Source organism: Bufo bufo, chromosome 3, assembly GCF_905171765.1.
Source record: "Bufo bufo chromosome 3, aBufBuf1.1, whole genome shotgun sequence".
In the NCBI taxonomy this organism is placed as follows: Eukaryota; Metazoa; Chordata; class Amphibia; order Anura; family Bufonidae; genus Bufo; species Bufo bufo.
In genome coordinates this window covers 270,685,394-271,838,826 of record NC_053391.1, presented here as the reverse complement: position 1 = coordinate 271,838,826, position 1,153,433 = coordinate 270,685,394, and the positions used below count along the sequence as shown (strand labels likewise).

Genomic DNA, 1,153,433 nt, shown 5'->3' with positions numbered 1-1,153,433 from the left:
CCAACACTGTACTGCAACAGAAAACTGTGTCTATATTACAGATTCCAAAGCTCTGGGCCTTATATAGTGTCTATAATCTGTGCCGTTCTGTTGTTAATAGTGTAATACATCGGAAAACAATGTCTGTATTGCAGATTCCTGTAATCTGGGCCTAATATAGTGTCTATAATCTGTGGTGTTCTGTATACAATGCTGTACTACATCAGAAAACCTTGTATTGTTTTCCATTAGGTGAGAATACAAAGCAGGGATGGCATTTTGGGAGAAATAATGCTGGCTAGGTATCTTCCAGCAAAGCTAATCGCACGCCATTAGCTCCCTAACGGCAGCAAACTACTGAATTGTACAGCAGCGACTGCACTGTCAGAAACTAGGCCAGGTGGGAGTTAGGTTTGCACACCACTGGATTGCTGGGCGTGTAAATTTGTTTCCTAGCCACGCATTCCATTATTGATGGCTGATGTTGGAGCAGAGGTGGAGTCTGAACAGGAGAAGCAGAAAGTGATGACACTGATGTGAAAGACCCCAATACCGTTTATGCGGCCTGGCTGCCACAAGGGAGACGATGAGAAGGAGGAAACTCTTCTTGTGGTAGTTGGCGGTTGGCGGGCACCTCTGTTTGCCCACGGAATTGGGTGATGCTGCTGGTTCAATAGAACTATGGTGACTATGCTTGTGTTTGACTGCCCATAGCTTATTTTACTCTTGCAGAGCTTGCAAGGGACAATGTTGCTGTCTTCCAGCAGTGTGGAGAAAAAATGCCAGACAGAAAAAACTCGTGTAGAGCTAGAAGCAGCCGAGCTCTGGCACGTTTTGGGACTAATTTGCTGACAGGGTCAGTGGCATTACCAGTTCCCAAAGCAGATGTGTCCCTGGCAGTCCTTTGGGAGGTTCTGGTCAGACATTGCCCCTGCTCTTTATTGTTGCTGCTGCCACCACCCTCCTCCTGTGATGTTACTTCCTCTTAACCCCTTAGGGACACAGCCTTATTTCACCTTAAGGACCAGGCCATTTTTTTCAAATCTGACCAGTGTCACTTTAAGTGGTGATAACTTTAAAATGCTTTGACTTATCCAGGCCATTCTGAGATTGTTTTTTCGTCACATATTGTACTTCATGACACTGGTAAAATGAAGTCAAAAAAATATATTTTTTTTGCATAAAAAAATACCTAATTTACCAAAAATTTGGAAAAATTAGCAAATTTCAAAGTTTCAGTTTCTCTACTTCTGTAATACATAGTAATACCACTAAAAATTGTGATGACTTTACATTCCCCATATGTCTACTTCATGTATGAATTATTTTGGGAATGATATTTTATTTTTTGGGGATGTTACAAGGCTTAGAAGTTTAGAAGCAAATCTTGAAATTTTTCAGAAATTTACAAAAAAACTATTTTTAGGGACCACTACAGCTCTGAAGTCACTTTGCGAGGCTTACATAATAGAAACCACCCAAAAATGACCCCATTCTATAAACTACACCCCTCAAGGTATTCAAAACTGATTTTACAAACTTTGTTAACCCTTTAGGTGTTGCACAAGAGTTATTGGCAAATGGGGATGAAATTTGAGAATTTCATTTTTTTGCCTAATTTTCCATTTTAACCCATTTTTTCCACTAACAAAGCAAGGGTTAACAGCCAAACAAGACTGTATCTTTATTGCCCTGACTCTGCCGTTCACAGAAGGAAAGGAATGCCATACGGCTTTTGGAAGGCAGATTTTGCTGGACTGTTTTTTTTTTACACCATTTCCCATTTGAAGCCCCCCTGATGCACCCCTAGAGTAGAAACTCCATAAAAGTGACCCCATCTAAGAAACTACACCCCTCAAGGTATTCAAAACTGATTTTACAAACTTTTTGTCACAGGGTTCCGAAGGTGCACACGGTCCCCCATTTCCCGCAGACCTGTTGCTTAGCTTTGGGAATGAGGATTTGTGCTTGACCTCATTCCCAGGGCGGATTTGCTGGCTGGGTGGCTCCCTGCTCCTAGTCTGCCTTGAGCGCCGAGCTGATCACTCGGTGCTCGACTTGTTGGCCTGTCGGTCATGTGACGCTGGCCACGTCACATGACCCTCACTCCCCACTATAAATAAAGGCAGCCTGCTGGCCACAGGTTGCCTGTTAATTTCTAGGTTCCTGGCTATTTGTTGGACTACTGAATACTTACCTGATCCTGTTCCCTGACGATCCTCTGCCTGCTCCTCCTGTACTGCGCATCCATCCTGGTATTGTGACCTCGGCTCCCACCTGGCTACTCTCTTAGGACTCTTCTTGTACTTTGCTACTCTCCTTTATATTTGACCCCGGCTTCTCCTGACCATTCTTTGCTTAATCCGTTGTACTGCGTAGCTCTCTTGGTTCTGACCCGGTCCGTTCATGTTCCGTATTTTGTCTTGTCTGTCTTCCCTGCACATATCCTAAGTTAGGGACTGCCGTCCAGTTGTCCCCTGTCATCAGGACTCGTGAGGCAAGTAGGCAGGGCCACGGGTGAGGGTGGAGCGCAGTGGTCACTACCCTTCCCCCTGTGTGTGTGTGTGGACGTGACCGTTACAGATTAACAGGCCCAACAACCACTGTATCATGAATCCTCTTATTACCCTGACTGACCATGTCTATAACTTGACACAGATGGTGCAGGAGCTAGGAGGGAAACTCCGTTCTTTTGAGTTAGGGCAAGGTTCTTTCACTCCTCTGCCCCCCAGTCCACATGTTGAACCCCAGATCAAGCTCCCAGAACCCTTTTCTGGAGACCGGAGGAGGTTTCTCTCCTTTAAGGAGAGTTGCAAACTCTACTTCCGTTTGCGCCCCGTGTCCTCCGGTCCCGAGAGCCAACGAGTGGGGATTATTATTTCTCTACTACAGGGTGATCCCCAGGACTGGGCATTCTCGTTACCTCCTGGGGCCAGTTGTCTGACTTCCGTGGAGGTTTTTTTTCAGGCCCTGGGTACCCTCTATGACGAACCAGACAGGGCCCTGGTAGCCGAGACGGCTCTTAGGGCACTGGTTCAGGGCCATCTCCCTGCGGAGGAGTATTGCACCCAATTCAGACGGTGGTGTGTCCCCTCTGGATGGAATGAACCATCCCTGAAGAGTCAGTTTAGGTCTGGTCTGTCTGATATTTTAAAAGATCTATTAGTCAGTTATCAAGTTCCTGAGACCTTAGAGGAGATGATGACCCTAGTTGTCCGACTTGACCGACGAGTTAGAGAGAGACGAAAGGAACGACAGTTCTGTTCTCAGATGGTGGTCCAGCCAGAGGCCTTTTCCAGGGACAATACTGAGGTCTCCACCGAGGATCCCATGCAGGTTGGCATGACCCGAGGTAATCTTCGTCGCAGACGCGGAGAGTGCTTCTACTGTGGAGATCCTGGCCATTGGATCAACAAGTGTCCTAAGAGGGTCCTCTCTGACTAGTCTCCTAAGGCAAGACAACCTAAAGACCAGGTACACCCTGATTTTTCTAAATATAAGCTTTTGGTACCCATAACAATTTCTCTGGGGGTTAATAAGTGGCCGGGTAAGGCCTTTATTGATTCTGGTTCAGCGGCCAGCTTTATTGACTTAGAATTTGCTAGTAAATTGGGTATTCCAATGTTTGCTTTACCTACACCTATCCATGTCATGGCTATTGATGCTACTCCCCTGATTGGTGGTACGGTGAGGTCATGAACCTCTGAAATTTCTCTGACTGTGGGTGTGTGCCACTCTGAGAGATGTTCTCTTTTTGTCTTGGAGAACCTACCGGTTGAGGTGGTACTAGGGTTGCCTTGGCTCCGTTTACATAACCCCACAATTGATTGGTTCAAAGGAGAGTTGGTGAAATGGGGATCTAAGTGTGACTCATGCCTGTCCGTGGTCCAGGCTGGGGTTTCAGTAAGGTCTAATACATTACCTTCAGTTATTAAAGAATATTCTGATGTATTCTCAGCCCCTATTCCAGAGGTTCTACCGCCCCATAGACCTTATGATTGCACCATAGAGCTAATAGAGGGTGCCGAATTTCCTAAAGGGCGAATTTATAATCTTTCAGGTCCCGAACGCAAGGCTATGGAAGATTATATTAACCACCTGCCATCTGGGCCATTTGCCCCCTTCCTGACCAGGCCACATTTTGCAAAACTCACATATCTCACTTTATGTGGTAATAACTTTGGAACGCCTTTATTTATCCAAGTCATTCAGAGATTGTTTTCTCGTGACACATTGTCCTTCATGATAGTCATAAATTTGAGTCAAAATATTTCACCTTTATTTATGAAAAAATCCCAAATTTACTCTTTCTGAGGCTTGCTCTACTAAGTGGCTTCTTATTAAGTGGAGTTAAAAAATAAGGAGTTCTAGAGCTGTGTGTGGTTTTGTGGGAGTGATTGCAGGTGGCTGAGTGTGGATTGCAGCAGAGATCATTGAAAGTTAAGTGTTTGTATTTTGTACTTGCATTTAAAATCGTTTTTTTTTTTTTTTTTTTTTTTGCTTAATTAAGGCGAGTGCCTGGGGCAACCAGGTGCTATAAATTGAGCCACTTATACTCTTCAGAGCCTGCTCTTTCTGAGGCTTGCTCTACTAAGTGGCTTCTTATTAAGTGGAGTTAAAAAATAAGGAGTTTAAGAAAAGGAGTTTGGAAACTAAGGTTGGATATAATTTCCTTGTGTGTTGTTGGCTTAATTTTACGTGGTCCTTCAACTACAGCAGACAGGGTCTAAATCTAAATCATTTATACTGTTTTACTTTTTTACTGTTGTAATCCCCATTTAGTATGTGTTGCACAATTTACAACGCAGTCCAGTGCACATCTTGCATGATGTATGCAGTCCTGGAACAGCCGTTCGAGGGTGTATATCTTTGTTCTAGATGTGAGCAAATTACCCGTTTGGAATCGCAGATCGAGTCTCTAAATGGGCAAGTTGCAACACTGAGAGGCATTGATAATTTGCAAAAAAGTTTGCTTCTCACCGAGCAAGCACTCTTTGGGGTAGATGAGGGGGAGGGTGACAGAGAGGAGGCTGAGGAAAGTGAGGTAGCTAGCTGGGTAAAAGTTAGAAAGCGGGGTAGAGGGAAGAGTGCCAGGGAGGCTAGCCCTGATCTGACACACCCCAACAAGTTTGCCCGTTTGGCAGATGAGGGGGATGTCAGTCCGGGGACGGCACTGCTGCAGCCAGACACTTCCTCTGCCAGTCAGGGGAATGTCAGCTCCAGTAAGCAGGGAACCAGGAGAGCAGGGCAGGCCAGACAGGTGCTGGTAGTGGGAGACTCCATTATTAGGGGAACAGATAGGGAAATCTGTCACAAAGACCGTGATCGCCGAACAGTGTGCTGTCTTCCTGGCGCTAGAGTTCGACACATCGCGGATCGGGTTGACAGATTACTGGGAGGGGCTGGAGACGATCCAGCGGTCATGGTCCATATCGGAACCAATGACAAAGTTAGAGGTAGGTGGAGAGTCCTTAAAAATGATTTCAGGGATTTAGGTCAAAAGCTGAGGGCAAGGACCTCTAAGGTAGTATTTTCCGAAATACTGCCTGTACCACGAGCCACACAAGAAAGGCAATGGGAGATTAGGGAGATTAACAAGTGGCTCAAGAACTGGTGTAGGATGGAGGGGTTTGGGTTCCTGGAGAACTGGGCCGATTTTTCTATCGGCAACAGGCTCTATCGTAGGGACGGGCTGCACCTCAATGGGGAAGGGGCAGCTGTGCTGGGGAGAAAGATGGCTAGAAGGTTGGAGGAGTGTTTAAACTAGGGACTGGGGGGGAGGGTAATTACGTTATAGGATGGGAAGATAGTGCAGATAGAGACCGGGGGCAAGGTAATAAGAATGGGGGAGGAATGGAAGGAGGGACTAGAACAATTCAGAAGGAAAGGTGTAGGGTAAAAAATATACATAAACCTCTCAAATGTATGTATACGAATGCCAGAAGCCTGACTAATAAAACTGGTGAACTGGAATTAGTGATGTGTGAGGAGGACTATGACATAGTGGGAATAACTGAGACATGGCTGGATGATAGCTATGACTGGGCAGTTAATGTACAAGGTTACAGTCTGTTTAGAAAGGATCGTCAAAACCGGAGAGGGGGAGGGGTCTGCCTTTATATAAAGTCCTGTCTAAAGCCCACAGTCCGAGAAGATATAAGTGAGGGACATGAACATGTGGAGTCACTATGGGTAGAGATACATGGAGCTAAAAACAACAATAAATTACTAATAGGAGTTTACTATAAACCACCTAATATACCAGAGTCCACAGAAAATCTACTACTAAACGAGATAGACGAGGCGGCAAATCATAATGAGGTGGTTATTATGGGGGACTTCAACTACCCAGATATAGACTGGGAAACTGAAACTTGTATATCTCATAAGGGAAACAGGTTCGTGGCTATAACCAAAGACAATTACCTCTCCCAACTGGTTCAGGACCCGACTAGAGGGACGGCCATACTGGACTTAGTATTAACCAATAGACCTGACAGAACAACAGACGTGCAGGTCGGGGGACACCTGGGAAATAGTGACCATAAAGTAATAACCTTCCAATTATCATTCAAAAGAGCGTTTCTACAGGGAGGAACAAAAATACCAAACTTCAAAAAAGCTAAATTTAGCCAACTAAGAGAGGCCATAGGCCAAACTAACTGGGACAAAGTCCTCACAAATACAGACACAAAATGGGATATCTTTAAAAACATCCTAAAAACTCATTGTCAGAGGTACATACCGTATGGTAATAAAAGGTTAAGGAACAAAAAGAAACCAATGTGGATAAATAGAACTGTAAAGAAAGCAATAAATGACAAAAAGAAAGCATATAAAACACTAAAACAGGAGGGTTGCACGGAAGCACTGAAAAACTATAAGGAAAAAAATAGAACATGTAAAAAACAAATAAAAGCGGCCAAACTAGAGACCGAGAGATTAATTGCCAAAGAGAGTAAAACCAACCCTAAAATGTTCTTCAATTATATAAATGTTAAAAAGTATAAAGCTGAAGGTGTTGGCCCTTTAAAGAGTAATGAGGGGGGAGTCGCAGAGAGCGACGAGGAGAAAGCAAAGCTGTTAAATATTTTTTTCTCCAATGTATTCACTGAGGAAAATAAATTGTCAGATGACATGCAGAATGCAAAAATAAATTCCCCATTAAAAGTGTCCTGTCTGACCCAGGAAGAAGTACATCAGCGGCTTAAAAAGATTAAAATAGACAAATCGCCAGGACCGGATGGCATACACCCCCGTATCCTAAAGGAATTAAGTAATGTCATATCCAGACCCTTATTTCTGATATTTGCAGACTCTATACTGACAGGGAATGTCCCACAGGATTGGCGCGTGGCATATGTGGTGCCAATATTCAAAAAGGGGCCAAAAACAGAGCCTGGAAACTATAGGCCGGTAAGTTTAACATCTGTTGTGGGTAAACTGTTTGAAGGTTTTCTGAGAGATGCTATATTAGAGCATCTCAACGGAAATAAGCAAATAACGCCATATCAGCATGGCTTCGTGAGGGATCGGTCATGTCAAACTAATTTAATCAGTTTCTATGAGGAGGTAAGTTCTAGACTTGACAGCGGCGAATCAATGGATGTCGTATATCTGGACTTCTCCAAAGCATTTGACACTGTACCGCATAAAAGGTTAGTATATAAAATGAGAATGCTCGGACTGGGAGAAAACATCTGTATGTGGGTAAGTAACTGGCTGAGTGATAGAAAACAGAGGGTGGTTATTAACGGTACACATTCAGATTGGGTCACTGTCACTAGTGGGGTACCTCAGGGGTCAGTATTGGGCCCTATTCTCTTCAATATATTTATTAATGATCTTGTAGAAGGCTTGCATAGTAAAGTATCAATTTTCGCAGATGACACTAAACTGTGTAAAGTAATTTACACTGAAGAGGACAGTATACTACTACAGAGGGATCTGGATAGATTGGAGGCTTGGGCAGATAAGTGGCAGATGAGGTTTAACACTGATAAATGTAAGGTTATGCACATGGGAAGGAAAAATGCAAGTCACCCGTACATACTAAATGGTAAAACACTCGGTAACACTGACATGGAAAAGGATCTAGGAATTTTAATAAACAGCAAACTAAACAGCAAAAACCAGTGTCAGGCAGCTGCTGCCAAGGCCAACAAGATAATGGGTTGCATCAAAAGGGGCATAGATTCCCGTGATATGAACATAGTCCTACTACTTTACAAATCGCTAGTCAGACCACACATGGAGTACTGTGTACAGTTCTGGGCTCCTGTAAACAAGGCAGACATAGCAGAGCTAGAGAGGGTTCAGAGGAGGGCAACTAAAGTAATAACTGGAATGGGGCAACTACAGTACCCTGAAAGATTATCAAAATTAGGGTTATTCACTTTAGAAAAAAGACGACTGAGGGGAGATCTAATTAATATGTATAAATATATCAGGGGTCAGTACAGAGATCTATCCCATCAGCTATTTATCCCCAGGACTGTGACTGTGACGAGGGGACATCCTCTGCGTCTGGAGGAAAGAAGGTTTGTACACAAACATAGAAGAGGATTCTTTACGGTAAGAGCAGTGAGACTATGGAACTCTCTGCCTGAGGAGGTGGTGATGGTGAGTACAATAAAGGAATTCAAGAGGGGCCTGGATGTGTTTCTAGAGCGTAATAATATTACAGGCTATAGCTACTAGAGAGGGGTCGTTGATCCAGGGAGTTATTCTGATTGGAGTCGGGAAGAAATTTTTTATTCCCCTAAAGTGGAGAAAATTGGCTTCTACCTCACAGGGTTTTTTGCCTTCCTCTGGATCAACTTGCAGGATAACAGGCCGAACTGGATGGACAAATGTCTTTTTTCGGCCTTATGTACTATGTTACTATGTTACTATGTTACCCAAAAATTTGAAAAATTCGAAATTTTCAAAATTTCTATTTCTCTGCTTTTAAAACAGAAAGTGATACCTCATAAAATACTTATTACTTAACACTCCCCATATGTCTACTTTATGTTGGCATAATTTTGGAAATGTCATTTTATTTTTTTAGGACGTTGGAAGGCTTAGAAGTTTAGAAGCAATTCTTCTAATTTTTAAGAAAATTGCCAAAACCCACTTTTTAAGGACCAGTTCAGGTCTGAAGTCACTTTGTGGGGCCTACATAGTGGATACCCCCATAAATGACCCCATTGTAGAAACTACACCCCTCAAGGTATTCAAACCCGATTTTTAAAAACTTTGTTAACCCTTTAGGCGTTCCACAAGAATTAAAGCAAAATGGAGATCAAATTTTTAAATTTCACTTTTTTGGCAGATTTTCCATTTTAATCAATTTTTTTCTTTAACACATCGATGGTTAACAGCCAAACAAAACTCAATATTTATTACCCAGATTCTGCGGTTTACAGAAACACCCCACATGTGGTCATAAACTGCTGTATGGGCACACGGCAGGGCGCAGAAGAAAAGGAACTCCACATGGTTTTTAGATGCCATGTCCCATTTGAAGCCCCCTGATGCACCCTTACAGTAGAAACTCCCAAGAAGTGACCCCATTTTGGAAACTAGGGGATAAGGTGCCAGTTTTATTAGTACTATTTTTGGGTACATATGATTTTTTGATCATTCATTATAACACTTTATGGGGCAAGGTGACCAAAAAATTGGTTGTTTTAGCACAGTTTCTATTTATTTATTTTTACAGCGTTCACCTGAGGGGTTCAGTCAAGTGACATTTTTATAGAGCAGATTGTTACGGATGTGGCGATACCTAATATGTATACTTTTTCTCATTTATTAAAGTTTTACACAATAATAGCATTTTTGAAACCAAAAAATTATGTTTTAATGTGTCCATGTTCTGAGAGCTATAGTTTTTTTTATTTTTTGAGAGATTTTCTTATGTAGGGGCTCATTTTTTGCGGGATGAGGTTTTATTGGTACTATTTTGTGGGACATACGCGTTTTTGATCACTTGGTGTTGCACCTTTTGTGATGCAAGGTGACAAAAATTGCTTGTTTTGACACAGTTTTTTGTTTTTTTTTGCGGTGTTCACCCGAGGGGTTAGGTCATGTGATATTTTTATAGAGCTGGTTTTTACGGACGCGGCAATACATAATATGTATACTTTTTTTTATTTGTTTCACTTTAACACAATAATAGCATTTTTGAAACCAAAAAAAATGATGTTTTAGTGTCTCCATGTTCTAAGAGCTATAGTTATTTTATTTTTTGAGAGATTTTCTTATGTAGGGGCTCATTTTTTGCGGGATGAGGTGACGGTTTTATTGGTACCATTTTGTGGGACATACGCGTTTTTGATCACTTGGTGTTGCACCTTTTGTGAAGCAAGGTGACAAAAATTGCTTGTTTTGACACAGTTTTTTTTTTTTTTTTTTTACGGTGTTCACCCGAGGGGTTAGGTCATGTGATATTTTTATAGAGCTGGTTTTTACGGACGTGGCAATACCAAATATGTCTATTTTATTATATTTTTTCTATTTTTAACATTTTTTTTTCATTCCTTACTTGGGGACTTTTTTTTTTTTACATGTGAAACTTTTTTTTATTTTTTTATTTTCAACCTTTTATTTTTATTTTTTTTATTTTACACTTTTCGTCCCCCATAAGGTCATACAAGACCTCTGGGGGACATTTCCTTCACTTTTTCTTTTTTTTTTCACTGTTGATTTCTCCTGTAACTGGGGCTGACATAGTAGCCCCAGTTACAGGACAAATACACCCCTAGAGAGGCTGTACAGCAGCAATCCAGCGCTGTACAGCCTCAGAGCAGGGCTGATCGAGGTCTCTGAGAGACCTCACACAGCCCCTGCACTCTCCGGTCACGGCGGTCACATGACCGCCGGGCCGGAACAGGAAGCGCACAGCGCTTCCTGCTCTGCACACACAGCGCTCGGTGAGCGCTGTGTCTGCAGCGATCTACAAGGCAGGGACACCTGGGCACTGTCCCTGCCTTCTCTAAGGGTTGCCCTGCTGTCACTGACAGCGGGCAACCCGATCAGCAGCTGCACGATTAGCGTGCAGCTGCTATTTCTGAAAGGACGTTTTAAAACGTGCTTTCAGAAATAGAGGTCCACCCATAGGACGTTTATATCCTATGGGCGGACGTAAAGCGGTTAAGGAGAGCCTTGCTAATAGACCTTCAGGGCATATTAGACCTTCAGTCTCTCCTATGGGAGCAGGATTTTTCTTTGTTAAAAAGAGGGATGGTGGTCTTAGGCCTTGTATTGATTACCGGAGACTAAATAAGATCACTGTCCAAAATAGATACTCTCTCCCATTGATTCCGGATTTATTTAACCAGGTTCTGGGGGCAACCTGGTTTTCCAAGATTGACCTGAAAGGGGCATACAATCTAATCCGAATCAAGGAGGGAGACGAATGGAAGACAGCGTTCAATACTCCGATAGGACACTTTGAATATCAGGTGATGCCTTTTGGACTCAGCAATGCCCCAGCTGTGTTCCAAAACTTAATGAACGATATTCTTAGAGAGTTTTTAGGTAAATTTATTATTGTCTATCTTGACGACATTTTGATATTCTCTCCTGATTTCGAATCTCATGTGTCTCATGTCAAACAAGTATTAGAGGTGTTGAGGGAGAACCAGCTATCCGCTAAGCAAGAGAAATGTGTCTTTGGTGTACAGGAGATACTGTTTCTAGGGCATGTTTTGACTCCTCACACCTTTAAGATGGATCCTGGTAAGGTTTTAGCAATTAAGGAATGGGTAAGGCCTTCATCCTTAAAGGCTTTACAACGGTTTTTGGGTTTCGCTAATTACTATCGTAAATTTATCATGAATTTTTCTGTAATTGCTAAGCCATTGACCGACCTTACTAAGAAAGGGGCGGATTTGGAGAATTGGTCTACCAAGGCCATTTCTTCATTTGAAACATTAAAAAAGGCATTTAGTAGCGCTCCCATTCTGATCCAGCCTGATCAGGAGAGACCCTTTATTGTGGAGGTAGATGCGTCCGAGGACGGCGCAGGAGCAGTTCTTTCACAGGGTCCTGCTAGCCTCACTAACCTGAGACCGTGTGCCTTCTTCTCCAGGAAATTCTCTCCCACGGAGAGAAACTACGACATTGGGAATAGGGAGCTGCTGGCTATTAAATGGGCATTTGAGGAGTGGAGGCATTTTTTGGAGGGGGCAAGACATCGAGTAACTGTTGTCACTGATCATAAAAACCTAATGTTTCTCGAGTCGGCTAAGAGGTTGAATCCCCGACAAGCCCGATGGGCTCTGTTTTTTACCCGTTTTGATTTCTCCATTACGTTCATGCTGGGAAGTAAAAATGTGAAAGCAGACGCATTATCCCGGAGCTTCCATGCCTTTCAACCCACTGAGACGCCGCCTGAATCCATCCTACCAGCAAACATCTTCTTAGCAGCTCTAACCCAGGATATCTCGGCTCGCATTAAGGCTGAACAACATCTGGCACCGGCATCCACCCCAACAGATAAGTTGTTTGTTCCCGTACAATTTCGTCTCCAGCTGTTGGGGGAGTGTCACGATTCAGCCTTTTGTGGACATCCGGGTGTTGAGGGCACTAAGGATCTGGTTTCTAGATCCTATTGGTGGCCCACTCTGACCAGGGATGTCAAGTCCTACGTGTCAGCCTGTGAGGTTTGTGCCAGGTCTAAGACACCTAGGACTCGCCCTGTGGTAACCTACGACCCCTACCCATTCCCAGTAGACCCTGGTCCCATATCTCGATGGACTTTATAACTGACCTACCGCTGGCAGAGGGTAAGACTGTGGTTTGGGTAGTGGTCGATAGGTTTAGCAAGATGGTTCATTTCATTCCCCTGTCTAAACTTCCGAATGCTAAAACCCTGGCGTCAATTTTTGTGAGAGAGATTGTTTGTTTACATGGCATCCCGTGTGCAGTTTGTGTCCAAATTCTGGAGGGCCTTCTGTCAAAGATGTAAAATTTCATTGTCTTTTTCTTCCGCCTACCATCCTGGGAGTAATGGGCAGACTGAACGCCTTAATCAGTCTGTGGAACAATTCTTGAGGTTGTATGTTGCTGATGACCAGCAATTATGGGTCAAATTCCTTCCGTTGGCTGAATTTGCTTTGAATAACCGTGTCAACTCTTCTGCTGGGGTCTCCCCTTTCTTTTGTAACCATGGTTTTCATCCCCGTTTTCATTCTGGGTCGTCCGTCTCCTCCTCTAACCCTGAAGCGGATAAACTCTCCTCCCAACTGTGCACAGTTTGGGCCCGGGTTCAATCAAACCTAGAAACGGCTCAAAGTTCTCAAACTCAAGGCCGATAGGAGACGTTCAAGGGGGGTGAACTTTCAGGATGGGGATAAAGTATGGTTGTCCTCCAAGAATCTATCTCTCAAGGTAACTTCTAAAAAATTTGCTTCTCGTTTTATTGGACCATATAAGATCACTGAAGAGAGTACGCTGAACCTTAAGTAGAGCGTGTGGACTGCTGAGGGCGCACGAAACAACCGATCAAAGACAGTATTTTAAAATACTGTCTTTGATCGGTTGTTTCGTGCGCCCTCAGCAGTCCACACGCTCTACTTAAGGTTCAGCGTACTCTCTTCAATTTCACTACCCTAGTGGCAGGGTGGCTCCTGCCCAAGGCGTTAGGACGAATCTTGGCTGCACCAACCGTCTCTTATCCATACTCGATCTCCATTGCAGTTGCATCCAATTGATGCAACCGCAATAGGTGAGCAAACCATTTCTTTTATTTGAAATTTGTTTTGTTGAATTTACTTACCCTATGAGCGCCTTCTCTATCCCATTGGCCATTATTTGCCATATAAGATCACGGAAGTGATTAACCCGGTATCTTTTAGGTTGTAGCTGCCCGAGTCATTCCACATTCATAATGTGTTCCATAAATCTCTGCTTAAAAAATATTTTGAACCGGTAGTACCATCAAAAGCCTCGCCTCCGCCGGTTCTTGTTAATGATGCTGTCGAGTATGTGGTGTCTAAAATAGTGGATGTCAGGAAGGTGTGTAATGCCTTGCAGTACCTGATTCACTGGAAGGGGTATGGACCTGAAGAGAGATGTTGGGTACCTGCTAGGGAGGTTCATACTCCTAGACTTGTTCGTAAATTTCATTTAGAACACCCTGAAAAGCCATCACCTGAAGTCTTGGGTCCGGTGGCCCCTCGTAAAAGGGGGGGGGTACTGTCACGGGGTTCCGAAGGTGCACTCGGTCCCCCATTTCCCACAGACCTGTTGCTTAGCTTTGGGATTGAGGATTTGTGCTTGACCTCATTCCCAGGGCGGCTTTGCTGGCTGGGTGGCTCCCTGCTCTTAGTCTGCCTTGAGCGCCGAGCTGATCACTCGGTGCTCGACTTGTTGGCCTGTCGGTCATGTGACACTGGCCAGGTCACATGACCCTCACTCCCCACTATAAATAAAGGCAGCCTGCTGGCCACAGGTTGCCTGTTAATTTCTAGGTTCCTGGCTATTTGTTGGACTACTGAATACTTACCTGATCCTGTTCCCTGACGATCCTCTGCCTGCTCCTCCTGTACTGCGCATCCATCCTGGTATTGTGACCTCGGCTCCCACCTGACTACTCTCTTAGGACTCCTCTTGTACTTTGCTACTCTCCTGGTATTTGACCCCGGCTTCTCCTGACCATTCTTTGCTTAATCCGTTGTACTGCGTAGCTCTCTTGGTTCTGACCCGGTCCGTTCATGTTCCGTATTTTGTCTTGTCTGTCTTCCCTGCACATATCCTAAGTTAGGGACTGCCGTCCAGTTGTCCCCTGTCATCAGGACTCGTGAGGCAAGTAGGGAGGGCCAAGGGTGAGGGTGGAGCGCAGTGGTCACTACCCTTCCCCCTGTGTGTGTGTGTGTGGACGTGACCGTTACACTTTTTTAACACTTTAGGTGTTGCACAAGATTTAATGGAAAATTGAGATACAATTTAAAAATTTCACTTTTTTGGCAGATTTTCCATTTTAATATTTTTTTTCCAGTTACAAAGCAAGGGTTAACAGCCAAACAAAACTCATTATTTATGGCCCTGATTCTGTAGTTTACAGAAACACCCCATATGTGGTCGTAAACTGCTGTACGGGCACACGGCAGGGCGCAGAAGGAAAGGAATGCCATACGGTTTTTGGAAGGCAGATTTTGCTGGACTGTTTTTTTTGACACCATGTCCCATTTGAAGCCCCCCTGATGCACCCCTAGAGTAGAAACTCCAAAAAAGTGACCCCATTTTAGAAACTACGGGATAGGGTGGCAGTTTTGTTGGTACTAGTTTAGGGTAGATATGATTTTTGGTTGCTCTATATTACACTTTTTGTGCGGCAAGGTAACAAGAAATAGCTTTTTTGGCACCGTTTTTTTTTTGGGTTATTTACAAAATTCATCTGACAGGTTAGATCATGTGGTACTTTTATAGAGCAGATTGTCACGGACACGGCGATACCTAATATGTATACAATTTTTTTTATTTATGTAAGTTTTACACAATGATTTCATTTTTAAAACAAAAAAAAGTTTTAGTGTCTCCATAGTCTAAGAGCCATAGTTTTTTCAGTTTTTGGGCAATTATCTTAAGTAGGGTCTAATTTTTTGCGAGATAAGTTGACGGTTTGATTGGCACTATTTTGGGGTGCATAGGACTTTTTGATCGCTTGCTATTACACTTTTTGAGATGTAAGATGACAAAAAATGGCTTTTTTTACACCGTTTTTATTTTTATTTTTTTATGGTGGTCACCTGAGGGGTTAGGTCATGTGATATTTTTATAGAGCCGGTCGATACGGACGCGGCGATACCTAATATGTATAATTTTTTTTTATTTATGTAAGTTTTACACAATGATTTCATTTTTGAAACAAAAAAAATCATGTTTTAGTGTTTCCATAGTCTAAGAGCCATTGTTTTTTCAGTTTTTGGGCGATTATCTTGGGTAGGGTATGATTTTTGCCGGATGAGATGACGGTTTGATTGTTACAATTTTGGCGTACATGCAACTTTTTTGATCACTTTTATTACCTTTTTCGGGAAGTAAGGTGGGCAAAATTTCAATTTCATCTTAGTTTTTTATTTTTTATTTTTATGGCGTTCACCTTTCGGGTAAAGTAACATGACCATTTTATAGATCAGGTCGTTACAGACGCGGCGATACCAAACATGTGTAGGGAATTTTTTTTTTTTTTCATTTTTAATCAGTGATAAATTTGTTTTTTGACTTACTTTTTTCCCCACTTTTTTTCACTTTTTTTTTTACCCAGACCCACTTGGTTCTTGAAGATCCAGTGGGTCTGATGTCTGTATAATACAGTACAGTACAATATATAGTGTACTGTACTGTATTTTACTCACACTTTTTCTGAACAGATCTATGCCTTTAGCACAGATCTGTTCAGCACCATAGACAGCAGGATGCCTGAGAAGGCGTCCTGTTGCCATGGGAACCTTCCCCGTCTGCTCAGTAGTGGCCAGAACTGCGCAGACTTCCCCGTAAAGAGGGGGGCTGTCTGGGGGCTCTCTCCCTCTCCATCAGGGGGCTGAAAAGGCACAGCAGCCCCCCGATGGGAGAGGGAGGGAGCTCCCTGAGCTGTTAACCTTTTCCATACAGCGGTCCGTACGGACCGTGGTATGGAAAGGGTTAAGCGGCTGACATTGCATCACAGATGTCTGCCGTTTATACCAAGGTGTCAGCACATTGCACTGTACACCAACGATTATTCAAGGGGAGGCGGGCGGGGGATCGCTCACCGCCCGCACCGCCCGCAACCCTCCCCCTGCTTCTCCCGCCGCCATAAAATCATTCGGGGGTGCAGGGGGGGGTTGAATAAAACTATATTTTAGGCATATAAAGTTCCCAACCGCGGGGATCAGAAACTGCTGAAAGCGCAACAAACTGCAGGTCTGAATTGACCTGCGGTTTGTTGCGATCGCCGACATGGGGGGGTCACAGGACCCCCCCGCGCATTTAGCCGAGGTGCCTGCTTAATGATTTGAGCAGGCACCTTGTTCCGATCACAGCCGGCCGGGCGGCAGTGATCGGAAGAACACATGACGTACCGGTACTTCATGTGTCCTTAAGTACCAGGACATCATGACCTACCGGTACGTCATGTGTCCTAAAGAGGTTAAGCACCTCGATCTAGCTCCCAGGTCCTGTCTAACACACAATAATCATCGTCCTCACCTGACACTTTAATCAGATTGTGATGTGATATGATGTACATATCATGGTGGGATCCTAGGCCTCCCTTCCAGTTCCCTGCTCTGTATTTGCCCCAACTGTCACTGTCACTACCCCATTGCCATTACCGTGGTCACGGGTGCCACTATTACCATGACCATCACAGCTATGCATGGGGTCCCCCACCTCCTCCTGAACCTCCTCCTCAGGGCGGTTCAAACGCTGACTTCTCTCACACAAGTCATCAACAGGGAGACTCTTGACAATCTACCATAGGACTTAGTGGAGGCATCCCACTAGGAAGGGGCAGTGAAGACAGAGAGGACGGCACTGAAAAGCTTCTCTGAGGCTGTAAGGAGGAGCAGGAGGAATGCTTCTCTAAGCCACTGTGTTAGACTCGGACGTGATCTCCAAGTCATCCTGCTGTGAGAAGTGCAAAAAATGCACCAAAATGATACGCAACTGACAATACTAGCTAATTCCTCAGGCCGATGTTAAAAGCTGAGAACTTTGCCAATATCTTCCAGTCAGGAACATATCGGAGCCCCTCATGCACCACGTCACGGTGTCTCAGCACGCATGGGGTCCTACCACTCAACTGCCCGTGGTGTGTGAACAGGGTCTGAATCAGTGCTAGAAATCAACTCACAGCCAGACTCTCACATGCCTCCATAGTGTTATCACCAATGCACTGTGAGGTGGGATAGAGCTGTGAGCCGCACCCACAACAGACCATGTGACACAGAAGCTACCAGGTGCAAAAGAATGTTACCAACAAAATAAAGTTGCACATGCCATACACCTAAAGACAGAAAACTTTTTTCAGTGTTAAGACATGGAGCAAAGAACTCTGGGAATGAGGGATCACCCAAAATTCCATGCATGCAGCCAGTCAGCAGCCCCTGTGATGTCACAGCCCTATAAATAGCCTCAGCCATCGTGGATTCAGCCATTTTCCAGTGTACTTAGTGCAGGGAGAGATGTGACAGGTGCTAGGGACACTGCTAGGAAAGACTTTATTGTGCTGAAAAATCAGTTTAGAAATTCAGGGAAAGATTATTCAAGGTGTAGGCAAAGGATAGGAGGCATTATCTACACTATAAAAGGAGAGCAGGGTTCAATAGGAGAGTGTACAGCCTGGGTAATATGAGCGATTACTGTTACACCTTGCTGCACTAATTGGGGATCCAAATTGAAGTTATACTGCTGCTTTAAGGTTGTTTGCACTATATGATACATCAGTAATTCCAGCAAACCTTGCTTGTTATTGGGGTGCAAGTTCTGTGTGATACAGCCATTTACGGGGTGTATTAATAGGAAATATATATGTACATCCTAGCAGCAGTTTTGTGTTGATATTACATTGTTTCACTTTTTTTGGGGGGTGTATTAATAGGGAAAAAAAGGAAAAAATATGTCATAAGTGTCGTTCAGCCGTGAAGTTACATTGTACTACAGCCATTTACATGGTGTATTAATAGGAAAGATACATACGGTACGTCCTATTAGCCATTCTGCGGCGAATTTTGATTGTTATACTTTTTTGGGGGGTTTATTAATAGAAAAAGAATACGTCTTAATTGCCATTCTGCGGTGAAGAAACATTGTACAACAGTTATTTATGGGGTGTTTTAATAGGAAATATACCTCCGTCCTAGTAGCCGTTCTGTGGTGAATTTTTTTTTTTTTTTTTTTTGAGGGGGGTGTATTTAATAGGAAAAAAAAGGAAAAAAAATGTCATAATTGCCATTCAGCGGTGAAGTTACATTGTACTACAGCCATTTACAGGGTGTATTAATAGGAAAGATACGTACGTCTTATTAGTCGTTCTGTGGGGAATTTTGATTGTTATATTTTCCTATTAATAGGAAAAAGAATATGTCTTATTAACCGGTCTGCAGTGAAGTTACATTGTACTACAGCCATTTACAGGGTGCATTAATAGGAAAAAGAATACGTCTTATTAGCCGTTCTGCGGTGAATTTACATTGTCATACAGCCATTGTTGGGGCTTATTAATAGAAAAAATAAGTACTTATTATTAGCCGTCCTGCAGTAACATGGTAACATAGTATATAAGGCCGAAAAAAGACATTTGTCCATCCAGTTCGGCCTGTTATCCTGCAAGTTGATCCAGAGGAAGGCAAAAAAAAACTGTGAGGTATAAGCCAATTTTTCCCACTTAAGAGGGGGGGGGGAATTCCTTCCCGACTCCAATAAGGCAATTAGAATAACTCCCTGGATCAACAAACCCTCTCTAGTAGCTGTAACCTGTAATATTATTACACTCCAGAAATTCATTCAAGCCCCTCTTGAATTCTTTTATTGTGCTCACCATCACCACCTTCTCAGGCAGAGAGTTCCATAGATGATGGGAGAGATCTCTGTTCTGTCCCCTGAAATATTTATACATAGTAATTAGATCTCCCCTAAGTCTTCTTTTTTCTAAAGTGAATAACCTTAATGTTGATAATCTTTCAGGATACCGTAGTTGCCCCATTCCAGTTATTACTTTAGTTGCCCTCTTCTGAACCCTCTCCAGCTCTGCTATGTTGGCCTTGTTCACAGGAGCCCAGAACTGTACACTGAACTCCATGTGTAGTCTAAATAGTGATTTGTAAAGTGGTAGGACTATGTTCTCATCTATGCCCCTTTTGATGCAACCCATTATCTTATTGGCCTTGGCAGCAGCTGCCTGACACTGTTTTTTACTGCTTAGATTGCTGTTTATTAAAATTCCTAGGTCCTTTTCCATGTCAGTCTTACCCAGTGTTTTACCATTTAGCATGTACGGATTATTTGAATTATTCCTTCCCATGTGCATAACCTTACATTTGTCAGTGTTAAACCTCATCTACCACTTCTCTGCCCAAGTCTCTAATCTATCCAGATCCATCTGTAGTTGTATATTGTCCTCTTCAGTGTAAATTACTTTACACAGTTTAGTGTCATCTGCAAAATTTATATTTTACTGTGCAAGCCTTCTACAAGATCATTAATAAATATATTGAAGAAAATAGGGCTCAATACTGACCCTGAGGTACTCCGCTAGTGACAGTGACCCAATCTGTGTACCATTAATAACCACCCTCTGTTTTCTATCATTGAGCCAGTTACCCATATACAGATGTTTTCTCCCAGTCCGAGCATTCTCATTTTATATACAAACCTTTTATGCGGTACAGTGTCAAATGCTTTGGAGAAGTCCAGATATACGACATCCATTGATTCGAGTCTAGAACTTACCTCCTCGTAGAAACTGATTAAATTAGTTTGACATGACCGATCCCTCAAGAAGCCATGCTGATATAATGTTATTTGCGTGTTTTCATTGAGATCCACCAAGATAGCATTTCTTAGAAAACCTTCAAACTGTTTACCCACAACAGATGTTAAACTTACCGGCCTATAGTTTCCGGGGTCTGTTTTTGCACCCTTTTTGAATATTGGCACCACATTTGCTATGCGCCAATCCTGTGGAACACTCCCTGTCAGTATATAGTCTGTAAATATCAGAATTAAAGGTCTGGCTATGATATTACTTAATTCTCTTAGGATACGAGAGTGTATGCATCTGATCCTGGCAATTTGCCTATTTTAATATTTTTAAGTCGCTATTGTACTTCTTCCTGGGTCAGACAGGACACTTTTAACCTCTTAAGGACACATGACGTACCGGTACGTCATGATGTCCTAGTACTTAAGGACACATGACGTACCGGTACGTCATGAATGGTTCCGATCACCGCCGCTCGGCGGGTGGTGATCGGAACCCGGTGCCTGCTCAAATCATTGAGCAGGCACCTGGGGCAAATGCGCCGGGGGGTCCTGTGACTCCCCCATGTCGGCGATCGCAGAAAACCGCAGGTCAATTCAGACCTGCGGTTTTCTGCGTTTCCGGGTTATTCGGGTCTCTGAAGACCCGATAACCCGGAACAGGATGGTGATGGTGGTGTGATTTCACTCCACCAATAACCATCCAGCGATCCTGAGTGGTGATGGTGTTCCGGAGCCGAGGAGAGAGGAGCTGCCTGCACGTGTGTCCGCCATCGCTGCCAGCACCCCGATCTGTCCCCCCAGGACCCGATCTGTGCCCCTAGCACCCCATCAGGTACATAGGGACAGCATAGGGAAAGTTTGGGTTAGGCAGGGAAAAAAAAGGGAAAGTTAGTTTGTGAACTTTTCATTGCATCACCCTAGTTAGGGTGTCTGGGGTCCATAGCACAGCTATGATGGTGGAGCAGACGAATCTGTATGCCCAACAGTTCGTCGCTCAACACCCGGGCTCCTTTTTGGCCAGGCCCGGTGGCTGGACGCCGGTCAGTGCAGCCGAAATGAGGACATTTTGGGGTCTCGTCCTGCATATGGGCCTGGTCAAGAAACCCAGTGTCAGGCTGTACTGGAGTGGGGACATCCTATACCAGACCCCACTTTACAGTACGGCTATGACATGCTCCCGGTTTGAGGCCATCCGGAAATGTCTGCATTATTCCGATAATGCAGCATGTCCCCCCCGAGGTGATCCTGCCCATGACCGTCTGTATAAGATACGGCCGGTCATCGATCACTTTGGGGCAAAATTCATGGAGGCCTATGTACCTGGAAGGGAGGTCGTGGTTGATGAGTCTCTCATTGCGTTCAAGGGGAGACTCATTTTCCGCCAGTATGTGCCCTCCAAGCGGGCGAGGTATGGCGTGAAGCTATACAAAATTTGTGAGAGTACCTCAGGGTACACTTACAAATTTCGTATATACGAGGGGCGAGATTCCCGGATTCAACCCCCAGAATGTCCCCCCACTCTGGGTGTTACCGGGAAACTTGTGTGGGACCTTATGCACCCACTGCTGGATAAGGGTTACCACCTGTACGTGGATAACTTTTATACCAGTATCCCCTTGTTCCAGTCCCTTGCCGCCAGATCCACGTTCGCTTGTGGGACCGTGCGGAAAAATCAACGCGGCCTCCCTGCCCTCCCCCTCCAGGTACCTATCCCCAGGGGTGAGACCCGTGCCCTTACCACTGGAAACCTGTTGCTGGTCAGGTATAAGGACAAGAGGGATGTCCTTATGCTGTCCACAATTCATGGTAACGGCATCACCCCTGTCCCTGTGCGAGGTACCGCGGCAACGGTCCTCAAGCCCGATTGTATCGTCGCCTACAATCGGTATATTGGAGGAGTTGATCTCTCTGATCAAGTCCTCAAGCCATATAATGCCATGCGCAAAACCCAGGCATGGTACAAAAAAGTTGCGGTCTACTTGGTACAGGTTGCCATGTACAACTCTTTTGTACTATCCCGGAGCGCTGGCAGCACAGGGACATTCCTCCAGTTCTATGAGGCAGTCCTCATGGCCCTGATCTTTTCGGACCGGGAAAGAGCAGGCCGGAGTATCTCGGGAACTGTAGGCGCCCGGATCGTCCCTGGCCAACACTTTCCAGGTGTGGTCCCCCATACTGGAAAGAAGGGACGAACCCAAAAAAGGTGCAGAGTGTGTCACAGGAGGGGGATACGGAAGGACACCACTACTCAATGTGACACGTGCCCCGATCATCTGGGCCTCTGCATTATTGGTTGCTTCAGGGAGTATCACACTTCCATGGAGTACTAAATTTATATCCCAATTTAGCACTGACATCGGAGAAAAAAACTGGTTCTCAGACTTGAGACAAAAAAACGAAAAACTAAAACTAAAATAATTTATTAAAAGTAGACATATTCGGTATTGCCGCATCGGTAATAATCTCCTCTATAAAAATACCCCATGACCTAACCCCCCAGATTAACACGGAAAAAAAAAAAAGGTGCAAAAAAAGTTTTTTTTTTGTCACCTTACATAACAAAAAGTTTAATAGCAAGCGATCAAAAAGTCATATAGCCCCCAAAATAGTGCCAATAAAACCGTCCGCTCGTCCCGCAAAAAATAAGCCCCCACATAAGATAATCGGATAAAAAAATAAAAATAAATGAAACTTAGACTTTAGAGATACAAAAATTTTTTTTTGTATCAAAAAGGATAATATAGTCTAAAACCTAAATAAATGTAAAAAAGTAGACTTATTAGGTATCGCCGCGTCCGTAAGAATCTCCTCTATAAAAATACCCCATTATCCAACCCCCCAGATTAACACGGTCAAAAAAAACAGTGCAAAAAAAGATTTTTTTTGTCACCAAACATAACAAAAAATTTCATAGCAAGCGATAAAAAAGTCATATAGCCCCCAAAATAGTGCCAATAAAACCGTCCGCTCGTCCCGCAAAAAATTAGCCCCCACATAAGATAATCGGATAAAAAATAAATAAAAAATGACACCTAGACTTTAGAGATACAAAAAATTTATTTTTGTATTAAAAAGGATAATATAGTCAAAAACCTAAATAATTGTAAAAAAAAAGTAGACTTATTAGGTATCGCCGCGTACGTAAGAATCTCCTCTATAAAAATATCCCATGACCTAACCCCCCAGATTAACACGGTTAAAAAAAAAACGGTGCCAAAAACAAATTTTTGGCACTTTTTCATTTCAATCCGTTTTTTCCGGTAACAAAACAAGGGTTAACAACCAAACAAAAGTTAATATTTATTACCCTGATACTGCAGTTTACAGAAATGCCACATTTGTGGTCGTAAACTGCTGTATCAGTAAAAGGGAAGGACCGACATGGTTTCTGGAAGGCCGATTTTGATGGCCTTTTTTATTGACCCCATCTAATAAACTACACCCCTCAAGGTATTCAAAACTGATTATACAAACTTTATTAACCCTTTAGGTGTTCCTCAACAGTTAATGGCAAATGGAGATGAAATTTCAGAACTTCAATTTTTGGTAACCTTGCCTCACAAAAATGTAATATAGAGCAACCAAAAATCATATGTACCCTAAAAATAGTCCCCCAAAAAGTGCCACCTTATCCCGTAGTTTCCAAAATGGGGTCACTTTTAGGGAGTTTCTCATCCAGGGGTGCATCAGGGGGATTGAAACAGGACACGGTGTAAATAAACCGGTCCATAAAAATCAGCCCTCCAAAAACCAAACGGCGCACCTTTCACTCTACGCCCCGCTGTGTGGCCGTACAGTAGTTTACGGCCACATATTAGGTGTTTCTACTCTAGGGGTGCGTCAGGGGGGTTGAAATGGGACATGGTGAATATAAACCAGTCCATAAAAATCAGCCTTCCAAAAACCAAATGTCGCACCTTTCACTCTACGCCCCGCTGTGTGGCCGTACAGTAGTTTACGGCCATATATTGGGTGTTTCTGTAAACGGCAGAGTCCAGGCAATAAAGATACAGTCTTGTTTGGCTGTTAACCCTTGCTTTGTTAGTGGAAAAAATGGGTTAAAATGGAAAATTGGACAAAAATATTTAATTCTCAAATTTCATCCTCATTTGCCAATAACTCTTGTGCAACACCTAAAGGGTTAACAACGTATGTAAAATCAGTTTTGAATACCTTGAGGGGTGTACTTTCTTAGATGTGGTCACTTATACTGAGTTTATGCTCTAGGGGTGCATCAGGGGGGCTTCAAATGTGACATGGTGTAAATAAACCAGTCCATAAAAATCAGCCTTCCAAAAACCAAACGTCGCACCTTTCACTCTACTCCCCGCTGTGTGGCCGTACAGTAGTTTACGGCCACATATTGGGTGTTTCTGTAAACGGCAGAGTCAGGGCAATAAAGATACAGTCTTGTTTGGCTGTTAACCCTTGCTTTGTTAGTGGAAAAAATGGGTTAAAATGGAAAATTAGACAAAAAAATGAAATTCACAAATTTCATCCCCCATTTGCCAATAACTCTTGTGCAGCACCTAAAGGGTTAACAACGTATGTGAAATCAGTTTTGAATACCTTGAGGGGTGTAGTTTCTTCGATGGGGTCTTTTTTGGATGGTTTTCCATTATGTAAACCTCGCAAAGTGACTTCAGACCTCAACTGGTCCCTAAAAATTGAGTTTTTGTAAATTTCTGAAAAATTTCAAGATTTGCTTCTAAACTTCTAAGCCTTATAACATCCCCAAAAAATAAAATATCATTCCCAAAATAATTCAAACATGAAGTAGACATATGGGGAATGTAAAGTCATCACAATTTTTGGGGGTATTACTATGTATTACAGAAGTAGAGAAACTGAAACTTTGAAATTTGCTAATTTTTCAAATTTTTTGGTAAATTAGGTATTATTTTGTACAAAAAAAATAATTTTTTTGACTTCATTTTACCAGTATCATGAAGTACAATATGTGACGAAAAAAAACAATCCTCAGAACGGCCTGGATAAGTCAAAGCGTTTTAAAGTATCAGCACTTAAAGTGACAGGTGGTCAGATTTGCAAAAAATGGCCTGGTCCTTAAGGTGAAATAAGGCTGTGTCCCTATGGGGTTAATGGGGAATTTACTTTTACATTCTGCATTTCATCTGACAGTTTATTTTCTTCAGTGAATTCAATGGAGAAATATTTAATAGCTTTGTTTTCTCCTCGTCGCTCTCTACAACTCCCCCCTCATTGCTCTGTAGAGGGCCGACACCTTCTGATTTTTATACTTTTTACCATTTATATAATTGAAGAACATTTTAGGGTTAGTTTTGCTCTCTTTGGCAATTAATTTCTCGGTCTCTAGTTTGGCAACTTTTATTTGTTTTTAACATACTCAATTTTTTTCCTTATAGTTTTTCAATGCTTTCTCGCTACCCTCCTGTTTTATTGATTTAAATGTTTTCTTTTTGTCATGTATTGCCGCCTTTACAGTTCTATTTATCCACATTGGTTTCTTCTTGTTCCTTAACCTTTTATTCCCATAAGGTGTGTACCTTCACAATTAGATTTTTAGGATGCTTTTAAAAATATCCCATTTTGTGGCTGTATTTTTATTTTTGAGGACTTTGTCCCAGTAAGTTGGGCCTATGGCCTCACTTAGTTGGCTAAAGTTAGCTTTTTTGAAGTTTGGTATTTTTGTTCCTCCCTGTAGAAAAGCCCGTTTGAAGGATAATTGGAAGGTTATTACTTTATGGTCACTATTTCCCAGGTGTCCCCCAACCTGCACATCTGTTGTTCTGTCAGGTCTATTGGTTAGTACTAAGTCCAGTATGGCCGTCCCTCTAGTCGGGTCCGGATCAGTGGGAAAGGTAATTGTCTTGGTTATTGCCAAGAACCTGTTTCCTTATGAGATGTATAGCTATCATCCAGCCATTCCCACGATGTATAGTCCTCCTCACACATCACTAATTCCAGATCACCAGTTTTATTAGTCAGGCTTCGGCATTAGTACACATACTATTTAAGAGGTTTATGTATATTTTTTACCCTACACCTTTCCTTCTGACTGTTCTAGTCCTCCTTCATTCTCCCCCAGTCCCACTACCTTGCCCCCCGGTCTCTATCTGCACTATCTTCCCATCCTTTAACGTAATATCCCCTCCTACCCGTCCCTAGTTTAAACACTCCTCCATCCTCCTAGCCATCTTTTCCCCCCACACAGCTGCCCCTTTCCCCATGATGTGCAGCTCATCCCTACGATAGAGCCTGTAGCTGGACAGAGAAGTCGGCCCAGTTCTCCAGGAAAGCCAAACCCCTCCATCCTACGCAAGTTCTTGAGCCACTGGTTAACCACCCTAATCTCCCGCTGCCTTTCTTGTGTGGCTCGTGGTACAGGCAGTATTTTGGAAAACTCCACCTTTGAGGTCCTTGCCCTAAGCTTTTGACCTAATCCGTAAAATTATTTTTCATTGGTTCCGATATGGACCATGACCGCTGGGGTCTTCTCCAGCCCCTCCCAGTAATCTGTCAACCTGATCCACAATGTGTCGAACTCTAGCGCCAGACAACACACTGCTCAGCGATCACGGTCTTTGTGACAGATTGCCCTTTCTGCACCTAATAATAGAGTTTCCTAATAATAGGTCTCCCACTAGCAAGCCCCTGTCTGGCCTGCCCTGCTCTCCTGCTTACTGGAGCTGACATTCCCCTGACTGGCAGAGGAAGTGTCCGGCTGCAGCAGTTCTGGCCCTGAACAGACATCCCCCTCATCTGTCAACCGTGCAAACTTGTTGGGGTGTGACAGATCAGGGCTAGCCTCCCTTGCACTCTTCCCTCTACCCCACTTTCTAACTGTTACCCAGGTAGCTACTTCACTTTTTCATCAGCCTCCTCGCTTTCACCCTCCCCCTCAACTACCCCATAGAGTGCTTGCTCAGTGAGAAGCAAACTCTTTTCTAAATTGTTAACGCCTCTCAGTGTCGCCAATTTAGATACTCGATATAAATTTAATTTAGTTTCTGCCAGGATTTGAACTCACAACCTTCTACATTAGAGCCAAGAACCTTAATCACTACGCTATAGAGCTGCATGAATTTACATTGTCATACAGTCATTGTTGGGGTTTATTAATTGGAAAAATAAGTACTTCTTATTAGCCGTTCTGCATTGAACTTACATTGTCATTCTGTGGAAATTTTTGGGATACAGCCGGTTTGGCGCAAATTCCTTGGTGAAGTGCTGAGTTTCTTCTGTAGGGACTGAATAATCGTCTATTAGCCGTTCAGTGGTGACTTTTTTTGTGATACAGCCTGTTTTGCATAAATTGCTCAGTGAATGCAGAGTTTCTTCTGTAGGGACTGAATAATCGTCTATTAGCCGTTCATTGATGAAATCTTTTGGGCTACAGCTTGTTTTGGGGTGTACAAATAGGAAATCTAATTGTGTCTATTAGCTGTTCAGTGGTGATATTTTTTTGTGATACAGCCTATTTTGTGCAAATTGCTCGGTGAATGCTGAGTTTCTTCTGTAGGGACTGAATAATCGTCTATTAGCCGTTCATTGGTGAAATTTTTTGGGCTACAGCTTGTTTTGGGGTGTACAAATAGGAAATCTAATTGCGTCTATTAGCCGTTTAGTGGTGTCGTGTCGTCGGTCGTGTCTTAGTATCAATTGTTTTTTATTAAGAATTTTTTTAAATTTACATGAACAGACAAATAAGGACAATACAGAAACAGAAACAAGCAAAACAAAAATAAAGCAAAAGTAACATCATATATCATGTCACTCCCCAGTAGAGTACATCAGCACAAATGGTCAACTACAGTTGTTACCACATACCATCCAGTAGAGGGGGTAGTGGGTATGTTGGCAAAATAACCATGGTAGCCATTAGGTTTGTGGGCTTTTTATACTAGATTGCAAGGATGGGTGCGTAAGATAGTTCGCATTGCATATGAAAGTTAAGCAAACTGGGCAGGGGCGTACATAGAAATCATTGGGCCCCATAGCAAAAATCTGAATTGCGCCCTCTAACCCCAACCCACCTACCCACCTGTGGCCCATTCCACTACTAATTAAACCATTAGGGACAAATAACTAAAAAAGTAACTACAAAATAATATTTTCTGTAAGGTTTTGCTCTGGAAATTATTAACGTATATTTAAGTAGACATGGTTCCATGTGTATGTGGCCTACTACTGACAATATAAAGCCTCAAGGGGTGTTTCTCATTTCAAAACTATTCCCTATCCACAGGATGTGTACACTGCTCAGATATCTCTCCGGAATTCCCAAATTAATAGAACGGCTGTGCATCTGTGCGACCTGGCCCTCCGTTCATTTCAGGGGTACAGGGCCTCCATTCTCGTGGATAGGGGAGTAAGTTGAAAGAACCTGAATAACCCTTTAAAGCAGGGATGTCCCACCTTCAGCCATCCAGCTTACTGCAAAACTACAACTTTCAAACATGCTCAGACTGTAGGACGCGTAGGTTGGACATCCCTAATAGTGATGAGTGGCAGGGGCAATATGAAATTTGAATATTCGTCAAAATATTCGTGATTCGTGATATTCGAGAATTATTTTTCAATTGCGCTATTATGCGCGCACGCACGCACTATTAGCTAGTAAGTGAAGTGATGAAAATGGTTTGGAAGCAACTTTCGAGATGGGTGAGGAAGAAGTCCTGATCACGGTAAGTAATTGTACATTACAGCACTGTTTTAGAATAACAATTCCATGCATGTCATAACAATAGCTTTATATGCAGATAGAGTTTTTCAAAGCATACGAAATCGCGCAAATTGCCACTATATCGATTCGAATATTTAGCTCGCTCAATACATACAACTTAATCTTTAATCAGGTCTGACAACATAATATTGATTTTTGAACTTAGTATTGTTGGGACATCACAGCACTATTTTCTGTAGCATGTATGGTATGTACAGCAGAGAAATCTCTCTTACAATGCACATTGCCATTTATTTTCTGCCACACACACACTATATACTATAATAACACACTGCAATACATAGTCTATAGATTAAAGTTTTTGTCCTGTTTGTCAGGAAAAGCTTTCTGGTTCATTTAGCGTTACCCAGGGTAACGCTAAATAGCAGCGGGTACGCAATACTTGGCCACCGGCCGTTGGTACCCTGCATCACAGACCCACGTACCCATTCATTAAAATGGGTCCGCCGATTCCAAATATCCGAGTGTTTCTGGCTGTGCCTCCGAATCATAAAAAAGTAGATAGTGCACTATTTTTTTTGCAGAACGGACAGATCACAGACCCTTTCAGTGAATGGCCCTGGGATCCATCGTCAGCAGACGCAAGGTGTTGCTCGTGCATTGGGGGACAACTATTGTGGTCCCCAATGCATGGAAGGGCCGGCACTAATTAGGATTTGTTATGAGTTCTGAGTTGTTTGTCAAAATTCCGAACATTGTGTGTGATTATAGGTGTTCCCCTTCCGTCCGTCCGCCACCGATCTTCTAAAGAGGATCTGAGGGTGGTGGAGGTCTCTGAGGAGGAGGAGGAGGAAAAGTAGGATGGAGAGCAGGCCGGACCCTCTGGGAAGCAGGATGCCTTTCCCCCACCTGAAGTGGGCGAAGTTGTGGAGGTCAAGGCAGAAGCCACCCAGGGGTCGCTTCCCCCACCCCCCACCAAGAGGGTAAATATGTGTACACATCAAAATAAATCTGTACCCATAACATTTACAGAAAACATTAACTCTTTCTACCCCATGTCCAGTTTTCAACATCCTTTCAAGTCCATTTTTAGCAAATCTGTCATGTGTCACTTTATGTGCTATTCATTTTAAAACGCTTTTACTTTTCCAGGCCATTGTGAGATTTTCTCGTCACATATTGTACTTCATGATGAAAGTCTTACAATATAGTCCATAACATTTAATTAACATTTTTAAAAAAAATCCTGATTTTTATCACAAATTTGAAAAAATTTGCTTAATTTATTAAATATCTCTACCTTTTATACTAAATAGCAATACCTTCAAAAATAGTTATTACTTAACATTTCCATTATGTCTACATTTAATTTATTCTTGACGTAACAAAGCTTAGAAGTTTATAAGCAAATATCCAAATTTATACGAAAAATTACTAAACCAATTTTTTAACGACAATTCATTTAATAGTGCCCGGCGAGTGCTGGCCATTCACGGTAGGATTGGACTTGGTTACACGGTCCGTGACTTGTGGCGCTCTGGGGCGAAGGGGTTGGGCGCTAAGGGTTCAAATGATCGTGGTTAGGATTGTTGCCTTCAAAGCTTACGTCCTGTGTACTGCATTTACTTTTTGTCCTATACACCATTTCACTACATAGAGCTGCGTTCATACGTCCGCTGTTGCATCACATTAATACTCTGCTCACTTTCAGATTGCATTCATACGGCTGCTTTATACCATGCTCCTCATGCTCATACTCAGAGCTGTGCCCATACCATTTTTTTAGGCACCACTCACATCCAGAGCTGCATTCACCCACTTGTTCTTACATCATGTGTTATACTCTGCTTCCACTTAAAGCTGCATTTCTTTTCATTGCTACATAATGGTTACTCAGTATTCTTACTAGGGCTATCAGCACACCACTCTGATACTGCTCTTCCGATAAACATAGCTGCTTACGTTTCTTTCCTCGGTGGTTTGTTACATTTCTTAGACCTACCTTTTTCTGTTTACTTGGGGAGAGAGAAAAAAAATATAAAAAAAATTGGTGGTGTTCTTTAGTCCTGGTTTGCATTCACTCAGACTGGTCTCCTTTACTTCTGGTTCGCATTCACTCAAATTGATCTCCCGCCCCAGTTAACATAATAGCTCCCTAGCGGTCAGTGGGCCAATAGGAGTAAGTTCCTACTATGTTTTCACAGTTGTTCATTCGTTTGTCACGACAAGGGTCTTCTCTTAGCGAACTGCAATGCCTCTGACTCTTGTTTTTCTCCCATCTGTTTCAATTTCACGGTTCGCGGTTGGTTTAATGTTCGTTCATGCAATGGTTCGGATCACCTAATGTCTATGTATTTTCCATTAGGTCTGGCTCACATTTTAATTACTTATCGTCACTGTAAGGTCATCCCAGGTCAGTCTCTTGGCTTCGGGGGGGGCCTCATGGCTTCGGGGGCCCGTTGACCGTTCTTCATGTTGTTCGTTAGGGGTACAATATGGTTGTAGGCTGGTTAGCATCCTAGGTTTATTTTCGGAGAGGGTCATGGTTATGCGAAGTCCCCAAGTCATACTGATGCTGCATAAGTGGTTTTATAAAAAAATATATTATATATATAAAACTGCCATTAGAGTCTCGCACGCATGGCTCTGCCATTAGAGTCTCTCACGCATGGCTTCTCCCTTTAGTGTTAAACATATGACTCCCCCAATAGTCTCTCACGCATGGCTCCACCATTATAGGTCTCTCACATATGGCTTCTCCCTTTTAGTGTTACATATGACTCCGCCATTAGAGTCTCTCACGCATGGCTTCTCCCTTTTAGTATTACATATGACTCCGCCATTAGAGTCTCTCAGCCATGGCTCTGCCATTAGAGTCTCTCACACATGGCTTCTCCCTTTTAGTGTACACATATGACTTCGCCATTAGAGTCTCTCACGCATGGCTCTGCCATTAGAGTCTCTCACGCATGGCTTCTCCCTTTTAGTGTTACATATGACTCGCCATTAGAGTCTTTCACGCATGGCTCTGCCATTAGAGTCTCTCACGCATGGCTTCTCCCTTTTAGTCTTACACATATGACTCTGCCATTAGAGTCTCCTCTCGCATGGCTTCTCGTTTTAGTTCACCACACATGGCCTCCGCCATTAGAGTCTCTCTCACATGGCTTCTCCGTTTTAAGTTTTACACACATGGCTCTGCCATTAGAGTTTCTCACGCATTGGCTTCTCCCTTTTAGTGTTACACATATGACTCCGCCATTAGAGTCTCTCTCGCATGGCTTCTCCGTTTTAGTTTTATACACATGGCTCTGCCATTAGAGTCTCTCACGCATGGCTTCTCCGTTTTAGTTTTACACATATGGCTCCGCCTTTAGTCTCTCACGCAATAGCTTCTCCTTTAGTGTTACACATATGACTCCGCCATTAGAGTCTCTCACGCATGGCTCCACCATTAGAGTCTCTCACGCATGGCTTCTCTCCCTTTTAGTGTTAATATGACTCCGCCCATTAGAGTCTCTCACGCATGGCTTAGCCATTAGAGTCTCTCACGCATGGCTTCTCCGTTTTAGTGTTACACATATGACTCCGCCATTAGTCTCTCACGCATGGCTTCTCCCATTTTAGTGTTACATATGACTCCGCCATTAGTCTCTCAGCACGGCTTTCTCCCCTTTTAGTGTTACACATATGACTCAACCATTAGAGTCTCAACGCATCGGCTTCTCCGTTTTAGTTTTACATATATGACTCCCGCCATTAGTCTCTCACGCATAGCTTCTCCCTTTTAGTGTTATATATGAACTCCGCCATTGAGTCTCTCACGCATGGCTCTGCCATTAGAGTCTCTCACGCATGGCTTCTGCGTTTTAGTTGTACACATATGTCTCCGCCATTAGTCTATCTCGCATGGCTTCTCCGTTTTTAGTTTTACACATATGACTCCGCCATTAGTCTCTCACGCATGGCTTCTCCCTTTTAGTGTTACACATGTCTCCGCCATTAGAGTCTCTCACGCATGGCTCCGCCATTAGAGTCTCTCACGCATGGCTTCTCCGTTTAAATTTTACACACATAACTCCGCCATTCGAGACCAGCTGCGTGGTCCCACAACAAGTAAGTTCCATGTCTTTTTCTGCCTTCGGACCCGCTTGGCTCGGTCATCTGTGGCTCGCAATACAATTTTCTTGGTCGGGTGCCATGTATGGCTGCGAAGCCGGCAGTAGTAAGAGGGTATATGTTTCGTCAAAGTGACAGGTACCACGCCCCTTTTACACGCCCCCTTTTTATATCGCTTGATATAAAGTTTATATCGCATGACATAAAGTTTATATCGCAGGCTATTAGGATTTATATCGCTTGATATTAGGTTTATATTGGCACTTCTCAGATGCCTGCTAAACTGCAGTGTCCGTCATATTGCTAAAATCAAGTTTTCCCAGACCTGTCACAGACTGTGGTCATGTAATCAAGCCTTTGCTAATGCAAGGGTCATGGCCTCTTGCGTGAACATTGCTTAATTCAAGATTTCCCAGACCCATGTCCCCGGAGCTGCCCCTACAAGGTCGTGACACCTGTCAAGGACGTCAAAGCAGGGCTTTTAGGGTCGGTCACAGTAATTATTCTTGTAATCGAGACTTTTCTAATGCACGGGTCATGACCTCTGGCAAACACATTGCTTAATTCAAGATTTCCCAGGTCACAGAATGCATTTCTGTAATCGATACGGGTCTAAATGACTTTTCTACAGACATGCTCATTAAAACATCTGGACATTGCCATGGCTTTGATATGATTTTATATCAATTTTATACAATTCACAACTTTCATTTAAATAAAATCTTATTGATAAGCCCATTCACGGCCGTTGATACGCTTTTGATATAAAATTAAGATTCATTCATAAAAAGACCTATAATGAACATATCATTTCTTATAAAGCATAATTTAACTAGTCATTATAAATAAATTTTGTAATTTTATAACATTTCATAACACATTTACAACATTTAACTTGTCATATAAAAGCGACCCATTTGATATGGCTTTTGATATGAGTTTATATCAATTTTATACAATTCATAACTTTCATTTAAGTAATATCTTATTGATAAGCCCATTCAGGGACTGTTGATACGCTTTTGATATAAAAGATACACACTATCAACATATAAAGCTTATAAAACATAATTAACTAATGGGGGCTACAGCAAAATAAGAATCTGCTAATCGCAAACACCACAGGGTATCGTTTTACAACAGCAACCGCCTATATAAAACAGGGCCCAGTCTCTGCATTGCTATCACAGAGAGACTTGGGCACATAGAAGCATTGACCCTACAAGGTATAAGACACTTAAAAGGTAAGCACCATTTGTCTGTTATGCTTTTAAATCTTTCACTATTCTTGAAATATAACTTATGTTAGCTGTGTCTGATTATTTATAATTCGTAATGCATCACTAAATGTCTTTTTCTTTACCACATACAAATGTTGCAATATTTTAACTAGCAATATCTTTCACTATTTATTGAATATGACTTCAATCTATACCTCGAATCTATCTATCTATATATACTATCTATCCATTTAGCTATCTATGTATCCAAACATCCAATACCCCAACTATCTAAATTCTATCAATTTATCAATCTATCTATTAATCTATCTATCTATCTATCTATCTTTCTATCTATCTATCTATTAATCTATCTATCTTTCTATCTATCTATCTATTAATCTATCTATCTGTCTATCTATCTATCTCTCTTCTATCTATCTATCTATCTATCTATTAATCTATCTATCTATCTTTCTATCTATCTATCTATTAATCTATCTATCTGTTATCTATCTATCTTCTTCTATCTATCTATCTATCTAGTTAATCTATACTATCTATCTATCTATCTATCTATCTATCTATCTATCTATCTATCTATCTATCATTTAGCTATCTATGTATCCATACATCAAATACCCCAACTATCTAAATTCTATCCAATTTATCTATCTATCTATCTATTAATCTAATCCTACTCTATCTATTCTATTAATCTATCTATCTGTTTACTCTTTCTATCTAGCTTATCTATCTATCTTTCTATGTATCTATCTGTCTATCTATCTATCTATATATCTCTATCCTATCTTTCTATCTACTCTATCTATCTGTCTACTCTATCTATAGATCCTATCTATCTACTTAATCTAATCTTTATCTATCTATCTATCTATCCTAATCTATATCTATCTATCTGTTTATCTATCTATCCTAATCTTATCTATCTATCTTTCTATGTACTCTATCTGTCCTATCTATCTATCTATCTACTACTATCTCCTCTCTCTTCTATCTATCTATCTGTCTATCTATCTATAGATCTATCTATCTATCCAGATATCTATCTTTCTATTTATAGGGGTTAAAGCGGCCCCCTACAAATGTTGTTCTATTATTAACTAGCAATATACATTTCGTTTAGATGGATTCTTACCAAAATTTATGGGGCGATGACAATATACCCGATGCGCAGAAGCTTATCGCGGCGATGATTTCTATGAGTCGTACATTAGCGGTGGTGGGGCGCAATTGCTTAAGACGCGTCGCCAGTATGGCGTTATATCATACTGACATTTCAAGTGAACCCGATTACATCCGACGTCTCCTTGCTAGTCGGTAAGTATAACCATCTTAGGCTTTTATTACGTATATAGTTCTTAGATCTAGTTATATTTCATGCACGTTTATTACAGACGAGCAAATCGAGACATTTTAAGAATAGCGAACAGAGCCGTCGATACTGAAAATACAGAACATTCAAGCATTGAAGTTACTAACAACCGCAATTATGATGCGCTAAAGGAGAACGATCCATCGCGAGTTATCGATCTCACAACCCCCTATCGAAATGAAAATAAAACAGCAGACCAGGCTAGCCAGAACACGTAAGGATCGCTCAACTACTTTGATGTTGTCTGTTTTAAAATTATCTATATTTCTAATACACTTTTTAAAACACAGCGCTTGAAGAAATGTGTATACAATTGATGACATCGCGACACTCTCCGAAGATGCCCTACAAAGCGTCGCAAGCGGGGGAAAGCTCGTAAGGAACAAAACGCATTGCTGCTGTAATATATTTTAAACAATGTCTATAAGTCTAATACTTAATTTTTAATGCAGCGCTGAAAAGAAAAATAGCTCCGACCGGTGTCTCCAAAGAGGTATCAAAGAAATCTAACACAACGGGTAAGGCTCCCTATACAGCAGCTCAAAAAAACAATGTCTATAACTTTTAAGCGGGTATAAACAATGGTGTTTAATCAAACCTTGTAATTTAAAGTTTTTCAGCTGCCGGATAGTAGCGCAAGGGGCAATAGAAATGTTTCATGCCCCGAACCACCAGAGTCGGTCACCAACGCCCGCGACAGTTGGCTGTCTGAAAATCCCGCAATGCCGATTATCCGCTGTCCTGATGCTCGTAAGTTAATATTACACGGCGCGCTGTTTTAATTAGAACCGCTTGATGTTCTTAATACTTACAGCGGGATGCTTGTCTTTAAATTTTTAATAAAAGACATAATGACATATCTAGCTATCAATTTAGCTACCTAGATATCCAGCTATCTATCAATTTATCTATCTATCTATCCACTTATCTATCTATGTATCCATATCCATATCTTAATGTTTGTCTTTAAATTGCAGCCAAAGAAAAAGAAGCAAACAAGCCAGAAACCGTTAAAGAGAGACGACGCTCGACCACAAACAGCATCAGGAACAGTTTACACCGATAGCGGGAGTTCTAACAACGCCGCGACCGGTTCTGCAGAGTGGTGAGCCAACTAGCGTAATAAATGAGATTACAGTATATGCGACATAACACGGTACCCCAATACACAGGATGTAATACCTAGTAAAAAGCGCATCACATTTGATACGCCAGACACATGCAGCAACGTACAACAGATAAGCGAACCCCAACAAAGATACGCACCTCTTGTCCACTCCTGTTATTGTCGGGGGTGGAGAGACGTACGACGCGATGAGGGATATCGCGAAATGTAATGACAAAATGGCCCGCGTGGCATTGCATTTAAAATGTTACGTTAAAGACTTACGTCTTTAGCGTTTAACAGACCCAACAAAAATACTGAGGGACAAATTCACGCTACGCGTACAAATGCATACGCCTGATTACGCATCTTGACGCTCTTGAAAAAGAGCTGCTATGCAGAGACTGACTAGTGATGACTGGTGGAGGTGGACAACCTTTTAAAAGCGCAAAAACAACTGTAAGTGCTAGGGTTAGAAAGTTAAAAAAAGCTATAAAAATCAGTTTTTCAGTTAAACGTTCTAAAATAGCTAGAGAAAAAAGGCATCGCAGGCGTAACAATGGGCCTCCAGCACGTCCGAACAAAATAGTTAGCAAAAAAAGACAGGATTGTCGTAACAAGACTGGGGCGTCGGCTCGTCTGAACGCTGGACAAACACATCAGCAACCGCAGCCCGCGCAAGCGGGGCACAGTCGTCCAAACAGCTCGCGCACTAATAGACCTTCAGATACGCAATCAAAGCGTATTCATTCAGGCGACCCACAAAATGGCGACCGGCCCTACAACACGGCTATTACAGACGAACCCCCTGAACCACAAAATGTTAGATCCGTTTATCTAGAAAGTGTATATCATCAAGAGCGTGACTTAGCGAATTTTACCAGTACCATGTCCACGGAAACACTTCAGATTCGCTAACTCTCGAAGCATTCGCTCATTTGTTGACCGCTCTTGATGCAATACACGCATTCTATACAGACATTGTTAGATAGGGTTTTACGGGACGCCGATCCGGGTGATTCATACAATAAGTTTTAGACGGCGGCGAAACGTTTGATTCGATTTTTTCTAATAGGTATTCTAGAGAAGGGTTTAGAGCCGAAACCATTTTTGGACAATATAGCTAACGCTTTACAGAGATACCGCGGAGTGCATAGCCGGTAATACACTCTAAACTAGTTGTCATCATTGTTAGGGGCCGCCGTGGTGGGGCCAGAAGACGTTTGGGTGGTGTCGCGTATAGTCGGATTACTTGATCGTAAAATAAAACATTTATACGATTTTAATAATTATGATAACTAAGTCTGTCTGGCCGCTAGTGTTTACGCAATTTTGGAGGGTTCTGCTGTTGAGCGACGTCTGCCCTTGTTAGAGAAAGCTCACAACTGCATAGAGACTTACAATATACCCGAGGGGTATTTGGTGTCTTTTACGGACATTGCTGAATGAAAAAAAATTAAACATCACAATTAAAATTTTGTACCACAATAGGGGACAGTGGCGTTATTATCACACAGCCCGCACAGCTAAAGAAAAGATCATCTATATATTGCACCATGAAAAGCATTATTATGGCATAAAAAATCTAAAAGCCTTTATCGGTTCGATTATTTTTTGCGAGTTTGTTGCACTGTATACAAAACATAACTACCGACACGGGTGTATGAGTTTTGTAAAGCGTGCCAGACCACGAATTGTGTTGAGCAGTCTAATAATACACGTATGCCCGATATGTAGGACTTATTGCCGTTCAGCGGCATGTTTGAACACATAGAAACCTGTCACTTAGTGATAAAGCTCTTTGTAAGAAAAAAACTTTTTGCGGATTTTGTTACATGTATATAGGACTGCGGCGATGAGCACACAATAGTAACGGTTTAAAATGACCACATCTGCGGCGGGGCAGGTTGACAAATTTGACGACCATGTTTGTTACATGCAGCCCTTACACCCCCAAAAAAATGACTGACAAGTATATCTTTCTACCGATTTTGAATGCATGCAAGAAACAGGCTTGCATATACCCAATTTCATTTACGCAACCACACTATACGGCCCCAACTCCTGGCATTTTAGCGGAAAATCTGTACGCTTGACTTTGTGCGATTTTTTGCCGACGGTAAGTTTTCGGGTTACCGTTTATAGCGCACAATGCGGACGCTACGACGCTTATTTTGTTTTACAGGAGTTGTGTAATGAAAAATTTAAAATTGATATTTATAAATCAAGGCGGTCGGTTAATGTGCGTTACCCTGAAGGACTTAAAATTAGGTTCTTAGACTCGCTGAATTTCATGCCTATGAAGTCAGCAAGATGCAGAGGCTATGGGTTTCTTCAGGCGCCAAGGGTCACTTCCCGCATTTTTTCAACACGGCAGAAAATCAAAACTACATAGGCGCCCTACGGCCGCTAGGTATTACGGAGTCGATTACATGATGCCCGGGTGAGAAAAAAGAATTCACAGATTGTACGAGAAACATAAAATGACACCTTTATTTTCAGAAAGAGTTAAAAGCTTACTGTAAGCAGGATGTTGAAGTTTTGAGAAGGGCTTGTGAAAGTTTACAGGGGACACGATTATGGCCCATGACGAACAAAAAGTGCCTGCAATACATTAAACTTGAAAAGAATACAGAACGGTCACTAAATGTATTGATCCACTCCAACTTATCACATTGGCGTCGTGTGCATGGCCATGTAATCGGTTTAAATTTCTACCCAAAAATACCATAGCGATTATCCCTGCAGATAATTACCACAAGACCCAGAAACGCTTTTCAACACCCGCTATACAGTGGCTCATGTACCTTGAACTGTGAAGGCATTTCTATACAACATGCGTTAAAGGGCGGTGAAAAAAAGATCGGTAAATATTTTTTGGACGGGTATTCTTTTGTTAACGGTAAACACGTCGCTTTTGAATTTCAGGGCTGTTTTTATCACGGGTGTCCTGTGTGCTATAACGAGCAGGACAGCAACGAGCTTACTAAATCGTCCTACGGTCAGCTATACCAATCTTTCCTAGTCAGGAAAAGCCGACCTACAGAGACAAGGCTTACGGTCCGCGTCTGTGGGAAACGAGTGGCGGGAAATGATTGCAACGATTTGGGGGTCACAAGACTTTCTGATTTAAATGAAATTCCCGACTCCTTTGGATCCTCGTGACGCGCTTTACGGTGGGCGCACTAACGCCATTAAACCTTTATCACAAGGTGCAGGCCGATGAAACAGTGCATTATTACGATTTCACAGTCTGTACCCCTTTTGTTAATAAACTAAGCTTACCCTGTTAGGACACCCAAAAATCATTTATGATCATTTTGGCTACATCCAAAAATACTTTGGCATTGCCCGAGTTAAAGTGTACCCGCCCAGAGATTTATTTTTTCCGGTCCTGCCTGTAAAGCTAAATAAAAAACTAATGTTTCCGCTATGTTACACATGCGCCCTTGAGCTGTCATAAAGACATTTGCAGCCACACAGACGACGAGCGGTCCCTAACCGGTACATGGTGCACCATAGAGATAGTTTTTGCTGTTGAAAAAGGTTACAGGATTGCCGAGATCTACGAGATCTGGCATTTTCGAATACAACAGACGATTTGTTCGCCCCGTACATCAAATTACACCTCAGAGATAAACAGGAGGCTTCCGGTTATCCCAATGGTGTAAAACGGTATCTGAAAAACGGCTCTTACATAGCGGCATTTTTAAAAAAGAAGATGTCTGCTTGCGATTGATAAGATATCTGTAAACCCAGCAAAAAGACAAATTTCAAAACTGTTCCTAAACTCTCTGTGGGGTAAGTTTGGCCAGCGTTCTAACTTGTCACGTACAGCATAGTCACGGACCCTGATGAGCTTTTCAAATTAGCTTTTGTGCCGTATTACGACCTCTCGAGGTTTAAGTTCATCGATGACGATACGGCAATAGTCAATTGGCGCTATGTAAAAGAGCGCTACACCCACAACAAAAACACAAACATTTTTTATAGCCTGTTTTACAACCGCCTATGCCAGACTCGAATTATACAAGCTCCTAGACAGGCTACAGGAACGTTGCCTTTATCACGACACAGACTCCGTCATATTCGTGAGTAAGGGGTCTGAATGGACGCCACCCTTGGGTGATTTTCTCGGTGAACTAACTAGTGAAATACCCGACGACGCCCACATTACCGAGTTTGTATCCGCTGGTCCAAAGACTTACGGCTACAAACTTAACAACGGGAAAACCGTATTGAAGGTTAAGGGCATAACACTCAATGTCGCTAACACACGACTTGTTAATTTTGACAGTTTAAAAGACCTTGTGCTGGACTACTCCCACAACAACGACGCCGAGACGCAGAAAACAATAGGTATCGAGCAAGACGGCATTTACAGAAATAGGAAGCGCCTGACCATAGAGACAAGACCATTACGTAAAACGCAAAAGTGCGTCTATACAAAGAGACAGCTGACGGCTGACTTTACAACGGTGCCTTTTGGCTATTAAACATGACTGCGCATTTTCAACACCCTTTTTCGTGTATCCTAGCAGGGCCCTCAAATTCTGGAAAGAGTTTTTTTGTTAAAAATGTATTAATGCACAAGGATGCTTTAATGTCGCACAAACCTGATAATGTCATTTGGTTTTACGCATGTTGGCAGAAATTGTATGATGAACTAACCCGTTTGTTTACAAATATCAGGTTTATCGAGGGGGTCCCGCAAAATTTTACAGACGCTGATCTATTTCCAACGGATAAGGTAAATTTGGCGGTTGTTGATGATCTTATGGAGGCGGCTTGTGAAAATCTTGAAATACAAAACGCATTCACCAAATACGTACACCACAGAAATTTGAGCATTATGTATCTCGTTCAAAACGTTTTTTGTCAGGGTAAGAAAAGCCGAACCATAAATTTAAACACTAAATACATGGTCCTTTTTAAGAACCCTCGTGATAAATTACAGGTTATTACGTTGGCTCGGCAGATGTACCCCGGTAAAACACGTTTCTTTTTAGAAGCTTTTGAAGATGCTACACACAAGCCTTACGGCTATTTACTTGTAGATTTAAGATCTGACACGCCTGAGGACCTACGACTAAGAACCGGTCTGTTCCCGCCAGATCTGCCGGTTGCTTATGTGTGCAAAAAGAAGCTCTAAAATGAGGTATCTCACATCTTTATGGTTATTTTTGATAGCGGCGCTGGTGCTGTAAGGATGTCGAACAGGATCCGGCGTAATTGGGATCTTTTAAAAGCATTAGTCAAACAAATCTGAAGGCCCGAAATCAATATTACGTAACGCCCAGTAATGATTTGATATCGGCTATTGGCGAGATAGCGCTCAATATCATTAAAGGAAAGATCCCTCTTAAAGAGCGCCAAAAAAAATATATTGAAAAAATGGCGTAGGGCTATAAAGAAATTAAGTGTTAAAAAGTTACTCCATTAAAGGCAAGAAGCGCATTGTGAACCAGAGCGGCGGGTTTTATAGGAGCTTTGCTCGGTTTTGCTATACCTTTAATCACTAGCCTGATAGCTAATACAGCCGGTGGTTCATAATGCAGTATGCCGAGGAAAATGTTCCTGGTTTCCAAAAATGAAATGGATAGGCTTAAAAATACCTCCGTAGATGCAACAGATATACGCCAAACAGCCCTACGGCGCTTAGATGTTGAGATTAGCGAAATACTACACAGAAATGACCTTTCAGATGATGAAAAAATTAAGAGCTACACAGTCGTGTTACAGAGGTACTTAATGCTCAACAAACACACCGGTAAAGAAATGCATGGTATACCCCTGATTACACAGCCACAAAACCGATCAACAACAATTGTCAAATGCAACCACAATCAGCCCAGCTCTAACGAGATACTTGACAGTATTAATACACGTTATAGAAAAAATGCCGAACTATTGTTAAGTAAACTGTACCGCGCTGGTAATAAGCCGTCCTGGAACGCTATGGGTGAGTTCATTTACAAAGAACAAACTGTACCCGGATCCAACATTATTGACCTGATTCGAACAGCTACCCAGAGTCACGGCTTGCCTAATATTAAACCTCGCGGTTGGGACTATTTTATGGAGACTATCGCACAGCTGAACGCCCCGTCAACGGTTATCGGTAATACAAGAACAAGAGAACTTTTCGATAATTTGAAAAAGCGGTCGCTGAGTGAGCCCTATGACGAGGCTCGAAGCCCTTTTACACCCCTGGTGTTATTAAGATCGCCTACTGTGTCGCCGCGTGGCTCATTATTACCTAAAAAGAGGCTCCCGCCCTTGTTGCAACCTGCTTGGTTAACGTAAATTTTCTTACTTTGGCGATTGTATATAAACTTTGTTTTTATTTGTTTTACATACATTTTTACTTTGCATGTATATAAATTGCTTTGTGTATAATGTCTTATAATGTTTTATTTACTATACATAAACAGTTTTAAATAAAAATGTATTCTGTTTTTTCTTTTTACAATAAATATAATAGCTTGATTATTTAAAATGTATAAACAGTTAGGACGTGTTGTTGAATAGACACTGTTTAAAACACAGCTAAAATGACTGCAAAAAGCAAAATATTGCGAAAACAGTACTACACGCCAAAAGCCGTCGGCTCTTACGGGGGCATTGAATCCTTATTCAGAGAAGTACGTAAATTTGGAATAAGAAAAGACTCTGTAAAAAACTGGTTGAGCAACGAGGATACTTACACATTGTACAAACCTGTTAAAAAATCCTTTACAAGAAACAAGGTTATGGTGTCTGATATCGATGCTCAATGGCAGGCAGATCTTGTGTCGATGATGGATTTTTCTAAAGAAAAATAATGGTGTAAAATACCTGCTGACGGTCGTTGATATTCTATCTAAATATGCCTGGGTGTCGTGCCTTTCAAATAAGTCCGGCGCTACCGTGGCTACCGCTTTTGAGCAGATATTTAAGTTAAGCGGCCGAACCCCCCGAAAGCTCCAGACTGATCGGGGCCGTGAGTTTATAAACAAACCTATGAGGCGTCTTTGTGAAACCTATAAAATACATCATTTTTTAACTACAAACGCTGTTAAGGCAGCGTTGGTCGAGCGTTTTAATAGAACGCTAAAAACTAAGATGTGGCGCTATCTTAGAGAACAAAACACGTACAGGTACATCGACAAGTTACAAGACTTGGTGTATAGTTATAACCACACATACCACCGAACTATAAGGCGGCGCCCCGTCGATGTGACAAAAGAGGACTCTTTAACCGTTTGGAAAAATATCTACGGGTGTTACGAGACTATTAAAAAAAGTTAAACCGTTATTAAAAATAGGTGATCACGTCAGAATTGTTCGTTATAAGGGTGTTTTTACAAAGGGTTATGAACAAACCTATACGGACGAGATATTTAAAATTCACTCTGTAAGCAATAGGGGCCTCAGACCCCTTTATAAGCTGAAAGACCTGTCCGATGAGTTCATTGAAGGCTCGTTCTACCCCGGAAGAAGTCCAAAAGTAACTCTCGACAAGCTAACGAGTTTACAGGATAGAAAAAAATACTGAAAAAGAAGAAAGTTCGGGGTAAAAACGTTTGTGTTTTGTAAAGAGGATAGGTTACCCTGACAAGTTTAACTCTGGGTGCCTGAAAAGCAGTTGATGCGTCTGTAAACTATGGAGGACGGATCGTTTTTTATCACGTTACCTGCAAACGCCTCCGCCAAACTTTATCCCGAAAACAGCATCGCCGATACACCACTAAGTTAGCAAAAGCGGTGCATCTTCGCGGCCCTACGAAGTGGCTTTAGTGGAGATTCAGTATCCACATACGTGGGAAACCTTTGGCCCCGGAGATGGTCGTATTCTACGTAGCACAGCGCGACGAACCGTTCAGCGAGCTTTTTGTTAAATCGGGTATTACTCCAATATGCAAGATCTCATCAAAGCATTAATAGCAAACTTGAATCTATAAAAATACCTCCCGATCAATTGCGTCTAAGATACAACGATATTGACAGAACCGTTTATGTACTGAATTCACCAACATACAAGTTCATGCCTTGTGTGAAGTTGGGGAATATTTTGGGGCTGACGGGGTATTCGAAAGCTCCGTCGCTCAAGAATGTCGACACCGAGCACATCACTATCCGCTACAAAGGACCCGGCTTACCTGTTTTAGAACATCATGTTGGCGGTATAAAGGGGCTTGCTCTAGTTTCATCAAAAGAGAAAAAAATTAATGCCGATATTAAAGCCGGTTTTTATACATTGTTTGTATGTACCGATATCGTCCAACATCAACTTGTTGGCGATAGTTACGTACAACTTTTAAGAACTGTCGAGCTAGGCGGTAAAAATGGTGATATAGTCACGCAAAAGTATCACCGTCCGGACTATATACCTGTTTGTAAGCATCATTTTGACACGGTTACAATATCGATACTGACGGATCAGGCTAAACCTGTTAAATTCAAATACGGTAAGACTATTGTGCGATTACACTTTAGACCGCGCGCGGTGACGACGCACTAAAATGTTGTCCCAGAGAGTGTACGGTGACCCTGACGCATATACGCATTATTACATAACGCAAGCCGGACATGGCTTGGACGGTTTTCACGGTACTGAATTCATGCATGGTTCTGGACTCGCCGGGTTATTTCGGGGGCTGTTCCGCCGTGTAGTTCCCCTATTTAAGAAAGGTGTGGAGCTTGCAAAACCGCACGTGAAAACAGCCGCCCGTAACATCGCTAAAGACGTTGTCACTACGGCTTCGACCGCCTTTATGGATCGTATAAATAGGTCGTCGCAGAGCCAGGCTGGCTCTGGTGTCGTACAAATACGTAAAAAAATGCGTAAAAGGAAACGTGAACGCGCTGCCGTTGTCTTACCAACTTTTATGAATAAAGTATCACAACCTAAGAGACGTCGCCGCCAGAAAACAAGAAGTCGCTCACCGAGTCACATCTTCTAGGACAGACGCTATGGCTTTCGTGCATGACGCACTCCGCCGAGTATGGGCAAATCAGAGTTGGATATCTTTCAAATACCGCGCTACCCAAACAAGCATTGAAAATTCGCTTTAGGTAGAGGTGCAGCCAATCGGCAGCAATCACTGGACAAGGCCCCTTTGGAAATTCTACATCACGGGCCAGCGGTGGTATATATTACGACCTTAATAACACATTGTTACCGTCGTTTGCAAAATCGTTAGTGTCCTGATAACATCACCCCATACAGAAGGATCCCCGCGTTGTCACTATTAACTACCCTATGAGGAGTCTTATTAATCAACTGGAGATAACGCTCGGCGACACGCTGATTTTCAAGAAGCAGCAACCTTTATACGTTTAGAGCGTATATAGAATCCCTAATAAATTATCATATTCACAGACTTTAGCGTCCCAATTTACAGCCGGTTTATTCTATAAAGACACAGCGGGACATCATGATGACCGGGTTCTCGACGGGCGTAATGAAGGCTTCAGCAAGAGAGCAAAGTATTCAGCCCGATCTAGGAGTGTTGAATTAATGGGCCCCATTTACGCCGATATATTTAATCAACCGAAGTTAATACTGAACGGTTTAGATCTAAAGATAAAATTGACAAGAAACAAAGACACTTTCTGCCTTATGTCGGCCGAGGCGGCCCATTTTAAAGTACAAATACAGCACGCTTCCCTGTTTGTCAAAAGAGTACAAGTATCGCCCGTTGTAAGAATCGGTCACAGTCGCGCTCTGTTAACAGCTAACGCAAAGTACTCGATCGATCGGGCGTCACTTAAAGTGTATAGCGTGCCCGCCGGTACCCGCATATGTAACCACGAGAATCTTTTCCTCGGAAACCTACCAAAAACAGTAATACTAGCGTTTGTGGATAACGAATCATTTTCCGGGAGTTACCAAAGAAATCCTTTGTGCTTCAACCACTATAATGTGAATTATGCAGCCTTATATTTGGATGGTCAACAGATACCGGCAAAACCTTTTCAACCTAACTTCCAAGACGAATCAGCTGTTCGTGAATATATGTCCCTAGTACATATTTCGGGGAAACACAAGGCCGACAACGCTTTATCCGTCGATCGACACGAGTTTTTGAACGGTTACACTTTGTTCGCTTTTGATTTATCGCCGGATCAAGAGCCCGGCGGTCATTTCTCTCTAGTAAAAACTGGCAATCTGCGAGCTGAAATTAGATTTGCCGAACCGATTGCGAACACAATTAATATGATTGTATATTCAGTTCATGAAAATATTATTGAAATAAATAATTGTAGGGAGGTATTATATGATTTTCAATAGACATGAATAATTATGAAATTGCCTGTGTTATTAAAGCTGATATTAACGCCAGGCACATATTTAAAGGTGTATTCCCGTGTGATTTATTACCGGGGGGTAAAATCATCGACAGGCCGGCGGCATACATTGTAAATACGGAAAATTCGCATCAGCGGGGGAAGCATTGGATTTTAATTATATTATACCCGAATGATATATCTATTTTTTTTGATAGTTATGGTTTATCCCCCGCAAATGAAATATTTCCTGGCGACTTTATGCAGTTTTTATATAAAAATTCTAAGACTATAAGATATCAAAACAGACAAATACAAGACGCCGTTAGTTCCGTCTGCGGCCATTACTGTATCTATATCTTACAATGTCTCGCTAAAGGAATATCTTTTGAAAATGTTTTAAAAATGTTCACTAACGATTTTAGAAAAAATGACCGTATTGTGCGATCATTTGTAACAAAACGCATGAAACGCTTGTGTATACGAAGCTGTAATTACAAGCAAACGTGTCTGTCCCTACGGGAATGTTGCAAATAACGAAGTGAATAAAATTTTTTAACCGAATTATATTTGTCATCGTTTTTATTTTAATACTATTATATTAAATTAATATCAGGCACTATACATTTTAATATCAAACACTATAAATTTTAATAGCAAACAATATAAATTTTTTAATAGCTAACAATATAAATTTTAATAGCAAACAATATACATTTTTTAATAGCTAACAATATAAATTTTTATAGCAAACAATATAAATTTTAATAGCAAACAATATAAATTTTTAATAGCTAACAATATAAATTTTAATAGCAAACAATATAAATTTTAATAGCTAACACTATAAATTTAATAGCAAACAATATAAACCTAATATCAAGCGATATAAATCCTAATAGCCTGCGATATAAACTTTATATCATGCGATATAAACTTTATATCAAGCGATATAAAAAGGGGGCGTGTAAAAGGGGCGTGGTACCTGTCACTTTGACGAAACATATACCCTCTTACTACTGCCGGCCATGGGAGAGGCGTCTGTATGGACTACTGGCGAATGATTGGATGCTACTGGAATGAACAAAGAGACTCCATTCCACTGTGAGAGGAAGTTATCCCACATCAGCAAATCAGAAATGGCATTCTGATCCAGGTGAACTGGGCTATCTTGGCATGGTGCACCAGCAGTCTTGAAATAAACGATCTGCCCTGCGGAATGATCCGCATGGCAAAATTCAGCATGCCGAGGAGTGACTGTAGATCTGCCTTGGTGGTGACCCTCACTTGGGCTAGTCTGCGAACGACCGCCTTGATTTTGGCCAACTTGTCCTGTGGAAGACTGGCCTTCATGTCTACTGTGTCTAAGTGTATGCCTAGAAAGGTAATCCCTGTGCTAGGGCCTTCGACCTTGTGTGGGGCCAATGGAATTTTAAGGTCTTCAAATGCTGTGCACAGGACCTGTAAATCTTGAGGCTCTTGATTTGGGGATTCTAACAGGAGAAAGTCGTCCAGATAATGGATAACATGATTTACCCTGAAGGTATTGGACAAGACCCAATGCAGCGCGCTGGCCAACTGGTCAAATAACCATGGGCTGGACTTTGACCCGAAGGTCAATTTGTTCGCAAAATAATAAGATCTCTGCTATTTCATGCCGTGCCACTGCCATAACTGTGGTTGGATGGGCAGTAACTTGAATGCATCAGTGATATCTGCCTTTGACAACCAAGTACCCTTCCCCAATTTAATTATGACCTGGATCGCCTCGTCTATGGATGCGTATCTCATGGAGAATTCCTCTGAAGGAATTAACAAGTTCAAACTTGGTGTTTGCACATGAATGTGGGGCCGACAAGTCATAAATTAGGCGTTTTTTATTGTTGAAATTCCCAGTCACAATGCTTACTGGATTGACCCTCCAGCATGCAAAGGGAGGTTGGCTGAAAGGACCTATCAAATAACCCCTGTCTAATTCGGTGCTGATTAGTTGTGTTACCGCCTCTGGGTCTCTAGCTGCTGACTGCAAATTCCCGCACTCAAATGTGGTCTGTGGGAGGGCGAGAAGACCGGTGTGGAAGCCGTAGATCAAACCGTTGATGACGAACTGCACCCATTCTGGGTGTGGATGGGCAGACAAGAACTGAGCGAGCAGCTCCACGTTAACCACGCTTAGTCACGCCGGGCCTTGATTTTTCTGAGGGCATGCTACGCGTGTATGGGCTCTGAAACATATAGCACATAGGTGTAGTAACCTACACTGATTATAATGACAAACTGCGTAATTATAATTATTGCATATCTGGCTTTTCCCAAGGTATTTTTATGGGATGCCCCGAATGATGACTTGTTACTGGACGGACCTGGGGCTGAACTAGACTGAACTGCTTCCGCTGCGTAGCCCCTATTAGAACACCAACCCGCCGTGTGGGAATATGAATTGCAGACGGGGCAGGTCGGAGCTTTCAGCCCTGCAAAATGGCGACAGAACAACTCGGTGTCTATGTTAGACCAATCCAGTATATGTTGGCACTGTGTCAAGGCGGCTGCCGCTTTAGCCGAGAATGAACGATGCTAATCAAAAAACACTGTGCCGCCATACTTATACCCTAATTCCACTACTTTATACATGTATAAGTCTAGCTCAGCCCTCCTATGCGGGTTAGCTGTGCAAATGATGTCTCGGTATAGGCTGAATGCTAGCACAAACTCTGTGATATTAAGCTTCCTGTTTAACCTGGCATCCTTAGACTTCAGGATGACAGAAACCTCACCGCATGCTATGGTCTTAATGTCCGGGGCCTCATGTGTGGCAATGAGCAGGGATGCCAGATTGACGTCCCTACCCTCCAATATATCCTGCCTGATATTTGCCGGAATTAAGTGAGATGGGGTGATCGTGGGAACCTGAGAAGACCCACCAGAAACGCTGGACTGCCCTACCGCAGCTACCGCTGGTGTTGGTGCCGCCAAAATTGATGCAGCAGAACTGGCCTCCACCGACTCCATCCTGGCCTGTAAGTCCATCATGGACGATGCCATGGTGTTGATGACGGCGTGTAGCTGTGTGAGCGATGTTTGAATGGTTCCCATGGACACCTCATCTTGGCTCACGGGCGGTGCATCTGTCATCAGGAGACGATATAACTCCGCTTTCCTTGCGGAGGCAAGAAAGGAGATGCCCCTCCTCCGCAGCTCGGCGGATGATTTCGGAATAGTCCAGGAACGTAAGGATGGCCCCGCGCTTCGCTCAGACTGGGTGTCCCCACTGTCCCGAGATGCGGAAGAGCCTCCTGGAACGAATTCTTGCGACATCTTCCTATCGGCCAGTAAATGAGAGCCATTAGTACCCCCCTACCTCAAACTATGACTGAAAACATCGTGCCCATGTGCCCGACCGCCGTAATCACCAGTGGATCCCAACCAACCTGCGCTTTGCTGTGGCGGACTTTACTGTGCAACCGCCACCTGCTACGTGCGTAATTGTGCCACCTGTGGGTCTGCCGTGACCAATCCTGTAGGCAGGACGGAAATCGTAGTCTGTTTGGCTGGTGAATGTTGCCTGCCATATGACTTGGCCTCACTCTGTGACCTGATCGTGGTGGTCGTTTACCATGTCTGTGACTGACTTGCCTGAAGCCGTGACGGGAATTGGTGTCGAGTCTGTAGTCGTGACAGACATGACCTGGCAGCACCTGTGGCATAGCCCTGAATATGTAATGTCATGCGCTGATTCGTGCTTGTGGTCGTGACAGGACTTCGTTGCTAGTCTGTAGACGAGCTTGACGAGCAGATGGTGTGCCTGTAGTCGTGACAGGACATTATGCCGAGTCTGTGGACGTGACAGATGTGTTACCAAGACTGCCTGTAGTTGTGACAGGAAATTTTTTATTTTTATTTTTTCTCTAAGTCTGTGGTCGTGACAGACGCTTTAACAAAAATGCCTGTAGTCGTGACAGGACTGTATGCCAAGTCTGTGGACGTGACAGACGCGTTTATTTGGAATGCCCGTAGTCGTGACAGGACTTATATATGTCTGAGGTCGTGACAGACCTGCCAGTGAAGTTTTTTTTTTTTTCATTCCCCCCCCTTCCTCCGCCTATAGGCCTGGGGATAGCATGAACAGTTTGTGGTCACCCCTTCACCGCTGCCCAGAACGTGATGGGTAAATGACCGTTTGCATGCCGTAGTCCGGGCACTGATACCTACCTTATCAGACCGTCTATTTGCCTGTAGTGTCACGGATGTGACACGTAACTCTGGAAACATAAATTGTTTAAATTTTTATTTTGTTTTTTTTCATGGTCGAGAACAGCCCCCTGTAACAAGGAAAAGGGAAGCATCAGCTGCCATGCACGTGACCCGCAGAGGGTGCCCGCACCCCACGCCGACCGCAGCTACGCTGAACTGATAGTCGGCGGGCATGCGAGTACCCCTGCCATCATCGGAGTGCCTGACATGCCCGCAGCCTGCCATGGTCAGGTGTCCCTGGTAACAGTAAATACGCTGCCAGGTAGGTTTTGCGCCATCGAATGTTTCAGAATGTGTTATACGCAGCACATGCTGTGATTGGACCCGCCTACCACTAAGATAACATCAGTGCAATACTGCCTATGGGACATGCTGAGGAACAAGCAAATTATGTTATTTCATTTATTACTAGTGTACCACATGACCATGACAATGTTCCTATACCCTGCCCTAACATATTGTACCTATGTATCTAGACATGGTACCCTTCCCCCAGGCCACCGGAGACCATGAGGCATGATACTGGCCGTATCCGCTAGGCGGCACTGAGCGGCGGCGTGCTCTCGCAAGAACAAGCGGCGCGGCCTGACACCGCTGACGTCAGCCACCAACTCATGCCGGAGTGCCCCGCCGCCCAGAGGACCTAAGTTGCAAACTGCTGGCCTCCCCTACCAAAGATCGGCGCACTACATACCCGCAGACCCCGATGGGTCCCACGTAACAGCCCCCGTCTTACTTGCTGTCGCGGCGAAGAGCTCAAACACGCACGCTGCCCGACCTGTGGAGCCGAATTAACCCGGAAGTACTGGACGCCTCCTGACCCCTGAACTGCCATCGCCGTGCAGCAGGTAAAAGGCTGCTGCCTTTTAACCGTACCTGGCCCCGCCTCCCCTCGCACAAATACAGAAATGTTAACCATTGCTTAACACGTAACTTTATGGGGCTTACATAGTGTAAACAACCCATAAATCACCCAATTTGTTTTAACTACACCCCCCAAGCTATTAAAAAATTATTTTGCTAACTTTGTACATCCTTTTGTTGCCTAAAGAAAATTCACTGAAAAAGTGAAAGACATTCCAATATTACATTTTTTATTATATTTCATGCAACTCATCAAGGATTTACAGCAAAGCTAAACACTTAATCTATTACCCTGAATCCGGAGTTTACAAAAACACCCCATGTGCAATCAGAAACTGAAGTATGGGCACACAGCAGTGTTCATAGTGGAAGGAGCACCATATGGTGTAAGGAGAGAGGGTTTAGCTCAAATGGTAATTGGATATGTCACATGTGAAGAAATCCAAAGCTAACCTAAAGGCGGAAAACTAAAAAAGCTACCCCGTTCTGGAAACTACACTCCTGAAGTAATTTTTCAAGCTGTGTAGTGAGCACTTTTACCCATCAGGCATTTCACAAATTTTGTAAACGCTTTATTTGTCATGAAAAAGTTATTCCCCCACATTTTTAACTAAACACACCACACATTTAGTTCCCTATTTCCCCCAAAAAACACTAACACCCCATATGTGCCACTCTATGGGCAACTATACAAACTACAGTAATAGAAAAAAAAACTGGACACAAACTCCATATTCGACATATAAACCATTTACTAACCAAATAACTAACATTATACACTACTGAACTATCATTAACTAACCAACTGTATAATTATTATAATAAATATCGTTAAATAACTGATTAAGATGTCAATTAGCAGTGCTTACACAAATACTACACACTATAAATTAATTCCCTTTAGAAATGAATTTCTTATTATTTTGTTATTTTATTACAATAATCATTAAAATGGGGAAAAAAAATGCAGCAGACTCAGAAAAGAGCAGGGACAGACATCTGGGTGCAGCTACGGAGTCTGAACAAAAGGGTGCAGCAGCTGGAGGAGATGCAGCGTACCGATCTGCAGGAATTATGTGACCTCCAGGAGCTACTGACCAAATTGCCATAGATAAAATTTTTGGTTATTTAAACATTATTAATAAATCGTTTTTTTCAGTTTTAACATGTGCTTTCGTGTTTTAATAATGTTATACTATGGTGTAATTTTAAACTATAACTTTGCTGTAAGAACCCTTTATTCCGGGTGCAAATTCTTCATGATCAGGACAGACAACAGCAGCAGTTAATGGTAATGTTGTATTATAAGGCCTACACATAACTTAAAAGGATAAGGACAATAGCAACAGGTAATGGTATCGTTGTATTACAATGGCTAGACATCCATTAGAAGGATAAGGACAAAAGAAGCAGGTAATGGTAATGGTGTATATAAGGCCTACACATAACTCAGAAGGATAAGGACAACAGCAGCAGTCAATAGTAATGGTGTATTATAAGGCCTACACATAACTCAGAAGGATAAGGACAACAGCATCAGCAGATAGATGGTAAGTTAACGGTGTAGTTGAAGGCCTACACATAGCTCAGCTAAAGTCTGCAGGAACAGACAGCAGCATGTTCTTAGCTTGCAGCAGGAAAATGTTCACAGGAATGGACCCTGCCATACTGGTGAAACTACTAAAATAAAGTTATGCAACCCCAACAGCAGTATGTTTGTTCTTCGATTACATCAGGAATGTCATTCCATTCATTAAAAATTTAATATTTTCCATAATAAACTTTTAGTCCAATTTTTTTTTAAATAGTTTGGGTGTAAGGCAGCTCTCACCTGCTCCACAACACCCTCCGGGCACGGACACCGCACCTGGATGCGGGGATGCAAAAGCAATTTTAAAGGAAAGAGAAGTCCAACTCAGGTCAGGTGTGAATACGTAGCTTCTTTATTTCAGCGGTTGTAAAATTCCACACAGCAAGGTGTAACAAGTGATGCGTTTCAGACCTCTATAGCATCAGGATCCTTTCTTCATGACAAACACGAAATACTGTGGGAGCACCCCCTGATAAATCCCTGTCCGATCATCAGCAGATGCTGATCACCTGGGAGAGGGAGGCACCAGGAAGAGGTCCCACAGATCCTCAGTTAAAAAGTACAACATATAGAGTATGGCTAAATGATTAAATAAAAAAAAACGTGGGAGGAAGCAATGTGTTCATAAATGGTATCACGTATAACTGCATAAAAATGCAGCACATGATAAACATGAAGTTATATCTAACTATAAGGGACACAACATTGGATACACATATGATATGTAGAATACAGACAATGCTACACATTAGCCATTTTCTAATATTGCAATATGAGGTTATGACGTTTGTTGAGACCTAATGGCTGACGGGATCCCAATTGGAAAATCCAAAAGGCCTCTCTGTTAAGAAGTTTCCTTCTGTGATCCCCCCCTCGAGGAGGTAAGAAACCCCTCTCTATGCCCTGCACTTTTAAACCTGATGTGTCCCTAGCATGTAAAACCGCAAAATGAAGACTGGCAGCTGAGACATTGCGGTTCTTGTAATGCGGTATATCAGAGATGTGTTTTCATATCCTATTCTTCAGGGGATTAATTGTGCAACCTACATATTGCAGTGAACACAAATCGCAGGTAATCAGGTATACCACATATTTGGAATTGCAATTGATATGCGATTGTACAATATATTAAATGTTTTACCATCTACTGTGGACCTGAAGACCTTATCAATAACCATGTGATCACAGCAAATTAAAATATTTCTTCATGATTTTACAGATTTCCGGAAATTCATGACTATATTGGGTTACAAAGTGGGTAGTATGTTTGTCTTTCTTGGGGGGATTGGCAGGTGTTTGATTTATATGAAGCCTTGGAAATACTAACTTGTTTCTGTCCATATCAGACACTATTTTATTAGCTTGTTCTATGTTGCCGGGTGTATATGCCCTCCGCAACAACCTAGTCCGTATCTCAGAGGCTTCCTTATTGTAGATATCAAAATCTGAACAATTGCGACGTGCCTGTATTAGCTCTCCTTTTGGAATGTTTCGGATGGTATGAGGTGGGTGGCATGAGCGTGCAAATAGTGTGGTATTGCCCGCCAATTCTTTGCGGTACGTAGATGTATTAACCCTACCAGCTGTGGAGTTGCCCCTCAGGCACAAATCCAGAAATGTAATTTCTGCAGTATTGAACTAAAAAATAAATTGAATTGTATCCAAGCACGAATTAAAATAAGCGACCAACTCTGGTATGGACGCCACACCACCGGACCATACCATAAGCAGGTCATCGATGTACCGTCCATACCAGAGCAGGCGATCCACAAAAGGGGAGGTGTCGATGAGGAGGAAGCGACCCTCCCACCATGCCATAAATATATTGGCTATGGAGGGAGAGAACTTAGCCCCCATCGACACCCCTGACAACTGCGAATAAAAAAATATTGGCTCAGTTCTAAAGGCAGTTTTAGATGCGGACATCGCAAATGCATTTTCTGTGATCACATGGTTATTGATAAGGTCTTCAGGTCCACAGTAGATTGTAAAACATTTAATATACAATCGCATATCAATTGCAATTCCAAATATGTGGTATACCTGATTACCTGCGATTTGCGTTCACTGCAATATGTAGGTTGCACAATTAATCCCCTGAAGAATAGTATACGAAAACACATCTCTGATATACCGCATTACAAGAACCGCAATGTCTCAGCCGCCAGTCTTCATTTTGCGGTTTTACATGCTGGGAACACATCAGGTTTAAAAGTGCAGGGCATAGAGAGGGTTTTCTTGCCTCCTAGAGGGGGGGATCACAGAAGGAAACTTTTGAACAGAGAGGCCTTTTGGATTTTCCAATTGGGATCCCGTCAGCCATTAGGTCTCAACAAACGTCATAACCTCATATTGCAATATTAGAAAATGGCTAATGTGTAGCATTGTCTGTATTCTACATATCATATGTGTATCCAATGTTGTGTCCCTTATAGTTAGATATAACTTCATGTTTATCATGTGCTGCATTTTTATGCAATTATACGTGATACCATTTATGAACGCATTGCTTCCTCCCACGGTTTTTTTATTTAATCATTTAGCTATACTCTGTATGTTGTACTTTTTAACTGAGGATCTGTGGGACCTCCCCCTGGTGCCTCCCTCTCCCAGGTGATCAGCATCTGTTGGTGATCGGAGAGGGATTTATCAGGGGGTGCTCCCACAGTATTTTGTGTTTGTCATGAAGAAGGACCCTGATGCTATAGAGGTCTGAAACGCGTCACTTGTTACACCTTGCTGTGTGGAATTTTACAACCGCTGAAATAAAGAAGCCACGTATTCACATCTGACCTGAGCTGGACTTCTCTTTCCTTTAAAAAGATTTTTTTTTTAAAGATTGTAAAGGCCCCAATATTGTCCAATATATTTGTATATACAGTACAGACCAAAAGTTTGGACACACCTTCTCATTCAAAGAGTTTTCTTTATTTTCATGACTATGAAGGCATCAAAACTATGAATTAACACATGTGGAATTATATACATAACAAACAAGTGTGAAACAACTGAAAATATGTCATATTCTAGGTTCTTCAAAGTAGCCACCTTTTGCTTTGATAACTGCTTTGCAGACTCTTGGAGCTTCAAGAAGTAGTCCCCTGAAATGGTCTTCCAACAGTCTTGAAGGAGTTCCCAAAGATGCTTAGCACTTGTTGGCCCTTTTGCCTTCACTCTGCGGTCCAGCTCACCCCAAACCATCTCGATTGGGTTCAGGTCCGGTGACTGTGGAGGCCAGGTCATCTGGCGCAGCACCCCATCACTCTCCTTCATGGTCAAATAGCCCTTACTTTTAAAGTTTTCCTAATTTTTCGGCTGACTGACTGACCTTCATTTCTTAAAGTAATGATGGCCACTCGTTTTTCTTTACTTAGCTGCTTTTTTCTTGCCATAATACAAATTCTAACAGTCTATTCAGTAGGACTATCAGCTGTGTATCCACCTGACTTCTCCTCAATGCCACTGATGGTCCCAACCCCATTTATAAGGCAAGAAATCCAACTTATTAAACCTGACAGGGCACACCTATGAAGTGAAAACCATTTCAGGGGACTACCTCTTGAAGCTCATCAAGAGAATGCCAAGAGTGTGCAAAGCAGTAATCAAAGCAAAAGGTGGCTACTTTGAAGAACCTAGAATATGACATATTTTCAGTTGTTTCACACTTGTTTGTTATGTATATAATTCCACATGTGTTAATTCATAGTTTTGATGCCTTCAGTGTGAATCTACAATTTTCATAGTCATGAAAATAAAGAAAACTCTTTGAATGAGAAGGTGTGTTCAAACTTTTGGTCTGTACTGTATATATATATATATATATATATATATATATATATAGAGAGAGAGAGAGAGAGAGAGAGAGAGAAAGAGAGGGAGAAAACCAAATGCCACATCCTTTCCTCAAGAAATTGTGCGTTTACTAAGGCCCCTTTCACACGGGCGAGTTTTCCGCGCGGGTGCAATGCGTGAGTTGAACGCATTGCACCCGCACTGAATACCGACCCATTCATTTCTATGGGGCTGTTCACATGAGCGGTGATTTTCACGCATCACTTGTGCGTTGCGTGAAAATCGCAGCATGCTCTATATTCTGCGTTTTTCACGCAACGCATGCCCCATAGAAGTGAATGGGGTTGCGTGAAAATCGCAAGCATCCGCAAGCAAGTGCGGATGCGGTGCGATTTTCACGCACGGTTGCTAGGAGACGATCGGGATGGAGACCCGATCATTTACTATTTTCCCTTATAACATGGTTATAAGGGAAAATAATAGCATTCTGAATACAGAATGCATAGTAAAATAGCGCTGGAAAGGTTAAAAAAATATTAAGAATTATTTAACTCACCTTAATCCACTTGCTCGCGCTGCCGGCATCTCGTCTGTCTCCTTTTTTTCTGAACAGGACCTGTGGTGAGCATTCATTCCATGACCTGTGGTGACGTCACTCCGGTCATCACATGATCCATCACATGATCTTTTACCATGGTGATGGGTCATCTGATGGATCATGTGATGACCGGAGTGATGTCACTACAGGTCCTGGAATGAATGCTCACCACAGGTCCTGTTCAGCAAAGAAGGAGACAGACAAGATGCCGGCAGCGCCAGCAAGTGGATTAAGGTGAGTTAAATTTTATTTTTTATTTTTTTAACCCCTCCAGCGCTATTTTACTATGCATTCTGTATTCAGAATGCTATTATTTTCCCTTATAACCATGTTATAAGGGAAAATAATACAATCTACAGAACAACGATCCCAAGCCCAAACTTCTCTGAAGAAGTTCGGGTTTGGGTACCAAACATGCGCGATTTTTCTCACGCGAGTGCAAAACGCATTACAATGTTTTGCACTCGCGCGGAAAAATCGCGGGTGTTCCCGTAACGCACCCGCATATTTTCCCGCAACGCCCGTGTGAAAGAGGCCTAAACAAAAAGCAAATTTTTGCTCCACACAATGGGACCTTTATCACGCAGTGACAAAAGTGAATAGTGCCAAGTACAAAGCTAAATACCCAATTAGGATATTTTTCAAACTAAAAATATTATTAAGTGCATCAACAAAAAAGTGCCTGCTTCATAATGTGAGTATGAATAAAGTATATTTTAAATGATAAGGTACATAATAGACAAGTATCCATACAGTGAAGAGAATAATAATTTCACTAACACTATGTTGCTTAATAATATGTGCTTAATTAATCAGAGTAACAAGTAAAAAAAAAAGTTAAAAAACCAATGAAGTTTTAAAAAAAACAGCTGTTCCGATAAAAAAAATTGGAGTTGGCGAAGAACTAACCAGCATGGATCCGAGATAGCGTCCCGTTTTGTTAACTCTGCATGTCGGAGCATAGCTTCCTCCTAAGTGCCAGAAACACACATGTGTTCGCATCAATTGAGGAACATGCAAAGGCTGCGAGCGTCCATACTCAGGTTGTTCACATGATAAAAGATCACGTGTTCGCACCTGAAATTGAACGCAAACTGAGCCACAAACACATCATATCTATGCGGTCACATGATCACAACTATGGAAATAAGTATAATCACTCGCAAAATGGTGACATGGCTTAAAGAACATTATATATTACACATTTTATACAGCAAATTTTAAAATTGTGTTTAGATAAAATCAGCATGTGCTAATTATCATCACATATTTGTCAAGAAGTAACATAAAATATAAATGTATATATCGATATCTACATGTGGCATTAACGCTCCATTACCAAATGAGTATAACGCCAGTCACACCCAACTATGTCGAGAGGTCAACACGGAAGTCAGGCATCTTGTTCAGGACGACAGACAACAGCGTGTCTGAAGCTAAATCCGTATTTATAAAAAAAATGTATAAAATAAAATAATACAACTTTATTAAGTTCGTCAATCAGTCCTGTACAATGTTAACTGCTCAAGACATTTTGACAAAGGAAGGCCACATGCGTTTCCCACCTTTCTATAGTAAGAACCACAACAGGGCCCCCCAAAACCCAAGTTAAGCAAAATAATAAAATATAAAATAAAATAAAGTAAGAACAATTAAATTTGTGAATGAAGCGTAACACCTCATGATTCTATTTTATTTTTCAATTTTTTTTTTATATATATATATAAAAGTAGAAATATTGACAATATATGATGAACAGAGCACATGCGCAAATATGAAACATGCACACCAGTTTAAGAGAATTATAATACTCATTTGTTTACAAGTCCTAGGGCGAATAAGTGGTCCATGCTGAATGTCCTCCGCAGGATCAGGACAGACAGCATCAACAGGTAGTTTTTAAAATTGTATTATACTGCCGACACATAACTTGGCAGGATAAGGGCAGACAATAGTAGGTAGATCGTAACGCAACTGTATAAGGCCTACACATTGATGGGCCAAACTCAGCAGGATCATGACACACAGCAGCATGTAAATGGTAACTCTGTAGTATCAGGGCTAAACATTGCTTGACTCAACACTGCAGGATCAGGACAGACAGCAGCAGCAGGTACATGATAACGGTCGAGTATATGGCCTACACATAGCTCGGCCTAACTCAGCAGGGCAGGCACCAGCAGCTAAAGGTAAGGGTGTACTATAAGGCCTACACATAACTCAGCATGATCAGGACAGACAGCATCAGCAGCAGGTTAACTGTCAAGTATTAGGCCTACACATAGCTCAAACTACAGATTGGCGTGGTATTAAAAAGCAGGAAGTGCTCAACCCCATATGCAGTGGTGCATCTATACAGGGGGGGGGCAGATCCTGCACTTGTGGCCTGCTGCTAATGGCAATCTCCAGCAAAAATGCATACAATGGAGGATGCCTGCAGTGGACCACAAGTACCACAATGTCTGAGCCCGAGCACTGCGCCAAGGTTTCACAAGTAGCTCGGGACCTAACGCTAAACCTACCTGGGCCGTATGGGCAATACCAGGAGCCAGTGGGCGAATTACAGGAGCGCAAGGTCCAACTCAAAGCAATCTCCCAGTAACCTCCAGCATGTGACCATGCATACAATGGGAGGAGGCAGAGAGCTCTGAGCCACACCCAAGATTGGCTGATATAGCCCAGGCCTTACATGTGCACCAGAATGCTGCCTGTGGATGAAAATAAAGGCACATTCAGACTAGGAGTTTCTACACCTCCAAAATATTCAAAATACAAACTACAGATTGGCGTGGTATTAAAAAGCAGGAAGTGCTCAACCCCATATCCAGTGGTGCATCTATACAGGGGGGGCAGATCCTGCACTTATGCCTGCTGCTAATGGTAATTCCCAGCAAAAATGCATACAATGGAGGATGCCTGCAGCGGACCACAAGTACCACAATGGATAGTAACATAGTAACATAGTACATAAGGCCGAAAAAGACATTTGTCCATCCAGTTCGGCCTATCCTGTGTAGGATATCCTACACAGGATAGCAAATGTGTGGATGTGATAAACAGTAAAAATAATATTACAAAAACAAAGACAGGTGGACCTGTCAGAGAACCTTCGTCTGGAGACATTACCAGTCTCTGGAGATTGGAGTTAGTCTCTGGGTGGTTATAGATCATTGAGCCGGGCAGGCAGCGCGGTGGAAGTCCAGCATCCCACCGGCTCAGTCCTGTCTCTGTCTACTGAGCTAGGCTAGCCAATCAGCAGCAGGCTACTAAGACTGCTAAATGCTGATTGGCCAGTTCAACACCCAGACCGACAGAGGAAAGCGCACTGGCATAGGTTGGCTAGGGACTGTCTGTCACTGCAGAAGCCGGCAGGAAGATTGATAAAATATGTAAGGGGAGGGGGGAATCAGGGCCCTTCTGAGCCCCAGATAGGGAGAAGTGATAGTGGAGACACTGCAGCTATGTTACTGTAATCAGGGGCAGGGCCTTCCATCCACTCCGCCTCCCCCCCCCTTCACGGGCCCCATAGCAGCTGCGTGGTCTGCCGCTATTGTAGGTACGCCACTGCAACTGGGCTACTTCAGAAATATTGCGCATATGAGAGAGTTTCCAATTTCTGGTTGTGAGTTTTCAGGAGACAATGAGAATGTGGGCAACCGCCCATCTGAATTCAGAAGGGATGTCCTTTATTCCTATAATTAATATAGTTAATTCTGGGGTTAGTGGTATAATCAGGCCTGTCACCTCCTCAATCAGATCTGAGACTCTGCTACATAAATTCATTACAAATGGGCAATGCCACCACATGTGGGAAGGGGAACCTCTGCTTCCACATAAGCGCCATCTTAGGGGTGAGTATGTAGCAGAGAAGTGTTCTATTCGATCCCGGGTCAGGTACCATCTCATTTGTATCTTTCTATTTTGCTCAACGTGGTTTATGCACTTGGAGGCGGTTACTGCCCAATGCAGATCAGTTAGACATCTTTCCAGAGGGAATTCGCTACCTAGTTCTTGTTCCCATCTATTCATGTATGTAGGTTTCATTAATTCTGAAGCCCAAGAGAGGGGGTAGACAGACAGTGTTTAATCTGGAGGTATTGGAAAAATACCTTGTTAGGGAGGTCAAACATAGAGTGTAGAGACTCAAAGTCAAGGAGTCTCCCATTAGGGATTAGATATTCCAATGCAGCGATTGGGAGGTCTATCCCCCGCAGGTCCAGACATTTGCTAGTTTGTAAGAGGTGTTTCCATGCAAAGATGGAGGCATGCAGTGTCCAAAAAGGGAGGGAAGTTCGGATTAACTAAGACGTGAGCTGCCAGGAATGTTTTCAGGGATTTCCTCTTCACAAAATGTTCCTCAATCTAGATCCATTTTTGCAGGCGAGCAGGTAGCCACCATTCCCTGACATGATCCCCTAGACTAGCAATGTAATACTGTAATACGTATAAAGGTTTGGGACCCCCAGTCAACCTTTCCTCAAAGGAGGATATAAGGTAGGGCATTGACTCTAGGATGTTTCTCCCCCCACACGAACTGTAGCATAGAGATCTGCAATTTCTGTATATAGATTTGGGTATTTTTAGAGGTATGCACCGAAAGCGGTACAAAATCTTTGGTAGGATAAACATCTTTACTGCATTTATCCTCGCGATCCAGGACAAGCAGAGAGAGGAGTACTTAAGATAATCCTTTCTTAATTTATCCGCTAAAGCATTAAAGTTGAGAGGATCACGCTTTTATTAGCAGGGGGTAATAGGATTCCTAGGAAGGTGATATGGCCATCAGTCCACTTGAACTTAAACCTCTGCTGGATGTGGCCTCTGGCTTCATCTTGGAGATATGAAGGGAGAATGGTAGATTTGGAGACATTTAGCTTATAATAGGATACATCAGAGAACTGCTGAAGAATGGATGCAGCCAACCCCAAGGAGTTGATTGGATATGTCATCATATATAAGCCGATGACATGCAACTGATTTCCAACTCTAACACCAGCAACTTGGGGGAGTTATCTGAGCAGTTCGGCTAGGGGTTCCATCACCAGTGTGAAAACCAGGGGAGATAATGGGCACCCCTGTCTAGTTTCATTAGTAATTTGTAATGGGGAAGAAAGGAAGCCAGAGGCCAACACCCGTGCAGAGGGAAAAGACTAGAGACCCATAATGGCAGTAAGTATGTTTTGCTGAAAACAGTACTTGTGGAGAACCTGCTCCAGGAACCCACAGTGGACTCGGTCAAAAGCTTTCTCTGCATCAAGGGATATGAAGATCCAGGGTGTTCTGGATATTTCTGCTACCTGGATCAGGTTCAACATTCTCTTAGTTCTGTCTCTACACTGCCGTCGGGCTACAAAGCCCACCTGGTCTGTTGCCACTAATGATGGCAAGACATGGTTGATACGTGTAGCAAGTACTTTAGCAAACAGTTTCAAATCGACTTTTAGCAGTGATAATGGACGGAAGTTAGCTGGAGGGCCTGGGGCCTTATGTGGCTTAGATGCTAGTATAGCTTTTTGGATTTCTTCAGGGAAAATTGGACTATTGAGGGCCTCCATCTCCAAAGAAAATAGAGAAAGAAAGGAAATATCCTGTAGGAAGGCCGCAATGGAGACATCTGTGGGTTGGGTAGTGTGACTATCTTCTTTTATATTATATAAGGTAGAATAATAGAACGTAAAGGCATCAGCTATCTGCTGGGGATGAGTGACAGTAGGTGTATCGGCTAGAGTTAGCGATTCAATCTTAATGGTAGCTGTTCTACGGTTAAGGCGTCTAGCTAGAAGGGCACCGGCCCTGTTCCCCATTTGATAGTGGTTAGCTCTCAATTTCTGCATGGAATATTCATGTTTATATAATAATAGTCCCCTTAATTGAGTGCGAAGCAACTAAATCTGCTGTTGCAGTGAAGCAGTCGGGCTTGCCTTTTGTTCTGCTTCTAAAACTGCTAGATTATTAGTGATTATGGGTCAGTTGTTGTTTTCTCTCTTTTTTAAGTCTGGAGGCCTATTTTAACAGTAGACCTCTCACATAGGCTTTGTGAGAGCACCAAAGAGTCGACACAGAGACACAGAGACTTCTGTGGTGTCATTAAGAGCAAAAAAGGTTTGCAGTTCACAAATAAGCATATCCGACCGCTCCTTACTATGTGGCAAGAACGGATTGAGCCTCCACGCAGGAAGAGGAGGTCTGGGGAGACCAGTATCAGTCATAAGACTAATAAGCGCATGATCGGACCATGTAATGCTCCCAATAACCGTCTCAGACGCTCCAAACAATAGGTCTTTAGAAAAAAAAAGTAATCTAGGCGTGATTGAGATCGGTATGCTGAGGACATGAATGTAAAATCTCTCTCCCAGCATGTTGGTATCTCCAAATGTCGTGGTAGCAAGTCTCTCCGAACAACTGACGGATGTCAGGCCTAGGGAAGCTGGCCACTCTGGAGCAATCAATGTCAGAGTTGACTGGGATGTTGAAGTCGCCCCCTATAATTAACGCCCCTACAGCTATTTTTTGCAATTTCTTGAAGAATCTATGGAGACAAGAGATCTGGTTGGAATTAGAAGCATACAAGGCAGCAATGGTGTACAATACATTGTCCAGATAACATTTAAGAATTATATATCTTCCCACTGTTTCAGTAATACATTCATGCCGCCGGAAAGCCACAGTTGATCTGACCCCCACAGCTACTCCCGCTTTCCCCTTCTTGATAGATGGGGAAAAGAACATGCGATGTGAGCATTTGCGGGAGTCAGACTCTATTAGGTGTTGTCTCCTGTGCCATAAATATATCACAATGCGAGGATTGGGCCTCCTTCCAGAGCAATGATGTCTTGAAAGGGGAGTTCAATTCCTTTACATTAAGAGAAATGTTTTTCAAATCCATATTAAATGAGCGAAGAGAGGATACTGGAATGTCCAAAATCCCATCCCCCTAGACAGGTGTGTCCTATAAAGAGAGATTCTGTTATCCAGATTGCAGGGAGGAGAGCTCACTCATCTGAAGGCGTCATAGAGTAGAGGGAGCGACAAAAGGTGAATATAAAAATGGAAAAAATGAAGAAAGAAAAAAAAACAGATAAACTGTAATAAACCCGATGCTGAAGCCATCAGGCCCTGGGCTTTTACCGTTGGGGATGGAACAGATAATTTCTTCTATTTCTTCTTGATTAAAAGGTTCTGAAAGTAGGGCCTTTTGCGCATTATCTAATTTTGGGAGATCTATTTTATCTAGATATTCCTTGACCTCCTTGGGATGATGGGATTGTGGAATTGGGTTCTGTTTTTATGTTGTATAGTTTTTTGTAATAGTCATGAAAAGCTTCAGCGATATTTCTGGGGATAAACTCTAGCTTACCTTTGTCATTCTTAATCTTGTGAACAATTGTTTTGCTTCTCTGTTTCTGAACTAATCTAGCTAAGTCTTTACCACATTTATTCCCATTCAGAAAGTGTCTGTATTTGCTGTAGTAAAGGTACCTCTCTGAGGTCTGATCAATCAAATCTCTTAACTCACTTCTTATCATTATTAGTTCTTTTTCTTTCTCTCTAGAGCAAGATTTTTTGTGCTCTTTTTCTAGAATCCTTATCTTGGCCATAATATTTTCCATTTTTAAATTTCTTTCCCTTTTTTTCTTGGCCCCTAGTTGCATAAGGTGGCCTCTAATGACCGCCTTGTGAGCTTCCCACACTGTAGCCCAGTTAACTTCTGTTGGTTTATTTTCCTCAAAAAATAACTTGATTTGTGAGGCTATAAAGTTCTGGTCAATTTCTAATTTTAATAGAGATTCGTTAAGTATCCATGATGTCCCTGTAGTGTTTGAGGGTGTAATGTTAATTGTGGCTAGTAAGGGGGAGTGATCTGAATAGGAGAAAGTGTCGTATAGGGTTTTCCTGATTTTGTCTAAATTATTTTGTCTAATGTATAGGTGATCTATCCTAGAATATTGATTAAGGACTGAGGAGAAGAATGAATAGTCTTTCTCTCCCGGGTTTTCAAATCTCCATATGTCCACTAGTTGTCTTTCTTGTAGGATGTTCTTAACCGTTTTTAATCTTTTGTGGGGAAGGGAAGATTTTCCTCTTGATGTGTCTAAGGATGGGTCTAGCGAGATGTTGAAGTCTCCACCCACAATTAACGTTCCTTCCTGGAATTTGTCTATAATCTTAAACACATGTTTAAGGAACCTCACCTGATTTCTGTTTGGCACGTATAAATTGACAATTGTGTGGAGGATTCCGTTAATGTGGCCTTTAAGCATAACGTATCTCCCTTCTTCGTCTATTACCTTATCTATGTCAATAAAATTAATGTTTTTGTGAATAAGAATAGCTACACCCTTTCTCCTTCTAAGTGGTGTGTTTGAGTTATACCATCTTGTGTATGCTCCCTTTTTAGTGTAAGGAGTGTAAGACTTTTTGAAGTGGGTCTCCTGGATCAGGGCAATTCCTACCTTCTCCTTTTTAAGGTATTCCAGAATCTGGTTTCTTTTCTTTGGGACGTTTAAGCCGTTGACATTGTACGTGGCTATTATTAGGTCTTGCATACTGAAAGTATAACGTGAGAGAGAATTTTACGTATGTGACATTTCAACAATGTAAATAAACATATGAAACAAAAACAACAAAATTGTAACTGAGTGCTGTACATCTCGTGAAATACGAGCCTGTTGTACAGCTTTGAAACTGTGTGTGGTAAGTCACCAGCAACACTTGAGCTAGCCCTTAAAGCTCAGTGGATGCTGGGTTAAAGTTTGACTTGTAAAGAGGGGACTTCCTGGGGGGAAGGACCGTTCCCTCTAATTGTTGGTGGGCCCCCGTCTCCGCCCCAACTCGGGTCGATGACGGGATGACCGAGGACCACCAACAAGCTAACGAAGAATGAAAGAGGACCAGTACGTCCCCGGCGTCTAGTTTAGTAACTAGATTATAAGACGAAAAAATACACAAGGTGTCACTTCAAGTCAATTTTATCACCGCATTTAGTTAAATATTTCAATTGTGTGGGACAGGGTCTGGACTTTAGGCCAGAAACGCTCACTGCAAATATAACAGTAATCCCAAAAGAAGAGAAAGATCCTTCCCTTTGCCAAAATTATAGGCCAATCTCCCTTTTAAACAACGACCTGAAAATTTTTACAAAAGCTCTAGCCAACAGACTTAAAAAAGTCATCCCAGATATTATTAACTATGATCAGGTGGGTTTCACACCAGGAAGAGAAGCCAAAGACAATATCTTAAAAACATTACTTGCTATGGAATATAGTAAAAACAAATCCATACCTCTTGCGCTTATTTCAACCGACGCGGAAAAAGCGTTCGATCGCCTCAACTGGAATTTCCTCTTGGCTTCTCTGACTAAGTTTGGCCTTCCTGAGAAGTTTATTAGTAAAATTAAAGCCTTATACTCCCAACCTTCAGCTTCAGTGGGCGTGAACGGCACAAGGTCCAGATCATTTACTATACAAAATGGAACTAGACAGGGATGCCCCCTCTCACCTCTTCTCTTTATTATTTCATTAGAACCCCTATTAGTCAAAATTAGACAAAATGAAAACATTACAGGGTTAAATACACCTAATATGTCCCACAAAATAGCGGCCTTTGCTGACGACATATTATTTTTCCCATAGATACCTATGGGAAAAACTCATATTTTAAGATTAACTTAAATAAATCTACAATTTTTAATGTAAATATAGACAAACACACCTGGGAAAAAGTTAAATCTATTAGTCGCCTGAACCCGTCCACCACCCATTTTAAATACTTAGGGGTCTACATGGCCTCCTCGCAAAAGGAATTGTATGATCTAAACTTCACACCCCTCTTAGCCAGCTTAAAAAAAGACCTATCAGGATGGAATGATTTATTCATCTCCTGGATGGGGAGGGTCAATATAATCAAGATGATAGCCCTCACTAAAGTATTATATTTCCTACAAAGTATCCCTCTAAACATTCCCCAAAATTTTTTCAGAACACTAAAGAGAATAATACTTTCCTTCATCTGGAAGAAAGGCCAACACAGAACTGCTTATAACATTTTAACAAAAAAAAAAAAACAGGGGGTCTTGGTCTGCCAGACTTTGAAAAGTACCGAGATGCAGCGACCATATCTAGAATTCTAGAATGGAAAATTAGACCAATAAGGAAACCATGGGTAGACCTGGAGGAGAGTTGTGCGTGTTGCCCGCTCAACCAGGTTACATGGAAAACCGCTTACAATAGCGACCTATACAAAGAAACTAAAAGGTCTCCCTACACGAATAATACAATTAAAATCTGGCAGAGAAAACAAAAAAAGGCCAAAATTATTACTCCCGACCCCGGTAATCTTCCACTCTTCACATTATTACCCAAAAAACTTAGATCTATTAGAAATAAACTACTCAATTGGAAACCAGGGTGTGACACCACTTTAAAAGATGTACTAAATGGGGAAAACCTCATGAACTGGGACTTATGCAAGAACTCAAATGTAATTCCTAAATTAACGGAAAAGGAACACTCTAAATTATACAAACATATTTCAACACTAAATACCAAAGTTAATCAGCTTTCCCACTTCAAAGGTATTACCAAGATGATATTGACAAAAAGTCCTTCCCCCCATTGTATCTCCACCATTTATTCAATACTTATCGAAGGAAGTCCCCCACCACCATATATTGATAGCTGGGTAAAAGAACTAGGCAAACCCCTAAACGAAAGGGAAAAGGATATGATTCTAACATCATGTATTCCTAAGGTCACTTCAGTGAGGTTACAAGAATCACATTACAAGTTGCTATCTAGATGGTACAGAACACTGGTACTTTTAAATAGGATCAATAGCAACATACCTGCGAAATGTTGGAGATGTGAGGACCAAGAGGGTTCCCTTTCCCATATATGGGTACAATGCGACAAAATCGCACCATTATGGGAGAAATTTAACCTCATCCTATCTGAAATCTACAGCTATCCTATTAAATTAGAAAGAGAACTGATTTTACTTGGCTTAGCTAAACAAGATAACCGTATAATGAGAGATAGACTTTTCCCCTTTCTAATTATTACCCTTAAAGCCCTGATTCCTAAATACTGGATGAGTACCGACATCCCGACCATTAAAGAATGGCTTTCAGAAATCAACCTGATAAATAGTTTCGAAAGAATTAAATGGTCCTCTATAGGGAATTATAAAAAATACCTGGAAATCTGGTCTAAATGGAACAGTTTCATCTCTTCAGAGAAAATTAATGTATACCTAAATTGACAGGTCTTTGCTAGCAAAGGTCGCTTGCTATCAGAATCTACGTGACATGTGACATTATTCTTTGTTTTCCTGTTTTTTGTTCATGTTTGTTAACTAGCTCTTCCCTCCCCTCTCCTTCCACCCCCTCCTCCCCCTCCCTTTCCCCTCCCTTCCCCTCCCTTCTTACCATGGATAAGCATACAACACATTTTTTATTACTAGAAAAAGGAGGAATATGAAGATCTTCTTACAAGCTTTCATGTATTAAAAGCCTCGCTTGTATGCTTTATGTTCATCTTGCCTTAAATTCTGCCTTGCAGTTTAAAGCTGTATTGAATATTATACCGAAAATCATTTTGTAAACCTTTATTTTGAATGTCATGCTTTTCCATTGTTATGTTATTAAAACAATTTTGTTTGAAAATTTTTTTTTTCTAAATAAACTTAAATTTACAAGATAAACTGTAATAAACGGCAAAAAATTGCAGAAGTCTATCTGCAGGCGACGTCATCAGTCTCCAGGAGGTAGAAGAAGGACCCACTATGAAGTCCTGGAACCAATAGGGTTTAAACACCCGGTGAGGCATCTCAGTGTCCCAAACAGGAGGAGTAGAGGATGTGTAACATTTCAGACATTTTCCCATTCAGGAGCCATTTTAGCCGGTCTGGTAGAGGTATGAGGTAAGGTGGATATAAGACCCCACAAATGCAGCATAGACTGCATTTGCATGTGTGGAGTACGCCTTTATGGTAAATCAAAGGTTTCACCGGGAACCCCTATCTGTACCGAACATTGTTCTCCCGCAGGATCTTAGTAGCAGGTGCAAACTCCTTACGTTTAGCCAAGGTGCTTGCCGACAAGTTGGGATAAACTGAAACTCCTGCAAACAATTCCGATGGTGTGGCGTTCTTACGGAGTTTTTGGAGAAAGGCATCTTTTATATGATAAAAAGGATTGTTTGGCCAGTACGTCTCTTGGGGTACTCGGGTCAAGGACAGATGGCTTCGGGATTCTATGAATTCTATCCACAGTGAGATCTAGCTCTGTCGCCATAGGAACGGCAGCTTTTATAAGCTCTTTCAATAGGGCCTCAAGGGTGTCTGGGACCACCGATTCTAGGACTCCCCGGAGATGGACATTGTTCCATCTATTGTGGTCTTCTATGTCTTGGATCTTAGTGGCCAGTCTTCCTCCAAAGCTTCATGTGCGTCTATAAGGGAGTTATGTGAGACGGAAAACTCTGCCATCTTGCCGTCAACATGAGCAGTGTGGTCACCCAAAGCCTGCAAGTCCCTTTTAGTCTCTCTTATCATACTTTGCATGTCATCTCGTAACGAGGTCCTTAGGAAGTCGAGCAAGTGCTCATAGTGTGTTCTGAGAGCGGTTGAGATGAAGGCGATACATAGGACTCCCTGGGCTCCAAGTCCGCAGCAGGTAATGAGTGCATCGAGGAGCGCGTGGGTGTCTGGTCTGCTGCTAGGCCTGAGGCTGGAGGAGTCGCCTTGTTGAAGAACTAGCTTCCTAAGCTTCCCCATCATGGGTAGGTTTGTTGAGGCACTAGATTTCTCACTCTGGGGTTCTGGGGTGGCCGATATGTGCTGATGTGCGGGTGCTATGAGTGGAGCGATCAGATCAAGCAGCCGCCGCTATTGCATGCAGGCCACGCCCCCTCTAGCGGTCATGTCTTGACCAGCAACCCAGTGATATCAGACACCCCCAATCGAGAGTTGGTGGGTTCCTTTGACACGACACTTAGTTGGCATGGCCCGGGAGCAGACCCTGTGCCCCCAACTGACCTCAACCTGCCTCTGTCATTTTCTGTTCCCTCGGCGCAAGAAGTATTGTATGCTGTCATGCCTCATCCTGACGGTGTGCGGAGGTCGGCCAGGATAGCAGCACGAGTTTAGTGTTTTGTTTTGGAGCCGTGCTGGATCCGCCTCCCATCAGGTGCACTGGGTGGGGTTATGAGTTTAAATAGCACTCCACCCCAGTGCTCTGAGCGGATTATATTATTCACTTAGGTCTTGGAAGCTGGAGAGGAAGGTTGTCTGTTCCAGCGCAGAGAGATAAGTGTGGTTTCTTGTTTGATTGTTTGGTGTCATCTTCCCCATCCAGGTTCTGTGCGAGCAGGCTGCTCCTATTTCCCCTCTTCACCATCTCAGGGAATTTAGGGTGTTTCAGTCCAGGCACGGGGACACTTCATACCTACCACAAAGGTATGCATGTGGGCTGAGCAGTGCAGGGAGAGAGGTCAGGGATAAGTTAGGAGGTGACCCTTCCCCTGCCTCTCGCCTAGAGCCTGGTTGGTGGTTTAACTGTTAGTCTTTGTGCACGTCCGCCGTGACAGCTCCACTTTTCAGCGAGGACGAGCTACTAGAGGACAGTCAGCAGCTACTTCCCAGCCAAGATCTGGAGGACACATCCGCCGCTTCCTCCAGTAGGTGGGAAAGTAGTGATGATGAGAGTCGCGTGGGAGCAGGTGTTGTGAGCGGTCAGGCTCCTGGCCCTGAGACCGTTGAGGGGGATATTAGTGATGTGCAGACAGTAGCGGATGATGATTATGTAGCCACTTGCACTTGGGAGCCAGGTGAAGAAGGGGCTTCATCATCATTAAAATTATATGAAAGTAAACTTAAATTCGCCAATATATTATCCCAATCTTCGAGGGAAATTCACAGATAATCAATTTGCCAAGCCTTTTGTGCAGGAGAACGTGTATTATTAAATCATGTTTTAAGCAACACTTATTCCCTATAAATGAATAGACAAAGCGGCCACTCTGTGGCCTCTTCATGCTGCTGCCAACTCCACAATCTCTCGTTGTCGTGCCACTCTGTGGACCCCTCATGCTGCTGCCACCTCCACACTATGTCACCTTGCCACTCTGTGGCCTCCTGTTGCTGCAGTCACCTCCACACTATGTCACCTTGCCGATCTGTGGTCTCCTGATGCTGCCGCCACCTCCACACTCGGTCATTGTGCCACCCTCTGGCCTCCTCTTGATGGTGATGCTGCCGCCACCTCCACGCTCTGTCATTGTGCCACTATGTGGCCTCCTACTGGTGCTGCTGCTGCCGCCACCTCCAGACTTTGTCATTGTGCCACTCGATGGCTTCCTCATACTGCTGCCACCTCCACACTCGGTCATTGTGCCACTCGGTGGCCTCCTCATACTGCTGCCAACTCCAAATTCTGTCATTGTGCCACTCTGTGACTTCCTCATGCTGCTACCACCTCCATACTCTGTCATTGTGCCACTCGGTGGCCTTCTCCTGATGCTGATACTGTTGCTGCTGCCACCTACAGACTCTGTCATTGTGCTACTCGGTGGCTTCCTCATACTGCTGCCACCTCCACACTCGGTCATTGTGCCACTCGGTGGCCTCCTCATACTGCTGCCACCTCCACACTCTGTCATCATTGTGCCACTCTGTGACTTCCTTATACTGCTGTCACCTCAAGACTCTGTCATTGTGCCACTCGGTGGCCTTCTCATACTGCTGCCACCTCACCACTATGTCATTGGTCCACTCTGTGGACTTCTTATGCTGTTCCCACCCTCCCCACTTCATGATTTGTCCACTATTTAGCCTTTTGGCCTGGCTGACATCATCATTTATTTGACCCTTCTTCTGATCTGTCAGAAGGAAGGAAAAATGACACGCACAACGGATCCTGTCTGTGTAGCAGCTGTAAGGCCTGTATGGTCCCATCAGAATTGGCATATGATTTGGAAGCCAGAAGCAGGAGTGGGTACAAAACACAGAAGACATGCAAATATTCATTCACGTGTCATCTCTGTTTTAGATCTAGTCCTGTTTTTTTTGGGCATTAGCAATACTGATGGATTATTGAGCAAATGCTGACCGAGTGAAAGCTCTACAGACAGGATCCGTTTTTTGTGGGTTATTGTTCTGACGGATCAGAGGAAGGTCAAATTAATCCGTGACGTCAACACAGACTTACTCTGTCAGGGGGGCTCTACTTGTATAATATAGGACTGGGATACAGCCTTGTTGAACGGTTCAACTCCATTGATTTTGAGATCGACCTTTACAAGGCTACTCGTAGGTTACATCTTCACAAAATGTTTAAAGATGTACCATCCCGACCTCCAGCAATTAAAGAAGATGAAATACCAGCTGTAACCAACCTTTTGCGGTTTGACATAAATAGCCATAGACATAATAAATCCACCTTTTGTCCCCCTATGCTGGCCGGAGCTGGCATCGACATCTTCCATAAGCATGTTCTAAGGGACATTAGGGCCCTGGTATATCCTGAAGCTGAGGACAACCTCACTCATGGTGAGAAAGCTGCCCTGAAATGGATTAGTAGTTTGGAGAATGTCGTGGTAAAATCTGCCGACAAAGGGGGCAATGTGGTGTTGTTAACTAAGACGTATTACTTGCAGGAGGCTAGTGTAATGACCGGCGTCACGCAAAGGGCGGGAAATGGGAAGGCCCTGTCCAAGGGATAGGGAAAGGTGGTGACCCCTGACTCACCTTGTGGCTGGCACCTGACTGCCCTGACGTCCCTAGACGGGTTCCTCACCCATACGCCGATCACGTGCCTAAACCCTGGCTTTCCCTAAGATGAGCCCTGTGTAGTGAACGGGGCGGTGGGATCACTAGTCCGCACCACTAACACTAAAGGAAAACACCAAGGAGAGGACAGACAATGCAGACAAAACATATAATCCCAGGTGGGCGACAACAGCAGACCACCAAGGCCCACAGGGATCCGGAGGGTAACACTCTGGAACAACAACCAGGGAAAACAATTACTCAGCTCCAGTGGGTCAGTATAGAAGTCCAGGCAGGAAGCTCTATATCTGGCAACCAGAGAAGTGTGAGAGGGGAATATAAGGAGGTTGGGAGTGCTGGACAAAAAACAGCTGAGGAGAAGGAGCTACGGATCCCTGAGTGAGCCAAAAAGGGTTGCAAGGCAAACCCAGAAAGCTACCATAAAGAAACAGCACTATGTTTCTACATAGAGCGCGCAGCCACCCGCTGCGACTTCCTGACCCCGGGTATAACGGAGTCAGGCGTGGCTCTTGACACCCTCGTGACAGTACCCCCCTCTCTACGAGGGGCCTCCGGACACTCAGGACTAGGTCTCTCAGGATGAGAGGCATGAAAAGCCCGAACTAACCTGTCGGCGTTTACCTCAGACGCTGGAACCCACATTCTTTCCTCGGGACCGTAACCCCTCCAATGCACCAGATATTGAAGAGCGCGGCGGACCCGATGAGAATCAACAATTTTGGATATTTGAAACTCTAGATTACCATCCACAACAACAGGAGGGGGTGGCAGGGGTGACGGCGACTTATGGAAGACGTTATGGATTTTAAAAGTCTGAGGTAGCTCCAGGCGAAAAGCCACGGGGTTAATGATGGCTACAATTTTGTAAGGGCCAATGAACCTAGGACCCAGTTTCCAAGAGGGAACCTTTAATTTAATATTCCTAGTAGACAACCACACATAGTCATTCACTCCTAGGTCCGGACCTGGCGACCGTCTCTTATCAGCCATGCATTTATATTTACCTCCCATATTTTTCAAGTTAGCTTGCACCTTCTGCCATACCGATGAAAGAGATGATGAAAACCGTTCCTCTTCGGGAACCCCAGAAGACCCCCCCTCTTTGAAAGTACAGAATTGGGGATGAAAACCATATGCACCAAGAAATGGTGACTTACCAGTAGATTCCTGACGGCAATTATTTATGGCAAACTCGGCTAACGGTAAATATGATGATCACACCTCTTGGTTTTCAGACACAAAACATCTTAGATATGTCTCAAGGTTTTGGTTGGTATGCTCAGTCTGTCCATTCGACTGAGGATGGAAAGCTGAGGAAAAGGACAAGTGTACCCCCAAACGGGAACAAAAAGCTTTCCAAAACTTAGAAATAAACTGGGTTCCCCGATCCGAAACAACATCGGAAGGGACCCCGTGAAGCTTCACGATTTCACTGATGAATACCTGAGCAAGAGTCTTAGCATTAGGTAGTGCGGGTAACGCAATGAAGTGTACCATTTTGCTAAACCTGTCCACTACTACCAAGATAACTGTTTTACCCACAGACAAAGGTAAGTCAGTGATAAAATCCATTGACAGATGTGTCCATGGTCTATTGCGAATGACAAGTGGCAATAAAGACCCTGCAGGACGTGTATGAGAGACTTTCACGCGCGCACAAGTAGAACAGGAAGACACAAAATCCATTACATCCGGACGCAACCTTGGCCACCAAAAACGATGAGACAATAGCTCCAAGGTTGCTTTACTACCCAGGTGCCCAGCAAGTGCCGAATTATGATGTTCCTTTAATAATTCGAGACGCAGGTTCAACGGTACAAACAATTTCTCTGAGGGGCAAGAGACCGGGGCGTCCCCCTGGGCCTCTAACACCTTCCCCTCCAGAACAGAGTGTACCGCAGAAACAACCACTCCTCTTTGTAGAATGGGTACCGGATCACTCACATTACCCCCTCCAGGGAAACAACGAGATAGTGCATCTGCCTTGGTATTTTTTGCCCCAGGACGATAGGTAATAACAAAGTTAAACCTGGTAAAAAATAGCGACCACCTAGCTTGTCTAGGGGTGAGACGCTTAGCTGATTCGAGGTACAGAAGGTTTTTGTGGTCCATAATCACAGTGACGGGGTGGATTGCCTCCTCTAAAAAGTGACGCCATTCTTCAAACGCTAGTTTAATAGCTAATAGTTCCCTATTGCCAATATCATAGTTATTTTCTGCTGCAGATAGTTTTTTAGAAAAGAAAGCACAAGGACGCCATTTGCCAGGAGACGGACCCTGAGACAGCACAGCCCCCACTCCCACCTCTGACGCATCTACTTCAACAATAAAAGACTGGGAGACATCAGGTTGGATTAGTACAGGTGCCGAGGTAAACCTCTCTTTTAGAGAGGAAAAAGCAATTTTAGCGGCGTCAGACCATTTAGAAAAATCAGTCCCCTTCCTAGTCATGTCAGTAAGGGGTTTTACAATCACCGAATAATTTTTAATGAATTTTCTATAGAAATTAGCGAAGCCCAAGAACCGTTGCAGTGCTTTGAGGTTCTCAGGAAGATCCCAATCTAAAATTGCCTGGACCTTCCTAGGATCCATACGGAAACCTGAAGCAGATAATAAATAACCTAGGAACTGTATTTCCTGAACGGCGAAGACACACTTTTCAATTTTAGCATATAATTTATTCGTCCGTAGGACCTGCAGTACCTGTCTGACATGCACCTCATGTGTTTTCAGATCAGACGAATAAATTAAAATATCATCTAGGTATATAACCACAAACCTGCCGATAAGATGACTAAAAATGTCATTAACGAAATGTTGGAAGACAGCAGGAGCATTGTTCAGACCGAAAGGCATGACTAGATTTTCATAATGCCCCTCAGGGGTGTTAAAAGCTGTCTTCCACTCATCCCCTTCCTTAATACGAATCAGATTGTAGGCCCCCCTAAGATCAAGTTTGGAGAACCACCTAGCACCCGCAATCTGATTAAACAGGTCAGGAATGAGAGGAAGAGGGTATGGGTCTCGGATGGTTATCCGGTTTAGTTCGCGGAAATCTAGGCAAGGACGCAGGCCCCCATCTTTCTTTTTAATGAAGAAAAACCCTGCAGCCATGGGTGAAGAAGAGGGTCTGATGTGTCCCTGAGCCAAGCTCTCGGAGATATAATCTTTCATGGCTTGTCTCTCCGGACCCAAAAGATTATATAACCTGGTCTTGGGTAATTTTGCACCGGGAATCAGGTTAACCGGGCAATCATAAGGACGGTGAGGTGGTAACTTCTGACAACCCTTTTCAGAAAAAACGTCCTCAAAGTCCGAAATAAATGTAGGTAGGGTAGCTATGGAGGCGACTAAGCAATTGCTATTTAAGCAATTTTCTCTGCAATGCTCACTCCACTCCAATATCTCCCTGGCCTGCCAATCCACCACTGGATTGTGCGCTATCAACCAGGGAAGACCCAACACCACCGGAGTGGGAAGCCCCTCCAGAACATAACATGAAAGCAACTCGTTATGGTGGTCCCCTACCCGAAGGTGTAAGTTATGGACAATGTGAGTGAGGTTTCTCTGAGACAGAGGAGCAGAATCAATAGCGAATATGGGAATAGGTCTCTGTAGCGTACAGAGAGACAAACCCATAGTGTGGGCAAAATCGGCATCTATCAAATTTACTCCTGCTCCACTGTCTAGAAAAAAAGAAATAGTCTCCATCTTAACGCCAAAAACAACAACCGCTGGCAACACAAATTGCGATGTTCGTATGGAGGAAACGTATACCCCCCGGCTGACATCCTCCACACAGCCTGGGGTTAGTAGTTTTCCGACGGTTTTTTGTTTTTGAGGAAGGAAGGACAGACATTAATAAAATGACCCCTCTCCCCACAAAAAAACAAACCCCACGCCTATGGCAGGCCTCAGGAGGACGGACCTGACGAGTAGTTCCTCCTAGCTGCATAGGCTCGTCTAAGTCCGTACAGACTAACTGCTGCTTGGGAGGGGTTACCAATTGCTCCGGTTTTTTCAATCTGTCCCTAAGACGTCTATCTATTCTGATAGCAAGGGACATAACCGCATCAAGGAAAAAGGGAGTCTCATACAGCGCTAGCGCATCCTTAATCCTTTCGGATAACCCAGAGCAGAACTGACTCCTGAGAGCCGGGTCGTTCCACTGGGTATCCGTAGCCCACCTACGGAACTCTGAGCAATACTCCTCTGCTGGCCGCTCTCCCTGTAGGAGTCTCCGTAATTTTGATTCAGCCAGTGCGACTCGGTCAGGGTCGTCATATATGAGACCCAAGGCCCCAAAAAATTCATCCACTGACCAGAGAGCCTGGGAATCAGCGGGTAAAGAGAACGCAGGATTGCGGGTCCCCCTGCAGCAGGGAAATAACAACCCCCACCCGCTGTTCTTTATTACCAAAGGAGTAAGGGCGCAGTTTAAAATATAATTTACAGGCCTCACGGAACGTCACAAATTTGTCCCTTCCCCCAGAAAATCTGTCAGGAAGAACAACCTTGGGTTCCGCAACAACCTGGTTACCTGTAGCAACCACTGGGCTTGCGGTCTGTTGTAATTGCTGCTGTTGCTGGAGGACCGACGCCTTCAATCCTGCCACCTCCAAAGACAGGCCTTGAAGTTGCTTTGACAAAGCAGCAACTGGATCCATACTGGATTCTAAGTAGGTAGAAAGAAATTTATTTTATTTTTTTTACCTACACAAAATAAGGGCCAGATATAATGTAATGACCGGCGTCACGCAAAGGGAGAGAAATGGGAAGGCCCTATCCAAGGGAGAGGGAAAGGTGGTGACCCCTGACTCACCTTGTGGCTGGCACCTGACGTCCCTAGACGTGTTCCTCACCTGTACGTCGATCACGTGCCTAAACCCTGGCTTTCCCTAAGATGAGCCCTGTGTAGTGAACGGGGCGGTGGGATCACTAGTCCGCACCACCGACACTAAAGGAAAACACCAAGGAGAGGACAGACAATGCAGACAAAACATATAATCCCAGGTGGGCGACAACAGCAGACCACCAAGGCCCACAGGGATCCGGAGGGTAACACTCTGGAACAACAACCAGGGAACACAGTTACAGAGCTCCAGTGGGTCAGTATAGAAGTCCAGGCAGGAAGCTCTATATCTGGCAACCAGAGAAGTGTGAGAGGGGATATAAGGAGGTTGGGAGTGCTGGACAAAAAACAGCTGAGGAGAAGGAGCTACGGATCCCTGAGTCAGCCAAAAAGGGTTGCAAGGCAAACCCAGAAAGCTACCATAAAGAAACAGCACTATGTTTCTACATAGAGCGCGCAGCCACCCGCTGCGACTTCCTGACCCCAGGTATAACGGAGTCAGGCGTGGCACTTGACACCCTCATGACAGCTAGTAAGCAGTTGGAGGACAATACTGTGTATGAAAAGTTAGGGAGCGATCCCACAGCAGTTCGTTGTCCAAGTTGAAAGACTTGCTATGTAAATATGTAGCAGCCGACTTTATCCCAGCAGATATGTTAGATAAGTTAATACCCCGATATCCAAGTAAACCCAACTGGTACTTTGTCCCCAAAGTTCACAAATCGCTCACATCACCCCCCGGCCGCCCGATTGTGGCGGGCATCGGGTCGGCCACTGAGTCCCTGTCCAAATACCCCTCCTTTTCAGTGCCCCCACCTATCTCAGCGACACCGGTGATTTCCTCCGCGCCATCAGAAGTTTTGAGTGGCGGGAGGGACTCAGCCTGGTGTCGCTGGATGTGGAGAGTCTTTACACACGCATACCTCATACTGCTGGAGCAGAGACTGTTGGTAAGATTCTTAACAGAACTGAGAAAAGTGTCACTTACATGAAATTTGCCAGGGAAGAACTTATTTTTATCCTCAGTAATAACACTTTTAAATTTGGCGTGCAGTGGTACAGGCAAAGAGTTGGTACAGCGATGGGTACCCCTGTATCCTGCACATATGCCAATTTATTTTTGGCGGTGTTTGATATGTGTTTTCAATAGACAATCCTTTTGCAAAGTACATCCAACACTTTTTAAGGTATGTCGATGACATCTTCATTATATGGTCAGGCACTGAAATGCAATGCAGGGATTTTGTCGCTTACTTATTTGTTTTAAAAATTATTTTTATTGGTTTTAAAACAACGAAATTGTACACTAGTTGTTTGCCCCACCAGGGCAGCAGTATAAGAATACAGCTGATGCAGTACAATTCAATGAAGAAAAAAACAACTACAAAGAATGGGGGGGGGGGGTCTGAGGGGGAAAAGAAGGGAGGGGATGAGGAAATTGATTTTGCTGCAGTTATGTAGTACATGGATAAACATTTATTAAAACGTTGGTGTGTGTGCTCACAACCAGTAATCTGTGTTTATGTTAGTTCGAGAAATCCCTATATTCTTTCCAAGGTTTCCATATAGCTTCAAATCGTTGTGGCGTTCGGGCCTCCCAGTGTGCAATTTGCTCCAGGCGGTATAATTGATCACACCTTTGAATCCAATGTTTTAATGGGGGTGATTCTGCTTTTTTCCAGTAAACTGCAATGAGTAGTCTGGACGACGCTAGCAAAATCTGGCTCAATTTTTGTGTGTCCCTGGGAGACTTGAGATTCCCGAACACCCCAAAGAGACATAGCTTCGATGAAACTGGTATGGATATTTCACAAACGTCCGAGATGACTTTGCAAATCATTTGCCAGTAGGATGCAATTTTAGAACATTTCCACCATAAATGGCTGTGAGTGCCTATTTCAAGATCACATCTCCAGCAGACCGGGCTGCATTCAGGAAACATACGGTTAATTCTCTGTGGTGTGTAGTACCATTGGGTTAGTACTTTATAACTGTTTTCTTGTAGTTTGACACACCTGGACACCCTATGGGGGGCCTTAAGGACATTGTGTAGCTCCTTCACTGAGAATTGGATATTTAGTTCACTTTCCCATTTTGAGATGAAGGGAAATTTGTCAGGGCGTGTTAGGGCCAATAGCAGGCTGTATAATTTGGATAACTTTCATTTTGGTTCTTTTGTTTGAAGGGCTAGTTTCTCAAAAACAGATTGTTCTGAGGTCACAGTGAGATTTTTAAGGTGGGATTTCATAAAGTGAATAAAATGGGCTATTTGGAAATTGGAAAGGCTGGTTATTATAGGGTGTTTTTTCAATTAGTCGAAAGTTGGGATGTCATTATCTGGGCATAGAGATAAAACCGGTGTGGTAACAGTTTTGGCTCTGTCGGATAGGGTTTCCCAGAACTGGGTTGAGGAGGGGCAGAGGACATCACGAACTTGCATCAGGGTGTGGTAATTTGGTAATAGGTGATCTTTCCATTTAGAGTCTTTCCACATGTCAAAAGTGTATTTAGTGATATTGTTATATGTTTGTAGTTTAGCATTCTTTTGGGATTGGTCAAGGAAGATTAAAGAGTGAAGTGGAAGGTTTAACATATTGTATTCAGTGATTAGGTCTAGTCGGTTCGAGTAAGGTCTGAGCCATTCTAGGCATCTAAGAGCAATTACTGCTTTGTGGTAGGTATATAATTCCAGAATACCGAGCCCACCATTCGTGGGGTGCTGTGCCATAAGTGTGAGAGGCAGTCTAGATCTCTTACCACCCCAAAGGAATTTTGATAGGATCCCTTGCATTTTTGTAAAATAAGCTTTGGGGATTGGAATAGGCAATGCTTGAAGGTAGTAAAGAACAGTGGGCAGGAGTACTGTTTTGATGAGCATCCTGCGACCAAACCACGATATAAATGGAATATCCCAAGAACCTATCAAGTCTTCTAATCGTTTTGGCAGTTTTTGAAAAATCCGGAGTTAGTGTTATCCCTAAGAATACTATCGATTCAGTGGTCCATTGAAAAGGGGTGGTTTTTTGTTAAGTGGTCATGACTTGTGGTTTCAGGTTCACATTTAGGACTATGGATTTAGCTAAGTTCACAGAAAAATTGGATAGGGAGTGATAAGACTGCAGTATAGACATAATTGCTGGAAAGGCTAGATTTGGACTAGTGATAAGTAGGAGTACATCATCAACAAATGCAGCTGTTTGATGAGTTATGGACCCTACTTTCATTCCCTCGATTTCAGCATGTTGTCTAAATGATTGAAGAAGTGTTTCTATAACCAACACAAACAGTAGGGGAGAGAGGGGGCAGCCTTGGCGTGTGCCGTTTGATATTGTGAATACTAGGGAGAGGGTGCCATTCACCAGGATGCGTGCTGTAGGTTTATAATACATTGCCATAACCCCAGTTATGAATATATTCGGGATTCCAAATTTTGCTAACGTTTGTGTCATAAAGAGCCAATCCACTCTGTCAAAAGCTTTCTCCGCATCCATGCTTAACATAGCTAATGGTGATTTGGACTTGGTAGCTAGTTGTATAAGGTTTATAACCCTGATAATGTTGTTTTTCCCTTCCCTTCCAGGTATAAAGCCCACCTGTTCCGCTGAAATAAGGTCCGGTAAGTAAAGTTTTAATCTGTTGGCAAGCATTTTTGCATAACGTTTAAGGTCATTATTGAGGAGCGAAATTGGCCTATAGTTTGAGCAGAGTGAGTGGTCTTTATTAGGTTTAGGGATAAGGGATATTTATGCAGACAACATATCTCTGGTGAATGGTTTTCCCTCTCTTGCCTCGTTACAAACTGCCAGGAGTCGGGGTAATAAGGACTCTTTAAACGAGGAGTAGTAAAAGACTGGCAGGCCATCTGGTCCGGGACTCTTGTTCATTGGAGAATTTTTTTAAAGCTAGCTGCAGTTCCGCTAGAGTATACGGAGCAGATAGCTTTTTGGCTTGCTCAGTAGTTAAAGTAGTGAGTTTGAGTGTATCTAGCCAGTTTTGAATATGTTGTTTTTTCTCACTAATTTGGGACGGGGTTGGATTAACTTGTAAATTATATAATTGACTGTAGTAATTACAAAACTGTTCAGCAATGAATTCTGTTTTATATATTACTTGCGAGTTTTGGGATTTTATGTGAGAGATGTAGGACGCTATTTTTTGTTTTTTGATTTTGGACATGAGTACTTTCGTAGCTTTATTGCCGTGGGCGTAGTATTTATATTGAGTGGATAGAAACTGTTTAGCTGTGTTGGCATTTAGTATATTTTTCAGTTCTGATCTTAGGGTGTCCAGGTGTGCCAAAGTATCTTCTTTTAATAATCTCCTGTGCTGTGTCTCCAATTTAGAGATAGCTGAGGTGAGTTCTTCTATTTTCTTTAACTTCTGTCTTTTAACATGAGAGCCCAAAGCAATTAGATGGCCTCTTATAACAGTTTTGTGAGCGTCCCAAAGTACAGCTTGGGATAGGTCTGCTGATTCATTTAAGTTGAAGTACTCCTTTATCAGATCAGATAATTTTGGGATAGTAGAGCTATTCAGTAATGTTTCATTTAACCTCCACCTATTTTCCACTTTAGGCATGTTGGGAATAGTACATGTGAGGAAAACTGGGGCATGATCTGACAGAAGAATATTCCTAATCCTGGATGAGATACAATACTGAAGTGCTTGCGTATTTAGGAATATGTAATCTAATCTTTGATAGGAGTGGTGAGAAATAGGTATAATCTTTTTCGTTGGAGTGCATTGCCCTCCAGACGTCTATAAGGCCCTGTTGGGAAAGTACCTTCTTTATTTTACATAGTGATATTTTTGACATTGATGAGGATCCAGTGGAAGAGTCGAGGTTGGGGACTAATGCGACGTTAAAGTCTCCGCCTAGGATGATAATGAACTCTGCAAAATTCGCAAGTTTCTTTGTGTTTTCCAGAAGCCATGTGGTTTGCGCAGTATTAGGTACATATATATTACAAAAAGTGAATAGCTGGGGACCTATCGTCCCTTTTACAAAGATATATCTACCATCCCTGTCCACCAACGTGTCTTGAAGTATAAACGGAGTATTTTTATGGATGGCTATGCTGACCCCTTTTGTGGCCGTTAATGGAGAAGTACTATGAAACCATTGGTTATATAGCATATGTTATAGCTTTGGAACATGGTTTATGCGAAAGTGGGTTTCTTGCAATAAAGCTACTTGCACTCTCATCTTATGCAAATAATGACATATTTGGCTCCTTTTTGATGGTGCGTTTAGACCTCTAACATTGTATGTACATATATGTAAGCTAGCCATGCAAATATAATCCTAGTTTGTGAACAGTCATCCATACCTAAATCCAGTACCGGTAATGTGAGTAACAATAGGAGGGGGGGGAGGAAAGGAGTAGGATAGAGGGGGGAGGACCTAAAGCAAAAAAAAGGAAAAAAACAGTAGTAACAGTTAATTACAATATAATACTTAAAGGAGGGTCTCCAAGTAAGAGACATGTGGACTGGGGAGGGGGTCTACAATGGGTGGACCGAGTCCCCATTTGAGCTAGCTGTCATGGGATATAAAGACATTTAATCAGAAAGACATAAGGGACATTGGCAGAAAAGTGAAGTGACTTGTTAGGACTAACTGTAATTTTTCCTTTTGATTAGAAAACCATTTATCATAACACTTAACTAATATAACCCAACATATATAGGACTATCACAACTTGTTGAGGAGATAGTAGTGCTGAAGGAGGGTGAATTCAGAAGTAGGAGCCAGGAAGAGTAGATACAGAGCTAGGGTTAGGGAAGGAGAGTTAAAGGAGAATTGTGCAGAAACACCAGATAATAATGCCTGCGAAAAACAGGTCAGGGGTTTCTATTTTAACAGATAACAGGAGTTATTGTGACCTAGCCTTTGTAGGACATCAGAGTAAATGTGTATAGACTGTGTTTTAGTTCCGTCCTGTGTTGATCGGTCATCAGACGGGTAGTTGTCCCTGGGCCTTCCTTGGTTTCTGCCTCTTGGTTGTTCCTTCTTGCCAGGAATTCCTTACGGGTAGTGCAGGTAGCGAAGCTAGATTTTGCGCAGGGCACCAGCCCTGAATATCCAGGTCTTTAATGTCCAGGACGTCACATACTCTCTGTAAGTCAGCATGCGCCCGGATGACTTGCTTCCTGAGCGGTGTAATAATTAGTAAACCGAATGGGTGAAGCCACCAATATGTTATCTTCTTTTGCTGCAGGATGTCCAGAAGTGGTTTCAGGTGCTGTCTCTTCCTGAGAGTCATGGGCGATAAGATGCCACCTCTCAAGACACTGCGCCATTGGTCATCTGTTGACAATACAGGTAAGTGCCTTCTTACAAATCTGCGAGTATTGTGTGCTATAAGCAGTAACAAAAACAGGCAAACAAATGAATAAGTCACGGCATTCTCGTTTGCCTGTTTTTGTTACTGCTTATAGCACACAATACTAGCAGATTTGTAATATAGTAAGAAGGCACTTACCTGTATTGTCAACAGATGACCAATGGCGCAGTGTCTTAAGAGGTGGCATCTTGTGCTCATCCCGTAGAGCACCCACGCTGGGTAACAGACTCTGCCCTTCCTTATATTCTGAGGGGGCACGAGCCTCTCCAGTGTGGCTGCTTGGTAGCTATAAATGTGGGCGTAAAATTTGTATGTGTTGCTCTTATATGCGACCTGGCAAGCAAGTTTTTTCCTATGCCATGAATCAAAGTTTTTCCATCAAACAATACATCAACTGTAACACCACTCATGTGGTGTATTGTATCTCATGCACTCTCTGTTCCCTCCAGTACATTGGTTGCACCACTAATGGCCTTAAGGTTAGACTATGCAGGCACATCTCTGACATTCCTCATTCACATGCCAGAAATGTGTCTGCAGTCAGCCTGCATTTTTCAGCGGTGCATGGTGGTGATACAGAGGGTTTAATTGTGCAAGGCTTGGAAAGGGTTACTCCACCATCCAGGGGTGGTAATTATAAAAAGAAGCTTTTGAACCGTGAGTCTTTCTGGATCTTCAAAATGGGATCCACTGTAACAAGTGGACTTAATCGGAAACACGACTTGATGTTACATTATTGAATTTTTGATCCATGAGCTGTGTGTGTTCTTTTGTTTTAATTCATCATGCCTTTTAGCATGTGTTGTTAATTTCATTTGAGGAGTAGCTTGTAGTTAGTGCGTCCACCTGTTTCTAGGGGGAGACGCTATATATCCAACCTCCTCCTCAGTATGTGTATGTCATGAGGAAGGATCGCTATTGTTCCTGATCCGAAACATGTAACTAGAGTGTAACTGGCTTTTACCCGCACTGAAAAATAAAGGTAACATTTTAATCGAGCTGGACCCCTTCTTTCTTTTTTGCTTTGCTAACGCCATGGTTCCTGGCTTGGTCCGTGCTCGGTGTGACGGGGTTTGAGCATGCCTATATTTTTTCTTTCTGCCTACCTGTATTCACAATACCAATACCATTATAAAATTTGCAGATGACACGACCGTGATAGGCCTAATCTCCAACAATGATGAAACAGCCTATAGGAAAGAGGTTGAGAACCTAGAGAGATGGAGTAAGAACAACAACCTCATACTCAATACCAAGAGAACAAAGGAGCTAATTCTGGATTTTAGGAAGAAGAAACGAAATGGACACCATACCATTAGCATTAATGGTGGAAACGTGGAGATAGTTCAAAGTTTCAGATTCTTGGGAGTTCATATTAGTCAGGACCTGTCATGGATAAAAAACACAACAGAAATTACCAAAAAAGGCCTTCAGAGGCTTTATTTTCTGAGGAGTCTGAAGAAAGCACAGCTCCCAAAACAGCTGCAAGTCAATTTTTACAGGTGCACCATAGAATTCTGTTATCACATACTGCATTACAGTGTGGTACTCCGGCTGCTCTTCTGAGGACAAGAAGACCCTCAAGCGCATCATCAGAATGGCTGGCAGAATCACTGGTACTCAGTTACCATCACTGGATGACATTTTCACTGCTCGCTGCAGCAACAGGGCAAAGATTATCTGCGGGGATCCAACTCACCCCGGCCACAGCCTTTTCATTCCCCTACCCTCTGGTAGGTGTCTTAGAGCCCTACATGCCCGCACCACTAGGCTGAAGAACAGCTTTTACCCCCAAACAATCAGTCTCCTAAATGCTCGGAGATTATTGCCCCTTCCTAGGATATAAACTACCACAGACTGAAAGTGACTGCTGCATTCATGAACCCATGATGATCTCTTGTCTGCAGTGGTGTCTGAATCAGTGTGTATATATACTCATAAGCACTTCCTACTTTGCTCTTGCTATATATATGCTGTGAACTGTGAATAGTAATGCTTTCTAGTGCAATGTTTTTTTTTTGTTTTTTTTTCTAATTGTAATGCTTTAGTTTAAATGTCAGTTCTTGTTCCTCTCTCCATGGCATCTAGGATTGCTCCAAACAACATTTCATTGTATTGTACATTGTATTACATTGTATTGTACAGTGACAATAAAGGCATCTTATCTTATCTTATGTTAAGTTCTCTTTGAATGTTGGAGGGACCTCCATGGAATTTTTAGATGTGTTAACATCTGTCCAGGAAGGTAGTTTACAAACTACTGGCTATCGTATACCGTCAGCCACTAACTCCCTATTGCATTTCAATAGCTTCCACCCTAATAGTGTCAAGAAATCTGTCCCATATGGCCAGTTCATCCGACTCAGAAGAACTAACAGCACACTGGAGGGATACACTAGACAGTCTGAGGAGTTGAAGAACAGGCTGCTTTGTAGAGGGTATTCTGAAAAAGAAATAGAAATTGCCAGGAGGAAGGCAGGGTCTTTTTCACAAGAATAACTTCTTAGTAGGGCAAAACGCAGTATGCATAGTAAAAAAAAGATAGGTTTGTATTCACATTCAAATATAGCCCAGTAGCAGAGTTGATAAAGCGCATCATCTATGAAAACTGGGATATCCTAAAAGATGAAACCAGTTTATCTAGCCTTACTAGAAGTAGACCGATAATAGCCTTTAGAAGGTGCCATACTATCAAAGATAAAATGGTCAGAAGTAGAGTACGAACAAGGGGATCAAATAATTGGTTGACAATAAACAGACCAACAGGCAACCACAAATGTAGATATTGCTCCTTTTGCACTTTCAATAGCCAACTTAAATATCTCACTTTCGGGGGAGTCTCACACATGGTTACACAATTTATTACGTGTAGAAGCAATTATGTTGTCTATCTTGTCAAATGTACAGGGAGTGCAGAATTATTAGGCAAGTTGTATTTTTGAGGATTAATTTTTTTATTGAACAACAACCATGTTCTCAATGAACCCAAAAAACTCATTAATATCAAAGCTGAATATTTTTGGAAGTAGTTTTTAATTTGTTTTTAGTTTTAGCTATTTTAGGGGGATATCTGTGTGTGCAGGTGACTATTACTGTGCATAATTATTAGGCAACTTAACAAAAAACAAATATATACCCATTTCAATTATTTATTTTTACCAGTGAAACCAATATAACATCTCAACATTCACAAATATACATTTCTGACATTCAAAAACAAAACAAAAACAAATCAGTGACCAATATAGCCACCTTTCTTTGCAAGGACACTCAAAAGCCTGCCATCCATGGATTCTGTCAGTGTTTTGATCTGTTCACCATCAACATTGCGTGCAGCAGCAACCACAGCCTCCCAGACACTGTTCAAAGAGGTGTACTGTTTTCCCTCCTTGTAAATCTCACATTTGATGATGGACCACAGGTTCTCAATGGGGTTCAGATCAGGTGAACAAGGAGGCCATGTCATTAGATTTTCTTCTTTTATACCCTTTCTTGCCAGCCACGCTGTGGAGTACTTGGACGCGTGTGATGGAGCATTGTCCTGCATGAAAATCATGTTTTTCTTGAAGGATGCAGACTTCTTCCTGTACCACTGCTTGAAGAAGGTGTCTTCCAGAAACTGGCAGTAGGACTGGGAGTTGAGCTTGACTCCATCCTCAACCCGAAAAGGCCCCACAAGCTCATCTTTGATGATACCAGCCCAAACCAGTACTCCACCTCCACCTTGCTGGCGTCTGAGTCGGACTGGAGCTCTCTGCCCTTTACCAATCCAGCCACGGGCCCATCCATCTGGCCCATCAAGACTCACTCTCATTTCATCAGTCCATAAAACCTTAGAAAAATCAGTCTTGAGATATTTCTTGGCCCAGTCTTGACGTTTCAGCTTGTGTGTCTTGTTCAGTGGTGGTCACCTTTCAGCCTTTCTTACCTTGGCCATGTCTCTGAGTATTGCACACCTTGTGCTTTTGGGCACTCCAGTGATGTTGCAGCTCTGAAATATGGCCAAACTGGTGACAAGTGGCATCTTGGCAGCTGCACGCTTGACTTTTCTCAGTTCATGGGCAGTTATTTTGCGCCTTGGTTTTTCCACACGCTTCTTGCGACCCTGTTGACTATTTTGAATGAAACGCTTGATTATTCGATGATCACGCTTCAGAAGCTTTGCAATTTTAAGAGTGCTGCATCCCTCTGCAAGATATCTCACTATTTTTGACTTTTCTGAGCCTGTCAAGTCCTTCTTTTGACCCATTTTGCCAAAGGAAAGGAAGTTGCCTAATAATTATGCACACCTAATATAGGGTGTTGATGTCATTAGACCACACCCCTTCTCATTACAGAGATGCACATCACCTAATATGCTTAATTGGTAGTAGGCTTTCGAGCCTATACAGCTTGGAGTAAGACAACATGCATAAAGAGGATGATGTGGTCAAAATACTCATTTGCCTAATAATTCTGCACTCCCTGTATATGCAGAGCTTTTTATATAGGCAAGACCATACCTCTTTGAAAGGTTTAGAGAGCATCTTAGCTCCTTGAAGACCGTGAAAAACTGCACTAAGCTGATTGAGCATGTTCGCAATTCACACGGAGGCGATCCGCACTGCCTTAACTTCGCAGGGATTGAGCTGGAGCTGAATATGCCCTACGGGGGTAACAGGCACCGCACACTCCTAAGGAGAGAGGCTAGGTGAATCGTGAAGGCAGCCGCACTTGGTCCTCTCGGAATGAACGATAGGAATGATTTGAGTGTGTTCATTTGACAAAGTTTGTTGCTGTCATTATCTGCCTTAATCGTATGCATGCTTTGTTTTGTTGCGATTACTTGTTTTATGTAATAGTGATTATTTGATCAGCGTCTAAGTTGCCATAACAACCAGACGCAGTGTCTATAAATACTGACACACTAGGGAGGTGAGGTCAGTGGCCAGACGAAGCGCAAGTTAGCGCGAAACGGCCGTCGCCGCTCCTGTGTCCATGAAGCTCTTATGTTATGCTCCTGCCGGATTGGTTTTACAATGAAGAATAATGGACTGTTTTTATTTAGCAGTGGTGAATGCCGCCCCTTCTTTTATATTTTCATCTCTTTTGTTACAATTTATTGAGACTTTTGCTTTTGGGCTAAGCACCACGATCACCGGCTGTCACATTGACAGGGTGTTCCAAGACCTGGTGCATTTCAACGTGATACGCAACAGTGCCACCCTACTCTCTTTGCTTCTAAACACAAACTTACTACTGACACCCTCTCTACTCTGTCAGGCGGGTTACTACAAGTGTCACGAGGGTGTCAAGAGCCACGCCTGTCTCCGTTATACCGAGGTCAGAAGTCGCAGCGGGTGGCTGGTGCTCTATCTATAAAAATAGGCTGTTTCTTTATGGTAACTTTCTGGGTTTGCCTTGCAACCCTTTTTGGCTCACTCAGGGATCCATAGCTCCTTCTCCTCAGCTGTCTCTTGTCCAGCAATCCCAACCTCCTTATATTCCCCTCTCACACTTCTCTGGTTGCCAGATATAGAGCTTCCTGCCTGGACTTCTATACTGACCCCACTGGAGCTGTGTAGCTTGGTTCCTGGTTGTTGTTCCAGAACGTTACCTTCCGATCCCTGTTGGGCCTTTGTGTCTGCTGTTGTCGCCCACCTGGGATTATATGTTTTGTCTGTATTGTCTGTCCTCCTCCTTGGTGTTTTCCTTTAGTGTTAGTGGTGGCGGACTAGTGATCCCACCGCCCGTTCACTACATAGGCTCATCTTATGGAAAGCCAGGGTTTAGGCACGTGATCGGCGTACGGGTGAGGACCCGTCTAGGGACGTCAGGGCAGTCAGGTGCCAACCTCAGGTGAGTCAGGGGTCACCACCTTTCCCTCTCCCTTGGACAGGGCCTTCCCATTTCCCTCCCTTTGCATGACGCCGGTTCATTACAACAAGGCACAGTGTTCTACAGGATATTTGTAAACATAATTTTTTAAAGTTTTTTAAAGGAATTTGCCGCGAATGTATTCTGCGAACCGGCGAATCGAATTTTGGAAATCATTGAGCAGGCACCTTGGGTCAATGCGCCGGGGGTCCCGTGACCCCCTGTGTTGGCGAACGCCACAAACCGCAGGTCAATTCAGACCTGCGGTTTGCGGCTTTTCCTGGAGGTTGCGGCAGTGATCGGCGGTGCCATTGGGTCCCCGTGCGGCTGTAAGGGGGACCCGATGGCATGAAAGGCAGCGCGATGCCTTCCTTAGGCATCGGCGTAGCCTTCCGGTGACGAGCCTGTGGGATCCAGCCCCCTGGATCTCACAGGCCGGAAGCTGTATGAGTAATACACACTGTATTACTCATACAGCCAATGCATTCCGAATACAGAAGTATTGGAATGCATTGTAAAGGGAATCAGACCCCAAAAGTTGAAGTCCCAAAGTGGGACAAAAAATAAAGTGAAAGAAAAGGTTGGAAAAATAAAGATTTCCCCCTACAAAATTCAAAGTTTAACCCCTTAAGGACTCAGCCCTATTTCACCTTAAGGACTTGGCCATTTTTTGCAAATCTGACCAGTGTCACTTTAAGTGCTGATAACTTTAAAACGCTTTGACTTATCCAGGCCGTTCTGAGACTGTTTTTTCGTCACATATTGTACTTCATGACACTGGTAAAATGAAGTCAAATTTTTTTTATTTTTGCTCAAAATAATACCTAATTTACCAAAAAATTTGAAAAATTTGCAAATTTCAAAGTTTCAGTTTCTCTACTTCTGTAATACATAGTAATACCCCAAAAAATTGTGATGACTTTACATTCCCATATGTCTACTTCATGTTTGAATTGTTTTGGGAATGATATTTTATTTTTGGGGATGTTATAAGGCTTAGAAGTTTAGAAGCAAATCTTGAAATTTTTCAGAAATTTACAAAAACTCAATTTTTAGGGACCAGTTCAGGTCTGAAGTCACTTTGCGAGGCTTACATAATAGAAACCACCCAAAAATGACCCCATCTAAGAAACTACACCCCTCAAGGTATTCAAAACTGATTTTACAAACTTCGTTAACCCTTTAGGTGTTGCACAAGAGTTATTGGCAAATGGGGATTGAAATTTGAGAATTTCATTTTTTGCCTAATTTTCCATTTTAACCCATTTTTTCCACTAACAAAGCAAGGGTTAATAGCCAAACAAGACTGTATCTTTATTGCCCTGACTCTGCCGTTTACAGAAACACCCCATATGTGGCTGTAAACTACTGTACGGCCAGACAGCGGGGCGTAGACTGAAAGGTGCGCCGTTTGGTTTTTGGAAGACAGATTTTGCTGGACTGGTTTTTTGACACCATGTCCCATTTGAAGCCCCCTGATGCACCCCTAGAGTAGAAACTCCATAAAAGTGACCCCATCTAAGAAACTACACCCCTCAAGGTATTCAAAACTGATTTTACAAACTTTGTTAACCCTTTAGGTGTTGCACAAGATTTAATGGAAAATAGAGATACAATTCAAAATTTCACTTTTTTGGCAGATTTTCCATTTTAATATTTTTTTTTCCAGTTACAAAGCAAGGGTTAACAGCCAAACAAAACTCATTATTTATGGCCCTGATTCTGTAGTTTACATAAACACCCCATATGTGGTCGTAAACCGCTGTACGGGCACACGGCAGGGCGCAGAAGGAAAGGAATGCCATACGGTTTTTGGAAGGCAGGTTTTGCTGGACTGTTTTTGTCCCATTTGAAGTCCCCCCTGATGCACCCCTAGAGTAGAAACTCCAGAAAAGTGACCCCATTTTAGAGAACTACGGGATAGGGTGGCAGTATTGTGGGTACTAGATTAGGGTACATATGATTTTGGTCGCTCTATATTACACTTTTTGTGCGGCAAGGTAACAAGATTAGCTTTTTTGGCACCGTTTTTTTTTTTGTTATTTACAACATTCATCTGACAGGTTAGATCATGTGGTAATTTCATAGAGCAGGTTGTCACGGACGCGGCGATACCTAATATGTATACAATTTTTTTAATTTATGTAAGTTTTACCCAATGATTTCATTTTTAAAACAAAAAAAAAGTTTTTGTGTCTCCATAGTCTAAGAGCCATAGTTTTTTCAGTTTTTGGGCGATTATCTTAAGTAGGGTCTCATTTTTTGCGGGATGAGAGGACGGTTTGATTTGCACTATTTTGGGGTGCATATGAATTTTTCATCGCTTGCTATTACACTTTTTGTGACGTAAGATGACAAAAAATAGCTTTTTTTGCACCGTTTTTATTTTTATTTTTTTACGGTGGTCATCTGAGGGGTTAGTTCATGTGATATTTTTATAGAGCCGGTCGATACGGACGCGGCGATACCTAATATGTATACTTTTTTTACATTTATGTAAGTTCTACACAATGATTTCATTTTTGAAACCAAAAAAATCATGTTTTAGTGTTTCCATAGTCTAAGAGCCATAATTTTTTCAGTTTTTGGGCGATTATCTTAAGTAGGGTCTCATTTTTTGCGGGATGAGATGACGATTTGATTGTTACAATTTTGGCGTACATGCGACTTTTTTGATCACTTTTATTACCTTTTTTGGGAAGTAAGGTGGGCAAAATTTCAATTTCATCATAGTTTTTTATTTTTTATTTTTATGGCGTTCACCGTTCGGATAAAGTAACATGACCATTTTATAGATCAGGTCGTTACGGACACGGCGATACCAAACATGTGTAGGGAATTTAATTTTTTTCATTTTTAATCAGTGATAAATGTGTTTTTTGATTTTTACTTTTTTTTTCACTTTTTTCACTTTTTTTTTACCCAGACCCACTTGGTTCTTGAAGATCCAGTGGGTCTGATGTCTGTATAATACAGTACTGTACTCTATATAGGGTACTGCATTGTATTTTACTTACACTGAACAGATCTCTGCCTTCAGCACAGATCTGTTCAGCACCATGGACAGCAGGACGCCTGAGACGGCGTCCTGTTGCCATGGGAACCTTCCCCGTCTGCTCAGAACTTCGCAGACGGGGAAGGGTGAGCACGGGGCTGCGGGAGGCTGTATGGGGGCTCTCTCCCTCTCCCATCGGGGGGCTGCAAAGGCACAGCAGCCCCCCGATCGGAGAGGGAGGGAGCTCCCTGAGCTGTTAACCTTTTCCATACAGCGGTCCGTACGGACCGCTGTATGGAAAGGGTTAAACGGCTGACATCGCATCATCATATTAGGTATCGCCGCGTCCGTATCGACCGGTTCTATAAACATATTACATGACCTAACCCCTCAGATGAACACCATAAAAAAAGAAAATTTAAACTGTGCTAAATAAACCAATTTTTTGTCACCTTACATCACAAAATGTACAAAAGTAAGCGATCAAAAAGGCGTATGGCCACCAAAATAGTACCAATCTAACCGTCACCTCATCCTGCAAAAAGTGAGCCCCTAACTAAGACAATCGTCCTAAAAATAAAAAACTATGGCTCAGAATATAGAGACACTAAAACATCATTTTTTTTGTTTTAAAAAAAGCTGTTATTCTGTAAAACTTAAAGGGAACCTGTCATGTGGATATTTGATTATAATCTAACTAATTATTTACAATCATTAACTACTAAAAAGTACCTTAGATGTATTCACTTACTGGTGTGACAGATGGTTATCTCATAATATACACACAAAGATGCCGCATGCCGCATGCTAATAAGCTGATTCGAGTCCGGCGTGATGTCATTGAGTCCAGCGTATATTTAATTCAGAGCTATAGCCACTCCTCTGCCCACCTGCTGCTGGTTCATATGGAAACAAACTGTCATTCAGCAGAGAGGTGGGCGGGGAGAGCCAGGAGCTCATGAATATTCATGACTCATCATTAGTAGCTGGAGCTTTTCAATACCAGATGTTGGCAGATTGACTGGGTCAATTAAAGAAAGTGACCCAGCATTGTGCTAAGAGAATCAGTCACTTATTTATGTTGCCCTTAGTTAGGACACCATAAAAGTGGTGACAGGTTCCCTTTAAGTAAATAAAAAAAAGTATACATATTAGGTTATCACCGCGTCCGTTATAACCTGCTTATAAAAATATCACATGACCTAACCCCTCAGATGAACACCGTAAAAAAATTAAAATAAAAACGGTGTAAAAAAAGCAATTTTTGTCACCTTACATCACAAAAAGTGTAATAACAAGCGATCAAAAAGTCATATGCACCCAGAAATAGTACCAATCAAACCGTCATCTCATCCAACAAAAATAATACCCTACCCAAGAAAATCGCACAAAAAATGAAAAAACTATGGCTCTCAGACTATGGAGACACTAAAGCATGATTTTTTTTTTGTTTCAAGAATGATATTATTGGTAAAACTTACATAAATAAAAAAAGCATACATATTAGGTATCGCAGCATCCGTGACAACCTGCTCTATAAAAATACCACATGATCTAACCTGTCAGATGAATGTTGTAAATAAAATAAGAAACGGTGCAAAACAGTTATTTCTTGTTATCTTGCCTCACAAAAAGTGTAATATAGAGCAACCAAAAATCATTTGTACCCTAATCTAGTACCAACAAAACTGCCACCCTATCCTGTGGTTTCTAAAATGGGGTAACTTTTTTGGAGTTTCTACTCTAGGGGTGCATCAGGGGGGCTTCAAATGGGACATGGTATCAAAAAAACAGTCCAGCAAAATCTGCCTTCCAAAAACCATATGACATTCCTTTCTTTCTGCACCCTGCCGTGTGCCCGTATAGCAGTTTACGACCACATATGGGGTGTTTCTGTAAACTACAGAATCAGGGCCATAAATATTGAGTTTTGTTTGGCTGTTAACCCTTGCTTTGTTACTGTGAAAAATGGATTAAAATGGAAAATTTGCCAAAAAATTGAAATTCTGAAATTTCATCTCCATTTGCTAATAACTTTTGTGGAACACCTAAAGGGTTAACAACGTTTGTAAAATCTGTTTTGAATACCTTGAGGGGTGTAGTTTCTTCGATGGGGTCACTTTTATGGAGTTTCTACTCTAGGGTTGCATCAGGGGGGCTTCAAATGGGACATGGTGTCAAAAAAAACAGTCCAGCAAAACCTGCCTTCCAAAAACCGTATGGCATTCCTTTGCTTCTGCGCCCTGCCGTGTGCCCGTACAGCGGTTTACGTCCACATATGGGGTGTTTCTGTAAACTTCAGAATCAGGGCCATAAATATTGAGTTTGGTTTGGCTGTTAACCCTTGCTTTGTAACTGGAAAAAAATTATTAAAATGGAAAATCTGCCAAAAAAGTGAAATTTTGAAATGTATCTCTATTTTCCATTAATTCTTGTGGAACACCTAAAGGGTTAACAAAGTTTGTAAAATCAGTTTTGAATACCTTGAGGGGTGTAGTTTATAGAATGGGGTCATTTTTTGGTGGTTTCTATTATGTAAGCTTCGCAAAGTGACTTCAGACCTGAACTGGTCCCTAAAAATTGGGTTTTTGAAAATTTCTGAAAAATTTCAAGATTTGCTTCTAAACTTCTAAGCCTTGTAACATCCCCAAAAAATAAAATATCATTCCCAAAATGATCCAAACATGAAGTATACATATGGGGAATGTAAAGTAATAACTATTTTTGGAGGTATTACTATGTATTATAGAAGTAAAGAAATTGAAACTCGGAAATTTGAAATTTTTTACACATTTTTGGTAAATTTGGTATTTTGTTTATAAATAAAAATGATTTTTTTTTACTTCATTTTACCAGTGTCATGAAGGACAATATGTGACGAAAAAACAATACTCAGAATGGCCTGGATAAGTCAAAGCGTTTTAAAGTTATCAGCACTTAAAGTGACACTGGTCAGATTTGCAAAAAATGGCCAAGTCCTTAAGGTGAAATAGGGCTGAGTCCTTAAGGGGTTAAGGAAAAACAGATGGGGTTGTGAGCAAACAATTAATATTTATAGCTTTAACTTTTATATTACAGTACGTCATTGGAAAATGCCAATATCCACAGTTCTTGGTTTCCTACATTGATGCCTTGGATATTGGGATCAGAAAAAATCAGATGTAGCAGAAGGTCTAATGAAAAATTTAATAGTTCCCGGCGAACATTGCTTCTTCGCGTTCGCCGCGGTGGGCGAACATATGCGATGTTCGGTCCGCCCCTGTCACGAGGGTGTCAAGAACCACGCCTGACTCCGTTATACCCGGGGTCAGGAAGTCGCAGCGGTTGGCTGCGCGCTCTATGTAAGATAGGGCTGTTTCCTTATGGTAGCTTTCTGGTTTGCTTTGCAACCCTTTTTGGCTCACTCAGGGATCCGTAGCTCCTTCTCCTCAGCTGTTCCTTGTCCAGCACTACCAACCTCCTTATATTCCCCTCTCACACTTCTCTGGTTGCCAGATATAGAGCTTCCTGCCTGGACATCTATTCTGACCCTCTGGAGCTGTGTTGCTGCGTTCTCTGGTTGTTGGTCCAGAACGCTACCCTCCGGATCCCTGTTGGACCTTTGTGGTCTGCTGTGGTCGCCCACCTGGGTGTATGTGTTTGTCTGTATTGTCTATCCTCTCCCTGGTGTTTCCCTCTTAGTGTCAGTGGTGCGGACTAGTGATCCCACCGGCCTGTTCACTATCTAGGGCTCATTTTAGGGAAAGCCAGGGTTTAGGCACGTGATCGCCGCACGGGTGAGGAACCCGTCTAGGGACGTCAGGGCAGTCAGGTGCCAGCCGCAAGGTGAGTCAGGGGTCACCACCTTTCCCTCTCCCTTGGGCAGGGCTTTCCCTTTTCCCTCCCTGTGCGTGATGCCGGTCATTACAGCCCCATATTCGTCATCATTGTGTAAACTTTGACCCTGTACCTCACAGTCAGCAGACACATTCCAGCCAATCAGCATCATACCCTCCCTCCCAGACCCTCCCACCTCCTGGACAGCATCCATTTTAGATTCATTCGGAAGCTGCAGTGTCACAAATTTGACTAAGTTGTATTCGCAATGCGATTAATATAGGTTATATTAATCTAGTTATGCCTTTCGGTCTGACCAATGCTCCTGCCGTCTTTCAACATTTCGTTAATGACATTTTTAGTCATCTAGTCGGCAGGTTTGTGGTAATATACCTAGATGATATTTTAATTTATTCGTCTGATCTGAGAACACATGAGGTGCATGTCAGACAAGTACTGCAGGTCCTACGGATGAATAAATTATATGCTAAAATTGAAAAATGTGTGTTCGCCGTTCAGGAGATACAATTCCTAGGTTATTTTTTATCTGCTTCAGGTTTCCGTATGGATCCTAGGAAGGTCCAGGCAATTTTAGATTGGGATCTTCCTTAGAACCTCAAAGCACTGCAACGGTTCTTGGGCTTCGCGAATTTCTATAGGAAATTCATTAAAAATGATTCACTTATTGTAAAACCCCTTACTGACATGACTAGGAAGGGGACTGATTTTTCTAAATGGTCTGACGCCGCTAAAGTTGCTTTTTCCTCTCTAAAAGAGAGGTTTACCTCGGCACCTGTACTAGTCCAACCTGATGTCTCTCAGCCTTTTATTGTTGAAGTCGATGCGTCTGAGGTGGGAGTGGGGGCGGTGCTGTCTCAGGGTCCTTGTGCTTTCTTTTCTAAAAAACTATCTGCAGCAGAAAAGAACTACGATATTGGCAATAGGGAACTATTAGCTATTAAACTAGCGTTTGAAGAATGGCGTCACTTTTTAGAGGGGGCAGTCCACCCCAGTCCACTACAGTCCTGAAAGACTCATCTGATCTCTACTGTAAGGAAAGCACCCCAAAAAGCCCTTTTTAGGGCTAGAACATCAGTCTGCTTTTTTTTTTCCTGTGTAATCTAATTGCAGTTGCCTGCCTGCCAGCGTGTGTGTCAGGCTCACAGCGTATACTGTGCCCACTTGCCCAGTGCCACCACTCATATCTGGTGTCACAGTAGCTTGCATTTAAAAAAAAACAAAAACTTTTTTAACTGTAATATAATAGCAGTCAGTTGCCGGCACGCGCGTGTGTTTCATGCCCTGTAAGTGCACAGTGTCACCAGCGCAACTCATATCTGGTGTCACATTCGATTCCATTTAAAGAAAAACAACAATTTTGACTGTGAATAAATAGCAGTCAGTTGCACACACGTGTTTGTGTGTTTAAGGCCCAGCTGCAAGTCCATAGTGTAACTTCAGTGCAACTCATATCTGGTGTCACATTCGATTCCATTTAAAGAAAAACAACAATTTTGACTGTGAATAAATAGCAGTCAGTTGCACACACGTGTTTGTGTGTTTAAGGCCCAGCTGCAAGTGCATAGTGTCACTTCAGCGCCATTCATATCTGGTGTCACATTCGATTCCATTTAAATAAAAACAACAAGTTTGACTGTGAATAAATAGCAGTCAGATGCACACACGTGTTTGTGTGTTTAAGGCCCAGCTGCAAGCGTATAGTGTCACTTCAGCGCCATTCATATCTGGTGTCACATTAGATTCCATTTAAATAAAAACAACAATTTTGACTGTGAATAAATAGCAGTCAGTTGCACACACGTGTTTGTGTGTTTAAGGCCCAGCTGCAAGCGCATAGTGTCACTTCAGCGCCATTCATATCTGGTGTCACATTCGATTCCATTTAAATAAAAACAACAATTTGGACAGTGAATAAATAGCAGGCAGTTGCACACACGTGTTTGTGTGTTTAAGGCCCAGCTGCAAGCGCATAGTGTCACTTCAGCGCCATTCATATCTGGTGTCACATTCGATTCCATTTAAATAAAAACAACAATTTTGACTGTGAATAAATAGCAGTCAGTTGCACACACGTGTTTGTGTGTTTAAGGCCCAGCTGCAAGCGCATAGTGTCACTTCAGCGCCATTCATATCTGGTGTCACATTCGATTCCATTTAAATAAAAACAACAGGGGCGTGGCTTGGCCGCTGAGAGGAATGGCCGCTTGATCTCACAGCTCCTGCACCTCAGCGTGTTCAGAGAAGCTTCCCAGAGCTACGGACTCTGCCTCCTCTGTGCCTGCATTGGCGATAAAAGCTGGACACCTTCCTGGACAACATGGGCAAGTCGAAAAGGCAGCTTCCCAGGCTGCAAAGCGGAAACCTTGATGGCTTCTTTGAGCGGGGCCCAGCTAAAGATGGCGCGGGCTCCCGCACCGGAATGCGTACCTCATCTCCTCATGGCAGCGCGTCGCCGAGAAGCCCTTCTGGATCCGCCTCACCTCCGCTAGAGCCCGACATCCTCTCTTTAACAGAAACGGAGTTTCCTTCGCTCCCACCGACGCCTAGTGACCTGGGAACCCCAGGGGCTACAGCTACTCAGAGCGGCGCCACTGCTGACCTGGCAGGGCTCTCTCCATCTTGCAGCCCCCAGAAACAAAAACCGCGTATGGACACATCATGCCCTCCTGAGGTCAGTACGGGATCATGGGCACAAGTTGTGATGTCCCCAGCAGTGGTTCCTTTTAATGCATATCAGGCCTCAGATAAGCCCTTATGTGAAGATTCCATGAAAAATATGCTGATGGCCTTGCACCAGTCCCTGCGTGCAGACATGGCAGGGCTGATTAACCCCCTGGCGTCCAAAGTCAAAGAGACTTCAGATAAGCTTTTGCATGTGGAGAACAAAATGGCAGATTTTGCCACTTCACAGAACAATATTATAGATGCTCACAATGATTTAGCTGATGAACTGGAGACTGTTAAGAGCAAGCTAGCGGATATGGAGGACCGTTCCAGAAGGAACAATGTGAAATTCCGGGGTATTCCAGAAGAAATAGCTCCCCGAGATTTACAAGCATATCTCAAGAGCCTCATAAAAGCCTTGTTACCTAAAATACCGGTCCCTGACATGATCATCGATAGGGCACACAGACTTCCAAAACCACCACACCTTAGCGCTGATGTTCCAAGAGATACGATTGCTCGGATCCATTTCTTCCACACTAAGGAAGCCTTAATGTTAGCAGCTAGAAACTGCAACAAACTGCCTGCTCCTTTTCAAACAGTCAGACTTTTTGCTGATCTTTCCATGGCGACATTGAGACAAAGGAGAGAATTGCAACCGATCACCCTGGCTCTCAGGGATAATAATATTCCGTATAAGTGGGGCTATCCGCAGAAATTGCTGATCCGTAAAGATGAAAAAACTCACGTGGTGAAATCTGTCTCAGATGGACGAGAACTACTATTGTCATGGGACATTTCTCCCCAGATGGAAAGAAGAGGGAATCGTACCCGGGACGATCGAATATCCGCATTTGGTACTCGAGAGGACTGACTTCCCTACACGGAACTTACAAGGTTTCTGATAAAACACAAGGAAGCTGTTACCAATATAGTGCCACAGTCGACAGAGGTTTATTGACATGGAGACCAGATTGCATTCTTCACAACGGGTCTGTTGTCTAACCTTTTATTTTAGGTGCGGTCTCTATGCTGAAAGACTCCGTGTACTTGAGGCTCCTCTCAGCCTCATTAGTGGACTTACGCCACCTTTGTCGCACAGACGGGCTCTGCTGTCTGGTGTTTAACTTCTTCCTTCTGTTTTCCCTAACCCAATTATTTCTCTTCACCAATTGCCACTTTAACCATCTCTCTGTGGCTACTTGTCATTTCTGCTTATTGTTAGGCAGTTGCCTACTGTTATTGGAGTTGGTTTGATAATCTGTTATTGTCTGTCAGACCGTACTAAATTTGGTTCCTCCTTCCACTCATATGGGTCTTAAAATCCTATCACTGAACGTTAAAGGACTTAACTGTCCACAGAAGAGATCATATGTCTGGAAAGAGGCAACCAAAGCTGGAGCGGACCTCATTTGCATCCAGGAAACTCACTTACTACAGGCGGATGCTAAACGTGTGCATAATCGATCTTTTCCTCATGTATTGCATTCTCATTTTAGCAAGAAGTCTAGAGGGGTATTCATAGCTGTCAAGAACTCAGTGGCCTTTACTATTATCTCCTCAAAAGTGGACTCCAACGGCCGATACATCATCCTGGTATGTTCCATCAATAACATCACCTACACAATAGTCAATGTATATGCGCCTAACAATCGCCAAATTACTTTCCTGAGAAAATTACTGAAACAACTAAACTCATTGAAACAGGGAAAGGTAATTGTCTGTGGGGATTTTAACTTGGTGATGGATCGGTCGTTGGACACTTCCAACTTAACCAGGCGTTCTGGAGGGGACTTAGCCTCTCTCTTTCATGCAGAGGGACTCATTGATGTGTGGAGAGCTCAACATAGCGTGGAAAGAGATTACACATTTTTCTCTGCTCCTCATCTCTCATACTCACGTATTGATATGTTTCTTGTAGATCAAGCCACCTTATTGCATACAATTTCATCCAACATTGGGCTCATTCAATGGTCCGACCATGCCCCTATACTATTGACCTTAGAGGATTTATATCAGTTTCCACGTGCTCCCATATGGCGTAACGACACGTATTTATTTTCCAACCCTGATACAATTAAGGAGTTGTCTGCTGAGTTGCAGGAATTTTTTAACTTCAATGTTGGCTCGGTCGCGGATGAATATATCCTGTGGCAGTCCCATAAGGCTTTTATTAGAGGCTCCCTGATTAGATTAAAATGCAAATTGCGGAAAATTAGAGAAAGAGAGATATCTCAACTGCTTAAATCTATTGCAGATCTTGAAAATCGCAATAAGCTATTACCGACAACTCAAGTGTCCTCATTACTGAAGGCAGAGAGAGATAAATTAGGAAGTCTGTTATCTCGTGACTATTCTAGATCCCTGCTCAGGTTGAGGTCGAGATATTATGCCCAGGGGAACAGGGCTGGCAAGCTACTGGCCAGTCAACTCAAGGCCCAGCAAACCAAATCAAAAATCCCATTCCTCATACATCCGACATCTAAAGCGAAGCTTCTAGATCCTAGAGACATTGCTGAACAATTCCGTAGCTATTATCACAGCCTTTATAACCTTAAAGAAACAGTTACTCTACCCGATAGCTACTCTGAATTGGTGGAGAATTTTCTGAATCAATCTGATTTACCTACCCTTTCTCCCAACCAGCTTCTTTTGTTAAATGCCCCCCTCACGTCCCTTGAACTCCAAAAAATAGTAGTCACTCTCCCACCCGGTAAATCCCCAGGCCCAGACGGGTTGTCTAATGAGTACTACAAACATTTTTTTCCTGTACTGTCCCCCTATTTACTGGATATTTTCAATCGAGCTCTTGAGGGAACCCCATTCCCATCTGAGATGCTCACAGCCCTTATAGTTACCTTACCAAAACCTGGTAAACCCCCGGACACTCCTCAAAATTTCAGGCCAATCTCATTGCTGAATTCAGATATCAAACTTTTCGCCAAGTTGACTGCCAGTAGATTGTCAGCTATTCTCCCTTCCTTGATCAAAGACGACCAGACAGGATTTGTTAAGGGTCGTATTTCATCAGATAATACTAGGAGATTGATTAATCTGTTTGACCATGCTGAGTGTAATAATATCCAAATGTTGGCGGTGACGCTAGACGCTGAGAAAGCGTTCGACCGTTTACATTGGTCGTTCGCGTTCTCAGTAATCCGCAAGATGGGTTTTCATGGTTGCATATTGAACGCTTTCTCTAGTTTATACGCCTCCCCTATGGCCAAAGTATGGGTTAATGGGGTGTTATCGGTCCCTTTCCAGATCACCAATGGGTCCTGTCAAGGGTGTCCCCTGTCACCCCTATTGTTCATCTTGGCTCTGGAGCCTTTAGCTCAGCGTATTAGAAAAACTCCCCTTGTTCAAGGAATAAATATTGGTGGAAGAGACCATAGAATCTCGCTATATGCTGACGACATCATCCTCACATTATCGAGCCCCCTCCAGTCGTTGAGATCCGCTTTTGACATAATAGCACATTTTGGCACACTTTCGTATTACAAGATCAATAATTCCAAGTCACAAGCTCTTTTACTTAATATCCCTCAGACAGATGCCAGGGAGCTAAAATCCCGTTTTTCACTAGACTGGCAGGATATGGAACTCCCATATTTGGGGATCAAGTTGACGTACCCCTGCTCTCTCCTATATAAACAGAATTACGAGCCTCTCCTTGAAACTATGTCATCTGATTTTTCCCTTTACACCATGAAAGATGTATCATGGGTTGGCAGGGTGGCAGCGTTTCAAATGATGACGCTCCCTAAATTGGTTTATATATTTAGAGCTCTCCCTATCCCAGTTCCTGACCAGTTTTTTCGAAAGGCGCAGGCAATATTATCCAAATATATTTGGAAATCATCTAAACCCAGAATTACCCAAAGACAGCTTTTTCTAAGGAAAAAGGTCGGTGGTCTAGGACTGCCCTGTATAGGGGACTATCACAAGGCTATTGGCTTATCACTTGCCAGGGAATGGTGGGACAGAGACTGCGATAAAGCATGGCATCAAATTGAATCCCATTCACTTAAGGAGGGCTCGTTGAGGGATCTACTCATCAGTATATTGTGGAAGGGGAAAATTCCTGATCTTTCTCTCCGGACAATGAAACATGTAGGGAAGCTCTGGTTACACTTTCATAATACGTGTGCAGACTCTACCGACACCTTGTTTTCACACTTGGATACCCGTTCACTGAAATGGATTTTGAAAGATATCAATCTTAGCAGATGGCGGGATCAGGGCTTCGAGAGAGTTTCTCAGCTTATTGGTCCTGAGGGTGTTCTCTCGTTTAACAAAGCTCAGCAGATGTTTCAGCTTTCAGCTAGAGAGATATTTAACTACCTTAGGGTAAAGCACTTACTGGAGTCTATTATTTCTAAGCCTCCCTCCGTACATGTGGGGATCCTTCAGCTTTATTATTCGCGAAATTTACTAGGGAAAGGAGCAACAGGAAATATATACGAATATATGGGAGACAAATCTAAGTTTGCTAAATCCAAACCATTCCTGAAATGGGAGCGAGACCTGGGTCGTACGTTCTCTGGAGAGGACTGGACCTGTGCAATAAGTTTCTTGACCTCTAACTTTAAATGTGTTACACATTATGAAGCTGGGGTTAAGACACTCCTAAATTGGTACTTTACACCCAAGAGGCTACATATAATATACCCTACTTCTTCTCCTCTGTGCTGGAGGGGATGTGGAGTCGTGGGCTCATTGCTCCATATTTTGTGGGCATGCCCAATTATCACTGGTTTCTGGAAACAGGTGTTTGTACTGCTGAGGGAATTATCTGGCCATGACATTTCCCCTTCTCCAGATCTCGCTCTTTTATTCTTGGGTATCCAACGCATTCATCCATCATATAGACCCATCACGGGGCGTGTTTTACTTGGAGCTAAATTAGTCATAACCCGCCATTGGAAAAAAGTGATCTCTCCTGATATTTCAGAGGTGGTAGCGGAGTTGAATAACACTTGTCGTTATGAGAGAATGATTCCCCCCTCAATGCTCCCTCCTGCTAAGTATAGATATACCTGGAGACCCTGTATTGCACACTCGAAATTCTCCCAATAAGTGACCTTTACAGATCGTGTTTATATAGAGGAAGGTGCATAGACTCACTCTCAGATATCTTTCTATTTGGGTCCCTCCTGTAGTTTAGCCTACTGATATGACAGATACGTTACTGTACGAATTGGTTGTGGTACCTTGGTGTTTATGTAAAAACACTTCACTGGCATGCCTTTGTCCGTTTGGTAATATCATTGCAATATAATATTGTTTTACTTGATCTTGATTTGTGGTTTCTAACTGTCAATGTTATGCCATACCTTCCATGATAATGGAAATTTTGTTACTGGATCTACCTCTTTGGTGGTTGCACCCACCTTAACATGTCTATGTTTAGCCATGATATGCTGATACTTTTGTTGAAAATATATCAATAAAAATGTTGAAATCATAAATAAAAACAACAATTTTGACTGTGAATAAATAGCAGTCAGATGCCTGCACGTGTTTGTGTGTTTAAGGCCCAGCTGCAAGTGCATAGTGTCACCAGCGCAACTCATATCTGGTGTCACAGTAGCTTGCACGCATAGTACAACTTAACGAATCAAAAAAAAAATGACAGGCAGAAGCAGGCCACCCCGCAGGGGCCGTCGTGGTCGTGGTGCTGTGATTCCCTTTGGCCCTAGAATAATGCCCAGTGTTCAGAGGCCACGTACCCTGAACTTGAAAAGTTCTGAGGACATAGTTGACTGGCTAACACAGGACACCCAATCTTCTACAGCTTCCGCTCGGAACCTTGATGCACCATCCTCCTCCAGCTCAGCTTCGGGCACCTTTCAAGTTACCACTCTCCCGCCTGCAGCCACCACCAACACTAGCACCACAGCCGCTTCACTTGATCTGTCAGAGGAGTTATTTACACATCAGTTAGAAGAAATGAGTGATGCGCAACCATTATTGCCAGAGGATGTAGATAACAGGCAGGGGCGTAGCTAGAAATTACTGGGCCCCATAGCAAAAAAAATGTATGCCCCCCCCCCCCTTTTAAATAATGCAGCTGCACCTGCCAGGCTTGAGCAGGTATATGTGTGAATATGGATTATGAAAGATACTGAGATCTGGCTGTGCCTCACTGTGAGGTACAGCCAGATCTTAGCATCTTCCCTATTCACACATATACCTGCTCAAGCCTGGCAGGCGCAGCTGCATTATTTAATAGTGTGGTGTGGTAATGGTTAATGGCATTTTGGCGAAGAAACAGCCACCTAGGCTACTTTCACACTTGCGGCAGTGTGATCCGGCGGGCAGTTCCGTCATCGGAACTGCCCGCCGGATCCGCTGATTTTGATGTGACTGAAAGCATTTGTGAGACGGATCCAGATGCGGATCCGTCTCACAAATGCATTGCAAGAACGGATCCGTCTCTCCGCTTGTCATGCGGACAGACGGATTTGTCTTGTATTTATTTTCACATGCATGCGCAGGCCGGAAGGACAGATCCGGCACTAATACATTCCTATGGGGAAAAATGCCGGATCCGTCCTTGTGGGCCCTTGGGCGATAAAGTCTCAGTGGGCCCCCTTACATAGTGATAACTCTCTGAGTATAGATAATGTAGTAGATATCACCTGCAGCCCTATGTAACAACACAGATAACACAGTACTGGCTATCTGAGTACAGAAAATGTAGTAGTGTTACTTGCAGTCCTATGTAAAACTACAGATAACACTAGAGCTGATAATGTGGTAGTGTTACCTGCAGTCCTATGTAAAAACCACAGATAACGCTAGAGCTGATAATGTGGTAGTGTTACCTGCAGTCCTATGTAAAAACCACAGATAACGCTAGAGCTGATAATGTGGTAGTGTTACCTGCAGTCCTATGTAAAACCACAGATAACACTAGTGTAGATCATGTGGTAGTGTTACCTACGTGCTTAGTGTGCCTCCCTGTGCCTCTCCCATGGGACTCCATGCTGGTGGCGCTGCCTCCTCTTCCATTTTCTTCTTGCCCCGCACAGAACGTCTGATGCAGCTGCGTCAAGACAAAAGCAACACTGTGGGCATGGTGATGGTGACACACAGGGAGACACACACAGACAGACACACACAGGTGACAGACACACACACACAGGGACAGGGACACGCACAGGGACAGACACATACATATAGACAGACACTTATACGATGGTGAGATCTTCACAGCACCTGCTGTGTATGGGGCAGGCTCACCGCCGCAGTCCGCTCCATCCATTGTCTCAGCACCGCATAGTGAGTGGAGCACAACACTGCCTGCATGGCCCTGCTTATAATAAGCTGGGCCATGCAGGCAGCCGCCTAAGACAGTGGTGAAAACCCAGTGACAACTCAGACTTCTTTCACATCACCGTTCAGCCTTTCCGTTCTCCTGTTCCATTTAGGAGCAGGAGAATGGAAAGGACGGATTCGGCACATAACTCAGCCAAACCGATCCTAAGGCCCCTATAGACTATAATGGGGTCTGTTAGGTGTTCGCTCAGAAGAAGATTTTTGAATCGGAGACAAAAGTCTTGCATGCACTACTTTTGTTTCTGCTCCAAAATCATCTTCTGAGCGGAAACCTAACAGACTTTATTATAGTCTATGGGATCCGTAGGCTCCGTTATGTTCCGAATCTGTCCTTTCCATTCTCCTGCTCCTAAACTGAGCAGGAGAACGGAATGGCTAAACGGTGATGTGAACGAAGCCTCATATTGATCCTTTCTATACGGGCCCCCTTCTCTCTCTGTACAGGGAACACTGACAACTGTTGCGGTCCTCTTCTTTTGCATCCCGATTGAAATGAATGGGTCCGTACACATTACGCAAAATTGTGGCACGGAGGCGGACCCAGAATTACGGTCGTGTGACTGGACCCTAAAGGTGGGTCATCAGCGATACTTGGTGGTGACAGCCGCGCTGAGTGACAGTAACTACTGACAAGACCTACTAAGGACACACTCTAAAGATTTAGCATGGACAAGTACTACTTCTCCATGCTAAATCTTACAGCGTGTCCTAATTATAATTAAATGGCACATCATGGGAGGAGAGTGGTGCTGGCTGAGACTCACTATTTGGCTAATGGAAAAAGCTCAGTCACTGTGACATGGCTGAGCCTTAAGGGGTTAAAATTAAACAACTGGACAAAAGAAGGAAAAATTTTTTTAAAAAAAGGACCTTACTAGCTTACTAGTTTGAAGACAGGCCAGCAGCAAGCAGGACAGGAAGCAACTCTGCAGTGATGGTAGAAAGGCAGGAGCAGCCATACTGAGTGGTCACCCGCTGGTGATCACAGAAGAACGTGGGGCATGTCAGGAGCACGGAGGACTGCAGAAGGAGGAGGCAATGAACGGGTTATTTTCCTGGGACCCGGCCCCTCCTTCTGCAAGTCTCTCTCTCTCTCTCTCACACAAGGCTGAGGCTCCCGAGCTCTTTTCCCTGGCTGTGTGAGGAGGCAGAGCCAAGGATCGCAGCATCGCACAGTGAGTGAGAGGCAGCACACTGCCTGCATGGCCGGGCTTATCATAAGCCGCCGGGACATGCAGGCAGCCGCCCGCGACATTTGGGACCTATCATATGCAGCTGCAGGAGTGAGCTGGCACAATGGGCCCCGGCACTCGACCCACCCACACTCCAGCAGCTCACCTCGCACGCAGCTTCCTATTCTTGTACGTGCCGCTCCAAGTCTGCGACTCCACCTCCTCCACTTTCCGGCCAACCACCTCCCAGACTGCCTCTCTATCTCCGCCCTCCGGCTCCGAGTCCGACCGCCCCCTATCACAGCACCACGCCCGGCCCACTCGCCACATGAATTTTATTTTTATTTTTTTAATCCCCAGTCGCGTAAGGCCCCATAGCCATTGCTATGGCTGCTATGGCGATCCCTACGCCACTGATAACAGGGATATGTCTCAGTCAGGCAGCATTACACACATGGACGTACGGTGTGATGATGATGATGTTGTACCCTCTGCTGCTTCCTTTGCTGAGTTGTCAGATACAAGTGAAGCAGTTGATGATGACGATGTGTCCGTGGATGTCACATGGGTGCCCGCTCGAAGAGAAGAAGAACAAGGGGAAAGTTCTGATGGGGAGACAGAGAAGAGGAGGAGACGAGTTGGAAGTAGGGGGAGGTCGTCGCAAGGAGCTAGTGGCACAGTCAAACAGCATGCATCGGCACCCGGGGTCAGCCAGACAGCACGCCAATCAACGCATGCTTTTGACACCACCAGAATGCCGTCATTGCAGAGCTCAGCAGTGTGGCATTTTTTTTGTGTGTCTGCCTCTGACAACAGTGATGCCATTTGCAACCTGTGCCAAAAGAAACTGAGTCGTGGGAAGTCCAACACCCACTTAGGTACAACTGCTTTGCGAAGGCACATGATCGCACATCACAAACGCCTATGGGATCAACACATGAGTACAAGCAGCACACAAACTCAAAGCCGCCATCCTCCTCCTGGTCCAGCATCTTCAGCCACGTCAACCACTGCTGTCCTCCTTGCCCCCTCTCAACCATCCGCCACTCCGTCTCTCACCTTGAGCAGTTCCTGCTCATCTGCCCACAGTCAGGTGTCTGTCAAGGACATGTTTGAGCGTAAGAAGCCAATGTCACAAAGTCACCCCCTTGCCCGGCGTCTGACAGCTGGCTTGTCTGAACTCTTAGCCCGCCAGCTTTTACCATACAAGCTGGTGGAGTCTGAGGGGTTCCAAAAATTTGTAACTATTGGGACACCGCAGTGGAAGGTACCCGGCCGAAATTTCTTTGCACAAAAGGCAATCCCCAACCTGTACTCGATTGTGCAAAAGGAAGTAATGGCATGTCTGACACACAGTGTTGGGGCAAGGGTCCATCTGACCACTGATACCTGGTCTGCAAAGCACGGTCAGGGCAGGTATATCACCTACATTGCGCATTGGGTAAACCTTCTGACGGCTGCCAAGCATGGAATGCGTGGCTCTGCAGAGGAGTTGGTGACACCGCCACGACTTGCGGGCAGGCCTGCTGCCACCTCCTCTACTCCTCCTACTCCATCTTCTTCCATAACCTCCTTGGCTGAGTCCTCTTCTGCTGCTGCGTCTTGCTCCACATCAACGGCACCCCCCCAGCTCCCCAGGGGCTATTCCACATCCCGGATACGGCAGTGTCACGCCGTCTTGGGGTTGACTTGCCTTAAAGCAGAGAGTCACACCGGACCAGCACTCCTGTCCGCCCTGAACACACAGGTGAATCAGTGGCTGACTCCGCACCAACTGGAGATCGGCAAAGTGGTGTGTGACAACGGAAGCAATTTGTTGGCGGCATTGAATTTGAGCAAGTTGACACATGCCGTGCATGGCACATGTGTGTAATCTGATCGTACAACGCTTTGTGCATAAGTACCCAGGCTTACAGGACGTCCTGAAGCAGGCCAGGAAGGTGTGTGGTCATTTCAGGCGTTCCTACACGGCCATGGCGCACTTTTCCGATATTCAGCGGCGAAACAACATGCCAGTGAGGCGCTTGATTTGCGACAGCCCGACACGTTGGAATTCAACACTTCTAATGTTCGACCGCTTGCTCCAACAAGAAAAAGCTGTCAACGAGTATTTGTATGACCGGGGTGCTAGGACAGCCTCTGCGGAGCTGGGAATTTTTTTGCCACATTACTGGACGCTCATGCGCAATGCCTGTAGGCTCATGCGTCCTTTTGAGAAGGTGACAAACCTAGTCAGTCGCATCGAAGGCACCATCAGCGACATCATACCATTTGTTTTCTTCCTGGAGCGTGCCCTGCGAAGAGTGCTGGATCAGGCCGTAGATGAGCGTGAAGAGGAAGAGTTGTGGTCACCATCACCACCAGAAACAGCCTTATCAGCATCGCTTGCTGGACCTGCGGCAACGCTGGAAGAGGATTGTAAGGAAGAGGAGTCAGAGGAGTAATGTGGCTTTGATGAGGAGGAAAACCAACCACAGCAGGCATCCCAGGGTGCTCGTTGTCACCTATCTGGTACCCGTGGTGTTGTACGTGGCTGGGGGGAAGAACATACCTTCAGTGAGATCACTGAGGACGAGGAACGGGACATGAGTAGCTCGGCATCAAACCTTGTGCAAATGGGGTCTTTCATGCTGTCGTGCCTGTTGAGGGACCCTCGTATAAAAAGGCTGAAGGAGAACGACCTGTACTGGGTGTCCACGTTACTAGACTCCTGGTATAAGCAGAAAGTGCCTGAAATGTTACCGAATTACCGCAAGTCGGAAAGGATGCAGCAGTTCCAAAATAAATTAAAAATTATGCTTTACACAGCGTATAAGGGTGATGTCACAGCACAACGGGAATCTAACAGGGGAAGAGGTGAAAGTAATCCTCCTCCTCCCACGACCACGCCGGCAAGGACAGGACGCTTTACAGACGTGTTGTTGATGGAGGACATGCCAAGCTTTTTAAGTCCTACGCATCGCCACAGCCCTTCGGGGTCCACCCTCAGAGAACGACTCGACCGACAGGTAGCAGACTACCTCGCCTTAACTGCAGATATCGACACTCTGAGGAGCGATGAACCCCTTGACTACTGGGTGTGCAGGCTTGACCTGTGGCCTGAGCTATCCCAATTTGCGATAGAACTTCTGGCCTGCCCCGCTTCAAGTGTGCTGTCAGAAAGGACCTTCAGTGCAGCAGGAGGTATTGTCACTGAGAAGAGAAGTCGCCTAGGTCAAAAAAGTCTAGATTACCTCACCTTTATTAAAATGAATGAGGGATGGATCCCGAAGGGACTGACAGTGGGCGATACATTTGACTAAAAAAGGCCTGATGAGATGAGCTGCCTTGGGCTAAAAATGGTCCACACGCTGCTGTATTTTATCTCTGAATGCCGGATGACTTGCGTGACTTATCCGCCACCAACTAGGGTTCAAGCCGCAATGTTTTAGGGCACTTTCTGCCTGGGAAACAAACATAAATTTTTCTTGCCGCTGCTACAGCAGCGAAGTAAAGGATCCCAGCAGACGTGACTTGATGCTCATTGTAATTTTATTGCAAGATAACAAAATGTCCCATATTCTAGGACGCGTTTCGGCTAAGGTAGCCTTTTTCAACAGTTGAAAAAGGCTACCTTAGCCGAAACGCATCCTAGAATATGGGACATTTTGTTATCTTGCAATAAAATTCCAATGAGCATCAAGTCACGTCTGCTGGGATCCTTTACTTCATTGCACGTGGAAACCGGTCCTGGTCCCGCGCGGCGTGCATCAGAGCGAGTGCTGAACGATTTATCTTGATGCTGCTACAGCAGCGGCTGCAACAATACCTAATTTTTCAGGCATGTGTACATGCCTAATTTTTCTGGCCTCTGGTGCTGCACTGTGGCATCAAAAACCAAACAAATAAAAAGGCACATACATGTGTCAATTCCCCTTCGTGATCATTACCTTGTCGTGGTGAAGGGGCTTGCGTATCACAATGAAGCGACCACCTCTATGAGTGTGTTAGCAATGGCAATGTTGGCACACCCCAGATGATAAGGTCATTGCTTCATTGTGAAAAGACCAAAAGCGATCGGCTGGATAATTTTGCATAGAAAAAACATAAATTTTCTTTGTGATCATCTAAGGTGATCATTAAAGCCTACTAGGCCAACAATGGGCCCACACTGCAGAATCATTGTTTTCTGTGTCACTTAACTGTCACTGAACTACCTCAACATGACCATAGGCTTTGAAAATCCCTCATCGCCTGCAATCTCCCAAACGTGCGCACGAGCACAGTCATAACTACACCAAGATTGATGCATAGAGGTATAAAATTTATGTCATGAGTGTGTCAGCTATTGACAACTCTTTGCGGTTGTCTAAAATCTATTCCATACATGTCCCCTGATAGGGGACATAACAGGGATTAAACTGATAAGAATAGTACTACTTAACACACCACTCATATCTGGTGGCACATTGGATTGCACGCACAGGGCCCCAAATTGGAATTAAGAGGACCGACCAAGCATCTTTTTCCATCTCCCGGTTCCTAAAACCGATTCCATATACACGTCCCCTTATAGGGGACATAACAGGGATTAAACTGATAAGAATAGTACTACTAACACACCACTCATATCTTGTGGCACATTAGATTGCACGCACAGTGCCCCAAATTTGAAGTAGGAGGACCGACCAAGCATCTTTTTCCATCTCTCGATTCCTAAAATCTATTCCACATACACGTCCCCTGATAGGGGATGTAACAGGGAATAAACTGATAAGAATAGTACTACTTAACACACCACTCATATTGGGATTGCACAGTACATTACACAGCGCACGCGCAGTGCCCCAAATTGGAATTAAGAGGACTGACCAAGCATCTTTTTCCATCTCCCGGTTCCTAAAATCGATTCCACATACACGTCCCCTGATAGAGGACGTAACAGGGATTAAACTGATAAGAATAGTACTACTTAGCACACCACTCATATCTGGTGGCACATTAGATTGCACGCGCAGTGCCCCAAATTTGAAGTAGGAGGACCGACCAAGCATCTTTTTCCATCTCCTGGTTCCTAAAATCGATTCCACATACACGTCCCCAGATAGGGGACGTAACAGGGATTAAACTGATAAGAATAGTACTACTTAACACACCACTCATATCTTGTGGCACATTAGATTGCATGCGCAGTGCCCCAAATTTGAAGTAGGAGGACCAACCAAGCATCTTTATCCATCTCCCGGTTCCTAAAATTGATTCCATATACACGTCCCCTGATAGGGGACGTAACAGGGATTAAACTGATAGGAATAGTACTACTTAACACACCTTATAATAATAATAATAATACTAGTGAACGTAACAGGGATTAAAGTGATAGGAATAGTACTACTTAACACACAGTACTGTGTTACTTTATGTTGTATTGCTAGAATTGCTAGAATTGACGAATATAGCACTATATTCTCAATCTTCGTTATATTCTAGCAATACAACCATTAGGAACTCAGATCTAAGTTGTAATCGCAATGCGATTAATATAACCTGTATTAATCGCATTGCGATTACAACTTAGATCTGAGTTCCTAATGGTTGTATTGCTAGAATAGACGAATATAGCACTATATTCTCAATCTTCGTTATATTCTAGCAATACAACCATTAGGAACTCAGATCTAAGTTGTAATCGCAATGCGATTAATATAACCTGTATTAATCGCATTCCGATTACAACTTAGATCTGAGTTCCTAATGGTTGTATTGCTAGAATTGACGAATATAGCACTATATTATCAATCTTCGTTATATTCTAGCAATACAACCATTAGGAACTCAGATCTAAGTTGTAATCGCAATGCAATTAATACAGGTTATATTAATCGCATTGCGAATTTAACTTACCACACTCTTCGTCAACTACGTAATTTTCCATGGGAGTTTTGCCATGGATCCCCCTCCGGCATGCCACAATCCAGGTGTTAGTGCCCTTGAAACAACTTTTCCATCACTATTGTGGCCAGAAAGAGTCCCTGTGGATTAAAAAATTTGCCTGTCGAATGAAGTCTATGGCGGTTCGCCCGGTGCGCGAACATTTGCGGAAATTCCCGTTTGCGAACGGAAAATTTTATGTTCGCGACATCTCTAATAGCGGACAGCCCTGTCAAGTGAATCAATATAAGCAGAGTGGTTGGGTACGCATTTTGGGTATGCATTTGCATGTGGTAAAGAAAATTTACAAAAGTCGTACCAAAAGTACAGAGGGTAAGGGAATTGTTTAGGAATGTCCAAGAAACTTTGTCAAATTCTTTCTCAGCATCTAAGCTGAGAAGCATCTTGGGAAGGCCCGGATGCGATTGGGCTGCTACAGTGGCTGCTATTGCTTGCCCAACAACTTTATGGTAATGGTAATGAGGTGAGGATGGAGGGAAGGAGAATCTGTAGGTGATTGGCTAATATTTTTTTGAGGATTTTATAGTCCTCATTTACTAAAGAGATTAGAATTTAGGACATTAGGATTTAATCAAGGTTGGTAAAGAGAAATGTGACTCCATCTTGTCTGCTCTAAATATGTAAAGAATTGTGATAACATCTCACCCGCGCACTGTTTCAAGTTCCCCCGCTGTGAGTTAAGTTTCGCTTATCTGTCCCAGGACAGATTCTGGGAATCGTCCAGAACTAGTACAAACGTTCTTGCCTTATTCAGGGTTATTCGGCCCAACTGCATACATTCTTATATGTGACTGATTAAAACCTATTCTTTTTGCTTACTGCACTTACACATACCATATGAGGATGTTCCGGTAGTATGTGTATGAGCAACAATGTGTATCTTTATGATTGGTTTAACGCTATTGTTATGCAAACTTTTCTACTGCCTATATAAGGCCAAGCTATAGCATAATAAAGTTAGAGTATTTCTCAGTGATACCTGGGTGTGTGTCATGTTATTGCCGGCTGAGAAATATCTCTCCTGACGTCAGTAAGATCAAATCAAGGTGGTCGTAGAGGTCCAGAAAGGTCCGAATCCTTTCAGTCGGGCCCTTCACTGGTTTTGGGATAAGAATATCACAAGATTCATGCAAGAGCAGAATAGTGGTGTTATCTACAGTACATATACAAGATTATAAAGGGAGGTTAAAGTAGGTAAAATATATGGTTTCAATAGTTTATAGTTTTCTCCACAGTCCATCTGGGCCAAGGGATTTGTTGGCATTCAGGTGGGAAATTCACTAGAGATGGGTTGAGACAGCGTGGTTTGTTGTTCTGGAGACAGTTTGGAAAATGTGTTGGCTTTAAGCAGCTCCCACATTTTTTGGTCATCATGTGAAGAGGCTTTATATAACATCTGGTAATATTTATCAAATTCCTACTGAGTAAGCGAGGGATCAGTTGTATACTGTATGTATTGCTTGACAGTCATTAATCTCAGTTTCAGAATTTTATTTTTTATTTTTGTTGGTTTGGTTAAAGTTGCAAGTAATTTGCCTAGTTTGTTACCCCATCTATAGAACTTGTTTTTAAACGAATTGCAAGACTATCCCACTTGGCCTAACAGAAAGGTGTCAAATAGTTGTTGGGCACCTAAATATTTTCTTTTAGTTTTGCGGTGGAGATATGTAGCATGTGAGCATCGATTAAGGAGTTGTATAAGGAGTTGTATTTGTCGGCTTGTGTGCGGATTCGATGAGACATACATAATAATATGACCTCTCATAAATGCTTTTGAAGATCTCCAAAAAGGCAGGCATCATCCATGTAGATAATGTTATCATCAACTTAATTTGCCCATGTGGTTATGAGGAATTGTTTTAAGTCATGTGAGTTCAAGTAATGTTGAACAAGTAGTGTTGAACAACGCCAGTTTCTGCTTGTTGTGTTGGAATCGTCTGCGATAATGATATTATGGCTATAATATAAGATAAGGGAGTAAAAGAAGTCAACAAATTGTCAATTCTGAAGTAGTAATTATGAAAGTTACAGTAGAAAGTGTAATTTCAGGCAGTGGAAATCATGAGGTGAGTAGACTAAACAGTCTATTGTTGGGTCTATCACAGTATTATAATACCCCCCTCCACCTCTGATAATTATGTGCAATGTTTTAGTGAGTAGTCAATCACAACGGTCAATATGACCAAAAAATCCCACTAGGGACCCACCCAATATATACTCAAGAACTATTTAAATTAACCAAAAATTATATGTGCCCAAATATTGAAATTCAAATTAACTGTCTTTGTCTCCGAGTCTCTGATCAGGGCTCTCACTTATATGTCTTTGACAGGAGGTGTACTGATATGGCAGGGATTGTATTCCTCTGATCCCCAGAGCTAACTCTTTATACTTCTGACATTTTATTTTTACTTTATTATTTTTTTGTTGGTTTATTACTTTTTTATTATTTCCTTAACTTATATTGATCAGAATGATGATAGGGGCAATTATACAATTTTTGCCAGTGCATTACTCTCATCACAAGGTTTATGATGGCAGCTGCTATTGTAGCCTACATCAACCACGGAGCTCTAATTAGTATATATTATTATTTTCATATTACACAATCCCTTTTAGCTTCAAGAGACGTTAGATGCACTCAGACATGTCGTGCCTATTGTTGTTATAGCCAATAAACTATTTATATTGCTGCTATCTGGCAATCCCTTTAACCTCAAGGATCGTTACTAGAGATGTCGCGAACATAAAATTTTCCGTTCGCGAACGGCAAACGCGAATTTTCGCAAATGTTTGCGAACGGGCGAACCGCCATAGACTTCAATAGGCAGGCGAATTTTAAAGCCCACAGGGACTCTTTCTGGCCACAATAGTGATGGAAAAGTTGTTTTTAAGGGGACTAACACCTGGACTGTGGCATGCCGGAGGGGGATCCATGGCAAAACTCCCATTGAAAATTACATAGTTGACGCAGAGTCTGGTTTTAATCCATAAAGGGCATAAATCACCTAACATTCCTAAATTGTTTGGAATAACGTGCTTTAAAACATCAGGTATGATGTTGTATCGATCAGGTAGTGTAAGGGTTATGCCCGCTTCACAGTGACAGACCAAACTCCCCGTTTAACGCACCACAAACAACCGCAAACAGTCCATTTGCACAACCGCAAACTCCCCATTTGCACAAGGTTGGATACCAAGCTACCCATGTCCAGTTCCTTGTCCTCACTGATGTCATTGAAGGTCTCTTCCTCCACCCAGCCACGTACAACACCAAGGGTCCCCGAAAGGTGACAACAAGCCCCCTGGGACGCCTGCTGTGGTTGGTCTTCCACCTCCTCAAAGCCACCTTCCTCCTCTGACTCCTCTTCTTCAGACTCCTCTCTCTGCGTTGCCTCTCTCTGCGTTATTATAAGGTGTGTTAAGTAGTACTATTCCTATCAGTTTAATCCCTGTTACGTCCCCTATCAGGGGACGTGTATATGGCATCAATTTTAGGAACAGGGAGATGGAAAAGGATGCTTGGTCGGTCCTCCTACTTCAAATTTGGGGCACTGCGTGTGCAATCTAATGTGCCACCAGATAGTTGTGGTGTGTTATGTTGTTCTATTCTTATCAGTTTAATCCCTGTTACGTCCCCTATCAGGGGACGTGTATATGGCATCGATTTTAGGAACGGGGAGATGGAAAAAGATGCTTGGTCGGTCCTCCTACTTCAAATTTGGGGCACTGCGCGTGCAATCTAATGTGCCACCAGATAGTTGTGGTGTGTTATGTTGTTCTATTCTTATCAGTTTAATCCCTGTTACGTCCCCTATCAGGGGACGTGTATATGGCATCGATTTTAGGAATGGGGAGATGGAAAAAGATGCTTGGTCGGTCCTCCTACTTCAAATTTGAGGCACTGCGCGTGCAATCTAATGTGCCACCAGATAGTTGTGGTGTGTTATGTTGTTTTATTCTTATCAGTTTAATCCCTGTTACATCCCCTATCAGGGGACGTGTATATGGCATTGATTTTAGGAACGGGGAGATGGAAAAAGATGCTTGGTCGGTCCTCCTACTTCAAATTTGGGGCACTGCGCGTGCAATCTAATGTGCCACCAGATAGTTGTGGTGTGTTATGTTGTTCTATTCTTATCAGTTCAATCCCTGTTATGTCCCCTATCAGGGGACGTGTATATGGCATCGATTTTAGGAACGGGGAGATGGAAAAAGATGCTTGGTTGGTCCTCCTACTTCAAATTTGGGGCACTGCGCGTGCAATCTAATGTGCCACCAGATTGTTGTGGTGTGTTATGTTGTTCTATTCTTATCAGTTTAATCCCTGTTACGTCCCCTATCAGGGGACATGTATGGAATAGATTTTAGACAACCGGAAAGAGTTGTCAATAGTTGATACACTCATGACCTAAATCTTATACCTCTATGCGTCAATCTTGGTGTAGTTATGACTGTGCTCGTGCGCACGTTTGGGAGATTGCAGGCGATGGGGGTTTTACAAAGCCTATGGTCGTGCTGAGGTAGTTCAGTGACAGTTAAGTGACCCAGAAAACAATGATTCTGCAGTGTGGGCCCATTGTTGGCCTAGTAGGCTTTAATGATCACCTTAGATGATCACAAAGAAAATTAATGTTTTTTATATGCAAAATTATCCAGCCGATCGCTTTTGGTCTGTTCACAATGAAGCAACAACCTTATCATCTGGGGTGTGCCAACATTGCCATTGCCAACACACTCATAGAGGTGGTCGCTTCATTGTGATACGCAAGCCACTTCACCACGACAAGGTAACGATCACGAAGGGGAATTGACACAGGTATGTGCCTTTTTTTTTGTTTGGTTTTTGATGCCACAGTGCAGCACCAGAGGCCAGAAAAATTAGGCATGTACACATGCCTGAAAAATTTGGTATTGTTGCAGAAAAATGTATGTTTGTTTCGCAGGCAGAAAGTGCCCTAAAACATTGCGGCTTGAACCCTAGTTGGTGGCGGATAAGTCACGCAAGTCATCCGGCATTCAGAGATGAAATCCAGCAGCGTGTGGACTATTTTTAGCCCAAGTCAGCTCATCTCATCAGGCCTTTTTTAGTGGAATGTATCGCCCACTGTCAGTCCCTTCGGGATCCATCCCTCATTCATCTTAATAAAGGTGAGGTAATCTAGACTTTTTTGACCTAGGCGACTTCTCTTCTCAGTGACAATACCTCCTGCTGCACTAAAGGTCCTTTCTGACAGGACACTTGAAGTGGGGCAGGCGAGAAGTTCTATCGCAAAATTGGGATAGCTCAGGCCACAGGTCAAGCCTGCACACCCAGTAGTCAAGGGGTTCATCGCTCCTCAGAGTGTCGATATCTGCAGTTAAGGCGAGGTAGTCTGCTACCTGTCGGTCGAGTCGTTCTCTGAGGGTGGACCCCGAAGGGCTGTGGCGATGCGTAGGACTTAAAAAGCTCGGCATGTCCTCCATCAACAACGCGTCTGTAAAGCGTCCTGTCCTTGCCAACGTGGTCGTGGGAGGAGGAGGATTACTTTCACCTCTTCCCCTGTTGGATTCCCGTTGTGCTGTGACATCATACTGTGCTGTGTAAAGCATACTTTTTAATTTATTTTGGAACTGCTGCATCCTTTCCGACTTGCGGTAATTTGGTAACATTTCAGGCACTTTCTGCTTATACCGGGGGGTCTAGTAGCGTGGACACCCAGTACAGGTCGTTCTCCTTCAGCCTTTTTATACGAGGGTCCCTCAACAGGCAAGACAGCATGAAAGACCCCATTTGCACAAGGTTGGATGCCGAGCTACTCATGTCCCGTTCCTCGTCCTCAGTGATCTCACTGAAGGTATGTTCTTCCCCCCAGCCACGTACAATACCACGGGTACCAGATAGGTGACAACGAGCACCCTGGGATGCCTATTGTGGTTGGTCTTCCTCCTCCTCCTCCTCAAAGCCACATTCCTGCTCTGACTCCTCTTCCTCACAATCCTCTTCCAGCGTTGCCGCAGGTCCAGCAAGCGATGCTGATAAGGCTGTTTCTGGTGGTGATGGTGACCACAACTATTCCTCTTCACGCTCATCTACGACCTGATCCAGCACTCTTCGCAGGGCACTCTCCAGGAAGAAAACAAATGGTATGATGTCGCTGATGGTGCCTTCGGTGCGAATGACTAGGTTTGTCACCTCCTCAAAAGGATGCATGAGCCTACAGGCATTGCGCATGAGCGTCTAGTAAAGTGGCAAAAAAATTCCCAGCTCCGCAGAGGCTGTCCTAGCGTCCCGGTCATACAAATACTCGTTGACAGCTTTTTCTTGTTGGAGCAGGCGGTCGAACATTAGGAGTGTTGAATTCCAACGTGTCGGGCTGTCGCAAATCAAGCGCCTCACTGGCATGTTGTTTCGCCGCTGGATATCTGAAAAGTGCGCCATGGCCGTGTAGGAACGCCTGAAATGGCCACACACCTTTCTGGCCTGCTTCAGGACGTCCTGTAAGCCTGGGTACTTATGCACAAAGCGTTGTATGATCAGATTACACACATGTGCCATGCACTGCACATGTGTCAACTGGCCCAAATTCAATGCGGCCAACAAATTGCTTCCGTTGTCACACACCACTTTGCCGATCTACAGTTGGTGTGGAGTCAGCCACTGATCCACATGTGCGTTAAGGCGGACAGGAGTGCTGGTCCGGTGTGACTCTCTGCTTTAAGGCAAGTCAACCCCAAGACGGCGTGACACTGCCGTATCCGGGATGTGGAATAGCCCCTGGGGAGCTAGGGGGGTGCCGTTGATGTGGAGCAAAACGCAGCAGCAGAAGAGGACTCAGCCGAGGAGGTTATGGAAGAGGATGGAGTAGGAGGAGTAGAGGAGGTGGCAGCAGGCCTGCAAGTTGTGGCGGTGTCACCAACTCCTCTGCAGAGCCACGCATTCCATGCTTGGCAGCTATCAGCAGGTTTACCCAATGCGCAGTGTAGGTGATATACCTGCCCTGACCGTGCTTTGCAGACCAGGTATCAGTGGTCAGATGGACCCTTGCCCCAACACTGTGTGCCAGACATGCCATTACTTCCTTTTGCACAATCGAGTACAGGTTGGGGATTGCCTTTTGTGCAAAGAAATTTTAGCCGGGTACCTTCCACTGCGGTGTCCCAATAGTTACAAATTTTTGGAACGCCTCAGACTCCACCAGCTTGTATGGTAAAAGCTGGCGGGCTAAGAGTTTAGACAAGCCAGCTGTCAGACGCCGGGCAAGGGGGTGACTTTGTGACATTGGCTTCTTACGCTCAAACATGTCCTTGACAGACACCTGACTGTGGGCAGATGAGCAGGAACTGCTCAAGGCAAGAGACGGAGTGGCGGATGGTTGAGAGGGGGCAAGGAGGACAGCAGTGGTTGACGTGGCTGAAGATGCTGGACCAGGAGGAGAATGGCGGCTTTGAGTTTGTGTGCTGCTTGTACTCATGTGTTGATCCCATAGCCGTTTGTGATGTGCGATCATGTGCCTTCGCAAAGCAGTTGTACCTAAGTGGGTGTTGGACTTCCCACGACTCAGATTCTTTTGGCACAGGTTGCAAATGGCATCGCTGTTGTCAGAGGCAGACACACAAAAAAAATGCCACACTGCTGGGCTCTGCAATGACGACATTCTGGTGGTGTCAACAGCATGCGTTGATTGGCGCGCTGTCTGGCTGACCCCGGGTGCCGATGCATGCTGTCTGACTGTGCCACTAGCTCCTTGCGACGACCTCCCCCTGCTTCCAACTCGTCTCCTCCTCCTCTCTGTCTCCCCATCTGAACTTTCCCCTTGTTCTTCTTCTCTTCTAGCGGGCACCCACGTGACATCCACGGACACATCGTCATCATCAACATCACTTGTATCTGACAACTCAGCAAAGGAAGCAGCAGAGGGTACAACATCATCATCATCACACCGTACGTCCATGTGTGTAATGCTGCCTGACTGAGACATATCCCTGTTATCTACATCCTCTGGCAATAATGGTTGCGCATGACTCATTTCTTCCAACTGATGTGTAAATAACTCCTCTGACAGATCAAGTGAAGCGGCTGTGGTGCTAGCGTTGGTGGTGGCGGCAGGCGGGCGAGTGGTAACTTGAAAGGTGCCCGAAGCTAAGCTGGAGGAGGATGGTGTGTCAAGGTTCCGAGCGGAAGCTGTAGAAGATTGGGTGTCCTGTGTTAGCCAGTCAACTATGTCCTCAGAACTTTTCGAGTTCAGGGTATGTGGCCTCTTAACACTGGGCATTATTCTAGGGCCAAAGGGAATCACAGCACCACGACGGCCCCTGCGGGGTGGCCTGCGTCTGCCTGTCATTTTTTTTTAGATTAGTTAAGTTGTACTATGCGTGCAAGCTACTGTGACACCAGATATGAGTGGCACTGTGCACTGGCAGAGTAGACGCTGGAAGTTGGCAGAGTAGACGCTGTAGGCCTGACACACACGCTTGCAGACAACTAACTGCTATTCAATCTATTACAGTCAAAATAGATTTTTTCTTTTAAATGTGCACCACTGTTACACCAGATATGAGTTGCACTGGTGTGACACTGTGCCCTGGCAGGCCCTGAAACGCACCCGTGTGAAGGAAAATGACTGCTATTATTTCACAGTCCAAAAAGTTTTTTTTTTTTTAAATGTGTACCACTGTTACACCAGATATGAGTTGCACTGGTGTGACACTGTGCCCTGGCAGGCCCTGAAACGCACACGTGTGAAGGAAAATGACTGCTATTATTTCCACTGTTACACAAGATATGAGTTGCACTGGTGTGACACTGTGCCCTGGCAGGCCCTGAAACGCACACGTGTGAAGGAAAATGACTGCTATTATTTCACAGTCCAAAAAGTGTTGTTTTTTTAAATGTGCACCACTGTTACACCAGATATGAGTTGCACTGGGTTGACACTGTGCCCTGGCAGGCCCTGAAACGCACACGTGTGAAGGAAAATGACTGCTATTATTTCACAGCCCAAAAAGTTTTTTTTTTTTTTTAAATGTGCACCACTGTTACACCAGATATGAGTTGCACTGGGTTGACACTGTGCCCTGGCAGGCCCTGAAACGCACACGTGTGAAGGAAAATGACTGCTATTATTTCACAGTCCAAAACGTTTATTATTATTTTTTAATGCAAGCTATTGCGACACCAGATATGAGTGATGGCACTGGGCAAGTGGGCACAGTATACGCTGTGAGCCTGACACACACGCTGGCAGGCAGGCAACTGCAATTAGATTACACAGGAAAAAAAAAAAAAAGCAGACATTATTACAGTCAAAAAAGTTTTAGTTTTTTTTAAAATGCAAACTATTGTGACACCAGATATGAGTGGTGGCACTGGGCAAGTGGGCACAGTATACGCTGTGAGCCTGACACACACGCTGGCAGGCAGGCAACTGCAATTAGATTACACAGGAAAAAAAATAAAAAAGCAGACTGATGTTCTAGCCCTATAAAGGGCTTTTTGGGGTGCTGTCCTTACAGCAGAGATCAGATGAGTCCTTCAGGACTGTAGTGGACACTGAATACACTAGCCTAGCTATCGATTTCTCTATTAAATCAACAGCAGCTACACTGTCCCTCCTCTCACTAAGAATGCAGCTTCCGAATGAATCTAAAATGGATGAAATGTGGGGGATTGGGTCAGCACAACCCGTATGTAGGTGCATATCACTATGGCGAAATACATATACAAACGGAAAATGCAAATGTGATCGCACTCTACATCCAGCACTCTGCCCTGCCTCAAATGGATGCTGTCCAGGAGGTGGGAGGGTCTGGGAGGGAGGGTCTGCTGCTGATTGGCTGGAATGTGTCTGCTGACTGTGAGGTACAGGGTCAAAGTTTACTGAATGATGACGAATAGGGGGCGTACCGAACATCTCATATGTTTGCCCGCCGCGGCGAACGCGAACAAGCTATGTTCGCTGGGAACTATTCGCCGGCAAACTATTCGGGACATCTCTAATCGTTACATGTACTGTGATATACTATTCTCACTGCCATCATAACTAGAGTTGAGCGAACACCTGGATGTTTGGGTTCGGGATCCGAACCTGACCCGAACTTCGTCCCGAACCCGAACACCATTGAAGTCAATGGGGACCCGAACTTTTCGGCACTAAAAAGGCTGTAAAACAGCCCAGGAAAGAGCTAGAGGGCTGCAAAAGGCAGCAACATGTAGGTAAATCCCCTGCAAACAAATGTGGATAGGGAAATGAATTAAAATAAAAATAAAATAAATAAAAATTAACCAATATCAATTGGACAGAGGTCCCATAGCAGAGAATCTGGCTTCACGTCAGCAGAGAATCAGTATCTTCATGCCATAGCAGAGAATCTGGCTTCATGTCAGCAGAGAATCAGTCTTCATGTCATAGCAGAGAATCAGGCTTCACGTCACCCACCACTGGAACAGGCCACTGTCACACATTTAGGCCCCGGCACCCAGACAGAGGAGAGAGGTCCCGTAACAGAGAATCTGGCTTCATGTCAGCACAGAATCAGTCTTCATGTCATAGCAGAGAATCAGGCTTCACGTCACCCACCACTGGAACAGGCCACTGTCACATATTTAGGCCCAGGCACCCAGGCAGAGGAGAGAGGTCCCGTAACAGAGAATCTGGCTTCATGTCAGCAGAGAATCAGTCTTCATGTCATAGCAGAGAATCAGGCTTCACGTCACCCACCACTGGAACAGGCCACTGTCACATATTTAGGCCCCGGCACCCAGACAGAGGAGAGAGGTCCCGTAACAGAGAATCTGGCTTCATGTCAGCACAGAATCAGTCTTCATGTCATAGCAGAGAATCAGGCTTCACGTCACCCACCACTGGAACAGGCCACTGTCACATATTTAGGCCCAGGCACCCAGGCAGAGGAGAGAGGTCCCGTAACAGAGAATCTGGCTTCATGTCAGCAGAGAATCAGTCTTCATGTCATAGCAGAGAATCAGGCTTCACGTCACCCACCACTGGAACAGGCCACTGTCACATATTTAGGCCCAGGCACCCAGGCAGAGGAGAGAGGTCCCGTAACAGAGAATCTGGCTTCATGTCAGCAGAGAATCAGTCTTCATGTCATAGCAGAGAATCAGGCTTCACGTCACCCACCACTGGAACAGGCCACTGTCACATATTTAGGCCCAGGCACCCAGGCAGAGGAGAGAGGTCCCGTAACAGAGAATCTGGCTTCATGTCAGCACAGAATCAGTCTTCATGTCATAGCAGAGAATCAGGCTTCACGTCACCCACCACTGGAACAGGCCACTGTCACATATTTAGGCCCCAGGCACCCAGACAGAGGAGAGAGGTCCCGTAACAGAGAATCTGGCTTCATGTCAGCACAGAATCAGTCTTCATGTCATAGCAGAGAATCAGGCTTCACGTCACCCACCACTGGAACAGGCCACTGTCACATATTTAGGCCCCGGCACCCAGACAGAGGAGAGAGGTCCCGTAACAGAGAATCTGGCTTCATGTCAGCACAGAATCAGTCTTCATGTCATAGCAGAGAATCAGGCTTCACGTCACCCACCACTGGAACAGGCCACTGTCACATATTTAGGCCCAGGCACCCAGGCAGAGGAGAGAGGTCCCGTAACAGAGAATCTGGCTTCATGTCAGCACAGAATCAGTCTTCATGTCATAGCAGAGAATCAGGCTTCACGTCACCCACCACTGGAACAGGCCACTGTCACATATTTAGGCCCAGGCACCCAGACAGAGGAGAGAGGTCCCGTAACAGAGAATCTGGCTTCATGTCAGCAGAGAATCAGTCTTCATGTCATAGCAGAGAATCAGGCTTCACGTCACCCACCACTGGAACAGGCCACTGTCACATATTTAGGCCCCGGCACCCAGACAGAGGAGAGAGGTCCCGTAACAGAGAATCTGGCTTCATGTCAGCACAGAATCAGTCTTCATGTCATAGCAGAGAATCAGGCTTCACGTCACCCACCACTGGAACAGGCCACTGTCACATATTTAGGCCCCGGCACCCAGACAGAGGAGAGAGGTCCCGTAACAGAGAATCTGGCTTCATGTCAGCACAGAATCAGTCTTCATGTCATAGCAGAGAATCAGGCTTCACGTCACCCACCACTGGAACAGGCCACTGTCACAAATTTAGGCCCCGGCACCCAGACAGAGGAGAGAGGTCCCGTAACAGAGAATCTGGCTTCATGTCAGCACAGAATCAGTCTTCATGTCATAGCAGAGAATCAGGCTTCACGTCACCCACCACTGGAACAGGCCACTGTCACATATTTAGGCCCCGGCACCCAGGCAGAGGAGAGAGGTCCCGTAACAGAGAATCTGGCTTCATGTCAGCAGAGAATCAGTCTTCATGTCATAGCAGAGAATAAGGCTTCACGTCACCCACCACTGGAACAGGCCACTGTCACATATTTAGGCCCCAGGACCCAGGCAGAGGAGAGACGTCCCATAACAGAGAATCTGGCTTCATGTCAGCACAGAATCAGTCTTCATGTCATAGCAGAGAATCAGGCTTCACGTCACCCACCACTGGAACAGGCCACTGTCACATATTTAGGCCCCGTCACCCAGACAGAGGAGAGAGGTCCCGTAACAGAGAATCTGGCTTCATGTCAGCACAGAATCAGTCTTCATGTCATAGAAGAGAATCAGGCTTCACGTCACCTACCACTGGAACAGGCCACTGTCACACATTTAGGCCCCGGCACCCAGACAGAGGAGAGAGGTCCCGTAACAGAGAATCTAGCTTCATGTCAGCACAGAATCAGTCTTCATGTCATAGCAGAGAATCAGGCTTCACGTCACCCACCACTGGAACAGGCCACTGTCACACATTTAGGCCCCGGCACCCAGACAGAGTAGAGAGGTCCCGTAACAGAGAATCTGGCTTCATGTCAGCAGAGAATCAGTCTTCATGTCATAGCAGAGAATCAGGCTTCATGTCACCCACCACTGGAACAGGCCACTGTCACATATTTAGGCCCAGGCACCCAGGCAGAGGAGAGAGGTCCCGTAACAGAGAATCTGGCTTCATGTCAGCAGAGAATCAGTCTTCATGTCATAGCAGAGAATCAGGCTTCACGTCACCCATTACTGGAACAGGCCACTGTCACATATTTAGGCCCCGGCATCCAGACAGAGGAGAGAGGTCCCGTAACAGAGAATCTGGCTTCATGTCAGCAGAGAATCAGTCTTCATGTCATAGCAGAGAATCAGGCTTCACGTCACCCACCACTGGAACAGGCCACTGTCACATATGTAGGCCCAGGCACCCAGGCAGAGGAGAGAGGTCCCGTAACAGAGAATCTGGCTTCATGTCAGCACAGAATCAGTCTTCATGTCATAGCAGAGAATCAGGCTTCACGTCACCCACCACTGGAACAGGCCACTGTCACATATTTAGGCCCAGGCACCCAGGCAGAGGAGAGAGTTCCCGTAACAGAGAATCTGGCTTCATGTCAGCACAGAATCAGTCTTCATGTCATAGCAGAGAATCAGGCTTCACGTCACCCACCACTGGAACAGGCCACTGTCACATATTTAGGCCCAGGCACCCAGGCAGAGGAGAGAGGTCCCGTAACAGAGAATCTGGCTTCATGTCAGCAGAGAATCAGTCTTCATGTCATAGCAGAGAATCAGGCTTCATGTCACCCACCACTGGAACAGGCCACTGTCACATATTTAGGCCCAGGCACCCAGGCAGAGGAGAGAGGTCCCGTAACAGAGAAGCTGGCTTCATGTCAGCAGAGAGTCAGTCTTCATATCATAGCAGAGAATCAGGCTTCATGTCACCCACCACTGGAACAGGCCACTGTCACACATTTAGGCCCCGGCAGCCAGACAGAGGAGAGAGGTCCCGTAACAGAGAATCTGGCTTCATGTCAGCAGAGAATCAGTCTTCATGTCATAGCAGAGAATCAGGCTTCACGTCACCCACCACTGGAACAGGCCACTGTCACATATTTAGGCCCAGGCACCCAGGCAGAGGAGAGAGGTCCCGTAACAGAGAATCTGGCTTCATGTCAGCACAGAATCAGTCTTCATGTCATAGCAGAGAATCAGGCTTCACGTCACCCACCACTGGAACAGGCCACTGTCACATATTTAGGCCCAGGCACCCAGGCAGAAGAGAGAGGTCCCGTAACAGAGAATCTGGCTTCATGTAAGCACAGAATCAGTCTTCATGTCATAGCAGAGAATCAGGCTTCACGTCACCCACCACTGGAACAGGCCACTATCACATATTTAGGCCCGGGCAGACAGACAGAGGAGAGAGGTCCCGTAACAGAAAATCTGGCTTCATGTCAGCACAGAATCAGTCTTCATGTCATAGCAGAGAATCAGGCTTCACGTCACCCACCACTAGAACAGGCCACTGTCACATATTTAGGCCCCGGCACCCAGACAGAGGAGAGAGGTCCCGTAACAGAGAATCTGGCTTCATGTCAGCACAGAATCAGTCTTTATGTCATAGCAGAGAATCAGGCTTCACGTCACCCACCACTGGAACAGGCCACTGTCACATATTTAGGCCCAGGCACCCAGGCAGAGGAGAGAGGTCCCGTAACAGAGAATCTGGCTTCATGTCAGCACAGAATCAGTCTTCATGTCATAGCAGAGAATCAGGCTTCACGTCACCCACCACTGGAACAGGCCACTGTCACATATTTAGGCCCCGGCACCCAGACAGAGGAGAGAGGTCCCGTAACAGAGAATCTGGCTTCATGTCAGCAGAGAATCAGTCTTCATGTCATAGCAGAGAATCAGGCTTCACGTCACCCACCACTGGAACAGGCCACTGTCACATATTTAGGCCCCGGCACCCAGACAGAGGAGAGAGGTCCCGTAACAGAGAATCTGGCTTCATGTCAGCACAGAATCAGTCTTCATGTCATAGCAGAGAATCAGGCTTCACGTCACCCACCACTGGAACAGGCCACTGTCACATATTTAGGCCCAGGCACCCAGGCAGAGGAGAGAGGTCCCGTAACAGAGAATCTGGCTTCATGTCAGCAGAGAATCAGTCTTCATGTCATAGCAGAGAATCAGGCTTCATGTCACCCACCACTGGAACAGGCCACTGTCACATATTTAGGCCCAGGCACCCAGGCAGAGGAGAGAGGTCCCGTAACAGAGAAGCTGGCTTCATGTCAGCAGAGAGTCAGTCTTCATATCATAGCAGAGAATCAGGCTTCATGTCACCCACCACTGGAACAGGCCACTGTCACACATTTAGGCCCCGGCAGCCAGACAGAGGAGAGAGGTCCCGTAACAGAGAATCTGGCTTCATGTCAGCAGAGAATCAGTCTTCATGTCATAGCAGAGAATCAGGCTTCACGTCACCCACCACTGGAACAGGCCACTGTCACATATTTAGGCCCAGGCACCCAGGCAGAGGAGAGAGGTCCCGTAACAGAGAATCTGGCTTCATGTCAGCACAGAATCAGTCTTCATGTCATAGCAGAGAATCAGGCTTCACGTCACCCACCACTGGAACAGGCCACTGTCACATATTTAGGCCCAGGCACCCAGGCAGAGAGAGAGGTCCCGTAACAGAGAATCTGGCTTCATGTAAGCACAGAATCAGTCTTCATGTCATAGCAGAGAATCAGGCTTCACGTCACCCACCACTGGAACAGGCCACTATCACATATTTAGGCCCAGGCAGACAGACAGAGGAGAGAGGTCCCGTAACAGAAAATCTGGCTTCATGTCAGCACAGAATCAGTCTTCATGTCATAGCAGAGAATCAGGCTTCACGTCACCCACCACTAGAACAGGCCACTGTCACATATTTTGGCCCCGGCACCCAGACAGAGGAGAGAGGTCCCGTAACAGAGAATCTGGCTTTATGTCAGCACAGAATCAGTCTTCATGTCATAGCAGAGAATCAGGCTTCACGTCACCCACCACTGGAACAGGCCACTGTCACATATTTAGGCCCAGGCACCCAGGCAGAGGAGAGAGGTCCCGTAACAGAGAATCTGGCTTCATGTCAGCACAGAATCAGTCTTCATGTCATAGCAGAGAATCAGGCTTCACGTCACCCACCACTGGAACAGGCCACTGTCACATATTTAGGCCCCGGCAGACAGACAGAGGAGAGAGGTCCCGTAACAGAAAATCTGGCTTCATGTCAGCACAGAATCAGTCTTCATGTCATAGCAGAGAATCAGGCTTCACGTCACCCACCACTAGAACAGGCCACTGTCACATATTTAGGCCCCGGCACCCAGACAGAGGAGAGAGGTCCCGTAACAGAGAATCTGGCTTTATGTCAGCACAGAATCAGTCTTCATGTCATAGCAGAGAATCAGGCTTCACGTCACCCACCACTGGAACAGGCCACTGTCACATATTTAGGCCCAGGCACCCAGGCAGAGGAGAGAGGTCCCGTAACAGAGAATCTGGCTTCATGTCAGCACAGAATCAGTCTTCATGTCATAGCAGAGAATCAGGCTTCACGTCACCCACCACTGGAACAGGCCACTGTCACATATTTAGGCCCCGGCACCCAGACAGAGGAGAGAGGTCCCGTAACAGAGAATCTGGCTTCATGTCAGCAGAGAATCAGTCTTCATGTCATAGCAGAGAATCAGGCTTTACGTCACCCACCACTGGAACAGGCCACTGTCACATATTTAGGCCCCGGCACCCAGACAGAGGAGAGAGGTCCCGTAACAGAGAATCTGGCTTCATGTCAGCACAGAATCAGTCTTCATGTCATAGCAGAGAATCAGTCTTTACGTCACCCACCACTGGAACAGGCCACTGTCACATATTTAGGCCCCGGCATCCAGACAGAGGAGAGAGGTCCCGTAACAGAGAATCAGTCTTCATGTCATAGCAGAGAATAAGGCTTCACGTCACCCACCACTGGAACAGGCCACTGTCACATATTTAGGCCCAGGCACCCAGGCAGAGGAGAGAGGTCCCGTAACAGAGAATCTGGCTTCATGTCAGCAGAGAATCAGGCTTCACGTCACCCACCACTGGAACAGGCCACTGTCACATATTTAGGCCCCGGCACCCAGACAGAGGAGAGAGGTCCCGTAACAGAGAATCTGGCTTCATGTCAGCACAGAATCAGTCTTCATGTCATAGCAGAGAATCAGGCTTCATGTCACCCACCACTGGAACAGGCCACTGTCACACATTTAGGCCCCGGCACCCAGACAGAGGAAAGAGGTCCCATAACAGAGAATCTGGCTTCATGTCAGCACAGAATCAGTCTTCATGTCATAGCAGAGAATCAGGCTTCACGTCACCCACCACTGGAACAAGCCACTGTCACATATTTAGGCCCAGGCACCCAGGCAGAAGAGAGAGGTCCCGTAACAGAGAATCTGGCTTCATGTAAGCACAGAATCAGTCTTCATGTCATAGCAGAGAATCAGGCTTCACGTCACCCACCACTGGAACAGGCCACTATCACATATTTAGGCCCAGGCAGACAGACAGAGGAGAGAGGTCCCGTAACAGAGAATCTGGCTTCATGTCAGCACAGAATCAGTCTTCATGTCATAGCAGAGAATCAGGCTTCACGTCACCCACCACTAGAACAGGCCACTGTCACATATTTAGGCCCCGGCACCCAGACAGAGGAGAGAGGTCCAGTAACAGAGAATCTGGCTTCATGTCAGCACAGAATCAGTCTTCATGTCATAGCAGAGAATCAGGCTTCACGTCACCCACCACTGGAACAGGCCACTGTCACATATTTAGACCCAGGCACCCAGGCAGAGGAGAGAGGTCCCGTAACAGAGAATCTGGCTTCATGTCAGCACAGAATCAGTCTTCATGTCATAGCAGAGAATCAGGCTTCACGTCACCCACCACTGGAACAGGCCACTGTCAAATATTTAGGCCCCGGCACCCAGACAGAGGAGAGAGGTCCCGTAACAGAGAATCTGGCTTCATGTCAGCAGAGAATCAGTCTTCATGTCATAGCAGAGAATCAGGCTTTACGTCACCCACCACTGGAACAGGCCACTGTCACATATTTAGGCCCCGGCACCCAGACAGAGGAGAGAGGTCCCGTAACAGAGAATCTGGCTTCATGTCAGCACAGAATCAGTCTTCATGTCATAGCAGAGAATCAGTCTTTACGTCACCCACCACTGGAACAGGCCACTGTCACATATTTAGGCCCCGGCATCCAGACAGAGGAGAGAGGTCCCGTAACAGAGAATCAGTCTTCATGTCATAGCAGAGAATAAGGCTTCACGTCACCCACCACTGGAACAGGCCACTGTCACATATTTAGGCCCAGGCACCCAGGCAGAGGAGAGAGGTCCCGTAACAGAGAATCTGGCTTCATGTCAGCAGAGAATCAGGCTTCACGTCACCCACCACTGGAACAGGCCACTGTCACATATTTAGGCCCCGGCACCCAGACAGAGGAGAGAGGTCCCGTAACAGAGAATCTGGCTTCATGTCAGCACAGAATCAGTCTTCATGTCATAGCAGAGAATCAGGCTTCATGTCACCCACCACTGGAACAGGCCACTGTCACACATTTAGGCCCCGGCACCGAGACAGAGGAAAGAGGTCCCATAACAGAGAATCTGGCTTCATGTCAGCACAGAATCAGTCTTCATGTCATAGCAGAGAATCAGGCTTCACGTCACCCACCACTGGAACAAGCCACTGTCACATATTTAGGCCCAGGCACCCAGGCAGAGGAGAGAGGTCCCGTAACAGAGAATCTGGCTTTATGTCAGCACAGAATCAGTCTTCATGTCATAGCAGAGAATCAGGCTTCAGTGGAACAGGCCACTGTCACATATTTAGGCCCCGGCACCCAGGCAGAGGAGAGAGGTCCCGTAACAGAGAATCTGGCTTCATGTCAGCAGAGAATCAGTCTTCATGTCATAGCAGAGAATAAGGCTTCACGTCACCCACCACTGGAACAGGCCACTGTCACATATTTAGGCCCCAGGACCCAGGCAGAGGAGAGACGTCCCATAACAGAGAATCTGGCTTCATGTCAGCACAGAATCAGTCTTCATGTCATAGCAGAGAATCAGTCTTTACGTCACCCACCACTGGAACAGGCCACTGTCACATATTTAGGCCCCGGCATCCAGACAGAGGAGAGAGGTCCCGTAACAGAGAATCAGTCTTCATGTCATAGCAGAGAATAAGGCTTCACGTCACCCACCACTGGAACAGGCCACTGTCACATATTTAGGCCCAGGCACCCAGGCAGAGGAGAGAGTTCCCGTAACAGAGAATCTGGCTTCATGTCAGCACAGAATCAGTCTTCATGTCATAGCAGAGAATCAGGCTTCACGTCACCCACCACTGGAACAGGCCACTGTCACATATTTAGGCCCAGGCACCCAGGCAGAGGAGAGAGGTCCCGTAACAGAGAATCTGGCTTCATGTCAGCAGAGAATCAGTCTTCATGTCATAGCAGAGAATCAGGCTTCATGTCACCCACCACTGGAACAGGCCACTGTCACATATTTAGGCCCAGGCACCCAGGCAGAGGAGAGAGGTCCCGTCACAGAGAAGCTGGCTTCATGTCAGCAGAGAGTCAGTCTTCATATCATAGCAGAGAATCAGGCTTCATGTCACCCACCACTGGAACAGGCCACTGTCACATATTTAGGCCCAGGCACCCAGGCAGAGGAGAGAGGTCCCGTAACAGAGAATCTGGCTTCATGTCAGCAGAGAATCAGTCTTCATGTCATAGCAGAGAATCAGGCTTCACGTCACCCACCACTGGAACAGGCCACTGTCACATATTTAGGCCCAGGCACCCAGACAGAGGAGAGAGGTCCCGTAACAGAGAATCTGGCTTCATGTCAGCACAGAATCAGTCTTCATGTCATAGCAGAGAATCAGTCTTCACGTCACCCACCACTGGAACAGGCCACTGTCACATATTTAGGCCCCGGCACCCAGGCAGAGGAGAGAGGTCCCGTAACAGAGAATCTGGCTTCATGTCAGCACAGAATCAGTCTTCATGTCATAGCAGAGAATCAGGCTTCACGTCACCCACCACTGGAACAGGCCACTGTCACATATTTAGGCCCAGGCACCCAGGCAGAGGAGAGAGGTCCCGTAACAGAGAATCTGGCTTCATGTCAGCAGAGAATCAGTCTTCATGTCATAGCAGAGAATCAGGCTTCATGTCACCCACCACTGGAACAGGCCACTGTCACATATTTAGGCCCAGGCACCCAGGCAGAGGAGAGAGGTCCCGTAACAGAGAATCTGGCTTCATGTCAGCAGAGAATCAGTCTTCATGTCATAGCAGAGAATCAGGCTTCACGTCACCCACCACTGGAACAGGCCACTGTCACATATTTAGGCCCCGGCACCCAGACAGAGGAGAGAGGTCCCGTAACAGAGAATCTGGCTTCATGTCAGCACAGAATCAGTCTTCATGTCATAGCAGAGAATCAGGCTTCACGTCACCCACCACTGGAACAGGCCACTGTCACATATTTAGGCCCAGGCACCCAGACAGAGGAGAGAGGTCCCGTAACAGAGAATCTGGCTTCATGTCAGCAGAGAATCAGTCTTCATGTCATAGCAGAGAATCAGGCTTCATGTCACCCACCACTGGAACAGGCCACTGTCACATATTTAGGCCCAGGCACCCAGACAGAGGAGAGAGGTCCCGTAACAGAGAATCTGGCTTCATGTCAGCAGAGAATCAGTCTTCATGTCATAGCAGAGAATCAGGCTTCACGTCACCCACCACTGGAACAGGCCACTGTCACATATTTAGGCCCAGGCACCCAGGCAGAGGAGAGAGGTCCCGTAACAGAGAATCTGGCTTCATGTCAGCACAGAATCAGTCTTCATGTCATAGCAGAGAATCAGGCTTCACGTCACCCACCACTGGAACAGGCCACTGTCACATATTTAGGCCCCAGCACCCAGGCAGAGGAGAGAGGTCCCGTAACAGAGAATCTGGCTTCATGTCAGCAGAGAATCAGTCTTCATGTCATAGCAGAGAATCAGGCTTCACGTCACCCACCACTGGAACAGGCCACTGTCACATATTTAGGCCCAGGCACCCAGGCAGAGGAGAGAGGTCCCGTAACAGAGAATCTGGCTTCATGTCAGCAGAGAATCAGTCTTCATGTCATAGCAGAGAATCAGGCTTCACGTCACCCACCACTGGAACAGGCCACTGTCACATATTTAGGCCCCAGGCACCCAGACAGAGGAGAGAGGTCCCGTAACAGAGAATCTGGCTTCATGTCAGCAGAGAATCAGTCTTCATGTCATAGCAGAGAATCAGGCTTCACGTCACCCACCACTGGAACAGGCCACTGTCACATATTTAGGCCCAGGCACCCAGACAGAGGAGAGAGGTCCCGTAACAGAGAATCTGGCTTCATGTCAGCACAGAATCAGTCTTCATGTCATAGCAGAGAATCAGGCTTCACGTCACCCACCACTGGAACAGGCCACTGTCACATATTTAGGCCCAGGCACCCAGGCAGAGGAGAGAGGTCCCGTAACAGAGAATCTGGCTTCATGTCAGCACAGAATCAGTCTTCATGTCATAGCAGAGAATCAGGCTTCACGTCACCCACCACTGGAACAGGCCACTGTCACATATTTAGGCCCAGGCACCCAGGCAGAGGAGAGAGGTCCCGTAACAGAGAATCTGGCTTCATGTCAGCAGAGAATCAGTCTTCATGTCATAGCAGAGAATCAGGCTTCACGTCACCCACCACTGGAACAGGCCACTGTCACATATTTAGGCCCCGGCACCCAGACAGAGGAGAGAGGTCCCGTAACAGAGAATCTGGCTTCATGTCAGCACAGAATCAGTCTTCATGTCATAGCAGAGAATCAGGCTTCACGTCACCCACCACTGGAACAGGCCACTGTCACATATTTAGGCCCAGGCACCCAGGCAGAGGAGAGAGGTCCCGTAACAGAGAATCTGGCTTCATGTCAGCACAGAATCAGTCTTCATGTCATAGCAGAGAATCAGGCTTCACGTCACCCACCACTGGAACAGGCCACTGTCACATATTTAGGCCCCGGCACCCAGACAGAGGAGAGAGGTCCCGTAACAGAGAATCTGGCTTCATGTCAGCACAGAATCAGTCTTCATGTCATAGCAGAGAATCAGGCTTCACGTCACCCACCACTGGAACAGGCCACTGTCACATATTTAGGCCCCGGCACCCAGACAGAGGAGAGAGGTCCCGTAACAGAGAATCTGGCTTCATGTCAGCACAGAATCAGTCTTCATGTCATAGCAGAGAATCAGGCTTCACGTCACCCACCACTGGAACAGGCCACTGTCACATATTTAGGCCCAGGCACCCAGGCAGAGGAGAGAGGTCCCGTAACAGAGAATCTGGCTTCATGTCAGCAGAGAATCAGTCTTCATGTCATAGCAGAGAATCAGGCTTCACGTCACCCACCACTGGAACAGGCCACTGTCACATATTTAGGCCCAGGCACCCAGGCAGAGGAGAGAGGTCCCGTAACAGAGAATCTGGCTTCATGTCAGCAGAGAATCAGTCTTCATGTCATAGCAGAGAATCAGGCTTCACGTCACCCACCACTGGAACAGGCCACTGTCACATATTTAGGCCCCGGCACCCAGACAGAGGAGAGAGGTCCCGTAACAGAGAATCTGGCTTCATGTCAGCACAGAATCAGTCTTCATGTCATAGCAGAGAATCAGGCTTCACGTCACCCACCACTGGAACAGGCCACTGTCACATATTTAGGCCCCGGCACCCAGACAGAGGAGAGAGGTCCCGTAACAGAGAATCTGGCTTCATGTCAGCACAGAATCAGTCTTCATGTCATAGCAGAGAATCAGGCTTCACGTCACCCACCACTGGAACAGGCCACTGTCACATATTTAGGCCCAGGCACCCAGGCAGAGGAGAGAGGTCCCGTAACAGAGAATCTGGCTTCATGTCAGCAGAGAATCAGTCTTCATGTCATAGCAGAGAATCAGGCTTCACGTCACCCACCACTGGAACAGGCCACTGTCACATATTTAGGCCCCGGCACCCAGGCAGAGGAGAGAGGTCCCGTAACAGAGAATCTGGCTTCATGTCAGCACAGAATCAGTCTTCATGTCATAGCAGAGAATCAGGCTTCACGTCACCCACCACTGGAACAGGCCACTGTCACATATTTAGGCCCCAGGCACCCAGGCAGAGGAGAGAGGTCCCGTAACAGAGAATCTGGCTTCATGTCAGCAGAGAATCAGTCTTCATGTCATAGCAGAGAATCAGGCTTCACGTCACCCACCACTGGAACAGGCCACTGTCACATATTTAGGCCCCGGCACCCAGGCAGAGGAGAGAGGTCCCGTAACAGAGAATCTGGCTTCATGTCAGCAGAGAATCAGTCTTCATGTCATAGCAGAGAATCAGGCTTCACGTCACCCACCACTGGAACAGGCCACTGTCACATATTTAGGCCCCGGCACCCAGGCAGAGGAGAGAGGTCCCGTAACAGAGAATCTGGCTTCATGTCAGCAGAGAATCAGTCTTCATGTCATAGCAGAGAATCAGGCTTCACGTCACCCACCACTGGAACAGGCCACTGTCACATATTTAGGCCCAGGCACCCAGGCAGAGGAGAGAGGTCCCGTAACAGAGAATCTGGCTTCATGTCAGCACAGAATCAGTCTTCATGTCATAGCAGAGAATCAGGCTTCACGTCACCCACCACTGGAACAGGCCACTGTCACATATTTAGGCCCCGGCACCCAGACAGAGGAGAGAGGTCCCGTAACAGAGAATCTGGCTTCATGTCAGCACAGAATCAGTCTTCATGTCATAGCAGAGAATCAGGCTTCACGTCACCCACCACTGGAACAGGCCACTGTCACATATTTAGGCCCAGGCACCCAGGCAGAGGAGAGAGGTCCCGTAACAGAGAATCTGGCTTCATGTCAGCAGAGAATCAGTCTTCATGTCATAGCAGAGAATCAGGCTTCACGTCACCCACCACTGGAACAGGCCACTGTCACATATTTAGGCCCAGGCACCCAGGCAGAGGAGAGAGGTCCCGTAACAGAGAATCTGGCTTCATGTCAGCAGAGAATCAGTCTTCATGTCATAGCAGAGAATCAGGCTTCATGTCACCCACCACTGAAACAGGCCACTGTCACATATTTAGGCCCAGGCACCCAGGCAGAGGAGAGAGGTCCCGTAACAGAGAATCTGGCTTCATGTCAGCAGAGAATCAGTCTTCATGTCATAGCAGAGAATCAGGCTTCACGTCACCCACCACTGGAACAGGCTACTGTCACATATTTAGGCCCCGGCACCCAGACAGAGGACAGAGGTCCCGTAACAGAGAATCTGGCTTCATGTCAGCACAGAATCAGTCTTCATGTCATAGCAGAGTATCAGGCTTCACGTCACCCACCACTGGAACAGGCCACTGTCACATATTTAGGCCCCGGCACCCAGACAGAGGAGAGAGGTCCCGTAACAGAGAATCTGGCTTCATGTCAGCACAGAATCAGTCTTCATGTCATAGCAGAAAATCAGGCTTCACGTCACCCACCACTGGAACAGGCCACTGTCACATATTTAGGCCCAGGCACCCAGGCAGAGGAGAGAGGTCTCGTAACAGAGAATCTGGCTTCATGTCAGCAGAGAATCAGTCTTCATGTCATAGCAGAGAATCAGGCTTCACGTCACCCACCACTGGAACAGGCCACTGTCACATATTTAGGCCCAGGCACCCAGGCAGAGGAGAGAGGTCCCGTAACAGATAATCTGGCTTCATGTCAGCAGAGAATCAGTCTTCATGTCATTGCAGAGAATCAGGCTTCACGTCACCCACCACTGGAACAGGCCACTGTCACATATTTAGGCCCCGGCACCCAGACAGAGGAGAGAGGTCCCGTAACAGAGAATCTGGCTTCATGTCAGCACAGAATCAGTCTTCATGTCATAGCAGAGAATCAGGCTTCACGTCACCCACCACTGGAACAGGCCACTGTCACATATTTAGGCCCCGGCACCCAGACAGAGGACAGAGGTCCCGTAACAGAGAATCTGGCTTCATGTCAGCAGAGAATCAGTCTTCATGTCATAGCAGAGAATCAGGCTTCACGTCACCCACCACTGGAACAGGCCACTGTTACATTTTTAGGCCCAGGCACCCAGGCAGAGGAGAGAGGTCCTGTAACAGAGAATCTGGCTTCATGTCAGCAGAGAATCAGTCTTCATGTCATAGCAGAGAATCAGGCTTCACGTCACCCACCACTGGAACAGGCCACTGTCACATATTTAGGCCCCGGCACCCAGACAGAGGAGAGAGGTCCCGTAACAGAGAATCTGGCTTCATGTCAGCACAGAATCAGTCTTCATGTCATAGCAGAGAATCAGGTTTCACGTCACCCACCACTGGAACAGGCCACTGTCACATATTTAGGCCCAGGCACCCAGGCAGAGGAGAGAGGTCCCGTAACAGAGAATCTGGCTTCATGTCAGCAGAGAATCAGTCTTCATGTCATAGCAGAGAATCAGGCTTCACGTCACCCACCACTGGAACAGGCCACTGTCACATATTTAGGCCCCGGCACCCAGGCAGAGGAGAGAGGTCCCGTAACAGAGAATCTGGCTTCATGTCAGCAGAGAATCAGTCTTCATGTCATAGCAGAGAATCAGGCTTCACGTCACCCATCACTGGAACAGGCCACTGTCACATATTTAGGCCCAGGCACCCAGGCAGAGGAGAGAGGTCCCGTAACAGAGAATCTGGCTTCATGTCAGCAGAGAATCAGTCTTCATGTCATAGCAGAGAAGCAGGCTTCATGTCACCCACCACTGGAACAGGCCACTGTCACATATTTAGGCCCAGGCACCCAGGCAGAGGAGAGAGGTCCCGTAACAGAGAATCTGGCTTCATGTCAGCACAGAATCAGTCTTCATGTCATAGCAGAGAATCAGGCTTCACGTCACCCAACACTGGAACAGGCCACTGTCACATATTTAGGCCCAGGCACATAGGCAGAGGAGAGAGGTCCCGTAACAGAGAATCTGGCTTCATGTCAGCAGAGAATCAGTCTTCATGTCATAGCAGAGAATCAGGCTTCATGAAACCCACCACTGGAACAGGCCACTGTCACATATTTAGGCCCAGGCACCCAGGCAGAGGAGAGAGGTCCCGTAACAGAGAATCTGGCTTCATGTCAGCAGAGAATCAGTCTTCATGTCATAGCAGAGGATCAGGCTTCACTTCACCCATCACTGGAACAGGCCACTGTCACATATTTAGGCCCCGGCACCTAGACAGAGGAGAGAGGTCCCATAACAGAGAATCTGGCTTCATGTCAGCACAGAATCAGTCTTCATGTCATAGCAGAGAATCAGGCTTCACGTCACCCACCACTGGAACAGGCCACTGTCACATATTTAGGCCCAGGCACCCAGGCAGAGGAGAGAGGTCCCGTAACAGAGAATCTGGCTTCATGTCAGCACAGAATCAGTCTTCATGTCATAGCAGAGAATCAGTCTTCATGTCATAGCAGAGAATCAGGCTTCATGTCACCCACCACTGGAACAGGCCACTGTCACATATTTAGGCCCAGGCACCCAGGCAGAGGAGAGAGGTCCCGTAACAGAGAATCTGGCTTCATGTCAGCAGAGAATCAGTCTTCATGTCATAGCAGAGAATCAGGCTTCACGTCACCCACCACTGGAACAGGCCACTGTCACATATTTAGGCCCCGGCACCCAGACAGAGGAGAGAGGTCCCGTAACAGAGAATCTGGCTTCATGTCAGCACAGAATCAGTCTTCATGTCATAGCAGAGAATCAGGCTTTACGTCACCCACCACTGGAACAGGCCACTGTCACATATTTAGGCCCAGGCACCCAGGCAGAGGAGAGAGGTCCCGTAACAGAGAATTTGGCTTCATGTCAGCACAGAATCAGTCTTCATGTCATAGCAGAGAATCAGGCTTCACGTCACCCACCACTGGAACAGGCCACTGTCACATATTTAGGCCCAGGCACCCAGGCAGAGGAGAGAGGTCCCGTAACAGAGAATCTGGCTTCATGTCAGCACAGAATCAGTCTTCATGTCATAGCAGAGAATCAGGCTTCACGTCACCCACCACTGGAACAGGCCACTGTCACATATTTAGGCCCAGGCACCCAGGCCGAGGAGAGAGTTCCCGTAACAGAGAATCTGGCTTCATGTCAGCAGAGAATCAGTCTTCATGTCATAGCAGAGAATCAGGCTTCATGTCACCCACCACTGGAACAGGCCACTGTCACATATTTAGGCCCAGGCACCCAGGCAGAGGAGAGAGGTCCCGTAACAGAGAATCTGGCTTCATGTCAGCAGAGAATCAGTCTTCATGTCATAGCAGAGAATCAGGCTTCACTTCACCCACCACTGGAACAGGCCACTGTCACATATTTAGGCCCCGGCACCCAGACAGAGGAGAGAGGTCCCGTAACAGAGAATCTGGCTTCATGTCAGCACAGAATCAGTCTTCATGTCATAGCAGAGAATCAGGCTTCAAGTCACCCACCACTGGAACAGGCCACTGTCACATATTTAGGCCCAGGCACCCAGGCAGAGGAGAGAGGTCCCGTAACAGAGAATCTGGCTTCATGTTAGCAGAGAATCAGTCTTCATGTCATAGCAGAGAATCAGGCTTCATGTCACCCACCACTGGAACAGGCCACTGTCACATATTTAGGCCCAGGCACCCAGGCAGAGGAGAGAGGTCCCGTAACAGAGAATCTGGCTTCATGTCAGCACAGAATCAGTCTTCATGTCATAGCAGAGAATCAGGCTTCACGTCAACCACCACTGGAGCAGGCCACTGTCACATATTTAGGCCCCGGCACCCAGACAGAGGAGAGAGGTCCCGTAACAGAGAATCTGGCTTCATGTCAGCAGAGAATCAGTCTTCATGTCATAGCAGAGAATCAGGCTTCACGTCACCCACCACTGGAACAGGCCACTGTCACATATTTAGGCCCAGGCACCCAGGCAGAGGAGAGAGGTCCCGTAACAGAGAATCTGGCTTCATGTCAGCACAGAATCAGTCTTCATGTCATAGCAGAGAATCAGGCTTCACGTCACCCACCACTGAAACAGGCCACTGTCACATATTTAGGCCCAGGCACCCAGGCAGAGGAGAGAGGTCCCGTAACAGAGAATCTGGCTTCATGTCAGCAGAGAATCAGTCTTCATGTCATAGCAGTGAATCAGGCTTCACGTCACCCACCACTGGAACAGGCCACTGTCACATATTTAGGCCCAGGCACCCAGGCAGAGGAGAGAGGTCCCGTAACAGAGAATCTGGCTTCATGTCAGCACAGAATCAGTCTTCATGTCATAGCAGAGAATCAGGCTTCACGTCACCCACCACTGGAACAGGCCACTGTCACATATTTAGGCCCCGGCACCCAGACAGAGGAGAGAGGTCCCGTAACAGAGAATCTGGCTTCATGTCAGCACAGAATCAGTCTTCATGTCATAGCAGAGAATCAGGCTTCACATCACCCACCACTGGAACAGGCCACTGTCACATATTTAGGCCCAGGCACCCAGGCAGAGGAGAGAGGTCCCGTAACAGAGAATCTGGCTTCACGTCAGCAGAGAATCAGTCTTCATGTCATAGCAGAGAATCAGGCTTCATGTCACCCACCACTGGAACAGGCCACTGTCAAATATTTAGGCCCAGGCACCCAGGCAGAGGAGAGAGGTCCCGTAACAGAGAATCTGGCTTCATGTCAGCACAGAATCAGTCTTCATGTCATAGCAGAGAATCAGGCTTCACGTCACCCACCACTGGAACAGGCCACTGTCATATATTTAGGCCCCGGCACCCAGACAGAGAAGAGAGGTCCCGTAACAGAGAATCTGGCTTCATGTCAGCACAGAATCAGTCTTCATGTCATAGCAGAGAATCAGGCTTCACGTCACCCACCACTGGAACAGGCCACTGTCAGATATTTAGGCCCAGGCACCCAGGCAGAGGAGAGAGGTCCCGTAACAGAGAATCTGGCTTCATGTCAGCAGAGAATCAGTCTTCATGTCATAGCAGAGAATCAGGCTTCATGTCACCCACCACTGGAACAGGCCACTGTCACATATTTAGGCCCCGGCACCCAGACAGAGGAGAGGTTCATTCAACTTTGGGTTGCCCCGCGATATAATGGTAAAATGAAAATAAAAATAGGATTGAATGAGGAAGTGCCCTGGAGTACAATAATATATTGTTAAGGGGAGGTAGTTAATGTCTAATCTGCACAAGGGATGGACAGGTCCTGTGGGATCCATGCCTGATTCATTTTTATGAACGTCAGCTTGTCCACATTGGCTGTAGACAGGTGGCTGCGTTTGTCTGTAATGACGCCCCCTGCCGTGCTGAATACACGTTCAGACAAAACGCTGGCCGCCGGGCAGGCCAGCACCTCCAAGGCATAAAAGGTTAGCTCTGGCCAAGTGGACAATTTGGAGACCCAGAAGTTGAATGGGGCCGAACCATCAATCAGTACGTGGAGGGGTGTGCACAGGTACTGTTCCACCATGTTATTGAAATGTTGCCTCCTGCTAACACGTTCCGTATCAGGTGGTGGTGCAGTTAGCGTTGGCGCGGTGACACTGCAGAAAGACGCAGCAGTTGGCACCTGTGTTTCGTCATCATCAGAGACATGCTGAGGTGGTATTCCCATGTCCTCATCATCAGGAAACATAAGTGGTTGTGCGTTAGTGCATTCTAGCTCTTCCACCCCTGGGGAAGGGCTAGGTGGATGCCCTTGGGAAACCCTGCCAGCAGAGTCTTCAAACAGCATAAGAGACTGCTGCATAACTTGAGGCTCAGACAGTTTCCCTGATATGCATGGGGGTGATGTGACAGACTAATGGGCTTGGTTTTCATGCGCCGGGCAGGCCAGCACCTCCAAGGCATAAAAGGTTAGCTCTGGCCAAGTGGACAATTTGGAGACCCAGAAGTTGAATGGGGCCGAACCATCAATCAGTACGTGGAGGGGTGTGCACAGGTACTGTTCCACCATGTTATTGAAATGTTGCCTCCTGCTAACACGTTCCGTATCAGGTGGTGGTGCAGTTAACGGTGGCGTGGTGACAAAACTTTTCCACATCTCTGCCATGCTAACCCTGCCCTCAGAGGAGCTGGCCGTGACACAGCTGCGTTGGCGACCTCTTGCTCCTCCTCTGCCTTCGCCTTCCACTGGTTCCCCTGTGACATTTGGGAATGCTCTCAGTAGCGCGTCTACCAACGTGCGCTTGTACTCGCGCATCTTACTATCACGCTCCAGTGTAGGAAGTAAGGTGGGCACATTGTCTTTGTACCGGGGATCCAGCAGGGTGGCAACCCAGTAGTCCGCACACGTTAAAATGTGGGCAACTCTGCTGTCGTTGCGCAGGCACTACAGCATGTAGTCGCTCATGTGTGCCAGGCTGCCCAGAGGTAAGGACAAGCTGTCCTCTGTGGGAGGCGTATCGTCATCGTCCTGTGTTTTCCCCCAGCCATGCACCAGTGATGGGCCCGAGCTGCTTTGGGTGCCACCCCGCTGTGAACATGCTTCATCCTCATCCTCCTCCTCATCCTCCTCGTCCTCCAGTAGTGGGCCCTGTCTGGCCACATTTGTACCTGGCCTCTGCTGTTGCAAAAAACCTCCCTCTGAGTCACTTCGAAGAGACTGGCCTGAAAGTGCTAAAAATGACCCCTCTTCCTCCTCTTCCTCCTGGGCCACCTCCTCTTCCATCATCGCCCTAAGTGTTTTCTCAAGGAGACATAGAAGTGGTATTGTAACGCTGATAATGGCGTCATCGCCACTGGCCATGTTGGTGGCGTACTCGAAACAGCGCAACAGGGCACACAGGTCTCGCATGGAGGCCCAGTCATTGGTGGTGAAGTGGTGCTGTTCCGCAGTGCGACTGACCCGTGCGTGCTGCAGCTGAAACTCCACTATGGCCTGCTGCTGCTCGCACAGTCTGTCCAGCATGTGCAAGGTGGAGTTCCACCTGGTGGGCACGTCGCATATGAGGCGGTGAGCGGGAAGGCCGAAGTTAAGCTGTAGCGCAGACAGGCGAGCAGCGGCAGGGTGTGAACGCCGGAAGCGCGAACAGACGGCCCACACTTTATGCAGCAGCTCTGACATGTCGGGGTAGTTGCGAATGAACTTCTGCACCACCAAATTCAGCACATGCGCCAGGCAAGGGATGTGCATCAAACCGGCTAGTCCCAGAGCTGCAACGAGATTTCGCCCATTATCGCACACCACCAGGCCGGGCTTGAGGCTCACCGGCAGCAACCACTCGTTGGTCTGTTGTTCTATACCCCGCCACAACTCCTGTGCGGTGTGGGGCCTGTCCCCCAAACATATGAGTTTCAGAACGGCCTGCTGACGTTTACCCCGGGCTGTGCTGAAGTTGGTGGTGAAGGTGTGTGGCTGACTGGATGAGCAGGTGGAAGAAGAGGAGGAGGAAGCTGAGTAGGAGGAGGAGGAGACAGGAGGCAAAGAATGTTGCCCTGCGATCCTTGGCGGCGGAAGGACGTGCGCCAAACAGCTCTCCGCCTGGGGCCCAGCCGCCACTACTTTTACCCAGTGTGCATTTAGGGAGATATAGCATCCCTGGCCGTGCTTACTGGTCCACGTATCTGTGGTTAGGTGGACCTTGCCACAGATGGCGTTGCGCAGTGCACACTTGATTTTATCGGATACTTGGTTGTGCAGGGAAGGCACGGCTCTCTTGGAGAAGTAGTGCCGGCTGGGAACAACATACTGTGGGACAGCAAGCGACATGAGCTGTTTGAAGCTGTCTGTCTCCACCAGCCTAAATGACAGCATTTCATAGGCCAGTAGTTTAGAAATGCTGGCATTCAGGGCCAGGGATCGAGGGTGGCTAGGTGGGAATTTACGCTTTCTCTCAAATGTTTGTGAGATGGAGAGCTGAACGCTGCCGTGTGACATGGTTGAGATGCTTGGTGACGCAGGTGGTGGTGTTGGTGGTACATCCCATGTATGCTGGGCGACAAGTGCCAACGTCCCTCCAGAGGCGGAGGAAGAGCCCGAGGCGGCGGCAGCAGCAGAAGAGGCCGAGGCGGCAGCAGCATAAGAGGTAGCAGGGGGAGCCTGAGTGACTTCCTTGTTTTTAAGGTGTTTACTCCACTGCAGTTCATGCTTTGCATGCAGGTGCCTGGTCATGCAGGTTGTGCTAAGGTTCAGAACGTTAATGCCTCGCTTCAGGCTCTGATGGCACAGCGTGCAAACCACTCGGGTCTTGTCGTCAGCACATTGTTTGAAGAAGTGCCATGCCAGGGAACTCCTTGAAGCTGCCTTTGGGGTGCTCGGTCCCAGATGGCGGCGGTCAGTAGCAGGCGGAGTCTCTTGGCGGCGGGTGTTCTGATTTTGCCCACTGCTCCCTCTTTGTCTTTTGCTACGCTGTTGGCTCGGTCTCACCACTGCCTCTTCCTCCGAACTGTGAAAGTCAGTGGCACGACCTTCATTCCATGTGGGGTCTAGGACCTCATCGTCCCCTGCATCGTCTTCCACCCAGTCTTGATCCCTGACCTCCTGTTTAGTCTGCACACTGCAGAAAGACGCAGCAGTTGGCACCTGTGTTTCGTCATCATCAGAGACATGCTGAGGTGGTATTCCCATGTCCTCATCATCAGGAAACATAAGTGGTTGTGCGTTAGTGCATTCTAGCTCTTCCACCCCTGGGGAAGGGCTAGGTGGATGCCCTTGGGAAACCCTGCCAGCAGAGTCTTCAAACAGCATAAGAGACTGCTGCATAACTTGAGGCTCAGACAGTTTCCCTGATATGCATGGGGGTGATGTGACAGACTAATGGGCTTGGTTTTCATGCGCCATCTGTGCGCTTTCTGCAGAAGACTGGGTGGGAGATAATGTGAACGTGCTGGATGCACTGTCAGCCACCCAATTGACTAATGCCTGTACCTGCTCAGGCCTTACCATCCTTAGAACGGCATTGGGCCCCACCAAATATCCCTGTAAATTCTGGCGGCTACTGGGACCTGAGGTAGTTGGTACACTTGGACGTGTGGCTGTGGCAGAATGGCCACGTCCTCTCCCAGCACCAGAGGGTCCACTAACACCACCATGACCATGTCCACGTCCCTTACTAGATGTTTTCCTCATTGTTACCGTTCACCACAATAAGAAAAATATTATTCAGGCCAATGTATTGAATTAAAATTCAGGCCTTTTTTTTTACAGACACCTAACACTGTCTGGCTATCTATTTAGGTACCGTATTACACTAATACAGGCACACCAGTAATGACAGATTTAGCTGAATATAAATGTGAGGCCTATTTTTTAGGCGCTGTGTGACAGGTATACGTTTAATCACAGCATTAGACTTGTATCTGCACTGTAGCGTGTGTGTTAGGTTTTTCAGAATGACCCTATCAGCACCTTGAATCTAATATACCCTTTTAGGGATAGATTTAAAGTAGGCCTGATACAGCAGAAACCACTAATTTTGAGAATGGCAAATTTGGGAATTGTTTTTCAACCCAGAACAAAAACTGTGCTTTTACGGTCACTAAAAATAACTTGACCAGCTAAAACAGTACTGATTTGGAGGAATATAAATGTCAGGCCTATTTTTTAGGCGCTGGGTGACAGGTATACGTTTAATCACAGAATTAGACTTGTATCTGCACTGTAGCGTGTGTGTCAAGTTTTTCAGAATGACCTTATCAGCACCTTGAATCTAATATACCCTTTTAGGGATAGATTTAAATTAGGCCTGATACAGCAGAAACCACAAATTTTGAGAATGGCAAATTTGGGAATTGTTTTTCAACCCAGAACAAAAACTGTGCTTTTACGGTCACTAAAAATAACTTGACCAGCTAAAACAGTACTGATTTGGAGGAATATAAATGTCAGGCCTATTTTTTAGGCGCTGGGTGACAGGTATACGTTTAATCACAGAATTAGACTTGTATCTGCACTGTAGCGTGTGTGTCAAGTTTTTCAGAATGACCCTATCAGCATCTTGAATCTAATATACCCTTTTAGGGATAGATTTAAATTAGGCCTGATACAGCAGAAACCACTAATTTTGAGAATGGCAAATTTGGGAATTGTTTTTCAACACAGAACAAAAACTGTGCTTTTACGGTCACTAAAAATAACTTGACCAGCTAAAACAGTATTGATTTGGAGGAATATAAATGTGAGGCCTATTTTTTAGGCGCTGGTGACAGGCTCAACTTGCCCCTGATGTAGTATATGGCTAAAAAATAACCACACTATTGATGGTTAAATGCACTTGGGTGACACAGGCTCAGCCTGCATTGATGGTTAAATGCACTTGGGTGACACAGGCTCAGCCTGCACCTGATTTAGTATATGGCCAAAAAATAACCACACTATTGATGGTTAAATGCACTTGATGAAAGCTTGACCCTGATGTAGGATATAGCAAAAAATAACCACACTATTGATGGTTAAATGCACTTGGGTGACACAGGCTCAGCCTGCACCTGATGTAGTATATGGCCAAAAAATAACCACACTATTGATGGTTAAATGCACTTGATGAAAGCTTGACCCTGATGTAGGATATAGCAAAAAATAACCACACTATTGATGGTTAAATGCACTTGGGGGACAGGCTCAGCCTGCACCTGATGTAGTATATGGCCAAAAAATAACCATACTATTGATGGTTAAATGCACTTGATGAAAGCTTGACCCTGATGTAGGATATAGCAAAAAATAACCACACTATTGATGGTTAAATGCACTTGGTGGTAGCTTGTGCTGGCGCACCACAAGCCGCAAAATGGCCGCCGATCACCGAAAAAAAAAGTGAGATAAAAACGCTCTGGGCAGCCTAAAAAAGTGAGCAATTGAATATCAGCACTTCAATGATCCACAGCTGTAGATCGATCACTGAATGAAGTCTTTTGGAGGAGTTAATCTGCCTAATCTCGCCCTAACGTCGCAGCTGCAACCTCTCCCTACGCTTGTATCAGCAGAGTGACGTGCAGCGCTACGTGACCCAAGCTTATATGGAGGCTGGGTCACATGCTGCACTGGCCAATCACAGCCATGCCAATAGTAGGCAAGGCTGTGATGGCCTCTTGGGGCAAGTAGTATGATGCTTATTGATTGGCTGCTTTGCAGCCTTTCAAAAAGCGCCAAGAAAGCGCCGAACACCGAACCCGGACTTTTACGAAAATGTTCGGGTTCGGGTCCGTGTCACGGACACCCCAAAATTCGGTACGAACCCGAACTATACAGTTCGGGTTCGCTCATCCCTAATCATAACCAATGCACTATTTATATAGGGCTTTGCCTATTAGAATATATGCACTGTGATATTGCCCTTATGTAGCACGATCCTCTTAATTACTAGAGGTGGCTACATTACAAGTGTCCACATTCTGAAACATTGTTGCTCACACACACACATGGCTTCTGCCTGCCTCTCTGTGCTCTTCTTGTCATGCATTCATCTAAGTCTACTTTCACACTAGTGTTTTTTGCGGATCCGTCATGGATCTGCAAAAAAGCTTCTGTTACAATAATACAACCGCATGCATCCGGTTGTATTATGTCTTCTATAGCCATGATTGATCCGTCTTGAACACCACTGAAAGTCAATGGGGGACGGATCAGTTTTCTATTGTGCAAGATTGTGTCAGAGAAAACGTGCCAGGACGGATCCGTTTGGCACTGCTTCATCAGGCGGACAGCTCAATCTAAAAAGCAAACGCAACCCCTCCTGACATGTCCGTCTTCATCAGGGGAGAAGGGGGTTAGTTGTTTTAGTGAGTAGAAACTGGTATATCTTAGAGAAGAAAATAGCATTATGTGTGTTAGGAGCATAGAGTATCTGTTATTGTGGATAATGATGGATGGTTTGGACAAGGTCGGAGCCTTATGCAGTCCTTTTCGTGGCTTTTTGTTGCCTCATGTATTCTTTGGGGCTCTAGTGGAGGGGTCATTGAATCGGCCGGACATGTTCCTGTTTTCCCTGGTGAGGGAGGGTTTCTTATAGGATATAATAATAAAGCACACGTCACTTTCAACGGTTAAACTTTTTTTAGAATACAATATACGAACTACTTGTTTTTAACACTATATATTGATACAGTCCTGATCAAAAGTTTAAGACCACTTGAAAAATGGCAAAAAATCATATTTAGCATGGCTGGATCTTAACAAAGTTCCAAGTAGAGCTTCAACATGCAACAAGTAGAAATGGGAGTGAGACAAAACATTTTTTGAGCATTCAATTTAATGAAAACAACGAATAAACTGAAACAGGCTGTCTTTCAGCTGATCAAAAGTTTAGGATCACACCTCCCAAAAAAAACTAAACCCCCCCAAAACAGAAATCCAACTTCCAAACATGAACTCAGTAATGAGTAGCTCCGCCGTTATTGTTTATCACTTCAAAAATTCGTTTCGGCATGCTTGATGCAAGCGTTTCCATGAGGTGAGTGGGAACATTTTCCCAAGTGGTGAAGACGGCTGCACGAAGGCCATCTACTGTCTGGAACTGTTGTCCATTTTTGTAAACTTCCCTTGCCATCCATCCCCAAAGGTTCTCAATTGGATTTAGATCAGGGGAACACGCAGGATGGGCCAAAAGAGTGATGTTATTCTCCTGGAAGAAGTCCCTTGTCCTGCGGGCATTGTGTATCGTAGCATTTTCCTGTTTAAAAACCCAGTCGTTACCACACAGACGAGGGCCCTCAGTCATGAGGAATGCTCTCTGCAACATCTGGGCATAGCCAGCGGCCGTTTGACGCCCCTGCACTTCCTGAAGCTCCATTGTTCCACTGAAGGAAAAAGCACCCAGACCATTATGGCGCCCCCTGCACTGTGGCGCGTAGAAAACATCTCAGGTGGGATCTGCTTGACATGCCAGTAACGTTGGAAACCATCAGGACCATCAAGGTTAAATTTTTTCTGCTCTCTTGCAAAGTCCAAACGAGCAGTTCTGTGGCGTTCAAGGAGACGAGGTCTTTGAAGACGTTTTTTGTTTTTGAAGCCCTTCTGTCTCAGATGCCGTCTGATGGTTATGGGGCTGCAGTCAGCACCAGTAAGGGCCTTAATTTGGGTTGAGGATCGTCCAGTGTCTTGACAGACAGCCAATTGGATCCTCCGGGTCTTCCACTTGACAATGAATCCACATCTTTGCACAGATTTGGCCTTTTAAAGGCATGTGGTCCTAAAATTTGGATCAGCTGAAAAACAGCCTGTTTGAGTTTAATCGTTACTTTCAATTAATTGAATGCTCAAAAAATGTTTTGTCTCACTCTCATTTCTTCTTGTTGCATGTTGAAGCTCTACTTGGTACCTTGTTAAGATCCAACAATGTAAAATATGATTTTTTGCCATTTTTCAAGTGGTCTTAAACTTTTGATCAAGACTGTATGTCACTATATGTAAATGATTTATTCATCAATATTTATTATTAATTTACACAATTATAAATATATGAAATGTTTTTGCATCTTTTGCACAATGTGTTATAGGTTTGAGTATTTTTGTATCGATTATGCTTCTGAATATGTTAGACCACACATTGTAACTTATATTTGTTCTATACTTGTGCTATATACAGGATGATATTGGCAGACAATATTTATACTTTTTTCTCCTGTACAGGGCAAAAGTTTTTTCTTTCCCTTTCATTTCCCTTCTTCTTTTTAATGGTGCACCTTACTCAGATCTTGTACTTCTCTTGCACCATAATAACAATTAATTATTCATTTATTTACTAGTGGCCTCTCTTTGCCCTCTAGGATCAGGTTAGGTGGTGTCTAAACGCTGACTATAGGTGCTCTATGTCTCTGCAATTTTATTACTCAGTGTGCTATTTTATTATGGTTTGGAACTTGCGGTCATATGTGTATATAACATTTACATATATGTATTTATTGGCTGTATCTCTAGTTGTCCCGCTACCCCTTTATGAAAGATGCGATGTCCATGTAGCCTTGTTTCTCTATAAATCTTTATAACTATAACTATGATGCTCCAGTACTCATAATGGCTTAAGGACCTGGGTGACGTTGGACTGACGTATTGGTCACATGTACCCCTCGTGATCAGTGCGTCATCGCCGCTTAACGCCAGGTCCTATACCTCTTTGCCTGCTTGGTTCTCCTCTTAATCACATGATTTGAGATGCAATGCCTGATTGAAAAGCATCGTCCCAGGACACATCTGGTACCAATTTTTCTTTATTTGATTATGGGAAGACGTTATAAAAAGAGTTTGTGTAATCGTTTCTTATCCCCGGAAGAAGCCAGGTGTTACTGGCGAAACTACGTCGGGATGAGGCGGCTGAGGGTTCCACACGCATTCTTGGGTAGTTATTTGTTTATCCTTTCCACACATAGGTCTGTTTATGCCTTACTTTTTAATTATTATGTCTGATGGCCTCTATTGTCTTACTGGCTTGCTTGTGTGTGGCTTCTCTCTGCAATCTATATACCCTTATGTGTTGACCCCTCAGCCTCCTCTAGGGTTGTTTTTTCCTCACTGAAGGTTTCCCCCTTCTTTGCTGCTGTTTTTATCAAGTATATTTTTATATACATGTCAAATTAATGTATGTTTAATAAAGACTCTTTCATGTTTATATATACATGTGTTTGGTGCTAATTTTGGGTGTGTAATGATGTCTAGGTAAATAATCTGGCCTTAGGATCACTGTACAAGTCATGGATAGTGTAGTAACAGAGTAAAATAGTTACTGCTGCGATTTGGTATGATAGGGATCAAAGAAGCAGTCAACTATCCAGGATACATTTAAGGTACAGGAATCACCTGTTTTCCAGTGAGTTTGGTGTTGGTGGACTAGGTGAGGTTTAAATTTATGTAGATGGGAAATAACTCTTTTTATTTTTATTGGGGTATTGCGCCTGGACACATTCCAGAACAGTATCTTTAGAGAAGAACTGGTTGTGGTCAAAATACAAGTTGCTTGGATTGCCCATTCCACTCAGATGGCCCCGCAGGCCAAAATAAATATTGGGAAAGTCCATGCGTCTCCCTACGGAAAGAATCATAGGAAACAAGGAGGGTAATGAAACAACAGACAAAGAAAACAAGAGCATTATGGGCTCAGTTAACACTAAAACTGTAATAATAAACAGTTCCATGCAGTAGAAACATAGGAGAGTCCACTCCGTAAGTGAATCCAACCCTCTGGAAAGACATGACGTTTGGATCAAGGGATCCTTGAAGAGGTGCACACGATTCCCCACATCATCCTCAGTCTCGCTGAGTATTGAAGTTGGAACTTGATGTTGTTATTAACGAGGTGTTTGCAGATTTATGTAAATGCCTGGCTATTTATGGCCACATAGGATGAGAAATCTTGAAACATCAGGATTTTTTGGCCATTAACCTATAGCAATTGTTTCTTTCTGTAGCTACGGAGAATACTTTCTTTAGTTAAAGGGCATCTGTCAGCAGATGCACATGAGATCAATACAGATGCCTTTAGCTGCCAAGCACACATGTAACCAGTCAGCCAGTTTCATAGGTACAGATCTGCCCACAAATGCCCTTTAAGAAGTGAAAGAACTTGTCAATGGTAGGGTATGGATTGTTGTACTAGGGTGGTCTTTACCCAGTTTGTGAACTCTTTCAATTGGTGGCATCAGATGGCAGGTTGGTAGGTCTAGAGCTGCCTTTGATAGATGGGATCCCAATAAAGCAGTGGTTTCTGTTCTCCAAGTAGTCTCAGAGTGTACAATTTCTTATCTTTTGCTAGGAGTTTGAGTTCTGTAGCGCAGTTAAGGTATCCGCACACGTGCTGATGCTTTGATCTGCCTCACCAATCTGCTGTGTGTTAGAGGTGATTAAAGGTGTTGTCTCACTTCAGCAAATGCCATTTATAATCTAGACAATGTTAATACAAGGTATTTACTAATTGTCCATATCGTCTCCTTTGTTGGCTTAATTTTACCATTGCCTTATACACTGGTCATTATTAGTGATTAAGGCCACCACTGCAGCACAGATATGAGATGGCAGGGACAGGAGCTGCTACACATCTGTGACTATGCACACTCCTGTGGTCCCGTCCACCAGAGAGGCCCGGCGCATTTTCATATAGTATGCAAACACGGGCCACCGCTGCTGGATTACAGTATAGCTGTAACCCCTGGAAACTAGCAGTGTATAACACGATGGAAAAATGAATGAAACCAGCAATAAGGACAATCACAACACATTAGTAAGTGCCTTGTATAAACTTTGTCTACATGATAAATGCCATTTGCTAAAGACAGAATATTATTTATGGAGGTGTGCAGGACATTAAGGAGAGCAATTAAACTGATAAGGTGGCGTGGCTAGGCTGCCGAACGAGATGGCCGCTTGAGTGAAGAGCTCCTGCACCTCAGCGACTGTAATTTTGCCTGCCCGTCTCAATTCATACCGAGGTGGCACCTAACTGCTCCCACAGATGCACAACTCCCCCGCTGACACTATGGAGAAAAGAAAGAAGCACCTACAGAGGCTGCAGGACGGTAACCTGGAGAACTACTTTGACTGGGGAAGATCCAAAGATGGCGCCGATGTAACAGACAAGGTCGCACTGGGATCCCATATCAGCGCAATGTCGCCGGCTCTCACAGCTCGCTCACCCTCTCCACCGGACATATCCGCCATCACTAACCTGCTGCATGTGTCGCCTCCGTCGCTCCCACTGACACCAGAGGAGGCCAGAGCTCCAGTGCAAGCTCCGCATGGGATCCAAAATGGCGCCTGTTCTCTGGCGCAGTGGGACCAGCTGCTTAGATTCCCTCATCCCCAGCTGACTACAGTGAATTCCGGAGGCCAACCACAGCTAAGTGAGTACACTTCTCACAACACTGTACCCCTAGATCCCTTCCAATTGCTTCCCACCTCTGATAAACCTGTCACTGAGGACTCTCTCAAAACCATGCTACTAGCCCTAAAATCCTCCCTGCAGGCAGATATTGCAGGACTGATTAATCCTCTCTCTGCAAGACTGCAGACAACAGAGGACAAGATACAGCATGTGGAAACAAAAATGGGTGACTTTGCAACATCCCAAAATGCTATCATTGATGCCCACAATGCCCTGGCTGACGAGTTGGAAGCTGTTAAGCTAAAAATGGAGGACCTGGAAGATCGTTCCAGACGGAACAACGTAAAATTTAGGGGTATTCCTGAAGACGTTGCCCCCTAGGAACTGGAAGCCTACCTAAAAGGGCTAATAAGGGCACTTTTACCACAGATTCCAGCACCTGATATGGTTATTGACAGGGCCCACAGACTTCCTAAACCTCCACATCTTGGCCCTAATATCCCGTGCGACACTTTAGCGCGCATCCACTTCTTTCATACTAAAGAGGCACTCATGGCTGCGGCACGAAACAAAACCCCATTACCTGCTCCATACCAGAAAGTCAAACTTTACACAGACCTTTCTATGGCCACCCTCCGCCGACGCAGAGCACTACTGCCTATCACGACTGCCCTCTGAGACCATGATTTCCCCTACAAATGGGGTTATCCCCTGAAGATTCTCATCCGCAAAAACGGACAAACACATGCTATCAAGACCCTGGAAGAAGGGAAACAACTACTCCATCTCTGGTAGATTCCATTGTCCTCAAGTAATGCGGACGCTGACCCCACCTCCATAGCTCCTGCTACCCCACACACATCAGAGGGCTGACGCCCTGAGTTTATCCCCTATAGATGAAAACTTACAAACCAGGACTTCCGCAGTTGCGGTATACTGTTTATTCCTACCTCGTTGGGACTCTCTGTGATATCCTACTTGGGCGTCCTAACAGCACCTCACGCGAATTGGTGCAGGTCCTCTGACACCACTCACCCTTTCGGTTTATTCCAACTCTAGCACTGAACTCTCGCCCTGTTTCTATCTAGACGGTTGCTACCGTCCTGTTCATCACCTACCGAGTTTTAGATGGTTGTCCCCATCTCATTTGTCTTGTTTGTTGCTCTTCCCACCCTCCCTCTTTCCTCCCTCTCTTCCCCACTATAGAGCCTAAATTACTTGCAGTCTTGACATATTGATATTGTATACCAGAATTGTGTTTTCTTCACCTTTTCAAGTGTTAGGATAGCTATCTCCTTTTAATATCATGGGTCTTAAGATCATGTCCCTTAATGTTAAAAGCCTTAACTGCCCTCAGAAAAGGTCTTATATGTGGAAAGAAGCTCTAACTGCTAATGTTGATGTTTTGTGTATACAGGAAACCCATTTACTGCAAGCAGACGCCGATAGAGTACATCACCGTCTGTTTCCCACTATCCTGCATTCACACTGTGACAAGAAAAAGAGAGGTACCTTAATCGCTGTCAGGAACACTGATGCCTACACTACCATTAAGACCAAAATTGATCCACAAGGTCACTACATTATTCTAGTTTGTTCCATCAATAACATTACATACACACTGGTCAACCTCTACGCCCCTAATTCCCACCAGTTGGCTTTTTTACATAAACTTATGCGCAAGGTGAATAAACTCAAACAACGGAAGGTAATCCTCTGCGGGGATTTCAACACAGTCTTACAACCTGCTATTGACTCCACATCCCCTACAAGACGACCAGATGCAGAGGTTGCTTCCTTCTTGCACTCTGAAGGTCTTACGGACGTGTGGAGAGCTCAGCATAGCCTAGAAAAGGACTTTTTTCCCCCAATACATATGTCATACTCGCGAATAGACATGTTTGTGGTAGACCACTCCTCACTACTCCACACACTTTCCACTGACATTGGCCTTATTAAATGGTCAGATCACGCCCCGATCACCATCACCCTTGAGGAACAGTTTCAATCACCAAGAGCCCCTATTTGGAGGAATAATACATTTCTCTTCAATAACCCGAAGCATGTATTGGAACTTTCCGCACACTTAAATGAATACTTTCACTTTAACAGCGGATCAGTTTCAAACAAATTTGTCTTGTGGCAAGCCCACAAAGCGTACATACGGGGCTCTTTGATTAAACTGAACTCCACTGTAAGGAAACTTAGAGAACGAGACATTACACAAACCCTAGAGCACATTGCTACTCTGGAGGCAATAAACAAACCCGCTCCAACCCCTCAGTGTTCCAATGAACTTAGAGTAGCATGGAATAAGCTTAGTAGCCTGCTACTCCAAAACTACCATAAATCCCTCCTCAGGCTTCATTCTAAATATTATTCCCAAGGCAACAAAGCAGGCAGACTCTTGGCGCAACAACTAAAAGCTCAACAGTCAAAGTCCAAAATACCACATCTATTACACCCCACAACTAAAGCAAAACTGATAGATCCCCGAGACATTGCCAACCAATTTAAAATGTACTATCAAACACTCTACAACCTAAAAGATAACACCCCTCTACCAGAAACTTATTCTACTTTAGTGTTGGAATTCCTCTCGCAGGCTTCCCTTCCTACACTCACTCAACCACAATTGCAATCCCTCAATGCACCATTCTCAATCACAGAAATCAAAAAGATAATTACATCACTCCCTATGGGCAAATCTCCAGGTCCCGATGGACTCTCTAATGAATACTTTCGCCAATTTCAACCTGTTCTTGCTCCCTACATGCTGGAAATGTTTAATGCGGTACAGGAGGGACACTCCTTCCCCCCGGACATGTTGGAAGCATTAATAGTCACTATCCCAAAACCTGGCAAAGTACCAGACACACCCCAGAACTTCCGGCCTATCTCACTGCTTAATTCTGACATAATTTTTTTTGCCAAGATCATTGCCAATAGACTAGCTCTACTCCTCCCTTCACTGATCCATCCTGACCAAACTGGATTTGTGACTGGTCGACAAGCATCTGATAACACCAGACGGATTGTAGACTTGTTTAATTACGCTGAAATGAATAATCTCCCAATGCTTGCGATCACATTAGATGCAGAAAAAGCGTTTGATGGCCTGCACTGGGATTACACATTTTCTACTCTCCGTCATATGGGCTTTTCGGGACAAATACTACAGGCTATCCACAGCTTATACTCTTCTCCTTCCGCGAAAGTCTGGATTAACGGAGTAGTGTCAGATCCATTTGGAATTACTAACGGATCTAGACAGGGATGTCCCCTATCACCTTTATTGTTTATTCTGGCACTAGAACCCTTGGCACAAACTATAAGGAACTCACCTTCAATAGCTGGAATGGAAATAGGAGGAAGATCCCATAAAATCACACTCTATGCAGATGATATCATCCTCACATTAACGGACCCTATCAACTCTTCTAGACACCGCCCTCAATACGATCTCACATTACGGATCCCTTTCCTACTATAAGATTAACAACACTAAATCTCAAGCTCTCCCCATTAACATACCAGAAACAGCCTCTCTAAAATCCTTCCATGATCTGGACTGGCAAACATCAGAGCTCCCATACCTGGGAGTTAAGATTACTTTGCCTTGCTCCCTACTTTATAGTAGAAACTACCACCCCCTTCTAGCCACCATGTTGAATGACTTTAACAGCTTCTCTATGAAAGTATTGTCCTGGGTGGGTAGAGCAGAATCTTTCCAAATGATGACCCTCCCCAAGCTTATATATATATTTCGTGCCCTCCCGATCCCGGTCCCTACTACATTTTTCAAAAAAGCACAAACGATTCTGGGAAAGTACATCTGGGGACCATCCAAACCCAGAGTAGCCCGGGCATTATTGTCCAAGAAAAAACATGCTGGCGCACTAGGCCTCCCTGATATTAAGGACTACTTCCGAGCAATAGCACTCTCCTTTGCCCGCGAATGGTGGTCCTCAGATGACACAAAGGCCTGGATCCAGATCGAATCACACACAATAAAACACGCCACTTTAAAAGACTATTTGATCCATTTGTTGTCGAACCCATCCCAGCCACATAACGACCTACTAACGATAAAACATGTTAGCAACCTATGGTCCACAATTCACAGAACACAGAAAGACTCAAATTCCGCCCTCCTACCACAAGCCACTATAAGAACACTGGAACTAAGCATCACGGACATTAACCTGATAAAATTGGCGAGGAAAAGGGATCACTTCCAGATCTCAAATCATGTCAGACGGCCTACTCCTCCCCTTTGACTCACTTCACCGCTTATTCACATTGCCGCATACAGAATTCTATAACTACCTGAGAATCCGACACTTTATTGCAAAAATTACACAATCTCCACCCCCAATAAACTCTGACATATTGAGACTATTTCAATTCCCATCCCTCTTTAAAAGACACACCACACGACATGTGTACAACATATTAGGAGACAAAGCCACTTTCACCAAAACCTTACCCATTAAAAAATGGGAACTAGAGTTAGGGAAGTCCTCCCTAGACGAGAACTGGGTTCTAGCTATCAGATTCCTGGTTTCTAACTTCAAATGTGTCACCCATTACGAAGCTGGGCTGAAGACCCTCTTACATTGGTACTTTACTCCACAGAGACTGAATACAATCTACCCCTCATCCTCCCCCCATTGCTGGAGAGGATGCGGCGCTAGAGGCTCCCTCCTTCACATTCTGTGGGCATGTCCCATACTCACCCCCTATTGGCACAGTGTCTTTGACTTGATTTCTGGGTTATCAGCCCAGATTATAGAACCTCTTCCTGGATTGGCTCTCTTGTTCTTGGGTATACACAACATCCCCCCAGCACACAGGAACGTTGTGGGACATATCCTACTCAGCGCCAAGCTGATTATTACGCGTCACTGGAAGCAACTAGCTTCACCAACCATAGCTGAGGTCATACAGGAGGTCAACACGTCATGCAGATATGAACACTCAATGCCACCCACGATTATCTCCCTCAAATCCAGGCAACTCACTTGGGGTCCATGGCTCCATAACCCCAACTATTCCCCCTGAATTACAGAGATACTCCATCTACCTAGGACAAGAGTGGAATAACGGAAATTTTACCTATTACCTCTCTACCCCTCTTTCCCATTCCCCCTTTCCCTCCCCCCCTTACCTTTCACTGTTGTGGTCTATTTGTTACGGGTCTTATCATACCCTACTCTCACTATGCAAACTACCTATGTATAATGTCGTTCTATAAGCAAGCCTATTGTATAGGCATACATTGTTGTACATCAAAATGCTATGGCATCTGGCTTTTTCTTTTTGTCCCACCAAAACACCAATAAAAACTATTTACTCTAAACTGATAAGGGGCATGGAGAGTCTTAGTAATAAGGAAAGATTAACAGAATTAAATTCATTTAGCCTTGAGAAAAGACGTCTAAGGAGAGACATGATTAACCTATACAAATATATAAATGGCCCGTACAAAAAGTATACAGAAAAGCTGTTCCATGTAAAATGCCCTCAAAAGACAAGGGGGCACTGCTTCCCACTGGAGAAGAAAAAGTTTAGTCTCCAGAGGCGCCAAAGCTTCTTTACTGTAAGAACTGTGAATCTGTGGAATGGTCTACCTCAGGACCTGTATATTACTGAGAATATGTATACAGTTAAGTATTAGAGAATATTTATCACTGAGCAAAATTTGAAAGCCTACTATTAAAAACTTAATCTTTAATATTTATACAAAACAAAATAATCCCATTATACAAAACAATCAATATGAAAACTATTCTATTATCAATGTTGCTGTGCAGGATACCCACATTCTATTGTAGGGTAAAGTATATACAATGTAATAGCTGTCTGGCACAATGTGGTCACTCACTGTTTGTAGTTAAGGCAAAGAAGTGAAGCAAATTGCTCACCATATACGTGCAGATTTCTCCTCCAAGGTTCTTTCCATCAAGTAACTTTTGGATATCACATCTCTATTGAAGAAAAATAAGTTGCAGATACATCCGCTAACTCACCCTACTGTGCTATGAGTCCCTAAAAGCGGAATAATCGCCCCGCCTATTAGCGGATGTATCTGCAACTTATTTTTCTTATGAAAATGTGTAGAAATCTGGGTCTCGCTCCCCTTTTTCTACAATTTGCATCCCCACCTATTACTTGGTTGAATTTATGTATTTTTTCAACCGTTTTATTAATTGAGATAAATACCTTACTTACTTGCTGATGCTGCCACCCTGCCTGACTTTTTAAAATATCGCTCCTGCGCCCCCTGTGTTCCCCCGTAGTTTTCCCGCTCAGTATGCTAATCCTGAGCATCAGTACAGTGAGTAGGAGATGCCAGGATTTCTCAATGGGCGTCTCCTTCTTCCTGGCTGTGCCGCAATCCGATCACAGCGGAGAGCATCACAGCCAGGGAGAAGGGGAGTTCTGCAAAGTCACTGGTGTGGTGAATTTGTCCTTCGGGAACGATGTGGAAGCTCAGCAGGCTTAATTATTGGCTTTTTATTCTGGAGCAAATCTAATATGTGGCTGCTCAGCAAGTTACCACCCCCGGAAGAAATCAACACAGGTACCTGTGAAAAAGTTTGTGAATGTGAACCAAAATGAGTTATGCAGGTATTTTTATTAAAGATTATATACTTCACAAATACCCTCAACCTATGTATTGTTTAATGGAAGGTTACTCTTGGATGACAACTTGCTTTCAGTATCATTGGATTGTTGGTAAGATGTATGTCATGGAGTTGTGCTCATTGGTTGCATGACTTTTCCAGGTGAAAGAATATATTTTTGTCTACATATGCTGTTCTCTGATTACTACACCGTTGTGTTTACCCCATTACCCTCCATGTTTTGTGGTTTCAGTCTTTGACCAAGAGTGAATGTACAGATAAGTGAATGTATTAAAATTTGTTTCAGTTCAATTCATCCAAATTCTACCAACAAACTCAATTCGGGTGCCCAAGTTGAAAGTGTTTTAAAATGTCTGGAAATTCCCTTTTTATCTATAAGAAAATTCTACCCAAATGAATGTGAACAAATTCTGATTATACTGAATAAAATTATTTTCAAAAATTCAGGTTGAAGTTCTATTCTAACTAATCGTTTTGCTCCTCTTTAATTGAAAGCTTCCAGACAGATTTTCTTTTTTTGTCGCAATACACACTAAGCCACAGTGGAGAGCAGATACAGGTTGTTGATGTGCTATTGCGATGTTATTACTACATGACAAACGCTGTTAATCTTCTGTTTCCTTTTATCATTTATTTCTAGGTGGAGTGTACCAAAGTAAAAGCAACAGGCCTTGTGCATGACTTTACTTGTCATACAAATGTTTCTGATTGATTTTTAGCCATGATATTCCAACAGTGTGTTCCAGCCACAGTACCTCATATGTTCTCCAGAATATAGTCACTACATACATCCATACAGATATGTAAACCTACACTTCATACATGCAGAAATACAGATGCTTAACACATACATCGAAGTATACATACTCACCACATGGTCACATATGCAACACATTCACTGGATATATAATATTTAAAACTAAATGAATAGACCAGCACTTCGACACCTACATAGTAACATAGTATATAAGGCCGAAAAAAGACATTTGTCCATCCAGTTCAGCCTGTTATCCTGCAAGTTGATCCAGAGGAAGGCAAAAAAAACTGTGAGGTAGAAGCCAATTTTCCCCACTTAAGGCAATCAGATAACTCCCTGGATCAACGACCCCTCTCTAGTAGCTATAACCTGTAATATTATTACACTCCAGAAATATATCCAAGCCCCTCTTGAACTCTTTTAGTGAACTCACAATCACCACCTCCTCAGGCAGAGAGTTCCATAGTCTCACTGCTCTTACCGTAAAGAATCATCTTCTATGTTTGAGTACAAACCTTCTTTCCTCCAGGCGCAGAGGATGTCCCCTTGTCACAGTCCTGGGGATAAATAGATGATGGGAGAGATCTCTGTACTGACCCCTGATATATTTATACATAGTAATTAAATCTCCCCTCAGTCGTCTTTTTTCTAAAGTGAATAACCCTAATATTGATAATCTTTCAGGGTACTGTAGTTCCCTCATTCCAGTTATTACTTTAGTTGGCCTCCTCTGAACCCTCTCCAGCTCTGATATGTCTTCACAGGAGACCAGAACTGTACACAGTACTCCATGTGTGGTCTGACCAGTGATTTGTAAAGTGGTAGGACTATGTTCTCATCACGGGCATCTATGCTCCTTTTGATGCAACCCATTATCTTATTGGCCTTGGCAGCAGCTGGCTGACACAGGTTTTTACAGCTTAGTTTGCTGTTCACTAAAATTCCTATGTCCTTTTCCATGTCAGTGCTACCCATTTAGTATGTACGGGTGACTTGCATTATTCGTACCCATGTGCATAACCTTACATTCGTCAGTGTTAAACCTCATCTGCCACTTCTCTGCCCAAGCCTCCAATCTATCCAGATCAATCTGTAGCAGTATACTGTCCTCTTCCTTGTCAATTACTTTACACAGTTTAGTGTCATCTGCAAAAATGTTTATTTTACTGTGCAGGCCTTCTACAAGACCATAATAAATATATTGAAGAGGATAGGGCCTAGTACTGACCCCTGAGGTACTCCACTAGTGACAGTGACCCAATCTGAGTGGGTACCATTAATAACCACCCTCTGTTTTCTATTACTGAGCTAGTTACTTACCCACATACAGACATTTTCTCCCAGTCCAAGCATTCTCATTTTATATGCTAACCTTTTATGTGGTACAGTGTCAAATGCTTTGGAGAAGTCCAGATATACGACATCCATTGATTCGCCGCTGTCAAGTCTAGAACTTACCTCCTCATAGAAACTGATTAAATTAGTTTGACATAACTGATCCCTCATGAAGCCATGCTGATATGGCGTTATTAGCTTATTTTTATTGAGATAGCATCTCTTAGAAAACCTTCAAATAGTTTACCCATGACGGATGTTAAACTTACCGGCCTATAGTTTCCGGGCTTTGTTTTTGGACCCTTTTTGAATATTGGCACCACATTTGCTATGCGCCAATACTGTGGAACACTCCCTGTCAGTATAGAGTCCTTAAATATCAGAAATAAGGGTCTAGCTATGACATTACTTAATTCTGTTAGGATACAGGGGTGTATGCCATCTGGCCTTGGTCGATTTGTCTATTTTGATCTTTTTAAGACGCCGCTGTATTTCTTCCTGGGTCAGACAGGGCACTTTTAATGGGGAACTTACTTTTACATTCTGCATTTCATCTGACAGTTTTCTTTCTTCAGTGAAAACAGTGGAGAAAAAATATTTAATAGCTTTGCTTTCTCCTCATCACTCTCTTGCTTTTTTGAAGTTTGGTATTTTTGTTCCTCCCTGAAGAAACACTCTTTTGAATGATAATTGGAAGGTTATTACTTTATGGTCACTTTTTCCCAGGTGTCCCCCAACCTGCACATCTGTTGTTCTGTCAGGTCTATTGGTTAATACTAAGTCTAGTATGGCCGTCCCTCTAGTCGGGTCCTGAACCAGTTGGGAAAGATAATTGTCTTTGGTTATTGCTAAGAACCTGTTTCCTTTATGAGATGTACAGGTGTCAGTTTCCCAGTCTATATCTGGGTAGTTGAAGTCCCCCATAATAACGACCTCATTATGATTTTCCGCCTTGTCTATCTCGTTTAGCAGTAGATTTTCTGTGGACTCTGGTATATTAGGTGGTTTATAATAAACTCCTATTAGTAATTTATTATTGTTTTTGCCTCCATTCATTTCTACCCACAGTGACTCCACATGTTCATGTCCCTCACTTATATCTTCTCAGACTGTGGGCTTTAGACAGGACTTTACATAAAGTCAGACCCCTCCCCCTCTCCGGTTTTGGCGATCCTTTCTAAATAGACTGTAACCCTGTACATTAACTGCCCAGTCATAACTATTATCCAGCCAGCCATGTTATTCCCACTATGTCATAGTCCTCCTCACACATCGCTAATTCCAGTTCCCCAGTTTTATTAGTCAGGGTTCTGGCATTAGTATACATACATTTAAGAGGTTTATGTATATTTTTTACCCTATACCTTTCCTTATGAACTGTTCTAGTCCCTCCTTCCATTCCTACCCCAGGTCTCTATCTTCCCCTCCTATAACGTAATTACCCTCCCGCAGTCCTTAGTTTAAACACTCCTCCAACCTTCTAGCCATCTTCTCCCCCAACACAGCTGCCCCTTCCTCGTTGAGGTGGAGCACGTGCCTACGATAGAGCCTGTAGCCGAGAGAGAAGTAAGCCCAGTTCTCCAAGAACCAAAACCCCTCCTTCCTACACCAGTTCTTGAGCCACTTGTTAACCTCCCTAATCTCCCACTGCCTTTCTTGTCTGGCTCGTGGTACAGGCAGTATTTCGGAAAATATTACCTTTGAGGTCCTTGCCCTAAGCTTTTGACCTAAATCCCTAAAATCATTTTTAAGGACGTTCCACCTACCTCAAACTTTGTCATTGGTTCTGATATGGACCATGACCCCTGGATCTTCTCTAGCCCGTCCCAGTAATCTGTCAACCCGATCCGCGATGTGTCGAACTCAAGCGCCAGGAAGACAACACACTGTCCGACGATCCTGTTCTTTGTGACAGATCGCCCTATTTGTACCCCTAATAATTGAGTCTCCCACTACCAGCACCTGTCTGGCCTGCCCTCTCCTGGTGCCCTGCTTACTGGAGCCGACATTCCCCTGACTGGCAGAGGAAGTGTGCGGCTGCAGCAGTGCTCTCTCTGAACTGACCTGTGAGAGATAGGTTTTATATATCTTTATATATGTACTGTATTACTCTTTTCTGTCCACAAGATGGCAGCTAACCAGCTGTGTGAACCTCATGTGCATTTTATTTGTCTTAAGGTCATTGTAGGTGGAAAGGGGGGATATAGGTTGCAATTTTAAAATGTGCCAATGAAACTCAGGGATAAAGTTGGCAAACTACACGCATTTTGGCAAGGAGCCAATAACCTTTTCTTAAGGAGCACCCGTTTTGTGATGTCATGTCTGCTATTTAAGTAGTAAACGTATCTTGAATAAAGCGCTCTTGCTCAGGGGGACGAGAAGATCTTTTCATGAAACCAACTTGTGTGTCTGGTCTCATTATGAAAGCAGTATGGCATATGCATACTTATACTTCTAATTGATTTGGCACCACACAAATAAGATGAGAATCGCTTAAGTTGCGATAACACACCCTGGCAGCCATAGCAAATAATAATTAGTGTATGCTTATGAAGATATAGGATAACAATTGGCAAATAGAACATGATGCAATCATATACAAAGCATCAACCACACATAAAAAATAATAAAAATACATAAAAATAATCTCTTGTTTGGCTCTTACTGACAATGTGCGCACGCACAGATAGAAAATTGCAGGGCCCATGCGATCAAAGTTACTTCCTAGTCAGGAGTGTACAAATGTCCACCACCTGATATTTTACTTCAATTCACTATTCCAAAAGGTGCAAATGAATAACATGTTTATATATGCTTGGCCATATATCGTGTTCAGTTACAGTCAGAAAATTATGCTACTGAGGGGCCAAAATGGCTCTGAAACACATCTAACAGTTATATGTGGAGTGATACTTGCCACCAGTAATCACCATCTCCATCGATACCTGTATTTGTAAGCGGTGAGAGGAAGGAGGAGAGCAGTACTGTACAGATGACAGTGGAAGTACACGCCATGAGTAAGAAAACTGAGCACCAGAAATCATACCATGCCACCTAACACGTGTACACTGGTGAACTACGAGTGTTAGAGAAGCAAGACAACACTGCATGTACATGATGGCAGAGAGGAGAGGAGAAGAGAACTGCATTAGGAGCTACACTGACGAGGGTAACCATGTTTTGAACTTTTGACCTTCACGCTCCATATCTCACTATCCACTACAGCTTAGAACATGAGACTACCATCATTTTATAGACAATCATCCTGACTAAATTGCATAAATTGGACTTGCAACTATTTAGCATATGATTAGTTATGCAGATTCTTGTACTGTAACTGCATTATTACTGTTTTGCTCCTAAAATTCTAAACTGTAATTTTTATTTTGTTAGTATTCTGTAAATCCACCTTTAGGCTTTCAACACTGCCTGAATCCTCTCAATCAGATTCAAGCATGTCTTGACAGAAATCTGTCCTGAGGTCTCTTCTACACGTTCCCAATGTTGGTGCATACTGGTCGACTCACTTGGGTACAAATGCAGCTTTTTGTTCAACTCTACCCAAGTGTTTGATTGGGTTGAGGTGTGGGGACTGTGGAAGGCAATCCAGCACCTCTACTTCCAGAACCATTTTTTCGCCAATCTCGATGTATTTTTCAGGTCGTTGTCCTGCTGGAACACTATGTCGTCCTTTTCATATCCATAGTACTCAAGTGTACGAATTAACTCGTCTTGTAGGATACTCGCATATAGCTCAGCACTGAGACCACCAATCGATCCTGGTAAAGTATCCAACTCCTTTAGCTGTGAAACAACCCCATATCATCAGGCTTCCTCCACCGAACGTGACAGTTCCTTTAATTTCACGATCCGTTAGCCCCTTTTCCCCATGTTTCTACCAGACCCATTTGCACCCATCAGAGCCCAGTGTATTGACTTTCATCTCATCGCTCCAACTCTGCGCTACTGTCCACTGTTCGTACTTTTTTGCAAACTCTACCTGACACTTCTTATGAGGATATTGAAGTTGAGGCTTCTTCACCTTTTTTCGGGCCACCATTCCAGACTTGGGTAATGTACGTCGCATGGTGCTTGCACAGACATCTGTGATCTCACTATTACAAAGCATACGATCCACTTCTACTGCTGTGTTTCTCGTGCCAGAACTGATAAACCTTGTGATGAGCAGACTTGTTGACTCCAATATTTTGCCTGGACGTCCACCTCTTGACTTTGGAATGGATGGATGGACTTCATTTCATATTCTTCCAACTGGCATGACACTCACATGATGCAGTTTGGCAATTTTTTTGGTCGAGATACCGCTATCGATCAGCTGGATGATGCTGTTTCTCTTTTCTTGGGAAATCTTCTTTATGACTGCTTGTGGAATTGAACCGGTGACCTTTCCCTTGGGAATCAACCTAATAACACACTGAGCTATTAGGTTGATTCCTAATAAAACATATTGTAATTTGTAGTATACAAGAAGAAAAAGATTGTATTACAACCAGTTGCAAGTACAATTTATGTATGAGATAGTCAAGATGATTGTCTATAAAATGATGGTAGTCTCGCGTTCGAAGCTGTAGTGGATGAGATATGAACCGTGAAAGTCAAAAGTTCAAAACATGGTTACCCTTTTGCTCGTCAGTGTACATTACATTACATTTATACAGACAGGTTGCCCTTTACTACAGGAAGTGGTAAAAAGCACAAAGCTCTTTCTCATTTGTTATCTGCCACATACAATATGTGCACTCCTCAAATAGGTACCGCAAGAAGTTTGAATTTTAATATATATTTATGCCAAGTATTACTAAGACTATTCTTAAATTGCCAGTCATCATATAAGATGACTAAATATCTGGAAAACACGTTATTCATTGGAAACTTTTGGAATAATGAACTGTAGTAAAATGTCAAGTGGTGGACATTTGTACACTACTGACTAGGAAGTAACTTTGATCACATGGGACCTGTGATTTTTTTTATTTTTTTTATCTACATGTGTGCACACTGTCCGTAACAGCCATGCACATACAAGAAATTATTTTTATGCATTTTTATTATTTTTTATATTATGTAAATGTACAGTGCCTTTAAAAAGTATTCATACACCTTGAACTTTTCCACATTTCACCAACAAATTTAACCACCTCAGCCCCCACAGCTTAAACACCCTGAAAAACCAGGCCACTTTTTACACTTCTGACCTACACTACTTTCACTGTTTATTGCTCGGTCATGCAACTTACCACCCAAATGAATTTTACCTCCTTTTCTTCTCACTAATAGAGCTTTCATTTGGTGGTATTTCATTGCTGCTGACATTTTTAAATTTTTTGTTATTAATCGAAATTTAACGATTTTTTTGCCAAAAAATGACATTTTTCACTTTCAGTTGTAAAATTTTGCAAAAAAAACGACATCCATATATAAATTTTGCTCTAAATTTATTGTTCTACATGTCTTTGATAAAAAAAAAATGGTTTGGGTAAAAGTTATAGCGTTTACAAACTATGGTACAAAAATGTGAATTTCCGCTTTTTGAAGCAGCTCTGACTTTCTGAGCACCTGTCATGTTTCCTGAGGTTCTACAATGGCCAGACAGTACAAACACCCCACAAATGACCCCATTTCGGAAAGTAGACACCCTAAGGTATTCGCTGATGGGCATAGTGAGTTCATAGAACTTTTTATTTTTTGTCACAAGTTAGCGGAAAATGATTATTTATTCTTTTTTTCTTACAAAGTCTCATATTCCACTAACTTGTGACAAAAAAATAAAAACTTCCATGAACTCACTATGCCCATCAGCGAATACCTTGGGATGTCTTCTTTCCAAAATGGGGTCACTTGTGGGGTAGTTATACTGCCCTGGCATTCTAGGGGCCCAAATGTGTGGTAAGGAGTTTGAAATCAAATTCTGTAAAAAATGGCTGGTGAAATCCGAAAGGTGCTCTTTGGAATGTGGGCCCCTTTGCCCACCTAGGCTGCAAAAAAATGTCACACATGTGGTATCTCCGTATTCAGGAGAAGTTGGGGAATGTGTTTTGGGGTGTCATTTTACATATACCCATGCTGGGTGAGAGAAATATCTTGGCAAAAGACAACTTTGTATAAAAAAAATGGTAAAAGTTGTCTTTTGCCAAGATATTTATCTCACCCAGCATGGGTATATGTAAAATGACACCCCAAAACACATTCCCCAACTTCTCCTGAATACGTAGATACCACATGTGTGACACTTTTTTGCAGCCTAGGTGGGCAAAGGGGCCCATATTCCAAAGAGCACCTTTTGGATTTCACTGGTCATTTTTTACAGAATTTGATTTCAAACTCCTTACCACACATTTGGGCCCCTAGAATGCCAAGGCAGTATAACTACCCCACAAGTGACCCCATTTTGGAAAGAAGACACCCCAAGGTATTCTCTGATGGGCATAGTGAGTTCATGGAAGTTTTTATTTTTTGTCACAGGTTAGTGGAATATGAGACTTTGTAAGAAAAAAAGAAAAAAAGAAAAAATCATCATTTTCCACTAACTTGTGACAAAAAATAAAAAATTCTAGGAACTCGCCATGCCCCTCACGGAATACCTTGGGGTGTCTTCTTTCCAAAATGGGGTCACTTGTGGGGTAGTTATACTGCCCTGGCATTCTAGGGGCCCAGATGTGTGGTAAGGAGTTTGAAATCAAATTCTGTAATAAATGGCCGGTGAAATCCGAAAGGTGCTCTTTGGAATGTGGTCCCCTTTGCCCACCTAGGCTGCAAAAAAGTGTCACACATGTGGTATCTCCATATTCAGGAGAAGTTGGTGAATGTGTTTTGTGGTGTCATTTTACATATACCCATGCTGGGTGAGATAAATATCTTGGTCAAATGCCAACTTTGTATAAAAAAATGGGAAAAGTTGTCTTTTGCCAAGATATTTCTCTCACCCAGCATGGGTATATGTAAAATGACACCCCAAAACACATTCCCCAACTTCTCCTGAATACGGAGATACCACATGTGTGACACTTTTTTGCAGCCTAGGTGGGCAAAGGGGCCCATATTCCAAAGAGCACCTTTCGGATTTCACTGGTCATTTTTTACAGAATTTGATTTCAAACTCCTTACCACACATTCATGGAAGTTTTTATTTTTTGTCACAAGTTAGTGGAATATGAGACTTTGTAAGAAAAAAATAAAAAAAGAAAAAAATCATCATTTTCCACTAACTTGTGACAAAAAATAAAAAATTTTAGGAACTCGCCATGCCCCTCACAGAATACCTTGGCGTGTCTTCTTTCCAAAATGGGGTCACTTGTGCGGTAGTTATACTGCCCTGGCATTCTAGGGGCCCAAATGTGTGGTAAGGAGTTTGAAATCAAATTCTGTAAAAAATGACCAGTGAAATCCGAAAGGTGCTCTTTGGAATATGGGCCCCTTTGCCCACCTAGGCTGCAAAAAAGTGTCACACATGTGGTATCTCCGTATTCAGGAGAAGTTGGGGAATGTGTTTTGGGGTGTCATTTTACATATACCCATGCTGGGTGAGAGAAATATCTTGGCAAAAGACAACTTTTCCCATTTTTTTTATACAAAGTTGGCATTTGACCAAGATATTTATCTCACCCAGCATGGGTATATGTAAAATGACACCCCAAAACACATTCCCCAACTTCTCCTGAATACGGAGATACCACATTTGTGACACTTTTTTGCAGCCTAGGTGGGCAAAGGGGCCCAAATTCCTTTTAGGAGGGCATTTTTAGACATTTGGATACCAGACTTCTTCTCACGCTTTGGGGCCCCTAAAATGCCAGGGCAGTATAAATACCCCACATGTGACCCCATTTTGGAAAGAAGACACCCCAAGGTATTCAATGAGGGGCATGGCGAGTTCATAGAAGCAAAAAAATTTTGGCACAAGTTAGCGGAAATTGATTTTTTGTTTTTTTTTCTCACAAAGTCTCCCTTTCCGCTAACTTGGGACAAAAATTTCAATCTTTAATGGACTCAATAAGCCCCTCAGCAAATACCTTGGGGTGTCTTCTTTCCAAAATGGGGTCATTTGTGGGGTGTTTGTACTGCCCTGGCATTTGAGGGTCTCCGTAATCATTACATGTATGCCCAGCATTAGGAGTTTCTGCTATTCTCCTTATATTGAGCATACGGGTAATGAGCTTTTTTTTTTCCGTTCAGCCTCTGGGCTGAAAGAAAAAAATGAAAGGCACAGATTTCTTCATTCGCATCGATCAATGTGGATGAAAAAATCTCTGCCAAAAAAAGAAAAAGGAGGGGAAAGGTGTCTGCCAGGACATAGGAGCTCCGCCCAACATCCATACCCACTTAGCTCGTATGCCCTGGCAAACCAGATTTCTCCATTCACATCAATCGATGTGGATGAATAAATCCTTGCCGGGATTTTTTTTTTTTTATATATATACAAAGTGTTTGCCAAAGTATATGAACACCGCCACCTCCTCAGCTCATATGCCTCGGCAAACGTATCTTTTACTGCAGAGGAGAAATCTCGTCTTGCAGCGCCGCATACACCGACTTGCGTGTAATCTGACAGCAGCGCAATGCTTCTGTCAGAATGCACATCAGTGCTGCAGCTAGTCGATCGGTTGGTCCACCTGGAAGGTAAAAAAAACAAAACAAAAAAGAAAAAACCAGGCCGCAACGCAATAAATTTATTAACTGTTGAACAGAACATAGAAACTTTTTTTTAACTTTTTGAACTGAACGTTAACCTTTTTTATTTACCGGTAGTTTTTTTTACCTTTATAGAACAAACCTCTCCTTCCCCATGGGACAATGTGCAAAGCGCAAATCGCCCAAAGATGTGGCGAAGTACGTTATGCACTTTATCCCAGGTGAAAGGAGAGGTTTGCAGCAGCTGTGAGTAAAAGGGCCCTAATAGCCCTGTGTGCCTGTCCTGTGAGATGCAATCCCTATGCTAAGTGTACCTGTGTGTGGTACTTCCGGAAACATTTACCAAAGCATAGGGCAGGGTGGTCAGGACAGAAATAGCGGTTGTCACGCCTTATTCCACTCCTACTACAGACACAAATTTTTTTTCGGGGTGGCGGTTGGGTTGAGGTACCAGCAACGACACTGGGGAAATGTCGCTCGTGTAGACGGCTAACTACACTGGTGGATGGGGCCACGGAACCTCCTGGATACAGGAGGTTCTCGATGATCTCTTCCTGGAATTTGAGGAAGGATCCTGTTCTCCCAGCCTTACTGTAGAGAACAAAACTATTATATGCAGCCAATTGAATTAAATATACAGACACCTTCTTATACCAGCGTCTGGGTCTGCGGGAAACTAAATAGGGAGCCAACATCTGGTCATTGAGGTCCACCCCTCCCATGAGCGCATTATAGTCGTGGACTGAGAGGGGCTTTTCAATGACACGGGTTGCCCTTTCAATTTGGATTGTCGTGTCTGCGTGAATGGAGGAGAGCATGTAAACGTCACGCTTGTCTCTCCATTTCACCGCGAGCAGTTCTTCATTACACAAGGCAGCCCTCTCCCCCCTTGCAAGACGGGTGGTAACGAGCCATTGGTGGAAGCCCACGCGACTAGTTCACGCGGTGCCACAGGCGCAAATCCGTTCTAGAAACAAATGCCTAAAGAGGGCCACACTTGTGTAAAAGTTGTCCACATAAAGATGGTACCCCTTGCCGAATAAGGGTGACACCAAGTCCCAGACTGTCTTCCCACTGCTCCCCAGGTAGTCAGGGCAACCGACCGGCTCCAGGGTCTGATCTTTTCCCTCATAGATCCAAAATTTGTGGGTATAGCCTGTGGCCCTTTAACAGAGCTTATACAATTTGACCCCATACCGGGCACGCTTGCTTGGGATGTATTGTTTGAAGCCAAGGCGCCCGGTAAAATGTATTAGGGACTCGTCTACGCAGATGTTTTGCTCGGGGGTATACAAATCTGCAAATTTCTGGTTGAAATGGTCTATGAGGGGCCGAATTTTGTGGAGCCGGTCAAAAGCTGGGTGGCCTCTGGGACGGGAGGTGGTGTTGTCGCTAAAATGCAGAAAACGCAGGATGGTCTCAAATCGTGTCCTGGACATAGCAGCAGAGAACATGGGCATGTGATGAATTGGGTTCGTGGACCAATATGACCGCAATTCATGCTTTTTAGTTAGACCCATGTTGAGGAGAAGGCCCAGAAAAATTTTAAGTTCGGAAACTTGGACTGGTTTCCACCGGAAAGACTGGGCATAAGAGCTTCCCGGGTTGGCGGATATAAATTGTGTGGCATACCGATTTGTTTCTGCCACGACTAAGTCCAAGAGCTCCGCAGTCAAGAACAGCTCAAAAAATCCCAGGTCCGAACCGATATGAGCCGTCTCAACCCGAACTCCAGACTGGGCGGTGAAAGGGGGAACTAATGGTGCAGCTGAAGTTGGTGACTGCCAATCAGGGTTTGCCAGCACCTCAGGGATTCTAGGGGCTCTACGGGCCTGTCTGCGCGGTGGCTGCGACGGGGTAACTACTGCACGTGCCACCGTACCAGCTTCAACTGCCCTTCTGGTGCTCGCCACGTCACCATGTTGTACGGCAGTGCTGGTACTAGGTCCAGGAAGGGCTGCGCTGCTGGTGTATGCCTCACCACGTGATCCGGCAGCGACAGCCCCACTCTGCTGCTCTTGAAACGGATCCTGCACAACCTGTGGTCTAGCGACACGGGGCCGGGTACGCCTAGTTCTATCAGGGACCTCCACCTCCTCGTCCGAAATTTGGGTCAGAGAGCCACTGCTTTCTACAGGTTCATATTCTGACCCGCTAGATTCGTCAGATGAGGGTTCCCATTCCTCATCCGACTGGGTCAGAATCCTGTAGACCTCTTCAGAAGAATACCCCCTGTTTGCCATTTGGACTACTAAATTTAGGGGTATTCCCTGAGACTACCCAAGAAAAAAAGCAAGCCTGTCTTACAAAGGGGAGGCTAGCGAAGTACCGGAGGCCGCTGCAGTTGATAAAAAATATCAAAACTGATTTTTTTTATCGCCGCAGTGCGTGTAAAGTGATTGTGCAGTGATCAAAAAACTAAATTTTTTTTGTCACTGCGGCGGGGCGGGTGTGGGTGAACGCACGTGTGGGCGACCGATCAGGCCTGATCGGGCAAACACTGCGTTTTGGGTGGAGGGCGAACTAAAGTGACACTAATACTATTATAGATCTGACCGTGATCAGTTTTGATCACTTACAGATACTATAAAAGTACAAATGCTGATTAGCGATACGCTAATCAGCGAATCAGTGACTGCGGTGCGGCGGGCTGGGCGCTAACTGACGCTAAACTACCTAACCAAGGGGCCTAAACTATCCTAAAACCTAACAGCCAATACTAGTGAAAAAAAAAAGTGACAGTTTACACTGATCACTTTTTGTCTTTCACTAAGTGATTGACAGGGGGCGATCAAGGGGTTAATTTGGATGATGGGGGTGATCTGGGGCTAAGGGTAGTGTTTGGTGGGTACTCACAGTGAAGTCTGCTCCTCTGCTGGATCCAACCGACGAAAAGGACCAGCAGAGGAGCAGAGAAGCCATATAACAGATCATATTTACTAATATGATCTGTTATCTGGCTTCTGATTAGATTTTTTGAAAATCGCCAGCCTGCCAGCCAATGATCGTGGCTGGCAGGCTGGTGACGAAATACTTCTTTAACTTTTGCCGGCCCGCGATGCGCATGCGCGGGCCGGCAATGCCCGAAATCTCGCGTCTCGCGAGAGGACGCACCGGCGCGTCCACCCAGAGAAACAGGACCGCCGCAAAGACGCAATCCTGCGTACGGCGGTCCTGAGGAGGATAAATATATATATATTTTTGGGATTTTATATGATAGCCCAATGCAAAGTAGCAAGTATGTGTGAAGGGAAAAGAAAATAATACATGGTTTTCAACATTTTTAATAAATTAAAATCTGAAAAGTGTGGTAGGCATTTGTACTCGGCCTCCTGCACCCTGATGCCCCTAAATAAAGTCAACCAAATAGTAAATAGAGTTCACCTGTGTGTAATTTATTCTCAATATAACTACAGCTGTTCTGTGAAGGCCTCAGTGGTTTGTTAGTGAACATTAGTGATAAACAGCATAATGAAATACAAGGAACATACCAGAAAAGTTGTGGAGAAGTGTAAAGTAGGGTTAGGTTATGAAAAAAATATCCCAAGCTGAACATCCCATGGAGCACTGTTCAATCAATCATGCCAAAATGGAAGGAGTATGGCACAACTGCAAACCTACATGGTCATCCACCTGTACTGACAGCCCAGGCAAGGAGAGCACTAATTAGAAAGGCAGCCAAGAGGCCAATAGTCACTTTGGAGGAGCTGCAGAGATCCACAGCTCAGGTGGAAGAATCTATCGACTGGACAACTTTTAGTCGGGTACTTCACAAATCTAGCCTTTATGGTAGTGAGGCAAGAAGAAAGCTATTTTTGAAAGCAAGCCATAGGAAGTTGCGTTTACAGTTTGTCAAAAGCCATGTAGAAGCCATGAGGAAGAAGGTGCTCTGGTAAGATGAGACCAAAGGTGAACTTTTTGTCCTAAATGCAAAATGCTATGTGTGGCAGAAAACTAACATCACACTGAATACCTCTTCCCCAATGTGAAACTATGCTTTTCTTCAGCAAGGACAGGGAAGCTGGTAAAGTTGATGGGAAGATGTATGGAGCGCAATACAGGGAAATCCTGAAGGAAAACCTGGTAGAAGCTGCAAAAGACTTAACACTGGGGCGGAGATTCACCTTCCAGCAGGACAAGAACCTTAAACATACAGCCAGAGCTACAATGGAATGGTTTAGATCAAAACATATTCATGTGTTAGAATGGCTCAAAGTCCAGACCTAAACCCCATCGAGAATCTGTGGCAAGACTTGAAAATTGCTGTTCACAGACGCTCTCCATCCAATGTGACTGACCTTGAGCTAATTTGCAAGAGGAATGGGGAAAAATTTTAGCCTCTAGATGTGCAAAACTGGTAGAGAAATACACCAAAAGACTTGCAGCTGTAATTGCAGCAAAAGGTGGTCCTGCAAAGTACTGCCTCAGGGGGGCTGAATACAAATGCACGCCACACATTTCAGATTTTTATTTATTAAAAATTTTAATAATAATGTATCATTTTCTTTTCACTTCACACATACTTGCTACTTTGTGTTGGTCTATCACTTAGAATCCCCAAAAAGTGCAATTCAGTTTGTGGGTGTAACATGAAAAAATGTGGAAAAATTCAAGCTGTATGAATACATTTTCAAGGCACTGTATGTATTATGTTTGTTGGATTGTATTAAATTGTATGGGAATCAATTTAATATAGAATAATAAAGAATTTTATCCAATAACTTCATAAGCATACACTAATTATTGTTTTCTATCGTTGAAAGGGTGTGGAGGTGCTAGTCTATTTATTTACTTTTATATATAGAGGCTTTTCTGGTTTTGGACAGCCAGTAATACCATAGAACTCACAATTATTCATCAACCAGACAAGGTGAGACACCTACTTCTTGTATTTTATAGCTGGTGAGAAATGGGTGGGGCCATGAACAGCTCATCAGGAGTGAGATAATGTCACATGCTACAGGAGGGCCTGCTGCAATTGCAATACTTGATATAGTATAATATTATTATTAAAGGCGCATATCTAATATATATGCCTTAGTGTTGTCCTGTGTTGGTTTGTAGAATAAATACTGCCATCATGTGCTTAGATGACCATGACACACTAAGGCATTTATGTCCCTGATTGTTTCCTTAATGATCAAGCAGAGCACTCAGAGCGCTCTACTGGATCAATGAGGGAGGTCTGCACGCTTCTCGCTCTCCCTGTCGGACACTGATCTGAATGATTAGTACAGGTAGGATGGTGAGGTGCAGGCTGTGTTCCTCTTCAATCTTGAAGAGGAGCACAGCCATCTCCATGCTCAAAGGTCCTGAGGTACAGTGAAATATACTGGAAGCTAAAGGACCTTTGATAATGTCATGAGTGGGAGTGAGTGACCAGAACCAGGAAGAGAATAGTGATCTCTCAGGCTCCATTCAGACATCCGTAGAATGGGTAAAACCAGCACAATGTAACAAAAGTCCAGCTCACCAAATCCTCTGTGTGCATGGATCAGCCGAGGCAGGGCTCCATACAACAGCTTACAGCACTGCTGGATTTTCTTCTTTTGTAATCCGTAGAATGGGTCCACATCCGTTCCTCAATTATCCGGAACGGGTATGGACCGATTCATTCTCTATGGGGCCGGAAGAGATTCGGAGAGCACACTATGTGCTCACGACATCCGCATTTCCGGAGCGCGGCCCCGATCTTCTGGTCCGCAGCTCCGCAAGAAAATAGAGCATGTCCTATTCTTGTCCGCAATTGCGGCCAATAGTCATTTCTTTGGGGGCGCCGGCCGGGTGTATTGCGGATCTGTAATGCACTACGGACGTCTGAATGGAGCCTTAATAAAGATAATAGAGTGTGTGTGTGATGTATATTTAGAAGACTGTGTTTGTTAGGTGTATAGCAGTGCTGTGTGTGTATGTCAGCTGTGTAGCAAGACTGTTTGTCATGCGGTGTACAGTTAGGTGTACAGCTGTGTTTGTTAGGTATATATGGAGTGTTGTGTGTATATGTCAGCTGTGTAACAGGACTGTGTTTGTCATGGGGTGTTTGCAGATGTGCTGTGTATGTATGTTAGTTGTGCATCAGATCTGTGTTTGTCAGGTGTGTATGCAGAAGTACTGTGTGTGTAAGTTACTGACCTTGAATCTCCACCCCCTTTCATTAAACCACCAGGGACAGTTTAATGAGTAGAAAATATTTATTACTAATTTTCTGTTGTCCAGAGGTGTCTTATAGTCCGGAAAATACAGTACACATGTTTGGGGGTCTATGTTTAGTGGCTCCTGTGCCTAGCGGTTCCTGCTGCCCAAGCTTGGGGTGGGAATTCTACCTGTGTCTATGAAAGTAGGCCATTGGGGAAACATAATCACAGAGTGTCATATACTAGTGTGAAGAGCTATCATCAAAATGTATCACAGAAATATTAGCTATTCAATTAAAATGTAACTTTTAATGGATAATAATTAAGAGAGGTATTGATTCCAAATATTTATTGATGTACAAATGCCAGAATAAAGGTAGAATCAAGACCCACCGTGGACATCAGGGCAGTAGGTCATTCATTAATGAAGGTAAGAGATATAGCACTTACAGTTAGATGGTTCATATATAGCTGGATCAGGTCTGGTGAGGTCAGGAGGAGTTGTTATCCCTGATGATGCCCTGAGGTGTCTACCCCTGCCTACAGGTAGAGCACCCGCCCAGAAAGGGGCGACCCCACCTCTCTGTGGCTAAACCCTTTTCTTACCCTCACGTGACCCTAGGTGTTACCTCACGGTGGGTTGACTGGTTCTCCCTCTGTATTGTAGGACAAAGATATCAGTCCTAGATGGTATAAGTTTTGTTTTGTCCCGACGCGTTTCCCCAAGTAAAAGGTCCTTGGTTCCTCAGGGGACTTTGCTGGTTATATTCCCATAGCCGAAGGATGGTGGCTATATGCTGGCGATAACAGTGGCTGATGATACGCAGCCTCTATGTCTTAATGCAGGGTTTAAATAGTGGAGTTTTGGCGCCACATGAATAGTACCGCCCCTTCTGATTTGGGAGTGATTGATATCTAAGATGGCCAATCGTTAGTGATGCCCCACTATGCCGGTTATATCATTGGTCTAGGGTCTGGGTGTCAGGATAGTGAGATACCTGTCAGACAGTCCCGCTGCTGGTTTCCTCCGAGAGCGCCGGTAAAACTATACGTCATGTCCGGTCATGTGATCGGGAGCTCAAACCTCACATGATCACTATTTCCTCTCTGTGGAACGCAAGCCTAGCCGGCTGTGGAACGCATCGTACATCAATTGTGTTAGTTACTACGATCAGTCTAATTTTACCACTATTATTTGATCTAAAACCCTGCAATTAAGTACAGAAATTAGAATGAAATACATATTATAATAGATCGATATCTCAGATTGATACGCAATATAAGAAGATATATAAGACTTATGAACCTATTCCGGTTCAATTATATTCTGGAAGCCTGGTCTTATTAATACATTTACGGATCCCATGTTTTATGGTTAGTTGACTGGAGACATAGTTGGAACAAGGTGGGGGGGGGGAAGAATCACATTAGATGAAGCATGTATAGGAAATTTGTTCATTGAGTCCCTGGGGATAAACTGTTTTCAGTCTATGGATCCACTGGGCTTCCTTTCTCAGTATTATGTTATCCCAGTCACCACCCCTGGGTGACTGTCTCACTACCTCAACCACCTGAAACGTAAGTATTTTAACATCCCCACCATGATATTCATTAATGTGGCGTGCTATCGGTTTATCCCTTTTGTTCCTTATATCGCCTAGATGTTCGCCTACCCTTCGCCTGAATTCACGTTTGGTTTTGCCAATATAATTTAGTGGACAGTCACACGAACACATATATATTACTCCCTGAGTTCGACAGTTGGCAAAGTCATAATTTTTATATGTGATACCTGTGCTACTGCTACTGAAGGAGTTGGATTTTAATATGTGTGGGCAGCAGACACAGTCATTACCACATTTATATGTTCCTGGAGGTCTATTCCCAAGCCAGATGGGATCACTTCGTGGTCTTCGGTAATGACTGTGTATTACTCTATCCCGTAGTGATCTGCCACGTCTGTACGTGATGGCGGGGGTAGTTGGTAAGAATTCCGCTATGTCAGGATCGGAAAGTAAGATACCCCAGTTGTTACTCAGGATGTCCCTCACTTTCCGACTTTGTTTGTCAAAGGTACCGATAATTCTTGTAACCGTATCAGTTTGACAGGAGGGGGCATTTGTCGTAAGAAGAGAATGACTATCTCTCTGGTTAGCATGTTGGAATGCCTCCCTTAGTACCTGATCCGGGTATCCCCGCTGTAAAAACCTATCCCGTAGGTCTGCAGATTGTTTATAGAATGCGGAGTGGGATGAACAATTTCTCTTCATGCGTAAGTATTGGCCCCTTGGGATGCCTCGTTTGAGGCTTACTGGATGGTAGCTGTCCCACTGAAGCAAACTATTAGTGGAGGTGGGTTTCCTATAAGTTTCAGTATATAGTTGACCCAGATGTTTAGATATACAAACATCAAGAAATGCCAGGGTTTTCTGATTTATTTCGGATGTAAACTTAAGGCCTATCTTATTGACGTTTAGATGTTTCACAAAGTTTGAGAATTCCTCTTTCTTACCATCTCATAAAATGAACACGTCATCGATGTAGCGACCCCAGCATATAATATTGGGGGCCCATCGATGACATGATTCATTGAATACCAACGTGTCTTCCCACCAGCCCAGGAACAAGTTAGCGTAGCTGGGCGCACATGGGCTACCCATCGCTGTGCCCCTGAGCTGGTGGTAAAAGCGCGTTTCAAACAAGAAATAGTTATGCGATAATGTAAATTCTAAGATTTTAATAACAAAATCTGAATGACGTTGGTATTGAGTACCACGAGTGCTTAAATAGTACCTAATCGCGGAAATGCCCCAAAAATGGGGTATGCTGGTATACAGTGCCTCAACATCTATAGAGGCTAGATAGATGGTATCTGCGACTTCAATATTTTCGACTTTGAGCAATAAATCTGTGGTGTCTCTAATGTGGGATGGCAGGGAGAGAACAAAGGGTCTCAAAACTTTATCAATATACGAGCTGACGCCATATGTGAGGGAATCCACACCAGAGACAATTGGGCGTCCCTTTAGTGGTGGATATCCCTTATGGATCTTGGGGAGCGCATAGAAGGTCGGGATCTGCCGGTGACAGGATAGCATAAAACCCATTTCTTCCTTAGATATTAGTCTGTCGTCAAGTGCTTGGATTAGTATGGTCTCTAGTTCATCATTAAACTTCACAGTAGGATTTGAGGGTAAGATAGTATAGCACGTGGTCTCATTTAATAGGCACAAACACATATCCCTATACATATCATGATTCATAATAACAACATTGCCCCCTTTGTCAGATGGCTTAAATATGATTGTAGGGTCTTTCTCAAGTTTAATTAGGGCCTGCATTTCATCCTTGCTCAGGTTACTGTCCTGGATCTTTTGTGATCTCTCTAATTTATTCAATTGGTCTGTTACCAATTTAACAAATAGATCTATGACTAACGTATCCTGAGGGGGTGGCGTTTTCCTACTTTTCATTTTAAGGTCAGTAAAGGGACCTAGACCACGTGTTTATTCATCCTCATCTAGTAGGGAGCTTAGAATCCGTACCCCCTCTAAATCGGATCTGGAGATACCAAGTTTATTGCATTCATCCTCATCATGATTTTTAAAGAACTTACGCCATTTAAGTTTACGGATAAACAGATTAATGTCTTTAATCCATTCAAACGAATTAAAGTTAGTTGCAGGGACAAACGAGGCCCCTGCCCAGGAGGTCCTTTTCCTGTTCCGTTAATAGTCTATCCATAAGATTAATGATTTGGTTTTGGGAAGGCGTTACTTGGTTCTGTTTGTTCGTTGAAAAGAAGCTTGTTCCCTGTCTCTTAATTGGTACGGAAACTGGTTCCCCCCACTTGTCATTTCTAAAAAAGTAGTAGTATTCTGTATGGGCTGTGGGATTTGAGAACCAGAGGATGTTAATAAGGACGAGGAAGAGCATGCTTGTGATGGGGTTGTTGGTCCATCGTTCCTTTTTGTTGATTCCGATAGGGGGCCCGCATATATCCCCGATTTGACTTTGGTGGCCATCTCTTATTTCTACCCCTTCCCCTACTATTACCTCTGCCCCGAAAGGATGGTACCCCTCTCTCTGTGTCCGAGGATTCAAGGTCAGTAGAGGACACGTCAGTTTGTATAGAGTCCTGGGGATTTGTTTGTAGAATATTAAAGGCCCGTTTTTCTCGAAACTCCCCCAGGTCACAAACAAATTGTCTGTGTTTACGGTCTTTTAGAACAATTTGATATCTTTCAATGTTTATTCTAAGTGTACTTTCACGTCGGCCAAACTCTGGATCTTCTTTATAGTTCAGAGCAGATTCAATCAGTGAATTCAAATGATTGGAGGCTTTCTCTAGGATTATACGTTCTTCCTCCAACAGAATTTGCATGAATCTGATTGAACTTGAGACAAGTTCATTCTCCCATTTTTCCAGCAGTTGGGCCGATCGTGATCGTTCTGCCGGTACTAAGTTAACCCTAAGACCCTTAGGTATTATTTTATTGAAGTCGCAGATACCATCTATCTAGCCTCTATAGATGTTGAGGCACTGTATACCAGCATACCCCATTTTTGGGGCATTTCCGCGATTATGTACTATTTAAGCACTCGTGGTACTCAATACCAACGTCATTCAGATTTTGTTATTAAAATCTTAGAATTTACATTATCGCATAACTATTTCTTGTTTGAAACGCGCTTTTACCACCAGCTCAGGGGCACAGCGATGGGTAGCCCATGTGCGCCCAGCTACGCTAACTTGTTCCTGGGCTGGTGGGAAGACACGTTGGTATTTACGTTGGTATTCAATGAATCATGTCATCGATGGGCCCCCAATATTATATACTGGGGTCGCTACATCGATGACGTGTTCATTTTATGGGATGGTAAGAAAGAGGAATTCTCAAACTTTGTGAAACATATACTGAAACTTATAGGAAACCCACCTCCACCAATAGTTTGCTTCAGTGGGACAACTACCATCCAGTAAGTCTCAAACGAGGCATCCCAAGGGGCCAATACTTACGCATGAAGAGAAATTGTTCATCCCACTCCGCATTCTATAAACAATCTGCAGACCTACGGGATAGGTTTTTACAGCGGGGATACCCGGATCAGGTACTAAGGGAGGCATTCCAACATGCTAACCAGAGAGATAGTCATTCTCTTCTTACGACAAATGCCCCCTCCTGTCAAACTGATACGGTTACAAGAATTATCGGTACCTTTGACAAACAAAGTCGGAAAGTGAGGGACATCCTGAGTAACAACTGGGGTATCTTACTTTCCGATCCTGACATAGCGGAATTCTTACCAACTACCCCCGCCATCACGTACAGACGTGGCACATCACTACGGGAGAGACTAATACACAGTCATTACCAAAGACCACAAAGTGATCCCATCTGGCTTGGGAATAGACCTCCAGGAACATATAAATGTGGTAATGACTGTGTCTGCTGCCCACACATACTAAAATCCAACTCCTTCAGTAGCAGTAGCACAGGTATCACATATCAAAATTATGACTTTGCCAACTGTCGAACTAAGGGAGTAATATATATGTGTTCGTGTGACTGTCCACTAAATTATATTGGCAAAACCAAACATGAATTCAGGCGAAGGGTAGGCGAACATCTAGGCGATATAAGGAACAAAAGGGATAAACCGATAGCACGCCACATTAATGAATATCATGGTGGGGATGTTAAAATACTTACGTTTCAGGTGGTTGAGGTGGTGAGACAGTCACCCAGGGGTGGTGACTGGGATAACATAATACTGAGAAAGGAAGCCCAGTGGATCCATAGACTGAAAACAGTTTATCCCCAGGGACTCAATGAACACATTTCCTATACATGCTTCATCTAATGTGATTCTTCCCCCCCCCCCCCTTGCTCCAACTATGTCTCCAGTCAACTAACCATAAAACATGGGATCCGTAAATGTATTAATAAGACCAGGCTTCCAGAATATATTTGAACCGGAATAGGTTCATAAGTCTTATATATCTTCTTATATTGCGTATCAATCTGAGATATCGATCTATTATAATATGTATTTCATTCTAATTTCTGTACTTAATTGCAGGGTTTTAGATCAAATAATAGTGGTAAAATTAGACTGATCGTAGTAACTAACACAATTGATGTACGATGCGTTCCACAGCCGGCTAGGCTTGCGTTCCACAGAGAGGAAATAGTGATCATGTGAGGTTTGAGCTCCCGATCACATGACCGGACGTGACGTATAGTTTTACCGGCGCTCTCGGAGGAAACCAGCAGCGGGACTGTCTGACAGGTATCTCACTATCCTGACACCCAGACCCTAGACCAATGATATAACCGACATAGTGGGGCATCACTAACGATTGGCCATCTTAGATATCAATCACTCCCAAATCAGAAGGGGCGGTACTATTTAAACTCCACTATTTAAACCCTGCATTAAGACATAGAGGCTGCGTATCATCAGCCACTGTTATCGCCAGCATATAGCCACCATCCTTCGGCTATGGGAATATAACCAGCAAAGTCCCCTGAGGAACCAAGGACCTTTTACTTGGGAAAACGCGTCGGGACAACAAAAAAACTTATACCATCTAGGACTGATATCTTTGTCCTACAATACAGAGGGAGAACCAGTCAACCCACCGTGAGGTAACACCTAGGGTCACGTGAGGGTAAGAAAAGGGTTTATCCACCGAGAGGTGGGGTCGCCCCTTTCGGGGCGGGTGCTCTGCCTGTAGGCAGGGGTAGACACCTCAGGGCATCATTAGGGATAACAACGCCTCCTGACCTCACCAGACCTGATCCAGCTATATATGAACCATCTAACTGTAAGTGCTATATCTCTTACCTTCATTAATGAATGACCTACTGCCCTGATGTCCACGGTGGGTCTTGATTCTACCTTTATTCTGGCATTTGTACATCAAGAAATATTTGGAATCAATACCTCTCTTAATTATTATCCATTAAAAGTTAAATTTTAATTGAATAGCTAATATTTCTGTGATACATTGGGGAAACATGCAAAGGGACCTCCACATTGGTTTGTCCTGGATATTTTGTGTATGATGCCTTTGGGTTACAGCTACAGGTGCATCTCAATAAATTAGAATATCATTGAAAAGTTAGTTTATTTCAGTAATTCAATTCAAAAAGTGAAACTCATATATTATATAGATTCATTACACGCAGTGATCTATTTCAAGGGTTTATTTCTTTTCATGTTGATAATTGACTAATGAAAAACCCAAAAGTTAGAATCTCAAAAGATTTGAATATTATCTAAGAGAAATAATAATAAAAAAAAAAATTAATACAGAAATATTGGCCTACAGAAAAATATTTACAGTATATGCACCCAATACTTGGTCAGGGCTCCTTTTAAATGAATTACTGCATCAATGCAGTGTGGCATGAAGGTGATAGCCTGTGTCACTGCTGAGGTGTTATAGAAGCCCAGGTTGCTTTGATAGCGGCCTTCAGCTCGTCTGCATTGTGGGGTCTGGTGTCTCATTTTCCTCTTGAGAACATCCCATAGATTCTCTATGGTGTTTAGTCAGGCGAGTTTGTTGGCCAATCAAGCACAGTGATAACGCAGTTATTAAACTGGGTAATAGAACTTTTGGCAGTGTGGGCAGGTGCCGAGTTCTGCTATAAAATGAAATCAGCATCTCCATAAGGCTTGTCAGCAGAAAGAATCATGAAGTGCTCTAAAATGTCCTGGTAGATGGCTGCGCTGACTTTGATATATGATATACTGTAACACAGTGGACCAACACCAGCAGATTGCATGGCTCCCCAAACCATCACTGACTGTAGAAACCTTACACTGGATCTCAAGCAACGTGGATTGTGTGCCTCTCCACTCTTCGAGGCTCTGCAAAATTTACTTTCATCAGGAGTTTGGACCACTGAGCAATAGTCCTTTTTCTCCTTAGCCCAGGTAAGGCACTTTTCACATTTACTCTGGGTCATGCGACAGTTGTGGCTCATGCCCTGGATTCGTCTGTGTGTAACTCCAGCCGCAGTCCCCAAAAGTCTTGAATGGACTTTTCCTGACATTCCTGGCTATGTTTATCCCTGTTGCTTGTGCACTTTTTTCTACCAAACTTTTTCCTTGCACTCAACTCTCTATTAATTTGCTTGGATACAGCACGCTGTGAACAGCCAGCTTTTTTTTTTTTTTTAGCAATGACCTTTTGTGGCTTACCCTACTTATAGAGGGTGTCAATGACTGTGTTCTGGACAACTGTCAAGTCAGCAGTCTTTACCATGATTGTGTTGTCTACTGAACCAGACTAAGTGACCATTTAAAGGCTTAGGAAACTTTGCACATGTTTTGTGTTGATTAGCTGATTAGAGAGTGACACCATGAGTCTACAATATTGAACTTTTTCCCAATATTCTAATTTTCTGAGACACTGCCTTTTGGGTTTCCATTAGCTGTAAACCATAATCATCCACATAAAAAAAAAAAAAAAAAAATGCTTAAAACAGATCACTCTGTGTGTAATGAATCTATATAATATGAGTTTAACTTTTTGAATTGAATTACTGAAATAAATGATATGCAAATGTATTGAGATGAACCAGTATTATTCCTAATTCCATTCTATATATAGATTGCAGTCATTGTCTTGGAATAAGAACTCTTTCTTAAGTGGATGCATTTTCTATTACAGTAACCATCCTGGGATGGGTTATCTACTACCAATATAATGTACACGTTAGAAAAAAATATATAGAAACCATGTAAGACTCAAACATGCGGCAAAAGCAGTCAGTCAACACAAACAAATATTTGCATTTGTAATTCTATGAAATTCTTAATTGTCATTGTGTGAAATAGTTTATTGTCTTCCACATTTTTCACCTCTCGCTCCCCTTTAAGTCTCATTATATCCACTTATATTTTAGTTTATAACATTAAAGAATACACTGTTAACTTTGAGATGGACACATTTTAAATGGGAACATTCACAAAAAAAATCTAATAAAAATTATTGTTGAATATATGTTTTCCAATGGTACAACTTTATAAATACATAAAAAACAACATGCTACATGTTACCAGAATGGTACTGTCCATAATATTCTGTTCTAAAGACATCCAGGAACTGGAATAAAGTAAAAGGCAAACAATAGAGCAAATTGTGTACAAATGAGGAGGGGAATGTTTTGCACATCCCACCCTAAGGCCACTGATGTCTCAGGGTATATTCATAAAGGGCCAGTAATTGTGCAGTAGAGAGTGGTAAAAAGGAGGCAAAAAATGCACACAGTATTTATATGCAGTTTTTTTTAAATATATAACTGCCCTATGTGAATATACTTTTGTGGGTTGTTTTAAGCACCATGATAAATCTTGCTTGGCCAGAAAAAACAGCATCAAAATGTTAGGCATTCTAACAGGGGAACTTTAAAATAATCCCTTACTAGCACCTGTGATCTTTTGTATAAAAGTCAATGATTCTCAATTTTGAAAACAACTTTACAATTGTAAAAACTTTCTGCTGCAATGGTTTTCAATTTCTTACAATGAATTCTTTAATCCACTTCATGAAGTATAATAGACTGTATACTGAGCTTATAATAAACAAAATACAATGGTCCATCAAGTTACAATATTAATTGGTTATGAGATGACCATTGTATGTTGAAACCATTGTAACTTGAGTCCATAACTCTATGGAAAACTATTAATTGGTTCCAAAGCCCTCAAATGTCATCCCAAGGTAACAATTTAAGAAAGATAACTAAGACAGATAAGGAAGGTCCTATCATATAACAAGAATAGCTGATGAATGCTCTAAATCACTTTCTCTGATGAGGACATGATCTTCTTCAGGGTCTGTATAGTACACAGTGTACCAGAAAAATAAAATGGAGCCACCATCATCATCTGACATCAAAAGGAGCAGCTCATCCTGGCACAGAGGTCAGTATAGGGCATGTAGGGTACTGGACTGTATTGCAAAGACGCCAATACAAATGTTTTAACTGAGAAATGTTCATGGTGATTGATTGGATCTGAGACTGAGGCACTGTATGTTGAGTCTAGATTAAACTTACGGTGCTCAGGAAAGACCGTTGTAAGTTAAAAATATTGTATCCTGAGGCAGGCTCGGACTGGGCCACAAGGGAACAGGTGAATCACCTGGTGGGCCCCGAGCAAGGTGCCGCTTTGTATCTTGAGGGACCACTGTATTAAACTGGAGCCTATAACTGTTTTAACTTCTGTAAGTCACTGTTTTTCATACAGAAACACTACAAGTAGCTCAACATAAGAAAATGTGCATTTCAGCAAAATGAATTGGGCTGAAAAAAGTTAATATAATTGCTTTATTTTCTGTTCATTATTTAATATTGCTAAATCTGTCATTTTCCAATTTGCAATTTCTATTAAAGTTTTATGTTCAATATTGATATACTGGGAAACCAGCTACTGTATATCAACTGGTAGTGGCCAAATGAAGATGGTGAAATGTCCTAACCATTTCAAATTACTCTATCGATCTATCTATCTATCTAATACAACAGCACATGATCAGAGCTATTGATTGATATTTGTACGTCAAGAATCGACTTATTCTATTTTTTTAAAAGAAACATTCATATTAGCCATAGTGGGGGTAAACATAGGAGGCATAGATCCATGTCTTGCAGGCAGGTATTTTTGTCAGCAGTATAATATTCCTTCAGCCCATTCGTTAGGGTCATTTACATATACAAAATGGCTCTAAAGCACCAAGAAGTCTTAAATTCAAGTCCTGACAGAATGAATAATGGGAGAAAGGTATCTGCAGGTGTTCCCCTGAATCTGACAAACTGATCTTAGCACCAATGCCATATGGCTTTGTATAACCCCAAATACCAGCCATCATTCTCCTACTCTCATAGTATTAAAGTGGATTTGTTATTGTGCTAGGAGGGCAGCATATAACAGTGTTGTATATACTAAGCTCAAGGGATATATATATAATTTTCTATGAGATTCAGTACATGTAGAAAGCAGTAAGATTAGTTATTTCCCCTGCCAATAAAGTGGGATTCAAAATATTTCTGAGCGAGTTCATGAGTTTGTAAAATCTGTAAATAGGGAGACTTGTGAATGAATGCACGACTTTCTATATGAGTACTATCTACTATATGCAGTGTTTTTACATGCATATATTCAGTCAAATTTATATATCTCACGCTCAGCATTTTCCCCTCTATCACATGACCTCCTCGGATATGGAACCATAGACAAAGCTACTCATTAGTGTACTAACCCCCTGAAGTTGCTTACCTGTAATAAACCAAAGAAAAAGTAAAGTGCATTTTAGATAAATTGAAAGTCAGCACTACAAATACATTAATTTAAACAGCACAAAATGCTGCTAAAATGTTTGATAATAGTATCATGTCTGCAACCGTTCTACATAAAATATACACATCTGGAATAAAACTATTCTAAATCTTGAATGTTTCATTTTATTTACTTAGGAAGCCCCTTAGTAATGCTGTTATTTCTAAATAAATACCCAACATAAAGGGGTTTACCAGCATAGGAGCCAACCAAACCAATGCTTTAAACCTGTGTCCAATTTAAAAAAACACTTATCTGTCCACAGTCCTGCCTTTGCATCGCTGCTGTCCTGTTTCTGGCCGTTTTCCTGTCTCTGCCAGACGGGCAGTGGCTTGGTCTCATGACCTATGTGGCCAATCACTGGCCTAAGCAGTCATATGCTAGCACTTAGAGACGTGCTGTTCTAGCATGAGTGCCCACTGAATGGCTATAGCAGTTACAGGACCAAGCCCCTTCTAATCGAACAAGGACAAAAAGCTGCTAGGAAGGGGGCAGCACCGTGGAAATTTGGGGATTCTGAGCAGGTGGCTTTTTTTTGTTTTTAAATTGGGCACAGGTTCTTTGGAGCTTTGGGTTGATCAGCTCTGGAAAATCCCTTTAAATGAGAGTTGATTTCACTTATTAGTGCTGTTACACAAATTTACACAATATTCTTGTCATAATAGCTGTGGTGTAAGAAGAGATCTTCTGTAATTATGAGTCCAAAGATATGATAACGTACTAATAATTACTGACCGAAAAATGTATCAAAAGGGGCAAAACAAGTTCATTGTCTCATAGAACTCAGCATAGTTGAGTGATCTACAGTGCTTTATAGAAAAACACACAATAGGTTTGATGCACTATATCAATGCTGACACTGAATTTAGCATACATTCCTATATTTAAGCTATATTGACTGAAATGTTTAAAATACTGATTTCAATAACCTTTTCAGGTTGTAATGAATTATTGATCATTTGCTTTAAGTTATTTGGGTTAGGCTTGTCAGAGTTCTGCAACAATGTAGAATATCAATAATTTTAGGATAAATTTTTTTTTTTGCAAATTACAAAGCAATATATTTAAAAACTGAATTAAAAATAATTCTAAATTCTTAAATGACACATCCAAATTAGGTCTATTAACATTACAGTTATGTTGTATACTGAATATTGTGTTTAATATAATGGTTTACTGCTGCTGCTAATAAATTGCCATACCGTACTTTGCTTCACAAGGCTCTTTACTGTACAGTGCTTGGTAATTACATCTTACAGAATGATACCCTTACCCAGAGGTGTAGCTAGCAGGTGGGTGGCTGCCTAGGATCCACTAAGGAGAGGTGTCCACCAAGGGCACAGATGTTAATTGTGTACGGGAGCAGAGTGCACTCGCTCAAGGCCTCTGTAGGCGTGATCACCGCCGGACCTCAGGTTACACTGTGCCTGTTCTAAATTCTAGGTCAAAACCCCCTGACAATTAAATTAAAATTAAAATTTTCAGTGTGTGCATTGATGGAGTGGGTGGCCCCAGAACTTGGAACAGACACACGCCACAGCTCAGTCTTAACGTAATTCTGTACAGGGCTCCAAGCTGGCGCCGTCTTCTCCCACTTGCCATGCTGCTGCTACCAAAAGAGGAGCAACTTCAGCACAGCAAGAAGGAGGAAGAGACACTAATTTGGAGCCCCATGGAACAGGCACAGGCCACTGTAGGTAGAATCTACTGTACTACATTACCAACAATCAGAGTGTTATCACTATGTTATCTGTGGTGTTACTTTACATAGGACTGCAGGTAACCTCTACTACATTATCTGTACTCAGTTATCATTGTGTTATCTGTGGTCAAAATCAACCCAGCAGTAGTCTGGTGGTGGCCAACGAAGAAGACATATGTTGTATAGTAGCATATACAGAACTCTTGTTCAATTGGAATTCAATATAACTACTGATATTAGGCTGGGTATCCACATTCTGGTTTTGTTTAGGTTTTTGAAGCCAAAACCAAGAGTGCACTGAATAAAAGAGGAGTAGTAGCACCTGTCCTATATCCAGTTTTTTATTCCCCTTAATGATTCACACCTGGGTTTGGCTTAAAAAACATCAACAAAAAACCTGAAAACTGTGGAAACCCAGCCTTAGGATGCACTTCTGTAGTTGTAAACACACATTGGGGGCCCACTGGGTTGGGTGAACTCCTAGCTATGCCTCTGCCCATACCCTTAAGGGTACGGCCACATGATCAGGTTTCCTGATGCAGTTTTGGAAGCCAAAACCAACAGGTAATAAAAATAAAAAAAAAGAAGTATCTGTCCTTTATACTTTCTCTCTTTTTATGACCCACTCCTGATTTTGACTTCCAAAACTGCATTAGGAAATCTGACCATGCAGCCGCACTGAAAATTAGAAAAATATATCTGACTTCAAATTTTCTAAAAACAAATCATATAGCAGTATATATGTCCCCATTATTATGTCTAGCATGCTTTTGTGAGAGGGAGGGGAGTTCCAACTGGCAAAAGAATAGCATGAGAAATATGCATAACAGAAGAAAATATATTTTGGTTAGGTCCACACAGTGCAGTTTAATGGACCTTTTGGTGTGTTTGGATATTTGATCTTTTCCTTTTCTTGAATTCACTCCTTGGTTTTGAAATAAAATACATCAAACCCTAGATCAAAACTGGACTGTGTAAACATTATTTTCAGAAGGGTACTTCCAAAAACTGACAATTATGTTTTTAATAATATCACCAAGGAAGTACGGTTATACCAATAACAGTCTTGAAACATAACATTCTAGTTTCCAATTAGCTGGCATCCACGTAGTAATTCAGACTCAGTACTTAGGTGTGGGAGGTAAGGTTAACATATAAGAAATAAAATAAGTAGGAACTTCCTCCTAGAACTTGATTTGAATTTGCCATTATAAAAAAGAAAAAAATAACATGTAATAAAAAAAGCATATGTGGCAACACTTGCTTTTTGATTTCTGAGCCAGGTTGACATAATTATTCAAAATTGAGGTGAAATAAGGTAATAAAAATCTGAATGCATCTGAATAATATAATTCCGCTTCATTTTGCAACTATGGTATTGTATAGAGAATAGGTATCCTATTGTGGTTTCAGACTGCTTTCGGAAGATATTTGAATCTTCAGATGGTGGAAGATAGATCACCGTCACACATCGTCTCTTGGTCAGGTGATTCAATATAGTTGGCTGCTTCTTGGAGTTTTAAGAGCATTGCCATCTGCAAGACAAAAAAAAAAGAATAAATCCAGTATCTCAAACGTTTTCTCTTGTGTTTTGGCTAAGGCTATTTTCACACCAGCGTTTAAGTTTTCCGGTATTGAGTTCCATCATAGGGGCTCAATACCGGAAAAAAACGTTCCAGTTTTGTCCCGATTCATTGTCAGTGGGGACAATACTGAACTGAACCGAATGCTCCAGAATGCATTCTGTTCCTTTTAGTTGCGCTCCCAGACCAGAGTGCAAACAGCAGCATGCTGCGGTTTTCTTTCTGTCCTGGTATGCGGAGCAAGACGGATCCAGCATGATTCCCAATGCAAGTCAATAGGGGCGGATCCTTTTTCTCTGACACAATAGAAAATGGATCCGTCCTCCATTGACTTTCAATGGAGTTCATGACGGATCCGGCTTGGCAATGTTAAAGATAATACAACCAGATCCGTTCATAATGGATGCAGATGGTTATATTATCAGTAACGGAAGCGTTTTTGCTGAACCCTGCCGGAACCAGCAAAAACGCTAGTGTGAAAGTAGCCTTACTTGGCTGATAAAAGGAATGTGAATGGATTCCTTGGATAACTACAGCACAGGTGAATAAAAGAAATACTGTAATATATCTTAGAGAAAAATGCCTCAACATGAATGGCCTTCAGTATGCTTGATCCTTTTATTTTCATGTAGATTATCCACTGCCAGACATGTCTCACATCAGTATTGAATCAAAAGAAATGGACGGCACTGTGCTTATTTTAAAGTCCGGGTGCACGGTCAATAGGTCGGATCCCCACAGGCATATAATAACGAGACCGGCACTCCGTAATTTCTTTGCAGAGTAGAAAACTTCTTTATTCGTCACCCATACGTGACACGCGTTTCGGCACAAATGTGTGCCTTTATCATACAACAGGTGATAGTAGCTCAATCCCACATGTAAAACACACCATTTAAATACACTTTTTAAATAACCCGCCCCTTAATCACATGAGTAATCACGTGACTGTGGCTGAAGACATCCGCCCCCCCAGTCACATGACCATGACATCATGTTGCTACGTGACACTAATGCAAACAAAACTTAATCTGAGAAAAAAATAGAACAAGGCAGAGTATATTATATATTGCTGTGAGATCTAAGTAGTTAAGTCAGCAATCTATTATACAACCAAATGCCCAACATATTACAATATATATATTTGTTGTTTGATCGTCATACGTTCCACAGGCTAGTTTCAAATGAAGCTGTTCAATGAGTATTCCTTATTTAGACCCTTAGGAGCAAGCGTCTCAAGCCAGTGGATCCAATATGCTTCACGTTGGTGGAGCATCTGGATTCGATTCCCTCCACGCCGAGGTAAGGTCACTTCCTCTATAATTTGAAAACGCAGTTGTGAAATGCAATGTTTTTTCTCAATAAAGTGTTGAGGGATAGGTAACAAAATGTTCTCTTTCCTAATTGTGGATTTGTGTTTCCCCACTCGATCTTTTATGCGCATTGTGGTCTCTCCAACATAACACAACCCACACGGACATTTTAGTAAGTAAATGACAAAACTACTGTCACATGTAAAATAGCCCCGAACTGGGATTTGTTGTCCTGTGTGAGGGTGTGATATGTTGGAGCCCTTAATAACGCTTGAACAGTGGACGCAGTTCAGACAGGGAAATGTTCCCTTCCTGACTGTGGAGAGAGTGAGCTGTCGTAAAGAAGTCCTGTCGCTACCTATGTCCGCCCGAATGATTTTATCTTTGATGTTCTTATTACGTTTGTAACACATCATAGGTAGTTCCCTAAATTCCTGGATTGTGGGATATGATCTTTGTAAGATGTTCCAGTGTTTATAAACCACTGCTTTTACTTGATCCATCCAGGGATGATATTTGACAATCAGTGGTACTCGCTGTCCTTTCTCTGTCTTTTTTTGTTGTTCTATAGGGTTTTCTACCTTGTTTCTCTGTTCCTGCAGAAGCTGGGAGGGATAGCCTCTATCTACAAATTTTGGTGTCATTTCCTGCATCCTAAGACTACGTGTGTCTGAGTCCATTACAATGTTAGCCACTCTTTTAAATTGCGAATATGGCAGTGATTTTTTTTACGGCTGGAGGGTGATTACTGCGGAATGATAACAGGCTATTTCTGTCTGTTTCTTTGACATGTAAATCAGTTGTAATCCATTGAGACCCTTATGTCCTTTATGGACAACATCAACAACATAAGACCTGAATTGAAATTCACCCTGCACCAAGATTTACAACGTGTATCTTTCCTTGATACATGGGTGATCAGGGGAATGAATAATAGGATTACAACTGATTTACATGTCAAAGAAACAGACAGAAATAGCCTGTTATCATTCCGCAGTAATCACCCTCCAGCCGTAAAAAAATCACTGCCATATTCGCAATTTAAAAGAGTGGCTAACATTGTAATGGACTCAGACACACGTAGTCTTAGGATGCAGGAAATGACACAAAAATTTGTAGATAGAGGCTATCCCTCCCAGCTGCTGCAGGAACAGAGAAACAAGGTAGAAAACCCTATAAAACAACAAAAAAAGACAGAGAAAGGACAGCGAGTACCACTGATTGTCAAATATCATCCCTGGATGGATCAAGTAAAAGCAGTGGTTTATAAACACTGGAACATCTTACAAAGATCATATCCCACAATCCAGGAATTTAGGGAACTACCTATGATGTGATACAAACGTAATAAGAACATCAAAGATAAAATCATTCGGGCGGACATAGGTAGCGACAGGACTTCTTTACGACAGCTCACTCTCTCCACAGTCAGGAAGGGAACATTTCCCTGTCTGAACTGCGTCCACTGTTCAAGCGTTATTAAGGGCTCCAACATATCACACCCTCACACAGGACAACAAATCCCAGTTCGGGGCTATTTTACATGTGACAGTAGTTTTGTCATTTACTTACTAAAATGTCCGTGTGGGTTGTGTTATGTTGGAGAGACCACAATGCGCATAAAAAGATCAAGTGGGGAAACACAAATCCACAATTAGGAAAGAGAACATTTTGTTACCTATCCCTCCATACTTTATTAAGAAAAAACATCGCTTTTTACAACTGCGTTTTCAAATTATAGAGGAAGTGACCTTACCTCGGCGTGGAGGGAATCGAATCCAGATGCTCCACCAACGTGAAGCATATTGGATCCACCGGCTTGAGATGCTTGCTCCTAAGGGTCTAAATAAGGAATACTCATTGAACAGCTTCATTTGAAACTAGCCTGTGGAACGTATGACGATCAAACAACAAATATATATATATTGTAATATGTTGGGCATTTGGTTGTATAATAGATTGCCGACTTAACTACTTAGATCTCACAGCAATATATAATATACTCTGCCTTGTTCTATTTTTTTCTCAGATTAAGTTTTGTTTGCATTAGTGTCACGTAGCAACATGATGTCATGATCATGTGACTGGTCATGTGACTGGGGGGGCGGATGCCTTCAGCCACAGTCACGTGATTACTTATGTGATTAGGGGGCGGGTTATTTAAAAAGTGTATTTAAATGGTGTGTTTTACATGTGGGATTGAGCTACTATCACCTGTTGTATGATAAAGGCACACATTTGTGCCGAAACGCGCGTCACGTATGGGTGACGAATAAAGAAGTTTTCTACTCTGCAAAGAAATTACGGAGTGCCGGTCTCGTTATTATATGTCTCACATCAGTGTCCTCCCCTCTCTCATTCACAACACAGTGCATGCCCAGCAGAGCATGCATGTATGTATATGGAGGAATCATGAGATGGGTCAAACACGTCTTTGCCCAATATTCATCTCATGCGTATGGCTCGTTTTATATTTATTGTTTCCTACTAACTCTTAAAGCCTACTCATACATACAGATTATTAGCACTTTTCAAACAATTTAAAGAGATAGCAATTATTAATGGAGTGTTTAAATGTCATGCCTTATATGCCATAATTTATTATTGCTCAACCCCCCCCCCCCCCCAAAAAAAAAACTTCAACAAAAACCTAACTTAATCTCCTTATTTTTCTGGCTCTTGTTTTGTCAGATATCACAATTGTAGCCCTCCGATGCTATTGCAAATGAGTCAAAGTTTAGGAGGAGTTTTTTTTTTTTACTACACAGTGAGTGTGTCCACTTTGTTGGAAGGAATCTGCTAGTTACTAATAATATAAAATACATTTGGTACAACCTGTAGTACATACTCAGTACCAGACACAGTACATACAAAGGTGGGGAAAGGTGGCACCCTTCTGTTAAAGAAAAAAAACGCCACAATGGTCACAGAAATAACTTGAAAATGACAAAAGTAAAAATAAATAAAACTTTACTGAAAATCGGGCATTGCTTTTGAATTGTGGTTCTACAGAATAATTTAAAAAAAACAAACTAATGAAACTGGTCTGGACAAGACAAAAATGATGGTACCCTTAACTGCAATCACGTGCAGTGGATGCTCTTAGCCATTCTTGGATGTTGTTAGCTGTGTGTATTGGGTCACTATCCTGTTGGAGGACCCATGACTTACGACTGAGACCAAGCTTTCTGACACTGGGCAGCACTGGGCATTTCGCTCCAGTGCTAGATGCAGCCACAAAACATAACAGCCTCCTCCATGTTTTACAGAAGGTACAATGTTTTTTTCTTTGTATGTTTGATTTTGCATCCGTGAACACAGAGCTAAGGAGACTTGCCAAAAAGCTCCAGTTTTGTCTCATCTGTCCAAGGACACTCTCCCAGAAGCTTTGTAGCTTGTCAATATGAATTTTGGCAAATTTCGGTCTCGCTGGTTTCCTCCTCGGCTGTCTTCCATTAAAGGGCTTTTCCAAGATTTTTATACTGATGACCTATCCAGAGGATAATGAGACCCCTGCCAGCTGTTTGAGAAGACACTGGCACTCCTGTGAGTGCAGTGGCCTTCTCTCTGCTTTTTCTAGGCTGAGTAACGACTAATTCATGTGTCACATGGCCTATGAGCAGCTCAGCCCCATTCAAGTGAATGGGGCTGAGTGTGATAAAAAGCACAGCTGATATACAATGTAAGGAGCTGTGCTTGATAAGCTGCGAGAAGGCAGCAGAGTTCAAAGGAGTGCTGGTGCCTTCTCAAAACAGCTAATCGGCAGGGGTCCCGGGTGTCTGACCCTCACCGATTAGATACTGAAGACTTAACCTGAGGATAGGTCTCAGTATAAATATCTTGAAAAACCCACTTTGGACTTAAGACAGTGAGCAGAAGGTGATGGTAATTAAGGCTCTTTGGTTACCATTCGTATTATCCATCTCTTCAATTTGTCATAAATTTTCCTCTTGCGGCATGTCCAGGGTGGATGGCTCAGTCCTGTAGACAAACTTCTGAATAATATGTGAAACTGTAGTAGCAGGAGCATCAAGTTGTTTGAAAATGGTCTTATAGCCTTTACTTTTAACATGTTTGTCTATATTTTTCTTTCTACTCTCCTGAGACAACTCTCTCCTTAGCTTTGTTCAGTCCATGTTCAGTGTGGTACACACCACTATACCAAACAGGACAGTGACAACTTTTCACCCTGTAAATAGGCTGATCGATTACAAGTTTAAAGACAGCTGTGATGCTAATTATAGGACACACCTTAGTTTATCATGTTCCTATGCTCAAATTATTTTCAAGGTACCATCATTTTTGTCAAGGCCAGTTGAAATAGTTAGTTTTTTTAAATTATTCCATTAAACCAGAATTCTAAAGCAATGTCTGATTTTTATTAGTTGATTTTCAGTAAATTTTGCCTGGTTACACAGTGATAATTCCATACTTCACTGTATAATTGGGAAGATTTGCCTTTTAGCAGCTTTGGAAAGCTGAATAGCATGTGGAGTAGGGTTGTTTCGATACCAAAATTTTGATTCGGTTTCGATACCATAAAAAAGTATTGCGATACTCGATACCACGCGAAAAAAATAAAACTCCAAGAAACCAGCGTGAATTCCACATTTTATGGAACGTTTGGCCCTTAATCTAACAGTTCTATCCTATTTTTTGGGGGGACAAGGTGACAAAAAAATAAAAAATGGCGAATCGCGCAGTTTTGTATCAATTTTTTTTCTTTTACAGCATTCACCGCATAAGAGATATTTTTTTATATTTTAATAGTTCCGACTTTTTGGACGTGGCGATATGTAATATTTTATTTATTTATTGCTTATATATTTTTTATGCAAAATTGGGAAAGGGGGTGATTTCTACTTAATATTTTAGTGTATTTTTTTTTACTTTTTTTTTTTACAGTTTATTTAATAACTATTTCCCCCTTAGGGGCTAGAATCTGGGATCTTTTAATCCCTTGTCCTATTCACCCTATTAGGGTGAATAGGATCTCACACTCTCCCTGCTGCCCTGTGAATAGCGCACACAGGAGCAGGGAGCGGACCATGGCAGCCAGGGCTTCAGTAGTGTCCTGGCTGCCATAGTAACCAATAGGAGCCCCAGGCTCCAATCAGAAGCTGCCACTGCACCACCAATGAGAGGAGGTAAGGGGACTCTGTGGCCACTGCCACCAATTATTTTAATACTGGGGACGCACTGCGCCACCAATGAAAATTAACATTTAATATACAAATACAATCAGCGGCAGTTAACCCCTTAGGTGCGGCACCTGAGTGGTTAATTGCCGCGGATCGCAGCGAGCTGTCAGAAGTCGGGTGCCGGCAATGTGTTTCTGCCACCTGTATTTGTAATGTATTAAACGTTAGTTATCATTGGTGGCGCAGTGCGCCCTCCCCTTCTCCGCCCCTCTGCGCTCTCATTGGTGGCAGCCGCAGCACAGGGGGAGGGAGAGACTGCCTCCTTCTCCCCGTGCTGCTGAGGGAACATGGCCGTGCTGAGAGCAGCACGGCCATGTTCTCTGATACTGCACAGCCTCGTATCGATAAAAGGCAAATCCCGGTATTGTATTGATACCGATCTAAAAGTATCGATTGGGTATCGAAAGTTCGATACCTGAAACAACCCTAATGTGGAGGTACAGTATACTGGAGACCAAACTACATATATAGTACAGTATATACTCATAGTTGTCCTGATATTAAGGAATTATTTATCAAGCAGAAATATGTCTAAATTAGGCACATTTCAGGCGCAGATTGTGAAGCAACAGCTCCCGCCAGGTCTAAAAAAGTGGGCGGGGAAGGGGACGCAGGCACGTCTCATTTACTATTTTCTACGCCTGTATTAGGCTTAGAAAAAGGTCTAAATTTAAGACAGCAAGGAAGCTGTTCTTACATTTAGAACTGGCGGAGGATCCGCTAAAGTTATGAAGAGGCCTGCACCTCTTCATAACTTAGGTGAAGCCACTGCCAACTATAGGGGTTATTAAGCCCGACGTCGAAAACGCCAGTCTCAATAAATGTGCCCCATAGTGTATACAGAATATATGTTCTAAGTGTGGCCCTAATATATTTCTGCAGAGGTTGTTACCCAGCTTTCCTAGCATGCTGCATTGTACAGCTGCATTGATGACTGCAGAATATGTTGCCCTGGTACCTTATAATAGATTCACACAGTGTTTTAAGGCATCTGGGGAACGCCTCCGTTGCCTAGGTGCTGTGGCAGGTCCTTGAGCATGCGTATTGTGAAGGAGGGGACGCCAGTGTCTGGCATGTTACCGGGACTGGCGTGAAGTGCAGGGATAGCATGGAGATCCTCATACACAGGTAATCTATAGGGGAATATGTCCACTTCATCACTTTATATGCTGTTTAATTACTTTGATGATAATTAAGTATTTGTTGAATGTTCAGTTAATTGAATCATGTTTTGTGTAAATGGAAGTATACTCCCACTGGGGGGCGGAATTATATACATCCATTATTGTATCCACCCATACACACTATTTAAGGCACACTGGGATATGGTCACTTACTGCTTGATAAAGACCAACTGAGGTCGAAACGTCGCTGTATACTGGCTGCTTGAGTGAATAAATCACCACTATTTTCATCATTTACCGGCGAGTGCTGCGGATTATTGAATTGTCTGGATGAGTTGGGACCCCCAGCCAGGATCCCTATCTGCGCGCACCATTTGGCTTGTAAGCCATTTTCTGGTCAGTACCCAAATGAGTGGGATGAGTAGTGCTGCCAACCCCTGAATTTTCTGACTCAGAATATCACCATCTTTTTAGCTTCGTCAAGGGCATGGACTTCCAGTTTCCAGCAGGAGGCTTTCTCGCTTTTGTGATTACCTCTATTAACCCTTTAAGTCCCTACCAAAAATAGTTAAACTTCCCCAGTTAACATGGTTTTATAAGACTTTAAACGTTAAATGCTTGGGTGTATAGGGAGAGGAATTACCAGTAGAAATTACCAGTAGAAAGAGGGAGGTGCTCATGCCGCTCTACAGAGCACTAGTGAGACCTCATTTGGAGTATTGTGCTCAGTACTGGAGACCATATCTCCAGAAGGATATTGATACTTTGGAGAGAGTTCAGAGAAGAGCTACTAAACTGGTACATAGATTGCAGGATAAAACTTACCAGGAAAGATTAAAGGACCTTAACCCCATAGGGACACAGCCTTATTTCACCTTAAGGACCAGGCCATTTTTTGCAAATCTGACCACTGTCACTTTAAGTGCTGATAACTTTAAAACGCTTTGACTTATCCAGGCCGTTCTGAGATTGTTTTTTTGTCAAATATTGTACTTCATGACACTGGTAAAATGAAGTCAAATTTTTTTTATTTTTTTGCACAAAATAATACCTAAATTTACTAAAAATTTGGAAAAATTTGGAAATTTCAAAGTTTCAGTTTCTCTACTTCTGTAATACATAGTAATACCCCCCAAAATTGTGATGACTTTCCCCATATGTCTACTTCATGTTTGAATTGTTTTGGGAATGATATTTTATTTTTTGGGGATGTTACAAGGCTTAGAAGTTTAGAAGCAAATCTTGAAATTTTTCAGAAATTTACAAAAACCCAATTTTTAGGGACCAGTTCAGGTCTGAAGTCACTTTGCGAGGCTTACATAATAGAAACCACTCAAAAATGACCCCATCTAAGAAACTACACCCCTCAAGGTATTCAAAACTGATTTTACATACGTTGTTAACCCTTTAGGTGTTTCACAAGAGTTATTGGCAAATGGGGATGAAATTGTCACGAGGGTGTCAAGAACCACGCCTGACTCAGTTATACCCGGGGTCAGGAAGTCACAGCGGTTGACTGCGCGCTCTATGTAAGATAGGGCTGTTTCCTTATGGTAGCTTTCTGGGTTTGCTTTGCAAACCCTTTTGGCTCACTCAGGGATCCGTAGCTCCTTCTCCTCAGCTGTTCCTTGTCCAGCACTCCCAACCTCCTTATATTCCCCTCTCATACTTCTCTGGTTGCCAGATATAGAGCTTCCTGCCTGGACATCTATTCTGACCCTCTGGAGCTGTGTTGCTGCGTTCTCTGGTTGTTGGTCCAGAACGCTACCCTCCGGATCCCTGTTGGACCTTTGTGGTCTGCTGTTGTCGCCCACCTGGGTGTATGTGTTTGTCTGTATCGTCTGTCCTCTCCCTGGTGTTTCCCTCTTAGTGTCAGTGGTGCGGACTAACGATCCCACCGGCCCGTTCACTATCTAGGGCTCATTTTAGGGAAAGCCAGGGTTTAGGCACGTGATTGCCGCACGGGTGAGGAACCCATCTAGGGACGTCAGGGCAGTCAGGTGCCAGCCGCAAGGTGAGTCAGGGGTCACCACCTTACCCTCTCCCTTGGGCAGGGCTTTCCCTTTTCCCTCCCTGTGCGTGACGCCGGTCATTACATTATATCTGGCCCTTATTTTGTGTAGGTAACATTTTTTTTTTTAAAGAAAATAAAAAATGTTTTTTTACCTACTTAGAATCCAGTATGGATCAAATTGCTGCTCTGTCCAAACAATTTCATGGCCTGTCTTTGGAGGTGGCAGGATTGAAGGCGTCGGTCCTCCAGCAACAGCAGCAATTACAATTGACCGCAAGCCCAGCGGTTGCTACTGGTAACCAGGTTGTTGCAGAACCCAAGGTCCCTCTCCCTGACAGATTTTCTGGGAAAAGGGACAAGTTTTTGACATTCCGTGAGGCCTGTAAATTATACTTTAAACTGTGCCCTTACTCCTCTGGTAATGAAGAACAGCGGGTGGGGGTTGTTATTTCCCTGCTGCAGGGAGACCCGCAGTCCTGGGCGTTCTCTTTACCTACTGATTCCCAGGCTCTTCGGTCAGTGGATGAGTTTTTCAGGGCCTTGGGTCTCATATATGACGACCCTGACCGAGTCGCACTGGCTGAATCAAGATTACGGAGACTCCTACAAGGAGAGCGGCCGGTAGAGGAGTATTGCTCTGACTTCCGTAGGTGGGCTACGGATACCCAATGGAACGACCCGGCTCTCAGGGGTCAGTTCTGCTCAGGGTTATCCGAAAGGGTTAAGGATGCACTTGCATTATATGAGACCCCCTTTTCCCTTGATGCGGTTATGTCCCTTTCTATCCGAATAGATAGACGCCTTAGGGACAGGTTGAAAAAACCAGAGCCATTGGTAACCCCTCCCAAGCAGCAGTTAGTCTGTACGGACTTAGACGAGCCTATGCAGCTAGGAGGAACTACTCGTCAGGTCCGTCCTCCTGAGGCTCGCCGTAGGCGTGTTTTTTTTTTTTTTTTTGTGGGGAGAGGGGTCATTTCATTAATGTCTGTCCTTCTTTCCTCAGAAACAAAAGACAGTCGGAAAACTACTAACCCCAGGCTGTGTGGAGGATGTCAGCCGGGGGGTATACATTTCCTCCATACGTACATCGCAATTTGTGATGTCAGCGGTTATTGTTTTTGGTGATAAGACGGAGACTATTTCTTTCTTTCTAGACAGTGGAGCAGGGGTAAATTTGATAGATGCCCATTTTGCCCGCACTATGGGTTTGTCTCTCTGTACGCTACAGAGACCTATTCCCATATTCGCTATTGATTATGCTCCTCTGTCTCAGAGAAACCTCACCCACATTGTTCATAATTTACACCTTCGGGTAGGGGACCACCATAACGAGATGCTTTCATGTTATGTTCTGGAGGGGCTTCCCACTCCGGTAGTGCTGGGTCTTCCCTGGTTGGTAGCGCACAATCCAGTGGTGGATTGGCAGGCCAGGGAGATATTGGAGTGGGGTGAGCAGTGCAGAGAAAATTGCTTAAATAGCAATTGCTTAGTCGCCTCCATAACTACCCTACCTACATTTATTTCGGATTTTGAGGAAGTTTTTTCTGAAAAGGGTTGTCAGACGTTACCACCTGATTGTCCTTATGATTGCCCGGTTAACCTTATTCCCGGCGCAAAATTACCCAAGACCAGGTTATATAATCTTTCAGGTCCAGAGAGACAAGCCATGAAAGATTATATCTCCGAGAGCTTGGCTAAGGGACACATCAGACCCTCTTCTTCACCCGTGGCTGCAGGGTTTTTCTTCGTTAAAAAGAAAGATGGGGGCCTGCGTCCTTGCCTAGATTTTCGCGAATTAAATCGGATAACCATCCGAGACCCATACCCTCTTCCTCTCATTCCTGACCTGTTTAACCAGATTGCGGGTGCTAGGTGGTTCTCCAAACTTGATCTTAGGGGGGCCTACAATCTGATTCGTATTAAGGAAGGGGATGAGTGGAAGACAGCTTTTAACACCCCTGAGGGGCATTATGAAAATCTAGTTATGCCTTTCGGTCTGACCAATGCTCCTGCCGTCTTTCAACATTTCGTTAATGACATTTTTAGTCATCTAATCGGCAGGTTTGTGGTAATATACCTAGATGATATTTTAATTTATTCGTCTGATCTGAAAACACATGAGGTGCATGTCAGACAAGTACTGCAGGTCCTACGGACGAATAAATTATATGCTAAAATTGAAAAATGTGTCTTCGCCGTTCAGGAGATAAAAAAATAACCTAGGAATTGTATCTGCTTCAGGTTTCCGTATGGATCCTAGGAAGGTCCAGGCAATTTTAGATTGGGATCTTCCTGAAAACCTCAAAGCACTACAACGGTTCTCGGGCTTCGCGAATTTCTATAGGAAATTCATCAAAAATTATTCACTTACTGACATGACTAGGAAGGGGACTGATTTTTCTAAATGGTCTGACGCCGCTAAAGTTGCTTTTTCCTCTCTAAAAGAGAGGTTTACCTCAGCACCTGTACTAGTCCAACCTGATGTCTCTCAGCCTTTTATTGTTGAAGTCGATGCGTCAGAGGTGGGAGTGGGGGCGGTGCTGTCTCAGGGTCCGTCTCCTGGCAAATGGCATCCTTGTGCTTTCTTTTCTAAAAAACTACGATATTGGCAATAGGGAACTATTAGCTATTAAACTTGCGTTTGAGGAGTGGCATCACTTTTTAGAGGGGGCAGTCCACCCCGTCACTGTGATTACGGACCACAAAAATCTTCTGTACCTCGAATCAGCTAAGCGTCTCACCCCTAGACAGGCTAGGTGGTCGCTATTTTTTTACCAGGTTTAACTTTGTAATTACCCATCGTCCTGGGGCAAAGAATACCAAGGCTGATTCACTATCTCGTTGTTTCCCTGGAGGGGGTAATGTGAGTGATCCGGTGCCCATTCTTCAAAGAGGAGTGGTTGTTTCTGCGGTACACTCTGTTCTGGAGGGGAAGGTGTTAGAGGCCCAGGGGGACGCCCCGGTCTCTTGCCCCTCAGAGAAATTGTTTATACCGTTGAACCTACGTTTCGAATTTTTAAAGGAACATAATAATTCGGCACTTGCTGGGCACCCGGGTAGTAAAGCAACCTTGGAGCTATTGTCTCGTCGTTTTTGGTGGCCAAGGTTGCGTCAGGATGTATTGGATTTTGTGTCTTCTTGTTCTACCTGTGCGCGCGCAAAAGTTTCACATACACGTCCTGCAGGGTCTCTATTACCACTCGTCATTCCCAATAGACCATGGACACATCTGTCAATAGATTTTATCACTGACTTACCTTTGTCTGCGGGTAAAACAGTTATTTTGGTAGTAGTGGACAGGTTTAGCAAAATGGTACACTTCATTGCGTTACCCGCACTACCTAATGCTAAGACTATTGCTCAGGTATTCGTCAGTGAAATCGTGAAGCTTCACGGGGTCCCCTCCGATGTTGTTTCGGATCGGGTTACCCAGTTTATTTCTAAATTTTGGAAAGCTTTTTGTTCCCATTTGGGGGTACACTTGTCCTTTTCCTCAGTCGAATGGACAGACTGAGCGTACCAACCAAAACCTGGAGACATATCTAAGATGTTTTGTGTCTGAAAACCAAGAGTTGTGGTCATCATATTTACCGTTAGCTGAGTTTGCCATAAATAATCGTCGTCAGGAATCCACTGGCAAGTCACCATTTCTTGGTGCATATGGTTTTCATCCCCAATTCTGTACTTTCAAAGAGGGGGGGTCTTCTGGGGTTCCCGAAGAGGAACGGTTTTCGTCATCTCTTTCATCAGTATGGCAGAAGGTGCAAGCTAACTTGAAAAATATGGGAGGTAAATACAAATGTATGGCTGATAAGAGACGGTCGCCAGGTCCGGACCTAGGAGTGAATGACTATGTGTGGTTGTCTACTAGGAATATTACATTGAAGGTTCCCTCTTGGAAACTGGGTCCTAGGTTTATTGGTCCTTACAAAATTGTAGCCATCATCAACCCCTTGGCTTTTTCGCCTGGAGTTACCTCAGACTTTTAAAATCCATAATGTCTTTCATAAGTCGTTACTCAAAAAATATGTTCCACCTCTAGAACAGTCACCGCTGCCACCCCCTCCTGTTGTCGTGGATGGTAATCTAGAATTTCAGATATCCAAAATTGTTAATTCTCGTCGGGTCCGCCGCTCTCTTCAATATCTGGTGCATTGGAGAGGTAACGGTCCCGAGGAAAGAATGTGGGTTCCTGCGTCTGAGGTAAACGCAGACAGGCTAGTTCGGGTTTTTCATGCCTCTCATCCTGAGAGACCTGGTCCTGAGTGTCCGGAGGGCCCTCGTAGAGAGGGGGGTACTGTCACAAGGGTGTCAAGAACCACGCCTGACTCCATTATACCCGGGGTCAGGAAGTCGCAGCGGTTGGCTGTGCGCTCTATGTAAGATAGGGCTGTTTCCTTATGGTAGCTTTCTGGGTTTGCTTTGCAAACCCTTTTGGCTCACTCAGGGATCCGTAGCTCCTTCTCCTCAGCTGTTCCTTGTCCAGCACTCCCAACCTCCTTATATTCCCCTCTCACACTTCTCTGGTTGCCAGATATAGAGCTTCCTGCCTGGACATCTATTCTGACCCTCTGGAGCTGTGTTGCTGCGTTCTCTGGTTGTTGGTCCAGAGCGCTACCCTCCGGCTCCCTGTTGGACCTTTGTAGTCTGCTGCTGTCGCCCACCTGGGTGTATGTGTTTGTCTGTATTGTCTGTCCTCTCCCTGGTGTTTCCCTCTTAGTGTCAGTGGTGCGGACTAGCGATCCCACCGGCCCGTTCACAATCTAGAGCTTATTTTAGGGAAAGCCAGGGTTTAGGCACGTGATCGCAGCACGGGTGAGGAACCAGTCTAGGGACGTCAGGGCAGTCAGGTGCCAGCCGCAAGGTGAGTCAGGGGTCACCACCTTACCCTCTCCCTTGGGCAGGCTTTCCCTTTTCCCTCCCTGTGCGTGACGCCGGTCATTACAGAAATTTGAGAATTTCATTTTTTTGACTAATTTTACATTCTAAGCCTTTTTTTCCACTAACAAAGCAAGGGTTAACAGCCAAACAAGACTGTATCTTTATTGCCCTGAGTCTGCCGTTTACAGAAACACCCAATATGTGGCCGTAAACTACTGTACGGCCACACAGCGGGGCGTAGAGTGAAAGGTGCGCCGTCTGGTTTTTGGAGGGCTTATTTTTATGGACCGGTTTATTTACACCGTGTCCTGTTTCAACCCCCCTGATGCACCCCTGGAGTAGAAACTCCCTAAAAGTGACCCCATTTTGGAAACTACGGAATAAGGTGGCATTTTTTGGGGGACTATTTTTAGGGTACATATGATTTTTGGTTGCTCTATATTACATTTTTGTGAGGCAAGGTTACCAAAAATTTAAATTCTGAAATTTCATCTCCATTTGCCATTAACTGTTGAGGAACACCTAAAGGGTTAATAAAGTTTGTAAAATCAGTTTTGAATACCTTGAGGGGTGTAGTTTCTTAGATGGGGTCACTTTTAGGGAGTTTTTACTCTAGGGGGGGCATCAGGGGGGCTTCAAAAGGGACATGGTGTCAATAAAAAAAGGCCATCAAAATCGGCCTTCCAGAAACCATGTCGGTCCTTTCCTTTTGTGGCCTCCCTTTTACTGATACAGCAGTTTACGACCACAAATGTGGCATTTCTGTAAACTGCAGTATCAGGGTAATAAATATGAACTTTTGTTTGATTGTTAACCCTTGTTTTGTTACCGAAAAAAACTGATTGAAAAGGAAAAGTGCCAAAAATAGCGTTTTTAGCACAGTTTTTTTTTTTTTTTTTTAACCATGTTAATCTGAGGGTTAGATCATGGGATATTTTTATAGAGGAGATTCTTCCGGACGCGGCGATACCTAATAAGTCTACATTTTTTTACAATTATTTAGGTTTTTGACTATATTATCCTTTTTGATGCAAAAAATATTTTTTTGTATCTCTAAAGTCTAAGTGTCATTTAACCACCTCAGCCCCCAGTGCTTAAACACCCTGAAAGACCAGGCCACTTTTTACACTTCTGACCTACACTACTTTCACCGTTTATTGCTCGGTCATGCAACTTACCACCCAAATGAATTTTACCTCCTTTTCTTCTCACTAATAGAGCTTTCATTTGGTGGTATTTCATTGCTGCTGACATTTTTACTTTTTTTGTTATTAATCGAAATTTAACGATTTTTTTGCAAAAAAATGACATTTTTCACTTTCAGTTGTAAAATTTTGCAAAAAAAACGAGATCCATATAGAAATTTTGCTCTAAATTTATAGTTCTACATGTCTTTGATAAAAAAAAAAATGTTTGGGTAAAAAAAAAAAATGGTTTGGGTAAAAGTTATAGCGTTTACAAACTATGGTACAAAAATGTGAATTTCCGCTTTTTGAAGCAGCTCTGACTTTCTGAGCACCTGTCATGTTTCCTGAGGTTCTACAATGGCCAGACAGTACAAACACCCCACAAATGACCCCATTTCGGACAGTACACACCCTAAGGTATTCGCTGATGGGCATAGTGAGTTCATAGAACTTTTTATTTTTTGTCACAAGTTAGCGGAAAATGATGATTTTTTTTTTTTTTTTTTTCTTACAAAGTCTCATATTCCACTAACTTGTGACAAAAAATAAAAACTTCTATGAACTCACTATGCCCATCACGAAATACCTTGGGGTCTCTTCTTTCCAAAATGGGGTCACTTGTGGGGTAGTTATACTGCCCTGGCATTTTAGGGGCCCAAATGTGTGGTAAGGATTTTGAAATCAAATTCTGTAAAAAATGACCTGTGAAATCCGAAAGGTGCTCTTTGGAATATGGGCCCCTTTGCCCACCTAGGCTGCAAAAAAGTGTCACACATCTGGTATCTCCGTACTCAGGAGAAGGTGGGGAATGTGTTTTGGGGTGTCTTTTTACATATACCCATGCTGGGTGAGATAAATATCTTGGTCAAATGCCAACTTTGTATAAAAAAATGGGAAAAGTTGTCTTTTGCCAAGATATTTCTCTCACCCAGCATGGGTATATGTAAAATGACACCCCAAAACACATTCCCCACCTTCTCCTGAGTACGGCAATACCAGATGTGTGACACTTTTTTGCAGCCTAGGTGGGCAAAGGGGCCCATATTCCAAAGAGCACCTTTCGGATTTCACAGGTCATTTTTTACAGAATTTGATTTCAAACTCCTTACCACACATTTGGGCCCCTAGAATGCCAGGGCAGTATAACTACCCCACAAGTGACCCCATTTTGGAAAGAAGAGACCCCAAGGTATTCGCTGATGGGCATAGTGAGTTCATGGAAGTTTTTATTTTTTGTCACAAGTTAGTGGAATATGAGACTTTGTATGAAAAAAAAAAATATCAGCATTTTCCACTAACTTGTGACAAAAAATAAAAAATTCTAGGAACTCGCCATGCCCCTCACGGAATACCTTGGGGTGTCTTCTTTCCAAAATGGGGGTCACTTGTGGGGTAGTTATACTGCCCTGGCATTTTCCAGGGGCCCTAATGTGTGGTAAGTAGGTAAATGACCTGTGAAATCCTAAAGGTGCTCTTTGGAATATGGGCCCCTTTGCCCACCTAGGCTGCAAAAAAGTGTCACACATCTGGTATCGCCGTATTCAGGAGAAGTTGGGGAATGTGTTTTGGGGTGTCATTTTACATATACCCTTGCTGGGTGAGAGAAATATCTTGGCAAAAGACAACTTTTCCCATTTTTTTATACAAAGTTGGCATTTGACCAAGATATTTCTCTCACCCAGCATGGGTATATGTAAAATGACACCCCAAAACACATTCCCCACCTTCTCCTGAGTACGGCGATACCAGATGTGTGACACTTTTTTGCAGCCTAGATGCGCAAAGGGGCCCAAATTCCTTTTAGGAGGGCATTTTTAGACATTTGGATACCAGACTTCTTCTCACGCTTTGGGGCCCCTAGAATGCCAGGGCAGTATAAATACCCCACATGTGACCCCATTTTGGAAAGAAGACACCCCAAGGTATTCAATGAGGGGCATGGCGAGTTCATCGAAAAAAAAAATTTTTGGCACAAGTTAGCGGAAATTGATATTTTTAATTTTTTTCTCACAAAGTCTCCCGTTCCGCTAACTTGGGACAAAAATTTCAGTCTTTCATGGACTCAATATGCCCCTCACGGAATACCTGGGGGTGTCTTCTTTCCGAAATGGGGTCACATGTGGGGTATTTATACTGCCCTGGCATTCTAGGGGCCCTAAAGCGTGAGAAGAAGTCTGGAATATAAATGTTTAAAAAATTTTACGCATTTGGTTTCCGTGAGGGGTATGGTGAGTTCATGTGAGATTTTATTTTTTGACACAAGTTAGTGGAATATGAGACTTTGTAATAAAAAAAATAAAAAAATTCCGCTAACTTGGGCCAAAAAAATGTCTGAATGGAGCCTTACAGAGGGGTGATCAATGACAGGGGGGTGATCAGGGAGTCTATATGGGGTGATAACCACAGTCATTGATCACGCCCGTGTAAGGCTTCATTCAGACGTCCGTATGCGTTTTGCGGATCCGATCCATCTATCAGTGGATCCGTAAAAATCATGCGGACGTCTGAATGGAGCTTTACAGGGGGGTAATCAATGACACGGGGGTAATCAATGACAGGGGGGTGATCAGGGAGTCTATATGGGGTGATCACCACAGTCATTGATCACGCCCCTGTAAGGCTTCATTCAGACGTCCGTATGCGTTTTGCGGATCCGATCCATCTATCAGTGCATCCGTAAAAATCATGCGGACATCTGAATGGAGCTTTACAGGGGGGTAATCAATGACAGGGGGGTGATCAGGGAGTCTATATGGGGTGATCACCACAGTCATTGATCACGCCCCTGTAAGGCTTCATTCAGACGTCCGGATGCGTTTTGCGGATCCGATCCATCTATCAGTGGATCCGTAAAAATCATGCGGATGTCTGAATGGAGCTTTACAGGGGGGTAATCAATGACAGGGGGGTGATCAGGGAGTCTATATGGGGTGATAACCACAGTCATTGATCACGCCCGTGTAAGGCTTCATTCAGACGTCCGGATGCGTTTTGCGGATCCGATCCATCTATCAGTGGATCCGTAAAAATCATGCGGACGTCTGAATGGAGCTTTACAGGGGGGTAATCAATGACACGGGGGTAATCAATGACAGGGGGGTGATCAGGGAGTCTATATGGGGTGATCACCACAGTCATTGATCACGCCCCTGTAAGGCTTCATTCAGACGTCCGTATGCGTTTTGCGGATCCGATCCATCTATCAGTGCATCCGTAAAAATCATGCGGACATCTGAATGGAGCTTTACAGGGGGGTAATCAATGACAGGGGGGTGATCAGGGAGTCTATATGGGGTGATCACCACAGTCATTGATCACGCCCCTGTAAGGCTTCATTCAGACGTCCGGATGCATTTTGCGGATCCGATCCATCTATCAGTGGATCCGTAAAAATCATGCGGATGTCTGAATGGAGCTTTACAGGGGGGTAATCAATGACAGGGGGGTAATCAATGACAGGGGGGTGATCAGGGAGTCTATATGGGGTGATCACCACAGTCATTGATCACGCCCCTGTAAGGCTTCATTCAGACGTCCGGATGCGTTTTGCGGATCCGATCCATCTATCAGTGCATCCGTAAAAATCATGCGGACATCTGAATGGCGCTTTACAGGGGGGTGATCAGGGAGTCTATATGGGGTGATCACCACAGTCATTGATCATGCCCCTGTAAGGCTTCATTCAGACGTCCGGATGCGTTTTGCGGATCCGATCCATCTATCAGTGCATCCGTAAAAATCATGCGGACATCTGAATGGAGCTTTACAGGGGGGTAATCAATGACAGGGGGGTGATCACCACAGTCATTGATCACGCCCCTGTAAGGCTTCATTCAGACGTCCGGATGCGTTTTGCGGATCCGATCCATCTATCAGTGGATCCGTAAAAATCATGCGGACATCTGAATGGAGCTTTACAGGGGGGTGATCAATGACAGGGGGGTAATCAATGACAGGGGGGTGATCAGGGAGTCTATATGGGGTGATCAGGGGTGATCAGGGGCTAATAAGGGGTTAATAAGTGACGGGGGGGGGGTGTAGTGTAGTGTAGTGGTGCTTGGTGGTACTTTACTGAGCTACCTGTGTCCTCTGGTGGTCGATCCAAACAAAGGGGACCACCAGAGGACCAGTTAGCAGGTATATTAGACGCTGTTATCAAAACAGCGTCTAATATACCTGTTAGGGGTTAAAAAAAACACATCTCCAGCCTGCCAGCGAACGATCGCCGCTGGCAGGCTGGAGATCAACTCTCTTACCTTCCGTTCCTGTGAGCGCGCGCGCCTGTGTGCGCGCGTTCACAGGAAATCTCGGCAATCGCGAGATGACGCGTATATGCGTGACTGTGCGCAGCGCTGCCACCTCCGGAACGCGATCCTGCGTTAGGCGGTCCGGAGGTGGTTAAAAAAATTTTTTTTATCCGATTATCTTATGTGGGGGCTAATTTTTTGCGGGACGAGCGGACGGTTTTATTGGCACTATTTTGGGGGCTATATGACCTTTTGATTGCTTGCTATTAAACTTTTTGTTATGTAGGGTAAAAAAAACAACAACTTTTTTTGCACCTTTTTTTTTTTTCTGGACCGTGTTAATCTGGGGGGTTAGGTCATGGGGTATTTTTATAGAGGAGATTATTACCGACGCAACAATACCTAATGTGTATACTTTTAATAAATTATTTTATTATAGTTTTTTGGGTGTCTCAAGTCTGAGAACCAGTTTTTTTATCCGATGTCAGTGCTAAATTGGGATATAAATTTAGTACTCCATGGAAGAAGTGTGATACTCCCTGAAGCAACCAATAATGCAGAGGCCCGGATGATCGGGGCACGTGTCACATTGAGTTGTGGTGTCCTTCCGTATCCCCCTCCTGTGACACACTCTGCACCTTTTTTGGGTTCGTCCCTTCTTTCCAGTATGGGGGACCACACCTGGAAAGTGTTGGCCAGGGACGATCCGGGTGCCTACAGTTCCCAAGGTACTCCGGCCTGCTCTTTCCCGGTCCGAAAAGATCAGGGCCTTGAGGACTGCCTCATAGAACTGGAGGAATGTCCCTGTGCTGCCAGCGCTCCGGGATAGTACAAAAGAGTTGTACATGGCAACCTGTACCAAGTAGACCGCAAATTTTTTGTACCATGTCCGGGTTTTGCGCATGGCGTTATATGGCTTGAGGACTTGATCAGAGAGATCAACTCCTCCCATATACCGATTGTAGTCGACGATACAATCGGGCTTGAGGACCGTTGCCGCGGTACCTCGCACAGGGACAGGGGTGATGCCATTACCATGAATTGTGGACAGCATAAGGACATCCCTTTTGTCCTTATACCTGACCAGCAACAGGTTTCCAGTGGTAAGGGCACGGGTCTCACCCTGAGGTACTCTCACAAATTTTGTATAGCTTCACGCCATACCTTGCCCGCTTGGAGGGCACATACTGGCGGAAAATGAGTCTCCCCTTGAACGCAATTAGAGACTCATCAACCGCGACCTCCCTTCCAGGTACATAGGCCTCCATGAATTTGGCCCCAAAGTGATCGATAACCGGCCGTATCTTATACAGACGGTCAAAGGCAGGATCACCTCGGGGGGGGACATGCTGCATTATCGGAATAATGCAGACATTTCCGGATGGCCTCAAACCGGGAGCGTGTCATGGCCGTACTGTAAAGTGGGGTCTGGTATAGGACGTCCCCACTCCAGTAATGCCTGACACTGGGTTTCTTGACCAGGCCCATATGCAGCACGAGGCCCCAAAATGTCCTCATTTCGGCTGCACTGACCGGCGTCCAGCCACCGGGCCTGGCCAAAAAGGAGCCCGGGTGTTGAGCAACGAACTGTTGGGCATACAGATTCGTCTCCTCCACCATCAGATTTACCAGTGGGTCACTGAAAAAATGACAAAAAAAAGTCATATTCAGTGTAGCCCACTGTGGAAATCTGGATTCCTGATTGGCCTACAAAATCAGGAATCACGGGCTCGTATCGCTCTGGGCTACACCAGACTAGTTCACCGACAGGGTACTCCGGTGGATTTAACTGGTGGGCCGGGAAACCAGTACGAGCCCCAGAGCTGCTCGTACCAGGCTGGGCCACAGGGTCCCTAACATGGTGATCCCCTTGCTCCGCCTGGCGGCGTCTCCGCCGCCTTGAGGGCTCATTATCATCGCTGGATGATGAGGAGGACGGGGATGACAACAGGAATGTGGGGTCATCCTCGTCCTCACTGGGACTCTCAGAGTCAGAGGCAAGTTGGGCGTATGCCTCCTCGGCCGAGAACGTCCGGCGGGCCATAGGGGAGTGTGTGTCTGCGTGTGTATGTGCGTGTGTGGAAATCTTTATTTTGTGTGCGTGTGTGTGGAGGCACGGGTGTTCACGAACTCACCCTAAAACTAACAGAAAAAAATTAATAAAAAATAACTAAAAAAAGGCCCAAAAAAAAGTGAAAAAAAAAATTTCTAAACCGCTGATCAACCGTCCGAAGTTGATCAGCGGTGGGGTGTGCGATGCGCTAACAGTGGCCGGACGCTAAGAGTGCCGGCCACAGTCAGCGTACACAAAAAAAAAGAAAAGAAATCCTGCACCCCAAAAAAGTGTGAAGGGGGGCAGGGGGGGGGGGGGGGGCAAGCGGCAGCAGCCCTGGGGGGTCTAGGGTCACACAGCTGTGCTGTGGACAACAGATACCCTAACTTCAGGTGATGCAACCCCCCGGCGCATTTAGCCTAGGTGCCTGCCGGCGGCAGTGATCAGAACCATACATGACGTACCGGTACGTCTTGTGTCCTTAAGTACCAGGACATCATGACGTACTGGTACGTCATGTGTCCTTAAGAGGTTAAAGGATAACTGTCACATTTAGAACCTAATTTCAATTTCCATATATGTAGTTACTAATAACATTATATTCCAGAATCAGTTACTATTAGACTGACTTACCACATATTTAATAAGATTCAGCCCTTAGCAACCAGTCTGCATAAAACTGCAATTTCACTATTCAGTTAAGATGGCCGCCACTGCCCTCACCCTGAGGCTAATCCCGCCTTCCCTCACTAGCCAGTAACAATAGCCCCCCAAAAGTGTCAGTAACCAGAGCCCTCCCCCTTAAGGGTTAATCTCCTGCAGCACAAAGGGGTCCTCTTACCACATGTTGCTTTCATTTATACACTGAGCAGATGGCAGATCTCCATTCCCTGTTGTGCGCTGCTTCGATCCTGCATTCTCCAGCTCTGCTGAGTGAGGGAGCATCTGCCAAGCGCAGGGACAGGGAGAAGTGCACACAGCCCAGGCACTGTTATCAGCTGCTGGGGAGGACCTGGCTTTAATCATTTACTTACAGTCCCTGGCTGTCAGTAATGTGACCCTGCACGCAGCGTGCTCCGTCCTTCAACAGATAGACGGACCATGCCTAGCAACCCTATTTTAAGCACAGGTAAAAGTAGGCAGTAGAGGAACAGAAATGTGGAATTAAGGGGTAATTGAATACACAGTGAAAAGTTTAAATAGGGCCACCAAGGTGATATTAATCACCACAATCCAATACTCCAAAAAAAAAAAAAAATACGACAGTTATCCTTTAACATGTATAGCTCGGAAGAAAGACGAGACCTAGGGGATATGATAGAAACTTTTAAATACATAAAGGGAATCAACAAGGTAAAAGAGGAGATAATATTTAAAAGAAGAATAACTGCTACAAGAGGACATAGTTTTAAATTAGAGGGGCAAAGGTTTAAAAGTAATATCAGGAAGTATTACTTTACTGAGAGAGTAGTGGATGCATGGAATAGCCTTCCTGCAGAAGTGGTAGCTGCAAATACAGTGAAGGAGTTTAGGCATGCATGGGATAGGCATAAGGCCATCCTTCATATAAGATAGGGTCAGGGGCTATTCATAGTATTCAGTATATTGGGCAGACTAGATGGGCCAAATGGTTCTTATCTGCCGACACATTCTATGTTTCTAAATTATACAAAAACAATTCTATACAGGGCGGGATGATTTAAATCAAGATTCATATATCCTGGACATAGTTGTGTCAACCATTAAAAAACCCCACTCAAATAAGAAAGCCCTTTTATCACAGGGTCATATTTAGTGTTCATGTTGCCTTAGACACTTTAGTGCCGCCTCTCCCACTGTTGTCCATACAATTTAGATAGCTGATGGCCAAACACTCCCTAGGTCATCAGCTATCCCTCCCAACTCTCCAATACGCATGCATGCTTAACTCAAAGCCACACTGCAAAAAAAAAACTGGGCAGATTATATTAACCCTTTCGCTACCAGCGTTGTACATGTATGCCGCTGGAGCAATGGGTAAACATGGTGCCCGCTCGTGCAGTGTATTGAAGCTGAAATTCTTATTTTGGCCAGCAGGTGGCAGGTCAACATAAGAAATGATCAATTCTTGTACCAATATAAGACATAATGGTACAGAATAAAAAAAAAAATTATATAAAAAAAATATAGAAAATTTAAATCACCTCCCTTTCCGTAGAATAAAAAAAAAAAATATAAACATCATGGGCATTACCGTGTCTGAAAACGCCTGTACTATTAAAATATAAAAATATTTTTCCAATACGGTGATTGGCATAATGTAAAGGGTTAAAATGGTCAATTTGAATTTTTTTTCATCACTTTTCTTACACAAAAAATGAAATAAAATGCGATCAAAAAGTCACACACACTCCAAAATAGTATCAATAAAAACTACAGATCGTTCGAGTCCCCACACAGCTCAGTAGCTATAACTATATAAAAGTTATGGGGGTCAGACTATGGTGATGTAAAAAACGGGAACGCCGTAGGGACAAAAACCATAAAATGGTGGAGGAATCGTGCCCAATTTGGAATTTTTTCCCGCTTCCCACTACATATTAAATGGTGGAATTAGAAAGTACAACTTGTGCCTCAAAAAATAAGCCCTCATACAGCTATGTGAATGGAAAAAAAAAAAAGTTATGGCTCAAGGAAAATAGGGAAGAAAAATGAAAAGGCAAAAATTAAGAAATCTCCAGTATCCAAGGGGTTAGGGCTGACATTTCCTACTTCAGTGTTATCAAGAAGCCCACTGAATTTAGATGCATGTAACTTAGCCTGTCCGATCAGTGGCAGGGGTTTGGCTGTTCCTGATTTAACCCTCTGTATGCCGCTGTCAGCGCTGAGCTTGGCATGTATGGGATTTGTGGTACGGCTCCCTCCCTGTCCCAATCGGGTCACGGGGACCCAATGGCTGAGAAGGCAGCCCAATGCCTATGGAAGCCATTTACATGCAGCTCTCCCACCCAGAGATCGGGAGGAGCCATCGCTCTTCCCTACAATTACTTGTTGTTTCCCGGCAACAGATAGTGTTTACACAGCACAATCTGCTGTAGAGAAACAAGGATTTGTGTGTTCACACAAATGATCCAATTACCTGATGAATTAGCATTTCACTCGTTAATCGGGTAATCGGCAGTACATTTACACCACCAGATCATCGCTAACGAGCGTTACTATGAATGCTCTTTACAGATGATCTACGCGATTCTTGCGCCATGTAAAGGGCCATTTAGGTACTAAGGGTAAATACTATAACAGCTCTTTGAGGGAGTAAACATAAATTAGCATCCAGTATATACACATCTAGGCAAAAAGCCACAAAGGCACAATTTTTTGTGTACACACTAGACAAGGATAAAGAACAGAGGCAATATATTGATATAACCATAAATGAGCCATAGATGTCTCACATTTATGAACATATGGACTCATAGAGGACTGCTTGCCTTAGGCCCCTTGCAGACGAGCATGTCCGGATTAGGTCCGGATGCGTCCCGGAGCATTGCAACAAACCCGCGCGAGTAGGAACGCAATTGCAGTCAGTTTTGACTGCGATTGCGTTCCGATGTTCAGTTTTTATCGCGCGGGTGCAATGTGTTTTGCACGCGCATGATAAAAAACCGACTGTGGTACCCAGACCCGAACTTCTTCACAGAAGTTCAGGTTTGGGTTAGTTGTAGTATAGATTGTATTATTTCCCATTATAACATGGTTATAAGGGAAAATAATAGCATTCTGAATACAGAATGCACAGTACAATAAGGCTGGAGGGGTTAAAAAAAAATAAAAAATTATTTAACTCACCTTAATCCACTTGTTCGCGCAGCCGGCATCTCTTCTGTCTTCATCTGTGAGCAATAGGACCTTTGATGACGTCACTGCGTTCATCACATGATCCATCACCATGGTGATGGATCATGTGATGAGCATAGTGATGTCATCAAAGGTCCTATTGCTCACAGATGAAGACAAGGTGCTCCTAGATGAAGACAGATGAAGACAGATGCGTGAACAAGTGTATTAAGGTGAGTTAAATTTTTTTTTTTTTTTTTTTTAACCCCTCCAGCCCTATTTTACTATGCATTCTGTATTCAGAATGCTATTATTTTCCCTTATAACCATGTTATAAGGGGAAATAATAATGATCGGGTCCCCATCCCGATCGTCACCTAGCAACCGTGCGTGAAAATCGCACCGCATCCGCACTTGCTTGCGGATGCTTGCGATTTTCACGCAACCCCATTCATTTCTATGGGTCCTGCGTTACGTGAAAAACGCAAAAAAGGGGAGCATGCTGCGATTTTCACGCAACGCACAAGTGATGCGTGAAAATCAGCCCCATGGAAATGAATGGGTCAGGATTCAGTGCGGGTGCAATGCGTTCAACTCCCGCATTGCACCCGCGCGGAATACTCGCCCGTGTGAAAGGGGCCTTAAAGATCCTGGACCTGCCAATGTTCTGGAGATGTCAGAAGCTTGACGAAATCTTTTACAGGTAGCCAGAGGGGCATAGGGTACTGTAACAATGCCAGCTGGATACTAGACATCGGAACTGGACTTTACCTGCAGCAGTCACATTTCCTACCGGTGTCTCCCAGTGTAACCCCAGTACTTAGGGCTGAATTGTGTAATAGTCTGAAAGTCGCATGGATAATAATATGAAGTATGTAAAACACTAGCAGCTAACAAGAAAGCAAGGAAATGGGACTTCACCAATGAATGACAGGAACAGAACATGATGGTAATGGGACAAAAAGATAATGGCGACAGTAGTCAGATGATGAAGCATATGTATGATAGGGATGATATGTTGATGCTAAACAGATTATTGAACAAACAGACAATACCTGACCTTGAATCTTTTTGTTTCTGAACACTGGCCCTAACGCCAACCCCACTGACTTTCATTGTTCCCAAAGATATTCCTATTAAAAACCTTAATCTGCAACACCCCACTGAGCTGAACTAGAAGGCAAGACCAGTTCCAACCAGGAGCAAAAAAAAGAAACTACAAGACTCAGAAGCAAGGACTGGTTTAGAATAGCCACAAGATCAAAGCTGCAATTTACAAAAAGCAAACTAGGCAAGGAACAAAATACTAGAATGTACAAGGGTTATTAGATCAAATGCACAGTGTTTGCACTATAACCATCGATGCACTGCAGAAGCCAGGAAGTATTTAAAGAGAAGGCTAACCAATCAGGAACTCCAAACGAACCAAAGCTGCAGCAGAGAAATCAGCTGAAACACACTAGTTGTTGCGACAGTTCCATAGCATCTGCCCTAACAACATCATAGATAGAAGAAGAAAAACAGCAGTAGTATTCCTGCTAATTGCAACAATTACCTAATTGTAGGCACTGCCATATAGGTTCCAAGTACTCTGGAATACATATCATAGTGTTGGACGCATGAAGTTTAAAAAATATCCCGAAAAGAAACAGCCAGTGTTACAGTATCTTCTTCTGACAAAGGGAATCAGTGAGTGTATGCAGTTGTCTCCTTTTAAGTAAGGTGGCACAGGAGATTTCCTGAAAAATGCTAATAGTGGTCCTCATAGCTAAGGCTACTTTCACACCTGCGTTTAGGTGCGGATCTGTCTGGTATCTGCATAGACTGATCCGCACCTATAATGCAAACGCTTGTATCCATTCAGAACAGATCAGTTTGCATTACCATGAACAAAAAAAAAAAAGTAAATGGGAGGCGGATCCGTTTTCAATTGCACCATATTGTGTCTGTAAAAACGGATCCGTCCCCATTGACTTACATTGTAAGTCAGGACGGATCCGTTTGGCTCAGTTTCGTCAGACGGACATCAAAACACTGCAAGCAGCGTTTTGGTGTCCGCCTCCAGAGCGGAATAGAGGCTGAACGGAGGCAAACTGATGCATTCTGAACGGATCCTTATCCATTCAGAATGCATTGGGGCTGAACTGATTCGTTTTGGGCCGCTTGTGAGAGACTTGAAACGGATCTCACAGGCGGACCCAGAAACGGCAGTGTTAAAGTAGCCTTAGTTCCACAAGATCTTCCCATGTAATTTTGTCTTTCTGCATTATGCAGCAAATTATATATTATGTAGGATCTCTTTAAAGGGATTCTGTCACCTCGTTTTAGCCTATAGTGATGCAGACATGCACGGCTAGATCGCTGCTAGCATGTCCGCAATATACCTGTCCCATAGCGCTGTGTCCTTTTATTGTGTTTAAAAAATGATTTTATAGATACAGTACAGACCAAAAGTTTGGACACCCCTCATTCAAAGAGTTTTCTTTATTTTCATGACTATGAAAATTGTAGATTCACACTGAAGGCATAAAAATTATGAATTAACACATGTGGAATTATATACATAACAAACAAGTGTGAAACAACTGAAAATATGTCATTCTAGGTTCTTCAAAGTAGCCACCTTTTGCTTTGATTACTGCTTTGCACACTCTTGGCATTCTCTTGATGAGCTTCAAGAGGTAGTCCCCTGAAATGGTTTTCACTTCACATGTGTGCCCTGTCAGGTTTAATAAGTGGGATTTCTTGCCTTATAAATGGGGTTGGGACCATCAGTTGCGTTGAGGAGAAGTCAGGTGGATACACAGCTGATAGTCCTACTGAATAGACTGTTAGAATTTGTATTATGGCAAGAAAAAAGCAGCTAAGTAAAGAAAAACGAGTGGCCATCATTACTTTAAGAAATGAAGGTCAGTCAGTCAGCCCAAAAAATTGGGAAAACTTTGAAAGTAAGGGCTATTTGACCATGAAGAAGAGTGATGGGGTGCTGCGCCAGATGACCTGGCCTCCACAGTCACCGGACCTGAACCCAATCGAGATGGTTTGGGGTGAGCTGGATCGCAGAGTGAAGGCAAAAGGGCCAACAAGTGCTAAGCATCTCTGGGAACTCCTTCAAGACTGTTGGAAGACCATTTCAGGGGACTACATCTTGAAGCTCATCAAGAGAATGCCAAGAGTGTGCAAAGCAGTAAGCAAAGCAAAAGGTGGCTACTTTGAAGAACCTAGAATATGACATATTTTCAGTTGTTTCACACTTGTTTGTTATGTATATAATTCCACATGTGTTAATTCATAGTTTTGATGCCTTCATAGTCATGAAAATAAAGAAAACTCTTTGAATGAGAAGGTGTGTCCAAACTTTTGGTCTGTACTGTATTTAAATGAGCCTGGTAAGGAGCCAGCACAGGAAAGGAACACTATGCCGGCAGTGCGCATGATCGCGAGATTACAGCAATCTAACTGTGAGCAAGGAGATTTGGAGGACGCAGGCGGTGCTGGGCTCCTTCACAGGGGACATGGCTGGGCTCCAAGAAGGTTAGTACAGCCCCTTAGGCTCCTTACCAGGCTCATTTACATATCTATAAAATCATTTTTTTAATAAAATAAAAAGACAGCGCTATGGGACAGGTATATTGCGGACATGCTAGCGGCGATCTAGCAGTGCATGTCTGCATATAGGCTAAAACAAGGTGACAGAATTCCTTTAGGTTTGGCCTTAGAGCTCTATGGGCTCTTTCTACAGTCAAATCCATGGTAGAGTCCTGGATTAGGATAAAACCTTCCTAATCCTGAAATTATTTAATCGTCCCAGTTCTCATGGTCTGGTATAGAGGCCATTTAAATGGTGTTGGCTATCAGGATATCAGTAACTGCAGAGTCATATGAATGTAAGCTTGATTGTATTTCATCTAGAAGTTCAACCTGTATCCCCATTTGGAACACATCATGTTTACTTTCACTTTCATGGTGAGGTCAGAAAGATCTCTACGGTAAATAAAAAGAATGTGCGATGTATCACTGGGATCTTCCTCATCTGCAAGAATCTCATTGTCAGAAAGTGGGAGCAGGTCTTCTATTGGGTCAAGTGCAGAGGCCCGAGACATCTTTGGAGGGCTGCAATATCTCACAGACAATTGTTTAGGGAGGTATTTCTCCAGCTCTGCGAGGACGATAGCCTGACTTAGGGGTACCAATCACATCTTTAAATTGACTCTGCAGAATAGATCCAAAACTTTGGTATTGCAGCCAGGATATTGCGGTTACCACATCCCAGTCGTGTTTTTGTTAGTGGCCCCAGTTTTGTGCTTTCATATCTTTCCATTTGTGGCCACCATCTTGCTTCACTCCCTCAGCGAGATGACATAGTGTAGTACTCACCACCCAATCTTTCAGCATCCGGTCTTCCCTGTGTACTCTCATATAAAGTCCTGAATGTGCTTCTGGGGAAAATAATTTACATTGAACACAACTCTGACCTGATCAGTGCTGTGCCCTGAAGGTTGAAAAGGGAGGGGCTCAAGGCACTGCTGCCCCTACTAGGCCAGTGGTGCAGTACATAATAGGACCCATGTGAAATGACGGAGGAGTGAGCAGAAATGAAAGAAGAAAGACAGGAGGTATGTTGAAACCACAAAAGGTAACAGTATTATATTATAGCAGGGAACTGAAGGGTCACTTTAACTTTGTCTTAACCAGATCAGACCATCTTGTATAATTTCTAAGCAAATATGAAATAGACAGAGAGAAAAGTGTTCGCAGATTATGGCTTCATGAAACTATTCAGATCCCACTTGGAGCAAAGGAGATTTCAGTCCATCATTTACTCATAATGAGCAATACTTGAGTTGTGCACCTAATTGAATAAACAAGCTTGCAGATGTACAGAGTATTGTCTGCTCCTAAAAAATAAAGATTACAATGGATGGAACCTGATGGTGCTGTCTATCCTTCTAATCCTACGGTCTGCCACGTCCCACCAGCGAAGATTTTCAAAGTGTTCCATTACACGAACAGAACTTCCTGTCTGTTTAGTTAGAACTCATCTGTCTTTCTAATAATTGCTTAAATATGTACACATATTACTGTTTTTGACAGCGTGCACAAACTTTAAAGTATAGTTTCATAGTACAGTTGAAAAGAAGACAGTTAGGTCCATATATATATATATATATATATATATATATATAGAGAGAACAAAGAAGTAGGACTGCACTCCAAGATAGTGATAAAATCAGCAAGTGGTTTATTCACCCATAATATGGCAAGTCTTGCGACGTTTCGGCTCACAAGAGCCTTCCTCAAGCATGGTAACAGTGAAAGTGAGAGCATTATAAAGGCATTTACAAAGTGTCCAACCCATAAGGGTGTGGTTACAATCAATTACAATTGCAAACATACGATGCATAGCAATACAAATAAAGTGCATGTGCATAAAGTGAGCAGTGGTATACAATTCATGACTAAGGGATGCCATCCCTACAAAGTGTATTAAAATGTATGTGATACTTCATCTAAGCTAAAATCACAATTATATAGGTGATAATATGATGAAGGTGGATCACAGAAGTCAAACCGTAGGAAGCAATGGGGCCCGCACATACCATGGCGTTCTTTGTGCGTCTCCAGGTCCTCATTGCGCATGACCACACTGACATCATCCGATGCATCACAGTGTAAAGGTCAAGCGCTCGCGCTCTGCCTGGGTCGACATGAGAGCGCCATTTTACATAAGGGAAAGACACCTAAAGGTTACGTACAGGTTATCTATTTAACTGTTGTCCACACGGAACAATCATATCTCCGACCGCTGCAGGGATCTCCTACATATATCAGCAAATGGAGATATGATTGTTCCGTGTGGACAACAGTTAAATAGATAACCTGTACGTAACCTTTAGGTGTCTTTCCCTTATGTAAAATGGCGCTCTCATGTCGACCCAGGCAGAGCGCGAGCGCTTGACCTTTACACTGTGATGCATCGGATGATGTCAGTGTGGTCATGCGCAATGAGGACCTGGAGACGCACAAAGAACGCCATGGTATGTGCGGGCCCCATTGCTTCCTACGGTTTGACTTCTGTGATCCACCTTCATCATATTATCACCTATATAATTGTGATTTTAGCCTAGATGAAGTATCACATACATTTTAATACACTTTGTAGGGATGGCATCCCTTAGTCATGAATTGTATACCACTGCTCACTTTATGCACATGCACTTATTTGTATTGCTATGCATCGTATGTTTGCAATTGTAATTGATTGTAACCACACCCTTATGGGTTGGACACTTTGTAAATGCCTTTATAATGCTCTCACTTTCACTGTTACCATGCTTGAGGAAGGCTCTTGTGAGCCGAAACGTCGCAAGACTTGCCATATTATGGGTGAATAAACCACTTGCTGATTTTATCACTATCTTGGAGTGCAGTCCTACTTCTTTGTTCTCTATACCATTGGGGATTGCCGTTACCCTACGTTGGACCTTGCACCCACATGCTGGCTGGTGCTCCCACTCGACTTTTTTATATATATATATATATATATATATATATATATATATATATATATATATATATATATATATATATATATACACATATATACATACATACACTGACACAAATTTTTTAATTTTTTTTTGCCTGTTTACTAAAACATATTCCAGTTATAGCTATATAATGGACACAAAGTCCAGACTTTTAGGTTTCATTTGAGGGTATCCACATTAAAACTGGATGAAGGGTTTAGGAGTTTCAGCTCCTTTACATGTGGAACTCTGTTTTTAAAGGGACCGAAACTAATTGGACGATTGACTCAAAAGCAGTTTCATGGGCAGGTGTGGGCAATGCCTTCATTATTTTATTCTCAAATAAGCACATAAAAGGCCTGGAGTTGATTTGAGGTGTGGGGCTTGCATTTTGAAGATTTTGATGAGAAGTAAACATGCGAAAACATAAAAAAAAACATCCGAAAAATTGCTACACTATTAGGAGTGGCAAAATCTACAGACTGGTACATCCTGAGAAAGAAAGAAAGCACTGGTGACCTCAACAATGCAAAAAGACCTGGATGCCCTTGGAAGACAACAGTGGTGGATGATCGCTGAATAATTACCATGGTGAAGAGAAACCCCTTCACAACAGCCAACCAAGTGAACAACACTCTCCAGGATATAGGCATAGCAATATCCAAATCTACCATAAAGAGAAGAATGCATGAAAGTAAATACAGAGGGTTCACTGCACGGTGCCAGCCACTTACTGTCATGCCCCATCCTGACGGTGTGCGGAGGTCGGCCAGGATAGCAGCACGAGTTTAGTGTTTTGTTTTGAAGCCGTGCTGGATCCGCCTCCCATCAGGTGCACTGGATGGGGTTATGAGTTTAAATAGCACTCCACCCCAGTGCTCTGAGCGGATTATATTATTCACTTTTGTCTTGGAAGCTGGAGAGGAAGGTTGTCTGTTCCAGCGCAGAGAGATAAGTGTGGTTTCTTGTTTGATTGTTTGGTGTCATCTTCCCCATCCAAGTTCTATGCGAGCAGGCTGCTCCTATTTCCCCTCTTCACCATCTCAGGGAATTTAGGGTGTTTCAGTCCAGGCACGGGGACACTTCATACCTACCACAAAGGTATGCATGTGGGCTGAGCAGTGCAGGGAGAGAGGTCAGGGATAAGTTAGGAGGTGACCCTTCCCCTGTCTCTCGCCTAGAGCCTGGTTGGTGGTTTAACTGTTTGTCTGAGTGCATGTCCGTCGTGACATTATAATCCGCCCAAAACTTTGACTGTCATTGCTCAGCGGTTTTATAATGGCGTCAATTGAGGCATTAGTTGACCGCATGCAGGGGCTATCCCTAGAGGTTGCGGAGCTGCGTGGTTCGGTCGCACGGTGTCAGAGTGCTCTGGCATCAGGAGGAGGTCAAGTTTGTGTGGAACCTAAAGTGGCTCTTCCTGATCGATTTTCAGGGGGTACGGATGACTTTGTCCGTTTTAGAGAGTCCTGCAAATTGTACTTTCGGCTGCGTCCATCTTCATCAGGTGATGAGGGTCAGAGGATAGGAATAATTATTTCTCTGCTTAAAGGGCACGCACAATCCTGGGCCTTTTCTCTGCCGCCTGGTTCTCGGGCCTTCCGGTCGGTGGAGGAATTTTTTAAGGCTCTGGGATTGATCTACGACGACCCAGATCGTGTCTCGATGGCAGAGTCGAGAATAAGTAATTTATTTCAGGGGGAATATACTGCAGAGGCTTATTGTGTTGAGTTCAGGAGATGGGCTACTGAATAAGAGTGGAATGATCCTGCGTTACGTAGCCAGTTTTGTCACGGGTTATCTGAAAGACTGAAGGATGCCCTTGCTTTTCATGAATACCCAGACTCTTTGGAGAACGCCATGTCATTAGCAGTACGGCTAGACAGACGTATCAGAGAGAGGTATAGGGCTTCTCCTGCACGAGGTATCCCTTCTGTGAGTGGTTTCGTCTCTACTGCCTCCCCGGGTGATGTTACTGGTAACGCGGGGGTAGCAGAGGAATCCATGCAATTGGGTCAGATTTCTTTTCATTCGGATAGTAGAGACTTTAGGAAATCGCACAAACTATGTTACTATTGTGGAAAGAGTGGTCATTTTGTTTTTGCTTGTCCTCATGTTAAACCACAGGTGGTAGAGAAAAAAAAAAAACAAACTTCCCTGACCGTTCCCGTTTTCTCCTTCCAGCTATGGTGGCGCTGGAGTTAAGAAAGCTTTTTTTAGAGGTGTTCCTTGATTGTGGTGCTGGTGTAAACCTAATTGACTTTCTTTTCCTCCAAGATTTAGGACTAAGTACTTGCACTTTAGAGAACGAGATGTTTTTTCAATTGATTCTTCCCCTCTTTCTCAAAGAAGCCTTACTCACATTGTTCATGGTATTCCCTTAAGGGTGGGTGATTCACATGTGGAAATTATTTCTTGTTTCGTCATGAAGGATTTGTCAGCTCCTATAGTTTTGGGGTTGCCATGGTTGACTAAACATAACCCAATTATAGACTGGCAAGCGAGACAAATCATCGGTTGGAGTGAGTTTTGTTCGGATAATTGTTTTGGCACTTCTATCTCTGGTGTGTCCACTTCGGCTTTACCTCCGTATCTCTCAGATTTTGCTGATGTCTTTTCGGAGGGTGGGGCTCAGGAATTGCCCTCTCATCGTGACTATGATTGTCCAGTCAATCTCGTCCCAGGGGCTAAGTTGCCAAAGTCTCGGCTTTATAACCTTTCTCAACCCGAAATAGAGGTCATGCGAAAGTATGTCGCTGAGAGTTTGGCAAAAGGGCATATTAGACCATCTAAGTCTCCAGTGGCAGTGGGGTTGTTCTTTGTGAAGAAAAAGGATGGATCACTGAGACCGTGTTTGGATTTCCGGGAATTGAACCGTATTACAGTCCGGGATCCATATCCCCTGCATTTGATCTCTGACCTTTTTGATCAGATTGTTGGAGCCAAGGTGTTCTCCAAGTTGGATTTGAGAGGGGCCTACAATCTGATCAGAATCAAGGAGGGGGATGAGTGGAAAATGGCCTTCAATATGCACGAGGGTCATTTTGAGAACCTGGTTATGCCTTTTGGGTTGACGAACGCTCCAGCAGTATTTCAGCGATTCGTCAATGACATTTTTCATCATTTGGTGGGGAGGTTCGTAGTAGTTTACCTGGATGATATTTTAATTTATTCTCCTGATCTGAAGACCCATCAGGATCAGGTGAGACAGGTTTTGACGATCCTTCGGGAGAATAAATTATATGCTAAATAGGGAGAAATGTTTGTTTGCGGTGCAAGAGCTTCCGTTCTTTGGATACCTGCTTTCTGATTCTGGTTTTCGTATGGACCCAGAGAAGGTCCGGGCGGTTCTGGAATGGGACCGACCAGAGAATCAGAAAGCCTTGATGCGGTTCTTGGGGTTTACGAATTATTATAGAAAATTTATTTCAAACTATTCTACCATAGTAAAACCTCTCACTGATATGACCAAGAAGGGCGCCAACGTCTCTGTCTGGTCGGATGAGGCATTGCAGGCCTTTTCGGCTATTAAGGAGCGTTTTGCGTCCGCTCCCATTCTGGTGCAGCCGGATGTGTGTCAGCCATTTGTAGTGGAGGTTGATGCATCAGAGGTGGGGGTTGGAGCGGTACTGTCACAGGGTTCATCCCCGGGCAAGTGGGTCCCGTGTGCCTTTTTCTCCAAGAAGCTCTCGGTCGCCGAGAGGAATTATGATGTTGGAGATAGAGAGTTGTTGGCTATCAAGTTGGCCTTTGAGGAATGGCGCCACTGGTTGGAGGGGGCAGTTCACCCCATTACGGTATATACAGACCATAAGAATTTGGCATACCTGCAAATCTGCCAAGCGTCTGAACCCTAGGCAAGCCAGATGGTCACTGTTTTTTACCAGGTTCAATTTTGTGGTTACCTTTCGCCCAGGGGTCAAGAACGTCAAGGCAGATGCCTTGTCTCGCAGCTTTCCTGGGGGAGGTGATTCAGAGGATCCTGCGCCGATTTTAGCGGATGGGGTGGTGGTCTCCGCTCTATACCCTGAATTGGAGATGAAGGTGTTGGGAGCTCAGGAGGGGGCTCCTGGTTCTTGTCCCCCAGGGAGGTTGTTTGTTCCTGAGGGCCTGCGATACAAGGTGTTCAAGGAACATCACGATACTGTCCTTGCTGGACATCCTGGTGGTAAGTCCAACTGTGATCTGGTGTCCCGGAGGTTCTGGTGGCCAGGGTTACGTAAGAGCATTGAGAATTACATGACAGCCTGTGAAACCTGCGCTCGGTCAAAGGTTGCTCATACTCAACCGGCTGGTTCACTTCTTCCATTGTCTATTCCGTCTCGTCCTTGGACGCACTTGTCTATGGACTTTATTACGGATCTGCCGAGTTCCTCCGGGAGAACAGTGATTTTGGTGGTGGTTGACCGTTTCAGTAAAATGGCTCACTTTATATCACTAACTAGTCTGCCTAACGCTAAGACTCTGGCGCAGATTTTTGTGGATAATATTGTGAAATTGCATGGTATTTGTCACGACCGCTATCCCAGCAGCAGTCGTGTCGCACCAGACGGAGGGGAAGGGGGACCCTTATCTACGGATGGGAAATAGAATGGCCACCCCTGACTAAACCTAAGCTGGCACCTGTCTGCCCTGATACCCTAGACGGGGTGTGAACCCGTGCGGCGAGCAGGATGCCTAAACCCTCAGTCACCCTAACAAGACTAGACTGGGGAAAAGGCAGATGGGAGCACTAGTCACCATCACTCACGTCTAGGAGAACAACAGGGGAAGACAGCAACAAACAATCTATAGCAGAGATAGACTTATCCAGTCACGAGCAGCGAAGGCGATCCCAAACACGACAGTCCACGCCGGACAAGAGCTCCACAGCAACACCGTCAAACGATCTCCTTCAAAGTCAGAATAGCACTAGAAGTAAGGACTAGATCTGGCAATGACTGCAAGTGAAACTGAAACTAATATAGTAGCTGGGAGTGGCAGACAGGACTCACCTGAGAAGGATGCCTACAAACTCCAGTCAGGACAAAAAGGTCACAAGGCAAAACCCGGATGACATACCCTGAACCACAGAGCAAACTCACAAGCTATCGCGAGTAGCAAGTCGCTGCGACCTTCTCCTCCCAGACCTGTCTGATCAGTCACAGTCGTGACAGTACCACCCCCTTTCTACTAGGGGGCCCCCGGACCCTCAAGACCAGGCCTCTCCGGATGGGAGCTATGAAAAGCCCGAATGAGTCTGCCCGCTTTTAGCTCTGATGCTGGAACCCACATTCTCTCTTCGGAACCATAACCTCTCCAGTGCACCAGGTACTGAAGAGAGCGGCGAACATATCGTGAATCAACAATCTTTTCTACCTGAAACTCAAGACTGCCATCAACAACCACCAGTGGAGGCGGTAGTGGCAATGGTTCAGGAGGTTCCACATATCTCTTAAGCAGAGATCTATGGAAGACATTATAGATCCTTAGAGTCTGAGGTAGCTCCAGACGAAAAGCCACCGGGTTAATGATCTTAATTACCCTATAAAGGACCAATAAATCTCGGACCTAATTTCCACGAGGGAACCTTCAACTTGATATTTCTGGTAGACAACCACACCAAGTCATTCACCCCAAGGTCCGGACCTTCAGAGCGCTTCCTATCAGCCGCACGTTTGTATCTACCACCAATTCTCTTCAAACTTTCTTGCACACTCTGCCACACTGAAGAAAGTGAAGACGCAAATCGTTCCTCCTTGGGAATCCCAGACGGCTTCCCCTCACTAAACGTACAAAACTGAGGATGGAAACCATACGCACCAAAAAATGGTGACTTATCGGTGGACTCTTGACGACGATTATTAAAACTCGGCTAACGGTAAATAACATGACCATTCCTCCTTATTTTTGGAAACAAAGCATCTCAAATATGTCTCTAGGTTTTGATTGGCACGTTCAGTCTGACCGTTGGACTGTGGATGGAAAGATGAAGAAAACGACAGATGAACCCCTAAATGAGAACAAAAAGCTTTCCAAAATCTATTAACAAATTGGGTACTACGATCCGAAACAATATCGGAAGGGACCCCGTGAAGCTTCACGATGTGGTCAATAAAAACCTGAGCCAGTGTGTTAGCATTAGGCAATGCGGCAAGAGCAATAAAGTGCACCATTTTACTGAATCTGTCAACAACTACAAGAATAACAGTCTTCCCCGCTGATACTGGTAGATCCGAATGAAATCCATTGATAGGTGCGTCCAAGGGCCTGTTGGGGATGGCCAGAGGTAAAAGACGCCCTGCCGGACGAGTATGATCTACCTTTAGAACGAGCACAGGTAAGCACATGCAGACACAAAATTCATCACCTCCTGGCGCCACTTAGGCCACCAGAACCGACGAGACACTAACTCAGAGGTTGCCCTACTACCTGGGTGTCCTGCCAGTGTGGAGATTATGGTGTTCTTTTAGTATCTCCAGCGTAAATTTTCTGGCACAAACATTTACCCGAGGGGCAGGAGGCCGGGGCGTCCCCCTGAGCTTCCAACACCCTCCCCTCCAAACCCGAGTGTAATGCAGAGACCACCACCCCCTTTGCAAAATGGGCTCTGGTACATCAACATCACCCCCTCCCAGGAAAACTTCGGGACAATGCATCCGCCTTAGTATTTTTTGCCCCCGGGCGATAGGTTATTACAAAATTAAACTAGTAAAAAATAACGACCACCGAGCCTGTCTAGGGGTGAGACGTTTTAGCAGACTCCAGATATAAGTTTTAGTGGATCAGTAATCACAGTGACGGGATGAACCGCCCCCCTCCAAAAAATGACGCCACTCCTCAAAGGCCAACTTATAGCCAAAAGTTCCCTGTTGCCAATATCATAGTTCCTTTCTGCAGTAGACAATTTCTTTGAAAAGAAAACACAAACGGACGCCATTCACCAGGGGACGGCCCTGAGATAGTACCGCTCCCACCCCCACCTCTGATGCGTCAACCTCTACAATAAAAGGAAGCGAGACATCTGGCTGTACGAGAATAGGGGCTGAGATGAATCTCTCCTTCAGAGATGTAAAGGCAGTTTTGGCTGCATGTGACCATTTGGAAAAATCGGATCCCTTTCGGGTCATGTCAGTCAGTGGTTTGACCACCAAGGAATAGTTCTTTATAAACTTCTATAAAAATTGGCAAACCCCAGGAAGCGTTGCAATGCCTTCAGGTTCTCAGGCAGATCCCGATGGACATACCCGTAACCACGGAGCAAACTCACAAGCTATCGCGAGTAGCAAGTACCGCTGCGGACCTTCTCCTCCCAGACCAGTCAGGATCAGTCACAGTCGTGACAGTCATTCCTTCGGATGTGGTCTCTGATATGGGCTCGCAGTTGTCTCCAGGTTTTGGAGGGCATTCTGCTCTCCGGCTTGCATTCAACTTTCTTTCTCATCGGCTTTTCATCCGCACGTTCGAATGGACAGACGGAGCGTACTAATCAAAACCTGGAGACCATCTTGGGTGATTTGTGGCTGAGAATCAGGAGGACTGGTCCTCATTCTTGTCCTTAGCAGAATTTGCTGTGAATAACCGTAGGCAGGGAGTCCACGGTTTAAGTCGCCATTTTTTGGCGCATACGGTTTCCATTCTCAGTTTGGTACCTTTTCTGGGACTGGTTCCATCTGGGATGCCAGAGGGATGAGAGATACTCTTTCTGCCTATCCTCCATCTGGCAGAGGATTCAAGGGAATTTGGAGAAGGGTGAGAGGTATAAACGAATGGCTGACAAGAGACGTGTGACTGGTCCGGACCTGTGTGTGGGTGATCTGGTATGGTTGTCCACTAAGAATATCAAGTTGAGGGTGCCATCTTGGAAACTGGGTCCAAGATTTATTGGTCCGTATAAAATTTCTGCGGTGATCAATCCTGTAGCGTTTCGGCTGGATCTTCCGCAGACTTGGAGGATCCATGATGTGTTCCACAGGTCGTTACTAAAAAAATATGTGAAACCAGTGGAACCATCGCCATTGCCTCCTCCTCCTCTTCTGGTCGAGGGAAACTTGGAGTTCGAGATCTCCAGGATTCTCGACTCTAGAATTCTTCGGGGTTCCCTTCAGTACCTGGTACACTGGAGGGGATACGGCCCTGAGGAGAGGACGTGGGTTCCGGCGCTAGATGTCAACGCCAGCCGACTGGTGAGGGCTTTTCAAAGGTCCCATCCGGATAAGGTTGGTCTGGGGTGTCCGGAGGTCACCCGTAGAAGGGGGGGTACTGTCATGCCCCGTCCTGATGGTGTGCGGAGGTCGGCCAGGATAGCAGCACGAGTTTAGTGTTTTGGAGCCGTGCTGGATCCGGCTCCCATCAGGTGCACTGGGTGGGGTTATGAGTTTAAATAGCACTCCACCCCAGTGCTCTGAGCGGATTATATTATTCACTTTTGTCTTGGAAGCTGGAGAGGAAGGTTGTCTGTTCCAGCGCAGAGAGATAAGTGTGGGTACTTGTTTGATTGTTTGGTGTCATCTTCCCCATCCAGGTTCTGTGCGAGCAGGCTGCTCCTATTTCCCCTCTTCACCATCTCAGGGAATTTAGGGTGTTTCAGTCCAGGCACGGGGACACTTCATACCTACCACAAAGGTATGCATGTGGGCTGAGCAGTGCAGGGAGAGAGGTCAGGGATAAGTTAGGAGGTGACCCTTCCCCTGTCTCTCGCCTAGAGCCTGGTTGGTGGTTTAACGGTTAGTCTGAGTGCATGTCCGTCGTGACACTTATAAGCCTCAAGAATAAGAAGGCTAGATTAGACTTTACTAAAAAAACATCTTAAAAAAACAGCACACTTCTGGAAGAACATTCTTTGGACAGATGAAACCAAGATCAACCTCTACCAGAATGATGGAAAGAAAAAAGTATGGTGAAGGCATGGTACAGCTCATGATCCAAAGCATACCACATCATCTGTAAAACACGGCGGAGGCAGTGTGATGGCTTGGGCATGCATGGCTGCCAGTGGCACTGGGTCCCTAGTGTTTATTGATGATGTGACACAGGACAGAAGCAGCCGGATAAATTCTGGGGTTTTCAGAGACATACTATGTGCTCAAATCCAGCCATGGCGTCCCTCCGAAATACTACCTGTACCACGGGCCACACAAGAAAGGCAGCGGGAGATTAATAAGTGGCTCAAGAACTGGTTTAGGAAGGAGGGGTTTGGGTTCCTGGAGAACTGGGCCGACTTTATCGGCTACAGGCTCTATCATAGGGACGAGCTGCACCTCAATGGGGAAGCGTGTTGGGGAAGAAGATCACTAGATGGTTGGAGGAGTGTTTAAACTAGGGACTGGGGGGAAGGGAAATTACATTATAGGAGGGGAAGATAGTGCAGATAGAGACCGGGGGCAAGGTAGAGGGACTGGGGGAGGAATGGAAGGAGGGACTAGAACAGTTCAGAAGGAAAGGTGTAGGGTAAAAAATATACATAAACCTCTCAAATGTATGTATACTAATGCCAGAAGCCTGACAAATAAAACTGGGGAACTGGAATTAGTGATGTGTGAGGAGGACTATGACATAGTGGGAATAACTGAGACATGGCTGGATGATAGCTATGACTGGGCAGTTAATGTACAAGGTTACAGTCTGTTTAGAAAGGATTGTCAAAACCGGAGAGGGGGAGGGGTCTGCCTTTATGTAAAGTCCTGTCTAAAGCCCACACTCCGTGAAGATATAAGTGAGGGACATGAACATGTGGAGTCACTGTGGGTAGAGATACATGGAGCTAAAAACAATAATAAATTACTAATAGGAGTTTACTATAAACCACCTAATATACCAGAGCACACAAAGTCATAATGAGGTGGTTATTATGGGGGACTTCAACTACCCAGATATAGACTGGGAAACTGAAACTTGTATATTTCATAAGGGAAACAGGTTCTTGGCAAGAACCAAAGACAATTACCTCTCCCAACTGGTTCAGGACCCGACTAGAGGGACGGCCATACTGGACTTAGTATTAACCAATAGGCCTGACAGAACAACAGACGTGCAGGTTGGGGGACACCTGGGAAATAGTGACCATAAAGTAATAACCTTCCAATTATCATTCAAAAGAGTGTTTCTACAGGGAGGAACAAAAATACCGAACTTCAAAAAAGCTAAATTTAGCCAACTAAAAGAGGCCATAGGCCTAACTAACTGGGACAAAGTCCTCAAAAATAAAAATACAGCCAGAAAATGGGATATCTTTAAAACCATCCTAAAATCTCATTGTGAGAGGTACATACCGTATGGGAATAAAAGGTTAAGGAACAAAAAGAAACCAATGTGGACATGGACATGAACACTGACATGGAAAAGGATCTAGGAATTTTAATAAACAGCAAACTAAGCTGCAAAAAACAGTGTCAGGCAGCTGCTGCCAAGGCCTATATGATAATCGGTTGCATCAAAAGGGGCATAGATGCCCGTGATGAGAACATAGTCCTACCACTTTACAAATCATTAGTCAGACCACAAATGGAGTACTGTGTACAGTTCTGGGCTCCTGTGAATAAGGCAGACATAGCAGTTCTGTAAAGAAAGCAATAAATGACAAAAAGAAAGCATATAAAATACTAAAACAGGAGGGTAGCACGGAAGCACTGAAAAACTATAAGAGACCGAGATTGATTGCCAAAGAGAGTAAAACTAACCCTAAAATGTTCTTCAATTATATAAATGTTAAAAAGTATAAATCTGAAGGTGTCGGCCCTTTAACCACTTCCGGACCGCCTAACGCAGGATCGCGTTCCGGAGGTGGCAGCGCTGCGCACAGTCACGCATATATGCGTCATCTCGCGAGACGCAAGACTTCCTGTGAACGCGCGCACACAGGCGCGCGCGCTCACAGGAACGGAAGGTAAGAGAGTTGATCTCCAGCCTGCCAGCGGCGATCGTTCGCTGGCAGGCTGGAGATGTGTTTTTTTTAACCCCTAACAGGTATATTAGACGCTGTTTTGATAACAGCGTCTAATATACCTGCTACCTGGTCCTCTGGTGGTCCCCTTTGTTTGGATCGACCACCAGAGGACACAGGTAGCTCAGTAAAGTACCACCAAGCACCACTACACTACACTACACCCCCCCCCCGTCACTTATTAACCCCTTATTAGCCCCTGATCACCCCTGATCACCCCATATAGACTCCCTGATCACCCCCCTGTCATTGATTACCCCCTGTCATTGATCAACCCCCTGTAAAGCTCCATTCAGACGTCCGCATGATTTTTACGGATCCACTGATAGATGGATCGGATCCGCAAAACGCATCCGGACGTCTGAATGAAGCCTTACAGGGGCGTGATCAATGACTGTGGTGATCACCCCATATAGACTCCCTGATCACCCCCCTGTCATTGATTACCAACCTGTAAAGCTCCATTCAGACGTCCGCATGATTTTTACGGATCCACTGATAGATGGATCGGATCCGCAAAACGCATCCGGACGTCTGAATGAAGCCTTACAGGGGCATGATCAATGACTGTGGTGATCACCCCATATAGACTCCCTGATCACCCCCCTGTCATTGATTACCCCCCTGTAAAGCTCCATTCAGATGTCCGCATGATTTTTACGGATGCACTGATAGATGGATCGGATCCGCAAAACGCATCCGGACGTCTGAATGAAGCCTTACAGGGGCATGATCAATGACTGTGGTGATCACCCCATATAGACTCCCTGATCACCCCCCTGTCATTGATTACCCCCCTGTAAAGCTCCATTCAGATGTCCGCATGATTTTTACGGATGCACTGATAGATGGATCGGATCCGCAAAACGCATACGGACGTCTGAATGAAGCCTTACACGGGCGTGATCAATGACTGTGGTTATCACCCCATATAGACTCCCTGATCACCCCCCTGTCATTGATCACCCCCCTGTCATTGATCACCCCCCCTGTCATTGATCACCCCCCCTGTCATTGATCACCCTCTGTAAGGCTCAATTCAGACATTTTTTTGGCCCAAGTTAGCGGAATAATATTTTTTTTTTCTTACAAAGTCTCATATTCCACTAACTTGTGTCAAAAAATAAAATCTCACATGAACTCACCATACCCCTCACGGAATCCAAATGCGTAAAATTTTTTAGACATTTATATTCCAGACTTCTTCTCACACTTTAGGGCCCCTAGAATGCCAGGGCAGTATAAATACCCCACATGTGACCCCATTTCGGAAAGAAGACACCCCCAGGTATTCCGTGAGGGGCATGGTGAGTTCATGTGAGATTTTATTTTTTGACACAAGTTAGCAGAATTTTTTTTTTTTTTTCTTACAAAGTCTCATATTCCACTAACTTGTGTCAAAAAATAAAATCTCACATGAACTCACCATGCCCATCAGCGAATACCTTGGGGTCTCTTCTTTCCAAAATGGGGTCACTTGTGGGGTAGTTATACTGCCCTGGCATTCTAGGGGCCCAAATGTGTGGTAAGGAGTTTGAAATCAAATTCTGTAAAAAATGACCTGTGAAATCCGAAAGGTGCTCTTTGGAATATGGGCCCCTTTGCCCACCTAGGCTGCAAAAAAGTGTCACACATCTGGTATCTCCGTACTCAGGAGAAGTTGGGGAATGTGTTTTGGGGTGTCATTTTACATATACCCATGCTGAGTGAGAGAAATATCTTGGCAAAAGACAACTTTTCCCATTTTTTTATACAAAGTTGGCATTTGACCAAGATATTTATCTCACCCAGCATGGGTATATGTAAAAAGACACCCCAAAACACAGGGGCATATTGAGTCCATGAAAGATTGAAATTTTTGTCCCAAGTTAGCGGAAAGGGAGACTTTGTGAGAAAAAAATTAAAAATATCAATTTCCGCTAACTTGTGCCAAAAAAAAAAAAATTTCTATGAACTCGCCATGCCCCTCATTGAATACCTTGGGGTGTCTTCTTTCCAAAATGGGGTCACATGTGGGGTATTTATACTGCCCTGGCATTCTAGGGGCCCCAAAGCGTGAGAAGAAGTCTGGTATCCAAATGTCTAAAAATGCCCTCCTAAAAGGAATTTGGGCACCTTTGCGCATCTAGGCTGCAAAAAAGTGTCACACATCTGGTATCGCCGTACTCAGGAGAAGTTGGGGAATGTGTTTTGGGGTGTCATTTTACATATACCCATGCTGGGTGAGAGAAATATCTTGGTCAAATGCCAACTTTGTATAAAAAAATGGGAAAAGTTGTCTTTTGCCAAGATATTTCTCTCACCCAGCAAGGGTATATGTAAAATGACACCCCAAAACACATTCCCCACCTTCTCCTGAATACGGCGATCCCACATGTGTGACACTTTTTTGCAGCCTAGGTGGGCAAAGGGGCCCATATTCCAAAGAGCACCTTTAGGATTTCACAGGTCATTTACCTACTTACCACACATTAGGGCCCCTGGAAAATGCCAGGGCAGTATAACTACCCCACAAGTGACCCCATTTTGGAAAGAAGACACCCCAAGGTATTCCGTGAGGGGCATGGCGAGTTCCTAGAATTTTTTTATTTTTTGTCACAAGTTAGTGGAAAATGCTGATTTTTTTTTTTTTCATACAAAGTCTCATATTCCACTAACTTGTGACAAAAAATAAAAACTTCCATGAACTCACTATGCCCATCAGCGAATACCTTGGGGTCTCTTCTTTCCAAAATGGGGTCACTTGTGGGGTAGTTATACTGCCCTGGCATTCTAGGGGCCCAAATGTGTGGTAAGGAGTTTGAAATCAAATTCTGTAAAAAATGACCTGTGAAATCCGAAAGGTGCTCTTTGGAATATGGGCCCCTTTGCCCACCTAGGCTGCAAAAAAGTGTCACAGTTGGGGAATGTGTTTTGGGGTGTCATTTTACATATACCCATGCTGAGTGAGAGAAATATCTTGGCAAAAGACAACTTTTCCCATTTTGTTATACAAAGTTGGCATTTGACCAAGATATTTATCTCACCCAGCATGGGTATATGTAAAAAGACAGCCCAAAACACATTCCTCAACTTCTCCTGAATACAGAGATACCAGATGTGTGACACTTTTTTGCAGCCTAGGTGGGCAAAGGGGTCCATATTCCAAAGAGCACCTTTCGGATTTCACAGGTCATTTTTTACAGAATTTGATTTCAAACTCCTTACCACACATTTGGGCCCCTAGAATGCCAGGGCAGTATAACTACCCCACAAGTTTGGCATAACTACCCCATTTTGGAAAGAAGAGACCCCAAGGTATTTCGTGATGGGCATAGTGAGTTCATAGAAGTTTTTATTTTTTGTCACAAGTTAGTGGAATATGAGACTTTGTAAGAAAAGAAAAAAATAAATAAAAAATCATCATTTTCCGCTAACTTGTGACAAAAAATAAAAAGTTCTATGAACTCACTATGCCCATCAGCGAATACCTTAGGGTGTGTACTTTCCGAAATGGGGTCATTTGTGGGGTGTTTGTACTGTCTGGCCATTGTAGAACCTCAGGAAACATGACAGGTGCTCAGAAAGTCAGAGCTGCTTCAAAAAGCGGAAATTCACATTTTTGTACCATAGTTTGTAAACGCTATAACTTTTACCCAAACCATTTTTTTTTTACCCAAACATTTTTTTTTTTATCAAAGACATGTAGAACAATAAATTTAGAGCAAAATTTCTATATGGATCTCGTTTTTTTTGCAAAATTTTACAACTGAAAGTGAAAAATGTCATTTTTTTGCAAAAAAATCGTTAAATTTCGATTAATAACAAAAAAAGTAAAAATGTCAGCAGCAATGAAATACCACCAAATGAAAGCTCTATTAGTGAGAAGAAAAGGAGGTAAAATTCATTTGGGTGGTAAGTTGCATGACCGAGCAATAAACGGTGAAAGTAGTGTAGGTCAGAAGTGTAAAAAGTGGCCTGGTCTTTCAGGGTGTTTAAGCACTGGGGGCTGAGGTGGTTAAAGAGTAATGAGGGGGGAGTCGCAGAGAGCGACAAGGAGAAAGCAAAGCTGTTAAATATTTTTTTCTCCAGTGTATTCACTGAGGAAAATAAACTGTCAGATGAAATGCTGAATGTAAAAATAAATTCCCCATTAAAAGTGTCCTGTCTGACCCAGGAAGAAGTACAACAGCGACTTAAAAAGATTAAAATAGACAAATCGCCAGGACCGGATGGCATACACCCCCGTATCCTAAGGGAATTAAGTAATGTCATAGTCAGACCCTTATTTCTGATATTTGCAGACTCTATACTGACAGGGAATGTCCCACAGGATTGGTGCATAGCAAATGTGGTGCCAATATTCAAAAAGGGTCCAAAAACAGAGCCTGGAAACTATAGGCCGGTATGTTTAACATCTGTTGTGGGTAAACTGAAGGTTTTCTGAGAGATGCTATGTTAGAGCATCTCAACGGAAATAAGCAAATAACGCCATATCAGCATGGCTTCATGAGGGATCGGTCATGCCAAACTAATTTAATCAGTTTCTATGAGGAGGTAAATTCTAGACTTGACAGCGGTGAATAAATGGATGTCATATATCTGGACTTCTCCAAAGCATTTGACACTGTACCACATAAAAGGTTAGTATATAAAATGAGAATGCTCGAACTGGGAGAAAACGTCTGTATGTGGGTAAGTAACTGGCTGAGGGATAGAAAACAGAGGGTGGTTATTAGTGGTACACACTCAGATTGGGTCACTGTCACTAGTGGAGTACCTCAGGGTTCAGTATTGGGCCCTATTCTCTTCAATATATTTATTAATGATCTTGTAGAAGGCTTGCATAGTAAAATATCAATTTTCGCAGATGACACTAAACTGTGTAAAGTAATTAACACTGAAGAGGACAGTATACTACTACAGAGCGATCTGGATAGACTGGAGGCTTGGGCAGATAAGTGGCAGATGAGGTTTAACACTGACAAATGTAAAGTTATGCACATGGGAAGGAATAATGCAATTCACCCGTACATACTAAATGGTAAAACACTCGGTAACACTGACATGGAAAAAGGATCTAGGAATTTTAATAAACAGCAAACTAAGCTGCAAAAACCAGTGTCAGGCAGCTGCTGCCAAGGCCAATAAGATAATGGGTTGCATCAAAAGGGGCATAGATGCCCGTGATGAGAACATAGTCCTACCTCTTTACAAATCATTAGTCAGACCACAAATGGAGTACTGTGTACAGTTCTGGGCTCCTGTGAATAAGGCAGACATAGCAGAGCTGGAGAGGGTCCAGAGGAGGGCAACTAAAGTAATAACTGGAACGGGGCAACTACAGTACCCTGAAAGATTTTCAAAATTAGGGTTATTCACTTTAGAAAAAAAGGCGACTGAGGGGAGATCTATTTACTATGTATAAATATATCAGGGGTCAGTACAGAGATCTATCCCATCATCTATTTATCCCCAGGACTGTAACTGTGATGAGCGGACATCCTCTGCGTCTGGAGGAAAGAAGGTTTGTACACAAACATAGAAGAGGATTATTTACGGTAAGAGCAGTGAGACTATGGAACTCTCTGCCTGAGGAGGTGGTGATGGTGAGTACAATAAAGGAATTCAAGAGGGGCCTGAATGTATTTCTGGAGTGTAATAATATTACAGGCTAAAGCTACTAGAGAGGGGTCGTTGATCCAGGGAGTTATTCTGATTGCCTGATTGGAGTCGGGAAGGAATTTTTTATTCCCCTAAAGTGGGGAAAATTGGCTTCTACCTTACAGGGTTTTTTTTTTGCCTTCCTCTGGATCAACTTGCAGGATGACAGGCCGAACTGGATGGACAAATGTATTTTTTCGGCCTTATGTACTATGTTACTATGTAGATGAACAATGACCCAAAACATAAAGCTAAAGCAACCCAGGAGTTTATTAAAGCAAAGAAGTGGAATATTCTTGAATAGCCAAGTCAGTCACCTGATCTGAACCCAATAGAGCATTTCACTTATTAAAGACTAAACTTCAGACAGAAAGGCCCACAAACAAACAGCAAGGGAAAACCGCTGCAGTAAGGACCTGGCAGAGCATTAAGGAGGAAACACAGCGTCTGGTGATGTCCATGAGTTCAAGACATCAGGCAGTCATTGCCAACAAAGGGTTCTCAACCAATTATTAGAAATTAACATTTTATTTACAATTATTTAATTTGTTCAATTACTTTTGAGCCCCTGAAATTAAGGGATTGATTAAAAAAATGCTTTAGTTCCTCACATTTGTATGCAATCATTTTGTTCAACCCACTGAATTAAAGCTGAAAGTGTGAACTTCAACTGCATCTGAATTGTTTTGTTCAAAATCCGTTGTGGTAATGTACAGAGCAAAAATTTGAATAATGTCCAAATATATATGGACCTAACTGTACGTCTATCGAGTTGAATCAACAATTGATAGGGAATGTAAATTAATGGCAAGGGGGTAGGAAAACAGACTTTTACTCAATTACATAAACTTTAAGGTTATTTAGTTATATGAAATCATTTAAAGGTCCCTTAACACAGGATGAATATCATATTAACACTTGTTCCACTAATTAGCACATGTAAAAGTACCGCCCACTATTTGGCACAGTTAAATCTTATTAATCGTAAAAGCATCATTGATGATGACACCTAAATCATTTTTTCTAGGCACTAGATCATGTTGTGTAAACAAGGATCCGCTGCCCAGAAACAATTAATCTGTAAAGGGACAAGCAATCACAGCAGTGATCACTCATCCCCATACAGCGGAGATGATTGCTGCAGGTAAAACATGCTTTTTCCTGATAATTGCCAGCTCAGTAAGCCCATATAATGGTAGGCTAGGTGAGTTTTTGTTTTGGAGGTACTAGAAGGGAATCATTCTGTGTGGGTGCATTTAAGGGGGCATCATACAGTGTTGGGACACTTAAGCAGGAACTGTCATCACAAAATGCAATACATTCTGAAAGCACCATGTTATAGAGCAGGAGAAGCTGAACAGATTCATATGTATTTTTTGTGGGAAAATATTCAGTAAAACCTGAATTTACATTTATATCTTTGCTTTTACTCTTCCTATGGACAGCCATTAGTACAGGTAGGGGGTGATATCAGTGATTGATAGCATTTTGCGTATTTGTGCATATGGAGATAGCTGTTAGTCACTGATATAACCCCTTCCCTGTACTAATAGCTGTCCATAGGAAGAGTAAAAAGCAAAGATATAAATGTATAAATTACAGACTTTACAGAATCTATTCCCACAAATATATATATCTGCTCAGCTTCTCTATAACATGGTGCTTTCAGATCATGCTGTCCAAGGGTACTAAGGCGGTCTTTAATGGGACACAGTAACAGTAGGGAGGCTAAGTACTAAGGGAACATCACTACTATGAACAGAGACTTAGGCCTCTTTCATACGGAGTTCCCGAATTTGCTCCGGATGCGTCACGTGTGCATTGCGATAAAACCGTGCGAGTAGGCACGCAATTGCAGTCAGTTTTGACTGCGAATGCGTTCCGATGTTCAGTTTTATCTGCGCGAGTGCAATGCATTTTGCACGCGCGTGAGAAAAACTGAATGTGGTACCCAGACCCGGACTTCTTCACTGAAGTTCGGGTTTGGGTTAGGTGTTGTATTCATTTTATTATTTTCCCTTATAACATGGTTATAAAGGAAAATAATAGCATTTCTTAATACAGAATGCTAACTGAAATTGTTGCTTGAGGGGTTAAAATAAAAATAAATTAACTCACCTCATCCAATGACGTCAGCGCAGGTCCTGCTGAATGACGTCAGCAGGACCTGCAGCTGCGTCACCGTTGCTCACCACGTGGTGAGCACGATTACGTCATCAAAGGTCCCTTTTGCAGGTCCTGAAAGAAGACGATGCTGGCTGCGCGAACAAGTAGATGAGGCGAGTTAATTATTTATTTATTTTTTTAACCCCCTCAAGCAACATTTTAGTAAGCATTCTGTATTAAGAATGGTATTATTTTCCTTTATAACCATGTTATAAGGGAAAATAATACAGTAAATTGCTTGCGGATGCTATGCGATTTCACGCAATCCCCATTCATTTCTTGGGGACTGCGTTGTGTGAAAAAACGCAGAATATAGAACATGCTGAGATTTTCACACAAAGCACAAGTGAATGCGTGAAAATCACCGCTCATCTGCACCAGCCCCATTGAAGTTAAATGGGTCCGGATTCCGTGCAGGTGCATGCGTTCATTTCACGCATTGCACCCGTGCGGAATTCTCGCCCGTGTGAAAGGGTCCTTAGGGTAATCTTTATATGAGGAGAATTATGGGGGCATCATTACTGTGAGGAGCCTCATCATTACTGTTTTTAGGGCACAATGGAGATTGAGTAGGGATTTGTGTGTTTAAGAACAGTATTGTGTGAGCCATATCTTTATTTTTTTGTTCACATAGCTGTTTGAGGGCTTGTTTTTGCAGGACAAGTTTTTACTGTTTCATACAAATGTACATGCACAGTGGAAGCCCGGAAAGGGTTGAACTGAAAAAAATTGATGAACTATGCATGCCACACTTCCTTTCACAGTTAGAAGTTATGCAAATAGACGTCCTTTTGCCTGGGGCTGCACACATTGACTTTTGTCTATGACAGCCTCAAAAGCAAATGTTGCATGCATGCAATTTGAAGTTTCTAGATGGTCCTTAAAGAAAAGGCCCACCAGCAACAATGTAATGAAAATTTTTAATTATTTCAGTAATTCAATTTTAAAAAAGTGAAACTTATATTTATATAGATTAATTACAGAGTAATCTATTTCAAGCATGTATTTCTTTTAATGCTGATGAATATGGCTTTAGAGCTAATAAAAAACCCAAAAGTCAGTACCTCAAAAAATTTGAATATTGGGAAAAAGTTCATATATATAGACTAATGGTGTCCCCACTCCTAATCAGCATTTAACACAAAACACCTGCAAAGGTTTCCTAAGCCTTTTAAATGGTCCCCTCGGTCTGGTTCAGTAGCCTATACCAACTTGGACAGTTGTATAGAAGACAGTCACCGACATCTCCACAAGGAGGATAAGCACAAAAAGGTCAATGCTAAAGAAGCTGGCTGTTCACAGAGTGCTGTATCCAAGCATATTAATGGAAAGAAATAAAAAATTTGGTAGAAGAAGGTGCACAAGCAACAGGGATAACCACAGCCTTGAAAGGATTGTCAAGAAAAGGTTTGAGGCTGGAGTCAGTGCTTCAAGAGCCAGGATATGGGCTACAACTGTTGCATTCCTTGTGTCAAGCCATTCATGACCCAGAAACAACGTCAAAAGCGCCTCACCTAGGCTAAGGAGAAAAAGGACTGGAGTAAATTGAAAGTAAATTTTGCATTTCATTTGGAGAACAAGTTTCCAGAGTCTGGAGGAAGAGTGGAGAGAGAGGCACACAATCTAAGTTGCTTGAGGTCCAATGTGAATTTTCCACAGTCTTTGATGGTTTAAGGAGCCATGCCATCTGCTGGTGTTGGTCCACTATGTTATATAAAGTCCAAAGTCAGTGCGCAGTCTACCTGGAAATTTTTGAGTATTTAATGCTTCCCTCTGCTGACAAGCTTTATGGAGATGCCGATTTCATTTTCTAGCAGGATTTGGGACCTGCCCACACTGCCAAAAATATCAATACCTGGTTTAATAACCATGGTATCATTGTACTTGATTGGCAAGCAAACTTGCCTGACCTAAACCCCAAAGAGAATCTATGGGATATTGTCAAGAGGCTGATCACCTCCATGCCACAGCGCATTGATGCAGTTATTCATCCAAAAGGAGCCACAAACAAGTATTGAGTGCATATACTCTACAGACTTTACATTAGGCCAACATTTCTGTATTCAAATAATTTTTTTAATTGGTTCTTATATAATGTTTAATTTTCTGAGATACAGATTTTTGGGGTTTCATTTCCTATAAGCCCATGATCATTAGCATTACAAGAAATGAACTCTTAAAATAGATCACTATGTGTCTAATGAATCTATATAATATAGGAGTATCACTTTTTTGAATTGAATTAGTAAAATAAATTAACTTTTTGATGATATTCTAATTAATTAAGTTACACTAGTACACAGTGTATACATGTACATCATGCCTGAATTGTCTTCTGAATATGATATAGTCCGTGCATGGTCTGTGGTATATGCAGGGGCGTACCTACCAGGGAAGCAGGGAAGCAGCTGCTTCGGGCCTGGGCTGACAAGGGGCCTGGCAAGCAGTAGTAAACAGTCAGACTGGCCCACATCCCCCCTCTACACTCACTTCACTGCCGCTTTAGAATGTCCTCGGATCAGAGCAGCGAGCTAAGCCCCGCCCATCAGCACGGACCATTAATAGAGGAGCCTGGCTGCTTAATAGTGCAGCCAGGGCTCAGAACAGTGTGCTACAGGGAGATCCTGTCTCCCCTCCCTCTCCTAACTATTAGTACAGCCCAGCTTCTGCTACAGAGACTGCTCTGTAGTCGGCAGTAACAGGAGGGAGAGGGGAGACAGGAAGTGCTGCAGAAAGAAGATGCTGTTCCTGTCACTATCAGGAGCCCATACATTCCAGGCTTATCCCTGCCAACCCTAGCTGTCCTGCATTCATCTGCTGTCCTTTGCCCCCCTAGCTGCATTCATCTGCTGTCCTTTGCCCCCCTCCCCAGCTGCATTCATCTGCTGTCCTTTCAGAAGCCCCCCCCCCTAGTCCTGTCATGTGGGCCCCTACTAATCTGATGCCCTGCCCTCTAGGCCCCCTATCCATCTGATGCACAATCCTCTGGGACGCCAATGTGCAGCTTGAGGACTGGAATGGGGACTGGAAGATCACGGAGCGGCGGGGGAGCAGGCAAGTATGTTTTTTTCAACAACTGTACAATGCACCGCTAGTTCACATCACATTTTGTCCCACATTTAAGGCTGGGTTCACATCACGTTTTTCCCATCGTTTAACATATAGAAAAAAACGTATTCGGATGCTCATACTGATGCCAAAGACAGTGACATCCGTTCACCATAGAGTTTCTTTGTAAAAAAAGAACGTGGCAGTACTGCATTTTTGTATCGTGTACGTCATAGTCCAGTAAAAACACATGTATGTTATGGGAGTTGTCATCAGCATTTCACTTTTTTAACCCTTCCCATAGCTCCCTGGCATGCTTACATTTAATAAAAATGTTACCTCTGGCATCAATCCTGGACCTAAAGAACCATCAAAAACGATCTTTATAACTTATGCAAATGAGGGCCTCGCAAGTGCGGCATCACAGTAACTATTGCGCATGCGCCGGCTAACAGCGCGAAGCCGGCGCATGCGCATTAATTACTGTGATGCCATACAAGGAATGGCGCATCCAGTGCGCAATGCGCCGGCCGACGGACTGACTGCGCAGGCGTGATGATCTCGGCGGAATAACAAATTAGTAGAAGGTGGTCAGAGGGAAAGGATGGGCGGGCGGAGGTAGGAAGGGGCCGGGGGGACGCAATGAAAGCTGAGCAAGCAGGGCCCTACTGAGTGTAACGCGCCCCTGGGCACTTGCGAAGCCCTCATTTTGCATAAGTTATAAAGAACGTTTTTGATGGTTCTATAAGTCCAGGATTGATGCCAGAGGTAACGTTTTTATTAAATGTAAGCATGCTAGGAGCTATGGGAAGGGTAAAAAAGTGAAATGCTGATGACAGACCTCCCTTTAAAGAATCAAATGCCACTGTATAAAAGCCTGCCTGCCGTTTAAAAATTTGCTGTGGGGCCCAGTAAATTCTAGCTACTCCACTGGTTACCAGGGGCTCAGACCATGGGGACAGAATACGGTGTCAGCCCTGCAGCAATACATACAGGGTGGGCCATTTATATGGATACACCTTAATAAAATGGGAATGGTTGCTGATATTAACTTCCTGTTTGTGGCACATTAGTATATGTGAGGGGAAAACTTTTCAAGATGAGTGGTGACCATGGCGGCCATTTTGAAGTCGGCCATTTTGAATCCAACTTTTGTTTTTTCAATAGGAAGAGGGTCATGTGACACATCAATTGGGAATTTCACAAGAAAAACAATGGTGTGCTTGGTTTTAACGCAACTTTATTCTTTCATGAGTTATTTACAAGTTTCTGACCACTTATAAAATGTGTTCAATGTGCTGCCCATTGTCAATGCAACCCTCTTCTCCTACTCTTCACACACTGATAGCAACACCGCAGGAGAAATGCTAGCACAGGCTTCCAGTATCCGTAGTTTCAGGTGCTGCACATCCCGTATCTTCACAGCCATAGACAATTGCCTTCAGAGACCCCAAAGATAAAAGTCTAAGGGGGGTCAGATCGGGAGACGTTAGGGGCCATTCAACTGGCCCACGATGACCAATCCACTTTCCAGGAAACTGTTCATCTAGGAATGCTCGGACCTGACACCCATATTTGGTGGTGCACCATACTTGCTGTAAAAATTCAGGGAACGTGCCAAGCGTTCAGTGCAATAAAGAGGGAAACACATCATCATGTAGCAATTTCGCATATCCAGTGACCCCCTTAGACTTTTTTCTTTGGGGTCATCTGAAGGCAATTGACTATGCTGTGAAGATACGAGATGTGCAGCAACTGAAACTACGGATACTGGAAGCCTGTGCTAGCATTTCTCCTGCGGTGTTGCTATCAGTGTGTGAAGGGTGGGAGAAGAGGGTTGCATAGTCAAAAACTTGTATATAACTCATGAAAGAATAAAGTTACGTTTAAAACCAAGCACACCATTGTTTTTCTGTGAAATTCCAATAAGTTTGATGTGTCACATGACCCTCTTCCTATTGAAAAAACTAAAGTTGGATTCAAAATGGCCTATTTTCAAATGGCCCGCCATGGTCACCACCCATCTTGAAAAGTTTCCCCCCTCACATATACTAATGTGCCACAAAACAGGAAGTTAATATCACCAACCATTCCCATTTTATTAAGGTGTATCCATATAAATGGCCCACCCATGTAGAATGGGCACCTATCCTAACGCAGGGGTCTACTGTGCTGTACATACAGTGTAGTGTGATGTCATGTTCACCCTCGCCGCAGTGGCGACTCTAGGATCAATATATAGGGGGCACAGAAGATACACAGTCAAAAATGGGCGGCGGGGGCACTAATAATTTTCACACAGCTAATTACACGACTGAAAAATACTAAAGCAGCCGCTTCCCCTGCATCAATGCCCCTGACGCGGGGGGTTAATATAATTAAGGGGTATCAGGGTACATTGGGTGTAATATAATTGAGGAGGGCTATCAGACATAATAAAGGGGTAATATAGCTTACATTACCCCTGTATTACGTCCCTGATAGGATAGAACTCCTTAGTTATGTTACCCCTGTATAATGCACCCTGATACCCCTTATTTATGTTATATTATATAACTAAGGGATATCAGGGTACATTACACAGGGGTAATATAACTGAGGGGTATCAGGGTACAATATAAAAGGGTAATATAACTGAGGAGGGCTATCATGGGACATTATACAGGGGTAATGTAAGCTATATTACCACAGTATAATGCCTGATAGGCCTCCTGAGTTATATTACCCCTGTATAATAATGTACCCTGATACCCCTTAGTTATATGACCCCGCCAGGATCATATAACTAAGGGGTATCCGGGTACATAATTATACAAGGGTAATATAAGTTACTCAGGAGGCCTATCAGGCATTATACGGTGGTAATATAAGTTATATTACCCCCTGTATAATGTACCCTGATACCCCTTGGTTATATTACCCCCTGTATAATGTACCCCTGATTACCCTCAGTTATATAACTGAGGGGTATCAGGGGACATTATGGGTAATATTATAAACTAAGGGGTATCAGGGTACATTATACAAGGGTAATAAAACTGAGGAGGACTCAGTGCTATCATGGGACATTATACCAAGGGTCCTTAGTTATATTACCCCTGTAATAATGTACCCTGATAGCCCTAAGTATAGGAGTATCAGGGTTTGAGGACGGGGTCTGGGCGCAAGCAGGGCAGGCCATGAGGCGAGGTAGTGGGGCTACATACTTTTAAAAAAAAACTTTTTATTCTTACTTTGTTTCTTCTCTAGCTTGCCTAGGGGCCCGGCCAGGGCAGCAGCCAGGCAGAGTTCTTGGAAGTTACCACCACACAGTCCTCCTCTGGACCTCTCCTGTCTCCGAAGCTGGGCCTGGGCTCTGGGCACAGACAGGCTCACCGACCACTAGCAGACGCAAGTAGCAGAGCTGACAGAACAGAAGCAAGCGTTCGTGCAGGCACGCAGCTTTACGTGGTGACGTCAACTCTGAGGCTGCCGCACTCCCAGCCTGCGCCCGCCCTGCACGCTCTGCCTCCGCTGGGTCTGAATGCCGCCCCCACCCCCATCTGTCATGTCTGTCTGTGTATGTTGTCTGTGTTGTGATTTGTGAATCACTCACTCAGTAGTGCGGGCTAGAGATGGGAAGTTCGGATCTTTCACATGAACCGATTCATGAATCAAATCTTCGGTTCACTCGCCGACTCTGCTGAGCTGAGACGCAAGTGAACCGAAAAGCTTAGGTGGTGTGCATGCTTCGATTCACTTGCTGACTCGCTGAGTCGGCTCTTGGCACTTGGTCTGAGCTCTGACTGAGTGAGGAAGTGTAGGGAAGCGGACAGGACTCAGGAGCCGTGGTGTGCATTGTTGTGCAATGCATGTGTAGTACAGTCTATATGAACCACATGAAGTTTCACCAAATATCCGGTCTGCAGGTTTGCAATAGGGTCATACCAAGATACAGGAGCTGCAGCAATGAGCACTTGTTAAATATAGTTCCATATATTCATAAACTGTTAGCAGAGAGACAGGACATGCTAAATAAACCTCTTCAAATGTGCTATTAGATAACTGAGGAAAGTTTTAACAGACAGTCTTGACAGTGGACTCTTCCAGAAAGCCCCCTGTGTATTCTGCTACTTGGTTTGGTCTCCTCAGTGCACTGCAGAAATTTACTGTGAAGGAGGTAGGATCTGTGTCTAAGTTCTCTAAAGCTAAAGTTCATTTATCTGTTGTAAAAAATTATGATATATACCCATAATAGTTCTGTAGAATGTAAAGAGGTGACTGTATGTTTTTTTTAGCAGCCTTTAAACCCCGCAGCACATGCTAGGCTGAGTAGATGATGTAGAGTTATAGAGCCATGTGCTCTTCCTAAAATGGCTGTAAGACATGCTGTATTCCAGGTCACCCTGCTGCAATATCCTTGTAAATGATTTTCTCTTGTTCATTTTTCTGTATGCTTTGTTATATCCTGTAACACGTATGTGGGAATGTAATATAATGACTGCCTGTTATGATATAGGTGGGCTGGTGACCTGGCTGTATACCAGATAGTGGCAGTGTTTCCCTGTTGTATTACAGGTATGTTGCTGTTATCTTCATATACTTGTTCAATGTAAAATCCACTATACGATCACTGTTTTATAATATATTTAGAGTGCAGACATTTACTGTGAAGGAGGTGGGCTGGTGACCTGGCTTTATACCAGATAGTGGCAGTGTTTCCCTGTTGTATTACAGGCTCCTGCCAAGTGCACTCCACCTCAATAAAGCTTTAACCCACAGAAGACCTGAGTGTCGTCCCTTAGAGTCCACTTAGAGTTTATGCCTGGAGGAGCTGGTGACCGAGTGAGTGCGAAAGCTGGAGGTGTCGCAGATGGTGTAAGGAAAAGAGGGTTACATTTGGTGCCGTGACTCGGATCTCATCATTCTGCTCAAAGTGACCAGTGAAGATACCTAAAGTCATTAGCAGCAATCCAGACAAGTGGACACGTGTAACAAGCGGACTGCATCTGAAAGGTTTGACTAAGAGACTGCATTCTTCTGGAACTTTCTAAAATGAAAAATATATCAGAACACCGCAGACCTCCCCCAGGACATTACTACTCCACCCCCTTGGTACTAGGGAGGGGTTCTCCATGGTATAAACAGTCACAGAATATGAATGCATCTGATAGCCATGATGTTAATGCAGGTTTTTCCACAACAGTAGGCCAGACTGGGAGCTTATTTACAAGGTCTAAGTTATTTGCATCTAATGATTCTGGTGTACCAGGAGTGTCAGACCAGAACAGGACATATGCAGAAAACATGAGCCATGTTACTGACTCCCATGATAGACGTACATTCAGCGATATGCAGAACGCATTTCAGAATTCGCAGGTTCTGTCAGATGTAATAAGGGAGGTTGGGCAGCAGATTAGCCACTCTATAATAGAAGGTCTGTCAGCTCATAATAGCAAACAGGATTCCTTCACACCAGAGAGTTACCAGCAAACTCAGGATTGGGCTAAATTAAATTTTGTACTATAAGCAAATGTAAAAGAACCGCCAATATTCCGGGCAGATGAGAGTGATAAGTGTAGTGTGTATGAGTGGGAGGAGATGATGCAGTCTTTTCTTGATAAGAAAGGTTACCAAACTGTTGAGCGTGGTAAAGAGATGATGGATAAATTGATGGGCCGTGCAAAAAAACTAGTGAAAATTGGGGTGAGGAATAATCCAACTATTGATATAAAGAAGGACCCAAGTGCTATTTACAATATACTGAAACAACATTTTGGGGAAGTTATCTCCACCGTGACTCCCTTGGCAGACTTTTATTCCACACTGCCTAAACCTGGTGAGAGTAGCCTAGATTACTGGATTCATTTAAACAGTGTCATTGACCTCGCTAATGAATGTCTAAAAGGGCGGGGAAAGTGTGTGGAGGACCCAGGGCATGGGGTAACAATGATGTTTATCCGACACTGTCCAGAATCAGAATTGCAAAGCATGCCTAGGTGTAAACCTGCCGAGAGATGGACAGTCAGTGAGGTACAGGAAATGATGGTTAGTACCACAGAGCAAAAGGTTGAGGGCTTGAGTCTTGTAACAAAAAAATTAGAAATTTCTGAAGACTTAACCCCTACAGAACCTAAGGTAAAGAACATAGTCCACTTATGCAGTAAGGCGGCTAGATGTTTCGAATATTAACAAATTAATTGCATTGCTTGAAAAGGTTGTACCAGTTCAATATACTTGCCAACATCCTGGGCACCAGCAGCAGGTTTTGCAGTTCCTGGAAAAAGGCCTGCTGCTTGTCACATCTGTAAAAACAGTAACCACTCTACCAGGCGCATTCTATGATGAACCACTGTGATTCCTCTGATGGCAACCTGGCCACCAGAGGCAGGCATGTCCAATGAAAGGTCGCAACAGTTAAACTAAAAAAGCCTGCACTTAGAGGGGTATGGTGTAGGCACAAGTTCCAGACCCCATCTACTGATGAATCTGGAGATATGGAAGTGTTATATAATCAGTGTGTTCAGGAAAGGCCAAAAGAACACAGGTGATATTTCAACACTTGCAGAAAATTGCTCCCTATGACAACTTGTTCCATACTAACTGTTACGGTTCAAGAAAAGTGTAAGTTAACTGCTATGATTGACAGTGGCTCAATGGTGTGTAGCATCAGTGAGCAAACTGAGCAGAAACTTATACAGTCCAAATTGCTGAAACCATGCTTTGCCATACTAAATGATATTGTACTTGTGGTGGTTGTGGTAGTATTAAAGTAAAGCCAAAGTCCGTTTATATGACATACACCTAGAATGTTTGACTGTAAAATGATTGTTCCAATGCTAGTAGTACCAGGACAAGTAGATGATATAATTATTGGAACAAATGTGATTAGGCATACCGGTATTACTCACCAGTTAAGAAAGATGAGAGTTTTTGGGCAATGTTAGCTACTCCTGAGGAGGGCAGTGAAGCCAGGCTGAGCACTTTCATGAATTTACTAGCCCATGTGACCCGGATGGAGAGGTGATATGGATCCCAGAGAAAGTGGGCCTGTAAAGTTAATTCCTGCCATTACTATGCAACCATTTCAAGAGCATTTTGTGTGGGGGAAAACTTGAAAAGAAGGCAACGTTATCAGTTGGTAGTACAGTTATTGTGGAGCCCCACTACATCCAAGACATGTCCAAGAAATGTCCTGATAGGGCGTACAGTCACACATATTGTGGGCGACAGATGGATCCCTGTAAAATTGATTAATACAACAACAAGCCAGATCACAATTAGAAGAAAACGCAAAATAGCTTGAAGTACACCCTTGTATAGCTTTAGAAGATCTTGATCTTGGTGGCAAAGCAGAAGTACTGCTATCCCAGCAATGCTCAGCACAAGAAGATACTCTTAATAGCACTAAAAGGAAAGATAAGCGTTCTACTTTAGATGATTCTGAATGTAAAAATATAAGAACAATGCTGAAAAATCTTGGATTAGAGGAAGTGAATATAGACTCATGTGAAGTGCAGAGTACTGGAAGCAAAAGTTAGGTGAGTTGATTGTTTCTAATGAACAGATCTTTTCTAGAGGAAGGCTGGATGTGGAGAAGCCGAGGGCTTTTGTCATCGAATACGTCTAACTGACGACAGACCCTTTCGTCTTCCTTATAGAAGAGTCCCTCCGGCACACTTCAAAAAATGTGTGATGTTTTGAAATGAAATGGAAGAAAAGCTAATTATTCGTTAAGTCTAGCAGTGAATGGGCATCACCACTTGTGTTGGCATGGAAACCATCAGGAGAACCCAGAATCTGTACAGATTTCCGTTGGCTGAATGCAAGAACAATTAAGGATGCCTACCCTTTACCAAATCAGGCTGATGCTCTGGCATCCCTTAGTGGAAACTGTTGGTTCAGTACAATGGATTTAACATCGGGTTTTTACAACATTCCAATCCATGAGGATGATAAAAAGTACACAGCTTGTATCACACCTGTTGGGCTATTTGAGTACAACCGTATGGCACAAGGGTTATGCAACAGTCCTTGCAACTTTTCGCTCGGATGATGATGTCAATTTTTGGTACCAAAACTATCTGGGGTTGTTATGCTATCTAGATGATTGCTGTGTGTTTGGCAAGAATGAATAAGAAGCTCTTGACGAGAATCCAGTGGTCTTCAGGCGATTACATGAATACAATTTAAAGTTAGCACCAAAGAATGAAATTTTTAAGAAGCACTAGTGAAGTTTTTGGGCCTCATATCATAAGACCAGATGGAATGCCACACGATCCAGATAAGGTATCAGCGATATACAAGCGTTGCTGCAATGACTGATGAAGAAGAATGGCAAAACACCATCGGTAAAGAAGATCAGATCATTTCTGGATATTGGCGAATTATTATTCTCAACTCATACCAGGATTTTTCAAGAATAGCGAAACCATTGATACAACCCAACATCCAGAGCTGACACAAAGAAAAGGGAAGTCAAAAAGTTTCAAGCGAAAGCAGGCGATGACAAGAAGGCTGAGTCCGGAAAGTTGGAATGAAGAATGTCAGAATGCATTTAAGAATTTGAAGGATGTTTTTCAGAAGACAGTGACATTGAAGCATCCAGATTTTAACAAGCCCTTTATTTTGGCTACTGATGCCTCTATGGGTGGACTTGGAGCAGTACTCAGTCAACTATCTGAATGTGGGAAGACAGTACAGCCTCTCTCTTTTGCCAGTAAAACTTTAACAAAAGTCAAGATATCCAGCTCATCGATTGGAATTTTTAGCTTTAAAATGGGCAGTTTGTGACAAATTTAGCCACTGGTTAAAAGGACACAGATTCACAGCATGGACAGACAACAATCCTCTAACCTACATTATGACCAAGCCAAAGTTGGATGCTTGTGAACAAAGATGGGTTGCCAAGCTTGCACCTTACAACTTTGATTTAAAATATGTGCCAGGAACACAGAATATTCCAGTTGATCTTCTGAGTCGAGAGCCATTTGTCAGACAAAGTATCAACAGCAAGATAGGAAAGCGAACCATACCAAGATTTACTGAAGTTGTGTACAACTGTTGAGAAGGACTCTATTCAGGAGTCATTTCTAAGCTATCAGTGAACCATCAGGGAGTTTTTAATTACGAACAATGAAGTTAAAGCTATGTTCGAAAATCATTTGCGACCAGGAGTTGTTACCAAACCATATACAGTCCTGCTAGGACAACATGTGAATGCTGTGCTGCAGTAGGGAATTGTCCCCACTCCCCAAATTTTCGTTGGGAGACCTTCAGACGGAATCAAATTGAGATGATGAACTGGCAAGGGCCATATATTTTGTTCAAAGTAGAAGAAGTCCATCCAGAAGAGAATGCCGTTATTGAATCTCAAAACACTTTGCGGTTGTTGTAAGCACTGGGATAAATTGAAGTTAAATAATGAATTCTTTATAGGATTTCATAAACATGGATCAGGAAGCAAAATTTATAATTTGTTGTCCCTTATTCACTTAGGAGTAATGTTCTAAAGGGTATTCATGATGACGCTGGACATCAAGGTCAGGACAGAACGATCTCTTTGGCCCGAGAACGATTTTTTTGGATTCACATGGAAGCAGACATCAAAAGCTATATGAGACAGTGCAAGAGATGCGTAGTGAGCAAGACTCCGGATCCAGAAGGAAGAGCCCCTCTTGAATCCATAGTTACAAATCATCCATTAGAACTTGTATGCATTGATTTTTGGTCCGCAGAGAACAGCAGAAACGAAAGTGTTGATGTGTTAGTGTTTTTTTTTTTTTTTTTTTACAAACTCTTCTTTCACTTTTCCATTCAAACACATCAATTCAACAACCACACCTCGGTATCCACAGGAAACACCCGCATCCTCACCCTCTCCAAAACAGTCCAATCCCTCTGCACACACAAAATTGTCTCCACTCCCCTTTCACCCACCCACCACCCCTGTGGGGGGAGGGAGAGGGGCGGGACGACAAAAAGAAATAAAATAAAAGTCAAATATCAAACTTTCTAACAATCCAGCCCTAAAGTATCCAGTTTTTCCAAACTTCATCAATACTTTTAGCTTTTTTTTATTATGGCCCTCCATCGCCCGTTCTTCCTTAATCAAATTATCGACTGCTTTTCTCCACTGTCCCACTGTCGGAGGATCTGCCCCTATCCATTTCTTAAGTATAAGGAGTCTAGCTTGAACACCTTACAGAGAACCGTTCGTATATCTCTAATTAAATTCAGATGTTTGGTTGCCCCTAGTATGCAAATCACAGGATCTTCAGGTATTTGGACCTTCAAAATTAAGTTAACAGTCTCTACTATTTCTGTCCAATATCTAAACAATCTTGGGCATCTCCAAAAACAATGTATTAAGTCGGCACTCTCTATCCCGCATTTTGTACATTTATCCCAGGCTCTCAGACCCATTTTTTTCAATATCCATGGGGATCGATGCAACCTATGGACTACGAAAAACTGTGAAATCTTAAGTGAGCCCCTATCAGAGACCACGGAATAACTTCTGAGGGCATCTTTCCATTTCTCTTCCGTAAAAGATTGAAGTTCATTTTCCCATTTTTTTTGGGCGAGTATTATAATCCGTTTCTTTTTGCCCTCCATCAATATCCTGTATCTTTTTGCGGTTATTCCTCCACTTTCGCCCTCTTTACTGAATTTATAAATTGTATCAGATTTTTCTATTTCTATATCTGTCGTCCTGCAATGCTGTCCGCAACGCATTTCCTAAGCTGAAAGTATTTATACATATCTTTTTGGGGGATCCCGAACTCTCTAACTATTGTATTAAAGTCTTTCGGTTTACCCTGTTCGAATATCTGGCCAAGGTATTTCATCCCTTTTTTTCCCCAATCTATATAGGGCTTAATCGTTTGCAATTCCTTGAGATTTATATTTTTCCAAATAGGTGTATAGTGCAAAAACCCTTTAATATATAGTATTTTTTTAATCTCCACCCATATATATTCCAATAAATTTAATATTCTATTCCCTGTATTCTTTTTCCCCAGTGTACCCGATTCCAAAACCTCTAAATAGTTCCATTCCTCTTTCCACCCAAATCTATTTATAACCTGTTTACCCACTAAACCATTTAAACTACCTTTTATGTGACCATATTGTGATATTAAATAATAAAAAAAACAATTTGGAACAGCCAATCCGCCCTCTCTCACTGGGAGCTGTAGCACTTCTTTCTTTATCCTAGGGATAGCACCCTTCCAGAGAAAATACCCCATTAAACTATCAAGTAACTTAAAGATACTCTGTGGTAACCTCAATGGGGCGTTTTGAAGGACGTAAAGTATTTTAGGGAGAAAAATCTTTTTTATTAAATTTACCCGACCTTGTATTGACATTGGTAATTTTCGCCAAATATGTATTTTGATCCTAAGTTCTTTAAATAAAGGGAGAGTGTTAGTGGTTACAGACCACTTTACAAAACTATCTCATGCATTCCAATGTCAGAACCAAACTGCAAAGCAAGTGGAACGCAAACTTTGGGACAATTTCTTCTGCATATATGGATTTCCAGAAAGATTGCATTCTGATAGAGGAGCTAATTTTGAAAGTGAACTAATTAGTGAACTTTTACAGATTGCTGGTATTGAGAAATCTCACACAACACCATACCATCCTATGGGAAATGGTCAAGTAGAGCGTTTCAACCGTACACTAGGAAGCATGCTGCGATCTCTACCGCCAAGATCAAAGAATAAGTGGCCACAGAAGATTCAAACGCTAACCTTTGCATATAACTGTACTGCACATGAAACCACGGGTTATCCACCTTTTTCCTCATGTTTGGAAGAACTCCTAGACTGCCTGTTGACATAATGTTCAGGAATGTGTTACGAGATGAAACGGTCAAGGACTATGATGAATTTGTTGCTGCTCTAGGAACAGACTTGAAGGAAGCAATTGAAATAGCACAGAAACACTCTAGCAAAGAGCAAAACAAACAGACCAGAGGATATAACCAAAGGATCAAGGGTTTACCAATCAGTATTGGAGACGACGTTCTTCTTGTGAATAAGAAAGAAAGAGGAAAACGTAAACTTGCTGATATTTGGGAGTCAACTGTTTACAGAGTTGTTAACACCAACCCAAAGACGCATATCTTCCAGATACATAACTTAAAGACTGGAGAAGTCCGAGTAGTTCATCGCAACTTGATCTTACCAGTTAACTTTTTGCCCATTGATTTGGGAGAAGAAGAATTGTCTGAGGTGGCTTCCGCTTTATCGGATTATGAGGTGGAAGAACAGATTGATGAAGAACAAGTAGATTCCTTCAGTTATAATCACAATAGAAATACAGAGAGAATTCTTGACCAGATATCAGGAACTGAAGAATGTAGTTCAGTATTATTTGGTTCTGATGAAGAGCTTTTGCAAAATGCCAAAGACACTGGGATATCCCTACCAGAGGACATTCTAAGAGATGGTCCATCAGACTTTGATCCTTGCTATGATAAGCAAGACTTACAAACCAGTCATTAAAGGTGACTTATTCAAGACATTATCTTTGTCAGAGGTCAAACTGCTCAAACTTGGAGTTCTATAACCATCTTCTGAGAAGAGGCAGACCAATCTAAGCCAGTCTGATTCAAACAGGGGAACTCAAACGAGAGTTGAAGAACGGTTAGACCAGTAAACAGACTGATCTGACTCAGTGAATACCAGGATATCTAGGTGCCTAGAAGAGGAGAGTTACTAGAAGAAGTAGTACTGTAGTTCCTTATAATTAAATATATAAATGTAGGACATTTAGGGTAGATATCACAGAAAACAAAACATGTTTCTGCAGTATGTAGGTGCTGAGTTGAGGAGCACAAAGTTGTATGTCTTAACAAAGGGGATTCTGTAATATTTCTGGCATTAAGCATTGTGTAGAGAGGCACTTTGTAATACTTACTACGTGAGGGGAGCGCAAACCCTCCAAGTAGTCCTTAAGTGGTCCTTCAGAAGAGAGTCCAAGAAACAGTTATCCTGTATAGACATATGCTCACATACCTTAGAATGTCCAAACTGAAGTATACAATTTTGTTCTCATTGGAGTTTTCTATCACGTTAAATTGTACTGTTTAGTGTTATATATTTGGTGAAATTCAGGAGGGGTAAAATGTAGTACAGTCTATATGAACCACATGAAGTTTCACCAAATATCCGGGTCTGCAGGTTTTGCAATAGGGTCATACCAAGATACAGGAGCTGCAGCAATGAGCACTTGTTAAATATAGTTCCATATATTCATAAGCTGTTAGCAGAGAGACAGGACATGCTAAATAAACCTCTTCAAATGTGCTATTAGATAACTGAGGAAAGTTTTAACAGACAGCGTCTTGACAGTGGACTCTTCCAGAAAGCCCCCTGTGTATTCTGCTACTTGGTTTGGTCTCCTCAGTGCAGACATTTACTGTGAAGGAGGTAGGATCTCTGTCTAAGTTCTCTAAAGCTAAAGTTCATTTATCTGTTGTAAAAAGTTATGATATATACCCATAATAGCTCTGTAGAATGTAAAGAGGTGACTGTATGTTTTTTTTTTAGCAGCCTTTAAACTCCAAAGCACATGCTAGGCTGAGTAGATGATGTAGAGTTATAGAGCCATGTGCTCTTCCTAAAATGGCTGTAAGACATGCTGTATTCCAGGTCACCCTGCTGCAATATCCTTGTAAATGATTTTCTCTTGTTCAATTTTCTGTATGCTTTGTTATATCCTGTAACACGTATGTGTGAATGTAATATAATGACTGCCTGTTATGATATAGGTGGGCTGGTGACCTGGCTGTATACCAGATAGTGGCAGTGTTTCCCTGTTGTATTACAGGTATGTTGCTGTTATCTTCATATACTTGTTCAATGTAAAATCCACTATACGATCACTGTTTTATAATATATTTAGAGTGCAGACATTTACTGTGAAGGAGGTAGGCTGGTGAACTGGCTGTATACCAGATAGTGGCAGTGTTTCCCTGTTGTATTACAGGCTCCCGCCAAGTGCACTCCACCTCAATAAAGCTTTAACCCACAGAAGACCTGAGTCCCTTAGAGTCCACTTAGAGTTTATGCCTGGAGGAGCTGGTGACCGAGTGAGTGCGAAAGCTGGAGGTGTCGCAGATGGTGTAAGGAAAAGAGGGTTACACATGGTCACCCACAGTGACAGTCAGACAGTACAACCAAGTGAAGTGAATGCACAGGGAAAATTGTATGTGCTAAGTTGATAACAGTAACACTGGCTGATAATAAAATAGTCCACAGTCCGCACAGACATCACACAGGAAAATAACTAGTGTGAACCCACCCTTAGTTATATAGCTACTGAATGAGACAGAAGTTTCAGAAGAAGGGATGCCTTTAACATATATCTCCTTGAGAAGCCAATTTGATCCTAATCATCTCTCTGCTGACTGCTGTCTGTCCCTTAATCTTATCACTGCTGCAACAAAAGCATCAGCCTCAGTGTAAAATATTCTAGTGACTCACGGTTCTTTTAACTCAAAGAATCGAATGAGTCTATAACTAAGTCGGATCTTTAGATTCTTTTAACCTGTAGACTCATTCGATTCTTAGACTCCCTGTATTGTGTGACCTGTGTGACTCAGTGCTGCTAGTGCTTGCCTGAGCTCTGATTGGTTGCAGGCCGGGGTTGGTGGTGAGGGGAGGGGCTGGCAGAAGCCTGCTTCCACTCTAGGATCAGATTACGCTCCTCCCTGCTGCCAGCGTCTCTGCTCTGCTATCTGACTGAGCTGTTTTTCACACGGATCAGCTCAGTCAGGTGAATCGACTCCTCCAGTTCAGTGAACTGAATCGATTCAAAAGAACGATTCGTTCATGAACCGGACAGTGCGGGCGGGCGCAGCAGAGAATCAGCGGGGGGGGGGGGGTCCGCATTCGTGATGCGGAATGCACACGGAAGGGTGCCCATTTATTGCTGATCCGCATATGCGGTCCACAATACGGAATGGCTGGCCCCTTTCACACGAACGATACTAGTTTGCTCCAGATGCGTTCAGGGTGCATTCAGTGAAAGGCCTCATGCAAACGGATCCGTCCCCATTGACTTTCAATGTAAAGTCAGAAGTCCCTATTATACCATCGGATCGGAGTCCCCATCACCATGGGAACGCCTCTATGTTAGAATATACCATCGGATTTGAGTTAGATCGTGAAACTCAGATCCGAAAGTATATTCTAACACAGAGGCGTTCCCATGGTGGCCTTTCACTGAATGCACCCTGAACGCATCTGGAGCAAACTAGTATCGTTCGTGTAAAAGAACTGTGTACATGACTGCCCCCTGCTACCTGGCAGGTGCTGCCAGGCAGCAGGTGGCAGACCCCCCCTCCCTTGTATTTAACAATTGGTGGCCAGTGCGGCCGCCCCCCCCCCCCCTAATTAAAATGACCGACCCCCCATCATTGGTGGCAGCGGAGAGTTCTGATCGGAGTCCCAGTTTAATCGCTGGGACTCCGATCGGTGACCATGGCAACCAGGACGCTACTGCAGCCCTGGCTGCCATGGTTACTTAGCAATTTTAGAAGCATTATACTTACCTGCGATGTCTGTGACCGGCCGGGCGCTCCTCCTACTGGTAAGTGAAAGGTCTGTGCTATAAGCAATGCGCCGCACAGACCTGTCACTTACCAGTAGGAGGAGCGCCCGGCCGGTCACAGACATCGCAGGTAAGTATAATGCTTCTAAAATGGCTAAGTAACCATGGCAGCCAGGACTGCAGTAGCATCTTGGCTGCCATGGTAACCGATCGGAGCCCCAGCGATTAAACTAGGACTCCGATCGGAACTCTCCGCTGCCACAAATGATGGGGGGGTCGGTCATTTTAATTAGGGGAGGGAGGGAGGGGGGGGGGCGGCCGCACTGGCCACCAATGTGTTAAATACAAGGGAGGGGGGGGGGGCGGCCCGCACTGGCCACCAATGTGTTAAAAACAGGGGAGGGAGGGGGGGCCGGCTGCACTGGCCACCAATGAGTTAAAAACAGGGGGGGGAGGGGGGCCGCACTGGCCACCAATGAGTTAAATACAGGGGGGGAGGGGGGGGTCTGCCCCTTGCTGCCTGGCAGGGGGCAGTCATGTACACAGTTCTTTTAGTATATTCTAACCTGAAGCGTCCCCATCACCATGGGAATGCCTCTGTGTTAGAATATACTGTCGGATCTGAGTTTTCACGAAGTGAAAAATCAGATCTAAAAAGCTTTTATGCAGACGGATCAGCAGATCAGTCTGTGTGAAAGTAGCCTACGGACAAGGATGACGGACGCGGATGGCAATCTTGTGTGCATCCGTGTTTTTTCACTGACCCATTGACTTGAATGGGTCCGTGAACCGTTGTCCGTCAAAAAAATAGGACAGGTCATATTTTTTTGACGGACAGGAAACACTGATGCGGCTGCAAAACTGTGCATTTTCCGATTTTTCCATGGACCTATTGAAAGTCAATGGGTCCGTGTGAAAAAAAAAACGGAAAACGGAACAACGCCGCGCAGGTCCTGCTGAATGAAGATAGAAGATTGCATTGCGATTTTCAAGCACCCCCATTCACTTCTGTGGGGCCTGCGCTGCGTGAAAAACGCAGAATATAGAGTATGCTGCGATTTTTACGCAACGCACAAGTGATGCGTGAAAATCACTGATCATGTACACAGCCCCATTGAAGTGAATGGGTCCGCGCAGAAAATCTCGCCCGTGTCAAAGGGGCCTAAGACTTTGACACGGCCCCCACAACAGTATGATAGAATGACACTACATGACAGATAGGGTGTGTGTGTATGTATAAAGGATGGCGTGGCAGCCTGGTCTGGTCTAGATCGTGACTAGCCAAAAGGAGCGGGGTTTACACGGGGGGGGGGGGGCATACAAAAATTCGCTGTGGGGCCCAGTCACCTCTAGTTACGCCCCTGGTATATGGCTATGTTTTTTCATCATGAATTTTGTACCTCTTCGTGACTTTAGTCCATACAAAATATATGGAAATGACATGACAATATTAAATATATACAGTATGTTCCGTAATACCCAATAATTACTTTGCAACAAGATTATTATTTTTTGGTTAATTAGAAAAGTCATTCTGTCAAAATGGAATTCTTGGGGTCATTTATCAAACTGGTGTAAACTAGAACTGGCTTAGTTGCCCATAACAACCAATCAGATTCCACCTTTCATTTTTGACAGCTCCTTTGGAAAATGAATGGTGGAATCTGATTGGTTGTTATGGGCAACTAAGCCAGTTCTAGTTTACACCAGTTTGATGAATGACACCATCTGTGTCACAAAATTGGCATTATACACTGCTCAAAAAAATAAAGGGAACACTTAAACAACACAATGTAACTCCAAGTCAATCACACTTCTGTGAAATCAAACTGTCCACTTAGGAAGCAACCACTGAGTGACAATCAATTTCACATGCTGTTGTGCAAAATGGATAGACAACAGGTGGAAATTATAGGCAATTAGCAAGACACCCCCAATAAAGGAGTGGTTCTGCAGGTGGTGACCACAGATCACTTCTCAGTTCCTATGCTTCCTGGCTGATGTTTTGGTCACTTTTGAATGCTGGCGGTGCTTTCACTCTAGTGGTAGCATGAGACGGAGTCTACAACCCACATAAGTAGCTCAGGTAGTGCAGCTTATCCAGGATGGCACATCAATGCGAGCTGTGGCAAGAAGGTTTGCTGTGTCTGTCAGCGTAGTGTCCAGAGCATGGAGGCGCTACCAGGAGACAGGCCAGTACATCAGGAGACGTGGAGGAGGCCGTAGGAGGGCAACAACCCAGCAGCAGGACCGCTACCCCTGCCTTTGTGCAAGGAGGAACAGGAGGAGCACTGCCAGAGCCCTGCAAAATGGCCTCCAGCAGGCCACAAATGTGCATGTGTCTGCTCAAACGGTCAGAAACAGACTCCATGAGGGTGATATGAGGGCCCGACGTCCACAGGTGGGGGTTGTGCTTACAGCCCAACACCGTGCAGGACGTTTGGCATTTGCCAGAGAACACCAAGATTGGCAACGGCCACTGGCGCCCTGTGCTCTTCACAGATGAAAGCAGGTTCACACTGAGCACATGTGACAGAAGTGACAGAGTCTGGAGACGCCGTGGAGAACGTTCTGCTGCCTGCAACATCCTCCAGCATGACCGATTTGGCATTGGGTCAGTAATGGTGTGGGGTGGCATTTCTTTGGAGGGCCGCACAAGCCCTCCATGTGCTCGCCAGAGGTAGCCTGACTGCCATTAGGTACCGAGATGAGATCCTCAGAACCCTTGTGAGACCATATGCTGGTGCGGTTGGCCCTGGGTTCCTCCTAATGCAAGACAATGCTAGACCTCATGTGGCTGGATTGTGTCAGCAGTTCCTGCAAGACGAAGGCATTGATGCTATAGACTGGCCCGCCCGTTCCCCAGACCTGAATCCAATTGAGCACATCTGGGACATCATGTCTCGCTCTATCCACCAACGTCACGTTGCACCACAGACTGTCCAGGAGTTAGCAGATGCTTTAGTCCAGGTCTGGGAGGAGATCCCTCAGGAGACCGTCCGCCACCTCATCAGGAGCATGCACAGGTGTTGTAGGGAGGTCATACAGGCACGTGGAGGCCACACACACTACTGAGCCTCATTTTGACTTGTTTTAAGGACATTACATCAAAGTTGGATCAGCCTGTAGTGTGTTTTTCCACTTTAGTTTTGAGTGTGACTCCAAATCCAGACCTCCATGGGTTAAAAAATTTGATTTCCATTTTTTTATTTTTGTGTGATTTTGTTGTCAGCACATTCAACTATGTAAAAAACTAAGTATTTCAGAAGAATATTTAATTAATTCAGATCTAGGATGTGTTATTTTTGTGTTCCCTTTATTTTTTTGAGCAGTGTATATCTGCACTGTTTTCTGAATTACAAAATAGTGTTATATATCAATATGTTTTTCTGTGTCACAAAATAGCATTGTATTTCACAAAATAGTAATACTTGGGGAGCCTGTTGGTTCCTCTAACCCAGGAGGGACCAGATTTGGTGCAATATTTGACTACAAGATAGCCTCCCTAAGCCAATACCAGAGATGTTCCCTGGCCGAGCAGGTCAGAAAAAGTGTAGAAACCCTAGATGCAACAATTAGCTCCACTTTGTAGCCAGATTTTTGGCGCAGACATTAATAAATCTAGGCTATTTTATTAATTTATTTGCACCAGGCATTATATTATAATGACATAGTAAAATGTATAAGTGTAACATGTGTATGATTGAATTGTAATAAACATATTGCACTCTCCCCCACTACCCTTTTCAAACTGTAAACTTTAGACTGGTGGTGAAATAATGTGCAAAATTTATCAAAGTCGCTTATGCTGGATAATAAATTTGGTGAATCTTTTGCCATTTTTGTTTAACCTTTTGCCTACCGCCGCACAACTTTATATGTCCCAGCGGTAGGCTCCTATCTGAAACCCAACGTATAAAAACTCTGGGTTACATTGCGATCTGCCGGTGGCCCATACCACTGCAGATTGCTGTGACCACGGTGTCTTAGACAGCTGCAGTCACAGGAAGAAGTGCAGAAACCAGTAGTCGCGGTCATTAGCTGCGGATCCCTGCTGTTTAAAACAGTGGAGACCCGCTGGCCATGGCGTCCACTGAACGTGCGAGTGGGAACCATGTTTACCCATTGCTCCAGCGCCGTACATGTATGGCGCTGGTAGTGAAAGGGCTAAAATCTGCTGCAGAAAACTGCCACCAAATTTTCCACCAGGGAATTCGCTATCAAAACGCCACCAACAGCCTCCAATTGACTTCAATCGAAAAATACTATCATGTGCACATGGTAGCATTTCTTTTTCCTGCTACTAGTTTCAAATATGATTCAGAAGTGGCCACCAAAATGCTTCTGAATTTTCCCACTCTGGATTAGATAAACAGTGAAAAAAACTCTTTATAAACCTCTTCTAAAACACTTGCAAATGAGGACAAACAGGCAGAGAACATGCATCCATGAAACACACTATAGAACTCAGTTCTCGGGAGACTAGGCAGACAGCTATAAGCTCCGTCACTGAACAGACAGAATCTGTGCAGATCCAACAAAATCTGTGTTGCAAAGCCAGAGGCACGACACAAACTCAGGACATACAGTATATAGCAGACTTAACTAACTCACTAGTCAAAACAGATACAAACACAAGACCAGGGAAGGGGTTTTCCGAGATTTTTATACTGATGACCTATTCTCTGGATAGGCCATCAGTATGTCATCAGTGGGGGTCCAACTCCTGGGACACCCACCGATCAGCTGTTTTCCTCTCAGCTTTTCCTAGGCCAGTGACGACACATTCATTGGTCATTTGGCTTTGTCAGCCAACCGGCGAAACGCGTTGGGTAAGGGTAAGTGAGGGACACTGGGATGGATATTGCGCACAGACTTTCATGACATACACTAACCTAAAGAATTATTAGGAACACCATACTAATACGGTGTTAATTCTACGTGGCATTGATTCAACAAGGTGCTGATAGCATTCTTTAGAAATGTTGGCCCATATTGATAGGATAGCATCTTGCAGGTGATGGAGATTTGAGGGATGCACATCCAGGGCACAAAGCTCCCGTTCCACTACATCCCAAAGATGCTCTATTGGGTTGAGATCTGGTGACTGTGGGGGCCATTTTAGTACAGTGAACTCATTGTCATGTTCAGAAACCAATTTGAAATGATTCGAGCTTTGTGACATGGTGCATTATCCTGTTGGAAGTAGCCATCAGAGGATGGGTACATGGTGGTCATGAAGGGATGGACATGGTCAGAAACAATGCTCAGGTAGCCCGTGGCATTTAAACGATGCCCAATTGGCACTAAGGGGCCTAAAGTGTGGCCAGAAAACATCCCCCACACCATTACACCACCACCACCAGCCTGCACAGTGGTAACAAGGCATGATGGATACATGTTCTCATTTTGTTTATGCCAAATTCGGACTCTACCATTTGAATGTCTCAACAGAAATCGAGACTCATCAAACCAGTCAACATTTTTCCAGTCTTTAACAGTCCAATTTTGGTGAGCTCATGCAAATTGTAGCCTCTTTTTCCTATTTGTAGTGGAGATGAGTGGTACCCGGTGGGGTCTTCTGCTGTTGTAGCCCATCCGCCTCAAGGTTGTGCGTGTTGTGGCTTTACAAATGCTTTGCTGCATACCTCGGTTGTAACGAGTGGTTATTTCAGTCAACGTTGCTCTTCTATCAGCTTGAATCAGTCGGCCCATTCTCCTCTGACCTCTAGCATCAACAAGGCAATTTCGCCCACAGGACTGCCGCATACTGAATGTTTTTCCCTTTTCACACCATTCTTTGTAAACCCTAGAAATGGTTGTGCGTGAAAATCCCAGTAAACTGAGCAGATTGCGAAATACTCAGACCGGCCCGTCTGGTACCAACAAACTATGCCAAGCTCAAATTGCTTAAATCACCTTTCTTTCCCATTCTGACATTCAGTTTGGAGTTCAGGAGATTGTCTTGACTAGGACCACACCCCTAAATCCATTGAAGCAACTGCCATGTGATTGGTTGACTAGATAATTGCATTAATGAGAAATAGAACAGGTGTTCCTAATAATTCTTTAGGTGAGTGTAGGTGGATGCTTTGACATCGTTGGGTGTTTCTTCATGCACTTGCACTTTATACAGATGTATTTTCTGGCTTATGAACTGCTGGCTTTATAGGGTATTGGATGCCACACACCAAATGCCCTATACTTATACATCAGGCATCAAATGGGAGTTATTTATATTTTGTTGGAGTCTTTGGTGTTTTTTTTATTTATTTCATATATTTCCATGTCTGTATAGGACTATATATTGCACTTGCACTTTATATGTACTACACTTACCCCCTATGTATTTTGCACCATTTGTATCCCGCAAATTTTCTTTCAGTTGTCCCTCTTTTCTGTACAGTGTGGACTTCTATATGTCTTTATGCTACTATGAAATGTAATAGAATTTTTTTTTTATGCGATATTAATAAAGAATTTTTTTTACTATTTGATGGTTGATTTTTGTGCAATAGGGGCATACACATTTTTCTAATAGGTGGTACATATGTAGCCCATATATGTCAGCTATAGGTTTTCTTCTTTATAGAGCTTAATCAAGGACATTTGTTTAGCAGCACTCTTAACTCCTAAGGCGCTAAGGGTGTACTTAATTTTTCACACACAGCTTGTGCAATTTGGTCTAATGTTCGAGAGTACAACAGCCACCATCCAGACCACCGCCAGTGAACCACAAAAAAACTGCTGGCAGCATTCCAAAAACCAATCTGTTTAGTATGAAACTAAGGTTACCCCTAAGTATTCAACAGAGCCCATTGCAAGACAGGATGGACTTGGCTGCTAGGGACCAAGGATACAACTGCAGAGATGATACAAATATTGGTGTGGGCACACATGTAGCAGACCTTCTAGAATGAGCAGAGAGGTAAAAAGAGGAGTGAACAATGTCAAAAACCAGGAGAGACAAACACGAAGAATGCAGTAAACGAGAGGTGAAATCCAGAGAAAATCCAGAGTCGTTACCAAGAGATTAGACATGAGCAGAAATAGCAACCACAAGGATAACCAAAAAACAAGCCAAAAGTCAAATAACCAAAGAAGTCTGTATTAAAATCGCACAGTTCATGAAAACCACCTCAATCACAGGCAATGTTGATTAGAATCAGTCTTAAATCTCCTGCCTTGTTCTAGAATTGCACACAGAATCAGAAACCTGCTTAGATCTGTTTTCAGTCACACTGGCACTCCAGCTGATCAGCTGTGTTCAGGAGCTGTTGTGCCAGAACAGCTCAGTACACTGTGTAGTGGCCAAGCTTGGTTACTGCAGTACTGCTCCCTTTAGGCCTCTTTCACACTGGAGTGTGCGCCCCGTTGCCGTATTGCGGCCCGCAAAATGCGGGCCGCAATACACGAGCACAGTCCGTGGGGCAGCCGCAGCGAATCGCGGACCCATTCACTTGAATGGGTCCGCGATCCGGCCGTTCCGCAAAAAGATAGGACATGTTCTATCTTTTTGCGGAACGGAAGTACGGGGCAAAACCCCACGGAAGCACTTCGTATTCCTTCTGTAGGGTTCTGTTCCGTGGATCCGTTCTGCACCATTCCGCATCTCCGGATTTGCAGACTCATTCAAGTGAATGGGTCCGCATCCGTGATGCGGAATGCCCACGGAACGGCACCCATGTATTGCGGATCCGCAAATGTGGTCCACAATACGGCAACGGGGCGCACACGCCAGTGTGAAAGAGGCCTTAATTTGAGGATAGGTAATAAGAAGTAAAGTTCCATATATTCTCTGTCAAAGTCTGTCTGCAGTTTGGACCATGAGAAAATGGCTGGCAATATTAGTGTCACGGCCTCTGTAACAAACAACATGAAAACAGCCCTAGGGGCCTAGACTGAACACACAAAAACAGTATGGGAAAGATAGTATAAATAAACAAGAACGTTCTCACCCAGGTGTAGGTGTAAACCAGGGGTTCTCTCAGAGGTTGTTCAGGATAGAGCCGGACCTGTAATGGTGGATCGCCATACTGGAAGGTACCAGGCGTATGTGCCCCTTTGCGTTGTTGGGTATCAGGGTGGCTTAGCCCTAGACAACCCTAAAAAAGGGACAGGGGCTAGTACGCCCTACCTATCTACACGAGGAACTTGCCCCGCAAGGGGCGTCCCCGTCCGGATGCCTGACCCTGTAGGGGTGGAATCCCTAATAAACCCTATAAGGGTGTTCCCTACGTGCCACGTTTCAATTCGTGAGAGAAAATCATCAGGGGAGAAAAATGGAAATAACAAGGCTATAGATGGGGCTTGTATAACCAAAAAGAGATGGTAGAGGAGGGGATGTGAGGGTCAGTCAATGTCAAAAATAGGACAAAGGTGTGTAGTCAGACATAGACACACAGAGTGTCCGCAACAAAGACCTCCTGTTTAGGGTATAGGTGCACCAGTGGGTGACATCTATAGAGGACAGAAAATGACCACAGGATAATCAAAATCCAGGGGGGGGGGCGGCTGTCAGCAGAGTATGCCCACCTGTCAGCGTCTTTTGAAGGTGCAGGAAATCGCGCCGGTTGCCCTGTAAAGCCCCACTTCCAGTCATGTGACTCAGGTAAGAGGAAGTCACATGTCCAGTGGAACGCAGGGAAGTGAGCGTGCGTTCCAGGGAGACGCGGTCCGTGGTGCGCGGCGCCATTGAGTGACGTCACACATCATGCGATGAATCACATGATCAGGGGGCTGACCACGGAGAACGTCAAGACTGGAAAAGAACGCCCACCGCCCAAGTGCCAGAGTGGGAGCGGTCAATGGTGTAAACAGGGGGCGGGATTAAGCAACGGGCAATAATGTTGTCGCAAAATGAATGCAAACCAACATGGTTGCAGATGAGGCCCATAGTTAGAGGGATCCCATGGTAACAAGTAATTACATTGGTAAACCAAACTATTAGAGGCAGGCTCTCAGAGAACACCGGCCGCAGGAGAAGTATACCTGGCACAGTGGAGCCATAGAGATTAAAAGTAAGACAAAGAAGAGAAAGTAGTTTAAATAAAACAACTGAAATTAAGCTGCTCGTTTAAGCCCAAAGGGGCCATGGTTTTCAAATAATAAATCCAGCTGCAATATAGCGCGATCCCAGTCTCCTCCACGCTTTGGGGGTAAGATCCGGTCAATGCCCATCACAGAGATGTGGGCTTTACCGTTGTGCTGATTGTGGACGTGATTGGCGACAGGGGTATCTTTAGCCTTTGCTATGTCACTAAGGTGTTCCCCAATGCGTCTGCGGAGCTCATGGATGGTTTTACCCACATACCCCCTGCCACACTCGCATGACAGGAGGTATATGACACCGCGAGTCCTGCAGTTGATAAAATGATGTATACGATATTCCCTGCCTGTGACCGCACTGCTGAAAACTTTCCCAGATTTTAAATAGGGACAGGCGATGCACCCACTGCACCTGTAGCATCCCTTCACGTCAGATCTAAGCAATGTTGAGCCTGACAGATTAGGGGGCGTGAATTCGCTAGACATCAGCGTGTCACGGAGGCTGCGTCCTCGACGGTAAGTAATGTGTGGGTAGTCCCCCACCACCTCTCTCAAGTCTGGGTCTAGTTGAAGGATGCCCCATTTCTTCTGGAGGATGTGTCTAATGTCACCCCGCAGCCCTGTCAAAGGTCATGATGGGGCGGATGATGCTTACAGGTGACACCGTGCAGGGTTTGGGAATGAGGAGAGATGTTCTGTCTGAATGCAGAGCAAATTCGAACGCCCTCCTCAAGACCCTGTCGGGATAACCGCGCTGGCGGAACAGAGTCCGTAGATCAGCTGCTTGTCTGACGAATTCCCGTTTCGTTGAACAATTTCTCCTAAGCCTGAGATATTGTCCTTTGGGAATACCCTGCCTAAGTGGCAGAGGATGGCTGCTCTCCCACCTAAGCAGGGTATTGGTAGACGTCGGTTTTCGGTAAATCAACGTCTCCAATTCGCCAGTTGATGTTTGGGAAATGAGGACATCGAGGAAAGGTAACCTCCTGCCCCCAAACTCACAAGTGAAATGCATGCCGATCTGGTTGTCGTTGAGCATCCCCACCAGCGAGCGGAACGAGGACTCGTTCCCACTCCATATGATGATGTCATCGATGTACCGCGCCCACATGCCAACTTGGTCCATAAGGGTGGAGCGTTCCTCTCTGAAAACCAGGGTCTCCTCCCACCAGCCCAGGAACAGGTTAGCATACGACGGGGCACAGGAACTCCCCATCGCAGTGCCCCTGAGCTGGTGGTAGAGTCTCCCATTAAAGGAAAAGACGTTGGTAGTCAAGGTAAATTCCAAGAGGGAGAGGACAAAGAGGCTGTGGGCGCGGTACTGACATCCACGGGTGCTCAAAAAGTATTCAACTGCCTTGATTCCAAGGGTATGAGGAATGTTTGAGTAGAGGGCCTCCACATCGATACTAGCCAATAGGCTCGCATTCTCAACATGAATACCCTTCAGTTGTTTGAGCAGATGTGTGGTGTCCCGAGTGTACGAGGGTAGTGCAGTAACGAATGGGGCCAGAACGCGGTCCACATAAATCCCTACATTTTGGGATAAATTACCTACCCCTGATACAATGGGACGCCCCTTCAAGGGACGTGTCCCCTTGTGTAACTTGGGCAAACAGTAAAATGTCGCCAAACGGGGATGGGTCGGCAGCATAAATTTATACTCGTCGTCAGTAATGATTGACGCGGTCCTAGCTTCGTCTAAGATGATTTTAAGCTGTGATCTGAATTTGTTCAACTGGTTCAATGATAGAACCTCGTATGTGGATGAATCCCTCAGCAAGGCCTCGCACATGTCAGTGTATTGGCCATGGTCCATGATCACGGTATTGCCCCCCTTATCAGAGGGCTTGATCACTATGGAGTGATCAGTCTCCAAACTAGATATGGCACTGGCATGAACCTGGTCAATGTTGGAGAAATGTGAGGGACGTAGGTTCTCAATTTCTTGCGAGACCGTGCTGAAGAAGACATCCACACACGATAACTTGCCCAGATTAGGGGGCATTTTATTGCTTTTCAGCTTAAGATTGGTGAAAGGTCCCTGACCTTCTTGTTTGTCAAGTTCTCAGTCTAGTCCGTACAGGAGACGGACATCTGCTAGGATGTCCAAAGGTATGCCTAACTCACGGCACTGTTTTTTCTCCTGTAGTTTGTAGAACTTATGCCAGTGGAGCTTTCTGACAAATAGGTTTAAGTCCTTATAGGTATCAAAATGGTTAAAGGAAGGGGTAGGGACAAAAGAAAGACCTAGTTGAAGGACCTCTATCTCGGTGGAGCTAAGAACGCGGGATGAGAGGTTGACTACTTGTGGGCCTAAGGGTTTGGAGGTGGCTGCATACGATTCCGCAGTGGATATGTCTGCTGAGGGCTGGGTAGACCCTGGTATTGGCCCGTCCCCCCTAAAAAACAAGGATTAGGAGTACCTTGGTATTGACCCCGCCCTCGTGAGCTCCCTTTTTGTCGCCCACGGCGGTTGCCTCTCCGAGATGACAGTCTAGAGCCCTTAGACGTAATGTCGGAGTCAGAGCAGTCAGTCTCGGTTGATGACTGGTCAGTTTGGGCTCCGGTAATATCCCTCCTGTTAGCAATAGAAGAATAGACTTTATTGCCTTTGAAATCAGCCAGATCCCTCACAAACTGCATATGTTTGCGCTCCTTAAGGTGGTATTGATATTTTTCAAGGAGGTTATGCAAACGTTTCTCTTTATTCACAAACTCTGCTTCCTGTGAGAAGATCTCAGCTGATTCAATACTTGCACTCAATTTTTTCGTCAAGTTTTCTAGATTATTTTTTTCTTCTATGAGGAGGAGGCGCATTAATCTCAGGGAACTCTCAGTAGCTTCTTTTTCCCATTTACTGAGGAAGCTTGGATTTCTAAATCTGAACCCTGGTAAGAGTGCAATCCTGAGACCTCTGGGCACAATACTGTGCTTGAGGTAACTTTCAGGCTCTGCACCTCCCACCAAGAGAGAATTTGGTCCTTGTAGGTATCGGTCAATTCTTTAAATGCTGCGTTTGAACGATGGAGTGTACTTTTTTTGTGAAAATTCCTTTTCTGAGAAAATCTTTTTAGCCTCAGTCAACCAGTTTTCTGCACTGAAGCCAGTGGCAAGGAAGCCTGCCATGCTTGGTAAAAAGCAAAATAAAGAAACACAGAGAGGCCGGGTTTGACGACAAGATCTAATTACTCCCAAAATTAATGTGGCAAATGTACTGATCCCCTGGGGGACAGAGGGGTAAAACTTAACATTTAATATAGGTAATTCTAAAATAAGTGGACACTAGAGGATGGGCCTCTGTAACAAAACATGAAACAGCCCTAGGGGCCTAGACTGAACATACACAAAAACAGTATGGGAAAGATAGTATAAACAAACAAGAACGTTCTCACCCAGGTGTAGATGTAAACCAGGGGTTCTCTCAGAGGTTGTTGAGGATAGAGACAGACCTGTAATGGTGGATCGCCATACTGGAAGGTACCAGGCGTATGTGCCCCTTTGCGTTGTTGGGTATCAGGGTGGTTTAGCCCTAGACAACCCTAAGAAAGGGACAGGGGCTAGTACGCCCTACCTATCTACACGAGGAACTTGCCCCGCAAGGGGCGTCCCCGTCCGGATGCCTGACCCCGTAGGGGCGGAATCCCTAATAAACCCTATCAGGGTGCTACGTGTCACGTTTCAATTCGTGAGAGAAAATCATCAGGGGAGAAAAAATGGAAACAACAAGGCTATGGATGGGGCTTGTATAACCAAAAAGAGATGGTAGAGGAGAGGATGTGAGGGTCAGTCAATGTCAAAAATAGGACAAAGGTGTGTAGTCAGTCAGACAGACACACAGAGTGAACGCAACAAAGTGTCACGGCTGTATGTGAGCAACAATAGTAATACACAGTACAGAGCTACTGACTGGACCCAGAACTAGGGAGGATAAAGGGTGACCCCTGTCCGACCCTCAACGCTCTCCCTATTCTGCTAAAGCACATGCCCGGATCCAAATGGCGGAACGAGGCATGCCCACGTGCCTAAGACTAATGACCACTGTAACCCCTACAATAGTGGAAGGGGCACGGCCACCAGTGCCCTACTCAGTATATGGAGGGAACCATGGCCACCTCAGATCCAGTCAGAGAATAAACAGGAACACAACAATGTCTGCACACTTAGCTGAAGGTGTTGCAGCCGCAGAGAAGACGGATCCAAGGACAGGCTGGCAATATCCGGAGTGCTAGCTGCAGCAGAACACAGGTCCAGTGAACTGATAGCTACAAGGGAAGAAACTAAAGCCAGAGCTACAACTGAAGTGAGAACTATAATCCACATCCTATCATAGGAGGAGGGGTGATATAAAGGGAGGGAAATCAAACACATGAAGAACAGCTGTGGTGAAAGAAACCAAAAGTAAACAGAGTAGTGAGAACTCCTCCCAGCTCTAGTAGTGACATCATCACAGGGGTGGAGAAACAGAGCTGTGAGAACGTCCCAAAGCTCTGGTAGTGACAGTACCCCCCCCCTCTACGGGTGGACTCCGGACACCTAGGACCCACCTTCTCAGGATGAGCCCTATGAAATGCCCTGATGAGGCGAGTGGCTTTAATGTCCGACACCGGAACCCACATCCTCTCCTCAGGACCATAACCCTTCCAATGAACGAGGTACTGAAGAGAACCGCGGACAATGCGAGAGTCCACAATTCTGGAAACCTCAAACTCCAGATTGCCATCAACCAAAATCGGAGGAGGAGGCAAAGAGGAGGGTACCGTGGGCTGGACATATGGTTTTAAGAGAGATCTGTGAAATACATTATGTATCTTCCAAACCCGTGGAAGATCAAGACGGAAGGCAACAGGATTGATGACTGACAAGATTTTATAAGGCCCAATAAACTTGGGACCCAATTTCCAGGAGGGAACCTTAAACTTAATGTTTCTAGTAGACAACCACACCAGATCACCCACATTCAGGTCCGGACCAGGCACACGTCTCTTATCAGCCACACGCCTATACCTCCCACTCATCTTTTTAAGATTACTCTGAATCTTTTGCCAAATGGTAGACAAAGACGAGGAAAATCTCTCCTCCTCATGTAAACCAGAAAGAGCCCCTCCCGAGAAAGTCCCAAACTGCGGATGGAACCCATATGCACCAAAGAATGGTGACTTATCAGAAGATTCCTGACGACGGTTGTTCAGAGCAAACTCAGCAAGAGGGAGAAATGAACACCAATCCTCCTGGTTCTCTGCCACAAAACAGCGCAAATATGTCTCCAGATTCTGATTGAGGCGCTCAGTCTGACCATTCGACTGCGGATGAAAAGCAGAAGAGAAGGACAGCCGAACCCCCAGGCGAGAACAGAAAGCCTTCCAGAACCTTGACACAAACTGCGTGCCTCTATCGGAAACAATATCAGAGAGAACGCCGTGCAATTTAACAATATGGTCGACAAAAGCTTGCGCCAACGTTTTAGCATTGGGTAAACCAGGGAAAGGTACGAAATGAGCCATCTTGCTAAAACGGTCCACCACCACCAGGATCACCGACTTCCCCAAAGAACGAGGAAGATCCGTGATAAAGTCCATGGACAGGTGTGTCCAAGGACGGGAAGGAATGGGTAACGGGAGAAGGGAACCTGAAGGCCGTGAACGAGGGACCTTAGCGCGAGCGCACGTCTCACAAGCAGCCACAAAACCCTCCACCGACTTACGAAGAGCCGGCCACCAAAATCTCCGAGCAATGAGATCTACCGTGGCTCTACTCCCGGGGTGACCAGCAAGAACCGTATCATGATGCTCCTTAAAGAGTTTGTGACGTAGCTCAGGAGGCACGAACAACTTCCCAGAAGGACAACGGGCAGGTGTCTCAGTCTGGGCAGCCTGGACCTCGGCCTCCAAATCGGAATATAGAGCAGAAACAACTACCCCCTCCGCCAAAATGGGACCCGGGTCCTCGGAGTTTCCTCCTCCTGGAAAACAGCGAGAGAGAGCATCAGCCTTCACATTTTTTATCCCAGGTCGGAATGTAACAACAAAATTGAATCTGATGAAGAACAGAGACCATCTGGCCTGTCTCGGATTCATACGCCTGGCCGACTCCAAGTATGCCAGATTCTTATGGTCGGTAAAAACGGTGATAGGGTGCCTGGCCCCCTCCAACCAATGGCGCCATTCCTCGAAAGCCGACTTGATGGCCAACAACTCCCTATCTCCCACATCATAGTTTCTCTCTGCCGGGGAGAGTTTTTTTAGAGAAAAAGGCACAGGGTCGCCACTTGGCAGGGGAAGGGCCCTGGGACAAAACCGCACCCACACCCACCTCGGAAGCATCCACCTCAACAATAAAAGGTAAGGAAACATCGGGATGCACCAAGACGGGAGCAGACGCAAAATTCTCTTTAACCCCTTAAGGACACATGACGTACCGGTACGGCATGTTTCCCGAGTCCTTAAGGACACATGACGTACCGGTACGTCATGGCTTTAAATAGCGATGCCGGCGCCGCGGGGGTTAATCGGAACGGGATGCCGGCTGAAATCATTTGACCCCCCCGCATCGACGATCGCAGAAAACCGCAGGTCAATTCAGACCTGCGGTTTTCTGCGTTTCCGGTCCATTCGGGTGTCCTGTGACCCGATGAACCGGAAAAAGACTGCGATCGGTGGCGTAATTATACACCACCTATCGCAGTCCGAGGATTTGGAGAGGCGGTGCTGGCCCTGGTGCTGAATGCCGCTGTCCAGGGTGCTGATTGGTGCAGGGGAGAGAGGCGCGAGATTCAAACTTCCTGCGCTCCTCTCTCCCCTCCTCTTCCTGTCCAGCACCCTGACCGTGCAGCATCGTCCAGCACCAGCTCCTGTGTCCCCCTAATCGCCATCCATCACCCTCCTGCACCCATCGCCACCCAGGTAGGTTAGGGTCAGTGAGGGAGAGGCACCGTTAGGCAGGGAAAGAAGGGAAAAGTTAGAAAAAAAAAAAAAAAAAAGCACATTTATTCTAAACTTTTTTGTTTCAGCTTTCAGACCCCAGACCCCCCCTGCCACTTGCCCCCCCGCATCCCCCCCACCAGTCCCCCCCCCCCCCCCACCAGCCCCCCAACCCCCCCACCAACCCCCCCCCCCCCCACCAGACCCTTCCCCCACCACCACTTGTTTTATTTTCTGCGTGCGCTGACTGTCCGGCACTCTTAGCGTCCGGCCACTGTTAGCGCATCGCCCGCCCCACCACCCCACCGACCGCTGATCAGCGTTGAACCACTGATCAGCAAGTTTGAACTTTTTTTTTTTTTTTTTCCTAACACTTGCCCATTTTTTTTGCCTGGACTTTTTAGTATGTGAACACCCGTGCCCCCACACACACGCACATAGAATAAAGGTTTACACGCACGCACATACACACGCACACACACACACCAATGGCCCGCCGGATGTTCTCGGTGGAGGAGGCATACGCCCAGATTGCCTCCGACTCCGAGAGCCCCAGTGAGGATGAGGATGACCCCACGTTCCTTTTGTCATCCGCATCCTCCTCATCATCATCGGATGACGATGAGCCACCAAGGCAGCGGAGACACCGCCAGGCGGAGCCAGGGGCCCCACATGCTAGGGATCCTGTGGCCCACCCTAGTACGAGCCGCCCTGGGGTTCGTACTGGTTTCCCGGCCCACCAAATAAGCCCACCGGAGCCCCCTGCCGATGAACTTAGCTGGTGTCCCCCAGTGGACTTTGAGCCCGAGATTCCGGATTTTGCTGGCAATCCAGGAATCCAGATTCCCACAGTGGGGTTTACTGAAATGGACTTTTTTAGTTTTTTTTTCAGTAACCCACTGGTGAATCTGATGGTGGAGCAGACGAATCTGTACGCCCAACAGTTCGTCGCTCAAAACCCGGGCTCATTTTTGGCTAGACCCGGTGGCTGGACGCCGGTCAGTGCAGCCGAGATGAGGACATTTTGGGGCCTCGTGCTGCATATGGGTCTAGTGCAAAAACCCAGTGTCAGGCAATACTGGAGTGGGGACATACTCTACCAGACCCCACTGTACAGTACGGCCATGACACGCTCCCGGTTTGAGGCCATCCGGAAATGTCTGCATTATTCCGATAATGCAGCATGTCCCCCCCGAAGTGATCCTGCCTATGACCGGCTGTACAAGATACGGCCGGTCATCAATCAAATTCATGGAGGCCTACGTACCTGGAAGGGAGGTCGCGGTTGATGAGTCTCTCGTTGCGTTCAAGGGGAGACTCAGTTTCCGCCAATACATTCCCACAAAGCGGGCGAGGTATGGCGTGAAGCTATACAAAATTTGTGAGAGTACCTCAGGGTACACTTACAAATTTCGTGTGTACGAGGGGCGAGATTCCCGGATTCAACCACCAGAATGTCCCCCCACTCTGGGTGTTACCGGGAAACTCGTGTGGGACCTTATGTACCCACTGCTGGATAAGGGTTACCACTTGTACGTGGACAACTTTTATACCAGCATTCCCTTGTTCAGGTCCCTTGCCGCCAGATCCACGTTCGCTTGTGGGACCGTGCGGAAAAATCAACGCGGCCTCCCTGCCCACCCCCTCCAGGTACCCATCCCCAGGGGTGAGACCCGTGCCCTTACCAGTGGAAGCCTGTTGCTGGTCAGGTATAAGGACAAGAGGGATGTCCTTATGCTGTCCACAATCCACGGTAACAGCACCACCCCCGTCTCTGTGCGAGGTACCGCGGCAACGGTCCTCAAGCCCGATTGTATCGTCGCCTACAATCGGTATATGGGAGGAGTTGATCTCTCTGATCAAGTCCTCAAGCCATATAATGCCATGCGCAAAACCCGGGCATGGTACAAAAAAGTTGCGGTCTACTTGGTACAGGTTGCCATGTACAACTCTTTTGTACTATCCCGAAGCGCTGGCAGCACAGGGACATTCCTCCAGTTCTATGAGGCAGTCCTCAAAGACCTGATCTTTTCGGACCGGGAAAGAGCAGGCCGGAGTACCTCGGGAACTGGAGGCGCCCGGATCGTCCCTGGCCAACACTTTCCAGGTGTGGTCCCCCATACTGGAAAGAAGGGACGAACCCAAAAAAGATGCAGAGTGTGTCACAAGAGGGGGATACGGAAGGACACCACCACTCAGTGTGACACGTGCCCCGATCATCCGGGCCTCTGCATTATCGATTGCTTCAGGGAGTATCACACTTCCATGGAGTACTAAATTTTTATAATCCCCAACAGTCCACTAGAGAACATAAAAAACTATGTCTCTCAGACTTTGGAGACACAGAAACAATTTTTCTTTCCCCAAAAAATATTAGTTTTAGTGCAGGCATCCTCAAACTGCGGCCCTCCAGATGTTGTAAAACTATAACTCCCAGCATGCCCAGACAACCTACAGCCATCAGCAGGGCATGGTGGGAATTGTAGTTTTACAACATCTGGAGGGCCGCAGTTTTAGAATGCCTGCTTAGTGTCTCCAAAGTCTGAGAGCCATACATATTGGGCATCGTCGCGTGCGTAAAAGTCGTCGCTATAAAAATTACTTTTGACAAAACGCCTCGGATGAACGGTGTTAAAAATATAAAATAAAAACGGTGCCAAAACACCTATTTTTGGGCAAAATTTCAATTTGAATCCATTTTGCCGGTAATAAAGCAAGGGTTAACAGCCAAACAAAACTAAATATTTATTGCCCCGATTCTGTAGTTTGCAGAAACACCCCATATGTGGTCGTAAATGGCTATATAGCCGCACGGCAGGGCATAGAACGAAGGGAACTTCATATGGTTTCTGGAAGGCAGATTTTGATGGACAGTTTTTTTTTTGACACCATGTCCCATTAGAAGCCCCCCCTGATGTAGCCTAGACTAGAAACTCCAAAAAAGTGACCCCATCTAAGAAACTACACCCCTCAAGGTATTCAAAAGTTACTTTACAAACTATGTTAACCCTTTAGGTGTTCCACAAAACTAAATAGCGAATGTAGAAACAATTTTAGAATTTAATTTTTTTGTTACATTGCCTCAAAAAGAGTAATATAGAGCAACCAAAAATCAAATTTACCCCTAAAATAGTCCCAAAACAACAACCACCTTATCCCGTAGTTTCCTAGATGGGGTCACTTTTATGGAGTTTCTACTCTAGGGGTGCATCAGGGGGCTTGAAAGGGTACATGGTGTAAATAAACCAGTCCAGCAAAATCTGCCTTCCAAAAACCATATGGCGTTCCCCTTCTTCTATGTCCTGCCGTTTAGCCAAATAGTAGTTTACGACCACATATGGGGTGTTTCTGCAAACTACAGAATCAGGGCAACCCATTCTGAATGTTGTTTGGCAGTTAACCCTTGTTTTACTCCTGGAAAAAATTTATTATATTGGAAAATTTTCCAAAAAATAGAAATTTCAAAATTGTTTCTCCATCTGCCATTAACTCTTGTGGAACACCTAAAGGGTTAACAAAGTTTGTAAACCCAGTTTTGAATACCTTGAGGGGTGTACTTTCTTAGATGTAGTCACTTTTTTGAAATTTCTATTCTAGGGGTGCAACAGGGGGCTTCAAATGGGACATGGTATAAACAAAACCAGTCCTGCCAAATCTGCCTTCCAAAACCCATATGGTGTTCCCCTCCTTCTATGTGCTACCGTTCGGCCAAACAGTAGTTTACGACCACATATGGGGTGTTTTTGCAAACTACAGAATCAGGGCAACCCATTTTGAGTGTTGTTTGGCAGTTAACCCTTGTTTTACTCCTGGAAAAAATTGATTATATTGGAAAATTTTCCAAAAAATAGAAATTTCAAAATTGTTTCTCCATCTGCCATTAACTCTTGTGGAACACCTAAAGGGTTAACAAAGTTTGTAAACCCAGTTTTGAATACCTTGAGGGGTGTACTTTCTTAGATGGAGTCACTTTTTTTAAATTTCTATTCTAGGGGTGCAACAGGGGGCTTCAAATGGGACATGGTATAAACAAAACCAGTCCTGCCAAATCTGCCTTCCAAAACCCATATGGTGTTCCCCTCCTTCTATGTGCTACCGTTTGGCCAAACAGTAGTTTACGACCACATATGGGGTGTTTTTGCAAACTACAGAATCAGGGCAACCCATTTTGAGTGTTTGGCAGTTAACCCTTGTTTTACTCCTGGAAAAAATTGATTATATTGGAAAATTTTCCAAAAAAAAGAAATTTCAAAATTGTTTCTCCATCTGCCATTAACTCTTGTGGAAGACCTAAAGGGTTAATAAAGTTTGAAAAAACAGTTTTGAATACCTTGAGGGGTGTAGTTTCTAGAATGGGGTCATTTTTGGGAGGTTTCTATTATCTAAGCCTCACAAAGTGACTTCAAACCTGAACTGGTCCATATAAAGTGGGATTTTGAAGATTTCTGAAAATTTCAAAATTTGCTTCTAAACTTCTAAGCCTTGTAACATCCCCAAAAAATAAAATATCATTCCCAAAATGCTACAAACATGAAGTAGACATATGGGGAATGTAAAGTCATCACAATTTTTGGGGGTATTACTATGTATTACAGAAGTAGAGAAACTGAAAGTTTGAAATTTTAGCAGTGACATGAAGTACAATATGTGACGAAAAAACAATCTCAGAACGGCCTGGGTAAGTCAAAGCGTTTAAAAGTTATGAGCACTTAAAGTGACACTGGTCAGATTTGCAAAAAATGGCCTGGTCCTTAAGGTGAAATAGGGCTGTGTCCTTAAGGGGTTAATCTTAGAAAAGGCTGTAAGCGCCTCCTCCGACCAAGAGGAAAAATCCGCCCCCTTTTTTGTCATGTCAGTGAGGGGTTTGACAACAGAGGAATAATTCAAAATGAACTTTCTGTAATAGTTCGCAAAACCCAGAAAGCGCATCAATGCCTTCTGATTCTCAGGAAGCTCCCACTCAAGTACAGCACGGACCTTCTCGGGATCCATGCGAAAACCAGAAGCAGAGAGGAGAAAACCCAGAAATTGAATCTCCGATACCATAAAAAGCCATTTCTCCAGCTTGGCGTACAATTTATTTTCCCGCAGAATCTGCAGAACCTGAAAAAGATGATCCTGATGGGTCTGAACATCAGGGGAAAAAATCAAAATATCATCAAGATACACCAATACAAATTTCCCTATTAAACGATAGAAAATACTATTAACAAAATGCTGAAAGACGGCCGGAACATTCATCAGGCCGAAAGGCATAACGAGATTCTCGAAATGCCCGTCAGGGGTATTAAAGGCCGTTTTCCATTCATCCCCCTCTCTGACCCTGACCAGGTTGTACGCGCCTCTCAAATCCAATTTGGAAAACACCTTGGCCCCAACAATTTGATTGAAGAGGTCCGGGATCAGAGGAAGGGGATAGGGATCGCGAATCGTGATACGGTTCAGCTCCCTAAAATCTAGGCAAGGTCTCAGAGAGCCATCTTTCTTTTTAACAAAAAAAAAACCCGCGGCCACAGGTGACTTTGAGGGACGAATATGCCCCTTTTCGAGACTCTCGGAGATGTAAGTTCGCATAGCGATTCTTTCCGGTTGTGAGAGATGGTAGAGGCGTGCTTTTGGCAGCTTGGCGCCGGGAATGAGGTTAATGGGACAGTCAAACTCCCGGTGAGGAGGTAGCTCCTGAACACCGCTCTCGGAAAACACGTCCGAGAAATCAGAGAGAAATGATGGCACCGTTTTAGTAGACACCTCTGCAAAAGTCGCTGTGAGACAATTCTCTCTACAAAAATCACTCCACTCATTTATTTGCCTTCCTTGCCAATCAATAGTGGGGTTATGTCTAGTGAGCCAGGGTAACCCCGAAACTAGAGGAGACGGCAATCCGTTAAGGACAAAACAAGATATATCCTCCACATGAGTGTCACCTACAGCTAGCCGGATATTGTGAACAATGCCCTTCAGAGATCTCTGTGAGAGTGGAGCAGAGTCAATAGCAAAAACAGGTATATCTTTATCTAATGTGCAAACCTGAAAGCCATGCATGGCTACAAATTGAGTGTCAATAAGATTGACGGCCGCTCCACTATCGACAAAAATCTCACAAGAAATGACTTTGCTCTCTAGCGCCACCCTGGCAGACAGGAGAAAACGGGAACTGCAGGTCAGAGGAAAACTTTGCCCAAAGTAGCAGATGAAGCAGAACCTGATGATTTACCTTTTGAGATTTTTCTCTTATCGCTCTTAGTACGGTTCAAGAATCTCCTAGACGGACAAACATTTGCCAAATGACCTATGCCCCCACAACAAAAACAGACCATACTCTGAGGACTAAATCCTCTTTTATCAGGGGCAAGTCGAGCTAGCTGCATGGGCTCCTCCTCAGAGGGGAGCGAGCGAGACAGGATGAGGCCCCTGCACACTGAATGAGTCCGCACCACTGCCCCTAGACTGACAATGGCTGGACAGAGAGGTCTCGTTTCTTTCTCTTAGACGCCTGTCAAGGCGTACCGCCAATGACATGGCAGACTCTAAGGACGTTGGTCTCTCATGGAAAGCAAACGCATCTTTTAATCTCTCCGAGAGACCATGACAGAACTGACTCCGGAGTGCAGCATCATTCCAACCCGAATCAGCTGCCCATCTCCGAAATTCAGAACAATAAAGCTCCGCAGACCGTTTGTTCTGGCAAAAAACACGTAGGTTAGATTCGGCCAGAGCAACACGATCCGGGTCATCATAAAGCTGCCCCAGGGCCACAAAAAATCCCTCCACGGATCGAAGGGAGGGATCCCCTGATGGCAGCGAAAAAGCCCAAGTCTGAGCATTACCCCTGAGCAGGGAAATGACAATCCTCACCCTCTGCTCCTGATTACCAGAAGAGTGAGAACACAAGCAAAAAATGGAGTTTGCATGCCTCTCTGAAATGAACAAAATTCTCACTGCCCCCGGAGAACGTCTCCGGAAGTGAGACCTTTGGCTCGCAACAGACTCCATGAGCCGGAGCAGGGCCCAATGCTTGAAGCTGGGTCATAGATTGACGGAGATCCGCTACTTCCAAAGAAAGACCCTGCATGCGGTCAACCAGGTCAGAAAGCGGATCCATGTCAAAAAAGGACGGTTTTGGTGGATTATAATGTCACGGCTGTATGTGAGCAACAATAGTAATACACAGTACAGAGCTACTGACTGGACCCAGAACTAGGGAGGATAAAGGGTGACCCCTGTCCGACCCTCAACGCTCTCCCTATTCTGCTAAAGCACATGCCCGGATCCAAATGGCGGAACGAGGCATGCCCACGTGCCTAAGACTAATGACCACTGTAACCCCTACAATAGTGGAAGGGGCACGGCCACCAGTGCCCTACTCAGTATATGGAGGGAACCGTGGCCACCTCAGATCCAGTCAGAGAATAAACAGGAACACAACAATGTCTGCACACTTAGCTGAAGGTGTTGCAGCCGCAGAGAAGACTGATCCAAGGACAGGCTGGCAATATCCGGAGTGCTAGCTGCAGCAGAACACAGGTCCAGTGAACTGATAGCTACAAGTGAAGAAACTAAAGCCAGAGCTACAACTGAAGTGAGAACTATAATCCACATCCTATCATAGGAGGAGGGGTGATATAAAGGGAGGGAAATCAAACACATGAAGAACAGCTGTGGTGAAAGAAACCAAAAGTAAACAGAGTAGTGAGAACTCCTCCCAGCTCTAGTAGTGACATCATCACAGGGGTGGAGAAACAGAGCTGTGAGAACGTCCCAAAGCTCTGATAGTGACACAAAGACCCCCTGTTTAGGGTATAGGAGCACCAGTGGGTGACATCTATAGAGGACAGAAAATGACCACAGGATAATCAAAATCCAAGGGGGGGGGGGAAAGGCTGTCAGCAGAGTATGCCCACCTGTCAGCATCTTTTGAAGGTGCAGGAAATCGCGCCGGTTGCCCTGTAACGCCCCACTTCCGGTCATGTGACTCAGGTAAGAGGAAGTCACATGTCCGGTGGAACGCAGGGAAGTGAGCGTGCGTTCCAGGGAGACGCGGACCGTGGTGCGCGGCGCCATTGAGTGATGTCACACATCATGCGATGGATCACATGATAAGGGGGCTGACCACGGAGCACGTAATGACTGGAAAAGAACGCCCACCGCCCAGGTGCCAGAGTGGGAGCGGTCAATGCTGTAAACAGGGGGCGGGATTAAGCACCGGGCAATAATGTCGCAAAATGAATGCAAACCAACATGGTTGCAGATGGGGCCCATAGTTAGAGGGATCCCATGGTAACAAGTAATTACATTGGTAGACCAAACTATTAGAGGCAGGCTCTCAGAGAACACCGGCCGCAGGAGAAGTATACCTGGCACAGTGGAGGCATAGAGATTAAAAGTAAGACAAAGAAGAGAAAGTAGTTTAAAATAAAACAACTGAAATTAAGCTGCTCATTTAAGCCCAAAGGGGCCATGGTTTTACCCTTTTCCAAAGTGCATACCTGGAAACCATGCGTTATTGCAAACTGATTATCAATGAGATTGACAGCTGCTCCACTATCTACAAAAATCTCACAAACAATGTTCTTGCTGTCTAGCGCCACCCTGGCAGGTAGGAGAAAACGGGAACTACAAGTAAATGGCAAACCTTCAATTTCCGCATTAACCTTGCCAATAGTAGCAAATGGAAAGTTTTTAGAGGATTTTTTTCTTTTTGTTTTTCTTTTATTACCCTCAGAAAACTCCATGAATCTCCTAGAGGGGCAAACATTAGCCAAATGATTTATACCCCCACAACAGAAACAAACCCTCCTCTGAGAGCTGAATCCTCTACTATCAAAGGCAAGCAAACCCAGCTGCATGGCCTCCTCCTTAGAGGGGATTGAGAGAGACTGAGACCCCTGCGCACTGAATCAGACAGCCCCACTGTCCTTGGACTGAATATGACAGGAAGGAGTAGTCTCCTCTCTCTCTAAGACGCCTGTCAATGCGAACAGCTAGAGACATGGCTGACTCCAACGATGCTGGTCTCTCATGAAAAGCAAATGCATCTTTCAATCTTTCCGAAAGACCATGGCAAAATTGACTTCGGAGTGCAGCATCATTCCAACCAGTATCAGCTGCCCATCTCCGAAATTCTGAACAATATATCTCTGCGGACTGTTTACCCTGGCATAAAAGACGCAGTTTAGATTCAGCCAGAGCAATACGATCCGGGTCATCATATATCTATCCCAGGGCTACAAAAAATTCATCCACCGATCGGATGGGCCGTGCCCCGACCGGCAGCGAAAAGGCCCAAGACTGAGCGTTATCCCTGAGCAACGAGATGATGATCCCCACCCTCTGCTCCTCATCACCAGAGGAATGGGGAAGTAGGCGAAAATGGAGTTTGCAAGTCTCTCTAAAGCGAACAAAATTCTCACTACCCCCGGAGAACGTATCCGGAAGCGAGATCTTAGGCTCGGAACAAACTCCATGAACGCAAGCAGAACCGGTCACCTGAAACTGAGACACGGTTGTACGGAGATCTGCTACCTCCAGTGAAAGACCCTGCATGCGGTCAATCAAGGCAGAAACCGGATCCATGCTTAAGACGGTTATGGCGGTTTATAATGTCACGGATGGTGTTGCAGAAAGCTGGAACTTATAAATAAACATCCGACTGGCTTAATCCCAAACTAAGGAGCATATGGGTGAGCCCTATAAAACCCCTAGAGCTCTCCCTGACTGCTATGCCCATGCAAAGATCTTTATGGTAGATGATTGCATGCCCTCGTACCTTATACTATGTGACACCTGAAAACCCTATAATAGTGAGGGGACACGACCACTGGCTCCCTGCACTTAATACGGACGGAGTCAGGGTCACCTACAATCAAGCCAGCACAAAACACAAATAAAGGAAACAGACTTATCTGAGGAATCAGGAGAAGCAGGCTCCAGCAGTGAGCACAATCCAGGAAGAAGTATAAACCGCAAAGTGAGGCAGTATGGGAGGGAATATAAAAGGGAGACAATCAGTGCAAATAGGTGATAGCTGGGAGAAGGAAAAGAGATGAGAAAGTGAAACCAAAACAAAGAACATCATACAACAGGTAGAGAAGAACGTCTGCCAGTTATTCTCAGAGCTGGCGATGACAATTAGGTAGTGGCTGGGGAAAACAGCTGTGGTGCAACAACTGGAGTATAAGGGAGTGCGACTGGGCCCTGAGGGAAAGGGGATACACCCAGATCCCTGGGCCAGTGTTTACGTTTAAATTTTGAGTTTATAAATTTTTTTGGATGTTGAAAAGGATACACAGTGGGGAACATTACTGTACATTGGAAGACATTACTAGTATGTAAGCACATACTTTACACTGGGGGACAATATTGTTATAACACAGCAGAGTGGGGGACGTTACTATTCTAATCGAGTGAATGGTCGACCATAACTTTACAGGGGAGGATATTATTATAACAGGACACAATGGGGGATATTACTATTCTAATGGAGCACAGTGGGAAATAACTACTCAAACGGGGCACAGTGGAGGACATTACTATTATAATGGGGCAACAACAATTTGGTGATACTATGTAGATGGTATTATTTGCAAACTGAAAACGTACATAATTTGTGTGCCATTGATAGTATTGTATGGGATTTCTACATAATCTTGCAGTAAAAACACTGTAGCATGTCCATGCCTTGTAAAAGTAATGGCAAACCACATATTTCTGCATTTTTTAACACAACTACAAGAAAACCATACTAAAATGCAGTGGGTTTGCTGTGATTTGCACTACTCACAGTAAAAGAAAAGTAAGCAATAAGGGGGTCATTTACGAACTGATATTGTCACGGTACAAAGGGGGTCATTTACGAACTGATATTGTCACGGTACCTTCTGTGACAGAGGTTAGGAGATCAAAGAGACTGACTGCACGTGAGGTTAACTTACAGTCTCTTGATTCTCAGTGTTGTTGTTTGGTAATGAGCACACCTCTTGTCAGGTGCAGCTGGCGGTCATTACTGCTTCCCTATTTAGTTTGGTTTCACACTTCATACCATGCAGTTGATATTCTCTGCTTGGATTTGGTAGAGTTGGTGTGTGGACCTTACCTGTGTTCCTGCTCATCTATTTTCTAGAAGATAAGTTGTACTGCTCTTTGTATTTGGTTGTTCCCTTGTGCTTATTGTTACTAGGCCTCAGGGAGACACTGGTTCGTTCACCTGGGAAGGAACCAGTAGTCTTATTCCCTTTCACTAGGGCATCTCAGGGCTCCTAGGGTTTAGGTTCCGGTGTAAGTATTTTCCCACTTTCAGGGTCTATACATACTGACAGGAGTCAGGGCCAGATCTAGGGGTTTCCTAGGAGGTGACCTTTCCCTTCTCCCTAGCCTTGAGGCCTAGTTCTTTGTCTTCTCCTTTTTGTTGTCTTTCTGGATATACGCCAGTTTTATGGCATGTTATATCTGTTGCAGATTGCAGCGCAAAGGTTATTTGTGCTGCTATCTGCAACTTTTCCCAGCTCATGCCAGGTCTAAAAAAGGGGGCATGGTGTGGGCAAACCACCAGGCCCGTGTCATTTATCAAAGCAAGGAAGCTTGCTGTAACGGGGTGCCGAAGGCGCACTCGGTCTCCCATCAGCCGCAGACCTGCTGCTTAGCTTCGAGAGCGAGGATCTGTGTTTGACCTTGTTCCCAGGGCAGCTTTGCTAGCTGGGAGGCTCCCTGCTCCTAGGTCTGCCTTGAGCGCCGAGCTCATCACTCGGTGCTCGACTGGTCGGTCTGTCGGTCATGTGATGCTGGCCACGTCACATGACCCTCACTCCCCACTATAAATACAGGCAGCCTGCTGGCCACAGGTGGCCTGTTAATTTTAGGTATCTGGTGATTGTTTTGTTCCTGCATACTTACCTGATCCTGTGTTCCCTGACGATTCTCTGCCTGCTCCTCCTGTACTGCGCATCTCTCCTGGTATCCTGACCCCGGCTTCCACCTGACGATTCTTTGCGGACTCCTGTTGTACTTCGTTTCTCTCCTGGTATTTGACCTCGGCTTTTCCTGACTATTCTCTGCTCATTCCTTAGTACTGCGTAGCTCTCTAGGTATTGACCCGGTCCGTTCACGTTCCGTTATTTGTCTTGTCTGTCTTCCCAGGACGTATCCTAAGTTAGGGACTGCCGTCTAGTTGTCCCCTGTCATTAGGACTTGCAAGGCAAGTAGGCAGGGCCAGGGGTGAGGGTGGAGCGCAGTGGTCACTATCCTCCCCCACTGTGTGTAGTGTACGTTACAGTCACAGATTAACAGGCCGTAACCTAACCACTGTATCATGAATCCTCTGGTGACCCTGACTGACCATGTCTCTAACCTGACGCAGATGGTGCAGGAGCTAGGGGAGAAACTCTGTTCTTTTGAGCTAGGACAAGGTACTTCCATCCCTCAGGCCTCCAGTCCACATTTAGAGCCCCAGATTAAGCTTCCTGAGCCCTTTTCTGGAGATCGGAAGAAGTTTCTTTCCATTAAAGAAAATTGTAAACTTTTTTTCCGTTTGCGCCCCGTATCCTCTGGTCCCGAGAGTCAACGCGTGGGCATTGTCATTTCCCGGTTACAGGGTGATCCCCAGGACTGGGCATTTTCTTTACCTGCCGACGCCTGTTTAACATCAGTGGAGGTTTTTTTTCAGGCCCTGGGTACCCTGTATGATGAACCAGACAGGACACTGGTAGCAGAGACTGCTCTAAAAGTTCTGGTTCAGGGCGATCTACCTGCAGAGGAGTATTGCACCCAATTCAGAAGGTGGTGTGTTCACTCAGGATGGAATGAACCAGCACTAAAGAGTCAGTTCAGGTCAGGTCTGTCTGATAACTTAAAGGATCTTCTAGTGAGTTATCAGCTTCCAGAGACTCTAGAGGAGATGATGACCCTTGTAGTCCGACTTGACCGACGGGTTAGAGAGAGACGACAGGAACGACAGTTCTCTTCTCAGATGATGGTCCAGCCTGAGGTCTATCCCAGAAACAACGCTGAGGTCTCTATGCAGGTCGGCATGACTCAAGGGAATCTGCACCGCAGACGTGGAGTGTATTTTTACTGCGGAGATCCTGAGCATTGGATCAACCAGTGTCCAAAGAAGGCCTTCTCCGTTAAGTCTCCCAAGGCAAGGCAACCTAAAGACCAGGTACACCCTGATATTACAAAATGTAAGCTTTTGGTACCTATAACAATATCTCTGGGGGTTAATAAATGGCTGGGTAAGGCCTTTATTGACTTCGGTTCAGCGGCCAGCTTTATTGACTCTGAGTACGCCATTAGACTGGGTATTCCAATTTTTTCTCTTCCTACACCTATCCATGTCATGGCTATTGACGCCACTCCCCTGGTAGGTGGTATGGTGAGGTCATGTACCTCAGAGATTTCTTTAACCGTGGGGGTGTGCCACTCTGAGAAATGTTCCCTCTTAGTCCTGGAGAACTTACCGGTCGAGGTGGTACTAGGGTTGCCTTGGCTCCGATTACACAACCCCACTATTGATTGGTCCAGGGGGGAGTTGGTGAAATGGGGACCTAAGTGTGACTAGTGCTTGTCTGTGGTAGAATCTGATATATTACCCACGGTCATTAGGGAATATTCTGATGTGTTCTCATAACCTACCCCGGAGGTTCTACCACCCCATAGACCTTATGATTGCGCCATACAGTTAGTAGAAGGTGCCAGGTTTCCTAAGGGTTGTATTTATAATCTCTCTCAGCCGAACGCAAGGCCATGGAGGATTATATTAAGGAAAGCATCGGTAAGGGGCACATTAGACCTTCTGTCTCTCCTATGGGAGCAGGGTTTTTTCTTCGTTAAGAAGGATGGTGGTCTTAGGCCTTGTATCGATTACCGGAAATTGAATAAGATCACTATCCAGAATAGATACTCTCTCCCATTGATTCCGGATTTATTTAACCAGGTTCTGGGGGCAACTTGGTTTTCTAAGATTGACCTGAAAGGGGCATATAATCTAATCCGAATCAAGGAGGGAGACGAATGGAAGACAGCGGTCAATACTCCGGCAGGGCACTTTGAATATCAGGTTATGCCTTTTGGACTCAGCAATGCCTCTGCTGTGTTCCAAAACTTTATGAATGATATTCTTAGAGAGTTTTTAGGTAAATTTGTCATTGTCCATCTTGACGACATTTTGATATTTTCTCCTGATTTCAAATCTCATGTTAGACAAGTATTAGAGGTGTTGAGGGAGAATCAGTTGTCCGCTAAACAAGAGAAATGTGTCTTTGGTGTACAGGAGATACTGTTTCTAGGGCATGTCCTGACCCCTCACGCCTTCAAGATGGATCCTGGTAAGGTACTAGCTATTAAGGAATGGGTAAGGCCTTCAACCTTAAAGGCCTTACAACGGTTCTTAGGTTTTGACAATTACTACCGTAAATTTATTAAGAATTTTTCAGTAATTGCTAAACCGTTGACCGACCTTACTAAGAAAGGGGTGGATTTGGAGAACTGGTCTACTGAGGCCATTACTTCGTTTGAAACACTAAAAAAGGCATTCAGTAGCGCTCCCATTCTGATCCAGCCAGATCAGGAGAGACCTTTTATTGTGGAGGTGGATGTGTCTGAGGACGGCGCAGGAGCAGTCCTTTCACAAGGTCCTGCTAGTCTAACTAACCGTGTGCATTCTTTTCCAGAAAATTTTCTTCAACCGAGAGAAACTACGACATATGGAATCGGGAGTTACTGGCCATTAAGTGGGCATTTGAGGAGTGGAGGCATTTTCTGGAGGGGGCAAGGCATTGTGTAACTGTTGTCACTGACAATAAGAACCTTATGTTTCTCGAATCTGCTAAGAGGTTGAATCCCTGTCAGGCTAGATGGGCACTGATTTTTACTCGTTTTGAATTCTCCATTACTTTCAGGCCTGGAAGTAAAAACGTGAAGGCTGATGCCTTATCTCGGAGATTCCATGCTTTTCAACCTACAGAGGCACCGCCTGAATCCATCCTACCAGCAAATATCTTAGTAGCAGCCTTAACCCAAGATATCTCGGCTCTCATTAAGGCTGAACAACATCTGGCACCGGCAACCACCCCAACAGATAAGTTGTTTGTTCCCATACAATTTCGTCTCCAGCTGTTGGGTGAGTGTCATGATTCTGCCTTTTGAGGACATCCTGGTTTTGAGGGCACTAGAGAGCTGGTTTCTAGATCCTATTGGTGGCTCACTCTATTTAGGGATGTCAAGTCCTACGTGTCAGCCTGTGAGGTTTGTGCTAGGTCTAAGACACCTAGGACTCGCCCTGCTGGTAACCTATGACCCCTACCCATTCCTGGTCCTATATCTCAATGGACTTTTTTACTGACCTGCTGCCGACGGAGGGTAAGACTGTGGTTTGGGTAGTGGTCGATAGGTTTAGCAAGATGGTTCATTTCATTCCTCTGTCTAAACTCCCGAATGCCAAGACCCTGGCATCTATTTTTGTGAAAGAAATTGTACGGTTACATGGTATCCCGGAAAATATTGTATCTGAAAGGGGTGTGCAGTTTGTGTTCAAATTTTGGAGGGCTTTCTGTCAAAGATGTCAGATTTCGTTGTCTTTTTCCTCCGCCTACCACCCTGAGAGTAATGGGCAGACTGAACGCCTTAATCAGTCTGTGGAACAATTCCTGAGGTCGTATGTTGCTGATGACCAGCAATTATGGGTTAAATACCTTCCGTTGGCTGAATTTGCTTTGAATAACCGTGTTAATTCTTCTGCTGGGGTCTCCCCTTTCTTTTGTAACCATGGTTTTCATCCCCGTTTTCATTCTGGGTCATCCGTCTCCTCCTCTAACCCTGAGGCGGATAGGCTCTCTTCTGAACTGTGCACAGTTTGGGCCCGGGTTCAAATGAACCTAGAAAAGGCTCAAAGTTCTCAAAGACTCAAAGCCAATAGAAAACGTTCAAGGGGCGCGAATTTTCTGGTTGGGGATAAGGTGTGGTTATCCTCCAAGAATCTCTCTCTCAAGGTAGATTCTAAAAAATTTGCTCCTCGTTTTATTGGACCATATAAGATCATGGAGGTGATTAACCCAGTATCGTTTAGGTTGGAGCTGCCCGAGTCATTCCACATTCATAATGTGTTCCATAAATCTCTACTTAAAAGATATGTTGAACCAGTAGTACCATCAAAAGCCTCGCCTCTGCCGGTTCTTGTTTATGATGCTGTTGAGTATGTGGTGTCTAAAATAGTGGATGTCAGGAAGGTGCGTAATTCCTTGCAGTACCTGATTCACTGGTAGGGGTATGGACCTGAAGAGAGATCTTGGGTACCTGCCAGGGAGGTTCATGCTCCTAGACTTGCTCGAAAATTTCATTTAGAACACCCTGAAAGGCCATCGCCTGAAGTCTTGGGTCCGGTGACCCTTCGTAAAAGGGGGGGTACTGTAACGGGGTGCCGAAGGCGCACTCGGTCTCCCATCAGCCGCAGACCTGCTGCTTAGCTTCGAGAGCGAGGATCTGTGTTTGACCTTGTTCTTAGGGCAGCTTTGCTAGCTGGGAGGCTCCCTGCTCCTAGGTCTGCCTTAAGCGCCGAGCTGATCACTCGACTGGAATCCTGACCCCAGCTTCCACCTGACGATTCTTTGCGGACTCCTGTTGTACTTCGTTTCTCTCCTGGTATTTGACCTCTGCTTTTCCTGACTATTCTCTGCTCATTCCTTAGTACTGCGTAGCTCTCTAGGTATTGACCCGGTCCGTTCACGTTCCGTTATTTGTCTTGTCTGTCTTCCCAGCACGTATCCTAAATTAGGGACTGCCGTCTAGTTGTCCCCTGGCATTAGGACTTTCGAGGCAAGTAGGCAGGGCCAGGGGTGAGGGTGGAGCGCAGTGGTCACTATCCTCCCTCCTGTGTGTAGTGTACGTTACCGTCACACTTGCATAGATTTAGACTGGAGGTGGATGTGCCGAACTTATGTAGAGGCCGGCGCCTCTTGTCGAATCCACCACCAGCACAGGGGTTATTAAGACTGGCATCTAAAACACCGATCTTAAAAAATGACCATCTAAGTACATACACATACATATACAAACTGCTTTTTAGGGTGTATTCACATGTAATAGATAATCTTCAGTTTTTTTTGTCTCCAGAATATCATAGCAACTGCAAAGTAGATGAGATTTTAACAAATGTCATCAACAGAACGCAGAAAAAAAAAAAAAAAAATGCCCTGCATGAAAATTATTTCAGATCTGTGCCATGTAAATTCTTTCTGTGGATTTCCACCACACAGGCAGCAGCAGTATAACAAGTTGAAAATATGTAGAATGCAAATCCCCTCTCACGGCCAATGGGCATAGTGTTCTGAAGTTCTGGCCACCACAGGTAGGTGGGGTTGACTTGGAAACCCAGCCCTACTCTTTGAACTATCAAGCTACAATAAACTAATAGACATTAAATCTAATGGTCTAGACTCTAGAGGATTCAACCATATTAAGCCAGGTAAACTATCTGGTACGGTGGATCCTGCTAAATAAAATACCACCTGTCTTGTGAAAATCAGTTGTAGTATTCCTGAGAAAAAAAGACTAAAGGAGGAATTTATCATGAGAGGAATGTGTGGTCAGTTTTGCTCGAGTCTGTGTTGGCGTATTTTATGCCACATTTATCTAATATTGCATGTTATTTGATAAATTTGTCTCACCCTTAACCCCTTCCCAACTGCCACCGTACAAGTACGACGCTGTGGGATGTGACTTAAGCCCCAACGCTGTACAGGTATGGCGGTCTCACAAAAAGTGTAATAGCAAACGATCAAAAAGTCATATATACCCCAATATGGTCCAATCAGTCATCTTATCCCCCCAAAAAAAATTTACTTTGTATAAGACAATCACTCAAACAATAAAAAAATATGGCTCAGAAAATGGCAACACAAAAACAAGATATTTTTCCATTTCAAAAATGCTTTTATTGTGTAAAACTTAACAAAAATGTAAAAAAGTCATATTAGGTATCGCCGTGTCCGTAAAAACCTGCTCTATAAAAATATCACATGATTTACCCCGTTAGGTGAACGCTGTAAAAATAAAACTGCCAAAACAGCCATTTTTGGTCACCTTGCCTCACAAAAAGTGTACTATCAAGCAATCAAAAAGTCGTATATACCCCAAAATGGTACCAATAAGACCCTACATAAGACAATCTGGCAAAACATAAAAAATATGGCTCTCAGAAAATGGAAACACAAAAACAAGATTTTATTAATTTTCAAAAATGCTTTTACTGTGTAAAACGTAACAAAAAAGATAGACATATTAGGTATTGCCGCATCCATAACAAGCGGCTCTATAAAAATATCACATGATCTACCCTGTCAGGTGAACGTTGTAAAAATAAATAAATAAAAATGTACCAGAACGGTCATTTTTTTGTCACCTTGTCTTACAAAATAATAAAGAGAATACTCCAGCACCATGCGTCAAAGCTTGTTTATTTGGAATGCGGCGTCGTAACAACGTGACGTTTCGGCCAGAAAGGCCTTTATCAAACTATGTGACAAGAAATTCAAAGAAGCAATAATTACAATCGTGCATCAAATCCAACACATGGTGTAAATTATGAATTATACTAGCATAGGATAATATAGAACACACATGCCCATAGGAGCTTTATGTACAGGAAAAACCCCAAAATATAGATAAACAGACAAAGAAAAAACATCAAATTCAAGTTAATATTCATAGTAGGGTGAATATACTGTTCATATAGTCAAGGGAGGCCTGTGGAGCAAACCATGAACCACAGCCCGATATTCGTTAGATAACCTGGGATCTGGTTGTCATGTTGGCCGGTCCACGTGACGTAGTTGCGGATCTTCCTCTGTTTCTGCGTCGACCTCTGAAGGTGTGTTGGGCGTAGATATCCGGTTGGGTGTAGGGATCACCTTCGGAGCCTGAGTGTGATGAATCTCTTGATTGTGAGCGGTATCTGTATCGACTGTTTCTAGAGGTGGTGGGGTCGGGCCATTTGTAGACCCTGTTGAGTCTGTAATCCACGGTGTCGCGTAGAAATTTGTTTCACTCACAATCAAGAGATTCATCACACTCAGGCTCCGAAGGTGATCCCTACACCCAACCGGATATCTACGCCAAACACACCTTCAGAGGTCGACGCAGAAACAGGGGAAGATCCGCAACTACGTCACGTGGACCGGCCAACATGACAACCAGATCCCAGGTTATCTAACGAATATCGGGCTGTGGTTCATGGTTTGCTCCACAGGCCTCCCTTGACTATATGAGCAGTATATTCACCCTACTATGAATATTAACTTGAATTTTATGTTTTTTCTTTGATGTCTGTTTATCTATATTTTGGGGGTTTTCCTATACATAACGCTCCTATGGGCATGTGTGTTCTATATTATCCTATGCTAGTATAACTCATAATTTACACCATGTGTTGGATTTGATGCACGATTGTAATTATTGCTTCTTTGAATTTCTTGTCACATAGTTTGATAAAGGCCTTTCTGGCCGAAACGTCACGTTGTTACGACGCCGCATTCCAAATAAAGGTAGAGGAAGAAAAAAGAGAGGGTTAGTCCTGTACTCCTGTGGAAGGACATATGGGATTAACACGCAGGGCGCCAGAGGTGGATGCCTAATACCTTCTCTGCTCCTGAGGAAGGGGTTTGTTTAATCCCCGAAACGCGTTGAGCCCACCTGACTTATTTATGTATTAAAGGAATATACCAGAAGTTCCAAGTAGCGGACTGCCGTATTTTCCAGCTACTCTACAGGCAAGCCAGGCGAGGGAGGTGGTTGTTTTGGGTGTCTTGAGCTTTATCCCACTACACCCCTCCCTGGTGAAGTGAGTGTGGTGTTTATCACCTTTTATACGTTTTTACGTTGTCCATTTGATTTTATCTATCAGATGTGCTATGGTTTTATCATATGGTTACTGAGCACTAACAAGCTCTTTCCTCCTCCCTCTTTTATGTTAAGGGGGATCTATTTATTATTGGAGTATATTTTATAGATCTATATATATTCATTCCAATAGCGGTTTGGCGCCACCTGGTGATTTTTCTCCTCTCTCTTTACTGCATTCCAAATAAACAAGCTTTGACGCACAGTGCTGAGTATTCTCTTTATTATTATATGGGGTGGGAACCCAACTCCAAGCAACATTCTCCAGAGTGCCAGGAGGTTGATATCTCTACTTGTCTTACAAAATGCAGAACATTGAGTGATCAAAAACTCTTATGTACCCCAAAATGGTACTAATGAAAATGACACCTCATGCTGCAAAAAATGAACCCTCACATTGAAAACCAATGGTGACCATAAACCAATTCATCAAAATCTGCACTGCAAAAGCCATATGGCGGTGCTTCCCTTTAGAGTCCTGCCATGTCCCCTATAGCAGTTTACCACTACATACAGTGGGATGCGAAAGTTTGGGCAACCTTGTTAGGCTACTTTCACACCTGCGTTCAGGTGTCCGCTCGTGAGCTCCGTTTGAAGGGGCTCACAAGCGGCCCTGAACGCAGCCGTCCGGCCCTAATGCATTCTCAGTGGAGGCGGATCCACTGAGAATGCATCCGCCTGCCAGCGCTCAGCCTCCGCTCCGCTCAGTGAGCTTGCAGCGTTCGGGTGTCCGCCTGGCCGTGCGGAGGCGAGCGGATCCGTCCAGACTTATAATGGAAGTCAATGGGGACGGATCCGCTTGAAGATGACACTATATGGCTCAATCTTCAAGCGGATTCGTCCCCCATTGACTTTCAATGTAAAGTCTGAACGGATCCGCTCAGGCTACTTTCACACTTAGAAATTTTTCTAAGTTATAATGCAGACGGATCCGTCCTGAACGGATGCAAACGTCTGCATTATAGGAGCGGATCCGTCTGATGAAACATCAGACGGACCCGCTCCGAACGCTAGTGTGAAAGTAGCCTTAATCTACATGATTTTCCTGTATAAATCGTTGGTTGTTACGATAAAAAATGTCAGTTAAATATATCATATAGGAGACACACACAGTCATATTTGAGAAGTGAAATGAAGTTTATTGGATTTACAGAAAGTGTGCTATAATTGTTTAAACAAAATTAGGCAGGTGCATAAATTTGGGCACCATAAAAAATAAATGAAATCAATATTTAGTAGATCCTCCTTTTGCAGAAATTACAGCCTCTAAACGCTTCCTGTAGGTTCCAATGAGAGTCTGGATTCTGGTTGAAGGTATTATGGACCATTCCTCTTTACAAAACATCTTTAGCATGGACAGCTCTCTTTAAGTCACACCACAGATTTTCAACTATTTTCAGGTCTGGGGACTGAGATGGCCATTCTAGAACGTTGTACTTGTTCCTCTGCATAAATGCCTTACTGGATTTTGAGCAGTGTTTAGGGTCGTTGTCTTGTTGAAAGATCCAGCCCCGTCGCAGCTTCAGCTTTGTCACTGATTCCTGGACATTGGTCTCCAGAATCTGCTCATACTGAGTGGAATCCATGCGTCCCTCAACTTTGACAAGATTCCCAGTCCCTGCACTGGCCACACAGCTCCACAGCATGATGGAACCACCACCATATTTTACTGTAGGTAGCAGGTGTTTTTCTTGGAATGCTTGTTCCTCCATGCATAACGCCCCTTGTTATGGCCAAATACAGAATTTTTGTTTCATCAGTCCACAGCACCTTATTCAAAATGAAGCTGGCTTGTCCAAATGTGCTTTAGCCCACCTCAAGCGGCACTTTTTGTGCTGTGGACGGAGAAAAGGCTTCCTCTGCATCACTCTCGCATACAGCATCTCCTTGTGTAAAGTGCGCCGAATGGTTGAACGATGCACTGTGACTCCATCTGCAGCAAGATGATGTTGTAGGTCTTTGGTGCTGGTCTGTGGGTTGACTCTGACTGTTCTAACCATTCGTCGCTTCTGTCTATCCGAGATTTTTCTTGGGTCTGCCACTTCGAGCCTTAACTTGAACTGAGCCTGTGGTCTTCCATTTCTTCAATATGTTCCTAACTGTGAAAACAGACAGCTGAAATCTCTGAGACAGCTTTCTGTATCCTTCCCCTAAACCATGATGGTGAACAATCTTTGTCTTCAGGTCATTGGAGAGTTGTTTTGAGACCCCCATGTTGCTACTCTTCAGAGAAAATGAAAAGAGGAGGGAAACTTACAATTGACCCCCTTAAATACTCTCTCATAATTGGATTCACCTGTGTATGTAGGTCAGGGGTCACTGAGCTTACCAAGCCAATTTGAGTTCCAATAATTAGTTCTAAAGGTTTTGGAATCAATAAAATGACAAGTGCCCAAATTTATGCACCTGCCTAATTTTGTTTAAACAATTATAGCACACTTTCTGTAAATCCAATAAACTTCATTTCACTTCTCAAATATCACTGTGTCTCCTATATGATATATATAACTGACATTTTTTATCGTAACAACCAAAGATTTATACAAGAAAAATATGACGATTACAAGGTTGCCAAACTTTCGCATCCCACTGTATAGTGTGCTGCCGTATTCAAAGAAAATGGGTAACAAATTATGGGGTGCTTTTTCTCCTGTTACCCCTTTGAGGGCAAAAGCAACATTATATTGGAAGAAATGTAACTTTTTACTTTCACAGCCAAGTGTTTCTAAATTCCGTAAAATGCTTATGGGGTCAAAGTGCTCAGTACACACTTTAATAAATTCTTTGAGGGGTGTAGTTTCCAAAATGGGGTCACTTTTTGAGGGTTTCCACTGTAGGGGTACATCAGGGTCTCTTCAAATACAATATGGTGCCCAAAAACCATTCTAGAAAAATCAGCTTCCAAAAAACATATGGCGCTCCTTTCCTTCTGACCACTGCCATGTGCCCCTACAGCAGTTTACTACCATATATGGGGTATTTCTGTAAACTTCAGAATCGGCGTAATGCATATTGAGGTTTATTTTGCTGTTAACCCTTGCTGTGTTGCGAGAAAAATTGATCAACATAAAAAAAATCAGCAAAAAAAAAGAAATTTTGAAATTTCACATCCAACATAAAGTAGACATATAGGGAATAGAAACATAGAATGTGTCGGCAGATAAGAACCATTTGGCCCATCTAGTCTGCCCAATATACTGAATACTATGAATAGCCCTTGGCCCTATCTTATATGAAGGATGGCCTTATGCCTATCCCATGCATGCTTAAACTCCTTCACTGTATTTGCAGCTACCACTTCTGCAGGAAGGCTATTCCATGCATCCACTACTCTCTCAGTAAAGTAATACTTCCGGATATTACTTTTAAACCTTTGCCCCTCTAATTTAAAACTATGTCCTCTTGTAGCAGTTTTTTCTTCTTTTAAATATTCTCTCCTCTTTTACCTTGTTGATTCCCTTTATGTATTTAAAAGTTTCTATCATATCCCCTCTATCTCGTCTTTTTTCCAAGCTATACATGTTAAGGTCCTTTAATCTTTCCTGGTAAGTTTTATTCTGCAATCCATGTACTAGTTGAGTAGCTCTTCTCTGAACTCTCTCCAAAGTATCAATATCCTTCTGGAGATATGGTCTCCAGTACTGCGCACAATACTCCAAATGAGGTCTCACTAGTGCTCTGTAGAGCGGCATGAGCACCTCCCTCTTTCCTACTGGTAATGCCTCTCCTTATACACCCAAGCATTCTGCTAGCATTTCCTGCTGCTCTATGACATTGTCTGCCTACCTTTAAGTCTTCTGAAATAATGACCCCTAAATCCCTTTCCTCAGATACTGAGGTTAGGACTGTATCACTGATTTTATATTATGCTCTTGGGTTTTAAGCCGCAGGTGCATTATCTTGCACTTATCAACATTAAATTTTAGTTGCCAGATTTTGATTGATAACTATTTTATGATGTATTACTATCTGTTTTAAAAAATGGAGAAATTCTAATTTAGAAAATTGTGAATTTTTCCAACTTTTTGGTCAATTTTTGGATTTTTTTTAATAAATGAAAGTGAATTATATAAAGTCAAAATGACCACAGTCATAAAGTAAAATGTGTCACTAGAAAACAAAAGCAGAATGGCTTGGATAAGTAAAAGCGTTCCAAAGTTATTACCACATAAAGTAACACATGTCAGATTTGCAAATAAAATGGCCTGGGCAGGGGGGTGAAAACTGGCCCGGGGTAGAAGGGATTAAGTGTGGATTCTGACTGGCCACTGAAAATCTTGATTAGCTCAGCCAATCAGAATCCACTGCTAGGGCATGTACACTAGCTAGTGGACTTGGACAAGAAAAAAAAAAACACACACAGAATTGTGGAAACAAAGGTGTAACTATAATTCATAGGGCCCCATGGCAAAATAAGATGGGGCCCCCCACCACCTAGTGTAAGAAAATGAAAATATCATAAGCAGCAATAATTAAAGCTGAGTATAATAGCACAATATACGAGAAACCAACATAAAAGCAAAAAGCCACCATATTGTTATTCTCCCCAGATAGGTACAATGTTCTTGCTCTGACTGAGCCCCCCACCCTATAAGCCCCATAGCAAGTGCTATGGCTATAGTTACGACCACAGGAGGAAGCCTGCAGCTTTGAGCAGAAGAGCAAAGAACCACAAGTAAGTAGGGATAGAAGGGGGTTAAACCTAAGACTTTTGTCTACAAAAGTCACAAGACAAGTATTATTTTAATCTGTACACATTTTATCAACTGGACAAGAATGTCCTCGGACATAATAAAAAAAAAAGTAAAACCAGTGGCAACTAAATACCTTTTAGCAGCTTTGTCTGCTGGGACCAATGCAAATAAGATGGGCTATTTACAATTTGGTCTAGACATATATTTGTATACAAAACATCAGGAATTAGATTAGTTGAAGCTCATGGAACCGAACTACTATGCCTCTATGTTCACTTTTTTCATACTCACATTCAAAAAGCCAAACTTTTTAATTATTTTCTTTGGCATAGCAGAGGTCTAGATTTTTTGAAATAGTTGTAATTTTCATTGCACCATTCTGGGGTATATCTTGCTGAAATATAGCAACAGCTATAGCTTATAGGGTTATCCAGGAATAGATAATCATAATCGATGACACCGCCATACATCGTATAGTGGCAGTGCTTGGCACTGCAGCTCAGCCCCCATTGACTTAAAGTACAGTAATGTCACTGGCCTAGGAAGAGGTTGGGGCACTCAAGGCCTCTTCTAACAGCTGATCTGCGTTGGTCCTGGGTGGCGCACTCCCGCAGATCTGATACTGATGACCTAATCCTGAGGATAAGTCTTAAATATATTTTCCTGAATAACCCCTCTAATGCTGGTGGAACCTATGCTGACCTGACAGTAGATGATGATTTTGATGTTATAGATACAATAGTTTTTAGTATAGCAAAATAGTAGAACTCGCCCCCTGACATTCTCTTGCTGGCAATAAAATCTTCAATGTCTTATCCCCAAAACAAAAACACAAAGTTTGCCTACACAAAACCAGGGAAGCAGAACAACTTCACACAGACAGGAGATCACCCTCATAAAACCTACTGCTGGCTTATGAGTTTCTCCCCCCCATATCCCCCTAGACCTGAATAAAGGTCAGCTGTGGATACCATCAGATGCAGAAGGGGTCATGTATAAATACCCATACAGATAAATATTCATCGAAGAATACTTGGCCTATTCCATATTTGGGCTGTGTGCTCCCTCATGCTGGACTCAAGCTATTTTCCGGCATCACCAGTGTTAATGACACCTCAATCAAGGAATCAAGAATCTGTAAGCGATGTAATACTTAAGTAAACTCATCAATACTGCCTCTAATTCCCTCCAGTTTGAATATGCACGTGTGAAGAAAATTATGATGGGTTGAATAAAGTAGTAAAAAGTCGCTGTGATGCCCACAAGAAAATATATTTTTAGTGGAGAAAGTTTGAATCAAAACCTTTGTTATTTTGACCTTACAAAACTCATAAAAGGCCAGTAGGAATACACACAAGCCTCTCCATGAAATAACATACGTCAGAGGAAGGGAGCTAGTGGTGGGAATCTGCAGATTTGATTTAAACACCCCTTTACATTGAAAAATTTAGCAGACGATTGTCGGGGAGGAAGCATTCCTTCCCAGCAAGCGACTGCTCGTCAATGAAGGACATCACTGCTTATTCATTGTAAGATTTGTGACTAACAAAAACAGCAATTTTTGGTATTGTTTTTTCTGATGTTCACTGTGAGGGTTTAAATAATAATAATAATAATAAATAATAATAATAAATTGATGATAATTTTATAGTTCATGATCATTCTGGACATGATATATCTTAGATTTTTTTTTACATAAAACAATGGCGTAAGAGAAAAGGTGTTGTTTTTATATTATTCTAACATTTTATGAACCTTTTTTTACTTTACTTCCACTAGGAAACTTGAAATTATGGCACAACGCTGAAATAACATGCTTCTATACGTCTCTATTGTAGTCTAATACAGTCCTGATCAAAAGTTTAAGACCACTTGAAAAATGTCAAAAAATCATATTTAGCATGGCTGGAACAAGGTTCCAAGTAGAGCTTCAAACATGCAACAAGAAGAAATGTGAGTGGAGACAAAACATTTTTTGAGCATTCAATTTAAATGAAAACAACGAATAAACTGAAACAGCTGTTTTTCAGCTGATCAAAAAGTTTAGGACCACATGCCTTTAAAAAGGCCAAATCTGTGCAAAGATGTGGATTCATTGTCATTTTCTGTCAGGTAGTACACGTTGTGATGGCAAAGGCAAAAAAAACTCTCCCTTTTTGAACGTGGTCGGGTTGTGGAACTGCATAAGCAGGGGTCTCTCACAGTGCGCCATCGCTGCTGAGGGTGAGACGCTAGTAAACAGTGATTTGGAATTTCTTAAATTCTTAAATGATCCTGAGGGTTATGGAACAAAGAAGTCAAGTGGAAGACCCAAAAAAAGTTCATTAGCACTGAGCCGGAGGATCCAATTGGCTGTCTGTCAAGGACACTGGGACCAAATTAAGGCCCTTACTGGTGCTGACTGCAGCCCCCCATAACCATCAGACGGCATCTGAGACTGAAGGGATTCATAAAACAAAAAAAAACATCTTCAAAGACCTCGTCTCCTTGAACGCCACAGAACTGCTCGTTTGGACTTTGTTAGAGAGCACCAAACATGGGGACATTCAAAAGGTGGAAGAAAGTTTTATTCTCTATGAGAAAAAATGGAACCTTGATGGTCCTGATGGTTTCTTACTGGCATGACAAGCAGATCACACCTGAGCTATTTTCTACGCGCCACAGTGGAAGGGGCGCCATAATGGTCTGGGGTGCTTTTTCCTTCAATGGAGCTTCAGAAGTGCAGGGGCGTCAAACGGCCGCTGGCTATGTCCAATGTTGCAGAGAGCATTCCTCCTGACTGAGGGCCCTCGTCTGTGTGGTAACGACTGGGTTTTTCAATAGGACAACGCTACTCTACACATGCCTGCAGGACAAGGGACTTCTTCCAGAGAATAACATCACTCTTTTGGCCCATCCTGCGTGTTCCCCTGATCTAAATCCGAATTGAGAAACCTTTGGGAATGGATGGCAAGGAAGTTTACAAAAATGGACAACAGTTCCAGACAGTAGATAGCCTTCGTGCGGCCTGTCTTCACCACTTGGTGAAATGTTCCCACTCACCTCATGGAAACGCTCGCATCAAGCATGCCGGAACAAATTTTTGAAGTGATAAACAATAACGGCGGAGCTACTCATTACTGAGTTCATGTTTGGAGGTTGGATTTCTGTTTTGGGGGGGGCTTTCGTTTTTTTTTTGGAGGTATGGTGCCTATAACTTTTGATCAGCTGAAAAACAGCCTGTTTCAGTTTATTCGTTGTTTTCATTAAATTGAATGCTCAAAAAAATGTTTTATCTCACTCCCATTTCTTCTTGTTGCATGTTGAAGCTCTACTTGGAACCTTGTTAAGATCCAGCCATGATTTTTCAAGGGTCTTAAACTTTTGATCAGGACTGTATATAAAGCTGAGTGTGTGTATATATGTATGTATGTCTGCTAAAGGCAATCCGCACCGTCGAATTTACAATCACGAAATTTGGCACACAGGTACATCAGGTGTCCTGGAAGGTTTTAGACTGAGTCTCAGCTCTCTAGCACGTACCGTTCCTAAGATATTTCCAAAAAAAAAATCCAAATATGGCACCATCTACATGACTTAAATTGGCCAATAGAAGCCTGCAGGTCTTTCATCATATCCCAACTGCTATACACATGGTCCACATGACCCTTATCAGCCAATAGAAGCTCGCAGACCCTTAGTCTCCACTACACACCTGTTTTACACCAGGTGTCCATAACATCTCAGCCATTTTTCTTCACTGCTGTAGGTCAGCTTTAAAGGGGCAGAGGCACTGTGGATGACACTGTTAAGGGAGCGGAGTGCGTGGAGGTCACAGTTAAGATGGCAGGCTGCTGTGGAGGTCACAGTTAAGGGACGGTCCGCTATGGAGGTCAGTGTTAAGGGGCAGATTGCTGTAGAGGCTACTGTTAAGGGGGCTGGGTGTTGTGGAAATCACTGTGAAAGAGATGGGGTACTGTGGAAGTCACTAATAAAGGGGCGGCCGCTGTGGAGGGTCACTGTTAAGGGGGGGGGGATGCTGTGGAGGTCACTGTTAATGGGGCGGGATGCTGTGGAGGTCACTGTTAAGGGGCAGGGAACGGTGGAGGTCACAGTTAAGGGGACGGTACGCTATGGAGGTCAGTGTTAAGGGGCAGGGTGCTGTAGAGGTCACTGTTAAGGGCGGGGTCTTGTGGAGGTCACATTTTTAAGGGAACTGAGCTCTGTGGAGGTCACTGTTAAGGGGGCGGGTAATTGTAGAGATCATTGTTAATGAGACGGGTTCTGTCGATGTCACTAATAAAGGGGCGGCCGCTGTGGAGGTCACTGTGGATGTTACTGTTAAGAGGACAGGCCACTGTGGAAGTCACTGTTAAAGGGGCGGGCTACTGTCACTGTTATAGTGGATACTGTCGATATCTTTTTAACAACATACACAAACATTAAATTAAATAGATGAAATATACCCATGCGATTTGGGGTAGTCCTGCAGTGTGCGTGTCTGTGTGTATAGACATCTATATGTATGTCTGTTCCGCCAAAGTAATCGATATATAGGGTGAGATTTATCAAAACGGGTGCAAAGGAAAACAGGCTTAGTTGCCCAAAGCAACTAATCAGATTCTTTCATTTTTCAGAAATCCATGGGCAACTAAGCCAGTTTTGTTTTGCACCAGTTTTGATAAAATCCCCCCATATACACAAGGACTACCCCTAGTAATCGATAAACATTAAAAAAAAGTTCAAAAAACAAAATCAAAATATGTTAAATATAAAAATACTAAGTCAAGTAACATCTAAGGGCTCATGCACACAAACATATTTTTGTTCTGTGTCCCGTTTTGTTGCACCCTGTATGCAGGACCATTTACTTCAATGGGGCCTCAAAAAACAGAAATGACTCCATGTGCATTCCATGTCCATATGGCTGTTCCGCCAAAAAAATAGAACATATACCATCTTTGTCTGCTCTACGGACAAGGATAAGACTGTTCATTTAGGGGACGGATAATCCGTTCCGCAAAATGCGGAATGCACACGGACGGTATCAGTGTTTTGGGGATCCACAACTTGCGAACCACAAACACCCAGCGGTCGCGTCCTGTGAGCGCTAAGACCGAGTTGACATTAATGTTTATTTTTCCATTGTTCTGATGCAGTAGACCTTTATAATGCTATGTAACCCTTACAGTTCTGAAATGTATTGTATAACACTGACAGGCTGACTGATATACATACTGCAGGACTACCCCTAGTAATAGATATATATACTGCAGTACACATTTATTACGAGGGGTAGTCCGGTGGGTGTGGAGAGATAGATAGATATATATATATATATATATATATATATATATATATATATATATATATATTACACATATACATACACACACACATATACACACTGCAGGACTACATACAGTACAGACCAAAAGTTTGGACACACCTTCTCATTCAAAGAGTTTTCTTTATTTTCATGACTATGAAAATTGTAGATTCACACTGAAGGCATCAAAACTATGAATTAACACATGTGGAATTATATACATAACAAACAAGTGTGAAACAACTGAAAATATGTCATATTCTAGGTTCTTCAAAGTAGCCACCTTTTGCTTTGATTACTGCTTTGCCCACTTGGCATTCTCTTGATGACCTTCAAGAGGTAGTCCCCTGAAATGGTTTTCACTTCACAGGTGTGCGCTGTCAGGTTTAATAAGTGGGATTTCTTGCCTTATAATGGGGTTGGGACCATCAGTTGCGTTGAGGAGAAGTCAGGTGGATACACAGCTGATAGTCCTACTGAATAGACTGTTAGAATTGTATTATGGCAAGAAAAAAGCAGCTAAGTAAAGAAAACGAGTGGCCATCATTACTTTAAGAAATGAAGGTCAGTCAGTCAGCCGAAAAAAATTGGGAAGAAACTTTGAAAGTAAGGGCTATTTGACCATGAAGGAGAGTGATGGGGTGCTGCGGCAGATGACCTGGCCTCCACAGTCACCGGACCTGAACCCAATCGAGATGGTTTGGGGTGAGCTGGACCGCAGAGTGAAGGCAAAAGGGCCAACAAGTGCTAAGCATCTCTGGGAACTCCTTCAAGACTGGTGGGAGACCATTTCAGGGGACTACCTCTTGAGGCTCATCAAGAGAATGCCAAGAGTGTGCATAGCTGTAATCAAAGCAAAAGGTGGCTACTTTGAAGAACCTAGAATATGACATATTTTCAGTTGTTTCACACTTGTTTGTTATGTATATAATTCCACATGTGTTAATTCATAGTTAAATAAAGAATAAAGTCATGAAAATAAAGAAAACTCTTTGAATGAGAAGGTGTGTCCAAACTTTTGGTCTGTAATAATATATATATATATATATTATATATATACACACACACATATATATATACATATATATACACAATATATACACACACACACACACACACACACACACACTGCACTACATATCTAATACTAGGGGGTAGTCCTAGGGGGATAAATACACACACACACACTGCTGGACTATCCCAAAATATACATCTATACATACTGCAGTACATATCTATATGTGTATATATACAGTCAGGTCCATAAATATTGGGTCATCAACACAATTCGAACATTTTTGGCTCTATACACTACCACAATTGATTTGAAATGAAACGAACAAGATGTGCTCTAAATGCAGACTGTCAGCTTTAATTTGAGGGTATTTACATCCAAATCAGGTGAACGGTGTAGGAATTACAACAGTTTGCATATGTGCCTCCACTTGTTAAGGAACCAAAAGTAATGGGAAAAATTGGCTTATCGGCTGTTCCATGGCCAGGTGTGTGTTATTCCCTCTTTATCCCAATTACAATGAGTAGATAAAAGGTCCAGAGTTCATTTCAAGTGTGCTATTTGCATTTGGGAATCTGTTGCTTTCAACTCTCAAGATGAGATCCAAAGAGCTGTCACTATCAGTGAAGCAACCCATCATTAGGCTTAAAAACAAAACAAACCCATCAGAGAGATAGCAAGAACATTAGGCATGACCAAAACAACTGTTTGGAACATTCTTACAAAGAAGGAACGCAACAGTGAGCTCAGGAACACCAAAAGTCCCAGAAGACCACGGAAAATAACTGTGGTGGATGACCGAAGAATTCTTTCCCTGGTGAAGAAAAAACCCTTCACAACAGTTGGCCAGATCAAGAACACTCTCCAGGAGGTAGGTGTATGTGTGTCAAAGTCAACAATCAAGCATACCACCTCATCAGTGAAGCATGATGGTGGTAGTGTCATGGCGTGGGCATGTATGCCTGCCAATGGAACTGGTTCTGTTGTATTTATTGATGATGTGACTGCTGACAAAAGCAGCAGGATGAATTCTGAAGTGTTTTGGGCAATATTATCTGCTCATATTCAGCCAAATGCTTCAGAACTCATTGGACGGCACTTCACAGTGCAGATGGACAATGACCCAAAGCATACTGCAAAAGCAACCAAAGAGATTCTAAAGGCAAAGAAGTGGAATGTTATGCAATGGCCAAGTCAATCACCTGACCTGAATCCGATTGAGCATGCATTTCACTTGCTGAAGACAAAACTGAAGGAAAATGCCCCAAGAACAAGCAGGAACTGAAGACAGTTGCAGTAGAGGCCTGGCAGAGCATCACCAGGGATGAGACCAAGCGTCTGGTGATGTCTATGCGTTCCAGACTTCAGGCTGTAATTGACTGCAAAGGATTTGCAACCAAGTATTAAAAAGTGATAGACATCAATGATAAATGACTCACAAAGTGAGTACACGTGCTAGGCCTGAACGCAAAGTATAAACACCAAAGAGAAAAAGGCTAGCACAACTGGCAATGAATATAAACTTTATTATAATCTCAAAAAGAAAAAGAGAATCCAATAAAAAACAATGATGAACAATACAATAGTGGATGAAGGACACACAGGATAAAACCGGAACACCACACTGGGCAAAATGTAAACCAATACTGGCAAGGTCACAGAAATACTAACTAATGAGTAAATAACCCAAAGGGGCGTATGGTAAGTGGACCCGGTCAGAGCCGTAAACACAATATTAAAACCAGATACAGTACATAAGTATAAAGTGCAAAGTACACTGTACATGGATAATATAATAACGGTTGAATAAATAAATAATGACAAATACCAGAGTTGTGATCCAGAGAGCCCCGATGCACATTTCGCAGAGTACTTTGCACTTTATACTTATGTACTGTATCTGGTTTTAATATTGAGTTTACGGCTCTGACCGGGTCCACTTATCATACGCCCACTTTGGGTTATTTACTCATTAGTTAGTATTTCTGTGACCTTGCCAGTATTGGTTTACATTTTGCCCAGTGTGGTGTTCCAGTTTTATCCTGTGTGTCCTTCATCCACCATTGTATTGTTCATCATTGTTTTTTATTGGATTCTCTTTTTCTTTTTGAGATTATAATAAAGTTTATATTCATTGCCAGTTGTGCTAGCCTCTCTCTTTTGGTGTTTATGCAAGTATTAAAAAGTGAAAGCTTGATTTAGTATTATTATTCTGTCCCATTACTTTTGATTCCTTAACAAGTGGGAGGCCCATATGCAAACTGTTGTAATTCCTACACCGTTCACCTGATTTGGATGTAAATACCCTCAAATTAAAGCTGACAGTCTGCAGTTAAAGCACATCTTGTTTGTTTCATTTCAAATCCATTGTGGTGGTGTATAGAGCCAAAAATGTTCGTATTGTGTTGATGTCCCAATATTTATGGACCTGACATATTATATATACACACACACACTGCCGAACTACCCCTAGTAATATATATATATATATATATATATATATATATATATATATATATATACATACATACATATACACATACACACACACACACACATATACACATATATATACACATACATACATACTGCAGTACATATCTATTACTAGTGGTAGTCCTGCAATATAGTTGGTGAGGACATGGCACACAGAGGGACCAGGCTGAGGGACTGAGTGATGGAGTAGCAGGAGGTAGTGTCAACAAACCTTATAGCAGGAAGGCCGATGTCTCCATGTTTGGAGGGCAGGCAATCGAGTCGGGAAGGGAGGGCTGTCATTAGCTGGCACACATCATGTAACTTCTCCAGGCTAGTATTCTGTCTTATTGGTAGGGGCTGTAGCTCTGTCAGTGCATGGTGTGGGCAGGATGGGGAGGTGTCACCTTGTGGGGGAAACAGAGGATTTTGATCGGCTGAGGCTCTCACACATCGCAGGCCAGTGTGGTCATTACCACACACATTATATGATGACAGCACACTGGGCACAGCAGGGCGGTAACCCGGAATGCTAGCCTCTGCTGTCATTATAATGCACAGTGTATGATAATGACAGAGCAGGAGGCCTGGTGGTTTTCCCGGTAAGGTGCATTGCCAATCCGCCCTGGCGAATTCTGGGGATCACACATGTGCTGGTGCTGTATGGTATAAGTAATCAATGTTGATATTGTTGACATGTGGGATAATATGAAGCTGCAGTGGAGGTGATATGTGTGGGGGTTCTACCAGTGCACATTTCATGCTTAGCCCTGTTTCTTTGATATTTTTTATTTTTTTTGCTCACGCTTGGATTATTTATTTCCCCCATATCAGATTGTAGTATTATCTTCAGTATATTTTGTGGTAATTCCTTTTTTGTTTTTAGTACTGCATTATATGCCCACATGTGTCTGTGTTCATGAACTTTGATTAAGCATTGGTTGGCATCATAAGGTTTAGGTCTTTTTATATTATATGGAATAGGGCTTTTTGTCTCTTTATTTGAACCTAATTGTGGGTTAGTACTTGCATAAATAATGTGTTTGAAAAGGTTTAACTCTTTGTGGATTATTTATTTATTTTGTGAATTCACAAACTGTTTTCTCATTTACTTTCGGTGTAAATATGACTAGTCTCTAGTAACCAGCTAAGGTGTGATCTCTTATCTGACTACCTGTTTACTGTACTGAGCCTGACTATCGATTCTGCTCCTGGTTGCCAGGTGTGGTTGCCAGGTGTGTTCTGGTCCACTAACCTATCGCTGGTATACTGCTGACTGAGATGCAAGCACTTCAGCTCTGTGAGCCTAGAGCAGTCAGCAAAGTGACAGTATATGTGCCAGACCTGAGAGAAAAATGCTGGATATAACAGAAGGTTTAACGGCCATACAAGAAAGAGTGCTGAGTATCTGTCATACAAGGTAAAGCCTATACTTTGATTACAGACTTCCCTGCATTTTGGTAACCGAAAGTCCCCCACCATATTAAAGGAACAGACTGGCCATCTGTTGGAGTACTATTGGGAGTACTGCACCAGCTGTACTGTGGAAATACATACATAGAAAGAGTGGGAGAGAAAGGTAGCACCCCTTGGCTGAATTGGGAGGATTGTGCAGGTTATTTGCAACAGAAATCAGAGGGAACCTCTATACTATCTACACTCACTATATGCTGTCTTGGAAAGCAGTCTATGAACGTGTGTGATAATAGGTGTCTAGTTTGGCCAACACGTATATTTTGTGAACTGCTGAAGTTGCTAGTAAATCAGTTCAATCTATCACCTCTGAGACCAGCTTTGTCATTGCATGGATCAACACCTGCATTGCCACGGCATTATACTTTGCCACCTTATGGGATCCTTGCCTTGCACCCATAAACGCACTGATAATAAGGGCATCCCGAAAACTCCACCAGGCAGGCCTTCACCGGGGGTAAGCCCCGAGGATAAGAAAGGGTGCACCCTTCCCCATCACTGCACGGCTCAGGGAACCACTGTATTACTGCCACTGTGAGTACTACTGACACTGTGAGTACCATTGCCACCATCTGCAACACCAATATCACTATTGTACTCCTCATCTCCCCTCCCAGGCTTGCTGCATACTCATCCTTTTTTCTCATGAACTAAAAAGCATAGCATACAGTACTTTTCTTCATCGTGGGACACATATGTTGGAAGATTTTCCAGATTTACTCCCCAAGGATATACAAAAAACATGATGCTTTCAGAGCCTGAGTGACAATTTATAAAACTAATTTAGGTATACCAGTGGGTCTGACTCCAAGGAAGCTGGTGGTGATTCCTTCACAATGTGTTCTCTAGGTGGTGATGCGAGAGACTGGTACCCACAGTGGGTTGTGGTAAATGTAACAACTTAGACTGGTCCTGTTGTGCCAGAGGCCAGGGTAGTGTGTCTCTAACCCACTCAACTGGGTCTTCCCAGGCAGCTCTTTGTCCATGAACCTATAGTAATGAAGAGAGAAAAAGGTGATGTAGAAAATGTGCAGATTTAATTTCAATTGCAAATCTCAATCGTCATTAGAGACAGTGGGATCTGATTGCTGAGACCACCATGATCTCTAGAATGAGGGGAGAGAAACGTGTGCATATTACTCTTTGCTATTGCGGACGGAATCGAGATGGGCCCATAGACTTCTTTGGAGCCCATCTTGTGCAGTAACGTGAGAGAGCGAAACACGTACACTCTTCTCTCCCTCATTCTAGAGATCAGTGGGGGTTTCAGCAATAAGCCCCTTACTAATCCAAAGCTTTTGATATGTCCCTATAGCATATCATTATTTTTTTTTAATCTTAAAGGGAACCTGTCACCTGGATTTTGGGTATAGAGCTGAGGACATGGGTTGCTAGATGGCCGCTAGCACATCCGCAATACCCAGTCCCCATAGCTCTGTGTGCTTTTATTGTGTATAAAAACCAATTTGATACATATGCAAATTAACCTGAGATGAGTCAGAGCTTGAAAATATGACTCTCTCTGGTCACACAAGTAAGATATGAATCTTTTATGTTAATTTGCATATGTATCAAATCGTGTTTTTTTACACAATAAAAGCACAGAGAGCTATGGGGACAGAATATTGCGGATGTGCTAGTGGCCATCTAGCAACCAATGTCCTCAGCTCTATACCCAAAATCCCGGTGACAGGTTACCTTTAAAACCACCTCAGCCCCCCTAGCTTAAACACCCTTAATGACCAGGCCACTTTTTACACTTCTGACCTACACTACTTTCACCGTTTATTGCTCGGTCATGCAACTTACCACCCAAATGAATTTTACCTCCTTTTCTTCTCACTAATAGAGCTTTCATTTGGTGGTATTTCATTGCTGCTGACATTTTTACTTTTTTTGTTATTAATCGAAATTTAAAGATTTTTTGCAAAAAAATGACATTTTTCAATTTTCAGTTGTAAAATTTTGCAAAAAAAAACGACATCCATATATAAATTTTTCTCTAAATTTATTGTTCTACATGTCTTTGATAAAAAAAAAATGTTTGGGTAAAAAAAAATGGTTTGGGTAAAAGTTATAGCGTTTACAAACTATGGTACAAAAATGTGAATTTCCGCTTTTTGAAGCAGCTCTGACTTACTGAGCACCTGTCATGTTTCCTGAGGTTCTACAATGCCCAGACAGTAGAAAAACCCCACAAATGACCCCATTTCGGAAAGTAGACACCCTAAGGTATTCGCTGATGGGCATAGTGAGTTCATAGAACTTTTTCTTTTTGTCACAAGTTAGCGGAAAATTATGATTTATTTTTTTTTCTTACAAAGTCTCATATTCCACTAACTTGTGACAAAAAATAAAAACTTCCATGAACTCACTATGCCCATCACGAAATACCTTGGGGTGTCTTCTTTCCAAAATGGGGTCACTTGTGGGGTAGTTATACTGCCCTGGCATTTTAGGGGCCCAAATGCGTGCGAAGTAGTTTAAAGCAAAATCTGTAAAAAATGGCCGGTGAAATCCGAAAGGTGCTCTTTGGAATGTGGGCCCCTTTGCCCACCTAGGCTGCAAAAAAGTGTCACACATCTGGTATTGCCGTACTCAGGAGAAGTTGGGCAATGTGTTTTGGGGTGTCATTTTACTATACCCATGCTGGGTGAGATAAATATCTCGGTCAAATGCCAACTTTGTATAAAAAAATTGGAAAAGTTGTCTTTTGCCAAGATAATTCTCTCACCCAGCATGGGTATATGTAAAAAAAAGACACCCCAAAACACATTTCCCAACTTCTCCTGAGTACGGGGATACCAGATGTGCGACACTTTTTTGCAGCCTAGGTGGGCAAAGGGCCCACATTCCAAAGAGCACCTTTCGGATTTCACCGGACATTTTTTACAGATTTTGATTTCAAACCACTTCTCACGCATTCGGCCCCTAAAATGCAGGGCAGTATAACTACCCCACAAGTGACCCCATTTTGGAAAGAAGACTCCCCAAGGTATTCGTGATGGGCATAGTGAGTTCATGGAAGTTTTTATTTTTTGTCACAAGTTAGTGGAATATGAGACTTTGTAAGAAAAAAATATATAAAAATCATTTCCCGTAACTTGTGACAAAAAATAAAAAATTCTAGGAACTCGCCATGCCCCTCACGGTATACCATGGGGTGTCTTCTTTCCAAAATGGGGTCACTTGTGGGGTAGTTATACTGCCCTGGCATTCTAGGGCCCTAATGTGTGGTAAGTAGGTAAATGACCTGTGATATCCGAAAGGTGCTCTTTGGAATGTGGGCCCCTTTGCCCACCTAGGCTGCAAAAAAGGTCACACATTTGGTATCGCTGTATTCAGGAGAAGTTGGGCAAATGTGTTTTGGGTGTCTTTTTTACATATACTCATGATAGGTGAGAGAAATATCTCGGCAAAAGACAACTTTTCCCATTTTTTATACAAAGTTGGCCTTTTGACCAAGTATTTATCTCACCACAGCATGGGTATATGTAAAATGACACCCCCAAAACACATTTGCCCAACTTCTCCTGAGTACAGCGATACCAGTTGTGACACTTTTTTGCAGCCTAGATGCGCAAAAGGGCCCACATTCCTTTTATGAGGGCATTTTTAGACATTTGGATCCCAGACTTCTTCTCACGCTTTAGGGCCCCTAAAATGCCAGGGCAGTATAAATACCCCACATGTGACCCCATTTTGGAAAGAAGACACCCCAAGGTATTCAATGAGGGGCATGGCGAGTTCATAGAATTTTTTATTTTTTTTGGCACAAGTTAGCGGAAATTGATTATTATTATTTTTTCTCACAAAGTCTCCCTTTCCGCTAACTTGGGACAAAAATTTCAATCTTTCATGGACTCAATATGCCACTCAGCGAATACCTTGCGGTGTCTTCTTTCCGAAATGGGGTCACATGTGGGGTATTTATACTGCCCTGGCATTCTAGGGGCCCTAAAGCGTGAGAAGAAGTCTGCAATATAAATGTCTAAAATTTTTTACGCATTTGGATTCCGTGAGGGGTATGGTGAGTTCATGTGAGATGAAATTTTTTGACACAAGTTAGTGGAATATGAGACTTTGTAAGAAAAAAAAAATAATTTCCGCTAACTTGGGCCAAAAAAATGTCTGAATGGAGCCTTACAGGGGGGTGATCAATAGCAGGGGGGGTGATCAATGACAGGGGGGTGATCAGGGAGTCTATATGGGGTGATTACCCCCCTGTCATCGATTACCCCCCTGTAAGGCTCCATTCAGACATCCGTATGCGTTTTGCGGATCCGATCCATGTATCCGTGGATCCGTAAAAAAACATACGGACATCTGAATGCAGCCTTACAGGGGGGTGATCAATGACAGGGGGGTGATCAGGGAGTCTATATGGGTGATCACCCCCCTGTAAGGCTCCATTCAGACGTCTGTATGTGTTTTGCGGATCTGATCCATGTATCCGTGGATCCGTAAAAAAACATATGGACATCTGAATGCAGCCTTACAGGGGGGTGATCAATGACAGGGGGGTGATCAGGGAGTCTATATGGGTGATCACCCCCTGTCATTGATCACCCCCCTGTAAGGCTCCATTCAGACGTCCGTATGTGTTTTGCGGATCCGATCCATGTATCAGTGGATCCGTAAAAATCATACGGACGTCTGAATGGAGCCTTACAAGGGGGGTGATCAATGACAGGGGGGTGATCAGGGAGTCTATATGGGGTGATCATCCCCCTGTAAGGCTCCATTCAGACGTCCGTATGTGTTTTGCGGATCCGATCTATGTATCCGTGGATCCGTAAAAATCATACGGACGTCTGAATGGAGCCTTACAGGGGGGTGATTAATGACAGGGGGGGTGATCAGGGAGTCTATATGGGGTGATCAGGGGTTAATAAGTGACGGGGGGGGGGGGGGTGTAGTGTGGTGCTTGGTGCTACTTATTACTGAGCTACCTGTGTCCTCTGGTGGTCGATCCAAACAAAAGGGACCACCAGAGGACCAGGTAGCAGGTATATTAGACGCTGTTATCAAAACAGTGTCTAATATACCTGTGAGAGGTTAAAAAAAATCGCATCTCCAGCCTGCCAGCGAACAATCACCGCTAGCAGGCTGGAGATCCACTCGCTTACCTTCCGATCCTATATGCGTGACTGTGCGCAGGGCTGCCGGCCTCCGGAACGCGATCCTGCGTTAGGCGGTCCGAAGGCGGTTAATAACACTTTAAAGAGGACCTTTCATGTTTTTTTTTTTTAACTTGGATAAATACCTTTCCTTGCGGGGTATACCTGCTGATGTTGCCACCCTGCCTGTTTTTTTTCTTCAAATATCGCTCCTACGCCCTGCTGCAGTTTATGTTAATACCGAGCATCGTACAGGGAGGAGGAGACGCCTGGGTTTCTCAATGGACGTCTCCTTCTCCCTTGCTGTGCCGAGATCCAATCACAGCGGAGAGTGTCACAGCCAGGGAGCAGGTGAGCTTTTCTTTCTCCCTGGCTGTGATGCTCTCTGTTATGATTGGACCACCTACACAGCCAGAAAGAAGGAGCCGCCCATTGAGAAATCCTGGCGTCTCCTCCTTGTACCGATGCAAAGGATTAACATACTAAGAGAGAAAACTGCAGGGGGGCACAGCGGGGCATACGAGCAATATTTGAAAAAAAAACTGTCAGGTTGGCAGCATCAGCAGGGGGTACCCCGCAAGGAAAGGTATTTATCTAAACTTTACTTTACGGTAATTCAAAAGTGCATATGTGGCTTACCATAAAAGTGAATGCCATGTTTTACAATAAAACCTGGATCGGAATTACCCTTAAAAGGGTTGTCCGGGTTCAGAGCTGAATCGGAAACATATCCTCATTTTCACCCAGGCAGCACCCCTGACTTGAGAATTGGAGCAGTTCATGCTCTGATGCTCTCCTTTGCCCTGCGCTAAATCGCGCAGGGCAAAGGCAGTTCCAGTGACAAACCGGGCTCTCCATAGGGCTGCCAGCCGGAGGCTTCCACCCAGCAGTGACTTCGCCAGCACTGATGGGTGGGCTTTAGCGCTGCCCTAGCCTGTAAAACGACTAGGGCAGTGCTAAATCCCGCCCATCAGAGCCGCTGACGTCACCGAACACTCTCTGAGCGGAAGCCTCCGCCCGGCAGTGTGTTATTGTAAATAAAAGAGCAGTGAGAGCATCAGAGCATGAAATGCTCTGATGCTAACATCAGGGGGCTGCCTGGGTGAAATCATGGGTATGTCCGGGTTCAGCTCTGAACCCGGACAACCCCTTTAAAGACAGTTGGGGTCTCCAATTGTCATGTGCAGGAGGCAGAGATGCTAGAGTGATGTGATTTGTCCCCTACTAGCAGTTTTGCCAGCAGCCATTATACACTGCTGGACAACAGATCCAATTATCCAGGTTCCTCTGCTAAAAAAATGTTCTTATAATAAAAATAGAAATTAAGAAAACACGTCCTAAACCCTACCCAAACCAAACTGCACTGCCGGGATCATCCTATATGACATACAGTTGCAAGAAAAAGTATGTAAACCCTTTGGAATGATATGGAATTCTGCACAAATTGGTCATAAAATGTGATCTGATCTTCATCTAAGTCACAACAATAGACAATCACAGTCTGCTTAAACAAATAACATACAAAGAATTAAATGTTACCATTTTTTTATTGAACACACCATTTAAATATTCATAGTGCAGGTGGAAAAAGTATGTGAACCCTTGGATTTAATAACTGGTTGAACCTCCTTTGGCAGCCATAACGTTTCCTGTAGTTGCAGATCAGACGTGCACAACGGTCAGGAGTAATTCTTGACCATTCCTCTTTACAGAACTGTTTCAGTTCAGCAATATTCTTGGGATGTCTGGTGTGAATCGCTTTCTTGAGGTCATGCCACAGCATCTCAATTGGGTTGAGCGCAGGACTCTCACTGGGCCACTCCAGATGGTGTATTTTCTTCTGTTTAAGCCATTCTGTTGTTGATTTACTTCTATGCCTTGGGTCGTTGTCCTGTTGCAACACCCATCTTCTGTTGAGCTTCAGCTGGTGGACAGGTGGCCTTATGTTCTCCTGCAAAATGTCTTGATAAACTTGAGAATTCATTTTTCATTTGATGATAGCAATCCGTCTAGGCCCTGATGCAGCAAAGCAGCCCCAAACCATGATGCCCCCACTACCAAACTTCACAGTTGGGATGAGGTTTTGATGTTGATGTGCTGTGCCTCTTTTTCTCCACACAGTGTTGTGTGTTTCTTCCAAACAACTCAACTTTGGTTTCATCTGTCCACAGAATATTTTGCCAGTACTGCTGTGGAACATCCAGGTGCTCTTGTGCAAACTGTAAACGTGCAGCAATGTTTTTTTTGGACAGCAGTGGCTTCCTCTGTGGCATCCTCCCATGAAATCCATTCTTGTTTAGTGTTTTACGTATCATAGATTTACTAACAGGGATGTTAGCATATGCCAGAGACTTTTGTAAGTATTTAGCTGACACTCTAGGATTCTTCTTCACCTCATTGAGCAGTCTGCGCTGTGCTCTTGCAGTCATCTTTACAGGACGGCAGCAGTGCTGAACTTTTTCCATTTATAGACCATTTGTCTTACCGTGGACTGATGGACAGCAAGGCTTTTGAAGATACTTTTATAGCCCTTTCCAGCTTTATGCAAGTCAACAATTCTTAATCGTATGTCTTCTGAGAGCTCTTTTGTGCGAGGCATCATTCACATCAGGCAATGCTTCTTGTGAATAGCAAACCCAGAACTGGTGTGTGTTTTTATAGGGCAGGGCAGCTGTAACCAACACCTCCAATCTCATCTCATTGATTGGACTCCAGTTAGCTGACACCTCACTCCAATTAAATCTTAGAGTTGTCATTAGTCTAGGGGTTCACATACTTTTTCCACCTGCACTGTGAATGTTTACATGGTGTGTTCAAAAAAAAAACATGGTAACATTTAATTCTTTGTGTGTTATTAGTTTAAGCAGACTGTGATTGTCTATTGTTGTGACTTAGATGAAGATCAGATCACATTTTATGACCAATTTGTGCAGAAATCCATATTATTCCAAAGGGTTCACATACTTTTTCTTGCAACTGTAGATGTATTTTACATATTTATAATGCATTGCAATCTATGTTATACCAAACAAACATACCAAACATATTAACTTTTGATTTTTATCTCTCAACCCACACCCTACCTGATCTTATGTCTTCAATAAAACATTCTGACAGAGAAGCTTTAGGTTAAGATAATCCATAAATATCACACCTTGACTGGGAAAAGGATAATTTAGAATGTAGTCTTACCACCCAGTGCAACAGCAGCCACCCGGGGCTTATGTATGTGATTGACAATAACGTCAATCGCACACAGTTAATCCCTCAGATGCCATGGTCAAATGTGACCACAGCATCTGGGAGCGCAAAAAACTGAAGCGTGCGCTCCCAGGCATGCACCGGTTCCCCCTAGCAGGGATCAGGGTTGCTGAATAGTGTGTGCGGCAGCCTCAGTCCTCCTGAATGAGGCTGCCCCACATACAGTACAGACCAAAAGTTTGGACACAGCTTCTCATTCAAAGAGTTTTCTTTATTTTCATGACTATGAAGGCATCAAAACTATGAATTAACACATGTTGAATTATATACATAACAAACAAGTGTGAAACAACTGAAAATATGTCATTCTAGGTTCTTCAAAGTAGCCACCTTTTGCTTTGATTACCGCTTTGCACACTCTTGGCATTCTCTTGATGAGCTTCAAGAGGTAGTCCCCTGAAATGGTCTTTCAACAGTCTTGAAGGAGTTCCCAGAGATGCTTAGCACTTGTTGGCCCTTTTGCCTTCACTCTGCGGTCCAGCTCACCCCAAACCATCTCGATTGGGTTCAGGTCCGGTGACTGTGGAGGCCAGGTCATCTGCCGCAGCACCCCATCACTCTCCTTTATGGTCAAATAGCCCTTACTTTCAAAGTTTTCCCAATTTTTCGGCTGACTGACTGACCTTCATTTCTTAAAGTAATGATGGCCACTCGTTTTTCTTTACTTAGCTGCTTTTTTCTTGCCATAATACAAATTCTAACAGTCTATTCAGTAGGACTATCAGCTGTGTATCCACCTGACTTCTCCTCAACGCAACTGATGGTCCCAACCCCATTTATAAGGCAAGAAATCCCACTTATTAAACCTGACAGGGTACACCTGTGAAGTGAAAACCATTTCAGGGGACTACCTCTTGAAGGTCATCAAGAGAATGCCAAGAGTGTGCAAAGCAGTAATCAAAGCAAAAGGTGGCTACTTTGAAGAACCTAGAATATGACATATTTTCAGTTGTTTCACACTTGTTTGTTATGTATATAATTCCACATGTGTTAATTCATAGTTTTGATGCCTTCAGTGTGAATCTACAATTTTCATAGTCTTTGAATGAGAAGGTGTGTCCAAACTTTTGGTCTGTACTGTAGGTTCCTATTGAACATAGTCTCAATAGACACCAATGCTAATGCTCTAGGGTAGTGGTTCTCAACCTTTCTAAAGCCGTGACCCCTTAATACAGTTCCTCATGTTGTGGTGACCCCCAACCATTAGATTTTTTTCCTTGCTACGTCATAACTAATTTTGCTACCGTTATGATGACCCACCAAAAACACGCACAGACACCAATACACCAAATGTTAATTCAAATACACAAGTATTCATTCATAACCACAGAACTTTAGCATAAATAGAAAATATCTGTAAACCAAATAAATAACTTTAAAATAAATAACAACAAATACCCCCTAAAAAATAAATTCGTGGTGCGCACAGTACCCCTCAAATAAACAACTCAGTGGTGCTCACAGTACCCCCCCCAAAAAAATATTAAAATAAAATCAGTGGCACTCAGGGTACCCCTCAAATAAATAAATCAGTGGTGCTTCAAGTCCCCCCCAAATAAATAAATCAGAAGTGCTCAGGGTCCCCCAAATAAATAAATCAGCGGGGCTTCAGGTCTCCCCCAAATAAATAAATCAGCGGTGCTCAGGGTACCCCCAAATAAATAAATCAGTGGTGCATCAGGTTTCCCCCAGATAAATAAATCAATGGTGCTCAGGGTCCCCCAAATAAATAAATCAGAAGTGCTCAGGGTCCCCCAAATAAATAAATCAGCGGTGCTTCAGGTCCCCCCCCCCCCAAATAAATAAATCAATGGTGCTCAGGGTCCCCAAATAAATAAATCAGAAGTGCTCAGGGTCCCCAAAATAAATAAATCAGCGGTGCTTCATGTCCCCCCAATTAAGCCTTGCTCAGCCAAATAATTAAAATAAAATTAGCCAGGCTCAATTAAATCATTGGTGGCAGTGGTGCTCAGCGGCGGTGTCATTAACGAAAAAACTCAGACCTCAGCAGACAGGCGGCCCGACTTACCCATCCAGACGTCAGGCTCCTTCAAGCACAGGCAGTGATAGGACATCACTCCCTGTGCGCGAGGATAAGGGGCCGCTGCCGTTGTGCGGGCGACCCACAATAGGAAGCCTCAGGCGACCCCCCGGAAAGGGCCGATCGACCCCCAAAGGGGTCACGACCCCTAGGTTGAGAACCGCTGCTCTAGGGTCTATGAGAGAAGCAACGTGATGATTGCTTGTTCAACTTCCCTATTGGAACTATAAAAAAGGTGTAAAAAATCTATAAAGGTTTTTAAAAATATTTTTTTTTTTTATAAATATAAAAGTTCAAATTGCCTCCTCTTTCCCCAAAATCAAAACAATAAAAAAAATAAGCATCATGGGCATCGTCGCGTGCGTAAACACTATCATTAAAATATAAAAATATTTATCCCATACAGTGAAATAGAAAAAGAAGTCAAATGTTTTTTGGTCACTTCACCTCCCACAAAAAATGGAATAAAATGTGATCAAAAAGTCAGACACACCATAATGGTATAAATAAAAGTACAGATCGCCCCGCAAAAAATGAGCCCTTACATAGCTCCGTACACATAACTACAAAAAAGATATAGGGGTCAGAATATGTAGATGAAAAGAAAAAAAGAAAAATTTTCAAGGTTTTTGTTTTCAGTATTAAAATGCAAGAAAAACTATACAAATGTGGCATCAGTGTGATCATACTCACCCGGAGAATGAAAGTAACAGATCAGTTTTACTGCATAGGGCACACTGTAAAAACAAAACCTATAGGGGGCGTGGCCAGCAGCCGGCATGTGAGCACGCTTCTGTGAGTAGCTCCACTTACCCTCGATAATCCTTCACCATCCTGACAAACTGCCGACTCCAGGCACAGAGTGGACGGTGTGTAGGAGACGGAGGAGACCCCGCACACCGACTATGGGGCCCAGCAAAGCGCAAACGGCTGCGGAGAAGCTCAAAGAGTTCGCCAGGTCTGAGGCCCAAAGTGGAGCCACGACTCCTACACGTGCGGCTGTTACCCGCGGGCAGGCTGCCCAACAGGCCGATGCAGAGGAAGGCGCTGAGCAGGAGCTTACCCTCAAGGCAGCTTATGAGCAGTTACTAGTGGCAATATCATCATGCCAAACTTCACTCACCGGGAAGCTGGAGGAGGTGAGAGTGTATGTGGGCCTGCTCCGCCATGACATGCAGCAGCTCAGAGATCAGGTCAAAAACACAGAAGATCGCGTGTCTGCGCTGGAAGATCTGACCAGACCCATGGCAGGGAAGATGCAAGACCTGGAGCGATCCGTAGGTCAGTGGCAACAGAAATGTGACGACCTGGAAAATAGATCGCGCCGCAACAATGTGAGGATCTTGGGCCTACCAGAGAAAGCTGAGGGCAGAGATCCTGTGGCCTTCCTAGAGGCCTGGTTTAAAGAGCAGTTCCCTGAGGCACCCTTCTCTCCTGCATATACCATGGAGAGGGCACATAGTGTCCCAGCCAGATACCTCCCACCAGGGGCTCCTCCTAGACCCCTCTTGGCGCGTCTGCTGAATTGGAGAGACCGGGATCTTATCCTTAGCCAGGCCAGAAGCAAGCAAGACATCAGGCATGAAAATGCAAAGATCTCCCTTTTTCCGGATTTCTCTGCAGATCTCCAGAAGAGGAGAGCCACATTTGTTGCAGTTAAACGTCCCCTTCGGGATCTAAATCTTCAATATTCAATGGCTTATCCGGCCCGCCTTAGAGTCATAGACGGCGATAAAACAGTGTTTTTCAATGATCCTCGCGAGGCGGAGGACTGGGCCTCAAGAAAAGCTGCGCGTCCCGGACAGCGCTGAACTTTTCGCTGTCTGTTCACAGCAAGTATTAAAACATTCTCATATGTCTGATTCTAGGGAGACTTGTTCTTGTTTGCCCTGAGCATGACATTATTTAAGATGCAGCACAGCTGATATTGGTCACTTTTTCATGTTCTGGACTGCATTTGATAGTCTTATGTGTGTTCTCACTTAAATGCAGGGCGTTTCCCTGCACACAGCACTAGTCACTTTGTCAACATGTTCCATTGTCATGTATTAGTTTTGCATATATTTGCTGAATGGGGGGTAGGAGCAATACCTGTATGGTTATAACACCTATTTGCACTATACAGGTCCCCGAGTTAAGGGCCACCAAGTTAGTCGGATCAGGATTCGACACCTTTATGTTTATAATGTTATTGTTCTGTATTACGTTTTTGTATGCTCAAGCTTATATGTCTCAAGTGTGGCCATGTCTCTTCATGATAGCAACAGGGGAGTCTCTGCTCTATGTTGATCAAATGCCTAAACTGTCAGTGTATGCAATGTGGATGTGGGTATTTGTCCTTGATCCAAACCTGGTGATTCCATGGCCTCCATGAGAGTGATGTCATGGAACGTGAGGGGACTGGGAGACCCTAATAAGAGGATTGCGATTTTTTCTCAAATACGCTCCTTTAATCCTCATATTCTGCGCCTTCAAGAAACCCACCTCACCCCGGAAACAGGGAACAGGTTGAAGCAGCCCTGGGCGCAACACTTATTCAACTCATATGGGAGCTCTCACTCCAGAGGTGTGGCCCTGCTGTTCCATAGAAGCCTCAGATGCAAGATTCACTACTCAGCTGTGGATCAGGGAGGGCAGTACATCTTCATACATGCTCATATTAACTGTGTCCCATATGTGATTGTTAATCTGTATAATTCCCCTCCTGCATCTTAGCTAACTATCCCAATGCCCGTTTGATATGTATGGGAGACTTTAATCAAGTAGTCAGTGAGGATTTAGACAGATTCAGCTGAAGGGCAGATAGAGGAGGGACGGGAGGGAACAGCACGGTTCTTGCCAGAATATCGCAGGAGATGGGATGGGTAGACATGTGGAGAGCCAGGAACCCACTAAAGAGGGAATACTCTTGCTTTACCCCTGCCAGGGGAGCCCTGTCCAGAATTGACTACTTGTTTGGCAATGCCATAGTATATACTGACCTGGTGAATATTAGGCACGGACCACAGGGCCCTTCCGACCATGCCCCATTGTTGGCGGAGTTGGCCCTGACTGATCATGCCGGCGCTGGCAGTAAGATGCGTATACACCCTTTCTGGCTGTCCTTGTTTGGTTTAAATGACAGAATCCCTGATCAGTTGAGGATGTTCTTTGAGGTACAGGGCGAGTCTACAGACGCTCTATTGCTTTGGGAGACAATGAAAGCGTACCTTAGAGGTTGCATCAAATCCTCCATCTCATACGTTAAGAGAGATTCGCAACGTAAGGAAAATGATTTACATGCCAGCTGTAAGGAGGCAGAGAGGGCGTTCACTGAGTCCCCCTCTGAAGAGCGCAGATTAGAGTGGTTTTCCAGAGGGAGAATGTACATGCTGCATCTGGAGGAAAAGAGCAAAAGGAAGCTCTTTTTCCTTAAGCAACAGGCGTTTGAAACAGGCAATCAGACAGGGAAGTTACTTGCGCATATAGCACGCACTAATAATATGTCTCCACCGGTACTCAGGATACAGGAGACTGACGGCCGCATAATGGAATCGGTGCAAGATATATTGAAATGCTTTCATAATTTTTACAGAGACCTATACAAATCAGCAGCTACTTACTCAGGGCTAGAATTAGAGTCCTACCTCACTGAAGTGTCTCATCCTCGGCTAGCGGACCTAGATAAGGGTCTTATGGAGGAGGATATTACATTAGAGGAAGTGGAGAGAGCCATTAAGGATCTACCGACAGGGAAAGCCCCAGGCCCAGATGGCATCCCGGTAGAGGTATATTCTAAGTATGGGGAAAATCTAAACCCTCAGTTACTGAACCTGTACCGAGCGGCGCACTCCCATGGCTCCTTGTCAGATTCCATGTATGATGCATCCATTGTTGTGATCTTGAAGCCTAGCAAGGACCCATTGGAATGTGGATCTTATAGTCCAATTTCACTTTTAAACTTGGACTATAAAATCCTGACCAGAATTATAGCCAATAGATTGAATAAGGTCATCACGTCAATAATTCACTGATCAGTCGGGCTTCATGCCTGGAAGGTCCACATCAGACATTAGGAGGGCTCAAGTAATTGCGCAGCTGGGGGTAGCTAAGAAGGAGAGATGGGCTTTGGCCTCACTGGACACGGCCAAGGCTTTCGACTCGTTGGAATGGCCCTTTTTGACTGCAGTGCTGGGCAGCTTTGGCTTCGGTCCTAAATTCATTAAATGGATAGAAATATTATATAAAAAACCCACTGCTAGCATCCAACTGAACGGTTCCCACTCTGATAGGTTCCCCTTACTCAGAGGCACGAGGCAGGGATGCCCGCTCTCGCCTTTGCTGTTTGCAATTGCCATAGAGCATCTGGCCATTAGATTTAGACAGGACCAGGTTTATGCAGGTGTCTGCGAGGGAGATAGGGAAGACAGGATTGGACTGTATGCAGACGACTTGATCCTCTTTATGTCGGAACCGGAAGTATCTCTACTAAGAGCTATTGAAATCATAGAGCGCTTTGGGCAATACTCCGGGCTGCACATAAACTAGGGCAAGTCTGCCATCATGCCACTCTGGAACCATGATTGGCCTAGTTGTCGAAACAACCTGCCTGTAGTTGATAGGTTTAAATACTTAGGGGTAATAATCACTAAAGAGCCCCAACTCTCCTATGTATTGAATATTGAACCCTTAGAGACCATATTCCAAGATAAGGTTAAAACATGGGAGACCCTCCCTTTGTCGGTTATGGGTAGATTGAATCTGGTAAAGATGGTACTCTTGCCCAAGGGTTTATACTTTCTGTCCCACGCCTGTACGCCAGTCCCCAGGGGATTTTTTAAACGTATCCATGCTATTATAGCCTCCTTTGTATGGGGTAAATCTAGGAGGAAACTCTCACTGTCAGTTTTACAGAGGCCGAGGCTACAGGGAGGAGCTTCCCTTCCAGACTTCTTTCTTTATTATATTGCAAGTCAACTTAGATTTCTGAGATATTGGGTCACCGATGCCCCAAGCCCAAACGCAGAATGCTACCTGCACGAATATTTGCAAGTCCCCACGCTGTGGCCCGTTCTGGAGGGATCTCGCCATATTCAAAAGGGTCTTCTCCCAGTACATAAGCTAGCCCATCAGATATGGCAGTCATCTAAGTTAAATTCCTACAAGGATTTGCCAAGTGAGGTCCCCGTATGGGATAACTATGTTCCCACATCTGGTAAAGCTGGAGGGTGTGTCTGACTGGAAGAGGCATGGTATACTCACTTTGGGCGATCTATATGAGAGCGGGCAGCTTAGATCATTCTCCCAGATTCAGGATAAGTTTCAGGTGTCCCGTACTCTTTTCTTCAGGTACCTCCAATTGAGACATGCACTACAGGCCCAATTCAGAGGTGATAACAGGAGTATTTCTAAATACCCTATCATAGGGGTTTTAAAATCGCAAGGCCCGAGAGGCATAGTCTCAGCGCTATATACACACTTGTTGGACTGCCGCCTGCTGGTGGCCCCGTTGGCCGTTGAGGGCAGATGGAAGTTGCTAATACCATCTTTGTCTTCTGAGGATTGGGAGGAGGCATTAATGGCTCTGACTAAGGTATCACCCTCTATAAATAATAGGATGATCCAGCTTTTTATCCTTCATTGTAGATATCTCACGCCCACCAGACTTCAAAAGATGGGCAGGATTAGCCACTCCAGGTGCCATAGATGCGATGCTGTTGGAGCCAATTTTTGGCATATGATGTGGGATTGTGAGTTCATTCGACAGTTCTGGATTTCAGTTCTGGAGGTCCTCGCAACTATGGTTCCTTTGACATTGCCGTTATGCCCCAAGATGTGCATTCTGGGAGTCATTGATGAAGAGTCGTGGTCACACTACCACAGAATCTTCTTAGCGGAAACACTATTTCTAGCTAGAAAGGCAACTGCCATAAGATGGATGGGAGATTCCCCCCCCCTCGAAGGGACAATGGCTCACTCTTGTGAACCACGCAGTCTCCATGGAGAACATTGTGTATAAGCATAGGGGGTGTCCACAAAAATTTGATAAAGTCTGGGGCGACTGGTGTGCCTCTCCTCTCACCTTACACTCATCGCGTCTGCACTCGACGGCTGACGGGTCACATTGATCTTCGAACCAATATTCAGATACTTTATAGCACTGTTATCACTGATGTTAATGTTGGAGCATTTATGTGTGTGATTTGTCTATTCTGTGAATATTGTATGCTGTCAGGGTTAAGAACATATCCTTTTACATGCTAGAGTCCTGATAAATGTCAATGTCTTTATGTATCACTGTTCTCTTAGTATTTCTGAGGTGCCCCTGCGAGGGCCATCACATTGCTACATGTATGCCATACTTGTGTCATTCTCTTTTAATAAAACGAGTTAAAAAAAAAAAAAAAAACGATAAAACTGGCGGAATCTGGGTTGTGCAGTTGAAGAGCAGCAGCCTGACAAGGCACAGTACAGTGATTAGTTAAGCAAGTGTACCACTTTTCACCCTTTATGTAAATAAATATTTTCTTGCTATGAGAAGAAATAACCTCTCAACCAGAGAATAGTTAAGGTCAAAGGACAACCAACTAGCCAAAAGGGCTCATTACCAAACTTGACCCAGATCAACAAATAAATCCTTAAAATATAACTTTTAATGATATATTTAAATGACTGTGAGCCAAAGAAAGTGTTTTAAAGAGGACCTTTCACTACAATAAAAAACTAAGTATGCTGACATGGAGAGCGGCGCCCAGGGATCTCCCTGCACTTACTATTATTCCTGGGCGCCGCTCCGTTCTCCCAGTATAGGCTCCGGTATCTTCAGATTTTCGGCTCAACTGGGAGGAGCCTGCTCTTTTTCTCCTGGGCGTCTCCTTCTCCCAGGCTGTAGCGCTGGCCAATCGCAGCGCTCAGCTCATAGCCTGAGAGGTTTTTTTCTCCCAGGTTATGAGCTGAGCGCTGCGATTGACCAGCGCTACAGCCTGGGAGAAGGAGACGCCCAAGAGAACAAGAGCAGGCTCCTCCTAGTTGAGCCGAAAATCTGAAGATACTGGAGCCTATACCGGGAGAACGGAGTGGCGCCCAGGGATAATAGTAAGTGCAGGGAGATCCCAGGGCACCGCTCTCCATGTCTGTATACTTAGTTTAGATTTTTTATTGTAGTGAAAGGTCCTCTTTAAAATAAACTGTTCCCTGAATGCAGCGTCTGATTGATGTGGTTTTCTTGCCTGTAGTGGAGATGTGCACTCTCTCCACCACTCTACACTGTCATCAGCCCTTCACTATTGGTCAGTTACATCACTGACTCACTATGAGAGCTGAACTTATTAAATCACACTGTCTGAAATACTGACTAATAAGACAGAAACAGGCGAACAGATCTTAAAAACTAAAGCTGCCCCCCGACATGTTTCGCCAGAGAACTGGCTTCCACAGGGGTAACGGGCAGAACTGTTTGGAGACGTCCAGGAAGTGGAGAATTGAGGCTTAATGAGAAGGTCCACTTCAGGGACAAAAATGCAGACTGAGCTTCTGGGGTCAAATCCCCAGTGTTCACCCTCTGTTGGGTAAGAGCAGATAATTGGGAAGTCAGAGAAGAAAAATAGAGACTGAATTGCCGGTAGTAATTGGCAGTCCAAAAACAACTCAGAGCGGGGCCAGTCCAGTCCTGTCAACTTCTCAAGATCTATCTGAATACCTTCTTCATGATTAGATTACCCAGGAAGGGTAGGGAGTTTTTTTAAATTCAGCATAGTCTGTTCTCTCTTTTTTGTTTCAATCATTTTTATTGGATTTTCAAATTTAGGCCTCTTTCACACTTGCGTTGTCCGGATCCGGCGTGTACTCCACTTGCCGGAATTACACTCCGGATCCGGAAAAACGCAAGTGTACTGAAAGCATTTGAAGACGGAACCGTCTTCCAAATGCGTTCAGTGTTACTATGGCAGCCAGGACGCTATTAAAGTCCTGGTTGCCATAGTAGGAGCGGGGAGCGGGGGAGCGGTATACTTACAGTCCGTGCGGCTCCCGGGGCGCTCCAGAATGACGTCAGAGCGCCCCATGCGCATGGATGACGTGATCCATGTGATCACATGATCCATGCGCTTGGGGCGCCCTGACGTCACTCTGGAGCGCCCGGGGAGCCGCACGGACGGTAAGTATGCTGCTCCCCGCTACACTTTACCATGGCTGCCAGGACTTTAGCGTCCCGGCAGCCATGGTAACCACTCTGAAAAAGCTAAATGTCAGCTCCGGCAATGCGCCGAAACAACGTTTAGCTTAAGGCCGGATCCGGATCAATGCCTTTCAATGGGCATTAATTCCGGATCCGGCCTTGCGGCAAGTGTTCCGGATTTTTGGCCGGAGCAAAAAGCGCAGCATGCTGCGGTATTTTCTCCGGCCAAAAAATGTTCCGTTCCGGAACTGAAGACATCCTGAATGGATTTCTCTCCATTCAGAATGCATGGGGATAATCCTGATCAGGATTCTTCCGGCATAGAGCCCCGACGACGGAACTCTATGCCGGAAGACAAGAACGCAGGTGTGAAAGAGCCCTTAAGGCATGGTTACAATAAAGATGCATTTCAGTAACATCTATGGCAGTTGAGTTATTTAAAACAAAATAACATTACAATGACATAACTATTGTCAAGAAATAACACCACTGATTCCGATGATCCACGACTGGAGCACATTTTTATATAGATTCTTATAAGCTTACCAAGAGCAAAAGCCTTATATAGCTGGAAATTAGTAATTAGATGCCCACCCCCTCCACCTTATTTCTAACAGACCATTGTAAAAGAGATTTTGGTAGTCCAAAGCGCAAGTGTGTGTATAGCGAGAGAAAAACAACAAAACAAATCCCCTCCAAATATCTTCATCAAACCACTTTACAGTGTGGAGATGTCATCCAAAATTGCCACCGTTTCATAAATTTTTGGAAGGAACCATTACCTAGAGCTATAATTTTTTCATAAGCAAAGGTGGTGTTAATGGCGGACAATAGATCCCCTATTTGCGGCACTTCTTGAGATTTCCATCTCCGCAATAGCATCAATTTGGCCAAAACACAAACGATGCATACCAGTTTCCTGCTTTCTACAGGGAAATCATCCGCCCCAACTAGAAGTAGGGCAATTTGCGGTGTCCACCTAAACTTCTGTGGAAGTAATAGGCCCAACAATTCTCCACATGCTTTCCAATAGCTTTTAATCAATGGGCATTGCCAAAGCATGTGGAGAAGTGTCCCCCTACATCCACAGCCTCTCCAGCATTCGCCAGACACCCCAGGGTACATATATTGTAACGTATCTGGTGTGTAGTACCAATGCAAAATCGTTTTCAGAGCAGATTCTACATGAGTGGAACATTGTAGATGAGAGTGGATCGCCTTGATTGTTCTCAGCCAATCACTGTCCGATATAGAAATGTTCAGTGAATTTTCCCATTTACGCATGGGATGAGACTTCTTAAATTGGGCTGGTTGGAGCAATGCTTCATATAGCGATTTTAGCCCTTTAGAATTGCTAGAAAGGTAAATTATACCCATTTGGTTACAACCTAATTTTGCAGGGCGTAATGTTTGTAGTAGATGCCGGATTTGTAGATATTTAAAAAAATCTGACTTAGAGAGCTTCAAATTGTTCCTTCAAAGATTGAAAGGACTTCAGCATCCCACTCTCATACAACGATTCCACTGTGCACTTAGCCTCTGAGTGCCACATAGATAAATCTGTGTGCGGGAGTAAAGCTCTGATAATAGAAAATGGCAATGAGGCCAGTGTTGGCGGATTCCCCCCGTTAGCTATGCTATGAAATTGATTCCAGGCTTTTATGGAAGCCAGTATTACTGGATTTAGGTTGCTTGGGACTGGGATGTCCCAAAAGGGCAAATGTAATAGGTCTGGCAAAGTAAAAGGCGATGCTTGTGCCTGTTTTACCTGTACCCAGGGGATCACCACCCTCTCCTGCTTCCAATTTCTGAGCATAGAAACTAAAGAGGCTATATAATATAATTTCATGTCCGGTACTGCAAGACCTCTCATTCCACGTGTCCTTTGAATAATGCTTCTAGCTACTCTCGGTTTCTTATTCTGCCAAATATACTTAGACATTATATACTGCACCTTACTAGAAAAACTATTTGGCAACAGGATCGGGATAGTGCGGTACAGATAGAGGAAACGGGGGGAGGATAAACATCTTAAATGCTGCAATTCTGCCTAACCATGACGTTTCATGTTTGTGAAAGTTTTACAGATCCCTACCAATCGCTAATAGCAAAGATTCATAATTAAGAGTATATAGTTTTGACAAAGAGGGGGTCATATTAGTACCCAAGTATTTGATGCTGTCAGTACACCAATCAAAGTCACATTTTTCGCGAAAAGATAATGTTAAGGCCTCCGGAATGTGGATTGGCAGTGCTTGTGTCTTGGAGGAATTAAGATGGTAGTACGAGATGTTACCGTAAGTTTCTATCTGGTTCATGACCGCTGCTAGGGATGTCTCCGGTTTTGTTAATGACAGAAGAACGTCATCTGCGTATAGTGAGATTATATGTTCCTGACCTCCAATTCTAACTTCAGAAATGTGAATTATAGCTTGAGCCAATGGTTCCATGGCAATAATAATAAAAATTAATGGGGACAGTGGGCAACCCTGCCTGGTGCCATTCGTCAAATCAAATGCCCCGGACAGGGCCCCATTGACATATATGCTGTCTGTGGGGTTGCTATAGAGAGCCTCCATTGCAAGCATCATAGGACCATTAAATCCCATAGTAGAAAGCACCGAAAAGGCGAACGACCATCGGATCCTATCGAACGCCTTCTCGGCGTCCAGGGCTAGGACCAGCAGGGGGTCATTCTTTTGTTTGGCCTGATGAAAAATGCCCAGCATTCTTCTAGTGTTAAAATAAGACTGGCGGGATGGAACAAAACCAGTTTGGTCTGTATGGATTATGGACAGAAGTATTGTAGCTAACCGAAGGGCTAAAAGTTTAGTGTATATTTTGATGTCTTGGTTCAGCAAAGAGATAGGCCTAAAATTTTGGGGTCTGTCAGAAGGCTTACCCGGCTTAGGTAGGGTGATAATAATAGCCTGTAGGTTTTCTTTAGGAAAGACTCCAGAGGACAAGGCGGACTGACAAAAGTCACGTAAAAAGGGGCTTAGAATATGTGAAAACCATTTATAGTAGTGGCTAGCAAATCCGTCCGGGCCAGGTGCTTTGTCCCGGGGTAAGGAGGCTATTACTTTCTCAACTTCCTCAGTTGTTTTTTTGGGCATTAAGTGTTTGGAGTTGTACATTTGTTAGAGTAGGTAAATTTAGAGAGCTGAGGTAATTATATATCAAGTCAGTCAAGTTTGGGGGAGTTGGTATTGAGTCCTTTAAATTATACAGGTCGTGATAATAGGCCTGAAAACCCTCGGCTATATCCGACGGGGAGTACATTTTAGTTTGTGTCTTAGGATGTAATAGATATGGAATTCTACTCTTTACCCGTTTCGCCTTGAGACTAGCCGCCAAAAGATTACCTGCTTTATTCCCTTGGGAGTAATAGCGTGTGTAACGGAACGCCTAGCACCCCGACCGGGTACCTCCGTCGATAGATGCTCCTAGTGCTTCCAGAGGACTCCAAGCACTCCACTTGACACCGTCAGCGCTGCAGACCCCACGAACCGCCGAAGCTTGGTGGAGGTCTCGCGGTCTCCTACCCACCCTGGACCTACGACAAGGCTCCAGGCTCCAGTGGGTGAACCTCTCCTACATCCAGAGAGCAGGAACCATGAACAAGCTCTTACAAGAGCTTCTACTCAGGGGAGTATTGTGATATGAAGGTATAAAGCAGCACCCTTTATTGAGGGCTACCCGCCCGTATTTATGCAGGTCCCCATCTGGTGGACACGCCCCTAGGGGACCAGAAGGAAAACTGTGACACAGGACAGATACGTAGCAACTCAGGATACACAGACACAACACATCCCCACAATGCATCATGGTTTCCTCCTCTCTGCCCTGGAGACACCCGAGGAGCAATTCAATTATCTCTCAGGACAAAGGGAAATCGCCAATACACATGTGGAGACAACAGGACAGAAATCACCACCCAAACACACAATGTCACACCCCCACAGCAAACACAGACATTTAACATATCCCCAGATAGCTAAAGTCTGAGTGCATATCATTAGGTGAATGGCTCTCAGAATACACAAGTACAATAAAATTAGCTATCTGGGTACCCTCACATAACAAAATACAATTCCAAAAACAGATTTAAGCTGTGCAGCCGGTCTGTCTTCTCCTTTAAAGTTAGTATGGACCATAATCCTGAGGCAAGAGGCTGGTAAACAGGCCTCTTCAAAACCCAGTGGCGAGGTTGGTTTTGCCACACATCTCCCCCTCCCAGGGAAGACTAACCAGATACCTGACCTCACGGTCAGTACCTGAGTTAGTCTGGCAGTCCACCCACAACCCAATACTGGACCTGTTGAATTTTGGGGCCTGGCTCTGTTCGGTATGTCCCCAGCTGTTGAGGGGGCATCTGCTACTCCTTGCTTCCTGGTTGCTCTCTAGCTTGGAGCTGTAGGTACTTGGTGGGCAGAGGCCGACTGCGCTCTGCCCAGATGCCAGCTCTTCCGCTGGGGTAGCCTGTGGGAAGTCCGGCTCTGGAGAAGAGGATAGGGGAGGGCAGAGGCCGACTGCGCTCTGCCCAGATGCCAGAGCTTCCGCTGGGGTAGCCTGTGGAAAGTCAGCCTCTGGAGAAGAGGATAGGGGAGGGCAGAGGCCGACTGCGCTCTGCCCAGATGCCAGTGCTTCCGCTGGGGTAGCCTGTGGAAAGTCAGCCTCTGGAGAAGAGGATAGAGGAGGGCAGAGGCCAACTGTGCTCTGCCCAGATGCCAGCTCTTCCGCTGGGGTAGCCTGTGGGATGTCCGGCTCTGGAGAAGAGGATAGGGGAGGGCAGAGGCTGACTACGCTCTGCCCAGATGCCAGAGCTTCCGCTGGGGTAGCCTGTGGAAAGTCAGCCTCTGGAGAAGAGGATAGAGGAGGGCAGAGGCCAACTGTGCTCTGCCCAGATGCCAGCTCTTCCGCTGGGGTAGCCTGAGGAAAGTCAGCCTCTGGAGAAGAGGATAGAGGAGGGCAGAGGCAAACTGCGCTCTGCCCAGATGCCAGCTCTTCCGCTGGGGTAGCCTGTGGGATGTCCGGCTCTGGAGAAGAGGATAGGGGAGGGCAGAGGCTGACTACGCTCTGCCCAGATGCCAGCTCTTCTGCTGGGGTAGCCTGTGGGGAGTCAGGCTCTGGATAAGAGGATAGAGGAGGCCAGAGGCAGACTGCGCTCTGCCCAGATGCCAGCTCTTCCGCTGGGATGTGGTCAGGGAATCCTATCTCCAGGACCTTGTTGCAGATCGGCTGTGGAGAGGAGGAATCGCTTACCTCCTCCTCCTGGCATTCCTGCAGGGTTGGTGGGGGATCAGAACCGGCCGTCCAGCATCCCAGTAGGCCTGGTGCAGAGACCACGGTCCCATCTGCATCATTGGAGTTAGGGGTGCTGTCCCCCTGTGGTTGGGAAGAGAGACCGGTTGTCTCCTCTCCCTTCAAAGTACACTGCCACTGGGGAGAGAGAGCGGCTGTCTCTTCTCCTATTAACACCCTCTGCCGCTGGGAAGGGGAAACGACACACTTCTCTCCCTGTATTACCCCCATCTGGAGTTGGAGATCTGGGCCGGCTGCCCAACATCCCTGTAGGGCCGGTGGAGAGATCTCGGTCCCATCTCCACCTGCCATCTGTGGGTCTTCCCAGGACCAGTCTGTGAGGTCCCTCAACATTTGCGAGTAAGGACCACCTGCGTCCACACCTGGCAACTCCGGCTGCTGCTGAGGGTCTGGGCCAGCTGCCCAGCATCCCGGTGGACAGACCTCGGTCCCGTCTCCACTTGCCTGTTGTGGTTCCTCACAGGACCAGTCTATGAGGACCCCTACTTCGGGTTCCTCTGGCCGCCTCAGGGGGAGACTGCTTACCTCCTCGGATGCAACCTCTGCTCGGCTGCTGTAACACTCCTTCCGCTGGGCAATTTCTCTCTCTTTCGCCAGTCGAAATTCTTGTTCCATCCTTGCATGTCGCTTGACTGTGACCTGGTTCCAGATGGCCTGGCATATATCCATGGACACATTATCTCCATACTGGTCCACTCGCTGCCTCACCTCGGCCAGCCAGTCATCTTCAGAGCCTTCCATACTTGTCTGCTCCAAGTCGCTGGATACCTCTGCTCCTAGGGGCGCTGCACGAGTGCTAGCGTTGCCCTCAATTTGTAACTCCACACGTTACCGGTGTCTGAGCTGCTTCTCCTCGCACTAGGACGCCATCCCACCGCTTGCCACCAATTGTGACGGTATCATCCGTGTCACCGTCTAGTATTCCCTTCTCCCCTTGAAATAACACAGCCAAATAATCCACAGAGCAATAAATCGCTAGTATCGCTGGTATCGCCGGTATCGCCAAATAAGTCTATACATTAGCCCAAGCTGAATGCTAGAAATACTTTACTAGAAGGCCCCACATTGAAAAAATACAATTGCTTTTATCCCCTGCTGCCATGCAAGGGAGACACCCACAACAAACATACATTAACCCATAACACAAAGGTTACAACCCACATAGACACCATGGTTAACATAATCAACACAAGCAGGAGAATACACATTGCCCTCTGTCCTGAGAGACAATCGAATTGCAACTCTGTTGTCTCCAGGACAGAGGACAATCGCCAATACACACAGAGAGACAATGGAACAGTCATCACTTACTCAAACATACAATGTCCCACCCTTTACAATACACATAGACATTTAACACATCCCAAAATGGCACGAATTAGAGCAGGAATTCAAAAGTTAGTACAAGTCTCTTTGGCCTGGCTGTACTCATGGCTTTTCTGCACAAAATCGGTGCATTCAACATGGGACCATAATCGCATGGTAAGAGGCTGGCAAGTAGTCCTCTCCAAGCACTCGTGGCAACCTCAAAAGAGGGGAGTTTGTCACAGCGTGCCTTGGTTTAACGAAGTCCTTTCTCAAAGGACTCTAACATGTGATTCATCAGATCCTGCCTTACTTGTTTCAGAGCCTCTGCAATTGAGGATAAGGGATTTATTTTATTGCTGTCCTCCAATTGTTTTAGTTTGGCGAGCAATTGTGATGTGGCCTCCTCCAATTTCCTCTTCCGCACCGCACCCTGTTGTATGAATGACCCTCTAATGTATGCTTTGTGGGCATTCCATAAGACCACGGGGTTAGTGGAGTCTAGTTTATTGAGATAAAATAATTCTTTCAGGCCTGATTCAATGCGGCGACCATGCTGTGGACAAGATAGTAAGATAGGGTTGCTCCTCCAAAGATATCTTGGGGAGTAATTATTGTTCTCTGAAAATGTCATGGTAATTGCAGCATGGTCGGACCATTTAATCTGTTCTATCTCCGTATCCACCGTCCTTGAAAGTACTGCCCTGTGAGTAAGGAACATATCAATACGAGAATAAACATTATGTACCCCTGAGTGGAACGTAAAATCTCTGTCTGACGGATGCTGGATTCGCCAGATATCAAATAGTTCTGCCTTCCACAGAGTATCAGCTAAAGATGGAACAGTCTGTTCTCTCTTAAACGCTGGAGAATACAGATGTGCTTCCGGTTCGTAGACAGACCAGAAGAAAAAAAATAAATGTCATCTCGGTAGACCACCAAACAGACATGCAGCAGGTCAAAGAACACATGGCTAACAAATTCTTGGAAAACTGCAGGGGCATTGAATAAAACAAATAGCTGTCTTGAGTGTTAAAGGCAGTCTTCCACTCATCTCTCTCTCGTATTCAGATCAAGTTGTATGCCCCCTAGAGATCCGACTTTGTGAATACCCTAGTTCCACATAATCAATATGTAATCATAATATGTAAACACGAACTGGCCGTACCAAAGACAGACAGTCTGAGTGACAATCAGGACCCCAACCCAAAATCTGCTCACTGTTTCAGCTGATTATAAGAGCATGGAAGTGGAGCCACGGCAATCCCAACAAGAGAGGTCTAATGGACACATGCAGGATGTTAGGAGATCTTCTCCAAATGCAGGGCACACACTTGGAGGTCCATGGGCACAGTGACATATTGGATGGATTCTAGGAGTGGAGACCTGCTAACAAACGCCACCACCAAGAACTTCTCCAGGGGTACAGTAGGTCTGCGGTGCTGGATCATCAAGGCCTGGTGCAGGATGTTACCTGCTGAACCGGAATTCGGGAAGGCCTGCTCAGGAAACCTGACATCTCTACAATCAACCCTAGGTGCTGGAGTTTCCTGACTTGTGGGGATGGTCCCAACATACTGCCTCCACAGTACATACAGAACTGCTTACTGCTTCTGTGCTTGTGCTCCTCTTCTAACAGTCTAACATCTAATGCTGTTTACCTGGAGAAAAAGCTAGGGGCCTCAGAAAGCATGGGGCCAATCATGGAGTTCTCTTCTCACATGTGGAGTCCATGAGACGTTCCCTGAAATGAAGGTCTATACAGATGGCTACAGGGATCATGTCAACAGTGTAGACGGCATGGCTCATCCTTCCAGCCCAGACAACCCCTCCCAGAATGCAGCTACTAGGGCCTCAAGAATTGAAGAAGCTGCGGAAACTATGGGATCAAGCTCCATAAAAACCTTGTGGAAGGTAGTAAAAAAATAAAACACAAAGATTATAAGTCAGTGGGTCAATTAGTTCCCAAAGTGGAGTAGCCCAGGTGAGTGCTTCTCTGGAGAAGAGGGAAACAAAAAGAACAACTTTGGACTGGTCTGAAGGAAACTGATGAACTTGTAACTTGAATTGTATGGTACACTGATTCAGAACACTTTAAAATATCTTGGGGTCCCCTTCATAGTGTATAGGAAGTGGCAAATGCAGGATGGAACCCGCAGGGACTGTACCACCAGCAGAGGTGATAAGCAGATGCTGGTGGTACAGGAACTATAGTGGTCAAAGTATCCTGAAATAGTATTCGGATACTACTGCATGTGTTGCTTCTGGCGAACACGCTGACTAGTTAGTTCCTGTTGGAACCACTGTGTCAACAGATTGGCATTACCCTGTCACGGCACATGCACTAAAGGGGTTTTACCAGTAGTAGAAATGTATTAAAAATTAAAGAATTCCCTATAAATAAAAATTCATTGAATACATGCATTTAAAATAAATGTATATTTTAAAAGATATACAAACCGGATTCCAAAAAAGTTGGGACACTATACAAATAGTGAATAAAAACTGAATGCAATGATGTGGAGGTGCCAACTTCTAATATTTTATTCAGAATAGAACATAAATCACGGAACAAATGTTTAAACTGAGAAAATGTACCATTTTAAAAGGGAAAAAAATATGTTGAATCAGAATTTCATGGTGTCAACAAATCCCCAAAAAGTTGGGACAAGGCCATTTTCACCACTGTGTGGCATCTCCCCTTCTTCTTACAACACTCAGACGTCTGGGGACCGAGGAGACCAGTTTCTCAAGTTTAGAAATAGGAATGCTCTCTCATTCTTGTCTAATACAGGCCTCTAACTGTTCAATCGACTTGGGCCTTCTTTGTTGCACCTTCCTCTTTACGATGCGACAAATGTTCTCTATAGGTGAAAGATCTGGACTGCAGACTGGCCATTTCAGTACCCGGATCCTTCTCCTACGCAGCCATGATGTTGTGATTGATGCAGAATGTGGTCTGGCATTATCTTGTTGAAAAATGCAGGGTCTTCCCTGAAAGAGATGACGTCTGGAAGGGAGCATATGTTGTTCTAGAACCTGAATATATTTTTCTGCATTGATGGTGCCTTTCCAGACATGCAAGCTGCCCATGCCACACGCACTCATGCAACCCCATACCATCAGAGATGCAGGCTTCTGAACTGAGCGTTGATAACAACTTGGGTTGTCCTTGTCCTCTTTGGTCCGGATGACATGGCGTCCCAGATTTCCAAAAAGAACTTCGAATCGTGACTCGTCTGACCACAGGACAGTCTTCCATTTTGCCACACTCCATTTTAAATGATCCCTGGCCAAGTGAAAACGCCTGAGCTTGTGGATCTTGCTTAGAAATGACTTCTTCTTTGCACTGTAGAGTTTCAGCTGGCAACGGCGGATGGCACGGTGGATTGTGTTCACTGACAATGGTTTCTGGAAGTATTCCTGAGCCCATTCTGTGATTTCCTTTACAGTAGCATTCCTGTTTGTGGTGCAGTGTCGTTTAAGGGCCCGGAGATCACGGGCATCCAGTATGGTTTTACGGCCTTGACCCTTACGCACAGAGATTGTTCCAGATTCTCTGAATCTTCGGATGATGTTATGCACAGTTGATGATGATAGATGCAAAGTCTTTGCAATTTTTCGCTGGGTAACACCTTTCTGATATTGCTCCACTATCTTTCTGCGCAACATTGTGGGAATTGGTGATCCTCTACCCATCTTGGCTTCTGAGAGACACTGCCACTCTGAGAAGCTCTTTTTATAACCAATCATGTTGCCAATTGACCTAATTAGTGTTAATTGGTCTTCCAGCTCTTCGTTTATGCTCAAATTTACTTTTTCCAGCCTCTTATTGCTACTTGTCCCAACTTTTTGGGGATTTGTTGACACCGTGAAATTTTGAAACAACGTATTTTTCCTTTAAAATGATACATTTACTCGGATTAAACGTTTGATCTGTCATCTACGTTCTATTACAAATAAAATATTGACATTTGCCATCTCCACATCATTGCATTCAGTTTTTATTCACAATTTTTTAGTGTCCCAACTTTTTTGGAATCCGGTTTGTAGATGCATTTTCCCCCCTACGTTTACCTGTCTTTCCTATAGTTACAGCCACCGCAGCAGTTGAGACTCGTTCTGTACTGCTTTGTGAAGGAGATGGCCGGGCTAACGCTAAGCGCTTTGTACATCAAGCGCAGAAGCCTCTTGCCACTCCTTCTCCCTGAAGCTCACCATGCTCCTGGCCCTCCCGCTCTGCCCAGGGTTGCCACCTTTTAAGCCAGGATTTTTCTTTTCTTGGTGGTGCCCGCATGTTTTTTGCCCTGGCCAGATCACACTGTGCCGCCCATCCCAGCCCCATCAGGAGGTAAATTATTTATGTGTGCAAAGGTGAGGACCGCAGGGCAGCAGCATTACACATTAACAGGCACGCTGAGCCGACTGTGTACACAAAACAAAATAACAGTTTGCAGTATTGGTGTATGTTCACCTGGTTAGCAGTTTTTCATCAGCCATCCAATGCAGGCTAGGGAGCCTGCTTTCCAGCAATGCGGCTCTCAGCCCTTTAGCACGGCACACCTCATGCAAATCCCAAAACCACAGCGTCTCCACAGCTTCACTGTGAAGTGGAGGATAATCCACACAGCTGAGACTGTTGGCTGGGTTTTTATATCCCAAACTAAAACCCGGTCTGGAACGTGGGGAGAAGCCACCCACCCTGCACTTTGGCTGCTCCCAGTAAGAGCCAGCCCGGATCGGCTATACAGCCATACTAAATAACAAATAGTGTCAGTCAGCACTAACTGCCACTGCCACTTAAAATTACCGGCTCTTACCTCACCGAGGCCAGGAATCTCAATGACGGACTCTTGCGCCTTCCTACACTGCGTAGCTATATCTTCTGGCCTGGAGTTAGCTGAGACCTGTTCCATTTCCTGAGGATCAGATCTTGCAGGGGTCTCATGTGGTGTTGAGCCCAGGCAACCTCAGGGATACATGACGAGAGACGACCCAGCATTTTCATGCTTTCTCTTACAAAGCAAGCCGGACTTCTCAGGAATTGCGTGATTTTGACCTTCAGATCCTGGACCTTTGGGGAGGGTAGGAAAGATTTCTGGAGGATGGAATATAGAGGGATGCCCAGAAAAACTCTGATTGGATGGAAGAAGGCTGGAGTTCTCCCAATGACTATCCAGCCAAGATTCTGAAGATGAGCAAGGACCACCAGGATATGTGATTGAAGCAGATCTGTACTTTCTGCTACGACTAACAGATCATCCAGATATGGTACTATTAGTATTCCCTTCTGGCTTAAGGAGGCCACTACTTCTGCCATGACGTACCATCTTTGTAGAAGATGCGAGGGGCAGAAGATATTCCGAAAGGAAGGCAGTTGAACTGATGATGATGAACCCTTCCTTCCAGCTGTACCGTGAATCTTCAATACTTCCTTGATTGAGGATGGATCGGGATGTGGAAGTACGCATCCTTGAGGTCTATCGTGGCCATAAAGGATGATAAGTTTCACTGCAGACTTCACTGTTTCCATTTTGAATCTGCGGTAGATGATGTTTGTTCAGTGGCTTCAAATTTATAATAGTCCTGAACTTGCTGCTTGGTTTTTGAAATAAAAAAAAGGGGAATAGGGACCTCTTCCTATTTCCCAGCTGGGAACACATTCTATTGCCCCTAGGCATAATAACTTACTTATGCCGTCGGACAGAAAAGACATTTGAGATAAGGAGAGTCGGGTTAAGGTGAATATTTGTGTGTGGGAAGAGATTCTAGTTCTATTGCATAACCTTTTCTTATAATGTTGATAATAAAAAGGGTCTGCGATGACACGCTCCCAGGTATCTATGAAGGAGCTGAGTCTTCCCCCAACCCTGATGGCATCATTGCTTGGAGGAGTAAGGGGAAGGATCCCCTTTATTGGGATTGAAGAGGAAATTTCTTCCTTTCCCCCCTGTATAGCTCCACATCCCTGATTTCCCTCTATCTGTTTTGGTATCCTGAAGTTGTGGTTTGTTATGAAAAAACTGCCTCCTGTTTTTAGGTCTGTCTTCGGAAAACCCTTTATTGCGGTCAGTGGCGTTGTCTAGGATTTTATCCAAGTCGGGAACGAATACATACTGGACATGGAACGGAAGAGAGATCAACTTGTTCTTGGACATCATATCCCCCGACCAGGCCTTCATCCAAAGGACCCTTCTAATTGTGTTAGACAGGACCGCCGTACGGGCGGATAGTCTTACAGACTCCGCTGAGGCGTCTGCTAGTGGACATCTTCAGTAGGGGAAGGCTGTCCAAGATTTGATCCCTCTGAGTTTTATTAACTAGGTGTAACTCTAACTGCTCCAGCCATACTTTTATGGTACGGGCCATACATGTCGCGGCTACCCCCGGTTTTAAAAGGGCTGCCATAGCTTCCCATGTCTTCTTAACCCCTTAGGGACACAGCCTTATTTCACCTTAAGGACAGGCCATTTTTTGCAAATCTGACCAGTGCCACTTTAAAGAGGACCTTTCACCAGAATAAAACATCTAAACTAACTATACAGACATGTAGAGCGGCGCCCAGGGATCCCCCTGCACTTACTGTTATACCTGGGCGCCGCTCCGTTCTTCCGTTATAGCCTCCGGTATCTTCATAGTTATGCTCCACCCAGGGGAACCTGACGGCGTCTCATTCTCCCATGCTGTAGCGCTGGCCAATCGCAGCGCTCAGCTCATAGCCTGAGAGAAAAAAAAAAAACTCTCAGGCTATGAGCTGAGCGCTGCGATTGGCCAGTGCTACAGCATAGGAGAAAGAGACGCCATCAGGTTCCCCTGGGTGGAGATTAACTATGAAGATACCGGAGGCTATAACGGGAGAACGGAGCGGCGCCCAGGTATAACAGTAAGTGCAGGGGGATCCCTGGGCGCCGCTCTACATGTCTGTATAGTTAGTTTAGATGTTTTATTCTGGTGAAAGGTCCTCTTTAAGTGCTGATAACTTTAAAATGCTTTGACTTATCCAGGCCATTCTGAGATTGTTTTTTCGTCACATATTGTACTTCATGACACTGGTAAAATGAAGTCAAAAAAATTATTTTTTTTGCATAAAAAAAAACCACCTAATTTACCAAACATTTGGAAAGTTTCAGTTTCTCTACTTCTGTAATACATAGTAATACCCCCAAAAATTGTGATGACTTTACATTCCCCATATGTCTACTTCATGTTTGAATTATTTTGGGAATGATATTTTATTTTTTGGGGATGTTACAAGGCTTAGAAGTTTAGAAGTAAATCAGAAATTTACAAAAAAACAATTTTTAGGGACCACTACAGGTCTGAAGTCACTTTGCGAGGCTTACATAATAGAAACCACCCAAAAATGACCCCATTCTATAAACTACACCCCTCAAGGTATTCAAAACTGATTTTACAAACTTCGTTTACCCTTTAGGTGTTGCACAAGAGTTATTGGCAAAAGGGGATGAAATTTGAGAATTTCATTTTTTTGCCTAATTTTCCATTTTAAATCAATTTTTTCCACTAACAAAGCAAGGGTTAACAGCCAAACAAGACTATCTTTTTTGCCCTGACTCTGCCGTTTACAGAAACACCCCATACGTGGCCGTAAACTACTGTACGGCCACACAGCGGGGCGTAGAGTGAAAGGTGCGCCGTTTGGTTTTTGGAAGGCAGATTTTGCTGGACTGGTTTATTTACACCATGTCCCATTTGAAGCCCCCCTGATGCACCCCTAGAGTAGAAACTCCCTAAAAGTGACCCCATCTAAGAAACTACACCCCTCAAGGTATTCAAAACTGATTTTACAAACTTTTTTAACCCTTTAGGTGTTGCACAAGATTTAATAGATACAATTTAAAAATTTCACTTGTTTGGCAGATTTTCCATTTTAATATTTTTTCTCCAGTTACAAAGCAAGGGTTAACAGCCAAACAAAACTCATTATTTATGGCCCTGATTCTGTAGTTTACAGAAACACCCCATATGTGGTCGTAAACTGCTGTACGGGCACACGGCAGGGCGCAGAAGGAAAGGAATGCCATACGGTTTTTGGAAGGCAGATTTTGCTGGACTTTTTTTTTTTACACCATGTCCCATTTGAAGCCCCCCTGATGCACCCCTAGAGTAGAAACTCCAAAAAAGTGACCCCATTTTAGAAACTACGGGATAGGGTGGCAGTTTTGTTGGTACTAGTTTAGGGTACATATGATTTTTGGTTGCTCTATATTACACTTTTTGTGAGGCAAGGTAACAAGAAATAGCTTTTTTGGCACCGTTTTTTTTTTTGTTATTTACAACATTCATCTGACAGGTTAGATCATGTGGTATTTTTATAGAGCAGGTTGTCACGTACGCGGCGATACCTAATATGTATACAATTTTTTTATTTTTGTAAGTTTTACACAATGATTTCATTTTTTTTATGTTTCCATAGTCTAAGAGCCATTTTTTTTTCAGTTTTTGGGCGATTATCTTGGGTAGGGTCTCATTTTTTGTGGGATGAGATGACTTTTATTGGCACTATTTTGGGGTGCATATGACTTTTTGATCGCTTGCTATTACACTTTTTGTGACGTAAGATGACAAAAAATGAGTTTTACACCGTTTTTATTTTTATTTTTTTACGGTGGTCATCTGAGGGGATAGGTCATGTGATATTTTTATAGAGCCGGTCGATACGGACGCGCGATACCTAATATGTATACTTTTTTTTTTTATTTATGTAAGTTTTACACAATGATTTCATTTTTTAAACCCAAAAAATCATGTTTTAGTGTTTCCATAGTCTAAGAGCCATAGTTTTTTCAGTTTTTGGACGATTATCTTGGGTAGGGTATGATTTTTGCAGGATGAGATGCCGGTTTGATTGGTACTATTTTGGCGTAAATGCGACTTTTTTGATCACTTTTATTACCTTTTTTGGGAAGTAAGGTGGGCAAAATTTCAATTTCCTCATAGTTTTTAATTTTTTTTTTTTATGGCGTTCACCGTGCGGGGAAAGTAACATGACTGTTTTATAGATCAAGTCTCCTGACGCGGCGATACCTAATATGTGTAGTGTATTTTATTTTTTTAATTATTATTCAGTGATAAATGTGTTTTTTTTGTAGTATATATTGGAGGCGTGGCGATCTCTATGCAGTCATGCACACCTGACCAGTTAGTCTGCCCTGGAGGCTGGTTTTAAAGTCAGTATAAAACTGAGTCTGCTTATATAGCACCTACCAGTGGCCATTTGGCTCCAGGAGAAGTATATAGTGGGCTCAGCATGCATGTTGGTACTTGCATCCCTGGATCCGATGAAAGCTGTAATGGCACCGGACGGGGTTAAAGGCAGAGTGTGCTTGGCGTGCTTGCTGTACCTGCACTCCCTGGACTTTGTGTGGCTATCATGGCCCATAACAGGTAGGAACTAGTGTTAGGGACCACTCATAGAGGCGACCTTGACGTGGTGAGTGGCTTATTGTGCTTTGGCCAGAATGTGCACCAATGCCTCATTCAGCATCCAGCATGGAGGCAGGGCAGAGTGCTGGTTGCAGAGTGCTATTGCATTTGTATTTTGTGTTTTTTTTTTTTACTTTACTTTTTTTTACATTTTTTTGACCCAGACCCACTTGGTTCTTGAAGATCCAGTGGGTCTGATGTCTGTATAATAGAGTACAGTAGACTATATGGGGTATTGCACTGCATTTTACTTACACTTTGTCTGAACATTTGTTCAGCACCATGGACAGCAGGATGCCTGAGAAGGCGTCCTGTTGCCATGGGAACCTTCCCCGTCTGCTCGGTTGTAGCCACAACTTCGCAGACAGGGAAGGGTAAGGAGGGGGGCTGTCTGGGGGCTCTCTCCCATCGGGGGGCTGCAAAGGCACAGCAGCCCCCCGATGGGAGAGGGAGGAAGCTCCCTGAGCTGTTAACCTTTTCCATACAGCGGTCCGTACGGACCGCGGTATGGAAAGGGTTAAACGGCTGACATCGCATCACAGATGTCAGCCGTTTATACCAGAGTGTCAGCAATGTGCTGACACTCTGGTATAACCACTGGCCACCAACGATTATTCAAGAGGAGGCGGGGGGCGGGGGATCGTGATCCCGCCTGCCGCACCGCCCGCAACCCCCCCTGCACCTCCCACCGGGATAAAATCATTCAGGGGTGCAGGGGGGGGGGGGGGGGGGAGATAAATATATATTTTAGGAATACTAAAGTTTCTGATCCCCGCGGTCAGGGACTGCGGGGATCAGAAACTGCAGAAAGCGCAGCAAACCGCAGGTCTGAATTGACCTGCAGTTTGCTGCGATCGCCGACATGGGGTGGTCACGGGACCCCCCCCCGCGCATTTGGCCTAGGTGCCTGCTCAATGATTTGAGCAGGCACCTTGTTCCGATCACCACCGGACGGGCGGCAGTGATCGGAACACCACATGACGTACCGGTACGTCATGTGTCCTTAAGTACCAGGACATCATGACGTACCGGTACGTCATGTGTCCTTAAGAGGTTAAAAAGGCTCTCCGCCTTCCTGTCCATAGGGTTCTTCAGCTGCACGGCATCCTTAAAAGGAAGGACCGTACGTTTTGCGATCTTGGCCATAGGCGCATGACTCTGGGGATGGACTCCCAGTCTGTGCAATCTGCTTCATTAAAGGGATACCGCCTCTTAATGCAACGGGGAATGAAGGAACCCTTTTCCGGCTTATCCCATTCAGCTTTAATCAGCTTCTGGATGTTATCCGGCACTGGAAACACAGACCTCTGTCTTTCCCCCAGACCCCCGAATATCTCCTCCTGAACTGTTCTGGGCTTCCTAGGAATTTCCATCCTGATCGTGGACCTTATAGCTCTGATTAACTCTTCAATGTCTGCAGGGTTAAACAGAAATCTTCTGTATTCGTTATCTTCATCAGACTCCTGGGTCATATCCAAGATCTCAGGATCCGAAAGATCAGGATTTACTGAATCGGAGTCACTTCCCACACTAATAAGATCTCTAGAAGTTACCGGTCTAGGGGTAGGGGGCCTGGGAAGCTTCCCTTTATTGTGAGGCCAGGGCTGATTGAACCTCCTCTCTAACCATAGACTTGATATCCGCCAACAGGCTACAGGACTCAGATTTCACAACTGATGCAGTATACTCCTTGCACAGCGGTTTAGACCCGGAAGAGGGCAGACGCTTTAAACATAAGCTGCACTTAAAGTTAACAGAGGAGGAAGACTCCTTTTCTCCCTGAAAATATACAACGGAGAGAAGGGTCAACCACTACAGGGTAACAACAGTACATGAAGGGTGCCTGACTCAGGCTACTTACTGAACCCTGGGTAGTGGGGGGCTTCGATCCTAAGCCATGTGTGGTAGGGGCACTCATGTTCAGCAGGTCCCGTCGACCAAGATCACCAGAGGAACAAACAAGAATGAAAACGCTTGGCGCCACCTTCAGCCGGCATTCTGCCCCTTTTTGTTCCGGAACGAGCGCCGGCATGACGTCATGACTCTCCTCTGCGTCTGATGTCATTGCCTGGCGGCTGGAGGGATTCGCGTCCTAGCGTCGCTCCAGCCGCCATACCACTCCGCATATAGCCCTCCAGGACCGCCGCAGGAGGGAACTTCGCCGGGGCCACCAACACCAGCACGGGCCCGGGCACAGACCTTAGCAGGAGGGAGAGCCGAACCACCAGCAACTACCTCCGGTCTGTATGGAAGATGCGCAAGATGAGCAAAGAAAAATGTTACTGACAGAAACCCCATAGAGCTCCCAGCACCTCTCCGGTCTTCCTTCCCTGGCAGGTCAGGAAAAAACACTGGCGATGAGGGGTAGGGGCAGGGTTTTTAACCTCTCTGTGATTTTTCCTGTCCTATCAGAGGAAGTCAATCTCTCAGTGTGTGCTGTATATATATATTTGTGGTCGTGGCTAAAAGTTGGACCCGGGCAGGCGTGCCCGTCTCGACATCTAACCGGCTGAGTTGTGCCTGGAGCCGGGTACGAGAGCAGCCTATAAGGGGGCTGCCCTGGAGGAGAAGATTAGAACATAAGGGGAATGGGAGAGTGGGTCGATAACCGAAATGCCTGCCGGGTAACAGTGAGAGGGGCTGATATAGGCTCAAGCCCCTCCCACAAATGCAGGCTGAGCTTCAGCCTTTCTAACTTGTGGTCGTGGCTAAAAGTTGGACCCGGGCAGGCGTGCCCGTCTCAACATATAACCGGCTGAGTTGTGCCTGGAGCCGGGTACGAGAGCAGCCTATGAGGGGGCAAAAAGGAAACCAAGTTAATGCAAGGACTTTATTGAATCACAATACCAGAGAATGAAAAGCTTGCAAAATTTCTAACTGTGGGTTTGGTATGTACCTGGCGAAGCATGACGAGCGCCAGCATTCTCCGGATGACATGAGTGGGGACCCTGTGCTTGGAAGCTGCGGATGCATCTCCGATACGGAAGGAATAGCCAGAGATTGAGCTATGGTCGAAGCCTAAGCCTGATGCAAGTGTACGTAAGTGGCATATGAACTGTGCAGAGGTGAGAGGGCTATTGAGATGAGGTAGCAGTGGGCTGTTAGGGGGATCTTCACGGATGGCGTTCATGAGCTGCCTGAGGACTTGTACCGGGCACCAATTATTGCTAGATTGGAAGAATTTCACCTCAACTGGGGGACCTGTCTGGCTTGTCTTAGTGGACAATAACCTGAGCGTATAGTGGCCCTGGCTCCACACTAGTTGCTCCTTTAACAGACCGCTGCACCCTGCTGAGCTGCAAGTGAATTCACCTGGCCTAAGGAACCCGTAGAAGCCCAGGTACATGGCAGCTTTGATGACCAAGCTGGAGAAGGGCCCAAAAGGGTTGCCATCAAGGGCTGATGACATCCTCCGGAACATCTCGCTCGTGACCGCCTGTCTGCGGGAAGGGGGGTTGACCCTGCATTTCTGGACCCCACGCAAGGTGGCCTTGACTGCATGCAATGAAAAAATGGAGCCCCCTCCCGGGTTACGGAGCATGGCGTGGTGTTGGACGCCCGCAAGGTACAACTTGATGGTGTTATGTGAGAGATGTAAGTGGTGATGACAATGGGCGATGAAGGCCATGATGTATGGGATGTCCGCTAGCTCGCCCTGCGGGTGGAGTCTGGAAAAATCCTGGTAGGTTCTCAGACCAGATTGGTAGTTCCTGGCCGTATTTGGGGCGAGGGACTGCTGTACCAGGCCCCTTGCTGAGGAGACGAGAGCACTTAGTCCATGGTAAGGGAACTGAATGCCGGGGTGGGACATCTGAGAGGATCGGCTTCAGGCATGACCTGGAAAAAAAGGGGGAAATTAAATCGGGACAATGCGTCTGCCGCAATGTTTTGCTGGCCAGGAATGTGGCTGCAGTGCAAATGGAAATTGTGAGAAAGGGCAAGCCAGACCAGCCGGCGCAAAAGTGTCATTATTTTTTGGGACTTAGCCCTACCTTTGGTTAAGATGTCAACTAGGGCCTGATTGTCGGTGACGAACATCACTGGTGTGTTGGCCCACTGATGACACCAGGCCTGAGCGGCTGCGACAATGGGGTACAATTCCAATAGGGAGGAGGTGCTGATGGATTCGGCATCCACCAGGACGGACATGGGCCAATGGTCAACCAGCCAATGGAGACCCCAAATGGCTGCGTAGCCGCAGGAAGCGGCAGCATCCGAAAAGATAGTAGGGAAGGAGGGCGACCATGGAGGGACGAAGAGGGAGATGCCGTTCCACCGGCACAGGAACAACTCCCACATGGCCAGGTCCGCCTTTGCGTGGCTGTCCAATCGGATGACGCTGTCCTGGTCGGGCGCCGAGGGAAGAAGCTGGAGTAGCCTCGATACGAACGTCTTGCCCTGGGGCATGATCCTAGAGGCGAAATTGAGCCGGCCCAGAAGAGATTGTAACTCGATTTTTTTAAGGCACCCGGAGGAGGCAGCGTGGGCAATAACCTCTCGGCATTGGGCGAGCTTCTCTTCCGGGAGGCTGGCTTCCATTCTGACGGAATCTAGGATGATGCCCAGGAATGTGACCCTAGTGGCGGGACCTTCAGTCTTGGCCTGGGCGACCGGAACCTCTAGACCAGGCATGCTCAACCTGCGGCCCTCCAGCTGTTTCAAAACTACAACTCCCAGCATGCCTGAACAGTCTACAGCTATCAGCCTACAGCAGGGCATTGTGGGAGTTGTAGTTTTACAACAGCTGGAGGGACGCAGGTTGAGCATGCCTGCTCTAGACTGACGAATATCTCAAGGAGGGTGGCGAGATTGCCTGATCTGTCCTGCGGGCCCTCAATGATCAGAAAGTCATCCAGGTAATGGATGACCGTCTGCAGTCCGCCGTGATAGACCAAGATCCAGTGTAGCGCCTTGGCGAACTGGTCGGACAACAAAGGGCTGCTTTTAGAGCCGAAAGTGAGCCTGTTGGCGAAGTAATATTGGCCGGCCCATTTAAATCCATAGTACTGCCACAACTGAGGTTGGATGGGGAGGAGCTTGAATGCATCCGCGATGTCCGCCTTTGCCAACCAAGCGCCTCTGCCATACAACAAAATGGCTCGTATGGCGTCGTCTATGGAGGAATACTTTATGGAGAACTCTTCCAAAGGAATGAGTGAATTAAGGCTAGGAATAGCAGAAACATGAGGGGCGGACAGGTCATACATAGATCAACCTTTTTTTATTAGTGTTTTTTTTAGACACCAGGCCGATAGGGTTGATGCGCCATAAATGAAAGAGTATTGATGGAAAGGGACCTATAAGGAAACTTATCTACTTTGGACTGTATTAACTCGCCCGTTGCTGTTGGATCCCCGGTGGCTGATAGAAGATTCCAGCCTTCCCAAGGGACCTGCGGTAGTGCGATGAGCACGTTGTGGAACCCTTCCGAGAAGACTGCCAACAGGAACGCCACAAAGTTCTCATCGTGGTGGTCCCGGAAGAGAGCCGCCAGGAGGTCCACATTAATGTCGGCTAGTCAGGATTGTTTAGCCGCCCTCTTGGGACAGGAGGAACGAGGGTGGGCGCACTCCTGGAGTCAAATAAACGATCTGAGCGTATCAGATTGGCTATTGACAGAAGAAGGCCACCTGAGCGTACCAGGTGGTAGGAGGAAGGCTTGAGAAAGGCTCAGTTGTGAGCTGAAACGTCGCTACTGCTTCACATGGGTGAATAAAGACACCGTTTTTTCAAGTCCTGGAGTGCTGTCCTATTTCTGGTATATATTAAGGGTGAAGCTCATTCCCTTGGACGTTGCACCTGAGCCAGTTTACTGGTGCCGCCGAATTTTCTTTTTTTAATATATATATATATATATATATATATATATATATATATATATATATAGTGACACAGTGAGAGGTTTGGTCTGGGAAAACAGGTATTTTCCTCCCTGCATGTGCTGCTGGGCTGATTTACAGCCAGGTGAGGTCAAATACCGGACCGGATTTAAAATGCCAGTCCGGGTTTTGGCAGCACCTGGCTGTCCTTAAATAGGCAGCTGGGCTCAGAAGCGAGGTCTCTGTGTTGGGATCTGGGTGTCTTGTGTCTGGATGAAGGCTTGCTACCTGTTTGGCGTGAAAACAGGTTGGTGCTGCTATGAGTAAGGACTCTTTGAGGCAGAATTGCCGCATGGTGTGAATTACCACCAACACCGCAAGGTGACTTTTTTGTTTGAATATGACTGCTTGTTTTGTCACTTGCCTAAAGTGTGAATAAAACACTGAACTGTTTGATCCAAAGAACTTGTTGTTGCCTCTATACTGCGTCCGCTAATCCTGTCTACCAGAGCGAGTCCCCACAATTGGTGGAGGATGCGGGCAAGAGCGCGCGGCCAACGTGAACGCCAATATTTTTGGTTTCTGCATTTTTCAGGCACGATTGTACAAACCGGATTCCAAAAAAGTTGGGACACTAAACAAATTGTGAATAAAAACTGAATGCAATGATGTGGAGATGGCAAATGTCAATATTTTATTTGTAATAGAACGTAGATGACAGATCAAACGTTTAATCCGAGTAAATGTATAATTTTAAAGGAAAAATACGTTGATTCCAATTTTCACGGTGTCAACAAATCCCCAAAAAGTTGGGACAAGTAGCAATAAGAGGCTGGAAAAAGTAAATTTGAGCATAACGAAGAGCTGGAAGACCAATTAACACTAATTAGGTCAATTGGCAACATGATTGGGTATAAAAAGAGCTTCTCAGAGTGGCAGTGTCTCTCAGAAGCCAAGATGGGTAGAGGATCACCAATTCCCACAATGTTGCGCAGAAAGAACCCAGCGAAAAATTGCAAAGACTTAGCATCTATCATCAACTGTGCATAACATCATCCGAAGATTCAGAGAATCTGGAACAATCTCTGTGCGTAAGGGTCAAGGCCGTAAAACCATACTGGATGCCCGTGATCTCCGAGCCCTTAAACGACACTGCACCACAAACAGGAATGCTACTGTAAAGGAAATCACAGAATGGGCTCAGGAATACTTCCAGAAACCATTGTCAGTGAACACAATCCACCGTGCCATACGCCGTGTCATCCGGACCAAAGAGGACAAGGACAACCCAAGTTGTTATCAACGCTCAGTTCAGAAGCCTGCATCTCTAATGGTATGGGGTTGCATGAGTGCGTGTGGCATGGGCAGCTTGCATGTCTGGAAAGGCACCATCAATGCAGAAAAATATATTCAGGTTCTAGTACAACATATGCTCCCATACAGACGTCATCTCTTTCAGGGAAGACCCTACATTTTTCAACAAGATAATGCCAGACAACATTCTGCATCAATCACAACATCATGACTGCGTAGGAGAAGGATCCGGGTACTGAAATGGCCAGTCTGCAGTCCAGATCTTTCACCTATAGAGAACATTTGGCGCATCATAAAGAGGAAGGTGCAACAAAGAAGGCCCAAGACGATTGAACAGTTAGAGGCCTGTATTAGACAAGAATGGGAGAGCATTCCTATTTCTAAACTTGAGAAACTGGTCTCCTCGGTCCCCAGACCTCTGTTGAGTGTTGTAAGAAGAAAGGGAGATGCCACACAGTGGTGAAAATGGCCTTGTCCCAACTTTTTGGGGATTTGTTGACACCATTAAATTCTGATTCAACATATTTTTCCCTTAAAATGGTACATTTTCTCAGTTTTTAAACTTTTGTTCCGTGATTTATGTTCTATTCTGAATAAAATATTAGAAGTTGGTACCTCCACATCATTGCATTCAGTTTTTATTCACGATTTGTATAGTGTCCCAACTTTTTTGGAATCCGGTTTGTATGTCGTACATTAAACCAGCTGTATTACAACCAATGCCCCACGATAAAATGGAGGCTGTTGTGAAAGCCCTCATGGGAGGTTAATCTGCAGCAGCGAGAGACAAACCTGCAGCAACGCGAGGCTAAGAAGCAGCAGCAGGAGACTAACCAGTTGCTGCTACAACAACACGTGATGACTTTGCAGACAGCAGGAGCAACCCCAAGCGTCCACGATGCCCGGAAAGCAGTTTGTGCCGCGATTCCTATGGGTATTTTCACACCTGCGGCAGGACGGATCAGACAGGCTGTTCACCCTGTCGGATCCGTCCTTCCGCTATTTCGCTGTGCCGCCGCTCCGTCTCCATTGACTATAATGGGGAAGGGGCGGAGCTCTGGCACAGTACGGCAGTTTTGCGGTGAGAGGCCGCCGGACTAAAAAGTCGGACATGCAGGACTTTTAGTCCGGTGGCCTTTCACCGTGCACTGCTGTGCTGCGCCGGATCTCCGCCCCGTTCCCATTATAGTCAATGGGGACGGAGCGACGGTCCAGCGGCACGGCGAAATAGCGGAAGGACGTATCCGACAGGGTGAACAGCCTGTTGGATCCGTCCTGCCGTAAGTGTGAAAGTATTCTAAGATGATCCCCGCAGACGACATCGAACCCTACCTGTCGATGTACGAGAACGTGGCCATCAGAGGGGGTAAATGAGTTGGTCCGGGCCCAGTGGATACATCAGTGGGGGTTTAAGCCGGCTGAGCCTGCGAGGACCCAGTATTCTGACTTACTACACCTCTTGCAAAAGTGGGTACAGTCTGATGTGCTGAGTCCCCCGGCTATGCTGGATAGACTATTAGCCGATATGTTCTGGAGGGCTTTGCCATACCCTTTCCAGCACTGGATCGGTCAGGTGTCTCCTGGCAATGCCCTTGAGATGGTGGACCTGGTGGAACGCTATTAAGCTACCAGGAATCTAAAGGAGGGTTCTGTCGGCAGGGGCGTCGGCAAACCCTGGAAATCTTCACCCAAGGCCCGGAGATTTGAGCCGATAAGACCTGCCCGTGATCTACCCAGAGCGGACCTGGCTCCAATAGTCTGCTGGCGGTGTCAGCAGCCTGGCCATGTAAGGGCTGACTGTCCCCATCGGGTTGAGCCCATGGACACTAACTATGGCTACCGTCAGTCGCTATATGCCAGGAGACTGTGTGCAACAGGTACCCCAGTCTCTAGATCACTTGTGCCAGGTGGAAGTGGGAAACACTCCGGCGGAGGCTCTTCTGGACTCAGGGAGTCTGGTGACCCTAGTAAGGGCTAACCTGGTGCGGTCCCCTGAGTATACTGGCTGGAAAGTCAGGGTGATGTGCATCCACGGAGACTTAAAAGACTACCCCACCGCGCTGGTGCCTCTAACCACAGTGGCTGGTAGATGGACCCACGAGGTGGCTGTCGCCACAAATCTACATTATGAACTCATAATAGGGAGAGACTTCCTGGCACTGTGGCCTGCTATGAGAGTGACTGATACCCATGAGACAGGGGTAACCCTAGCAGAATGGACCGGCTCAGGGGGGAGACCAGAACCCTGGGAACCTGAGACCGAAGGGCTAGCAGTAGGGGTGACCGCCACTTTGGTGGGGGAGACAACCCCGCTAAGTGTGATGTGGGAGACGTGGAGGAAATGGTCCTGAAATGGCAGACCTCAATGTCTCTGGGGATAATTTTGCTACCGCCCAACGTCGGGACCCAACCCTATCCCGCGCCTGGGAAAATGTGTTAATAGTAGATGGTGAACCACAACAACCTGGGGCAGAGTCAGTGTTGTGGTTCATCAAGATATGTTGTATCGGGTAAACCAACTATGGTGATCCCCAAGGCAGTTGGTGATCCCCAAGGCTTATTGCCAGCTTGTGTTCGATCTAGCCCACCAACAAGTTCTCGGGGGTCACCAGGTGCTGCAGAAAACTCAGGATCGTATTCTACAGCAGTTTTACTGGCCCAGCATATTTAAAGAAGTGGAAGAGTTTTGTAAGTCTTGCCCGACCTGCCAGATAACTAGCCCCCAGCCACATTTCCGTAGTCCCCTAGTACCATTTGACCGAAAAGCTATGGACCTCGTAGGCCCAGTACTGAAGTCCGCCAGGCATCAACATATCTTAGTCATTCTAGACTACGCCACTCGGTACCCGGAGGCGGTGCCACTGTGACATACCTCGGCCAAACTCAGGAGTTAATGGAGAGGTTTTCCCAAGTAGGACTATCTAAAGAGGTTCTGACCGACCAAGGGACCCCTTTTATGTCCAAGGTGATGAGGTATATCTAACTTGCTGCATATAAAACTACGGACGTCCATTTACCATCCGCAAATGGACGGTCTGGTAGAACGGTTTAACCAAACATTGAAGAAACCGCAGTTAGACTTACCGGTAATTCCGTTTCCTTGAATCCACCATGACGGCCCACATTGAGATTGACCCTTGACCTCTGTAGGGGCAGGAACACAGAGAGTTTAAATTCCCCCCACCCCTCCACCTCCTCAGTGCTTTACAAATTATCCGAAAGGTGGAAAAGAGAGTAAAAAGATATTGATTCATACCCTTAAACTCTTATTTTATTTTTTATATATACATATATGATATGTGTGTTTTTTTTTTTTTTATATATATATTTTTTTTTTAGGATGGGAATAGTACGGGGCCGTCATGGTGGATTCAAGGAAACGGAATTACCGGTAAGTCTAATTGCGGTTTTTCCATTTCATCCACCATGACGGCCCACATTGAGATGTATCAAATGACTACATGGGTGGGGATATTGCCTGTAAAACCTTCCGGCCAAAAAGAGCCTCATTCGAGTCCGGAAGATTAAGACGATAGTGTCTTACAAAGGTATTTGCGCTAGCCCAGGTTGCGGCCCTACAAATCTGGTCTAGTGAGACTCCTCTTTTTTCAGCCCAAGAGGAGGCAGTGGCCCTAGTGGAGTGGGCTTTAATATTGCCGGGACTGGGCTTGCCCTGTATCCTGTAGCAACACTCGATGGTGGACCTGATCCATCTAGCTATGGAGGATTTAGCTAACTTCTTCCCTTTATTTCTTCCAGAGAACTGAACTAGGAGATTATTATCTATCCCAAGAGCCCTGGTAGCCTCCAGGTATTGAATTACTGTATCCTTAACGTCTAAAAGATGCATGTTATCACCAGACCCTGCAACTTCGGACCTAGGGATAGAAGGTAGAAAAATTTCCTGTTCCTGGTGGAAGGAGGAGACTACTTTAGGGAGGAACCCAGGGTCGAGCGTTAGGCGGATGTGATCATTACTGATTTGGAGATATGGTTCCCTGCAGGAGAGGGCCTGGAGTTCTCCAATACGTCTGGCTGAGGTAATTGCTATCAGGAAAGCAGTCTTCAGAGAAAGGTGCTTTAAAGAGATCTCTGATAGCAGTACAAACGGAGGTTTTGTTAGGCCTTCTAGGACGATGTTCAAGTCCCAAGTTGGAGCTCTAGATTTAAGGGTGGGTCTTAACCTTGAAGCTGCTCTAAAAAAATCTCCTGACCCACCCATCTGTGATTGGCTAAACTGCAGTCGTAGAAAGTACTGAGGGCTGATATTTGTACTTTCAGAGTACTAGGTCTCAGACCTAATTCCAGGCCGCTCGGGAGGAAGTCCAGAATCCTGTTGATGGGAGGAGAGGTGGTGTCCGGGTGATCAATCCCTAACCAAGAACAGTATCTTTTCCAGATCTTTAAGTAGATGGAAGATGTCACTTTTTTCTACTGGCCCCGAGTGTGAGAATCACCTTATCTGACAGGCCTCTGCTCTAAGGTTTTGCTCTCAGGATCCAGGCTGCCAGTCTGAAGATTCCTGTGTCTGGATGCAGAAGCGGGCCCTAAACTAAGATGTCTCTCTGAAAAGGAATTTCCCAGGGATCCTCCAGCGATAGCTGTTTTAGAGTAGAGAACCAACTCCTCTTTGGCCATAAGGGGGCTATTAGGATGAGAGTAGTGGGTTCTCCTAGAAGCTTCTGGAGGACTCGCGGTAATAGTGGTATTGGGGGAAATGCATAAGCCAGTCTCCATCTCCACTGAATTGATAGGGCGTCTATTGCCCACGGGCCGTCCTCCAGGTTTAGGGAGCAAAAATATTCTACCTGCGTATTTTTTCTGGAGGCGAATAAGTCTACTTCCGGATGACCCCATCTTTTTGAAATCCTCTGGAAGATCTTTCGGTTCAGGGACCATTCCCCTGGATCTATTTTTTCCCTGCTCAGGTAGTCTGCTACTGTATTTTCGCAGCCCTTTAAATGGATGGCGGAGAGCGACAGGGTGTTCTCTTCTGCCCAGGAGAAGATTCTCATTGCTACTGCACCCAACAGGCGTGACCTTGTCCCTCCTTGGTGTCGTAGGTATGCAACAGTTGTGGTATTGTCGGATAGAATCTTTAAATGATGACCCCTTAGTAGGTCCTCTCCGTTTGTTAATGCCTCGAGGACAGCATACAGCTCTCTGTAATTGGAGGATCTTTTTCTTATGTCTTCTGGCCAAGTACCCTGCAGAAGATGGTCTTCTATTTTTGCTCCCCAGCCTTCGAGACTTGCGTCTGTTATTACCTGAACGGCCGGGTAGTTCCGCCACTGTAGACTTCCAAGCAGTCTTCTTTTTTCTTTCCACCAGCCTAGATCCGTTTTTACGGACTGAGGAATCCATACATTTTTGTCTAAGTTTATCTTTCTTCCGTCCCATACACTTAGGATCCAACTTTGGATTACCCTTGTGTGGCTTTGGCACCAGGCAACCGAGGGGATGCAGGCAGTTAGACTTCCGAGAAAACTTATGGACAGTCTGATGGAGCATCTGTGAGAACTCTGAAACATTCGGACCTTCTCTATTAGTGCCTTTGTTTTGTCCTGGGGAAGAAAGGTCTTTAACAGGGTTGAGTCCAGTTCTACGCCTAGGAACCTTATTCTTTTGGATGGAATCAGAGTGGATTTTTTTATATTTATGATCCAACCCAGACCTTTTAGCATCTCTGAGAATCTCCGAGTTGCTAACAGATTTTCGGCTTCTGTATTGCCAAGAATTAGGAAATAGTCTAGGTATGGGATAACTGTTATACCTTCCCGACGAAGATAGGCCACCATTTCCACCACCACCTTTGTGAAGACCCTGGGGGCCGAGGAGATGCCGAAAGGGAGGGCGACATATTGAAAATGGTGGATCAAGCCGTCCAGCCCTTTTAGGGCAAATCTTAGATACTTTTGGGAGAGATGATGAATAGGGATATGGTAGTATGCGTCTTTGAGGTCGATTGACAACATAAACGCTCCTTTCTGGATTAGGAGAATAGTGGATGTGATGGTTTCCATTCTGAACTTCCTGTATAAAATGGATCTGTTTAGAGGTTTTAAGTTTATGATGGTTCGAAGGGATTGGTCTGGTTTCTTTACTAGGAAGAGGTTGGAGTAGAAACCTCTCCTTTGTTCTAGTTGCTGGACCCTCTGAATTACCCCTAGATCTAAGAGGTCTCGGACGCCCTGCCATATTTTTGGAAGCTCTGTTTTGTTTTGGGTTGAGATGCAGAATCTTCTTGGGGGGATTGATGCGAATTCTATCTTGTAGCCTTGAGAGACTACGTTTAGAACCCAGGGATTTGAGGTGATCTGTTCCCAAGATAGTAAAAACCCCTTCAGTCTCCCCCCTACTCTGGCGTCATTGCTGCTTATTTTGTCTGTTTTGGGGATTGAGAATGAAGCCTCTCCCCCTTCCCCCTTTGGGATAGCTCCATCTGCCAGTTTTTCCTTTCCCCTGTAGGATCTCTGCTGGGGCTGAAACTGACGAAAGGGCTTCTTTCTAGATTCCTTGTCCTCCGGAAATCCCTTCTTATCCGCTGCTCCCTCTAGAATTTTATCTAGAGTGGGACCAAAGACAAACTCCCCAGAAAATGGGATAGAGCAGAGTTTGGCTTTGGATGCTTTGTCCCCTGACCATGCTTTCATCCATAATGCTCGCCTGGCTGCGCTAGAGAGAGCAGCGTTTTTTGCTGAGAAACGGATGCATTCCGCAGAGGCATCCGCTAAAAATGCTGTGGCGGAACGAAGGAGTGGAATAGACTCCGATTTCTTCTCTTGGGGTTTTATTTTTTAGGTGTTCGTCCAGTTCCCCCAGCCATATATACATAGCCCTGGCTACTGAAGTTGCTGCAATATTTGCTTTTACCCCAAACATTGCTGATTCCCAGGATCTTTTTAGGAGCCCGTCTGCTTTTCTGTCCACTGGATCACCCAATTGGGAAGAATCCTCAAAAGGAAGAGCGGTTTTCTTTACAAACTTAGCCACCTGTATGTCGACTTTAGGGGTCTGATTATATATTTTGCATTCTGCTGGGTCAAAGCAGAGTCGGTTCCTGAACTCCTTGGGGACACCTAATCTCTTCTCAGGATCTGACCACTCCTCCATTATCATTTCCCGTATATTCTCGTTTATGGGGTAGACAATGGAAGTTTTGGATCTAAGGCCGCCAAACATTTCATCCTGGACGGTCCGGGGTCTAGGGGTATCCTCAATTCCCATTGTGGACATGACTGCTCTGAGTAAATCCTCCATTTCGTCTGTGGAGAAAAAATATTTTTTGTCTTCCTCCAAAATTTCCCCCTCTGACAAGGGGTCCTCAGTAGGAATCTGTCTGGATGTGACGGAAGTTTCCTCTACATCCTCGCCCTCAGATGAGGAGACAACCAATAGTTTGCGCTTCTTGGGAGGGTTGGGGACACTAGCGGGAACAGACATAGTGGCCAAAGAAGACCTGATTTCGTCCGTAATAAAAGTTTTCATTTCGGACAGAATATCTGGTTGCTCTTCCTTCCATATTTCGGCAGTACAAGGCTTGCACAGCCTCTTCTTGTAATTTTCAGGTAACCTTCTTGAGCATGCACAGCACTTTGAGAGCTTTGCTTTAGTTTTAGATTCTTTGCTGCCCTGGAGGAAGCAACCAGATATACCGTATTTAGAATTAGAACTAAAAGTAAAATTCAAAATACAATTTCCCCCCAGAGGGGACTCACGGTACTGATGGCCGAAGGGTCAGAGCCTTCCTGGCGAGGAGTAGGTGCTTCAGACATCGCGCTGCAGCAGTCAAAGGCTGACAACCGCGCTTCTTTTTTCTTTAATTCTTGTCCCGGCGTCTGACGTCATCAAGCGGCGCCCCGACTGACGGCGTGAGCCTGCGCCGCACCAGCTTGTTAGACAAAGGTACGTGCGCCGCCCGGCCCGCCCTTAATGCGCTCCATGCGCCGCACCCACTCCTCCTGCCGGTCACCTGATAGCTGAGAGGAAGGACGCCAAGCGCCGCGCGCGAGGCGCCTTGTGAAGCCGGCACCCCCGACTATTACCCAGGAGAGGGAAGGAAGTCTGAAGGTAGGGAAGGACCGCAGGCCTCAGCATAAGCTAAGACGAGGGTCCTTGTTGCTCCAAGCTGGCCAGCCTTAGCTCATGCCATGGGAGGCCAGCAGGAGATTCCTGTAAGAGAAATAAAGCTGCTACCCTCCTGGAAGGAGGGCTCTCTCTACATGTTGGCCCCTGTAGGGGCAGGAAAGCACTGAGAAGGTGGAGGGGTGGAGGGGTGGAGGGGTGGGGGGAATTTAAACTCTCTATGTGTTCCTGCCCCTACAGAGGTCAAGGGTCAATCTCAATGTGGGCCGTCATGGTGGATGAAATGGAAAATATGTTGAAAAAGGTAGTGTCTAAAGATGGAAAGGACTGGGACCTCCTTCTGCCCTCTCTCGTGTTCGCAGTGCGAGAGGTACTCCAGGCCTCTACTTGGTTCTCGCCTTTCGAACTGCTATATGGCAGACACCCTCACGGTCTCTTGGATGTGGCCAAAGAGGCGTGGGAATAACAACCCACTTCACATAAAAGTGTCATTGAGTACATTACCCAGATGCAAGATCGGATAGAGACAGTGTTGCCTCTTGTTAGGGAGTATATGGAGGCAGCTCAGCGAGCCCAGAGTCGGGTCTATAATCGGCAGGCTCAGGTCCGGATCTTTAACCCGGGTGATCGGGTTTTGGTTCTGGTGCCGACAGTGGACAGTAAGTTCCTGGCTAGGTGGCAGGGGCCCTACGAGGTACTCGAGAAAATTGGAGATGTAAACTACAAGGTACACCAGCTACGGCGGCGAAAGCCGGAGCAGGTTTACCATGTGTATTTACTCAAACCGTGGAAAGATAGGGAAACCTGTACAGAAGACAGCCCGCTGCCGTGTTTTCTAGAAGAGGGACCGGCCCCTCTGTCTGATGCAAGAGAGGCGGCTGGCACAGTAAAAATTGCTGACAGCCTCTCCTCTAAACAGACTCAGGAGGCCAGGGAGTTTATTAGTCGGAACAAAGATGTGTTTTTGGACCTCCCTGGATGCACATAATCCAGCATGAAATGGTCACTAAGCCTCAGGCAAAAGTCTGATTAAAACCATACTGGGTGCCAAAGGCTCAGCGACCAGCCATATCGGAGGAGGTGCAGCTAATGTTGCAGCTAGACGTCATTGAGGAGTCAAAAAGTGAGTGGGCCAGTCCTATAGTATTGATACCCAAGCCGGATGGGATGTTGCGGTTTTGTAAGGACTTTCGAATAAGGTTTCCAAATTCAATGCGTATCCCATGCTTCGGGTGGATGAGCTCATCGAGAGTTTAGGACAAGCCAAATATTTTTCTGTTTGGGACCTCACGAAAGGGTACTAGCAGGTGCCCTTAACGGACGGTGCCAAAGAGAAAACTGCCTTTATCACGCCTGAGGGGCTGTATCAATATAAGGTCTTACTTTTTGGTCTGCATGGCGCCCCCGCCACTTTTCAGCGACTAATGGACATTGTGCTTTGTCCACATCGTCGGTACGCTTCGGCTTACCTGGACGATATTGTTATCCACAGTACCGACTGGGAAAGTCACTTACCCAAAGTGCAGGCTGTTGTGGACTCCCTTCGGAAAGCCGGCCTAAACGCAAACCCAAAAAAATGTGCGATAGGGTTAGAAGAGGCTAAGTAACTGGGGTATGTCATTGGGCGCAGAGTCATCAAACCCCAAGTGAACAAAATAGAGGCGATATGGAATTGGCCCCGACCTGTCACCACTAGGCAAATAAAGTCATTCCTGGGAATGGTGGGCTATTACATGAGGTTTGTTCCCCACTTTGCTACTCTAGCCGCGCCCTTGAAAGGACTCTTGAAGGGACACGTCAATGATGGTTCGCTGGGATGATTGGGCGGAAGAGGCTTTCTCCGCTTTGAAGCCGGCCTTGTGACGGTCCCCGGTTTTGGTGACGCCAGACTTCAAAAGGGAGTTTATAGTACAGACCGATGCCTCCAAAGTAGGCCTCGGTGCTGTACTGTCTCAGGAAGTCAACGGGGAGAAGCATCCCGTTGTCTTCCTCAGTCGTAAGCTCACCCCAGCCGAGACCCGGTATAGTATAATGGAGAGAGAGTGCCTGGCTATCAAGTGGGCACTAGAATATCTCCGCTATTATTTATTGGGGAGAAAATTCTGCCTGGTGACTGATCACTCCCCTCTCAAGTGGATGAGCCAGGCAAAGGACAAAAATGCCCGGGTCACCCGATGGTTTTTCTCCCTACAAAACTTTAGGTTTTCAGTGAAACACAGGGCAGGCCGGTTACAGGGAAACGCGGATGCCCTGTCCCGGGTACACTGTCTGGCGTGTGTTCACCCCCTCAGGGTTGAACAAAGGGGGGGGGGGGGTATTTGACACAGTGAGAGGTTTGGTCTGGGAAAACAGGTATTTTCCTCCCAGCATGTGCTGCTGGGCTGATTTACAGCCAGGTGAGGTCAAATACCGGACCGGATTTTAAATGCCAGTCCGGGTTTCGGCAGCACCTGGCTGTCCTTAAATAGGCAGCTGGGCTCAGAAGCGAGGTCTCTGTGTTGGGATCTGGCAGTCTTGTGTCTGGATGAAGGCTTGCTACCTAATTGGCGTGAAAACAGGTTGGTGCTGCTATGAGCAAGGACTCTTCAAGGCAGAATTGCCGCATGGTGTGAATTACCACCAACACCGCAAGGTGACTTTTTTGTTTTAATATGACTGCTTGTTTTGTCACTTGCCTAAAGTGTGAATAAAACACTGAACTGTTTGATCCAAAGAACTTGTTGTTGCCTCTATACTGCATCCGCTAATCCTGTCTACCAGAGAGAGTCCCCACAATATATATATATACAGTACAGACCAAAAGTTTGGACACACCTTCTCATTCAAAGAGTTTTCTTTATTTTCATGACTATGAAAATTGTAGATTCACACTGAAGGCATCAAAACTATGAATTAACACATGTGGAATTATATACATAACAAACAAGTGTGAAACAACTGAAAATATGTCATATTCTAGGTTCTTCAAAGTAGCCACCTTTTGCTTTGATTACTGCTTTGCACACTCTTGGCATTCTCTTGAAGAGCTTCAAGAGGTAGTCCCCTGAAATGGTTTTCACTTCACAGGTGTACCCTGTCAGGTTTAATAAGTGGGATTTCTTGCCTTATAAATGGGGTTGGGACCATCAGAGGCGTTGAGGAGAAGTCAGGTGGATACACAGCTGATAGTCCTACTGAATAGACTGTTAGAATTTGTATTATGGCAAGAAAAAAGCAGCTAAGTAAAGAAAAACGAGTGGCCATCATTACTTTAAGAAATGAAGGTCATTCAGTCAGCCGAAAAATTTTGAAAACTTTGAAAGTAAGGGCTATTTGACCATGAAGGAGAGTGATGGGGTGCTGCGCCAGATGACCTGGCCTCCACAGTCACCGGACCTGAACCCAATTGAGATGGTTTGGGGTGAGCTGGACCGCAGAGTGAAGGCAAAAGGGCCAACAATTGCTAAGCATCTCTGAAAAATCCTTCAAGACTGTTGGAAGACCATTTCAGGGGACTACCTCTTGAAGCTCATCAAGAGAACGCCACAAGTGTGCAAAGCAGTAATCAAAGCAAAAGGTGGCTACTTTGAAGAACCTAGAATATGACATATTTTCTGTTGTTTCACACTTGTTTGTTATATATATAATTCCACATGTGTTAATTCATAGTTTTGATGCCTTCATAGTCATGAAAATAAAAGAAAACTCTTTGAATGAGAAGGTGTGTCCAAACTTTTGGTCTGTACTATATATATATATATATATATATATATATATATATATATATATATATATATAGTGCAGATCCACTGCCAGATATAGGGGTTTATTAAGATTGGCGTCTAAACATACACCACCAGGACATTCTGCACAAAGGCCTGACACTATGACCTGACACTGCGAAACGTACGTTCAGAGCAGTGTGGTCCACTAGGGAGCGGTGAATAGATCTGCAGAGTGGTAGTACCGCCCAGAACAAGAGAGATACGTTTTTTTTAGGTCTGATGTGTGGCTGATGGGGCAGGGTCTTATGTGAGGCTGATGGAAGTTTGGGTCTGATTTTGGGGTCTGGAGGTTTGCTCCGAGGTCTGATGAAAAATATATTAAATCATAGGGATGTCTTAAAGTCCAAAAAATATGGTAACTTTGATCCTGAGAAGAGGGGCCTGTTTCCCCATTCTGGTGGAGTGGGTTCTCGGGATCATATGCGTCCAGGCGGTCAGACCCCCACAGATCAGTTAGTTATCCCCTATTCCACATATGTCAAACTCGTAGCCCTCCAGCTGTTGCAAAACTACAACTTCCATCATGCTTAGGACAGCCTACAGCTATCAGATGCATGCTGAGAGTTGTAGCTTTGCAACAGCTGGAGGGCAACGAATGTGATATCCCTGCCCTATTTTGTGGATAGAGAATAACTTGAAAAGTTGGCACAACCCCATTGAAGGGGTTGTCCTCTTATTTTCTCCTCACGACAGGTCATCTATATCAGATTGGAAAGGGCCCGACTTCCGACACCCACGCCGATCAGCTGTATGAAGTGAATTCAGCATTCGTACATTCTCCTAAGCATTCGTAATTACACCTAAGACATCCCATTCACTTCTCTGTAGAATTCAAGTGTATACGACGGAGCCTTCCCAGAAAAGTAAATGGGATGGTTTAAAGGGAACGCATATTACTTATTGAATTAGTCTGCAAATGAAATTAAAAGTGTAATTTATATGTTTAGGGTAACACAATGAACATTTAGAAACGCTCAGTGAGGGTAGCATAGTAGAGGTGACAAGTTCCCTTTAAGTGTAATTACACTGCGTGGCGCTGCAAATTCGACGGCAAGCAGGTAAACAATGAGGAAAAGGCTGTACTCACATGGAGCACAGCCTTCTCTTCATACAGCTGATCGGTGGAGGTGCCTGCACCAATCTGATATTGATGACCTATCCTGAGGACAGATTATTAGTATTAAACCACTGCACAACCCCTTTTAAAATCAAAGGGTTGCAAAACTCAATATGATCAACTCATCTGTGTCAAATAACTCCCTGTGTTAAGCCATGCCCCCCAAAACCACACACCCTTTTTTTATCCGAGTGAACTTGGCCGGTATTTTTTGTTGGGAAAGGTGGGAACCCTAGCTTTGCCACCTCATCAGTATCGGCGATAGTGCGCTCAATCTCATAAGAAGTCTACGGGCATGCGCAGATCAATAATGCAGCGCCACCTCATAATTCTCCACAGGTCTTTGGTTATGCGCAGAAGCCATACACAGGTCTTTTTAGGTTAGAGTTTATAACTTTGGACCTGCTAGTTTATATAAGGTGGCTTACATTTAGAACTGGCGCTGGATCCGCCGAAGTTATGGAGAGGCCTGCAACTATACATAACTCCGGCGTATCCACTTCCAGCTATGGGTCCAAACGCTGGTATAAATGTTACCCTAAGTGACGTAAAAAAATGTATGTAGAATTATTATCAAATAGACTTTGCCTATAAATTCACCGATTATCTTATATACATATGATAGAGTGCTCATGTGACTATGATGTAGCCCCGCCCACAGCCTGTGAAATCTGAGAGAAAAGAAAAGAGCATTTGGGATGCACAGTGAGAGTAAACTCACTGCTGGCAAAACCCCTTTAATGTTTCAAGTTACTAATCCAAACTTGGGTTCACCGCGTGTGCCACGATCATTAACAAACCCGTAATTTGAAACTTTAATGCATGTGCCGCTACTTATAGTACATAAGTATACAAACATGAGACTAAATCAAGTCTCATGTTACTGGCGGCCATATTAAAGCCTCATCGGAAGCAATGCATTTTATCACTGTACGGAGCTGTATATTATCAATTATGAGTAAGAACAAACCGGGTTCGCTCATCACTAGCCCTGTCCCAAATTTTTTGAGATTTCTTTTAAATTTTTTATGAAATGGTAAAATGTCTCACTTTCAACATTGGATAAGTGTTCTATAATCTATTGTGAATAAAATATGGGTCTATGAGATTTGCAAATCACTGCATCCTGTTTATATTTACATTTATTTACATTTTATACAGCCTCTGAACTTTTTTGGAATTTATGGTCTATTGTGAATAAAATATAAGTTTGAGATTTGCAAATCATTGCATTTTGATTTTATTTACATTTTTCTGCAGCATCTCAACTTTTGGGGGGGGTTGTATAACCAAACACATAAAAAAAATAGCTTTATGTTAAAAAAAAATAGCCCCAATAAGAGTACTGGACCAATATTCTTCACAATACAGTAGCACACTTGCCTTGAGTCCATCCTTGGCTCCTTCTGAAAGGTATGGAATAATAGAGTTGTTCCACAGATCAATAAACCATACACGGAAATCCTCAATTCCAATTGGGCAGGACAAGAAAAAGCAAGGACCTATAAAAGTAAACAATGATCACCTTCCAAACGCTAATGCATTTTAAAATAAGAAGAGCCATGGAAGTTACATACAGATATCTTTATGTAATAAGTATTGCAAAGTAATTTTAGGTTACTGTACAAAGCTGCTATACAGTGATTCAAAGTATAGTAGTGCAAATGAAAGGTGCATATTAACTCTAATGAGAGTGAATTAGTTTAAAAAAAAAACTGAATTTTTTGTTTATAGTAATTAGTTGCATACCTATGAGGAAGTCTGGAGTACTGTGTTTCTCCAGGAAAGTGTGCAAATGGTACCACAGCCGAGGGACCCAATCAAGAACCTTGAGTAGCTCCCCATGTCCAGTTCCAATGCTGCCCTCAGATTCTAGCAGCTTTCGACGTAAATATCGACCTAAGAACCCATTTGCTGGCTCCACATTGTTAGAGAAAGTTAGCATCCTGCAAAGGACAAAATGTTTATCACTGCATACTACCACTAAGCAGACAGAGTCCATAATATCTGAGTCTGAATCATACAGTTATGTGAAAAAGTAAGGATAACCTTTAAGGTTTAAGGTTAAAAAACAGTATATCATAATTAAAGAAAATAACAGATAAGTTCAGGTTCACATCACCATTTAGCTTTCAGGTCATCTGATCTGTCAGAAGAACAGAAAAATAAATATGTTCAGTTTGCGTCACTTCCATCAGAGATCAGTTATTTTTAACGGGAGAAAAACTCTTGCAAAAAGTACTTTTTCTCCAGTCAAAAATAACTGATCTCTGACAGAAGTGACACAAACTGATGCTTAAAATAATAAAATTTGTTTGTTCATATTTTTCTTCTTCAGATGGATTAGAACAACAAAAAGCTAAATGTTGATGTGAACCCGTTGCCGGAAATGCCTGCCGGATCCGGAAATCTGCATACAAATGGATATAATTTGTTTCTGGATCCGTCTAACAAATGCATTGCAATACCGGATCCTGTATGTATTGGTCTGCGCATGTGCAGATCGGGAAACCGGATCAGTTTTTCCGGAACACTTGGTACCGGATCCGGCATTAATACATTCCGGCAAGTGTTCTGGAATTTTGGCAGGAGAAAATACTGCAGCATGCTGCAGTATTTTCTCCGGACAATTACCGTAAAAGGCATCCTGATGCATACTGAATGGATTGTTTTCCATTCAGAATGCATTTGGACAAAACTGAAGCGTTTTTTTCCGGTATTGAGCCCCTATGATGGAACTCAATACTGGAAAACTTTAACGCTAGTGTTAAAGTAGCCTAACTGATAAGTTATTAAAAGAGATGTCCAGAATTTTACAAGCGATGACCTATCCTGAAAAGGCCATCACTATCTGATCAGTGGGAGTTGACACCCCACACCCTTGCTGAACAGCTCTGGTGCTGGAACTAGACAATAGACTGAACTGGTTATTGCAACACAGCTCATCGACAATCAGATAGTAATGGCCTATGATGAAAATAGGTCATCACTTGTAAAATCCTGGACAAGCCCATTAAGCAAAAAATTCACAGATCTGCAATTCACATCTGTGGCAAAAAGAAGTACACCTGAAGTAGCGGAATTCTGGTCATCCATGCATGAAGCATTATTACAAATATGTGGTATTACTATCCCCTTCTTATCCAAATTGTGCCTCCTACGTTTATTCACAGAGTTGCAGGCTCTAAGTGAAACTAAAGCATAACTATATCCTCTTTTGGCTATTGCGAGAAACTGGAAAAAGAGGGAGCTTTCTTCACTTACACACTGGTGGGTCAAGGCAGATCGGGTTTACAGATTTGAAAAATTAGCACACTGGGAGTCTGTTTTCCCACTCAAGTTTGCAAATATATGGGGTCCATGGAAAACATATAGGGGTTACTCTGGTTAGGTTTTATTTCCCTGATCACGTGGGGATGACAACGCTGGTATCTGCTACGTCCTCCCTCTTTCTCTGGGCCAAATTGACTTTAAACACCCCTCCCCTCATATTTAGGTTATATATTTCATTTTTGGTTTGGTTGGTTTGATGTACTCATTATATAACATGCTTTATAATACCTTTGGTACAAAGTGGGCATTCAGATCAGGGGGATCATACTTATGTACTGTTATTAGTTGTTTGGTGTATTATATTCTGTCTTGTCCAACCCCCCACCCCCAATGTTGACTCTTGTCTGCCAACCTTTAACAAATAATATAATAAAAACTGTTTAAAAAAAAATACACAATTAGATTTATCAAAAACATAAATTAGATCCATCCTCAGAGAGGAAAAAATAGTTTTAATTGACTCCTTTAGAAGAAGTGCCAATGAGTCTGGTAAGGGGCTAAAAATATTAGCCAAACAATTGGACATTTGGGGGCACATATATTTATGGGGTTCTCTGGGAATTAAGAAAGTGAAAAAAAATTAAATATTACTTTATTATATTACAAATATATTCCCAAATACCTAATTTTGTCTGGGGAGCAATCATCAAGGGAAATAAAATGGTCGCCATCCTATTAGTACACAGAATACCTGTCCTAATCACATAGCAAGTGATGAATCGTTTGTGTGCTAGCACACGTTGTGGGTACCTCTTTGGCGCACAAAGACGACCTGGATTCAGAGACTTTTGGCATAGATGCTATTTATTATGTTCAGTGGACAACGCGTTTCGGAGTTTATAACTCCTTTTTCAAGTCTAAAGAGATACGACAAAAAGGCCAAAGCCAAATGGATCCCCATTTATATAAGAAATATATAAATAAGAAATATATATAAGAAAAACGACGGTAAAACATAGAATAAAATGCAAATAAAATAAATAAATAAATTAAAATAGTCAATGGATGTTAAATATTACACATCAAGGGCAGCTAGTAAGCCTAGCCTAAAATGAATTCTCAGTAAAACACGTATTCCAATAAGTCCTAGTAGCATAGAATAAACAAACAGGAGAATCATAATATCTATATATATCTATCTATCTATCTATCTATATATATATATATATATACACACACACACACACACACACACATACATATATACACTCACCTAAAGAATTATTAGGAACACCATACTAATACGGTGTTGGACCCCCTTTTGCCTTCAGAACTGCCTTAATTCTACGTGGCATTGATTCAACAAGGTGCTGATAGCATTCTTTAGAAATGTTGGCCCATATTGATAGGATAGCATCTTGCAGTTGATGGAGATTTGAGGGATGCACATCCAGGGCACGAAGCTCCTGTTCCACCACATCCCAAAGATGCTCTATTGGGTTGAGATCTGGTGACTGTGGGGGTCATTTTAGTACAGTGAACTCATTGTGATGTTCAAGAAACCAATTTGAAAAGATTCAAGCTTTGTGACATGGTGCATTATCCTGCTGGAAGTAGCCATCAGAGGATGGATACATGTGCTCATTCTGTTTACGCCAAATTCGGACTCTACCATTTGAATGTCTCAACAGAAATCGAGACTCATCAGACCAGGCAACATTGTTCCAGTCTTCAACAGTCCAATTTTGGTGAGCTCGTGCAAATTGTAGCCTCTTTATCCTATTTGTAGTGGAGATGAGTGGTACTCGGTGGGGTCTTCTGCTGTTGTAGCCCATCCGCCTCAAGGTTGTGCGTGTTGTGGCTTCACAAATGCTTTGCTGCATACCTCGGTTGCAATGAGTGGTTATTTCAGTCAACGTTGCTCTTCTATCAGCTTGAATCAGTCGGCCCATTCTCCTCTGACCTCTAGCATCCACAAGGCATTTTTGCCCACAGGACGGCCGCATACTGGATGTTTTTCCCTTTTCACATCATTCTTTGTAAACCCTAGAAATGGTTGTGTGTAAAAATCCCAGTAACTGAGCAGATTGTGAAATACTCAGACCGGCCCGTCTGGCACCAACAACCATGCCACGCTCAAAATTGCTTAAATCCCCTTTCTTTCCCATTCTGATATTCAGTTTGGAGTTCAGGAGATTGTCTTGACCAGGACCACACCCCTAAATGCATTGAAGCAACTGCCATGTGATTGGTTGGCTAGATAATTGCATTAATGAGAAATAGAACAGGTGTTCCTAATAATTGTTTAGGTGAGTATATATATATATATATATATATATATGTATATATGTAGCATAAGAGAAGTCCAGTTACTAGACCATGATCTATATTAAAATCATTAAAGGGAAAAAAAAAAACAATGTCCCTGGTGTGGTTTTACATGGTACTCCCCTACATTCAGCATCATCTCCTCTAGCCCCTCCCCCTCGCCCCTCCCCTTCGTAATAACGTAATATTTCCCTCTTTAATCCCTCAGCCCTTCCCCTAGCCACCATGTCCACATAAAGGTCACTATGTCAACTTTTACTGTTCATCCCGAAACGTCCCCAGTCCCTCTTCAATTCCTCTGTCCTTCCACAGACACTTCTCCTGTCACACAACTCAGCCTGTCATGCTCAGCTGCGCTGTCTCAGCGCACCAGCCTGAGACTTCCAGCGGACTATAGTGCTGCAGACACACAGCCCAATTATATCTCCTCAGCCTGTCATGCCCAGCGGTGCTGTCCCAGCGTATTAGCCCGAGACTCCGAGCGCACCAGCTTGACAGCGCTGCAGAGAGAGGATCTCCCCTGACTTCACTGACCCTGCCTCCGCCCTCTCAGCTTTACAGCTTTAGAAGGCGCGCGCTCACACACGTGGCGAGCCGCGCCACACACAGTAATCCTCACCAGAGGGAATCTCCAGGTAAGCTGTGCTCCAGCCTTACAATGTAATATATTATATCACATACAGTAATAAGTAAAACCACACCAGGAACATCGTTTATTTTTTTTCCTGTAATGATTTTAATATATATCATGGTCTAGTAACTGGACTTCTCTTATGAGATTATTATATATATATATATATATATATATATATATATATATATATATATATATATATATATATGAGAGAGAGAGATTATATATATAGTTTTTTTTTTTTATGATACTCCTGTTTGTTTATTCTATGCTACTAGGACTTATTGGAATACGCTTTTTACTGAAAATTCATTTTGGACTAGGCTTACTAGCTGCCCTTGATGTGTAATATTTAACATCCATTGACTATTTTAATTGATTTATTTATTTTTTTATTTGCATTTTATTAAATTTTTTTACCGTCTTTTTTCTTATATATACTTCTCTCCAACTGTGTGGGGATCCATTTGGCTTCGGCCTTTTTGTTGTATCTCTTTAGACTTGAAAAAGGAGTTATAAACGCCGAAACACGTTGTCCACTGAACATAATAAATAGCATCTATACCAAAAGTCTCTGAATCCAGGTTGTCTTTGTGCGCCAAACAGGTACCCACACCGTGTGCTAGCACACAAACGATTCATCACTTCCTAAACAGTCCTCAGGAAGCTTGGCAACTCCATCCAAAAGGATTGAACGGGTACCGGCAGCACCGACCCCCACCCCCCCCTTGTGTTTCTGCTCTTACGGATGTTGTGCCCATACACGCACAACACCAAAAGGTGAGCATATTTCATCCACTTTGTTAGCGGATTATCGTTGCTTACTACCCTATGAGCGCCTCTCCCTATTTTTTATCTTGCCATAATTGCTTAATCACATAGCAGGACAAGTTACTTTACAACACTGAGCTAAACAACTGTCTCAGCCTCCTCTCTGCTCTACTTGTCAGGGATTATGATCCTGAATACAGCTGATAAGAATTTAGCTGAATCTCTGAAGGAATGGAGTTCATGAGGAGACGACTGCACAGGCAGGATGGACAGGACAGACTGTGGTAAGCTGGGGCTGTGGTAATGGAGACTGCATAAATGTGCTAGTGCTCATTAGCCACATCCTTACCATCCTCTCTGTACTTCATGTTTCCTCATGAACTCCATTCCTACAGAGACATAGATGAAGATCTTATCAGCTGTATTCAGGATCATAACCTCTGACGAGTAGAGCAGAGAGGAGGATAAGGCAGCTCTTTAGCTCAGTGTTGTGAAGTAACGTGTCCTGCTGTGTGATTAGGACAGGCTATATGTGTATTAATAGAATGGTGGCCATTTATTTCCCCTGATGATTGTCCTCCAGACAAAACAAGCCATTATAACTAATGAAAAGTATTCGGGAATATACCGATAGTTATAAGACAGGCATTTTAGATGCCGGCCTTAATAAACCCCTAAGCTGGCATGGGCCTCTTCATAACTTTGGCGGATCCACCACCACTTCTAAATGTAAGACTGCTTCCTAGCTGCCGGCCCATCCCCTTCCACTTTAGGCCTAGCGTGAGCGGGGAGAAGTTGCAGAACTAACCATTGCACCACAATCTGCACCTGAAATATGCCTAATATAGGCATATATCAGCTTGATAAATGACCCCCTTGATCTTTGCGATAAGTATGCTTGGATAAAAACATTTATGCCCAGAAAAATACTTGGCAAAACTAGCTAAAGATAGCTATTTGGCAACAGTGAGAGAAGATACACTGCCTGTACAAAAAAAAAGTCGCCACCAAAAAAAAAAAAAAGGTCACACACTAATATTTCGTTGGACCGCCTTTAGCTTTGATTACGTTGTTACATTGTTTGCATTGTTTCAATAAGCTTCTGCAAGGTCACAAGACTTATTTCCATCCAATGTTGCATTAGGCTACTTTCACACTTGCGTTCAGAGAGGATCCGTCTGGTGTCTGCACAGACGGATCCTCTCCTATAATGCAGACGTTTGGATCCGTTCAGAACGGATCCGTCTGCATTATAGTTTAGAAAAGATTATAAGTCTGAAAGTTGTTCAGACGGATCCGTCCAGACTTTACATTGAAAGTCAATGGGGGACGGATCCGTTTGAAAATTGAGCCATATTTTGTCAACTTCAAACGGATCCGTCCCCATTGACTTACATTGTAAGTCTGAACGGATCGGTTTGCCTTCGCACGGCCAGGCGGACACCTGCTGAGCGGAGCGGAGGCTGAACGCTGCCAAACTGATGCATTCTGAGCGGATCCGCATCCACTCAGAATGCATTGGGGCAGTATGGATGCGTTCAGGGCCGCTTGTGAGACCCTTCAAACGGAGCTCATAAGCAGAGCCCCGAACGCTAGTGTGAAAGTAGCCTTAATTTTTCACTAAGATCTTGCATTGATGATGGTAGAGTCTGACTGCTGCACAAAGCCTTCTCCAGCACATCCCAAAGATTCCTAATGGGGTTAAAGTCTGGACTCTATGGTGGCCAATCCATGTGTGAAAATGATGTCTCATGCTCCCTGAACCACTCTTTCACAATTTGAGCCCGATGAATCCTGGTATTGTCATCTTGGAATATGCCCGTGCCAGCAGGGAAGAAAAAAATCAATTGATGGAATAACCTGGTCATTCAGTATGTTCAGGTAGTCATCTGACCTCATTCTTGGAGCACATACTGTTGCTGAACCTAGACCTGACCAACTACAGCAACCCCAGATCATAACACTGCCCCCACAGGCTTGTATAGTAGGTACTACGCATAATCGGTGCATCACCTCATCTGCCTCTCTTCTTACCCTGATGCGCCGATCACTCTGAAACAGGGTAAATCTGGACTCATCAGACCACATGACCTTCTTCCATTGCTCCAGAGTCCAATCTTTATGCTCCCTAGTAAATTGAAGCCTTTTATTTTCTCTGGTTTGTCTCACTGATTAGTGGTTTTCTTAGTTCCCATCTGTTCCAAGCTGTTCAGTTCCCATCACTTGAATTCCCTTCGCATTGTGCGTGTGGAGATGCTCTTACTTTCACTATTAAACATAGCCCTGAGTTCTACTGTTTTTCTTCGATTTGATTTCAAACGTTTAAGTGATCGCCGATAACGATCATTCAGGATTCTTTGCCCACCACATTTCTTCCTTGAATACGATGGGTCCCCACTATCCTTCCAGTTTTTAATAATGCGTTGGACCAGGCATGTCAAACTCCGGCCCTCCAGCTGTTGTAAAACTACAACTCCCACAATGCCCTGCTGTAGGCTGATACCTGTAGGCTGTCCGGGCATGCTGGGAGTTGTAGTTTTGCAACAGCTGGAGGGCCGGAGTTTGACATGCCTGCGTTGGACAGTTCTTAACCCAATTTTAGTAGTTTCTGCAATCTCCTTAGATGTTTCCTCTGCTTGATGCATGCCAATGATTTGACCCTTCTCAAACAGACTAACATCTTTTCCACGACCACGAGATGTGTCTTTCGACATGGTTGTTTAAGAAATGAGAAGCAACTCATTGCACCAGTTGGGGTTAAATAACTTATTGCCAGCTGAAAGATCATCGCCCATGCAGTAATTATCCAATAGGAGGCTCATAACTATTTGCTTAGTTAAATCCAGGTGCCAACTTTTTTTTTTTGGACAGGCAGTGTATGTTTGGCAAAAGAACCACATAGCAACTGTAAAGCATGATGGTAGGAACGTTATAGTTTGAGGATAATTTGCTGCATCACAGACTCATAGAATACACTGTAAAATCCTCATTATACCAGAGGCATGTGAGGATAATGTTAGTTCATTGACCATCACAACACTAACCAATGCTCTTCAATGCCAACTCAAAACACAGATCTGCTGTACGTGCCAACAAGACCCTGTGGGGAATTAGAAACCTGTACATGCAAGAAATTCGCCAAACATTGCACAACTGTAAAACTTTCTCCCAGTCAGAGACTGTAGAAGGTTAAAAGAAACGCCTGCTGGAGGTCGTTTTTGCCAAATGGAAAAATACCAACTATCTGTTAAATTACTGCGCTATTTACTGTGTGAATGACAATCAAATATTATCAGCAGTAATAAGTCAGAGCAATTGGATTTGTATTTTCTCTTGAAGACATTTTGCTAGTCATCCAACTGGCTTTTCTCAATTAGAATTTCTAAGTCATCCAGTCGAATGACTAGTGAAATGTCTCAAGAGAAAATAGAAGTCCAGTTGCTCTGACCTAGTACTACTGATATTTCATGAACTGGATGAATGAAAACCTTCACAGAAAATTGAATATTGATAAATCCGTAAATTAGGAGGCGTAAGCGTCTAGGTTCAGGACCAGCCATATGTTTAGGGAGCGTCACATCAGCTTTTTATGCTTAAAGGGGTGCTGTCCCATCATGGTCTTACCTAGCACACTGCTTTGTTAGCTGAAAGGGCTTACCTCCAGTAGCCTATATGCCCTGTCTATGACTAACCTGGCAGCCTAGAATCATAGTGACCTACAACTCCCCGTCTTTGTTTTGAGCCTTCTTTCATACTTTGATCCAAATTGCAGAACAGACCTCTGATGCAAACTAGCTTTCCTTAAATGGGTTGTCCACAAAACTGTCCAGTTTTTTTAAACAAAAGCCCAGTGGGACCTATCAAGGGAAGCATATTTACCTGCTCCACAATGCTTTGTTCTGGCTGTATGGGCATCTTCACTGCCAAAAAAGTCTGTGTTTTACAAATAAAACTTAGCTTTTATTTGTTTTATAAAAAAAAAGAGAAAATGTTAAAGGGGGTGTCCCATGAAAGATATTCTGCAGTTTTCAAATCAACACATGGATCTGAATACTTTTGTGATTGAATGTAATTAAAATGTAGTACAGCCACTGCGCTATTCAGTAAAATGTATAATGCCGCAATATTTATGGATTGTATATGCTCTTTCGCTGTCGTTCCCACGCTCTGCAACTTTGGTTCGAGTAGAATTGATACGTGTCCGAACTGATTTTTTTTTAAAAAATTCTGCGAACCTGAAACAATCCAAATCTTCAAAGGTTCACTCATCTCTACATACACAAAAATTTAGGGATATTTAGCTTGAGGATGAAATTTCACGATGAACCTAAAATACACTCTAACCTTTACAGGTGAACTTAATGTGACCTTCTCTAAACTTTTGAATGCACATGTCCAACTGTTCAATGTTTTAGTACTTTTTGCATAACTTGCTGTTCTCTAACAAGGAGCTTAACGGCAAAATTCACAACAGGTGTTTGATCCATGAATCGCCCAATACATTTCCCAAGATGACACATAACAATTGATCAACAGTACCTCGTCATTGCGAGGCTTCATCAGGATGTTCTCAGATTAAGTAGCCACTGAGCTTATAGTGTCACAGAGTGTCATCAGCAGGTTGTAACAGAGATACAGACAGACTGGAAGAATCACAGAAAGGCATATAAGTGGACATCCTTTGGCCACATCCCACACTGATGACCGCTTCATTGTTAAAAATGCCCTGGGGAAACGGATGATGAATGCCACAGAACTCTAAGCACATTTAAGGGAGGTGAGAGGCACCCAAGTGTCATGTCAGACCATTCGAAACTGTTTACATCAGTGTGGTCTGTTTGCTAGATGACCTGCATGGACACCTGACCACAGGCATCATAGTCTTGCATGGGCAAGGGAGCATCTACACTGGACAAGGGATCAGTGAGCCTCAGTGCTGTTCATTGATGAAAGTCAATTCACGCTGAGCAGAAATTATGTCCGCCAACGATGTTGGAGATGTCAATGAGAACGCTATGCATCAGCCACTGTTTGATTTTGGTGGTGTTACAGTGTGGGCAGGTGTGTCTAGTCAATACAGAGCTGCCCTACACTTTGTGAATAGTACAGTGACAAGCACATACTACTTGAATAACATCAATTATCCAGTCATTTTGTCTCTGCATGAACAACACAAGCCTAATTTCATCTTCATGGACAACAATGCGCCAGCTCATCAAGGTTGCATCATTAGGGAACGGCTTCTGGAGACTGGGTTACCTCAAATGGAGTGTCCTGAATTTTCTCCAGAACTGAATCCAATTGAAATCCTATGGGATCAGCTGAGTCGCCGTGTTGAGGCTCGTAACTCTGTACCCCAGAACCTCAAATACCTGAGGGCCGCCCTTCAAGAAGAGTGGGATGCCATGCCTCAGCAGACAATAAGTCGACTTGTGAACAGCAGGATATGTCGTTGTCAAGCTGTAATTGCTGCTCAAGGCCACATGACAAGTTTCTGAGATATTGACATTTTTTTGTGGGGGTATACCAATCACTGTTGTTGGCTTTAGTCTTAATACATTTTTGAGATGAGGAAATAGCCATTGCATGCTTCAACTTAAATGCCCTACTTTCATGATATAATATCACTAAATATTCCTAACTTTTTGTGAGAAGTGTATATAGTATACACACATGGTTGTCCTAATACATTCTGTACACTATATCCATGAATATTGTATGTACTAAGTGTGGCCTCCATTACATCTCTGCTGGGGTTGTTACCGAGCTTTCCCAGACTGCTGAATTAAAAATTTGCCTTGCTATGTAGTGATAAGCCGCTTCATATAGCTAGCTCAACTTGGCATTCAGAGTTGTGGAAAAGCTAGGTGACAAGAGACTGTAGAGCTTGACCTGTGATAACAGATTACATTGCCCTGTTACCTTATGATAGATTCACACAATATATCAGGGTGTCATTGTGTGTTTTTTATACAGGGAGTGCAGAATTATTAGGCAAGTTGTATTTTTGAGGATTAATTTTATTATTGAACAACAACCATGTTCTCAATGAACCCAAAAAACTCATTAATATCAAAGCTGAATATTTTTGGAAGTAGTTTTTAGTTTGTTTTTAGTTTTAGCTATTTTAGGGGGATATCTGTGTGTGCAGGTGACTATTACTGTGCATAATTATTAGGCAACTTAACAAAAAACAAATATATACCCATTTCAATTATTTATTTTTACCAGTGAAACCAATATAACATCTCAACATTCACAAATATACATTTCTGACATTCAAAAACAAACAAAAACAAATCAGTGACCAATATAGCCACCTTTCTTTGCAAGGACACTCAAAAGCCTGCCATCCATGGATTCTGTCAGTGTTTTGATCTGTTCACCATCAACATTGCGTGCAGCAGCAACCACAGCTCCCAGACACTGTTCAGAGAGGTGTACTGTTTTCCCTCCTTGTAAATCTCACATTTGATGATGGACCACAGGTTCTCAATGGGGTTCAGATGAGGTGAACAAGGAGGCCATGTCATTAGATTTTCTTCTTTTATACCCTTTCTTGCCAGCCACGCTGTGGAGTACTTGGACGCGTGTGATGGAGCATTGTCCTGCATGAAAATCATGTTTTTCTTGAAGGATGCAGACTTCTTCCTGTACCACTGCTTGAAGAAGGTGTCTTCCAGAAACTGGCAGTAGGACTGGGAGTTGAGCTTGACTCCATCCTCAACCCGAAAAGGCCCCACAAGCTCATCTTTGATGATACCAGCCCAAACCAGTACTCCACCTCCACCTTGCTGGCGTCTGAGTCGGACTGGAGCTCTCTGCCCTTTACCAATCCAGCCACGGGCCCATCCATCTAGCCCATCAAGGCTCACTCTCATTTCATCAGTCCATAAAACCTTAGAAAAATCAGTCTTGAGATATTTCTTGGCCCAGTCTTGACGTTTCAGCTTGTGTGTCTTGTTCAGTGGTGGTCGTCTTTCAGCCTTTCTTACCTTGGCCATGTCTCTGAGTATTGCACACCTTGTGCTTTTGGGCACTCCAGTGATGTTGCAGCTCTGAAATATGGCCAAACTGGTGGCAAGTGGCATCTTGGCAGCTGCACGCTTGACTTTTCTCAGTTCATGGGCAGTTATTTTGCGCCTTGGTTTTTCCACACGCTTCTTGCGACCCTGTTGACTATTTGAATGAAACGCTTGATTGTTCGATGATCACGCTTCAGAAGCTTTGCAATTTTAAGAGTGCTGCATCCCTCTGCAAGATATCTCACTATTTTTGACTTTTCTGAGCCTGTCAAGTCCTTCTTTTGACCCATTTTGCCAAAGGAAAGGAAGTTGCCTAATAATTATGCACACCTAATATAGGGTGTTGATGTCATTAGACCACACCCCTTCTCATTACAGAGATGCACATCACCTAATATGCTTAATTGGTAGTAGGCTTTCGAGCCTATACAGCTTGGAGTAAGACAACATGCATAAAGAGGATGATGTGGTCAAAATACTCATTTGCCTAATAATTCTGCACGCAGTGTATAGCCAGTATGCCCCCATCAACACCCCACAGAGATTGTTACCCACTTTTCCCAGACTGCAGAATTCAAGACCAGCCTGTTTATGAATTGGTAAATTACCAGAGCTGTAGAATACCTATCTGGATTTGCTAGTCAGAAGCCTGGGTAAGTTGAGCAAGAATCTCAATGCCAAATCCTCCATGCTGTAAAATAGCTAGACAAATTTGTCATTCAGGATCACAGGAAAGCTGGATAACACATTATGTGGAACTATAATAGGGACTGCTAAATACACTGCTCAAAAAAATAAAGGGTACACTTAAACAACACAATGTAACTCCAAGTCAATCACACTTCTGTGAAATCAAACTGTCCACTTAGGAAGCAACACTGAGTGACAATCAATTTCACATGCTGTTGTGCAAATGGGATCGACAACAGGTGGAAATTATAGGCAATTAGCAAGACACCCCCAATAAAGGAGTGGTTCTGCAGGTGGTGACCACAGATCACTTCTCAGTTCCTATGCTTCCTGGCTGATGTTTTGGTCACTTTTGAATGCTGGCGGTGCTTTCACTCTAGTGGTAGCATGAGACGGAGTCTACAACCCACACAAGTGGCTCAGGTAGTGCAGATTATCCAGGATGGCACATCAAGGCGAGCTGTGGCAAGAAGGTTTGCTGTGTCTGTCAGCGTAGTGTCCAGAGCATGGAGGCGCTACTAGGAGACAGGCCAGTACATCAGGAGACGTGGAGGAGGCCGTAGGAGGGCAACAACCCAGCAGCAGGACCGCTACCTCCGACTTTGTGCAAAGAGGAACAGGAGGAGCACTGCCAGAGTCCTGCAAAATGACCTCCAGCAGGCCACAAATGTGCATGTGTCTGCTCAAACGGTCAGAAACAGACTCTATGAGGGTGATATGAGGGCCCGATGTCCACAGGTGGGGGTTGTGCTTACAGTCCAACACCGTGCAGGACGTTTGGCATTTGCCAGAGAACACCAAGATTGGCAAATTCGCCACTGGCGCCCTGTGCTCTTCACAGATGAAAGCAGGTTCACACTGAGCACATGTGACAGACGTGACAGTCTGGAGACGCCATGGAGAACGTTCTGCTGCCTGCAACATCCTCCAGCATGACCGGTTTGGCATTGGGTCAGTAATGGTGTGGGGTGGCATTTCTTTGGAGGGCCGCACAGCCCTCCATGTGCTCGCCAGAGGTAGCCTGACTGCCATTTGGTACAGAGATGAGATCCTCAGACCCCTTGTGAGACCATATGCTGGTGTGGTTGGCCCTGGGTTCCTCCTAATGCAAGACAATGCTAGACCTCATGTGGCTAGAGTGTGTTAGCAGCTCCTGCAAGACGAAGGCATTGATGCTATGGACTGGCCCGCCCGTTCCCCAGACCTGAATCCAATTGAGCACATCTAGGACATCATGTCTCGCTCTATCCACCAACGTCATGTTGCACCACAGACTGTCCAGGAGTTGCTGGAGTCCAAAGCTGATGCTTTAGTCCAGGTCTGGGAGGAGATCCCTCAGGAGACTGTCCGCCACCTCATCAGGAGCATGCACAGGCGTTGTAGGGAGGTCATACAGGCACGTGGAGGCCACACACTACTGAGCCTCATTTTGACTTGTTTTAAGAACATTACATCAAAGTTGGATCAGCCTGTAGTGTGTTTTTCCACTTTAATTTTGAGTGTGACTCCAAATCCAGACCTCCATGGGTTGAAAAATTTGATTTCCATTTTTTTATTTTTGTGCGATTTTGGTTGTCAGCACATTCAACTATGTAAAGAACAAAGTATTTCCGAAGAATATTTAATTAATTCAGATCTAGGATGTGTTATTTTTGTGTTCCCTTTATTTTTTTGAGCAGTGTACCAAGTCTAACTAAATATATCCTTCTCTCTCCAAAATAGTGTACCGCACGGACTATAAAATGAACACCTCCTGACGGACTGCATTTACTATAAAATGAACACCTCCTGACGGACTGTATTTACCTTAAAATGAACGCCTCCTGACGGACTGTATTTACCTTAAAATGAACGCATCCTGGCGGACCGCACGGACTATAAAATGGACTAGGAGAAGCAAGCTAACCAAGAACAAACATGGAAAACCAACCATGCCAAAAGACCCAACAGGGCTCTAACCAGCAACTGCCACACTGTGGCCGAACAACAATACTGGGTGGGGGCTGTGTCCCCCAATGAAGAGCGAGAAAGAGATTTTACTGGTAAGTTATACAAAAATCTTTTATCGCCCATATTCATTGGGCGACACAGGAACCGTGGGACGTTCAGGAGCAGTCCACGGGGAGGGAAAAACCACAGACCCATGGAAGCAAGCGTCCCTGCTGGTATCTAAGAAACTGCCACCTGCAAGACCATGCGGGCTAAGCAGCGGCCGCAGATGCAAAGGAATGCACCTGGTAAAATTTTGTGAATGTGTGCAAGGAGGACCGGTAGCCGCGTTACACAACTGCTCAGCCGAAGCGCGATTCCTCAGAGCCCAAGAAGCACCCACCGCTCAGTGGAGCGAGCCGTGACACCTAAGGGCGGAACCCCGCACCGGGTGCGGAATGGTACAGCATTTGCAGACCGAATCCATCGTGCAATTGCCACCTTGGAGGCCGCCAATCCCTTGCGTGGAACCTCCGGATGACAAAAAAAGGGGTTCCGTATGTCGGAAGGGACTGGAGGCTGCCAATAATGATCAGAGCCCTGACGTCAATGACGTAACTCCCTTCCTTAGGGAGTGAGAGGGACAGTGAAGGAAAGACAATTTTTACATTGATGTGAAAGACAGAGACCACCTTCAGGAGAAAAAAGGAATGGGCCGGAGAACCTCCTTATCCTTGATAAGACCCAGGAAGGGTTCTCTGCAACTCGGACACCCGTCTGGTGGATGTGATAGTCATAAGAAAAAAGACTGGAATGCTGAGAGAACTATATTCAGATCCCAAGGAGGTAAAGGACGGTACGGAGGAACCGTATGTGCCACTCCCTAAAAGAAAGTTTCCATGGGCACCAGAGGACGCTGCATAGAAGCGCCAACACATAATCCATCAAGAAAACTAAGGGCTAAACCAAGGTCCACCCTGATTGTAAAAAGGATAGGACCGTGGAGAGAGAAAAAAACTGAGTGAGGGAATGTCCCGGCTTTCACAGAAGCCCAGGAGGACCGCCAGGTCCTATAATAGATCCTGGGTGGAGCAGGCTTCCCGGCCTTTATAATAGTGCAGATGACGTCCGCCGAAAAAACTTCCTCCACCTCCGGATGACGTTTTCAATAGCCACGCCGTCAACCAAGACCCTGAATGCCGATGCAAGACCGGACCCTAAAAGAAGGTTGTCTCTGAGTGGCAGTGACAAGGGACATCTCCTAGAAGGAGAACGAGATCGGCGTACCACGCGCGACGGGGCCAATCCAGAGAGACTAGGATTTGTCGGAATGCCCTCCATCTGATCCTCCGTAGAACCCTGGGTAGGAGAGAAGAAACACGTAAGGAGGGAGAACTCCCGCCAAGGAGATGTCAGGGCATCCATGTCGTATGTTTCCGGAACTCCTGCTCGGGAGAGAAGGTGGCTAGCTTTCGTGTAGATACCGTTAGCAGACCCAGACCAATGGAAGGAGTCCTCATAGAAGGAGGGATGTGGAGGGCGCCACAGCCCACCAGTCGGGACCGAAGCGTGTCTGGAATGGAAGGCCACCAAAAGAATACCCAGAGCAGATGCAGATGAGGGAAGGTAGTAACATAGGAACTACCAAGGCATGCGGGGTGTTTATGAATCATGATCCAGAGGAGGAAAGGGACAGGGGAAGAATAGCCTAGGTCCAAGCCCATTTCCCGTCTGAGACTGGCGCTATACAGAAGTAGCCAAGGATTAAGTGGCTGCGCAAAAAAACTCTGCCTGAGGAGGAAGCCAGGCAAGGGGATTCACACTGTATTGCTAGTCCCATACCCCAGCAGAGGAGGGGGCCCAGCCGCAAAAGTTGTAGAAAAGTCCATCACCTGACGAAAGAGCTGAACAGACAGAACCCAAGTATGTAGTGGTACGCAATACCGCTCCCACAGTAGTAGCCAGTAGCCAAAAACTGAGAGGGAGGCATGAGATTATCCGTAGAAGCCACGTACCATACTGCCCCAGTTTAAGTAGAGCAACCTTAAAAACTCTACCTGGAACGGCGCTGAACAGGAGCAACTGCCAAGCTGGCACCAGGGTAGGGCCCCTACCTGACGGGATGTCCCACTGCAGCCATGAATTCGAGCATTAGCAAAAGGCTGCACCCTGTGGAGGAGAACACGCTGTAGCTGCTACCAGAGTTCCAGAATAACCACTTTCCCAGAGAAGGAGGAGTGGTGGATAGAGAATACAGTCAGTGAAGCACTTGACTCGCTGGAACGTACTCACCATATATGTGCAATGGTGTACGCACTACTACTGATGCGGACAATATTATGACCGACTGGAACAAAGAAGGCCCATAAGATGGGAGTCTCTAGGACACAGGTGATGCTAGTAAACCCCCTGAGAAAACAGAGGAGTTATAATCATGACCAAAACCAGCACCAAAAGAACACAATGAGAATAGCCACTGTATCCACTGGCGGCACTCATATAGCACTAGAGTAAGAGTACCGGGCACTGCCGAGTACCGACTGTTGAATTGCCGTATCTGAAGACATTCAGTTATTCCTCCGCTAGTGGATCACTTGCGAAAGGGGGTAAGGCAGGCAGGAAGCACAGTGATGTGAACACTCCGCCTATGGGAGGATAGTGTGACAGTCGGACCGTATCCAATGGTGGTGCAATTACCCTACCTATGGAAGGTGGAATGCATATGGAGTACTTAAGCCAGTGGTAGGGAAAATACCCCACCTAAGAAGGGGGGGTTAATGCCCATGGCGAGAACTAGTGCATATGGAGAGTCCTGTACCCTGTGGGAGTGCAATTAGCACCTAAGAAAGGGGGTAATGCATACAGCACACCTTGTAACCAGTGATAATGTCATCCCGCCACCTATGGAAGGAGCTAATGAATACGGCAGGTACGGAACTCAGTGGAGATGCAATTCCACCACCTACTGAAATCAGTGTTATTGTACTTAGTCCACCTATGGCAGGGGACAATGTATAAGGTCAGTACTGTATCCCAAAGTAGTGCAATTACTCCGCCTAAGGAAGGGGGGTAATGCCTACGACAAGTGCTGCTGGCCACCATAGACCCAATCAGTGATTCTCTCCCCCCCCCCCTCCCTCGGACGGACCCGCTCCTGTGAGAGGGTGCGCCTGAGCGTGACCCGGGGAGGAAGGGAGGGGGTGTGGAGATATTCGAGGAGAAGATGACCTGCTGTGATCCGATAGTGCGCAGGTCTACCCCTCAAATTCTCGCCCCTGGCAGATGCGGACTGCGCAGGTGGGGGCTTATCAACCAAACTACCCAGGGGGTGGAATGGGAACAGAGGTCCTGTATAAAATTGCGCAGGCTGAGAATCATCAACCAAACGACCCGGGAGGGTGGATTAGGAACAGGGGTCCTGTATAAAATTGCGCTGGCGGAGAATTATCAATCAAACGACCCCAGAGAGTGGATTGGGAAGTTCCAGTTGTCTCCCACTGGAATTGTGCAGGTGGGGGATTATCAACCAAACGACCTAGGAGGGTGGACTAGGAATGTCAGAGGTCCCTTATTGAATAAGCTGGTGGAGAATTATCAACCAAACGACCCCGGAGGGTGGATTGGGAATTCCAGGAGGTTCTCCACTGTATGGCGCAGGTGGAGAATTATCAACCAAACGGCCGCGGAGGACGGATTGGGAATCCTGTGGAGATCCTTCACTGAATTGCGCAGGTGGAGAATTACCAACCAAACGACCCCGGAGGGTGGATTGGGAATTCCAGAGGTTCTCCACTGTATTGAGCAGGTGGAGAATTATCAACCAAACGGCCCCTGAGGACGGATTGGGATCCTGCAGTGGTCCTTCACTGGATTGCGCAGGTGGAGAATCATCAACCAAACGGCCCCGGAGGACGGATTGGGATCCTGCAGTGGTCCGTCACTGGATTGCGCAGGTGGAGAATCATCAACCAAAACGGCCCCGGAGGGCGGATTCGGAACTATGCGAGGTCCCCCTTTACCCGAGATAGGACACCACACAGACCGGGTGGCCATGCGGCTGAGGAGGGGGACCCGTATGGACGCACATTTCCTTTAATATTATTTTTATTTTATTTTTTAAACTAGGAAGACGGCCTCAATGACAAGAGGCAGGAAGGGATTAAATCCTCCACTCATGTACAGTGTACTTAGGGGAAGAACCCCAGATAATCAGGTGCCGGCCCAAGAATGGTGGGTGGTCATAAAGGGTTAAGGCAGTCTCAAGTCCAGCTCAGCAGGTGACTGGAGGAGGGGGAGAAGGGCAGGAAGAATTCGCGCCAGAGTGCCCCCCCACCCGGAAGAAGGCTGCGGCCCAAGCAAGCCGCTGCACTGCTTTTTAGAGAGTTCCCCCCGCTTCCCACGAATGCTGCACCGGCCGTGTCACAGACCGGCCGGACTGACTGGGGCGTTTACCCCGCTTGACAGCGTGGGTCGGGCAGAGAAAAGTGCGGGCCTGAACACCGATGCAGTGCACGGCCGATCGTGATGCAGTTAACCCCTTCCGGAGCGGCGCGCCGGCGTCCGCTCCAAGGGGTGTAAATGTGGGAGGTGTCGGGGAGCGGGAGTCTCCTCCGCATGTGTGACCGAGGGCCTCGGACCAGCAGCGTGCTCGGTCCCCGTATGCCCTGCTGGCCGCTATATTTTGAGCGGAGCGGCAAAAATCGCGGCCGGAGCACCGAGCGGTGCCGGCCGAACGCAGGGCGGTTAACCCCCTCCGGAGCGACGCACCCGGCATCCGCTCCCAAAGGGGTGGAGAAGGGTAGATGCCTCAGGGAGCGGGAGCTGCGCTCCGCTCCCTGCATGTGAATACAGACCAGCGTACATTAACCGCCTATGTCCTCAAAACATCAACCAAACGGCCTGTGCCAGAGGGGAATACTTTAGGGGTGCTTAAATGGCTGCAGGTGCTGGGCTATGCTGAAGCCCTGTCTGTTCGCAGACTATTGCCACCACGAGGGAGGGAGAGACCAACCCAGAGAGTTAAACATACTTACCTAGTCCCGTGTACTCACCTCTCTTCTCTTTCCTGCCGCCATCTTCACCCCTCCTCTGGTCCAGCAGGGTCACCCCTTTAGCTACTGGTACCGTAGTGGCAGGACGCTGGAAAAGGGGGGCTTGGATGGGTGACCCCGTGGCTGGCGGGATGCAGGGGAGCGAGGCTGCCCTGGTCCACCTTGTCTTCTGTGGGGGAGGCAGCAGTGCGGGTGACCGGCACTGGCGCAACTCGACCCCTGGAGAACAGGGAGGCGAGGTGTCCACTGTTTTCCCATCTGAAAAAGAAGGAAAAAAATAAAATAAAATAGAAAATCTTCAGGAGCATCCCTGTTGAGCACGGAGGTCTTGCCTCCTATTGACACTAGAAAAAACTGAAGCTCTCTCTCCAGGCTGGAGGGGGTATGGCTGCCAGGGAAGGAGCTAACAGCTTTTTAGTGTCAACGCCTCCTAGAGGACATAGCTATACCCACGGTTCCTGTGTCCCCCAATGAATATGGGCGAGAAATACACTGCTCGTTTCAATGGTTATGACCACCTTGCAATCCAGCATCAGTGGCCGTGCTTTCACATTATAGGAAAAAAAGCACCAACCTCTCTGGTGACCGGGACCATGGGACCGCACATAGGCTAGTGATTTTTCCTATTCTGTGCAAGCATGGTCATCCTGCTGGATTGCAGGGTGGCTGTAACCATGGAAAGAATCAGTGTATAATGTGATGAAAAAATTAATGTAGCATGGCTACATCTGGACATAAAGGGGGCATGACTACTGTGTAGTGGAAACTAAAGGGGTATTACTACTATATGGGGGTACTGAGGGGACATAACTACTCTGTGGGGGCACTAAAGTACCAGAGAATCTGCTGAAGAAGCTCTGGTAAAGTCAGGAGGTAGGCAGGTGAGTGAAAGGTTTTTACTATTTTTAATGTAATTTTTTTGTGTGCGTTTCTGTTTTTTATTTTACAAAGATCCGCTATTTGGACTACAATGGATTGGGTGGACTACTCTGCAGAGCTGCCATGAAACTTATTTAATAAAATAAAATGATTAAAGAGGGCTGGCATTGGGGACTGTTTATTTAAAGTATTGGGTATGTGTGTGTCTGTTTTTTCACACTTTATTGTAGTGTTAGTAATGGAGGTATCTGAAAGAAAGCTACATTACTATCATGGGGGCTTATAGTCAGCTACCTGGGAATTTTCAACCACATGGCTGACAGCCCTAGGCACCCTGGAAGGAGCTGGATTGCTGTCAGAAGGTAACCATTTAATGTGATGGTTTATGTCCTAGGGGAGCTGCAAGGTTTTTGGGTGGGAAGAGGCCGATAACCATGGACCTTCCCATTCTGACAATATCAGCCCTCAGCTGTTGGTTTAACTTTGGCTCGTTATAAAAAAAAGAGAAAGTCTCCACGTCATTTTTTCAAACAATTGCTGCAAAGTATGGATTCTGTTTGCTTGCAGTGAAAAGTGCTATAGAAAACTCCTCCTCTGAACTGTATCTACATCCTCAGGATGCAGATACAGTTGAATACAGTGGCTACAAAGGGAGTTGTCAGCTACTTGCTTCATTGTTCCCCTGCCACTAGTGATTCAGTAAATCGCACCTGGAATACTGAGCTACAGACAAAACAGCAGAGTGTGAAAATGTGCTCCACACCGTGCTGTGGCTCAGCGCAGCACCCGCAATGACTTTATCACATTGCACCTGCCAGAACCCAATCATTGATGGAGAAACAGGAAGCTGATTGTGACAAACTCCCCTCTTTTGAGGTTGCCACGAGTGCTTGGAGAGGACTACTTGCCAGCCTCTTACCATGTGATTACGGTCCCATGTTGAATGCACCGGTTTTGTGCAATAGCTTCATAGTTATGTGGGTTCATGTATTTTGCTACCATGTGGCTAATGGAGTCTTGCCCCTGTCCTTGGGAGATAAGTGGATCACTTCTCAATTGTCTCCAGGACAAAAGACTGCGTAGAACCGGTTTTGGACAGAAAACCCCTGAGTACAGCCAGGCCAAAGAGACTTACTAACTTTTGAATTCCTGGTCTAATTCGTGCCATTTTGGGATGTGTTAAATGTCTATGTGTATTGTAAAGGGTGGGACATTGTGTATTTGAGTAAGTGATGTCTGTCCTATTGTTTCCCCGTGTATAGTGGCAATTTCCCTTTGTCCTGAGAGATAATTGAATTATACCTCGGTTGCCTCCAGGACAGAGGACATTGTGTATTGTCCTGCCTGGGATAATTATGTTAACCATTGTACCATAATTATACCACAGGCAGAGGGGAGGATGTTATGTGGGTTGTAACCTTTGTGTTATTGGTTAATGTATATTTGTGTGGGAGCAGGGGATAAAAGAAATTGTATGTTTGAATGCCTGTGTTGCCTTTCAGTAAAGTATTTCTACCATTCAGCTTTGGCTCATGTATAGACTTATTTGGCGATACTAGCGATAATAGCGATTTATTGTTCTGTGGATTATTTGGCTGTGCTATTTCAAGGGGAGAAGGGAATACTAGACGGTGACACGGATGATACCGTCACAACTGGTGGCAAGCAGCGGGATTTTCCCTTCTTTTTCCCTGCACAGAGGATTCAAGGAAGGCACTAGTGTATGGTGCATGGAGGGCAACGCTGGCACTCGTGCAGCGACCCTGGCTTTGAAGGAGCTCAAGCGACAGAGCTAGCTACCAGGCAGCGTTCCTATCCACAGCAACATGGAAGAAGAGTTTTGCTGGAGGTTGCAGCAGTACTTGGCCCAACAGGATGGGCCTGTATCAGAGGAGGGCATACTGGACTACAGAGATGCCACTCAAAAGGGGCTGTGGTATGACGCCTTAGAGGAGGTACAGCGGAAGCGGAGAGAGAGCCTTCCTGGTGAGGAACAGAGGTTCCAGGTACTCGTGGCCCTGCGGTCACCCTTCCTAGGAAAGCAACCCTTGGCTGAGTGGGTGACGGAACTGTGGACCCTGATTTGGAGGGAGTTGTGGCTGGACAAAGCGTACCGGGCACTAAAGTGGTATGCCACCCAGCGCAACCCATGGATGACTAACCACTATCTGCCGGAGGGAGAGGATTATAATGGTCCGGGCTTTCTGTGGGAAGCCTTTGATGAGGGCGATGACTTTGGATGCCCCACAGAATGTCGGTTCTGGGACATCCACGACATCAGGGAAACCGAGCTGGACCTTCCCCGAGCGGACGACCTTGGGCCAGACCTGATTCATCTAGTCACCATGGAGTGGGAGCTGGAGCAGAGCTACCGTCAACTGTTCAACCTAGCTCAACCACCATCCCTCAGCCCAGAGGATTGCCTGGAAATTATACCCTCTTTTAACCAACCGACCTCAGAGGTGAGCAACCTCATAGACTTGTCCTGGGAGGACCCACAGATGGCTGGTGGAGATGGGACCGAGGTCTCTCTACCGGCCCTACAGGGATGCTGGGCCGCCTGCCCAGATCTCCAGCGGCAGTGCATATCACAGGGAGAGGAGACAACCAGTCTCTCTCCCCAGCGGCAACCTGAGTTCCAGGGGGAGGAGATGCTGGGTCCCTCTGCCCTACAGCAACCAGAGTCCTGGAGAGGAGAGGCAACCGGCCTCACCTTCCAACAGCAGCCGGAGATACCGGGAAAAGGGGAACACAAACCCCTCTACACGGGCGCAGATGAGACCGCGGGCTCTGTGCCAGTCCTACAGGGATGCTGGACGGCCGGTCCAGATCCCCAGCCATCTCCGCAGGGATACCAGGAGGAGGAGGTAAGCGAGCCCTCCCCTTCCCAGCTACTTCCCAACTGAGTTCTGGGGGCAGGGGATGAGCCTGCGATACCCACTGATACCTTCCCAGCGGAAGAGCTGGCATCCAGGCAGAGCGCCGCTAGCCTCTGCTCCACCGACCCCCTTGCTACAGGGCTGGCTTGCACCCCCCTCACCCCAGCAGAAGAGCTGGCATCAGGGCAGAGCGTCGCTAGCCTCTGCTCAACCGACCCCCTTGTTACAGGACTGGCTTGCACCCCCCTCGCCCCAGCAGAAGTGCTGGCTTCAGTGCAGAATGCCGCTGGCCGCTGTTCCCCAAGTAGCCCCAGCGGTTTGCCTAGCTGCACCAGGGAGACTGAGGATGCGGAACTGTTTCACCACAACCTGGGACCTACAGACCAGTACTGTCCCTGGTGGGTGAGCTACCCTGTTAACTATTTACCGTGGGTGGGCAACTCTGCTAATGTTTCTTTGTGGATGGGCTTCCCGACTAATCTAGGTACTGACCGACAGGAGGTCAGATACCTGTTTAGTCTTAACCCCAAAAGGGAAGATATGTGACAAACTCCCCTCTTTTGAGGTTGCCACGAGTGCTTGGAGAGGACTACTTGCCAGCCTCTTACCATATGATTACGGTCCCATGTTGAATGCACCGGTTTTGTGCAATAGCTGCATAGTTATGTGGGTTCATGTATTTTGCTGTCTTTTGCCATCATGCGGTTAATGGAGTCTTGCCCCTGTCCTTGGGAGATAAGTGGATCACTTCTCAATTGTCTCCGCGACAAAAGACTGTGTAGAAACGGTTTTGGACAGAAAACCCCTGAGTACAGCCAGGCCAAAGAGACTTTTACTAACTTTTGAATTCCTGGTCTAATTCGTGCCATTTTGGGATGTGTTAAATGTCTATGTGTATTGTAAAGGCTGTGACATTGTGTATTTGAGTAAGTGATGTCTGTCCTATTGTCTCCCCGTGTGTATTGGCGATTTCCCTTTGTCCTGAGAGATAATGGAATTATACCTCGGTTGCCTCCAGGACAGAGGACATTGTGTATTGTCCTGCCTGGGATAATTATGGTAACCATTGTACCATAATTATACCACTGGCAGAGGGGAGGATGTTATGTGGGTTGTAACCTTTGTGTTATTGGTTAATGTATATTTGTGTGGGTGTCTCCCTTGCATGGGAGCAGGGGATAAAAGAAATTGTATGTTTGAATGCCTGTGTTGCCTTCCAGTAAAGTATTTCTAGCATTCAGCTTTGGCTCATGTATAGACTTATTTGGCGATACCAGCGATACTAGCGATAATAGCGATTTATTGTTCTGTGGATTATTTGGCTGTGCTATTTCAAGGGGAGAAGGGAATACTAGACGGTGACACGGATGATACCGTCACACTGATGGCAGGAAAACTTGAGGAAGCTGAGTGGAGTCAATGCGGGGCTTCACTCCATAGGGGTATCACTATCAGGAGGCACTTAAGGGGATTTGAGAGAGAATCATTGTGAGGGAAATACAAAAAACTGTGTGGGGGGAACTAAAGAAGGCATCACTGTGAGGGGGCACCTTACTATGTGTAAGCCACTTAAGGGATGAGGCAGGCACACAAGGGAGCATCCCTGTGTGTGGGGACCAATTAAGGGGACATAATACTGGTCGGAGGGCACTTAGAGGGCATCACTTTGTGTGGGGGCCAGTAAGGGGTCCTTATTCTGTGTATGGGCTCTTAAGGGATCATCCTTTTGTGAGAGTGGCACTTAAAGAGGTATTCCAGTTTTAATGATTACATTTATTAGTATAAAAAATAGGTAGTTATACATCTTTCTAATATATATCTATTTTGCCCGATTTTATGAGACAGCACAATGCAGAAAGAAGATATGAATACATCTTTGGGCACACTATGAGAGATACTTTAACCCCATAGGGACACAGCCTTATTTCACCTTAAGGACCAGGCCATTTTTTGAAAATCTGACCAGTGTCACTTTAAGTGCTGATAACTTTAAAACGCTTTGACTTATCCAGGCCGTTCTGAGATTGTTTTTTCGTCACATATTGTACTTCATGACACTGGTAAAATGAAGTAAAAAAATTTTTTTTTTTTGCACAAAATACCTAATTTACCCAAAAATTTGGAAAAATTTGCAAATTTCAAAGTTTTAGTTTCTCTACTTCTGTAATACATAGTAATACCCCCAAAAATTGTGATGACTTTACATTCCCCATATGTCTACTTCATGTTTGAATTGTTTTGCGAATGATATTTTATTTTTTGGGGATGTTATAAGGCTTAGAAGTTTAGAAGCAAATCTTGAAATTTTTCAGAAATTTACAAAAACTCAATTTTTAGGGACCAGTTCAGGCCTGAAGTCACTTTGCGAGGCTTACATAATAGAAACCACCCAAAAATGACCCCATCTAAGAAACTACACCCCTCAAGGTATTCAAAACTGATTTTACATACGTCGTTAACCCTTTAGGTGTTGCACAAGAGTTATTGGCAAATGGGGATGAAATTTGAAAATTTCATTTTTTTGCCATATTTTCCATTTTAACCCATTTTTTCCACTAACAAAGCAAGGGTTAACAGCCAAACAAGACTATCTTTATTGCCCTGACTCTGCCGTTTACAGAAACACCCAATATGTGGCCGTAAACTACTGTACGGCCACACAGCGGGGCGTAGAGTGAAAGGTGCGCCGTTTGGTTTTTGGAGGGCTGATTTTTATGGACCGGTTTATTTACACCGTGTCCTGTTTCAACCCCCCTGATGCACCCCTGGAGTCGAAACTCCCTAAAAGTGACCCCATTTTGGAAACTACGGGATAAGGTGGCATTTTTTGGGGGACTATTTTTAGGGTACATATGATTTTTGGTTGCTCTATATTACATTTTTGTGAGGCAAGGTTGAAATTCTGAAATTTTATCTCCATTTGCCATTAACTGTTGAGGAACACCTAAAGGGTTAATAAAGTTTGTATAATCAGTTTTGAATACCTTGAGGGGTGTAGTTTCTTAGATGGGGTCACTTTTAGGGAGCTTTTACTCTAGGGGGGCATCAGGGGGGCTTCAAAAAGGGACATGGTGTCAATAAAAAAGGCCATCAAAATCGGCCTTCCAGAAACCATGTCGGTCCTTTCCTTTTGCGGCCTCCCTTTTACTGATACAGCAGTTTAGGACCACAAATGTGGCATTTCTGTAAACTGCAGTATCAGGGTAATAAATATTAACTTTTGTTTGGTTGTTAACCCTTGTTTTGTTACCGGAAAAAACGGATTGAAATGGAAAAGTGCCAAAAATTGCGTTTTTGGCACATTTTTTTTAATTTTTTTTTAACCGTGTTAATCTGGGGGGTTAGGTCATGGGATATTTTTATAGAGGCGATTCTTACGGACGCGGCGATACCTAATAAGTCTACTTTTTTAAATTTATTTAGGTTTTAGACTATATTATCCTTATTGATACAAAAAAAATTTTTTGTATCTCTAAAGTGTAGGTGTCATTTATTTTTTTATCCGATTATCTTATGTGGGGGCTCATTTTTTGCGGGACGAGTGGACGGTTTTATTGGCACTATTTTGGGGGCAATATGACTTTATGATCGCTTGCTATTAAACTTTTTGTTCTGTAAGGTGACAAAAAAAAAATTTTGCACCTTTTTTTTTTTTCCTTGACAGTGTTAATCTGGGGGGTTAGGTCATGGGGTATTTTTATAGAGGAGATTATTACCGACGCGGCGATACCTAATATGTCTACTTTTAATAAATTATTTTCGTTTTTTTGGGTGTCTCAAGTCCGAGAACCAGTTTTTTTTATCCGATGTCAGTGCTAAATTGGGATATAAATTTAGTACTCCATGGAAGTGTGATACTCCCTGAAGCAACCAATAATGCAGAGGCCCGGATGATTGGGGCACGTGTCACATTGAGTAGTGGTGTCCTTCCGTATCCCCCTCCTGTGACACACTCTGCACCTTTTTTGGGTTCGTCCCTTCTTTCCAGTATGGGGGACCACACCTGAAAAGTGTTGGCCAGGGATGATCCGGGCACCTACAGTTCCCGAGGTACTCCGGCCTGCTCTTTCCCGGTCCGAAAAGATCAGGGCCATGAGGACTGCCTCATAGAACTGGAGGAATGTCCCTGTGCTGCCAGCGCTTCGGGATAGTACAAAAGAGTTGTACATGGCAACCTGCACCAAGTAGACCACAATTTTTTTGTACCATGCCCGGGTTTTGCGCATGCCGTTATATGGCTTGAGGACTTGATCCGAGAGATCAACTCCTTCCATATACAGATTGTAGGCGACGATACAATCGGGCTTGAGGACCGTTGCCGCGGTACCTCGCACAGGGACAGGGGTGATGCCGTTACCATGAATTGTGGACAGCATAAGGACATCCCTCTTGTCCTTATACCTGACCAGCAACAGGTTTCCAGTGGTAAGGGCACGGGTCTCACCCCTGGGGATAGGTACCTGGAGGGGGAGGGCAGGGAGGCCGCGTTGATTTTTCCCGCACAGTCCCACAAGTGAACGTGGATCTGGCGGCAAGGGACTGGAACAAGGGGATACTGGTATAAAAGTTATCCACGTACAGGTGGTAACCGCTTGGAGCGCACACACTGGCGGAAAATGAGTCTCCCCTTGAACGCAATGAGAGACTTATCAACTGCGACCTCCCTTCCAGGTACATAGGCCTCCATGAATTTGGCCCCAAAGTGATCGATGACCGGCCGTATCTTATACAGACTGTCATGGGCAGGATCACCTCGGGGTGGACATGCTGCATTATCGGAATAATGCAGACATTTCCGGATGGCCTCAAACCGGGAGCGTGTCATAGCCGAACTGTAAAGTGGGGTCTAGTATAGGACGTCCCCACTCCAGTACAGCCTGACACTGGGTTTCTTGACCAGGTCCATATGCAGCATGAGGCCCCAAAATGTCCTCATTTCGGCTGCACTGACCGGCGTCCAGCCACCGGGCCTGGCCAAAAAGGAGCCCGGGTGTTGAGCGACGAACTGTTGGGCGTACAGATTCGTCTGCTCCACCATCAGATTTACCAGTGGGTCACTGAAAAAATGACAAAAAAAGTCATATTCAGTGTAGCCCACTGTGGAAATCTGGATTCCTGATTGGCCTACAAAATCAGGAATCACGGGCTCGTATCGCTCTGGGCTACACCAGACAAGTTCACCGGCAGGGTGCTCCGGTGGATTTAACTGGTGGGTCGGGAAACCAGTACGAGCCCCAGAGCTGCTCATACTAGGCTGGGCCACAGGGTCCCCAACATGGCGGTCCCCTTGCTCTGCCTGGCGGCGTCTCCGCCGCCTTGGGGGCTCATCATCATCGCTAGATGAGGAGGACGCGGATGACAACAGGAAAGTGGGGTCATCCTCGTCCTCACTGGGACTCTCGGAGTCGGAGGCAAGCTGGGCGTATGCCTCCTCGGCCGAGAACATCCGGCGGGCCATAGGGGAGTGTGTGTCTGCGTGTATATGTGCGTGTGTGTAACTCTTTATTTTGTGTGCGTGTGTGTGGGGCCATGGGTGTTCACGAACTCACCCTAAAACTAACAGAAAAAAAATAAAAAAAATAAAACGAACAAAAAAAAGGACAAAAAATGTAAAAAAAAAAAAATTCTAAACCACTGATCAACCGTCCGAACACTAAGTGCCGGCCACAGTCAGCGTACACCAAAAAAGAAAAAAAAAGAAAAGAAAAAAATGCACCCCAAAAAAGGTGGGGGGGGGGGGGGGAAGTGGCAGCACCCCTGGGGGGTCTAGGGTCACACAGCTGTGTGATGCAATCAAAGTTCAGAAACTAACTTTCCCTTTTTTTTCCCTGTGCTGTCCCTATGTACCTGATGGGGGGTGCTGGGGCACAGATCGGGTCCTGGGGGCAGAGATCGGGTCCTGGGGGTGCTGGCAGCGATGGCAGACACACGTGCAGGCAGCTCCTCTCTCCTCCGGCTCCGGAACACAAAAGGAGGAGGAGAGGAGCGCCTGCCTCTTTTGAATCTGCCGCCGGACCGCCCACAGACCAATCAGAAAGCGATCCTGAGTGGTGATGTCACCATCAACACTCAGGATCGCTGGATGGTGATTGGTGGAGTGAAATCACACCACCATTACCATCCTGTTCCGGGTTATCGGGTCTTCAGAGACCCGAATATCACGGAAACGCAGAAAACCGCAGGTCTGAATTGAACTGCGGTTTTCTGCGATCGCCGACATGGGGGGGGTCACAGGACCCCCCGGCGCATTTGCCCCAGGTGCCTGCTCAATGATTTGAGCAGGCACCGGGTTCCGATCACCGCCCGCCGAGCGGCAGTGATCGGAACCATTCATGACGTACCGGTACGTCATGTGTCCTTAAGTACCAGGACATCATGACATACCGGTACGTCATGTGTCCTTAAGAGGTTAAGGTACTGTGATTAGTGTAAATTGTCTTTTCCAGGTGACAGGTTCCCTTTAAAAAAAAAATGCTTTATTATGTAAAACTGAGACAAACAAACGAAGAAAGTAAATATATTTGATATCATTGCGTCCGTAACAACCTGCTCTATAAAAATAGCACATGATCTACCCTGTCAGATGAATGTTGTAAATAAATAAAAACTGTCCATTTTTTGGTTACCTTGCCTCACAAAAAATGTAATAGAGCAATTAAAAATCATTTTTTTTTACCCCAAAATAGTACCAATAAAACTGGCACCTTATTCCCTAGTTTCCAAAATGGGGTCACTTTTTGGAGTTTCTACTGTAAGGGTGCACCAGGGGGGCTTAAAATGGGAAATGGCATCTAAAAACCACTCCAGCAAAATCTGCCTTCACAAAACCATGTGGCGTTCCTTTTCTTCTGCGCCCTGCAGTGCGCCCTTACATCAGTTTACAACCACATGTGGGGCGTTTCTGTAAACCGCAGAATCAGAGTAATAGAGTTTTGTTTGGCTGTTAACCCTCGATGTGTTAAAGAAAAAAATGGATTACAATGGAAAATCTGCCAAAAAAGTGAAATTTTGAAGTTTCATCTCTATTTTCATTTAATTCTTGTGGGATACCTAAAGAGTTACCAAAGTTAATAAAATCAGTTTTGAGTAGCTTGAGGGGTGTAGTTTGTACAATGGGTCATTTATGTTTTTTTTTCACTATATAAGCCCCACAAAGTGACTTCAGACCTGAACTGGTCCTTAAAAAGTGGGTTTTGGAAATTTTCTTAAAAATTTAAAGAATTCCTTCTAAAATTCTAAGCCTTCTAACGTCCTAAAAAAATTTAATGACATTTACAAAATGATGCCAACATAAAGTAGACATATGGGGGATGTTAAGTAATAAATATTTTATGAGGTATCACTTTCTGTTTTAAAAGCAGAGAAATTTTAATTTAGAAAATTGCTTATTTTTTAAAAGTTTTGGTAAATTTGGTATTTTTTCATAAATAAAAGGTGAAATACCGTATTTTTTGCTTTATAAGACGCACTTTTCCCCCCCAAAAGTGGGGGGGAAATGGCGGTGCGTCTTATAAAGTGGATACTTCCCTGGCCGCTATGCTGCACAGCGCGGCCAGCGAAGTATCAGTGTGGAGGAAGGAGGCGGGGACACTCCTGGCGGGGCCCGGTGCAGTGACTCTACTCTAATACACCGGGCCCCGCAGCTGTTAAGTACATTCAATCCGAATGGGCCCGCAATTACTGTACTGTACTTACTGTAGTACCTTATGTATAGCATTAAGACGGCGTAGACCGGCAGCTCCCTCGGTCATGCGCCGCCTGCCACAGCTCTCTCCTCATGCGCCGCCTGCCGCAGCTCCCTCCTCATGCGCCGCCTGCCTGTTCATTCATAAAGTGAGATAACCAGGCATTCGGGCAGGTGGCGCAAGAGGAGGGAGCTGTGGCAGGTGGCGCATGACCGAGGGAGCTGCCGGTCTGTGCCGTCTTAATGCTATACATAAGGTACTACAGTAAGGCCAGTACAGTAATTGCGGACCCATTCGGATTGAATGCGGGGCCCGGTGTATTAGAGTAGAATCACTGCACCGGGCCCCTCCATGAGTGTCTCCGCCTCCTCCCTCCACACTGATGCATCTGATGGGGGATCTGTAGATGACACTTATGGGGATCTGTGGATGACATAAGTGTCATCCACAGAGCCCCCCATGACAGTGCGTCATCCACAGAGCCCCCCATGACAGTGCGTCATCCACAGAGCCCCCCATGACAGTGCGTCATCCACAGAGCCCCCCATGACAGTGCGTCATCCACAGAGCCCCCCATGACAGTGCGTCATCCACAGAGCCCCCCATGACAGTGCGTCATCCACAGAGCCCCCCATGACAGTGCGTCATCCACAGAGCCCCCCATGACAGTGCGTCATCCACAGAGCCCCCCATGACAGTGCGTCATCCACAGAGCCCCCCATGACAGTGCGTCATCCACAGAGCCCCCCATGACAGTGCGTCATCCACAGAGCCCCCCATGACAGTGCGTCATCCACAGAGCCCCCCATGACAGTGCGTCATCCACAGAGCCCCCCATGACAGTGCGTCATCCACAGAGCCCCCCATGACAGTGCGTCATCCACAGAGCCCCCCATGACAGTGCGTCATCCACAGAGCCCCCCATGACAGTGCGTCATCCACAGAGCCCCCCATGACAGTGCGTCATCCACAGAGCCCCCCATGACAGTGCGTCATCCACAGAGCCCCCCATGACAGTGCGTCATCCACAGAGCCCCCCATGACAGTGCGTCATCCACAGAGCCCCCCATGACAGTGCGTCATCCACAGAGCCCCCCATGACAGTGCGTCATCCACAGAGCCCCCCATGACAGTGCGTCATCCACAGAGCCCCCCATGACAGTGCGTCATCCACAGAGCCCCCCATGACAGTGCGTCATCCACAGAGCCCCCCATGACAGTGCGTCATCCACAGAGCCCCCCATGACAGTGCGTCATCCACAGAGCCCCCCATGACAGTGCGTCATCCACAGAGCCCCCCATGACAGTGCGTCATCCACAGAGCCCCCCATGACAGTGCGTCATCCACAGAGCCCCCCATGACAGTGCGTCATCCACAGATCCTCCCATGACAGTGCGTCATCCACAGATCCTCCCATGACAGTGCGTCATCCACAGATCCTCCCATGACAGTGCGTCATCCACAGATCCTCCCATGACAGTGCGTCATCCACAGATCCTCCCATAACAGTGCGTCATCCACAGATCCCTCATAACAGTGCGGCATCCACAGACCACCATTAGTTCAAAACCTACCAAAAGCACACCTTTTGGTTCAAAATATTTTTTTCTTATTTTCCTCCTCAAAAACCTAGGTGCGTCTTATCATCAGGTGCCTCTTATGAAGCGAAAAATACGGTATATTGACTCAAATTTATTACTATCATGAAGTACAATGTGTCACGAGAAAACAATCTCAGAATTGCTTTGATAAATAAACGTGTTCCAAAGTTATTACCACATAAAGTGACATGTCAGATTTGCAAAAAAATGGCCTAGGCAGGAAGGTGAAAACTGTCCCGGGAAAGAAAGGGTTAAGGGACAGGCTATTGTGAGGGGGCCACTTAGGAGCACTATTCTGCATGGAGGACACTAAGGGGGTATCATACTGTGGGGCGAGGCAATTAGGGGGCATCATATTGTGAAAAAAGCCACTAAGGCGGTATCATACTGTGAGTGGAGGGATTTCGGAGGAATCATACTCTGTGGGAGGCACTGAAGGGGAATCATACTTTCTAAAGGGCACTAAGGGGCATCATTAAAGGGTATCTACAGTACCTTCAGAGGCAATCTTTGTTTATAATTACATTTTTGGCTAAAAATGTTTTTAATAGGCCTTTATAAAAAAAATTAGCCAGTCACAAAGGGTTAACTGTTTTTCTAACTGTGTGACTGGTACTTTCACTTTGTGCTAGTCATCTAATAAACCTTATCTCTAAACTACTAAGAGGTCATAAACACTTATTTAAGCCACATTTTTATCAGTAAGATAAGGATTGATCTATAATAAGTATTTAGGAGGTCAGAGAGCAGAGGTAAGCTCCCCAAATGACGGAAAAGACAAAAAATCCACAGGCTGCTACTACAGCATCTCAGCTATGTACACAAAAAAAAAGATTCCATAGTGTTAATAAAGACCAATTGAAAAAATTATTTCTTCAAATTGTACAATGCAATAATAATTACAAAAAAAAGTCGTAGTTTTATTCCGGCCGGCTCTCGGCATGTTTGCCGTGCTGCCGCCGCCGGAACACAGGCCCGCCCACATTACAGTCAATGGGGCTGGAGCGGTATTCAGTGTGCACGCGTGCACTAGTGGCAGCACGGATCCGACAGGCTGCTCACCCGCCGGAACAGCCTGCCAGAGTTCCTTGCCGCTAGTGTGAAAGTGAAATTTTGAACTGAGGAAATGGCAACCTGAAAACACCTTAATATTTTCTTATAGTCTTCTGATTTGCGGGCCTCAACCATTTTCAGACTGTTAGGCAGCTGTTTTTTGGGACAAGGTTAGAGGAGTCTGGATATTTTATAAAGCTTTTCAATTTGCATCACCTGGCCTTTCCTAACAATGATTGTAAACGCCTTAACTTAATCAGCTGTATGTAGTAATGGAGCAAAGTGAAAGTAGGGAGAGGAGGATGGACGAGTGGGTGGGGGATGTGGCTAATGAGTAGCAGCAGTCTGCTACATAACCACAGCCACACAACAATCTGCTGTGTCCATCCTCCTATCCCTACTTTAACTTCGCTCCATTACTACACACAGCTGATACCTTATCAGCTGCATGTAAGATGGTAACTTATTATAGCCAGACTGGTTAGGAGGGCTAAGGCTACTTTGGTTAGGAGGGCTAAGGCTACTTTCACACTAGCGTTCGGAGCGGGTCCGTCTGATGTTTCATCAGACGAATCCGCTCCTATAATGCAGACGTTTGTATCCGTTCAGAACGGATCCGTCTGCATTATAACTTAGAAAAATTTCTAAGTGTGAAAGTAGCCTGAGCGGATCCGTTCAGACTTTACATTGAAAGTCAATGGGGGACGGATCCGCTTGAAGATTGAGCCATATAGTGTCATCTTCAAGCGGATCCGTCCCCATTGACTTCCATTATAAGTCTGGACGGATCCGCTCGCCTCCGCACGGCCAGGCGGACACCCAAACGCTGCAAGCTCACTGAGCGGAGCAGAGGCTGAGCGCTGGCAGGCGGATGCATTCTCAGTGGATACGCCTCCACTGAGAATGCATTAAGGCCGGACGGCTGCGTTCAGAGCCGCTTGTGAGCCCCTTCAAACGGAGCTCACGAGCGGACACCTGAACGCAGGTGTGAAAGTAGCCTAAGAGAGCCCTTTAGCTAACTGCATTGAACATCTGATATATCCTGTCCCAGCTGTGTTATGAGGAAAGACTTTCTCTGTGCTAGTAGAGGAGCCGTCATTTTATTTCTCCTGGTGCTTGTCCCCTAGAGAAAACAAGACATTATAAATAATGAAAACTATTTAGGAAAGTGTTAATAATGAAGTAATATTTATATTTTCAGTAATTGTATGGCACAAAAAGGTTAATTAATTATTTGAATGTATTTCAATGGCTCGTCACAACATGGCACGAGATAACGCTATGACGTGTTATCAGAGTCAATTATAGCTCGGTTACATCTGTATCTCAATTTTTTTTCTTTTGTATTTTACGATAGCAAGAGGCTTCATGAGGGGAAAAAGGCTTTTTTTTTTTACTTGAAACCTTTCTTTTTTTTAATTTGCACACTTTTTATTTTAGTCCTACTAGAGGACTTCAGCTTCATCCTGTATTGTAAATACATTGAATGTCAGTTTTACACTATTAGACCCTACCTGTGGCCTGAAAGGTTTCTGTAGTTGGCAGATTGGAGGCCTTTGTAAGGCTTCCAGCTGCCACAGCAACCCACGATCGCATTGTGTTGAGCTGATGGGGTGAGAGACAGAGTCAGCCAGTTAAATGGCCAGTATCAGAGTTTTCTCTGGTCCCAGCCATTACAACAGGAGCCCCTGCAGCGATAGAACAACACAGTTCCTGTGCCTGCCCAGTCACTGCATCTACTGGCCCGATTTCGGGAAGGGACTAACATCCTATTTTAATATATGAATTAGTTGTAAAAGATTGCCCCTTATTCCCTAGTGGACTAAATCTACCGCATCCACACAAGGCTGAAGTGGTAAAATTTGTGGATCTTACCTTAAAGGCTATGGACACCTTTGTGCACAAAAAAACCCAGCACATAATAAAATTGCACTTGTTTGTTTACTGGTATCAGCTTTGCTTCACATGCAATCAAAAATGCACTTCTACGAGTTTTGCTCAGAGCTGTCATCTCCTCTGAGGCTCCTGTTGATTTCACATGCACCAGCACAAGCTCTGCTACCTCGCCACCACATCCTGTTACACAGCACAGCTAGCAGCCACTTACATATAGGCTGCTGGAACTTGCAAGTGACTTGGTAGTAAGATTTCATTCCAATCCACAATCAGCAGATCTTTCTCACTTTCCATTCTGAAAAAAGTCCATTATTTGTAGACACAATAGATAATTCTGCTGATAATGTTAGTGCAGCGATCTACAGTCAGAACCATGGAGTTATAAGCAGGATATAGATCTCATTACTGACGCTCTCACTACCTGCACTCTCTTCTCAACACAGTATTTGTGTGCAGTCCGCACAATGAGCTGTCACTTTTCCCACACAGATTAGTACAGTGTGACAACACACAATGCTATGTACACATATAAGTACACAGTGGGGGAGATTTATCAAAACTGGTGTAAAGTAGAACTGGCTTAGTTGCCCATAGCAACCAATCAGATTCCTCCTTTCATTTTTCAATGAAGCTGTGATTTTGAGCAACAACCTCCTTCCCTCAGTGACAGCATTGAAGATGGGTCGTGACTGGGTCTTCCAACATGACAACGACCCGAAGCACACAGCCAGGATAACCAAGGAGTGGCTCTGTAAGAAGCATATCAAGGTTCTGGAGTGGCCTACCCAGTCTCCAGACCTAAATCCAATAGAAGGAGGGAGCTGAAACTCTGTGTTGCTCAGCGACAGCCCCGACACCTGACAGATCTAGAGATCTGTGTAGAGGAGTGGGCCAAAATCCCTGTTGCAGTGTGTGCAAACCTGGTCAAGAACTACAGGAAACGTTTGACCTCTGTAATTGCAAACAAAGGCTTCTGTACCAAATATTAACACCGATTTTCTCAGGTGTTCAAATACTTATGTTCAGCAGTGCAAGACAAATAAATTCTTTAAAAATCATACAATATGATTTCCTTATTTTTTTTATTCTGTCTCTCAGAGTGGGGATGCACCTACAATGTGAATTTCAGACCCATCCATGATATCTAAGTGGGAGAACTTGCAAAATCGCAGGGTGTTCAAATTCAGGGTGTATGTATGTATGTATGTATGTATGTATGTATGTATGTATGTATGTATGTATGTATGTATGTGTATATATATATATATATATATATATATATTTATATATATATATATATATATATATTTATATATTATATATATAAAAAATGACTACCTTCTTAAACACTTTATTCACTCCTGTGGTTGCAATGTTTTCAGCTCATTCACAGAGTCTCTTTTCAAGCTATGAGCTAAAATGTTATGACTAGTGTTGAGTGAATTTGTGTTTCAAGGTCGGCGTACAAGGTTCAGGTTATCTAAGAATTCCGTTATGGATTCCGCTACCAATGCCCATAAGTGTCCATTCACATGACCGCAACTGTTTTGCAGTCCACAAATTGCGTATCCGCAAAACACGGACACCGGCCATGTGCATTCCGCATTTTGAGGGCCGCACATGGCCGGAACTATGATAGAAATGCCTATTCTTCTCTGTGGTTGCAGACAAGAATCGGACATGCTCTATTTTTTTTGCAGGGCCGCGGAGCGGAAGTGCGGATGCAGACAGCACATGGTGGTGCTGTCTGCATCTTTTGCGGTCCTATTGAAAATGAATGGGTCCGCACCCCTTCCGCAAGATTGCGGAACGGATGCGGACCCATTATGCGGATGTGTGAATGGACCCTTAGTTATGGTCTGTGGTCATCTTACATAACCTGAACCTGAATCTTGTACGTCAAACTTGAAATACAAGTTTGCTCATAACCTAGTTGCGACCACAGGGGTGAAAAAAGTATTTTTCTTTTCACAAATTTTTTGTGAGAGTGCTGCCAGGTAACCAAAAAATGGCTGTTCTAGCACAGTTTTTATTTTTTGTTTTTTACAATGTTCACCTGACAGAGTAGATAATGTGATATTTTTATAGAGCAGGTTGTAACGACGCGGCAAAACCTAATTTTTTTATTTTTTTATTTTAATTTTGGATTTACACAATTGTTAAGGGAAATATGTCTTTCAGCCAGAACCTCATCCTGATGACCACATAAATATGCCTAATAATTAGACCCAGTGGTATTCACCCATTCAGTATGGCCAGTAGCAGTGTGTCCCTTGTTAGCATATCTAAGGCAGGAAGGGCACATTGTGAAAGCAGTTGAACAACATCCTCTTGACCAAGAGATGGGGAAAGATATTTGGGTGGTCACAGGGTGGAGTCTATGGTGGGGGGCTGGGACAACAGCAACATATAGGTGAAAGTTGGGAGTTGGGCTGGGGCTTCTCTTCCTGGACACCGATGGATGAATAGCATTTCAGGCGCAAGCTAAGTTATATGTGTGCTTATGTGGGTATGTATATAAGTATAATATCCCAGTAGACTTTATATGTGTACATATAGATATTTGCAGTCTGCTTATGCATGAGTCTCTATATGTACATGTACTAATGGTCAGGTACTGGATGTGAGTTGGTTAGAAGAGTAGATCCAGTGGACTGTATATTAGTGGACTCTGGATATACTGTATACAGCGGCGTAACTGCCCTGCGCCCCGGCAGCGTGTGTGACAGTTTATTTTCACGTTAGTTAAATATCGATTCTTGTCTTAATGTTCAGGGCCCCTTCACAGCAGCAGCGGCCTTCACAGGCCCCCTCGCTAATGTGATCTAATCTTACTGTCTCCTGATGTGTCTGGGATTCGAACCCACAACCTCCAAAGTATCAGTGTATCAGAGGCAAAGCATATACCCACACAGCCATAAAGGCTGCATTGCAACTGATTGAAAAAATATGAGACTTCTACTGTTATAGCTGGCTAAGTGTACATCTATACACATGACAGCTGCCCCAACACACCCAGCACTGCTATATCTCTATATGACAGCTGTCCCAGCACACTCAGCTCTGCTATATCTCTATATATGAGCAGCTGTCATGTGTATAGATGTACACTTAGCCAGCTATAACAGTAGAAGTCTCATATTTTTTCAATCAGCAGCAAGGCAGCTTTTCTGGTCTTGTGGTTAAGTGCTTTGCCTCTGATACAGAATGTCGTGGGTTCGAATCCCAGCAGAAACTTTTCTGAAATACAAGCACTGACTCCACATACAGGGCGGGACACAGGAAGTGTGCCACCGATGTCAGCTGTTTCAAGCAGAGTGTCAGCTGTAAGTTACAGTTAACACTCTGCCCCGCTGCCGCTCTGCAAACCTAGACTAGGGGAAAGGAAGGACGCGAGGGGGGCTTATTGCCGCGCCTACCATCCTGAAGGAGAGGGGGGTGACGGCTTGTATGGAGGTGAGGACGGCCATCCTACACGGCGGGGGAAGGGTGGAGAGGGACAGAGCAGAGGCCCAATGGTTAAACAGTGTAAACTTTGACTGGACAGATATTGTAACGGTCGCGTACACACACACACACACACACACACACACACAGGAGAGAGGGAAGTGACCACTGTGCTCCACCCTTACCCCTGGTCCTGCCTACTTGCCTCGCGAGTCCTAATGACAGGGGACAACTGGACGGCAATCCCTAACTTGGAATAAGTGCAGGGATAACAGACAAACAACAGGACGTGAACGGACCGAGTCAATACGAGGAAAGCTACAAAGTACAAATGGAGCAAGCAGAGAATTGTCAGGAGAAGCCGGGGTCATAAATACCAGGAGAGACGTGAAGTACCAAAGGAGTCAGCAGAGGATCGTCAGGAGGAGGCCGAGGTCAGAATACCAGGAGAGCAGCAAAGTACACAAGGAGCAGGCAGAGGATTGTCAGGAATTCAGCAGGAGGTAAGTACACCAGGAAAGACCAAATCACAGGTGGAACCTAAATTAACAGGCAACCTGTATTTATAGTGGGGAGTGAGGGTCATGTGACGTGGCCAGCGTCACATGACCGACAGACCAACCAGTCGAGCACCGAGTGATCAGCTCAGCGCTCAAGGCAGACTTAGGAGCAGGGAGGCACCCAGCTAGTAAAGCCACCCTGGGAACGAGGTAAAACACAGATCCTCGTTCCCGAAGCTAAGCAGCAGGTCTGCGACTAATGGGGGACCGAGTGCACCTTCGGAACCCCGTTACAGATATATCACATTGGCTGATGCTGGAAGATAAATCTATTAATAATGCAGATAAAATATGAGAGAGTCCTAAATATAGTGTGCAAAGACAGACATTGGGATAGTGGACCCCCAATTGATACAATGGTTATTATCCCAAATGAAAAACATAAAAAATATTATATATATATATATATATATATATATATATATATATATATATATATATATATAAATAAATAACGGCAGCACTAGTAACCAGCAGGTCCTACCGGTACCATGGGACGGTCACCAGATCGTTCACCACCAGATGTATTCGTAGTATGCCCATCCGCGGATGATGTCCAATAGACAAAATAAATGGCAGTGATAAACAGCTGTGTAGGATCCCTGTTCAAGCCCTATGGCTGTCTAGCCGTGCAACCCTGATACTAAATAATGAGTAGCAGCCTGACCACAGGGCACTCGTCCTAACAAGGACGACCCTGTTCGGAACCTGTCCCCAAGTCTAAAAATCTATATGTCCCTAAAGATCCATGAAACACTCCCTACACGCATGTTTCACTGCCAGGACAAAAAAGATGTTCATCAGGGGAGATGGAAAAAAGTATTAGGGATCAATCTTCAGATGAATGATTAATCCCAGACCATAAGCTGACGTGATAAGTCACCTGGTAAAGAGGTATGCCAAGATGGTGAAATCCTCTAGGGGCAATCTCAAAGTTAGGCCACATGCACACGAACATTGTGTGCATCCGTGGTTGTTGTGCCGTTTTCAGTTTTTTTTCGCGGACCCATTGACTTTCAATGGGTCCATGGAAAAATCGGAAAATGCACCGTTTTGCAGCTGCATCCGTGTTTCCTGTCAGTCCTATTTTTTTGACGGACAACGGTTCACGGACCCATTCAAGTCAATGGGTCCGTGAAAGAACACGGATGCACACAAGATTGGCATCCACGTCCGTGATCCGTGGCCGTAGGTTACTTTCATACAGACGGACCCGAAGATCCGTCTGCATAAAAGCTTTTCACACTGGTCTCTCCCCCCCCCCCCCCCCCGATCATTGGTGGCCGCGGAGATTCCGATCGGAGTCCTAGTTTAATCGCTCTGGGGCTCCGATCGGTAACCATGGCAACCAGGACGCTACTGCAGGCCTGGTTGCCATGGTTACTTAGCAATATTACAATATTAGAAGCATCATACTTACCTGCTGCGCTGTCTGTGACCGGCTGGGAGCTCCTCCTACTGGTAAGTGACAGATCATTAAGCAATGCGCCGCACAGACCTGTCACTTACCAGTAGGAGGAGCTCCCGGCCGGTCACAGACAGCGCAGCAGGTAAGTATGATGCTTCTAATATTGTAATATTGCTAAGTAACCATGGCAACCAGGCCTGCAGTAGAGTCCTGGTTGCCATGGTTACCGATCGGAGCCCCAGCGATTAAACTGGGACTCCGATCGGAACTCTCCGCTGCCACCAATGATCGGAAGGGGGGGGGGGGGGGGGGGCCGCACACTGGCCACCAATGATATTACAATAGAGGATGGGAGGGGGGGGGGCCGCACACTGGCCACCAATGATATTCAAACTGGGGAGGGGAGGCCGCACACTGGCCACCAATGAAAATACAATAGAGGGAGGAAGGGGGGATGGGGGGGCCGTACACTGGCCACCAATGATAATACAATAGAGGGAGGGAGGGTGGGGGGGGCCGCACACTGGCCACCAATGATATTCAAACTGGGGAGGGGGGTCTGCCCCCTGCTGCCTGGCAGCCCCTGATCTCTTACAGGGGGCTATGATATGCACAATTAACCCCTCAGGTGCAGCACCTGAGGGGTTTATTGTGCGGATCACAGCCCCCTGTAAGAGATCGGGTGCTGCCAGGCAGCAGGGGGCAGTCATGTACACAGTTCGTAGTATATTCTAACTAGAAGCGTCCCCATCACTATGGGAACGCCTCTGTGTTAGAATATACTGTCGGATATGAGTTTCACAATCTAACTCATATCCGACAGTATATTCTAACATAGAGGCGTTCCCATGGTGATGGGGACGCTTCAAGTTAAAATTTACCATCGGATTGGAGAAAACTCCGATCCGATGGTATAATAGGAACTCCTGACTTTACATTGAAAGTCAAGGGGGGACGGATCCGTTTGAAATTGCACCATATTGTGTTAACGTCAAACGGATCCGTCCCCATTGACTTGCATTGTAATTCAGGACGGATCCGTTTGGCTCCGCACGGCCAGGTGGACACCATAACGACTTTTTTTTCATGTCCGTGGATCCTCCAAAAATCAAGGAAGACCCACGGACGAAAAAACGGTCACGGATCACGGACCAACGGAACCCCGTTTTGTGGACCGTGAAAAAATACGGTCGTGTGCATGAGGCCTTAAGAGGTAAAAGGTGGTGCAGTATAATGATGAATATGCCTGCACATGGGACGCCAACTAAACTAGCGCTCCCACCTCATTTAAATAGTTACCTAACTCCCGCTGCCGCCACCCACGATATCAGTGGCCAATGAGCGCGCCCGCACGTCAGCGCATGCGCTCCTTACAGAACAGGAACGAGGTATGGAGCGCAAGGAAGTGCTTGAACAAGCATAGCACTCTTGCGCATGCGCGATCTCGTACTCAGTCTCGCGAGATCGCGTTAGCCAGCCGGAACGACAACGGCATTAGAAGCAATCCACGATACCCCTTGCTCCTATGTACTCACAGGTGGTGAGATGATCGGACCTCAAATCACCGTACACCGGCCCACAATTGGACCCAATATTAGGAAAGGTATTAGAGGCTATTTATCATGTGGGAGATAAAATAGACACCTGGACAGTGGTCCAACAACAGAGAACGGCCTATGGTATTAGTAAATAAATGTTGTGATAGTCTTCCATCAATGAGTACATTATTGGTGGCACAATGAAAAAATAAACAAATCATAAATAATAACAGCACAGAATTGTCCAAAAGCAATAATGAGTTAAGTCACTCACTAGTACAAGGAAAAAAGGGGGTATCACCCCTAAGCTATATATAGCAGGTTATAAAGACTTGGGCATTAAGAGGCTGATCAAAACTAATCAGGCAGGTTACAGACGTGCTGGTGGTAACTAGGGGCAACTGCTAATTCACAGGAAACAACTATAGTTTAGTTGCTCATTGAGACCTGTCGGTGTAACTGTCCGTAGGAGAAAGATCCAGCATGCCTCGCGCTGTAGTAAGATCTTGTCCCAGTCTCCCCCACGTTTAGGGAGGCTAACGGCTTCAATGCCCATGACGTTAATGACCCTAGAATCTCCTTGATGAAATTCACATACATGACGAGCGACAGCCGTTTCTCGTCGCTTCTCTATGTCCAGAAGATGTTCTCCTACACGCCTGCGAAGCTCCCGTTTAGTTTTTCCTATATACTCCTTTTGACAGATACACGTGATTTTGTATATGACACCTACAGTCCTACACAAAATAAAGTCTCTAATGCTGAAGCTGCATTTAAGATTACTGCTGACAAAAGTCTTGCTTGTAGTGATACGGTCACAGGTCACGCAGCCACTGCATTTGAAAAAGCCCATAGGGCGACGACTCAACCAGGTGTTTGGTGTAACAAGTGGAGAGAAGTGACTGTGCACTAATAAATCCTTGAGGCTCTGGCCTCTCCTAAATGTCACCTGTGGGTACTTGTGTAGAACATCACGAACATCTGGGTCCATCAGGAGGATAGACCAGTGTCGACACGCCCAAGAATCTCTCGTGATTCCTTAGTGGAGCCATCAAATGTGGTGATGAAGCGTATCTTCCTATCTCCTTCCTGCTTTTTTTGGGGGATCAAAAGTGTATCTCTAGGAGTATTGGCCGCCTTCTGGAAGGCCTTTTTCAAAACTTGATCTGGGTAGCCCCTAGCCCGAAATCTCTGTCGGAGATCTGCAGCCTGATGTTTAAATTCTTGCTCCTCTGAGCAGTTCCTCCGCAAGCGTAGGTACTGCCCATAGGGGATTCCTCTCTTCAGTGGCAAGGGATGACTGCTTTGCCACAGAAGGACCAAATTAGTAGCTGTTGTTTTCCGAAAGATGTTTGTGGAAAGCTCCCCCTCGCCAAAGACAGTGGTAGCCTCCCACCAGCCCAGGAGCAGGTTTGCATACAACGAACAGCGCACAGGAACATCCCATGGCCGTACCCCTGAGCTGGTGGTAAAGGCGACCGTTAAACATTAAAAAAAAAATTATGTTTGAGCAAAAACCTGAGCAATTGGAGAACAAATTCATTATGCGCCATGAACTGCTGCCCACGCATGCTCAGGTAATAGCTCACTGCCTTCAGTCCTGCCTCGTGTGGTATGGAGGAATAAAGAACCTCAACATCCACACTGGCTAGGAGAGAGTTGTCGTCAATGCATATCCCATCTACCCGCTTTAGAAGATCCATGGTGTCGCGGGTAAAAGACGCGAGTGCGGTAACAAATGGCATCAATATCTGGTCAATATAGACCCCTAAGTTCTGTTCTATGCTTCAAATACCGGCCACGATCGGTCTCCCTTTAAATGGTCTAAGGCCTTTGTGGACCTTGGGGAGGCTATAAAACGTGGCCGTTACTGGATGCTTGGGGTACAAAAAAATCTAATTCCTCTTGAGAAATAAGATTTTTAGCTCTGCCTACAGACAAAATATCCCTAAGCTCAACCAGATAAGGTGCTGTGGGATTCGAGGTCAACATCTGATAACTGTTCCTATCTTTCAAAATCTGTTCACACATGGACTGATAGCCTTGTCGATTCATGATCACCGCGTTTCCACCCTTGTCGGATGGTTTTATTGCTATGCCCTTATCATCTCTCAGGGCCTTAATTGCACGGTGTTCTTCAGATTAACAGTTATTAAATCTCAGAGTTTGTTGCATTTCCATCATATCAGCAGTGACAAGTTGCAAGAAAATGTCCAGACATGATACATCTCCTGCTGGCGGCATTTTATTACTCTTATTACGCAGGGGTGTGAATGGACCCAGTCCTTGCAAAGTATGCGCATCTGCTGAGAGGCTATGCAATAGTTCTACATCTGAAAGAAGGTCTGTAGGTATGCCTAGGTTCTGACATTTCTTCTTATCTATCATCTTGAATTGTTTATGCCACCGGAGTTTACGAATAAATAAATGCAGATCCTTTATCCATGTGAACATATACTGACGAGTTGGGACAAAAGAAAGTCCCTTGGATAAGACCGCCATTTCGCTGTTGGAGAGGGTACGGTCGGACAGGTTAATTACCTCGGGGCCGATTGATCCCGACTGTTGGGGCGATTCCTCAGCTGATAGTTGACACCTTGATCTAAAAAAAATACTCTGTTAACACCAGTTGTGCCTCTACCTCTTCCCCTACCCCTCCCTCTTTTGTTATAATTCCTTTGCTTGTTTCTGCTTGAGTTGCCACCAGATTCTCCGTCACTGTCCGATAAATCGGTTTCAGTGGTAGAGATCTCGGAAGTCACTTCTTTAGTGGGTGGCACTTCTCTCAGAACCAAGTAGGCCTTATTTTCTTTAAATTCGGCTAAGACTTTATTAAACGGTCTATGCTTTCGTTCACGTAAGTAATAGTGATATTTCTCAACAGTAATCTGGAGTTGTTTTTCCTTGTTGACAAAATCATGATCACTAGAAAAAGTTTTAGTAACCTGAATTTCATCAGGGAGATTCTAGGGTCATTAATGTCATGGGCATTGAAGCCGTTAGCCCCCTAAACGTGGGGGAGACTGGGACAAGATCTTACTACAGCGCGAGGAATGCTGGATCTTTCTCCTACGGACAGTTACACCGACAGGTCTCAATGAGCAACTGAACTATAGTTGTTTCCTGTGAATTAGCAGTTGCCCCTAGTTACCACCAGCACGTCTGTAACCTGCCTGATTAGTTTTGATCAGCCTCTTAATGCCCAAGTCTTTATAACCTGCTATATATAGCTTAGGGGTGATACCCCCTTTTTTCCTTGTACTAGTGAGTAACTTAACTCATTATTGCTTTTGTTTATTTTTTCATTGTGCCACCAATAATGTACTCATTGATGGAAGACTATCACAACATTTATTTACTAATACCATAGGCCGTTCTCTGTTGTTGGACCACTGTCCAGGTGTCTATTTTATCTCCCACATGATAAATAGCCTCTAATACCTTTCCTAATATTGGGTCCAATTGTGGGCCGGTGTACTCCAGTGGTGATTTGAGGTCCGATCATCTCACCATCTGTGAGTACATAGGAGCAAGGGGTATCGTGGATTGCTTCTAATGCCGTTGTCGTTCCGGCCGGCTAACGCGATCTCGCTAGACTGAGTACGAGATCGCGCATGCGCAAGAGTGCTATGCTTGTTCAAGCACTTCCTTGCACTCCTGTTCTGTAAGGAGCGCATGCACTGCGCTGACATGCGGGCGGGTGCGCTCATTGGCCACTGATATCGTGGGTGGCGGCAGCGGGAGTTAGGTAACTATTTAAATGAGGTGGGAGCGCTAGTTTAGTTGGCGTCCCATGTGCAGGCATATTCATCTTTATACTGCACCACCTTTTACCTCTTAACTTTGAGATTGCTCCTAGAGGATTTCACCATCTTGGCATACCTCTTTACCAGCTGACTTATCACGTCAGCTTATGGTCTGGGATTAATCATTCATCTAAAGATTGATCCCTAATACTTTTTTCCATCTCCCCTGATGAACATCTTTTTTGTCCTGGCAGTGAAACATGCGTGTAGGGAGTGTTTCATGGATCTTTAGGGACATATAGATTTTTAGACTTAGGGACAGGTTCCGGACGGGGTCGTCCTTGTTAGGACGAGTGCCCTGTGGTCAGGCTGCTGCTCATTATTTAGTATCAGGGTTGTACGGCTAGACAGCCATAGGGCTTGAACACGGACCCTACACAGCTGTGTATCACTGCCATTTATTTTGTCTATTGGACATCATCCGCGGATGGGCATACTACGAATACAGCTGGTGGTGAACAATCTGGTGACCGTCCCATGGTATCGGTAAGACCTGCTGGTTACTAGTGCCGCCGCACACTTTATATTTATTTTTTGAATGTTTTTCATTTGGGATAATAACCATTGTATCAATTGGGGGTCCACTACCCTCTATCGCAATGTCTGTCTTTGCACACTATATTTAGGACTCTTTCATATTTTATCTGCATTATTAATAAATGTTATGTTTTAGGATTACCCTTTTCTGAATAATGTTTTGACTTCAGGTAATCTAGAGCGCAGACATGCATCAGTTCTGACCTCTAACTAAATAATTAATTGGAAGATAAATCTGTTGCATTTTCTAACTGGCTAGCGTAAGTTTACACCACCTATATGCTGGCTTAGCTTACAGAAAAAAAATGCATCAACTGTTTGGTGCATTTTTGCAGCACCATGCTGCACTTTTAAGCCATTGTCTTTGATAAGCCACACCCCTTTCAGACAAGCCCTAAAAAGTCTTTTAAATTAATAAATGTGGTGCAAGGCATGTATGTTAGGTATTTCTTTATGGTGGCAGCAATGCAAATTACTTTGGAACAGGGTTAACAACCCTTGAGGACTTTTGGCGTGAAGATCATTCATGGAATAACCTCATTACTCTGTCACAGAGTCAAAAATGTTGCTACTTACAGTATGCTCCTACTGTCATCCTACAGCTACCTTCTCTTACCACATGGGGTTCTCTGTTCATATGCAATGCAACCATATTTTTCAGTTTTGTATTTCAACTGTCCTCAGATTATAAAACATAATTCTTTATCATACTAGTAATACTAGTAAGGCTACTTTCACACCTGCGTTCGGGTGTCTGCTCGTGAGCTCCGTTTGAAGGGGCTCACAAGCGACCCCGAACACATCCGTCCAGCCCTAATGCATTCTCAGTGGACGCGGATCCGCTGAGAATGCATCAGTCTGCCAGCGTTCAGCCTCCGCTCCGCTCAGCGAGCGGACACCTGAGCGCTGCTTGCAGCTTTCGGGTGTCCGCCTGGCCGTGCGGAGGCAAGCACTTCCGTCCAGACTTACAATGTAGATGATACCATATGGCTCAATCTTCAAACGGATCCGTCCCCCATTGACTTTCAATATAAAGTCTGGACGGATCCGTTCAGGCTACTTTCACACTTAGAATTTTTTTTAAACTATAATGCAGACGGATCCGTTCTGAACGGATACAAACGTCTGCATTATAGGAGCGGATCCGTCTGAGCAGACATCAGACGGATCCGCTCTGAACGCTAGTGTGAAAGTAGCCTAACTGACTGCTTTCAATCATTGTGGTTGACATCCCCTGATGCTGTAATGTCTACCTTCACCTCATTTAGTATTCTCAAATGGCATACTGGTTCGGTTTTTCATATTGCTGTACTGTACTCAAGATGTGATTATCTTTTGCGAGTATGCCATTTGACATGTGATGATATCAATGCTTCATTACCTTTTAAAGAGAAGAGAAAAAACTATAACTTAATACAAAAAACCTTTTCACAGAGAATCATAATTTTTTCACAGAACTGTAAGCGCATAGTAATGACCTCTTTAATCTTTAAAATATTTACCTGAAACTTATGTGGAGTCCATGGTTTGGACTCATTTTTACTGGCTGATTGGTAGTTCCAATAATGTAAGGGCTGCAAGTAAAGGGTACAAAATAACAGGTTACTAAAAGAAAATGAAAACAAAATACAAATATCTTACAGCAGTAAAAGCAACAACACATGGATCGCCCACAGTCGGGTGCAAAATGTAATACTTAGGGCGGCTTCACATCACGTTTTATGCCTCCGTTTGACGTATACAACGTATACTTTTTTTCTTTTTACAATGGAACTCTATGGTGAACGGATGCCACTGTATGGCATCAGTTTGAGACAACCGTTTAACGTATACGTTTTTTGTATACGTTAAACGGATGGGAAAGACGTGATGTGAACCCAGCCTAAGAGATACTAGTCCTCACTGCTATGGAATAAAATTGGATACTATTGTATACTAAAATGAATGGAATCCTGTGAGACTGACCTGTTGTCCCCTTGTAGGTCCTATTCAGTCCTGAATACCCCCACTCTCTGTTTTTATTCCTGGCTCTGGTTGATGTTACCAATAAATTCAAATACTCTTGTTTCCCAGAGTGAATAAGGCAAACAAAACTGTCCAGTAGATAAAAAAAAAAATCTAGGCTATTCACTATAGGACCTAGAAAGGGACAACAGGTCAGTCTCACAGGATTTCATAGGTTTTAGTGTTCAACAGTATCCAATTTTATGCCACAGCAGTGTGGACTAGTGTCTCTAAGTACCTGAATATAGCATGTGCCGACTGCAGCCACTCAAAGTCCTCGGCAATCTACAGCTGAGTACTGTGATTGGTTGGAGCAGTAAAGCTGGCCATACATATTAGTCTTTTGTCAGCCGCGCTTGTGTGTATGTGTGTGTGTGGGGGGGGAAGGGAGCTCCAGACTCAAAGATCAGGAGAAATGAAGATTATCATTCTTTCCTTTTGTTCTTCGGGGAGATAAGCCACCACCCGAAGTGTTTGGCAGTGGCTTTCTCTGCTCTCCCTATAAAATACACATAAACATTTGGCCAAGCTGAACGTGCAGTCAGGAGGCAGTTGGGAGAGATAGCTATTGAATGTGTATGGGTGCCTTAAGGTCCCGAATCCAGGCATGCTACTGATAGTACAAATATTACAGTTGTGGAAGTATTTATGATAAGACAACTTAGTGTTATGTTCAATTTCCTGTGGTGATCCATTACTAATAGTCTCCTCAAAAGACAAGGAGGCACTGCCTCCACCTGGAGAAAAAAAGGTTTTTAAAATTTCCAGAGGCGACGAGGCTGCGAGTCTGTGGAACAGAGTACCTCAGGGTGCTGCCACACTTAGTGGCTGTGCTGCATTTTGGATTTTGAAAAAATGCATGTTTTTGCAACATACCTGCGGTTTTGGTGCATTTTCTTCCAGCAAGGGAATACACAAAGCAGAAGCTGTGTTATTTGCTTTTTCCTTTGCTGCCATAACCACAGTTATGTTGTTGCAAAAACCACATGGGTTTTTAAAAAGAGCATGCCTTTTTTACACCCTTAAGATGTAAATGTGTAGAATTCTAATTTCTCACACCCCTTCCCTTCAACCATATCCCCTCCCATTCCTTGGTTGAACTTGACAGGCATGTGTCTTTTTTTCAACCATACTTAGTAACTAAATACTATAAACAGGACTGTATCAGAAGTCCTCTCAATAATTCCAGGGGCAGTTAGTGGGTGCACAGCAGGAGAACAGAGGTGAGTATGTGGAGTCAGCAGTAACATTCATGTATTACTATACTTGACATTGCTAGCCAAAGGTGACAGATTCCCTGTAAACAAGGTAGACATGTGTTATGTCATATGCAATATTATATATTTTTAAAAACTGTTTTGCTATACAGCTTTGCAGTTGTCCCTTACCACTTATGATATTTGCAGGTCAAGGCCCCATTCACCAATTCACTAATGGCTCCACTTTCACTAACATCATCCAGTAAAATGACTAAAGGGACATCACAAGGGCCTGTCTCTCGGTCAATCTGGTTTGCCAAGTTGGACAAATACAGTTGCAGATCCTAAGAAAATAAAGTAAAAGTTAGAGATATCAAAAGATTTTCCTAACTTAATATATAAAATGATTATAGTATCAAAGAAATGTGATTTCAGAAACGTTAAAAAAATAAACATTACAATATGTAATGGTAGAGAGTCAGCTTATGGGCTAATATATACACATTAATATTATTGTTTGTAAATTATTTCCAAAAAGATTGTTTATTTACATACATATCTTAGGCCCGTGACCCTGCAAGGCATTAGCTTGCTAAAAATCAGTTTTGCTCCATTTTCTTTAAATACAGGGTCACTCCCCTCCAGCCTTGTGTTCTATCGTTATCTTCAGTGGAGGGGGAGCATATAATCAAATTTATCATTAATAGGTCTACTGGTGAAGGTTTATTGTGTTTCCTTGTGTCAGGGCCCATTTGTGTTTCATTTGTTCTAGCCTACCATAATATAGATGCCATGACTATTTACCATTTTCCATTTAGGAGACCTGGTCGCCATGCATCCATGGGACTTTCTGGAGACTGATGCTGCTTTTGGGTTAGGGTATGGTAGGGGGTTGTACATTCTGCTGGGGTGTTACACATTATATTTATGTACATGATGCATTATATATGCAGGGTCAATTTTGTGATTGTTGTCATTTAATTTTTGTTATATGACTAATATGTATTGAGGTTTTAGCATGCTATATGAATTATTATATACTGTATTTATGGTTTTAAGTACATCTATTATTAATTTTGCTACTCACTTTGCACTTTTTTTGTCCTTTTGTTTGTCACCTTGTATGTGCCACTTTGTTTCCTTTGCCCTTAGTGGTATATTTATATTGATTAAAGTACTGATATAACTTTTTTGGGGGGAAGATTATAGGGTCCCCTTCTCTTCTTCCATGTATTTGTTATGCACCTAAAGTCTGTGAAACACTGTATTGTTGAGCGCCTACTAGTCTACATAAAAAACTAAAATTTGGTCTCAGGGCATGCACACAACTTCTGCTTGGCGCGGCACATCAAATTACTTATGAATGTATTTTATCTCTTTTACTTGGCTCGGAGGCAGTTACATAGTATGGAGTGCGGAACTTGTGTCCCAAGACTATTTTTGCTCTTAGTAGCTTAGTTCTCTTCCCCAATGGCACGATGTGGTGCGGACATATGCAATATTATGTGATGGTTCTTCTGAGCTACTTTAGACCTAGCTCACCCTTCAGTTATTTAGTCCGTTATTGTGAGCCAAAACCAGTAGTAAAGCCTACTCAGAGATTAGGTGCAATTTAAAGAATTGCACCTATTCTGTGTATTTGACCCGCACCTGGTTTTGGCTCACAATAACTGATCGAAAATAACTACCAAAAAAGCCTTATTGAAATCAATCTGCTACATCATGCATCATATGTGGGAAATCATTCATTCATCCCTGTTTCTAAATTCCTAGAAATTTATAATCTATACTTCTCTCTTGACAGAGGAGAAGGTAACTACATTACATAACATTGTACTCTATTACTGGAATCTCTGGTGCTGTGTGAGAGACTGTTTTCTATGCGTGAGGGTAAATAAGAGTTGATTGTAATGCACTCCTGGAGTTTCAGGTGCTTGATGAGCTGCTGCTCACCCACAGAAAGGGAAGAGAGAAGTCATCCAGATAATGTGATTACAAAAGAGAAATAAAGCTGAAAATTACACTGGACATCAGCATTTTTGCATTCATATCGTTAAAGGTCAACTGGTTGACCTGTTGCATGTGTGCTTGGCAGCTAAAGACATCTGTGTTGGTCCCATGTACATATGTACCCTCATTGCTGAGAAAAAGGACGTTTTTATATATGCAAATCAGGCTCTAGGAGCAACAGGGCGTTGCCATTACACCTAGAGGCTTCGCTTTCTCTGCAACTGCCTTCCTTCTGCACTTTGACTGGGCCAGGCAGTGAAAACATCATCACAGCCCTGTCAGAGTGCAGAGACAGCAGCAGTTACACTGAGCCTCTGGAAGTAACAGCAACACCCCTGTTGCTCCTAGAGGCTCATTTGCATATATTAACCTCTTAAGGACATAGGGCGTACAGGTACGCCCTTGTGCCCTGGTACTTAAGGACACAGGGCGTACATGTACGCCCTGTGTATTTTCGATCACGGCCGCGCGGCGGGCGGTGATCGGAACCCCGTGCCTGCTCAAATCATTGAGCAGGCACTTGGGGCAAATGCGCCGGGGGGTCCGGTGATCCCCCCATGTATGCGATCGCAGAAAACCGCAGGTCAATTCAAACCTGCGGTTTTCTGCGTTTCCGGGTTGTTCGGGTCTCTGAAGACCCGATAACCCGGAACAGGATGGTGATGGTGGTGTGATTTCACCCCACCAATCACCATCCAGCGATCCTGAGTGGTGATGGTGACATCACCACTCAGGATCGCTTCCTGATTGGTCTGTGGGCGGTCCGGCGGCAAATTCAAAAGAGGCAGGCGCTCCTCTCTTCCTCCTTTTGTGTTCCGGAGCCGGAGGAGAGAGGAGCTGCCTGCACGTGTGTCTGCCAGCACCCCCAGGACCCGATCCGTGCCCCCAGGACCCGATCTGTGCCCCCAGGACCCCCCATCAGGTACATAGGGACAGCATAGGGAAAGTTTGGTTTAGGCAGGGAAAAAAAAGAGAAAAAGTTAGTTTTTGAACTTTTCTAACTTTTATTGCATCACCCTAAGTTAGGGTGTCTGGGGTCCACAGCACAGCTGTGTGACCCTAGACCCCCCAGGGGTGCTGCCACTTGCCCCCCCTTCCCCCTGCCCCCCGCACCCACCCCGGTGGGGTGCATTTCTTTTTTTTTGTGTACGCTGATTGTGGCCGGCACTTAGTGTCCGGCCACTGTTAGCGCATCGCACACCCCACCGCTGATCAACTTCGGACGGTTGATCAGCGGTTTTGATTTTTTTTCCCCGACATTTTTTGCATTTTTTTTAGTTAGTTTATTTTATTTTTTTTCTGTTAGTTTTAGGGTGAGTTCGTGAACACCCGTGCCCCCACACACACGCACACAAAATAAAGAGTTACACACACGCACATATACACGCAGACACACACTCCCCTATGGCCCGCGGAGCAAGGGGACCGCCATGTTAGGGACCCTGTGGCCCACACTAGTACGAGCAGCTCTGGGGCTCGTACTGGTTTCCCGGCCCACCAGTTAAATCCACCGGAGTCCCCTGCCGGTGAACTTGTCTGGTGTAGCCCAGAGCGATACGAGCCTGTGATTCCTGATTTTGTAGGCCAATCAGGAATCCAGATTTCCACAGTGGGCTACACTGAATATGACTTTTTTTGTCATTTTTTCAGTGACCCACTGGTAAATCTGATGGTGGAGCAGACGAATCTGTACGCCCAACAGTTCGTCGCTCAACACCCGGGCTCCTTTTTGGCCAGGCCCGGTGGCTGGACGCCGGTCAGTGCAGCCGAAATGAGGACATTTTGGGGCCTCGTGCTGCATATGGGCCTGGTCAAAAAACCCAGTGTCAGGCTGTACTGGAGTGGGGACGTCCTATACCAGGCCCCACTTTACAGTACAGCCATGACACGCTCCCGGTTTGAGGCCATCCGGAAATGTCTGCATTATTCCGATAATGCAGCATGTCCCCCCCGAGGTGATCCTGCCCATGACCGTCTGTATAAGATACGGCCGGTCATCGATCACTTTGGGGCCAAATTCATGGAGGCCTATGTACCTGGAAGGGAGGTCGCGGTTGATGAGTCTCTCATTGCGTTCAAGGGGAGACTCATTTTCCGCCAGTATGTGCCCTCCAAGCGGGCGAGGTATGGCGTAAAGCTATACAAAATTTGTGAGAGTACCTCAGGGTACACTTACAAATTTCGTGTGTACGAGGGGCGAGATTCCCGGATTCAACCCCCAGAATGTCCCCCCACTCTGGGTGTTACCGGGAAACTTGTGTGGGACCTTATGTACCCACTGCTGGATAAGGGTTACCACCTTTACGTGGATAACTTTTATACCAGTATCCCCTTGTTCCAGTCCCTTGCCGCCAGATCCACGTCCGCTTGTGGGACCGTGCGGAAAAATCAACGCGGCCTCCCTGCCCACCCCCTCCAGGTACCTATCCCCAGGGGTGAGACCCGTGCCCTTACCACTGGAAACCTGTTGCTGGTCAGGTATAAGGACAAGAGGGATGTCCTTATGCTGTCCACAATTCATGGTAACGGCATCACCCCTGTCCCTGTGCGAGGTACCGCGGCAACGGTCCTCAAGCCCGATTGTATCGTCGCCTACAATCGGTATATGGGAGGAGTTGATCTCTCTGATCAAGTCCTCAAGCCATATAATGCCATGCGCAAAACCCGGGCATGGTACAAAAAAGTTGCGGTCTACTTGGTGCAGGTTGCCATGTACAACTCTTTTGTACTATCCCGAAGCGCTGGCAGCACAGGGACATTCCTCCAGTTCTATGAGGCAGTCCTCAAGGCCCTGATCTTTTCGGACCGGAAAAGAGCAGGCCGGAGTACATCGGGAACTGTAGGTGCCCGGATCGTCCCTGGCCAACACTTTCCAGGTGTGGTCCCCCATACTGGAAGGAAGGGACGAACCCAAAAAAAGTGCAGAGTGTGTCGCAGGAGGGGGATACGGAAGGACACGACTACTCAGTGCGACACGTGCCCCGATCATCCGGGCCTCTGCATTGACGGTTGCTTCAGGGAGTATCACACTTCCATGGAGTACTAAATTTATATCCCAATTTAGCACTGACATCGGATAAAAAAAAATGGTTCTCAGACCTGAGACACCCAAAAAAAAAAAAAAAATTATTAAAAGTAGACATATTAGGTATCGCCGCGTCGGTAATAATCTCCTCTATAAAACTACCCCATGACCAACCCCCCCAGATTAACACGGTCAAGAAAAAAAAAAAAAAAAAAAAAGGTGCAAAAAAAGTTTTTTTTGGTCACCTTACATAATAAAAAGTTTAATAGCAAGCGATCAAAAAGTCATATAGCCCCCAAAATAGTGCCAATAAAACCGTCCGCTCATCCCGCAAAAAATGAGCCCCCACATGAGATAATTGGATAAAAAAAAAAATTTAAAAAATGACCCTTAGACTTTAGAGATACCCAAAAAAAGATTTGTATCAAAAAAGATAACAGTCAAAAACCTAAATAATTGTAAAAAAAAAGTAGACTTATTAGGTATTGCCGCGTCCGTAAGAATCTCCTCTATAAAAATATCCCATTACCTAACCCCCCAGATTAACACGGTTAAAAAAAAACAAAAAAAACGGTGCCAAAACCGCTATTTTTGGCACTTTTCCATTTCAATCCGTTTTTTCCGGTAACAAAACAAGGGTTAACAACCAAACAAAACTTAAATATTTATTACCCTGATACTGCAGTTTACAGAAAAACCACATTTGTGGTCGTAAACTGCTGTATCAGTAAAAGGGAGGCCGCAAAAGGAAAGGACTGACATGGTTTCTGGAAGGCCGATTTTGATGGCCTTTTTTTATTGACACCATGTCCCTTTTGAAGCCCCCCTGATGCACTCTAGAGTAAAAACTCCCCTAAACTGACCCCATCTAAGAAACTACACCCCTCAAGGTATTCAAAACTGATTATACAAACTTTATTAACCCTTTAGGTGTTCCTCAACAGTTAATGGCAAATGGAGATGAAATTTCAGAATTTAAATTTTTGGTAACCTTGCCTCACAAAAATGTAATATAGAGCAACCAAAAATCATATTTACCCTAAAAATAGTCCCCAAAAAAAATGCCACCTTATCCCGTAGTTTACAAAATGGGGTCACTTTTAGGGAGTTTCTACTCCAGGGGTGCATCAGAGGGGTTGAAACAGGACACGGTGTAAATAAACCGGTCCATAAAAATCAGCCCTCCAAAAACCAAACGGCGCACCTTTCACTCTACGCCCCGCTGTGTGGCCGTACATTAGTTTACGGCCACATATTGGGTGTTTCTGTAAACGGCAGAGTCAGGGCAATAAAGATACAGTCTTGTTTGGCTGTTAACCCTTGATTTGTTAGTGGAAAAAATGGGTTAAAATGGAAAATTAGACAAAAAAATGAAATTCTCAAATTTCATCCCCATTTGCCAATAACTCTTGTGCAACACCTAAAGGGTTAACGACGTATGTAAAATCAGTTTTGAATACCTTGAGGGGTGTAGTTTCTTAGATGGGGTCACTTTTAGGGAGTTATTGTAAGGAAATTATGTCTATATCCACACACGTTCACATATATATGTAATAATTCAGCCTTATATGCTTGTATTAAATATGCAGAGTTCTTCTTTAAAGGAAATATTTTATACTCTTATGACAGCAAGGTCTAGTAACACAAGCTAAACAGGAAATGAGGTCTAGCAACACGAGCTAAGAGGAAATAGAGGTCGGTAGCTTAAAACCGCATGGCTAGAAAGAGATATGCAGGCTTTAGCAAAAAGATAGATTTTACATTAATACGGGTTGTAGATATAAGCATTTTTATATTTTGACGTTCACTTCTGGTTTAGATAAGTGAAGGACATTTTTTATCAGGTATATGTTGGTACAAAATAAACGAAGATAATTCCGCGAAATATCTGAACAAAGCTAAAGTCAACAAAGATTATGGTTAGATATCTTAATTCCAAGAATTATAAATGCATCACATATGTACCTTGTTTCTTGGAATTTATCATGACTTTTTTACTAAGGTTGTATAGAGGTGAGATTAATAAATTCGTTACCTGATTGGATTAAGCTTAGGGGAGGTATATGATAATCTTGTGGTTTGCATCTATAAATTGTGTGCGATATCAAAATAAAGTTACAACCATTTTAAACCTATCAACGTGTATTGGTCTTTAGTGGTTGCCCGGCCGGAGGTTCACCCACAGACAAACCAGGGGCCCTTTCAATTGGTAGCAGAGGATGGTTCACTGACTATCCAGGTGAGTAAATAATTTCTGCCACTATTTATGTTGGTTGGAATGTTTCTCTCCTGGATACGGTGAATGTCTGATGTATACTGGATGGCAGGTTAGTGACAGGTTAGTTTAGTGTTCTTAGGACTGTGGGACAGACACGAGGCAGCACTCAGTGTTCTGCGTATCCTGATAGGAGCGGCGTCTCCTATAGGCACAGTGGTTGGCAGGGGATGTTGTTCCAGGAACATACATCATATTGATGGCAGGGAATTTTTCGAATGCAGAACTAGTCTCTTCGAACGTTGGCAGGGATTTTTCAAATGGGATTAGTCTCTCATTTGACGGTTTATTGAGTTAAAGGATAACTCTGGATTTATGTGATTGAGTTAAAGGATAACTCTGGAAATATGTGAAACAAGGTACCCGGAATATATGTATAAGGAAAAGGAATACATATGGAAAAAAAAAAAAAAAAGGGTGAGGGAAACGCATACATCTGAATGCAGATGTTGGTTTCTAACTCACTAGGATTGTCTGTGGAGTGAATTGTTTATTGAACATAACTGTACAGTTAAAACTTGGAAAGTGACATTGAATACTGCAGTCTATTAAGTTCGTAAATGGTGTTGCCCATATAAGATATTTTTACACGTGTTATAAGAATATTGTGCTAGTGGAAAATCTGATTGTGCTGGCTTAATTGATTCTCAACATAACAATACTAACACAATTACTTTCTGCTATTTGCTGCTATTTCCGTTTCATTGTTTGCTGTTTGAAAATATATGTATAGAGTTCATTGTCGATTTCATTATACATTATGGGTAACGGCGTGGGAAAGGATCTGGATGGTGAGCCAGAGACCAGACCCACACCGCTACATTTTGTATCAGGCACCTGTGGGATTAGTGTAACTGATCCATTTTGGGTAAATATCTGTGACCGCAGTCAGCAACTGTGTATTACGCAGATCAGCGATGTAGGTCCTTTTGGGAGGAGGTCAAAAAAATGGTGGGGCTGCACCCAAAATATAACTATCCCGTTGGTGCCTGGGATGAAGATTATATGAAAACATGTTTTAAGAAATGGGTGAAGGCATTAAAAGAGTACAGAAAGAGATTTCCACCAACCCATCACATATACCTAAAACAGGATAGGGGGACAATGAGTAAAAAGGAAGAAGTCCCATGGTCAGAAATTCTGCCCGCCTTGCCAGAAAAGCCACCGGCATATGATGTGACGGTATTAGAACCACAAAAGGCAATACTCCCAGCTGTCTCTACAGAAAGCATGCTACAAGTCCCTTATGATAAGATCCCCTGTCCAGAACAAGCAACCGCACCGGAATTATTATTATTTTCTGGTGAGAAACAAAAGAGAACCGGACTATACCCAGATTTGGGGGATAGAGATTCCCTTTTGAGTACTGCAGTTATAGTGGCAGCAGCACTTATGGAACAAGCAGATGTGACTCCACAAGTCAAACAGGCTAAGGAAAAAAGAATTGAATATAGAGAAAGCATGGGCAGTTATGTACATGAGCTGATTCAACTGAGGGATAAACTAAGGACAGACATAGTCTACATTAAACAACTTCCCCTTCAGGATGTCTTTCCCGTCATATATGATCACGAGGACCCAGATGATACAGACCTTCCTAGTGAGGAACAGATAGATGAATTAAAGGGCATTTTGGGAGGAGAGTGTGGCAGAACCAGAGCTGTAACTAACAAAAAAAAAAACCAGCTGCTGAACGAGATAGAAAAACTAAGACAGGAGTACTGGAGGGTGAAGAAGGACTGGGAAACCAGGGCTCAGGAAGAGTACGATAGGAGGATAACAGGAATTGAAACACAGATAGAAGCGGACAGTTTAGAACATGGAATTCCCCTGGCAACCTCCAGTCCTAGAATACCTGGAATAGTCCAACCCCTAGCAGATGAATTTTCCAAACTCACTCTAATACCTGAGGAAGGGGATAGGGAAGGCACACAACTGCGGCTTCCCATGGTTACTGTGGGTAGCACTGAAGTCCATATCCCTCTTCCTCTAAGATTAATGAAGGAACTGAAAGATATGTGCCCCAATCCAAAAAAGGACCCTAGAGCAGCAGCTATGTTTCTGGAGAAATATACCGCAGGGAGCCATTTAACTTTGGAGGATATTCAGATAATACTCTCAGCCATAGACCCAGACACTGGCTCTCAAATTGATCCAGAAAAGGTAATGAAGGCATCAGAAAAAGAAGTTAGGGATGCAGGAGACAGAGATAGCCCCAAGGTTTGGAAGAAGTTTTGGGATAAGATAGGAGTAGAATGGATGAAAAGATACAAAGGGGATTCAGGTTTACACACAATGCTAAATACAAAACAAGAGCCGAAAGAGGATTTTTATAGTTTCTGTAAGAGACTGTTGGACCTCTACAGTAGTACAGGAATGAATTCACTCGAATTGTTCAAGACTACATGTATGACAAATGGGGACCCTAAGACGACACAGCTAATAAAATTAGTGAATAACGAATGGCTTACTCAAACAGTGACAGAATTTATGGATGACATAGCAAAACGCTCGGCTTCTGGGGTTTTCAATCAAAAGGGAGGAGTATTTCCATTGTTAGTGCAGCAGGACATACAACAGGAGTCTATATTGTCAGGTGGGGAAAGCAATTACATGATGATGTCAAGTTTCCCCCAGGGAAGGAATAATAGAAGAGGTCCGAGAAGTAGGGGCCAGGCAGATTACCTGGGAAGAGTAGAAAGAAATCAGAGACAGGGCTGTTTCATTTGTGGGAGTCTAGGTCACTGGAGGCGAGAATGTCCAAAGGTGAGAGATGAAGATAGGAGAGAATACAGAGGGAGAGGCGCCTCTGACTACTGAGGGGAGCCCAGACAACAGGAAAGACAGCAAGATATGACAAGAAGACAATCCCAGGGAGATCGTATTAACATACACTGGCCAGCAAAGGATGGGGGGAGTAGACAACCCAATTTGCAATCAGACTTACAGAGGTGGTCTGAGCATGAACAGTACCCGTCCCCACGGGGGAACAATTACTACTAGGGGTGCCCAGAACAAGTCCCATCCTTCATTATGCATTTTATTCCAACTGATTGGCAAGTCTTACCACAAGTACTACTGCAAATTGATGGTATTAAAGTTAATTTATTGCTTGACACCGGAGCAACGACTTCAAGTGTAAACAAAATAGATTTCATTAATGATAAATGCAGCGAAGGAAGTTCTATGGGTATAAATGGGACGACAGTGATACATAAGGTGACAGCACCGCTCCCGGTTTGTACTCTTACGGGGGAACTAGTGACGCACATGTCTTTTGCAGTCCTACTAGAGTGCCCCGTTTGCCTATTAGGAAGGGATTTAATGGCAGCATTACAGATTTCATTAGTCTTTGACAAAAAGGGCAGACTGACAGCAACCTCAATGAAATGTGACCTGACAAACCCAAAGAGACGTGACATGAATGGGTTCTTTTTAAGCATACCAATGTCCCTGGGAAATCATCCAATTTGGGCAAAATGTAAAGACTCAGCAGGGAGGATTAACTGTGAGCCCTACCGGCCCTGTTTGAAGGAGGGGGTTATGCCAACCTTTCAAAAACAATACCCATTGAGTGAGGAAAAGTTAGAGGGTATAAAGCCACAAATTGAGAAATACTTGCAGATGGGAATTCTTAGGAAAATTGTCAGTCCCTGGAATTCCCCGATAAATCCCGTAAAAAAGGCTAATGGCACATGGCGGCTGGTACAGGATCTAAGGAAGGTAAACAAGGCAATTATCCCACTTCCCCCCTTGGTGGCAGATCTTACAGCTGTGTTTGGGGCCATTCCTGCGGGATCCAGATATTACACTGTAGTTGCCAATTATACTGCGTGGTATCTGGAGAAACCTATGCAGCAGTTTTGACAGACACACATGGGGGGAGAAACAGGCCAGTTTCATACTTATCGAAAAAATTACCTCCTGTAGTTCTTGGAATGCCTCACTGTCTCCAAGCATTAGCAGCCGCGGCTATGTCAGTAAAGGATGCTACCAAGATAGTCCATGGAAATACAATGGAACTTTTCACCACTCATACAGTCTTGTCCCTCCTTCAAAACATGACCACACAACACATGACAGCTCAGAGACTGTCCGGATATGAGACCATATTACTCAGTACGGCAAACCTGTTGATAAAGACATGTCCAGACACCTCACCAGTGATAAGGTTGTTGCATACACTTTTGAGACTTAAGCGTGAAGGTTCTGACGAACAAGTAGACCCAATACCTGAACACAGATGTGATGAAATAATCTTGTCATGCACAACACCTAGGGAGGATTTAAAGGACACACCACAGACTGGCAGTATAGATGTTTTTGTGGATGGATCATGCACAAGACCAGATGACAGGACACACCAAACAGGTTACGCAGTAGTCATGCTCCCAAATCAAGTGATAGAAGCTGAACCAATTGTCACAACTTCAGCACAACAAGCTGAGTTGGTAGCGCTCACAAGAGCCTGTGAAATATTCGCAGGACACAAAGTGAATATTTATACTGATAGTAGCTATGCATTTGGAACAGTGCATGATTATGCATTAATATGGAAAAATAGGGGGTATATCTCAGCAGACGGGAAGAAGGTAGCGAATCAGAAATACATAGATCACTTGCTACATGCAATTCAATTGCCAGAAGCCATAAGTGTGATAAAAGTGAAAGGACACTCTGCAAAAGGAGATTATCAAGCTATGGGAAACAACCTAGCAGACAGAGCAGCAAAAATGGCAGCCAAGAGAGACACGAGAAGGGAAAATAAGTTATTATTCATGACAGACTTTGAAAGTGAAAACTGGGAGTCAGTAGTAGATCAACTTCAGAAACAGTCCACCAGTGAGGACATCAAGTACTGGAAATCTCAGGGACTGCAGACGACAGGTACAGGTATGTGGACAAAAGATCGGATATTGGGGGTTCCTACTGCATCAGCACCACTCCTAATATCTTATCTTCATGGTCCAGGACATTTAGGAAAACAGTACATCTCAGAACATTACAAGTCACTGTTCTGTACACACCAATTGCAGAGATTGATAGACGATCTGGTCGACTCATGCATGACTTGTGCACAGAATAATGTTCAAGGAAAAGCACACGGAAGACATGGGAATCTACCACCACCTACAGGCCCTCTGCAAGATTTGCAGATAGATTACACACACATGCCAAAGCAACCCGGGAATATAAGATATCTGCTTGTCATAGTCTGTAGGTTCTCTGGATGGTGTGTAGCCATACCTACTTCAGGAGAAACAGCTGGTGTGACAGCTAGAGCATTGATAAATCAATGGATTTCGCTGTATGGACTCCCTCGGGTAATTCATTCAGATCAGGGACCTGCTTTCCAATCCAAACTAATACAAGAACTGACAAAGATTTTGGGTTTCCAGTGGAAACTCAACACAGTCTACCATCCCCAAAGCGCTGGAGTAGTGGAAAGAATGCACAGAACCATTAAGGATAGGTTAAAAAAGGCTACTTCAGGAACATTGAAAGATTGGCTGAAATTTCTACCCGCCATTCACTACCAAATAAGAACGACACCAAATAAACAAACAGGGTTGTCAACTTATGAAGTGTTATTCGGTCGACCCCCTAATACCCGTGAGGAACCAGATACTGACAGTAACATTTTTGCCTTACAGGAACAGTACGTGAAACACTTGGTAGGTATACTCTCAGAAAATTATGATAAGGTTGCTGTCACCTTTCCTCCTCTTTCCACAGACCCAACTCATCCGTTCTTGCCGGGAGACAAAGTTCTGGTGAAACAACTAGCTGCCCGCCACAAGACTGGTCCGATTTACCAAGGTCCATTTGAGGTTCTAAGAGTGGCTCGAACGGCTGTCCTTACTGACCAGAGTCCACAGTGGATACACGCCAGCCGGCTCAAGAAGACGCCAGAAGGAGTCCTCAAGAAATTCCCCGGACAAACATGAGTCTTCCGGACAAGATGCCTACAAAAGAAATGGCTTTGATCATACCCCCGAGCCTGCAAAGTAGATATGAGCGATGGCTAAGAGGCTATCCAAAACCACTTAGTCCAAAGGATCCAAAGACTATGCAGGACTTGTATGAGGAAGAATTTATGTTCAGGGAGTATACCAATGAATTAGAAACTGATGACTTGAAAGATCAAAACTTTCCTGAACCGTTTAGTAAGCAGATGATTCAGAGAATGAAACTGTGAATATGTCACCCTTAAAAAGGGAAGTACCCTGAGAAAGATACCGAGAATTGGTGTGTGGCATAAGGAGTGATCACATGGAATAGGAATTCCATATGATCAAAGAGGGGATTGTAAGGAAATTATGTCTATATCCACACACGTTCACATATATATGTAATAATTCAGCCTTATATGCTTGTATTAAATATGCAGAGTTCTTCTTTAAAGGAAATATTTTATACTCTTATGACAGCAAGGTCTAGTAACACAAGCTAAACAGGAAATGAGGTCTAGCAACACGAGCTAAGAGGAAATAGAGGTCGGTAGCTTAAAACCGCATGGCTAGAAAGAGATATGCAGGCTTTAGCAAAAAGATAGATTTTACATTAATACGGGTTGTAGATATAAGCATTTTTATATTTTGACGTTCACTTCTGGTTTAGATAAGTGAAGGACATTTTTTATCAGGTATATGTTGGTACAAAATAAACGAAGATAATTCCGCGAAATATCTGAACAAAGCTAAAGTCAACAAAGATTATGGTTAGATATCTTAATTCCAAGAATTATAAATGCATCACATATGTACCTTGTTTCTTGGAATTTATCATGACTTTTTTACTAAGGTTGTATAGAGGTGAGATTAATAAATTCGTTACCTGATTGGATTAAGCTTAGGGGAGGTATATGATAATCTTGTGGTTTGCATCTATAAATTGTGTGCGATATCAAAATAAAGTTACAACCATTTTAAACCTATCAACGTGTATTGGTCTTTAGTGGTTGCCCGGCCGGAGGTTCACCCACAGACAAACCAGGGGCCCTTTCAGTTTCTACTCTAGGGGTGCATCAGGGGGCTTCAAATGGGACATGGTGTAAATAAACCAGTCCATAAAAATCAGCCCTCCAAAACCAAACGGCGCACCTTTCCCTCTACGCCCCGCTGTGTGGCCGTACAGTAGTTTACGGCCACATATTGGGTGTTTCTGTAAACGGCAGAGTCAGGGCAATAAAGATACAGTCTTGTTTGGCTGTTAACCCTTGCTTTGTTAGTGGAAAAAATGGGTTAAAATGGAAAATTAGACAAAAAAATGAAATTCTCAAATTTCATCCCCATTTGCCAATAACTCTTGTGCAACACCTAAAGGGTTAACGACGTATGTAAAATCAGTTTTGAATACCTTGAGGGGTGTAGTTTCTTAGATGGGGTCACTTTTAGGGAGTTTCTACTCTAGGGGTGCATCAGGGGGCTTCAAATGGGACATGGTGTAAATAAACCAGTCCATAAAAATCAGCCCTCCAAAAACCAAACAGCGCACCTTTCACTCTACGCCCCGCCGTGTGGCCGTACAGTAGTTTACGGCCACATATTGGGTGTTTCTGTAAACGGCAGTCAGGGCAATAAAGATACAGTCTTGTTTGGCTGTTAACCCTTGCTTTGTTAGTGGAAAAAATGGGTTAAATTGGAAAATTAGACAAAAAAAATGAAATTCTCAAATTTCATCCCATTTGCCAATACTCTTGTGCAACACCTAAAGGGGTTACGACGTATGTAAAATCAGTTTTGAATACCTTGAGGGGTGTAGTTTCTTAGATGGGGTCACTTTTAGGGAGTTTCTACTCTAGGGGTGCATCAGGGGGCTTCAAATGGGACATGGTTGTAAATAAACCAGTCCATAAAAATCAGCCCTCCAAAAACCAAACAGCGCACCTTTCACTCTACGCCCCGCTGTGTGGCCGCTACAGTAGTTTACGGCCACATATTGGGTGTTTCTGTAAACGGCAAAAGTCAGGGCAATAAAGATACAGTCTTATTTGGCTGTTAACCCTTGCTTTGTTAGTGGAAAAAATGGGTTTAAAATGGAAAAATTAGACAAAAAAATGAAATTCTCAAATTTCATCCCCATTTGCCAATAACTCTTGTGCAACACTAAAGGGTTAACAACGTATGTAAAATCAGTTTTGAATACTTGAGGGGTGTAGTTTCTTAGATGGGGTCATTTTTTGGTGGTTTCTATTATGTAAGCCTCGCAAAGTGACTTCAGACCTGAACTGGTCCCTAAAAATTTAGTTTTTGTAAATTTCAGAAAAATTTCAAGATTTGCTTCTAAACTTCTAAGCCTTATAACATCCCCAAAAAATAAAATATCATTCCCAAAACAATTCAAACATGAAGTAGACATATGGGGAATGTAAAGTCATCACAATTTTAGGGGGTATTACTATGTATTACAGAAGTAGAGAAACTGAAACTTTGAAATTTGCTACATTTTTCCAAATTTTTGTTAAATTAGGTATTTTTTGGTGCAAAAAAAAATAATTTTTTGACTTCATTTTACCAGTGTCATGAAGTACAATATGTGACGAAAAAACAATCTCAGAACGGCCTGGATAAGTCAAAGCGTTTTAAAGTTATCAGCACTTAAAGGGACTCTGGTCAGATTTGCAAAAAATGGCCTGGTCCTAAGGTGTAAAAAGGCTGTGTCCTTAAGGGGTTAAAACATTTTTCTCAGCAATGTAGGCACATATAAACATGGGACCAACACAGATACCTTCAGCTGCCAGGCACATATGTAACAGTTTCATAGGTATAAATCTGCTGACGGATGCCCTTTAAAATAATGGGCTGCATTAATCCAGATATATATTTTAATTCATGAAGTAACACCTTGAAAACAAATTGTATTCAGTTTTATGGAGACAATGATCACTGTTCTGAGGGCAAAAATGTAAAAACAAAATTACAAACAATTTTAAAATGTTATATTTTACCATGTAAAGGGGTTGTCTCACTTCAGCAAATGGCATTTATTATGTAGACAAAGTTAATACAAGGCAGTTACTAATGTATTGTCGCTGACCATATTGCTTCCTTTGTGACCTTGATTTATTTTTTTTTTATTAAACTATACACTGCTCGTTTCCATCGCTGCAATCCATCAACGGTGGCCGTGCTGACACACTATAAGAAAAGTGCAAGCCTCTCTGGTGGCTGGGACTGTGGGAGTACGCATAGCTACGCTTGTGCTGCAGTTCCCATCTCAGCCACCTTGTCTCTGAGCTTCAGCGGTGAGGAGCAATAACCCTTGGGAAACAAGCAGTGTATAATGAGATGGAAAAATGAATCAAGCTAGCAAAGGAGACAATATGGACAATCACAATACATTAGTAAGAGTCTTGTATTAAATTTAGCTACATGATGGGGGGGGGGGGGTGCCAGCAGGCGATGTGAGCAGACGTGTGGTGAGGAGCTCCAGCCGACATTATCCTGAAACCAGCGATTATACTACCGGCCCGAAGCCCTAAACATAAGTGCTTATACTAGTGCTACACACCTGAGACACGCAGAGAGAAGACTGTGATGGCTGGGGCCTGGGGGACGCAGCAAGCGAAGGCAGGGAGACGCTGCATACGAGCCTGAAGTCCAAGATCGAGCCGAGGTGGGAGCACATGGTGCCGACAAGGAGGAGAGCAGTGGCAGGGAAGCTGGAGCGATTTGCACATACTCCACATGCCTCAGCACAGCTCACAACAGAGGCAGACTCAGGGGAATCCTGGAATGATCCTTCCCTCACTGCAGGAGCCGCACGGAAGGAGAGAGAAGGAGGCGGCCATGAGATAAGGAGCACGGAGCACTTAGTGACGGAGTCAGCAGAGGGGGATGGTGCTGAAGCGTCTGTGAGTTCACCTATTATTGCAGATGTATTCACTGCTGTTCAGAACTGTAATGCAGCTTTGCTTTTACTCAACTCTCAATTGGGTGGCATAAAAGCAGATGTGTCCATCATCAGGCAGATTTGCAGAAGGTGGCAGAGAGGACCACAGCTGTGGAGGGAAGAGTGAGTACTCTGGAGGACAATCTTCCACCATTACAGGCTATGATGAAAAAACATGCTCAAGAAATAGCAGCCTTATTTGCAAAAACCGATGACCTGGAAAACAGGTCAAGGCTCAACAATATACGGCTTGTAGGAGTCCCTGAAAAGATATAGGGCGCTACTTTGAATCCTGGCTTCACCATACTTTTGGAGCTGATACGCTATCTAAGTTATTTGCAGTGGAAAGGGCGCATAGGGTGCCTACCAGACCTGGCCCCCCTGGACGACCGCCAAGACCGGTATTGATCAAAATCCTACACTACAAGGACCGAGATGCAATACTCCGCAAGGCGAGAGAGAAGCCCGATCTGGAGATCAATGGAGCCAAGGTATCACTGTTTCCGGACTATTCGATGGAGGTACAAAAGAACAGGGCGTCCTTTCTGGATGTTAAGAAAAGACTGCGTCTACTACAAATCCCGTATTCTATGATATATCCAGCTAAGCTGCGGGTCGTGGCCCTGGGCACTACTACGTTTCTGGACACACCCAAAGATACCCTGCGATGGCTGGACATATATGAAAAAAGAATGCGAGCAACAGTTCCAGACTGATCCGGCCAGGGACTGGTGAATATATCCTTGGTTCCTTTGAAAGGGATGATACTGCAATATTACGTTAGCTGTTGCAATAGCAGTGTTCCCATGTTACCTGCAGTGGGGGATGTTATATCTCTGGGTGTTTGAGTTTTGAAAATATATCTCAGTTATGCTATGGTTCATATAGGGTGAGGGAAGAGGGAACAGTTCTGTTTAAGACCAAAGCTGGTTCATAATAGTGAAGTAGGAGGAAGGTGGGAGCGAAGATCCTGCAGGCGGCGAACTGAGTACAGAGAGGTGGTACTCAGGGACAGCTCCTCAGGGATGTTAAGGGAAAAGTTATGGTATTGTATATTTCATGTTGCTATCTCTATGTTAATTTATTCTTCACTCTCGCACTGACTTGCTGGGTACAATTTCTCGAACCCTCCTCTCATGTGAGAGATAGAAGTGGAAGGGTATTGGGGTATGTTTCTTTGGTTGGGTGGGGAATGGGACAGGGAGGGACTCTCCGTGTGGTTCTCAGCTATTTATATGGATGCCTGAATGGAAAAGGAAGGATGCAAATGAGACATATTTTTCAACAGGAGATGTATACTTTGGGACTATGGGGACTGTGAGACTGATATCATGGAATGTTAGAGGCCTTGGGGACTCTCTTAAAAGGACCGCAGTCTTTGACAGGTTAAAAAAAACTGCCGCCCTCGATTGTGGGTTTGCAAGAGACACACATGACGCAGGAGACTCTTCGCTGGTTGAACACTAGTTGGATTGGATGGTCATATCATTCGGTTCATTCCTCTTATTCCAGAGGAGTCAGTGTCCTGATTCATAGGAGCGTACCCTTTAGGCTATGCAAATCTCAGGTTGACCAGGAGGGGCGATATGTAGGATTGCATTGCTTTATTTTTAACGTGGAATGTGTACTGTTATTCCTGTATATTCCTCGCACTTACCTATACTGATGCTTGGAGACTTTAATAACTTTGCAAATAAGGTACTGGATAAATTTCCTGAGAGGCAGGGGCCACCTGGCGACCCAAGTACTCCCTTTGGCAGGCTATTGGATGAGCTGGGTTTGGTAGATATTTGGAGGATCAGGAATCCAGATGAGAGATGTTTTCTTGCGCTTCGGGGACATAGGCTTCTCTCTCACGTATTGATTTAGCTTTAAGTAATCATGTAATGCTGCCATGGGTGGGACAGGTGTCGTGCCCCTAGGGTGATCTCAGACCACTCTATCCTGTCAGTAATTCTGTGTATGGAGGGGGGGGGGGGGGGGGATGGATGAATGGAGGTTGGAAAATGAACCCATTCTGGATTAAACTCATGAAGATAGGGGAGATCCGAACACAGGTAGAATAATTTTTGAGGATTAATAAGGGCTCAGCTGGCATGGGGGTGTTGTGGGATGCCCTAAAGGCGTTTTTTGAGAGGCATCTTTATTGCACAGAAAACAAACGAAAGCCATGGGGGAGGAGCTTAGCCGCAGGTTGATGGAAGAAGAGATGCTGCATGTCCAAAACCCCACTCCAACATCAATGGCGAATTGGAAGGAGGCACAGGAGGCATTTAATGCATACAGTTTAGAGCAGGCGAGCAATAGACGCTTCTTCATGAGGCAAAAATATTTTGAGGAAGGTGAACAGGCAGGACATATGTTGGCAACAATAGCTAGGGCACAGTCAGAGTCTTCATATGCGCACAAGATGCGAACCGGGTCAGGGATGGTGGTCACTAAGACCGCAGACATTCTAAAGGTGTTTCAACAGTTTTACAAAGAGCTCTACACTTCAAAATGTAGATATAATGAGGAAGGCCTGATACAATATTTGAGTCATGTGACCTTACCAGAACTATCGCAGGAGGAGAGAGAGAGAGTCTAGAATTACCCATCACATTAGAGGAGCTGAAAATAGCCTTAAGTAGTATGGCAAATGAAAAGGCACCTGGTCCAGACGGACTGCCGGTGGAAATGTTCAAGTCCCTGGGAGAGGAATTACTGCCAACAATGCTAAATGTCTATGAAAAAGCACTAGAAGTAGGTCAGTTACCAGACTCCCTTTATGATGCCATCATAGTAGTCATTCCTAAGCCAGGGAAGGATCCTGATCTCCCAGAATCATATAGACCTATTTCTCTACCAACAGCAAATGTAAAGATCCTGGCAAAAGTACTTGCCAATAGGCTGGCGAGGGTAATTACATCCAGGGGCGGACTGACCGGTCGGGCACTTCGGACATGGTCCGAGGGCCCGGCCGGGATAGGGGCCCGCCGCAGAATAACAATGTGGTAATGGCAGCGGGGCCCGGTGCACTCACTGTATTCTATCGCACCGGGCCCCGCTCACTGTAATACAAATTTTTATATGTGAACAAGAAGAGAAATCCTCTGCGATCCTCTCCCTCTCTGTACTCACAAACTCAGTAGCAGGTAGGCCGGGCGGCAGCGCAACTCACTGACGTCACGCGCCTGCTCCGCCTGCTTCATTCATAAAGTGGGAGGCGCAGGCGCGTGACGTCAGTGAGTTGCGCTGCCGCCCGGCCTGCTACTGAGTTTGTGAGTAGCCGACTTCACCCTTCGCACTGCAAACAGGGAAATGTGGGCGCAGGTCAATTTACACTGCAGATTATTTGCTAAAATGTCATCTACTTTGCCTGTCTGCAGTGTAGTCGCCCTGTGTGAACAGACCCCAAAACTGATAACAGAACACGGTAGCCTCATGCATGCCAGCGAGCAGCACCCTCTTACAGGAACTGAGTTTGTGAGTACAGAGAGGGAGAGGATCGCAGAGGATTTATCTTCTTGTTCAAATTTGAATATTAGTATTACAGTGAGCGGGACCCGGTGTAATAGAATACAGTGACTGCACCGGGCCCCGCTGCCATTACAACACTAGATGCCGGCCCCCAGACCCTGTATTGGGGGTCATTCACTCACAGGGACACTGTTATGATGGGATCTGTGGATGACACATACAGTCATGTGAAAAAATTAGGACACCCTTTGAAAGCATGTGGTTTTTTGTAACATTTTTAATAAATGGTTATTTCATCTCCGTTTCAACAATACAGAGAGATTAAAGTAATCCAACTAAACAAAGAAAACTGAAGAAAAGTCTTTAAGATCTTCTGTAAATGTCATTCTACAAAAATGCCTATTCTAACTGAGGAAAAAGATAGGACACCCTCACATGTATTCCCTCTTAAATTGGCTCAGATCTCACACAGGTATATCACACCAGGTGCACATAATTAGTAGATCGTTACTCTGCATGTTGAATGAGCTTGCCCTATTTAAACCTCAGACATTTAGTTTGGTGTGCTCCTGACTGTTGAAGTGAGAGTGAGCACCATGGTGAGAGCAAAAGAGCTGTCAGAGGACTTCAGAAAAAAGATTGTAGCAGCCTATGAGTCTGGGAAGGGATTTAAAAAGATCTCAAAAGATTTTGAAATCAGCCATTCCACTGTCCGGAAGATAGTCTACAAGTGGAGGGCTTTCAAAACAACTGCTAACATGCCCAGGACTGGTCGCCCCAGCAAGTTCACCCCAAGAGCAGACCGCAAGATGCTAAAAGAGGTATCCAAAAACCCTAAAGTGTCATCTCGAGACTACAGCAGGCTCTGGCTACTGTTGATGTAGAAGTACATGCCTCTACAATCAGAAAGAGACTGTACAAGTTTAACTTGCATGGGAGGTGTGCAAGGAGGAAACCTTTGCTTTCCAAGAGAAACATCGAGGCCAGACTGACATTTGCCAGCGATAAAGTTGACAAAGACCAGGACTTCTGGAATAATGTTCTTTGGACAGATGAGTCCAAAATTGAATTATTTGGACACAACAGCAGAGGACATGTTTGGCGTAAACCAAACACAGCATTCCAAGAAAAGAACCTCATACCAACTGTGAAGCATGGAGGTGGAAGTGTCATGGTTTGGGGCTGCTTTGCTGCAGCAGGACCTGGTCAGCTCACCATCATAGAATCCACGATGAATTCTACTGTGTATCAGAAGGTGCTTGAAGAACATGTGAGACCATCAGTTAGAAAATTAAAGCTGAAGCGGAACTGGACCATGCAACATGACAATGACCCAAAACATACTAGTAAATCAACCAAAGATTGGCTGAAAAAGAAGAAATGGAGAGTCCTGGAATGGCCAAGTCAAAGTCCAGATTTGAATCCCATTGAGATGCTGTGGGGTGACTTGAAAAGGGCTGTACGTGCAAGAAACCCCTCAAACATCTCACAGCTGAAAAAGTTCTGCAATGAGGAGGGGGTAAAATTTCCTCAGACCGATGTCGAAGACTGGTAGATGGCTACAAGAACCGTCTCACTGCAGTTATTTCAGCAAAGGAGGTAACACTCGCTATTAGGGGCAAGGGTGTCCTATCTTTTTCCTCAGTTAGAATAGGCATTTTTGTAGAATGACATTTACAGAAGATCTTGAAAAGACTTTTCTTCAGTTTTCTTTGTTTAGTCGGATTACTTTAATCTCTCTGTATTGTTGAAACGGAGATGAAATAACCATTTATTAAAAATGTTACAAAAAACCACATGCTTTCAAAGGGTGTCCTAATTTTTTCACAAGACTGTATATAGCATAAGGTGCTATATATGTGTCACCCACAGTGCCATCCACAGAGCCCCCACGACAGTGCCATCCACAGAGCCCCCACGACAGTGCCATCCACAGAGCCCCCACGACAGTGCCATCCACAGACCACCATTAGTTCAAAACCCACCAAAAGCACACCTTTTGGTTCAAAATATTTTTTAATTTGGCTATTCCCCACCCCTCTTGTAATTGTTCCGCTACTTGTGGGCTGCGCGGGCATGAGTTCAGTCACTTCGGTGCGCAATCCCGTCCTGCAGCGTGTGATCCCGCGAGACCCGCCGCTGTAGGTCACGGGTCTCACGGGATCACGCGCCGAAGTGACTGAACTCATACCCACGTAGCCCACAAGTAGCAGATCAGTGGAACAAGTACAAGGTGGAGGGGACTGTTTCTAACAGAGGCTCACTAATGGACGCTGAGATTACATCACCCCATACGAAAGCATTGAATCAATGCTTTCCTATGAGGAAAAATTTGACCCTGGAGGTCATCATGCAGAGTGTGAGGACGTCCAGCGTCAGATACCAGACCAAAGGTCTGTTTTACTCCAGGAAGCCCTCAGGTGGCTGCCAGCGACTAGAGGCTGACTTATTGCTGGAACGTAAACAATGCAGTTTCTCTAGAACATTGCAGCTCGATTTGCAAAAGGGACACTGTACCCAGACCACTTCAATGAGCTGAAGTGGTCTGGGTGCCTTTTGTGTCACTTTAACTTTGAAATCTTATTAAAGATTGTGTAGGGTGTGGCTGGAGGCGGGACAAGGGTGGGGCTTGCAGCAGAACATGGGTGGGGCCTGTAAGGGGGCCCTCGATTTATTCTGAGGGTTCTCAGTCCGCCCCTGATTACATCTGTTATACACCCAGACCAATCAGGGTTCATACCGTCTAAATCTACTGCTATTTATCTGAGAAGGCTGTTCCTTAATATGCAGGCAATTCCAGGGGGGCCCAGCGGGTAAGGCAGTGATGACATTGGATGCTGCAAAAGCGTTTGATAGTGTTGAGTGGGGATACTTATGGGCTGTTCTGCTGCGTATTGGATTTGGGCCGGTATTTTTTTCATGGGTTCGGTTATTATATGTGTTGCCTAGAGCCAAAATTTGAGTAAATAATGAAATATCGGATAGCTTTGACCTGGAGAGAGGGATGCGGCAGGGGTGTCCGCTATCGCCACTCCTATTTGCAGTTGCTATAGAGCCATTGGCTGCGCTTATTAGGCAGGATTCTCAGATTAAGGGCTTTAAATACGCAGAGTCTGAGGAAAAGATGGCATCATATGCCGACGACATGTTATTATGATGTGAGAACCTCTGTGGGTCGGGTTATGGAGATTATAGATCTGTTTGGCAGCTACTTAGGGTTATCTATTAATGGACCAAATCGGCGATTATGCTGATGTCTCCGCAAGAAGATAAGAGGTGGGTGGAGAAGATCCCAATCCTGAGTGTAGATACCTTTAAATATTTAGGCATTTGGATAACCCGTAATGCACAAAATTACTGTGTTTCTAATATTCTTCCAATACTGACGAAAATGAAACAAAAGACAGTCTTGGCTCAAACTGCCTCTTTCAATGATGGGACGGGCTAATCTGGACAAAATGATTTTAATGCCACAATTATTATATGTATTACATAATGCACCAGTATGGGTTCCAGGGTACCTATTCCGCAGAATAGATGGTATATTTAGAGATTTAATATGGAAAAAGAAGACTGCCAGAATAGCACTAACCAAACTACAGCTACCAAAGACAGAGGGAGGTATAGCCTTGCCCAACCCATGGGTGTACTACATATCTGCACAATTGCAGCATATGCAAGGATGGGGGATAGAGGATGGCAGTATTCTATTGGACTCTAGGAGGTTAATTATACAGTCCCTATTGTCTGACATCTTTGATGGAGGCACTAGAGGCACATAAGTTTCAACTGAGATCACCGGGCCTACCTACCATGCTCCTGATACATAAAATTTGTGGGAAAGCAAAGGAGTTAATAGGAGTTACTGGATGTACAAAATATACCCCTATTTGGAGGAATGAACGGTTGGGGGAACTATTCCAGCTGGAAGGTTTTGACAGTTGGGAAAAAGCTGGGGTAAAAAGAATAGCACATCTGTACTTAGAGAATAATCTTAAATCCTTTCAACAACTACAGACAGAATTTCAATTGTCGAACCGTGTATTTTACCAATACTTACAATTGAGACATGCCATGCAGACTCCGGAACGGAAGATTCCTCCTTTGACTGTGCACTCCATGCCGGTGATTGATTCAGTGGTGCAGGCCAGATTATCGCGCACGATTATCTCCATGGCTTATGCCAGTCTACTAGATAAAGTAGTACGTGATCCATTAACCAGTCTTAAGGCTAAATGGCAGAGGGATGTTGGAGAACTGTCGGAGGAAAAATGGAGGGATGTTTTGGGGGCAGAACCCACGATATCTATGAGTGTGGCACATAGGCGATTGCAATTATTACTTATTCATAGGGTATACAAGACGCCACGACTCCTGTTTAGGATGGGTCTACGTGCAGACTCTAACTGTCCTAGGTGTGCTGCCCCAGATGCAGACTTGGCTCATATGTTTTGGTCCTGCATTGCAAAACACTGGATACAGCAGATCTCTCCGACTAAATCAGAGTGGATAAATATGGTCAATCATATGATATCCATGGAGAGTGGCATCTATATTAAAAGAGGCACTGTACAGAAATTTAAGAAGCAATGGCAGGTGTGGCTGGCTGGACTTGGGGGGAAGTCTCAGAGATTGATGCATATTTGGAATGGAATGGTCCTAAGGGGATTTGGAAGTTAAGATGTAAGAGAATTGGAGCATTTTTGTCCATGTCGGGGGAGATGACCACACGGAGAGGGGGAGGTGGGAAGGGAGTTGGGGGGACTGGGAGATTTAATAAAAGGTTTATTTGATGCAGTGTTATGGACGTGCTGATTTGGATAAAGTATGATTGATTTTACTGTATTGATATCCTATTGTCATATAATGTATGGTTTATCTGAATAATTGGCTGTATGTAAAACCTTTAATAAAAATGATCTGATTCAAAAAAAAATTTAGCTACATGATGAATGCCATTTGCTGAAGTGAGTCAATGCCTTTACGACCACACAAACATTTAGATTTTTTCCTCAGCATTCCAGTAGAAATACATTTTATTCCTGCATCAACACAGCAATTTTGGAGTTCCTTTTATTTTCTGTCCTATAAGGGAACTTTAATTTCAAATAGATTTTATTAATAACAACATATTGACATACTGACAGGCTAACTGCAAATGTCAGAAAGCAGTACCATACATAGGTATAGGAAAGAGATTCACTAACCTTGCAAGACTGCTGATGCATATTGAAAGCAGTAACTATGCCTTCAGTGACCTCTCGTCCTGATCTTTCCACCAAATATTCAGCCAGTCTATGTGCTAGGAAGCTTTTCCCAGTCCCACTCGGACCAGACAATAGCAACCGTCGATGCTTAAGCAGCAAGCTAACATAGTGCTGGAGCATTGGTTTAGGTATAAGTGATTCAAACACAAGGAGGTCAACGCATCTCTCCTTCAGACCTGAATACAAAAATTGCAGAAAGATTAAAAAAAGCCCTAATATTAGTTTAAGAGTTTCACTAGTAGGCAAACCACCCACTATCCCTAAACTTGTGAACCAACCTTTTAAGTGCAAAATAATATTTGTAGTGCTGCGCAGGTTTCTGGAAGGAAGAGTATCAGGAGTATGTGAATCTAGATCCCTCTTCACGTGTCCTAGGTTGTACCCAGTCACAGAATCTCTTCCTAGACCTAATGTAGCTCCAGGGTCAACCTGATTAACATAATTCTACAAGAAAAAATACATAATAAAAAAATTTGAATTATAGGACGTATAATTTAGCATCTAGACAAAAACAGGAATAAACTACAGAGCTGTGAAAATTAAAAGTTACCAAGAAAATTTGGCAAACAGCATCGTCCAGATTTTTCCAGTCAGCTTTGTTACTAATTTTTACATAGCCCAAAAGGAACTCCTGCTGCTTCAGATCCTGAAAAATAATTAGATGACTAATAAAATGAACCAGACATAAATTATCATATTATTGATTATATCTTATTTGCTAATCACAAATGATTTTTTTTCTCATGCATGCAATAAATAATAGTATTACAATTGAAAAATTATATATTTTTATCCTTTTATTTGATTTTTTTTTTTTTCCTTATGCAAGTTAATATGAAAAAACTTACACCTTTAATAATATGCTGTGGGGGTACTCTCACTACAGTACGGAGTGTAACTTCCCTTTGAAGAGAACCGTTCACGCCATCCATTGGAGAAAGATCTGCAAGATACAATGTATAATTCAAGACATATAAGATAATTCGGGGATGTCACGGTCTTAGGCTACTTTCACACTAGCGTTCGCGGCCCCGAACGGGGCTCAGAATGCATCAGTTTGGCACAGTTTGTCCTCCGCTCAGCAGGCGGACCCCTGAACGCAGCTTGCAGCGTTCGGGTGTCCGCCTGGCCGTGCGGAGGCAAACGGATCCGTCCAGACTTACAATGTAAGTCAATGGGGACAGATCCGTTTGAAGTTGACACAATATGGCTCAATTTTCAAACGGATCCGTCCCCATTGACTTTCAATGTAAAGTCAAAACGGATCCGTTTGCATTATCATGAACAAAAAAAATAAAAAATATATATTTATTTTTTTGTTCATGGTAATGCAAACGGATCCGTTCTGAATGGATCTAAGCGTTTGCATTATAGGTGCGGATCCGTCTGTGCAGATACCAGACGGATCCGCACCTAACGCAGGTGTGAAAGTAGCCTTAGCACAGGTAAATAGAAAAGTTGAGGTCTGCACACTTGTGAGATATGGGCGCCTGTGAAGAACTTAGTCAGTCAATCCATAATTTAAAATTATCCACAGCACTCCAGGTAAGCATAATGCAATTAATTCATCTTTTAATTAAATGTTTAATTACATTAAATATCCAGAAAATGATCCAACATTATATTGAAAAAATAATAAGTAAGCCACAAATCGTAGTTATTTGAAAACTTTCGGTCCACGTGGACCTTCCTCTGCAGATGATTTTCTGGCAAAGTTGTGTATCTGGGTGGAGCATTGGATCTGGGGGGCTCCGGTACTAAGAGTAATTAAGGTTTAAGACTTATCCCCACTCTCACGACCTGTGGTCTTCCAATTACAGGGTCATGGATCCAACTGCAAATCGAAAAGCGTAGCCCCAGATCTCACAATTTTGCAGTAAGCACACTGGGAATAACTGTATAACTATAGGCAAAAAAAGCATATGCATATAATCTCCAACTCTCTAACATTTTAGAGAAGTTCACAATGGTGATGTTTCCTCTTTTTCATTCCAAGGAACAAAAGAAGTTGAAACACCCCATAGAGGAGGTAAAATAAAAATAAAAAATAAAATAAAAAAGTTACTCGTGAAACTTTCCGGATTATTTTTGTTGCACTCCATGGGACTCAAATCAAAGATTGGATCTCAAATGTTGCAATTGATCTATTATTATTTGTAATTTAGTATATACTATGAGATTGTCCATTTCTGTATACTGTAGGGTTAATTTGTTCATTTGTGTGCCGCATCTGCAGTTAATCATGTTAATGGGCTCATGTGACTCTCTTTTATGAGTATATGTTTAGGTCATGATTAAGAACCTGGTGGTTTGAAACACGTAGACCATTCTGTCAGTGTCACTTATGGAATTGTATTTTAAATGAATATCAATAAATGGACATTTTAGAAGACTACCTTTTTTCTCCAATCCAATTCCGATACTGCTGCGAAAATTGAAGCCTTTCGTTAGCAGAAGTGCAGTGACTATCTGTCTTCTTCAGAGCCCCATACACAGTAGGGTTCGCTGAACTGTTGTTTTAGACACACATCTAGTATCCCCCTGGTTCATTTTGTCAATGAGCAGTTCACTGTGGTGTGTTGGTAAACCCTTGGGCACCTTCATAGCCAACATTCAACTCTCACATCAATGGCACGTGGTGCCTGGCAGTTTCCACGTTGCTTATTCGCAATGCTGCCATTTATCCACTTACAATACACTTTCACCAAAACAGCACACAAACTTCACAAACTGCGCAGTTTCAGAAATACAGCCACCCTTGGCCCAAAAGCCAATGATTTTCCATTTTTGCAACCCTGAAAAACTGCCTTTTTACGTATGACAGCAGCAATAGATATGTGTGCAGCTACGTGCTGCCAATGTCGAACGTGTGAAGTGGTCATAATAATGTGACTTGAATGTGTACGATTTTGTTTTTTAAATGGATTTTTACAATATGTTTTTCTTATCACAGAACTCAGTGTTAAGGAGAATGCTTATCACATGTTATCTCTGAAAACCGAAAGAGAAACCGAGCAAAACAGGAAGGACTGAAAAGTGAAGATACAAAGATGGTGTGCCAAGGTTTCCTACAATCCAAAGAAGCTTCATATTATGTTTAAATCTAAGCAAATATACAGTATACAATAACTGAAATAGAGTAACTGGAGGGGCTACTGTGCTGTGTACAGTGAAAAAGTATAGTGTAAGTAAATAAATAGCAATAAAGTTCCCCAATGGTCTATAAAAATAGTAAAAAAAATAATTAGACCCCAAACCCACCGCACAAAAACTTTTCCTGCCCACCTTGTTGTAATACTAGCAGAATCCTGGGCAAGGTAATGAAAACCTTACAAGAAAACATATCAAACCTCTTCTGCAAGGATTTTGATGGCCTAATTAGCAATCATATCAAGCAATGTGAATGGAAATTAGTATACTGAATAATTACTGCAAAAACCAATTGCTATTGCTGGAACCATCAGGAATAAAATGTGGAGCTGCTGATCCTTTAACAACAAACATGTTTGTGGTATTACCTGTATCTGATGATGCAGAGATTCCTAAAGACTGGTTTAGAGTCAATGCCAATGAACGTCGTGGAGAAGCAGAAGGATTGATTGTGGGTACTGAGGGAGGTACCACTTTCAAACGATCATTTTCTGCCTTTAACAGGTCAACTTCCAGCTGATGAGAAATGGCAAAACATGAAAAAAATAGAATGTACCTACATAAAACTAGGGTTTCTTTTATTTTGTATGTCAAATTTACCTGCATATTATGCATGGTCTCTCTAAGCTGTTCCAGCTGGTGGGCAGAATTAAGTGCTTCCAGGCGAATGTCAGTTAGCTTCATCTCTTTCTCCCATAACTCTGACCGTAATTTAGACACTTCTCTCTTTTCTGGCTCCTCACCTTCTTGAGCTTCAAATATACTAGATAAGCATAAAATAGTTACATTTCAGCTGACATCTAATTTTATTTGTCAATGCAAAATATGTTGGCGCTATAAAAGTTAGACTTTTCCTTATTTATTTTCCACTACTAAAGAAGTCTTGCATAAGAATCAATGCAGATGACTAACTGGTGATTCTGATTGTCAATCAAACATCTATTTAGTAGCTAGGTACTGTATTTACTGAAGGTATGGGGACAAAGTCTTTAATACATTGTACTTTTTATTATACTGCATAGATCATTATGTCTTCATCTGTTTCTGGAATGGTCTACTTGAAAGGGTCATCTTCTGTTTATTTCAAAATGTATTTAATAAACTCAGACTGAACATAAAATATAAAATACATACACTGAGGATGAAGGTGAGGAATGCAAGGAAGGTGACTCTGGACCTGGTGGCCTATGGTGTTGTTTTGGTGATGTTGGTGCAGATGAGTCGGGAGTTGCCATCTCTTCAATATCAGAGTAGGAGGTGGCTGACTTGGGTCCTTTTTTCATACTGAATGCTTTATTAAATGAGCTGCGCAACTATAAATATCAATAAGATTACATTCATAGTTCTTACAATTCAAGAAATGGTAAATATACTTCTACATTCTATATATAAAGAAATAACTATGATTTTGCAATAAACAATTTCCAATTAAGTTAAGTGTAAATATACATTACCACTATAAAATACCATAAAATTGAAACCTATATCAAATAGCATACAAAAATAATTGGTCATGTTACAGTATATGCAGCTAATTATTGGTGAGCATGATTGACACATCCAAACCACAATTCCATTAGTATTGTAGGGGGCTGTCCAGCTTTTTCCTATTTTTGTTTAAAGAATGGGAACCAGAAGACCTGATAAGGGAGCTGGAATGGAGCAGCTGGAAGCAAGTGAGTATGGATCTTTCAACAGGCACGGCAGGCTGGGGTAGAAATTTACATTTAAAGACAAAATATGTACAAGGCAGTTAGAAAGGTCATATTACTTTCTACAATTGCCAACATTCTAACTAATATGTTGACCCAGATTTCTGAACAGATTGAGCATCACTAGTAATCGATACCTAATGATTAAATGAAAGGATGCTTAAAACAGCACAACGACAAAACTACTTACTGAATGGCAACTTGAACTGCAGACATATTGCACGATATGAGGCTTACTAAATGCATGATATGTGCAATCTACCTGTACTGAAACATTTATGTAGCCATAACTACCTGTAATGACCGGCGTCACGCAAAGGGAGGGAAATGGGAAGGCCCTGTCCAAGGGAGAGGGAAAGGTGGTGACCCCTGACTCATCTTGCGGCTGGCACCTGACGTCCCTAGACGGGTTCCTCACCCGTACGCCGATCACGTGCCTAAACCCTGGCTTTCCCTAAGATGAGCCCTATGTAGTGAACGGGGCGGTGGGATCACTAGTCCGCACCACTGACACTAAGAGGAAAACACCAAGGAGAGGACAGACCATACAGACAAACATAATCCCAGGTGGGCGACAACAGCAGACCACGAAGTCCCAACAGGGATCCGGAGGGTAACGTACTGGAACAACAACCAGGGAACACAGTTACACAGCTCCAGTGGGTCAGTATAGAAGTCCAGGCAGGAAGCTCTATATCTGGCAACCAGAGAAGTGTGAGAGGGGAATATAAGGAGGTTGGGAGTGCTGGACAAGAAACAGCTGAGGAGAAGGAGCTACGGATCACTGAGTGAGCCAAAAAGGGTTGCAAGGCAAACCCAGAGAGCTACCATAAAGAAACAGCACAATCTTTCTACATAGAGCGCGCAGCCACCCGCTGCGACTTCCTGACCCCGGGTATAACGGAGTCAGGCGTGGCTCTTAACACCCTCATGACAGTACTCCCCTCTCTACGAGGGGCCTTCCGGACACTCAGGACTAGGTCTCTCAGGATGAGAGGCATGAAAAGCCCGAACTAACCTGTCTGCGTTTACCTCAGACGCTGGAACCCACATTCTTTCCTCGGGACCGTAACCCCTCCAATGCACCAGATATTGAAGAGAGCGGCGGACCCGACGAGAATCAACAATTTTGGATAATTGAAACTCTAGATTACCATCCACAACAACAGGAGGGGATGGCAGCGGTGACGGTTCTAGAGGTGGAACATATTTCTTGAGTAACGACTTATGGAAGACGTTATGGATTTTAAAAGTCTGAGGTAGCTCCACGGGAAAAGCCACGGGGTTAATGATGGCTACTATTTTGTAAGGGCCAATGAACCTAGGACCCAGTTTCCAAGAGGGAACCTTTAATTTAATATTCCTAGTAGACAACCACACAGTCATTCACTCCTAGGTCCGGACCTGGCGACCGTCTCTTATTAGCCATGCATTTATATTTACCTCCCATATTTTTCAAGTTAGCTTGCACCTTCTACCATACCGATGAAAGATGATTAAAACCGTTCCTCTTCGGGAACCCCAGAAGACCCCCCCTCTTTGAAAGTACAGAATTGGGGATGAAAACCATATGCACCAAGAAATGGTGACTTACCAGTAGATTCCTGACGGCGATTATTTATGGCAAACTCGGCTAACGGTAAATATGACGACCACACCTCTTGGTTTTCAGACACAAAACATCTTAGATATGTCTCAAGGTTTTGGTTGGTACGCTCAGTCTGTCCATTCGACTGAGGATGGAAAGCTGAGGAAAAGGACAAGTGTACCCCCAAACGGGAACAAAAAGCTTTCCAAAACTTAGAAATAAACTGCGTTCCCCGATCCGAAACAACATCGGAAGGGACCCCGTGAAGCTTCACGATTTCACTGATGAATACCTGAGCAAGAGTCTTAGCATTAGGTAGTGCGGGTAACGCAATGAAGTGTACTATTTTGCTAAACCTGTCCACTACTACCAAGATAACTGTTTTACCCGCAGACAAAGGTAAGTCAGTGATAAAATCCATTGACAGATGTGTCCAAGGCCTATTGGGAATGACAAGTGGCAATAAAGACCCTGCAGGACGTGTATGAGAGACTTTCGCGCGCGCACAAGTAGAACAAGAAGACACAAAATCCATTACATCCTGACGCAACCTTGGCCACCAAAAACGACGAGACAATAGCTCCAAGGTTGCTTTACTACCCAGGTGCCCAGCAAGTGCCGAATTATGATGTTCCTTTAATAATTCGAGACGCATGTTCAACGGTACAAACAATTTCTCTGAGGGGCAAGAGACCGGGGCGTCCCCCTGGGCCTCTAACACCTTCCCCTCCAGAACAGAGTGTACCGCAGAAACAACCACTCCTCTTTGTAGAATGGGTACCGGATCACTCACATTACCCCCTCCAGGGAAACAACGAGATAATGCATCTGCCTTGGTATTTTTTGCCCCAGGAAGATAGGTAATAACAAAGTTAAACCTGGTAAAAAATAGCGACCACCTAGCTTGTCTAGGGGTGAGACGCTTAGCTGATTCGAGGTACAGAAGGTTTTTGTGGTCCGTAATCACAGTGACGGGGTGGATTGCCCCCTCTAAAAAGTGACACCATTCTTCAAACGCTAGTTTAATAGCTAATACTTCCCTATTGCCAATATCATAGTTCTTTTCTGCTGCAGATAGTTTTTTAGAAAAGAAAGCACAAGGACGCCATTTGCCAGGAGACGGACCCTGAGACAGCACAGCCCCCACTCCCACCTCTGACGCATCGACTTCAACAATAAAAGGCTGAGAGACATCAGGTTGGATTAGTACAGGTGCCGAGGTAAACCTCTCTTTTAGAGAGGAAAAAGCAATTTTAGCGGCGTCAGACCATTTAGAAGAATCAGTCCCCTTCCTAGTCATGTCAGTAATGGGTTTTACAATCACCGAATCATTTTTAATGAACTTTCTATAGAAATTTGCGAAGCCCAAGAACCGTTGCAGTGCTTTGAGGTTCTCAGGAAGATCCCAATCTAAAATTGCCTGGACCTTCCTAAGATCCATACGGAAACCTGAAGCAGATAAATAACCTAGGAACTGTATTTCCTGAACGGCGAAGACACACTTTTCAATTTTAGCATATAATTTATTCGTCCGTAGGACCTGCAGTACCTGTTTGACATGCACCTCATGTGTTTTCAGATCAGACGAATAAATTAAAATATCATCTAGGTATATCACCACAAACCTGCCGATAAGATGACTAAAAATGTCATTAACGAAATGTTGGAAGACAGCAGGAGCACTGGTCAGACCGAAAGGCATGACTAGATTTTCATAATGCCCCTCAGGGGTGTTAAAAGCTGTCTTCTACTCATCCCCTTCCTTAATACGAATCAGATTGTAGGCCCCCCTAAGATCAAGTTTGGAGAACCACCTAGCACCCGCAATCTGATTAAACAGGTCAGGAATGAGAGGAAGAGGGTATGGGTCTCGGATGGTTATCCGGTTTAATTCGCGAAAATCTAGGCAAGGATGCAGGCCCCCATCTTTCTTTTTAACGAAGAAAAACCCTGCAGCCACGGGTGAAGAAGAGGGTCTGATGTGTCCCTTAGCCAAGCTCTCGGAGATATAATCTTTCATGGCTTGTCTCTCCGGACCCGAAAGATTATATAACCTGGTCTTGGGTAATTTTGCACCGGGAATCAGGTTAACCGGGCAATCATAAGGACGGTGAGGTGGTAACTTCTGACAACCCTTTTCAGAAAAAACGTCCTCAAAGTCCGAAACAAATGTAGGTAGGGTAGCTATGGAGGCGACTAAGCAATTGCTATTTAAGCAATTTTCTCTGCAATGCTCACTCCACTCCGATATCTCCCTGGCCTGCCAATCCACCACTGGATTGTGCGCTACCAACCAGGGAAGACCCAACATCACCGGAGTGGGAAGCCCCTCCAGAACATAACATGAAGGCAACTCGTTATGGTGGTCCCCTACCCGAAGGTGTAAGTTATGGACAATGTGAGTGAGGTTTCTCTGAGACAGAGGAGCAGAATCAATAGCGAATATGGGAATAGGTCTCTGTAGCGTACAGAGAGACAAACCCATAGTGTGGGCAAAATCGGCATCTATCAAATTTACTCCTGCTCCACTGTCTAGAAAAAAAGAAATAGTCTCCATCTTAACGCCAAAAACAACAACCGCTGGCAACACAAATTGCGATGTTCGTATGGAGGAAACGTATACCCCCCGGCTGACATCCTCCACACAGCCTGGAGTTAGTAGTTTTCCGACGGTCTTTTGTTTTTGAGGAAGGAAGGACAGACATTAATAAAATAACCCCTCTCCCCACAGAAAAAAACAAACCCCACGCCTACGGCGAGCCTCAGGAGGATGGACCTGACGAGTAGTTCCTCCTAGCTGCATAGGCTCGTCTAAGTCCGTACAGACTAACTGCTGCTTGGGAGGGGTTACCAATTGCTCCGGTTTTTTCAATCTGTTCCTAAGACGTCTATCTATTCTGATAGCAAGGGACATAACCGCATCAAGGGAAAAGGGAGTCTCATACAGCGCAAGCGCATCCTTAATCCTTTCGGATAACCCAGAGCAGAACTGACTCCTGAGAGCCGGGTCGTTTCACTGGGTATCCGTAGCCCACCTACGGAACTCTTTTTTTTTGATCAAATCTTTTTATTTAAGATCAATTTTTTCTTTTTTACATGTGAACAAAAGCAATAATACACATAAACCCACCCCAACCTCCCCACCCCCTTCCTCATCCCCAAAGTCCAGGTGCAGTTTGTCCCTGAGAAGAGAAAAAAGAAAAGAGTCCACAGCGTATTACGGATTACAATCCAATGTACATTCACGCCATTCGCACAGCAGCTTTTTCTTATTACTTTTATAAGGTACCTTATGTTGTATTATTCTCATTTTCCTTTATTACTACCTGTAACTTCCCTTTCTCTTTCTCTTTCCCTTTCCCGTCGTTTGTACTAAACAGTAAGATGAAAGTGTTCAATCCATGCATACCATATTTTGTTAAACTTTTTGTTATTTCCTCTTTTTTGATACACATAGCTCTCGAGTTGCACCAAGGTGTGTGTCGTTGTTATCAATTCACTTAGCTCCGGTGGGTCTTGAGCTATCCATCTGGATGCTATCCTCTTCCTAGCTTGATATAGAATGCGCTGGATTGCCAACTTGGCCTCTCTGGAACCTGACACTTCCCCAACACATCCCAAAATACATGCAATAGGAGAACATTCAATCGAAATCTTATAAACCTTGATAATGAGGTCTACCACCTCCTTCCAATATCTGCGTAGATGTGGACAGTTCCACATTAAGTGTATTAAGTCTGCCGACGAAGCACCACACCTTGGGCATGTATCATCAGTACGAAATCCTATTCTATACAACATTTTCGGGGTCCTATATACCCTATGAAGCAGTAGCAATTGCGAGACTCTATGGGCCTCACTCACCGCTATATTTGGAAAGTCAGCAAGCACCTTTTCCCATTGATCTTCCTTCAATCCTGGAACATCTTTTTCCCATTTTTCAAACAGTTGTAACGGATTTTTTTTATGTATGGCCTCCATCAAACTAAGGTAATGCAGCGATATCACTCCCCCCGAGCCACCACCAGTGGCCGTGAGGTCTATAATTAGATGCTTCTGGGCCGGCACCAATTTCCCCTGCCGCTCCTGCACTTGGATGGCGTGTCTCACTTGTAAGTATACATAGAAGAGGGATTTGGGCAATTTGAACTCCTGTTGTAATGTAGAGAAATCTTTAAGGGACGTGTCTCCAAATAATTGCCATATCCTATCCAAACCAAATTTCCTCCATGTCCTAACGCTTGAAACCTTATTAAGTTCTGTATACATGATATTTGGCCAGATTGGAGTATACTTCGTATATCCTTCGATTCCTGCCATTTTCCTGGTTTTCCACCATACCCTATGTATTAGATCTAGTACCCCATATTTCTTCCCTATTTCTTTAAAAGCACCTTCCTCTAATGCTGATAGGAGGCATCTCCTGTTAAGCAAGTGTTTTACTATTGTACCTGTCTTATTCACCTTCTCTACTTCACCCCAGCCCCTCAAATGCTGCATTTGGGCCGCCAGAAAGTAAGCCAGGGGGTCAGGGACACTCAGTCCTCCCTGGGTCTTAGACCTACACATGGTACTCAATTTAATCCGAGGAATTCCCTTCTTCCAGATCAAATCTCTAAAGATGGCATTGAAAGTATAAAACATCCTTAATGGAATCCACACGGGGGCGTTGTGTAGTACATAGAGGAGTTGGGGCATAAGGATCATTTTAAGCAGGTTTGTTCTGCCAACCATAGATAGAGGTAGTTTCGACCATGTCTGTACTTTCTTTCTGAATTTATCTAATAATGGTATTATGTTCAGCTCTATAAAATCCCTATTATTCCTGGATACCTGTATTCCTAAATATTTAAAGTTCGACACTACTTGCAGCCCCCCTGCCGAAACAGGATCTACCGCCACGCCATCAGCAAATGGCATTAGTACCGATTTTGACCAGTTAATTCTTAGACCTGACATTTGTCCAAACCTATTAATAATTTCCATGGCAGCTGGCAAGGACGTTTCCCATTCATCTAGAAACATGAGCAAATCATCCGCATATAATGCTACTTTTTCAGTTACCGACCCGTATGTAAGTCCTTTAACCTCCGTTGATAAGCGTAGAGCTTCCGCCAGGGGCTCAATTGCCACCGCAAACAGTAGCGGCGACAACGGACATCCCTGACGGGTACCCCTCCCTAAGTTGAATATGTCTGAAAGGCCCCCATTTACCTGTATTCTAGCCGTAGGACCTGCATACAGCATTTTAACCCAATCAATAAATACTGATCCTACTCCCATCTTTTCCAATACCAGGAATAGGTATTGCCATTCCACGCTGTCGAATGCTTTGGCCGCGTCCAAAGACGCGACCGCCGCATTCAAGGCGTGGACCTGGCCCACCTGAATATTCAGAAAGAGTCTCCTGATATTTATTGCAGTTGACATGTTTGGCATAAAGCCTGCCTGATCCTTGTTTATAAGTGTGGCAATAACCGAGTTAAGACGGTTAGCCAACATTTTGGCCACTAATTTGATATCCGCTTGCAGCAATGAAATGGGCCTATATGACTCTGCCTCTACTGGATCTTTACCTGCCTTAGGTATAACAACTATAATCGCCTCGTTCATTGTATCAGGCAATTTACCTACCAATTGGGCCTCATTAAGTACTTCCAATAACTTAGGCAATAAAATTGGGGCAAATTGTTTATAAATCTCGGCAGGTAGGCCATCACTCCCAGGAGCTTTATTGTTAGCCATGTCTCCCAATGCCACCTCTAGTTCTCTCAACGTGAAGGGGCTGTCTAAAAGTGTCCTTTGGTCCTGATCCAAAGTGGGTAAACGTAAGGGACAGAGGAAATTCCGGATGTCGGCTTCTGTAGCTACAGTTTTAGAGGTATATAGATTCCTATAGAACTCCAGTAATACTTGGGATATTTTCCCTGTATTAACCTGCACCGTGCCGTCCGTGTCACGCAGCGCCGCCACATAATTAGACTTCTGCTGAGCCCTAGTGATCAGAGCCAGCATCCTACCTGCCTTCTCCCCCTCTTCATAATACGTTTGTTTCAAGAAGAACCGCTTATTACGGGCATTTCTAAGGAGGCGCTCATCTAGCTGCTGCTGCGCCTCTTTCCATTGAGTTTCAAGCTCTGGCTTTGGATCCGCTATATATTTGTTCTCGGCTGTCTCTACCGCTAGGAGCAACTGTTTGGTTAAAGCGCTATTCTCTTTTTTCCGCCCATTAATTTTAGCAGCCAGTATCCCACGCAGATAGGCCTTCATCGTATCCCATACTATTATCTTACTGGCAGAGGGGAGATTTCGTTCAAAGAACTCAGTTAAATCATCTTTTACATCTGACAGATCAGCTAGGATATTCAACCAGAAGGGGTTGAACTTCCATTGAGTAGTTCTGCGCGTCACGGACGGCACCATCTGGAAGGTCGCCACGATTGGTGAGTGGTCAGAAATTTGTCTTGGTAAGTATCTAATGTCATGCAATAGGTGACCCATTTCCTCATTGCCCAGAATGAAATCGATTCTGGACAAGGAGCCAAATGTGCTGGAGCGACAGGAGAACTGCCTAGCGTCAGGGTACCTTAACCTCCAGAAATCCAGAATGGCTGCCTCCTGTAGTAACCGGCCGAAGGGAGTGAGATCGCTGCTGACAACCTGTGGGGAAGCCCAGAATTTATCCATTGCCAAACAAGGTATGTTATTAAAATCTCCCATCATTACGGTAGGTACATTTGGTCTTTCCGCTATCAAAGCAATTAGCTGCTTCATCACTTGTGGGGAATACGGTGGAGGGATGTAGACACCAATAATTACACATTCAACTGAGTATAAGGAGCCATGTATGTACACATATCTACCCTCTCTATCTATTTTTTGGGAGAAGCAGGAGAACGCGATAGATCTGTGTATCAAAATGCTAACCCCCCTTGCATAGGCAGAATAGGTGGCATGAAAACAGTGAGCAGCCCATCTCGGTGTAAGAATGTCGGTTTGGTCCGACAGTAAATGAGTCTCCTGAAAACAGCAAATCAGGGGCTGATACTTCCCAACACCATCTAAAACTGCCCTCCTTTTGTTTGCTTCCTTAATTCCCCTGACGTTCCAGCTGAAAAAGGTAACCTTACCAGCCATCAATACGAACCTTCCATCTATATATGAGTCGGGTCTTGGTCTGACCTGACTCAACAGCGTGTTTATACTGTGGTCTCATTAAGAATAGTAGTACATACCTGCATAACCTGGTTTCTAACTTAACCCAAACCCCAAACATAAAAACAGGACAGACAGAACAAACAACAAAAAGACAAGACAGGAGAGAAAGGAAGAGACCCCTCCTTCACTCCTACCTGAGGTAGTCTAAGACAAGGACACCGGTGTGTCCGACAGGTCCCTGCTATTGCTCCCAAGGGGACTGCAGGTTTAAAGAGTCAACCGTGTCAGAACCACCAGCTCCTCTTACATGTTAGACCTTTAGCGGGAGAAGCGTGACGCACCCTGATTCTTAAAACTATACAGTGCTTCTAAGAATTCACAGTACATTTACATTACCGCTCTCCACTTCCTCTCTGCTATAATTCGCCTAATGTCATATGAACCCATTAAGTAAGTAAAGTACACAGTTTTCATCAGTGTAAGGCTACTTTCACACTTGCGTTAGGAGCGGATCCGTCTGGTGTCTGCACAGACGGATCCGCTCCTATAATGCAAACGCTTGCATCCGTTCAGAACGGATCCGTTTGCATAACCATGAACAAAAAAAAAAAAAAAAAAAATTTTTTTTTTTGTTTTTTTTGTTCATGATAATGCAAACGGATCCGTTTTGACTTTACATTGAAAGTCAATAGGGGACGGATCCGTTTGAAAATTGAGCCATACTGTGTCATCTTCAAATGGATCCGTCCCCATTGACTTAGGCTACTTTCACACTAGCGTTCGGAGCGGATCCGTCTGATGTTTCATCAGACGGATCCGCTCCGATAATGCAGACGTTCGCATCCGTTCAGAACGGATGCGTCTGCATTAAAACTTAGAAAATTTTCTAAGTGTGAAAGTTGTCTGAGCGGATCCGTTCAGACTTTACATTGAAAGTCAATGGGGAACGGATCCACTTGAAGATTGAGCCATATTGTGTCATCTTCAAGCGGATCCGTCCCCATTGACTTCCATTATGAGTCTGGACGGATCCGCTCGCCTCCGCACGGCCAGGCAGACACCCGAACGCTGCAAGCAGCGTTCAGGTGTCCGCTCACTGAGCGGAGCGGAGGCTGAGCGCTGGCAGGCGGATGCATTCTCAGTGGATCCGCCTCCACTGAGAATGCATTGGGGCCAGACGGATGCGTTCGGGGCCGCTCGTGAGCCCCTTCAAACGGTGCGCACGAGCGGACACCCGAACGCTAGTGTGAAAGTAGCCTAAGGCATATTAAAACAATAAACTGTAGATGATAATGCAGCCGCTATCCCTACGTATAAACTGTCTAATCACACAGACACATTATCACGCATTCGCATATATGCAGTCACACAAACCGAACCGCTACAGCCGTCCTTCAGTCGCCATCCGCCTGTGGTTCAGCATTTCTCAGACGGCTTTCGTGACTGTCCACCCATCGGAGGGCCTCTTTGGGGTCTTCGAAGAAATTGGTTCTTCCTAGAGCAACTATCCGCAGCCGCGCTGGAAACATCATGGAGTAAGGAACGTTCAGGCTGCGCAGTCGCCTCTTTATATCTATAAATCGTGATCTCCGCTTCTGGACCTCCATCGAGTAGTCTGGAAACAGCGACACCCTTTGGCCACCAATGGTTATGTCAGGCTGTTCACGGGCTTTACGCAGGAGAATGTCTCTATCTTTATAGTGCAGAATTTTCATGAGAACCGGTCTTGGCGGGGCCCCCGGTGGTAACGGTCTGGTAGGCACCCTGTGGGCCCTTTCCACAGCGAAAAGAGGTGTCAGAGTCTCTCTTCCAAAGGTATCTCTCGCCCAGGTTTCAAAATAATCTGACGGGTTAGAGCCCTCAATCTTCTCCGGTACCCCCACTATACGCACGTTATTTCTCCGTGAACGATTCTCAAGGTCGTCCTGCTTGGCCATTAGAAGGGCTATTTTCTGTGTATGATCAGCAGAGGCTCTTTTTATAGAGGGTACGATATCCTCCATTTCCTCCATTCTCCCCTCCAGGGCAGTTGTGCGGTCCGCCAGGCGCTTCAGATCATGGCGCACTATGGACACATCTTCCTTTATGGAGCCCACCTGCATTCTCAGTGCCGTTAGTGATTTTCCACATTCGGTAACAGCTTTCAGCACATCCTTAAGGGTGGGTTCCTCTATATCAGGCTCCATTGCGTTGGTATCATCTGCCTCAGTATAGCCTCGCAACACCTCATATCTGTTGGAACTGCTGGCGGGAATATCATGTGCGCTATTCTCCTCACCCTCACGGTTATGGCCGAGCCGAGACAAAGATCTACCTTGCTTCCCGCTTGACTCCGGTAAGTCTTCACGTTCCGGTGAGTGCGCAAACTTCCCCAGCTTAGCAGCCGCTTCCCGCTGGATGTCTTTCGCGCGGTCACTGCGCCGTGGCGTGTCAGGCCCGGCGCCATCTTGCAGCTCCCTGCTCGGGCCTCTAGAATCTTTCTTTGGTCCCATTTTGCCCACAAATCAGCACAAAAAGCTTCCGTTTCGGGCGGACCGGTGACAGCAGCACCAGAGCTTCAACTGTGGCAGGTTAAAGTCAGTTTTTTAAGGGTTCTTTTCAGGATAAAAGACGAGGTGAAGCGGGAGCTTTACTCAGCACGTCTGCTCACATCCTCTGCTAGCCACGCCCCTCCACCTACGGAACTCTGAGCAATACTCCTCTACTGGCCGCTCTCCCTGTAGGAGTCTCCGTAATTTTGATTCAGCCAGTGCGACTCGGTCAGGGTCGTCATACATGAGACCCAAGGCCCCAAAAAATTAATCCACTGACCGGAGAGCCTGGGAATCAGCGGGTAAAGAGAACGCCCAGGATTGCGGGTCCCCCTGCAGCAGGGAAATAACAACCCCCACCCGCTGTTCTTCATTACCAGAGGAGTAAGGGCGCAACTTAAAATATAATTTACAGGCCTCACGGAACGTCACAAATTTGTCCCTTCCCCCAGAAAATGTCAGGAAGAGCAACCTTGGGTTCCGCAACAACCTGGTTACCTGTAGCAACCGCTGGGCTTGCGGTCTGTTGTAATTGCTGCTGTTGCTGGAGGACCGACGCCTTCAATCCTGCCACCTCCAAAGACAGGCCTTGAAGTTGCTTTGACAAAGCAGCAATTGGATCCATACTGGATTCTAAGTAGGTATTTTTTACCTACACAAAATAAGGGCCAGATATAATGTAATGACCGGCGTCACGCAAAGGGAGGGAAATGGGAAGGCCCTGTCCAAGGGAGAGGGAAAGGTGGTGACCCCTGACTCACCTTGCGGCTGGCACCTGACTGCCCTGACGTCCCTAGACGGGTTCCTCACCCGTACGCCGATCACGTGCCTAAACCCTGGCTTTCCCTAAGATGAGCCCTATGTAGTGAACGGAGCGGTGGGATCACTAGTCCGCACCACTGACACTAAGAGGAAAACACCAAGGAGAGGACAGACAAAACATATAATCCCAGGTGGGCGACAACAGCAGACCACGAAGTCCCAACATGGATCCGGAGGGTAACGTACTGGAACAACAACCAGGGAACACAGTTACACAGCTCCAGTGGGTCAGTATAGAAGTCCAGGCAGGAAGCTCTATATCTGGCAACCAGAGAAGTGTGAGAGGGGAATATAAGGAGGTTGGGAGTGCTGGACAAGAAACAGCTGAGGAGAAGGAGCTACGGATCCCTGAGTGAGCCAAAAAGGGTTGCAAGGCAAACCCAGAAAGCTACCATAAAGAAACAGCACAATCTTTCTACATAGAGCGCGCAGCCACCCGCTGCGACTTCCTGACCCCGGGTATAACGGAGTCAGGCGTGGCTCTTGACACCCTCGTGACACTACCTCATCATCACAGACACGGAAGTCTCAATATTAAAAGGAAATTTCAAATTAGGAGAGTCTGGGAGTAGAAGCTAATGACAACCTTTGATACACAGATCAGGAATTATTGTGTCGAATGGATTTATGTCCTTCTACCATCTCTTAAGAAATTAGCCCCTCAGACCTTTTGGGTTCATCCCATTCACAGACTAGATCTGTATCAGGAGACAATACAACTTTCACACTCATCCTATATAATAAAAGCCCTGTGTACGTGGTGTCCGTGCGTGTATGCCGATTTTTACACTGGGCATGCGCAGGGGGCGACCAATCAGGACACAGCGTGCTGCACCGCCCACAAACCCCTTCTGGCCCCTCTGCCATGGCACTCACAGCCCAGCAACTTCCATTCCCCGTGTCACACAAGATGAGCTCCTGTCTTCCTCTTCGCTCCCTACCTCGGTCAGAGCTGCAGACTGTGGAGCGGAGATGCAGGTGCCCTGCTAGCCGGCGACAAGGGAAGGAAAACCAGTGTCTTCCAGCTGACACCCCGCTCCTCCCACATAGCTCCAAAAACGGGGTGATGTCCGGTTCATGAACGAATCGTTCTTTTGAATCGATTCAGTTCACTGAACCGGAAGAGTCAATTCCTCTGACTGAGCTGATCCGAGTGAAACAGCTCAGTCAGATTAGCATAGAGGCAGCAGCAGGCAGCGTAATAGGAGCCTACAGTGGAAGCTAGCCCTGCCCTCCAACCAATCAGAGGCAACCAGCACTGACTCACAGCACAGGGGGAGTCGTGCAGGGACTCAGAGAATAGTCTGAGAGTTTATTAGTTAAAAGAATTGAATGAGTCAGAGACTCATTTGATTCTTTGAGTTAAAAGAATGGTGTCACCGAGTCCCTGCCAGGCTTCCTGCTCTGCGGCTCCGTCTCCCGACAAGTCCGTTCGGGGGGGGATTAGTATATATAACGGACCGTTTCAGCAGACAAGGGGTTAAAATCCGTTCAGGCGATAAGCCCCTTTCTGAGAGACAGGCACAGCTACTGCAGAACACATACTCCCGAACTGGATACAAAGTAGCACTCCAAACTGGAACCTCACGAATAGCTGCTAGCAGACGAACAGGAAAAGCATACAATCCTGGCAATCGGTCTTCTAACAGCATACAGTAAATCCCACCAATAACGAGACAAGGCTCCGTGTTGAGGGTCAAACAGTGGTCTGACTGTACTTCACGTACAGCCTCTTTTATTCATAAACCACAAACATAGTACTGCCCACAGGGGTTTGAAATACAACCAATCAGTAAATTTACAACACATACAATGATACAACAGCAACCAATCGTTCACGCCCCCAGAGGACCAGAATGAAGACTGACATAGGACAACATATCCCCACAATGCATCATGGTTTCCTCCTCTGTCCAGACAACCTGAAGAGCAATCCAATTATCTCTGAGGACAAAGGGAGATCGCCAATACACATGTGAGGACAACAGAACAGACATCACCATTTTAAACACACAATGGCACAATAGAAACACACCCGCATATTCCTCCCAAGCTGACAAGTTACACTTATTATAAATTGTTACAACTTTGTGAGTTTACATTGGCCATACATATAACTTACATTAATTCAAACAGTATAACGTGGGGACAAACCTATCCAAAATTCACTTGAATAGGTTCAGGGGTTTAAAAGTTAGTATATGGCCCATAATCCTGGGGCAAGAGGCCAGCAGCCAGTCCTCTCCAAAACCCAGTGGCGAGGTTGGTTTCGCCACAGTATAGCATGTAGCGGAGCTGTTTGTGTACAGGGTGCATGCAGCAGTGTAGCATGTAGCAGAGCAGGAAGCCTGGCAGGGACTCGGTGACACGATTCTTTTAACTCAAAGAATCAAATGAATCTCTGACTCATTCGATTCTTTTAACTAATAAACTCTGACAATTATCTGAGTCCCTGCAATAACTATACATTGTAATTACATCACAGTCTGCTCCACTGCATTCACTGCAGCAGTGCTGTGTTTGCCAGGAGCGAGTCCCTCCTGACCTTCGGTTCACTTGAGATCCGACTCAGCAAGTGAACCGAAGATTCGATGAGCTGAGCATGCGCATTGATCTTCGCTTCACTTGCTTCTGCCGGCTCAGGAAGTGAACCGAAGATCCGATTCATGAAAAAGATCCGAACTTCCCATCGCTCCAACGACGGGGTGCACAGAAAATTACCAGCCCAGCAGCAGCACGTCCCTGGCACCCAGGCACCACCCTCTGAGATTTGACAGACAGCTGACGCAGCCAATTAATTACCGCCTCCATAGAGACCAGATGCTGCCTCAAACACCTATAGAGGCGTGGCTACGGGGTTTCAATGACAGACCTGGACCAATCGCTGGAGAGGTGTGTAGGAAGTGCCAATGAGCCAATCAGAGGCCAGGAGAGGCGGGATGAAATTTAAGGGATGATGTCATCTCGAGCATGGTGAGGTTGCTTAAAGGGAAGGGGTATCAGTGGGTGGGGGGTGATGCCGGGCAGACAGGGGGATTATTCAGAGAAAAATGCCTCTGGAGGCTAAGATGACATGAAAATAGGATATTCAACTTTATCTGAATATATGATCTTGACCATGTTCCATTTCATTTTAGAGGAAAGGATGGCTAAGACTTTATGATTGGTGTGGGCGTCGCACTGTGTGAGCAGTGCAGGCTGCGTGTGGAGAGCCGTGTGCCGATTGGTCGGTGCGCCGCACACACGCAGTTTAATTATCGGCACATTGACACGGAGCATGCACACAGGGCTTTTATTATTATAGATTGTGTTTGAGGGAATCAATGGTACAAGCTATCTATACTAATAAAAGCCCTGTGTACGTGCTCAGGGCTGGTGTCCGTGCGCGTGTGCCGATTATAGAAGTGCGCAATGCAGTGGACGGACACACAAACACACAGGCCAATCCAGGTCGCAGAGCCGGGCTCGGGGGCACAACGGCGGGACAGCAGCGCTCAGGGAGGACGACGCCGGGAGCCGGGCACAGCGGCTTTCAGAGTTATACTCTGCCCGGAGCACACGGGACAGCGCAGCCGTCACAGATCCCGGGGAGCTGTCCACACTGAGAGCCGGCTATCTTACTCATTATGCCGCACTGCGCATGCGCCCTCTTCCCCACACGCGCAGTGCGGCCAGGCGCCGCTCCATCGGCACACACTCCGCGGACACTACATGTGCAGCATCTTATTGTAATGGCAGCGGGGGTCAGTCACTGTATTGCACCGGCCCCGCTCACTTACTACATGGTGAGGCAGGAGGCCTGGCGGAGCGGCCAGGCACTGGTAGCATAACTCACTAAGTGACGCCCCTGCTCCGCCCACTGCATGAATGAAGCAGGCGGCGCAGGCGCATGACGTAGTGACTTACGCTGCCAGTGCCTGGCCGCCCGCCCGGCCTCCTGCCTCACCATGTAGTAAGTGAAGAACGTTATTATTACAGTTATTCAAAGTATTACTACTCTAAGCGGGGCCGGTGATATACAGTGACTGCCCCGCTGCCATTACATTCACACTAAACAGCGACACTGTTATTGGGGGGGGGGGATCTGTGGATACCCCCATAACAGTCATCCACAGGTACCCCCCCCCCATAACAGTGTCATCCACAGGTACCCCCCCCCATAACAGTGTCATCCACAGGTACCCCCCCCCCATAACAGTGTCATCCACAGGTACCCCCCCCCCATAACAGTGTCATCCACAGGTACCCCCCCCCCATAACAGTGTCATCCACAGGTACCCCCCCCCATAACAGTGTCATCCACAGGTACCCCCCCCCCATAACAGTGTCATCCACAGGTACCCCCCCCCCCATAACAGTGTCATCCACAGGTACCCCCCCCCATAACAGTGTCATCCACAGGTACCCCCCCCCCCCATAACAGTGTCATCCACAGGTACCCCCCCCCCCATAACAGTGTCATCCACAGGTACCCCCCCCCCATAACAGTGTCATCCACAGGTACCCCCCCCCATAACAGTGTCATCCACAGGTACCCCCCCCATAACAGTGTCATCCACAGTACCCCCCCCCCCCATAACAGTGTCATCCACAGGTACCCCCCCCCCATAACAGTGTCATCCACAGGTACCCCCCCCCCCCCCATAACAGTGTCATCCACAGGTACCCCCCCCCCCCCCATAACAGTGTCATCCACAGGTACCCCCCCCCCCCATAACAGTGTCATCCACAGGTACCCCCCCCATAACAGTGTCATCCACAGGTACCCCCCTCATAACAGTGTCATCCACAGGTCCCCCCCCATAACAGTGTCATCCACAGGTATCCCCCCATAACAGTGCCAGCACTACTGTTCTAGCGCCCGTTATTGTAACGGGCTTAATGTCTAGTTATCTATAACTGCTGATCTGCTTTATATCACTTGTGACATCTACTTCATTATTTCTATGTACTTTTAAGTACAAATATGTGAATCGTCAGATACTGTGTTATACCATGCCTGATTAAGGCTACTTTCATACTCACGTTTTGACTTTGTTTGTGAGATCCGTTCAGGGCTCTCACAAGCGGTGCAAAACGGATCAGTTTTGCCCTAAAATACATTCTGAATGGAAAAGGATCTGCTCAGAATGCATCAGTTTGCCTCCGTTGTCTCCATTCCACTCTGGAAGCGAACACCAAAATGTTGCCTGCAGCGTTTTGCTGTCCACTTGACGAAACTGAGCCAAAAGGATCCGTCCTAGCACACAATGTAAGTCCATGGGGACGAATCAGTTTTCTCTGACACAATCTGGTACGATAGTAACATAGTATATAAGGCAGAAAAAAAGAGACATTTATCCATCCAGTTCGGCTTGTTATCCTGCAAGTTGATCCAGAGGAAGGCAAAAAAATAACTGAGGTAGAAAATGGATCCGTCTCCCATTGACTTTCAATGAAGTTCATGACGCATCTGTCTTGGCTATGTTATAGATAATACAAAAGGATCCATTCATGACGGATTTATGCGGTTGTATTATAACAGATCCGTTTTCGCAGATCCATGACGGATCCGCCCAAAAAGCGAGTGTTAAAGTAGCCTAAGATACCTGAGTAGTCTCGAAAGCCAGCAATTTTCTCATTATGTTTTCAGTTAGACATTAAAAGATATCAACTACTATGGAATCTTAGTTTCATATACAACACTATTTCTATGTCTTTTTCTGTATAAATATGTAACTTCTCACATTTTATGTTAAACCATGTCTGATGAGACCTCAGCAATTCAAAAAGCTTGCTTTTTTCAACATTATTCCATTTGGGTCAGTTTTGCAAGTAGCATTTAGCAGCATCTTCACGGACATTGTATTTCTTAGTTGTTTTTGGCAGTCAATCTATTCATCTCTACAGGGATGCCAGACATTGCTGGGCATTGTATTCAACTATATCTGTCAGCCTCATAAAAATGAATGGAGCATGTTTGACTGCTTCTCCATTTATACAGGGAGAAACAGGATCCTTGTTCTTTTGATCAGTGGGGAACCTATTCATTATATTTTATTATTCTACTGCAATATTTTTTTTATATATTGTTCTCTTCAAGTACAAATGTTATTACAAAACTCCAAACTTGTAGATATGGCTACAAAAGTCTTTCACTGCTACAGTATTTTTTGTACAATTTGCCAACTATTTATGTTTGGTTATATTCGGGAAAATAACTTTCCTTTATCATTATTTGTTTGATAACAAAACGAATAAAAACAGTTTTAAAACAAAAGTTTTTCACTGCTGCGACTGTTCATACAGCCTTCTATAATGGACAGTGGATGCGGAAACACTTTACCAACTAACCAGTTTGACTTTGGGCTAGTCCTAAGGCATTATCCTGGTGATGACCTTGTTTTCACCCTTTAACTCCTACACAGCGTTCTGGTCTTCGATGCAGGGGATCCTCCAGGCTGTTACCTCTTTGAATAGTCCTGGTGTAATTGGCAGTTGACTCACAGGAGTCAGAGACACCAGTGCGAAGCACCGAGTTGTCAGACAATACTTGTTTTCAGGAAACAGGCCAAGGTTGGAGCAGGCAGAATTCGCATGTATATGTAAAATAAATCCGAGGTCAGGGAAAGCTAAATTCAAGTGAATCCATAAAACATGTCCGAGGTCAGTGCAGTGTCAATAAACAGGCAGAGTTTGTGCACAGATAGAGAAAACACACCTTCACCAAGACTAGCAAACACTGAAATTCCTAAAGCTCAGGCAAGATGGTGGAACAAACAGCCCAAAATAAATAGGAGGGTTGTTAAGCACCTTAGGCTACTTTCACAGTAGCGTTTTTTGCGGGTCCGTCATGGATCTTCAAAAACACTTCCGTCACCATAATACAACCGCATGCATCAGTCATGAACGGATACCGTTGTATTATGTTTTCTATAGCCATGACGGATCCGTCTTTAACACCAGTGAAAGTCAATGGGGGACGGATCAGTTTTCTATTGTGCCAGATTGTGTCAGAGAAAACGGATCCGTCCCCATTTACTTACATTGTGTGCCAGGACGTTTGGCTCCGCTTGATCAGGCGGAGAGCAAAACGCTGCAGGCAGCGTTTTGGTGTCCGCCTCCAGAGTGGAATGTTGACTGAAACACACTGAATGAATGGAGCAATGGCCACGCCTGCCTGGGATAACAGGGCAGCAGCAGACACATGTTGCCAGTGTATCACGTTTTTAGATCTGTCACTTCCAAAGAGCTAAAATTTTGAATCTATGGGTCCATAAAACCTTAATCTGGGTATAGTTATATATGGACATTTAGCTACATATATTTTTGTGACTGAAAAATCCAGTCCATACATTTGAATCACATGGGGGTCATTTACTGGCTTTTTACAGTGGTCTTAGATTCCCCCTTTGCGCTGCTGTAAGATCATAAATCTTCCGGGATCCAGGACCCAGCCTGGCCCCTGCCACAACCCAACTGGCAAACATGGCGCAAAAAATGCCTATTGTCGCACGGGTGTAAAATAAAGTTACAAAAAGGGGTGATGCAATTTTATTTTTACAAAAAGACACGTTTAGGCTACATTCACACGTCAGTATTTTTCTATATCCCGATTTTCGGTCCGTTTTTTGCGGATCCGTTGTTCCTGAAAATGTTTCCGTATGTCATCCGTTTTTTGCGGATCCGCAAAAAACGGAAACATGTATAAATTTCAATAAGCAAATAAAGTTGTTTGGATTTCTTTGAAAAAAAAAAAAATATATATATAATAAATTTAAATGTAGTTTCCAGGAACGGAATCCGCATAAAACGGATGACATACGTAATGACATCCGAATGTCTTCCGTTTTTTGCGGATCCATTGACTTTGTATTGTACCAGGATCCGAATTTTGCGGAAAAGAATAGGACCTGTTTTATATTTTTTCGGACATGCGGAACGGAACAACGTTAACGGAAAGCACACATTGTGCTGTCCGATTTTTTTTCCAGGACCCATTGAAAATGAAACAGAAAACGGAACAGATCAGGAAAGAAAAAACGGATGTGTGAATGGACCCTTACTAAATTACCCCCATTGTTCTGCATCATAAACATGCATTTATGGAAGTCCCATTCAGATGGATAGTGGGGGACATCAAACATTTTCACAGCTGTTTGTGAAAGACCTCTTTTTGCTATTTTTTCAAATGTCCATGCGACAATATTTTGTTAATATTCAGGCCATCCTCGCCACTTGGGAGTAGTGAGGGCGTGGCCAGGCCAGGACCGGAACTTCAGCTCTGAAAAATTTACAATATTTTAGGCCTAAAAGAAAATCTTCATAAGATGAATCGTCCAGCAGTGCAAAGGGGAAAAAAGACAGGTGTAAAAAGACGGTCGTGGTAAATGATCGTTAGTGTGTTTATATACTCTTAATACTGTAGGGCATATGAAATGGGGCTTTATAAGAAGAGAAATGTGCATCCCCAAATTCAGATTCTTGATAAAACATGTTGAAATTTATTGAATCCTTAATACCAAAAACAGGAACCCCACAGTCAGGTCTACACGTTTCAGATTGCTGAATCCTAAGGCTACTTTCACATTAGTGTTTTTTGCGGATCTGTCATGGATCTGCAAAAAAGCTTCCGTTACAATAATACAACCGCATGCATGCTTCATGAATACAGATCCGGTTGTATTATCTGTAATCTAGCCATGACTGATCCGTCATGAACACCATTGAAAGTCAATGGGGGACGGATCCATTTTCTATTATGTCAGGGAAAACAGATCCGTCTCCATTGACTTACATTGTGTGTCAGAACGGATCCGTCTTGCTCCGCACCACATGGCGGACAGAAAAACGCTGCTTGCAGCATTTTTCTGTCCGTGATGGGGACGCAACCAAACGGAACGGAATGCATTTTGGTACATTCCGTTTCATTCAGCTCCACAAGCACTACTATATGGGCCCTAGTAGAGACCCTCGGGAGGTAAACCTTAATATTCAACTGCATATATAATGAGTAGCCACTCACGCTTCTGTTGCAACATTGTTGAGGGGATTAAAAAAAATAAGCAATTAAGAAACCAGCGCAGTACCTGAGAGTTTTAGTGTTGTGGGGTTATGGTTTATTAGAAACCAATATTTTAATAATGATCTAATAAAGTATATGTCTTTTAAGTTGCAAAAAGTAGTGCCCCTACAGGGATTTTTGGTCTTTTGACGGGTTGAATATTGATATTCAGCTCCACACACACAAAGAGAGGTTTTAGGGGTTAGAATATGGAGACTAAAAGAAAAGAATTATTCTTTTCAAGGTTTTAATTTTTTTGTTTTTTCAGTGTAAAAATTCTATAAAAAAATATACATATGTGGTATTGCCAGATTCGTACAGACCTAGAGTATGAAAGTAACTGGTCAGTTTTATGGTATAGTGAATGTTGTAAAAACAAACCCCCAAAAACTTATGGAATTGCGTTTTTTTTGTTTTTTTTACCCCATTTATAAAAAAAATTCCAGATTCCCACCTCATTGTATACAACCGTAAATAGTGCCATTAGAAAAGGCATCTTGTCTCGCCAAAAACAAGCCCTCAAATAGCTATGTAAACAAAACAAATAAAAAGTTATGGCTTTGGGAGGACTGGGAGTAAGAAAAGAAAAAAATAAATAAATAGATAAGGGTTAATTTGTCTAGCTCACTGATTAATACTTTTTCCTTTCACTTTGTACCTGCCATCTAATAACCCTTATCTCTAATTTACTAAGAGGTCAGAAACACTTAGTTAAGTCACATTCTTATCAGTAAGTTAAGGATTGAGCTTTAATGAGTGTTGAGTAGGTCAGAGTGCAGAGATAAGGAGCCATCAGATTAGCTGGCTATAGGAGCAAAGAGAAAATACAGATCAGTCCATTAAAGCATCTTAGCTCTGTATAGAAAAATAGGTTCCATATTTAACACAATGCATGTTGTATACTTGGCTACTTATAAATTATGTCATGTTCAATATGTAGGACAAAAATCAGGGCTACTTAAAGGGCCTCTGTTAGCAGATTAGTACCTATGAAACTGGCTGACCTGTTGCATGTGCGCTTGGCAGCTGAAGGCATCTGTGTTGGTCCCATGTTCATATTTGCCTTCATTGCCAAGAAAAATGATGTTTTAATATATGCAAATGAGCCTCTGGGAGCAACGGGGGCGTTGCCATCACACCTAGAAACTCTAGGATACAGCAATCTGAAATACATAGACCCAATGGTGAGGTTCCTGTTTTTGTATTATGAATTTTATGAAATTTTAAATACATTTCTACATATTTTATCAAGAATATGGATTTGGTGCTGGAAATTTCTGATGCTCTGTTGGATTGCTTTCTGAAAAGTAAAAGCATAGGTTTGGAGACAGGTGGTTAGCTGATCATTGTATTCGTTCTTTAATGAAATTGGGTTGACCTATTCGATTGTAAATAGGAGATGAGCAAATTAATTCTAAAGAATCTGATTCATTCCGTATTTCCCATACAGCATGCTGCCAAACAAATCTGAAGTTTTGGTAACTTGTTTCAGATTAAAAATCGCACAAATGGCAAAAGTGCCATTTTACTGTTAAAATTGGTGGGGAAAAATGGCAGTAAGAATGAAGATGGAGGATCACACGACCCTGAAAGGGATGGGGGCATGTGTTTATTGTTGTATCTTATGCACATTTTGTCACTTTAAAGCCTCATGCACACGACTGTATTTTGTATCTGTGTCTGATCCGCATTTTTGTGGATTGCACTCGGACCCATTCATTTTTTATGGGTCCATGTGACAAACTCCCCTCTTTTGAGGTTGCCACGAGTGCTTTGAGAGGACTACTTGCCAGCCTCTTACCATGTGATTACAGCCCCATGTTGAATGCACCGGTTTTGTGCAATGGCTGCATAGTTATGTGGGTTAATGTATTTTGCTGTCTTTTGCTACCATGTGGCTAATGGAGTCTTGCCTCTGTCCTTGGGAGATAAGTGGATCACTTCTCAATTGTCTCCAGGACAAAAGACTGTGTAGAACTGGTTTTGGACAGAAAAGCCATGAGTACAGCCAGGCCAAAGAGACTTGTACTAACTTTTGAATTCCTGGTCTAATTCGTGCCATTTTGGGATGTGTTAAATGTCTATGTGTATTGTAATGGGTGGGACATTGTGTATTTGAGTAAGTGATGTCTGTCCTATTGTCTCCCCGTGTGTATTGGCGATTTCCCTTTGTCCTGAGAGATAATGGAATTACACCTCGGTTGTCTCAAGGACAGAAGACATTGTGTATTGCCCTGCCTGTGATAATTATGTTAACCATTGTGTACTATAATTATACCACAGGCAGAGGGGAGGATGTTATGTGGGTTGTAACCTTTGTGTTATGGGTTAATGTATGTTTATTGTGGGTGTCTCCCTTGCATGGGAGCAGGGGATAAAAGAAAGTGGTTTTGAATGCCGTGTTGCCTTCCAGTAAAGTATTTCTAGCATTCAGCTTTGGCTCATGTATGGACTTATTTGGCGATACTAGCGATACTGGCGATACCAGCGATAATAGCGATTTATTGCTCTGGATTATTTGGCTGTGCTATTTCATGGGAAGAAGGGAATACTAGACGGTGACACGGATGATACCGTCACAGTCCACAAAATAAATTGCAAAATGTGGGCCATGGACCTATTGAAATCAATGGATATGACTAGGGCATCATCTTTTATGCTGGAAGCAGTCTGCACTATTTTTTGATTGTAGCAGATTAGATTGTGCAGATTTGTGTTTAGATTGTGTCAGATTTCTGAAAGTGAAGCGAGGCAGAGTTGATTATCTCTGTGCACAGCATGAAACGGAGGGATGTATGACGGATCTTCCTTTGCAATGCATTTTTCCCAGTGTCGTACCACATTTTAATGCCATCAGCAAAAAAATGTTTTTGGTTCAGCGTGTAGCTACTGATGCAGCACAACTATGACATCATCTCATGAATATCTAACATGAAAATTTTGTTCCACTTAAAGCTTTTTTGAGTAGTCAAAAAAAGTGGAATTCAGATGGCAGTAAATCCATTCTATAAGCTCATTGTTCCATAACCTTCCACTTCAATTGTCTACGGGTTTCCAATATGTGGGCACTCAAGAGTTTCCCTGTTGATGAATTGTGTGAGAACAGTCAGTGTTTGGGCTGCCATGAGGAGGGGTTCATGAGGGAATGGGGAACCCCAAGCAAAGCTTTGATGGTGGTGATAGTAGTGGCACTTGTAGCCACAGTGGTAGCAGCAGAGGAATGGTAGCAACAGTGTCACTTGGTACAAATAAAGAGCAGGGAATTGGGATAGCGGGCAAGGAGCCCACAGTGACATAGCAGTCTGCTAAAAGTGGAGGGGACAGTGAGAACTATGGTGGGAAGGGACCTGAGAGATGGATCGGAGTGTTCAAGAGGAGGTGACTCAAAGGAGGAGGAGGGTTGTGTCCACAGTGGCAGCAATTTAGAGTAGAGGCAATGTTCAGCCAGCACCTCTGAAAAACTGTCAGGGCCAGATGTACTTCTATTATGGTCTACTTGGGAACTGGTGATGCTACAGATACTGTGAGCACAGACTTAGGCCTCTTTCACACGACCGTTGTGTGCACCCGTGGCCGTTGTGCCGTTTTCCGTTTTTTTTCGCGGACCCCATGACTTTCAATGGGTCCGCGAAAAAAAACGGAAAATGCACCGTTTTGCAGCCGCATCCGTGATCCGTGTTTCCTGGCCGTGAAAAAAATATGACCTGTCCTATTTTTTTCACGGCCAACGGTTCACGGACCCATTCAAGTCAATGGGTCCGTGAAAGAACACGGATGCACACAAGATTGCATCCGTGTCCGTGATCCGTGGCCGTAGGTTACTTTTTATACAGACGGATCCGAAGATCCGTCTGCATAAAAGCTTTTTCATAGCTGAGTTTTCACTTCGTGAAAACTCAGAACCGACAGTATATTCTAACACAGAAGCGTTCCCATGGTGATGGGGACGCTTCTAGTTAGAATACACTACAAACTGTGTACAAGACTGCCCCCTGCTGCCTGGCAGCACCCGATCTCTTACAGGGGGCCGTGATCAGCACAATTAACCCCTTCAGGTGCGGCACCTGAATGGGTTAATTGTACTATCATATCCCCCTGTAAGAGATCAGGGCTGCCAGGCAGCAGGGGGCAGACCCTCCCCCCCTCCCCAGTTTGAATATCATTGGTGGCCAGTGCGGCCCCCCCCCTCTATTGTAATAATAGGTTGGTGGCCAGTGCGGCCCCCCCCCTCCCTCTATTGTAATTATTCGTTGGTGGCACAGTGTGCGCCCCCCCCCCTCCCTCCCTCTATTGTAATAAATCGTTGGTGGCACAGTGTGCGCCCCCCCCCCTTCCTCCCTCTATTGTAATAAATCGTTGGTGGCACAGTGTGCGCCCCCCATCGGCCCCCCCCCCCTCTATAGCATTAACAACATTGGTGGCCAGTGTGCGGCCTCCCATCTCCCCCCCCCCCTTCCCCCATCATTGGTGGCAGCGGAGTTCCGATCGGAGTCCCAGTTTAATTGCTGGGGCTCCGATCGGTAACCATGGCAACCAGGACGCTACTACAGTCCTTGTTGCCATGGTTACTTCGCAATAGTACAATAGTAGAAGATTCATACTTACCTGCTGCTGGCTGCTGCTGCGATGTTCGTGTCCGGCCGGGAGCTCCACCTACTGGTAAGTGACAGGGTCTGTGCGGCGCATTGCTAAATGAACTGTCACTTACTAGTAGGAGGAGCTCCCGGCCGGACACGAACATCACAGCTCCCAGGTAAGTATGAATCTATACTGTACTATTGCTAGTAACCCGCTGCCACCAATGATCGGGGGGGGGGGGGGGGGATGGGAGGCCGCACACTGGCCACCAATGTTGCTAATGCTATAGAGGGAGGGGGGGCCGATGGGGGGCGCACACTGTGCCACCAATGTTGTTAATGCTATAGAGGGAGGGGGGGGGGGGCCGATGGGGGGCGCACACTGTGCCACCAATGTTGTTAATGCTATAGAGGGAGTGGGGGGGCCGATGGGGGGCGCACACTGTGCCACCAACGATTTATTACAATAGAGGGAGGAAGGGGGGGGGGGGCGCACACTGTGCCACCAACGATTTATTACAATAGAGGGAGGAAGGGGGGGGCGCACTGGCCACCAATGATATTCAAACTGGGGAGGGGGGGGGGGGGGTCTGCCCCCTGCTGCCTGGCAGCCCTGATCTCTTACAGGGGGATATGATAGTACAATTAACCCCTTCAGGTGCGGCACCTGAGGGGTTAATTGTGCTGATCACGGCCCCCTGTAAGAGATCGGATGCTGCTAGGCAGCAGGGGGCAGTCATGTACACAGTTTGTAGTATATTCTAACTAGAAGAGTCCCCATCACCATGGGAACGCCTCTGTGTTAGAATATACTGTCGGAAATGAGGTTTCACGATCTAACTCATATCCGACAGTATATTCTAACATAGAGGCGTTCCCATGGTGATGGGGACGCTTCAAGTTAAAATATACCATCGGATTGGAGAAAACTCCGATCCGATGGTATAAAAGGGACTCCAGACTTTACATTGAAAGTCAATAGGGACGGATCCGTTTGAAATGGCACCATATTGTGTCAACGTCAAACGGATCCGTCCCCATTGACTTGCATTGTAGTTCAGGACGGATCCGTTTGGCTCCGCACGGCCAGGCGGACACCAAAACGACTTTTTTTTCATGTCCGAGGATCCTCCAAAAATCAAGGAAGACCCACGGACGAAAAAACGGTCACGGATCACGGAAAAACGGGACCCCGTTTTGCGGACCGTGAAAATATACTGTCGTGTGCAATAAGCCTTAAAAGGAGCCAAACCAAAGCCAAGCTCGGGTGCTGCTACTAGCTCTGTGAGAATATCTCCCATTTGGCATTTTTTTCCACAGTACCGACAAAAGCATTGCCGTATAGATGATCTGCAGGATTCAAATAAGCCATGGGCATTAAAATACAGACATAGATACCAGGGCTCTATTGCAGCATATAAAGCAGCATCAACGGATCCAGTGAAAAAATAGAACTATCCAGCATTCGGAATTGGAACAGATCCATCCTTCTCCTGGTAGCAGACAGGCCACATACCCAAGCAGCAAAGTGCCCAGGTCATCACCATCAGCTGCTTTTTCTCCTGTGCAGAATCTTCCTCCTTCTTGTGTTCCGCTCCATCGTGAGACATCCATAATGAAATGTGTGGCTATTATAAAACTATTCACGACCAGCAATGAGTTTGTGTGCAGTCAGTGCAGTTGCTGCTATACCACTTAGTTGTGGCAAATGTGGAGCAGTTCTGTGTCTTCACCAGAATTTTATTCAGCGGGTATTAATGCCTCTGGCAAGCTGTTCATAGTGCCTCGTCATTCTCCAAATGTGGCACACTTCTGTGCCTTCACCAAAATTTTATTCAGGAAGCATTATGCCCTCTGACGAGCAGTCCGTAAAATGTCTCTCGTCATTCTCCAAATGTGACGATCTTCTGTGCCTTCACCAAAATTGTATTCAGCAAGCAGACATCACTCCCACTGGCCAGCTGTCTGTAAAAATTGTCTTGTCATTCTCCAAATGTGACACACTTCCTCGTCTTATTTCGCCATATTCTATGGTATTCATACTTCTAAAACGTGTCTTGTAATTCTCCAAATGTGGCAGAGTTACGCTCCTTCACCCTAATTTAGGTCACCACTCTCCAGCTGTCTCTGCTACAACAAGTAGCAGAAGCCATGGCAGCCAGTTATCTACTTCATAGACCATTTTTTTCCACTGCCAAGCCAACCTAACGCACATCAGCAAACATGTGCCATGTGCCACCTGAACAACTAGGCTTAGTCTTACCTGGACTGTGCCCTTTCTACAGCACATATCCTGTTCCCTTACCCCAAGATTTTCTGGGGAGGCAGATTAGAACTGTGGCCAGAACTGAGGATGTTAAAAGCTTATGGGTGGAATTACAAAGGGAAATAAACTCTGAAAAAATAATACTGTAACCACATAACATCACAGAGGAGATAGAAGTTCAGTAGTATAACCAAATAGAGCGCGTTGCATAGGCTGGTCATAAATGGGAGATTTTAACTTCCCAGATATTGACTGGGGTCATGGTTCTGCCTCAACTGCGAGCGGAGAAGAGAAAGTCACACTAGGGAACAATGCTTTGTTGGATCTAGTAATTTCTAACAATGTAGAGCTTTAAATCCACACTGGGTAATTACACTGCAAAATTTATTCCTGTAGGCAAGTATAAACAGCTAAAATTAAACCCCATGTGGCTTACAGGTACTGTAAAAAGGGCAATAAATGACAAAAAAGGGCTTTTAAAAGTACAAAATTGAGGGGTCAGCTGTAGCCTTTAAAAATTACAAAGGGCTTAAAAAAATCTGTAAAAAAAAAAAAAAAAAAAGAGAAAATCTGCAAAAATACTAAATGAACAGCAGGTGGCAAAAGAGAAAAACAGATCCCCAAAAAACCAAGGTCAGAGTAGGTAGGTCCACTAAATAATGGTAATGGGGGTGGTAACTGAAGATAAGGAAAGGGCAGAGTTACTAAATGGGTTTTTTAGCTTTGTATATAGAAAAGAAGAGAAAGGAGCTGATATCGGTGGTGCCAGGGCTGTTAGTACATCCAATAAAATATTCAATTGGCTAACTGTAGATATGGCCCAAGCTAAGTTAAAAACAGTAAATGTGAACAAGGCTCCAGGTTCAGGTGGATTACACCCAAGACTTTTTAACCACTTCAGCCCCCAGTGCTTAAACACCCTGAAAGACCAGGCCACTTTTTACACTTCTGACCTACACTACTTTCACCATTTATTGCTCGGTCATGCAACTTACCACCCAAATGAATTTTACCTCCTTTTCTTCTCACTAATAGAGCTTTCATTTGGTGGTATTTCTTTGCTGCTGACATTTTTACTTTTTTTGTTATTAATCGAAATTTAACGATTTTTTTGCAAAAAAAATGACATTTTTCACTTTCAGTTGTAAAATTTTGCAAAAAAAAACGACATCCATATATAAATTTTGCTCTAAATTTATTGTTCTACATGTCTTTGATAAAAAAAAAATGTTTGGGTAAAAAAAAAAAAATGGTTTGGGTAAAAGTTATAGCGTTTACAAACTATGGTACAAAAATGTGAATTTCCGCTTTTTGAAGCAGCTCTGACTTTCTGAGCACCTGTCATGTTTCCTGAGGTTCTACAATGCCCAGACAGTACAAACACCCCACAAATGACCCCATTTCGGAAAGTACACACCCTAAGGTATTCGCTGATGGGCATAGTGAGTTCATAGAACTTTTTATTTTTTGTCACAAGTTAGTGGAATATGAGACTTTGTAAGAAAAAAATAAATAAAAAAATCATCATTTTCCGCTAACTTGTGACAAAAAATAAAAAAAGTTCTATGAACTCACTATGCCCATCAGCGAATACCTTGGGGTCTCTTCTTTCCAAAATGGGGTCACTTGTGGGGTAGTTATACTGCCCTGGCATTCTAGGGGCCCAAATGTGTGGTAAGGAGTTTGAAATCAAATTCTGTAAAAAATGACCTGTGAAATCCGAAAGGTGCTCTTTGGAATATGGGCCCCTTTGCCCACCTAGGCTGCAAAAAAGTGTCACACATCTGGTATCTCCGTACTCAGGAGAAGGTGGGGAATGTGTTTTGGGGTGTCATTTTACATATACCCATGCTGGGTGAGAGAAATATCTTGGCAAAAGACAACTTTTCCCATTTTTTTATACAAAGTTGGCATTTGACCAAGATATTTATCTCACCCAGCATGGGTATATGTAAAATGACACCACAAAACACATTCCCCACCTTCTCCTGAGTACGGAGATACCAGATGTGTGACACTTTTTTGCAGCCTAGGTGGGCAAAGGGGCCCATATTCCAAAGAGCACCTTTCGGATTTCACAGGTCATTTTTTACAGAATTTGATTCCAAACTCCTTACCACACATTTGGGCCCCTAGAATGCCAGGGCAGTATAACTACCCCACAAGTGACCCCATTTTGGAAAGAAGAGACCCCAAGGTATTCGCTGATGGGCATAGTGAGTTCATGGAAGTTTTTATTTTTTTTCACAAGTTAGTGGAATATGAGACTTTGTATGAAAAAAAAAAAAATCATCATTTTCCACTAACTTGTGACAAAAAATAAAAAAATTCTAGGAACTTGCCATGCCCCTCACGGAATACCTTGGGGTGTCTTCTTTCCAAAATGGGGTCACTTGTGGGGTAGTTATACTGCCCTGGCATTTTCCAGGGGCCCTAATGTGTGGTAAGTAGGTAAATGACCTGTGAAATCCGAAAGGTGCTCTTTGGAATGTGGGCCCCTTTGCCCACCTAGGCTGCAAAAAAGTGTCACACATCTGGTATCTCCGTACTCAGGAGAAGGTGGGGAATGTGTTTTGGGGTGTCATTTTACATATACCCATGCTGGGTGAGAGAAATATCTTGGCAAAAGACAACTTTTCCCATTTTTTTATACAAAGTTGGCATTTGACCAAGATATTTATCTCACCCAGCATGGGTATATGTAAAATGACACCACAAAACACATTCCCCACCTTCTCCTGAGTACGGAGATACCAGATGTGTGACACTTTTTTGCAGCCTAGGTGGGCAAAGGGGCCCATATTCCAAAGAGCACCTTTCGGATTTCACAGGTCATTTTTTACAGAATTTTTATTACTCAACATTTCCCATATGTCTACTTTATGTTGGCATCATTTTGGAAATGTCATTTTATTTTTTTAGGACGTTAGAAGGCTTAGAAGTTTAGAAGCAATTCTTAAAATGTTTAAGAAAATTTCCAAAACCCACTTTATAAGGACCAGTTCAGGTCTGAAGTCACTTTGTGGGGCCTACATAGTGGATACCCCCATAAATGACCCCATTGCAGAAACTACACCCCTCAAGTTACTCAAAACTGATTTTACAAAATTTTTTAACCCTTTAGGTGTTCCACAAGAATTAAAAGAAAATGGAGATGAAATTTCTAAATTTCAAATTTTTTGCAGATTTTCCATTTTATTGCATTTTTTTATTTAACACATTGAGGGTTAACAGCCAAACAAAACTCAATATTTATTACCCTGATTCCGCGGTTTACAGAAACACCCCACATGTGGTCGTAAACTGCTGTACAGGCACACGGCAGGGCGCAGAAGGAAAGGAATGCCATACGGTTTTTGGAAGGCAGATTTTGCTGGATTGGTTTTCTGAACGCCATATGTTTTTTATTTTTCTGCCGATCGTCTTGTGCAAGGGCTCGTTTTTTGCAGAAAGTGTTGAGGTTTTAATTGGTACCATTTTTGGGTACATAGGATTTTTTGATCATTCATTATTACACTTTATAGGGCAAGGTGACCAAAAAATTGGCTGTTTTGGAACAGCTTTCATTTATTTATTTTTACATCTGAGGAGTTAGGTCATGTGATAGTTTTATAGAGAAGATCGTTACGGACGTGGCAATACCTAATATGTATACTTTTTCTTATTTAAGTTTTACACAATAATAGCATTTCTGAAACCCAAAAAAAATGTTTTAGTGTCTCCATAGTCTGAGAGCCATAGCTTTTATATTTTTTGGGTGATTGTCCTAAATAGGGTATCATGTTTTGCGGGATGAGGTGACGGTTTAATTGGTACTATTTTAGGGGTCATAAGCCTTTTTTAATCGCTTGCTGCTGCACTATTTGTGATGTAAGGTGACAAAAATAGCTTTTTTTGGCACAGTTTTTTTTTTTTTTTTTTTTTTTTTAATAGTGTTTATCGGACTGGGTCTATCATGTGATATATTTATAGAGACGGTCGTTACGGACACGGTGACACCTAATATGTGTATTTTATTTTTTCATTTTTTTTATAGGAAAAGGCAATTTCTTTTTTTAATTTACATTTTTATTTATTTATTTTTCATTTTTATTATTTTCACTTTCCTTTTTTATCAAGTCCCTCTTGGATCATGAAGATCCAATGGGGCTGATGGCTGTACTATACTTTGCAATGCTCTTGCATTGCAAAGTATAATACTATTAGATGCCCTGTAGGTGGCAGCACCGGATACCTTTGCCATGGCAACCGGACGCCTTTGCAAAGCGTCCGGTTGCCATGGCAACCATCGGGCGCTGCTATCAGCGCTGCAGCCCCGATGGTTCAGAGAGGGAGCTCCCTCCCTCTATTGACCCCATGGATGCTGCAACCGCGGCATCTATGGGGTTACAGCAGAGTGTCAGCATAGAGCTGACACTCGCTGCTGATGGCGGCGGCTCAGGAATGGAGCCGCCGCCATCACACACAGCGGGGGCACAGGATCGGGGGCAGCGCTGGATGGGGGGGGGGGTATTGGGGTACGGCGGCTAACCTGGAGGGTGAGGGAGGCTGGGGCAGGAGGGGCGGGGAGACAGCATGGGGCGGACCGCATCAGGGAGGGACTACATGAATATGGATCGGGCGGGGGAACTAGTACTTCATCAGGGGCAGGCGCGCACAAGGGGGTGTTGGAGGAGCACAGATCGGGGGGCACAGGAAGGGGGCACAGATTGGGGGCCACAGAGACACTACCTGATTTCAGGCTGTGATCTGCAGAGCGCAGATCAGAGCCTGAAACCGGCATTTTTTCCACTGCCGCGATCCGATTGGTTAGTCTGCACAGACTAACCAATCGGATCGATTGTCGGCAAGGGGCCACTCTGATTGGCCCCTTGCCGACATTACTGAACTGTATGCTGTCCGTGACAGCAGCAGGGCAGGGGCAGAAGCTTTAATCCAAGCGCTTTGCAGCGCTTGGATTAAAGAACTGTCTTGACGTTTATAGACGTGATAGCTGCACGGGGCATGTGCAGCTATCACGTATATATACAGTTTGCAGTCGGGAAAGGGTTAACGTCTGTTATGTTTGAAGGACTCTTAAGGGACTATATACAGGAGTATGTGACTGTAAATAATATTCTAAGTGATAACCAGCATGGGTTTACCAAGGACAGAAGTTGTCAGCCACTGTGCCACTGTGGCAGCGTGATCACCTTATACAGCTATGGACAGAGGGGCGGCTGTGGATGTAGTGTTCTTGGATTTTTCAAAGACTTTTGATACTGTCCCTCAAAGATGTTTAATAGGTAAAATAAGGTCTATAGGCTTAGAAAGTATAGTTTGTAACTGGACTGAAAACTGGTTGAAGGACCATGTCCAGAGAGTTGTGGTCAATGATTCCTATTCGTCTTCAATAAGTCCACCTTAGTCTGCATCTCTTCAGGTCCTGCTCCTACACTTGTGAATACCATAACCATGTCTTTTCACAGCCTAGTCTTGGGAGATTAGTCTCACATTGTGAAATCAGGTTGTGCCACTGCATTGCTTTGACACTGTCTACTGGACAGCGTCAGTGCAATGGTGAGGATGCTGCCCACTGAGCAGACAGCATTTTTGCACCCCATTGGATCTAGGCTCTGCATTTACATACAGTGCATCAGAACGAATTGGGGACATAAATGGACACAGATTGGTGGCACAGATTAAAAGAAAATACAATAATGATCAGGGGACCAGTAGGAATCTTGCCATATAAGTCAAGTTAATTTCAAAAGGTCAAAACAGGCCTTCTTTAACACCACTATAAAACTATGATAGTGAAGGCTCATTCCTTTCACGGTAATGAAAATAAGAATAAACATCACTGCTTAGGAATCAAAATCAACATACTGAGAATAAGGTCTAAATTGTTCTCGTTTAATAAAGGGGTTGGCCACTTTCTGGTTATTGATGACCAAAGTGTTTGTAAGATGATTATATTATATGGCGATCTTATGGGCAGGACCTCTATGTGGACAGCACAAAAGACTCTGTAAACAGGGGGGAATACCTCATGAACTATAGAAAATGGTGCAGAATTTAAGTAATTGCCATATCTCACAACCACATTGGTGAAAAATAACCAGAAAGTAGCCAGCCCCTTTAACCATACAAGAAAGTGGTAGATATATCTGAAAGTGGGCAACTGAAAAAGAAAGATACTGCATAGCTTACCCAACTTTTCTTTTTCTTCTTTTTGTTGTCACTATCCTTGACACTCCCTGCACTACAGTGGCTTGATATGCTATTTAAGCTGGAAATGCTATCAGATGAATTCTGACGTCTAATTCGCAGCTCTAGTATAACAGAATAAAAATCAAATGAACAGAAATTAATAAATAGCAAGTGTAGCTCTGAAAGTTTACTACAATTAAGAACTGTACTAGCAGTATAACATTACAGAAAAAGTAAATCTTGCACTGAAAATTATAAGATGGACACGTTTGAAATACCCAGAGATGTATCACACAGTTCTTGTGTCATTATTGACTATGTAGTGTAATGGGTATATTTCTTCATTGCACAAGCTAATGTATAAGCTACCTTATAAGAATAAATAGGAAAACGATATTGAACATGAAATGCAATTGTGCTGAAAAGTGTTTCTAGCTCTCCTAAAGTGACAGTAAGTTGGTAATTATTAATTTGATTTATAAACAGCCATATACACTTCTTTTTAGGGGATGTGGCTGTTAAGGGACAGTGTCTATAATATGTCCCCATCACATAATTTGTGTAAGATACTTCTACAGGTATATTTAATAATGTCATTCACTATTTACCCATGCACAGTCAAAGGTTAATGTTCTGTGTTTTCTTAGCTACTAGAATAGGGCAGTATAGTGGCTCAGCCGTTGCTGCAACACTGGGGCTCTGAGGACAACAGCATGGAGTTTATTATACCATTTAATGTGGAGTATGAAAATGTGGGTCATGTTTTTTCCCCCCCCCTTTACCTCATTTGTCATTGTTAATTTTCTTCTTCTTGGCTTTGAAGGTTTGGTAACTAAGTCTGGCAAGGCACACAGGATCTCTCTAGGTTCCACCCATACATGCCCGTTAAGCTGAGCATGCACGAGTTGTGAATGGAGAGAAGGGCAAAAGCAGCTGAGAGACTTACCTTCTCAACAACAAATCTATGAGGCTATTGAAATCCAACTACCTGATCCTTATGCCTCATTCACAAGTCAGTGATTTCCATCAGTGATTGTGAGACAAAGCCAGGATTGGAGCCTCCACAGACAAAAGGTATAAGGGAAAGTTTGCACCTGTTATGTGGTTAGAGCCACACCTGGTTTTAGCTCACAATCAATGATGGAAATCACTTACCAAAACACTGACTGTGTGAATAAGGGCTTATCTCCACCAACATCTGGGCAAAACACAGGAGGAATATTTCTCCCAACTTTTATCTTTCTTCGACTAGCTCTCACTTCTCATTCTTAGTAGTATGACTATTGTACTGTATTTAACACTGTGTTGCCATCTTCTATACATCAAAACTATTAAAACTGATCTATTTTGTCAATATTTCTGAGTACATAAAGTTGTGCTTTTTACAGTTTGATAAGAAAAATAAGGACATTTTTGAAAACGACTAAAATAGTTACAAATATACAGGTGAAACTTGAAAAATTAGAATGCAAAGTTCATTTATTTTAGTAATGCAACTTAAAAATTGAAACTAATATATGAGAGACTCATTACATGCAAAGCGAGATATTTCAAGCCTTTATTTGTTATAATTTGGATGATTATGGCTTACAGTTTATGAAAACCCCAAAGTCACAATTTTGAGGTACCCTTTGCTCAGGGGGTATGGATTAATTAGCTGACTAGAGTTTGACACTTTTGAGCCTAGAATATTAAACCTTTTCAAAATATTCTAATTTTAAGTTGCATTAATGCAACTCCTTTTAAGTTGCAATACTGAAATAAATGAACTTTTGCACGATTTTCAAATTTTTCGAGTTTCACCTGTAAATGCTTAACTGGCTTACCTCTGGGTGCAGGATCATGTAGATTGAGAGCACCTTGAATAACATCTCGTGCTTCAGAGTTCTTTGATTTAAGTAAATCAATAGTTTCCCTCAGTTCCACAAGCTCAGAGTCCTAGTAATCAGAAGTAATGTAAAAAAAACTATATTTATTGGGATGAAGAACTAAGTGATAAAATACAGCAGCATAAGCAGTGTAAAAATGAGCCTGACACTATTAAAACACATTCAGAACACAACTGTGGCTGGAATAACAAAGGGAAAAGGCCAAAAAGTTTGTGCAGTTTATTCCCATTGATGTGCTTCTTGAAGAGGGATATGAACTAATGATACACAGTTTGATATTTTTCAATGATAGACATCTTAATGCCCAGGGCTTGTGTTGTATATGGCCCTGACATTATCACAATGCAACATGTATGGAAATAGTGGCATTGAGTATGTGATGGCTGGATAAGTATATTGGATAAACAAAGGCATCCATGTCAGCTAAACATGGTAATGAAATTATGGACAGATCAGCATTAAAAACATTTGGAAAGATTTAATATTTCTCAATGTACAGTAATGGACATCATAAGCCACCTATATTAATTGGACCTCTTTGAACTCATTACCTGTATAAAAGACATCTGTTCACACACTCAATCAATCACACTCCAACCTCTCCACCATGACCAAGGCCAAAGAGCTGTCTAAGGACACCAGGGACAAAATTGTAGACCTACACAAGGATGGGATGGGCTACAGGACAATAGGCAAGCAGTTTGGTGAGAATGCAACAAATGTTGGCACAATTATTAGAAAATGGAAGAAACCCAAGATGACTGTCAATCTTTCTCAGTCTGGGGCTCCATGCAGGATCTTGCCTCATGGGGTAAGGATGATTCTGAGAAAGGTCAGGAATCAGCCCAGAACTACATGGGAGGGCCTGGTCAATGACCTAAAGAGAGCTGGGACCACAGTCTCAAACATTACTGTTAGTAACACACTGCGCCGTTAATGACCATCTGGATGATCCAGAGGAGACATGGGAGAAGGTCATGTGGTCAGATGAGAACAAAATAGAACTTTTTTGTATCAGCTCCACTCGCCGTGTTTGGAAGAAGGATGAGTACAACCCCAAGGACACCGTTCCAACCATGAAGCATGGGGGTGGAAACATCATACTTTTTGGGGTGCTTTTCTGCAAAGAGGACAGGACGACTGCACTGTATTGAAGGCAGGATGGATGGGGCCATGTATCGCAAGATTTTGGTTGGGTAATTTTTTCATTGCATTATACACTGCTCATTGACTTTGAAGGGCTATGGCACCAACATCAGATAGTTCTGCCACAAAGTGGGGACCATTAGCCCAATTAAGGTAGACAATATTGGAGTAAAATATGATATTAGGGACCGCATCACGTGTAGATCAACAGGAGTAATTTATTTTATTAAAGTGTAACTGTCATTCTTTTTTTTATTATTGCAATGTGATGCTAACCGTTTTTGTAGCATACTTTAATTACTGAAATTCTCATTTCTATTAGAAATTTAGCTCTAAAGTGGCCCATTTTGAGCATTAGCAACGCCCTCCTGTCTTCTGTTTACAAACAGTGGAGACTTACTAACACTGACTGAACAATAAACAGAAGACAGAGGAGTGTTGCTAAGGCTCAAAATGGTCCACTTTATTGCTATTTTTCTAATAGAAATGTATGGTTTCAGTAATTAAAGTATATTACAAAAATGAAGTAATACTCTGTTGTAGTGGTGGCTCACTCCCCATTACCTATGGTATGGTGCTACCAACCCAATAGAGAGGACACCCTACCTCAAAAGTGGAGAAAGCTAAAATAAAAATGTGTTGGGCGAGCACTCTAACATCACATTTATTATATAAATATAATGATATCAGACACTGTAAAATCAATATAAAATCAAATGAATTGCAATATCCACAAAAGGGGGCAACTATTGTGCGCCACTATGAGAGTCCGTAATACAAATAAAGATCTCTTTTACCATACAAGTGCATATACTGCTCTTTAAGTAAGAGCAATGAGTAAACACTAGCGCTGCCGTCTGGGTAAATGGAGTGGAGGTGAGCTCACACAAAAGGATTATGTGTGTGCCCCGTCGCCGCTGGGTTCTGCTGTGGGGTTAATTGCCAAAAAACAGCCCACAAAATAGGGGAAGACCTAGTGATGGAAAACAGAAGGAAGAACCCGCGCTGACCTTATTCCTACCTATGGGTATATTGCTAATGTCACACTGGATATAGTAGACACTGCCCTATAATTTCTAGTGGCTATTTGTATTACCTCTATTATCGTTAGTTTGCAATCAATTAGAGCATATGTCTGTTCCAAGTACATGCGGTGAATCTAGTACGTTGTTATAATACGGAGATAGTCTGCTGTGGCAGTGGTTTTCACTTACTGTTAGTGCCCCGCTCAGTCCGTTCCTGAAGCGACCGCTGTTGTTGGTGGAAAAGTTGCTGGTAATCCTATTCTCTTGTCCTGTTCTATCTTCAGATTGCTCTGTGTTGCGTGCGCAGCTCCGGCCGGTAGCTTGCGCGCGCACAGAGCAGCCGTTTGAGAGGTTCGTTGTCCTGGACAACGAACCTAACAAACGGCTGCTCTGTGCGCGCGCAAGCTACCGGCCGGAGCTGCGCACGCAACACAGAGCAATCTGAAGATAGAACAGGACAAGAGAATAGGATTACCAGCAACTTTTCCACCAACAACAGCGGTCGCTTCAGGAACGGACTGAGCGGGGCACTAACAGTAAGTGAAAACCACTGCCACAGCAGACTATCTCCGTATTATAACAACGTACTAGATTCACCGCATGTACTTGGAACATACATATGCTCTAATTGATTGCAAACTAACGATAATAGAGGTAATACAAATAGCCACTAGAAATTATAGGGCAGTGTCTACTATATCCAGTGTGACATTAGCAATATACCCATAGGTAGGAATAAGGTCAGCGCGGGTTCTTCCTTCTTCTATATACTGCTCTTTGTTTCCTTATGGAGCCTGGAAAGTTGATGTTACGTCGACAAAAATAATCGCAAATGATGCAAGTAGTGTTGTTACTTTCGGGTAAGTTCTGATACAATCCGAAGAGTAATAGCATCAGTAGTGATCGTATATAATTTAGTCAAATTGTGACAGATGGTAGTGTCGGCTTTTCAGCCGCTTACCTCCTTCCTTCAGGAGTTATTCATGGCATCTTCGCTGGTGTTACCGAGGGGCGAGCGGTGCGGGAAAGCTCCGGCGTCTTGCGCCGCACTCCTCGATTAGATGTTTTCGAGGTCTGTATTGACAAACTCTCGCGGGATCACACTTACAGGATTTCTGTCTCGTCCGGAACTAACGTCTCTAGTATGTAGAGTCAAAGCCCAGTTTTTCAAATTCTTTTACGATGATGTCTGCATGGCCATACGACTGGAAATATTTTGACAGGTGTGCGGCGTTACCAGACGCGTTTCGGGATATGTCACTACCCCTTCCGTCTGGTAACGCCGCACAATAGTTGCCCCCTTTTGTGGACATTGCGATTAATTTGATTTTATATTGATTTTACAGTGTCTGTTATCATTATATTTATATAATAAATGTGTGTTTGATGTTAGAGTGCTCACCCAACACATTATTTTATATTACAAAAATGGTCAGTAACATTACATTACAAGAGTAAAAATAAGAATGACAGTTACACTTTAAATGCCCATGTAATAAAATCGATGTGGGCAGAACTAAAAGAGCACTACAAACCAGAATAAATGAACACATAAATAATATAAAGAAAAACAAAATTGAAAATCATCCTTTATCAAGGTCCCGACATAAAAGGTATTTTTAAAGGTTCCTTATTTGCGGGCATTGAAACAATCAAACCATATATACGTGGGGGAGATTTCAAAAAACAAATGTCCAGATCAGAAAGCAGATGGATATTTGAATTAAACAGCCTGGCACATGAGTGGTTAAACCAGGAAATTGAACTGTTTGCATTTTTAAGATGTTCACAGAAAGGATTTTAGTAGGCTATATATAAGGAATAAAAGAGTTACTGCACAATTCATGATAAATAATCATAAAGGAACAAAGATGCAACATCAATCCTGATTAGTATAGGACAAGTTTTTCCTGGGAACAGCCTATATAAGAACATGCAGAAAGATAAGACCATTATCCCTAACGAAGGAGACAGGTATCTCCGAAATGCGTTGGTTTCTTTTGGTCCCCCAAGGCTTCCGTACAGTATGACGTCACACAAACTCTCCAGGAAACTTGTTGGCTTCTGAAACTCAAGCGAATGCCGCTGGCCGGGGCACCGCTACGTGCAAGTAAAAGATGAAGATTCAAGCAAGGAGGATCTAGCATCTTAGTTAAAAAAAAAGATGGGCAATACTGCAGGAAAAAGGCAAACCTGTGTGAAGTTGGCACCCCATGTTCTTAAATGTCAAAAAGAAATACACCATTCGTTTGTGCTGCAAAAATGAACGTTTGCGCCGCTTTGGTTTCCGAGATATTGCGTGCTTGATTTGCTGAAACCCCGCCCACTTTCCACCCCATGTTTTTAAATTTTAAAAAGAAATACACCATTCGTTTGTGCTGCGCTTGTGCCGCAAAAATGAACGTTTGCGCCGCTTTGGTTTCCGAGATATTGCGCGCTTGATTTGCTGAAACCCCGCCCACTTTCCACCCCATGTTTTTAAATTTCAAAAAGAAATACACCATTCGTTTGTGCTGCGTTTGTGCCGCAAAAATGAACGTTTGCGCCGCTTTGGTTTCCGAGATATTGCGCGCTTGATTTGCTGAAACTACGCCCACTTTCCACCCCATGTTCTTAAATTTCAAAAAGAAATACACCATTCACCCCATGTTTTCAACCCTGACCCGAGACCCCCCAGGTGTGCTGCAGCTTGCCCCCCCCTCCCCCAACTTTTTTTGGGGCACAAGCATATTTTATTTTTTTCTGCGTACGCTGACTGTGGCCGGGACTGTTAGCGTCCGGCCACTGTTAGCGCATCGCACACCCCACCGCTGATCAACTTCGGACGGTTGATTAGCGAGTTTTATTTTATTTTTTTTAAAAGGAAAATTTTCTTTTTTTTTTTTTGTCTGTTAGGTTTAGGGTAAGTTCGCGAACACCTGTCCCCCCACACACACGCACACCAAATAAAGTTTATCACGCACACACACACTCCCCTATGGCCCGCCGGATGTTATGGGCTGAGGAGGCATACGCCCAGCTTGCCTCCGAGTCCGAGAGCCCCAGTGAGGACGAGGATGACCCCACTTTCCTTTTGTCATACGCGTCCTCCTCATCATCTAGCGATGATGATGAGACCCCAAGGCGGCGGAGCAAGGGGACCGCCATGCTAGGGACCCTGTGGCCCACACTAGTACGAGAAGCTCTGGGGCTCGTGCTAGTTTTCCGGCCCACCAGTTAAGTCCACCGGAGAACCCTACCGGTGAACTTGTCTGGGATACCCCAGAGTTTTTTGAGCCCGTGATTCCTGATTTTGTAGGCCAACCAGGAATCCAGATTTCCACAGTGGGCTTCACTGAATACGACTACTTTAGTCTATTTTTCAGTGACCACTTTGTGAATCTGATGTTGGACCAGACGAACCTGTACGCCCAACAGTTCATTGCTCAACACCCGGGCTCCTTTTTGGCTAGGCCCGGTGGCTGGACTCCGGTCAGTGCAGCCGAGATTAGGTCATTTTGGGGCCTCGTGCTGCATATGGGCCTAGTCAAGAAACCTAGTGTCAGGCAATACTGGAGTGGGGACGTCCTCTACCAGACCCCACTTTACAGTACGGCCATGACACGTACCCGGTTTGAGGCCATCCGCAGATAATGCAGCATGTCCCCCCCAAGGTGATCCTGCCTATGACCGCCTGTACAAAATCAGGCCGGTCATCGATCACTTTGGGGCCAAATTTGTGCAGGCATATGTACCTGGAAGGGAGGTCGCTGTTGATGAGTCTCTAATTGCTTTCAAGGGGAGACTCATTATCCGCCAGTATGTTCCCTCTAAGCGGGGGGAGGTATGGCGTGAAGCTGTACAAACTTTGTGAGAGTACCGCAGGGTACACTTACAAGTTTCGTGTGTACGAGGGGCGAGATTCCCGTATTCAACCCCCAGAATGTCCCCCCACTCTGGGTGTTAGCGGAAAACTTGTGTGGGACTTTATGCACCCACTGCTAGATAAGGGTTACCACCTGTACATGGATAACTTTTATACTAGTATAAACTTGTTCCAGTCTCTCGCCGCCAGATCCACGTCCGCTTGTGGGACCGTGCGGAAAAATCAACGCAGCCTCCCTACCCACCCCCCCCAGGTACTTATCCCTAGGGGTGCGACCCGTGCACTTACCAGTGGAAACCTGTTGCTGGTCAGATATAAGGACAAGAGGGATGTCCTTGTACTGTCCACAATTCACGGTAACGGCATCACCCCTGTCCCTGTGCAAGGTACTGCGGCAACGGTCCTCAAGCCCGATTGTATCGTCGACTACAATCGGTATATGGGAGGAGTTGATCTCCCTGATCAAGTCCTCAAGCCATATAACGCCATGCGCAAAACCCGGGCATGGTATAAAATAGTTGCGGTCTGCTTGGTGCAGGTTGCCTTGTACAACTCTTTTGTGCTGTCCCGGAGCGCTGGCAACACAGAGACATTCCTTTAGTTCTATGAGGCAGTCCTCAAGGACCTGATCTTTTCTGACCGGGAAAGAGCAGGCCGGAGTACCTCGGGAACTGGAGGCGCCTGGATCGTCCCTGGCCAACACTTTCCAGGTGTGGTCCCCCATACTGGAAAGAAGGGACGGACCTAAAAAAGGTGCAGAGTGTGTCACAGGAGGGGGATACGGAAGGACACCACTACTCAGTGTGACACGTGCCCAGATCATCCGGGCCTCTGCATTATTGGTTGCTTCAGAGTACCACACTTCCATGGAGTACTAAATTTATGTTCCCCTTCCCCAATTTAGCCACTGACAATCGGATTAAAAACTATGGTTCTCAGACTTGAGACACTAAAACGAAAAAAAATAAATATATATATTTAGTAAAACTATAATAAATAAAAAAAGTTGACAAATTAGTTATCGCCGCATCTGTAAGAATCTGCTCTATTAAAATACCCCATGACCTAACCCCTCAGATGAAAATGGTCAAAAAATAAAATAAAAACGGTGCAACGGTGATGTAAGGTGACAAAAAAAACTTTTTTTACACCGTTTATTTTATTTTTTGACCGTGTTCATCTGAGGGCTTAGGTCATGGGGTATTTTTATAGAGCACATTCTTACGGACGCGGCGATACCTAATATGTCTACTTTATTTATTTTAGTTTTACTAAATATTTTTGAAAAAATATTTTTTTAGTTTTAGTGTCTCGAGTCTGAGAACCATAGTTTTTTATCCGATTGTCAGTGGCTAAATTGGGGAAGGGGAACATAAATTTAGTACTCCATGGAAGTGTGGTACTCCCTGAAGCAACCAATAATGCAGAGGCCCGGATGATCAGGGCACGTGTCACACTGAGTAGTGGTGTCCTTCCGTATCCCCTTCCTGTGACACACTCTGCACCTTTTTTGGGTCCGTCCCTTCTTTCCAGTATGTGGGACCACACCTGGAAAGTGTTGGCCAGGGACGATCCGGGCGCCTCCAGTTCCCGAGGTACTCCGGCCTGCTCTTTCCCGGTCGGAAAAGATCAGGGCCTTGAGGACTGCCTCATGGAACTGGAGGAATTTCCCTGTGTTGCCAGCGCTCTGGGACAGCACAAAAGAGTTGTACAAGGCAACCTGCACCAAGCAGACCGCAACTTTTATGTACCATGCCCGGGTTTTGCGCATGGCATTATATGGCTTGAGGACTTGATCAGAGAGATCAACTCCTCCAATATACAGATTGCAGTCGACGATGCAATCGGGCTTGAGGACCGTTGCCGCGGTACCTCGCACAGAGACAGGGGTGATGCCGTTACCGTGAATTGTGGACAGCATAAGGACATCCCTCTTGTCCTTATACCTGACCAGCAACAGGTTTCCACTGGTAAGGGCATGGGTTGCACCCCTGGAGATAGGTACCTGGAGGGGGTGGGTAGGGAGGCTGCGTTGTTGTTTCCGCACGGTCCCACAAGCGGACGTGGATCTGGCGGCGAGAGACTGGAACAAGGGGATACTAGTATAAAAGTTATCCACGTAAAGGTGGTAACCCTTATCTAGCAGTGGGTGCATAAGGTCCCACACAAGTTTCCCGCTAACACCCAGAGTGGGGGGACATTCTGGGGGTTGAATACGGGAATCTCGCCCCTCGTACACACGAAACTTGTAAGTGTACCCTGAGGCATTCTCACAAAGTTTGTACAGCTTCACGCCATACCTCGCCCGCTTAGAGGGAACATACTGGCGGAAAATGAGTCTCCCCTTCAAAGCAATGAGAAACTCATCAACAGCGACCTCTCTTCCAGGTACATAGTCCTGTACAAATTTGGCCCCAAAGTGATCGATGACCGGCCTGATTTTGTACAGGCGGTCATAGGCAGGATCACCTTGGGGGGGGGGGGATATGCTGCATTATCTGCATAATGCAGGCATTTCCGGATGGCCTCAAACCGGGTACGTGTCATGGCCGTACTGTAAAGTGGGGTGTGGTAGAGGACGTCCCCACTCCAGTAATGCCTGACACTAGGTTTCTTGACTAGGCCCATATGCAGCACGAGGCCCCAAAACATCCTCATCTCGGCTGCACTGACCCGGAGTCCAGCCACCGGGCCTGGCCAAAAAGGAGCCCGGGTGTTGAGCAATGAACTGTTGGGCGTACAGGTTTGTCTGCTCCACCATCAGATTTACAAAGTGGTCACTGAAAAAAAAGACTAAAGTGGTCGTATTCAGTGAAGCCCACTGTGGAAATCTGGATTCCTGGTTGGCCTACAAAATCAGGAATCATGGGCTCAAAACACTCTGGGGTACACCAGACAAGTTCACCGGTAGGGGGCTCCGGTGGACTTAACTGGTGGGCTGGAAAACTAGTACGAGCCCCAGAGCTTCTCGTACTAGTGTGGGCCACAGGGTCCCTAGCATGGCGGTCCCCTTGCTCCGCCTGGCGGCGTCTCCGCCGCCTTGGGGTCTCATCATCATCGCTAGATGATGAGGACACGGATGACAAAAGGAAAGTGGGGTCATCCTCGTCCTCACTGGGGCTCTCGGAGTCGGAGGCAAGCTGGGCGTATGCCTCCGCAGCCGAGAACATCCGGCGGGCCATAGGGGAGTGTGTGTGTGCGTGATATAATTTATTTGGTGTGCATGTGTGTGGGGGGGACGGGTGTTCGTGAACTTACCCTAAACCTAACAGACAAAATTTTTTTTAAAAATTTAAAAAAAAAGTCAAAAATTTAGAATTACATATTTATTTATTTTTTATTCAATCTCAACCGTCCGAAGCTGATCAGCGGTGGGGTGTGCGATGCGCTAACAGTGGCCGGATGCTAAGAGTCCCAGGCCACAGTCAGCGTACGCAGAAAAAAATTAAATAATATGCTTGTGCCCCAAAAAAAAAATGTGGGTGGGGCTTCAGCAAATCAAGCGTGCAATATCTCGGAAACCACAGCGGCGCAAACGTTCATTTTTGCAGCACAAACGCAGCACGAACGAATGGTTTATTTATTTTTGACATTTAAGAACATGGGGTGCCAACTTCACACAGGTAAAAGGCAAGTGACTGTAGTTGAACGCATACAAGTACTTTGTATTCATTTCTAGGAACTTTGCAACAATTAGTGATAAAGTGGCAACATAAGATATACAGAATAAGCTATTTGCTCATCACCAGTAAGTATGGGCAAAATACATATTTTTTGTGTTCTTTTTCAATATATGTGACACTACCCTTACTATCATTGGATAACATTTACTACCTTCTCTTGTGCAGTATCAGCTAGATGACGTAGCCTCGAAGTCATGTTCACTAAAGACTGTTCAAATGCTGCAACTAAATTTGCCTGAAAAAATTAAACAATGTAGAAAGAATTATATATAATTTTTTAACTGAGTTTTCATTGCATTTATTTTTTTTTACATAAAAACATATGCAGTGAGCAATTATAACATGTAGGAAGTCACAATATTATATACATGACTTTTACTGACATTAGTGGATATATTTCTTTCACATTCAATAAAAAAATCTCACACTCCAAAGACATGCAACGTTTTTATTGGTCTAATGAAATGTTTACTTGTCCAAACACACGTAAAGCAAGACAGACACATAAGACTAATGTGGGGTGAACCAGCTGACCCTCTAATGCATACGGGGGTGTCTAAATTTTCCCCCATGGCCTATAGGATTGGGCTGTTTGATTTTAATATGCCTGATTACTTCTGTTCTCACATGAGATAAGGCTACTTTCATACTAGCGTTAATATTTTCCGGTATTGAGATCCGTCATGGGGTCTCAATACCGGAAAAAAACGCTTCGGTTTTGTCCCCATTTATTGTCAATGGGGACAAAACTGAACTAAACGGAATGCTGCAAAATGCATTCCGTTCAATTTAGTTGCGTTCCAAGACCGGAGAGCAAACCGCAACATGTTGTAGTTTGCTTTCCGTCCTGGGATGCGGAGCAAGACAGATCTGGCATGACCCCCAATGCAAGTCAATGGGGACGGATCCATTTTCTCTGTCACAATCTGACACAATAGAAAACGGATCCGTCCTCCATTGACTTTGAATGGTGTTCATGACGGATCCGTCTTGGCAATGTTAAAGATAATACAACCAGATCCGTTCATAACGGATGCAGATAGTTGTATTATCAACAACGGAAGCGTTTTTGCTGAACCCTGCCGGATCCAGTAAAAGTGCTAGTGTGAAAGTAGCCTAAGCAGCCAGAGGTATTTGGCAGCACCTCTCCCCATTCTCAACGCATGGAATTACCGGTCTTATGTACAAGTATTGTCAGGAATAATAGCTGTCAGTTGTTGAATGTTTGGCCAACAGTACCATATGTGATTAAATTGCTGCTTTAAACACACTGTTATCTGTACTTCCATTTGTTTATCTTACCAAAATAAAGCCCTCACACTTTTAATCATGTGGCCATCTTAGGCTACGTTCACACCAATGTTTTCGATTTTCGCTATGGAAATCAGTCATAGGATCTCAATAGCGGAGGAAAACTTTTCAGTTTTGTCCCCATTCATTGTCAATGCAGACAAAACTGAACTGAATGGAACGCAGTGCACCAGAATGCATTCTGCTCCATTGCGTTCCCATGACGCACACAAAAGCACAGCAAGCAGCGTTTTTTGAGTGCGTCTTGGTATGATAACCGTCATAACTCAAAATGAATGGAGACGGATCTATTTTCCGTAGGTAGTAAATGTCTATTTTCTCAGACACAAAAGAAAACGGATCCATCCCCCATTGTCTTAGCAATGACGGATCAGTCTCTAAAACCATTGTAAGACAATGGGGGATGGATCCGTTTTCTTTTGTGTCCGAGAAAATAGACATTTACTACCTACGGAAAATAGATCCGTCTCCATTCATTTTGAGTTATGACGGTTATCATACCAAGACGCACTCAAAAAACGCTGCTTGCTGTGCTTTTGTGTGCGTCATGGGAACGCAATGGAGCAGAATGCATTCTGGTGCACTGCGTTCCATTCAGTTCAGTTTTGTCTGCATTGACAATGAATGGGGACAAAACTGAAAAGTTTTCCTCCGCTATTGAGATCCTATGACTGATTTCCATAGCGAAAATCGAAAACATTGGTGTGAACGTAGCCTAAGATGGCCACATGATTAAAAGTGTGAGGGCTTTATTTTGGTAAGATAAACAAATGGAAGTACAGATAACAGTGTGTTTAAAGCAGCAATTTAATCACATATGGTACTGTTGGCCAAACATTCAACAACTGACAGCTATTATTCCTGACAATACTTGTACATAAGACCGGTAATTCCATGCGTTGAGAATGGGGAGAGGTGCTGCCAAATACCTCTGATGGCTGCTTAGGCTACTTTCACACTAGCACTTTTACTGGATCCGTCATGGATCAGCAAAAACGCTTCCGCCATGATAATACATCAGTTATGCATCCGGTTGTATTATCTTTAACATAGCAATGACGGATCAGTCTCTAAAACCATTGTATGTTAAAGATAATACAACTGGATGCATAACGGATGTATTATCATGGCGGAAGTGTTTTTGCTGATCCATGACGGATCCAACAAAAACGCTGGTGTGAAAGTAGCCTAAGTTGATAAGACATTGATTGTCTAGCGCTGCTGAGTAAGCATCCGGGGGGACATTTACTAAAGTTTTTGGCTTTAAAAAAGCTACAAATTATGGTGCATGCAATATTTGCGGCTATTTAAGCTTCTCTGCACTTTGGAAAAAGGGGTGGGGCTTAGCGAGAGGGGCAGGGCTTCACGTCACCCGCCAGATTTATTATTACTTTCACCAGAAAGTGGTATCAATCATAGCTAAAGTCTATGCCAGCCTCTAGCTGCAGTAGACTTCAATATCTGCAGCTAGATATTAGGTGCATCTCATGGCAGTGCAGGGAAAATCAAGACTAGGGTATGAGCATGCCAGTTTTGATGAATGTCCCTCACTGTGTTGAAACCGCTACAAGCAAAAAAAAAAACTAATGCAATCAAGAAAAAGAGGTGTGAAAAAAAAAAAGTTAGCAGACTAGATGTATACAAAAAGAACACTTATTGCAAATAACACAAAACAGCACAGAACAAATATACAATGAGGGCTGCCTCATAAGCCCAAATCCCCCCACCCTCCCCCCACCCTCCCCCCACTTTTGTATTGTAGGACTTTGTAATTATATCAGGAGGTTGGTCTGTAGGGGTTGTGGTTTATCAGGGACCCCCTAACTGTGTGTTTGTACTGAGTATACTTTCTAAATGTTTCTAATTGGTTCTGTTTTGTATTATTTGCAATATCAGTCTTATATTTGAGTATTCATGGAGTGTACTCACTTTTACACCACCTTCCCCTTTCTTGTTTGTCATCTCTAGTGAGAAATAATGTCTATAAACTCACCAGTGGTGAATATAGGAGGTGGCGCTAGGTATACAACTGTGTGACATGCCAGTACACACCACACTACGGGGATGGTGCTGGACGCGTTACAGTGAAGTAACAGATGATTGTTCAAGCACCGCTACTCTGAGTAACCGAGGCTATTTAAACCCAGACATGGCGTCTCACATTGCCATTGCCCATATACCCCTGAGAACGTCAGGGATCTGACGATACATGTCGGGGGAGTGAATGAAGCAGTTTTAAAAGCAGGCTGTCGCTAGATCAGTTAGATACAATAAGATCGGCAAAAAATGTGGATCGGATGCAGACCAAAAGTATGGTCATGTGAATTACGCAAACATCTCCAACTTTCCTTTGATCCTATTTTGTCTCAAATTTGTCTCAAACATCTAAAGAAATCTTCTGTCTGTCCTAGAAGATCAAACTTGCCCCATTTTCCTCCTTAATATCATGTTTCTGTGAAAAAATTTGTTGCAGAAGTAGCCTAAAGCTTCAAACTCCACCATACACATACACTCACCTAAAGAATTATTAGGAACACCTGTTCTATTTCTTATTAATGCAATTATCTAGTCAACCAATCACATGGCAGTTGCTTCAATGCATTTAGGGGTGTGCTCCTGGTCAAGACAATCTCCTGAACTCCAAACTGAATGTCAGAATGGGAAAGAAAGGGGATTTAAGCAATTTTGAGCGTGGCATGGTTGTTGGTGCCAGACAGGCCGGTCTGAGTATTTCACAATCTGCTCAGTTACTGGGATTTTCACGCACAACCATTTCTAGGGTTTACAAAGAATGGTGTGAAAAGGGAAAAACATCCATTATGCGGCAGTCCTGTGGGCAAAAATGCCTTGCGGATGCTAGAGGTCAGAGGAGAATGGGCCGACTGATTCAAGCTGATAGAAGAGCAACGTTGAAATACTGAAATAACCACTCGTTACAACCGAGGTATGCAGCAAAGCATTTGTGAAGCCACAACACGCACAGCTTTGAGGCGGATGGGCTACAACCGCAGAAGACCCCACCGGGTACCACTCATCTCCACTACAAATAGGAAAAAGAGGCTACAATTTGCATGAGCTCACCAAAAATTGGACTGTTGAAGACTGTAAAAATGTTGCCTGGTCTGATGAGTCTCGATTTCTGTTGAGACATTCAAATGGTAAAGTCCGAATTTGGCGTAAACAGAATGAGAACATGTATCCATCCTCTGATGGCTACTTCCAGCAGGATAATGCACCATGTCACAAAGCTCGAATCATTTCAAATTGGTTTCTTGAACATGACAATGAGTTCCCTGTACTAAAATGGCCCCCCCAGTCACCAGATCTCAACCCAATAGAGCATCTTTGGGATGTGGTGGAACGGGAGCTTCGTGCCCTGGATGTGCATCCCTCAAATCTCCATCAACTGCAAGATGCTATCCTATCAATATGGGCCAACATTTCTAAAGAATGCTATCAGCACCTTGTTGAATCAATGCCACGTAGAATTAAGGCAGTTCTGAAGGCAAAAGGGGGTCCAACACCGCATTAGTATGGTGTTCCTAATAATTCTTTAGGTGAGTGTATATGGAAGGTCCGGCAGAATGTGTCTATGTATAATATGGGGAAAGCGGCAGTGCTTTATCTCCCTGGAGAACAAAAGGATCAGGTGAAAATATTCGCTTTCCTAATGTTTCTCTCCCCCAAGAACATCTGTCAGGGAAGAGTCAGGAGCTCAACACACATTAGGCCATCAGCCGAACCCACTGTTCTCAACACGTTCAGTCAACAATGCTCTAATGTGTATGGGGGCTCTAACTCTTCTGCCCTGTCCGCAGATTAAGCCATGCCTCTTGATTAAGTCCCATTCCTCACCAATTTACCAACTGAACAGATCGGCAGGATTTCTAGAAGACTGTTGCATAAGTAAGCAGAATATCTTGTAGACAAACACTGTTCACATTTATTATTTAATTAGTGTTGCTTTATACTCTTAAAGGGATTGCCCAGTCAGAAGGAGACCAGATGACGTTTGGGGAACATATGCAATTCCTAGCACATCCAGCGCTGCTGTTCTGTTATCCTAGCTGGTTTGTGTTTACCCAGCTGTCAACATGTGACTGCTTCAGCCAATCATAACAGCAGAAGAGGCCAGTGACTGGCTGCACTGTTATCACTGTAACATCACTGCTGGGTAAAGGATTCAGAATTGCAGATTATTCCTCAAACATTGTCAGATTTCGTAGTAAAAACAAACAACCCCTGTGAGGACGTAGTTTACTGGATTTTAGCCTTCAAATTGTGGCATATTTTTTCAAGCCCACCTTCCGAGAGACAACTTTTTTCTGTGGAATGAGTTGTATTATGCGAATCCCATTTTGGCATCCATATAACTATCATTTTAAATTTATATAATTTTTATCTCTTACCAATTTCTTTAAAAAAATAATTTCTGAATAAATATATATACAGTACAGACCAAAAGTTTGGACACACCTTCTCATTCAAAGAGTTTTCTTTATTTTCATGACTATGAAAATTGTAGATTCACACTGAAGGCATCAAAACTATGAATTAACACATGTGGAATTATATACATAACAAACAAGTGTGAAACAACTGAAAATATGTCATATTCTAGGTTCTTCAAAGTAGCCACCTTTTGCTTTGGTTACTGCTTTGCACACTCTTGGCATTCTCTTGATGAGCTTCAAGAGGTAGTCCCCTGAAATGGTTTTCACTTCACAGGTGTGCCCTGTCAGGTTTAATAAGTGGGATTTCTTGCCTCATAAATGGGGTTGGGACCATCAGTTGCGTTGAGGAGAAGTCAGGTGGATACACAGCTGATAGTCCTACTGAATAGAATTTGTATTATGGCAAGAAAAAAGCAGCTAAGTAAAGAAAAACGAGTGGCCATCATTACTTTAAGAAATTAATGTCAGTCAGCCGAAAAATTGGGAAAACTTTGAAAGTAAGGGCTATTTGACCATAAAGGAGAGTGATGGGGTGCTGCGCCAGATGACCTGGCCTCCACAGTCACCGGACCTGAACCCAATCGAGATGGTTTGGGGTGAGCTGGACCGCAGAGTGAAGGCAAAAGGGCCAACAAGTGCTAAGCATCTCTGGGAACTCCTTCAAGACTGTTGGAAGACCATTTCAGGGGACTACCTCTTGAAGCTCATCAAGAGAATGCCAAGAGTGTGCAAAGCAATAATCAAAGCAAAAGGTGGCTACTTTGAAGAACCTAGAATATGACATATTTTCAGTTGTTTCACACTTGTTTGTTATGTATATAATTCCACATGTGTTAATTCATAGTTTTGATGCCTTCATAGTCATGAAAATAAAGAAAACTCTTTGAAGGAGAAGGTGTGTCCAAACTTTTGGTCTGTACAGTATAATATATATACACACACACACACACACACACACACACACACATATATTTATATATACAGTGACACAGTGAGAGGTTTTGTCTGGGAAAACAGGTATTTTCCTCCCAGCATGTGCTGATTTACAGCCAGGTGAGGTCAAATACCGGACTGGATTTTAAGTGCCGGTCCAGGTTTTGGCAGCACCTGGCTGTTCTTAAATAGGCAGCTGGGCTCAGAAGCGATGTCTCTGTGTTGGGATCTGGGAGCCTTGTGTCTAGATGAAGGCTTGCTACCTGTTTGGTGTGAAAACAGGTTGGTGCTGCTATGGTCAAGGACTCTGAGGCAGAATTACCGCATGGTGTGAATTATCACCAACACCGCAAGGTGACTTTTTGTTTGATTATGACTGCTTGTTTTGTCACTTGCCTAAAGTGTGAATAAAACACTGAACTGTTTGATCCAAAGAACTTGTTGATGCCTCTATACTGCGTCCGCAAATCCTGTCTACCAGAGCGAAAACCAACAATTGGTGGAGGATGCGTGCAAGAGCAGTGAGGCTGGCGTAGAACCCAGAGTTTTTGGGTTTCTGCATTTCTGAGGCACGGTTGTATGTCGTACATTAAACCAGCTGTTTTACAACTAGTGCCTCACTACAAAATGGAGGCTGTTGTGAAGGCCCTCATAGAGGCTAATCTGCAGCAGCGAAAGACAAACCTGCAGCAACGAGAGGCTAATAAAGCAGCAGCAGGAGACTAACCAGTTGTTGCTACAACACGTGATGGCTTTGCAGGCAGCAGGAGCAACCCCAAACGTCCAAGATGCCCGGAAAATAGTCCGTGCCGCGATTCCTAAGATGACCCCCGAAGAAGACATCGAAACCTACCTGGCGATGTACGAGAAAGTGGAAATCAGGGAAAAGTTACCCCGTGACCAGTGGGGTGAGGTCGTCTCTCTCTTCCTGGTATCCGATTCCCAGTGGGTGTATTTCGACTTGCCGGTCAATCAAGCGGCCGACTGCCAGAAAGTCAAGGGTGAGATTCTGGCAAGACTGGGGGTGAATGTGTTGGTCTGGGCCCAGCGGGTGCATCAGTGGGGGTTCAACACGGCAGAGCCTTCAAGACCCCAGTATTATACAGTCCTGATCAAATGTTTAAGACCACTTGAAAAATGGCAAAAATTCATATTTAGCATGGCTGGATCTTAACAAGGTTCCAAGTAGAGCTTCAACATGCAACAAGAAGAAATGGGAGTGAGACAAAACATTTTTTGAGCATTCAATTTAATAAAAACGAATAAACTGAAAGAGGCTATTTTTCAGCTGATCAAAAGTTTAGGACCACACCTCCAAAAAAAACTAAACCCCCCCAAAACAGAAATCCAACTTCCAAACATGAACTCCGTAATGAGTAGCTCCGCCGTTATTGTTTATCACTTCAAAAATTTGTTTCAGCATGCTTGATGCAAGCGTTTCCATGAGGTGAGTGGGAACATTTCTCCAAGTGGTGAAGAGGGCCGCACGAAGGCCATCATCTACTGTCTGGAACGGTTGTCCATTTTTGTAAACTTCCCTTGCCATCCATCTCCAAAGGTTCTCAATTGGATTTAGAGCAGGGGAACACGCAGGATGGGCCAAAAGAGTGATGTTATTCTCCTGGAAGAAGTCCCTTGTCCTGCGGGCATTGTGTACTGTAGCGTTGTCCTGTTGAAAAACCCAGTCGTTACCACACAGACGAGGGCCCTCAGTCATGAGGAATGCTCTCTGCAACATCTGGACATAGCCAGCGGCCGTTTGATGCCCCTGCACTTCCTGAAGCTCCATTGTTCCACTGAAGGAAAAAGCACCCCAGACCATAAAACTTTCTTCCACCTTTGAATGTCCCATGTTTGGTGCTCTCTTGCAAAGTCCGAATGATCAGTTCTGTGGCGTTCAAGGAGAAGAGGTCTTTGAAGACGTTTTTTGTTTTTGAAGCCCTTCAGTCTCAGATCCCGTCTGATGATTATGGGGCTGCAGTCAGCACCAGTAAGGGCCTTAATTTGGGTCGAGGATCGTCCAGTGTCCTGATGGACAGCCAATTGGATCCTCCGGCTCAGTGCTGATGAACTTTTTTTGGGTCTTCCACTTGACTTTTTTGTTCCATAACCCTCAGGATCATTTTAGAATTTCCAAATGACTGTCTTGCTGCGTCCCACCTCAGCAGCGATGGCGCCCTGCTTATGCAGTTCAACAACCCGACCACGTTCAAAAAGGGAGTTTTCTTGCCTTTGCCTTCACAACGTGTGACTACCTGAGAGAAAATGACAATGAATCCACATCTTTGCACAGATTTGGCCTTTTAAAAGGCATGTAATCCTAAAATTTTGATCAGCTGAAAAACAGCATGTTTCAGTTTAATCGTTATTTTCAATTAATTGAATGCTCAAAAAATGTTTTGTCTCACTCTCATTTCATCTTGTTGCATGTTGAAGCTCTACTTGGAACCTTGTTAAGATCCAACAATGTAAAATATGATTTTTTGCCATTTTTCAAGTGGTCTTAAACTTTTGATCAGGACTGTATCTTACTTCACCTCTTGCAAAAATGGCTACAGCCTGACGTGCCGAGTTCCACTGCTATGCTGGATTATATGTTAGCTGATATGTTCTGGAGGGCTTTGCCATACCCTCTCCAGCACTGGATCGGCCAGGTGTCTTCTGGCAATGCCCTGGAGATGGTGGACCTGGTGGAACACTATGAGGCTACTAAGAATCTACAGGGGGTTCTTTTGGGAGGGGGGGCAGTCAAACCCGGAAATCTCCACCCCAGGCCCGGAGATTTGAGCCGATAAAACCCAACCGGGATGTACCCACTATGGGCCTGGCTACGTAAGTCTGCTGGCAGTGTCAGGAGCCTGCCCATGTAAGGGCTAACTGCCCTCATCAGGTTGAGCCCATGGACACTAATTGTGGTTATCGTTAGTCGCTATATGGTAGGAAACTGTGTGCAACAGGTACCCCGAGATCTCTATACCACTTGTGCCAGGTGGAAGTGAAAGACACTCAAGTGGAGGCTCTGCTGGACTCAGGGAGTCTGGTAACCCTAGTAATGGCTACCCTGGTGCGGTCCCCTGAGTATACTGGCCGGAAAGTTGGGGTGATGTGCATCCACGGAGACTTAAAAGACTACCCCACCACGCTGGTGTCTCTAACTACGGTGGCCGGTAGATGGACCCACAAGGTGGCTGTCGCCACAAATCTGCTTTATGAACTCATAATAGGGAGAGACTTCCTGGCACTGTGGCCTGCTATGAGAGTGACTGATACCCATGAGACAGGGGTAACCCTAGCAGAGTGGCCCGGCTCAGGGGGGAGACCAGAACCCTGGGAACCCGAGACCGAAGGGCCAGCGGTAGGGGTGACCGCCACTTCGGTGGAAGAGGAGGAGACAACCCCACTAAGTGTGATGGTGGCAGACGCGGAGGACTTGCCGCCAGGTCCGGAATTGGTAGAGCTCAATGTCTCCAGGGATAATTTTGGTACCGCCCAACGTCGGGACCCAACCTTATCCCGCGCCTGGGAAAATGTGTTAATAGTAGATGGTGAACCACAACAACCTGGGGCAGAGTCACTGTTTCCCCGTTTTGTGGTTCATCAGGATATGTTGTATCGGGTAAATCAACTATGGAGTGAGCCTATTGAACAGTTCGTGGTCCCCAAGGCTTATCGCAAGCTTGTGTTAGATCTAGCCCACCAACACGTTCTCGAGGTTTACCTGGGGCTGCAGAAAACTTAGGATCATATTCTACAGTGGTTTTACTGGCCCAGCATATTCAAAGAAGTGGAAGAGCTTTGTAAGTCTTGCCCGACCTGCCATATAACTAGCCCCCCGCCCTATTTCCGTAGTCCCCTAGTACTTCTCCCGATTATCGAAGTAACATTTGACCGAATAGCTATGGACCTCATAGGCCCAGTACCGAAGTCTGCCAGAGGGCATCAACACATCTTAGTCATTCTAGACTACGCCACTCGGTAGCCGGAGGCGGTTCCACTGCGACAAACCTCGGCCAAACGCATAGCTAAGGAATTAATGGAGATGTTTTCCAGAGTAGGACTACCTAAAGAGGTTCTGACCGACCAAGGGACCCCTTTTATGTCCAAGGTGATGAGGGAACTCTGTAAGTTGCTGCACATAAAACAGCTACTGACGTCCATTTACCATCCGCAAACGGATGGTCTGGTAGAAAGGTTTAACCAAACATAAAAAAATATGTTGAAAAGGGTGGTGGCTAAAGATGGGAAGGACTGGGACCTCCTTCTGCCCAATCTCATGTTCGAGAGGTACCCCAGGTCTCTACTGGGTTCTCGCACTTCGAACTGCTATATGGCAGACACCCTCGCAGTCTCTTGGACGTGGCCAAAGAGACGTGGGAACAACAACCCACTCCACATAAGTGTCATTGAGTACATTACCCAGATGTAAGATCGGATAGAGACAGTGTTGCCTCTTGTTAGTGAGCATATGGAGGGAGCTCAGTGAGCCCAGAGTCGGGTCTATAATCGGCAGGCTCGAGTCCGGATCTTTAACCCGGGTGATCGGGTATTGGTTCTGGTGCCGACCGTGGACAGTAAGTTCCTGGCTAGGTGACAGGGGCCCTACGAGGTACACGAGACAATTGGAGATGTAAAGTACAAGGTCCTGGAGCAGGCTTACCATGTGAATTTATTCAAACCGTGGAAAGATAGGGAAACCTGTACAGAAGACAGCCCACGGCCGGGTTTTCTAGGAGAAGACGTACCGGCCTCTCTGTCTGATGCAAGAGAGGTGGCTGCCACAGTAAAAAATGCTGCAAAAGAAGTGTTGTGGAGTTGCACTCACCAGAACTTGTGGTCATCCGGAATGCAACAGTCTGCCCGGAGTCCATCAGGGCTGCTGAATGTACAGTCCAATGAATAAAGATTTAGGCAGCATGTCCGGTACAAAAAATCCCTTTATTGGGAGCCGCTTAGGTGAACAAAAAACGTGCAGAGGGTAGTTACGTTTCGGCTAACACATAGCCTTTATCAAACACCATGTGTACTCTAAAAGATCATGTTTAAAAACCATAAGCCACACCCACTCTCAAAACTGTGGCCAATTACCCACTCAGTGGAATGCTCATTATATCTCAGGTGTGTACATACGTGCACATTAGCATTGTGGTCATGGCTACGGCAGAGAGCTGGCGCCCCGAACGTACCGAGACCTGACAGAGGAAAACCAACCTGCCTAACTAATATGGCTGGAGAGGTGCCCTTAGCCATGCCACGGGTAAGCCTAAAAGGGGGCAAAAACACACATGAGTAGGGAGAGAAAAAACCTTTATTGCAGCTGACCAAGTTACAATACCAAACTGTGGAATGCCTGGGATATCTCGGCCTGAGGGTTAGGTATGTAACGTGTGAAGCATGAGGAGCGCCAGCGACCCATTTTGCGGATGACGTGGCCAGGGACGTTGTGCTTTGAAGCCGCGGATGCAGCTCCAATACGGAAGGAGTGCCCTGAAATGGCCTTGGGGTCGAAACCCAAGCCCGCCGCCAGGGTGCGAACGTGGGAGATGAATGCGAGGCCGTGAGGGCCGAGGCCTGGAACGGGATCAATGGGCGGTCAGGGGCGGAGTCCCCCAGAGCTGCCAGCAAGCTCCTTAGTACCTGGACTGGGCACCATGCGTTAGTGGACTGGAAGAACTTCACCTCCACTGGTGGTCCCACCTGCGAGGTTTTGGAAGTGAGGAGGTGTAAGGAGAAATGGTCGTGGTGCCATACTAGTAGACCCCTGTTTAGACCCTTGGACCTGGCTGAAGTGCGGGTGAATTCGCCGGGTCTTAAGAACCCATAGAAACTAAGGTACATTGCGGCCTTGATGACCGTGCTGGGAAGGAGCCCAAAAGGAAGACCATCTAGGGAGGTTGAAAGTTTTCTAAATAATTCCCCTGACACGGGCTGCCTGCCCGGGATGGCTGCGTGACCACTCTTCTGAACACCCCTGAGTGTTGCCCTGACTGCTTGGGACAGAAAAACAGACCTACTTTCGGGGTCCTCCAACATGTGGAAATGTTGGACACCGGCCAAATACAGTCTGATGGTATTGAAGGATAGCTTTAGATCTATGTGACAGTAGGCTATGAAAGCTGTGATGTACGTGGTCTCGTCAGTGTCTTGTCTCGGATGTAGGACCATGAACCTGTTGAAGGTGTTCCAAGCGGTCCTGTAGTTTCTGACAGTATTACAAGATAAAGATTTCCGCATCAAAGATTTTGCTGAAGCAATGAAACGGTTTAATCCATCACCAGATTTTGAAACAACGGAGGAGGTAACCCCACTCGGTCTGCCGCTGGCATGACCTGAAAGAAAGTTTTGAAATTAAAGCGGGACAAGGCGTCTGCGGCCACATTATGAACACCCTGAATATGCCGGCACGCCACATGGAAGTTGTGTTCCAGCAAGAGCCAGACCAGCCTGCGGACAAAAGACATGATCTGTGGTGACTGCGACCTGCCCTTGGTGATAATGTCCACCACTGTCTGGTTGTCAGTGACGAACGCCACGGAAGAGTTGGCCCACTGGCTGCCCCAAACCTGGGCCGCCGCTATGATTGGATAGAATTCCAACAACGGGGATGATTTTAAGGCGCCTCTGGCTGATGAAACCTCGGGTGGCCAGGGGCCCGCAAACCATTGGTTTCCACAGATCGCCGCGAAACCTCCGGAGGCGGTGGCGTCCGAAAAAATCAAGGTGGATGCTGGCCCCAGCTGAGGAACGAATAAAGAGACTCCGTTCCAAGACGCCATGAAGTCCTTCCACATGGCCAGATCAGCCATGGCTTGGGCGTCCAGAGTGATGAGGCTGTCTTGCTCGGGGGCTGAGGGGAGTAACTGAAGGAGCCTGGACATGAAGGCCCTGCCCTGGGGCATGACTATGGTGGCAAAATTGAGCATGCCTAGTAGGGACTGCAACTAGACCTTGGCGCACGTCCTGCTGCCTTTGAGATGGCCTCCTTGATTTTTGCTAACTTCTCAGCTGGCAACCTGGCCTCCATCTTCCCTGTGTCCAGGATTATGCCCAGGAAGGTAATTACCGTTGCGGGGCCTTCCGTTTTTGAGGGTGCCACCGGAACATTGAGTTGGGCGAACAGCCGAAGCAGAGCCTGGAGCTTGCACGGCTGGCGGTCTGGGCTTTCGATTAGAAGAAAGTCATCCAAGTAATGGATGACCAGAGGGCAATCGCAGTGGTTGACCAGGATCCAGTGCAATGCCTGAGCGAACTGGTCGAACAGCCAGGGGCTGCTCTTGGACCCGAACGTCAGGCGATTGGCAAAGAAAAACTGGTCTTGCCACTTGATGCCATAGAACCTCCAAAGCTGTGGATGGATGGGCAGCAATTTAAAAAGGCATCGGCGATGTCCGCCTTGGCCAACCATGCCCCCCGACCAACTTGGAGAATCAGTTGAATGGCCTCGTCTATGGTGGCGTAACTCATGGAAAACTCCTCGGATGGCACTAAGGAGTTAAGACTGGGCGTGCTGGAGCCATGAGGTGCCGACAAGTCATAGATGAGACGTTTATTTGTGAACTGCTTGGACACAATACCAATGGGGTTTATCCTCCAGAGGTCAAACGGTATGAAGGGAAAAGGGCTGATGAGAAACCCCTTCTCCAATTCTGACCTGATCAGAGTCCCCACCGGCTCGGGATCCCTGGAAGCAGACAGCAGATTGGGCCCTTCCCAAGAGGCTTGTGGGAGAGCTACCAGACCCGTGTGGAACCCGGAAACCAGGAACTGTACCAACTGAGGGTTGTGATGATTGCGCAACAGGGATTCTAGCAGAACCACATTGACCCCGCTTAGTCAGGATGGCCTTGATCTTTGTGGACACGCCGTCTGTGGGTGAGCCCTGAAACAGCCTGCGCACACATGAAGGGCCCTGCATTTGTTGTAGTAACAAGCCTCCTGATTGAAATTATTACAAACCTGGCTGTTGCCCAGGAAGACTATTGGCCGTCCTAGTTTGTCCGTGGCTGAGCCAGGCCGTTGGAGGGACCCGGAGCTACTGCGAAGGGATCTGCCCTGGGACGTGGAGGGACCTGTATTGGGGCACCAATCAGCGGAGTGGGCGATGGACTGACAAGACGCACACGCCGGGGCCCTGAGGCCCGCGAAATGCCAACAGAAAAGTTCCATATCCATGGCCGCCCATTTCGTGATGTGCTGGAATTGGACCAGTGCGGCGGCGGCTTTGGCAGAAAAGAAGCGATGATAATCATAGAATGCCTGCCCACCGTACTTGTGGCCCAAGTCGGTGACCCTGTAAAGGTACGTGTCTAACTCCTCCCGCCTCTCAGGATGGACAGAGCAGATGACATCCCTGAAAAAACTAAACGCGAGGACGAACTCCGTGATGGTTAAATTTTTTGTTTAGACGGGGATCCCTAGATTTGAGGACGATGGACATGTCGCCGCAAGCTATGGTTTTGCTCTCTACCGTGTCGTGGGTAGCCATCAGGATGGACGCCAGATTGACGTCCTTGCCCTCTAAAATATCCTTTTTGATGTTGCTGGGGATGAAGTGCGCTGGAGCTACCTCAGGTGCGCAACGAGCCCTGCAGTGCAGGTTACAGGCAGAGGTGAAGCGGAACGTTCAGATGCCAGCCCCTGGTGGGATTCGACGGCCAGGAGTCTGGACTGCACATCCGAGACTGAGGAGGCAATGGTGTTCATCATGGCATGTAACTGTGTCAGAGACACTTGCAAAGTGGACATGGAGACTTGCTCCAAGTCCGGGGCCGCTGGTTCAGCCATGAGCAGTCTATATAATTCTGCTTTCCGGGCGGAAGCAGGGTGTTGGATCCCTCTCCTGTTGAGTTCCATAATTAATCTCGCAATTGTCCAACTCCTTAGTGATGAGGAGCTGGGCCGCTCGGATGCGGGTGTCTCAGGAATTGATAGGGCTTCCTCGATGTTCGAAATATGCGACATACTGCAGCTGTGAGGTGACAAACAAAAATTAATAGCCGAGCTGGAGGCCCCGCATTTACGAAGGCGACACCCGAACCGTGAATGGTGGTAAAAGAAAACTAGGGTGGGCGAGTGCCTAGTGCTGTAAAATGGGCGCTACTGTGGAGGACCTTGCCAGACTAAGGCGTGAAATAACGTAAGAGCTACAAGGACGTGGCTTCCGACAGGGAGTTTAAAAACATAAAAATTGAACGTCAAACCTGGAATCGTACCGTAGAAAAAGAATATGGATCGAGTCTGAAAAAACGTGACAGGCGACAAATAGTAATTATCAGCGTGAACCTGATACGTAACAGGTAACAGATGAAATGCTATGAACGTAAGCCCGAAGCGTAACGGGCAACAGATGATAAATTAGAAACGTAAGCCTGAAACGTAACAGGCAACAGTCATGGTACAGTAGAAACGTAAGCCTGGAATGTAACAGGCAACAGACATGATATATTAGAAACGTAAACCTGAAACATAACAGGCAAAAGATGATACATTGCAATATGTGAGCTGCGTGAAGCGTGACTGGCAACAGATGAGATGACGTGAGCTTGAGCGTGACAGGCGACAGATGATACATTTGAACAAAAAATGTGAGCCTGAACCGTGGCAGGCACCAGACATAGTGGGACGTGAACGTAAGCCTGGAGCGTGAAAGGCTGAAAGGTCAACAACACGTGAATCTGAAAGTGTCAGGAAAATGAGGAAGGAAGAGCGAACGCCTGGGCGGAACAGGCCGTGGATGGCAGAGGCGAAGCCTGGCCAAACCGACCATCGCTACATAGGCCTGACACGTAACAGAAACAGCGTGCTATTGACCGACATGATGGTGAAGCAAACATGGTGACATGGACAGGATGTAACCTGAGCAGTGACCGGAGACCACCCGGTGACTACGAAGTGACCCTGGCGCGGGTGACAGGAAGGTTTGGAAGTTGCATTGCAGCGTGGACTGAGACACGGCGAGTGTGTGGGAAGAGCAGCAGTTACCGGAAATATCCGTGGATGTAGCAAAGTGGAAGAGCGATGGTTGGATCAGACGGCACCAATGAGGGCAACCTGGCTGACGAGCGCCGCTAGAGTGACGCTGCACCTGGGGTCTGCAAAACAATGGTTGACGTGAGGGGGAGAATATGCAGACCAGAACGCGCCCGCCAATAACTTGACATATGTGTATGCGACTTAATAATTAGATTTGTGTCCAGGGAGGAGAATGGTACTGGGAATGGGATGACAGACACTGTCTGTCATTCCTGGTGTTTGCGCATGACCTCAGCGGAGCCTGGACCAGGGTGCAGTTCATGATTTATGTTTTATTTATTTTTTTTCTCCTAACTTTATTGAACTAACAACCGCCGGCCAGCAACTGCGGTGGAGTGGAAGCGGCACCCCCGGCGCGGCCCTGGCTCAGGACGGACCCAACCCCTGGGTGACAGGGCCAGACCAGGAATGGGAGCAAGCCGCTGCGGCGCCCGGAGCCGAGAGGGGGAGCCCATCACGTGACGTAGGCCGGGACGCTGCCCGGCGTCCCACGTGACCTTCGCATGCCGGCGCCGGAAGCGTGGACCGCGCCGGCCGCATCCCTGGAGTAGAAGGTGGGTAGTGACTTTCACCGGGCAGAGGAGGAGAAGCACGCCGGGGAGGGGGTTCGGGAGGATAGCACTTAACTTACCCTGGCAGCGGAACGAGCATCGGTGGAGAAATCGCAGAAACTTACCTGATGAGCAGCACGGCAGTAAAGGGTGTGACGTTAATGGCGGGAAAGGCACGAAAACGCACGCAAATGAGGAGAGGGCATGCCTCCTTTTAAGCGCGCCTACGCCCCTCCCACAAATGCAGGCTGACATGTCGGCCTTTAGCTACGTGTCATAATATTCGCCCACTTAGGGCATACGATCCAGCCAACCACATACCTTCAGGGTGCACGTCTCTAGAGCGTCCTCCAGCAGTCAGTGCGCATGTCTGGGGAGGCGCACTGATAGATCCACTATAGAGCAATGTCATACCCCATGTTGAACGCTTCACATGCATCCTCCAGCAATCAGAGAGCATGTCAGTCACCAGTTCGCCAGCCGCACGCCCACGCGACCATAGTGACGTCAAAACTCCTCCCAATCTCCATCCAGTCAGCTCATCGTTGCTAGGGACGCGCAGGAAGACGTCTGCCCATGTGTCTGCCGCACATGCAGGGATCCCATACATACACGCCAGGGATCCAAACGGAGGGGGACCCGTGTTACAATCAAGTGCATCATGTAGCAGTGTGTTAGGATCTGGACTTGAACCCGGGACCTCTGCTGCGTCTGGCGGTGCCTCTACTTCCTGAGCCACCTGAAATGCTGGACAGTTCCTTGGACAGTTCCTTAGACAATTCCTTGAATGATCTTGTCTTGAATCTTGTTTGCTTTGAACCTTGAACTCTTTGCTCCTCCCATGTACTTCCTGATTTAAGCCATGTCTCTGCACTTCCTGGTTGCCAGAATATTGTGCCTTTACCAGCCAATATCTTGCTCCTGTCTATCCTGCTGCCGACCGTATCTCTGCTATCATCCGTTACTGACATTTGGCTTGTTCCTCGACTACGCTCCTGCTTAATCCCAACCTACACTATTCGTTACCGACTTTGGCTAGTTTCTCAACCACGCTTCTGCTTGATCCCTGCCTGCTATATCTGCTACTGGACCTTGGCTTGCTCACCTCCTGCTTGGGCTATCCTGAGGACCGCGACCTGGTACTAACACGCAGCAAAGTCCATCTCCACCATCAGGAGCACTGGTGAATACCGGTTAGTACTTAGACCCCGCAACTCAGGTGAACCCGTGTCATCAGCCAGGGTGACCAGTGTGAATATCTGCTCCGCTGCTATAGCAACTGACCTCAGAGCCTGACTCCAGACCGTGACACAGTGTTGGCTGGACAAATTTGTGCATGTGAAATAGTAAAAAAACAAATATCAATTAAAAGCACTATACAGACAACAGATTCCTATAAAAGGTCACTAGGGTCACCTACACATTCCCCACATAGAAATCAAGATTCATCCTAAAGGGCTGGAGTGCCCTCATTTCAAAGATCCACTTTAGCTCCTTTTTGCGTAGGATCCGATCCTTGTCTCCCCCACGCCTCATTTTGCCAACTGAACCTATGATTCGGAACCTGAGCTGGTTGACAGTGTCCACGTTCCAAGAAATGTTTTGCCACAGGCTTATCAACTTGGGCCCTTCTGATATTACTCGTGAGAGTTAATCCGTTCACGGGCTTCCATTGTGGTCTAACCTATGTAGATGAGGCCACAAGGGCACGTGATCATATACACTACATCCCGTGATCTGCATGTAAAAAAATCTTTGATCTTGTAGGTTTTGCCACTGTAGGGATGGGCAAAGGTATCTCCCTTCACCATGTTGCCGCAGTTGCAGCAGCCAAGGCAAGGGTAACATCCTAACCTCCTTGGCGCCAGATACCTCTGTCCATCCCCACGGGGCTCCTCAACCTCTGTTTTTACCAACTTGTCGCATAGGTTGGCACCTCTCTTATATGCCATCATGGGGAAACTCTCAAATTCACCTATCGCGGGAAACCCTTTCTGTAAAATATGCCACTCTTTGCGTATGATACGGGCTATATCTCCACTCCACTTGGCTTCCATACGTGGAAACAAAAAAGGCACTAGAATCTCTCCGCTATTATTTATTGGGGAGAAAATTCCGCTCTCACGTGGATGAGCCAGGCCAAGGACAGAAATGCCCGGGTCACCCGATGGTTTCTATTCCCACAAAACTTTAAGTTTAAGTTTTCGGTGGAACACAGGGCAGGCCGGTTACAAGGAAACGCGGATACCCTGTGTTCACCCCCTCAGAGTTGAACAAAGGGGGGGGGTATGTGACACAGTAAGGTTTTGTCTGGAAAAACTAATATTTTCCTCTCAGCATGTGCTGCTGGGCTGATTTACAGCCAGGTGCGGTCAAATACCGGAACAGATTTTAAGTGCCGGTGTGGGTTTTAGCAGCACCTGGCTGTCCTTAAATAGGAAGTTGGGCTCAAGCGATGTCTCTGTATAGGGATCTGGGAGGTTTGTGTCTGGACGAAGGCTTGCTACCTGTATGGCGTGAAAACAGGTTTGTGCTGCTATGGTCAAGGACTGAGGCAGAATTGCGGCATGGTGTGAATGTTTTGTCACTTGCCTAAAGTGTAAATAAAACACTGAACTGTTTGATCCAAAAAACTTGTTGTTGTCTCTATACTGTGTCCGCAAAACCCCATAAAAATTTATATATATATATATATATATATATATATATATATATATATACACATACATACACACATACATACATACACACACACACACACACACATTCTCTCAGCTAAAGAATTATTAGGAACACCATACTAATACGGTGTTGGACCCCCTTTTGCCTTCAGAACTGCCTTAATTCTACGTGGCATTGATTCAACAAGGTGCTGATAGCATTCTTTAGAAATGTTGGCCCATATTGATAGGATAGCATCTTGCAGTTGATGGAGATTTGAGGGATGCACATCCAGGGCACGAAGCTCCCGTTCCACCACATCCCAAAGATGCTCTATTGGGTTGAGATCTGGTGACTGTGGGGGCCATTTTAGTACAGGGAACTCATTGTCATGTTCAAGAAACCAATTTGAAATGATTCGAGCTTTGTGACATGGTGCATTATCCTGCTGGAAGTAGCCATCAGAGGATGGATACATGTTCTCATTCTGTTTACGCCAAATTCGGACTCTACCATTTGAATGTCAACAGAAATCGAGACTCATCAGACCAGGCAACATTTTTACAGTCTTCAACAGTCCAATTTTGGTGAGCTTGTGCAAATTGTAGCCTCTTGTTCCTATTTGTAGTGGAGATGAGTGGTACCCGGTGGGGTCTTCTGCTGTTGTAGCCCATCCGCCTCAAGGTTGTGCGTGTTTTGGCTTCACAAATGCTTTGCTGCATACCTCGGTTGTAACGAGTGGTTATTTCAGTATTTCAACGTTGCTCTTCTATCAGCTTGAATCAGTCGGCCCATTCTCCTCTGACCTCTAGCATCCACAAGGCATTTTTGCCCACAGGACTGCCGCATAATGGATGTTTTTCCCTTTTCACACCATTCTTTGTAAACCCTAGAAATGGTTGTGCGTGAAAATCCCAGTAACTGAGCAGATTGTGAAATACTCAGTCCGGCCCGTCTGGCACCAACAACCATGCCACGCTCAAAATTGCATAAATCCCCTTTCTTTCCCATTCTGACATTCAGTTTGGAGTTCAGGAGATTGTCTTGACCAGGACCACACCCCTAAATGCATTGAAGCAACTGCCATGTGATTGGTTGACTAGATAATTGCATTAATGAGAAATAGAACAGGTGTTCCTAATAATTCTTTAGGTGAGTATTATATATATATATATATATATATATATATATATATATATACACAGTGGGGGAAATAATTATTTGACCCCTCACTGATTTTGTAAGTTTGTCCAATGACAAAGAAATGAAAAGTCTCAGAACAGTATCATTTCAATGGTAGGTTTATTGTAACAGTGGCAGATAGCACATCAAAAGGAAAATCGAAAAAATAACTTTAAATAAAAGATAGCAACTGATTTGCATTTCATTGAGTGAAATAAGTATTTGAACCCCTACCAACCATTAAGAGTTCTGGCTCCCACAGAGTGGTTAGACACTTCTACTCAATTAGTCACCCTCATTAAGGACACCTGTCTTAACTAGTCACCTGTATAAAAGACACCTGTCCACAGAATCAATCAATCAAGCAGACTCCAAACTCTCCAACATGGGAAAGACCAAAGAGCTGTCCAAGGATGTCAGAGACAAAATTGTAGACCTGCACAAGGCTGGAATGGGCTACAAAACCATTAGCAAGAAGCTGGGAGAGAAGGTGACAACTGTTGGTGCGATTGTTCGAAAATGGAAGGAGCACAAAATGAACATCAATCGACCTCGCTCTGGGGCTCCACGCAAGATCTCACCTCGTGGGGTGTCAATGGTTCTGAGAAAGGTGAAAAAGCATCCTAGAACTACACGGGAGGAGTTAGTTAATGACCTCAAATTAGCAGGGACCACAGTCACCAAGAAAACCATTGGAAACACATTACACCGCAATGGATTAAAATCCTGCAGGGCTCGCAAGGTCCCCCTGCTCAGGAAGGCACATGTGCAGGCCCGTCTGAAGTTTGCCAATGAACACCTGAATGATTCAGAGAGTGACTGGGAGAAGGTGCTGTGGTCTGATGAGACCAAAATAGAGCTCTTTGGCATTAACTCAACTCGCTGTGTTTGGAGGAAGAAAAATGCTGCCTATGACCCCCAAAACACCGTCCCCACCGTCAAGCATGGGGGTGGAAACATTTTGCTTTGGGGGTGTTTTTCTGCTAAGGGCACAGGACAACTTATTCGCATAAACGGGAAAATGGACGGAGCCATGTATCGTGAAATCCTGAGCGACAACCTCCTTCCCTCTGCCAGGAAACTGAAAATGGGTCGTGGATGGGTGTTCCAGCACGACAATGACCCAAAACATACAGCAAAGGCAACAAAGGAGTGGCTCAAGAAGAAGCACATTAAGGTCATGGAGTGGCCTAGTCAGTCTCCGGACCTTAATCCAATCGAAAACCTATGGAGGGAGCTCAAGCTCAGAGTTGCACAGAGACAGCCTCGAAACCTTAGGGATTTAGAGATGATCTGCAAAGAGGAGTGGACCAACATTCCTCCTAAAATGTGCGCAAACTTGGTCATCAATTACAAGAAACGTTTGACCTCTGTGCTTGCAAACAAGGGTTTTTCCACCAAGTATTAAGTCTTTTTTTGTTAGAGGGTTCAAATACTTATTTCACTCAATGAAATGCAAATCAGTTGCTATCTTTTATTTAAAGTTATTTTTTCGATTTTCCTTTTGATGTGCTATCTGCCACTGTTACAATAAACATACCATTGAAATGATACTGTTCTGAGACTTTTCATTTCTTTGTCATTGGACAAACTTACAAAATCAGTGAGGGGTCAAATAATTATTTCCCCCACTGTATATATATATTAGTGGATATATATTGAGAACCTTACTTTTTGCAACAATGTAGCCGTGTGACTGCTTGTTTCTTGTGGGATTAGTTAATGTTTTAATGGTACCACTTTGGGGTACATACAACTAACATTGCTTTTTATACTGTTTTTGTTCATAAGGTGACAAACAAAAAAAAAGGCAATTATGGTGCGGTTGTTTATTTTCCTTGTTTATGGCATTCATCATGTGGTTTAAGAACATGATGAATTTATAGTTTGTGATAGGGAAGTTGTGAAAACAATTCTACTCTTTTCTTTCATATAATAAAACATCTTTTAACTGGGGCACAAGTTTTTGTTTTTTCATTTTATAAACATTTTATTCGACTTAAATATTTTCTTCCACCCAATACAGGGCTAGAACATTCTTGATTACTCATATAATAGAGTGCAATACTTCTGAAGTGCAGTGTATTACGCCTATCAGTGTAAGGCCATATCATCGTATAGATCATACGAGTGAATTACTGTAGTGCAGCGGCGGCATGAAGAGCACGGCGTCATAGCAACCAATGACGCTGTGCGCTCCTGCTCTTAGCAGGATGCCAGGCCGGGAAACCACGGACCGCTCACGTCCGTGTTCCACGGCAGTGTGCATTCGGCCTAATACTAACAGACATCAGTTTTTTCAAACTCAATATTCATAGAAAATATTTTTAAGAATTTCTGCCTGTTTTTCTTTTTGATTTTGGAAGCACTGAAAATTAAATACAAAAAATTTCATCCTTTTGTAGCACAGACAGATTAAACTCCTATAGAGATAGGTAAACTAATGTTAGATTACTGCTTCTGTGAGGACTAGCAGATGTAGAATTCAGATAACATTATGACAGCTCTTTTGTTCTCATGATAGGCCTACATAAAGATGCCCACAGAAGTGCATTGCAGTTATGATTGTAATGTGTTATGATCTAATTGAGTCACTCGCCCGCTTGCTTATTTGGTTGGAGTGAGTAGTCTAACTGAGAAAGATAAGCAAGGCTATTTGCCTTGTAAAAGTCCAAACAAAAGAGGAAGTTAAAAAGCCAGAACATGAAGCAGGATACATGGAGTGACTTACAGTCAGGTCTATAAATATTGGGACATCGACACAATTCTAACATTTTTGGCTCTATACACCACCACAATGGATTTGAAATGAAACGAACAAGATGTGATTTAACTGCAGATTGTCAGCTTTAATTTGATGGTATTCACATCCAAATCAGGTGAACGGTGTAGGAATTACAACAGTTTGCATATGTGCCTCCCACTTGTTAAGGGACCAAAAGTAATGGGACAGAAAAATAATTCTAAATCAAACTTTCACTTTTTAATACTTGGTTGCAAATCCTTTGCAGTCAATTACAGCCTTAAGTCTGGAACGCATAGACATCACCAGACACTGGGTTTCATCTCTGGTGATGCTCTGCCAGGCCTCTACTGCAACTGTCTTCAGTTCCTGCTTGTTCTTGGGGCAAGTGAAATGCATGCTCAATTGGATTCAGGTCAGGTGATTGACTTGGCCATTGCATAACATTCCACTTCTTTCCATTAAACTCTTTGGTTGCTTTTGCTGTATGCTTTGGGACATTGTCCATCTGCACTGTGAAGCGCTGTCCAATGAGTTCTGAAGCATTTGGCTGAATATGAGCAGATAATATTGCCCGAAACACTTCAGAATTCATCCTTCTGCTTTTGTCAGCAGTCACATCATCAATACAAGAGAACCAGTTCCATTGGCAGCCATACATGCCCACGCCATGACACTACCACCACCATGCTTCACTAATGAGGTGGTATGCTTAGGATCATGAGCAGTTCCTTTCCTTCTCCATACTCTTCTCTTCCCATCAGTCTGGTACAAGTTGATCCTGGTCTCATCTGTCCATAGGATGTTGTTCCAGAACTGTGAAGGCTTTTTTAGATGTCGTTTGGCAAACTCTAATCTGGCCTTCCTGGTTTACATCTTGTGGTGAACCCTCTGTATTCACTCTGGTGAAGTCTTCTCTTGATTGTTGACTTTGACACACATACACCTACCTCCTGGAGAGTGTTCTTGATCTGGCCAACTGTTGTGAAGGGTGTTTTCTTCAACCAGGGAAAGAATTCTTCGGTCATCCACCACAGTTGTTTTCCATGGTCTTTTGGTGTTGCTGAGCTCACCGCTGCGTTCCTTCTTTTTAAGAATGTTCCAAACTGTTGTTTTGGCCACACCTAATGTTTTTGCTATCTCTCTGATGGGTTTGTTTTGTTTTTTCAGCCTAATGATGGCTTGCTTGGCTGATAGTGACAGCTCTTTGGATCTCATCTTAAGAGTTGACAGCAACAGATTCCAAATGCAAATAGCAAACTTGAAATGAACTCTGGACCTTTTATCTGCTCATTATAATTGGGATAATGAGAGAATAACACACACCTGGCCATGGAACAGCTGAGAAGCCAATTGTCCCATTACTTTTGGTCCCTTAACAAGTGGGAGGCACATATGCAAACTGTTGTAATTCCTACACCGTTCATCTGATTTGGATGTAAATACCCTCAATTTAAAGCTGACAGTCTGCAGTCAAAGCACTTGTTAGTTTCATTTCAAATCCATTGTGGTGGTGTATAGAGCCAAAAATGTTAGAATTGTGTCGATGTCCCAATATTTATGGACCTGACTGTATATCCAAAAACCGTCCTCCTGTTAAAAAAAAATAAATAGAATATTCACATACAGGCTGTTAATATGTGATAAAAAAAAAAATAGATGGTAGTAACTGACGAGGGCAGTGCCTAACTGGTGTGATAAGATGACAGACCTAGGGGCCAAGATTAGGCCGCCAGGTGCCACAATAACACATCAGTACTCTGTAAATGAGGCTAAACAGCCCAAATCGGAGTTAGTCAATGGAATATTTTTAAAACGATCTTAAATTTTATTGTGAGAGGTACATACGAAAAGGTCTAGGAACCGAACAAAAACAATGTGAATAAATAAAAATGTAAAGAGGCAATAAAAAAACACAAGAGTAAAGCCTTGAAACTGCTAAAACAGGAAGGCAAAGAAGAAGTACTTAAAAGATATAATTAAAATAATGATGTAAAAAACTAAGAATTACACACTTGCCAAAGTGTGTAAAACTAAGGCTTCTTTCACACTGCAGAGAAGTTCTTTTGATTTGGCATTGCCAGACGTTATGAGGAATGCCTCTCGGCCCAACTGACTAATGGGTCCAGTGGAGATCCGGCCTCTACCTGCTGCCCACATATCTGCTGGGTGGCAACTGGATCTCTGCCAGACCCAATTATAGTCAATGGGTCCAACAGGCATTCCATTAATGTCCGGTTGTATGTAACCAAGTTTGAGTTTTTCAAGAGGCAAATTATGACTTTTTTATATCCGAAAAGGTTGTATCGTATATAACCTCAGGATAGGTCATCAATATCAGACTGGCGGGGGTCCGACACCCCTGCCATTCAGCTGGTTGAAGAGAAGTCTGCGCTTTTGCAGTCGACATTGCAGCGGTGAGCAGGTGTAATTACAGTACAAGAAGCCATCCCAATCACTTCTATAGGACAGCTCATTCCTATACACTTGAATAGGAACGAGCCGTCCCATAGAAGTGAATGGGATGGCTTCTTGTACTGTAATTACAGCTGCTCAGTGCTGAGATGTGGACGGCGAGCAGGTAAACAATGAAGGGAAGGCTGCACTTGAACAAGCGCAGCCTTCTCTTCAAACAGCTGATTGGTGGGGGTGCTGGGCCTCAGAATAGGTCAGCAATATTAAAGTCCCGGAAAACCCCTTTAAATTGTAGTACTACTACTTATTTTGTATCCGTTATAACTTTTAAATCATGTAACAATACTGTACCTTGGATCTATGATACGTTCACTCCGTAAAAGAATATCGAAAGATGTAAATGAGGTCTCAGGTATAGGTACTAGAAATATGTCAGCGATATTATGTCATTGTCATCATTATCATAGAGGTTATTTATCCTCCTTCAAGGTACAAGGCTGCAAACTGTATGAGGCTGTATCCAAGCCTCATAGAGGTGGAGATTGGACACATAAAGGAGGACATTTATTAAGATCCGCGTTTTAGATGCCGAACTTAAGCCCCATACCTGGTGGTGGATCTGCAAGAGTTATAAAGAGGCGTAGGCCTCTTCATAACTTTGGCGATTCCTCCGCCACTTCTAAATGTAAGACCGCTTCCTAGCCGTCTTACATTTAGACCATTTTCTACAGCTAAGACATGTGTAGAAAATGGTAAATGAGACGGGCCTTGTGGCCCTGCCCCGCACACACCAACTTTTTTAGACCTGGCATGACTGGGGAGAAGTCATAAATTGAGCTGCAAAGGGCCTTTGCTCCGCAATATGCGCCAGAAATACGCCTAATTTAGGCACATTTTTGTTTAATAAATGACCCCCAAAGTCTGTACAAGGGAATTTCACTGGATTCTGAGGCTGGACACATGTTTCCCAAAGGGCTTTAGTTTGCAGACATACTGTATATACAGTCTTTTTTGTTAATTGGGTTACATTGAGAACTTTCCAACAATAACTATAGGAGTATACAGGTGCTTAAACAGTGAATGATCTGGTGCATAGGAGTTATTTAGAAAAGGAGCGGGAGGGATTATTCAGTCTTTAATATTTTTATACAGGATTTATTCCTGTTATACCATGACTATAGGCAGGAGGTAATGGTCAATAAAGATGGCTGCTTGAGCAAGCATTTAATTTAGTGCCTTGTTCACAATGCCTTTGGCAAGCACAGAATGTGGCATTATTCTTTTCTTCAAAATGACAGACAAAATGAGGTATGGTTTACAGTATGGTATAAACTAGAATTGTTCCACAGACTCCTACATAACAGACTACTCAAATGTAAAAAGCTAATATGCAGGGGAAATGGGACAAATAAGCTTCATCCATCTGCAAGATTTACAAGTTAGCACAGAGACCCAAGAACTACCTACTAACCATGCAGTCAAACTTGATGCTTACAAGTTTTGGACATTTGTTCCCTTTGTTTTATTACATTGATAGCTAGTTTATGATGATTTAAACAAGGTCAAATTCACTTACAACAACATCTCATCATTCACATCCTGTTACAATTCACGGCACTTACATTGGCAGACAGCTGAGTAGTCAAAGCTGCCACTTTTTCTTGTGAGGATTCGAGTTCTCTTCGTAGCTTCCGAATTTGCTGCATCCCAAATGAAAATAAAAAATAAGTGTAAAAATGACATGAAATTGTATTTCTAGCAGAAAGCTGGAGGGGACAAAGAAAAAACTGCATCACAGGAAAGAATTTGAAATGTACCTCTGACTGCATCCTTTCCTCAGCCTGATAGAAAAGTTTGGCATGCCAAGGAAAAAAAAACAAGAGAGAAGGTTACAGTATTAGCAGATCTGTACTCCTGTTTGAATCCAAAGCACAAGCAGAGATTATTTCATGCACTGTTAATGAACTTAATGTTTTTCTAGAATGGGCAGCGATGTATGCAACCAAACAGTTCTTACAGAGGAATATGTTGAAGAAGCGCTTGATGCCAGAGACACAACAGAACCGTGGACTGAAAAATAAATAGTTGAATATATTAGTATAGAAGACATAGCCATATAACAAAGAATAACACTGACTTTTAAAACAGAAATGTTCCAAGTATAAAATTAGGGAACTGTTGTCATTTTAATAATATACAAAAGGCAACATTTCTCAGTGGTAATTATTTAATTCTTTACCATTCAGTACTACAGCTTTACAGATCATGCTCCAACCTGCACAGATATTGTACCAAGGAAAAAAGGCTTGATGCAGCACACTGCAGCCACCCAAAATGACAGGGAAAAAGCTTGCATGAATGGTAAATGGGTTATCCAGTTGAAAGTATTATTATGAAATGAATAAGGCATTTTAAATGAAGTAATACTGCAATATGCATAAAATAATAAAATTGTCCATTTTTTTATTTATTTACATTGTCCAGTCTGTTGTTTCTCCTGTAGCCACATTCTGGTCTACCTTCTCCTGCATTCAGTGGTGGACTAACATGCCCAGTAGCTTTCCTGATATGAGTGCCTATCACACCTTTCATTTATTCATCCCTACTTCTAAATTCAGAGAAATATCTAGCTCTATCTCTCTAGACAGTGGAGAAGGAAATTACTTTACATACCATGGTTACATTTATTTATGGAATGCGTCTGAGGGAGGAAGGGGTTAACAATAGCTGACTGCACCGCCTTCCTGGGAAAAACTGGTGTTTGACAAATTGACGGCCCCCACAGAAAGTACAGACACAAAAAATTGAAGATGTGCAAGAAAAAAAAATAGTGAAAATTTCATCGGAGAAGTGTTTTTCCCATAGTTAGGGTCCATTCATACGACGGTAAGTGTGAATCCGCAAAACCCGAGTACTGGTCGTGTACATTCCGCTGGTACGGCCAGTCCTATGATAGAAAAGCATATACTAGTCCGCGACTGTGGACAAGAATAGGACATGCTGTCTTTTTTGCAGGGCTGTGGAATGGAACTATGGATGCAGTCCGCACCCGTTCCGGAACGGGTACGGAGCTAGAAATACGATCATGTGAATGGACCCTTAAAATAATGGTGTGCATTATTTCAGATATTTTCTTTTATCTTGTGTGATAACCCCTTTAAGTGAATGTTAAACACAAAAATTACCAAAAAGTAGAAAATCCTGTGTATAAGGCCGAATGCACATGGCCGTGAGCGGTCCATGGTATCCCGGCCTGGCATCCTGCTGAGAGCAGGAGCACACGGAGTTATTGTTTGCTATGATGCTGTGCGCTTCATGCCACCGCTGCACTACAGTAATATAATCGTATGGTCTATACGAGTGTATTACTGTAGTGCAGCAGCGGCATGAAGCGGACGGCGTCATAGCAACCAATGAATATAATTATCTATACGGCCCTTATGGTTAGTTTATCTGTTATGACTGACATTTAAATTTATCTTCACTGAGCTACGGTTTTCATGTGTAAATATGAACTTGACAGACATTATATGGTAGCTGATTTAATTTCATCTTTAATTAACGCAATCTTTGTACAAACATACAGACTCAAAGTACCCATGTGTGCATGTTGGCTTGATAGGGAGAAACATCAGAAAGATAGGTTTTTTTGTTGTTTTTTTCTGAAAGAGCCTAATATTCAAGAACAAAATAGTAACAGATCAGTAATCCCTGAAGGTTTTATCTTTAAAGGGGTTCTCCAGGAATTAATAAAATGAAAATACTTCAATATTATTTTATAATAAATATATTCACAAATACCTTTCATTGCTTAGAATGGCTTGTTTTGTCTAGGGAGCAATCATTAGGAGAATAAAATGGCTGCCATCCTATCAGTGCACACAAAACCTGTCCTAATCACACAGTAGGAAAAGTTACTTCACCACAATGAACCATAGTGCTGTCTCATACTCCTCTCTGCTTGTCAGAAATCATGATCCTAAATACAGGTGAATCTCTGCGGGAATGAAGATGATGAGGAGACATGAGAGGAGGGTGAGGTGTGGCTAATGAGCAGTAGCATGTGTGATCAGGACAGGTTTTGTGTGAACTGATGGGACAGCGTCCATTTTGTTTCCCATGATGATTGCTCCCCAGACAAAACGAGCCATTAGAAATGATGAAAGGTATTTGAGAATATATTTATAATAAAGTAATATTTAAGTATTTTCATTTTCTTAATTCCCAGAGAACCCCTTTAATGCAAAACCTGCTAAACATTTTCAGCTGTCTTCCAACCTCCCTAGAAGTAGGTATGAATGCAAAAACCATTAAAGGGGTTGTCTGTTTTCATGATATTGATGACTTATCCTCAGGATAGGCCATCAATATAAGATCAGCGGGGTTCCAACTTTCGCCATCCCCATTAGGCCTCATGCACACGACCGTTTTTTTTTGTGGTCCGCAAAAACGGGTTCCGTTTTTCCGTGACAGTTTTTTCGTCCGTGGGTCCTCCTTGATTTTTGGAGGATCCACGGACATGAAAAAAAAAGTCGTTTTGGTGTCCGCCTGGCCGTGCGGAGCTAAACGGATCCGTCCTGAATTACAATGCAAGTCAATGGGGACGAATCTGTTTGACGTTAACACAATATGGTGCAATTTCAAACGGATCCGTCCCCCATTGACTTTCAATGTAAAGTCAGGAGTTAATATACCATCGGATCGGAGTTTTCTCCAATTCGATGGTATATTTTAACTTGAAGCGTCCTCATCACCATGGGAACGCCTCTATGTTAGAATATACCATCGGATTTGAGTTACATCGTGAAACTCAGATCCAACAGTATATTCTAACAGAGGCGTTCCCATAGTGATGGGGACGCTTCTAGTTAGACTATAGTACGAACTGTGTACATGACTGCCCCCTGCTGCTTGGCAGCACCCGGTCTCTTACAGGGGGCTGTGATCAGCACAATTTACCCCTCAGGTGCCGCACCTGAAGGGGTTAATTGTGAGTATCATAGCCCCCTGTAAGAGATCAGGGGCTGCCAGGCAGCAGGGGGCAGACCCCCCTCCCTCCCCAGTTTGAATATCATTGGTGGCCAGTGTGCGGCCCCCCCCTATTGTAATATCATTGGTGGTTAGTGTGTGGCCCCCCCCAGCCCCCCCTTTATTGTAATATCATTGGTGGCCAGTGTGCGGCCTCCGTCGGCCCCCTTCCCTCCCTCTATCGTAATATCATTGGTGGCCAGTGTGCGGCCTCCCCCCCCCCCCCACCCGATCATTGGTGGTAGCGGTGATTCCGATCGGAGTCCCAGTTTAATCGCTCTGGGGCTCCGATCGGTAACCATAGCAACCAGGACGCTACTGCAGGCCTGGTTGCCATGGTTACTTAGCAATATTACAATATTAGAAGCATCATACTTACCTGCTGGCTGCTGCGCTGTCTGTGTCCAGCCGGGAGCTCCTCCTACTGGTAAGTGACAGATCATTAAGCAATGCGCCGCACAGACCTGTCACTTACCAGTAGGAGGAGCTCCCGGCTGGACACAGACAGCGCAGCAGCCAGCAGGTAAGTATGATGCTTCTAATATTATAATATTGCTAAGTAACCATGGCAACCAGGCCTGCAGTAGCGTCCTGGTTGCCATGGTTACCGATCGGAGCCCCAGAACGATTAAACTGGGACTCCGATCGGAATCTCCGCTGCCACCAATGATCGGGTGGGGGGGGGGGGGGGGCGCACACTGGCCACCAATGATATTACAATAGAGGGAGGGGGAGGGCGGGGGAGGCCGCACACTGGCCACCAATGATATTCAAACTGGGGAGGGAGGGGGGTCTGCCCCCTGCTGCCTGGCAGCCCCTCATCTCTTATAGGGGGCTATGATATGCACAATTAACCCCTCAGGTGCAGCACCTGAGGGGTTAGTTGTGCGGATCATAGCCCCCTGTAAGAGATCGGGTGCTGCCAGGCAGCAGTCATGTACACAGTTCGTAGTACATTCTAACTAGAAGCGTCCCCATCACTATGGGAACGCCTCTGTGTTAGAATATACTGTCGGATTTGAGTTTTCACGAAGTGAAAACTCATCTCTGAAAAAGCTTTTATGCAGACGGATCTTCGGATCAGTCTGTATGAAAGTAACCTACGGCCACGGATCACGGACGCGGATGCCAATCTTGTGTGCATCCGTGTTCTTTCACGGACCCATTGACTTGAATGGGTCCGTGAACCGTTGTCCGATGCGGCTGCAAAACTGTGCATTTTCCGATTTTTCCACGGACCCATTGAAAGTCAATGGGTTCGCGAAAAAAAACTGAAAACGGCACAACGGCAACGGATGCACACAACGGTCGTGTGCATGAGGCCTTAATCAGCTGTTTGAAGGGGCTGCGGTGCTCACTGCGTCCTTTTCAAAGTTTATGTTTACATTCACTTGAATGAGAGAGGCAGATTTAATTACACTGCACCGCCACTACAAGGCAGACTATGTGCAGGTAGACATCGCAGTGGATGAAGTGCTCAAACAAGCGTTGTGGCGCCTTCAAACAGTGAAGGGCGCGGGAGTCAAACTGGCGGACAGGTCATGATTTTCATGAAACTGGACAACTCCCTAGTACCATGAAATGAGAAATTTTTATTATATACCCTATTATAAACAAGTACCAATAAATAAGGTGACTAGGGATGAGCAAATCACTCTGATTGGTCGACTCAGGATCGCCTCAGATTGGTTGGTGGGCGGGACGGCGGCAGATTCAAAAGTTGCAAGCGCTCCTCTCCTCCTCCTTTTGTGTTCCGGAGCCGGAGGAGAGAAGAGCTGCCTGCACGTCGTCGTCAATCGTGCCAGCATCACCCCATCTGTGCCCCCCAGGACCCGATCTGTGCCCCAGCACCCCCCATCTATACCGCAGGTACATAGGGAAAGCATAGGGAAAGTTTGGGTTAGGCAGGGAAAATAAAGGGAAAGTTAGGGTGATGCAATCAAAGTTTGTAAAAACAGCTGTGTGACCCTAGACCCCCCAGGGGTGCTGCCACTTGCCCCCAACTTTTTTGGGGTGCAGGATTTTTTTATTTTTTTTTGTGTACGCTGACTGTGGCCGGCACTCTTAGCGTCCGGCCACTGTTAGCGAATCGCACACCCCACCGCTGATCAACTTCGGACAGTTGATCAGTGGTTTAGAATATTTTTTTTCACATATTTTGCCCTTTATTTTAGTTAGTTTTTTTCTTTTCTGTTAGTTTTAGGATGAGTTCGCGAACACCCGTGCCCCCACACACACACACACCAAATAAAGATTTACACACACACACACACTCCCCTATGGCCCGCCGGACGTTCACGGCCGAGGAGGCATACGCCCAGCTTGCCACCGACTCAGAGTCCCAGTGAGGACGAGGATGACCCCACATTCCTGTTATCATCCGCGTCCTCCTCATCATCTAGCGATGATGAGCCCCCAAGGCGGCGGAGATGCCGCCAGGCGGAGCAAGGGGACCGCCATGTTAGGGACCCTGTGGCCCAGCCTAGTACGAGCAGCTCTGGGGCTCGTACTAGTTTTCCGGCCCACCAGTTAAATCCGCCGGAGCACCCTGCCGGTGAACTAGTCTGGTGTAGCCCAGAGCTATACGAGCCCGTGATTCCTGATTTTGTAGGCCAATCAGGAATCCAGATTTCCACAGTGGGCTACACTGAATATGACCATGTCATTTTTTCAGTGACCCACTGGTAAATCTGATGGTGGAGCAGACGAACCTGTACGCCCAACAGTTCGTTGCTCAACACCCGGGCTCCTTTATGGCCAGCCCCGGTGGCTGGACGCCGGAAAATGCAGCCGAAATGAGGACATTTTGGGGTTTCGTGCTGCATATGGGCCTGGTCAAGAAACCAAGTGTCAGGCTGTACTGGAGTAGGGACGTCCTATACCAGACCTCACTTTACAGTACGGCCATGACACGCTCCCGGTTTGAGGCCATCTGGAAATGTCTGCATTATTCAGATAATGCAGCATGTCCCCCCCGAGGTGATCCTGCCCATGACCGTCTGTATAAGATACGGACGGTCATCGATCACTTTGGGGCCAAATTCATGGAGGCCTATGTACCTGGAAGGGAGGTCGTGGTTGATGAGTCTCTCATTGCGTTCAAGGGGAGACTCATTTTCCGCCAGTATGTGCCCTCCAAGCGGGCGAGGTATGGCATGAAGCTATACAAAATTTGTGAGAGTACCTCAGGGTACACTTACAAATTTCGTGTATACGAGGGGCGAAATTCCCGGATTCAACCCCCAGAATGTCCCCCCACTCTGGGTGTTACCGGGAAACTTGTGTGGGACCTTATGCACCCACTGCTAGATAAGGGTTAACACCTTTACGTGGATAACTTTTATACTAGTATCCCCTTGTTCCAGTCCCTTGCCGCCAGATCCACGTCCGCTTGTGGGACCGTGCGGAAAAATCAACGCGGCCTCCCTGCCCTCCCCCTCCAGGTACCTATCCCCAGGGGTAAGACCCAGGCCCTTACCACTGGAAACCTGTTGCTGGTCAGGTATAACGACAAGAGGGATGTCCTTATGCTGTCCACAATTCATGGTAACCGCATCACCCCCCCTGTGCGAGGTACTGCGGCAACGGTCCTCAAGCCAGATTGTATCGTCGACTACAATCTGTATATGGGAGGAGTTGATCTCTCTGATCAAGTCCTCAAGCCATATAACGCCATGCGCAAAACCCGGGCATGGTACAAAAAAGTTGCGGTCTACTTGGTGCAGGTTGCCATGTACAACTCTTTTGTACTATCCCGAAGCGCTGGCAGCACAAGGACATTCCTTCAGTTCTATGAGGCAGTCCTCAAGGCCCTGATCTTTTCGGACCGGGAAAGAGCAGGCTGGAGTAACTCGGGAACTGTAGGCGCCCGGATCGTCCCTGGCCAAACACTTTCCAGGTGTGGTCCCCCATACTGGAAAGAAGGGACGAACCCAAAAAAGGTGCAGAGCGTGTCACAGGAGGGGGATACGGAAGGACACCACAACTCAATGTGACACGTGCCATGGAGTACTAAATTTATATCCCAATTTAGTACTGACATCGGATAAAAAAAAACTGGTTCTCAGACGAGACACCCAAAAAAACTAAAATAAATTTATTAAAAGTAGACATATTAGGTATTGCCGCGTCGGTAATAATCTCCTCTATAAAAATACCCCATGACCTAACCCCCCAGATTAACATGGTCCAAAAAAAGAAAAGAAAAAAAAATTGCAAAAAAAGAATTTTTTGTCACCTGACTTAACAAAAAGTTTAATAGCAAGCGATCAAAAAGTAATTGTCACGGAACCATGAACCAGACGTACAACAAGAGATAAGAGAAAATAAGAAGGCTTTATTGAAAATAAAGCTGTAAAGCAAAAGTCCAAACGGATGGTGAAACCGAGCAGAGTCTTTGCGAAGCCAGAGGTCAGGAACCAGAGGGGTAGTCAGACGAAGCCAGGATCAGGAACCAGCAGGGTAGTCAGACGAAGCCAGGATCAGGAACCAGCAGGGTAGTCAGACGAAGCCAGGATCAGGAACCAGAAGCAGCAGCAGTCTTAGAAGCATGTGAACACAAGAGGACCAAGCAAGGAACTGAAGCCACAGACCTCCTATATATATGACCTAGGCATCCAGCTCCTCCCAGTGGGAAGGAGGAGCCGCAGGGTGGAAGGCTACAAGAAACCCAGAAACCAAGATGGCCGCCAGCACATGTCAAACGAAGGAGAACAGCAAGAAGGTAAGACCATGACAGTAATATAGCCCCCAAAATAGTGCCAATTAAACTGGCCGCTCATCCCGCAAAAAATGAGCCCCCACATAAGATAATCTGATTAAAAAAAAAGACAGACTTTAGAGATACAAAAAAAAAAGGTTTTGTATCAAAAAGGATAATATAGTCTATTATTAGGTATCGCCACGTCCGTAAGAATCTCCTCTATAAAAATATGCCATGACCTAACCCCCCAGATTAACACGGTAAAAAAAAAAAAGGTGCCAAAACCGCTATTTTTGGCACTTTTCCATTTCAATCCGTTTTTTCCGGTAACAAAACAAGGGTTAACAACCAAACAAAAGTTTATATTTATTACCCTGATACTGCAGTTTACAGAAATGCCACATTTGTGGTCGTAAACTGTTGTATCAGTAAAAGGGAGGCCGCAAAAAGAAAAGGACCGACATGGTTTCTGGAAGGCCGATTTTGATGGCCTTTTTTATTGACACCATGTCCCTTTTGAAGCCTTCCTAGAGTAAAAACTCCCTAAAAGTGACCCCATCTAAGAAACTACACCCCTCAAGGTATTCAAAACTGATTATACAAACTTTATTAACCCTTTAGGTGTTCAACAGTTAATGGCAAATGGAGATGAAATTTCAGAATTTCAATTTTTGTAACCTTGCCTCACAAAAATGTAATATAGGAGGAACCAAAAATCATATGTACCCTAAAAATAGTCCCCAAAAAAAATGCCACCTTATCCCGTAGTTTCCAAAATGGGGTCACATTTAGGGAGTTTCTACTCTAGGGGTGCATCAGGGGGGTTGAAACAGGACACGGTGTAAATAAACCGATCCATAAAAATCAGCCCTCCAAAAACCAAACAGTGCACCTTTCACTCTACGCCCCGCTGTGTGGCCGTACAGTAGTGTACGGCCACATATGGGGTGTTTCTGTAAACGGCATAGTCAGGGCAATAAAGATACAGTCTTGTTTGGCTGTTAACCCTTGCTTTGTTAGTGGAAAAAATGGGTTAAAATGTAAATTAGGCAAAAAAATGAAATTCTCAAATTTCATCCCCATTTGCCAATAACTCTTGTGCAACATCTAAAGGGTTAACGAAGTTTGTAAAATCAGTTTTGAATACCTTGAGGGGTGTAGTTTATAGAATGGGGTCATTTTTGGGTGGTTTCTATTATGTAAGCCTCGCAAAGTGACTTCAGACCTGTAATGGTCCCTACAAATTGGGTTTTTGAAAATTTCTGAAAAGTTTCAAGATTTGCTTCTAAACTTCTAAGCCTTGTAACATCCCCAAAAAATAAAATATCATTCCCAAAATAATTCAAACATGAAGTAGACATATGGGGAATGTAAAGTCATAACAATTTTTGGGGGTATTTCTATGTATTAGAGGTAGAGAAACAAACTTTGAAATTTGCTAATTTTTCAAAATTTTTGGCAAATTAGGTATTTTTTTATGCAAAAAAAAATTTTTGACCCAGTTTTAGCAGTGTCATGAAGTACAATATGTGACGAAAAAAACAATCTCAGAACGGCCTGGGTAAGTCAAAGCGTCTTAAAGTTATCAGCACTTAAAGTGACACTGGTCAGATTTGCAAAAAATGGCCTGGTCCCCAAGGGGTTAAAAAAACTTTGGTTGCTTTTGCAGTATGCTTTGAGTCATTGTCCATCTGCACTGTTAAGCGCCGTCCAATGAGTTCTGAAGCATTTGGCTGAATATGAGCAGATAATATTGCCCGAAACACTTCAGAATTTATCCTGCTGCTTTTGTCTGCAGTCACATCATCAATAAATACAAGAGAACCAGCTCCATTGGCAGCCATCCATGCCCACGCCATGACACCACCACCATGCTTCACTGATGAGGTGGTATGCTTAGGATCATAAGCAGTTCCTTTCCTTCTCCATACTCTTCTCTTCCCATCACTCTGGTACAAGTTGATCCTGGTCTCATCTGTCCATAGGATGTTGTTCCAGAACTGTGAAGGCTTTTTTTAGATGTCGTTTGGCAAACTCTAATCTGGCCTTCCTGTTTTTGAGGCTCACCAATAGTTTACATCTTGTGGTGAACCCTTTGTATTCACTCGTGAAGTCTTCTCTTGATTGTTGACTTTGACACACATACACCTACCTACTGGAGAGTGTTCTTGATCTGGCCAACTGTTGTGAAGGGTGTTTTCTTCAACCAGGAAAGAATTCTTCGGTCATTCACCACAGTTGTTTTCCGTGGTCTTCCGGGTCTTTTGGTGTTGCTGAGCTCACTGGTGCATTCCTTCTTTTTAAGAATGTTCCAAACAGTTGTTTTGGCCACGCCTAATGTTTTTGCTATCTCTCTGATGGGTTGGTTTTGTTTTTTCAGCCTAAAGATGGCTTGCTTAACTTATAGTGACCGCTCTTTGGATCTCATCTTGAGTTGACAGCAACAGATTCCAAATGCAAATAGCACACTTGAAATGAACTCTGGACCTTTTATCTGCTCATTGTAATTGGGATAATGAGGGAATAACACACACCCGGCCATGGAACAGCTGAGAAGCCAATTGTCCCATTACTTTTGGTCCCTTAACAAGTGGGAGGCACATATGCAAACTAATGTAATTCCTACACCGTTCACCTGATTTGGATGTAAATACCCTGAGATTAAAGCTGACAGTCTGCAGTTAAAGGACATAGTGTTCGTTTCATTTAAAAATCCATTGTGGTGGTGTACAGAGCCAAAAATGTTAGAATTGTGTCGATGTCCCAATATTTATGGACCTGACTATGTGGTATATATGGTCAGATGTAGTTGCGGGAGATTTTATATAGGGAAGACAATCAGGAGTCTATGCGATAGGTTTATGGAACATTTTAATTCCATTAGCACCGGGAAGGGGTGTCCACGTTTAATAGAACATGTTAGGTCTATGCACGGAGGTAATTCCTTGGCAACCACAGGGGGGGGGGCGATATGCATGGCACCTTGTTGAGAAGAGGAGCTAAATGGATCATGCATTCCGATGCTCTGGGTCCATTAGGGTTAAATAAAAAGAATGATCTGAGTTTTTGTTGTAGTGTTGTTTTAATTGTGCTATGCCTTCCTATTGTTTATACTCTGTTCACGTTCTGAGTTCACATAGACTCTTTAGGTGTATCGATGATATAAAGGATAGCACATACAAGCATCCTGACGTCAGTGGCCTGAGGAAGCGTGATCTGTCGCGAAACGGCCGTCGCCACGAGTTAACTGCGGCTCTCCGCGCTACGCATATATATGTAACCAACCTAAATCAATAAAAGAAGATTCCACGCTATGTGGTGAGTCTCGCCTTTTTCGTGTTTCTTTTTGTGGCTTATGTAACTTGCTTCTATTTGGGGCTGAGCACCACCGAAGTAGATATAATGACCTGGGGTCAAGTAGTGCCATCCTATTTACTGTTACTATTTTTTGGACTGTATTATTGGTAATGCTAGAAACTATTGCTATAACTTTTTAATTTTTTAATTATTTAATTTATTTTAAGTGAATTAACTCCTTTCTGCCACATTCAGGGCAGGAAGGGGTAAAATTTACAACCTGTTAATTTTACAGTCAGCAGGTAGCGCTCTTACATAAGGGAAAACGCTCCCTCCCTTTAACACTATGATAGATCCTTGTAGCAGGGTGCTGCAAGGATCTATCACAGCCTGACCGTTCGTGCTGGTCTCGGCACGGCTCCCTGTGACCGCAGCTGTCTAATGAGAGCACGGTCACAGAGATGTGCAGCGACACTGACCGCCAGTAGAACACGATGTAACCAAGCGCTTTGATATGTCGGTTACAGATAGGAGCCTACTGCTGCGACATATAAAATAGTGCAGCGTTAGGCAAAGGGTTAAAGGTAGAACACTGAAAAAAACAGGGGAGAATATACAAACTACATACAGATGTTGCCCATGATCAGATCCAGACTTAGGGACCCAGCGCTGAAAAGCCAGAGTACTAACCACTGAACCATTGTGCAGTCCAAAGTTGACTTCCATTTGCATTATTTAAAGGCTGTCAGTAGATTTGTACCCATGTGCTCATTTGCAAATACTGAAACTTAATTTTTCTCAACGATGCGGGCACATATGAACATGGGGCCAACACAGATGCCTTCAGATGCCAAGTGCACATGTAACAGGTCAGCCAGTTTCATAGTGGCTAAAATGGTTATAATACTCATATAGCCATTTTCGCCACTGAGGAAGGAACAAGGAGGTTCCAAAACGTGTTTGACGCTAGAAGTATGAACACTGTTTCCAAAAATCCATCAATAACACTGTATGGTCAAGTGGCATTAAGCTGTGGAAAGCACATGGAGTGATATTGCTAGACGATAAAACTCCAGGAATCCTATTCAGCTCCAAAAGACATGTGGAGCGAGGAGACATCGGCTGTAGCGGTCTGGAGTGCAGAGAGACACAGAGCGCAAGCACCGCTTAAAGCGATCTCGGAAGCAGGAACAAGCCCGAGAGCCGTACTATGTGGAATAACAAGGTGCAGCATCACCTGAAGACCTGTGAGGAGGGTGAGACTCACTTCCCAGCACAACATTTGTACAATTGACTTTTTGAACATTAGTATTGTCCAAAGTAGCTAGCGATTTGACTTAATGGGACAATTACCTAGACTGACTATATATTGTTTGTTTAATTTTATTGTTCGAGACTGTTTTTTTATAGCATTTTTGGGTATATATATGTATATGTATATTTGAAATATATTTCGTTTTATATATTAAATACTATTTTATCTACAATCATGGAGCTGGTCTTATGTTGGTTACAAGAGCATTTTATTAGCAAGAGGGTAGTAGCTGACAGTGTTCGTGATTGTAGCCATAGTGCAAGGGTGTGGTGAACATCTCTATCAATTTGTCTATTAAATAATTTGTCTATAAATCACTTTTATAGACAAATTTCTATGTTATCCACCCAAAAAACACTTCTGAAATCTTTGCCACTAGGGGTTCCTTCTAGCAATTTTGCTGTCCCTCGGTGTTACAAGGTGAATCCTTGCTGTGTAGACAACAGCATAGGTATGTCTTCACTGGCTGGCTCTGGAGCTCAGTGCGCTTCTGAGCTCAGTGCAGAGGACCCTTCCCAATCCAGGGCTCACGTCTTGAACACTGTAGAAGGCTCAGCCTCTTAGACTTCTGTTTTCTGTATATGACAGCCACATCTTTTCTCCAGTACATAGTAAGTGCATTTCTTACTCTAGTCATTATATAATTCATTTATGAAGTGTTGAGTGCCTCTATGTGTTGGTTTTAGTTTATTATTCAGAAACCCTCAACAGACTGACTCTGCAATAAATGTCTTGTGTTCTGGATCTTTCGACTGTGTGCTGTGAGTACGGTCATCTGTGACCCGCAATTATTTTTCCCTCTCTGTGCTGTCATGATAATGGAAGGACCCCGTACATTATGGAGGGGGACGCATGGCCATACTGGCATTGCCTGATGGCTGTCTTGTCCCTGGGGCTAAGGTATTCTGCCCGGTGACAAGGAGGTTATACTTAGGAGCCCAGTTTTGGAGGGAAATGGTTTCCCGCTCTTGTGGGATCACTGGGCAGAAGTTTAATTCTGCCCCGTGATTTTTCCCTCAATTGGCTGGGCCGGTAGCCTATGGTGTCCCAGGGTCTGGGGGAAGGTTAGCGGAGCCCTGGAGACAGTAATTGATTGGTGGTGGTGGGAGGTTTTGGGGCTATAAGTGTCCGAGCACCGCAGGCTGGGCTTGCCTTTGATCTGCACCTGCCTGTGGAGCCGGATTCTTTGTGCCCCTCCCGCCCGCCCCCTTTTTTGAAGGTGGTTTGGCCAGGGCCTGAGGAAGGGTGAGGTAAGGATTGTTGTGCATTTTCATATGTATACAATATTATCTAATGACATTATAATCAAAATGAATGCTCATCTCATTGCCTTTAAGAATAAGATCAGCCTGAACCAAAGTTATATTATATGGCTGAGGAAGCCAAGATGAGTTCATGGCAAGTTCAGTCTATATAAAAAAAAATAATTGTGAACATAAATGGACATTGTATTAGAATTTAGTGCTAAAGATATGAGACCATCTGTAAGGAGTATGCCAACTCCCTAAAACATGTCGGTCTGGAGGGAACAAGGTTACTTGATAAGGACTCATGTCTGTATCACACACCTGCTGCATGAGATTCAATTTATATATTCATAATTATATTATATATATCTTTGCATGGTATATTTAGTTTACAACATATGTTAATCAATAATTCATATAATGTGTTATCTATGTGTAACAATGTATCGATTTATATATATGTCATACCATGTATTTACCATTTAGAAGCTAATGTAGAAGATATAGAAACAAGTTTATGTTAATTGGGTTTCTGGGAGAAGTAAACGCCATTTCAAAATAATATAGTTATTCATGGATGTAGATAAATGAAATGTACAAGTTCCGATGCCAAGCATCAAAGCCGCTATATAAAACTTTCACCAAGTCAACCTATATTTCAAAAAGATAGGAGAAGACAGTCAACTCCAACAAGTCCAGGATATAGGTAATTAAAAGTGTCAGGAAAAGACCTTCCTCAATGATTTATAGTGAGAAAGGTCAACAAGTTCATGTAAACATATTATTAGATATTTAATTTTAATGCTTAAAAGTTGGGATGTTCACCTACAGTACCATCTGGAGGCAGATGGGCAACATTATATTATTTCATTATTTGTTCTAATACCATATTAGGAGTTGAGAGAACGTCATGATGTTATTAGCATGCGAATACACCCACCCTACCTGATTGGGAATCCATAATCTAAAGGGGATGATTCTTAGATAAGGGGGGGGAATAATTACTTGTGTGCGGAATAGCATGAAAAAAAAGTTAGCAAGAGGAAAAAAAAGAGCTAGAGAAAAAGATCCATATATCCATTGATCCATCCATTCAATCAAAAAGAAAAAAACTTTACCAGAAGAAACTTGGATTATTATTTTTGGATTATTAGGAAAGTTCTTCAGAACTGATCCCATCTGAACTCTGTCTACCTTTGACCCGGTAACGTATATTTTGTCTACTACTCGTGATATTAATAAGATATTTCTCTCAGTATATAGCCAAGAGTTCCCATATTGTGGGAATATATAGTGTTAGGTGCCTCCATAATGCTGATTATTCTCTTAGCAAAGATGCATATTGTTAATGGAAGATCTGACATTTAAAAAGAGGACTAAACCCTTGGAAAGTTATTTTCCATAGTCCGATTGCCGAGCTGAATATTTTATCATATTAATATCATATTTTTGATTGGTCATAGGAAGCGAAAACAGTTAATTTTCCTGTAAATCCATATTTTATTGTTATAGCCTGTTTGATAACAGAAGATCCTAAGTTTCTCTTGGTATATGAGTCAGTTTGTTAAAAGTATGACACTGGTTGTCATGAATCATTAAATCATACTGTGCTGATCAGATAGGGGTGTGTGAACACCACCGTGTGGTACATTTTGGATGTTACGTTGTAACTTCATCATTTGTTTTGCAGTTGTATTGTTTTTATATTCTTTGTTTTTATAATAAACGATTATATATTTTGCATATACAATTGTTCCTTTGTTTCACTGCTTGCACAAATCAAATTAAGATACTTGATAAAAAGAACTTAGAGGCGTTTTTTTTATGTCCGCCTGAAGGATAATATATTTTTATCCTCTCTTTTATATGAAGATTCTTTTTCATATAGAAGATATGACAGGATAGTCATCCCGTGATGGGATGGACTCTGATATATTTATGGTATTGGAGTCTGAGTTTAACTGAAAACCTTTTAGGAGTCCAGTCATAAAGTTGTATTGGTTAATTTTAATAAATCAGGCCTTGGACGTTTTACCTCCACTCCTTAGTCAGTGTCTCTTTTGATTAAAGGTATGCATGTATTAAGGTTTGTTATAGGTAGGCATAATATGCCATGTATATTCTGAGTCCTAGACCATTCCTTCTGTGTGCTGTGAACATAAACCGTCTCTTACACACCATGTGTGCTGAGGATAGGGACATAGATTTGAATAGGGCTCACTGGGGACTGGATTTGAAGTATGGGAACTAAAGTCTAAAGCAGCATAGTTCTGGCAGACTGTATTTGGACACGTCCCAGGCTTGAGGAGAACTACTGAATGCAGGGGTAGCTCACTGTGGCGGCTAGAAGTCAAAATAAGCAGACAAGAGCACTTGGGAGACTGGAATGGATCCTAACACTGTCCCCAGCAAAAGTTAATTTGTGAGAAGCTTTAAAATGTAGTCAGCCTTTATGTTTTTTCTAGTAATGATAGTTTTGAAGCCAAGAAAGAAAAACTGACACCAATATCTTTACTGTATCTTGTCCCCATAATTTTTCTCCATACAGATGCTCCCCAGGACCCAAACAGTACTGTTACTATACACATGGTACACTTACTCATGAACAAATTGACAACTGGGCGGTTTTTACCACCCAGTGTCAAAGAGCTGGGAACCTGAGCCACAGACAGTGTCAGAATGGTTTCAGCAGTGTGATCTCATGAGACACCACTTACACATTTCAGGGGTAAGCCACCCCGATACTGTTCACGTATGTTGGTTCACAACTATTGAACACTGGATGATGGAGACCACCCAGTTGTTAATTTATTCATTAAGTTGGAAAGTGACAACCACAATTCTGGGGGAACAGAATCACCTATAAAAAATAGGGCTGCACGATATGGGAAAAGCCAACATACTGTTATTAGATTGTCAAAAAGCGTTTCAGCTTATTATGTTGGCTTGCAAAAGCTAACATTGTTATTCGATTGTCAAAAAGTGTTTCAGCATAATAAATATTATTATTCTTAAGTGTTCTTGCATAGCAAGGCCACTTAATGTTATCTCACATATATATTATTATTCTTATTAAGTGTTCTTGCATAGCAAGACCACTTAATGTTATCTCACATTTATTATCATTATCATTATTATTATTATTATTATTAAGTGTTCTTGCATAGCAAGACCACTTAATGTTATCTCACATATATATTATATTTATTCTTATTCTTGCCAAATTTGCCACCCTAACTCCTCCCACAGTTTTTACACCACAGACAAAAATTTACCAAAACGTGCAGATTGTTCCCGATCGGATTGCTATTATTTTGTGGAGCGATCCCACCCCCGGGGCCCCCGTGGCGGGCCCCGGTAGCCCCCTTTTTTCCCATAGACTTTGACAGGGTAAATTTTCAAATCGCTCCCACTCGCCAGGCTTTGACGCTAAAGTCACCAAACTTGGGTCACTTAGTCATGGGGTCAACCCGAAAATTTTTGGCACATTTCGGGGACCCCGAAAAGTGGGCGGGGCCACACAGAACCAATCAAAATCTCCCCATTGACTGTAATGAGACGTTCAAATTGCTACTCCTCCCACATTTTTAGGAGTACAAATTCCAAACTTTGCAGACTTGGTCAGCACCCACCCTAGTACCTTGCTTGTGCTTTGTTAACCGATCCCACCCTCCGGGCCCCTGGGACGGGCCCCCAAAATCCACGTTTCCCATTGACTTTGACAGGGAAAATTTTCAAATCTCTCCCAGTTGCACAGATTTGACGCTAAAGTCACCAAACTTGGGTCACAGTCATGGGGTCAACGTGCAATTTGTTAGAACATTTCGGAGACCCTAAAATGTGGGCGGGGCCACACAGAACCAATCAAATTCTCCCCATTGACTATAATGAGAGGTTCAAATTGCTACTCCTCCCACAGATTTAGGAGTATAAATACCGAACTTTGCACTCTTGGTCGGCACATACCCGAGTATCTTGCTTGTGCTTTAATAACCGATCCCACCCTCCGGGCCCCTGGGGCGGGCCCCCGAAAACCTTTTTTTCTCCCATAGAGTTTTATTGGAAAAATGCAAACATTTGTCACTCATACAGCTTCGGAGTGAAACTCACCAAACTTGGGTCACTTAGTCATGGGGTCAACCTCAAAATTTCTGTCACATTTTGGGGACATTAAAAAGTGGGCGGAGCAACAAACAACCAATCAGATTTTCCCTATTGACATCAATGAGAAACTTTTTAATTGCTGCCATTTCAACATTGTTAATGGCAGGGTTGTTAAACTTAATATATTCGGTTAATAGGTGACTAGAATTCAAATGTTTAAAAGTGGGCGGAGTCTACAACGGCCAATCAAATTTCAGCCATATGTTTTAATGGGAAAATTTAAAACTGCCGCTGCTCTTAGAGGGTCAATGGCAAAGTCACTAAACTTGGAACAGTTGGTCAATGGGTGACTGGGATTCAAATGTGAAAAAGTGGGCGGAGCCTAAAATAGCCAATCAAATTTCAGCCATTTAACTTAGACCACCAGGTGACCCCCCCCCCCCCCCCCCGGACTACCAGGTGACTTATGGGTGCCCCCGCCCTAGCCCTTAGGTGCACCCGCCCTAGCCCTTAGGTGCACCCACCCCAACCTTTAGGTGCAACCACCCCGACCCTTAGGTGCACCCACCCCGACCCTTAGGTGCACCCACCCCGACCCTTAGGTGCACCCACCCCGACCCTTAGGTGCACCCACCCCGACCCTTAGGTGCACCCACCCCAACGATTAGCTGCACCCACCCCGACTTTTAGGTGCAACCACTTCGACCCTTAGGTGCAACCACCCCAACGATTAGGTTACCCAGTTACTCTGCCCACTCCAGTTGTAAGCTACTGGTGGAGGCAAGAACACTTCACACAATTTCCCCAGAAATTGTACCTTTTCTAGTTCTTATTATTCTTATTATAGCCAAATTTGCCACCCTAACTCCTACCACAGTTTTTACACTACATAGACAAAAATTTACCAAAACGTGCAGATTGTTCCCGATCGGATTGCTATTACTTTGTGGAGCGATCCCACCCCCGGGGCCCCCGTGGCAGGCCCCGGAAGCCCCCTTTTTTCCCATAGACTTTGACAGGGTACATTTTCAAATCGCTCCCACTCGCCAGGCTTTGAAGCTAAAGTCACCAAACTTGGGTCACTTAGTCATGGGATCAACCCGAAAATTTATGTCACATTTTGGGGACATTAAAAAGTGGGCGGGGCCACAAACAACCAATCAGATTTTCCCTATTGATTTCAATGAGAAAATTTTAAATTGCTGCCATTTCAACATTGTTAATGGCAGGGTTGTTAAACTTAATATATTCGGTTAATAGGCGACTAGAATTCAAATGTTTAAAAGTGGGCGGAGTCTACAACGGCCAATCAAATTTCAGCCATATGTTTTAATGGGAAAATTTAAAACTGCCGCTGCTCTTAGAGGGTCAATGGCAAAGTCACTAAACTTGGAACAGTTGGTCAATGGGTGACTGGGATTCAAATTTGAAAAAGTGGGCGGAGCCTAAAATAGCCAATCAAATTTCAGCCATTTAACTTAGACTACCAGGTGACTCATGGGTGCCCCCGCCCTAGCCCTTAGGTGCACCCACCCCGACCCTTAGGTGCACCCACCCCGACCCTTAGGTGCACCCACCCCGACCCTTAGGTGCAACCACTCCAACGATTAGGTGCACCCACCCCGACCCTTAGGTGCACCCACCCCGACCCTTAGGTGCACCCACTCCGACCCTTAGGTGCACCCACTCCGACCCTTAGGTGCACCCACTCCGACCCTTAGGTGCACCCACTCCGACCCTTAGGTGCAACCACCCCGACCCCCACTCCAGTTGTAAGCTACTGGTGGAGGCAAGAACACTTCACACAATTTCCCCAGAAATTGTAGCTTTTCTAGTTATTATTCTTATTATAGCCAAATTTGCCACCCTAACTCCTCCCACAGTTTTTACACTACATAGACAAAAATTTACCAAAACGTGCAGATTGTGGAACGATCCCACCCCCGGGGCCCCCGTGGCGGGCCCCGGAAGCCCCCTTTTTTCCCCATAGACTTTGACAGGGTACATTTTCAAATCGCTCCCACTCGCCAGGCTTTGACGCTAAAGTCACCAAACTTCGGTCACTTAGTCATGGGGTCAACCCGAAAATTTTTGGCACATTTCGGGGACCCCAAAATGTGGGTGGGGCCACACAGAACCAATCAAAAGCTCCCCATTGACTAATGAGACGTTCAAATTGCTACTCCTCCCACAGATTTAGGAGTATAAATACCGAACTTTGCACTCTTGGTCAGCACATACCTGAGTATCTTGCTTGTGCTTTGTTAACCGATCCCACCCTCCGGGCCCCTGGGGCGGGCCCCCGAAAACCTCTTTTTTCCCCCATAGAGTTTTATTGGAAAAATGCAAACGTTTGTCACTCATACAGCTTCGGTGTGAAACTCACCAAACTTGGGTCACTTAGTCATGGTGTCAACCTGAAAATTTATGTCACATTTTGGGGACATTAAAAAGTGGGCGGGGCCACAAACAACCAATCAGATTTTCCCTATTGACATCAATGAGAAAATTTTTAATTGCTGCCATTTCAACATTGTTAATGGCAGGGTTGTTAAACTTAATATATTCGGTTAATAGGTGACTAGAATTCAAATGTTTAAAAGTGGGCGGAGTCTACAACGGCCAATCAAATTTCAGCCATATGTTTTAATGGGAAAATTTAAAACTGCCGCTGCTCTTAGAGGGTCAATTGTAAAGTCATTAAACTTGGAACAGTTGGTCAATGGGTGACGGATTCAAATTTGAAAAAGTGGGCGGAGCCTAAAATAGCCAATCAAATTTCAGCCATTTAACTTAGACCATCAGGTGACCCCCCCCCCCCCCCCCCCCGAACTACCAGGTGACTCATGGGTGCCCCCGCCCTAGCCCTTAGGTGCAACCACCCCGACCCTTAGGTGCAACCACCCCAAACCCCACTTCAGTTGTAAGCTACTGGTGGAGGCAAGAACACTACAATTTCCCCAGAAATTGTAGCTTTTCTAGTTATTATTAAGTGTTCTTGCATAGCAAAACCACTTAATGTTATCTCACATATATATTATTCTTATTCTTATTATAGCCAAATTTGCCACCCTAACTCCTCCTACAGTTTTTACACTACATGGACAAAAATTTACCAAAACGTGCAGATTGTTCCCGATCTGATTGCTATTACTTTGTGGAACGTTTTGCCGAATGCTTCACGGAATATCGTCGTTTTTGTGGCGAAAGTTGTCCCATAGGAATGAATGGCAAAGCTAGAGTGGGAGCTGGCAAAAGCTGAAAAATCAGTCCATGATTTCTAAACTGCCACCACTCCCTCATTTTCAGGCCCACCTACACAAATCTTATATCAAAACGTTCAGCTATCCCTGCTGCCACGGCTAAGCCATAGTCCTGATAGTTTTCACAATATGGCCATTTGTTTGCAACCAGGGCCGGATTAACGTAGGGGCTGATGGAGCTGCAGCTCCAGGCCCCTACCATAAAATAGGCCCATCTGCCAGCCAAAAGGCCGTCGGGAGGGTTAAAAGTCCTCTGTTGTACACAGCGCAGCGTCACACAGCACACAGACAATGCAGAGACGCTCACCTCACTGGCAGCAGGGAGCCTGAGGGAGGGACTCGGGAGGAGCGTAATATGATCCTAGAGTGGAAGCTGCTTCTGCCAGCCCCTCCCCGCCCACCAACCAATCAGAGCTGAGGCAAGGCAAGCACTAGCAGCTCTGAGTCGTCGGAGTAGTACAGGGAGTCTTCACAGGTCCTGTAAGGGAACTGCACAGTGTAAAGTGTAGTTCCCAGGTTAGAACAGTGCATCTGCCAGGACCTGTGATGACATCATCTTCAGCATCACAGGTCCTGCAGAATCTAGCAAAGGAACTGCACCAAAAATGGTGTAGTTCCTAGGTTTGAAAGGTACATCTGCCAGGACCTGTGATGACATCACAGGTCCTTCAACCCCTAACAGCAAGTATTAGAAGTTCACAATCAGCTCTGCATTGATCCATACAGACTGGAATGGAGTGGTAAGAGGAGGTCCTCCACTTTTCATCATTTACCCCCCCTCCATGCCCTGTTTTTACTCATGGCTCACTCATGTATAATACTTCAGACAGGTACAGTGACCACAACCTCATGTACTTCACACACACAGTGACTATAATGCATAACTGACCACATATTTCTATAAACACTGCCTCTACAGTATTATACCTTGTATGCCTCACATATATACACACAAACACACACTGCATATATTAAACAGTATTATAGATGCAATATGTACAGATATATAATATATATTGCAGTGTACTGATATGTGAGGTACAAGGTATAATATATGCAGTGTGTATAGATATATTGTATATACAGCAGTGTACTGATATGTTAGGTACGCGGTATAATAGATGGTGTGTACAGGTATATTGTATATACAGTATTGGATTGATATGTGAGGTACGAGCTGTAATTTATACCTCATATATCAGTACACTGCTGTATATACTATATACCTGAACACACTGCATATATTATACCGCGTACCTCACATATCAGTACACTGCTGTATATGCCATACATCTGTACACACTGTATCTATTATGCCTCTTTTGTGTGCCAGGCCTGTTTTGTAATCCCAATCCGGCCCTGATGGCATAAATTATAAAAAACAGCAGCGAACATAGTTCATGGAACAAAGAGAGAGGCCTGGAATGGGTAGTGGGAGGGGCTATAAAAGGGGAATGGGGGCCCAATTTAGATTCTTGCTATGGGGCCCAGTGATTTCTATGTACGCCTTTGACAGGAGCAGAGAGATAAGAGAAGTGACAGATGACACAGAGTTTAGATTACAGGTTGAATTAACCCTTTAGGATCAAATTGGCTTCTCAGAAGATATATATGTTAAAGGCATCTCATTCAGTAGCTATATAACTAAGGGTGGGTTCACATCTCCTTTATGGATTCCGTTAAGTGGAGACTGTGGGGACTATTTTATTATCAGCCAGTAACTGTTACTGTAATACTGTTATCAATTCAGCACATAGTTTTCCCTGTGCATTCACATTTCACTTCACTTGGTTCGTTGTACTACTGTCAGTGTCAGACTGTTGTCACTGTGGGCAACAATGCACAACAGACAACAATGCACACCACAGTGACAGCTCCTGAGTCCTCCTGTCCGGCGTCAGCCTCAGCTTCCCTTCACTATCACTATAATCAATCACTCTTCCTGATCCTGACTCACTCATTAGAGAGCTGAAGAGCCGACTGAGTCAGCAGCAGCAAGTGAATCGAATGTATAGCATCTGCGCATGCGCACCGGCACCTAGAGTCTTCGGTTCACTTGCGAGTCAGCTCAGCAGTCAGTGACTCAGCAAGCGAACCGAAGATCCGATTCATGAATCGGTTCATTTGAATTAGCTGATTCAAATGAACCGATTCATCTGAAAGATCCGAACTTCCTATCACTACTGAGGTCATATCCGGCGGGCCGTGGCATTACAGGAACAGCACCAGCTGCTCTGACGTCCTGCCGCCGGATATACGTCACAGGATATCCAGCGGCAGGACGTCAGAGCAGCTGGTGCGGTTCCTGTAATGCCGGCCCGCCGGATATGACCTCAGTGCGCCCGCGGTTATCCCTCCTGCACGCTGCGCTGTGTACAACCTACTCAGCAGTTTCGACCAGCACACGGCCCACAGCGCTCAGCCACACCAGCCCGTGAGACAGCAGGAGCTTCTGGAGCAGGGCAGGTATCAGATAAACCTCTTCCAGTTGGAAGGGAGGGCAATCATAGTGCTGTTATGATTTATGGACACAGCTCTCAGCATGCTTAGCCAGCCTTCTATCTGGCTTTGCATCTTGAGAGTCACAGTCCACAGGCCGTTTCTGAGCCTGTGGACTGTGACTCTCAAGAAGCACAGCCAGATAGAAGGCTGGCTAAGCATGCTGAGAGCTGTGTCCATAAATCATAACAGCACTATGAAAATTACTGACTGGCTAAGCATGCTGAGAGCTCAGTCTCTATAACATAACACAAGAAATTACTGTTTCTAGCTGCTAGTCCACAGCAGCTAGAAACAGTAATTTCTTTAAAGGGATTCTGTCACCAGGTTTGACCCGTCAGCTAAAAATATGCTGATGTTCAGGGCGTCTTCATGATTCCTAATGTGGGCTTATAAATGTCATCTGTGGGCTTATTTAGCTAAAAACAGCTATTACTAACCTGTCAGTCAAACAAATAAGGTGCCCAAGGGGATGTTAATGGGTGCAAGATGCCCGCCGCACCCACCGCCGTTCGTGCCCAGCGCCGCCTTTCCGGACTTCTGCACAGCCTCCTAATCCTCTGTGCCGCCTCTCGCTCTCCCTCCCTCCCCCCTCCTTCTGCTGTAAGATCTCGCGCTTGCGCACAGGGCTCTGCCTGATGTGCCCGTGCAGACTTCTCCATTTGGCTTCTTACAGCGAAGTGCGCATGCGCCGGCACTTCGCTCAACCCCTGTATGCGCGAGATCTTACAGCAGGAGGAGGGGGGAGGGAGAGCGAGAGGCGGCACAGAGGATTAGGCGGCGGCGCAGAAGTCCAGAAAGGCGGCGCTGGGCACGAACGGCGGCGGCCGACACCTTGCATTCATTAACATCCCCTTGGGCACCTTATTTGTTTGACTGACAGGTTAGTAAAAGCTGTTTTTTAGCTAAATAAGCCCACAGATGACATTTATAAGCCCACATTAGGAATCGTGAAGACGTCCTGAACATCAGCATATTTTTAGCTGACAGGGGTGAAACCTGGTGACAGAATCCCTTTAATGTGTTATGTTATTTAGACACAGCTCTCAGCATGCTTAGCCAGCCTTCTATCTGACTGGCTAAGCATGCTGAGTGCTGTGTCCATAAATCATAACACAGCTCTATGAAAATTACTGTTTCTAGCTGGTGTTGTCCACAGTAGTAGGAAAACAGTAATCTTCATAGTCATGTTAAATGATCACTATAGTGTCAGGAAAACAAAGCGGTTTTCCTGACACTATAGTGCCCTGAGGGTGCCCCCACCCTCAGGGTCCCCCTCCCGTGGTCCCCCTCCATGTTGCCAAGATAGACGCCAAATAAAGGGGTAGTTGCAGGAACAAAATACTTTAATGGTATCGATAAAATATATATGTAATTAAGACACTGAGTGCAGTTCCATAAAAAGGCCCAGCAAAATCCTCAGCACCAGGCCTATGATGCTCTTAATCCGGCCCTGTTTGCAACTCACGCCGTCCATTGACATTCATTGAAACTCCACTCTGCAAAGCTCACATTTGAAGGGCAATTTCTAAACTGCGACTTTGCCTTCATTGTTAATATTGCAGAGACATACTATGCATCAAAATGTAGGTCTGGGTCTTGTGATTCTCACAATATAAAGCTCTTCACTGTAGGATTTATAATTTTTAAACTACAACCATTAGAAGATGGCAACCGCCAGTGAAGTGACCTCTCTTTACTGCTGGGACTGGGGTGTGCTTTCTATTGCAGTGTCTGTACAGAAGTCTGAGGGGCTCTTGTCTCCATGGGAACACAGGTGGGCGGGGACGTCATGTGACTGCTCCTCTGAAGATGCTTGCTGCAATGCATGCTGGGATATTTACTTTCACTTTACAGCTGCTCCGCCCACACAGCCTGTCTGAGGAAGCTCCTCAGGGGAACATGTCATGGTGAACAGATTAGAAAAATGACATACAGCCAGCACATTTAGCATGATATAAATACTTCATAGTTTGGGCTATTGTCTGGGGCACTTGGATTTTTGATACTTAGGGTGGCCAACCCCTTTAAAAGTTTGCAAATACCCTAAGTTTTATACAGTAGAGAGTATTTGAGGTGTTTCAACTAGCTACATTTACGAAAAGAAATTAGAGCTGTGTGAATATCATCATGCCATCTAAAGGAAAGAGATCTAAAGCTGCAAAGATACGCTGGACTAAACTGCACCTTTCAGACCCACGTTTTTGGGATCCGGAGCCCCACAGCAGCATAGTGGAAATGGAGGTTTGTGAAAGTGAATGTGCCAAGGAGGTACATAGTTGAACATGGGAATGACACCACAGGTTCACTAAGTGTCAAGTTCAAGAGCACACTGACAGTGTGATGGGCACTTCTGAAAACCATGGCATGCAAGAACCATGCGTACCAAGTGAGATATCTGTGCAGGCATCATTTCATCAGGGTCATCATGACTATGGAAGTTTAAGGAACAAACAGTGTACATGCATGGCTCTGACATTTTTGGCATACCACAGTGAGCTTGATGATGTGAGGAAGGATGATCTTGATCAAATACTGAAGGGCAACAGCTTGTTTGGCACAACAATACAACAGTTAAAACAAAGAAATGTCTATCAGCACCAACACTTGACAATCAATGGAAGAAGTGCCCCTCAGAGTCAACACTGAAAAATATGAATATAACGTTGTTAAATCTCCAGTGTTATCGGGATGTGTGAGAGCCACGGTAGACAGTGACAACCAAGGTTGCTTTGTTTACCTCTCCACAAGACTACAGTGCCTCAATGCAGATGTTACACATGCACTTTTTATAGTAGTGCCATATTGCATTGCATTCTTCAGAGACAAGTCTGGGAGATATGGACTGTTTGATTCTCATAGTCGAAATAAGGATGGACTTCCTGCCACTGGAAAAGGAAAAGCTGTTATGATCATTTTTACACATTTGAGTGATATGGGGGCAAGGATTTATAATTTGTATGAATTGCTCCTTACAGACAACAGAGGCCCTATTGATGGACTGCAGTATGACTTCATGCCAGTCTCATTTCATCGTGCAAGACGTCTGTCAGATGGTTTGCTGTCCCCACCGGTGCAATCTGACAAACCACATAATGGAAAGCATGTGTAGAACAAAGTGACACAGATGACCAAAGATGCAACACACACTGGATTCCCAGCCAGCAAGCATTCTCCAAGGTCACTTGATTTTAAGTTGAAGCAGAAGCAATATATCATACGCAAATATGCGACAGATGCCAATTTCAACTTGAAGCAGAAGCAATACACAACTAGCAAATATGCAACAGATTCCAATTTTAACTTGAAGAAGAAGCAATACATCACCAGAAAATATGCAACAGATGCAGGTTTCAAGTTAAAGCAGAAGCAATACACAACCAGCAAATATGCGACAAATGCCATTTTTAACTTGAAGAAGCAATACATCACAAGAAAATATGCGACAAATGCCGATTTCAACTTGAAGCAGAAGCAATACATCACCAGAAAATATCATAATGATCCTGCTTTCAGAAAACGTCACTTGCAACATTGCATGAGTTACATGAAAATGAAGCGTCACACTCAAGCAGACTTTCGCATAACCCATAAGATGCAATGTGCTTTCAAAATAAGAATGAAATCTAGACGATTGACTCATGTCATGCAGGAATGCAGTCAACCAGTGGACAACAGCCTAATGCAGACAGCTATATCCACTTTCTATGAATGCATTAAAGCTGGGCCAACTTTTGTGTGCACGATGTGTCATCGCACCCTTTTCCCTAACGAAGTGAAACATTGCATTCACAGCAATTACAAGACGAATCTACGCATTGTTGCTGCCTGTTTGACAGGGAAATATGTCCATGTGTGCAACAATCACTGTCAAGGCCCTGAACAATGCACTGTACCAGATGAAAGGACCAAAGAATGGATTTGTCACAACTGTGATTCACATTTAAAAGCAGGACACAAATCATCCATCGCTGTGGCTAACATGGAGCTGGCACCCATTCCCCCAGAGCTTTGCAATTTGAATGTGCTGGAAAGACAACTTTTGGCCAAAATACTGTTATTTGCCAAGATCATCACACTTCCCAAAGGTCGACAGGCAGCTATACACAGCGCTGTAGTGTGTGTGCCATCTGAGGTGGAAACCACGGTCAATACTCTACCAAGATCGCACAGCACATCCCAGTTACACAGAGTGAAGCTGAAAAGACGTCTGACTTACAAAGGCCACCAGCTGTTTCACAATGTCAACATGAGAAATGTAGTAGCAGGTCTGTCAAAACTCATTGACACACACCCCGACTACAGTGACATTTCAATCCGAGTGGATGAGACAATCGCTGCTGATAATGATGATGATGGAATGGAACTCGACAGTTGTGATGAAACTGAAATGATGGAGATACTTGAACGCATCGAAAATTGTGATCCATCAGAGGTAGAGTCTGCATGTTTACTGGCTGCTTCTGAGCAACAGGAAGGCCATGACCAACAACCTCCCAATGCTGAGGATGAGAAAGATTTACTAAGACCTGGAATTGGCCTAGACCAGGGGTCAGCAACCTCTGGCGCTCCAGCTGTTGCAAAACTACAACTCCCAGCATGCTCCATTCATTTCTGTGAGAGTTCTGAGAAGAGCAGAGGAAGTATGCATGCTGGGAGTTGTAGTTTTACAACATCTGGAGTGCCTGAGGTTGCCTACCCCTGGCCTAGACAGTTTGCAGCCATCTGACCTTGAAGAGGAAGCACTGACACACGGTGATTGAATATTCAGCATTGCACCTGCACAAGGAAACACACCTGTCAGCTTCTTTAAAGTTCCTAGGCTTGAGGCAATGGCTTTCCCTGTTCAGTTTCCTACTGGACAGAATACATTGGACCAGGCAAGACAAGTCAAACTGTCCCCGAGCATGTATTTCAATGCAAGGCTTTTTTGTGTTGATACTCGTTTTGCTAGAGACACAAGCTATCTCTTCTTTGCGCAATTTGTCACAGAAACACACATGGCCAAAAGCAGCATGTCCATCCAGTTAAGGAAAGGAAAACCCAATACCAGGGATGGACAGAAAATATCCAACAAGCTGCTACAGGACAAGCGTGAGGTTGAGAGGTTGGTGCGAAACCGAGATGCCACAAGGTTCATGCAACCACTGAGAGGGAGTCCAGCTTATTGGGATAAAAATCTGAAGAATTTGCTAGCCATGGTCAGACAATTGGGTAAGCCAACATTTTTTCTTACCTTCTCTGCTGCAGAATTCAGATGGCCAGAGGTAATAACGGCAATAAAGGCGCAACAAGGTCAAAAGGTGGATTTTGCAGAGCTAGACTGGGCTGAAAAGTGTGACATCCTTTGAGGCAACCCAGTGACCACCATGCGCATGTTTGACAAACGGGTTGATGCTCTGATGCGAGAGCTGCTGTTGGGTCCTGCACAGCCAATCGGTGAAGTTATCGATTACTTTTACCGGGTTGAATTTCAGGCGAGAGGGAGCCCTCATATACATTGTCTCTGTTGGGTAGCAGGAGCTCCTATATTTGGACAAGACAGCGATGACCAGGTGTGTGCCTTTATAGAGCATAACATCTCATGCCAGCTGCCTGATGAAGCCAAACAGGCCCCACTTCACAGATTTGTAACAGAACTTCAAATGCACAGCAGATCTCATTCAAAATCGTGCAAGAAAGGTAACAGAGTATGCAGATTTGGATTTCCAAAGCCAACTATTACAAAAACGAGGATAACTTACCCGATTCCAGAAGAACAAGGAGATTGTGCAATGAAACCACAAGCAGCCAAAAACAAAACTGAAACCAGTCTGGGATTTGCTTAATAACCCGAAAGTGCAGCTTGAAGACATGTCACAGCTACAGGCACAGTGTGATATGACTTTGAATCAATACAACTCGTACATTGAGGCATTGACCTCCTCAAGCGTGATTGTAATGAAGCGAGATGTCAAGGACTGCTGGGTGAACAACTACAATCCACATTTGCTGACGGCCTGGAATGCCAACATGGACATCCAGTACATTCTTGACGAGTATGGTTGCATCATGTACATGTTGTCCTACATATCCAAGCCAGAACGCGAGCTGAGTGACCATCTCAAAACAATAGTCAAAGAAATGAGCCCAGAAACAGACATAACGAGAAGAAATGAAAGAAGTTCTTCAGGCTTTTTTCAAAACACAGAGGTCAGCGCCCAGGAGTCTGTGGCCCGTACGTGCAGCCTGAAAATGAAGTCTTGCTCACGTGAGGTTGTTTTTCTGCCAACTGGTGACAACGCACTGAAAATGAGTCTCCCGCTCAGTGCATTGCAGAACAAACCAGCCGATTCTCTTAATGTGTGGATGACGAGTTTTGTCGACAAATACAGAGCCAGACCCGAAACACCAGAGTTTGAGTCCATGTGTCTGGCAGACTTTGCATCCCATTACAGGGTTGTCTATGGCAAGCAGAAGGAAGATGGCAAGCAAAAAGGAAGACGGCAAGCGTGTCAGCCTTTTTTTTTTTCCTTTAATTATCTTTATTACTTGAGATATAAAAATAGATTACAGTACAAAAAAAAAAGAGTTTGTTATTTTTCATTTTCCATTCCCCTTATCCCCCCACCCCCCTCCCCATACCTGTGGTGCGTCGAAACAAAAAAAAAAAAAAAGAAGAAGAAGGAAAACAATTATACAAAGTAATCAAATCCTCCAACCACCCCATATCTTAGTCCACTTCTCCTCAGCTTCCCTCTGTTTATACATAATTTTCTCATAATTTTTTACCTTGTTAATTAGGTTTGTTTATCCATGTATTCATCTCTGGAATACATCGAGCAAACCAAGTCCGACTCACCAAAACTCTGGCCAACATCAGTATTCTACCTAGGAAAATCTTTTGATACTTATGGTTATTTATTTTGGAAAAATCATTAAGCACAAACACTTGTGGTTCGAGGGGAATTCGTATTTTTTATTTATAGCGGATAAAATTGTTAATACTATTCCAGTATTTTATAAGTTCTGGGCAGGTCCAGATCATATGAAGATAATCCGCACCTGAGGTATCACATTTAGGGCAATTAGAGGTGTCTCTTAGCCCACATTTATTCATCCATAAAGGGGTAACATATAATCTATGACAAATATTAAAATGTACTAGAACATGGTTAAAATTCTGGGATAGTGACTCTAAATTCCCAAAAATATTCTCCCACCCTTCTACTTGTATATTCGGACAATCCATCTCCCACGCTCTTTGTCCTGGTGATTGTATATCACTAAATCGTGCCTTAAGTAATAACTTATATATATTTGAAATCTTCAATCTAGGCAGTGTCCCCCCTACCCAATCGTTCAAAAAAGATGAACTATCTATATCCAACACCGATTTATCGTCCAAACTGGATAATGCTGAATGCAGTTGAAAATATCTAAACCATGAAACATTTTCTATATTATGTGGTATCTCTATAAATGACTTAATCTCTCTATCCTTTACTACCTGTGAGATATACAAGACTATTTTTTTGCCAGAATGTGTCAGCTGCAATATCATCTAACCTTTGTAAGTGCAGATTATGCCAAAGAGGCGTGAACGTAAGTGAGCCCTTTACCTTCAACCATGTCCTAGTAGTAGCCCACACTTTCAGGAGTAGTTTTATAGTCTCTCTATAGCCCTGCTCATAGCTCCTCAATAGCCCAGATTCCAGAAGAGTGAATATATTACTATGAGCGTGGCTACCCACTATTTTCCCTAGAAGTGCACTATTTTCTGATTCATAGCACATCAATAACTGAGTAGCAATAAAATAACCTTTGAAGTAAGGGAGATTTAAACCCCCGCACTCCAGTGATTTATACAAATGTTCTAACTTTATTCGCACTCGTTTTCTTCCCCATATTAAATCATTGATTATTCTTTCCATAAGTTTAAAGTATTTGTCTTGTATCCAAATAGGTGTATTCCTAAGGACATAAAGAAGTTGTGGTAGAATCACCATTTTGACCAATGAAACTCGGTCAGCTCTAGACAGGGGAAGTCTCAACCAGATCCCTATTTTGGCTCTAATCCTTGTCACCATGGGAATCAGATTAAGTTGTAAAAAATTTTGAACCCTGGGTGAGATAATCAAACCCAAATACTGAAAAGAATCAACGATATCCAACTGCATCACAAGAACCTCTTTCTGTGGTAGGGGGTCTATTGGCATCAAACTGGTCTTAGACCAGTTTATAAGAAGACCGGACACCTCACCAAATGACTTAACCATTTGAATAATTCTGGGGAGAGTTGTTTCCGTATGGTCTATAAAAAAAAGAACATCATCCGCGTATAAGGAAATATGGTCCTGCACCCCTAGCGTACCAAATCCCTTAACTTGATCATCCTGCCTAATGGCCAGCGCAAGAGGTTCAATATAAATGTCAAATAACAATGGGGATAATGGGCAGCCCTGACGGGTCCCTCTATTTAAATCAAAGCTAGTTGTCAGGATCCCATTGAGACTCAATTTTGCCTTGGGGAATCTGTACAGTAACTTAAGAATGCCTATGAATCTTTCCCCAAAGCCCATCCTTGCCAGAACCTTCCAGAGGAAGGACCACTCCACCCTGTCAAAGGCCTTAGAGGCATCTAGTGACAGGATGGAGCGAGCGGTCCCCCCAGGGGCCTGGATATTAGCAAAGAGCCGATGAAGATTGTGGTGTGTGCCCTTGTTTTGAATAAAGCCATTCTGATCCGGATGGACAATGGCGGAGATAACCCCAGAAAGCCTTGTGGCAAAAATCCTCACGAAGAGCTTTACATCTGCATTAAGCAGTGAGATTGGTCTATATGATTCTAGATCTACGGGATCTTTGCCTTTTTTTGGAATTAATGTTATTACGGCTTCCAACATTGAATCTGGTAACTTCCCGTCCTCCACTGATTCAGAAAGGACCTCCAGCAGTCTGGGGAAAATAGAGTCCCCATATTTACTGTAAAATTCATATGGGAGTCCATCTGAGCCAGGGGTGGAATTGGCCGAACATAATTTAATCGCTCCCTCAAGTTCCTGTATTGAAACATCCAATTCCAGTGCTTTCTTTTGCGCCTCAGTAATAGTTGGAAAAGAAATGTCATCGAGATAGGCATCCATCTTATCATCTGTGATCTTCAAATCAGCTTTATACAAATCCAAAAAATAGTCCACAAAGGCCTTCTCTACAGGACCCTGCCCACTAACCATCTTACCATTAATCAGTCTAACATTATCTATATATTTTTTGGATTGTTGACTTGAGATTACTCTGGCCAAAAGTTTACCAGGTCGCCCTGACTCCGTAAAATATTTTTGCCCTTTGAAGAAGAGGCCCTGTTGGGCCTTATCCAATAAAAAGTTAGAGTATACTTGTGTGGCCATTTGCATACTTTCTCTATTCTCCTCTGTGTTATTCATATAAAAGGATTGTGTCGCCCTTGATGCAAGTTCTTCCAGATTTTTCAGTTTTTTCCCGTACTCCTTTCTTAGGTTCGCAATATTACTGACCAACATTCCCCTCATATATGCCTTAAAAGGTATCCCATACCACTTGGATTTTTGCTGAGCCATAGTTGTTATCCCAAAATCGACCAATTTCATTCTGAATTGTTTCATGTGTCTTTATTACTGTTAGCCAGTAAGGGTTTAATCTAAAAGGGGGTTTTTGTATGTGTCTTTCCTGGCTTAAACAGAGTTCGAGGACTAACGGTGAATGGTCCGAAATTGACCTTGTTTCATATTTCATTCGTTTTACGAGTTTCACGTATTTACTACTAATCAATGCAAGATCTATTCTAGACATAGATTTACCTGCTTTACTGAAGCATGAGAAAGCCCTTTTCCCCTGTCCTAAATGTCCCCACACATCTTCAAAACCCGCCTCAGAACAAAACCGTGCCAGGGGAGACCCCTGAATCGGACTCTCTCTCCTGACACTCGTAGAGACCCTATCACGCAGAGGATCAATGACGCAATTGAAATCGCCAATAATCATTGTTGGACACTCTGGCCATTTATCCATAAATAATAACAAAGAATTTAGAACCAAAAAGGAAAATGGCGGTGGAATGTAGACAAAAGCCAAAATACATGTCTTCCCCCTTAATCTACAATATAAAAAAATAAATCTCCCCTGTTGGTCGACAGAAAATGCCTCACAGATGAAGTCAATCTGTCTATGTATCAGGACAGTAACACCTCTAGAGTGGCTGGAGAAGGTAGAATGATACGTGTGCGCGGCCCATCCCCTGCCGACCACCCTAGAGGTCTCTTCAGTAAGATGAGTTTCTAGCAAACATATTATTGCTGGTAGGTGGACTTGTATCAAATCAAAAATTGCTTGTCTTTTTCCTCCATCCCCCAATCCGCGTATATTCCATGCAAGGATTCTAGTCGTCATTATCAAAAGCGGTTAGATAGAGAAAAAAAAAAAAAAAAAAGAATTTTGACGCACCACAGCCCATCTCCCACCCCAGCCCCACCCCCCCCGTGTAGGTAATCCACCACGTATTGTAGTAGATTTCTCTCCTGTGACCATCCCTCCGACACTCCCCACACTCAGCCCTCCCTATTAAGAAACAGAGAAGGAGAGAAAGGGACAATTGGGGATATAAACCCCCCACAACAGTCATTGTCCCCACCAAATCCTGAAACTATTAAATCACAGATCATTTTGTTCGAGCCAGTCCGCGGCTTCATCTGGAGCATCAAAAAACAGGATTTTATCTTTAAAAATAATCCGCAATTTTGCTGGGAACATGAGGGAATATTTAATGTCCCTTTCTCTTAGCTTCTTTTTTAGCGTCATAAATGTGCGTCTCCTTTCTTGTATGACTTTTGAAAAATCCGGAAAAAAAGCCAGTCTATTGTCATTGTATATAACCGGTGAGCATTCCCTCGCCCTTCTCAGTAGCATATCTTTATCCCCTGTGGCCAATAACTTAACAAGAAATGTCCGAGGTTGTCTCCCTGGGATCGGTTTACCCCCTGGGACCCGATGGGCTCTTTCTATCATAAACAGTGGGGAAAAGGAGTCTTTTCCGAAATTCTCAAAAATTAACTTCTGTATAAATTGAGTAGGATTCTTCTCTTCAGCACACTCTGGGATCCCTATTATTCTCACGTTGTATCTTCGCGACCTGTCCTTAAGGTCCGCCACCTTTTTCTTGAGAAGATTACACTCTAGTTTCAATGTGGAGACTTCAGAGTTTGTTTTTTGGGATTCGTTCTGTATCAAGGCCGTGGAGCTCTCTAGATTATTAACTCTGTCTTGGATTTTCGACAAGTCATCTCTTATCAGACCCACATCAACCTGGATAAATCCCAGTTGGGTTGTAACAGCCTGTATTAAGTCCCCGTTTTGTTTAACTGCTAGGAGTATTTCTTCTAGCGGGGAGGAATTGTCACTGGGCATAACTTCTCCCATTATACCTTCTTCTTCTTCAGGTTGTCTAGAGGCTTTTTGTAATTCTATCTCGGTCACCTCCGGGTCACCATTTTTTCTAGAGGCAAGGTCCTTTTGTCCGCCCCTTGTGTTAACCCTTGGAGACCTCAGGAACTGATCTATTTTTGTTGTTTCAAAGGTTTTGGTGCCCTGTTTCTGACTAGAGAGGTCGACCGAGCGCCTATTGGCTTTTGGAGCCATGCCTCCTGTTTTATTTTTTATTTATTTTTTCTTTCTTCTTTATCCTTTCTCCTTTCCCCCCTTTTTTTTTTTTTTCTTCTTTTTTCTCCTTTTTTCCCCTTCTTCTCTCCTTCCCCTTTCCTTTTCTTTCTCTCAGCCTCTTGAATGAAATGGGAACGATTCAAAAACGCACAAGAGGGAAGCCTGCAATCATCAGGTACGCACGCTTCTCAGAGAAGAAGGACCCCGAGAACTACTACGGCAGACTGCTTAAACTCTACCTCCCCCACCGTTCAGAGTCATCACTGAAAACTGTAAGGTTCCCAACACACCAGGATTTTTACAAAGGCGCCTGTGTGAGCTTACCAGGAGAAGAAGCAATCCGAGCAGTGTCTGCAATTGTTACCAGCAACCAAAAGAAGTTCGAACAACACAACAAAATTGTGGAACAAGTCTTGGATGACTTTGTAAAAAAACGGCCCTGTTGAAGATGCTTGGAACACCTTTGCCCCAGAAGTTGAGTTAGATAGGTTGGAATGTATAGAGGAACGCAAAGAATGGGAGCCACTTCATGAGAATGAACAAGATGATGTTCCGGAGTATACACGTCACAAACAAACAGGTGAAATTGCGCTGTGAAGGCCCCACAAATCTGCCCCGATTTCCTTCATAAAATGTACAGAAAACTTAACCGGACACAAGCTCAGACATTCTACTCAGTTTGTGACTGGTGCACTAACCGTGTGCGTGGCCTAAATCCTGACCCATTCTATTACTTTGTCACTGGTGGCGCAGGGACAGGCAAATCACACCTGATAAAGTGCATCTATGCTGAGGCGACAAAGATACTCTGTAAACTTACCAGACTACGTGAGGAAGCAGACATATCCATGCCCAGCGTTTTATTAACTGCATTTACAGGAACAGCAGCTTTCAACATTTCAGGCAACACTTTGCATTCTCTGCTGAAGTTGCCAAGAAGCTTGAAGCCACCCTACCAAGGACTTGGAAATCTCATAGATGAAGTGAGGGCACAGCTGTCAAATGCGGAGATCATTGTTATTGACGAGGTGTCAATGATTTCAAAGCCCCTGTTTGCCTACATCAACTGGAGATTACAGCAAATTAAAGGCAGTAAGAAACCTTTTGGTGGTATGTCAGTACTAGCAGTAGGAGACTTTTACCAGGTCCCCCCGCTGGGAAAAAGTAAGCCACTCTGCGTGTTTGAGGAAAATACCAATGACGTCTGGAAAGACTACTTTCAGATGATCACGCTGACAGATCATGCGACAGAAGGATGACATTTCATTTGCTGAGCTTTTGAATAGAATCAGAGTCAAGCAAAAGACTGGCACCATAAGCAATGATGACAAAGCTCTGCTTGCTCAGGCTTTGACAGATCCCACCCACTGCCCTAATGACGTGCTGCACATCTTTGCCACCAACAAAGAGGTTCACAAATATAATGCCGCAACTGTGTCTGTTCTCCATTCAAACGTCACCAACATAGATGCCGACGATTACAGAAAAGACCCTAAAACAGGAGTGATGCAGAGGCAACACCAACCTTTCAAAGGACACAAAGACAATCTGATTGACACACTGCAAGCAGCTGAAGGTGCCCGTATCATGATCACAAGAAACATTGATGTTGAAGACAGGCTTGTTAATAGGACATTTGGCAAGATTGCAAGAATAATCATCCAGACTGAGAATGGTGCTACTACGGTAAACAAGCTTGGGCTTGTGCTGGACAATCCAAATGCAGGACAGAGATACCGTAACAAGTCATCTTGTGATGCTGACAACTTTGTGTACATAGAAAGGGTAGAGGGAAAACCTGAGACCAAAAGGAGTTGTTCGCAGGCAGTTCCCCCTGAAGTTGGCTTTTGCATGTACGATTCATAAGTGTCAGGGGATGTCGATACAGTCGGCAGTGGTCTCATTGAAACGGGTCTTCCAACCGGGAATGGCCTATGTAGCTCTGAGTAGAACGACTATACTGCAAGGACTGCACATAACAGACTTTGATGAGAAGAAGATCTTTGCTGATCCTGAAATCACAGCCTCCCTGGACTCAATGAAGAATGCATCACTGGAAAGTGTTATGCCCCTCAAAGTTTTTACAGACAACAAACAAACAGCAAACATTAACAATTATCCATCACAACACGGAAGGATTACCAGCTCACATTGAAGATATCAAATATCACCACGAGTTGACACTTGGAGATGTTTTATGTTTCACTGAAACTCATCTCTCAGGCTCTTCTGTTGCTGAAAGTCTCCAGCTGGAGGACTACAACCTGTTCAAACGCAACAGACAGCTCTCATACACGAACCGTCCTGACATTGCAAGTAAAGGTGGCGGAGGTGTCGCCTTGTATGTCAAAAACTATTTCAAGGCCTTTGAAAAGCAGTATCACCACAATGTGACTGACTTGGAGTTCTTGGTTGTCAAACTGGAGTCCCCTGTACAAGCTTTGATCGCCGTTGTTTACAGGCCACCTGATTACAGTATTGGCCAATTCCTTACTAACATGCTGGGCCTCTTGGAATCTTTGGAAAGAATGGATTGCCAACCTATAATACTCTGTGGAGATTTCAATGAAGATGTTTTGTGCAGCGCAAAGAAGCCAATATCTGATCTTCTTGACTCAAGAGGATATACCCAACTGGTAAGGGCAGCCACCACAGAAAAAAAAAAAAAAAAAACACACTGTTGGATCACATTTACATCTCCAGGGTGCAACACTGTCTCCAGTCAGGAGTACTGCACAGTTATTACAGCTATCATGATCCTGTGTATTGTGTTTTGAGCAGTGGTTGTGAACACTCTTAAAGCCTGCATAGGGCATGAGCGTTGGCAGGAAACAGTGGTTGTAAACACTGATTATCAAACAGATAGCACACCTTCACCTCCATTCTACGTCAAGATGCTGAGACCCCCCCCAAATGCATGTGGTCATACCTTCATCTGTTAGGCTTGTTAATGTTGCTAATGTTTTTATAAATGTATGTTTTAACATAACTGAAGGACTTTGGGCAACATCGTTGAAATTAAATGTGCTATATAAATAAATAAAAGTTGAAATGCATTTTTCACTCCATCAAGCTTGCCATGTGCACTTTTTAAATTCGATCAATTGGTCAGTGTAATGTTTACTATCTTTACTCAGTCCAAACACTCCACACAGTTACTCTGCCCAGTCCAACCTTTCCACAGTTACTCCAGCCAATCCAACCACACAACAGTTACTCAAGCCACTCCACCCAGTTACTCCGCCCACTCCAGTTGTAAGCTACTGGTGGAGGCAAGAACACTTCACACAATTTCCCCAGAAATTGTAGCTTTTCTAGTAGTTATTCTTATTATAGCCAAATTTGCCACCCTAACTCCTCCCACAGTTTTTACGCTACATAGACAAAAATTTACCAAAAACGTGCAGATTGTTCCCGATCGGATTGCTATTACTTTGTGGAGCGATCCCACCCCCGGGGCCCCCGTGGCAGGCCCCGGAAGCCCCCTTTTTTCCCATAGACTTTGACAGGGTACATTTTCAAATCGCTCCCACTCGCCAGGCTTTGACGCTAAAGTCACCAAACTTGGGTCACCCCGAAATTTTTTTGAACATTTCGGGGACCCCAAAAAGTGGGCGGGGCCACACAGAACCAATCAAAATCTCCCCATTGACTGTAATGAGACGTTCAAATTGCTACTCCTCCCACATTTTTAGGAGTACAAATTCCAAACTTTGCAGTCTTGGTCGGCACCCACCCGAGTACCTTGCTTGTGCTTTGTTAACTGATCCCACACTCCGGGCCCCTGGGACGGGCCCCCAAAATCCACGTTTTTCCCATTGACTTTGACAGGGAAAATTTTCAAATCGCTCCCAGTCGCACAGATTTAAAACTAAAGTCACCAAACTTGGGTCACAGTCATGGGGTCAACGCGCAATTTGTTAGAACATTTCGGAGACCCTAAAATGTGGGCGGGGCCACACAGAACCAATCAAATTCTCCCCATTGACTATAATGAGATGTTCAAATTGCTACTCCTCCCACAGATTTAAGAGTATAAATACCGAACTTTGCACTCTTGGTCGGCACATACCCGAGTATCTTGCTTGTGCTTTGTTAACCGATCCCACCCTCCGGGCCCCTGGGGCGGGCCCCCGAAAACCTCTTTTTTTCCCATAGAGTTTTTTTGGAAAAATGCAAACGTTTGTCACTCATACAGCTTCGGAGTGAAACTCACCAAACTTGGGTCACTTAGTCATGGGGTCAACCTGAAAATTTATGTCACATTTTGGGGACATTAAAAAGTGGGCGGTCTACAAGAACCAATCAGATTTTTCCTATTGACTTCAATGAGAAACCTTTAAAAAGCTGTCATTCTCACAGTATTTAAGCCACAGCACCCAAACTCGGCAGGGTGGGTCAGTGTGTGACAAAGGTTAAAATTTATAAGTGGGCGGAGTCTACAACGGCCAATCAAATTTTAGTCAGTTGTTTTAATAGGAAAATTTAAAACTGCCGCTGCTTTTAGACTTTTATTAGCACAGTCTTCAAACTTGGCACAGTTGGTCACTGGAGGACTGGGATTCAAATTAAAAAAAGTGGGTGGAGCCACTAACAGCCAATCAGAATTCAAGCCAACATCCTGTGGTTTCTTCAGAAACGACACCTTCTAGTTATTATTCTTGGCGCCCCCTCTCGGCGCCCCCTCTCTTTCTAATCGCTACTCCTCCTACAGTTTTGGGGGTACATACCCCAAACTTTTTATACTTCCTCGTCCTATAGCAAAGTTCGTTGCTTGTGCTTTAATAACCATTCCCACCCTCCGGGCCCTGTGGCGGGCCCCCAAACTTTTTTCCCATAGACTTTGACAGGCAAAATTTTCAAGTCGCTCTCACCCGCACAGTTTTGAAGCTACATTCCCCAAACTCGGATCACATATTATTGGTGTCACCCCGAACAAAACTGAATTTTTGGGGGGGGGACACACACACACACCCCAAAGTGGGCGGAGCTAGAAACGACCAATGAAATTTAGCAATTTTCTATACACTACTCCTCCCACAGTTTTAGGAGTACAATTACCAAACTTTGCACACTTTGGCACATACCCGAATAGGTTGCTTGTGCTTTGTTAATAGATCCCACCCTCTGGGCCCCTGGGGCGGCCCCCCGAAGATCCCATTTTTTCCCATAGACTTTCATTGGAAAATTTTAAACTTTTGCCACTCATACAGCTTTTAGGTTAAATTCACCAAACTTGGGTCACTTAGTCATGGGGTCAACCTGAAAATTTATGTCACATTTTGGGGACTCTAAAAAGTGGGTGGAGCCACAAACAACCAATCAGATTTTCCCTATTGACTTCAATGAGAAACCTTTAAAAAGCTGTCATTCTCATAGTATTTAAGCCACAGCACCCAAACTCGGCAGGGTGGGTCAGTGTGTGACAAAGGTTAAAATTTATTAAAAGTGGGCGGAGTCTACAACGGCCAATCAAATTTTAATCAGTTGTTTTAATGGGGAAATTTAAAACTGCCGCTAATCTTACACTGTTAATGGCAGGGTCCCCAAACTTGGTACAGTTGGACAATTTAGGATTTGGATAAAAATTCAGAAAAGTGGGCGGGGCCAAAAACAACCAATCAGATTTCTTTGATTGATTTCAATGGGAAAATTGAAAAATGCTGCGATTTTTTGATGTCAGGGGCTTCAAATATCAGAAATCAGGTCATAGGTTACTTTCAGTTCAAAAATAGAAAAAGTGGGCGGAGCCAACAACCACCAATCGGATTTTTCCTATTGACTTTAATGAGAAAATTTAAATTGCTGTCATTTTTACAGTATTTAAGCCAGAATACCCAAACTTGGCTCCGTAGGTCATTGGGTGACTGGGGTAAATTTTTTTTATAAAAAGTGGGCGGAGTCTACAACGGCCAATCAAATTTCAGCCATTTGTTTTAATGGGGAAATTTAAAACTGCTGCTGCTCTTAGACTTTTATTGGCACAGTGTTCAAACTTGGCGCAGTTGGTCACTGGAGGACTGGGATTAAAATTCAGAAAAGTGGGTGGAGCCACCAACAGCCAATCAGATTTCAAGCCAACATCCTGTGGTTTCTTCAGAAATGACACTTTCTAGTTATAGCTACTGTATGAGAGGTGACTTCATCTTGAGATAGGAGGTGAGACCTGCACCAATCTGACATTTACCTATTAAAGCATCCAATCCATTTGGACATACACATTGGGGTCTTAATCGACAACTGGGGAGTGCATATAATATTATATAGCTGAACATTGCCTTAGGCTGTTGCTTTATCCTTCCGATACTGTAGCTTTCTATCGCTATTGTGTATAAGAATAAACTATTGCAAAAGTCAGAAGTCATAATAGGATATGTGATTATATAAGTAACTATATAAGAGTACTTTCACATTTGCGGCATAGGATTCCGGCAGGCAGTCCGGACGCAAACGGATGGCATTTGTCAGACGGATCCGTCTGACAAATGCATTGAAATACCGGATCCGTGTCATCTGGAAAAACGGATCCAGTATTTATTTTTCTCACAGATTTAAAGGTCTGCGCATGCGCGGATCGGAAGAACAGATCTGTCAATGCGGCAATTTTAGGCTATGTTCACATCAGCGTTCAGCCTTTCCGTTCTCCTGCTCCGTTATGCATGCAGGACTTTTGTCTCCGCTCCAAAATCATCTTCTGAGCGGAAACCTAACGGACCCCATTATAGTCTATGGGGGTCTATGAGGTCCGTAGGCTCCGTTCGGCTCAGTTATGAGCCGAATCCGTCCTTTCCGTTTTCCTGCTCCTATAACGGAGCAGGAGAACGGAAAGGCTGAATGCTGATGTGAACAAGGCCTTAATGCCGGATCCGGCACTAATACATTTCAATGGAAATTAATGCCGGATCCAGCATTCCGACAAGTGTTCAGGATTTTTGGCCACAGAGAAAAATACAGCATGCTGCGGTATTTTCTCCGGCCAAAAAACGTAAGAGGGACTGAACTGAAGACATCCTGATGCATAATGAACGGAATGATCTCCGTTCAGAATGCATTAGGATAAAACTGATCAGTTTTTTTCCGGTATTGAGCCCCTAGGGTGGAACTCAATACCGGAAAAGAAAAAACGTTAGTGTGAAAGTACCCTAAGTGTATCAGTGGTATCAATATATAACATCAGATTTATTCTTCTGCATATAATCAAATCACACCTAAATGGCCTTAAAGGGAATGTCACCACGATATTGGACTATTACCTGCAGTACTACATGACTACAGATGAGGTATCTAGATTGCTATTTTTCATTCTCATACTGCTCATCTGCAGGCACAGTAAGTAACACATTCGATCTATCAGAAGGATAGCAAAAACTAAATAGTTAAAGGGGTTGTCCGGGTTCAGATCTAAACCTGGAGATACTCCGGTTTTCACCCAGGCAGGCCCTCTGATATTAGTATCTGAGCATTTCATGTTCTGATGCTCTCCCTTGCCCTTTGCTGTATAGCGCAGGGCAAGGGCTTTTTTGCTTATGTTTTTACACTGGTAGGCAGAGGCTTCCACCCACCAGTGTATTTAATGAGGGCCGCAATACACGGCCACAGTTCCGTGTGCATTCCGCATCACGGATGCGGACCCATTCACTTCAATGGGTCCGCAAATCCGGAATTGCGGAACGGCCGCACGGAACGGGACCCCTCGGAAGCACTACGGAGTGCTTCCGTGGGGTTGCGTCCCGTACTTTTGTTCCGCAAAAAGATAGAACATGTCCTATCTTTTTGCGGAACGGGCGGATCACGGACCCATTAAAGTGAATAGGTCCGCGATCCGATGCGGCTGACCTACGGCCGGCGATCGTGCATTGCGGCCCGCTATTTGCGGGCCGCAGCACGGGCAGGGGTCACACACGTTCGTGTGAACGCGGCCTAATTCTGCATTTTATTTTTTTCCAAGTACGAAATTCTAGATGTTCTTTGTACAAAATAACATTTATGCACTTACCATCATCAGGAGGGTCTTTAAATGACCCTGATCGAGTCATTGTTCCTTTAGGCCGATCAGCAAGAGATAGTGAACTCCCTAAATTTGAAGAACTGAAAAGTTCAAAAGAAGAGTCTTGAGCTGGAATACTGCTTGACCGAGCAATACGAGGAACAGAAGAAGGACTCACTGTTGGGTAATAAGATGAAAATGTTTATGTAATTTCTATTTTAGTTTTTTCTTGTTTTTATGTTTCATTCCTGGGAAATAGTTAAAAAGGGGAAAAATAGTCTGTTTATTGCACAAATTGTGAATGAAGTATTTCTTTACATGATGTCTGTCTGTTATGGCCTTTGATATAGGGGATAAATGAGTTATGGTAACTAGTGTGGGGTTAGAAGCTGCAGTGTCCACCGTTATATTTCCCGTGCCAGCAGTTGCAGAAAACAAATCATGGAGATGCCGAGTGTCTGACCCACATGGATCTGAAATTGATTACAAACCCTGAGGATAGGTCATCAATATCTAGAAATCGAAAAAAACTGTAGTGTATGACGAAATTAAACATAAAATCAACATGTACGCATTCTCCAGACTTTTGTAGCAAACTGTGACAAATATTGGGCATCAAATTCAATACTTGTTTTTTGACACATTTACCAAATATATTATACTAAATTTAAGACAATTTGTGCCCTGTTTTCTGATATTGCCATTGTGGGAAATGTAAACATTGTATACTAGAAAAATGCTATATATTTTCATCTATTGTAAAATTAACAGGCATAAAACAAATATCAAACTCACCCAAACATGCTAAGGGAGGTTTTCCTAAGTTAGTAAGTAGTAAAGGTGGAGGTAGAGGCGATAAGTCATCGCTATTATCTTGAATACCCCCAATGGTGTGTGAATGACGCCTCTCCTTGGGTTCATCCTGAGAGTGTGACTGATACCTGATATGTGAAAACAACAATTAAATGGAGTTTTCTGACTGGCTGTTCTAAAGTTAAAGAGGACCTTTCATGGGTCATTATTAAATAACTAGCAGGTTATGTAGGGCATAGTGCAGGGATGTAATATTGCTTACTAGTCTGGGCACCGGTCTGTTCGCTTTCCCGCCTGGTATGCTAATGTGTAGCATTGGTACAGGGAGGAGGAGACTGCCCTGTTTCTCAATGGGCGTCTCCTTCTCCCTGTACCAATCCTAGTTTCATGTGCCATTAGGGTCCATTCACACGTCCGTAAGTGTTTTGCAGATCCGCAAAACACGGACACCTGCAATGTGCGATCAGCAATTTGCGGATCCGCACATCACAGACACTATAATAGAAAATGCCTTTTCTGGTCCGCAATTGCGGACAAGAATAGGACATGTTCTATTTTTTTCAGGAACGAAATTGCGGATCCCGAAAAAACGGATGCCGATCCCGAAAATGCGGATGCGGATCCAAGAAATGTGGATTTGCATCCGTTCCAGCCCCATTGAAAGTAAATGGGTCCGCAAATTGTGGAACGAATGCGGACCCAAATTACAGACGTGTGAATGGACCCTTATTCACTGTTAGAGTGCTGCCAGAACTGAATTTAGCATAAGGTTGGATATCTGACCCCCTCTGCCACACCTACGGTATTTTTGCTAGATAATTTTGCTTTTGGTTTAACAAATACATAGATTCCACATTCAAATTGTAAGGCATATTAATTATCTCATAACACTATTCTCTAATATACCAACTGAATGTTTATGAATAAATTGACGACTGGGTATTAAAGGGAACCTGTCATCAAGAAAATGCTAATTAATCTGCAGACAACATATCAGAGCAGGATTTGCTCAGCAGATTAATATATAGTTTTGTGAGAAAAGATTCACTATAACTTATTGCTCATTCTGGGCTTTGAAGTCAAGGAGGCAGTCCTATCAGTGACTGACAGCTATCTGTGTATACACAGTCACACAGGGAACGCTAACAATCACTGATAGGACCGACTCCTCCATACAGCTATCTGTGTATACACAGTCACAGAGGGAAGGCTGACAATCACTGATAGGACCGGCTCCTTGACTGCAAAACCCAGAAGAAGCAGGAATTGAAATTAATGAAATACATGTTTTCCTGAATCCTTTCTCATGAAACTATATATCAGTCCGCCCAGCTCTTCCTTCTCTGTAACATTCTGCCTGCAGCTCAGACACCATTTTCAACATGACAGGGTCCCATAAAATTTTCCATGTCAAAGGGACGTGTTTGGCTACACAATCTGACTGTCAGCACTGCTTGGACAGTAACAGACTGTGTAGGTACACCCCCCCATCTGATAACACCCAGTAATGAATTGATTCAAAAATTTCTAGGAGGAATAACAAAGGAACTACACAATGCACAGTTCTAAAAAAGATACTCGGGAATTCTTAATTCATGGAGAATACAAGTATTAACTAAAACATGTTAGCAGAGTTGACAGGTTCTCTTTAACCACTTGCCTACCACTGCACAACTTTATACAGGGAGGTAGGCTGTTTAACTGTAAAAAAAAAAAATATATATATATATATATACATACATACATACATACATACATACATATATATACACACACACACACACACACACACACACACACCAGGTTACAATACAATCTGCCGATGCCTTATGGCACTGCAGATCATTGTGACCGCACTTTCATTAGACACAGTGAAGATCCCAGAGACCAGAATCATCCTAGGTGAGGTAAAAGTTTACTAACAGGGGCACTTTCATGTGAAGTGTGATGTGAAGTGTGATCTTGCTGTCTGAATTAATATCTTCCTTCCCTGGCTGTGGTAGGAAGGGGTTAATTCACTTTCAAAAAATAAATTAGTTAAAAAAATAATAATAAATACATAAAAAAAAAACAGTAGAAAGAAAATAAAAGTTATAACTATAGATATCAGCTTTAGTAATAGTACAGCAGACTACGTACACATACACAATTTCCCCCCTTTTTCTTTCATAAAAAAATAAAATTAAAAAGTAATAGTATGACAGACTTTAGTAACAGTATGGCAGACTTTGTGTGTAAGATATACAGTGGCATGCAAAATTTTGGGCACCCCTGGTCAAAGTTATTGTAAACAGTTAAAGGGCAACATAAATAAGTGACTGATTCGCTTAGCAAAATGCTGGGTCACTTACTTTAATTGACCCAGTCAATCTGCCAACATCTTGTATTGAAAAGCTCCAGCTGATAATGACGAGTCATGAATATTCAAGAGCTCCTGACTCTCCCCGCCCACCTGCTGCTGAATGACAGTTTGTTTCCATATGAATCAGCAGCAGGTGGGCAGGGGAGTGGCTATAGCTCTGAATTAAATATACGCTGGACTCAATGACATCACGCTGGACTCAAATCAGCTCATTAGCATGCAGCATCTTTGTGTGTGTATTATGAGGTAACCATCTGTCACACCAGTAAGTGAATACATCTAAGGTACTTTTTAGTAGTTAATGATTGTATATAATTAGTTAGATTATAATCAAATATCCACATGACAGGTCCCTTTAAGCAAATTGAAGATGAAATGATCTCCAAAAGGCTTAAAGTAAAAAATGAAATAATATTATCACTAATTGGCCGGCTCTATAAGGCTACTTTCACACTTGCGTTCGGGGTTCCGCTTGTGAGCTCTGTTTGAAGGCTCTCACAAGCGGCCCCGAACGGATTCGTACAGTCCCAATGCATTCTGAGTGGATGCGGATCCGCTCAGAATGCATCAGTTTGCCACCGTTTGGCCTCCGTTCCGCTCAGCAGGCGGACACCCGAACGCAGCTTGCAGCGTTTTTGTGTCCGCCTGGCCGTGCGGAGCCAAACGGATCCATCCAGACTTACAATGCATGTCAATGGGGACGGATCCGTTTGACGTTGACACAATATGGTGCAATTTCAAACGGATCCGTCCCCTATTAATATACCATCAGATCGGAGTTTTCTCCAATCTGATGGTATATTTTAACTTGAAGCATCCCCATCACCATGGTGATGGGGACGCTTCAAGTTAGAATATACTGAGAACTGTGTACATGACTGCCCCCTGCTGCCTGGCAGGTGCTGCCAGGCAGCAGACCCCCCCCTTCCTCCCCCCCCTGTATTTAACTCATTGGTGGCCAGTGCGGCCTCCCCTCCCTCCCCAGTATTAAATGTGACCAGTGCGGCCCCCCTCCCTCTCCAGTATTAATTGTGACCAGTACGGCCCCCCTCTCTCTATATTCATTGGTGGCCAGTGCGGATTCCCTGTATTAAATGTGACCAGTGCGGCCCCCCTCCCTCTATATTCATTGGTGGCCAGTGCGGCCTCCCCTCCCTCCCCAGTATTAAATGTGACCAGTGCGGCCCCCCTCCCTCTATATTCATTGGTGGCCAGTGCGGCCCCCCCTCCCTCCCTCCCCAGTATTAAATGTGACCAGTGCGGCCCCCCTCCCTCTATATTCATTGGTGGCCAGTGCGGCCCCCCCCTCCCTCCCCAGTATTAATTGTGACCAGTGCGGCCCCTCTCTATATTCATTGGTGGCCAGTGCGGATTCCCAGTATAAAATGTGACCAATGCGCCGCACAGACCTTTCACTTACCAGTAGGAGGAGCTCCCGGCCGGTCACAGACATCGCAGCTCGCAGGTAAGCATAATGCTTCTATTTATTGCTAAGTAACCATGGCAGCCAAGACTGCAATAGCGTCTTGGCTGCCATGGTAACCGATCGGAGCCCCAGCGATTAAACTGGGACTCCGATCGGAACTCTCCGCTGCCACCAATGATGGGGGGGGGGGGGGGTGATTTTAATTAGGGGGGGGGGGGGAGAGGGGAGGCCGCACTGGTCACATTTAATACTGGGAATCCGCACTGGCCACCAATGAATATAGAGAGAGGGGGGCCGCACTGGTCACAATTAATACTGGGGAGGGAGGGCCGCACTGGCCACCAATGAATATAGAGGGAGGGGGCCCGCACTGGTCACATTTAATACAGGGGAGGGAGGGGGTCTGCCCCCTCCTGCCTGGCAGCACCTGATCTCTTACAGGGGGCTATGATTCGCACAATAATTGTGCGGATCACAGTCCCCTGTAAGAGGTCAGGTGCTGCCAGGCAGCAGGGGGCAGTCATATACACAGTTCTTTCAGTATATTCTAACTTGAAGCGTCCCCATCACCATGGGAACGCCTCTGTGTTAGAATATACTGTCGGATCTGAGTTTTCACGAAGTGAAAAATCAGATCTGTAAAAGCCAGTTATGCAGACGGATCCATTCTGAACGGATGCAAGCGTTTGCATTATAGGAGCGGATCCGTCTGTGCAGACACCAGACGGATCCGCTCCAAACGCAAGTGTGAAAGTAGCCTAATATAATGATAATTCATCACTTTAAAAATTCATATATATATATATATATATATATATATATATATATATATATATATATTACAAAAAAGTCACAATAAATCCCCATTTCATAAAACACAATATACAAAAAAACATTATAATAATACCATGATAGTACCAACTTTGTCATAGCACTGAATATAGTAATAGTCCCACTAGTTACTAACACGCACTGACAAAAAAGTATTTGACTTCTACAGCAGTCTCAAAGCAAGGTATCTTATTGATTTACAGGGCCGTCTTTAATATTGATTGGACCCTGGGCAAAAATGTACTTGGGCCCTTTGGATCCCGCCTTCCCACACCCTTGCATGCAATCACGGCCTCCACCACAACACACACAAAAAATCCACACACCTGGTAGTGTACAGTGAATGACTGCAAATACTTCCAGTTCTGAAGACTCCAGTGGCTCAGGATCAGTGCTCTAGGCAGCTGGACGCAGGCTTAAAGTGGGCACCACTCTGCAGGAAGGAGACCGGGGTTTGGCTCACCCTAGTGTTACAGTGCACCCCAGCACCCTACAGTATGCAGTATAGCACCCTATAGTATACAGCACCCCATAGTATACAGTAGAGCAGTATAGCACCCCACAGTATACAGTAGAGCAGTATAGCACACCACAACATACAGATCCCCACAGTATACAGCACCCCAAAATATATAGCCCCCCACAGTATACAGCACCCCAAAATATATAGCCCCCCACAATATATAGCCCCCCACAATATAGTAGTATAACAGCCCCTGTCACCTTTTCCTGATGTAATCTTCACAAAAAAAGCTCCACAGTTAAGGCAAACTTCTCCTGCAGCAACACTCCTGGTAGAAAGAAAGGACCTTTGATGACCTCATAGCCATGTGACCAGTAATATTGCTAGGTTACTGGTCACATGGTGAGGATGTCATCCAAGGTCCTTTGTCCTAAGAGAATAACAGCTCTCACAGCTCGCTGCCTGGAGTATCGGCAGGCAGGCATGGCAGCACCCCCTCTGTGTAGCTGACAGCCTGACACCCGGGGCAGTGGCCAGCAGGGTTCAAGAGGCAGCTGCCCTGGGCCCCCAAGGAGCAACTGGACCCAGGGCAGCTGCCCCTTTTGCCCCTTGTTAAAGACGGCCCTGGATATTAATACATTTGATATGGCGTTCCCAGTTGATTTTGTCTGTACTGTTTTGTGATTTTATTGTGGCCCTCTTTCCAGAGTCACGATGTTAATAAGTTCTGAGATTACCACTTTGTAGGCAATTCCTATACCAATCACGCGGTTAGTTAGCGCAAGCTACTATAGCTGTTATTTAGTAATTCACTTTTGACAGTAATGCAGACAGTTGTACACGATAGTTTGGTAAGTAATGATGTTGTCCGCTTACTACATCTCCAGTAGTGTTGTGGATTTGGATGACAATAAATACATACCAGGGGCATAACTACCATAGCAGCAGACCATGCGACTGCTATGGGGCCCAGGGCAAGAGGGGGCCCATTTGGGATCATCTCCTCTTCTACTGGGGGTGAAAACTTGGTCAGGACTCTACCCTCTAAAGCAGGGTTTCTCAACTCCGGTCCTCGGAACCCACCTACCAGTCATGTTTTCAGAATTTCCTTAGTGTTGAGCAGATTATACAATTAGTGTCCATGCATCAGGACTTACCACAGGTATTCAATTTGTGGGATATTCTGAATTCCTGACCGGTAGGTGGGTCCGAGGACCGGAGTTGAGAAACCATGCTAGAGTCTAAAGGAACGACTTTTAGCAAGTGAGGCAGTGGATAAAATGGCCCAAGCGTCATTGAAATAAGTTTAGGTGGAAACCCTTCTGTCCTGTATGTGTGTGGGGGGGGCCTGGTTTCATCCTTGCAATAGGACCCTTACTTCTCTATGTCCGCCACTGATACATACCTGGCTGTATTAGTATGGATCGCTGTGCTGGTAGGGCTACTTGTATTCATGCCTAATATGCGCATTGGTGCCGGCACCTAATGTTCAGCGCATGCGGATTGTGTATCCTCAGGAAGCTGTTCGCGCTCCGTAGCTGCTGTTTGTACTCCTTAATGCGAAACCTTGTATTCTTTGATTTTTGCTGCGTTATTTTATAATTCCCAAACGAGTTTCGAAACCTAGGGTTAAGTGAAAGGGAAGGGTCCCCCTGCGCTCCTATTGTTTAGATGTGTCAATCTACCTGTGAGGGAAGATTCCGCCGCTCGGTATCTGACAAGGAGTTGTTGTCCTCCTACAGTGAATAAATAAGAATAATGTATGGGTTTCTTCCTCAGTGGTCAAAATGATAAGAACCAGGGGACACAATTGTGACTTATATTTAAGTTGTGCAAACACTAAGGCCCCTTTCACACGGGCGAGTATTCCGCACGGATGCCATGCGTGAGTTGAACGCATTGCACCCGCACTGAATACCAACCCATTCATTTCTATGGGGCTGTTCACATGAGCGGTGATTTTCACGCATCACTTGTGCGTTGCGTGAAAATCGCAGCATGCTCTATATTCTGCGTTTTTCACGTAACGCAGGCCCCATAGAAGTGAATAGGGTTGCGTGAAAATCGCAAACATCTGCAAGCAAGTGCGGAGCGATTTTCACACACGGTTGCTAGGAGACTATCGGGATGGAGACTCGATCATTATTATTTTCCCTTATAACATGTGAAGAAGTTCGGGTTTGGGTACCAAACATGCGTGATTTTTCTCACACGAGTGCAAAACGCATTACAATGTTTTGCACTCGCGCGGAAAAATCACGGGTGTTCCCGTAACGCACCTTTTCCCGCAACGCCCGTCTGAAAGAGGCCTAACACCTGAATCAAATTGGTGTCAATGTCAAAACTCTGGACCGGACTATAATATATTCATTGCTATTTGAACACCCCTGACCATAGAACTACTGAACAGTATTTGTGGATGAGAATTGCAATGTCTTTGCAATTCTCATCCACAAATACTGTTCAGTAGTTCTATGGTCAGGGGTGTCACTAAGGCTTTTTATCCGGGGCCAGGGCCCCGAAGCAAACTACCACTGCCCCGAACCTCGGGAGACTGTTGGTGACTGGCTGCAGTGCTGCATACTGCGATATTACATCTATTAAGGCAGCTTGCATTAGCTGCAGCATGACATCTGATTCCTGGGCTGGCTCAGCTCAGCTGACTCACTCACACAGCCAGGTGCCGGCAGCGGCAGCACAAAACCGCTGCACTAAGTACGGCAGCGACGACTGCAGTGGATCTTCTAACCTGATTGGCTGCTGGCTCCTCCTCATTTACTAGTTATCCTGTGGGTGCACAGGAAGTCAGGCTGGCTCGGCTGCTCCTTGCTCGTCTTATCATTACTGGGCTGGCAGGAAGTGAGGCTCAGCTCAGCAATAGCCTGAGACAGAGTGCAAGCTGTGCAGCCTTCGCTTTTACTAAAAAGTTTTTAGGGACCCACAAGAACAAAAGCAGCAGTGGCAGTGCAGCAGGAATATAGAGGTGTGTTGTGTTGGCAAGACTCAGTAACACAGCAGAGCAGGCTCCTGGACAGGCTATGTGACAAAAGCTCTCAGTCATAAAGAGGCAGTGTCCCAAGGCCTGAGTGTGTCAAGAAACCAACAGGCAGAAAGAAGTTGCCTGTGCTAGAGGGAGTGATATTATTTACATGGGACTCTATGTTGGAGGGGGCTCTAGATAGAGAGGGATGTTATTTACATGGGACTGTATATTGGAGGGGGCTGGAGAGATTGTGTGATGTTATTTACATGGGAATGTATGGTGAAGGGAAGAATATAACTACAGGGGGCGCTGAAAATCCAAGAGACATTATAGGCATTCTTATTACTACTGGGGGCTCTATAGGAGGGACTTATAGATCTGCCTTACTTCTGCTAAGAGCACTATGGGGGGGCCTTATTACTACTGAGGGTTCTGGAGATAGCTTTATTACCACTGGCGGAAAAATAGGGGGCCTTATTTCTACTGGGGGCTCTGTGAGGTTATTATTAATACTGGAGGGCTCTTCCACTAATGGGGGCACTCTTAGGGAGTGTTATCACAATTGGGGCCACTGTATGAGGCAGTATTACTAATGGGGACACTCTTGGGGAGCATTACCACTGTTGGGGGCAGTATTACTAAGGCTACTTTCACACTCTCGTTTGGTGCAGATCCGTCATGGATCTGCACAGACGGATCCGTTCAGATAATACAACCGTCTGCATCCGTTCAGAACGGATCCGTTTATATTATCTTCAACATAGCCAAGACAGATCCATCATGAACTCCATTGCAAGCAGCGTTTTGGTGTCCGCCTCCAAAGCGGAATGGAGACGAAACTGAGGCAAACTGATGCATTCTGAGCTGATCCTTTTCCATTCAGAATGCATTAGGGCAAAACTGATCCATTTTGGACCGCTTGTGAGAGCAATGAACAGATCTCTCAAATGGAAAGCAAAAACGCCAGTGTGAAAGTAGACTAATTAGGGCATTCTAGAAGGGAATTACTATTGGTGGGACTATGAGGAGCACTATTACAATGGGGGGTCTATCTGTATGGCAGTTATTTTTCTTCAGGATAGTATTTGGGGGGATTGGGGAGCACAGCGAGCAGCAGAAGAACACTGTGGGGACTCCAGGTTGGGGGGTGATGACAGAAAAGTGATGAATTTAAGATGTCTGTCAGTCAAACTCTGCAGAGACGAGGTGCGTCTGAAAGAAGTTGTACAGACCAAATGGAGAAGATGATGACAGAGAAGATCTACATTGGAGAAGAAGTCACCTGGAGGCCCTGGATGTGACAGGTATGTGCTGCTGTATAGCAGTACAGCAAAATGTGCTGTGGGGGAAGGGGGGGGGGATTTAGAGAATTGGGCCTTATTCATTGGGGCTTGGGCCCCGATTCTTTTTCGTCCCTAGCAACGGCCCTGTGTATGGTTAATACACATTTGTGGTCGGATCGGCTATCAGAAAGGTGAACCTAACCCTATCTACAACGAGCAGTAGAATTATGCCATAACTGCTGTGGAAGGGCAGCCTAAAGTGGCCAAAAAGAGCAGACCTTAGTTTAGAGTAATATATACATACCGTTACGACACCCACTTTGAACGAAAGACCTTTCACTATGAAGGTGCGGAATATACCGTATATAACACAGTGACTTCCATCTACCTTACCTCTTTGTCTTGTGCATCGGCACATCGTTCTTGGAGATGGTTAATGCTGCTGCGATTGAAAGAGTGGCCGGTAACCAGAAATGATTTACTCCTATGTACGCTAACACATGACCATACAACGAGAAGGTCTGAATCCTTAGAGCTGCAGACTGAAAAACAATGGTGAATCTGTCGGAAGGGCCTAAATTAACTCCAACCATTCGCCAAGGGCCCTGATAGGACACCAACTGTTCCTGGTGGCAAAATACTTCATCGCTACTTATTTCCCAGGCCACACTTTATTTTATTTTTTATAAAGGAGCCAAAAATTAGAACATGGCGTATGCCGTCTTACTCTAGTAGTAGATTAATTGAAATGTGTAAACTCACCAGGCCTGGTGAACCACAAACAGGAATACATGCCTATTTCGATTAACGAGCTAATGTTGCCTGTAATAAGGACAGACGTACACCATACCTGCAGTTGTAACAGAAAATAAGCTTAAGGTCGTGATAAACTATGTATACTGTGCCTGTAGTCGTGATATGCTTTGTCGTGTCTGTAGACGTGGGAGACTTCGTAAATTGCACCTTATTACTGTATCTCCTACTGGAAGACAGACCGATACCCAGGACTTAGGCCGGACACCAACACCCTCAGCCCGAGTTTGTAGATGAAGTAAGCCTGCCTGGGAGAAGGTGATGTCCGCAAAGGCAGGCTCGGGATGACGGCTTATAAAGAAAACAATGATTTACTTTTATACCCAACAACCTAGAAATTAAAAGTTAGAGAAAACAATAATGTGAGTGAGGCTCTAATGACACGAGCCACCACAAGAAATTGTATTGCTAGCCACAGATGACAGCCATGCGAGCGGGTCTGAAGGCAGAAAAAGACATGGAACCTACTTGTGGTGGGACCACGCAGCCGGCCTCGAATGGAGGAGTTTAGGTGTGTAAAATCAAAACGGAGAAGCCATGCGCGGCAGACTCTAATGGCGGAGCCATGCGCAAGAGAGACTAATGGCGGAGCCATGCGCAAGAGAGACTAATGGCGGAGCCATGCGCAAGAGAGACTAATGGCGGAGCCATGCGCAAGAGAGACTAATGGCGGAGCCATGCGCAAGAGAGACTAATGGCGGAGCCATGCGCAAGAGAGACTAATGGCGGAGCCATGCGCAAGAGAGACTAATGGCGGAGCCAAGCGCAAGAGAGACTAATGGCGGAGCCAAGCGCAAGAGAGACTAATGGCGGAGCCATGCGCAAGAGAGACTAATGGCGGAGCCATGCGCAAGAGAGACTAATGGCGGAGCCATGCGCAAGAGAGACTAATGGCGGAGCCATGCGCAAGAGAGACTAATGGCGGAGCCATGCGCAAGAGAGACTAATGGCGGAGCCATGCGCAAGAGAGACTAATGGCGGAGCCATGCGCAAGAGAGACTAATGGCGGAGCCATGCGCAAGAGAGACTAATGGCGGAGCCATGCGCAAGAGAGACTAATGGCGGAGCCATGCGCAAGAGAGACTAATGGCGGAGCCATGCGCAAGAGAGACTAATGGCGGAGCCATGCGCAAGAGAGACTAATGGCGGAGCCATGCGCAAGAGAGACTAATGGCGGAGCCATGCGCAAGAGAGACTAATGGCGGAGCCATGCGCAAGAGAGACTAATGGCGGAGCCATGCGCAAGAGAGACTAATGGCGGAGCCAAGCGCAAGAGAGACTAATGGCGGAGCCAAGCGCAAGAGAGACTAATGGCGGAGCCAAGCGCAAGAGAGACTAATGGCGGAGCCAAGCGCAAGAGAGACTAATGGCGGAGCCATGCGCAAGAGAGACTAATGGCGGAGCCATGCGCAAGAGAGACTAATGGCGGAGCCATGCGCAAGAGACTAATGGCGGAGCCATGCGTGTAAAACTAAAACGGAGAAGCCATGCGCGAGAGACTCTAATGGCGAAGCCACATGTGTAAACTAAAACTGAGAAGCCATACGTGAGAGACTAATGGCGGAGTCATACGTGTAAAACTAAAACGGAGAAGCCATACGCGAGAGACTCTAGTGGCGGAGCCATGCGTGAGAGACTCTAATGGCGGATTCTTTTTTTTTTTTATATATATAATATAAACCACTTATGCAGCACCAGTATGACTTGTGGACTCGCATAACCAATGACCCTCTCCGATAATAAACCTAGGACGCTAACCAGCCTACAACCATATTGTACACCTAACGAACATGAAGAACGGTCATCGGGCCCCCGAGCCCATGAAGCCCCCCGAAGCCAAGAGACTGAACTGAATGACCTTACAGTGACAAGTAATTAAAACGTGACCCAGACCTAAAGAAAAATGCATAGACATTAGTGATCTGAACCCTGTGCATAAACGAAACATTAACCCGACCGCGAAATTGAAACAGATGGGAGAAAAACAAGAGCCAGAGGCATTGCAGTTCGCTAAGAGAAGACCTTATCGTGACAAACGAATGAACTACTGTGAAAACATAGTAGGGGCTTACTCCTATTGGCCCACTGACCGCTGGGGAGCCATTTGGTTTAGGCTGCGTTCACACGGGCGAGTATTCCGCGCGGTTGCAATGCGGTAGGTGAACGTATTGCACCCGCACTGAATCCTAACCCATTCATTTCTATGAGCGGTGATTTTCACGCTTTACTTGTGCGTTGCGTGAAAATCGCAGCATGCTCTATATTCTGCGTTTTTCACGCAACGCAGGCCCCATAGAAGTGAATGGGGTTGCGTGAAAATCGCAAGCATCCGCAAGCAAGTGCGGATGCGATGCGATTTTCACGCATGGTTACTAGGTGACAGTCTATTCACTATATTATTTTCCCTTATAACATGGTTATAAGGGAAAATAACATCTACACAACACCGAACTTCTGTGAAGAAGTTCGGGTCTGGGTACCACAGTCGGTTTTTTATCACGCGCGGGCAAAACACATTGCACCCGCGCGATAAAAACTGAACATCGGAACGCAATGGCAGTCAAAACTGACTGCAATTGCATTCCTACTAGCGCGGGTTTGCCGCAACACACCGGGACGCATCCGGAGCTAATCCGGACACGCTCGCGTGAACTCAGCCTAACTGGGGCAGGAGACCTATCTGAGTGAATACGAACCAGAAGTCAAGGAGACCAGTCTTAGTGAATGCAAACCAGGACTAAAGAACACCACAAATTTTTTTTAATATTTTTTTTTGAAGTGAACAGAAAAGTAGACCTATGGAATGTAACAAACCACCAAAGAAAGAAACGTAAGCCTGAAAGGAAAGCAGCTATGTTTATCGGAAGAGTAGTATCAGAGCGGTGTGCCGTTTGCCCTAGTAAGAATACTGAGTAACCATAATGTAGCAATGAAAAGAAATGCAGCTTTAAGTGGAAGCAGAGTATAACACGTAATGTAAGAACAAGTGGGTGAATGCAGCTCTGGATGTGAGTGGTGTCTAAAACATGGTATGGGCACAGCTCTGAGCATGAATAGCATGGTATAAAGCCGCCGTATGAAAGCAATCTGAAAGTGAGCAGAGTATTAACGTAATGCAACAGCGGACGTATGAACGCAGCTCTAGTAGTGAATGGTGTATAGGACAAAATGTAAATGCAGACACACGGACGTAGCTTTGAAGGTAACAATCCTAACCACAATCATTCGACCATTAGCGCCAAACCCCCTTCGTCCCAGAACACTGCAAATCGCAGACCGCAGTGAGAGTCCTGTGCAGCAAGGTCGATGCTACCGTGAGCGCCAGCATTCACATGGCACCTTTTACTGTTTACCCAGATGTGAACGAGCTGCCACACAATGCTGCATTATTATTATTTTTATTTTTTTAATCGACCATTGATCCATATTTACCATCACTTAACACAGCGTACATAGCTTGAGCCCCCTGCAGACACGCGCCCCGCATGTAAACCAGGTATCGGAAAACATACAACCATGCCTACTCTAAGCACATGCTACCCCAATAATTGTATGCAATGGCCTCACCAGGCCTCTGAATAGCCAGACAAACAATACTAACAACCATCGTTTGACCATTAGCGCCCAAACTCTGCTTCATCCCAGAGCGCTACATGTCGCGGACCGCAGCGTGGGTCCCGTACAAACAACTCCGATCCTACCATGAATACTAGCGCCCTCCTGAGACATTCTGCCGTAAGGAGCCTCCACACCATGCTGCTGTATCCTAGCGCTGACCCAGATGTAGTGAAATCAGCTGAATCAGCGTCAGCCTGGGCCCACAGGTGCCTATAAATAGCCTAGTAATCAGGCAGCCTGGGCCCACAGGTACGTATGAATAGCCTTGTAATCAGCCTCCCCTCCCACAAATGCAGCAATGTCTTGCTTATACATATATTCCACAAATACCTCTCTGTAATTCTATGGTTAATACAAATACATATTTTACCTATATATGCTCTCTAATGCTTTATTTATACATAATACACTGCTCAAAAAAATAAAGGGAACACAAAAATAACACATCCTAGATCTGAATTAATTAATTATTCTTCTGAAATACTTTGTTCTTTACATAGTTGAATGTGCTGACAACAAAATCACACAAAAATAAAAAATGGAAATCAAATTTTTCAACCCATGGAGGTCTGGATTTGGAATCACCCTCAAAATTAAAGTGGAAAAACACACTACAGGCTGATCCAACTTTGATGTAATGTCCTTAAAACAAGTCAAAATGAGGCTCAGTAGTGTGTGTGGCCTCCACGTGCCTGTATGACCTCCCTACAACGCCTGTGCATGCTCCTGATGAGGTGGCAGACGGTCTCCTGAGGGATCTCTTCCCAGACCTGGACTACAGCATCTGCCAACTCCTGGACAGTCTGTGGTGCAACGTGACGTTGGTGAATAGAGCGAGACATGATGTCCCAGATGTGCTCAATTGGATTCAGGTCTGGGGAACGGGCGGGCCAGTCCATAGCATCAATGCCTTCATCTTGCAGGAACTGCTGACACACTCCAGCCACATGATGTCTAGCATTGTCTTGCATTAGGAGGAACCCAGGGCCAACCGCACCAGCATATGGTCTCACAAGGGGTCTGAGGATCTCATCTCGGTACCTAATGGAAGTCAGGCTACCTCTGGCGAGCACATGGAGGGCTGTGCGGCCCTCCAAAGAAATGCCACCCCACACCATTACTGACCCAATGCCAAACCGGTCATGCTGGAGGATGTTGCAGGCAGCAGAACGTTCTCCACGGCGTCTCAAGACTCTGTCACGTCTGTCACATGTGCTCAGTGTGAACCTGCTTTCATCTGTGAAGAGCACAGGGCGCCAGTGGCGAATTTGCCAATATTGGTGTTCTCTTCAAAATTCCAAACGTCCTGCACGGTGTTGGGCTGTAAGCACAACCCCCACCTGTGGACGTCGGGCCCTCATATCACCCTCATGGAGTCTGTTTCTGACCGTTTGAGCAGACACATGCACATTTGTGGCCTGCTGGAGGTCATTTTGCAGGGCTCTGGCATGGCTCCTCCTGTTCCTCCTTGCACAAAGGCGGAGGTAGCGGTCCTGCTGCTAGGTTGTTGCCCTCCTACGGCCTCCTCCACGTCTCCTGATGTACTGGCCTGTCTCCTGGTAGCTTATCTTGGATAAGCTGCACTACCTGAGCCACTTGTGTGGGTTGTAGACTCAGTCTCATGCTACCACTAGAGTGAAAGCACTGCCAGCATTCAAAAGTGACCAAAACATCAGCCAAGATGCATAGGAACTGAGAAGTGATCTGTGGTCACCACCTGCAGAACCACTCCTTTATTGGGGGTGTCTTGCTAATTGCCTATAATTTCCACCTGTTGTCTATCCCATTTGCACAACAGCATGTGAAATTGATTGTCACTCAGTGTTGCTTCCTAAGTGGACAGTTTGATTTCACAGAAGTGTGATTGACTTGGAGTTACATTGTGTTGTTTAAGTGTTCCCTTTATTTTTTTGAGCAGTGTATATTAGTTGGTTGAAAATAAACCATATCTTATTTAGATCTATTGGCTCAAACATGGTCAGTATATGCATTCATCATCATCTACAGAAAGGTACTATATTATCCACTATTATGTGTTAGTCCACTTATTTGTAGTAATACATGTGTCATTTCGATCCTGTGTTCTATGTCAAGATTTCCCATTCACACTTTTTGCAGGAGTTCTCTTAGGCCCCTTTCACACGGGCGAGATTTCCGCGCGGGTGCAAAGCGTGAGGTGAACGCATTGCACCCGCACTGAATCCGGACCCATTTATTTCTATGGGGCTGTGCACATGAGCGTTGTGTGAAAATCGCAGCATGCTCCTCTTTGTGCGTTTTTCACGTAACGCAGGCCCCATAGAAATGAATGGGGTTGGGGGGCGTGGCCAGCCATGGAAGAGTGAAGACGCGCTCATTGAGAGCTCCGCCGCACTCCTGCAGTAATCCGCAGCCATCCTGATGGGGAAATCGATTAAAAAGGGTAGAGCCCATCCATCGGCTATCACGGTCGGCGTGGCTATCACATACGTGACACAGAGGGAGGGAACGAGGAAGGCCCTGCCCAAGTGAGAGGGAAGATGGTGACCCCTGACTCACCTGGCGGCTGGCACCTGGCTGCCTTGACGTCCCTAGACGGGTTCCTCACCCGTACGCCGATCACGTGCCTAAAGCCCTGGCTTTCCCTGAGCTGAGCCCTAGGTAGTGAACAGGGCGATGGGAACACTAGTCCGCACCACTAACTCTAAGGGAAAACACCAAGGGGAGGACAGACAACACAGACTCAACATATATTCCCAGGTGGACGACAACAGGAGACAACAATAGGCCCAACAGGGATCCGGAGGGTAGTACTCAGGAACGACAAGCAGGATTCACCACTCCAGTGGGTCAGTATAGATGTCCAGGCAGGAAGCTCTATAACTGGCAACTAGAGAAGTGTGAGGGGAGAATATAAGGAGGTAGGGAGTGGCAGACAAGAAACAGCTGAGGAGGAGAAGCTACGGATCCCTGAGAGAGACAAAAAGGATAGCAAGGCAAACACAGAAAACAATCACTAAAAAACAACGTGATCTTTAGATATAGAGCGCGCAGCCACCCGCTGCGACTTCCTGACCCCGGGTATAACGGAGTCAGACGTGGCTCTTGATACCCTCGTGACATCGGCTCCCCTGGCCCCATCCCAAGGCGACCTACCTCTTCTTTTTGCCAGGCACTCGGCCGCTTCAGCCGTCTCCAGCCTGCCAGGAATGCCGCACGGGCCTACAAGATGGTGCCGCCACGCCGCTTCTTCACTCACCGCCTGCGCGCCCGGACACTCTGGAGAGCCCGATCCGGTCCTCTTGCCGTCAGCGATCCTCCTCAGTGCCTCCACTCCCTCTCTCCTCGCCGGCGACAGGTAACGGCGGGTCCTGGGGATCGTCTCCCCGCCCGCTCATGATGCCTCAGGCGTCCTCTCCAACCTCCGCCTGAGCCCTTGGATCGGGGCCCCCTGCTGGAAGCCCAGATCCGGCTGAAGGGCCGCAACTACAGTCGTTGGCCCCCCTATCATTGCCTCCTGACGTGGGCCAGGAACTATGCCCTGATGACTCCACATGCGGGCAAGGCCTGAGGCCCTCAGCCCCTTCTTTCTGGCCACATGAGCCTCTACTAGGCCCTATTGAGACCACTCACAGTGGAACGGGCCCCGCGGCATCAACGTCGCCGGCAACTATGTCCCCTTTTGTCTTGGGGCAACACAATGGTCCGATACAACAACTGCCCACCACTCCTCTCATCCTGGAGGTAACTCATCAGGGGGTTCTAGACCCATTTCGCCTCCCTTCTCGCTCTCCAGCGAATTCCTTAGCCGCCTCACCCCACTGGTCTTCTGGATCATCATGGGACAGTCCGCGCCATCAGCATTTGGGGGAGCAGGTGACCGCAACCAGTCCCTCGGCCGGTGCTCGGCCTGCTTTACATGCTGCTTCCCCTTCCCCTCTGGGCGTGCAACCATTAGCTTCAGTGATCCCACATAGTGAGGACACCAGTCCTCCATCGCTGGTGGACTTGCGTACTCTTATTAGCACATTGCCCTCTAAAGAGGACCTATCAGCTTTTGCTACTAACATAATGCAAGAATGCCGTCAGGAATTTTCTCAGATCCGCTCTGACATGAAAGTACTGGATTCTAGAATTGATTCAACGGTCCATGAGCACGAGGCCCTGTCAGCTACAGTTTCTTCTCTCCAAGATGCGGTTCAATCCCACAGCAAACAACTCAACGCACTTCACTACCACCTTGATGATATTGAAAACCGCAACTGAAGCAATAATGTGCGGATCCGTGGCCTCTCTGAATCTGTCACGACACCTGATCTCATGCCCACTGTTGTTGGACTGTTCAACAAAATCTTGGGACGGCCGCCGGGCACCCACATTGAAATTGACCGAGTACACAGAGCTCTCAGACCTCCCAATCCAGATAGCTCTAGGCCAAGAGATGTTATCTGCAGAATTCACTTCTACGCTCTTAAGGAAAGGATCCTGAATAATGCACGTCAGTCATCGCCTCTGTCCTATGAGTGTTTCTCCCTGCAATTATTACAGGACCTATCTCGTCATACTCTTGCACAGAGGGCTGCGCTCCGACCCTTACTGGATCTCCTTAGAGAACGCAAAATCCCCTACAGATGGGGCTACCCATTCGCCCTTTTTGCTGGGCCCAGGAAGCAAGCAGTGGTACTGCATAACCCGGAGGACTTGCCAGAATTTCTGCAGGCTCTGGACTTGCCGCCTGTCAATCTTGGCCCTTGGCCCACCATATTGAACCCCAAGCCCGCTCAACTGGGTTGTCCCCGTTCGCCTGGGCCCAACCGATCTGGACTGCCTACAGCACCCACATTGCCTTCATTTGGGCAGAGGAGACGACGTCCTATGAACCGTCGCCGAAGATCCTCAGCTGACTGGGACACTTGAACGCCACTGTGGAGCTCCGTGCTTGCCTCTCATTGGCACCAATAATGTTTAACCTTGTTTCCTTCTACTGTTTTAGGAATTGTGGTTAGTTTGTTTTGCAGGTGGGGCGTCATTGAAGACATCATACTGGCCGGGTCGTTTGACTACCTCCAGGCTGCTTTTGCTGCTTTTATGGTCCTGGACGCTTATATCTTGCATTTAGCCATGTGCGCCCCTCTCTTCTGGACCCCGTCTGGATGGCGGGACTTATAATTGGTTCATTGTTCTTTTGTCAGGAATTGTGGTTGGTTTGCTCTTCCTAAGCTGTCACCTTTCCCACGTAGTTTGAGGCACCCCCTGGGGAATCTCAACTTCCTAGTGATTGCCTCCTTTGGTCTTTTGGACCCTGATAGTTGTCTCTCTTTTTCTCTCCTCCTACTGTTTGTCAGTTCTTCTTCCCCTCTTTGTCCTTATCCCTTGTGTTCTTTCCTTGTGCTTTCCCCTCCCTCCTGTTACAGGCATGACGTCACTCAAATTGGCATCGTTCAATGTGAAGGGCTTCAACTCCCCAGAAAAGAGATCCCAGGTGCTCTACCATTTCCACCGACAAAGAGCCCAGATTGTCTGTTTCCAAGAGACTCACTTCAAGCACGGTAAGGCTCCTGCCATTCGTAATAAATATTACACCTCCTGGCACTTTGCGGATAATCCAGATACTAAGTCAAAAGGTGTTGCCATAGCGATACATAAATCTCTTCCCCACCAGGTGCTGGGCTGTGTAATTGACCCCGGGGCCCGTTATATTATTCTCACACTTCTGATAGGAGGCCGGGAATTCACTATTATTAACGCCTATGCCCCGAACCAAAACCAGGTTTCTTTCCTAATTGATTTAGTTGACAAAGCCTTGCCTCTAATCCGCGGAACGGCCATTTTTAGCGGGGATTTTAATCTTACTTTTGACCTTACGCTCGATAACTCCTCGGGACGGGCAACCCTCTCGTATACAGCCATCAAAAAAGTGAAAAGAGCATTGTTGCAGCTACAATTACTTGACCCGTGGCGTTTGCAACATCCTTCGGATAAAGACTACACATTTTTCTCGGCCCCTCACTCTTCCTATAGTAGGATAGATTATATTTTAGTCCAGCAATCCGCCCTGTCATGGCTAGACTCCACTTCTATTGGTAGCATTTTGTGGTCTGACCATGCCCCGGTGTATTGCTCCCTCACGCTCCCGTTCTTAACTAAAAATGAATGGACCTGGCGTTTGAACGAGTCCCTCCTCCTTGACACTGTATGCGCACAGGACCTCATTGGCACTGTTGCTAATTTCGTGTCTGATCACTCCTCGGATCCCACGCCCCTTCCTATGCAATGGGAAGCCCTCAAATTTGTTCTTAGGGGGATTTTCATTAAACATGGCTCTCGCCTTAAAAAGGAAAAAGCTGCCTCTCTCAGGGCTGCTTTGCAGAAATTGGCTTCCTTGGAACTGGCCCTCTCTCTGCCGGTGCTACAAGATCTCCATAACGCACGAATGGACGCGCGCCTGCTATTGGACTCTTCCTATAAACGGATAGTTCAAACATGTCGCAGCAATACGGCAATAAGTGTGGCCGCTTGTTGGCTAGGGCACTCAGGGGTCATATCGCTGCTTCCCATATCCCAGCGGTCAAAAACTCCCGAGGCCAACTACTGCACACGAAGGAGGAGATTACCTCGTCCTTTCAGTCCTTTTACGCTGACTTGTACAATCTTCCCGACCTCTTTAACAGAGAAACCGACGAGTCTCCATACCCACTGAGCGACTGCCCTAAATTGTCTACCGAACAAGCTGCCAGCTTGGAGTCGCCTTTTTCGGAAGGGGAGCTGAAGGAAGTGATCAAATCCCTCCCGGGTGGTAAGAGCCCGGGCCCTGATGGGTTCACCGCTGGCTTCTTTAAATCTTTTCCCACCATCCTTGCTCCCTTTCTGGTGAAGGTCTTCAATGCGGTATCTCCTCAATACCCCTTCCCCTCCCAATCCACTATGGCCCACATCGCGGTTATTCCTAAACCCGACAAAGACCCCCATTTGTGTGCTAGCTACCGTCCCATCTCCTTGTTAAACGTGGATTTAAAAATATACGCCAAAATATTAGCCAATAGATTGAACACTTTCCTGCCCTCCCTAATACACAACGATCAGGTGTGTTTTGTCTCGAGGAGGGAGGCTCGCGACAATACCCTCCGGACCTTGGATATTATACATCACGCAAAAGTCTCCAATACCCCTCTTATGATTTTGTCCCTAGACGCGGAGAAAGCCTTCGATCGCATATCTTGGCACTCTCTCCGCTCTGTTCTTTCTAAATTGGGTCTGGGCCAACTCTTTCTTGGGAAAATACTTAGTCTTTACCACCAGCCCTCGGCCAGAATTAAAATTAATGGTACCCTTTTTCATCCGCAATGGCACGCGTCAGGGATGTCCCCTGTCTCCTCTTTTGTACGTTTTGGTAATGGAACATCTCCTTTCCGCGATCCGTGCCAACCCGGACATATCTGGGGTCACGATTGGTTCTGTGGAACATAAATGCGCGGCCTTTGCGGATGACCTTTTGCTGTATATCACTAACCCCCATGTCGCCCTCCCGTCCCTATTACGTGAGATTGCACTCTTCGGTAAATGGACGAACTTTAAAATCAACATGACCAAATCTGAGGCACTGAATGTATCCCTACCTCAAACATTAGTCTCATCGCTTAAATCTACGTTCCCATTCAAGTGGCCATCGGCGGGGATTAAATATTTGGGTGTTAAAATCTCGGCGGAGTTACCCGCCCTTTTTAAGTTGAACTTTGCCCCACTTTTGCGAAGTTTCCAGAAGGACTTGGACACTTGGCACCGCCGAGACTTTTCTTGGTTCGGCAGGGTCAGTATTTTGAAAATGAATCTACTACCTAAGCTGCTTTACCTCTTGCAAACCATACCCATTCGACTACCGCTCACTTTTTGGCCACAAATCAGACGCTGTTTCACGCGTTTTGTATGGGCCCCGGGCAGGCCGCGGATAAAATGGGAGGTTCTGACTCGGTCTAAAGAACTTGGGGGTGTTGGTTTGCCAGATTGTAAGTTGTACTACTATTCTGCGGTATACGCCAGACTTCTAGATATGCTGCGATCAGATTCCAGCAAACTGTGGGTCCATATTGCTTGCAACTCCTCTTCACACGCGCTCGCGGTCCTTCCTTGGCTGTCTGGCAAGCCAGGCTTTAAAACTCCCCCACTGTCATTCACAACCAATCACACGTTCGCGACGATTGCGTCCATTAATCGCCGTACACTCCTCATTGATACTACTGGCCCTCTAACGCCGATTACCGATAACCCAGCTTTTCGACCCAGGACACTCCTCGAATCCCTTTCTTACTGGAACCAAACTGCGCCCCCTTTGGTTCTGTGATGTCCTCACGACCTCAGGACTGAAACACTTGAACCAATTGATAAAGCCCTCTCAAATACGCTCCCGGCATTATACGTACCACCCACACCTTACGCAGGAGCCTTACAGTGTTTGAACAGATGTGTCTAGCCCCCTCTGCTGTCTTCCGGGACATCTCTACCATTTATAATTTGCTTGCTCTCCAGACTTCTGAACAACTCCCCTCCTTTTGCCACGCTTGGAATCGTGATCTAGGGAATGGCCTCACTTCATCTCAATGGAAGCGGGCTTTTCTTCTCTCTCATAAAGCAGTAATTTCCACTAGGCGCAGGAGACGAATTATAAAGTTCTATCCAGGTGGTACAGAGTGCCGTCTTTGCTTCACAAATGGTTTCCATCTGTTTCAGATCGCTGTTGGAGGTGTCATACCGATGAAGGCACCTTGTTACACGTTTGGCACTGTACCGTCCTGCGACCTTACTGGAACTTTGTACATCGTATTGTGCGGGCAGTGACGGGAATACCCATTCCCAACGCTCCTGAAGCGCTTTTGTTGTTTATCTTTGATTTGACTATCCCTGCTTTTAAGGTCTCGCTCCTTAAGTATATGTTACAGGCTGCGAAAACAGTCATCCCTCGCCACTGGAAATCACCTACGCCTCCCTCCCCGGAGGAATGGTTTGAAGAAATTGCTCTACATCAGCGGATGGAGGATCTCATTTGCGTCTCTCCTCAGGACACCTCTCGTTTCGTTCAAACCTGGGGCCCTTGGGAAACTTTCCGGGGGTCAGATGAGTTTCGTAATGCCCGTCTTTAGCCCTATACTCCCCCACTCTCCGCTTCCCCTGTACCTTCCTTTCTTGTCTTTGGTCTATCGTTAAATGTTCCCCTTTCCTGTTGTGTATATGTCTTACTAGGGTTAGATCCCTATAGCTTTCTCTGTTCCACTTGAGCAATATGCTCCTCTTACTCATATATTAGCACATGTTCTTAATGCCCTTCAGTATGGGAAATTATATCATGCTGCCTCCTATGTTTGGAGACTGCTCTATGCTGTACACGGCATTATATGACACTGTAATATGTTGTCTTTATGTATTACTTCTACTTATTTGAAAAACTTAATAAAACCTTGAATAAGAAATGAATGGGGTTGCATGAAAATCACAAGCATCCACAAGCAAGTGCGGATGCGGTGCGATTTTCACGCACGGTTGCTAGGTGACGATCGGGATGGGGATCCGATCATTATTATTTTCCCTTATAACATGGTTATAAGGGAAAATAATAGCATTCTGAATACAGAATGCTTAGTAAAATAGGGCTGGAGGGGTTAAAAAAAAGAATTTTTTTTTTAACTCACCTTAATCCACTTGTTCGCGCAGCCAGCATCTCTTCTGTCTTCTTTCTTCAGGACCTGGGTAAAGGACCTGTGGTGACGTCACTGCGCTCATCACATGGTCCATCACATGATCCATCACCATGGTGATGGATCATGTGAAATATCATTTGTGGAATATATATACAGTACAGACCAAAAGTTTGGACACACCTTCTCATTCAAAGAGTTTTCTTTATTTTCATGACTATGAAAATTGTAGATTCACACTGAAGGCATCAAAACTATAAATTAACACATGTGGAATTATATACATAACAAACAAGTGTGAAACAACTGAAAATATGTCATATTCTAGGTTCTTCAAAGTAGCCACCTTTTGCTTTGATTACTGCTTTGCACACTCTTGGCATTCTCTTGATGAGCTTCAAGAGGTAGTCCCCTGAAATGGTTTTCACTTCACAGGTGTGCCCTGTCAGGTTTAATAAGTGGAATTTCTTGCCTTATAAATGGGGTTGGGACCATCAGTTGCGTTGAGGAGAAGTCAGGTGGATACACAGCTGATAGTCCTACTGAATAGACTGTTGGAATTTGTATTATGGCAAGAAAAAAGCAGCTAAGTAAAGAAAAACGAGTGGCCATCATTACTTTAAGAAATGAAGGTCAGTCAGTCAGCCGAAAAATTGGAAAACTTTGAAAGTAAGGGCTATTTGACCATGAAGGAGAGTGATGGGGTGCTGCGCCAGATGACCTGGCCTCCACAGTCACCAGACCTGAACCCAATCGAGATGGTTTGGGGTGAGCTGGACCGCAGAGTGAAGGCAAAAGGGCCAACAAGTGCTAAGCATCTCTGGGAACTCCTTCAAGACTGTTGGAAGACCATTTTAGGGGACTACCTCTTGAAGCTCATCAAGAGAATGCCAATCAAAGCAAAAGGTGGCTACTTTGAAGAACCTAGAATATGACATATTTTCAGTTGTTTCACACTTGTTTGTTATGTATATAATTCCACATGTATTAATTCATAGTTTTGATGCCTTCATAGTCATGAAAATAAAGAAAACTCTTTGAATGAGAAGGTGTGTCCAAACTTTTGGTCTGTACTGTATGTATTAACCATAGAACTACTGACCAGTATTTGTGGATGTTAATCGCAATGTCTGAGCAATGTTCAAATAGCAATGAACATATTATAGTCCGGTCCAGAGTTTTGACATTGACACCTATTTTATTCAGGTGTTAGTGTTTGCACAACTTGGAGTAATCCAGCAGCTACGGAGCACAATCAGCTTCCTGAGGATACACAACTCGCATGCGCTGAACATTAGGTGCCGGCACTAATGCGCATATTAGGCATGAATACAAGTAACCCGACCAGCACAGCGATCCATACTAATACAGCCACGTATGTATCAGTGGCGTACATAGAGAAGTAAGGGTCCCATAGCAAGGATCAAAACAGGCCCCCCCCCCCCTTCCCACACAGGACAGAAGGGTTTCCACCTAAACTTATTTCAATGACCCTTGGGCCATTTTATCCACTGCCTCACTTGCTAAAAGTCGTTCCTTTAGAGCAGGGGTGGGGAACCTCCGGCCCGAGGGCCGTATGCGGCCCACGGTATCATTTCATGTGGCCCCCGGCCCCCTGCCAGAACATAATGTGAAAATGCTTATGACCCCTTCCATTATGGAAGCGGTCATTAGCATACGGGAGGCACAGGAAGGTGAGAACAGCACTGCACTGGCTGTCCTCACCTTCCCTGGTCTTCTTTCAGCCCCACACTGTGTCCTGACACATCCAGCGTCAGGACGCAGTGCACGTAGACGTGCACTATGACCTGACGCTGTGCGGTGTGAGGTGACAATATAGTGCGGCAGGAAGAAGAACAGGGAGGGTAAGTGAATCTGCCAAGAGGCAGCGCCGTACGGAGCTGGAGAGGTAAGTTTATTTGTTTATCTTAAATACAGTATCTGATCTGATGTCTGATTGGGGCTGATCTGAGGCTAAAGGAGGGTGGGGAGGGTCTGATGGGGGTCTGATCTGAGGCTTGGGAGGGTCTGATCTGAGGCTGGGGGTGTCTGATCTGAGGCTGGGGTTTGATAGGGGTCTGATCTGAGACTAGGGGGGCTGATGGGGGCTGATCTGAGGCTGGGGAGGGTCTGATGGGGGCTGATCTGAGGCTAGGGAGGGTATTATGAAGGTCTGATCTGAGGCTGGGGGGTCTTATAGGGGCTGATCTGACCCTGGGGGGTCTGATGGGGGCTGATCTGAGGCTGGGCGTCTGATCCGGGTCTGGTCTGAGGCTGGGGGTCTGATGGGAGTCTGATCTGAAGCTAGGAAGGGTCTGATTGGGGTCTAATCTGAGGCTGATGTAGGCCTGGGGGGTCTGATAGGAGGCTGATTTCAGGCTGATGGAGGTGGGGGCAGATATTTTGCTGAGAAAGGGACAAAGGCAGGGACAGTTGCGAAGAAAGAGGCAGGGAGAGTGAAAGCTGGGTGAACCCCTCTCTGGACCCCCTGGGTTTAGCTTCCTGCCATTAATGTCAAATAAGTAACATTCTGAACTTAAAAATTAGACTGCTATGTGTGGTCAATATGGCGCCTGTATTGTATGTAATATACTGTATATATATAGTGCAGGCGCTATTTTGTGCTGCAAAAATACAGCCCTCTAGATTATTTTAATTGAAGTGCAATTTCTGTAACTTATCCCTAAGTCAATTATATGTTTGACCAAATACAGCAGTAAAAAATTTTTATTGAGAATTTTGTATGGCCCCCGAATGATGTTACAAATATCCAAATGGCCCTTGGCAGCAAAATGGTTCCCCACCGCTGCTTTAGAGCATGGTTTCTCGACTCCGGTCCTCGGGACCCACCTACCGGTCAGGATTTCAGAATATCCCACAAAATGAATACCTGTGGTAAGTCCTGATGCATGGACACTAATTGTATATTCTGCTCAACACTAAGGAAATTCTGAAAACATGACTGGTAGGTGGGTTCCGAGGGCCGGAGTTGAGAAACCCTGCTATAGAGGGTAGAGTCCTGACCAAGTTTTTACCCCCAGTAGAAGAGGAGATGATCCCAACTGGGCCCCCTCTTGCCCTGGGTCCCATAGCAATCGCATTGTCTGCCACTATGGTAGTTATGCCCCTGGTATGTATTTATTGTCATCCAAATCCACAACACTACTGGAGATGTGGTTAGCGGACAACATCATTACTTACCAGACTATCGTGTAGAACTGTCTGCATTACTGTCGAAAGTGAACTACTAAATAACAGCCATAGTAGCTTGCGCTAACTAACCGCGTGATTGGTATAGGAATCGCCTACAAAGTGGTAATCTCAGAACTTATCAACATTGTGACTCTGGAAAGAGGGCCACAATAAAATCACAGAACAGTACAGACAAAATCAACTGGGAACGCCATATCAAATGTATTAATATCAGTAAGATACCTTGCTTTGAGACTGCTGTAGAATTCAAATACATTTTTGTCAGTGCATGAGCTCCGCACTGTTAGTAACTAGTGGGACCATGACTATATTCAGTGCTATGACAAAGCGGTGGGGCTGCTCCCCCAATGAAAAACACGCTACAGTGTTAGGGGTTGAGCAGCTCCCCCAGAATTGCCACTATATTTCTGTGTTTGTGTCTTGTTTTATATGTAGTATATGTGCCTTTACCTGGCATTCAAACACTCTTTTGCACCTGGTAACCTCCATCACATGGTCTGATATGGGTGTGGCTTACAGTCTTGCTTTGTTCACATTGCACTAGTTGTCCTGCTAGGCCAGGGATCGGCAACCTTCGGCACTCCAGCTGTTGTGAAACTACAATTCCCAGCATGCTCCATTCATTTCTATGTGAATTCTTAGAAGAGCAGAGCGAGTATGCATGCTGGGAGTTGCAGTTTCACAACAGCTGGAGTGCCGGAGGTTGCTGATCCCTGTGCTAGGCAGTTGTGTGGAAGCTTGGCTGTGAGCTGGATTTGATCACCTTCAGACCTTGTTCACACCATAGTTAGCGTAGTGGTAGGACCCCTTGCCATGCTGAGTGACCGTGACGTGGTGCATGATGGGCTCCGATATTTTCCTGACAGGAATATATTGGCAAAAGTCTCAGCTTTTAATATCTGCATTTATGACTAGCCAGTATAGTCAGTGGCATATCCGTTTGGTGCATTTTTTCTGTGATTGCTATGACAAAGGTTAATATACATAAAGTTGGTACTATCATGGTGTTATTTTAATGTTTTTTTGTATATTGTGTTTTATGAAATAGGGATTTATTGTGACCTTTTTTTGTATGATATATAGGAATTTTAAAATCCTTATATTATAGAGCCGGCCAATTAGTGATCATATTATTGTAACAGCTAGGTGGTGTAGCAGGGTGAGCTGTATTCCGGTGAGCCGCACCCCACTTGTATCTTCATTGCATTATTAAAAAAATTATTTTAAACATTATTTTCAACATTTTAACCCCTTCTACCCCGGGCCATTTTTTACCCTCCTGCCCAGGCCATTTTTGCAAATCTGACATATCTCACTTTATGTGGTAATAACTTTGGAACACTTATTTATCCAAGCCATTCTGAGACTGTTTAAGACTGTTTTCTCGTGACACATGGTACTTCATGACAATCGTAAATTTGAATCAATATATTTCACCTTTATTTATGAAAAAATCCCAAATTTACCAAAATTTTGAAAAATTTGCCATTTTCTACATTTTTATTTGTTTGCTTTTAAAACAAAAAGTTATACCTCATAAAATATATATTACTTAACATTCCCCATAGGTCTGTTTTATGTAACCATGCAGGGTGTTTAAACCTTTTCTTTTTTTATTATTTTAAAAATGTAAAAGATCAAAAAATAAATAAAAGGTTTTGCTTCAAAATACGGAAGGAATGTGTCATCTTTAAAGAGGACCTTTCACCGGATTTTATTAATTGAGATAAGTACCTGTACTTGTGGGGTACTTGATGCTGCCACCCTGTCTGTTTTGTTAAAATAGCGCTCCTACGCCGCGCTGTGCCCCCCGTTATTTTCCCTGCTCAGTATGCAAATACTGGGCATCTTTCTCTGTGGGCGTCTCCTTCTCCACTGGCTGTAGCGGAGTACAGGTACTTATCTCAATTAATAAAATAAGGTGAAAGGTCCTCTTTAACTGTATGCGTTTTGGAGATCATTTCATCTTCAACTTGCTTTAAAGGGTTTTCTCACTTCAGTAAGTGGTATTTATTATGTAGAGAATGTTAAAGGGGTTGTCAGAGTTATTTTTTTGTTCTTTGTATGTTTCTAAGTAGGCAAATGTAAAGGCTTTACAATGCACTTACTGCATCTGCAGTGGCTGCTTTCTCAAATTTCACTAAGGGTCACATGACCTGTGATGTCAGCTTCTCTCCCTGCTCTGATGATGTTTTGTGAAAGAGCCTGAGAGAACAGATCTGTGTCTGTACACCAGACTTCACTGTGCTGACCACGCCCCCCTGCACTGCTTCCCTGTGTGTCTCTCCCAATATATACTTCAGCAGCAGAGAGGGCTGAAGGCTTTGGTGAAAAGCTGCAGGCAGTGAAGAGACACAGGATCTGCCCTCATGCTGCAGACACAGAGCTGACAGATTGGAGGAGTTCTGCAGAGCAATGTACACAGGTAGGGGGAAGTTCCTGTGTTTATCAGCAGTGTCATTGTACAGCTGGTACTTGTAGTCCTACACATACAACATGCTGCTGAGCATCCTAGCAGTCAGACATATCACTCAGGGCAGACTTGTATTCACACCCTTTGCAGAGAGGAAAACCTCAGAGATTGTTGTTATTGCAGGTAAACAAAGGGCCAGAAGAGAACCAGGGAAATGAGGAAATATAATTTTGTTGGCCTAAAACTTGCTTATCTAAGGGCTCTTTCACACTTGCGGCAGGACGGATCCGACATGCTGTTCACCATGTTGGATCCGTCCTGCCGCTATTTCGCCGTGCCGCCGCTCCGTCCCCATTGACTATAATGGGGACGGGGCGGAGCTCCGGCGCAGCACGGTGGTGCACGGCGAAAGCCGCCGGACTAAAAAGTCCTACATGTCCGACTTTTTTGTCCAGCGGCTTTCGCCGTGCTGCGCCGGAGCTCCGCCCCCATTATAGTCAATGGGGACGGAGCGGCGGTCCGGCGGCAGGACGGATCCGACATGGTGAACAGCATGTCGGATCCGTCCTGCCGCAAGTGTGAAAGAGCCCTTAGTTATATATTGCTGCCCATCAGATTTACAGTGCTATATTTTTTTTCATAACTCAGACAACCCGTTTAATACAAGGCAATTACTAATGTATTATGATTGTCCATATTGCCTTTGCTGGCTGGATTCATTTTTCCATTGCATTATTCACTTCTCATTTTCATGGTTACGATTAGAGATGAGCGAATGTCATATTTTTACATTCGTTCATGCTTCGTTTACTGGTAAAAGGTAAATTGTGTTATGGATTCCGTTACCACGGACCATAACAAAATTCTATGAAGGAATGCATAATGGAATGCCTTTAGAAGCATTCCGTTATTCATTCCGTCATAATAGAAGTCTATGGTCTGCATTACGGATCCGTCCCGTTTCCGTTATGCAGGAGAGGACTCCCCTGCATAACGGAAACAGGACGGATCTGTTTTGCAGCCCATAGACTTCTATTATGATGGAATAAATAACGGAATGCCTCTAAAGGCATTTTATTATGCATTCCTTCATAGAATTTTGTTATGGTCCGTGGTAACGGAATCCATAACACAATTCACCTTTTACCAGTAAACGAAGCATGAACGAATGTAAAAAATATGACATTCGCTCATCTATAGTTACAATTACCCTGCAATCCAGCAGCAGTGGTCGTGGTTGCACGCTATAGGAAAAAGTGCTGGCCTCTCTGGTGGCTGGAACCATGGGAGTGTGCATACGCCAGCGTTTGTTCTCATAGTGTGCAAGCACAGTCACTGCTGCTGGATTGCAGGGTGGACGTAATCATGGAAACGAGTTGTGTATAATGTGAAGGAAAGATTTATCCAGCCAGCAAAGGAAGCAATATGGATAATATCAATACATTAGTAAGAGGCTTGTATTAACTTTCTCTACACGATTACTGCCACTTACTAAACTGAGACAACTCCTTTAAGGCTACTTTCACACTTGCGTTTAGAGCGGATCCGTCTGCTGTCTGAACAGACGGATCCGCTCCTATAATGCAGACGTTTGGATCCGTTCAGAACGGATCCGTCTGCATTATAGCGTAGAATTTTTTTTTAAGTGTGAAAGTAGTTCAGACGGATCCGTCCAGACTTTACATTGAAAGTCAATGGGGGACGGATCAGTTTGAAAATTCAGCCATATTGTGTCAACTTCAAACGGATCCGTCCCCATTGACTTAATTGTAAGTCTGGACGGATCCGTTTGCCTCCGCACGGCCAGGCGGACACCCGAACGCTGCAAGCAGCGTTCGGGTGTCCGCTTGCTGAGCGGAGCGGAGGCTGAACGCTGCCAGACTGATGCATTCTGAGCGGATCCGCATCCACTCAGAATGCATTGGGGCAGTACGGATGCGTTCGAGGCCGCTTGTGAGCCCCTTCAAACGGATCTCACAAGCGGAGCCCCGAACGCTAGTGTGAAAGTAGCCTAACTCTTCACAGTAATAGTAATTTTGACCAGGGATGCCCAAACTTTTGTATGCCATTGTAGAAACGTTACATTACACAAGTATTTCGCTGTACAAACATGCGGTAATGATTTTAGGAAAGTTTTGAAATCTTTTGTAACACAATAGGCCTATTGCTAAAACTTCAAAATTGGCCTGGTAAGGAATTCTTTCACGTTACACCCACAACATTAAATGTTTTTTATTGGGATTGTATGTAATAGAGTAACACAAAGTAGCAAGTACGTGTGAAGTGAAAAGAAAATGATACATGGCCTTCAAAATTTTTAATAAATAAAAATCTGGAAAGTGTGGCGAAGACTTGTATTCAGCCCCTTGAGTAAATACTTTGCAGGACCACCTTTCACTGCAATTACAGCTTCAAGTCTTTTGGGGTATGTCTCTACCAGCTTTAAACATCTAGAGGTTGAAATGTTTGCCCAATCTTCTTTGCAAAATAGCTCACGTTCAGTCAGATTGGCTGGAGAGCATCTGTGAACAGCAATTCTGAAGTCTTGCTACAGATTCTCAGTGGGATTTAGGTCTGGACTGTGACTGGGCCATTCTAACACATGAATATGCTTTGATCTAAACCATTCCTTTGTAGATCTGGCTGTATGTTTAGAGTCGTTGTCCTGCTGGAAGGTGACCCTCCGCCCCAGTCTCAAGTCTTTTGCAGCCTCTACCAGATTTTCCTCCAGGATTGCCCTGTATTTAGCTCCATCCATCTTCCCATCAACTCTGATCAGCTTTCCTGTCCCTGCTGAAGAAAAGCACTGCCACAGCATGATTCTGCCATGACCATGTTTTACGGTGGCAATGGTTTGTTCAGGGTGATGTGCAGTGTTAGTTTTCCGCCACACATAGCGTTTTGCATTTAGACCAAAAAGTTCAACTTTAGTCTTATCTGACTAGAGCACCTTCTTCCACACGTTTGCTGTATCCCCTACATGATTTGTGGCAAACTGCAAATGGGTCTCCTTATGGCTTGCTTTCAGAAATGGCTTTCTTCATGCCCCTCTTCCATAAAGGCCAGATTTGTGGAGCACACGACTAATAGTTTTCTTGTGGACAGATTCTCCCACCTGAGCTATGGATCTCTGCAGCTCCTCCAAAGTAAACATGGGCCTTTTGGCTGCTTCATTATTTAGCGCTCTCCTTGCCTGGGCTGTCAGTTTAGGTGGACAGCCATGTCTTGGTAGGTTTGCAGTTGTGCCATACTCCTTCCATTTTTAGATGATAGATTTAACAGTGCTCCATGAGATGTTTAGAGCTTGGTATATTTTGTTCTAACCTAACCCTGCTTTACACTGCTCCACAACTGTATCTGACCTGTCTGGTGTGTTCCTTGGTTTTCATGATGCTGTTCAGTGATGGCCAGTTCACCGTGTTCGCCCGCGAACACATGCTGGCTGCCATCTTAACTCACAAGTCCGGCGATGCACAGGTAAGTTCTTACCTGTGCCTGCGCCGCGAGCCGGTCTGAAACAAACGCGGGCGAACATGGCGAACTGGCCATCACTGATGCTGTTTGATCACTAATGTTCACTAACAAACCTCTGAGGCCTTCACAGAACAGCTGCAGTTATACTGAGAATAAACTACATACCAACTCTATTTACTACAGTAATTAGGTGACGTCTGAAAGCAATTGGTAACAATGGATTTTACAGTATTTAGGAGTATCAGAGAACAGGGGGCTAAATACAAATGCACGTCACATTTTCCTGATTTTTATTTATTAAAAATGTTAAAAACCTTCTGTCATTTTCTTTTGACTTCACACATACTTGCTGCTTTGTGTTGGTCTATCACATAAAATCCCAATAATATACATTTAAGTTCGGGGGTGTATTGTCACAAAATGTGTAAAAGTTCAAGGGCTATGAATTCTTTTTGAAGGCACTGTACCTCTCCTGACATGTGAGAGAAGGTTGCTAAAAATGGATCTTTCTTCGCCTGCGCTGCCACGGAGGTAGTATCCACCAGATGCTAATGAGTGTTGTGCCTTACTGCACAACCATGAAAGTAGTGTGCATCTGTACTTTGTCTACTTGCTTTATAATAGTACATGTTTAAGAACTTTCCTGAATTTATTTGTTTTAGTAACTACTTGCATTCTAAATGCAGTAACAATTCAGGAGCATCATTTTTATGACAATATCAAACTCTTCAGGAGCACACTCACACCTGGCAATTCATTCACAAACTTCTAGCAGGAATAACAAAGGGGTGGCAAAATATACTGTGAGGCGGTGACAGGAGTCATCTATGAGGGGCGATATGTGTCACCCAGAATGTTGCAGGAAGCATTCTAAAGCGGCTTGCTTACCAGGAATGTGCCACCAAGGTCCCCAGCCTTGGTGGAGTAAAATCCCTAGTATAGGTGTCCACTAAGTTAGCTGGTGGACACAGATAATAGATAGTGTAGCTGGTTCAGCTAGTTCAGGGTGGGCGTTTACTGGGAACAGGCAATGTGTTGGGTGGGTGCCTGTTCCCCAGGTTCCAGTCCGGGACTCGAGGCATGCTCATGTCCAGGGATCCTATTTAATCCTGCTGCTAGATCTTAGGTGTGTCTCAGTCTGGAGGAAAGGCAGACAGTGTGAGGTAACACTGTCAGAGCGTGCTACAACTGTTTGACCCGGCTGCGATCCGGATGTACTGGCTGTTCTTTTGATGAAGAGCCTAAATAAAGAGGACTTTTTGTTGAAAGTTTTGGTGTCCCTGCCTCTGCACACTGATCAAGTGAGTACGGTTCCCCACAATACATAAGAAACGTGATCAATAATTGTTGATTTATGGGGAAAGCAAGTGGTTACTAAAACATGTCAAGAAAACAGTCTACGATCCGACAGAGCTCTTGATGAGCTTGCCTGATCACAATAGCTTGCCTCCTTCCCCTCAGCTGGGTGCTACAATACTAACTCAAACATACAAACCTCAATCCTTTTTTTTGGTAACGTGTTTCGATCCTGGACAGAACTGTTGGAATAAAAATAAACAAGTAAGGCTAAGAACTTAAAACCCTGACAGCACAAAGTATAGTTTACAAAAGCTTTTGGCATAAAAATAAATAAATTGTAACATCCGTACAAAGACCATTTTGAGAAAAAAATGTTGGGAATTTTTTGTGTTTTCATCTAATCTCAACACTTTTTCTAAAGTGGACAGAACTTTGCAGAAAGGACAGGGCCAACTTGGCCCGACACATTTACAATAGTTTATGCTAGAACACTAGTGTAAATAATAAGCTAAATCTACTCCAGCTGTCACCTGGAGTAGATGTCAGTTTACAGCGTATGGACGGCAGAAGATTAAGAGTGCATCTCTTAATAAAATGGTTGGATCTTCCTCCTATCGGCTTCTTACTAAGACTGCCAGGTGCTTTGCATAAGTGTACAAAACAAGACACTGCACAAGCAGAGATGGTTCAGAGAAACTAAGGTAATGATTAGAATGAATGGAGTTATTCAGTTGGGAAAAAACAGCTTGGAGTGAACTAATAAACAGAGGTCGCATTACATTTTTTCCAGAAGAGTAAAAAATACTCCTCTTACCATTTTTGAGGAGTATTTTTAACCGAGGAGGGGACAGATACTATACTGTGGAATCTGGAAACGTTAGCCTATACGTTTTTTTCTGCTGGACTTTGCAGGATGGAAAAACGTGGTACACTACACTTTCCCATCCTGCAGAGTTCTGCCCAAAAAAAAACTTAAACTAAATAACAGCAGACAATTATAGCCAAGTGATGGACATAAAGTCCAATATAGTGGATCTTCCCTGTACTTTATTACTAGGCTATAATAGCCTGCCTGCATTCACTACACACTGCAGTACATGCATCACACACTACACTACAAACATGAGTGTGTGATGTATGTGGTGCAGCGCGTGATGTTTATGGCGCAGTGTGTGATGTTTGTGGCGCAGTGTGTGATGTATGTGGCGCATGTTGTTGGAGAGGGAATGTGTTACTTAGGTCTATTATAGGGTTAGTACTATAATCTGAAAGGAGCCAGGATTAAGCCTTTCCATTATTGAGTTGGGGCTGATTTTCCAGACCTGCACCGCTATTGCTTCTCTTCCAACTAATTTGATTAGCACAAATTGTTTCTGAGCAAACTTGGATGCTGACTGCGGGTGGGTGGAAGGAGACATGGTTACCTGGTAACTTGTTTCCTTTATAGCCTCTCAGCGGGCATCATCGGCTGCTCTGCTTGCTTCAAGGATCTTATCTCCTAGTGGTGTTATCTTACTTTTTTATGTCACAACAAATTCTGCCGAGCACCAAGCTGGCCCATGTTTGCCGGGGTCCTTGGGCAGTGCGCCCGGCACTCCTTACTACAGCCACCCCTGGAAGCTAGCCCCTTCTCCTTACCGCTCCCACCAGTTTCCCCTGCTCCAGGACACTATCACTCCGGCAGCCGCCCAAACCAACCAATAACAAAGCTCCCTGCTGTAAGGAGCTCTGTTATTGGTTATTGCAGGCACAGGCAGCATCGCTGCACTGCCCATGCGGTTCACAGCGTGCCCTGCTCTGATGATTTTAAGGGAAAAGTCTTAGTCGTATTGGTACACCTTAGACTTTTTACAGGGAGTAAAATGTCCTGAACAGGCGTTTATGACGCTTATGCAGGCGTTATTGCGACCTCTGCTAATAACCATGTCTAAATATATCAAAGTTCAGAAGAGAGATCTCGTCCATGATCTGTCTATTCTCAGAATGCTAGATATCAAGGGGTTATCCTCTATGTCTACAGCAAAGAATATTTTTACCAACATAAGAGGGGTTTCTTTAATGAGACTATGGCACTCTCCACCAGAGGATATTGTTAGGGTTAATTTGTTGAAAGCATGTAAGATGGGACTAGATGCTTTTCTTTAATCCCTTCAAGACCAAGCTAGTTTTTACCTTCAGGGCCAGGCCATTTTTAGCAAATCTGACGTGTCACTTTGGTAATGCCTTTAAAACGCTTTTACTTATCAAGGCCATTCTGAGAATGTTTTCTCATCACATATTGTACTTCATGATAGTGGTAAAATGAATGTAAAAAATTTCATTTTTATTTATAAAAAAATACCAAATTTACCAAAAATTTGCAGAAATGTGCAAATTTACAAATTTCAATTTCTCTACTTTTATAATTGACAGTAATACCTCCAAAAATAGTTATTACTTTACATTTACCATATGTCTACTTCATGATTGGATCATTTTGTGAATGCAATTTTATTTTTTGGGGACATTAGAAGGCTTAGAAGCAAATCTTGAAATTTTTCTGAAAATATCCAAAACCCACTTTTTAAAGGTTTATTAAGATCAGCGTTTGACACCAGTCTTAATAAAAGGCCCATAGCTGGCGGTGGTTCCGAAGTTATTAAGAGGCGCAGGCCTCTCTCCGTAACTTCCTAGCTTTCTTACATTCAGACCATTTTCTACACCTAAAACAGACGCAAAAAATAATGAATGAAATGGGCATGCTGGCCCGTCCCGTTGTGCTGCGATCTGCGTCTGAAATATGCCTAATTTAGGTGTATTCCTGAATAGTAAATGACCCCCATATTATTACAAGATTATTAGATTTCTGGAGATGGTAGAGATTCAACTTGATAGACTTGCATATTTTTCCAACCATACCATCCTACTATATTATTTTAGGAAAGCAGGTAAGGCTACTTTCACATCTGCGTTAGGTGCGGATCCCTCTGGTATCTGCACAGACGGATCCGCACCTATAATGCAAACGCTTGTATCCGTTCAGAACGGATCCGTTTGCATTACTATGAACAAAAAATATTTTTTTTTTATTAATTTTTTTGTTCATGATAATGCAAACGGATCCGTTTTGACTTACATTGAAAGTCAATGGGAGGTGGATCCGTTTTCAATTGCACCATATTGTGTCAGTGAAAACGGATCCGTCCCCATTGACTTACATTGTAAGTCAGGACGGATCCGTTTGGCTCTGCATCGTCAGGCGGACATCAAAACTTTGGTGTCCGCCTCCAGAGTGGAATGGAGGCTGAACGGAGGCAAACTGATGCATTCTGAACGGATCCTTATCCATTCAGAATGCATTGGGGCTAAACTGATCCGTTTTGGGCCGCTTGTGAGAGCCCTGAAATGGATCTCACAAGCGGACCCAGAAACGCCAGTGTGAAAGTAGCATAAAAAACAATAGTAAAGGCACTTTTACATGGGCCGAGAATTTGTTCAATTATTGGGAATGTGCGTTCCTACAAACACTTGCTCCTGATAATTGGGCAGTGTAAATGTGCTATCAATCACTAGACAAATTGTATCTTGCCTTACCTTTATCCACCAGACAAGCTTTGATTTATTGGGTGGCCCGATTGTTTATACAGTTCATAAAATTATCATTTTGGCTGCAGCACTCTCCCTGTGTAAATGAGCAATCTCAGAAGTTATTGTTCATTCCCATACAGATGGGATGATTTCTGCATGTAAATGCAGCTCACACAAGCGGACAATGATCAGGATTTAATGTTTTCTTTCCTGTTTACTGTGCTGTGTAGCAGCTCATGTAAATGGACACTAAGCTACTACACAATAATAGGAGATTCTGACAAACTCAAATGTAAAACTTCAATACACAACATTTTCATACATAAATTTGCTTTGTCTTTGCATCCAAATGCCTGAAAAAACTGCTTATGTCATCAATAATAAGTACAAATATGACTACATTTACCACTCTGGTGCAGGTGACTTGAGGTTGCTATCATTCCACCCGGTATCTGGTGTTTGATCATCACCATCTCCAGTATACTGGGCAGGAGGGACACTCATAGTGAGAGGAAGTGACTCCATGCTACGATGTAACCCTGACAATTTTGGGTACATTCTAAAGTTATTCAGTCCCTGGGAAAAGCTGGCTGAATTGATGTTTAGGATAGGTGCAGGACTTGGTGTCAGACAAGCAACACCAGTAGGGACTTCGAGCTGTTTACTTGGCACCAAATCTGTAACACAAGGAGTAAAATCTAGGCTGTTTGAGTTGACTTTATCAAGATTTGATAAGGCAGGTGTCTTAATGAAAGGTTTTGCCGTAGCCCTAAAATAAAAGAATAAAAATACGATCAGTAAGATCAAGGTAACTATTTCAATATGTGTTCAAAGAAGATATATTAATGATTCAGCAAGTTATGCTCACCTGTGAGGTGTTGTTGGAGCTCCTTCCTTTACATTTGCCATATTTGCATCCACTTTAGCGTTTGCTCTGCATTCTGTGTCCTGAGCTACAGCCTTTGCTTTAGCCTTTTCTTTTTCACGATCAGTTTGGTTGACTCCCAGTCGACCTCCGCCAACTTTTGATGGCTCCTTAAGACGGGTAGACGGAGTCCCCATAGACTTTCCTTGTACTGGCACAAGACTGGCATCCACACTGCTGCTTAGTGGCCGTCCAGCATTTCTACCCCCAGTAACACTTATAGAGCTAGATTTGGCAGGTCGTGGAAGGCTACGGTACTGTATATTGGTGCGGGCAGATGGAGAGAGGAACCCGGGTTCTGCTACTCCTGTAACATCTAAGCTTGTCTTCCGGTTCCCACTTACAGACCCTGAAGCAGGTTTCACAGGGATCCCTGAAGATTTTGGCATTTTACCTAGAGTGGCTGAATTACCAGTGAGTGGAGAAGAAGGGGCAGTTGGCTTCTTATAGCCAAAAGATGATCCTGGACGGTTAATGCCTGAAGGAGGTTTCTTTGTGTCAGGTGATCGAGGATCTCGTCCTGCATCAGAAGATGACCGCTGCAGTCCAGAAGTTTTTAGGGTCAGTTTAGACTTATCAACTGCTTTTTGTTCAGGCTTAGCTCCTGAAAAATAGCAAAGATTCAAATATACTGTAAATAAAAAAGGGAAATAAAAATAACTATGGCAGTTAATAATCACTATTATTGTCAAGATTTATTTACAGTGTATTTGTGGTAAAAACGTGATTTTCCTCTTTAGTTACAATACAATCTACCTGTATTTTATACAGGTAAATACTTTGTGAAGCTGAAGAAATAGCTGTCCGCAGGTTAAAGGAGTTGTCCCATGAAAAATATTGTACAGTTTTCAAACCAGCATCTGGATCTGAATACTTTTGTAATTGCATATAATTAAAAAATTATATTTAGATTTGTTCAGTAAACTATACACTCACCTAAAGAATTATTAGGAACACCTGTTCTATTTCTCATTAATGTAATTATCTAGTCAACCAATCACATGGCAGTTGCTTCAATGCATTTAGGGGGGTGGTCCTGGTCAAGACAATCTCCTGAACTCCAAACTGAATGTCAGAATGGGAAAGAAAGGTGATTTAAGCAATTTTGAGCGTGGCATGGTTGTTGGTGCCAGACGGGCCGGTCTGAGTATTTCACAATCTGCTCAGTTACTGGGATTTTTACACACAACCATTTCTAGGGTTTACAAAGAATGGTGTGAAAAGGGAAAAACATCCAGTATGTGGCAGTTCTGTGGGCAAAAATGCCTTGTGGATGCTAGAGGTCAGAGGAGAATGGGCCAACTGATTCAAGCTGATAGAAGAGCAACGTTGACTGAAATAACCACTCGTTACAACCGAGGTATGCATCAAAGCATTTGTGAAGCCACAACACGCACAACCTTGAGGCGGATGGGCTACAACAGCAGAAGACCCTACCGGGTACCACTCATCTCCACTACAAATAGGAAAAAGAGGCTACAATTTGCACGAGCTCACCAAAATTGGACTGTTGAAGACTGGAAAAATGTTGCCTGGTCTGATGAGTCTCGAAAATTAGCGTAAACAGAATGAGAACATGTATCCATCCTCTGATGGCTACTTCCAGCAGGATAATGCACCATGTCACATAGCTCGAATAATTTCAAATTGGTTTCTTGAACATGACAATGAGTTCACTGTACTAAAATGGCCCCCACAATCACCAGATCTCAACCCAATAGAGCATCTTTGGGATGTGGTGAACGGGAGCTTCGTGCCCTGGATGTGCATCCCTCAAATCTCCATCAACTGCAAGATGCTATCCTATCAATATGGGCCAACATTTCTAAAGAATGCTATCAGCACCTTGTTGAATCAATGCCACGTACAATTAAGGCAGTTCTGAAGGCAAAAGGGGGTCCAACACCGTATTAGTATGGTGTTCCTAATAATTCTTTAGGTGAGTGTATCTGTATAGCGCCACCTGCTGTTTGTTCTTTTTGTTATTTCTTTGACCTGCTCACTCAGAAGGCTGCACATGCTCATTTTCATCCTTCAACTGCCTCCTGAGCTGTGATGGGGAGAGCTGAGACACGCCCCCTTAGCTGCAGCAGAAAAGACACTCCCCTTTAGCTTTCAGCTTGATATAAATCTAACAGAGCAATGAATGAGGAGATCTCTGGATCCATGTGAGGTAGAGGGCTGGTTCTAGCTTTGTTAGGAAGAGGTTGTCATGTACTATGTGATGATCATGGCATAACCTCTTTAATGCATCTACTTGAATACAGTAAATAGTGATTTCAAAATATTTTCACAGCTGGGTCATGTGCTGCTTGGGGACACGACATCGGTCAGGTCATTCATTGGCTGCAGCAGGGCACATAACCTCATCTGTACAGGATGCTTACACACCCTGGGACCCACACAGCTGGAACTGAGCGGCACAGAGAAGTTAACGTAAGTATACTTCCCTTCACAGGACCAGCTGGGTGGTGGGTATTTTAAAAAATAAAAATGTGAAAACCTCTTAAAAGTGAATGTAAAGGAGCAGAGTCACTTAGGGCTCTTTCACACTTGCGTTCTTTTCTTCCGGCATAGAGTTCCGTCGTCGGGGCTCTATGCCAGAAGAATCCTGATCAGGATTATCCCCATGCATTCTGAATGGAGAGAAATCCGTTCAGGATGCATCAGGATGCCTTCAGTTCCGGAACGGAACGTTTTTTGGCCGTAGAAAATACCGCAGCATGCTGCGCTTTTTGCTCCGGCCAAAAATCCGGAACACTTGCCGCAAGGCCGGATCCGGAATTAATGCCCAATTGAAAGGCATTAATCCGGATCCGGCCTTAAGCTAAACGTCGTTTCGGCGCATTGCCGGATCCGACGTTCAGCTTTTTCTGAATGGTTACCATGGCTGCCGGGACGCTAAAGTCCTGTCAGCCATGGTAAAGTGTAGTGGGGAGCGGGGGAGCAGTATACTTACTGTCCGTGCGGCTCCCCGGGCGCTCCAGAGTGACGTCAGGGCGCCCCACGCTCATGGATGACGTGATCGCATGGACACGTCATCCATGCGCATGGGGCGCTCTGACGTCATTCTGGAGCGCCCCGGGAGCCGCACGGACTGTAAGTATACTGCTCCCCCGCTCCCCACTACTACTATGGCAGCCAGGACTTTAATAGCGTCCTGGGTGCCATAGTAACACTGAACGCATTTTGAAGACGGATCCGTCTTCAAATGCTTTCAGTTCACTTGCGTTTTTCCGGATCTGGCGTGTAATTCCGGCAAATGGAGTACACGCCGGATCCGGACAACGCAAGTGTGAAAGAGGCCTAAGGCTAGCATTTCATATACTTCCCTTAAAAGCAAGCAACATAGCAGATTATAGAACTCAGATGGTGTGCACCATAATATGAAACTTTTTAGAAAAGTGGACCAAAATGCTTAAAGGGGTTGTCCATTCTAGGAGTTAACTTAAAAGGGTTTTCCAAGATTTTTTTCTACTGATGACCTATCCTCTGGATAGGTCATCAGTATCTGATCGGTGGAAGTCTAACACCGGAGGCCCCACCAATCAGCTGTTTTGAGAAGGCATTGGCATGCCTGTAGCCTTCTCCCTGCCCGCCAAGCACAGCACCATACATTGAAACAAATCCAGCCGGCACTCGCTCTAAGGATTAGCGTTGCAGCGGGAAGGAGCGAAGCTCCACGGTAGAACAGATAAAGGATCCCAGCAACCGCTATTATGCTTGAAAAAAAAATTCTTCTTTATTTCATAATTAATATTACATTTTTTATTTTCAAGCATAATAGCAGTTGCTGGGATCCTTTATCTGTACATTGTATAGCGGCTATGCTTGGTATCCTGCTCAGCCCCATTCATTTCTATGATCCTAAGCTGCCTCTAGGCGATCGATGAATGTGTCGTCACTGGCCTAGGAAAAGCAAAGAGAAGGATGCGGTTCTCACAGGAGCACCAGTGCTGTTTGTTAAACAGCTGATCAGCGGGGATCCCAGGTGTTGGACCCCCACTAATCATGTACTGATTACCTATCCTGAGGTCATCAGTAAAAAAAAAAAAAAATCTCAGAAAACCCCTTTAACCCCAGGCCATAACTTGTGCTAATTAAAAAAAGAAAATTCACTCATCTGTCCAAAGTCCCAGCATTGAGGCAACATAACTCTCCTCCTGGCTGCTTCGAGAAGTGACTTGGCCCTTTGACTGCTGCAAGCAATCATTGGTCACATGTGCTAGAATGGCACATTACTGAGTGCAACATCAGTCACAGGACCAAGCCTCTTCCAATACTAGAACAGAGGAACAGGTAAGTGCACAGCTCCTTTAATACACTGTTCCCTCAAGATACAACGGTTTCAGGATGCTATATTTTCAACTTATAATCGGTTACTATACATGAACCTCACAAAGCTCCATATCATAGAAAGAGATTTACAGCGTCCAGCATCAATTTGATACTGTTATACTTGTTTACTTTTCTGTCTTCATTATCTGCATATTTTTCTTATATCTTCATTTCATTTTCTGTTATCATGGGATGACATTTGAAATCGGTGACATGGGGCTAGGATGTCATAGGGATTTGAAAGACAGTTTTCCATAAAGTTAGGGACTCAAGTTACAATGGCATCAATATGCAATGGTTGTCCCGGAACCAATTAATATTGTAGATTGAGAAACTGTAAATTTTTGAAATTTTGTTTTCAATTTCTCATAGTAGATTTTTTATTCTATTTTCTATACATGATTATGGAGGCAGCCATCTTGCTTGAGTCACATGAGATTTGCCGCAGCCACATGAACCATAGGAACCTGTAGACAGAGATAAGCTCTGTGACCTGTACAGAGGTCATTGTGCAAGGAGAGCGAGAAGGTGAGATGTAACCATCAATATTGTCAATGGTACATCCTGTGCACTCTCTCTCTCTGTGTATATACAGTACAGACCAAAAGTTTGGACACGCCTTCACATTCAAAGAGTTTTCTTTATTTTCATGACTATGAAGGCATCAAAACTATGAATTAACACATGTGGAATTATATACATAACAAACAAGTGTGAAACAACTGAAAATATGTCATATTCTAGGGTCTTCAAAGTAGCCACCTTTTGCTTTGATTACTGCTTTGCACACTCTTGGCATTCTCTTGATGAGCTTCAAGAGGTAGTCACCTGAAATGGTCTTCCAACAGTCTTGAAGGAGTTCCCAGAGATGCTTAGCACTTGTTGGCCCTTTTGCCTTCACTCTGCGATCCAGCTCACCCCAAACCATCTCGATTGGGTTCAGGTCCGGTGACTGTGGAGGCCAGGTCATCTGCCGCAGCACCCCATCACTCTCCTTCATGGTCAAATAGCCCTTACTTTCAAAGTTTTCCCAATTTTTGGGCTGACTGACTGACCTTCATTTCTTAAAGTAATGATAGTCACTCGTTTTTCTTTACTTAGCTGCTTTTTTCTTGCCATAATACAAATTCTAACAGTCTATTCAGTAGGACTATCAGCTGTGTATCCACCTGACTTCTCCTCAACGCAACTGATGGTCCCCACCCCATTTATAAGGCAAGAAATCCCACTTATTAAACCTGACAGGGCACACCTGTGAAGTGAAAACCATTTCAGGGGTCTACCTCTTGAAGCTCATCAAGAGAATGCCAAGAGTGTGCAAAACAGTAATCAAAGCAAAAGATAGCTACTTTGAAGAACCTAGAATATTACATATTTTCAGTTGTTTCACACTTCTTTGTTATGTATATAATTCCACATGTGTTAATTCATAGTTTTGATGCCTTCAGTGTGAATCTACAATTTTCATAGTCATGAAAATAAACAAAAACTCTTTGAATGAGAAGGTGTGTCCAAACTTTTGGTCTGTATTGTGTATATATATATATATATATATATATATATATATATATACTAGCAGAAGGACCCGGTTTGGCACGGTATATTTCATCTATTTCATTTAATGTTTTTGTGTGTCGTTAAAAGATATCGACAGTATCCCCAATAACGGTGACCTACAAAGTGAACGCCCCTTTTAACAGTGACCTCCACAGTGCCTGCTTTTAACAGTAACATCCACAGTGCCCGCCCTTTTAACACTGACCTCCACAGTCAGGGGCGTAGCTAAAGGCTTATGGGCCCTGGTGCAAGAGTTCAGCTTGAAAAAGGCTCTAGTACTGAACCGAAACGTTGCACCGCATGGGTGATTAAAGGAGTTTTCATTTTTTTTACTATACATTGGAGTGCTGTTCATTTTTCTGGACTATTATTGGGGTAAGAAACCTAGGAACGTGCACCCAGATTTGTTTATTGGCCTGTGCCGCCATTTTTCATTGTTTATAGTATATATATATATATATATATATATATATATATATACTAGCAGAAGGACCCGGCTTAGCATGGGTATATTTCATTTAATGTTTTTGTGTGTCGTTAAAAGATATCGACCTCCACAGTGCCTGCCCCTTTAACACTAACATCCACAGTGCCTGCCCTTTTAACACTGATCTCCACAGACTCAGTGCCGGCCCCTTTAACACTGATCTCCACAGCAGTTGCCCTTTCAATAGTGGCCCCTGCCCCTTAAACAGTGACCTCCACAGCAGCCTGCCCCTTTAATAGTGGCCCCTGCCCCATTAACAGTGACCTCCACAGCGCACTGCCCCTTTACGGCTAGGACTACATGACGACATATGTTGCGCAACAATTTTTATAATGATAGGCTATGGTGTCGCACTGCGACATACTGCGACACGACAGTCACAAAAAATCCATCCAAGATGGATGCTTGTAGCAGTGTAGTTGTTCCCTATGTGTCGTGCAGCCCTAAAGCTGACCTACAGCAGTGAAGAAAAATGGCTCGGTTGTTATAGAAACCTGGAGTATGTGAAACTGTGTGTATGTGGAGACTAAGGCCTGTGAGCTTCTATTGGCTGATAAGGGACATGTGACCATGTGTATGGCAGTTGGGATATGAAGAGAAAGACTTGCAGGCTTGTATTGGCTAATGCAGGTCGTTTTTTGGGAATATCTCAGGAATGGTACATCCTAGAGAGCTGTAACCCCACAAGATGTGTAGGAATGTGTATACCAAGTTTCACTGAAAGCAATGGTTGCGTTTTTGAGTGATCGCGGAACATACACACATACATATATACGTCCTTCTCCTTATATACAGTACAGACCAAAAGTTTGGACACACCTTCTCATTCAAAGAGTTTTCTTTATTTTCATGACTATGAAGGCATCAAAACTATGAATTAACACATGTGGAATTATATACATAACAAACAAGTGTGAAACAACTGAAAATATGTCAAATTCTAGGTTCTTTAAAGTAGCCACCTTTTGCTTTGATTACTGCTTTGCACACTTTTGGCATTCTCTTGATGAGCTTCAAGAGGTAGTTCCCTGGGGGGGGCGGAGCTAGCACCGGACTGTGATGGCAGCATAGTTAGGAGCTCTCCGTGCTTGATCCTTTAAAGCACCAGCATATACAAGCTGACAGACGGCAGTATGGTGAAGATCGGAAACCCTAGAGCTGGGGACACCTCCGGTGCCAGCAGACAGCCGAATAACAACGGTGAAATGGATAAATTCCTCAAAAAAGCGGCAGCTACTGTGGCGGCTAGAGAAAGCAAGATGGCGCCGAACCCGCCAAGCAAGGTGAGCGAACGTGCGGCTGAAACGTCTGAGGGGGAAAGCGACATAGAAGACTCCCATGGCAAGACCGCACTCCCTATAACTCGTCGCTTATAGGGAGCAGTCGTTATATAAAGCTATGGAGCCGATTCTGAGCGAGCTCACAGACATGCGCCACGATATACACCATATTGGCGATCGTGTAGTCTCTCTAGAGACAAGACAGGCCGCTGTGATTGATCATCAAACAGCGACTGCATCCTCCTTACAAAAGTGCCGCACTTACCTTAATGACCTCCAAAACGCAGTGGAGGATCAAGAAAACAGGGGACGCAGGAATAACCTGCGATTCAGGTGGATACCTGAGACCGTCGCAGCAGCTGATATTCCTGGAGCTGTAACCGCTATATGCTGTTCCCTGCTAGGATCCGACAGCCAGGCGGATATAATCATCGAGCGTGCTCACAGGGCGCTCAGACCTAAACCCAAAGGGTCGGAGCCGCCTAGAGATGTGATATGTAGGTTCTTAAATTTCCAAGTCAAGGCTGCGGTCCTGGAAGCAGCAAGGAACCAAGAGGAACTTTCGTACGAAGATTCCCGCATTTCGATTTATCAGGACCTGGCGCCGTCAACACTGAAGAAAAGAAGATCCCTGAAGCCCTTGACGGAATGGGATCTCGTTCTTTTATGCAGGCCGCCGCCTCAATATCAATACCTTCGCTGACCTTATAGGAGCATATGATCATTTGCAGATTCCTCCGTTGGACATTGGGAGATGTATCAAGACCTTACAGAACTCCCGGAACTGCCGAAGTCCTCGCCATTTGAGCTTCCACGTACGCCGAAGACCCAAAAGTTCAAGCGGAGGAACGCGCAACTCACACCGTAGAGACTGTCCTTATAACGTAACGATATGCTCTAATTGTTCCATTTTTTCCGCTAGACTTTCCCTGTACCTATCATTCTAACTTTCCTGCTTACTACCCTTTCCCTTCCCCCCCTTAATTCCAGTGAAATGTTGGAAAATTATATTTAACCTCTTCTCACCCTGCCCCCATTTTCCCCCTCCCCCCCCCCCCCTTTTTCCCCGTATCTTGTTAGCTTCCTCATTGTCTGTCTTTCAGTCATACTCTGAATCTTATCTAGTGCTTAGAGGATCACAATAGGGTTGATTAACCATTTCCCCCCTTGTGACCCTTTTGTCCTATATTGTTCAAACCCATTTTAGTGGGTACCGTTACTTGAGATTTCTCAACCACGTTTTCTATTGTTTTGTTTATTTTGTTTATTTTGTTATGAAGGTACATGCATTGTATACCCTAAAGATCCATAAGATGCAAGAACTCCCTCTGGAGCCCAGGCTCGCACGATCTTCACCTAACACCCCCAGCAATAGTGCGTTCTCCTGGGGAAGGAAGGTCTCTCAGCAAGGTAACACATTGTACAGCACATATAATGGCTGACCTACATTTGCGTCCTACAATGTCAAAGGCTTTAATTCTCCATCTAAACGGAGTCAGGTTTTCTCATTGTTACGCAAATCGGGAGCCAATGTCCTACTTCTCCAGGAGACGCACTTCAAATTTAATCATTACCCTAATCTTTCACATGGCCACTTTTCTCAGTGGTATCATTGTGGTGGTAATTCCTCTGCTTCAGGTGGGGTGAGTATTGGGTTCCAGAGGCGAATTCCCTTTCAATACACCTCAGACCTGCAGGACCCTGACGGTTGCTATTTACTGGTTAAAGGTAGTATTGGACCTCAGATATACACATTCATCAACCTTTATGCACCAAACACTGGTCATTATAGTTGGTTCTCCAAGGTTTTCCCTATCATTAACTCCTTTTCAGAAGGTCTGATTGTAGCAGGAGGGGACTTTAATGCTACTCTAAACCCTCAGTTAGACTCTTCAACTTCAAAATCGGCCCTGGCGCTTAAAACCCTACGATACATTAGAGAGGGTCTCTGGCGCCTCCACCTAATAGATGTCTGGCGTACATTATATCCTACCACAGCCGACTATACTTTCTACTCTTCTGTCCATGGAACATACCAACGCCTGGACTACCTATTTGTTTCTAAACAACACTTCCAATTCTGCCACAATCCTCAAATAGGATCTATCCATCTCTCTGACCATGCCCCTATATCCCTTTCACTATCAGCCCCCGTCCCCAAACAGAATAAATTCATGTGTGGCCTAAACGAATCCTTATTAGGGAACTTAAAAACTAGAGATAAGATTGCTGAACTTCTTGAAGAGTACTTCACCTTAAATAAGGACCCAGATATCTCAGCCCTATCCTTATGGGATGCTCACAAGCCTTTTATTAGGGGGCACTTCATAAGTATGGGAGCCTACTTAAAAAAGGAGAGAAACAAAAAGCTCGACTCTCTATTTCAGAGAATAAGATCCTTGGAATCCCAACATAAACGCTCCTTTTCAGCCTCGCAACAAGAGTTGTCTGATTGTAGAGCAGAACTGAAATCCATGTTACAACATTCTACTGCTAAGTTATTCCTGAATTCGCAACACAAATTTTTTGCTCACGGAGACGAAACATCCAAATTCATGATGAGCAGGATAAAGAATAGAAGATCGACGAATTACATTCATCAGATAGAATCCCCTTGGGGTTCACCTTTATACTCCTCTAAAGATATAGGTGCCCAATTTCGTGAGTTTTATGAAGCTCTTTATAATTTGCCTTACACGCTTACCCCTGAGAACCAGACAACCATCCTTACCTCCTTCCTAGATTCACTCCCTTTACCAACTATCTCTGAAGACCAGAAACAGAAGCTGGCTTCCCCTTTCACCCTGGGGGAATTAGCGGCTGCATTAAAACAGACCCCTTCTGGCAAAAGCCCAGGCCCAGATGGCCTTCCAGTCCAATATTATAGAACATACCAACAATGCTTACTCCCACACTTACTTGCGGTATGTAATCTAACTCTACAAGGGAAAAAGATTTCCAGAGACATGACGCAAGCCCATATTACTTTGATCCCTAAAGAAGGGAAAGACCTAGGGGTGCACCGAAATTCCGGCGGCCAAAAATATCGGCTGAAAATGGGCCTAATCCATTTCGGCCGATATTGGTACATATTGGCAGAAAATATGATAGCCCCGCCCCGCCGCTCCGGTATACTAATATAAGATGTCATATTAATTTATTGGTTATTAAACATGCCCCCTCAGTTCTATTACTACCTTACATCCTAATCGCATCTGTAGAATTCAGGCAGGCCAGGCGGGCGGCAGCGTAACTCTTGTCATGTGCCTGAATGAAGCCGGCGGAGCAAGCAAGTGACGTCAGTGAGAGACGCGCCGGCCGCCCGGCTTGGGCTGCCTGAATTCTACAGAAGCGATTAGGATGTAAGGTAGTAATAGGACTGAGGGGGCATGTTTAGTAACCAATAAATGAATATAACATCTTATATTTGTATACTGGCGGGGGCGATCTGTGGATGGCACAGTTATGGGCTGGGGGGGTCTGTGGATGTCACTGTTATGGGCTGGGGGGGTCTGTGGATGTCACTGTTATGGGCTGGGGGGGTCTGTGGATGGCACTGTTATGGGCTGGGGGGTCTGTGGATGGCACATATATAACAGTGCCACCCACAGATCCCCCCAGCCCATAACAGTGCCATCCGCAGATCCCCTCCTGTAACAGTGCCAGCCACAGATCCCCCCCCTGTAACAGTGCCAGCCACAGATCCCCCCCCCCTGTAACAGTGCCAGCCACAGATCCCCCCCCCCCTGTAACAGTGCCAGCCACAGATCCCCCTGTAACAGTGTCCGTCATCCACAGATCCCCCCCATAACAGTGTCCGTCATCCACAGATCCCCCCATAACAGTGTCCGTCATCCACAGATCCCCCCCATAACAGTGTCCGTCATCCACAGATCCCCCCCATAACAGTGTCCGTTATCCACAGATTCCCCCCATAACAGTGTCCCCCCATAACAGTTGTTTTGTACAATCACTTGTGTATGAGGAAGCACCATGTTATATAATATGATTTATTAAATTCATGAAAAAGAATTATTAATAAAATCATTAAAAAAAAAGTATTTTAAAAGTATTTGGGCAAAAAGGCAGTTTCGGTTTCGGTTTTCGGTCAAGGGCATCCTGAATTTTCGGTTTCGGTTTCGGTTTCGGACCAGAATTTTCATTTCGGTGCACCCCTAGAAAGGCCCTAAACAATGTGCTAACTACAGACCCATTTCCCTTCTCAATATTGATCTTAAATTACTGGCAAAATTATTGGCCAACCGTCTTTCAGCTTTCCTCCCCTCAATAGTGCACGGGGATCAGGTAGGCTTTATCAAAGGTAGAGAAGGTAGAGACAATACGGCTAGAGTATTAAATATAGTGCAATTCTCTACTATCCGATCTAGACCTCTTCTACTGCTAAGCACGGATGCAGAAAAAGCATTCAACAGAATTAGCTGGTCTTTTCTGAGACGCATCTTATACCGATTTGGCCTACCTGATCCCTTTGTACAAGCCACTTTTGCAATGTATGCCCAGGCTTCGGCCTCTGTCCTGATCAATGGCGACTTATCAGACCCCTTTTTCATTTAAAACGGTACTAGGCAAGGGTGCCCCTTATCCCCTTTGCTTTTCGTTTTGGCTCTGGAACCACTTCTCCTAAAATTGAGAACAGACTCAGGAATCCGAGGAGTGGCACTGGGAGGTACAGATCACAAAGTTGTTGATGATTATGACATCCAACCCTAGGGAATCACTACCTGCAATCCAAAAACATTTAGATACGTATAGCTCCTTTTCCAACTTTAAAATTAATAAACAGAAATCACTGGTAATCTGTATAGGGATCCCCCAATCAACTCGAAGCTTAAAAAGAGACTCCCCCTTCAATTGGTCATCTCCCACCATAACATATTTAGGGATTAAAATTAGTCCTAAAACCTGACCTATTTTCACTAAACTATACTCCATTACTAAAAGATATTTCCCACAGCATAGGTAAACTAGATATTCCAACCATCTCTTGGTTTGGCAGGAAAAATCTGCTTATGTCTTTGATACTCCCCCACCTTACTTATCTACAACAGGTTCTACCCATTCCAGTCCCCAAAACTTACTACAATTCTCTGAAGAAACTATTCTGATCGTTTATTTGGGGAGGAAAGAAACCCAGATTGTCCTATGAGCTTTTATCGCGTTCCAAGTGTTCGGGGGGCCCAAATTCCAATGAGTATCTTTTAGGAGGGCATTTGGATTCAAGACTTCTTCTCACGCTTTAGGGCCCCTAAAATGCCAGGGCAGTATAAATAACCCACATGTGACCCCATTTTGGAAAGAAGACACCCCAAGGTGTGGCGAAACAAACCTCGCCACTGGGTTTTGGAGGGGCCTGGCTACTAGCCTCTTGCCCCAGGATTATGGCCCATACTATCTTTGAAGGAGAAGACAGACCAGACTTCCTTGGAATTCGAATGTGACTTCCTTGGAATTCGGGAACCCCTGCTTGGATCTGGGTGATTTTTGGATATGTTGTTCACCCAGATCAGAGCTATCCATGGGTGTATACATTATGGGGATATGTGGTGTTTTGGGGTGTTTTCTGTGTTTTGGGGAAAAATGTGTGTTTTCTGTCTGTGAGTGATTAAGTTAGCCCATTACGTTTGGTAATTGTATTTTGTTGATTGCGTCTCACACAATGCCAGTGTGTTAGTTAATTGCGTCTCATACAATGCTCATTGTATTTTGTTGATTGCGTTACAGACAGAGGGAAGGGGATTGTCACGGCTGTATGTGAGCAACAATAGTATACACAGTAAAAGAGCTACTGACCGGACCCAAACTAGGGAGGATAAAGGGTGACCCCTGTCAGACCCTCAAAGCTCTCCCTATGCTGCTAAAGCACATGCCCGGATCCAAATGGCGGAACGAGGCATGCCCACGTACCTAAGACTGATGACCACTGTAACCCCTACAATAGTGGAAGGGGCACGGCCACCGGTGCCCTACTCAGTATATGGAGGGAACCGTGGCCACCTCAGATCCAGTCAGAAAATTATCAGGTACACAACAATGTCTGTACACTTAGCTGAAGGTGTTGCAGCCGCAGAGAAGACGGATCCAAGGATAGCTGGCAATATCCGGAGTGCTTGCTGCAGCAGAACACAGGTCCAGTGAACTGATAGCTACAAGTGAAGATACTAAAGCAAGAGCTACAACTGAAATGAGAACTATAATCCACGCCCTACAATAGGAGGAGGGGTGATATAAAGAGAGGGAAATCAAACGCATGAGGAACAGCTGGGAGGAAGGAAACCAAAAGTAAACAGAGCAGTGAGAACTCCTCCCAGCTCTAGTAGTGACATCATCACAGGGGTGGAGAAACAGAGCTGTGAGAACGTCCCAAAGCTCTGGTAGTGACAGGGATTTTGTGTACAATTGCTGGGAAGGTTTGAATACTGTAAATGCATGTGATTGGCTGTTTTTACAAAACCCTGTGGGTGGTAACCTTGTTGGAAGATGTGTATAAATCAATGCTTGTATGTTCAAATAAAGAGAGTTCCTGTTTTTATACCTTCATGAAGTCTTGGCTCATGTTTGGGGGATGGGATAACTACACTCTTGGGGATTGCTATATCATAATACTCCCCTGAGTATAAGCTCTTGTAAGAGCTTGTTCCTGGTTCCTGTCTCTGCATTTAGGAGAGGTTCACCCACTGGGGCCTGGAGCCTTGTTGTAGGTCCAGGGTGGGTAGGAGACGGCGAGACCTCCACCAAGCTTCGGCGGTTCGTGGGGTCTGCAGTGCTGACGGTGTCAAGTGGAGTGCTTGGAGTCCTCTGGAAGCACTAGGAGCACCTATCAACGGAGGTACCCGGTCGGGGTCCTAGGCGTTCCGCTACACAAGGTATTCCGTGAGGGGCATGGCATTTTTTTTATTTTTATTTTTTTTCTCACAAAGTCTCCCTTTCCGCTAACTTGTGACAAATTTTTTTTTTTTACATGAACTCGCCATGCCCTTCACAAAATACCTTGAGGTGTCTTCTTTCCAAAATGGGGTCACATGTGGGGTATTTATACTGCCCTGGCATTTTAGGGGACCTAAAGCGTGAGAAGAAGTCTGGAATATAAATGTCAATTTTTTTAAATTTATTTTGAATTCTGTGAGGGATATGGTAAGTTCATGTGAGATTTTATTTTTTGTCACAAGTTAGTGGAATATGAGACTTTGTAAGAAAAAAAAATATATATATATATGAATTTCCGCTAACTTGTGCCAAAAAAATGTCTGAATGGAGCCTTACAGGGGGTGATCAATGACAGGGGGGTGATCAGGGAGTCTATATGGGGTGATCACCACCCTGTCATTGATCACCCCCCTGTAAGGCTCCATTCAGAGGTCCGTATGTGTTTTGCGGATCCACAGATCCATGGATCGGATCCGCAAAACACATACGGACGTCTGAATGGAGCCTTACAGGGGGGTGATCAATGACAGGGGGGTGATCAGGGAGTCTATATGGGGTGATCACCACCCTGTCATTGATCACCCCCCTGTCATTGATCACCCCCCTGTAAAGCTCCATTCAGAGGTCCGTATGTGTTTTGCGGATCTACGGATCGGTTCCGCAAAACACATACGGACGTCTGAATGGAGCCTTACAGGTGGGTGATCAATGACAGGGGGGTGATCAGGGAGTCTATATGGGGTGATCACCCCCCTGTAAGGCTCCATTCAGAGGTCCGTATGTGTTTTGCGGATCCACGGATCCATGGATCGGATCCGCAAAACACATACGGACGTCTGAATGGAGCCTTACAGGGGGGTGATCAATGACAGGGGGGTGATCAATGACAGGGGGGTGATCAGGGAGTCTATATGGGGTGATCACCCCCCTGTCATTGATCACCCCCCTGTAAGGCTCCATTCAGACGTCCGTATGTGTTTTGCGGATCCGATCCATGGATCCGTGGATCCGCAAAACACATACGGACCTCTGAATGGAGCCAGCCTTACAAGGGGGTGATCAATGACAGGGGGTGATCAGGGAGTCTATATGGGGTGATCACCACCCTGTCATTGATCACCCCCCTGTAAGGCTCCATTCAGAGGTCCGTATGTGTTTCACGGATCCATGGATCGGATCCGCAAAACACATACGGACGTCTGAATGGAGCCTTACAGGGGGGTGATCAATGACAGGGGGGTGATCAGGGAGTCTATATGGGGTGATCACCACCCTGTCATTGATCACCCCCCTGTAAAGCTCCATTCAGAGGTCCGTATGTGTTTTGCGGATCTACGGATTGGTTCCGCAAAACACATACGGACGTCTGAATGGAGCCTTACAGGGGGGTGATCAATGACAGGGGGGTGATCAGGGAGTCTATATGGGGTGATCACCCCCCTGTAAGGCTCCATTCAGAGGTCCGTATGTGTTTTGCGGATCCGATCCATGGATCCGCAAAACACATACGGACCTCTGAATGGAGCCAGCCTTACAAGGGGGTGATCAATGACAGGGGGTGATCAGGGAGTCTATATGGGGTGATCACCCCCCTGTAAGGCTCCATTCAGACGTCCGTATGTGTTTTGCGGATCCGATCCATGGATCCGTGGATCCACAAAACACATACGGACCTCTGAATGGAGCCAACCTTACAGGGGGGTGATCAATGACAGGGGGGTGATCAGGGCGTCTATATGGGCTATATGTCATTGATCACCCCCCTGTAAGGCTCCATTCAGACGTCCGTATGTGTTTTGCGGATCCGTGATCAGGGAGTCTAATATGGGGTGATCAGGGGTTAATAAGGGGTTAATAAGTTTTGGGGGGGGGGTGTAGTGTAGTGGTGTTTGGTGCTACTTATTACAGAGCTGCCTGTGTCCTCTGGTGGTCGATCTAAGCAAAAGGGACTACCAGAGGACCAGGTAGCAGGTATATTAGACGCTGTTATCAAAACAGCGTCTAATATACCTGTTAGGGGTTAAAAAAAAATCGCATCTACAGCCTGCCAGCGAACGATCGCCGCTGGCAGGCTGCAGATCCACTCGCTTACCTTCGGTTCCTGTGAACGCGCGCGCCTGTGTGCGCACGTTCACAGGAAATCTCGCCTCTCGCGTATATGCGTCCAGGAGGAATAACAGGGCCGCCGCCAGGACGCAATCCTGCATACGGCGGTCCTGAGCTGGTTAAAATGTCAGGTTTCTGTGCTGTAAAAAAATTAGACAAAGGTAAGCAATCGCATTCAAAATCATGTTAAATAGGAGTCAGCATACACCTGCCATCATTTAAAGTGCATCTGATTAACCCCAAATAAAGTTCAGCTGCTCTAGTTTGGTCTTTCCTGAAATTTTCTTAGTCGCATCCCACAGCAAAAGCCATGGTCCACAGAGAGCTTCCAAAGCATCTAAGGGATCTCATTGTTAAAAGGTATTAGTCAGGAGAAGGGTACAAAAGAATTTCCAAGGCATTAGATATACCATGGAACACAGTGAAGACAGTCATTATCAAGTGGAGAAAATATGGCACTACAGTGACATTACCAAGAACTGGACGTCCCTCCAAAATTGATGAAAAGAGAAGAAGAAAACTGGTCTGGGAGGCTACCAAGAGGCCTACAGCAACATTAAAGGAGCTGCAGGAATATCTGGCAAGTACTGGCTGTGTGGTACATGTGACAACAATCTCCCGTATTCTTCATATGTCTGGGCTATGGGGTAGAGTAGCAAGACGAAAGCCTTTTCTTACGAAGTAAAACATCCAAGCCAGGTTACATTTTGCAAAAACACATCTGAAGTCTCCCAAAAGCATGTGGGAAAAGGTGTTATGGTCTGAGGAAACCAAGGTTGAACTTTTTGGTCATAATTCCAAAAGATATGTTTGGCACAAAAACAACACTGCACATCACCAAAAGAACAGCATACCCACAGTAAAGCATGGTGGTGGCAGCATCATGCTTTGGGGCAGTTTTTCTTCAGCTGGAACTGGGACCTTAGTTAAGCTAGAGGGAATTAGGAACAGTTCCAAATACCAGTCAATATTGGCACAAAACCTTCAGGCTTCTGCTAGAAAGCTGAACATGAAGAGGAACTTCATCTTTCAGCATGACAACGACCCAAAGCATACATCCAAATCAACAAAGGAATGGCTTCATTAGAAGATTAAAGTTTTGGAATGGCCCAGCCAGAGCCTAGACCTGAATCTGATTGAAAATGTGTGGGATGATCTGAAGAGGTCTGTGCACAGGAGATGCCCTCGCAATCTGACAGATTTGGGGTGTTTTTGCAAAAAAGAGTGGGCAAATCTTGCGAAGTGAAAATGTGCCATGCTGATAGATGTATATGTAGATATAACCAAAAAGACTGAGTGCTGTAATAAAATCAAAAGGTGCTTCAACAAAGTATTAGTTTAAGGGTGTGCACACTTATGCAACCATATTATATATATTTTTTTAAAACTCGTTTTATTAAAGATTAACATTCCAGGTGTGAATCAAGTGATAAATGCACAGGGGTTTCCCACGTAAGGGAATAGCATCACATGATTTAAACAGAAGATAAAACAAAATACAGGGCATACAGATTGGATTACAATAGACCATGTAGAATAGGACTAAAAGGAAGTACAGTAAGTTTTCAACGGTGATGAGAGGTTGGCCTCAGCACACTTAAACCAAGCTTACGTTATCAGCCACTGAATACATGTAGGAGTTTTGCAAGGTTAACGAGGAAGAACACCACTTTCCCCAAACCTTTTGAAATTTTTGCGGACATTTCCTGTGCTTAAAGACAATATTTTCCATGGTCACTGCATGGTTAACTAAGGTCTTCCACTGACCTAGTGATGGTGGTCTGTCTCCCATCCACCGAAGCGCTATAGCCTTCCTAGCTAGAAATAAAGTTTCCCCAAGAAAAATTCTATTATAATGGGTCCACGAATCTTTATCCAGGACACCCAGTAGGCACAATTTGGGACATAAAGAAACCGTAGCTGGGACCATAGTAGACAACACCCCAAGGATCAGTGTCCAGAAACAACGGATATAGCTGCAGTCCCAAAACATATGCCAAAAGTCGGCATTATCTGTTGAGCACCTTTGACACCTGTCATGAGGACTTCTTCCCATCTTATGTAACCTAGTTGGAGTGAGGTAACTTCTGTGCAGTACAAACAACTGAATCAATCTATTATTAATAGAGGGTGAAACCCTGGTCGGAGTCAAAAGTGCCTCATTCCAATCATCTTGTGTCAGAGTAGGTATGAACATCTTCCACCTATTCTCAATGGCAAGAGGGTTGACTGTCATGCAATTGTAAAGCAAGTGTGTATACAGCACGGAAATGATCCCTCTCGGGCCCTGAGATCTCAACACGCCTATCAAGGGATATTTCGAGATACCCCTCCCTACCTCTCTGAACTGGACCTGTAGGGCATGCCTCAATTGTAAGTATCTGTAAAACATATTACAGGGTACTCCAAATTTGTCCTGGATCTGCAAAAAGGAGCGCAAATGCCTACCCTCGTACAAGTCTTCCAGTGTGCTAACCCCATGAAGCCTCCACATATCAGCCCCTTCTATCGATTTTAGATGGGAAAACATGGGGTTATCCCACAACGGGATGACATCAGGTAGATCCTTATACGAATGCAATTTAGAAGCCTGCCAAACTTGATGCGCTAGCCTATGCAGAGGCAGGAGGCGACTACGAGGGCAGTGTGAATTCTCCAGGACTGGCCAGAGAGTGCTCAGATGTAAGTATACTTGCAGGAAATATTCAGCATTAGATAATTCAACTGACAATGCCCAAGGCCTCAGGAATTTCAGTTGACCAGTCAAGAAATAAAGGGAAAAGTCTGGTAGGGAAGCACCCCCCTGCATTTTGGGCCTTTGGAGTACAGCTAAGGAAAGTTTCCTTCTAGCCTTTCCCCATACAAATGAGGCAATCATAGCGTGGACACGGTCAAAGAACCTTCTTGATATAGGTGCACAGGCGTGGGCTAGGAGATACTGGCCCTTAGGGAGCAAGATCATTTTAACTAAATTCAGTCTACTCATGATGGAAAGGGGGAGGGATTTCCATGTTTTGAATTTGTCTGCAAAGAGGGCCTCCAGAGGTTATATGTTCAAGGTGTATGACATTTTTACATCTCTAGTAATTATTATTCCTAGATACTTGAAACGATCCACTACTGGCATAATAGCGGACTTGGACCAATTTATGTGCAACCCCGAGAATCTGCCAAACTGCTCAATAATCTTGATCGCTCTAGGGAGCGCAACCTCAGGGTTGGTCATAAATAAAAGCAAATCGCCTGCATAAAGCCCAATTTTATCCTCCCTGCATCCCATGGTGATTCCCGTGTATATCTGATCCTGCCTAATTCTAAGGGCTAGGTGTTTTACTGCGACCACAAATAGCAGAGGCGATTAAGGGCTTCCCTGCCTCGTGCCTCTGTTCAGTGGGAATTAATCAGATTGATGGCCATTTATTAATATGTTGGCTTTTGGTCGTTTGTATAATATCTCAACCCATGTGATGAATTCTGGGCCAAAGCCAAAGTTCTTCAACACAGTAAGCAGAAATGTCCACTCTATCGAATCAAAGGCTTTAGCAGTGTACAGGGAGGCCAGAGCCCAATGATTACCCTCGGCCGCACCTATCTGTGCAATCACCTGTGCCCTATTATCAGAGGTTGATCTGCCCGGCATGAAACCTGACTGATCCCTATGCACCACCGAAGTGACCACTCTATTAAGGCGAGTAGTCAGAACTCTAGTAAGTATTTTATAATCTAGATTCAAAAGAGAGATAGGACGGTATGATCCGCACTCCAACGGGTTTTTATCGGGCTTTAGGATGATCACAATTGTGGCGTCATACAGAGAGTCCGGCAAGCACCCACGGGTATGAGTAGTCATATATAATTTGTGAAGTTGCTGGCCTAGTATGTCAACATATCTGGAGTAGACTTCTATCTGAATGCCATCTGGGCCTGGCGCCTTCCCAGCAGGGAGGTCCGTGATCGCCACTTTAATCTCCTCAAGTGTAATATCATCTTCCAAGACACCTCTATCCAGATCACTCAGCTGAGGATGAGGCACCTCAAGAAGGTATCCATCCAGCTCATGCGCTATGTAGTCATAGCAGAGTCATACAGATCTGTGTAGAAGCTCCTGAAGCACTCTAGGATACCATCCACTGATTCCAGCACCAGCCCATCAGCACCCCGAATTCTGATAACTGGGGGGGGACATATTCCTGCCTGCGAGGTGTGCAAGAAGCTTGCCAGCCTGGTTGCCCATCTCAAATGCCTGCTGTTTGAGAAAGAATGATTTGCGGTTGCTTTTTTCTGACAAATGTATCATACATAATCTGCCTCTATTAAGCCATTCTAGCCTGTTCTCATCTGTCGGGGAAGTTGTAAAAGCCTTTTCTGCCTCTTTGCATCTAGTGTGTAGTTCCACCTCTTTGCGCTGCGAATCTTTCTTGATAAAGCATATTGACAATTTGAAGGCAACCTCTCAGGTACGCCTTCATCGTTTCCCACAACAATAAACCATCCGTCTCAACATCCTGCACCTCCAGAAACATCATCAGTTGATCTGGAACCCTGTCAGTAATGGTGAAAAGAGATAACCAGAAAGGATGTATGTGCATTTTTCTTCCCTGTCTAACAACATCGGGGAGTTTTAACTCTACCATTACCGGGGCATGGTCCGAGGGACCCTGAGGCCCATATCTCACATCATCAAGATCGGTGTATACTAAGGCATTCCCTAAAATGTAATCAATCCAGGAAAGAGCTCCCCTGGAAGGAGTAAAGCATGAGTATTCCTGTAAAACCGGATGTCTGATCCGCCATAAATCCAGCCACCCCATCTCCGCAGCTATTCTGGATAGAACAGTGTCAGAAGGAGAGCCACGATTCCTTCCAGAATCCCAGCGGAATCTGTCCAACTCATCGTGCATTACCAGATTAAAGTCGCCCATGCAGAGCAATCTAACATTGGGATATTGTGCTTCAAATCCTATCAGTCTGCAGAAGAGAAGTAGTGGCAGGCGGCAGATTATACACATTAATCACAACGTAAGGCCTCATGCACACGACCGTTGTGTGCATCCGTGGCCGTTGTTCCGTTTTCCGTGACTTTCAATGGGTCCGTTGAAAACTCGGAAAATGCACCGTTGTTCATCCGCGGCCATGATCCATGTTTCCTGTACGTCCAAAAAATAGGACCTGTCCTATTTTTTGGACGGACAACGGTTCACGGACCCATTCAAGTCAATGGGTCCGTGAAAAAACGAGGATACACACAAGATCGGCATCCGCGTCCGTGATCCGTGGCCGTAGGCTACTTTCACACAGACGGATCGCAGACGTGAAAACTCAAATCCGACAGTATATTCTAACACAGAGGCGTTCCCATGGTGATGGGGACGCTTCAAGTTAGAGCAGGGCTCGACAAATCCCAGGCTCCAGGTCGCCATGGCAACCAGGAATTTGGTCCTGGCGCTTGGGTATTTGTCAGCCCGTTTTCAAAGATGCGCTCTCGGCACGCACCATGGTTTCCTGAGCCGGCACAGTGGAGAAGGAGAGGAGTCCCTCCCTCCCCACTGTGCGCGGCTGCCGCTGACCACCAATGAGAACAGAGTAGGAGGAGGAGGGGAGGGACTGTGGCCACTGCGCCACCAATGAATGCCTAAATACCAATGTGCTGGCTATATCCCGGCCCCTATGACTGCACGCTGTGATCTGCGCGATTAACCCCTCAGTTGAGCCTGGGGTTAATTGCGCGGATCACAGCGTCCTGTCAGAGGTCGGGTGCCGGGAATGTTTGTCTGCATTGGTGGCAGTGGGCAGTTCCGATCGGAGTCCCAGCAGTGAAATGCTGGGGCTCCGATCGGTTACCATGGCAGCCAGGAGTCACGCTACTGAAGTCCTGGCTGCGATGGTATGTGCCCACTGCCACCAATGATGGGGGGGGGGGAGGACCCTGTGGCCACTGCCACCAATGATTAATACTGGGGAGGGAGGGGGCTGATAAGAGAAAGAGGCTGGAGGGGCTGATCAGAGGGGGGGGGCGCTGATCAGAGGCTGAAGGGGCTGATCAGAGGCTGGGGGGCACATGAGAGGCTGGCTGCACAAAGCACAGGGCAGCAGGGAGAGTGTAAAGTCCTATTCACCCTAATAGAGCTCTATTAGGGTGAATATGACAAGGGTTCTAGCCCTTAAGGAGGCTAATAGTTATTAAATAAAAAGTAAAAAAAAAAAAAAAAGTTTAAACCCCCCCCCCCCCCCCAAATATAGAAAACAATATATCGCGATATATATCGCACATGCTTAAAATTATATCGCAATATAGATTTTATGACGCGGCTCCGCCTGGCTCCTAACTTTTTTAGCTGGCTCCTAGATTCCAAGGAAATTTGTCAAGCCCTGAGTTAGAATATACTAAGAACTTTGTACATGACTGCCCCCTGCTGCCTGGCAGCACCTGATCTCTTACAGGGGGCTGTGATTCGCACAATTAACCCCTCAGGTGCCGCACCTGAGAGGTTAATTGGGCATATCATAGCCCCCTGTAAGAGATCAGGTGCTGCCAGGCAGGAGGGGGCAGACCCCCCTCCCCTGTATTTAACTCATTGGTGGCCATTGTGCGGGCCCCCCCTCCCTCGCTCCCCTGTATTTAACTCATTGGTGGCCAGTGCGGCCCCCCTCCCTCCCTCCCCTGTCTAACTCATTGGTGGCCAGTGCGGCCTACCCTCTCCCCCCCCACCTAATTAAAATCACCTTCCCCCATCATTGGTGGCCAGTGCGGCCTCCCCTCTCCCCCCCTAATTAAAATCACCTTCCCCCATCATTGGTGGCCAGTGCGGCCTCCCCTCTCCCCCCCCCTAATTAAAATCACCTTCCCCCATCATTGGTGGGCAGTGTGGCCTCCCCTCTCCCCCCCCTAATTAAAATCACCCCCCCATCATTGGTGGCCAGTGAGGCCTCCCCTCTCCCCCCCCCCCTCCATAATTAAAATCCCCCCCCCATCATTGGTGACCAGTGCGGCCTCCCCTCTCCCCCCCCCCCTCCCTAATTAAAATCACCCCCCCATCATTGGTGGCCAGTGCGGACTCCCCTCTCCCCCCCTAATTAAAATCACCTTCCCCCATCATTGGTGGCCAGTGCGGCCTCCCCTCTCCCCCCCCTAATTAAAATCACCTTCCCCCATCATTGGTGGCAGCGGAGAGTTCCGATCGGAGTCCCAGTTTAATCGCTGGGGCTCCGATCGGTAACCATGGCAACCAGGACGCTACTGCAGTCCTGGTTGCCATGGTTACTTAGCAATTTTTAGAAGCATTATACTTACCTGCGATGTCGGTGACCGGCCGGGCGCTCCTCCTACTGGTAAGTGACAGGTCTGTGCTATAGGCAATGCGCCGCACAGACCTTTCACTTACCAGTAGCAGGAGCGCCCGGCCGGTCACACACAGCAAAGGTAAGTACAAACCAGATTCCAAAAAAGTTGGGACACTATACAAATCGTGAATAAAAACTGAATGCAATGATGTGGAGGTGCCAACTTCTAATATTTTATTCATAATAGAACATAAATCACGGAACAAAAGTTTAAACTGAGAAAATGTACCATTTTAAGGGAAAAATATGTTGAATCAGAATTTCATGGTGTCAACAAATCCCCAAAAAGTTGGGACAAGGCCATTTTCACCACTGTGTGGCATCTCCCCTTCATCTTACAACACTCAACAGACGTCTGGGGACCGAGGAGACCAGTTTCTCAAGTTTAGAAATAGGAATGCTCTCCCATTCTTGTCTAATACAGGCCTCTAACTGTTCAATCGTCTTGGGCCTTCTTTGTTGCACCTTCCTCTTTATGATGCGCCAAATGTTCTCTATAGATGAAAGATCTGGACTGCAGACTGGCCATTTCAGTACCCGGATCCTTCTCCTACGCAGCCATGATGTTGTGATTGATGCAGAATGTGGTGTGGAAAAATGCAGGGTCTTCCCTGAAAGAGATGACGTCTGGATGGGAGCATATGTTGTTCTAGAACCTGAATATATTTTTCTGCATTGATGGTGCCTTTCCAGACATGCAAGCTGCCCATGCCACATGCACTCATGCAACCCCATACCATCAGAGATGCAGGCTTCTGAACTGAGCGTTGATAACAACTTGGGTTGTCCTTGTCCTCTTTGGTCCGGATGACATGGCGTCCCAGATTTCCAAAAAGAACTTCGAATCGTGACTCGTCTGACCACAGAACAGTCTTCCATTTTGCCACACTCCATTTTAAATGATCCCTGGCCCAGTGAAAACGCCTGAGCTTGTGGATCTTGCTTAGAAATGGCTTCTTCTTTGCACTGTAGAGTTTCAGCTGGCAACGGCGGATGGCACGGTGGATTGTGTTCACTGACAATGGTTTCTGGAAGTATTCCTGAGCCCATTCTGTGATTTCCTTTACAGTAGCATTCCTGTTTGTGGTGCAGTGTCGTTTAAGGGCCCGGAGATCACGGGCATCCAGTATGGTTTTACGGCCTTGAATCTTACGCACAGAGATTGTTCCAGATTCTCGGAATCTTCGGATGATGTTATGCACAGTTGATGATGATAGATGCAAAGTCTTTGCAATTTTTCGCTGGGTAACACCTTTCTTATATTGCTCCACTATCTTTTTCCAGCCTCTTATTGCTACTTGTCCCAACTTTTTTGGGATTTGTTGACACAGTGAAAATTGGAATCAACTTATTTTTCCTTTAAAATGATACATTTACTCGGATTAAACGTTTGATCTGTCATCTACGTTCTATTACAAATAAAATATTGACATTTGCCATCTCCACATCATTGCATTCAGTTTTTATTCACAATTAGTTTAGTGTCCCAACTTTTTTGGAATCCGGTTTGTATAATGCTTCTAAAATCACTAAGTAACCATGGCAACCAGGACTGCAGTAGTGTCCTGGTTGCCATGGTTACTGATCGAAGCCCCAGCGATTAAACTGGGACTCCGATCGGAACTCTCCGCTGCCACCAATGATGGGGGAAGGTGATTTTAATTAAGTGGTGGGAGAGGGGAGGCCGCACTGGCCACCAATGATGGGGGGGTGATTTTAATTAGGGAGGGGGGGAGAGGGGAGGCCGCACTGGCCACCAATGATGGGATGGTGATTTTAATTAGGGAGGGGGGGGGGGGAGAGGGGAGGCCGCACTGGCCACCAATGATGGGGGGGTGATTTTAATTAGGGAGGGGGGGGGAGAGGGGAGGCCGCACTGGCCACCAATGATGGGGGGGTGATTTTAATTAGGGGGGGGAGAGGGTAGGCCGCACTGGCCACCGATAAATATAATACTGGGGAGGGAGGGGGGCCGCACTGGCCACCAATGAGTTAAACACAGGGGAGGGAGGGGGGCCGCACTGGCCACCAATTAGTTAAATACAGGGGAGGGAGGGGGGCCGCACTGGCCACCAATGAGTTAAATACAGGGGAGGGGGGTCTGCCCCCTCCTGCCTGGCAGCACCTGATCTCTTACAGGGGGCTATGATACGCACAATTAACCCCTCAGGTGCGGCACCTGTAAGAGATCGGGTGCTGCCAGGCAACAGGGGGCAGTCATGTACACAGTTCTTAGTATATTCTAACTTGAAGCGTCCCCATCACTATGGGAACGCCTCTGTGTTAGAATATACTGTCGGATCTGAGTTTTGACGATCTAACTCAAATCCGATGATATATTCTAACATAGAGGCGTTCCCATGGTGATGGTGACGCTTCGAGTTAAAATATACCATCGGATTAGAGAAAACTCCGATCCTATGGTATATTAACTCCTGACTTTACATTGAAAGTCAATGGGGGACGGATCCGTTTGCAATTGCACCATATTGTGTCAACGTCAAACGGATCCGTCCCCATTGACTTGCATTGTAAGTCAGGACGGATCCGTTTGGCTCCGCACGGCCAGGCGGACACCAAAACGACTTTTTCTTCATGTCCGTGGATCCTCCAAAAATCAAGGAAGACCCACGGAAGAAAAAACGGACACGGATCACGGACCTACGGACCCCGTTTTTGCGGACCTTAAAAAAAACGGTTGTGTGCATGAGGCCTAAGGGACACAGTTAATGTACACATATAAGAAAATATATTGCCCCTCCGGATCCATTACCGAGTGATGCACCTCCCACCTAAGGCTCCTATGGACCAGTATAGCGACCCCTCTGGAGTGTGAGCTGCCATATGCATTAGCTAGGTATTGAACCCAGGTTTTTTAAGCGAACTCCCGGTCTCCGGCGTAAGGCGAGTTACTTGTAGGCCAATAATGAGTGGGTTAAAGGAGCGAATGTGTGAAAATACCGCTATCCTTTTCTTGGGGTTCCCCAATCCCCTTACATTCCACGACAAAACCTTCATGGAGGCCATTTCAGATCTATCCCTATTCTTATAGGATACCCTCCTACTCTTTCCGCAGGAAAGGTGCAATCTGTCCTGTGACACCAATGCCCTAGTACCCCTCCATCTAGCTTTACTAGGAGAGAAGCCCACACCTGGATGGAGCAAAACCAAAAAGTACATAACTTAGTACACATAAGTAACAAAGTGAATAAATGATCGTTGGAATCTAGTCCAACTAGTATAAGGGCCAAGGTCTCAGGGACCTGCATAGTACAATTAGATGGAATACCTATGCAGGTGTTGCTCCCACCCCACATCATCATAAGCAACATATAACTTACAATCTGAAATAGTGACATATTGTGCAGAAGAAAAATAAGAAAAAATATATCATAACTCCCGAACGAATGAAGTCAGCAAGCAAGGAAGCTAACAGAGAATAACACAGCTCGTCAAGTCCCACTTCTGAAGGCACAATGACAGGTGAGTATTATGGCGATCGAAAGATCACTGAACAACCGGAATACTTGCGCGATACACGCTTCCACTGCATCAGTGTGGTCCTGAACGTCCCGATTTCCTGATCACCCAATCTTCTGCTTCTTTGGGGTCAGCGAAGAAGATGGTTTTCTTGCCGTCCACTACTCGTAGGTGCGCTGGATATGCCATGGAATATTGTAGATTTAGGTCCCGGAGGCGCCGTTTAACCGAGACAAAGGTGGCTCTCTTCTTTTGAAGGTCAGCTGAGAAATCCGGGAATAAGGAAATGGTCGTATTTTCATGCTTGATTACTTGTTTATTCCTCTCTTGACTGAGGATGAGATCCCTGTCTTTCCAGTTTAATAATCTCGCAAAAGGAGGCCTCGGTGGAGCTCCAGGAGGAGGGAATTTGGCGGGAACCTTGTGCACTCTTTCTATGGCATATGCAGTGTAGAATGGCGCTTCTGGGAACTGTGCTTTGAACCACAGCTCAAAAAAAGTGGCAGGGTCCCGTCCCTCTGCTTTTTCCGGCATACCCAGGATTCGGACGTTGTTACGTCTGGCTCTGTTCTCCAAATCATCACATTTCTGCTGCCACTGACTTACAGAGCGCTCCAAGTCTTGCACTTTACCCACCATGGGCATGGTCAGGTCTTCTAGGGCAGAGACCCTGTCTTCAGTATTCTTAACACGATCTCTTAGCTGCTGAACATTGTGTCGAAGCAGGCCCAGGTCCACCCTGACCTCCTCTAGCTTTCCAGTGAGCGATGTCTGGCAGGAGGAGATCGCTGACATTAGCTGGACGTAGGCTGTCTATATGGTGAACTCCGGTTCCCCTGAGCCCTCAGCTTTCAATTGCTGCGCTGCCTGACCGCGGATGACCGCCGCACACGATGGTGAAGGCGCGACGGCGCCATGTTGGGCCTCTTGCCTCGCATATTCTTTAAGCTTTTCAGCCGCAGTTTGCGCTTTGTTTGGACCCATATTTGGTGTGCAGGGTTTCATCTTGCGCTTGCACACCGTCCACTCGATGGTAGGAGTCGGCAGGTTGCTAGGATTAAGCAGGATTATGAAGGGGAATCTGAGGAGCAGGTCTCAGATGCGTGCTCACATGCCGGCAGCTGGCCACACCCCCCCCCCCCCCCCATATTATTTTATTTTTATATTTTTAATTCCCTCTACCTAAAAGATTTCAGTAGGTTTTTCAATTCAGTTGTACAGTTTATAGGTCACATTAAAGGTGGAAAAAGTTCTGAAATTATTTACATATCTTTGTCTAATTTTTTTACATCACAGATACCTGACATTTTAACAGGGGTGTGTAGACTTTTTATATCCACTGTATGTATGTTCCGCGATCACTCAAAAACGCAACCATCGATTTCAACGATAGTTGGCATACATCCCTTGCTACCTGAAAAGAAATCTTTTGGGGGTCTCATCTCTCCAACACATACCATTCCTGAGATACTCCCAAATAATGCAAATATGGCACAGTACATGACCTACATTAGCCAATAGAAGCCTGCAGGTCTTTCTCTTCATATCCCAACTGCCATACACACGGTCACATGATCCTTATCAGCCAATAGAAGCTCTCAGGTCCTTAATCTCCACATGCACACAGTTTTAGACCATACAGGTCAGCTTTAAAGGGGCAGGGCGCTGTGTATGACACTGTTAAGGGAGCGGAGTGCTGTGGAGTTGACAGTTTGGGGGCCAAGTAGGGTGGCCATTCAGAAGACCCTCAAAAGACAGACTTAAAACCCTGCCCCCAGGACCAGCTAAGCCACGCCCCCAGACACGTAATAGCACGCCCCTCCCCCTCCACAGCTGACAGGGATTGAAAAAAATGAAGGTAAAAATCAACTTCTAGGGGGGCGTGGCCAACTGCCGGCATAAGCGCACGCATCTGAGTGCAGCTCCGAGTCCCGCTAACAATCCTAAACCATCCTGACTTACCAACAGCCGCAAACATAGAGTGGCAGGTGCAGAAGAGAAGGGGATAAACCCGCAGGAGGAAAATGAGCCTCAGCAAGTCGCAAGCGGCGGCGGATCGGCTTAAGGAGTTCGCTAGAGCTGAGAGCCAACATGGCGCCGCGACCCCATCCACCCTGCGCGCTCCAGCGCAGCAATGCGTGGCAATGTGACCTCGCAACAAGATTCTCCCAGTGATGAAAGGCCCGAGCTCTCCCTTAAGGCAGCCCATGAACAACTTATGGCTGTCATCACCATGTGCCAAACCTCCCTTACGAGTAAAATCGATGAGGTGAAGGTGGATCTTGATCTCCTTAGACATGACGTGCAGCAGCTTAGAGAGAGGGCGAGACAGACGGAGAGCAGAGTCTCCGAATTGGAGGACATCACCCGACCCATGCAGGTCAAATTGACGGATCTGGAGAAAACTGTGCAATTATGGCAGCAGAAATCTTATGATCTGGAGAACAGATCCAGACGGAATAATGTGCGCATCCTTAGCTTTCCGGAAAGGGCGGAAGGATCAGATCCAGCGGCCTTCATAGAAAGATGGTTCAAGACCACGTTCCCAGGCCACGTTTTCGGCGACATATGCTGTGGAAAGGGCACACAGGGTCTCGGATAGACCTTCACCTCCAGGTGCCCCTCCTAGACCTCTGCTAGCTAGACTTCTAAACTGGAAAGATAGGATCTGCTACTCAATCTGGCCAGATCTGCACCAGACATATCCTACAACAACTCCAGGATCTCACTGTTCCCCATTTTTCGGCGGAACTTCAGAAAAAGAGATCTACTTTTGTCTCAGTTAAGAGAAAGCTTTGAGAGCTGAATATCCAATACTCCATGGCGTATCCTGCTCGACTCCGGATCGTGGACGGCGGGAAATCCATATTCTTCACTGACCCGAGGGAGGCTGACGAGTGGCTATCCAGCAGACCGGGACGTTGACCCACCTTTTTTCATTCTGTTCGGGACTCCTGGATTTGTCCTCGCTTCCCATATCCCGGCCGACCTGAGGACAGTACTTACCTGTTAAAGCCGGACGCTGCTTCCAGATGAGGGCCCTGGGTATCGTATTTGGCCTAGGACCACTTATCCGTGACATGCAGGGCCGTTAGTTATATATAATGTTTATTTACTGCACCTTTTCTGGAAGTTATATGGTAGTTTTACAACACATGGCACTGGGACCCACCCGGCGGACACCTGCACTGGGATAATACCTAAATACACCGTGCAGGTCCCCGAACATACGGCCATGTTTGCCACAGACCTTCAGTCTATCCAGTGTTTTTATGCATTGTTTCTACTAGTTGTTGTTTTCTGGGATGCATGTACTTCATGGTGGCGCTTTAATATTTCTTTGGGGGGTCGTGGCAAATCTGCAGAGCGGGTGGCAGGGAAGAGTGCTTTGCTGTACCATTCAAAGGGATAATGCTTATGCAACTTCTTGTATTTAAATCAAGATGGCGGGATTAACAGTCATGTCGTGGAATGTGTGTGGGCTGGGTGGACCTAGAAAGAGTATTGCCGTGTTTTCCCATGTGCGCCGGCATTCTCCGCATATCCTGGGATTGCAAGAAACCCACTTGACACCAGAGACGGGCAACAGAATTAAGAAACCCTGGGTTCAGTGGAGCGCCAACGCATATGGGAACTCATACTCTAGAGGTGTTGCTATGTTGGTGCATCGCTGCTTGCGTTGGGAGACGCAGACACTTGTTGTCAATCCTGATGGACGCTATATATTTGTGTTTGCATATATTAATTGCACCCCATATGTCGTGATTAATGTATATAACCCACCATCGGCCAGCGTATCAGTCCTGTATGCTATGGTGAGTTTTGTAGCACAATACCCAAATGTAAGATTGCTTTGTATGGGTGACTTTAATATGCTAATGAACCCTGACCTAGAGCGCTTTTGGAGCGCGTCGGGGGATGGAGTGGTGGTTTCCTCAGCCTCCGTGCTCTTCAAAGTGATCTCAGATATGGGATGGCTGGATTTTTGGCAGGAAAGGAATCCCCTGACGGTACAATACTCTTGTTTCACCCCTTCTAGGGGAGCCTTATCTAGGATAGATTACCTTCTGGGTAACGCATTAACTCTGACAGAAATGGAGAGTATTGAGTATTGCCCGCAGGGGCCCTCTGATCACGCACCAACGGTGGCGAGGTTCTCATTGCCGAGGGATGTAGTGAGAGGGAACAAGATGCGCATACATCCGTTCTGGCTTACACTCATGGACTCCAATGATAGGATCCCGGATCAACTCCGGATGTTTTTTGAGGTCCAGGGTGACACCACAGACAAGCTGTTAATGTGGGTGACGTTAAAAGCTTATTTGAGGGGATGCATTAAATCATTCATAGCATTCATTAAAAGAGAGGCCCATCGTAGAGAGGAGGAGCTTCAGAACTCCTGTAGGGAAGCTGAGAGAAACTTTACTAATGACCACACTGAACCCAACAGGTTGGAGTGGCTGCTCAGGGGTAGACAGTATATGCAGCACTTGCAAGAGAAAAGCGATCGTAGACTGTTTTTCCTTAAGCAGCAGTCCTTTGAGCTAGGGGGTCAAGCGGGTAAGGTACTTGCTCACATTGCCCGGAACAACTCCGCAGCCCCTCCGGTTATACGTATCCGCGGGGCAGATGGAGGGATACTAGAATCGCTAACGGGCATCCTCACTAGATTTCAAGAGTTCTACCAGGATCTGTATAGATCATCGGCATATTATTCCACCCAAGAGCTGAGGACATATCTGCAGGAGGTGATACACCCCCGGCTGAGTAACGAGGATAGGGAGTTGCTAGAGGGTGACATCACATTGGAGGAGGTACAGGAAGCTATAAGAGGACTTACAACAGGGAAGGCACCCGGCCCTGACGGCATACCGATCGAAGTGTACACTAGATATATAGATATTTTGGCCCCTAGATTGGAAAAAGTGCTACAATCGGCAAAGAGATAACAGAGACTACCAGATTCATTCTATGATGCCACCATAGTGGTGATCTTGAAACCAGACAAAGATCCTTTGGAGTGTGGGTCGTCCAGACCCATCTCCTTATTAAACCTGGATTATAAAGTGCTCACGAAAATTATTGCCAATAGGTTGAATAGGGTCATAACATCAGTTGTACCCCCGGATCAATCCGGATTCATACCGGGGAGGTCTACTTCCAATAATATTAGGAGGGCGCAGGTGATTACGCAGGTCGGTGGGTCCCTAAGCAAGCCATGGGCCTTGGCCTCCCTGGACACAGCCAAGGCCTTTGATTCGGTAGAGTGGTCATATTTATTGGAAGTATTGAGCGGTTTTGGTTTTGGCCCAGTGTTCATCCAATGGGTTAATATGCTTTATAGGCAACCCAAAGCGAACATCCTTGTGAACGGCTCTCATTCAGGACAGTTTACCCTTGGCAGGGGAACCAGACAAGAGTGCCCCCTGTCAACTTTTCTCTTTGCAGTTGCAATAGAGCATTTAGCTAGCTGCAGCAATTAGTGTAACCCTTAAAATTAATAAGCTTTAATTGAATATCCTTAAAATAAATAAATTAGACACACGGACCAAAAATCACTGAGAATAAACTCAGATCGTTCCACAGCAGGCAGCTACAAAGATATCCTGAGGGGTGGGGAGAACTGTCCCTATAGTCTCGCCCTAGTCTAGTGCTCAGCCCAGGGATGACCCCTGTTGGTGGGGACTCCCTGTCCTCGAACCTGGACTAAAAAGATCCTACAACAGCCCTAACACAGTGGTAGGGGTTGAATAGGTGCCTGTAAGTGGAGGATAAGAAATGAAAAAAGAAAAAAAGAAATACTATACATATACTCTCCCCTATAAAAATAGGGTAAATTGATGGACTCTGTATACAGCCCCAGTACTGTATTATGACAGTCAACACACAGTGCATCAAGGTATATGTAGTAAGTTACACCCTATAAATAGATAGACTTAAAAGAATACCCCAATGCATTTCCCCCACTATGTGGTATCATCAGGGGGTAAGTAAACTCAATTGATATCATAGATATTGGATACCAATATTGATGTAGTGATATCCGCAATTTGGGTGCGGACCACCAATAATAATGTATTAGTAATAATGTGGATGAACAGCTCACTCCCTTCACAACTCTGGAATGGGTGCTCTAGTCTCAATTGATTTACTCAAATCAAACAAAGAATTATCAATAAGGTATACTGGGACTGGCACTCCCTCGTACGGAAAAGGAATCAAATAGTGGTGTTATCTAGGTAATATACAATATTTAATATGGCACATGAGCTAAAAGTACAATATTATAATACTTCACAATTGCTGCAGCATAAAATCACAATAAAATCACAATAATCCCTAAAAATACCCCAAATTTCAATAAAAAAATCAATAAAATCCTAAAAGAGGGGAAAACATCAGTCCTGAATGAGAGAAATGTACGGTATATAGAACAGACCACGGTATAGTTTATCCAATCAGTCTAATCCTTATGCTTGTATTGGTCTCTCATATTAATTTTCCTAAAGACAATGTCACAGAAAAAACATTCAAGGTACTTTTTCAAAAATTCGAAGGTGTCCGATTTTTAAATATTCGGTGGAGTACCCAATTGAACATAAAGTTTTTACTCACAAGTGGATGTCGATTTTCCCACAATCCAAATATTCGGTTATTACTCATGGTAACTTTATCGTATTCCCGCGGTTTTGATGTTTGACGTCCCACTTAGTTCATGCGTCACTGGTCTCTCTCGATCGTTATACACAAATCTCGGATCTGGTCGTATGGCCGGAGTGTAACATCGCGAGAGGTAAACTTATGCTGACAAGTTTCAATAGATGGGATTCCGGATCCTCTCTTTTTATGTTGGAGCGCTCCAATTTTTTCTGTATATATCCGGATATCGATGTGCAAACTTTCAGTGGGGGTCTTTTGTTGGGGATGTCTTGGAAAAGCACCAAACGCGTTTCGGGGATCTCCTTTCCCCTTCCTCAGTGGTGACATCCCAACTTCCTGTGGTTCCTTTTATATCCCTTTCAGGATACATGTGAAATCTGGTCTGGAGTAAAGGATCCGATCTAAAATACCAAAATCTGGTATGGAACGGAAAAAAAAACAAAAAAACGCATATGCCTTTTTCATGCGTTTTTTTGGGCAAAGGTGCGTTTTTTGGATATGATGTGCCCAATGGTCTTATTGATCTGGTCTATGGAGGAAATTTTCCAAAAAGATTGCTAAATGATAAATTTATAACAATGCATCTCAATATAAAAATATCCTGTAGGGGAATCCATTCTAAATTATATACTGTGAAATTCATCGTAATTAACAAGTGCATATATATTTATACTATTATATGAATCCTTATAATGTGTTTATAAAATAAAAGTGAAAACAAAACAATGTCAAAGTGTTACACATACAGTTGCAAGAAAAAGTATATGAACCCTTTAGAATGATATGGATTTCTGCATAAATTGGTCATAAAATGTGATCTGATCTTCATCTAAGTAACAACAATAGACAATCACAGTCTGCTTAAACTAATAACACACAAAGAATTAAATGTTACCATGTTTTTATTGAACACACAATGTAAACATTCAAAGTGCAGGTGGAAAAAGTATGTGAACCCCTAGACTAATGTCATTTCCAAGAGCTAATTGGAGTGAGATGTCAGCCAACTGGAGTCCAATCAATGAGATGAGATTGGAGGTGTTGGTTACAGCTGCGCTGCCCTATAAAAAACACACACCAGTTCTGGGTTTGCTTTTCACAAGAAGCATTGCGTGAGGTGAATGATGCCTCGCACAAAAGAGCTCTCAGAAGACCTACGATTAAGAATTGTTGACTTGCATAAAGCTGGAAAGGGTTATAAAAGTATCTCCAAAAGCCATGCTGTTCATCAGTCCATGGTAAGACAAATTGTCTATAAATGGAGAAAGTTCAGCACTGCTGCTACTCTCCCTAGGAGTGGCCGTCCTGTAAAGATGACTGCAAGAGCACAGCGCAGACTGCTCAATGAGGTGAAGAAGAATCCTAGAGTGTCAACTAACGACTTACAAAAGTCTCTGGCATATGCTAACATCCCTGTGATACGATACGATATGTAAAACACTAAACAAGAATGGATTTCATGGGAGGATACCACAGAGGAAGCCACTGCTGTCCCAAAAAAAAATTGCTGCATGTTTACAGTTTGCACAAGAGCTCCTGGATGTTCCACAGCAGTACTGGCAAAATATTCTGTGGACAGATGAAACCAAAGTTGAGATGTTTGGAAGAAACACACAACACTATGTGTGGAGAAAAAGTGGTACAGCACACCAACATCAAAACCTCATCCCAACTGTGAAGTATGGTGGTGGGGGCATCATGGTTTGGGGCTGCTTTGCTGCGTCAGGGCCTGGACGGATTGCTATCATTGAAGGAAAAATGAATTCCCAAGTTTATCAAGACATTTTGCAGGAGAACTTAAGGCCATCTGTCCACCAGCTGAAGCTCAACAGAAGATGGGTGTTGCAACCGGGCAACGACCCAAAGCATAGAAGTAAATCAACAACAGAATGGCTTAAACAGAAGAAAATACACCTTCTGGAGTGGCCCAGTCAGAGTCCTGACCTCAACCCGATTGAGATGCTGTGGCATGACCTCAAGAAAACGATTCACACCAGACATCCCAAGAATATTGCTGAACTGAAACAGTTCTGTAAAGAGGAATGGTCAAGAATAGCTCCTGACCGTTGTGCACGTCTGATCTGCAACTACAGGAAACGTTTAGTTGAAGTTATTGCTGCCAAAGGAGGTTCAAACAGTTATTAAATCCAAGGGTTCACATACTTTTTCTACCTGCACTGTAAATGTTTACATGGTGTGTTCAATAAAAACATGGTAACATTTAATTATTTGTGTGTTATTAGTTTAAGCAGACTGTGATTGTCTATTGTTGTGACTTAGATGAAGATCAGATCACATTTTATGACCAATTTGTGCAGAAATCCATATCATTCCAAAGGGTTCAAATACTTTTTCTTGCAACTGTATATACATGTGACAATATATAATAAAGGTGACGATGTGTCTATTCATATATCTATTCAGTGTTGAAAGTGTTGGGAGGTGGGCAGGCCCATCACAGAGGAGGGGTCGTAGTGCTGATAAACAGCCAGACATACGACCCCTCGTCTGTTGAGGGGCACACCCACCTAAATCTACAGGAATCCGAAAATCTCCAAGTCTGCATTAAGACCCTTGGGGATAAGGCTTCCAAATTCATAGATTTTCCTTGATTCTGCTCTGGACATGGTCTCTACATGTTTACCTCCTCGCCAATTTTTGTCAATCCTTTCCACAGCAGTAAATGTCAATCCCTTATGATCTTTATTGTGGGCCTCCTTGAAGTGTCTCGAGAGAGAGTGTTTAATGTATCCATTTTTTATAATTGTCAGGTGTTCTGAAATCCTTGTTTTCAGAGCTCTTTTGGTCCGGCCTATATACTGTTTTCGGCACGGACATTGTATCATATAGATTACACTGGTAGAATCACATGTCAAAAAATGTTTGATTTCTACAGAAAAAGAGTTCTGAGTTGAGGTAACCTGGGTAGTTCTTTTAGAAAATGTTGTGTTTTTACAACTACGACATTTCCCACACCTATAGAAACCCTTAAGTCCAATCCAATGGTGCATTATGCTTGGTTTACTGTCTTTATGTTTGATCGATGCTATCTTTATGTTTGATCGAGCTATCTGAATCCCTAAATTGGGCGCCCTAGTATATGTTATTTGAGGTATCATAGGTACTAATGGGCCCAACAGTTTATCTTGTAAGATATGATGCCAATGTCGTTTGATGATTAATCCGATTTGTCTATGTTGAGTCGAATAAGGTAAGATCAATCTAAAATTTGCATTATTGGATATGGTTTGTTGTGTTTTTGGTAAAAAGAAGGTTCTTCTAGGTATATTTCTTATTTTCTCGAGTGCTTCCTCTATGGTTTCGGATGGATACTCTCTCTCTAAAAAATTTTCTTTCATAGTTGACGCCTCCATCTCAAATTGGGAATTCTCCGTACAGTTACATTTTAAACGCCGAAACTGGCCAAAGCGGACATTTAGAAGCCAATTAGGTAAATGACAGCTGGAGTATAAAATAAAACCATTCCTAGCTATGGGCTTATGGAACGTACTACAGATGTATTTTTTATCTTTCTGGGTAATTAAAAGGTCTAAATACTCTATTTCATTTCTATTCTCATTTGATGTGAACACTAAATTATGGATATTTTTATTTAATCCTGCTATAAATGCTACAAGTTCTTCCTCTTTTCCTTTCCATATTAATAGCACGTCATCAATGTACCTTTGCCAGAGCACCAGGCTGCCCCCATGCTGTGGATCAATATACTGCTGCTCCCAGTGTGCCAGGAACAGATTCGCGTAGCTGGGGGCAAACCTGGTGCCCATGGCGGTACCTTTTGTTTGTAGGTAATGATGGCCTTCAAAATAAAAATAGTTGTGTTCAAGGATGTATTTTACCCCTTCTATTATAAAATCTATTTGCTGCTGTTTAAAATTACCCTGGGATCCCAGTATGGCTCTTAGGGCGGCAATCCCTTGACCATGATCTATTATGGTATATAATGATTGTATGTCCAAGGTTGCCATTATCCAATTCGGATTTACTTCTAACTTCTCCAATATTTGGATCACTTGTGTCGTGTCCTTCAAATAGGATCTCGTATCTTTAACTAGTGGTTGTAACCACATATCCAAATATGTGGACAAGTTGGATGTCAGGGACCCAATCCCCGATACTATGGGACGTCCTGGGGGGTCCACTGGGTTCTTGTGTACCTTAGGCAAACAATAGAATACAGGGAGTCTCCCTGGTGTTCCCATTATAAAATCAAATTCTTGCTTAGATGAAATGCCCACTTCCAAGCCTCTATTACAATAATCTCCTAATTCTTTATTATATTTCACAGTGGGGTCTGATTCTAATCTCTTATAAGTGGTTGTGTCTAATAGTTGTTTAAAACATTCATCATTATATTTATTTGTATTCAAAATCACAATTGCTCCGCCTTTGTCGGCGGGGCGAATAGTGATTTGTTCTTTTTTCTGTAGCTCTTTAACCACCTCAGCCCCCATGGCTTAAACACCCTGAAAGACCAGGCCACTTTTTACACTTCTGACCTACACTACTTTCACCGTTTATTGCTCGGTCATGCAACTTACCACCCAAATGAATTTTACCTCCTTTTCTTCTCACTAATAGAGCTTTCATTTGGTGGTATTTCATTGCTGCTGACATTTTTATTTTTTTTGTTATTAATCGAAATTTAACGATTTTTTTGCAAAAAAATGACATTTTTCACTTTCAGTTGTAAAATTTTGCAAAAAAAACTACATCCATATATAAATTTTGCTCTAAATTTATTGTTCTACATGTCTTTGATAAAAAAAAAATGTTTAGGTAAAAAAAAAATGGTTTGGGTAAAAGTTATAGCGTTTACAAACTATGGTACAAAAATGTGAATTTCCGCTTTTTGAAGCAGCTCTGACTTTCTGAGCACCTGTCATGTTTCCTGAGGTTCTACAATGCCCAGACAATACAAACACCCCACAAATGACCCCATTTCGGAAAGTAGACACCCTAAGGTATTCACTGATGGGCATAGTGAGTTCATAGAACTTTTTATTTTTTGTCACAAGTTAGCGGAAAATGATGATTTTTTATTTTTTTTTCTTACAAAGTCTCATATTCCACTAACTTGTGACAAAAAATAAAAACTTCCATGAACTCACTATGCCCATCAGCGAATACCTTGGGATGTCTTCTTTCCAAAATGGGGTCACTTGTGGGGTAGTTATACTGCCCTGGCATTCTAGGGGCCCAAATGTGTGGTAAGGAGTTTGAAATCAAATTCTGTAAAAAATGACCAGTGAAATCCGAAAGGTGCTCTTTGGAATATGGGCCCCTTTGCCCACCTAGGCTGCAAAAAAGTGTCACACATCTGGTATCTCCGTATTCAGGAGAAGTTGGGGAATGTGTTTTGGGGTGTCATTTTACATATACCCATGCTGGGTGAGATAAATATCTTGGCCAAATGCCAACTTTGTATAAAAAAAATGGGAAAAGTTGTCTTTTGCCAAGATATTTCTCTCACCCAGCATGGGTATATGTAAAATGACACCCCAAAACACATTCCCCAACTTCTCCTGAGTACGGAGATACCAGATGTGTGACACTTTTTTGCAGCTTATGGGCAAGAGGGCCCATATTCCAAAGAGCACCTTTCGGATTTCACTGGTCATTTTTTACAGAATTTGATTTCAAACTCCTTACCACACATTTGGGCCCCTAGAATGCCAGGGCAGTATAACTACCCCACAAGTGACCCCATTTTGGAAAGAAGACACCCCAAGGTATTTCGTGATAGGCATAGTGAGTTCATGGAAGTTTTTATTTTTTGTCACAAGTTAGTTGAATATGAGACTTTGTAAGGGAAAAAAATAAAAATAAAAAAATCATCATTTTCCGCTAACTTGTGACAAAAAATATAAAATTCTAGGAACTCGCCATGCCCCTCACGGAATACCTTCGGGTGTCTTCTTTCCAAAATGGGGTCACTTGTGGGGTAATTATACTGCCCTGGCATTTTCCAGGGGCCCTAATGTGTGGTAAGTAGGTAAATGACCTGTGAAATCCTAAAGGTGCTCTTTGGAATGTGGGCCCCTTTGCCCACCTAGGCTGCAAAAAAGTGTCACACATGTGGTATCGCCGTATTCAGGAGAAGTTGGGCAATGTGTTTTGGGGTGTCTTTTTACATATACCCATGCTGGGTGAAAGAAATATCTCGGCAAAAGACAACTTTTCCCATTTTTTTATACAAAGTTGGCATTTGACCAAGATATTTATCTCACCCAGCATGGGTATATGTAAAATGACACCCCAAAACACATTGCCCAACTTCTCCTGAATACGGCGATACCACATGTGTGACACTTTTTTGCAGCCTAGATGCGCAAAGGGGCCCACATTCATTTTATGAGGGCATTTTTAGATATTTGGATCCCAGACTTCTTCTCACGCTTTAGGACCCCTAGAATGCCAGGGCAGTATAAATACCCCACATGTGACTCCATTTTGGAAAGAAGACACCCCAAGGTATTCAATGAGGGGCATGGCGAGTTCATCTAAATTTTTTTTTTTGGCACAAGTTAGCAGAAATTGATTTTTTTTTTTTTTTCTCACAAAGTCTCCCTTTCCACTAACTTGGGACAAAAATTTCAATCTTTCATGGACTCAATATGCCCCTCACGGAATACCTTGGGGTGTCTTCTTTCCGAAATGGGGTCACATGTGGGGTATTTATACTGCCCTGGCATTCTAGGGGCCCTAAAGCGTGAGAAGAAGTCTGGAATATAAATGTCTAAAAAATTTTACGCATTTGGATTCCGTGAGAGGTATGGTGAGTTCATGTGAGATTTTATTTTTTGACACAAGTTAGTGGAATATGAGACTTTGTAAGAAAAAAATATATAATTTCCGCTAACTTGGGCCAAAAAAATGTCTGAATGGAGCCTTACAGGGGGGTGATCAATGACAGGGGGGTGATCAATGACAGGGGGGTGATCAGAGAGTCTATATGGGGTGATCACCCCCCTGTCATTGATCACCCCCCTGTAAGGCTCCATTCAGATGTCCGTATGTGTTTTGCGGATCCGATCCATGTATCCGAGGATCCGTAAAAATCATACGGACATCTGAATGCAGCCTGACAGGGGGGGTGATCAATGACAGGGGGGGTGATCAATGACAGGGAAGGTGATCAATGACAGGGGGGTGATCAGGGAGTCTATATGGGGTGATCACCCCCCCTGGAAGGCTCCAGGGAGACGCCTGTATGTGTTTTGCGGATCCGATCCATCTATCAGTGGATCCGTAAAAATCATGCGGACATCTGAATGGAGCTTTACAGGGGTGTGATCAATGACAGGGGGGTAATCAATGACAGGGGGGTGATGAGGGAGTCTATATGGGGTGATCACCACAGTGATTGATCACGCCCCTGTAAGGCTCCATTTAGACGTCCGCATGCGTTTTGCGGATCCGATCCATCTATCAGTGGATCCGTAAAAATCATGCGGACGTCTGAATGGAGCTTTACAGGGGTGTGATCAATGACAGGGGGGTAATCAATGACAGGGGGGTGATCAGGGAGTCTATATGGGGTGATCACCACAGTCATTGATCACGCCCCTGTAAGGCTCCATTCAGACGTCCGTATGCGTTTTGCGGATCCGATCCATCTATCAGTGGATCCGTAAAAATCATGCGGACATCTGAATGGAGCTTTACAGGGGGGTGATCAATGACAGGGGGGTAATCAATGACAGGGGGGTGATCAGGGAGTCTATATGGGGTGATCAGGGGTGATCAAGGGTGATCAAGGGGTTAATAAGTGACAGGGGGGGGGGGGTGTAGTGTAGTGGTGCTTGGTGCAACATATTACTGAGCTACCTGTGTCCTCTGGTGGTCGATCCAAACAAAGGGGACCACCAGAGGACCAGGTAGCAGGTATATTAGACGCTGTTATCAAAACAGCGTCTAATATACCTGTTAGGGGTTAAAAAAAATCACATCTCCAGCCTGCCAGCGAACGATCGCCGCTGGCAGGCTGGAGATCCACTCTCTTACCTTCCGTTCCTGTGAACGCGCGCCTGTGTGCGCGCGTTCACAGGAAATCTCGCGTCTCGTGAGAGGACGCGCCGGCGCGTTCACCCAGAAGAGCAGGGCCGCCGCAAAGACGCAATCCTGCGTACGGCGGTCCTGAGGAGGTTAATTGCCATTATTTCTTTATTTGTTAAATTGTGGTAACCTCTTTTTTTCTCTTTCAATCTTCTTAGGTCTGCTTCAACATTTTTCTGAAAACTGGCTATCTCTGATCCTATTTCGTTTCTAGGGAAATTTCTGGATTTGTTCTTGAGCTTTGTGTGTAAAAAATTCTTATCTTTCAATATTTCTGTGGTTTTAGGATTTTTCAAAAAGTATTTTTTCAAACATGTATTTTTGATAAATTTCTGTATTCCGATGTAGGTATTAAATTTGTCTAGCTTGGCCGTAGGTGCGAATTTTAGGCCTTTATTTAGGAGTGATATTTGCGCCTGGGTGAGTGTGATTTCACTCAGGTTCATAATACTACTATTTTCTTCTACCACTGGGGTTATCTCCTGTGTTCCCTGTGTCTTCTTTCTCCCTCTCCATGTCTTTTTGGGGTTTCCTGGTGTTCCTGGTAATGTGAATTGTTTCTCTTCCTTTGTTTGTGTGGTCCCAGATAACTTTCCGGTTCTTGGTGTCTCTGTATGTGAGGCGGTCTTTGTTGATATTGTCTTTTTTCTAGTCCCTGTTGTGTTTTGTTTTGTCTCAAATTGTAGTGGTGAATTTGTGATGTTTGTGGTCTTCTGTCGTGTTCTGGGTATTGTGACTGTCGGTGTCTTATTTGTGGTGAGTGATGTGGTGGAATCCCATCTAAAAAAGGTTGTTGTACTAGACTTTCATATCTGTTTTTGACTGGTATATTAAATCTAGTTTGGTCAGTCATACTATTAGTAGTTTGATCACTCTCTTCTAATCTATGTGGCTCCCTCTCATAGGAATCATATATATGCTGTCTTGGGGCATTTCTATGTTTTTTACTTTTTTTGTGTATGATTTCTTGTTTGGCTTTATCTAAGCTCTTACAAATCCTATCCTGCCAAATATCAAAATATTCATTCTTTGGTAATTGGTCCACTTATAATTTTATTTGATTCATTTTCTCTGTCAAACCTATTAGAATCTGAGATCTTCTTTTTACAATTAGTTCTACTAGGGCCCTTGATTGCATATTGAGGAGATTATCCCATTCTTGATTGAATTCCTCTCCCCAAAGGTCCTGAGCAGGTGTTTTAACTAATTGCAAACCTTTAGGAATCTTATCCTGTTCCAGATATTGTTTTAGTGTGACCTGATCTCCCAGTGTTGTCTTAGTTGTTTAAACGCTAGACTTTCTAATTCTCTAAATGTTTCAGAAGTTGATCTATTATCTGTTTGAGACGTTCTCATTGTTTCTGATGTGTCAAACAGATAAGATTCTTCTTTTTGTTTCTTATTCTCTATATAACTCCATACGTCCATATTTTGTGAGAGGAGGGGCTGAAATCGTCCTAGTGAGTGATAACTAATAGAACAAGTAATAATGTGGACGAACAGCTCACTCCCTTCACAACTCTGGAATGGGTGCTCTAGTCTCAATTGATTCACTCAAATCAAACAAAGAATTATAAATAAGGTATACTGGGACTGGCACTCCATCGTACGGAAAAGGAATCAAATAGTGGTGTTATCTAGGTAATATACAATATTTAATATGTCACATATGCTAAAAATACAAAATTATAATACTTCACAATTGCGTAAACCGCGGGAATACGAAAAAGTTACCGTGAGCAATAACCGAATATATGGATTGTGGGAAAATCGACATCCACTTGTGAGTAAAAACTTTATGTTCAATTGGATACTCCACCGAATATTTAAAAATCCGACACCTTCGAATTTTTGAAAAAGTACCTTAAATGTTTTTTCTGTGACATTGTCTTTAGGAAAATGAATATGAGAGACCATTACAAGCATAAGGATTAGACTGATTGGATAAACTATACCGTGGTATGTTCTATATACCCTACATTTCTCTCATTCAGGACTGATGTTTTCCCCTCTTTTAGGATTTTATAGATTTTTTATAGAAAATTTGGGTATTTTTAGGGATTATTGCGATTTTATTGTGATTTTATGCTGCAGCAATTGTGAAGTACTATAATATTGTATTTTTAGCTCATGTGCCATATTAAATATTGTATATTACCTAGATAATACCACTATTTGATTCCTTTTCCGTACGAGGGAGTGCCAGTCCCAGTATACCTTATTGATAATTCTTTGTTTGATTTGAGTGAATCAATTGAGACTAGAGCACCCATTCCAGAGTTGTGAAGGGAGTAAGCTGTTCGTCCACATTATTACTTGTTCTATTAGTTATCACTCACTACGACGAATTCAGCCCCTCCTCTCACAAAATATGGACGTATGGAGTTATATAGAGAATAAACAAAAAGCAGAATCTTATCTGTTTGACACATCAGAAACAATGAGAACGTCTCAAACAGATAATAGATCAACTTCTGAAACATTTAGAGAATTAGAAAGTCTAGCGCTTAACCCCTTAAGGACACAGCCTTATTTCACCTTAAGGACTTGGCCATTTTTTGCAAATCTGACCATTGTCACTTTAAGTGGTGATAACTTTAAAATGCTTTGACTTATCCAGGCCATTCTGAGATTGTTTTTTCGTCACATATTGTACTTCATGACACTGGTAAAATGAAGTCCAAAAATTATTTTTTTTTTTGCATAAAAAAATACCTAATTTACCAAAAATTTGAAAAAATTAGCAAATATCAAAGTTTCAGTTTCTCTACTTCTGTAATACATAGTAATACCCCCAAAAATTGTGATGACTTACCATTCCCCATATGTCTACTTCATGTTTGAATTATTTTGGGAATGATATTTTATTTTTTGGGGATGTTACAAGGCTTAGAAGTTTAGAAGCAAATCTTGAAATTTTTCAGAAATTTACAAAAACACAATTTTTAGGGACCACTACAGCTCTGAAGTCACTTTGCGAGGCTTACATAATAGAAACCACCCAAAAATGACCCCATTCTATAAACTACACCCCTCAAGGTATTCAAAACTGATTTGACAAACTTCGTTAACCCTTTAGGTGTTGCACAAGAGTTATTGGCAAATGGGGATAAAATTTGAGAATTTCATTTTTTTGCCTAATTTTCCATTTTAACCCATTTTTTCCACTAACAAAGCAAGGGTTAACAGCCAAACAAGACTGTATCTTTATTGCCCTGACTCTGCCGTTTACAGAAACACCCAATTTGTGGCCGTAAACTACTGTACGGCCACACAGCGGGGCGTAGAGTGAAAGGTGCGCCGTTTGGTTTTTGGAAGGCAGTTTTGCTGGACTGTTTTTTTGACACCATGTCCCATTTGAAGCCCCCTGATGCTTTGATGTTTTAGTGTTTCCATAGTCTAAGAGCCATAGTTTTTTCAGTTTTTGGGCGATTATCTTAAGTAGGGTCTCATTTTTTGCGGGATGAGATGACGGTTTGATTGTTACAATTTTGGCGTACATGCGACTTTTTTGATCACTTTTATTACCTTTTTTTGGGAAGTAAGGTGGGCAAAATTTCAATTTCATCATAGTTTTTTATTTTTTATTTTTATGGCGTTCACCGTTCGGGTAAAGTAACATGACCGTTTTATAGATCAGGTCGTTACGGACGCGGCGATACCAAACATGTGTAGGGAATTTTATTTTTTTAATCTTTAATCAGTGATAAATGTGTTTTTTGATTTTTACTTTTTTTTCACTTTTTTTTACTTTTCTTTTTACCTAGACCCACTTGGTTCTTGAAGATCCAGTGGGTCTGGTGTCTGTATAATACAGTATAGTACAATATTTAGGGTACTGCACTGTATTTTACTTACACTGAGCAGATCTATGCTTTCAGCACAGATCTGTTCAGCACCATGGACAGCAGGACGCCTGAGACGGCGTCCTGTTGCCATGGGAACCTTCCCCGTCTGCCACAACTTCGCAGACGGGGAAGGGTGAGGACGGGGCTGGCGGGGGGCTGTCTGGGAGCTCTCTCCCTCTCCCATCGGGGGGCTGCAAAGGCACAGCAGCCCCCCGATCGGAGAGGGAGGGAGCTCCCTCTTACTGTTAACTTTTTCCATACAGCGGTCCGTACGGACCGCTGTATGGAAAGGGTTAAACGGTTGACATCGCATCACCGATGTCAGCCGTTTATACCAGGGTGCCAGCAATGTGGCACCCTGGTATACCCACTGTACACCAACGATTATTCATTGGGAGGCGGGCGGGGGATCGCGATCCCGCCTGCCGCACCGCCCGCCTCCCGCACCGCCCCCACCGCCCGCAACACCCCCCCTGCACCTCCCACCGGGCTAAAATCATTCAGGGGGGGGGGGGGGGGGGGGGGTGATAAATATATATTTTGGCCACACTAAAGTTTCTGATCGCCGCGGTCAGGGACCGCAGCGATCAGAAACTGCAGAAAGCGCAACAAACTGCAGGTCTGAATTGACCTGCGGCTTGTTGCGATCGCGGACATGGGGGGGTCACGGGACCCCCCCGCGCATTTATCCGAGGTGCCTGCTCAATGATTTGAGCAGGCACCTTGTTCCGATCCCAGCCGGCCGGGCGGCAGTGATCGGAACAACACATGACGTACCAGTACGTCATGTGTCCTTAAGGACTCGGGAAACATGCCGTACCGATACGTCATGTGTCCTTAAGGGGTTAAAGGGCTTCTGTCACCACACTAAAGTCATTCGTTTTTTTTGGGCTAGTTAAATTCCTTATACTGCGATACATGAAAATATAATGGTCTTACCTACTTTGCTTCAGCAGTTTCTTATAAAAACGAACTTTTATAATATGTAAATTAGGTCTCTACCAGCAAGTAGGGCGTCTACTTGCTGGTAGCCGCCGCAAAAAACCGCCCCCTCGTCGTGTTGATTGACAGGTCCAGCCGCGATCTCCTCCTCCGGCCGGCCCTGTCAGCATTTCAAAAATCGCGTGCCTGTGTTGATTCGGCGCAGGTGCTCTGAGATGAGGAGGCTCGCCTCCTCAGCACTCCATCAGTGCGCCTGCGCCGATGACGTCTTCTCTTTCGGTGATGTCATCGGCGCAGGCGCACTGAGGGAGTTCTGAGGAGGCGAGCCTCCTCATCTCAGAGCGCCTGCGCTGAATCAACACAGGCGCGCGATTTTTGAAATGCTGACAGGGCCGGCCGGAGGAGGAGATCGCGGCTGGCCCTGTCAATCAACACGACGAGGGGGTGTTCTTTTTCGGCGGCTACCAGCAAGTAGACGCCCTACTTGCTGGTAGAGACCAAATTTACATATTATAAAAGTTAGTTTTTATAAGAAACTGCTGAAGGAAAGTAAGTAAGACCATTATATTTTCATATATCGCAGTATAAGGAATTTAACTAGCCCAAAAAAAAAAAATTCTTTAGTGGGGTGACAGAAGCCCTTTAAACAACTAAGACAACACTGGGAGATCAGGTCACACTAAAACAATATCTGGAACAGGATAAGATTCCTAAAGGTTTGCAATTTGTTAAAACACCTGCTCAGGACCTTTGGGGAGAGGAATTCAATCAAGAATGGGATAATCTCCTCAATATGCAATCAAGGGCCCTAGTAGAACTAATTGTAAAAAGAAGATCTCAGATTCTAATAGGTTTGACAGAGAAAATGAATCAAATAAAATTATAAGTGGACCAATTACCAAAGAATGAATATTTTGATATTTGGCAGGATAGGATTTGTAAGAGCTTAGATAAAGCCAAACAAGAAATCATACACAAAAAAAGTAAAAAACATAGAAATGCCCCAAGACAGCATATATATGATTCCTATGAGAGGGAGCCACATAGATTAGAAGTGAGTGATCAAACTACTAATAGTATGACTGACCAAACTAGATTTAATATACCAGTCAAAAACAGATATGAAAGTCTAGTACAACAACCTTTTTTAGATGGGACTCCACCACATCACTCACCACGAATAAGACACCGACAGTCACAATACCCAGAACACGACAGAAGACCACAAACATCACAAATTCACCACTACAATTTGAGACAAAACAAAACACAACAGGGACTAGAAAAAACAATATCAACAAAGACTACCTCACATACAGAGACACCAAGAACCGGAAAGTTATCCGGGACCATACAAATAAAGGAAGAGAAACAATTCACATTACCAGGAACACCAGGAAAGACACAGAGAGGGAGAAAGAAGACACAGGGAACACAGGAGATAACCCCAGTGGTAGAAGAAAATAGTAGTATTATGAACCTGAGTGAAATCACACTCACCCAGGCGCAAATATCACTCCTAAATAAAGGCCTAAAATTCGCACCTACAGCCAAGCTAGACAAATTTAATGCCTACATCGGAATACAGAAATTTATCAAAAATATATGTTTGAAAAAATACTTTTTGAAAAATCCTAAAACCACAGAAATATTGAAAGATGAGAATTTTTTACACACAAACCTCAAGAACAAATCCAGAAATTTCCCTAGAATTGAAATAGGACCAGAGATAGCCAGTTTTCAGAAAAATGTTGAAGCAGACCTAAGAAGATTGAAAAAGAAAAAAGAGGTTACCACAATTTAACAAATAAAGAAATAATGGCAATTAAAGAGCTACAGAAAAAAGAACAAATCTCTATTCGCCCCGCCGACAAAGGCGGAGCAATTGTGATTTTGAATACAAATAAATATAATGATGAATGTTTTAAACAACTATTAGACACAACCACTTATAAGAGATTAGAATCATACCCCACTGTGAAATATAATAAAGAATTAGGAGATTATTGTAATAGAGGCTTGGAAGTGGGCATTTCATCTAAGCAAGAATTTGATTTTATAATAGGAACACCAGGGAGACTCCCTGTATTCTATTGTTTGCCTAAGGTACACAAGAACCCAGTGGACCCCCCAGGACGTCCCATAGTATCGGGGATTGGGTCCCCGACGTCCAACTTGTCCAAATATTTGGATACGTGGTTACAACCACTAGTTAAAGATATGAGATCCTATTTGAAGGACACGACACAAGTGATCCAAATATTGGAGAAGTTAGAAGTAAATCCGAATTGGATAATGGCAACCTTGGACATACAATCATTATATACCATAATAGATCATGGTCAAGGGATTGCCGCCCTAAGAGCCATACTGGGATCCCAGGGTAATTTTAAACAGCAGCAAATAGATTTTATAATAGAAGGGGTAAAATACATCCTTGAACACAACTATTATTTTGAAGGCCATCATTACCTACAAACAAAAGGTACCGCCATGGGCACCAGGTTTGCCCCCAGCTACGCGAATCAGTTCCTGGCACACTGGGAACAGTAGTATATTGATCCACAGCATGGGGGCAGCCTGGTGCTCTGGCAAAGGTACATTGATGACGTGCTATTAATATGGAAAGAAAAAGCGGAAGAACTTGTAGCATTTATAGCAGGATTAAATAAAAATATCCATAATTTAGTGTTCACATCAAATGAGAATAGAAAAGAAATAGAGTATTTAGACCTTTTAATTACCCAGAAAGATAAAAAATACATCTGTAGTACGTTCCATAAGCCCATAGCTAAGAATGGTTTTATTTTATACTCCAGCTGTCATTTACCTAATTGGCTTCTAAATGTCCCCTTTGGCCAGTTCCGGCGTTTAAAACGTAACTGTCCGGAGAATTCCCAATTTGAGATGGAGGCGTCAACTATGAAACAAAATTTTTTAGAGAGTATCCATCCGAAACCATAGAGGAAGCACTCGAGAAAATAAGAAATATACCTAGAAGAACCTTCTTTTAACCAAAAACACAACAAACCATATCCAATAATGCAAATTTTAGATTGATCTTACCTTATTCGACTCAACATAGACAAATCGGATCAATCATCAAACGACATTGGCATCATATCTTACAAGATAAACTGTTGGGCCCATTAGTACCTATGGTACCTCAAATAACATATACTAGGGCGCCCAATTTAGGGATTAAGATAGCTCCATCGATCAAACATAAAGACAGTAAACCAAGCATAATGCACAATTGGATTGGACTAAAGGGTTTCTATAGGTGTGGGAAATGTCGTGGTTGTAAAAACACAACATTTCCTAAAAGAACTACCCAGGTTACCTCAACTCAGAACTCTTTTTCGGTAGAAATCAAACATTTTTTGACATGTGATTCTACCAGTGTAATCTATATGATACAATGTCCGTGCCGAAAACAGTATATAGGCCGGACCAAAAGAGCTCTGAAAACAAGGATTTCAGAACACCTGACAATTATAAAAAAGTGGATACATTAAACACTCTCTCGAGAGAGACACTTCAAGGAGGCCCACAATAAAGATCATAAGGGATTGACATTTACTGCTCTGGAAAGGATTGACAAAAATTGGCGAGGAGGTAAACATGTAGAGACCATGTCCAGAGCAGAATCAAGGAAAATCTATGAATTTGGAAGCCTTATCCCCAAGGGTCTTAATGCAGACTTGGAGATTTTCGGATTCCTGTAGATTTAGGTGGGTGTGCCCCTCAACAGATGAGGGGTCGTATGAATAGACACATCGTCACCTTTATAATAGATTGTCACATGTATATATGTGTAACACTTTGACATTGTTTTGTTTTGTTTTCACTTTTATTTTCTAAACACATTATAAGGATTCATATAATAGTATAAATATATATGCACTTGTTAATTACGATGAATTTCACAGTATATAATTTATAATGGATTCCCCTACAGGATATTTGTATATTGAGATGCATTGTTATAAATTTATCATTTAGCAATCTTTTTGGAAAATTTCCTTCATAGACCAGATCAATAAGACCATTGGGCACATCATATCCAAAAAACACGCCTTTGCCCAAAAAAACGCATGAAAAACACATATTTTCGAATTTTTGAAAAAGTACCTTGAATGTTTTTTTTGTGACATTGTCTTTAGGAAAATGAATATGAGAGACCAATACAAGCATAAGGATTAGACTGATTGGATAAACTATACCGTGGTCTGTTCTATATACCGTACATTTCTCTCATTCAGGACTGATGTTTTCCCCTCTTTTAGGATTTTATTGATTTTTTATTGAAATTTGGGGTATTTTTAGGGATTATTGTGATTTTATTGTGATTTTATGCTGCAGCAATTGTAAAGTATTATAATATTGTATTTTTAGCTCATGTGCCATATTAAATATTGTATATTACCTAGATAACACCACTATTTGATTCCTTTTCTGTACGAGGGAGTGCCAGTCCCAATAATGTATTAGTGTCCGTTATACATTAATATCGATGATGAGGGGGCCATTTGATAATAGCAGGAGGAGATCAGTCTCATTTGGACATAATGCAGACCATAGCATAAAGGAGTTGATATCCCATGAGGTTATAATTCCATAAAGGCATCTGTGGAGGAGAAAAAAATAATATGGTATAGAACACAGCAGGTTCCAAAACTTCACCTCCACCAGTGACCACCATTATTAGAAACCGAAACTCACAGTCTCCACAAACATCAGAGAAGTCCAATGAGTAGCAAGATGGCATCAACACATTCAGATGTCCTAAGTCATAAAAAATATAAACTCAGTATCGCCAGAGGTAGTCGGAGTAATGAAGACTCCTGGGGGATGTGTGTCCCTACTTACGATTAGTCGTCCATCTCTAAGGTAGAGCGTCCCAGCTCCTACAGAGGCCCGCTACCGTATGCGCCCCATGTCCCCCTTTTAAATACACTCCAAATAGTCAGAGTTCCTACCCACAGACAATGCACTACAATGCGTCCGCGTCGCCTACCAATTGTCGTCACTTCCGGTCTATGAAATGTATCATTTCCGGCCGATGGAACGCAGACTCGTCCTAGGTATATATGCGCATTTCCGGTCACATGTTTCCGGTACACGGAACGCAGTGGACCGCAGATGCAGTTCCGGTCACGTACAGATATAGTGAAAAAAACGCTGTCTGGATCATCAAGATACCATTTGACACCTAGATTATCTTTATTTTACTAGAGCATACAGATAACAGCCACAAAAAGCGCATGGAGAGAACTAGTGCAATAAGTGGATGTCACTGTCAAAGATGACCAGTCTCGGTGGTATAAAAGTAAAGGGAAGGAACTCAATACAGTTAGGAGGTACAGTGATTAGTGGAACCATAGTCTAGTACTGTCAATGGGCACTCTACTTAGATTGCAGAGGGTGTCACACCTAGCAATGAGACGGTCAGATTAATTGATAAAGATAATGTTAAAGTTTAAGATGCTTCCCGCATCTGGCCAGTAAAGGGATACTGAATTTTACTTTGGGCCCGGCCATATCAGACAGAGACAGCCAGGACAGGGCATCGGCTACCTTATTGGTAACAGTCAGAGAAAACAAGAGAAGGTCAATTTCTCATTAATCCCGCGGGGGGACTGGGACCGGAACCGGTGTATCCATTCACATTCCTTCTGAAGGATCTTCCTGTCCCAGTCACCCCCTCGGGGAGATGGAGGTACCAGTTCAAGAACAGAGAATCTTAAACATCTCGGGTCTCCCCCATGATGATCATTAACATGCAGTGCCACCGGGGTTGCATTCTTCTTCACTATGTCATTAACATGTTCAAGGATCCTCCTTCTCACCTCTCTCACTGTTTTACCTATATAGTCCATTGGACACGTACACTGGCAGATATAAATTGCCCCTTTACTCCTGCAGTTGATGAAATCCCTGATCTGAAAAGTCTGTCTGGTCACAGAGCACATGATAACCTTAGATGTCGAAATAAATTCACATGCCTTACAAGAGCCACATCTAAAAACACCTAAAGGTTGGCCACATCAAAGGTGGAAATAATCCGCAGTGGTTGATGTCTCTCAAGGGCTCTCTGTCTCGGGACCAGAAGGTCAGCCCGATTCTTTCCTTGGGCATGTTTGAAGGCCTCCTTCAGAACCGTCTGCGGATATCCCCTGGCCCTGAACATGTCCTGTAATCCTCTTGCTTCACTGAAGAAGGACTCGCCCTCAGAGCAGTTCCTCCTAACTCTGAGATATTTGCCTCCAACAGCGTCCCGCCTCTACAACAGCCCTCTTTTTTAGAGAAGTGCCAGATCCCTTATCAACTACGGGACCGGGGCAGGACAGACAAGGGGCAATGAATGATCTTCAGATCATCAACTTGACCTCTAGGTCTCTTAGTGCGGTGGAGATGGGGGTTCTTAAGAGGGGACTCTCGTTCGTACCTACCACAAACTTTAGTCTCTTCACATGGACTAAGGACCTCCATCTCTTCTGCAGGAGACTTAAATGGCACAAATTCTTTAAGAACTCGAACAGACAGACATGTGAGAGCCTCAAGCTGGATGAGGGGGACTTCATGGACCTCCAGATCCTTACTGAACTAGGTGAGGAGAATGCACGTGATCCAGGCAAGGGTCCTTTCACTGCATTAAAACCTAAGAGCAAAAGGATGCCACCCCCCTCAAACTACGAGTATGTTGACATCTTCCTTCAGATGGTCGTCACTGACCTTGATCGAATGGGTAAAGTCGATCCTAGGACCTTCAATCTTTCTCTTGCTGAAATGCAGGCATTGAGGTCACTGGAGAAAGATGACTCCATTATCATCAAACCGTCCGATAAAGGCGGCAATCTGGTCATTCTTGACCAGGATATCTATCTACACATGTGCCTTGACCTTTTGAAAGATAGGGATGGATATAGAATATTATCTACAAATCCTACTCCATCCTTTCTAGAGTACCTAAAACTGTTACTATTGGGGGGTCTTAACAACAAGGTCATTAGTCCATCTGAATTTGAGTTTCTCCTCCCTGCAAACCCGTGTATAGTGACTTTCTACGGATTGCCTAAGATACATAAAGGTACACCACCACTCAGGGGTCGCCCAATTGTTTCGGGGGTCAATTTCCTGACACAAAACTGTGGTGTTTACCTTGACCAGGTGCTGAGGCAGTTTGTTGTGTCCCTACCTGCATATACGAGGGACACGATGGACTTCCTTAATAAGATCGAAACACTTAATTTGGACCCTGACTGTCTACTGGCGAGTATCGACGTAGAGTCGCTCTAAAACTCCATCCCGCACCACTATGGACTTATAGCCGTTGAATACTTTTTAAGGACGAGAGGCACACACTGTGGTTTACACAACATCTTTACCTTACAGTTGTTGGAATTGACGCTCACTCATAACTTTTTTTGTTTAATGCACGTTTCTACCACCAGCCCAGGGGGACGGCAATGAGTAGTTCCTGTGCCCCCACCTATGCCAACCTCCTCCTGGACTGGTGGGAAGATACATGTGTGTTCCCTGACCAAACGGTCTGGTGGGCCGACAACATTTTATTTTGGACACGCTACATTGACGACATCTTCGTGGTGTGGAAAGGTGGATCGGGGGATTTGAAAGGGTTTGTCGCCGACCTTAATAAAAACGAAATTGGCCTCCGATTTACCTTTGAACTGGACCTTAACACAATCACCTTTTTAGATGTTCATGTGACTAAGGAGGGTGATAGGCTTGTGATGAACATACACAGGAAAGCCACAGCCACAAATTCCTTGCTACACTGGAATAGCCATCACCCTGTCCCCCTGAAATGGGGTATACCCAGGGGCCAATATCTCTGAGTTAGGAGGAACTGCTCTGAGGGCGAGTCCTTCTTCAGTGAAGCAAGAGGATTACAGGACAGGTTCAGGGCCAGGGGATATCCGCACAGAAGGTTCTGAAGGAGGCCTTCAAATATGCCCAAGGAAAGAATCGGGCTGACCTTCTGGTCCCGAGACAGAGAGCCCTTGAGAGACATCAACCACTGCGGATTATCTCCACCTTTGATGTGGCCAACCAAGACGTGATGAGTCTTTTAAAGAAATATTGGACTATTTTGCGGATGGACTCTGATCTATCCGATGTTGTCACCGAGCATCCCACCGTCACGTATCGGCGCGGAAAAAGTATTAAAGATCGCCTTGTACACAGCCACTTTACACCCCCAGCCAAAACTGGCACATGGCTGGATCGGAAACCTTTAGGTGTTTTTAGATGTGGCTCTTGTAAGGCGTGTGAATTTATTTAGACATCTATGGTTTTCACGTGCTCTGTGACCAAACAGACTTTTCAGGTCAGGGATTTCATCAACTGCAGGAGTAAAGGGGCAAATTATATCTGCCAGTGTACGTGTCCAATGGACTATATAGGTAAAACAGTGAGAGAGGTGAGAAGGAGGATCCTTGAACATGTTAATGACATAGTGAAGAAGAATGCAACCCCGGTGGCACTGCATGTTAATGATCATCATGGGGGAGACCCGAGATGTTTAAGATTCTCTGTTCTTGAACTGGTACCTCCATCTCCCCGAGGGGGTGACTGGGACAGGAAGATCCTTCAGAAGGAATGTGAATGGATACACCAGTTCCGGTCCCAGTCCCCCCGCGGGATTAATGAGAGATTGACCTTCTCTTGTTTTCTCTGACTGTTACCAATAAGGTAGCCGGTGCTCTGTCCTGGCTGTCTGTCTGATATGGCCGGGCCCAGAGTAAAATTCAGTATCCCTTTACTGGCCAGATGCGGGAAGCATCTTAAACTTTAACATTATCTTTATCAATTAATCTGACCGTCTCTTTGCTAGGTGTGACACCCTCTACAATCTAAGGAGGGTGACAATTGACAGTACTAGACTATGGTTCCACTAATCACTGTACCTCCTAACTGTATTGAGTTCCTTCCCTTTACCTTTATGCCACCGAGACTAGTCATCTTTGACAGTGACATCCACTTATTGCACTAGTGCTCTCCATGCACTTTTTGTGGCTGTTATGTGTATGCTCTAGTAAGAGAAGGATAATCTAGGTGTCAAATGGTATCTCGATGTTCCAGACACCGGTTTTTTCACCATATCTGTACGTGCGGTCCATTGCGCTTCATTGTCCGGAATCACGTGACCGGAACTGCATCTGCGGTCCACTGCGTTCCATGTACCGGAAACATGTGACCGGAAATGCGCATACATACCTAGGACGAGTCTGCGTTCCATCGGCCGGAAATGATCCATTTCATAGACCGGAAGTGACGGCAATTGGTAGGCGATGCGGACGCATTGTAGTGCATTGTCTGTGGGCGGGAACTCTGACTATTAGGAGTGTATTTAAAAGGGGGACATGGGGCGCATACGGTAGCGGGCCTCTGGAGGAGCTGGGACGCTCTACCTTAGAGATGGACGACTAATCGTAAGTAGGGACACACATCCCCCAGGAGTCTTCATTACTCTGACTACCTCTGGTGATACTGAGTTTATATTTTTTATGACTTAGGACAGCTAAATGTGTTGATGCCATCTTGCTACTCTTTGGACTTCTCTGATGTTTTTGGAGACTGTGAGTTTCGGTTTCTAATAATGGTGGTCACTGGTGGAGGTGAAGTTTTGGAACCTGCTGTGTTCTATATCATATTATTTTTTTCTCCTCCACAGATGCCTTTATGGAATTATAACCTCATGGGATATCAACTCCTTTATGCTATGGTCTGCATTATGTCCAAATGAGACTGATCTCCTCCTGCTATTATCAAATGGCCCCCTCATCATCGATATTAATGTATAACGGACACTAATACATTATTATTGGTGGTCCGCACCCAAATTGCGGATATCACTACATCAATATTGGTATCCGATATCTATGATATCAATTGAGTTACTTACCCCCTGATGATCCCACATAGTGGGGGAAACGCGTTGGAGTATTCTTTTACGTCTATCTACTTATAGGGTGTAACTTACTACATATACCTTGATGCACTGTGTACCTTGTTGACTGTCATAATACAGTACTAGGGCTGTATACAGAGTCCATCAATTTACCCTATTTTTTTTATAGGGGAGAGTATATGTATAGTATTTCTTTTTTTGTTTTTTCATTTCTTATCCTCCACTTACAGGCACCTATTCAACCACTACCACTGTGTTAAGGCTGTTGTAGGATCTTTTTAGTCCAGGTTCGAGGACAGGGAGTCCCCACCATCAGTGGTCATCCCTGGGCTGAGCACTAGACTAGGGCGAGACTATAGGGACAGTTCTCCCCACCCCTCAGGATATCTTTGTAGCTGCCTGCTGTGGAACCATCTGAGTTTATTCTCAGTGATTTTTGGTCTGTGTGTCTAATTTATTTATTTTAAGGATATTCAATTAAAGCTTATTAATTTTAAGGGTTACACTAATTGCTGGAGCTAGATTTATGTATATTAACCCTGATTTAGACTGTATCTCTACCTGCTGGACTAGAATAGAGCATTTAGCTCTTAGACTGCGATGGGATGAGGTCTACAGCGGGGTGACCCTAGGAGGCAGGGAAGACAGAGTTGGCCTATATGCCGATGATCTGATTCTCTTTATGGACAGGATAGATCATTCGCTGCCCAGAGCAGAGAACGGAGCAGGGAGAGTGGTGGCTGGAGGACTCAGGGTTTCCCGGGGTCCGTCCGCCACCAAACGCTGCTCCCATACAAGTGAAAGGGAGCGCACCGCGCTGCCCCTGCTCCTATTCATTTCTATGGGGCAGACGGAAATAGCTCGGCTATTTTCAGCGGCCCCATTGAAATGAATGGAGGGCGGCTGCGCAGTGCGCCCTCCATTAATTTCCACACTCCGTTCTCGTTGTAGTGGCAGTTCCCAGAGATGGGACCCGCACCTATCAGACAATGGGGGCAAATCCTAGCGATATGCCCCTATTGTATGTGATGGCAAAACCCCTTTAATACGCCAAATAATCACATAATAAATGTCGACCTATTTATCAAACTGGTTTTGTCCTCAATTGTCTGCAACAGGCCAAAGTTATTATAACTTCAGAAATCCAGTTGTTTGTTGGCATTACTGTGGAGTAAGTTGGGTTTTGGCCTTATTTATCATAGGAATTGTCTAAAAAATGTGATACCATGCCTGTGCTAAATTCAACAAGTGCTGTCTACCAAAATTTGCACACAGACTGTTACCTTTACACAAATAGCCAAATTTAAAGGCAAACTTCTATTTATCCCCTGCTGAATGTGGGCCTCGTGCCTCAGCAGTCAGGGCCCCCGCTCTGTAACTTTATGTGGTCTACCACTTTGTGGCTGAGGTGCTGTGGTTTCTAAATACTTCCACTCACAGCTGATTGTAAAATATCTAGGAGGGAAATAGTGGCATCTAGGGATGAGCGAATTGACTTCGGATGAAACATCCAAAATCGATTTGCATAAAACTTTGTTCCAATACTGTACGGAGCAGGAGCTCCATACAGTATTAGAATGTATTGGCTCCGATGAGCTGAAGCTATCGCTTCGCGAAGCCAATACATTCTAATTCTGTACGGAGCTCCTGCTCTGTACAGTATTGGAACAAAGTTTTATGTGAATCGACTTTGGATGTTTAATCTGAAGTCGATTCGCTCATCCCTAGTGACATCACAATACAATACCATGCTCGACTTTACTGAACTTTTTAGAACGGCCCATTCATTCACAAATGTTAGTAAAAGCAGGCTGCATGACTAGGGACTGGATTTTATACACCTGTGACAATGGGACTTAATGAAATACCTGAATTCAATAATCAAGACACATGTACCAATACTTTTATAGAATATATACCAATCTTTATAATGCTGCTTGTGATGATTATGAGATTACTGCAGAAAAGTGATCTGTACAGAGGTTTAGTGGCCAGAGTGAATACTTCAGAATTTCAGGATATATTTATTTTCTAATATACATAGCAACATGGAAAATGAAAAAAAAAAAAATCTTAAAATTTGGTTTACATGGTTTGTTAAAGTTATTTTTTTTAAAGCAGGGAAGGCATCAGAATAATAATAAAAAAAAAACTTGTACTCACTACCCTGAAACCTCCGACCCTCTCTGCCACTGCAACCATTACATCATGTTTTTGGCTGCAATGATGACATGCCTGTACACCACAAATGACCACTGCAGACAATCACTCACCTCAGCAGATTGGCTACAGCGGTCACATACTCTTTACAGTCATGTCACTACCGCAGTCAGGAAAACAAAGCCCAGCAGGAAAGATTAGGGTGCCTTCACACGCGGCAGATTTTGTGACAGAAAATTCTGCAACTGAAAATCCATGTGCTTGCTGTCCCGTTCAAATGAATGAAACTGATTTTCAGTTGCAGAATTTTCTGCCACAAAATATGCAGCGTGTAAAGGCACCCTTACATCTGGAATGTGGAAGGTTTGACATAGTAAGGATCAGTTTTTATATGCAGTATGTGCTTCCGCAAGGAAGTATATTTGTATTTAGTCTGTAAATGATTAATGAACTACCTCCTCCTTTGGAAACTGCTTGTCCAGTTTGAGTGATAGGCGATGTAACACCAACGGGTGGGTTTTTTCCTTTCCGCAATGGCTGTCCCAGACTGACAGGTTTCTTTATATCAGATTTTGGACTATCATCATTCTTTTCTCTGCGCCAGCGGGATGAACCATGCTCTGACTTTAAGCTTCCACTGTCATACTCCATCTTGCGAGGACCACGTTCTTCTGATTCACTGTGCCAGCTTAATCCACTCTCGGCCAGTGACCGCTTTTCAGAATCCGTGCGTAGCTGTGGGGGAAGTATAGACCTTTAATGCAAGTTTTGTTAACTGCTTAACATATTAAAGTACATGTAATAGAGTTGTGTTATTTCTGGAAAATGTAATAGTAAAACCCTTCAACTTCCTTTTTGATTATCAAAAATATCAGAATACCAGCATACACTTGTATTATTTCCAGTAAAAAGGGATATCTGATGAGCTCATTATAAAAAAAGGTTCCCAATTGATGAGAAAAATGGATGATAATGAATCTTTCATGGATCCTGTAAAAACAGAAGGCATGACAACAGTATGAACAGAACCTTACTGTCATGGACGTACCGAGACATACAGATGTCCCGGAAACAGTGAGTGGCAGGAGATCTGTGAGACTGGCAACACGTGGTTTGATCTGACAGGTTTCCCTTGTGGATCAATAGGTGTCTGTGTTGTTTCTGGTAATGGCCACACCCCTTGCCTCCAGGTGTTGCTTATGTGGTCATTTAACCTTCCTTATTTATAGTTGCTTCTCCCACTATGCTGTGCGGTTTAAAGCTTCTGTAGCTGTGGATAGTTTGTAGTTGGATCTCGGCTGAGTTCCTGGTGCTTCCATAGCCATAGCCATAGTCATTCCCTTCCCTTTTTGTATTTTGTTTGGGTTTTGTGTGTTGCATTTCCCTATTGTTTGTATTAGGGCTGAAGTAGACTCCTGTTCGTACTTCCTTTTGGAGGAACAGGTAGTCTCGTCCCTGCCATTAGTACCAGGGTCCTATTGGGCTAGATAGGAGTCTAGGTATTCCTGCGTATGATCTCACCTACCTTTGGGGTCTGTTCATACTAGTAGTCAGTCAGGATTTTGGTTATGGTTTTCACTAGGAGGTGTCCATCTATCTTCCCTAGTTCTCAGGCCCGATTCCCTGTTTCCCCTTTCCCTCCAATGCTCGGTGTGGTGTTTCCCTCCCACACCGAAGCGTGACACTTACAATCCCAATCAAGTGCCAAATTATCAAATGCTAACGATTACCAGAGTGTCACAAAATAGATATATAATATAACTACCTTTTACAAATAATGGCTTGTGGGCCTTCAGTCCCAAAAAACCTGAACTTATTCAACCAAATATTTTTATTATCTGTGATGCATTGCCTTACTGTTTATAGAGCTGCACTGATCTGTGTCGGTTTCTGTTCTTATTAAGATTGGATTGACCCACTGCACTGGGGAGTTGATGAATCCCCAAATGTGCCCCCAAACCAAGAGTGCTCCTTCATCAGTCCCACAAACTCTGTGCAGCACAAAGCGTAATTTATAAATAGCACTTTTCATCTCATTCATATGACCATATAATAAACTGAGCAGTGTATTTCATGGCTGCATAGCTAGATTAAAGGGTGACCTAATGTTTTCTACTTTTACCTCTGTCCCCCTTACCCATAACTTTTCTACCAGCATTAGCATGTCACTCTGTGCAGCAAGTGAATTTCTGGTGGCCAGCTCACAGCATGCAGTTAAGGTAGCACAGTGGCAGTAACAGGAGATTACTCAGTCAGTGTGGTGTCCCCACTCTCACAGACATGAAAGTAGGAAAGTAAGCCTTCCTATCCTGAATCTGCATATGATTAAACAGTACCTGTGGCCCTCCATTCAGGGGTGGATATACATCCAGTGTGGCACATTGCCTATGTTTGAGTGTGTTGCGTATGTCCTATGTGTGGTTGGTATATATCCATGGTGTGGCAAGGTTTCCGCTGCTATATGGAATATTTGACTGAAAATCCTCAAATGTAGGAAACTTCTGCACCTTCGCCTAAATTTAATTTTTCCTGGGGTGTAGCCCGGGCAGTGTGTTGGAACTCTTGACCAGGCAAGCAAGGGTGAAAAATTTGACTCTCATTAGTCTGCAAATGTAGCACACTTTTGTGGCTTCACCTAAATCTAATTTCTCTGGAGTGTGGCCAGTGCGGTGGGATTTATAACTACTCAAAGTCCTCTAAACAGCGGCCATTGGTTCTTCTAAGAAGCTGCCTAACACTCTTGAAAATGAAAATGGTTGAGGCCCATAAAGCAGGAGAAGGCTATAAGGTAACAATTCGTTTTCAGGTTGCCATTTCCTCAGTTCAAAATGTAATAAAAAAAATGGCAATTAAAAGGAACAGTGGAGGTCAAGAGAAGGTCTGGAAGACCAAGAAAATTTTCAGAAAAAGCTGCTTGTAGGATTGTTGCAAATGAGATACCCCGCTTGACTGCAAAAGACCTTCAGGAAGATTTAGCAGAATCACGAGTTGTGGTACATTGTTCTACTGTTCATCGATACCTGAACAAATAGGGTCTTCATGGAAGAGTCATCAGAAGAAAACCTCTCCTATGTCCTTACCACAAAATTCAGCTTTTAGAAGTGCAAAAGAACATCTAAACAAGCCCAATGCATTTTGGAAACAAGTCACATAGAACTCTTTGGCCACAATGAGCAAAGGTATGTTTGGAGAAAAAAAGGGCACAGAATTTATCGAAAAGAAGACTTCTCCAACTCTTAAGCATGGGGATGGATCAATCATGCTTTGGGTTTGAGTAAAATGTAGAGCAGATAACCAGTGGCACTACACCAAACCTAAAATTGTCAGGATGCAACTGCCGAGGAGTGGTGCCTCACGGAGGTGCTCAGCTTGTAGCTGCAGTGAGCATATGTGATAAAAAGAAAAAGAAAACAAAACGAGCGGCACTCACCGTTGATAGGCAGGTAACTTTATTCCATGGCAGGAGGGGGGTGCAAGGGTTGCAGATACAGCAGCAAGTAAGCAACAGCCGTTTCGCGCGTGTATGCGCTTCTTCTGGCCAGAAGAAGCGCATACACGCGCGAAACGGCTGTTGCTTACTTGCTGCTGTATCTGCAACCTTTGCACCCCCCTCCTGCCATGGAATAAAGTTACCTGCCTATCAACGGTGAGTGCCGCTCGTTTTGTTTTGTTTTTCTTTTTATCACATATGCTTTGGGTTTGTGTTGCAGCCAATGGCAAGGGAACATTTCACAGGTAGAGAGAAGAATGGATTCAATGAAATTCAAGAAGCAAATATAACACAACTGTAAAAAAGCTGAAGTTGAAAACAGGATGGTTTCTACACATAGATAATGATCCTAAAAACTCAAAATCTCAGACTACCTAAAAAAGCTGAAGGTTTTACCACAGTCCCCTGATCCGAACATCATTGAAAATCTGTTGACAGACCTCAAAAGTGCAATGCAGCCAAGACGGTCCAGGAATCTTACAGAACTGGATGACTTTTGCAAGAAAGAATGGATGAAAATCCCTCAAACAAGAATTGAAAGACTCTAGGCTGGCTACAAAAAGTGTTTACAAGCTGTGATAATTGCCAAAGGGGGTACTAGGTACTAACCATACAGAATTCTCAAAGTTTTGCTTCGGGCCCTTTTCCTTTTTTGTTATTTTGAAAATGTAAAAGATGAAAATAAAAAACAGTTTTTTCTTAAGGTACAAAGAGAATGTGACATCTTTAACTTTGTCTTTTGGAGATCATTTCATCTTCAACTTGCTTAACTGTTCACAGCAACAGTAATTCTGACAAGGGGTGCCCCACATTTTGCATGCCACTGTACATCTATAGATTACACAAATAAATATGCATATAATATCCAAAACTTCATAAGTTTTAAACATCATAAATGCCTATGTACTATGAATTTGAAATACCACAAATTATTTTCCCTACCTTAGCCAAAAATACTTCTTAAAGAAAGTCCCTCACAGCAAATTCACTGTTAAACCAGGTAGAATTCCTTATCGGGTATTTCAGATATTTTGTAGATATTTTACACTACAATATTGCTAAATTCAAGAAGAAAAAGTACTTTTAAGGCTACTTTCAAACTGCCGTTTCTAGGTCCGCCTGTGAGATCCGTTTCAAGGCTCTCACAAGCGGCCCCAAACGGATCAGTTTAGCCCCAATGCATTCTGAATGGATGCGGATCCGTTCAGAATGCATCAGTTTGGCTCCGTTCCGCCTTCATTCCGCTCTGGAGGCGGACACCAAAACGCTGCTTGCAGCGTTTTGGTATCCGCCTGGTGGTGCTGAGCCAAACGGATCCGTCCTGACTTACAATGTAAGTCAATGGGGACGGATCCGTTTAAATTGACACAAATATGGTGCGATTGTAAACGGATCCATCCCCCATTGACTTTCAATGTAAGTCAGGACTGATCCGTTTGACTTACACTTAGACTTACGGATACCAGCGTTTGCATTTATAGGTGCAGATCCGTCTGTGCACATACCAGACGGATCCGCACCTAACGCAGGTGTGAAAATAGCTTGAGCGGCCTGAGGAAGCGCGATCCCACGCGCGAAACGGCCGTCGCCGCCTGCAACAGTGTGTCCGCCCCTGGATCCCCAATGTTACAACTTCTAAGGAAGCTTCAATAAAGACATCGCTTGTATCCTGGTGAGTGCCGCAACTTTGTTATTCTCTCCTCTCTACATGGTGAACTTTGCCTTGCGCTTACTATTGCTGAGCACCACCTATTGGATATTCCCATACCACATGCTTGCAGCTGACTCGTACAGCGGTCGCATCAGTGGGGGCAGTGCCGCCTCGTTTTCTCTTCTCTCCTCACGTTTAGCTTAATCTATATGCTATAGCCAAAGCCAAAGCCACCCTTGCTCCTCTTGCTTCCTCTGCCATTGCCTCCCTCTACTTGATTGACAGGACTAGGCATGATAATTATGCAGGCGCCTGGCAAAGGAAGCAGGAGGAACAAGGGTGCACAGAGTGACTAAGCAAAAGCTATCATTACATTTAGCTCAGCTATACCTACAAAGTGATTTTTCCTGGTTTAACAGCAAATTTCCTGGCAGCAAACCACCGTGCCACTTCCTTTAAAAATGCTATGAAGAGAATTTTAACTATTTTAAATATTTAGTGTGACCGCTGTGTATTTTAGATTAGTGTATACAGAACCCCAAATGAAAGTGTTTTTATGTTCATTCTTACAGCAATAGTTGAGCTTCGTCGCGATGCAGTTGGCGTGGATGGTAAAGAGGTAAGAGAAGAACTGGCGTTGCATTCCTCGGAACTAAGGTTTCCTGAAGCATCACTCAGACCACTGCTTATGGAACTGCTCTCATCCCAACTGTGAAAATAATACAGGTATGTAGTTATCAGTGATAACAACTTGTGTAAATTATTCCCAAAAGTTTCACTTAACACATTAGGGACCAGGCCGTTTTTCCTTAAATTTGACATGTGTCACTTTATGTGGTGATAACTATGAAATCCTTTTACTTATCCAAACCATTCTGAGATTGTTTTCTCTCAATACATTGTAGTTCATGATAGTGGAAAACCTTAGTCGTTATAATATTCACCTTTATTTATTAAAAAATCCCAAATTTACAGAAAATTTAGAAAATTTGCAATTTTCTAAATTTTCATTTCTCTGCTCATTTCCCATATGTCCACTTTCATGTTTGCATAATTTTGTAAATGTAATTTTATTTTTTAAGATTTTATAAGGCTTAGAATTTTAGAAGTACATTTAAAAATTTTTTAGAAAATTACCGAACTACACTTTTTTAAGGACCACTTCAGTTATGAAGGCACTTTGTGGGGTTTACATAGTGGAGACCACCCATAACTGACCCCATTGTAGAAACTGCACCCCTCAAGTTATTCAAAACTGATTTTACAAACTTTGTTAACCTTTTCAGTGTTCCAGAAGAATTAAAGGAAAAGGGAGATGACATTTTTAAATTTAACTTTTTTGGCAGATTTTCCATTTTAATTCATTTTTTCCTGTAACACATTCAAGGGTTAACACCCAAAATATTTATTACTCCGATTCTGCAGTTTACAGAAACACCCCACATGTGGTCGTAAACTGCTGTATGGGCACACGGCAGGGCGCAGAAGGAAAGGAGCGCCACATGGATTTTGGAGGGAAAAGTAGAAACTCCAAAAAAGTGACCTCATTTTGGAAATTACGGGATAAAGTAATACGTTTTATTGGTACTATTTTGGGGTACATATGATTTTTAATTGCTCTATATTATGCTTTTTATGAGGCAAGGTAACCAAAAAATCTGTTCTGGCACAGTTTTTTATTTTAGTTTTTTTTTTAGGGTGTTCACCTGAAAGGTCACATCATGTGCTATTTTTATAGAGCAGGTTGTTACGGAACCGACAATATTAAATATGTCTGCTTTTATTTTTCTTTTGTTTCAGTTTCACATAATAAAGCATTTTTGCCAAAAAAAATCATGTTTTTGTATCTCCTTTTTCTGAAAGCCATATTTTTTAATTTTTCAGGTGATTATCTTATGTAGGGGCTCGGTTTTTGCGGCATGAGGTGATGGTTTGATTAGTACTATTTTGGGTTACATACAACTTTTTGATCATTTGGTATTACACTTTTTGTGATGTAAGGTGATTTTTTTGGGAACGGTTTTTATTTGATTTTTTTACGCTTTTCACCTGACAGGGTAAATCATGTGATTTTTTTTTAGAGAGCAGGTTGTTAAGGACGCAGCGATACTTAATTTTTCTATTTTTTTTTTTATACCATTAAAGCAGTTTTGAAAGAAAAACATCATGTTTTTAGGTCTACATTTTCTGAAAGCCATATCTTTTTAATTTTTTGGGCGATTGTCTTAGGTAGAGTCTCATTTTTTGCGGGATGACATGACGGTTTGATTGGTTCTATTTTGGGACACATATGACTTTTTGATTGCTTGGTATTACACTTTTTCTGATGTAAGGTGGTAAAAAATTGCTTTTTTGGCACAGTTTTTATTTTAAAAAAAGGCGTTCACCAGATGGGTTCGATCATGTGATATTATTTTAGAGCAGGTTGTTACGGACGCGGCGATACCCAATATGTCTGGCTTTTTAAATATATGTTGGTTTTACACAATAGGAGCATTTGTGAAACAAATAATTATGTTTTAGTGTCTCCATTTTCTGAAAGCCATATCTTTTTTATTTTTAGGTCTAATTTTTTGCAGCATGAGATAAAGGTTTGATTGGTATTATTTTGGGGTACATATGACTTGACAAAAATGGCTTTTTGGCACAGTTTTTATTATAATTATTATTATTTTTTTTACAGTGTTAACCAGACGGGGTGGATAATGTGATATTTTTATAGAGCAGGTTGTTACAGACGCAGCAATACCTAATATGTCTGGGGTGTTTTATATTTTTTTTGGGGGGGGGGGGTTCTATTTATTACAATTTTATATGTCTCTTTTTCGGGGAAAAGGGCTTTTTTTTTTTACTTGAAACTTAACTTTTTTTTATTGTTAAAAACATTTTTATTTCACTTTTTTTTTTGTCCCACTATGGGACTTCAACATTTCAGGGCCTGTTCTCTATTTCAATGTAGTACAATACATCTGTATGATACTGCATTGACTATCAGTGTATTACACAGTGTAATACACTCATACTTTGCCTATGAGACCCAGCCTGGGGGCTGGGCCTCATAGGCGTCCGTAGGTGCCAGGCCCCAAGGCCTTTAAAAGTCTTCAGGCTGCCGTTGCAACGATCAGGTACCCGTCACTGCAGCACAGGTACCTCGGTCAGGAGAGGGAGCGCGAACCTCCTCTATGCCGCGGTCACTGATGCCGGTGGATGCAGCAGGGGTCCAGCTGTCAGTAACAGCCGGGCCCCTGTCGATGATATCGGCATTGCACAATGGGAAGGGGAAGGACCACAGGACGAGAATGCTCATCCTGGGATGTAAAGTTACAGCGGTTTAGGACAAGCATTCTCGTCCTGAGTCCTTGACCTGTTAAATGCCAATGTTCCAGAATTCTCTTGCTGTCCTTTTGAAGGCTACAAACTGAAGCCTATACTGCCAATAAGGCAACTGATCATGATTATAGAAAAACTGCAGTGGTTTTCAGTAGGAGTGCAGGGAAGGGACAGCAGCAAACCTATAGTATGGAACAAGGCCATTCAGATAAGTGAAACTTTAAAGGGGTTGTGTCACGAAAAATATTCTACATTTTTCAAACCAGCACCTGGATCTGAATACTTCAATAAAATGTATCTGTATAGTGCCACCTGCTGTATGTTATTTTCCTTATTTCTTGTAAACCTCACTGAGGTGGTCGCACTAGCTCAGTTTAGGGTACGTAAAAGTACCCTAAACTGAGCTAGTGCGACCACCTCAGTGAGGTTTACAAGAAATAGCGGTGCTGGATTCCGGCAGGCAGTTCCGTCGCAGATCTGGCAATCTGTATGCAAATGGATACCATCTGTAGACGGATCCGGATGCGAATCTGTCTCACAAATGTATTGCAATACCGGATCAGTCTCTCCGGTTGTCATCTGGAAAAATGGATCCGGTATTTATCTTTTTCGCATGCGCAGACCGCAAAACCGGATCCGTTTTCCGGAACACTTAGGGCATGCTGCGGTATTTTCTCCGTCCAAAAACCGTACAGTGAGTGAACTGATGCATACTGAACGGATTGCTCTCCATTCAGAATGCATTAGGATAAAACTGATGCGTTTTTTTTCAGGTATTGAGCCCCTATGACGGAACTCAATACCGGAAAAGAAAAACGCTAATGTACTAGAAAGGACATGCCCCTGATCTGCCACCCTTAAAGGGGTATTATCATCTTAATGATCACTGTTAAATCTGTTAATGATTTAACAGTGATCATTTTTCTAAATATAGAAGAAAATACACCTATACTTACCTGACTGTTGTCTTCCGTCTCCCCTGGTTACAGCCACCGCTCTTCTCAGGAATCGCGGTGGCCGCGTGTGCGCAGACGACTTCTTATCTTCTCCTGGCCGGCCGCGCGCTGTACTGAACGCGCACGCCGAGACCGCGCATGCGCTATGGTGATTTCTTCCTGGCCAGTATAGTATACTTGCCAGGAAGAAGTCACCAGGGCGCGTGCGCGGTCTCGGTGTGCGCGTTCAGTACAGCACGCGGCCCGGCCGGGAGAAGACATTAATCAAGATGGAGCCCGCCCCCTGCCGAGTGCCGAAACCAGGAAGTGGACAGCGCGCCGGGAGCAGGTAAAGTATTAAACGGCGTCATGAGAATACCCCTTTAAGACATTCTACCAGAGCAATTGGAGCAATGAATCAGGAGATCTCTGGATCCATGTGAGGGACAGGGCTGGTTCTAGCTTTGTTAGGGCTCTTTCACACAAGCGAGTTTTCATTCCGGATGCAACGCATACCGTCCGGACTGAATCCTGACCCATTTATTTTAATGTTTGTAGAGAAAATCACGCACACTCTTGAGAGTTTAGATATGCCAGGTGGCATATCTAAACTCTCAAGAGTGTGCGTGGTTTTTTCTACAAATATTCACGGGCTCAAGTACTAGGAGTGCAAGTTCCTCCCCCTTACGCCATTTATTTTAATGGGTCTGTGTACACGAGCATCGTTTTTCATGTATCATCTCTGCATTCAGGAAAAGTCACAATGTTTTATATTGTGTGTTTTTCACTCAGCCTTGGCTCCATAGAAGTGCATGGGGCTTATTTGAAAAATAGAAGGCATCCAGATGCCAGCATGTTTCACTGATAGTTGCCAGGAGATGTAGGTTCTTCAGTTTTTCTTGAAAAATGCATGAAATCCGGATGGAAAAATCGGAAACACTGAACACAATCGCAAACAAAAGCGATTAAACTCCTGAACAGAACAGATCCTGACACAATCCGTATCGCTCTCTATAGAAAGATATTGTCATGTACTATATGATTTTAATTTTCTTTAATGGAATAACCCCTTTAAGAGAATGACATTTCTAAGTCTGAGCATGAGCAAAATTTTCAAGGTCATACACATATTAACCTTAAAATCACAAACTTTCATCACATTTTAGATTTTAATAACATATCAAAAGAACACAATTAAAGAGGTAGCCAGTAATATCATAACTCCAGGTGCACCCAGATTGTCATTTTAAAGCTATTTGATGTCAAGATAACATTGGCTACATCTGTATCTGTAACTTCTAGCAGGTAATTTACTAGCAGGTAAAGGTGGACAGATAAAGGTCTTCTAAATATGTTTATTTATCTACTCAGTCTTTGTTATCAGGACTCTGGGACTGTGAGAAACAAGATTTTCTGGTCTGATGAAATGAGATTGAACATTTTGGCCTCAATTCTAAGCATCATGTTTGTAGGAAACCGGACACTGCCCAATACCATCCCTACAGTGAAGCATTGATGGCAGTATGATGCTGTGGTGGCGTTTTTCAGTGGCAGGGACAGGGAGACTGGTCATAGTTGAGGGAAAGCTGAATGAAGCAAAGTAAAGAGATATTCTTAAAGACAACCTGATCCAGACTGCTCTGGACCTCAGATTGGGCCTAAGGTTTACCCCCAAAGACAATGACCCTAAGCACACAGCCAAGGCAAATCATGAGTGGCTTAGGTAGAACTCTGGATGTGCTTGAGTGCCAAGCCAGAGCTGACAAAGCTTGAGAGGATCTGTACAGGAGAATGGCAGAAAATCACCACATCCAGGTGTGGAAACCTTGTTTCATCATGCCCAAGAACAGTGAATGCTGTAACCACCGTCAAAGGTGCTTCAACTAAGTATTGTACTGAGTAAAGGATCTGAATACTAGCATCAGTGCAATAGTTACATTTTTACTTTATAATAAATTAGCTAAGATTTTGAACATTCTGTTTATACTTTGTCGTCATGGCGCATTGAGTGCAAAATAAGGGGAAAAATGTTTATTTTATTTATTTTAGCACAAGATGTGAAAAAGTGAAAAGATCTGAATAATTTCCTAATGCAGTGTGCAGCGGTTTTTGCTCAGCCACCTCTCGGCTTGTTTGCTGTGCTGCGGCCGGATCTCCGTCCGGTCCCCATTATAGTAAATGGGGCCAGGGCGGACTTCCGGCAGCACACGTGAGCAAATTGTAGTACGCGATTGTAAAAGTAGCATAACGTGTGAACTTCCTGCCATACTGTCAGAGAAAGCAACTTTGGTAGAGGTGGCAAAACATTTTATATCTAGAAGCAGCACAATCTTGTTCATGGGTTGCAACCGTTTAAACCCCATCTATTAATACTCTCCAGTATAAAGGAAAAGGCTACCCTTCCATCCGAATACACTTATGCCTTGAATCTGTAATAAATGCTTAGATCAATTATTGTTAGGGTTCTTTCTATGTGTGTTGCAATGTCCATTGGAGGTACACAGTGGCTACCATTAACATATAAGATGGATATATGACATAGTATGTGTTAATCTAGCCTTTATACACCATAGAACAACAGCAGTAAAATGTAATTAAATAATAAATGGTTGTCTTTATGCACAGCAGTGTATCATGTACCCGGCATGGCTTGGTTATCTAGATGTCATGCATAGGCATTATGGGGCCCTTATTATATCACAAGGCTTGGGGATTAGTCAGTTTTGACATCTGGACGCTCTATTGACACGTAATAGCTGCAGGTGTAGTTGTTCAGCTAATCTGAGCCGCTCTGCCTTGGTCAGACAGGACGGCGTTAACATAGAGAAATATGGGATCCTAACCGAGCATCACTTATATCCATGGTGATCATGTCCGCTTTCAAGCTACTTTGTGCCCACCTTGTGTAGATAGGAGTTAGACGAGGCCTGCACGTCAGGTCGGGCGGGGGGGGGCGGTTGACTGATGCCTACTTCCCCGATTAGCTGAGCGGCAGACACACACCACAGGGAACGAGGGCGAGCTTATGGTCGCCACAGTGCCAATTACTAGCCGACGGCACACCCAGGGCCGGCCTTAGGTGTTCAGGCGCCCTGTGCGAGCTAACCTTGTGGCGCTCCCCCCCCCCCCAAAAAAAAAAAAAACACTGCTTGTTGCTGGCATCATGGCATAGGCTGGCTGACTATCCAACCAAGTAGTTACCAGCCCACACACCCCAAAGGCCGGTGTAATGTTATACTTCCCTACTTCGTGAGATTTCCCTACCCTCGTCACTTCCAGTCGCACCGGACATGACGTGAGGAGGTGTGCAGCGCCGCGCAGGCGCACAACGACAGCAGAGTGCGCATGCGCCAGTGTCATGGTCTTATCTTCTTGCTGTTCCCCTTCGTTTGACATGTGCTGGCGTCCATCTTGGTTTCTGGGTTTCTTGTAGCCTTCCACCCTGCGGCTCCTCCTTCCCACTGGGAGGAGCTGGATGCCTAGCTCATATATATAGGAGGTCTGTGGCTTCAGTTCCTTGCTTGGTCCTCTTGTGTTCACATGCTTCTAAGACTGCTGCTACTTCTGGTTCCTGATCCTGGCTTCGTCTGACTACCCTGCTGGTTCCTGATCCTGGCTTCGTCTGACTACCCTGCTGGTTCCTGATCCTGGCTTCGTCTGACTACCCTGCTGGTTCCTGATCCTGGCTTCGTCTGACTACCCTTCTGGTTCCTGACCTCTGGCTTTGCAAAGACTCTGCTCGGTTTCACCATCCGTTTGGACTTTTGCTTTTCAGCTTTATTTTCAATAAAGCCTTCTTATTTTCTCTTATCTCTTGTTGTACGTCTGGTTCATGGTTCCGTGACATTAGGACCAAGCCATGAATTCTGACGGTACAGGGCCATCCTCGCTACCCACGCTGGTTGCCAGACTTGATCAGCAGGATCACCTGTTGGGTCGGTTCGCTGTGGCGTTGCAAACCCTGCTTGAACGCACGGCTCATTTCGCTCCCATTGCCGATGGGTCGGTTGTCGCTCCTGGGCTCGCTCCTACTGCCGCTCCGGTTGTTGCGCCAGAGTCTACCCCGACACCTGTTGTTGCGCCTGCGGTGTTTCGGGGTATGACCGGTTCTGCCCCTCTTCCACAGCGCTTTGGGGGAGAGCCAACTCAGTGCCGAGGTTTCCTTAACCAGGTGGGCATTTATTTCGAGTTGCTGCCACATGCCTTTCCTACTGAGAGATCAAAGGTGGGCTTCTTGATCTCGCTGCTCTCGGACAAGGCCTTGGCCTGGGCCAGCCCTTTATGGGAGAACAACAATCCGGTGGTTGCCGAGTTTTCCGGTTTTGTTGCTTCTCTTCGGAAGGTATTCGATGTGCCGGCTCGTGCTGCCTCTGCTGCGAAGCTCCTTATGTCCATCAGACAGGGTTCACGATCCGTAGCTGAATACGCCATTGAGTTTCGTACCCTGGCAGCAGAGGTGGGCTGGAATAATGAGGCTCTGGTCGCTGCTTTCTCTCATGGTCTCTCGGATGCCTTGAAGGATGAGGTTGCAGCTAAGGACCTACCAGTTGAGCTCGAGTCTCTTATTTCTTTCCTGATTTTGATTGACACCAGACTCAGGGAGAGACCTTCCTTTAAGGAGAACCTGCGGAGGTCTTCTAACAGATTGGTGCCTACGTTTGCTGTCCCACCCGTGCCTCCCTCTCCTCCCACGCCTCCTGGGGATGACTTGTCTGGGGGTGAACCCATGCAGCTGGGGTTTGCTCGCCTGTCCGAGGGGGAGAGGGCACTCCGGAGACGCGAGGGCCGATGCATGTACTGTGGTCTCGGTGGGCATTTTCGGTTGGCATGTCCGAACCGTCCAGGGAAACGCTCGTACCTGAGATCCTGTCGGGGGCAGATCTTGGGTGGAGTCTCCTCGTCCCCGGTTTCCCGTGTTGACAAACCACTGATCACTGTTGTCCTCTCCTGGGTCGGGGGCTCGGTGACGACCCAGGCGTTGGTGGACTCTGGTGCTGGTGGTTTGTTCATTGATAGTGTGTTCGCTGCCGCCAATTCCATTCCTCTGCAGGCTCGAGGTTCCCCACTGGCTCTTGAGGCGATAGACGGCAGACCCCTTCTGCCACCACACGTGACTCATGAGACCCTTCCAGTGGGGATAGCCATTGGTGCCGTTCACAGAGAGTCGGTCTGCCTCCAGGTTATTTCGTCTCCACACTACTCGGTGGTCTTGGGGTACCCCTGGCTCCAGAAGCATAATCCGACTTTCGATTGGAGATCGGTCGAGATCCTCTCGTGGTCACCGCAGTGTGGGGCTAGTTGCATCCATGGGTCTGTCAAGTTGCTGTGTACTTCCTCGGACTCTCTGTTGCCTCCTGAATACGAGGAGTACCGGGATGTATTCGATAAGGTGCGCGCGGTTGCCCTACCTCCGCACCGCCCATACGATTGTGCCATAGAGTTACAATCTGGTGCCGTTCCTCCTCGTGGCAAAGTCTATCCACTGTCGGTAGCGGAGAATGAGGCCATGGAGGAGTACGTGAGGGAGGCGCTTTCACGCGGACACATTCGCAAATCTTCGTCCCCGGCAGGGGCTGGATTTTTCTTTGTGAAAAAGAAGGGCGGTGAGTTGAGGCCTTGCATCGATTACAGGGGTCTCAATCGCATCACGGTCAAGAACGCTTACCCGATACCCTTGATTTCCGAGCTGTTCGATCGCCTTAAAGGGGCCACGGTCTTTACCAAACTCGACCTGAGGGCGGCATATAACCTGGTAAGGATCAAGGCGGGCGATGAGTGGAAGACCGCGTTTAACACCAGGACCGGTCATTATGAATCCTTGGTTATGCCCTTTGGGTTGTGCAATGCGCCCGCAGTCTTTCAGGAATTCATCAACGATGTTTTCCGTGACCTGTTGCAGCAGTGTGTGGTGGTCTATTTGGATGACATCTTGGTATATTCTGAATCCATGGAGGCCCACATTCTGGATGTCAGACGAGTGTTGCAACGGTTACGAGAGAACAAGCTGTTCGGTAAGCTTGAGAAATGCGAATTTCACCGATCTCAGGTAACCTTCTTAGGTTACATCATTTCCGCTGAGGGGTTCTCCATGGATCCTGAGAAGGTTTCGGCTGTCTTACAGTGGCCCCAGCCCAGTGGTCTTCGTTCCCTGCAGCGCTTTTTGGGCTTCGCCAATTATTATAGGAAGTTCATCAGGGACTTTTCCATGCTGGCCAAGCCTCTCACGGATCTGACCAGGAAGGGCAGTAATTCCCAGGTCTGGCCGCTCGAGGCCATCCGAGCTTTTGAGGCTCTAAAGTCCGCCTTTGTGTCGGCTCCGATTCTGTCGCATCTCAACCCTGGGTTGCCCTTTGTCCTCGAGGTGGACGCGTCTGAGACGGGAGTAGGCGCCCTTCTGTCTCAGCGTAGCACACCAGAGGGTCCTCTGCTTCCTTGTGGGTTTTACTCCCGGAAACTGTCTTCCGCGGAGTGCAACTATCAGATTGGTGACAGGGAGTTATTGGCCATCGTGCAGGCCCTTAAAGAATGGAGGCACTTGCTCGAGGGTTCGGTGGTTTCGGTTCTCATCCTGACGGACCACAAGAATCTGACCTACCTTTCTGAGGCCAAGAGATTGACACCACGTCAGGCCAGATGGGCTCTGTTCTTGTCACGTTTTAATTACGTGGTCTCCTACCTACCCGGTTCCAAGAACATCAGGGCGGATGCCTTATCACGGCAGTACTCCGAGCTGTCCAGGGAGGAGTCGATTCCGACTTCGGTCATACCTCCGAATCAGATCTTGGCCGCCATTCGCACCAGCCTGACCTCTCCCCTGGGTGAGCAGATTTTGGCGGCTCAATCTGGTGCTCCCTCTGGGAGACCCAACGGCAGATGTTTTGTGCCTGAGGAGTTGCGCACTCGGTTGTTGCGAACCTACCATAACTCCAAGACCGCGGGGCATCCTGGAAAGAATCAGCTGTCCTGGGCTGTTTCACGTCTGTTCTGGTGGCCTTCCCTACGTTCCGACATCGCCGCATATGTAGCGGCATGCTCCGTTTGTGCCCAGAGTAAGTCCCCTCGGCACCTTCCGTTGGGCCTTCTGCAACCCATAGCCACCGGGGAGCGCCCATGGTCACACCTGGGGATGGATTTCATTGTGGACCTCCCTGCATCCCGAGGCCATACGGTCATTCTCATGATTGTGGATCGGTTTTCCAAAATGTGCCACTGTGTTCCTCTCAAGAAGTTACCCTCTGCACAAGAGTTGGCCACGATTTTTGCCAGGGAGGTCTTCCGGTTGCACGGTTTGCCCAAGGAGATTGTGTCGGATCGGGGGAGTCAGTTTGTGTCCAGGTTCTGGCGCGCCTTTTGCTCCCAGTTGGGGATTCATCTCTCCTTCTCCTCGGCCTACCGCCCTCAGTCCAATGGGGCCGCTGAACGATCCAATCAGGCCTTGGAGCAATTCCTTCGTTGCTATGTCTCCGATCACCAAGACAATTGGGTTGACCTCCTGCCTTGGGCTGAGTTTGCCAGGAACACGGCGGTGAACTCTTCCTCTGGGACGTCTCCCTTCATGGCCAATTATGGGTTCCAACCTGCCGTGTTACTCTCCCCAGGATATTCCGGCTGTGGAGGATCACCTTTCCGTCCTACGTGCTTCTTGGGTACAGATCCAGAAGTCCCTTGAGGTCTCTGCGCAGCGCCAGAGACTCCAGGCTGATCGCAGACGAGCGCCTGCTCCTTCCTACCAGGTCGGAGACCGTGTATGGTTGTCCACCCGCAACCTCAACCTTCGAGTGCCCACTCCCAAGCTGGCGCCTCGCTTTGTTGGTCCCTTCCGAGTGCTTCGCAGGGTAAACCCGGTAGCCTATGCCCTTGCGCTTCCTCCTGGCATGCGGATCTCCAACGTGTTTCATGTCTCCCTGTTGAAGCCACTGGTGTGTAATCGTTTCACTTCCTCGGTTCCTCGGCCTCGTCCGGTCCAAGTGGGCAATCGTGAGGAATATGAGGTGAGCAATATCCTGGACTCACGCCTGGTCCGCGGTCGGTTGCAGTTTTTGGTCCATTGGCGTGGTTATGGTCCAGAGGAGCGTTCCTGGGTTCCCTCCGCAGATGTCCATGCTCCTGCCTTGCTCCGAGCCTTCCACGCACGCTTCCCTCAGAAACCGTTTTGTGCTCCGCGGAGGAGGGGCCCTTGAGGGGGAGGTACTGTCATGGTCTTACCTTCTTGCTGTTCCCCTTCGTTTGACATGTGCTGGCGGCCATCTTGGTTTCTGGGTTTCTTGTAGCCTTCCACCCTGCGGCTCCTCCTTCCCACTGGGAGGAGCTGGATGCCTAGCTCATATATATAGGAGGTCTGTGGCTTCAGTTCCTTGCTTGGTCCTCTTGTGTTCACATGCTTCTAAGACTGCTGCTACTTCTGGTTCCTGATCCTGGCTTCGTCTGACTACCCTGCTGGTTCCTGATCCTGGCTTCGTCTGACTACCCTGCTGGTTCCTGATCCTGGCTTCGTCTGACTACCCTGCTGGTTCCTGATCCTGGCTTCGTCTGACTACCCTTCTGGTTCCTGACCTCTGGCTTTGCAAAGACTCTGCTCGGTTTCACCATCCGTTTGGACTTTTGCTTTTCAGCTTTATTTTCAATAAAGCCTTCTTATTTTCTCTTATCTCTTGTTGTACGTCTGGTTCATGGTTCCGTGACAGCCAGGAGCTTCACCAGCGGTTAGGGAAGGGAAAAATTACGTACGGGCCAGTGCTTTTTCCCTACCCTAACCGCTGGTGAGGCTCCCAGCGCATGCGCAGTGTCGGCCGGTGTCCAGCTGAGAACATCCATCCAATCACCGCACCTGTGCACTGGCCCATAATTTTTCCCTACCCTAACCGCCGGCGAGGCTCCCAGCGCATGCGCACTCTGCTGTGAAATTTCCCTAACCCATCGTTGTGCGCAGTGCGCCCCCCCAATATAATAAACATTGGCGCAGTACGCCCCCCCAATATAATAAACATTGGTGGTGCAGTGCACCCCCCCCAACACCCCAGTATAATAAACATTGGTGGCGCAGTGCGCCCCCCCAATATAATAAACATTGGTGGCGCAGTGCGCTCCCCCCCAACACCCCAGTATAATAAACATTGGTGGCGCAGTGCGCCCCCCCCAACACCCCAGTATAATAAACATTGGTGGTGCAGTGCGCCCCCCCCCAACACCCCAGTATAATAAACATTGGTGGCGCAGTGCGCCCCCCCCAACACCCCAGTATAATAAACATTGGTGGCGCAGTGCGCCCCCCCTCAATATAATAAACATTGGTGGCGCAGTGGGCAGTGCCAATGAGGGTTAAAAAATAATTAACTCACCTTCTCCAATTGATCGTCTTCTGTTCTTTCTTCATGACCTGTCAAAGGACCTGTGGTGACATCACTGTGCTCATCACATGATCCATCACCATGGTAATGGGTCATGTGATGAGCTCAGTGACGTCACCACAGGTCCTGAAGAAAACAGGAGACCGGCAGCTATGCGATCAACTGGAGGAGGTGAGTTAATTTTTTTTTATTATTTTTTAACCCTCACTGGCACTTCCCACTGTGCCACCAATGTTTCTTATACTGGGGTGTTGGGGGGGGGGGGGGGCGCACTGTGCCACCAACGTTTCTTATACTGGGGTGTTGGGGGGGGGGCCGCACTGTGCCACCGTTTCTTATACTGGGGTGTTGGGGGCGCACTGTGCCACCAACGTTTCTTATACTGGGGTGTTGGGGGGGGGGCCGCACTGTGCCACCGTTTCTTATACTGGGGTGTTGGGGGGGGGGGCCGCACTGTGCCACCGTTTCTTATACTGGGGTGTTGGGGGGGGGGGGGGCCGCACTGTGCCACCGTTTCTTATACTGGGGTGTTTGGGGGGGGGGGGCGCACTGTGCCACCAACGTTTCTTATACAAATACAGGAGGCGGGTGCCGGAATCAAATAGCCGTCACCCGACCTCTGTGACAGGGAGCTGCGATCAGCGGCAGTTAACCCCTCAGGTACCGCACCTGAAGGGTTAACTCAACTGCAGCTGATCGCAGCTCCCTGTCACAGAGGTCGGGTGTCGGCTATTTGATTCCGGCACCCGCCTCCTGTATTTGTATTTCAGGTCAGTTATCTTCATTGGTGGCGCAGTGGCCACAGCCCCTCCTCCTCCTCCTGTCTCTTCTTATTGGCAGCGGCGGGGGCAGCAGGCAGGTCAGGCACAAGGGAGGAGGAACGAATCAGGTCAGACAGGGGAGGGCTAGATGGAGGGGGCGCCCCGAGGGAGAACACAAGTTCAGCCTCGCCTGCCGCATATTACATTGCGAGCTGTCGGCCGTCCAGCGCCCCTGTTACTATGGCGCCCTGTGCGGCCGCACAGCCCGCACACCCCAAAGGCCGGCCCTGGGCACACCATCAGATGTGGCCATCACTGAACTTACCATCAGTCCACCAATTTCTTACCTAAGCTCCTGATGACGAGCAGGGTTATACCAGCTACAGAAAAGCGTTGAGCGAGTGGGAAAGCAGTCAGACCGACATTGGGCCGACTATCTGTTTTGCTTCCGGCTTGAATCTGATTCAAGGCACTGCAGTGAGGTCTGTCCTGCAGTGCTCTGCTAATCAGCTGATACTAAGTGCTATCCCCAGTGCTGAGAGAATCCTGCATGAGGGCAATCATTAATCTTCAGTGAAAAACGGACGCATCACGGATCAAAGTAGTGCATGTCCTCATGATTGTTTTTACTGACCCACGGTCAGTAAAAAAAATACTGAAATGTGAACGGGCACATTTAAATCAATGGGTACGTGTGCTGTCCGCAGAAAGTGCAGACAGTACACGTCAGTGAAAAACGGAAATGTGAACGAGGACTAAAGGAGCACCATGCGCATTTGAGGTGTGGTGATTTACTCATCTTGTGCTGACAAGTGTAGAGGCTTTGGGGTGAAAAAAATAAAAGGAAGTTACCCCCTGTCAGGAGCTACACACCTCAAGGGGCTGAGTGAGCATTTTGAACCCACGGGTGTTTTGCAGACATTAATGAGCAGGTGACTGTGCAAAATTAAAATGGCAAGTTTTCCAAAGATATGGCATTTCAGTTCCCAATATGTTGTGCCCAGCTCATGCCATCTGAGACACACAATGCCCATTAAATTGGTACAGTAGGTGTGTTCAAATGGGTGCTGAAATGCTATAAATGGTACACTGCTGTTTATGCTGCAGGGTTCAAAAGGGAAAGATCACCTTTTGGCTTTAGCAGCTGAGATTTTGATGGATTGGTTTACGGGTGCAGTGTTGCTATTGAACAGCCTCTGGGCACCAGTAGAGCCATTTTCTGAGCACTATTTATTTTTCTCTCCATGGAGCTGTGTGGGGACTTATTTTTTGCAGATTGAGTTGCCATTATCATTGGTTCTATTTTGGGTTACATACAACTTTTTGATTGCTTTTTATTTTGCCTTTTGGGAAGCAGGATAAAGAAAAGCAGCAATTCTGCTATTGATTTTTGGGTTTTGTTATTGTGGCGTACACTGTGTGGGAAAAAAATTACATGATATCTTTATTCTGCACTCAACCTTCATTCAAAGCATTTTTGAAAATAAAAAAAACATGTTCTTGCATTATTATTTTTTGAAAGCCATATCTTTTAAATTTTTCTGGCGATGGTCTTATGTGAGAGCTTGTTTTTTGTGGATAAGGTGATGGTTTCATTGGTACTATTTTGGAGTACATATGATTTTTTGATTGCTCGATATTACACTTTTTGTGAGGCAAGATAACAATAAATGAATGTTCTGACTGTTTTTATTTTTTGTTTTTTACATTCATCTGACAGGATAGATCATGTGATATTTTTATAGGAGGTCGTTATGGATGCAGCAATACCACATACGTATACGTTTATTTATTTGCTTCAGTTTTACATAATAAAATAATTTTTGGGGAAAAAAAATCATTTTCTGAAAGTCATATTTATTTTATTTTTCTGGCTATTGTCTTGTGTATGGACCCATTTTTTGTGGGAAGAGTTGACGTTTTTATAGGTACCATTTTGGGGTACATATGATTTTTTGATCACTCAATATTACACATTTTGTGAGGTAAAATGGCTGTTTTACCACAATTCAATTTTTTATGGCATTACTGATAGGAGGGATCATATGATATTTTTATAGAGCCAGTTGTTACAGACGCAACAATACCTTATTTTTATCACTTTTTATTTTTGTCCCACTATGGGACATTTCAGAGTCTGATCCCTGTGTCAATGCAGTACAATACATGGTGGGCTGGGCCTCATAGGCAGTGGCGTAACTACCAGGGAAGCAGGGGAAGCAGCTGCTTCGGGCCTGGGCTGACAAGGGGCCCGGAGCAGTAGTAAACAGTCAGACTGGCCACACCCCCCTCTACACTCACTTCACTGCTGCTTTAGAATGTCGGAGCAGAGCAGGGAGATAAGCCCCGCCCATCAGCACGGACCATTAATAGAGGAGCCTGGCTGCTTAATAGTGCAGCCAGGGCTCAGTACAGGGTGCTACAGGGAGATCCTGTCTCCCCTCCCTCTCCTAACTATTAGTACAGCCCAGCTTCTGCTACAGAGACTGCTCTGTAGTCGGCAGTAACAGGAGGGAGAGGGGAGACAGGAAGTGCTGCAGAAAGAAGATGCTGTGCCTGCCACTATCAGGAGCCCATACATTCCAGGCTTATCCCTGCCAACCCTAGCTGTCCTGCATCTCATGTAGCCCCCCCTCCCCCAAGATGCATTCATCTGCTGTCCTTTGCCCCCCCAGCTGCATTCATCTGCTGTCCTTTGCCCCCCCCCAGCTGCATTCATCTGCTGTCCTTTGCCCCCCCCCCCCCCAGCTGCATTCATCTGCTGTCCTTTGCCCCCCCTCCCCAGCTGCATTCATCTGCTGTCCTTTGCCCCCCCCCCCAGCTGCATTCATCTGCTGTCCCCAGCTAGTGATGTCCGGATCATGAACGAATCGTTCTTTTGAACCGATTCAGTTCACTGGTCCGGAAGAGTCGGTTCCTCTGACTAAGCTGATCCGAATGAAACGGCTCAGTCAGATTAGCATAGAGGCAGCAGCAGGCAGTGTAATAGGAGCCGACAGTGGACGCTAGCCCCGCACCTCCCCGCCACCAACCAATCAGAGGCAACCAGCAGTGACTCACAGCACAGGGGGAGTCGCAGGGACTCAGAGAATCGTCTAAGTCTATTAGTTAAAAGAATCGAATGAGTCAGAGACTCATTTGATTCTTTGAGTTAAAAGAATCGTGAGTCACCGAGTCCCTGCCAGGCTCCCTGCTCTGCGGCTCCCTGTCTCCACAAGTCCGTCGGGGGGAGGGGGAATTAGTCTAGCATGTAGCGGAGCTGTGTGTGTACAGGGTGCATGCAGCAGTGTAGCATCATGCTACACTGCTACATGCACCCTGTACACACACAGCTCTGCTACATGCTGTAGCAGAGCAGGAAGTCTGGTAGGGACTCAGTGACATGATCCTTTTAACTAATAAACTCTCAGACAATTATCTGAGTCCCTGCAATAACTATAGCCACTACATCAGTCTGCTCCACTGCATTCACTGCAGCAGAGCTGTGTTTGCCAGGAGACAGTCCCTACTGACCTTCGGTTCACTTGAGAGCCGACTCAGCAAGTGAACCGAAGATTCGATGAGCTGAGCATGCGCATTGATCTTCAGTTCACTTGCTTCTGCCGGCTCAGGAAGTGAACCGAAGATCCGATTCATGAATCGGTTCTTTTGAGTGAACTGATTCAAATGAACCGATTCCTGAAAAAGATCCGAACTTCCCATCTCTACCCCCAGCTGCATTCATCTGCTGTCCTTTGCCCCCCCAAGCTGCATTCATCTGCTGTCCTTTGCCCCCCCCCCAGCTGCATTCATCTGCTGTCCTTTCAGAAGCCCCCCCAGTCCTGTCCTGTGGGCCACCTACTTATCTGATGCCCTGCCCTCTAGGCCCCCTATCCATCTGATGCCACACTCCTCTGGGCGCCCATGTGCAGCTTGGGGACACCAGTATGAGGCCAGAATGGGGACTGGAAGATCACGGAGCGGCGGGGAGCAGGCGAGTATGGTTTTTTCAACAACTGTACAATGCACCGCTAGTTCACATCACATTTTTGTCCCACATTTAAGGCTAGGTTCACATCACGTTTTTCCCATCCGTTTAACGTATACAAAAAAACGTATTCGGATGCCTCATACTGATGCCATGACAGTGACATCCGTTCACCATAGAGTTTCATTGCAAAAAAAAAAGTATCCATTTTTTTTACCAGATTGTGCAGGATACAAGAACGTGGAGTACTGCATTTTTGTATTGTGTACGACGGTCATAGTCCAGTAAAAACACATGTATGCTAAAGAATCAGATGCCACTGTATGACACCTGCCTGCCCATTTAAAAATTTGCTGTGGGGCCCAGTCATTTCTAGCTATTCCACTGGTTACCAGGGGCTCAGACCATGGGGATAGACTACATTCGGCGTCAGCCCTGCAGCAATACATAGAATGGGCGCCTATCCTACAGCAGGGGTCATACTGTGCTGTACATACAGTGTAGTGTGATGTCATGTTCACCTCTCCGGGTATATTACCCAGGAAAGCACAATTCTGCAAAAAGGACATGTTCTTTCTTTTGGTGGAACAGAAGTGCGGAATGGAACCCCACGGAAGCACTGCGTAGTGCTTACGTAGTGTTCCGTTCCGTGATTCCGTTTCGCACCCTTCCGCATCTCCCTATTTGCAGACCCATTGAAGTGAATGGGTCCGCATCCGTGATGCGGAATGCACACAGAAGGGTGCCCATTTATTGCTGATCCGCATATGCGGTCCGCAATACGGGAATGGCTGGCCCCTTTCACATGAACGATACGGGTTGGCTCCAGATGCGTTCAGGGTGCATTCAGTGAAACTCGCACCATATTTCAAGCAAGTTCAGTCAGTTTTGTCTACGATTGCGTTCAGTTTTTTCTGCTTAGGTGCAATGCGTTTTGATGCTTTTCTCATGCACGTGATAAAAAACTAAAAGTTTACAAACAATATCTCCTAGCTACCCGGTGGTGAGCGGGGTGACGTCGGCGCAGGTCCTGCTGAATGAAGATAGAAGATTTCTATCTTCATTCAGCAGGACCTGCTCCGACGTCACCACGCTCACCACGTTGTGAGCGCGGTGATGTCATCAAAGGTACTTTTCCTGCCAGGTCCTGGAAGAAGATGAGCCGGGCTGCGCGATCAAGTGGATGAGGTGAATAATTATATTTTTTATTATTTTTTAACCCATCAAGCCACATGTTACTTAGCATTCTGTATTAAGAATGCTATTATTTTCCCTTATAATCATGTTATAAGGGAAAATAATAAAGTTCGGGTCCCTATCATCTCCTAGCAACCATCCGTGAAAATCGCATTGCATCCACAATGCTTGCGGATGCAATGCGATTTTCAAGCAGCCCCATTCACTTCTGTGGGGCCTGCGCTACGTGAAAAACGCAGAATATAGACCATGCTGCGATTTTTACGCAATGCACAATTGATGCGTGAAAATCACTGATCATGTACACAGCCCCATTGAAGTGAATGTGTCCGGATTCAGTGCGGGTGCAATGCGTTCACATCACGCATTGCACCCCGCGGAAAAGTCGCCCGTGTCAAAGGGGCCTAAGACTTTGACACGGCCCCCACAACAGTATGATAGAATGACACTACATGACAGATAGAGTGTGTGTGTATGTATATAATATATATAATAGGAAAAGGATGGCGTGGCAGCCTGGTCTGGTCTAGATGGTGACTAGCCAAAGGAGCGGGGTTTACACAGGGGGGGGGGCCTATACAAAAATTTGCTGTGGGGTCCAGTCACCTCTAGTTACGCCCCTGCTCATAGGATTCCGTACATGGCATATTGGAAGGTCACTGTCATCGCAGAGCACAGGAGCCAATCAATTCATTGCAATATGTGGGAAAAGGAATCTAATAAAGTGCTTCTTATAGTCACCTAGGGTGACATAAAAAAATGCAAAAACATTTTTTTTAGTGCATCTGAATAATAAAATGAGGGGCTCCAGAATTTTGGCAAATACAATACCAACAAAGTGGAGCACTTAACATCTGTGGTTTTCACTGACCACTGGTAGAAGATGCTCTGGTTTTACCTTTTTCAGTTGAGCATTGCATGTGGAATACTGATAAGGCCTCATGCACACGACCGTATGCATGTTGCGGTCAGCAAAAAAACAGATCCGCAAAACATACGGATGATGTCTGTGTGCATTCCGTATTTTGCGGAATGGAACAACTGGCCCCTAATAGAACAGTACTATCCTCGTCCGTAATGCGGACAATAATAGGACATGCTCAATTTTTTGGTGGAACGGAAATACGGACATATGGAAACGGAATGCACAAGGAGTACCTTCCGTTTTTTTTGCGGACCCATTGAAATTAATGGTTCCGCATGCGGTCCGCAAAAAAAACAGAACAGACACGGAAAGAAAATACGTTCGTGTGCATGAGGCCTAAGGGTGCATTCACGCAAACACAGATCCGCAAAAAATACAGATGACGTTCATATGACTTCCTTTCTGCATCCGTTTTTATGTGGATCCATTGTAACAATGCCTATTCTTGTCTGCAAAACAGACACGAATAGGACATGTTCTAACTTTTTTGCAGGACTGTGGAACAGACATACGGACAACACACGGCGTGCTATCTGAATTTTTTGCAGCCCCATTGAAATGCAGATCGAATGCGGGTCAAAACTATGGCTGTGTGAATGGGGCCTGGCACACAGAAGAAAAACAGACAACCAGACCAACCAACCCTCCACAGACATCTTTAGGGATGAAACACTGACTGTCATCATGAACATCATTACAGACATGTGAAAGACGCCTATGTTTGCGCTGTCTAAGGCTAGGTCTACACTACGACATTTGTCACGCGACAATAAGTCGCGCCACAGATAGGGCACAACTACACTGCAACATTTGTAGCGCAACATTTTGTTGCACCAATGTCCCGCAACAATTTTTATAATGGCAGTCTATGGTGTCGCACTGCAACATGCAACATGCTGCGACTGCGACGCAACAGTCGCAGAAAATCCATTCGAGATGGATTTTCCTGCGACTGTTGCGTCGCAGTCGTTACATGTTGCAGTGCAACACCATAGACTGCCATTATAAAAATTGTTGCGTGACATTGGTGCAACAAAATGTTGTGCTACAAATGTTGCAGTGTAGTTGTGCCCTATCTGTCGCGCGACTTATTGTCGCACGACAAATGTCGTCATGTAGACCTAGCCAAAATCTCTGAAGTTTTAGGCCTTACTCACAAGTCTGTGTCCAAGATGACATCTGTGATAAGATGGTCAATATTTCATTTGAAACAAAATTCGTGAAGAGTCTGGTGTTTGGTCCATATGTGTATTTTTGCCGTCCATGTGTCACGTTATTCCACATGCACTGCTAGGCTGAAAAGGCGATTTTCAGAACCTCTCCTAAAAACAGTCAGTGAAAAATAGTGAAAGAACATGGATGCCATCTATGTTCTCAATGGTTGTCACAGACCCACAGGCTTGAAAGGGGTGTGACTGGTCACCAAAACAGACCAAAATAGTGCATGTGTCTGTGTTCTTTCTGCAGACCCCCAGCCTACAGAAAACCACTGATGTCCAAATAGAAGAAATTTATACAGATCCACATCTATGATTCTCTTACATGTGAATTAGACCTTAGTAAATCTGCCACACTGTATCTCTGTGACAGGATAAAGCATATCTGGATATTGGTAAGCTATTGTGTAGAGGTCATCCTCAAGATAGACACACTAGCATGCATATATAAAGCTATCACAAAATGTTAGCATTCGGTTGCTTCTTCTTGCAGGCCCTCGCCTCTCCATGTACTGTAGGAAAAAACGCCACTGCTCTAACCACAGAATCAGTCACAGACACAAAGCAACACTTCCTCACAGACATAAGGCGCCTCCAACATGGTCTCAGCTTCTGACATGAACAATAATGCAATTACAGTTTATACCATTAAAAAATCTATTAAACATATTTAGAATGAGATAACATCTGGTTAAATAAGAACATTTCTTTTTTTTACCTCAAGTACACAGACATGCATACACAGTTCTGCAACCAACTGAGGTATGTGTCCTGTTATACCGTACCGTTCCATGACTCCCTCTGTGTTAATGCTTCCCAGGCCCGTCTTGAGGGGTATCGCAGAGGGGTCCCTGCTCAGGGCTAGCGAACACAGTTGTGAAATGCTCCATATTTCCAGTTGTCAACCAGGAACACAGCCAAAAGATTACTAACGTTTCACACCCTACACCAGACTCATGGGCTCCTCCTCACATATTAACACATTCACTGCAGGGCGCTTAAAATGCACAACAATCTGATGTATCAGAAATTAGGCCAGGTTTCAAAAATCTCAATCCTGCACACTCAGGCCTCATGCACACGACCGTTGTTGTGTTCTGTTCCGCAAAATGGGGTTCCGTTGTTCCGTGATCCGTTTCCGCTTTTGTTTCCGTGTGTCTTCCTTTATTTTTGGAGGATCACCAGACATGAAGGAAAGTAAAAAAAAGTCTAAGTCAAGTTTGCCATGCAAATGATAGGGAAAAAAACGGACGCGGATCACAATCTTGTGTGCCTGCGCGTTTTTTCATGGTCCCATTGACTTGAATGAGTCCGCGAACCGTTTTCCGTGAAAAACATAGGACAGGTTATATTTTTTTGACGGACTGGAACCACGGATCACGGACGCGGATGACAAACGGTGCATTAGCCGAGTTTTCAACGGACCCATTGAAAGTCAGACAATCACGAAAAACGGAACAACGGACACGGAATAAAACAACGGTCGTGTGCATGAGGCCTAAGAATGAATTAACTATTACAACAATAGGGCTAGTGTGGCAGAATGAGGTGAAGAAAATATATGCATTAGCTGGTGGCACACATAGTAACATAGTACATAAGGCCGAAAAAAGACATTTGTCCATCCAGTTCGGCCTGTCATCCTGCAAGTTGATCCAGAGGAAGGCAAAAAAAAAACTGTGAGGCAGAAGCCAATTTTCCTCACTTTAGGGGAATAAAAAATTCCTTCCCGACTCCAATCAGGCAATCAGAATAACTCCCTGGATCAACGACCCCTCTCTAAGGCCGAGTTCACACGAACGTGTGTGATCCGTGTCTGTGCTGCGGCCCGCAAAGCACGATCGCCGGCCGTAGGTCAGCCGCATCGGATCGCGGACCCATTCACTTTAATGGGTCCGCGATCCGGCCGTTCCGCTAAAAGATAGGACTTGTTCTATCTTTTAGCGGAACGGAAGTACGGGGCGTAACCCCACGGAGGCACTCCGTAGTGCTTCCGAGGGGTCCCGTCCCGTGCGGCCGTTCCGCGATTCCGGATTTGCGGACCCATTGAAGTGAATAGGTCCGCAATACGGCCACAGATCACACACGTTCGTGTGAACTTAGCCTAATAGCTATATCCTGTAATATTATTACACTCCAGAAATACATCCAGGCCCCTCTTGAATTACTTTATTGTACTCACCATCACCACCTCCTCAGGCAGAGAGTTCCATAGTCTCACTGCTCTTACCGTAAAGAATCCTTTTCTATGTTTGTGTACAAACCTTCTTTCCTCCAGACGCAGAGGATGTCCCCTCGTCACAGTCACAGTCCTGGGGATAAATAGATGATGGGATAGATCTCTGTACTGACCCCTGATATATTTATACATAGTAATTAGATCTCCCCTCAGTCGTCTTTTTTCTAACGTGAATAACCCTAATTTTGATAATCTTTCAGGGTACTGTAGTTGCCCCATTCCAGTTATTACTTTAGTTGCCCTTCTCTGGACCCTCTCCAGCTCTGCTATGTCTGCCTTGTTCACTAGAGCCCAGAACTGTACACAGTACTCCATGTGTGGTCTGACTAATGATTTGTAAAGTAGTAGGAATATGTTCTCATCATGGGCATCTATGCCCCTTTTGATGCAACCCATTATCTTATTGGCCTTGGCAGCAGCTGCCTGACACCGTTTTTTGCAGCTTAGTTTGCTGTTTATTAAAATTCCTAGATCCTTTTCCATGTCAGTGTTACCGAGTGTTTTACCATTTAGTATGTACGGGTGACTTGCATTATTCCTTCCCATGTGCATAACTTTACATTTGTCAGTGTTAAACCTCATCTGCCACTTATCTGCCCAAGCCTGCAATCTATCCAGATCCCTCTGTAGTAGTATACTGTCCTCTTCAGTGTTAATTACTTTACACAGTTTAGTGTCATCTGTGAAAATTGATACTTTACTATGCAAGCCTTCTACGAGATCATTAATAAATATATTGAAGCGAATAGGGCCCAATACTGACCCCACTAGTGACAGTGACCCAATCTGAGTATGTACCGTTAATAACCACCCTCTGTTTTCTATCATTGAGCCAGTTACTTACCCACTTACAGACGTTTTCTCCCAGTCTGAGCATTCTCATTTTATATACTAACCTTTTATGTGGTACAGTGTCAAATGCTTTGGAGAAGTCCAGATACACGACATCCATTGATTCGCCGCTGTCAAGTCTATAACTTACCTGTTGGGATTCGAACCCGTGACCAGCCACATCCCAGGCGGTAGCCCTGCTTACTAGGCTACCGTCCTCGCTGGACATTCGTCCCTGAAGCCTATTAGTTAACCTCAGTCTTGCCAAGCCTTGCTCATTACCCTTGATTCCCCACACCTGGTACTTCCCTATATAAGTCCAGCCCCTTGCACTCCAGTTTGCTGATTATTGAGCTCCTGAGCCTTGATCAAGCGTCTTTTCATCTGCCGCTCTTGCTACTGCTGGAAGTCCACTGCTAACCAGGAATTGCCTACCGAACTTCTACCACCGTTGCCATCCGGATTGTCTGACCACGCTTACTGCCGCCTGCCCTGACCCACCGCCTGCCTACCGACTACGCCTCTGCCAGACTTTCTGCACCTACTAACTGCCTGCGGTCCTTGCCACTGGGCTCCACTCCTACCTCCAGCAAGCGGTCCTCTGTCTCAGGTGAGCCTGTAGGACTGTTACATTACCTCCTCATAGAAACTGATTAAATTAGTTTGACATGACCGATCCCTCACGAAGCCATGCTGATATGGCGTTATTTGCTTATTTCCGTTAAGATGCTCTAACATAGCATCTCTCAGAAAACCTTCAAACAGTTTACCCACAACAGATGTTAAACTTACCGGCCTATAGTTTCCAGGCTCTGTTTTTGGACCCTTTTTGAATATTGGCACCACATTTGCCATGCGCCAATCCTGTGGGACATTCCCTGTCAGTATAGAATCTGCAAATATCAGAAATAAGGGTCTGGCTATGACATTACTTAATTCCCTTAGGATACGGGGGTGTATGCCATCCGGTCCTGGCGATTTGTCTATTTTAATCTTTCTAAGTCGCTGTTGTACTTCTTCCTGGGTCAGACAGGACATTTTTAATGGGGAATTTATTTCAACATTCAGCATTTCATCTGACAGTTTATTTTCCTCAGTGAATACATTGGCAAAAAAAATATTTAACAGCTTTGCTTTCTCCTTGTCGCTCTCTGCGATTCTCCCCTCATTACTCTTTAAAGGGCCGACACCTTCAGATTTATACTTTTTAACATTTATATAATTGAAGAACATTTTAGGGTTAGTTTTACTCTCTTTGGCAATTAATCTCTCGGTCTCTAGTTTGGCCGCTTTTATTTGTTTTTTACATGTTCTATTTTTTTCCTTATAGTTTTTCAGTGCTTCCGTGCTACCCTCCTGGTTTTAGTGTTTTATATGCTTTCTTTTTGTCATTTATTGCTTTCTTTACAGTTCTGTTTATCCACATTGGTTCTTTTTGTTCCTTAACCTTTTATTCCCATACGGTATGTACCTCTCACAATGAGATTTTAGGATGCTTTTAAAGATATCCCATTTTGTGGCTGTATTTTTATTTGTGAGGACTTTATCCCATTTAGTTAGGCCTATGGCCTATCTTAGTTGGCTAAATTTAGCTTTTTTGAAGTTTGGTATTTTTGTTCCTCCCTGTAGAAACGCTCTTTTGTATGATAATTGGAAGGTTATTACTTTATGGTCACTATTTCCCAGGTGTCCCCCAACCTGCACGTCTGTTGTTCTGTCAGGTCTATTGGTTAATACTAAGTCCAGTATGGCCGTCCCTCTAGTCGGGTCCTGAACCAGTTGGGAGAGGTAATTGTCTTTGGTTATTGCCAAGAACCTGTTTCCACACAGTTTATTTATTTTACATTTTTGTAACATTTTTTGGTGCATTTTTATTTTTGCTAGCATTTGTAGCTGTGTTTTTAGGCAAAAAATACCAGCTCCATATGTTGCATGGAGGTCTATTGTAAACACAGGACAAGCAGGCAAGTTTTTGAAGTACCAATTTTTTCACCCTTGAAATGCATTTTTTATATCAATATCGTTTCTTTTCAAATTACAATGAGAGAAAAAAACACCAGATTCAGAGTGGTTTTTTTTTCCTCATTGCGTAGCATCTTTTCTAGTATTTTTCTCCAACAGGATTATTTTTTTGCTCCTTTGAAAAACACATGTGCAATGTAATAGAAAAAAAACGCTATTAAATATTTCAGTGCTAAAACATACAATACAAAAACGCTGATCAAGCCAGGAGTTTAAGGCCTCTTGCACATGAACGTGTGTCCCCCGTGGCCGTATTGCGACCCGCAAATCTGGAGATGCGGTGCAGAACGGAACCATGGAATGGAAGCACTTTTGTGGGATTCCGTTCCACAAAAAGATAGAACTTGTCCTATCTTTTTGCTGAACGGATGGATCGCGGACTCCATTCAAGTGAATGGGTCCACGATCCGCATGCGGCTGGCTAACGGTCGGTGTCCGTGCAATTTGCGGTTTTTGTTGGCCCCCATTACATGAGGTTTTTCACAAGAATTCATGCGGAAAAAACTCAGTATAATAAAGTACCAGTAAGGCCCCTTTCACACGGGTGAGTTTTCCACGTGGGTGCAATGCGTGAGGTGAACACATTGCACCCGCACTGAATCCGGACCCATTCACTTCAATGGGTCTGTGTACATGAGCGTTGTTTTTCACACATCACTTCTGCGTTGCGTGAAAATTGCATCCGCTGCTAAGAGATGTTGTTTGTAAACCTTCAGTTTTTTTATCATGCGCTTGAAAAAAAACTGAACTGAACGCAATCGCAGACAAAACTGACTGAACTTGCTTGCAAAATAGTGCGAGTTTCACTGAGTGCACCCTGAACGCATCCGGACCTAATCCGTCACGCTCGTGTGAAAGGGGCCTTATACTTACCTGTTCCTTACCTTTCCAGACCTGTATGCTGGCTCCCTCATGGCTAACTTTCGGTCTGCGGCTTCTTTACCATCACCTGGGCATGGTCACTGGCTTCAGCAGTGACATGACTCTTGTCATATCACTGGCTGCAGTGGAATAGGTGAACAGGAAGTAAATAAGCCGTTTCCCGGAAGATGGACACGGAGCCATCACGCAGGGAGCAGGTAAGTATGAATCTTTCAACGATGGATGCAGGCTGCGGGCATTTTTGTATCAAAAATGTCAAGACATTGCTATGTAAATTTAGAGGATTATACTATATATAGTAGAGGACTGATATAAAAATGTAAAAAAAAATCCCTGCTTGTAGCAGTATATTTTCTCTTAGATTGCTGTATTTTTCGCTTTAGAAGATGAACCTGATGATAAGAGGCACCCCAGGTTTTAGAGGAGGAAAATAAGAAAGAAAATTTTTCATCAGACCTCATATCAGATACTCAGATCAGATGACCATATCTGGAACTCAGACTACCATATCCAAAACTCAGATGACCTCTATCAGAATTCCATGTCAGACCCCAATGAGACCCCAGATCAGCTCCCCATCGGACTTCCATGCCAGACCCCCGTATCAGACCTCGGATCAGAGATAAAATAAATACATTCTCTTACCTCTCCTGCTCCGCTGGAGAGAAGTGGCAGAACAGAAGAGATAAGGCTTATTGCACACATGTGCGCTCCGTGGCTGTATTGCGGACCACATTTGCGGATCCGCAATACACGGGCACCATTCCATGTGCATTCCGCATCACGGATGCGAACCCATTCACTTCAATGGGTCCGGAGATGCGGAACGGAAGCATGGAATGGAACCCTACAGAAGCACTACGGAGTGCTTCCGTGGGGGTTTCGTCCAGTACTTCAGTTCCACAAAAAGATAGGACATGTTCTATCTTTTTTGCGGAACAGCCGGATTGCGGATCCATTAAAGTGAATGGGTCCACGATCCGCTGCAGCTGCCCCGCGGTGGGTGTTCGTGCAAGAGGCCTAAATAAATGTATTTATTCTATCTCTGATCTGAGGTCTGATACTGGGGTCTAGCATGAAAGTTTGATGGAAGGCTGATCTGAGTTCTGCTGCAGCAGTCATGATCCCTTGTCTTCTCTGGCCCACACTGAACTCTCACCTGACTGCATGTAGCATCAGGTAATAGTGTGCGCACTACGTCCCGGAACTGTATGTAGTCAGGACAGTGTAGCGTGGCCCCAGGGAAGAATAGCAGAGAGTGCCAGTACTGGCAGTCCTTCATTCCCCTCACCTACTGCATACTAGTCAGCGCTTTAAAAGACAAACTGCCATATCTCTCCCACTTTTGGTGGGGGAAAAGGGCGTCTTAGAAAGCCAAAAATAAGGTATATTTCCAGGAAGCCACTGTGATCACATAAAAAATGTACCGATAATGGAAAAATCGCATGAGCTTTTACTGCACTTTTTGATATGGTTTATGTTTTTACAGTTCAGACAATTTAATTTATTATATTTTACCAATAAAAACTGCCACCACATTGAAAATCGTTGCAAAAATGCATGCAGTTTTAATTTCACCTTAACAACATATAACTAAATCCTTAGGAAGTACATGTTAACACACTCATTGTAAAAGTCTAATTATACATCTCAAGTGAAACAGTGATATAGTACTCACCTTGTAATAATATCATCATCCTCATGTGTCACCTCTTTTGCCAATTTACAGTCAGAGTCACTTCCATAACTTGATTTCAAATCCTGGCCACCACTTTCTAGAAGTTCTAAACGTTGGGTAATGCTGCAGATTCGTGAACCACCACGGAGGGGCATAGTGTGAGAGAACTGCCAGGCTCCTCCACCATGTTCAGAACGACAACCACCAAGTGAGGGAGCTTCCCCTGCTTGCAGGCGTGGACTGGCCTGTCCATAACGCCAGGACACAGGAGAAGAGCGATTCGACAGACTGGAAATACTGCGAGGATTGGCATCATCACTGTCATAACATGTCATATCTAAAGAGCTAAAAAAATATATATACATATCAACATGCAAGATTAGAAAAGACTGGAAGAAGAACAGCAAATTAAAAATATAACAGACTTGCTACCAGGCCTGTGGAGTGGAGTCACCCCTTCCTCCAGCACCATTCTCTAAGGGACTGGCCTGGTTCTCCATACAAACAGCAGTGGTGACATTCCACAGGTCAGATTGTGGAAAAATAGAGGAGTCGAAAGTTTACTGACTCCACATGCCTGCTCAGTAGTACAAAGAGAAGTCTAAACAGTGTATTTATTAAAACTTATATACTAAATAAAAATTATATACTATTAGATTAGTTTATGAAAACTATTTTCAAACAATCACAAAGATGCAGCAGTGCTCTGTGAGCAACAAGATATATGCAAGGATGTAATATTTGTATTTTAAGGTGAATAACTGCTATATTTACTGTACCTGTAAATTTAAATGGGTTATCCAGGACGAATAAAGACACCCCGCCGACCCCAAATTCCCCCCCCCCCCCCCCGAGTGGCCCACCAACGGTGGAGATCATACTTATGCTACTTTTACATTTGCACTTTTCCTGCATCAGTCATGGATCAGCAAAAATGCTTCCGTTACTGATAATACAACCATCTGCATCTGTTACGAACAGATCTGGTTGTATTATCTTTAACATAGCAATGACAGATCCATCTCTAAAACCAATGTAAGTCAATGGGGGGAAAACTGATCTGTCACCATTGACTTACATTGTGAATCATGACGGATCCGTCTTGCTCTGCATACCAGGACGGAGTTGTCGTGACACAAGGGTGGCAGGTCACCACTGTGGCCCATGATTGGCTTTAGCGGTCACGTTTACTCGTTAGCGGATGTTGATTTCAGCGCTGCGGGAAGAAGAGCTGGTCCAGGAGAGACAGAGACTGAACCCGGTGGTGGGGACCAGATAAGTATGATCACCACCGCAGGTCAGCCACTCTGGGAGGTCTATATTAGGCCTCATGCCACTTTTTTTTTTTTCTTTTCTTTTCTTCAAACTCCTAGAAATATTATATCCTTGTCTGCACAACTGGGAAGAATAGGACATGTTCTATATTTTTTGCAGGGCTGCAGAACACGGATGTGGACAGGACACGGTGTGCTGTTTGCATCTTTTGTGACCCTATTACATTGCTCATACGGCCACGTCAATGTGTCTTGGCTAACCCCTTTAAGGAGCAAACATTTTGATTATATTATGTGAGCCCACTTGTCCACAGAAGACAAGCTCACGCATATATGAGTCTCTACATCACACAGCTCTCTTGGGGCTAGGACTTCAAAATGAACTCACAATTTTAAATGTATACTAATTATTAACAATCTTAAATTAAAAAAAGAAAAACATACCAAACAGGACGTTTCAGCAGTTTTTGGAAAACTATTCTCCGTTACTTTTAGAAGCATGGTCAGTGGACAAGCCAAGGTCAGGATAGGCAGAATTCAGGCAATTCAGCAGTCAAGTGGCACAGGGTCAATATGTTGATAAGAGAGAGGTCAGGACAGGCAGAACAGGGACAATCCTGTTTGCAGGCAGAGGTGGGGTACAGTAGATTAGAACAATACAATAGTGTACCTCCGGTATACAGGCACTCTATACACGGAGTGCAGAATTATTAGGCAAGTTGTATTTTTGAGGATTAATTTTATTATTGAACAACAACCATGTTCTCAATGAACCCAAAAAACTCATTAATATCAAAGCTGAATATTTTTGGAAGTAGTTTTTAATTTGTTTTTAGTTTTAGCTATTTTAGGGGGATATCTGTGTGTGCAGGTGACTATTACTGTACATAATTATTAGGCAACTTAACAAAAAACAAATATATACCCATTTCAATTATTTATTTTTACCAGTGAAACCAATATAACATCTCAACATTCACAAATATACATTTCTGACATTCAAAAACAAAACAAAAACAAATCGGTGACCAATATAGCCACCTTTCTTTGCAAGGACACTCAAAAGCCTGCCATCCATGGATTCTGTCAGTGTTTTGATCTGTTCACCATCAACATTGCGTGCAGCAGCAACCACAGCCTCCCAGACACTGTTCAGAGAGGTGTACTGTTTTCCCTCCTTGTAAATCTCACATTTGATGATGGACCACAGGTTCTCAATGGGGTTCAGATCAGGTGAACAAGGAGGCCATGTCATTAGATTTTCTTCTTTTATACCCTTTCTTGCCAGCCACGCTGTGGAGTACTTGGACGCGTGTGATGGAGCATTGTCCTGCATGAAAATCATGTTTTTCTTGAAGGATGCAGACTTCTTCCTGTACCACTGCTTGAAGAAGGTGTCTTCCAGAAACTGGCAGTAGGACTGGGAGTTGAGCTTGACTCCATCCTCAACCCGAAAAGGCCCCACAAGCTCATCTTTGATGATACCAGCCCAAACCAGTACTCCACCTCCACCTTGCTGGCGTCTGAGTCGGACTGGAGCTCTCTGCCCTTTACCAATCCAGCCACGGGCCCATCCATCTGGCCCATCAAGACTCACTCATTTCATCAGTCCATAAAACCTTAGAAAAATCAGTCTTGAGATATTTCTTGGCCCAGTCTTGACGTTTCAGCTTGTGTGTCTTGTTCAGTGGTGGTCGTCTTTGAGCCTTTCTTACCTTGGCCATGTCTCTGAGTATTGCACACCTTGTGCTTTTGGGCACTCCAGTGATGTTGCAGCTCTGAAATATGGCTAAACTGGTGGCAAGTGGCATCTTGGCAGCTGCACGCTTGACTTTTCTCAGTTCATGGGCAGTTATTTTGCGCCTTGGTTTTTCCACACGCTTCTTGCGACCCTGTTGACTATTTTGAATGAAACGCTTGATTGTTCGATGATCACGCTTCAGAAGCTTTGCAATTTTAAGAGTGCTGCATCCCTCTGCAAGATATCTCACTATTTTTGACTTTTCTGAGCCTGTCAAGTCCTTCTTTTGACCCATTTTGCCAAAGGAAAGGAAGTTGCCTAATAATTATGCACACCTAATATAGGGTGTTGATGTCATTAGACCACACCCCTTCTCATTACAGAGATGCACATCACCTAATATGCTTAATTGGTAGTAGGCTTTCGAGCCTATACAGCTTGGAGTAAGACAACATGCATAAAGAGGATGATGTGGTCAAAATACTCATTTGCCGAATAATTCTGCACGCAGTGTATACCCATGGTAACGCTGCCATTGGTTGGGGACAGATAAGGCCATGCGTGTTGTGGCCCTTTAAGAACTAGGAAGAGGGTGCAACCTGAGGGAGCAAGCAGGGAAGGCCTCTAGTTGCCTGCAGAATCAAGCGGCGAGAAGGGTGGTCTGATTAGGCAATGGATTTTGTCACAAAAGGGAAACAAAAGTACTTCCCCCACTGGCCTATGAAAATGTTCTCAAAGGCTCCTTTTAGGTTGTGTATTTCTTTGTGAGAAATCGCTGACTGCTAGACATGCCTCTACAACACACTCCAAGTCATTTTGCCCAGCTGACAGGCCTCGAGAGGGGGCGCATAATTAGAATTGAAGAAGCAAGATGGTCATTTTTATTAACTGCCTGTCATCTAGGCTGTTCTGAGCTAGATGATAGGATGTGTTGGGAACAGTGGTTACGTGGGGGCTTGCATACACAGCTAACAGGCTCCTGATGGCCAAGACAGACCACTAGTACAGAGGATTGTTTGATCCACCAACAAGCAAGAGCAGCTTCCACAGATTTGTTGGCCACCAACCAGACACAGGTAGCGCCTTCATTACAGACCCCTGTCTCTACCCAGACCATTTCTAAGCATTTATCAGAAGGCAATTTGGTGTCAAGGCGCACATTACATGTCTTTTCACTGACAGACAGCCACCATAGCCTTTATTAGCAGTGATGTCATGAACGAGAAACCTGGATTGCTATGGACTGGAGCCGTATCGTCTTGAGCAACTAATCCAAGGTCTTGTTATGGCAGTGGAACTTAGGGCTAAACCTAAAGGAGCTATTCTGGCGGTTCCTGATTTTCACATTTTAACCCCTATACAGGGATCTGGTCTTCGCTGTAGGGAAAGCACCAGGTGCCTACTTCTTGGGAATAGTGTCCACGTGTATGGCTGCTGCCCACAGGGAACAAGAGACTCTGGGGTGTAGCACTAAAGTGATAGAGTACTTATGAATTCGAGAAACAGTCCAAAGTTAAAGCAGGCAGTGAAGGGTTGGGTTAGGCACCGGAGAGTCAAAATCCAAAAAATCATGCAGAGATCAATACATGGGTAGACAAACAATAACAGTATAGCTTCACAGGGTCTAGAAAGCTAGTTAACCTATTGCTCAGGCACTCTCCCATAGGGAAAGGTACTTTAAAGGCTATGTACACTTTTGGGGGCAATTTATTTATTATTGCATTGCACTTATTTTGAGCAAAAATGTATTTTTCAATTGCTTTCTCATATTATAAACACTCATCAAAGCTTAATGCTTATCTTATTGATAAGAATGTAGCTTAAATAAGGCTTATTAGATGACCAGCACAAAGTGAAAGTAGGATGTACACAGTTAGACAAACAGTTAACGCTTTGTGACAGAAGGGCTCAATATGTTTAATTAAAAATATGATATTTAGCCAAAAATAAGTAAACTGCAATTATAAATAACAATTGCCTCCAAAGGTGTACATAGTCTTTAAGTACCGCAAGGTATCCAGCCATTGCCTGGAGAATAATAGGGTGTGCGCCCTGGTCCTTTGCGAGCCAGGGAAGGGAGCATTGTTGAATAGACTATAAGCTAGAAGGAGGGGCGATCCATCATAATAGTTTGGTCAGAGATAATATATCCCAGGAAGAGTATTGAGGACATCTCAAAAATACATTTCTCAAATTTAGGCCTCTTTCACACTGGCGTGAGCGGCCCATAGTCGTGCTGCGGGCCGCAACGAAAGATGTCGTTGACAAATGTTTGGAATATCACAGGAGCATTGCTGAGACTGAAAGACAATACCAGGTATTCATAATGGCTGTCTCACGTGTGAAAAGCGGTTTTCAATTGTGACACAGTGAAGGGTATGGTCTGGGAAAACAGGTATTTTCCTCCCAGCGTGTGCTGCTGGGCTGATTTGCAGCCAGGTGGGGTCAAACACCAGACTGGATTTTAAGTGCCGGTCTGGGTTTTGGAGCACCGAGCTGTCTTTAAAAGACAGCTGGGCTCAGCAGCAAGGTGTGTGTGTGCTGGGATCTGAGACTTGTGCCGTGCCGGAGGGCTGAGACCCGTGTTTAGCCTGCAATGGACTGCTGGAGGTAGAACTGCCAACAAGGTGATTTTTGCTATGTGGACTTTCCATTGTGTGTGAACTAACACCAAGACTGCAAAGTGACGCTTTGTTTTTGCCTTATGTGTGAATAAACACGGAAGTTTGATTTAAGAACTGGTAATTTGCCTCTGTACTGCGTTCGCATACCCTGTCTACAAGAGCGAATCCCCACAATTGGTGGGGAATGAAGGCAAGCGAGGAGAGGCTGGCGTAAACGCTGAAATATACGCCTGGATGTCCTGGATTAAATCAGCTAAATTCAAACCTGTGTCACGTGACAAAATGGAGGCTGTAATGAAAGCTCTCGTGGAGGCTAACCAACACTAGCAAGAAACAAACCAGCTGCTGTTACAACACGGGATGGCTTTACAGACGGCAGGAGCGTCCCAGAGTGTCCATGATGTCCGGAAAGCAGTCCGTGCAGCGATTCCCAAGATGACACCATCAGATGACATTGAAACCTACCTGGCGATGTACGAGAAGGTGGCCGCAAGAATCTACCCCGAGATCAGTGGGCTGAGGTCCTTGCTCCACTCCTGGCATCCGATTTCGACTTGCCGGACAATCAAGTGGCCGACTACCAGAAAGTCGAGGGTGAGATTCTGTAAAGACTGGGGGTGAATGTGTTGGTCCGGGCCCAGCGTGTGCATCAGTGGGGGTTCAACCCGGCTGAGCCTGTGAGACCCCAGTAATTTAACTTATTTCACCTCTTGTAAAAGTGGTTACAGCCTGACGTGCTGTTCAACAGAATATGTTGTATTGGGTGAACCAACTACGGGGTGAGCATATTTAACAGTTGGTGGTGCTCAAGGCTTATCGCAAACTCGTGTTAGATCTAGCCCACCAACACGTTCTCGGGGGTCATCTGGGAATGCAGAAAACACAGGACCGTATACCACTGTGACATACAGTACAGACCAAAAGTTTGGACACACCTTCTCATTCAAAGAGTTTTCTTTATTTTCATGACTATGAAAATTGTTGATTCACACTGAAGGCATCAAAACTATGAATTAACACATGTGGAATTATATACATAACAAACAAGTTTGAAACAACTGAAAATATGTCATATTCTAGGTTCTTCAAAGTAGCCACCTTTTGCTTTGATTACTGCTTTGCACACTCTTGGCATTCTCTTGATGAGCTTCAAGAGGTAGTCCCCTGAAATGGTTTTCCCTTCACAGGTGTGCCCTGTCAGGTTTAATAAGTGGGATTTCTTGCCTTATAAATGGGGTTGGGACCATCAGTTGCGTTGAGGAGATGTCAGGTGGATACACAGCTAATAGTCCTACTGAATAGACTGTTAGAATTTGTATTATGGCAAGAAAAAAGCAGCTAAGTAAAGAAAAACGAGTGGCCATCATTACTTTAAGAAATGAAGGTCAGTCAGTCAGCGCAAAAATTTGGGAATACTTTGAAAGTAAGGGCTATTTGACCATGAAGGAGAGTGATGGGGTGCTGCGCCAGATGACCTGGCCTCCACAGTCACCGGACCTGAACCCAATCGAGATGGTTTGGGGTGAGCTGGACCGCAGAGTGAAGGCAAAAGGGCCAACAAGTGCTAAGCATCTTTGGGAACTAATTCAAGACTGTTGGAAGACCATTTCAGGGACTACCTCTTGAAGCTCATCAAGAGAATGCCAAGAGTGTGCAAAGCAGTAATCAAAGCAAAAGGTGGCTACTTTGAAGAACCTAGAATATGACATATTTTCAGTTGTTTCACACTTGTTTGTTATGTATATAATTCCACATGTGTTAATTCATAGTTTTGATGCCTTCATAGTCATGAAAATAAAGAAAACTCTTTGAATGAGAAGGTGTGTCCAAACTTTTGGTCTGTACTGTACATCGGCTAAACTCATAGCTAAGGAGTTAATGGAGATGTTTTCCCGAGCAGGACTACCTAAAGAGGTTCTTAACGACCAGGGGACCCCTTTTATGTCCAAGGTTATGAGGTAACTCTGTCAGTTACTGCACATAAAACAGCTACGGAAGTCCTTTTTTTCCCCTCCCCCACGACAGCACCACTGAGAGATGGCTCCGCCTCCAAGGACAGGAAACCTGTAGCATAAAAAAGGTGGAGCCACTCTCCCACCTCAGTGAGGTTTCCTGTCCCTGGAGCAGGAGACTTGTAGTTTTTATTTCTAGGAGGCCCATGGCTTGGAAGTCCTAGGAAAGCCTAGAGAGTCATGGGTCTTACCAGCCTGAGACCGGGTGCCGGGTCTGTTTAGGGACGATGGAGGTCGGTCCGGGGCCGATTCTTCATTCCAGAGGCTGAGGACACCGGTCCCTCAAAGGAGTGAGACCGCGTGGGGCCGCACGAGCGGCTCGCATGGAACACGCCAGAGGGCGATAGTTCCGGGTGCGCACGTGTGTGCTGCAGACTGCCGACGCAGGAGCAGTGGAACGCACCGGAGCAGGAACCGGAAGTCGCGGAATGACGTCACAGAGGTGAGACGTGCGTTCCAGATACAAGTTCCGGTCAGATGACCGGAAATAAAAGGGGAGACCAGGCGGTGCAGCGTTCTCAGTGTTGGCAGGCACCATTGAACCTGCAGAGATTTCTCCTAACGCTGGGCTGCTAGTCATTTTTCCTTTCAGAAAGCATCCGGACCAGGTTGGTGACTTCTGGCACAAGAAAGCTCCCGGGGAACATGTGGAACTCTCCAAGGAGAGGTGCTGTTCCCTGCTTCATATTTTTCCTAAAAACCTCTATGCCTCTAGGTATATTATGGAGGAGGACAAGAGGTCAGAAGAAGTGGACGCTGAAAAGCAGATGCCGGTATAGAATCTTCTGAAGGGGTAAGAGGCAACGGTTGATATAAATACTGATGATGTTCTTTGTATCTGCTGTCATTTCTTAGGTACCACCTAAAAAGGTCGCATCAAAGAGAAAGAATAAGGAATGTGCACTATGTAGATGCCCCTTGTCCTCATCTTATTCTAAAAAACTATGCCAGGAATGTATTGACAGAACACTGGCAGAAGAATCCCCGAATTTTATGAAGGGTATTAGAGCACTCATTAGATCGGAGGTTAAGGAGTCCCTTAAAACCTCAAAAAAACCTAAAAAAGCAGCGGAAAGAGTAGATTCAGAGGTGGAGTCAGTAGATGATAGTGAGGAGGATAGGGATGAGGAGTCTGAGGATTCATCCTTATCAGAAGACGAGAAAGAGAAAAAATTTCTGTTTCCAGTAACGGATACAGAAAAACTCCTGAAGACCATTAGAGCTACTTTGGAATTGGAGGACGTCAGAGAGGACATATCCATGGCCGATACAGTTTTTGAGGGACTACGGGAAAAGAAAAAGAGATGTTTTCCCTTACATAAAAGCATTTCAGCCCTAATAGATCAGGAATGGAAAAAACCTGACAGAAAGGCGTTTATAAGTAAAAATTTCAAAAGAAAATACCCTTTTGAGGAAGAGGCCACTACGTCCTGGGACAAAGCGCCCAAATTAGATGTGGCAATATCCAAGGTGTCCAGAAGATCTTCCCTACCATTTGAAGATATGGGGTTTTTGAAGGATCCATTAGATAAAAAAATAGACTCTTGCCTTAAAAATACATGGGAGGCATCTACGGCTTCCTTCAGGCCCAACATAGCCGCAACGGTCACAGCTAGGTCATTAGCCATCTGGCTTGAAAGACTAGAAGGACAGCTAAGGGACAAGTGTCCTAGGGAACAAATTCTAGCTTCTTTACCCACCTTACAGAAGGCGGCGGATTTTTTATCCGACGCCTCGGTTGAGGCGGTTCGTTTATCGGCCAGGTCTGCTTCCATCTCTAATTCAGGCCGTAGAGCTTTATGGCTGAAGAACTGGAGGGGAGGAGACATGGCTTCTAAGCAGCGCTTATGTGGTATTCCCTGTCAGGGTCAATTCCTGTTTGGCCCAGAGCTGGATGCTCTCCTAGAGAAAGCAGCGGATAGGAAAAAGAGGATGCCACAGGAATCCTCTTTTTCACAATTTAGACCCTACAGGCGTCCCTTTCGGAATACATCAAGATTTCAGGGAAGAGGACAGTCAGGAGACAGGGATCAGTTCACCAGACCCAGGGGGTCAGGAGGTAGGGGCTTTATGTTCGGGAACTCCTCCTCCCAGAAGGATAAGATGTCCAAAAAATGACGCCAGACTACAGGTAGGGGGGAGATTAAGATTCTTCCTTCCTGCCTGGAAAGATGTAGCAGGCATTTGGGTCACAAATATTATGATGGAAGGTTTAAGACTGCAATTCAAGAGACATTACCCACAAAGATTTGTGGTCACCAGAGAATCCAAAAGATTGACAGAAGAGGTAGATCAATTAATAGTCAAGAAGGTGTTGATACCAGTACCAGAAATGGAGTGGGGGAGAGGTTTTTACTCGACTCTGTTTTTGGTGAAAAAACCGGACGGTTCATTTCGGACTATAATAAATTTAAGACAATTAAACAAATCCCTAGTCATAAAAAAATTCAAAATGGAGACCATAAAATCGGCAATTCATTTAGTCTTCCAAGGGTGTTTCATGGCAGTGTTAGACCTAAAAGATGCATATCTGCATATTCCGGTGCATCCTTTCTTCCAGAAATTCCTGAGGGTGGCGGTAGTCAGAAAGGGCAGGACCAGACATCTACAGTTCCAGGCTATGCCTTTCGGACTATCAAGCGCACCAAGAACCTTCACCAAGGTAATGGCAGAAGTGGCCTCATTTATCCGCAAGGAGGATATTCTTTTCCTGCCGTATCTAGACGATTTTTTAATAATAGCAGAATCACAAGAGAAGTGTCAGAAATCTGTCCAGAGAGTGATTCGGATTCTAGAGCATCTGGGGTGGATGATCAATATGAAAAAATCCAGATTAGAACCCAGCACGGTACAGACCTTTTTGGGATTGCGGCTAGATTCCCTGCGACAGAGGACCTTTCTTCCAGTAGAGAAAATAGAGAAAATTCGGAACGAGGCCCGGAAAGCTCAGAAAAATCCGGGAATGTCGGTCCGGAAAGCCATGTCTCTATTAGGCTTGATGACAGCTTGTATACCAGCGGTCCAGTGGGCACAGTTCCATTCAAGACAGTTGCAGGAGAATATTTTGCAGGTAACTGGACGGAAGGAGATTACCTTGGACTCCCAGATGAATCTGTGCAGGAGGACTCTTATCTCCCTCAACTGGTGGTTGGAGGTAAAGAATTTAGATCAGGGTATCCCATGGAATTACCCAGATCCGGTAGTCATTACGACAGATGCCAGCCCATGGGGGTGGGGGGCACACTTCCAAGATCAGTTAAGGCAGGGAAGGTGGTCCCCGTTACAGAGACTATTCTCTTCAAACAGGAAGGAGTTGAGAGCAGTGTTATTGGCCCTAAGAGCAGCCCTTCCAGAGATTCATCACCAGCATGTCAGGATCATGTCAGACAACAGGACGGTAGTGGCATACCTGAACCGTCAGGGAGGTACGAGATCCCGATCTTTAATGAGGGAGACAGAGTTGATATTTTGGGAGATAAGAAGTCAGGTGACACACATATCCGCTCTTCATATAAGAGGAAGGGAGAATGTCCAGGCCGACTTTCTGAGTCGCCACCGATTAAGACAGGGAGAATGGTCTCTAGATCCCTTGATATTTGCAAAAATTGTAGGATTATGGGGGGTCCCAGAGATAGACCTCTTTGCCACCAGAGAGAACAGGCAGGTGGAGAAATTTTGCTCTCTCAACCCTTACGAATCTCCGGTTGGGGTGGATGCCTTCCTTTTGGAATGGAAGTTTCATCTAGGGTATGCCTTTCCCCCTCTTCAGCTCCTTCCCAGAGTGCTCAGGAAAATCAGAGAGGAGAGGTCGGACATGATAGTGGTCGCCCCCTTTTGGCCAAAGAGGGCATGGTTCTCCCTCCTCAGGTCCATGTCGGTAGTGGAACCTTGGGTTCTCCCCGAGATCCCGAATCTCCTAAGGCAGGGCCCAGTAATGCATCCGGAGGTAGAGTCCCTCCATCTCACTGCTTGGAGATTGAAAGGGCACACTTAATCAGGGAAGGTTTTTCAGAGGCTCTCGTTTCCACAATTCTGAAAAGCAGGAAAAAAGTGACCAACACGATTTATGCTAGAATTTGGAGAAAATTCTTATCCTTTTCAGGCCTCGACATTAATGTTTGGCCAGAAAGGATTTCCACTAGACAGGTGTTGGAATTTTTACAACAGGGATTAACCTTAGGTTTAGCGAAAAGCACCCTAAAGGTTCAAGTTTCAGCCCTCTCGGGATTAAGTGGTAGAAGTCTGGCCATGGATCCCTGGATAGTCAGATTTTTCAGGGCAGTAGATAAGATTGTTCCAGTGAGGGGGCCTAGGTTTCCTCCCTGGGATCTGAATTTAGTTCTGAAAGCCTTAACTTGTCATCCATTTGAGCCTATCGAGGATAGCTCCATAAAAAATCTAACTCTGAAACTGGTGATTTTGATAGCCCTCACTTCAGCACGAAGAGTTAGTGAGATCCAGGCCCTGTCCATTAATCCACCGTTTATGACTATACGAGAGGATAGGGTAGTGTTAAGGCCAGACCCAAAATTCGTTCCTAAAGTCCCTTCTAGGACCAACAGGTTACAGGAGATAGTTCTCCCAGTTTTTTTTCCAGATCCAAAGAATGAGGATGAAGAGAAATGGCATCTCCTAGATGTAAGAAGGTGCCTGATCCAGTACCTAGAAAGATCCAGGGACTGGAGAAAGTCCTCATCTTTGTTGATCCTACATGCGGGGGTTAGGAGAGGTAATGCTGCCTCTAAGAGTACCATCGCTAGATGGATTCGAGAGCTGATTTCTCTAGCATACTCTTGTTCTGGGGTTTCTCCTCCACTATCCTTGAAGGCTCACTCTACCAGAGCGGTATCTACCTCCTGGGCAGAAAGGTCCAGTGTGTCAGTTGATCAGATCTGTAGAGCTGCCACCTGGGCTTCTCCATCTACCTTTTATAGGCACTATAGATTACAACTTGATTCTATATCTGACCTCCTTTTCGGCACAAAGGTGTTAGAAGTTGGTACCCACCCTTAGATTCTATGAAATCTCTCTCAGTGGTGCTGTCGTGGGGGAGGGGAAAAATGATGATTACACTTACCGGTAATCGGATTTTCCTGACCCCACGACAGCACCCATCTAATTCCCTCCCTAAGGTGGTGGTTGGTGTTAAGATTTCACGTGGTGATATGCAAAAAAAAAAAAAAAAAAAGGATTTAGATATTGTATTAACCAAAAGGGGAGTCCCTCTCATACTCTGTAAACCCACTGAGGTGGGAGAGTGGCTCCACCTTTTTTATGCTACAGGTTTCCTGTCCTTGGAGGCGGAGCCATCTCTCAGTGGTGCTGTCGTGGGGTCAGGAAAATCCGATTACCGGTAAGTGTAATCATCATTATCATCCGCAAACGGACGGTCTGGTAGAGAGGTTTAACAAAACATTAAAAAAACATGTTAAAAAGGGTGGTGTCTAAAGATGGGAAGGACTGGGACCTTCTTCTGCCCTATCTCATGTTTGGTGTGCGAGAGGTACCCCAGGCCTCTACTGGGTTCTCGCCCTTCGAACTGCTATATGGCAGACATCCTTGTGGTTTGTTGGACATAGCCAATAAGGCATGGGAACAGCAACCTACTCCGCACAAAAGTGTCCTTGAGTACGTTACCCAGATACAAGAAAGAATAGAGACAGCGTTACCTCTTCTTAGGGAACATATGGAGGCAGCTCAGTAAGCACAAAGTCGGATCTATAATCGGCAGTCCCGGGTCCGGATCTTTAATCCGGGTGATCGGGTTTTGATTATGGTACCAACCGTGGACAGTAAGTTCCTGGCTAGGTGGTAAGTTCCTGGCTGAGGTACTCGAGAAAGATGAAGAGGTAAAGTACAAGGTACACCAGCCAGAGTGGCGAAAGCCGGAGCAGGTTTGCCATGTTAATTTATTAAAACCTTGGAAAGATAGGGAGACCTGTACTGAAGACAGCCCACGGCCAGGTTTTCTAGGGGAAGAGGTTCTGGCCCCTCTGTCTGATGCAAGGGAAGCGGTTGCCACAGTAAAAATTGCTGACAGCCTCTCCACTAAACAGGCTCAGGAGGCCAGGGAGTTCGTTAGTCAGAACACGGATGTGTTCTCGGATCTCCCTGGACGCACTTCCGCAATCCAGCATGACATTGTCACTGAGCCTCAGGCAAAAGTCTGGTTAAAGCCATACCGGGTACCCGAGGCTCGGCAACAAGCCATCTCGGAGGAAGTGCAGCTAATGCTGCGGCTAGATGTCATCGAGGAGTCTAAAAGTGAGTGGGCCAGTCCTATAGTCTTAATACCCAAGTTGGACGGGACGTTGCTGTTTTGTAACGATTTTCGTAAGCTGAACGAGATATCTAAATTCGATGCATATCCCATATCCGGGTGGATAGGTTATCGAGACGTTAGGACAAGCACAGTATTTTTCTGTTTTGGACCTCACGAAAGGGTACTGGTAGGTGCCCTTAACGGAGGCTGCCAAAGAGAAAACTGCCTTCATCTCGCCTGAGGAGCTGTATCAGTATAAGGTTTTACCCTTTGGTCTGCATGGCGCCCCCGCCACATTTCAACGTCTAATGGACATTGTGCTTCTTCCACATCGGCGGTATGCCTCGGCTTACCTGGATGATATTGTCATTCACAAAACCGACTGGGAAAGTCACCTGCCCAAAGTACAGGCTGTAGTGGACTCCCTTCGGAAGGCTGGACTAACAGCCCAAAGAAATGTGCGATCGGGTTAGAGGAGATTAAATACCTAGGGTATGTCATTGGGCGCGGAGTCATCAAACCCCAAGTAAACAAAATAGAGGCTATACGGAATTGGCCCCGACCTGTCACCTCTAGGCAAGTAATGTCGTTCCTGTGGATGGTGGGCTATTACATGAGGTTTGTCCCCCACTTTGCTACGAGAGCCGCGCCATTGACAGGGCTCTTGAAGGGACATAAGGGATGATCGGGCGGAAGAGGCGTTCTCCGCTTTGAAGTCTCCCTATGTGGGTCCCCGGTTTTGGTGATGCCCGACGTCAAGCGGGAATTTATAGTACAGACGGATGCCTCCGAAGTAGGCATCGGTGCCGTACTGTCCCAGGAAGTCAACGGGGAGAAGCATCCCGTTGTCTTCCTCAGCCGTAAGCCCACCCCAGCCGAGACCAGGTACAGTAGAGTGGAGAGAGAGTGCCTGGCTATCAAGTGGGCACTCAAGTCTCTCCGCTGTTATTTGTTGGGGAGAAAATTCCGCTGTCACGGAGATGGTGTTGCAGAAAGCTGGAACTTATAAATAAACATCTGACTGGCTTGATCCCAAACTAAGGAGCATATGGGTGAGCCCTATAAAACCACTAGAGCTCTCCCTGACTGCTATGCCCATGCAAATATCTTTATGGTAGACGATTGCATGTCCACGTACCTTATACTATCTGACACCTGAAAACCCTATAATAGTGAGGGGACACGACCACCGGCTCCCTGCACTTAATACGGACGGAGTCAGGGTCACCTACAATCAAGCCAGAAAGTAAACACAAATAAAGGAAACAGACTTATCAGAGGAATTAGGAGAAGGAGCATCCAGCAGTGAACAACTCATCCAGGAAGAAGTATAAACCGCAAAGTGAGGCAATAAGGGAGGGAATATAAAGGGAGACAATCAGTGCAAATAGATGACAGCTGGGAGAAGGAAAGGAGATGACAAAGTGAAACCAAAACAAAGAACTTCATGCAAGAGGTAGCGAAGAACGTCTAACAGACCTTCTCACAGAGCTGGCGATGACATCCGCTTGGTGACCGACCACTCCCCTCTCAAGTGGATGAGCCAGGCCAAAGACAGAAATGCCTGTGTCACCCGATGGTTTCTTTCCCTACAGAACTTTAAATTTACAGTGGAAAACAGGGCAGGCCGGTTACATACAGGGAAACGCGAATGCGCTGTCACGAGTACATTGTCTGGCGAGTGTTCATTCCCTCAGGGTTGAACAAAGGGGGGGGGGTATGTGACACAGTGAAGGGTATGGTCTGGGAAAACAAGTATTTTCCTCCCAGCAGGTGCTGCTGGGCTGATTTGCAGCCAGTTGGGGTCAAACACCGGACTGGATTTTAACCACCTCAGCCCCCATAGCTTAAACACCCTTAATGACCAGGCCACTTTTTACACTTCTGCACTACACTACTTTCACCGTTTATTGCTCGGTCATGCAACTTACCACCCAAATGAATTTTACCTCCTTTTCTTCTCACTAATAGAGCTTTCATTTGGTGGTATTTCATTGCTGCTGACATTTTTACTTTTTTTGCTATTAATCGAAATTTAACGATTTTTTTGCAAAAAAATGACATTTTTCACTTTCAGTTGTAAAATTTTGCAAAAAAAAAAGACATCCATATATAAATTTTTCTCTAAATATATTGTTCTACATGTCTTTGATAAAAAAAAAATGTTTGGGTAAAAAAAAAAAATGGTTTGGGTAAAAGTTATAGCGTTTACAAACTATGGTACAAAAATGTGAATTTCCGCTTTTTGAAGCAGCTCTGACTTTCTGAGCACCTGTCAAGTTTCCTGAGATTCTACAATGGCCAGACAGTACAAACACCCCACAAATGACCCCATTTCGGAAAGTAGACACCCTAAGGTATTCGCTGATGGGCATAGTGAGTTCATAGAACTTTTTATTTTTTGTCACAAGTTAGTGGAAAATTATGATTTTTTTTTTTTTTTCTTACAAAGTCTCATATTCCACTAACTTGTGACAAAAAATAAAAACTTCCATGAACTCACTATGCCCATCACGAAATACCTTGGGGTGTCTTCTTTCCAAAATGGGGTCACTTGTGGGGTAGTTATACTGCCCTGGCATTTTAGGGGCCCGAATGCGTGAGAAGTAGTTTAAAATCAAAATCTGTAAAAAATGGCCGGTGAAATCCGAAAGGTGCTCTTTGGAATGTGGGCCCCTTTGCCGACCTAGGCTGCAAAAAAGTGTCACACATCTGGTATTGCCGTACTCAGGAGAAGTTGGGCAATGTGTTTTGGGGTGTCATTTTACATATACCCATGCTGGGTGAGATAAAAATCTCGGTCAAATGCCAACTTTGTATAAAAAAATGGGAAAAGTTGTCTTTTGCCAAGACATTTCTCCCACCCAGCATGGGTATATGTAAAATGACACCCCAAAACACATTGCCCAACTTCTCCTGAATATGGCGATACCAGATGTGTGACACTTTTTTGCAGCCTAGATGCGCAAAGGGGCCCACATTCCTTTTATGAGGGCATTTTTAGACATTTGAATCCCAGACTTCTTCTCACGCTTTAGGGCCCCTAAAATGCAAGGGCAGTATAAATACCCCACATGTGACCCCATTTTGGAAAGAAGACACCCCAAGGTATTCAATGAGGGGCATGGCGAGTTCATAGAATTTTTTTTTTTTTTGGCACAAGTTAGCGGAAATAGATTTTTTTTTTTTTTTTCTCACAAAGTCTCCCTTTCCGCTAACTTGGGACAAAAATTTCAATCTTTCATGGACTCAATATGCCCCTCACGGAATACCTTGGGGTGTCTTCTTTCCGAAATGGGGTCACATGTGGGGTATTTATACTGCCCTGGCATTCTAGGAGCCCTAAAGCGTGAGAAGAAGTCTGGAATATTAGCGGATTTTATTTTTTGACACAAGTTAGTGGAATATGAGACTTTGTAAGAAAAAAAAAAAAAATCCGCTAACTTGGGCCAAAAAAATGTCTGAATGGAGCCTTACAGGGGGGTGATCAATGACAGGGGGGTGATCAGGGAGTCTATATGGGGTGATCACTCCCTGTCATTTATCACCCCCCTGTAAGGCTCCATTCAGACGTCCGTATGTGTTTTGCGGATCCGATCCATGTATCCGTTGATCCGTAAAAATCATACGGACGTCTGAATGGAGCCTTACAAGGGGGTGATCAATGACAGGGGGGTGATTAGGGAGTCTATATGGGGTGATCAGGGGTTAATAAGGGGTTAATAAGTGACAGGGGGGGGTGTAGTGTAGTGGTGTTTGGTGCTACATATTACTGAGCTGCCTGTGTCCTCTGGTGGTCGATCCAAACAAAAGGGACCACCAGAGGACCAGGTAGCAGGTATATTAGACGCTGTTATCAAAACAGCGTCTAATATACCTGTTAGGGGTTAAAAAAATCGCATCTCCAGCCTGCCAGCGAACGATCGCCGCTGGCAGGCTGGAGATCCACTTGCTTACCTTCCGATCCTGTGAACGCGCGCGCCTGTGTGCGCGCGTTCACAGGAAATCTCGCGTCTCGGGAGATGACGCATATATGCGTGACTGTGCGCAGGGCTGTCGTCTCCGGAACGCGATCCTGCTTTAGTTAAGTGCCTTTCCGGGGTTTGGCAGCACCAAGCTGTCCTTAAAAAAACAGCTGGGCTCAGCAGCAAGGTGTGGGTGCTGGGATCTGAGGCTTGTGCCGTGCTAGAGGGCTGAGACCCGTGTTTAGGGGAAACAGGCTCCCTAAAAGCCTGCTATGGACTGCTGGAGGTAGAACTGCCAACAAGGTGATTTTTGCTATGTGGACTTTCCATTGTGTGTGAACTAACACCAAGACTGCAAAGTGACGTTTTGTTTTTGCCTTATGTGTTAATAAACACGGAAGTTTGATTTAAGAACTGGAAAATTTGCCTCTGTACTGTGTCCGCATACCCTGTCTACCAGAGCGAATTCCCACACCATTCATCCACCTTGAGGATCCGATTCAAACTGGAAGCACCCTGAAGGTCCAGTTTAGAAAATATTCTGGCTCCACTGAGCCTATCAACGATCTCTGAATTCAGAGGGTACTGGGGGTACTTGTTTTTTTTTTATGATAATCTTATTCAGCCTGCAATTACAAATACAAAATACAGGGCCAGAGAGATGAATCCAGCACCAAACCTCTCCCCTGGTTTACTTCAATACACTCTGACATGGCTTGTGTCTCAGGCAATGACAGTGGATATAAACCACTGCGCGGGGAAGTAGTCCCAGGAATTAGGTAAATAGGGCAATCGTAAGGACGATGAGGCAGCAGAGTTTCAGCCTACTTCTTGAAGAAGACACCTCTGTAACTGTAATAAAGACAACCCCTCAAGATTCTGAGGAAGAGGTGGAGGTCAGAAAGGCTTTACAGATGTAAAACAGCGAGAGTGACAGGCAGAACCCCAATGTAGAATAGGTCCTGAGTTCAAGTCTAGAACAGGGCAGAGCAGACGAAGACAGGGCAGTCCCAGCAGAAGGGGACTGGTAGACACAGGTAGAATGTAAAACAAAATCTTCTCCATGTGGAGTGCACCCACTTGAAGTTCCACAGGGCCAGAGATGTATCGGATGGATTTAGGAAGCACCATCCCACTGGTAGAGGTCAATTCTCTAGGTGCAAGGTTGGCATGCAGGATTGATTCACAAAGACATAATGCAGGAAGTTTTCTGCTGAGAAAGAGTCTAGGAAGACCTGCATGGTAAACCGACTCCCACCGCAAGACAGGAAAATGGGTAGAGTTAATTTTGGACTGGCAGTAGAATCACTCTGCCAACCAATGGATTTGACTTAGGGCTAAATCTAAGGGCGATATCCTGACATTTACCTGGTTTTCACATTTTAACCCCTATGCAGGTATCTGGTCTTCACTGCAGGGAGTTCACAAGGCTGCTACCTCCTGGAGTAGTCTAGTAGTCTCCATGGGGTTGGCTGCTGACCCACGGGGGTCAAGAGACAACGATGTGTAACACCGAAAGGACAGGCAAAATTCATAGTCAGCAACAGGCAGAGGTCAGGTCAGGCCGAGTACGTGTAAATCTGAGAAACAGTCCAAAGTTCAATGTAGACAGCGAAGGGTCAATATGGAAAACAAGCACAGGTCGGGTTAGGCAGCAGAGGGTCAAAATCCAAGAATCGCCAGAGGTCAGTACACAGGCAGACAAACAGAAACAGCACAACTTTACAGGGTCTAGCAAGCTGGTTAACAGTCAAATAGGGGAAGGTGCCTTAAATACCCCTGTGTAACCAGTTATTAACTGATTAACTGAAGATTGGCATGTGTGCTTGCCTTTTAAGAGTCTGGGAGTGCACATACTACAAGCAGAGTGGAGAGGCCAGACTGGGAAGGAGACTACGAATTTTGCCTATCCTTTCAATGCTACGCATTATTGTCTCTTGACCCCATGTTAGGCAGCAGAGGGTCAAAATGCAAGAATTGGCAGAGGTCAGTACACAGGCAGACAAACAAAAACAGAGCAACTTTACAGGGTCTAGAAAGCTCGTTAACAGTCAAATAGGGGAAGGTGCCCTAAATACCCCTGTGTAACCAGCTATCAAATGAAGATTACCATGTGTGCACTGGCCTTTTAAAAGACTGGGAGTGCACATCCTAGCAGAGAGCAAGATGGAGCAGCCAGACTGGGAAGCGCAGACCGTGGCCTGCAGCTAGGGAGGGAAAACGGGATTTAGGTCACCAGACCAATGTGGGAGTAGCAGAGGAGGGGCAGCAGGTCCAGACCGCCGGACTAGTGGCAGAGGCGGCATGTATGGGCATAGGCTGCCAACATAACAGTTCTGTTTGGATCCGACGAAGGTTGGCTTTGATTAGCAAGGCCTTGTGGTAAGTGTTTTAATTCTGTCTCTGCTGTGGAGAGACACACTGCTCAACTGCTGGTGTGATGATCTGGGGAGCCATCGTATATGACAGTCGATGACCCCTAGTAGTGATATGAGGGACACTAACAACTCGGCAATATGTGCAGGACGTCTGGCGGCCACATGTGTTGCTTCTCATGGCAGAGCTTCCAACTGGCATTTTTCAGCAGGATAATGCTCGCTCACACACATTCAAGTGAATGAGATGGAGAAGCTGTAATTACACTGCTCCACCACAGCAAGGAGGTAAACAGTGAAAAGAATGCAGCGCTCTTCAAACAGCTGATCAGCAAGGGTGTTGGAAGTTGGACCCCTGCCTTTACAATATTGATGACCTAGCCCAAGGACAGGTTGACAATATCAGACAAGTGCCTTTTTTTAAACTTGGCTCTTTATTTGTTAACCGCTTGCCGTCACGCTAACGCCGATAGGAGTCAGTGCGGCGGCACTCTCAGGTCTCAGCAACGCCTATTGGTGTCATCTTGTGAGACCCGAGATTTCCTGTGAACGCGCGCTCACAGGAATCGCATAGTAAACAAGTTGAACTATAGCCTGCCAGCAGCGATCATTGGCTGGCAGGCTGTAGATTTTTAAAATAACCAATTAAATGGGTATGTCAGACGCTATTTTGTAAATCGCGTCTGATATACCTGCTACCTGCTGCTCTGGTGGTCCCTTTTGCTTGGATCGACCACCAGAGGACACAGGCAGCTCTGTAAGTAGCACCAATCACCATACACATACATTACACCCCCCCCTGTCACTTATTAACCCCATATTAACCCCTGATCACCCCATATAGACTCCCTGATCAACCCCCTGTCACCCCCTGTCATTGATCACCCCCCTGTAAGGGTCCCTTATCACCGCCAGTTACTTAGCTACTTGTTAGGTAGTTAGCGCCCAGCCCACTGCACCGCAGTCACTGATTAGTCGCTGATTAGCGTCATCGCTGTCGCTAATCAGCACTAGTACTATATAGTATCTGTAAGTGATCAAGACTGATCGCAATCAGATCTATATCAGTACATTAGGGTCACCTTAGGCTCTACAAAAAACGCAGTGTTCGCCCGATCAGGCCTGATCTTGTGCGCACACTTGCGTTCAGTCCGCCCCACCGCAGTGACAGAATTTATATTTTTCTGATCACTGCAAAAACACCGTAAAATTGCTGTGGCGCTATAAAGATCACTTTTGAGCTTTCTGGATCTTTATTAGCGATCGCAGCTTTACTTCGCAAGCACTCCTTTTTACTAGGCAGGTGTGCTCTTTTTCCTGGGTAGTCTCAGAGGAATACCCCCTAAATTTAGTTAGCCCAAAAAGCCAAACAAGGGGTATTCCGCTAAAGAGGCCTACAGGATTCTGGCTGTGATGGATGAAAGCGATGGGGACGCCTCACCCACTGAATCCAGTGGTTCAGAATATGAACCTGTAGACAGCAGTGACACTCTAACCGCTAGTGAAGATGACGAGGTTGAGGTCCCTGCTATGGTCAGGCGTACCCGATCCCATGTCAGTGTTCTGCATACCCCGCGTGATGAGCCTCATTTGCACCTTTTTTATGGTGCAGCATACACCAGCAGCGCAGCACATCCTGGACCTTCTACCAGCACTGCCGTATTCCCTGGCGAAGTGGCGAGCACCAGAAGGGCAGTTCAAGCTGGTACGGTAGCACGTGCAGTAACTCCCCCGTCGCAGCCACCTTGTTCACAGGCCCGTAGAGCCCTTAGTCTCCCAGAGGTGCTGGCAAACCCAAATTGGCAATCCCCTACTTCCGCCGCACCCGTATTGCCCCCTTTCACCGCCCAGTCTGGAGTTCGCGTGGAGACAGCTCATTTAGGATCAGCCCTTGAGTTTTTTGAGTGGTTCTTCACTGCGGATCTCTATGACTTAGTTGTGGCAGAAACCAACCGCTACGCCACACAGTATATAACCGCCAATCCGGAAAGCTTCTATGCCCACCCTTTCCGGTGGAAACCAGTCACAGTTTCCGAATTGAAAATATTTTTGGGCCTTATCCTCAGCATGGGTCTAACCAAAAAAAATGTATTGTGGTCCTATTGGTCTAAAGACCCAATATATTACATGCCCATGTTCTCTGCTGCTATGTTCAGGGCACGTTTTGAGGTCATCATGCGCTTTATGCATTTCACTGACCATAAAACCTGTCATCCAAGAGGCCACCCTACTTATGACCCACTCCACAAAATTGGGCCCCTCATAGACCGTTTGTCATCCAGGTTTGCAGATGTGTATACCCCCAATCAGAACATCTGCATAGACAAGTCCCTTGTACATTTTACCGTGCGCCTTGGCATCAAACAGTACATCCCCAGCAAGCACGCCCGGTATGGGGTCAAACTGTGAAAGGGCCACAGGCTATACATATCGTTTTAGGGTCTATGAGGGAAAAGACTCAAAACTGGAGCCGGTCGGATGTCCTGATTACCTGGGGAGCAGTGGCAAGATTGTCTGGGACTTGGTGTCACCCTTACTACACAAGGGGTACCACTTATACGTGGACAATTTTTACACAAGCGTGGCCCTCTTTCGGCTCTTACATATAGTCGGAATTCCCCCAGCGGCTCGTTAATACCCGACTTGCACGGGGGGAGAGGGCTGCCTTGTGTGACCAAGAACTGCTTGCGGTGAAGTGGAGGGACAAGAGGGACGTTTACCTTCTGTCCACCATTCACGACAGTACAAATTGAAAGGGCAACTGGAGTCATTGAGAAACCCCTCTCTGTCCACGACTATAACCTTCACATGGGAGGGGTGGACTTCAATGACCAGATGTTGGCTCCCTATTTAGTGTCCCGCCGCACCAGACGCTGGTATAATAAGGTGTCTGTTTATTTAATTCATATGGCTGTCTATAATAGTTTTGTTCTCTACAGTAAGGCTGGGAGAACGGGATCCTTCCTAAAATTCCAGGAAGAGATCATTTCGGAACTCCTGTATCCAGGAGGGTCCGTGCCCCAAGTCCCTGATGTAGTGAGCCGGCTACATGCCAGACGCTTCCCGAGTCTCTATCCTGGTACCCCAACTCAGCGTTCCCCAAGAAAAAGATGTCAAATTAGTGCGGAAGTATTCCCTATATGACCTCTGGCGTCTCTCCCACCCAACTGACAGATCCTTCTCCTTTTACTCTGCCCCACACGGATCCCACACCCGTATCGACTATTTTTTTGGTACAATCTCGACCCTCCGGTTACTGGAAGGGGCAGATATGGGCCAAATCACCTGGTCCGATCACGCCCCAGTGATAATTGACATTAGTAGTGGATCGGGTCATGTCCGCCAATGTCACTGGAGACTTAATGACTCCCTTTTGAAGCAGCCCATTACTAGGGAGGAACTTCGCGAGCATTTGAAGTCCTACTTTGCTTTGAATGAGGGGTCAGTGAGCGATGTTCGTCCTCTGTGGGAGGCCCATAAGGCGGTCATGAGGGGTCACTGTATTGGGATAAGCTCTAGACTAAAGAGGGATTCGGTTGCCCTGGTCAAGACTCTTACCTCCTGCCTGCGAACCCCAGAGGGCAAGATGGCTGCTTCTCCCTCGCGCTCCACACTCAGACGAATTGTAGACACTAGAGCCCAACTAAAGAGTCTAGCTTTAGGTAGTGTCAACAAGCTATTGCTTTACACGCGACAGCGTTACTATGCCTGGGGGAACAAACCACACACACTGCTGGCCAGACAACTCAGGAACCGCACTCCTCAAGTGAGTCCGAGTGCTATTAAGTGGGCAGATGGAACAATTCACTATGACCCTAGGGTGATAGCGGAGAGGTTCTCGTCCTACTACACTGCCCTGTACAATCTACCCTCCGACCTCCCCTCAGATGAGGGAATCAGAGACAGTACACTCCAGTCGTATCTAGCCTCCTGTCACCTTCCTACCCTGACGGCCTCCGATCTCTCCTCCCTTAATGGTCCGGTCACTCTTGAAGAGATAGGGGAAATAGTAGACCAATTGCCTGAAGGTAAATCCCCAGGACCTGACGGCTTTTCATATAAATACTATAAGACTTTCAAGACCGAACTAACCCCTCACTTAGTGACCCTTTTTAACCATTTCCTAGCCGGCAGCGCGGTAACGGCACCGATGTCCCACTCTTATCTCACGATGATCCCGAAACCTGGGAAAGATCCCCACGAATGCCAAAATTACAGGCCTATTGCCCTGCTTAACTCGGACCTTAAGATCTATACCAAAGTCTTGGCTTCCCGACTAAATGTTTTCTTCCCCGCCCTGATCCATAAAGACCAGGTGGGGTTTGTCCCAGGCCGCCAGGGAGCTGATAACACCCGCAGAAGCATTGACCTGATAGATGTATCTCGCTCGGGGGAGGAGGCGCTCCTTCTTAGTTTAGACCCCGAAAAAGTGTTTGACCATTTAAGCTGGAGATTCCTCTTTGCTACACTGCAAGCATACGGTCTTTCTAGCCCCTTCGTTCACGCCATACGTAGCTTATACTCCTCCCCCACAGCGACAATCAAACTTTCTCATGCCCAGTCTCGCCCCATACGCATTGCCAACGGGACAAGACAAGGGTGCCCCTTGTCTCCTTTATTATTTGCTATGTGTATTGAGCCCCTGGCGGCCAAAATCAGATCCTGCCTGGATGTTAGAGGGGTTCAGGTTAGGGACAAGGAATTCAAATTGTCTCTGTACGCGGACGACATCCTCCTTACACTCATCAAACTTCATGTTTCCCTACCAAATCTCCACTCCATTCTACAGGAATTCGGTCGGCTCTCGGGGTACAAGGTCAACACCCATAAAACTGAGGCCCTCCCCCTCAATGTTCCTCAGGCGGTCCTGAACTCTCTTAAGATGAACTTCCCGTTCCAATGGAAGAGGGATTCCTTGCGATACCTGGGTGTTGATCTTACGCCCCGATATGGGGATCTTTATAAAGCCAACTTCCCACGCATGTATGCAGAAATCAGGGGTCTCCTGTATAAGTGGCACTCTCTCCCGCTGTCTCTCATGGGACGCATTGCCGCGACGAAAATGACAATTTTGCCCAAGCTACTATACCTCTTTGAAACTCTTTCGATTGCAGTTCCCCTTAGGGACCTGAGATTCGCCCATTCTCAGCTCCTTAGATTCATATGGGCGGGGAAAAGTCATAGAATTCCAAGGTCAGTCCTCCTATCAAGTAAGCACCAGGGTGGGTTAGGGGTGCCGGATCTGTCCAAATATTATTGGGCAGCCCAATTACGCTATGTCACGGCCTGGGCTTCTCTGCACCCGTACTTTGTCTGGCCCCAGATAGAAAGACTCTGGCTAGCCCTAATTCATCCCAACTCTATGCTGTGGTCAGGATCTCATGGTGCCCTGCCAAATAGGGACCTTTTAGGACCCATGGCCTGCACTAGATCCATATGGCAGCTATGTAGTGGTAGGTTCCCTCTAGTGTCTACCCACTCCGCCATGACCTCCTTTCTATATCATCCTAACCTCCCCACTAGTCTTACCGCATCCACGAAGAGACCATGGTTCCAACGAGGGGTGTTCAGGTTTGCAGATATTGTAGACCCCCTCACTAGGGACCTTTTGCCATTTTCGACCCTCCAGACTAAATATGATCTCCCCCCCTCCTCCAATTACTTTTATATCCAAATCAGTCACTTTGCCCGGTCAATTTTCTCAGGGGTTACAGTCTCCCTCCCGACTGCCTTTGAACGCCTTTGTAGGGAAGGGGTACACACGAAGGGTTTGATTTCTGAAATCTATTCCATATTACTGACCCCCTTTCCTGATCGGGTCCAACGGCACTCCTACATGGTTCGATGGGAGGAATACCTGGGTATGACTCTACCGGACACTCTGTGGCGCCTTATATGAAGGAGGGCAGCGAAATCCTCAATGGCGGTACTGCATCAGGAGAACCAGTATAAAATTTTGATGCATTGGTATCATACTCCTGACCTCCTTCATAGAAGGAATCTGGTAGTTCAGAGTGAGTGCTGGAGGTGCGGGTTACATAGGGGTACACTGCCTCATATCTATTGGGACTGTCCCAAGATACGCCCCTACTGGACTGGAGTGGGCACCCTTCTAAGTGACATTTTTGCAGTGGAGATCCAGCCTGACCCTATGTCCTTCCTGCTCAATGTGGTACCTCGTCAAGTTAAAAAAAACTTACGTTGCTACTTAAGTTGCTACTAATGATACTTACAGCAGCCCGTTGTCTAATACCTCGATGTTGGAAAAGCCCCGAACCACCAAAGGTTTCTGATCTGTATGCTAGGGTGACGGAAGTCCGAACCCTGGAATACTCCACAGCTATGTTTCAGGACAAAATTGCTCTCTTCAATGCCATATGGGATCCCTGGGACGTTTACTGGGCTACGAGACATCCTTAAAGAGCTGCTGAGAATAGTGTATCCCCCCCCCCCTCCTCTTCCCTTTTGTGTCTTTGTTCTTGTCGTTTGTCTTGTTTCGTTGTTGTTCGGTGGTCCTATAATGGACTAATTAAAGACAGACACAGTTTATTTTTCTTTTGTGCACTTTATTATCATATTAATGCTTGACATTCCTCTTTCGGTTGTAGAATATTACTGAATGTTATTACTGCCTAAGTCACTGTGAATTTGGAGCTTTGCATGTTATGCCTCATACTTTGTACAATTATAAAAAAAAAAGAAAAAGATGTTGTGTCTGTAGCAGGGCTGGAATAAGGCGTGACACCACCGTTTTTTGTCCTGACTGTCCTGACCAGCCTGCCCTATGCATAGGGGAGTGTTTCCGCAAGTACCACACACAGGTACACTATTAGTGTAGGGATCGCGTGACAACGGACAGGCACACAGGAGTCTTTGGGCCCTTTCACAAAGAGCTGCTACAAACCTCTCCTTTCACCTGGGACAAAGTGCATAATGTACTTTGCCACATCTCTGGGCGATTTGCGCTTTGCACATTGTCCCATGGGGAAGGAGAGGTTTGTCCTCTAAAGGTAAAAAAAATAAAAATCACAGGTAAGCAAAAAAGTTAATGTTCTGTTTCAAATGTTATATAAAGTTTATAAAAGTTGATGTTAATAAATTTATTGCGTTGCTGCCTGTTTTTTTTTTTTTTGTTAGTTTTTTTACCTTCTAGGTGGACCAAGCGATCAGCCAGCTGCAGCACTGATGTGCATTCTGACAGAAGCATTGCGATGCTGTCAGATTACACAAAGTCGGTGTATGCGGTGCGGCAAAACGAGATTTCTCCTCTGCAGTAAAAAAAAACATACGTTTGCCGAGGCTTATGAGCTGAGGGGCGGTGTTCATATGCTTTGGCAAACTTTTTTTATAAAAAAAAAAAAAAAATTCTGGCAATGATTTATTCATCCACATCGATTGATGTGAATGGAGAAATCGGGTTTGCCAGGGCATATGAGCTGAAGTGGGTTTGGTCCCTTTGTGCACCTATGTCCTGGCAGACGCCTTTCCCCTCTTTTTTTTTTTCACATTTTTTGGCAGAGATTTTTTCATCCACATTGATCGAAGCGAATGAAGAAATCTGTGCCGTTCATTTTTTCTTTCAGCCCAGAGGCTGAACGGAAAAAAAAATCTCATTACCTGTATGCTCAATATAAGGAGAATAGCAGAAACTCCTAATGCTGGCCATACATGTAAAGATTGTGGAGACCCTCATATGCCAGGGCAGTACAAACACCCCACAAATGACCCCATTTTGGAAAGAAGACACCCCAAGGTATTCGCTGAGGGGCATATTGAGTCCATGAAAGATTGAACTTTTTGTCACAAGTTAGCGGAAAGGGAGACTTTGTGAGAAAAAACAAAAAAAAATCTATTTCCGCTAACTTGTGCCAAAAAAAATATCTTCTATGAACTCGCCATGCCCCTCACGGAATACCTTGGGGTGTCTTCTTTCCAAAATGGGGTCACATGTGGGGTATTTATACTGCCCTGGCATTTTAGGGGCCCTAAAGCGTGAGAAGAAGTCTGGAATCCAAATGTCTAAAAATGCCCTCCTAAAAGGTACTCATTGGAATTTGGGCCCCTTTGTGCACCTAGGCTGCAAAAAAGTGTCACACATGTGGTATCGCCGTACTCAGAAGAAGTAGGGCAATGTGTTCTGGGGTGTCTTTTCACACATACCCATCCTGTGTGTGAGAAATATCTCTGTAAATGACAACCTTTTAATTTTTTTTATACAAAGTTGTCAATTTACAGAGATATTTCTCTCACCCAGCATGGGTATATGTAAAAATACACCCCAAAACACATTGACCTACTTCTTCTGAGTACGGCAATACCACATGTGTGACACTTTTTTGCAGCCTAGGTGCACAAAGGGGCCCAAATTCCAATGAGTACCTTTAGGATTTCACAGGGCATTTTTTACGCATTTGGATTCCAAACTACTTCTCACGCTTTAGGGCCCCTAAAATGCCAGGGCAGTATAAATACCCCACAAGTGACCCCATTTTGGAAAGAAGACACTCCAAGGTATTCCGTGAGGGGCATGGCGAGTTCATAGAAGATTTATTTTTTTGGCACAAGTTAGCGGAAAATTATTTATTTATTTATTTATTTTTTCTTACAAAGTGTAACGCACCTAGTTGATCAGTTAGTATCTCAACTGCGGAAGCAATGGACATCCACTATTATCCCACCGCCCTTGTTTTTGGCTGTGGGATTCGCGGTTACTCAGTATGTACCCCAGGCATCTCTCTCAGTCTTGGGCGGAGAGTTTGGGGTAACAAAAAATCATTTACCGCTATCCATCTAATTAGTTACTGCTGGAAAGGAAGGTCCCCCAGTATTACAGGAGTCACAAGTTAGTATAAGCTTGTGCACAGTTGAGAGTTAGTATATAGTATGCTCTCAGTTTAGTCTATAGTATGCCATAGGTTCAGGGTTAGTATATAGCATGTCCTCAGTTTTAGTATATAATATGCAGTAGGTTCAGAGTTAGTATAGCATGTCCTCAGTTTTAGTATATAATATGCAGTAGGTTCAGAGTTAGTATAGCATGTCCTCAGTTTAGTATATAATATGCAGCAGGTTCAGAGTTAGTATAGCATGTCCTCAGTTTAGTATATAATATGCAGCAGGTTCAGAGTTAGTATAGCATGTCCTCAGTTTAGTATATAATATGCAGCAGGTTCAGAGTTAGTATAGCATGTCCTCAGTTTAGTTTAGTATATTGTGGTGTCTCACAGGGTGAAGTAATTGAGGGTATATATGTGTCTCCCAGGTTCTTGTAGAGATATAACCTCCTGGCACTCTGGAAGTGATCAATTGGAGTCGGGTTCCCACCCCGTATAATAATAATAGAAAAACTCCAGTTGTTATGTGAATCAAATGGTTTTCTGTTTATTTTGACATGCGGCTTCAAAGTGACGTTTCGGCCTAGATGGCCTTTATCAAACCAATGCCGCTATGGGAGGCTGTGTCAATAGATCCTGCGCTGAGTAGGTGATGGCGCGCATCCCCAGAGAGGCGTGTGGACACACGCCATCACCTACTCAGCTGGAGTTTTTCTATTATCTCCCAGGTTCTTAGCATATGCTGAAGAAAGTTATTTAGGAAAGGGTTAAAAAAACCTAAGCCTGGGTCCTGATGAGCTGCACCTGGGGAGTTGCTAGATAACTGGGCTGACAACACACTTGCTCAGAACTTCCTGGGAGTGAGAGAAGCCACATCTCACTGAGGGACCCTGAAGGTCCAGAGCCTGCAAACTGCAAGTATCACAGGTTGCTGTTCAGACAGCGTGCTTATTTTGGGTGGACTGAGGATAGCTCATCCACGTCCTAGAGAGGGACCTATTGTTTAGTTAGAGCCTGGACAAGGCTAGGTGTTTTGTTTATGTTTTTGTGTTTTAATGCAACCTGTGAAACAAAAGCTGGCAGGACGCCAGTTGAAATGCACTTCTGTCTCCTGAGGTCTCCTTCTGCGAAATAATCTGACTAATCCCCCTACCTTTTCACCTCTGGAAAGGTGAGCCAAAAAACGGACTGTCACAATATAATATGCAGTAGGTTCAGAGTTAGTATAGCATGTCCTCAGTTTAGTATATAATATGCAGCAGGTTCAGAGTTAGTATAGCATGTCCTCAGTTCAGTGTTGGTTTGGGAATATCGCCTCACACCAGCAGGAACCACCCCACTCTGAGTTCCAGGACCTTAATCAGAGCAGGTAACAGGCATATACTTGCGGTTAGTTGGTCCTGGCTAGGAAGCCAGCAGTGGGGAAGCCAGTGGCAAGAAGGTAGGCAGTCCTTCACAATGTTGTTAGGGATCCAGGTCTGGATATGTGGACAGAGTCCTCAGATGCAATGGAGCTAGCAGGGTGCGCACTCCATTAGTGGAACACCCTGCTTAGCACCTGTCTTCTATTTAAGGCCCGGAGGTAAGTGGGCGGAGTCACAGGGAGCCGCTGCGATCCAGGCTGTACTGTTACACAAAGTCTCATATTCCACTAACTTGTGCCAAAAAAATAAATCTTCTATGAACTCACCATGCCCCTCACGGAATACCTTGGGGTGTCTTATTTCCAAAATGGGGTCACTTGTGGGGTATTTATACTGCCCTAGCATTTAAGGGGCCCTAAAGCGTGAGAAGTAGTTTGGAATTCAAATGCGTAAAAAATGCCCTGTGAAATCCTAAAGGTACTTATTGGAATTTGGGCCCCTTTGTGAACCTAGGCTGCAAAAAAGTGTCACACATGTTGTATTGCCGTACTTCTTCTGAGTACGGCGATACCACGTGTGACACTTTTTTGCAGCCTAGGTGCGTAAAGGGGCCGAAAGTCCAACGAGTACCTTTAGGCTTTACAGGGTTGCTCACAATTTAGCCCCGCCCAAAATGCCATAACAGTAAACACACCCCACAGTCCGTAGAGTTTTTTTTTTTTTGCCAGAAGTTAGCAGAAATGGAAACTTTATTTTATTTTTTTCCTCAGAGTGTAATTTACCGCTAACTTGTGAAAAAAAATTAAATCATACATAAACTCACCATGCCCCTCCGCGAATACTTTGGGGTGTCTTCTTTCTAAAATGAGGTCATTTGGGGGGTATTTATACTATCCTGGCATTCTAGCACCTCAAGAAACATGACAGGTGCTCAGAAAGTCAGAGTTGCTTCAAAATGCTGAAATTAACATTTTTGTACCATAGTTTTTAAACGCTATAACTTTTGCGTAAACCAATAAATATAAACTTATTGGATTTTTTTTTTATCAAAGACATGTAGCACAATAAATTATGACACAAACTTGTATAGAAATGTAAAATGTATTGGACTGGCACTCATATATTGTATAGAAATGTAATTATATTTGAACAATTTAACCATAGAAAGGTAAAAATACACTTTTTTGAGAAAATTGCGGTCTATTTTGATTAATATCAGAGAAGCGAAAAATCTCAGCAGCAATCAAATACCACCAAATGAAAGCTGTATTTGTGAGAAGAAAAGGAGGTAAAATTCATTTGGGTGCCAAGTTGCATGACCGAGCAATAAACCGTTAAAGTTGTGAAGTGCCGATTTGTAAAAAAGGGCCTGGTCACTAGGGGGGTATAAACCTGTAGTCCTTAAGTGGTTAAATAAGCAAACTAACAACAAAATAAATAATTAAAAAGGGTTCCCCATTTTATGTTGGCTATTTTGGTATATAATATTCATAGTTTTGCTTGAATGGGGCCATAATGGTGACGATTTTGGTTGGTATGGGCTTTTTTCATGATAAATTCCCACTATGACATTAGTAACGAAGAATAAAGATGTTTACAACATTTTAATGAAATGGTAAAAATTAAGAAATTTGATCTGTTAACAAGGGATAATCTCACAATAAATTTTTATGGTATATCACTGGATATGCCATAGAATTCTGATTAATGGAGGCCAAGAGCAGAGACTGATACCGATCAATCTCAAAAAGTGGAATGTGCACTCTGATCTCTTGTCACAGACTTATATCGGAGTGGGCATCTGTCAGAGCGGCTCTCTGTTTTGCCTAATAGATGGGAAGGGGTGTTCTGAGACAACTTAAAATCTTAAAATCATTCTATGGATGTGGGATGTGGGTCACAATCTTACTTTCAAGATTTTCTATTCAAATAGTTCTTACCTGTGTGTTACCTGAGATCCTCGAAGACTAGACATTGTCTCCTCCAAATTTTGTCTGAGATCCAGCACATTTTGGACAGTTCTTTTCCGTTGAGTCTCAGGATCTGAGAAAGATTAAATTAAAAGCACATTATAACAAATAATTATAATTTTAATATATAACTTGTGTGACTATTCAAAAGAAAAATCTTACAATATGCTAGTTTTTACACTGGTCACTATAGCAGTCACAACAGGCTGACACTACCATGGTAGTGTGGACTAGCACATAATAAGCTAATTATGTTGGCTTGGAAAAGCCAACATACTGTTATTCGTTGGTGGTTCAGCTTATTATGTTGGCTTCGAAAAGCCAACATACTGTTATTCGTTGGTGGTTCAGCTTATTATGTTGGCTTGGAAAAGCCAACATACTGTTATTCGTTGGTGGTTCAGCCTATTATGTTGGCTTGGAAAAGCCAACATACTGTTATTCGTTGGTGGTTCAGCTTATTATTATTATGTTGGCTTGAAAAAGCCAACATACTGTTATTCGTTGGTGGTTCAGCTTATTATGTTGGCTTGGAAAAGCCAACATACTGTTATTCGTTAGTGGTTCAGCTTATTATTATTATGTTGGCTTGAAAAAGCCAACATACTGTTATTCGTTGGTGGTTCAGCTTATTATGTTGGCTTGAAAAAGTCAACATACTGTTATTCGTTGCTGGTTCAGCTTATTATTATGTTGGCTTGAAAAAGCCAACATACTGTTATTCGTTGGTGGTTCAGCTTATTATGTTGGCTTGAAAAAGCCAACATACTGTTATTCGTTGGTGGTTCAGCTTATTATTATGTTGGCTTGCAAAAGCCAACATATTGTTATTCGATAGTCAAAAAGCGTTTCAGCTTATTATTATTATTATTATTATTATGTTGGCTTGCAAAAGCCAACATACTGTTATTCGATTGTCAAAAAGCGTTTCAGCTTATTATTATTATTATTATGTTGGCTTGAAAAAGCCAACATATTGTTATTCGATAGTCAAAAAGCGTTTCAGCTTATTATTATTATTATTATTATTATTATTATTATTATTATGTTGGCTTGAAAAAGCCAACATATTGTTATTCGATAGTCAAAAAGCGTTTCAGCTTATTATTATTATTATTATTATTATTATTATTATTATTATTATTATTATGTTGGCTTGTAAAAGCCAACATATTGTTATTCGATAGTCAAAAAGCGTTTCAGCTTATTATGATTATTATTATGTTGGCTTGAAAAAGCCAACATATTGTTATTCGATAGTCAAAAAGCGTTTCAGCTTATTATTATTATTATTATTATTATTATGTTGGCTTGCAAAAGCCAACATATTGTTATTCGATAGTCAAAAAGCGTTTCAGCTTATTATTATTTTCCATAGCATCATCACGACGGCATACAAGGAGATTGACCCCTGACCTCTGTAGGGGCAGGAACAGAGAAAGGTTAAATACCCTCCTCCCACCACCAACACCAGTGTTTCCTGTCCCTACAGAGGACAGGGCAGAGAAAGGTCTCCCTGTATGCAGGGAGATGAAGCTAGGGAAATGGAACCTGTTTATTTTTTTTTTCCGTTACCTTTGGGAAAACGCCGGCATCCAGCATGGCGTCCCCCTGCCCTCCCGCGGTCCAAGTACTAACGCTGGGCAGGGGGTTCAGGGCCTATCCCGTCCTGGTTATTCCGGGGCCTGTTCCCTGGCGCAGACTCCCTCCTAGCCTACTTGGGCGATAGCTGGGTGCGCGCCGGCGCATGGAGCGCATGTTTATGACGTCACGGCCGGCGACCCGGAAGTGACGTCGCGGCGGCAGCGTGGAGCCCAGTTTAAAACCGAGGCATAAACGCTGGTTACCGCCCGTGTCAAAACGCTCCCAGGATCGGTCCCCACTGGTGCGGAACCCTTGCCTGCAGAGAGGACGATGTCGGCATCTGAGCGATCCCCCAGAGCTGAGCCACCGGCGCTGCTACCAACTGTGAGTCCCCTTCGGGGGTATTGTTTGTGCAGGTCAGGGAGTCTGTTGATCCCCCTCTCCTGCTGTAATAGGTGGAAGGGGGAAAAAAGAGAGAGAGGAAGTTATTTCCAGGGGCAGCTAGCTCGCTTCTGCTGACCCCCTCTTGCTCTCTCTCTCTCTCCCTCTAGTGGTCATACCCTGATGCCCTGCCTTCTCCTCTCTTTTAGGCTAAAGAAGCCCCGAAAAAAATCAAAAAAAAACTCAAATGTATCTCCTGCAATAGCAGACTTCCTGACTACTACCCTAAAAAGTTGTGCAAGTCTTGTATTTCTAATATTGTACGGGATGAAGAACCCTCCTTAAAAGAGGAATTGAAAACTATGATTCAGGAAGAGATCCGTTCATCCCTGGCCCACCTGTCCACTAATCCCCCCGACTTGCCGCAACCTAAGAGGAAGCGGGCTAGGTCTCCGTCCCCTCTGGACCTAGAAGTTATGGCGGATGAAAGTGCCCACTCCGTTAAGTCATGGGAAGAGGGGGAGAGAGTCTCTGATACAGACTCAGTGGATGACAGTCGTAGATATTACTTTTCTACAGAAGAAATGTCCGACCTATTAAAGGCAGTAAGGTCGACCATGGGCGTGGAGGAAGTGCAACGTACCCATTCAGTACAAGAAGAAATGTTTGGGGGCCTAAGGGTCAAGAAAACTTGTGTGTTCCCCATTAACGAGAGTATTAGGGATATGGTCCTTGATGAGTGGGCAGATCCAGAAAGACGTCTGGGAGTCCCGGCTGCGTTCAAAAATAGGTTGCTTTTTGATCCAGAGGAATCTAAAATTTTCAATGAAATTCCCAAGATCGATGTACAGGTGGCCAAAGTGAACAAGAAAACATCTCTCCCATTTGAAGATACCTCCCAACTTAAAGATTCAATGGATCGTAAAGCGGACAGTCTTCTCAGGAAATCCTGGGAGGCGTCCATGTTCAATATTAAAACCAATATTGCGGCTACCTCAGTCGCCCGATCCATGTATCTTTGGTTGGGAGAATTGGAAACTCATATTAAGGATAGAACATCTAGGGAACAAATTCTTAGTTCTCTCCCTCTTTTAAAATCCGCCACGGCCTTCCTGGCGGATGCCTCTGCCGAATCAGTCCGATTCTCCGCCAGAGACGCGGCACTTTCCAATGCAGCCAGAAGAGCCCTCTGGATGAAGTGCTGCTCTGTTCCATACCCTTTTCTGGAGAATATGTGTTTGGCCCGGTGCTAGATAAGATTCTAGAGAAGGCCGCGGACAGAAAGAAGGGGTTTCCGGAAGATCGCCCCTCCAGACGCCGGTATCCTTTTCGCCCCTCCTCGGGTCAAGAAAAAAACTACAGGGGGAAAGGGAAATCAGGACGTTGGAGCTATCCAAAAGGAGGAAGAGGAAGAGGCCAATCCTTCTCCCACCCAAAATCCTCCGATAAGCAATGACGTCGGGGTGGGGGGGAAGACTCTCAAGATTCCTGGGGTCATGGGAATCCATCTCCCAGAACCCCTGGATTTCCAAGGTAGTCGGGGCAGGCTACCAAATAGAGTGGTCTTCAAGACCCCCAAACAAATTTTCACTGACACGGTTCCAAATGAACCTTTGGCAAGGAGTCCAGAAACTTCACTTAATGAATGTAATCTCACCGGTCCCGCCTCCAGAAAGAGGCAGGGGTTTCTATTCTACCCTATTTCTAATCAGGAAGAAAGAAGGCACTTTTCGGACTATCATAAACCTGAAACCACTAAACAGATTCATCCGTTATCAAAAATTCAGGATGGAGACCCTAGCATCTACAATCCCTCTGCAAAGCAAAGACGTCTTCATGTGCACAATAGACCTACAAGACGCTTATTACCACATTCCCATTCACACCGACTCACAGAAGTTTCTCCGGTTTGCAATCCAGGATATATCAGGGAACGTCCATCACTACCAGTTCAGGGCCCTTCCCTTCGGGATTTCATCTGCGCCAAGAATATTTACCAAAGTAGTGGTAGAGATGGTCGCCTTTGCCCGAAGACAGGGACTTATGATGATCCCTTATTTGGACGATTTCCTTCTAGTCAGCGAAAGTCTCAGCCAAATCAGTTCGAACCTGAAGCTTTTTCTCTCCATCCTAGACGATCTGGGGTGGATCGTGAACAAAGGAAAGTCCGTCCTCACCCCCTCAAGGGAAGTTCGTTTCTTAGGGATGATCCTAGACTCCCGAAGGCAAGCGGTATTCCTACCTCCAGACAAAATATCAGTTCTCCAACAAAAGATCAGGTCCTTTCAAAAAAGAAGATCCTGCTCTATCAGAGAGGCGATGAGTCTGCTGGGCCTGCTAACATCCTGTATTCAGGCAGTTCCCTGGTGTCAAATACACTTCAGACCCCTACAGTCCTGGATCCTGAGTGTCTGGAACAGGTGCCAATCCTCTCTAGATCATCAAGTAAGTCCACCAACTCAGATTCTGCAGTCCCTAAATTGGTGGAAAGACCACGGAAACTTATCACGGGGAAATCCGTGGCAGAAGACTCCCCAGGTCCAGGTAATAACAGACGCAAGTCTGTCCGGCTGGGGTGCAAAGGTGGGGGATCGTATGTTCCAGGGCACTTGGCCAGATTCGATCAGATCCCAGTCATCGAACTTCAGGGAACTGAGAGCAGTCTGGGAGGTGTTAAAGGTAGCAGAGGAGATGTTGTGTCATCATCACATAAAAGTGCTGTCGGACAACACTACGGCCATTGCCTACCTTTCCCATCAAGGGGGAACGCGGTCCGTAACCCTACAAGCACTGTCAACAAAAATCTTTGCTTGGGCAGAACAGAATGTGGCCTCGATATCGGCAGTTCATCTGAAGGGAATACTAAATCAGGAAGCGGATTTTCTCAGTCGCCACAGAATCGACCATACAGAATGGTCTCTAAGTCCAGAAATATTCGGGCTAGTAGTAAGGAAATGGGGGATGCCCGACGTGGATCTATTTGCCACCAGGGCAAACTCAAAGGTGGAAACATTCTGTTCCCTAAACCCCAGGGACAGACCTCATGCCTTAGACGCCTTCGCCATTCGTTGGCATTGGAATCTGTGCTATGCCTTCCTTCCACTTCCTCTAATTCCGAAGGTGGTACAAAAAATTCTTCAAGACAAGGCCACGGTGATTGTGATCGCTCCCCTATGGCCAAAGAGAAGCTGGTTCTCATCCCTCCAAAAATTTTCCCTACAAGATCCATGGCTCCTTCCTGTGCGGGGGGATCTACTCCAGCAGGGTCCAGTTCTACACCCAAACCCGCAGTTTCTGAAATTGGCGGCTTGGATCCTGAGTCCCAAACCCTGAAGCTTCAGGGCCTGTCAGACGAAGTTATTTCTACTTTGAAAGCCTCCAGAAAGAAGGTAACGTCAGCAATTTACCTTAAGAACTGGAAACGTTTTTGTTCCTGGAGTGGGGACGAATCGCCACATTTGCGTAAACCCAACATCCAAAGAATACTGGATTTCCTACAGCAAGGTCTGGACCTGGGACTTAGACCCTCTACCTAGGTTGTTTCTTTGACCAAGATATAGCCGGCCATCGTTGGATCAAAAGATTCATTAAGGCGGCGACGAGGCTCCGCCCAACGATCACCGCCCGTGTCCCTTCCTGGGATCTGAACGTCGTTCTTACAGGCCTTACTTTACCACCCTTTGAACCCATGTCTGACTGTCCAATAAAATTATGGTCCTTGAAAACGGCCTTCTTAATTGCGATAACTTCGGCCCGCAGAGTAGGGGAATTACAAGCCCTATCAATCAGGGAACCCTACCTCCGTATTCTAGATGATAGAATTATTCTCCGTTTGGATCCTGGATTTCTCCCCAAAGTCGTATCCAATTTTCATCGGAGCCAGGAGGTTACCCTACCTTCTTTTTGCCAACCCCCCCCCTAATAATAAAGAATCAGCGTTTCACTCTCTGGACGTTAGACGGGCAGTACTAAACTATATCACGGTGACGGGGAAGTTTAGGAAATCTGACAATCTTCTAGTCCTGTTTGGAGAAAGATTTAAGGGCCAAAAAGCCTCCCGGTCCTCTATAGCTAGATGGCTCAAAGAAGCCATTAGTCTTTGTTACCAAATACAAAACCTTACATGTCCAGTCAACATTAGGGCCCATTCCACTCGGGCCATGTCTTCCTCTCAGGCGGAGAGAGCTGGGGCTTCTCTGGAGGAAATCTGTCGTGCTGCCACTTGGTCCAGCATTCATACATTTATAAAGCACTATCGCCTGGATCTTTCCAGATCTTCTGATCTGTCCTTCGGGCGGAAAGTCCTCCAGGCTGTAGCCCCCCCTTAACTGATATATTTTTTTATATCTCCTTGTATGCCGTCGTGATGATGCTATGGAAAAACCGGAATTAGTCTTACCGGTAATTCTGTTTCCATGAGATCATCACGACGGCACGTTATTCCCTCCCTGAGCCAACCCAGATGGTAGGAGGGCTTATACTCTGGAACCTAGGGTCCCTACTATCCCTCAGGAAAACCCTTTGCAAGGAGCAGGGTAAGACGACCTGTTCCTCCAAGACACGGACGAACAGAAGTCTCACTGGCCAAGCTGCAAGAAAGGGGGAACATATACAGACATATGGATATGGCAGGTGAACTACACCAGTTCCAAACCTACCTGCCACAGCCTCGCTGACTGGAACCCATGCTCCAGTACTGCTGTCCACACAAACATAAGCTTAACATCAATACATGTTTTTTGACCACAAGGGTGGCCCTCACTGGACAGATGGTATAAGACCAGGAGGATGACTCCAGCATAAGGCATGGCTGGAGTACCCCCTCAGCTTCAGGTCTCCAGAGGAAGCTAAATAGCCCAAGCAGCCACACCCACTCACACACACTAGGATGAGAGTTAACCCTTCCAACACCAGACAAGGTAGTGAAGCCACTTAAAGGGAAATGCACACACAACTTAAAGGGCTTCTGTCACTCCACTAAACTCATTTTTTTTTTTTTGTCTCCTTAAAATCCTTATGCTGCGATTTCTCAATATATAGGGCTATTACTCAGTTTGGTTCAGTAGTTATATAAAAAAACTGACTTTTATAATATGCAAATTACCTCTCTAGCAGCAGGTAGGGCGGCTACCTGCTGCTAGCAGCCGCATCCTCCATTCATAATGACGCCCCCTCCTCATGTTGATTGACAGGACCAGCCAATGCGCTCGTCCTCTGACTGGCCCTGTCTGCATTTTAAATCTCGCGCCGGTCTTCAGTTGGCGCAGGCGCACTGTGGAGGACGCTCGCTCGGCCGCTCCATCCTCAGTGCGCCTGCGCCAATGACGTCACATGTACACCCGGCGCAGGCGCACTGAGGATGGAGCGGCCAAGCGAGCATCCTCCACTCAGTGCGCCTGCGCCAACTAAAGACCGGCGCGAGATTTAAAACGCAGACAGGGCCAGTCAGAGGACGAGTCCATTCGCTGGCCCTGTCAATCAACATGAGGAGGGGGCGTCATTATGAATGGAGGATGCGGCTGCTAGCAGTAGGTAGCTGCCCTACCTGCTGCTAGAGAGGTAATTTGCATATTATAAAAGTCAGTTTTTTTTATAAAACTACTGAACCAAACTGAGTAATAGCCCTATATATTGAGAAATCGCAGCATAAGGATTTTAAGGAGACAAAAAAAAAAGTTTAGTGGAGTGACAGAAGCCCTTTAAGCCCCGTGCATACCAAACACAGAAAGTGCACACATACAAACACAGGTTGCAAGGTGCAACCGCATGCACTTGACAGCAAGCTGCCTAGCAACAGCTCAGGCTGCTATACTGTCAATAACATCATGTTGCCAGCGGCAACCACACGTGATGCAACATACTAACAGCCCTCACCTGTGGTTGACAACAAGACCAGACTGCGGGCAACTGCATGCGGCTAAAGGAGTCACGACCGAGGGCGTGGCCTGAGCGTCTGCAGGAATGGCCGCTTGAACGCTGAGCTCCGCCGCCTGAACTTTGAAAAGGAGACTTTTATGCTTCTTCATCACAGCACATGGGGAAAAGACTGCAGCTCAAACATCCTAGCAGCTCCAAGGTTTCTGCTAAAGCGAATAATACGCTGGATTCTTACCTCTGGCGATCCTCGGGGAAGACATCCGAGACGAGGGGTCTGTGCCTTCCACGCAATCCTCAGTGCTTTTGCATCAGACATTACAACACATGCCCACCAAGGCAGACTTTAAAGTATTGATTGCTGAGGTCAGGAGCGCATGTAAGTCGGAAATATCAGCACTCAGGCAAGACTTTAAGCAATTATGTGGTCGCATGGATTCTATGGAAGTAGAACATGATGACACACGCAGAAGTGTTGCTAACTTGCACTCTATTATAACCTCCCAGTCCCAAGTCATCAGGAAGAACACCCGTCATTTGGAAGACTTGGACAATAGGGGACGCAGAAATAATATCCGTATTAGAGGTCTGCCCGAACAAGACGCTGACGAAAACCTACCAGACATATTGTCTGAATTCTTCAACACTATTTTGGGGTCTCAGCCGCCACAGGTCATCAAGCTAGACCGAGCCCATAGGGCGCTTCGCCCTAAATCTTCCGCAGCGCAGCCGAGAGACGTGATCTGCTGTGTACACGATTTTCAGCTAAAGGAAAATATAATGGCCAAGGCCAGAGCTATGAAAACCATTGATTTTCACGGCCAGACCGTCCAACTATACCAGGACCTCTCCTGGTGGACACTTCAGAAACAAAGAGTTCTGCAGCCTTTATTGAATCTTCTGAGAGAAAAGAAGATTCCGTATAGATGGGGATTTCCGTTTGCTCTAATAGAGTCCAAGAATGGCAGGACATCTATTCTGCGTCAGCATGCAGACCTCCTAGCCTTCTGCTCAGCTCTGGATGTTGAGATGCCTTCTATTGCAGACTGAGAAATACAAGATCCGAATCCTGCTCTGGAACCAGTCTGGCAGACTGTACGGCAGAAAAGACGAAGATCACCTCCGCATGATGCCCCGTCTTACGCGGAGTCCCGTGATGCACCCCCTTGAGTAATGTACTGTGTAGTGCTATACATTGCACGTCTCCTGTTTTTTTTACTGACCGTTACTGTGCAGCGTTTTTGCTCTTTTGTTTCAGAAACCATGTTTAGTGTTTCAAGAATCTGTATGGTTTCCTTATTGATAATAAGTTGTCCTTTGCAGGCGGCGTTTTTGAGGACGCTCAGTCATACCTTCTCATATGGGATGAGTACTTTAACCCTCTCTTTATCCCTTTTTTTTTTCTGGGATCATGAGATGGTTACAAATTGAGCCAGACAGGTTTTTTAACCGTGCATTGTCTTGTGTCTCCCCCCGTCTTTCCTTTTGTGTTTCCCCTTTATGTTCGTCACAGCTGGATGTCCTTGGTATAACCGTCCCTTACTGTGTGAAGTGGTGACTATGCATACGACGAGGTCTCTGCAGAATGACCTGAACATAGCAAGTATCTCTCTTCAATCCTACTTATGATGGTCAAGTGTATGTCGTTAAATGTGAAAGGCCTTAATTCTAACACTAAAAGACTGTTAGCGATTAATGAGTGCAGGTCGCAAAAAGCAGATATAGTCTTTCTTCAAGAGACCCATTTTGATCAGCAGGGTACCTTTAAATTTGCACAAAGATTATTCCCTCGAGTCTATTCTGCAACTTCGGGAAAAAAAGTCGCAGGCGTAGCCATTCTCTTAGCCACTCATTGTCCGCTACATGTAGAATCTAGCATTTCTTATGTGGAAGGGAGGTATATCATACTTAAGGCTACACTTAAGGGCCAACCGATTATTCTATGTAACTTATACTCACCTAATTCGGCCCAAATTCCCTTTCTGAATAAGGTATTTTTGAAATTATCCCAGTACCTACCCTCCCCTATGATTGTGGGAGGAGACTTCAACATCTCCTTCTCTGAGCATATGGATAGGTTGCCCCTAAATAGCTCCCTCTCCTCACGTAAACAATGCAGACTTTCACGTCTTTTTCGGCGTCTCATCCGGCGCTACGCTTTTTATGGCCTCTGGAGGGTTAATTATCTCTCGGCAAAATAATCCACTTTTTTTTCTCATCCACATAGCACCCACTCTCGGATCGACTATTTTTTTGGAAATGTTCCAGTCCTCCGAATGTTAAAGGATGCTGATCTCGGCCATATCACGTGGTCGGACCATGCTCCGATCACTATCACCCTTAAAACTTCTGGTCATCACACGAGAATGTGTCATTGGCGCCTAACTGAGACTTTTTAAAATAGTCTACCACTTAGACAGGAACTCCGGGATAGTTTAGCAGAATACTTTGCCTTAAATCAGTCTTCCGTCTCCTTGGTTTCTACGTTATGGGAAGCCCATAAGGCGGTTTATAGGGGCAATTGTATTGCCATGGGTTCTAAACTAAAAAAGGATCGCAACCAGCAACAGGCCATTCTCACTGCTCAGGGACTTAGAGGGCAAGTTGGGCTCGCGCCGTTCACGACACCACGCCGTATAGTGGTTCTTAGAGCCAGATTGCGGGACATTATATGCCATAAGACTGAAAAACTTGTATTATACTCCAGGCAAAGGTTCTATGCATGGGGCAATAAATCTCACACCCTTTTGGCACGTCAGCTGCGCGAGTCCAACTTGGTGGGAAACCCGACAGTCATGAGGGCAACAGATGGTACGTTAGTATATGATCCTGCTGCTATCTCGGAACTTTTTCAAAAGTTTTATACATCGCTCTATTCTATCCCGCAACAGACGCCAATGGATCATGAAAAGTGTCAACACCTTTTTGATAACTTCCTGACGCAATGCAAACGCCCTAAGCTATCAGATGAAGCTATTTCTTCATTAAATGCCCCTATAACGCCAGAGGAGTTGCAAGAGTTACTGAAGCAGCTTCCCAATAACAAGTCCCCTGGACCCGATGGCCTGCCGTACGTGTACTATAAAACCTTCTCGGATATCCTGATGCCTCAAATGTTACTATTATTTAATTCCTTTTTGCAGGGATCCCCAATACCTTCGTCGCTCTCACATTCTTACATTACAGTAATCCCGAAGCCCGGAAAAGACCCACTAGAATGCGCCAACTATAGGCCCATAGCCCTTCTTAATTCGGACCTCAAAATATTCACTAAAACTTTAGCCAATCGCCTTTCTATTTGGCTTCCCCATTTAATACACAAAGATCAGGTGGGTTTTGTCAGGGACCGTCAGGGAGGAGACCATACTAGGCGGACTATCGATTTAGTAGAAATCGTTAATAAGCGCAATGACATAGCTCTATTGCTTAGACTCGACGCTGAAAAAGCGTTTGATCGCTTAAATTGGCCATTTATGTTCTCCGCCCTGGGGGCCTTTGGCATTACCGGACCATTTCTTAATGCCCTGAAAGTCCTATATGCCCAGCCCACGGCTACAGTAAAAATGTCCCATGCACATTCCTCGACCTTTCCCATATATAATGGTACACGCCAGGGCTGTCCATTGTCCCCATAAATTTTGGTCCTCTGCATTGAGCCCCTTGCAGCAGCCATTAGGGCTCATTCTGATATCCATGGAGTATTGGTGAATAAGGTGGAGTTTAAATTGTCCTTGTTCGCTGACTATATTTTGCTTACATTGACAAATCCGCACATCTCACTTCCTAACCTCTTTCGCCTTCTGGAGGCCTACGGCAGACTATCGGGTTACAAGGTTAATACTGCTAAGACGGAAGCCTTACCCCTCAACTTCCCCCCAGATAAACTTGGGTAGACTGAAAACTAACTTCCGCTTTCGATGGCAGGACACAAAATTGCGCTATCTTGGAATTGATCTAACCCCGACATATGGATCACTATATGGTCAAAACTTCCCAAACACTTTTCGTGAACTAAGGGTACTCATGACCAGGTGGATGTCTCTTCCCATATCCTTACTAGGTCGCATAGCCGCGGTTAAAATGACAATTTTGCCCAAACTTTTATATTTGTTTGAGACTCTGCCGGTCCCCGTTCCTCTAAAGGAATTACGGGCCTTTCAGGCAAGTATGCTGAAGTTTATATGGAATGGGAAGAGACATCGGATAGGGTGTGCAACTCTTACGGCACTTAAATCTCAGGGTTGTCTGGCAGCTCCAGATATCACGAGATATATTATTGGGCCACACATCTCAGAAGGCTCCCAGCTTGGTCTACTTTATATGCCTACTCCAGATGGCTAGAAATAGAGAAACTTTGGATAGCTCCTATACACCCCAACTCACTTTTATGGACACCACTCCCGACCACCTCGGTACCGGAGATGTTAGGCCCAATGACCCATAACTATAACATTTGGCGAAGTTGTAATCATAAATTCTCCCTAGCTCCTGAAAAGTCTTCAATGACTTCCTTCCTTTTTAATCCTTTGTTCCCGATGGGTATGCACACCTCCTTCTTTAGGCCCTGGTTCTCCAATAAATGATTTCGCTTTGTGGATATAACTGACCATAAAACGCTCCGCTTATTGCCGCTAGATAGGTTAAAAATGTCCTTCCAGTTGCCTGAAACCTCTGGATATCAATATCTACAACTTCAACATTTGCTTTTTGGCCTCTTTAAATCCTCAAGCGTTTCCACCCCCTCATCATTTGAGAAATTATGCAAGTTATCAAACACCACTAGGGGTCTCATTTCAGAGATATATGGTATTTTGTCATCTTCAACTGTAAAACACCCTTATATGACCAAATGGGAATCTTTCCTTGACCGCTCTGTTTCGCCCGCTCCTCCTGCAGTCCACATAGGGAAAACTCTTATAAGATACTAATGTTTTGGTATCACACTCCAAAATTACTGAGATACCTTAACCCTAGCATTTCAGATAGATGTTGGAGATGTGCTACAGGGGAAGGCTCTCACGTACACATTTTTTGTGAATGCCCGTTGATTCAGCATTTTTGGCAAATAGTACAGGAGGTTCTTTTCAGTCTGCTTAATATCAGATTCCCACTTGATCCCTTTTTTTATTTGTTAAATATGCCGCCGGTATCACTGAAGAAACATGTCTTACTCCTTACCTTGCACATTCTGACTGCAGCCAGACGTCTTATAGCTAGATTTTGGAAGAAAACAGCCTCCCCCACCCAGCTAGACCTTCTTACTAACATTACTGAGGTCAGAAGAATGGAATATCTATCAGCTAGCTTGACTAATAGCTTGGATAGGTTTAACAAAATCTGGCAGTTGTGGGACGACTTCCATGAGCCTAGCTTGTGAACCTGTGATGTCTAGCTTTGATTACCTTTCCCTATGTGTCATGTCTTTGTCAATACCCCTGTTGTTCGTGATTTTACTTGTCTAGGTTAGGATTACTGTTATTGCTGAAATTTTTTGTTCATACCCTTTATGATTGGATATGCTACTGTACAATTGTACTACTACTTGCTTATATTCTCTGTATTCTACAAATATTGATGACAAATGGTCTTTTGTGATTACTTGCCATTTTGTAAAATGTGATAAGTGATGTCAACTTGTCCATCTATCTCTGTTATTATAATAAAATTAAACAGACAATTAAAAAAAAAAAAGGAGTCACGACCATGGTCATGGTCGTGACACTGTCATTCTCACAGTATTTAAGCCACAGCACCCAAACTCAGCAGGGTGGGTCAGTGTATGACAAAGGTTAAAATTTATAAATAGTGGGCGGAGTCTACAACGGCCAATCAAATTTCATCCATTAGTTTAAATGGGAAAATTTAAAACTGCCACTGCTCTTACACTGTTAATGGCAGGGTCCTGAAACTTGGCACATTTGGTCACTGGAGGACTGTGAGAATGTCTGTCTTATTTTGGGGATGCTAAAAAGTGGGCAGAGCTACAAACAACCAATCAGATTTTCCCTATTGACTTCAATGAGAAACCTTTAAAAAGCTGTCATTCTCACAGTATTTCAGCCACACCACCCAAACTCGGCAGGGTGGGTCAGTGTGACAAAGGTTAAAATGTATAAAAAGTGGGCGAAGTCTACAACGGACAATCAAATTTCAGCCATTTGTTTAAATGGGAAAAATTCAAACTGCTGCTGCTCTTAGACTTTGATTGGCACAGTCTTCAAACTTGGCACAGTTGGTCACTGGAGGACTGGGATTAAAATTCTAAAAAGTAGGTGGAGCCACCAACAGCCAATCAGATTTCAAGCCAACATTGAATGAATGGGGACAAAACGGAAGCATTTTTTTCCGGTATTGAGACCCTATGACGGATCTCAATACCAGAAAATATTAACGCTAGTGTGAAAGTAGCCTAAGTTAATGGGTGCCTGATCCATTTTTTCTATAATGATAAAAACGGATCAGACACCACTGACTTACATTGCTTTTCATACCTAATCAGGTCTGTTCAGTTTTGCAAACCGGACACAAAAACGCTGCTTCCAGCGGTTTTGTGTCCAGCCCTAAAACACAACTGAACTGATATATACTGATGCATCCTGATCAGTTTTGTCACCATTGACAATAAATAGGTCCGTTTAATTCAGGTTTTTGAGATTCTCTGCCAGATCTCAAAACTTGAATTAGGGTACTTTCACACTTGCGGCAGAGGATTCCGGCAGGAAGTTCCATCGCCGAAACTGCCTGCTGTATCCGGCAAAACTTATGCAAACTTTTTTTTAAATTATTTTTATATTTTGCAATACAAAAAGAACATGCATGTAGTAACTACATATAAAATTAATACATCTGTCTTTGCAGAATTGTATATCACCAAATCTGCATCACAATTTATAGTTTTCCTCCCCCGTCCCCCTCCCTCCCCCAAAAAATAAAAGAGAAAAAAAATTAAAAAAGGGAACTCTCTCATCTCTCCGTATCCTCATTCCCTCCCCTCATACCCCAATCCAATTTCCATCTTAATCAGTTTTTTAACCATTCTGCCCACATACTCTCAAACCTCCACCTTTTAGCATTTGTAGCTATACGGTATGTAGTCTCTCGCAAGACAACGAGCATTTGACCAAGCTGGACCACGTTTATTGTTGGTACGGTGTTCTCTATCCATTTTCTTACAATACATCTCCTAGCCTGAAATAAAAGTTTAGTTATTACTAAAAATTTCCCAGAATCGCCTATTTCCTCCACCAAACCCAGCACACATGCCCTAAAAGTTTGAGGGATGTCCACCTTATGAAGTACCGTATTTTTCGCCCTATAAGACGCACCTGTGTTTTTAAGGAGGAATCTGGGGGATCTGTGGGTGACACTGTTATGGGGGATCTGTGGGTGACACTGTTATGGGGGATCTGTGGGTGACACTGTTATGGGGATCTCTGGATGGCTCTTATTGGGGTCTCTGGATGGCACTGTTATGGGGATCTGTGGATGACACTGTTATGGGGGGGATCTGTGGATGACACATATATAGCATCTTATGCTATGTGTCATCCACAGATCCCCTCCATAACAGTGTCCCTGTAGTGTGAATGACCCCCAATACAGGGGGTGGGGGTCGCATCTGGTTTTATAATGACAGCGGGGCCCGTGCAGTGACTGTATTCTACTATACGGGCCCCGCTCACTGTATATAATTGTATCTGTAATTAATTAATTGTTAATGTATACAAATTCTGGGTAATCAGCGCCTGTATTACAGTACTTACAAGCGCTCGGTAGCAGAGAGGAGGGAGGAGGCAGGCAGGGAGGACGGGCGCTGGCAGCGTGAGTCACTACGTCATGCGCGCACGCCGCCTGCTTTATTCATAAAGTGGGCGGCGCAGATACGATTATATACAGTGAGCGGGGCCCGTGTAGTAGAATACAGTCACTGCACGGGCCCCGCTGACATTATAAAAGCAGATGCCGGCCCCCAGCCCCTCCTCCCTCTCAGCTGATACTCCCGCGGCACGGCATCGCGGCGTATCATTGAAAATTCGGCAAAATGCAGCATTCGCCCCATAAGACGCACTGGTATACATAGAATGTGTCGGCAGATAAGAACCATTTGGCCCATCTAGTCTGCCCAATATACTGAGTACTATGGATAGCCCCTGACCCTATCTTATATGAAGGATGGCCTTATGCCTATCCCATGCATGCTTAAACTCCTTCACTGTATTTGCAGCTACCACTTCTGCAGGTAGGCTATTCCATGCATCCACTACTCTCTCAGTAAAGCAATACTTCCTGATATTACTTTTAAACCTTTGCCCCTCTAATTTAAAACTATGTCCTCTTGTAGCAGTTTTTCTTCTTTTAAATATTCTCTCCTCTTTTACCTTGTTGATTCCCTTTATGTATTTAAAAGTTTCTATCATATCCCCTCTGTCTCATCTTTCTTCCAAGCTATACATGTTAAGGTCCTTTAATCTTTCCAGGTAAGTTTTATCCTGCAATCCATGTACCAGTTTAGTAGCTCTTCTCTGAACTCTCTCCAAAGTATCAATATCCTTCTGGAGATATGGTCTCCAGTACTGCGCACAATACTCCAAATGAGGTCTCACTAGTGCTGTGTAGAGCGGCATGAGCACCTCCCTCTTTCTACTGGTAATTCCTCTCCCTATACACCCAAGCATTCTGCTAGCATTTCCTGCTGCTCTATGACATTGTCTGCCTACCTTTAAGTCTTCTGAAATAATGACCCCAAAATCCCTTTCCTCAGATACTGAGGTTAGGACTGTATCACTGATTTTATATTGTGCTCTTGGGTTTTTACGCCCCAGGTGCATTATCTTGCACTTATCAACATTACATTTTAGTTGCCAGATTTTTGACCATTCCTCTAGTTTTCCTAAATCCTTTTCCATTTGGTGTATCCCTCCAGGAACATCAATCCTGTTACAAATCTTTGTGTCATCAGCAAAAAACACACCTTACCAGCGAGGCCTTCTGCAATTTCGCTGATAAAGATATTAAACAATATGGGTCCCAGAACAGATCCCTGAGGTACCCCACTGGTAACAAGACCTTGGTCTGAATAAACTCCATTGACTACAACCCTCTGTTGCCTGTCCCTCAGCCACTGCCTAATCCATTCAACAATATGGGAGTCCAAGCCCAAAGACTGCAATTTATTGATAAGCCTTCTGTGTGGGACAGTATCAAAAGCCTTACTGACGTCTAGATAAGCGATGTCTACTGCACCTCCTCCATCTATTATTTTAGTCACCCCATCAAAAAAAATCAATAAGATTAGTTTGACATGATCTCCCTGAAGTAAACCCATGCTGTTTTTCATCTTTCAATCCATGGGATTTTAGATGTTCCACAATCCTCTCCTTAAGTATGGTTTCCATTAATTTCCCCACTATTGATGTCAGGCTTACTGGCCTATAGTTGCCCGATTCCTCCCTACTACCTTTCTTGTGAATGGGCACAACATTTGCTAATTTCCAATCTTCTGGGACGACTCCTGTTGCCAGTGATTGGTTAAATAAATCTGTTAATGGTTTTGCTAGTTCACTGCTGAGCTCTTAATAGCTTTGGTTTTATACAGCTGGTATACACCTGCATCCCCAGTTTAATAAATCCCCTACCATGAAACTCATGTATAAAACATGGCAAACTGTTACACAATTATGGGAAAAGATAGATTACTACGACAATACACTTCTTTGGGGAAACTATTACTTAAAAAAAAAACTTATGCAAACTGAAGACTGAACTAAAAGCATCCTGATGCATCCTGAACGGATTGCTCTCCATTCAGAATGCAAAACTGATCAGTTCTTCTCCGGTATTGAGTCCCTAGGACGGAAATCAATGCCAGAAAAGAATAACGCTAGTGTGAAAGTACCCTTAGGGTACTTTCACACTTGCATTGTGAGGATCCGGCAGGCAGTTCCATCGTCGGAACTGCCTGCCCGATTCGGAAATCCGTGTGCAAACGGATATCATTTGTAGACTGATCCGGATGCGGATCCGTCTGACAAATGCATTGAAATACCGGATCTGTCTCTCCGGTGTCATCCAGAAAAACGGATGCAGTATTTATTATTTTTAAAGGTCTGCGCATGCTCGATCCGCCATTCCGGCAAGTGTTCTGGAATTTTGGATGGAGAAAATACCGCAGCATGCTGCAGTATTTTCTCCGGCCAAATACCATAAGAGCGAGAATGCATTAGGATTAAACTGATCAGTTTTTTTCCGAGCACCTAGGACGGAATTCAATACCGGAAAAGAATAACGCTAGTGTGAAAGTACCCTAAGGCTTCTTTCACACTCGCGTTAGGCTTGTCCGGCAGGCTGTTCGGGCAGGGAAACAGCCTGCCGGATCCGTACTAACGCTTGCACATGTGCTGCCGGAAGTCTGCTCTAGCTCTATTTAATAAAATGGGGACAGGCCGGAGATCTATCCGCAGCATGGAATAGCCTGCCGGACAAGCCTAACGCGAATGTGTAAGAAGCCTTAAAAATACAGATTTGAAAGTAGCCTTATACAGTGTCCCATACATTCGCCATGTTTTCAATAATATTTTATTGAAAAAGCACAGAGTTAATTCTCAACAAAGCTAAAGTAAATCACATAGCAAGATCAAGTATGTACCAATTTTAACATTTGTAAGACTCAAACATCCACTGTGGGAACATTATCCAATACTGATAACTGAAATAATAAGCAATAAATGTTACAAAAAGTTGAAAATGAAAAAGGGAAGGAGATGGGCATAAGATAAAAAGAAGAGTCCAAGCCCAAGTTGTGTCTCTGAAGGCATCATATTCATGTCTATATATTTCTTGAAGAATTTTCTATATTTCCTCCAAGGGGTCCCAGATTCCCAACACGTAATCTGCTCCATTCTATATATATGATCACATTTCATTAACCAATGAGCTAACAGGGAAGCCAGCAGAATGTGAAGCCAGCAGAAGCTATTAGATGCATGCACAAGGTATTATTTGACCTGGGGCATTTAAAGCTGTTCAGTTAATCCTAAGAGAGACAGTTTCAGTGAGGGAGCAATTTTTATGTTGCAGACCTGAGAGATGACCACACAAACCCAATTCCCAAAAAGATATAATAAGAGGACACCCCCACCATATATGTACAAATGAACCAATGAAACTAGCACATCGGGTTGGCTTAACACATTTCAAGACAGCAGTTGCCAGCGACAGAAGTCTTGTGACTTCCCTTTCAGAGAAGGTAATATGAAGATCCAGTTCCCATAAAAAGGGCATAAATAGTAGCTATCTTTTTTGATGGCTCCGTAGAGGAAAGAGCTAACCTTTCAAAATTAGTAGGAGAAGACATTTGCGAAACAGGCATCATCTTAAAATAAGTTTGATATGGTGGAGCTGTAAGAATGCAAATGTGGATGGGATTTCCACTCAATCTGGCAGGTATTTGAGTCTAAAAGATTTGTTGGAGTAATTGGAGTATTATATTTTTATTCGCCTCAGTGAGAGATGTCTGAAAGACAGAGGCGTCCCACAACACATCTCGAACTTAAAGGGCTTCTGTCACCCCACTAAACAGTTTTTTTTTTTTTACTTATAATCCCTATACTGCGATTTATGCATACATACTGTAATTAATCATTTTGGTTCAGCAGATTATGTTAAAAACGTACTTTTAAAATATGCAAATTACCTTGCTACCAGCAAGTAGGGCGGCTACTTGCTGGTAGCAGCCGCATCCTCCTATCCTAAAGACGCCCCCTCCTCATGTTGATTGACAGGGCCAGCGGGCGGGATCTCTCTCTGCTGGCCCTGTTTGCATTCAAAATCTGGCGCCTGCGCCGTACCTGTCTTCAGTCGGCGCAGGCGCACTGAGAGGCGGACGCTCGCTCGGCCGCTCCATCCTCAATGCGCCTGAGCGGATGACGTCACATCTACACCCGGCGCAGGCGCATTGAGAAGGGGGACGCTTGCTCGGGTGTAGATGTGACATCATCGGCACAGGCACATTGAGGATGGAGCGGCCGAGCGAGAGTCCGCCTCTCAGTGCGCCTGCGCCGACTGAAGACAGGTACGGCGCAGGCGCCAGATTTTGAATGCAAACAGGGCCAGCAGAGAGAGATCCCGTCCGCTGGCCCTGTCAATCAACATGCGGAGGGGGCGTCTTTAGGATAGGAGGATGCGGCTGCTACCAGCAAGTAGCCGCTCTACTTGCTGGTAGCAAGGTAATTTGCATATTTTAAAAGTATGTTTTTAACATAATCTGCTGAACCAAAATGATTAATTACAGTATGTATGCATAAATCGCAGTATAGGGATTATAAGTAACCAAAAAAAAAAAACTGTTTAGTGGGGTGACAGAAGCCCTTCAACGGAACTCTACTCTACTAACAGAGAAATATGTTTCTATAGGAAATATAGGTCAGTAAAGTGGTATATAGTCCAACGTTCCAGATCTTTATATTGCTGGGTGTCAGAGTTAGGGATGGCGAAAGGAGTATTCTAGCTTTTTAATTGAAGAAGCAATAAAACTCTCAGAGGTATTCTAGAAATGACCAATTCAGCTTGAATATCCAGTCGGTCATTAGAGGATCTCAGCCATTCCAGGCCCTGCATTCCCTGAACAGCCTTAGAGTAATAAAAAGAGTTTTATCAATAAAGATGTGATGGGCAGAGGTAGTATTGACATCTAAAACCTTTATATATTCATTCAACCATTGAAAGGTTGTATGAAGCACCAATGCCTTCTGTGTCTATAAATTAACATTAACATTAAGTACTTGCGACTTAAAGTCAGATTAAAAGATTAATCTGCAAATTAGACAAGGCACTAAATCACTGGAGGATCACATTGATTGCCATAATGTGAAGTTGGAATTTAAAATTATAATTAATAACAGGTCATCTGCAAAGGCTGACAATTTGTGGTGTACATCTTGAAGGCGTAGCCCAACTACACTATTCATCCTTTCTAATAGCTTGGAATAGGATTACAACAAAAATTAAAGGGGAGGGGCATCCCTGTTAAGTTCCATTGCAAAAGTTCGAAGGACTGTAAAGTATACTACTCATTAGTAGAGCCATTGGATTGTTAAACATAATTATAATGGCATCTACAAATTGGGATGGGAAGCCAAATTTACATAAGGCCTCTTTCGCACGAACGATGCGGATTGTGTCCACTTACCCAAGTGTGGGGTACCGACTTGCCACCAAGGGGAGCCTGTTACTTCTGTCTCCAGAGATTCTGGGAGCTGAACAAGTGACTGTCAAGTTCCAAGGCCATGCGCTGTAGCTGAGATCGTACATGAGACCATCCATCACATAGGCTTCACTGCTCCTACATAACACTGCAGTCTGTCAGAAGATAAGGGAGCCTGCGGTAGAGGTCCCGACCAACTGAGGTACCGAGAGAGTGGAGGTCCTTCTGCCTTGAATGCTCGGTCTGGGACACGCTCGGGGATAATGCTCATCTTAGACGTGAGCGGGGTCCGCCGACTTTGAGCCAGCGCACCATAGTTACTAGCATAGACGACCTGTTCAGACCAATAGCCACATAACACCATCTGGCCCCTAGACTATATTGGGGCTTGAAAAAGTCCTTACTCATTTGAGACAACTTAAACCAGTTGTGATCTTCTTACAGGACACACATTGGAAGAGGCACTCGTGAGCATGCTGAGAACCTCTTGGCTTATTATTCAGCTAATTAAATCTCTAAAGCGAGAGGAGTGGCCATATTGTTGTGTCCAGGTCAAACGTTTTCAGTGGAAGAGGAGCTGGTGGAGACTCGAGGAGAGGGAGTTATCTACTACTATTAGTCAAAATAGCAAACTTCCACCTTACTGAATGTCTATGACCCGAATCAACAAAACAAGGATTTTTTATTTTTTTTTCCGAATCTTAATTTCCTGCTCCTGGCTAGAAAGGATCAAAATCTGATTATTGGGGGAGATTTTAACTGTGTCTTGAACCTGTCACGGAACCATGAACCAGACGTACAACAAGGGATAAGTGAAAATAAGAAGGCTTTATTGAAAATAAAGCTGTAAAGCAAAAGTCCAAACGGATGGCGAAACCGAAGCAGAGTCTTTGCGAAGCCAGAGGTCAGGAACCAGAAGGGTAGTCAGACGAAGCCAGGATCAGGAACCAGCAGGGTAGTCAGACGAAGCCAGGATCAGGAACCAGAAGGGTAGTCGGACGAAACCAGGATCAGGAACCAGCAGGGTAGTCGGACGAAACCAGGATCAGGAACCAGAAGCAGCAGCAGTCTAGAAGCATGTGAACACAGGAGGACCAAGCAAGGAACTGAAGCCACAGACCTCCTATATATATGAGCTGGGCATCCAGCTCCTCCCAGTGGGAAGGAGGAGCCGCAGGGTGGGAGGCTACAAGAAACCCAGAAACCAAGATGGCCGCCAGCACATGTCAAACGAAGGAGAACAGCAAGAAGGTAAGACCATGACAGTACCTCCCCCTCAAGGGCCCCTCCTCCGCGGAGTAAAGAACGGTTTCTGAGGGAAGCGTGCGTGGAAGGCTCGGAGCAAGGCAGGAGCATGGACATCTGCGGAGGGAACCCAGGAACGCTCCTCTGGACCATAACCACGCCAATGGACCAAAAACTGCACCCGACCGCGGACCAGGCGTGAGTCCAGGATATTGCTCACCTCATACTCCTCACGATTACCCACTTGGACCGGACGAGATCGAGGAAGTGAAACGATTACACACCAGTGGCTTCAACAGGGAGACATGAAACACGTTGGAGATCCGCATGCCAGGAGGAAGCGCAAGGGCATAGGCTACCGGGTTTACCCTGCGAAGCACTCGGAAGGGACCAACAAAGCGAGGCGCCAGCTTGGGAGTGGGCACTCGAAGGTTGAGGTTGCGGGTGGACAACCATACACGGTCTCCGACCTGGTAGGAAGGAGCAGGCGCTCGTCTGCGATCAGCCTGGAGTCTCTGGCGCTGCGCAGAGACCTCAAGGGACTTCTGGATCAGTACCCAAGAAGCACGTAGGACGGAAAGGTGATCCTCCACAGCCGGAATATCCTGGGGAGAGAATACCTCCGGTAACACGGCAGGCTGGAACCCATAATTGGCCATGAAGGGAGACGTCCCAGAGGAAGAGTTCACCGCCGTGTTCCTGGCAAACTCAGCCCAAGGCAGGAGGTCAACCCAATTGTCTTGGTGATCGGACACATAGCAACAAAGGAATTGCTCCAAGGCCTGATTGGATCGTTCTGCGGCCCCATTGGACTGAGGGTGGTAGGCCGAGGAGAAGGAGAGATGAATCCCCAACTGGGAGCAAAAGGCGCGCCAGAACCTGGACACAAACTGACTCCCCCGATCCGACACAATCTCCTTGGGCAAACCGTGCAACCGGAAGACCTCCCTGGCAAAAATCGTGGCCAACTCTTGTGCAGAGGGTAACTTCTTGAGAGGAACACAGTGGCACATTTTGGAAAACCGATCCACAATCATGAGAATGACCGTATGGCCTCGGGATGCAGGGAGGTCCACAATGAAATCCATCCCCAGGTGTGACCATGGGCGCTCCCCGGTGGCTATGGGTTGCAGAAGGCCCAACGGAAGGTGCCGAGGGGACTTACTCTGGGCACAAACGGAGCATGCCGCTACATATGCGGCGATGTCGGAACGTAGGGAAGGCCACCAGAACAGACGTGAAACAGCCCAGGACAGCTGATTCTTTCCAGGATGCCCCGCGGTCTTGGAGTTATGGTAGGTTCGCAACAACCGAGTGCGCAACTCCTCAGGCACAAAACATCTGCCGTTGGGTCTCCCAGAGGGAGCACCAGATTGAGCCGCCAAAATCTGCTCACCCAGGGGAGAGGTCAGGCTGGTGCGAATGGCGGCCAAGATCTGATTCGGAGGTATGACCGAAGTCGGAATCGACTCCTCCCTGGACAGCTCGGAGTACTGCCGTGATAAGGCATCCGCCCTGATGTTCTTGGAACCGGGTAGGTAGGAGACCACGTAATTAAAACGTGACAAGAACAGAGCCCATCTGGCCTGACGTGGTGTCAATCTCTTGGCCTCAGAAAGGTAGGTCAGATTCTTGTGGTCCGTCAGGATGAGGACCGGAACCACCGAACCCTCGAGCAAGTGCCTCCATTCTTTAAGGGCCTGCACGATGGCCAATAACTCCCTGTCACCAATCTGATAGTTGCACTCCGCGGAAGACAGTTTCCGGGAGTAAAACCCACAAGGAAGCAGAGGACCCTCTGGTGTTCTATGCTGAGACAGAAGGGCGCCTACTCCCGTCTCAGACGCGTCCACCTCGAGGACAAAGGGCAACCCAGGGTTGGGATGCGCCAGAATCGGAGCCGACACAAAGGCGGACTTTAGAGCCTCAAAAGCTCGGATGGCCTCGAGCGGCCAGACCTGGGAATTACTGCCCTTCCTGGTCAGATCCGTGAGAGGCTTGGCTAGCGTGGAAAAGTCCCTGATGAACTTCCGATAATAATTGGCGAATCCCAAAAAGCGCTGCAGGGAACGAAGACCACTGGGCTGGGGCCACTGTAAGACAGCCGAAACCTTCTCAGGATCCATGGAGAACCCCTCAGCGGAAATGATGTAACCTAAGAAGGTTACCTGGGATCGGTGAAATTCGCATTTCTCAAGCTTACCGAACAGCTTGTTCTCTCGTAACCGTTGCAACACTCGTCTGACATCCAGAATGTGGGCCTCCATGGATTCAGAATATACCAAGATGTCATCCAAATAGACCACCACACACTGCTGCAACAGGTCACGGAAAACATCGTTGATGAATTCCTGAAAGACTGCGGGCGCATTGCACAACCCAAAGGGCATAACCAAGGATTCATAATGACCGGTCCTGGTGTTAAACGCGGTCTTCCACTCATCGCCCGCCTTGATCCTTACCAGGTTATATGCCGCCCTCAGGTCGAGTTTGGTAAAGACCGTGGCCCCTTTAAGGCGATCGAACAGCTCGGAAATCAAGGGTATCGGGTAAGCGTTCTTGATCGTGATGCGATTGAGACCCCTGTAATCGATGCAAGGCCTCAACTCACCGCCCTTCTTTTTCACAAAGAAAAATCCAGCCCCTGCCGGGGACGAGGATTTGCGAATGTGTCCGCGTGAAAGCGCCTCCCTCACGTACTCCTCCATGGCCTCATTCTCCGCTACCGACAGTGGATAGACTTTGCCACGAGGAGGAACGGCACCAGATTGTAACTCTATGGCACAATCGTATGGGCGGTGCGGAGGTAGGGCAACCGCGCGCACCTTATCGAATACATCCCGGTACTCCTCGTATTCAGGAGGCAACAGAGAGTCCGAGGAAGTACACAGCAACTTGACAGACCCATGGATGCAACTAGCCCCACACTGCGGTGACCACGAGAGGATCTCGGCCGATCTCCAATCGAAAGTCGGATTATGCTTCCGGAGCCAGGGGTACCCCAAGACCACCGAGTAGTGTGGAGACGAAATAACCTGGAGGCAGACCGACTCTCTGTGAACGGCACCAATGGCTATCCCCACTGGAAGGGTCTCATGAGTCACGTGTGGCGGCAGAAGGGGTCTGCCGTCTATCGCCTCAAGAGCCAGTGGGGAACCTCGAGCCTGCAGAGGAATGGAATTGGCGGCAGCGAACACATTATCAATGAACAAACCACCAGCACCAGAGTCCACCAACGCCTGGGTCGTCACCGAGCCCCCGACCCAGGAGAGGACAACAGTGATCAGTGGTTTGTCAACACGGGAAACCGGGGACGAGGAGACTCCACCCAAGATCTGCCCCCGACAGGATCTCAGGTGCGAGCGTTTCCCGGACGGTTCGGACATGCCAACCGAAAATGCCCACCGAGACCACAGTACATGCATCGGCCCTCGCGTCTCCGGAGTACCCTCTCCCCCTCGGACAGGCGAGCAAACCCCAGCTGCATGGGTTCACCCCCAGACAAGTCATCCCCAGGAGGCGTGGGAGGAGAGGGAGGCACGGGTGGGACAGCAAACGTAGGCGCCAATCTGTCAGAAAACCTCCGCAGGCTCTCCTTAAAGGAAGGTCTCTCCCTGAGTCTGGTGTCAATCAAAATCAGGAAAGAAATAAGAGACTCGAGCTCCACTGGTAGGTCCTTAGCTGCAACCTCATCCTTCAAGGCATCCGAGAGACCATGAGAGAAAGCAGCGACCAGAGCCTCATTATTCCAGCCCACCTCTGCTGCCAGGGTACGAAACTCAATGGCGTATTCAGCTACGGATCGTGAACCCTGTCTGATGGACATAAGGAGCTTCGCAGCAGAGGCAGCACGAGCCGGCACATCGAATACCTTCCGAAGAGAAGCAACAAAACCGGAAAACTCGGCAACCACCGGATTGTTGTTCTCCCATAAAGGGCTGGCCCAGGCCAAGGCCTTGTCCGAGAGCAGCGAGATCAAGAAGCCCACCTTTGATCTCTCAGTGGGAAAGGCATGTGGCAGCAACTCGAAATAAATGCCCACCTGGTTAAGGAAACCTCGGCACTGAGTTGGCTCTCCCCCAAAGCGCTGTGGAAGAGGGGCAGAACCGGTCATACCCCGAAACACCGCAGGTGCAACAACAGGTGTCGGGGTAGACTCTGGCGCAACAACCGGAGCGGCAGTAGGAGCGGGCCCAGGAGCGACAACCGACCCATCGGCAACGGGAGCGAAATGAGCCGTGCGTTCAAGCAGGGTTTGCAACGCCACAGCGAACCGACCCAACAGGTGATCCTGCTGATCAAGTCTGGCAACCAGCGTGGGTAGCGAGGATGGCCCTGTACCGTCAGAATTCATGGCTTGGTCCTAATGTCACGGAACCATGAACCAGACGTACAACAAGGGATAAGTGAAAATAAGAAGGCTTTATTAAAAATAAAGCTGTAAAGCAAAAGTCCAAACGGATGGCGAAACCGAAGCAGAGTCTTTGCGAAGCCAGAGGTCAGGAACCAGAAGGGTAGTCAGACGAAGCCAGGATCAGGAACCAGCAGGGTAGTCAGACGAAGCCAGGATCAGGAACCAGAAGGGTAGTCGGACGAAACCAGGATCAGGAACCAGCAGGGTAGTCGGACGAAACCAGGATCAGGAACCAGAAGCAGCAGCAGTCTAGAAGCATGTGAACACAGGAGGACCAAGCAAGGAACTGAAGCCACAGACCTCCTATATATATGAGCTGGGCATCCAGCTCCTCCCAGTGGGAAGGAGGAGCCGCAGGGTGGGAGGCTACAAGAAACCCAGAAACCAAGATGGCCGCCAGCACATGTCAAACGAAGGAGAACAGCAAGAAGGTAAGACCATGACAGAACCCTTCTCTAGACAGGTTCACATCTCGCTCCTCCTCTCAGCCCCCCTTGAAAGATATTTTGTCCTTGATGAATAATATCACTCTCTGTGACAGGTGGAGGATTAACCATCCCACTTCCCAAGAATACACTTATTACTCTTAGGCGCATAATTCCTTTTCCAGAATCAATTATTTACGAATATCGTTAACACAAACTGCTGTAGTAGACTCTATAATACACACCATAGTGGTCACTGACCATGCACCAAATACACTGAGCATTTCCTGTTTGCTACTCCAAGAGAGGATGACATTTTTGAAGCTTCCGTCCTATTTATTTACCTCAGATGACTTTTGTAACTACCTCAGATTACATTGCGCGAATTTAGTGGATGATAATATTTCCCATACAGGCAATATTTTCTTATTTTGGTTGTCCTCAAACACAGTATTAAGTATTGAGTATGAGGCAGCCAAACAGACTCTAAACATTGTTATTCAAGCACAGGTGAGATGGCGAGAATGGATCAAAACACCTATTTTCAAGAAGCGAACAAATCGGGTAAACTTCTCTCTCTTTTAATACATTCTCGTACCAAATACCGTCCGATTAATCTTATAACAGATTAGTCCACGGGCTCTTCACACTCCTATCGGGGGGGGGGGGGGCATGATATTTTGAGAACTTTTACCGGGCGGACACTATGACTAACGATCAGTTCTTGAGAAGGCTATAACAGAAGATAAAGTCTATAAAGTAAGTTAGGAACTATTCAACGGTAGATTTCTCTGCCCTGAACTAGTTCCTGCTTATTATTTATTTATTTTGTAGTTTTATGGAATGCCCACAAAGCATTCATAAGAGGGTCATTTATACAACAGGGTGCGGTGCGGAAGAGGAAACTGGAGGAGGCCACATCGAAAGTGCTCGTCAAACTAAAACAATTGGAGGACAGCAATAAAATGAATCCCTCACCCTCAACTGCAGAGGCACTAAAGCAAACAAGACAGGAATTGAGGAACCACATGTTAGAATCCTTTGAGAAAGGGCTTCGCAAAAATAAGGCACGTTATTACTCCCAAGGGAACAAAGCAGGCAAACTTTTGGCAGCTAGTCTCAAAGCAAAACGGGTAAAGAGTAGAATTCCATATCTCTTGCATCCTAAGACACAAACCAAAATGTACTCCCCGTCGGACATAGCAGAGGGTTTCCAGGTCTTTTATCATGACTTGTATAACCTAAAAGAATCAATACCAACTCCCCCAAACTTGTCTGAACTGATGTATAAATACCTCAGCTCTCTAAACCTACCTACTCTAACAAATGTACAACTCCAAACCCTTAATGCCCAAATAACTATTGAGGAAATTAAGAAAGTAATAACCTCCTTACCCCGGGACAAAGCACCCGGCCCGGACGGGTTTGCCAGTCATTATTATAAATGGTTTTCACATATCCGAAGTCCCTTTTTTGCGTGATTTTTGTCAGTCCGCCTTAGCCTCTGGAACTTTTCCTAAAGAAAACTTACAGGCCATTATTATTACTCTACCTAAACCGATTAAACCTTCTGATAGACCACAAAATTTTAGGCCTATATCTTTGCTGAATCAAGACATCAAAATATACGCTAAACTTTTAGCCCTTCGGTTAGCTACAATACTCCCATCCATAATCCATACAGATCAAACAAGTTTTGTTCCATCCCGACAATCTTATTTTAATACTAGGAGAATGCTGGGCATTTTTCATCAGGCCAAACAAACGAATAGCCCCCTGTTGGTCCTAGCCCTAGACGCCGAAAAGGCGTTCGACAGGATTAGATGGTCGTTCGCCTTTTCGGTGCTCTCTATTATGGGATTTAGTGGTCCTATAACGCTTGCAATAGAGGCTCTGTATAGCAACCCCACAGCCAGCGTATATGTTAATGGGGCTCTGTCGGGGGCGTTTGATTTGACGAACGGCACCAGGCAGGGTTGCCCACTGTCCCCATTAATTTTTATTATAGCCATGGAACCATTGGCTCAAGCAATTAGGTTGGATCCCCAAATTTTTGGAGTTAAAATTGGAAGTCAGGAACATAAACTCTCACTATACACAGATGACATCCTCCTGTCACTGACAAAACCCGAGACATCCCTAAAAGCGGTTATGAACCAAATAAAAAATTATGGTAATATATCGTACTACCACCTTAACTCCTCCAAGACACAAGCACTGCCAATCCAAATCCCGGAAGCCTTAACATTATCTTTTCGCGAAAAATGGGAGTTTGAATAGTGTGGGGATAGCATCAAATACTTGGGCACTAATATGACCCCCTCTTTGTCAAAGTTATACACACTTAACTACGAATCTCTGCTATTGGAAATTGGTAGAGATTTGGAGAACTTTCATAAACATGAAACGTCATGGTTAGGTAGAATTGCAGCCTTTAAGATGTTTATCCTCCCCCGTCTCCTCTATCTGTTCCGCACTATCCCGATTCTGTTGCCAAGCAGTTTTTTTAATAAGGTGCAGAATATAATGTCTAAATATATTTGGCAGAATAAGAAACCGAGGGTAGCTAGAAACATTACCCAGAGGACACGTAGATTGGGAGGTCTTGCAGTATAAGATATGAAAATGTATTACTTAGCCTATTTAGTCTCTATGCTTAGAAATTGGAAGCAGGAAAGGGTGGAGATTCCCTGGGTACAGGTAGAACAAACACAAGCATCACCTTTTACTTTGACGGACCTATTACATTTACCATTTTGGGATATCCCAGTCCCAAACAACCTTAATCCAGTTATACGGGCATCCATATCAGCCTGGAAACAATTTCATAGCATAGCTAATGGGGGGAACCCGCCAACTTTGACCACACTGCCTTTTTCTACTATTAGAGCTTTACTCCCACATGCGGATTTATCTACATGGCATTTAGAGGCCACAAGTAAAGTGGAGATGTTGTATGAGAGTGGGAGGCTAAAGTCCTTTTAATCTTTGAAGGAACAATTGATGCTTTCTAAGTCCGATTTTTTTAAATACCTACAAATTCGGCATCTGCTACAAACACTACACCCTGCTAACTTAAGATATAAGCAAGTGGGTATGATTTACCTATCTAGCAACACTAAAGGGCTAAAATCACTATATGAAGAATTGCTCCAACCAGCGCAATTTAAGAAATCTCATCCCATGCATAAATGGGAAAGATCCCTGAACATTTCTATATCAGACAGTGAGTGGCTGAGAACAATAAAGGCAATCCACTCTCATCTACATTGTTCCACTCATGTAGAGTCGGCTCTAAAAACAATTTTACATTGGTACTACACACCGGAAACATTAAAATATATGTGCCCAGGAGTGTCTGGAGAATGTTGGAGGGGTTGTGGTTGTGGGGGGACACTTTTCCACATTCTTTGGCAATGTCTATTGATTAAGGACTACTGGAAAGCATGTGGGGAACTGTTGGGCCTACTACTTCCACAGAGGTTCAGGTAAACACCGCAACTTGCCTTACTTTTAGTTGGGGCGAGTGATTTCCCAGTGGAAAGCAGAAAACTAGTTTGCATATTCTGTGTCTTAGCTAAATTGATGTTACTGCGGAGATGGAAAACTAAGGAAGTGCCGCAAATAGAGGATCTGTTATCTGCCATTAACACCACCTTTGCTTATGAAAAAATCATTGCCCTAGGTAATGGCTCTTTCCAAAAATTTATGAAACAGTGGCAAAATGGTTTGATGAAGTAACATGAGGGGATTGTGAATGTCTGTTGTATCACTCTCTAGCTATATACACATTTGCGCGTTGGATTACCGAAATCACCTATTATAATTGTATCTCAGAAATAAGGAGGTGGGGGTGGGAATCTATTATTAATTACCAGCTATGTAAGGCCTTTTACTCTTGTTTAAAGCTTATAAAAACTTATAAGAATGTGTGCTCCAGACGTGGATAAGGATCATCAGAATCTATATCAATGGAATAGATAGATAGAGATATATATATATATATATATATAATGCAAAAAATCGGACTGCACTCCAGACGGTTCTTCATTAAAACAGTAAGTTCTTTTTATTCACCCATGTGGTGGCAATAAGCGACGTTTCGGCTCAACATGAGCCTTTCTCAAGCATTGATAAGAAGTGCAAAACATACATATATAGGTGTGCCGATAAAAGCAATTGATACATCAGCATAATTGATACTTAATGAAAAACAGTGTAAAAAGTATACAAACATGCGTAAAAAAGTTCAACCTTATAATCATTAATAAAGTGACTAGTGCTACAAATAAAACAGGTGCATGATATAGCTGAATATCATATATTATTACATGAAATACATACATATACTCAGCTGTTCCTTGTGTATACATGATTAGTGATCTAACATTAATTGTGAACATCTGTAAAGGGAATATACTGATGAGTTACTACCTGGGGGAGTGATGGTGCCCACATATACTGTCAAGCTGTTCAGCGCGTCTCCAGGATGCTAACGCGCATGACCCGATCGCATATACATCATCAGCCGGCAATTTTGGATGACATCCCCATATTGCAAAATGGTTTGAAGTAACATGAGGGGATTGTGAATGTCTGTTGTATCACTCTCTAGCTATATACACATTTGCGCGTTGGATTACCGAAATCACCTATTATAATTGTATCTCAGAAATAAGGAGGTGGGGGTGGGAATCTATTATTAATTACCAGCTATGTAAGGCTTTTTACTCTTGTTTAAAGCTTATAAAAACTTATAAGAATGTGTGCTCCAGACGTGGATAAGAATCATCAGAATCAGAGGAGTTATGTCTTGACAATGTTATGTCATTGTACTGTTATTTGTTTTAAATAATTCAAATACCATAGATGTTATTGAAATGCATCTTTATTGTAACATGCCGGAAATATGAAAATCCAATAAAAAAACGATTGAATCAAAAAAAAAAAACACTATACGTTATAGTCTGATATCTGCTTATAATTATATATATATATATATATCTATATCAATGGAATAGAGAGATATATATATATATATATATATATATATATATATATATAGAATAAATGAACTCCGCAGCACATCCGAGTAGTGAAGAAGTAAAAGAAGCTTTAATCACCAAGCATGCGACGTTTCAATCCTCTCAATGGGATTTTTCTCAAGCAGTGACATTGTGGGCAGTGCACAGTACATATTTAAACACATTGACATAATTAGACAATCAATGAGTAAATTACAAGCATTTAAAGTGATATATTAAAAAACTGACAACAACAGTGTTATCATTACAAAATAGCATTTCATGAAATTACATACAGTGTTACAGTGCAAACGATACCTGTATCAAATCCAACGTACAGTGTACAGACAAAATACTTTACTAACAATCATGATTAATTCAGGTGTATGCCATTATAATAACCAAAAATGTGCAGGTGTACCTCAGTAGAATGATGAGTTAGATCACAGGAGTGTGCGATGGAGTCAGAACACATGGGTCACGGCGTCTCAGACATGCCAATGCGCATGTCGCAGGACCTTCCTGGGGATTCCGATCACATGATCACCCATTCTGGTCATTCGATGTAGTGCGCATGTCGCAGGACCTGTGAGCATGTGATCACAGCATGTGATCACTCTTCCGGTCATGTGTTCAGGTAAATCATCAGGTCATGTGATTCAGTGTGTCACATGATCGGAATAAACAAACTTAAAGATTCAAGTGTTCAGTGGTATTCAAAACACATAGGAAAGCATGATTCCACAGCTATATTTCCAAAAATCATTATAGGGGACATATATATAACACCTAAAGTAAGCTATAAATATGCAAAGTATAAAGAAATATGTCATCTTACAAATATAAGAATATGTATGCAGGCATAAGCAGTAGCGGAGTACATATGGCAGTGTGGGCACCCGGTATAGGATCATTGCCGACCCAGGCGCATCGAATCACATGGACAGTACCATTTATGAGTCACCCATCAATCTGGGAGAAAAAATAACTGTATACAACTGGAAGTACCATTGTTGTGTACAGGAAAGCTATATGTACTGTGCGGAAGTACCGCCGCTTTCCTTGCTATATAAGGACTTAGTTTATTAGTTGTTGAGTAGCCCCCTAGTCTAAACGAGGAATTCAGTATATGCGACTTATGTGATTCGATGCGCCTGGGTCGGCAATGATCCTATACCGGGTGCCCACACTGCCATATGTACTCCGCTACTGCTTATGCCTGCATACATATTCTTATATTTGTAAGATGACATATTTCTTTATACTTTGCATATTTATAGCTTACTTTAGGTGTTATATATATGTCCCCTATAATGATTTTTGGAAATATAGCTGTGGAATCATGCTTTCCTATGTGTTTTGAATACCACTGAACACTTGAATCTTTAAGTTTGTTTATTCCGATCATGTGACACACTGAATCACATGACCTGATTTACCTGAACACATGACCGGAAGAGTGATCACATGCTGTGATCACATGCTCACAGGTCCTGCGACATGCGCACTACATCGAATGACCAGAATGGGTGATCATGTGATCGGAATCCCCAGGAAGGTCCTGCGACATGCGCATTGGCATGTCTGAGACGCCGTGACCCATGTGTTCTGACTCCATCGCACACTCCTGTGATCTAACTCATCATTCTACTGAGGTACACCTGCACATTTTTGGTTATTATAATGGCATACACCTGAATTAATCATGATTGTTAGTAAAGTATTTTGTCTGTACACTGTACGTTGGATTTGATACAGGTATCGTTTGCACTGTAACACTGTATGTAATTTCATGAAATGCTATTTTGTAATGATAACACTGTTGTTGTCAGTTTTTTAATATATCACTTTAAATGCTTGTAATTTACTCATTGATTGTCTAATTATGTCAATGTGTTTAAATATGTACTGTGCACTGCCCACAATGTCACTGCTTGAGAAAAATCCCATTGAGAGGATTGAAACGTTGCATGCTTGGTGATTAAAGCTTCTTTTACTTCTTCACTACTCGGATGTGCTGCGGAGTTCATTTATTCTATATTGTTTGGAGGTGGATCGCCGACTCAGCCGCTGGCACTCCGTCTGTACCTTTCAGACAGTGGTGCTGCCCACATTCCTTGGTCTATATATATATATATATATATATATATATATACAGCAGTACACAACAATATACTATAACAACACACTAATACGGTATTAACTACACTAGTCACAATCCCACTATAATACTCACCCCCACAATCTAACTATACCTAACACTTACATACACGTTAACAGCAGCCCACCCAATCCTGTCAATATACTATCCCTACGGGGAATAACAAGGGGTTAATACAGACACTGCTGCTGCTGGGGTATGCAGGTGTCATGGTCTTACCTTGCTGTTCTCCTTCGTTTGACATGTGCTGGCGGCCATCTTGGTTTCTGGGTTTCTTGTAGCCTCCCACCCTGCGGCTCCTCCTTCCCACTGGGAGGAGCTGGATGCCCAGCTCATATATATAGGAGGTCTGTGGCTTCAGTTCCTTGCTTGGTCCTCCTGTGTTCACATGCTTCTAGACTGCTGCTGCTTCTGGTTCCTGATCCTGGTTTCGTCCGACTACCCTGCTGGTTCCTGATCCTGGTTTCGTCCGACTACCCTTCTGGTTCCTGATCCTGGCTTCGTCTGACTACCCTGCTGGTTCCTGATCCTGGCTTCGTCTGACTACCCTTCTGGTTCCTGACCTCTGGCTTCGCAAAGACTCTGCTTCGGTTTCGCCATCCGTTTGGACTTTTGCTTTACAGCTTTATTTTTAATAAAGCCTTCTTATTTTCACTTATCCCTTGTTGTACGTCTGGTTCATGGTTCCGTGACATTAGGACCAAGCCATGAATTCTGACGGTACAGGGCCATCCTCGCTACCCACGCTGGTTGCCAGACTTGATCAGCAGGATCACCTGTTGGGTCGGTTCGCTGTGGCGTTGCAAACCCTGCTTGAACGCACGGCTCATTTCGCTCCCGTTGCCGATGGGTCGGTTGTCGCTCCTGGGCCCGCTCCTACTGCCGCTCCGGTTGTTGCGCCAGAGTCTACCCCGACACCTGTTGTTGCACCTGCGGTGTTTCGGGGTATGACCGGTTCTGCCCCTCTTCCACAGCGCTTTGGGGGAGAGCCAACTCAGTGCCGAGGTTTCCTTAACCAGGTGGGCATTTATTTCGAGTTGCTGCCACATGCCTTTCCCACTGAGAGATCAAAGGTGGGCTTCTTGATCTCGCTGCTCTCGGACAAGGCCTTGGCCTGGGCCAGCCCTTTATGGGAGAACAACAATCCGGTGGTTGCCGAGTTTTCCGGTTTTGTTGCTTCTCTTCGGAAGGTATTCGATGTGCCGGCTCGTGCTGCCTCTGCTGCGAAGCTCCTTATGTCCATCAGACAGGGTTCACGATCCGTAGCTGAATACGCCATTGAGTTTCGTACCCTGGCAGCAGAGGTGGGCTGGAATAATGAGGCTCTGGTCGCTGCTTTCTCTCATGGTCTCTCGGATGCCTTGAAGGATGAGGTTGCAGCTAAGGACCTACCAGTGGAGCTCGAGTCTCTTATTTCTTTCCTGATTTTGATTGACACCAGACTCAGGGAGAGACCTTCCTTTAAGGAGAGCCTGCGGAGGTTTTCTGACAGATTGGCGCCTACGTTTGCTGTCCCACCCGTGCCTCCCTCTCCTCCCACGCCTCCTGGGGATGACTTGTCTGGGGGTGAACCCATGCAGCTGGGGTTTGCTCGCCTGTCCGAGGGGGAGAGGGTACTCCGGAGACGCGAGGGCCGATGCATGTACTGTGGTCTCGGTGGGCATTTTCGGTTGGCATGTCCGAACCGTCCGGGAAACGCTCGCACCTGAGATCCTGTCGGGGGCAGATCTTGGGTGGAGTCTCCTCGTCCCCGGTTTCCCGTGTTGACAAACCACTGATCACTGTTGTCCTCTCCTGGGTCGGGGGCTCGGTGACGACCCAGGCGTTGGTGGACTCTGGTGCTGGTGGTTTGTTCATTGATAATGTGTTCGCTGCCGCCAATTCCATTCCTCTGCAGGCTCGAGGTTCCCCACTGGCTCTTGAGGCGATAGACGGCAGACCCCTTCTGCCGCCACACGTGACTCATGAGACCCTTCCAGTGGGGATAGCCATTGGTGCCGTTCACAGAGAGTCGGTCTGCCTCCAGGTTATTTCGTCTCCACACTACTCGGTGGTCTTGGGGTACCCCTGGCTCCGGAAGCATAATCCGACTTTCGATTGGAGATCGGCCGAGATCCTCTCGTGGTCACCGCAGTGTGGGGCTAGTTGCATCCATGGGTCTGTCAAGTTGCTGTGTACTTCCTCGGACTCTCTGTTGCCTCCTGAATACGAGGAGTACCGGGATGTATTCGATAAGGTGCGCGCGGTTGCCCTACCTCCGCACCGCCCATACGATTGTGCCATAGAGTTACAATCTGGTGCCGTTCCTCCTCGTGGCAAAGTCTATCCACTGTCGGTAGCGGAGAATGAGGCCATGGAGGAGTACGTGAGGGAGGCGCTTTCACGCGGACACATTCGCAAATCCTCGTCCCCGGCAGGGGCTGGATTTTTCTTTGTGAAAAAGAAGGGCGGTGAGTTGAGGCCTTGCATCGATTACAGGGGTCTCAATCGCATCACGATCAAGAACGCTTACCCGATACCCTTGATTTCCGAGCTGTTCGATCGCCTTAAAGGGGCCACGGTCTTTACCAAACTCGACCTGAGGGCGGCATATAACCTGGTAAGGATCAAGGCGGGCGATGAGTGGAAGACCGCGTTTAACACCAGGACCGGTCATTATGAATCCTTGGTTATGCCCTTTGGGTTGTGCAATGCGCCCGCAGTCTTTCAGGAATTCATCAACGATGTTTTCCGTGACCTGTTGCAGCAGTGTGTGGTGGTCTATTTGGATGACATCTTGGTATATTCTGAATCCATGGAGGCCCACATTCTGGATGTCAGACGAGTGTTGCAACGGTTACGAGAGAACAAGCTGTTCGGTAAGCTTGAGAAATGCGAATTTCACCGATCCCAGGTAACCTTCTTAGGTTACATCATTTCCGCTGAGGGGTTCTCCATGGATCCTGAGAAGGTTTCGGCTGTCTTACAGTGGCCCCAGCCCAGTGGTCTTCGTTCCCTGCAGCGCTTTTTGGGATTCGCCAATTATTATCGGAAGTTCATCAGGGACTTTTCCACGCTAGCCAAGCCTCTCACGGATCTGACCAGGAAGGGCAGTAATTCCCAGGTCTGGCCGCTCGAGGCCATCCGAGCTTTTGAGGCTCTAAAGTCCGCCTTTGTGTCGGCTCCGATTCTGGCGCATCCCAACCCTGGGTTGCCCTTTGTCCTCGAGGTGGACGCGTCTGAGACGGGAGTAGGCGCCCTTCTGTCTCAGCATAGAACACCAGAGGGTCCTCTGCTTCCTTGTGGGTTTTACTCCCGGAAACTGTCTTCCGCGGAGTGCAACTATCAGATTGGTGACAGGGAGTTATTGGCCATCGTGCAGGCCCTTAAAGAATGGAGGCACTTGCTCGAGGTTCGGTGGTTCCGGTCCTCATCCTGACGGACCACAAGAATCTGACCTACCTTTCTGAGGCCAAGAGATTGACACCACGTCAGGCCAGATGGGCTCTGTTCTTGTCACGTTTTAATTACGTGGTCTCCTACCTACCCGGTTCCAAGAACATCAGGGCGGATGCCTTATCACGGCAGTACTCCGAGCTGTCCAGGGAGGAGTCGATTCCGACTTCGGTCATACCTCCGAATCAGATCTTGGCCGCCATTCGCACCAGCCTGACCTCTCCCCTGGGTGAGCAGATTTTGGCGGCTCAATCTGGTGCTCCCTCTGGGAGACCCAACGGCAGATGTTTTGTGCCTGAGGAGTTGCGCACTCGGTTGTTGCGAACCTACCATAACTCCAAGACCGCGGGGCATCCTGGAAAGAATCAGCTGTCCTGGGCTGTTTCACGTCTGTTCTGGTGGCCTTCCCTACGTTCCGACATCGCCGCATATGTAGCGGCATGCTCCGTTTGTGCCCAGAGTAAGTCCCCTCGGCACCTTCCGTTGGGCCTTCTGCAACCCATAGCCACCGGGGAGCGCCCATGGTCACACCTGGGGATGGATTTCATTGTGGACCTCCCTGCATCCCGAGGCCATACGGTCATTCTCATGATTGTGGATCGGTTTTCCAAAATGTGCCACTGTGTTCCTCTCAAGAAGTTACCCTCTGCACAAGAGTTGGCCACGATTTTTGCCAGGGAGGTCTTCCGGTTGCACGGTTTGCCCAAGGAGATTGTGTCGGATCGGGGGAGTCAGTTTGTGTCCAGGTTCTGGCGCGCCTTTTGCTCCCAGTTGGGGATTCATCTCTCCTTCTCCTCGGCCTACCACCCTCAGTCCAATGGGGCCGCAGAACGATCCAATCAGGCCTTGGAGCAATTCCTTCGTTGCTATGTCTCCGATCACCAAGACAATTGGGTTGACCTCCTGCCTTGGGCTGAGTTTGCCAGGAACACGGCGGTGAACTCTTCCTCTGGGACGTCTCCCTTCATGGCCAATTATGGGTTCCAACCTGCCGTGTTACCGGAGGTATTCTCTCCCCAGGATATTCCGGCTGTGGAGGATCACCTTTCCGTCCTACGTGCTTCTTGGGTACTGATCCAGAAGTCGCTTGAGGTCTCTGCGCAGCGCCAGAGACTCCAGGCTGATCGCAGACGAGCGCCTGCTCCTTCCTACCAGGTCGGAGACCGTGTATGGTTGTCCACCCGCAACCTCAACCTTCGAGTGCCCACTCCCAAGCTGGCGCCTCGCTTTGTTGGTCCTTTCCGAGTGCTTCGCAGGGTAAACCCGGTAGCCTATGCCCTTGCGCTTCCTCCTGGCATGCGGATCTCCAACGTGTTTCATGTCTCCCTGTTGAAGCCACTGGTGTGTATCGTTTCACTTCCTCGGTTCCTCGGCCTCGTCCGGTCCTAGTGGGTAATCGTGAGGAGTATGAGGTGAGCAATATCCTGGACTCACGCCTGGTCCGCGGTCGGGTGCAGTTTTTGGTCCATTGGCGTGGTTATGGTCCAGAGGAGCGTTCCTGGGTTCCCTCCGCAGATGTCCATGCTCCTGCCTTGCTCCGAGCCTTCCACGCACGCTTCCCTCAGAAACCGTTCTTTACTCCGCGGAGGAGGGGCCCTTGAGGGGGAGGTACTGTCATGGTCTTACCTTCTTGCTGTTCTCCTTCGTTTGACATGTGCTGGCGGCCATCTTGGTTTCTGGGTTTCTTGTAGCCTCCCACCCTGCGGCTCCTCCTTCCCACTGGGAGGAGCTGGATGCCCAGCTCATATATATATAGGAGGTCTGTGGCTTCAGTTCCTTGCTTGGTCCTCCTGTGTTCACATGCTTCTAGACTGCTGCTGCTTCTGGTTCCTGATCCTGGTTTCGTCCGACTACCCTGCTGGTTCCTGATCCTGGTTTCGTCCGACTACCCTGCTGGTTCCTGATCCTGGCTTCGTCTGACTACCCTGCTGGTTCCTGATCCTGGCTTAGTCTGACTACCCTTCTGGTTCCTGACCTCTGGCTTCGCAAAGACTCTGCTTCGGTTTCGCCATCCGTTTGGACTTTTGCTTTACAGCTTTATTTTTAATAAAGCCTTCTTATTTTCACTTATCCCTTGTTGTACGTCTGGTTCATGATTCCGTGACAGCAGGGCAGCCGTGAAGGGGTATCAAGCGGTACCAGGGGTAGAAGATGGGATGATATATACCAGGGGAGGTATAAGGGTAGAGTAACAGGGGTAAAACCAGGGTAGCAGGGGATATAGGGGAATGAGGGATATTCAATGTTGGGGGAACACAGGGGAATTAGGGTACGTTGGTGGTATAGGGGGAGTAAGGGTTAATACAGGGGAATAAGGGATTTGTTGGTGGTATAGGGGGAGTAAGGGTTAATGCAGGGGGATCGTTGGTGGTATAGGGGGTAATATTGATACTCAGCCGGTATGCTCGTTGTCCAGGGGTTGCTCGTTTTCCTAGGGGATGATCCTCTCCGGCTGGGGGCTCCACCAGTGCCTCAGCATGCATGCCGCCGGCCAGAACACGCGGGCCGGCGCGGTGATATGACGCCACCGCGCCGGCCCGCGCATCCCAGAGCACACTTCCAGGCGGAGGGTTCCTTTGATCCTCCGCCTGTAGCGCATCTGGATACCCTGCGGCGCGATAATTATTGCGCCGGAGGTATGCAGATAACAGAGGGAGGGACGTTTGTTTTCCTCTCACTGTTATGTTAACTATCCCCAGCAGCTGGGGGTAGTTAATACCAAAAGGCATCGGATCTCTATTGATCCTATGCCTTTTGAGGTCACCAGAGGCTGGACATAATTGTCCAGCCATCTGGTGACCTTCTCATCTCCTGCAGGGATGCAGGAGGAGGGGGGGACACCCGAACAGGGGGCATCTTTATCTGTATACTTAAATTGTGAATTATAGTGGCTCACTATAAATAATAATAAATGTGTTATATATGTGTGAAATACAGATGGTGAGTGCCTGCTGATTATTTTTATATTTATCTGTATACTATATGTGTATAGATGCTTGGGGCACATCCATACACATATATATATACCAATTTTCTGGTGGGAGGCATACATATAAATTCATGGATATATACAGTACAGACCAAAAGTTTGGACACACCTTCTCTTTCAAAGAGTTTTCTTTATTTTCATGACTTTGAAAATTGTAGATTCACACTGAAGGCATCAAAACTATGAATTAACGCATGTGGAATTATATACATAACAAACAAGTGTGAAACAACTGAAAATATGTCATATTCTAGGTTCTTCAAAGTAGCCACCTTTTGCTTTGGTTACTGCTTTGCACACTCTTGGCATTCTCTTGGTGAGCTTCAAGAGGTAGTCCCCTGAAATGGTTTTCACTTCACAGGTGTGCCCTGTCAGGTTTAGTAAGTGGGATTTCTTGCCTTATAAATGGGGTTGGGACCTTCAGTTGCGTTGAGGAGAAGTCAGGTGGATACACAGCTGATAGTCCTACTGAATAGACTGTTAGCTGCTTTTTTCTTGCCATAATACTAATTCTAAGTAAAGAAAAACGAGTGGCCATCATTACTTTAAGAAATGAAGGTCAGTCAGTCAGCCGAAAAACTGGGAAAACTTTGAAAGTAAGGGATATTTGACCATGAAGGAGAGTGATGGGGTGCTGCGCCAGATGTCCTGAGCTCCACAGTCACCGGACCTGAACCTAATCGAGATGGTTTGGGGTGAGCTGAACCGCAGAGTGAAGGCAAAAGGGCCAACAAGTGCTAAGCATCTCTCGGAACTCCTTCAAGACTGTTGGAAGACCATTTCAGGGGACTACCTCTTGAAGCTCATCAAGAGAATGCCAAGAGTGTGCAAAGCAGTAATCAAAGCAAAAGGTGGCTACTTTGAAGAACCTAGAATGACATATTTTCAGTTGTTTCACACTTGTTGTGTACTGTATATATAATTCCACATGTGTTGATTCATAGTTTTGATGCCTTCATAGTCATGAAAATAAAGAAAACTCTTTGAATGAGAAGGTGTGTCCAAACTTTTGGTCTGTACTGTATATATACACATATAGATATAACCAATAAGCCCACCCATATAACATACCATATACATAGAGATGCATGCTGCCAAGGGGGCATGCATACATCTTCATGTATACACACATGTCCCACCTGGACGGGCCCATAGAAAAGGGCCAATATATATGTATATATGTCAGGGCATATATACATATATATTTAAATATAACACTTCCCTCAACAGGGAGGAAACCGAAGTACCCGGAGGAAACCCACGCAAACACGGGGAGAACATATAAACTCCATGCAGATGTTGTCCTTATAGACTGTTTAATGACATTTATCTTAATAACACTCCCTTGACATTATTTACAGAATCTAGAACCATCCTGCTTTCCAAACCAGATAGAGACCCCACTATCCCACAATCTTACCGACCCATTTTTCTCTTGAATATTGATTATAAACTTCTTACCAAACCTTCCTCCCCAACTTTATTCACCTTTCACAACAGGGATTTACAAAAAACAATCGGTCAAAAATATACAGTCCGCTGTAGCTGCCACGTTTAACGCCCAACAACTCACATTTTCCGGGGGACCCATCAAAGGTGTCCCATTTCACCCCTACTCTTTAATGTAGTTCTCAATCCGTTACTTTATTATGCCCACCTTGCCCTTCCATAACATTCTACACATTGCATCAACGCATTTCTTTGGAGGCATTCGCAGACAATATTTTACTGACTGTTACCCACACTAAAGCTACATTACCTTCACTGATACAGGATATCCAATTAAAGGGAGGACTTTCTGGTTACCATATTAACTGGGACAAATTGGAAGCCTTACTCCTTGCTGGGTGGAAAAAAAACAGACCTCTCCCTTCTCATTTAGCTAGCAACACTCTTACATATCTTATTTGAGGATCTGTATCTCTAAATTACCAACCCAACTGTATAGAACTAACATGATGCCTTACCTCGTCTCCCTGGAATATTTATTAGCATCTTGGAGACCACTTTCGTTTGCAGGGCATGCACACCTTCTCAAAATGGTGGAGCTTCTGCGACTCCTCTACTCATTTCATTCGTTAGTGATTTACCTACGTCCCAGGGATGAGAGGAGGATCAACTATTTTTATAGATAGTTTATCTGAAAGGGGGGGGCGCCCACAGATACTTTTTCACATACTGCAACAACCCTGCGTTAATGGGGAGCTGAATTTATAAATTATTTGAGCATACAACATAGCCGCTTTGCTTAGCATAGCGATAGACTGGTTTTTTGATACCTCCATATTTACTGAATCTTCCCGCAATCAACGATTCACCCCCAGGAAAAGCCCTTGCAAATGTATTGCACTCCACTTTTAATAAGATCCCAGAAGGACTTCTGCAAAAGGTGCTCTTGATAAGCACTTGGAAAACAGTGCAAAAATGCAGCTTAATAAAAAAGCTCATCCTAACTATTCTCAATTTCTTCCTTTTGATTGCCATTCCTGACTTTCAAGAGTATATCCACTTAGGGCTTTTTACACGTGGTGTCAGGGGAAGGGGGGTAAACATCACTTGCAGTAATTGGTGGACATGGAATCCTGTAAGATCCTTTTGCTCCTGTATCTCAAGACCAAATTTCCCCAGGCCAATATCACTTTTCCACGATATATCAGTTATCTTTCTAAATTCCTTCTTTTCTTATCAGACACTTACTGATACATTGCTCTGCACAAAGTTTAAGTTTTCTCGCACCCAACATCTTTGAAGGGACACACATTGAGATACTACCGTTATCTCCATGTCCCCCTAGATCAGTGATGGCTAACCTCTGGCACTCCAGCTGTGGTGAAACTACGACTCCCAGCATGCTCCATTCATTTCTATGCTTACAGGCCTCAATTGAAGTACTCCCGACACCCCAAACAATAGCAGATAAATATGCGGGTGTACATACCGGGAGACTAATGTGCTAAAATTAAGCACCAAATATCAAGCTCATACCATGTGCTTGAGAGTAATCAAAAATTGGTATGTGTGACGGTAACGTACACTACACACGGGGAAGGATAGTGACCACTGCGCTCCACCCTCACCCCTAGCCCTGCCTACTTGCCTCGCAAGTCCTAATGACAGGGGACAACTAGACAGCAGTCCCTAACCTAGGATACGTGCTGGGAAGACAGACAAGACAAATAATGGAACGTGAACGGACCAGGTCAATACCTAGAGAGCTACGCAGTACTAAGGAATGAGCAGAGAATAGTCAGGAAAAGCCGAGGTCAAATACCAGGAGAGAAACGAAGTACAACAGGAGTCCGCAAAGAATCGTCAGGTGGAAGCCGGGGTCAGGATACCAGGAGAGATGCGCAGTACAGGAGGAGCAGGCAGAGAATCGTCAGGGAACACAGGATCAGGTAAGTATGCAGGAACAAAACAATCACCAGATACCTAAAATTAACAGGCAACCTGTGGCCAGCAGGCTGCCTGTATTTATAGTGGGGAGTGAGGGTCATGTGACGTGGCCAGCATCACATGACCGACAGACAGACAAATCGAGCAACGAGTGATCAGCTCGGCGCTCAAGGCAGACCTAGGAGCAGGGAGCCTCCCAGCTAGCAAAGGAACGAGGCCAAACACAGATCCTCGCTCCCGAAGCTAAGCAGCAGGTCTGCGGCTGATGGGAGACCGAGTGCACCTTTGGCGCCCCGTGACAGTACCTCGCCTTTTACAAGGGGCCACCGGACCCAAGACTTCAGGCAATGGCCTTTCAGGGTGTTCTAAATGAAATTTTTGAACAAGTCTAGGAGCATGAACCTCCCTGGCAGGTACCCAAGATCTTTCTTCAGGTCCATACCCCTTCCAGTGAATCCGGTACTGCAAGGAATTACGCACCTTCCTGACATCCACTATTTTAGACACCACATACTCAACAGCATCATTAACAAGAACCGACAGAGGCGAGGCTTTTGAAGGTACTACTGGTTCAACATATCTTTTAAGTAGAGATTTATAGAACACATTATGAATGTGGAATGACTCGGGCAGCTCCAACCTAAACGATACTGGGTTAATCACCTCCATGATCTTATATGGTCCAATAAAACGAGGAGCAAATTTTTTAGAATCTACCTTGAGAGAGAGAGATTCTTGGAGGATAACCACACCTTATCCCCAACCAGAAAAATCGCGCCCCTTGAACGTTTCCTATTGGCTTTGAGTCTTTGAGAACTTTGAGCCTTTTCTAGGTTCATTTGAACCCGGGCCCAAACTGTGCACAGTTCATAAGAGAGCCTATCCGCCTCAGGGTTAGAGGAGGAGACGGATGACCCAGAATGAAAACGGGGATGAAAACCATGGTTACAAAAGAAAGGGGAGACCCCAGCAGAAGAATTAACACGGTTATTCAAAGCAAATTCAGCCAACAGAAGGTATTTAACCCATAATTGCTGGTCATCAGCAACATACAACCTCTGGATTTGTTCCACAGACTGATTAAGGCGTTCAGTCTGCCCATTACTCTCAGGGTGGTAGGTGGAGGAAAAAGACAACGAAATCTGACATCTTTGACAGAAAGCCCTCCAAATTTGGACACCCCTGTCATATACAATATTTTCCGGGATACCATGTAACCGTACAATTTCTTTCACAAAAATAGACGCCAGGGTCTTGGCATTCGGGAGTTTAGACAGAGGAATGAAATGAACCATCTTGCTAAACCTATCGACCACTACCCAAACCACAGTCTTACCCTCTGCCGGCGGCAGGTCAGTAATAAAGTCCATCGAGATATAGGACCAGGGTGTACTGGGAATGGGTAGGGGTCGTAGGTTACCAGCAGGGTGAGTCCTAGGTGTCTTAGACCTAGCACAAACCTCACAGGCTGACACGTATGACTTGACATCCTTAAATAGAGTGGGCCACCAATAGGATCTAGAAACCAGCTGTACCCTCAAAACCAGGATGTGCACAAAAGGCAGAATCATGACATTCACCCAACAGCTGGAGATGAAATTATATGGGGACAAACAACTTATCTGTTGGGGTGGTTGCCGGTGCCAGATGTTGTTCAGCCTTAATGAGAGCCGAGATATCTTGGGTTAAGGCTGCTACGAAGATATTTGCTGGTAGGATGGATTCAGGCGGTGCCTCTGTAGGCTGAAAAGCATGGAAGCTCCGAGATAATGCATCAGCCTTTAAGTTTTTACTTCCAGGCCTGGTCTTTAGGTTGCCTTGCCTTGGGAGACTTAACAGAGAGGGCCTTCTTAGGACATCTCTAACTTATTAGTATAGCATTTGCAATTATGATGCAATTTTGTACTTTATTTGGTTTGCATTGAGCTGTTGTATTGCATGTTTTGTTTAACAGTCTTGTTCTCAGCCATAGCAACGTGCCCCTGCGCTTTGGTATGTGCTGACTGACCCCCTTTTTCTTTGCAGCTTGTGCTGGAGGTGTGGCTGCCTCCTTAGTCGTGCACTCCTGACCAGCTCGTCTGCCCCATTGGCTGATTTTAATTAGTGTTAGTATATAGCTTGGCCTGCTCCCCCTCACTCACTGAAGCCATCTGGCACCAGGAGAGAGATAGTGTGTGGACTCTCATTGCAGTCTTGGTGACCTTTTGTGCCAGGGGGTGGTGTGGAGTGGGCCCGGCATGCATGCTGGTAACTGCTTTCCGTGTATATAATGGAGGCCATTTTGGCACCAAAAATGACAGAAATTCAGGCGGATCCAGCATGCATGTAGAACCTGCACTTTCTGAATTATATGATAGCCGTCATGGCACATAACAGGTAAAATTTAGTGTTAGAACCCGTCTAACTAGAGATCGCCTTGACGTGCGGCAGACGGGCTCAAATAATTTTGTACAAAACGATTTGCCAAGCATCTCTAACTTATTAGTATAGCATTTGCAATTATGATGCAATTTTGTACTTTATTTGGTTTGCAGTGAGCTGTTGCATTGCATGTTTTGTTAACAGCCTTCTTAGGACACTGTTGATCCAATGGTCAGGATCTCCGCAGTAAAAACACACTCCACGTCTGCGGCGCAGATTCCTTTGAGTCATGCCGACCTGCATGGGTTCTTCGGTAGAGACCTCAGCGTTGTTTCTCGGGTCCTCTCTTCTCTGGACCACCATCTGAGAAGAGGAACTGTCGTTCCTGTCGTCTCTCTCTAACACCGTCGGTCAAGTCGGACTACAAGGGTCATCATCTCCTCTAGAGTCTCTGGAAGCTGATAACTCACTAGAAGGTCCTTTAAGTTATCAGACAGACCTGACCTGAACTGACTCTTAAGTGCTGGTTCATTCCATCCTGAGGGAACACAACACCTTTTGAATTGGGTGCAATACTCCTCCGCAGGTAGATCGCCCTGAACCAGAACCTTAAGAGCAGTCCCTCGGCTACCAGTGTCCTGTCTGGTTCATCATACAGGGTACCCAGGGCCTGAAAAAAAACCTCCACTGATGTTAAACAACTGGTGTCAGCAGGTTAAAGAAAAATGCCCAGTCCTGGGATCACCCTGTAACCGGGAAATGACAATGCCCACGCGTTGACTCTCGGGGCCAGATGATACGGGGCACAGACAGACAAGACAAATAACGGAAAGTGAACGGACCGGGTCAATACCTAGAGAGCTACGCAGTACTAAGGAATGAGCAGAGATAGTCAGGAAAGCCGAGGTCAAATTCCAGGAGAGAAACAAAGTACAACAGGAGTCCGCAAAGAATCGTCAGGTGGAAGCTGGGGTCAGGATACCAGGAGAGATGCGCAGTCCAGAAGGAGCAGGCAGAGATTCGTCAGGGAACACAGGATCAGGTAAGTATGCAGGAACAAAACAATCACCAGATACCTAAAATTAACAGGCAACCTGTGGCCAGCAGGCTGCCTGTATTTATAGTGGGGAGTGAGGGTCATATGACGTGGCCAGCGTCACATGACCGACAGACAGAGAAATCGAGCAATGAGTGATCAGCTCGGCGCTCAAAGCAGACCTAGGAGCAGGGAGCCTCCCAGCTAGCAAAGCCGCCCTGGGAACGAGGCCAAACACAGATCCTCGCTCCCGAAGCTAAGCAGCAGGTCTGCGGCTGATGGGAGACCAAGTGCACCTTTGGCGCCCCGTGACTGTATGAAGTAGAGGGTCCTATTGCAACATCGGCTGTTTGTATTACACGATAGAGTGTAGGTGTATTGATTTGCATACACCACTTCAACACCCTATACCTTTAAGAGCCATACCAGCGCCGGAGACCGCACCACACGTGTAGTCACCCTTTATTATTCTGTCACTGTATGGGCTCCTGATGATACGTACATGTTGAAACACGTTGAGCCGCTACCTATTACAAATCCTATCTCATTGTGTGTGCGCTGCAGCATCACGCAGGCACACAACTCTGGGGTGGGGAATCATACAGTAATCTGTCAGCATGGTCCCCAGTAGATGTATTTAATTTGCAGATGGTAGCTGAGGACGGGTGCTATATTAGGCAGTGGGGGTCATTTGCACTTCAAGGCTCTTAAAAGTATAGGGTGTTGAAGTGGTGTATGCAAATCAATACACCTACACTCTACAGTATCTTGTAATCCAACAGCAGATGTTGCAATAGGACCCCCTACTTAATGCCAAAGTTTGATTACTATTAAGCACATGGTATGAGCTACCGTGATATTTGGTGCTTAATTTTATCTGCTATTGTTTGGGGTGTCGGGAGTACTACAATTGAGGCCTGTAACCGGGTGTTACCCCCCTGTTTTATCCTTACAACTAATAAAGATTTATTGTGTTCATTTTTAGCATCTTACACAGGCAGTGATTCATCTATAGGATTAGACGCACACTGTATATTTTACTTGAAGATTTCTGAGAACAGCCAAGCAAGTTTGCATCTTAGGAGTTGTAGTTTTACCACAGCTGGAGGGCTGGAGGTAGCCATCAGAGCCTTAGATTATACCACTCCCAAACAGCCCTCAACAAACGGATAGGTGATATTCCTACTTTAACAATACTTTTAGTCATTGAATACAGTCTTAGATGCCTTCACTCTAGCCTTTAGATGCAAATAGTCCTTCAGATAACCCACAGGACTTATAAAAACCCCCTTACGGGGGCCATAAATTGGGTATATTCCCCACAGACCACTGTTTTAGATATGAGGCTGGGGGCAGCAAATATATATCATTGTCTTTGAGATTGCCTGGTCGTCAAACATTTCTGGCATAAAATCTCCAAAATATGCCTCTGCACATCGTCTCCTTTATTCCCTAAATCCCACAAGGGCAATATTTGGATATATTGATAGGGACGAGTTCCCCTGCACGTCAGGTAGCACGAAACTCAGTCACAGGGCGGCAGCAGGGTTTAAAATCAATGGTTTCACCCAGGGGTGCCCTAATGCAAATTATTCCTGGACAAATTTACATTTATTATGAAGATTGATTGGGTGGCGGCATCCTCTAAGTAAAAATCACACACAGAAAGATTTATTGAAGTTCGGGAAAGCTTTACTAGACTTCTCCCCTCACACATACAAGCTAATTTCTAAGAATGTTTATACTTACAACTTGGTTTTAAAACCGTTAGGGCTTCAGTAAACAATTATTTTAGAAATCGAGTATTCTATCGATTATTTTTTACGATTAATCGAGCAATCTGATAAGAAAAAATGAATTAATAGAAAGTCATCAGTCCCCAACACTCTTTGTTCCCCCCTGTGCAATCAGCCCAAGTGCATCAGTTCCCCAAGTGCCATCAGCTCCACTATCCCACAGTGCCATCAGCTCCCCCTGTGCCATCAGCTCCATTTCCCAGTGCTTTCAGCTCTCCCCCACCCCAGTGCCTTCAGCTCCACTCCCCCAGTGCCATCAGCTCGCCCCACCCCAGTGCCATCAGTTCGCGCCCACCCCAGTGCCAATCAGCTCTCCCCCACCCCAGTGCCATCAGCTCACATATCAACAGTTTAGATCAGTGTAGGTCTGAGTGCTCTCACATATATCGCGTTCTCTCTCCTCGCTGCTGAGGATTAAATCAAGATGGGCCTATAGACTTCTATGGAGCCTGTATCTTCCAGTATATGTAGAGTTCCCATTTAAAGTAAATAAAAAATGTTCAGACTCTTAAAACAAAAGTGCCTGTTTTTGAGCACTTGTTATAAGGAGTCGGACAACCAAATTAAGCTGATAGGATCAGATACTGTTTAGATTACTGTACAGTCTATTTCTAGGTGTTTGTTATTACTGAAGCTTTTGGGGTTGGATCCCGCCGATGTTGTCAGGGTCAGACTAGATCTAGACATGTCTGATCCTGTCTGTGAAGGTTCTCATTTATCCAGATCATGGTGTAACAGGGTTCCGAAGGTGCACTTGGTCCCCCATTAGCCGCAGACCTGCTGCTTAGCTTCGGGAGCGAGGATCTGTGTTTGACCTCGTTCCCAGGCAGCTTTACTAGCTGGGTGGCTCCCTGTTCTTAGTCTGCCTTGAGCACCGAGCTGATCACTCGGTGCACGACTGGTGGTCTGTCGGTCATGTGACGCTGGCCCCTCTCACATGACCCTCACTCCCCACTATAAATTACAGGCAGCCTGCTGGCCACAGGTTGCCTGTTAATTTAGGTTCCACCACTGTGTTTTTGTCTTTCCTGGGCGTCTTACCTCCTGCTGAATTCCTGACGATCCTCTGCCTGCTCCTTGTGTACTTTGCTGCTCTCATGGTATTCTGACCCCGCCCCTCCTGACAATCCTCTGCTGACTCCTTTGGTACTACACGACTCTCCTTGTATTTTATGACCCCGGCTTCTCCTGACAATTCTCTGCTTGCTCCATTTGTACTTTGTAGCTTTCTGGTATGACTTGGGTCCGTTCACGTTCTGTTGTTTGTCTGTCTGTCATCCCTGCACTTAGTCCAAGCTAGGGATTGCCGTCCAGTTGTCCCCTGTCATTAGGACTCGCGAGGCAAGTAGGCAGGGCCAGGGGTAAGGGTGGAGGGCAGTGGTCACTTCCCTCCCCCCTGTGTGTGTGTGTGTGTGTGTGTGTGTGTACGCAACCGTTACAGATTAACAGGCCCAATAACCACTGTATAATGAATCCTCTGGTGACCCTGACTGACCATGTCTCTAATCTGACGCAGAGGGTGCAGGAGTTAGAGGAAAAACTCAGTTCTTTTGAGTTAGGGCAAGCTTCTTTCACTCCTCAGGCCTCCAGTCCGCATTTTGAGCCCCAGATTAAGCTCCCAGAACCCTTTTCTGGAGACCGGAAGAAGTTTCTTTCTTTTAAGGAGAATTGCAAACTTTACTTCCGTTTGCGCCCCGTGTCCTCTGGCCCCGAGAGTCAACGCGTGGGCATTATCATTTCCCGACTACAGGGTGATCCCCAGGACTGGGCGTTCTCCTTATCTGCTGGCGCCAGTTGTTTATTCTTCTGTGGAGGGGTCTGTCAGGCCCTAGGTACCCTCTATGATGAACCTGACAGGGCTCTAGTAGCCGAGACGGCTCTAAAGGCACTGGTTCAGGGCAATCTACCTGCGGAGGATTTTCAGAAGGTGGAGTGTCCCCCTCAGGATGGAACGAACCAGCCCTGAAGGAGTCAGTTTAGGGTCAGGTCTGTCTGATAATTTAAAGGATCTTCTGGTCAGTTATCAACTCCAGAGACCTTAGAGGAGATGATGACCCTTGTTGTCCGACTTGACCGGACGGGTAGAGAGAGACGACAGGAACAACAGTTCTCTTCCAGATGGTGGTCCAGCAGAGGCCTATCCCAGAGACAATGCTGAGGTCTCCACCGAGGAACCCATGCAGGTTGGCATGACCCGAGGAATCTTCGCCGCAGACGTGGAGAATGCTTTTACTGTGGAGAACCTGACCATTGTCCTAAGAAGGTCCTCTCTGTCAAGGCTCCTAAGGCAAGGCAACCTAAAGACCAGGTACACCCTGAATTTTCTAAATGTAAGCTTTGGGTACCCATTTACGATTTCTCTGGAGTAGATAAATGGCCGGGTAAGGCCTTTATTGAATCTGGCTCAGCGGCTTGCTTTATTGACTCTGAGTATGCTGTAAGATTGGGTATTCCTATGTTTGCCTTACCAACTCCTATCCAATGTCATGGCTATTGATGCTACTCCTCTTATTGGTGGTACGGTGAGCTCATGTACCTCAGAGATTTCTCTAACCGTGGGTGTGTGCCACTCAGAGAGATGTTCCCTTTTTAGTCCTGGAGAACCTAACGGCTGAGGTGGTACTAGGGTTGCCTTGGCTCCGACTACATAACCCCACTATAGATTGGTCCAGTGGGAGTTGGTGGGATGGGGGCCTAAGTGTAACTCGTGCTTGTCCGTGGTACAGGCTGGGCGTCTCAGTAAAGTCTGATACCTTACCCACTGTTGTTAGGGCAATATTCTGATGTATTCTCATCACCAACCCCGTAGGTTCTACCCCCCCCCCCCCCCATAGACCTTATGATTGTACCATAGAGCTAGTAGAGGGGGCCAAGTTTCCTAAGGGGCGAAATTATAATCTTTCTAAGCCCGAACGCAAGGCCATGGAAGATTATATTAAGGAGAGCCTTGTTAAAGGGCATATTAGATCTTCTGTCTCTCCTATGGGGGCGGGGTTTTACTTCATTAAGAAAAAAGATGGTGGTCTTAGGCCATGTATCGATTACCGGAGATTAAATAAAATCACTGTCCAGAATAGATACTCCCTCCCATTGATTCCGGATTTATTTAACCAGGTTCTGGGGGCAACCTGGTTTTCCAAAATTGACCTGAAAGGGGCATACAATCTAATCCGAATCAAGGAGGGAGACGAATTGAAGACGGCGTTCAATACTCCGGTAGGACACTTTGAATATCAGGTGATGCCTTTTGGACTCAGCAATGCCCCAGCTGTGTTCCAAAACTTCATGAATGACATTCTTAGGGAGTTCTTAGGTAAATTTCTTATTGTCTATCTTGACGACATTTTGATATTCTCTCCTGACTTCGAATCCCATGTGTCTCATGTTAAACAAGTATTAGAGGTGTTGAGGGAGAATCAGCTATCCGCTAAGCAAGAGAAATGTGTCTTTGGTGTACAGGAGATTCTGTTTCTAGGGCATGTTCTGACTCCTCACGCCTTCAAGATGGATCCTGGTAAGGTACTAGCAATTAAGGAATGGGTAGGACCTTCATCCTTAAAGGCCTTACAATGGTTCCTAGGTTTCGCCAATTACTATCGTAAATTTATTATGAATTTTTCCGTAATTGCTAAACCGTTGACCGACCTTACTAAGAAAGGGGCGGATTTCTTCATTTGAAAAATTAAAAAAGGCATTCAGTAGCGCTCCCATTCTGATCCAGCCTGATCAGGAGAAACCTTTTATTGTGGAGGTGGATGCGTCCGAGGATGGTGCAGGAGCAGTCCTTTCACAAGGTCCTGCTACCCTCACTAACCTGAGACCATGTGCCTTCTTCTCCAGGAAATTCTCTCTCACAGAGAGAAACTACGACATAGGGAATAGGGAGCTGCTGGCCATTAAATCGGCATTTGAGGAGTGGAGGCATTTTCTGGAGGGGGCAAGGAATTGTGTAACTGTTGTGTCACGGCTGAGGATGGGGGAAATCCTCAGCCGTGTGAAGCCAGATGATGTTATGGCTGCTCAGCCAGGAGAACAGGATAGGGAGCAGGTCACCTCCTAACAGCGTCCCTACCCTGACCCTAACTCCTAACTGCATGGGCCGACCTTAAAGGTAGGAGGACCCATGCGCAGGAACCTCGGATCCCTAACTCACCCTCCGTCCGGTCCCTGCGCTAGGGGGAAAAGGGGAACAAATGCAAGCCTATGTATATGGCAGGTGCTGCACTAGTTCCAGCCACCTGCCACAGCCCTGCTGACTGGATCCGTGTGCAGGAAAGCTGAAGTCCACAAATAGCAAACAGAAGTCAGCACAAACTCATCCACACACCGGAACCCAGATACATGGCAGCACTGAATAATACAGGAAACCATAAACCAAACATCACACAGACTTAGCTAAACTTAAACTTATGACCACAGTGGTGGCTCTCACAGGCGGATAGAAAAGACAGGAGGCTGCTCCAGCTAGCAAGACTGAAACAACCTCCTGAGCCCTGCTAAAGAGAGGGTCTATATAGGCCCAAGTGGCCACACCCAAGGGTTGGACACACCCAGTGACATCACACACACACTGGGAAGGAAGTTAACCCTTCCAGTACCACAGAAGGGAAAGACACATAAAGGGGAAGTGCACACAATACATAATACACCGTGCACACAACACACACACCTAACATAAAGAAAGTCAGGTGAGACCGCATGCCAGGGCAGCAAGCTGCCTAGCGACGCTCAGGCTGCTCTGCTGCTAAATACAACACTAGTTGCCCGCGGCAACCACAAGTGAGGCCACAAACAAGCGGCCCTCACCCGTGGTTGAACACCCATACAAAACCGCATGCAGTTGCCTGCGGTTTAAGAAGTCACGGTCATGGGCATGGCCGTGACATGTTGTCACTGACCATAAAACCTTATGTTTCTCGAGTCTGCTAAGAGGTTGAATCCCCGTCAAGCCAGATGGGCTCTGTTTTTACCTCGTTTTGATTTTTCCATTACGTTCAGGCCGGGAAGTAAAAAAATGTGAAGGCGGAGGTAGCATTATCTCGGAGCTTCCCATGCTTTTCAACCTACTGAGGTACCACCTGAATCCATCCTACCAGCAAAAATCTTCATAGCAGCTCTTACCCAGGATATCTCGGCTTGCATTAGGTCTGAACTACATCTGGCACCGGTATCCACCCCCAACAGATAAGTTGTTTGTTCCCGTACATTTCGTCTCCAGCTGTTGGTGTGAGTGTCACGGTTTCTGCCTTTTGTGGACATCGGGTGTTGAGGGCACTAAGGATCTGGTTTCTAGATCTTATTGGTGGCCCACTCTAACTATGGATGTCAAGTCCTATACGTGTCAGCACTGTGAGGTTTGTGCCAGGTCCAAGACACCTAGGACTCGCCCTGCTGGTAAACCTACGACCCCTACCCATTCCCAGTAGAACCCTGGTCCCATATCTCGATGAAGCAAGATGGTCCATTTAATTCCCCTGTCCTAAACTCCCGAAATGCCAAAACTCTGGCGGTCTATTTTTGTGAAAGAAATTGTCTCGATTGGCATAGTATCCCAGAAAATATAGTTTCTGACAGGGGTGTGCAGTTTGTGTCCAAATTCTGGAGGGCCTACTGCCAAAAATGTAAAATTTCATTGTCTTTTCCTCTGCCTACCACCCTGAGAGTATTGGGCAGACTGAACGCCTTAATCAGTCTGTGGAACAATTCTTGAGGTTGTATGTTGCTGATGACCAGCAATTATGGGTGAAATTTCTTCCATTGGCTGACTTTGCTTTGAATAACCGTGTCAATTCTTCTGCTGGGGTTTCACCTTTCTTTTGTTACCATGGTTTTTCCATCCCCGTTTTTCATTCTGGGTCATCCGTCTCCTCCTCTAACCCCTGAGGCGGATAGGCCTCTCCTCCCCGAACTGTTCACAGTTTGGGCCCGGGTTCAATCGAACATAGGAAAAGGCTCAAAGTTCTCAGGAAACTCAAGGCCGATAGGAGACGTTCAAGGGGGGTGAAATTTTCAGCTTGGGGATAAGGTATGTTGTTCCTCCAAGAATCTCTCTCTCTAAGGTAGATTTCTAAAAGTTGCTCCTCGTTTTATTGGACCAATAAGATCACGGAGGTGATTTAACCCGGTATCATTTTGGTTAGGAGCTGCCCGAGTCATTCCACATTCATAATGTGTTCCATAAATCTCTTATTAAAAAATATTTTGAACCGGTATTACCATCGAAAGCCTCGCCTCCGCCGGTTCTTGTTAATGATGCTGTCGAGTATGTGGTGTCTAAAATAGTGGATGTCAGGAAGGTGCGTAATTCCCTTGCAGTACCTGATTCATTGGAAGGGGTATGGACCTGAAGAGAGATCTTGGGTACCTGCCAGGGAGGTTCATGCTCCTAGACTTGTTTGAAAATTTCATTAGAACACCCTGAAAGGCCTCGCCTGAAGTCTTGGGGCCGGTGGCCCCTCGTAAAAGGGAGGGTACTGTAACGGGGTTCCGAAGGTGCACTCGGTCCCCATTAGCCGCAGACTTGCTGCTTAGCTTCGGGAGCAAGGATCTGTGTATGACCTCGTCCCAGGCGGCTTTACTAGCTGGGTGGCTCCATGCTCCTAAGTCTGCCTTGAGCGCCAAGCTGATCACTCGGTGCTCGACTGGTTGGTCTGTCGGTCATGTGACGCTGGCCACGTCATATGACCCTCACTCCCCACTATAAATACAGCAGCTGCTGGCCACAGGTTGCCTGTTAATTTAGGTTCCACCTTTGGTTTTGTCTTTCCTGGCGTACTTACCTCCTGCTGAATTCCTGACGATCCTCTGCCTGCTATGAAACAACCCCATATCATAAGGATTTCTCCACCGACCTTGATGGTTTCTTATACAGTGGGATGCGAAAGTTTGGGCAACCTTGTTAATCGTCATGATTTTCCTGTATAAATCGTTGGTTGTTACGATAAAAAATGTCAGTTAAATATATCATATTGGAGACACACACAGTGATATTTGAGAAGTGAAATGAAGTTTATTGGATTTACAGAAAGTGTGCTATAATTGTTTGAACAAAATTAGGCAGGTGCATAAATTTGGGCACCACAAAAAAGAAATGAAATCAATATTTAGTAGATCCTCCTTTTGCAGAAATTACAGCCTCTAAACGCTTCCTGTAGGTTCCAATGAGAGTCTGGATTCTGGTTGAAGGTATTTTGGACCATTCCTCTTTACAAAACATCTTTAGTTCATTCAGTTTTGATGGCTTCCGAGCATGGACAGCTCTCTTTAAGTCACACCACAGATTTTCAATTATATTCAGGTCTGGGGACTGAGATGGCCATTCCAGAACATTGTACTTGTTCTTCTGCATAATTGCCTTAGTGGATTTTGAGTAGTGTTTAGGGTCGTTGTCTTGTTGAAAGATCCAGCCCGGCGCAGCTTCAGCTTTGTCACTGATTCCTGGACATTGGTCTCCAGAATCTGCTGATACTGAGTGGAATCCATGCGTCCCTCAACTTTGACAAGATTCCCAGTCCCTGCACTGGCCACACAGCCCCACAGCAGATGGAACCACCACCATATTTTACTGTAGGTAGCAGGTGTTTTTCTTGGAATGCTGTGCTCTTTTTCCTCCATGCATAACACCCCTTGTTATGGCCAAATAACTCAATTTTAGTTTCATCAGTCCACAGCACCTTATTCCAAAATGAAGCTGGCTTGTCCAAATGTGCTTTAGCCCACCTCAAGCAGCACTTTTTGTGCTGTGGGCGGAGAAAAAGCTTCCTCTGCATCACTCTCGCATACACAATCTCCTTGTGTAAAGTGCACCGAATGGTTGAACGATGCACAGTGACTCCATCTGCAGCAAGATGATGTTGTAGGTCTTTGGTGCTGGTCTGTGGGTTGACTCTGACTGTTCTCACCATTCGTCACTTCTGTCTATCCGAGATTTTTCTTGGTCTGCCACTTCGAGCCTTAACTTGAACTGAGCCTGTGGTCTTCCATTTCCTCAATATGTTCCTAACTGTGGAAAAAATATTGTTCAAATAGCCAAAAGGCTACAAAGCTCCTGTTTCTGGTCAAATAAAGCGCAACATTTATTTCTTTCATTAAAACTAATACAAAACAGGAGAAAAAAAGGAAAAAATGCTTTTTAAAATTTAAAGGTGCTATGTGGATACAAGCGGCGGTAAATTGGGGTGTTACACCCGTATAAGTGCCTCCTTATATCCTTTTGTCAGTCCTAGTAGGTATCTCTCCACATATATCAAACTAGAAGATAGCCTTATAAGTCGCTTTGGGATAATTCCCTATCAACACCACAATAAGTGCGACTACCTGCCGCTAAAGTGTCCAAGTAGGTGAGTCTGCAGATCACACCGCTAAGACACTGTATCCCTCATGCACCTAATTTAAAAATCAAATTAGAGCTCCCCCTCTGTGGAAACTGTGGAAACAGACAGCTGAAATCTCTGAAACAGCTTTCTGTATCCTTCCCCTAAACCATGATGGTGAACAATCTTTGTCTTCAGGTCATTTGAGAGTTGTTTTGAGACCCCCATATTGCTAATCTTCAGAGAAAATTAAAAGAGGAGGGAAACTTACAATTGACCCCCTTAACCACTTCCCATCCGGGCCCTTTGCCCCCTTCCTGACCAGGCCAAATTTTGCAAAACTGACATATCTCACTTTATGTGGTAATAACTTTGGAACACCTTTATTTATCCAAGTCATTCAGAGATTGTTTTCTCGTGACACATTGTACTTCATGATAGTCATAAATTTGAGTCAAAATATTTCACCTTTATTTATGAAAAAATCCCAAATTTACCCAAAAATTTGAAAAATTCGCAATTTTCTAAATTTCAATTTCTCTGCTTTCAAAACAGAAAGTGATACCTCATAAAATAGTTATTATTTAACATTTCCCATATGTCTACTTTATGTTGGCATCATTTTGGAAATGTCATTTTATTTTTTTAGGACGTTAGAAGGCTTAGAAGTTTAGAAGCAATTCTTCAAATTTGTAAGAAAATTGCCAAAACCCACTTTATAAGGACCAGTTCAGGTCAGAAGTCACTTTGTGGGGCCTACATAGTGGATACCCCCATAAATGACCCCATTGTAGAAACTACACCCCTCAAGGTATTCAAAACCGATTTTACAAACTTTGTTAACCCTTTAGGCGTTCCACAAGAATTAAAGGAAAATGGAGATCAAATTTTAAAATTTCACTTTTTTGGCAGATTTTCCATTTTAATCAATTTTTTTCTTTAACACATCGATGGTTAACAGCCAAACAAAACTCAATATTTATTACCCAGATTCTGCGGTTTACAGAAACACCCCACATGTGGTTGTAAACTGCTGTATGGGCACACGGCAGGGCGCAGAAGGAAAGGAACTCCACATGGTTTTTAGATGCCATGTCCCATTTGAAGCCCCCTGATGCACCCTTACAGTAGAAACTCCCAAGAAGTGACCCCATTTTGGAAACTAGGGGATAAGGTGCCAGTTTTATTAGTACTATTTTTGGGTACATATGATTTTTTGATCATTCATTATAACACTTTATGGGGCAAGGTGACCAAAAAATTTGTTGTTTTAGCACAGTTTCTATTTATTTATTTTTACAGCGTTCACCTGAGGGGTTCAGTCAAGTGACATTTTTATAGAGCAGATTGTTACGGACGTGGCGATACCTAATATGTATACTTTTTCTCATTTATTAAAGTTTTACACAATAATAGCATTTTTGAAACCAAAAAATTATGTTTTAATGTGTCCATGTTCTGAGAGCTATAGTTTTTTTATTTTTTGAGAGATTTTCTTATGTAGGGGCTCATTTTTTGCGGGATGAGGTGACGATTTTATTGGTACTATTTTGTGGGACATACGCGTTTTTGATCACTTGGTGTTGCACCTTTTGTGATGCAAGGTGACAAAAATTGCTTGTTTTTACACAGTTTTTTTTATTTATTTTTTACGGTGTTCACCCGAGGGGTTAGGTCATGTGATATTTTTATAGAGCTGGTTTTTACGGACGCGGCAATACCTAATATGTATACTTTTTTTTATTTGTTTCACTTTAACACAATAATAGCATTTTTGAAACCAAAAAAATGATGTTTTAGTGTCTCCATGTTCTAAGAGCTATAGTTTTTTTATTTTTTGAGAGATTTTCTTATGTAGGGGCTCATTCTTTGCGGGATGAGGTGACGGTTTTATTGGTACCATTTTGTGGGACATACGCGTTTTTGATCACTTGGTGTTGCACCTTTTGTGATGCAAGGTGACAAAAATTGCTTGTTTTGACAGTTTTTTTTATTTATTTTTTACGGTGTTCACCCGAGGGGTTAGGTCATGTGATATTTTTATAGAGCTGGTTTTTACGGACGCGGCAATACTAAATATGTCTATTTTATTTTATTTTTTCTATTTTTTTTTTTTTTTTTTATTCCTTACTTGGGATTTTTATTTTTTTTTACATGTGAACCTTTTTTTTATTTTATTTTTTCAACACTTTATATTATTTTTATTTTATTTTACACTTTTCGTCCCCCATAAGGTCATACAAGACCTCTGGGGGACATTTGCTTCACTTTTTCTTTTTTTTTTCACAGTTGATTTCTCCTGTAACTGGGGCTGAGATAGTAGCCCCAGTTACAGGACAAATGCACCCCTATAGAGGCAGTACAGCAGCAATCCTGCGCTGTACAGCCTCACAGCAGGGCTGATCGAGGTCTCTGAGAGACCTCACACAGCCCCTGCACTCTCCGGTCCCGGCGGTCACATGACCGCCGGGCCGGAACAGGAAGCGCACAGCGCTTCCTGCTCTGCAGACACAGCGCTCGGTGAGCGCTGTGTCTGCAGCGATCGTGAAGGCAGGGACACCTGGGCACTGTCCCTGCCTTATCTCTGGGTTGCCCTGCTGTCACTGACAGCGGGCAACCCGATCAGCAGCTGCACGATTAGCGTGCAGCTGCTATTTCTGACAGGACGTTTTAAAACGTGCTCGTCAGAAATAGACGTCCACCATAGGACGTTTATAGTCTTATGGGCGGACGTGAGGCGGTTAAATACTCTTCTCATAATTGGATTCACCTGTGTATATAGGTCAAGGGTCACTGAGCTTACCAAGCCAATTTGAGTTCCAATAATTAGTTCTAAAGGTTTTGGAATCAATAAATGACAACAGTGCCCAAATTTATGCACCTGCCTAATTTGTTTAAAACAATTATAGCACACTTTCTGTAGATCCAATAAACTTCATTTCACTTTTCAAATATCACTGTGTGTGTCTCCTATATGATATATTTAACTGACATTTTTTATCGTAACACCAACGATTTATACAGGAAAATCATGACGATTAACAAGGTTGGCCAAACTTTCGCATCCCACTGTATTTCTCAATCAATAGCTTCCTTTTCCCTTGTTTATTCCAGCCCATTTGCACCTATAAGAGCCCAGTCTATAGACTCTAGTTTCATTGCTCCAAATCACCCGTTCCAATCTTCTACTGTCATCTGTTCATATTTTTTTTGCAAACTCGAAGCGAACGCTCTCTTATGACGATATGAAATCAAGGCTTCTTCTCTCCTTTTTCTGGCCACCATTCCAGACTTCTATAATGCACATCACAGGGTGAGCTTGCATGGATGTCTGTGATCTCACTATTACGAAGCATACGAGCCACCTCCACTGTCGTGTTTGTCGCACAAGAACTGATAGTCCTTGTGATGAGCCGACTTGTTGACTTCAACATTTTGCCTGGACGTCCACCTCTTGACTTTGGAATGGATGGTCGGACTTAATTTTGTATTCTTCCAACTGTCATGGCACTCACATGATGCAGTTTTTTTGCAATTTCTTGGCTGAGATACTGCTATCGATGAGCTGAATTATGCTGTTTATCTTTTCTTGGGAAATCTTCATGGCTGCTCCTGGATTTGATCAGTGACCTTTCACTTGGAATCAACCTAATAACACACAGAGCAATTATGGATTGTGAGAACAGGTTGTAAGTTGTAGTATACAAGAAAAAAGATTATGTATGAGATAGCCAAGATGATTGTCTATGTTCAAATGGTAGTCTCACGTTCAAAGCTGTAATGGATGGTGAGATATGGAGCCTTAAAGTCAAAGTTAAAAACATTGTTACCCTTTTGCACATCAGTGTACTCTTATATTAGTATACTTACCTGCATTGGCGCTGTCACAGATAGTCCGGGGAAAATGTTCTATTTGTTATATACAGTATTGTTAGTATTTTTGGAAAATGTCTTAATAAAAACACTCAAATAAATCTTGATTATGGAACTCAGCCTGGGCTCCATTCCGAATAAGGATATAGGGAGAGCTGGAAAGAGGCAGACCAGATTTTTGAATGAGTTGAAAGGGTCTCTCTTCGGCCGCCTGCACATGTTGCAGGAATACGGATTTCCTGCCGAAAAAACGCAGTGTAGTACAGGTACCAGCAAACAAATCATAATGTACCAGTCATGGCCAAAAGTTTTTGAGAAGGACACAATATAGTTTTACAAAAGTTTGCTGCAAACTACTGCTTTTAGATCTTTGTTTCAGTTAGTTTCTGTGATGTAGTGAAATATAATTACACGCACCTTCATACGTTTTCAAAGGCTTTTATCGACAATTACATGCATATATGCAAAGAGTCAGTATTGCAGTGTTGGCCCTCTTTTTCAGGACCTCTGCAATTCGACTGGGCAATACCTCAATCAACTTCTGGGCCAAATCTGACTGATAGCAACCCATTCATTCATAATCACTTCTTGGAGTTTGTCAGAATTAGTGGGTTTTTGTTTGTCCACCCGCCTCTTGAGGATTGACCACAAGTTCTCAATGGATTAAGATCTGGGGAGTTTCCAGGCCATGGACCCAAAATGTCAAAGTTTTGGTCCCCGAGCCACTTAGTTATCACTTTTGCCTTATGGCACGGTGCTCCATCGTGCTGGAAAATGCATTGTTCTTCACCAAACTGTTGTTGGATTGTTGGAAGAAGTTGCTGTTGGAGGGTGTTTTGGTACCATTCTTTATTCATGCCTGTGTTTTTGGCAAAATTGTGAGTGAGCCCACTCCCTTGGATGAGAAGCAACCCCACACATGAATGGTCTCAGGATGCTTTAACTGTGGCATGACACAGGACTGATGGTAGCGCTCAACCTTTTCTTCTCTGGACAAGCCTTTTTCCAGATGCCCCAAACAATCGGAAAGAGGCTTCATTGGAGAATATGACTTTGCCCCAGTCCTCAGCAGTCCATTCACCAAACTTTCCGCAGAAGATCAATATGTCCCTGATGTTTTTTTGGTGAGAAGTGGCTTCTTTGCTGCCCTTCTTGACACCAGGCCATCTTCGAAAAGTCTTCGCCTCGCTGTGCGTGCAGATGCGCTCACACCTGCCTGCTGCCATTCCTGAGCAAGCTCTGCACTGGTGGCACTCCGATCCCGCAGCTGAATCCTCTTTAGGAGACGATCCTGGCGCTTTCTGGGACGCCCTGAAGCCTTCTTAACAAGAATTGAACCTCTTTCCTTGAAGTTCTTGATGATCCTATAAATTGTTGATTGAGGTGCAATCTTAGTAGCCACAATATCCTTGCCTGTGAAGCCATTTTTATGCAACGCAATGATGGCTGCACGCGTTTCTTTGCAGGTCACCATGGTTATCAATGGAAGAACAATGATTTCAAGCATCACCCTCCTTTTAACATGTCAAGTCTGCCATTTTATGTTTCAATGGTATTTATTAGATTTTCACAATAATAAAGTGAACAGAATAATGTACTTAATACAGAGGACTTGGAGTCCAATTATTTGAACATTCCAAACAAATAAAATAAAAACAAAAAGACATACATAAAATAAGACTTAAATAAAAAAGAACGCGTCAGGAAATCAGGGGTAATAGACATATAGTTACAAGGTACATAGGTCTGGTGTCAGGAGGCGATCAGGAATAAAAGGATTCATAACTGCATAACCCCCCTTCAGTGCACAATACATCCATGAAAATTATCAGAGCCCCCGATTAAGGGAGAGATCAATAGAGTGCGAAGAGGACGACCAGGGCTCCCAGACTCTTTCAAACAAAGCAAATGTATCTGAGCGGATAGCCGACATCCTTTCAGATTGGTAAATCTTGTTGACTCTATCAATTACTGCTTGATAGCTCAATGACAAGGATCGCCACTGAGAGGCAATGTGGATTCTAGCTGCAAGCAGGATAAATTGGGTCAATTTGAATTTGGCATTTGTTAATTTCGGCGGCTTGTCGCCAAGTAGCAAGACCGAGGGTGTGGGGAGGAGGACGCACCCCAGCAAAGATGAGAGCAAGTCACAGATGCGACCCCATAACCTGGACGCCACAGGGCAAGTCCACCAGGTATGGAGCATCGTGCCCTCCTCATCACACCCCCGAAAGCAAGTAGAGGGAACCTCTGGATAAAAGTGATGTAATTTGGCCGGCACTAAATACGTCCGGTGGAGTATTTTAATAGAGGTCTCTGCCAAGGTAGTTTGCCATGACCCTTTGGTTAATGTCTGGGAGCGCTGATGCCATCTAGATACGCTTGATTCTTCCGACAGATCCGCCTCCCACTCCAACATATAGCAGAGTTTAGTGTCCTCTGGAGGTGCAGTGAGGATAGAATATATCCGGGATAATAGACCCTGTTTATATAGAGAGAAGGACATTAGTCTTTCAAAAGATGTATATTCAACTTTGTGGAGGCTAGTCTTCAGGGAATGAAGGAAGGAGAATACTCTCCGGACATTGAATTGTTCACAAGCTGGGGGGGTGAATTTCTCAATAAAGGCTGGCATAGTCAGTAATTTACCCGCACGAGGAAGTCCCGGAGGGAGCACAATTTTTTTTTCAACCCACCATGAGAAGGCCCTAGATTGAAGCCCAGGAGGAAAGGCAGGATTGCCCACATGCATTCCAAGGGGGGATGGTTTGGATTGGAGAGCACGTTTGAATCTGAGGATCTCCATAGGAGCAAAGCATAGTATGAGAGTTGGGATTTGGAGCGGAGAGAAGAGGGCAGAGTGGATGTGGTCCGAAATGAGGGCTCTCCAGGAGAACGGGCCAATCAACGACTGTTCAAGGGTGATCCATATAGGTTGAGCTTGTGCAGAAATATGTTTCAGGAACAGTTGCGCTAATCTGGCTGCCTTGTAGTATTGAGCTAAATCTGGTACTGAAAGGCCTCCATGGGGCCTTGTGACGGCACATTACCAATTTTGAAATACGAGCACGTTTATGGGCCCAAATAAATTTAAGGATGTCCGCCTGAAGAGCCCTCAGATTCAGACGCTGGGATTGGTACAGGGAGGGCACGGAACAGGTATAGAAGTCGAGGAAGGACTACCATCCGCACTATAGGTATCCTACCCACCCAGGACACTGGAAGGGGACTTCCCATGACTGTAGGTCTTTCCGTATCCGAGCAAACATGGGGAGATAGTTGTACTTATATAGGGTGTCAAGCGTTTTGGTCAGTGATACACCTAAATATGGGAGGAAATGTGGATTGTGTTGAAATGGGGAATCCTCTTTGGAGAATCTCGGAATCCCTAGGGGAGACATACTTAACAGAAGTTCAGATTTGGACTGATTAACTAGTAGGCCAGATGCGGCAGAGAAAGACTTGAGAACTGATAAAGAGGCAGGGGAATGAATGACAGGGTTGGTGAGTGTCAAACAAAAAATCATCAGCAAAAAGGCTTAGTTTATATTCCACACCCCCAACCGAGATCCCTTTTATATCCGGATGAGATCGATCTTAATTGCTAGTGGTTCCATAGCTAAGGCGAAGAGGGCTGGGGAGAGGGGCATCCCTGACGTGTTCCCTAAAAATTGGGATAGATGACGAGTGCGAAGAGGGTAATTTGAGGCTAGCCTGAGGTGAAGAGTATAAAGTTTGGATGGCAGAAAGGAAAGGACCTTTAATGTTAAAATGGGAAAGAGTCTGCCAGAGGTAGGTCCAAGACACTGTATCAAATGCCTTCTCTATATCCAGAGCTAACAGAGCAACTGGGGTCACGGTTCTGTTTGCCTCATGGACAAGGCCCAACACCTTTCTTATATTATCTGGAGCCTCCCTGCCCGGGATAAAACCAACCTGGTCTTTGTGAATCAAATCAGGGAGAAGTCTATTAAGTCTACGCGCCAGGATGGAAGTAAATAGCTTGTTATCTATATTCAGGAGTGAGATAGGCCTATAGTTAGAAGGGAGAAGAGGGTCTTTGTGTGGTTTGGGAATTACTGTAATTTTGGCCGTTAGGAACTCGGCTAGGGGTGTGGAGCCCTGCAGCAAATGGTTACAGTATTTAGTAATGAAAGGGATTAATTGGTCTGAAATTTTTTTCAAATAAAGTGCTGTGTAGCCGTCTGGGCCTGGGGCTTTTCCCAGTTTCAGGGCTTTGATTGAATAGGTCACTTCTTCCATTGTAATGGGGTTATTAAGTTCTACTAGTGCAGTAGGAGAGACCTTAGGGAGAGGGATGGATGAAAGGAAGTTATCAGTCCCTATTGCTGGGGTTATCATTTTGTTCTGAGTATAGCTGTTTATAGAAGGATTGGAAGGTGTCATAAATGATGTCCGGGTGAGTAGTAGTTCTACCAGTCCGTGTACGGATTTGGTAGACTAGATTTACTTTCTGCTTAGCCTTAAGTTGGCGAGCTAACATTTTATCTGGCTTGTTGGCATATCTATAGTAATAGGAGGAGGTCCAACGGAGTGCTTTTTCTGTATTGAGAAAGTATGGTGTTCAGTTGTGACTTAGCGTCCTTTATTTCCTTCAATAGATAAAGGGATGGGTTTGTTGATGAGCTCTCACTAATTTAGCCAATTTAGACTCCAGGGTAACTTGAGCTGAAGACCTGTCCTTTTAAGTCGCGATGCCACCTGAATGAGCTTACCCCGCATGACGGCCTTGTGGGTCAACCACAGTCTCATAGGATCAGTATCCGGCGTGTCATTCAACAAAAAGAACTGTTTAAGTTCATCTAATAGTGTATCAAACACAGCCGGACGGGTCAGTAATGACTCATTCAGGCGCCAGGCAGGGGGAGTACTAGGGTTATTGTTGAATGCAAAATCTGCTAATACCATATCATGATCCGACAGAGGACACAATATGTCTGGAGTAAGCTAGTGAAGGGAGACACGAGGAGGAAGCTAGAATTAAATCAATCCGGGTGTAGAGTTGATGAGAAGGAGAATAGTAGGTATATCCCCTTTGTGGGCCATTGTGCTCCCTCCAGGAATCCGCCAAGGACAGAGATTCCATCACATGTTTAATTCTGACATTATGGGATAAAGGGCGCGATTGGGCCGGGGGGGCGGATCTGTCGAGAACCGGGTTGGGTACAAAATTAAATTCACCACACCACAGTATCTTGTGGTAAGTGAGGGGTTCAATAATAGAATGCACAGAAGCAAACAACGGAATAGGGTCTTCAGTAGGTGCATATACATTCACTATACATAGGATTTCTTCCCTATAAGAGCCTAGAAGAATGACATATCTTCCATTAGGATCAACCATAGAACTCTGCAAAGTAAAAGGGAAGGAATTACGCAATAGTATAATAGCTCCCCTACTCTTAGAAACATAAGTAGATGAATAGAAACGTAAATATTGCGGATGGAAATATTTGGGATGAGAGGTCGGCGTGAAGTGGGATTCCTACAGGCAGATCACATCAGGTGTATGTTTAACATAAGTAGAAAAGGCCGACTTACGTTTTCTGGGGGAGTTAAATCCCCTCACATTATGCGAAAGTAACTTACACATGGCAGTATAACCAGAAGGATGTAGAATTAGCCCATGCGATCCGCCACAGGAATGCCACCTCAGATCGCCACCTGAACACCAATGCAGCATATTCGACTCCCCTGACACATATAATGATAAAGACAAAAAGGGTAAAAAAAGTAAAAATAATAAAGAATTTCAAACATATAAACAAAATGAAATTAAGCCTAAATAGGCTTGAGAAGAGTAGGTGGGTGCTGTAGAGTGGGAAGAGGACAAAGTCACCCAACCAACCTAAAGTAACCCAAACATGGGGTCTAACATGACAGTCCTTCACGCCGAGTCCCTGTTAAATGACAATGATTGTGGAAATATCAGCCGGTAGTGAAGGGGCCATAAAGGAAGAAAAGTGTCCTGCAACATTAGGGACAGGATAATTAGTATGGAGCAAAGTTGTTGGGGAAATAACAATAGATTGGACCTCATAGCAGGCCGGGAGATCAGAAACAGAAGTCCCGAATCTAAACAGGTGGAGGGGAGGTCGGTTTCCGCGAGGATGAAGGTACCTTCGTCCAGATCCTGGCCGGACGTTGCGGTTCCGGGACGGCTTCTGGAGCAGGATCATGGTCGCATGAAATTCCCGCTTTCCGGAGGATCTCAATTCCTTCCTTGGGTGAGTGGATTGTATGATCCCGGGAACTCAATCGGAATGAGAGGGAAAAAGGGAACCCCCATTTTTTACCGCACCTGAGCATTTTGTAAGGCCGACGTCACCGGTTTCATGTCCCTGCGCCTGCGGAGAGTGGAGGGAGCCAGGTCGGCATATAAATGAACTGACGAGGGTACGCCGGGGAGTTCAGTGAGGTTGCGGGCGGCCGTCAAAATTAAGTCCCGAGTACCTGGGTGGTGAAATTTTAGTATAACGTCCCTCGGTAAGGCATCAGAGCGAGGTCTCCCTAGGGCTCTGTGGACCCTATCCATCAGGAGTTTTGCTGGTTCTATTTGCGGCAGCAGGGCCTGGAACAGCTCTGTCAAAGTGACCTGGAGATCAGTAAAAATTTCAGGTAGGCCCTTGACCCGGAGGTTGCCCCTCCTGGTTCTATTTTCCAGGTCCTTCAATTTGAGTTCCAGTGCTGTAATCTGGGCAGCTTGAGCTGATATATCCGCCTTGTCAGCATGTAGGGCGTCCGACAAATCGTCGGTGCGTGTCTCCAAGTCAGAGACCCGGGTGCCCAGGTCGTTAATCTGGCGGGAAAACTCGTCCACAGCTTGGGACAGTTCTGAGCGGAACAGGGATGCAATATTCTTATACAGCTCAGCCTGACCTGGATCGTGTATCTCCGATGGCTGTGAGGCAATGCTGACCTCTGAGGACGCTGGGCTTCTGGGTGCGGGGGCTGAGTCCGCCATATTGCTTCGATCAGAGTTTCTGAAGAGCTCCGGCAAGGTCTGGGAAGGTACGGGTGTTCCCATCGATTTTGTCCTCCCTTTGTTGCGGGTCTTCATAGGGGTCCCTTTCATGTAGATTCAGGCCCGTGGAGCTGACGAATCAGCGCTAAATGTGGGGAAAATTCGGCGCTAGGAGCGGAGCTCAGGGGAACACGTCCGCCATGCGAGCCTCGCGCATGCGCCCCCTCAAGTCTGCCATTTTAACCCAATCAGCCTGACATAATGATCTCCAGCCTTGTGCTCGTCAACATTCTCACCTGAGTTAACAAGACGATTACTGAAATGATCTCAGCAGGTCCTTTAATGACAGCAATGAAATGCAGTTGAAAGGTTTTTTGGGATTAAGTTAATTTTCATGGCAAAGAAGGACTATGCAATTCATCTGATCACTCTTCATAACATTCTGGAGTATATGCAAATTGCTATTATAAAAACTTAAGCAGCAACTTTTCCAATTTCCAATATTTATGTAATTCTCAAAACTTTTGGCCACGACTGTACACTTTGCAGATTTTTTTCGGTGCAGAAATTGACAGCATTTCAATTATATTTGCGGTTTTAGCTGCAGATTTCACAATTTTTTATGGAAAGGTGAGATTTGCTGCAAAACCGCATCTAATCCGCTCCAAAATCCGCAATTAGAAATTACAGAGTTTGTTACGGATATGTAGCAGAAATACACAAGGAAATCTGTTTGGATCTCATGTGCGTTCACCCACACCCCCATGCAGGTGGCCTTATAATAAAAGGCTTAATAAACTGGGCTTGTTCAGGTTGTAAAAAAGATGCCTTAGAGGTCATCTTATTTACATGTATGAATACATGAGTGGTCAATACAAAGAACTGGCACATCATTTATTCAGTCAAAAACTGTACAAAGGAACAGGGGACATTCATTGTGTGGAGGAATGGAGATTTAGACATAAATACAGGAAAGGACTCTTTACAGTTAGAGTAGTCAAGCTATGGAATGCCCTACCCCAACAGGTAGTAATAGCAGATACTATGGCAACATTTAAAAAGGGGCAAGATGTTTATTCATATCCAATCCTAAACCAACTAGGTCACAAGCAATTAAACAAAAACCCAAATAATCATGTAAACCTCAAATTAAAATATATACTTTATTAAATAATCAATAAAAAGGCAATGAATCCACACAATACAAAAGACAAGAGGGACACCTAGTGGACAAATAATGTAACAGTATCTGTTGTGGGGATTCGCTTTGGTAGCTAGGAATAGCGGATGCAGTATAGAGGCAAAGTACACAGTTCTTGAATCAAACAGCGGTGTTTATTCACACATTGGTGTATAACAAAATGCAGATAAGCTGTATCACAAAACGCAGGTGGCTTGGTGTTTGTTCACACACAAGGAAAGTCCATAAACAATAAAAGTAACTTTTTCTCCTGGGTGTTAATTCAAACCATTAGCAGTTCAGCCTCATCAAGTCTATAGGAGGCCTGTCCGCCTTTAGAGGGGCCTGAGTCCTCCAGCGAGGCTCAAACCTCAAATCCCAGCACAGCCCTCAGTTCACAACACACAGACTCCTGAGCTCCACTGTCAGAGGGAGGTAAATCCACCACACCTGGCAGTGCTGGCTGGTTTTTATGCCTGGCAAAATCCGGCCCAGAACATGGGAGTAGTCAACCACCCAGCACTTTGACTACTCCCAGTAAGAGCCGTCCCTGGTCAGCTATGACAGCCATGCTAACTCTCAAGGTGTCAATTAGCAATTGCTGCTACTGACACATAAAATACCGGCTCTTACTTCACCCGGCCAGGAACCTCAATGACACATACCTTCCATCCACGATGATTCCAGGTACCTTCTTACATACCCCCCCATTCCCCTTTGTTCAACCCTGAGGGGGTGAACACCTGCCATACAGTATAGCCGGGACAGAGCATCCGCAATTCCCTGCAACCGGCCTGCCCTGTGTTTCACTGAGAACTTAAAGTTCTGTAAGGACAGGAACCACCTAGTGACTCGGGCATTTCTCTCTTTGGCCTGGCTCATCCACTTGAGAGGGGAGTGGTCAGTCACCAGGAGGAACTTTCTCCCCAACAAATAGTAGCAGAGAGACTCGAGTGCCCATTTGATAGCCAGGCACCCTCTCTCCACTATACTATACCTGGTGTGGCAATGTAAACATTGAGGTGTTGTTTCCCCAGGTTCCAGTCCGGGACTTAGGGCATGCTCATGTCCAGGGATCCTATTTAATCCTGCTACTGGATCCTGGGTGTGTCTCACTCTGGAGAGTGTGCAGACAGAGGCCTGGTGAGGCTCTGTCAGTGTGGTCTCAGCTAGGCAAGGCTGAGGGGCCACGAGGCTATGCAATAGCCTGGACTTTGGGGGACTCAGCGACACCTGGGAACAAGCATTGAAAGGTCAGGAGGACTCCTAGACCACAACCCCCTCCAAAGGTACTGCATTTGTTACAGCCTGAGGGCTGGTGGACTGTATGTCTGGGGTAAGCCGCACCTGGTTCCATGTGGGAACGCTATCGTATAGCCGAGTTAGGGATACGATGTTTATTATGTTTAGGTAGAGCCCAGACGGGCAGGCTTTTGTTTTATGCCATGTTGTGTATGAAGAGTGTAAAATAAATTGCACTGTTTGGACCTGAAACCCAGTGGTTATGAAGATCATTGTGAGAATGACCCCCAAATTAGAGGCGATCCCTTACACTGGTTTCAGCTGGGGAGAGCTTGCAGCTTAAAAAGACAACAGGATGCTCCTCCCCGTTGACTTCCTTAGAGAGTACAGCACCGAGGTCTACTTCGGAGGCATACTGTATGTCTGTACCACAAACTCCCTATTGAAGTCGGCAGTCATCAAAACTGTTGAAATGCACAAGGCCAACTTGAAAGTGGAAACAGCCTCTTCCGCCCGCTCATCCCAGCGAACCATCACTGATTTTCGTCCCTTCAAGAGCTCTGTCAAGGGCGTGGCTATCGTGGCAAAGTGGGGAACAAATCTCATGTTATAGCCTATCATTCCTAGGAATTACTTTACTTGTTTAGTGGTGACAGGTTGGAGCCAATTTCTTATCGCCTCTGACATACCCCAGGTATTTTGTCTCCTCTAATCCTATCGCGCATTTTTTTAGGTTAGCGGTTAGTCCAGCTTTTCCAAGGGAGTCTAATACAGCCTGCACTATGGGCAGGTGACTTTCCAAGTCGATACTGTGGATGACAATATCGTCCAGGTAAGCTGAAGCGTACCGACGATGTGGTTGCAGCACAATGTCCATTAGCCTTTGGAAAGTGGCGGGGGCGCCATGCAGACCAAAGGGTAACACCTTATACTGGTACAGCCACTCCGGTGTGATGAAGGCCCTTTTCTCTTTGGCAGCCTCCATTAAGGGTACCTGCCAGTACCCTTTTGTGAGGTCCAAAACAGAAAAATACCGGGCTTGTCCTAACCTCTCAATCAGCTCACTACCCGGGGCATGGGATATGCATCAAACTTAGATACATCATTTAATTTTCGAAAATCGTTACAAAACCACAACGTCCCGTCCGGTTTGGGTATCAGCACTATAGGGCTGGCCCACTCACTTCTAGACTCCTCAATGATATCTAGTTGCAGCATTAGTTGTACTTCCTCAAAGATGGCCTGTCGCCGAGCCTCGGGTACCCGGTATGGTTTCATGCTGGTTTATGGAAGTGCGTCCAGGGAGGTCTGAGTACACGTATGTGTTCCTGCTGACGAACTCCCTGGCCTCCTGAGTCTGTTTAGAAGAGAGGCTGTCAGCAATCTTCACTGTAGCAACCGCTTCCCTTACATCAGACTTAGGGGCCGGAACCTCTCCCCTAGAAAACTCGGCCGCGGGCTATTGTCAGTAATGGTCTCCCTATCATTCCATGGTTTGAGTAAATTCACATGGTACACCTGCTCTGGCTTCCACTGCCCTGGCTGGTGTACCTTGTAGTTTACTTCTCCAACCTTTTTGTGTACCTCGTAGGGTTCCTGCCACCCAGCCAATAACTTACTGTCCACTGTCGGTAAGAAGTCTTAGCTAAGACAATTACCCGTCAGAGGGAAAATAATAATGAGCGGAATATATTTATATAAATCGTCTTCACAGTCAGTACCAGAACCAAAACCCGATCTCCCAGGTTAAAGATGCGGACCCGAGCCTGCCGATTATACACCCATATTTTTTTTTACCAGCGGCAACACGGTTTCCATACATTCCGGGTGACGTATTTAACAACACTTTTATATTGTGTGGGTTGTCCAACAGACCACGTGGATGTCTGCCATATAGTAGTTCGAAGGGCGAGAACCCAGTGGGGCACTTCTCGCACTGCGAAGATAAAGATAGAGCAGAAGGAGGTGCCAGTCCTTTCCATCCTTAGCTACTACTCGTTTTAACATAGTTTTTAACGTTTGATTAAACCTTTCTACTAGGCCAGTGATGGAGAACCTTTTAAAGACCGAGTGCCCAAACTGCAACCCAAAACCCACTTATTTATCGAAGAGTGCCAACACGGCAATACTATAGTCCAGTATAGTATATCTTCCATGTACTTTATCATTTAGCTATAATAGCCTGCATACATTCAGTGCGCTGCCTGACCTGTTCATAGTGCGCTCTGCTCTGATGAATAGCAGGAGAAGTCTAAGGCATATTGGTACACCATAGACTTTTTCCAGGGTGCGGGTGCCCACAGAGAGGGCTTTGAGTGCCGCCTCTTGCACCCGTGCCATAGGTTCGCCACCACTGTACTAGGCCATCAGTTTGCGGGTGATAGACGGATGCCTGTATCTGTTTGATATTCAGCAACTTACAGAGCTCCTGCATGACTTTGGACATAAAAGGAGTCCCCTGGTCAGTCAGAACCGCTTTGGGTATCCCCACTCGGGAAAACATCTAAATTAACTATTTTACTATGAGTATGGCCGATGCATATCGCAGTGTCACCACCTCCGGGTACCGAGTTGCGTAGTTCAGGACGAACAAGATGTGTTGGTGCCCCCTGGCGGACTTCGGTACTGGGCCTAAGAGATCCATAGCGATTCTCTCAAATCAGGAGGGGCACTAAAGGACTGCGGAACAGGTGCTGGGGGCTAGTGGTTTGGCAGGTCGGGCAAGACTTACAAAAGTCATCCACCTCTCTAAAGACACTGGGCCAGTAAAACCGTTGTAGTATCCGGTCCTGTGTTTTCTGCAGTCCCACATGACCCCCGAGAACATGTTGGTGGGCACCACCAACTCTTCAACAGGTTCACCCCGCAGCTGGTTTACCCGATATAGCATATTCTGGTGGACCACAAAACAGGGAAACATTGACTCGGCCCCAGGTTGTTGGGGTACACCATCAAGTATTACCACATTCTCCCAGGCCCGGGATAGGGTTGGGTCTCAGCACTGGGCTGTACCAAAATTCTCCCCGGAGACATTGAGGTTTGCCAACCCAGGACCCGGTGACAACTCCTCCACGTCTCCCACCATTACCCTACGCTGGGTTGTCGCCCCCTCTTCCACCGAAGTGGCAGTCACTCCTACCCTTCAGCCCTTCAGCCTCAGGTTCCCAGGGTTCTGGCCGTCCCCCTGAACAAGGACAATCTCCTGGGCTTATTCCTGTCTCAGGGGTATCGGTAACTCTCACAACCGCCCATAGGGCAGGGAAACCTGGAAAGTCTCTCCCTATTATGAGTTCATAGTGGAGATTTGTGGTGACTGCCACTTCGTGGGTCCACCTGCCGGCCACCGTGGTTAGAGATACCAGCGCAGTGGGGTAGTCTTTCAAGTCTACATGAATGCACATCACCCCAACTTTCCGGCCAGTATACTCAGCGGACCGCACCAGGGTAGCCCTTACCAGGGTTAGCTCACAAAGCTACTTGAGTCCAGCAGCGCCTCCGCTTGAGTGTCTCCCACTTCCACCTGACACAAGTGGTCTAGAGCCTTCGGGGTACCTGTGGCACACAGTTTCCTAGCATATAGAGATTGTCGGTAGCCACAATGTGTCCATGGGCTCAACCCGATGAGGAAACTCAGCCCTGGTGTGGCCAGGTTCCTGACACTGCCAGCAGATTAACTAGGTCCGGCCCATAGGGGAAACCTCCCGGGGGAAGTTTCATTGGCTCATACGGTGGGTCTAGGGTGGGGAGTTCTGGAGTTTGCCTGCCATCCTCCCAAAAGAATCCCCTTTGAGATTCTTGGTGGCCTCATAGCGTTCCACCAGGTCCACCATTTCCAGGGCATTTCCAGGAGATACCTGGCCGATCCAGTGCTGGAGAGGGGGTGTCAGCGCCCTCCAGAATATGTCAGCCAATAGTCTATCCAGCATAGCCTTGGCAAAAGGTGGAGTAAGTCATAATACTGGGGTCTCGCAGGCTCAGCCGGCTTAAACCCCCACTGATGTACCCACTGGGCCCGGACCAACACATTCACCCCGAGTCTTGCCAAAATCTCACCCTTTACCTTCGGGTAGTCGACTGCTTGATCATCCGGCAAGTTGAAATACACCTGCTGGGACTCTGATGCCATGAAAGGAGCGACGACCTCAGCCCATTAGTCTCGTGGCAGCTTTTCCCTGGTGGCCACTTTCTCATACATCGCCAGGTAGGTTTCGATGTCGTCTGCGGGGGTCATCTTAGGGACCACTGCATGGACTGCATTCCGGTCATCGTGGACGCTTGGGGTTGCTCCTGCTGTCTGCAAAGCCATCACTTGTTGTAGCAGCAACTAGTTGGTCTCTTGCTGCTGCTTATTAGCCTCCATGAGGGCCTTCACAAAAGCCTCTATTTTGTCGTGGGGCACGGGTTGAAATACAGCTGGTTGGATGTACGACATAAAACTGTGCCCAAAAATATATCGGCGTTCATGCCAGCCTCACTGCGCTTGCCCGCCTCCTCCACTAATTGTGGGGATTCGCTCTGGTAGTTAGGACTAGCGGATGCAGTATAGAGGCAAAGTACACAGTTCTTGAATCAAACAGCGGTGTTTATTCACACATTGGTGTATAACAAAATGCAGATAAGCTGTATCACAAAATGCAGGCTGCTTGGTGTTTGTTCACATACAAGGAAAGTCCATAAACAATAAAAGTCTCCTTTTCTTCTGGGTGTTAATTCAGACCCTGTTAGCAGTTCAGCCTCATCAAGTCCATAGGCGGCCTGTTTGCCTTTAGAGGGGCCTGAGTCCTCCAGCGAGGCTCAAACCTCAAATCCCAGCACAGCCCTCAGTTCACAGCACACAGACTCCTGAGCTTCACTGTCAGAGGGAGATAAATCTACCACACCTGGAAGTTCTGGCTGTTTTTTGTGCCTGGCAAAACCTGGCCTGGAACATGGGGAGTAGTTACCCACCCAGCACTTTGACAACTCCCAGTAAGAGCCGTCCCGGATCAGCTATGACAGCCATGCTAAGGCTACTTTCACACTAGCGTTCAGAGAGGATCCGTCTGGTGTCTGCACAGACGGATCCTCTCCTATAATGTAGACGTTTGGATCCGTTCAGAACGGATCAGTCTGCATTATAGTTTAGAAAAAATTCGAAGTCTGAAAGTCGTTCAGACGGATCCGTCCAGACTTTACATTGAAAGTCAATGGGGGACGGATCTGTTTGAAAATTGAGCCATATTGTGTCAACTTCAAACGGATCCGTCCCTATTGACTTACATTGTAAGTCTGGACGGATCCGTTTGCCTCCGCACGGCCAGGCGGACACCCGAACGCTGCAAGCAGCGTTCGGGCGTCCGCCTGCTGAGCGGAGGCTGAACGCTGCCAGACAGATGCATTCTGAGCGGATCCGCATCCACTCAGAATGCATTGGTAGCTGGACGGATGCGTTCGGGGCCGCTTGTGAGACCCTTCAAACGGAGCTCACAAGCGGAGCCCCGACGCTAGTGTGAAAGTAGCCTAACTCTCAAGGTGTCAATTAGCAATAGCTGCTGCTGACACACAAAATACCGGCTCTTACTTCACCGAGCCCAGGAACCTCGGTGACACATACCTTCCATCCTCGATGATTCCAGGTACCTTCTTACACTGTTTAAACAGCTTAAAAAGTCACCTAAGGTTAAAATATGGCATTGCAAAAAAACTAAATACGGTCACTGGAGAACCAAAATCCCTACAAAACAGATGACAATAGATTTAGCAAGACTGCATAATATATGCCCATCTACAAAAAAAAGGTCTCACCGTTAACCGCTTTGTCTGGGGGTCAACATATATAAGGATATAGGAAAGCTAGAAGGGTACAGAGGCGAGCAACCAGATTATTAAATGGAACAGAAGGTATCTCTTAGGGTGCATTTATACGACCATGTCTATTCTGCAGACCTCAAACCGTGGAGCTACAAAATACGGACACCAGTCACATGCAGTTCGCATAGTGGTACACACCCACTATTGACAATGGGCATGCACCAGGGTGCACACGCGCTTTGCGGTCCTCAAAACAGACACAGTTGTGTGAATTCCCCCTTATATTAAGAGGCTTAAAGGGACACTGTCATCTGGATTTTACTTACTGAGCTAATAACGTCTCCACGATTTACATTAAAATATACTAGTATTACTGCCCTGTGTCTTTCATTTAGTCTATAAAATCGGTTTTATTAATATGTAAAGTACCTCAATAAGGAGCCCAAGGAGACGTCCCTCCAGCAGTTGGAGCCCAGCCGTCCCCATTACTTCGGAGCTCAGTACAGCCCCACTGCTAATTTATTCACTGCTCAGGGCCGACGTAATGTTTGTGCAGCGCCGGATTGTGCAGCTGGCGAATGAGCAATGAGTTCTGTGAGGCCAATGCCTCCTTATTGAGGTACTTAACATTTTAATAAAACCGATTTTATAGACAAATAAAAGACACAGGGCAGTAATACTAGTATATTTTAATGTAAATCGTGGAGACTAATATGGTGATGTTATTAGCTCAGTAAGTAAAATCCAGGTGACAGCGTCTCTTTAACCCCTTAACCACCTCAGCCCCCAGTGCTTAAACACCCTGAAAGACCAGGCCACTTTTTACACTTCTGACCTACACTACTTTCACCGTTTATTGCTCGGTCATGCAACTTACCACCCAAATGAATTTTACCTCCTTTTCTTCTCACTAATAGAGCTTTCATTTGGTGGTATTTCATTGCTGCTGACATTTTTACTTTTTTTGTTATTAATCGAAATTTAACGATTTTTTTGCAAAAAAATGACATTTTTCACTTTCAGTTGTAAAATTTTGCAAAAAAAACGAGATCCATATAGAAATTTTGCTCTAAATTTATAGTTCTACATGTCTTTGATAAAAAAAAAATGTTTAGGTAAAAAAAAAATGGTTTGGGTAAAAGTTATAGCGTTTACAAACTATGGTACAAAAATGTGAATTTCCGCTTTTTGAAGCCGCTCTGACTTTCTGAGCACCTGTCATGTTTCCTGAGGTTCTACAATGCCCAGACAGTACAAACACCCCACAAATGACCCCATTTCTGAAAGTACACACCCTAAGGTATTCGCTGATGGGCATAGTGAGTTCATAGAACTTTTTATTTTTTGTCACAAGTTAGCGGAAAATGATGATTTTTTTTTTTTTTTTTTTCTTACAAAGTCTCATATTCCACTAACTTGTGACAAAAAATAAAAAGTTCTATGAACTCACTATGCCCATCAGCGAATACCTTGGGGTCTCTTCTTTCCAAAATGAGGTCACTTGTGGGGTAGTTATACTGCCCTGGCATTCTAGGGGCCCAAATGTGTGGTAAGGAGTTTGAAATCAAATTCAGTAAAAAATGACCTGTGAAATCCGAAAGGTGCTCTTTGGAATATGGGCCCCTTTGCCCACCTAGGCTGCAAAAAAGTGTCACACATCTGGTATCTCCGTACTCAGGAGAAGGTGGGGAATGTGTTTTGGGGTGTCATTTTATATATACCCATGCTGGGTGAGAGAAATATCTTGGCAAAAGACAACTTTTCCCATTTTTTTATACAAAGTTGTCATTTGACCAAGATATTTATCTCACCCAGCATGGGTATATGTAAAAAGACACCCCAAAACACATTCCTCAACTTCTCCTGAGTACGGGGATACCAGATGTGTGACGCTTTTTTGCAGCCTAGGTGGGCAAAGGGGCCCATATTCCAAAGAGCACCTTTCAGATTTCACTCCTCATTTTTTCCTGAATTTGATTTCAAACTCCTTACCACACATTTGGGCCCCTAGAATACCAGGGCAGTATAACTACCCCACAAGTGACCCCATTTTGGAAAGAAGACACCCCAAGGTATTCCGTGAGGGGCATGGCGAGTTCCTAGAATTTTTTATTTTTTGTCACAAGTTAGTGGAAAATGATGATTTTTTTTTTTTTTTTTTTTTTTTTTTTCATACAAAGTCTCATATTCCACAAACTTGTGACAAAAAATAAAAACTTCCATCAACTCACTATGCCCATCAGCGAATACCTTGGGGTCTCTTCTTTCCAAAATGGGGTCACTTGTGGGGTAGTTATACTGCCCTGGCATTCTAGGGGCCCAAATGTGTGGTAAGTAGGTAAATGACCTGTGAAATCCGAAAGGTGCTCTTTGGAATGTGGGCCCCTTTGCCCACCTAGGCTGCAAAAAAGTGTCACACATCTGGTATCCCCGTACTCAGGAGAAGTTGAGGAATGTGTTTTGGGGTGTCTTTTTACATATACCCATGCTGGGTGAGATAAATATCTTGGTCAAATGCCAACTTTGTATAAAAAAATGGGAAAAGTTGTCTTTTGCCAAGATATTTCTCTCACCCAGCATGGGTATATGTAAAATGACACCCCAAAACACATTCCCCAACTTCTCCCGATTACGGAGATACCAGATGTGTGACCCTTTTTTGCAGCCTAGGTGGGCAAAGGGGCCCATATTCAAAAGAGCACCTTTCGGATTTCACAGGTCATTTTTTACAGAATTTGATTTCAAACTCCTTACCACACATTTGGGCCCCTAGAATGCCAGGGCAGTATAACTACCCCACAAGTGACCCCATTTTGGAAAGAAGAGACCCCAAGGTATTCGCTGATGGGCATAGTGAGTTCATGGAACTTTTTATTTTTTGTCACAAGTTAGTGGAATATGAGACTTTGTATGAAAAAAAAAAACAAAAAAAAAAAACAAAAAAAAAAAACATCATTTTCCACTAACTTGTAACAAAAAATAAAAAATTCTAGGAACTCGCCATGCCCCTCACGGAATACCTTCGGGTGTCTTCTTTCCAAAATGGGGTCACTTGTGGGGTAGTTATACTGCCCTGGCATTTTCCAGGGGCCCTAATGTGTGGTAAGTAGGTAAATGACCTGTGAAATCCTAAAGGTGCTCTTTGGACTATGGGCCCCTTTGCCCACCTAGGCTGCAAAAAAGTGTCACACATGTGGTATCGCCGTATTCAGGAGACGTTGGGGAATGTGTTTTGGGGTGTCATTTTACATATACCCATGCTGGGTGAGAGAAATATCTTGGCAAAAGACAACTTTTCCCATTTTTTTATACAAAGTTGGCATTTGACCAAGATATTTCTCTCACCCAGCATGGGTATATGTAAAATGACACCCCAAAACACATTCCCCAACTTCTCCTGAGTACGGCGATACCAGATGTGTGACACTTTTTTGCAGCCTAGATGCGCAAAGGTGCCCAAATTCCTTTTAGGAGGGCATTTTTAGACATTTGGATACCAGACTTCTTCTCACGCTTTGGGGCCCCTAGAATGCCAGGGCAGTATAAATACCCCACATGTAACCCCATTTTGGAAAGAAGACACCCCAAGGTATTCAATGAGGGGCATGGCGAGTTCATAGAAATTTTTTTTTTTTGGCACAAGTTAGCGGAAATTGATATTTTTTATTTTTTTCTCACAAAGTCTCCCGTTCCGCTAACTTGGGACAAAAATTTCAATCTTTCATGGACTCAATATGCCCCTCACGGAATACCTGGGGGTGTCTTCTTTCCGAAATGGGGTCACATGTGGGGTATTTATACTGCCCTGGCATTCTAGGGGCCCTAAAGCGTGAGAAGAAGTCTGGAATATAAATGTCTAAAAAATTTTACGCATTTGGATTCCGTGAGGGGTATGGGGAGTTCATGTGAGATTTTATTTTTTGACACAAGTTAGTGGAATATGAGACTTTGTAAGAAAAAAAAAAAAAAATTCCGCTAACTTGGGCCAAAAAAATATCTGAATGGAGCCTTACAGAGGGGTGATCAATGACAGGGGGGGTGATCAATGACAGGGGGGTTGATCAATGACAGGGGGGGTTGATCATCGACAGGGGGGTGATCAATGACAGGGGGGTGATCAATGACAGGGGGGTGATCAGGGAGTCTATATGGGGTGATAACCACAGTCATTGATCACGCCCGTGTAAGGCTTCATTCAGACGTCCGGATGCGTTTTGCGGATCCGATCCATCTATCAGTGCATCCGTAAAAATCATGCGGACATCTGAATGGAGCTTTACAGGGGGGTAATCAATGACAGGGGGGTAATCAATGACGGGGGGGTGATCAGGGAGTCTATATGGGGTGATCACCACAGTCATTGATCATGCCCCTGTAAGGCTTCATTCAGACGTCCGGATGCGTTTTGCGGATCCGATCCATCTATCAGTGCATCCGTAAAAATCATGCGGACGTCTGAATGGAGCTTTACAGGGGGGTAATCAATGACAGGGGTGTAATCAATGACAGGGGGGTGATCAGGGAGTCTATATGGGGTGATCACCACAGTCATTGATCACGCCCCTGTAAGGCTTCATTCAGACGTCCGGATGCGTTTTGCGGATCCGATCCATCTATCAGTGGATCCGTAAAAATCATGCGGACGTCTGAATGGAGCTTTACAGGGGGGTAATCAATGACAGGGGGGTGATCAGGGAGTCTATATGGGGTGATCACCACAGTCATTGATCACGCCCCTGTAAGGCTTCATTCAGACGTCCGGATGCGTTTTGCGGATCCGATCCATCTATCAGTGCATCCGTAAAAATCATGCGGACGTCTGAATGGAGCTTTACAGGGGGGTAATCAATGACAGGGGGGTAATCAATGACAGGGGGGTGATCAGGGAGTCTATATGGGGTGATCACCACAGTCATTGATCATGCCCCTGTAAGGCTTCATTCAGACGTCCGGATGCGTTTTGCGGATCCGATCCATCTATCAGTGCATCCGTAAAAATCATGCGGACATCTGAATGGAGCTTTACAGGGGGGTAATCAATGACAGGGGGGTGATCACCACAGTCATTGATCATGCCCCTGTAAGGCTTCATTCAGACGACCGGATGCGTTTTGCGGATCCGATCCATGTATCAGTGCATCCGTAAAAATCATGCGGACATCTGAATGGAGCTTTACAGGGGGGTGATCAGGGAGTCTATATGGGGTGATCACCACAGTCATTGATCATGCCCCTGTAAGGCTTCATTCAGACGTCCGGATGCGTTTTGCGGATCCGATCCATCTATCAGTGGATCCGTAAAAATCATGCGGACGTCTGAATGGAGCTTTACAGGGGGGTAATCAATGACAGGGGGGTAATCAATGACAGGGGGGTGATCAGGGAGTCTATATGGGGTGATCACCACAGTCATTGATCACGCCCCTGTAAGGCTTCATTCAGACGTCCGGATGCGTTTTGCGGATCCGATCCATCTATCAGTGGATCCGTAAAAATCATGCGGACGTCTGAATGGAGCTTTACAGGGGGTTGATCAATGACAGGGGGGTAATCAATGACAGGGGGGTGATCAGGGAGTCTATATGGGGTGATCAGGGGTGATTAGGGGTGATCAGGGGCTAATAAGGGGTTAATAAGTGACGGGGGGGGTGTAGTGTAGTGTAGTGTAGTGGTGCTTGGTGCTACTTTACTGAGCTACCTGTGTCCTCTGGTGGTCGATCCAAACAAAGGGGACCACCAGAGGACCAGGTAGCAGGTATATTAGACGCTGTTATCAAAACAGCGTCTAATATACCTGTTAGGGGTTAAAAAAAACACATCTCCAGCCTGCCAGCGAACGATCGCCGCTGGCAGGCTGGAGATCAACTCTCTTACCTTCCGTTCCTGTGAGCGCGCGCGCCTGTGTGCGCGCGTTCACAGGAAGTCTCGCGTCTCGCGAGATGACGCGTATATGCGTGACTGTGCGCAGGGCTGCCACCTCCGGAACGCGATCCTGCGTTAGGCGGTCCGGAGGTGGTTAAGGACTCAGCCCTATTTCACCTTAAGGACTTGGCCATTTTTTGCAAATCTGACCAGTGTCACTTTATGTGGTGATAACTTTAAAATGCTTTTACTTATCCAGGCCATTCTGAGATTGTTTTTTCATCACATATTGTACTTCATAACACTGGTAAAATGGAGTCCAAAAAATTCATTTTTATTTATAAAAAAATACCAAATTAACCAAAATTTTGGAAAAATTAGCAAATTTCTAAGTTTCAATTTCTCTATTTCTATAATACATAGTAATACCTCCAAAAATAGCTATTAGTTTACATTCACCATATGTCTACTTCATGTTTGGATCATTTTGGGAATGCCATTTTATTTTTTGGGGACGCTACAAGGCTTAGAAGTTTAGATGCAAATCTTGAAAATTTTCTGAAATTTTCAAAAACCCTCTTTTTAGGGACCAGTTCAGGTCTGAAGTCGCTTTGTGAGGCTTACATAATAGAAACCACCCAAAAGTGACCCTATTCTAGAAAGTACACCCCTCAAGGTATTCAAAACTGATTTTACAAACATTATTAACCCTTTAGGTGTTCCCCAAGAGTTGATGGCAAATGGAGAAGAAATTTCAGAATTTCTATTTTTTGCCAAATTTTCAATTTTAATCCATTGTTTCCATAGAAACATAGAAACATAGAATGTGTCGGCAGATAAGAACCATTTGGCCCATCTAGTCTGCCCAATATATCTGAATACTATGAATAGCCCCTGGCCCTATCTTATATAAAGGATAGCCATATGCCTATCCCATGCACGCTTAAACCCCTTCACTGTATTTGCAGCTACCACTTCTGCAGGAAGGCTATTCCATGCATCCACTACTCTCTCAGTAAAGTAATACTTCCTTATATTACTTTTAAACCTTTGCCCCTCTAATTTAAAACTGTGTCCTCTTGTGGTAGTTTTTCTTCTTTTAAATATGCTCTCCTCCTTTACCGAGTTGATTGCCTTTATGTATTTAAAAGTTTCTATCATATCCCCTCTGTCTCTTCTTTCTTCCAAGCTATACATATTAAGGTCCTTTAACCTTTCCTGGTAAGTTTTATCCTGCAATCCATGTACTAGTTTAGTAGCTCTTCTCTGAACTCTCTCTAGAGTATCTATATCCTTCTGGAGATATGGCCTCCAGTACTGCGCACAATACTCCAAGTGAGGTCTCACCAGTGTTCTGTACAGCGGCATAAGCACTTCACTCTTTCTACTGCTTATACCTCTCCCTATACATCCAAGCATTCTGCTGGCATTTCGTGCTGCCCTATTACATTGTCTTCCCACCTTTAAGTCTTCTGAAATAATTACTCCTAAATCCCTTTCCTCAGATACTGAGGTCAGGACTGTGTCAAATATTCTATATTCTGCCCTTGGGTTTTTACGCCCTAGGTGCATTATCTTGCACTTATCCACATTAAATTTCAGTATCCAGAGTTCTGACCATTCTTCTAGTTTTCCTAAATCCTTTTCCATTTGGCGTTTCCCTCCAGGAACATCAACCCTGTTACATATCTTTGTGTCATCAGCAAAAAGACACACCTTCCCATCGAGGCCTTTTGCAATATCACTTATGAAGATATTAAACAAAATTGGTCCCAGTACAGATCCCTGTGGAACCCCACTGGTAACATGAGCTTGTTTTGAATGTTCTCCATTGACTACAACCCTCTGCTGTCTGTCACTCAGCCACTGCCTAATCCACTCAACAATATGGGAGTCCATGCTCAATGACTGCAGTTTATTGATAAGTATTCTATGTGGGACAGTGTCAAAAGCCTTACTAAAATCTAGATATGCGATGTCTACTGCACCTCCACGTCTAACAAAGCAAGGGTTAACAGCCAAACAAAACTCTATATTTATTGCCCTGACTCTGCGGTTTACAGAAACACCCGATATGTGGTCGTACACCACTCTACGGCCCCACGTCAGGGCATAGAGGGAAAGGAACGCCGTGTGGTTTTTGGAAGGCAGATTTCGCTGAACTGGTTTATTTACACCATAGAGAAGTAATAGTGGCTCTCCCAGATCACACCCTGGAGTGGTGCTCTTGTCTAAAGTGGTTCACCCAACCACTAATAGGTATAGAAATAGTCAAAAGTAAAGAATAGGCAGGCACTCTATATCTGGTTTTTATAGGATATTTATTTATTTGTTGTTGATTATTTACAAAGGTTATTATTAAAAGTTTATTAGGGTTATCACTTATTGGTTTAAAATGTGAATTAGGGCATTATAGTGTGAACTAAGTATGTTTAAAAGTATTAGTTCATAGGAAAAAGGGCATGGTGATTGTGTGTAGTGCTGGAAAAAATTTCGGATGGTGGGGGGGATAGTGAGGTATAGGTGTATTAGATAAAAATATGTAAATCGATGAAAAAATATACAAAAATATATAATCGATGAGAATAAATATTGGTGAAACAATATACACTCACCTAAAGAATTATTAGGAACACCTGTTCTATTTCGCATTAATGCAATTATCTAGTCAACCAATCACATGGCAGTTGCTTCAATGCATTTAGGGGCGTGGTCCTGGTCAAGACAATCTCCTGAACTCCAAACTGAATGTCAGAATGGGAAAGAAAGGTGATTTAAGCAATTTTGAGCGTGGCATGGTTGTTGGTGCCAGACGGGCCGGTCTGAGTATTTCACAATCTGCTCAGTTACTGGGATTTTCACGCACAACCATTTCTACGGTTTACAAAGAATGGTGTGAAAAGGGAAAAACATCCAGTATGCGGCAGTGCTGTGGGCAAAAATGCCTTGTGGATGCTAGAGGTCAGAGGAGAATGGGCCGACTGATTCAAGCTGATAGAAGAGCAACGTTGACTGAAATAACCACTCGTTACAACCGAAGTATGCAGCAAAGCATTTGTGAAGCCACAACACGCACAACCTTGAGGCGGATGGGCTACAACAGCAGAAGACCCCACCGGGTACCACTCCTCTCCACTACAAATAGGAAAAAGAGTCTACAATTTGCACGAGCTCACCAAAATTGGACTGTTGAAGACTGGAAAAATGTTGCCTGGTCTGATGAGTCTCGATTTCTGTTGAGACATTCAAATGGTAGAGTCCGAATTTGGCGTAAATAGAATGAGAACATGTATCCATCCTCTGATGGCTACCTCCAGCAGGATAATGCACCATGTCACAAATCTCGAATCATTTCAAATTGGTTTCTTGAACATGACAATTAGTTCACTGTACTAAAATGGCCCCCACAGTCACCAGATCTCAACCTAATAGAGCATCTTTGAGATGTGGTGGAACGGGAGCTTCGTGCCCTTGATGTGCATCCCTCAAATCTCCATCAACTGCAAGATGCTGTCCTATCAATATAGGCCAACATTTCTAAAGAATGCTATCAGCACCTTGCTGAATCAATGCCACGTAGAATTAAGGCAGTTCTGAAGGCAAAAGGGGGTCCAACACCGTATTAGTATGGTGTTCCTAATAATTCTTTAGGTGAGTATATATAATCGATGAAAAAATACAGAAGATATAGTCGATGAAAATAATAGTCCGAGAGTGTCCAAGAAATACAATGATAATTGTCCAAAATAAGGATAAAATATTAAATAAAATATATATAAAAAATATATATAAAAAAAAAAATAAGAGGATAATAATCCAAAAGGTAGTAAGTTGGTCCAATATCGCTAGGTAGTGTTGTCAGGTACAGTAGCGCTCATTAATACACGTGGTGTTATATGCCGTCAAAGGGATTATAGTACAGTGTCCAATTTTAGTATTTGTCTATTGCCGGTGGCGTCCCACACGGCAAATGTTTTGTACTCACCCTGCGGTCCAAACTTAATTTGTGTATTGGTGAAGCAGCAGCCGGTGTAATCCTCCGGGGGTATGCTTGTTCACGCTGCATATTGCGCGCTCTTTGTTGCTGGGTCGGCGTCTCACGTGATATAGCACGTGGTAGTTATGTTGCCGATCAGCTGGTACCTTTTCTTCGTATCCTATATTTTTAGTCGCATAAGATTTCTTATGTTGTTGCGATAATCCAAGGTCCTTTTAGCGAAGGCGTGGGTATTGGTGGGTAGTCGCAAGGATGATGCCAGGTATCCAGACGCGTTTCGAGGTGTTCCTACCTCTTCCTCAGTGGCCATGTTGGATTCATTCGGACTGCCCTCTTTTATACCCACTTGTTTTGTTGTCCCACCAAAAACCCGGCCTGGATGTTGCTAATTGGGATTATGCATTTTGATTTGCGTTGTCATTTATAATATATTTATGCGTTTACTGTGCAAAAATTGCTGCGATTTTTCTTCCTCATATCATTTTGCCTATCTATTTCGATGTTATTTTAATCGGATCGGGATATTTTATTCGTTTCTTTTTCGCAGATTTTCTGAGTTGTGCTTGTTCCTCTTTTGTTTTATTTTAGAGTATGATGTTTTATCCTTGGAGTTTATTATATATTTGTTGCGGATGTTTTTTAGCAATAAGGAGGGTTTAGGAATTTAACAATTTTACTGTTATGATGTCTATGGCATATAAAACGCAGGTGCGTTTTTTGTCTACTTGTGTAGTTTAGCTCCATGTTTGGATCTGATGTTTTTGTTTTGTTTCTGGGGTATGGGGAGTTGAGATTTCGACAGTTTTCGTGGACAGTAAGGCTGGTTGTCTTATTTTTCATGTTTTTCATGTGGTTGATGATGTGCATATAGGAGTACAGACGAGAGACCCGTATCAAGCAACGGACGAGGTGTTGATAGAACAGCCGGACACTCGTCTGTCCATCAAAGGGGGCCAAGCGCCAAGGTATCTAACATTTCACTGTTGTGATGTCTATGGCATATAAAACGCAGGTGCGTTTTTGATGCATTTTTTTTAGTTTTTTTTGGGGTATATGTGCGTTTTTTTGTCTACTTTTGTAGTGTGGCTCCATGCTCGAATCTAATGTTTTGGTTTTGTTTCTGGGGTATGGGGAATTGAGATTTTGACAGTTATAGTGGACAGTAGGGCTGGTTGTCTTGTTTTTCATATGGTTGATGATGTGCGTATAGGAGTGCAGGCGAGAGGCCCATATCATGGAACGGACGAGGTGCTGGTAGAACAGCCGGACACTCGTCTGTCCGTCAAAGGGGGGCAAGCGCCAAGGTATCGTAATTTAAATAATTGGAATCCGAATAGTTCAGATTCTGCATTTAGCTGTCTGGTATTATTGTTTCAAAGTCATAGATTCTCCTCGATTCTTGTCTAGACATTTTTGATAGGTGGTCGCCACCTCTCCAACTTATTTCCACTTTTTCAAAGGCAGCAAATGTCATTTGGTTAGCGTCTTTATTGTGGTATATTTTGTAGTGGTTTGATAGGGAGTGTTTTTCATATCCGTTTTTAATATTATTCCTATGTTCCGATATTCTTCTTTTTAGAGATCTTTTGGTTCTTCCTATGTACTGTTTGCTGTAGGGGCATTCAATTATGTAGATTACATTTGATGTATCACAGGATAGGAATTCGTTTATTTGGTAGGAGAATTTGTTTGTTCTTGATTAAATTTCTGTGGTTTTATAGGGGGATTTGGTGTTTTTACAGTTACAGCATCGTCCACATCTGTAGAAACCTTTTAGATTGAACCAATTGTGTGGAGTATCCTTATTTTGTGTTTTTTTATGATTTCTTACTGTTGGTGCTACTTTTAGTGCTAAGTTGGGGGCTTTACTATAGACGATCTGTGGTGTGCTTGTTAGAAGGGGACCAATTATTTTGTCTTTGAGGATGTAGTGCCAGGATAGCTTGCTGCTTTTCCAAGGCTGCTAGTTCAAGTGCTGCTGGTATAAGTGAATTGGAGATATTCAGGAGACTAACAGTCTAACTCAGAGTTTTTCCACTGTAGCAGATCTTCAGTGGTGTTTCTGGTGAATACTCAGACACTGTGTTTCAAAAAGAGGTAAGGAATTTGCTAGACACAGTATCTCTATTGTCTGATTGCAAATGAGCATAGGCAAGTAAGGTGTTAATTTGCTGTTGGGGGAGGAGCCTTTGTGGGAGTGTGGGTATATATATCCACACAGTATTAGCTTGCTAATCATAGCTTGCTGCTTTTCCAAGGCTGCTAGTTCAAGTGCTGCTGGTATAAGTGAATTGGAGATATTCAGGAGATACTCAGGAGGTAATCTGGAGGTGGATACAATCTAAACAAGTAAGATTTGTTTGTTTCAAATATTTCCCCTCTTTACAATGGCAGATCTGGTTCTGTGCAGGAATTGTTGTGCTTTTATTTCAGGTTCCACTCTTCAAAGGTTTGGATACTGTCTGATCTGTAGACAGCTCTCCATAATGCAGCAGGAAATTACCTTTTTGAAATATGAGATTTTTAAATTAACCACTAAACAAACTCAGGCTGAGAACATTGCAATGCCACTGCCACAGAGGCCCCCTAGAAATGGAAGATGGGTTACTGTAGGTTCAGGTAGACAGAGTTGTGGATAGAAGGCATGTCCCACAGTCTGTGGCTCTCCATAATTCATTTGCAGCACTTTCCGAGTGCAAGAGCAACATGGAGGATGGCTCAAGCACAGTGGGTGAGAAACAATCATCTCCCATGCCTAAAGTATGTAAGACTGCAGCCAAAGACAAAAAGGAGAAGGTGAGGATTGATAGTAAGCAGCTGTTGGTGGGCGATTCCATCATAAGAGGTGTGAAGTTTGAGGAGAATGGTGTTGTGAGATGTCTCCCTGGTGCTACCGCTAGCAGGGATAAACGACGGATCCTAAATATTGTTAGGCAAGCAAAGCAGGAAAGGGAAGTGGATGTTATTCTCCATCTTGGGACAAACGATCTGGCTTGCAATGAGGTTTCAAAGGTGAAAGAAGCTTTTCATACACTTGGAAAGGATATACGGGAGGTTGCATCAACTGTTTCATTCTCTGCAGTTTTGCCTGTGCATAACCTTCAGCATGACAGGAAGATGCGCATTAAGGAATTCAATGTATGGCTTGGTGAATGGTGTCTGAACCAAGGGTTTGGCTTTGTGTCTCATGATAGCTCTTGTTGGAATGGAAAAGAACTGTACAAGAAAGATGGTTTGCATCTTTCTCTCAAGGGAACGAATGTCCTCGGTGAACAGTTCCAAGTATTTGCTAAGAAGCATTTAAACTAGGAAAGGGGGGCAAAAGCGTGATAATCCAGCAGTCCGACTGCCCCCCGGAACAATGCCAGAAGAGGCCAGTAGCACAAAGGTTAAGAAATGACAAGCTCAGAGTCTTGTCTACAAATGCTCGCAGTCTAGGGAATAAGATCAATGAGCTTGAGGCTATAATGGCATCTGAGAATATAGATGTAGTGACTGTTACTGAGACGTGGTTCAAGGGGAGTAATAACTGGGATATATCAATACCAGGGTTCTCTCTATACAGGAAAGACAGAGAAGGCAAGAAGGGGGAGGGGTGGCCCTGTATGTGAAAGATAGCATAAAATCTAATTTGATACAAGTTAGCGAGAACAATTTAGAGTCAGTTTGGGTTACCTTGCAGCTTGATAATCATAAGGTAACTCGTGTAGGTGTTATATATAGACCACCTACCCAAGTTAAAGAATTAGATGATCTACTAGTTGAGGAAATAGCTAAAATGACATTGAAGGGGGAAGTTATCATTATGGGAGACTTCAATCTTCCAGATGTAAACTGGAAAACCAAAATAGCTAGTTCTGCCAAGAGTACAGATATTCTAAATTCCCTACTGGGATTATCTCTACAGCAAGTAGTGGAGGAGCCAACCCGGAAGGAGGCCTTTTTAGATTTAGTATTCACAAATGGGAATTTGGTATCTGATATTACTGTAGGGGAAAGCTTGGGATCTAGTGATCACCAGTCAGTGTGGTTTACTATAAGTACAGTGACTGAGTCACACCACACAAAAACAAAAGTTTTCGATTTTAGAAAAACTGACTTTTCTAAAATTAGATTAGTGGTATACGAGTCCCTATCAGACTGGAACAGTTTAATTGGAGTCCAGGAGAAATGGGACTACTTAAAAGTGGCACTATTGAAGGCAATAGAAGATTGCATTAGGCTTGTCAGTAAAAGCAAAAAAAGGAAGAGACCACTGTGGTACTCAGCAGAAGTGGCCAAAATCATTAAAAACAAAAAGATAGCATTTAGGAATTATAAAAAAAAAAAAAAAAGAGGATGACAGACAAATTTATAAGATTAGGCAGAGAGAGGCCAAACAAGTTATAAGAGCTTCTAAAGCACAGGCAGAAGAGAAATTAGCTCAATCAGGGAAAAAAGGCGATAAGGCATTCTTCAGATACATAAATGAAAAAAGGAAACTAAAACAAGGAATTACCAAATTAAAAACTAAAGAAGGAAGGTATATGGAAGAAGATAAAGAACTAGCTGACTGCCTCAATGAATACTTCTGTTCAGTTTTTACAAAGGAAAATGAAGGAGAAGGACCTCAGTTGGGAAAGAAGACTAATGAATCTTTTGACGCATGTGTCTTTACAGAGGAAGAGGTTCTAAGTCAACTGTCTAAAATTAATACAAATAAGTCACAGGGGCCTGATGGGATACACCCAAAGCTATTAAAAGAGCTCAGCGGTGAACTAGCAAAACCATTAACAGATTTATTTAACCAATCACTGGCAACAGGAGTCGTCCCAGAAGATTGGAAATTAGCAAATGTTGTGCCCATTCACAAGAAAGGTAGTAGGGAGGAATCGGGCAACTATAGGCCAGTCAGCCTGACATCAATAGTGGGGAAATTAATGGAAACCATACTTAAGGAGAGGATTGTGGACCATCTAAAATCCCATGTATTGAAAGATGAAAAACAGCATGGGTTTACTTCAGGGAGATCATGTCAAACTAATCTTATTGATTTTTTTAATTGGGTGACTAAAATAATAGATGGAGGAGGTGCAGTAGACATCGCTTATCTAGACTTTAGTAAGGCTTTTGATACTGTCCCACATAGAAGGCTTATCAATAAAGTGCAGTCATTGGGCTTGGACTCCCATATTGTTGAATGGATTAGGCAGTGGCTGAGGAACAGGCAACAGAGGGTTGTAGTCAATGGAGTATATTCAGACCAAGGTCTTGTTACCAGTGGGGTACCTCAGGGATCTGTTCTGGGACCCATATTGTTTAATATCTTTATCAGCGAAATTGCAGAAGGCCTCAATGGTAAGGTGTGTCTTTTTGCTGATGACACAAAGATTTGTAACAGGGTTGACGTTCCTGGAGGAATACACCAAATGGAAAAGGACTTAGGAAAACTAGAGGAATGGTCAAAAATCTGGCAACTAAAATTTAATGTTGATAAGTGCAAGATAATGCACCTGGGACGTAAAAACCCAAGAGCAGAATATAAAATCAGTGATACAGCCCTAACCTCAGTATCTGAGGAAAGGGATTTAGGGATCATTATTTCAGAAGACTTAAAGGTAGGCAGACAATGTCACAGAGCAGCAGGAAATGCTAGCAGAATGCTTGGGTGTATAGCAAGAGGAATTACCAGTAGAAAGAGGGAGGTGCTCATGCCGCTCTACAGAGCACTAGTGAGACCTCATTTGGAGTATTGTGCTCAGTACTGGAGACCATATCTCCAGAAGGATATTGATACTTTGGAGAGAGTTCAGAGAAGAGCTACTAAACTGGTACATGGATTGCAGGATAAAACTTACCAGGAAAGATTAAAGGACCTTAACATGTATAGCTTGGAAGAAAGACGAGACAGAGGGGATATGATAGAAACTTTTAAATACATAAAGGGAATCAACAAGGTAAAAGAGGAAAGAATATTTAAAAGAAGAAAAACTGCTACAAGAGGACATAGTTTTAAATTAGAGGGGCAAAGGTTTAAAAGTAATATCAGGAAGTATTACTTTACTGAGAGAGTAGTGGATGCATGGAATAGCCTTCCTGCAGAAGTGGCAGCTGCAAATACAGTGGAGGAGTTTAAGCATGCATGGGATAGGCATAAGGCCATCCTTCATATAAGATAGGGCCAGGGGCTATCCATAGTATTTAGTATATTGGGCAGACTAGATGGGCCAAATGGTTCTCATCTGCCGACACATTCTATGTTTCTATGTTTCTATAATGGTTTCCACTTTTTTGTTGTTGGGCGTTGTATGGAAGGATTATTCTTATTAGGTCATTGGATTGTTTCTCTTTTCCTGTTTCTTTGGGTGGTGGTTCAAAGAATTCTTTCCTCACCATACTTCTTACTTTGGATAGTGATGTGTCCAAAAGGTGGGGTGGGTATTTTTTGATCAAGAATTGTTCCTTCATCTTTTGGGCTTCTTCTTCAAATTCTATATTCGTGGTACAGTTCCTTTTTATAAGTCTGAACTGTCCGGTTGGGATGTTGAGCAACCATCTAGGTAGATGGCAGCTCGAGTATAGTATGTAATTGTTTTTAGATACTTCTTTTTGAAATGTGGAGCATTCTAAATGATTGGTTTTGATTTTTATTGTTAAATCTAAAAAGTTTATTTTCTCTTTGCTGGTGTTGGAAGTGAATTTTAAGTTGTTGGTGTTTTGGTTGATTTGTTCTAAGAACAGCTCTAAGTCCTTATCTGTTTTCTTCCATATGAATATGATATAGTCTATATATCGCCGCCAGAGTACTAGGTCCTCCCCCAGTCTGGGTGTGATGTGTTGGTGTTCCCACTGAGCCATAAAAAGATTGGCATAACTGGGGGCGAACCTAATACCCATGGCGGTACCTCTTGTTTGGAGATAATAGTCTGATTCATATGCAAAGTAGTTGTGGGATAGTATATACCTGACTCCTTCCACTATGTATTGAATTTGGGTTCCTTTTAATTGTCCATTAAGTTCTAATTGTTTTTTCAATGCGTCAGTTCCTGGGTCATGGTCTATTATTGTGTACAGTGAGTTTACGTCAAGGGTTCCAAGGGTCCAATGGGGTTCAAATTTAAAGTTTTCGACTATTTGAGTGGTGTCTTTAATATATGATGGGGTTTGTTTGACAATTGGTTGTAATAGTTGATCGATTTATTGGGACAGATTGGATGTGAAGGATCCTATACCCGAAATGATAGGTCTTCCTGGGGGGTTGGTTGGGTTTTTATGTATCTTTGGGATACAGTAAAATATGGTTAGTCGTTGCTGAGTTGTAGTTATATAGGTGTATTCTTGTTCTTGTAGGAGGCCTTTGTCTAGACTTCTTTTGGCGTATTCTTTTAGTGTATTGTTAAATTCTTTGATTGGGTCTTTTGTTAATTTTGTGTATGTGGTTCTATCTGAAAGTTGTTGTTTGCATTCATTATCATATTGTTCTAGGTCTAAAATAACTGTGGCCCCCCCTTTGTCTGCTGGCCTAATAATGATATTTTCTTTCTTTTGGAGTTGTTTTATTGCTTGAATTTCCTGTGGATTAGGGTTATTTCTTCCTTTTGTTTTCTCTTTTAGTTTTCTTAGATCTGTTTCTACACTTTTTCTGAAGGTGGAGATTTCTTGTCCTATTTCTTGTCTGGGATACTTTTTTGATTTTTGTTTTAATTGTGTGTGTTGATACATAGTGGGTGGGTTATCATTTTTCAATATTGGGTTTTTAAAAAAAAAAATTTTTCAGGCATAGTTTCCGTATAAATTTTTCAATTCCGATAAAGGTATCGAATTTGTTAAGTTGGGCTGTGGGTGCAAACTTTAGTCCCTTATTGAGAAAAATTGATTTGTGTTGGTGTAAGTATAGCTTAGATTCACAACAGTGTTAGCATCTTCATCGATTAGGTTTTGTAATTTCTTCTGTCTTTTTTTCCCCTGTCCTCTTCGTATGGTCTTCTTTTTTTGTTTTGTGTGTGGGGTTGGTGTTGTAAGTATGTATCCTGTTTCTGATGATCCTGGTATGTGTTCCGTGTGTATAATGTTTTCTGGTTGTGGTGATCTTGGTGCCATTCTTGGTTGGTTTCCCTGTATCTTAGATTGTACCTGTAGTTTGGTGGTGTATAATGATTGTGTCTTTGATTTGGTGGTGATTGTCGTGTTGACCTTGTGCGAATTCTGTGGTGTGGGGGGTGTCCTGTCTAAAAAATGGGGATTAGTCAGTGTCATATTAGTTATATTTGTTGTTGGTGGGGATGTTGTATTGTACACTGCTCAAAAAAATAAAGGGAACACTTAAACAACACAATGTAACTCCAAGTCAATCACACTCCAATCAATTTCACATGCTGTTGTGCAAATGGGATAGACAACAGGTGGAAATTATAGGCAATTAGCAAGACACCCCCAATAAAGGAGTGGTTCTGTAGGTGGTAACCACAGACCACTTCTCAGTTCCTATGTTTGCTGGCTGATGTTTTGGTCACTTTTGAATGCTGGCGGTGCTTTCACTCTAGTGGTAGCATGAGACGGAGTCTACAACCCACACAAGTGGCTCAGATAGTGCAGCTTATCCAGGATGGCACATCAATGCGAGCTGTGGCAAGAAGGTTTGCTGTGTCTGTCAGCGTAGTGTCCAGAGCATGGAGGCGCTACCAGGAGACAGGCCAGTACATCAGGAGACGCGGAGGAGGCCGTAGGAGGGCAACAACCCAGCAGCAGGACTGCTACCTCTGCCTTTGTGCAAGGAGGAACAGGAGGAGCACTGCCAGAGCCCTGCAAAATGACCTCCAGCAGGCCACAAATGTGCATGTGTCTGCTCAAACGGTCAGAAACAGACTCCATGAGGGTGATATGAGGGCCCGACGTCCACAGGTGGGGGTTGTGCTTACAGCCCAACACCGTGCAGTACGTTTGGCATTTGCCAGAGAACACCAAGATTGGTAAATTCACCACTGGCGCCCTGTGCTCTTCACAGATGAAAGCAGGTTCACACTGAGCACATGTGACAGACGTGACAGAGTCTGGAGACGCCGTGGAGAACGTTCTGCTGCCTGCAACATCCTCCAGCATGACCGGTTTGGCATTGGGTCAGTAATGGTGTGGGGGTGGCATTTCTTTGGAGGGCCGCACAGCCCTCCATGTGCTCGCCAGAGGTAGCCTGACTGCCATTAGGTACCGAGATGAGATCCTCAGACCCCTTGTGAGACCATATGCTGGTGCGGTTGGCCCTGGGTTCCTCCTAATGCAAGACAATGCTAGACCTCATGTGGCTGGAGTGTGTCAGCAGTTCCTGCAAGATGAAGGCATTGATGCTATGGACTGGCCCGCCCGTTCCCCAGACCTGAATCCAATTGAGCACATCTGGGACATCATGTCTCGCGCTATCCACCAACGTCAAGTTGCACCACAGGAGTTGGCAGATGCTTTAGTCCAGGTCTGGGAGGAGATCCCTCAGGAGACCGTCCGCCACCTCATCAGGAGCATGCACAGGCGTTGTAGGGAGGTCATACAGGCACGTGGAGGTCACACACACTACTGAGCCTCATTTTGACTTGTTTTAAGGACATTACATCAAAGTTGGATCAGCCTGTAGTGTGTTTTTCCACTTTAATTTTGAGTGTGACTCCAAATCCAGACCTCCATGGGTTGAAAAATTTGATTTCCATTTTTTTATTTTTGTGTGATTTTGTTGTCAGCACATTCAACTATGTAAAGAACAAAGTATTTCAGAAGAATATTTAATTAATTCAGATCTAGGATGTGTTATTTTTGTGTTCCCTTTATTTTTTTGAGCAGTGTATATGTTCTGAATTATCAGTTGGTGTTTTATAAGTATTGTTGGGTTGTGAAGTTTCTGGTATGAGTGTTGTTTTTCTTATGGGGTTTCTGTTTTTTTTATTTTTATTTTATTGATGATTTCCTGTTCTATGGTTCCTAGATTTTTGCATATTTTTTTGTTGCCAATTGGTGAATTCTTCGTTTTGTGGGAGTTTATCAATGATTTATTTCGTGTGGTTAATTTTTGTAGTGATTTCCTCTAGAATTTGTGATCTCCTTTTAATGATAAGCTGGATGAGAGCTTTTGATTGGGTTTTTAGGAATATCTCCCATTCTTTTGTGAAATCTTCAAAGCTTGTGATTTGTATAGTTAAAGACCTTTCGGTATTATATCTTGTTCTAAGTATAGATTGAGGGATTTTATTTCCCATCTCTGTTTAAGCTGTTTCGTTAGTAAAGTTTCTAGTTCTCTGAAGGTTTCTGTCATGGATTTCTCTCTTTGTTGTTCAATATTTGTATATACAGTACAGACCAAAAGTTTGGACACACCTTCTCATTCAAAGAGTTTTCTTTATTTTCATGACTATGAAGGCATTAAAACTATGAATTAACACATGTGGAATTATATACATAACAAACAAGTGTGAAACAACTGAAAATATGTCATTCTAGGTTCTTCAAAGTAGACACCTTTTGCTTTGATTACTGCTTTGCACACTCTTGGCATTCTCTTGATGAGCTTCAAGAGGTAGTCCCTGAAATGGTCTTCCAACAGTCTTGAAGGAGTTCCCACAGATGCTTAGCACTTGTTGGCCCTTTTGCCTTCACTCTGCGGTCCAGCTCACCCCAAACCATCTCGATTGGGTTCAGGTCCGGTAACTGTGGAGGCCAGGTCATCTGGCGCAGCACCCCATCAACTCTCCTTCATGGTCAAATAGTCCTTACTTTCAAAGTTTTCCCAATTTTTCGGCTGACTGACTGACCTTCATTTCTTAAAGTAATGATGGCCACTCGTTTTTTCTTTACTTAGCTGCTTTTTTCTTGCCATAATACAAATTCTAACAGTCTATTCAGTAGGACTATCAGCTGTGTATCCACCTGACTTCTCCTCAACGCAACTGATGGTCCCAACCCCATTTATAAAGCAAGAAATCCCACTTATTAAACCTGACAGGGCACACCTGTGAAGTGAAAACCGTTTCAGGGGACTACCTCTTGAAGCTCATCAAGAGAATGCCAAGAGTGTGCAAAGCAGTAACCAAAGCAAAAGGTGGCTACTTTGAAGAAGCTAGAATATGACATATTTCAGTTGTTTCACACTTGTTTGTTATGTATATAACTCCACATGTGTTAATTCATAGTTTTGATGCCATCAGTGTGAATCTACAATTTTCATAGTCATGAAAATAAAGAAAACTCTTTGAATGAGAAGGTGTGTCCAAACTTTTGGTCTGTACTGTATATGGTCGTCAAATGTAAATGTTTCTACTCTTTGTCGTTGGTTTTCTATGTAATGCCAGATATCCATGGTTGTAGATGTGGGGAGCTCTACTATAGGCTGGTGAGAAATAGAAAGGTTATAGAGAAGTAATAGTGGCTCTCTCAGATCACACCCTGGGGTGGTGCTCTTGTCTAAAGTGGTTCACCCAACCACCAATAGGTATAGGAATAGTCAAAAGTAAAGAATAGGCAGGCACTCTATATCTGTTTTTTATAGGATATTTATTTATTTGTTGTTGGTTATTTACAAAGGTTATTATTAAAAGTTTATTAGGGTTATCACGATGGTTGCTTTCTTATTGGTTTAAAATGTGAATTAGGGCATTATAGTGTGAACTAAGTGTTTAAAAGTATTAGTTCACAGGAAAAAGGGCATAGTGATTGTGTGTAGTGCTGGAAAAAATTTCAGATGGTGGTGGTGGTGGGGGGGATAGTGAGGTATAGGTGTATTAGATAAAAATATGTAAAATCGATGAAAAAATATACGAAAATATATAATCGATGAGAATAAATATCGGTGTGAAACGATATATATAATCGATGAAAAAATACAGAAGATATAGTCGATGAAAATTATCGATGAAAATAATAGTCGAGAGTGTCCAAGAAATACAATGATAATTGTCCAAATAAGGATAAAATATAAAATAAATATATATAAAAAAATATATAAAAAAACAATTAGAGGATCCTTCACATCCAATCTGTCCAATACATCGATCAACTATTACAACCAATTGTCAAACAAACCCCATCATATATTAAAGACACCACTCAAATTATCCAGATAGTCGAAAACTTTAAATTTGAACCACATTGGACCCTTGGAACCCACATTTCAAAAAGAAGTATCGAAAAAGAATTACATACTATACTCGAGCTGCCATCTACCTAGATGGTTGCTCAACATCCCAACCGGACAGTTCAGACGTATAAAAAGGAACTGTACCTTTGAAGAATTTGAAGAAGAAGCCCAAAAGATGAAGGAACAATTCTTGATCAAAAAATACCCACCCCACCTTTTTGCTACATATCACTATCCAAAGTAAGAAGTATGGTGAGGAAAGAATTCTTTGAACCACCACCCAAAGAAACAGGAAAAGAGAAACAATCCAATGACCTAATAAGAATAATCCTTCCATACAACGCCCAACAAAAAAAAGTGGAAACCATTATCAAAAACCACTGGCACTACATCCTCAAAGACAAAATAATTGGTCCCCTTCTAACAAGCACACCACAGATCGTCTATAGTAAAGCCCCCAACTTAGCACTAAAAGTAGCACCAACAGTAAGAAATCATAAAAAAACACAAAATAAGGATACTCCACACAATTGGTTCAATCTAAAAGGTTTCTACAGATGTGGACGATGCTGTAACTGTAAAAAACACCAAATTCCCCCAAAAAAACCACAGAAATTTAATCAAGAACAAACAAATTCTCCTACCAAATAAACAAATTCCTATCCTGTGATACATCAAATGTAATCTACATAATTGAATGCCCATGCAGCAAACAGTACATAGGAAGAACCAAAAGATCTCTAAAAAGATGAATATCGGAACATAGGAATAAAATTAAAAACTGATATGAAAAACACTCCCTATCAAACACTACAAAATATACCACAATAAAGACGCTAACCAAATGACATTTGCTGCATTTGAAAAAGTGGAAATAAGTTGGAGAGGGGGCGACCACCTATCAAAAATGTCTAGACAAGAATCGAGGAGAATCTATGACTTTGAAACAATAATACCAGACGGGCTAAATGCAGAACTTGAACTATTCGGATTCCTATGATTTAAATTGCGATACCTTGGCGCTTGCCCCCCTTTGACGGACAGACGAGTGTCCGGCTGTTCTACCAGCACCTCGTCCGTTCCTTGATATGGGCCTCGCCTGCACTCCTATACGCACATCATCAACCACATGAAAAACAAGACAACCAGCCCTACTGTCCACTATAACTGTCGAAATCTCAACTCCCCATACCCCAGAAACAAAACCAAAACATTAGATCCGAGCATGGAGCCACACTACAAAAGTAGACAAAAAAACGCACATATACCCAAAAAAAAAAAAACACATCAAAAACGCCGGCGCTTGGCCCCCTTTGACAGACAGACGAGTGTCCGGCTGTTCTATCAGCACCTCGTCTGTTGCTTGTTACGGGTCTCTCGCCTGTACTCCTATATGCACATCATCAACCACATGAAAAACATGAAAAATAAGACAACCAGCCTTACTGTCCATGAAAACTGTCGAAATCTCAACTCACCATACCCCAGAAACAAAACAAAAACATCAGATCCAAACATGGAGCTAAACTACACAAGTAGACAAAAAAAACGCACATACACCCAAAAAAAACACATCAAAAACGCACCTGCGTTTTATATGCCATAGACATCATAACAGTAAAATTGTTAAATTCCTGAACCCTTCTTATTGCTAAAAAACATCCGCAACAAATATATAATAAACTCCAAGGATAAAACATCATACTCTAAAATAAAACAAAAGAGGAACAAGCACAACTCAGAAAATCTGCGAAAAAGAAACGAATAAAATATCCCGATCCGATTAAAATAACATCGAAATAGATAGGCAAAATTATATGAGGAAGAAAAATCGCAGCAATTTTTGCACAGTAAACGCATAAATATATTATAAATGACAACGCAAATCAAAATGCATAATCCCAATTAGCAACATCCAGGCCGGGTTTTTGGTGGGACAACAAAACAAGTGGGTATAAAAGAGGGCAGTCCGAATGAATCCAACATGGCCATTGAGGAAGAGGTAGGAACACCTCGAAACGCGTCTGGATACCTGGCATCATCCTTGCGACTACCCACCAATACCCACGCCTTCGCTAAAAGGACCTTGGATTATCGCAACAACATAAGAAGTCTTATGCGACTAAAAATATGGGATATGAAGAAAAGGTACCAGCTGATCGGCAACATAACTACCACGTGCTAGATCACGTGAGACGCCGACCCAGCAACAAAGAGCACGCAATATACAGCGCGAACAAGCAAACCCCCGGAGGATTACATCGGCTGCTGCTTCACCAATACACGAATTAAGGGTAATTTCACACTTGCGGCAGGACGAATCCGACATGCTGTTCACCATGTCGGATCCGTCCTGCGGCTATTTCACCGTGCCGCCGGACCGCCGCTCCGTCCTTATTGACTATAATGGGGACGGGGGCGGAGCTCCGGCGCAGCACGGCGAAAGGCCGCCGGACTAAAATTACTGCATGTCAGTTTTTATAGTCAATGGGGACGGAGCGGCGGTTCGGCGAAATAGCCGCAGGACGGATCCGACATGAGTGAACAGCATGTCGGATCCGTCCTGCCGCATGTGTGAATGCTGCATGATTTCAACAGGCACCCTGTTCCAATCACTGCCGGCGTGCGGCAGTGATCAAAACTACACAGGACGTACCGGTACGCCCTGGGTCCTTAAGGACTCGGGAAACAGGGCGTATCGGTATGCCCTAAGTCCCTAAGGGGTTAAAAAAATTGGCTTGTTCAGCTTGGAAAAAAGATTCCTTAGAGGTCATCTAATTTGTATGCATGAATACATGAGTGGTCAATACAAAGAAACTGGCACATGATTTATTAATTCCAAGGACTTTACAAAGGACCAGGGGACATTCATTGGGCCAGATTTATCATTACTCTGACAGTTCACTCCACTTTCACATATGGCTAAAGTCAGTTTTAGCCAAGTCAGATTTATGATCGGCCTTTAAGACTGTAATAAATGTGGTTTGACTGTAGCAGTTTATCCGTCAGTAAGCAACTTTACAAAAGTCGCACATCTTTACGAAAAAGTTGCACGTTTTTTACGAAAAAGTTGCACGTTTTTACGAAACAGTCGCACGTTTTTACGAAAAAGTCGCATGTTCTATTAAAAAGTCTCATAAGATAGTTTAGCGACTTTTTAAATAGTCCCAATAGTAATCTGTCTTCGAGATTCATTTCCATAAGAAAACACGCCCCCCACTTCAGAAAACTGGCGAGCATAGTGCAGAACAGAAAAAAGTCGCAAAATTTAGTGGCGTCAGTTTTAGCGTTTGCGCATTTTTTTGTTTTGCGACCTTTTTCACTCCATTATTCTGACTTGAGCTAATGATTAATCTGGCTATTGTGTGTGGAAGAAAGGTGATTTAGACAGCAATACAGGAAAGGATTCTTTAAGTTAAGGTGGGGGACACACATTAATCTGAAGTTAATTGTTTTAGCTGACTAGTGACAGACCCAAAAATAATTTGTGAATGAAAGAACGTTCCCAATAAGATCTTTTGTCTATTGTGTGGTTTTACTGAATGTATTTGGGTAGTTTGAATAACATTAATAGCCAATATAGACTAAAATGTGTATGGCTGTCTGTAAAGATTGCTCACCAGATGTTTGTTAAACCATCAACCAACTTCTATCTAATGAGTATGGCCACCTTCAAAGTAGTCAAACTATGGTATGCCCTTTCCCAGTAGGAAGTAATGGCAGATACTATGTCAACAAAAGGGGCTTATCTAAGCTTATCTAATATCAAATGGCATTGAGGTTATTAATAATCATTCAAACAATTGATGTTACATCAAGGTTGAACTTGAAGTACCTGTGTCTTTTTTCCCACCTATGTAACTCTGTAAAGGTATGGCCACACTATAAAACATTCCAACCTGCATTTCACTGCAAATTCTGATGCAATTTACAATGCAGATGAATTCATAGTATGTTTTACACGGTTACATTGAAAGGGGTGAAATCTGCAGTAGAAATTTTTAGTTTGTTAAAGGGTAACTGTCATTTTTTTTTATTTGCTAGTTTATTAAAGCTAGGCATGTATACCTGTGTTAGTCTGTCAATGATTGTCAAAGATCTGTAATTACCTTATAATAACAGCTTTCATTAATGTCCTCCGTCCCTTTCCACTGCTCCCTTAAAGATCGTTACCAGGGCTTGTCTGTCTTCCCTTTAGTGTAAACAGAAGACAGAAGGGTGGTCCTTCACACTGCATGTCTGCATTAGGCTTCAGAAGTGAGGAGGCATGTCTCTCAGTAATCCAATCCGATTGGCTGGCACGATCTGCTGGCTACAGCAAGTGTGTATGTGAAGTGAGGGAAAGCAATTTTGGCTTCAGAGAACTGTCAGAGGAGCCATCTTAAGAAGGTCCTCATATTGTAAATGTTTAAACAGCCGTAACTAAGGGAAAAACTCAAGGAAAACAGTTGTATGTGAAAAACTAAAGATTGCTTTATGCATAATGCTGCTGCAGCAGTAACATGCTAAAATGGATTTTTTGATGAAAACATGACAGTTACTCTTACAGTGTGCACAACACATCAGACACATCACGGCACCACTCGCACATCAGACACGGCACCACTCGCACATCAGACACATACACGGCACCTCTCGCACATCAGACACATAGACGGCACCCACTTTCACATCAGACACATACACGGCACCACTCTCACATCAGACACATACAGTACAGACCAAAAGTTTGGACACACCTTCTCATTCGAAGAGTTTTCTTTATTTTTATGACTATGAAGGCATCAAAACTATGAATTAACACATGTGGAATTATATACATAACAAACAAGTGTGAAACAACTGAAATATGTCATATTCTAGGTTCTTCAAAGTAGCCACCTTTTACTTTGATTACTGCTTTGCACACTCTTGGCATTCTCTTGATGAGCTTCAGAGGTAGTCCCCTCTGAAATTGTCTTCCAACAGTCTTGAAGGAGTTCCCACCGATGCTTAGCACTTGTGGCCCTTTTGCCTTCACTCTGTGGTCCAGCTCACCCCAAACCATCTCGATTGGGTTCAGGTCCGGTGACTGTGGAGGCCAGGTCATCTGGCGCAGCACCCCATCACTCTCCTTCATGGTCAAATAGCCCTTACTTTCAAAGTTTTCCAATTTTTCGGCTGACTGACTGACCTTCATTTCTTAAAGTAATGATGGCCACTCGTTTTTCTTTACTTAGCTGCTTTTTTCTTGCCATAATACAAATTCTAACAGTCTATTCAGTAGGGCTATCAGCTGTGTATCCACCTGACTTCTCCTCAACGCACTGATGGTCCCAACCCCATTTATAAGGCAAGAAATCCACATGTGTTAATTCATAGTTTTGATGCCTTCATAGTCATGAAAATAAAGAAAACTCTTTGAATGAGAAGGTGTGTCCAAACTTTTGGTCTGTACTGTACATGGCACCACTCGCACATCAGACACTTACACGTGTATACCCCAAAATGGCAACTCGTCCCACAAGAAAATAAGCCCTCACAAAAAAAAAACATGTTTCTCAGAAAATGGCTGTACTGGTTCCCTAGAGGCGGTGCGAAAGAACCATGGCACCTGTAAACCAATGCATCAAAAGCTGCCCTGCAAAAGCCAAAGGTGGCCCTTTCCTGAACCCTGCAGCGTACCCAAACAAATGATGTCCACATTTATGGCATTTTCAATTAAAGGCCGTGGGTGTGTCTTAGATGCATAAGCTGGGCACAAAATGAAATGCCATATCTGTGAAAAACTTTCAATTTTCACTTCCACAGTGTACTGACCATTAATTAATGCAAATACAGTGTGGTCAAAATACTCACTACACAACTTTAATAAATATCTTGAGGGGTGTAGTTTCAAAATGGGCGTTACTTCTCATGGGTCCATTTATTTCACTCCAGAGTCTCTACAGTAGTCATTACATGTGGTGTACATCACCACATTGAGCCTCAAATTGCACATGGTGCTCCTTTACTCTGTTATGTGTCCAGGCAAAAGATTAGGGCCACATGTAGGCTGTTTCTAAAACCAGGAAGCATGGCAAATAATAGGGCTTCCTTTTCACACTGGCACACAATGGACACAACATATTGGGCTCTTGAAATGGCATCTCAGTAAAAATTGTAATTTTCACTTTGCACTCATCTGCTGTAAGTTCATTTTTGCAAAACACAGTCGGGTAAATGTCACTTCACATATTGGTAAATTCTAGTGTGGGGCATGGTTTCTAAAATGGGGGTACTTCTTGAGGGTGTCTTTTTTTTATATTTCACCTCAGAGCTCTGCATTTGTCAGCAGTGCTGTATAAATCACACAAACTAGGCTCTTAAAGCACACGTGCTCTTTCTCTATGAACTCTGCAGTGTGCCCAAACAGCAGTTTACTACCACATATGGGGTGAAATTTTCTTGTCAAAATACGTAATATTTCATTTTCACGTCTTTCTAAATTCTATTTAAGGACTGCTAGGCCAAAGTGCTTACTACACCCCTGAATATTCCTTGGGGGGTGTAGTTTCAAGAATGGGATAATTTTGGGGGGTTTCCACTTTAGGGGTACCTCAGGGCCTCTTCAAATGCGACATGCGTGGTAAAAATTATTCTAGTGAAATCTGTCCGCCAAAACTAATTTAGCCCAACCAGACCAATCTTCCATTCTGAACCTTGGTGTTGCGCCCATACAGCAGTTTACGACCATATATGGGGTGTTTCTGTAAATTGCAGAATCAAGGTAATAAATATTGATTTTTGTTTGGCTGTTAACCTTTCCAGGAAAAATTGATTAAAATGGTAAATCTGCAAAAAAATGTGACATTTTGCAATATACGGTAACCTTTATTTTTTATTTTTATGGAACACCTAAGAGTTAACAAAGTTTGTAAAATCACTTTCAAATAACTTGAGGGGTGTAGTTTCTGAAATGGGGTTATTTGTGGGTGGTTTTTCGTATGTAAGCCCCACAAAGTGACTTCATATCTGAATTGATCCTTAAAAAAGTGGGTTTTGGAAATTTTCCTAAAATTTTAATAATTACTTCTAAAATTAGAAGCCTTCTAACGTACTAAAAATAAAATACATTACAAAATGATTCCAACATAGAATAGACACATGGTGAATGTTAAATAATAACTATTTTATGAGGTATCACGATCTGTCTTAAAGTAGAAAAATTCAAATGTGGAAAGGTTTTTGGAAAATTTGGGATTTTTTAAAATAAATAAACGTGAGACATATTGACTCAAACTTTAGCACCATCATGAAGTGCAACGTGTCATGAGAAAACAATCTCAGAATGGCTGGGATAAGTAAAAGAATAGCAAAGTTTTCACCACTAGTGACACATGTCCACCTGGGCCTTAGGGCTCATGGACACGAATGTTGTTTGGTTAAGCATTCACTTCAATTGGGCTGCAAAAGATGCGGGACAACACTCCATGTGCTGTCTGCATCCGTTGCTCGTTCTGTGGCCCCGTTTTGCGGACAAGAATAGGTATTTCTATTATGGGCGGCCCATACCGTTCCGCAAAACACGGCGCAGTTGTGTGCATGAGCTCTTAAAGTGAAAACTGGCTGTGTTCTGAAGGGGGTTAATTGTGCTGTGACTATTGTTTGCAAACATGTGACCACTACTCCTCATCCTCCCATTATGGCCAAGTTTACAAATATAATAGTGGACTGTTTCTCATTTGTTGTTGGACCTCATAAAACACTTAGGGCACACATTTATTAAGACTGGAGTTTTCCATGCTGGTCTTACGTCCCTTTGCACTGCTGAGGAAGTGCCAAAGTTATGTAGAGGCACAGGTATCTACATAAGTTTGGCGCTTCCTCCTGCAGGCCGTGCGACAGACTTAAATCTATAACAGCTCCCCTTGATGCTGTAGATTTAGGTCACTTCCACACCAAAAACTGACATGGAAAATGACAAATGAGCCAGGGCAGGCCCGCTTCCCCGCCACGCCCCCTTTTCTTCGGAAAAGTGGCGTGAGCGGTGAAAGTCGCAGATTTGACCTCAAAATGTCGTGCAACAAAACCTGCAACTTGATATACAAACACTATTGTGGCATATACCTTGTAATAAATGTCCCCCATAGTCCTGAATTAAGTATCTGTACTACCAGCTTTGAAGAATTCTATTCCACTGCAGCACAGCTGAATTCCCCACTATTCTCTCTCTTTTGGTTCATCAGGACCTAATTGGTTTTGGGTCTAAATCCTATGATAACTATGACAGACAGTTTTAGTGCACACAGGAAAGTCCATGATGTTAAAAAAAATCCTTGCGCCTCATGTGTCTTGTAAGAATGAGATCGGAGGAGGGAGAGAAGCATCTACACAGCAAACACACAGATACCTAACTCTGGTGGATCTACTGCCAGGCACAGGGGTTTAGTAAGACCGACATCTAAAATACCGGTCTTAAAGTCCTTGCTGCGCTATACTGGCATCATACGTCAGTCACTACACTGCGTGCAGAATTATTAGGCAAATGAGTATTTTGACCACATCATCCTCTTTATGCATGTTGTCTTACTCCAAGCTGTATAGGCTCGAAAGCCTACTACCAATTAAGCATATTAGGTGATGTGCATCTCTGCAATGAGAAGGGGTGTGGTCTAATGACATCAACACCCTATATTTGGTGTGCATATTATTAGGCAACTTCCTTTCCTTTGGCAAAATGGGTCAAAAGAAGGACTTGACAGGCTCAGAAAAGTCAAAAATATGAGATATCTTGCAGAGTGATGCAGCACTCTTAAAATTGCAAAGCTTCTGAAGCGTGATCATCGAACAATCAAGCGTTTCATTCAAAATAGTCAACAGGGGTCGCAAGCAAGCGTGTGGAAAAACCAAGGGCCAAAATAACTGCCCATGAACTGAGAAAAGTCAAGCGTGCAGCTGCCAAGATGCCACTTGCCACCAGTTTGGCCATATTTCAGAGCTGCAACATCACTGGAGTGCCCAAAAGCACAAGGTGTGCAATACTCACAGACATGGCCAAGGTAAGAAAGGCTGAAAGACGACCACCACTGAACAAGACACACAAGCTGAAACGTCAAGACTGGGCCAAGAAATATCTCAAGACTGATTTTTTCTAAGGTTTTATGGACTGATGAAATGAGAGTGAGTCTTGATGGGCCAGATGGATGGGTCCGTGGCTGGATTGGTAATGGGCAGAGAGCTCCAGTCCGACTCAGATGCCAGCAAGGTGGAGGTGGAGTACTGGTTTGGGCTGGTATCATCAAAGATGAGCTTGTGGGGCCTTTTCGGGTTGAGGATGGAGTCAAGCTCAACTCCCAGTCCTACTGCCAGTTTCTGGAGACACCTTCTTCAAGCAGTGGTACAGGAAGAAGTCTGCATCCTTCAAGAAAAACATGATTTTCATGCAGGACAATGCTCCATCACACTCGTCCAAGTACTCCACAGCGTGGTTGGCAAGAAAGGGTATAAAAGAAGAAAATCTAATGACATGGCCTCCTTGTTCACCTGATCTGAACCCCATTGAGAACCTGTGGTCCATCATCAAATGTGAGATTTACAAGGAGGGAAAACAGTACACCTCTCTGAACAGTGTCTGGGAGGCTGTGGTTGCTGCTGCACGCAATGTTGATGGTGAACAGATCAAACACTGACAGAATCCATGGATGGCAGGCTTTTGAGTGTCCTTGCAAAGAAAGGTGGCTATATTGGTCACTGATTTGTTTTTGTTTTGTTTTTGAATGTCAGAAATGTATATTTGTGAATGTTGAGATGTTATATTGGTTTCACTGGTAAAATTAAATAATTGAAATGGGTATATATTTGTTTTTTGTTAAGCTTGCCTAATAATTATGCACAGTAATAGTCACCTGCACACACAGATATCCCCCTAAAATAGCTAAAACTAAAAACAAACTAAAAACTACTTCCAAAAATATTCAGCTTTGATATTAATGAGTTTTTTGGGTTCATTGAGAACATGGTTGTTGTTCATAATAAAATTAATCCTCAAAAATACAACTTGCCTAATAATTCTGCACTCCCTGTATCTTCAAGAGAAGAAGTATATTAATTTTTGAGGTTCTATAGACTGAACCAGCTACTTTAGAAAAAAAATCTGAACATACTTAGAAATAGGCCCATTTATTACTACATAAGGCCTCATGCACACGACGTTGTTGGGTTCCGTGTCCGTTGTTCCGTTTTCCGTGATTTTCTGCGGACCCATTAACTTTCAATGGGTCCGTTGAAACTCGGAAATGCACCGTTCTCATCCGCATCCGTGTTTCCAGTCCGTCAAAAAAATCTGACCTGTCCTATTTTTTTCACGGACAACGGTTCACGGACCCATTCAAGTCAATGGGTCCGTGAAAAACACGGAGGCACACAAGATTTTCATCCGCGTCCGTGATCCGTTTCCGTTTTTTTCCTATCATTTTCGAGGCAAACTTGACTTAGATATTTTTTTCACTTTTCATATCTGGTGATCCTCCAAAAATCAAGGAAGACACACGAAACGGATCACGGAACAACGGAACCCTGTTTTGCGGACCGTGAAAAAAATACTGTCGTGTGCATGAGGCCTAAGGCTACAAAAATCTACTCCAAGTGGAAATCATTGAAAATTCCTATGTGTTTGACAGAAAGTCCACTTTCTAATGCAGCACTACAATATGTGAAATTTTGCTCTGGTCATCTAGACCCAAAACACTCCTGGTCATGAAAGGGTTACATGAAAGAGTTGGAATTACAAGTCACAGATTGTGAACTAGCGAACAAAAGGTAGCAGATTGCTTTACTTTATAACTTTACATTTGTATAAAGATGTGACTCCCTGGTTTGCACAGCTGGAGGAGTCATTAAGCGTGAACCTGAGCAGATAGTGTGTATATATGGTACATTTTTGCACAGTATTTACCTGTAGTTCTTTAACACGCCTTCCTGACTTAGCCATCTGTTTCTGAATTTTAATTTTTCACTCTATACCTATTTTTCACAACTTTAATTTTTTTATTTAATACAGCTGTATGAGGGTTCCTTTTTTTTGTGGGACAAGTTTTACTTTCTAGAGGCACCATTAAATGTTCCATACAAGGTAGTAAATTACCACTCAGATGTCATGATCAAATTGATCAGGACATCTGAGGGATTAAATGTACGTGAATGGAGTCATCTCCCATAAACAGACTCTGAAGGTGGGAGGTTACCTGAGAGCACTCACACATGGTTAACAGGCTCCTGGTTGACCCAAACAGACCACCAGTAGAAAGAATTGCTTGATCCTTCAACAAGCACAAGCAACCCCTACAGTTTTGTTTTCACCATCCAGGCACGGGTGGCACCTTCATTACACACCCTGTCTCTCCCAAGAAAATCTTCAGACACTTAGCAGAAGGAAATTTGGTGTCCTGGTACCCATTAAGTGTCCTGCCACTGACAGCCAGCACTGTTGCCTTCATTTGCAGTGGTGTATTGAACGAGAAACCTGGACTTCTACAAACTGGAACTGTATTGTTTTCAGTAAGGAATCCAGGTTCCAATTTGAGATACCATGATGATCAGATTTTAGTATGAAGGCCTGGTGTGGAACGCTTCCAATCCTGCCTTTGCTGTGGAGCGACACACTGCCGCCAACAGCTAGTGTGATCATCTGTAGAGCCATCGCATACGACAGTCAGTCAAACCTATCTCAGTGATATCTGCAGGACATTTTGCAGTGACATATGTTGCCTCTAATGGTTAGGCTTCCAACTGTCATTTTTCAGCAGGATAATGCTTGCACACACACAGCACGGTATTCCCAGGAATGACAAGGGACCCCCCAGAGCGTATCACTTGGGGGACACATGGTGGCACAGTCCCTATGGTCACAAGTCCGGGTTGGTTCATACAAGCTTCGGCAGGAAAGGAGTCTGTAAAAAAAATTTGCCGCCCCTACCTAAATTGTCATGTTGCTTTCTTAGTTCAGTTACAATAACTGTCTCTAGAACAGTAGTGCATAAACATTAGTAGGAACAGTCTATATTAAATGGCAAGGGGACGGCTGGCACTGACTGGTGATGCTTAGACTGCTGGCAGTGACTGGTGGCTGAGACTGCTGGCACTGTGACTGGTGGCTGTGGCTGGTGGCACTAGACTGGTGGCTGAGACTGCTGGCACTGACTGGTGGCTGAGACTGCTGGCACTGACTGATGGCTGAGACGTCTGGCACTGACTGGTGGCTGAGACTGCTGGCAGCGGCTGCTGTCTGTGGTGATGAGTGCTGGGACTGTGCGGCTCTGTGATGCACAGACAGTAATGGCGGCACTCCGACGTGGAGAGCACACCATAACCCTGCTCTATAGGTGTTTGAGGCAGCGTCTGGTCTCTATGGAGGTGGTAATTGGTTGCGTCAGCTGAGGTTGCATCAGCTGTCTATCAAATCTCAGAGGGTGGTGCCTGGGTGCCAGGGAGGTGCTGCTGCTGGGCTGGTAAGGGTGGTGGCTGCTGTGAGCGCCGCAGCCTTCTACATGCTTACTAGCACAGTGGTGTATCTCACTCTGCCCCATTCACGTCTATGGAGCTGAGCATGATACCAAGCACAGCCACTATATAATGTACGGCGCTGTGCTTGGTGAGCACTGAGAAGGTCTGCAGCACTTACAGGAGCGCCAATGCCTTCTCAAACAGCTAAGGCTACTTTCAAACTCGTGTTTGGTGTGGATCCGTCATGGATCTGCACAAACGCATCTGTTCAGATAATACAACCGTCTGCATCCGTTCAGAACGGATACGTTTGTATTATCTTTAACTTGGCCAAAATGGATTCGTCTTGAACACCATTGAAAGTCAATGGGAGACGGATCCATTTTCTATTGTGCCAGATTGTGTCAGTGAAAACGGATCAGTTTATTAGACGGACATCAAAATGCTGCAAGCAGCGTTTTGGTGTCTGCCTCCTAAAGCGGAATGGAGACAAACTGAGGCAAACAGATGGTGTCCGCCTCCTAAAGCAGAATGGAGACAACTGAGGCAAACGGAAACCAAAACGCCAGTGTAAAAGTAGCCTAATCAGTGAGACCCCCACCGACCAAAAGTAGAATTCTTAGGCGGGTCAATTCCCAGGCTGTATTGTTTCAATATAGAACTGAATGATCATCTTGAATTTCACAAAACCATAAGTAAAAACAGAGCAGAGATAATCAGTTGGAAGACTCCTAACTGCAGAGTCAAAGGACTAAGTCCACAAGATAGGGTCGTCGCTGCATATTTTTGTGTTAGCTTATTTTGGATTGTCTCTTGATCTACCATTACGAGAACATTTTAAGCCAGGCCTTGCATTTCTTAGAGACATCTACAAGCTTGCTCCAAAAGTCATAAGCCAAAACACACACGAAAACGGACAATATATGACAGAAGAAGGTCTTGTGGAAAATGAAGTTTAAGGCCGGGGGTCACATGTGACTCAATAAACTGTGGATTTGCTATCGCATGGCAAATACGCCGCATTGTACAGTACCAGCAAAGTGAATAAGAATTCCAGAATTCTCATCCTCATGCTGCGTAAGAAAAAACACAGCAGAAAAGTTGCGGTATTGCAGATTTGATATCCGTAGGATGTCAATTTATACAGCGGATTTTCTCCCTTCTCAATGAAGTGTGTGAAATACGAGCGGTTTTGTTGCGTTTTTCTGTTCCCCGCTGGATTTTCCATCACGTGTGACCTCAGCCTAAATTTTTTTTATTTTTTAAATCTTTAAGCATACCTGTCATTTGAGGAGGAGACTTTTCTGGATAAACTGCCATAGGTATATGCATGAGTAAGGCCCCTTTCACACGGGCGGAGTTTTCTGCACGGATGCAATGCGTGACGTGCACGCTTTGCAGCCGCACTGAATCCTGAACCATTCATTTCATCGGGGCTGTGTACATGAGCAATGTTTTTCACACATCACTTGTACGTTGCGTGAAAATCGCAGCATGTTCTATATTCTGCATTTCTCACGCAATGCAGGCCCCATAGAAGTGAATGGGGCTGCGTGAAAATCACAAGCATTCGCAAGCAATTGCGGATGCAATGCGATTTTCACGGATGGTTGCTAAGGAGATAATGAGATGAGCCCCGGGACCCATTAAAAGGGTTATCTACCCTTTCTGTATTCGGCGCAGGCACAGTGACTGTTGGACTGCTCGCCTGTGCCTAATCTGCGCAGGAGCAGTGAAGATGCCGGCGCAGGGAGACAGTCACTGCGCCTGCGCCGAATACAGAAGCACACAGCGCAGGCGCGAGTAGGCTGTCAATCTAGAGGAGAGGGGCGGGCTGGAGCGCGCCGGGCAGCAGAAATGGTGAGTGAACGGAGCCTCTAGGTGCTGAAAAGACGCCCCATAGCACCTAGAGGCTCATTTGCTTACCAATAAAACTATGTTTTTTTAGGGTAACCGCTGGAGAGAAAGGTATTACAATAGCATGGTTAGGTAGAGCAGACACTAGCGATCGCTAGTGTCTGACAGCTAATTAGGACAAAATGTGGTGGTAGAAACCCTTTAAAGTCCATTTACTGTATTATTTTCCATTATAACATGGTTATAATGGAAAAAAATAGCATTCTTTAATACAGAATGCTAAGTAAAATGTCCATTAAGGGTTAAAAAATAATAAAATGACTTACCTCATCCACTTGATCGCGCAGCCGTTATCGTCTTCTTTCTTTTTCTTGCAGGACCTGCAAAAGGACCTGCGCTGACGTCACCGCGCTCACCACGTAATTAAAGAATGCTATTATTTTCCATTATAACCATGTTATAATGGAAAATTATAAAATCTACAGAACACCGAACCCAAACCTGAACTTCAGTGAAGAAGTCTGGGTTTAGGTCTGGGTACCACATTCAGTTTTTTATCACGCGCGTTCAAAAGGCATTAAAACACTTTGCACTCGAACAGAAAAAAACTGAACAACACAACACAATCGCAGACAAAACTGACTGAAATTGAGTGCGCACTAGCGCCTGGCTTTCCCGCAAGGCACCCCGCAGCGCATCCGGACAAAATCTGTGACGCCCCGTGTGAAAGGGGCCTAATAGCACTATTACATGACTTTTATGTGGCATTCCTTAGCAGTATTCCCCTCTGCAGGATCCACCTATAATTCTCAGTTGTCCCTGTACTAGTGTAGAGTGTAGACTACCTAGAATCATGGCTGCCCACGACTGGCTACACAAGAAGAAACAGGAGATTCTGCTACCTATCTCTCTGAGTCCGAATCACCTACAAGCACTATATAGGTCATTGAAGTACTGATGTGAAATAGGCACTTGGGGTTCAGATTTAACAGTTGCTATAAACTGCTGAATCATGCCTATGTTCGTCTCAACATTGATCTGGCCTTTGCTGCACGGACACAACCGGACCACTACCTCCTGGGATAGTCCTGATGTAATAGGCAGTTGACCCCACTGAGGTCAGGACTCCAATGCAAGCACCAGAAGCTCGGGATTCAGGAAAAGCACTAAAACCGAAAGCAAAACACAGAAGCAGTCTTGAACAGTCACTAAGGCTTAAAGAGAACCTTTCATTACAATAAAAAATCTAAACTAAGTAAGCGTGACATGGAGCGCAGGCGGCAGGGATCTCCTGCACGCCGCTCCGTTCTCCCGGTATAGGCTCTGGTATCTTCAGATTTTCGGTTCAACTGGGAGGAGCCTGCTTTTGTTCTCCTGGGGCGTCTCCTCAGGCTATGAGCTGAGCGCTGACGATTGGCCCAGCGCTACAGCCTGGGAGAAGGAGACGCCCAGGAGAACAAGAGCAGGCTCCTCCCAGCTGAGCCAAAAATCTGAAGATACCGGAGCCTATACCGGGGAGAACGGAGCGGCGCCCAGGGATAATAGTAAGTGCCGGGAGATCCCTGGCGCCGCTCTCCATGTCTGTTATACCTAGTGTAGATTTTTTTATCGTAATGAAAGGTCCTCTTTAAATGCAGGTAACTACATCCAGACCTGCACACTGTAGTGTAGGTGGAGACAAGGAAAACTCCCGCAGGCTGTGTGGTAGTAGAGGACAGAAGCAGGGCAGGCTGGCTCTGTACTTGACAGGAACACAAACATGGTAATGGGCAGGGTAACTTAAACTCGAGCATAAATGAAACTGAGGCTGGGATGGAAGTGATTAGGAGCACACAGGTCGGACGCGTACAGGGGTGGATTACAGAAATTACAGTGATAATATATAGAACCGCGGCACTCGATATTACAGTAATATTTGTTTATTTATCCATCCAGATAATTAGGCTTAGGCCTTAGCCTAATTTTTCTGGATGGATAAATAAACAAATATTACATTAATTCGAGTGCCGCGGTTCTATATATTTATACACTGATTGGACTCTACCGCTGAGCACCGGAAACTTATTTAGGAGTGCCGTCCAAACAACCTCTAGATTACAGAATTACAGACAGGAACAAATGCAGGATATAAACGCAGGCAAATTGCTGCAGCAAGCCCCCCGGAATATAGTTGGCACTCAAACCAGCGTGTGTATCTACATGGAACCAGTTGCCTGCGTCTCCTCAGAACGGGGTTGTGGCTGAAACTGTACAGCTTGTTTAACTCTTTCAGACTTCAAAAAGGAGTTCTAAAACGTGGCGTCTAATGGTTTTACCAGCACTTAAAATCATACCTCCCCAACCGTCCCCGGCTGTCCTGCGGTCCCGATACGGGAGGTATGTCCCGCTCTCTGGCAGCTGTCCCTGTTTCTGTCACGATAGGTAGGTAAGCGGGGAAATAACCAAACACGGGAAAACAACAGACGAAACGACTAAGCCCAAAAGCTAGGGAGAAAAGGGTCACCTCCTAGCGATCCCTAAAAGCTTTCCCTAAACTGCTGTGCCTATGTGCATACCCTTATGGTAGATTTGCACGTGCCCTCGTGCCTAAACCTAAAAACCCTGGGCAAACCCTAAGCAGCAGGGAAAAGGGAAGAGGCAACCTGCTTCTTCAAACCAGGAGGGAAGCAAGCGTCTCCCTAGAGGCCTAGATAAAACACACAAAGGGAAATAAAGGAGAGGGACTTATCCTTGAGCAGAGCTGAGCAGCAGACGATCCACCACAAATCAAGAGATCCCAGGAAAGAACTATACCCCGCACAGGCCACTGGGGGAAGGAGGGATAAAATAGCCTCACTAAGGCCTCATGCACACGTCCGTTCCGGTTTTTGCAGTCCGCAAACCGCGGATCCATATAAAAACGGTAGCCGCCCGTGTGCCTTCCGCAATTTGCGGAACGGAACGGGCAGCCCATTGTAGAAATGCCTATTCTTGTCCACAAAACGGACAAGAATAGGACATGTTCTATTTTTTTGGCGGGGCCCACGGAACGGAGCAACAGATGCGGACAGCACACGGAGTGCTGTCCGCATCTTTTGCGGCCCCCATTGAAGTGAATGGGTCCGCTTCCGAGTGCCAAAACGGCGGCTCGGATGGGGACCCAACAATGGCCATGTGCATGAGGTCATACAATGAAACCCAGAACACCTGAGGGAAGGTGGATCCAGCTAAAACCCAAATCAAAACAAACAGAGAAGTGAGACATGTGCAGCCTGTCTCACATGATCCTGATGGGTCTCCAAATCGGGTGAGTAAATAGTATATCATCAAGGTAAATAACAATGAACCTTCCCACTAATGATGGATAATATCATTGACAAATCGCTGAAAGACCGCCAGGCATTAGTTAACCAAAGGGCATGACATTCTCGAAATGACCTTCAGGTGTATTGAAGGCTGTTTCCACTGATCTCCTTCCTTAATTCTGATCAGATTAATAAGCTCCTCTTAAATCCAACTCGGAGGAACACCTTGGCTCCGACAATTTCATCAAATAGATCAGAAATCAAAGGGAGGGGATACAGATCATGACCGTAATGAGATTCAATTCCCGGAAATATAAACACGGTCTATGTGATCCGTCCTTCTTTTTACGAAAAAGAAGCCAAGCGGCCACAGGGGACTTAGATGGCCATAATATGTCCCTTTGCCAACCTCTCTGCAATATACTTCCGTATAGCTTCTCTTTCGGGTTAGCAAAGGTTGTATAGTCGAGATTTTGGCAGTTAGCTCCAGGGATGAGATTGACCGGACAATCATATTCTCGATGGGGAGCAGCTCCTGAGCTCCACCCTCCGAGAATACGTCCGCAAAATCAGAGAGAAACTGAGGTAGGACCGTAGTTGACACCCTGAGATAGAAGCACAAAGACAGTTGACCGACAAAAATTCACTCCAGCTACTGATTTGTCTTGTTTACCAGTCATTAGTAGGGTTATGCTTTATCAACCACGGTAAACCCAGAACCATCGGAGCAGGCAAGCCCTTCATAACAAAACAAGAAATGGACTCAACTTGTGAATCACCCACCCTTAACTGAATGTCATGAACGATATGAGTAGGACTCTTTTGAGAGAGAGGGGGAGAAATCAATAGCAAACACTGGGTATCACTTTATCTAAAGTGCTAGTTCTAAAACAAAGATTTTGGAGGAACTGAAATGAATAAGGGTTTACCCCCGCACCACTGTCAACATAATACCTCATAATCAAAATTCCTGAGTCTAGCGCCACCATGGCAGGCAGGACGAAATGGGTATTGTAGGGAAAATGCATATTTGCTTGCTCAGACTCCCCATTCACACTACCAAGAGTCAGGGAAGTCTTTTTTTTTCTCTTTAAGTGAATACCTCCGTAGTTTTTCATTACCGCTTTGAGGTTTAACAAAAGGACATGCACTAACAAAATTACCTTCTTTTCCACAGAAGTAACATAGCTTATTCATCTTACTAAAATCCCTATCACCTGAGCGAAAGGAAACCTGTCCCAACTGCATAGGCTCCTCTACTGCCCCAAATTCAAAAGTCATATTACCCCAGGGACTAGGTGGGACGGATCCACAGACAGACGGGAATACCTCTTTCTAAGATGTCTATCAAGCCGCACTGCCAAAGACATGTCCGTCTCCAATGAATCGGGATACTCATGAAAAGCAAGGCATCTTTCACCTCTCAAATAGCCCCTGACAAAACTGACTCCAGAGTGCGGATCATTCCACTCCAAGTCAATTGCCCATATTCTAAATTCTGGCACAATACGACTCCGCAGTACGTTCTCCCTGTAACAAACTGCGCTGCTTAGATTCAGCCATAGAGACCCGGTCTGGGTCAATCATAAATCAAGCTCAAGGCTCTAAAAAATTCATCCACCGACCGGAGGGATGGTGAACCGGTCGGCAGAGAAAAAGCCCAGGACTGCGTGTCCCCTTTGAGCAGAGATATAATGATCTCCATTTTTTTTATTCTCGTCATCTGATGACATTGGCCGCACACGAAAATACAACCTGCAGGACTCCCTGAACCGAATAAAGTCATCACCACCCCCCTGAGAACCTATCAGGAAGTGCAACTTTAGGCTCTAAGCAGACCTGATTTCATCCCACTTCGCCAGGCGCCAGAGCATTCTGACACCGTGCAACAGAACTGCGGTGATCAGCAACCTCCAGCGATAATCCCTGCATGCGATCAACCATAGGCATCCATAGCCTCCATTTCCGCAAACAGCAGGGATATGACTGTTTTTTCAGCAGGTTATAATGTCACGATAGGTAGGTAAGCGGGGAAAAAACAAACACAGGAAAACAAACAGAACAAACGGCTAGGCCCAAAAACTAGGGAGAAAAGGGTCACCTCCTAGCGATCCTAAAAGCTTTCCCTAAACTGCTGTGCCCATGTGCATACCCTTATGGTGGATATGCACATGCCCTCATGCCTAACCTAAACACCTTGGGCAAACCCTAAGCAGCAGGGAAAAGGGAAGAGGCAACCTGCTTCTTCAAACAGGAGGAAGCAAGTGTCTCCCTAGAGGCCTAGATAAAACACACAAAGGGAAATAAAGGAGAGGACTTATCTTGAGCAGAGCTGAGCAGACGATCCACCACAAATGAAGAGATCCCAGGAAAGAACTATAACCCGCAGGCCACTGGGAAAGGAGGGATAAATAGCCTCACTAACAATGAAACCCAGTACACCTGAGGGAAGGTGGATCCAGCTCAAACCCAAATCAAAACAAACAGAGAAGTCAGACATGTGCAGCCAGTCTGACAGACCTTCGCACATTCACAGAGCAAGGCGTGACAGTTTCCATAAGAAGCAGAGACAGTTGCCTGTAATGATGAAGGAGAGAGCCATCCATGGCTCCCTGCTCTATCATTCCTCCCCCTGCCGGCGCTTCACACTGCTGGACTACACAGGTGAAGGGCAGCTCCGTGTATCATTGCTGCTGCTGGGGAACGAGGTGAGTATATGGAGTTTATTTTTTTTTGTTTTTTTTACTGCCTGTGAAGGGGGTCCACAATCCTGGGCATTTTATTGTGAGTGGGCACAACTGAGCATATTACTGTAAGCGGGCACAACTGGGCATATAACTGTGAGGGGGCACAGCTGGGCATATTACTGTGAGGGGGGGCACAACAGGGCATATTACTGTGACGGGGCACATATCTGGGCATAGCTACTATGAAGAGGCACATACCTGGCATTGCTACTGTGAGGGGACACATATCTGGGCATCGCTACTGTGAGGGGCACATATGTGGGTATAACTACTGTGAAGGGGCACATATCTGGCCATAACTACTGTGAAGGGGGTACATATCTGGGCATAATCTGTGAAGGGGGCACAATGCTGGCATAACTACTGTGTGGTGGCATAAAAGGATAATAATTACTATCTGGGGGCATTTAGGGGACTGGGTGGGATTAGGTGTTTAGTTATGTTTTCGGCGGAGTTAGAGGCAAGGCCTAGTGTGGAAAAAATTTGCAATTGGCACGTTTTGCTCTTCCTTCTTTTAAAAAATTGGGAGACCTGCTTAAATAAAGGATTCTTATCATCCGGTCTAAGATCCTATTTTTCCACTTTTAACTCTTACACTTCTTCTGCCAGTTGGCTACTTATCGTGGAGGAGACTAAAGACATTGGCTGCACCAACCATCACCACCTCCTTCTTTGCTTATACTAGTGTTGTGCCTTATTTTGCACAATAGTAGAAGTAAGCATTATTCATTCTACAGGGGAACCGTACTACCCAATATACTTACCCTATGAGCTCCTCCCTCTCTTTTTGAGGACGGAATTGAGGCAGGCCCATAGACTTCTAGCGAGAAGAGAGAGATTGAGCTATGAGCACGCTTCTCTCCCCTCATTCAAGGGATTGTGGGGGTCTCAGTGCTCAGATTCCCACCAATCTAAACTTCTGATAAGTCTCTATGACATATCAAAAGTTTTTGAAAAGTTAGTGACCCTTTAAATCACTGTAATTTTTATTGCACTGGCTATATTATATGTAATTAAAATAATAGTTTTTATACTAAACATGTTGCTCCATTTGTCTTCTGTAGCCTGTATACATTGCAGGCTGCTCAGCCCTATTCAGTGTGTAATCTGTCAGGTGAGCTCTCTGCATCCCCTCCCCCCTGTTGTCCTTGAACACTCATAAAGCTGACATGCTTTTTCACTTAAGTTCAGTTTATTTGGATGTAAAGATGTCAGTTTAAGGCCTCATGCACACGACCGTTGTTGGGTTCCGTGTCCGTTGTTCTGTTTTTCCGTGATTTTCTGAAAATGCACCGTTTGTCATCCGCGTCCGTGATCCATGTTTCCAGTTCGTCAAAAAAATATGACCTGTCCTATTTTTTTCACGGCCTAAGGCCTCATGCACACGACAGTATTTTTTCACGGTCCGCAAAACGGGGTTCCGTTGTTCCGTGATCCGTTTCCGTTTTTTTTTCCGTGTCTTCCTTGATTTTTGGAGGATCACCAGACAAGAAAAGTGAAAAAAAAATCTCTAAGTCAAGTTTGCCTTGAAAATGATTTTTCACTGACCCATTGACTTGAATGGGACCGCGAACCGTTGTCCGTGAAAAAAATAGGACCGGTCATATTTTTTTGATGGACTGAAAACACGGATCACGGACGCAGATGACAAACGGTGCATTTTCTGAGTTTTCAACGGACCCATTGAAAGTCAATGGGTCCGCAGAAAATCACGGAAAACGGAACAACGGACACGGAACCAACAACGTCGTGTGCATGAAGCCTTAGTTTGTGTTTAGGACTGCGGATAGAGGAGCTAGAAACCAAGCCACCAGAAAGCTTGTCTGACAGGACTGAGCTGCCTGCAATGAGGAGAATGCATAAAGGCTGCAGAAGAGCTAAATCTGTAATAGAATCCAACTGCAAAAATCTTTTTAGCCCATAATACAGCCACTACAATAAAATAAGAATAGCCAAAAAGTGTCCAGGTCTTTCAAAGGCATTGTCCTGCAGATGAAAAAAAATCGAAAAGTGCGTGGTCTGGACATGGCACTAAGCAGATGTGAGAACTCCTGTCTCCCAATTTGCTTACTGCCCTTAAATTAGAATCTTAATGCTGAAGACATTACTCACATGCAGTGAGGAGCCAGGCTGTGACCACAGACACCTGCATAGGTGGACCACCCCAGGGAGGCGCCATACAGTGAAACTAGGGGCGGCTCCCCAACATCTATACTGAAACTTCCTGATCTATTGTTAAGAGACTCCCGACCATCAGGTTCCTTGCAGCTGATTGAGGCGAGTGCTGATTCAGTGCGTCTGAAATGCCAAAAGACAGCCATGCATACAATAGCCCTCCTAGAGTCCGTCTGGAAATCTCCAGATGAGGACATTTCCCACCTAGACTCTAAAGCCTTGTATTACACCTGCAGATTGTTTGGCAGATGATCCCTAACAAGCGTTCTTAGTAACACTTGATAGCGATGATCTGGCAGTGTAATACTGCCGCTGACTGAACGATGAAAGAGCGATCTGTTCACCGGGCAATCCAAATCTTTTGACAAGTTAAAAAAAAGGCATTTGCAGGCGGCAGATCGTGGTGTCTAATCACAATCTGCTGCCGGCAAATAAGGATTCAGTATAGGAAAGAACGATGGTATAATGACCTCTCCTCCCTATACTGAGAAGGAACTGGCTGCACGTAATAGCACTGGTCTCCTCCGCTAGCGAGCAGGCGATTGCCAGAAAGGAAAGCTTCCTTCCTGACTATATATAGCCTGTTAAATTGGGCTGTCTAATACAGCCTTAAGGTTCAAACATTAGACTGCTCCGTTGAAACTGCAGCAGAGGTAATAGTCCCAAAAGACTATGCTAAACCAATATACTCAGCATATTGAAATACTTTATGATTTAGCAGATGATGCAGGGAAGTGCAACAGAAGACATAACATTAGAGAACAGGAATTACCTCGGCTGTGAGCATCCAAGATAGTATTCCTTCCCTTCAGGGTATTTTTAATTAACCGCTATAGAAACCAGTTGATGCCCACTAGGGATTGCAAGAGCCCACCACATCCTAGGTCTTTACAACACTGAGACTAGGCCGCAGGATGTGATATGTCAGACTTTTTTTTCAGATAAAGGAAGACATAAAGGCAAGCATGCAATATGGGGCCTCTATACAGCTTCTGGCTGACATTTCCCTCACTATGCTGGCAAAAACAAGAGCTTTCTGCCCCTTGCTACCGACCTTGTGACTGGATCTGCTGGATTTTTTATTAATGCACAGAAGGCCTTGTGTTCTCCTTTAAGTCTCTTAGACTACATTCATATGACAGTGAAAAACAGCCATGTAAAGGAAGTCACATGGCCGTTTTTAGAACCGAGAGAAGTCAAAGGGGCTAATCACATATGAATAGCGGCCGTCAAAAAATAAGACACGTCCTATTTTTGGCTTTTTTCACTGCGAGAGGGACCCCATTGAAATCACGCTGGCAGAGCAGGTCCTTCTGCATCAAGAGCGGCTATCTCTGCACATGCAAGTGGAAGAGATGAGTATTTTTTTTTATTTTAACATCTGATAAACCACGCTTTAGCATGAATTATACTTCTTTCCTGACAACTATACATAATACTCCCCATATCTAGTTGACGACAAGCTTTAAGCTAGAGCTGAGTATCACAGATATGAGAAGCACAACTGCATCTGCAGTTCTGCCCTCAGCATGCTGATGTCTAGCCCTGTCAATCAAGAGGGGGATGGAGTGTGCAGAGCGCAGGGATTCAGCCCCATCAAATGTGCTAATTTGTATATGAATAATAAACACATATCTCTGCAGCAGTTTAACATACAGGCAAAGGAAAGGTATCATTTTAAAGAACAGCATCATCAACCCTATCAGATAGTATCCCTGGTTTCATACAGCTGATCATGTTCATAGAGACCCTATAAAAAGAGCACCAATCCCACTGGTTGGGTCTCAAGTCAACCCCCCTTCTGCTTCTCTGGAACAATGCAAGTGAACCCATCAAGCTACATTCTTTCCTATCTGTCTGCCTGACTCCTGGAGCAGAGACTGATAGAGGACCACCCCATCCCCCTTAACCCCTTAAGGACTCAGCCCTATTTCACCTTAAGGACTTGGCCATTTTTTGCAAATCTGACCAGTGTCATTTTAAGTGCTGATAACTTTAAAACACTTTGACTTATCCAGGCCATTCTGAGATTGTTTTTTCCTCACATATTGTACTTCATGACACTGGTAAAATGAAGTAAAAAAAATAATCATTTTTATTTTTAAAAAAATACCAAATTTACCAAAAATTTGTAAAAAATAGCAAATTTCCAAGTTTCAATTTCTCTACTTCTATAATACATAGTAATACCTCCAAAAATAGTTATTACTTTACATTCCCCATATGTCTACTTCATGTTTGGATCATTTTGGGAATGATATTTTATTTTTTGGGGATGTTACAAGGCTTAGAAGTTTAGAAGCAAATCTTGACATTTTTTAGAAATTTTCAAAAACCCAATTTTTAGGGACCAGTTCAGGTCTGAAGTCACTTTGTGAGGCTTACATAATAGAAACCACCCAAAAAATGACCGTTATTCTAGAAACTACACCCCTCAAGGTATTCCAAACTGATTTTACAAACGTCATTAACCCTTTAGGTGTTGGACAAGAGTTATTGGCAGATAGGAATGAAATTTAAGAATTTAAATTTTTTGGCAAATTTTCCATTTTAGGGCTCTTTCACACTTGCGTTGTCCGGATCCGGCGTGTACTCCATTTGCCAGAATTACACGCCGGATCCGGAAAAAACGCAAGTTAACTGAAAGCATTTGAAGACGGATCCGTCTTCAAAATGCGTTCAGTGTTACTGTGGCACCCAGGACGCTATTAAAGTCCTGGCTGCCATAGTAGTAGTGGGGAGTGGGGGAGCAGTATACTTACAGTCCGTGCGGCTCCCGGGGCGCTCCAGAATGACGTCAGAGCGCCCCATGCGCATGGATGACGTGATCCATGCGACACGTCATCCATGAGCGTGGGGCGCCCTGACGTCACTCTGGAGCTCCCGGGGAGCCGCACGGACGGTAAGTATACTGCTCCCCCGCTCCCACTACACTTTACCATGGCTGCCAGGACTTTAGCGTCCTGGCAGCCATGGTAACCATTCAGAAAAAGCTAAACGTCTGATCCGGCAATGCGCCGAAACGACGTTTAGCTTAAGGCCGGATCCGGATTAATGCCTTTCAATGGGCATTAATTCCGGATCCGGCCTTGCGGCAAGTGTTCAGGATTTTTGGCCGGAGCAAAAAGCGCAGCATGCTGCGGTATTTTCTCCGGCCAAAAAACGTTCCGGTCCGGAACTGAAGACATCCTGATGCATCCTGAACGGATTTCTCTCCATTCAGAATGCATTAGGATAAAACTGATCAGGATTCTTCCGGCATAGAGCCCCGACGACGGAACTCTATGCCGGAAGAAAAGAACGCAAGTGTGAAAGAGCCCTTAATCCATTTTTTTCCAGTAACAAAGCAAGGGTTAACAGCCAAACAAAATGCTATATTTACTGCCTCGATTCTGTAGTTTGCAGAAACACCCCATATGTGGCCGTAAACTACTGTACGGGCACACACTAGGGCGTAGAGGGAAAGGTGCGCCGTATGGTTTTTGGAAGGCAGATTTTGCTGGACTGGTTTATTTACACCATGTCCCATTTAAAGCCCCCCTGATGCACCCCTAGATTAGAAACTCCATAAAAGTGACACCATCTAAGAAACTACACCCCTCAAGGTATTCAAAACTGATTTTACAAACTTTGTTAACCCTTTAGGTGTTGCACAAGAGTTATTGGCAAATGGGGATGAAATTTGAGAATTTCAATTTTCTGGCAAATTTTCCAACACCAGACAAGTTCACCGGCAGGGGGCTCTGGTGGATTTAACTGGTGGGCCGGAAAACTAATACGAGCCCCAGAGCTGCTCGTACTAGGGTGGGCCACAGGGTCCCTAGCATGGCAGTCCCCTTGCTCCGCCTGGCGGCGTCTAATCCGCCTTGGGGGCTCATCATCATCGCTAGATGATGAGGAGGACGCGGATGACAACAGGAAAGTGGGGTCATCCTCGTCCTCACTAGGACTCTCGGACTCGGAGGCAAGCTGGGCATATGCCTCCTCGGCCGAGAACATCCGGCGGGCCATAGGGGAGTGTGTGTCTGCGTGTGCGTGTGTGTAAATCTTTATTCAGTGTGCGTGTGTGTGGGGGCACGGGTGTTCACGAACTCACCCTAAACCTATCAGACAAAAAAAAAAAGACTAACCGCCGCGCGGCGGTGATCGGAATTACACAGGGCGTACATGTACACCCTGTGTCCTTAAGTACCAGGACATCAGGGCGTACCCGTACGCCCTGTGTCCGGAAGAGGTTAAAGGGAGTCTGTCACCAGCGACCTCTCTATCCAACCGTTTTTCATAGACACATAGCTGTGGTTCACCCGATTAAAATGCTGTTTTTCTTTTTCTCCATTCCGGAGTTAGGGGCTCAATACCGGGAAAAAAACGCTTCCGTTTTGTCCCCATTCATTGTCAATAGGGACAAAACTGAACTGAACAGAACGGAATGCTCCAAAATGCATTCCATTCCGTTAGTTGTGTCCCCAGACCGGAGAGCAAACCGCAACATGTTGTAGTTTGCTTTCCATCCTGGCAATACATGACCCCCAATGCAAGTCAATGGGGACGGATCCGTTTTCTCTGCCACAATCTGCCACAACAGAAAACTGATCCGTCCTCCATTGACTTTCAATGGTGTTCATGACGGATCCGTCCTGGCAGGGCTCCAGATGGCGACCAAAATGGTCGCCAATGCGACTTAGAATTTACAAATGGCGACAAGACTTTTTAGTCTTGTCGCCATTTGCGACTAGACTCGCCACTGCAGTTCTCTGCCCCGCCGCCGGTGTTCTTCTCAGCAGCGCAGTGGAGAAGGAGTCTCTCCCTCCCCCCTGTGCTGCCACCGCCGCCAATAAGAAGAGAGACGGGAGGAGGAAGGGAGGGGCTGTGGCCACTGCGCCACCAATGAAGATAACTGACCTGTTAATACAAATACAGGAGGCTGGTGCTGGAATCAAATAGCCGGCACCCGACCTCTATGACAGGGCGCTGCGATCAGCCGCAGTTAATCCTTCAGGTGCGGTACCTGAGGGGTTAACTGCAGCGGATCGCAGCTCCCTGTATAAATAACATTGGTGGCGCAGTGTGTCCCCCCTCCCCAACACCGCCCCCCCCAACACCCCAGTATATGGGCTGTTTCGCACGAGCGGATGCCGTGCGTGACATCCGCTCCGTGAATGACAGCCAAGACCCGATGCAGACTGCAGAAGCACGGAGCATTAACATGATTGATAATGCTCCGTGCCTCTCTGTGATCTCTTTACTACGAAATCACAGTGAGATAAAGTTGTCACTGTGATTTCGTAGTAAAGAGATCACAGAGAGGCACGGAGCATTATCAGTCATGTTAATGCTCCGTGCTTCTGCAGTCTGCATCGGGTCTTGGCTGTCATTCACGGAGCGGATGTCACGCACGGCATCCGCTCGTGTGAAACAGCCCTAATAAACATTGGTGACGCAGTGCCAATGAGGGTTAAAAAATAAATAAAAAATTAACTCACCTCCTCCAATTGATCGCGCAGCTGCCGGTCTCCTGTTCTTTCTTCAGGACCTATCAAAGGACCTGTGGTGACGTCACTGAGCTCATCACATGGTCCCTTACCATGGTGATGTACCATGTGATGAATACAGTGATGTCACCACAGGTTCTTTGACAGGTCCTGAAGAAAGAACAGGAGACCAGCAGCTACGCGATCAATTGGAGGAGGTGAGTTAATTTTTTAAAAAATTTTAACCCTCAATTGACCTTCTACTAAGCATTCTGTATTAAAGAATGCTATTATTTTACTTTATACCCATGTTATAAGGGAAAATAATACAGTGAATAGACTTTCATCCTAGCAACCATGCGTTAAAATCGCACCGCATCCTCACTTACTTGCGGGTGCTTGCGTTTTTCACGCAGCCCCATTAACTTCTATGGGGCCTGCGTTGCGTGAAAAACGCACAACATAGAGCATGCTGCGATTTTCATTTCACCGCTCATGTGCACAGCCCCATAGAAAAGAATAGGTCCGGATTCAGTGCGGGTGCAATGCGTTCACCTCACGCATTGCACCCGTGAAGAAATCTCGCCCATGTGAAAGGGGCCTAAGGGTGAATAGGACAAGGGTTCCAGCCCCTAAGGGGGCTAATAGTAAGTAAAAAAAAAAAAGACACAAACACTAAGGCTACTTTCACACTTGCGGCAGTGTGATCCAGCAAGCAGTTCCGTCGTCGGAACTGAGTGCCGGATACGCCAATCGGGATGTGACTGAAAGCTTTTGTGAGACGCATCCGGATGCGGATCCATCTCAAAAATGCATTGCAAGGACAGATCCGTCTCTCCGCTTGTCATGCGGACAGACGGATCAGTCTTGTATCTTTTTACACATTTTTACCGGTCTGCGCAAAATGACTGAACTGAAGACATCCTGATGCATCTTGAACGGATTGCTCTCCATTCAGAATGCATGGGGATATGCCTGATCAGTTATTTTCCGGTATAGAGCCTCTGTGACGGAACTCTATGCCGGAAATGAAAAATGCTAGTGGGAAAGTACCCTAAAATATTAAGTTTAAATCCCCCCTTTCCCAATTTTACATATAAAATATATAAACAATAAATAAATAAACATATTACATAGCGCTGCGTCCGAAAAGTGCAAACTATAAAATTATTTTAAAAATATCTCCTATGCGGTGAGTAACAGACAAATAAATAAAAACCATGCGATTTGCCATTTTTTTGTCACCCCAAAAAATAGGATAGGACTTGTAACGGATCACCTTCCGTTAATGGACGCTTCCTAGCTTGCGCCGAGGACCACAAGCACCGCACTGGACACCACAACCACCTCAGACTCCACAACCGCCGTAGCTTAACTGGAGCCGCACCGTCTTCCTTCCACCCTGAATGAACCTCCAGCATTCAGGACCCTGTGGGACAGATCTCTCCTCCAGGAGAGGGTATCAGTTTTCTACAATGCCCAGTGGCAAATGGCAGTTTGTCACACATCTCCCCTTTGGGGGGAAGACTAACCAGGCACCTGACCTTCTGTCGGTCAGTGCCTCCGTTAGTCGATCCACCAACCCACAGTAACCAAATGCCCGAGTAGCCCACCCACAACAAACAGGTACAAGGGTGACCCACCCACAAGAAACAGTTACTGCACCTGGGTATTTTTGCTGTGGGGACTTGAGGGAGGGCAGAGGCCGACTGCACTCTGCCCAGCTGCCAGCTCTTCTGCTGGGGTGCTGAGACCATAGTCCGGCTCAGTAGCCAGAGGAACATGGGAGTCAGTAGGGGTTAACATCGCCTCTGTTAACCCTGAGGCCACGTTAGGAGTTAACTGGGGAGGGGAATTTGTACTTACCCCCCCTCCTCCTGTTGTCCTGGTGAGGGTAGTGGGGGATCTGGACAGGCTGTCCAGCATCCCGGTAGGTCAGGCGCAGAGACCACGGTCCCATCTTCGCCGTCTGGGCGATTGGTGTCTCCCCTTGTTAGGGTAAGCTGCCGCTGGGGAGAGAGGGTGCTGCGCTCCTCTCCCTGAAACACAGGCTGCCGCTGGGGAGGAAGGACGACACCTTCGGCCCCCTGGGGTACACACTGCCGCTGGGGAGGAAGGAGGGCACCTTCAGCTCCCTGTAACACCCACTGCCGCTGGGGAGGAAGGACGACACCTTCAGCTCCCTGGGGTGCACACTGCCGCTGGGGGGTAAGGACGACACCTTCGGCCCCCTGGGGTACACACTGCCGCTGGGGGGGGGGGACGACACCTTCGGCCCCCTGTAACTCACGCTTTTGCTGGGGCGCAGGGACGGAATACTTCGCTATCTCTGCCCGATATTCTGCTTCCTTCTGCAGATACTCCGCCAGTTCTCTTCTCACTTCCGGTACAAGTGCCTCTGTTAGGTGGGGCCCGTAGATAGCCAACCGCCTCTTCAGTATAGCGTCAAACCGTACGTGACTATACCAATATTCCAGTTTTGCTTGGTGTTCCCAGGATGCTGCTCCTCGCACTAGGGAAGCCATCCCACCGCTTGCCACCAATGTAACGGATCCACTTCAGTTAATGGACGCTTCCTAGCTTGCGCCGAGGACCACAAGCACCGCACTGGCCACCACAACCACCGCAGACTCCACAACCGCCGTAGCTTAACTGGAGCCGCGCCGTCTTCCTTCCACCCTGAATGAACCTCCAGCATTCAGGACCGTGTGGGACAGATCTCTCCTCCAGGAGAGGGTATCGGGGACAAGAAGAAAGAGATTAAAGCTCCAGGGAATATGCAGAGCATAGCAATCCCCAGCGTGATACAGCAATTCCCTCCAATAACGAGACAAGGCTACATTTTGAGGGATCAAGAAGAAAATGAACACTTTATTGAGGGTTACCCGCCCGTATTTATGCAGGTCCCCATCTGGTGTACACGCCCCTAGGGGACCAGAAGGAGGACTGTGACACAGGACAGATACGTAGCACTCAGGATATACAGACACAACACATCCCCACAATGCATCATGGTTTCCTCCTCTCTGCCCTGGAGACACCCGAAGAGCAATTCAATTATCTCTCAGGACAAAGGGAAATCACTAATACACATGTGGGAACAACAGGACAGGAATCCCCACCCAAACACACAATGTCACACCCTCCCAGCAAACACAGACATTTAACCTATTCCCAGATAGCTCAAGTCTGAGGGCATATCATTAGGGGAATGCCGCTCAGAGTACACAAATACAATAAAATTAGCTATCTGGGTGCCATTTTTTAATCCATACGGATGGGTCTGTCACAAATTCCAACCGCGTTCGGTCCTATTTAACAGTCCAGACATGCGGCATAGTTCTGTTACCCAGTTCTTGAAGGGTAATATGTCCCGGGCCATAGTCGTAGGGCAGGAGGCTAGCCATAAGTTTTCTACAATGCCCAGTGGCAAATAGCAGTTTGTCACAGGACTGTTCTATTATGGGCCGAACGTTTTTTATAAAATGCGAAATGCACGCAGCTTTTTTTGGTGTTTTTTTTTTTTTTTTTCGTGGTATTGAGTATCGCAATACTTTTTTATGGTGGCGAAAGCGAATCTAAATTTTGGTATTGAAACAACCCTATGCCGATCTGATTGGCGTAGCGTTGTCACGATACCAAAATTTTTATTCGGTTTCGATTTGGCGACTAAAAATTTAATTTGGCTCCTAAATTTTTCAGTTCAGGAGCCAATGGCTACTAGGTATTTTTTTTAGTCTGGAGCACTGCTTGGGTATATTATGCAGATGGCTGTGTTATCAGTAGCGCTAGTGTGAAAGTAGCCTAATACGCATCACCATTGCTCTTGTTCCACCCATTCTCCCATCCAGCCCCTCCCTGGCTGCCTTGATTGACAGGACCAGGCAGCAAGTGAGGGGCTGGAGGGGAGGATGGGTGGAACAAGAGCAATGGTGACACCCTCATTACACCAAAGGCCTAATTTGCATATTAAGAGAAAGTATTATAACTCAGATCAACAAAAGAAAAACTGTGTTCTAATTTTAATCAGGTAAACCATAGCTATGTGCAAACAGCTGGATAGGGAGGTCTCTGCTGACAGATTCCCATCTTGGAGTGTAAAAAGAATTATATATTAAACTGCATACCTCTCTTTCAGTGCACCCTTCAATACAGACTTTATAATCATCCACAACTATTTGGGTTTGGCCATATTAAAGAGCATCTGTCAGCATGATCAACCTTATTAAACCAGGAATTCTGCCTGGTACAGTTGATCATGCTGATTAAAATGATACCTGTAGGCAGACCATTGCTGAGATTATCTGCGTTTTTAATCATCTGCAATTATGCAAAGGAGGTGGTTCAAGCAACAAGGGGCCAGACGTAGCCCTTAGAGCACTGCTTATGTAACACTGTGCTGAACGGTTCTGCTTACAGACATAGCAAACATAATGTTTTAATCAGCATGATCAATCCTACCAGAGAACATGCCTGGTTTAATTGTGTTAATGCAGTAAATATGGGCATTGCTTCTTTACCATTTTCTGATGGTACCCATCCTGCTACCAAGGGCATTCTTCAGGAGCTTACAGGGGGCCACTGGGAAGTTTGTTTGGGAAAGTCTTAAACCTCGATTAGGTCACAATATTTTAACTTTATCCAAGGAATCAACTCCTGGATTTTTTTTTCTATCATCAATCTGCGCTTTTACTGAGACTTGAGGACTGGTTTCACAATGGTGTGCAAGAGCAATGGGTGGGCTTAAAGATATCCACTGTCTACAATATGGAGCAGTACAGGGGTCAAAAAGATAGATGGGGTGAAAGCACTGAGACACCCACAGATACCTAAAAGAGGGTTAGAGAAGTGTGCACATGGAGGCACGCTTTCGCCTCACTGCTGAGCACGGTATCAAGAAGCGCCCATAGACGTCTATGGAGCCTGTCTCGTGTTCTAGGGATCAGTGGGGGTCTTTGCGCTGAGACCCCCACCAAGCTAAACTTTTGACATGTCTCTATGATATATCAAATGCTTTTTGAAAAGTTAGAGACCCTTTAAGAATTTTTATGACTGCTGCTGCTATTCAGAACCCCTGCCTCATCACTGTGGGGACATGTGATCCATTCCCGGCCTGATGTGCAGACAGTACAGAATCCCAGGGGTAGTATAGGGCACAGCATTATTGTGGGCATAGTTATATTTACATTTATTCCAGGAGACCCCTAGGAAGAAATATTGTTTTGATTGCATGTTATTTTCTCTATGCCCGCTCTGCCCCCCGTATTGGTTTCCCGCCTGGTATGAAAATTCATACTATCTGCACAGGGAGAGGAGACGGCCCTGTTTCTAAAAAAAAAGCTAACCTTCTCCCTGGCTGTGACGCTCTCCGCTGTGATTGGTCATATCACAGCCAGTAGAAGGAGACACCCATTGAGAAACATGGCCGCCTCCTTCTTCCTGTGCTGATGGTATGAATTTACATAACAGATGGGAAACCAATACGGGAGGCATAGCGGGCGAACAGAGAAAATAGTAAGCACTGACACATGTCATCAGTATGCCCTACACAACCTGCTAGTTATATGATGATCATGTCCAGACCTGTGAAATGTCCTCTTTGAAGGGAACCCAATTTTGGACCATTATCTACTGTAATACATGACGTCGCAATACATTGTCAGGACTGCTGTTCATGCGCACGAGTCTTCTCCATCCTGTTAGAGCAGCACAGCAGTCTGGACAGTGTATTTCAGTGCAGCTCTGAGAGCTGATAGCGGGGGAACCAGGGGCAGTGATCTGGACTCCTTATCTGCAGGACTACTCATGTATCACTGTATATTAATAATATAAAATTGATGTGACAGATTCCCTTTAAAGTAAAGGTGTTAACAAAAATGTTCTCTGCTAGTTAAGACCAGATAATAACATATCTCCTTTTTTCTAATCTGTTTTTATTTTCGGATTACAGACTTCTTTCTTTTATTTCCTGAACATGATTATGGGGGCTGCCATCTTGCCTGAGCTGTTCTTAACTGCATTTAGAAGGCCCATGGGCCATAGACACATGTCACAAGCAGACAGCTGAGAGGCTCTGACAGGAGCCGTTCAGATCCTCCCCTTGAGTTTCTTTGTTTTGGTTTCTGTTCCTCACCTCGTTAGGCTATCTCAGCTGTCATGCAGTCAGACTCATTACCTCCCTTTATATTCTCCCCCATAAGGTAGTTGGGTGTGGCTGATACTACTTCCTGGAATGAGTGTGCATGCTGACTTCAGCTCCCAGCTACCAGTTCTCAGTTCACAGTCGTCTTCAGATAAGTGCTGTTTTGTATTTATGATTTTCTGTTGTCTGGATCCAGGTGACCCTGACTCCCTCCGTGTCTGTGTAGGGAGCCGGTGGTCGTGTCCCCTCACTATTGTAGGCCTTCAGGTTAAGATAGCCGAGGTACTGGATATGCGCCCATTCACCTTTAGAGTGGTCGCATAGGCTGAGCATTAAGGGAGAGCGGCAGGTCGATTGCAGGGGTCTCCCTTTATGTTCCTTAGTTGTGGATCCAGTGAGTCATCATTTGTTATTTGTATCATCTTTGTTTCCTGTACACCATCCGTGACATTATCAGCCACCAAAACCGTCTCAAGCATGGATCCGGTTTCACTTTTGGCTGAACGCTTCCAGGGTCTTTCATTGGAGGTAGCTGATCTCCGTAAGACTTTTTCTCAGTTTCAAGTGACCGGTTCAGCTTGCGTTCATGGAGTTTGTGCTGAGCCTAAGATTTCGCTCCCGGATACGTTTTCCGGGGGTAGTGAGAATTTTGTACGTTTTAGAGAGGCTTGCAAACTCCATTTTCGCCTTCTTCCCCATTCTTCCGGTGATGAAGAACGGAGGGTGGGGATCATTATATCGCTGCTCAGGGTAATGCTCAGGTCCTGGGCCTTTTCCCTGCCGGAGGGGGGCACAACCCCTCCGTTCAGTGGATGAATTCTTTTTAGCCCTGGGTCAGATATATGATGATCCGGATCGTATTGCTCTGGCTGAGTCTAGACTACGTCTGTTATGCCAGGGTAAACAATCCGCAGAGATATACTGCTCAGAATTTCGGAGATGGGCAGCAGATACGGGTTGGAATGATGCTGCACTCCGAAGTCAATTTTGCTATGGTCTTTCTGAGGGATTGAAAGATGCATTTGCCTTTCATGAAAGACCTACCTCCTTGAATTCTGCTATGTCTCAGGCTGTTCGTATTGACAGGCGTCTTAGAGAAAGAGGAGAGATTTCTCCTTCTTGTCATGCTCAGTCCCGGGACAGTGCACCGGTGTCATTCTGTGCACAGGGGTCTCAGTCGCTGTCAGCCCCTTCTGAGCAGGAGCCATGCAGCTGGGGTTGATTGCCTCTGACAATAGAGGATTCAGCCCGCAGGGGAGGGTTTTCTTTTGTTGTGGAGGTATAAATCATCTTGGCAAATGTTTGTCCCTCTAGGAGATTCAGGCAGTTTTCTGGAGTAATAAAGAGACAAAAAGGAGGAAATCTTTTAAGAATATTCCGTCTGTTACTATTGGCAGGGTTGAGGGCGGAAATTGAAGAATTGTCTTTTGCTTGTAGTTCCCGTTTTGTCCTGCCGCTAGGGTGGCACTAGAGAGCAAGAGCATTTTTTGTGAGATTTTTGTGGATAGTGGAGCAGCTGTCAACCTCATTGATAACCAATTTGCAATAACTCATGGTTTCCAGGTTTGCACTTTGCGAAAAAATATTCCTGTTTTTTCTATTGATTCAGCTCCACTTTCTCAGAAATCATTAAAGGGCATAGTTCACAATATCCGTTTAATTGTGAATGATACTCATGTTGAGGATGTGTCATGTTTCGTCCTTAGCGGTTTGCCTACTCCTCTAGTGTTGGGGCTACCCTGCTCTCTAAACATAACCCCACCATTGATTGGCCAGCGAGCAAATAAATGGTTGGAGTGACTTTTGCAGAGAGAATTGCCTCATAACATCTATTTCTGAGGTTTCTACTAAAACTGTACCACCTTTCCTCTCTGAATTTTTGGATGTTTTCTCTGAGAGTGGAGTTCAGGATTTGCTCCGCACAGGGAGTATGATTGCCCTATTGATCTCATCCCAGGTGCCAAGCTGCCTAAATCTCGTTTATACAATCTTTCCCAACCTGAGAGGGTCGCGATGCGTGCTTATATCTCTGAGAGTCTGAGAAAAGGACACATACGACCCTCAAAGTCACCTGTTGCCGCTGGTTTTTTCTTTGTAAGAAAAAAGATGGTTCTTTAAGACCTTGTCTGGATTCAGGGAGCTGAACAGTATCACTATTCGTGATCCGTATCCGCTTCCTTTAATCCCAGATTTGTTTAACCAGGTTTTTGGGGCGAAAGTCTTTTACAAATTAGACCTAAGAGGGGCATACAACCTGGTTAGGGTCAGAGAAGGAGACGAATGGAAGACTGCTTTCAATACCCCTGAGGGCCATTTTGAGAATTTAGTTATGCCTTTTGGTTTGATGAATGCCCCAGCCGTTTTTCAGCATTTCGTCAACAGCATTTTTTATCATTTAATGGGAAAATTTGTATTAGTGAGTATTTGGATGACATTTTGATTTTTTTCTCCTGATTTCAAAACTCATAAGGAACACTTATGTCAGGTCTTACTCATCCTGCGGGAGAATAAATTATACGCGAAACTGGAAAAAATGTGTGTTTGCGGTTCCAGAGATCCAATTTCTGGGGTTTCTTGTCTCCGCTTCTGGTTTTCGCATGGACCCCCGAGAAGGTCCGCGCTGTGCTTGAGTGGGAGCTTCCTGAGAATCAGAAGGCGCTGATGCGTTTTTTGGGGCTTTGCTAATTATTACAGGAAATTTATTTGAATTATTCCTCTGTTGTTAAAACCACTCACGGATATGACCAGAAAGGGGTAGATTTTTCTTCCTGGTCGGTAGAGGCGCGTAAGGCCTTTTCTGATATCAAGGAGAGTTTTGCTTCCGCTCCCATCCTAGTACAACCTGATGTTTCCTTACCCTTCATAGTTGAGGTTGATGCTTCTGAGGTGGGGGTGGGGGCGGTCTTGTCTCAGGGTTCCTCTCCTGCCAAATGGCAACCGTGTGCCTTTTTCTCAAAGAAGCTCTCCTCCGCATGAGAGAAATTAATGATGTGGGAGATAGGAATTGTTGGCCATCAAGTTGGCTTTTGAGGAATGGCGCCATTGGCTAAGGGGAGCCAGACAACCCTATTACCGTGTTTACTGACCATAAAAATCTGGCCTACTTGGAGTCAGCCAAGCGTCTGAACCCGAGACAGGCCAGATGGTCTTTGTTCTTTTCCAAGGTTTAATTTTGTTGTTACGTTCCGCCCTGGGGTTAAGAATGTGAAGGCAGATGCCCTGTAACGTTTGTTTCCCGGGAGGTGGGAATTTTGAAGACCCGGGTCCCATTTAGCTGAAGGTGTGGTGGTCTCTGCTCTTTTTCTGAATTGGAGGCAGAGGTGCAGGCAGCCCAGTCAGAAGCTCCTGATCTTTGTCCTCCTGGGAGGTTGTTTGTGCCTCTCGCCTTGAGACACAAGATTTTTAAAGAACACCCATGATACGGTCCTTGCTGGGCACCCGGGGATAAGAGCCACACTGGATCTCATTGCTCGGAGATTCTGGTGGCCTGCGCTTCGTAATCAGTTGAGGGTTTTGTGGCAGCTTGCGAGACTTGCGCTCGTGCCAAGGTCCCTCACTCACGGCCATCAGGTCCTCTCTCTTCCTTTGCCATTCCTTCCCGTCCTTGGACACATCTGTCCATGACTTCATAACGACTTGCCTCGTTCCTCGGGAAGTCTGTGATTCTGGTGGTGGTGGACCGTTTTAGCAAAATGGTGCACTTTTATCCCTTTTCCCGGTTTGCCCAATGCTAAGACGCTGGCGCAGGCATTTGTTGACCCACATTGTCAAATTGCATGGGATTCCTTCTGACATAGTCTCTGATAGGGGCACGCAGTTTGTTTCCAGATTCTGGAAGGCTTTCTGTTCTCGCTTGGGGTTCGCTTGTCATTCTCTTCTGCTTCCATCCGCAGTCGAATGGCCAGACAGAGCGTGTCAATCAGAATCTGGAGACATATCTGCGCTGTTTTGTGGCGGAGAATCAGGAGGATTGGTGTTCGTTTTTGTCCCTTGCTGAGTTTGCTTTAAATAACCGTCGTCAGGAGTCCTCTGATAAGTCACCATTTTTGGTGCATATGGGTTTCATCCGCAGTTTTGGGACTTTCTCTGGAGAGGGCTCTTCTGGTTTGCCTGATGAGGACAGATTCTCCTCGTCTTTGTCATCTATTTGGCAAATATTCAGGATAATCTAAAGAATATGAGTGAGAGATATAAGCGTGTGGCGGATAAGAGACGTATGCCTGGTCCGGACCTGAATGTAGGTGATTTGGTGTGGCTGTCTACCAAGAATATCAAATTGAAGGTTCCCTCCTGAAGTTGGGTCCTAGGTTTATTGGGCCTTACAAGATCCTGTCTGTCATCAATCCTGTTGCCTACCGTCTTGATCTTCCTCAGACTTGGAAGATCCATAATGTTTTCCATAAGTCCTTATTGAAACCTTATGTTCAACCTATTGTACCTTTCTCCTTTGCCTCCTCCTCCGATTATGGTTGATGGGAATCTTGATTTTCAGGTCTCTAGGATTGTGGATTCTCGTCTTGTCCGCGGTTCCCTCCATTACCCTCGTTCATTGGGAGGGTTATGGTCCTGAGGAGGATGTGCTCCCAGTGACGGACATTAAGGCCTCTCGCCTCATCAGGGCTTTCCATAGGTCCCCATCCTGAGAAGGGTGGGCCCTAGTGTCCGGAGTCCACTCCTAGAGGGAGGGTACTGTCACAAGCAGACAGCTGAGAGGCTCTGACAGGAGCCGTTCAGATCCTCCCCCTTGAGTTTTCTTTGTTTTGGTTTCTGTTCCTCCACCTCGTTAGGCTATCTCAGCTGTCATTGCAGTCAGACTCATTACCTCCCTTTATATTCTCCCCCATAGAGTAGTTGGGGTGTGGCTGATAACTACTTCCTGAATGAGTGTGCATGCTGACTTCAGCTCCCAGCTACCAGTTTCTCAGTTCAACAGTCGTCTTCAGATAAGTGCTGTTTTGTATTTATGATTTTCTGTTGTCTGGATCCAGTGACCCTGACTCCCTCCGTGTCTGTGTAGGGAGCCGTGGTCGTGTCCCCTCACTATAGTAGGGCCTTCAGGTTAAGATAGCCGAGGGTACGTGGATATGCGCCCCATTCACCTTTAGAGTTGGTCGCATAGGCTAAGCATTAAGGGAGAGCGGCAGGTCGATTGCAGGGGTCTCCCTTTATGTTCCTTAGTTGTGGATCCAGTGAGTCATCATTTGTTATTTGTATCATCTTGTTTCCTGTACACCATCCGTGACAACACAATGGTCAGAGGGGACTCTATTGACCTCTATGGGAGAGTTTCTAGCATGCTCTGAGACTTGTGCAGAGGGGGGATTGTACAAGGAAAGCATAGATAAGCTCTGACAATAAATTAAAACCGATAATTGGAGGGCACTCAAATATCAGGAGGTCAAATGTAACCAGATACATTTATTAGATGGCAAACCCTATTTATTAAAAATGAATACACACATAAAGAAATAAAATATAATAAATAGTCCTGGCGCGGTCCTGACTATAATCTCTATAGTATCAATATTCTATTTCAGGTAAATACTTCTGTGGATCCCTGTGTGGATGCTCCAAGCGGGTCTCAGTGCTCCCACCTTAGATATGGGGTAAAAGATCGTATTGCTAGAAATGACACTAGCTCCACCTGGAGCGTCACACCAGTAGTAATCACAGAGGATTAGTGGGTTGCAATAAATCAACACTACTATATATATAGCACACATGCAACTAGAGAAAAAATATACAATAATATAATATAGTGATATATTGATATGAAATGATAATCTGCAAGATAAAAATCGCAGCAGAGTAAAAAAATCTGATGTCTATCAGGTTTCATCTCAAATAATCATGTGGACGACAAGTCCTGCTGCAGTGGCGACTCAATGATTCTTCCAAAATGTGAATAGAATAGGAATAAGTTTAAAAATAAAATCCTCCTAAATCCCCTCCAATGAGGATGGATCAATACCTCTTGATTCACTAAACAGACAGAGGTTTGCATGTACTGTCCGGATCTCTCTTGCGGTCTCTCTATGTATTACCGCAATTATATTGTGAGAAATGCCATTTTGGTATAATCATTCATCATAATTGCCACATACTCCAATAGATCTGTTAATCTGTGTATTTGCCACAAGGGCTACATTACCCTCCGATGGTCTTGGTAGGATAGTGCCGGCTTGAGTGTGTCTCTTAGATACCACGATAGCGTGCACTCTGGTCGGCATCCTACGTGGCGTCCCACATGTGCTGGGATCGCCATTCTTTTCTTTGCTACGGAAGGGACCGTAGTCCCGAAACGCATTTGGTGTTGACAGCACATGAATTTAAGACAGTACAAACCTCACGGATATACCGAAAATCCAATTATCGGAATACACCGAGATAGCCACCTGACCACAATTGGGGACGATCATCCCTGAATTAGAGACAGTGCAGCAAAGAAAAGTACGGCAATCCCAGCACAATAAGACGCCGACCATAGCGCCACGCTATCGTGTATCTAAGAGACACACACAAGCCGCACTATCCTACCAAGACCATCGAGGTAATAATGTCCCCTATAGAGGCCCCCAGCATAATAATGTCCCTCCATAGAGCCCCCAGCAGTAATAATGTTCCCCGTAGTGGACCCCAGCAGTAATAATGTTCCCCATAGTGGACCCCAGCATAATAATGTCCCCCATAGTGGCCCCCCATTTGTAATAATGTTCCCCATAGTGGACCCCAGCAGTGGTAATGTCCTCCATAGTGGCCTTCAGCAGTGGTAATGTCTCCCATAGTGGCCTTCAGCAGTAGTAAATGTCCCCCCTTATAGGCCCCAAAAATTAGTAATGTCCCCCATAGAGGCCCCAAAAATTAGTAATATTCCCCCATAGTGGCCCTCAGCTGTAAGTTTTTCTTTTGTGTCACGGGGCCCAAAGGTCACTCGTCCTCCCTTCAGCCGCAGACCTCTGCTTAGCTTCGGGAGCGAGGATCTGTGTTTGGCCTCATTCCCAGGGCGGCTTTGCTAGCTGGGAGGCTCCCTGCTCCTAGGTCTGCCTTGAGCGCCGAGCTGATCACTCGGTGCTCGATTTGTCTGTCTGTCGGTCATGTGACGTGGCCAGCGTCACATGACCGTCACTCCCACTATAAAACAGGCACCTGCCTGGCCACAGGTGGCCTGTTAATTTAGGTATCTGTTGGATTGTTTTGTTCCTGCATACTTACCTGATCCTGTGTTCCCTGACGATTCTCTGGCCTCTCCTCCTTGGTACTGCCATCTCTCCTGGTATCCTACCCCGGCTTCCACCGGACAATTCTTTGGCGGACTCCTGTTGTTCTTAGTTTCTCTCCTGGTATTGACCTCAGCTTTTTCCTGTCTATTCTCTGCTCATTCCTTAGTACCTGCGTAGCTCAGGTATTGACCCGGTCCCGTTCACATTCCGTTATTTGGTCTTGTCTGTCTTCCCAGCACTTTCCTAAGTTAGGGACTGCATTCTAGTTTGCCCCTGTCATTAGGACATGCGAGGAAAGTAGGCAGGGCCAGGGTGAGGGTGGAGCGCAGTGGTCACTATCCTCCCCCCTGTGTGGTAGTGTACGTTACCGTCACAGCTTTTTAAAAAAAACAACCTCATCCATTTGCACGCACAGAAGCAGTCGCTCCATTCTTGATTGAAAAGGACCTGCCGAAGGACCTGCAGTCAGCTCCCAGCATGAGTGCTTGATGATGTCATCACACTAAGCGCAGGTCCTACGACAGGTAGCTTTTCGATCAAGAGGGGAGTGACTGCCTCTGAGCATGCGAGTAATGAGGTATTGTTTGTTTTTTAACCCCTAAAAGGCCATATTGTTCCAGTGTATCCGTTTTTAACAGCCGTTAGACGAATGCACTCCCATCTACCCGGCCGTTTAAAACCCGTCTCATTGATTTCAGTGGGGTCCATCTGGGCATGAAAACGGCCAAAAATAGGACATGTATTTTTTGATGGCTGCTGCTTACTGGCTGTTAAAAAAACTCTGCAACAAAATCTGCAGCGTGTGAATGCACCCTAATGTGTTGGCCACAGCCAGTAGGGACACAAAACTGCATACACACAATGGAATCAAAAGACGTGTACACCACTAGACTAACTTTTAAGCATTTTTTTCTATTTCATTTGCGTCAGTCAGCTTCAGCACCAGATCTTTTGACTTTATGGGAAATGTGAAAAGCAGGACATTTTGGGCATTTTTTGCTAATTAGCTGGAGTTTTATGTCTTTCTGAGATTCTTCTCAACAATGCACATGCTATGGCACCCGGTGTTTTTTCAGGGCATTTTTTTACATGACCATGACATGAAGAAAACGCTAACAAACTAAGCACACAGTTTTGCAAAAAACACTACAGAATGTGTGGTAAAAAAAATGCAGGTAGCCCAAAAAAAAAAGAGCACGCAGTTAGGCCTAGTTCACCCTTCAGCGTTTGGTCAGAGATTTCCTTCATGATTGTGAGCTAAAACCAGGATTGGAGGCCTCCACAGACATAAGGTATAAGGCTAGGTCTACACGACGACATTTGTCGCGCAACAATATTTATAATGATAATCTATGTGTTGCACTGCAACATGCGACAGAACAGTCGCAAAAAATCCATTTGCGTCGCAGTCGTCGCATGTCGCAGTCTGACACCCATAGACTATCAGTATAAATATTGTCCCCGCAACATTGGGTGCGACATCAATGTCACGCGACACATGTTGCAGTGTAGTTGTGCCCTATTGTCGCGCGACAAATATCGTTGTGTAGACCTAGCCTAAGGGAAAGATCTGCACCGTTCTGTATTTAGAGGGTGCTTCTGGTTGGGGTCACAATCACTGATCGAAATCACTGACATGTGAACAAGGCCTTATTCTACCATTTTGTATGTGTTGTGACGGTATGCGAGGCGAGGTGGTGGATGATAGGTATGTTTCACCTCGCATGCGCTCTGTTGGGAGGGACTGAACCGGAATCCGGCCCGGGTTTTTCCAGCCTCTAAGGCAGGCTTGGTTCCGGTCCAGAGATTGTGGTTCACTGGAGTTCACCTCCAGGTGGACTTTAAATAAACAGGAAGAGAGCACAACAGGTCTCTCATGTGCTGAGTCTCAGGATTGTAACCTGTGTGGCTGAAGGGAGAGCTATGTTTGGATGCAAGAGAAACAAAAGGTTTGCTTTACCATTTGTGTTGGCGGTGTCGGGGAGCAGCCCCACACCGTATAGTCAGGACATAACTGTATAGCTTAGCGCCAGACGGCAAGGATTTACTTTCTGTTTTGTTTGTTTTCTGCTGTGCAAACCTTTTGGGCTAAATAAACCTGGCAACAAGCCAGACTTTCAAAGAAACTGCCTGCATACGGACTGTCTGTTTTCAGAAAAGGTGATCCCCACCAGCTAATCTCCCAGTGTATAGACCCTAACAGGGCCGGTACAAGGCAGGGGCCGAAGGAGCGGGTGCCCTGGGCGCTACCATTTGCGGACAGGAGGGGGGCGCAGGTGAAGTGCCAGCCACGGCCCCCCCTACATCATGCTGTGCCCCCCAACAAAAATGACCCCCCCCCCCCCCAAGTGAGCAGCCGCCGCCGGGCACAGGGAGATGAGCGCTTCCATTGCGCTCATCTCCAATGGTAAAACTGTCTGTGCCAGCGGAGGTGCAGGGGATGGGAGAGGCGTGTCCCTTCCCTTTCCTCTGATAGGCTGCAGGCAGGCACCGAAAGTGGAGGAGAGGCCCCGCCCCCCTAATTACATCCTGTTTACCTTTCTAAAGCAAAAGGACCTTTGATGATGTCCATCACAGGTCCTGTAAGGGAACTGCACAGTGTATAGTGTAGTTCCCAGGTTAGAACAGTGCATCTGCCAGGACCTGTGATGACATCAACTTCAACATCACAGGTCCTGCAGAATCTAGCAAAGGAACTGCACCAAAAATGGTGAAGTTCCTAGGTTTCAAAGGTACATCTGCCAGGACCTGTGATGACATCATCACAGGTCCTTCAACCCCTAACAGCAAGTATTAAAAGTTCACAAGCAGCTCTGTATTGATCCATACAGACAGGGAATGGAGAGGTAAGAGGAGGTCCTCCACTTTTCATCATTTACCCCCCCCCCCCTCCATGCCCTGTTTTTACTCATTGCTCACTCATGTATACTACTTCAGACAGTTACCCACTACCTCATGTACCTCACAGTGACTATAATGCATAACTGACCACATATTTCTATAAACACTGCATCTACAGTATTATACCTTCTATGTGTCACATCAATACACTGCTCTGTATATATATATATATATATATATATACACACACATACATGCACACACACTGCAAATATTACACAGTATTATACATGCAATATGTACAGATATATAGTATATACCGCAGTGCACTGATATGTGAGGTAGAGTATATAGATGCTGTTGTGTACAGATATCATTACACTTCTGTATATACTATATATGTGAGGTACGAGGTATAATAGATGCAGTGTGTACAGATATATAGTATATACAGCAGTGTACTGATATGTGAGGTACGAGGTGTCAATACACTGCTGTATTTACTATATACCTGTACACACTGCATCTATTATACCTCGTACCTCACATATTACACTACTGTATTACTGTATACACTGCATATATTATACCCCGTACCTCACATATCAGTACACTGCTGTATATACTATATACCATGTACACACTGCATCTATTATACCCTGTACCTCACATATCAGAACACTAGGGAATATACTATATACCTGTACACACTGCATCTATTATACCGCGTACCTCACATAACTGTACACTGCTGTATATAATATACATCTGCATCTATTATACCTCTTTTGTGTGCCAGGCTGTTTTGTAATCCCATTCCGGCCCTGATGCATAAATTATAAAACGCAGCAGCAAGAATAGTTCATGGAACAAAGGGAGGGGCTATAAAAGGGGAATGGGGGCCCAATTTAGATTCCTGCTATGGGGCCCAGTGATTTTTATGTACGCCCCCTGGCTGCAGGCACTAGGCCGGCAGCCTATCAGAGGCCGGCGCAATGACGTCATCGTGCCGCCTGAGCCTTACATTACAGCGTGGGACACAGGAAGAGGCTGCATCGCATCGCTGACACTTAGGTAAGTGTAGGTGTTTTTTTTTTTGGTTTTTTTTTTACAATAGTGTTACTGGCACATTGGGGGGGCTTATTACAAAACTGGCACATGATGATGGGGGGGACTTTATACTGGCACATGATGATGGGGGGGGGAACTTTATAGTGTCTGTGACTTTCAAAGTCCCACAGTCCTTTGTTCTATTGCTTTAAGTATATTCTTGTTTTGAAACAACATTGATTCTTTCTTAAAAACGGGGGGGGGGGGGGGGGGCGCAGTTTGCCATCTTCGCCCTGGGCACCAAATGGCCTTGTCCCAGCCCTGGACCCTAATAAAGGGATGGCCAACCTGCGGCCCTCCAGCTGTTTTAAAACTACAACTCCCATCATGCCCAATCTGCCTACAGATATCAGCGTACAGCAGGGCATGGTGGGAGTTGTAGTTTTACAACAGCTGGAGAGCCGCAGGTTGGCCAGCCCTGCCCTAATACATCACTTTACTTGCATTGTACCATTACTCTTTTCTTCCTCCTAAAAAGATAGGAATAAGTTGTCAGCTGGGTATTAACAACCGCCTTGTAAAAAGTGGCGTGTCTCTACCCAGTGTGGCACTGCCTGTACATTGTCAATTTATGCATTCATTTATAAAAGGAATAAGAGAGGAATTGCAAAATAGCATTAAGGCCTCTTTCACACGAGCGTGACGGATTGGCTCCGGATGCGTTCAGTGAAACTCGCACCATTTGCGATTCCGCACGGGTGCAATGCGTTTTGATGTGTTTTTCACACACGTGATAAAAACTGAAGGTTTACAAACAACATCTCTTAGCAACCTTCAGTGAAAAACGCATTGCATCTGCACTTGCTCGTTTTTCACTGAAGCCCCATTCACTTGTATGGGGCCAGGGCTGCGTGACAAACGCAGAATATAGAAGATGCTGCGATTTTCAAGCAACGCAGAACTGATACGTGAAAAAAAACGCTCATGTACACAGACCCATTGAAATGAATGGGTCCGGATTCAGTGCGGGTGCTATGCGTTCCACGTCACGCATTGCACCCGTGCGGAAAACTCGCTTGTGTGAAAGGGGCCTTAAAGTGCCATTAAGTGAAAAATGAAAAGAAGACATCACATAGTACATGACAATCTCTTTAGAACCAGCCCTGCTAGATGTATACCAAGCTGGCAGCTCAGGAGTGTGTCCTTTCTGCTACAACTCTTTCCCTACCACTGCTCAGGGGCGTGTCCTTTCTACTGTAGCTTCTTCCCCACCACAGCTCAGGGGGGTGTCCTTTCTGCTACAACTCTTTCCCTACCACAGCTCAGGGGCGTGTCCTTTCTGCTGTAGCTTCTTCCCCAGCTCAGGGGGCATGTTCTAAATATCTAATTACATACCATTAGATATTCAGATCCAGGTGAATGATTTTAAGGCACAACCCTTTTGATTAAAGATTCAGGAAGCCCTGTTATGTTATAGTGAACAGAAATATCTGAATCCAGGCCCCATGCGCTGACTCACTTCACAGAGAATTTACAGATTCATCATTGTGCTTTTTTCTTACCCAACATCTGACTGAAGAGCAGCTGCTCCAGATCGCCCAGAACAGTTACCACTATTCGGGGTCCACTTTGAGGAATGCCTTCTTGTCATCAAAGGCTCTTTTGTAGGATCTTCTGCTGGGGGGGGCCACCAGTGGTGGTGTCTGAGGTTTTACTTAGTGTTTGACCTCAGCATATGGACCACGGGGAATGCGGCTAGGTGTCCTGGCTTGAAGAAGGGAGTGTTCTGAGCGAGATAGCGCCCTGGACATGGCAGGTGATGGGGGGCCCACATTATGGTTCCTTGGAGGCGTCACTGCAGATAGGTCATCACACCAGTCTGGACCACACAGGCGTAATTTCTTCTCAGCATCGGTCAACACGGAAAGATTTGTAAGAGACCTCTGGCGTCTAAGAGGTGCACCAGGTAGACGAGATTCATGGGCCGTACTTGAGGGGCCACGAAAAACACGCAGTTCTGCAGAGCGGCCTGGACCCACCCCTGAGGGAGGCTTTACTTTCCTCTGCATCATTTCACCTGGCTTTCCTGGAGCAAGAAGGACAGGGGAGAGATATTACAAGGGAGGGCTTCAGTACAGACAGGGCATGCATGACAAGCTGGCACCACTGGCCTAAGGTGAATGACAAATAAAGCTGCAATCTATCCGAGAAAATGACATAAGCAAAATGGAGAAAGAGTGGAGGGGGGGCAGATTTTACAAGGATGGAAAATGGTGGTGGTGGAATGTAGTATCGATAGACAGAAGCACGGATAATACAGCAAATTTAAGGAGGAAGCACAGCACAGACGCTGGAGCAGCAGGATGGGCTGAGGAGACAGGCTGAGGCAATAATGAGAGGGAACCCACGCCCCAGCAACGACCACTGACACACTGACACCCAGTCACAACTGACCTTTAATCGGAAGGACAACGTACCCCGTTTTTGGTCCTAACGTGGTGGAGCCGAGGGCACTCCCTCCGCTTTCTCTTTCCTCTACGTCCCCAAGGATGCTGAGAGAAAGGGAGGAGGGAAGTAGAGGGGAGAGAGGAAGCGTCAGGAAGGAGGAGGCAAAGAGACATGCGAAGAAAGAGGAGGAGGGACTGCAAAGCGCAGCTCCGAGGGGCGACGACTTGTAGTGTGTGTGTATAGGGGCAGAAGGGGGACTGCCACAGAAGGCAGGAGGAGTTCTGCTGCAATGTACCAGTGGCAATGGGTTTTCTGTCAATATAGGGGACCTTGGGGCTATGTATGAAGACACGTGCGGCTCTGGTGAATGATGCCTGAAGTCAGCAATAATTCTCCTAATACTGTGCCAGGCTGCCGTTTGCAGAAGGGCGAGCAGAACCTTGCTGCCAATGTCGCACTGTCCGAGCTCACAGGCTCCTGCGCCTCATTGTTTGAGCTGATCGGATGTGGCCCCCTAGAGGGCTCAGCGGCAATAGCAGTCTCGCCCAAATTATCGCGCAAGGCCGAGTTTTTACGCATTTCCGACGTATTTTCACTAACATCTGCTGATCTTTGTAGCGTGACAGAGTCTCTATGGACTTACCGCTGTTTTCTATTGTAGCAGGTTAAATCGTCCGTGATTTAAGGGCCACATGCTGGACTGTACAATGGTCCTCTCTATGGAGTCTGACTTGCAGGCCGTTCACTGCGGAGAGCGACCTATTAAAGGCGCAGTCCACCTTTTTAAGCCTCGGGTGCTTCTAATAATGGAACATTACAAAACAAACAGGACAATGCAACAGCGCTCTGCACACAGAAATAAGAAAGTAAATAGTACTATACTCGACTATAGGAAATGTCCACTACCAATGCTATTGCTAGGTCATAAATGTGAGATTCTTGGCAAATAATCATTTGTACCTGTCCCCCCACTCAAGGACGATCTCTGTTAGACAGGAACCCTATGCTAATACTACCTCCTCTGGTGCCATACCATCCTCCATTAAATTTAGGACTGCAGGTTCAAGCATGAAAAATCTATGTAAGTCAATGTACTGAACAATTTTTTTTCATTACCAAAAAAATAAGATCCAGCACCCATTGACATAACAGTGATTATAATGCCGATCCTGTTTGTTCAAATTCTATATAATACAACCTGATCTGGACAAAACTGATTCTTCCAGGATTGAAAAGTGATCATTTAAAGGGCAATGGGGGCATATCGCTAGGATATGCCCCCATTGTCGGGACCCGCACCTATATCGAGAACGGAGCCCCAAAAGTGAAGGAGGGTGCACTGCGCATGTTCAGAAGCCCTCCATTCATTCAGCGAAAATTGCCGAGCGCTGGCTCAGCTATTTCCGTCGGCCTCATAGAAATGAATGTGAGAGTGGGCCGCACATGCGCGGTACGCTCCCATTAAACTTCTATGGGGAGCCGGCTTGGTGGTGGCTGGACTGGAGTCCTCCATCCACACCTTGCCGGCTCCGGTCTCGACAATAGTTCGGGTCCCACGGTACCGCTGGGACCTCCACCGTAAAAGACAATGGGGAAATATCCAAGCATATGCCTCCATTGACAGTGGCGTCGCCAGAGGGGCCAAGGCCCCTCCCCTACACACGCTGTGCCCCCCCCCCCCCAACTACAATGCCCCACCCTCCCCCTCCAAGTGACCGCACCCGCAGTCAGTACAGAGAGATGACCGCTTCCATTGCGCTCATTCTCCATAGTAAATCAGCCTGTGCTGTGGCGGTGCAGGGAGGAGAGGCGTGTCCCTTCCTCTGATAGGCTGCCGGCCTAGTGCCTGCAGGCAATCAGACGCCGGCGCAGGCGGCGCGATGACTTCATCGCGCCACCTGAGCCATACAGCGCGGGACACAGGCCGGAAGAGGCCTGCATCACATCACTGACATGGAGTTAAGTATAAGTGTTTTTTTGTTTTTGTTTTTTTACAATATTTTTACAGGCACAATAAGGGGGGCTCTTATTACTGGCACATTGGGGGCTTATTACTGGCACATTGGGGGGGCTTATTACTGGCACATTGGGGTTGCTTATTACTGGCACATTGGGGTTGCTTATTACTGGCACATTGGGGTTGCTTATTACTGGCACATTGGGGGGGCTTATTACTGGCACATTGGGGGGCTTATTACTGGCACATTGGGGGGGGGCTTATTAACTGGCACATTGGGGGGGCTTATTACTGGCACATTGGGGGGGCTTATTATTGGCACATTGGGGGGGCTTATTACTGGCACATTGGGGGGCTTATTACTGACACATGATGGTGGGCTCTTGTTACTGGAACATTGGGGGGCTCTTATTACTGGCACGTGATGGGGGGGTGGGCTCTTATTACTGGCACGTGATGGGTGCACTTATTACTGGCACTTGAGGGGGGCACTTATTACTGGCACGTTATAGTTGGGGCACTTATTACTAGCACGTTATTGGAGGGCATCTTATTACTGGCACATTATTGGTGGGCACTATAGGGCATCTACTGAGGCCACTAAGAAGGAGTATTTATATGGGGGGCTCTGTACAGTAGCATTTTATACTGGGACACATGGTGGTTACTATGGGGAAGGGGGAGAGGAGTACTATGGGGAGTCATCTACGGGGGCACTAAGAAGGGGTATTTTATACTGGGCAAATTATAGGGACACTGAGGGCATCTACTGGGGCACGAGTATTGGGGGGCATTTTATACTGGTACATTATGGGGGGCAGTAGGAGGAAGGGGGGAGAGGAGCACTATGGGGGCATTTACTGGGGGCACTATATAGGGGTATTTTATACTCGCACATTATGGGGACATTAGCTCAACTGGGGGCATTACAAGGGGGTATTTTTTGCATTGTCACATTATAAGGAGAATTATTTCTACTGGGGGGGCATTATGGTGGGCTTTATTACTCCCCCATGGTATGACCCCCCTAGTAGCAGCACCAGCCTCTCCCTGCTCTGTGACTCCTCTTCCCCTTCTCTAAATCCTTATTATGAAATCTTTCTCATTAGGATAAAGCACAACATCAGCTCCGCAGAGCCCCCGGCCAAAGTGTTGAAGTGGCGTCCGAGATCCCCAAGGGCCAAGCCAAGTAACTAAGTTTTCATGTGAAATATGTTTATGTTATACACATATAGCCTACACTGTGCCACACAATGTACAGTATACCTCTACACTGTGCCACACAATGTACAGTATACCTCTACAAGGTGTATGTAGTCTGTTCTATAAGCACCCTTGTTCTGTGGCGGCGGACAGAAAATAATCTGGAAGTACCCCTGACGAGACCAGGCTCTGGATCCGCCACAGTTTAGAAATGTCAAATGTACACTCCTGTGAGAGGCGGGGAGGGAGATCTGTGGATGACACTGTTATAGAGGGGGAAATGGGGATGACACTGTCATGGGGTGGATCTGTGGATGACACATATAGCATAAGATGCTATATACGGTATGTGGCATCCACAGATCCCCCCCATAGCAGTGTCATCCACAGATCCCCCTCCCTATAAAATTGTCATTCACAGGCAGCTAGGACATGTTGAAATCTGAGTGATTTTATTTTATTTTTTTAAACCACAGACAGCAGGACTTTTCTTCCCTGTTGCGATTTTAGGTATTGGGTAAAGTATCAATAAATTCACAGCCTGATGAACGTTTAAAAATGAACAAAACAAAACCTTTATTAAAGTCTGTTTAAAAGGGGGCAAAAAGCCTATATGTCACAGTCTGTGACCATCAGGCAACCAGTCTCAAAAATGCACAGAGAAGGGTAATATATAAATCCTCTGTGCAGTTGAGGGACTGGGCTAGAGGTCTGGCTTGCTAGCTGATAGTTGCTAATAATTGCAAGTCAGAATTTTAGAGCACGGTAGTCAGTGTAGATGGACGCTATTGTGTTTCTAACCAGTGATCCTATTGGATGTATATACAGGTGTGGTTGTACCACCTGGTTCATAGGTCGCGTGATGCTAAGTTCAGTTGGTCGCACTGTCTCTACATAAGTGAAGTCTCTATGGACATACACTCACCTAAAGAATTATTAGGAACACCTGTTCTATTTCTCATTAATGCAATTATCTAGCCAACCAATCACATGGCAGTTGCTTCAATGCATTTAGGGGTGTGGTCCTGGTCAAGACAATCTCCTGAACTCCAAACTGAATATCAGAATGGGAAAGAAAGGGGATTTAAAGAGGACCTTTCATCTGAATCAAGTAAGTAAACTGAATATACATACATGGAGAGCGGCGCCCAGGGATCCCCCTGCACTTACTATTATCCCCGGGCGCCGCTCCGTTCTCCTGTTATAGGCTCCGGTAAAGTCATAGTTAGGCTCCACCCATTTGAGCCTGCCGGCGTCTTTCTCCTATGTTGTAGCGCTGGCCAATCGCAGCGCTCAGCTCATAGCATGGCTAAGAGCTGAACGCTGCGATTGGCCAGCGCTACAGCATAGGAGAAGGAGACCGCGGCAGGCTCAAATGGGTGGAGCCTAACTATGACTTTACCGGAGCCTATAACAGGAGAACGGAGCGGCGCCCGGGGATAATAGTAAGTGCAGGGGGATCCCTGGGCGCCGCTCTCCATGTATGTATATTCAGTTTACTTACTTGATTCAGATGAAAGGTCCTCTTTAAGCAATTTTGAGCGTGGCATGGTTGTTGGTGCCAGACGGGCCGGTCTGAGTATTTCACAATCTGCTCAGTTACTGGGATTTTCACGCACAACCATTTCTAGGGTTTACAAAGAATGGTGTGAAAAGGGAAAAACATCCAGTATGTGGCAGTCCTGTGGGCAAAAATGCCTTGTGGATGCTAGAGGTCAGAGGAGAATGGGCCGACTGATTCAAGCTGAAAGAAGAGCAACGTTGACTGAAATAACCACTCGTTGCAAAGTGGTATGCAGCAAAGCATTTGTGAAGCCACAACACGCACAACCTTGAGGCGGATGGGCTACAACAGCAGAAGACCCCACCGGGTACCACTCATCTCCACTACAAATAGGAAAAAGAGGCTACAATTTGCACAAGCTAACCAAAATTGGACTGTTAAAGACTGGAAAAATGTTGCCTGGTCTGATGAGTCTCGATTTCTGTTGAGACATTCAAATGGTAGAGTCCGAATTTGGCGTAAACAGAATGAGAACATGTATCCATCATGCCTTGTTACCACTGTGCAGGCTAGTGGTGGTGGTGTAATGGTGTGGGGGATGTTTTCTGGGCACACTTTAGGCCCCTTAGTGCCAATTGGGCATTGTTTAAATGCCACGGGCTACCTGAGCATTGTTTCTGACCATGTCCATCGCTTCATAACCACCATGTACCCATCCTCTGATGGCTACTTCCAGCAGGATAATGCACCATGTCACAAAGCTCGAATCATTTCAAATTGGTTTCTTGAACATGACAATGAGTTCACTGTACTAAAATGGCTCCCACAGTCACCAGATCTCAACCCAATAGAGCATCTTTGGGATGTGGTGGAACGGGAACTTCGTGCCCTGCATGTGCATCTATCAAATCTCCATCAACTGCAAGATGCTATCCTATCAATATGGGCCAACATTTCTAAAGAATGCTATCAGCACCTTGTTGAATCAATGCCACGTAGAATTAAGGCAGTTCTGAAGGCAAAAGGGGGTCCATATTAGTATAGTGTTCCTAATAATTCTTTAGGTGAGTGTATATATACACTTTAATGTGGTACAGTGTTCGGACCAGCCTATTTATATAGCCTACGGCCAGTATATGAGTCACAACCCTACACCTGTAGCCAGTGTATTTTGGCTATACACAATCACTCGTAGCCAGTATATTTTGGCTCAATCCACACAGCTATAGCCAGTATATTTTGGCTCCATTCATACATCACATACACACTCTAAGGCTTCAGGGTAATGTATCGCATCAAGTGCAACCCTGCCTAGAGAGCCATGCTCTAATAAGTAACAGCAGCTCTACGCGTTTCAACGTGACATGTAGTTGTCACGAGGGTGTCAAGACCCACGCCTGACTCCGTTATACCCGGGGTCAGGAAGTCACAGCGGTTGGCTGCGCGCTCTATGTAAGATAGGGCTGTTTCCTTATGGTAGCTTTCTGGCTCACTCAGGGATCCGTAGCTCTTTCTCCTCAGCTGTTCCTTGTCCAGCACTCCCAACCTCCTTATATTCCCCTCTCACACTTCTCTGGTTGCCAGATATAGAGCTTCCTGCCTGGACATCTATACTGACCCTCTGGAGCTGTGTTGCTGCGTTCTCTGCTTGTTGGTCCAGAACGTTACCCTCCGGATCCCTGTTGGACCTTTGTGGTCTGCTGTGGCCGCCCACCTGGGTGTATGTGTTTGTCTGTATTGTCTGTCCTCTCCCTGGTGTTTCCCTCTTAGTGTCAGTGGTGCGGACTAGCGATCCCACCGGCCCGTTCACTATCTAGGGCTCATTCTAGGGAAAGCCAGGGTTTAGGCACGTGATCGCCGCACGGGTGAGGAACCCGTCTAGGGACGTCAGGGCAGTCAGGTGCCAGCCGCAAGGTGAGTCAGGGGTCACCACCTTTCCCTCTCCCTTGGGCAGGGCTTTCCCTTTTCCCTCCCTGTGCGTGACGCCGGTCATTACATTATATCTGGCCCTTATTTTGTGTAGGTAAAAAAAAAAAATATATAAATATATATATTTTTTTTACCTACTTAGAATCCAGTATGGATCCAATTGCTGCTCTGTCCAAACAATTTCATGGCCTGTCTTTGGAGGTGGCAGGATTGAAGGCATCGGTCCTCCACCAACAGCAGCAATTACAACTGACTGCAAGCCTAGCGGTTGCTACTGGTAACCAGGTTGTTGCGGAACCCAAGGTCCCTCTCCCTGACAGATTTTCTGGGGGAAGGGACAAGTTTTTGACATTCCGTGAGGCCTGTAAATTATATTTTAAACTGCGCCCTTACTCCTCTGTTAATGAAGAACAGCGGGTGGGGGTTGTTATTTCCCTGCTGCAGGGGGACCCGCAGTCCTGGGCATTCTCTTTACCCACTGATTCCCAGGCTCTTCGGTCAGTGGATGAGTTTTTCGGGGCCTTGGGTCTCATATATGACGACCCTGACCGAGTCGCACTGGCTGAATCAAGTTTACGGAGACTCCTACAAGGAGAGCGGCCGGTAGAGGAGTATTGCTCTGACTTCCGTAGCTGGGCTACGGATACCCAATGGAACGACCCGGCTCTCAGGAGTCAGTTCTGCTCTGGGTTATCCGAAAGGGTTAAGGATGCGCTTGCATTATATGAGACCCCCTTTTCCCTTGATGCGGTTATGTCCCTTTCTATCCGAATAGATAGACGCCTTAGGGACAGGTTGAAAAAACCGGAGCAATTGGTAACCCCTCCCAAGCAGCAGTTAGTCTGTACAGACTTAGACGAGCCTATGCAGCTAGGAGGAACTACTTGTCAGGTCCGTCCTCCTGAGGCTCGCCGTAGGCGTGGGTTTTTTTTTTTTTTTGTGGGGAGAGTGGTCATTTCATTAATGTCTGTCCTTCTTTCCTCAGAAACAAAAGACCGTCGGAAAACTACTAACCCCAGGCTGTGTGGAGGATGTCAGCCGGGGGGTATATGTTTCCTCCATACGTACATCGCAATTTGTGTTGCCAGCAGTTATTGTTTTTGGTGTTAAGACGGAGACTATTTCTTTCTTTCTAGACAGTGGAGCAGGGGTAAATTTGATAGATGCCCATTTTAGCCCGCACTATGGTTTGTCTCTCTGTACGCTACAGAGACCTATTCCCATATTCGCTATTGATTCTGCTCCTCTGTCTCAGAGAAACCTCACCCACATTGTTCATAATTTACACCTTCGGGTAGGGGACCACCATAACGAGATGCTTTCATGTTATGTTCTGGAGGGGCTTCCCACTCCGGTAGTGCTGGGCCTTCCCTGGTTGGTAGCGCACAATCCAGTGGTGGATTGGCAGGCCAGGGAGATATCGGAGAGGAGTGAGCATTGCAGAGAAAATAGCTTAAATAGCAATTGCTTAGTCGCCTCCATAACTACCCTACCTACATTTATTTCGGACTTTGAGGACGTTTTTTCTGAAAAGGGTTGTCAGAAGTTACCACCTCACCGTCCTTATGATTGCCCGGTTAACCTTATTCCCGGTGCAAAATTACCCAAGACCAGGTTATATAATCTTTCGGGTCCAGAGAGACAAGCCATGAAAGATTATATCTCCGAGAGCTTGGCTAAAGGACACATCAGACCCTCTTCTTCACCCATGGCTGCAGGGTTTTTCTTCGTTAAAAAGAAAGATGGGGGCCTGCGTCCTTGCCTAGATTTTCGCGAATTAAATCAGATAACCATCCGAGACCCATACCCTCTTCCTCTCATTCCTGACCTGTTTAACCAGATTGCGGGTGCTAGGTGGTTCTCCAAACTTGATCTTAGGGGGGCCTACAATCTGATTCGTATCAAGGAGGGGGATGAGTAGAAGACAGCTTTTAACACCCCTGAGGGGCATTATGAAAATCTAGTTATGCCTTTCGGTCTGAATAATGCTCCTGCCGTCTTTCAACATTTCGTTAATGACATTTTTAGTCATCTAATCGGCAGGTTTGTGGTAATATACCTAGATGATATTTTAATTTATTCGTCTGATCTGAGAACACATGAGGTGCATGTCAGACAAGTACTGCAGGTCCTACGGACGAATGAATTATATGCTAAAATTGAAAAATGTGTCTTCGCCGTTCAGGAGATACAATTCCTAGGTTATTTTTTATCTGCGTCAGGTTTCCGTATGGATCCTAGGAAGGTCCAGGCAATTTTACATTGGGATCTTCCTGAGAACCTCAAAGCTCTGCAACGGTTCTTGGGCTTCGCGAATGTCTATAGGGAAATTCATTAAAAATTATTCAGTTATTGTAAAAATACCTTTACTGACATGACTAGGAAGGGGACTGATTTTCTAAATGGTCGGACGCCGCTAAAGTTGCTTTTTCCTCTCTAAAAGAGAGGTTTACCTCGGCACCTGTACTAGTCCAACCTGATGTCTCTCAGCCTTTTATGTTGAAGTCGATGCGTCAGAGAGGTGGGAGTGGGGCTGTGCTGTCTCAGGGTCCGTCCTCTGGCAAATGGCGTCCTTGTGCCTTTCTTTTCTAAAAAAACTATCTCAGCAGAAAAGAACTACGAAATTGGCAATAGGGAACTATTAGCTTTAAACTAGCGTTTGAAGAATGGCGTCACTTTTTAGAGGGGGCAGTCCACCCCGTCACTGTGATTACGGACCACAAAAATCTTCTGTACCTCAAATCAGCTAAGCGTCTCACCCCTAGACAAGCTAGGTGGTCGCTATTTTTACCAGGTTTAACTTTGTTATTACCTATCGTCCTGGGGAAAAGAATACCAAGGCTGATGCACTATCTCGTTGTTTCCCTGGAGGGGGTAATGTGAGTGATCCGGTACCATTCTTCAAGAGGAGTGGTTGTTTTCTGCGGTACACTCTGCTCTGGAGGGGAAGGTGTTAGAGGCCCAGGGGGACGCCCCGGTCTCTTGCCCCTCAGAGAATTGTTTGTACCGTTTGAACCTGGCGTTTCGAACTATTAAGGAACATCATAATTCGGCACTTGCTGGGCACCCGGGTAGTAAAGCAACCTTGGAGCTATTGTCTCGTCGTTTTTGGTGGCCAAGGTTGCGTCAGGATGTATTGGATATTGTGTCTTCTTGTTCTACCTGTGCGCGCGCAAAAGTTTCACATACACGTCCTGCAGGGTCTCTATTACCACTCGTCATTCCCAATAAACCATGGACACATCTGTCAATGGATTTTATCACTGACTTACCTTTGTCTGCGGGTAAAACAGTTATTTTGGTAGTAGTGGACAGGTTTAGCAAAATGGTACACTTCATTGCGTTACCGCTACTACCCTAATGCTAAGACTCTTGCTCAGGTATTCATCAGTGAAATCGTGAAGCTTCACGGGGTCCCTTCCGATGTTGTTTCGGATCGGGGTACCCAGTTTATTTCTAAATTTTGGAAAGCTTTTTGTTCCCGTTGGGGGTACACTTGTCCTTTTCCTCAGCTTTCCATCCTCAGTCGAATGGACAGACTGAGCGTACCAACCAAAACCTTGAGACATATCTAAGATGTTTTCTGTCTGAAAACCAAGAGTTGTGGTCATCATATTTACCGTTAGCTGAGTTTGCCATAAATAATCGTCGTCAGGAATCCACTGGCAAGTCACCATTTCTTGGTGCATATGGTTTTCATCCCAAATTCTGTACTTTCAAAGAGGGGGGGTCTTCTGGGGTTCCCGAGAGGAACGGTTTTACGTCATCTCTTTCATCGGTATGGCAGAAGGTGCAAGCTAACTTGAAAAATATGGGAGGTAAATACAAATGCATGGCTGATAAGAGACGGTCGCCAGGTCCGGACCTAGGAGTGAATGACTATGTGTGGTTGTCTACTAGGAATATTAAATTAAATTAAAGGTTCCCTCTTGGAAACTGGGTCCTAGGTTCATTGGCCCTTACAAAATTGTAGCCATCATCAACCCCGTGGCTTTTCGCCTGGAGCTACCTCAGACTTTTTAAAATCCATACGTCTTCATAAGTCGTTACTCAAAAAATATGTTCCACCTCTAGAACCGTCACCGCTGCCACCCCCTCCTGTTGTTGTGGATGGTAATCTAGAGTTTTTCAGATATCCAAAATTGTTAATTCTCGTCGGGTCCGCCACTCTCTTCAATATCTGGTGCATTGGAAGGGTACGGTCCCGAGGAAAGAATGTGGGTTCCTGCGTCTGAGGTAAACGCCGACAGGCTAGTTCGGGCTTTTCATGCCTCTCATCCTGAGAGACCTAGTCCTGAGTGTCCGGAGGCCCCTCGTAGAGAGGGGGGTACTGTCACGAGGGTGTCAAGACCCACGCCTGACTCCGTTTAACCCGGGGTCAGGAAGTCACATGCGGTTGGCTGTGCGCGTCTATGTAAGATAGGGCTGTTTCCTTATGGTAGCTTTCTGGGTTTGCTTTGCAACCCTTTTTGGCTCACTCAGGGATCCGTAGCTCTTTCTCCTCAGCTGTTCCTTGTCCAGCACTCCCAACCTCCTTATATTCCCCTCTCACACTTCTCTGGTTGCCAGATATAGAGCTTCCTGCCTGGACTTCTATACTGACCCTCTGGAGCTGTGTTGCTGCGTTCTCTGGTTGTTACCCTCCGGATCCCTGTAGGACCTTTGTGGTCTGCTGTGGCCGCCCACCTGGGTGTATGTGTTTGTCTGTATTGTCTGTCCTCTCCCTGGTGTTTCCCTCTTAGTGTCAGTGGTGCGGACTAGCGATCCCACCGGCCCGTTCACTATTTAGGGCTCATTCTAGGGAAAGCCAGGGTTTAGGCACGTGATCGCCGCACGGGTGAGGAACCCGTCTAGGGACGTCAGGGCAGTCAGGTGCCAGCCGCAAGGTGAGTCAGGGGTCACCACCTTTCCCTCTCCCTTGGGCAGGGCTTTCCCTTTTCCCTCCCTGTGCGTGACGCCGGTCATTACACACGTATCTTCAGGAGCTTATGTGCCTATGTCAGGACAAGGTGCCGCACTGTAGCACGCTATGGCTCCGGCGCTGTAATGGCCGCGCGCGGCCAGACGAACGCCGACATCATATGGCCAAAGCCCCGCATATCGGGAGGGGTGTGCCAGTTCCACAGCCAATCAGAACTAGGGGCGGACTGAATAGTTCCGTCCTCTGACCGGAGGATGCCGTATTGAGATTCTTACCCCTCTCGGCAAGTATAGCGCACTAGCGCGATTAATGGGGGAATATCAGTCGCGGCCCATATATTATCAATTGATGCAGAGACATGTCTGCTAATCGAGACCCACAAGAAATGGTGATAGACCGAAAAAGCAAGTACCGATCCCCGTCTGAGCTATGTACCACCAGTGGGGAGGGGTAACCCCACTCAATACAGGCTATTACCTTGCTACTGTAGCCCACCGCTAGGCATATCCTTTATGTGACCATTGTACATTAATGTCTATAAGTATGCACATAAATAAGTACACGGAAAAATGGAAAAAAGTACTAGGTGATAATGTCATGAAGCAGCACATCAAAGAGAAGCGCGCAACTCTAATGTAGGATACAGTGCATCCTACTATTTGTAGTGTGGCTGATACATCAGATAAAGCTGGCATATGATATGGCTTCATTGAGTCCTCGTGGTTGAACTGTCTGCAACTTATAGGTCCACATTGCTTCTTTACGTAAAAGGGGTATATCGTTATCACCTCCACGGATTGATATTTTCACTTGTTCAATCCCCTGTACTCTCAACACATCAGGGTTACCGTCATGCATCTCACATACGTGACGTGCCACTGATGTGTCCCGCTTATTCCGGATATCAGACATATGTTCACCAAATTTGCGTCTCAATTCACGTCTTGTTTTACCAATGTATTGTGACCCACAATGACAGCTGATCAAATACACAATACCTATAGACGTACATCTGATGAATGAACGTATGTTGTACCTTTTTCCCGTTGTATGGCTGGTAAAAAATCCACCTCTCAGAATATTCTTGCAGATAATACATGAGCCACAAGGGAAGGTACCCTTTAAGGTATTCTTCAACCACGTTTCAGACTTACGTTGTGTATATAGGCTGTGTACCAAGTGGTCACGTAGATTAGAACTACGTCGGTACGTAATTGAGGGATGATCCGGAATAAGCTCCCCAATATCTGGGTCTGATTGCAATATGGACCAATGATTCTGTAAAACATTTTTATGGGCTTTATCAAAGGTTGCGACAATTCTGGGTGTGGGGTCCTCACAGCTTCTTGGTTTTGGAACCAGGAGCCGTGTACGATCTGCACTCATAGAGTGATGGAACGCACTTTTTAGGGTGTATTGTGGGTACCCCCGATTCATAAATCGGCCTCTTAGATCAGATGCGGCGGCTCTAAAATCACCTAGTTGTGAACAGTTCCTACTGGCCCTCAGGTACTGACCCTTCGGGATACCTCTTTTAAGGGCCAGTGGATGACCACTTTCCCAATGCAGGAGATTATTGGTCGATGTTTTCTTCCTGAATAGGTTCGTGGTGATTTTCCTGTCAGTACCAATGGTGATCATCGGATCCAAAAACGCAATCTGTTGCTCTTGTACCTCAGAAGTGAAGAACAACCCCATCTGATTCACATTTAGTGCTGCCACAAATGCCATAAAATGCTCTCGTGTCCCTTTCCACAGTATCAGCAAATCATCGATGTACCTAATCCACAGTTGCACGTTTGATGTATACTGCTCCATGGCCTCACCAAACACAACTTCCTTCTCCCACCAGCCCAGGTACAAGTTGGCGAACGTCGGGGCACGGACTGCCCATAGCGATGCCCCTGAGCTGGTGGTAGATGTGTTGGTCAAAAAGAAAGACGTTGCGGGTGAGGACAAAATCCAACAGTTGTATCAGGAAGGTATTATGTCGGCGACAATGTTCACCTCTCTGTTGGATGAAGGCCTCGACAGCCCTACACCCAGATTCATGGGGTATAGAGCTGTACAAGGCCTCAACATCCAAACTAGTCAGGAGAACACCCTCCTCACACTGAATGCCCTCCAGACGTTGTAGTACATCCATCGTGTCTCGGGCATAGGACGGTAATGAGGCAACAAAAGGACGCAAAATTCTGTCCACGTACGTGGTCACATTGGCAGTAAGGCCACCTATGCCCGAGACAATGGGCCTACCCTTTAGCACCGATCCAGGTTTGTGCAGCTTGGGCAGACTATAAAATGTAGCTACAACCGGAGATTTGGGAAGCAGATATTCCAATTCATTTTTGCTAATTAATCTGTCCTCAAGGGCCTTATTCAGTAGAGTCGCAAGCTCATGCCTAAATATAGAGGTAGGGTTGGTTGAGAGACGCTTATAGGTTTTAGTGTCCTCAAGTAAACGGAGACACATGGAACGATAGTCCACCTGCTCCATCACAACAATGTTGCCTCCTTTTGTCGGAGGGCTTGATGACAATAGACGTGTCCCTCTCAAGTTCCTCCAAAGACTGTCTCTCACTTGATGTCAGGTTGTCCCTTCCCAAAGGTATATCCTCTAGTTTTTGGAGGTCCCGTGTTACTACATATAGGAAGGTATCGATTGGGGTACTATCACTAACCGGGGGAAATATTTTTGATGGATTCCTCAGATCCGTGAACGGACCATCCCCTATCATTCTTTCTCCCTCTTCTGATAGACCTGCCAAAAGTTGAACATCCTGAAGATCTTCTACCTCAATACCTAACTCCTGACATCTTCTCCTGTCATGAATTTTGAAAAACTTTTTCCATTTAAGTCTCCGTGCAAAAAGCTGCAGATCTTTGACCCAGTTGAATAGGTTAAACTTTTGTAGGGGTACAAAAGAGAGGCAGCATTTCTAAGCGTACTTGTGTAAATGTATCGTTGTTATAGCTGCCCCCCCCCCTACTTTTGTCCTGGTCCCCAGTGTGCCCCCCCAAAATTTGAAAGCTAGAGACGCCACTGTCCATTGTCCATGATGAGACAACCCCTTTAACTTGTTTCATCTGCAAAAAACGCAACTACATTAAAAACAGTAGGCAAAAAGCATGTTTTTTCTCATGCTTTCCTCCCAAAGCTGGTGTAACAGTCCTACAGGCTCACCTGAGTCAGAGGACCGCTGGCTGGAGGTAGGAGTGGAGCCCAGCGGCAAGGACCGCAGGCAGGTGGTAGGTGCAGGAAGTCTGGCAGAGGCGTAATCAGTAGGCAGGCGGTGGGACAGGGCAGGCGGCAGTAAGCGTGGTCAGACAATCCAGATGGCAACGGTGGTAGTTCAGTAGATAGGGACAAAGCAGAAGAGTAGTCGGTAGGCAGGCGGTGGGTCAGGGCAGGCGGTAGTAAGCGTGGTCAGACAATCCGGATGGCAACGGTGGTAGCAGTTCAGTAGGTAGGGACAAAGCAGAAGAGTAGTCGGTAGGCAATTCCTGGTCAGCAGTGGACTTCCAGTAGTAGCAAGAGCAGCAGATGAGGAGAAGCTTGATCAAGGCTCAGGAGCTCGATAATCAGCAAACTGGAGTGCAAGGGGCTGGACTTATATAGGGAAGTACCAGGTGTGGGGAATCAAGGGTGATGAGCAAGGCTTGGCAAGACTGAGGTTAACTAATAGGCTGCAGGGAGGAATGTCCAGAGAGGACGGTAGCCTAGTAAGCAGGGCTACCGCATGGGATGTGGCTGGTCATGGGTTCGAATCCCGACAGCTGGTAACGTAAAATTGAAAAAGTATAATTTTTTTGCACAAAATGCAGCTTTTGCAACAATTTGCAACTTTTCTACACCAGAAAACTGTCCTCCATGAACTGCACACTTTTTTTTTACATTGTATGCTATAAGTGTCCCCATTTTGTAGTTGGGTCCAAAATACCATATTGTGGCACATTATACCAATCCAGCAGAGCCAAATACCACAGTCCATCACAAAATACATCCCCAAAAACTTCCACTGGCCGGCCATGAGGAAAATTTCCCTGTAAGGTCTATGGCCAATCCACCCCTGAGGATAGGATATCACAGCCCCAGTTTGTTTCTAGTCTGGTCCCTGGAGATGCACAGGTCCACCAAGAAGATGCATAGGTGCAGTGTTGTGAAGCAGCATTACCATCAGAGACATTTATCTGACACCATGCGGTCCAGTGTTCCCTCTAAGCCTTTGCAGTTGCTGGGCGATACATCGTGAAAGGTGGGCAATCTGCTATTAAGGGTGCATTCTCATGTAGCAATCACAGGATAAACCTGCAATACTGTGCGACCATCTCTGACTTTTCTGTGTACATACCATAAAAGTCTGATTGATGCAGACTCTGTCTCGAGAACAGAGCTCCATTTGCCTAAGGGCTTGTTCACATGACCGTATGAAGCCCGTGATGTGCACCACAAATTGCGGTCTGCAATGCACGGGCACCGACCGTGGCCCAGCGCATGGGGATGGATCCGTCCATTCCGCAAAAAGATAGAGCAAGTTCTATCTTTTTGCGGTGCGGAGGCACGAAACAGAACCCCTGGAAGCACTCCGTAGAGTTCCGTTCCGCATCTCCGGATTTGCGGACACATTGAAGTAAATGGGTCCGCATACGTCATGCGGAATGCACATGGAACGGTACCCGTGTATTGCGGATCCGCAAATGCGGTCCGCAATACGGCAACTGGTAGCACACGTTCGTGTGAATGAGCCCTAATGCAGTGTATGGAGAGGTGGCTCCACATATGTGGCTCTCTTGATTTACTTCTATAGGAGAATGAGACCTGTGGTGGAAGCTGAATCTACTGTACTCCTGTGGATACGCCATAAAAGTCTTACCTGCAGTCCTATGTAACACTATAGATAGCACAGGGATAACTCTGAGTGCAGATGATGTAGTAGATGGTCATACTCCCAAATTTTAAAAATTCCAAGTGGGGACATTATCAGTGATGCTTGTAGCTGGCCCCTGAATTATTGTAAAATAAAACTCACCTCACCCGGTTCCCCCGGCAAATAGAGCACACATGCTCTCCTCAGCAGCAGGCATGGTGAAGTGACATCATTATGCCTGCAGTGCTGACCACATCAGCACAAGGATCGGAGATTCATCATCATTCTCTGGCCTTGGCACTCTTTTATTCAGCCCTGGGGGTGTGATGAGAGCACCGTCAGCTGAATGGTGAAGCAAGAAGCAGACAGTTCCCTGCTTCACCATTGCCCTCAACTGTTTCTTCCATAGAAGTAACGGAAAACACAAGGATTAGCCCCAGGAAATGACAAAGGCTAATCTATGTGCTGATCCATGGCAAACTGCAGTATAAAATACACCTTAAGGGCTCTTTCAGACGGCCATATGTACTTGCGGAATGGGTGCGGACCCATGCATTTCAATGGAGCCACAAAAGATGCGGACAGCACGCGGCATAGTTCTGTTCCGCGGCCCAGCAAATAATATAAAGCATGTCCTATTCTTGTACGCAATCACAGACAAGAATGGAGCGAACCAAATTGTACATTCAATGTGGGGAGCCATGATGTCATGGCACCTAACATTGATGATTGACAGTTTGATAATTAATTATTACTTACCTGCTTTAGGAATGGGTTAACCCAGATGCTGTGGGTGCTTGTGTAGTTTTGGATGAATTTGATTGGAGATCTCGTCAACAGTCTTTCAGAACCTATAAAAGAACAGAAAATAACGATATTAGCGCATTCACGTAAGTATCATCACAAGATCCCTCCCTCCCTTCCCTATTTATTTTATCTAGTCGCTTTTCTTATTGACGGGGGTTAAGTCACTCTCACGAGTGGACTTTGTGGTTTATGGTTATTGGTAGAAAATATTTCTATAATTATATTTGTTATTAAAAGTTTGATTAATTAATCAGTATATAATTCAATTGCTGGTTAAGTAATAAGCATCGCGGCCTTTAAATACCCAACTAATAAATAAAGATATTTGGTTAATTCTACAATGTGTAATGACTTATTTATATATTGGTTTGATTAATGGGGAATATGACATCATAGGCATTTCTATATAGTGCTGGCCCTGTGGGTTCTGCAAAATGCGGAATCTGTGTTATGTGGACCACAAAACACTTTTGGCTGTCTAAATGAGCCCTAAAATATATTCTGTCACGTGAACACAGCGAACCCAGCCTGAGTGTTCTACCTCCCCCCAGTGCGGGATTCATTCTAAATCTCTTACTACTGGTGCATAATGTCCTCCAGGCTGCTGCTTTTGAGTGCCAAATGCTGGGACAGGATCTCCTTTTTCTGTAAGGCCTGCTACAAATATGTACGTCCGGCTCAGTTCCCCTCCAGTGTGAAGCAGAAAACGCTGGAGAGAAACTGAGCCACAACTGATCCAATAGTTTTCTATGGGACCATATACAGTGCCTTGCAAAAGTATTCACCCCCCTTGACTGTTTTCGTATTTTGTTACATTACAGCCTTAAGTTCAATGTTTTGTTAATCTGAATTTTATGTGATGGATCAGAACACAATAGTCTAAGTTAGTGAAGTGAAATGAGAAAAATATATAAATAAAACTATTGTTTAGAAATAGAAAACAGAAAATTGTCATGTGAATATGTATTCATCCCCTTTGTTAGGAAGCCCATAAAAAGCTCTGGTGCAACCAATTACCTAGTTAGTGAAATAATGTCCACCTGTGTGCAATCTAAGTGTCACATGATCTGTCATTACATATACAAACCTTTTTTAAAAGGCCCCAGAGGCTGCAACACCTAAGAAAGAGGCATCACTAACCAAACACTGCCATGAAGACCAGGGAACTCTCCAAACAAGTAAGGGACAATGTTGTTGAGAAGTACAAGTCAGAGTTAGGTTATAAAAAATATCCAAATCTTTGATGATCCCCAGGAGCACCATCAAATCTATCATAACCAAATGGAAAGAACATGGCACAACAGCAAACCTGCCAAGAGACGGCCGCCCACTAAAACTCACGGACCAGGCAAGAAGGGCATTAATCAGAGAGGCAGCACAGAGACCTAAGGTAACCCTGGAGGAGCTGCAGAGTTCCACAGCAGAGACTATCTGTACATAGGACGACAATAAGCCGTACGCCACATAGAGTTGGGCTTTATGGCAGAGTGGCCAAAAGAAAGCCATTACTTTCAGCTAGAAACAAAAAGACACGTTGTGAGTTTGCGAAAAGGCATGTGGGAGACTCCCAAAATGTATGGAGGAAGGTGCTCTGGTCTGATGAGACTAAAATTGTACTTTTCGGCCATTAAAGAAAACGCTATGTCTGGCGCAAACCCAACACATCACATCACCTAAACAAACACAATACCCACAGTGAGACATGGTGGTGGCAGCATCATGCTGGGCGGATGGGACTGGAAAACTGGTCAGAGATGAGGGAAAGATGGATGGTGCTAAATACAGGGATATTCTTGAGCAAAACCTGTACCACTCTGTGCGTGATTTGAGGCTGGGACGGAGGTTCACCTTCCAGCAGGATAATGACCCCAAATACACTGCTAAAGCAACATTTGAGTGGTTTAAGGGGAAACATGGCCTAGTCAAAGACCATATCTCAATCCAATAGAAAATCTGTGGTCAGACTTAAAGATTGCTGTTTACAAGCGCAAACCATCCAACTTGAAGGAGCTGGAGCAGTTTTACAAGAAGCAATGGGCAAAAATCTCAGTGGTAAGATGTGGCAAGCTAATAGAGACTTATCCAAAGCGACTTGGAGCTGTGATTGCAGCAAAAGGTGGCTCTACAAAGTATTAACTTTAGGGGGGTGAATAGTTATGCACATTGACTTTTTCTATTATTTTGTCCCATTTGTAGTTTGCTTCACAATACAAAAAAATTCAAAGTTGTGGGCATGTTCTGTAAATTAAATGATGCAAATCCTCAAACAATCCATGTTAATTCCAGGTTGTGAGGCACCAAAATATAAATAATAAGGGGGGTGAATACTTTTGCAAGTCACTGTATATCTTCCGCATCAGTTCTGATGCTGGATGTAAAATAGCGCCAAACAGAAAAATGCTGTGCGTAGAAGTGCAGTTCACATACACTCACCTAAAGAATTATTAGGAACACCATACTAATACGGTGTTGGACCCCCTTTTGCCTTCAGAACTGCCTAAATTCTACGTGGCATTGATTCAACAAGGTGCTGATAGCATTCTTTAGAAATGTTGGCCCATATTGATAGGATAGCATCTTGCAGTTGATGGAGATTTGAGGGATGCACATCAAGGGCACGAAGCTCCCGTTCCACCACATCCCAAAGATGCTCTATTGGGTTGAGATCTGGTGACTGTGGGGGCCATTTTAGTACAGTGAACTCATTGTCATGTTCAAGAAACCAATTTGAAATGATTAGAGCTTTGTGACATGGTGCATTATCCTGCTGGAAGTAGCCATCAGAGGATGGATACATGTTCTCATTCTTTTTACGCCAAATTCGGACTCTACCATTTGAATGTCTCAACAGAAATCGAGACTCATCAGACCAGGCAACATTTTTCCAGTCTTCAACAGTTCAATTTTGGTGAGCTCGTGCAAATTGTAGCCTCTTTTTCCTATTTGTAGTGGAGATGAGTGGTACCCGGTGGGGTCTTCTGCTGTTGTAGCCCATCCGCCTCAAGGTTGTGCGTGTTGTGGCTTCACAAATGCTTTGCTGCATACCTCAGTTGTAACGAGTGGTTATTTCAGTCAACGTTGCTCTTCTATCAGCTTGAATCAGTCGGCCCATTCTCCTCTGACCTCTAGCATCCACAAGGCATTTTTGCCCACAGGAATGCCACATACTGGATGTTTTTCCCTTTTCACACCATTCTTTGTAAACCCTATAAATGGTTGTGCGTGAAAATCCCAGTAACTGAGCAGATTGTGAAATACTCAGACCGGCCCGTTTGGCACCAACAACCATGCCACGCTCAAAATTGCTTAAATCACCTTTCTTTCCCATTCTGACATTCAGTTTGGAGTTCAGGAGATTGTCTTGACCAGGACCACCCCCCTAAATGCATTGAAGCAACTGCCATGTGATTGGTTGACTAGATAATTGCATTAATGAGAAATAGAACAGGTGTTCCTAATAATTCTTTAGGTGAGTGTATATCAGTTCGAGCTGGCTCCAGCATAAACCAACTGGCCAGGCACCACTGATGCACTGTATGTGAAGGTAGCCTAAGACCCCTTTCATGCAAGCGAGTTTTGCTCACAGGTGCAATGTGTGAATTGAACACATTGCACCCGCACTGAATCCTGACTCATTAATTTCTATTGGTATGTGTACACATTGATTTTCACTCATCATATGTGCGTTACGTGAAAATCGTAGCATGTTCTATATTCTGTGTTTTTCATGCAGCCCTGGTCCCGTAGAAGTGAATAAAATTGATGGTTGCCAGATGATGTTGTTTGAAATACTTTAGTTTTTTTTCACGAGTGAGAAAAACACATCAAAACTGATTGCACCCATGCAGAAAAAACTGAAACACTAAATGCAATCGCAGACAAAACTGACTGCACTTGCATGCAAAACCTTCAGTTTTTTCCTGAACAGATCGGGACACAATCTGTATTGTTTGTGTGAAAGGGCCCTAAATTTGCTGTGTATGGGAGACATGACAGTTAGTCTCCACCCATCCTGAAGCTAAGTTCGGATAAAACTGACAATAAGAACAATAAAGTCTATAAAAATGCAGGCTAAAGGCCCATTCACATGACCGTATCAGTTTTTGCAGTCTGCAAATAGTGAATCCGAAAAACAAGGATACCGGCCGTGTGTGATCCACATTTTGCAGATCGGAATATCCTTGTCATGGTCTTACCTTCTTGCTGTTCTCCTTCGTTTGACATGTGCTGGCGGCCATCTTGGTTTCTGGGTTTCTTGTAGCCTTCCACCCTGCGGCTCCTCCTTCCCACTGGGAGGAGCTAAATGCCTAGCTCATATATATAGGAGGTCTGTGGCTTCAGTTCCTTGCTTGGTCCTCTTGTGTTCACATGCTTCTAAGACTGCTGCTGCTTCTGGTTCCTGATCCTGGCTTCGTCTGACTACCCTGCTGGTTCCTGATCCTGGCTTCGTCTGACTACCCTGCTGGTTCCTGATCCTGGCTTCGTCTGACTACCCTCCTGGTTCCTGACCCCTGGCTTCGCAAAGACTCTGCTCGGTTTCACCATCCGTTTGGACTTTTGCTTTACAGCTTTATTTTCAATAAAGCCTTCTTATTTTGTCTTATCTCTTGTTGTACGTCTGGTTCATGGTTCCGTGACAATCCTGCACTATGATAGAAATGTCTATTCTTGTCTGCAAGTTCAAGAATAATCCCACGCACAATTGTGATGATTTCAGTATGAGGGTTTTAACCCCTTCTAACCCGGGCCGGTTTTCACCTTCCTGACCAGGCCATTTTTTGCAAATATGACATGTGTCACTTTATGTGTTAATAACTTTGGAATGCTTTTACTTATCCAGGCCATTCTGAGATGTTTTTTCTCGTGACACATTGTACTTCATGACAGTGGTAAATTTGAGTCAATATATTTCACCTTTATTTATAAAAAAAAATCACAAATTTACCAAAAATTCTGAAAAATTCACAATTTTGTAAATTTGAATTTTTCTACTTTTAAGACAGATAGTAATGCCTCATAAAATAGTTGTCAGTCATCATTCCCCATATGTCTACTTTATGTTGACATAATTGTATAAATGACATTTTATTTTTTTAGAACGTTAGAAGGCTTAGAATTTTAGAAGCAATTTTTCAAATTTTCAAGAAAATTTCCAAAACAATTTTTTAACCCCTTAAGGACCGGGCTCTTTTTCACCTTAAGGACCAGGCCTTTTTTCTTGCAAATCTGACCAGTGTCACTTTATGTGGTGATAACTTTAACTTATCCAAGCCATTCTGAGATTGTTTTTTTTTTCTCACATATTGTACTTCATGACACTGGTAAAATGGAGTCAAAATAATTCATTTTTATTTATAAAAAAAATACCAAATTTACCAAAATTTGAAGATTTCCAAGTTTCAATTTCTCTACTTCTATACATAGTAATACCTACAAAAATAGTTATTACTTTACATTCCCCATATGTCTACTTCATGTTTGGATCATTTTGGGAATTACATTTTATTTTTTGGGGACGTTAAAAGGCTTAGAAGTTTAGAAGCAAATCTTGAAATTTTTCAGAAATTTTCAAAAATCCACTTTTTAAAGGACTAGTTCAGGTCTGAAGTCACTTTGTGAGGCTTACTTAATAGAAACCACCCAAAAACTCCATTCTAGAAACTACACCCCTCAAGGTATTCAAAACTGATTTTACAAACGTCGTTAACCTTTTAGGTGTTCCACAAGAGTTAATGGCAAATGGAGATAAAATTTCAGAATTTCTATTTTTTGGCAAATTTTCCATTTTAATCCATTTTCCAGTAACAAAGCAAGGGTTAACAGCCAAACAAAACTCTATTTATTGCTTTGATTCTGTAGTTTGCAGAAACACCCCAAATGTGGTCGTAAACTGCTGTATGACCAAACGGCAGGGCGCAGAAGGAAAGGAATGCAGGCAGATTTTGACAGCCTCTGTTATTGGCACCATGTCCCATTTGAAGAACCCCTGATGCACCCCTAGAGTAGAAACTCCATAAAAGTGACCCCATCTAAGAAACTACACTCCTCAAGGTATTCAAAACTGATTTTTTTTTTGTAATTGTCTTTTTATTAAAGTATTTTATATAATACAGTAATACACCAATGGAAGCAAACATTTGTCCATTAAATGCATAGATAATAAAAGAAGAGACATAAATCCAATAGCAATAAAGATAGCAATTGAATATTTGCAAGATACATGAACCAAGATCTATTTAGCAAAATATAGTAACATAGTTCATAGTAACATAGTACATAAGGCCGAAAAAATACATTTGTCCATCCAGTTCGGCCTGTCATCCTGCAAGTTGATATAGAGGAAGGCAAAAAAAACCTGTGAGGTAGAAGCCAATTTTCCTCACTTTAGGGGAATAAAAAATTCCTTCCCGACTCCAATCAGGCAATCAAAATATCTCCCTGGATCAACGACCCCTTTCTAGTAGCTATATCCTGTAATATTATTGCACTCCAGAAATACATCCAGGCCCCTCTTGAATTCCTTTATTGTACTTACCATCACCACCTCCTCAGGCAGAGAGTTCCATAGTCTCACTGCTCTTACCGTAAAGAATCCTTTTCTATGTTTGTGTACAAACCTTCTTTCCTCCAAACGCAGAGGATGTCCCCTCGTCACAGTCACAGTCCTGGGGATAAATAGATGATGGGATAGATCTCTATACTGACCCCTGATATATTTATACATTGTAATTAGATCTCCCCTCAGTCGTCTTTTTTCTAACGTGAATAACCCTAATTTTGATAATCTTTCAGGGTACTGTAGTTGCCCCATTCCAGTTATTACTTTTGTAACAGACCGTTTCAGCAGACAAGGGGTTAAAATCCGTTTAGGCGATAAGCCCCTTTCTGAGAGACAGGCACAGCTACTGCAGGATACACCAAACTCCCGAACTGGATACAAAGTAGCACTGTAAACTGGAACCTCACGAATAGCTGCTAGCAGACGAACAGGAATCAGCTTACACTTCTGGCAATCGGTCTTCTAACAGCATACAGTGAATCCCCCCAATAACGAGACAAGGCTCCGTGTTGAGGGTCAAGCAGTGGTCTGACTGTACTTCACGTACAGCCTCTTTTATTCATAAACCACAAACATAGTACTGCCCACAGGGGTTTGAAATACAGCCAATCAATATGTTACAACACATACAATGTAAGTACACGCCCCTAGGGGACCAGAAGGAAGACTTGTGACATAGGACAAATACAACATATCCCCACAATGCATCATGGTCTCCTCCTCTCTGTCCCGGAGACAACCTGAGGAGCAATCCAATTATCTCTGAGGACAAAGGGAGATCGCCAATACACATGTGAGGACAACAGAACAGACATCACCATTTAAACACACAATGGGACAATGGCACAATAGAAACACACCCAGCATTTTCCTCCCAAGCTGACAAGTTACACTGATTATAAATTGTTACAACTTTGTGAGTTTACATTGGCCATACATATAACTAACATCCATTTAAACAGTATAACTTGGGGACAAACCTATCCAAAATTCACTTGAATAGGTTCAGGGGTTTAAAAGTTAGTATATGGCCCATAATCCAGGGGCAAGAGGCCAGCAGCCAGTCCTCTCCAAAACCCAGTGGCGAGGTTGGTTTCGCCACACATCTTCCCCCCCCCCCCCTTCCAGGGAAGACTAACCAGGTACCTGACCTCACGCCGGTCGGTACCTGAGTTAGTCTGGCAGCCCACCCACAACCCAATACTGGACCTGTTGCATTTGGTAGCCTGTCTCTGTCCAGTGAGTCCACCAAGGTTATGTTGGAAGCTGGTACTCCCGGTCTCTGGTTGGAGTCTGGTTGTTGGAGGGGGAGACCGACTGTCTCTACCCCCTGTGCTGTAAGTGCAGAGACCACGGTCCCATCTGCACCGTTGTGGGGCTTACTGTCTCCCCCTGGTGCGTTAAGCTGCCGCTGGGGAAAGGGGGTAACGAGCTCCCCTCCCATACATACTTCCAGCCGCTGGGGAGGTCGACCGACCGTCTCCGCTCCCAATACAGTGTCCTGCTGCTGGGGAAAGGAGACTGGGCTCTCTATTCCCTGCTGGACACTCTGCCGCTGGGGAATGGAGACTGGGCTCCCAATTCCCAAAAAATCACTCTGCTGCTGGGGGGCAGGAACAACTACCTCTGCCCACTGTAACTCAGCCTGCCGCTGGGGAGGGAGGACGCTGCTCTCCTCTCCCTGCATTTCACACTGCCTTCCCGGCATATCACTCTGCTGCTGGGGGGCAGGAACAACTACCTCTGCCCCCTGTACCTCAGCCTGCCGCTGGGGAGGGAGGACGCTGCTCTCCTCTCCCTGCACTTCACACTGCCTTCCCGGCATATCACTCTGCTGCTGGGGGGCAGGAACAACTACCTCTGCCCCCTGTAACTCAGCCTGCCGCTGGGGAGGGAGGACGCTGCTCTCCTCTCCCAGCACTTCACACTGCCTGCCCGGCATATCACTCTGCTGCTGGGGGGCAGGAACAACTACCTCTGCCCCCTGTAACTCAGCCTGCCGCTGGGGAGGGAGGATGCTGCTCTCCTCTCCCTGCACTTCACACTGCCGCTGGAGAATGGAGACTGGGCTCCCAATTCCCTGCAGGACCGGTGGAGAGACCTCGGTCCCATCTCTACCGACCACCTGGGGTCCTTCCCAGTAACACTCTACAATATCTGCCCAGCTGAATGGGTCTGGATCTGGGTCTGTCACCTTACCATCCTGCTGAGCCTTCTCAATGGAGTGGAAGAGATCTCGGTAGTCCTGCTCCAGTTCCCACTCCAGGGTTGCTAGGTGAGCCAGGTCTTGCTCTACCTCATGGGGGTCATCCCACTCATGCCTAGCCTCCCTCTCATAGAAAATGTCCTGAAGTCTGGACTGTACAGGGCTCCCGAAGTCAGGCTCTGCAAAGGACTCCCATAACAAGCCAGGACCATAAAACTCCTCTCCCTCTGGCTTGTCATGTTCGGCTGTCCAGGGTATATACTGTGCCATATACCACCAAAGCGCCTGGTAGGCATCCTCCAGCCATAGCTCCTGCCATACCCGGTGCTCTAGATCCTTCACCCATTCCTCCAGGGGCTGCTCTCCCAGGAAGGGCATCCGCAGGGCCACTTGCTTCTGCAACCGCTGCTCTTCACTGGGGAGACTCTCACCCCGCTGGTATTGTAGATTATCCAGGGCCTGGTACCAGATGCCTTTCCTTAATGAATCCCGGCCATCCAGGTCCTCCTCCTCGTATAACACTGCTGGTTCCATCCTGCTGCTGTCAGGGACGCTGTACTGGGACATGCGTTGTCCTTAAATTGTAGAATCCACAAAAATGGTGTCTCCTGTAGCTGTCCTTCTGGCTGTAGGAACGATCCCGCTGCTTGCCACCAATGTAACAGTCCGTTTCAGCAGACAAGGGGTTAAAATACGTTTAGGCGATAAGCCCCTTTCTGAGAGACAGGCACAGCTACTGCAGGATACACCAAACTCCCGAACTGGATACAAAGTAGCACTGTAAACTGGAACCTCACGAATAGCTGCTAGCAGACGAACAGGAATCAGCTTACACTTTTGGCAATCGGTCTTCTAACAGCATACAGTGAATCCCCCCAATAACGAGACAAGGCTCCGTGTTGAGGGTCAAGCAGTGGTCTGGCTGTACTTCACGTACAGCCTCTTTTATTCATAAACCACAAACATAGTACTGCCCACAGGGGTTTGAAATACAGCCAATCAATATGTTACAACACATACAATGTAAGTACACGCCCCTAGGGGACCAGAAGGAAGACTTGTGACATAGGACAAATACAACATATCCCCACAATGCATCATGGTCTCCTCCTCTCTGTCCCGGAGACAACCTGAGGAGCAATCCAATTATCTCTGAGGACAAAGGGAGATCGCCAATACACATGTGAGGACAACAGAACAGACATCACCATTTAAACACACAATGGGACAATGGCACAATAGAAACACACCCAGCATTTTCCTCCCAAGCTGACAAGTTACACTGATTATAAATTGTTACAACTTTGTGAGTTTACATTGGCCATACATATAACTAACATCAATTTAAACAGTATAACTTGGGGACAAACCTATCCAAAATTCACTTGAATAGGTTCAGGGGTTTAAAAGTTAGTATATGGCCCATAATCCAGGGGCAAGAGGCCAGCAGCCAGTCCTCTCCAAAACCCAGTGGCGAGGTTGGTTTCGCCACAACTTTAGTTGCCCTCCTCTGGACCCTCTCCAGGTCTGCTATGTCTGCCTTGTTCACTGGAGCCCAGAACTGTACACAGTACTCCATGTGTGGTCTGACTAATGATTTGTAAAGTAGTAGGAATATGTTCTCATCACGGGCATCTATGCCCCTTTTGATGCAACCCATTATCTTATTGGCCTTGGCAGCAGCTGCCTGACACTGTTTTTTGCAGCGTAGTTTGCTGTTTATTAAAATTCCTAGATCCTTTTCCATGTCAGTGTTACCGAGTGTTTTACCATTTAGTATGTACGGGTGACTTGCATTATTCCTTCCCATGTGCATAACTTTACATTTGTCAGTGTTAAACCTCATCTGCCACTTATCTGCCCAAGCCTCCAATCTATCCAGATCCCTCTGTAGTAGTATACTGTCCTCTTCAGTGTTAATTACTTTACACAGTTTAGTGTCATCTGCGAAAATTGATATTTTACTATGCAAGCCTTCTACAAGATCATTAATAAATATATTGAAGAGAATAGGGCCCAATACTGACCCCTGAGGTACTCCACTAGTGACAGTGACCCAATCTGAGTATGTACCGTTAATAACCACCCTCTGTTTTCTATCATTGAGCCAGTTACTTACCCACTTACAGACGTTTTCTCCCAGTCCGAGCATTCTCATTTTATATACTAACCTTTCATGTGGTACAGTGTCAAATGCTTTGGAGAAGTCCAGATACACGACATCCATTGATTCGCCGCTGTCAAGTCTAGAACTTACCTCCTCATAGAAACTGATTAAATTAGTTTGACATGACCGATCCCTCACGAAGCCATGCTGATATGGCGTTATTTGCTTATTTCCGTTAAGATGCTCTAACATAGCATCTCTCAGAAAACCTTCAGTTTACCCACAACAGATGTTAAACTTACTGGCCTATAGTTTCCAGGCTCTGTTTTTGGACCCTTTTTGAATATTGGCACCACATTTGCCATGCGCCAATCCTGTGGGACATTCCCTGTCAGTATAGAGTCTGCAACTATCAGAAATAAGGGTCTAGCTATGACATTACTTAATTCCCTTAGGATACGGGGGTGTATGCCATCCGGTCCTGGCGATTTGTCTATTTTAATCTTTTTAAGTCGCTGTTGTACTTCTTCCTGGGTCAGACAGGACACTTTTAATGGGGAATTTCAGCATTTCATCTGACAGTTTATTTTCCTCAGTGAATACATTGGAGAAAAAAATATTTAACAGCTTTGCTTTCTCCTCGTCGCTCTCTGCGATTCTCCCCTCATTACTCTTTAATGGGCCGACACCTTCAGATTTATACTTTTTAACATTTATATAATTGAAGAACATTTTATGGTTAGTTTTACTCTTTGGCAATTAATCTCTCGGTCTCTGGTTTGGCCGCTTTTATTAGTTTTTTACATGTTCTATTTTTTCAGTGCTTCCGTGCTACCCTCCAGTTTTAGTGATTTATATGCTTTCTTTTTGTCATTTATTGCTTTCTTTACAGTTCTGTTTATCCACATTGGTTTCTTTTTGTTCCTTAACCTTTTATTCCCATACGGTATGTACCTCTCACAATGAGCTTTTAGGATGCTTTTAAAGATATCCCATTTTGTGGCTGTATTTTTATTTGTGAGGACTTTATCCCATTTAGTTAGGCCTATGGCCTCTCTTAGTTGGCTAAATTTATTGGTATTGGTATTTTTGTTCCTCCCTGTAGAAACGCTCTTTCGAATGATAATTGGAAGGTTACTTTATTACTTTATGGTCACTATTTCCCAGGTGTCCCCCAACCTGCACGTCTATTGTTCTGTCAGGTCTATTGGTTAATACTAAGTCCAGTATGGCCGTCCCTCTAGTCGGGTCCTGAACCAGTTGGGAGAGGTAATTGTCTTTGGTTATTGCTAAGAACCTGTTTCCTTTATGAGATATACAAGTTTCAGTTTCACAGTCTATAACTGGGTAGTTGAAGTCCCCCATAATAACCACCTCATTATGATTTGCCGCCTTGTCTATCTCATTTAGTAGTAGATTTTCTGTGGACTCTGGTATATTAGGTAGTTTATAGTAAACTCTTATTAGTAATTTATTGTTCTTTTTAGCTCCATATATCTCTACCCACAGTGACTCCACATGTTCATGTCCCTCACTTATATCTCCACGGAGTGTGGGCTTTAGACAGGACTTTACATAAAGGCAGACCCCTCCCCCTCTCCGGTTTTGACGATCCTTTCTAAACAGACTGTAACCTTGTACATTAACTGCCCAGTCATAGCTATCATCCAGCCATGTCTCAGTTATTCCCACTATGTCATAGTCCTCCTCACACATCACTAATTCCAGTTCACCAGTTTTATTAGTCAGGCTTCTGGCATTAGTATACATACATTTGAGAGGTTTATGTATATTTTTTACCCTACACCTTTCCTTCTGAACTGTTCTAGTCCCTCCTTCCATTCCTCCCCCAGTCCCACTAACTTGCCCCCGGTCTCTATCTGCACTATCTTCCCATCCTGTAACGTAATTACCCTCCCCCCCCAGTCCCTAGTTTAAACACTCCTCCAACCTTCTAGCCATCTTCTTCCCCAACACAGCTGCCCCTTCCCCATTAGACTTTTATCTTTGGGGTCATCTGAAGGCAATTGTCTATGCTGTGAAGATACGAGATGTGCAGCACCTGAAACTACGGATACTGGAAGCCTGTGCTAGCATTTCTCCTGTGGTGTTGCTATCAGTGTGTGAAGAGTGGGAGAAGAGGGTTGCATTGACAATCCAACACAATGGGCAGCACATTGAACACATTTTATAAGTGGTCAGAAACTTGTGAATAACTCATGAAAGAATAAAGTTACGTTAAAACCAAGCACACCATTGTTTTTCTTGTGAAATTCCCAATAAGTTTGATGTGTCACATGACCCTCTTCCTATTGAAAAAACAAAAGTTGGATTTCAAAATGGCCAACTTCAAAATGGCCGCCATGGTCACCACCCATCTTGAAAAGTTTCCCCCCTCACATATACTAATGTGCCACAAACAGGAAGATAATATCACCAACCATTCCTATTTTATTAAGGTGTATCCATATAAATGGCCCACCCTGTAATATCAGTTATCAGTCCCTTTGTAGTGTCCGATAGTTTACACAGTTTTTCAAATGCAGTAGGTTTGGACACCTGGGAAGAACTGTATAAGCTACGGAGAAAGTGTTGTAATTGGGTATGATGAAAATTGGTGGAATCCGGCAACTTGAATGAGGATTTAAGACTTTCCCATGGTAATATTCGCAGGGTTCTATAGTCGACAATATCCGCAAACCTGAATAATTTATTAGTAAACCAAGGTTTTTTTTAAAAAAATGGCTCCACGCTCATTGGGAACTGTGGGTTAAATAGGAAAGAAGTCATGGATGATTTTTCAGAGACCAAGGAAAAGTGTTTGCAATTTCTCCAAACGTTATATGTGAGGGCCATAGGACCTAGTAATTTTGGTATAAGTGCTGCTGGTAGGAGTGACCTTAACAGAGTTGGGGTGTATGGGGGCTATCCATAATTTTTCTCTCAACCCATCTAGTATATGACAAAAGTGCAGACCAGGCCAGAAGCCTCCTAAGGTGTGTAACCCAATTATACTTTTCAATATCAGGTACCGCCAATCCGCCCTGCGACCTAAGTGCGGTAAGGGTAGAGCACGCTATGCGGTGTCTCTTCCCGTTCCAAATAAATCTAAGTATCAGGGATTGAAAACCCCTCAGTTCTTTACTGGGTACAGCAACCGGCAGAGTTTCAAAGAGGTACAACAACTTGGGTAATATGGACATTTTAACAGCAGCTATGCGGCCAAGAAAAGATATCGGTAGTGACATCCACTTGTTCATAAGGGCTTTAAGATCCTTGAAGACCGCCGGGAAATTGTTGGCATATAAGGAGGAGTACATATTGGTAAGATTAACACCCAGATAGCTAATAGAGTTCTCACTCCATTTAAAGGGAAAGTTAGCTTTTAAGATCGCTAGCCTATCAGGGGGAAGGTTGAGCGGCAGGGCCTCAGTCTTAGTCGTATTCACCTTATACCCTGAGAGCCTACCATATGACTTTAGCAATTTAAAAAGGTTCGGGAATGTGACATGAGGGTCCGTTAAAGTCAGTAGGATGTCATCTGCAAACAGGGATAGCTTGTATTCAATTTTATTAACCGTGACCCCATGTATATCTGGGTGGGACCTAATGGCTGCCGCGAGAGGTTCAATACAGAGGACAAATAAAAGAGGGGACAGTGGGCACCCCTGACGTGTGCCATTGTGGATAGAAAACACCTCAGATGGGGCATGTGGGAATTTGATAGTTGCTGTTGGCTGGGCATATAGTGTACTTAAGGCATTCAGAAATGCTCCCTTAAAGCCAAAGGCCCGCAAGGTGGAGAACATGAACGACCAGTTCAAGCGGTCAAATGCTTTCTCCGCATCGAGACCCAATATCAACGCAGAGGAGTTATATTTATTGATAATTTCAATTAGGTCAATGGATCTTCTAGTATTGTCTCCACCTTGTCAGCCCCTAACAATGCCCACTTGATCTTTATGAATTAATTGTGGGAGCCAAAATGCAAGTCTATTGGCCAGAGTTTTAGTAAATATTTTCAAATCTGAATTTAAAAGAGCTATGGGTCTGTAGTTTGTGCAATCCATTGGATCTTTTCCCTGTTTGGGGATTAGCGTTATGTAGGAATGTAAGATAGATGGAGGTACCGTAGTACCCTGCAGGAAAGTATTAAAAAGAGCCACCATATGGGGTAGAAGAATAGAGGAAAAGGTCTTGTAATATATATAAGGTAAGCCATCAGGCCCAGGGGATTTATTGTTTGGTAGCTGTTTCAAAACCTCCTGCAGTTCTTCAATTGTTATCTGTGCATGTAGTGTGGATATGGCCTCATTGGATATCTGCGGTAAGTTGCATTGAGTCAGGAAGGAATGGAAAAGTTTTTGGTGTTCTGTTTGATCAGACGGTAGCTGTTGTGGAAGGGAATACAAAGTCGCATAATATTCTTGAAACAAATGGTTTTTGGATCATAAACCAGTGTACCATCAGTTTTTCTCATAACCGATGGGGATCCCAATATGTTAGAATCCTGCAACTGGCGCGCTAGAATAGTATGCGATTTATTGCCCCAGCTATAAAATTTTTGTCGCGAAAACAGCAGCTGTTTTTCAGTTTTTTTGGTATGCCAATTCACGCAGTCTAGTACGCAGCAGAACAATGCGACATAGTACAGTCGTGGCCAAAAGTTTTGAGAATGACACAAATATTAGTTTTCACAAAGTTTGCTGCTAAACTGCTTTTAGATCTTTGTTTCAGTTGTTTCTGTGATGTAGTGAAATATGAGAAGCAAGGGAGTGAGCACTCACAACACCTGGACCATAGGGTGCAATATTGATGTTTATTTAGATAGGACCTACCAAGTCCAATAGGTATTAAAATATAACAACCACATACAATGTAAAATATGACAATCACAAATCACATACAATATAAAATGGTACCAATAAACTGAGGTATACACCGTGTTAGTACATCCTAAACAGGAATAAGACACTTGAAAAAACCGCATGCAATGATAGTAGTGTCACAATCTGCAGTCCATAATGTTATCTAATTCTTAGAAAAGGACGGTCACAAGCAATGTAGGCACTAATAGTGTTCGTTATGCCACACACCGCAACTTGTTTTGAAATGTCTCAGTGATATATGTCATAAATCACTCCAAGTACTGGTTTAAATGGTGACCAGTTTCGGCATCATAGTATAATGAATCACTCCAGATGTAATCCTCTTCTTATCATTAGTCTAGCCGCCCTGAACGGAGAATTCACTGATATTAAGATTTAACAGTCCAGGTTCCTACCTGAATCCTGGCACCCCGTCCTGCTGTCAGACCTCCCAGCGCTTCAACGAGGTGCGTACAATGTTTGTCGCTTTCGGTGTCCCACCTTGCACGTCTCAGGCGGATGACGTCAAGTTATCGCGGGGCTGGATATGCAGGATCGGTGCTTTGTACAATGAAGTCCGTACTTGTATACCAGGGCGGTATATTAAAGCGGTAGTCGTACCTAGAGAGTCTTCTATCGCATGGCCATGCAATTTAGTAGTAGATGTTGAATGAGCGCTTCTTCCTGACACCAGACGCGTTTCGGGGCGTCTGCACCCCTTCCTCAGTGGTTCCACTGACTAACCACTGAGGAAGGGGTGCAGACGCCCCGAAATGCGTCTGGTGTCAGGAAGAAGCGCTCATTCAACATCTACTACTAAATTGCATGGCCATGCAATAGAAGACTCTCTAGGTACGACTACCGCTTTAATATACCGCCCTGGTATACAAGTACGGACTTCATTGTACAAAGCACCGATCCTGCATATCCAGCCCCGCGATAACGTGACGTCATCCGCCTGAGACGTGCAAGGCGGGACGCCGAAAGCGACAAACATTGTACGCACCTCGTTGAAGCGCTGGGAGGTCTGACAGCAGGACGCGGTGCCAGGATTCAGGTAGGAACCTGGACTGTTAAATCTGAATATCAGTGAATTCTCCGTTCAGGGCGGCTAGACTAATGATAAGAAGAGGATTACATCTGGAGTGATTCATTATACTATGATGCCGAAACTGGTCACCATTTAAACCAGTACTTGGAGTGATTTATGACATATATCACTGAGACATTTCAAAACAAGTTGCGGTGTGTGGCATAACGAACACTATTAGTGCCTACATTGCTTGTGACCGTCCTTTTCTAAGAATTAGATAACATTATGGACTGCAGATTGTGACACTACTATCATTGCATGCGGTTTTTTCAAGTGTCTTATTCCTGTTTAGGATGTACTAACACGGTGTATACCTCAGTTTATTGGTACCATTTTATATTGTATGTGATTTGTGATTGTCATATTTTACATTGTATGTGGTTGTTATATTTTAATACCTATTGGACTTGGTAGGTCCTATCTAAATAAATATCAATATTGCACCCTATGGTCCAGGTGTTGCGAGTGCTCACTCCCTTGCTTCTCATTATTAATTCTTATTGGGTCGGGCACCCGATTTTGAGTTAGCAGCACCCGTAATAGCCACTAGGTGTAGAGCCAACCACTCATTTATTTACTACTTATGTAGTGAAATATAATTACACGCACTTCATACTTTTCAAAGGCTTTTATCGACAATTACATGACATTTATGCAAAGAGTCAGTATTTGCAGTGTTGGCCCTTCTTTTTCAGGACCTCTGCAATTCGACTGGGCATGCTCTCAATCAACTTCTGGGCCAATTCCTGACTGATAGCAACCCATTCTTTCATAATCACTTCTTGGAGTTTGTCAGAATTAGTGGGTTTTTGTTTGTCCATCCCCCTCTTGAGGATTGACCACAAGTTCTCAATGGGATTAAGATCTGGGGAGTTTCCAGGCCATGGACCCAAAATGTCAACATTTTGGTCCCCGAGCCACTTAGTTATCACTTTTGCCTTATGGCACGGTGCTCCATCGTGCTGGAAAATGCATTGTTCTTCACCAAACTTTTGTTGGATTGTTGGAAGAAGTTGCTGTTGAAGGGTGTTTTGGTACCATTCTTTATTCATGCCTGTGTTTTTGGGCAAAATTGTGAGTGAGCCCACTCCCTTGGATGAGAAGCAACCCCACACATGAATGGTCTCAGGATGCTTTACTGTCGGCATGACACAGGACTGATGTAAAGCGCTCACCTTTCCTTCTCCGGACAAGCCTTTTTCCAGATGCCCCAAACAATCGGAAAGAGGCTTCATCGGAGAATATAACTTTGCCCCAGTCCTCAGCAGTCCATTCACCAAACTTTCTGCAGAAGATCAATATGTCCCTGATGTTTTTTTTGGAGAGAAGTGGCTTCTTTGCTGCCCTTCTTGACACCAGGCCATCTTCGAAAAGTCTTCGCCTCACTGTGCGTGCAGATGCGCTCACACCTGCCTGCTGCCATTCCTGAGCAAGCTCTGCACTGGTGGCACTCCGATCCCGCAGCTGAATCCTCTTTAGGAGACGATCCTGGCGCTTGCTGGACTTTCTTGGACGCTTTGAAGCCTTCTTAACAAGAATTGAACCTCTTTCCTTGAAGTTCTTGATGATCCTATAAATTGTTGATTGAGGTGCAATCTTAGTAGCCACAATATCCTTGCCTGTGAAGCCATTTTTATGCAACGCAATGATGGCTGCACGCGTTTCTTTGCAGGTCACCAAGGTTAACAATGGAAGAACAATGATTTCAAGCATCACCCTCCTTTTAACATGTCAAGTCTGCCATTTTAACCCAATCAGCCTGACATAATGATCTCCAGCCTTGTGCTCGTCAACATTCTCACCTGAGTTAACAAGACGATTACTGAAATGATCTCAGCAGGTCCTTTAATGACAGCAATGAAATGCAGTGGAAAGTTTTTTTTGGGATTAAGTTAATTTTCATGGCAAAGAAAGACTATGCAATTCATCTGATCACTCTTCATAACATTCCGGAGTATATGCAAATTGCTATTATAAAAACTTAAGCAGCAACTTTTCCAATTACCAATATTTATGTAATTCTCAAAACTTTTGGCCACAACTGTAGATGGCACAAGGTTTTGGATTGCAATTGGGTTTCTAATTCTTTCAACTGAGCGGTGAGTGCGGTGTTGGAGGTCACGGTCTCTTTTTTGTTTAGATCCCACAGCAATGCATTGACCTCTGAAAACCACCTTGTGCGCCTCCCATAATGTAGGTGCAGAAGACGCAGAAGATTGGTTCAAAGAAAAATATTCCACAAGAGAATCATGAAGTTCCTGTCTAGGTAATGGGTTGGCAAGGAGGGTTTAATTTAGCCGCCAATGACATATTTTCGTGTGATATCCCAATGTTTAGATATTAATAAAAATAGGACTAGCATTTGAAGAGTCGGGGTGTTCCCAAAAAAATAGTCTATGCAAGTATGTGTGTGTTGCGTATGGGAATAAAAGGTGTAACTCTTAGAGGTAGGATAGTTTATTCTCCAAAAATCATAAAGTGCATGCTTTCTGATCAGTCGTCTAAACCGCTGCGGAAGCCTACGTTGTGCGGGTGAGGGCGGTGCTGCATGTGGAGATAGCCTATCCCCAGTGGCGTAGGGATCGCCACAGTGGCTATGGGGCCCTACGCCACTGGGGGGCCCGACCGACCGCATTCAGTTTTTTTTTAATTTTTTTTATTTATTTTTTATTAACACACAAAGACACTACACACAGGCAGCCAGGAGGTGGCGTAACTACCGGGGAAGCAGCTGCTTCGGGGCCCGACAGTTTATTTTCAAGTTAGTCTTACTGTTCAGGACCCCTTCACAGCAGCGGTCTTAATGTTCAGGCCCCCTCGCTAATGTGCTCTAATCTTACTGTATTCTAAAGTCTCCTGGGATTCGAACCCACGACCTCCAATGTATCAGTGTATCAGAGGCAAAGCATTAACCCTCACAGCCATAAAGGAGGCATTGCAACTGATTGAAAAAATCTGACACTTCTACTGTTATAGCTGGCTAAGTGTACATCTATACACATGACAGCTGCCCCAACACACCCAGCACTGCTATATAGAGATATATGACAGCTATCCCAGCACACTCAGCTCTGCTATATCTCTATATATGAGCAGCTGTCATGTGTATAGATGTACACTTAGCCAGCTATAACAGTTAAAGTCTCATATTTTTTCAGTCAGCAGCAAGGCATCTCTTATGGTCTTGAGGTTAGATGCTTTGCCTGTCGTGGGTTCGAATCCCAGCAGAAGCCTTTTCTGAAATACAAGCAGTGACTTCATATATGGACATACAGGGCGGGACACAGGAAGAGGCTGCATCGCATCGCTGACATGGAGGTAAGTAGAAGTGTTTTTTTTTTTTAATACCCGACTGTTACTGCCATGGGGGGAGCGGGGGGCACTTGATACTGGCACATGGGGGTTGGGGGGTTGGCACCTGACCTGATACTGGCACCTGGGGGGGGGGGGGTTGGCACCTGATACTGGCACATGGGGGGGGGGGGGGGGAGGCACCTGATACTGTGGATGGCACTGTTTAGGGGAGGGGGATCTGTGTATGGCACTATTTAGGGGAGGTGGGATCTGTTGATGGCACTATTTAGGGGAGGGGGATCTGTGGATGGCACTATTTAGGGGAGGGGGGATCTGTTGATGGCACTATTTAGGGGAGGGGGATCTGTGGATGGCACTATTTAGGGGAGGGGGATCTGTGGATGGCACTATTTAGGGGAGGGGGATCTGTGGATGGCACTATTTAGGGGAGGGGGATCTGTGGATGGCACTATTTAGGGGAGGGGGATCTGTGGACTTCACTGTTTAGGGGAGAGGGATCTGTGGATGGCACTATTTAGGGGAGGGGGATCTGTGGATGGCACTGTTTAGGGGAGGGGGATCTGTGGATGGCACTATTTAGGGGAGGGGGGATCTGTTGATGGCACTATTTAGGGGATGGGGATCTGTGGATGGCACTATTTAGGGGAGGGGGATCTGTGGATGGCACAGAGGGGGGGGGGGCATAATTTTTTTTTGCTATGGGGCCCATGCATTTCTAGCTACGCCCCTGCCTATCCCAATGATCAGAGAATGAGATATTAAAATCTCCACCAATGATCATTGTCGCTGGCAAGTAAGTAGATAGTTTCCCAAATACCTTGTTAAGAAATGGGATTTGAGCAGAATTAGGTGCATATAAGTTACACAACACCAGGGGGGCACCATTAAGTGACGCTTTGAGTATAACATATCTACCATCAACATCAGATATATGGGAGTCCACTTGGATAGGGCAATTGGCGGACAGAAGAATAGCGACTCACGCGACTTTCCTGCCTGCAGTGGCAGCATAAACTCGTTGGTACAATTTTGATGAGAATTTGAAGGAACCCTCCTTGTCAAAATGCATTTCCTGAAGGAAGACCACATCTGCCTTCTGAGAGCGGCATTCATTTAGAGCCAATCTTCGTTTCACATTAGAGAGTTTAGGCCTTTCACATTCAATGACATACACTTAATCATTGTAACAGTAAGTTAAAAGCACCAAGTTTGCTAATAAACTTATATCCCACATACTACTGATGGACCATCCGGCGAGAAGCGGTCTCTCATGTTTATGATAGGCGTGAAGTGGAACTGTGGTACCTAGAACAGAAGAAGGTGAGGGAAGACACAGAAGGGAGCGGGAAGACATAGACATATCCAAACACTTATCCAAAAACCACCATAGTGCTGGAAACTTGGGCAATAGTGCTCAGTAAGGGATCAATATAGTGCAATAATTAGATGCCAATAAACTCTGCACTCTATTTCCTTCTCCAAAAAAAAGAAAGGAAAGAGGAAGGGTAGTAAAAAAAAAAAGACCCTTTTTGGGGGAGAGTGAATGAACGCTCCCAAGGAACGGGCGTTCTGAGAGGAAATGCAAAAAATAATTGAGAACAGGCAAAAAAAATTAAAACAACATTTTTCAATGGAGTTGCCGCCTAATAAAGGAGCGGATATAGGAGATAGGCAGTGGGGATTTCCCCACATTAGGTGTCACCGCCAGTTCTGTGAGAAGGTCTGGCAGACGTCCTTCTCTACCTCTTGCATGACTTTCTTTGTTTTGGTTTCACTTTGTCATCTCCTTTCCTTCTCCCAGATGTCACCTATTTAGACTAATCGTCTCCCTTTATATTCCCTCCCATACTGCCTCACTTTGCGGTTTATACTACTTCCTGGATGAAGTGTTCACTGCTGGAGGCTGCTGCTGCTGTTTGCTCAGATAAGTCCTTTAATGTATTGTGTTTGCTTGCTGGCTTGGTCTAGGTGACCCTGACTCCATCCATATTAAGTGCAGGGAGCCGGTGGTCGTGTCCCCTCACTATTATAGGGTTTTCAGGTGTCACATGGTTTTCAGGTGTGGGCATGCAATCGTCTACCATTGAGACCCTTGCATGGGCATAGCAGTCAGGGAGAGCTCTTAGGGTTTTATAGGGCTCACCTATATGCTCCTTAGTTTGGGATAAAGCCAGTCAGACGCTTATTCATAAGTTCCAGCTATTGTCACGGCGGATGTGCACAGTTAAATAGATAACACACCAACCAGGCTCTGGACGAGAGACAGGGGAAGGGTCACCTCCTAATTTATCCCTGACCTCTTTCCCTGCAATGCTCAGCCCACAGACAAATCTTGATGGTAGATTTGCTGTGTCCACCAGCCTATACTAACAGAACCCTGAACTCCCTGAGATGGTGAAGTGGGGAGAAAGGAGCTGCCAGCTCACACAGAACCTGGATGGGTAAGATGACATAAACAACCAAACAAGAAAAGACACTTATCTGCTGAGAGCAGGAACAAACAGCCAACCTTCCTTCCTAGCTTTTAAGACCACAATGATGAGTATAATCCGCTCAGAGCACTTTAGCTGGAGACTATTTAAACTAATATTTACATTTGGCCACTCGGACCATCAGTGTCGCTTGGTTTACACGTGTTACTAATTCTAAAAAATAACTTTTATTACTTATCCTTAAAATATTTGCTTAGAACTCTATATTTTCTTATGATTAAAATTGTCAGCGTAGCCTGCCTGCCTATTATTGTGCTCACAGTATGATCAATGGTTGTCGGATTCGTCCACTAGGTGGCTCTGTGCATCTACAATAGCTTATTGCATATGTCCTTTATTATGCAGGCATCTCTCTGTTTATCTACTGCACGCTGTTAATCCCACAGCGTCTAACTACTGTGCCACCTTCTTGGACTAATCGCCTATCCTTATATCTCTCTTCATACATGAATTGAGGCTAGGCTACCGCTGGCTAAAATGCTCAGTTCACTATCTGCCCCCCGACATGTTTCGCCAACCAGGCGTCTTCAGGGGTTTGGGCAGAGGACTGAGTGTTGGGGGCGGAGCCAGGTTTATAAAACCTCCCTTCTCTCGTCATAGCCGTGTTAGCCAATGAACTTCGTCCTAACTGTGGGCATTTCCTTTTGACCACTCACGGCGCCTCTACTGAATAGTCCCAGGTATTAGCTCCTCCCATGTCTTGCTGACTAACTAGACTTTGACCTGCGCCGTGCGGGATGCGCTGATACTTAGTATCATTTCGGCTCGTATATGCCTCTACCGCACATGTCTGGAGCTCCTTCCTGGTTACGCTTCATGACGGTCATCTCGCTGCGTCCTGTCTCCTTTCTATGACGCGTGAGCGGTACGACTCCAGATGTATGACCTCTCCGCGCATGTCACAGTACTCTAACTTTTTACACGTTAGTAGGTTATATTGCGCCTGCTCCCTCTCATGGAGCGAGTCTCAATCGTGATCACTGCTCATGCGTCCGGTCTTTGTTCTAAGTTCATGCCCTTACATTATTGTTCACCATGTTCGGACTCCTTGCTTGATGTATTTTAGCTAATATAATCTTCTTTCTATATAGGGGCTGTTCAATCACTATTGTATGGCCATACCTAGTTATATTAATTCATGCTGCTTAATTATTGATTAGTTCAACATTCCCATATTAATAGGTTTTAAAGGGATGTTCAAATCCCTTATTCTCTTCTCTGTATTTCCAGATGTTCCGGTTTTCCTTTTCTCGTTACCATGTTTACAGGGTAAGTACTATACACGCATTATGTTTTATTTCCCCTCTTTTATTTTTATTTTATTATTATTATATTATAAATTATTGATAGTTTTTTTATTTTATTAATATTTATTGTGGTGAAATTTTTATTTTGGTGATTATCATGATTTTAGTGAAATTGCTATTCTATCTATTGTGTTTACTTCTAGTGTCTTTCTTTATATACATATATTTTTATTAATAATTATACATTTTTTATGATTTTGATATTATTTTATTTATTTTTATGTTTTTATATTATTACTTTTTATACTTTTTTTTTAAGGAATTATTAATTTTTTGTATTATTATTGTTATATATATTTATTGAATTCACCATTACTTTCATTGGTGTCAGTTATTAGTGCTACTAGTGATTAATTTACCATACTCCCTCTCTTTCCTTCACCAGATTGGAAACTCAAATTAATTAGATTAGTGAATATATGTGCTGATTCCACCTGTAATATTCCCATGTAACCTAGTCTAGCTTTAATGTATTCCATTCATAGGAATAGTCGACTAGGACTCTACTATCATTTTTTTCTTTTTCTTATAGGGGCTTATTGCTGCTTGTTTTTCCTCCTTCTTTTAAATTCACCTATGGTCTAGGTTGATTTAGTATTACTTTATTGTATCTGTTTGCTACTCCTTTCTCTGTATTCTTTTACTGTATTATTTTACTCCACATGTATGGTATACAACACGGCTATGCAGTACAATTGGTCATACTACTTATTATACTTTGGATCCTTTTTCTCTTACTATATTGTAATTTTACTATTTCTGGTTTCTAACCTGGCTCCTCTTCTTTATACTTATAAAGTTCTATTCATTTTTATCTCTTCCTTGTACTAGTTTCATATTCCTTTTGTCTCCCTCAGAGAAATGAGGCGAAGGTGAATCCCTCATTTAGGCCTACAGGAGCTAGACTTTTCAGCCGGTATATCCAGCGTGTTTCCTCTTGCTGTAGTCTCCTGTCTAAATTTCCCATTCTGGGACCCAGTCTGAGTTTTTGTATGCCCCAGACTTTCAAATTCTGGATGTTTCCATTATGTATTTGATGCATATGTCTTGCTATGGGTGTATCACCACTGGTATTTATTACGCTCAAGTGTTTGGATATACGTCTCCTAAGCTCTTGCGTGGTTTTTCCCACATAAATTTTCGGACATTCACACTGTATGGCATACACTACTCCCATTGACTTGCAGTTGATGTATTCCTTAATTTGATATTTCTTGTTATCCCCAGGATTTACAAAGTCCTTTTTCGGTGGCATCATTTTGCAGAAACTGCAATCCCCACATGGAAACGATCCGCTCGTACTGAGCCAGGTGGGTTTATTTTGTTTTTTGTTCAGAACGAAGTGGCTATGCACTATTTTCTCTTTTATGTTCTGCCCCCTTCTATATGTGATTGCTGGTCTCGGAGTGATGATTTCTTTAAGCTCATCATCCGAGAGCAGTACATGCCAATATCGTGTTAAAATCTTCCGAATCTTCTCATGTTGTCCGTCGTAATTTCCAATACAGCGTATTATTTTTTCATTTTGGGTTCTGGATTGCCCGGTACTCATTAGCAGATTCGTTCTGCTACTTTTTCTAGCTCGGTTGTATGCACGGTGTAGGATTTTCTTCGGATATCCTCTCGCTGAGAATTTTTCATACAGGAGCCTACATTCAGCCTCAAAGTTTTCAGTTGTTGAGCAATTTCGTTTCGCTCGGAGATATTGCCCTATCGGGATTCCTTTTTTAAGGCTAATTGGATGATGGCAATTCCAATGTAAAAGGCTGTTCGTTGAGGTAGGTTTCCTATAGATAGTAGTTTGTATACTGCCATCACTCTCAAGGGAAATGGTGAGGTCCAGGAAGTTAATGGTCTTATGATTTAATTCCGCTGTGAATTTTAGGCCTAGTTCATTATTATTTAGTTCTTTAACAAAATCAAAAAATTGAGTGCTGGTGCTGTCCCATAAAATTAAAATGTCGTCAATGAAACGACCCCAATACAGTATGTGATCAGTGTGATGTTGATTAGTTTCTGTGAATACTACCTGTTCCTCCCACCACCCTAAAAATAAATTCGCTAAGCTAGGCGCACAGATTGTCCCCATAGCTGTCCCGGTGACCTGCAAATAAAACTTACTATTAAACGTGAAGTAGTTGTGTGTCAACAGAAACTCAAGTAGTGATAAAACAAATTCATTGTGCTCAAAAAATTGGATACCTTTTTTATTCAAATAATATCTAATAGCCTCCAGGCCAAGATGGTGTTTGATACTAGTGTAGAGAGCCTCTACATCTAGACTCGCTATTTGAATAGACTCATTCACCTGAATTCCTTGGATTTTCATCAGCGTATCCTTGGTATCTTTAAGGTGGGAGGATAAGCTGGATACAAATGGGGTAATGGTTTGGTCCACATATCTACTAATTCCCTCACAGAGACTTTGATTGCCTGATACTATCGGCCTGCCTGGGATAGGATCCCGTTTTTTGTGTACCTTAGGGATGGCGTAGAAGGTAGCTACGGTTGGATACGGGTTGTATAAGACCTTAAGCTCTTCTTTAGTAATGAGGTCTCTCTCTTTTGCTGCATTTAGCATAGTTTTTAACTCCTGTTTGAATTTTTCTGTGGGATTTTCTCTAAGTGGTCGATAGGTGTTAGTGTCTTCAAGGAGGGTCATTACCATGCGTACATAGTACTCTTTCTCAAGTAGTACAATGTTTCCTCCTTTATCTGACGGCTTAATCTCTAAATTATCGTTCTTTATCAGGCTATCCAAGGCTCCTTTCTCTTGTGGGGTAAGATTAGACCCCAAGGATGTTTTATTAGTTCTTATTTTTTGAAGGTCCTTTGTGACTAGATCAACAAATGAATCTATTTTCCCATACTTTGTGAACGATGGAGTAAATCTAGATTGTGGTGTTAACGTACTATGAGGTGCCCTAGGCGGTAATATCTCACCTCGATGTTCCCGTTGTAAATCTTCTAGAATTTGTACTGCTTCTAGTTCTTTACCACTGATCCTTGTAGGATCCTTTTCTTGATTTTTATATTTTTTGTACAGGGCCAATTTCCGTGCGAATAAATTCACATCTTTGACCCAGCTGAAGCAGTCAAAGTAGGGTAATGGTGTGAATGACAGACCTTTGCTTAACAGGGCCTCGTGTTCTGGTGTAAGTATCATATCTGTGAGGTTGATGATTCGCATTTCATTTTGGGGTGATGCTGCACCTATGTCCCCTGACGATAACCCCACTTGTCTCTGTCCCTCAGCTGGATGCCGGGCACTAAAAAATGAGGCATCAATGTCTGAGTCGTGATTCCTGCCTGACCAGTATTTACTACTGGGCTGTTCCCTGTGAGTTGAGTAGATGATGAGTAGGAAGATGATTGTATTACATCTGACTGTCCTCCACTTGCTCCCGTTATTCCGCCCATATTTGTTGGTGCTATATTGGGGCATCTTTGCGTATCTTGCGAGTATCCTCTATTACTATAAATATGAAGAAATGTCGCACTAGAGTGAGGTGGAGATCCAACAGAGGTGCTCCCACTGACAGACAACACCCAGTCTGAAAAAGTGGAACAAATATAAAATAGAAGTGGGGCACTCTCTTAAGTAAAGGGATCTTTATTGTACAGTGGTAATATATAAATACAATAACATTTATTACAACAGCAGATAAAAGCAAAGTAAAAGCAAAGTATCAGTCCTACAATAATATTAAAAATGGATTAAATAGTACTCGATATAAATATGGATCCCAAGTGAATAAAAAATGAATGTATAAAAATTATTTCATTGTTATTCCACTCTCCAAAAAATAGAGATTCATAGAGATGCTTTCATAAATATTATTAATTCAGTAATGAGCCTGCAGGCAAGTGAAAAAATAATTCATTAGTGTAACCAGTCTCTTGTAAACTTCAGTCTGTAACTAAACAGAAAGTTCTCTTATTGGGAGTAGTAACAAGCTGCAATTCAGTGTATCTGCAACTTTGTATCAACACATGTGCGTAATTGTCCACAGTTCAAAGCAATGTAGCTATTCAATAGTTGCGGTGGATGTTTAGAAAAGCTACTAATGCTTACAGCGGCGTCCCGCTGTATTTGATAAAGCGATCGCTATAGGATCAATGTAATCTTACCCGGCGGTCTTTTTGGCTGGACGATGAGCCCTCGACTCGGCACACTTAGCTTGTGAGATCCCGGTCTCAAGGGCTGCTATTGTGGATTTGAATTATGGCGCCAATTGGATCTGTATAATCCACGTGTTCTCGGCGTCTCCAGTATCGCAGTTAGATATAACAAATCCTTTTCATGCAGCAATGTCCAGGTCACCGGAGTTACACGGTCCTTTCCTTCTTTAGGGGGGGATTCGCACCAGACGCGTTTCGGGGATTTAAAATATTGACCCCTTCCTCAGTGGTTGACCATTTTACTTAGTGATTGTTTTTCATATTCCAGGAGATATGTCTGCATAAGGAGGGAGCAGTCCGTCAGTAGGTCTTCCCACCCCTTCAGGAAATAAGAATCATCCTGATGGGAGTTTGGTCTAATGTTGATTCTAATCCCCCTATACACAAGGTTCTGCTGCAGGTAGGTTTCCAGACTCGTTATTTCCCAGATCGACCGTATGTATTGTTTGTATGTTTTATTCAATTCCTTGAATGCAAGGCTAATGTCCAAAGCATTCACAGGTAAAAAAAAGTATAAAAAGTAATAATATAAAAACATAATAAAAATAAATAAAATAATATCAAAAACATCATAAAAAATTAATAATTATTAATAATAAAAATATATGTATATAAAGAAAGACACTAGAAGTAAACACAATAGATAGAAGTAATAGCAATTTCACTAAAATCATGATAATCACCAAAATTTCACCACAATAAATATTTAAAAACTATCAATAATTTATAATATAATAATAATAAAATAAAAATAAAAGAGGGGAAATAAAACATAATGCGTGTATAGTACTTACCCTGTAAACATGGTAACGAGAAAAGGAAAACCGGAACATCTGGAAATAGAGAGAAGAGAATAAGGGATTTGAACATCCATTTAAAACCTATTAATATGGGAATGTTGAACTAATCAATAATTACGCAGCATGAATTAATATAACTAGGTATGGCCATACAATAGTGATTGAACAGCCCCTATATAGAAAGAAGATTATATTAGCTAAAATACATCAAGCAAGGAGTCCGAACATAGTGAACAATAATGTAAGGGCATGAACTTAGAACAAAGACCGGACGCATGAGCAGTGATCGCGATTGAGACTCGCTCCATGAGAGGGAGCAGGCGCAATATAACCTACTAACGTGTAAAAAGTTAGAGTACTGTGACATGCGCGGAGAGGTCATACATCTGGAGTCGTACCGCTCACGCGTCATAGAAAGGAGACAGGACGCAGCGAGATGACCGTCATGAAGCGTAACCAGGAAGGAGCTCCAGACATGCGCGGTAGAGGCATATACGAGCCGAAATGATACTAAGTAAACAGCGCATCCCGCACGGCGCAGGTCAAAGTCTAGTTAGTCAGCAAGACATGGGAGGAGCTAATACCTGGGACTATTCAGTAGAGGCGCCGTGAGTGGTCAAAAGGAAATGCCCACAGTTAGGACGAAGTTCATTGGCTAACACGGCTATGACGAGAGAAGGGAGGTTTTATAAACCTGGCTCCGCCCCCAACACTCAATCCTCTGCCCAAACCCCTGAAGACCCCTGGTAGGCGAAACATGTCGGGGGGCAGATAGTGAACTGAGCATTTTAGCCAGCGGTAGCCTAGCCTCAATTCATGTATGAAGAGAGATATAAGGATAGGCGATTAGTCCAAGAAGGTGGCACAGTAGTTAGACGCTGTGGGATTAACAGCGTGCAGTAGATAAACAGAGAGATGCCTGCATAATAAAGGACATATGCAATAAGCTATTGTAGATGCACAGAGCCACCTAGTGGACGAATCCGACAACCATTGATCATACTGTGAGCACAATAATAGGCAGGCAGGCTACGCTGACAATTTTAATCATAAGAAAATATAGAGTTCTAAGCAAATATTTTAAGGATAAGTAATAAAAGTTATTTTTTAGAATTAGTAACACGTGTAAACCAAGGGACACTGATGGTCCGAGTGGCCAAATGTAAATATTTTCTGAACCAAGTCCCAACACATGTTAGGGAGATTTGTGTAAAATAACATATATTTAAACTAATGACTCCACCCAGTGCACCTGATGCGAGGCGGATCCAGCACAGCATCAAAATAATACTAGACTCGTGCTGCAATCCTGGCTGACCTCCGCACATCGTCAGAGTGGGGCATGACAGCTATCTGCAACATCATCCGTGACATTGTAAACCGCCGTAACCGTCTTAAGCATGGATCCGGTTTCAGCCTTGATTGACCGCATGCAAGGTCTTTCGTTGGAGGTAGCAGATCTCCATAAAACTGTGTCTCAGTTTCAGGTGACCGGTTCTGCTGGCGTTCATGGAGTTTGTTCCGAGCCTAAGATCTCGCTTCCGGATACGTTCTCCGGGGGTAGTGAGAATTTTGTTCACTTTAGAGAGGCTTGCAAACTCCATTTTCGCCCACTTCTCCATTCCTCTGGTGATGAGGAGCAGAGGGTGGGGATCATCATCTCGGCCCCTCCGATCGGTGGATGATTTTTTTGTAGCCCTGGGGCAGATATATGATGACCCAGATCGTATTGCTCTGGCTGAATCTAAACTGCATCTTTTATTCCAGGGTAAACAGTCCGCAGAGATATATTGTTCTGAATTTCGGAGATGGGCAGCTGATACTGGTTGGAATGATGCTGCACTCTGAAGTCAATTTTGCCATGGTCTTTCGGAAAGATTAAAAGATGCATTTGCTTTTCATGAGAGACCAGCCTTGTTAGAATCTGCCATGTCTCTAGCTGTTCGTATTGACAGGCGTCTTAGCGAGAGAGAGGAGACTACTCCTTCCTGTCATATTCAGCCCAAGGACAGTGGGGCTGTCTCATTCAGTGCGCAGGGGTCTCAGTCTCTCTCAATCCCCTCTGAGGAGGAGGCCATGCAGCTGGGTTTGCTTGCCTCTAATAGTAGAGGATTCAGCTCTCAGAGGAGGGTTTGTTTCTGTTGTGGGGGTATAAATCATTTGGCTAATGTTTGCCCCTCTAGGAGATTCATGGAGTTTTCTGAGGGTAAAAAAAAAAAAGAAGAAAAAAACCCTCTAAAAACTCCATTTGCTTCTATTGGCAAGGTTGATGCGGAAATTTAAGGTTTGCCGTTTGCTTGTTGTTCCCGTTTTCTCCTACCTACCAGGGTGGTGCTAGACAGCAAAAACATTGTTTGTGAGATTTTTGTAGATAGTGTAGCAGCTGTCAATCTCATTGATAATCAATTTGCAATAACGCATGGTTTCCAGGTATGCACTTCGGAAAAGGATATACCTGTTTTTGCTATCGATTCCGCTCCACTTTCTCAAAGATCGTTAAAGGGCATAGTTCACAATATCCATTTGACTGTGGGTGACGCTCATGTTGAGGATATGTCATGTTTCGTCCTAAGTGGATTACCTACTCCTCTAGTGTTGGGGCTACCCTGGTTCACTAAACATTACCCCACCATTGATTGGCAAGCAAGGCAAATAAATGGTTGGAGTGAGTTTTGCAGAGAGAATTGCCTCACATCGTCTCTTTCAGAGGTTTCTACCAAGACTGTACCATCTTTTCTCTCAGAATTTTCTGATGTGTTTTCCGAGTGGTGTCCAGGAGTTGCCCCCTCACCGGGGGTACGACTGCCCTATTAATCTCATCCCAGGCACCAAGCTGCCAAAATCACGTTTATACAACATCTCCCAACCTGAAAGAGTCGATATGCCTACTTATATCTCTGAGAGCCTGAGAAAGGGACACATCTGACCCTCGAAGTCACCTGTTGCTGCTGTTTTTTTTTTTTCTTAAGAAAAAAGATGGTTCTTTAAGACCATGTCTGGATTTCAGGGAGCTGAACCGTATCTTGATTCGTGACCCATATCCGCTTCCTCTGATCCCGGACCTGTTTAACCAGATTGTTGGGGCTAAAGTTGGATTTAAGAGGGGCATACAACCTAGTCAGGGTCAGGGAAGGGGACGAATGGAAGACGGCCTTCAATACCCTTGAGGGTCATTTCGAGAATTTGGTTATGCCCTTTGGTTTGATGAATGCTCCGGCCGTCTTCCAACATTTTGTGAACAGCATTTTTTATCATTTAATGGAGAAATTTGTTCTGGTGTATCTAGATGATATTTTGATTTTTTCTCCTTATTTCAAGACTCATCGGGACCACCTACGTCAGGTCTTGCTGATTCTGCGGGAGAATAAATTGTACGCTAAACTGGAAAAATTTGTGTTTGCGGTTCCGGAGATTCAATTTCTTGGTTTTCTTCTCTCCGCTTCTGGTTTTCGCATGGACCCTGAGAAGGTCCGCGCTGTGCTTGATTGGAAGCTTCCTGAGAATCAGAAGGCGCTGATGCGGTTTTTGGGTTTTGCCAATTATTACAGAAAGTTCATTTTGAATTATTCCTCTGTTGTTAAGCCACTCACTGATATGACTAAAAAGGGGGTAGATTTTTCCTCGTGGTCGGTAGATGCGCTTAAAGCCTTTTCTAGTATCAAAGAGAGTTTTGCTTCCGCTCCCATTTTGTTACAATCTGATGTCTCTCTACCTTTTATTGTTGAGGTGGACGCTTTTGAGGTGGGTGTGGGTGCGGTCTTATCTCAGGGTCCCTCTCCTGCCAAATGGCGACCGTGTGCCTTTTTCTCAAGGAAACTCTCCTCTGCAGAGAGAAATTACGATGTGGGAGATAGGGAGTTGTTGGCCATCAAATTAGCTTTTGAGGAATGGTGCCATTGGTTAGAGGGAGCCAGACACCCTATTACTGTGTTTACCAACCATAAGAATCTGGCCTACTTGGAATCGGCCAAGCGTCTGAACCCGAGACAGGCCAGATGGTCTTTGTTCTTTTCTAGGTTTAATTTTGTTGTCACATTCCGCCCTGGGGTTAAAAATGTGAAGGCGGATGCTCTGTCACAATGTTTTCCAGGAGGGGGGAACTTTGAAGACCCGGGTCCCATTTTGGCTGAAGGGGTGGTCGTCTCTGCTCTTTATCCTGATTTGGAGGCAGAGGTTCAGGCAGCACAGGCAGAGGCTCCTGATCTTTGTCCTCCTGGGAGGTTGTTTGTGCCTCTCGCTTTATGACAGAAGGATTTTAAAGAGCACAACGATACTGTCCTTGCTGGGCACCCGGGGAGTAGAGCCACAGTGGATCTCATTGCTCGGAGATTCTGGTGGCCTGCTCTTCGTAAGACGGTTGAGGGTTTTGTGGCAGCCTGCGAGACCTGCGCTCGTGCCAAGGTCCCTCATTCACGGCCATCGGGTTCTATCCTCCCGTTACCCATTCCTTCCCGTCCTTGGACGCATCTGTCCATGGACTTCATTACGGACCTGCCTCGTTCCTCGGGGAAGACTGTGATTTTGGTGGTAGTGGACCGTTTTAGCAAAATGGCGCATTTCATTCCCTTTCCTGGGTTACCCAATGCTAAGACGTTGGCGCAAGCGTTTGTTGATCACATTGTTAAATTGCATTGCATTCCTTCAGACATAGTTTCTGATAGGGGCACGCAATTTGTTTCCAGATTTTGGAAGGCCTTCTGTTCTCGCTTGGGGATTTGGTTGTTGTTCTCTTCTGCTTTTCACCCGCAGTCGAATGGTCAGACCGAACGCGTCAATCTGAATCTGCACTGTTTTGTGGCGGACAATCAGGAGGATTGGTATTCTTTTTTGTCCCTTGCTGAGTTTGCTTTAAATAACCGTCGCTAGGAGTCCTCTGATAAGTCACAAATTTTTTGGTGCACATGGGTTTCATCTGCAGTTTGGGACATTCTCTGGAGAGGGGTCTTTTGGTTTACCTTATGAGGAGAGATTTTCCTCGTCTTTGTCATTTATTTGGCAAAAGATTCAGGGTAATCTGAAGAGGATGAGTAAGAGATATAAGCGTGTGGCGGATAAGAGACGTGTGCCTGGTCCGGACCTGAATGTGGGTAATCTGGTGTGGTTGTCTACAAAGAATATCAAACTGAAGGTTCCCTCCTGGAAGTTGGGTCCTAAGTTTATTGGGCCTTACAAGATCTTATCCGTCATCAATCCCGTTGCCTTCCGTCTTGATCTTCCTCAGACTTGGAAGATCCATAATGTTTTTCACAGGTCCCTATTAAAACCTTATGTCCAACCCACTGTACCCTCCTCTTTGCCTCCTCCTCCGATTTTTGTTGATGGTAATCTTGAATTTCAGGTCTCTAAGATTGTGGATTCTCGCATTATCCGCGGTTCTCTCCAGTACCTTGTTCATTGGGAGGGTTATGGTCCTGAGGAGAGGATGTGGGTCCCAGTGGCGGACATTAAGGCCACTCGTCTCATCAGGGCTTTCCATAGGTCTCATCCTGAGAAGGTGGGCTCTGAGTGTCCGGAGTCCACCCGTAGAGGGAGGGGTACTGTCACCGCCAGTTCTGTGAGAAGGTCTGGCAGACGTCCTTCTCTACCTCTTGCATGACTTTCTTTGTTTTGGTTTCACTTTGTCATCTCCTTTCCTTCTCCCAGGTGTCACCTATTTAGACTAATCGTCTTCCTTTATATTCCCTCCCATACTGCCTCACTTTGCGGTTTATACTACTTCCTGGATGAAGTGTTCACTGCTGGAGGCTGCTGCTGCTGTTTGCTCAGATAAGTCCTTTAATGTATTGTGTTTCCTTGCTGGCTTGGTCTAGGTGACCCTGACTCCATCCATGTCTAGATCCTCCAAATGGCAGGTATTTTCTCGGATAGTTTTAGAATGGACCGAGATCACAGATTGTAAATGAGCGATGTATTTACGAGTGTCATCAGGTTCAGATTCCACCGATTCAATACGGTTAGACAATTGTTCAAAGTCCTGTCGCAATGAGGAGATTTCAGATTTACAGGCATTTCTTACTTCAGATATCAGTGTTTTAAAGTCAACCTTAGTAGGCAGGTTCTGCAGAGTCTGGTGTAGTAAAGTGGAAGACTGTGTGGACTGCAGTAAATCTTCGTCCCCCTCTCCTACGCCATCAGAAAGCTGTTCCCATACAGTATGGTCCCCCTCAGTGTTCATCTGAGGGTGCGCCGGGTCCCTAACCTCAGCAGAGGTGTCAGGCTAATCGCAGCGCTGCTGCGATGGGGTAGCGGCCTGCTTCTGGTGTTTAACCGCTAGTTTCGGAGGCATAGTAGCTACTTGGACAGGCCGGTCGCATGGGCCTGGAGGTACCCCTATTTGATCTCCCCTCCGGTAGTCTGGGGGCTTGGGGTCAAACTCCCTCACCAGTGGGGACAAAGTGGAGAGAATCATGTTTCCTACCTCACCCTGCGCTTGATGGCAGGGAGCACATGCACTTCACTGCCGCTTCGCGTGCCTCGCAGGTCCGGACCGGAAGTAGGCCGCCGACGGGAGACGGAGGAGCCGAACTCCGGTTGAAGTAAGAATTCAGCGTCAGGGACTTCGGACAGGTAAGCTGAGCGGTACCGAGGGCTCCCAGATTAGTTTTCTTCCCCATAAGATGCGTTTGTAGAGTGGGAGAGTCTCCTAGCTTAAGCCATGTGGTGGAGCTCAGCGGTTAGGCAGCCATCCCTGAAGACGTCCACGCCCCTGAAAACTTATTGGCAAATAGAGATGAAATTTCAGAATTTTGATTTTTTGGCAAATTTTCCATTTTAATCCATTTCTTTCAGTAACAAAGCAAGGGTTAACAGCCAAACAAAACTCAGTATTTATTGCCCTGATTCTGTAATTTGCAGAAACACCCCAAATGTGGTCTTAAACTGCTATATGACCAAACGGCAGGGCGCAGAAGGAAAGGAACGCTGTGTGGTTTCTGGAAGGCAGATTTTGATGGCCTTTTTTATTGGCACCATGTCCCATTTGATAAACCTCTGATGCACCCCTAGAGTAAAAACTCCATAAAAGTGACCCCATCTAAGATACTACACCCCTCAAGGTATTCAAAAATGATTTTACAAACGTTGTTAACCCTTTAGGTGTTCCATAAGAGTTATTGGCAAATGAAGATGACATTTCAGAATTTCAATTTTTTGGCAAATTTTCTATTTTAATAAATTTTTTCCAGTAACAAAGCAAGGTTTAACAGCCAAACAAAACTCAATATTTTTTCCCTGATTCTGTAGTTTGCAGAAACACCCCATATGTGGTCGTAAACTACTGTACGGGTACATGGTAGGGCGTAGAGGGAAATATGCGCCGTGTGGTTTTTGGAAGGCAGATTTTGCTGGACTGGTTTATTTTCACCATGTCCCATTTGAAGCCCCCCTGATGCACCCCTAGAGTAGAAACGCCATTAACAGTGACCCCTTTTTGGAAACTACAGGATAAGGTAGCAGTTTTGTTGGGACTATTTTTAGGGTACATATATGATTTTTGGTTGCTCTATATTACATTTTTGTGAGGCACGGTAACCAAAAATAGAAATTCTGAAATTTCATCTCCATTTACCATAAACTGTTGAACACCTAAAGGGTAAATAAAGTTTGTAAAATCAGTTTTGAATACTTTGAGGGGTGTAGTTTCTTAGATGGGGTCACTTTTATGGAGTTTCTACTCTAGGGGTGCATCAGGGGTTCTTCAAATGGGACATGGTGCCAAAAAATAGGCCATCAAAATCTGCCTTCCAGAAACCATATGGCGTTCCTTTCTTTCTGCGCCCTGCCGTTTCTGTAAACTGCAGAATCAGGGTAATAAATATTAAGTTTTGTTTGGCTGTTAACCCTTGCTTTGTTACTGGAAAAAACTGATTTAAATGGAAAATTTGCCCAAAAATAGCTGTTTTGGCACCGTTTTTATTTTATTTTTTTGACCGTGTTCATCTGATGGGTTATGTCATGGGATATTTTTCTAGAGCAGATTCTTACAGATGCAGCAATAATATGTCTACTTTTAAAATGTATTTTAGTTTTACAAAATAATATTTTTGGAAAAAAAAGTCTAAAGTCTGAGAACCATAGTTTTTTTTCGATTGTCAGTGGCTAAATGGAATTAAAATTGGGGAAGGGGATTATAAACTTAGTACTCCATGGAAGTGTGGTACTCCCTGAAACAACCAATAATGCAGAGGCCCGGATGATTGGGGCTCGTGTCACACTGAGTGGTGGTGTCCTTCCGTATCCCCCTCCTGTTACACACTCTGCACTTTTTTGGGGACCGTCCCTTCTTTCAAGTATGGGGCACCACACCTGGAAAGTGTTGGCCAGGGACGATCCGGGCTCCTCCAGTTCCCAAGGTACTCCGGCCTGCTATTTCCCGGTCAGAAAAGATCAGAGCCTTGAGGACTGCCTCATAGAACTGGAGGAATTTCCCTGTGCCAGCGCTCTGTGACAGCACAAAAGAGTTGTACAAGGCAACCTGTACCAAGTAGACCGCAACTTTTATGTACCATGCCCGGGTTTTGCGCATGGCATTATATGGCTTGAGGACTTGATCAGAGAGATCAACTCCTCCCATATACTGATTGTAGTCGACGATACAATCGGGCTTGAGGACCGTTGCCGCGGTACCTCGCACAGGGACAGGGGTGATGCCGTTACCGTGAATTGTAGACAGTACAAGGACATCCCTCTTGTCCTTATATCTGACCAGCAACAGGTTTCATCTGGTAAGGGCACGGGTCTCACTCCTGGGGATAGGTACCTGGAGGGGGTGGGTAGGGAGGCCGCGTTGATTTTTCCCACAAGTGGACGTGGATCTGGCGGCGAGGGATTGGAACAAGGGGATACTAGTATAAAAGTTATCCACGTACAGGTGGTAACCTTTATCTAGCAGTGGGTGCATAAGGTCCCACACAAGTTTCCCGCTAACACCCAGAGTGGGGGGACATTCTGGGGGTTGAATACGGGAATCTCGCCCCTTGTACACACGAAACTTGTAAGTGTACCCTGAGGTACTCTCACAAAGTTTGTATAGCTCCACGCCATACCTCGCCCGCTTAGAGGGAACATACTGGTGGAAAATGAGTCTCCTCTTGAAAGCAATGAGAGACTCATCAAACGCAACCTCCCTTCCAGGTACATAGGCCTTCAAAAATTTGGCCCCGAAGTGATCGATGGCCTGATTTTGTACAGGCAGGATCACCTTGGGGGGGACATGCTGTATTATCTGCATGATGCAGGCATTTCCGGATGGCCTCAAACCGGGTACGTGTCATGGCCGTACTCAGGGGTGTAGCTAAAGGTTCATGGGCCCTGGTGCAAGAGTTCAGCTTGGGCCCCCCTTCCATCATTGCTTTGTGGCCAGGGGCAGGGAAGCACATTGCCTTCCTGCTGCCTGGGGCAAAAATTGAAACTGCACCCCCACCATGCCAAATTCTTGACCTAACACCTTCCCTCCAGCCAGAGGTGTAACTTGACCAGCATGCACCTTCTATAAAACAGGTGTCTTCTTATGTGGTACAAGGGTCTTTGGGGCCCCTCAGGCTCCTGGGCCCGGTAGCGACTGCTACCTCTGCACCCCCTATAGCTACGCCCCTGGCCGTTCTGTAAAGTGGGGTCTGGTAGAGGACGTCCCCACTCCAATAATGCCTGACACAGATTTTTTAGACTAGGCCCATGTGCAGCACGAGGCCCCAAAATGTCCTCATCTCGGCTGCACTGACCGGAGTGCAGCCACCGGCCCTAGCCAAAAAGGAGCCCGGGTGTTGAGCAATGAACTGTTGGGCGTACAGGTTTGTTTGCTCCACTATCAGATTCACAAAATGGTCACTGAAATAAAGACTAAAATAGTCATATTCAGTGAAGCCCACTGTGGGAATCTGGATTCCTGCTTGGCCAACAAAATTAGGAATCAGAGGCTTAAAATGCTCTGGGGTACACCAGACAAGTTCACCGGTAGGGGGCTCAGGTGGACTTATCTGGTGGGCCGGAAAACTAGTACGAGCCCCAGAGCTGCTCGTACTAGTGTGGGCCACAGGGTCCCTGGCATGGCGGTCTCCTTGCTCCGCCTGGCGGCGTCTTTGGGGGCTCATCATCGCTAGATGATGAGGAGGACGCAGATGACAAGAGGAAAGTGGGGTCATCCTCGTCCTCTCTGGGACTCTCAGATTCGGAGGCAAGCAGGGCGTCTACCTCCTTGGTCGAGAACGTCCGGCGGGCCATAGGGGAGTGTGTGCGTGGAAAACTTTATTCAGTGTGTGTGGGGGACAGGTGTTCGCGTACATTGCCCTACACCTAACAGAAAAAAAAACGAACCAAAAAAATGTGAAAATCCCAAGTGAAAAAAAAATAAAGTTTCAAACGCGCTGATCAGCAATGGGGTGGGCAATGCGCTAACAGTGGCCTGACGCTAAGAGTGCCGGCCACAGTCAGCGCATGCAAAAAAAAAAACTCCTGCGCCCCAAAAAATTTTGTGTGGTGGGGGGGGGGGGGGGGGGGGGGGTACCTGGGGGTCTAGGGTAACACAGCTGGGTGCTAGACCACAATAAAAAACTTTATTTTTGGACTGGTAGGCCTGAAGCCTATACGGTAGTGAAATCCCGCCGCAGGCGCGCATGATGACGTCATCGCGCGCACCTGTGCTGGGACTCAGCAGCACAGTGCCGGGGCTCTGCGAGCACGCGCAGGTAAGTATTTAGCTTTTAGGTTGTTTTTTCTTGTTTTTTTCTTTCATGTGCTAACTTTGGGGGACGTGAGGGGGCTGGGGTGCACACAGGAGGACGTGGGGGGGAGGAATATGGTGGGATACTGTAACATAGTAACATAGTACATAAGGCCAAAAAAAGACATTTGTCCATCCAGTTCGGCCTGTTATCCTGCAAGTTGATCCAGAGGAAGGCAAAAAAAATAAAAAATGTGAGGTAGAAGCCAATTTTCCCCACTTTAGGGGAAGAAAAAATTCCTTCCCGACTCCAATCAGGCAATCAGACTAACTCCCTGGATCAACGACCCCTCTCTAGTAGCTATAGCCTGTAATATTATTACGCTCCAGAAATACATCCAGGCCCCTCTTGAATTCCTTTATTGTACTCACCATCACCACCTCCTCAGGCAGAGAGTTCCATAGTCTCACTGCTCTTACCGTAAAGAATCCTTTTCTATGTTTGTGTACAAACCTTCTTTCCTCCAGACGCAGAGGATGTCCCCTCGTCACAGTCCTGGGGATAAATAGATGATGGGATAGATCTCTGTACTGACCCCTGATATATTTATACATATTAATTAGATCTCCCCTCAGTCGTCTTTTTTCTAAAGTGAATAACCCTAATTTTGATAATCTTTCAGGGTACTGTAGTTGCCCCATTCCAGTTATTACTTTAGTTGCCCTCCTCTGGACCTTCTCCAGCTCTGCTATGTCTGCCTTGTTTACAGGAGCCCAGAACTGTACACAGTACTCCATGTGTGGTCTGACTAGCGATTTGTAAAGTGGTAGGATTATGTTCTTATCACGGGCATCTATGCCCCTTCTGATGCAACCCATTATCTTATTGGCCTTGGCAGCAGCTGCCTGACACTGTTTTTTGCAGCTTAGTTTGCTGTTTATTAAAATTCCTAGATCCTTTTCCATGTCAGTGTTACCGAGTGTTTTATCATTTAGTATGTACGGGTGACTTGCATTATTCCTTCCCATGTGCATAACTTTACATTTGTCAGTGTTAAACCTCATCTGCCACTTACAGTTGCAAGAAAAAGTATGTGAACCCTTTGGAATGATATGGATTTCTGCACAAATTGGTCATAAAATGTGATCTGATCTTCATCTAAGTCATAACAATAGACAATCACAGTCTGCTTAAACTAATAACACACAAAAATTTTAATGTTACCATGTTTTTATTGAACACCCCATGAAAACATTTACAGTGCAGGTGGAAAAAGTATGTGAACCCCTAGACTAATGACATCTCCAAGAGCTAATTGGAGTGAGGTGTCAGCCAACTGGTGTCCAATCAATGAGATGAGATTGGAGGTGTTGGTTACAACTGCCCTGCCCTATAAAAAACACACGCCAGTTCTGGGTTTTCTTTTCACAAGAAGCATTGCCTGATGTGAATGATGCCTCGCAGAAAAGAGCTCTCAGAAGACCTACGATTAAGAATTGTTGACTTGCATAAAGCTGGAAAGGGTTATAAAAGTATCTCCAAATACCTCGCTGTTCATCAGTCCACGGTAAGACAAATTGTTTATAAATGGAGACAGTTCAGCACTGCTGCTACTCTCCCTAGGCGTGTCCGTCCTGTAAAGATGACTGCAAGAGCACAGAGCAGACTGCTCAATGAGGTGACGAAGAATCCTACAGTGTCAAAGACTTACAAAAGTCTCTGTCATATGCTAACATCCCTGTTAGCGAATCTACGATACGTAAAACACTAAACAAGAATGGATTTCATGGGAGGATACCACAGAGGAAGCCACTGCTGTCCAAAAAAACATTGCTGGACGTTTACAGTTTGCACAAGAGCACATGGATGTTCCACAGCAGTACTGGCAAAATATTCTGTGGACAGATGAAACCAAAGTTGAGTTGTTTGGAAGAAACACACAACACTATGTGTGGAGAAAAAGAGGCACAGCACACCAACATCAAAACCTCATCCCAACTGTGAAGTATGGTGGTGGGGGCATCATGGTTTGGGGCTGCTTTGCTGCGTCAGGGCCTGGATGGCTTGCTATCATCGAAGGAAAAATGAATCCCAAGTTTATCAAGACATTTTGCAGGAGAACTGAAGGCCATCTGTCCACCAGCTGAAGCTCAACAGAAGATGGGTGTTGCAACAGGACAACGACCCAAAGCATAGAAGTAAATCAACAACAGAATGGCTTAAACAGAAGAAAATACGCCTTCTGGAGTGGCCCAGTCAGAGTCCTGACCGCAACCCGATTGAGATGCTGTGGCATGACCTCAGGAAAGCGATTCACACCAGACATCCCAAGAATATTGCTGAACTGAAACAGTTCTTTAAAGAGGAATGGTCAAGAATTACTCCTGACCGTTGTGCACGTCTGATCTGCAACTACAGGAAACGTTTGGTTGAAGTTATTGCTGCCAAAGGAGGTTCAACCAGTTATTAAATGCAAGCGTTCACATACTTTTTCCACCTGCACTGTGAATGTTTACATGGTGTGTTCAATAAAAACATGGTAACATTTAATTCTTTGTGTGTTATTAGTTTAAGCAGACTGCGATTGTCTATTGTTATGACTTAGATTAAGATCAGATCACATTTTATGACCAATTTGTGCAGAAATCCATATCATTCCAAAGGGTTCACATACTTTTTCTTGCAACTGTATCTGCCCAAGCCTCCAATCTATCCAGATCCCTCTGTAGTAGTATACTGTCCTCTTCAGTGTTAATTACTTTACACAGTTTAGTGTCATCTGTGAAAATTTATACTTTACTATGCAAGCCTTCTACAAGATCATTAATAAATATACTGAAGAAAATAGGGCCCAATACTGACCCCTGAGGTACCCCACTAGTGACAGTGACCCAATCTGAGTGTGTACCGCTAATAACCACCCTCTGTTTTCTATCATTGAGCCAGTTACTTACCCACATACAGACATTTTCTCCCAGTCCGAGCATTCTCATTTTATATACTAACCTTTTATGTGGTACAGTGTCAAATGCTTTGGAGAAGTCCAGATATACGACATCCATTGATTCGCCGCTGTCAAGTCTAGAACTTACCTCCTCATAGAAACTGATTAAATTAGTTTGGCATGACCGATCCCTTACGAAGCCATGCTGATATGGCGTTATTTGCTTATTTCCATTGAGATGCTCTAAGATAGCATCTCTCAGAAAGCCTTCAAACAGTTTACCCACAACAGATGTTAAACTTACCGGCCTATAGTTTCCAGGCTCTGTTTTTGGACCCTTTTTGAATATTGGCACACATTTGCCATGCGCCAATCCTGTGGGACATTCCCTGTCAGTATAGAGTCCGCAAATATCAGAAATAAGGGTGTAGCTATGACATTACTTAATTCCCTTAGGATACGGGGGTGTATGCCATCCGGTCCTGGCGATTTGTCTATTTTAATCTTTTTAAAATCTTTACTGTGTGGGGGGAAAATTATTATGGGAGGGATTACTATGTGGGGGGGAAATTACCATATGGGCAATGTGGGGGACACTACTGTGTGGGGGGCAGCATGGGGGGACACTACTGTGTGGGGGGCAGTGTGGGGGACACTACTGTGTGGGGGTAGCGTGGGGGACACTACTGTGTGGGGGCAGTGTGGGGGACACTACTGTATGGGGGCAGTGTGGGGGACACTACTGTATGGGGGCAGTGTGGGGGACACTACTGTATGGGGGCAGTGTGGGGGACACTACTGTATGGGGGCAGTGTGGGGGACACTACTGTGTGGGGGCAGTGTGGGGGACACTACTGTGTGGGGGCAGTGTGGGGGACGCTACTGTGTGGGGGCTGTGTGGGGGACACTACTGTGTGGGGGCAGTGTGGGGGACGCTACTGTGTGGGGGACACTACTGTGTGGGGGCAGTGTGGGAGACACTACTGTGTGGGGTACACTACTGTATGAGGGCAGTGTGGGGTACACTACTGTATGGGAGCAGTGTGGGGGACACTACTGTATGGGGGACACTACTGTGTGGGGGGCAGTGTGGGGGACACTACTGTGTGGGGGGCAGTGTGGGGGAAATTACTGTGTGGGGGGCAGCACAAGGGCCTTTCTATTGGGGAGGAACTGTAGGGGCCATTCTATTATTTCTGGGGACACTATACAGGGATTATTTCCTGGAGCACAATATATGGTGTTATTATTACTGGGGGCACTCTAGGGGACATTATAACTGCTGTAGACACTATTAGAACATTTGGGGTAATTTATCAAACTGGTGTAAAGTAGAACTGGCTTAGTTGCCCATAGCAGCCAATCCAATTCCACTTTTCATATTTGACAGCTCTTTTGAAAATCCAGTTCTACTTTACACCAGTTTGATAAACGACCCCAATTATGTCTATTAGGGTCACTATTTTTTCAGCAGTATAATACCTGGGACATTGGGGAGCACAACGGGCACAGTATTGGGAATGGCAGCAGGATGACACTGTTGGGACACCAGGATGGGGAGGTTGATGGAAAAATTGAGAAATCTAACGTGTCTGTGTAACAAACTCTGTAGAGACGAGATGCGGCTGAAATAATTTCTCATGGCGGTCTAACAGAGGAGAAGAGGAAAGAGAAGGTCTACATGACAGGAGATGTCCCTGGATGTAAGAGGTATGTAGTCAAGTAGTGGGGGGGGTGCCAGAGAAATGACCCGCCCCGGGTGCCAAACACCCTGGGCATGCCACTGCTCTCAAATACACCGATTTGTGCCTGATGGCACAAAAAAACTCACAGTACAGCCAAGCTCCTCTCTCTCCCGCTCCACGGACCTGTATGAGTGGGGAGAGGAGCTACGGCAATTCAAAATTGCCACTGCGCCCGCCCACCTGCCCAGCCAACCACCGATCACCGTCCTATTCCGGGTTATCGGGTCACCAGATACCCGAATAACGCGGAAAAGCAGCAAACCGCAGGTCTGAATTGACCTGCGGTTTGCTGCGATCGCCGACATGGGGGGACACAGGACCCCCCTGGGCATTGTACCAAGGTGCCTGCTCAATGATTTGAGCAGGCACCTTGTTCCGATCACCGCCCGCCGCGCGGCAGTGATCGGAAATGCACAGGGCGTACAGGTACGCCCTGTGTCCTTAAGTAGAAGGACATCAGGGTGTACCTTTATAACTGAATTGGTGCTTAACCTATTACGGACACAGGGCGTGTCCGTAACAGGTTAAGCACCAATTCAGTTATAAAGTAATTTTGAGGAGATTACGTAATATTAAACCACCCATAAATGACCCCATTTTGTAAACTACACCCCTCAACTTATTCGAAACAGATGTTACAAACTTTGTTAGCCCTTTAGGTGTTCTAGAAGAATTAAATGAACATGGAGATGAAATTTTTAAATGTCATTATTTTCTGCAGATTTTTCATGTTAATTAATTTTAACAGAGTTAACAGCAAAATAAACCTCAATATACATTACTCTGATTCTGCAGTTTATACACTGCTCAAAAAAATAAAGGAAACACAAAAATAACACATCCTGGTTCTGAGTTAATTAAATATTCTTCTGAAATACTTTGTTCTTTACATAGTTGAATGTGCTGACAACAAAATCACACAAAAATAAAAAAATGGAAATCAAATTTTTCAACCCATGGAGGTCTGGATTTGGAGTCACACTCAAAATTAAAGTGGAAAAACACACTACAGGCTGATCCAACTTTGATGTAATGTCCTTAAAACAAGTCAAAATGAGGCTCAGTAGTGTGTGTGGCCTCCACGTGCCTGTATGACCTCCCTACAACGCCTGTGCATGCTCCTGATGAGGTGGCGGACGGTATCCTGAGGGATCTCCTCCCAGACCTGGACTAAAGCATCTGCCAACTCCTGGACAGTCTGTGGTGTTGGTGGATAGAGCGAGACATGATGTCCCAGATGTGCTCAATTGGATTCAGGTCTGGGGAACGGGCGGGCCAGTCCATAGCATAATTGCCTTCGTCTTGCAGGAACTGCTGACACACTCCAGCCACATGAGGTCTAGCATTGTCTTGCATTAGGAGGAACCCAGGGCCAACCGCACCAGTATATGGTCTCACAAGGGGTCTGAGGATCTTATCTCGGTACCTAATGGCAGTCAGGCTACCTCTGGCGAGCACATGGAGGGCTGTGCGGCCCTCCAAAGAAATGCCACCCCACACCATCACTGACCCAATGCCAAACCGGTCATGCTGGAGGATGTTGCAGGCAGCAGAACGTTCTCCACGGCGTCTCAAGACTCTGTCACGTCTGTCACATGTGCTCAGTGTGAACCTGCTTTCATCTGTGAAGAGCACAGGGCGCCAGTGGCGAATTTGCCAATCTTGGTGTTCTCTGGCAAATGCCAAACGTCCTGCACGGTGTTGGGCTGTAAGCACAACCCCCACCTGTGGACGTCAGGCCCTCATATCACCCTCATGGAGTCTGTTTCTGACCGTTTGAGCAGACACATGCACATTTGTGGCCTGCTGGAGGTTATTTTGCAGGGCTCTGGCAGTGCTCCTCCTTGCACAAAGGTGGAGGTAGCGGTCCTGCTGCTGGGTTGTTGCCCTCCTACGGCCTCCTCCACGTCTCCTGATGTACTGGCCTGTCTCCTGGTAGCGCCTCCATGCTCTGGACACTACGCTGACAGACACAGCAAACCTTCTTGCCACAGCTCGCATTTTTGTGCCATCCTGGATAAGCTGCACTACCTGAGCCACTTGTGTGGGTTGTAGACTCCGTCTCATGCTACCACTAGAGTGAAAGCACCGCCAGCATTCAAAAGTGACCAAAACATCAGCCAGCAAGCATAGGAACTGAGAAGTGGTCTGTGGTTCACCACCTGCAGAACCACTCCTTTATTGGGGGTGTCTTGCTAATTGCCTATAATTTCCACTTGTTGTCTATCCCATTTGCACAACAGCATGTGAAATCGATTGTCACTCAGTGTTGCTTCCTAAGTGGACAGTTTGATTTCACAGAAGTGTGATTGACTTGGAGTTACATTGTGTTGTTTAAGTGTTCCCTTTATTTTTTTGAGCAGTGTAGAAATACCCCGTATGTGGTGGTAAACTGCTGTAGGGGCACATGGCAGTGGTCAGAAGGAAAGGAGCGCCATATGGTTTTTGGAAGCAGATTTTGCTAGAATGGTTTTTGAGCACCATTTTGTATTTGAAGAGACCCTGATGTACCCCTACAGTGGAAACCCTCAAAAAAGTGACCCCATTTTGGAAACTACACCCCTCAAAGAATTTATTAAGGAGTGTACTGAGTAGAGTTGAGCGGACACCTGGATGTTCGGGTTCGACGGGTTCGGCCGAACTTGAGTAAAAAGTTTAAGTTCGGGACCTGAACTTGACCCCGAACGCGAACCCCATTGAAGTAAATGGGGACCCAAACTTTTGAGCACTAAAATGGCTGTAAAAATGTCATGGAAAGGGCTAGAGGGCTGCAAATGGCATCAAAATGTGGTTAAGAGCATGGCAAGTGCTCTGCAAACAAATGTGGATAGGGAAATGACTTTAAATAACATAAAATAGGTAAAAAAAATATAATAATAATCTTGATCTAGGGGGACGAGGTCCATATGGAGTAGGAGGTTGAGGAGGTGGTGGATGTGGCGGTGTAGGTGGAAGCGGCGGTGGAGGAGGAGGCGGAGGTAGCCTACACTGCTTTTTTGTTTTTAATTTTATTTTTAAAATTAGGGTACACCCCAAAACATTGGGAAATATAACCTGTGATAACCCCCTCCAGTCATGCTAAACACACTTTCAGACAATACACTGGCTGCAGGGCAGGCCAGCACCTCCAAGGGGTAAAGGGCAAGGTCAGGCCATGTGCCCAATGTACATCACACCCAAAAACTGGCGAATTTCACCAGAATTTATAACTGAATTTTTTTTGGGGTTTAACCTGTCTACTAGGTATAGCAGTGGTACTAGTCACCCAAAAATTTGTTAATTTTGCCAGAAAATGTAACTGACAATTTTTTTATTTTTTTTACCGGTCTACTAGGTATAGCAGTGGTACTATACACCCAAAAATTTGTGAATTTCACCCGAAAATGTTAATGACAATTTATATATATTTTTAAACGGCCTACTAGGTATAGCAGTGGTACTATACACCCAAAAATTTGTTAATTTTGCCAGAAAATGTAACTGACAAAGTAGTGAAATAATATAAAATAAAATAGGTACAAATAAAATAAAAAAATTTGGTTTATGAGGTGGAGATCCATATGGAGTAGGAGTTTGAGGAGGCGGTGTACGTAGCGGTGTAAGTGGAAACGGCGGGGGAGAAGGATGAGGTAGCCAACACAGGTTTTTGGTTTTAATTTAATTTTTAAAAATTAGGGTACACTCTAAAAGAGTGTGAAATATCCAAAATACAAGAATGAGCAATTGCGCTGCAGTATAACAATGGCTGGTTAGTGCCGGTATACATGTCTATTCTGCACAAGGTACGGACAAGTCCTGAGGGATCCATGCCTGGTTCATTTTAATGAACGTGAGCTTGTCCACATTGGCTGTGGACAGGCGGCTGCGCTTGTCTGTGATGACGCCCCCTGCCGTGCTAAACACACGTTCAGATAATACACTGGCTGCCGGACAGGCCAGCACCACCAAGGCGTAAAGGGCAAGCTCAGGCCATGTGCCCAATTTGGAGACCCAGAAGTTGAAGGGGGCAGACCCGTCATTCAGTTCGTGTAGGCGTGTGCACACATACTGCTCCACCATGTTGGTGAAATGCTGCCTCCTGCTAAGACGTTCCATATCAGCTGGTGGTGCTGGTTGTTGTGGCGTGCTGACAAGGCTTTTCCACATTTCAGCCATGCTAACCCTGCCTTCTGAGGTAGTGACGGTGCCCCAGCAGCATTGGCAACCTCTGCCTTCGCCTTGTGCTTCCACTGTGCCCCTGCTGTCAGGTGGGAATGCCACCAGCAGCGCGTCTACCAGCGTGCGCTTGTACTCGCGCATCTTACGATCACGCTCCAGTGAGGGAATTAAGGAAGGTACGTTGTCCTTGTAACTGGGATCCAGCAGCGTGGCCACCCAGTAATCAGCACAAATTAGAATGTGGGCAACTCGGCGGTCATTACGGAGACACTGCAGCATGTAATCGCTCATGTGTGCCAGGCTGCCCAGAGGCAACGAAGCTGTCCTCTGTGGGAGGTGTATCGTATGTGTTCTCTGTATCCCCCCCATCCACGCACCAGTGATGGCCATGAGCTGGTCTGGGTGCCACCCTGCTGTGAACATGGTTCCTCCTCCTCCATCTCCTCCTCCTCATCCTCCACCTCGTCATCATCCAGAACTGTGCCCTGGCTGGACAATTGTGTACCTTGGCTTTGTGGGTGCAGGAACCCACCCTCGGAGCCACTTGGGAATGACTGGCCGGAAACCCTACGAAATTATCCCTCTTCCTCCTCCTCCTCCTCCTGTGCCACATCCTCTTCCACCATCGGCAGGAGCGTTTTTTCAAGGAGGCATAGAAGTGGGATAGTAACGCTGAGAATGGAGTTATCGGCACTGGCCATGTTGGTGGAGTACTCAAAACAGCGCAACAAGGAACACAGGTCTCGCATGGAGGCCCAGTCATTGGTGATGAAGTGATGCTGTTCCGCCGAGCGACTCACCCATGCGTGCTGTAGCTGAAACTCCACTATCGCCAGCTGCTGCTCGCACAGTCTGGCCAGCATGTGCAAGGTGGAGTTCCACCTTGTGGGCACGTCGCATATGAGGCGGTGAGCGGGAAGGCCGAAGTTACGCTGCAGCGCTGACAGGCGATGCAGCAGCAGGGTGAGAACGCCGAAAGCGCGCACAGACGGCCCGCACTTTATGCAGCAGCTCTGACATATCGGGGTAATTTTAAAGGAATCTCTGCACCACCAAATTCAGCACATGCGCCAGGCAAGGGATGTGCGTCAAACCGGCTAGTCCCAGAGCTGCTACGAGATTTCGCCCATTATTGCACACCACCAGGCCGAGCTTGAGGCTGACTGGAACAAACCACTCATCGGTCTGTTGTTCAAGGCCCGTCCACAGCTCCTGCGCGGTGTGTGTTTGTCTCCCAAACAGATACGTTTTAAAATTGCCTGCTGTCGTTTACCCCTGGCTGTGCTGAAGTTGGTGGTCAAGGTGTTACGCTGACCGGATGAGAAACTGGTAGAGGATGAGGAAGCAGAGTAGGAGGAGGAAGCAACAGGAGTCAAACTGAAGCGCACTGCTATCCTCGGTGGTGGAAGGACATGCGCCAAACTGCTATCCGCCTCAGGCCCAGCCACCACTGCATTTACACACTGTGCTGTTATGCAGATATAACAACCCTGACCGTACTTACTGGTCCACGTATCCATTATCAGGTGCACCTTGCCACAGATGGCGTTGCGCAGTGCACACCTGATTTTGTCCCCTACTTGGTTGTGCAGGGAAGGGATAGCTCGCCTTGAAAAGTAGTGGCGGCTGGGCACGACGTACTGTGGGACAGCCACCGCCATAAGGCCTTTAAAACTATCCGTCTCCACCAGATGGAATGACAGCATTTCAAAGGCCAGTAATTTGGAAATGCTGGCATTCAGGGCTAGGGATCGCGGGTGGGTGGGGTACTTCCTCTTCCTCTCCAGTGTTTGGGAGATGGAGAGCTGAACACTTCCTTGGGACATTGTGGAGATGCTTGGTGACCCAGGTGTTGGTGTTGCTGGCAGATCCTCTGTTTGCGGGGTGGCAGGTAGCATTGTCCATCCAGAGGTGGATGAGGAGTCCGAGACTGCAGCAGAAGAGGAAGCAGGAGGAGCCAGAGACCTTTCTTGGTTTTTGAGGTGTCTACTCCACTGCAGCTCGTGCTTTGAACTTAAATGCCTGGTCATGCAGGTTGTGCTCAGGTTGAGAACGTTTATGCCTCGCTTCAGGCTCTGATTGTCTTGTCGTCAGCACATTGTCTGAAGAACTGCCACACCAGGGAACTCCTTGGAGCTGTCTTTGGTGTGCTCGGTCCCTTGGTGCGGTGGGCAGTAGCAGGCGTACTGTGAAGAGGACGGCCGCTCTGCTTTTGCACCCTGCTCCCTCTTCTGCTGTGCTGGTGGCTCTGTGGGACCACCGCCTCTTCCTCCGAACTACATAGGTCACTCACATGACCTTGATTCCATGTGGGGTCGAGGACCTCATCGTCCTCCACATCATCTTCCACCCAGTCTTCACCCCTGCCTTCCTTGTCGGTCTGCACACTTTCAAAAGCTCCAGCAGTTGGCACCTGTGTTTCGTCATCATCCGAGACGTGCTGCGATGGTCCTCCCATGTACTCATCTTGAAAGATAAGTGGTTGGGCATCGGTGCACTCAATCTCTTCCACTTCTGGGGCAGGGCGAGGTGGATGGCCCTGGGAAACCCTGCTAACAGAGTCATCAAAAAGCAGAAGAGACTGCTGCATAACTTGGGGCACAGACTGCTTGGCTGATTTGCAAGGGGGTGAGGTAAAAGACTGATGGCCATCGGCTGCAGGTGCCAACTGTGGTCTTTCAGCAGGAGACTGGGTGAGAGAAAATGTGAAGGAACTGGATCCACTGTCAGCAACCCAATCTACTATCGCATGTACTTGTTCAAGTCTCACCATTCGTAGAGCAGCATTAGGCCCGACTAAATACCGCTGCAGGTTTTGTCGCCTACTCACACCTGAGGAAGGGTTTTCACTTGTGTGTGTGTGTGTAGCTGGCACAAATCGACCACGTCCTCTCCCTGCAACTGGAGCTCCACCAGCATCACCACGACCTGGGCCACGTCCCTTATTTGACGCTCTCCTCATATTTTTCGAATTTAGGATCTTGCCCTAAATGGCTGTTTAATTAATAGAAGAATAGAACGACAGAATGTAAAGGGTGTATCTCACACGGCCTGAACCAGACTAGGCCTCAATTAAAGATTTTTTTGCCTAAAATGGCTGTATTTCAAATGGCTGAATCAAACCCCTGTATGTAAAGGGTGCATCTAACACGGCCTGACCCACTGTAGTCCTGAAATAAAGATTTCTTTGCACAAAATGGCTGTATTTCAAATGGCTGTATTTCAAATGCCTGAATCAAACCCATGTATGTAGAGGGTGTCTCTCACACGGCCTGTACCAGTGTAGGCCTGAATTCAATATTGGTGCACCAAATGGCGGTATTTCAAATGCCTGAATCAAACCCCTGTATGTAGAGGGTGTATCTCACACGGCCTGAACCAGTGTAGGCCTGAATTAAAGATTTCTTTGCCCAAAATGGCTGTATTTCAAATGCCTGAATCAAACCACTGTATGAAGAGGGTGTATCTCACACGGCCTGAACCAGTGTAGGCCTGAAATCAATATTGGTGCACCAAATGGCAGTATTTCAAATGCCTGAATCAAACCCCTGTATGTAGAGGGTGTATCTCACAGGGTCTGAACCAGTGTAGGCCTAAATTAAAGATTTCTTTGCCCAAAATGGCTGTATTTCAAATGCCTGAATCAAACCCCTGTATGTAAAGGGTGTATCTCACACGGCCTGACCCACTGTAGGCCTGAATTAAAGATTTCTTTGCCCAAAATGGCTGTATTTCAAATGCCTGAATCAAACCCCTGTATGTAGAGGGTGTATCTCACATTGTCTGAACCAGTGTAGGCCTGAATTAAATATTTCTTTGCCCAAAATGGCTGTATTTCAAATGGCTGTATTTCAAATGCCTGAATCAAACCCCTGTATGTAGAGGGCGTATCTCACAGGGCCTGAACCGGTGTAGGCCTAAATTAAAGATTTCTTTGCCCAAAATGGCTGTATTTCAAATGGCTGTATTTCAATTGCCTGAATCAAACCCCTGTATGTAGAGAGTGTATCTCACACGGCCTGACCCACTGTAGGCCTGAATTAAAGATTTCTTTGCCCAAAATGGCTGTATTTTAAATGCCTGAATCAAACCCCTGTATGTAGAGGGTGTATCGCACACGGCCTGAACCAGTGTAGGCCTGAATTCAATATTGGTGCACCAAATGGCGGTATTTCAAATGCCTGAATCAAACCCCTGTATGTAGAGGGTGTATCTCACAGGGTCTGAACCAGTGTAGGCCTAAATTAAAGATTTCTTTGCCCAAAATGGCTGTATTTCAAATGCCTGAATCAAACCCCTGTATGTAGAGGGGTGTATCTCAAAGAGTCTGAATCAGTGTAGGCCTGAATTAAAGATTTCTTTGCCCAAAATGGCTGTATTTCAAATGCCTGAATCAAACCCCTGTATGTAGAGGGTGTATCTCACATGGTCTGAACCAGTGTAGGCCTGAATTAAATATTTCTTTTCCCAAAATGGCTGTATTTCAAATGGCTGTATTTCAAATGCCTGAATCAAACCCCTGTATGTATAGGGCGTATCTCACAGGGCCTGAACCAGTGTAGGCCTAAATTAAAGATTTCTTTGACCAAAATGGCTGTATTTCAAATGCCTGAATCAAACCCCTGTATGTAGAGGGGTGTATCTCACACGGCCTGAACCAGTGTAGGCCTGAATTCAATATTGGTGCACCAAATGGCGGTATTTCAAATGCCTGAATCAAACCCCTGTATGTAGAGGGTGTATCTCACACGGCCTGAACCAGTGTAGGCCTGAATTCAATATTGGTGCACCAAATGGCGGTATTTCAAATGCCTGAATCAAACCCCTGTATGTAGAGGGTGTATCTCACAGGGTCTGAACCAGTGTAGGCCTGAATTAAAGATTTCTTTGCCCAAAATGGGTGTATTTCAAATGCCTGAATCAAACCCCTGTAAGTAAAGGGTGTATCTCACACGGCCTGACCCACTGTAGGCCTGAATTAAAGATTTCTTTGCCCAAAATGGCTGTATTTCAAATGCCTGAATCAAACCCCTGTATGTAGAGGGTGTATCTCACATGGTGTGAACCAGTGTAGGCCTGAATTAAATATTTCTTTGCCCAAAATGGCTGTATTTCAAATGGCTGTATTTCAATTGCCTGAATCAAACCCCTGTATGTAGAGGGTGTATCTCACACGGCCTGAACCAGTGTAGGCCTGAATTCAATATTGGTGCACCAAATGGCGGTATTTCAAATACCTGAATCAAACCCCTGTATGTAGAGGGTGTATCTCACACGGCTTAAATCAGTGTAGGCCTGAATTAAAGATTTCTTTGCCCAAAATGGCTGTATTTCAAATACCTGAATGAAACCCCTGTATCTAGAGGGTGTATCTCACACGGCTTTAATCAGTGTAGGCCTGAATTAAATTTTTATTTGCCCAGAATGGCTGTATTTCAAATTCCTGAATCAAACCCCTGTATGTAGAGGGTGTATCTCACAGGGCCTGAACCAGTGTAGGCCTAAATTAAAGATTTCTTTGCCCAAAATGGCTGTATTTCAAATGCCTGAATCAAACCCCTGTATGTAGAGGGTGTATCTCACACGGCCTGAACCAGTGTAGGCCTGAATTAAAGATTTCTTTGCCCAAAATGGCTGTATTTCAAATACCTGAATGAAACCCCTGTATCTAGAGGGTGTATCTCACACGGCTTTAATCAGTGTAGGCCTGAATTAAATTTTTATTTGCCCAGAATGGCTGTATTTCAAATTCCTGAATCAAACCCCTGTATGTAGAGGGTGTATCTCACAGGGCCTGAACCAGTGTAGGCCTAAATTAAAGATTTCTTTGCCCAAAATGGCTGTATTTCAAATGCCTGAATCAAACCCCTGTATGTAGAGGGTGTATCTCACACGGCCTGAACCAGTGTAGGCCTGAATTAAAGATTTTATTGCCCAAAATGGCTGTATTTCAAATGCCTGAATCAAACCCCTGTATGTAGAGGGTGTATCTCACATGGTCTGAACCAGTGTAGGCCTGAATTAAATATTTCTTTGCCCAAAATGGCTGTATTTCAAATGGCTGTATTTCAAATGCCTGAATAAAACCCCTGTATGTAGAGGGTGTATCTTACACGGCCTGAACCAGTGTAGGCCTGAATTCAATATTGGTGCACCAAATGGCTGTATTTCAAATGCCTGAATCAAACCCCTGTATGTAGAGGGTGTGTCTCACAGGGTCTGAACCAGAATAGGCCTAAATTAAAGATTTCTTTGCCCAAAATGGCTGTATTTCAAATGCCTGAATCAAACCCCTGTATGTAGAGGGGTGTATCTCACAGAGTCTGAATCAGTGTAGGCCTGAATTAAAGATTTCTTTGCCCAAAATGACTGTATTTCAAATGGCTGTATTTCAAATGTCTGAATCAAACCCCTGTATGTAGAGGGTGTATCTCACAGGATCTGAAACAGTATAGGCCTAAATTAAAGATTTCTTTGCCCAAAATGGCTGTATTTCAAATGCCTGAATCAAACCCCTGTATGTAGAGGGGTGTATCTCAAAGAGTCTGAATCAGTGTAGGCCTGAATTCAATATTGGTGCACCAAATGGCGGTATTTCAAATGCCTGAATTAAACCCCTGTATGTAGAGGATCTATCTCACACGGCTTGAATCAGTGTAGGCCTGAATTAAAGATTTCTTTGACCAAAATGGCTTTATTTCAAATGCCTGAATCAAACCCCTGTATGTAGAGGGTGTATCTCACACGGTCTGAACCAGTGTAGGCCTGAATTCAATATTGGTGAACCAAATGGCTGTATTTCAAATGCCTGAATCAAACCCCTGTATGTAGAGGGTGTATCTCACACGGCCTGAACCAGTGTAGGCCTGAATTAAACATTTCTTTGACCAAAATGGCTTTATTTCAAATGCCTGAATCAAACCCCTGTATGTAGAGGGTGTATCTCACACGGTCTGAAGCAATGTAGGCCTGAATTAAAGATTTCTTTGCCCAAAATGGCTGTATTTCAAATGCCTGAATCAAACCCCTGTATGTAGAGGGTGTAGATCACACGGCCTAAACCAGTGTAGGCCTGAATTCAATATTGGTGAACCAAATGGCGGTATTTCAAATGCCTGAATCAAATCCCTGTATGTAGAGGTTGTATCTCACACGGCTTAAATCAGTGTAGGCCTGAATTAAAGATTTCTTTGCCCAAAATGGCTGTATTTCAAATTCCTGAATCAAACCCCTGTATGTAGAGGGTGTATCTCACACGGCCTGAACCAGTGTAGGTCTGAATTCAATATTGGTGCACCAAATAGCGGTATTTCAAATGCCTGAATCCAACCCCTGTATGTAGAGGGAGTATCTCACATGGTCTGAACCAGTGTAGGCCTGAATTAAACATTTATTTGCCCAAAATGGCTGTATTTCAAAAGCCTGAATCAAACCCCTGTATGTAGAGGGTGTATCTCACACGGCCTGAACCAGTGTAGGCCTGAATTAAAGATTTCTTTGCCCAAAATGGCTGTATTTCAAATGTCTGAATCAAACCCCTGTATGTAGAGGGTGTATCTCACACTGCCTGAACCAGTGTAGGCCTGAATTAAACATTTATTTGCCCAAAATGGCTGTATTTCAAAAGCCTGAATCAAACCCCTGTATGTAGAGGGTGTATCTCACACGGCCTGAACCAGTGTAGGCCTGAATTAAAGATTTCTTTGCCCAAAATGGCTGTATTTCAAATGTCTGAATCAAACCCCTGTTCGTAGATGGTGTATCTCACACGGCCTGAACCAGTGTAGGCCTGAATTCAATATTGGTGCACCAAATGGCGGTTTTTCAAATGCCTGAATCAAACCCCTGTATGTAGAGGGTGTATCTCACACGGCCTGAACCAGTGTAGGCCTGAATTAAATATTTCTTTGGCCAAAATGGCTGTATTTCAAAAGGCTGTATTTCAAATGCCTGAATCAAACCCCTGTATGTAGAGGGTGTATCTCACACGGTCTGAACCAGTGTAGGCCTGAATTAAAGATTTATTCGACCAAAATGGCTGTATTTCAAATGCCTGAATCAAACCCCTGTATGTAGAGGGTGTATCTCACACGGCCTGAACCAGTGTAGGCCTGAATTCAATATTGGTGCACCAAATGGCGGTATTTAAAATCTCTGAATCTAACCCAAATGTATTGCATCAAAGGCTGCCAACTAAATTTTATTTGCCCAAACGAGTGTTTAACAACTGAATTTGAGAGCAGTATATAAGCCTGTAATTTCACACGTGCTGATGCTGCAAGGCCTGAAAATAGTGTTTTTTGTCAAAAAAGTGTGTTTTTAAAACCCCAGAAAAGGATGGGTGTATTTCTAGCTTAAATTGCACACTGACTAATCCAGATGTTGTAGATTTCCAAAATAAGTGTTTTTTTGATAACAGAATATAAAAAGCTGTATATATATTAAACTTGAATTTAACACTTGCAGATCAGGAAAATAATGTTTTTTTTTCCAAAAAAGTGTGTTTTTAAAACCCCAGAAAATGATGGGTGTATTTCTAGCTTAAATTGCACACTGACTAATCCAGATGTTGTAGATTGCCAAAAAAATGGTGATTTGCAATGTCCCAAAAGCTCAAATGCTGTGCTGGTGCACTGAGCTTACATAAAATGGCCGCCGCCCCTGCCGCCCACCTAACTAACAGAATTATAAAAGTTTTTTTTTTTGTTCAATGGGCTTAGGGCAGGGTAAAACGATTGTGCCCTGCACCCACACAACTATTTCTATGTAGATTGCTGAGTTAGATTCTCTCCTATTCTCTCCCTGAAATCACAAGTCCAGCAGCATCCTCTCCCTACACTTGTAACAGCAGAGTGATGTGCAGCGCTATGCGACTCAAGCTTATATAGAGCCTGGGTCACATGCTCCTCTGGCCAATCACAGCCATGCCATTAGTAGGCATGGCTGTGATGGCTTCTAAAGTCAGACAGTTAACAGCTTGTTGATTGGCTGCTCTGCAACCTTTCAAAAAGCGGCAAGAAAGCGCTGAACACCGAATCCGAACTTTTACTGAAATGTTCGGGTCCGGGGTTCAAAAATCCCAAAGTTCGTTACAAACCCGGACTTTACAGTTTTGCTTCGCTCAATCCTAGTACTGAGCACTTTGATCCCATAAGCATTTTATGGAATTTAGAAACACTTGGCTGTGAAAATGAAAAGTTTAATTCCTTCCAATAAAATGTTTCTTTAGCCCCAAATTTTTCATTTTCACAAGGGGTAACATGAGAAAAAACACCCCTTCATTTGTTACCCATTTTCTCCTGAATACGGCAACACCCCATATGTGGTGATAAACTACTTTAAGGGCACATGACAGAACCAGGAGCACCATATGGCTTTTGCAGCGCAGATTTTGATAGATTGGTTTGCGGGCACCTTTTTGTTTTTGAGCGATTGTCTTTTATGAGGGTTCATTTTTTGCGTGAAGAGGTGACGTTTTCATTGGTACCATTTTGGGGTACATATGATTCTTTCATCACTCGATATTACGCATTTTGTAAGGCGAAGTGACAAAAAATTACTATTATGGCACAGTTTTTATTTATTATTTTGGCACAGATTTAAATTTTTTACTGCGTTCATCTGACAGGGTGTGGCGAAACCAACCTCGCCACTGGGTTTTGGTGAGGACTGGCTGCTGGCCTCTTCCCCCTGGATTATGGGCCATATACTAACTTTTAAACCCCTGAACCTATTCAAGTGAATTTTGGATAGGTTTGTCCCCACGTTATACTGTTTGAATTAATGTAAGTTATATGTATGGCCAAAGTAAACTCACAAAGTTATAACAATTTATAATAAGTGTAACTTGTCAGCTTGGGAGGAAAATGCTGGGTGTGTTTCTATTGTGCCATTGTCCCATTGTGTGTTTAAATGGTGATGTCTGTTCTGTTGTCCTCACATGTGTATTGGCGATCTCCCTTTGTCCTCAGAGATAATTGGATTGCTCCTCAGGTTGTCTCCGGGGAGAGAGGAGGAGACCATGATGCATTGTGGGGATATGTTGTCCTATGTCAGTCTTCATTCTGGTCCTCTGGGGGCGTGAACGATTGGTTGCTGTAGTTACATTGTATGTGTTGTAAATTACTGATTGGTTGTATTTCAAACCCCTGTGGGCAGTACTATGTTTTTGGTTTGTGAATAAAAGAGGCTGTACGTGAAGTACAGTCAGATTCCTGTTTGACTTTCAAGACGGAGCTTGGTCTCGTTTGTGGAGGGATTTATTATTGGGACAGCGCTTTCGTATATTGCTAGCTGTGGAAGGAGTTCGACTGAATTGCTGATCGGGAGTTGCCACTTCGTATGCTCCATTCGGGAGTTTGACGATCGGCTGGATTAAAAACTGCATTTCTGGAGAAAGGGGCTTATTCACTAAACGGCGGCTTCATCTACCTGACGGTGAGTGTCGTAACAATTGGTGGCAAGCAGCGGGATCGTTCCCACAGCCAGAAGGACAGCTACAAAGAAACATCATTCCCTGGAATTACAATTTGAGGGCAACGCATGTCCCTGTACAGCGACCCTGACAGCGACCCTGACAGCACCAGAATGGAAACAGCAGTGGAGTATGATGAGGGTGTCATGGATGACCGAGATGCAGTCCGCAAAGGCATCTGGTACCAGGTACTGGGTATTGTGGAGTATATGCAGGACGAGAGACTCCCCACGGAAGACCAGCGGTTGCAGAAGCGAGTAGCCCTGCGGATGCCCTTCCTGGGAGAGCAGCCCCGGGAGGAATGGGTAAAGGAATTGGAACTCCTAGCATGGCGGGAGCTGTGGCTGGAAGATGCCTACCAGGCGCTCTGGTGGTATGGGGCACAGTACCTACCCAGGACAGCTGAGCATGACAAGCCGGAGGGAGAGGAGTTTGATGGTCCTGGCTTGTTATGGGAGACTTTTTCAGAGCTGGAGTTTGGGAGCCCTACACAAGCCCGGTTCCATGATCTCTTGGAATGGAGGGAGAGCAGGTATGACTGGGACGACACTCATGAGATTGAGCAGGACCTGGTCCACCTGGTGACCCGGGAGATGGAGCTGGAACAGGGCTACCAGCAGCTGTTCCACGCCAGTGAGAAGGCTCAGCAGGACAGTAAGGTGACAGACCCAGTCTCCATTCCCCAGCGGCAGTGTGAATTGCAGGGAATTGGGAGCCCAGTCTCCATTCCCCAGCGGCAGTGTGAAGTGCAGGGAGAGGAGAGCAGCGTCCTCCCTCCCCAGCGGCAGGCTGAGTTACAGGGGGCAGAGGTAGTTGTTCCTGCCCCCCAGCAACAGCATGATTTTTTGGGAATTGGGAGCCCAGTCTCCATTCCCCAGCGGCAGGCGGAGTTACAGGGGGCAAAGACAGTCGGTCCTGTCCCCCAGCGGCAGAGTGTCCAGCAGGGAATAGAGAGCCCAGTCTCCTTTCCCCAGCAACAGGACACTGTATTGGGAGCGGAGACGGTCGGTCGCCCTCCCCAGCGGCTGGAAGTATGTATGGGAGAGGAGCTTGTTACCCCCTCTCCCCAGCGGCAGCTTAACGCACCAGGGGGAGACAGTAAGCCCCACAACAGTGCAGATGGGACCGTGGTCTCTGCACTTACAGAACAGGGGGTACAGACAGTCGGTCTCCCCCTCCAACAACCAGGCTCCAACCAGGCTTCTTCCGTGGTAGCGCTGGCACCAGGGCAGAGTACCGCTGATCCCTGCCCACAAAGCAACCTCCACTCCAAGCCAGGGAGCAACACAGAGACCGGGAGTACCAGCTTCCAACATAACCTTGGTGGACTCACTGGACAGAGACAGGCTACTAAATTCAACAGGTCCAGTATTGGGTTGTGGGTGGGCTGCCAGACTAACTCAGGTACCGACCGGCGTGAGGTCAGGTATCTGGTTAGTCTTCCCTGGGGGGGGGGAGATGTGTGGCGAAACCAACCTTGCCACTGGGTTTTGGAGAGGACTGGCTGCTGGCCTCTTCCCCCTGGATTATGGGCCATATACTAACTTTTAAACCCCTGAACCTATTCAAGTGAATTTTGGATAGGTTTGTCCCCACGTTATACTGTTTGAATTAATGTAAGTTATATGTATGGCCAAAGTAAACTCACAAAGTTATAACAATTTATAATAAGTGTAACTTGTCAGCTTGGGAGGAAAATGCTGGGTGTGTTTCTATTGTGCCATTGTCCCATTGTGTGTTTAAATGGTGATGTCTGTTCTGTTGTCCTCACATGTGTATTGGCGATCTCCCTTTGTCCTCAGAGATAATTGGATTGCTCCTCAGGTTGTCTCCGGGGAGAGAGGAGGAGACCATGATGCATTGTGGGGATATGTTGTCCTATGTCAGTCTTCATTCTGGTCCTCTGGGGGCGTGAACGATTGGTTGCTGTAGTTACATTGTATGTGTTGTAAATTACTGATTGGTTGTATTTCAAACCCCTGTGGGCAGTACTATGTTTTTGATTTGTGAATAAAAGAGGCTGTACGTGAAGTACAGTCAGACCACTGTTTGACCCTCAACACGGAGCCTTGTCTCGTTATTGGGGGGATCCGCTGTATGCTGGTAGAGACTGATTGCCAGGATTGTATGCTTTTCCTGTTCGTCTGCTAGCAGCTATTCGTGAGGTTCCAGTTTGGAGTGCTATTTTGTATCCAGTTCGGGAGTTTGGTGTATCCTGCAGTAGCTATGCCTGTCTCTCAGAAAAGGGCTTATCGCCTGAACGGATTTTAACCCCTTGTCTGCTGAAACGGTCCGTTACACAGGGTATATCATGTGATATTTTTATAGAGACGATTGTGTGAATGGGCCCTAAAAGCCAGAAAGGTCAGAAATAGTGCTGTTCCTCATGTACACACACAACAGCTTATTTGAGTCTTTTGAAAGTTTAGTTGTGCTTCAAGTCCTTCCTAAGGCCTCATGCACACGACCGTTGTTGTGTTCCGTTCCGCAAAATGTGCTTACATTGTTCCGTTTCCGTTTTTTCTTCCCTTGTGTTTCCGTGTGTCCGTTTTTTTTGCGGTCCGATAGAAAACAAGGAAGGGTGAAAAAAATGTAATTTTAGTAACTCCACCCAGGATACTGGCATATATGCAGGTCACCTGAGTTTGCTTTTGTGGCCATTTTCTGTAGTCTTTACAGGGTACAGAGGTTCTTTTGGTTGCTTGTCTTTGCTGTTTCACCATGGCGGATGACTCCGAGGAAGAGGTCTTACTGCATTGGCTTATTTCTCGGTGATGAGGACAGCGCACTCGTTTGTTGGAAGAGGAACCTAGTAGAAGGCAGCGATTTTGGGTCCATCCGATTGTTTCACAGCGCTACCGGAATGGACACTTTCATACCTTCTACAAAGATCTGCGCCTGCATCCTGGAGAAGTTTTTTTTCCTTTTGTCGGATGTCAGTGACTACATTTGATCGCTTGCTGTCGTCTCTACGTACTGTCCTTACCTTCATTGACACCAATATGAGGCGCAGCATTTCTCCTGAGGAAAGGCTCATCGTCACGTTGAGGTAAGCAATATTTTACGTTTATAGTTTCAACAGTAATGTGCACTGCTTCTGTCAGGAGGAACATGTGTTAGAAAATGGCTGCTGTTAGACATGTGCTACTGTTTGCTGAAGTAACCTTTCTTTGCCCATAATGTTTTGTGAACATTGTTATGTTCTTTCTTTTTTTAAACTTGAATCCCTGACACATGACATGGCAATATTAAAGGTTGTCGATTCTTTTTAGCAGGTTTCAAATTTGTGTTAGCAAACGTCCTCATCATGCATAATGTTCACATCATTCTTAAGTCGCCCATAACCTTCTGCATTTTAAAGGGTCTAAACACAGTTGTTGTAACTTAGTTGTGGTAGTACTGCCCACAGAAATCGGTAATTAGTGATCTGGATTATTTAATACTTAACTTTTACTTTTTAATATAAAATAGATGAGATATATCCCTCAAAATAACTATAGGCTGAATACACAAAACCGTTTCCAATGCCCCACAATCAAGGTGAAAACGGTGACAACTGTGTCCACACTTATTCAGGCAGTGTCGGACACAGGAGGTAACAAGAGCTGGTATGCGCTAGTACCCAATCAAATAGAACGAGGCGGCGGCAATCGATATGTGCACCATATGTGCGTAAAAAAGCTGAATACACAAAACCGTTTTCCACTACCCCAAGGTGGGGGGGGGGGGGGGGCCGTGAGGCAACGGTAGCAGCTGTGTCCACACTTGTTCAAAGAATGTGGGACACTGGGAGTAACAGGAGCAGGTATGTACTGGTACCCAAACCGCACAATAAATAGGGTATCAGCAATGGTATATGCTAACACCTTATATATCAATGGCAAACATGTAATGCAGACAGGTACTTCACAGCATGAACAAAATGCACAACGACACACAACAAAACAACAGAAAACATATAATGATATGGGTGTCAAAGGAAACCGTGCAACACGGCATGCACAGTTACACCCAAACCATATGGTGCCTGGCGGCACCACTGGAAAACCAGGTGTCCCACCCTACAGATGGTGCATACTCTGGACACCTCCGTTTCGATGTTTCTAATCAGGGTGGTCCACTTCGGCGGTTCGAGAGTCAGCACACTGTAAAGGGATCACAGGAAGATGTTCCTTACTGTCCCTAGTCGACCCTCAGGACCCTACGATAACCCTTAAGTCTAACCACGGGGTATCCCACTAATTGGGTCCCCATCCGGAACCTAACCCTGGAATTGCGATCCCTGTTTGGCCCTGAGAAGATTCCTACATGCACGTTTCTGAGGCAAAGAAAAAACAATCCTCTCATCAGGGGAGTATATGTAAAATGGGCCAGAAGATGTAGATTGTTTGCTGGAGATGATATAATCACCAGCAAATACAAAAGCCACCCGGAGCAATGGCTCCCAGGTGGAGTGGAGTGCACAGATAGGTGCACAACATACAGGGAAAAGGAAAGGGGAGCAGATGAAAAAATAAAAACCTCCCTTCTTGCGGTACGCAGGTTGAGGCCGCAGGCATTGATGTTACCTGGTCTTTGCAGGAGCGCTCCTCTCTTTTAAAGCGTTGCGTCGGCATGTCCGCACGATGCGCGCTATATTGACGTCAGCCGTCTCCAGGTATGGCGGTGGCCTGTGATGACGTCTGCCCTCACATAGTGTGATCAAGGCAAACGTCATGCCCTCACGCCGTGTGAACACGGCGCGTGAGCATTAGCATAAGCGCGACGCGCAATGTGATGACGTGATGTGATCACGTGAGTAAATGCAAAACGTCTAGGCGGCGCAAGCGTAGAATAATCTTCCAGGATCCAAGGTACGGCTCATATGGGCGGACCTTGCGCCTGCGCCATGGTTGAGATGGAGCGCCGCGCAGGTGCCTCGCCTCCACTATTTATGCTGCTACTTTACTAGGCATCATAGTTTTTACACTACCATAAGTGACATACGGAAAAGGTTCCACAGTATAAACAATATGGATATGGAGACACTTTGCACCAATTGTACACTGTGGACCTATATAGGGCATAAGGCGGACACAATATAGATATACATGTGATCCGTATATACAGGCATATTGATGTATAGGCACCGTATAGGAGTGCATCTCTGGGCAACGGGATATATGTCCAACCGGTGCACATCCAAGCAACCCTGATATGGGTATATATTAGTTGGTTAATGATATTTTTGGCGGTTTCAATGTTTCAATTTCCTGGCAGTGTCTAAAAAAGTGACCCAAAGAGGATGGTGGGCACCACACAGGGTGTGGCCCATTCTGCCAAATTAAGAAAGGTGGGAATGGGAGAAGTAGAGGGTTTTCTTGTACTTTTGGGGGGGGGGGGGGGAGAAATCTTCATCTGGAACGGCACTATAGGAAGCAGCCAAAGTGGAGGTGTTTGTTCAGGCCTCTAGGGGATACCGTGTCGAGTTGGAAAGTCCAGCGTGCTTCCCGCTGTAGTTGGAGACGGTCCCAATCGCCACCACGTATGGGTGGTGGGATTTTGTCAATGCCTACAGCTCTAATGCAGCTGGAGTCTCCACCGTAGTTGTCATTCATGTGTTGGGCAACTGGTGTGTCACGTTCATTCGTGATATCACCCAAATGCTCTCCGAGACGCCTGCGCAGCTCTCTTTTGGTCTTTCCAATATTTTCAAGTCCACACACGCATGTGATCTTATAAATCACCCCACGTGTGCGGCAGTTGATAAAATCCTTGATGGACTTCTGTAGATTTGAACTAAAGAAAGTTTTGCTGCTTTGTAGAATCTTGCAGGCCACACAGCCGCTACACCTGTAGCAGCCATTGATCTTACGATCCAACCATGTCGCTGCTTGGATGGCCTGGGTGTAGTGGCTGTGAACCAGCATATCTTTGAGGCTGAACCCTCTCCTAAAGGAAATTTGTGGGTAGCTGAAAATGGTCTTGCTAATTTCAGGGTCCATCAATAAGACGGGCCAGGGTTTACGGAGAATGTCCCTAATTTGTCTTGACGCATCGTCAAAAGTCGCGATGAGGCGGATCTTCTTCTCAGTCTCCTCCTTTTTAGCTTTAGGTACCAGAAGATCGGACCGCCTTGCTGATAGTGCGGTTCGATATGCTAGTTTAAGGACCTCGTTAGGGTATCCCCTAATTTGAGGAACCGATTTTGTAGGACTTTAGCTTGGTCGAACTCTGACTTGCTGGAACAGTTGCGTCTGAGGCGCAAATATTGACTTTTTGGTATGCCTCTTTTCTGAGAAAAAGAATGGCCACTGTCCCAGTGTAGTACAGAGTTCGTCGACGTGGGCTTCCTATAAATCGTAGTATCAAACTCGTTTAAAGCGCCTCTGGATATTTTAATATCCAAGAATGCCAAATTGTCTCTATTTGCTTCAGATGTGAAGCGTAATCCCACTTCATTAGAGTTAAGTCTAAATACAAACTCGAGGAAAGATTCCTTCGTTCCGTTCCATATGACAAAAATGTTGTCTATGTACCGCGCCCACATGAGTATGGGCCCGGTACATGACACCGCCAAAGTATAACTACCCCACAAGTGACCCCATTTTGGAAAGAAGACACCCCAAGGTATTCCGTGAGGGGCATGGCGAGTTCCTCGAATTTTTTATTTTTTGTCACAAGTTAGCGGAAAATTATGATTTTTTTTTATTTTATTTTTTTCTTACAAAGTCTCATATTCCACTAACTTGTGACAAAAAATAAAAACTTCCATGAACTCACTATGCCCATCAGCGAATACCTTGGGGTGTCTTCTTTCCAAAATGGGGTCACTTGTGGGGTAGTTATACTGCCCTGGGATTCTAGGGGCCCTAATGTGTGGTAAGTAGTTTGAAATCAAAATCTATAAAAAATGGCCGGTGAAATCCGAAAGGTGCTCTTTGGAATGTGGGCCCCTTTGCCCACCTAGGCTGCAAAAAAGTGTCACACATCTGGTATCCCCGTACTCAGGAGAAGTTGGGCAATGTGTTATGGGGTGTCATTTTACATATACCCATGCTGGGTGAGATAAATATCTCGGTCAAATGCCAACTTTGTATAAAAAAATGGGAAAAGTTGTCTTTTGCCAAGATATTTCTCTCACCCAGCATAGGTATATGTAAAAAGACACCCCAAAACACATTGCCCATCTTCTCCTGAGTACGGGGATACCAGATGTGTGACACTTTTTTGCAGCCTATGTGGGCAAAGGGGCCCACATTCCAAAGAGCACCTTTCGGATTTCACCGGCCATTTTTTACAGATTTTGATTTCAAACCACTTCTCACGCATTCGGCCCCTAAAATGCCAGGGCAGTATAACTACCCCACAAGTGACCCCATTTTGGAAAGAAGACACCCCAAGGTATTTCGTGATGGGCATAGTGAGTTCATGGAAGTTTTTATTTTTTGTCACAAGTTAGTGGAATATGAGACTTTGTAAGGAAAAAAAAAAATCATCATTTTCCGCTAACTTGTGACAAAAATAAAAAATTCTAGGAACTCGCCATGCCCCTCACGGAATACCTTGGGGTGTCTTCTTTCCAAAATGGGGTCACTTGTGGGGTAGTTATACTGCCCTGGCATTCTAGGGGCCCTAATGTGTGGTAAGTAGGTAAATGACCTGTGAAATCCGAAAGGTGCTCTTTGGAATGTGGGCCCCTTTGCCCACCTAGGCTGCAAAAAAGTGTCACACATGTGGTATCTCCGTATTCAGGAGAAGTTGGGCAATGTGTTTTGGGGTGTCTTTTTACATATACTCATGCTGGGTGAGAGAAATATCTCGGCAAAAGACAACTTTTCCCATTTTTTATACAAAGTTGGCATTTGACCAAGATATTTATCTCACCCAGCATGGGTATATGTAAAATGACACCCCAAAACACATTGCCCAACTTCTCCTGAGTACAGCGATACCAGATGTGTGACACTTTTTTGCAGCCTAGATGTGCAAAGGGGCCCACATTCCTTTTATGAGGGCATTTTTAGACATTTGGATCCCAGATTTCTTCTCACGCTTTAGGGCCCCTAGAATGCCAGGGCAATATAATTACCCCACATGTGACCCCATTTTGGAAAGAAGACACCCCAAGGTATTCAATGAGGGGCATGGCGAGTTCATAGAATTTTTTTTTTTTTGGCACAAGTTAGCGGAGATTGATATTTTTTTTTCTCACAAAGTCTCCCTTTCCGCTAACTTGGGACAAAAATTTAAATCTTTCATGGACTCAATATGCCCCTCACGGAATACCTTGGGGTGTCTTCTTTCCGAAATGGGGTCACATGTGGGGTATTTATACTGCCCTGGCATTCTAGGGGCCCTAAAGCGTGAGAAGAAGTCTGGAATATAAATGTTTAAAAATTTTTACGCATTTGGATTCCGTGAGGGGTATGGTGAGTTCATGTGAGATTTTATTTTTTGACACAAGTTAGTGGAATATGAGACTTTGTAAGAAAAAAAATAATAATTTCCGCTAACTTGGGCCAAAAAAATGTCTGAATGGAGCCTTACAGGGGGGTGATCAATGACAGGGGGGGTGATCAATGACAGGGGGGTGATCAGGGAGTCTAAATGGGGTGATCACCCCCCTGTCATTGATCACCCCCTTATAAGGCTCCATTCAGATGTCCGTATGTGTTTTGCGGATCCGATCCATGAATCAGTGGATCCGTAAAAATCATACGGACATCTGAATGCAGCCTTACAGGGGGGTGATCAATGACAGGGGGGTGATCAATGACAGGGGGGTGATCAGGGAGTCTATATGGGGTGATCACCCCCCTGTCATTGATCACCCCCCTATAAGGCTCCATTCAGTTGTCCGTATGTGTTTTGTGGATCCGATCCATGTATCAGTGGATCCGTAAAAATCATACGGACATCTGAATGCAGCCTTACAGGGGGGTGATCAATGACAGGGGGGTGATCAATGACAGGGGGGTGATCAATGACAGGGGGGTGATCAGGGAGTCTATATGGGGTGATCACCCACTGTCATTGATCACCTTCCTGTAAGCCTCCATTCAGACGTCCGTATGTGTTTTGCGGATCCGATCCATGTATCAGTGGATCCGTAAAAATCATACGGACGTCTGAATGGAGCCTTACAAGGGGGTGATCAATGACAGGGGGGTGATCAGGGAGTCTATATGGGGTGATCACCCCCCTGTAAGGCTCCATTCAGACGCCTGTATGTGTTTTGCGGATCCGATCCATGTATCAGTGGATCCGTAAAAATCATACGGACGTCTGAATGGAGCCTAACAGGGGGGTGATCAATGACAGGGGGGTGATCAATGACAGGGGGGTGATCAGGGAGTCTATATGGGGTGATCACCCCCGTCATTGATCACCCCCCTGTAAGGCTGCATTCAGATGTCCGTATGCGTTTTGCGGATCCGATCCATGTGTAACGGGGTTTTGGTGGCGCCCCCTAGTGTCTATGGGGTCCCTAACCCTAGTTAACTCACTATGCCTGACAGGCGGATCCTGAGCCTCCGCTATCGGGGAGTTGGGGTACATGTCTGCGGCAGTGCCTCCACCCAGTGGAACATCCGGGGTAGGGATGTGAGGCTCCACTGGGAACATACTTGGTGCAAATGATACTGACACAGCCTAACTGGAATTAACTTTATATAGTGCGTAACAAAATGAACCAACATACATAGGAAAATACAATAGAGTAACACAAATAACAGGGTAATGTGGATTCTTCCTCACCCACCCACCAGCACACCTGCGTCCCACCCCCCTATCTTCGCCCTAATGGCCGTTGGTGCACATAGGAGAGTTGGGGCCCTTATAAGCTCTTGCTCCGCAGGGTCACTGAAGCAGCCTGAGCTGTGTAATGTCCGTCACTGGACCTCAGAGTCTTTATTGTGAGTGAGGGGACAGGTGCCCTGTGGTGATACAGGGAGAGGTTTGACTTACCCTCACAACACCATTTACCAGGCCAGTCCGCAGCAATCTCTTTTCACTGGATTCACCAGACGTCTGGACTCAGTGCTTGTCTTTGCCAGCGGTCCCTCTCTCAGCAGGTGTGATCTTGGGTGAAGTAAGTTCTCTTGTTCAAGTTCTATCTCTGTGCTGCAGTCTCTCAATGCCAGACCCATGTCCTCTCTCTGGCTGAGCAAATCGTAGCTTCCAGAAACTTTTCCAGGACCTTCCTCTTTAGAGCTGTGCAGCCCACGTCGTTTTAGGACCTGCGATGATGTCACTAACCATGTGACTCCTTTCAGCCAGTCATGTGATAAATGCTCAATGTCTTATTAACAGCATACTGAGTCCATCTACTGGGCATTTCAGATAACGCAGCCGGTGTAACTTCACAGGGTTACACATGTATCAGTGGATCCGTAAAAATCATACGGACATCTGAATGCAGCCTTACAGGGGGGTGATCAATGACAGGGGGGTGATCAGGGAGTCTATATGGGGTGATCACCCCCGTCATTGATCACCCCCCTGTAAGGCTGCATTCAGATGTCCGTATGCGTTTTGCGGATCCGATCCATGTATCAGTGGATCCGTAAAAATCATACGGACATCTGAATGCAGCCTTACAGGGGGGTGATCAATGACAGGGGGGTGATCAGGGAGTCTATATGGGGTGATCACCCCCGTCATTGATCACCCCCCTGTAAGGCTGCATTCAGATGTCCGTATGCGTTTTGCGGATCCGATCCATGTATCAGTGGATCCGTAAAAATCATACGGACGTCTGAATGGAGCCTTACAGGGGGGTGATCAATGACAGGGGGGTGATCAGGGAGTCTATATGGGGTGATCAGGGGTTAATAAGGGGTTAATAAGTGACAGGGGGGGTGTAGTGTAGTGTGGTGCTTGGTGCTACTTATTACTGAGCTACCTGTGTCCTCTGGTGGTCGATCCAAACAAAAGGGACCACCAGAGGACCAGGTAGCAGGTATATTAGACGCTGTTATCAAAACAGCGTCTAATATACCTGTTAGGGGTTAAAAAAATTGCATCTCCAGCCTGCCAGCGAACGATCGCCGCTGGCAGGCTGGAGATCCACTCGCTTACCTTCCGATCCTGTGAACGCGTGCGCCTGTGTGCGTGCGTTCACAGTAAATCTCGCGTCTCGCGAGATGACGCACGGATGCGTCCAGGAGGAATGAATCAACCACCTTCCGGACACATCCGTGCTTTAGGCGGTCCGGAGGTGGTTAAATACTGTGAGAATGACAGCTTTTTAAAGGTTTCTCATTGAAGTCAATAGGGAAAATCTGATTGGTTGTTTGTGGCTCCGCCCACTTTTTAGCATCCCCAAAATGAGATATACATTGTCACAGTCCTCCAGTGACCAACTGTGCCAAGTTTGAGAACCCTGCCATTAACACTCTAAGAGCAGCGGCAGTTAGAATTTTTCCCATTTTAACAAATGGCTGAAATTTGATTGGCCGTTGTATACACCGCCCACTTTTTATAAATTTTTGACCCGAGTCACCCAATGACCTACGGTGCCAAGTTTGGGTATTCTGGCTTAAGTACTGTGAGAAAGACAGCAATTTAAAGGTTTCTCATTGAAGTCAATAGGGAAAATCTGATTTGTTGTTGTTGGCTCCGCCCACTTTTTATATTTTTGAAGCCAAAGTAATCTATGACGTGATTTCTGATATTTGAAGCCCCTGACATCAATAATGGCAGCATTTTTCAATTTTCCCATTGAAATCAATCAAATAAATCTGATTGGTTGTTTTTAGCCCCGCCCACTTTTCAGAATTTTAATCCTAATCCTAAATTGTCCAACTGTACCAAGTTTGGGGACCCTGCCATTAACAGTGTAAGATCAGCGGCAGTTTCAAATTTCTCCATTAAAACAACTGATTAAAATTTGATTGGCCGTTGTAGACTCCGCCCACTTTTTTAAATAAATTTTAGCCTTTGTCACACACTGACCCACCCTGCCGAGTTTGGGTGCTGTGGCTTCCTGCTTGCATCACTTCCTGTCAGCTTACCAGTGTGACATCATCCCAGGTCCTGGAAGGTGAGAGCTGCAGGAGAGGCCAACGGTGTTTGCTGGGGGGAGCGCTGCCCTTTCCCCAGGGGGTATGGACACCCGGGCTGCGGCCGTCCGGCGTTCTATATCGGGCGGCCGCAACAGTGGCACGGCGATGGAAGGAATCGCAATGGATCTGACACAGGATACGCCTGCACCTGTGGTGTATGAAGTGGAGGTGGAAATTGAAGGCACAGAGAGACCATGCAGTCCTGAGACATTGGACACAGCATCTGAAGGTATGCAACGATCGGGGGTAGTGTCGCAGCCAGGAGGAGGTAAGCGACATGGGACCTTTGCGAACATTTTGCAATCCAGCGCCCCAGAGAGGAGCGCAGTGGGAAGGATTGGCCCAGAGACCCGTCTCTCGGGGAAGACCCGGGGAAATATTAAAAAGGGCAGGAGCTTGGACTCGACCCTTGACCAGGCCCGCGTCCATGTGGTTAAGCCCTGTAATGGAAAAATGTCCACTGCTGAACAAGTGGTGGGCACGGATAAAAAAGGTTTTGCTGCTGAACAAGCAGCGCGGAGGGTGGCTGGCCCTAAAGTGCCAATGGACAAGCAGATGGGAAAGATGCCTGTAAAGGAGTCTAGGAATGTGATTTCCAGGATCAGTGGAGCAAGTATATCTCGCCCTGGAGAGTCTGGTTTGTCTCACCTAGGTGGGGCTGGTGTGGATATGACCAAGGTGATCCGCAACTGGGGTGTGCAAGGCCCCACAGATACTGCAGACATTTTTGCTTCAAGAGTGTTTTTTTATTTAAAGCTATATAATGAAATTAAAAAAGACTTGAGAAAAGTTAAATTGGAACAAAAAAATATGAAGCTACAGGAGGGCTTATTGCCTAAGCGTAAAAAAAACTTTTCTCTCCTCTAAGATGGATAAGCTAGAGGAGGAGATAATGATACTGGAAGAAAAGAAACTGGCAATAAAAATGTAAGCCAGAGAGAGGACATGTGTCTGGCATCGAGAGACTGCAGCACAGAGATAGAACCTGCTGAGAGAACTTGCTTCACCCAAGATCACACCTGCTGAGAGAGGGACCGCTGGCAAAGACAAGCACTGAGTCCAGACGTCTGGTGAATCCAGTGAGAGGAGATTGCTGCTGACTGACCTGGTTAATGGTGTTGTGAGGGTAAGTCAAACCTCTCCCTGCATCACCACAGGGCACCTGTCCCCTCACTCACAGTAAAGACTCTGAGGTCCAGTGACGGACATTACACAGCTCAGGCTGCTTCAGTGACCCTGCGGAGCAGGACTTATAAGGGCCCCAACTCTCCTATGTGCACCAACGGCCACTAGGGCGAAGATAAGGGGGTGGGACGCAGGTGTGCTGGTGGGTGGGTGAGGAAAAATACACATTGTATTGTTATCTGTGTTACTCTATTGTATTTTCCTATGTATGTTGGTTCATTTGCTACGTGCTATATAAAGTTAGTTCCAGTTAGGCTGTGTCAGTCTCATTGTACCAAGTATGTTCCCAGTGGGACCCCACATCCCTACCCCGGATGCCCCACTGGGTGGAGGCACTGCCGCAGACATGTACCCCAGTTCCCAGATAGCGGAGGCTCAGGATCCGCCTGTCAGGCATAGTGAGTTAACTAGGTTTAGGGACCCCAAAGACACTAGGGGCGCCCTCAAACCCCCGTTACAGAAAAAAATGGCGGTCCATTTATGGAAAAATTCCAAAATGATAAACTGTTTAAAAACATGTCACATGCTGAGTCTGGCTCTCCTGGTCCATCAGGGCTGCAGATCAGGAGCCCGGGAAAAAAAGTAGTGGCCAAAAATTCTGGCCAGGACTCCTTGCCAGCAGGGCAGGGGGAACCCTCTTGGAGTCAGGGAGCAGCCTCCGGGGATGAAGGTGAGTCTGGTGGTTTGATATTGCAGAGCATCAGGCAGCTGGAATCCCCGGTAGGTAGGTTCTAGTTTGGAGATGAGGAGATACCTGAAGAAGAGAAAGTAAAGGGAAAAAAAAATAGAACCAAAGTTGTGGAGAGAGAGGTGTTGGTGTATGGCCCTTCAAACACTTCAAAATCCGCTGCTGAGCCCAGCCCAGCTCCTGATGTGGAGCTAGGTTGTACAGAGCGGGAGAATATGGCTGCGGACAAGGTAAAGACGGACGAGGTGAGGGCGGACAAGGTCGCGAAAAGGGCGGACAAGGTGGCTCCTTCTGCGGTAGAGGGGGTGGTGGTGCCTGCAAAGGCACCACTAAGGTCAGGAGGGGAGAGCCCGGCCAGTCTAGGGGGAGTGAGTGGTGGTTCCCGGGGTAAAAGTGATAAGCATGTAGTGAAAAGTGGAGTGAACGAGGCAAAAAGAGGTATGAAAGAAGGGGAGAATGGAGTCAGTAATGCAGGACCAAGTGTGGATGCAAGTGGGAATACAAAAGTAAGTGGAAATTATGTAAGTGGGAATGTTGTAGGCGGTGAAAATGTGGATATGGAAGAATATGATGAAAGGATTTTGACTGCTGAGGATATGGAGAAATTGAGAAAAGAGGAGGAGGAGGAAGAAAGGGTGAAACAGGGAAAAAATGCAAAACTTACGTTTTCAAATATCGTTCAGCAGGGAACAAGGGACTCTTTGCCCACAGGATCTGGCAAGGGTAACTTGCAACGGCACCTCTTGGGGGCCTTGAAAGAGGGTGCGGAGACCTTCATACAAGTAGAGGGTGAATCGGTTGACCTGTCTTTCTGGATGGAGAGACACGGGCTGAGAATCTTCAGAAGGGGGGTGAGACCGTCTGGACTCACCCCACACCCGGGGGGGACCGTAGGAATGTGGCCCGTCTGTTTTGGAAAGGTAAGGAAGCAACACCTTCCAGGAAGACTGTTGTGGAGCTTTTCCTGCAGATGGGTTTTGAGGCGAAAGACATCTATGCCCTCATCCGTCCCTACGGGACCAAGTTCTTTGATGTTAGCTTTGTCCGACCAGAGGGGCTTGAGCTCTTCTGGTCCAGATATGAGCTGATAAAGAGCACCCCGGAGTGGCAGGGTTTTGCCGTCCAGGCTATCACCCGCCAGAACAAGGTGAAGAAAGTGACTGTGTTAACTTGTAATGAGTCTCTTTCTAGTGTAGACATAGTGACCTGGCTGGGTCGCTACGGTGAAGTGGGCTACCCAGCCAAGGTCCTGAATGAGCACAGTATTTGGTCAGGGGCCTGGACCTTTAACGTGATGTTGAGGGCCCAGGGAAATTCTGTTACCCATATCCCCTCCTCAGCCTTCATAGGGAGGGATCGGATAATTGTTTTTTACCAGGGGCAGCCAAAGGTCTGCCACAGGTGCGGCGAACCCACACACTTCAGTGCACAATGTAAGACCCAGAGGTGCGTGAGGTGTGGAGGGAGTGACCATCTTGCCGCAACCTGTCGGAAGATCAGGTGTAACCTGTGTGGAGACCTGGGTCACCCGTTTAGTCGCTGTCCGCTTGCCTTTGCCAACCAGGCTCAGGGACAGGCTCAGAACCAGGCAGATACTAGCCGCAAGGCTGAGCCTGCAGTTGGTGAAGAGTCTGCTGCCGGGACTGGGCAGGCTGGTGAGGGGACAAGTGCCGTGGATCCCAGCACTGGAGGAAGCAAAAAGGATTCCGATAAGGTAAAAAAAATTACGGCAGCTAGGGCCAGGCGGCAGGAACAACGCCGCAAACAGAGGGAGCAGGAGGCAGCTGATCCCTCAACTGGTACTCTAGTTGAGAATCCGGCCAATAGTGGCCAAGATGACAGTGATGATGATGGGAACCCCGGAGTTCATCCCGAAGAGGCCGACCTCTCCGCTGTCTCTGTCTCCTCAGGTGGGGATAGTGTGGATGAGGAGGACAGTGAATGGTTTGTGAGGAGGAGGAACAAGCAGGGTAAGAAGAGAAACAGCAAGAGAGAGGGCAGGAAGGCCTCTCTCGAGTGGGATCCGTCCATCCCACTCTCCCTTGACCAGATACCAAGGAAGGTTTCGGCTGGTGCCCCTCTTGTGGAGGTCTCCAACCGGTATGGCGTCCTAAGCGATACCTCCGAGGCTGGCTTGGCTGAGGGGGAAGCGAGGTATGCAGTGCCGGAGGGTGAGAAGGCCTCCTCGGGGGTTGCCGGGCCCTGCCCTTCAGAGGGGAAACCTTCTGTAGGGGGGGCTAAGTCAGACCCTATGGGCAAAGAGAAATATGATATGGATGTCTCCAAATGCCTGAAAAGGCAGAAAGAAAGTGAGGAGTCAAATGGTTGTGATGGTGAGGGTGGCGGTGGGGTTAAGAAGAAAGCTATCTAGTTCAATCACTTATGATGACGGAACTCACCCTGTTGACGCTAGAAAGCATTAACGTTGTTAGCATTAAGTCAGACGTGGCTCGTTATGTGGCCTTTGAATTTTTCAGCCATTTTGATGCTGATATTTTATTTTTGCAAGAGACCTGGTTGACTTCCACGGAATTGATGGAGAAAGCAAAGAGAGAGTGGAGGCATGGTCCATCTTTCTGGTCTCTTGCGGCCGAACCACGTAGCGGGGTAGCGGTACTTTTTTAAACCGCTGGAAGAGTGGAATGCAGGAAAGTAATTGAACTAGAAATGGGAAGGTGCCTGATCCTGGATGTGCTCATGGGCGGACAAGAGCTGAGGCTCATTAACATCTATGGTCCACAAACTGTGTGGGATCGTAAATGTCTCCTCATGAGGATTAAACCTTACCTTTTTTCCAGCCGTCAGGTGATCTTTGGTGGAGACTTCAACAATGTGACAAGAGTCTGTGATAGGGGAGGCTCCAGAGTCAGGCTGATGGCGTCGTATTGAGTAAGATAGTTGAGGAAGCTAGTCTGGTGGATGCTCATTTAAAGCATAAGCCAGACCACGTGGACTTCACCTTTCATCAAGGTAGCCATAGGTCTAGGATAGATAGGTTTTATTTGAAGGGGGAAGCTGTTTTCTCGGTCTTGGAGACTGAGGAAGTGTTTTTCTCCGATCACTGTTTAATTTGTTTTTCTTTGAATGTTGCAGAGAATGGGCAGAGGTTTGTGGAAGTTGAATTCATCTCTCCGGGAAGATGCGACAATAAGACAATCCTTCGAGGAGTTCTTTCAGGGCCAGGAACCGTTAGTAGACCTCTGCAACAGTAAGTCAGAGTGGTGGGAGATGTTTAAAACAAGGACGGCAAGGTTTTTCCGAGAGCTTTCTTACCTCAGGTGCCAAGACAGAAATAATCTGTACCAGGAACTGAGGAAGAAGCTTGAAAGTCTGGTCTCGACGGGAGATAGCCGTGAGGATATCTCTCATGTGAAGTCCTTGCTTAAGAGGTGTCAGTACGATAGGTACGCATCTTTGGTTGTCGAGAGGGATTTCGGGAAGTACCGCTCGCCCAACCCTTACGGCAACTGTAAGATGTCGGTAAAACGTAAGCTGGTGACAGGCCTGATTGATAGTACAGGATCCCTGAATAGGTCCAAATCAGGGATCCTGGAGGTGGTCAGGTCTTTCTACTCTCACCTCTTGAGTAGGAAAGAACTAGATCGGGACAAGTTTTCAGCTTTCTTGGCTGAAGCTGTTCCCAAGGCAGGAATGGACCCCTCTCTTGACGTTTTGTCTGAACTAATCAGGGAAGAGGAAGTGAGACTGGTCATTGAAGGGCTTAGGGCCAAGAAATCGCCAGGTCCGGATGGCTTAACATCTGAGAGGTACAGGACTTTCAAGGAACAGTTAGTTCCTACTTTGACTGAGGTCTTTAATGAGTGTCTTTCCTCGGGCACTTTACCAAAGTCAATGGGTAAGTCAGCCCTGATTATTCTGTCAAAGGGCAAAGATCCAACCGTGTTGAGAATTGGAGACCTATATTGCTTCTCAATACGGACAGAAAGATCCTGGCAAAAATATTTTTTAATAGATTGGTGAAGTTTGCACCGAGACTTCTTTCAGGGGCTCAGCACTGCACAGTTCCCGGTCCGAGCACTTTTAGTGCCGTTCTCAGTGTCCGAGAGGCCGTGGAGCGGGGCAGGGCGGGACTTTGGAAGGGGTTTCTTTTGACTTTGGATCAGGCTAAAGCTTCTGACCGGGTGAACCACGAGTACCTGTGGTCCGTCCAGGACAGCCCTTCGAGGTGACTTCCGGTGTCTATCAAGGATGTCCCTTAAGCCCCTTGCTGTATGTGTTTGCGATCGATCCCTTCATTAGAAGGGTAGATCATGGACCGTTAGCAGGGGTGGGGATAGAACTTGCGGGGGCAAGGGGGCCGTCTTTGAGGGTGGTAGCGTATGCGGATGATGTCACCATTTTCGCCTCTTCTGGTGAGGAGGTGGGGTGGATGATGTCGGAAGTTATTCAGAGGTTTCTGGGTCTCAGATCAACCTTGATAAATGCGAAACTCTCTGGTTGGGAGAAGGAGATTCTGCTTTTGATCTCCAGGGCACTCTCCCAGAGCCTCAGAAAACTGTCAAAGTTCTCGGCATCAATTTTGGCCAGGATGAGGACTATCATCAGAGAAATTGGGAAGGCAGACTGAAAGTTGTCGGTCAAAAGGTGGACCGCTGGAAGGGTTGGTCTTTGACCCTCAGGGAAAGGGTTCACCTGTGCAAGGCTTATCTGATCCCGGTACTATTGTACTTGGGCACTGTCTGTGTCCTGCCAGGCTCTCTCTGGGCAACGGTCTACAGCCTGTTTTTCCAGATGTTATGGGGAAACAGGCTGAACCTAGTCAAGAGAGATGTCACTTACCGACCAAGGAGACTAGGTGGGTTGGATATGGTCAACCCAGTGGTATTCCTAACGAATACCTTCTTAAAAGCTAACATTTCAATCCTCTGGATGGAGAGGGCTCCTTGGTGGGTGAATTCCTGTAAGGAATGGTTTCGGCCCTTCTTCCAGGAATGGGAGACAGGAGGACGTGTGAAAGACCTACGCTCGTCAAGGCAGAGATATCTCCCGGCTTATGTTGCCCCGGTCTTGAGAATTATAAAGCGATGGGGACTCGGGAGGGGAGAGATAGAGACCAACGATTTTAAGGTCCTGTCTACCTTCTTCCAGCCTCCGTTGGCCTTGAGGGATTGCCCAAGTCGGGATCTAGATGGTGGGTTGACTTTATTAAATTCGGTGAGGATCCCCTTGAAAGTTTGGGATGTGGCTTGGCGCTGCTTCCATGGTAAGCTATATGTAAGGGATATTGTGAAGTGTAGAAACTCTGAGGAAAGGGGTTGTCCCCGGGAGGAGTGCGGTGCTGTGCTGGAAAGTATGGACCATTTCTTGCTTCACTGTCATTTTAATATAGAGGTCTACAAAAAGGTGGGGACTTCCATCGGCTGGCCTAGGCTGGCTGCCCTATCCTATGCAGAGAGGCCTATGGTGCGTTCAAAGACCTAGGTGGACGGGACCGTTGCACTTTATTCCTAGTTAGCAGTGGTCAGGTATCACGAGTTCTAAAGTCCTCCCAGTGGAGACGGTATATAGGAACATCATGGGTGACCTGGATAAAGTGCTCTCTGTTGAGAACGAAAGGTTGGGTGGCCCTAAAGTCTCTCATCTGTGGAGGGGCTTTTGTTTCAGGGTACACTAACCGAGTAACTCTCAGCCCTGGTGGTGGGCTGGCATGACACTATTAGATTTTGTTTTGTTTTATAATGAAGCAGGATGGTTTAAGTCCTTCATTGGGAATGGTCATTGTATTGTTTTGTTACGATTTAAAATAAAAAGTCCTGCCGAGTTTGGGTGCTGTGACTGAAATTCTGTGAGAATGACAGCTTTTTAAAGGTTTCTCATTGAAGTCAAAAGAAAAAATCTGATTGGTTGTTTGGGCCCCCCCCCCCCACTTTTTAGAGTCACTAAAATGTGATAGAAATTTTCAGGTTGACCCCATGACTAAGTGACCCAAGTTTGGCGAATTTAACTTAAAAGCTGTACGAGTGGCAAAAGTTTTAAATTTTCCAATGAAAGTCTATGAGAAAAAAAGGGCTCTTCGGGGGCCGCCCCAGGGGCCCGCAGGGTGGGATCGCTTAACAAAGCACAAGCAACCTATTCGGGTATGTGCCGAACAAGTGTGCAAAGTTTGGTAATTGTACTGCTAAAACTGTTGAAGGAGTAGCTTATAGAAAATTGCTAAATTTTCATTGGTCGTTGCTAGCTCCGCCCACTTTGGGGTGTCCCCCCAAAATTCACAATTTTGTTCGGGGTGACACCAATAATATGTGAGACGAGTTTGGGGAATGTAGCTTCAAAACTGTGCGGGTGAGAGCGACTTGAAAATTTTCCCTGTCAAAGTCTATGGGGAAAAAGTGGCATTTGGGGGCCCGCCACAGGGGCCCAGAGGGTGGGAACGGTTATTAAAGCACAAGCAATGAACTTTGCTATAGGACGAAGAAGTGTGGAAAGTTTGGGGTATGTACCACCAAAACTGTAGGAGGAGTAGCGTTTAGAAAGAGAGGGGGCGCCAATAATAATAATAATAACTAGAAAGTGTCGTTTCTGAAGAAACCACAGGATGTTGGCTTGAAATCTGATTGGCTGTTGGTGGCTCCACCCACATTTTTTTTATTTGAATCCCAGTCCTCCAGTGACCAACTGTGCCAAGTTTGAAGACTGTGCCAATAAAAGTCTAAGAGCAGCGGCAGTTTTAAATTTTCCTATTAAAACAACTGACTAAAATTTGATTGGCAGGTTAAATTTTAACCTTTGTCACACACTGACCCACCCTGCCGAGTTTGGGTGCTGTGGCTTAAATACTGTGAGAATGACAGCTTTTTTAAGGTTTCTCATTGAAGTCAATAGGGAAAATCTGATTGGTTGTTGTAGACTCCGCCCACTTTTTAATGTCCCCAAAATGTGACATAAATTTTCAGGTTTACCCCATGACTAAGTGACCCAAGTTTGGTGACTTTCACTCCGAAGCTGAATGAGTGACAAACGTTTGCATTTTTCCAATAAAACTCTATGGGGAAAAAAAGAGGTTTTCGGGGGCCCGTCCCAGGGGCCCGGAGGGTGGGATCGGTTAACAAAGCACAAGAAAGATACTCGGGTATGTGCCGACCAAGATTGCAAAGTTCGGTATTTATACTCCTAAATCTGTGGGAGGAGTAGCAATTTGAATGTCTCATTAAAGTCAATGGGGAGAATTTGATTGGTTCTGTGTGGCCCCGCCCACATTTTAGGGTCTCCGAAATGTTCTAACAAATTGCGCGTTGACCCCATGACTAAGTGACCCAAGTTTGGTGACTTTAGTTTCAAATCTGTGCGACTGGGAGCGATTTGAAAATTTCCCCTGTCAAAGTCAATGGGAAAAACTTGGATTTTCGGGGCCCGTCCCCGGGGCCCGGTGGGTGGGATCGGTTAACAAAGCACAAGCAAGGTACTAGGGTGGGTGCCAACCAAGTCTACAAAGTTTGGAATTTGTACTCCTAAAAATGCGGGAGGAGTAGCAATTTGAACGTCTCATTACAGTCAATGGGGAGAATTTGATTGGTTCTGTGTGGCCCCGTTCACTTTTTGGGGTCCCCAAAATGTGCCCAAAATTTTCGGGTTGACCCCATGACTAAGTGACCCAAGTTTGGTGACTTTAGCGTCAAAGCCTGGCGAGTGGGAGCGATTTGAAAATGTACCCTGTCAAAGTCTATGGGAAAAAAGGGGGCTTCCGGGGCCCGCCCCGGGGGTGGGATCGCTTACAAAATGCACAAGCAACTCGAGTCGCTATAGGTCGAAGAAGTGTAGAAAGTTTGGGGTATGTAGACCCAAAACTGTAGGAGGAGTAGCGTATAGAAAACGCGGCTAAGAATAATAATAATAAAAATAATAATAAGCTGAAACGCTTTTTGACTATCGAATAACAATATGTTGGCTTTTTCAAGCCAACATAACTAGAAGGTGTCGTTTCTGAAGAAACCACAGGATGTTGGCTTGAAATCTGATTGGCTGTTGGTGGCTCCACCCGAGGGTCGGGTGGTTGCACCTAAAAGTCGGGGTGGGTGCACCTAATCGTCGGGGTGGTTGCACCTAAGGGTCGGAGTGGGAGCACCTAAGGGTCGGGGTGGTTGCACCTAAAAGTCGGGGTGGTTGCACCTAAAAGTCGGGGTGGTTTCACCTAAGGGTCGGGGTGGTTTCACCTAAGGGTCGGGGTGGTTGCACTGAAGGTTCGGGGTGGTTGCACCGAAGGTTCGGGGTGGTTGCACCTAAGGGTTGCACCGAAGGGTCGGGGTGGTTGCACCTAAGGGTCGGGGTGGTTACACCAACTGTGCCAAGTTTGAAGACTGTGCCAATAAAAGTCTAAGAGCAGCGACAGTTTTAAATTTTCCTATTAAAACAGCTGACTAAAATTTGATAGGCCGTTGTAGACTCCGCCCACTTTTTATAAATTTTAACCTTTGTCACACACTGACCCACCCTACCGAGTTTGGGTGCTGTGGCTTAAATACTGTGAGAATGACAGCTTTTTAAAGATTTCTCATTGAAGTCAATAGGGAAAATCTGATTGGTTTGTAGCTCCGCCCACTTTTTAATGTCCCCAAAATGTGACATAAATTTTCAGGTTGACCCCATGACTAAGTGACCCAAGTTTGGTGAGTTTCACTCCGAAGCTGTATGAGTGACAAACGTTTGCATTTTTTCAATAAAACTCTATGGGAAAAAAAGAGGTTTTCGGGGGCCTGCCAAAAAAGAGGTTTTCGGGGGCCCGCCCCAGGGGCCCGGAGGGTGGGATCGGTTAACAAAGCACAAGCAAGATACTCGGGTATGTGCCGACCAAGAGTGCAAAGTTAGGTATTTATACTCCTAAATCTGTGGGAGGAGTAGCAATTTGAACGTCTCATTATAGTCAATGGGGAGAATTTTGATTGGTTCTTTGTGGCCCCGCCCACATTTTAGGGTCTCCGAAATGTTCTAACAAATTGCGCGTTGACCCCATGACTAAGTGACCCAAGTTTGGTGACTTTAGTTTAAAATCTGTGCGACTGGGAGCGATTTGAAAATTTTCCCTGTTAAAGTCAATGGGAAAAACTTGGATTTTGGGGGCCCGTCCCAGGGGCCCGGAGGGTGGGATCGGTTAACAAAACACAAGCAAGGTACTAGGGTGGGTGCCGACCAAGTCTGCAAAGTTTGGAATTTGTACTCCTAAAAATGCGGGAGGAGTAGCAATTTGAATGTCTCATTACAGTCAATGGGGAGATTTTGATTGGTTCTGTGTGGCCCCGCCCACTTTTTGGGGTCCCCGAAATGTGCCAAAAATTTTCGGGTTGACCCCATGACTAAGTGACCCAAGTTTGTTGACTTTAGCGTCAAAGCCTGGCCAGTGGGAGCGATTTGAAAATGTACCCTGTCAAAGTCTATGGGAAAAAAGGGGGCTTCCGGGGCCCGCCACGGGGGCCCCGGGGGTGGGATCGCTTATAAATGCACAAGCAACTCGAGTCGCTATAGGTCGAAGAAGTGTAGAAAGTTTGGGGTATGTAGCCCCAAAACTGTAGGAGGAGTAGCGTATAGAAAACGCGGCTAAGAATAAAAATAATAATAATTAGCTGAAACGCTTTTTGACTATCGAATAACAATATGTTGGCTTTTTCAAGCCAACATAATAATAATAAGCTGAAACGCTTTTTGACTATCGAATAACAAGATGTTGGCTTTTGCAAGCCAACATAATAATAACTAGATGGTGTCGTTTCTGAAGAAACCACAGAATGTTGGCTTGAAATCTGATTGGCTGTTGGTGGCTCCACCCACTTTTTTGAATTTTAATCCCAGTCCTCTAGTGACCAACTGCGCCAAGTTTGAAGACTGTGCCAATAAAAGTCTAAGAGCAGCGGCAGTTTGAATTTTTCCCATTTAAACAAATGGCTGAAATTTGATTGGCCATTGTAGACTCCGCCCACTTTTTATACATTTTTGACCCCAGTCACCCAATGACCTACGGTGCCAAGTTTGGGTGTTCTGGCTTAAATACTGTGAGAATGACAGCAATTTAAATTTTCTCATTAAAGTCAATAGGGAAAATCTGATTGGTTGTTGTTGGCGCCGCCCACTTTTCCTTTTTTTGAAGTGGAAGTAACCTATGACCTGATTTCTTATTTTTGAAGCCCCTGACATCAATAATGGCAGCATTTTTCAATTTTCTGCATTTTTCAATTTTCCCATTGAAAGCAATTAAAGAAATCCGATTGGTTGTTTTTGGCCCCACCCACTTTTCAGAATTTTAATCCTAATCCTAAATTGTCCAACTGTACCTGTAACGGACCGTTTCAGCAGACAAGGGGTTAAAATCCGTTTAGGTGATAAACCCCTTTCTGAGAGACAGGCACAGCTACTGCAGGATACACCAAACTCCCGAACTGGATACAAAGTAGCACTCCAACCTGGAACCTCACGAATAGCTGCTAGCAGACGAACAGGAATCAGCTTACACTCCTGGCAATCAGCCTCTAACAGCATACAGCGGATCCCCCCAATAACGAGACAAGGCTCCGTGTTGAGGGTCAAGCAGTTGTCTGACTGTACTTCACGTACAGCCTCTTTTATTCATAAACCACAAACATAGTACTGCCCACAGGGGTTTGAAATACAACCAATCAGTAATTTACAACACATACAATGTAACTACAGCAACCAATCATTCACGCCCCCAGAGGACCAGAATGAAGACTGTGACATAGGACAAATACAACATATCCCCACAATGCATCATGGTCTCCTCCTCTCTGTCCCGGAGACAACCTGAGGAGCAATCCAATTATCTCTCAAGACAAAGAGAAGTCACCAATACACATGCGCAGACAACAGGACAGACATCACCATTTAAACACACAATGGGACAATGGCACAATAGAAACACACCCAGCATTTTCCTCCCAAGCTGACAAGTTACACTTATTATAAATTGTTACAACTTTGTGAGTTTACATTGGCCATACATATAACTTACATCAATTTAAACAGTATAACTTGGACAAACCTATCCAAAATTCACTTGAATCGGTTCAGGGGTTTAAAAGTTAGTATATGGCCCATAATCCTGGGGCAAGAGGCCAGCAGCCAGGCCTCTCCAAAACCCAGTGGCGAGGTTGGTTTCGCCACAGTACCAAGTTTGGGGACCCTGCCATTAACGGTATAAGATCAGCGGCAGTTTTAAATTAAAACAACTGACTAAAATTTGATTGGCCGTTGTAGACTCCGCCCACTTTTATAAGTTTGGGTGCTGTGGCTTAAATAATGTGAGAATGACAGCTTTTTAAAGGTTTCTCATTGAAGTCAATAGGGAAAGTCTAAATGGTTGTTTGTGGCTAAGCCGATGACGTCACATCTACACCCGGCGCAGGCGCATTGAGGAAGGAGCGGCCGAGCGAGCGTCCGCCTCTCAGTGCGCCTGCGCCGACTGAAGACAGGTAGGGCGCAGGCGCCAGATTTTGAATGCAAACAGGGCCAGCAGAGAGAGATCCCGTCCGCTGGCCCTGTCAATCAACATGCGGAGGGGGCGTCTTTAGGATAGGAGGATGCGGCTGCTACCAGCAAGTAGCCACCCTACTTGCTGGTAGCAAGGTAATTTGCATATTTTCAAAGTAAGTTTTTAACATAATCTGCTGAACCAAAATTATTAATTACAGTATGTATGCATAAATCGCAGTATAGGGATTATAAGTAACCAAAAAAAAAAAAAAACTGTTTAGTGGAGCTGGAGCGCCGAAATCTCGCGATGCGCGAGCTAGCGCATGCGTAGTTCGTTCCTTGTGCTGATGCCAGCACAGGGAATGAACATGATGCCGACACTGCGCATGCGCTAGCTCGCGCATCGCGAGATTTCGGCGCTCCAGCTCTGTGACGTCAGCCGGCAAGGAGGAGATTCAGAGGACGCGGGGCGGTGCTGGGCTCCTTTCCGCTTGACTCATCTCCGGCTACAGGACTCATATCAGGTAATTTGCATATCACTCAAAACGGTTTTTTAACATAATAAAAGCGCAGAGAGCTATGGGACCTAGGTACTGCAGATGTGCTAGTGGCCATCTAGCAGTCCATGTCCCCAGCTCTATGCACTAAATCATGGTGACAGGTTCGCTTTAAACACCCTTAAAGGGGTTGTCCCACTTCATTAAATATGTTTTAACTAATTAATTTACCCCCACTGAACATATCTTCTTATATATGTAATTTTCAAAAAGTTACCATTCGTCCAATAAATGCTTCTATGAGATCCCTTTGTTTATTCTTGTCTCCCATGGATACGGCCTCTTCTGGCCGGCCGCATCGCTGTGCCGCGCTTGCGCACCACAGATGAAGACATTCCTCGGCCTGCCTCTCCATTATTACGAGAACGCGCACGTCCGCGCATGCGCAGTATATCCTGTGTGTCTGAGATAGAGCTGCGCATGCGTGGACATCCGAACAGTTCGGGCGAGTCTGCGGAGTGAGAGGACGGACGTCGGAGGAACGGGATACTATTTCCTAAAAGGTAAGTATAATATCTACTGGCCCACTAATCCACCAACGATTATTGAGTGTTGGGCAATAAAGGGGGTTCATGGTGAATTCAAAGGGGGCATTTTTATGTGCACTGGGTGCAACTATACAAATTTTATGGACACTGGGGGCAACTCTATAAAATGGATGCACACTGGGGGGCAACTATATAAAATGGATGCACACTGGGGGCAACTATATGAATTTTAGGGACACTGGGGGCAACTATATGAATGGGGCAACTATATAAAATGGATGCACACTGGGGGCAACTATATGAATTGTATGGACACTGGGGGCAACTGTATGCTATGTATGGACACTGGGGGCAACTCTATGTATTTTATGGACACTGGGGGCAACTCTATGTATTTTATGGACACTGGGGGCAACTCGATGATATGTATGGACACTGGGGGCAACTATATGAAATGGATGGGAGGCACTTATGGGGGCAGATATGCAGAGATGTGTATGTGGCGGTTTAGAATCAATGCGGGTGAAAGATAGAATCAGATGTAGTAGAGCTGAATATGCGGCTGTTCTGATACAGTGCTGTTTGAAGAGAGAAACAGATGTAGTAGAGCTGAATATGCGGGTGTTCTGACACAGTGCTGTTTGAAGAGAGAAACAGATGTAGTAGAGCTGAATATGCGGGTGTTCTGACACAGTGCTGTTTGAAGAGAGAAACAGATGTAGTAGAGCTGAATATGCGGGTGTTCTGACACAGTGCTGTTTGAAGAGAGAAACAGATGTAGTAGAGCTGAATATGCTGCTGTTCTGACACAGTGCTGTTTGAAGAGATAAACAGACAGATGTAGCAGAGCTGAATATGCGGGTGTTCTGATACAGTGCTGTTTGAAGAGAGAAACAGATGTAGTAGAGCTGAATATGTGGCTGTTCTGATACAGTGCTGTTTGAAGAGAGAAACAGATGTAGTAGAGCTGAATATGCGGGTGTTCTGACACAGTGCTGGTTGAAGAGAGAAACAGATGTAGTAGAGCTGAATATGCGGCTGTTCTGACACAGTGCTGGTTGAAGAGATAAACAGACAGATGTAGCAGAGCTGAATATATGGGTGTTCTGACACAGTGCTGTTTGAAGATAGAAACAGATGTAGTAGAGCTGAATATGCTGCTGTTCTGATACAGTGCTGGTTGAAGAGATAAACAGACAGATGTAGCAGAGCTGTATATGCATCTATAAAGATACATAGTGTGAGGTTTATACACAACTGGAGTACAGCTGTAATGGAAACAAATCTGCATCAGTGCTGGGGTGTGGGGGTCGGTCAAGCTTTTGGGCTAATGTATAATATGGAATTATAGTTTTTGATGCACAGAATGGGTTTGTAAAAGATCAGACAGAGATTTTATGTGTAAAACTGTACACTGAGCTCACTTCACATGGCTCTGAGTGACCATTCCCCTCACAGACACTGCAGACTGATGAGTCATACTCTTCACATGAACGAGCACGTAAGAACTCAATGCTCAGTGTAATGTCTTAAGGAGGTGTGGCCGGCCTTCACTCTAGCTGCCTAAGCCCGCCCAGCCTTAGCTGCAGAAAACCAGGAAGTTACCAGCAGAGCTGGCTGCAGGTGAAGCTGATTTAGCAAATGGTGAAAACCCCTTTAACACAAGCGCAGCTTAGAGTGAACACTGGCTGGGGAGGGTGCCCGGCAGCGCTGCGGGCAAGTAAGTGATTAAAAAAAAAAAGGTTTGTTTTTCCGCCCACCCCTTTCTCTGTGCAGGGTGCGCCCTAAGGCAGCCGCTTGGTCTGCCTTATGGAAGCGCCGGCCCTGAGGAGGACAGACACTCTGGGGGGGGTTTGAACCCCCCTATCCCCCCACCCTTATCTACGCCCCTGGCTCCACATCAGGAGCTAGGCTGGGCTCAGCAGCGGGTTTTGAAGTGTTTGAAGGGCCATACACCAACACCTCTCTCTCCACAACTTTGGTTCTATTTTTTTTTTTCTTTACTTTCTCCTCTTCAGGTATCTCCTCATCTCCAAAATAGAGCCTACCTACCGGGGATTCCAGCTGCCTGATGCTCTGCAATATCAAACCACCAGACTCGCCTTCATCCCCGGAGGCTGCTCCCTGACTCCAAGAGGGTTCCCCCTGCCCTGCTGGCAAGGAGTCCTGCCCAGAATTTTCAGCCACTACTGTTTTTATCGGGCTCCTGATCCGCAGCCCTGACGGACCAGGAGAGCCAGACTCAGCATCTGACATGTTTTTAAACCGTTTATCATTTTGGAATTTTTCCATAAATGGACCGCCATTTTTTTCTATTGCCAGTTTCTTTTCTTCCAGTGTCATTATCTCCTCCTCTAGCTTATCCAGCTTAGAGGAGAGAAAAGTTTTTTTAAGCTTAGGCAATAAGCCCTCCTGTAGCTTCATATTTTTTTGTTCCAATTTAACTTTTCTCAAGTCTTTTTTTATTTCATCATATAGCTTTAAATAAAAAAAACACTCTTGAAGCAAAAATGTCTGCAGTATCTGTGGGGCCTTGCACACCCCAGTTGCGGATCACCTTGGTCATATCCACACCAGCCCCACCTAGGTGAGACAAACCAGACTCTCCAGGGCGAGATATACTTGCTCCACTGACCCCGGAAATCTTTCCCATCTGCTTATCCATTAACACTTTAGGGCCAGCCACCCTCCGCGCTGCTTGTTCAGCTGCACAACCTTTTTTTACCGTGCCCACCACTTGTTTAGTAGTGGACATTTTTCCATTACAGGGCTTAACCACATGGACGCGGGCCTGGTCAAGGGTCGAGTCCAAGCTCCTGCCTTTTTTAATATTTCCCCGGGTCTTCCCCGAGAGACGGGTCTCCGGGGCTCTCCTTCCCACTGCGCTCCTCTCTGAGGCGCTGGATTGCAAAACGTTCGCAAAGGTCCCGTGTCGCTTACCTCCTCCTGGCTGCGACACTACCCCCGATCGTTTCATACCTTCAGACGCTGTGTCCAATGTCTCTGGACTGCATGATCCCTCTGTACCTTCGATTTCCACCTCCACTTCATACACCACAGGTGCAGGCGTATCCTGTGTCGGATCCATTGCTTCCATCGCCGTGCCACTATTGCAGCCGCCCGATATAGAACGCCGGTGTTCCGGAATTTTCTGCTACCCAGAATTTTTTGCTACCCACGTCACTTCCGGTAGTGACGTGGGAGGTGTGTCTCTCACCTCGGCTCCTCATTGGCTCTGCCGGGGGTTTGTCGGTGCAGGCTCTGAGGATTCAGCCGTAGCGTGAACGCGCCGAGGGTAGCAGAAAATTCCGGGCCACTGCGCATGCGCAAAGAAGACGGCCCCAAGGTAGCAGAAAATTCCAGCTTCGCGCATGCGCAGTGGCCCGGAATTTTCTGCTACCTTCGGCTCCTACTGCGCCTGCGCCGAGCCGTGAGGGGCATATTGAGTCCATGAAAGATTGAAATTTTTGTCCCAAGTTAGCGGAAAGGGAGACTTTGTGAGAAAAAACAAAAACAAAAATCAATTTCCGCTAACTTGTGCCAAAAAAAAATAAATTCTATGAACTCGCCATGCCCCTCATTGAATACCTTGGGGTGTCTTCTTTCCAAAATGGGGTCACATGTGGGGTATTTATACTGTCCTGGCATTTTAGGGGCCCTAAAGCGTGAGAAGAAGTCTGGGATCCAAATGTCTAAAAATGCCCTCATAAAAGGAATTTGGGCCCCTTTGCGCATCTAGGCTGCAAAAAAGTGTCACACATCTGGTATCGTCGTACTCAGGAGAAGTTGGACAATGTGTTTTGGGGTGTGACACAGCCTAGATGCGCAAAGGGGCCCACATTCCAAAGAGCACCTTTAGGATTTCCCAGGGCATTTTTTACAGATTTTGATTTCAAACTACTACTCACGCATTAGGGCCCCTAAAATGCCAGGGCAGTATAACTACCCCACAAGTGACCCCATTTTGGAAAGAAGACACCCCAAGGTATTTCGTGATGGGCATAGTGAGTTCATGGAAGTTTTTATTTTTTGTCACAAGTTAGTGGAATATGAGACTTTGTAAGAAAAAAAAAAATCATCATTTTCCGCTAAATTGTGACAAAAAATTCTAGGAACTCGCCATGCCCCTCACGGAATACCTTGTGGTGTCTTCTTTCCCAAATGGGGTCACTTGTGGGGTAGTTATACTGCCCTGGCATTTTAGGGGCCCTAATGCGTGAGAAGTAGGTGGAAATCAAAATCTATAAAAAATGCCCTGTGAAATCCTAAAGGTGCTCTTTGGAATATGGGCCCCTTTGCGCATCTAGGCTGCAAAAAAGTGTGCCACATGTGGTATCGCCGTACTCAGGAGAAGTAGGGCAATGTGTTTTGGGGTGTCTTTTTACCTATACCCATGCTGGGTGAGAGAAATATCTCGGCAAAAGACAACTTTTCCCATTTTTTTTTTATACAAAGTTGGCATTTGACCAAGATATACCCATGCTGGGTGAGATAAATATGTAAAATGACACTCCAAAACACATTGTCCAACTTCTCCTGAGTACGACGATACCAGATGTGTGACACTTTTTTGCAGCCTAGATGCGCAAAAGTGGCCCAAATTCCTTTTATGAGGGCATTTTTAGACATTTGGATCCCAGACTTCTTCTCACGCTTTAGGGCCCCTAAAATGCCAGGACAGTATAAATACCCCACATGTGATCCCATTTTGGAAAGAAGACACCCCAAGGTATTCAATGAGGGGCATGGTGAGTTCATAGAAAAAAAAAAATTTTGGCACAAGTTAGCGGAAATTGATTTTTGTTTTTGTTTTTTTCTCACAAAGTCTCCCTTTCCGCTAACTTGGGACAAAAATTTAAATCTTTTATGGACTCAATATGCCCCTCACGAAATACCTTGGGGTGTCTTCTTTCCGAAATGGGGTCACATGTTGGGTATTTATACTGCCCAGGCATTTTAAGGGCCCTAAAGCGTGAGAAGAAGTCTGGAATATAAATATCTTAAAAATTTTACGCATTTGGATTCCGTGAGGGGTATGGTGAGTTCATGTGAGATTTTATTTTTTGACACAAGTTAGTGGAATATGAGACTTTGTAAGAAAAAAAAATAATAATAATTTCCGCTAACTTGGGCCAAAAAAAATGTCTGAATGGAGCCTTACAGGGGGGTGATCGGGGAGTTTATATGGGGTGATCACCCCCCTGTCATTGATCACCCCCCCTGTAAGGCTCCATTCAGACGTCCGTATGTGTTTTGCGGATCTGATCCATGTATCCGTAAAAAACATACGGATGTCTGAATGGAGCCTTAGAGGGGGGTGATCAATGACAGAGGGGTGATCAGGGAGTCTATATGGGGTGATCACCCCCCTGTCATTGATCACCCCCTATAAGGCTCCATTCAGATGTCCGTATGTGTTTTGCGGATCTGATCCATGTATCCATGGATCCGTAAAAAACATACGGAGGTCTGAATGGAGCCTTACAGGGGGGTGATCAGGGAGTCTATATGGGGTGATCAGGGGTTAATAAGTGACAAGGGTGGGGGGGTGTAGTGTAGTGGTGTTTGGTGCTACTTATTACTGAGCTGCCTGTGTCCTCTGGTGGTCGATCCAAGCAAAAGGGACCACCAGAGGACCAGGTAGCAGGTATATCAGACGCTGTTATCAAAACTGACTCCATAGAAAGGTGTAAGAGCGGTGAGATCCCTGACTCCATAGAAAGGTGTAAGAGCGATGGGTACAACTCCTTCAAAACCCTTCCGTGCGGCTACCTCACAACAGGAAGTGACAAGGATAGCAAAATTTTACAGTTAGCATAAAATAACGGAACAGGTAGCAACAAATTACAGAACACTGCGCACTGACCTGTAAAAATTTGCTAGCCTACCCTAGGTGCGCATGCGCTGTAGCCCTTTTCTTGTTAACTTGACTCGGCGCGATTTCATACTGCGTCAAGCCGTCTTTTTTCACGCATGCGCAGTGGGCCGGAATCTTCTGCTACCTTCGGCCCTTTTTTTTTTTTTTTGGTGGAAGATAGTTTTAAGGAAATGAAATAAAGATTTTACATTTTTTATTAGTCAGCACTTCACGCTAGACGTAATGTGGTCTAAGTGACCAATTAATAAAAATACTGTCAAGTAAACGTCACAGAGGTGCTGAAGAGGTCTAGATATTCGTATTTTGTTAACTGGACTCGGCGCTCCTGCGCCAAGCTGTCTTTTTCCGCGCATGCGCAGTGGGCCGGAATGTTCTGGTACCTTCGGTTCGCTAAAAAACGGCTCGGCGCAGGTGCAGTAGGAGCCGAAGGTAGCAGAAAATTCCGGCCCACTGCGCATGTGCTGAAAAAGACGGCTCGGCGCAGTAGCAAAATGCGCTGAGCCGAAGGTAGCATTAAATTCCGGGCCACTGCGCATGCGCTATTATTTTGGGGTTGGTCATATCTGTGTGGAGATATTATTTTTTGCGTGACTATGGTGATATAACTCTAATCTTTGAAGGACAGCGGGCACGATACAGTTATGGCACCAAGATGAGGCGAGAGCAAGAAGGAAAAAATCTATGTCTGCTCCCCTAATACTGCTCCCCCAATACAGTGTGCTGCCACATACTGCTCCCCCAATACAGTGTGCTGCCACATACTGCTCCCCCAATACAGTGTGCTGCCACATACTGCTCCCCCAATACAGTGTGCTGCCACATACTACTCCCCCAATACAGTGTGCTGCCACATACTGCTCCCCCAATACAGTGTGCTGCCACATACTGCTCCCCCAATACAGTGTGCTGCCACATACTGCTCCCCCAATACAGTGTGCTGCCACATACTGCTCCCCCAATACAGTGTGCTGCCACATACTGCTCCCCCAATACAGTGTGCTGCCACATACTGCTCCCCCAATACAGTGTGCTGCCACATACTGCTCCCCCAATACAGTGTGCTGCCACATACTGCTCCCCCAATACAGTGTGCTGCCACATACTGCTCCCCCAATACAGTGTACTGCCACATACTGCTCCCCCAATACAGTGTGCTGCCACATACTGCTCCCCAATACAGTGTGCTGCCACATACTGCTGCCCCAATACAGTGTGCTGCCACATACTGCTGCCCCAATACAGTGTGCTGCCACATACTGCTGCCCCAATACAGTGTGCTGCCACATACTGCTGCCCCAATACAGTGTGCTGCCACATACTGCTGCCCCAATACAGTGTGCTGCCACATACTGCTGCCCCAATACAGTGTGCTGCCACATACTGCTGCCCCAATACAGTGGGCTGCCACATACTGCTGCCCCAATACAGTGGGCTGCCACATACTGCTGCCCCAATACAGTGTGCTGCCACATACTGCTGCCCCAATACAGTGTGCTGCCACATACTGCTGCCCCAATACAGTGTGCTGCCACATACTGCTGCCCCAATACAGTGTGCTGCCACATACTGCTCCCCCAATACAGTGTGCTGCCACATACTGCTCCCCTAATACAGTGTGCTGCCACAGGTCTCGGCGCAGGCGCAGTAGGAGCCGAAGCTAGCAGAAAATTCTGGCTTCGCGCATGCGCAGTAGACCGGAATTTTCTGCTACCTTCAGCTCAAAAAAGACGGCTCGGCGCAGTAGGAGTTGAAGGTAGCAGAAAATTCCGGGCCACTGCGCATGCGCGAAGCCGGAATTTTCTGCTACCTTGGGGCCGTCTTCTTTGCGCATGCGCAGTGGCCCGGAATTTTCTGCTACCCTCGGCGCGTTCACGCTACGGCTGAATCCTCCGAGCCTGCGCCGACAAACCCCCGGCAGAGCCAATGAGGAGCCGAGGTGAGAGACACACCTCCCACGTCACTACTGGAAGTGACGTGGGTAGCAAAAAAAATCCGGGTAGCAGAAAATTCCGGAACACCGGATGGCCGTAGCCCGGATGTCCATACCGGGAGAGAACGCCACCCCCTGGGGAAAGGGCAGCGCTGCCCCCGGCAAACACTGTTGGCCTCCAAGCCTTTCCTGCAGCTCTCACCTTCCAGGACCTTGGATGATGTCACACTGGTCAGCTGACAGGAAGTGATGCAAGCAGGAAGCCACAGCACCCAAACTCGGCAGGGTGGCTCAGTGTGTGACAAAGGTTAAAATTTATTTAAAAAAAGTGGGCGGGGTCTACAACGGCCAATCAAATTTCAGACATTTGTTTAAATGGGAAAAATTCAAACTGCCGCTGCTCTTAGACTGTTAATGGCAGGGTCCTGAAACTTGGCAGAGTTTGTCACTGGAGGACTGTGAGAATGTCTGCCTCATTTTGGGGACGCTAAAAGGTGGGCGGAGCCACAAACAACCAATTAAGATTTTCCCTATTGACTTCAATGAGAAACCTTTCAAAAGCTGTCATTCTCACAGTATTTAAAGGGTTTCTACCACTTCGTTTTCACATAATTAGCTTTCAGACACTAGCGATCCGCTAGTGTCTGCTCTACCGAACCATCCTAATAAAATAGCTTTTGAGGCAGCCGTTTCGCTTAAAAAAGAACTTATATTGATATGCTAATGAGCCTCTAGGTGCTATGGGGGCGTCATTAGCACCTAGAGGCTCGGTCTACCTTCACAAAATGCCGCCGCCCAGCGCGTCCCTCCAGCCCGCCCATCTCCTCCGGAATGCGATCCTCCCTGTGAGCGTATGTTTTCGGCGCATGCGCAGTGAATGTCTGACCGCTTTCTGCACAGACATCTCTACTGCACCTGTTCCTCGGAGCACTATGACGTCATTGGCGCAGGCGCAGTGGAGATGTCTGAGCAGGGAAGCGGTCAGACATTCATTGCGCATGTGCCGAATACATACGCTCACAGGGAGGATCGCATTCCGGAGGAGATGGGCGGGCTGGAGGGACGCGCTGGGCAGCGGCATTTTGTGAAGGTAGACTGAGCCTCTAAATGCTAATGACGCCCCCATAGCACCTAGAGGCTCATTAGCATATCAATATAAGTTCTTTTTTAAGCGAAACGGCTGCCCCAAAAGCTATTATATTAGGATTGTTTGTTAGAGCAGACACTAGCGGATCGCTAGTGTCTGAAAGCTAATTATGTGAAAACGAAGTGGTAGAAACCCTTTCACCGCCTCCAGACCGCCTAACGCAGGGTCGCGTTCCTGAGGCGGCAGCCCTGCGCACAGTCACGCATATACGCGTCATCTCGCGAGACGCAAGATTTCCTGTGAACGCGCGCACACAGGCGCGCGCGTTCACAGGATCGGAAGTTAAGCGAGTGGATCTCCAGCCTGCTAGCGGCGATCGTTCGCTGGCAGGCTGGAGATGCGATTTTTTTAACCCCTAACAGGTATATTAGACGCTGTTTTGATAACAGCATCTAATATACCTGCTACCTGGTCCTCTGGAGGTCCCATTTGTTTGGATCGACCACCAGAGGACACAGGTAGCTCAGTAAAGTAGCACCAAACACCACTACACTACACTACACCCCCCCCTGTCACTTATTAACCCCTTATGAACCCCTGATCACCAGATCACCCCATATAGACTCCCTGATCACCCCCCTGTCATTGATCACCCCCCTGTCATTGATCACCCCCCTGTAAAGCTCCATTCAGACGTCCGTATGATTTTTACGGATCCACTGATACATGGATCGGATCCGCAAAACACATACGGACATCTGAATGGAGCCTTATAGGGGGGTGATCAATGACAGGGGGGTGATCACCCCATATAGACTCCCTGATCACCCCCCTGTCATTGATCACCCCCCTGTCATTGATCACCCCCCTGTAAGGCTCCATTCAGACATTTTTTTGGCCCAAGTTAGCGGAAATTATAATTAAAATGTATAGAAGAAACGAGGGGGCACACACACCAGGGGAACACTAGACGGATGAATAATTTGATGTTTAATAATTAATACTCTAAAAACAAACCCCTAAAATCACATAAAACGTACATCAAATAACTACAATAGCAGCCTATATCATGTACATATAACGCCACAAATATGGTAACAACTGTGCAGTCGGTATGGTGGTAAGCCACTGTTGTGGGTACAATATGTTGAAGTTCAATGTCTGACAGTTCATCCAAACAGTGTCCCAAATCCTACGGTGCTGCACAGTAGTAGTGGTACTATAGGAAGTCCTCAAAATAGCCCCAACAAATGTATCAGATGGGGCAATGAAAATGACTATGTGTCAATGTCCGGTGTTTAAAAGTAAGTACAGAGATGCGTACGGCTGAAGCGCACTTGCCTCCAGATTACTTACAGTGTCCAGCCGCTTCAGGTCTCCCGGTCTCACCCCTCCTTGCTGCCTAGCCGCAGCGCGATTTCCCAGGTGGCCGAGCACGGCCGTCTGTGGCGTCCCACGTGACCTGGTGCTCTGGGGTTCCGGGCAGACGCTTAGATGACGTCACTGCTTTGCGGCGGTAATTTTGAATCTGGATCTGGATCTCTTGCGCTTTCAATTTGAAGTATAATTTCTTCGTCCTTTGTCTTCTCTTTGAATCCACGCTCACTCTGTATGCCAGACGCGTTTCAGGGTCTTACGCCCCTTCCTCAGTGGCCACCGAGTGAGTGGATTCTCACTCCTTATATATGGTATTGGCCCACCCTCAATTATGCTTTGTTCAGCTTGTTGTAATATGTGGGATGGATTTGATTACTGCTGCATTTCTACTAACAGTTTAAAATGTCACATTCAAGTTAAAAGCCTGATATATAATAAATATTACTCCCCTTAAGCGAATACAACATTAAAATGTCTTAAAAATGTTTTTGGTATAGGACTGCAGGCTTAAAACTGCATTATGAGGAAAATCGCATTGAAAACGCTTCACAAACGCAACAGTGTGAATTGCGTCTTCCTTGCGATTTTTATGTTTTAATATTGTATAGAGTCCGATGACCCCACCTAAAAGGATTGGACCAGGATTGTCAGTATAGCCTTCACATAAAAAGATAAAAAAGATAAGAAATATACAAAGATATAAAAGGTGTAAAAAGGTGATCTTCCTCAGGGATCATATATTGTAAGGGTAATTCATAATTGTGCAGTCATATATGTAGGGAGTCATCCGGTGGGGAGGTGAATCACAGTGTCAATAACTGACCCTCCTGTGATATCTCATCCCCACCGGACAGCCCCCCCAAGTGTTTACAGGAACCCGAACACCTCCATCTCAGCATTGAGACCCCTCGGTATAATGGTGTCATATTCAAAAATTCTACGGGATTCCTGTCGTGACATGTGAGCAATGTGATTCCCTCCTCTCCACATTTTTTTGAGGGGTCTCAATGCTGAGATGGAGGTGTTCGGGTTCCTGTAAACACTTGGGGGGGCTGTCCGGTGGGGATGAGATATCACAGGAGGGTCAGTTATTGACACTGTGATTCACCTCCCCACCGGATGACTCCCTACATATATGACTGCACAATTATGAATTACCCTTACAATATATGATCCCTGAGGAAGATCACCTTTTTACACCTTTTATATCTTTGTATATTTCTTATCTTTTTTATCTTTTTATGTGAAGGCTATACTGACAATCCTGGTCCAATCCTTTTAGGTGGGGTCATCGGACTCTATACAATATTAAAACATAAAAATCGCAAGGAAGACGCAATTCACACTGTTGCGTTTGTGAAGCGTTTTCAATGCGATTTTCCTCATAATGCAGTTTTAAGCCTGCAGTCCTATACCAAAAACATTTTTAAGACATTTTAATGTTGTATTCGCTTAAGGGGAGTAATATTTATTATATATCAGGCTTTTAACTTGAATGTGACATTTTAAACTGTTAGTAGAAATGCAGCAGTAATCAAATCCATCCCACATATTACAACAAGCTGAACAAAGCATAATTGAGGGTGGGCCAATACCATATATAAGGAGTGAGAATCCACTCACTCGGTGGCCACTGAGGAAGGGGCGTAAGACCCTGAAACGCGTCTGGCATACAGAGTGAGCGTGGATTCAAAGAGAAGACAAAGGACGAAGAAATTATACTTCAAATTGAAAGCGCAAGAGATCCAGATCCAGATTCAAAATTACCGCCGCAAAGCAGTGACGTCATCTAAGCGTCTGCCCGGAACCCCAGAGCACCAGGTCACGTGGGACGCCACAGACGGCCGTGCTCGGCCACCTGGGAAATCGCGCTGCGGCTAGGCAGCAAGGAGGGGTGAGACCGGGAGACCTGAAGCGGCTGGACACTGTAAGTAATCTGGAGGCAAGTGCGCTTCAGCCGTACGCATCTCTGTACTTACTTTTAAACACCGGACATTGACACATAGTCATTTTCATTGCCCCATCTGATACATTTGTTGGGGCTATTTTGAGGACTTCCTATAGTACCACTACTACTGTGCAGCACCGTAGGATTTGGGACACTGTTTGGATGAACTGTCAGACATTGAACTTCAACACATTGTACCCACAACAGTGGCTTACCACCATACCGACTGCACAGTTGTTACCATATTTGTGGCGTTATATGTACATGATATAGGCTGCTATTGTAGTTATTTGATGTACGTTTTATGTGATTTTAGGGGTTTGTTTTTAGAGTATTAATTATTAAACATCAAATTATTCATCCGTCTAGTGTTCCCCTGGTGTGTGTGCCCCCTCGTTTCTTCTATACATTTTTGCTTTCTTTGTGGTCCTGAGGGTAGGACTAGAGGGTGAGCACCTATCCATACGTGATAGGGGTGAGCCGCTGTATCCCAATTTACAATTGGAAATTATAATTATTTTTCTTACAAAGTCTCATATTCCACTAACTTGTGTCAAAAAATAAAATCTCACATGAACTCACCATACCCCTCACGGAATCCAAATGCGTAAAAATTTTTAGACATTTATATTCCAGACTTCTTCTCACGCTTTAGGGCCCCTAGAATGCCAGGGCAGTATAAATACCCCACATGTGACCCCATTTCGAAAAGAAGACACCCCAAGGTATTCCGTGAGGGGCATAGTGAGTCCATGAAAGATTGAAATTTTTGTCCCACGTTAGCGGAAAGGGAGACTTTGTGAGAAAAAATAAATAAAAAATCAATTTCCGCTAACTTGTGCCCAAAAATTTTTTTTTCTATGAACTCGCCATGCCCCTTATTGAATACCTTGGGGTGTCTTCTTTCCAAAATGGGGTCACATGTGGGGTATTTATACTGCCCTGGCATTCTAGGGGCCCTAAAGCGTGAGAAGAAGTCTGGGATCCAAATGTCTAAAAATGCCCTCATAAAAGGAATGTGGGCCCCTTTGCGCATCTAGGCTGCAAAAAAGTGTCACACATCTGGTATCGCCGTACTCAGGAGAAGTTGGGCAATGTGTTTTGGGGTGTCATTTTACATATACCCATTCTGGGTGAGATAAATATCTTGGTCAAATGCCAACTTTGTATAAAAAATGGGAAAAGTTGTCTTTTGCCGAGATATTTCTCTCACCCAGCATGGGTATATGTAAAAAGACACCCCAAAACACATTGCCCAACTTCTCCTGAATACGGCGATACCACATTTGTGACACTTTTTTGCAGCCTTGGTGGGCAAAGGGGCCCACATTCCAAAGAGCACCTTTAGGATTTCACAGGTCATTTACCTACTTACCACACATTAGGGCCCCTAGAATGCCAGGGCAGTATAACTACCCCACAAGTGACCCCATTTTGGAAAGAAGACACCCCAAGGTATTCCGTGAGGGGCATGGCGAGTTCCTAGAATTTTATATTTTTTGTCACAAGTTAGCGGAATATGATGATTTTTTTATTTTTATTTTTTTCCTTACAAAGTCTCATATTCCACTAACTTGTGACAAAAAATAAAAACTTCCATGAACTCACCATGCCCATCATGAAATACCTTGGGGTGTCTTCTTTCCAAAATGGGGTCACTTGTGGGGTAGTTATACTGCCCTGGCATTTTAGGGGCCGAATGCGTGAGAAGTGGTTTGAAATCAAAATCTGTAACAAATGGCCGGTGAAATCCGAAAGGTGCTCTTTGGAATGTGGGCCCCTTTGCCCACCTAGGCTGCAAAAAGGGGTCACATGTGGGGTATTTATACTGCCCTGGCATTCTAGGGGCCCTAAAGCGTGAGAAGAAGTCTGGGATCCAAATGTCTAAAAATGCCCTCATAAAAGGAATGTGGGCCCCTTTGCGCATCTAGGCTGCAAAAAAGTGTCACACATCTGGTATCGCCGTACTCAGGAGAAGTTGGGCAATGTGTTTTTGGGGTGTCTTTTTAAATATACCCATGCTGGGTGAGAGAAATATCTTGGCAAAAGACAACTTTTCCCTTTTTTTTATACAAAGTTGGCATTTGACCGAGATATTTATCTCACCCAGCATGGGTATATGTAAAATGACACCCCAAAACACATTGCCCAACTTCTCCTGAGTACGGGGATACCAGATGTGTGACACTTTTTTGCAGCCTAGGTGGGCAAAGGGGCCCACATTCCAAAGAGCACCTTTCGGATTTCACCGGCCATTTTTTACAGATTTTGATTTCAAACTACTTACCACACATTTGGGCCCCTAGAATGCCAGGGCAGTATAACTACCCCACAAGTGACCCCATTTTGGAAAGAAGACACTCCAAGGTATTCGCTGATGGGCATAGTGAGTTCATAGAAGTTTTTATTTTTTGTCACAAGTTAGTGGAATATGAGACTTTGTAAGAAAAAAAAAAAAAATCATCATTTTCCACTAACTTGTGACAAAAAATAAAAAGTTCTATGAACTCACTATGCCCATCAGCGAATACCTTAGGGTGTCTACTTTCCGAAATGGGGTCATTTGTGGGGTGTTTGTACTGTCTGGCCATTGTAGAACCTCAGGAAACATGACAGGTGCTCAGAAAGTCAGAGCTGCTTCAAAAAGCGGAAATTCACATTTTTGTACCATAGTTTGTAAACGCTATAACTTTTACCCAAACCATTTTTTTTTTTACCCAAACATTCTTTTTTTTATCAAAGACATGTAGAACAATAAATTTAGAGAAATATATATATGGATGTCGTTTTTTTTTGCAAAATTTTACAACTGAAAGTGAAAAATGTCATTTTTTTGCAAAAAAATCGTTAAATTTCGATTAATAACAAAAAAAGTAAAAATGTCAGCAGCAATGAAATACCACCAAATGAAAGCTCTATTAGTGAGAAGAAAAGGAGGTAAAATTTATTTGGGTGGTAAGTTGCATGATCGAGCAATAAACCGCTAAAGTTGTGTAGGTCAGAAGTGTAAAAAGTGGCCTGGTCATTAAAGGGGTTTTCCCACTTTGCTAAATCAGCTTCACCTGCAGCCAGCTCTGCTGGTAACTTCCTGGTTTTCTGCAGCTAAGGCTGGGCGGGCTTAGGTAGCTAGAGTGAAGGCCGGCCACACCTCCTTATGACATCACACTGAGCACTGAGTTCTTACATGCTCGTTCATGTGAAGAGTATGACTCATCAGTCTGCAGTGTCTGTGAGGGGAATGGTCACTCAGAGCCATGTGAAGTGAGCTCAGTGTACAGTTTTACACATAAAATCTCTGTCTGATCTTTTACAAACCCATTCTGTGCATCAAAAACTATAATTCCATATTATACATTAGCCCAGGGGTCTCCAAACTTTTCAACAGGAGGGCCACATTGAAGATTTTACAAGTATTCGGGGGCCGGAAAAAAAAATCAGTTATGTATTAAATTAAATGTATATATTTTACATGGATCGTTTTTGTAATCAGCATGATATGACTGAGAACAAAAGAGAAAAAACTTTAGCAAAACAACGCAAAGACACCCGTGTCCCTATCAGCGGTGTCCCCATCAGCACAAAAATGTCCCCATCAGCACAGCAATGTCCCCATCAGCACAGCAATGTCCCCATCAGCACAGCAATGTCCCCATCAGCACAGCAATGTCCCCATCAGCACAGCAATGTCCCCATCAGCACAGCAATGTCCCCATCAGCACAGCAATGTCCCCATCAGCACAGCAATGTCCCCATCAGCACAGCAATGTCCCCATCAGCACAGCAATGTCCGCATCAGCACAGCAATGTCAGCATCAGCACAGCAATGTCAGCATCAGCACAACAATGTCCCCATCAGCACAGCAATGTCCCCATCAGCACAGCAATGTCAGCATCAGCACAGCAATGTCAGCATCAGCACAGCAATGTCAGCATCAGCACAGCAATGTCCCCATCAACGATGTCCCCATCAGAACAGCAATGTCCCCATCAGCGGAGTCCCCATTAGCAGCTGATAGGGGCCACCACTGATGGGGACACTGCTGTTGGGGACGCGGCTGATGGGGACACCATTGATGGGGACACCCGTGTCCCTATCAGCGGTGTCCCCATCAGAACAGCAATGGCCAAATCAGAACAGCAATGTCCCCATCAGAAAAGCAATATATTACCATAAAAAAAAAAATATTCCCATCAAAAAAACAATATTCCCATCAGAAAAACAATATTCCCATCATGGGGACACCCACTGATGGGGACGCTGCTGTTGGGGACATTGCTGTGCTGATGGGGACACCACTGATGGGGACGCTGCTGTTGGGGACATTGCTGTGCTGATGGGGACACCACTGATGGGGACACCATTGATGGGGACACCCGTGTCCCTATCAGCGTTGTCCCCATCAGCACAGCAATGTCCCCATCAGCACAGCAATGTCCCCATCAGCGGTGTCCCCATCAGCACAGCAATGTCCCCATCAGCGGTGTCCCCATCAGCACAGCAATGTCCCCATCAGAACAGCAATGTCAGCAAACTCAGAATACATTTTATTTTGCCCCCTCTCACTCAGAATACATTTTATTTTGCCCCCTCTCACTCAGAATACATTTTATTTTGCCCCCTCTCACTCAGAATACATTTTATTTTGCCCCCTCTCACTCAGAATACATTTTATTTTGCCCCCTCTCACTCACAATACATTTTATTTTGCCCCCTCTCACTCACAATACATTTTATTTTGCCCCCTCTCACTCAGAATATATTTTTATTTTGCCCCCTCTCACTCAGAATATATACAATGTGAGAGGGGGCAAAATAAGATATATACAATTTTGCTCCACAGGTGGGGAAAGTGGAATATCGATAAAGAGGGGAAAATGGAATATATACAGAGGGGGCAAAATGGATATAAATAGAGGGGCCCTGTATATATCCATTTTGCCCCCTCTGTATATATTCCATAATCATTTATCCCCTGTGTGTATATATTGCATTTTTGCCCCCTCTGTTATCTGTTTAATTTTTTTTCCATTTTTTTTGCCTTTTTTTCTTATTGAAATATATTTTTGTTCCCCATTGGTCCCCTGTGGAGGATTTCTTGCCTGACATTTAGTTCCATGCCAGGTGCCCCCCTGTGAGTTATAGCCAGGCAGTGGTGGTGTGCACATTTAAAAAAAAAAATACTTACCTCGTCAGACTGCTCCGCTCCCGCCTTCTTGCTCTTGCTTGCAGCCCACAATCCTGTCTTCCAGCGTGCGTTGTGTGATCCCGCGAGACCTGGCTGGCGCGATATCACAGCGCCACCAGGCCTGAATGGGTGGAGGCGGAGCCCGAATGGATGGAGGCAGGGCTGGGGTTGGTGGGGCGGCGCAACTACTCACAGAGGCCGGGGGCCCAAGCGACCAGCCATTTACATAAAAATGTTAAAATTACTTGCGATGGGGCGACGGAGCTGCGGGCCCCCCCCCACCACCGGGCCCGGTCGCGGTCGCATCCTCTGCGACCGCGATCGTTACGCCCCTGGGCGGTTGTGCGGATTTGGTTCCTGCAACCTGCCAGCTGCGGGCGGGCCGGATCGAACGCACAATCGGGCCGGATGTGGCCCGCGGGCCGGGGTTTGGAGACCCCTGCATTAGCCCAAAAGCTTGACCGACCCCACCCCCCAGCACTGATGCAGATTTGTTTCCATTATAGCTGTACTCCAGTTGTGTATAAACCTCACACTATGTATCTTTATAGATGCATATACAGCTCTGCTACATCTGTCTGTTTCTCTCTTCAACCAGCACTGTATCAGAACAGCAGCATATTCAGCTCTACTACATCTGTTTCTCTCTTCAAACAGCACTGTGTCAGAACACCCGCATATTCAGCTCTACTACATCTGTTTCTCTCTTCAAACAGCACTGTATCAGAACACCCGCATATTCAGCTCTGCTACATCTGTCTGTTTATCTCTTCAACCAGCACTGTATCAGAACAGCAGCATATTCAGCTCTACTACATCTGTTTCTCTCTTCAAACAGCACTGTATCAGAACACCCGCATATTCAGCCCTGCTACATCTGTCTGTTTATCTCTTCAACCAGCACTGTATCAGAACAGCAGCATATTCAGCTCTACTACATCTGTTTCTCTCTTCAAACAGCACTGTGTCAGAACACCCGCATATTCAGCTCTGCTACATCTGTCTGTTTATCTCTTCAACCAGCACTGTGTCAGAACAGCCGCATATTCAGCTCTACTACATCTGTTTCTCTCTTCAAACAGCACTGTGTCAGAACACCCGCATATTCAGCTCTACTACATCTGTTTCTCTCTTCAACCAGCACTGTATCAGAACAGCAGCATATTCAGCTCTACTACATCTGATTCTATCTTCAAACAGCACTGTATCAGAACACCCGCATATTCAGCTCTGCTACATCTGTCTGTTTATCTCTTCAACCAGCACTGTGTCAGAACAGCCGCATATTCAGCTCTACTACATCTGATTCTATCTTTAACCCGCATTGATTCTAAACCGCCACATACACATCTCTGCATATCTGCCCCCATAAATGCCTCCTCCATCTGCCCCCATAAGTGCCTCCCATCCATTTCATATAGTTGCCCCCAGTGTCCATACATATCATCGAGTTGCCCCCAGTGTCCATAAAATACATAGAGTTGCCCCCAGTGTCCATAAAATACATAGAGTTGCCCCCAGTGTCCATAAAATACATAGAGTTGCCCCCAGTGTCCATACATAGCATACAGTTGCCCCCAGTGTCCATACAATTCATATAGTTGCCCCCAGTGTGCATCCATTTTATATAGTTGCCCCATTCATATAGTTGCCCCCAGTGTCCCTAAAATTCATATAGTTGCCCCCAGTGTGCATCCATTTTATATAGTTGCCCCCCAGTGTGCATCCATTTTATATAGTTGCCCCCCAGTGTGCATCCATTTTATATAGTTGCCCCCAGTGTCCATAAAATTTGTATAGTTGCCCCCAGTGCACATAAAAATGCCCCCTTTGAATTCACCATGAACCCCCTTTATTGCCCAACACTCAATAATCGTTGGTGGATTAGTGGACCAGTAGATATTATACTTACCTTTTAGGAAATAGTATCCCGTTCCTCCGACGTCCGTCCTCTCACTCCGCAGACTCGCCCGAACTGTTCGGATGTCCGCGCATGCGCAGCTCTATCTCAGACACACAGGATATACTGCGCATGCGCGGACGTGCGCGTTCTCGTAATAATGGAGAGGCAGGCCGAGGAATGTCTTCATCTGTGGTGCGCAGGTGCGGCACAGCGATGCGGCCGGCCAGTAGAGGCCGTATCCATTGGAGACAAGAATAAACAAAGGGATCTCATAGAAGCATTTATTGGACGAATGGTAACTTTTTGAAAATTACATATATAAGAAGATATGTTCAGTGGGGGTAAATGAATTAGTTAAAACATATTTAATGAAGTGGGACAACCCCTTTAAGCCACAGATAGGAGCAGGAGGCTGCTGATTGGCTAGTATCAGCTAGCTGCCCTGCCATTGGTCCATCCTTTCACACCCCCTTCTCTCTGGAGCTGAACACAGCAGGAGGCAGGAGTTCTCGCAGTGGATCATGTGACCATGAAGGAGCATGTGACCAGTGACGTCACAGACCTCCTTCTAACAAATCCATTCTAGCATCTACCCAGCATGTATGGCAGGACTCTGCTGAGCAAAGACCTTGTGCCCAGGTGAGGTGACCACAGAAGTGCCCTGGCATCTGTCTGCTGCTGGAAGCTCAATGTGGAGCTTTATGAATGTAAAAACTAATGCCCAAGAGGCTAAACAAAACCCTGCTTGTCTGCTTCTGACCCTAATCTTAACACATAACGTTCATTTGAGTGCAATTTACTCTAACACCTAAAGGGATTTTTTTTAAAGCCTGCTGTTTCTCTAGGTGACCTTATGTTCATAGTAGTGTTAATAGAGTCTCAAAGGTCTGTAAAAATAGGGTAACTGCTTTTATAGACCCTTGAGACTATTAACAGTACTATAAACATAAGGTCACCTAGAGAAAGAGCAAGTTTTTTAAATTATTTTTTTCCTTTAGGTGTTAAAACATAACTTATTTGATTTCTTGAACACCTAAAGGAAAACAAATTAAAAACCTGCTGTTTCTCAAGATGACCTTATGTTGATAGCAGTGGTAATAGAGTCTGAAAGGTCTATAGAAGCAGTTACCCTATTTTTACAGACCTTTGAGGCTCTATTAACACTACTGTCAACATAAGGTCATCTAGAGACACAGCAGGTTTTTAAAATGATTTTTCCTTTAGGTGTTACAGCAATAAAATGAAAGTTATGTTTTAACACCTAAAGGAAAAACATAATTAAAAAAAGATGCTGTTTCTCTAAATGACCTGATGTTGATAGTAGTGTTAATAGAGTCTCAAAGGTTTGTAAAAATAGTGTAGCTGCTTCTATAGACCTTTTGAGACTCTATTACCACTACTTTTAGCATAAGATCATCTGGAGAAACATCAGGTTTTTTAAATTATTATTTTTTCTTTAGGTGTTAGAGCAATCAAATGGAGGGGGAGAAATGTGACATGGGTGAGGATGGGGTTACATGATGGGCCGGAGACAATGTCTGTAGCCTGTCTGTGCCATGGACGGGGAGAAATATGACATTGAGGGCTGATGGCTAACATGGGGATTGGTTTAGGAATGATATGGCTGGTATATTTTTTTTCAAACCCTGGTGTGTCTGCTAGATAGTCTTATAATTTGAGAAAGCTGAACCCCCCACAGGAAAAAAATTATCTACGGCCCTGTGTGGAGCTAGGTTGTACAGAGCGGGAGATTATGGCTGCGGACAAGGTAAAGACGGACGAGGTGAGGGCGGACAAGGTCGCGAAAAGGACGGACAAGGTGGCTCCTTCTGCGGTAGAGGGGGTGGTGGTGCCTGCAAAGGCACCACTAAGGTCAGGAGAGCCAAGTGGGGAGATCCCGGCTAGTCTAGGGGGAGTGAGTGGTTATCCCCGGGGTAAAAGTGATAAGCATGTGGTGAAAAGTGGAGTGAACGAGGCAAAAAGAGATATGAAAGAAGGGGAGAATGGAGTCAGTAATGCAGGACCAAGTGTGGATGCAAGTGGGAATACAAAAGTAAGTGGAAATGATGTAAGCGGGAATGTTGTAGGCGGTGAAAATGTGGATATGGAAGAATATGATGAAAGGATTTTGACTGCTGAGGATATGGAGAAATTGAGAAAAGAGGAGGAAGAAAGGGTGAGATAGGGAAAAAATGCAAAACGTACGTTTTCAAATATCGTTCAGCAGGGAACAAGGGACTCTTTGCCCACAGGATCTGGCAAGGGTAACTTGCAACGGCGCCTCTTGGGGGCCTTGAAAGAGGGTGCGGAGACCTCCATATAAGTAGAGGGTGAATCGGTTGACCTGTCTTTCTGGACGGAGAGACACGGGCTGAGAACCTTCCGAGAGCAGAAGGGGGGTGAGACCGTCTGGACTCGCCCCACACCCGGGGGAAACCGTAGGAATGTGGCCTGTCTGTTTTGGAAAGGTAAGGAAGCAACACCTTCCAGGAAGACTGTTGTGGAGCTTTTCCTACAGATGGGTTTTGAGGCGAAAGACATCTATGCCCTCATCCGTCCCTACGGGACCAAGTTCTTTGTTAGCTTTGTCCGACCAGAGGGGCTTGAGCTCTTCTGGTCCAGATATGAGCTGATAAAGAGCACCCTGGAGTGGCAGGGTTTTGCCGTCCAGGCTATCACCTGCCAGAACAAGGTGAAGAAAGTGACTGTGTTAACTTGTAATGAGTCTCTTTCTAGTGTAGACAAAGTGACCTGGCTGGGTCGCTACGGTGAAGTGGGCTACCCAGCCAAGGTCCTGGACGAGCACAGTATTTGGTCAGGGGCCTGGACCTTTAACGTGATGTTGGGGGCCCAGGGAAATTCTGTTACCCATATCCCCTCCTCGGCCTTCATAGGGAGGGATCGGATAATGTTTTTTTACCAGGGGCAGCCAAAGGTCATACACCACCCTGCTTGCAGCCCTATCCCAATGTGAAAATAAGTATATCCCTGATGATCAGTACGTAATGGAATAATATCCTATGGAAAGGTGCAGGATTATACAATGGACAAATACAAGCGTGCCCCCTATACTATGTAGCAACACTACTAAGGCCCAGAACTCAGAAGGCTACTAAGGCTCAGAACCAGGCAGATACTAGCCACAAGGCTGGGCCTGCAGTTGGTGAAGAGTCTGCTGCCGGGACTGGGCAGGCTGGTGAGGGGACAAGTGCCGGGGATCCCAGCACTGGAGGAAAGGAAACAAAAAGGATTCCGATAAGGTAAAAAAAATTACGGCAGCTACGGCCAGGCGGCAGGAACAACGCCGCAAGCAGAGGGAGAGGGAGCAGGAGGCAGCTGATCCCTCAACTGGTACCCTAGTTGAGAATCCGGCCAATAGTGGCCAAGAAGACAGTGATGATGATGGGAACCCCGGAGTTGATCCCGAAGAGGCCAACCTCTCCGCTGTCTGTCTCCTCAGGTGGGGATAGTGTGGATGAGGAGGACAGTGAATGGTTGGTGAGGAGGAGGAACAAGCAGGGTAAGAAGAGAAACAGCAAGAGAGAGGGCAGGAACGCCTCTCTTGAGTGGGATCCGTCCATCCCACTCTCCCTTGAGCAGATACCAAGGAAGGTTTCGGCTGGTGCCCCTCTTGTGGAGGTCTCCAACCGGTATGGCGTCCTAAGCGATACCTCCGAGGCTGGCTTGGCTGAGGGGGAAGCGAGGGATGCAGTGCCGGAGGGTGAGAAGGCCTCCTCGCGGGTTGCCGGGCCCTGCCCTTCAGAGGGGAAACCTTCTGGAGGGGGGGCCAAGTCAGATCCTGTGGGCAAAGAGAAATGTCATATGGATGTCTCCAAATGCCTGAAAAGGCAGAAAGAAAGTGAGGAGTCAGATGGTTGTTATGGTGAGGGTGGCGGTGGGGTTAAGAAGAAAGCTATCTAGTTCAATCACTTATGATGGCGGAACTTACCCTGTTGACGCTAGCAAGCATTAACGTTGCTAGCATTAAGTCAGACGTTGCTCGTTATGTGGCCTTTGATTTTTTCAGCCATTTTGATGCTGATATTTTATTTTTGCAAGAGACCTGGTTGACTTCCACAGAGTTGATGGAGAAAGCAAAGAGAGAGTGTAGGCATGGTCCATCTTTCTGGTCTCTTGCGGCCTAACCACGTAGCGGGGTAGCGGTACTTTTTAAAACCGCCGGAAAGAGTGGAATGCAGGAAAGTAATTGAACTAGAAATGGGAAGGTGCCTGATCCTGGATGTGCTCATGGGAGGACAAGAGCTGGGGCTCATTAACATCTATGGTCCACAAACTGTGTGGGATCGTAAATGTCTCCTCATGAGGATTAAACCTTACCTTTTTTCCAGCCGTCAGGTGATCTTTGGTGGAGACTTCAACAATGTGACAAGAGTCTGTGATAGGGGAGGCTCCAGAGTCAGGCTGATGGCGTCGTATTGAGTAAGATAGGTGAGGAAGCTAGTCTGGTGGATGCTCATTTAAAGCATAAGCCAGACCACGTGGACTTCACCTTTCATCAAGGTAGCCATAGGTCTAGGATAGATAGGTTTTATTTGAAGGGGGAAGCTGTTTTCTCGGTCTTGGAGACTGAGGAAGTGGTTTTCTCCAATCACTGTTTAATTTGTTTTTCTTTGAATGTTGCAGAAACCCCCTGTATGGGCAGAGGTTTGTGGAAGTTGAATTCATCTCTCCTGGAAGATGCGACAATAAGACAATCCTTCGAGGAGTTCTTTCAGGGCCAGGAACCATTAGTGGACCTCTGCAACAGTAAGTCAGAGTGGTGGGAGATGTTTAAAACAAGGACGGCAAGGTTTTTCCGAGAGCTTTCGTACCTCAGGTGCCAAGACAGAAATAATCTGTACCAGGAACTGAGGAAGAAACTTGAAAGTCTGGTCTCGACGGGAGGTAGCCGTGGGGATATCTCTCGTGTGAAGTCCTTGCTTAAGTGGTGTCAGTACGATAGGTACGCATCTTTGGTTGTCGAGAGGGATTTCGGGAAGTACCGCTCGCCCAACCCTTACGGCAACTGTAAGATGTCAGTAAAACGTAAGCTGGTGACAGGCCTGATTGAAAGTACAGGATCCCTGAATAGGTTCAAATCAGGGATCCTGGAGTTGGTCAGGTCTTTCTACTCTCACCTCTTGAGTAGGAAAGAACTAGATCAGGACAAGTTTTCAGCTTTCTTGGCTGAAGCTGTTCTCAAGACAGGAATGGACCCCTCTCTTGACGTTTTGTCTGAACTAATCAGGGAAGAGGAAGTGAGACTGGTCATTGAACGGTTTAGGTTCAAGAAATCGCCAGGTCCGGATGGCTTAATATCTGAGTGGTACAGGACTTTCAAGGAATAGTTAGTTCCTCCTTTGACTGAGGTCTTTAATGAGTGTCTTTCCTCGGGCACTTTACCAAAGTCAATGGGTAAGTCAGCCCTGATTATTCTGTCAAAGGGCAAAGATCCATCCCGTATTGAGAATTGGAGACCCATATCGCTTCTCAATACGGACAAAAAGATCCTGGCAAAAATACTTTTTAATAGATTGGTGAAGTTTGCACCGAGACTTCTTTCAGGGGCTCAGCACTGCACAGTTCCCGGTCGGAGCACTTTTAGCGCCGTTCTCAGTGTCCGAGAGGCCGTGGAGCGGGGCAGGGCGGGCCTTTGGAAGGGATTTCTTTTGACTTTGGATCAGGCTAAAGCTTTTAACCGGGTGAACCACGAGTACCTGTGGTCCGTCCTTTTGTGGTACGGTCTGCCAGGGAGGTTTGTGAATTGGCTAAAGGCTTTGTACAAAGGGGCTGAGAGTTTCCCGTTGGTTAATGGTTGGTCAGGACAGCACTTCGAGGTGACTTCCGGTATCCGTCAAGGATGTCCCTTAAGCCCCTTGCTGTATGTGTTTGCGATCGATCCCTTCATTAGAAGGGTAGATCGTGGACCGTTAGCAGGGGTGGGGATGGAACTGGCGGGGGCAAGGGGGCCGTCTTTGAGGGTGGTAGCGTATGCGGATGATGTCACCATTTTCGCCTCTTCTGGTGAGGATGTGGGGTGGGTGATGTCGGAAGTGGACCGTTATTCAGAGGTTTCTGGGTCTCAGATCAACCTTGATAAATGCGAAACTCTCTGGTTGGGAGAAGGAGATCCTGCTTTTGATCTCCAGGGCACTCTCCCAGAGCCTCAGAAAACTGTCAAAGTTCTCGGCATCAATTTTGGCCAGGATGAGGACTATCATCAGAAAAATTGGGAAGGCAGACTGAAAGATGTTGGTCAAAAGGTGGACCGCTGGAAGGGTTGGTCTTTGACCCTCAGGGAAAAGGTTGACCTGTGCAAGGCTTATCTGATCCCGGTACTATTGTACTTGGGCACTGTCTGTGCCCTGCCAGGCTCTCTCCGGGCAACGGTCTACAGCCTGTTTTTCCAGATGTTATGGGGAAACAGGCTGAACCTAGTCAAGAGAGATGTCACTTACAGACCAAGGAGACTAGGTGGGTTGGATATGGTCAACCCAGTGGTATTCCTAACGAATACCTTCTTAAAAGCTAACATTGCAATCCTCTGGATGGAGAGGGCTCCTTGGTGGGTGAATTTCTGTAAGGAATGGTTTCGGCCCTTCTTCCAGGAATGGGAGACAGGAGGGCGTGTGAAAGACCTACGCTCGTCAAGGCAGAGATATCTCCCGGCTTATGTTGCCCCGGTCCTGAGAATTATAAAGCGATGGGGACTCGGGAGGGGAGAGATAGAGACCAAGTCGAGGTTCGACCTTGATTTTAAGGTCCTGTCTACCTTCTTCCAGCCTCTGTTGGCCTTGAGGGATTGCCCAAGTCGGGATCTAGAGGTCGGGTTGACTTTATTAAATTCGGTGAGGATCCCCTTGAAAGTTTGGGATGTGGCTTGGCGCTGCTTCCATGGTAAGCTATATGTAAGGGATAATGTGAAGTGTAGAAACTCTGAGGAAAGGGGTTGTCCCCGGGAGGAGTGCGGTGCTGTGCTGGAAAGTATGGACCATTTCTTGCTTCACTGTCCTTTTAATATAGAGGTCTACAAAAGGGTGGGGACTTCCATCGGCTGGCCTAGGCTGGCTGCCCTATCCTATGCAGAGTGGGCCTATGGTACGTTCAAAGACCTAGGTGGACGGGACCGTTGCACTTTATTCCTAGTTAGCGTAGTGGTCAGGTATGACATTTGGTGCGCAAGGTGTCTAGTGTCGACGAGTTCTAAAGTCCTTCCAGTGGAGACGGTGTATAGTAACATCATGGGTGACCTGGATAAAGTGCGCTCTCTTGAGAACGAAAGGTTGGGTGGCCCTAAAGTCTTTCATCTGTGGAGGGGCTTTTGTTTCAGGGTACACTAACCGAGTAACTCTCAGCCCTGGTGGTTGGCTGGCATGACACTATTAGATTTTTGTTTTGTTTTATGATGAAGCAGGATAGTTTGGTCACAGGCACTGAACCATAGCTGAAAAGTCTGATTTTGTGTCATGTATTATATGATAAGTATATTGTATATGTATAAGTTGACTATATAGGGACTTAATGTTTTGGGGTTAGTCAGGTTGGGAGGGGGGTTATGTATATATATTTATATGTGTGTGTATAATAAAAAAATAAAAAAAATCTTTTTTTTTTTCCCTTACAAACCGGTCAGCCCCAGTCCGACTGGGGAGAACTATGGAACTGGAGAAGCTCGGGGTTATCCTCTTGAACTTCTGTGGGAGATCGGTTTGGTGTGTTATGTGGGGACAAGGTGATGGGTTATAAGTAAGATTTAGGGTTATGGATAGGTCTTGTATATATTGTATATATTGTTGTCTTTTAATTTATTTATTCTTTTAGTATTGTCTTAGTTATCTAAATATGTTGATATGTAAATATGTAAATAGTGTATGGATGTGCATGAATAAGTACTATGAATGTAGAAGGGGGGGTGGGGTGGGAGTCTGGCCGGGTTAAGTCCTTTATTGGGAATGGTCTTTGTTTTGTTATGATTTAAAATAAAAAGTCCTGCCGAGTTTGGGTGCTGTGGCTTAAATACTGTGAGAATGACAGCTTTTTAAAGGTATTTCATTGAAGTCAATAGGGAAAATCTGATTGGTTGTTTGTGGCTCCGCCCACTTTTTAGCGTCGCCAAAATGAGATATACATTGTCACAGTCCTCCAGTGACCAACTGTGCCAAGTTTCAGAACCCTGCCATTAACACTCTAAGAGCAGCGGCAGTTAGAATTTTTCCCATTTAAACAAATGGCTAAAATTTGATTGGCCATTGTAGACTCCGCCCACTTTTCATATTTTTTTTTACCCCAGTCACCCAATGACCTACGGTGCCAAGTTTGGGTATTCTGGCTTAAATACTGTGAGAATGACAGCATTTTAAATTTTCTCATTAAGGTCAGAAGGGAAAATCTGATTGGTTGTTGTTGGCTCCGCCCACTTTTTCTATTTATGAAGTGGAAGTAACCTATGACCTGATTACTGATATTTGAAGCCCCTGACATCAATAATGGCAGCATTTTTCAATTTTCCCATTGAAATCAATCAAAGAAATCTGATTTTTTTTTTGGCCCCGCCCACTTTTCAGAATTTTTATCTTAATCCTAAATTGTCCAACTATACCAAGTTTGGGGACCCTGCCATTAACAGTGTAAGATCAGCGGCAGTTTTAAATTTCCACTGACTAAATTTCAACTGACTAAAATTTAATTGGCTGTTGTAGACTCCGCCCACGTTTTATAAATTTTAGCCTTTGTCACACACTGACCCACCCTGCCGAGTTTGGGTGCTGTGGCTTAAATACTGTGAGAATGACAGCTTTTTAAAGGTTTCTCATTGAAGTCAATAGGGAAAATCTGATTGGTTGTTTGTGGCTCTGCCCACTTTTTAGAGTCCCCAAAGTGTGACAGAAATTTTCAGGTTGACCCCATTACTAAGTGACCCAAGTTTGGCGAATTTAACTTAAAAGCTGTACGAGTGGCAAAAATTTAAAATTTTCCAATGAAAGTCTATGGGAAAAAATGGGATCTTCGGGGGGCTGCCCCAGGGGCCCGCAGGGTGGGATCGCTTAATAAAGCACAAGCAACCTATTCGGGCATGTGCCGAACAAGTGTGCAAAGTTTGGTAATTGTACTCCTAAAACTGTGGGAGGAGTAGCGTATAGAAAATTGCTAAATTTTCATTGGCCGTTGCTAGCTCCGCACACTTTTGGGTGTCCCCCCAAAATTCAGTTTTTTTCGGGGTGACACCAACAATATGTGATCCGAGTTTGGGGAATATAGCTTCAAAACTGTGCGGGTGAGAGCGACTTGAAAATTTTCCCTGTCAAAGTCTATGGGAAAAAAGTGGCGTTTGGGGGCCCGCCACAGGGGCCCATAGGTTGGGAACAGTTATTAAAGCACAAGCAACGAACTTTGCTATAGGACGAAGAAATATGGAAAGTTTGGGGTATGTACCCCTAAAACTGTAGGAGTAGTAGCCTTTAGAAAGAGAGGGGGCGCCAAGAATAATAATAATAACTAGAAGGTGTCGTTTCTGAAGAAACCACAGGATGTTGGCTTGAAATCTGATTGGCTGTTGGTGGCTCCACACAAGGGTCGGGGTGGTTGCACCTAAGGGTCGGGGTGGTTGCACCTAAGGGTCGGGGTGGTTGCAACGAAGGTTCGGGGTGGTTGCACCGAAGGGTCGGGGTGGTTACACCAACTGTGCCAAGTTTGAAGACTGTGCCAATAAAAGTCTAAGAGCAGCGGCAGTTTTAAATTTTCCTATTAAAACAGCTGACTAAAATTTGATAGCCCATTGTAGACTCCGCCCACTTTTTATAAATTTTAACCTGTCACACACTGACCCACCCTGCCGAGTTTGGGTGCTGTGGCTTAAATACTGTGAGAATGACAGCTTTTTAAAGGTTTCTCATTGAAGTCAATAGGGAAAATCTGATTGGTTGTTGTAGACTCCGCCCACTTTTTATAAATTTTAACCTTTGTCACACACTGACCCACCCTACCGAGTTTGGGTGCTGTGGCTTAAATACTGTGAGAATGACAGCTTTTTAAAGGTTTCTCATTGAAGTCAATAGGGAAAATCTGATTGGTTGTTGTAGACTCCGCCCACTTTTTAATGTCCCCAAAATGTGACATAAATTTTCTGGTTGACCCCATGACTAAGTGACCCGAGTTTGGTGAGTTTCACTCCGAAGCTGTATGAGTGACAATCGTTTGCATTTTTCCAATAAAACTCTGGGAAAAAGAGGTTTTCGGGGGCCCGCCCCAGGGGCCCGGAGGGTGGGATCGGTTAACAAAGCACAAGCAAGGTACTGGGGTGGGTGCCAACCAAGTCTGCAAAGTTTGAAATTTGTACTCCTAAAAATGTGGGAGGAGTAGCAATTTGAAGGTCTCATTACAGTCAATGGGGAGATTTTGATTGGTTCTGTGTGGCTCCGCCCACTTTTTGGGGTCCCCAAAATGTGGCCAAAATTTTCGGGTTGACCCCATGACTAAGTGACCCAAGTTTGGTGACTGTAGCGTCAAAGCCTGGCGAGTGGGAGCGATTTGAAAATGTACCCTGTCAAAGTCTATGGGAAAAAAGGGGGCTTCCGGGGCCCGCCACGGGGGCCCCGGGGGTGGGATCGCTTATAAATGCACAAGCAACTCGAGTCGCTATAGGTCGAAGAAGTGTAGAAAGTTTGGGGTATGTAGCCCCAAAACTGTAGGAGGAGTAGCGTATAGAAAACGCGGCTAAGAATAATAATAATAAAAACTAGAAAAGGTACAATTTCTGGGGAAATTGTGTGAAGTGTTCTTGCCTCCACCAGTAGCTTACAACTGGAGTGGGCGGAGTAACTGGGTGGAGTGGCTTGAGTAACTGTTGTGTGGTTGGATTGGCTGGAGTAACTGTGGAAAGGTTGGACTGGGCAGAGTAACTTTATGGAGTGGGCAGAGTAACTGTGTGGAGTGTTTGGACTTGCACCTAAGGGTCGGGGTGGGTGCACCTAAGGGTCGGGGTGGTTGCACCTAAAAGTCGGGGTGGGTGCACCTAATCGTTGGGGTGGTTGCACCTAAGGGTCGGAGTGGGTGCACCTAAGGGTCGGGGTGGTTGCACCTAAATTCAGGGTGGTTGCACCTAAGGGTCGGGGTGGGTGCACCTAATCGTTGGGGTGGGTGCACCTAAGGGTCAGGGTGGTTGCACCTAAGGGTCGGGGTGGTTGCACCTAAAAGTCGGGGTGGGTGCACCTAAAAGTCGGGGTGGGTGCACCTAAAAGTCGGGGTGGGTGCACCTAAAAGTCGGGGTGGGTGCACCTAAGGGTCGGAGTGGGTGTTTCCAAGTTTAGTGACTTTGCCATTGACCCTCTAAGAGCAGCGGCAGTTTTAAATTTTCCCATTAAAACATATGGCTGAAATTTGATTGGCCGTTGTAGACTCCGCCCACTTTTAAACATTTGAATTCTAGTCACCTATTAACCGAATATATTAAGTTTAACAACCCTGCCATTAACATTGTTGAAATGGCAGCAATTAAAAATTTTCTCATTAAAGTCAATAGGGAAAATCTGATTGGTTGTTTGTGGCCCCGCCCACTTTTTAATGTCCCCAAAATGTGACATAAATTTTCAGGTTGACCCCATGACTAAGTGACCGAAGTTTGGTCAGTTGAACTCCGAAGCTGTATGAGTGACAAACGTTTGCATTTTTCCAATAAAACTCTATGGGAGAAAAAAAAGAGGTTTTCGGGGGTCCGCCCCAGGGGCCCGGAGGGTGGGATCGGTTAACAAAGCACAAGCAAGATACTTGGGTATGTGCCGACCAAGAGTGCAAAGTTCGGTATTTATACTCCTAAATCTGTGGGAGGAGTAGCAATTTGAACATCTCATTATAGTCAATGGGGAGAATTTGATTGGTTCTGTGTGGCCCCGCCCACATTTTAGGGTCTCCGAAATTCTCTAACAAATTGCGCGTTGACCCCATGACTAAGTGACCCAAGTTTGGTGACTTTAGTTTCAAATCTGTGCGACTGGGAGCGATTTGAAAATTTTCCCTGTCAAAGTCAATGGGAAAAACGTGGATTTTGGGGGCCCGTCCCAGGGGCCCGGAGGGTGGGATCGGTTAACAAAGCACAAGCAATGTACTCGGGTGGGTGCCAACCAAGTCTGCAAAGTTTGGAATTTGTACTCCTAAAAATGTGGGAGGAGTAGCAATTTGAACGTCTCATTACAGTCAATGGGGAGATTTTGATTGGTTCTGTGTAGCCCCGCCCACATTTTGGGGTCCCCGAAATGTGCCAAAAATTTTCGGGTTGACCCCATGACTAAGTGACCCAAGTTTGGTGACTTTAGCGTGAAAGCCTGGCGAGTGGGAGCGATTTGAAAATTTACCCTGTCAAAGTCTATGGAAAAAAAGGGGGCTTCCGGGGCCCGCCACGGGGGCCCCGGGGGTGGGATCGCTCCACAAAGTAATAGCAATCCGATCGGGAACAATCTGCATGTTTTGGTAAATTTTTGTCTATGTAGTGTAAAAACTGTGGGAGGAGTTAGGGTGGCAAATTTGGCTATAATAAGAATAATAATATATATGTGAGATAACATTAAGTGGTCTTGCTATGCAAGAACACTTAATAATATATATGTGAGATAACAATAAGTGGTCTTGCTATGCAAGAACACTTAATAATATATATGTGAGATAACATTAAGTGGTCTTGCTATGCAAGAACACTTAATAATATATATGTGAGATAACATTAAGTGGTCTTGCTATGCAAGAACACTTAATAATAATATATATGTGAGATAACATTAAGTGGTCTTGCTATGCAAGAACACTTAATAATATATATGTGAGATAACATTAAGTGGTCTTGCTATGCAAGAACACTTAATAATAATATATATGTGAGATAACATTAAGTGGTCTTGCTATGCAAGAACACTTAATAATAATATATATGTGAGATAACAATAAGTGGTCTTGCTATGCAAGAACACTTAATAATAATATATATGTGAGATAACAATAAGTGGTCTTGCTATGCAAGAACACTTAAGAATAATATATATGTGAGATAACATTAAGTGGCCTTGCTATGCAAGAACACTTAATAATAAGCTGAAACGCTTTTTGACTATCGAATAACAATATGTTGGCTTTTTCAAGCCAACATAATAATAATAGTCAAAAAGCGTTTCAGCTTATTATTATTATTATTATTATGTTGGCTTGTAAAAGCCAACATACTGTTATTCGATAGTCAAAAAGCGTTTCAGCTTATTCTTCTTCTTATTATTATTATTATGTTGGCTTGTAAAAGCCAACATATTGTTATCCGATAGTCAAAAAGCGTTTCAGCTTATTATTATTATCGGATAACAATATGTTGGCTTTTACAAGCCAACATAATAATAATAATAAGAAGAAGAATAAGCTGAAACGCTTTTTGACTATCGAATAACAGTATGTTGGCTTTTACAAGCCAACATAATAAGCTGAAACGCTTTTTGACTATCGAATAACAGTATGTTGGCTTTTTGAAGCCAACATAATAAGCTGAAACGCTTTTTGACTATCGAATAACAATATGTTGGCTTTTTCAAGCCAACATAATAAGCTGAAACGCTTTTTGACTATCGAATAACAATATATTGGCTTTTTCAAGCCAACATAATAAGCTGAAACGCTTTTTGACTATCGAATAACAATATGTTGGCTTTTTCAAGCCAACATAATAATAATATATATGTGAGATAACATTAAGTGGTCTTGCTATGCAAGAACACTTAATAATATATATGTGAGATAACATTAAGTGGTCTTGCTATGCAAGAACACTTAACTAGATAGTGTCGTTTCTGAAGAAACCACAGGATGTTGGCTTGAAATCTGATTGGCTGTTGGTGGCTCCACCCAAGGGTCGGAGTGGGTGCACCCAAGGGTCGGAGTGGGTGCACCCAAGGGTCGGAGTGGGTGCACCCAAGGGTCGGAGTGGGTGCACCCAAGGGTCGGAGTGGGTGCACCCAAGGGTCGGAGTGGGTGCACCCAAGGGTCGGAGTGGGTGCACCCAAGGGTCGGAGTGGGTGCACCCAAGGGTCGGAGTGGGTGCACCCAAGGGTCGGAGTGGGTGCACCCAAGGGTCGGAGTGGGTGCACCCAAGGGTCGGAGTGGGTGCACCCAAGGGTCGGAGTGGGTGCACCCAAGGGTCGGAGTGGGTGCACCCAAGGGTCGGAGTGGGTGCACCCAAGGGTCGGAGTGGGTGCACCCAAGGGTCGGAGTGGGTGCACCCAAGGGTCGGAGTGGGTGCACCCAAGGGTCGGAGTGGGTGCACCCAAGGGTCGGAGTGGGTGCACCCAAGGGTCGGAGTGGGTGCACCCAAGGGTCGGAGTGGGTGCACCCAAGGGTCGGAGTGGGTGCACCCAAGGGTCGGAGTGGGTGCACCCAAGGGTCGGAGTGGGTGCACCCAAGGGTCGGAGTGGGTGCACCCAAGGGTCGGAGTGGGTGCACCCAAGGGTCGGAGTGGGTGCACCCAAGGGTCGGAGTGGGTGCACCCAAGGGTCGGAGTGGGTGCACCCAAGGGTCGGAGTGGGTGCACCCAAGGGTCGGAGTGGGTGCACCCAAGGGTCGGAGTGGGTGCACCCAAGGGTCGGAGTGGGTGCACCCAAGGGTCGGAGTGGGTGCACCCAAGGGTCGGAGTGGGTGCACCCAAGGGTCGGAGTGGGTGCACCCAAGGGTCGGAGTGGGTGCACCCAAGGGTCGGAGTGGGTGCACCCAAGGGTCGGAGTGGGTGCACCCAAGGGTCGGAGTGGGTGCACCCAAGGGTCGGAGTGGGTGCACCCAAGGGTCGGAGTGGGTGCACCCAAGGGTCGGGATGGGTGCACCCAAGGGTCGGGATGGGTGCACCTAAGGGTCGGGATGGGTGCACCTAATGACTAGGGTGGGTGCACCTAAGGGTCGGAGTGGGTGCACCTAATGACTAGGGTGGGTGCACCTAAGGGTCGGAGTGGGTGCACCTAATCGTTGGGATGGGTGCACCTAATGACTAGGGTGGGTGCACCTAAGGGTCGGAGTGGGTGCACCTAATGACTAGGGTGGGTGCACCTAAGGGTCGGAGTGGGTGCACCTAATCGTTGGGGTGGGTGCACCTAATGACTAGGGTGGGTGCACCTAAGGGTCGGCGTGGGTGCACCTAATGACTAGGGTGGGTGCACCTAAGGGTCGGGGTGGGTGCACCCCTGAGTCCACGTGGGGGCACCAAATAGTCCGGGTGGGGTCTCCTGGTGGTCCGGGGGGTCACCTGGTGATCCATGGGGGGTCACCTGGTGGTCCAGGGGGGGGTCACCTGGTGGTCCAGGGGGGGGTCTCCTGGTGGTCCAGGGGGGGGTCACCTGGTGGTCCAGGGGGGGGTCACCTGGTGGTCCAGGGGGGGGTCACCTGGTGGTCCAGGGGGGGGTCACCTGGTGGTCCAGGGGGGGGTCACCTGGTGGTCCGGGGGGGGGGTCACCTGGTGGTCCGGGGGGGGGGTCTCCTGGTGGTCCGGGGGGGGGGTCTCCTGGTGGTCCGGGGGGGGGTCACCTGGTGGTCCGGGGGGGGGGTCACCTGGTGGTCCGGGGGGGGTCACCTGGTGGTCCGGGGGGGGGTCACCTGGTGGTCCGGGGGGGGGTCACCTGGTGGTCCGGGGGGGGTAACCTGGTGGTCCGGGGGGGGTTACCTGGTGGTCTAAGTTAAATGGCTGAAATTTGATTGGCTATTTTAGGCTCCGCCCACTTTTTAAAATTTGAATCCCAGTCACCCATTGACCAACTGTTCCAAGTTTAGTGACTTTGCCATTGACCCTCTAAGAGCAGCGGCAGTTTTAAATTTTCCCATTAAAACATATGGCTGAAATTTGATTGGCCGTTGTAGACTCCGCCCACTTTTAAACATTTGAATTCTAGTCACCTATTAACCGAATATATTACGTTTAACAACCCTGCCATTAACAATGTTGAAATGGCAGCAATTTAACATTTTCTCATTGAAGTCAATAGGGAAAATCTGATTGGTTGTTTGTAGCTCCGCCCACTTTTTAATGTCCCCAAAATGTGACATAAATTTTCAGGTTGACCCCATGACTAAGTGACCCAAGTTTGGTGAGTTTCACTCTGAATCTGTATGAGTGACAAACGTTTGCATTTTTCCAATAAAACTCTATGGGAAAAAAAGAGGTTTTCGGGGGCCCGCCCCAGGGGCCCGGAGGGTGGGATCGGTTAACAAAGCACAAGCAAGATGCTCGGGTATGTACCGACCAAGAGTGCAAAGTTCGGAATTTATACTCCTAAATTTGTGGGAGGAGTTGCAAGTTGAACGTGTCATTATAGTCAATGGGGAGAATTTTATTGGTTCTGTGTGGCCCCACCCACATTTTAGGGTCTCCGAAATGTTCTAACAAATTGCGCGTTGACCCAATGACTAAGTGACCTAAGATTGGTGACTTTAGTTTAAAATCTGTGCGACTGGGAGCGATTTGAAAATTTTCCCTGTCAAAGTCAATGGGAAAAATGTGGATTTTGGGGGCCTGTCCCAGGGGCCCGGAGGGTGGGATCGGTTAACAAAGCACAAGCAAGGTACTCGGGTGGGTGCCGACCAAGTCTGCAAAGTTTGGAATTTGTACTCCTAAAACATTTTTAGGAGTACAATTTGAACGTCTCATTACAGTCAATGGGGAGATTTTGATTGGTTCTGTGTGGCCCCGCTTACTTTTTGGGGTCCCCGAAATGTGCCAAAAATTTTCAGGTTGACCCCATGACTAAGTGATTCAAGTTTGGTGACTTTAGCCTCAAAGCCTGGCGAGTGGGAGCGATTTGAAAATGCACCCTGTCAAAGTCTATGGGAAAAAAGGGGGCTTTTGGGGCCCGCCACGGGGGCCCCGTGGGTGGGTTCGCTTATAAAAGCACAAGCAAACTCGAGTCGCTATAGGTCAAAGAAGTGTAGGAAGTTTAGGGTATGTAGCCCCAAAACTGTAGGAGGAGTAGCGTATAGAAAACGCGGCTAAGAATAATAATAATAAGCTGAAACGCTTTTTGACAATCGAATATCAATATGTTGGCTTTTGCAAGCCAACATAATAATAATAATAATAATAATTAATAATAAGCTGAATCGCTTTTTGACAATCGAATATCAATATATTGGCTTTTGCAAGCCAACATATCTAGCAAGTGTCGTTTCTGAAGAAACCACAGGATGTTGGCTTGAAATCTGATTGGCTGTTGGTGGCCCTGCCCACTTTTCTGAATTTTAATCCTAATCCTAAATTGTCCAACTGTACCAAGTTTGGGGATCCTGCTATTAACAGTGGCAGCGGCAGTTTTAAATTTCCCCATTAAAACAACTGACTAAAATTTGATTGGCCGTTTTAGACTCCGCCCACTTTTTATAAATTTTGACCTTTGTCACACACTGACCCACCCTGCCGAGTTTGGGTGCTGTGGCTTAAATACTGTGAGAATGACAGCTTTTTAAAGGTTTCTCATTGAAGTCAATAGGGAAAATCTGATTGGTTGTTTGTGGCTCCGCCCACTTTTTAGCGTCCCCAAAATTAGATATACATTGTCACAGTCCTCCAGTGACCAACTATGCCAAGTTTCAGAACCCTGCCATTAACACTCTAAGAGCAGCGGAAGTTTGAATTTTTCCCATTTAAACAAATGGCTAAAATTTGATTTGCCGTTGTAGACTCCGCCCACTTTTTATAAATTTTTGGCCCCAGTCACCCAATGACCTACGGTGCCAAGTTTGGGTATTCTGGCTTACATACTGTGAGAATGACAGCAATTTAAAGGTTTCTCATTGAAGTCAATAGGGAAAATCTGATTTTTTTTTTGTTGGCTCCGCCCACTTTTTTAAATTTTTGAAGCCGAAGTAATCTATGACCTGTTTTCTAATATTTGAACCCCCTGACATCAATAATGGCAGCATTTTTAAATTTTCTGCATTTTTCAATTTTCCCATTGAAATCAATCAATGAAATCTGATTGGTTGTTTTTGACCCCGCCCACTTTTCTGAATTTCAATCCTAATCCTAAATTGTCTAACTGTACCAAGTTTGGGGACCCTGCCATTAACAGTGTAAGATCAGCGGCAGTTTTAAATTTTCCTATTAAAACAACTGACTAAAATTTGATTGGCCTTTGTGGACTCACACTTTTTATAAATTTTGACCTTTGTCACACACTGACCCACCCTGCCGAGTTTGGGTGCTGTGGTTAAAGGGCTTCTGTCACCCCACTAAAGTCATATTTTTTTTTTTTTGGGCAAGTTAAATTCCTTATACTGCGATATATGAAAATATAATGGTCTTACTTTGCTTCAGCAGTTTCTTATAAAAACGAACTTTTATATTATGTAAAGTAGGTCTCTACCAGCAAGTAGGGCGTCTACTTGCTGGTAGCCGCCGCAAAATACCGCCCCCTCGTCGTGTTGATTGACAGGGCTAGCCGCGATCTCCTCCTCCGGCCGGCCCTGTCAGCATTTCAAAAATCGCGCGTTCGTGTTCATTTGCGCAGGCACTCTGAGATAAGGAGGCTCGCCTCCTCAGCACTTCTTCAGTGCGCCTGCGCCGATGACGTCTTCTCTTTCGGTGATGTCATCGGCGCAGGCGCACTGAGGGAGTTCTGAGGAGGCAAGCCTCCTCATCTCAGAGCGCCTGCTCCGAATCAACACAGGCGCGCGATTTTTGAAGTGCTGACAGGGCCGGCCGGAGGAGGAGATCGCGGCTGGCCCCGTCAATCAACACGACGAGGGGGCGGTTTTTTGCGGCAGCTACCAGCAAGTAGACGCCCTACTTGCTGGTAGAGACCTAATTTACATATTATAAAAGTTTGTTTTTATAAGAAACTGCTGAAGCAAAGTAAGACCATTATATTTTCATATATCGCAGTATAAGGAATTTAACTATTCCAAAAAAAAATATGACTTTAGTGGGGTGACAGAAGCCCTTAAATACTGTGAGAATGACAGCTTTTTAAAGGTTTCTCATTGAAGTCAATAGGGACAATCTGATTGGTTGTTTGTAGCTCCGCCCACTTTTTTGAGTCCCTAAAACGTGACAGAAATTTTCAGGTCGATCCCATGACTAAGTGACCCAAGTTTGGCGAATTTAACTTAAAAGCTGTACGAGTGGCAAAAGTTTAAAATTTTCCAATGAAAGTCTATTGGAAAAAATGGGATCTTTGGAGGGCCGCCCAAGGGGCCCGCAGGGTGGGATCGCTTAACAAAGCACAAGCAACCTATTCGGGTATGTGCCGAACAAGTGTGCAAAGTTTGGAAATTGTACTCCTAAAACTGTGGGAGGAGTAGCGTATAGAAAATTGCTAAATTTTCATTGCCCGTTGCTAGCTCCGCCCACTTCGGGGTGTCCCCCAAAATTCACAGTTTTGTTCGGGGTGACACCAACAATATGTGATCCGAGTTTGGGGAATGTAGCTTCAAAACTGTGCGGGTGAGAGCGACTTGAAAATTTGAGGGCCCGCCACAGGGGCCCGGAGGGTGGGAATGGTTATTAGAGCACAAGCAACGAACTTTGCTATAGGACGAAGAAGTGTGGAAAGTTTGGGGTATGTACCCCTAAAACTGTAGGAGGAGTAACGTTTAGAAAGAGATGGGGCGCCAAGAATAATAATAACAAATGGAGAAGGGGAGCAGTAACAAATAAAACTTAACTTTTAATATGTCTATTCTCCCTGGGTAGGGAATAAAAGACCCCTTACAAACAAAAAAAACCACACAATGACAGACGTGGATCCTGGATTGGTGTGCCGCATGTGTTGTCTGCACACCCAATCAGGTGTCGTCCTCACTAGGCCTGCGACAAACGTCACAAAGGCCCACGGAGGATAGACCGTAAGATCCCTTAATCCTGATCCCAAAGGGTATTGGGATCAAGCTAAATAGCAATGCAAAGATCTTACCAATTCATAGAAAGGCCTCACTTGTTAGCCACGTATAGTGGGTTAGTACAGGAGGTGGTCACGTGCAGCAGGCTGGTCATTCATCAGATGTCCAAGGGTAAAGAAGATATCCGAGATTCCAGTCAGACCTGGTATTAGAGTAGCCTCAACAGAGAAACTTACCCTAGTACCACCCTGCTTGACCTGTCTGGCCCTAGTGACCTAACACAGGGTCCGTGCCCCGCAAGGGGTGGCCCCGTCCGGAACCTTGCCCTGATAAGGAGTCCCTATGTGACCCTAGAACAGGGTGACCGGGGCAGAGCCCTAAGTATCAAGGCAAGGAGAAGTATATAACCGTAATAAATTGCGTGTGCCGCAAGATGTTGACATATGGAAATGAAGGGTAGACAAGCGCAAAATGGTTGCGCGTCCAGTGATATGTAAGCGTGTTCCAACGCGTTTCATTAATCTAACATATCTTTAGTCCACTTTCATAAGCCTAAGACCCCATAAATCGTCAGGGGACACAGGGCCTGTTGTTATGCCTCCTGCCAGTCTACCTATTGCAACCGTATAGGAGTATTACAATATTGCAAATATATGGGGGTATTACACTGAAACGCCCCTCAAAGCAAGGTAAACAGGTGACAGAATGAGGCATGTGAAATTATATACCGGAAAAGACACAAACAAAAACAGAACGGAAAAACCATTAGAGTCTAAGTGCTCACACTGCCAGCAAGGTGATGGGTGGGAGCCGGTACTCACATTCTTATTGGAACAGCGTGTTGCAGATGTCCAGAATTGTGGGCATGGAGGTTCACCACGCCAACCATCACAAGTGCACACCTGACAAACATGCACAGGCGCGCTGTATTTAAATGAAAGGAAGGGGTGGGCCGTAAGTCAATGCGCATGCGCCGTGCATGACGCCGACCCACGTGACCGGACCAACTCACGTGATCGGGCCGGCGGAGGTGCGGCGTACTCACAGAGCGCAGGCGCTGTTGACCATAGCGATACCGGAGCAGGTCAAGGCGGACGTAGCTACAGTGACGTGAAGACGTCACCACGCCTCCAGGTCTGCCCAGGGGACGCGGGGCTGTGAAAGAGAAAACAGTCATTTAATCAGCCTCAATCTATTGCGTCCATGCAGCACAGGGCTGCAGATAAAGAGGGGTGGAGCTAATGGGGGAGAATTAAGTTACAAGCCCCATGGCTATTATACTTGTACACCCCAAATACAGAGGAGTTAGCCCCTGAGTATATGACAAATAGGACATTTTGGCAGGGATAAAAACTGCCTGACCCGAAAGGGTGAAGGGATGGCTAACAGAAAAGGGCTTATTGTCAAGTCAGCTCAGTGAATAGATATTCGCCTAAGGAGACAGGTTAATTCTCATCAAAGGGGTACAGCCGCAGATAATCTGTTTAGTGATGTGAGAGAGTTCATATATAGCAACCAAAGTGTAATTGTTCATTCAGGCCATGGGGATGGGAGGTATTGAGTCTGAAGATCCACCAGCACTCCCGCTGGAGGATCCGTCTATCCCAGTCTCCCCCCCCGAAATGGTTTATTAACACGCTCAATGCCCATGAAGTTGATGGCTGATGTGCGGCCTCCGTGTACAGAAAGGACATGCCTGGCCACCGGCGTGTCCCTTCCAATACGAATGTCTCCCAAGTGCTCGCTCATCCTTTTGCGGAGTTCCCTCCGGGTTTTGCCCACATAGCGTTGACCGCACTCGCAGGTCAGGAGGTATATCACCCCTACGCTGCGGCAATTAATGAACTGCTTAATCATGTGGGTATTATCCGGAGGGTCCACCGCAAAAGATTTGCCTTTGACCAGCCAGGCACAGAAGCTACAGTGACCACATTTGTAGCAGCCTGTGGTCTCTCTGTTCAGCCAAGTCCCTTGGTTAGCAGCGGGACTGTAATGGCTGTGCACAAGTTTGTCCCTTAGGTTTGTCCCCCTTCTGAATGTCACAGCGGGGTACGGGCTCAATACTTCGGCTAGGTCGGGGTCCATCAGTAGAGTCTCCCAATTGCGACCTAAAATGCCTTTTACTTGAGTTGCGGCCGAGTCGAAGGTGCCTATTATCTGTATATTTTTTAATGGTTCATTGTTGGAGCGTGTAGTGGGATGTAGAAGGGCAGTCCGAGTACGTCCTAGGGCCCTTTGGTAGGCCTGTCTAAGCGTTCTATCCGGGTAGCCAGGTTCACGAAATCTAGCCCTCATGATAGTTGCCTGATTTTTAAATTCACTTAGTTCGGAGCAGTTACGTCTGAGACGGATGTACTGTCCAAAGGGAATTCCCCGCTTAAGTGGGGCCGGGTGGCAGCTGTCCCACCTAAGTAACGAATTGGTTGCCGTGGGTTTGCGGTAGATAGTTGTCCGCAACCCACCCACTTCATCCCTAGAAATGGTGATGTCTAGGAAAGGGAGATTATCTTTCATGATGGAGGAAGTGAACCTAAGTCCAATAGAGTTGGTATTAAGTTCCTGTACGAAGCTGGAATATTGCCCTTCAGTCCCGCCCCACAGAATGAAGAGACCAAAGGGCAACATGTCCAGCGAACCGACTCGGTGTGTCCCCAAACACCACTGTTTCCTCCCACCAGCCCAGGAGCAAGTTGGCATAAGAGGACGCACAAGAGCTGCCCATAGCCGTACCCCTGAGCTGGTGGTAGGTGCGGCCATCAAACAGGAAATAGTTCTTAGTGAGAACGAATTGCAATAGCTCTAAAACGAAGTCGCTATGTGCCGAGTACTGGCAGCCCCTTGCTTTTAGGAAATGTGCGGCCGCCTCCAGGCCCTTGTCGTGGGGAATCGAGGAATATAGTGCCTCAACGTCAATTGACGCCAAGTGCCATTCGGGTTCGATACAAATGTGCTCCAATTTGGTTAGCAGGTCCCCAGTATCCCTTACATATGAGGGTAGGGCTTGTACAAAGGGACTGAGGAGGCGGTCCACATAGATGCCCACATTCTGCGAGAGGCTGCCCACCCCTGACACGATGGGACGTCCCCTCACAGGTACCATTTCTTTTGAGTGAAGGATTGGTCAGAAAAGACAGTTTTAGCTTCTGTCAGCCATACGTCCCTGTCCAGGCCGGCCGCAGTCATCTACCCTGGAAAAACACCATATATTTTTTCTCCTATAGTCTCTAGGGACATGGCAGGTTTCCTTACGGCCGGCCTGGACAGGGACGTATGGCTGACAGAAGCTAGAACTGTCTTTTCTGACCAATCCTTCACTCAAAAGAAATATACCCCCACACTTAATGGGGTTTTTTCAGAACTGACACGCATCTACAAGGAACACATCAGCTCCTGGTGGGAGTTGCAGGGGCTGGAACACTACATAAAACAAGGAATCGTGCCCCGGGGTCTTCGCATTTCCCTTGCTCCAGCGAATCGCATCAGGAACCCAGAACTCCTAGTTAAGTGGGAAATGGAAGCAACCAGTAGTTCCCTAAAATTCATGCAACTGCTTCTTGACGAGGAAAGGGCCATACTTGTGCGGCTAGATAAGAACCTATCCGAACAGATAGAGATTGTTAAGAAATTTCAATCCGATACTGAATTTAGTATCAAAGAGAGTCAATTGCAAAACACAATAGAGCGCTACCAATATCACCTCAAAGAGCGCAAACACAAACAATTCAGTAGAGACCTGCAGGACTTCAAGGATAACAAAGTGTATCTGTTTCTCACAAATCCTGACACCTCTCCAAAAACAGATTTGTCCTCCACAGACACGGAGGCTTCAGATACCGACAGGGATAGATACCCTAGGAATAGAGGTCGAGGTAGGGGTGGTTATAGAGGTAAGAAACGGGGAGGAGGTAGATACAATACGGGTCAATTCTCCAATCAACCACAATGTCCCCCCTCTGTCCAGCCCTCTGCCTCTTCTCAGCCCTCCTCCTCTTTTTTAGAGCAAGGGACACACTATCCGCTGCGAAATCGGAATCCCACGTTACAAAATATGTAAGGTCAGAGGACGACAGGTTAGTCATCAACTTATCCTCTCGCCCTCTGACTGTAAATGAGAATAGGCTTTTGAGAAGGGGACTCTCATTCGTCCCAACCCACAGGTTCGACGCATTTCGCTGGGTCAAGGATCTCCACCTGTTTGCCGTGAAGCTTAAATGGCACAAGCATTTCAGACTTAAAGATCAGAAGGAAAGCCGTGATCTGGGCATCCCGGTGGAGATTCTCGGTGATGTCCATTTACTATACAATCTAGACACAATACCCGCTAATTTCCGAGGGGAGAGGTCCCTTCACAAACCTCAAGAAGAAAAGTACGAAAATGCCCCCAGTGGGAGAAGTCTCCTGTATAGACGTATTTGTGAAACATACTGTAGCTGAACTCTGCTCTCTAGTATCCACCTCTACTCGGTTCAATTGCAGCAGAGAAGAGAGGGATATTATCAAGTCACTCGAGGGGGACAAAGACATAATCATAAAACCCTCAGACAAAGGAGGAAACATTGTCTTGATGGACGCCTCGGCGTACAGATTAATGTGCCTGGCCATCCTGAACGACAAACAGGGTTATGAAACCCTGCCGAGCAACCCAACCCTGAGATTCCAAAGCGAATTATGTGCAATGTTAACCAGCGCCAAGACCACCCAACTTATCAACGGAGAGGAGTTTAAGTTTCTATACCCCCTCCACCCGGTGACACCAACGTTTTACTGTCTACCTAAAGTCCACAAGGATACGGTACCTGTGAGGGGACGTCCCATCGTGTCAGGGGTGGGCAGCCTCTTGCAGAATGTGGGCATCTATGTGGACCGCCTCCTCAGTCCCTTTGTACAAGCCCTACCCTCATATGTAAGGGATACTGGGGACCTGCTAACCAAATTGGAGCACATTTGTATCGAACCCGAATGGCACCTGGCGTCAATTGACGTTGAGGCACTATATTCCTCGATTCCCCACGACAAGGGCCTGGAGGCGGCCGCACATTTCCTAAAAGCAAGGGGCTGCCAGTACTCGGCACATAGCGACTTCGTTTTAGAGCTATTGCAATTCGTTCTCACTAAGAACTATTTCCTGTTTGATGGCCGCACCTACCACCAGCTCAGGGGTACGGGTATGGGCAGCTCTTGTGCGCCCTCTTATGCCAACTTGCTCCTGGGCTGGTGGGAGAAAACAGTGGTGTTTGGGGACACACCCAGTCGGTTCGCTGGACATGTTGCCCTTTGGTCTTGCTACATAGATGACATCTTCATTCTGTGGGGCGGGACTGAAGGGCAATTTTCCAGCTTCGTCCAGGAACTTAATACCAACTCTATTGGACTTAGGTTCACTTCCTCCATCATGAAAGATAATCTCCCTTTCCTAGAGATCACCATTTCTAGGGTCTGAAGTGGGTGGGTTGCGGACAACTATCTACCGCAAACCCACGGCAACCAATTCGTTACTTAGGTGGGACAGCTGCCACCCGGCCCCACTTAAGCAGGGAATTCCCTTTGGACAGTACATCCGTCTCAGACGTAACTGCTCCGAACTAAGTGAATTAAAAAATCAGGCAACTATCATGAGGGCTAGATTTCGTGAACGTGGCTACCCGGATAGAACGCTTAGACAGGTCTACCGAAGGGCCCTAGGACGTACTCGGACTGCCCTTCTACATCCCACTACACGCTCCAACAATGACCCATCAAAAAATATATACGGATAATAGGCACCTTCAACTCGGCCGCAACTCAAGTAAAAGGCATTTTAGGTCGCAATTGGGAGACTCTACTGATGGACCCCGACCTAGCCGAAGTATTGAGCCCGTACCCCTCTGTGACATTCACAAGGGGGACAAACCTAAGGGACAAACTTGTGCACAGCCATTACAGTCCCGCTGCTAACCAAGGGACTTGGCTGGACAGAGACCACAGGCTGCTACAAATGTGGTCACTGTAGCTTCTGTGGCTGGCTGGTCAAGGGCAAATCGTTTGCGGTGGACCCTCCGGATAATACCCACATGATTAAGCAGTTCATTAATTGCCGCAGCGTAGGGGTGATATACCTCCTGACCTGCGAGTGCGGTCGACGCTATGTGGGCAAAACCCGGAGGGAACTCCGCAAAAGGATGAGCGAGCACTTGGGAGACATTCGTAATGGAAGGGACACGCCGGTGGCCAGGCATGTCCTTTCTGTATACGGAGGCCGCACATCAGCCATCAACTTCATGGGCATTGAGCGTGTTAATAAACCATTTCGGGGGGGAGACTGGGATAGACGGATCCTCCATCGGGAGTGCTGGTGGATCTTCAGACTCAATACCTCCCATCCCCATGGCCTGAATGAACAATTACACTTTGGTTGCTATATATGAACTCTCTCACATCACTAAACAGATTATCTGCGGCTGTACCCCTTTGATTAGAATTAACCTGTCTCCTTAGGCGTATATATATTCACTGAGCTGACTTGACAATAAGCCCTTTTCTGTTAGCCATCCCCTCACCCTTTCGAGTCAGGCAGTTTTCATCCCTGCCAAAATGTCCTATTTGTCATATACTCAGGGGCTAACTCCTCTGTATTTGGGGAGTACAAGTATAATAGCCGTGGAGCTTGTAACTTAATTCTCCCCCATTAGCTCCACCCCTCTTTATCTGCAGCCCTGTGCTGCATGGACGCAATAGATTGAGGCTGATTAAATTACTGTTTTCTCTTTCACAGCCCTGCGTCCCCTGGGCAGTCCTGGAGGCGTGGTGACGTCTTCATGTCACTGTAGCTACGTCCACCTTGACCTCCTCCGGTATCGCTATGGTCAACAGCGCCTGCGCTCTGCGAGTACGCCGCACCTCCGCCGGCCCGATCACGTGAGTTGGTCCGGTCACGTGGGTCGGCGTCATGCACGGCGCATGCGCATTGACTTACGGCCCTCCCCTTCCTTTCATTTAAATACAGCGCGCCTGTGCATGTTTGTCAGGTGTGCACTTGTGATGGTTGGCGTGGTGAACCTCCATGCCCACAATTCTGGACATCTGTGACACGCTGTTCCAGTAAGAATGTGAGTACCGACTCCCACCCATCACCTTGCTGGCAGTGTGAGCACTTAGACTCTAATGGTTTTTCCGTTCTGTTTTTGTTTGTGTCTTTTCAGGTATATCATTCCACATGCCTCATTCTGTCACCTGTCTACCTTGCTTTGAGGGGCGTTTCAGTGTAATACCCCCATATATTTGCAATATTGTAATACCCCTATACGGTTGCAATAGGTAGACTGGCAGGAGCCATAACAACAGGCCCCGTGTCCCCTGACGATTTATGGGGTCTTATGCTTATGAAAGCGGACTAAAGATATGTTAGATTAATGAAACGCGTTGGGGCACGCTTACATATCACTGGACGCGCAACCATTTTGCGCTTGTCTACCCTTCATTTCCATATGTCAACATCTTGCGGCACACGCAATTTATTACTGTTATATACTTCTCCTTGCCTTGATACTTAGGGCTCTGCCCCTGGTCAACCTGTTCTAGGGTCACATAGGGACTCCTTATCAGGGCAAGGTTCCGGACGGGGCCACCCCTTGCGGGGCACGGACCCTGTGTTAGGTCACTAGGGCCAGACAGGTCAAGCAGGGTGGTACTAGGGTAAGTTTCTCTGTTGAGGCTACTCTAATACCAGGTCTGACTGGAATCTCGGATATCCTCTTTACCCTTGGACATCTGATGAATGACCAGCCTGCTGCACGTGACCACCTCCTGTACTAACCCACTATATGTGGCTAACAAGTGAGGCCTTTCTATGAATTGGTAAGATCTTTGCATTGCTATTTAGCTTGATCCCAATACCCTTTGGGATCAGGATTAAGGGATCTTACGGTCTATCCCCCGTGGGCCTTTGTGACGTTTGTCGCAGGCCTAGGGAGGACGACACCTGATTGGGTGTGCAGACAACACATGCGGCACACCAATCCAGGATCCACGTCTGTCATTGTGTGTTTTTTTGTTTGTAAGGGGTCTTTTATTCCCTACCCAGGGAGAATAGACATATTAAAAGTTAAGTTTTATTTGTTACTGCTCCTCTTCTCCATTTGTGCTTCACTCCTTTGAGCGGTATCCAGGAGAACTGCACCCGCAGTCATCTACCCTGGAAAGACACCATATATTTTTTCAAGAATAATAATAATAACTAGCAGGTGTCGTTTCTGAAGAAATCACAAAATGTTGGCTTGAAATTTGATTGGTTGTTTTTGGCCCCACCCCTTTTCATAAATTGTCCAATTGTACCAAGTTTGGGGACTCTAACCGCACTCCAGCAGCCATGGTATTTGCCAAGTATGGGGCCTGTGGCTTTAAATATGTGAAAATGGCAGTACTTGATTTAGACTGTAATAATAGCAGCTGTTTATCTGTTTTTCACTAAGGTCAATGGCTGAAATCTAATTGGCTGTCGAGGAAACCACAAGATGTTGGCTTGAAATTGTCCAGGGGGGTCACCTGGTGGTAGTCACCTGGTGGTCCGGGGGTAGTCACCTGGTGGTCCGGGGGTAGTCACCTGGTGGTCCGGGGGTAGTCACCTGGTGGTCCGGGGGTAGTCACCTGGTGGTCCGGGGGTAGTCACCTGGTGGTCCGGGGGTAGTCACCTGGTGGTCCGGGGGTAGTCACCTGGTGGTCCGGGGGTAGTCACCTGGTGGTCCGGGGGTAGTCACCTGGTGGTCCAGGGGTGGTCACCTGGTGGTCCGGGTGGAGTCATCTGTTGGTCCGGACGGGTGCACCCATGGCGGGTACACCCAAGGATCCGGATAGATGCACCCATGGGTCCGAGCGGGTGCACCCAAAGATCCGGGCGGGTGCATTCATGGGTCCGGGCGGGTGCACCCATGTGTCCGTGCGGGTGCACCCAAGGGTCCGAACGGGTGCACCCAAGGGTCCGGGCGGGTACAGCCATGGGTCTGGGCGGGTTCACCCATGAGTCTGGGCGTGTGCACCCATGGGTATCAGGGTCGGTGCACCTAATGCCTTTACATTCACAAAGTGACCAACTGCACTAAGCTTGAAGACCCTGCCATTAACAGTGTAAGAATGGCAGCAATTTGAATATTCCCTTTGATTAGCAATAGCTAATATTTGGCTGTTTTAAGCTCCGCCCACTTTTCCAAACTTTAAGCCAAATCACTAAGTAATGGTCTGGGCCAGGTTTGGGCCTTAAAACTATGAGAATGGCAGTACAGTATATGAAAGTTTTACATTATGGTGAAATGCTGTGGCCTGTGAGGTAAAGGCATTTATCCAATCAGATGGCTGTTACCAGGATAGAGACACATCAGACTCTGATTGGTTTTCTGTGACTCCGCCCACTTTTTTTTCAATTAATCAGTCAGCTGTGTCTCTTCTCTATCCCAGCATTGTCATTGCTGGCACGCTTCCCCCCACCTAAGTCACTGATTGATTATCCAGGTAACAGATTCCCTTTAAACACAGAAAATAGATGGCGGCATCCTCACCATTGCCGATGGATGATGGCTTCCAAGGCTTACATACAGCAACGGACAGCCAAGAGATGCTGGACTATAAACGCCTCGCAATTGAAGTGGCCCTTCGTATCTCCCCTGACATTAGTGGCGTCACTAGAGGGGGGCGAGGGGGGGCAATTGCCCCCCCCCGGTATGTTGTTCGTTGCCCCCCCGCTGATTCCCCCAGGTGAATACTATCTAATGAGCGCTGGAAGTGGTCCTCGGCTGTCGGCTGTGCAGGGCTGCGCACAGCGTGAGGACGCTCTGTGACCTCACACTGTGCGCGCCAGTTTAGAGCACAGTCGACTGAGGAGGGAGAAAATTGCTGGCGGCGTCCGTCCAGGAGCAGGAGAGGTAAGTGTTTTTTTTATTTTATAAAAAATGTGCTTCTGGGGGCATAATGGGGGCTAATTGGAGGCATATGGGGCTAATTGGAGGCATATGGGGGCTAATTAGAGACACAATAGGGGCTAATTAGACTATTAGAGGCATATGGGGGCTAATGAGGCATATGGGGGCTAATGAGGCATATGTGCGCTAATTAGGCATATGGGGCTAATAAGAGGCATAATGTGGGCTAATAAGAGGCATAATGGCTTATAATGGGGGCTAATGAGGCATAAGGGCTGATATGGGGGTGATAAGAGGCATAATGGGGGCTAATAAGAGGAATAATGGGGGCTAATGAGGCATAAGGGCTTATAATGGGGGCTAATGAGGCATAAGGGCTGATATGAGAGGCATAATGAGGGCTAATGAGAGGCATAATGTGTCATCAACAGATGCCCCCATAACAGTGTGTCTTCCACAGATCCACCATAACAGTGCGCCTGCGGAAGCAAGCAGAAGACGGCACAGCAGACGACTGAATAGCTTCTTTTGTAAGTAAATTGTTTTATTATAAATGTATCCCTGCATACCGCAATTCTCTCATATTTTGTAATATTATTTATATATACTTATTTTGTTTTTGCCCCCCCATTTTTGACTGTGGTATCTTTGTGCCCCCCCCCTTCCTATATATTGTTCCTAGAGTCGCCACTGCCTGACATACAGAGGACTCTGGAGACTACCATCATGTCGTCCTTACACACGCTTCAGGAAGAGGTAGACCACACTACCCAGAAAGTAAAAGCGCTTGAGCAGGAGGTACACAATCTCCACACCAATACGCGGGAGCTGATAAACACCCTGCAGGCTCAACAGCGGGACATGGCTCACATACATAACAAGCTGGAAGACCTTGAAAATAGGTCCCATCGAAATAATCTAAGGCTTGTGGGCCTACCGGAATCCATCAGACCCTCTGAGCTCCTGGATATTTGCGAAAAAGAGCTGCCAGAGGCCCTGGGCCTATCCCACTATTGTAGAGTGGAACGCGCGCACAGGGTTGGGCCAAATCCTATGGCACCACAAGATCAGAGCATACTCACAGCATCTCATGCTTCACAAGGAAGACTGCGCCAGGTCATTTTACGTGTCCTGGACTTTAATGATAAAGTTGAAATGATGCGCAGTTTCACACAGAGACGTCGCCCGATTACTATCAGCGGGCACACAGTCATGCTGTTCAAGGACTTTTCGGTGGAAGTGACAAAACGACGCAAGGCCTTTAGTCCCATATGCATCAGGCTATTTAAAAGCAATGTCCGGTTCCATCTTTTGTATCCGGCCACTCTAAAGGTATTCCACACCGAGGAAGGAACACTTACCTTTGATTACTCCGCAGAAGCTGAAGCAGCCATTGATCGCATCCTTTCTGGAAAGACCTTCAAGCCTGCTTCTTCGCCTCAGGACTCTGTCACTGGCTCTCAAGGCAGACCATTTAGTCGGCAGCTCAGAGAGACGTTCGGTGGGAAAATCGCAAATCGCCCGAAGATCAGCCTCTGATTCACCGAATTGGCCCTCTGGTCGCTGACTGCTCTATGTCACAGCGAGTTGATATGATCCATTGTGCCCACAGAGGCTCTGGGCCTATACTTTCCGGACCCTTTACAGTACATGATTGTTTAGTTTCTCAGGTTTAATATGTTTCTCACTGATATGTCATACCCGGGTCTTATATGATCCGAGGATGTGGCAACATGGTTTTGAGCGATGTTTAGTTAATAAAAAGGATTAGTGCTGCTGGCCTCAAGCTTGGGAAAGGTTCTAGTATTGAACCAAAACATTACCCTTGCCACATGGGTGAATAAAGGTATTTATTTCATGTTATATGGGAGTGCTGCCCGTTTTTTGCAAATATATATGGAAAAAAACGGACAGCACTCCAGTCCTGCATCAACATCAGGTGGGTTTATTGCATGTGAGACAGCAACGTTTCAGCTCTAAGCATGCTTGAAAAAGGCTCAAGATTAGAGCTGAAACGTTGCTATCTCACATGCAATAAACCCACCTGATGTTGATGCAAGACTGGAGTGCTGTCCGTTTTTTTCCACATATTGCTATGGGTAAGAAGCTGTTACCTAGGACTTAGCACCCAGCACATACTATCTTAGTCAGTGCTGCCATTTATATATATATATATATATATATCACCTTCACATTACACACATGAGCATAAACACTGCTCTTCCTAGAGCAACACAGTGGCTAATATTATAGTTCATGCATTCGGTTATGCATAAACTCACACTGTTCACATTAAAACAAGTAAATCATTTTCATAGAATGAAAAAAAAAAAAAAGGTACATAGCACACAAATAATGTCAATACCTACAAAACACATAATTCTTTTGTATGCCCACTTTATCTTCATTTTTGAAACATGCATCTATATCCTTTTTTTTTATTATTACATTGGTTACCAACTCAGGTGTAAGCGATATACAGTTTTGTATAACTAATACGTCTAAACTCGATTTATTGAGATTAAACAACATGCCGAGGCAAAATAAAAAGTCTCAGATGGCAAAGGAACGTGAGAAAATGAAAAAAGCTTTAAAGGAAGATAAAAGTTCTCTACAGATTGAATATACTGTAATGAGTAAGTCAACACTGGCATCACATTGGCAAGGTGATGTCAGGTATAGCAGTTTTTCATGACGGTTCCAGTGTACCTGTAATGCTTTGACTTTCCTTGCTGAACACCATGAAAAAAACGACCTACAGGACCTGCACCTATATCAAATTTTACAAAAAGGCGATTCCCTGTATACTAGTGTCAAACTTGCATTGCAAGCAAAAGGCAAATTTATATCAAACTTGCAAAATTTTGGTGAGATACCATCCACAGTTAGCACAGACAAACACTGCTACAGTGTTATAAAATATGAGCAAAAATTTGGGTTACTGAAATCTACCCATCCTGAAATGCAGGAATATACCGATCTACCGACTGCATTATGTTGTCTAAAGCATGAAATAACTGATGCATTGCTTTTAATTGGTAGCACATGCATAGCTTTATTCAGAGATTTATCAGGAAGATTTGGCATCTTTGATTCTCATTGTAGAACACCGTTAGGCCTCTTTCATACGTGCGTTGCGGGAAAATGTTCGGGTGCGTTACGGGAACACCCCTGATTTTTCAGCGCGAGTGCAAAACATTGTAATGCGTTTTCCACTCGCGTGAGAAAAATCGCGCATGTTTGGTACCCAAACCCGAACTTCATCACAGAAGTTCGGGTTTGGGATCGGGGTTGTGTAGATTGTATTATTTTCCCTTATAACATGGTTATAAGGGAAAATAATAGCATTCTGAATACAGAATGCATAGTAAAATAGCGCTGGAGGGGTTAAAAAGATAAATAAAAATAATTTAACTTGCCTTAGTCCACTTGATAGCGCAGCCCGTCATCTCCTTCTGTCTCCTTTCTTTAGGACCTGGGTAAAGGACCTGTGGTGACGTCACTCCGGTTGTCACATGGTCCATCACATGATTCATCACCATGGTAAAAGATCATGTGATGACCGGAGTGACGTCACCACAGGTCCTTTACCCAGGTCCTGAAGAAAGGAGACAGAAGGAAATGCCGGCTGCGCTATCAAGTGGACTAAGGTAAGTTAAATTTTTATTTTATTTTTTAACCCCTCCAGCGCTATTTTACTATGCATTCTGTATTCAGAATGCTATTATTTTCCCTTATAACCATGTTATAAGGGGAAATAATAATGATCGGGTCTCCATCCCGATCGTCTCCTAGCAACCGTGTGTGAAAATCGCACCGCATCCGCACTTGCTTGCAGATGCTTGCGATTTTCACGCAACCCCATTCACTTCTATGGGGCCTGCATTGCGTGAAAAACGCAGAATATAGAGCATGCTGCGATTTTCACGCAACGCACAAGTGATGCGTGAAAATCACCGCTCATGTGAACGGCCCCATAGAAATGAATGGGTCGGTATTCAGTGCGGGTGCAATGCGTTCAACTCACGCATCGCATCCGCGCGGAATACTCGCCCGTGTGAAAGGGGCCTTAGGATTAGTGGCTGATGAGAGCAATGGCACTGCTGTAATGCTAACTTTCTGCACAGTAGAGGATATGACTGAAAGATTACTTCTTTTATATCTTAAGGGTCTGGGACTCAGTGATGAAACACAAAACGAACTTCAGCCTGTTTCATTTTCAACCATAAATTTTATCTCAAATACCAATATAGGCCAAATGTATCAAGGAAATCTCTTATTGAACAAAAATCAAACTGAATTTACTGAAAATAATTCTTTAAAAATAACAACACAAGCAAGTACCAAAGTTTTACCTTCAATCGCAAATAAGATGAGATTTGACGGAGAGCATATTTTCTAAAAAAGGCACAGGTTGACAAACATACATGCAACTTTCAAACAGAACAACAAACTGCCTGTGACAATATGAAGAATAAATTAAAATCTAAACATCTGGAATTCATAGAAAAGGTGAAAATACGCAAACGTTCAAGCTATTTGAAAAATAGAGATCATCTGAAAGAAAAGTTAAGACCGCAGTACCAAAAAAATGCAATGGTCAGACAAATGAAAAGGCAATTTGTGATAGATAATTACAAAAATGATAATTCATACAAAAAGAAGCAGAGAGAATATGTAATCAATAAATACAGAGATAATTCTGCATACAGAGCGACACAGAAAGAATATATCACCAAACAATACAGAGATAATGTTGCATACAGAGCAACACAGAAAGAATATATCACCAACAAATACAGAGATAATGCTGCATACAGAGCGACACAGAAAGAATATATGACCAACAAATACAGAGATAATGCTGCATACAGAGCGAAACAGAAAAATTATATTATTAACAGATAATCTGAGGATTGTATATACAGGGAAAGACAAAAGCATAATTTTACTCATAAAGTGCAAAGTGACAAAAGCTTCTATGAACAAAGAAAAAAAATTTTAACAGAAGGTATAAAACTGATGATATTTTTAGGACCAATGTCAAAGAAAAAAGCCAATACAGAATGAGATGCAAACGGAACATTCTTAAGAGAATTCACAATTTGCAAAGTGCCCAGAAGATTTTGATGAAGTATAGGCTTTATCAAGCACTGCATAAACCATCAAGAAATATAAATTTTCAAGCAGAAATGAAAAATCCAAATGTTTTGAAAGCACTAGTCCATTTTAATAAGATGATAAGATGTGGCCCAACTTTTATTTGCACTACTTGCCATAGAACATTGTTTCGTAATCAAGTTCGTCCATGTACTCACAATTATCAAAAGAATCCTAAAGTTAACTCTGCTTATCTAACTGTAAAATATGTTCATATTTGTTTATCTACCTGTGCAAATGACTGTAACATTGAGGAAAGAAAAAGTGAATGGATCTGCCACACTTGCCACGATAACCTAAATAAAGGAAAGATACCACCTATAGCAGCTTCAAATAAACTTGAACTTACTCCTATCCCATCAGAACTCTGTGAACTGAATATCTTAGAGAGACACATAATAGCAAAATACATCCCTTTTGCTAAAATTATATCACTCCCTAAAGGTCAACAAAAAGCAATTATGGGTGCCGTTGTATCAGTTCCCTTTGAAGTGGATACTACAGTAAATTCTTTACCTCGCCCTTTAAGTGAATCGCAGTTGCTTACAGTGAAACTAAATCAAGGTCATTACCAGTTTCACCATATCAGCATGCATAAAGTCTTGTCTGACCTTCTGAAATTAAAAGAAATTCATTCAGAATATAAAGACATTGTACTTAATCCTATAAATGACGAAGAAGAACTGTTTAACAATTTACAACATCCCACAGCTGATGTTGGAAACCAAATGGACATTGAAGAGGACCATAATGGAACAGAACAGATTCCTGATGAATCAAGTGAACAAATTTCTGAAAGTATCTTATTTTGGACACGTGTCTTCAACCACCTGATCTTGGACAGCAACTTTTATCTTTTAATGATGGCATTTTCTGCATTGCACCTGCAGAGGTAAACACACCTGTAAGCATGTTTAAGGTCCCTAAGCTAGAATCCATGGCTTTTCCTGTGCAGTTTCCTGATGGCAAAAACACATTGGATGAACCCCACAGAGAGGTAGTGTTATCGCCTAGCAGATACTTTAATGCAAGGCTATTCTCTGTTGATAATCGCTTTGCAAGAGACATAAACTATATTTTTTTTGCCCAATTTGTAACAGAAATACATTTAGCATTTTCAAGCATGTCTATTCAGCTGAGAAAATCAAAATCTATAACAAGTGATGGCCGCAGAATCAACAGTTCACTACTGCAAGAAAAATCTGAGCTAGATAAGCTTGTGCAAAATAATGAGATTACCAGGTTTATGCAGCCCTTGAGGGGAACACCTGCCTACTGGGAAAAAACTTTACGAGATTTGTTTGCGATGCTTAGACAACTAGGAACTCCCACATTTTTCTGTACATTCAGTGCTGCTGAGATGAGATGGCCAGAGGTGATAACGGCAATTAAAGCACAGCAGGGAGAGTCCATTGACTTTTCAACATTAGACTGGCAAGAAAAATGTGATATATTGCGATCTAACCCTGTAACAGCTATGCGAATGTTTGAAAAAAGGGTAGAAGCTCTCATAAACTTAATACTATCTCCTGCACAACCTATTGGAGAGGTGATTGACTGACTGGTTTTACAGAGTTGAATTTCAGCAAAGGGGGTCACCACATATTCATGCTTTGTTTTGGGTGAAGGATTCACCAGTATTCGAAAATGACTCAGATCAAGATATTTGTGATTTCGTTGACCAATATATATCCTGCAAGCTACCCGATCCTAACAGTGATCCAGAGCTCCATCAGATTGTAACAGAAGTACAGACTCATAGCCGTAATCATTCAAAATCTTGTAAAAAGAACAAGAAACACTGCAGATTTGGATTTCCTAAACCACCTATGGCAAAAACAATTATAACTCGGCCTAAAGACTCTACTGAAGCAGTCGATGAGGAGGAAATTGACGCTATAAAAAATTATCATCATTTCAGAATGGAAAATGCTAAGAAAAAGGTTCACATTGTGTGGGATTTGTTAAACGACCCCTCTCAAATATTTGAAAGCATCACAGAACTGCTAAATAACGCTAATCTCTCATATAAAGAGTACAAGGAATATGTTCAGACTCTTACATCTTCCAGCGTCATTCTGATGGAGCGCCAGCCAAAAGACTCTTGGATAAATGGATACAACCCTCTCCTTTTAAAAGCATGGGATGCAAACATGGACATACAGTTTATTCTTGACCCATATAGTTGTATAATGTATATGCTCTCTTATATTTCAAAATCTGAGCATGAGATGAGTGACTATTTGAAGAGAATTATTAAAGAATCATCTCAAACCACATCTGAATTTGAAAGCATGAAGGAAGTAATGCATGCCTATGCAAAAACAGAGAAGTCAGTGCCCAAGAGTTTGTAATACTGTTTGATTCATTGCATTAATCAGTATGTTCTTTTATTCTAGTCTTCATCATTATCATCATCCGATTCATCTGCTGGAGCCTTTCCATCACCAACGAGAGGTGGATAGAGTCTGGACCAAGAAGTAAGCATATACTGTGTGTGTGTGTGTGTGTGTGTGTGTATATATATTTATATATATATATATATATATATATATATACAGGGGTGTGGAAATTTTTAAAAAAACTACTTGTCGAAGGACTAAAGTGGGGGCTCAATCTACTTGTCCCTCATGACTATCTACTTGTCCTGAACTTATACTAACGTTATACTGTATGGGGGCGGGGGCCACAAGGCGATGTTATACTGTATGGGGCGGGGGCCACAAGGAGACGTTATGCTGTATGGGGGTAGGGCCACAAGGAGATGTCATGCTGTATGGGGCGGGGGCCACAAGGAGACGTTATGCTGTATGGGGGCGGGGGCCACAGGGAGATGTTATACTGTATGGGGGTGGGGGCCACAGGGAGATGTTATACTGTATGGGGGCGGGGGCCACAGGGAGATGTTATACTGTATGGGGGCAGGGGCCACAGGGTGACGTTATACTGTATCGGGGCAGGGGCCACAGGGTGACGTTATACTGTATGGGGGCAGGGGGCACAGGGTGACGTTATACTGTATGGGGGCAGGGGCCACAGGGTGATGTTATACTGTATGGGGGCAGGGGCCACAGGGTGACGTTAAACTGTATGGGGGCAGGGGCCACAGGGTGACGTTATACTGTATGGGGGCAGGGGTCACAGGGTGACGTTATACTGAGCGGGGGCAGCCGCTTGGTGACGTTATACTGTATGGGGCACTAGGGCAGCCCCAAGGTGACGTTATACTGTATGGGGGCACAAGGAGACGTTATACTGTATGGGGGCAACAGGGAGACATTATAGTTTATCAAGTGCCAGGTGCAGTAGCAGATTGCAGGCAGGGCCAGAGCCTCAGAAGACAGACAGCACAACCTTTATTTCTGACACCCCTGCAGATGAGCGTTGCTCCCGGAGCCTGTCCACATCGCAGCTCCCGGCATGACCAGCAAGCGCTGACTGGGGTCACATAGCATCATAAATCAGTATAATGCTATGTAACCCTTACAGTTCTGGAATGTATTGGATAACACTGACATAATGCTGTCAGTGTTATCCAACACATTCCAGAACTGTAAGGGTTACATAGCATCATAAATCAGTATAATGCTATGTGACCCCAGTCAGCGTTTGCAGGTCAGGCCGGGAGCTGCGATGTGGACAGGCTCCGGGAGGAACGCTCATCTGCAGGGGGCCGTGGGGTCTCTCACTCCTCTTCTCCCATCTTGGCCTGCAATTACTCAGTCTCTGGAGACAGTGTGCTGACTTACTGTGCACTCCTGTGCTGGCAGGTGGGCGGAGACTTCGATACAGGAGCCGGGAGGAGCGGGGGCAGCCTGCAGGAAGTGATATGTACGGTACTCATATGCACGATGCAGGCTGACATAGATGTAGGAGCGGTCAGCTCGCGGCTAGCATATGACCGCTCCTATTACTGCCCAACCGAAATGTCCCTGCTACTTGCCCGCACAGGGCTAAACAACTGTTCAAACTACTTGCCCGGCGCCCAGAACTGCATGTCCCGGGCGTCGGGCGATAGGAATTCCACACCCCTGATATATATATATATATATAGAATAAAGAAATCGGACTGCACTCCAGTTGAATCTTCAATGAAAAAAGGATTTATTCACCCATAGGTGGCACAAGCGACGTTTCGGCTCACATATGAGCCTTTCTCAAGCGCTCATATGTGAGCCGAAACGTCGCTTGTGCCACCTATGGGTGAATAAATCCTTTTTTCATTGAAGATTCAACTGGAGTGCAGTCCGATTTCTTTATTCCGTATCAGTGGGTAAGCACCAGTTACCATACTCGGACAGTGCACCCTCTCTACTTGTTTTTTTGGCTTGGTGGTGCTGCTGGTAATTTTTTTCCATATATATATATATACAGTATATATATATATATATATATATATATATATATCTTTTTAAAAAAAAATTTTTTTTCTTTTAGCAACTTACAACAAGGGCAGCCAGGCAGCATCCCCCAGTCTCCTTCAGAGTTTGTGGGAGAGACTGTGAAGGTTGGGAGCGTGTAGTCTTGAGTAAGTAGTTATAATTTGCATTTGGTTTTTTGGACTTTCACTAAATTTATTTTTCTTTTTCTTTCAGAGTTCCAGAGACTCCACCAGGGAAGATGAGAAATTTGTTGTCCCTCGCATCGATAATGAATTCCTCACCCAATTGGTGGAGGCACGTCCCACCCTATGGGACCACACTAACCATCACCATGCTGACCATTACCTCACCCAGCGTCTCTGGAGGGAGATGAGTGAAGTATTCAGCACCTGGGGGGTATGTCAACGTGGCGGCTCAGAGCCAATGTGTGAAATAGAGCATTATATATTTTTAACACATTCATAGTGTTGTTAACCTAATAGCATTCAAATATTTTTTCACACTTAAACAGGTTACCACTCATTGACGATCTATCCGGGACCACTTTAAAAGGGACTACAACTTGGAGGTTCAGGCCCCGAGTGGATTTACAGCAACTTCAAAGCCATCATTTATGTATAGTGCGGCTGTGGGGTTCCTAAGACGGATGCTGGCGCTAAGAAGGTAATTTCTTTTTTAAGGAATAGAAAAATTATTTGATTTCCTTTCCCTCTTAGTTTAAGGGGCTGTCTGACACAGAGGAACGTTTGGCTCCCCTGTTTTGGGCAGTCCCCTATGGTTTAAGGGAAAACAGTTCTCTCCCTCTAAGTGTAAGGCATTGTTCACACCTGCACGTCCCGCTTCGCGCGTACGACGCTCTATCTTTACTTTTATTTTCGCATCGTGAAAATGAAAGTAAAAATCGCGCGTTTGCGCAATATATCCCTATGGGGGACGCGCGACGCTACACCCCAAAGAAGCTCCTGCACTTCTTTGGGGCGTAGAGCGTTTTACAGCGCGTACGTAAAATGTAAAATGGTACTTCATCTGTTGAGCATTTTACAGCGCGTACGAAAGCGCTGTAAAACACTTAGGTGTAAACCAGGCCTAAGGGGCTGTCTGAGACAGAGGAGCTTTTGGATCCCTTGTTTTGGCCAGCCCCCTACAGTCAGAGGGACAACTGTCCTCTCCCTTTTGTGTTTAAGGAGCTGTTTGAGACAGAGAAGCATTTGACTCCCCATTCATAGTTATGTTAACTTAAACTTATTTGCTTTCCTCTCCCTCTAAGTGGCTCTTTCACACTTGCGTTGTCCGGATCCGTTGTGCACTCCATTTGCCGGAGGTGCCCGCCGGATCCGTAACAACGCAAGTGAACTGAAAGCATTTGAAGACGGATCCGTCTTCAAAATGCATTCAGTGTTACTATGGCACCCAGGACGCTATTAAAGTCCTGGCTGCCATAGTAGTAGTGGGGAGCGGGGGAGCAGTATACTTACAGTCCGTGCGGCTCCCGGGGCGCTCCAGAATGACGTCAGAGCGCCCCATGCGCATGGATGACGTGATCCATGCGACACGTCATCCATGCGCGTGGGGCGCCCTGACGTCACTCTGAAGCGCCCCGGGAGCCGCACGGACGGTAAGTATACTGCTCCCCCGCTCCCCACTACACTTTACCATGGCAACCAGGACTTTAGCGTCCTGGAAGCCATGGTAACCATTCAGAAAAAGCTAAACGTCGGATCCGGTAATGCGCCGAAGCGACGTTTAGCTTAAGGCCGGATCCGGATTAATGCCTTTCAATGGGCATTAATTCCGGATCCGGCCTTGCGGCAAGTGTTCAGGATTTTTGGCCCTAGCAAAAAGCGCAGCATGCTGCGGTATGTTCTCCGGCCAAAAAACGTTCCGTTCCGTAACTGAAGGCATCCTGATGCATCCTGAACGGATTTCTCTCCATTCAGAATGCATTGGGATAATCCTGATCAGGATTCTTCCGGCATAGAGCCCCGACGACGGAACTCTATGCCGGAACCCAACAACGCAAGTGTGAAAGAGCCCTAAGGGGCTGTCTGAAACAAAGTAACATTTGGTTCCTCTGTTTTGGGCAGCCCACTACATTAGGAGGGACAACAGTTCTCTCCCTCTTAGTGTAAAGGTCTATCTAAGACAGAGGAGCATTTTGCTCCCCTGTTTCGGACATCCCCCTACAGTCAGAGGCACAACTATTCTCCCCCTCTTAGTGTAAGGGGCTTTTAGAGACAGAGGAGCGTTTGGCTCTCCTTTTCTGGACAGCCCACTACAGTCCGAGGGAGAACATTCTTTCCCTCTTAGTGTAAGGTGTAAGGGGCTGTCTGAGACAGAGGAGAGTTTAGCCCCCTGTTTTCGGCAGCCCACTACAGTCCGACTGACAACAGTTCTTTCCCTCTGAGTGTAAGGGCTGTCTGAGACAGAGGAGGGTTTGGGCCCCCTGTTTTCGGCAGCCCCCTATGGTCAGAAGGAGAGAAAAGTTGTCCCTCTGACCAAAGAGGCCTGCCCGAAACAGGGGAGACAAAAGCTCCTCTGTCGCACACAGGCCCTTACATGTGCCAGCTCACAGACAATGTGGTAAGTAGAGCAATAAATATTTTAACACATTCATAGTGTTGTTGGCCTAATATCATTCAAATTTTATATTTTTTTCACAGATAAACAGGTTACCACTCGATGGCGATCTATCCGGGACCACTTTAAAAGGGACTACAACTTAGAGGTTCAGGCCCCAAATGGATCTGCAGCAACCTGAAAGTCACCATAAATGTATAGTGCAGCTTTGGGCATTCTAAGATGGACGCTGGCACTTAGAAGGTAATTTTTTTTTTTTTAAGGAATAGAAAAATCATTTGATTATCTCTTCATTTTAGTGTAGGTAGAGACATGCCCCACACTGAGCATCACCATGCTGACCATCACTTCACCCAGCGGCTCTGGAGGAAGATCAGTGAAGAATTATTCAGCACCTGGGAGTATCTCAACGCGGCTGCTCAAAGCCAATGTGGGTAAGTACAACAATATGTATTTTTAACACATTCATAGTGTTGTTAATCTAACATCATTCAAATTTTTTTTTTTTTTTTTTCAAAGGTTACCACTGAGTGGCTGTCTTTCTGGGACTGCTTTGTGACGGACTATAACTTGGTGGTTCAGGCCCCGAGTGGATCCGCAGCAACCTTAGAGCTGCTATATATATATTGCGGCTTTGGGGTTCCTAAGACGATTGCTAGCGCTAAGAAGGTAATTATTTTTTAAAGAATGGAAAAATCATGTACTTTCCTCTCCCTCTTAATGTAAGGGGCTCTCTAAGACAGAGGAGCGTTTTGCTCCCCTGTTTTGGGCATCCCCCTATGGTCGGAGGCACAACTATTCTCTCCCTCTTAGTGTAAGGGGCTGTCTGAGACAGAGGAGGGTTTAGCCCCCCTGTTTTCGGCAGCCCACTACATTCCGAGGGACAACAGTTCTTTCCCTCTGAGTGTAAGGGGCTGTCTGACACAGAAGAAGATTTGGCTTCCCTTGTTTTGTGCAGCCCCTACAGTCAGAGGGACAACAGTTCTTTCCCTCTGAGTATAAGGAGATGTCTGAGACAGAGGAGCGTTTTTTTTCCCCCTGTTTTGGGCAGCCCCCTATGGTCAGAGGGAGAGAAAAGTTGTCCCTCTGACCAAAGAGGCCTGCCCGAAACAGGGGAGGCAAAAGCTCCTCTGTCGCAGACAGACCCTTACATGTGCCAGCTCAGAGCCAATGTGGTAAGTAGAGCAATATGTATTTTTAACACATTCATAGTGTTGTTAGCCTAATATCATTTAAAAAAAAAAAAAATTCACAGATAAACAGGTTACCACTCGATGGCGATCTATCCGGGACCACTTTAAAAGGGACTACAACTTAGAGGTTCAGGCCCCAAATGGATCTGCAGCAACCTGAAAGTCACCATAAATGTATAGTACAGCTTTGGGCATTCTAAGACGGACGCTGGCGCTTAGAAGGTAATTTTTTTTTTTTTTAAGGAATACAAAAATCATTTGATTATCTCTTCCTTTTACTGTAGGTGGAGACATGCCCCACTCTATGGGACCACACTGACATTACCATGCTGACCATCACTTCACCCAGCGGCTCTGTAGGGAGATCAGTGAAGAATTATTCAGCACCTGAGGGTATCTCAGCGCGGCTGCTCAAAGCTAATGTGGTAAGTACAGCAATATGTATTTTTAACACATTCATAGTGTTGTTAATCTAACATCATTCTAATTTTATCTTTATTTTTCAAAGGTTACCACTGGGTGGCTGTCTTTCTGGGACTGCTTCAAGACATAATACAACTTGATGTTTCAGGCCCCGAGTGGATCCGCAGCAACCTAAAAGCCGCTATATATGTATAGTGCTTCTACCCTGCTTTCCCTCTACAAGAAAAACTTTTTGTAGTTAGATAATGACAATCGTACAAACATAGAACCTTATATCTCAGAAATCCATCATTATCTCAACTCCTCATTTCATATTGTAAACCCCACTTACCAGTGTCATCTGCAACCCTAGCTAAGGTCTCCCAAACTATCTCCTTAGCTGGGGTGGACACTTCTCTTTTTAGTGCACACTCCACTAGATGAGCTATGTCCACTAAAGTTAGACAAGCCGGAGGATCCCTATGGGACATTCTAAAAGCAGCCAACTTGTCCTCTGAATCAACTATTAACACCTTTTAATTTTTGAACAGAATGACACAATGCCATGGTATTATTTCAGTAACCATTAGTTAAATATTGATATTTTTCTGTTTATGGTCATATCAAAGAACATAAGCTTTGGATTTGCATAACTGAGTCTCCTGTCTTGATTTAAAATTGTGTAGATTTTCCTAATTTTAATAAAGGAAAATATAGATTCTATGAAAGATAGGAGACGAACATTATTGCACCCTATTGACCTGACTCTTATGCTTATTTTTTCTCTTTTCCTATTAGTTTAAAACATTGACTATTTTCAAGATAGTTTTTTTTGTTCAAAGAGTCGTCGAACCCTACTTCATCTTTCAACCACTGTTTTATTATGATGGATGTTTAAGTTTCATACTTCCTGTTACCCTTCACCATTTCATCAAGAAATAGGGACGTTTTTATGATGGATTAATCTTATATAACCTGTGGTGCATACTGATTGGCTGTTCCTAAATATTGATTTACATATCTTGTAAAGACTTTGTTTCTGTTTTATGATGTTAACTCTTTGCTTCTGGGAGTAAGAAGAAAAATCTTATAGCATAATGTTTGTCTCCTGTCTTTCATAAAATCTAGGAAAATCTTCAATTATAATTTACTTGACTGTGTGTGATTTCTTTGTCAAATACAGGGGATTAGTAATCTTTGACACTCCAGCTGCTGTGACATTAAAACTACTATGGGCTCACTATTCTGCATTTATTATAATGCCCTTGGTAGTTTTTGTTTCAAAACATTCATAGTGCTAAAGGTGGCTAAACCTTAAACACCTAATGTAGCACCATCAATAATGAGCTATCTTATGACTCCTTATTGATCGTATTCCTTCAGATTGGCAAATGAACAAGCAAACTGCTTGCCAATTGGTCAATCTTTTGCCCTTTCACATCAGCCCTTGTGGGAGTCATGGTACATCAGCATCATCAAGAATTCATTAACTATAGAACACTGTTTTGTTAATGATTTCTAGATGAAACACTCAAACAACTAGTGTGATAACCACCAGAAACAGGCAAGGGACATGCTGCTGTTAAGGCCTCTTGCACACAACCAATACCCTCTTATATATATATAAAGCCGTCGAGGTGGGTGCACCTAAGGATCAGAGTGGGTGCACCTAAGAGTGGGAGTGGGTGCACCTAAGGGTCAGGGTGGGGGCACCTAAGGGTCAGGGAGGGGGCACCTAAGAGTAGGGGTGGGTGCACCTAATCGTTGGGGTGGGTGCACCTAATGACTAGGGTGAGTGCACCTAAGGGCCGGAGTGGGTGCACCTAAGGGTCGAAGTGGGTGCACCTAAGGGTCGGGGTAAGTGCACCTAAAAGTCGGGGTGGGTGCACCTAATCGTTGGGGTGGGTGCACCTAATGACTAGGGTAAATGCACCTAAGGGTCGGAGTGGGTCCACCTAAGGGTCGGAGTGGGTCCACCTAAGGGTCGGAGTGGGTCCACCTAAGGGTCGGAGTGGGTCCACCTAAGGGTCGGAGTGGGAGCACCTAAGGGTCGGAGTGGGTGCACCTAAGGGTCGGAGTGGGTGCACCTAAGGGTCGGAGTGGGTGCACCTAAGGGTCGGAGTGGGTGCACCTAAGCGTCGGAGTGGGTGCACCTAAGGGTCGGGGTGGGGGCACCTAAGGGTCAGGAAGGGGGCACCTAAGAGTAGGGGTGGGTGCACCTAATCGTTGGGGTGGGTGCACCTAATGACTAGGGTGAGTGCACCTAAGGGTCGGGGTGGGTGCACCTAAGGGTCGGGGTGGGTGCACCTAAGGGTCAGGGTGGGTGCACCTAAGGGTCGGGGTGGGTGCACCTAATGACTAGGGTGAGTGCATCTAAGGGTCGGAATGGGTGCACCTAAGGGTCGGGTGGGTGCAACTAAGAGTCGGGGTGGGTGCACCTAAGGGTCGGGGTGGTTGCACCTAAAAGTCAGGGTGGTTGCAACTAAGGTTCGGGGTGGGTGCACCTAATCGTTGGGGTGGGTGCACCTAATGACTAGGGTGAGTGCACCTAAGGGTCGGAGTGGGTGCACCTAATGGTCAAGGTGGCTCCACCCACTTTTTTGAATTTGAATCCCAGTCCTCCAGTGACCAACCGTGCCAAGTTTGAAGACTGTGCCAATAAAAGTCTAAGAGCAGCGGCAGTTTTAAATTTTCCCATTAAAACAACTGACTAAAATTTGATTGGCCGTTGTAGACTCCGCCCACTTTTTATAAATTTTGACCTTTGTCACACACTGACCCACCCTGCCGAGTTTGGGTGCTGTGGCTTAAATACTGTGAGAATGACAGCTTTTTAACCACCTCCGGACCGCCTAACGCAGATTTGCGTTCCGGAGGTGGCAGCCGAGATTTCCTGTGAACGCGCGCACACAGGCGCGCGCGTTCACAGGAACGGAAGGTAAGAGAGTGGATCCCCAGCCTGCCAGCGGCGATCGTTCGCTGGCAGGCTGGAGATGTGTTTTTTTTAACCCCTAACAGGTATATTAGACGCTGTTTTGATAACAGCGTCTAATATACCTGCTACCTGGTCCTCTGGTGGTCCCCTTTGTTTGGATCGACCACCAGAGGACACAGGTAGCTCAGTAATATGTTGCACCAAGCACCACTACACTACACCCCCCCCCCCCTGTCACTTATTAACCCCTTATTCACACTTGATCACCCCTGATCACCCCATATAGACTCCCTGATCACCCCCCTGTCATTGATTAACCCCCTGTCATTGATCAACCCCCTGTAAAGCTCCATTCAGATGTCCGCATGATTTTTACGGATCCACTGATAGATGGATCGGATCCGCAAAACGCATACGGACGTCTGAATGGAGCCTTACAGGGGCGTGATCAATGACTGTGGTGATCACCCCATATAGACTCCCTGATCACCCCCCTGTCATTGATTACACCCCTGTCATTGATCACCCCCCTGTAAAGCTCCATTCAGATGTCCGCATGATTTTTACGGATCCACTGATAGATCGGATCCGCAAAACGCATACGGACGTCTGAATGGAGCCTTACAGGGGCGTGATCAATGACTGTGGTGATCACCCCATATAGACTCCCTGATCACCACCCTGTCATTGATTACACCCCTGTCATTGATCAACCCCCTGTAAAGCTCCATTCAGATGTCCGCATGATTTTTACGGATCCACTGATAGATGGATCGGATCCGCAAAACACATACAGGCGTCTCCCTGGAGCCTTCCAGGGGGGGTGATCAATGACTGTGGTGATCACCCCATATAGACTCCCTGATCACCCCCCCCTGTCATTGATCACCCCCCCCTGTCATGCTGCATTCAGATGTCCGCATGATTTTTACGGATCCACTGATAGATCGGATCCGCAAAACGCATACGGACGTCTGAATGGAGCCTTACAGGGGCGTGATCAATGACTGTGGTGATCACCCCATATAGACTCACTGATCACCCCCCTGTCATTGATTACCCCCCTGTCATTGATCACCCCCCTGTCAGGCTGCATTCAGATGTCCGTATAATTTTTACGGATCCACGGATACATGGATCGGATCCGCAAAACACATACGGACATCTGAATGGAGCCTTACAGGGAATCCAAATGCGTAAATTTTTTTAGACATTTATATTCCAGACTTCTTCTCACGCTTTAGGGCCCCTAGAATGCCAGGGCAGTATAAATACCCCACATGTGACCCCATTTCGGAAAGAAGACACCCCAAGGTATTCCGTGAGGGGCATATTGAGTCCATGAAAGATTGAAATTTTTGTCCCAAGTTAGCGGAAAGGGAGACTTTGTGAGAAAAAAATAAAAAATATCAATTTCCGCTAACTTGTGCCAAAAAATTTTTTTTTCTATGAACTCGCTATGCCCCTCATTGAATACCTTGGGGTGTCTTCTTTCCAAAATGGGGTCACATGTGGGGTATTTATACTGCCCTGGCATTCTAGGGGCCCCAAAGCGTGAGAAGAAGTCTGGTATCCAAATGTCTAAAAATGCCCTCCTAAAAAGAATGTGGGCCCCTTTGCGCATCTAGGCTTCAAAAAAGTGTCACACATCTGGTATCGCCGTACTCAGGAGAAGTTGGGGAATGTGTTTTGGGGTGTCATTTTACATATACCCGTGCTGGGTGAGAGAAATATCTTGGTCAAATGCCAACTTTGTATAAAAAAAATGGGAAAAGTTGTCTTTTGCCAAGATATTTCACTCACCCAGCATGGGTATATGTAAAATGACACCCCAAAACACATTCCCCAACTTCTCCTGAATACGGCGATACCAGATGTGTGACACTTTTTTGCAGCCTAGGTGGGCAAAGGGGCCCACATTCCAAAGACCACCTTTAGGATTTCACAGGTCATTTACCTACTTACCACACATTAGGGCCCCTGGAAAATGCCAGGGCAGTATAACTACCCCACAAGTGACCCCATTTTGGATAGAAGACACCCCAAGGTATTCCGTGAGGGGCATGGCGAGTTCCTAGAATTTTTAATTTTTTGTCACAAGTTAGTGGAAAATGATGATTTTTTTTTTTTTTCTTACAAAGTCTCATATTCCACTAACTTGTGACAAAAAATAAAAACTTCCATGAACTCACTATGCCCATCAGCGAATACCTTGGGGTGTCTTCTTTCCAAAATGGGGTCACTTGTGGGGTAGTTATACTGCCCTGGCATTCTAGGGGCCCAAATGTGTGGTAAGGAGTTTGAAATCAAATTCTGTAAAAAATGACCAGTGAAATCCGAAAGGTGCTCTTTGGAATATGGGCCCCTTTGCCCACCTAGGCTGCAAAAAAGTGTCACACATCTGGTATCTCCGTATTCAGGAGAAGTTGGGGAATGTGTTTTGGGGTGTCATTTTACATATACCCATGCTGGGTGAGATAAATATCTTGGCAAAAGACAACTTTTACCATTTTTTTATACAAAGTTGTCTTTTGCCAAGATATTTCTCTCACCCAGCATGGGTATATGTAAAATGACACCCCAAAACACATTCCCCAACTTCTCCTGAATACGGAGATACCAGATGTGTGACACTTTTTTGCAGCCTAGGTGGGCAAAGGGGCCCATATTCCAAAGAGCACCTTTCGGATTTCACCAGCCATTTTTTACAGAATTTGATTTCAAACTCCTTACCACACATTTGGGCCCCTAGAATGCCAGGGCATGATAATTACCCCACAAGTGACCCCATTTTGGAAAGAAGACATCCCAAGGTATTCGCTGATGGGCATAGTGAGTTCATGGAAGTTTTTATTTTTTGTCACAAGTTAGTGGAATATGAGACTTTGTAAGAAAAAAATAAAAAATAAAAAAATCATCATTTTCCGCTAACTTGTGACAAAAAATAAAAAGTTCTATGAACTCACTATGCCCATCAGCGAATACCTTAGGGTGTCTACTTTCCGAAATGGGGTCATTTGTGGGGTGTTTGTACTGTCTGGCCATTGTAGAACCTCAGGAAACATGACAGGTGCTCAGAAAGTCAGAGCTGCTTCAAAAAGCGGAAATTCACATTTTTGTACCATAGTTTGTAAACGCTATAACTTTTACCCAAACCATTTTTTTTTTTTACCCAAACATTTTTTTTTTATCAAAGACATGTAGAACAATAAATTTAGAGCAAAATTTATATATGGATCTCGTTTTTTTTGCAAAATTTTACAACTAAAAGTGAAAAATGTCATTTTTTTTGCAAAAAAATCGTTAAATTTCGATTAATAACAAAAAAAGTAAAAATGTCAGCAGCAATGAAATACCACCAAATGAAAGCTCTATTAGTGAGAAGAAAAGGAGGTAAAATTCATTTGGGTGGTAAGTTGCATGACCGAGCAATAAACGGTGAAAGTAGTGTAGGTCAGAAGTGTAAAAAGTGGCCTGATCTTTCAGGGTGTTTAAGCACTGGGGGCTGAGGTGGTTAAAGGTGTCTCATTGAAGTCAATAGGGAAAATCTGATTGGTTGTTGTAGACTCCGCCCACTTTTTAATGTCCCCAAAATGTGACAAAAATTTTCAGGTTTACCCCATGACTAAGTGACCCAAGTTTGGTGAGTTTCACTCCGAAGCTGTATGAGCGACAAACGTTTGCATTTTTCCAATAAAACTCTATGGAGAAAAAAAGGTTTTCGGGGGCCCGCCCCAGGGGCCTGGAGGGTGGGATCGGTTAACAAAGCACAAGCAAGGTACTCGGGTGGGTGCCGACCAAGACTGCAAAGTTTGGGATTTGTACTCCAAAAATGTGGGAGGAGTAGCAATTTGAAGGTCTCATTACAGTCAATGGGGAGATTTTGATTAGTTCTGTGTGGCCCCGCCCACATTTTGGGGTCCCCGAAATGTGCCCAAAATTTTCGGGTTGACCCCATGACTAAGTGACCCAAGTTTGGTGACTTTAGCGTCAAAGCCTGGCGAGTGGGAGCGATTTGAAAATGTACCCTGTCAAAGTCTATGGGAAAAAAGGGGGCTTCCGGGGCCTGCCACGGGGGCCCCGGGGGTGGGATCGCTTATAAAAGTACAAGCAACTCGAGTCGCTATAGGTCGAAGAAGTGTAGAATATGTAGAGTACGTAGCCCCAAAACTGTAGGAGGAGTAGCGTATAGAAAACGCGGCTAAGAATAATAATAAATAAAAATAATAACTAGAAGGTGTCGTTTCTGAAGAAAACACAGGATGTTGGCTTGAAATCTGATTGGTTGTTGGTGGCTCCACCCAAGGGTCGGGGTATTTGCACCTAAAAGTCGGGGGGGGGGTGCACCTAACCGCTGGGGTGGTTGCACCTAAGGGTCGGAGTGGGAGCACCTAAGGGTCGGGGTGGTTGCACCTAAGGGTCGGGGTGGTTGCACCTAAGGGTCGGGGTGGGTGCACCTAAGGGTCGGGGTGGTTGCACCTAAGGGTCGGGGTGGGTGCACCTAAGGGTCGGGGTGGTTGCACCTAAGGGTCGGGTGGTTGCACCTAAGGGTCGGAGTGGGTGCACCTAAGGGTCGGAGTGGGTGCACCTAAGGGTCGGGGTGGGTGCACCTAGGGGTCGGGGTGGTTGCACCGAAGGGTCGGGGTGGTTGCACCTAAGGGTCGGGGTGGTTGCACCTAAGGGTCGGGGTGGTTGCACCTAAGGGTCGGGGTGGTTGCACCGAAGGGTCGGGGTGGTTGCACCGAAGGGTCGGGGTGGTTGCACCGAAGGGTCGGGGTGGTTGCACCGAAGGGTCGGGGTGGTTGCACCGAAGGGTCGGGGTGGTTGCACCGAAGGGTCGGGGTGGTTGCACCGAAGGGTCGGGGTGGTTGCACCTAAGGGTCGGGGTGGGTGCACCTAAGGGTCGGGGTGGGTGCACCTAATCGTTGGGGTGGTTGCACCTAAGGGTCGGGGTGGTTGCACCTAAGGGTCGGGGTGGGTGCACCTAATCGTTGGGGTGGGTGCACCTAATGACTAGGGTGAGTGCACCTAAGGGTCGGAGTGGGTGCACCTAATGGTCAGGGTGGCTCCACCCACTTTTTTGAATTTGAATCCCAGTCCTCCAGTGACCAACCGTGCCAAGTTTGAAGACTGTGCCAATAAAAGTCTAAGAGCAGCCGCAGTTTTAAATTTTCCTATTAAAACAACTGACTAAAATTTGATTGGCCGTTATAGACTCCGCCCACTTTTTATAAATTTTAACCTTTGTCACACACTGACCCACCCTGCCGAGTTTGGGTGCTGTGGCTTAAATACTGTGAGAATGACAGCTTTTTAAAGGTTTCTCATTGAAGTCAATAGGGAAAATCTGATTGGTTGTTGTAGACTCCGCCCACTTTTTAATGTCCCCAAAATGTGACATAAATTTTCAGGTTGACCCCATGACTAAGTGACCCAAGTTTGGTGAGTTTCACTCCGAAGCTGTATGAGTGACAAACGTTTGCATTTTTCCAATAAAACTCTATGGGAAAAAAAGAGGTTTTCGGGGACCCGCCCCAGGGGCCCGGAGGCTGGGATCAGTTAACAAAGCACAAGCAAGATACTCGGGTATGTGCCGACCAAGATTGCAAAGTTCGGTATTTATACTCCTAAATCTGTGGGAGGAGTAGCAATTTGAATGTCTCATTATAGTCAATGGGGAGAATTTGATTGGTTCTGTGTGGCCCCGCCCACATTTTAGGGTATCCGAAATGTTCTAACAAATTGCGCGTTGACCCCATGACTAAGTGACCCAAGTTTGGTGACTTTAGTTTCAAATCTGTGCGACTAAGAGCGATTTGAAAATTTTCCCTGTCAAAGTCAATGGGAAAAACTTGGATTTTGGGGGCCCGTCCCAGGGGCCCGGAGGGTGGGATCGGTTAACAAAGCACAAGCAAGGTACTCGGGTGGGTGCTGACCAAGTCTGCAAAGTTTGGAATTTGTACTCCTAAAAATGCGGGAGGAGTAGCAATTTGAACATCTCATTACAGTCAATGGGGAGATTTTGATTGGTTCTGTGTGGCCCCGCCCACTTTTTGGGGTCCCCAAAATGTGCCCAAAATTTTCGGGTTGACCCCATGACTAAGTGACCCAAGTTTGGTGACTTTAGCGTCAAAGCCTGGCGAGTGGGAGCGATTTGAAAATGTACCCTGTCAAAGTCTATGGGAAAAAAGGGGGCTTCCGGGGCCCGCCACGGGGGCCCCGGGGGTGGGATCGCTTATAAAAGCACAAGCAACTCGAGTCGCTATAGGTCGAAGAAGTGTAGAAAGTTTGGGGTATGTAGCCCCAAAACTGTAGGAGGAGTAGCGTATAGAAAACGCGGCTAAGAATAATAATAATAAAAATAATAATAACTAGAAGGTGTCGTTTCTGAAGAAACCACAGGATGTTGGCTTGAAATCTGATTGGCTGTTGGTGGCTCCACCCACTTTTTTGAATTTGAATCTAATTCCTCCAGTGACCAACTGTGCCAAGTTTGAAGACTGTGCCAATAAAAGTCTAAGAGCAGCGGCAGTTTTAAATTTTCCTATTAAAACAGCTGACTAAAATTTGATTTGCCGTTGTAGACTCCGCCCACTTTTTTATAAATTTTAACCTTTGTCACACACTGACCCACCCTGCCGAGTTTGGGTGCTGTGGCTTAAATACTGTGAGAATGACAGCTTTTTAAATATTTCTTATTGAAGTCAATAGGGAAAATATGATTGGTTGTTGTAGACTCCGCCCACTTTTTAATGTCCCTAAAATGTGACATAAATTTTCAGGTTGACCCCATGACTAAGTGACCCAAGTTTGGTGAGTTTCACTCCGAAGCTGTATGAGCGACAAACGTTTGCATTTTTCCAATAAAACTCTATGGGAAAAAAAAAGAGGTTTTCGGCGGCCCGGAGGGTGGGATCGGTTAACAAAACACAAGCAAGGTACTAGGGTGGGTGCCGACCAAGTCTGCAAAGTTTGGAATTTGTTCTCCTAAAAATGCGGGAGGAGTAGCAATTTGAACATCTCATTAAAGTCAATGGGGAGAATTTGATTGGTTCTGTGTGGCCCCGCCCACATTTTAGGGTATCCGAAATGTTCTAACAAATTAAGCGTTGAACCCATGACTAAGTGACCCAAGTTTGGTGACTTTAGTTTCAAATCTGTGCGACTGGGAGCGATTTGAAAATTTCCCCTGTCAAAGTCAATGGGAAAAACGTGGATTTTGGGGGCCCGTCCCAGGGGCCCGGAGGGTGGGATCAGTTAACAAAGCACAAGCAAGGTACTAGGGTGGGTGCCAACCAAGTCTGCAAAGTTTGGAATTTGTACTCCTAAAAATGTGGGAGGAGTAGCAATTTGAAGGTCTCATTACAGTCAATGGGGAGATTTTGATTGGTTCTGTGTGGCCCCGCCCACTTTTTGGGGTCCCTAAAATGTGCCCAAAATTTTCGGGTTGACCCCATGACTAAGTGACCCAAGTTTGGTGACTGTAGCGTCAAAGGCTGGCGAGTGGGAGCGATTTGAAAATGTACCCTTTCAAAGTCTATGGGAAAAAAGGGGGCTTTCGGGGCCCGCCACGGGGGCCCCGGGGGTGGGATCGCTTATAAAAGCACAAGCAATTCGAGTCGCTATAGGTCGAAGAAGTGTAGAAAGTTTGGGGTATGTAGCCCCAAAATTGTAGGAGGAGTAGCGCATAGAAAACGCGGCTAAGAATAATAATAAATAAAAATAATAATAATAATAATAATAATAAGCTGAAACGCTTTTTGACTATCGAATAACAATATGTTGGCTTTTACAAGCCAACATAAAAATAATAATAATAACTAGAAGGTGTCGTTTCTGAAGAAACCACAGGATGTTGGCTTGAAATCTGATTGGCTGTTGGTGGCTCCACCCATCTGAACCTAAGGGTCGGGGTGGGTGCACCTAATCGTTGGGGTGGTGGCACCTATGGCTCGGAGTGGGTGCACCTAAGGGTCGGGGTGGTTGCACCTAAGAATCGGGGTGGTTGCACCTAAGGGTCGGGGTGGTTGCACCTAAGGGTCGGGGTGGTTGCACCGAAAGGTCGGGGTGGTTGCACCTAAGAATCGGGGTGGTTGCACCTAAGGGTCGGGGTAATTGCACCGAAGGGTCGGGGTGGTTGCACCGAAGGGTCAGGGTGGTTGCACCTAAGGATAGGGGTGGTTGCACCGAAGGGTCGAGGTGGTTGCACCTAAGGGTCGGGGTGGTTGCACCTAAGGGTCAGGGTGGTTGCACCAAAGGTTCGGGGTGGTTGCACCTAAGGGTCGGGGTGGTTGCACCTAAGGGTCGGGGTGGTTGCACCTAAGGATAGGGGTGGTTGCACCGAAGGGTCGAGGTGGTTGCACCTAAGGGTCAGGGTGGTTACACCAACTGTGCCAAGTTTGAAGACTGTGCCAATAAAAGTCTAAGAGCAGCGGCAGTTTTAAATTTTCCTATTAAAACAGCTGGCTAAAATTGGATTGGCCATTGTAGACTCCGCCCACTTTTTATAAATTTTAACCTTTGTCACACACTGACCCACCCTGCCGAGTTTTGGTGCTGTGGCTTAAATACTGTGAGAATGACAGCTTTTTAAAGGTTTCTCATTGAAGTCAATAGGGAAAATCTGATTGGTTGTTTGTAGCTCCGCCCACTTTTTAATGTCCCCAAAATGTGACAGAAATTTTGAGGTTGACCCCATGACTAAGTGACCCAAGTTTGGTGAGTTTCACTCCGAAGCTGTATGAGTGACAAACGTTTGCATTTTTCCAATAAAACTCTATGGGGAAAAAAAAGAGGTTTTCGGGGGCCCGCCCCAGGGGCCCGGAGGGTGGGATCGGTTAACAAAGCACAAGCAAGATACTCGGGTATGTACCGACCAAGAGTGCAAAGTTTGGTATTTATACTCCTAAATCTGTGGGAGGAGTAGCAATTTGAAAGTCTCATTATAGTCAATGGGGAGAATTTGATTGGTTCTGTGTGGCCCCGCCAACATTTTAGGGTCTCCGAAATGTTCTAACAAATTGCGCGTTGACCCCATGACTAAGTGACCCAAGTTTGGTGACTTTAGTTTAAAATCTGTGCGACTGGGAGCGATTTGAAAATTTTCCCTGTCAAAGTCAATGGGAAAAGCGTGGATTTTGGGGGCCCGTCCCAGGGGCCCGGAGGGTGGGATCGGTTAACAAAGCACAAGCAAGGTACTAGGGTGGGTGCCGACCAAGTCTGCAAAGTTTGGAATTTGTTCTCCTAAAAATGCGGGAGGAGTAGCAATTTGAACGTCTCATTACAGTCAATGGGGAGATTTTGATTGGCTCTGTGTGGCCCCGCCCACTTTTTGGGGTCCCCAAAATGTGCCAAAAATTTTCGGGTTGACCCCATGACTAAGTGACCCAAGTTTAATGACTTTAGCGTCAAAGGCTGGCGAGTGGGAGCGATTTGAAAATGTACCCTGTCAAAGTCTTTGGGAAAAAAGGGGGCTTCCGGGGCCCGCCACGGGGGCCCCGGGGGTGGGATCGCTTATAAAAGCACAAGCAACTCGAGTCGCTATAGGTCGAAGAAGTGTAGAAAGTTTGGGGTATGTAGCCCCAAAACTGTAGGAGGAGTAGCGTATAGAAAACGCGGCTAAGAATAATAATAATAAAAATAATAATAACTAGAAGGTGTCGTTTCTGAAGAAACCACAGGATGTTGGCTTGAAATCTGATTGGCTGTTGGTGGCTCCACCGAAGGTTCGGGGTGGTTGCACCGAAGGTTCGGGGTGGTTGCACCGAAGGTTCGGGGTGGTTGCACCGAAGGGTCGGGGTGGTTGCACCGAAGGGTCGGGGTGGTTGCACCGAAGGGTCGGGGTGGTTGCACCTAAGGGTCGGGGTGGTTGCACCTAAGAGTCGGGGTGGTTGCACCTAAGGGTCGGGGTGGATGCACCTAAGGGTCGGGGTGGTTGCACCTAAGAATCGCGGTGGTTGCACCTAAGGGTCGGGGTGGTTGCACCTAAGGGTCGGGGTGGTTGCACCTAAGGGTCGGGGTGGTTGCACCTAAGGGTCGGGGTGGTTGCACCTAAGAATCGGGGTGGTTGCACCTAAGGGTCGGGGTGGTTGCACCTAAGAATCGGGGTGGTTGCACCTAAGAATCGGGGTGGTTGCACCGAAGGGTCGGGGTGGTTGCACCGAAGGGTCGGGGTGGTTGCACCTAAGGGTCGGGGTGGTTGCACCTAAGGGTCGGGGTGGTTGCACCTAAGGGTCGGGGTGGTTGCACCTAAGGGTCGGGGTGGTTGCACCTAAGGGTCGGGGTGGATGCACCTAAGGGTCGGGGTGGTTGCACCTAAGAATCGGGGTGGTTGCACCTAAGAATCGGGGTGGTTGCACCTAAGGGTCGGGGTGGTTGCACCTAAGAATCGGGGTGGTTGCACCTAAGGGTCGGGGTGGTTGCACCTAAGAATCGGGGTGGTTGCACCTAAGAATCGGGGTGGTTGCACCTAAGGGTCGGGGTGGTTGCACCTAAGGGTCGGGGTGGTTGCACCTAAGAATCGGGGTGGTTGCACCTAAGGGTCGGGGTGGTTGCACCTAAGGGTCGGGGTGGTTGCACCTAAAAGTCGGGGTGGTTGCACCTAAGGGTCGGGGTGGTTGCACCTATGGGTCAGGGTGGTTGCACCTAAGGGTCGGGGTGGATGCACCGAAGGGTCGGGTGGTTGCACCTAAGGGTCGGGGTGGTTGCACCTAAGGGTCGGGGAGGTTGCACCTATGGGTCGGGGAGGTTGCACCTATGGGTCGGGGTGGTTGCACCTAAAAGTCGGGGTGGTTGCACCTAAAAGTCGGGGTGGTTGCACTTAACCCCTTAAGGACCGGGCTCATTTTCACCTTAAGGACCAGGCCATTTTTTGCAAATCTGACCAGTGTCACTTTAAGTGCTGATAACTTTAAAACGCTTTGACTTATCCAGGCCGTTCTGAGATTGTTTTTTCGTCACATATTGTACTTCATGACACTGGTAAAATGAAGTCAAAAAAAATATTTTTTTTGCACAAAAAAATACCTAATTTACCAAAAATTTTGAAAAATTTGCAAATTTCAAAGTTTCAGTTTCCTCTACTTCTGTAATACATAGTAATACCCCAAAAAATTGTGATGACTTTACATTCCCCATATGTCTACTTCATGTTTGAATTGTTTGGGGAATGATATTTTATTTTTTGGGGATGTTACAAGGCTTAGAAGTTTAGAAGCAAATCTTGAAATTTTTCAGAAATTTACAAAAACTCAATTTTTAGGGACCAGTTCAGGTCTGAAGTCACTTTGCGAGGCTTACATAATAGAAACCACCCAAAAATGACCCCATCTAAGAAACTACACCCCTCAAGGTATTCAAAACTGATTTTGCATACATTGTTAACCCTTTAGGTGTTGCACAAGAGTTATTGGCAAATGGGGAGGAAATTTGAGAATTTCATTTTTTTGTCTAATTTTTAATTTTAACCCATTTTTTTCACTAACAAAGCAAGGGTTAACAGCCAAACAAGATTGTATCTTTATTGCCCTGACTCTGCCGTTTACAGAAACACCCAATATGTGGCCGTAAACTACTGTACGGCCACACAGCGGGGCGTAGAGTGAAAGGTGCGCCGTATGGTTTTTGGAAGGCTGGTTTTTATGGACTGGTTTTTTGACACCATGTCCCATTTGAAGCCCCCTGATGCACCCCTAGAGGAGAAACTCCCTAAAAGTGACCCCATCTAAGAAACTACACCCCTCAAGGTATTCAAAACTGATTTTACATACGTCGTTAACCCTTTAGGTGTTGCACAAGAGTTATTGGCAAATGGGGATGAAATTTGAGAATTTCATTTTTTTGCCTAATTTTCAATTTTAACCCATTTTTTCCACTAACAGAGCAAGGGTTAACAGCCAAACAAGACTGTATCTTTATTGCCCTGACTCTGCTGTTTACAGAAACACCCCATATGTGGCTGTAAACTACTGTATGGCCACACAGCGGGGCGTAGAGTGAAAGGTGTGCCGTTTGGTTTTTGGAAGGCAGGTTTTGCTGGACTGGTTTTTTGACACCTTGTCCCATTTGAAGCCCCCCTGATGCACCCCTAGATTAGAAATTCCATAAAAGTGACCCCATCACTGGGAACCTTCCCCGTCTGCTCAGAACTTCGCAGACGGGGAAGGGTAAGCACGAGCTGAGGGGGGGCTCTCTGGGGGCTGTCGGGGGGCTCTCTCCCTCTCCATCGGGGGGCTGCAAAGGCACAGCAGCCCCCCGATGGAGAGGGAGGGAGCTCCCTGACCGATGACAGTTAACTTTTTCCATACAGCGGTCCGTACGGACCGCGGTATGGAAAGGGTTAAACGGCTGACATCTGCACAGATGTCAGCCGTTTATACCAGGGTGCCAGCAATGTGCTGGCACCCTGGTATAACCCACTAGAAGCCAACGATCGTTCATGGGGAGGCGGGCGGGGGATCGCGATCCCGCCTGCCGCACCGCCCGCCTCCCGCAACGCCCCCACCGCCTGCGACACCCCCCCCGCACCACCCGCCGGCATAAAATCGTGCATGGGTGCAGGGGGGGGGTGAAAAATATAGATTTTAGCCACTCTAAAGTTTCTGATCCCCGCGGTCAGGGCCCGCGGGGATCAGAAACTGCAAAAAGCGCAGCAAACCGCAGGTCTGAATTGACCTGCGGTTTGCTGCGATCGCCGATACGGGGGGGTCAAATTACCCCCCCCCTGCATTGTTACGGGATGCCGGCTGAATGATTTCAGCCGAAATCCCGTTCCGATTAACCCCTGGGGCGCCGGAATACAGATTTTAACTCAGGACGTACCGGTACGTCCTTGGTCCTTAAGGACTCGGGAAATAGGGCGTACCGGTACGTCCTATGTCCTTAAGGGGTTAAGGGTCGGGGTGGTTGCACTTAAGGGTCAGGGTGGTTGCACCGAAGGGTCGGGGTGGTTGCACCGAAGGGTCGGGGTGGTTGCACCGAAGGGTCGGGGTGATTGCACCTAAGGGTCGGGGTGATTGCACCTAAGGGTCGGGGTGATTGCACCTAAGGGTCGGGGTGGTTGCACCTAAGGGTCGGGGTGGTTGCACCTAAGGGTCGGGGTGGTTGCACCGAAGGTTCGGGGTGGTTGCACCTAAGGTTCGGGGTGGTTGCACCGAAGGTTCGGGGTGGTTGCACCTAAGGTCCGGGGTGGTTGCACCTAAGGTTCGGGGTGGTTGCACCGAAGGTTCGGGGTGGTTGCACCGAAGGGTCGGGGTGGTTGCACCGAAGGGTCGGGGTGGTTGCACCTAAGGGTCAGGGTGGTTGCACCTAAGGTTCGGGGTGGTTGCACCTAAGGGTCGGGGTGGTTGCACCTAAGGGTCGGGGTGGTTGCACCTAAGGGTCGACTGGGTTGAACCTAAGGGTCGGGGTGGTTGCACCTAAGGGTCGGGGTGGTTGCACCTAAGGGTCGGGGTGGTTGCACCGAAGGTTCGGTGTGGTTGCACCGAAGGTTCGGGGTTGGTTGCACCGAAGGTTCGATGTGGTTGCACCTAAGGGTCGGGGTGGTTGCACCGAAGGGTCGGGGTGGATGCACCTAAGGTTCGGGGTGGTTGCACCGAAGGGTCGGGGTGGTTGCACCGAAGGGACGGGGTGGTTGCACCGAAGGGTCGGCGTGGTTGCACCGAAGGGTCGGGGTTTTTGCACCTAAGAATCGGAGTGGTTGCACCTAAGGGTCGGGGTGGTTGCACCGAAGGGTCGGGGTGGTTGCACCTAAGGGTCGGGGTGGTTGCACCTAAGGGTCGGGGTGGTTGCACCGAAGGGTCGGGGTGGTTGCACCGAAGGGTCGGGGGGTGGTTGCACCTAAGGGTCAGGGTGGTTACACCAACTGTGCCAAGTTTGAAGACTGTGCCAATAAAAGTCTAAGAGCAGCGGCAGTTTTAAATTTTCATATTAAAACAGCTGACTAAAATTTGATAGGCCGTTGTAGACTCCGCCCACTTTTTATAAATTTTAACCTTTGTCACACACTGACCCACCCTGCCAAGTTTGGGTGCTGTGGCTTAAATACTGTGAGAATGACAGCTTTTTAAAGGTTTCTTATTGAAGTTAATAGGGAAAATCTGATTGGTTGTTGTAGACTCCGCCCACTTTTTAATGTCCCCAAAATGTGACATAAATTTTCAGGTTGACCCCATGACTAAGTGACCCAAGTTTGGTGAGTTTCACTCCGGAGCTGTATGAGTGACAAACGTTTGCATTTTCCCAATAAATCTCTATGGGAAAAAAAGAAGTTTTCGGGGGCCCGCCCCAGGGGCCCGGAGGGTGGGATCGGTTAACAAAGCACAAGCAAGATACTCGGGTATGTGCCGACCAAGAGTGCAAAGTTCGGTATTTATACTCCTAAATCTGTGGGAGGAGTAGCAATTTGAACGTCTCATTATAGTCAATGGGGAGAATTTGATTGGTTGTGTGTGGCCCCGCCCACATTTTAGGGTCTCCGAAATGTTTAAAAAAATTGCGCGTTGATCCCATGACTAAGTGACCCAAGTTTGGTGACTTTAGTTTCAAATCTGTGCGACTGGGAGCGATTTGAAAATTTTCCCTGTCAAAGTCAATGGGAAAAAACGTGGATTTTGGGGGCCCGTCCCAGGGGCCCGGAGGATGGGATCGGTTAACAAAGCACAAGCAAGGTACTCGGGTGGGTGCCAACCAAGTCTGCAAAGTTTGGAATTTGTACTCCTAAAAATGTGGGAGGAGTAGCAATTTGAACGGCTCATTACAGTCAATGGGGAGATTTTGATTGGTTCTGTGTGGCCCCGCCCACTTTTTGGGGTCCCCAAAATGTGCCCAAAATTTTCGGGTTGACCTCATGACTAGGTGACCCAAGTTTGATGACTTTAGCTTCAAAGCCTGGCGAGTGGGAGCGATTTGAAAATGTACCCTGTCAAAGTCTATGGGAAAAAAGGGGGCTTCCGGGGCCCGCCACGGGGGCCCCGGGGGTGGGATCGCTTATAAAAGCACAAGCAACTCGAGTCGCTATAGGTCGAAGAAGTGTAGAAAGTTTGGGGTATGTAGCCCCAAAACTGTAGGAGGAGTAGCGTATAGAAAACGCGGCTAAGAATAATAATAATAAAAAGAAGAATAAGCTGAAACGCTTTTTGACTATCGAATAACAGTATGTTGGCTTTTACAAGCCAACATAATAATAATAAGAAGAAGAATAAGCTGAAACGCTTTTTGACTATCGAATAACAGTATGTTGGCTTTTTCAAGCCAACATAATAATAATAAGAAGAATAAGCTGAAACGCTTTTTGACTATCGAATAACAGTATGTTGGCTTTTTCAAGCCAACATAATAAGAAGAATAAGCTGAAACGCATTTTGACTATCGAATAACAGTATGTTGGCTTTGCAAGTCAACATAATAATAACTAGAAGGTGTCGTTTCTGAAGAAACCACAGGATGTTGGCTTGAAATCTGATTGGCTGTTGGTGGCTCCACCCACTTTTTTTAATTTGAATCCCAGTCCTCCAGTGACCAACTGTGCCAAGTTTGAAGACTGTGCCAATAAAAGTCTAAGAGCAGCGGCAGTTTTAAATTTTCCTATTAAAACAGCTGACTAAAATTTGATTGGCCGTTGTAGACTCTGCCCACTTTTTATAAATTTTAACCTTTGTCACACACTGACCCACCCTGCCGAGTTTGGGTGCTGTGGCTTAAATACTGTGAGAATGACAGCTTTTTAAAGGTTTCTCATTGAAGTCAATAGGGAAAATCTGATTGGTTGTTGTAGACTCCGCCCACTTTTTAATGTCCCCAAAATGTGACATAAATTTTCAGGTTGACCCCATGACTAAGTGACCCAAGTTTGGTGAGTTTCACTCCGAAGCTGTATGAGTGACAAACGTTTGCATTTTTTCAATAAAACTCTATGGGAAAAAAAGAGGTTTTCGGGGGCCCGCCCCAGGGGCCCGGAGGGTGGGATCGGTTAACAAAGCACAAGCAAGATACTCGGATATGTGCCGACCAAAAGTGCAAAGTTTGGAATTTGTACTCCTAAAAATGTGGGAGGAGTAGCAATTTGAACGTCTCATTATAGTCAATGGGGAGAATTTGATTCGTTCTGTGTGGCCCCGCCCACATTTTAGGGTCTCCGAAATGTTCTAACAAATTGCGCGTTGAGCCCATGACTAAGTGACCCAAGTTTGGTGACTTTAGTTTAAAATCTGTGCGACTGGAGCGATTTGAAAATTTTCCCTGTCAAAGTCAATGGGAAAAACGTGGATTTTGGGGGCCCGTCCCAGGGGCCCGGAGGGTGGGATCGGTTAACAAAGCACAAGCAAGGTACTAGGGTGGGTGCCGACCAAATCTGCAAAGTTTGGAATTTGTACTCCTAAAAATGTGGGAGGAGTAGCAATTTGAACGTCTCATTACAGTCAATGGGGAGATTTTGATTGGTTCTGTGTGGCCCCGCCCACTTTTTGGGGTCCCCGAAATGTGCCCAAAATTTTCGGGTTGACCCCATGACTAAGTGACCCAAGTTTGGTGACTTTAGCGTCAAAGGCTGGCGAGTGGGAGCGATTTAAAAATGTACCCTGTCAAAGTCTATGGGAAAAAAGGGGGCTTCCGGGGCCCGCCACGGGGGCCCCGGGGGTGGGATCGCTTATAAAAGCACAAGCAACTCGAGTTGCTATAGGTCGAAGAAGTGTAAAAAGTTTGGGGTATGTAGCCCCAAAACTGTAGGAGGAGTAGCGTGTAGAAAACGCGGCTAAGAATAATAATAATAAAAATAATAAGCTGAAACGCTTTTTGACTATCGAATAACAATATGTTGGCTTTGACAAGCCAACATAATAATAAGAAGAAGAAGAATAAGCTGAAACGCTTTTTGATTATCGAATAACAGTATGTTGGCTTTTTCAAGCCAACATAATAATAATAAGAAGAATAAGCTGAAACGCTTTTTGACTATCGAATAACAGTATGTTGGCTTTGCAAGCCAACATAACTAGAAGGTGTCGTTTCTGAAGAAACCACAGGATGTTGGCTTGAAATCTGATAGGCTGTTGGTGGCTCCACCCACTTTTTTGAATTTGAATCCCAGTCCTCCAGTGACCAACTGTGCCAAGTTTGAAGACTGTGCAAATAAAAGTCTAAGAGCAGCGGCAGTTTTAAATTTTCCTATTAAAACAACTGACTAAAATTTGATTGGCCGTGGTCGACTCCGCCCACTTTTTATAAATTTTGACCTTTGTCACACACTGACCCACCCTGCCGAGTTTGGGTGCTGTGACTTAAATACTGTGAGAATGACAGCTTTTTAAAGGTTTCTCATTGAAGTCAATAGGGAAAATCTGATTGGTTGTTTGTAGCTCCGCCCACTTTTTAATGTCCCCAAAATGTGACATAAATTTTCAGGTTGACCCCATGACTAAGTGACCCAAGTTTGGTGAGTTTCACTCTGAAGCTGTATGAGTGACAAACGTTTGCATTTTTCCAATAAAACTCTATGGGAAAAAAAGAAGTTTTCGGGGGCCCGCCCCAGGGGCCCGGAGGGTGGAATCGGTTAACAAAGCACAAGCAAGATACTCGGGTATGTGCCGACCAAGATTGCAAAGTTCGGTATTTATACTCCTAAATCTGTGGGAGGAGTAGCAATTTGAATGTCTCATTAAAGTCAAAGGGGAGAATTTGATTGGTTCTGTGTGACCCCGCCCACATTTTAGGGTCTCCGAAATGTTCTAACAAATTGCGCGTTGACCCCATGACTAAGTGACCCAAGTTTGGTGACTTTAGTTTCAAATCTGTGCGACTGGGAGCGATTTGAAAATTTCCCCTGTCAAAGTCAATAGGAAAAACTTGGATTTTGGGGGCCCGTCCCAGGGGCCCGGAGGGTGGGATCGGTTAACAAAGCACAAGCAAGGTACTTGGGTGGGTGCCGACCAAGTCTGCAAAGTTTGGAATTTGTACTCCTAAAAATGTGGGAGGAGTAGCAATTTGAACGTCTCATTACAGTCAATGGGGAGATTTTGATTGGTTCTGTGTGGCCCCGCCCAATTTTCGGGGTCCCCGAAATGTTCCAAAAATTTTCGGGTTGACCCCATGACTAAGTGACCCAAGTATGGTGACTTTAGCTTCAAAGCCTGGCGAGTGGGAGCGATTTGAAAATGTACCCTGTCAAAGTCTATGGGAAAAAAGGGGGCTTCCGGGGCCCGCCACGGGGGCCCCGGGGGTGGGATCGCTTATAAAAGCACAAGCAACTCGAGTCGCTATAGGTCGAAGAAGTGTAGAAAGTTTGGGGTATGTAGCCACAAAACTGTAGGAGGAGTAGCGTATAGAAAACGCGGCTAAGAATAATAATAATAAAAATAATAATAATAACTTGAAGGTGTCGTTTCTGAAGAAACCACAGGATGTTGGCTTGAAATCTGATTGGCTGTTGGTGGCTCCACCCACTTTTTGAATTTGAATCCCAGTCCTCCAGTGACCAACTGTGCCAAGTTTGAAGACTGTGCCAATAAAAGTCTAAGAGCAGCGGCAGTTTTAAATTTTCCTATTAAAACAGCTGACTAAAATTTGATTGGCCGTTGTAGACTCCGCCCACTTTTTATAAATTTTAACCTTTGTCACACACTGACCCACCCTGCCGAGTTTGGGTGCTGTGGCTTAAATACTGTGAGAATGACAGCTTTTTAAAGGTTTCTCATTGAAGTCAATAGGGAAAATCTCATTGGTTGTTGTAGACTCCGCCCACTTTTTAATGTCCCCAAAATGTGACATAAATTTTCAGGTTGACCCCATGACTAAGTGACCCAAGTTTGGTGAGTTTCACTCCGAAGCTGTATGAGTGACAAACGTTTGCATTTTTCCAATAAAACTCTATGGGAAAAAATAGGTTTTCGGGGGCCCGCCCCAGGGGCCCGGAGGGTGGGATCGGTTAACAAAGCACAAGCAAGATACTCGGGTATGTGCCGACCAAGAGTGCAAAGTTTGGAATTTGTACTCCTAAAAATGTGGGAGGAGTAGCAATTTGAACGTCTCATTATAGTCAATGAGGAGAATTTGATTGGTTCTGTGTGGCCCCGCTCACATTTTAGGGTCTCCGAAATGTTCTAACAAATTGCGCGTTGACCCCATGACTATGTGACCCAAGTTTTGTGACTTTAGTTTAAAATCTGTGCGACTGGGAGCGATTTGAAAATTTTCCCTGTCAAAGTCAATGGGAAAAACTTGGATTTTGGGGGCCCGTCCCAGGGGCTCGGAGGGTGGGATCGGTTACCAAAGCACAAGCAAGGTACTAGGGTGGGTGCCGACCAAGTCTGCAAAGTTTGGAATTTGTACTCCTAAAAATGTGGGAGGAGTAGCAATTTGAATGTCTCATTACAGTCAATGGGGAGATTTTGATTGGTTCTGTGTGGCCCCGCCCACTTTTTTGGGTCCCCGAAATATGCCCAAAATTTTCGGGTTGACCCCATGACTAAGTGACCCAAGTTTGGTGACTTTAGCGTCAAAGGCTGGCAAGTGGGAGCGATTTGAAAATGTACCCTGTCAAAGTCTATGGGAAAAAAGGGGGCTTCTGGGGCCTGCCACGGTGGCCCCGGGGGTGGGATCGCTTATAAAAGCACAAGCAACTCGAGTCGCTATAGGTCGAAGAAGTGTAGAAAGTTTGGGGTATGTAGCCCCAAAACTGTAGGAGGAGTAGCGTATAGAAAACACGGCTAAGAATAATAATAATAAAAACTAGAAGGTGTCGTTTCTGAAGAAACCAGAGGATGTTGGCTTGAAATCTGATTGGCTGTTGGTGGCTCCACCCACTTTTTTGAATTTGAATCCCAGTCCTCCAGTGACCAACTGTGCCAAGTTTGAAAACTGTGCCAATACGGGGTGGTTGCACCTAAGGGTCGGGGTGGTTGCACCTAAGGGTCGGGGTCGTTGCACCTAAGGGTCGGGGTGGTTGCACCTAAGGGTCGGAGTGGTTGCACCTAAGGGTCGGAGTGGTTGCACCTAAGGGTCGGGGTGGTTGCACCTAAGGGTTGGGGTGGTTGCACCGAAGGGTCGGGGTGGTTGCACCTAAGGGTCGGGGTGGTTGCACCTAAGGGTCGGGGTGGTTGCACCTAAGGGTCGGAGTGGTTGCACCTAAGGGTCGTGGTGGTTGCACCTAAAAGTCGGGGTGGTTGTACCTAAGGGTCGGGGTGGTTGCACCTAAGGGTCGGGGTGTTTGCACCTAAGAATCGGGGTGGTTGCACCTAAGGGTCGGGGTGGTTGCACCTAAGAATCGGGGTGGTTGCACCTAAGGGATGCACCGAAGGGTCGGGGTGGTTGCACCTAAGGGTCGGGGTGGTTGCACCTAAAGGTCGGGGTGGTTGCACCTAAGGGTCGGGGTGTTTGCACCTAAGAATCAGGGTGGTTGCACCTAAGGGTCGGGGTGGTTGCACCTAAGGGTCGGGGTGGTTGCACCTAAGGGTCGGGGTGTTTGCACCTAAGAATCGGGGTGGTTGCACCTAAGGGTCGTGGTGGTTGCACCTAAGGGTCGGTGTCGTTGCACCTAAGGTTCGGGGTCGTTGCACCTAAGGGTCGGGGTCGTTGCACCTAAGGGTCGGGGTGGTTGCACCTAAGGGTCGGGGTGTTTGCACCTAAGAATCGGGGTGGTTGCACCTAAGGGTCGTGGTGGTTGCACCTAAGGGTCGGTGTCGTTGCACCTAAGGTTCGGGGTCGTTGCACCTAAGGGTCGGGGTCGTTGCACCTAAGGGTCGGGGTCGTTGCACCTAAGGGTCGGGGTCGTTGCACCAAAGGGTCGGGGTGGTTGCACCTAAGGGTCGGGGTGGTTGCACCTAAGGGTCGGGGTGGTTGCACCTAAGGGTCGGGGTGGTTGCACCTAAGGGTCGGGGTGGTTGCACCTAAGAATCAGGGTCGTTGCACCAAAGGGTCGGGGTGGTTGCACCTAAGGGTCGGGGTGTTTGCACCTAAGAATCGGGGTGGTTGCACCTAAGGGTCGGGGTCGTTGCACCTAAGGGTCGGGGTCGTTGCACCTAAGGGTCGGGGTCGTTGCACCTAAGGGTCGGGGTGGTTGCACCTAAGGGTCGGGGTGGTTGCACCTAAGGGTCGGGGTGGTTGTACCTAAGGGTCGGGGTGGTTGCACCTAAGGGTCGGGGTGGTTGCACCTAAGGGTCGGGGTGGTTGCACCTAAGGGTCGGGGTGTTTGCACCTAAGAATCGGGGTGGTTGCACCTAAGGGTCGGGGTGGTTGCACCTAAGGGTCGGGGTGGTTGCACCTAAGGGTCGGGGTGGTTGCACCTAAGAATCGGGGTGGTTGCACCTAAGGGTCGGGGTGTTTGCACCTAAGAATCGGGGTGGTTGCACCTAAGGGTCGGGGTGGTTGCACCTAAGGGTCGGGGTGTTTGCACCTAAGGGTCGGGGTGGTTGCACCTAAGGGTCGGGGTGGTTGCACCTAAGGGTCGGGGTGGTTGCACCTAAGAATCGGGGTGGTTGCACCTAAGGGTCGGGGTGTTTGCACCTAAGAATCGGGGTGGTTGCACCTAAGGTTTCGGGGTGGTTGCACCTAAGGGTCGGGGTGTTTGCACCTAAGGGTCGGGGTGTTTGCACCTAAGAATCGGGGTGGTTGCACCTAAGGGTCGGGGTGCTTGCACCTAAGGGTCGGGGTGGTTGCACCTAAGGGTCGGGTGGTTGCACCTAAGGGTCGGGGTGGTTGCACCTAAGAATCGGGGTGGTTGCACCTAAGGGTCGGGGTGGTTGCACCTAAGGGTCGGGGTGGTTGCACCTAAGGGTCGGGGTGTTTGCACCTAAGGGTCGGGGTGTTTGCACCTAAGAATCGGGGTGGTTGCACCTAAGGGTCGGGGTGGTTGCACCTAAGGGTCGGGGTGGTTGCACCTTAGAATCAGGGTGGTTGCACCTAAGGGTCGGGGTGGTTGCACCTAAGGGTCGGGGTGTTTGCACCTAAGAATCGGGGTGTTTGCACCTAAGGGTCGGGGTGTTTGCACCTAAGGGTCGGGGTGTTTGCACCTAAGAATCGGGGTGGTTGCACCTAAGGGTCGGGGTGGTTGCACCTTAGAATCAGGGTGGTTGCACCTAAGAATCGGGGTGGTTGCACCTAAGGGTCGGGGTGGTTGCACCTAAGGGTCGGGGTGTTTGCACCTAAGGGTCGGGGTGTTTGCACCTAAGAATCGGGGTGGTTGCACCTAAGGGTCGTGGTGGTTGCACCTAAGGTTCGGGGTCGTTGCACCTAAGGGTCGGGGTCGTTGCACCTAAGGGTCGGGGTGGTTGCACCTAAGGGTCGGGGTGTTTGCACCTAAGAATCGGGGTGGTTGCACCTAAGGGTCGTGGTGGTTGCACCTAAGGGTCGGTGTCGTTGCACCTAAGGTTCGGGGTCGTTGCACCTAAGGGTCGGGGTCGTTGCACCTAAGGGTCGGGGTCGTTGCACCTAAGGGTCGGGGTCGTTGCACCAAAGGGTCGGGGTGGTTGCACCTAAGGGTCGGGGTGGTTGCACCTAAGGGTCGGGGTGGTTGCACCTAAGGGTCGGGGTGGTTGCACCTAAGGGTCGGGGTGTTTGCACCTAAGAATCGGGGTGGTTGCACCTAAGGGTCGGGGTGGTTGCACCTAAGGGTCGGGGTGGTTGCACCTTAGAATCAGGGTGGTTGCACCTAAGGGTCGGGGTGGTTGCACCTAAGGGTCGGGGTGTTTGCACCTAAGAATCGGGGTGTTTGCACCTAAGGGTCGGGGTGTTTGCACCTAAGAATCGGGGTGGTTGCACCTAAGGGTCGGGGTGGTTGCACCTAAGGGTCGGGGTGGTTGCACCTAAGGGTCGGGGTGTTTGCACCTAAGAATCGGGGTGGTTGCACCTAAGGGTCGTGGTGGTTGCACCTAAGGGTCGGTGTCGTTGCACCTAAGGTTCGGGGTCGTTGCACCTAAGGGTCGGGGTCGTTGCACCTAAGGGTCGGGGTGGTTGCACCTAAGGGTCGGGGTGTTTGCACCTAAGAATCGGGGTGGTTGCACCTAAGGGTCGTGGTGGTTGCACCTAAGGGTCGGTGTCGTTGCACCTAAGGTTCGGGGTCGTTGCACCTAAGGGTCGGGGTCGTTGCACCTAAGGGTCGGGGTCGTTGCACCTAAGGGTCGGGGTCGTTGCACCAAAGGGTCGGGGTGGTTGCACCTAAGGGTCGGGGTGGTTGCACCTAAGGGTCGGGGTGGTTGCACCTAAGGGTCGGGGTGGTTGCACCTAAGGGTCGGGGTGGTTGCACCTAAGGGTCGGGGTGGTTGCACCTAAGAATCAGGGTCGTTGCACCAAAGGGTCGGGGTGGTTGCACCTAAGGGTCGGGGTGTTTGCACCTAAGAATCGGGGTGGTTGCACCTAAGGGTCGGGGTCGTTGCACCTAAGGGTCGGGGTCGTTGCACCTAAGGGTCGGGGTCGTTGCACCTAAGGGTCGGGGTGGTTGCACCTAAGGGTCGGGGTGGTTGCACCTAAGGGTCGGGGTGGTTGTACCTAAGGGTCGGGGTGGTTGCACCTAAGGGTCGGGGTGGATGCACCTAAGGGTCGGGGTGGTTGCACCTAAGGGTCGGGGTGTTTGCACCTAAGAATCGGGGTGGTTGCACCTAAGGGTCGGGGTGGTTGCACCTAAGGGTCGGGGTGGTTGCACCTAAGGGTCGGGGTGGTTGCACCTAAGAATCGGGGTGGTTGCACCTAAGGGTCGGGGTGTTTGCACCTAAGAATCGGGGTGGTTGCACCTAAGGGTCGGGGTGGTTGCACCTAAGGGTCGGGGTGTTTGCACCTAAGGGTCGGGGTGGTTGCACCTAAGGGTCGGGGTGGTTGCACCTAAGGGTCGGGGTGGTTGCACCTAAGAATCGGGGTGGTTGCACCTAAGGGTCGGGGTGTTTGCACCTAAGAATCGGGGTGGTTGCACCTAAGGTTTCGGGGTGGTTGCACCTAAGGGTCGGGGTGTTTGCACCTAAGGGTCGGGGTGTTTGCACCTAAGAATCGGGGTGGTTGCACCTAAGGGTCGGGGTGCTTGCACCTAAGGGTCGGGGTGGTTGCACCTAAGGGTCGGGTGGTTGCACCTAAGGGTCGGGGTGGTTGCACCTAAGAATCGGGGTGGTTGCACCTAAGGGTCGGGGTGGTTGCACCTAAGGGTCGGGGTGGTTGCACCTAAGGGTCGGGGTGTTTGCACCTAAGGGTCGGGGTGTTTGCACCTAAGAATCGGGGTGGTTGCACCTAAGGGTCGGGGTGGTTGCACCTAAGGGTCGGGGTGGTTGCACCTTAGAATCAGGGTGGTTGCACCTAAGGGTCGGGGTGGTTGCACCTAAGGGTCGGGGTGTTTGCACCTAAGAATCGGGGTGTTTGCACCTAAGGGTCGGGGTGTTTGCACCTAAGAATCGGGGTGGTTGCACCTAAGGGTCGGGGTGGTTGCACCTAAGGGTCGGGGTGTTTGCACCTAAGAATCGGGGTGGTTGCACCTAAGGGTCGGGGTGGTTGCACCTAAGGGTCGGGTTGGTTGCACCTAAGGGTCGGGGTGGTTGCACCTAAGGGTCGGTGTTGTTGCACCTAATGGTCGGGGTGGTTGCACCTAAGGGTCGGGGTGGTTGCACCTAAGGGTCGGGGTGGTTGCACCTAATGGTCGGGGTGGTTGCACCTAAGGGTCGGGGTGGTTGCACCTAAGGGTCGGGGTGGTTGCACCTAAGGGTCGGGGTGGTTGCACCTAAGGGTCGGGGTGGTTGCACCTAATGGTCGGGGTGGTTGCACCTAAGGGTCGGGGTGGTTGCACCTAAGGGTCGGGGTGGTTGCACCTAAGGGGCGGGTTGGTTGCACCTAAGAATCGGGGTGGTTGCACCTAAGGGATGCACCGAAGGGTCGGGGTGGTTGCACCTAAGGGTCGGGGTGGTTGCACCTAAAGGTCGGGGTGGTTGCACCTAAGGGTCGGGGTGTTTGCACCTAAGAATCGGGGTGGTTGCACCTAAGGGTCGGGGTGGTCGCACCTAAGGGTCCGGGTGTTTGCACCTAAGAATCGGGGTGGTTGCACCTAAGGGTCGTGGTGGTTGCACCTAAGGGTCGGGGTCGTTGCATCTAAGGGTCGGGGTTGTTGCACTTAAGGGTCGGGGTCGTTGCACCTAAGGGTCGGGGTCTGTAAAGGGGGAATATTAATCACCAATATTTATGCAAATATCGATAATTAATATTCATAAATGGGAGGAGCCATCTAGTGATAACTCCGCCCATTTATGCCTTTATATAATAACACAATACTTTCGCTATGCTCTACACTGATCACTTATGCTAACTGCATGCGCCTTACTAACTCGCTACCGCTAACAAGTACACACTACACAAAAGGGTACAAATATAACAGTATTTATTACACCAAGCAATACACTAACAATATACTACGCACGCAGTACACTACAATACACTACGCACGCAGTACACTACAATACAGCACTAAATATACAATCCTAAACTACACTACACATTCCCAATTCCACCCATCAACTAACTATACAATTCACACATTCAATATCAACAGCCCATCCGCCTGGCTACTCACTGTCCCTACGGGGTTACAAGAGGGTTCAGGGTATTGTTTGCAGAACAGAGGCATGCTCTACAGAACCAGGGTAACCACCAGGGATGAACCAGGGGATGCCGGGGAAGGCAGGGGTTAACCAGGGGAATGCAGGCATGGGCAGGCAAGGGACCAGGGATAATAGGGTCCCAGTGGTAACCAGGGGATCCAGGGGTACAGATCAGGGGATCAGGGGTAACATGGGGTAACCAGGGGAGAGATCAGGGGTCTAGGGAAAGGACACAATGGAGCAAGGGACCAGGGGTGAACAGTAGGGGATAGTTTCCAGGGGATGCAGGGGTTGTGGCAGGGAAGGGGTTAAGGACAGCAGCAATGCTGCTGAGGTAAGGGGTGTAGGAGGGGGAGGTTGATACTTAGGGTTAACTGCTCGTTCTTCTAGGGGGATCCTCGCCAGCCAGGGGGCCGCTCTGTACAGAGCGTCGATCGCGCTCTCCTCTGGGGGGGAACGGCAGGGGTCCGGTCGTGGGTCCTTGTGTCGGAGCAGGTGGGGGCCCAGACCCTCTCTTCCTTGGGCCGGCCTGAGCGCCGATGCGCTCTCCAGCTGGGGGGCCCCGATCCTAACTTAGGCAGGGGGACCGCTTCGTCCTAAGCGCCGATGCGCTTATCCAGGTGGGGGGCCCTCTCCTAACAGACAGAGTGCCGGGGGCCGCCGGATATTTATCCCCCCGGCGGCCCGCACTCCCGCGCCACCAGGGGGCGCGCGCGCGCCCCCATCATCCACGTGGGCCGGCGCAGTGATATGACGTCACTGCGCCGGCCAGCACATCGGGGACGCGCTGCAGACAGGCGGGAGAAGCCTTTGATCTCCCGCCTGCTGCACCTAGCATTCCGGACAGTGCGATAGTAATCGCACTGTCTGAATGCACATAATAGAAGGAGGAGAGGCTTCTCCTCTTCTTCTATCATGTGTAATTATCTCCAGCGGCGCCGGGGATAATTACAACAAAGGGCTAAGATTCTGTTGAATCTGAGCTCTTTGTATCCATCAGGATGACCGGACCCTTGTCCGGTCATTCTGATGCAATTAACCAGATTGCATCGGTGCGAATGCTTGGGGCACATTCACACCGATGCACCTGGTTTCAGTTGTAGGAGGGGGGGGGGGGAATATATATAATATACATGTGTATTGATGCTTGGGGCACATCCATACACATGTATACATTAATTCTAAGGGGGATTATAACTCACATAAGGGGCCACATTCATGTATATAAGGGGGCACCAGCCCCTACAATATAAGGGGGCACCAGCCCCTACATTATCAGGGGGCACCAGCCCCTACATTATCAGGGGGCACCAGCCCCTACATTATCAGGGGGCACCAGCCCCTACATTATCAGGGGGCACCAGCCCCTACATTATCATGGGGCACAAGCCCCTACATTATCAGGGGACACATATTTCCCACAGGGGCCAGCATGAGCCCCTGGGGATCACCATGGGCAGACGTGCGCAGATGCTGGGCACATCTGTGCACATCGTCCCATGATGCTATGTCTAATGTATGCACATATATACCATACATGCCCGCACGTGTTTGCAGGCATGCATGGATATATATGCATGCATCTCAACCGTTCCTCAACAATCCCCCTGTTGTCGGAATATAATACGACAATATAATGGGGGAACGGGTTGAGATATATTTGCCCCCCTTCAACCCCATCTTTGGTGGAAGTTCAGGAAGAACTGTAGTGCACACTGATCTTTAGGTACTTAGACATCCCTCATCCAGCTTCCTCCGACCTGCCCTTCACCGCAACCTCCTCCTCCGTCCACAGGATACACCGTCTTCTTCTTGACATCTTTAGGATACCACACACCCACAGTCTCTCGGTTATTCTGCCGATCTTCAGGTATCTTCGCCCCCCCCAATTCTGGAGTGGGTTCACCCTTACAGTCTTTAACTGGCCTTTCTATAACAGTCTCTTGGTGTTGGCCACCCCCACTTTGGAGTGACCACACCCCCACAGTCTCTCGGTAATTCTGCCGATCTTCAGGTATCTTCGTCCCCCCCAATTCTGGAGCGGGTTCACCCTTACAGTCTTTACCTTTCTATAACAGTCTCTTGGTGTTGGCCACCCCCACTTTGGAGTGGCCACACCCCCACAGTCTCTCGGTAATTCTGCCGATCTTCAGGTATCTTCGCCCCCCCCAATTCTGGAGCGGGTTCACCCTTACAGTCTTTGTCCCAACTTTCTTCTATCCAACGTCTGTTTCCATCTTGATGGGTGCAGTTCTCCCGTGGACAGATTAATAGGTCTTTACAAGGCAGGTCAAACTCTTAAGCGGTGATGTCATGGTACCTAAATTCTACTGCGGAGAACACCTCCGCCACACTACACCTCCAGCCCTTCCCTTAAGAACCTCACCGTTCCAGGGTTCAAGGTGGCAAATGAATGATGCCTGTCCCTATCGTGACCTAACCTTATCCCCATTCACACAAAATACATGTCACATCCCTCCCAACACCACCAAAATCATTATATGTATGTGTACCCATAGAGACTCATGCAACCTGGCATATCTCTACACCTCCAAAGACACAGGTAGGTCGCAGACCCCTGTGTCAATGGGAAACGACTATAGGATGCAAATGTGTACAGCCGAATATAGGCTGTCACACATTTGCACCTAGAGTGTCCATGGGTACACAATCAACCGACAAACAAAATCAATACATGTACAATACAATGTGCTATGGGGTTTCAGGGTAGTACAAGTTATACGTCCCGAACCCTCATAGGAAACAAAGTGTGTCCATACAATATTTGGCTACAGGAACAATGTTTGAGTTATGTCCTGAGCCTACTCCTCCGGATAGTTCTCTAAAGTTCTGTCTGGTTCTGGTGTATTTGGTCAATAAGTCCCTTGACCCTCCGATTACGATGACCAGAACCAGAAGAAGTTTCACTGGGTGAAACAAGTGAATAAGTTCTTCCACCCGAACGTCTCCCAAGTCTTCCTCCAGAGCCTTAAATAATGCTCCCGCTGGATTGTGGCACAGTCTTCTCTAGAACACCTCTAGGTAGAGGTCGCTTCGTTGCCAAAATCCAGTGGGATCCTCTGGAGCCTCACAAAAGTGTCAGGGGGAATAGCTGGCCTCTTCGGTGGCATCTCCTGAGTTTTTCTTCCGCTCCATATAAAATCACACCTATGGCAGAAGAAAACACCAGGCGCTCCCAGGGGAATTTCTCCCCTAACAGTGCAATTAATGTGAAAATTTCCAGCACCAATACCTTTGACCCATGGGTAGAGAAAGGTATTGAGCTGCCCTTTATCTCACAGGACCCCTCGTTATCCCAACACTGGTGTCTGAACACCCTACCTTCAGAGGATTGAGTCCTCTGCTGCACATCCCTCTGCACCAACAGATAAGGATGGCCACCCTACTAGGTTAGGATAACTGGAGTTCTGTGGACAAAGTACCATCTTGTTATTGATGGCACCGCATCCCTGTCCACTCATGTGTACCCAGGCTGACTTCCCCCTGTGATCCCGTCTTGTGGAGGCCCGCAGAACCAATGGCATAGGCATGCCCTGGCTCCCCGGGACCCCACAACACAAGAACACAGTCCACACTCTGCTGCCAAACACTCTGCGTCCAATCCCTATCAGAGCTGTGCTACCTGACCGGACTAGAATTAAGTGCGCAGCACAACATTACACCAATGTTGTCTGTCCGCCCCAGTCCCCAGCGCAACACAGCCCTACCGAAAACCTGAAGCACAACAGTGCTATCTGTATCGATCTGAGACCCTGGTTGCCCAGAATAATATCACATCATCCTTTGTGTGCTGCATGGAGAAGGTCCTTATGCCTTCTCCCGACCAGCAGGATTTCCCGTGTGATATTATCTGCTCGCAAACCTATACGTTCTCGATCCACAGTATAACACTGTTCCACTCCAAGGGGACACAGAATGAAACAAAGACAGCAGACGGGACTTACAACACTACATAAATCAGCATGGTAGAACACATCCGTAGACAAGGACTACCACCATCAACATCAAGAAGAACTTACAAACAGATAACAAAAACACACAACATGGACATACACAGGGAACAAACGGTGTAACAAACAGTACAGGGGTGTCAAATGTTGCCTAGCCTAGCTTGGCCACTCTGACCCCTCAGCAGCTGGTGATGCTGCCGAGAGGTAACCCCTTTATGGCCAAGCTGACTAGACCCCACTGCACAATTTGTTACCTGGCTGATACTGTTGGACACATTGCAATTACTTGCACAAAGGCAATTCCTTGCTATGTGTCCTTTGTTCCCACACCTGAAACACGTGACTTGGTTTTCTGTCCTGTGTGTTTTGCAGTGTCTCGCTATGTGACCTAGGCCACCACATGCAAAACATCTGATGTTTGCTCTGCATGGCCCAGGTCCATCTACACTGCAGTCATGCTCCCTTCTCCTGAATTGTACCATCCTCAGGGACGCACTCTTCAACACAGTTCTTTTTCCCAAAGTCAGGGACAAATCTCTGTTAGTCTGGACCGACTTGACCTGATGATCAGACCGGTCACAGACTACTCTCCCCCCTTGTGGCCCTGCACAGGGCAACATTTTGGGAGATTCCGACCCTGGCTTTACGGAAAAAGAAAGGGCCGGCACCAACTTGGTGATGACATGTTGCATGCCAGTCATTATCTGGGACCTTACAGCAACCTGAGCCTTCAATTTGGCTACCGTCACGTCAGTAGAGGCAGTCCGCTCCTTGAAGGCCTTGACCTCAGTATAAGACTGAGTCAACTTAGCCTCAATTTCCTCCTTCTGCCTCTGCAGCTCTACTAACTGTGACTCTATCTTGGCCACCTGCGCATCTCGGTCAACAGTAGACTGCACATTCTCTGCCAGCTGTGCCTGCAATGCCGAAACCTGGTCCGAATTACTGGCACAGCACTGGCAGTGAATGGCCGGAGGAATTGTCTCCGTTGACCGAGACACCAGCGCCACTTCCTTTGGCTTACAGATGCTAGCCTCAAACGTATGAACGAGTTTGGCTAGCATCTGAAGTCGTTTGGTGGTCTTGTTCAAAACCATCCGTTTGTTCACACAAAGCTTGTCATAACTACAAGCCTGTGCCAACAAATCGGACCACAGCATTTCTGCTGACTTGTATGTAGTGGGGAGGATGGGGTTAAATGTGCTGTGTTTGGCTAAGTGTTGCAGTGTGGGGAAGTTCATACTCACCGTTTGATGAGTGTCCATTTTCTCCTTGGGGCCGTACCTCTTCGCCCTTGCAGCTGCTTGGAAGAAGTCCATTTTCCCGGATCGCTTCTTCCCCAGCCGGACTTGTACGCTGCTCCCACGAAGATGGATCTCCTTCAGTGACGTGTGCTCTTCTCCCTTGCAATCACTTGAGCGATGCTTGTTGGTGCTGTACTTTTCCGTGTCTTCTTCTCTTACCCCAGCGACGGTGACCGTGTAAAGCAAATACAAAAATATTAGTACACAGATAGACTATAGATTCTCTGCAAAAGATTTTGTTTTATTTCTGGAACTCTAAGGGAAGTATCGCTTCTCCTGTACGAATTATCGGGTACTAGACGCTCAGACACTCCGCTGACCGCGTCTCTCCTGCCCGCTAATTCACAGTACCAGCGACCCTCAGCCTTAAGACCAAAAACAAACGCAAAATCCACGCAGTGGGCCTGGCTCGCCAATGTAAAGGGGGAATATTAATCACCAATATTTATGCAAATATCGATAATTAATATTCATAAATGGGAGGAGCCATCTAGTGATAACTCCGCCCATTTATGCCTTTATATAATAACACAATACTTTCGCTATGCTCTACACTGATCACTTATGCTAACTGCATGCGCCTTACTAACTCGCTACCGCTAACAAGTACACACTACACAAAAGGGTACAAATATAACAGTATTTATTACACCAAGCAATACACTAACAATATACTACGCACGCAGTACACTACAATACACTACGCACGCAGTACACTACAATACAGCACTAAATATACAATCCTAAACTACACTACACATTCCCAATTCCACCCATCAACTAACTATACAATTCACACATTCAATATCAACAGCCCATCCGCCTGGCTACTCACTGTCCCTACGGGGTTACAAGAGGGTTCAGGGTATTGTTTGCAGAACAGAGGCATGCTCTACAGAACCAGGGTAACCACCAGGGATGAACCAGGGGATGCCGGGGAAGGCAGGGGTTAACCAGGGGAATGCAGGCATGGGCAGGCAAGGGACCAGGGATAATAGGGTCCCAGTGGTAACCAGGGGATCCAGGGGTACAGATCAGGGGATCAGGGGTAACATGGGGTAACCAGGGGAGAGATCAGGGGTCTAGGGAAAGGACACAATGGAGCAAGGGACCAGGGGTGAACAGTAGGGGATAGTTTCCAGGGGATGCAGGGGTTGTGGCAGGGAAGGGGTTAAGGACAGCAGCAATGCTGCTGAGGTAAGGGGTGTAGGAGGGGGAGGTTGATACTTAGGGTTAACTGCTCGTTCTTCTAGGGGGATCCTCGCCAGCCAGGGGGCCGCTCTGTACAGAGCGTCGATCGCGCTCTCCTCTGGGGGGGGGGGGGCGGCAGGGGTCCGGTTGTGGGTCCTTGTGTCGGAGCAGGTGGGGGCCCAGACCCTCTCTTCCTTGGGCCGGCCTGAGCGCCGATGCGCTCTCCAGCTGGGGGGCCCCGATCCTAACTTAGGCAGGGGGACCGCTTCGTCCTAAGCGCCGATGCGCTTATCCAGGTGGGGGGCCCTCTCCTAACAGACAGAGTGCCGGGGCCGCCGGATATTTATCCCCCCGGCGGCCCGCACTCCCGCGCCACCAGGGGGCGCGCGCGCGCACCCCCATCATCCACGTGGGCCGGCGCAGTGATATGACGTCACTGCGCCGGCCAGCACATCGGGGACGCGCTGCAGACAGGCGGGAGAAGCCTTTGATCTCCCGCCTGCTGCACCTAGCATTCCGGACAGTGCGATAGTAATCGCACTGTCGGAATGCACATAATAGAAGGAGGAGAGGCTTCTCCTCTTCTTCTATCATGTGTAATTATCTCCAGCGGCGCCGGGGATAATTACAACAAAGGGCTCAGATTCTGTTGAATCTGAGCTCTTTGTATCCATCAGGATGACCGGACCCTTGTCCGGTCATTCTGATGCAATTAGCCAGATTGCATCGGTGCGAATGCTTGGGGCACATTCACACCGATGCACCTGGTTTCAGTTGTAGGAGGGGGGGGGGGGAATATATATAATATACATGTGTATTGATGCTTGGGGCACATCCATACACATGTATACATTAATTCTAAGGGGGATTATAACTCACATAAGGGGCCACATTCATGTATATAAGGGGGCACAGATAAGGGGGCACCAGCCCCTACAATATAAGGGGGCACCAGCCCCTACATTATCAGGGGGCACCAGCCCCTACATTATCAGGGGGCACCAGCCCCTACATTATCAGGGGGCACCAGCCCCTACATTATCATGGGGCACAAGCCCCTACATTATCAGGGGACACATATTTCCCACAGGGGCCAGCATGAGCCCCTGGGGATCACCATGGGCAGACGTGCGCAGATGCTGGGCACATCTGTGCACATCGTCCCATGATGCTATGTCTAATGTATGCACATATATACCATACATGCCCGCACGTGTTTGCAGGCATGCATGGATATATATGCATACATCTCAACCGTTCCTCAACAGGGTCGTTGCACCTAAGGGTCGGGGTCGTTGCACCTAAGGGTCGGGTCGTTGCACCTAAGGGTCGGGGTCGTTGCACCTAAGGGTCGGGGTCGTTGCACCAAAGGGTCGGGGTCATTGCACCTAAGGGTCGGGTCGTTGCACCTAAGGGTCGGGGTGGTTGCACCTAAGGGTCGGGGTGGTTACACCAACTGTGCCAAGTTAGAAGACTGTGCCAATAAAAGTCTAAGAGCGGCGGCAGTTTTAAATTTCCCTATTAAAACAACTGACTAAAATTTGATTGGCCGTTGTAGACTCCGCCCACTTTTTAGAAATTTTAACCTTTGTCACACACTGACCCATCCTGCCGAGTTTGGGTGCTGTGGCTTAAATACTGTGGGAATGACAGCTTTTTAAAGGTTTCTCATTGAAGTCAATAGGGAAAATCTGATTGGTTGTTGTAGACTCCGCCCACTTTTTAATGTCCCTAAAATGTGACATAAATTTGCAGGTTGACCCCATGACTAAGTGACCCAAGTTTGGTGAGTTTCACTCCGAAGCTGTATGAGTGACAAACGTTTGCATTTTTCCAATAAAACTCTATGGGGAAAAAAGAGGTTTTCGGGGGCCCGCCCCAGGGGCCCGGAGGCTGGGATCGGTTAACAAAGCACAAGCAAGATACTCGGGTATGTGCCGACCAAGAGTGCAAAGTTAGGTATTTATACTCCTAAATCTGTGGGAGAAGTAGCAATTTGAACGTCTCATTATAGTCAATGGGGAGAATTTGATTGGTTCTGTGGGGCCCCGCCCACATTTTAGGGTCTCCGAAATGTTCTAACAAATTGCGCGTTGACCCCATGACTAAGTGACCCAAGTTTGGTGACTTTAGTTTCAAATCTGTGCGACTGGGAGCGATTTGAAAATTTTCCCTGTCAAAGTCAATGGGAAAAAACGTGGATTTTGGGGGCCCATCCCAGGGGCCCGGAGGATGGGATCGGTTAACAAAGCACAAGCAAGGTACTCGGGTGGGTGCCAACCAAGTCTGCAAAGTTTGGAATTTGTACTCCTAAAAATGTGGGAGGAGTAGCAATTTGAACGGCTCATTGCAGTCAATGGGGAGATTTTGATTGGTTCTGTGTGGCCCCGCCCACTTTTTGGGGTCCCCCAAAATGTGCCCAAAATTTTCGGGTTGACCTCATGACTAGGTGACCCAAGTTTGGTGACTTTAGCTTCAAAGCCTGGCGAGTGGGACCGATTTGAAAATGTACCCTGTCAAAGTCTATGGGGAAAAAGGGGGCTTCCGGGGCCCGCCACGGGGGCCCCGGGGGTGGGATCGCTTATAAAAGCACAAGCAACTCGAGTTGCTATAGGTCGAAGAAGGGTAGAAAGTTTGGGGTATGTAGCCCCAAAACTGTAGGAGGAGTAGCGTATAGAAAACGCGGCTAAGAATAATAATAATAAAAATAATAAGCTGAAACTCTTTTTGACTATCGAATAACAATATTTTGGCTTTTTCAAGCCAACATAATAACTAGAAGGTGTCGTTTCTGAAGAAACCACAGGATGTTGGCTTGAAATCTGATTGTCTGTTGGTGGCTCCACCCACTTTTTTGAATTTGAATCCTAGTCCTCCAGTGACCAACTGTGCCAAGTTTGAAGGGTCGGGGTGGTTGCACCGAAGGGTCGGGGAGGTTGCACCGAAGGGTCGGGGTGGTTGCACCGAAGGGTCGGGGTGGTTGCACCTAAGGGTCGGGGTGGTTGCACCTAAGGGTCGGGTGGTTCCACCTAAGGGTCGGGTGGTTGCACCGAAGGGTCGGGGGGTGGTTGCACCTAAGGGTCAGGGTGGTTACACCAACTGTGCCAAGTTTGAAGACTGTGCCAATAAAAGTCTAAAAGCAGCGGCAGTTTTAAATTTTCCTATTTAAACAGCTGACTAAAATTTGATTGGCTGTTGTAGACTCCGCCTACTTTTCATAAATTTTAACCTTTGTCACACACTGACCCACCCTGCCGAGTTTGGGTGCTGTGGCTTAAATACTGTGAGAATGATAGCTTTTTAAAGGTTTCTCATTGAAGTCAATAGGGAAAATCTGATTGGTTGTTTGTAGCTCCGCCCACTTTTTAATGTCCCCAAAATGTGACATAAATTTTCAGGTTGACCCCATGACTAAGTGACCCAAGTTTGGTGAGTTTCACTCCAAAGCTGTATGAGTGACAAACGTTTGCATTTTTCCAATAAAACTCTATGAGAAAAAAAAAGAGGTTTTCGGGGTCCCGCGCCAGGGGCCCGGAGGGTGGGATCGGTTAACAAAGCACAAGCAAGATACTCGGGTATGTGCCGACCAAGAGTGCAAAGTTCGGTATTTATACTCCTAAATCTGTGGGAGGAGTAGCAATTTGAATGTCTCATTATAGTCAATGGGGAGAATTTGATTGGTTCTGTGTGGCCCCGCCCACATTTTAGGGTATCCAAAATGTTCTAACAAATTGCGCGTTGACCCCATGACTAAGTGACCCAAGTTTGGTGACTTTAGTTTCAAATCTGTGCGACTGGGAGCGATTTGAAAATTTTCCCTGTCAAAGTCAATTGGAAAAACTTGGATTTTGGGGGCCCGTCCCAGGGGCCCGGAGGGTGGGATCGGTTAACAAAGCACAAGCAAGGTACTAGGGTGGGTTCCGACCAAGTCTGCATAGTTTGGAATTTGTACTCCTAAAAATGTGGGAGGAGTAGCAATTTGAAGGTCTCATTACAGTCAATGGGGAGATTTTGATTGGTTCTGTGTGGCTCCGCCCACTTTTTGGGGTCCCCAAAATGTGCCCAAAATTTTCGGGTTGACCCCATGACTAAGTGACCCAAGTTTGGTGACTTTAGCTTCAAAGCCTGGCGAGTGGGAGCGATTTGAAAATGTACCCTGTCAAAGTCTATGGGAAAAAAGGGGGCTTCCGGGGCCCGCCACGGGGGCCCCGGGGGTGGGATCGCTTACAAAAGCACAAGCAACTCGAGTCGCTATAGTTCGAAGAAGTGTAGAAAGTTAGGGGTATGTAGCCCCAAAACTGTAGGAGGAGTAGCGTATAGAAAACGCGGCTAAGAATAATAATAATAAAAACTAGAAGGTGTCGTTTCTGAAGAAACCACAGGATGTTGGCTTGAAATCTGATTGGCTGTTGGTGGCTCCAGCCAAGGGTCGGGGTGGTTGCACCTAAGGGTCGGGGTGGTTGCACCGAAGGGTCGGGGTGGTTGCACCGAAGGGTCGGGGTGGTTGCACCGAAGGGTCGGGGTGGTTGCACCGAAGGTTCGGGGTGGTTGCACCGAAGGGTCGGGGTGGTTGCACCTAAGGGTCGGGGTGGTTGCACCGAAGGGTCGGGGTGGTTGCACCTAAGTTTCGGGGTGGTTGCACCTAAGGGTCGGGGTGGTTGCACCTAAGGGTCGGGGTGGTTGCACCGAAGGGTCGGGGTGGTTGCACCGAAGGGTCGGGGTGGTTGCACCTAAGGTTCGGGGTGGTTGCACCGAAGGGTCGGGGTGGTTGCACCGAAGGGTAGGGGTGGTTGCACCGAAGGTTCGGGGTGGTTGCACCGAAGGGTAGGGGTGGTTGCACCGAAGGTTCGGGGTGGTTGCACCGAAGGGTCGGGGTGGTTGCACCGAAGGTTCGGGGTGGTTGCACCGAAGGTTCGGGGTGGTTGCACCGAAGGTTCGGCTTAAATACTGTGAGAATGACAGCTTTTTAAAGGTTTCTCATTGAAGTCAATAGGGAAAATCTGATTGGTTGTTGTAGACTCCGCCCACTTTTTATAAATTTTAACCTTTGTCACATTTTTATAAATTTTAACCTTTAATTTTGGGGGCCCATCCTAGGGGCCCGGAGGGTGGGATCGGTTAACAAAGCACAAGCAAGATACTCGGGTATGTGCCGACCAAGAGTGCAAAGTTCGGTATTTATACTCCTAAATCTGTGGGAGGAGTAGCAATTTGAATGTCTCATTATAGTCAATGGGGAGAATTTGATTGGTTCTGTGTGGCCCCGCCCACATTTTAGGGTATCCAAAATGTTCTAACAAATTGCGCGTTGACCCCATGACTAAGTGACCCAAGTTTGGTGACTTTAGTTTCAAATCTGTGCGACTGGGAGCGATTTGAAAATTTTCCCTGTCAAAGTCAAAGGGAAAAACGTGGATTTTGGGGGCCCATCCTAGGGGCCCGGAGGGTGGGATCGGTTAACAAAGCACAAGCAAGGTACTTGGGTGGGTGCCGACCAAGTCTGCAAAGTTTGGAATTTGTACTCCTAAAAATGTGGGAGGAGTAACAATTTGAACGTCTCATTACAGTCAATAGGGAGATTTTGATTTGTTCTGTGTGGCCCCGCCCACTTTTCGGGGTCCCCGAAATGTTCTAACAAATTGCGCGTTGACCCCATGACTAAGTGACCCAAGTTTGGTGACTTTAGTTTCAAATCTGTGCGACTGGGAGCGATTTGAAAATTTTCCCTGTCAAAGTCAAAGGGAAAAACGTGGATTTTGGGGGCCCGTCCCAGGGGCCCGGAGGGTGGGATCGGTTAACAAAGCACAAGCAAGGTACTAGGGTGGGTTCCGACCAAGTCTGCATAGTTTGGAATTTGTACTCCTAAAAATGTGGGAGGAGTAGCAATTTGAAGGTCTCATTACAGTCAATGGGGAGATTTTGATTGGTTCTGTGTGGCTCCGCCCACTTTTTGGGGTCCCCAAAATGTGCCCAAAATTTTCGGGTTGACCCCATGACTAAGTGACCCAAGTTTGGTGACTTTAGCGTCAAAGCCTGGCGAGTGGGAGCGATTTGAAAATGTACCCTGTCAAAGTCTATGGGAAAAAAGGGGGCTTCCGGGGCCCGCCACGGGGGCCCCGGGGGTGGGATCGCTTACAAAAGCACAAGCAACTCGAGTCGCTATAGTTCGAAGAAGTGTAGAAAGTTAGGGGTATGTAGCCCCAAAACTGTAGGAGGAGTAGCTTATAGAAAACGCGGCTAAGAATAATAATAATAAAAACTAGAAGGTGTCGTTTCTGAAGAAACCACAGGATGTTGGCTTGAAATCTGATTGGCTGTTGGTGGCTCCACCCAAGGGTCGGGGTGGTTGCACCTAAGGGTCGGGGTGGTTGCACCGAAGGGTCGGGGTGGTTGCACCGAAGGGTCGGGGTGGTTGCACCGAAGGGTCGGGGTGGTTGCACCGAAGGTTCGGGGTGGTTGCACCGAAGGGTCGGGGTGGTTGCACCTAAGGGTCGGGGTGGTTGCACCGAAGGGTCGGGGTGGTTGCACCTAAGGGTCGGGGTGGTTGCACCTAAGGGTCGGGGTGGTTGCACCGAAGGGTCGGGGTGGTTGCACCGAAGGGTCGGGGTGGTTGCACCTAAGGTTCGGGGTGGTTGCACCGAAGGGTCGGGGTGGTTGCACCGAAGGGTAGGGGTGGTTGCACCGAAGGTTCGGGGTGGTTGCACCGAAGGTTCGGGGTGGTTGCACCGAAGGTTCGGGGTGGTTGCACCGAAGGGTCGGGGTGGTTGCACCGAAGGGTCGGGGTGGTTGCACCGAAGGTTCGGGGTGGTTGCACCGAAGGTTCGGCTTAAATACTGTGAGAATGACAGCTTTTTAAAGGTTTCTCATTGAAGTCAATAGGGAAAATCTGATTGGTTGTTGTAGACTCCGCCCACTTTTTATAAATTTTAACCTTTGTCACATTTTTATAAATTTTAACCTTTAATTTTGGGGGCCCATCCTAGGGGCCCGGAGGGTGGGATCGGTTAACAAAGCACAAGCAAGATACTCGGGTATGTGCCGACCAAGAGTGCAAAGTTCGGTATTTATACTCCTAAATCTGTGGGAGGAGTAGCAATTTGAATGTCTCATTATAGTCAATGGGGAGAATTTGATTGGTTCTGTGTGGCCCCGCCCACATTTTAGGGTATCCAAAATGTTCTAACAAATTGCGCGTTGACCCCATGACTAAGTGACCCAAGTTTGGTGACTTTAGTTTCAAATCTGTGCGACTGGGAGCGATTTGAAAATTTTCCCTGTCAAAGTCAAAGGGAAAAACGTGGATTTTGGGGGCCCATCCTAGGGGCCCGGAGGGTGGGATCGGTTAACAAAGCACAAGCAAGGTACTTGGGTGGGTGCCGACCAAGTCTGCAAAGTTTGGAATTTGTACTCCTAAAAATGTGGGAGGAGTAACAATTTGAACGTCTCATTACAGTCAATAGGGAGATTTTGATTTGTTCTGTGTGGCCCCGCCCACTTTTCGGGGTCCCCGAAATGTTCTAACAAATTGCGCGTTGACCCCATGACTAAGTGACCCAAGTTTGGTGACTTTAGTTTCAAATCTGTGCGACTGGGAGCGATTTGAAAATTTTCCCTGTCAAAGTCAATGGGAAAAACGTGGATTTTGGGGGCCCGTCCCAGGGGCCCGGAGGGTGGGATCGGTTAACAAAGCACAAGCAAGGTACTCGGGTGGGTGCCGACCAAGTCTGCAAAGTTTGGAATTTGGACTCCTAAAAATGTGGGAGGAGTAGCAAGTGGCGAGTGGGAGCGATTCGAAAATGTACCCTGTCAAAGTCTATGGGAAAAAAGGGGGCTTCCGGGGCCCGCCATGGGGGCCCCGGGGGTGGGATCGCTTATAAATGCACAAGCAACTCGAGTCGCTATAGGTCGAAGAAGTGTAGAAAGTTTGGGGTATGTAGCCCCAAAACTGTAGGAGGAGTAGCGTATAGAAAACGCGGCTAAGAATAATAATAATAAAAATAATAATAATAATAACTAGAAGGTGTCGTTTCTGAAGAAACCACAGGATGTTGGCTTGAAATCTGATTGGCTGTTGGTGGCTCCACCCACTTTTTAGAATTTTAATCCCAGTCCTCCAGTGACCAACTGTGCCAAGTTTGAAGACTGTACCAATAAAAGTCTAAAAGCAGCGGCAGTTTTAAATTTTCCTATTAAAACAACTGACTAAAATTTGATTGGCCTTTGAAGACTCCGCCCACTTTTTATAAATTTTAACCTTTGTCACACACTGACCCACCCTGCCGAGTTTGGGTGCTGTGGCTTAAATACTGTGAGAATGACAGCTTTTTAAATGTTTCTCATTGAAGTCAATAGGGAAAATCTGATTGGTTGTTGTAGACTCCGCCCACTTTTTAATGTCTCCAAAATGTGACATAAATTTTCAGGTTGACCCCATGACTAAGTGACCCAAGTTTAGTGAGTTTCACTCCGAAGCTGTATGAGTGACAAACGTTTGCATTTTTCCAATAAAACTCTATGGGGAAAAAAGAGGTTTTCGGGGGCCCGCCCCAGGGGCCCTGAGGGTGGGGTCGGTTAACAAAGCACAAGCAAGATACTCGGGTATGTGCCGACCAAGAGTGCAAAGTTCTGTATTTATACTCCTAAATCTGTGGGAGGAGTAGCAATTTGAACGTCTCATTATAGTCAATGGGGAGAATTTGATTGGTTCTGTGTGGCCCCGCCCACATTTTATCGTCTCCGAAATGTTCTAACAAATTGCGCGTTGACCCCATGACTAAGTGACCCAAGTTTGGTGACTTTAGTTTCAAATCTGTGCGACTGGGAGCGATTTGAAAATTATCCCTGTCAAAGTCAATGGGAAAAACATGGATTTTGGGGGCCCGTCCCAGGGGCCCAGAGGGTGGGATCGGTTAACAAAGCACAAGCAAGGTACTAGGGTGGGTGCCAACCAAGTCTGCAAAGTTTGGAATTTGTACTCCTAAAAATGTGGGAGGAGTAGCAATTTAAACGTCTCATTACAGTCAATGGGGAGATTTTGATTGGTTCTGTGTGGCCCCGCCCACTTTTTGGGGGTCCCCAAAATGTGCCCAAAATTTTCGGGTTGACCCCATGACTAAGTGACCCAAGTTTGGTGACTTTAGCGTCAAAGCCTGGCGAGTGGGAGCGATTTGAAAATGAACCCTGTCAAAGTCTATGGGAAAAAAGGGGGCTTTCGGGGCCCGCCATGGGGGCCCCGGGGGTGGGATCGCTTATAAAAGCACAAGCAACTCGAGTCGCTATAGGTCGAAGAAGTGTAGAAAGTTTGGGGTATGTAGCCCCAAAACTGTAGGAGGAGTAGCGTATAGAAAACGCGGCTAAGAATAAAAATAATAATAATAAGCTGAAACGCTTTTTGACTATCGAATAACAATATGTTGGCTTTTACAAGCCAACATAATAATAATAAGAAGAAGAATAAGCTGAAACGCTTTTTGACTATCGAATAACAGTATGTTGGCTTTTTCAAGCCAACATAATAATAAGAAGAAGAAGAATAAGCTGAAACGCTTTTTGACTATCGAATAACAGTATGTTGGCTTTTTCAAGCCAACATAACTAGAAGGTGTTGTTTCTGAAGAAACCACAGGATGTTGGCTTGAAATCTGATTGGCTGTTCGTGGCTTCACCCACTTTTTTTAATTTGAATCCCAGTCCTCCAGTGACCAACTGTGCCAAGTTTGAAGACTATGCCAATAAAAGTCTAAGAGCAGCGGCAGTTTTAAATTTTCCTATTAAAACAACTGACTAAAATTTGATTGGCCGTTGTAGACTCCGCCCACTTTTTATAAATTTTGACCTTTGTCACACACTGACCCACCCTGCCGAGTTTGGGTGCTGTGGTTTAAATACTGTGAGAATGACAGCTTTTTAAAGGTTTCTCATTGAAGTCAATAGGGAAAATCTGATTGGTTGTTGTAGACTCCGCCCACTTTTTAATGTCCCCAAAATTTGACCTAAATTTTCAGGTTGACCCCATGACTAAGTGACCCAAGTTTGGTGAGTTTCACTCTGAAGCTGTATGAGCGACAAACGTTTGCATTTTTCCAATAAAACTCTATGGGGGAAAAAGAGGTTTTCGGGGGCCCGGAGGGTGGGATCGGTTAACAAAGCACAAGCAAGATACTCGGGTATGTGCCAACCAAGAGTGCAAAGTTCGGTATTTATTCTCCTAAATCTGTGGGAGGAGTTGCAATTTGAACGTCTCATTATAGTCAATGGGGAGAATTTGATTGGTTCTGTGTGGCCCCGCCCACATTTTAGGGTCTCCAAAATGTTATAATAAATTGCGCGTTGACCCCATGACTAAGTGACCCAAGTTTGGTGACTTTAGTTTCAAATCTGTGCGACTGGGAGCGATTTGAAAATTTTTCCTGTCAAAGTCAATGGGAAAAACGTGGATTTTGGGGGCCCGCCTCAGGGGCCCGGAGGGTGGGATCGGTTAACAAAGCACAAGCAAGGTACTAGGGTGGGTGCCAACCAAGTCTGCAAAATTTGGAATTTGTACTCCTAAAAATGTGGGAGGAGTAGCAATTTGAAGGTCTCATTACAGTCAATGGGGAGATTTTGATTGGTTCTGTGTGGCTCCGCCCACTTTTTGGGGTCCCCAAAATGTGGCCAAAATTTTCGGGTTGACCCCATGACTAAGTGACCCAAGTTTGGTGACTGTAGCCTCAAAGCCTGGCGAGTGGGAGCGATTTGAAAATGTACCCTGTCAAAGTCTATGGGAAAAAAGGGGGCTTCCGGGGCCCACCACGGGGGCCCCGGGGGTGGGATCGCTTATAAAAGCACAAGCAACTCGAGTCGCTATAGGTCGAAGAAGTGTAGAAAGTTTGGGGTATGTAGCCCCAAAACTGTAGGAGGAGTAGCGTATAGAAAACACGGCTAAGAATAAAAATAATAATAAGCTGAAACGCTTTTTGACTATCGAATAACAATATGTTGGCTTTTTCAAGCCAACATAATAAATAAAAATAATAATAATAATAATAAGCTGAAACGCTTTTTGACTATCGAATAACAATATGTTGGCTTTTTCAAGCCAACATAATAAATAAAAATAATAATAATAATAATAAGCTGAAACGCTTTTTGACTATCGAATAACAATATGTTGGCTTTTACAAGCCAACATAATAATAATAATAAGCTGAAACGCTTTTTGACTATCGTATAACAATATGTTGGCTTTTACAAGCCAACATAATAAATAAAAATAATAATAATAAGCTGAAACGCTTTTTGACTATCGAATAACAATATGTTGGCTTTTGCAAGCCAACATAATAAGCTGAAACGCTTTTTGACTATCGAATAACAATATGTTGGCTTTTTCAAGCCAACATAATAAGCTGAAACGCTTTTTGACTATCGAAAAACAATATGTTGGCTTTTACAAGCCAACATAATAATAAGCTGAAACGCTTTTTGACTATCGAATAACAATATGTTGGCTTTGCAAGCCAACATAATAATAAGCTGAAACGCTTTTTGACTATCGAATAACAATATGTTGGCTTTTACAAGCCAACATAATAAGCTGAAACGCTTTTTGACAATCGAATATCAATATGTTGGCTTTTGCAAGCCAACATAATAATAAGCTGAACCACCAACGAATAACAGTATGTTGGCTTTTTCAAGCCAACATAATAATAATAAGCTGAACCACCAACGAATAACAGTATGTTAGCTTTTTCAAGCCAACATAATAATAAGCTGAACCACCAACGAATAACAGTATGTTGGCTTTTTCAAGCCAACATAATAATCCAGATCACTAATTACCGATTTCTATGACTCATGCGAGTGATTAATACATGAATATAAATTTTCGATGATTAGTACTGCCCACACCCCAATCGCTGGTAGTGTTTGGTTCATACACACAAAATCTAACTTTTTTTTTTGTTCAGTCGACAATGGACATAGATTGTTTAAAATCATGTCTTGTATACAACATTATACACGAATCATGTATCTGATGTTCCCTTTGATTTGTTGCTGACTGATTTATTTTTTATTTTTTTTCGTTTTCCTACAGATTCCTTGCAACTGGGAACTTTTTTGCAACCCTGCATTTTGAGTTTCTTTTAGGAACCTCGACGATCTCTCGGATTGTACGTCACACTTGCCATGTCATCTGGCAGCAACTCCGAGAGACGGTGATGCCACAGCCCAAGGCGGACGATTGGGTTCAGATCGCTGAGGGCTTCAATATTTCTGCGCAGTTTCCAAACTCCATCGGGGCAATGGATGGCAAGCATATCCGTGTGAAGAAGCCTCCTCACTCAGGGTCCCGATTCTTCAATTATAAACAATATTTTTCGGTAGTGCTGATGGCTGTTGCTGACAGTAACTACAGGTTTATAATGGTTGATATCGGGGCCTATGGAAGCACTGCGGATGCTCGCATCTTTAGTGCTTCTAGAAATGGGTGAGCGGCTTCGTGCCAACCAGCTTGCCCTGCCCGAGTCCAGAAGACTGCCCGGATCTGCTGGTCCGCCGGCTCCATTTGTCATCGTGGCGGATGAAGGGTTTGCATTAACTCACCATGTTATGCGGCCCTTTCCAAAGCGTGGTTTGGATGTCAGGAGGCGTATTTTCAACTACCAGTTGACTCGTGCCCGTCGGTATGTTGAGTGCGCTTTCGGGATACTCTCTAGCAAGTGGAGGGTGTTTTTGTCATCGATACAGATGGATACGGAGAATGCTACCCTAGTGATTCAAGCTTGTGTTGTTCTACAAAACTTCACCAGGACTCACGAGGCTTCCTCTTCTGTTGACATGGAAGATTTGCCAGCATCATCAGGTTTGGGTTTGGATAGGACCCTGCATATACGACCTGGGACTGCAGGCATTGCAGTTCGAGAACTCTATGCAGACTACTTTTTAAGCCCAGAGGCAGAGGGACGCTATTCGTGGCAGTGTTTGATTTCTTCTGTGCTCGTTAGTATTTTTTAGTTTTCTAGATAGCCTGTGTAATTTATGACATAGTTGAGTGTAGGGACTCGCAAGAGAATGAGGACCCTTGACGTGGGCTTGCGGGCTGAGGTTTTTTGGAACCAAAACATAATTAAGCTCATTTTAAATAAAAATTATGTTTATGGTTTAAATTTTTGAACCATCATTATTGGATTTGCTATATGTTTCCAAAAACCTTCTAATACCTCATTTTTCAAAAATTTTATGTTGGTTTCACCACGGAAAATAAAGTTTGTTTATTACTACAAGTATTGTGTGTGTGTCTTTTAAACGTCTAAATAGGTTCTAATGTTATGTATTTCATATCCAGCACTAATCGAACAATAAAACTATCACATTCTACATGTATTCCTGTAACATTATATGGTTTATTTGTAAAAGAAAACTCAATACAAAGTGTTGTTGTCTGAAAATGCACCTAACCAATTGGTTTCCTCTGCAACCATTTGGTTATTAATATTTCACTCAACCCATTAGTTTTATAGTGTGCTTGTACATTTATGCCTTTTACTGTCAACCAATAATAGTTTAGATTGATCCCCGTACAAACAGATGTTTGGACTTCCAGCAATTCCTTTGGCCTATATAATCTGTATTGCTACTTCACCATCAAAAGGTTGAGTTGGTTGTTGAGCCACGTCCCATCGTTATTTTGTTTGTTAGGAGGCACAATTGTAGTTGTTTATGAAAAAATACAAGACACATTGCGTTTGATAATCGTTTTTTTAACAGAAACACAAGCCCCCCAAATAAAAAAACGGCACATAATTTTGCCGAAAAAAATGCAAACTTAAATAACTATAAATGTATACAACATTAGTATTGACACAGTTTTATAAATCAAATAATTCCCTGCTGAAGGGACCAGGAGGAAAAGAGGTTCCCGGCCTAACCTGGTCAGGTTGCTGTGGCACAGTGGAATACGTGGCAGCCTGACTCAAATAATGGGAAGGGGGGCGGCTAGGGTCTTGTACTACCTGGTAACATGGCAGAGGTAAAGGTGGGCCATGGGGTTGTAGTCGGCTGGGCATAGGAGCATGCTGCGAGCCTGCAGAGAGGATTTTGCACCGGACTGTGTTAAGTTCAGAAACAATGTCTCCCTGGTATGGGGAAGAAAACATTTCAATTACCATGGCCAGTCCTGCCACACATGGACTAAACTTGTTGGCAGGGACCCCCCTCAGTAATGGCGCCAGCCACCTCACCACCGCTTCCTCTGGGCCCTCACTCCTCCTCTTGGCAAGGAATTAGATGACTCTGGAGTCAATCTGCTCCCGAGTCTCTTGCACAGAGGAAGTCTGGGGCACATTTCGCCGACGCCTAGGCTGAGGCTGCTGTGTCCTTTCGGGGCTCCCCTGGGGAACGGTGGGTGGCTCCACGGACTGGTGTTCCGTCTCCTCCGCCGGTGTTGGAGTCGGACTACTTTCTGGGAAGAAAGCGGCTGGAGTCTCGCTTCCCCCAAAATCCGACTCCTCCGGGTCATCCAAACTGTCCACAGTACTGTATTGAAAATTACGAAAAAAAACATATATGAAATCATTTGAGTACAACATTTCAGTTTTACCTTAAGATTGTAACCGGAATTTTTTTTTGTGTGTACTATAGACGTTGATCCTGCATAGAAGACATATTGTTTTGGAATGTGTTCTTTCCACTTTAGATGTTAATTTCACACATCCACCAACAAAAATTTACTGATGTTTCTTTTGGGGAGCCTAAACACAAAATAGGAAACTTTTTTTCTTAACATTGTTTGTAGTTTGGGGATGTCCAGCCCGAAATCAGGTAGACACATTCAAGGAGCTAACCAAGTGCTGAGATTATGTGCATCTGCATCGGACCTATTTCTACCATGGCACCCTCATTTTTGTTGAATAATATGCAAAATACACCAGAACAAAAACATGTATCAGGCATCACAAGGCCATGGTGGTAGTTAGATTTCTAAATCAGCTAGAGGAACGAAATTGCTGCATCATTACTTAATATAATAGTACTATGTATTGTGACTTTTATTTTAACCGAATAAAATCAATTTTTGGCCTTGTAACCCAACATGCAAAATATGTTAAAGGAAATTACCATAATGAAGGGTTACATACCAATTATTTTTTTTGAATAATACAACAATTGGCATGTATGTACACAAACATAGGAACACAAAGAACCAAACGGAAATCCTAACACTATTCAAGCACCTAAAACTGCAAAGGCCTTGGACCAGCATTTTCATATTTGGGACCGATCCAAAAGATAGGTACACATTATCATATTGGAGGTGAGCCAACACCTGGCAAAATATGACAATCAGCTGTATGATGAGAAAATGCGTGCAGTGCACAGGTGCCATCTCCCTTCTCTATTCCAGCACTGATAGCACTCTATCCCAGCAGATATCTGTGATTTGATCTAGCAAAAAGTGCCACACAGAAAGAAGAGAGACGGCAGATGGCAGGGCATGTGCGCTGTGCACATGTTGTCTCGTCATACTGCTGAACAGCGTTGTTGACCGGTGTTTTCCTAGCCTAAAAAATGAAAATTATCACCTACACAGAGGATAGGTCATCAATAGTCAAACACCATCACAAACATACTTACGGCCTCAAATTCATGACCGGCTTCAGAAATTGTAAATGTGCAGTGTATATACACTCACCTAAAGAATTATTAGGAACACCTGTTCTATTTCTCATTAATGCAATTATCTAGTCAACCAATCACATGGCAGTTGCTTCAATGCATTTAGGGATGTGGTCCTGGTCAAGACAATCTCCTGAACTCCAAACTGAATGTCAGAATGGAAAAGAAAGGTGATTTAAGCAATTTTGAGCGTGGCATGGTTGTTGGTGCAAGACGGGCCGGTCTAAGTATTTCACAATCTGCTCAGTTACTGGGATTTTCACGCACAACCATTTCTAGGGTTTACAAAGAATGGTGTGAAAAGGGAAAACATCCAGTATGCGGCAGTCCTGTGGGCAAAAATGCCTTGTGGATGCTAGAGGGCAGAGGAGAATGGGCCGACTGATTCAAGCTGATAGAAGAGCAACGTTGACTGAAATAACCACTCGTTACAACCGAGGTATGCAGCAAAGCATTTGTGAAGCCACAACACGCACAACCTTGAGGCGGATGGGTCACAACAGCAGAAGACCCCACCGGGTACCACTCATCTCCACTACAAATAGGAAAAAGAGGCTACAATTTGCACGAGCTCACCAAAATTGGACTGTTGAAGACTGGAAAAATGTTGCCTGGTCTGATGAGTCTCGATTTCTGTTGAGACATTCAAATGGTAGAGTCCGAATTTGGCGTAAACAGAATGAGAACATGTATCCATCCTCTGATGGCTACTTCCAGCAGGATAATGCACCATGTCACAAAGCTCGAATAATTTCAAATTGGTTTCTTGAACATGACAATGAGTTCACTGTACTAAAATGGCCCCCACAGTCACCAGATCTCAACCCAATAGAGCATCTTTGGGATGTGGTAGAACGGGAGCTTCGTGCCCTGGATGTGCATCCCTCAAATCTCCATCAACTGCAAGATGCTATCCTATCAATATGGGCCAACATTTCTAAAGAATGCTATCAGCACCTTGTTGAATCAATGCCACGTAGAATTAAGGCAGTTCTGAAGGCAAAAGGGGGTCCAACACCGTATTAGTATGGTGTTCCTAATAATTCTTTAGGTGAGTGTATATGGCCTTTTTTGTGCTCCTCCCTCGCCACTATGCCCTCTTTCATTCTGCTCCCGGCGGAATTGATCCCAGCAACTATTCCACCGGGTCTTCGTCTGTTTCACTATTAAGAAATTAAACCATAAAAATCATATAAATAGCACAAAGAAATATGCAATAATAAGAGGACTAATAGCAAAGCAAACATTTCTCAAAAATGAAGCGGCCACCTGAAGATAAATGTCCGATAATGCACGATTAGACATCACATGGTACAGTAGTGCAGGTGTGGGTATACTAATTAAATACGTTCATGAAGCCAGTGATTATTCGTGCTATCCATTTGTATATTAATATTTTTAGAAATATGGGATAACTGCCAACCATTGTATGCTCAATTAAAACAGGAACCAAATAGCACGTGCACATGCATTTTATCCATTACTACAGTTTGCAGTAGCATAGGTAGGGCCAGGCATTTAAAATACACCAAAAGGCAGGAGTATGGTATATATTGCACGATTGTTCCATAAAAACCATATATAGGCCTATATAAAATAAAGCAGGCCACCAAAATATACAGTTTATGAACACGGAGGTGAGCGTTCCGCGGTATCCCGACCTAGCATCCTGCTGAGAGCAGGAGCTCACGGCATCATTGGTTGCTAGGACGCCGTGTGCTTAGTGCCGCCACTGCAGTACAGTAATACACTCGTATGATCTATACGAGTGTCTGACTGTACTTCAGTGTCGCCACAAAGCACACCGCATCATAGCAACCAAAGAGGATGCTAGGCTGGGATACCGCAGAACGCTCACCTCCGTGTTCCACGGTCGTGTGCAGTTATTATGAGATCATGGAATTAATAGCTAGTTCAATAGTGTCAAGACAGGGCCAGGACAGTACAACTACATTGCTGGCACTTACCTAAATCAGCCCGGCCTCTGCCATCTGCTTTTTGCCATTCCGATCGCCTCAGGGAACGGGCAACTTTCTCCCATGCCACCTCCTTGCGTAATCGGTCCTGGTATATATTCAGCCTGCTGTCCCATAATTCAGGCCTCTCCTGAACCAGAGTAATTAATTTCTCTACATTCCAGCGAGGCATTTTTGTCAGAACACTGAAAATCCAACACAAATCAAACCACCACACTTTTGCAACAGGTGCCTAGCAATCAGCTATCAGATAACCTGTGACCTTGAGCTTCCTTCCTGTATTCAAATGAATTTTTATTTTATTTTATTTGGCTCAATTCTGGCAGACAGTTTGCCATGCCAAAGAATATAAAAAAAACGGACGCGGATGACATACGGTTGTGCATCCGCACTTTTTGCGGACCCATTGACTTGAATGGGTCCGCGAACCGTTTTCCGCAAAAAAAATAGGACAGGTTATATTTTTTTGACTGACTGGAACCACGGATCACGGACGCGGATGGCAAACGGTGCATTAGCCGAGTTTTCCACGGACCCATTGAAAATCAATGGGTCCGCAGAAAATCACGAAAAACGGAACAACTGACACGGAATAAAACAACGGTCGTGTGCATGAGGCCTAACCGATAGACTTTTTGTTTTACACTTTCTTTTTTTACTCCCTGCCTTCCCAGTGCCATAACTTTTATTATTTTTCAGTTTTTTTGTGACAATTTGGACTTTCTAGTGGCGCCATTTAATATTGCATAAAATGTATTGAGAAGCCTGAAAAAAATTCCAAATGGGGTGAATTGGGGGGAAAATACTATTCCACCACTGTTTTATGGGTTTAGTTTTTAAAATGTTTGCTATGCGATAAAACTGCCCTGTTACCTTCATTCTCCAGGTCAGTACGAGTCAGTACATACAGTAATACCACATTTTTATAGTTTTCCCCCTTAACATTGCCCTCCACAGCACCTTGCCCCCTTAACTGTGACCTCAACAGCGGCCCACCCCCTTAACATGATCCCCTCAAACCCCCAAACCCTTTAACACTGACCTCCACAGCACCCCGCCCTGTGGAAGCCACTGTTAAGGTGGTGGGGAGCTGTGGAGGTCACTGTTAAGGAGGCAGGCTGCTATAGAAATCACTTTTAAGGGGCTGGGTGCTGTGGAGGTCACTGTTGGGTGGAGTGCTGTGAAGGTCACTGTTAAGAAGGCTGGGCAAGGTGGAGGTCACTGTTAAGGGGATGGGGTGCTGTGGTGGTCATTTTTAAGGCGATGGGGTTCTGTGGAGGTCACTCTTAAGGGGTTGGGGCACTTTGATGGTCACTGCTAAGGGGACAGAGCATTGTAGTGGTCACTGTTTTGTGGGACAGCGAGCTGTGGAGGTAACTTTTAATGGGGGCAGAGCGCTGTTATTGTTAGTGTTTAGGGGTGGGGTACTTTGAAGGTTACTGTTAAGGGGGCGGGAGTGTTGTGGCAGTCGCTGTTAAGAGGGTGGACCGCTGTGGAGATCACTGTTAAAGGGGCCGGGCCCTGTGGAGGTCACTGTTAAGGGGGCGGGGCTGTGGAAGTCACTGTTAAGAGGGTGGAACGCTGTGGAGATCACTGTTAAGGGGATGGGGTGCTGTGGAGGTCACTGTTAAGGGGCTGGGCCCTGTGGAGGTCACTATTAAGGGGGCGGGGAGCTGTGGAGGTCACTGTTTAGGGGGCAGGCTACTGTAAAAATCACTGTTAATGGACAGGGCACTGTGGAGGTCACTGTTATGGGAGACACTGTGGATATCTTTTAACCGCACACATACAGTGGCTATAAAAAGTCTACACACCCCTGCTAAAATGTCAGGTTTCTGTGATGTAAAAAAAATTAGACAAAGACAAATAATTTCAGATCTTTTTCCACCTTTAATGTGACCTATAAACTGTACAACTCAATTGAAAAACAAACTGAAATCTTTTAGGTAGAGGGAAGAAAAAATATAAAAATAAAATAGTATGGTTGCATAACTAATAAATGGTTGCATAACTAATAATGCTTAAACTAATACTCTGTTGAAGCACCTTTTGATTTTATTACAGCACTCAGTCTTTTTGGGTATGAGTCTATCAGCATGGCACATTTTGACTTGGCAGAATTTGCCCACTCTTCTTTGCAAAAACACTCCAAATCTGTCACATTGCGAGGGCATCTCCTGTGCACAGCCCTCTTCAGATCACCTCACAGATTTTCAATCGGATTCAGGTCTGGGCTCTGGCTGGGCCATTCCAAAACTTTAATCTTCTTCTGGTGAAGCCATTCCTTTGTTGATTTGGATGTATGCTTTGGGTCGTTGTCATGCTGAAAGATGAAGTTCCTCTTCATGTTCAGCTTTCTAGCAGAAGCCTGAAGGTTTTGTGCCAATATTGACTGGTATTTGGAACTGTTCCTAATTCCCTCTAGCTTAACTAAGGTCCCAGTTCCAGCTGAAGAAAAACTGCCCCAAAGCATGATGCTGCCACCACCATGCTTTACTGTGGGTATGCTGTTCTTTTGGTGATGTGCAGTGTTGTTTTTGTGCCAAACATATCTTTTGGAATTATGACCAAAAAGTTCAACCTTGGTTTCATCAGACCATAACACCTTTTCCCACATGCTTTTGGGAGACTTCAGATGTGTTTTTGCAAAATGTAGCCTGGCTTGCATGTTTTTCTTTGTAAGAAAAGGCTTTCGTCTTGCCACTCTACCCCATAGCCCAGACATATGAAGAATACGGGAGATTGTTGTAACATGTACCACACAGCCAGTACTTGCCAGATATTCCTGCAGCTCCTTTAATGTTGCTGTAGGCCTCTTGGTAGCCTCCCAGACCAGTTTTTTTTCATGAATTTTGGAGGGACGTCCAGTTCTTGGTAATGTCACTGTTATGCCATATTTTCTCCACTTGATGATGACTGTCTTCACTGTGTTCCATGGTATATCTAATGCCTTGAAAAAATTCTTTTGTACCCTTCTCCTGACTGATACCTTTTAACAATGAGATCCCCCTGATGTTTTGGAAGCTCTCTGTGGACCATGGCTTTTGCTGTGGGATGCGACTAAGAAAATTTCAGGAAAGACCAACTAGAGAAGCTGAACTTTATTTGGGGTTAATCAGAGGCACTTTAAATGATGGCAGGTGTATTTAACGTGATTTTGAATGTGATTGCTTAATTCTGAACACAGCTACATCCCCAGTTATAAGAGGGTGTGCACACTTATGCAACCACAGGGAGGGGGGGCCGGCCGCACTGGCCACCAATGAGTTAAATACAGGGGAGGGAGGAGGGGCCACAGTTCTTTTAGTATATTCTAACTTGAAGCGTCCCCATCACCATGGGAACGCCTCTGTGTTAGAATATACTGTTGGATCAGAGTTTCACAATCTAACTCAAATCCGATGGTATAGTCTAACATAGAGGCGTTCCCATGGTGATGGGGACGCTTCAAGTTAAAATATACCATCGGATTGGAGAAAACTCTGATCCGATGGTATATTAATAGGGACTCCTGACTTTACATTGAAAGTCAATGGGGGACGGATCCGTTTGGAATTGCACCATATTGTGTCAACGTCAAACGGATCCGTCCCCATTGACTTGCATTGTAAGTCTGGACGGATCCGTTTGGCTCCGCACGGCCAGGCGGACACGAAAACGCTGCAAGCTGCGTTCGGGTGTCCGCCTGCTGAGCGGAACGGAGGCCAAACGGTGCCAAACTGATGCATTCTGAGCGGATCCGCATCCACTCAGAATGCATTGGGGCTGTATGGATCCGTTCGGGGCCGCTTGAGAGAGCCTTCAAACGGAACTCACAAGCGGAACCCCGAACGCAAGTGTGAAAGTAGCCTTATACTTTAATGCCTTAATGACCAGCCTGTACTGACCAAGTGATTTTTTTTCCCAGCATCAGATTCCAAGAGCTATAACTTTTTTTTATTTTTCCATGTATTTAGCCGTATGAGGACTTGTTTTTTTGTGGGATAAGTTGTAGTTTGTAATGGTGCCATTTAGAGATACACATAACTTACTGACTAACTTTTATTAACTCTTTCTGGGAGGGGGATAGGAAAAAACAACAATACTGCCGTGAGTTCTTACATTATAAATTTTGCAACGTTCTTTTTTTGGCATAAATAACATGGTAACTATATTCTTTGGGTCAGTATGATTATAGCAATATCAAATACATATAGGGGCACATTTCTTAAAACCAGCGTTTTAGACGCAGGTCTAATAAGTTCCTGCGCAGTCAGTGGATCGCTGAAGTTACGTAGAGGTGCAGGCCTCTACATAAGTTTGGCATATCCACTGCCAATTCTAAATGTAAGACAGCTTCCTTGCTGTCTTACATTTAGACCATTTTTTATGACTAAACAAGGCATACAAAATGATGAATGAGACAGGCCTTTTGGTCCGTCCCTTTTTGTAGTAAACCAGAGCGGGCACTACCATTCCTATACCCTGCTAAAGTGTCTAATAGGCTAACCAATAATGTCATCTGTGTATTTGATTCCAGGTCCTCTTATACTATGCATTAATAATTGCTATATGTAACAATGGCAGCTGGCAGCCATCAGCATGCAGCACATCCTGCTATGTACCTCAGTCGAACTGCACACAAGGTTCCTATTCTCCGCTGCAGGCTCCGGACCCGCTTTCCTGCACTGTCGCAGGCGGCGACAGCTTCAGTTGCACCTTGTAGGAGCCGCACGCGTCCTGTTTCTTTAAGGGTTCGTGCACTCCCCTGATTCCGCCTTCTCTCCAATCCCGGCCAGGCACCAGCTTATAAGGGTGCTTCCTCCTTCCTGTGATGCCTGAGGAATATTGTGATATTGTGTTGATATCCTGCTTCCGACCTTAGCCTGTATCCCGACCTCGTCTCTGCCTGATCCTCCTGTACCTCGCTGCTCTCAAGTGTATGATTCGGATTGTCGACCACGCCTCTGTCTGCTGTTCAGCTTATTACACCTGCTGCACCTGAGCTATTCAGCTCTGCTGTTCTAACAGCTCCAGCTCTGTTAAACCACTAACTCAGCTCTGCTTCATCTGACTCTGCTGCTGCGCTTCTTCCATCCAGTGACAGCTCTCTTCACCTGCCTGTATCCCCAGTGCTTACACTGAGGCGTTCTGGCCTGCTCGGCCAGCTGCCACTTAACCGGGACCATTCTTGCAGTAGCGACCTTGTGTCTCCCCTGCAGCTAAGACCAGCTTCCGCATCTTGGAGCGGGATAAAGGGTGAAAACCAGGGGAACACTTAGATTCTGCTCCCAAGTTTGGCCCAAAGCCAAACCGGTAAGTGGCACAGGGGGTCCACACCCATTGGAGCATTACATTATATGTCTCGTACACATTGTTTCAAAACTTAGAGCCACAAACAGGCATTACAATAATTTCCTTCCGGAATATTATACAAGGCATATCCATTCGTAACATCATATAGGCATTTTGTGATACCATTAATCATATTTAAGTATACAGGTGAAAATAACATTTTATTGGTAAGTAACTATAAAAAGGGGAAGGGGTGGGGGGTAGGTTCCCTCCTCTACTCTCGACTAGCACTTATTAGTTGTTAATAAACTCAAATTGAGCTTGGCCTCAACTATTGCAGTGTCTCACTTCTTCCTTCAATGACTACACTTAGTTTAAGGTAGTGTAGGAGAGTACCTGGGGTGGTGGTAAACGGGAGGTACGTGCCAGCGGGGGTCCTGGCCCCGCTGGAGTAAGAGCCGGAAAAGTGCATTTTGCAGCGGTTACGCTGTTAACAACGGATCCGGGCCGGCTCTTATTGGGAGCAGGCAGATATGCGGGCGGGTGCCTGTCTCCCCACGGTCCAGGCCAGGTTTTGCAGGGAAGGGTTAAAACCTGACCAGCAACAAGGGTGTGGTTCTCAGTGTGGAGCTTCTGTGTTCTCTGGCTGTGAGAGTGAGGAGTGGAGGTGAGCTGGGCTGCGTGCTGAGGCCTGTAAAGGAGTGTGCAGGGACCCGCAGCTGAATCCAGGAGGGATCCATGTCCTGTGGCTAGGAGCCGGACTCATGGACTTACTTCACCAAGGAGAAAAGGTGACATTACTCCTGGCTTTAAATAGACTTTGCTTTATGTGACTGAAACAGGCCTCAAGTAGCCTGCAGCAGGGACTTGCTGTGTTTGAACTATTATTTTGCTGTGGTGTGTGACCACCCTCCCTATGAACTGCACCGTCTTTCACAAATATGCACCGTGTGAATAAACAAAGCATTGTGTTTTACACCAAGACCGGTCTGTGTTGCCTCTATACTGCACTCGCTACCACTGCCTACCAGAGCGGATCCCCACAATTGGTGGCTTCAGCGGGCAAACAGCAGTGAGGCCGAAAAAATTGTGTTGTTTGGACTGTATGTCATATATTAAACCGGCAAGTTTTGTGGCTCCAGATAAGATGGAGGAAGCCATTAGACACTTGGTGCAAAGTAATGAGGAGGCTACTCGGAGACATGAGGAAGCCCTGAGAGACCAGCGGCAGTTGAATAGTCTACTGGCCCAGCAACTGGCGACTATGCAGGAGTCCATGCGTGTGTTACAACAACAAGCCGTCCCAGGGGGAACCGCAGTCCTACCTGCTGCCCGGGATAAGGTGCGCTCAGCGTTAAGAAAGATGGGCCCCGAGGATGATATCGAGGCGTTCCTGATGTTCTTCGAACGCACTGCGGAACAGGAAAGGTTACCTGCAGAACAGTGGGCCGAAGTAGTAGCGCCATTTTTAGTGGGAGACGCACAAAAGGCCTACTTCGACCTCAGTCAGGAGGAAGCCAAGAGCTATAAGAGGCTGAAGGGGGAGGTGTTGGCTCGTCTTGGGGTTAATACCTATGTGCGTGCACATCGAGTCTACCAGTGGGCCTTCTCTGAGTCCCGGCCTGCTCGGTCCCAGGCCTATGACCTGTTACACCTAGTAAAAAAATGGCTGCAGCCTGAGACATTGAGCCCCTCGCAGATGGTGGAACGGGTGGTGGTCGATCGTTTGGTGCGGACCCTGCCAAGGGCCATACAGCGCTGGGTTGGTCAGGGAGACCCCGGCAACCTGGATCAGTTAGTAAGCCTAGTCGAGAGGTATGTGGCGACCCAGGACTTGGTGCGGGACTCAGCGCAGGTACGGGAATCCCGTCAGGCTCCCTCTCAGGCTAGGGATCCGGAAAAAGGGACCCAACCACAAAGGGGGGGGAAGGCTAGTCCTACTCCAGGGAAGAGAGACCGGGGAGGGACCACGGGGATTCAATGTTGGCACTGCCATGGCCTGGGACATAGGGCAGCGAACTGTCCTCAAACACCTGAACCCATGGACTGCGGGTTCGCTCGCCGGTCCTCTTTCTTTGCCCGGCCTGTATGTGCCGCAGATGCCTGGCCGGACGCCGATATGCCACCTCTGTGCCAAGTCTTGATCGATGGGCATCCGATTAATGCTTTGCTGGACTCTGGGAGCCTGGTAACCCTAGTGCATGCGTCCCTAGTGTCTGAGACACTCCCAGAGAAGCAAACCCTGTCCATTGTCTGTATCCATGGGGATCGCCGGGAGTACCCCACTGCCAGGGTTACCATGTCCGTGTTGGGCAAAGAGGTGCAGCATGTCGTCGGGGTGGGACGCCAAATCCCTTATGCCGCCATACTGGGAAGGGATTTTCCTTTATTCTGGACTCTATGGAAGAGCGATATGCCTTCCCTTAGGGACAGACGACAATCGGGCCCAGTGCCCGAGGATCCCGATGCGGGGATACCAGCCGTAGGGGTCACCACATCACCTGTAGAGTGTTATCCCGATAGGTTTCCCCTAGAGGTGTTGGCAGGCGAATCCGTGGAAACCCCGTCCATCCCGGACCTGGAGGTATCCCGTGACACGTTCGGGACCGCCCAGCTCCAGGATCCGACATTATTGCGGGCGAGGGAAGGGGTGACAGTGGTAAATGGGGTGGCTCAGCACCCAGGGGCCGACTCGGTGTTTCCCCATTTAGCTTTTAACCAGGACCTGCTGTATAGGGTGGACAAAGTGCAGCACGAGGTAGTGGAGCAGCTGGTGGTACCCCAGCCATACCGCCGTGTGGTACTGGACTTGGCCCACTCCCACGTGCTGGGAGGACACTTGGGCGTAAAAAAAACCCAAGAGCGGATTCTGCAAAGGTTCTATTGGCCCGGGGTTTATGAGGAGGTCAAAAGGTTTTGCCAATCCTGTCCAGTGTGTCAGATGACGAGCCCCCAACCCCACTATCGCAGTCCCCTAGTACCCATGCCCATCATTGAGGTCCCCTTCGAAAGAATAGGGATGGATCTGGTAGGCCCCATAAACAAGTCGGCCAGAGGGCACCAGCATATCTTGGTGGTCTTAGACTATGCCACCAGATATCCTGAAGCGATCCCACTACGTCATACTTCAGCTAAGCTCATAGCTAAAGAACTCATGGGCATGTTCGCAAGAGTGGGGATTCCAAAAGAGATCCTGACCGACCAGGGGACACCCTTCATGTCTAAGGTGACGAGGGAGCTCTGCAAGCTTTTAGGGGTTAAACGGTTACACACGTCCGTATACCATCCTCAAACCGACGGACTAGTGGAGCGCTTTAACAAAACCCTAAAAACTATGCTTAAAAGAACCGTAGCCAAAGACGGAAAGGATTGGGACTTGTTGCTGCCGTACGTATTGTTCGCAGTGCGAGAAGTGCCCCAGGCCTCTACGGGATTCTCGCCCTTCGAGCTATTGTACGGTCGACGGCCAAGAGGGTTGCTGGACATCGCTAAAGAGGCGTGGGAGCAACAGCCCACCCCACACAAGAGTATTATAGAGCATATAGAAAAGATGCAGGACCGTATCGAGACAGTCCTACCAATCGTCCGGGAACACATGGAGGCCGCCCAACTGGCACAGAGCCGGGTATACAACCGGAGTGCCCAGGTCCGGACATTTAACCCGGGTGACCGGGTACTGGTGCTAGTCCCCACCATTGACAGTAAGTTTTTGGCACGGTGGCAAGGTCCCTACGAGGTGAAAGAGAAGGTAGGGCCAGTGAATTACAAGATATCCCAGCCAGGCCGGCGGAAGCCAGAACAGGTATATCATGTAAATTTACTGAAATCGTGGAGAGATAGGGAGTGTCTCATTGGGGACGGCCCAAGCACTGTCTTGTCTGCGGGGAAGATCCCAGCTCCACCCGAGGTCCCGGAGGGCACCTCCACGGTAAAGATAGCGGGTGGTCTGTCGACCAAACAAGCTCAGGAAACCAAAGAGTTGGTGAGTCGAAATAGGGACGTGTTCTCTGAGCTTCCTGGTCGAACTTCGGTAGTCCGACATGACATCGTCACCGAGCCCCACGTCAGGGTACGGTTAAAGCCGTATCGTGTACCGGAGGCCCGGCGACAGGCCATTTCAGAAGAAGTAAGGTCGATGTTGAGGTTAGGGGTGATTGAGGAGTCAAGGAGCGAGTGGGCCAGCCCCATAGTCCTCATCCCAAAACCTGACGGTACTCTGCGCTTCTGCAATGACTTTAGAAAGCTCAGCGAAGTGTCGAAATTCGATGCCTACCCCATGCCCCGGGTAGACGAGCTCATAGAACGGCTAGGGAAAGCTCGCTATTTCTCGGTCCTCGACCTCACAAAAGGATATTGGCAGGTGCCTCTCACGGAGGCGGCAAAGGAGAAGACTGCCTTTGTCACCCCCGAGGGGTTATTTCAGTACCAAGTTTTGCCCTTTGGCCTGCATGGCGCTCCAGCCACCTTCCAGCGATTGATGGACGTCATGCTACGGCCCCATCGTCCATATGCTTCGGCATATCTCGATGACATCATCGTGTTTAGCCAGGACTGGGAGAGTCACCTGCCCAAGGTACAGGCCGTAGTCGATTCACTTAGAAAAGCCGGACTGACGGCCAACCCAAAAAAATGTTCGATCGGGTTCGAGGAGGTCCGATACCTGGGATACGTGATTGGGCGGGGAGTTGTCAAACCCCAGGTAGACAAGGTTGAGGCGATCAAGAGCTGGCCCAGACCTCTTACCACCAAGCAAGTACGTTCGTTCCTAGGGATGATAGGATATTACAGGCGCTTTATCCCCAACTTTGCCACAGTAGCGGCCCCATTGACAAGACTTTTAAAGGGGAGGAAGACTGTGATGGTCCGCTGGGATGAGCAGGCGGAAGAGGCGTTCTCCCGTTTGAAGTCGGCTCTGTGTGGGTCCCCAGTTTTGGTGACACCAGACTTCACACGGGAATTTGTCGTTCAGACGGACGCCTCTGGAGTGGGCCTAGGGGCAGTACTCTCTCAGGAAATCAGTGGGGAGGAACACCCTGTTGTCTTCCTGAGTCGCAAACTCACCCCAGCGGAAACCAGGTACAGCGTGATAGAGAGAGAATGCCTGGCCATTAAGTGGGCCCTCGAGTCCCTTAGGTACTATCTGTTAGGGAGAAGGTTCCGTCTGGTGACCGACCATTCCCCTCTTCAGTGGATGAGCCGGGCCAAGGAGGGGAGTGCCCGGGTCACCAGGTGGTTCTTGTCCCTCCAGAATTTTAAGTTCAGTGTCGAACACAGGGCAGGCCGCTTACAGGGGAATGCCGATGCCCTGTCCCGGGCACACTGTTGTACGTGTGTCCAACCGTTCAGGATTGAACAGGGTGTGCAACCCTTCAGGATTGAACAAAGGGGGGGGATATGTAGGAGAGTACCTGGGGTGGTGGTAAACGGGAGGTACGTGCCAGCGGGGGTCCTGGCCCCGCTGGAGTAAGAGCCGGAAAAGTGCATTTTGCAGCGGTTACGCTGTTAACAACGGATCCGGGCCGGCTCTTATTGGGAGCAGGCAGATATGCGGGCGGGTGCCTGTCTCCCCACGGTCCAGGCCAGGTTTTGCAGGGAAGGGTTAAAACCTGACCAGCAACAAGGGTGTGGTTCTCAGTGTGGAGCTTCTGTGTTCTCTGGCTGTGAGAGTGAGTAGTGGAGGTGAGCTGGGCTGCGTGCTGAGGCCTGTAAAGGAGTGTGCAGGGACCCGCAGCTGAATCCAGGAGGGATCCATGTCCTGTGGCTAGGAGCCGGACTCATGGACTTACTTCACCAAGGAGAAAAGGTGACATTACTCCTGGCTTTAAATAGACTTTGCTTTATGTGACTGAAACAGGCCTCAAGTAGCCTGCAGCAGGGACTTGCTGTGTTTGAACTATTATTTTGCTGTGGTGTGTGACCACCCTCCCTATGAACTGCACCGTCTTTCACAAATATGCACCGTGTGAATAAACAAAGCATTGTGTTTTACACCAAGACCGGTCTGTGTTGCCTCTATACTGCACTCGCTACCACTGCCTACCAGAGCGGATCCCCACAGTAGGTATAACCTAGCTTAGTCCTTCGGCCAAGCCAATCCATTCTTCCTGAAGCTTTGCGTCTAATTGTGTGGTTTCTCTTTAGCATTAATCACTGAGTATATTTTCGCCTGTAAGCCCTCCAGGGATCCCATAGCTTTAGGAATTTTTCATGGTTCCTATCTTCCCAACTTGCTAATTCCTCCAGGCGATATAACTGGTCGAATTTGTCCCTCCATTGTTCTACTGTTGGTGGATCTTTACTAAGCCACTTTAATGGGATTAAGAGTCTTGCTGCCTGAACCAGGTGAGTAACCAGGTCTTTTTTATTTGGGCTCCAAGTTGGAGTAGGTAGCCACAAGAGAACCATTTCAGGGGTCAAAATAATTGGTTGTGTTAGTATCTTGTTAATTGTGCACGTGACTTCTATCCAGAAGTTCAGATGTTTAGGGCAGTGCCAAAAGATATGGATCAGAGAACCCACTTCATTGTCGCACCTCCAGCACTTGATGCTTGCAAGCTTCTTACGTGTTGTAATTTGGGGGGTTTATACCAGTGCGACATAACTTTGTACGAGTGCTCTTGTACTCTAACACACCTGGAGAACCCATGTGAATGCGCATGTATGCGTAATATTTCTGTCTCTGAGAATTTCCTACCCAGCTCCTCTGCCCACAGGCCAATGTACTGAGATGTCACTTTGTTCTTAGGAGACAGCAGGTAGGTATATATAATTGTGAAATTAACTTACTTAGAGTTTTTTTCTTATCCATTAGTTTTTCAAACATTGTCTTCTCTTTATTAGCTTGTGTTAGTTTGCATAGTGAGTTGTTAATTGAGAGTATTTCATTTACCGCCAAAAAGTTGCTGCTCTGAGTGGCTGGGAGTTCTTGTTGAATGTCACTTCTAATAAACTCTTCTAATGTGCGGTCTCCTAAGATGCTCCATATTGGAGCAATATCTGTTGTTCCCTGTCTGACCAAAAAGGGGGCAAGATCCGCTGGCATATTCTTTGTTTGTTATTCTTATTAACGATGCTGTCCCTCTTAGTAGAAGGTTGTCCCCTAAGGATGTGGCGTTTAAGCACCACAGTCCAGCTCTCTGTTCTGGAGTTAGGTAGATTTGTTCTATTTCATTGCCCAATACTCTATATCTTGGGGTTTGGATTTAAAGCCAATGTTTTAAGTGTATTGCTTTATAATAGGCATTGCCATCTGAAAGGCCAATTCCTCCCTGCTCTTTCCTCATAGTTAGTTTATCGTATGCGATTCTGGGTTTCTTAAATTCCATAGGAAACTGGAGAAGATCTGTCTCACCTGGGAGAAGAAGGAGCTGGGGCAGGAACATAGGGAGCATTTGTAAAGTATACTGTACATCAGCTTGGGCATAATATAAGTTGTTAGCAAATTTTTCTCTGCCTAGCCAGGATATATAATGGATAGTCAGGGACTTGTGTTGATCCTTGATCTCTTTGAGCAGTGGGATATAGTTTAATTTCCCTAGTTGTGAAGGGACTTTGATCCCTAGGAAGGTGATATGTGATTGTTGCCAAGCAAATGGGGTCAATGGTTGTAGGGCTGATATTATCGCTCTAGCGGCTGAAATGTTCTTAGCGTCAGTCTTGGTATAGTTTGCTTTAAAGTTGGATAGTTTGCCATATTGGTCAAGCAGACTTGGGAAGGCCTCCAGAGGATTTGTGACCATGACCAGGAGATCGTCAGCAAAGGCAATATTTGTATATCTGGTTTTCCCATCTTTTGCTGTAACACCTCGTATATTCGGGTGTTCTCTAATGGCCTGAAGAAGGTTTTCCATCACTAGCACGTATACGGTGGGGGACAAAGGGCACCCCTGCCTTGTGCCATTTTTAATGGGGAACGGGTCTGATAATATTTAATTGACACTAACTTTGGCACTCGGGTCACTATAAAGGGACAGGATTGCCTGGTTTAAGTTTTCTGGGATCCCAAATTTTGATAATGGCTTCTGCATAAATTCCCAGCTGACCCTATCGAAGGCCTTCTCGGCATCAACCTTCAACAAGACCAAAGGCTGTTTCGTTTTCTGGGCCATCTGGATAATTGTAAGTAATCTGCAGGAGTTGTGGTTTCCCTTCCTTGCTGGGACAAACCCCGCTTGCTCAGGGTGTATCAATTTAGGCATATATGTCTTCAGCCTTAAGGCCAATAGAAGCTAAATAGGCTAAATTTTTACCAGGAATTGTATGGGCTGGAAAAAATGGGGGAGCTTCTGGGACGGGACTTGCAATCGGAGATAGACAACTTCTTGGGCAAACTACATTTACCTCATCTGTCTAGGGAAGAAGTTCTATAACCTCCACACACTTTGGGGTCTTTGCCCTCTTTTGGTAGAATAGTTACCGTTGCTTTTAGAGATTGTTTGTGAAGGGGGGAACCTGACATAAGTGCCCTGCACCAGTTACTGATTTGTGGTAGTAGATCTGACATACACTTTCTGTAATATCCCACCGGGAAACCATCCGGACCGGGACTCTTCCCTAACAGCATAGAGTTGACTGCTTAACCTCTTCTTCTGTAATTGGCTTAAGCAGGGACTTGACTTCTTCCCTAGACAGATGAGGTAAATGTAGTTTGCCCAAGAAGTTGTCTATCTCCGATTGCAAGTCCCGTCCCAGAAGCTCCCCCGTTTTTTCCAGCCCATACAATTCCTGGTAAAAATCTTTAAATACTTTTGCTATGTCTCTTGTTTTTGTGACCACCTCACCCTTCTTTGAGTTGATTGAAGCTATATTTGGAGTACTGATAAGCTTTCGCATTACATACATTAAGGTGATCCTTCAGCTCCCTTCTCAACCGCACCAGCTCCTCGTGTGCTTGATTAGCTTTAGATATTTTATGGAGCGATTCTATAGTTGATATTTGAGAAAGTAATGAGTTGAGTGTTTTTTGTCTATCCTTTTTGATTTTGCTTCCAAGGGCTATGAGCTCTCCTCTCATTACTCATTACAGTTTCCCAAACTGTTATCTCTGATGTATCCTCTGGTTTGTTTTCTTTGAAGAAAAGCTGTAGTTTATGTTGAAGGGAGATAAAGCCCTCACCTCTATCCAGCAATGTTTCATTTAACCTCCACATCCATTGTCTTTGAGGAAGGCTAGTGAGGATGATCGAGGCCGAGACGTGAGCATGATCTGACACCGTGATCGGATCTATAGTTGCTTGTTGAAGAAGGTCAATGTGCCTGCTTGATACAAAGAGATAATCCAAGTGATGGAATGTGTTATGTGGTGCAGAAAAAAAACGTGTAGTCCCATGTGGTCAAGTTAAGCAACCGCCAAGCATCTACTAGCCCTGCATCTGAAAGTGATTTATGAATGCGACCCAGAGAGGCCTGCGAATGTGCTGAGGAACCGCTTGACATGTCCAGTTTAGGTGACAACGCAATATTCAAGTCTCCTCCAATTAGTTTGACACCCTCTGCGAATATATCCAGGTTCCTCAGGGTAGGTTTTTTAATTTTTTGAGTGATTAGGGGGGCTCATTTTGGTACCATTTTGTTTGATATACACCTTTTTGATCGCTTGGTGTTGCACTTTTTGTGATGTAAGGTGAAAAAATTGGCTTTTTTTACACAGTTTTTATTATTTTTTATGGTGTTTATTGGACGGGTGATCATGTGATATATTTATAGAGACGCAGTGATACCTAATATGTGTATTTATCTATTTTTTTCATTTATCATAGGAAAAGGCAATAAATTTTTTTAATTTACATTTATTTATTTTTTTAATTTTATTATTTTCACTTTTTGAAGATCCAGTGGGTCTGATGGCTGTACTATACTTTGCAATGCTATTGCATTGCAAAGTATAATACTATCAGATTTCCTGTAGGTGGCAACACCGGACGCCTTTGCAAAGCACACGGGGGGGGGGGGGGCAGATCGGGGTGCACCAGGACACATTACCTGATTTCAGGCTCTGATCTGCAGAGCGCAGATCAGAGCCTGGAACAGGCATTTTTTCACTGCCGCGATCGGATTGGTTAGTCTGCACAGACTAACCAATCGGATTGATTGCCAGCAAGGGACCACTCTTATTGGTCCCTTGCCGGCATTACTGCACTGTATGCTGTCCGTGACAGCAGCAGTGAAAGGACAGAAGCTTTAAACCAAGCGTTTTGCTGCACTTGGATTAAAGAGCTGCCTGACGTCTATACACGTCGCTAGCTGCACGGGGCATGTGTAATTTGCACGTATATAGACAGATTGCAGTCGGGAAGGGGTTAATCAGTGTGAGGAGACTTATAGGCCATACATGCTGCTCTGGAATTCTTAACAAGCTCTGCCTCTAATGTCACCATATGTAAGGCAGCTATCCTATAACTCAATGTTTAGCTCTCAAAATAAGCCTTGAGAAATGACTTGGATATTAAATAAGCCAGCACCTCATCTGCAGACAGCTGTTTCGGGGTGATTGCCCCTCACACTAATTAAGGTGCTTTCTCCCTAAGGAAAGTTAGTTCCCTCTGTTGTGGAAAAATTATTATTCGCCGTATGGTCGCCATCTATCCTATAGAGATGCGCAGATTCGTTCGCATTCGCGCAGAGACTTTCGCACGATGGTCTGGTCGTCCCGACCTGTAGCTGATTTGTGCCCGGCCTGGTATTACTGCAGGATACTAGTGTCATGGTGCCGGCTGAGGCAGGAGGGATGGGGACCGTAGAACAAAGGTTTCTTCATCCACGAGGATAAGCACGGAAAGGGCGCGAATAAGTGTGCGAACGCGCGAACATAAGTTTGCGCGATCATTCACATCTTCGCCAGCCAATCACTTCATACCATAACCTGTCTCCTCATTGGTCATGATTGTAAGACTGCCTTCCAGCCAATCACTTCATACCATAACCTGTCTCTTCATTGGTCATGATTGTAAGACCGCCTTCATGATTGTAAGACTAGTGGGGTACCTCAGGGGTCAGTATTGGGCCCTATTCTCTTCAATATATTTATTAATGATCTTGTAGAAGGCTTGCATAGTAAAGTATCAATTTTCGCAGATGACACTAAACTGTGTAAAGTAATTTACACTGAAGAGGACAGTATACTACTACAGAGGGATCTGGATAGATTGGAGGCTTGGGCAGATAAGTGGCAGATGAGGTTTAACACTGATAAATGTAAGGTTATGCACATGGGAAGGAAAAATGCAAGTCACCCGTACATACTAAATGGTAAAACACTCGGTAACACTGACATGGAAAAGGATCTAGGAATTTCAATAAACAGCAAACTAAACAGCAAAAATCAGTGTCAGGCAGCTGCTGCCAAGGGCAACAAGATAATGGGTTGCATCAAAAGGGGCATAGATTCCCGTGATATGAACATAGTCCTACCACTTTACAAATCGCTAGTCAGACCACACATGGAGTACTGTGTACAGTTCTGGGCTCCTGTAAACAAGGCAGACATAGCAGAGCTAGAGAGGGTTCAGAGGAGGGCAACTAAAGTAATAACTGGAATGGGGCAACTACAGTACCCTGAAAGATTATCAAAATTAGGGTTATTCACTTTAGAAAAAAGACGACTGAGGGGAGATCTAATTAATATGTATAAATATATCAGGGGTCAGTACAGAGATCTATCCCATCAGCTATTTATCCCCAGGACTGTGACTGTGACGAGGGGACATCCTCTGCGTCTGGAGGAAAAAAGGTTTGTACACAAACATAGAAGAGGATTCTTTACGGTAAGAGCAGTGAGACTATGGAACTCTCTGCCTGAGGAGGTGGTGATGGTGAGTACAATAAAGGAATTCAAGAGGGGCCTGGATGTGTTTCTAGAGCGTAATAATATTACAGGCTATAGCTACTAGAGAGGGGTCGTTGATCCAGGGAGTTATTCTGATTGGAGTCGGGAAGAAATTTTTTATTCCCCTAAAGTGGAGAAAATTGGCTTCTACCTCACAGGGTTTTTTGCCTTCCTCTGGATCAACTTGCAGGATAACAGGCCGAACTGGATGGACAAATGTCTTTTTTCGGCCTTATGTACTATGTTACTACTATGTTACTATGTAATCACTTCATACCATAACCTGTCTCCTCATTGGTCATGATTGTAAGACCGCCTTCCAGCCAATCACTTCATACCATAACCTGTCTCCTCATTGGTCATGATTAGAGTTGAGCAGACACCTGGATGTTCGGGTTTGACAAGTTCGGCCGAACTTGAAAAAAAGTTCGGGTTCGGGACCCGAACTTGACCCCGAACCCCATTGAAGTCAATGGGGACCCGAACTTTTGGGCACTAAAATAGTCCTGGAAAGGGCTAGAGGGCTGCAAAGGGCATCAAAATGTGCTTAAGAGCATGGCAACTGTTCTGCAAACAAATGTGGATAGGGAAATGACTTAAAATAACATAAAATACAGAAAAATTAAAAATAACAATCTTGATCTAGGAGTAGGAGGTTGAGGAGGCGGTAGATGTGGCGGTGTAGGTTGACGTGGCGGTGTAGGTGGAAGCCGCGTTGAAGGAGGAATAGGTAGCCAACACTGATTTGTGTTATTTTTTATTTTTAAATTGGGGTATCCCCCAAAATATTGGGACATATAACAAAATAAAACAAAGAATAAGTGCACTTGAGTACAAGAATGGATGGTTGAGGCTGGTATAAATGTCTATTCTGCACAAGGTACGGACAAGTCCTGTGGGATCCATGCCTGGTTCATTTTAATAACCGTAAGCTTGTCCACATTGGCTGTGGCCTGTGATAATGCTCTCTGCTGTGCTAAACACACGTTCACGCTATACACTGGCTGAAGGGCAGGTCAGCACCTCCAAGGCTGACAAAGCTTTTCCACATTTGGGCCATGCTAACCCTGCCTTCTCAGGTGCTGGCGGTGCCCCAGCTGCGTTGGCGACCTCTTCCTCCTCCTCTGCCTTCGCCTTGTGCTTCCACTGTGCCCCCGCTGTCAGGTGGGAATGCCATCAGCAGCGTGCGCTTGTAGTCGTGCATCTTCCGATCAGTAACAGATGTTTTCACTAAATTTAGTTCCCTGTCAGCAATGCAGAGCAGGGGTTCATTCACGGCAAAAGGGGGTTCATGTCACCCAGCAATAGAACAGAGGATTTTGAGAGATTTAGGCCCCTGTCACCCAGGCACAGCAGGGGTTCATTCACGGCAAAAGAGGGTTCATGTCACCCAGAAATAGAACAGAGGATTTTGAGAGATTTAGGCCCATGTCACCCAGGCACAGCAGGGGTTCATTCACGGCAAAAGGGGCTTCATGTCACCCAGCGATAGAACAGAGGATTTTGAGAGATTTAGGCCCCTGTCACCCAGGCACAGCAGGGCTTTGTATACGCCAAAAATTGTAAAATGTCACCCGACAATTGAAAATATGAATTTTTTCATTTTAGGGCACTAAAATTGGCACTTTTTTGCATTAAAATGGCTCTAAAATAGTCCTTGAAAAGGCTAGAGGGATGTAAAAGGCAGTAAAATGTGCTTAAGAGCATGGCAACTTCTCTGAAAACAAATGTGGATAGGGAAATAAAATAACGAAAAATTACAAATTATCAACCTGTAACTCAGAGAAGGAGGTGGATATGGAGTCAGAGGTTGAGGAGGCGGTGAATGTGGTGTTGTAGGTGGAGGCAGCAATGGAGGAGAAGGAGGTAGCCAACAATGTTTTTTTTTTTTTTTTTATTGGGGTAGCTAGCCCCCAAAATATTGGGACAAATAAAAAAAAAGAAAACAAAGAATCATTGCACTTGAATTGAGTACAAGAATGTATGTTTGATGGTGGTATAAATGTCTATTCTGCACAAGGTACAGACAAGTCTTGTGAGATCCAAGCCTGGTTAATTTTAATGAACGTGAGCTTGTCCACGTTGGCTGTGGACAGGCGGCTGCGTCTGTCTGTAATGATGCCTCCGTGCTAAATACACGTTCAGAGAGTACACTGGCTGCAGGGCAGGCCAGCACCTCCAAGGCATACAGGGCAAGCTCTGGCCATGTGGACAATTTGGAGACCCAGAAGTTGAATGGGGCAGAACCATCAGTCAGTACGTGTAGGCATGTGCACAGGTACTGTTCCACCATGTTGTTCAAATGCTGCCTCCTGCTAACACGCTCCATATCAGCAGTTGGGGCTGGTTGTTGCGGCGAGGTGACAAAGCTTTTCCACATGTCGGCCATGCTAACCCTGCCTTCTGAGGTGCTGGCGCTGACACAGCTGCGTTGGCGACCTCTTTCTCCTCCCCTGCCTTCGCCTTGTGCTTCCACTTGTCCCCCGGCGTCAGTCGGGAATGCTCTCATGAGAGCGTCTACCCGTGTACGCCTGTAGTCGCGCATCTTCCGATCACGCTCCAGTGAGGGAATTAAGGACGGCACATTGTCTTTGTAACGGGGATCCAGCAGGGTGGCCACCCAGTAGTCAGCACACGTTAAAATGTGGGCAACTCTGCTGTCGTTGCGCAGGCACTGCAGCATGTAGTCGCTCATGTGTGCCAGGCTGCCCAGAGGTAAGGACAAGCTGTCCTCTGTGGGAGGCGTATTGTCTGCGTCCTCCGTATCCCCCCAGCCACGCACCAGTGATGGGCTTGAGCTGCGTTGGGTGCCACCCCGCTGTGAACATGCTTCATCCCCATCCTCCTCCTCCTCCAGTAGTGGGCCCTGGCTGGCCAAATTTGTACCCAGCCTCTGCTGTTGCCAAAAACCTCCATCTGAGCCACTTCTAAAAGACTGGCCTTAAAGTGTTAGAGATGACCCCTTTTCCTCCTCCTCGTCCTGGGCTACATCCTCTTCCATCACCGCCCTAAGTGTTTTCTCAAGAAGACATAGAAGTGGTATTGTAACGCTGATAACGGCGTCATCGCCACTGGTCATGTTGGTGGAGTACTCGAAACAGCGCAACAGGGCACACAGGTCTCGCATGGAGGCCCAGTCATTGGTGGTGAAGTGGTGCTGTTCCGCAGTGCGACTCACCCATGCGTGCTGCAGCTAAATCTCCTCTATGGCCTGCTGCTGCTCGCACAGTCTGGACAGCATGTGCAAGGTGGAGCGGGAAGGCCGAAGTTACGCTGCAGAGCAGACAGCCGAGCGCCAGAAGGATGAGAACGCCGGAAGCGCGCACAGACGGCCCGCACTTTACGCAGCAGCTCTGACATGTCAGGGTAGTGGTGAATGAATTTCTGCACCACCAAATTCAGCACATGCGCCAGGCAAGGGATGTGCGTCAAACCGGCTAGTCCCAAAGCTGCAACGAGATTTCGCCCATTATCGCACACCACCAGGCCAGGCTTGAGGCTCACTGGCAGCAACCGTCGGTCTGTTGTTCTATACCCCGCCACAACTCCTGCGCGGTGTAGGGCGTGTCCCCCAAACACATCAGTTTCAGAACGGCCTGCTGACGTTTACCCCTGGCTGTGCTGAAGTTAGTGGTGAAGGTCTGTTGCTGACCGGATGAGGAGGTGGTAGAAGAGGAGGAGGAAGCCGAGTAGGAAGAGGAGGCAACAGGAGGCAAAGAATGATGCCTTGCGATCCTTGGCGGCGGAAGGACGTGCGCCAAACAGCTCTCCCCCTGGGGCCCAGCCGCCACTACATTTACCCAGTGTGCAGTTAGGGAGATATAGCGTCCCTGGCCGTGCTTACTGGTCCACGTATCTATGGTTAGGTGGACCTTGCCACAGATGGCGTTGCGCAGTGCACACTTGATTTTATCCGATACTTGGTTGTGCAGGGAGGGCATGGCTCTCCTGGAGAAGTAGTGGCGGCTGGGAACAACGTACTGTGGGACAGCAAGCGACATGAGCTGTTTGAAGCTGTCCGTCTCCACCAGTCTGAATGACAGCATTTCAAAGGCCAGTAGTTTAGAAATGCTGGCATTCAGGGCCAGGGATCGAGGGTGGCTAGGTGGGAATTTACGCTTTCTCTCAAAGGTTTGTGAGATGGAGAGCTGAACGCTTCCATGTGACATGGTGGAGATGCTTGGTGACGGAGGTGGTGGTGTTGGTGGCACATCTTCTGTTTGCTGGGCGGCAGGTGCCAACGTTCCTCCAGAGGCAGAGGAAGAGGCCGAGGCAGCAGCAGAAGAGGGAGCAGGAGGGGCCTGAGCCCTTTCTTGGTTTTGAAGTTGCTTACTCCTCTGCAGCCCGTGTCTCGCATGTAGATGCCTGGTCATGCAGGTTGTGCTAAGGTTCGGAACGTTAATGCCTCGCTTCAGGCTCTGATGGCACAGCATGCAAACCACTCGGGTCTTGTTGTCAGATCATTGTGTGAAGAAGTGCCATGCTAGGGAACTCCTTGAAGCTGCCTTTGGTGTGCTCGGTCCCTGGTGACGGTGGCCAGTAGCAGGCGAACTGTTTTGGCGACGGCTGCTCTGCTTTTGCACCCTGCTCCCACTTTTGCTACGCTGTTGGCTCCGTCTCACCACTGCCTCTTCCTCCGAACTCTGAAAGACAGTGGCACGACCTTCATTCCATGTGGGGTCTAGGACCTCATCGTCCCCTGCATCGTCTTCCACCCAGTCTTCCTCCCTGACCTCCTTTTCGGTCTGCACACTGCAGAAAGACGCAGCAGTTGGCACCTGTGTTTCGTTATCATCAGAGACGTGCTGAGGTGGTATTCCCATGTCCTCATCAGGAAACATAAGTGGTTGTGCGTTAGTGCATTCTATGTCTTCCACCCCTGGGGAAGGGCTAGGTGGATGCCCTTGGGAAACCCTGCCAGCAGAGTCTTCAAACAGCATAAGAGACTGCTGCATGACTTGAGGCTCAGACAGGTTCCCCGATATGCACAGGGGTGATGTGACAGACTGATGGGCATGGGTTTCAGGCGCCACCTGTGCGCTTTCTGCAGAAGACTGGGTGGGAGATAATGTGAACGTGCTGGATCCACTGTCGGCCAACCAATTGACTAGCCCCTGTACTTACTCAGACCTTACCATCCTTAGAACGGCATTATGCCCGACCAAATATCGCTGTAGATTCTGGCGGCTACTGGGACCTGAGGTAGTAGGTTCAGTAGGACGTGTAGCTGTGGCAGAACGGCCACGTCCTCTCCCTGCCCCAGAGGCTCCTACAACACCACCACCACGACCATGACCGCGTCCCTTATTAGATGTTTGCCTCATAGTTAGCTTTCACAAAGCAAAGTAAAAAGTGGTGAAGTCTGTTAAAAATAATTAACCGCCAATAAAAACCCTGATGTACGGTATTGCACTTATGCACGTTTTATCCCAGATTTTGCAGTATATTAGAGGGTTTTTTCACCCCAGTAACCAAAAAGCCGTATTTCTGGCCTAAATTTGACAGTCACTTATGCACTTCTAATCCCAGACGTGCAGTATACACTCACCTAAATAATTATTAGGAACACCTGTTCTATTTCTCATTAATGCAATTATCTAGTCAACCAATCACATGGCAGTTGCTTCAATGCATTTAGGGGGGTGGTCCTGGTCAAGACAATCTCCTGAACTCCAAACTGAATGTCAGAATGGGAAAGAAAGGTGATTTAAGCAATTTTGAGCGTGGCATGGTTGTTGGTGCCAGACGGGACGGTCTGAGTATTTCACAATCTGCTCAGTTACTGGGATTTTCACGCACAACCATTTCTAGGGTTTACAAAGAATGGTGTGAAAAGGGAAAAACATCCAGTATGCGGCAGTCCTGTGGGCAAAAATGCCTTGTGGATGCTAGAGGTCAGAGGAGAATGGGCCGACTGATTCAAGCTGATAGAAGAGCAACGTTAACTGAAATAACCACTCGTTACAGCCGAGGTATGTAGCAAAGCATTTGTGAAGCCACAACACGCACAACCTTGAGGCGGATGGGCTACAACAGCAGAAGACCCCACCGGGTACCACTCATCTCCACTACAAATAGGAAAAAGAGGCTACAATTTGCACGAGCTCACCAAAATTGGACTGTTGAAGACTGGAAAAATGTTGCCTGGTCTGATAAGTCTCGATTTCTGTTGAGACATTCAAATGGTAGAGTCCGAATTTGGCGTAAACAGAATGAGAACATGTATCCATCCTCTGATGGCTATTTCCAGCAGGATAATGCACCATGTCACAAAGCTCGAATCATTTCAAATTGGTTTCTTGAACATGACAATGAGTTCACTGTACTAAAATGGCCCCCACAGTCACCAGATCTCAACCCAATAGAGCATCTTTGGGATGTGGTGGAACGGGAGCTTCGTGCCCTGGATGTGCATCCCTCAAATCAACATCAACCGAAAGATGCTATCCTATCAATTTGGGCCAACATTTCTAAAGAATGCTATCAGCACCTTGTTGAATCAATGCCACGTAGAATTAAGGCAGTTCTGAAGGCAAAATGGGGTCCAACACCGTATTAGTATGGTGTTCCTAATAATTCTTTAGGTGAGTGTATATTAGAGGGTTTTTTCACCCCAGTAACCAAAAAGATGTATTTCTGGCCTAAATGTGACAGTCACTTATGCACGTCTAATCCCAGATGTGCAGTATATTAGAGGGTTTTTTCACCCCAGTAAGCAAAAAGATGTATTTCTGGCCTAAATGTGGCAGTCACTTATGCACGTCTTATCCCAGATGTGCAGTATATCAGAGGGTTTTTTCACCCCAGTAACCAAAAAGCCGTATTTCTGGCCTAAATGTGACAGTCACTTATGCATGTCTAATCCCAGATGTGCAGTATATATTAGAGGGTTTTTCACCCCAGTAACCAAAATGATGTATTTCTGGCCTAAATGTGACAGTCACTGTTGAGGAAGGGTTGAGACGTATGCATATATATCCATGCCTGCATGCAAACACATGCATGCATGCATGGTATACAGGTCCTTTTAAAAAAAATTGCATATTGTGATAAAGTTCATTATTTTCTGTAATGTACTGATAAACATTAGACTTTCATATATTTTAGATTCATTACACACAACTGAAGTAGTTCAAGCCTTTTCTTGTTTTAATATTGATGATTTTGGCATACAGCTCATGAAAACCCCAAATTCCTATCTCAAAAAATTAGCATATTTCATCCGACCAATAAAAGAAAAGTGTTTTTAATACAAAAAAAGTCAACCTTCAAATAATTAAGTTCAATTATGCACTCAATACTTGGTCGGGAATCCTTTTGCAGAAATGACTGCTTCAATGCGGCGTGGCATGGAGGCAATCAGCCTGTGGCACTGCTGAGGTGTTATGGAGGCCCAGGATGCTTCGATAGCGGCCTTAAGCTCATCCAGAGTGTTGGGTCTTGCGTCTCTCAACTTTCTCTTCCCAATATCCCACAGATTCTCTATGGGGTTCAGGTCAGGAGAGTTGGCAGGCCAATTGAGCACAGTAATACCATGGTCAGTAAACCATTTACTAGTGGTTTTGGCACTGTGAGCAGGTGCCAGGTCGTGCTGAAAAATGAAATCTTCATCTCCATAAAGCTTTTCAGCAGATGGAAGCATGAAGTGCTCCAAAATCTCCTGATAGCTAGCTGCATTGACCCTGCCCTTGATAAAACACAGTGGACCAACACCAGCAGCTGACATGGCACCCCAGACCATCACTGACTGTGGGTACTTGACACTGGACTTCAGGCATTTTGGCATTTCCCTCTCCCCAGTCTTCCTCCAGACTCTGGCACCTTGATTTCCGAATGACATGCAAAATTTGCTTTCATCCGAAAAAAGTACTTTGGACCACTGAGCAACAGTCCAGTGCTGCTTCTCTGTAGCCCAGGTCAGGCGCTTCTGCCGCTGTTTCTGGTTCAAAAGTGGCTTGACCTGGGGAATGCGGCACCTGTAGCCCATTTCCTGCACACGCCTGTACCAGGTTTCAGGTATATGGCTCTGGATGTTTCTACTCCAGACTCAGTCCACTGCTTCTGCAGGTCCCCCAAGGTCTGAAATCGGTCCTTCTCCACAATCTTCCTCAGGGTCCGGTCACCTCTTCTCGTTGTGCAGCGTTTTCTGCCACACTTTTTCCTTCCCACAGACTTCCCACTGAGGTGCCTTGATACAGCACTCTGGGAACAGCCTATTCGTTCAGAAATTTCTTTCTGTGTCTTACCCTCTTGCTTGAGGGTGTCAATGATGGCCTTCTGGACAGCAGTCAGGTCGGCAGTCGTACCCATGATTGCGGTTTTGAGTAATGAACCAGGCTGGGAGTTTTTAAAAGCCTCAGGAATCTTTTGCAGGTGTTTAGAGTTAATTATAGGTCCCTTGTTACATATATATGTATCTGTGCTGTGCCCCCTTATAATATAGGTATCTGTGCTGTGCCTGTCACGACCGCTAGCCCAGCAGCAGTCGTGTCGCACCAGACGGAGGGGAACGGGGACCCTTATCTACGGATGGGAAATAGAATGGCCACCCCTGACAAACCCTAAGCTGGCACCTGTCTGCCCTGATACCCTAGACGGGGTGTGAACCCGTGCGGCGAGCAGGATGCCTAAACCCTCAGTCGCCCTAACAAGACTGGACTGGGGAAAGGCCGATGGGAGCGCTAGTCACCATCACTCACGTCTAGGAAAACAACAGGGGAAGACAGCAACAAACAAACAACAGCAGAGATAGACTTATCCAGTCACGAGCAGAGAAGGCGATCCCAAACACGACAGTCCACGCCGGACAAGAGCTCCACAGCAACACCATCAAACGATCTCCTTCCAAGGTCAGAGTAGCACTGGAAGTAAGGACTATATCTGGCAATGACTGCAAGTGAAACTGAAACTAATATAGTAGCTGGGAGTGGCAGACAGGACTCACCTGAGTAGGATGCCTACAAACTCCCAGTCAGGACAAAAAGGTTCACAAGGCAAAACCCAGATGACATACCCTGAACCACGGAGCAAACTCACAAGCTATCGCGAGTAGCAAGTCGCTGCGACCTTCTCCTCCCAGACCTGTCTGGATCAGTCACAGTCGTGACAGTACCCCCCTTTCTACGAGGGGCCCCTGGACCCTCAAGACCAGGCCTCTCCGGATGGGAGCTATGAAAAGCCCGAATGAGTCTGTCCGCTTTTATCTCTGATGCTGGAACCCACATTCTCTCTTCGGAACCATAACCTTTCCAGTGCACCAGGTACTGAAGAGAGCGGCGAACATATCGTGAATCAACAATCTTTTCTACCTGAAACTCAAGACTGCCATCAATAACCACCGGTGGAGGCGGTAGTGGCAATGGTTCAGGAGGTTCTACATATCTCTTAAGCAGAGATCTGTGGAAGACATTATGGATCCTTAGAGTTTGAGGTAGCTCCAGACGAAAAGCCACCGTGTTAATGATCTTAATTACCCTATAAGGACCAATAAATCTCGGACCTAATTTCCACGAGGGAACCTTCAACTTGATATTTCTGGTAGACAACCACACCAAGTCATTCACCCCAAGGTCCGGACCTTCAGAGCGCTTCCTATCAGCCGCACGTTTGTATCTACCACCAATTCTCTTCAAACTTTCTTGCACACTCTGCCACACTGAAGAAAGTGAAGACGCAAATCGTTCCTCCTCGGGAATCCCAGACGGCCCCCCCTCACTAAACGTACAAAACTGAGGATGGAAACCATACGCACCAAAAAATGGTGACTTATCGGTGGATTCTTGACGACGATTATTAATGGAAAACTCGGCTAACGGTAAATAAGATGACCATTCCTCCTGATTTTCGGAAACAAAGCATCTCAAATATGTCTCTAGGTTTTGATTGGTACGTTCAGTCTGACCGTTGGACTGTGGATGGAAAGATGAAGAAAACGACAGATGAACCCCTAAACGAGAACAAAAAGCTTTCCAAAATTTAGAAACGAATTGGGTACCACGATCCGAAACAATATCGGAAGGGACCCCGTGAAGCTTCACGATGTGGTCAATAAAAACCTGAGCCAGTGTGTTAGCATTAGGCAATGCGGCAAGAGCAATAAAGTGCACCATTTTACTGAATCTGTCAACAACTACAAGAATAACAGTCTTCCCCGCTGATACTGGTAGATCCGTAATGAAATCCATTGACAGGTGCGTCCAAGGCCTGTTGGGGATGGCCAGAGGTAAAAGACGCCCTGCCGGACGAGTATGATCTACCTTAGAACAAACACAGGTAGCACATGCAGACACAAAATTCAACACCTCCTGGCGCCATTTAGGCCACCAGAACCGACGAGACACTAACTCAGAGGTTGCCCTACTACCTGGGTGTCCTGCCAGTGTGGAGTTATGGTGTTCTTTTAGTATCTCCAGTCGTAAATTTTCTGGCACAAACAGTTTACCCGAAGGGGAGGAGGCCGGGGCGTCCCCCTGAGCTTCCAACACCCTCCCCTCCAAACCTGAGTGTAATGCAGAGACCACCACCCCCTTTTGCAAAATGGGCTCTGGTACCTCAACATCACCCCCTCCAGGAAAACTTCGAGACAATGCATCCGCCTTAGTATTTTTTGCCCCCGGGCGATAGGTTATTACAAAATTAAACCTAGTAAAAAATAACGACCACCGAGCCTGTCTAGGGGTGAGACGTTTAGCAGACTCCAGATATAATAAGTTTTTGTGATCAGTAATCACCGTGACGGGATGAACCGCCCCCTCCAAAAAATGACGCCACTCCTCAAAAGCCAACTTAATAGCCAAAAGTTCCCTGTTGCCAATATCATAGTTCCTTTCTGCAGTAGACAATTTCTTCGAAAAGAAAGCACACGGACGCCATTCACCAGGGGACGGGCCCTGAGATAGTACCGCTCCCACCCCCACCTCTGATGCGTCAACCTCTACAATAAAAGGAAGCGAGACATCTGGCTGTACGAGAATAGGGGCCGAGGTGAATCTCTCCTTCAGAGATGCAAAGGCAGTTTTGGCTGCATGTGACCATTTGGAAAAATCGGATCCCTTTCGGGTCATGTCCGTCAGTGGTTTGACCACCAAGGAATAGTTCTTTATAAACTTTCTATAAAAATTAGCAAACCCCAGGAAGCGTTGCAATGCCTTCAGGTTCTCAGGCAGATCCCAGTCTATAATCGCCAGGACTTTCTCTGGATCCATGCGGAAACCTGAATCTGACAACACATACCCCAGAAATGGCAGTTCTTTTACGGCGAACACACATTTTTCTAACTTAGCAAACAATTTGTTGGCCCTTAATATCTGCAGCACTTGTCTCACATGGATCTTATGTGTATCCAGATCCGGGGAATAGACCAGGATGTCATCAAGATATATCACAACAAATCTCCCGATAAGGTGACTAAAAATATCGTTGACAAAATGTTGGAATACCGCAGGCGCATTAGTAAGACCAAATGGCATGACCAGATTTTCATAATGCCCTTCTGGAGTATTAAAAGCCGTCTTCCACTCATCCCCCTCTTTGATGCGAACCAGGTTATAGGCTCCTCTGAGATCCATTTTGGAGAACCATTTAGCACCAGCAACCTGATTAAAGAGGTCGGGAATGAGAGGAAGAGGATAGGGATATCGGATAGTTATCCGGTTTAATTCCCGGAAATCCAGGCAAGGACGTAGGCCCCCATCTTTCTTTTTAACGAAAAAGAACCCTGCAGCCACAGGTGAAGAAGAGGGTCTGATGTGTCCCTTAGGGCTCTTTCACACTTGCGTTCTTGTCTTCCGGCATAGAGTTCCGTCGTCGGGGCTCTATGCCGGAAGAATCCTGATCAGGATTATCCTAATGCATTCTGAATGGAGAGAAATCCGTTCAGGATGCATCAGGATGTCTTCAGTTCCGGAACGGAACGTTTTTTGGCCGGAGAAAATACCGCAGCATGCTGCGCTTTTTGCTCCGGCCAAAAATCCGGAACACTTGCCGCAAGGCCGGATCCGGAATTAATGCCCATTGAAAGGCATTGATCCGGATCCGGCCTTAAGCTAAACGTCGTTTCGGCGCATTGCCGGAGCCGACATTTAGCTTTTTCAGAGTGGTTACCATGGCTGCCGGGACGCTAAAGTCCTGGCAGCCATGGTAAAGTGTAGCGGGGAGCGGGGGAGCAGCATACTTACCGTCCGTGCGGCTCCCCGGGCGCTCCAGAGTGACGTCAGGGCGCCCCAAGCGCATGGATCACGTCATCCATGCGCATGGGGTGCTCTGACGTCATTCTGGAGCGCCCGGGGAGCCGCACGGACGGTAAGTATGCTGCTCCCCCGCTCCCCACTACTACTATGGCAACCAGGACTTTAATAGCGTCCTGGGTGCCATAGTAACACTGAACGCATTTGGAAGACGGTTCCGTCTTCAAATGCTTTCAGTACACTTGCGTTTTTCCGGATCCGGCGTGTAATTCCGGCAAGTGGAGTACACGCCGGATCCGGACAACGCAAGTGTGAAAGAGGCCTTAGCCAAACTCTCTGAAATATAATCTTTTATAGCCTTCCTCTCCGGGCCGGAAAGATTGTATAACCGGGTTTTAGGTAGTTTTGCCCCGGGTAATAGATTAATCGGGCAATCATATGGACGATGAGGTGGTAACCCCTGACAACCCTTCTCAGAGAACACATCCATAAAATCTGACAGAAAGGCAGGTAAAGATGTTACAGAGAGTGTAGAGCACCTACTACTCAAGCAGTTGTCCTTACAATGTTCACTCCACTCCACAATCTCCCAGGCCTGCCAATCCACCACTGGATTGTGAGTCACCAGCCAGGGAAGCCCCAATACCATATGTGACAGATCCATCTGTATAGACCTATATTGCTGGTTCGTCTGTTTGCCTTCATTTCGCTGGATTGCCTGTCCGTATGCCCCTGTTTGTGTGTTTCCCCAAATACCGATTGGAACTACTGAACGGACGGCCACCCAGGAGAAGAGTGTGCTGCTAGTTAACCCAAATGGCCTCATTGTTCACAAAGGACTTAAACTAACTTGAACTCCTGGTCTAATGCGTGCCATTTTGGGATGTTAAATGTCTGTGTATTGAAAAGGGTTGTGACATTGTATGTTTAAATGGTGATGTCTGTTCTGTTGTCCCCACATGTGTATTGTGGTTACCCTCTGTCTTGAGAGATAATGGGATTACTCCTCGGGTCTCCAGGGCAGAGAGGAGGAGACCATGATGCATTGTGGGGGATGTATTGTCTCTGTAGTGCTGCATGTCTGTCCTGTGTCAGTCTCCATTCTGGTCCCCTAGGGGCGTGTCCACCAGATGGAGACCTGCATAAATACGGGCGGGTAGCCCTCAATAAAATTGATATCTGTTTGACTTTCAAGACGGAGCTTGGTCTCGTTTGTGGAGGGATTTATTATTGGGACAGCGCTTTCGTATATTGCTAGCTGTGGAAGGAGTTCGACTGAATTGCTGATCGGGAGTTGCCACTTCGTATGCTCCATTCGGGAGTTTAACGATCGGCTGGATTAAAAACGGCATTTCTGGAGAAAGGGGCTTATTCACTAAACGGCGGCTTCATCTACCTGGCGGTGAGTGTCGTAACAATTGGTGGCAAGCAACGGGATGAATCCCACCGCCCAGAAGGCCAGCTACAAATCCCAGCGTGGAAATGCAGTATGAGGAATTAAGGCGTGCTACCCTTAAAGATATATTGGAACGCAGAGGACGATCAGCGAGTAATCTCAAGAAGAGAGAGATTATTTCTATATTATTGGAGATGGATGCAGCACAGGGAACGGAGAGAGCTAATGTGCCTGGCATACTGGATTTAACACCCGAGGAGGTACAATTTAACCGGGCAGTCCAGATAAGGCTGGCACACTTTGGCCCCAACCCTGCAGCAGATATTGTGGTCCAGGTGCAAGCAGCAGTAGCAGCACAACAGGCGCTCCAGGGAAGAGGAGCTGCAGCAGCAGAGGTACCCCATAATAATAATGGAAGGAGAAAGGTACCTTTTGCTGCATTTAGACATTTTGTGGAAACGGAGGGAGAGATTGACGGGTTCCTGGCCGATTTTGAAAGGCAGTGTGCCTTACACCAGGTACCCACAGAGGAATGGGTCACTATCTTCTCTGGGAAATTATCCGGCCGGGCCAGTGAGGCTTTTCAGGCCATCCCAGAGGAGGAACTTACAAGTTACCGGGCAGTAAAAGATGCCCTTTTGGCCAGATACGCTGTCACCCCTGAGGCGTACCGGCGGGGATTCCGGGACACTAACAAGCAGGCTGGCGATTCTTATGTGGAGTGGGCATGCAGGGTACACCGCACCGCAGCCCACTGGATGGCAGGGTGTCAAGCGGTAACTGGGAAAGAGGTGCTGCAAGTATTTTTGTTAGAGCACTGCTTTGATCGGTTACCTGCAGGAGTCAGAGAGTGGGTTAGGGACCGCAAACCCGCTACCTTACCTGAAGCTGCTCGTCTGGCCGATGAATACACAGATGCACGAAGGCTAGACCAGACAGCAGCCAAGGTCCCTACCCGAGTGGAGTACAAACCGGCAGGACCTCCAACCACTACTGTGTATCACCCCCCAGCGCAACGCACCCCCACAATACCACCAGCGAACAATTATGTTCAGCCAACTCGGGATTACTCTCAGCCTATCCGGTGCTATGGGTGCAAACAGTTGGGGCACAAGAGACCGGAGTGCCCATTGAACAATACCAACCAAGCGCAGTCGTGGAGAAAACCAGTCGGCGGACATCAGCAGCCACCCCAGTCTTCCGCTCACTGTCTTGAGCAGGAGGAATTTTGGGGTATACTACATGAGGCGGATCCAGTACAAGCAGCCCAGAAGGATAACCGGCAGCAACACAGGCAGACCGTTAGACTAAATGGCTAAGTGGTCACTGGTCTGAGAGACACCGGAGCCACTATGACCCTGCTCCAAAAGAACCTTGTTTCGGAACACCAACACACTGGAAATACTGTGGCAGTGAGGGTAGCAGGAGGCGCTGTGTTCCGTCTACCTGTTGCCCGGGTTCATTTGGATTGGGGAGTGGGCTCTGGACATGTGAATGTGGGGGTTATGAAAGACTTGCCTGCTGATGTCTTGCTCGGGAATGACCTGGCCCCTTTGGTTTCTGCTTATGCTCCAATGGGACCTGCTGATGTCAACCCAGTGACTACCCAGGCCCAGACCCGTGCTGCTGGAACCAGCCCACCTGCTGCTGAGACCCAGGTAAGACCCGATTCCCCGACTGATACCCTAGGACAGACCTTTGCTAGCTGGGATTCCCCAGAGGAGTTTGGGAGGGAAACTCAGGCAGATCCGACTCTCCAGAAGTATAGAGACAGAGCAGATACTGGAGAGGTAGGCGTAGATGGGGAGCGGTATGAATGGGTGGGGGACAGGTTATATAGGATCCCTAAACCGTCCCAGAAAAGTGTTGCCCATCCACCGAATCGACAGCTGGTGGTGCCCGCAAAATACCGGCAGGAGATTCTGCGGATAGGGCATGATGTTCCATTAGCCGGACATCTAGGGTCCCGCCGCGCAGCCTATAGGATCATGCAGAACTTCCTTTGGCCAAATTTTAATCAGGCTGTGCGGATATATTGTAGTACGTGTGACACTTGTCAACGGGTAGGAAAGCGGGGGGACCACCCAAGAGCTAGGCTTATGTCTATGCCTATCATTGGGGAGCCCTTTGCCCGCATAGCCGTTGACATTGTGGGTCCACTGGCCAGGGCTAGTCCATCCGGTAAGAAGTATATTCTCACCATGGTGGACTATGCCACTCGCTATCCAGAGGCAGTAGCGCTGTCTAATATAGAGGCAGAGACAGTTGCTGATGCCCTGGTTAGAATTTTTAATAGGGTCGGGTTCCCTAAGGAGATTCTCTCTGACCAGGGAACCCAATTTACCGCTGTGCTCACCCAGCAACTGTGGAGGGTGTGCGGCATTAAACCGATACTTAGTTCCCCGTACCATCCACAGACTAACGGCCTCTGCGAGCGATTTAACGGCACCCTCAAACAGATGTTGAGGACCTTTTCTGACACTTGCAGAGACTGGGAGCGATTCCTGCCTCATCTGTTGTTTTCTTACAGAGAGGTGCCCCAGGAATCTACTGGGTTCTCCCCCTTTGAGTTGCTCTATGGGAGGAGGGTCCGCGGACCCCTAGATCTCATTAGAGGCCACTGGGAGGGGGAGACAGAGCAGGAAGGGACCCCCATAGTACCGTATGTCCTGGAACTCCGGGACCGCATGGAGAAACTGTCCCTGATGGTAAGAGAGAATCTCCAGGTGGCCCAGGGGAGACAGAAGAGGTGGTACGATCGGGGTGCCCGGCAGCGAGTCTTCCAGGTTGGGCAGAAAGTGCTAGTGCTCAAACCTGTGAAGGCGAACAAGATGCAAGCATCTTGGCAGGGCCCGTATAAGGTGGTAGCTCAGGTGTGTGATACTACCTACCTCATAGCCAGCTGTTCAGATGAAAGGATCCAGCGATCCTTTCATGTGAACATGCTAAAGGAGTATCAGGAGAGACCGGAGGATGTCGCTGCAGTATGTGCCCCTGCTGCAGACGATACAGAGAGTTTACCCTTACCCGATTTGTTAGAGAGGGACTCCCAGACTGACCTTACTAGTCTTGTACAGCTAGGGGATAGATTAAGCCCCACAGAGAAGGGACAGGCAAGACAGCTTCTGTGGGAGAAGCAGGCGACGTTCTCCCAAGAGCCTGGCTACACTACCCTAACTGTACATAAGGTAGAGACCCCTGGACAGAACCCCCTGCGACAGCCCCCTTACCGTATCCCTGAAGCAGTCCGAGAAGGAATGCGGAAGGAGATACAGGAGATGACCCAGCTTGGGGTCATCGAACACTCCGCCTGTAGTCCTGGTGCCTAAGAAAGATGGGACCACGCGGTTCTGTGTAGACTACAGGCGGCTCAACGAGCGGACCACCACTGACGCCTACCCGATGCCCCGGGTAGACGAATTATTAGATCGTATTGCCAGGGGACGCTATCTGACCACCATAGACCTGTGTAAAGGCTATTGGCAGATTCCCCTGGCCGAGGATGCTAACCCCAAGTCGGCCTTCGTCACCCCATTTGGCTTGTACCAATTTAAGGTCATGCCATTTGGGATGAAGAATGCCCCGGCTACCTTTCAGCGTATGGTGGATAGACTTCTCGATGGATTCCAGGAATTTGCGTGTGCATACCTGGATGACATTGCGATCTACAGTGGGTCCTGGGAGGAACACCTAGTACATGTAGGGGTAGTTTTGGACAAAATTCGGGCTGCTGGCCTGACATTGAAGCCAGAGAAGTGCCATCTAGGCATGGCTGAAGTGCAATACCTGGGTCACAGAGTGGGGTGTGGGAGCCAGAGAACGGAGCCGGCTAAGATAGAGGCAGTAGCTAACTGGCCCACACCTATCACTAAGACCCAGGTGTTAGCCTTCCTAGGGACAGCAGGGTATTACAGACGCTTTGTCCCAGACTACAGCACTATTGCTAAGCCCCTGACTGACCTGACTAAGAAAAATCTCCCTAAGCAGGTCCTGTGGTCTCCGGCTTGTGAAGCTGCGTTTCAAGCACTCAAACAGGCTCTTGTAAATGCCCCTGTCCTGGCTGCCCCAGTCCCTAACAAACGTTTTCTCGTCCATACAGATGCTTCCATGTATGGACTGGGGGCTGTGCTGAGCCAGGTCGGGGAAGATGGAGGAGAGCACCCTGTCGCATATCTCAGTAGAAAGCTGTTACCCCGAGAAGTGAGTTATGCGGCAGTGGAGAAGGAATGCTTGGCCCTGGTCTGGGCATTGAAAAAGTTAAGCCCTTATTTGTATGGACAGGAATTTTCCCTTGTGACGGACCACAATAACCTTGTCTGGCTTAACCGGGTCTCAGGAGACAATGGTAGACTGCTGCGGTGGAGTTTAGCTTTACAACCGTATAACTTCACCATCAGCTACCGACCCGGTAAGCAGAATGGGAATGCAGATGGATTGTCCCGGCAAACCGACGTTCTTGCTACCTTCTAGTCCGGTCATCCCCAAGTTGACCCGCTAAAGGGTCAAGCCGGGTCTGCCGGAGTGTCCCACAAGGGGGGAGCCGTGTGACAGATCCATCTGTATAGACCTATATTGCTGGTTCGTCTGTTTGCCTTCATTTCGCTGGATTGCCTGTCCATATGCCCCTGTTCGTGTGTTTCCCCAAATACCGATTGGAACTACTGAACGGACGGCCAATCAGGAGAAGAGTGTGCTGCTAGTTAACCCAAATGGCCTCATTGTTCACAAAGGACTTAAACTAACTTGAACTCCTGGTCTAATGCGTGCCATTTTGGGATGTTAAATTTCTGTGTATTGAAAAGGGTTGTGACATTGTATGTTTAAATAGTGATGTCTGTTCTGTTGTCCCCACATGTGTATTGTGGTTACCCTCTGTCTTGAGAGATAATGGGATTACTCCTCGGGTCTCCAGGGCAGAGAGGAGGAGACCATGATGCATTGTGGGGGATGTATTGTCTCTGTAGTGCTGCATGTCTGTCCTGTGTCAGTCTCCATTCTGGTCCCCTAGGGGCGTGTCCACCAGATGGAGACCTGCATAAATACGGGCGGGTAGCCCTCAATAAAATTGATTCCTGTTTGACTTTCAAGACGGAGCTTGGTCTCGTTTGTGGAGGGATTTATTATTGGGACAGCGCTTTCGTATATTGCTAGCTGTGGAAGGAGTTCGACTGAATTGCTGATCGGGAGTTGCCACTTCGTATGCTCCATTCGGGAGTTTGACGATCGGCTGGATCAAAAACTGCATTTCTGGAGAAAGGGGCTTATTCACTAAACGGCGGCTTCATCTACCTGGCGGTGAGTGTCGTAACACCATAGGAGCCGGAAGACCGTCCAGGACATAACAAGAGATATGCTCTTCATGGAGGTCCCCTACCTGCAGATGGATATTATGGATGATCTGAGTTAACTCTCTCTGAGTAAGAGGGGAGGAGTCGATGGCAAAAACAGGAATAGTTCTGCATACCGGTTCCGGAGTAAAACCCAGAGCCTGAGCAAACCGTGAATCCACCAAGTTGACCCCCGCCCCACTGTCGAAAAAAGACGGAACAGATCTCAGTTTTATTGCCCGCCTCAACGGTAGCGGACAACAAAAACTGAAACATGTGTATGGAGGAAACGAATACGCCCAGACTGTTCTCCTCCGCACAATCTGGGGACTCTAGTTTTCCGGCGGCTCCTTTGTTTGTGGTCTCTTGGGTTCTGAGGGACAAACCTTTACAAAATGACCCCTCCCCCCACAACGAAAACAAACCTCTGACCTACGGCGGAACTTAGGAGGATTCACCCGTCTAGTGGCGCCCCCTATTTGCATTGGTTCGACTGGACCATAACAAACCGATCCCTGCCCTATAGAGGCCTCCGTAAAATTTAATAGTCTCTCCCTGAGCCGTCTGTCGATTCTTATGGACAGAGACATAGCAGCCTCAAGAGACCCAGGGACCTCGTATACCGCCAGCGCGTCTTTTAATTTTTCAGACAACCCCTGGCAGAACTGACTCCTAAGGGCCGAGTCGTTCCATAACGTATCAGTAGCCCACCTACGGAATTCGGAACAATATAGTTCAGCAGACCGGTTCTCTTGCCGAAGTCTACGTAGCTTAGACTCAGCCAGTGAGACCCTGTCCGGGTCATCATATACGAGACCCAGGGCTTCAAAAAACTCCTCCACTGATCGTAAGGCCGGAGAGTCTGATGGTAGGGAGAAAGCCCAAGCCTACGGATCTCCTTGCAGGAGAGAAATTACAATGCCCACCCGTTGTTCCTCACCGCCGGAGGATCTAGGGCGTAACCTGAAGAACAATTTGCAAGCTTCTCTGAAGGTTACAAATTGGTCTCTCCCTCCTGAGAACCTATCAGGTAAAGCCACTTTTGGCTCAGGAGTACCTTGGTTTCCCGTAGCAACAGTGGAACCCAAGGATTGCTGCTGCAGCACTGTTGCTTTTAATCCTGCCACTTCAAGGGATAACCCCTGTAATTGTTTCGCCAAAACCGAAACCGGATCCATAGTGGAACAGACAAAATACAAAGCAAAACAGCAAGCAAAAAAGCAAAAAAAAAAAAAAAAAGAAATGTCACTTTTTTTTTTTTTTTAACCCCTTAAGGACCTAGGACGTACCGGTACGCCCTATTTCCCGAGTCCTTAAGGACCCAGGACGTACCGGTACGTCCTGACTTAAAATCTGTATTCCGGCGCCCCAGGGGTTAATTGGAACGGGATTTCGGCTGAAATCATTCAGCTGGCATCCCGTAACAATGCAGGGGGGGGTCATTTGACCCCCCCGTATCGGCGATCGCAGCAAACCGCAGGTCAATTCAGACCTGCGGTTTGCTGCGCTTTTTGCAGTTTCTGATCGCCGCGGTCCCTGACTGCGGGGATCAGAAACTTTAGAGTGGCTAAAATAAATATTTTTCACCCCCCCCTGCACCCCTGCACGATTTTATGCCGGAGGGTGGTGCGGGGGGGGGTGTCGCAGGCGGTGGGGGCGTTGCGGGAGGCGGGCGGTGCGGCAGGCGGGATCGCGATCCCCCGCCCGCCTCCCCATGAACGATCGTTGGCTTCTAGTGGTTGTACCAGGGTGCCAGCACATTGCTGGCACCCTGGTATAAACGGCTGACATCTGTGAAGATGTCAGCCGTTTAACCCTTTCCATACCGCGGTCCGTACGGACCGCTGTATGGAAAAAGTTAACTGTCATCGGTCAGGGAGCTCCCTCCCTCTCCATCGGGGGGCTGCTGTGCCTTTGCAGCCCCCCGATGGAGAGGGAGAGAGCCCCCAGAGAGCCCCCCTCAGCCCCGTGCTTACCCTTCCCCGTCTGCGAAGTTCTGAGCAGACGGGGAGGGTTCCCATGGCAACAGGACGCCTGCTCAGGCGTCCTGCTGTCCATGGTGCTGAACAGATCTATGCTAAAAGCACAGATCTGTTCAGTGTAAGTAAAATACAGTACAGAACAATATATATTGTTCTGTACTGTATTATACAGACACCAGACCCACTGATTCTTTAAGAACCAAGTGGGTCTGGGTCACAAAAATGTAAAAAAAAGTGAAAAAAGTTAAGATAAAAAAAAAACATTTATCACTGAATAAAAATTAAAAAAATAAAATAAACTACACATATTAGGTATCGCCGCGTCCGTAACGACCTGATCTATAAAATGGTCATGTTACTTTCCCCGCACGGTGAACGCCATAAAAATAAAAAAATAAAAACTATGAGAAAATTGAAATTTTGCCCACCTTACTTCCCAAAAAAGGTAATAAAAGTGATCAAAAAAGTCGCATGTACGCCAAAATAGTACCAATCAAACCGTCATCTCATCCCGCAAAAAATGAGACCCTACTCAAGATAATCGCCCAAAAGCTGAAAAAACTATGGCTCTTAGACTATGGAGACACTAAAACATGATTTTTTTTTTTCAAAAATGAACTCATTCTGTAAAACTTACATAAATAAAAAAAAAGTATACATATTAGGTATCGCCGCGTCCGTATCGACCGGCTCTATAAAAATATCACATGACCTAACCCCTCAGATGACCACCGTAAAAAAATAAAAATAAAAACAGTGTAAAAAAAGCCATTTTTTGCCATCTTACGTCACAAAAAGTGTAATAGCAAGCGATCAAAAAGTCATATGCACCCCAAAATAGTGCCAATCAAACCGTCATCTCATCCCGCAAAAAATGAGACCCTACTCAAGATAATCGCCCAAAAACTGAAAAAACTATGGCTCTTAGAATATGGAGACACTAAAACATTTTTTTGGTTTTAAAAATGAAGTTATTGTATAAAACTTACATAAATTAAAAAAAATGTATACATATTAGGTATCGCCGCGTCCGCGACAACCTGCTCTATAAAAATACCACATGATCTAACCTGTCAGATGAATGTTGTAAATAACAAAAAAAAAAAAACGTGCCAAAAAAGCTATTTCTTGTTACCTTGCTGCACAAAAAGTGTAATATAGAGCAACCAAAAATCATATGTACCCTAAACTAGTACCAACAAAACTGCCACCCTATCCCGTAGTTTCTAAAATGGAGTCACTTTTTTGGAGTTTTTACTCTAGGGGTGCATCAGGGGGGCTTCAAATGGGACATGGTGTCAAAAAAAACAGTCCAGCAAAACCTGCCTTCCAAAAACCGTATGGAATTCCTTTCCTTCTGCACCCTGCCGTGTGCCCGTACAGCAGTTTACGACCACATATGGGGTGTTTCTGTAAACTACAGAATAAGGGCCATAAATATTGAGTTTTGTTTGGCTGTTAACCCTTGCTTTGTAACTGGAAAAAAAATATTAAAATGGAAAATCTGCCAAAAATGTGAAATTTTGAAATTGTGTCTCTATTTTCCATTAAATCTTGTGCAACACCTAAAGGGTTAACAAAGTTTGTAAAATCAGTTTTGAATAGCTTGAGGGGTGTAGTTTCTTAGATGGGGTCACTTTTATGGAATTTCTAATCTAGGGGTGCATCAGGGGGGCTTCAAATGGGACATGGTGTCAAAAAACCAGTCCAGCAAAATCTGGCTTCCAAAAACCAAACCGCGCACCTTTCACTCTACGCCCTACTGTGTGCCCGTACAGTAGTTTACGGCCACATATGGGGTGTTTCTGTAAACGGCAGAGTCAGGGCAATAAAGATACAATCTTGTTTGGCTGTTAACCCTTGCTTTGTTAGTGGAAAAAATGGGTTAAAATTGAAAATTAGGCAAAAAAATGAAATTCTCAAATTTCATCCCCATTTGCCAATAACTCTTGTGCAACACCTAAAGGGTTAACGACGTATGTAAAATCAGTTTTGAATACCTTGAGGGGTGTAGTTTCTTAGATGGGGTAACTTTTAGGGAGTTTCTCCTCTAGGGGTGCATCAGGGGGCTTCAAATGGGACATGGTGTCAAAAAAAGTCCATAAAAATCAGCCTTCCAAAAACCAAACGGCGCACCTTTCACTCTACGCCCCGCTGTGTGGCCGTACAGTAGTTTACGGCCACATATTGGGTGTTTCTGTAAACGGCAGAGTCAGGGCAATAAAGATACAATCTTGTTTGGCTGTTAACCCTTGCTTTGTTAGTGGAAAAAATGGGTTAAAATGAAAAATTTGACAAAAATATGAAATTCTCAAATTTCCTCCCCATTTGCCAATAACTCTTGTGCAACACCTAAAGGGTTAACAATGTATGCAAAATCAGTTTTGAATACCTTGAGGGGTGTAGTTTCTTAGATGGGGTCATTTTTGGGTGGTTTCTATTATGTAAGCCTCGCAAAGTGACTTCAGACCTGAACTGGTCGCTAAAAATTGAGTTTTTGTAAATTTCTGAAAAATTTCAAGATTTGCTTCTAAACTTCTAAGCCTTATAACATCCCCAAAAAATAAAATATCATTCCCAAAACAATTCAAACATGAAGTAGACATATGGGGAATGTAAAGTCATCACAATTTTTTGGGGTATTACTATGTATTACAGAAGTAGAGAAACTGAAACTTTGAAATTTGCTAATTTTTTTCAAATTTTTGGTAAATTAGGTATTTTTTTGTGCAAAAAAAATATTTTTTTTGACTTCATTTTACCAGTGTCATGAAGTACAATATGTGACGAAAAAACAATCTCAGAATGGCCTGGATAAGTCAAAGCGTTTTAAAGTTATGAGCACTTAAAGTGACACTGGTCAGATTTGCAAAAAATGGCCTGGTCCTTAAGGTGAAAATGAGCCCGGTCCTTAAGGGGTTAAAAGGCCAGATATACTGTCACGACCGCTAGCCCAGCAGCAGTCGTGTCGCACCAGACGGAGGGGAAGGGGGACCCTTATCTACGGATGGGAAATAGAATGGCCACCCCTGACAAACCCTAAGCTGGCACCTGTCTGCCCTGATACCCTAGACGGGGTGTGAACCCGTGTGGCGAGCAGGATGCCTAAACCCTCAGTCGCCCTAACAAGACTGGACTGGGGAAAGGCCGATGGGAGCGCTAGTCACCATCACTCACGTCTAGGAAAACAACAGGGGAAGACAGCAACAAACAAACAACAGCAGAGATAGACTTATCCAGTCACGAGCAGAGAAGGCGATCCCAAACACGACAGTCCACGCCGGACAAGAGCTCCACAGCAACACCATCAAACGATCTCCTTCCAAGGTCAGAGTAGCACTGGAAGTAAGGACTATATCTGGCAATGACTGCAAGTGAAACTGAAACTAATATAGTAGCTGGGAATGGCAGACAGGACTCACCTGAGAAGGATGCCTACAAACTCCCAGTCAGGACAAAAAGGTTCACAAGGCAAAACCCAGATGACATACCCTGAACCACGGAGCAAACTCACAAGCTATCGCGAGTAGCAAGTCGCTGCGACCTTCTCCTCCCAGACCTGTCTGGATCAGTCACAGTCGTGACAGTGCCTCCTTATAATATATATATATCCCCCATATACCTGAAACCAGGTGCATCGGTGTGAATGTGCCCCAAGCATTCACACTGATGCAATCTGGTTGATTGCATCAGAATGACCGGACAAAGGTTTGGTCATCCTGATGACTACAAAGGACTCAGATTCAACAGAATCTGAGTCCTTTGTTGTAATTATCTCCAGTGCTGCTGGAGATAATTATGCATGATAGAAGGAAGGGAGAAACCTCCCCTCCTTCTATTATGCGCATTCCGGCACTGCCCGGAATGCAAAATGCTACAGGCGGAGATCAAAGGCTTCTCCCGCCTTTTAGCATATGGCGCGGCCCCGATGTGCTAGTTCGGGGACGCGCGGGCTGGTGCAGTGACGGTGCGGACGGTGCGGCAGTGGACGGGCCGCCGGACATAAATATCCGGCGGCCCCTGCACTGAGGAGAAACGCCCCCCCCCCCGCTGGAAGAGGATCAACCCCTGGACGAACGAGCACCCCCTAGATGAATGAGCAATAACGCTAAGTATCGATTAACCCCTACCGCTATCCCACCAACGATAAACCCCTACTCCCCTGATTCTCCTACTCCCCTGATTAACCCCTGATTAACCCCTGTTCTATTACCACTAAACCACTACTCCCCTGATTATACCTACCCACATTATCCCTGATCACCCCCACTATTTGTACCTTACCCCTACCCACTATCAACCCACAACCTGCCCATACATACCCCCTCTCTGTACCCCTATCACTTGCAGGGTATTAACCCTTGCATTGCTGTATCCTACCCTTGCATTGCTGTCCGCTATCCGTCTTCGTCTGTGGCCTGCATTCGCCCCTGCAGCGCCACCGTTAACCCTCGTCGTTCCCTTAGGGACAGATATAGGACCAGGTGAGGTGAGCTGCTAATATTTGTGTAAGTGTATTGTATAGTTAGTTTGTGGGTGGAATTTGGGAACCGTGTAGTGTAGTTTAGTACTGTATGTTTAGCGCTGTATTTATAGTACTGTATTGTTAGTGTATTGCGCGCGTAGTGTATTGTTTGTATTAATAAATACTATGTCTTATTTGTAACTATCTGTGTAATGTGTGGTTATTAGCGATAGTTAGTTTAGTAAGGCGCATGCAGCTAGCTTGGTGATTAGCGTAAGGTAAAGTGAAAGTGTTGTATTATCTTTAATAAAGGTATAAATAGGCGGAGTCATCGATAGACAGATCCTCCTATTTATGAATATTAATTATCGATATTTGCATAAATATCTGTAATTAATATTCCCGCTTTTCATTGGCGAGCCAGGCCCACTCCTTCGATTTTGAAATCTGTGTTTGGTTTTGAGGCTAGAGGTCGTTTATACTGTGAATTATCAGGCAAGAGAGACGCGGTCAGTGGTCTGAGCGTCTAGGACATGATAATTCGGACAGCTAACGCGACTCTTCCGTATAGTACCAAACGCAGATCAAAATCTTTAGCAGAGAATCTATAATCTATTTGTGAACTAATATTTTGCTATTTGCTTTACACGGTCACTGCATCGCTCGAGTGTTGCAAGGGAAAGAGGACACGTCACTGGAGGAGATCCATCTTCGTTGGAGCTGCGTACAAGTCCGGCTGGTCGGGAAGAAACGATCCGGGAGAAAAAGGACTTCTTCCAAGCAGCTGCGTAGGACGAAGAGGTACGGCACCAATGTGTCACGGCTGAGGATGGGGGAAATCCTCAGCCGTGTGAAGCCCGGTGATGTTACGGCTGCTTGGCCATGAAGACAGGATTAGGGAGCAGGTCACCTCCTAAACGCATCCCTAACCTGACCCTGGCTCCTAGCTACATGAGCCAACCTTGATGGTAGGAGGGCCCATGCTCCGGAACCTAAAAGTCCCTGCTAGCCCTCAAGATGACCCTCACCTAGGAGCTGAGTAAGACAAGCCCACTCCTCCTAGACACGGAGGAGCAGGAGTCTCAACGGCCAAGCTGCAGGAAAAGGGGAAACATAAACAGCTCTATGGATATGGCAGGTGAACAAAGAGTTCCACCTACCTGCCACAGCCTTGCTGACTGGATCCCTGTGTAAGCAGGGTGCAGATCACAAACGCATCCCCACACAGGAACCCAGATCCATAGCTGCACAAAATCACATATAAAACATCACACGGACATCACACATAACTAGAAATAACTTAAAGCGACATTATGGTTATGACCACAGGGGTGGCTCTTACTGGCAGGTAATAAAGACATGAGGCTGCTCTCAGCTAAGCATGGCTGAAGCAACCTGCAGGCCTGCAAAAGCAGTGAGGCTTTATAGGCCAAGAAGCCACACCCCACAGTCGGACACACCCAGTGCACACACACACTAGGAAGGAGATTAACCCTTCCAACACCAGGGAAGGGAAAACACCACTTAAAGGAGACGTGCACACAATAACATAAAACACAGTGCACACATCCACACAAAACCGCATGCGCAGCGTAGCGAGCTGCATGGCACAGCTCAGCCTGCTACGCTGCCACATACATACTGTTGCCAGCGGCAACCACAGGTGAGGCCAATACCACAGCCCTCACCTGTGATTGAACACCAATGAAAACCGATGACAACCGCATGCGGTTCAGGAGTCACGGTCATAGCCATGGCCGTGACACAATGAGAAGATGGATGCTCAACAAATAGTGAGTATGGACTTCTCCACACTGCAACACTTGAGCAGACACAGCACTTTTAATCCCATCCTCCCCACCACATACAAGTCAGCAGAAATGCTGTTGTCCGATTTGTTAGCACAGGCTTGTAGTTACGACAAGCTATGTGTTAACAAACGGACGGTGTTGAACAAGGCCACCAAACGGCTTCGGATGCTAGCCAAACTTGTGCATACATTTGAGGTTAGCATCTGCAAGCCAAAGGAAGTTGCGCTGGTGTCTCTGTCAATGGAGACAATTCCTCCGACCATTCACTGCCAGTGCTGAGCCAGTAGTTCGGACCAGGTTTCGGCATTACGGGCACAGCTGGCGGAGAATGTCTACTATTGACCGAGATGCACTGGTGGCTAGGGTAGAGTCACAGTTAGTAGAGCTACAGAGGCAGAAGGAAGGAATTGAGGCTAAGTTGACTCAGTCTTATACTAAGGTCAAGGCCTTTAAGGAGCAGACTGCTTCTACTGATGTGACGGTAGTCAAATTGAAGGCTCAGGTTGCTGTAAGCTCCCAGATAATGACTGGCATGCAACAGGTCATCACCAAGTTGGTGCCGGCCATTTCTTTTTCCGTAAAGTCAGGGTCGGAATCTCCCAAAACTTTGCCCTGTGCAGGGCAAAAAGGGGGGAGAGTAGTCTGTGACAGGCCAAATCACCAGACCAAGTCTGTCCAGACTAACAGAGATTTTTCCCTGACTTTGGGAAAAAGAAAGATCGTGAAAAGTGCCTCCCTGAGGATGGAACAATTCAGGGAGCGCGGTTGCAGTGTGGATGAACCTAAGCCATGCAGGGCAAACATCAAATGTTTTGCATGTAGTGGCTTGGGTCATATAGCGAAGCACTGCAAAACAAGTGAGAACAAAGCACACAGGACAGAAAGCCCAATCAGGTGCTTCAGGTGTGGGAACAAAGGACACATTGCAAGGAATTGCCCTTGTGCAAGTAATTGCAATGTTTCCAGTCATGGTATCCAGGTAACAAATCGTGCAGCGGGGTCTAGTCAGTTTGGCCATAAAGGGGTTACCTCTCAGCGACACATGCCTCATCAGGCGCTGAGGGGTCAGAATGGCCAAGCTAGGCTAGGCAACATTTGATACCCCTCTACTATTTGTCACACCGTCTGTTCCCCGTGTATGTCCATGTTGTGTGTTTGTTACCTGTTTGTATGTTTTTTTATGTGGACGGCAGGGGTCCTTGTCTATGAATGTGTCCCACCCTGCTGATTGTTCGCATTCCCCGCTGAGAGTCCAGTCGCTGTTGATATTGGCAGCAGAGTGTGGACTGGTCCCTGTGTTGTGGAGTCCTGGAGAGCCAGGGCATGACCCATGCCGTTGATTCTGCAGGCCTCCACAGGACAGGATCACAGGGGGAAATCAGCCTGGGTACACATGAGTGGACAAGGATGCAGTGCCATCAATACAAGATGGTGCTTTGCCCGCATCTCACCTCGGATGTCCTAAACTAATAGGGTGGTCTTCTGAGAGCTCTTTTGTGTGAGGCATCATTCACATCAGGCAATGCTTCTTGTGAAAAGCAAACCCAGAACTGGTGTGTGTTTTTTATAGGGCAGGGCAGCTGTAACCAACACCTCCAATCTCATCTCAATGATTGGACTCCAGTTGGCTGACACCTCACTCCAATTAGCTCTTGGAGATGTCATTAGTCTAGGGGTTCACATACTTTTTCCACCTGCACTGTGAATGTTTACATGGTGTGTTCAATAAAAACATGGTATCATTTAATTATTTGTGTGTTATTAGTTTAAGCAGACTGTGATTGTCTATTGTTGTGACTTAGATGAAGATCAGATCACATTTTATGACCAATTTGTGCAGAAATCCATATAATTCCAAAGGGTTCACATACTTTTTCTTGCAACTGTATATCCATGCATGCATGCAAACACGTGCATGCATGCATGGTATATATGCATACATTGACTACCATATCATGGGATGATGTGCGCAGATGTGCCGAGCATCTGCGCACGTCTGCCCTTGGTGGCCCACAGGGGCTCGTGGTGGCCCCTGTGGGAAATATGTGCCCCCTTATAGGTCCCTTGTTACATATATATGTATCTGTGCTGTGCCCCCTTATAATATATGTATCTGTGCTGTGCCTCTTTATAATATATATATCCCCCATATACCTGAAACCAGGTGCATCGGTGTGAATGTGCCCCAAGCATTCACACTGATGCAATCTGGTTGATTGCATCAGAATGACCGGACAAAGGTCCGGTCATCCTGATGACTACAAAGGACTCAGATTCAATAGAATCTGAGTCCTTTGTTGTAATTATCTCCAGCGCTGCTGGAGATAATTATGCGTGATAGAAGGAAGGGAGAAACCTCCCCTCCTTCTATTATGCGCATTCCAGCAGCGCGATTACAATCCAACTGCCCGGAAAGCAAAATGCTACAGGCGGGAGATAAAAGGCTTCTCCTGCCTGTTAGCATATGGCGCGGCCCCGATGTGCTCGTTCAGGGAACGAGCGGGCTGGCGCAGTGACGTCATCTCACTGCACCGGCCCACGTGTCCCGGATGGTGGCGCGCGCCACCATGTGGGCGGTGCGGCAGTGTGGGCCGCCGGACATAAAAATCCGGCGGCCCCTGCACTGAGGAGAAACGGAGCGCCCCCCCCCCCCCCCCCCGCCGCTGGAAGAGGATCAACCCCTGGATGAACGAGCACCCCCTAGACGAGCGAGCAATAACGCTAAGTATTGATTAACCCCTACCGCTATCCCACCAACGATAAAAACCTCTACTCCCCTGATTATCCCCCCTGATTCCCCTACTCCCCTGATTAACCCCTGTCCTATTACCACTAAACCCCTACTCCCCTGATTATACCTACCCACATTATCCCTGATCACCACCACTATTTGTACCTTACCCCTACCCACTATCAACCCACAACCTGCCCATACATACCCCCTCTCTGTACCCCTATCACTTGCAGGGTATTAACCCTTGCATTGCTGTATCCTACCCTTGCATTGCTGTCCGCTATCTGTCTGCGTCTGTGACCTGCATTCGCCCCTGCCGCGCCACCGTTAACCCTCGCCGTTCCCTTAGGGACAGGAATAGGACCAGGTGGGGTGGGCTGCTAATATTTGTGTAAGTGTATTGTATAGTTAGTTTGTGGGTGGAATTTGGGAACCGTGTAGTGTAGTTTAGTACTGTATGTTTAGTGCTGTATTTATAGTACTGTATTGTTAGTGTATTGCGTGCGTAGTGTATTGTTGGTATTAATAAATACTATGTCTTATTTGTAACTATCTGTGTAATGTGTGGTTATTAGCGATAGTTAGTTTAGTAAGGCGCATGCAGCTAGCTTAGTGATTAGCGTAAGGTAAAGTGAAAGTGTTGTATTATCTTTAATAAAGGTATAAATAGGCGGAGTCATCGATAGACAGCTCCTCCTATTTATGAATATTAATTATTAATATTTGCATAAATATTGGTGATTAATATTCCCCCTTTACAGTCACTTATGCATGTCTAATCCCAGCTGTGCAGTATATTAGAGGTTTTTTTCACCCCAGTAAGCAAAAAGATGTATTTCTGGCCTAAATGTGACAGTCACTTATGCATGTCTAATCCCAGCTGTGCAGTATATTAGAGGGTTTTTTCACCCCAGTAAACAAAAAGATGTATTTCTGGCCTAAATGTGACAGTCACTTATGCATGTCTAATCCCAGCTGTGCAGTATATTAGAGTGTTTTTTTCACCCCAGTAAGCAAAAAGATGTATTTCTGGCCTAAATGTGACAGTCACTTATGCACGTCTAATCCCAGATGTGCAGTATATTAGAGGGTTTTTTCACCCCAGTAAGCGCAAAGATGTATTTCTGGCCTAAATATGACACTCACTTATGCACGTCTAATCCCAGATGTGCAGTATATTAGAGGGTTTTTTCACCCCAGTAAGCGCAAAGATGTATTTCTGGCCTAAATGTGACACTCACTTATGCACGTCTAATCCCAGATGTGCAGTATATTAGAGGGTTTTTTCACCCCAGTAAGCACAAAGATGTATTTCTGGCCTAAATGTGACACTCACTTATGCACGTCTAATACCAGATATGCAGTATATTAGAGGGTTTTTTCACCCCAGTAAGCAAAAAGATGTATTTCTGGCCTAAATGTGACACTCACTTATGCACGTCTTATCCCAGATGTGCAGTATATCAGAGGGGTTTTTCACCCCAGTAAACAAAAAGCTGTACTTCTGGCCTAAATGTGACAGTCACTTATGCATGTCTAATCCCAGATGTGCAGTATATATTAGAGGGTTTTTTCACCCCAGTAACCAAAAAGATGTATTTCTGGCCTAAATATGACAGTCACTTCTGCACGTCTTATCCCAGATGTGCAGTATATTAGAGGGTTTTCTCACCCCAGTAAGCAAAAAGATGTATTTCTGGACTTGCAGACATGCAGATAGCATGTGCTGGTGCACTATCTTTACATAAAATGGCTGCCGATTATGTATCGATATTGACAAACTGAAGTAAAAAAAGTTCGTTTTCAGCAGTAGTTGGCTCAGGGCAGGCTTAAAAAAACTGTGCACTGCACCCACAAAACACATTTGCAGTAGATCGCTGAGTAAAAAAAGCAGTTCTTGCGCCCAACGCCGAACCCGAACTTTTACGTAAATGTTCGGGTTCGGGTGCCGAAAAACCTAAAGTTCGGTACGCCCAACTCTAGTCATGATTGTAAAACAGCCTCCCATCTTCTGGTATAAATAAACCACGCCTAGCAGTTGGAAGCAGGCACATTATTGGAACCTACTTGAGAACGTCTCTGTACCTGTGTGAAGTTGGCACCCCATGTTCTTAAATTTCAAAAATAAATACACCATTCGTTTGTGCTGCGTTTGTGCCGCAAAAATGAACGTTTGTGCCGGTTCGGTTCCTGAGATATTGCGCATTAGATTTTTATGAAGACCCGCCCACTTTCCACCCCATGTTTTAAAATTTCAAAAAGAAATACATCATTCGTTTGAGCTGCGTTTGTGCCGCAAAAATGAACATTTGCGCCGCTTTGGTTTCCGAGATATTGCGCGCTTGATTTGCTGAAACTCCGCCCACTTTCCACCCCATGTTTTTACATTTCAAAAAGAAATACACCATTTGTTTGTGCTGCGTTTGTGCCGCAAAAATGAACGTTTGCGCCGCTTTGGTTTTCGAGATATTGCGCGCTTAATTTGCTGAAACCCCGCCCACTTTCCACCCCATGTTTTTAAATTTCAAAAAGAAATACACCATTCGTTTGTGCTGCGTTTGTGCTGGTTTGTGCCGCAAAAATGAACGTTTGTGCCGGTTCGGTTCCTGAGATATTGCGCGTTAGATTTTTATGAAGCCCCGCCCACTTTCCACCCCATGTTTTTAAATTTCAAAAAGAAATACACCATTCGTTTGTGCAGCAAAAATGAACGTTTGCGCCACTTTGGTTTCCGAGATATTGCGCGGTTGATTTGCTGAAACCCCGCCCACTTTCCACCCCATGTTCTTAAATTTCAAAAATAAATACACCATTCGTTTTTGTGCTGCATTTGCGCTGCAAAAATTAACGTTTGCGCCGCTTTGGTTTCCGAGATATTGCACGCTTGATTTGCTGAAACCCTGCCCACTTTCCACTCCATGTTTTTAACCCTGACCCTAGACCCCCCAGGTGTGCTGCAGCTTGCCCCCCCCCCCCACAACTTTTTTTGGGGCACAAGCATATTATTTTATTTTTTTCTGCGTTCGCTGACTGTGGCCAGGACTCTTAGCGTCCGGCCACTGTTCGCGCATCGCACACCCCACCGCTGATCAACTTCAGACGGTTGATCAGTGAGTTTGAATTTTTTATTTCTTTTTATTCCAATTTTTTGGCCTTTTTTTATTTTTAGATTTTTTTTTTTGTCTGTTAGGTTTAGGATAAGTTCGCGAACACCCGTCCCCCCACACACACGCACACCAAATAAAGTTTATCACGCACACACACACTCCCCTATGGCCCGCTGGATGTTCTGGGCTGAGGAGGCATACGTCCAGCTTGCCTCCGAGTCCGAGAGCCCCAGTGAGGACGAGAATGACCCCACTTTCCTTTTGTCATCCGCGTCCTCCTCATCATCTAGCGATGATGATGAGACCCCAAGGTGGCGGAGACACCGCCAGGCGGAGCAAGGGGACCGCCATGCTAGGGACCCTGTGGCCCACACTAGTACGAGAAGCTCTGGGGCTCGTACTAGTTTTCCGGCCCACCAGTTAAGTCCACCGGAGCCCCCTACCGGTGAACTTGTCTGGTATACCCCAGAGCTTTTTGAGCCCGTGATTCCTGATTTTGTAGGCCAACCAATAATCCAGATTTCCACAGTGGGCATCACTGAATACGACTACTTTAGTCTTTTTTTCAGTGACCACTTTGTGAATCTGATGTTGGAGCAGACGAACCTGTACGCCCAACAGTTCATTGCTAAACACCCGGGCTCCTTTTTGGCTAGGCCCGGTGGCCGGACTCCGGTCTGTGCAGCCAAGATGAGGACGTTTTTGGGCCTCGTGCTGCATATGGGCCTAGTCAAGAAACCTAGTGTCAGGCATTACTGGAGTGGGGACGTCCTCTACCAGACCCCATTTTACAGTACGGCCATGACACATGCCCAGTTTGAGGCCATTCGGAAATGCCTGCATTATGCAGATAATGCAGCATGTCCCCCCCAAGGTGATCCTGCCTATGACCGCCTGTACAAAATCAGGCCGGTCATCGATCACTTTGGGGCCAAATTTGTGCAGGCCGATGTACCTAGAAGGGAGGTCGCGGTTGATGAGTCTCTTGGGAGTTTAGCTTGGAAGAAAGAAGAGACAGAGGGGATATGATAGAAACTTTTAAATACATAAAGGGAATCAACTCGGTAAAGGAGGAGAGCATATTTAAAAGAAGCAAAACTACCACAAGAGGACACAGTTTTAAATTAGAGGGGCAAAGGTTTAAAAGTAATATAAGGAAGTATTACTTTACTGAGAGAGTAGTGGATGCATGGAATAGCCTTCCTGCAGAAGTGGTAGCTGCAAATACAGTGAAGGGGTTTAAGCATGCATGGGATAGGCATAAGGCTATCCTTCATATAAGATAGGGCCAGGGGCTATCCATAGTATTCAGATATATTGGGCAGACTAGATGGGCCAAATGGTTCTTATCTGCCGACACATTCTATGTTTCTCTCATTGCTTTCAAGGGGAGACTCATTTTCCGCCAGTATGTTACCTCTAAGCGGGCGAGGTATGGCGTGAAGCTGTACAAACTTTGCAAGAGTACCTCAGGGTACACTTACAAGTTTTGTGTGTACAAGGGGCGAGATTCCCGTGTTCAACCGCCAGAATGTCCCCCCACTCTGGGTGTTAGCGGGAAACTTGTGTGGGACCTTATGCACCCACTGCTAGATAAGGGTTACCACCTGTACGTGGATAACTTTTATACTAGTATCCCCTTGTTCCAGTCCCTCGCTGCCAGATCCACGTCCGCTTGTGGGACCGTGCGGAAAAATCAACGCAGCCTCCCTACCCACCCCCTCCAGGTACCTATCCCCAGGGGGGCGACCCGTGCCCTTACCAGTGGAAACCTGTTGCTGGTCAGATATAAGGACAAGAGGGATGTCCTTGTATTGTCCACAATTCACGGTAACGGCATCACCCCTGTCCCTGTGCAAGGTACTGCGGCAACGGTCCTCAAGCCCGATTGTATCGTCGACTACAATCGGTATATGGGAGGAGTTTATCTATCTGATCAAGTCCTCAAGCCATATAACGCCATGCGCAAAACCCGGGCATGGTACAAAAAAGTTGCGGTCTGCTTGGTGCAGGTTGCCTTGTACAACTCTTTTGTGCTGTCCCGGAGCGCTGGCAACACAGGGACATTCCTTCAGTTCTATGAGGCAGTCCTCAACAACCTGATCTTTTCTGACCAGGAAAGAGCAGGCCGGAGTACCTCGGGAACTGGAGGCGCCCGTATCGTCCCTGGCCAACACTTTCCAGGTGTGGTCCCCCATACTGGAAAGAAGGGACGGACCCAAAAAAGGTGCAGAGTGTGTCACAGGAAGGGGATACGGGAGGACACCACTACTCAGTGTGACACGTGCCCCGATCATCCCTGCCTCTGCATTATTGGTTGCTTCAGGGAGTACCACACTTCCATGGGGTACAAAATTTATGTTCTCCTTCCCCAATTTAGCCACTGACAATCGGATAAAAAACCAGAGTTCTCAAACTTGAGACACTAAAACAAAAAAAAAAATCTTCAAAAAAATGTAGTAAAACTAAAATAAATTTAAAAAAAGTAGACATATTAGGTATTGCCGCGTCCATAATAATCTGCTCTATAAAAATACCCCATGACCTAACCCCTCAGATGAACACGGTCAAAAAATAAAATAAAAACGGTGCAAAAAAACGTTTTTTTTTGTCACCTTACATCACCGTTGTACCGTTTTTATTTTCTTTTTTGACCATGTGCAATGAGCAGGACACTGGGTCAGTTAGGGCTGCTATGTAGTGGGTCAGATTTAGGTGTGAATAAGTTCGTGACGCCAGTTGCAGCTTGCGCAGGTACTATAGCAGGGCCCTTTAAGATGGTATGAGCACACGTACTAGGTAAGGAATGCCAGAGGGGGATATTGTTTCTGTATTGTGTCAACAGTGTCTCCTACCTGTAGTACGGCTGGACTCCTGTATCCTGTCTCACATGCAACAAATTTGAGTGCTGTAAATAGGAGTAATGGAGGAATGATGGAATGCCACACAGAAAAGAGGGTCCAACTTGTCCTTACTTGATTTTATTATATATGCAGCTCTTGATCCATACAATGTTACAGCTTTACAGATTTTGTGGATATCTTATGAAGATATAAAAGGAGGGGACTTAACAACAGGGATATAGCTACTGAGGAAGAGGATTGAAGTCCTCGAAACGCGTTTAGCGTTATATCCCTGCTGATATTAAGTGCTTGGACATGATTGACGAAATCTAAACCATCTTGCACAAGTGGAGCGCTCCATTCTTTCATCTGACCTGCACCTTGTATAGGAACATCGGACCGGAGTCCTCAAGTCCCGCGACACCTCTGGCATACCACGTGACCAACGCCAGAGTGCGGAGACGCCGAAAGTGAACGGCACAACGAGCGGTGGAATCAGACTGCCGGAGACTCGTCCAACGTGGGTAAGCAACACTTTCCAACAACCCACAATATACCTTAATATTGAAGGCCACAATACCAACCAACAAAGGAACTGCTGAAGATAAAATTACTGAGAGAGACGATATCTCGCAGCAGCAGCCAACATAGCCTGTGGACTTGGCTATATTCTGTATTTAAAGAGACAGTATCCTTGATACAGTTGTTTTGGATACATACTACTGTCAGGCAAAGGACTAGTGTTGTAGTATATATCTTCAGGAGACTATACTCTAGTGCGTTTTTTTACAATTATTGTCATCATCAGTGCATTGGATTTTATTATTTATTTTTTAGGGGTTTTTTAACATTTATGTTTTAATTGTATTGTGGAATGCATTGCTGCTAGTATTCCATTGTTGAATTAGCGGTGAATAAAACTGTTGTTTGATGTGAAACCACATAGTGAGTGCCAGCCGTTTTTTTCTATTTTCCATTTTCCTTCCTTGGACTGATTGAGTGAACAGTCTTTCGGTTAGAGCACCCCTACCTATTGAGGAGGGTGGTGAGCTATCCACATACTTTTTATAAATTTTACTTTCTCATCACTCTTGTGGATTTAGCTCCCACCAAACTCAAGATGGATATGTGGAATCACATCGAACTAAAAAAACAAAAAGTAGACACTTTTTTATTTGAAGTCCCTGTAATGGACAATACAGAGACCAAATCCGTACATGACATATTTAGAGAATTAGAATATCTGGTCATAAAACAGCTGAAACAAAATTGGGAAATTAGATCCTTACGCCAATATTTAGATCAAGATAGGATCCCGAAAGGCTTGCAACTATTAAAAACTCCAGCACAGGATTTGTATGGGGAGGAGTTTAACCTTGAATGGGTTGGACTCCTACACATACAATCAAGGGCATTAGTTGAACTAATTATAAAAAGGAGAGTACAAATTTTGGGAAATATTACAGAAGAAATTAATCGGATGAAAACAAAAATAGATCAATTACCCAAAGATAGCATTTTGGATTTGTGGCAGGACAGAATATGTAAGAGTTTGGATAAAACTGAAATCGAAATAATTACAAAAAAGAGTAAAAAACACAA

At 45.1% G+C, this 1,153,433-nt stretch overlaps 1 protein-coding gene and 3 long non-coding RNA genes across 4 annotated transcripts; all 4 read right to left on the bottom strand.

Annotated features, from left to right (window-relative positions):
* Nucleotides 1-191,552: 191,552 nt before the first annotated feature.
* NAV1 (neuron navigator 1) lies at nucleotides 191,553-881,155 on the bottom strand. Its single transcript, XM_040424146.1, is given in 32 exon segments — nucleotides 191,553-194,024; nucleotides 315,373-315,437; nucleotides 315,440-315,569; nucleotides 370,716-370,834; nucleotides 371,082-371,278; nucleotides 419,826-419,897; nucleotides 421,716-421,870; nucleotides 447,397-447,632; nucleotides 447,735-447,900; nucleotides 448,007-448,102; nucleotides 448,305-448,399; nucleotides 450,975-451,122; nucleotides 451,207-451,369; nucleotides 451,741-451,919; nucleotides 486,496-486,617; nucleotides 488,322-488,433; nucleotides 498,255-498,338; nucleotides 526,005-526,082; nucleotides 526,200-526,223; nucleotides 526,400-526,452; nucleotides 569,507-569,674; nucleotides 570,293-570,445; nucleotides 604,358-604,392; nucleotides 608,127-608,489; nucleotides 608,589-609,249; nucleotides 668,261-668,540; nucleotides 673,517-673,655; nucleotides 702,278-702,622; nucleotides 734,669-734,771; nucleotides 880,164-880,217; nucleotides 880,220-880,687; nucleotides 881,079-881,155. Coding segments are annotated over 31 exon segments (5,145 nt in total). The 5' UTR covers nucleotides 880,674-880,687; nucleotides 881,079-881,155; the 3' UTR covers nucleotides 191,553-193,928.
* An 87,201-nt stretch (nucleotides 881,156-968,356) lies between these two features.
* On the bottom strand, nucleotides 968,357-982,235 carry LOC120995128. The gene is made up of 3 exons (XR_005777535.1): nucleotides 982,199-982,235; nucleotides 981,173-981,346; nucleotides 968,357-968,782 (listed from the first exon to the last, which is right to left on the bottom strand). It is a non-coding gene; the product is annotated as an uncharacterized LOC120995128 (long non-coding RNA).
* A 28,836-nt stretch (nucleotides 982,236-1,011,071) lies between these two features.
* On the bottom strand, nucleotides 1,011,072-1,011,727 carry LOC120995129. The gene is made up of 2 exons (XR_005777536.1): nucleotides 1,011,567-1,011,727; nucleotides 1,011,072-1,011,121 (listed from the first exon to the last, which is right to left on the bottom strand). It is a non-coding gene; the product is annotated as an uncharacterized LOC120995129 (long non-coding RNA).
* Nucleotides 1,011,728-1,118,755: 107,028 nt separating this feature from the next.
* LOC120993366 lies at nucleotides 1,118,756-1,121,235 on the bottom strand. The gene is made up of 3 exons (XR_005777232.1): nucleotides 1,121,221-1,121,235; nucleotides 1,120,565-1,120,568; nucleotides 1,118,756-1,118,975 (listed from the first exon to the last, which is right to left on the bottom strand). It is a non-coding gene; the product is annotated as an uncharacterized LOC120993366 (long non-coding RNA).
* Nucleotides 1,121,236-1,153,433: the final 32,198 nt, after the last annotated feature.